We start from the raw sequence: 1,153,433 nt of genomic DNA on the forward strand, positions 1-1,153,433 counted from the left end.
AGTTACTAGGGGACATAGGTTTAAGGTGCGAGGGGCAAAGTTTAGAGGGGATGTGCGAGGCAAGTTTTTTACACAGAGGGTGGTGAGTGCTTGGAACTTGCTGCCAGGGGAGGTGGTGGAAGCAGATACGATAGCGACGTTTAAGAGACATCTTGACAAATACATGAATAGGAAGGGAATAGAGGGATATGGGACCCGGAAGTGCAGAAGGTGTTAGTTTCGGCAGGCATCAAGATCGGCGCAGGCTTGGAGGGCCGAATGGCCTATTCCTGTGCTGTACTGTTCTTTGTTCTTTGTTCCAGTTGGGGTCTAACCAGAGCTTTAAGGAGGTTCAGCATAACCTCCCTGCTTTTGTACTCAATGCCTCTAATTATGAAGCTCAAGATCCTATATGCTTTATTAACCACTTTCTCAATATGCCCTGTCACCTTCAAAGATTCATACACATGCAACCCCAGGTCCCTCTGTCCCTGCACATTCTTTAGAACTGTGCCATTAAGTATATATTGCCTCTCCCTATTCCTTCTGCCAAAATGCATCACCTCATATTTATCAGTATTAAATTCCACCTGCCACCTCTCTGCCCATTCTGCTAGCCTATCTATATCCTGTTGCAGGCGGTTCATATCATCCTTGCTGTTCGCCGCACCTCCAAGTTTGGTGTTATTGGCAAATTTTGAGATTCTACTCAGTATTCCAAGATCCAAGTCATTTATATATAGCAACAAAAGCAGTGATCCCAGCATTAGCCCTTGGGGAACACCACTGTCCACCACCCTCCAGTCTGAAAAACAACCATTTACTGCAATTCGCTGTTTTCTGTCCTTAAGCCAATTTTTATCCAATTAGTCAATGACCCTCCTATTCCATGAGCCTCAATTTTCTTAACCTGCCTTTTATGTGGTAACTTATCAAATACTTTCTTAAAATCCATATAAACAACATCCACCACATTCCCTTTGTCAACCTTCTCTGTTACTTCATCAAAAAATTCAATTAGATTAGTCAAGCATGATCTGCCTTTTACAAATCCGTGCTGGCTATCCTAAATTTGAACCTCTTTGAGTGTCCATTATCATTTTCCCTGATACAGTTTCTAAAACCTTACCCAACACTGATGTTAAACTAACTGGCCTGTAGTTGCTAGGACTATCCTTACACCCTTTCTTGAATAAGGATGTCACATTTGCCACTCTGCAAACCTCTGGCACCTCCCCCATATCCATGCAAGATTGGAAGATAATGGCAAGCCCTTCCGCTGACTCCATCCCCACTTGCTTTAGCAACCTCTAATGCAAGCCATCTGGACCAGATGATTTCTCTACCCTAAGCATAGCTAGCCTTTTTAGTACCTCCCCCCTCTTAATTTTTACCCTATCCATTGCCTCTCCTCTCTCTGCTTCTTGTCAGCCTCCATTTCCTTAGTGAACACTGATACAAAGTACTCACTAAGTATATTAGCGTTGCACTGCATCTCTAAGCATATATTACCCTCTTTGTCCCTAATAGGCCTCACTCCACCTCTTACTACTTGCTTACTATTTACATGCCAGTAGATGATCTTTGGATTTCCTTTTATGTTGACTGTCATTCTCATTTCATATTCTCTCTTATTTTCCTCTTCACCTCCCCTCTCAACTTATTTTTTATGGCCTGGTTCTCAGTTGATAAGTTCACCTGACATTCATCGTACACCCTCTTTTTTGTTTCATCATCATCATCTCTATTTCCCTCGTCAAACAAGGAGCCTTGTTCTTGGTTCTCCTACCTTTCGCCCTTGTTGTAACGTTCCTAGCCTGTATCTGAAGCATCAGACCTGAAACGTTAACTCTGCTTCTCTCTCCACATATGCTGCCTGACCTGCTGAGTATTTCCAGCACTTTATGTTTTTATATGTTATTTGTGCTTGTAGCTCACCAACACACTTTGTGTGTTTACACACATGCATTGTAATCCTATCTTTGCATTTCTCATAGTCCTTCTCAGTCCACTCCCATTTAATATGGAACTACTCCCTTCTCTAGCACTGTCTAACACTCTCACTCTGACACCACCTAGTACTTTGCTGGTCTAGTGCTATCTCTTCCAACTCACGGTGCACCTTGTGTTCCTCTTTTGTATTATCTCCTGGTTCCCATACCCCTCCAAGTTAGTTTAAACTCTAGCACTAGCAAATCGCCCCGCAAGGAAATTTGTCCCAGCTCTGTTCAGGTCCCATCTTCTCCAGAAATGGCCCCAGTGCTCCAAGAATCTAAATCCTTCCCTCTTGCACCATCTTTCCAGCCACACATTCATCTGCACTATCCTTCTGTTTGACCCAACCACCTACCTTTCTTTGCAGTGTCATGCGTGCCCAGCTGTCCCTGGAGATGGAGCAGGTGGTGTCCACCGGTATGCTTGAGGTCTTCCATGACTGGTTATTGATTATTTATTTATTCATTGAATTGATTTTAATCCAAAATTTAAACAGTTTATTCCAACCAAACAAATCCTTTCTTTTTATCCAAGTCGATATTTACAATCTTATTACACGAGCTGTACAATCTGCAGTCATCAGATTGCACAGAGGAACTTGAAATTTACACCCTGTTGTTGGGAAAATGGAGCTGCCAAAGAATACACTGAAAACTTGCATTTGTCAGCCTGTGAATGTTGCAGAGAAATTATGTTATTGAATGATGTCATCATGCCGAATGATGCTCTTTTCAAGAGATATTTACGTTAGTCTAAAAACCTGTGTACTTGTAGAAAAATACCTTTATAAATGTCCCTTTGCAAAAGGCAGTACACATAACTCTTAGAATTCTGGAAGAAATGCTTCTTTATAGGTTGTCTACAGGGTTTACTGATGACTCCATTGGCAAGTTCATGGCCCAGTATGATACTGAGTCATAAAGGCAAGCTGGCATGGAATGGGGCAAGGGTTTGAGTTAGGCTGTGTTGCTCCACAGTTGAATTGCCTGCTATTATTCCCTGTCTTGACTCACACACAAAGAATGCCTACTTGGAAGAAGTGTAGAAGTGAAGATACCAGCTTCAACATGTCAGTGACATCAAGAGAAGGGGGAATAGACTTCAATGAATTGCCCTGAGTCTTTGTTTCTTTAAAATATAGACCCAGCTTTTTAAATGTATCTGGGTAGCTAAGGAGTTTAAACTGGGAATCATTCTTGTGATCCTCCTTTGAACATTTTCCAAAGCCTCAATATCATCCACCGTGGGAGAAGACCAAAATATGACACAATATTCAAAATAACTAAGGACAAAATGGTATATTTAGCTTTATATTGAATACTCCTGTGAATGCAGCCCAGTACCATATTTACTGAAATGAACCATTAGACATTATGAACCCTGACACCAAGATCTTCTTTCTCCACAGGCTTCTGTAAGGTGTAGCGTTGGCCTGCCCATGTACATAACACTGTACTTGTCTATGTTAAATACCATTTTTCAAACTCAGGCATTCCCCAACACACATTGAGAACAAATTGCAGCTTTACACAAATCTTTCTATTTTCTGAAAACTTGCAGATCATACTACAACATGTACATCGAGGTCATTAATAAAGATAATAAAAAGTCATGGTCCTGTGGGACACCACAAGAAACCAGTTTCCAAGCAATACCCTCTGCCTACAAGTATGTAGCCAATTCTTAATCCACTGCAGCAGCTTCCTGTTAATTCCACTTATCAAGGTACCTTATCAAAGGCATTCTGAAAATCCAGGTAGACTATATCCACGCGGATACCCTCATCCACCAACCTAATGACTTTGTCAAAAGATTTGACCAAATTGGTAGACACAAGCTTCTTTTCCAAAAATTGTGTTGAGTGTCCCTACTGACTCCTTTTTTAGGTAATCATATACAGCAACTCTTATATTCCCTTCGAACATCTTACCTACATGTCACTGAGATGTTGCTGTAATAGTGAATGCTTGAAGAATCTCTCTTACATTCCTGGTCTCCATAAAGATGTATTTACAGCTGTCTGCTGTTAAAGTCTGAACATTCTGTCTGATCACATACAATACAATCAGAACTAACCTGCATATCAGAACAATCAACTTAAGTGGCCAATTAATGGCCTCTTCCTGCCTCCACTGGCATTTAACCAGCAGCGGGGTGGGCTTTCCGCTGCATGAGGAGACTGCCAGATAAACCCTGGTGGCCTACCAGCAGACTCCAGTCAGGGGAAGGGCCATCCTTTTTGGGCACTCTTTGGCCGAGAGAGGGACCCCGGGCGGAAATAGTGCCACCTGACCTCACCAACACCACTCCTCCCTAACTCTCCGGGGCCTGCCTGACTGGCCCCAGCGACCCCAGACCCCCATTACCTGGTTGTGAGGGCGCGTGTCCATCAACATGTCCTCTTCCTCCAAGTATAGCCCCAAGCAGTGGTGGTGACTCTGGCAGCAGACAATTAACTGCACACCACACCACCTCCCCCACCCCCCACCCTGCTTTCGGGTCCGAAGCCAGCACTAAATTCAGCCCAATATTTCATCACCCTGAGGTAAGTGATACAAGGTCCTAAAGGAAAAACACCATTGAGTTCAAAGAATTATTTTCTCAATATCCTCAAGGTGCTTGGCACTATTCGTCATCATAATTAATGGCATTCATTATACCACAACATAACTGGTAGTTGTAAATACCACAAAGCAAATCTGCTATGTACAACACTATCCAGTTGCATAAAGAATATGACAACTTTGATGGCACTCACACAGTGACAGTGATGAATGATAAACTTAAAACTAAATAAGCATCATATGCTTATTGACTGCACAGGAAAAAAATACGAAAAGATGTGACTGATATCTGTATGATTAACTGCTTAATCAGCACCAATGTCAGACAACGCAGGTAGGAATCATTCCCTACCACTGAATAAATATAGAATCGAGATGAAAATTTTCAGGAGGACTGATGTAAGTTGGAAAAATGAAGAAGAATGAAAAGAGTATGATGCATGTCAGGTAACTATTTCAAGCGCGAACCAAGCCAAATACAATAATTTGAGAGGGGAAGTGAAGAGGAAAATAAGACCGGCAAAGAGAGAACATGAGAATAGAATGGCAGTTAACATAAAAGAGAACCCAAAAGCATTATACCAGCACGTAAATAATAAGCTGGCAGTAAGAGGCGGGGTGGAGCCTATTAGGAACAAAGAGGGTGATATATGCTTAGAAGCACAGGGCAAGGCTACTCAATGAGTACTTTGTATCTGTGTTTACTAAGGAAGAGGATACTGACAAAATATTGGTAGAATGGAGATGGTAGAGGTAATGGATGAGGTGAAAATTGATAGGCAGGATGTACTAGAAAGACTGGCTATGCTTAGAATAGAAAACTCGCCTGGTCTGGATGACTTGCAACCCAGGTTGCTAAAGAAAGTGGGAGTAGAAATAGGGGACGGGCTTGTCATAATCTAATCTTGTCTAGATATGGGGGAGGTGCCAGAAGATTGGAGAGTGGGAAATGTGACACCCTTATTCAAGAAAGGGTGTAAGGACATTCCTAGTAACTACAGGCCAGTCAGTTTAACATCAGTGGTGGGTAAGGTTTTAGAAACAAGAATCAGGGAAAAAAGGAACAGGCACTTGGAGATGTTTGAGTTAATTAAGGAGAGCCAGCGTGGATTTGTAAAAGATGCATTGTCCTTGACTAATTAATTATTTTGATGAAGTAGCAGAGAAGGTTGATGAAGAGAAAGCAATGGATGTTATCCATATAGATTTTAAGAAAGCCTTTGACAAAGTACCACATAAAAGGCTGGTTAACAAAATTGAGGCCCATGGAATAGGAGGATCGGTGTTAGCTTGAACATAAAATTGGCTTCAGGACAGAAAACAACGAGTCATGATAAATGTTTGTTTTTCAGACTGGAGGATGGTAGACAATGGTGTTCCCAAGGGCCAGTGCTAGAACAACAGTTTTTTTATAAATGACTTGGATATTTGAATACAGAGCAAAATTTCAATATTTGCCTATGATACCAAACTTGGAGGGCTGGTAGACAGTGAGGATGATACCAGTCAACTGCAACAGGACATAGATAGGCTAGCAGAATGGACAGACAAGTGGCAGATGGAATTTAATACAGAGAAATGTGAGGTGCTGCATTTTGGCAAAAAGGATTGGGAGAGGCAATATAGACTAAATGGTATACTGTACAGGGACAGAGGGCCCTGGGGGTTCATGTGCATAGATCTTTGAAGGTGGCAGAACATATTGAGAGAGTAGTTAGCAAAGCATACAAAATCTTGGGCTTCATAAATAGAAGTATTGAGTACAAAAGTAGAGATGTTATGCTGAACCTATATAAGGCTCTGGTTAGGCCACAACTAGAGCATTGTGTTCAGTTCTGGTCCCCATACTTTACGAAGGATGTGAGGGTCCTTGAAAGGGTGCAGAGGATATTTAGCAGAATAGTTCCAGAGATGAGGGATTTTAGCTGCAAGGTTGAATTGGAGAAGCTGGAGTTTTTCTTCTTTGCGCAAAGGAGATTGAGGGAGGACTTTTTAGAGGTGTACACGATTATGAAGGTTTGTTTCGGGTAAACAAAGAAAAGCTGTTTCCATTAGTTGATGGTACAATGACCAGGGGATAGAGATTGAAGGTTTTGGGCAAGAGATGCATGGGGGATGTGAGGAAGAAGTTTTTACGCAGCGAGTGATAATGACCTGGAACTTGCTGCCTAAGAGGGTGTTGGAAGCGACGACAATGAATGATATCAGTAGGAAATTAGATAGGCCCTTGAGTGAATTAAACTTGCAGGCTTACAGGGATAAAGCCAGGCAGTGCAGCTGATTGGATTGCTCTACAGACTTGATGGGCCGAATCGCCTCCTTCTGTGCTATTATGATTCTATCACTTTATGACTCTGAGTATGGAACTGCAATAGCAATTCTCTACAATATTTTATATTTACTCTGACAGAGATATCGGAGACTAAATAGGGCTTTATAGCGCCCATTTTTTTAGGCGCAATGCAGCCACCAAATGCTTGAAAATGGGATCCAAGATGAGTGCACACACTTCTGACAGGAAGTGCGCAGGACACCATCTTAAATCACAGAATCCTTATAACGCAGAAGGAGGCCATTCAGCCTATCGTGTCCACACGGGCTCTCTAAAATAGAAACTCCCTCAGTTCCATTCCTCTGCCTCCTCCACATAACCCTGCACATTCTTCCTTTTCATATAACTCTCTAATTCCTTTTTGAATGCTTCAATTGAACCTGCTTCCACCAAGTTCTCAGGCAGCGCATTCCAGACCTTAACCACTCACTGCGTGAAAAAGTTTTTCCTCATGTCACTTTTGCTTTTCTTACCAAATATTTTAAATCTGTGCCCTCTCATTCTTGATCCTTTCATGAGTGGGAACAGTTTCTCTCTATCTACTCTGCCCAGACCACTCATGATTTTGAATACCTCTATCAAATCACCTCTCAGCTTTCTCTGCTCCAAGGAAAACAGTCCTAACTTCTCCAATCTATCTTCATAACTGAAATTCCTCATCCATGGAACCATTCTCATGAATCTTTTCTGTACTCTCTCCAATGCCCTCATGTCTTTCCTCAAGTGCAGTGCCCCGAATTGGACGCGATACTCCAGCTGAGGCTGAACTAGTGTCTTATACAAGTTCAACATAACTTACTTGCTCTTTTACTCTATGCCACTATTAATAAAGCCCAGGATACTGTATGCTTTATTAACTGCTCTCTCAATCTGTCCTGCCACCTTCAATGACTTATGCACATATACACCTAGGTCCCTCTGCACCTGCACCCTTTATTCTATATCGTCTCTCCATGTGCTTCCTACCAAAATGAATCACTTCATATTTCTCTGCATTGAACTTCATCTGCCACCTGTCTGCCCATTCCACCAACTTGTCTATGTCCTTTTGGAGTTCTACACTATCCTCCTCACAGTTCACAATGATTCCAAGTTTTATATCATCTGCAAACTTTGAAATTGTGCCCTGTACACCAAGATCTAGGCCATTAATATATATCAGGAAAAGCAAGGGTCCCAACACTGACCTCTGGGGAACTCCACTACAAACCTTCCTCCAGCCCGAAAAACATCCATTAACCACGACTCTTTGTTTCCTGTCACAACCAGTTTTGTATCCATGTTGCTACCGTCCCTTTTATTCCATGATCTACAAGTTTGCTCACAAGTCTGTTGTGTGGCACTGTATCAAATGCCTTTTGAAAGTCCATGTACACCACATCAACAGCATTGCCCTCATCAACCCTCTCTGTTACCTCCTCAAAAAACTCTATGCTGGCTTTCCTGAATTAACTCGCATTTGTCCATGTGACTATTGATTTTGCCCAGAATTATTTTTTCTAGAGGTTTTCCCACCACCAAAGTTAAACTGACTGGCCTGTAGTTGCTGGGCTTATCTTTACGCCCTTTTTTGAATAAGGGTGTAATATTTACAGTTCTCCAGTCCTCTGGCACCACCCCCGAATCTAAGGAAGACTGAAAAATTATGGCCGGTGCCTCTGCGATTTCCACCCTCACTTCCCTCAGTATGCTTGTATACATCACATCAGGCTCTGTTTTGAATTACAGACAGCCTATCTCATACTTCCTCTTTATCAATTTTAAACCCCTCTAGTGTCTGACTTACCTTCTTTTTCAACATTGCCTGGGTTGCATCTTCTTCATTGGTAAAGACAGATGCAAAGTATTCATTTAATACCTCAGCTGTGCCCTCTGCCTCCATGTGTAAATCCCCTTTCTGGTCCATAATCAGCCCTACTCCTCCTTTTACAACCGTTTTACTCTCTATATATCTATAGAAAACTTTGGGATTTTCTTTAATGCTAGCTGCCAGTCTCTTTTCATGCTCTCTCTTTGCTTCTCTTATTTACTTTTTCACTTCCCATCTGGACCTTCCATATTCAGCCTGGTTCTCAATACTATTTTCTACCTGGCATCTGTCATAAGTACACTTTTTCTTCTTTACCTTAATCTATACCTCTTTTGTCATCCAGAGAGTTTGTTTTTGTTTGTTTGCCCTACTTTTCACCTTTGAGGAATATACATTGACTGTGCCCGAATTATCTCTTCTTTGAAGGTAGCCCATTGTTCATCTACTGGTTTTTCTGCCAGCCTTTGACTCCAATTTATTTGCCCCAGCTCCAGTCTTACCCCATTTTAGTTGGCCTTTCCCCAGTTAATTATTCTGACCCTCGATTGCTGTTTGTCTTTTTCCATAATCAGCCTAAACCTTATGATACAATGATCACTATCCCCTAAATGCTGTCCTACTGATACTTGATCCAGTTGGCCAACCACATTCCCAAGAACCAGGTCCAGCAGTGCCTCCTTTCTCGTTGGACTAGCAAGATACTGCTGTAGAAAATTTTCCTCAACACATTCTAAGAACTCTTGCCCTCACTGCCCTTTACACTACTGTTATCCAGTCTATGTTTGGATAATTAAAGTCCCCCATTATAACTACCCTATAATTTTTGCACCTCTCTAATTTCCTTGTAAATTTGTTCCTCCACGTCCTTCCCACCAGCTGGTGGCCTATAGACAACACCGAGCAATGTAACCACACCTTTTTTGTTCCTTAGCTCTAGCCAAATTGATTCTATCCTCGACCCCTCTGGGACATCCTTTGTCTCCAGCACTGCAGTGCTCTCCTTAACCAATACCGCCACTCCTCCCCCTTTTTTCCCTTTCCTATCTTTCCTGAATACCTTGTATCCAGGAATATTTAACACCCAGTTCTGCCCTTCTTTGAGCCAAGTCTCTGTTATAGCCACAACATCATATTTCAACATGGCAATCTGCGCCTGTGCCTCACCAGTCTTATTAACCACACTCCATGCATTCACATACATGCACATTAACCTTGATTCAGACCTTATTATTTTTTTCCTTACTCTGACCCCACCTAATAACATACTATTCCTACTCGCGTGCTATCTGTCTTCCCCCACAGTATTCTGTGCACCTTGGTATTCCTCTCTGATATTTGCTCCTGGTTCCCACACCCCAGACAAGTTACCAGTTTTGCTTCCGTCCAATCTGAGCTTCCTCTCAGGTTCCCATCCCCCTGACAATTTAGTTGAAACTCTTCCCAACAGCACGGGCAAATCTCCCTGCGAGGATGTTCGCCCCCAGTCCTGCTAAGATGCAACCCATCCATCTTGTACAGGTCCTACCTGCCCCAGAATCAGACCCAATATCTCAGAAATCTGATGCCCTCCCTCCTACACCAGTTCTCCAGCCACGTGTTCAATTGCTCAATTCTCCTATTCCTTTGCTCACTTGCATGTGGGACTGGGAGTAATCCTGAGATTACTGCTTTTGAGGTACGGCTTTTTAATCCCCTTCCTAGCTCCCTAAAATCTGCTCTCAGGACCTTATCTCCCTTCTTACCTATGTCATTGGTACCAATGTGGACCATGACCTCTGGCTGTTCATCTTCCCCCAGAAGAAGTCCTGCAGCCTCTCTGTGACATCCTTGACCCTGTTGCCAGGGAGGCAACACACCATCCTGGAGTCATATTTACTGCCGCAGAAACGCCTGTCTGTTCCCCTAACGAATCCCCTGTGTCTACTGCTCTTCCACTCTTCTTCCACCCCTCCTGTGTAGCTGAGCCACCTGTGGTGCCACAAACTTGGCTCAGATTTTACTCCTCTGAGGAACCATCATCCTCACCAGTATCCAAAATGGAAAACTGATTCGCAAGTGAGATCATATCAGGGGACTCCTGCACTACCTGCTTGGTTCTCTTAGACTGCCTGGTAGCCACCCATTCCCTATCTGCCTGCATGCTCCTAACCTGCGGTGTGACCAGCTAAATGTACTATCCACGTAGTCCTCTGCCTTGCAGATGCACAACAGTGCCTCCAGCTGCCGCTCGAGTTCTGAAACCCGGAGCTCTTCTGCAGCCGGTGACACATCCTGCAAATGTGTTTGTCTTGGACACATGATGCGTCCATGACTTCCCACATGCCACAGGCTGTACATTCCACTCGGCAGAGCTGCCCTGCCATACCTTAACTTTAAGACTATTTATTCTAAGTAGAATAGCTTATCAGGTACTCACTAAACAGCTCCTTCCACTGCAGTGAAGCAGAAACCAAATACTGGAGGATTAAAAAGGTAGAAAAAAGGAGCACCTCCTCTCCCCTTCACTGATCTCGCCACTCACCAAACTCGAATCTCTACGCTCAGCTTGCAATCTGCACTCCGTTTTTAATAAAGGGTTTATTTTGGTAGACGCACCTAACAACCACTGGCAACATGCAGAATGGGAAGATCCTGATGTGAATCAGTGCGCAATGCTGAACTGACTCCAGCGCTGCCATTTTCAAACTGCACACTACAGCCAACTCCCTGTCTTAACCTTACACAGCTGAACACAATGTTGAATGGAATGAAGGACCATCCCCCCGCACCACCACTACCAGTGCTATTTAAAGGGATTATGAACTATTACTACTGTGTTAAGACCAGGTAAGAAAGGGGTCTTGTTCCCTCTTAGCCTTTGCCTGGTTTAATCGTAACAGGGTTTAATTTTAAAAACACTGTGTTTTTAGCTCCCCCTCAGTGAATCCTCATTCATTGCTCTCCAATTGCAAGGCAAAGGAATCAACCAGACAGGTTTTCTTAGATTTAAAGAAGAAAAGTGGAAGTTTATTAACCTTAAACTCTAATTCGGTTAACGACTACGAATACGCAATGTGACCATGCTATCATGCATATGCGATAAACACTGTCATGGAGGCCCCCACCTGCCAAGAATGAGGCACACATTATTTCGCCACATGAACATTAAAACTTAAAATTGTTGCGGGGAAGAAAAGAGGGCCTATCACAAGGAATTGCCAGACCCCTCGCCGGAAAGACCTTTTTTGCATACTAGCAGAAAGTGTTGGAACAAAAGAACCAGTCCCTGCTGCCCCAAAACACAGAAGACCTGGTCAGACCAGTCTAGTCACATGACTAACTGGCGGTTGGAGTTTTGTGAATTTGAACTTGCCACAGAGTTTTAAAACTCAGTAAGCTGTTTGCTCCTGGACTGAAAAGACCTCTCTCCTGTCTGCTCTCATCTCTCTCACAGAACTGAAGACCCATTGGAGACACATGAACCCCAAGAGAGAAAATTCTCTTATAGTAAACAAGGGTTAAGAAGAATACTGGGCCCCAACAAAAAGCAAGAATTACCTACAAAAGGACTACAGTGAGCTCGAAGCACAGTAACAAGAAACTCTTCTGATATTGCCTTAAACCTCTCCATTTTATTTTTCTCCCATTCTTTTCTGTCTCTGTTTGCATGTGCGTATCGCGTATGCATGCTAGGATGGGGTGTGGCATGTATCCATAGGCGTTAACCTAATTAGAATTTCATTTTAAGTTTTAATAAATTTAACTTTTCTTCTTTAAACCTAAGAAAGCCTGTTCTTTGCCTTATAATTGGAAAGTGGTGAACAAGGATTCACCAAGTGGGAGCTCAAAACACAGTGTGTTTAAAAACATAAATCCTGTTACAGTAAGACCGGGTGAAGGCTGAAAGGGAACCTCTAGAACTCTTTCTCACCTGGTCGTAACAACACACACACAGATAGAGGCAGAAAAGTAGAAAGAATAAAAGGAAAAAGCTTGAGGCAATAGCTGGGATTTATTTACAGTCCTTTGAGTTCGATGTAGAGGCTTTGGTTGCCGGTAAGTCTTGCCATTTCATTAGGGCCCAGTGCACGCTTTAAAACTTGTTTCGATGTAGGAGTCTTTTCCTTCTTGAGGTTTAGTGACTTCAGTGCATCCGGAGATTCATGAGAGAGAGAGAGAGAGCTAGCCAGGAGAGAGACTCTCTTCTTCCAAGTTCAGTTGCAATCTGATCCAAACTGTTCTGTGAGCAGTTCAAACAAAACCTGGGCTAGCAGGTTAGTCATGTGACAAAACAGCGTTTGTAGATTCTCCATCTGTGCAGACACCCTGGAATGCTGGCTTTCTTACACATTCAATGTCTGGTGATCAAAATCCATGTGGGTTAATTGGATCAGGGGGATGTTCTGTTGTCTCCAGGCACTGGCTCTTAGTATGCAAATGTTTTCCAGCCACAGCTGATCTCTTTAAATAAGTCATCTCTTCCTTCCAGCAACAGTTTAAAATTAATGTTCATATGTTGAAATTAATATGCCTCATTCTTGGCAGGTGGGGTCTTCATGACAACTGTTACAGCCAGGTGAGGAGGGGGTCTCAGTTTCCCCTCTTGCCCTTCCTCTTATATGACCACAACAGGGTTTATTCCTTTTCAACAGTGGTTGTGCTTACCACCTGTCTGAGTGTTTTGCCTTTTTACTTTACTGTGATCTTGAAAGAACTAATCAGACAGATTTTCTTGAGTTTAAACAAGTAAGCGATAAGTTTATTATACTTAACAGTCTAACCCTGGCTTAAAAATGATATAAAATACGCTACAAATTCACACACACATTCACACGAGAATCACACACACACACGCACACACACATAGATTACAAAGTGGAAAGTAGGTTTTTTGGTTGGATTAAGGTCCAGAATAAATAAAAGTTAAATACAAGGTTTGAGGTTGGATGATTCAGTGGTTGTCTGGCTGGATTTGTATTCTCAAAGTCATAGGTTTAGTTAAAGTCAAACTTTGTGGCTGGCATGCTTTGCTCAGGGTTTTCTTGAAGGCAGACTGGTAGGTGGTTCTCTTCCCCTGTTCTCTGGCTGTAGTAGTCTGTAGGCTTGGAGGTCCACAGTCACAGACGATTTTCAAACTTGATGTTTTCTGGAGACAGAGACGGAGAGAGAGAGAAAGAAAGGGAGGCACACAGCTTTCTTTGCTGCTGCACACTCAGTTACACCTTGTCTATTCTGTGTGCAACAAAACTCCCAGTTTTTTCAGAGATGGACAGACGGTCACGTGGTTTTCTCAATCCAGTTTGTTTTTAATTAAGTCCAAAGTCTAAAGCCCAAAAGTTCTCTCAGATGGTGTTGTCAGTGTTTACCTTTTGGAGGGACATCTCCACTTATGTATGTCTCGCAATGGCTTTGAATGTCCCACTAACGAGGATGATCTGGATAATCTACTCAGTTAGCCAAAGCATTGCTCTGACTGGGCTTCTTGTTAGACTTCTGGCTGCTGTTGGGGCAATGCAATGTGCAAAGGTGTTTCAGATGCAAATTGCAGTGGCCATCTTGGTTGCCAGTTTTTAAAAAAGTTAACAGTAAGATTTTCTCCATTAAAAGTCTAATGTAAGTTTCCAACCGATGAATTAATATTTCTCATTTGGCCTATAGAGTTTTCTTGACACCACTAAAGGGATGGAAAAGAAAAAGAAGACACGCATTTATTCTCATTCACTCCCCAAATTCACTCATTAATCTTTGAAGCTTTTGTTCCTCTATGTGAGTTTTAATAGAAAGGGGAAGTGAATTTTAATATCCTCGAGAAGGATCATCCCTCTGAGATTTTCATATGTGGCTGTACCTTAAGTGCCCTATGCACTGGTCAAAAGCAAGCTGCTTAACTCTTTCAAACTCGGAAGTTTGATCGGGCTGCTTTCGGAGGGTTCGGAATTCCTGTCGGTACGCTTCAGGTACTAGCTCCCAGGATAGCATTTTTAGTCATCACATAATCTGATGAACTTTCACCTAGCAACAGTGAATAAACCTCATGGGCTTTTACTGTTAGTTTACTTTGTAACAACAGCATTCAGCTCTTAGTTGGCTATTTCAGCTATCTTGCAAGCTTTTCGTAAGTGATGAAAAATGATTCCACATCCCCCTCATTGAACTTTGGATTCAACGAAGAGAACTTTAAGAGCTCAGCACACGGCCCTGAGCTAGGGGTAGCCCCCTCAGTAGCCGTGCTTTCATTGGGGATATTGAATCGCCCCCAGTTAGTTCTAGTTGCCTAAACTCCCTTTGGAAAGCTTTTTTTCCCTTTCTTTTTTCCTTTCCTGATAATCTCTCTGTTCTTTCCCTCTCTGGAATACTAATTTGAGTCTTCTGTGTTCTAATGGTATTTTTGCTAACATTATCCTGTCTGTTTCTGACTCTATCCCTGTTTCTGAATCTTCTGAAAATTCAATTGAAAAATGGTTGGCCACAAGTCTTAGGATTTCAAATTTCCTAGCTTTTGAATGGAGAGTAATCCCTAACTGCCCAGCTATATTCCTCAACTCGTCAATAGATAGGGCATTTAACCTGTCCCAAGTTACTTCACTCTCTGGCTTGAGAAGGTACTGGCCTCGAATGTGGACATGTTAGTACTCGAGCAGCAAAAACCACAAGAAAACCTGTATTGAAGTTTTTAAAGTTTTGATAGGGATCAATTTTGGTTTCCCACTTCCAATTTTTCATTTTTTGTTAGGTTATGATCCTGGACTCTAGCTGTCAAATTTCTGTTACGGCCAAGTGAGGAGGGGTCTCAGGCTCCCCTCTTGCCCTTCTTGTTTGACCACAACAGGGTTTATTCCTTTTCAACAGTGGTTGTGCTTATGACCTCTGTGAGTGTTTTACCTTTTTTCCTTTACTGTGATCTTGAAAGAACCAATTGGACAGGTTTTCTTGAGTTTAAGCAAGAGGTTAGTTTATTATACTTAACAATCTAACCCTGATTTAAAAATAATAAAAAATACGCTACACATTCACGCACACATTCACACGAGAATCTCACACACACATAGATTACAAAGTGGAAAGTCGGTTTTTTGGTTGGATTAAAGTCCAGAATAAATAAAAGTTAAATACACGGTTTGAGGTTGGATGATTTGTTGGTTGTCGGGCTGGAGTTGTACTCTCAAAGTCATTGGTTGGTCAAAGTGCACTTTATGGCTGGCCTACTTTGCTCAAGGTTTTCTTGAAGGCAGTCTGGTAGGTGGTTCTCTTCCCTTGGTCTCTGGCTGTAGCAGTCTGTAGGCTTGGAGGTCCACAGTTGAATGTCCCACTAACGAGGATGATCTGGATAATCTACTCAGTTAGCCAAAGCATTGTTCTGGCTGGGCTTTATGTTAGATTTCTGGCTCCGGTTGGGGCCTTGTAATGTGCAAAGGTGTTTCAGATGCAAATTGCAGTGGCTATCTTGGTTACCTTTTTTTTTTACGTTAACAGTAAGATTTTCTCCATTAAAAGTCCAATGTAAGTTTCCAACCGATAAATTAATGTTTCTCATTTGGCATATAGGGTTTTCTTGACACTACTTACAGACTAGGTGCTGGATTATTTCTTCTGGCTGTTGGTGCAATTGTCTGTGTTTTTGGAGCTTTCTTACACTGAGCTAAAGTTTAACTACTCCACATAAAGTAGTCTGTCTGTTGCTCAAGTACTTTTCTGGTCCTTTTAAATCTAGTGCTGAAATTAGTTGGTCCAAGATGTGGCTGTCCTGGTAGAGCTTCCTCAGGAAATTGAACATGACTGGGAGAATGAAGAGAGGTGGAACAGAGTGGAGGAGAAGGGCTCCCAGCATGAGGCAATATCCACCCAGAGATGTAAGAGAGCTATTCGCTTACCTCAACTTCAGAGAGGACAAATGCTTAAGATATCTTTGACTGACAAGAGAGGTTGTAATTGAAATCTGCCAACTGCTGCAGTCATAACTGGGTCCTCAAAGTACAACAGGGACAGCATTGTGGATGTAAGGTGATTGGCTCTTAACGTTTATGTGTCTGGCTCTTTCCAGGTTGCTGCTGGGAATATAAGCAACATCTCACTTTTTGCAGTGCATAGCTGCAATAAGGGAGGTTACTGAGGCTGTCTATGCACAGAGGAACAGTTTAATCTCATTTCCATTTTCCAGAGACAAGCAGGTGGATCAAGAACAGATTGCATGATTCTCCATGGTGCAAGGTGCCGTTGATTACACGCACATTGCTTTGTGTCCTCCTCATCTGGACCTGGCCATTTTCATGAACCAACAGCATATCATGCAGCTTAATGCCCATAATCCTGGCAGCAGTCACAATTCCTTCATTCTGTGCCACCTATATTTGACCCACCACAGCAACTCAAAGGCTGGCGACTGATGTTATGAAAATGACTTTGTTCTGTTAAAAAAAAATTTAAAAATGTATTTTTAGTAAGCTAGATAAATGCTTTTTAATCAAGGGGACAGTGAGGGCTGATTCGCAACAGTGTTACGGTTTGTCACCTGGATCGGGCTAAGCTTAAGGTTTTGGATAATCCTTGTTGCCCAGTGTTATGACAAGGCGGGAGGAGTGCACTGTTAATTCAGTCCCACTTCTCCACAAGTCACAACATATTCTTTAAATTTTCCACTTGTTGAAACAGTCAATCGGATACTACCATTTCCCCCCAGAATCGAACACACTAAACCAGGTTTCTTTACTGAACAATAAAATTAACAGTTTATTATAAAACAAGTCTTAACTAGTAATGAAGTAAAACAGTAGCGCACAGATCAAATTTTTTAATTTCCAACATTAATTTTTTTTAAAGTCCTCTTTTCAACCTTAGTCCCTTCACACTCACACATATATGTTCTATACCTAAATCGGTTAACCGGAAAAAGTAGAAAAAAAAGAATTTTTATATCAGAGCTCTGTGACAGAGAAGAAAACACAAATAGATCACTTGCTCATTTCTTGAAGTAGTTTTCCTCCTCCCCTTCTTCCTTCTCCTCCTCATGCTCCTGCTCCTCAACTACTCACCTGACAGTTGGTGGCACGGCTGTTACGTCATAATGGTGAGTTCCTGGCAACAGCAGAAAAATTGACAATTCTCCTTTGATTGGACAAGCCTAGTGGCAGGCACAGAACATCTGGGTGGAAAACTGCCAAGCTGTTTGGCTGTTCATCAGAGTGTGCATGTGTCAAGTTTAGAGGGAGATAAAAGTCAAGTGCTGCTAAAGTGTCAAAGAAGGACAGATAAAGGAAAGAATTCCAAGGAAGAACAGAAGATTATAACCTATCTAGTTTTCTTGCAATTCTCTAAAAGATTCGGTGAATTTCAGTGTGTGATTTCATCTTGTTCCTGCATTTCAAGAAGGCCTGCTAAATTGCTTTTCAACACCGCCTGTAAAAGAACTGTTTTTTTAAAGACCTATCTATGTATTCAGAAAGTTGGACTGAATAGCAGTTTGGAACAACTTACCTCATCTGCTGTTTACTTCAAGAAATGAGCAAGAGATCTATTTGTGTTTTTTTCTTCTCTGTCACAGAGCTCTGATATAAAAATCCGTGTGTGTGTGTGTGTGAGAGAGAGAGAAGGGATTAAGGTTGAAAAGAGGACTTTTAAAAAATTTGATCTGTGCGCTATTGTTTTACTTCGTTACTAGTTAAGACTTGTTTTATACTGAACTGTTAATTTTGTTGTTCAGTAAAGAAACCTGGTTTAGTGTGTTCTGTTCTGGGGGGCAAAATAGTAGTATCCGATTGACTGTTTCAACAAGTGGAAAATTTAAAGAATATGTTGTGACTTGTGGAGAAGTGGGACTGAATTAACAGTGCACTCCTCCAGCCTTGGTCGTAACACTGGGAAAAAGGATTATCCAATGATAGCACGGTTCATGACTTAGATCTGGAACCCATGCATACGTGCACAGCAAGCGTACAATGAGAGCTGTGCTGCCACAAGGAACATTATAGAGCACACCATCGGTATCCTCAAGCTACGCTTCTGCTGCCTGGACTGCTCTGGAGGAACCCGGTAGTTCTCAGCTGAACGGGTATCAAAATTTGAGATAATTTGCTGCATGCAGCAAACTATCTCACCATTATGACGGAACAGCCCGTGCCACCACCTATCAGGTGAGTAGTTGAGGAGCAGGAGCATGAGGAGGAGAAGGAAGAAGTGGAGGAAAAGGAAGTACAACAGGAAATGGGGGATCATGAAGAGGAAGGGACACTGCAACAGAGACAGCCTCTTTCTGCCTGGCTCTATGTGATCAAACTATTCATTAACAATACCAGTAATCTTAACCACACCTCGCCATTCACCAACAGTGCCACACTTCTTACATTTCCTCTGTTGCTGACCATCACATTGTCCTTTTTCTGACAAAACACAAAAATAAAAACCACCTGAAAATGCATGTTCCAATCCAATTTTATAAATTCAATTATTACATAACGCATACAGAATTAAGCCAATCACTCTTCTGCATTCTCTTAGTGCCTGTCTTCCATGTGCCTTTGCCTATCCCAGTGCTCCTACAAGGTGCTTCCCCAGCGGCTGCAACATGGACGGTAGAAGGCTGCTGACCTTCAAATGAGACTGCATATGGCAGCTCTGGGCATGTGTGCGTTAGTTCAGACTGCACAGTCTCGGCTTGCACCACAGCAGTCTGGGCTGGATGACTGACAGGTATCAGAGAGGGTACTGATGATGTGGCAGGGGTGGGAGAAGGAATGCTGTCATCATGAGAGACGACAGCAGATCCATGCTTTGGTGTGCCTGTGCCACTTTCCCGATGCCTTAGCAATCCTACTGACCTGTTGGAGAACATATTGATGGACTGATGTGAGACCCTGGAAGCCCCTTTGAACAGTGGTATCCAGAGCCACAATGGCAACTCTGAGCTTCCACTACAGCACCCAAACCTTTGATAGAAACTGCTTTGTGCCATCGGACATCATGGTAGGTTTCATAGGTGTGCTGATGGAGGTGACCACCTGTCCCTTGTTGGAAAGGATGGGCTCCAAATTCTGCAGAAAGCCCTGTACCAAAGTGATGCTGGACTCCCCCATGCTCCTTGATATTGAGGGCTGCCTTTCCATCAGGCTTTCCAGTGCACCAAGCCTTTGGGTGTGTACACCCATCAACCTTCTGCTGTAGCCTCACCCTTCAGAGTCCTCATCTGACTCCTCTGCAGCAGAACTAGTGTGTGACCTCACCCTCTGGTGTCTGTGCTACCCTTTCATCCAGCCCTGGCTGCTGCTGACTCGTACCCATGTCTCACCATTTGCAGATCCCTCCTCTATCCTAGCCTCTAAAACACATGCAGTGTCAATCTCTGAGCTGGTGGCTGAGAGTGTAAGATTGAGTGACGGTGTCTATTCATCTTCAGTGTCTTCTTTCTCTTCATCTAATTGCGAAAGTTCTAGTTCTCGTTCTAGTATCTAAAATGAGAAAGGGGCAAGGGTTGGATGTGAGGAAGGGAGAGGATATCTGCACCTGGGGAGTCAAGAGATTGTGGGATGAGGGAGAAGTTGGAAGAGAGAAGGAGGATTAGGTATGCAGATACCCTCATCATTGATCCCTCTAGTCCCAGTAGTGGTCTCAGCCTCAGCGATGCCCCTTCCCATGGTAACCAACACTATCCACCATGGCATTAAAACATGCAGGAGTGCTTGTCCTCCTTCAGTTATTTCCAGCTGCCTCCTGTTACATGCCAACTTCTCCTGAAATATAGAGGGAAGTGTATCAATGAGTATCCTTTAATATGTTTGGATGATGGGACTATCATGATTGAATAGTTACCAGTATGTGCAAGCTGTGAGTTGTGGGTGTGAGACTTGCAACAGTGATAAGTGTGTGAGGGTGAGACAATGCATACAAATTGAAGGATTGATTACTGATTAAAATGGTTGGTAGGTGGATAATGGGGGTGTAGTAAATTGAGCAGTGGATAAGGCTAATGGTGCAGTTGGTAGGATATGCCATTTGAAGATGAACTCACTGACCTTGACAACTCAGATGGTTAAACTCCTTCCTGCACTGCATCCATGTTCTTGGAGCTACACTCCTGGCATTGACCGTCATTGTTACTTCTTTCCACTGCCTCTTGAACATATGTCTGGAGGGTCTCCTGCTCCCCCTGCTCCTCCATGGATGCAGAATGTCTTTCCTTCTCTCCATGTCTTGTACCAACATCTCCAGTGCATTGTCATAAAACCTTGGTGCTCGCTCTCTCACATGTTCAAACATTCCTCAAAATATCACAGCACAGATTCACTTTATAAAAAACTCTCACCACTTCTCATTGTAGCCACAATGCACCTCCCCTTTACGAGGTACAGGCTGCCTTTAAGTGGCGCTAGCAGCACTCATTTAAAACAGCAGGCAGCACAAATTTAATGTGATGCCTGCAATGCAATGAACAGGTGTGGGTTAATCATGTACCACAATCCCCATGGCCGTTTTTGGGAACTATCCAATTTAACCCCTAATGTCTAATGAGTGTCAGTTTGGCTGAGTTGGTAGCACTCTTACTTTTGAGTTAGCAGATTGTGGATTCAAGGTACAGTCCAGGCTTTAACACAGAACCTAAACTGAGTGCACTTCTGAGGGAAAGCTGCATTACTATTGGTCCCTGTGTTTAGATATTAATCCAAGATGACTTGTTGCTGCTCAGTTGAATATAAAGGATTCCATAGCACAATACCACTAAAACAGATGATCTGGCCATTCATTTTTTTGCAGATTGTGAGACTTTGCTGTGCACAAATTAGGAGTCATGTTTTCCATTATAACAATAGTGACTGCATTTCAAAAGTAATCCATGGGCTGTGAGACGCTTTGCAGTGTTCTGAGAGCATGGTAAGGATCCTATACATATACGTTAATTCTTTCTTTTCTTTTACTTAGTCTAATTTCTTCACAAAAACAGTTGTGCCGTTCAAACCTTGTTGGCAATCATAGGTTCTTTGAAGGGCTGCTTATGGAGTCTGAGACTGAGTTCCTGTGCACCAAAGTTGTGGGGAGGGTGTACAACGCAGAGAGGCACACCAAAGTAAGGGAAAAGCAGAATAGCAGAATAGGTAATAGCCAGTGGCACTGGACAGGTGACAGCCCACAAGTCAGAGTGAGCAGCTGTGTTGGCCAGGAGTGGGGAACCTTCTGGCTTTGTAATAAGCTTTCGGGAAAGATAGTTGAAACAGTGGGCTGGAGCACAGTTCAGGGGGAAAAGAAGCAGATAATTTATATAGGCAAAGACCATAACAAGTGTGGATATATGAAATTATAATAGGAAAAGTTGACACAAAATGTGATAAAAATGTGACAACAAGAAGTCTGTGCTGCAGACAGGAAGTGTGCTCAGACATAGGAAAAAGGCCATTCAAAGGTATAATTTTTAATATAGATATATAGTCCATCTCCAATGGCGCACACATAGGATTCAAGACCAAGCATCGTCTTTAGGCGAAATTACACTAGAAAGGTGAGCGATAATTTGACCAGGGCTTGCAGATGCAATTCAGTCCCCATTTTAAGTTTATACGTTCTGTGCCTGTTTTCATAAATTTCTAATATAAGTTCCTACTCTGGGAAGTTACTAAATTTGGAAAATAACTTACGTGTTACAAAATCTCTTTCTTGTAGCATAAATGTTATATCAGAGTGCCTTTACTTCCATGGTGATGCCTCTGCATATAGCACCTACACTGTAAGCTTGTGGTAAGGGACGGGTGGCTCCAGCAGTACAGTTGGATTTCAGGCTTTGCTGCTAGATTACAAGTCTTCTTATACGAGCATTAATTACAGCAACTTCTGAAAAAAAATTCCAGGTTATGAAACATTTATCACCACATTTAACAGACAAATATTTTTACACAACAGCCTGCAATTTAACTGAATTGCCTCAGGTGTAATTCAGCATATCTCAATGTCTTTTGTCTTAAATTACAAATTACAAACTAACACACTCCTGCATTTCCATTACTACTTAAGCAATCAAGAAGTCATAAATTTCAGCATGTTTTGGAGACTAATGTGTGATTACACAAATGATAGGCAAATCAAATCAAGGGTAATTTTTTTTGGATACCTGACAGTAAGAAAATACAGTTTCAATAAAAGCAAACTACTGCGGATGCTGGAAATCTGAAATAAAAGCAGAATGTGCTAGAAATACTCAGCAGGTCTGGCAGCATCTTTGGAGAGAGAAACAGAGTAATGTTTCAGGTCTGTGACCTTTCATCAGAACGATTGCTTGCATGCCAAACAGCAGAAGCAGCAAGTGATAGCCAGGTCTAAGCAATCCTGCAATCAACGGATCAGAACAAAGCTCTGCAGTCCTGCCACATTCCAGTTGTGAATGGTGGTGAGCAATTAAACAACAAACAGGAGGAGGAGGCTGCACAAGTATTCCCATACTCAATGATGGGGGAGCCCAGCACATCAGTGCAAAAGACAAGGCTGAAACATTTGCATCCATCTTCAGCCAGAAGTGCTGAGTGGATGATCCATCCCGGCCTCCCTGTAAGGTCCCCAGCATCACAGATGCCTGTCTTCAGCCAATCCAATTCACGCCACATGATATCAAGAAACTGCTGAAGGCACTGGATACAGCAAAGACTTCAGGCACTGACAACATTCCGCCAATAGTACGGAAGACTTGTGCTCCAGAACTAGCCATGCCTCTAACCAAGCTGTTCCAATACAGCTACAACACTGGCATCTACCCGGCAATGTGGAAACTTACCCAGGTATGTCCTGTCTACAAAAAGCAGGACAAATCCAACCCAGCCAGTTACCGCCCTATCAATCTACTCTCCATCAGCAAAGTGATGGAAGGGGTCATCGACAGTGCTATAAAGCGGCACTTACTCAGCAATAATCTGCTAACTGACGCTCAGTTTGGGTTCCGCCAGGGCCGCTCAGCTCCTGCCCTCATTACAGCCTTGGTCCAAACGCGGACAAAAGAGCTGAACTCAATAAGTGATGTGAGAGTGACTGCCCTTGACATCAAAACAGCATTTGACTGAGTTTGACATCAGGAGCCGTAGCAAAACTGAAGTCAATGGGAATTGGGGAAAACTCTCCACTGCTTGGAGTCATACCTAGCACAAAGGAAGATAGTTGTGGTTGTTTGAGGTCAATCATCTCAGTCCCAGGAGATCACTGCAGGAGTTCCTCAGGGAAGTATCCGAGGCTTCATCAATGTCCTTTCCTCCATCATAAGATCAGAAGTGGGGATGTTTGCTGATGATTGCACAATGTTCAGCACCATTTGTGACTCCTCAGATACTGAAGCCTGTGTCCAGATGCAGTAAGACCTGGACAATATCCAGGCTTGGGCTGATAAGTGGCAAGTAACTTTCGTGCCACTCAAGTGCCAGGCACTGGCCATCTCAAACAAGAGAGAATCTGACCATCTCCCCTTGATGTTCAATGGCATTACAATTGCTGAATCCCCCACTATCAACATCCTGGGGGTTACCATTGACCAGAAACTGAACTGGACCAGCCACATAAATAGTGTGGCTACAACAGCAGGTCAGAGGCTGGGAATTCTGTGGTGAGTAACTCACCTCCTGACTCCCCAATGCCTGTCCACCATCTACAAGGCACAAATCAGGAGTGTGATGGAATTCTCTCCAGTTGCCTGGATGGGTGCAGCGCCAACAACACTCAAGAAGCTCAACACCATCCAAACAAAGCAGCCCGCTTGATTGGCACCCCATCTACCACCTTCAATATGCATTCCCTTCATCACCGACTCACAGTGGCAGCAGTGTGTATCATCTACAAGATGCACTGCAGCAATTCACCAAGGCTCCATTGACAGCACCTTTCAAACTCGTGACCTCTACGACTTAGAAGGACAAGGGCAGCAGATGCATAGGAACCCCACCACCTGCAAGTTCCCCTCCAAGCCACACACTATCCTGACTTGGAACTACATTACCATTCCTTCACTGTCGCTGGGTCAAAATCCTGGAACTCCCTTCCTAATAGCATAGTTGATGTACATACACCCCAAGGACTGCAGCGATTCAAGAAGGCAGCTCACCACCACCTTCTCAAGGGCAATTAGGGATGGGCAATAAATGCCAGTGACACCCACATCCCATGAATGAATTTAAAAAAAACTCATGTAATGACTAGGACTGAGAACTAGCAATGGTAGAGCATCACTGGCACAATCCAACACCCTGCCAATTGATGTTAAAAGCTTTGTGTTTCTTTTCCTGGTAAATTTGCATTATGGATGTATGTATATATCTGTGTAAGTCTTTTTTTTTATTCGTTCATGGGATGTGGGCGTCGTTGGCTAGGGCAGCATTTAATGCCCATCCCAAATTGCCCTTGAGAAGCTGAATGGCTTGCTAGGCCATTTCAGAGTGCATTTAAGAGTCAACCACATTGCTGTGGGTCTGGAATCACATGTAGGCCATACCAGGTAAGGACAGCAGATTTCCTTCCCTAAAGGACATTAGTGAACCAGATGGGTTTTTACAACAATGGTCACCATTAAATTAGATTTTTTTTAAATTCCAGATTTATGAATTGAATTCAAATTTCACCATCTGCCATGGTGGGATTCGAACCCATGTCCCCAGAGCATTAGCCTGGGCCTCTGGATTACTAGTCCAGTGACATTACCACTACACCACCGTCTCCCCTTATATATGTGTGTGCATGCATTTCATATCCACAAACTTTACCTCTTGTCATAATTTTTTGGTCATGCTTTTGATTGTCAGCTTTTCCTATTGTAAATTTCTAGAATTATATTGTCATTTGATCTTTATATGTCAACTTTTACCATCAGGACCTGTTGGTGAACCAATTAAGTTCAAAATGATGTTTCAAAATTTATTTTGTTCCTGATTAATTTCTCAATAGTGGCTATTTTAAGATATCCACAATATTGTTTAAAAACAAATTTTAATACATGTTTTGCAATAAGATGATTGCTCATTGAATAGCTTCAAGGTCTAAGCCTGGTTCAAAAGTTTAGACTTTGAGTTGAAAGCGAGAAAGATTTGGCCCCGCATCCTGTGAGAATTTCAGAGCTGCTTTGTTTTCCAAAAAATGTTAACAGAAATTGGAGGTTGAATTCTCAATGTTTTTATATCAGGTGAATGATGAGTTTGTTGGAACATATGAATAATTTTGCGTTTGTGTTATGAACGGCTCACACCAAAACAACTCTGAGAAATAACAGGAAGGCTGTTTTCATAATTTGTTTGTTGATGGTTAGAACAGAAGTCAAAAGAGATAGTTTATAAAGAATGAATTTTGTATTTTAAGTATCACCTTTAGTTGTATATATTCAGTTAAAACATGTGCCTCTTTCAAAACATTTTAAAACCTAGGGAATTTATTGAAACTTGCAAAGGTTTGGACCCTGATCTCAGGATCTGTCCAAGTATTCCTAGACCGGGGCCTAAAAATCAGAGCCACCTCTTTGCTACCAGATGGGTGTCCATAATTCAAAATTCAATACTTTGTCTTCTGTCATCTCAATTTTTCATGGACAATAACAAGACATAGTGATATGAATAAACATTACATGCTTGTGAGTCTATTAGATATATTTATGGATTTGCAAATCTGAAACCAATGAAAATGTACATAATTAAGAGTTTTGCTTCTGGCAACTGTCTGTAGGGCATGGGAAAGTGTCCAAAATGCTGATAGGGTGTGCAATATGTTGATTGGATCTAATGTCTCAATCATTAAAAAATACCAATCGAAAGCTGCCACTTGTAAAAAAAAAACTGTTCTTTATTTTTACTATTGTTTTAAAACATTTATTATTTATTTATAAAAAAAAGATACAGTAAATGATAGCAAGCAACCAACAAAAAAGCAACCAATTAAATCCCCCAATTCTTTTGTTCGAAATCTTTGCAGCAGTTAGTTTGATCCTCACTCATCCCATTATGTATCTATAAATGTAATAAACTCAAAAAAATACTGGGAAATAATCACAAACTTTACACCTAAAGTTATTCATCCCAATCACGCTATTGTACAAATCCGCTTCAGCAACTCAAAGGCCTCCCCCCTCTTAGAGGCCTTGGGCCTTCTCTTTGCTTTATTTCTGGAGCTTGGATTCTGTGCTCAGGATCCCAAACTTTTTGTGCATTTGCAACCCAGGTGCGGTTTGTTGACCTCATTGTCTCTCAAAATCTCCCACTCTCAGCTTCCAACCTTTCGAAGCAGACACTGGCTGTCACCAAAATGGACCAAGGGCTATAGTTGCAGAGGACTCTGATATGCCCCAGTCCTGGTATTTTCAAACATTTCAAACAATCAAAAATGATTGCTTACTTTGCAGCAGTCGAGGAACTTTGTCTTTCCTCTCTCAGGGACTATGTATTAAAAGCATATCAAAGTTGTTACAAGTGCTTTGATTTTGGGGGAAAAAAACAAAAGGTGTGTGCCTTAAAGACTGAGAAAAGGATTTCTCTGGGAACAGTGAATGCTGAATTGGGTGGGGCACTTGCAAGGCAATCTGTTTTTACAAGCCACTCAATAGAGAGAAATGACTGTCACATGACTGGCTGCTGGGGAGTTTTTAGTTTCTCTTTTGCAAGAAAGGACCATTTTTTGGCTAGAACCTGTTCTGGAGACCAGAACAAGAGAACTCTCTTTGAAAGAAATCTAAAGACCAGTTTGCTGCTAGAAGGGGTAGGAAGACAGCCCAGAAACTCTTTTTCTTGAAAAATAATTCCTGTATCAAGGGAAATTCTAATTTCTTCATGAAGTCGCAGGAACTTTGAAGGAGTTGCAAATCAAAGGCATGGAAGCTAAAATCCTTGTTGCTGTTTATGCCTGAAGAGATAGAGAGGACCCAGGAAGAGGGGTTGCGGCACTCTGTGGAAAATCACTGCTTTGGAGAAAGGCTCCTTTGCTGATAGGAAACCTGCATTGCTGAAGGTAGTCTCCAGTCTCTGAAAATCTCTACCTCAAGTGTGAGTCCTGTTGCACTGTTGTATCTTTTGGAAGCTCCTGAAATCTCAAGAAAGTTTCTACTGTTGGACTGCTACTTTAAAATGTAAATAGACCTGTTGCTACAAACTGTTGCTGAAAGAACTGTGTGACACCTGCTGCAGACGAATTGCCTTGAATGCCTATTCACCACAGACTGTTCCTTAATTTCACCTGGAAACTTCAAGTGGCATCTGACTATTCAACTCTGGGACACCTCACCATCCGGAAATATTCTACCAGAAGTTGCGAACCAGTTATTTCATTATTCCTAGGAAACAATTCTAACTTAAACCAATCTTTTAAAGCTGGTTAACCGTTGGTTTTTGAATGTATGTGTGTGCATGAAGGTTAAGAAGTTATACAATCTGTTCATACATATAGATTTATCTCAATCATTTAAAATTGGTTTATTAATAAATAGTTAATTTGTTGTTTAACGAAACCTGGTTTGGTGTGCTTTATTCTGGGGAATAAATACGTTGTTTAATTTGGCTAATTTCCGGTAGGTGGGAAACTTTACTAATATGCTGTGACCTGTGGAGTAGTGGGACTGAATTAATAGTGCATTATTTCCACCTTGGTCATAAAAAAGTGCTTTGTCAAATAAAAATGAAACAAAATAAAAAGCAAGAATAAGTAAGCTGAACCAAGAAGCCAAAGAACCAATGATTTAAAAAGAAACAACATAAGTTGTTTTACTTAGGGCGGCGCAGTGGTTAGCACTACAGCTCCAGCGACCCAGGTTCAATTCTGGGTACTGCCTGTGTGGAGTTTGCAAGTTCTCCCTGTGTCTGTGTGGGTTTCCGCCGGGTGCTCCGGTTTCCTCCCACAGCCAAAGACTTGCAGGTTGATAGGTAAATTGGCCATTATAAATTGCCCCTAGTATAGGTAGGTGGTAGGAGAACAGTGGGGATGTGGTAGAGAATATGGGGTTAATGTAGGATTAGTATAAATGGGTGGTTGTTGGTCAGCACAGACTCGATGGGCCTGTTTCAGTGCTGTATCTCTAAATAAAAAAATAAATAAACTTGAAAAAAATGTCAAGCTAACAGCAAAAGCTAAGCGAAACAAAAGTATATGTGAGCAAAAGAAATTCAAACAAATTCAATGATCTGAAAAATAACATTTAAAGTAAAATAAAAATAAGAAAGACAAATTAGTTTTGAGAGATTTGGATTTAAAAAAATATTTTTTCGATGGGCTACAACACTGGGACCATCTAATAAAATAGATGTCCAAGACCACATAATTTAGAATGTATGGCATGTACTGTAGCAAGTCCTGTGTACAATATCCATTTTCAAAGTTAATTTGAACACTGCCATCCATTATTCATACAACAGCAGGCTAGGTACAACTGTAATAAACTACTTTGCATCATTCCTGTGAGTTATGTAATCCAATACAACACAATGAATCATTTTATGTTTTTAGCTGATCCACGTAAATTGTTTGAAATATGTTACACAGTGAAGTTATTAATTCAGTACTGACACATTACTGAGTTTGTTAATTGTGTAAATGGCATATCATTTATACACAACATAGTTGTGAGCTAATTATGAGATGTTCCTTACAGGTGTCATAAACTCAGTAAACACCTGGAACTGGTACAAAACATCATACACTTTCAGGGTGCTAATAGCCTGCAATATATAAAAGAAACTGCAGCACATTTTTAAGACACTGTTAGATGTTCGATGACAATACTTACCAACTTACATGGAAAGGGCTCGTACCTGTCTTTCGTGCTATCTGTGGCTGGTACACACCATGTTGCAATTATAGGTGCAGCTTCCTTGAATTCTTTTGTTTCTCTTCCTGGGTGGTATTATAGTATATAATAATGCTTTTCCCAGGGGTACATTTAAGAAAAACTAAAAGATTATTACAATTCAATAAGGAAAGAAATTTGCCGTCACTTATTGCAGTTATAAAAATAAAAAGATCTCCCAAAAGATCCCTGGGACTCAAGGGTCTGCTGATACTTGCATTGCGCTGGACATAATCAGAGGTTGAGGGATTGGGGTTCGATGTGGCAGGAGAGAGTGACAATGGACTTGGGGCCTAGGGATGGGGCTCAGGGGAAAAGTGATTCTGGCGATTGAGCAATTAGAGCTTGAGTGGGTGGGAGAGCACAAGACCAGGGACTGGGGGTCGGGGGTGGTGGGCACTTTGGGGCTTAGGCGGGAGAAAGCGGAATGAATTAGGTGTGGTTCCCAGCATTTTCTGCAGTCAGGACCAGCAGCAGTAGCTGCTGCAACAGCGTGAGTGGGAGTGATGACCAGGCACTGTGGGTCAAGTTTCTATCATTCTATGAAACTCTCCTCTATTGAGTCCGATCCCAGAGAGAGGTTTAGAAATGTTGGCGCTGAGCTGAATTTATGACAGTGTGCCCTGTGGGTAGTTCCTCAGAGATCGAGCCTGCTGCCCTTTGTGCAATCTCTCTTTGGTTCTGGTCAGTCTCTGGTGGCCAGTTTTGACATGTGAAATCCAAGTATGGACGAACTCTGATTGAAGCTTCCAGTTTAGAGTTGACACCATCACACAGAACCAGAGTCTAAACCAGAATCCAAGGAGTACGGGAGAGAGATGGGGCCTGTTAAAAATGACATCAAATAGGGAGCATGACTGCACCTTGTGCAGTGCAGGGGGAATTCTAGCTGCAGTTACAAATTGAATATCAGTGAGTTATAGGATTATTACTAATTACAAGTAGGATATTGGAATGGTACACCTTACATATAGACTATCTGTTTGCTATTGTATTCCTCCACTAGCTTTGGCTTTTCCTCTTCTCAAGTGGAAAACTTCTCTCTGTCTGCCCTATCAAACCCTTTCATAATCTTAAAGGCTTCAATCAGATCACCCTGTAGTCTTCCTGTCCAGCCTGTTCAATTTTTCCTGATGGAGATAACCTCTCAGTTCTGGTATCATCCATGTAAATTTTTTTGTACCTTCTCCAGTGCCTCTACATCCTTTGATTAATACAGAGACCAGACCTGTGAATAGTATTTCAAGCATTCTTTAAATCTTTTTTCATAAGGATTGTCATTTGTTCTCAATTAAAAGGTACTGAATGTCCCCTTTTTAAGGGGGTATATACTAAGGAACATTGTTGTTGCTTGCGCTTTTGATGATTCGTGCTGCGCATGCCGAAGTTGGTCTGGTTGTGTGATGTCACACAAATGGTGGGGATGAGGGTTCTGATCTATTCTCTCATATGACCTCGGGCTTGGCATTACGCATCAGTGACTTGCATTTTGAACCTTCCTGCAGACCACCTGGAGGATCCTCGTGGACAACACTTTGAGAACCACTGTTATAGAAGTAAACCCCAGTGCTTTGCTTATTTTTGATCTTATTAACCTGTGTTGCTACCGTTAATGGTTTGTGTATCTGTACCTCGAGATCCCTCTGCTCCTCTACCCCACTTAGACACTTATTTTCCAAGCAGTATTTGGCTCCTTATTCTTCTGACCTTTCACTTATCAATATTGAGATTTATTTGCCAATTACATGTCCATTCTCAAAGTTTATTAATGTCTTCCTATTTATTATCACAATCCTCTGCATTAACGATGCCCTCCAATTTGGTATCATTTACAAATGTTGAAATTGTACTTCTGATTCCCGAGTCCAAATCGTTTATGTAAATGATGAATAACAGTGGTCCCAGTCCTGATCCGTATGGAACAAAACTTCCCATCTTTTGGTGGTCTGAGTAACTATCTTTAACCAGTGCTCTCAGTTTTTGCAGCCAGTTTGCTATCCATTCTGCTATTTGTCCAATAGCTGCTTGTGTGAAATCATGAGCGAAGGTGCTCAACGAGAGTCCCCTACTCTTATAAGGCAAATGCAGTAACAGTTACAGACATCACGTGATCAATCCTCCAGCAATATCTCCAATCAGAGTTCGTAACCATGCCTAGAATTGTTGTTGATATCCCCACCAATGTTTGTAGCTCTTCAACGAATATCACAAATTTAAACAAATGGAATTGTGTTCATTTCCAAATCGAGGTATATTTTTAAACGCAAATAAATAAATGGCTGTTTCACTTCTGAAAAAATAATTGTTGAGAACTGGTTAGACTCTACCCAAGCTTGAGGCATTCCACTACAGAAGGGTACAGAAGGTGATGTAGACACCAATTACAATTTGATCGTTTAATTGGTGTTCATGTTTCGGTTGCTTATCAAGCATATTATTTAATTGGATTGTTTTTATTTATTTGCACTTGCCAAATTGAATTACGTTTCCGTTTGGTGACACTGGGGCAATTTAGTGTCAGTCTCAGAGGTCCAATCAAAAACTGTCCCAACCAATTCCTTGCACAGTGGGCGGGACGGAGAGGAGGGGAGGGGCACTCCCGAGCATGCGCACAATATGGTGGTGACGCAAGGGCTGGGAGCGGAGGGGCGTTGCGCAGGCGTGGGGAGGAGCGGTTGGTGCCGGCAGGATAGTGGTGGCGTGCCTGCACGGTTCCCGGTTCTTGGAGTAAGTGGGAGCGGCGCTTCTTCAATCGGCCGTGGGAGCAGGCGGCTAAATTCAAGTAGAGAGCCGGCCGATTTATTATTTTTGTGAGCACATTATTGGTTTTGGAGTGGGGTCGGTGGGGAGGATGATGTGCGAGGTGATGCCCACCATCAGCGAGGACACCCTCACCCAGAGGGGCTCCCAGAACGGCGCTGAGGACGCCAATTTCGAGCAGCTGATGGTGAACATGCTGGACGAGCGGGATAAGCTGATGGAGACCCTGCGGGAGACGCAGGAAACTTTGTCTCTCACTCAAGAGAGGATGCAAGAGGTGGCCCACGAGAGAGATCTACTGCAGCGCCAGCTGAATTCAGCTTTACCTCAGGTAATGGGGCCGGCCGCTGCACTTGGTGCTGCTGAATGGCATTTCTTTTATTTGTGAAAAGCAAATCACCACCCACAAAATCTTTTAAGAAGGGAAGAAACTGCAGAGTGGGATTAAGCAAAATGGGATTGCAACTGGGTGCTGGGGCCACAAGGGAATTCTTCTTGTTTGTGCGATGCCTGATAATTATATAACGCTTAAATTGTTATGTTGCAGCACACAGTCTATGAGCAATATGGGACCATCGGTGATCAATATGGGTATTTATCGATAGTGTTCAATATATTACAACAGTGATTGCATAGCTTTTTAAAAGCTCGGACCTGTTTTGGTAAATGGAAACCAGTTTGTAGGTGAGTTATGTAAGAGAACCTGCTTTTTTTGTTTTTGAAAGATGTAGGAATCTCTGAAGGCAATTCAATGTGTCATGCACCTGTCTTCAGGTAAATGAGTGAACCGATGGGACGTAACGGTTTTTAAACTGTTAAATACCTGCCCGCAGTATGTCTGCACGCTACCACCAGGGGGCTGGAATTTAAAACAAGAATAGATTTGTTTGTGAAGACTACAAATCATTGTTTTAGTCCCTTGAAAATTTGTTTAAATTTTATAGTTGCAAGTGTGGATCTAGCAATATAAAAAAATCTATCTTGTTTTCACTCAGGTTTTGAATGGTTATTGTGTAACAGTGTATCTGTGCTAATACTAAAGTGATCAAGGGGCATTCAATTTATCATATTGCAGTGTCATGGATATGTATCTTAAATATTTCCTGTACTGTTCCAGAAAGGCATAGTCTCTCTCAACAGACTGTATGTTAGCTGGTTTTTAATGTTTTGATAAATTGATTTTTTGCTGAACAAGTTATTTTGTAATGGATTGTTTTATTGAAAGCAAATCTGTTCTGATATCATTTTGACATGGAACACCATGTTTGCAATGAGTCCCTAATGATAGCTCATACCCTATGGAGCAGCAACACCAATTGAGGAGAAAACCTGCAATACAATGAAACTAATGTAATGGAGTAAGACATTTTTTTATCGTTTTACCATTTTGCTCGCACCATGAGAACCTTCAAACAACTTTTAACAATGAAACTAATTGCACAAAAATAGAGCAGTAATTTAACATGGAAAATGATAAACTGCTGGGACTGTGTTGTCAAGGCTGTAGGACATAGATTTCAGGTAACATCTAAACAAGAGTGTGCTACATCTGAGTCCATTTTGTGTTTTGGAGGGAAAAAGTTGTTTTTGTTTCCTATCATTTGATTGTTGTCTTTGAAGCTAGTATGTCTTCTGTTAGCACTGGTCTCAACTGAGGATGAATACAAAATAGTAAATATTGAGACTGTGTCCTCCAAGAATTTACATGGGAAAACATGTAAAACATTTCCCCAAACAGATACATCCAAGAAATATCAATTACTTTGATATACAAGTTCTAATAAGGCTAAACTGACTTGATGCAAATAAATACCTAAGGTACTTGCAATTGTGTTGAGACAGTTTAGGGAATGGATTTGTGTGGCATTGACAATAATTGAGGGAGTCAATGGAAACTGTAGACACCAATAGATTGGAAACTAGCTACCTTTTTTGTCCACTCTATTTTAACACTTCTGTATATTTATTTTCATCCTCTTAGAGTTAGCCAAGTTTGTGTAGTCATTTTGGCTTGGGAATAGAATTTGGCCTTGATAAGCTGAAAAATGTAAGCAAAGCTAAATGATTTTAGAATGGTTATGTGAGCTCCTTGATATTTCTAGTTAATTATTCTCTGGTATTTCTGCCGCATGCTTTTTAGGCTTGTTCTTGTGCATCCAGAAAGTGTTGGCGCTGGTTCTGTTTGCGTGCTCTAGGCCGCTGATGTATGAGGAAAGTTTAAAGAAGGGAAAAGTTCTTATATTCTGCAACAGGGTGTAGGCTAGCAGAATGGGCAGGCAGGTGGCTGATGGAATTTAATACTGACAAGTGTGAGGTGATGCATTTTGACAGAAGGGAGAGGCAATATATATTAATGGCACAGTTCTAGAGTGTGTAGGAACAGAGGGACCTAGGGGTGCATCTAGAATCATAAAATTGTTCGAGCGCAGAAGAAGGTCATTCAACCCATCGTGTCTATGCTGGCCCTCCTAAGGAGCAATTCACATACTGCCACTCCCCAGTCCCCTCTCCACATCCCTGCACATTCTTCCTCTTCAGATATTTAGAATATTAGAAAATGTACAGCACAGAAGGAGGCCACCCTGCCCATTGTGTCTGCACCTATCGAAAAACGATCCACCCAGCCTAATCCCATTTTCCAGCACTTGGTACGTGTCCCTGGAGGTTAAGGGGCTTTAGGTGACACTTTTTAAATGAGTTGAGGGTCTCTGCCACTACCACCCTTTTTCAGGCAGTGAGTTCCAGACATCTGCCACCCTCTGGGTGAAAAACAATTCCTCAGCTCCCCTCTAATCTTTCTACCAATCATTTTACATCTATGACCCCGAGTCACTGACCCTTCTGCTAAAGAAAATCAGTACACCTCAATCAAATATCCCCTCAGTCTCCTCTGTTCCAAGCAAACAACCCCAGCCTATCCAATCTTTCCTCATAGCTGCAATTTTCCAATCCTGGCAACATCCTTGTAAATCTCCTCTGTACCCTCTCTAGTGAAATTACATCCTTTCTGTGATGAGGTGACCAGAACTGCACACAGTACTCAAGTTGTGGCCTAACTAATGTTTTATTTAGCTCTAGCATAACCTCCCTGCTCTTGTATTCTATGTCTTGGCTAATAAAGGAAAGTATTCCATGTGCCGCCTTAACTACGTTATCAACCTGTCCTGCTACCTTCAGGGATCTGTGGACATGCACTCCAAGATCCTTCACTTCCTCTACACTTCTCAGTATCCTCCCAGTTATTGTGTAATCCTTTGCTTTGTTCGACCTCCCCAACTGCATTACCTCTCAATTCTCCAGGTTGACGTCCATTTGCCACTTTTCTGCCTACCTGGCCAGTCCATTGATATCTTCCTGCAGTCTACAGCTTTCCTCCTGACTGTCAGCCACACAGCCAATTTTTGTGTCGTCTGCAAACTTTTTGATCATGCCTCCTACATTGACCTCCAAATCATTAATAAATACCACAAAAAGCAGGGGACCTAGTACTGAGCTTTGTGGAACCCCACTGGAAACAGCTTTCTGGTCGTAAAAACACCCGTCAACCATTACCCTTTGTTTCCTGCCACTGAACCAATTTTGTATTTTTTTTTTTACCAGTCTGCCTTATTAAAAGCCTTGCTAAAATCTATGTGGACCAAATCAACTGCACTACCTTCACCAATCCTCCTCGTTACCCCCTCAAAAAGCTCAATCAAGTTGGTCAGACATGATCTTCCTTTAACAAAACCATGCTGATTGTCCTTGATTACTCAGTGCCTTTCTAAGTGACAGTTAAATTGATTCCAATAATTTGCCCACTACCGAGGATAGACTGAGTGACTTGTCATTTGGGGTATCACTCACTCCCTTTTAAACAAAGGTACAATGTTAGCAGACTGCCAATCTTCCAGCACCACACCTGTATCTGGTGAGGATTGGAAAATGATGGTCAGAGCATCTGCTGTTTCCTCCCTGGCTTCTTTTAACATGCTGGGGTTAATTTCATCTGGCCCTGGTGATATATCAAGGATGTTAATCTCCTTTAATACTTTCTCTCTCCCTATGTTTATCACATCCAATATTTCATACTACTCCTCCTTAAGCCCCCTCTTTTGTGAAGACAGACGCAAAGTATTCATGAAGAACCACACCCACATCTTCCGCCTCTACAGAGCATGACTGGTCCCCCCTTTTATTTTTAGTTTTCCTTTTTTCTTTTATTTTAGTTTGCTTCTACTGTGCCTACTCAGTTTTATTTTTCATGTTTGTGCTTGGGGCCAGGGCTGTTCATTTTTCTGTCAGACACCATCTCTGTACTAATGCTTTGGCTTTCACCACACCATTAACATACCATTTGCCTTTGATCCATGACCTTCCGGTCAGTTATTCTCTGTGACCTTGTCCTCGCAACATCACTTTTGTTATCTCTTGCCCCACCCCCACTTTACTTGCTGAAAACCTATTACATTTCTAATATTTGCCAGTTCTGATGAAGGGTCACTGACCTGAAACGTTAACTCTGCTTCTCTCTCCACAGATGCTGCTGGACCTGCTGAGTATTTCCAGCATTTCTTATTTTTATTCCGCCTGTACGCATAGGTTACCTTTTTGGTCTTTTATGAGCCCTACTCTTAATTATCCTCTTGCTCTTAATGCATCGATAAAACATCTTTGGGTTTCCTTGATTTTACTTGCTAATGTTCTTGCCCTCTCTTTGCTTTCTAATTTCCCTTTTGATTTCGCACTTTTTGTATTTCTCCCGGTTTTTTTGCAGCATTGAGTTTTTGGCATCTGACATAAGCTTTCCTTTTCTGCCTTATCTTGCCCTGTATGGTCCTCGACGTCTGGCGGCTCTAGATTTGGCTGACGCACCCTTTTTCTTTGTGGGAACATATTTACTCTGAACCCCTTGAGTATCTCCCTTGAATGCCTCCCACTACTGTAACATTGATTTACCTTCAAGTAGCTGTTTCCAGTCCACTTTGTGAAATCACTCCTCAGCTTAGTAAAATTGGCCTTACCCCAATTTTGAACTTTAACTCCTGTTCTATCTTTGTCATTTAACATAATAGTTAAAACTAATTGGCTTATGATCATTACTGCCAAAATGCTCTGCCACAACCACTCCTTCCACCCTGCCCAGCTTCGTTTCCTAAAACTAAGTCCAGGACCATATAGTTGTATACTGTATTCACTGCTCAGTGTGGTTTCCGCTATTGAGGAAACTAAATAAAAATTGGGTAACCACTTTGTGGAACATCTCCATTCAGCTGCAAGTGTAACCTTGAGCTTCCGGACACCTGCCATTATAATTCTGTGCTCCGCTCCCACTCTCCCTCCTACACTGTTCCAATGAAGCTCAAAGTAAGTTTGAGGAACAGCACCTTCTGTTTCAGTTCAGTACCTTACAGCCTTCTGGCCTTAACACTGGATATAGCAACTTCAGATATTAATAATCACTTCCACTCTTTTGGACAGCAGCTATTGGTAATAATTCCACTATTGTCATTTACACCTCCTCTTAAACTCATCTTTAGTTTCCTTACTTATTCCATTGCCATCTCTGTCTTCCACCATCATCTCATTTTGTCAGTTAATCTCTCCTGCCTTCCATCCTATCACAGACCTTTTTGTTCTTTCCTCCTCTTGCCCCTTTCCCTACCTCTATACTTTCTTAAAACCTATAACATCATCAACATTTCCCACTTCTGATGAAAGGTCGTCATAAACTCTGTTTCTCTCTCCACAGCTTCTGTGAGTATCTCCAGCATTTTCTGTTTTTCTCCCAGTGAGCTCACTGACCGCAGGCTGGGCTCAGGTACCCGGACTGTCTGTAAACTCACTGCCAACGCTCGATCCCCCCGGTGGCCAATCTCGCTGACGCTCGCAGCTCCTCCATTGGAAGCTATTGGGCCTGTGCATCACTCTTTGAAAGTGGCAGGACATATTGAGAGAGTGGTTAGTAAAGCATATGACATCTTGCGCTTTATAAAGAGAGGCATTGAGTACAAAAGCAGGGAAGTTATGCCTAGCCTTTATAAAGTTCTGGTTAAGCCACGACAGGAGTATTGCATCCAGTTCTGCTCACCACACTTTAGGAAGGATGGGAGGGTCCTTGAGTGGGCACAGAGAAGATTTACGGGAATGGTTCCATGGTTGGGGGATTTTAGTTACAAGGTTAAGTTGGAAAAGCTGGGGTCCTTAGAACAAAAGAGATGGAGAAGAGAGTTAATAGAGGTGTACAAGATTATGACCGGCTTAGATAAGTTAGACCAGGAAAAACTGTACCCAGTAACTAATGGTACAAGGATTAGGGGACACAGATTGAAGGTTTTGGGCGGCGCAGTGGTTAGCACCGCAGCCTCACAGCTCCGGCGACCCGGGTTCAATTCTGGGTACTGCCTGTGTGGAGTTTGCAAGTTCTCCGTGTCTGTGTGGGTTTCCTTCAGGCGCTCCGGTTTCCTCCCACATGCCAAAGACTTGCAGTTGATAGGCTAATTGGCCATTATAAATTGCCCCTAGTATAGGTAGGTGGTAGGGAAATATAGGGACAGGTGGGGATGTGGTAGGAATATGGGATTAGTGTAGGATTAGTATAACTGGGTGGTTGATGGTCGGCACAGACTCGGTGGGCCGAAGGGCCTGTTTCAGTGCTGTATCTCTAAACTAAACTAAAGATGCAGGGGGAATATGAGGAAGCACTTTTTTACGCAGTGGGTTGTAATGACCTGAAACTCGCTGCCTACAAGGTTGATGGAAGCAGAGACAATTGATGACTTCAAAGGAAATGCGATGGCCACTTGAAGGAAATAACCTTGCAGGGCTATGGGGATCGAGTGGCGGAGTGGGACTGACTGGATAGCTACGTGGAGAGCTAGCATGGACCCAATGGTCAGAATGGCCTCCTGCGCTGTAAATGTCTCCATGACTCTTGAGTACTTTCTTTTCTGGTTCTCCAAGTTATGTATGTAGCACCTCTGAGTTGGAATGAAATAATTTCCCTACCCAACCCGTCTTGAGATCAAAAAGGTCAGGTGTTCTTCCTCGGGGAACTGTTCTTTTAGCACTTGCACGAGCATCAGTGAACACTTCAGTAGGGAATGTTAGTGAAGAGTGCTCTTTCCTTAATCATAGATACCAGTTGGAAGGTATGTGAGTCACAAAAATATACTGCTGATCTATAATCTTCTAGTTCATATGCTTCAAAACATAGTCTGAAAGCGTGCTGGTCAGAGGATGTTCAATATAATTGCTCGATGAAGTGAGAGGGGTTTGAAAATGGCAGGTTTCATTTAGGTTGGAGGATAGTTCTTAACTAACAGACCTATTTAAGGAGATTTTGTTTCCATTAACTACCAGTTGGAGGAACGAGAGTACTTCTGTTTATGCTTTGCTCCCATTTTTTCACCTTTTTTAATGATTGTGACAAGTTTAACAAGAAATCTTTCCCAATCTCGAGGAATTTCAGTGCCCACTATTTTATGATATCGGATCACAGGAAATAGGAGCAGGAGTACACCATTAGGGCCGTCGAGCCTGCTGTGCCGTTCAAACAGATCATGGCTGATCATCTACCTCTGCTATTTTTTTCCCCACTATCCCCATAGCTCTTGATGTCATTAGTATCTGGAAATCTATCAATTTCTGTCTTGAACATGCTCAATGATTGGGTTTCCACAGCCCTCTGGGGTAGAGAATTCCAAAGATTCACCACCCTTTGGGTAAAGAAATCCCTCCTTGTCTCAGTCTGAAATGGCCTTCCCCTTTTATTCTGTGGCCCCTGGTTCCATGCTCGCCAGCCAGAGGAAACATCCTATCTATATCTACTGTTATGCCCTGTAAGAAATTTGTAAGTTTCAATGAGATCACATCTCATTCTTCGCAACTCTAGAGAGTACAGGCCTAGTTACCTCAGTATCTCCTCGTAAGATAATCTTGCCATCCCAGGGATTAGTCTGGTGAACCTCCATTGCACCCCTCTATGGCATGTATAACCTTCCTTAGAAAAGAAGACCAGAACTGTACACCGTACTCCAGGTGCGGTCTCACCAAGGCTTTATACAATGGCAGCAATACATCTTTACTCCTGTACTTAAATCCCCTTGCAATGAAGGCCAACATACCATTTGCCTTCCTAGTTGCTTGCTGCACCTACATACTAGCTTTTAGTGACTTATGAACAAGGACACCCAGGTCCCTTTGGACATGAACACTTCCCAACCCTCCATTTAAAAAATACTCCGCCTTTCTGTTCCTTTTCTACCAAAATGCATCACTTCACAATTATTCACATTATATTCCATTTGCCATGTTCTTGCCCATTCATTTAGCCTGTCCAAATCCCCTTGAAGCCTCCTTGCATCCTCCTCACAACTTGCATTCCTTCCTAGCTTTGTATCATCAGCGGATTTGAAATATTACAATTGGTACACGCATCCAAATCATTGACCTAGATTGTGAGCAGCTGTGGCCCAAGCGCTGATCCTTGTGGTAACCCACTAGTAACAGCCTCCCATCCTGAGAATGACCCATTTATTCCTACTCACTGCTTTCTGTCTGTTTCCCAATTCTCAATCCATGGGAGCATATTACCCTCAATCCCATGTGCTCTAATTTTGTTTACTAATCTCCTGTGTGGGACCTTATCAAAAGCCTCTGAAAATCCAAATACACCACATCCACTGGTTCTTCTGTTACAGGTAACATCCTCAAAAAAAAACTCCCAACAGTTTTGTCAAACATGATTCCCCTTTCACAAATCCATGTTAACTCTGCCCAATCATATCATTATTTTCCAAGTGTCCAGTTATCTCATCCTTTATAACAGATTCTAATATTTTCCCTATTGCTGATGTCAAACTAATGTTTGTAGTTCTCAGTCTTCTCTCTCGCTCCCTTCAATAATGGGGTTACATGTTCCACTTTCTAGTCTGCAGGAACCCTTCCAGAATTTATAGAATTTTGAAAGCTAGCCACAAATTCATCCACTATCTCTGTGTAGCTACCTCCTTCAATACTCAGGGGTGCAGCTCATCTGGTCCAGGGGATTTATCAACTTTCACTCCAATTAATTTTTCAAGTACTAACTCTTTATTGATACTAATTTATTTGTTACTCATTTTTTTACATGTCCCATGGTTCCCTAGTATTTCTGGTTGATTTTCTGTCTTCCTCTGTGAAGACAGATACAAAGTATTTGTTTAGTCTCTCTGCCCTTTCCTTATTCTCCACCACAAACATTCCTGTCTCTGCCTGCAATGGGTCCACATTTTGTCCTTGCCAATCTTTTCCTTTTCACATACCTAAAGAAGCTTTTACAATCTGCCTTTGTTTCTAGCTAGCATGCATTCATAATCTCTTTTTCCTTTCTTTCAGTTTCTTGGTCCTCCTTTGTTGGACACTAAATTGCTCCTAGTCCTTCGGCTTACCACTTTTTCCAGTGACCTTGTATGCCATTTCCTTTGACCTAATGCAATCGCTAACTTTCGTTAGCCACAGTTGATTCACCTTTCCTGTTGGGTTTTTGTGGCTTAGAGGAATGTATATTTGTTGTAAACCGTGTAATACTTTTTAAAGTACTAGTCATTGCCTGTCAACCATCAAATCTTTTAATGAATTTTCCCAAGCCACCATAGCCAACTTGCTCCTCCATACCTTCATAGTTTCCTTTGTTCAGATTTAAGACCCTAGTTTCAGAATTAACTATTTCTTTCAAATTTAACGTAGAATTCTATCATTGTGGTCACATGTGCAAGTCACTGAATACATTAAGAAATAACACAGAAGAAAGAACAAAGGCATTATTAACAATTGTACTCCGTCAACTTCATTTTTAAAGTTGTAGAATTAAACTGGATATTTGTTCTACCTTACATATATAATTAAAATGTCCCAAGAAAGATGCAATACAATCGACCAGGAATAATAGAAAGTTCTGGAAGGTGACTGAAGGAACAGACTGAGATTTTGATGAGTCTTTTGAAGGAGGGGGAAAGAAGTATCAAGGCAAAGGAGTTTTCTAAACCGTGATTTAGGGAGATGGTTCCAAAGACTTTGGTAACTGGAGAAAGAGAGAGGGATGCAGATATAGATCAGAGGATTGGGCTGAGAAGATATCAGAGGGCAGGATAGAGCATGGAGAATTTTGAAGAGACTGAAAACTTGAAAATTGTTGGACAGGGAGTTAGGGAGGCAGTGAAAGTCAGCAAGATCAAGAGTGATGGATTTGTGGCATAGAAAACAAGCAGCCGAGATTTCGATGAGTTGGAGTTTATTCGGGTTGAACCTTGATGACCAACAAGAGCATTAGCCTTTGGTGAAAAGGATTGGTATTCAGGGTTCAGCAATCATCAGTATACAAGATCGAAGCAAGGGTTGACAAAATGGGAGATAAATATCATGCATCCACTCAAACAGGTGTTACCACTGATGGGAAGAGTGCACTGTTTTTTTTCAGTTCCACTTCTCCATAGGTCATAACATATATTTGTTTACCCAGTTACTGATGTGGTCAATAATAAACTCTACTCTTTATCCCAGAATAACATAAGCCAGCCAGTTTTTTTTAATAAATAACAAAATGATCAGTTTATTATAAAACAAGATTTAATCAGTAACAAAGCAAAGCATTAACACAGATTGAAATATGAAAGTTCCCTTTTACCTTGGCCCCTCCTCTTTCTTGCACTCTTGCATATCCTGGTTAACTAAAAAGTAGAGCTCTGTTACAAAAAGTGAATGTTTTGACCAAATATTTGCTAATTCTAGAAGAAAAGAGAAGATATGGAAAGATGTCAGTTGTCTTTTTGGTTTGGTATCCCAAATACGGATAGACTGCTGTCACTGGGGTCTTTCTAGAGTAGTTCTTTTCAGGTGACGTTGAGAAACAGTTTGGCCGGCTTTCCAGGAGAAATGTGACATCAGGGTTTCTGGCAGGCTTTACGGGAGAAATGCAGCATCAGTTTCACTATTTCTTGCACTTGATTTTCAGGAAGTTCTCAAAGAGATGGTGACTGCTCTCTTGGCTGGTTTTCTCCAACTGCCTTCAAAACAGTTCGCTCCCCAACACATTGTCCAAAGCGAAACCAAAAACAAAATCTCAAGTCGAGCCTCCTGACCCCTATAAATCTTGACCTGTCATTTCTCTGTAAACATCTTCCCCCCCCCCCCCCCCCCCCCCCCAATCAAACATACCCTACCCTACTAGATATTTATCTGAAGACAGGTGACTTACTGTAAATGTTTTCAAACAAAACCTCTGTTCTTTCAATGACCCCAGTTTTAAAAAAAAAAAAAATCCTTGGAATCCTTTTCAGTTTTCCCAAATAAAACGATGTCCATAATTTTAAAATACATGAGTCCTCAAAAAGAACTTTAAAAAAAAATAAAAGCTCTGTCATAACACAGGCTTTAAAATATTAAATTCAATTGTACATCTAAAGCAGAAGCTGGTATTCCGAGCACATCATTAGAAATTGGTCATGAACTGACTAAGCAGCAAAGCAAAGAACATGACGAGGCAAAGGTGGATGAGGTTTGTTTGAATTGTTCAAACTGGAGGCTTGACAAAAGAGCATTTATAAGGCAGCAGAAAACACACAGGCACAAGAAATGGAAGGAGATTTGTAAATGAGTGGATCCAGCCCATGCTTCAGTATATAGTTACTTTTGTTAAATCTAACTTTAAGTCATCTTTGAAAATTTGGAGTAATCAGGTTTTTCAGAGCTTTTCAATTGTTCGTAAACCATTGGCCAGGGGAAAGAAATGTGAGGAGAAAGACACTGATATAATCATTTATTGCCAAGGCATTTAATGCATTTCCATTGTATCAAATGTAATATGTCGTAAAATCAGAAATTGCTTTTGAACTTGTGGCCGAAGCGCACAGGTGTAAATTTAAAATTGCCATAGTTGAGTTCTGGTGCAGTGGCCTGTATACTTTCGAGTACATCAAATTCTATTAAGTGGGTGACTATGTACTGACGGCAGAAATGGTGCCATTTCAGAAGGATCTGGATGAGTGAACTCTTTAACAGTCATTCCAGTTGTATCTATTGTACAGTATTTGTCTCTCTCTGCAAATACACTTCAGTAGTTATGGCCTGTATAAAGTGAGTCTACAGTCAGATGTTTTCCACCTTCCAGATTGAGACAAGAATCCTACATCAGTCCCAGTTTATGTTTAGAGTAGTTGTTAGCCCTGGTCTCGGTGGACTAAAATTTATATTTGTTTCTATAGGAGAGCCTTGCCAAAGGGGAAACCTGGTACAAACACTGATAGAAAATTAGTATCTAAATAGCTTAATTTTGGTGTTAGCTATACGATAATGAGATAGAAAGCACATTTTGATGTGACCAGGTTATTAAGTAAGAGTAATTTATCGGGGCCATCTATTCATAGCAATTAAGTCAAATTGTAATCATTTGAGAAGTGTAAGTGTGAAATGGTATTTTCAGTCGTCTTTGTAGTAGAGAGTGAGGCAGATAGCAACAGACCTCGGGAGGACGTTGACTAGTGCAATGAGCAGAAATGAGGCAGATGAAATTTAGAGAAGTGTGAGGTGATTCATTTTGGTAGGAATATTCAAGAGACCATATAAGCTGAATGATATAATTTTGAAGGAGGCACAGAGACATGAGGGCTGTACATACATAAGTCTTTGAAGGTGGCGGGACAAGTTGAGAAGGCTATTGAAAAAGTCATCGGAATCTTAGACTTTAGAAATAGAGGCATAGAGTACAAAATCAAGGAAGTTATGTTGCAGCTTTATTCGACACTTGTTAGGCCCCAGCTGGAGTGTTGTGGCCAATTCTGGGCACGACACTTTAAGAAGGATGTCAAGGCCTTGGAGAGGATGCAGAACAGGTTTGCTAGAATAGTATCAAAGATGAAAGATTTCAGTTATGTGGAGAGACCAGAGAAACTGGGAATGCTCTCCTTAGAGAATTGAAAGTTAAGGGGCAATTTAAGAAGTGTTCAACATCATGAAGGGGTTTGATAGAGCAAATAAGAAAAATTGTTTCCAGTGGCATGAGGGTCAGTAACCAGAGGACACAGATTTAAGGTAATTGCCAAAAGAACCGCAGGTGACATGACAAAAAGATCTTTTACACAGTGAGTTATGATCTGGAATGTAGTGGTGGAAGGAAGCAAATTTAATAATTTTCATATGGATATTGGATAAATACTTGAAGTGGAATAGTTTGCAGGGACATGGTGAAAGAGCAAGGGCAAGGTACTAATTTGACAGCTCATTCAAATGAGCTTTAACTGAGGCGTCATTTCTTCACTTTTGTATTCCAACCATTAAGCTAGAGGCCAATGTTCTGGTAGCCTTTTTGATTTTTTAAAATTCCCATGTGCTACCTTTCATGGTTTCATGCACTTGGACACTCATTTTGTTTCTCCCCGGATCTGGTGTCTCCATATAGATAATATTTGGTAATGTGTCTATTGGATCCAAAGTGGATGACCTTGCACTTCTCCACATTGAACTCTGTGTGCCACTGTTTTGTCCACTTAGTGAATCTGCCTATTTCCCTTCAAAACTTTCTGCTCCCATCTTGGTACTACTTATTGAGCCTCCTAAATTATTGTCATATGCAAACTTAATTATACCATTTTCTCTACCGATAGTGAAAAGCTAAGGACCCAGTATAGATCCCTGGAAAAGACTATTTGCCACATCCTGTCTATCCCTTCATCTTGACTTTCTGTCTCTTACTTCTTAACCAATTACCAACCCATCTTCAATTCCAAGCACTTTAATTTTATGAATCTCTTGGGCCTTCTGGAAGCCCATATAGACAACATAGTTAGTCTCCTTTCTCCACTAGGCGATGGCGTAGTGTTGTCACTGGACTAGTAACCCAGAGATCCAGGGTATTGCTCTAGGGGCATGGGTTCGAATCCCACCACGGCAGAAGTAGGAATTTGAATTCAATTAATAAATCTGGAATTAAAAGCTAGTCTAATGATGGCCATGAAACCGTTGTTTATTATAAAAGCCCATCTGGTTCACTAATGTCCTTTAGAGAAATCTGCTGTTTCTACTTGGTCTGGCTTACATGTGACTCCAGACACTCAGCAATGTGGTTGACTCTTACATGCCCTCTGAAATGGCCCAGCAAGCCACTCAGTTGTATCTAACCGCTACGAAGCCAATAAAGAATGAAACTGGATGGACCACCCAGCATCGACCTAGGCACTGAAAACGGCAATGGCAAACCCAGCCCTGTTGACCCTGCAAAGTCCTCCTTACTAACATCTGGCGGCTTGTGCCAAAGTTGGGAGAGCTGTCCCACAGACTAATCAAGCAACAGCCTGACAGTCATACTCACAGAATCATACCTTACAGACAATGTCCCAGACACTGCCATCACCATCCCTGGGACATGGGCAGGACAGACCCAGCAGAGGTGGCGGCACAGTGGTAAACAGTAGGGAGGGAGTTTCCCTGGGAGTCCTCCATATCTACTCCAGACCCCATGAAGTCTCATGGCATCAGGTCAAACATGGGCATCAATGATGCGCTGTGGTCCATCAGCAGCAACCACAATCTGTAACCGCATGACCTGGCGTAACCTCCACTCCACAATTACCATCAAGCTGGGGGAGCCAACCCTGGTTCAATGAAGAGTGCAGGAGAGCATGCCTGGAGCAGTACCTGGCATACCTAAAAATGAGAAGCCAACCTGGTGAAGCTACAACTCGGCTACTTGCATGCCAAACAGCGTAAGCAGCATGCAATAGACAGCTAAGCGATCCCATAACCAACGGCTCAGATCTAAGCTCTGCATCAAGCTGGAGGACCAACCCTGGTTCAATGAAGAGTGCAGGAGGGCATGCCAGGAGCAGCACCAGGCATACCTTAAAATGAGGTGTCAATCTGTTGAAGCTATAACCCAGGACGACTTGCTTTCCAAACAGTGTAAGCGCTGCAGTCCAGCCACATCCAGTCACGAATGGTGGTGGTTTTGGAAAAAAAAAAGAATGGTGGTGGACAATTAAGCAACTAAGTGGAGGTGGTGGCTCCTCAAATGATGTGGTAGCCCAGCATGTCAGTGCAAAAGAAAAGGCTGAAGTGTTTGCAATAATCTTCAGCCAGAAGTACTGAGTGGATGTTCCATCTCAGCCCTCCTGAACACCCCAGCATCACAGATGCCAGTCTTCAGCAAATTTGATTCATAGAGTCGTAGAGTTACACAGCACAGAAACAGGCCCGTTGGACCACTGTGTCTGCGCCGGCCATCAATCCTATCTATTCTGAATCCTTTTCCAGCACTTGGCCTGTAGCCTTGTATGCTGTGGTGTTTGAAGTGCTGATCTAAATGCTTCTTAAATGTTGAGGATTCCTGCCTCTGCCACCCCTTCAGGCAGTGTGTTCCAGATTCCAGCCATCCTCCTGGGTGAAATTTTTTTTTCCTTAAATCCCCTCTAAACCTCCTGCCCCTTAGCTTAAATCCATGTCCTCTGGTTATTGGCAGCTCTGCTAAGGGCAAAAGTTTCTTCCTATCTATGCCCCTCAATCAGGTCTCCCCTCAACCTTCTCTGCTCTAAGGAAAACCACCCTAGCCTATCCAGTCTCTTCATTGCCTGAGCTGGAGTATTTCAGCTATGTCCTGGTGAATCTCCTCTGCGCACTCTCCAGTGCAATCACATCCTTCCTATAGTGTGGCGACCAGAACTGTACACAGTACTCCAGCTGTGGCCTAACTAGCATTTTATATAGCTCCATCATAACCTCCCTGCTCTTGTATTCTGTGCCTTGGCTAATAAATGCAAGTATCCCATATGCCTTCCTAACCACCTTTATTGACCTGTGCTGCTGCCTTCAGTGATCTATGGATAATACACAAGGTCCCTCTGACCCCCAGTACTTCCTAGGGTCCTACCATCCATTGTATGTTCCCTTGCCTTGTTAATCCTCCCAAAATGCATCACCTCACACTTCTCGGGATTAAATTCCATTTGCCATTGCTCTGCCCATCTTACCAGCCCATCTATGTCGTCTGGTAATCTAAGGCTTTCCTCCTCACTATTTACGACGCCGCTAGTTTTTGTGTCATCTGCGAACTTACTGATCATACCTCCTATATTCACGTCTAAATCATTAATGTACACTACAAACAGCAAGGGTCCTAGCACCAATCCCTGTGGTACACTACTGGTCACAGGCTTCCAATTGCAAAAAAACAACCCTCCTACCATCACCCTCTGCCTCCTGCCACGAAGACCATTTTGGATCCAATTTGCCAGTCAAATTTGTTAGACATGATCTTCCCCTGACAAGGCCATGCTGGCTATCCTTGATTAATTCCTGCCTCTGCAAGTGGAGATTAATACTCTCCCTCAGAATTTTTTCCAGTAGTTTCCCTACTGCTGATAGACTCACTGGCCTGTAATTACCTTGTTTATCCCTACTACCCTTCTTGAATAATGGTACCACATTCGCTGTTCTCCAGTCCTCTGGCACTTCTCCTGTGGCTAGAGAGGATTTGAAAATTTGCTCCCTTGCCTCACATAGCAGCCTGGGATACATCTCATCTGGGCCTGGGGATTTATCCACCTTTAAGCCCACTAAAATGCCACAGTGGCGCAGTGGCTAGCACCGCAGCCTCAGCTCCAGCGACCCGGGTTCAATTCTGGGTACTGCCTGTGTGGAGTTTGCAAGTTCTCCCTGTGTCTGCATGGGTTTCCTCCGGGTGCTCCAGTTTCCTCCCACATGCCAAAGACTTGCAGGTTGATAGGTAAATTGGCCATTATAAATTACCCCCTAGGATAGGTAGGTGGTAGGGAAATATAGGAACTGGCGGGGATGTGGTAGGAATATGGAATTAGTATAAATGGGTGGTTGATGGTCGGCATAGACTTGGTGGGCCGAAGGGCCTGTTTCAGTGCTGTATCTCTAATTTAAAAAAAAATCTCTTCCCTTTCAATGCTAATTTGTTCAAGTATCTTACAATCCCCCTTCCTGATCTCTACACCAACATTGTTCTTCTCCATAGTGAGCACAGATGAAAAGTAATCATTTAAAACGTCATCTATGTCCTTTGGCTCCACATACACATTGCCTCTTTGGTCCTTAATGGGCCCTACTCTTTCCCTGGTTATCCTCTTGCCCTTAATGTACTTATAAAACACCTTAGGATTTTCCTTTATCTTGCCCACCAATGTTTTTTTGATGCTCCCTCTTTGCTCTCCTAATTACTAATTACTTTTTTAAGTACCCCTACACTTTCTATACATCTCTCGGGCCTCCACTGTTTTCAGCCCTCTGAATCTGCCATAAGACTCGTGTTTTTGTTTCTTATCCAATCCTCTGTAACGCTTGACATCCAGGGTTCCCTGGACTTATTGGTCCTACCCTTCACCATTACGGGAACATGTTCGGGGCGGCACAGTGGCTAGCACCGCAGCCTCACAGCTCCAGCGACCTGTGTTCAATTCTGGGTACTGCCTGTGTGGAGTTTGCAAGTTCTCCGTGTCTGCGTGGGTTTTCTCCGGGTGCTCCGGTTTCCTCCCGCAGCCAAAAGACTTGCAGGTTGGTAGGTAAATTGGCCATTATAAATTGCCACTAGTATAGGTAGGTGGTAGGGAAATATAGGGACAGGTGGGGATGTGGTAGGAATATGGGATTAGTGTAGGATTAGTATAAATGGGTGGTTGATGGTCGGCACAGACTCGGTGGGCCGAAGGGCCTGTTTCAGTGCTGTATCTCTAAAAAAAAAATAAATAAATGTTGGCCCTGAACTCTATTTCCTTTTTGAATGACTCCCACTGGTCTGATGTAGATTTGTCTACGAGTAGCTGCTCCCAGTCCACTTTGGCCAGATCCTGTTTCATCATATTGAAATCAGCCTTCCCCCAATTCAGTACCTTTATTTCCGGTCCATCTTTGTCCTTTTCCATAACTACCTTAAAGCAAACAACTGAAGGCACTGGATCCTGCAAAAGCTACGGGCCCTGACAACATTCCAGCAATAGTATAAAGGCCTGTGCTCCAGAACTTGCCATGCCCCTAGCCATGTTGTTCCAGTGCAGCTATAGCACTGGCATCTACCTGGAAACTTGCCCAGTTATGCCCTGTCCACAAAAAACAGGACAAGTTCAAGCTGGCCAGTTAGTGCCCCATCAGTCTACTCTCAATCATCATTGAAGTGATGGATGGTGTCATCGATAGTGCTATCAAGCGGCACTTGCTTAGCAATAACCTGCTCAGTTTGGGTTCCGCTAGGGCTACTCTGCTCCTGACCTCATTACAGCCTTGGTTCAAACAAGGACAAAGAGCTGAACCCAAGAGGTGAGGTGAGAGTGACTTCTTTTGACATTAAGGCAGCATTTGAGTGAGTACGGCATCAAGGAGCCCTAGCAAAACAGAAGTCAGTGGGAATATGGGAAAACCCTCCGCTGGTTGGAGTCATACTTAGCGCAAAGGAAGATGGTTGTGGTTGTTGGAAGTCAATCATCTGAACTCCAGGACATCACTGCAGGAATTCCTTAGGGTAGTGTCCTAGGCCCAACCATCTGCTGCTTCATCAGTGACCTTCCTTCAATCATAAGGTCAGAAGTGGGGTTGTTCGCTGATTGCAGAGTGTTCAGCACCATTCACAATTCCTCAGATACTGAAGCAGTCCGTGTAGAAATGCAGCAAGACCTGGGAAATATCCAGGCTTGGGTTGATGAGAGGCAAGTTACATTTGTGCCACTCAAGTGCCAGACAATGACCATCTCCAACAGGAGGGAATCTAACCATCTCCCCTTGACAGTCAATGACATTACCTGAACTGGAGTAGCCATATAAATACAGTGGCTACAAGAGCAGGTCAGAGGCTAGGAATCCTGTGGCGAGTAACTTGCCTCCCGACTCCCCAAAGCCTGTCTACCATTTCCAAGGCACAAGTCAGGAGTGTGATGGAATACTCCCCACTTGCCTGGATAGGTGCAGCTCCAACAAAACTCAAGCTCGACACCATCCAGAACTTAGCAGCCCTCTTGATTGGCACCCCAACCACAAACATTTTCTCCGTCCACCACTGATGCACAGCGGCAACAGTGTGTACTATATACAAGATGCACTGCATCAATGAACCAAGGCTCCTTGGATGGCACCTTCCAAACTCTCTACCACTAGAAGGACAAGGGCAGCAGATACATGGGAGCCCCACCATCTGCAAGGTCCCCTCCAACCACACACCATTTTGACTTGGAACTATATCGCCATTCCTTCACTATCGCTGGGTCAAAATCCTGGAACTCCCTTCCTGTGGGAGTGCCTACCCCACATGGACTGCAGCGGTTCAAGAGGTGGCTCACATCCACCTTCTCGAGGGCAATTAGGAATGGGCAATAAATGCTGGCCATCCAGCGACGCCCACATCCCATAAATGAATTTTTAAAAAACCATGTTAGTCACCTCAAAAATTTCAACTAGATTAGTCAGCCCTTAAAAATCCACACTGACTCTTCAATTCACTTTCCAAATGCTCAGTTGCTCTGTTCCTACTGAGTTTTCTGCAACTTCCTCACAACTGATGGTTCTGTACTTTCCTGGTTTCTCCCACATATGAACATACGAATTAGGAGCAGAAGTAGGCCATTTGCCCCCTCGAGCCTGCTCCGCTCTTCAATAAGATCCTCGCTGATATTTGTGTTTTGAATTCCACACTCCCATCTACCCCCAACAACCGATAATTCCCTTGCCTAATAAGAATCTATCTACCTTTTGTCTTAAAAATATTTAATGACCCTGCCTCCACTATCTTCTGCAGCAGTGTTCTAAAGACGCACAACCCTCCGAGAAAAAATTTCTCCTCCTCTCTGGTTTTTTAAATTAATAGTGACATTTGTAATCTTCTAAACCAAAGACACAGCTCCTGAATGTAAGGAGGTTTGGACAATGCATCTGCAATTTCCTCACTTTTAATGCCCTTGGGTGGAACTGTGAGGTCCTGACGAATTGTCTATCTTAAACCCCATTATTTTCTCCAGTTTTTTTTAACTTAATTTCAATATCTTTTTTTTTTATCCTTTCTGCACTTGTTAAATTAATACTTTATTAATTTTCAAAGTCTTCCTTTTCCTTACAGTCCATCAATCGTGTCTACATCTGTATTTGCCACTCAACGTATTTATAAAGACTTTTGCTTTAGGTTTGATTTCCTGTACATGTCGTCTTTATCATTACATTTTTGCATCTGTTACTTTCTTTGGTAGCCATGTAGATGAGAGTGCAACATCGGAAACACTTCATTTTCCAGATGTATGCTTATGACGTTCTATCTCGCCATCACCTTCTCAGACCTCTGTCTCTGATTTGTTGCTGATGTTCAATATTGGATAAACAGACATTTTTTCCAACTAAGTATTGAAGACATTTTGTCTGCACCATTAACTGTCTTAAGCTGAGCAAGACTGTGATGGTGTTTGACTCTGAGATGGTCTCCATGGACTTGCTTCTCATCTCTGTGGCCTCCTCCAGCTCTAGAGGCCTTACAGATTTCTGCTGTCCTCCAAATCTGTCCTCTTGTGCATCTTTCTATTAATTGCTTCACCATTGGCAGCCATGCCTTGAGTTGCCTAGGCCTTCCCTCCCTTTCTCTGCCCGTTTTAGATGCATCTCAAAACTTGCCCCTTCAATTGATATCTCCTTCTAATGGCTTTGTGTCAAAAATGAGTGTTTTTATTCATCTCGGTCATAAGTACCTTGGGACTTTGTATTTATGTGGACTATGTGCATGTAAGCTGTTGTATCCCTTTGTTGTTTTTATATTCGAGGGACATTATATTTTGTATTTTTATAGGCTGGGGGGGGCGGGATCTAGGACTAGGGATCACCGTCTCGGAATAATGGGTCAACCATTTAGGACTGAGATGAGAAATTTCTTAACTCAAAGGGTTATGAACCTTTGGAATTCTCTTGCAGAGAGCTGTGGATGCTTAGTTGTTGAGTTTATTCAAGTCAGAGATCAACAGATTTTTGGACGCGAAAGGAATCTAGGGATAAAGGCATCATGCAAGAAGGTACAGCTGAGGTAGAAGATCAGCTGCAATCTGAGTGGTGGAGCAGGCTTGAGGGGCCAAATGGCCTACTCCCATCTGTTACGTTTTAGTATCTCTGCCAGCCCAGTCTACTGGATTTCCAGTTTGCATTTCTGTAAGCCTATTTTTTTAAACTTGAAACTATCTCATGTCATTTGTTAACCATGGTTGCTTAACTGCACAAGTGAAGCCTTTGCCTTTCAGGGTCTGCACTGGTCTTGGTACCCTAACAATACTTTTTGAATACCTTTCAAATTTTGGTTTTAGGTTTACCCATTAACAGCCAACCCAGTTTATTCTGGTCAATTCGTTTTTCATCACTTCAAAGTTTTCCTTACCTAAATTTAAAACTCTTGAACACTCTTCTCTCTGCCAATTCTAATATCAAATTCAATCATATTATGGCCACTATTTTCAGGTTATTACCTGACTGTTAGATTGTTTGTTGTCCATCACATACTGGTATGGTCTTGATCCTTATCTATTCTGTTGCTACAGGCTTCCCTGGCTTTTGTACTTGTACATCTTCCCCTCTACCCACTATGTTGCTACAACAGGAGGCCAGTAGGCAACTCTTATTGAAGTCTTGCATCCTTTGCTGTTCGTTATTGCTACCCATATTGCTTCCACTACCTGATCATCCTTGCTAAAATCTCTTCTATCCACTGCTGTAATTCTATCTTTAATAATGACAATCATCCCTTCCCAATTTCCCTGTCCTTTTCTAAAGTTTCTATAGCTCATAATATTAGTTCCAAGCCATGCTCTGTCTGTATGTAGGTTTTTGTGATGGCTAATACATCATGCCCTTCAAGCTGAATTTGGGCTCCTAATTCACTGGTTTTATTTCTTATGTAATGTGCATTTTTGTATAGATCTGTTATTTGGGCAGTTGCCCCCACCCTGCCAATATGCCTTGAGTTTTGTGCTCACTTTTTGACATGAACTTCGTTTGTCTCTATCTGTCATACAACTTTTAAGAAAAGATTCAGGAACTGCAGGTCATAAATTGAACACAACCAATAAAAAGAGAGGCCAGGAGAATTTATTTTAATGTTGAGCGTCCGAAACTGTGGTGGAAGCAGAATCTGTAATATCTCTCTCATATATGTAAACTCTTTTATTGGTCAGCTGCTCCAATGAAAATTGCTATGCAAACATTCTGTATGGAATTTGCAGTATTGAAATTTTCAGTTGTCCTGATTGCTTGTCATGCCTGTTGATGGTGCTTTGATAGGAATTCTTATGTTAATTTGAATCATTTGTCAATATCTGGTTCAGCTGTACCACCAGATGGAGCTGTAGAGCATGCTGATCACAACTTCCCCACGGCTGCAACCTGTGCAGTTGTGAATAAATTACTTTGATAATTAAATTGCAAGTTCTTTACCCTTGTGGAAGCTATCTCTGCAGCCTCACATCTAAATTGACAGTGCATTCAGAAATAATAAGCTCTATTTGCTCCTCTTAGTACTTAATCTGCTTCTCATTTACCGCATTCTGCTCATGAGATTTTCTGCCCCACTCAGACTTGAGATTCACCTTGCAAAGATCTGCTGAAAGATTTGACGCTGCACCTTTGCAGCATTCGTTTGCTCCTGTTCAGCCACTGTCCCGCTTTTGCATTTCCTACTCCTGTTCAGAGGTTTATGCCCTGGCCATGCTAATGTTTGCTGTCCCCATCCAATATTTTCCCTTTGCCAAATGTCCTCTGTTCTGAAGAAAATGCCCCATTTCTGTAGTATAAGGATGTAAGGGGTTAATACCGAAGACAGTGAGAGACCCCCTCCCATTGTACTTGCAATGATGTAACAGTCACATGAGAGAGGCTTGAGAAGAAGGTATAGCAGCACAAACGATGCTAGATTAGGTGGAATGCTGAGAGTGTATATAGCAGCTGTTAATTACACAGTTCGTTAATCTTTACTGGAGTCGAAAACTTTGTCTAGAATGCCTTACAATGCTATTAATACAAACCCAACAATGCAATAAGGCGGCAGCTGTGAAAGCAACCAGGAGAATTTGGAGATTTCACCTTTGGTAGAAACACCAGGGGAACAAAGAAATTTCAAGATAAATACTGGCCCTGTATAGTAAGAAAATTACTTAGTGGCAGAAGAGGCTGTGAAGAAGTCTGCAGCCCCTCAGACCACAGCACAGCAGCGTGGGGCTCTGCGTCAGTACTTCGAGCACATCCAGCAGTCGGGTCAGAGTCTTAATCCAGGATGATCCTGGATCAATGAGACAAAATCATTTATTTAAATGGCGTACTGGGGAAAATAAATTGGGTGCAAAATGCGATCTCAGTCAAATCAGCGACTAGGGAGGAGAGTACAGTCACCAGCCATTGCGCGCCTCAGAGGGGAAAAAGTGCGGTGGTTGTTGGAAAGTGCAGCGAGGTCGTGAACATGGGAAAGCCCCGACTAGAACGCGAACACCTCAAGCCAAGCTTGAAAATTTTAAAGTTAAAGGGGAACACCCTAACAAAGTTTAGCAAACAAAAGGAAGCAATATGGATACAAGTGAACAACCTCCTGTATTCAGTAGGAACGATAGCAGACTACGGATTTGTCAGACTAGGGATGAACGAGGCTATTGATAAATTCGAAAAGGTACCTCAAGCCTTTGATAAATACGTTAATCTCTATACCAATAAAATCTTGGAACAAGCCAAATTTAATAAGTGGGTGCAGATGATTGGCGTATCTGTAGACTCCTATATTTATAGATTGGCAGAAGGTTGCGAGTACAACTAATTAAAGACAGAACTAATCAGACAGGATAGTTGTCAGCATAGCAGATGAATCCTTGTCTGACCTGTTGCAATCCAAGGAAGACCTTAAAGTGGAAAAGGCCATTCAAATTGTAAGACAGGCTAAAGTTTGCAAACAGGATAGGGACATCCTACGAATTGAAGACGAGCTGTGGAAGAGGAGTCCAATGCCCGTCCAACTGGTTAATCTGAAGCCAGGGAAACAGAGAAAATATACAGGTGAGAAGTTGCATGAAATAGAAAAACCTTACCAACGTTGTGGAGCCAAGAAGACCCGCAGACGAGACCAGTGCCCAGCAAGTAAAGCTGAGTGTTTTCAGTGTGGAAAAACTGGACAGTTTGGGAAGATGTGCAACAGCAAAATTTCTGTGCTTTGAAGTACTGAAAGTACACAAAGAGCAGTGAATCACGTACAGCAGTACCCACAAGAGAAAAAAAACAGGAGCATTCTTGGGAGAAATCAGTAATCCAGACCAAGATTTCTGGACAGCAGATATCTGCATGAATGGACACCTCAAATTTTGACATGGGCTATCGTCATGGTATTGTCTGACCAAGAGATTTAGGTGAAGAGATATTACCTGCAACTGACAGATACGCAGTTACATGCTCCAGGTGGGACACAACTGAGTAAAAGGCAAACTACAAGCAACTCCTCAGCATAGAGCCAGACAACTGGTAGAGACCTTGTACGTCTTAAGCAATCAAGGATTTTCTTTACTGAGCAGGAATCATGCTTGGAACTGCAGTTGATTGAAAAGGTAGCCAAAGTTAAGCAAACAAAAGGTGAACAATTCCTTCCAATTGTCAGCCGATACATTATTGAGGGCAACCGTAGTTCATCCATCACAGGAAGACATGAATTTTGTAGGTGTCATACTTGTAACACACAGCACAAAATTGGCCAGCAAGTACATAGAAGTTGCGAGAAATAAGATCCACACCGAAAAATGACATGCGAATGCACTTAGACAATGTTGTACCCATGGGTGGCCACAAAGTACAGGAGGGAGAACAATGAAGACATTCCATGAGTATAGGAAATAGTTCACAATTGATAACTCATTAATTTACAGTGACAATTATTATTCCTACTTCACTGAGATCTGATGTCTTAAGTTGATTTACACCAAGGCCATTTGGGTTATAACCAAGTGCAGAGCAAGGGCACAGTCTTTGGTATGGTGGCCTGAGATATCTAAGGATATGGAGACTGATCAATAACCGTTCGACATGCATGATAGAGGCCAGAACAGCACAACCTGCTGTTGACTACCTAATTTCCAACTAGACCTTGGCAAAGGCTCAGCATGGATGTATTTATGTTTGGTGGGAAGTCATATATCATAATTATTGACTACTTTCCCAGGTGGATAGAAGTCAGGCGATTACATTATCAGAATCCTTCTGGACATCTTTGCAACACATAGAATTCCAGATGAAATATTATCAGACAGTGGACCACAGTTCGCGAATGAATGTTTTAACCAGTTCGCTGTGAAGATGGGCTTTCAGCATCTTATGAGCTCACCTGAGGTATCCACAGTCCAATAGCGAGGCAGAACAAGGTATGAGAACCGTAAAATCTTTACTCAAGAAAACTGAAGAACTTCCTTTCTCACTCGTAGTTTATTTCTCAATGCCACTGCTGTGTGGATTATCACCAGCAGAATTACTAATGGGAAGGATGTTATGAACACAGCTTCCAGTATTGCCTCTACAATTAATGCCAGGATTGAAGACTCAAGACAGAGTTCGAAAAAGAGAAATCTCCGACAGAAGGAAACAAACCCAGAATTGCAATAGATTTCGAGTGAGAAGCTGACCCAAATTAAACAATGGTCAAAATGTTTGGCTACGTGACCTGGAATGAGAAGGTACAGTAACCCAGAAACATGAGGACTGCCAGTGATCATATGTTATGAAGGGAGCATGGAATCGGAGAAAAATCATTCCTATTCTGCAAAAGCAACAGCCAATAATCTATCTGCAAGATCCTGATTAAGAGGAAAAAACGCAAACTGAACGGAATACTACAAGCCGTAGAAACAAAAAAAATAAGTCAGCAGCCCAGACTTCCTATGAAGACTACTGATCGTTCCAGACAGATTACAACCAGATTGGGGAGAGTTGTCAAACCTTTGAGACTGAATCTGTAAAGTCATAGAATTGGGACGGATAGTCGTACAGAAGTCATAAATGTATATATGTTTGGGAAAATGTTGGATTGAGACTCTGGGGGCGGTGGGGGGGAGATGTAGAATAAGGATGTAAAGGGTTAATACCAAAGACAGATCCCTCCCACTGTACGAGCGATGATTTAAGTCATGAGAGGTCTGAAAATATAGCAGCATGAAGGATGCTAGCATAGGTGGCTTGCTGAGAGTGTGTATCGTAACTAAAGAGTTGTTAAACTTTGCTTGAGTCTAAGACTTTCTCCAGAATGCCCAACAATGCAACATGTTCCATATGCAATACAGTAAGTTCTAGGGAGGAGAACACAAAAATTCAGGTGCAAGGCAGCAAGCCTCATTTGTACAGGATATTTTTCTTCGTAAATAATTATGCTGCTACTATGGTGCCCTGTATCTAATCTGATGTGCAGTCTTTTTTTTTTTTCCAAACCCTTTCGTATCAAAACTTATCTAATTCTCCTCTTAAATTGTGTTTTACTCTCGTTTTTAATAGACGAGGATAGTGATAGACTTCAAGAGGAAATAGACTGGTGGAATGGGCAGACGTGGCAGATGAAAGTAATGCAGAGAAGTGGGAAGTAATATATTTTGGTAGGAAGAACGAGGATAGGCAATCTAATCAGTTTTCGTGTGTCCATACTGTTTTGATTTGGTCAGTTTAAGGACTATGTCTGGTGGATTTATTTGGCGGGCGGTGCCTGGAGCACATGGGCATGTTGGGCACGTTCAGTTTTTGGTGCCATTTTTGATTGGGGTGAAGGTAAGTAGTGGAAATGAAATCTTTTTTTTAGCAGAATGAGATGCATGAGAAATTTGTAAAATGTTTCAGGGAAGTAGTTGCTAATTGCAATTTTTTTTAAACCCACTTTTGCTTCTTGCATTATATTATATTAAACTGAGATGCGCATGTTGCGCTCGGCTGCCATCGGTTGGTGGTGGCTGTGTTGTGGAAAAATCTAACTACTCAAGTCCATGGGATTAAAGCAAATAAAGACTTTATTTCAAGCATATGCAAGTGAGAAGAGTTCAGATACCCCCTCCCCCCCCAGAACTTTCTCAATAGTTTACAGCACACCTTTATAGGATACAATAGTCATTACTCCTTGATCACATTACCCCTGACTCATACCAGGTTTGCGACTTGACCAATGAACTGGATTGTATGGCCCCAACAAATGTTTCCTGTTTTCTCTGCCCCCAACCTTGATGCTGCTAGTTCCCTTGGTTTATTGTTGCCTGTCTAGCCTCTAATTTCCCCTTAACTCTTTTCTTGGGGAAGGAAGGACAACATGTTTACACAGGCAGTTGGAGGCAATTAAGTACTGAGTTGCACAACCCCAGAATAGTGGTCAAGTATCTCATAAGGCCAAAGGGTCCCTCACAGCTACAGTGTTTTTCTAAGATTATGAATGCATTCTAAATGCTAAATCTAATGTTGACCCTTTGGTCCCACTTCAGTCCCTCCTTTTGGACCCCTGGTCAGGTATGCCACCTGACCAAAGTGTGACATTCCCGAGATCCTCTATCCACCAATTGCTCCAGGGATCCTACTGGAGTTCAGAGAGCTTTGGATCTCCAAGTCTAAAGTTTGCTTCCAGCTTCACGGAAATCCTATTGACCTAGGCTAGACCCAGAACTATCATTGCATGATAGCAAAATCCTCATAAATGTTCCCAAGGTTCATATTCCCTGGGAGGGGGCTTCAGCTGTGGTGGATACTGAGGTGAACCCTTTACTGGCTGACATTATCTTCTGCACCACTAGGGATACCATGAGCCTTTGGTAGTAACAAATATAGAGACTGACTAACAGGACTGCAATGGAAGCAATGGCTGCAGCAATCCTTCCTACTTCCCACCAATTATCCTGCATTCTTGCTATCTTGTCTCGATTGCTGGCCGAGTCCTCCAATACCCTAGCCACTCCTTTGGCTAGGCTCACCTGCACACCACCCCTCGTGATTGATGGCTTTGCTCCATAATCCTCTTAGTGCTGGCTAGGGCCCTTTGCACCGCTTCCCGGGCTATTATTCCCAGGAGGTCGTCTATGTTTAACAAGCCATCGACCATGGGCTGAATACTTACTCCACAAGGGCCCTGCCGGCAAGGTGGAAATCCCCCATCGTAAAGGAGTTACTGATCTTTAGGCAGAAGGTGTGGTTATTATCACACTCCAATTCTCCATGTTAAGAACCATGTCCTGTCAGTCAAAAACACCACTGCGTAGGTGAGGTTTGGACTGCCATAACTGCTTTTTCAAGAGGGCTGACAGATACCACTATGGCAGAGTCATTACTGATGAGTCTTAGAGTAGTACAAGAGCAGATAATGTAACGCTGTGACTCAGTAAAACATTCTCATGTCATCAAAAGGGTACCATTTAAACTTGGAGCTATACACTCCTAAGATCCCACCTGATCTTCCAACTCTTCCCTCACCACCCCCAGGGATAAGAATTTATATCCCTTGAATAGGTTCCATTAGCATGTTCTTGAGGCACAATCATCAAGAACTTGATTATATTCTCCACTATCCTGTTATAGATCATATAACTGCCAGTTCCTGTCCTTCCTTGTGTAAATTAGTAAGATCTAACCTTTTCACAGCCTGATGTATGTGTAGGGGGGGCCGTACCAAATCTTATATCTTCAATAGCTGAAGCAACATTATCTACCAAGTCCTGAGCCAACATGTCACAGGCCCTTCCCTTTTTGTTCTTGAACAAATGGAGGCAGATTAACCCATCCTGCCGTGATCACTCCAGTGTTGGATGCCCTTGACGTGCTCCCTCCTTTAGGTTGCATGTACTGTCCTGGATGCAGGCAAGTGGTTCTGTTGATATTTATGGTAGACTCCTCCCATGCTGCCTCGGTTACCAGGAGGGTGATCACTGTTCCTGCCAGCCGCCGGGCTGCCATTGTTCCAGTGGTTTACCTGAAACAAAATAATTGAGATCTGCTGCTGGCCCTCCTGTTGGCAGAAGCGGAATTTGAGTCATGTAGTTTGACCTGAGACCATTGGGAGTGGAGTCTCGCCGTGCGGTATCCCTGGAAAGTCAAGTACCAATCTGATTACTTCAAAATTTTTCCTTTTACGATCTATCTGTACAGTATAGACCCGTACCAAACCTCTGAGCTGACAGTGATGTTTTCATATTTAGTCCAATGTTTACAGTTGTCCAAACAGAAACCACCAAACCAGTGTGTGTGGTTTTGTTTTCCTAGAATCTTTTTTTTTTAAATTTCAGTTTAGAATACTAACTCAAATAAATTTAATTTAATTCTTCAAATTCAGTTTATTGTAGATGTCTGATCAAATTCTTGAAGCTGTCAGCAATCTTGTTTTTGCAGTTACCTATAAATAAAAAGCAAGGATCCATTCTGGTCGAGGCAGGATGGGCTAATGCGTCCAGACATCTGACAATTCACAAACTTAACTTTTTATAATGCCCATTATAAATAAAGTTTGAAAGTTGCATGATCAGCTGAAACTGCTTGCGGAAATGATTAACTTTCTGCTAGCCTGGAAGAGTTTGGGCGAACGTTATCAAATGGACTAGTGATGTCGCCACCCATTTTCCTACGAAGATAGAAAAAAAAAACACGTGCTATGGAGCAGTACTTTTCAAACAAACGAGGAATTTGTATTTCAGAACGCTTTCCTCCTGGCAATTTTTCAAAATTCCAAGCATTTTTTTTAGATCCCTTTGTCAAATTTGCTTCCTTTTAACAATTTGAACTTAACACACACTGTTTCAGACCCAAACGATTTTCCAAGTTCCAGTTAGCAGTATTCAACATTAAAAATTACCCTGTTCTCGTGTGAATTCATATCTGGATTAAAATTCCCCCATGTTCATCAAAGTGCAGTTGGGTTGTGATTCTTGGCCAGAAATCACAACTCAAATCTTATAAAATAAAACCTTTTAGTTTGTTTAATTACACCTTCCTTTTGATCCAACTCATACTCCTCATTGTGAAATTCATTTTTTAAAAAAAGTATGCTGAAACCCCTATTATGCAACTGCCCTTTTGGAAACTTACACACCTACATTATCCACACAATTTCTGCAACACTCATCCAACTTAACCGGAGATGAAAGAAAGGAAATGAAGTGCGTCAGTGGTCTTGGTCCTTTGTTTAAATCTGCTAAACTTCAAATAGATGCCTCCTTTCAGGCATGAGGTGGGATGGAAAGGGTGGTCTTTGAGTTTTTCACCCACAGGAGCAATCGAATTGACAGTGCAGGGTATCATTACCCATCGTCCCCCATAAAGGAATCCTTCTCTCTTTTCCCTTTCTGAAACAGAGTGCTTTAACAGCTTCTCATCCATTTTATACAGGTCTCTAAACTTTAAAACATCGTATAGGATTAGGTCACTGAGGATTAATAAACCTTTAGTTCAGTGACAGACAGCTAACACACAGAAAAGGAAATCACAGGACACTAATATAATACAGAAACATAGGCGCGCACACTTATTTTTTTTTTTTCTTTTCCAACAGCATTTTAATTTACTATGGTGCTTGCAACTTAATTCCTCCTATCCCTTCTGACTCCTGCCAAAGTCTGTTCAGGACAGTTCTCTAAAATGGTAAAACAACCCCAAATTATTTACTGCTGACCTAAGATCCTTCTGTCTTTCCTCATGATGACTGTGCACATGCTTTCTTGGCCTTGCGTGTCCATGACACAGAGCTACAATTCCCTCTTCTGTTTTATCCTTCGTTTGTTTATCATGAATGACAGGATATAGATCAACTGGGAAAGTGGGCAAGAGATTGGCAAATGGAATTTAATGCAGACAAGTGTGAAGTGATGCATTTTGGGAAGTTAAACCAGGGCAGGACATACACAGTGAATGGCAGGGCCCTGGGGAGTGTTGTTGAGCAGAGAGACCTTGGGGTGCGAGTGCATAGATCCCTGAAAATGGCAACACCGGTAGACAGGGTGGTGAAGAAGGCATGCTTGTACTCGATGCCTTGGCCGATGAAGGCAAGAGTTGGGACGTCATGTTACAGTTGTACATGACGTTGGTTAGGCCGCATTTGGAGTACTGTGTGCTGTTCTGGTCGCTGCACTACAGGAAAGATGTGATTAAGCTAGAGACGGTGCAGAAAAGATTCACAAGGATGTTGCCTGGTTTGGAGGGCTTGAGTTATAAAGAGAGGGATTGGATAGGCTGGGTCTGTTTTCGCTGGAGCGAAGGAGGCTGAGTGGGGACATGATAGAGGTATGTAAAATTATGAGAGGCATAGATAGGGTAGATAGCCAGAGTCTGTTTCCCATGGTAGGGGTGACTAAAACTAGAGGGCATAGATTTAAGGTGCGGGAGGAGGTTTAAAGGGGATCAAAGGGGTAAATTTTTCTCTTAAAGAATAGTGGGTATCTGGAATGAGCTGCCAGAGGAGGTGGTGGAGGCAGGAACAGTAGCGACATTTAAGAGGCATCTGGACAGGTACTGGAATGAGCAAGGCATAGAGGGATATGGAATTAATGCAGGCAGATGGGATTAGTATAGATAGGCATTGTGGTCGGCATGGACGCGGTGGGCCGAAGGGCTTGTTTCTATGCTGTATGACTGACATTTTAGTTTCTTAAAACTAACTTGCTAAATTACACTGGACTTTTTGCATCTCAATCACCCCAAATTCAAATATTGCTGGAGTGACAGGTTTTGTTAATGTTCCATTGATTTCTTCCCAAAAGAAACTTATTTCTCTATATTCATAGAAACCACCTAGACTGCTTTTTTAGTTTTTCTAAATTTGATTATTCCCTGAAACTTCAAAACATCTCCAGGGAAGACAGCATTTTAGGTTAAACTCCAATTGTTTCCGAACTTTTAACATTTTTGTAAGTTCATAACCCAAGAATTTTTTTTTTTGATACAATAAAGATGATTTTAAATTTCAATACACAGCAATAAACACTTAAAATTTGAAACTGCCAATGTTATATGAACAAGCCTTATATCTGAAATTAAATACTCCCTCATGCCATGAGATAACTTCGAAGTTCATTGTGGTCACTAATAATTTATTTTTATTTATTTAGAGATACGGCACTGAAACAGGCCCTTCGGCCCACCGAGTCTGTGCTGACCATCAACCACCCATTTATACTAATCCTACACTAATCTCATTCCTACCACATCCTCACCTGTCCCTATATTCCCCTACTACCTACCTATACTAGAGGCAATTTATAATGGCCAATTTACCTATCAACCTACAAGTCTTTGGCTGTGGGAGGAAACCGGAGCACCCGGCGAAAACCCACGCGGTCACAGGGAGAACTTGCAAACTCTGCACAGGTAGTACCCAGAATTGAACCCAGGTTGCTGGAGCTGAGAGGCTGCGGTGCTAACCACTGCACCACTGTGCCTCCCCAATTTAAAGGTAATTCAAACTGATGATTATTAACCATACAGAACAGAATAGCATGTGCTTTCTTTTTAAAAGAAAAGGTAAATTAATTATTTTTCTTCAGTTGCCTTTTCAAGTGACTGCAATAAAAACAAAAAACTGGAGAAAAAGTTATTTTACATTCTTACAACAAAAGACTTAACACCAGCCTCAAATTTTAAACAGAAACTTTCCCATATCTCCTTTATTTATCCTTTTTCTCCCTTAACCAATCTCTATTTCCTGACGTTTTCTACTTAAAAACAGTTAGTAAGCCATGTCTCTAATTTAAACTGCAACATAGCAATAGCACATCTTAAAACTTTGGTCCAATTAAAGCAAAATGTTTTAAAACTTCAAATTGGATTTTTGCCAGGCATCTTCAAGGCTGGAGCTTATATCTTAGAAAATTGTTTATTGCCTTTTCAAAGTTGCAAAACCAACTTTTAAAATGATAAAACATTACATCTTTAATTTGAAGTGCAATTCAGTTTTTATACCCCATTTCTGGGTGCACAATCTTGAATTGAAATGAACATGCTCAACAATCACATTAACATTTCATTCATTCCAAACAACTTAAAAATATTGATTCCTGTAATGGGTTATGAATTCAAACTACCAAAAATCTGCATTAAATTCCCAGTCCCAAGAAACACACCGTTTCAACGAGTTCACATCCAAAACATGATGCAAGGTTCCTACAGAAATATACATGTGCAAGAATAGAACAAGTAACAGACTCATACTTTCAACATTAAAGACAGACCACAAAGGGTTAACGACTGGCTGTACAGAACAGAAGCTACACAGACAAGGAGATAAAGTCGTGGAAGCTTCCAACATTCATACAGACTCGAACATAGGCACAGTAACTTGCTTTCACTCACTTTAAATTTCACTAAAGCATCTTTTTTAAGTTGTCCCTGTTACCTCAACCTGATACCTCTCACTTACCCACTCCGGCTCTCGCTCATCGAACACTTGTAACTTGTCTCTTTTCCTCAGTTAGCCTAGCTAATTCAGACTTTCTGGACTGCCATGTGGTAATATAGCACTTGCAGAACATCATTATTCCCTTTTGCCTGTTCTTTTCACCATTCTGCATGCTTACTTGAGGTCCACGAGGGATCCCAACATTTCTTGATCATTTTATCTAAACTCCTCTTGTTTTTGGCTGCCAAAAATTCAGTAAGTGACCCTTTGGGTCTCCACTCTGGATCTGTATTTGCCAGGGTTGACGTTTTATAGCCTGACTTTCATTGCTGTTAATGTGGGTATGGACCTCTTGTTACGTACGATCGTTCCTACATGGGAAATGGACCTCTCTTTTCCACTCCGATCATTTTTATTATTTTTCTGTGGAAACAGAACTCTTGTTTCCTATGCGGCCATTCGTTAGTTCGCCTGGTTTACCCCGAGAACGATATTACCTAATTTTACCCAAGGAACAGCGATCCTGGCGCAACACCGTCTTTAGTTACTATACCAGTGGACCTGCGCTTTGGTTTGGATCCTCAAATTTCCCTGCCAGCTTCCTGTTTCAAATGCTGACCTCCCTATCTAATGGTTGGTGAAGTAAATGTACTCGACTGCTCTCTAATGCTAATGTTTGACTGGGCACCGGCGATTGAGCCTCAAGCATCCTGCCAACTACGCCAAACTATTGTTGCAAAATCTAGCCATTCTTGAGTCCATGGGACTAAAGCAAATGAAGACTTTATTTCAAGCATATGCAAGGCAGAAGACTTCAGTTACCAACCACCTCCGAGCTTTCTCAATGATAGAGTTTACAGCACACCTTTATAGGATACAATAGCATTACTCATTGATCAGACTACCCCCGACGCATACCAGGTTTACGACTTGACCAATGAACTGGATTGTATGGTCCCAACAAATGTTTCCTGTCATCTCAGTCCCCAGCCTTGATGCTGCTAGTTTCCATGGTTTATTGTTGTCGGTCTCATCTTTAATTTCCCTTTATCTCTTAGTGAAGCAAGGACAGCATGTTTACACAGGCTGTTTGAGGCAATTAAGTACTGAGTTATACAATCCCAGAATAGTGGTCAAGTATCTCATCAAGCCAAAGGGTCGGTCTCTACAGTGTTTTTTCTAAGATTATGAATGCATTCTAATGCTAAATCTACAAATATTGACCCTATGGTCCTACTTCACTGTAGGATTGGTAGGGAGAAGAACAGCAGAAGGTGAGCTCCCTGGGGTACAGTCAGGTGAGGTGCCAACTCTCCCCATCACCACAGATTATGGTCAGCTGAGGTGCTGACTCCCTCTCTGGCTTCTGACCCCCACCCCCAGGTCCCTAATCTAAAATTGGTTGTCAAGGTAATTCTTAGCTCACTGCAGATTATTTAGCAAATGTTGTCAAATTGTGGAATCACATGTAATGCTAGACACTGTTTTGTGATTTTGCAAGCACAGGCTGGTTGGATATGGCCTGGACCTTGCCTGTTGCGAACAGCAGAAGGGACATGTTTGGTACGATCAGTCAGTCTTTGGGACGTATGGCCTATATACCTAACATCTCACTAGCATTTAAGATTCAGTAGGGCTCGCAGTGTGGTGCATTTGAACATACTGGAAGCTACATATATTAATACACAGGACCTTGTTCTTTGCAGACAGAACATGTACAAACCTTGTGCCTGTTCGAGCTAAACAAAATAAGTAACAGCCATTCACTGGTTCATTCCTCAGGGCAATGCCTTGACCAATCAGTGTCAAGCTGTCTGGTTTAAATTTCAAACAAGGCTTGGCAGTTAAGTGTCAGTCACCGTGAACTGGTGCATTCTCCATAGCAATACCTCGACCAATGAGAGTCCACTTGCCAACCAATCGGCAATCTCTTCTCATACAATATAAAGTTGTCTTTTTCCCTTCCTTTGGTACTCTTGTGGATTGTCCTGATTGCAAGACGAAAAGCTCCGACAACATGTCTCTCTTTTCAGCAAACTCAAGTTCTGTACTACCAAAGAACTAATTGATGTTTATCTTATAACTTTTGGGAAGCCACATTTTCACATTTGCTAGCCATATTTGTTAAATTGCAAGGCAACCTTTATAGATCAGTTCCAGTCGACCCCCAAGCACACTACCTGAAAGCATGTAGCAAAAAAACAGAATAATCAATGGAGGAAGGCATAGGAAGAGTGAAGGAGAGGCAGATGTAAGGGAAGGAAGTGAAATCAAAAATAGGAAGCTAATGAGGTAAATTGACATGAAAATAATCCAAGGAAGGAAGAATTGGACGCTGATGTAAAGAATTACAGATAAAACATTTTTTAATATTACGATATGATTTTCTCATTTTGTCTTGCTCTGATTTCACTGAGGTACATATTGTGACAGTGACATTTCTAGGTGAATAATTTTACAACAGATATATAAAATGTTGCATTCCTTATTAACAGAACTGTGAAAGCTTGGATATACCTACCACAACAAGAGAATGTTCTTTATACATTTTATTAAATTGATATTAAGTTGTAAGACCAATAAAGTTTGTTTTAAAGAAGTGGCTAAACAAATTAATCAAGAAAATCCCTATAAAATGAGTACATGAAACCGAATAGCCTCATTTCTCTCTCTGGTTTCTGTTAAGCTGAATTCACATGGATCTTGAATTGCTTTTGATGCGTTGCTGTCCACTCCAATGCAAAAACGTAGCCCTGTATTAGTTTATTGCAGGGGAAAACTTCAGTTCCATTGAACAATGTTAATTTCAAGGGAAAAAAATATGCCTTTGAATATTTTTTCTTCTGAAATTAGCCGTATATCTTTTCCCTATTTTTTTTTTTTCCTCACTCTCTCTCCCTTCCACCCCCCACCCGCCATCTCTAAATGCCAATCTGCAGGTGAGATGTGTACAGCCTGCTTTCAGTCCTCCTTGTTTGCCTGTAATTACCTTCAAGGAAATGTATTAAAATGTCTCAAAGACACTCCTCCCTTTTATTTCCACTTCTTTCCAGTGGTGTAACACTTATTTTCAGGCCTCCTCTTAATTCAGTCCATTTGGAGAACAAAATGGGAGTGGGAAATCATGGACACAGGTCCACATAGTAGCATTCTGCAGGTGGCATGGAGACTGTCAGTCATACAGCACTGAAACAGGCCCTTCGGCCCACCAAGTCTGTGCCGACCGACAACCACCATTTATACTAATCCTATGTTAATCCCATACTCCCGACCACATCCCTACACTAGGGGCAATTTACAATAGCCAATTTACCTATCAACCTGCAAATCTTTGGCTGTGGGAGGAAACTGGAGCACCCGGCGGAAACCCACGTGGTCACAGGGAGAACTTGCAAACTCCGCACAGGCAGTACCCAGAACTGAACCCAGGTCACTGGAGCTGTGAGGCTGCAGTGCTAACCACTGTGCCGGCCCTGATGCTGTATCATTTGCTGAGAAATGACCGAGCACGCAGTTGTGTCTCTGCTGCAGTGAAGTTGAATCAAGCTGGAATGCTAGACCAGTCATAAATTTAAATTGTGAACTGTTAGGACCGACCGCTCCTGTCAAAGCTCCCAATCAAAATATTTGATACCGATTGTGGTGGGAGAAATGCACTGATAATTCAATCCCGTCGCTCCACAGGTCGCCTAACATATCATTCAAAACTTTTCAAATTAAAGACCCAGCCAAATTGTATCATCTTTTAACCCCCCTGAATGAGGTTAACCAAACCAGGTTTCTTTAAGAACGTAAGAAATAGGAGCAGGAGTAGGCCATTCAACCCCTCAAGCCTGCCCCACCACTCAATAAGATCATGGTTGATCTGACACAGTCCTCTTTCGGGCCTGCTCCTCCTAACCCTCGACTCCCCGAGATTTCAAAAATCTATCTAACTCCTGAAATACATTTAGTGACCTAGCCTCCACAAGGGCGGCACAGTGGTTAGCACCGCAGCCTCACAGCTCCAGTGACCCGGGTTCAATTCTGGGTACTGCCTATGTGGAGTTTGCAAGTTCTCCCTGTGTCTGCGTGGGTTTCCTCCGGGTGCTCCGGTTTCCTCCCACATGCCAAAGACTTGCAGGTTGATAGGTAAATTGGCCATTAGCAATTGCCCCTAGTGTAGGTAGGTGGTAGGGAAATATAGGGACAGGTGGGGATGTGGTAGGAATAGTGTAGGTAGGAATTAATGTAGGATTAGTATAAATGGGTGGTTGATGGTCGGCACAGACTCGGTGGACCGAAGGGCCTGTTTCAGTGCTGTATCTCTAAACTAAACTAACTGAGATAGAGAATTCCAGATATTCACCACCCTCAGAAGAAATTCCTTCGCTTCTCAGTTTTAAATATGTGCCCCCTTATTCTGTAACTATGTCCCCTAGTTCGAGATTCCCCCACTAGTGGAAACATCTTAACATCTACCCTGTCAAGCCCCCTTAAAATGTTATGTTTCTATAAGATCAGCTCTCATTCTTCTAAACTCCAATGAATAAAGTTTAGCTGTTCTTGATGAGACAGCCCCTTCATCCCAGGATTCCGCCTAGTGAACCTTTTCTGAACTGCCTCCAATGCTAGTATATCCTCCTTTTAAATACTGGGACCGAAACTGTAAGCAGTATTCCAGGTGTGGCCTCACCAACCCCCTGTACAGTTGTAACAAGACTTCCCTATTTTTAAACTCCAGCCCCCTAGCAATAAAGGCCAAAATTCCATTTGCCTTCCTAATTACTTGCTCCACCTGCATGCTAACCTTTTGTGTTTCATGTACAAGAACACCCAGATCCCTCTGTACTGCAGTATTTTGTAGTCTTTCTCCATCTAAATCATCTGCCTTTTTATTCTTCCTACCAAAGTGGATGACCCCTCACTTGCCCACATTGAACACCATCTGCCGAGTTTTTGCCCGCTCACTTAACCTATCTATATCCCTTTGCAGATTCTTTGTTTCCTCATCACAACGTGCCTTCCCACCTATTTTTGTATGATCAAATTTGGAAACACTACACTGTCCCTTCCTCTAAATCATTAATATATATCGTAAATAGTTGAGGCCCTAGGACTGATCCTTGTGACACCCTGCTTGTTAAGGCTTTCCAACCTGAAAAAGACCCATTGATCCCAAGTCTGTCTTCTGTGTGTTAGCCAGTCCTCAATCCATGCCAACACATTACCCCCATGCTCTGAGCCCTTATTTTGTGCAATAGCCTTTTATGTGGCACCTTATCAAATGCCTTCTGCAAATTCAAATGCACTACATCTACTGGTTCCCCTTTATCCGCTCTGTTATATCCTCAAAGACTTCTAACAAATTTGTCACATGAATTCCCTTTCATAAAACCATGTTGACTGATTGCATTATGTTGTTCTAAATGTCCTGCTATTTCTTCCTTAATAATGGACTGTAGCATTTTCCCAATGACAGATGTTAAGCTAACTGGTCTGGAGGTTCCTGCTTTCTGTCTCCCTCCTTTCTTGAATAAGGGTGCCACATTAGCTGTTTTCCAATCTGCTGGTACCCTACTGGAATCCAGTGAGTTTTGGTATGTTATGACCAATGCCTCCACTATCTCTGCAACCACTTCTTTCAAAACCCTTGGATGCAGGCCATCAGGTCCTGGCGACTTGTCTGCCTTTAGTCCCACCAGTTTTTCCAGCACCTTTTTCCCTCGTAGAGGTTGTTACAAATTCCTCCCTCCCATTTACACCTTGCTCATCTATTATTGTTGGGATGTTTATAGTATCCTCCACTATGAAGACCGATGCAAAATATTGGTTTAAATTATCTGCCATTTCCCTGTTATTAATTCCCCAGTCTCACCCTTTAAGGGTCCCACACTTATTTCGCTACTCCCTTCCTTTTTATATACCTGTAGAAGCTCTTATTGTTTTTTATATTTCTTGCCAATTTACTCTAATAATCAATTTTCTCCCTCTTTATTAGTTTTTTAGTCATCCGCTGCTGGTTTCTAAAAAAAAATTCCCAATCCTCTGCCTACCACTCATTTTTGCTGCATTGTATGCCTTTGTTTTTGATTTGATACTCTCCTTAACTTTCTTTGTTATCCACGGGTGGTTCATCGTTCTCTTCAAGTCCTTCCGTCTGACTGGAATAAACGTTTGCTGAGTGTAATGAAATGTCTGCTTAATAGTCTGCCACTGCTCATCTACTGATTTCCCCTGTAGTCTATCTTCTCAGCCCACTTTAGACAACTCTTTCTTCATACCTCTCATCGGCCTTGTTTAAGTTGAAGACACTGGTTTGAGACCCAAGTTGCTCACCCTCAAACTGAATTTGAAATTCTACCATGTTATGATCGCTTCCCCCCCCCCCCAAGAGGATCTTTAACTACGAGATCTCTTATTCATCCTCCCTCATTACACATTACCAAATCTAAAATAGCCTGTTCCCTGGTAGGTTCTGCAATGTGTTGCTCTAAGTAACAATCCCTGTGGCACTCTACAAATTTGTCTTCCATGCCAATTTGTCCAATTTGATTTGTCCAGTCTATATGCAGATTAAAATCACCCATGATAATTGCAGTGCCCTTCTTACACGCCTCCATTATTTCCTGATATCTTGTCCTACAGAGAGGCTACTCTTGGGCCTATAGACCACTCCCACTGGATTTCTTTCCCTTGCTATTCTTTATTTCCACCCAAACTGATTCTACATCACGATCTATTACACCTATATCATTACTCACAACTGCACTGATCCCTTCCTTTTAATAGCAAAACTACCCCACCTCCTTTACCTTTCTGTCTATTCTTCTGGAACGTCGAATATCCTTAAACATTGAGATTCCAGTCCTGGTCATCCTGCAACCACATAATAGTGAAAGCTATCGAATCATATTCATTTATTTCTATCCGTGCCGTCAGCTCATATCTTGTTACAAATGCTACGTGCATTCAGATAAAGAGCCTTAAGCTTTGACTTTTTACCATTTTTACCTACTCTGGTTCTAATTTCTGCTGTACTCTTATGCTTGTATTCTCTGTCCCTTCCTGTCACTCTCTGATTAATGTATGCTCCTACACTATCCTGTACCTCTGTTCTCCCGTGACTTTTTAACAAATTAACTCTTCTAATTAGAAGAACTAAGTTCATAAACACTACGAAGATATAAACAACATTTAAAATAGAAAGAGTCCTTGCAAATTTACGGTCCAATGTTGCTTGAAGTCCTCACAGAATGTTGCTTTCCTTCTCCAGCAAATGTCAACAATTAACAACTTGCAAACACTTTGAGCAGAATCAATCTGACTTGAGTTTTTGAGAGATAAAAGATTGTCACAGTCAAACTTCCCTTCAATTTAAATTACCAGAGATCTCTGTTTTGGCCTGACATTTTTTTAGAATTTTGCGAGATAATAATTAAACAGACTAAAATCCTCTTCCTTCAGTTTAAATGGTTGAGAGCTCTTTTTCCAGGTGCTGTCATCACAGCTGTGTCCTCTCTGTATTCTGTTAGAACAAACTGTCTTTCACTAAAAGCCAGTTCAAAACTGAAATGTAACAAATGTATCACACGAGACTTACTGCCAGTGGCTATATCTATGGAAATGAGAATGCACCCTTTGAATCGCTGTTTCCAACGGCAACCAAAAATGCACCTTTCTATAACTCCAGAGGCTTGCTGATTCTTAAAGCAACGCTGATCCTTTGCAAATCTTAAAGGCAAGCCGCATATTCCCCGGAGGGAAAAAAACAAAAGGACCATGACAGAACCTCATGTTCAACTCGCTGTGTAACAGGGCCTCCAGTTGACAAAAGGCAGCATGGATGGGTCACTGTCAAACAGTTGTGATTAGTGAAGGGTCATCTAAATCTATGATGGGACCATTAATGGTTCAAGTGCTTAAATTTATTGTACACTGTTACGACCGAGGTGGGAGTAATGCACTGTCAATTCAGTCTCAATACTCCACAGGTCACAGTATATTAAAATTTTCCCACTCATCTGGAAATCAGCCAAAGTAAACACTTTATTAACCCCCAGAATAAAACATGCCAAACTAGGTATCTTTAGACAACAAATTAACTATTAATAAACAATCTTAATGCTATTGAGAGAAATTTGTCTGAAGACCTTATAACTACTTATTTAACCTAACGCCCATGCTAACACATTCAAAAACCAGTTAACCAGTTTTAAAAATTGTTTCTTAGGAATAATATAAGTAGCTGGGTTGTAAGTTAGATTCCTGGTTGATGAGGTGGCCCAGAATAGAGTCATCAGATGCTACTCGAAGTCTCCAGGCGAATCTGATGGAACAGTTTTTAATAGGCATTCAAAGTATTTCAGCTACAGCAGGCATCGCACAGTTCTCAATGAGGAGCACAGCAATAGGTCTTGGATTTTAAAATCGGCAGTCTTCTGGTAAAAACTTTGAGTATTCCAGCAATGGCAAATAGGCAATAGTGAGAATCACTTCTGTAACAAACTCTAGAGTTTCGAAGTAAAATGGATGTTACTACCTCCAACAATGCAAATTGTTCTTTTTTTCAAGGTTTTTTTCCCCCTCCTTTGGCAAACACAGTCTGAGCTCAATGTAGATTTTCTCTGCTGAGAAATAGCTTCTTTTCAGTGTACGGCACGCTTCACTTTTCTCCAGTTAAAACTGATTTTAGCCAGTTTTTACACTGTTAAAAGTTACAGTACACCATGTGACCCCCTTCCTGCTGTGGCTTAGGAAACAGGTGCAGCTGGCACACTGCTCCTTAGTTTTTAAAGGCACACTGTTTTAAACAGAAAAAAAGACGCTGCCATGACACCACATAAAAAACAAAATGAAGTTGTTTCAACGATTTTACAATAACTGACACCACGCAAATGACTAGCTTCACAATAGAGGATAAGCAAATGTTGGATATGTGCTTACACATCTATAATCATTACAACTGAATGGAGATCTGTTGGATCTAGATTCAAATTCCCTTAGGAATCTTTCTTCCAACCCCCTCCATAATAGCACTTTAATGTGGTCTTTATTAAATTGCAGTTTTAAAAGAAGTTTTCATTTCTTACATACTTGCAATTTTACCCCTCCAGTTTTGTATCCTCTACCTAGTATTGGGGCATTGCATTTGCTGGTTTATGATGGTGCCCTGACATTCCTTTTTGATCTGTTGGTCTAAATTATATTCTCAAGTTACTATAGTGCGACTTTGACTCTCAATCTTGATTCAGAGGCGATAGCGCTGCTACTGAGCCAAGGCTGGTAGAGTGTTTGCTTTTTTTCTTGCAGTTTAACGTGAAGAACTGCGAACATGAAGTCAGCAGATTTACAGTCTTTTCATTTTTAGCAGTAAGCGAAAGTGGATTCCCATCAATATTAGAATGTGACCTAATCTAAAAAAAAGCACAACTTTTGAGATTACTTGTTTATTGCATACCATTTATGAATTTAAACTATTCAAATTCCAAGAACAATATAGTTTAAATACATCACTATACAATTTATTGATTTGGCCTGTCAACTCCTCAAACTTAAACTGTGTAAGTTTACTGAAGCAGGATGCTTTGGACAGTCTCCAAGGAAAAGGTTTTTGTATTGAAGGAAATCCAGTGCACAAATCTTGAGGTTTGCTGCTGGATATAAATTTGGATAGAGTGGCTGATTCAGGTACACAAAACTCTCAAACATTTGGAGTTTTCGTATCTCACTTCAGCCTGAAAGGCCAACTCAACATTTCATTTCAACAAGAGAAGGCTGATGGACTTCATTCCAAGAAACTTCAATCTCAAGAAACTAGAAAAGCCCTGAGGAGATTTTGGACTGAAGAGTAAATTAACTCCCTGTAGACGTACTAGATTTTTCTTGTTCTGCGTAGCGCTTGCCTAATATTGTTTCTATAATAGAATTTATTTACAACTGCATGAACAAATAGTTAAAGCATGCAGTATTCCCTACCCACTGGATTTGAGTGCAGTGTTAGTGCTAAAGAGGGCAGTAGTTGTCTTTGGGCTACGTAGCCTATGGCATGCATTCGAAAAGAATTTTGTTTCAGTAAGTCCAAAACAAAAATATGTCAATAGGGTATTTTTTAGTTAAATAGTTTGGCCATTATGTTTTGTTCAGAATAAAGGAACCACTGGAATGGGAAAAACCATTTGTCCCATCCAGATTATTCCATGAACTGGATGGCTACTGAAGTAGGCATTCATATTCTGCACATTTTTCCAACGTCCTGCAAGGTTTATTGTCCACATCTGCAATATGTTTTAAGCTTTAATTGAACAACTTTTTTGAGATGTACTGGCCCAGATACATTGTGTTGAACAGCAATGTATTTTTTCTTAGTAATCCGATGCAAGAAGTTCCTTTTATATATTTAATGGAAAGGCTGCTGGTTAATTAGAATAACTTGGATTGATACTGCTTCAAATGGGATGCTATAATAGAGCTTACTACAACTAATCCATTATTGGTTTAACGGCTTTAATGAGAGATGAGGAACTGTGGTCATTTCATCAAGCAACTTTGCAAAGTTACCCAGTTTTGTATAATGTGCTGCAAATGGATGAGTGTGCATAAGTATAAAGATGCTCAATTATGAATTTAAAGCTCTTATCTCTTTGAAAAACTGCTGCTAAAGGAGGGATAATGAGAGTTTTGGCTGCTTTCAGGTAATGTTACTTCTCTACAAATAATTATACTGACCTTTTTAATGGCATTCTCAGAACAAACAGATGGAGTTTTCCTTTGAAGGAGTCCACATTTAGTGGCATCAAATGTGGTTTTTGAACTTGTTTCACGCACTTCCTTGGGTCCACTGAAAATTTAATTGATTTTTTTTCTGAACTAGTTGGCTACTGAAAGGTTTTTCAAATAATATTTGTCCAATTTTGTATCCAGCGCTGAAGGAATGGCATCACTGTTCATCACACCTACTCTTGTTGCTGCTCGCAGATTTTTTGCAGGCTTTTGAGTGGCAACTTGATGTCAACGGGTGTCTGATCCAGGGGATCTGTGGCGTGCGATGGCACGCAACAGCGTGGCTCTTCAACCAACTAGACTGAAGAATCTTCACTGAGCCATGCAGAATCTATACCAGGAACTATAAATTAGAATATTTAAGTCATTGTAAAATCAAGTGAAGAAAGTGAAAGTGCTACGACCAAGATGGAAAGAGTGCACTGTCTTTTCTAATCCCACTCCTCCACAGGTCACAACACATTTAAAAAAATATTTACCCAGTTACTGATTCAGTCATATAATCTACTCTTTATCCCAGAATAAAATACATCAACCAGGTTTCTTTAATAAACAACAAAATTATCAGTTTATCACAACACAAGACTTATCCAGTAAGGAAGCAAAGCATTAACAGATTGAATATGAAAGTTTCTTTTTTAAATTTCCCACACACAAACTCACATACACACTGAAAAAATAAAGAAATTCTCTCTGCAGAGCTCTGCTGCAAAAAAGAGACAAAAACAATACTTTGGCCAATTACTTGCTAATTCTTGAAGAGAAAAAAGGATCTGAAAAGATGTCCGTTTTCCCTTTGTCTAGTATCTGAGGACGCATAGACGGGTCACTGGGATCTTTTCTGGAGTATTTCTTTTCAGGGGGCGTTTCTTCCAGCTTCTGAGAAATGTGGCATCAAGGATTTTTGTTATCTGTAAATACGCAGGGATTTTTACAAAGACAGGAGGAAAGAGGAGCTGACATACTGGACCTCTCAGGGTCTCTAGAGGTGCAGGAAAGATAAGCTGGGTGTTTTTTTTTCTTCGCATGCTGATCTTCAACTGCTTTTCAAACACTCTCCACACCCCAAGTGAACCAAAACAATGGCTGGAATTTTACCAGTTAAAATTGTGTCCCGTCGGGGTCGTGTGGAGGGAAAAATGGCGCGCGATGATGTCGGGCCGGGTGTCATTACATGCTGATGCAATTTAACCAGCGTGGGAAGTCGGGTGTGATCGAGTTTGTGCTCGCTGCCCGACTAACATCAATTGAGAAGTACTTAAGGTACTTCAGAATCCAATTGAGCGATTTTACGCTAAGTATCTGATTTTATGGCCGTTAATCGGGTCGTGGGGCCTTTATTAATGCTGATGTTATTTGTGTCCCAACGAGGGGTGTATTTTGCGGGTTGGGCATAAGGTTTAATCTGAATGTTATGCACTACTGATCGGGACTCATCTAATAGTTCTTGCCTGAAAGGAAGTACCTGAAGTGAGCCAGTCACAAAAGCTGGAAGCTATTACCTGTGGTCAAAGCATTTGTTCTGCTGTGCAACAATGGGAATTCTTCACTCTGGAGGTGGATCATCAGATGAGGAGGACAATGATTCAATGAGTGACAGAAGTACAAATGGTCAAGGGAACGTACAGCAAGCTGTACCAGTGCATCCTCGTGCTGCTGGAGGGAGAGTCGTTCGCAGAGTCGCCCGGGAGCTACCAAATGTCAGGAGACGTGCCTACCCAGTAATAAGGGCATACTGAACGCGTCTGAACTACCTGCAGCTGTCAGAACGCCAGTGCAGAGGAAGACTGCGGCTGTCGAGGGAGACTGTCACATCTCTTTGTGAGATGCTGGCATTGGATGTTGCATCAAACTGTCTCGGCCATCCAATGTCAGTCGCTGTAAAGGTTACAATAGCTCTTAGCTTCCATGCGTCTGGCACCTTCCAAGCCTCAGCTGCAGACTTGTGCAGTGTCTCACAATCAGCAGCGCACCATTGCATAAAGGTTGTGACTGATGCATTGTTTCAACATGCTGACCATTTCATCACGTTCAAGACGGACAACACCAGTCAGGCTGAGAGCAAGAGGCTTCAGCACTATATCTGGCTTCTCAATAGTACAGGGCGTGATAGACTGTACTCATGTGGCCCTTGGAGCACCAGCTGGACAGTCGGGGGCATTCATAAACCGCAAGGGATTCCATTTAATGAACGTTCAGCTCGTCTGTGATGATCGGAAGCAAATCATGCAGGTGTGTGCACATTACCCTGGGTAGTCGTCATGATTCTTTCATTCTCCACAACTCACAGGTGCCTGCAATTTTCAGTCCTCCACACAAAATGGAGGGATGGATACTTGGCGACAGGGTTATCCTCTGAAGACATGGCTCATGACACCAGTGAGGAACCCAAGGGGAGGTGGAAGAACGATACAACGGGAGCCATGCGGCCACCAGAGTGACAATCGAGCAAACTATAGGCCTCCTAAAGATCAGATTTAGGTGTCTTGACCGCTCTGGTGGATCACTGCAGTACGCACCGTCGAGGGTTTCAAGAATCATTGTCGTCTGCTGCGCCTTACAGAACCTGGCGATTGAACATGGCGATGCCCTGGAGGATGATCAGTGTCAACGTGATGTGTCATCAGATGATGACATTTCTGATGAGGAAATGGGCATCAGTCTCATGACCATGGAGAGGAAGCTGAATGTTACTTTGCTCTAACTGCTAGAGAAAAAAGGGATTCTCTAATAGGAATGCGTATCAATTGAAATGATCTAAATCTTCACCGCTTTCAAACTGCTTTATGACATTAATCATTGTGACGATCTGACAGTGCAAAATCTCTAACCTTTAGGGGTGAGACAATGCGACGAACCAATCCATCACATCATGAGGGACGCGACCCAAGTGTGTGGCCTCACATTTGAGACAACTTGAATTGACTGACTATTTAGTATCTGACTTCAGGAATGACCTGTCCAATAGTAAAATCTCCAATTTAATCAAACACCATTATTTAACAAATCAAATAAGTGTATTTCAAGTCACGGCACCAGTAGTGAAATTAAAGTGTTTTCTTAATCTGTTTACACGTGCTCATTCGTGTGCATGATCCCTCGCCACCAGACCTACCAGAGGCAGGTGGCTGATATTGCCGCCCTGCTTTTGATGACTTTGGCAGATGTCCTCTGCATGCTCACGGCCATGAGGGCCCTGGCATCTCGGGGTTCTCATGGCAAATATCATGAGCACCCTCTATCACCCCGGGATTTAGCGGTTCAGATGTCCCTGGCAGAGGGAGCAAGGAGCTGCAGGATGCATCAGAGGCGCTGAGAGGAGCTCCCATATGCGATCTGCTGCCCTTGTCCCCTCGTGAGGCTCGGATGGTCCCCAATGGTGGCATCAGAGTGATGAGTGGCCTCAACCTGGCGCAGTCGCATCAGATTAAGCTCTCTGATGCTCTGGTCCAGGGAGGCCACACTTGCTCTGAGGTCCCGAAATGCATGAAGAACTGGTCCCTCCACTGCAGCCGCCAGTCTTTCAACAGAGGAAGCCAGATGTTCAAAGGCCTGTGAGTTTGCTGAACTCATACTCTGGAGACATCCATCCAGAGTATGAGTCATAGCGCGCAACGTCTCTGGCAACTCCGCCAGATTTCCATGGACAGCATTCTGCACCTGCAACATCGCCTGAGGAAAGGATGATCTCAGAGGCACATCAGCAGCTTGCAGCTCTGCACTGGCCTCCGAATGTGTGATACATTGGCCCATTCTGCCTTTGGTGGCTGGCCAGGCAACTGTGCTGTGCTCATACCAGTATGTGACATTGATTCCCCAGACACAGTCATCCCAACCGAAGTCAGTATCTGCTGTGGTACTTGGTGCGTCACGATGATGTGACGGTGCACCCTCTGAGGCGCCCTCTTCCAACTCAGAAGTGGATGGTCGGGCAACGGGAACGCTTCCTGGCACAATTTGTGTTTCACGTGTTGGGAAAAGCATTGTGATCAGTTTCATCAATCCGGACTTAAACACAGGTTTGTGCCCCCAGCATGGTTACATCTGGGTGATACAATTCAGGGCAACATTCAGTGCATTTGACATTCACCAAATAATTGGCACAGTAGTGCAGCCTCACCACCCCCCCCCCCCCGCCAATAATGAAGTGTTATACCACATTGTGGATCGCTCACTCACTCTCATGGCCAGATCCACCGGCCTCACCATCTGCCACGGCGCATCCTCCTTCCTCCCCTGCTATAATTAAGGCATCCTCCTCCATTCTGGTGGGGAATGCCTGGGTGGCCACACCGCCACCAGTACGTGACCTCTCCCGGGCATTGTGTGCCCTCTTTTCCTAAATAAACAAAAATACTTATTTTATACATAGTCAATGGCATATGACGCTGTCACCCAAAGGGTTGATGTTGCATTTCACTGCTGTGACAGTGCTGGGTGCAACTTTAACAGCACAGCATCAGTGTTCATCTCAGACCTGCCCATCATGCATCCCATTTCAAGGCAGCAGCCAAGCATTGATCATACAAGGCTTCCACATTGCATCAATGGTACACAAAAAACCTCCCTTGGCACATAAAAGACTTGCAGGTTGATAGGTAAATTGGCCATTAGAAATTGCCCCTAGTATAGGGAGGTGGTAGGGAAAATATAGGGACAGGTGGGGATGTGGTAGGAATATGGGATTAGTGGAGGATTATTATAAGTGGGTGGTTGATGGTCGGCACAGACTCGGTGGGCCGAAGGGCCTGTTTCAGTGCTGTATCTCTAAACTAAACTAAACATAAACGATTAGATGAATGAGGAATGCCCCTTACCCAGGCAGAGCGATGCAGGTCATTGAGGCGCTTGCGGCAGTGTATCCATGTACGCCTTTGTTAATGCATTAACTTTTTTGTAGTCTATGCAGAATCTAGTTGAACTGTCAGGTTTAGACGCAAACACCATTGTGGAACTCCAGCAGCTTTGACTGGGTTCAATTATGTGGTTTTCCAGCATGGGTTGGAATACAGTATTAGATTTCTGCTTTTACCTGAGCCTGTTTCTCTGAACTTAAGCAATAAGGGTTCTGTTTTGCAGGAAAAGATTCCCCGACATCTGCATCATGTGTGGCTAAGGCTGTACATCCTGGCTTGTCAGTATAGATTCTTTTAAATGCCGTGAGTAGTCTTGTTCCGTCTTCTCATTGTCCTGCATTTAAATATGAAAGCGTAGTGTCCAATCCCACTAACAATTCAGTGTTAGTTAACATTATCGGTTCAATTTGGGAATTGTCTTGGTCTCCTTCTGCATCATCCTCACTATCCCTTTCATCCTTCATTGTCCTACTACCTGACATACCTGTGCTTGCTTATCCTTCTCCTGGCGATGATATTTTCAACATAATATAAAAGCAAAATACTGCAGCTGCTGGAAATCTGAAACAAACAAGAAATGCTGGAAATACTCAGCAGGTCCAGCAGCATCTGTGGAGAGAGAAGCAGAGTTAATGTTTCAGGTCAGTGACCCTTCATCAGAACTGACAAAGGTTAGAAATGTGATAGGTTTTAAGCAAATAAAGTGGGGGTGGGGGGAAAGATAATAAAAGGGAAGGTGTTGATAGGACAGGGTTACAGTGAATAACTGACCAGCAGGTCATGGAGCAAAGGCAAATGGTATGTTATTATTTCAACGTATTGATCTGATGCAGTTGATTTTTTTTCCTGGCATTCTGGCCTGTCAATCAAATAATTAACTTTACCAATTCTTTTGACCGCTTTATGTGGACCACTGAAATGTTCCTTCAGCGGTTCACCCTGTAAAGGCAGAAATACTAGCGCCTCATTCCCTGGTTGAAATATTTGGGTCTTGGCATGCTTGTCTGTCCATTTCGTCATGGTTGTTTGGAAAGCTTTAAGGTGTTGCTGAGCCATTTTGCATGTTCTTGTGTGCTGCTCCTGGAACACAGCTACATAATCTAACACAAGATTTGTCCCTCTGTTCTTAAAAAAAAAAAAAAACCTTTCTTTAATTAGTTTTAGAGGACCTCTATCTCATGTCCATGAATTAATTCAGAAGGACTAAAACCGGTAGATTCATTAGGTGAATCCCTAGTGGCAAACAAAAGAAATTCTGGCCTTTTATCCCAATCATGGGGCTATTCACGACCGTATGCCCTGATCATTGTTTTGAGGGTCTAATACCATTTTAAAGCCCCTTGTGTCTGTGGGTAGTATGCTTGAAAACTTTACCTGTTATACCCAAATTACCTATAACAACCTGTTGAAAAGTTTTAGTCAAAAAATTGGAACCTTGATCTGACCGAATCTTAATCGGTAATCCATATCTACTGAAGAATTGGGTGAACTTCTCTACCACTGCATTAGCAGAAATTGTTGTCCAGGGAATTGTCTCTGGGAACAGAGTAGCCATATGCATAATGAATATATATTGGTGTCCTGCTTTTGTTTTTGGTAAAGGTGCTGCACAGTCTACCAACACCCTACTAAATGGTTTCCCAAAAACAGTTATGGGAATTAGAAGCGCCAGTTTAATGACTGGTTGGTTGCGGTCTTCCCACAATCTGGCATGTATGGCAAGTTTCACAACACTGCACTACGTCCTTGGAAAGACCTGGCCAGTAACAATGTCGATCTATAAGTGATTGGATTTTCTGAATCCCCACATATCCCACTATCGGAATTTCATGGGCTATCTTTAATATTTCCCAGCGATACTTGGGTGGTACCACTACCTGGTGAACAACTGTCCAATCTTCGTTCACAGGTCTGTGAGGAGATCTCCACTTCATCAGAATCCCATTTTTCTCACGGCAGCCTTCCAGAACTTGCTATGCCTCAGACGTATTGAACATTTCCTTTTGGATTATCCAAATCCCCAAATAAAGTTTCAGATATTTGGTTATTTCTCTGATGCCAATTTTACTTTTGACATTGGAACTTGTTCAACCATTGCTCAGTTAACTACACATAAAGGAAAAATTCTTGGAACCTTTTCCTGCAATTGTTCTGTCTCTAAGACTTCACTTAGTCTTACTGTGACTACTGGAGAAGCTACAGCCTTTGCTCTGGCCAGATCATTCCCCAGGAGTAGGTCACCTCCATCTATAGGCAAACTATGGACGACTCCTACATTTACTATTACATACATTAGGTCACACTCCAGGTGCACCCATTACAAAGGTACAGGCATAAACTCCCTGCTGATACTTTTCCACCAGAGAGTGCACTAAATGCCAAGGTTTTAGTGAATAGTATGCCTTTCCCCAGCAAGAGAGTTTGGGTGGCTCTTGTATCCTGAAGTATAACCATAGGTTTACCTGCCTCAATTGAAGGATAAGGAGTTACTTTTCCTTTTGACAAGAATTCCCTATAACTCTGGTATCTTATTTTTGACCCCCATGCTTTCAGCAGTTTTTGTACTTGGCCTTATAGCTGCAATCAGAGCTACAACCTGATCTGTCGCATTCTCGGTCAGGGGCCCTTTCTCTACATTGACCTTGTGTACCCCAGTAAGTGTCATGGATTTACCCTGCAACTTCCAGCATTCTGCACAAAGGTGTCCTACCTTGTGACAATGGTAACAGGTTTCCGGACCCCTCTTCCACCCTTAGCATCTTTCTTTCTGGCCTGAGGAGGAGATCCCGAGGTGCTCCCAGCTGTCCCTCCTTGTCCCTGGCTACGTGCCTTCCTTTCACCCTCCCACCTTCTATCCTTCTTGGGTTTGTGGGGGTGATGGACAAAAGGTTTGGGCTTGTAAACAAGGTCATGATCATCAGTGATCTCAGCTGCCTGTCTGACTGTTGAAATCTTCTGGTTCTCTACATGGGTCCTTACATTCTTCCAAGAGAATTATTTCCTTAAGGTTCTCATATGTGGCCTGTATCTTTAGTGCCCACATCCAACATTCAAAATTAATTTGCTTCGCCCTTTCAACTTCTATATAAGTCTGCCCAGACTGTCTCCGGAGGTTCCGAAATTTCTGCCTATAATTCTCTGTGGCCCACTCAGGCAGTGAGAATAGCCTTTTTTTACCATTTCTTAATTTGCAAAAGCCTCAAAGCATGGCATAAACTTCATGAGCACTGCCCATCAACCTGCTTCACATAAGCAATGTCCAACTTTCCTTCAGCCACTTCATCTGTCTGGCTATCTGTTCAAAAGAAATGAAAAATTCCTCTACGTCCTTTTTCCTCAAACTTCAGGAGGGCTTGCACAAATTTAAACAGCTCTCCACTGGGTCTGGGCTGGGATCAGTTTTTTCCTCACCAACATTTTCACTGGAGTCAAGGCCACCCCTTTGCCTAAGTTCCAGCTTTTAAAATCTGAAGTCCCTTCTCTTTTTTTTTTTTTCTTTTTGTTCTTTCTCTTTCCTGCTGCTCTGCTCCCTTTGAAATTGTCGTTCAGGTTCCGTTCAAGCCCAAGTTTTTTCGTCTTTAGTTTTTTTTTTAGAGATACAGCACTGAAACAGGCCCTTCGGCCCACCGAGTCTGTGCCGACCATCAACCACCCATTTATACTAATCCTGCACTAATTCCATATTCCTAACACATCCCCACCTGTCCCTATATTCCCCTACCACCTAACTATACTAGGGGCAATTGCTAATGGCCAATGTACCTATCAACCTGCAAGTCTTTGGCATGTGGGAGGAAACCGGAGCACCCGGAGGAAACCCACGCAGACACGGGGAGAACTTGCAAACTCCACACAGGCAGTACCCAGAATTGAACCCGGGTCGCTGGAGCTGAGGCGCTGCGGTGCTAACCACTGCGCCACAGTGCCGCCCCAATTTTTCAATTTGCCTCATTCAACTGAACTATCATCTGGTTGGCCGTCTCCTCCTAATTTCAAATGCTGTGCTATTACTTCAATTATGTCTGCTTTCTTGGCTCCTGGTTTTAACTTTAACCCCAATTTTGCTGCCAATACTATTAGCTTAAACTTGTTTAAGTTTCTCATCACTCAGGGATAAGTCCTCCTTCTGCAGAAAGGCCGTAGGAACTGACCAAGGCATTCCGGTGGTGTACACTTTACGCTAATGCACAAGAAGCCTGGTTTTTCCTTTACATCTTTTCAATTATTATTGCCCTATTTACAATTGCACGTCACTGACTTTGGGTTATCCCGTACAGACAGACCCCTTCATTATATGTTAAGACCGAAGTGGGAGGAGTGCATTACCTTTTCTAATCCCACTTCTCCACAGATCATAACGTATATTTTTAAAAAATGTTTACCCAGTTACCGATTCGGTCAATCACATAATCTGCTCTTTATCCCAGGATAAAATACACGAACCAGATTTCTTTAATAAACAACAAAATTCTCAGTTTATTATCAAACAAGACTTATCCAGTAACAAAGCAAAGCATCAACACAGATTGAAATATGAAAGTTTCTTTTTTAAATTCCCCACGCACAAACTCTAACACACCGGAAAAAATTAAAGAAATTCTCTGCAGAGTTCTGTGACAAAAAGAGAGAAAAACACTTTGGTCAAATACTTGCTCATTCTTGAAGAGAAAAAAATGATGTGGGAAGATAGTCATTTGGTAATACAGAACTTGAGTATTGCTGAAAATAGAAAAATTTTGTTGAAGTTTTTTTTTGCACTCACGAGGACGACTCTTCAGAATACCAATGCCAGTGTGCTGCAAGGTATATAGGCTGTACATCCTAAAGACTGGCAGATCGTATCAAATAACATGTCCCTTCCACTGTTCACAACGGGCAAGGTACAGACCATATCTAACCAGCCCATGCTTGCAAAACTCAAAACAGAGTTTCCAGCATTTGGACAACGTTTGCTAAATAATCCTCGGTGTGCAAAGAATTACGCTGGAAACCAATTTAAGATTCAGTCGGGCTTGCAATGTGGTGCATTTGCAGTACTGGGAGCTATGTATATCAATAGGGCCCTGTTCTTTACAGACGGAAAGAAAATCTACATTGCGCCTGTTTCAGCTAAACAAAATAAGTGACTACTATTCGTTTGTTCATTCCTCAGGGCAATGCCTTGACCAATTAATCAAGCTGTCTGGTATAAAGTTTCAAACAAAACTTGCCAGTTAACTGTCAGTCACCATAAACTGGCACGTTCTCCATGGCAACACCTCTACCAATCAGAGTCCACTTGCCAAACAATCGACAATCCCTTATACAGTATAAATTTGTTGTTCCCCTAACTTGGTATTCTTGCGAATTGTCCAATAAGTGCAAGACTAAAAGCTTGGACAAAATAGATCTATTTTTAGCAATGTGGAAAGATGTCAGTTGTCCCTTTTGGTATGGCATCCGAATACACTTAGACGGGTCACTGGGATCTTTTCTGGAGCAGTTCTTTTTGGGTGGCATCGAGAATTAATGTGATAGGTTTTTTCAGCTTCTGAAGAAAAATGTGGCATCAAGAGTTTCTGTAATCACGCTGAATACACAGGGTTTTTTTTTCAAAGACAGGAGGAAAGAGAAGCTGACCCACTGAACCCCTCAAGGTCTCTGAGGTGCAGGAAAGATGAGCTGGGTGTTTTTTCCTTTACAGACTGATCTTCAATTGCATTTCAAACACTGTCCACACCCCAACTGAACCAAAACAATATCTGAGAAGTGGAGTCAAGCAGCAAATCAGAACCTCCTGATCCTCATAAATCTTAACATGTCAGTTCTCCGTAGACATCTTCACGTCACCAAGGTTTCTGTTTATTGAGCTTAAAGCACATGATTTTCAGCAAAGGTTGTTTTCAAACATCTCAAGTGTCCTTTCAGTGAACTTCGTTTAAAAAAAAAAATCTGTGGAATCCTTTCAGTTTTAAAGCACAAGCCCACAAAAAATTAAAAAATGGAAGCACCTTCATAACTAGAGAGAGGGAAAGAAAAAATGTAATTGAGAGACCAACAAATTTAAGAACTTTTTTATTTTCCAAAAATTATCTAATTAAATTCAGAAGGAATGAGACTGCACATTTTGTACAAGTAAATTTTCCAAAAATCCAGGAGATTGCTTTGATCTATTTGTGATTGATCACACCTACACCTGAATACCACCAGTCCTACCATTTTTTTTAATAAAATGTTTAGTGGGTTATCAGTGGATAACTACAGCAACTTCTGAATACCAAGTCTGTTGGTGACGTACTGGTGCAGCTTGTGGAAGAGCAGTGTAACTCTGATAGCAACTTCCTGATCTCCCCGTTTAACTATGCATATGTAGATTCCAGAAGTTTCTGTCTGATTTACTCCATAATAGTGAGCACTGACAGCCTCCCTGTTAATAACACAATCCTGGCCAATGTTTTAATATTGAGGTAATGAACTGGGGTCACGTTAGAAGGGTACTGTCTAGACTATTTAGAGCTCCGTATGGATGTTGATTAAGCTACCGGGGTGGGTGTAAGGTAGGAATGTTAATGATTCCTTCGACAGAACCCCAATTTTAAAGCAATGATGGCAATTTTTCCCCACCTCTACAAATTAATGGGTCTACTCCAGGAAACAAAAGGTAGTTGTCAGCTGGACTTGATTATTGGACTTTGCAGCTTACTAACCCAAAGACGTATCTGTCCTATGCTTTAGATGGCATCAATTTATAGTTGAATCAACAAGTGCAGAAATTTTTAACCAAGATGTTTTAACCTTAGTTCAGACTTTCATAAACTCCCAGCCATAGGCAATTTTCAAACTTTTGTATTGGTAACCTTTGAATCATTTGTTCAAAAATTGACCCTGAATATATTGTTAATAAGCTTCTAAAATTTTGGTTTTCAGAGAAAAATAACATTACATGTGTGCAGAGCTGCAAAACAAGGAGAATATGTTACAGGATTTAGTTTTTAAAATATTCTACTGAGAAATTGGTGACAAGGATACAATTCAATGTAATGGAATATTTTGCTTGAATGTGGCAAACAGCATTTAATAGTTGAAAAGCGTCAGTTGCGATCAATTGATGTTGGATAAATAGCTGCCGGGACTATCTATTCAAGGCTGAGTGAAAGTTATCTCAAGTGAATTAACTAGGCACAACTGAGTGAAATTAGTAATAAAAATAAACTCTGCAAAACCTACAAGGAGAAACCTAAGGTAAACTGCTGGGAAAAATACAGGAGCTGTTCATAGAAAAAAAGGCAAATGAGTGAAGAGGCTAAATCAGTTTTTTCCATTATTTTTATGGTAACAATCATTAGAGAAGAAATGAAATCATACAAGGTTGTTTACGGGTTTAAACTGAAGTTGCATTTAACGTGTGCAATTCATGAAATGTTGACCATCATGAGAGTTGGTTCCAATAGGGGTTGGTCTTAATGGATTGAACAGCCTCCTTGAAGGAGTGACATCTCAAGTGGATACTAGGACACCTTATGATCTAATGCAACTAGACTTCAGAGAACTTTTGGTGGTTATGCATAAAGGTCGCTACACAAATTTAAGGCAGTGGTTACCCATGCTGAAATCATTAAGTCGATAAATAATTGCCTGAGAAACAGCAATGTATATTAGATGGAGTAATCTCGAGCTAGTGAAATATACTAATAACCTACACATGACCTGGATTTGAAATATAATTTGCAGATAATACTAAGCATTATAGGACATAGTGGTTAAATTTGAGGCAACCAAGAAACTGCAGAAGGATTGGAACATTATTTGTAAGTGGGCAGAAATGTGGGAGGAAAAACTTAATATGGATACAAGTGAGAGATGTAACACATTAGGAGTGAAGAACAGCAAGCACACTTAGTCGATGAATGGTGTTGTTCAAGCTGGTGGTGAGGCTGAAGGAGTTCTGGGATTGATGGATTGCCCAGTCATTTGTGAAGTAACAATCAGTAAAGTTAACAGTGCTGAGCCAAATCACTAGAGTTGCTGAGGTCATAAGGCTAAAACTGCCACAAAGCTGCCAGAACTCTATATGGTACTTTATTAATCAAAACTGAACGTTTCCATGTTGGGCAAGTTTAAAAATCAGATCAACACTTACCTCCTGAATGTTAGACTTAAAATTTTCAGGCATATTGGTCAGGCACTGAATTTTTAAGTATATTTTATGCATGATTAGTCTCTTCAAAAAAAAAGGAATGACTTGCATTTAAATAGAGCCTGTTGTGTCATAAGAATGTCCGAAAACGTGTTAGTCAATAGGTTATGCTGTAGTGACTTGTATTTTTTGGTAAACTAAGCTCTATAGTGAAACATTCTCCTGAAACACTTTCTCTTGGGTGTGATTTCTTGTGGTCATTTTCTGTTTCAGTTATAAATCCATCATTTAAAATGTGCTGAAATGCCCAGAAAATGGCTTTCACTGGATGAAGTACTGGAGTGCTCTAGCATTATAGACCAAGCAGATCTGTATGTGGCTTGTCTCTCATTTTCCTGGTTCACCCCCTCCCTCCCCCTCCACTCTAATTGCTGGCATCGTGATAAATTGGAAATGTTCTGTGCAGTGAAGCAATTGGAAGTGGTTTGGTACATTAGACTTTTATGCACCAAGATGTTTCCGTTCAATGGTCTGGTTGATTCAATTTGAAGCTATTTAAATTTTTGTGATAGATGAACAGTGTAATTATATTGTTCGATCCTTCCTATTCATGCTGCTGAGCTTTAACACTTCGAGCACCCAGATGGGATAAGGAAATAGACATCTATGGAGCATTAATCACCTAATATAGTCCTGTAGTTTTTTTGAAAAGGTATTGAATGGACTTGGCAGCATAAAGATTGCAACCTAGATATAGTACATGGCCAGTCCTTGTGTTTATAAAGCAGAAGGTCCAGAATTGCCTTTGTAATATGTCTTTGTAAAAGTGGATCAAAAGAGTGACTTCAAATTTAGCTGTCCAACCTAGCCCAAGCCTCTGAATAAGTAGGTAAGCCTTGAGTACATGAAAATTACAATTTATTTTAATATAGATATATAGATATATAGATAGAGAATTGGACGTTATCTAAAAAATAATAATATAGACTACAGGTTTTTGGTTAATGTCTATGGCTGTTAGATGTTGCCATGCTGTTTGAGTGGGAAGGTGATGCATTTAACACTTAAAAGTAACCAAGATCCAAAAAAATATTAACTGAGGAAGATGTAGCATCTGTGAAGAATAGCAATGCTGCAGTCATCTTCACACCTTGTGTGTTTTTGCGTAGGTTGAAGTATTCGTGGATTTTCTATTTAGAAAATGCACTCAGTCGATAATGAGTGAAACCAACTGGATGTCCAATATCATTGCAGGGACACAGAAATTACAGCCCTGACATGTTTTAAAAGCATGTCATATAGCATCAGCACTGTACCTGTACTTGTCAGGATGTTATACTTCTGTGGTATTTGTAGCGCGTTATTTTTTGGCCAATAAATTTTTCGGAAATGGGTGAGCTAAAAATGTAAGGCTGCAGTGCCCAGTGAAGTCTTGTTTGAACTAAATTTATGCTTTTTTTTCTCTTGAATTAAAAGAAAAATTGAGACATTGTAAATCTGTTTGACCAATGAGTCAAATATGTTTACTGTTGGTATCCACTGTTAAAACCCCAGAATGATATCCGGACCCCACCAATCTGGGTCAGTTCATATAACCAATTCTTAGATCGTGTTTTAAACTGCAAAATTTAAAATGTTATGTACAGCAAAGCCTTTCTAAAGTCACTTTCAACTTATTAGCAATTTAGGTTGGGAACTGGTGTGGGATAGCCACTGGGTACTGCTGCATGTTCTCAACATTAGCTGCTACTATACATAAAGCATTGATCAAGACAGGATCTGTTATGCAGTAACATGGATTCTTTATTAAAGGATGGTTCTGCCTGTATACACAGGTCTGCTCTCTACAGATACTTAGGTAAGAAGTCACGTGGTGCGTTACATCACAGCTCTAAAACTGCTGGTATGATAACATTGTACACCTTTTAAGAGGTGTGGCTCACAACATTCCCCTTTTCTCAAACTGAAACATATCCCCCTCAAATAGGTAAAAGTTAACTATATACAATTCAGCAACAGTAATAGAAGATGAACATACCTGGTACAAAATAGTAGTAGAAGCATGTGAGTACATCAGTCATGGTAATGTAAAGGTTTGATTAAACAGCCTGATTTAGACACAGGATAACAGTCCTTGGAATCCAGAGCAGATGTGTGTGGTCAGCTCCATGGAAGTGGAATGTGTAGACTCTACCTGGGGTGTCGTCTCCGATGTCATTCAATTTGGGTTAGTCTCCCATGGATCTGGGATCATGGACTGTTCTGATCTGACCCCTATTCCTACGCAATGTAGCACCAGTAGAAGTAGCCTCGTACGAATGTGGTTCTTGTTGAACTCTGGAGACTTGTACAGTTACTTGTGCATGTACCAGTTATGGGATTCTATACTGAGATCTGTTGTCCTACCACTAATTTTGAAAGCTCACTGCCAGTTTGGCTATCGTGCACCTCTTTCATCTTTCCCCGTTGCTGCAGAAGAGCGCCCCTAACAGGGTAGATGGGATGATAAAAACTAGGGAGATCAGTCCAGATCTGGCGCCAGAACATAAACTCGGCTGGGGATGGAATCATGGAACTCAGCCAAGTTGCATGTCTGTGGAGCATGGCGATGTGTAAATCCTGACCCATCTGCAGGCAATTGATCATTTGACAGTGCGAATCATAAGTTCCACAAGACCATTGGAACGTGGATAATTGGCTGAAGATGTGGTATGCATAACACCCCATTTCAGTCACTTGTCACAAAATTATTTCCCAGTGTACTGTGGTCCATTATCGAAAATCACCTCCTCTCATGCCCTGCATGGACAAAGTGCTCACTACCATGGAGCTCGAATGTCATGCAGCTGGCAGATTATTGGATATTTGGAGAAATAATCCGTGACGAGGAGTTGGCACTATTAACGTGGAACAAATCCATGGCAATTTTAGCCTATGGGATTGCAGGAATATAATGAGGGAAGAGAGGTTCTTAAAATTGGCTTAGCAGGTGAGCCTGACACGAGTGGCGTGTCTGAACAATGGATGCAATATCGTTTTGAATACCCAGACAGTAGACAGTTTACCTGGCCAACTGCCTGGTATGGTCAGTGCCCAGATAAGATTGGTGAAGCTGTTGGAGTATGTCAGCCCATACGACCTGTCTGCTCTGAAAATGAAACTGCACGTTTCTCATCTCGTCTCGAGGTCCAGAACGACCTGATGGATTCAGCCACATCCTGAATGGAATCTGGTCAGCCTTCCATTATGGTCTTCCAGAGCTCCTGAAATGTGGGATCTGCTGCCGTCTCTGCTTGTTGTTGATCACGGTTTCGCTGCCTGAAGTGGACAAAGTCGATTTACCTGACCGTCTCTAGTTCCACATTGCCAAGGTCAACCTGCCATTTGACTGCAATGCCTTTATCCTTCACTGGGTTAGGCAACCAGCTCAGCTTGTCGGAAGTGGTCATCAAGTTTCCCAGTTTATACCTCACCTCACAATCATACTCCTGTATCTTCACCAGCGGTCGCTGATGGCACAGTGGTGTTACCTCCAGAGGCTTGCAGTCAGTTTCCTCCACAAAGTGTTTACTGAAGAGGTATGTGTGGAAGTGTGTAATGCTGCAAATGAAAGCCAGGGTTTCCCCCTCTATGTTGGAGTAATTAGCTTGAACTGGCAACATAACCTTGGATGCGAAAGCAACCAGCCTTCCCTTTTTTGTGGTAAACAGGCACCCAAAGCCTTCTGCGAGGCATCCACCTTAAGTATGGAAGCCTCAGCTGGGTCATAGAGCTGGAGAATCAAAGTGTTTTCTGTCAATGAGGTCTTCAACTGGTAGACATGCTGGTGATCTTCATGCCAGAGAAAAAGGGTGTCCTTCAGCAGATCTTTCAATGGCGCTGCTTTCTGTGAAAAGCCCAGAATGAATTGAGAAAGGATATTGAAGAACCCAGGCATTGCTGGAGGTATTCCTTGTCCTCCGGGACAGGTATTGTGAGGACATCGTCCAACTTGCCTAGGTTCACTCGAATGCCCGAGTTGGATTATATGGAACCGAAGACATTGATTTGTCAAACATGTATTTCACACTTGCAGCTCTTGAAGATGAGGCCTTCCTTCTGTGCCACATGCACCAGAGCATGCAGTTTGAATTCATGCCCACCACAGCAATGTTGTCAGCAATACACACCCCAGCTGTTCTCAATATACATTAATTTAGATGAGGGAACTAAATGTAATATCTCCAAATTCGCAGATGACACAAAACTGTTTGGGAGGTTGAGTTGTGAGGAGGATGCAGAGGGGCTTCGGGGTGATTTGGACAATTTGAGTGAGTGGGCTAATGCATGGCAGATGCAGTATAATGTGGATAAATGTGAGGTTATCCACTTTGGTAGCAAAAACAGGAAGGCAGATTATCTGGTTATAAACAGAGGGGAATATGCAGCGAGACCTGGGTGTTCTCGTACACCAGTTGCTGAACGTAAGCATGCAGGTGCAGCAGGCGGTAAAAAAGGCAAATGGTATGTTGGCCTTCATAGCGAGAGGATTTGAGTACGGAAGCAGGGATGTCTTGATGCAATTATACAGGGCCTTGGTGAGGCCGCACCTGGAATACTGTGTCCAGTTTTGGTCTCCTTATCTGAGGAAGGATGTTCTTGCTATAGAGGCAGTGCAGCGAAGGTTTGCCAGACTGATTCCTCAGATGGCGGGACAGACTCCGAGGAGAGATTGAGTCAGTTAGGATTATATTCGCTGGGGATCTCAAACCTATAAAATTGTAACAGGACTTGACAGGGTAGATGCAGGAAGGATGTTCCCGATGGTGGGGGAGTCCAGAACCAGGGGTCATAGTCTAAGGATACGGGGTAAAACTTTCAGGACTGAGATGTGGAGAAATTACTTCACCCAGAGAGTGGTGAGCCTGTGGAATTCTCTACCACAGAAAGCAGTTGAGGCCAAAACAATTGTAGGTTTTCAATAAGGAGTTAGATATAGCTCTTGGGTCTAAAGAGATCAAAGGGTATGGAGTGAAAGCGGGAGCAGGCTACTGAGTTGGATGATTAGCCATGATCATAATGGCGGAGCAGGCTTGAAGGGCTGAATGGCCTACTGCTATTTTCTATGTTTCTATACACCCTGGCACCTTGCTCGTTATGCGGTCCATGTGTTGCTGGAACACATCTTGGCTAATGGACAAGCTAAAAGGAGCTGAGAAGCAGTACCTCCCAAAAGGGGTGCGGAAGGTGGTGATCTTTTGCGAGTGTGTAGCTAAGGATACTAACTAATAGCCATTCTTGGCATCTAGTTTGAAAAAAAAATCGAGCACCCGCAAATTTGAAGTTCAACTCTTCCAGGGTTGGAATCTTGTGCTGGCATCTTTTGAAGGCTGGTTCAGCCTGTGAGGTTCCAAACATACCTGCAAGGAGCCGTTCTTTTTCACTACACAGGTGAAGGAGCTGCACCAGTCGTCGTCGTCGTCCTGGACATGCCGTATAATGTCATCTGCCTTCGTCTCATCCGGCTCTGTCTGGAGCTTGGCCTGGATATGGACACTACGCTTTCCGGGTGGGTCGATGGTGGGTGTGGCATCATTCCGAAGGTCCCCTGTAGCATCCACCTTGAAGCTACCAATCTTGTTGAAACAGTTGTGGTAGATTGACTTGAAATCCTCGACAGGTGAATTGAACAAAGAACACAGGAACAGGCCATTCGGCCCTCCAAGCCTGTGCTGATCTTGATGCCTGCCTAAACTAACACCTTCTGCACTTCTGGGACCCATATCCCTCTATTCCCTTCCTATTCATATATTTGTCAAGATGTCTCTTAAACGTCACTATCATATCTGCTTCCACCACCTCCCCTGGCAGCAAGTTCCAGGCACTCACCACCCTCTATTTAAAAAAAAAAACTTGCCTCACACATCCCCTCTAAACTTTGCTCCTCGCACCTTAAACCTATGTCCCCTAGTAACTGACTCTTCCACCCTGGGAAAAAGCTTCTGACTATCCACTCTGTCCATGCCGCTCATAACTTTGTAAACCTCTATCATGTCGCCCCTCCACCTCCGTTGTTCCAGTGAAAACAATCCGAGTTTATCCAACCTCTCCTCATAGCTAATGCCCTCCAGACCAGGCAACATCCTGGTAAACCTTCTCTGTACCCTCTCCAAAGCCTCCACATCCTGGTAGTGTGGCAAGCAGAATTGCACGCAATATTCTAAGTGTGGCCTAACTAAGGTTCTGTACAGCTGCAACATGACTTGCCAATTTTTATACTCTATGCCTCGACTGATGAAGGCAAGCATGCCGTATGCCTTCTTGACTACCTTATCCACTTGCGTTGCCACTTTCAGTGACCTGTGGACCTGTACGCCCAGATCTCTCTGCCTGTCAATGCTCCTAAGGGTTCTGCCATTTACTGTATACTTCCCACCTGCATTAGACCTTCCAAAATGCATTACCTCACATTTGTCCGGATTAAACTCCATCTGCCATTTCTCCGCCCAAGTCTCCAACCGATCTATATCCTGCTGTATCCTCTGACAATCCTCATTATCCGTAACTCCACCAACCTTTGTGTCGTCCGCAAACTTACTAATCAGACCAGCTACATTTTCCTCCAAATCATTTACATATACTACAAAGAGCAAAGGTCCCAGCACTGATCCCTGCGGAACACCACTAGTCACATCCCTCCATTATGAAAAACACCCATCCACTGTTACCCTCTGTCTTCTGTGACTGAGCCAGTTCTGTATCCATCTTGCCAGCTCACCTCTGATCCCGTGTGACTTCACCTTTTGCACCAGTCTGCCATGAGGGACCTTGTCAAAGGCTTTACTGAAGTCCATATAGACGACATCCACCGCCCTTCCCTCATCAATCATCTTCGTCACTTCCTCAAAAAACTCAATCAAATTAGTAAGACACTACCTCCCCTTCACAAAACCATGCTGTCTCTTGCTAATTTCGTTTGTTTCCAAATGGGAGTAAATCCTGTCCCGAAGAATCCTCTGTAATAGTTTCCCTACCACTGACGTAAGGCTCACCGGCCTATAATTTCCTGGATTATCCTCACCACCCTTCTGAAACAAATGAACAACATTGGCTATTCTCCAGTCCTCTGGGACCTCACCTGTAGCCAATGAGGATGCAAAGATTTCTGTCACGGCCCCAGCAATTTCTTCCCTTGCCTCCCTCAGTATTCTAGGGTAGATCCCATCAGGCCCTGGGGACTTATCTACCTTAATGCTTTACAAGACACCCAACACCACCTCCTTTTTGATAATGAGATGACTGAGACTGTCTGCACTCCCTTCCCTAGGCTTTCACCAAGTCCTTCTCCTTGAATACTGATGCAAAGTACTCATTTAGCACCTCACCCATTTCCTCTGGCTCCACGCTTAGATTCCCTTCTCTGTCCTTGAGTGGGCCAACCCTTTCCCTGGTTACCCTCTTGCTCTTTATTTATGCATAAAAAGCCTTGGGATTTTCCTTAATCCTGTTTGCCAATGACTTTTCATGACCCCTTTTAGCCCTCCTAACTCCTTGCTTAAGTTCCTTCCTACTGTCTTTATATTCCTCAAGTGCTTCATCTGTTCCTAGTCTTCCAGCCCTTACAAATGCTTCCTTTTTCTTTTTGACTAGGCTCACAATATCCCATGTTATCCAAGCTTCCCGAAACTTGCCAAACTTGTCTGTCTTCCTCACAGGAACATGCTGGTCCTGGATTCTAATCAGCTGACGTTTGAAAGACTCCCACATGTCAGATGTTGATTTACCCTCAAACAGCCGCCCCCAATCTAAATTCTTCAGTTCCTGCCTAATATTGTTATAATTGGCCTTCCCCCAATTTAGTACCTTCACCCGAGGACTACTCTTATCCTCTTCCACAAGTACCTTAAAACTTATGGAATTATGGTCACTGCTTCCGAAATGCTCCCCCACTGAAACTTCGACCACCTGGCCGGGCTCATTCCCCAATACCAGGTCCAGAATGGCTCCATCCCTAGTTGGACTATCTACATACTGTTTCAAGAAGCCCTCCTGGATGCTCCTCACAAATTCTGCCCCATCCAAGCCCCTAGCAGTAAGTGAGTCCCAGTCAATATTGGGGAAGTTAAAATCACCACCCACCACTACAACCCTGTTACCTTTACATCGTTCCAAAATGTGTCTACATATCTGCTCCTCTACCTCCCGCTGGCTGTTGGGAGGCCTGTAGTAAACCCCCAACATCGTGACTGCACCCTTCCTATTCCAGAGCTCCACCAATATTGCCTCGCTGCATGACCTCTGAGGTGTCCTCTCGCAGTACAGCTGTGATATTCTCCTTAATAAGTAATGCAACTCCCCCACCCCTTTTACATCCCCCTCTATCCTGCCTGAAGCTTCTAAAGCCTGGAACATTTAGCTGCCAATCCTGTCCTTCCCTCAACCAAGTCTCTAATAGCAACAACATCATAGTTCCAAGTACTAATCCAAGCTCTAAGTTCATCTGCCTTACATGTTATACTTCTCTCATTGGAACAAATGCACTTCAGACCACCAGTCCTGCTGTGCTCAGCAACTCTTCCTCTTAGTCCTACTGGCCTTATTTACTATGTCCTCCTCATTTACTTCACTAGCTGTCCTACTGCTCTGGTTCCCACCCCCCTGCCACACTAGTTTAAACCCTCCCGAGTGACGCTAGCAAACCTTGCAGCCAGGATATTCGTGCCCTTCCACTTTAGATGCAACCTGTCCTTCTTGTACAGGTCCCATTTGTCCCTGAAGAGAGCCCAATGGTCCAGATATCTGAAACCCTCCCTTCTACACCAGCTGCTCAGCCACGTGTTTAGCTGCACTATCTTCCTATTTCTCGCCTCACTGGCACAGGGAGTAATCCAGAGATTACAACCCGAGAGGTCCTGTTTTTTTTAAACTTACTACCGAACTCCCTAAACTCCCCCTGCAGGACCTCATCACTCTTCCTGCCTATGTCATTGGTACCGATGTGTACCACGACCTCTGGCTGTTCACCCTCCCCCTTCAGAATGCCCTCTGTCCGTTCAGAGACATCCTTGACCCTGGCACCAGGGAGGCAACATACCTTCCTGGAGTTTCTTTCATGCCCTCTATGCTTTGTTTGCTTCCATGGTGATGCAAAATGCCATGCATGGTTACCAGGGTCAGATCCCTGCATGCTTGTAGTCCTGCGAAAGCAGGTCCAGCCATTTGGACAGTGTATATAATAAAAAAAAAAATTGGGATTTCCAATTTTTCTTGATGGACCCGAAACACAGGGTCGCGGAACCATTGTATGTGGTTTGTTGGGCATTTGTCGGCATCACCATGACTTGCCATTTACCTGGATGCATGACTTTTAAGATGTGTAAAGGTAAAATATTTGCAGTGCCACCTGTGTCCACTTCACCCAGAGCACATGCATGCCCTCCTTTTTCAGACATCGAACAGGAATAGATGCAAACGCCTCCAGTGAAGTGATCGAATCAATGCATTCGGTGACATTGACAATGTGAAACGACTGTTCCTCTCGCCCACTTGATCTTGGACTCACACCATCATCGCTCGTGTTGATGTTATCCACAACCTCAGGGATGTATCGATTGTGACGTGAAGTACGCCTGCGAAGATTTTCGGGGCGTGAAGCCTTCTTGGGATCTGTCCAACTGTGGTCAGGACTCTTCAGAGCATCTGCCTTGGCTTTCCGACACTGACATTTCCAGTGACCCCTGACGCTACATGCTTTGCAGATGTCATTAAATGCTGGGCAGCCCTGAGGTGTATATGAGTTCGCACCTTTTAACATGTTTTCCTGTACTTGGAATCCTTGCTCAATGCGCCAGCGGTATTTGCAGCACATAGGGATTGTAAACTCTGTCGGCCCGCAATGATGGACTCAAATTTTCTGCCATCTTTGAGCAAGGCGTCCACTTATACCCCTTGGTCTTCTCTGAAAGATCCCTCTGGTATGCCTCTATCGTGGATGCAATCACAAGCTTGATGATGTGGTCTGCCAGCTTACGGCCCTTAGCTGGACATCGACTGACAAACTGGATGATGCATTCAGTTGGCTGCTGTTGAGGACATCGATTCCAGTTGATGGACATGAAAATTGAGTTTGACATGAAGTTGATCCTCTACTGTTGACCAGATTTTTGTGGGATCCTTCTGCTCTTTATTGGTAAGACCAGAAGTGTGAAGCCTTCATTGCCAATGGCAATGCATATTTTCGCAGCTTGGGTCTGCAACTGCTAAGTCGTGGAAACATAACTTGACTCTTTGCTTAAAGTTCTGAAAGCAGGTCAGATGCTTTCCAGTTGATGCTAGGGAACTGTACTGTCATTCTTGTAATGACACACTGTTGTTGCTCTTAAAAGAAATCCCATGTACAGGGAAACTGAAATAACTGTCTGCAGCTCCACTTGTGAATAGGCTTTGAGGATGTGTCGTTGTCTCTTGCTATTCAGGTAAACCATTGTTCTTGTTCTTTGGCCTCCATATCTCGAGACGATGGGTAAGCGCCTGGAGGTGGTCAGTGATGTGTGGAGCATCGCCTGGAGTGGCTAAAAAGGCCAATTCTCGAGTGACAGGCTCTTCCACAGGTACTGCAGAAAAATTTGATTGTCGGGGCTGTTACACAGTTGGCTCTTCCCTTGCGCCTCTGTCTTTTTTCCTGCTAACTGCTAAGTCTCCGACTCGCCACACTTTAGCCCCGCCTTTATGGCTGTCCGCCAGCTCTGGCGAACGCTGGCAACTGACTCCCACGATTTGTGATCAATGTCACAGGACTTCATGTCTTGTTTGCAGACGTCTTTAAAGCGGAGACATGGACGGCTGGTGGGTCTGATACCAGTGGCGAGCTCGCTGCACAATGTGTCTTTGGGGATCCTGCCATCTTCCATGCGGCTCACGTGGCCAAGCCATCTCAAGCGCCGCTGACTCAGTAGTGTGTATAAGCTGGGGATGTTGACCGCCTCGAGGACTTCTGTGTTGGAGATACGGTCCTGCCTCCTGATGCCAAGTATTCTCCGGAGGCAGCGAAGATGGAATGAATTGAGACGTCGCTCTTGGCTGACATACGTTGTCAGGTAAACAGTTACTGCAGCAGTAACTGGCTGCAGTTCCACTTGGAGGATGTGCTGCTGTTGCCTGATTTGTGTACTTTTGTTGGGCCCCACCCATAAAAGTCAGTCTGGGAAAAGGAACTCTGCAATGGCAGCTGCTACTTTCACTTTTGGCTGGGTCAGAACTGATTTTGGACAACGTGATCCTGGACCAACCTGTAGCAAACTTGGACAGTGTGATCCTGGACCGACCACCTTCTGACCACCAGTTTGGCAATTTTTAAAATCAGCTACACTTTGTGGCTGCTTGAGTGCTCCTTTTAAGGAGACTTATCTGTGTATGGCTTCTTTACTTATCGGATTGATTTACAGAACTATGGACTGAAGTGAACACTTGAATTTCTGTATAGCCTGACTGTATTGATGGCCATTGTTGTTTCTTTAACTCAGTTATTGGTGAGAGTGCGCATAATTTGGTTAGAACAGTTTAAATTGGCACCTACAGTTTAATTGAGTTTGCATGTTTTCTGGCGAATGTATTAATGTCGGGCTGATTTATGACAACCATAAGAACTACAGACTAAGAGTTGGAAAGTGGGATTAGGCTGGATAGCTATTTCAGCCAGCACAGATAGGCTGAGCCAAATGGTGGCCTCCTATGCCGTAAACTTCCATGACTTTCGGATGCATTGATGTGAAACCCTTTTTTATGCTGTGGGATATTATCGTCCACTGGTGATCACCGGACCAACGTGCTTAATTTTTAAAGGGTATTCATATTAACATTATGCCTTGCCAAATTGAAGAAAAGTAGTGGAAGATTAACATGTTTTGGATTAATTCTGTTATCTGAAGAAATGGTTTTTGCTGGTCAGAGGCTGAGAATTCTGTGGTGAGTAACTCTCCTCCTGGCTCACCAAGCCTATCCAGCATCTACAAGGTACAAGTCAGGAGTGTAATAGAATACTCCCCGCTTGCTTGGATGGGTGCAGCTCCAACAACACGAGAAGCTCCACACTATCCAAGGCAAAGCAGCCAGCTTGATTGGCACCCGATCTACTGCCTGAAACATTCACTCCCTCCACCAGTGCACCATGGAAGCAGTGTGTACTGCAGTGACTTGCCAAGGCTCCTTCAACAGCATCTTCCAAACCTGCAATCTCTACCACCTAGAAGGACAAGACGTTTGGGAACGCCACCACCTGCAAGTTCCCGTCCCAAGTCGCACACCATCCTGATTAGGAACTATAGAACCGCTACTATACATTTGCAGGATCAAAATCCTGGAACTCCCTTGTAACAGGACTGAGTGTATCTACACCGCATGGACTGCAGTGTTTCAAGAAGGTGGTCCACTACCATCTTCAGGCAAATTCAGGATGTGCAATAAATGCTGGCCTTGCCAGCGATGCTCGCATCCCATGCACGAATAATAAAAACAAAATCATGATCTTGGGCTTGTGGTCACCCGTCATTTTAATTCTCTGCTGCACTCCCACTCTAACCTTTTTGCTCTTGGCCTCTGACGTTGTTCGAATGAAGTCCAACATAAGCTTGAGTAACAGCATCTCACCTTTCAGTTAGCATTATACAGCCTTCTGGACGCATTGACTTGAAAGATTTTAGTTCATAACCTCTGCCCCCTTTTTTTGCACAGCAGCTGTCTGATTCTGATTTTTCACATTTGCACCTCCTTTAGACAAAACCTTTTGCTGCTTCTCTTGCCCTGTTATCATCCCTTTTTGCCTTGCAATCATCCCTTTTGCCACTTAATCTCCCCTGCCTCTGACCCTACCAAAGAACTTCACTTTTGTTTTTTTCTCCTCTTCCCTTCCCATTTTCTTGCTTGCTTAGAAACTATTACCATCTAAACATTCTGTTTCTCTCCCCACCAATGCTACTTGACCTGTTGAGTATTTCCAGTACTTTGTTCTTATTTCAGACCTGCAAGCTGGTTTTCCAGTTCTGAGCATTTTTTTAAGAAGCTTCCAGAAGCAGTCTTTAATTTAATTTTCATTTTAAAATAAAAACAAAAAACTTTTTTTTAAACTTTCTGCTAATATTTAGACTATCAGTGGTTCTTGCTGTTCCTCGAGCTTCTGTTGGGAGAGAGAGACAGAAATGGTGTCTGGAAATGGGAGTACCACATGCTCCAGAGTCAAGAATTGTATTAACCCATTACTGCACTCCACCAATCTGTCTCTTGCAGCAGCTCACTCGCATTCTGCCTCTATCTCTGCATTCACATGCGCTCTCTCTCCACCTCTACTTCTCTATCTGTTATGCTCGTGAGCTAAGTGTGCTTGCTCTATAACCCTAGTGCTTATTTTCTCTCCTGCTGTTGCCTGCCTGCGCTCTCATTACAACTATATGCATATTTATCTCTCTGTCCCAATAGGCAGGTAAGTAATACCTGTAATGGATTAAATCATGTATTTTAATAGTGCTGTTAATGTAGAAAAATGATTTCAAGGTGCTTCATAGATGCATAGACAGAAATAAATTGGTACAGAGTCCATTTATTAGCTATTAGGACCACTTAAAACTGGTGTTCTACAGCAGATTCTGAAAGGAAACTGAACTGACCCAGTCCCACACATACTATGGCTACAAGAACAGGTCAGAGGCTGGGAATTCTGTGGTGAGTAACTCTCATCTCCTGACTCCCCAATGCCTGTCCACCATCTACAAGCACAAGTCAGGAGTGTGATGGAATACTCTCCAATTGCCTGGATGGGTGCAGCTCCAACAGCATTGAAGATGCTTGACACCATCAAGGACAAAGCAACCTGCTTGATTGGAACCCCATCCACAAACATTCACTCCCTCCATCACCGACGCACAGTGGCAGCAATGTGTACCATCTACAGGATGCACTGCAGCGACTCACCAAGGCTCCTTCGACAGCACCTTCCAAACCTGTGGCCTCTAGAAGGACAAGGACAGCAGATGCATGGGAACACCACCACCTGCAAGCTACCCTCCAAAGCCACACACCATTCTGACTTGGAACTATATCACCATTCCTTCACTGTCACTGGGTCAAAATCCTGGACATCCCTTCCTAACAGCACTGTAGGTGTACCTATATCCCACGGACTGCAGCGATTCAAGAAGGCAGCTCAGCACCACCTTCTCAAGGGCAATTAGGGATGGCAATAAATGCTGGCCTAGCCAACGACGCCCATATCCCATGAATGAACAAAAAAAAGAGGGAGATGGAGATTTAAAGCTGTTGAAGAAAGGATTGATGAAATTCAATGCGTGTGACATAAGTGGCATAGTTTCCAATGGTTGGGTGAAGGGAAAGGGGATACATGAGCCAGAGTCAAGGCGTAGAGCTGGAGTAGATTACTGAAATAGGGGAGGAGCAGGATCATGTGGTTTCAACACACTGATAAGAATGTGAATTGAGGTGTTAAATGACTGGAGGCTGTTGTAGGTTAGTGAGGCCAGGTGATTAGGACTTGAGATGGACAGTAAAGTTAAAACGACTTGAAAGACCTGCATTTATTTAGTGCTTTTCATAACCATCAGGCATTTCAAAGTTCCTTAAAGCCAATGACATGTTTTTTTTTTTTTTGAAGGGTAGTCACTGTTGTAATGTAGGAAACGCAACAGCCATTATCCACACAGTAAGCTCCCCCAGACAGCAATGAGTTGACCAGATAATGATGTTGATTGAGGGATTAATATTGGCCAGAATGCCAGGGATAACTCCCCTGCTCTTTGAAATAGTGCAGTGGGATCTTTTATGTCCACCTGAGAGGACAGATGGGACCTTAGTTTAACTTCTTTGGGCCTCCTTATCTCGAGAGACAATGGATACGCGCCTGGAGGTGGTCAGTGGTTTGTGAAGCAGCGCCTGGAGTGGCTGGCTCTTCCACAGGTGCTGCAGAGAAATTTGTTTGTCGGGGCTGTTGCACAGTTGGCTCTCCCCTTGCGCCTCTCTTTTTTCCTGCCAACTACTAAGTCTCTTCGACTCGCCACAATTTAGCCCTGTCTTTATGGCTGCCCGCCAGCTCTGGCGAATGCTGGCAACTGACTCCCACGACTTGTGATCAATGTCACACGATTTCATGTCACGTTTGCAGACGTCTTTATAGCGGAGACATGGACGGCCGGTGGGTCTGATACCAGTGGCGAGCTCGCTGTACAATGTGTCTTTGGGGATCCTGCCATCTTCCATGCGGCTCACATGGCCAAGCCATCTCAAGCGCCGCTGACTCAGTAATGTGTATAAGCTGGGGGTGTTGGCCGCTTCAAGGACTTCTGTGTTGGAGATATAGTCCTGCCACCTGATGCCAAGTATTCTCCGAAGGCAGCGAAGATGGAATGAATTGAGACGTCGCTCTTGGCTGGCATATGTTGTCCAGGCCTCGCTGCCGTAGAGCAAGGTACTGAGGACACGGGCCTGATACACTCGGACTTTTGTGTTCCGTGTCAGTGCGCCATTTTCCCACACTCTCTTGGCCAGTCTGGACATAGCAGTGGAAGCCTTACCCATGCGCTTGTTGATTTCTGCATCTAGAGACAGGTTACTGGTGATAGTTGAGCCTAGGTAGGTGAACTCTTGAACCACTTCCAGAGCGTGGTCGCCAATATTGATGGATGGAGCATTTCTGACGTCCTGCCCCATGATCGTTTTCTTGAGGCTGATGGTTAGGCCAAATTCATTGCAGGCAGACGCAAACCTGTCTGAGACTCTGCAGGCACTCTTCAGTGTGAGATGTTAAAGCAGCATCGTCAGCAAAGAGGAGTTCTCTGATGAGGACTTTCCGTACTTTGGACTTCGCTCTTAGACGGGCAAGGTTGAACAACCTGCCCCCTGATCTTGTGTGGAGGAAAATTCCTTCAGAGGATTTGAACGCATGTGAAAGCAGCAGGGAGAAGAAAATCCCAACAAGTGTGGGTGCGAGAACACAGCCCTGTTTCACATCACTCAGGATAGGAAAGGGCTCTGATGAGGAGCCACCATGTTGAATTGTGCCTTTCATATTGTCATGGAATGAGGTGATACTTTGTAGCTTTGGTGGACATCCGATCTTTTCTAGTAGTCTGAAGAGACCAAGTCTGCTGACTAGGTCAAAGGCTTTGGTGAGATCAATGAAAAGCAATGTAGAGGGGCATCTGTTGTTCACGGCATTTCTCCTGTATCTGACGAAGGGAGAACAGCATGTCAATGGTCGATCTCTCTGCACGAAAGCCACACTGTGCCTCAGGGTAGACGCGCTCGGCCAGCTTCTGGAGCCTGTTCAGAGCGACTCGAGCAAAGACTTTCCCCACTATGCTGAGCAGGGAGATTCCACAGTAGTTGTTGCAGTCACCGCGGTCACCTTTGTTTTTATAGAGGGTGATGATATTGGCATCGCGCATGTCCTGGGGTACTGCTCCCTCGTCCCAGCACAGGCATAGCAGTTCATGTAGTGCTGAGAGTATAGCAGGCTTGGCACTCTTGATTATTTCAGGGGTAATGCTGTCCTTCCCAGGGGCTTTTCTGCTGGCTAGGGAATCAATGGCATCACTGAGTTCCGATTTGGTTGGCTGTATGTCCAGCTCATCCATGACTGGTAGAGGCTGGGCTGCATTGAGGGCAGTCTCAGTGACAGCATTCTCCCTGGAGTACAGTTCTAGGTAGTGCTCAACCCAGCGGTCCATCTGTTTGCGTTGGTCAGTGATTATGTCCCCCGATTTAGATTTGAGGGGGGCGATCTTCTTGATGGTTGGCCCAAGAGCTCTCTTCATGCCATCATACATTCCTCTGATGTTTCCGGTGTCTGAGGCCAGCTGAATATGACTGCATCGGTGTTGCCAGTAGTCGTTTGCGCAACGCCTAGCTGTTCTTTGTGCAGTGCTTCTGGCTGCTTTAAGTGCTGCGGATGTTAAATCACTGGGGGCTTTCTTGTAGTTCAACAGTGCAATGCGCTTAGCGGCTATGACAGGTTCCAGCTCTTCATTGTGAGATTGAAACCAGTCTGCATTTCTCTTCGCACTTTTGCCGTAGGTGGTCAAAGCTGACTCATAGATGGCGTCTCTGATGTGGGCCCACTTGGTCTCAGCATCCCCTGTGGGAGTGTTTTGAAGGGCTGTTACAAGTGAATTTAGAAATTTTTGTAACAGCTGTGGGTGAGAAATTCGGCTCGTGTTGATGCGCGGGTGGCCCTTCTGCTTGGAATGATGCAACTTCTTTGGTCTGAGTCTAACCTTGCTGCACACCAGGGAGTGGTCGGTGTCGCAGTCCGCACTGTGGAAGCTGCGTGTGATTTGAACACTGTTTAAGGCGGCTCGCCTTGTGACAATGAGGTCTAGCTGGTGCCAACGACGTGATCTTGGGTGTCTCCATGAAACCTGGTGACAGGGTTTAGTGTGAAAGAACGAGTTGGTGATGCAGAGGTTATGATAGGTACACAACTCAAGCAGTCTCTGCCCGTTCTCATTCATCCTTCCAACGCCATAGCGTTAGTTTAACATCTTATCTGAAAAACGGCAGCACTCCCTCAGTGCACTGGAGGGTCAGCCTAGATCTTTGTGCTGAAGTCCTGGAGTGGTATCTGAACCTTGTGGCTCCGGCAAGAGTGCTACCAACTGAGTCATCATGGTGTTCTCACTCGTGTTGGATGAGATGAAGTTTATGGAGGGTAGAGGGTGGGAGGCTGGTTAGAGGGAATTGGAGTAGTGAATGGAGTCTGGCAGTGACAAAGGAATTGGTAAGGTTAAAATGAACTCAATAATGTGATTATGTAATCTTCTTGCTCCTGAATATGTATTTTGCTTCAAAGGAGCTTATATTTAGGATTTTTAATACTTAGACTTTAACCTCTTCTCCAGCCCAGTATTTTATTATGGAAATGTATGTCAGATCCATCTTGTATTTAAAATCTGACCTTTATGCTGGCTGACTTAGGGGTTTTCAATCAGTATGGATGCAAATCATATTTTACTTGGGGACAGATTGTGTGTCGGTGCCTTGTTGTCTTTCCTTCCCCTTTCCTCCCTCCTTGGTTATACTGAATGGAAATAATCCTACTTTGGCTGTTGAATTTGGATTGATTTAACAGTAATGCATTTATACTGCAACTTTAGTGTTGCTCAGGCCCTAAAGCTGCAAGACAAATTAGAGTCGGGACTCTGACCTGACTCGAGAAAAATAGTGAGACCCCTGGAGTGATTGTCTCACATTATTCAGGCTTTATGCTGCACAGAGTATAATTCCTCTGTGGTGTCAACAAGTGCTCGGGCCCAATGGATATTCTGGACGCTCAAACCTAGCTGCAATTAAATGTTGAAAGTGTTGGCATCCTAAATATAAAATTTTAACTATTTGTAAAGAAACTCTGCTTTTACATATGACCACATGCACAGAGTACTCTCCAGGCAGTATAAACTCTACTCTCATAGAAAGTTTACAGCACAGGAGGCCATTCAGCCCATCGTGTCCAGGCTGGCTCTCCAAGAGCAACTCTGTTAGTCCCACTGCCCCACCTTTTCCCTGTAGCCCTGCAAATTTTTTCCCTTCAGGTACTTAAACGATTCCCTTTTGAAAGCCTCAACGGAATCTGCCACCACCACCCTCGTAACCACTCTGCATGAGACTTTTTCTTCATGTTGCTATTGGGTCTTTTGCCAATTAGCTTAAATCGGTGTCCCCTAGTTCTCTACCCTTCCACCAGTGGGAATAGTTTCTCTCTCTCTCTATTCTGTCTATCTCACTATTTTGAACACCTCTATCAAATCTCCTCTCAACCTTCTCTAAAGAGAACAACCCCAACTTCCAATCTATCCACATAACTGAAGTCCCTCATCCTTGGAACCATTCTCGTAAATAGTTTCTGCACCCACTCGAAAGCCTTCACTTCCTTCCTAAAGCGTAGTCCCCACATTTGGACTACTCCAGTTGAGGCAGAAACAGTGTTTTATAAAAGTTCTTCATAACTTCCTCGCTTTTGTATTTTATGCTTCTGCTTATAAAGCCCAAGTTCCCAAAGGGCTTTTTAACCAACTTCCCAACCTGTCCTGCCACCTTCAATGATTTGTGCACATTTGCCCCCAGCTGTCTGTCCCTGTGCCTCTATAGAATTGTACCCTTCATTTTATATTTGCCTCTTCCCGTTATTCCTACCAAAATCTATCACTTCACATTTCTCCATCAAATTTCATCTGCCATGTGTCCGCCCATTCCACCAGCCTGTCTAAGTCAAGTCTATCACTATTCTCCTCACAGTTCACAATACTTCCAAATTTTGGGTCATCTGCAAATTTTGAAATGGTGCCGTGTACGCCCAAGTCTAGGTCCTTTAACATAGAGCAAGAAAATCAGTACTGACCCCTGGCAAACCTCACAATATACCCACCTCCAATCTGAGAAATGCCAGTTCGCCACTGCTGTTGCCTGTCACTCAGCCAACTTTGTAATCAAGCTGCCACTTTGCCTTTTATTCCACAGGCTTCAAATTTTCTGGCAATATTAATATGTGGCACTTCATCAAACACATTTTGGAAATCCATATAACCAAATCAATTGAATTACCCTCATCAACCCTCATTACCTGAGCAAAAAACTCAATCAAGTGAGACAATTTGTCTTCAACAAATCTATGCTGGCTTTCCTTAATTAATCTACACTTGTCTAATGAAAGTTAATTTTGTCCCATTTCTAAAACTTTTTCCCCACTATCGTGGCTAAACTCTTGGTCCTGTAGTTGCTGGGTTTATCCTTGCACCCTTTTTTGAACATGGGTGAAACATTTGTAATTCTCCAGTTGTCTGAGAGCACTCCCATATCTGAGGATTGGAAAATTATGGCCGGTACCTCCGCAATTTCCACCCTTCCTTCCTATCCAAGCTGGTTTTATTGACTTAGCAACTTTAAGCACAGCCAGCTTTTCTAATACATTCATTTTATCAATTTTTAGCCTATCCGGTATCTCGACTACCTCCTTTCATTATACCAAGGAAGAAGATGCTGCCCAAGTCAAAGACAGATGCAAAGTACTCATTTAGTACCACAGCTATGCCCTCTGCCTCTGCGTAGATCCCTTTTTTGGTCCCTAATCATCCTCACCCCTCTTTTTACTCTTTTATGATTTCTATGCCTGTAGAAGACTTCTGGATTTCTGTTTTGATAGCTGCCAGTCTGTTCCAATGCTCCCTCTTTTGTTACTCATTTCCTTTCTCACTTCCCCTCCCGAACTTTTATATATTCAGCCTGGTTCTCACTTGTATTATCAACCTGACATCTATCATATTCACCCTTTCTCTGGTTTGTCTTACTCTCTATCTCTTGTCATCCAGGGAGCTCTGGATTTAGTTGCCCCATTTTTCTCCAATCGAGTCATGTGCCTTGATTGTACCCAAACCATCTCCCCTTTAAAGGCAGCCATTACAGTTTTATCTGCCATTCTTTGATGCCAAATTACCTGGGACAGATCTATTCTCACCCCACTGAAATTATCCCTCAAATTAAATATTTTTAGTCTAGATTGTTCCTTGTCCTTTTCCATGGCTAACCTACATCTTCTAATACTATGATCACTAATCCCTTAGGTTCCCCTACTGATGCTTGATCCACTTGACCTAGCTCATTCCCCAGAACCAGGTCCACTAATGCCTCCTTTCTTGTTGGACCAGAAAAATACTGATCAAGAAAATTCTCCTGAACCCGCTTCAGAAGCTGTCTTATCTGCTCTTTACACTAGTACTAGCACAAGCGAATAACATGTTAACCGTGGAGTGTCGTCAACTCCCCCTTGTCCACAGCTACAGTTACTGGCTTAGTACAAAGAGGGGGAACTCGGTCCTTTCTTTAACTATCAATTTACTTTATTCACATTGTACAATGTAAGAATAAGGCTTATACACTTAGTTAGACAAAAACATATAACTCCCCTGAGTTATACAGTTAATAACAAAACTAGCTAGAATTCATAAGCACACCCTCTAGGTTCCTCTGACCTTTCCCTGTCCTAGTCACAGAATACAAAGGATATTACCCGAAAAAAGGAGTTAACGCTGGCCAGGCGTTCCTCTCTCCCTCTCTCTCTCTCTCTCTCTCTCTCTCTCTCTCTGTCTCTGTCTCTGTCTCTGTCTCTGTCTCTGTCTCTGTCTCTGTCTCTGTCTCTGTCTCTGTCTCTGTCTCTGTCTCTCTCTCTGTCTCTCTCTCTGTGTCTCTGTGTCTCTGTGTCTCTGTGTCTCTGTGTCTCTGTGTCTCTGTGTCTCTGTGTCTCTGTGTCTCTGTGTCTCTGTGTCTCTGTGTCTCTGTGTCTCTGTGTCTCTGTGTCTCTGTGTCTCTGTGTCTCTGTGTCTCTGTGTCTCTGTGTCTCTGTCTCTCTCACGTTGTCACCGTGTCGCTCACGCAGGGTCTTCCGCTTCCACAATGGTTGATCTCCAGAGTTTTCGCTGGCTCTATGCCCAAAAAGTTCTATTATCCTGTTGCTTATCTCTCCAAATCTGAGCTGTCTTTCCGGTTGGCTTAAGCTTGATCACCTCGTTCACAGCTTCTCTTAATTGGCCCAGGCCCAACGACCCCGGTATCTCGCCTTGTCCAAATAAGGCCCTTTTCCTGTGTCCTGTTCTTTGTCTTGTCCCATAATTAGTTCAAACTGGTTTTTACCAGCACAGGCCAGTGTCCAAGCTCCAGGTTACTACAGGTCAAACAATTCCAGCAGTTTGTAACTGATTCTGTGTTTCTTGCAGCCCCTGGCCAACAAACACAAGGCTGGATTGCATCTATTTTAATGCAAGGAGCCTTACAAGTAAGGCAGATGAATTGAGGCCGTTGATTAACACATGGGAATATGATATTGCTATCACAGAGACATGGTTGAGGGAAGGGCAGGACTGGCAGCTCAATATTCCATGGTATCGAATCTTCGGGGGTGGGGGGAAAGGTGTAAAAGAGGAGGTGGCATTGCACTATTGATCAATGAGTCATTTATTCAATAAGGAGGGATGATATTTTAAAAGGTTCCTCAAATGAGGCCGTATGGGTAGAACTTAAAAACAAAAAGGGGGCAATCGCTTGGCTGGGAGTGTACTACAGGCCTCAACAGTCAGGGAGAGAGGAGCAGATATGTAGGCAAATCTGAGGTGTAAAAATAATAGGATAATGGGGGATTTCAACTTCCCCAATATTAACTGGGATAGTTTTGGTGCAAAAGGCTAAAAGGGGGTGGAATTCTTTAAGTGCATCCAGGAGAGCTTCTTGAGCCAGCACGTAGAAAGTCCTACAAGAGATGGGCTATACTGGACCTAATCTTAGGGAATGAAGCCGGACAAGTGGTAGAAGTGTCAGCGGGGGAGCATTTCAGGGATAGTGACCATAACTCTAAGATTTAAGGTAGTTATGGAAAAGGACAAAGATGGTCCGGAAATAAAGGTACTGAATTGGGGGAAGGCTGATTTCAATATGATGAAACAGGATCTGACCAAAGTGGACTAGGAGCAGCTGCTTGCAGAAAAGTCTACATCAGACCAGTGGGAGTCATTCAAAATGGAAATAGAGTTCAGGGCCAACATATCCCCGTAAAGGTGAAGGGTAGGACCAATAAGTCCAGGGAACCTTGGCTGTCGAGGGATATAGAGGATTGGATAAGGAAACAAAAGGAGGCTTATGGCAGATTGAAAGGGCTGAAAACAGTGGAGGCCCTAGAAGAGGAAAGAAAGTATAGGGGGGTACTTAAAGTAATTAGGGGAGCAAAGAGGGGGCATGAAAAAACACTGGTGGGCAAGATAAAGGAAATCTCAAGGCATTTTATAAGTATATTAAGGGCAAGGGGATAACCAGGGAAAGAGTAGGGCCCATTAGGGACCAAAGAGGCAATGCGTATGTGGAGCCGGAGGACGTAGGTGAGGTTTGAAACGATTGTTTTTCATCTGTGTTTACTATGGAGAAGGATGATGTAGGCATAGAGATCAGGGAGGGGGATTGTGATATACTCGAACAAATTAGCATTGAAAGGGAGGAGATATTAGCGGTTTTAGCAGGCTTAAAAGTGGATAAATCCCCAGGCCCAGATGAGTTGTATCCCAGGCTGTTCTGAGGCAAGGGAGGAGATTGGAGGGCCTCTGACACAAATTTTCAAATCCTCTCTGGCCACTGGAGAGGTGCCAGAGGACTGGAGGACAGTGAATGTGATACCATTATTCAAGAAGGGTAGTCGGGATAAACCAGGTAATTACAGGCCGATGAGTCTAACATCAGTGGTGGGAGAAACTATTGGAAAGAATTTCTGAGGGATAGGATTAATCTCCACTTGGAAAGGCACAGACTAATCAAGGATAGCCAGCATAGCTTTGTCAGGGGGAGTTCATGTCTAACAAATTTGACTGAATTTTTCGAGGAGGTGACTAGGTGTGTAGATGAGGGTAAAACAGTTGATTTAGTCTACATGGACTTATTAAGGGCTTTTAATAAGGGTCCACATGGGAGATTGGTCAAGAAGGTAAGTGCCCATGTGATCCCGGACAATTTGCAAATTGGATCCAAAATTGTCTTAGTGGCAGGAGGCAGAGGGTGATGGTAGAGGGTTGTTTTTTGCAATTGGAAGCCTGTAGTGATGTACTGCAGGGATTGGTGCTGGGACCCTTGCTGTTTGTAGTGTACATTAATGATTTAGATGTGAATATAGGAGGTATGATCAGTAAGTTTGCATATGACACGAAAATTGGTGTCGTAAATAGTGAGGAGGAAAGCCTTAGATTACAGGATGATATAGATGGGCAGAGCAGAGGCAAATGGAATTTAATCCTGAGAAGTGTGAGGTGATGCATTTTGGGAGGACTAACAAGGAAAGGGGATATACAGTGGGTGGTAGGACCCTAGGAGGTGCAGAGGGTGAGCGGGACCTTGGTGTACTTGTCCATAGATCACTGAAGGCAGCAGCACAGGTAGATAAGGTGGTTCGGAAGGTATATGGGCTACTTGCGTTCATTAGCCAAGACACAGAATATAAGAGCAGAGAGGTTATTATGGAGCTGTATAAAACGCTAGTTAGGCCACAGCTAGAGTACTGTGTACAGTTCTGGTCGCCACACTATGGGAAGGATGTGATTGCACTGGAGAGGGTGCAGAAGAGATTCACCAGGATGTTGCCTAGGCTGAAGCATTTCAGCTATGAAAAGAGACTGGATAGGCTAGGGTTGTTTTCCTTAGAGCAGAGAAGGCTGAGGGGGGACCTGATTGAGGTATACAAAATTATGAGGGGGGTAGATGGGAAGAAACTTTTGCCTTTAGCAGAGGTGTCAATAACCAGGGGCATAGATTTAAGGGAAGGAGCAGGAGGTTTAGAGGGGATTTGAGGAAAAAATTTTCACCCGGAGGGTAGTTGGAATCTGGAAGACACTGCCCGAAGGGGTGGTAGAGGCAGGAATCCTCAAGATTTAAGAAGTATTTAGATGAGCACTTGAAATGCCATAACATACAAGGCTACAGGCCAAGTGCTGGAAAATGGGATTTGAATAGATAGGTGCTTGATGGCTGGCACAGACACGATGGGCTGAAGGGCCTAATTCTGTGCTGTATGACTCTCAATACATTCGGATAATTAAAATCCCCCATTATAACTACTACTTTAGTTTTTGCACCTCTCTTTTTAATTTCTCTGCAAATTTGCTTCTCTTTATTCTTCCCACCAGTTTGTGGCCTGTAGAATACACTCTAGTTTAATACCTTTATTTTTTCTTTGCCCTAACCAAATAGATTCTGCCCTTGACTCCTCCAGCACATCATCTCTCTCCAGCACTATAATCTCCTTGATCAATACTGCCACCACCTTCTCCTTTCTTGCCTATCTTTCCGGAACATGTTGCATCCAGGGATATTTAGTCCCCATCCCTTTTATGAACCAGGTTCCATCATCCCTACAACACCATATTCCCATGTGGTTATTTTCACCTGCAGCTCATCAACATTGTTTACCATACATTGTTCACGTATATGCATTGTGAACTTAATTTAGATCTTATTGCAATCCCTCTTAGTCTGACCCCACCTAATACTTTACTGTTTCTTACTCAGATGCTATCTGTCTCTTCCAATCCCTTGTGCGCCTTGTATCTGTTTTCTAATGCGACATCCTGGAGCCGGAACTCAAACTGGCAGCCGTACTATAAATTGCAAGAAAAAATTCATGATATGAAGGGGAAAACAATTGTGTATGCTGTGTAATGCAATAGGAGCTGTTGGAATGTCCATTGATAATTTTTAATAAAATTGGTAATTTGTGCTGTTTTGAGTAGCTGTTAGAAGCACATTTTAGCCAACACCATTTATGACCGACAGTTAAGTTGCTTTTCAGAATCTCTTTTGAAAACCCAAGTAAGGGATTATTGTCAGATCTGCTGGATGCCCAGTATTTTCAAATTAAAATTTTGCTTCTTATGAAAACTTGAGTGGTAGTTTATCAAAGCTATTTATTTTATTCATTTCAAGGGATGTGGGCATCGCTGGCAAGACCAGCATTTGTTGCCCACCGTAATTGTCCTTGAGTAGGTGGTGGTGAGCTTCCTTGTTAAACCACTGCAGTCCATCTGGTGCGGGTACGCCCACAGTGTTAGGGAGGGATTACCAGGATTTGATCCAGTGACCGTGAAGGCGATATATTTCCAAGTCAGGATGGTGTGTGGCTTGGAGGGGAATTTGCAGGTGGTAGTGTTCCCATGCATCTGCTGCCCTTGGCCTTCTAGGTGGAAGAGGTCACTGGTTTCGAAGGTGTTGTCGAAGGATGCATGGTTAGTTGCTGCAGTGTATTTTGTATATGGTACACACTGTTGTCACTGTGCATTGGTGGTGGGGGGAGTGAGTGTTTAAGATGGTGGATGGGGTGCCAATCAAGCAGGCTGCTTTGTCCTGGATAGTGTCAAGCTTCCTGAGTGGTGTTGGAGCCGCACTCATCCAGGCAGGTGGAAAGTATTCCATTACACTCCTGACTTGTGCTTTGTAGATGGTGGACAGACTTTGGGAAGTCGGGAGGTGGGTTACTCACCACAGAATTCCCAGCCTCAGACCTGCTCTTGTAGCCACAGTATTTGTGGCTGGTCCAGTTCAGTTCCTTGTCAATGGTAACCCCCAGGATGTTAATGGTAGGGGATTCAGCAATGGTAATGTCATTGAGTGTCAAGGAGAGATGGTTACATCATGACTCTCTTGTTGGAAATGGTCACTCCCTGGTACTTGTGTGGCACGAATGTTACTTGCCAGTTATCAACTCAAGCCTGAATGTTTTCCAGGTCTTGCTGCATATGGCCACAGACTGCTTCAGTATGAGGAGTCAGGAATGGCATTGAACATCGTACAATCATCAGTGAGCATCTCCACTTCTGACCTTATGAAGAAGGCAAGCTCATTGATTAAGCAGCTGAAGATGGTTGGGCCTAGGACACACCCTGAGGAATTCCTGCAGCAATGTCCTGGGGCTGAGATGATTGGCTTCCAACAACCACAACCATTGTCCTTTGTGCTAGGTATGATTCCACCCAGTGGAGAATTTTCCTCTTGATTCCCATTGACTTCAATTTGGTTAGGGCTCCTTGATGCCGTACTGTCAAATGCTGCCTTGATGTCAAGGGCAATCACTCTCCCCTCTAGAGTTTGCTCATTTGTCCATGTTTGGACCAAGGCTGTAATGAGATCAGGAGCTGAGTAGCACTGGCAGAACCCAAACTGAGCATCAGTGAGCAGGTTGTTGCTGTTTGTGTGCTCAATAGAACTGTCACTTTGGTGGTGGTTGAGAGTAGACTGATGGTGCAGTAATTGGCCAGATTCTATTTAACCTGCTTTTTGTGGACAGGAGATACCTGAGCAATTTTCCACCTTGTTGGGTATATGCCAATGTTGTATCTGTACTGGAACAGCTTGGCTAGTTCTGCAGCACGTCTTCAGTACTACAGCTGGGATTTTGTCAGGAACCATAGCATTTGCAGTATTCTGTGCCTTCAGTTGTTTATTGATATCATGTGGAGTGAATCCAGTAGGCTGAAGACTGGCATCTGTTATGATGGATTATCCATTTGGCACTTCTGGCTGAAGATGGTCGCAAATGCTTCAGTCTTGTCTTTTTTGCACTGATGTGCTGAGCTCCTGCATCATTGAAGATGGGGACATTTGTGGAGCCTTCTCCTCTGGGTTAGTTGTTTAGTTGTCCTCCACTATCCATGACTGGAGCTTTAATCTGATCTGTTGGTTGTGGGACCGCTTAGCTGTGTCTTTTGCATGATGCTTCTGCTGTTTGGCATACAAGTAGTCCTGTGTTGTAGCTTCACCAGGTTGACGCCTCATTTTTACATATGCCTGATACTGCTCCTGGCATGCTCTTCTGCACTCTTCATTGAACCAGGTTGATCCCTTGGCTTGATGGTAATTGCAGAGTGAGGGATATGCCAGGTCATGAGGTTACAGATTGTGGTTGAGTCCAATTCTGCTGCTGTTGATGGACCATGGCGCATCATAGATGCCCAGTTTTGAGCTGTCAGATTTGTTTAGAATCTATTCCATTTAGCATGGTAGTGCCACACAACACGATGGAGGGTATCCTCAGTGTGAAGACTGGACTTTGTTTTCACAAGGATTGTGCGATGGTCATTCCTCCCAATACTGTCATGGATCGCTTTATCTGCAACAGGTAGATTGGTGAGTATAAGCTCTATAAGGTTTTTCCCTCTTGGTTCTCTCACCACTTGCCGCAAGTCCAGTCTGGTATATATGTCCTTCAGGACTCTCCCAGCTCGGTCAGAAATGGTGCTACCGAGCCACTCTAGGTGATGGACATTGAAGTCTGCCACCCAGAATACATTATGTGCCCTTACCACACCCTCAGTGCTTCCAAGTGGTGTTCAACATGGAGGCGTTCTGATTCATCAGCTGAGGGAGGGTAGTAGGTGGTAATCAGCAGGAGCTTTTCTTGCCCATGCTTGACCTCATGCCATGAGACTTCATGGGATCCGGAGTCAATGTTGCGGACTTCCAGGGTATTTTCCTCCCGACTGTATATCACTGTGCTGCCACCTCTAATGAGTCTGTCCTGCCGGTGGAATATACTGAAGAATGGTGATGGTGTCTAGGACATCGTAAGGTATGTTACTGTGAGTATGACTGTCAGGCTGTTGGTTGACTAGTCTGTGGGACAGTTCTCCCAATTTTGGCACAAGCCCCCAGATATTAGTAAGAAGGACAGTCGCATGGTTGATGGGGCTGGTTTTGCCATTGTCATTTCTGGTGCCTACGTCGATGCTGGGTGTTCCATCTGGTTTTGTTTCTTTTCAAATCTAATGTAGTGGAATAGCTTGATGGGCCTTTTCAGAGAGCAGTTAAGAGTCAGCCACAGTGCCGTGGCTCTGGCAGATTTCCTTCCCCAAAAGGCATTAGTGAACTCGATGGGTTTTTTACAACAATTGATGGCAGTTTCATGGTCACTGTTGCGCCCCCATAAGCGAGTGGGCTAGTGGCGGGGGTGGGGTGTTCTGAACCACTCCCGCCCCGGCTGCAGTTTTACGCAGGGTGGCGGTGGTGAAAAATGGCCTGCTCACCCCAGGGCAATCAAGGCTCTTAAGTGGCCAATTAACTGGCACTTGAGGGCCCCCGCCAGCCGCTGAGCATTTTATCCTTGGCAGCCGAATGGCAGAAGCCTCAAAAAGCTTGCCTGATGAAACCAGGCGGCCTCCTTGCGGGCTGGTGGGGGGCCCACCTGATCGGGCACCCTGTGCCCCATGAAGGGCTGCCCATGAAGCACCAACTGCATAACACGCCCACCTGCCCTCCTAACTGACCCCCCTTGCCTCACCGGGGCCCGACTGATTGATTGTCCCCGACAAGGCCCTAAGAATTTAGCTTGGGTTTGGTGCTGTCCTTCTTTCTTGCTTGTGATGGCTGGGTATCATCCCAGCAGTGGCGCTGCTGGGATGAAGAGCTGCTGGCCCACTGGCCGGCAGCTCCATTAGACGGGACATCCTACCTCAAGGAGGTGGAAGTCCTGCCCAAGACCAATTGAAGGCTTGGGGAGCAAAAAGATCCTGGTCTAGCTCCCCAGACCCAGCAGAGGCGGGCTCGCCACCAACGTTTCGGCTGGTGGACTTTCTGCCCAACAAAAAACTCCAGCCTAGCTTTCAATTCCAGATTTTTATTAATTAATTGGATTTATTAATTGATTTTAAATTCCAGCAGCTGCCATGGTGGGATCTGAGCCTGTATCCTCAATTAGCCTGGTTCTCTGGATTACCAGTTCAGTGACATTACCACTACGCTACTGTCTCCCCTATGTTCAATGTATTGAGAATTTTATTGTTTAAAGGCTAGTTTTAGTTATTGTGCAACAATAAATTACATGTCTTCAAGGGATAATATGTTGTCTAGGAGAGAAATGGGTTACCCAGATTCTCAATTTTGTGAGGGTGCATTCCCATCCAGAAAGCTTAACTAGTTCATCAAGAAGCTATGTTGGCTTTGTCTTGGCCTTCCAACCAAAATCCAAGAATATAGTATGAAATTACAAAAGAGAGGGAACTGATCTGGAAAGAAAACTGAAAAAATGGAATACCATTGAGTAGTTGCACAAGACTCTTGATTTAATTTGAGATTAGAGAAATTTCCAATGTGCTAGTTTGCACAATCATCTGGGTTAGATCACTGAACAGATTGGAACCAGTTGAAAACTTATTGAAATCAAGGGAACGTTGATCAAATTACTAGGACCATGAAGAGATACTTTTCTGTTTCCAAAAGTAGATGTATTTTGCAGTTAAACAAATGTGGCCATAGATGTGCCAAAGTTTACCCTTGTGCCACAGGGGTTTTATGAGGAAAGTGGACCCCAGTTCAGTGTGCTGTGAATGTTTTTCTTTTTGAGTACAATAACTGCTGGAAAAACATAAAAATCAATACGCAATATCAGCATCTAAAAGAGAAAAGATCGGTTAATGTGCTGGGTGCAAGCCAGTTATAAAAACTGAAAAAGGGCTACATTGTCAGATTTCTGATGCACATTTGCAGTCGTTTCTTGGTAGAATTGCTGCTTCAAGTTTAATAAATGCATATGAAATTTCATATCAGACTGCATAGAATTGCTGGTGGTTTCCATTTGTTTTTATGAAGTGCAACTTAAAGACCTAATCAGACAGAATGGAAATGGTTTTAAGAGAACAGAAAATACAGGTGTGTTCCTAAACTGATTTCGATGCAAGAAACCCCTTTGGTACTGTCTGGTCTGCTGTATCATTTTTGAGTCAGTTTTTTTTTAAAGGTTAAACAGCTAGGATTTCAGTAAGGTTTTCTGTAGAATTTGGTCTCGGCACATTGTTGATTATTGATTTTTGTCAAACGATCGGTTTACTTTTTAATGACTGACATTAAGTTGATGGCAAGTATAGGAATTTCTTTACGATGTCTTATAAATATGCACCTTGAATTTGCCAAGCCTTGGTAGATCAGAAATATAGACAAACTTTTAATTCATAGATAATTGTGTCCACTTGCGTTTGGCATGATTACTGTAAAAAACCAAATAAGCGAGATTTTAGATGAATTTATTTAAAAATGCAATTGACAAAGTAGATGCAATGCTGCTGTGTCTGGCTAAGGATCAAGGCAAATAATCAGAATAGAAGTTTGCATATTTACTGCAGCTGTGCTTGTTGAGCTCTCAGCTGTGCCATGTAATCACTTAGTGTTTAGCTTTGAGTGTGGGTCAGCCTTTCAGGAATGGTTGTAAATTATATTCGCGCCATTACTTCTGTGAATCTGGGTGTTTCAAATGGCACAAAAATAAATTGTTTCTAACTGAACAGTATAAATACAGTGGAACTTGTGTGAAGTGATATTTAAACATAATTTCAAAATCTGATCAATTTCCAAGATTTTAAGGTAGACAAGACCATTTGTGCTTGCAGCTGCTCTTTCTGCTGTCCTCCCCTTTTTAATTCTCTCCCCATAGCTGGCTGGCAGGAGTGCTGCTCAGTTTGAAGCTCTTTCACATATAGCAGTGGTGGGAAAATAGCCTAATCTGCAACGGTTATCTCAGGAAAGCTTCAGTTTCTGCATCAGCAGTCGCTGTGATTGTCGATGTCTAACTTAAAAATAAAATGCAGGGTAAAAAAGGTGGTGGAAATGGCAGATGATCTGTTGAATACGGAGGCTGGTGGGGTGGAAGGTGAGGACGAGGGGAACCCTAGCATGGTTCTGGGAGGAAGGGGGAGTGGTAAGAGCAGAAGTCTGAAGTAGATAGAATACGGTTGAGGGCCCTGTCGACCACGGGTGGGGGGAATCCTTGGTTGAGGAAAAAGGAAACCATTTCAGAAGCGCTAGTATGGAAAGCTGCATTGTTGCACAGATGTGACAGAGATGGAGAAACTGAGAATGGAACAGAGTCCTTGCAGGAAGTGGGAGGAAATATAGTCCAGGTAGCTGTGGGCTTGTAGTGAATATTGTTAAGATAGCTTATCCCCAGAAATGGAGACAGAGCAGTCAAGAAAGGGAAGAGTTGGAGATGGACCATGTGAAGGTGAGAAGGGTGGAAATTGGAAATAGTCAAATAAATTTTCCAGTTCAGGGTGAGAGCAGAAAGCAGCCCCAATAGTCATCAATGAACTGGAAAGAGGTGAGGGAGGGGGGCCTGAGTGGACTGGAACAGGCAATGTTCCACATATCCATATAAGCCCATGTCTTTTCTTTCATCGGTAGGAGACCAGTGTTAGTACATGGATTCTTCCCTGTACTTGACTGCAGACATGTAGCATCTGGAGTTTTTCGTTTCCTACTAACAAGAAATATAAATGCTGCTGTAAGGTACTTCATGACCACTTTTCTCAATAGCAAGTGCTAAAGACTAAATGTGCATCAATTAACAAATCATTGTCGAAGAAGGACAGATGATGGATCTTAAATGGCCTTGAAGTAAAATAATCATTTTGCGAAGGGTGGGAGAGGAAGTCCATTCACTTATCCTGCCAGCATAGAGTACTGCAATTCAGAAGATGAGCAAGTGAAATGCCACCAAAAATACTTTATTCCAGAATGTAACCATTCGATGGTCATGTCATTACATACTGGCTCTCGTACATTTGGTTGTGTTCAGTTTTTGTTAATGGAAAGAGAGCTAATGAGTAGTTCTACAATTACAAAGGATATCCAGATCCCATAAAATGCATGTATGAATTATGTTATTCACAGGATGTGTGTGTCATTGCCAAGGTTAGCATTTATTGCCCTTGAACAGTTAAGAGTCACAGTAGCACATTAGTGAATCAGATGGGTTTTTAAAATCTGGTAGTTTCATTCTTGCCATTACTGATGCTAGCTTTTTAATTCCAGATTTATTTCATTAACTGAATTTAAATTCCCTAGCAGCCATGGTGGAATTTGAACTCATGTCTCCAGATCATTCGTCCAGGCCTCTGAATTACTAGTCCAGTTACATAACCATATGCTACTGTACCGACTGTGACTCAGTACACTGATATGAACTATTATAAATGGTTTGTTAAACCTTGTGAAATGCTTTCATCATGAATTCCATCAGCAGAAGTTTGTTTTATTTAACCTTTAAACACTCACTTATAGTCTTTTTGAGGACATGTCACATGATAAATTCCTCTGTAGGGGAACGGCTTTGAACATGGAAATTAAGGCAACATCTGAGATTTGAAGTTTACAGGCAATGTCATGAGGGGTCAGCTTAATAGAAAGGCCTGTACAGAGGAACGAACTGTAGCTAAACTGTACAGTTTAACTAAACTTCAGTTAAACATTTTGCATTTAGCTTAGAGCTTTAGAAGAAGGTAAAAGAAACTATCAGCTTTAAGTGATTGCCTGAATAGGGGCTAATTACTGTGAGTACTTGTAACTTGTGTGTGGCTCAAAGATGTAGAAATATAAACAGCATCTGCTGAAGGACCATGGTTGCATCGAGTGGTTGGTTGTAAACAGAGTGCAAAAATTGGGAATTTGGTGAGCGTGGGAATTCAGTGTGTCAGGCAAACTTTCCCTCCCCCCCCCCCCCCCCTTTCCCCACCTGCCAAGACTGAGGCACACATTTCGTCACATGAACATTTAAACTTTAAAAATTGCAGTCTCTGACTGGAAAGACATTTCCATGGTAACAGAGAATGTTGAAACAATGGAGACTCTGCAGTGGCTCTCCAATACACACAAGTGGTCAGACTAGTTTTAGTCACATGGCTAGCTGGCTAGGGCAGAGAAATTTGAGCCTCCAACAAAGGATATGAAGAGACTGTTCCATATAAGGAACTAGTCACATGACTAACCTGCTGAGCACCCTGGGCGCTTTTTGAATTTGAACTCCCAAGCAAAGGATTCACCAGGCAGAACGCCATGTGCTCCCCTAGAACGATGAACACCTGCCTGCCTATCTCTCAGGGAACTGAAACCATTGAAGACACGTGAAATGCAAAGTGCCACGTGAACAAAGTTTTAAGAAGATTGCTGGGTCCCAACGAAACGCAAGAATATAACTTCAGTCAAAGACTACAGCGGGTTCGAGAAACAGTAACAAGATATTGCCTCAAACTGTTCTACTTATCTCTCCTACTCTTTTTTTTTTCTGTCCCTATCTTGCATGTTTATATTACGTGTGCATGCTAGCTTGAGTGCATTGTTTATCCGAAGGCTAGAACCGTTTGGGTTAAGTTTAAGGTTTAATAAATTTCATCTTCCTGCTTTAAACCAAAGAAAGTCAATTTGTGTTCAGTTATTTGCCTGGTAATTAGAATCTGTGAATACAGATTCACAAACAGTGGAGCTCAAAACAGTGTGTTTAAAATTAAACCATTAGAATAAAACCAGGTGAACATAGCAAGACACCCCCTGGACACATTACTCACCTGGTCATAGCAAAATGGGAAGGAGGTGCTGCTTATAGCCTCCAATACTTGTGGTTCATGTAAGCGTCAGGCAGTAAGTATTTAATTTTTGTCCAGTATTTTAGTGCTTAATGCTAGTCAATATACAGAAAAAGCTTAAACTAAAAGTAGATATTATGAGCATATGGGAAATGGCATGGCTGGTTTCCACTGGTTACCTGTGGGATCCTCTTGGATAAGTTTTAAAAGTTGCAGGCCTGTTTGGTTGTCTTGCCCTTGTTGGGTTGAAGTCTTCTGGCAGTCAAAACTTAAGTTTGAAGAAGGAGCTGGTATTTTTTAGTTAAATTTTCAAAAGAGACTATTTCTCTGCTGCAGTTGGTTGCCAACTCATCTCAGTAGGGTTCCACTGTCTTAGCTGGAATTGATCTCTCTCAGCCTTGTGCTGGAATTCAGGATGGCTTTCGATGTCCTCTCCATGGCCAGGAAATATTCAAACTGATCTGATGACTTTCTTTGTTGTCCATAAAGGGTTACCTTCAAAGGTAAATTCATAGTTAGTTTCACCCATGTGATTTTAGGCTTTCAGTTTCTGAGGGGCTATAGAATGGCTCCTGATCTCAGCCAATTTTGATAAGCTGAGGGATGTTCACACTTTATTGTAGTGATTGTAGCTGGAGACGGTACCTCTGTATGTGCCTTTGTTTTTACTCATTATGTGGATAGCTCACATCTATGATCTGTTTAATTTCAATGCAGATGGGATAATGAGTTTCAATTCTAGAGGACATGAATGTATATTTCAGTGCAGGAGGAGGTATGTCAAGTGACTTTGTCCTGTATCTTGTTGAAGGCAAGTGTACCAGTCTTTGTAAATTCTTTTCAAAATAACTCTTGCGTTTTTTTGTATTTCCATTGCTGCACTTCCTGTGAGCGTGACAATCTAGACTAAGATATTGCAGAGCAGGTTGTGAACTGGAGTACGTTGGAGTTTGTGGGCAGCAGGGTTGTCCCGAGCAAATATATCTATAGTAGATGTCTTTGTCTCGAATCTATCCTACTCATAGTTATTGAGCTGAAGTGCGAGTTGGAGACACAGACACATAAGGGAGGGGGAGGAAAGTATCTGGACAGTTTGTTTCAGATGTTGGTCACACTTCAGAGGTGCAGGATCTGACTGATGTGCAAAGTAAGGGGAACGCAGGTGAGATAAAGAACGAGGCTCCACAGAAACTGATTTTATCCAAGAGTTACAATGTACTTGCTATCTGCAGATCAGGATAAAGACTGCCTAAAGGACAACCAGAATGTGGACCATTGCATCTTGGAATAGGAGGCTGTCCAAAGCAGGGAGGAAGAGGGAAGGATAATGTGGTAGTCGAAGGGGTTTCTATAATTAGGATTGAGAGTCCCACATGGTATGTTGCCTACCAGGTGCCAGAGTGAGGGACATCTTTAACTGGCTTGAAAGGATAGTGATGAGGGGAATCCAGTTGTTGTGAAACATGTTGGGACCAAAGCCATCTGCAAGAGTGGGCAAGTGGTCCTGTTTAGTGAGTAACCAGGAACTAGCAGCTGTTCTAGAGTTTATAACCCGGTTTTAAAAAGATTACTGGAGCCATGTGCAAATTGGCATAGGGATAAGCAGATCTGGGAGGTGAACACGTGGCTGAAGGAGTGGTTTGGGAGAGAAGGGTTCCATTTCATGTCCCAACACTGGTTCCAGTGTTACAAGAAGGGTCTGCATCATTAGGATGGGTTCTATCTGAACTGGGCTGGGATTAGGGTCTTGATGGAAAGGAGAAAGTAGGGTGGTCATGAGGACTTTAAAATAATAAATGGTGGGGGAAGGCGTAGGTGGAAAAGCTAGTATAAATAATGGTGTGAAAACCAATAAAAGGGAAAAGAATAACACAGTAAGAGACAGAAATTATGCTTTAGGCACTGCAGGTAAAGGAAAAACAAAAGGAGGTAAAGTAATTAAACCAGGAGAGAGAAATAGGAAATATGAGTAAAAAAATGAGAGCAAAAGGACAGGTTAGATTGTGTGGCCCAAGCAAATGCTCTTCATACAAATGGACGGAGTATGAGGAACAAATTGAATAAGTTGCAGGTGCAATTTCAACTTGGAGGGTATGACTTTGTAGCTATTATTGAGACATGGCTACAAGATGGTTACGACTGGGAACTAAATATACCATGTTATAAGGTCTACAGGAAAGATCGGGAAAATGGTAGTGGGGGCGGAGTAGCCTTTGTTATAAGAACAAAAACGCTTAAATAATAGGAGATAATGAGAGGTAAGCAGGCAGTGGAGACTTAATTGTTAGAATTAAGAAATATAAAAGGATTTAGAAAGAAGTGGGATCTGTGTGTAGGCTCCCTGGTGAAGTGGTAGATTGTATAAAGCAGAGATTAGACGAGCATGTAGCAAAGGCTGAGTGGTTTCAATGGGAGATTTTAATTTTCATATAGATGGGGACAAGCAGACCAGCACATATCCGAGAAGTAGTGAATTTCTTGTGTTTAGGATGATTTTCTGCAACAATGTCCTAGAACCAATAAGGGAGCAGGCTATATTAGATTTATGAATAAGTAATAAACCAGTTTTAGTTAACAGCTCAATTGTGCATGAGCATTTATCTAATAGTGATCATAATGTGATTGAGTTCAACATAGTGTTTGAAAGGGAGGAGCAGGAAACAGCTAAGACTCTAGATTTAGGTAAGGCTGACTTCCATCTGATGCAGCAGAGATTGTCCACAGTAAACTGGATACATTTGTTAATGGAAAAATGACAGATGACCAGTGGGAGGTGTTCAAAAAAGAACTTGATGTGATGGAGAACTAGTTTGTACCCCAAAGCAGCAAGAGCTCCATTTACCACAAAAAACAGCCATGGACAACTAGAGGTAAAAGGCAACATAAAACTACAAGAAATCACATAAAAATGCCAAAAATAGCATAGATCCTGGCACCTGGGAGAGATGCAAGGAATAGCAAAAGATATAACACTAAGAACTACAAAAAGGGAGTATGAAAAGCAATTTGTTAGGGACATCAAAATCATCAAGTTTTGTTTTTTACAATTACGCTAGGAAAAAGGGTGGTAAGGAGCAATTTGGGCCCCATGACAACTGATAATGGTGATGGTGTCAATGAAAATAGGAAATGGCAGACATGTTGAATAACTACTTTGTGTCAGTACTTGCAGTCGAGGCGTACTGGACATTCTCAGGAACCTAATAGTGAATCGGGGACAGGGACTCTCAAAATTAACATGAGCAAAATAACTAGTGAATGAAATAATGGCACTTAAGAGTGACAAACCCTCAGGACCAAGTGGTTTCCATCCCAGAGTTTTAAAGGTGAGAGCAATGCAGATGCCCTAACTATAATGTTCCAAATTTTGATTTGGGCATTGTTCTTTTAGATTGGATAATTGCATGCTACTTAAAGGTGAGAATGGGAGACCAGGGAATTATGGACCAATTAGACTAACTTCTGTTGGGAAATTATACTGGAGTTGAAAATTAAGGATAGAAGTGACTGTCTTGAATTTTCTGCTGTTCAGAAAGAGCCAGCATGGGTCTGTAAAGGGAAAGTCATGCCTCATGAAGCTGACTGAATTTTCTGAAGAGGTGACAAAAGTCGTGGACAGAGGAATGTCTGTGGATGATGTTTGTGGACTTCCAGAAGACATTTGATAAATTCCCTCAAACTTACCTGAAGTTGAATTGAAGGCAAATCATTGTGGCAGGAGACAGAGTAGGGATATTGAGCAGGTACTCAAACTAGCAGGATATGACTAGAGGTGAACCACAAGGACCTGTGTTTGGGGCCTCAACTATTCATATTAATGGCTCAGCTGATGGAATAGAAAGCCATATATCCAAATTTGCTCATGACAGAAAGATAGGTGGCATTGTAAGCAGGATAGATGGAATCATAAAGTTTCCAAGAGATATTGATAGATGAAGTGGGCAAAACTGGCAAATGGATTTCAATGTAGGCAAATGTGAGGTCATCCACTTTGGGCCTAAAAAGGATAGAACAGAGTACTTTCTAATTGGCGAAAAACTAGAAACAGTCGAGGTTGAAAGAGATTTGGGATCCAGGTACATAGATCGTTAGAATGTCATGAACAGGTACAGAAAATAGTCAAAAAAGCTAATGGAATGCTGGCCTTTATATCTCGAGCAATAACGTGGGGGGAGGGGCACACCTAGAGTACTGAGAGTAGCTCTGGACACAAAACCTTAGGAAGGAGATATTGACCTTGGAGGGGATTACTAGAATGATGCCTGGACTTTAAGGGTTACATTATGAGGAGAGACTACACAAACTGGGGTTGTATTCCCAAGAAGGTTGAAGTGTGATTTCATAATTTTCAAGATATTCAGGGGAATGGATAAGGTAGATGGAGAGGAACTATTACTGCGGGTTGGGGAGTCTAGGGGCAGGGGTCATAGTCTTAAAAATTAGAGTCAGACCTCTCATCAGTGAAATTAAGAAACAGCACTTCATGCAGAGGGTGCTAGAAGGTTCACAGAATCTCAGAATTGTTACAGTGCAGAAGGAGACCATTCAGCCCATCATGTCCGCACCGGTTCTCTGCAAGAGCAATGAACTCAGTGCCATTCCTTCGCTTTTTCTCCCTGTAACTCTGCACATTCTTCCTTTTCGTATAACTGTCCAATTCTGTTTTGAATGCTTCAGTTGAACCTGCCGGCAGTGCATTCCAGACCTTAACCACTTGCTGAAAAAGTTTTTCCTCATGTCACTTTTGCTTAGCCAATACTTGAAATCTTTGCCCTCTCATTCTCGATCCTTTCACGAGTGGGAATACATTTTGAATCCATCGATCAAATCACCTCTCGCCTTCTCTTCTCCAAGTGAAAAAGTCCTAACTTCTCCAATATATCTTCATAACTGAAGTTCCTCATCCCTGGAACCATTCTCGTGAATCTTTTCTATAATCTCTCCAATGTCCTCACATCTTTCCTCAAGTGTGGTACCCAGAACTGGACGCAGTGCTCCAGCAGAGGCTGAACTAGTGTTTTATACAAGTTCAACATAACTTCCTTGCTCTTGTGCTCTGTGCACCTATTAATCATCATCTTTGATAAAAGCAAAATACTGCGGATGCTGGAAATCTGAAATAAAAACAAGAAATGCTGGAACCACTAAGCAGGTCTGGCAGCATCTGTGGAAAGAGAAGCAGAGTTAACGTTTCGGGTCAGTGACCCCCCTTCGGAACTGACAAATATTAAAAATGTCACCGGTTATAAGCAAGTGAGGTGGGGGTGGGGCAAGAGATAACAAAGGAGAAGGTGCAGATAGGACAAGGCCACATAGCTGACCAAAAGGTCATGGAACAAAGGCAAACAATATGTTAATGGTGTGTTGAAAGACAAAGCATTAGTACAGAATAGGTGTTAACGGACTGAATATTGAACAGCAGCAAGTGCAAACATGAAAAAAAACAGTGGGTAAGCAAACTGAACAAACTAAGATGAAATGAAATAAATACAAAAAAAAAAGTGTAAAAAATGTAAAAAAGAAAAAACGAAAAATGAAAGTAAAATGGGGGGCTGTCATGCTCTGAAATTATTGAACTCAATGTTCAGTCCGGCAGGCTGTAGTGTGCCTAATCGGTAGATGAGATGCTGTTCCTGGAGTTTGCGTTGATGTTCACTGGACCACTGCAGCAATCCCGGGACAGAGATGTGAGCATGAGAGCAGGGGGGAGTGTTGAAATGGCAAGCAACCGGAAGCTCAGGGTCCTGCTTGCGGACCGAGTGGAGGTGTTCCGCAAAACGGTCACCCAGTCTGCGCTTGGTCTCCCCAATGTAGATGAGACCACATTGTTAGCAGCGAATACAGTATACTACATTGAAAGAAGTACAAGTAAATCGCTGCTTCACCTGAAAGGAGTGTTTGGGGCCTGGGGTAGTGAGGAGAGAGGAGGTAAATGGGCAGGTATTACACCTCCTGCGATTGCAGGGGAAGGTGCCATGGGACGGGGACGAGGTGATGGAGGTAACGGAGGAGTGGACCAGGGTGTCGCGGAGGGAACGATCCCTTCGGAATGCTGACAGGGAAAGGGAGGGGAAGATGCGTTTGGTAGTGGCATCACGTTGGAGGTGGCGGAAATGGCGGAGGATGATCCTTTGGATATGGAGGCTGATGGGGTGGAAAGTGAGGACAAGGGGAACCCTGTCACGGTTCTGGGAGGGAGGGGAAGGGTTGAGGGCAGAGGTACGGGAAATGGGCCAGACACGGTTGAGGGCCCTGTCAACAACAGTGGGGGGGAATCCTCGGTTGAGGAAAAAGGAGGTCATACCAGAAGCACCGTCATGGAAGGTAGCATCATCAGAGCAGATGCGTCGAAGACTGAGAAACTGGGAGAATGGAATGGAGTCCTTACAGGAGGTAGGATGTGAAGAAGTGTAGTCCAGGTAGCTGTGGGAGTCGGTGGGCTTATAATGGATATTAGTAGACAACCTATCCCCAGAGATGGAGATAGAGAAGTCGAGGAAGGGAAGTGTCAGAGATGGACCATGTAAAGGTGAGAAGGGTGGAAATTGGAAGCAAAGTTGATAAAGTTTTCTAGTTCGGGGCGGGAGCAGGAAACTGCACCGATACAGTCATCCATGTACCGGAAAAAGAGTTGGGGGAGGGGGCCTGAGTAGGACTGGAACAAAGAAGGCTCGACATATCCCACAAAAAGACAGGCATAACTAGGACCCATGCGGGTACCCATAGTGACACCTTTTACTTGAAGGAACTGCGTGGAGTTGAAGGAGAAATTGTTCAATATGAGAACAAGTTCAGCCAGGTGGAGGAGGGTGGTGGTGGATGGGAACTGGTTGGGCCTCTGTTCCAGGAGGAAGCGGAGAGCCCTCAAACCATCCTGGTGGGGGATGGAGGTGTAGAGCGATTGGACGTCCATAGTGAAGATGAGGTGGTTGGGACCAGGAAACTGGAAATTGTCAAAATGACGTAGGGTGTCAGAAGAGTCACGGATGTAGGTGGGAAGAGACTGGACCAACGGAGAAAAGACAGTCAAGATAGGAAGAAATAAGTTCAGTGGGGCAGGAGCAGGCTGCCACACTGGGTCTGCCGGGACAGTCCTGTTTGTGGATTTTGGGAAGGAGGTTTAGTGATACAGCACTGAAACAGGCCCTTCGGCCCCCCGAGTCTGTGCCAACCATCAACCACCCATTTATACTAATCCTACACTAATTCCATATTCCCACCACATCCCCACCTGTCTCTATATATCCCTACCACCTACCTATACTCGGGGCTATTGCTAATGGCCAATTTACCTATCGACCTGCAAGTCTTTGGCATGTGGGAGGAAACCGGAGCACCCAGAGGAAACCCACGCAGACACAGGGAGAACTTGCAAACTCCACACAGGCAGTACCCAGAATTGAACCCGGGTCGCTGGAGCTGTGAGGCTGCGGTGCTAACCACTGCGCCACTGTGCAGCCCAGGAGGTAGAAGCGGGCTGTCCGGGGTTGCGGGACTGAGGTTGGAAGCTGTAGGGGGACGATCTCCAGAGAAGATGAGGTCAGTGATAGTCCTTTGGACGGTGGCTTGATGTTCGGTGGTGGGGTCATGGTCCAGAGGGAGGTAGGAACAAGTGTCTGAGTTGGCGTTGAGCTTCTGCAAGGTAGAGGTCGGTACGCCATACAACAGCACCACCCTTGTCTGCAGGTCATCTTCTTTGGCCTCCTTGTCTCGAGACAATGGGTACGCGCCTGGAGGTGGTCAGTGGTTTGTGAAGCAGCGCCTGGAGTGGCTATAAAGGCCAATTCTAGAGTGACAGACTCTTCCACAGGTGCTGCAGATAAAATTGGTTGTCGGGGCTGTTGCACAGTTGGCGCTCTCCTTGCGCTTCTGTCTTTTTACCTGCCAACTGCTAAGTCTCTTTGACTCGCCACACTTTAGCCCTGCCTTTATGGCTGTCCGCCAGCTCTGGCGATCACTGGCAACTGACTCCCACAACTTGTGATCAATGTCACAGGACTTCATGTCGCGTTTGCAGACGTCTTTAAAGCGGAGACATGGACGGCCGGTGGGTCTGATACCAGTGACGAGCTCGCTGTACAATGTGTCCTTGGGGTTCCTGCCATCTTCCGTGCGGCTCACATGGCCAAGCCATCTCAAGCGCCACTGGCTCAGTAGGGTGTATATGCTGGGGATGTTGGCCGCCTCGAGGACTTCTGTGTTGGCGATATGGTTCTGCCACCTGATGCCAAGGATTTTCCGGAGGCAGCGAAGATGGAATGAATTGAGACGTCGCTCTTGGCTGACCTATGTTGTCCAGGTCTCGCTGCCGTAGAGCAAGGTACTGAGGACACAGGCTTGATGCACTCGGACTTTTGTGTTACATGTCAGTGTGCCATTTTCCCACACTCTCTTGGCCAGTCTGGACATAGCAGTGGACGCCTTTCCCATGTGCTTGTTGATTTTTGCATCGAGACAGGTTACTGGTGATAGTTGAACCTAGATAGGTTAACACTTGAGCCACTTCGAGAGCGTGGTCGCCGATATTGACGGATGGAGCATTTCTGACGTCCTGTCCCATGATGTTTGTTTTCTTGAAGCTGACGGTTAGGCCAAATCCGTTGCAGGCAGCCGCAATCCTGTCGATGAGTCTCTGCAGACACTCTTCAGTGTGAGATGTTAATGCAGCATCGTCAGCAAAGAGGAGTTCCCTGATGAGGACCTTCCGTACTTTGGTCTTTGCTCTTAGACGGGCAAGGTTCAACGACCTGCCATCTGATCTTGAGTGGAGGAAAATTTCTTAAGACTTGAACGAATGTGAGAGCAGCAGGGAGAAGATCCCAAACAGTGTAGGTGCGAGAGTACAGCCCTGTTTCACGCCACTCAGGATAGGAAAGGGGTCTGATGAGGTGCCGCTATGCTGAATTGTGCCTTTCATATTGTCATGGAATGAGGTGATGATACTTAGTAGCTTTTGTGGGCATCCAATCTTTTCTAGTCGTCTGAAGAGACCGTGTCTGCTGACGAGGTCAAAGACTTTGAGATCTGTCAAAGCAACGTAGAGGGGCATCTGTTCGCGGCATTTCTCCTGTAGCTGGCGAAGGGAGAACAGCAGGTGGATCTCTGCTCGAAAGCCACACTGTGCCTCAGGGTAGACATGCTCAGCCAGCTTCTGGAGCCTGTTTAAAACGACTCGAGCGAAGACATTCCCACTATGCTGAGCAGGGAGATTCCGCGCTAGTTGTTGCAGTCACCGCGGTCACCCTTGTTCTTATAAAGGGTGATGATATTGGCATCGCGCATGTCCTGTGGTACTGCTCCCTCACCTCAGCACAGGCAAAGCAGTTCATGGAGTGCTGAGAGTATAGCAGGCTTGGCACTCTTGATTATTTCAGGGGTAATGCCATCCTTCCGAGGGGCTTTCCCACTGGCTAGAGAATCGATGGCATTACTGAGTTCCGATTTTGTTGGCTGTTCGTCCAGCTCATCCATGACTGGCACAGACTGGGCTGCATTGAGGGCAGTCTCGGTGACATTTTCCCTGGAGTACAGTTCTAGGTAGTGCTCCATCTAGCGGTCCATTTGCTTGCGTTGGTCAGTGATCGTGTCCCCTGATTTAGACTTGAGGGGGGACGATCTTCCTGATAGTTGGCCCAAAAGCGCGCTCAATGCCATCATACAATTCCTCTGATGTTTCAGGTGTCGGAGGCCAGCTGAATGCGACTGCACCAGTCGTCATTTGTGCAGCGCCTGGCTGTTCTTTGTGCAGTGCTTCTGCCTGCTTTAAGTGCTACGGATGTTAACTTGCTGGGGGTTTTCTTGTAGTTCAACAGTGCAATGCGCTTAGCAGCTATGGCCGGTTCCAGTTTTTCAAAGTGAGATTGAAACCAGTCTGCATTCTGCTTCTCATGTTTGCCATAGGTGGTCATTGCTGAGTCATAGATGGCGTCTCTGATGTGGGCCCACTTGGTCTCTGCATCCACTGTAGGAGTGTTTTGAAGGGCTTTTTCAAGAGAATTTAGAAACTTTGTAACAGCTGTGGATAAGAAATTCTGTTAGTGTTAATGCGCGGGCGGCCCTTCTGCTTGGAGTGATGCAGCTTCTTTGGTTTGGGTGTAACCTTGCTGCACACCAGGGAATGGTCCACCTGCTTCAATGGGTGCTTGGAGCTCGGGGTCATTGCCGGACAGGTGGACTGTAACACCGCACTAAACAGCACGACAAAAAAAGGAAAGATGGTACCAGCCCTTCGTTTTGCAAGCTGGATCGTCAGAATTGTGTCCTGGCCTGTCGGAAGACCTTGCACATCAACGATTCTCGGAAGACCGCCATCATTAACAACGAGCTCAGTAGACTCAATGTAGACATTGCAGCACTTCAGGAGACACGCCTCCCTGCGAGTGGATCTCTAAGAGAGTAAGACTACACCTTCTGGCAGGGTAGGGATCCTGAAGAACCAAGACAGCATGGAGTGGGCTTCGCCATCAGAAACTCTTTGCTCAGCATGATAGAGCCACCCTCAAATGGCTCGCAACGCATACTGTCCATCCGACTGCCCACCGCCTCTGGTCCAGTACACCTACTGAGCATCTATGCTCCAACACTCTGCTCCCCACCTTAAGTTAAAGACCAGTTCTACGAAGAACTCCATCATACCATTAGTAGCATTCCCAATACCGAAAATTTGTTTCTGCTGGGGGACTTTAACGCAAGGGTTGGGGCCGACCATGACTCATGGCCCTCCTGCCTTGGGCGCTATGGCATTGGAAGGATGAATGAGAATGGATAGAGACTGCTGGGGTTGTGTACCTATCACAACCTCTGCATCACCAACTCGTTCTTTCATACTTAAACAGCGCCTATTAATAAAGCCCAGGATACTGTATGCATTATTAACTGCTCTCAACCTGTTCTGCCGCCTTCAATGACTTATGCACATACACACCCAGGTCCCTCTGCTCCTGTACCCGCTTTAGAATTTGTACCCTTTATTTTATATTGTGTCTCCATGTTCTTCCTACCAGAATGAATCACTTCACATTTCTCAGCATTGAATTTCATCTGCCAGTTATCTGCCCATTCCACCAACTTGTCTGTCCTTTTGGAGTTCTACACTATCTTCCTCACATTTCACAGTGCTTCCAAGTTTTATATCGTCTGCAAACTTTGAAGTTGTACCCACCAAGGTAGGTCGAGGTCATTAAAGTACATCAGGAAAAGCAAGGGTCCCAACACTGACCCCTGGGGAACTCCAGTACAAACCTTCCTCCAGTCCGAAAAACATCCAATAACCACTACTGTTTGCTTCCTGTCACTTAGCCAATTCCGTATTCATGTTGCTACCATCCGTTTTATTCCATGAGCTATAACCTTGCTCACAAGTCTATTTTGTGGCACTGAATCAAACACCTTTTGAAAGTCCATGTTCACCACATCAACCGGATTGCCATCATCATCTCTGTTACCTCCTCAAAACTCCAAGTTAGTTCAACATTATTCCTTTAAGAAATCCATGCTGGCTTTCCTTAATTAACCTGCATTTGTCCATGTGACTATTGATTTTTTGTCCCGAATTATTTTTTCTAGACGTTTCCCCACCACCAAAGTTAAACTGACTAGCCTGTATTTCTGGGCTTTTTTTTTTGAACAAGGGGTAACGTTTACAATTTTCCAGACCTCTGGCACCACCCGAGTCGAAGGGTGAAAAGTTATGGCCAGTGCCTCCGCGATTTCCACCCTCACTTCCCTCAGTATCCTTTGATGCATCTCATCTGGTCCCAGTGTTTTATCCACTTTAAGTACAGACAGCCTGTCTAATAGGTCCTTTTTTATCAATTTTAAACCCTTATAGTGCCAGAATTACCACCTCTTTCACCATTGCCTGGTTTGCACCATCTTCCTTGGTAAAGACTGATGCAAAGTATTAATTTTAATATCTCAGCTATGTCCTCTGCCTCCATGTATAAATCCCCTTTATGGTCCCTAATCGGCCCCACTCCTTTTATCAGAGGTTGGAACTCTTTCCTGCAAATGGCAATTCATGCTAGATCAATTGTTAATTTTTAAACTGAGATTGATTAACACAAATCTATCCAAAGGTATTGAGGGATGTGGAGCAAAGGTGGATATAGGGAGTTATAGGTCGTAAATCAGCCATAATCTCATTGAATGGTGGGACTGACTCTAAGGGGGTGGGGGGGTGTTAAATGACCACCTCCTGTTCCAATGTGAACAAGTTGTGAATTGCAGACAGATGAGATACCTCCATTATCTGCCATATTGGAGTGTCCTGATGGTTTAGAGTCTCCAAATGTTGGTGTTGCATATGTGCTATAGCATAAATCTAAGCGTGAGAACAGAGATGTGTAATATAAACAGCATGCATTAAATTTGAGCATGAAGTTTAAGTGGAGATTGACTGACTGTATATTGTGAGGCTACATCTTGCTGGCAGTTTTGTCCTAATATTTCTTGTGGATAATCTGTGCATGAATATTCGAAATTCCATTTTAAATTGTAAACCGTGCAACATCACTTCATTATCAGTATTTTTTTAAAACCCAAAAGAATGCAATTGCTATTGAATTATGCCTTGTTTTAAATTTTTTGTTTTAATCTGTCTTATAAAAGATGTGAAATATGCTAACATCATGACTTCAAGTCCTTTTGTATTTATCGAGAAGCACTGATTTTTCTTGTGAATTTTAGCGTCAAATACATCTGTTTTTGTCCAAAGATTTTCCATGACTGACAGGTTCCACTTCTTCAGAAGGGTAACTTGGTACTAATGTATTGCTTGGGAATCCCTTTCTCAAGGCTGAGAATATGACCACCTAAACCTCCTAAATAAGGCTCATGATATGAAGGCTTCATTCACTGCCTTGTGATTTGCAATGATAACTAGAATAAGCATTGAAGCAGGCTGCCCTTGATTTTAAATATGAAATGGTGTTGCAAATTATTTGGAAAATCCCAATAATTGTGGCTTAGCATAACATGGCCTGTCCTTTACTTAATTGAGGCATTGATTGTTTGGCAAGGTTCTATCATAAAAGGACATTCTTCTGGGGGAGGGTGGCCAGAGGTCGTGGTCCACATTGTTACCAATGACATAGCTAAGAAGGGGGATGAGGTTCTAAAAGCAGATTTTTGGGAGCTCGGAAGAAGATTAAAAAGCAGGACCTCCAAAGCAGTAATCTCAGGATTGCTCACAGTCCCACGTGCAAGTGAGCATAGGGATAGGAGAATTGAGCGATTGAACACATGGTTGGAAAACTGGTGTAGGAGGGAAGGCATCAGATTTCTGAGACATTGGGACAGGTTCTGGAGCAGGTGGGACAAGTACAAGATGGACAGGTTACATCTTAGCAGGACTGGGACAAATATCCTCACAAGGAGGTTTGCTTGTGCTGTTGGGGAGGGTTTCAACTAAATTGTCAGGGGGATGGGAACCTGAGAGGGTGCTCAGATTGGAGGCAAGCAAAACTGGTAACTTGTCAGATGTGTGGGAACCAGGAGCAAGTATTGGAGAGGAATACTAAGGTGCACAGAATACTGGGGGAGATAGATAGCCCTAGAGTAGGGAATAGTACGCTGTTATGAACATACGAATTGGTAACAGGAGTAGGCCACTCGACCCTTCGCGCCTGCTCCGCCATTCAATAAGTTCATGGCTGAACTGATTACTCCACATTTCTACCTAACCCGATAACCTTCCACTGCCTTGCTTATCAAGAATCTATCTACCTCTGCCTTAAAAATATTCAAAGACTCTTTCCACCATCTTTTATAGAACATTACAGCGCAGTACAGGCCCTTCAGCCCTCGATGTTGCGCCGACCTGTGAAACCATCTGACCTACACTATTCCATTTTCATCCATATGTCTATCCAATGACCACTTAAATGCCCTTAAAGTTGGCGAGTCTACTACTTTTGAGGAAGAGAATTCCAAAAACTCAAGACCCTCAAAGAAAAAAATTTCTCCTCATCTGTCTTAAATGGGCGACCACTTATTTTTATGGAGTGGCCCCTAGTAACCCCTGGTTCTCGATTCTCCCACAAGAGGAAACATCCTTTCCACATCCACCCTGTCAAGACCCCTCAGAATCTTTTATTTTTCAATCAAATCGCCTCTTACTCTACTAAATTGCAGCGGATACAAGCCGAGCCTGTCAATTCTTTCCTCATACGACAGCCTGCCCATTCCAGGTATTAGTCTAGTAAACCTTCTCTGTACTGCCCCCAATGCATTTACATCCTTCCTTAAATAAGGAGACCAGTACTGTCCACAGTACTCCAGATGTGGTCTCACCAATGGCCTGGATAGCTGAAGCATAACCTCACTCCTTTTGTATTCCATTCCCCTTGTGATAAACAATAACATTCTATTAACTTTCCTAATTACATGCTGTACCTGCATACTAACCTTTTACGATTCATGCACTAGGACACTCAGATCCCTCTGCATCTCGGAGCTCTGCAACCTCTCAGCATTTCGGTAATATGCTTTTCTTCCTGCCAAAGTGGACAATTTCCCACTTTCCCACATTATGCTCCATTTGCCAGGTCTTTGCCCACTCGCTTAACCTAATCTATATCCCTTTGTAGTCCCCTTATGTCCTCTTCACAACTTACATTCCTACCTATCTTTGTCATCAGCAAATTTAGCAACCATATCTTTGGTCCCTTCATCGAAGTCATTTATGTAAATTGTTAAAAGTTGAGGCCCCAGCACAGATCCCTGTGGCACACCACTCATTACATCTTGCCAACTAGAAAATGACCCATTTATGCCTACTGTTTCCTGTTAGCTAGCCAATCTTCTATCCATGCCAATATGTTACCCCCTACACCATGAGCTTTTATTTTCTGCAATAACCTTTGATGTGGCACCTTACCAAATGCCTTTTAGAAATCTAAGTACAATATATACACTGGTTCCCTTTTATCCACAAGCACATTTAACTCCCTCAAAAAAAACTACAATAAATTGGTTAAACATGATTTCCCTTTTACAAAACCACGTTGACTCTGCCTGTTTACCTTGAATTTTTCTAAATGCCGTGCTATAATGTCTTTAATAGCTTCTAACATTTTCCCTAAGACAGATTTTAAGCGAACTGGCCTATAGTTTCCTGCTTTCTGTCCCCCTCCCTTTTTGAATAAAGGAGTTACATTCACTATTTTCCGAATCTAACGGAACCTTCCCTGAATCTAGGAAATTTTGGAAAATTAAAACCAATACATCAACTATCTCACTAGCCACTTCTTTTGACACCCTAGGATGAAGTCCATCAGGACCTGGAGACTTGTCAGCCTGCAGCTCCAACAGTTAGCTTAGTACCACTTCCCTGGTGATAGTAATTTTCTTGGGTTCCTCCCTCCCTTCCATTTTCTGACTTAGAGCTAATACTGGGATGTTAGTTGTATCCTCAATAGTGAAGACCAATGCAAAATATCTGTTCAATTCATCTGTCATCTGCTTATTATCAATTCCCCAGACTCTCATTCTATAGGACCAACCATCACTTTGTTAACACTTTTTAAAAATATCTATAGAAACTCTTACTAACTGTCTTTATATTTAGGACTAGCTTTCTCTCGTACACTAATTTTACCTTCCTTATCAATATTTTAATCATTTTTTGCTGTTATGTTCTGTCCAATCGTCTGACCTGCCTCCCAACTTTGCGCAATTATAGGCTTTTTCTTTAAGTTTGATAGTATCTTTAACTGTTTTAGTTAACCACGGACGGCAGGTCCCACTCTTGGAATTTTTCTTTCTCATTGAAATGTATCTATTCTGTGTATTCTGAAATAGCCCCTTAAATGTCTCCCACTGCATCTCTATTGACCTATCACTTAACCTGATTTGCCAGTTCACTTTAGCGAGCTCTGCTTTCATGCCCTCACAATTGCCCTTATTTAAGTTTAAATACTAGTCTTGGACCCACTCTTCTGTTCCTCAAACTGTGTAAAATTCAATCATATTATGATCGCTGCTACCTAGGGGCACCTTAACTATGAGGTCATTTTAAAAATCCTATCGCATTGTACAATACCAGGTCTAGTATATTCTGCTCTCCGGCTCCAGAATGTATTGTTCCAAGAAATTATCCCGAAAACATTCTATGTACTCTCATCTGGGCTACCTCTGCCCATCTGATTTTTCCAGTCTATATCTAGGTTAAAATCCCCCATAATTAGCACTGTACCTTTCTGACAAGCTGCCATTATATCTTCCTTTATACCCCATCCTACAGTGTGTTTAATGTCACTCCCACAAGTGACTTCTTGCCTTTATGATTTTTCATCTCTACCCAAACTGCTTCTACATCCTGGTTTCCTGAACTTGGGTCATCCTTCTCTCATGCACTTCTTCTTCTTTGGCCTCCTTGTCTCGAGAGACAATGGGTAAGTGCCTGGAGGTGGTCAGTGGTTTGTGAAGTAGCACCTGGAGTGGCTATAAAGGCCAATTCTAGAGTGACAGACTCTTCCACAGGTGCTGCAGATAAAAGTGGTTGTCGGGGCTGTTGCACAGTTGGCTCTCCCCTTGCCCTTCTGTCTTTATTCCTGCCAACTGCTAAGTCTCTTCGACTCGCCACACTTTAGCAGGACCGGATCTCTATTGCACTAATACCACCATTAATTAACAGAGCTACCCCTCCACCTTTTCCTAGCTTCCTATCCTTCCTAAATGTCATGTACCCTTCAATATTCAGGTCCCATCTATGTCGTCCTACAGTCATGTCTCTATAATGGCTATCATCATATTTATTTCTATTTGCACTCAGTTCATCTGTTTTGTTTCGAGTGCTATGTGCATTCAGATACAGAGCCTTTAGTTTTGTCCTTTATTATTTTTGTAATCTCTAGCCTTATCTGTCGATTTACTCTTAGATTTGTACGCTCTGTCCCTTCCTGTCAGTCTGTTTATCATTTCCCATATGAATACCTTTCTCTCTTGCCTTGTCTCTACTCCTCGATTTTACATTATCTTCCCAAATTTGATCCCTTGCCCCCACTATTCAATTTAAAACCCTCTACTTCTCTAGTTATGCGGCTCGCTGGAACACCGGCCCCAGCATTGTTCAGGTATAGACGGCCCCAACGGTCCAGCCACCCTTTCCCCAGTACTAGTGCCAGTGCCCCACAAACTGGAACCCACTTTGACCACACCAGTCTTTGAGCCATGCCTTAATTTCTCTAATCTTATTTGCCCTATGCCAATTTGCACGTGACCAGGTAATAATCCAGAGATTATTACCTTTTGAGGCTCTGCTTAATTTGGCACCTAGCTCCTCATACTGACTGTGCAGAACCTCTTTCCTTGTCCTGCTTATGTTGTTGGTACCTACATGGGCCACGACGACTGGATCCTCCCCCTCCCACTAAGTTTCTCTCCAGCCCTGAGTAGATGTCCCAAACCCTGGCACTGGGCAGGTAACACAGCCATCTGGACTCTCTCTCTTTGCTGCAGAGAACAGTGTCAATCCCCCTAACTATACTATCCCCTACTACCACTACATTCTGTTTCTCTCCCTCCACTTGAATGGCTTCCTGTACCATGGTGCCATGGTCAAGTTGCTCATCCAACCTGCAGCGCCCACTCTCATCCAAACAAGCTCAAAGAACCTCAAACCTGTTGGACAATTGCAAAGGCTGAGACTCCTGCCCTCTGGTCCCTTTACCAGCCACACACACCTGTCCCCGACCACTGACCAAATCAGAAGACTCTCGCCTAAGGGGTGTGACCACCTCCTGGTACAAAATGCCCAGGTAACGTTCCCCCTCCCTGATGTGTCGCAGCATCTGCAGCTTGGACTGCAGTTCAGTGACTCTGAGCCGAAGCTCTTTGAGCCGCAAACACTTACTGCAGATATGTTTGCCTTGGATCACACTGGCATCCAGGAGCTCCAACAAGCTGCAGCTGTGACATATCACCTGTCCTGCCATCCTTAATGTGTTTTAATTAACTAAATTTATTTTATTTACCTTTTTATATATATTTTATTAAGCTTACCAATAGTTCTTTTACTATTTTAAACCTTAGGATTAGAATGGACCTTAATCACTTACCAGATACTGACCAAACAGGTAGCTTTTTCCCAAGCCAGTCACCTACCTGGTTGCCTATGATGTTGCTATGTGTGATTTAAATTAAATTAAAAGCTTACTTGTAAATTTACCCCAGTGGCGCTCTTTCCTTGTTCTCCATGTTGATTGTGATGTCACTTTTTGATTTTTTTTTTTCTCTGCTCCTGTCGCCCTGCCCCCTCGCTCTTGCCCCCCCCCCCCCCCACAAAGTTTGAATCAGGGTTAATGTGCATGTATGTGAATGCACGGAGTGTGGTTAATAACTGGTGAGGTACAGGCACAGATGGTGGAAATAAGGTGTTGTGGCTATAACTGAGACCTGGCTCAAAGAAGGGCAGCACTGTGTGTTAAATATTCCTGGATACAAGGTATTTAGGAAAGGGAAAAATGGTGGAGGGGTGGCAGTTTTGATCAAGGAGAGCAGTGCAGTGCTGGAAAAAAAAGATGTTCCAGAGCAGTCAAGGACAGAGTCAATTTGGCTGGAGCTAAGGAACAAAAAAGGTGTAGTTACATTGCTCGTGTTGTCTGTAAGCCACCAGCTAGTGGGAAGGACATTGAGGAACAAATTTGCAAGGAAATTAGGGAGGTGCAAAAATTATAGGGTAGCGAGAATAAGGGACTTTATTTATCCATTCAAACATTGACTAGGCTAACAGTAGTGTAAAGGGCAGTGAGGGGCAAGGGTTCCTGGAGGGTGTTCAGGAAAATTTTCTCCAACAGTATGTTGCTAGTCCAACGAGAAAGGAGGCACTGCTGGACCCGGTTCTTGGGAATGAGGTGGGCCAAGTGGATCATGTATCAGTTGGAGAGCATTTAGGAGATAGTGATCATTGTAACATAAGGTTTAGGCTGACTATGGGAAAGGACAAAGAGCAATCCAGGGTAAGAATAATTAATTGGGGGAAGGCTACCTTCAATGGGGTAAGAATGGAGCTGGGGCAAATAAATTGGAGTCAAAAGCTGGCAGAAAAACTGGTAGATGAACAAAGAGGAGATAGTTTGGGCACAGTCAAGGTATGTTCCCTTGAAGGGGAAAAGTAGGGCAAACAATTCAAGAGCTCCCTGGCTGACAAAATAGGTAGAGATTAAGATGAAGAAAAAGTGTGCTTATGACAGATGCCAGGTAGAAAATAGTATTGAGAACCAGGCTGAATATAAAAGGTCCAGAGGGGAAGTGATAAAGCAAATAAGAGAAGCAAAGAGAGCATGAAAAGAGACTGGCAGCTAGCATTAAAGGAAATCCCAAAGTTTTCTACAGGCATATAAAGAGTAAACTTGTGGTAAAAGGAGTGGGATCGATTCAGGGACCAGAAAGGGGATTTACACGTGGAGGCAGAGGGCATAGCTGAGGTATTAAATGAATACTTTGCATCTCTCTTTGCCTGGGTTGCTGCATCTTCCTTGGTAATGTTGAAAGAGGAGGTATGTCAGACACTAGAGGGGTTTAAAATTGATTAAAAGGAAGTATTAGATAGGTTGTCTGTACTTAAAGTGGATAAAGCACCAGGACTGGATGTGATGCGTCCAAAGATACTGAAGGAAGTGAGGATGGAAATCGCAGAGGCGCTGGCCATAAATTTTTCAGTCTTCCTTCGACTCAGGAGTGATGTCAGAGGACTGGAGAATTGTAGATGTTACACCCTTGTTCAAAAAAGGGTGTAAAGATAAGCCCAGCAACTACATGCCTGTCAGTTTAACTTCAGTGGTGGGAAAACTTCTAGAAAAAATAATTCGGGACAAAATCAGTAGTCACATGGACAAATGCAAGTTAATTAAGGAAATCCAACATGGAGTTTTTTGAGGAGGTAACGGAGGGTTGATATGGGCAATGCTCTTTCAAAAGGCGTTCGATACAGTGCCATGCAACAGACTTGTGAGCAAACCTGTAACTCTTGAGTAAAAGGGACGGTAGCAACATGGATACGAAATTGGCTGAGTGACAGGAAACCAAGTAGTGGTTAATGGATGTTTTTCGGGCTGGAGGAAGGTTTGTCGTGGAGTCCCCCAGGGATCAGTGTTGGGTCCCTTGCTTTTCCTGATATATATTAATGACCTAGACCTTGGTGTACAGGGCACAATTTCAAAGTTTGCAGATGATATAAAACTTGGAAGTATTGTGAGCTGTGAGGAGGATAGTGTAGAACTTCAAAAGGATATAGACAAGTTGGTGGAATGGGCAGACAGGTGGCAGATGAAGTTCAGTGCAGGGAATTGTGGTGATTCATTTTGGTAGGAAAAATATGGAGAGACATTATAGAACATAGGGTACAATTCTAAAGGGGGTGTAGGAGCAGAGGGACCTGGGTGTATATGTACATAATTCATTGAAGGTGGCAGGACAGGTTGAGAGAGCGGTTAATAAAGCATACAGTATCCTGGGCTTTATTAATAGAGGCACAGAGTACAACAGCAAGGAAATTATGTTGAACTTGTATAAGACACTAGTTCACCCTCAGCTAGAGTATTGCGTCCAATTTTGGATGCTGCACTTGAAGAAAGACGTGAGGGCCTTGGAGAGAGTACAGAAAAGATTCACAAGAATGGTTCCATGGATGAGGTATTTCAGTTATGAGGATAGATCGGAGAAGTTGGGACTGTTTCTCTTGGAGAAGAGACGGCTGAGAGGTGACTTGATAGAGGTATTCAAAATCATGGGTCCAGACAGAGAAGATGGAGAGAAACTGTTCCCACTCGTGAAAGGATTGAGAACGAAAGGGCACAGATTTCAAGTATTTGGTAAGAGAAGCAAAAGTGATATGAGGAAAAGCTTTTTCATGCAGCGAATGATTAAGGTTTGGCATGCTCTGCCTGAGAATGTGGTGGAGGCAGGTTCAATTGAAGCATTCAAAAGGGAATTAGACAGTTATATGAAAAGTGCAGGGTTATGGGGAGAAGGCGAGGGAACGGAACTGAGGGAATTGCTCTTTCAGAGAGCCGGTGTGGACACGATGGGCCTCCTCCTGCACTGTAACAAATTTGAGATTCTGTGAAAGAATTTTAAATCGCTACCCACTTCAGTTATGGCATATTTGCTGAGTGAATGACATGAAAGAAAATGGTGTATTTCTTTAAAACAAGGAGGATAACAATAATTAAGGACAATTTATAAGAGTTTAACAATGCTCTGATCAATGACAAATGGTGGAACATCAAGTATTAGGGCCAATCCAGTGACAGAAGTTGGAGCATCGTTTTGAGACAACTTCTTTGGAAAACTTTCTATTGGAGTATTCAAGCCACTATGAGAATGTGCTGAGAATTACAATAATTGAAGGTTAAGTGACTTCTGTAAAAGCTCTTAAGGTTATTGTATTTGGAAAACTGAAGTGTTGTTGGATTTTGAAAGAGTCTTGATTCCCTATCAGTAGCTCAAGTTAGTACCAGTTTATTTTACAAAAATTAGTAATTTAGCCATTAGCATTTATTTGGCTGCTGTTGAATAAGTATCAACGTATGGAGAAAATTTCTTGGGTTGATGAGATTTCAATATCTAAGCTCTTATACATTTCAATACAATCTGATTGCACCAAATACTGTGTGGAGTACTGAGCATTTGTCCAGCTTATTTGCTTGGGTCTGTCAATTACAATTAACTCTGGAATTTGGGGATTGTCTGGCACAACTTATTTTAAGAACAAGTAATCTGACTAGAAACACTAGTTTAAATTTTATTCGAGGTGCTGAAGGAAGTGTCTCAAATAGATGCACCAGCAGCAACATTATATAAAGTATGCAGCAAAAAGTTGCAAACCACTTTTCTATTTTTGTCAGAAGTTGTGACATGTAAAATCAGTTAGTTATTTGGAAATGCCAGTTTGTTCTGTAGAACTGCTTACTACTTGGGCAAGTTATTTGCAACAAAGGGTCAGTACCACTTCCTCTTCCTCCCCTCCCACCCATGCATCCAAACACTGCGTTGCTCAGATATGGGCAGCAGAATCTTCTGCTTCAGTCCCATTCTTTGTAACTCCCCAAACATGCCTGCTTCTGTAGTCAGTTATACAGCAAAGAAACAGGCCATTTGGTCCATGCTGGCCATCAAGCATTCTATTCTAATCCCATTTTCCAGCACTTGGCCCGTAGCCTTGTATGCTACGGTGTTTCAAGTGCTCATCTAAATACTACTTAAATGTTGAGGGTTCCTGCCTCTACCACCCCTTCAGGCAGTGTGTTCCAGATTCCAACCACCCTCTGGGTGAAATTTCTTTTCCTTAAATCCCCTCTAAACCTCCTTCCCCTTATCTTAAATCTATGCCCCCCTGGTTATTGACACCTCCACTAAGAGCACAAGTTTTTCCTATCTACCCTATTTATGCCCCTCATAATTTTATATACCTCAATCAGGTGTCCCCTCAGCCTTCTCTGCTCTAAGGAAAACAACCCTAGCCTATCCAGTCTCTCTTCATAACTGAAATGCTCCAGCCCAGGCAACATGCTGGTGAATCTGCTCTGCACCCTCCAGTGCAATCACATCCTTCCTATAGTGTGGTGACCAGGACTGTACACAGTACTCCAGCTGTGGCCTAACTAACGTTTTATACAGCTCCATCATAACCTCCCTGCTCTTATAATCTGTGCCTTGTCTAATAAAGGCAAGTATCCCATATGCCTTCCGAACCACCTTATCTACCTGTGCTGTTGCCTTCAGTGATCTATGGACAAGTACACCAAGGTCCCTCTGTACTTCCTAGGGTCCTACCATCCATTGCATATTCCCTTTCCTTGTTAGTCCTCCCAAAGTGTATCACCTCACATTTCTCAGGATTAAATTCCATCTGCCACTGCTCCGCCCATCTTACCAGCCCATCTGTATCATCCTGTAATCTAAGGCTTTCCTGCTCACTATTTACGACATCACCTATTTCCCCGTCATCTGTGAACTTGCTGATCATACCTATATTCATGTCTAAATCATTAATGTACACTACAAACAGCAAGGATCCCAGCGCCGATCCCTGTGGCACACCACTGGTCACAGGCTTCCAATCGCAAACACAACCCTCGACCATCACACACTCCCTCCTGCCACCAAGACAATTTTGGAACCAATTTGCCAAACTGCCCTGGATCCCATGGGCTCTTACCACCTTCACCAATCTCCCATGCGGGACCTTATCAAAAGCCTTACTGAAGTCCATGTAGACTGCATCAACTGCTTTACCCTCATCTATACATCTAGTCACCTCCTTGAAAAATTCAATCAAATTTATTAGACATGATCTCCCCCTGACACAGCCATGCTGACTATCCCTGATTAAACCCTGCCTCTCCAAGTGAAGATTAATCCTGTCCTTCAGAATTTTTTTGAATAGTTTCCCTACCACCGATGTGAGACTCACTGGCCTGTAATTACCTGGTTTAGCCTGACTACCCTTCTTGAATAATGGTACCACATTCGCTGTCCTCCAATCCTCTGACATCTCTCCTGTGGCCAGAGAGGATTTGACAATTTGTGTCAGAGCCCCAGCAATCTCCTCCCTTGCCTCACAAAGCAGCCTGGGATACATCTCATCTGGGCCTGGGGATTTATTCAAAGAACAAGAACAAAGAAAATTACAGCACAGGAACAGGCCCTTCGGCCCTCCAAGCCTGCGCCGATCCAGATCCTCTATCTAAACATGTCGCCTATTTTCTAAGGGTCTGTATCTCTTTGCTTCCTGCCCATTCATGTATCTGTCTAGATAAATCTTAAAAGACGCTATCGTGCCCGCGTCTACCACCTCCATTGGCAACGCGTTCCAGGCACCCACCACATCCTCTGCGTAAAGAACTTTCCACACATATCCCCCCTAAACTTTTCCCCCCTCACTTTGAACTCGTGACTCCTAGTAATTGAATCCCCCACTCTGGGGGAAAAAGCTTCTTGCTATTCACTTCTAACCCAGCTAATATCTCCTCCCTTTCAATGCTAATTTGTTCAAGTATATCTCAGTCCCCCTCCCTGATCTCTACACCTATATCGTCCTCCTCCACAGTGAACACAGATGAAAAGTAATCATTCAAAACCTCACCTATGTACTCCGGCTGCACACACACATTGCCAAATTGATCCCTAATGGGCCCTACTCTTTCCCTGCTTATCTTCTTGCCCTTAATATACTTATAAAATGCCTTCGGATTTTCCTTTATCTTGTCCACCAGTGTTATTTCATGCCCCCTCTTTGCTCGCCTAATTACTTTAAGTACCCCCCTATACTTTCTTTCCTCTTCCAGGGCCTCCACTGTTTTCAGCCCTCTGAATCTGCGATAAGCCTCTTTTTTTTTTCCCTTATCCAATCCTCTATCTCCTTTGACATCCAGGGTTCCCTAGACTTGTTGGTCCTACCCTTCACCTTTACGGGAACATGTTTGCCCTGAATTTTCACTTTTTCCTTTTTGAATGACTCCCACTGGTCTGATGTAGACTTTCTACAAGCTGCTCCTAGTCCACTTTGGCCAGATCCTGTTTCATATTGAAATCGGCCTTCCCCCAATTCAGTACCTTTTATTTCCGGTCCATCTTTGTCCTTTTCCATAACTACCTTAAATCTTAGAGTTATGGTCACTATCCCTGAAATGCTCCCCCACTGATACTTCTACCACTTGTCTGGCTTCATTCCCTAAGATTAGGTCCAGTACTGGCCCTTCCCTTGTAGGACTTTCTACGTGCTTGCTTAAAAAGCTCTCCTGGATGCACTTTAAGAATTCCACCCCCTTTAAGCCTTATGCACTAAGACTATCCGAGTTAATATTGGGGCAGTTGAAATCCCCTACTACTACCCTATTATTTTTACACCTCTGAGATCTGTCTACATGTCTGCTCCTCTGTCTCTACCTGACTGTTTGGAGGCCTGTAAAGTGATTTGAGCCTTTGTTTTTAAGTTCTACCCATATGGCCTCATTTGAGGAACCTTCTAAAATATCATCCCTCTTTATTGCAGTAATTGACTTCTTGATCAATAGTGCAATGCCACCTCCTCTTTTACACCTTTTCCCCCATCTCCCCCCCCCCCCCCCCCCCCCCCCCCCCCCGACCTTCTGTCATGCCTGAAGATTCTATACCCTGGAATATTGAGCTGCCAGTCTTGTCCTTCCCTCAGCCATGTCTCTGATAGCAATAATATCATATTCCCATGTGTTAATCAATGCCCTCAATTCATCTGCCTTACTTGTAAGACTCCTTGCATTAAAATAGATGCAGTCCAGCCTTGCATTATTTGCTTGTGCCTTAGCACGTCTATATTTGCTCTATCTTTCAGACTGACTTGGTTTCTCTTATATCTTTGGCTGTGCATCACCCCCTACTATACCTCTGCCCTGTATCCCATCCCCCTGCCAAATTAGTTTAATCCCCCCAACAGCACTGGCAAGCCTCCCTGCAAGGATGTTGGTCTCATTCCGGTTCAGGTACAACCCGTCCAACTTGTACAGGTCCCACCTTTGCCAGAAACAGACCCAGTGATCCAGGAAACTAAAGCCCTGCCTTCTGCACCATCTCTTCCACCATGCATTCATCTGCTTTATCCTTCTATTACTATGCTCAGTAGCACGTAGCACCGGGAGTAATCCAGAGATTACAGCCTTTGGGGTCCTTTTTAATTTGCTTTAAGCTCCCTAAATTCTTGTTGCAGGACCTCATCCCTTTTTCTGCCTGTGTCGTTGGTACCAATGTGAACTATGACCACTGACTGTTCAACCTCCCCCTTCAGAATGTCCTGCTGCTGCTGTGACATCCTTGACCCTAGCACCAGGGAGGCAACATACCATCCTGGAGTCACATTTGCAGCCACAGAAATGCCTATCTGTACCCCTCCCCATCACTATAGCTCTTCCACTCCTTTTTCCTTCCCTCCTGTGCAGCTGAGCCACCCGTGGTGCCACAGACTTGGCTCTTGCTGCATTTTCCTGAGAAGCTATCTCGCTCAACAGTATCGAAAGCGGAAAATCCGAGTGGGAGATGGACCCAGGGGACTCCTGCACTACCTGCCTAGTTCTTCTACTCTGTCTGGTTGTCACCTATTCCCTTTCTGCCTGAGCAGCTTTTACCTGCGGTGTGACCACCTCCCTGTACGTGCTATCCACGATGATCTTAGCCTTGTGGATGCTCCAGTGTCCCCAGCTGCCGCTCCAGATCTGAAATGCGGATTTCGAGGAACTTCAGCTGGAGACACTTCCTGCACACGTGTTCGTCCTGGACACTGGAAGTGTCCCTGACTTCCCACATTGCACAGGAGGAGCACTCCACGCTGCTGAGCTGCCCTGCCATGACTTACCCTTAATTTACTCCCTTAAAGTTCTCAAAAGTTAGAGACTATTTACACTAGGGACCTTGATTCCCTGAAAAGCACTACTTACTATATTAAAAAAAAATTTGAGACTTTACATTTCTATTTACTTTAGTTACTAACCCAGCTATTTTAGTACTTCACATTTTAAAAATAACATCTCCAAAACCCACTTTTCACCTCGCTTTGTGTCACCCCATCTCTTCCTCCTTTGCTTGGCGTCATTTTTATTAAACCTATATATGATGCACCTTGGATGCTCTTAGATTAAAAATGTGATCATAAATGCAGCTTGTTAAATGTATCTGTAGTATTTATGTGTACCACGTAATAGAAGTTAAATAGAGTTTTGGTGAAAAAACTGCCTTACAAAAAAAAAATGCATTTATTACGAGGCATAAATTACCCATTGTTTCAGGCTGTCGGCGCTATTTTGTTTTGTTCCCCGTTTCATGTCTTGCCAGGTGATGAACCAGAGGTACTGCGTTTTATATTGGGTTTTTCCAGTGGGCAACTAAGTATTAATTTGGCTAGGCTTGACCAGGGGTCTGTACCCTTCTTGACAAGAAGGGACATTTTTTTGTAAATTGTCAAAAATGCAATATCTTAAGAGGTGCAATGTTACTTAAGCGCCAATAATAACAAAAAACAAGACAGGCACACAGTTATGGATTTCTATGCAACGCTGTTTCACTGATGCTCATAAACATGCATGTATTAATGTGAGCGAAAGAGATTATCAACAACATTTTAAAGGTTTATCAACAACCTGGGGGTTACAATTGACCAGAAACTGAACTGGACCAGCCATGTAAGTACTGTGGCGACAAGAGCAGGTAAGAGACTGGGAATTATGAGGCGATTAACTTACCACCTGACTCCCCAATGCCTGTCCACCATCTATAAGGTACAAGTTAGGAGTGTGATGGAATTCTCCCCACTTGCCTGAGTGGATGCAGCTCCAACAACACTCGAAGCTTGATACTGTCCAGGACAAAGCATCCCACTTGATCGGTATCCCGTTCACCAACTTAAATGTTCAGTCCCTCCACCGACGCACAGAGTGTGTACCATCTACCAGATGCACTGCAGAAATTCGCCAAGTTTCCTTCAACAGCACCTTGCAAACCCGCTACCTCTACCACCTAGAAGGACGAGGGCAGCAGACGTATGGCGGCAGTACCACCACCTGAAAGTTCAGCTCCAAGCCAGACACCATCCTAACATACGAACGTACGAATTAGGAGCAGAAGGCAGCCATTTGGCCCTTCAAGCCTTCTCCTACATTCAGTAAGATCATGGCTGATCTGTTTGTGTCTCTAATTCCACGCTCTCATCTACCCCGGTAACCCTTGATTCCCTTGCCTAACAAGAATCTATTAACTCCACCTTAATATTCAATGACCACGCCTCCACCACCTTCTGAGGCAGAGAATTCCCAAATTGCACAACCCTCAGAAAAGATTTCTCCTCTTCTCTGTTCTAAAAGGGCAACCCCTAATTTTAAAACAGTGCCCCCTATTTTTGGACTCTCCCACTAGAGAAAATATCCTCTGGACACCCATCTTGTCAAGATTGTTCAGGATCTTATAAACTTCAATCAAGTCTCCCCTCACTCTTCTAAACTCATCTCGGGGCCCAGTGTTGAACCTTGTTGACATCGGAGACTTTTCTCTCCTGAGGTTCATGTGTTTTCACAAGATTTAGTTCCTTGGGAAAGAGATGGAGGCAGACAGAAAATAGGTCTTCTCAAACCAGGAGCTTTCTGATTTCAAACACTCTGTTCAAAGTTCAAATTCTAACAGCCAGCTAGTCATGTGATTAAAACTGTTCGGATCACTACTTCTGTGTTTGTGGATTCTGGAATGCTAGCTCCCCCCACCTTCAATGTCTGTTAATCAAAAGTCCATTGTTGGTTGAATGGGTCAGGGCATGGTCCTTTTGTCCCTTGTTCCAACACTGTTACTGTGTAAATGTCTTTCCAGTCGGGCTTGTAATTTTAAGTTTTAATGTTCATGTGACGAAATAATGTGTGCTTCAGTCTTGGCTGGGGGGGGTGGGGTTTGCTTGACACCATGTAATCGCCTGTGAAAAGCAAAATACTAGATTTTAAAAAACAAATTCAGGGGAAAAATTAATTCTGGAAATGCCCCTCTAATCTCTGAAGGCCATCAAAATGAGTTCCCAGAGATAACAATAACCATGTCACCACAAGAAGTGCATTGGTTCATGGAGAAGGCCCACTCTGTCTTTCTTTCTCAAGATAACTAAGGACGGGCAATAAATACAGCCTTGGCTGCAACACCCAAATTGAGAACAAAAAAAAACTATTGACTTGATCTGAGGCCTGACTGTCAATTCTATTGGGCTCTGATGTTGACCTGCAGCAAAGCATATATTCTGAAGCACATTTAGGAGGGACAATCTCTGCAGCTAAACTTTCAAATCAGATGTATGTGTGGAATTCAAGATCTGAGGAATCTGTCTGGCAAGAACCAAGTAGGGACATCATGGATTTGCATCAGGAGTTTCCCTGCTTGATGGGCTAGTGAAGAATTCACCCAAGTCTGGAAGCTTGGTGACAGGGCCAAGGTAACAAGAAAATTAATTTAGTTTCTGGCTCTTGAGGAATCAGAAGGAGTCTCCTGAAGGCAAAAAATGTATCTCATTCCCTGGAGGATCCTATGTGTGATGAAATCTTTCTCATCCTGCTAGTTGCTTCATACCTTTTTGAAGTTGCACCTTGCCAAACACTCTTTAATTCTATAGGAAACTAGCACGTAAGATGGGTACAACCAGACACATTGAGGATCTAATTAGAATTGGGGAGACAACTTCACTGAAGCAAGGAAAAAATTCAAGACAGAGATTAAGGTCTGATGGCTGATGTTTTGGATATGATCTCTTCTCCTACTTCCCCCTCCCCCCATCGCCAACCAACTTCCTCAGCAAGTTCCTAAACACATTCTTTCCCGTAAGTTGATAGCAGAGGTCATTTCCTCGATCAGGCTAGTCTGCAGGTTTGAAGTGATAAATTTGTCATGATACTGTCATGGGATCTATTCAGCACAACTGTAGTTTTGGTCTGAGAAGAGATGTGTATACTCGAGGGTCTGGTAAAATTCGCTTTTCTTTGACTCTTAGCAGCTTGCAAAGGGCATTCACCAATCAGGAAAAGGCGTGGCATTTGGATCTGGGATGCTATGGACAATCTTTTTTTTTTGGGAAGCTTTTCTTGTAAATCTTTTAAATAGTTTCAAAAGGAGAAATATTAGCTTGAGATTAGACTAGCAGGCTCGAGTGCATAAAAATACTGGCACGACAGGTGTCAAATGGCCTGCTTCTGTTACTTTAACATTGATTCTAAGAGCATTTTTCCTGGAGCTGTTGCGAGACTTTACGACCTGGAATAGGAGAGCATCAGCAGCTGGCCCATTAGACAAATCAATCTAAATATATTTCGGTGGAAGATCTGAGTGACACAAGCAACCTCACTTGCATTTGGGGTGGCATGAGGAATTGATGCCAGTTCATGGAGAACACAGGCCAGAAAGATGTATATGGGCAGCACCCGAGTCTCCACTACTTCCAGGTCTGACTGAGATGAGGTTAATAATGTTCATTCTGGGAGAAGTTGTTTTAAAAATACCAGTTCAGAGTTATGAGGGTAAACTAGCAAATGTAATGCAAATTCTAACCAACAGTGTGTGGAGGAAAATGGAGAATTCTTCTCTCAAAGATCCCTCCTTAGGCCATGAAGTTGATGACATTAAAAACTGATGACCAATAGTGGGGAAAACACAGCAACACAGTTAATAAAGCATGAGATCAAATTAGAATTGAAAATATAAATACTGAAATAAGTAATTGCCACCTTGTATAACTGAAGTGTCTCAAATCATCACTTGACAGTAAATTGCTTTTGGTATGCAATGACTTGATAGCCTTAGTTCGGTTCTGATGTAAACATTTCATAGAAAGTTGAAATCTAAATCAATCAAATCATCTTTGACCAATTAGTTGCAATGGAAGAGAAAAATAATTTTAAAAAAAAGTTGAGCTCTGAAATAATTTTGTTGGATTAATGTAATATACTTGGTCTAGTTCATCTTTATTTTTCTCCTTTTTGAACCCAAATCAAGTATTCAAGAGATGTGTAGAAGCTTGCTACAGATCTATTTTCCTACTGCAAAACAGTTTCTTGGTTAGCAAGTATTGTTCAGATGTAAAACAGTTGAATAATTCAAAAGCCACAAAGATGATGCAGCATTTTTTGCTGGAGGAGTTGATGCAGGAAAGGTGAATGATAAGCTTATGTGAAGCAATTTTTGATGTGAATCATAGTTTGTCTGATGCTTAATACTTAACAGTTTAAGGCTAAGTGTTAGTAATAGTTGCAATGCAATTATTGTTTTCCAGCCCAAATAATACTTTGTGGCTCCCTAATTCATTAACTTTTGTTTAAACAGTACCAATTTCCTGAACATGGTGTAAATGTGACCTGTAACCTTGACATTTTTCAAGATAAGACCCTGTTGAGAAATGCATTTGGAAATATAAAAAACACACTTTCTCAACACTTGGCAGCACACAAATGTCAGTCAATGATAATCTCCTTGACATTCAACAGCATTACCATTACTAAACCCACCCCCATCAACATCCTGGGGGTTACAATTGACCAGAAACTTAACTGACCAACCATATAAATACTGTGGCTACAAGAGCAGTTTAGAGGCTGGTATTCTACAGCGAATAACTCGCCTTCTGACTCAACAAATTCTAGCCACCATCAACAAGTCAGGAGTGTGATAGAATACTGTTCACTTGCCTGGATGAATGATGCTCCAACAACAATCAAGAACCTCAGCATCATCCAGGACATCGGATCCCGCTTGATCACCCCATCCACCACCTTAAACCTTCACTTGCACCACCACCACCAGTGCACAGTGGCAGAAGTGTGTACCATCTACAAGATGCATTGCAGCAACTTTTTGCCAAGGTCCTTTCAACAGCACCTTAAAAATGTGAAACCTCTACCATCTGAAATAATACGTCCAGCAAGCATATGGAACACACCACCTGCAAGTTCCCTCCAAGTCACTCACCACACTGACTTGGAACTATATTACCATTCCTTCACTATGTCTGGGTCAAAAACCTGGAACTGCCTCCGGAGCACTATGGGTCTACCTACACCACATGGACTGCAGCACTTCAAGAGGGCAGCTCCCCACCACTTTCTCAAGGGCAGTTATGGATGGGCAATAAATGCTGGCCTTGCCAGTGATGTCCACATCCCATGAATGAATAACAAAAACCTTAAAATTTAGAAATTTCTTTCTTTGATTTCAAACCAGACCCTTAACATGGCAGTTATTTTATTTTATGTTTTTATTCAGCTGAAGAAGGAAATTCTGTTTTCTTTTTCCATGTAACTTTAATCTTAAAGCAAAATGTTTATAGTCGAATTCTCTCTTGCCCAATGCCAGGCAGATCTGTAGTAAGCAGAAAAGTGGTCTGGCCTCATTTGTGTGTGTCATTAATATTAATGTGTTGAGATCAAGTGCACAGTCTTCAGGTGAAGTGAGTTTAGAGGATAATTGGACCAGGTCATGCAAACATAATTTAATACCTATTTTAAAGATCTATGCCTTCATGTTCAATATATTAGCATTATTTCTTCCGTTGTTCACACTGATGAGGAAACTTGTCATTCTGCAGTTACACCTTCCCTTCAGTAGCAGAGTTGCAACTGGGGGTAGGTATACTTAAAATGTGACCAGCGTTACACAGGCGATTTCTGTTTTTTAATGTAGATTTAACTTATAATGGGTGAAAATGACAGGAAGTGGACATAAATGCAGCAATTTTAACATAAGGCTAGCTGATCTAGTGATGCAATCAGGGAGCATATCCTGCAGGTGTAGCTGGTTTAGAGACTCGTGGACCAGGATGTACATATCTAGACCAGATTGCAAACAATTATTCAGTCTCCATTTTAAAGTCCCATATTCTGTCCTTACATTCATATTTCAATATAAATTTGAATATCAAGACTGTGACATTTCCTGGTAAGCCTGCAGATCCATGCATAATTGGACAAGTGTGAAGACATGTCAGTGCTGGAGGCCAGGTGATGGGGAGGATTAATTTAGTTTAGAGATACAGCACTGAAACCGGCCCTTCGGCCCACCGTGTCTGTGCCGACCATCAACCATCCATTTATACTAATCCTACACTAATTCCATATTCCTACCACATTCCCACCTGTCCCTATATTTCCCTACCACCTACCTATACTAGGGGCAATTTATAATGGCCAATTTACCTATCAACCAGCAAGTCTTTGGCATGTGGGAGGAAACCGGAGCACCCGGAGGAAACCCACGCAGACACGGAGAACTTGCAAACTCCACACAGGCAGTACCCAGAATTGAACCCGGGTCGCTGGAGCTGTGAGGCTGCGGTGCTAACCACTGCGCCACTGTGCCGCCCAGTGAAAGAGGCTGTGGAGGAGACCATTGAAGGGCATTTGTTGAGGTGGAGCCTTTAAAAAGCAGCATAGCTGCACCTTGCAACAACAGTATGTTGAGCCTGGCCAGTCAGCTGTGGGGGAGGGTGGTGTGGGAGGCTGAGGAGAATGATGGGAGGAATAGATAAGACAACCAGAGCAGTACTGGGATAGCAGCAGTGGTGGGGGAAGAGAGGAAAGGGGTAGAAGGGGAAGAAAGGCAAAAGGCTGGGATAGAGAGAGGATGGCGGGGGGTGCGGTGTAGAGCATGAGAGCAGTAAATTTAGAAGGGTCAAAGAGAAAGTCCATAATATTTCAGTTATAATATCCCCAAATGCAAGGCTGTTTCTGACCCAATATTCAACAATTCATATGACCTGTACTGATTATTATAACAGCAGGAAGATTTTTGATACATTCTGATTATATTTGTGTGGGATGTATAAAATATATGTGCTCAAGTCTTTATCACATCAGGTGAATACACTTTTTTTCTGGAGTCTTATTTCTAAATTTATGTTCAACTTCTAAATATGTGACAGCAAATCACAGAAATGATTTACTTGTCGGACGCAATGCATCAGTAGCATAGTCATGAAGCTGCATGACTTGTATTCTGTTCCGTACTTTTTTCTTTAAAAAGAAGGGAATAAAATGAATGTGTAGGCTGTGTATAAATGGTTTAATGTTTTACATTAGGACAGATACATCAGTTTGGCAGGAGTTGCTGGCTATCAAGGTACTCAAAATCTATTTGAGCCAAAAATTGTTCTTGTAAACATCTGTGCATATAATTGTAATACCTCCTAATTATTTTTGATTTAAAATATGTCAAAACCTTTACCTTGAAAGTAATAGATTTGCTTCATCAATTGGGAATCTTAATTCTGATCATACCTGCCATAAGAATGTCATATCGCTGCACTTTTGTCTGCCCTGTTATGGCAAATGAGCTTTAATTCAGCTCTACCAATTTTGTGTAGAAGATTTGCTTCAATAGATGTGGGTTGAGGGGCAGTGGTGGTTGAAAATAGGCCAGTGGCCCTGTCCTTCCTACGCTGGACACTCATTGGGTACCTCCAGTGCCGCCTTCTGAACTAGAATCTGGACAGCAAGCTACATTTGTAAAGTTATTATGGACAGCATAAAGATAGCTTTGAAAGGTGAAGAGCATTCGTCCGTTAGTTTAAAGGGGAATACTAACACACTGATTAGTATTGTGGTTACTTCATGACAACCAGTGAGATGACACCTTTTATTTTTGTTTTGGTAACTTGCTGGCTGCTGAGAACTAAGCAATTTTCAGTAGGTGTACTGCTAGCTCCCTTCACAGGACCATCACAGCTACTACCTTTTTGATGGAATGGGAATCTTGTCTACAGGTCACTAAGGGGAACAGATAGGGTAGATTGGGAGAAACTATTTCCGCTAGTTGGGAAGTCGAGATGAGGGGCATTGTCTTAAAAATTAGAGCCTGACCTTTCAGGAGTGAAATTAGGAAACCCTTCTCCATACAAAGGGTGGTAGTGTGGAACTCACTTCTGCAAACTGCAATTGATGCTAGGTTAATAATTTTAACATTGAAATTGATAGATTTTTATTTGCCAAAGGTATTAAGGGATATGGGGCAAAGCTGGGTATATGGAGTTAGGTCGCATTTCAGGCATGATCTCATTGAATGGCAGAACAGGGCTAAATGACTGCCTCCTGTTCCTATGTTTCATGGGGGCCAGACGCTTGGTTCCCATGCACAGATCGCTTGGATATCAATCGATTAAAACTGAAGGCAGAGAAATTGATACTGAATTGTTAAAATTCAAAGTAGAGAACATAGAGAATCAAACTCCAATATACTGATACATAATCGGTTCCACTATCGTGCCTTACTCCTGTGGATAAGCAATGCTGCAGTGGTGGTATGTATTAAATGGGAGGAGGAGGGGCACACATTTTATATCCACCTGCCTTAAAGAATAGAGACAGAAATACTGTAATGCTGATTGTGTAACGTCTGACCGATGGACATCATGATGGAACTCCTTTCAGCAGTATGATTCAGTGTATCCTCAGTATGGTGGTTTACACAAACTTTCATTTTTTTTTTGTTGAAAAAATTCACAGTGGCTGCATTCCCTTGAACCATGGGTGTGGAAACCTAAAATTAGATTGGATAGTTCACCTGGTGTTTAGGGCGATGTTCTTCTCTCGTCCAACAGCAACTTGACGAGTTTTTCATCTCATTTTACTGTTTGAGACCCTGCTGTGCATAATTTAGCTGCTGTGTTTGCTTACATCAATGACTGCTGTTGAAACAGAATTAATTTTGGACGTCCTGCGAATGTGTTGAGATGCTACATAAATACAAGCTTTTCTAATGTTTAGTTTAGAGATACAGCACTGAAACAGGCCCTTCGGCCCACCGAGTCTGTGCCGACCATCAACCACCCGTTTATACTAATCCTACATTAATTCCTACCTACACTATTCCTACCACATCCCCACCTGTCCCTATATTTCCCTACCACCTACCTATACTAGGGACAATTTATAATGGCCAATTAACCTATCACCCTGCAAATCTTTTGGCATGTGGGAGGAAACCGGAGCACCCGGAGGAAACCCACGCAGACACAGGGAGAACTTGCAAACTCCACACAGGCAGTACCCAGTATTGAACCCGGGTTGCTGGAGCTGTGAGGCTGCGCCACTGTGCCGCCAATGTTCCAGAAATATTGATTGATTCAAAATTATTTCCCTTAACATTTTTTCCTAACTCCTGTTAATTAAGTGGAGAACAAATGAAGACATAACTGCAAATTTGAGGGCTTTGGATGACTGCCTAAATAGTGATTTATTTATCTCTCTCAATCTAATGCTTTTGGGAATATCTAGTGATATACAATGGAACCGCTGATACTTAATTTACTGAAACTTTAATATACACACATAAACAACGTTAGTGTTGGGATCTAAGGCTGATGAGCAGTATAGCTTTGAATGTAAACTGCCTGAGAATCATCTGTGCTGAATTTCTAGCTTCCTGAAATAGAGAACTTTTAACCAGTCCAGTTGAAATAATCCATTGATTTTTGAAGCAGCTAAACTGTACAAAGATATTTAATTAAAAAGCACATGTACACATTTTGGAATAGAAGATTCTCTGCAAACTCTTAAATTGATTTTTTTCTTTTCCCTTTGCAGAAAATGATGAAAGTGTTCACTGCATTTAGTTTGTATATTTTACGGTTATCATGAGGTGAGCAATTCTTCGCAGGAGTGCTGCAGAGGTCAGCCTTTCTTTGTGGCCTGAGTTGAATGGTAGACAGAAAGAGCTGCTGCCTTTCTAGTAATATGTGAACTAGTGGACATTGCAATCAAGTTTTGACCTTTTGGTGATAGGTGTTGGCTACAGAATTTGAGCCATTATTATGACTGAGGGAAAGATTCCTCTATACTGTTGCTAACATGAATCTTTGGGGTTGAGTTTCTGCCTGTTTATACCAATGATACCAGTGCAATCTGGGTGGAGTGAACCAAACCAGCGCAAGAGATTGGGGAATTTTAAACTTGAATGAGTTATACCCAAAATCACTAGGGTTTGTATTATCTGCTGTTTTTTTAATGCTGGTTCAAAATTTTGCCCAGCTCAGGCTCCATGCACCAAATTGGCTGTGCCACCAGGTTGACATTGTGAGATTCAGCCGATTATGCTCATCAGGGAAGGCTTTTTAAGTTTTGCTCGTTTTCTTGCACACAGAGGTACTTGTAGGTACATTTTTTAAAAGTGCTTTGAAAATATCCATAATTTATTAAACTGACTAGTGTACATCACTGAAGGTAGTAAATGGTTAAGTATAGTAGTATTAGTTATTTTCAATGAGTTTAACTGAGGTTACTGACGGGCAGAGAACTGTGCACGCTTAATAAAAATGTTTACTTTTTGTGATAAATCCATTTCCAGCTGTATTAATAAAACTACACCGGCTTAGCACTTGGAAATGCATCAATGAATACTTGATGGTGGAAAGAAAAAATGTCACTTTCCCTGTTGTACTGGTTCATGGAGGATTTCTCCATTTGCGATTGTGCAAATGATTTTCATCAGAACTTGAATTGTAACTTAAACCTAATTTTGAGTGTCTGTTGGGCACAGTTAGCCATTAGCATCCAAAATGGAAAGTCTATTCCTTATGTGTTTTCTTTATTCCAGATAGTTTTATTTCAATGTATCATGGACTTGTATTTATTTTCTCCTCTGATTAAAAACCGTGTGTACCTTGAAGACTCTGTTAAAAACAGTGCACCTTTAAAGAAGAGAAAGTTCTGGAATTTCTGAGGCACTGTGTGCTAGTAGCTGCACTTGTTACCCTAGGCGACAGTAGGGGAGAGGGGGAGAGGGAGAGAGAGAGAGATCACATGGTTCAGTGTTACGATTTGATTGGGTGTAAAACTGGCAAAAAATTGACCTGATCCAGTTAGTTTTGAGACTCTGCAACTAGGCGTACTACTGAAGAGAAGAAAGCTGTTGATTTTCTCTCAGCACAGATTCCAAAGGGCCAAGTTAATAGCCTCAAGAAGAAAAGTCTCTTTTTTTTCAAGAAATGGTTTGTACTGCTGAAGGAACTGTTGGTCTACTGTAGCCGAAGAGTTGAATGCCTATTAAGGATCGACTACTGCATCAAATGCACGTGAAGACTTTGAGTGGCCTTTGACTATTTCCACATTAGAATATCTCAACCATCAGGAACGTAACCCACAAAAATGTATTTATTGATTCTTAAGCAGCTAATTTTTAAAAAACACCACTTTTAAAACTAGTTAACTACTGTTATTTTTGAGTATGTGTGTGAATGGAGGAGGTACCTTAAAATAAGTTATAAGGTCTTTAGGCATAGGTTTATCTTAATAGTGTTTAAGATTTTGTTTTTCAATAAATAGTTAATTCGTTGTCTAAAGATACCTGGTTTGGTCTGTTTTATTCCGGGGGTTACTAGAGTGTTCGATTTGACTGTTTTCTGATTGGGTGTGAAAGCTTCGTAATATGCTGCAACCTGTGGAGTGATGGTACTGAATTGACAGTGTTGCTCCCGCCGCGGTCATAACATATTTAATCGGGTGCCTCGTCTGGGATCAGAATCCGATTAACTGAGGGGCTCGCATTTGGAATTATATTAATTTCTTGTCTCTGGGATTATGCATAAATTGCGTCTGGCATCATATTAATTGCTCTCATGTCTGGGATCATAATTGGAAACTCAATTGTTAGGATCCAAATCTAATGCCAATTACAAAAAAAAAGGAACCAGGTTTCTTGTATAATAAGGTACAGGCTCGATCATATCCGTCTATCAGTCCAGAACTAATAATCTCGCAGGGAGATTTGCTAGTGCTATTGGGGAGGGTTTAAACTACCATGTCAGGGGGGTGGGAACCTGAGGGTGAGCTCAAATTGGAAGGAAGTAAAGCTGGTAACAGGAGTTAGAAAAGTAGCAAGTGACATTAGAAGGCAGGTGAAACAAAGGCGAGCATCAACTAGGCTTAGAATGCAGACTAAAATCAAGACGACAAGGTTAGGGACGTTCTACCTGAATGCACGCAGCATTCGCAACAAGGTAGATGATTTAAAGTCCAAATAAATGTAAACGGGTATGATCTAATTTCCATAACGGGAACATGGCTACAGAGTGACCAAGACTGGGAACTGAATATTCAAGGATATTCGACACTTAGGAAGGACAGGCAAAAAGGAAAAGGAGGTGATGTGCTGATGAGGGATGGAATCAGTACATTAGTAAGGGAGGATCTCCGATCGGAATAACAAAATGTGGAATCTGTCTGGGTGGAGCTAAGAAACAGCAAGGGGCAGCAAACATTGGTAGGAGTTGTTTATAGGCCACCAAGCAGTAGTGGTAGTGTGGGGCATGGTATGAATCAGGAGATTAGGGAAGCATGTGGCATGGGTAATCTAGTAATCATGGGTGAGTTCAATGTGCATATAGACTGGATAAACCTAATAATCACTAATGCTGTGGAGGAAGAGTTTCTGGAGTGTGTTAGGGATGGTGTTCTATAGTATGTTGAGGAACCGACTAGCGAACAGGCTATTTTAGATCTAGTTTTAGGTAATGAGAAAGGGTTAATTAATAATCTGGTTGTAAAAGAACCTTTAGGGATGAGTGACCATAATATAATAGAATTTTACATTATGTTTGAAAGTGAGGTAGTTCAATCTGAAGCAAGATGTTAAATTTGAACAAAAGGAAATTATGAAGGTATATGGGGTAAATTGGCTGAGGTGGATTGGGAAAATACATTAAAAGCTATGACAATACATAGTCAGTGGATGGTTTAAAGAAATATTACATAGTTTACAGCACAATAATTCTTCGATCTTCACTATCGATTGCAAAGCTTTTCCAGAAGGAAACTCTGGGTGTTATAACTAAGCAATTTTGTATTTGTTTTCCATAGATCACTGAATAATTAAGAAATACTTTTTTCTTCAAGGCACAAAAACTCCAATAGTAAAGGCAGTCAACCATGGATAACAAAGGAAGTTGAGGATTAAAAGATTAAAAGAAAAGGCTTATAACGTTGCCAGAACTAGTCGTAAACTTGAAGATTGGGAGGATTTTAGAATACTGCAAAGGAGGACGAAGAAAGGAAGAATAGAATATGAATGTAAGCTAGCAAAAAACCTAAAAATGGACTGTAAAGCTTCTACAGGTATGTAAAAAGGAAACGTTAGGCTAAGACGATGTAGGCCTATTACAGGCAGAGTCAGGAGAATTTATAATGGTGAATAGAGAAATGGCAGAGAAGCTAATTGATTACTTTGTGTCTGTCTTCACTGAGGAAGATGCAAGAAATCTCCCAGAATTAGAAATCCAAGGGATTGGGGGAAGAAGAATTGAAGGAATTTAGTATTCGTAAGTAGGTTGTATTGGTGAAATTAATGGGGCTGAAGGTTGATAATTCCCCAAGATCTGATCTTCTACATCCCAGAGGGTTGAAAGAGGTAGCTATGGAGATAGTGGATGCATTGGCGATCATCTTCCAAAATTCTATAGATTTTGGAGTGGTTCCTGCAGATTGGAAGGTCACAAATGCCACTCCACTATTTAAGAAGGCAGGGAGAGAGAAAACTGGGAATTGGAGTTGTTGGCCTTGCATCAGTCGTTGGGGAAAATGCTAGAATCTAGCATTTTCTAAAGGATGTGATAAAAGGACACTTGGATAATAATCTGGGCACAGTCAACATGGATTTATGAATGGGAAATCATGTTTGACGAACCTGTTGGAGTTTTTTGAGGATGTTACTAACAGAATTGATAAAGGGGAGTCGGTGGACATAGTATACTTGGATTTTCAGAAGGCTTTTGATAAAGTCCCCCACAGGAGGTTGGTTAGCAAAATTAAAGCACATGGGATAGGAGGTAATATACTGGCATGGATTAAGGATTAGTTAACCGGCAGAAAGCAGAGAGTAGGAATAAACGGGTCGTTCCCATGTTGGCAGGCTGTGACTAGTGGGGTACCGCAGGGATCAGTGCTTGGACCCCAGCTGTTCATAATATATATCAGTGATTTGGATGTGGGGACCAAACGTAGTATTTCCAAGTTCGCTGATGGCAGAAAACTAGGTGGCAATGTGTGTTGTGAGGAAGATGCAAAGCGGCTTCAAGGGGATTCGGACAGACTTAGTGAGCGGGCAAGAACGTGGCAGATGGAATATAATGTGGAAAAATGTAGGAGAAACAGATATGCAGGGTATTTCTTAAATGCTAAGAGATTAGAAAGTGTAGATGTACAAAGAGACCTGAGTGTCCTTTTCAATAAGTAACTGAAAGCTAACATGCAGGTGCAACAAGCAATTGAGAAGGCTAATGGTACGTTAGTCTTTATCGCAAGAGGATTTGAGTACAGGAGTAGTGGTGTCTTGCTTCAATTGTATAGAACCTTGGTTAGACTACACCTGGAGTACTGTATGCAGTTTTGGTGCAGAACTGTGGAAGTCAGAAACAGGAAAGGAGCAGTCACTTTGGGAGTTTTCTATAGACCTCCCAATAGCAACAGGGACATGGAGGAACAGATTGGGAGGCAGATTTTGGAAAGGTGCAGAAGTAACAGGGTTGTTGTCATGGGTGACTTCAACTTCCCTAATATTGATTGGAACCTCCTTAGTGCAAATAGCTTGGATGGAGCAGTTTTTGTCAGGTGCGTCCAGGAAGGTTTCCTGACTTAATATGTAGATAGGCCGACTAGAGGGGAGACTATGTTGGACTTGGTGCTTGGCAACGAACCAAGCCAGGTGGCAGATCTCTCGGTGGGAGAGCATTTCGGTGATAGTGATCACAACTCCCTGAGGGACAGGAGCAGATGGGATGGGAAAATATTTAATTGGGGGAGGGGAAATTACAATGCTATTAGGCAGGAACTGGGGAGCATAAATTGGGAACAGATGTTCTCAGGGAAATGCACGACAGAAATGTGGAGGTTGTTTAGGGAGCACTTGCTGCGACTGCTGGATAGGTTTGTCCCGATGAGGCAGGGAAGGGATGGTCGGGTGAAGGAACCTTGGATGACAAGAGATGTGGAACAGCTAGTCAAGAGGAAGAAGGCAGCTTACTTAAGGTTGAGGAAGCAAGGATCAGACAGGGCTCTAGAGGGTTACAAGGTAGCCAGGAAGGAACTGAAGAATGGACTTAGTAGAGCTAGAAGGGGACATGAAAAAGTCTTGGCGGGTAGGATTAAGGAAAATCCCAAGGTGTTCTACACTTATGTGAGGAACAAGAGGATGGCCAGAGTGAGGGTAGGGCCGATCAGGGATAGTGGAGGGAACTTGTGCCTGGAGTCGGAGGAGGTAGGGGAGGTCCTAAATGAATACTTTGCTTCAGTATTCACTAGTGAGAGGGACCTGGTCGTTTGTGAGGACAGTGTGGAACAGGCTGATATGCTCGAACAGGTTGAGGTTAAGAAGGAGGATGTGCTGGAAATTTTGAATGATATGAGGACAGATAAGACCCCGGGGCCAGACGGGATCTACCCAAGGATATTACGGGAAGCAAGGGAAGAGATTGCTGCGCCTATGGCGATGATCTTTGCGTCTTCACTGTCCACTGGAGTAGTACCGGATGATTGGAGGGTGGCAAATGTTGTTCCCTTGTTCAAGAAAGGGAATAGGGATAACCCTGGGAATTATAGACCAGTCAGTCTTACGTCGGTAGTGGGCAAATTATTGGAGAGGATTCTGAGAGACAGGATTTATGATTTTTTGGAAGAGCATAGTTTGATTAGAGACAGTCAGCATGGCTTTGAGAGGGGCAGGTCATGCCTCACAAGCCTTATTGAATTCTTTGAAGATGTGACAAAACACATTGATGAAGGAAGAACAGTGGATGTGGTGTATATGGATTTTAGCAAGGCGTTTGATAAGGTTCCCCATGGTAGGCTCATTCAGAAAGTAAGGAGGCATGGGATTCAGGGAAAGTTGGCTGTCTGGATACAAAATTGGCTGGCCCATAGAAGTCAGAGGGTGGTAGTAGATGGAAAGTATTCAGCATGGAGCTCGGTGACCAGTGGTATTCCGCAAGGATCTGTTCTGGGACCTCTGCTCTTTGTGATTTTTATAAATGACTTGGATGAGGAAGTGGAAGGCTGGGTTAGCAAGTTTGCCGATGACACGAAGGTTGCTGGAATTGTGGATAGTGTGGAAGGCTGTTGTAGGTTGCAATGGGACATTGACGGGATGCAGAGCTGGGCTGAGAAGTGGCAGATGGAGTTCAACCTGGAAAAGTGTGAAGTGATTCATTTTGGAAGGTCGAATTTGAATGCAGAATACAGGCTTAAAGGCAGGATTCTTGGTAGTGTGGAGGAACAGAGGGATCTTGGGATCCATGTCCATAGATCGCTCAAAGTTGCCACCCAAGTTGATAGGGTTGTTAAGAAGACGTATGGTGTGTTGGCTTTCATTAACAGGGGGATCGAGTTTAAGAGCCGCGAGGTTATGCTGCAGCTCTATAAAGCCCTGGTTCGACCACACTTGGAATATTATGTTCCGTTCTGGTCGCCTCATTATAGGAAGGATGTGGAAGCTTTAGAGAGGGTGCAGAGGAGATTTACCAGGATGCTGCCTGGACTGGAGGGCATGTCCTACCAAGAAAGATTGAGGGAGCTAGGGCTTTTCTCATTGGAGCGAAGAAGGATGAGAGGTGACTTGATAGAGGGGTACAAGATGATGAGAGGCATAGATAGAGTGGATAGTCAGACTCTTTCCCAGGGTGGAAAGGGCTATCACCAGGGAGCATAATATTAAGGTGATTGGAGGAAGATTTCGGGGAGATGTCAGAGGTAGGTTCTTTACACAGAGAGTGGTGGGTGCGTGGAATGCGCTGCCAGCAGTGGTAGTAGAAGCAGATACATTAGGGGCATTTAAGCGACTCTTGGATAGGTACATGGATGATAGTAGAATGAAGGATAGGTAGTTAGTTTGATCTTGGAGTAGGTTAAAGGTTCGGCACAACATCGTGGGCTGAAGGGCCTGTGCTGTAATGTTCTATGTTCTAACTGATGAAAAGTCATTGACCTGAAATGTTAACTCTGCTTTTCTCTCCACAGATGCTGCCGGACCTGCTGAGTATTTCCAGCACTTTCTGCTTTTATAACCAAAATGAATAAATGCATTTGGACTCGTCTCAATGAATTCAAAGACTAAAATTTGGCCTAGTGGTAACAAATTTTCTTTTTGCTCTCAGCTCTGTAAATCCATGCCCACATTTCCCACAGCTTCCTATTTGCTCTGCTCTACCTAAGACTGATGATGTTCCTCTGCATAAATTGTTCCAATAATTCATTGTAGTTTTCCTATAATTGGCCATTCTGAAGAGTTGGAAAACACCGTGCAAAAGGTGATCTAAGTGTGGAATACGCCTGCCACAAAGAGCAATGGATGCTAGCTCAATTAATTTTAGATCTGAGGTAGATATATCTTTGCTAGAGAAAGGCTACAAAAAATGGATATTGTGCCAAGGCAGGCAGATGGGGTTGGAGTACTTATCAGCCATGATCTCAGTGAATGGTGGAACAAGCTCGAGGGGCTGAATGGCATACTCCTGTTTCTGTGTTCCTGTGACAATAGTCTCATGTGATTCCATGCTGCAATACATAGTGCTTCACTGCTCAGTGAAAACAAAATGAGCAATCTAGGTAAGGAACAGTTCATAGCTTTCCTCTGACTTGATCAAACAGGGTACACAACCGATGTGAACTCGCGCAGTACGTGGCAGCAAATGATTTGGTGTGTTATAAGACAGAAGCTTAGTTTAATTTTGTAATGAGAAGGCTAGTATTGGGAGCTTTAATGCTTGATTCTGTACATAGTCACATTGTCTCTACCTTTTCCTGTTTCCTTTTGTCCTTCAGTTTCCAAGAGGTGTTAAATTTCCCCCTTGCTTATAATGGTATATACGCATTGACTATTGTAATATTGAGGGCCAGTGATACCAACATGAAATTTTTCATTATTCTGTATTGCTTCAACTCTTAAATGCACTGTAACTGGTTTAGTTTTTTAAAATAAACTAAATGGAAGGCAAAATTAAATTGGTATTTATATCTGCACCAACTAGAAATGATAGTTTGAGAATTGGTGCTTCAAGAAATAGCATAGGTCCAATTTACTATTTTTGCAGAAGAAATCTGCAGTGTTGGCTGTCTGGGGCTTTCCTAAATGTATATCCATTCAAAAGCTATCCTTGTACAGCAGATAGCTCTACACATGATCTTGGCATTTGTTTCAAACTACCTGTCTCAAGCTATAAGACTTGCAGGTTGATAGGTAAATTGGCCATTATAAATTGCCCCTAGTATAGGTAGGTGGTAGGGGAATATAGGGACATGTGCGGATGTGGTAGGAATATGGGATTAGTGTAGGATTAGTATAAATGGGAGGTTAATGGCCGGCACAGACTCGGTAGGCCGAAGGGCCTGTCTCAGTGCTGTATCTCTAAATAAAAAAATAATTATAGCAGATCAACAATAGTGAGTATTGGGATTCCATGAGAATGGCGTAACTAGCAGGTGATGTGATTTCCACCTTGTTGATCACAGCAGGTCAGACTGAAGGACAAATGTGTTCATATACACAGTACAAGAAGTGCATGATCTGAAATCTATTTAATTGTGACATGGTGAGGTTATTAAATTTGCTAATTACGTTACCCTTTTTTCAGAACGTTTAACTTAGCTGCAGCTAGAACTTGCAGTAGTTTTTCCATCGGTAGTTGCCATAAAGCTGCTGTTAGATTCTAATTTAGTACAGAAATATGAATCGGTGCTTAAATTAACAATAGATGTACATGCTTGAAAAAAGAGTAATAATGACTGTGCACACAATTATCAATGTAAGAATTCCCTTACAGGCAAGAATAGATGCTCAGGATTTCTCGGCAGCAAAGAAAACTACAACTCTGAATTGGTCCACTTTGGTAAAATCATTCTTCCAAATTTTTTCTGTAACGTGGGCCTATTAAACTTCAACTCAGTTGAGATCAGATTTTTAAACACATTAATGGAATTCCTGATAATGGATCCTGTACTTTTCCTGCTTTGGCTTCCTCTCTCGTTTTCTGCTCCCTTTGTTATTGCCTCATGCTGGTTGCCTGTAACCTATATTGTAAGGTGAGTATTGAGTATTCAGTTCATTTTCTCCAAACTTTCAGCCAACTGCTGTTTTGCTGATGGAATAGCAGACTTTCGTCAGCTCTGCTCCCCTTCATTGTTGTATGACTTCCCTCATAGATAACTGAGAATTGTTGCTACTCATTCTCTACATTGTGCAGAGTTTGGAAGTTGGATGCTGTTGTGTTATAATGCAGTGGTAATGCTGCTGTAAAATGTGCAACAAGTAAAACTTTTTTTATGCAGTGATTGGTTAGGATCTGGAATGCCCTGCTTCAGTGTGGTGGAGGTGGGTTCAATGGAGACCTTCAAAAGAGAATTGCATAATTATCCGAAGAGAAAAAAAAATCAGTGCTACTGGGGAAAGGTGGTGAGTTGCTTTTGCAGAGCTGACACAGATACGATAGGCTGAATGGCCTCCTTCTGTGCTTGAACCATTCTGTGATCTGACTGCTTGGCTAGGTGCTGCTTCAGATATCCGGGACTAAACTAGTCTCAAAGTAGTTGTTTTCTCAAAGCATTACCCACAGATCTTTTGTGTCTTTTTATATTTTGCTGCAGCACCCTTTTCACAGTATAAATGCTTCTATCAGTTTCCAAAGTTTTTTGATTGGCATCTCAATTTTTCAAAGAACAGGGGAAAAGCAGCAAAGCAATTTGAGTAAATAGGAATAAAAGGGGTGGGACATTTCTATTCATCTTTCTTCTCACTGTCATGACAATTTTAACTAACTCATCACTAACCATGTTAGTGCAAATAGGAAAGACCCTATCAAAACCCTTCCTTTCAAAATACCTCTAGTAAACTAACTTTTTTATCTGCTGCATTGAAAATAATTCCAGCATTTTGAGTCTTGATAACTAATTTTTATTCATTGTATCATTCTTGTGAAGCTTTGCTGTGGCTTTCGTGTCCTTTCTATAATGGGGTTTTAAAACTGTACACAGTGATCCAACTGACCTAACTATTTTAAAACTGTAAATCCGAAAAGACTTTAGATTACTGAATACAATTCTGATGAAGGATCATTGACCTGAAATATTAACATTGTTCCTTTCTGCACAGATGCTGCCTGACATATTGAGCATTTCCAGAATTATTCTGTTTTTCCAGATTTCGAGCATCCACAGTCATTTGCCCAAAAAACTCTATTTCTGCCCCATGGGAAATCACAGGGAATTTCAAGTGTCAGTCGTAGCTCAGCGATAGCACAGTTGGCTTTGAATTAGAAAGTCATGGGTTCAAACCTCACTCCAGTGTCTTGAGCACAAAACCAAAGCTAATGCTTCAATACAGTACTGAAGGAGTGCTGTACTGTCAGTGTCTTTCAATTAAATGTTACATTGAGGCCGTGGAACCTGCACATAAGAAGTATCCCATAGCACTAATTGAGAGGAGGGGAGTTCTTCCCGTGTCCTAGCCAATATTTATTCCTCAACCAACACTACAAACAAATTGAGTCATGTATTTAATTGCTGTTTGAGAGACCAGGTTATGATAGTCAGTACACTTTAGAAGTACTTCATTGGCCATAAGGTATTTTTGGGACATTTTGATGTTGTAAACGTTGCTATATAAATGCAAATCCATCTATCTTGCATTTGTTCGCCAATGTCTATAGTATCTGCTTTATGCTTTGAAATTAGGAAGAGTAGTAGAGGAGGTCGGGAGCTAATTTTTGCTGGGAAGTCCTGAAAACAGTGATTAGAGGTCCGTTAGCACACGGGTTGCGTAATGATCCCTTTTAAGAAACTGATACCGAAACTGATCTGCAATAATTTGAGCACTGAAGTTACACCTAGAATTTTAAATTGTGTTAACTTTCTTGAATTTTTAAGGTGAGAAATGAGACTAGTGAAAGCCAGAACTGAATATATGGTGAGGTCTTCAAAACAAACCTCTCAATAAATCAGTAAAAACGTTTTACACAGAATCAAGTCGAGAGTTTTATTTGGATTGTAAAAATCAATACATATGTTTATGTAACAAAATGTGAATTTGAGCAAGTATCAAAATCCAGAAGTTGGCCTTTAAATTTTTTAAAATTCATTCATGGGATGTGGGCATCGCTGGTTAGGTCAACATTTATTGCCCATCCCTAATTGCCCTGGAGAAGGTGGTGGTGAGCTGCCTTCTTGAACCGCTGCAGTCCATGTGAGGTAGGTACACTCACAGTGCTGTTAGGAAGGGAGTTCCAGGATTTGGACCCAGCAACAGTGAAGGAACGGCGATATAGTTCCAAGTCCGGATGGTGTGTGACTTGGAGGGAACTTGCAGCTGGTGGTATTCCCATGCATTTGCTGCCCTTGTCTTTCGACTTGGTAGAGGTCGCGGGTTTGGAAGGTGCTGTCTCAGCAGCCTTGGTGCTTTGATGCAGTGCATCATGTAGATGGTACACACTGCTGCCAATGTGCGTCGGTGGTGGAGGGAGTGAATGTTTGTGGATGGGGTGCCAGTCAAGTGCGCTGCTTTGTCCTGGATGGTGTGGAGCTTCTTGAGTGTTGGAGCTGCATCCATCCAGGCAATTGGAGAGTATTCCATCACATTCCTGACTTGTGCCTTGTCGATGGTGGACAGACTTTGGGGAGTCAGGATGTGAGTTACCCACCACAGGATTCCTAGCCTCTGACCTGCTCTTGTAGCCATGGTATTTATATGGCTACTCCAGTTCAGTTTCTGGTCAATGGTAACTCCCAGGATGTTGACCGTGGGGAATTCAGCGATGGTAATGCCATTGAATGTCAAGGGGAAATGGTTAGATTCTCTCTTGTTGGAGATGGTCATTGCCCGGCACTTGTGTGGTGCGAATGTTACTTGCCATTTATCAGCCCAAGCCTGGATATTGTCCAGGTCTTGCTGCATTTCTACATGGACTGCTTCAGTATCTGAGGAGTCGTGAATGGTGCTGAACATTGTGCAATCATCAGCGAACATCCCCACTTCTGACCTTATGACTGAAGGAAGGTCATTGAAGCAGCTGAAGATGGTTAGTTCTAAGACACTCCCCTGAGGAACTCCTGCAGTGATGTCCTGGAGCTGAGATGATTGACCTCCAACAACCACAGCCATCTTCCTTTGTGCTAGGTATGACTCCAACTAGTAGTGAGTTTTCCCCTTGATTCCCATTGACTTCAGTTTTGCTAGGGCTCCTTGATGCCATACTCGGTCAAATGCTGCCTTGATGTCAAGGGCAATCACTCTCACCTCACCTCTTGAGTTCAGTTCTTTTGTCCATGTTTGACCCAAGGCTGTAATGAAGTCAGGAGCTGAGTGGCCCTGGCGGAATCCAAACTGAACGTCACTGAGCAGGTTATTGCTAAGCAAATGCCACTTGATGGCACTGTCAATGACATCTTGCATTACTTTACTACTGATTGAGAGCAGACTGATGAGGTGGTAATTGGCTGGGTTGGACTTGTCCTGTTTTTTTGTGTACAGGACATACCTGGGCAATTTTCCACATTGCCGGCTAGATGCCAGTTTTATAGCTGTACTGGAACAGCTTGGCTAGGGGTGTGGCTAGTTCTGGAGCACAGGTCCTCAGTACTATTGCCAGAATATTGTCAGGGCCTGTAGCCTTTGCAGTATTCAGTGCCTACAGTCGTTTCTTGATTTCACGCAGAATGAATCGAATTGGCTGACGACTGGCATCTGTGATGCTGGGGACTTCTGGAGGAGGCTGAGATGGATCATCAACTCTGCACATCTGGCTGAAGATTGTTGCAAATGCTTCAGCCTTAACTTTTGTACTGATGTACTGGGCTCCCCCATCATTGAGGATGGGGATATTTGTGGAGCCACTTCCTCCAGTTTGTTTAATTGTCCACCACCATTCAAGGCTGGATGTGGCAGGACTGCAGAGCTTAGATCTGCTCTGTTGGTTATAGGATTCGCTTAGGTCTGTCTATCGCATGCTGCTTACGCAGTTTGGCACGCAAATAGTCCTGTGTTGTAGCTTCACCAGGCTGACACTTCATTTTGAGGTATGCATGGTGCTGTTCCTGGCATGCCTTTTTTCACTCGTCATTGAACCAGGGTTGATCTCCTGGCTTGATGGTAACAGTAGAGTGGGGAATATGCCAGGCCATGAGGTTACAGATTATGGTTGACTACAGTTCTGCTTCTACTGATGGCCCACAGCACCTCATGGATGCCCAGTTTTGCATTGCTAGATCTGTTTGAAATCTATCCCATTTAGCACGGTGGTAGTGCCACACAACATGATGGAGGATATCCTCTATGTGAAGGCAGGACTTCGTCTCCACAAGGACTGTGCAGTGGTCACTCCTACCAATACTGTCATGGACAGATGTATCTGTGACATCCTCTTGGTTCTCATCACCTGCCACGTACCCAGTCTAGCAGCTATGCCCTTTAGGACTAGGCCAGCTAGGTTAGTAGTGGTGCTACCGAGCCACTCCTGGTGATGGACATTGAAGTCCCCCAGGCAGAGTACATTCTGTGCCCTTGCCACCCTCTCTGCTTTCTCCAAGTGGTGATCAACATGGAGGAATATTGATTCGTCAGCTGAGGGAGGGCAGTACGTGATAATCAGGAGGTTTCCTTGCCCATGTTTGACCTGATGCCATGAGACTTCATGGAGTCCAGAGTTGATGTTGAGGACTCCCAGGGAAACCCCCTCCCAACTGTATACCATTGTGCTGCCACCTCTGCTGGGTCTGTCCTGCCGGTGGGACAGGACATACCCAGGGATGGTGATGGCAGTGTCTGGGACATTGTCTGTAAGGTATGATTCTGTGAGTATGAATATGTCAGGCTGTTGCTTGATTAGTCTGTGGTGCAGCTCTCTGAACTTTGGTACAAGCCCCCAGATGTTTGTAAGGAGGACTTTGCAGGGTTGTCGGGGCTGGGTTTGCCGTTGTTGTTTCCGCTGCCTAGGTCAATGCTGGGTGGTCCGTCCGCTTTCATTCTGTTTTATTGACTTCGTAGCGTTTAGATGCAACTGAGTGGCTTGCTCAGACATTTCAGAGGGCATTTAAGAGTCACATTGCTGTGGGTCTGGTGTCACATTGTAGGCCAGACCAGGTAAGGACAACAGATTTCCTTCCCTAAAGGACATTAGTGAATCAGATGGGTTTTTATAACAACCGACAATGGTTTCATGGCCATCATTAGACTAGCTTTTAATTCCAGATTTATTAATTGAATTCAAATTCCACCTTCTGCTGTGGTGGGATTTGAACCCATGTCCCCAGAGAAATACCCTGGGTCTCTGGATTACTAGTCCAGTGACAATACCACTACACCACCATCTCCACTTTAATGATTCCCAATATGTATGTGTAAAAGGAAAGTTAGATCTGAAGAAGCAAGTATTCCTCCAGGAAATTTGCCATCGATAGATTAAACTTCAATATAGCGTAGCTTTAAAAAAAAAAAGTACCATGTAATTGGCACAATATTAGTTTTATATAACTGTAGCACTGAGATGCACAGATGAGCAACCAATTTGTGAAATGCAAAACCCTGGTGAATTGCTGAAATTTAAGTTTGGAAGGGAATAAATTGTAGTCTTTTGATGAGATAATTTGGTGATTCTCCGAATTAGACTTTTATTGGATAATACTTTAAAGCCAGTGGTATGGCGTCATTCCAGACGATAGAGTAAATTCTGTGATCTGAAGCTTGTGGCAGGAATAGCATCGTGGGGAGAGTCATGGAAGATTGTGGATTTGCAACTTGGCTTTCAGCTTGATCTGCTACCTGCAACTGCTGCTCCCTGTTGTGGGTGCTGGATCATAGAATCATTTCGCTTTTGTAAAATAACTGAGCTGCATACATAGGAACATACGAATTAGGAGTAGGAGTCGGCCATTCAGCCGTTCGTGCCTGCTCTGCCATTTAATAAGATCATGGCTGATCTGATTGTGGCCTCAACTCCACTTTCCCTCCTACCCCCGATACCCTTTGAATCCCATTAGTCAAGAATTTATTACCTCTGCCTCAAAAATATTCAATGACCCTGCCTCAACTACTCTCTGGAGAAGAGAGTTCCATAGACTCATGGCCCTCAGAGAAAAAAATTCCTCCTCATCTCCATCTTAAATGGGCGACTTGTTTTTAAACTGTCCCCTAGTTCGAGTCTCTCCCACAAGGGGAAACATCCTTTCAGCATCCACCCTGTCAAGTCCCCTCAGAATCTTGTATGTTTCAATAAGATCACCTCTCATTTTTCTAAACTCCACTGAATACACACCCAACCTTTCATCATAAGATAACCCCCACCCATTCCAGGTATCAATCAAGTTAACCTTCTCTGCACTGCCTCTAATACATTTATATCTTTTCTCAAATAAGGAGACCAAAACTGTATACCGTACTTGAGATGTAGTGTCACCAATACCCTATACAACTGTAGTAAAACATCCCTACTTTTGTATTCCATTCCCCATGCAATAAACAACAACATTGCATTTGCTTCCCTAATCACTTGCTGAATCTGCATACTAACCTTTTGTGATTTATGTACCAGGACACCCAGATCCCTCTATACCTCAGAGTTCTGCAATCTCTCTCCATTTAAATAATATGCTACTTCACTATTCTTTCTGCTAAAGTGGGTAATTTCACATTTTCCCACATTATACTCTATTTGCCAAATTTTTGCCCACTCACTTATCTATGTGCCTTTGCAGACTCTTTATGTCCTCTTTGTAACTTAATTGCTGATCTATCTTTGTGTCATCAGCAAATTTAGCATCCATACATTCAGTCCTTTCATCCAAGTCATTGATATAAATAGTAAATAGTTGAGGCCCCATCACTGATCCCTGTGGCACTCCACTAGTTACAACTTTCCAACCTGAATATGACCCATTTATCCCTACTCTGTTTCCTGTTAGCCGACCAGTCTTTCATCCATGCTAATATGTCATGCCCTACGTCATGAGCTCTTATTTTGTTTATTAACCTTTGCTGTGGCACATTATCAGATGCCTTCTGGAAATCCAAGTGCACACATCCAGAGGTGCCCCTTTATCTACATTATTTGTTACTTGGTCAAAGAACTGCAGTAAATTTGTCAAACATGATTTCCCTTTCATAAAACCATGTTGACTCTGCTTGATTACATTGTGATTCTCCTAAGTGCTCTGCTATAACCTTCTTAATAATAGATTCCAGCATTTTCCCTGTGACAGATGTTCAGCTGTAAGATGTAGTTTCATACTTTGCCTCCTTCCTTTCTTGAGTAAAGGAGTCACATTCGCTATTATAAATCAGATGGGACCTTTGCAGAATCTAGGGAATTTTGGAAAATTAAAACCAATGCATCTACAATCTCCGCAGCCACTTCTTTTAAGACCCTAGGATGAAGTCAATCAGGACATGGGGCCTTGTCAGCTTTTAGTTCTAACAATTTTTTCAGTACCCTTTCCCTGGTGTTTGTAAGTGTTTTAAGTTCCTCCTTACCTTTCACCTTTAGATTCACAATTATGTCTGGGATGTTGTTGAAAGAAACAGTCACATGAAAGCAAGCCAACTTGGAGGTTTGAATTGTGCTCACGGGACAGTTTGAAGACAAAAGAGAAGAAAAGTCTCTCCCTGGCTCGTGTGCTCTTGAAGCCACTTAAACCTCGAGAGAAGACTCCTACATCGAAACAAGTTTGAAAGCATACACTGGACCCCAACGAAATGGCAAGATTTAACTGCAATCAAAGACACTACATCAAACTCAAAACAGTAAATGAGCTCCAGCTATTGTTTCAAACTTTTCCCCTTTTATTCTTTCTCCTTTTTTGTCTCCATCTGCATGTGTTTTATCGCGTATTTGTAGTAGTTTTAACCGAATTAGAGTTTTAAGGTTAATAAACTTGCAACTTTCTTGTTTTAATCTAGTCTGCATTTGCTGACAATGTAACCACGAGGTGGCCCTGTACTAGCACATGTGCAAATGCAGTGTGCTTCACATAAATGTCACTCTCTGCAATGTTCAGGCAGCTGCCAGGATTAAAGATGGTGCTACTCAATTTATCACAAAAACAACTTCAACCCATGGCAGCACACAATGGACATGTTTGATACTCGGAGAACATTGTGTTTAAATTCGCATCAGAAGGACAGTACCTCTGACAGTACTGCACACCCTGCAACATTGTGAGGTTTCACTCCTCCTGCTTTCCCCTCGCTTCCCCTCCCCCCAAATCCCTCCAGATACACACTCTAGGCCATGGGCCGTGCTGCTTCCCTCCTCTCGGCCACTCTCTCCTACATTGCCCCATCACCTCCCAGGGCCCACTTTGCTGCTCCAGGAGCGAGCGGTGGGAAGTGGCCCGCGGGATGGGGTGGGTGAGAGCGAGGGGCCAGAGAGCAGGGTGGGTGGGGGTGGGGAGTGAGCGGCCAAAGGGTTGAGAGTGGGGAGTGAGGAATGCGGAAAGAGCAGCCTGGAGTGAGTGGCCGAGGTGAACATTGCTTTCCTGTACATGCGCCACTTAGTCCTGGCAAGGCAAGATGTAGCAGTTGAGCGCAGGGGACCATTTGCACATGTGCAAATCAACCTGTCTGGTTGATTTCTTTACCTTACAATTGGAGAGCAGTGAACAAGGATTTACTGAGGGGGAGCTTAAAACACGGTGTTTTAAAAATTAAACGCTGTTAGTCAAACCAGGCAAAGACTGAGGGAAGCCCTAGACCCCTTTCTCACAGGGTCGTAATAGAAATTTGGGGGCTAACATCAGAGATTCAATCCACAGATAAATGAGAAAATTGGAAGTGGGAAGTCAAATTGATCTCAATCAAAAGAGAAAAGGTTTAAATACAGGTTTTCTTGTGGTTGTGTGTGCTAGAATACTAACATGTCTGTAACTCCCCAAGCCAGAGTGAAGTAACTTGGGATTATTTAAAAGCAATGGCTATGGACGAGTTGAGAAAAATGGCTGAGCAGTGTGGGATCACTGTCCGTACCAAGTCTAGAAAGTCTGAACTCCTAAGACTAGTGGCCAACTATTTTTCCCTTGAATCTGAAGAGGAAACAGGGTTAGAAATAGATTCCGACGGGGTATTACTAACGAAGATACAATTGGAACAGAGGAAACTTGAATTTGAGGAAAGAAAGAGCCTTCCAGAAGGAACTTGAGGAAAGAGAGAGACAGGATAGGGAGAAGCCTTCCAGAAGGAATGTGAAGCGATGGCGCTGAAGCGGTTTAGTTTAGTTTAGAGATACAGCACTGAAACAGGCCCTTCGGCCCTACGAGTCTGTGCCGACCATCAATCACTCATTTATACTAATCCTACACTAATCCCATATTCCTACCACATCCCCACCTGTCTCTATATTTTCCCTACCACTTATCTATACTAGGGGCAATTTATAATGGCCAATTTACCTACCACCCTGCAAGTCTTTTGGCTTGTGGGAGGAAACCCACGCAGACACAGGGAGAACTTGCAAACTCCACACAGGCAGTACCCAGAATTGAACCCGGGTCGCTGGAGCTGTGAGGCTACGGTGCTAACCACTGCGCCACTTAAGTTAACAAGGGGGCAATAGAGTAACCCCAGTAAAAATGTGGCCAATATGGAGGATAGTAATTCAGGGCAGGGTACAAAATTGTTAAAATTTTCTCAATTGATTCCAAAATTCAATGAGGGAGACGTGGAAGCATTTTTTTTTTATCTTCTGAGAAACGGGCAAGGCAGTTAAAATGGCCTGCTGAGAGCTGGACTCTTCTGCTACAAAGCAAGTTAATAGGAAAAGCCCATGAGGTTTATTCCCTGTTGCCAGATGAGAGTTCATCCAATTATGAACTGATAAAAAATGCTATCCTCTGGGCATATGAGTTCATACTGGAGGCCTATCACCAGAAATTTAGAACCCTCAAGAAGCAAGCTGATCAAACTTATTTGGAATTTGAGAGAAGCTTTTGACCAGCAGCTGAGGGCTCTTAAAGTGCAGCCTAGCTATGAAAATCTCAGAGGTAATTTTACTCAAGGAATTTAAAAACTCTTTCCCACTGTCGATAAAGACACATGTAGAGGACCAGAGCCCGGCAAGCTGCAATTCTGGCTGCTGGGTTTTCTCTCCTCTATAAATCAGTTTCCCAGGGGAAAACATTTCCGAAAACGACAAAGGATGGGAAGGTGATAGAAGCCCAAGCAGGCCTGGGAGAGAAAGAAAAGCAGGAGACACAGGGGGGGCCCCCCTCCAGCCAAAAAGGATAGTGCTGTAAGTAGGAGTGAGACTCAGACCTGTGTGTTTCCATTGTAATAAAGCAGGTCATCTAAGAGCTGACTGCTGGAAACTAGGGGGAAAGTCTGTAGGGTTAATCAGGGCACACAAACTCAATGAAGGAGAAGGGACCCTGATGGAAAGCACAGCAGAACAAGCTGTGGCTTTAACTGCAGCAGCAGTAAGGCCCAGGAAACGTACCTGCTGTAGGGGCAGGAAAATGTAATAGGATTCCTGAAGACTATCGGGATTTTGTCTGAAGGGAGAGCAATCCCATACGCCTTGAATGGGGCAAGCAAGCCCATAGTAATTCTCAGGGACATGGGCCACTGGATCTCTTTTACTGGGAAAAGGCCAGACCTTTCCCCCAGAGAGTGCTGTAAACACTGGAATGGTGATGCATGGTTTTGGAGGGCAGTGTAAGCCTGTACCTTTACATCGTGTGCACGTAGGAGTGCAACCTAGTTTCAGGACCAGTGACCGTAGAACTTGTCCCTAATTTTCCTGTGGACGGGGTTGACGTGCTCTTAGGTAATGATCTGGCAGGGGCGAAGGTGGTAGCTTCCCCAGTAGTGAACGAGAGACTGCAGGAAGTCAGAGAGACAGGGCAGTGGCAGGAGATTTTCCCCTGCAGTTTCCCTGAATGTGTAGTGAATGGGGCCATGATCAAACCAGCTCCCCCAGTGGAGACTGAATTGGCACTGCAGGCAGATGACTGAGGTCTATCTGTCAGACTTTGGAAAGTTAGAAGACCCAGGGAATGAGTGAAATGAAGCTTCTCTAGCTGAGGCTCAGCGAACTGACCCAGTACTAAGGTAGCACAGGCTGCCCAGTCTGAATTTGAAGCAGAGGGAGTCCTTGACTGCAACTATTTAAAGAATGAGGTACTGATGAGGAAGTTGAGTTCTCCTCACAGACCTGAGAGCAAGGAGTGGACAGTGGTTCACCAGTGAGTGGTGCCGCAGAGGTACCGGAGAGAAATAATAATGACCCATGAGCTTACAGTGACTGTACATGTTGGTATCTGAAAAACCAAAGCAAGCATAAGACAGCAGTTTGATTGGCCAAAACTCCACAAAGATGTGGTGGGGTACTGTAGGTCTTGCAACATGTGCCAGGTTGAGGGGAAACCCCAGCCTGCAGTGAAATCTGCACCTGGAAATCCTGTATCGGTGTTTGGAAGACCCTCAAGTAGAGGACTGATGAATTGTAAGGGATCCCTGCTGAGAACAAAAGGGGACAGGCAGGCACAAGGCTGGCAACAGGTTAGAAAGGAAAGGGGAAAAAGGGACAAAGAGGGCAGGTTAAAGGAAGTCCGGGAGGAATCTCAAATGGAAATCCCTACTGTCCGGTCAGCCAACCCCGAAATGTTTGAAATGTTAGACCCCACATCCTCCTATGTAAATGCAGACACTAGAAGCACCCCACCAGACAAAGGAAGTCCTAAAGAGGGCAGAGAAACAGTGATGGTGATGCCGCAACTCTTCACCTAGTCGAAGTGCCACGGGAGTGCAGTAGAATCTGGACAAATACCTGCTAGCAGGAGTGTCCCAGATAACAAAGGGAAGATGAGCCAAGAATTCTCCCCCACCACAAGGAGAAAAGGGAACCAACCATCTTCTCTGGTGAAAAGCCCTTGCATGACTCATCAAAGCACCTAAAGAGAGTTCAGAGTGGATCCACTCACTGCCAACGCCCATGAGCAGAACTCCAATCTAACCCTTCCCCTGCAGCCCTTAACAGGAACAAAGACACCCTTGGCAGTCATGGAAATGTGCAAACTGAAAAACTTCCTGAAAAATCACCTGTTTGTTGGGATGCCAAAAAAGGCAGTTTAAAGCACCACTGCTAATAAGAAAAGACAGGCGGTAACAATTTTTAGGACTTCTGAATGAATCAGAGAGAGATGCATGTGTGTTTTCCTGTACTTACTCTTCTCTCTAGTCTTTTAATGAAATGCTCTTCTAAAAATCGCATTTCATTCTGCTGGGTGTGGAGGTGTCATGAAGACTCCACCTGCCAATAATGAGGCATATTAATTTCATCATATGAACATTAATTTTAAACTGTTGCTGGACTGAAAAGATGACTTGTTTAAAGAAATCACAGCAGTAGCTGGAAATATTTACATACTAAGCAACAGTTGCCTTGCGAGACAATAGAACTGCTCCCTGATCCAATTAACGCAAATAGATTTTGATCACCAGACACAATGTGGAACAAGCCAGCATTCTATCCACCTCCCCGCCTCCCCTCCTCTGAGGGTATCTGGTCAGATAGAGAATCCACAAAAAACGCAGGAGAGTTTGTTGAAAAAACATAGTCACATGACTAACCTGCTGGCCAACTTGGAGGTTTGAATTGTGCTCACAGGACAGTTTGAAGACAGAGACTGCTTTGAAGACAAAAGAGAAGGAAGGTCTTTCACCCTGGCTCGCGCGCTCACGAATTTCCAGATCCACTGAAGCCACTTAAACCTCTTGAAGACTCCTACATTGAAACAAGTTTGAAAGTGTGCACTGGGCCCCAACGAAATTTAAGATTTAACTGCAGTCAAAGACTCCACATCAAACTCAAAACAGTAAATGAACACCAGCCACTGCTTCAAACCTTTCCCCTTTATTCTTTCTCCTTTTTTCTTTCTCTATCTGCGTCTGTTTATCGCATATGCATGCTAGCGTGGTCGCGTATTCATAGCTGTTTTAACCGAATTAGAGTTTTAAGGTTAATAAACTTACACCTTTTTTGTTTAAATCTAAGAAAACCTGTCTTGTTGATTTATTTGTTTTATAATTGGAGAGCAATGAACAAGCAGTCACTGAGGGGGAGCTAAAAACAGTGTTTTATAAATGAAACCCTGTTGCGGTCAAACCAGGCAAAGGCTGAGCGGGAACACCTGGACCCCTTTCTCACCTGGTTGTAACACCCAGACACACTCTGGAGGGCCACTGCTCAATTTACCTACTCTTTTCCTTTTTAAGTACCTGTAGAAACTCTTACTGTCTGTTTTTATATTTCTAGCTAGCTTTCTCTCTTACTCTAATTTCTCCCTCCATAACCTATCCTATTAGTCTTTCTTTGCTGTCCTTTATATTCAGCCCAATCTTCTGACCTGCCACACACCTTTGTGGAATGATATGCTTTTTCTTTTAATTTGATACAATCTTTAACTTCCTTAGTTAGCCACGGATGGAGCATCTTTCCTTTAGAGTCCTTCTTTCTCACTGGAATGTATCTTTTCTGACTATTCTGAAATGTCTCCTTAAATGTCTGTCACTGCACCTCGACTGACCAATCCCTTAACCAAATTTGCCAGTTTACTTTAGCCAATTCTGCTTTCATGTCCTCGTAATTGCCTTTATTTAAGTTTTAAAAAACTAGTCTTCGATTCGCTCTTCTCAAACTGAATGTGAAATTTGATCATGTTATGATCACTGCTACCTAGGGGTGTCTTGACTATGACGTCATTAATTAATCCTGTCTCATTGCACAGTACCAGATCAAGTATAGCCTGTTCTGTGGTTGGCTCTACAGCGTGCTCCTCCAAGAAACTCTCCCAAAAACACTATGAACTCATCATCCAGTCTACCTTTGCCAATTGTTATGACTGAGGCAGGATCAGTGCAGTGTTTTTCTCTAGTCCCACTTCTCCACAGGTCACTACGTATATTTAAATGTTTTACCCAGTTACCAATACGGCCAATTATATATTTTATTTTCATTTCAGAATAAACTCCACCAAACAGGTTTCTTAAATTAATAATTCTATTTTATTAATTATAAAACAAGACTTGTCCAGTAAACATGCAAAGCATTAACACACAGATTGAAATATGAAAGTAAATAGATATTCCCTTCTAGGTACCCAACATGCGTGCCCACACACTGGTTAGGTAACAAAAAAAGTAAAATTTTCTCTGCAGAGGTCTTTTACAAAAAAGACAAAAAAACCCACTTTGATCAAATACTTCCTAATTCTTGAAGAAAAAGGATAAGATATGTTGTGTCCCACATGGCATACCGTCTGGCATCTGAGTACACATAGATGTGTCACTAGAATCTTTTCTGGAGCAGTTCTTTTCAGGCGGCATCGAGAATTAATCTGGCAGGCTTTCTAGGAGTTTCTCAGGAGAAATGCGGCATCAGGGGTTTTAGCGCTCTCACACTGGATTTTTCAGGGTCTTAGAGGGGTGGAGGAAATGTGAGCTAGGTATTGGTTTTAGCAGGCTACAAATCCAATTGCCTTCAAAACCATCTACACCCCAACTGAACCAAAAGAATATCCCAAAAGTGAAACCAACACTTGAACACCATAAATCTTGACATGTCACTTCTCTTGTAAACAACTCTCCCGAGTCACCAAGACTTCTGTTTATTTAGCTTAAGCTTGTGCCATCAGTAAAGGTTTGTTTTCAAACAAAACCTCCCAGTGACCCTTGTTTAAAAAAAAACACATCCATGGAATCTTTTCAGTTTTCCAAATGAACCAATGTCCATAATTCCAAAATAAGAGTCCTCAAAAAATGTTTTAAAGAAAAAGCACTTTCATAACGCAGGGCGGCACAGTGGCGCAGTGGTTAGCACCGCAGCCTCACAGCTCCATGGACCCGGGTTCGATTCCGGGTACTGCCTGTGTGGAGTTTGCAAGTTCTCCCTGTGTCTGCGTGGGTTTTCTCCGGGTGCTCTGGTTTCCTCCCACAAGCCAAAAGACTTGCAGGTTGATAGGTAAATTGGCCATTATAAATTGTCACTAGTATAGGTAGGTTGTAGGGAAATATAGGGACAGGTGGGGATGTTTGGTAGGAATATGGGTTTAGTGTAGGATTAGTATAAATGGGTGGTTGATGTTCGGCACAGACTCAGTGGGCCGAAGGGCCTGTTTCAGTGCTGTATCTCTAATCTAATCTAATCTATAACAATCTGATTTGTCCAATCTATAATAAAATCACCCAGCAGTGGATGTCATTGATTTTTGGGTCAGCATATGCCAACCTTGAACCATGCACCAGAGATGAAAGAAACTGTGCTAAAAATGCACAGCAGATCATTTATAGCTGGAAGAAAAAAGACTCTGTTGGGACTCCAATGTTAGAACTCCAGTAATTGGTTAATTTATTCAGTGTTTTGCAATATACTGAAAAAGTTACAAGTTTTTTTTGTGAGTTGCTTTCAGAAGCATTGCTGATGTTGCATCAGAGCGAGCTGAATTTACAGGCAATGAGGTCTTAGATCACTGATTTAGAAACAGTCCAAACTTGTTGGAAATTTGCATGTCCTAAGAAAATCTGTGAAACATAACTTTTGGAAATGCTAGGTTGGAAGAAACCTTGTGCACAACATTTTGCCAAATGTGATTACAGATGTGTGGGTATCAGCAAATTAATTACTCGGTGTTCCTTATTTCAAAGATTCTGTTTGTCCACAAACATCAGTGGAGTTTTCTGATTCCATTGAAAGGCTAGGTTTTAATCGAAAAAGCCTCATTCTCATTGCTTAACTGTTCATTGATGGTCCTTAGTGCTGCAGTTGTTACTGAAAATAAATTGTTTTTCAGCTGTCAGTTCAAGGGTCTTCACAGAAATTGAGTGTACACTTGCCATGTTTAGGCATGGTCAAAAGTGTAAGAACTCCTGGGGAAATTTAGTTCCCTTCATCTGTTAAATATTGTTAGTTGCTTTTCTTACTCTTAGTCATTACCATCTGCTGATCTGGCCTTTTGTTTTCCTCCTCCATCTGAGGAAGTGTGCTGCCCTTGACTGACTTCTTCTATCTTCGCTATCATTAAATAAAGCTAAGAATGGTACGTCAGTGCTAACTAGAATGTATACACCATTTCACGAGAACCTCTGAACATATAACCCTGACTTACCCCCTCCCTTTTTTTGCCATTTGATCTATTTAAAAAAATATTCACTTCTTGGGTGCTGCTGTGTTCCAAATAACATGATGCACCCAAATAGACTCATGCAGCTAAATTCCTGAGCTCCAAATGGTCAGCAGATGCTATTCCAGTTTGGGCTTTCACTCAACACTTCCGTGACGTGTTTAAGGTGACAACATATAAATGGGCTCTTGCATGGACCACTGAAATGTCTCACTGACTATCTGTTGCTGCTTCAGATTCTGAATCCTAAGCTGTAATTTCTAGCCCTGTTGAGTTTAACCTTCATTTAAACAGTAGCATTTTTAACCTACATTACACACACCCCCCCCCCCCCCCCCCCACCCCCACCCCATGCAGGTGTAGTCAGAAATACAAAAATGTGACCCGCTTTGAAACTTGGCCTCCTTCATTGATGAGATATGGATTTAGTAGATAAATGACTGACACGTTGAGTTGTACAGACCATGAAAGCTCAGCCCCTAATCTGTTCAATGTTAGCTGATCGTATGGTTAGTCAATGTCCTTCAGATAATAGGAACTTTGGGTTTGCGAGAGGGGGAGGAATTGACTGATTTCTGCCAAAAATTCATCTTGTATGAATTGGGCTTGGTGGTGATACTACCACCCCACCTCACAATGGAATAACCTATTGAAACAACTGAAGTGAAGAATTAGCCTCCTGAGAGGGGTAAACAGTTGGTGTTTGCTTGATCAACTGCACTGTGTCGCTGATTTCAGAAAGGAGGGGGAAGAAAAAAATGACACTTACACTATTTAATGAATGGTTCCTTTAAATACATCTGTAGAGTTTGCTGGAAAATATGGCTTACCCACCTCCACCCCTCTTTTCAGTGTCTAATTGATAACTTCCTGTTCTAAAATAGTTTAATCAAAAATGACTATTTATTGACTGCATTGAAACCACAGGATAATTTTTTTTACAAAAAGACTAACAGTATTTTTAAGTGGCCTAAACTGTTCCGTAAAATGGCTGAACATTTACATGACTTCACCTTGCAAATTACAAAGGTTTCAGAAAGGAACTGGGCTGTCTGGAAGTGAATAGCCAGAACAGTCAGCTTAGACAAGTGTGAATGACCCATGACCTGAACTTGTCCCAGGCATTCAGATATAATCTGTTATTCAGGTAGCTGTAGATAAACTTTAGGCAAGGGACCTGGGATGAGGGTTTCTCAGCTTGCTGTGATCATATTTGGTAATTGGCTAGATTGTGAATAGAGATCATGTGGTAGCAAGCTAACAGTTTGTGTTAGAACAAGACTGCTTCTCCAGGGGAAATCATAATCCACCAGACCATGAGCGAGAACTTGTGGTGTCTCGCTTTCTCCCTTTCTCGCTCTCTCTGCCTTCGCGCCTCCTCTCCTCATCCCCCTGCCCCCCTCTCTTTCCCCCCCGCCCCCCTCTCCCTCCAGCCATTCTGCAAGTCTGTGCCCTGCCTGTAAATACACAGCCAAACACTGCAGGCAGTGTCTTCAAAATAAATCAAACAGCTTCTGATTTCTGAGGAAAAGACAGATCATCCATCAAGACTTTAAATCATTTCTGTGCAGAATTCAGGGAAAATCACGAACACAGCTTCAAACTGTCCAATGTATCAACCTACAGCATCTGTCTATGATTGACTTTCTTTTGGGACACTCTTGAACTCTTTAACCTGTCCTCCCTTCTTGTAACCTACTTCTGTATGTGTGTGTGTGTGTGTGAGTTGAAGCGTTTTTTATTTATTGGAAATTAAGAACAATAAACACTATTTCCCTTTTCCTTTAAAACCTTACAAGAAAACCTGTCTAGTGTCTTTTACAGTCATAGCACTTAAACAGTTAGCCACTCACTGAATTGACAAGCAAATTCTTTTAAAATGCTTGCTGCGGTCAACCGAGAGGCAGAATGAGGGGAACCAATTGTAAGATTCTTTCTTTTGGGCCTCCTTATCTCGAGAGACAATGGATACGCGCCTGGAGGTGGTCAGTTTGTAAGATTATTAGGTTACTAAGAAGTTACTAACCAGAATACTAATTGTTAAAATCCAGCTATTATAAACTAACAAATAACTTATCATAAACTAATATTTGGCTTTATTAGAACCCTTCTTTAAACTGTTTTTTTTCAAATCTTTTTGGTATCCTTAGGTTTTGAAAACAACAAAAATCACCACTTCTCACCAGGCCGTAACATTTATACTAGAATTTAAAGGCAAAGCTAGAGACCTCCGAGTTATCATGAATGTCACTGCCTTGATCAATTTGAGAATCTTCACTATCTGCATTCCTTGGAGAGAGCTTTATTAAAATTTTCAAGCCTATCTGCTTCAGTTTGCATCTGCCCTCAACAGCTCGGGAATGTAGCTGCATTAATGTCTGTGAAAACTGAAGAGGTGTTAAGATGAAACTGATTAAATAGTGGGAAGAGATTTTAGATTTTTGCAAAGATTGTGAAAATGGAAACCTTTTCATTTTCTTGTGCTACCTTTGAATTTATTTGTTCATGGGATGTGGACGCTGGCAACGGCAGCATTTATTGCCCATCCCTAATTGCTCAAGAAGGTGGTGCTCTGCCTTGAATTGCTGCAGTCCATGTGGTGTAGATGTACCCATATTGCTGTTAAGGGAGGTCTTAATCCGGTTTCACTTAATCCAGAATCAGGCCTGCCAAAGGTTACCTTCCAGCCCACCAAGGATGAGAAATTTCCGCTGGAAATCCACATTGGCTTCTTCTGGCCTGCCAAAACTTTGTGACTGACAGCTGCAGCTCCTTTACTGACCTGTCCTCCTTTACCAAGATGGTGGACACTCTTCAGTAAGTGATATTCTAGCTCCGTTAGTAATATGGCGCCGGCCGGGCTTTGATGCCTGGCTGCTGGTGCTTCCCGACCGAACTCCATTGCCTTGAGCTCGGGCCCCAGGCCCAGCACTGGCTCATCCTGTTTTTGGACCCAGCCTGGGCCTCGGACTCTTCATCTCCGGCACTGTCACTGAGGAGGAGCAGCCTGAGGAGGTGGCAGGGCCTATACCCGATCCCTGGAGCAGGGTGCTGGGGTAACCGGGCCTCGGGAGCAGAGAGCAAAGGTGAGGGGGACACAGAGAGCAGGGGGGAGAGTGACAGACACAGACAGAGAGAGAGAGAGAGCGATCAAGATCACTCTTGATAGATGGACATCTATCCGGAATACTCCGCATCACTACATCTAGCGTACGGGCAGACATTGTTTACTTGTGCAAGCAAAAACAATGTCAGGTTTCTCACTAAATCGGTGTTCAACATAATGAAGAGAAAGCCAGTTAATAGTCTTCTCATTTTTAAGCTTCACAAAAATGCACATTTTTGTTGTTTTGATTAATAGCAAATTTCCAAAACCTTAAATCTTTCTGAATTTTGCTCACTGGCCCCCTATGTAGGACAAAAATTATAATGTGGCCCCTTATGTGAAAAGGTTGGACACCCCTGTCCTCGTGGTAGATGTTGTGGGTTTGGAACGAGACTTGCTGCAATTAATTTTCTGGATGGTGCACACTGCTGCTACTGTGTGCCAGTGGTGGAGGGAGTAAATGTTTAAGGAGGTGGATGGGGTGCCAATCAAGTATGCGGCTATGGTATCCTGGATGTCAAGCTTCTGGAGTGCTGTGGCTCACCACCACTTTCTCAAGGGCAATTAGGGATGGACAATAAATGCTGGCCTTGCCAGCAATGCTCACATCCCAAAAACAAATGAGTTTTTAAAAAATCAGTAGGGCTGCTTAGTTTTATCAGATACTGCTGTTGTAGCTTAGCTTTCTTGCACAATTGTGCTGCCACACAGTACAGACCTGAGAGTTAGATATGCAGAGTTACAATAAGAATACCAGTACACTGAAGCTATGTTGCCAGTAGTATCTTCACTTGCTACAGTGCATGTCAAATTACGAGTTCTCCGGTGACTCCCTGTTCTTGGTAACTGGCCTTTAAATTGCATCTGCTCTGAAGTCGGGCATCCTTTGGAAGAGATGATAATGAACTCCAACGGGGTATTGCAATTTCTCATTTCACAATATGAGCCTGACGTTTTCCAACAGCTCTGATGTTCTATGAAAAAAAACTATCACATATACAGATACTGGACGGAGAGGGAGGGACAGCCTGCTTAGCTTCCCTTTCTGTGAAAATAGTGTCAACATTTATCAAAGGTTTACAAGGAATGAGACTGGATAACTGTGCAGTCAGTGCTGTCTTACATTGTATCAATTATTAAATGTTTTAAATAAAGAGTAATTCCAATAAATTTCTAAATTATCCTTTAATTACTATTCACTGGCTAATGTTTTGCCTATTATGGATCTGCTGAAATTAAATTCAATTCAAAAATGTAAAACTCTGCACAAAGCTTTTGAAGAATATTTATCAGAAGGTTCAAGGTGAAGCAATGACTTGCAAATGGGAGACCATGTCCTAGCTAAGTGATGGGGATAAGCAGTGGTTTTTCTGAAGTTTTATTAAATGAGCGTATTCACGAATTAGCAGAGGCTTGCAAAATATTTGCGGTCAAATTTAGTATATTTAACCAATTCCATCTAGCCCTCCCCTCCCTTGGCCCACCTATCCCATCACATTTCCGTATTGATCGTGACCAACCGCCTCCCCGCCCCCGCTAGCAGCAGCAGTTCCTCGCCTGGCACCTTGAAACTCATCTAATTCAAATTTAATGGTTATGCCCGAACTAAACAAAAGGCAATGCTGACTCAAAGTGGAGCAGGATCTCAGCTTCACTCCTTAATGGAGCAGTGAGTATCTTCCCTGCATTCCTGACTTGACCGTCGCCAGTGCGGGGCTGCTGCCTGAGCCGGTAGTTGTTGCTGAACTAATTCTCGTTAACATCACCGGAGGGAGGTGAGACGGAAGGACAAATCCTGTCGCTTCTGGCTGATTTCGCCCAGCGTATTTTTTTTCTAAAAACTGACCTTCATAACAGTCAGGGAGAATCTGCACCAATTCTCACACATAGACACTCCCTCTATACATGGGAACAGTGCCACACGTGCGTTACGCGCTCCAGTCCTCTGTGCGCGCGCAACCAAATCAACCCACCAACCAATCAAAACAGTGCTGATAGTCAAAAACTATTATTGTCCTGTACTGTTTAGATGCTTAAGGAAGTATTTGCATGCAGTATAATGTAAGAGTGAAGCTACTTTGTTACATTAGTTTGAGGTGCACTCTCGCATATCTACTCTTTCTGTTCACATGACCAATCCAAAGCAACAGGTGTTCTTTTGAAAGAAGTGGAGGGATAGGTTCAAGATAGCAGCTTGATAACAAGCAATTTACACAATCACCCTGCAGCTGCACACTTGAAGTCTCAAATAAACCCAGCACAACAATGAAAGCTGTGATCTTCTCATTCTAGATGTATGGGCAGCTTATTAATTAGCATTGGTACAATAAATGAAGCTGACTAATTGTATGAAAGTGGCATATGTAATAAGTTTGTGGGGGTCATATTAGAGGCTGAATGTATCTTCCGACTGACATTAGCAATGCCACGAGAGTAATACTACAGCACATGCTGTTAAATGCACCTTTGCCATTACATTTTGTAGTTTGGTTAAACAGCAAAAAAATTGAAAGTGAAGATTTTGTTTTTGAATGAATCAAAAACAAAGAAGCAAATAGAATATTGCCCATGAGAAACTTTTGGGGACTGTTGAATGAACAGTCAGGAGCATGAATAGAGAAGAAAAAGGTGAATCAGTTGAATCACTAAAATCACTGTAAAAGCATTTGTCCATTTTTCTCAGCAACTAAAATTTCTGTCACAATTATACATTAAAAAATCATCAAAGTTGCATTTTTCACAAGAACATAATTAAATTTGCTCATTAAATTGTCTTTTAACACCTCATTAAAGTTTTTACTAGAAGGACCTTGATTCTGTTAATTGAAGACAGATTCTGCAGTCTGTGCATCTGAGGAATTTGCTGAGATGAATCGGTTAGCACAATCTGCTATGTTGGTGCTTCGCCAGTCTTGAATGTCAGAATTCTTAGACATGTAAGAAAACTACTTCAAAAATGGCCAAAAGTATTGATTGTACATCTGTAATGTTTGTTCATATTTACATTCTTAGTGGAAAGGTTAAATTGTGTCTCTGTGTAACCATTTTCAATCTTGTTAAACATGGACAACTGTTTCAGCCATTCCCTGCCAAATCTCCACCCCCAGCACCACCAGTAAATATGAGAAGCTTATGGACTTGTCACCAAGCTGCCTCTGCTGCTTTGTTCCCTTCCATTAACCCACGTGGTCAAACTTCCTCTAAAGCTCCCTGCTGCCCTAGCCCTGAACTCACATCTTTCTTGAGCTTCTCTCCTATCTCACCTTATGCACTCTCCAAACTCATCTTGTTCATGAGATCCACCTCCTGTTCCCTTAGCCTAGTCCCACAAAACTACTGACCACCCAACTTCCCTTCCTGGCTTCCATTTTAGCTCATATTGTTAACTGTTCTTTTTCCAGGTACTGTCACTCTCTCCTTTAAATCTGCCATCATCACCCCTTTCCCGAAAAAAAGCCCTTGACCCCACCATACTACTGCCCCATGTCCAATGTTGCTTTCCTCTCAAGTCCTTGAACGTGCTGTCGCCTCCCATATCTGTGGCTATCTTTCCGAGAACTTCATGTTTGAATCTCTCCATCAGGTTTCCGCATCTGCCACAGTACTGAAACTGCTCTTATCAAAGTCACAAATGACATCTTGTGTGACTGTGACAAAAGTAAATTATCTCTTTTTGTCCTTGTTGCGTGTCTGCAGCCTTTGATATGTTTAACCTTGCCATTCTTCTTCAGCGCTATGAAACAGCCCCAGCAGTATAAACGGTCATTTTGCAAGGAAAAGGATTAAAGTGCCTATCTGTACTATAATACTATATATGTTGCAGCCTACGACACAGTTGACCACATTATCCTCCAACTTCTCTCCACTGTCATCCAGCTTAGTGGGACTGCTGTTGCTTGGTCCCATTCTTATTTATCTAATCATATTCAGAGTTTGCAATAGTTTCTCTTCCCATTCCCACACCATTACCTCCGGTGTCCCCCAAGACTCTATCCTTGGCCCCTCCTATTTCTCATCTGTCTGCTGCCCCTCGGCAACATTAACTGGCATTGTTTTTACATGTACGCAGATGACACCCAGCTCTCCTTCACCACCAGCTCTCTCGACTCCTTCACTCGTGCTAAATTATCAATTGCTTGTCTGACATCCAGGACTGGATGAGCAGAAACTTATTCCCAATTCAACATTGGGAAGAGTAAAGCCAATGTCTTCCGTCCCCACTACAAAGATTGATTCCTAGCTACTGATTCCATCCCTCTCCCTGGCAATTGTCTGAGGCTGAACTGTCTGTTGGCAACCTTGGTGTCATATTTGACCCCAGGATGAGCTTCTGACTGCATATTAGTGCGATCACTAAGCCTGCCTATTTCCACCTCTGTAACATTGCCCAACTCTGCCCTTGCCTCAGCTCATATGCTGCTGAAACCCTCATCGATGCCTTTGATACCTCTAGACTTGACAATTCCAGTACACTGTTGGCCAGCCTCATCATCGAACCTCTGTAAACATGTGGCCATCCAAAACTCTGCTGCCAGTGTCCTTACTTGTGCCAAGTCCCGTTCACCCATCACCCCTGTGCTTGCTGACCTGCATTGGCTCCTGGTCAAGAAAAGATTTTAAAATTCTCATCCTTGTTTTCAAGTCTCTCATGGCCTCGCCCCTCTCTATCTCTGTAATCTCCTCCATTCGCACAGCCTTCCGAGCTATCCATGCTCATCTAATTCTGGCCTCCTGAGCATCTCCAATTTTAATTACTCCACCATTGGTGGCTGTGCCTTCAGCATCCTCGGCTCTAAGCTCTGGAATTCTCTCCCTAAACCTCTGTGCATCTCTACCTCTCTTTCTTCTTTTAAGGCACTCCTTTAAAACCTCCCTCCTTGACCAAGCTTTTGGCCATCTGCCTATGTGGCTTGGTGTCATATTTTGCTTTATAATGCTCCTCTGAAATGTCTTGGGATATTGTATTTTGTTAAAAGTGCTAAATAAATACTTGTTGTAAAATGGTTTAAATAAAAACAAGACAATGAATCTGAATAGATTTTCAACTAAATAAGCTTTTTTCTTTACTTTAAAAGCATGTCAAGCTGAGGGGGAGAGAATGCCAAGAACCTTTCCTCTCTTCCATTCCCTCTCCACTTGCCCCCCAAAAATTGAAATTTGAAAGTTTCTCTGACAAATAATGGGTTTGATTCTTATCTGTTTATTGACAGTTAGAAATTCTAATTAGTGACAGCAGAGAGAGGAAGACATATGTGGATGCAGAAATCTATAGAAAAATGCTGAATTCATTGTTTGCAGAGATATCTTTAACATAAAGGCTAGTGCTGTAGGTCCCAAGGTCCCCCTCTCGCTCCTCAATACCATCTTATTGTCTATTCATAGCTTTAAAAATGACGAGGGATAAACATCAAATGCATAGGTGAGGAAATGTATATTTCAAAATGGCCATTCATTTATGCTTTTCACAGAATAATGAATAACATTGTGGAATTTGATCCCCAAAGCACTGTTTAAAATAAACTTGGGCTGATTAGTTACTGTAAATCAGTGGTCCTGTTATATCCAATGTGAAATGACACCCTTATTAAACTGTATATTCAACTCAACATGAGCAATGCTATAGGAGGTCTGCTAGCGATCGGCTTTTTTTTGTGAAATCAAATAAGCTGCAATCTCTTGTACATGGTGTGTGGTGTGATCTTGAGAACATTATGTAAATTATTTCAAAACAAATGTGTTATTATGGACAGATGAGAGATGATAGGGATGGCTCCCTCTTTTCGACCTCTCGACTGACCAAAGTTTACCTTTTAAAAAAAAATGTTTTAACCCCGAGTTCTGTAATTGTCAAGAACAAACAAATGACAGGTTTTCTCCTAAGTTTTAAAAAAGAAAGATAAATATTTATTGTACAACACCCGAAATATACGCAACTACACCCACTCTCACATTCATACAGATACACGCACACTCAAGCAAAGATAAAGTTTATAAAGTAACTTGCATTTAGGTCTTATGACTTTGAGTTCTCTGTTACACTTGCTTTTGCCTGGGGTGAAGACTTGAAATGGTGAAGGACTGTAATTTTTTTTCTTGTTCACTGAAGAAAATACTTGGGAGGCTTAGGAGGATGGATGCGATGTTTCAGATTTTTTTTGTTATATTCCAGTCAAAGTTCTGTGGTGAAACTCTGGTACAATTTCTCAAGTGGGAGGCTCAAGATCAACTCCAGTCTCTGCCTACATGTAGCTTCGAAGCTGGTGCTGTTAGGAACGTCCTTTCTCTTCGATGGCACAGATGTTTCTCACTCTCTGTCTTTGTTTGCCCAGAATATACCTTTATTAAAACTCCTTATCAGAAACCTAGTTTCTGTCATGTGACCAGAGTTCCTCCTCCATTGAATTCATAAATAGTTTCTGACATTGTCAGACAATGGGGTTCGGGTGTCAATCGCATATCATATGATAAAGTAGAGCTTTTCACAGGCATTCAAGCTTGGAGTCAAAAAGTCTGCCACAGTATTGTTAACCCAATTGGTTGGAGAGATGCAGCTATTACCATAGAAAGGGCTGTTTACATCTTAATGACTTCTGAAAGATATGTAGAGAAAGATCGTTTGTATTTTAATGACTTTGCCAAGACTTGGCCAGACATGAAAGTTAGCTCAGGGCTCTTGTAGTTTCATGTGTATTGGCAGGAAAGAAAAGGTCACCTGACCTCTCAACTCCATTTTGTTTTACAGGAAAAGTGTCCCTTTTGGGTTTATTTGATAAGTTCATTTTATAGTTCATAAGTTAATTTGCAGGAACATGACAGAGTTGGTATGAATCCTGCGCTGTTGCAAGAGTTGTTTGGCAATACAAAGCTGCTGTAGGAGTGCGAATGACTGCAATACTGACCTGCTGCTGGTGGACACATCTGCATCAGTGTTTTCCTGTTAGCACAGTATTGCTGTTGACTAGATTAGTCGTTATCTGCCTACACTATGCTGTATGAACAATCAACTGTGATGATGAGTTGAACTGTTGTAAAATGTACTTGTAATACAAATTTCAATCCCTAGTATGTGCTGAGTTAGCTGATCTCAACCAGGTTGCTTTCTGTCCTGAATTAGGGAGAGGAAAATCGATTGGGCTTTCTCTGACCTGATGATTACCTAGCGCCTCATGCTGGAAAGAACACATTGCATGAGGTCAACATTGTGATGCTGCAATGATGGATTAGTCTGTTGACTCTCTAATCATAAGACTTCACCCACAAATAATGGCAATTGGGCGAAATATTGGGGTTGACTAGAACCTGTGGAATTATAGTTCAGTAATGCTTTCAGGAGGGAAAGGGAGAAAATGGGTGAAGAATTATACAAGAGTAAAATATCAACATCCTATAGTGTCACAAGCTGGATTTCACCAGAATACAGGGCCCAAATTAAAGTGTATTATCTCTTTTTGAAAAGATCCACCATGGGTTTCAGTTCCGCTTCATTATATGGGCAATACAATCAAATACTATTGATGCATGATATATTAAGTCCCTTTGGCTGGGACCTGGTTTTCAGCAGCTGAGTGATGTTCCATTTCTTCTTAGTGTGGTACTGTGTGTTGCATGGATTTGGGGAGCCCGAATCCCACAGCATGACTTACCATTCCTGAATGATCTTTCTGTTTCAGAATGTCTCTCTGGATTTGTGTTCCTATTGCCACTGGGAAATGTTAATATTGGAGCTGAAGCTGAAGCATGGCAAGAAAATAACAGAATTCCCACTGTTTCTCAACCACATCCTGAATCTCCATGTACCTTCTTTGCCATTTCGCTTTATTCTAATCAAGTTCCATCTGGATGAGCTTCTTTTTATTTTTTTTATTTTTATAGAGATACAGCACTGAAACAGGCCCTTCGGCCCACCGAGTCTGTGCCGACCATCAACCACCCATTTATACTAATCCTACACTAATCCCATATTCCTACCACATCCCCACCTGTCCCTATATTTCCCTACCACCTACCTATACTAGTGGCAATTTATAATGGCCAATTTACCTACCAACCTGCAAGTCTTTTGGCTGTGGGAGGAAACCGGAGCACCCGGAGAAAACCCACGCAGACACAGGGGGAACTTGCAAACTCCACACAGGCAGTACCCAGAATTGAACCCAGGTCGCTGGAGCTGTGAGGCTGCGGTGCTAACCACTGCGCCACTGTGCCGCCCCGAACATGTTCCCGTAATGGTGAAGGGTAGGACCAATAAGTCCAGGGAACCCTGGATGTCAAGGGTTACAGAGGATTAGATAAGAAAAAAAAAGGAGTCTTATGGCAGATTCAGAGGGCTGAAAACAGTGGAGGCCCTAGAGATGTATAGAAAGTGTAGGGGTACTTAGAAAAGTAATTAGTAATTAGGAGAGCAAAGAGGGAGCATCAAAAAACATTGGTGGGCAAGATAAAGGAAAATCCTAAGGTGTTTTATAAGTATATTAAGGGCAAGAGGATAACCAGGGAAAGAGTAGGGCCCATTAAGGACCAAAGAGGCAATGTGTATGTGGAGCCAAAGGACATGGATGACGTTTTCTTGATTTAAAAGGAAACATTTGACCTTAAGAGTTTTGTTTTTAAATCATGTTATTGTGAATTTTGGTATTTGTGTGGATAATTGAGTGTTTGACCCTGGAGCATTTTGAGAATGTGTTAGTGGTTCATTCCAGAGTTTTTATTGTGCTTTTAAAAGAGGAATGTAACTGATGGTTACAATTGACGGTGAAAGAAAAATCTGTCATGAAGACCGCCCCCCACCATCTGCCAAGAATGAGGCACATTATTTTTGTCATATGAACATTGATTTTAAACTGTTGCTGGAGCGAGGAAATGAATTGTTAAACAGATCAGCCGTGGCTGTAAAAAATATTTGGAAACTAACAGACCGTGCTTGGAGGGACAAAGGGGCTGTTCCCTGCTCCAGTTTAACCCACAATGGACTTTCAGTTATAACTAACAGGGTGTATGTGGTTCATCATAACCTCAAACAGAAGCATTCCTCTTCATTCCTTTTGCCACTGAATAAACAGGTACTCCAACTGGTTCGAGGTTACTTTCTTAGAGTATGAAGAACTGAGCTACAAATGAAAATTTGTAAGATTGTCATTCATATACAGTGAACCATCCTCAACATTGGTAGCTTGGGCAAGTAAGCTTGGGCAAAGTTACTGTTAAACGTAATACAGAAAAAGCAGTTCAAATGTACAACCCATTGGGAGATTTGCAGGAAGATTACTTGATACAATTAGGCAAAGTGGGAAATTACATTTGCATGTGATAATGTGAAGTATTACACCTGATTGAAATATGGCTCTTGAGTGTACAATGAACAGAACAGAATTAACAAAGGGAGACTTAGAAAGAGAGCTGGGAAGAATAGCAGATGCTGGATTTCTGATGTCCAGATAAGGCAGGAGGCAACTGAGGAAGCTACAATGTTAAGATGTAAAGCCAGGATAGTAGAGTACAAGAATCAACAGAAATCGTGCTAGGCTTTGAAACATTGTGGTCAAATGGCACTTGCAATGCACTTCAAAGAATTAAGTGTCCATGTCTAGTAATTTTGGCTTCATTTTAATTCTGAAATTGTGGAGGGTAAATTGTGTTTTAAAGCCCAAACTGACATGGAAGGCAAGTTGAATGAGATTCCCCTTCAGGGAGCTTTACACCTCTTTGCTTTTTGCTCCTCACTCCAGTTTAGGGTTGACCCCTGATTCTGCATTCAGGCTGTATTAACACTAATTGCAGTATCTGTACAGAGCCCATGCTCCAGTTAAGTGTGAATGAATGCCCCTTCAATAAGTTGTTCAATATTTTTAGCACATTTAGAATACATGAACTGGGAAGAATACAGTGAAAGTCAACAAGACTGATCTCATGCACAAAGGATTTAAATTGTGGGAAAGCTCATAAGTTTCAACTTTATTGTCTGGAAAGGCAGCTGTTTTGAGTGGGGGAATCTCATCAAAGTATATAAAACATTAAATGATGTAGATAAGGCGCAGATGTTTGCTTCAAAGTACACCAAGAAAGTTGGACCAGAGGAAATGATTGAAAATTAGTGAAATGTAAATCTTTAGAAAAAAAAGTTAGACCAAAAGACTCTTTGCTCAATGCTGAAAAAATTACCAGGCGTGGTGAAAAAGGAAAAATTATGATTGCTAAAAAAAAATACAGTTGAGTGCTGTGATGAGAAAGTTAGGATACCTGGGAACAGAGGTAGGGCATTCAGCTGCTTAAAACTGTTCATTAGATCATGGCTGATATGTACACATTCAATTTTCCTGCTTTTGCTCCATTTCGCTTGACACCCATATCTAACGAAGAATCTGTGTCCGTTTTGAAAACATAAGAACCTAAGAAATAGGAGCAGGAGTAGGCCATTCAGCCTCTCAAGCCTGCCTCGCCATTCAATAAGATCATGGCTGATCTGCCCCAGACCTCAACTCCTCTTTCGTGCCAGCTCCTCATAGCCCTCAACTCACCGATATTTCAAAAATCTATCTACTTCCTCTTTAAATACTAGCCTCCACAACTCTCTGGAGTAGAGAATTCCAGACATTCACTATCCTCTGAGAAAAGAAATTCCTACGCATCTCAGTTTTAAACGAATGTCCCCTTATTCTGTAATTATGTCCCCTAGTTCGAGACTCCCCCACTAGTGGAAACATCTTCTCAACATCTACCCTGTCAAGCCCCCTCAGAATCTTGCACGTTGCAATAAGATCACCCCTCATTCTTCTAAACTCTAGTGAATAAAGGCCTAACCTGTTTAGCCATTCTTGATAAGTCAACCCCTTCATCCCAGGAATCAGCCTAGTGAATCTCTTTTAAACTGCCTCCAATGCCAGTATATCTTTTCTTAAATATGGGGACCAAAACTGTACACAGTACTCCAGGAGCAGCCTCACCAACACCCTGTACAGTTGTAACAAGACTTCCCTATTTTTCAACTCCAACCCCCTAGGAATAAAGGCCAAAATTCCTTTTGCCTTCTTAATTGCTTGCTGCACCTGCATGCTAACTTTTTGTGTTTCATACACAAGAACACCCAGATCCCTCTGTGCTGCACTTTTTTGGAGTCTTTTTCCATTTAAATAATGATCTGCCTTTTGATTCTTCCTACCAAAGTGGATGACCTCACACTTTCCCACATTAAACTCCATCTGCCAAGTAAAGTCTGGCTCGGGTATAAAATTATAACCCGACCCGACAACAACCAACCTGAACCTGACCCGGGCCCGGGTCCTTTAATTTTTTAAATGTCCGACCCTACCCACCCCGACACATGTAGTCGGGTTTGGTCGGGTTCGGGTCGGGTAGCCAGGCTTTACAGCAGAGTGCAGTCTGGACTGCACATTTCCCATCTTGATGTCTTGAATGTTCATTTGAAGATTACCTCCCGGAGCAAGGCAGCACTGTCCATGTCCAGCCCCACCCGACCTGAGCCCGAATGCTGGACCCGGAAGAGAGACCCGACCCGACCCAAACCTGACACACGTCGTTGGGTCTGGTCAGATTTGGGTTGGGTAGCCACGCTTTACTGCCAGGTTTTTGCCCACTCATTCAACCTATCTATAGCTCCTTGCAGATTCCTTATGTCCTCATCACAACATGCCCTCCCACCTATTTTTGTATCGTCAGCAAATTTGGATGTATTACACTCTGCCCCCTCCTCCAAGTCATTAATATAGATAGTAAATAATTGAGGCCCTAGGACTGATCCTTGTGGCACTCCACTAGTTACGTCTTTCCAACCTGAAAAAGACCCATTAATCCCGTTTCTCTGTCTTCTGTGAGTTAACCAATCTTCAATCCATGCTAATACATTACCCCCAATACCATGAGCTCCTATCTTGTGCAATAATCTTTTATGTGGCATCTTATCGAATGCCTATGGAATGCGAATGGAAATCCAAGTACACTACATCTACCAGTTCCCCTTTATCAACTCTGCTTGTTATATCCTCAAAGAACTCTATAAAATTTGTCAAACATGAGTTCCCTTTCACAAAACCATGTTGACTCTGTTTGATTGCATTAAGCTTTTCTAAATGTCCCGCTATTTCTTCCTTAATAATGGACTCTAGCATTTTCCCAACGACCGATGGTAGGCTGACTGGCCTATAGTTTCCTGCTTTAGTCTCCCTCCCTTCTTGAACAGGGGTGCACATTAGCAGTTTTCCAATCCGCTGGGATCCTCCTCGAATCCGGTGAGTTCTGGAATATTTTGACCAATGCCTCCACTATCTCTGCAGCCACTTCCTTTAAAACCCTTGGATGCAGGCCATCAGCTCCTGGCGACTTGTCTGTCTTTAGAGCCATTAGTTTGTCAAATACTTTGTCCCTCATGATAGAGACTGTTACAAGATCTTTCCTCCCATTAGCTCCTTACTTATTTGATATCTGTGCGATATTTATAGTGTCCTGCACTGTGAAGACCGATGCAAAATATTGGTTTAAATTATCTGCCATTTCCCTGTTTCCCGTATCAATTCCCCAGTCTCATCCTGCAAGGGTCCCACGCTCACTTTAGCTACTCTTTTTATGCACCTATAGAAGCTCTTGCTGTTTGTTTTTATATTTCTTGCCAATTTACTTCCGTAATCAATTTTCTCCCTCTTTATTAGCTTTTTAGTCATCCACTGCTGGTTCCTAAAAAAATTCCCAATCCTCTAGCCTACCACTAGTTTTTGCCACTTTGTATGCCTTACTTTTTGATTGGATACTCTCCTTGACCGCCGTTGTTAACCACGAGTGGTTCATCCTTCTCATCGAGTCCTTCTTTTGCTGAGCATTATGAAATATCTGCTTAAATGTCTGCCACTGCTCATCCACTGACCTTCCCCTTAGTCTATTTTCCCAGCCTGCTTTAGACAACTCTTTCTTCATACCTCTGTAATTGCCTTTGTTTAAGTTGAGGACACTGGTTTGAGACCTGAGTTGCTCGCCGTCAAACTGAATTTGAAATTCTACCATGTTGTGATTGCTATCCCCTAGAGGATCCTTAACTACGATATCTCTTATTCATCCTACCTCAATACACATTACTAGATCTATAATAGCCTGTTCCCGGGATCTATTGCTACTATATCACTGCTCACCACTGCACTGATACCTTCCTTTATTAACAAAGCTACTCCACCTCCTTTTCCTTTTTGCCTATTTTTCCGGAACGTTGAATACCCTTGAATATTGTCCCAGCCACAAGAATATTTGAGGGATTAGCTTCGACGAGCTGAATAGTCTTTGCATGTGCTTAACTTCTTTTAATGTTCCAACAGTTTTTTTTCCCTGGACCTGTCTACATTCTCAGACCACCTCCTTTTCTTTTAGCTGTGTTGTATTTGAATTACTGTTGTGAGTGAGAATAAATCTGATGTTCCACTGGTCTGTGTACATGAGTTGGTTCTGTGTATCTCCAGTATCTTTCTTTGGGTTGATATCTGGCTGTATTCTTCAAGACTTTCTGGAAAATCCTGGGGGTGAGGGAGGAGAGATATTGGAAGGAAACAATGGGTTCCATCATAAAGCAATGCTGCTTTGTCCATTATCATGTTCTTTTTCTTGCTTTCGAAGCAAAAGTCACAAATATGTCTGCTTCAGTTGAAATCAAGGTCATCTCTATTGGCTGTTGAAGATGTGGAAGTGGATGTGGAGGAAACTGGTGTTGCCCAATATTGACTGTACAACAGCTCATTCCCTGAATTCTAAGAGTTTAGCAGTTCAAAGAGGAAGTGGCCAGTGATGAGCAATGATAAAGGATTGTTGAATATCTATGCATTTTAACTGAGATGGCGATTAATGCACCAGGTTCTTCAGCCACCAGTACATTAGTGTGAAGTCCTTGGATGTTGACTCGCATAAACTAAATTTAAAGCTGGATTGGTACATCAGATAATCCCACCTTGGCTGCAAGAGTAAATCAATGTAGTGATGGTCTTGAGCTCTACGGGTTTAGTGAAGAAACCATCATTGTGAAAAGGTTTGAATGTGATAAGGTTATGCTTCAGTTATACAGGGCATTGGGTGAGACCACATCTGGAGTATTGTGTGCAGTATTGGCCTCCTTATTTAAGGAAGGATGTAAAAGCATTGGAAGCCATTCAGAGAAGGTTTACTAGACTAATACCCGGAATGGGCGGGTTGTCTTATGAGGAAACGTTGGACAAGCTAGGTTTGTATCCGCTGGAGTTCAGAAGAGTAAGAGGCAAATTGATTGAAACATATAAGATTCTGAGGGGTCTTGATAGGGTGGATGTGGAAAAGATGTTTCCTTTTGTCCAGTCTTTATCGACAGGTCTATGAGGCAGTCTCCATTTCCTTCTCAAAACCCTGTTTGTCATATAATAGCCGTCCGGAATTCCTTTCACCTCAGCTTCTGACAGAGCCATCTGTGCTATTCGGTATATCTCTGGATCAGCTTGCTGTGCTGCAATGATAGACGATCTGTTAAACATCTCATTTCTAAATCTGCAAATAAGGTTTCAGATACTTGGATATCTATTTGTGGTGCTCCTTTTACCCCTGACAATGGATCCTGCTTAGCCATTGCTCGGGTAACTACACATGCAGGAAATATTCCCGGAACTTGTTCCTATAATTGTTCCGTTTCCTTAGTTTCACTTGGTTCCTCTGTAACTATAGGAGAAACTGATACTTTTGATCCTGCCAAATCATTCCCTTTACTGGTAACCTGTGGACAACACCTACAGTTACTATCCCTGATATCAAGTCACTCTCTAGGCATACTTTATACAAAGGTATGGGTATATACTCCCCGCCAATTCCATTAACTAAAACTTTAGCGTTCAAGGCGCTCTGTGGTGGAAATGTTATATCTTTCCCCAGCAAGAGAGTTTGGGTTGCTCCTGTGTCCCTGAGTATGATGATAGATTTTCCTGCCTCACTTACAGGATACGGAGTTACTCTCCCCTTTGACAAAAATTCATTATAACTCACAGGTATTTTATTCTTAACCTCTGCACTCCTTTTAGTTTTAGTATCTGGTTTCATATTCACAGTTGTCATTAAAGCTATAGCCTGGTCTGCTATGCTCTCAGTCAGAGTCTTTTTCTCTGCACTCACTTTGCGTACCCCAACAAGTCCTATGGGTTTACCTCGCAATTTCTGGCACTCTGAACGAAGATGACCCATTTTGTTGCAATAATAACACTTTGGCTTGCGAACCTCTCTTCCATCGTCAGCCCCTTCCTTTCTGATCTGAGGAGGTGATCCAGGGGCATTCCCAGCTGTTCCTTCTTGTCCCCGGGCTGCTTCCTTTCACTCTCCCACTTTCTATCCTTCTCGGGTATATGGGGGTGATGGACAAAATAGGTTGGATTATTCACAAGTTCAAAATCTAACACCAATTACAAAGAAATTCAAAGAACCAGGTCTCTTGTATAATAAGGTACAGTCTATACCATTGTAATGGAATTAGTGTTTGTTGCAAAGTTTTTGCTGCTTGCCTAGCTTTCAAAACTTTCAGATTATCTATATGAGTTCTCACTACTGAAGGAATGGAGTTTTTAAACTCTTCTAAGAGAATCAATTCTCGAAAGTTCTCATATGCGGTTTCTATCTTTAATGCCCGTATCCAACAGTCAAAAGTAATTTGCTTCACCCTCTCAAATTCTAAATATGTCTGCCCAGCCAATCTCTGTAAGTTCCTAAACTTCTGACGGTAAACTTCAGGGATTAACTCATATGCATTTTCCGTCTCATAATCTGCAGAAGCCTCTTCAGGAAGCATGGCATAAGCTTCATGAGCTCTGCCTATCAACCTGCCCTGCATGAGCAATGTCCAGCTTTCTTTCGGCCATTTCGTTTGTTGGCTATTTTTTCAAAAGATATTAAAAATCCCTCTATGTCCCTTTCCTCGAACTTAGGAATTATTGTATTAATGTAAACAACTTTTTGCTGGATCCTGATCTAAATTCAGATTCTTCCTGACCCTTTTGTCTTAGTTCCATCTCTTTTAGCCTAAATTCCCTCTCTTCTCTTTCACTTTCTCTCCGAAATGCTCTCTCTTTCTCCCTTTCCTCCAATTCAAGTTTTCTTAATTTTTTTTCTGCCTCATGTTTTTTTCATTTCTAACTGAATCCTTGCCAATACCACTGCATCACTCTTGGACCTACTACCTTCTTGTCTCTCGTATTCCCTTTCTTGTTCCTTGTATTCCCCTTCAGCTTCATCATCTTCTACTGATTCCAGATGTTTGGCTATTATGTCAATTATCTCTGCTTTTTTGGCACCTGATTTTAATTCCAACCCCAACTTCGCTGCCAATTCTTTTAATTTGTTCTTAGTTAAAGTTACCAAGTCACTCAGGGAAACATTCTACTTTCCCAAAAACTCTGCGACAACCACTAATGTCATTACAATGGTATAGACTGTACCTTATTATACAAGAGACCTGGTCTTTTAATTTCTTTGTAACTGGTGTTAGATTTAGATCCAACAATTGAATTTCCAATTGCTATGATCCCAGACGCTAGAGCAATTAAATATGATGCCAAATGCAAGACCCCAATTTAAATATATTATCTCAGAAATGAGTAATTAATATGATTCCAAATGCGAGCCCTCCAAATTAGTCTGATTCTGATCCCAGATGCGAGCCACCGAATTAAATATGATTCAATCCCGGATGAGCCCCCAATTAATATGTTACGACTGACTGCTCAAGTCAAAGCCCCCAATCAAAATATATGATTCTGATTGTGGTGGGAGAAACACACTGTTGATTCAGTCCCATCCCTCCACAGATCGCCTAAAATATAATTTTAAACTTTCCAAATTAAAGAAGGACCCAGCTATTAACCCCTGAATGAGGCTAACCAAACCAGGTGTCTTTAGATCAACAAATTAACTGTTTAATTAGAAAAACGAAATTCTTAAACACTTCTAAGATATAAACAATATTTAAAATAGAAAAATTAGTGTCCTTGCATATTTACGCTCCTGCCGAAGTGAAATCTTCCAATGTTGAATAGTCCAAGCTTGCTTGAAGTTCTCACAGTCGTCCAATGGGGAACAAAAAAAGTTCTTCAAAAGTAGAACAGTCTGTAGTCTAGTTCAGCAATTGAATTGATGCCTTTCTTTTCCAGTGATGAATTTCAGCAATTATAGTTCAGTAGTTAAAGGAATTTGATTATTTTCTTTTAAGAAATTAATCTGGCTTGACATCAGAATTCTAAGAGTATAATAAATAAGGTTTAAATCAACTGAGAGAGAGCTCTCTTTTCTTTCAGTATATGCTGGTCCAGCTGTCTGTCTGTGTCTGTTTCCAAAGCCAGTTTTTCAACTAGTTTCAAACGCCAATCGGCAACAGTGTATCTCATATCTTTGGTCCTGAGTGGCTGTATCCTATGGCAATCAGAATGCGGTCTTTGAATCACAGTCCCTGAGTGGCTGTATCCCGGGGCAATGAGAATGCATTCTTTGACTCAGTCTCTGGAGCTTGTTGCCTTAAAGCAGTACTGTTCCATTTCCAGCCTTAAAGGCACACCGCATTCTTCCTGGGAAAAAAACTACAGGATCATAACAATTTGAACAGGTGTTTATGAATAAACAGGAACTGGATTGGCTCGAAAGGATGTGATCGTTCAAGAATTATTTTGTGTTTCAGTTGGCCTTTCCTTGGTGAAATAGCATGGCAGAATTGTCACTGAATAGTGTCTCAAAGCGGCTTCCAGATCCCTGTGGCATAAATATCTTGAATTTAATTTGATAAGAATTAAGGCTAACTGTGTTCTAGATTTTCTGTACGCTGAAATCATTTTTGTTAGATGAAGTAATGGAGAGGAATTATAATGAGAGCAGTTAAAAAAAAAACCTGCAGCATCTTTTAAAAATATGCTTTAAAATGATCATGCAAATTAATGTTAGTTACATTGAGAAATAACTATGAAGGGAACTTCAGTAGGCAACTGTGATGCTTGATCTAGTTGACAAATTTGTGTGTAAATTGTTATGTTGAGGTACAAGGTAGTTTATCTTATTTGAACATTTATCTATAGATTTGAACAGTTATTTACAGGTTTGTATCTTAATGGTTCATTTTAAAGGAAGCATGCTGAAATGGCAAATGTATCATTCCACTTTGTTGCAGATACTATCTATTTCATACATGCTAAACTAGAAAAGCTAACCCACCAGGTAAATAAAACGGCATATCCAAAACATTTGACATCTAAAGAATGGCCCTGATTATAAGCCTGCATTGTGAAAACATTGCCACTCAAGGCTTTGTAACTTAAACTGTTGGCATAGCCCAACTTTCCTTTGTTTTCACTGGAGCAATTTAAAGACAAGCACTGAAAGTCTGGTGGAGAAATTCAAATACCAAAGGTGTAAAATTGATTGGACATTCCTAAAGTGTTCAGAAGGGTAGTGAAAATCTGGAACACTTTTCCTCCAAAAAGCTGAGATGAAATCAACTGAAAATTTCAAAAGTGAGATTGATGGATTTTGTTTTGCAAGCATGTGCAAGATTATGGAACCAAGGTGAATAAATGGAGGTAGAGATCAGCCGTGATCTAATTGAATGGTGGTATAGGATTGAGGGGCGGAATGACCTGCTCTTGTTCTTGTGTTTCTACTTCAACATTAACCAGAAAATGTAATTTTTAACGTTTCTGTACTTCAATTGATGCATTTTTTTCTGGATTAAAAATCTAACTGGAATCAGGATTTTCAGCAGACCAACCAGGCCATCATTAGTTGTCAAAGAGTTGGGCACATCAACCCTCACTCCCCAAATCTTGAAGTGTACCTCAAAATAATAAATGGTCCCAAACTATATGCTAGGCCATTGTTTTGAACTTGACCTTTGTGCAGTATTTTTTCTTCTTTAAAAAAACCCCACAGAAAATGCTGGAAATATTCAGGTCTGGCAGCATCTGTGGAAAGACAAGCAGTGTTAACGTGTCAGGTTGATGCTTCTGATGAAGGGTCAATGTTTGTAGCATTTTTTGTTTTGATTTTACATTTCCAGCATCCGCAGTACTTTACTCTTCTTATTCCTACTTTTTTTTTATTGTTTCATGGGATGTGGGTGTCACTGGCCAGGCCAGCATTTATTGATCATCCTTAATTGCCCATGAGAAGGTGGTGGTGAGCTGCCTTCTTGAATCACTGCAGTCCATGTGGGGTAGGTACACCCACAGTGCTATTAGGAAGGGAATTCCAGGATTTTGGCCCAGCAACAGTGAAGGAACGGTGATATAGTTCCAAGTCAGATGGTGTATGGCTTGGAGGGGAACTTGCAGGTGGTGCTGTTCCCATGCATCTGCTGCCCTTGTCCTTCTAGATGGTAGAAAGTGCTGCCTGAGTAGCCTTGGTGCAATGCTGCAGTACATCTTGTAGATGGTACACATTGCTGCCACTGTGTGTCGGTGGTGGAGGGAGTGAATGTTTGTGGATAGGGTGCCAATCAAGCGGGCTGCTTTGTCCTGGATGGTGTCGAGCTTCTTGAGTGTTGGTGGAGCTGCAGCCATCCAGGCACGTGGAAAGTATTCCATCACACTCCTGAATTGTGCCTTGTTGATGATGGACAGGCTTTGGAGAGTCAGGAGGTGAGTTACTTGCTGCAGGATTCCTAGCATCTGACCTGCTCTTGTAGCCATGGTATTTAAATGGCTACTCTAGTTCAGTTTATGGTCAATGGTAACCCCCAGGATGTTGATAGTGGGGGATTTAGCGATCGTAATGCCGTTAAATGTCTCGGGGAGATGGTTAGATTCTCTCTTGTTGGAGATGATCATTGCCTGGCACTTGTGTGGTGTGAATGTTACTTGTCACTTATCAGCCCAAGCCTGGAAACTGTGCAGGTCTTGCTGCATTTCTACATGGACTGCTTCAGTATCCGAGGAGTCGTGAATGGTGAACATTGTACAATCATCAGCGAACATCCCCACTTCTGACCTTATGATTGAAGGAAGGTCATTGATGAAGCAGCTGAAGTGGTTGAGCCTAGGACACTACCCTGCGGAACTCCTGTAGTGATGTCCTGGAGCTGAGATGGTTGACCTCCAACAACCGCAACTGTCTTTCCTTTGCGCTCGGTGCAATTCCAAACAGTGGAGAATTTTCCCCCTGATTCCCATTGACTGCGGTTTTGCTAGGGCTCCTTGATACCATACTCGGTCAAATGCTGCCTTGATGTCAAGAGCAGTCACTGTCACCTCACCTCTTGAATTCAGCTGTTTTGTCCATGTTTGAACCAAGGCTGTAATGAGGTCAGGAGCTGAGTGGCCTTGGCGGAACCCAAACTGAGCGTCACTGCTATGCAAGTGCCACTTGATAGAACTGTCGATGACACCTTCCATCTGATGGTCAAGGGTAGACTGATGGGGCGGCAGTTGTCCGGGTTGGATTTGTCCTGCTTTTTGTGTACAGGATATACCTGGGCAATTTTCCACATTGCCAGGTGGATGCCAGCATTGTAGCTATACTGGAACAGCTTGGCTAGGGGCGCGGCAAGTTCTGGAACACAGGTTTTTACTCCTATTGCTGTTGTCAGGGCCCATCGCCTTTGCAGTATCTCATGCCTTTAGTCGTTTCTTGATGTCACGCGGACTGAATCGAATTGGCTGGAGACTGGCATCTGTGATGCTGGGGATTTCAGGAGGAGGCTGAGATGGATCATCCACTCGGCACTTCTGGCTGAAGATTGTTGCAAATGCTTCAGCCTTAACTTTTGCATTGATGTGCTGGGCTCCCCCATCATTGAGGATGGGTTATTTGTTGAGCCACCTCCTCCTGTTAATTGTTTCATTGTCCACCACCATTCACGACTGGATGTGGCAGGACTGCAGAGCTTAGATCTGATCCATTGGTTGTGTAACTCCTTATGCTGCTTGGCACACAAGTAGTCCTGTGTTGTAGCTTCACCAGGTTGACACCTCATTTTGAAGTATGCCTGGTGCTTTTCCTGGCATGCCCTCCTGCACTCTTCTTTGAACCAGGGTTGATGGTAATGGTAGAGTGGGAATATGCAGGGCCTTGAGGTTACAGTTTTTCGTTACAATTCTGCTGCTGATGGTCCACAGCACCTCATGGATGCCCAGTTTTGCATTGCTGGATTTGTTTGAAATCTATCCCATTTAGCACAGTGGCAGTGTCACACAACATGGTGGAGGGTATCCTCTATGTGAAGACGGGACTTCGTCTCCACAAGGACTGTGCGATGGTCACTCCTACCAATACTGTCATGGACAGATGTATCTGCGGCAGGCAGATTGGTGAGGACGAGGTCGAGTATGTTTTTCCCTCTTGTTGGTACCCTCACCACCTGCCGCAGACCCAGCCTAGCAGTGATGACTTTAGGAGTCGGCCAGCCTGGTCAGTACTGGTGCTACCGAGCCACTCGTGGTGATGGACATTGAAGTCCCCCACCCAGAGTACATTCTGCACCCTTGCCACCCTCAGTATTCACCATGGAGGAGTACTGATTTATCAGCTGAGGGAAGACGGTAGCTTGTAAACAGCAGGAGGTTTCCTTGCCCATGTTTGACCTGATGCCATGAGACTTCATGGTCTGGAGTCGATGTTGAGGACTCCGACGGCAACTCTCTCCCGACTGGAAACCACTGTGCCAACTCTGCTGGGTGTGTTAGGACATACCCAGGGATGGTGATGGTCGTATCTGGGACATTGCCTGTAAGGTATGATTTGGTGAGTATGGTCAGGCTGTTGCTTGACTAGTCTGTGAGCCAGCTCTTCCAACTTTGGCACAAGATGTTAGTAAGGAGGATTTTGCAGAGTCGACAAACCTGGGTTTGCCGTTGTCGTTTCTAGTCCGGTTTCATTCCTTATTGAGTTTTTAAAGTGGATCCAGATGGGTTTTTGCGACAGTCAACTAGATTTTTAATTCCAGTTTTTTATTAATTGAATTCAAATTCCACCTTCTGCCGTGGTGGGATTCGAACCCATGTCCCCAGGGGAATACCCTAGGTCTCTGGGTTATTTGTCCAGTGACAACACCAGTACGCCACCACCTCCTACTGTAGGAGCTAAGTTGGTTCATCATCCTGGAGTTTCCACAAGGCAATTTACTTGAATTAAGCCAAATCAGCACAAAAGATCAAGGAATTGCAAGCAGAATTACTCCTGCCGCATATTGGGTTTCCACACTAGTTTAAAAAGTGTTGTGGTAGAAATTGGCCCTGCCCACAAATCTGCTTTTTCCCCCAGCCCCTCCCCCCCCCCACCCATCCTGGCTCCCCAAAGATCAAATTAATCACCATTGCGAGTTTCTGCTAATTGTGCCAGTTTGTGGGCCTTCAAAGAGATGCTTCAAATTCTTTGTTCTTTTGGGTGTAAGGATACTAAGGGCACATTTTACACATTTTCAAATATAATTTTTTGGAAAAACTTATCTAACTACACTACACCAATATAACTAGCAAATAGTTTGGTGTTTTTTTTTAGTCATTTTCATTTACTTAAAATCAGGTTGCTCCCAGGGTTTGGAGTTAGACACTGATTAAGATGCTTATTTTTAATTGAATTCAAAGTAGTTGTATTTTCAATTGTATAAATAAAACTACACCATTCTTAAATGCATATCAAGGAATATTTTTAAAACAAAATTTTAAAAAATTGCATTCTAAAACACTGCTCAATTGTGCTGGTTCATGGCAAATTTAATGTTTGGTATGCAAATGAACTCGAGTGGAAACCTGAAGGGGAAAAATATCACTTCTCAAAAGGAGAGCAATTTTGGGTGAAATTTATTCTCCAATTCTTGATCTCCTATTTTGTCCAAAGCAGAAACTCTACGACATCATTGGAGCCATCTTGTCTTAATGTAATCCAATTGAGAACAGTTCCAACTCATTAAATACACATGCATATCGTGGTTGGAGCTTTTAGGTTTTCCCTGGCAGCAACAGTCAAATTTAACTGTCGGTACTATGCATAACTGAGAAAATTACACAGTAAGTCTTTGTGGCTTGGCTCCTTCCTTCAGCCTTTTTGTTACAAAACCAGACTGGATTATCCTTGCAATATATGCATCAATTTAGATTGGGAACATGGATTTCAAATGCAACTGCATTTGAAACACCTTATGTCATGTGATTGAATTAAAGAAACCTCTAATGAACTAAAATGAAAACCATGTTTTTCTTCTGCTTTGTCTCCTAATGGCCTGCCAATTATTATGCACTTCTTCACTTATGTCACTTCTTCATTTATGGGACTCTGTGCACATTCCTGAACAATATGTGTAAAAGAGCCCTTGCTGTGGTTGTGCATAAGTAGGAAAAACGCAAGAGTGAATGCAGACTGAAGGCAGTTGTTCATGGAATATTACACAGAATGTACACACAAACTGGCCACTTGGCCCAACCAGTCTGTACTTGTGCTTTTGCTCCACATAAGCTCTATTTCATCTCGCCATAATCAGCATGTCTTTCTATTTCTTCCTGCTTTGCGTTTATCTAGCTTCTCCTTAACTGCATCTATGCTATTTGCCTCAGCTACTCCATGCAGTAGCAAGTTCCACATTCTAACCATTCTCCTGAACTAAGTGTCTCATATTTATGACCCCGAGTTTTGGATTCACCCACAAATGAACATATTTTCTCTCTGTCTACCCTATTAAACACATGCATAATTTTTAGGCCCTCTATTAGATCACCCCTCAGCCTTTCCTTTCTAGAGAAAAGAGCCCTAGCCTGTTCAGTCTTTGCTGATACAGTAGTTATAACCTCTCAGTTCTTTCTTGCAAATCCTTTTGCATCTTCTCCAGTGTCTGTACATCCTCCTTGCAAAATGGAGACAAGAACTGTTTTCAATATCCCAAGTATAGTCTAACCAAGGTTTGAGACAAGTTTAACTTATCTACAATGCTTTTTTCAATTCTATCCTTTTAGAACAGAATCCCAGCGCTTTGCATGCACTTTTTATGAATGTCTGATATTGTGGAGTCAGAACACAATTTTGCAGAGTTCTGTTTAATTACTGTTCCCCCCTGAAGTTGGATTTGCCTGAAATACAAATGATGGTTTTTCTTTTCTTTTCGCAGTCATGTTCATCTAGGTGATAAAATATCACTATTAACCCTTTGTTTCTCCAGGCACATGAACATGGCCAGCAGCATATGGTTTCAGAATGAGTTGTTACAACCATCAATAATCATCCCTTGCACAAACAAATACGTGCAGATTTATCTTTGTTCTTCAATGGAGAAACATGTTACACACTTGGAAGGAATTTTCTTTTGTTTTTCTTGCTGAAGTCAAAGGATTCATTAGATCACAAAGTCTATTTGTCTCTTTCTTCAGACAAGAGTACGAATATAGGTCATCATCTTGTAGATGATTTATGGTTATAATGAATGTTAATTTTAATGAAGTCCATTTTAATCACAGCTTGGCATTTTATTGGTGGATGCCTGGCATAGCATAATTGAATAAATCCGCATGCAAAGCACCCATCGCCCAATAACTGCTTGTTCTCACTTATGGATAAAATGAACAGAACTGCTTGCATCCCATTCAAATAAAAGAGTCTGCGAAGTTGCCTCATCACTCTGGCTCTGTTCTAATGCATGCGCACTGCCATGCCATGTTTTCTTAATTGGTGAATTGAAGGCATGGGGAAGCAAAGTACTGAGTCAGCAACATTTGAGTGAAATTGCTTTTGGTTTGAAAGGCTGCATTACTTTCATTTCCAAAACGCTGAAAAGTGCACCAAGCAAATTTCAAATATCAAGCTGTCTTGCAAATCTCAGGCCCCTTATCGGCCATATCCCCTTAATAAATTTCTACATTCATTGCTGCTGCAGACTATACATTTTTTTTAACTTGTTGTAAATTAATGATATGTCAAATATACCTGCAGTCTAAATGACAAAGAACAAAAGAACAAAGAACAGTACAGCACAGGAACAGGCCATTCGACCCTCCAAGCCTGCGCCGATCTTGATGCCTGCCGAAACTAACACCTTCTGCACTTCCGGGGCCCATATCCCTCTATTCCCTTCCTATTCATATATTTGTCAAGATGTCTCTTAAACGTCGCTATCGTATCTGCTTCCACCACCACCTCCCCTGGCAGCAAGTTCCAGGCACTCAACACCCTCTGTGTAAAAAAACTTGCCTCGCACATCCCCTCTAAACTTTGCCCCTCGCACCTTAAACCTATGTCCCCTAGTAACTGACTCTTCCACCCTGGGAAAAAGCTTCTGACTATCCACTCTGTCCGTGCCGCTCATAACTTTGTAAACCTCTATCATGTCGCCCCTCCACCTCCGTCGTTCCAGTGAAAACAATCCAAGTTTTTCCAACCTCTCCTCATAGCTAATGCCCTCCAGACCAGGCAACATCCTGGTAAACCTCCTCTGTACCCTCTCCAAAGCCTCCACATCCTTCTGGTAGTGTGGCGACCAGAATTGCACGCAATTACAAGCAATCCATTTTCTACTGCACTCAGTGTTTCTATTTTAGCCACATCAGATCTGTTTTCTTTTCCCCTGATGCTTTTGGTTAGTGTTGGCATGTTGATAAAACTAATCAGTTTTCAATCAATGTAGCATTGTACTTTAAAAAAAATATCTTATACCTGCACAATAACAATATAGCTCAGTTATAATGCGGTTAACAAGTGAACCTAAAGAGATTTGAAACAAACCTGTACTTCTCCTGTGATAATGCAAAGAGTACTTAAATCCCTTAAATGTGAAAATTATTTCCAGCCTATTTAACTGTACATATTTTGACATTTGTAGATTATCACTTTTGCTTATTTCTGGTATGGAACAAAATAAACTTTTCATTTGGGATTTAAGAATAATGAATGTGTGCAGCAGCTAACTGCATTTTGAATATTGCAAAGGCAACAAGTTTCCTGCACTTAAATTACACAGCTCCTTCAGGGAACAAATGTGTAACATCAGCTGAGTGTTTTGGAAACTGCTCTGCTTATCTAGATCATACAGCAGCTGGTCCTGTTTTAAAATAACTGGTTAAATTTAAGACATGACATGTGACTATTTGGTTGACAGCTGAACTACATTGGGACGTTGCTGACAGGCTTTGCTGGCATATGAATGCACTAAGCTTCCAGCAGGGAGTATACATTGAATTTATGTTATTGGGCAGTAGTACTTGAAACTCTCAGTAACAAACCAGGAAGGTAAATGCAGTGTTAGTTTGAGGGGCGAAAGTATGGTAGGTACTAAATCTTTCTCCAGTTTGTGCAATGACCACTAGGTCATTTTGAACACTTGTCCAGTAGTATTTGATAAAAGAACCTTCCCTTCACTCTTCATGAATTGTTTACTTTTTGTAAGACTGACTAAAAACTGAATTCCTGAACATACCCAGCAAATTAGTGTCATTGTATCGGTCTCAGTTCAGCTAGCTTGAATATTTTTTCCCTCGAGTTGCTTCTTTGCATCCATACTGTTCTCAGTAAAAAGACTCAATCTTTGGCATTTCCAGAGATGATCCTCCCTACCTACATATTTATGGATGCTATGACAGAAACCATACCTGCCAAATGGAAACATATTAATTTTGTCATATGGAACATTATTTGAATGTTTATTGCACATTGAAATAACTTGTTTAAAAAGACCACATGACTGAGTGGCTGAAAACATGGCTGCACATTTGCATTCCGAGCGACAGTTGCCCAGATAGACAATGGAAATACTCCCGGATTCAATTAGCCAGATGGGTTTTGTCAATAGTGTTACGACCAACTGCTTAAGTCAAAGCCCCTGATCAAAATATACGATTCTGATTGTGGTGGGAGAAACACACCGTTGATTCAGTCCCGTCCCTGCACAGATCGCCTAACAAATCATTTTAAACTTTCCAAATTAAAGAAAGACCCAGCTAAATTGTACCATCTATTAACCCCTGAATGAGGCTAACCAAATCAACAAATTAACTGTTTAATTAGAAAAACTAAATTCTTAAACACTACTAAGAGATAAACAACATTTAAAATAGAAAAAATAGAGTCCTTGTATATTTAGGCGCCTGCCAAAGTGAAATATTCCAATGTGGAATAGTTCAAGGTTGCTTGAAGTCCTCGCAGCCGTCTGATGGGGTAAAAAAAGGTTCTTCAACCGTAGAACAGTCCGTAGTCATCAACTGTCCTACTAGGGCTAAATCTGACCTCATGCCTATGTAATTACCTTTGTTTAACTCCTTTACTCTCCAGAGTTTAGACGAATGAGAGGAGATCTAATTGAGGTATATAAGATGATTAAGGTGATTGATAAAGTAGACGTAGAGAGGATGTTTTCTCTTGTGGGGCAATCTAGAATGAGAGGTCATAGTTTTAGGATAAGGGGTAGCAGATTTAAAACAAAGATGAGGAAAAATTACCGCTCTCAAAGTGAGTCTGTGGAATTCACTACCCCAGAGTGTGGTGGATGCCGCGACATTGAGTAAATTTAGGAGGGGACAGACAGATCTTTAATTAGTAATGGGTTGAAGGGTTATGGAGAACGGGCAGGAAAGTGGAGTTGAGGCCAAGATGAGATCAGCCATGAGCATATTGAATGGCGGGGCAGGCTTGAGGGGCTGAATTGCCTACTCCTGCTCCTAGTTCTTATGTAGTCCAATTCAACAGTTGAATTCATGCTCTTCTTTTCCAGCGATGAATTTCAACAATTACAGTTTAGTAGCTAAAAGAATTTGTTTATTTTCTTTTAAGAAATTAATCTGGCTTGACATCAGTATTCTGAGCGTATAATAAATAAGGTTTAAATAAACAGAGAGTGAGCTCTCTTTTCCTTCAGTATATGCTGGTCCAGCTGTCTGTCAGTATGAGAGTTAGAACAGTCTGTTTTCACGAAAAGCCAGTTCAAACGTCAATCAGCAACAATGTATCTCGTGTCTTTGGTCCTGAGTAGCTGTATCCTATGGCAACGAGAATGCACTCTTTGAATCACAGTGTCTGAGTGACTGTATCCCGGGGCAACGAGAATGCATTCTTTGACTCAGTCTCTGGAGCTTGTTGCTTTAAAGCAGTACTCCTTTTCCAGCCTTAAAGGCACGCTGCATTCTACAGGATCATAACAATAGTGATGATCAAGAGACATTGAGGGTCATTGAATGTGTAAGAGCCAGCATTCTACCCTCCCCCCCCCCCCCCCCCCCCCCCCCCACCGCTGAGTGTGTATGGTAAGCTTGGAAGAATTAATAAACTTTGCAGGCAATGCTGTTTCAAAGAAAAAACTAGTCACATGACTAACCTGCTGATCAACCTGGAGTTGATGGAGTTGTGCTTAGAGTAGAGTTTTGGACAGCCTGCTTTTCGAAGAGCAAAAGAGAAGCAAGGTTTCTCTTTCTCTCTCTCTCACGTAAAGTTGCAGGGACCCATGGAAGTAACATAAGCCTCAAGACAGAAGACCCTGCAGCCTTCTGGTACCAGCGAAACAAGTTTGAAAGTGTGCACTGGGCTCCGAGAACTGCAAGACTTAACTTCAATCAAAGACTTTACATCCAACCCAAAACCAGTAACTGAATTCCATCTACTACTTCAAACCTTCCCCCCTTTAATTCTTTCTCCTCCTCTGTATCTATTTGTGTGTGTGTTTATCACGTTTGCATGCTGGCGTGGTCATGTCGCGTATTTTCAGTAGTTTTAACTGAGTTAGAGTTTTAAGGATAATAAACTTACACCTTTCTTGTTTAAATCTGAGATAGCTTTTTTGATTCCTTTACAATTACAATTAGAGAGCAGTGAGCACTGGGGGGAAGCTAAAAATACTGTTTTTAAATTTTAAACCCTGTTGCGGCCAAACCAGGAAAAGACCGAAAGGGGAGCCCTAGACCCCTTCCTCACCTGGTCGTAACAAAGCAAATAAATGCCTCCTAGCATAACGCCTAATCCAAAGACAGGCAAATTTATTTCCGAGGGAATGATGATTCTGAACATCCAAAATGTTAAGATTAAAAGTCCTCTACATGGTAGCTATTGGGCTTCCAATCAGTGGCTCAGTTTTAAGTTGATTGTTTTCTAATAGTGCCACAGTAACTCTCTCTCTACAGAGGCTGATATGATTGCTGCCATCTCCACTCTGGGATCTTTTTAACTAAGAAAATGGGACTGGACAAAAAAGAATCCCTAACTCTTTCACAACTCTAACCCTAGTTACTCTTTCTTAAATATATTCTTCACACTCCTTGAGATATGATATGATTCCAGGCTTCTGCCAGCCTTTCAGAGTAGCATTTGCACAACTGCAGCATGTGTTGTTTCCTCGGTCTCGGTTCTTCCTCAGAACTCTTATGAAAGGTCACAGACCTGAAACGTGAACTCTTCCTTTCTTCACAGATGCTGCCAGACCTGCTAGGTATTTCCAGCATTGCTTTTATTTCAGATTTCCAGCATCCACAGTATTTTGCTTTTATTTTAATAAATGCTGGCTTTGATAGTGATGCTCACATTTCATGAAAGAATAAAAAAAAGTCAGCATGGTGTAGGTACTGTTCGATAGGGAGTTCCAGAATTTTCACCCAGCAACGATCACTAAATCCCTACCCATCAACTTCCTTGAGGTTACCACTGACCAGATACTTAACTGGACCAGCCACATAAATACTGTGGCTAAATTAGCAAGTCAGAGACTGGGTATTCTTTGGCAAGTGACTCACATTCTGACTCTCCTAAGCAAATATATTGATATTTCTAAGTCAAAATGATATCTGATTTGGAAATCTTGCAGGTGGTAGTGTTTCCAAGCACCTGCTACCCTTGTGCTGCTTGGTGGCACAGATCGCAGCTTTGGGAGGTGCTATGGAAGAACCTGTGGTGAGTTGCTGCAGTGCATCTTGTAGATGGTACATACAGCAGCCACAGTATGCCAGTGATGGAGAGAGTGAATGTTTAAGGTGATGGATAGGGTGGCAGTCAGGCAGGCTGCTTTGTTCTGATGGTGGCGAGCTTCTAGATTGTTGTTGGAGCTGCACTCATCCAGGCAAGTGGAGAGAATTCCATTACTCTCATGACTTGTGCCTTGTAGGTGGTGGACAGGCGGTTGGGGAGTCAGAAGGTGAGTCACGTGCCACAGAACACCCAGTCCTTGACTTGCTCTTGTAGCCACAGTATTTATATGGTTGGTCTAGTGAAGTCAGTGGTAATCTCCAGGACGTTGATGGGTAGGGATTTAGTGATAGTAATGCTGTTGAATTTCAAGGTGGAGTGGTGTAGGTGGTTAGATTCTCTTACTGCAGCTGGTCATTGCCCAGCACTTGTGTGGTGTGAATGTTACTTGCCACTTATCAGCCCAAGCCGGCATGGACTGCTTCATTATCCCTTCTACTAATCTCACCCATTGCCGTGTATTCACAATGCCCTCTGACCATCCCATCTCTGGCACTGAATGATCTGTACTTAACAAAAGACTCAGTTTTATCCCCTCACGCCCCACCTCAATGAATTTCATACTCAGCATGACGTTGAGCTCTTCTGTCGCTTTCGCCTCCGAGCTCACTTTTTTGATGGGGAGTCCTTCTCCCAATCAGCAGACCCATTTTCCCGCCTCCAGTATTCTCCCTCCACCTGGACCCCTCCCTCTGGTCTCTAACCTGCTGTTGACCTTTTCATTGAGAACTGTTGGCGTGACGTCAACCATCTCAATTTCTCCACTCCCCTCACTTGCTCTAACCTGTCTCCCTCCCAACTTGCTGCACTCCGTTCTCTCAGGTCTAACCCGGTGATCAAACCTGCTGACAAGGGTGGTGCTGTTGTTGTCTGGCGTACCGACCTCTATCTTACAGATGCTGAGTGCCAACTCTCAGACACTGTGGGGTGGCACAGTGGCGCAGTGGTTAGCAACGCAGCCTCACCGCTCCAGCGACCCGGGTTCAGTTCTGGGTACTGCCTGTGTGGAGTTTGCAAGTTCTCCCTGTGACTGCGTGGGTTTCTGTCGGGTGCTCCGATTTCCTCCCACAGCCAAAGACTTGCAGGTTAGTAGGTAAATTGGCCATTGTAAATTGCCCCTAGTGTAGGTAGGTGGTAGGAGAATTGAGGGAAGGTGGGGCTATGGGATTAATATAGGATTAGTATAAATGGGTGGTTGTTGGTCAGCACAGACTATCGGTGGGCCAAACGGCCTGTTTCAGTGTTGTATCTCTCTATGACTCTATGACTTCTGACCTCCCCCTGGGCCATGACCCCACCACCGAACATCATGCCGCTGTCTCCAGGACTGTCAGTGACCTCATCTCCTCTGGATATCTTCCCTCTACAGCTTCCAACCTCATAGTCCCGCAATCCCGGACAGTCCGGTTCTACCTCCTTCCCTACAAACAGGACTGTCCTGGTAGACCCATCGTTTTCAGCCTGTTCCTGCCCCGTTGAAGTTATTTTTTCCTATCTTGACTCAATTGTTTCTTCCCTGGTCCAGTCTCTTCTGACCTACATCCTTGACTCTTCTGACGCTCTACACCATTTCGACAATTTCCAGTTTCTCGTCCCTAACCGCTTCCTCTTCACTATGGACGCCCAATCTTGCTATACCTCCATCCCTCATCAGAATGGTCTGAGGGCTCTCAGCTTCTTCCTTGAACAGAGGCTCAAACAGTCTCCTCCACCACCACCCTCCTCTGCCTGGTTGAAATTGTTCTCACATTGAACAACTTTTCCTTCAACTCCACTCACTTCCTTCAAATAAAAGGTGTTGCTTTGGGTACTTGCATGGTTTCTTGTTATGCCCATCTTTCTGTGGGGTATGTCGAACAGTCCTTGCTCCAGTCTTACTCAAGCCCCCTCCCCCAACTCTTTTTCCAGTACATTGATGACTGTATCGGTGCCGTTTCCTGTTCTCGCCTCGAACTGGAAAACGTCACCAACTTTGCTTCCAATTTCCACCCTTCTCTCACCATTGCATGATCCATCTCCGACCCTTCCCTTCCTTGACTTCTGTTTCCATCTCTGGGGATAGGTTGTCCACTATTATAAGCCCACCGACTCCCATGGCTGCCTTGGCTACACTTACTCACACCCTGCTTCCTGTAATGACTCCATTCCATTCTCTGTTTCTCAGTCTCTGTTCTGATGATGCAACCTTCTTCTGATGATGCAACCTTCTACAACAGCGCTTCTAATATGTCTTTCTTTTTCCTCAACCGAGGATTCCCCCCCACAGTACTTGACAGGGCCCTCAACAAAGTCCGACCCATTTCCTCCACTTCTACCCTCACCCCTTCCCCTTCCTCCCAGAACCGCGACAGGGTTCCCCTTGCCCTCACTTCCTACCCCGCGAGCCTCCACCAAATGCATCTTCCCCTCCCCTCCCCTCCCCATCAGCATTCCGAAGGGATCGTTCCCTCCATCACCCTGGTCCACTCCACCATTACCCCTGACACCTCGTCCCCTTCCCACGGCACCTTCCCATGCAATCGCAGGAGGTGTAATACCCGCCCTTTTACATCCTTTCTCCTCACCATCCAGAGCTCCAAACACTCCTTCCAGGTGAAGCAGCGATTTACTTGTGCTTCTTTCAATTTTGTATACGGTATTCACTGCTCACAATGTGCTCCCCTCTACTTGGGGAGACCAAATGCAGATTGGGTGACCGCTTTGCAGAACACCTCCGCTCTGCCCACAAGCATGACCCCGAGCTTCCGGTTGCTTGACATTTCAATTCAGCACCCTGCTCTCCCACCCACATTTCTGTCCTTGGTCCGCTGCAGTATTCCAGTGATCATCAACGCAAGCTCGAGGAACAGTACCTCATCTTCTGATTAGCCTTTTGGACTCAACATTGAGTTCAGTAATTTCAGAGCATGACTGGCCTTTTTTATTATTTTGTGTTATTTATTTTATTTTTTAACCATGTGCCTGCCTTAAACTTGGCTTTTCATGTTTGTATTTTTGGACAGAGCTGTCTATTACTCTGTCATCAACACTCTCTCTAGACTAATGCTTTGTCTTTCATCACACCATTTGCACTCCCTTTGCCTTTGTCCCATGACATCTTTATTATTTAATCTCTCTTGCCCTCTGGCCTATCACACACCTTCCCTTTTGTTCTCTTATCCCACCCCACTTCACTTGCTTAATCCCGATTACATTTCTAACCTTTGTCAGTTCTGATGAAATGTCACAGACCTGAAACGTTAACTCAACTTCTCTCTCCACAAATGCTGCCAGACCTGAGTATTTCCAGCAGTTTCTGTTTTTATTTCATTATCTGAGGAGTTGCGAATAGAACTGAACACTGTGCAATCATCAGCAAACGTCCCCACTTCTGACCTTATGATGGAGGGAAGGTCATTGATGAAGCAGCTGAAGGTGGTTGGGCCTAAGATATTGCCCTGAGGAACTCCTGCAGCGACATCTTGGGCCAGAGATGATTGGCCTCCAACAACCACAACCATCTTCCTTTGTGCCAGATATGATTCTCGCCATTGGAGTTTTCCCCCTGGTTCCCATTGACTTCAATTTTCTGGGGCTTCTTGATGCCACACTCGGTCAAATGCTGCCTTGATGTCAAAGGCAATCACTCTCACTTCATTTCTTGAATTCACTTCTTTTGTCCCTGTTTGAACCAAAGCTGTAATAAGGACTGGAGCTGAGTGGTCCTGGCAGAACCCAGACTGATGAGCATCGGTGAGCTGGTTATTGATGAGTAAGTGCTGCGTGATGGCTGTCAACTATCAACAATACCTTCCATCACTTAGCTGATGATTGAAAGTAGATTGATGGGGCAGTAATTGTCCTTATTGGATTTGTCCTTTTTTGTGGATAGGACATACCACAAGAACACAAGAAATAGAAGCAGGAGTAGACCATAGGGCGCATCGTGCCTGCTCTGCCATTCAATCTTGGGCTTCAACTCCACCTTCCCGCCCGACCACCATATCCCTTGATTCTCAGAGAGACTGAACTAACAGGGCAGAGTTCTACTTTCTAGGATAGATACCAGTGTTGTAGCTGTACTGGAATCTCTTGGCTTGAGGTGCTGTTCGTTCTGGAGCACAAATCTTAAGCACTACCTCTTGGATGTTGGGACTCTACCTAAGCTCTACTTAGCTGTTTAATATTATGTGAGTAAATTGAATTGGCTGAAGACTGGCAAGGAGGCCAAAATGGATCATTGAATCTGCAACTATCTTCAGCCAGAAATGCCAATGCTTCGGCCTTGTCTTTTACACTCACGTGTTGGGCTCTGCCATCATTCAGGATGGAGCCGCCTCCTTCTGTTAGTTGTTTAATTGTCTACCACCATTCATGATTAGATGTGGCAGGACAGGAGAGCTTTGATCTGATTTTTTAGTTGTGGAATTGCTAAGCTCTGGCTGTAGCATGCTGCTTCTGTTTAGCATGTATATAGACCTGTGTTGTAGCTTGTTAGCACCTCAATTTGTTATGCCTCATGGTGCTCCTGGCATGCTGTCCTACATTTCTCATTGAACCAGGGTCCCCAGACCTGGTGGCATTGTTAGAATGAGGGATATGCTGAGCTATGAAGTTACAGATTGTGGTTGAATACAATTGTGTTGCTGATGGCCCAGAGTGCCTCATAGGTGCCCAGTTTTGAGCTGCTTGATCTGTTCTGAATCTATCCCATTTAGCATGGTGATAGCACCACAATGCCGTGGAGGGAGTCTTCTCCACAAGGACTGTGCTGCGATCTCTCCTGTCAATACTGTCTACAACAGATGCATCTGTGAGTGTTGGATTGGTGAAGACGAGGTCAAGTAGGTTTCTCTCTCTTGGTTCTTTTGCTGCCTGCTGCAGGCTCAGATTGACAGCTGTGTCCTTCAGGACTCAGCCAGCTTGGTCATAATGGTGCTACTGATCCACTCTTCATGATGGACATTGAAGTCCCTCATTCAGAGTACATTCTGTGCCCGTGCTACCCTCAGTCCTTTGAAGTGGTGTTCTGTATGGACATTATCATTTAGTGTCCATGTCTTTTCCTCCTTCCTTCCTCCCAAAATGTTGATTTGATTTATGTGCCTTACATTTCATCTGATCTGAGTCTGCCTGATCTATTGATGTATTTATGTGCTCCTGAAGCCACTTACAGTCCTTGCCACAGCTAACCATGTTCCCTACAGTGTCATTTGATCTGAACATATAATTGAAGTGTGACAAGTTTATATCAGTAGTTTCTCTTAATTGTGGACATAGAATTAATTAAAAATATTAATGTGAATTATGCGCAAATGTATTACTTTTAATGCATTTTTGATTTCCCAGGGCACTGGTCCAAACACTGGTTCCTGGGGCACCAATGTTTACATCATCTTGCCTGTCTCTTCCCCCCTCTTATCACCACCCGAATCCAAAAAAAAACTATTAGCCACTACTTTGTTTTCTAGCATATTAATTATCTTCCTATTGTTACGACCCAGGTTTGAGGAATGCACTGTCTTTCTCAAGTTCCACTACTCCATTGGTCACAACATATATTTAAATGTTTTACCCAGTTACTAATACGGCCAAGTATATGCTTTATATTAGTTTCAGAATAAAAATCCACCAACCAGCTTTCTTTAATAAACAACAAAATTGTTGATTTATTATAAAACAAGACTTATTCAATAAAGATGCAAAGCTTATTAATACAGTTTGAAATATGAAAGTATAAATATCGACCCTTCTAAAATACCCTAACACACATGCACGCACACACAGCGGTTAAAGAAAAAAATAAAGAAAATGAAAAACCTGGCTCTGCAGAGATCAACTTTAAAAAAAACAATTATTTTGGCCAAGTTATTGTCAATTCTTGAAGCAAAAGGATAAGATATGGAATGTTCCAAATGGCCTTTGGTCTGGCGTCTGGGTACATGTAGACGGCTGTCATGGGATCTTTCTGGAGCAGTTCTGTTCAGGAGACGTTGAGGAGTAGTCCTACAGGCCTTTTGGGAGAATTAGTGCATCAGTGGGTTCAGCTGTCACACTAGATTCTCAGAAGATTTTTCAACACAGGTGGCAAAGGATGAGTTGGGTTGCTTCTGTCTTAGTAGGCTACTCACCAACTGAGCATAAAAACAGTCCAAGCCCAAATCAGAAAGCCAAAACTCCTGACAACTATAAACCTAGACATGTGACTTCTCTGCAAAACAACTCCAATAGCCAGCAAGGCTCCTTATGTTTATTTAGTACTTCATTGTCTCTGCTGGTCAGTGTTTTTTTAAATCCAAAGTGTCCTTCCAGTAACCTTAAAAAAAAACATATCCAGGTATCTCCACAGTCTTTCAAATGAACCAATTTTCACAATCTTTTAAACACTAGTCCTCAAAAAATATTTATAATGGAAGCACCCCCATGTTGTCATACTGCTTTTCTTAAATACCATGTGTCTAACGTTAACAAGCTGCCGATGTGGCAGCTTATCAAATTCCCTTTTGAAAATCCATTTATATAACATCCATGATTTTTAAAAATATATCAGCCACTTATTCATTTTATCCTTTATAATGACCTCTACCAGTTACCCACTACTGGTAAGTTGAATTTTCTATAATTCCTGAATGATCCCTGCTCAATTTCTGAACAGCAATGTTCGACTGACAATCCTCAAATTCTTTTCCATAATCTGTTTATCCAAGGATGTTTGAAAGATTATGGTCAAAGGCTCCTCTTGTTACTCTAAGAGCTCCCTGAGCATTCCATGATGCATGTCATCAAGGCCCAGTGCATTTTCCATCAATTAAATGCTACTTCCTTATCTATTCCAGCCAATTGTTCCACGACTTATTCTTGTATCCTTTAATTCCTAATACACTACTCCTCTGTGAATACCAGTGCAAAGTACTCATTTGATATCTCCTCCATTCTTTCAGCCTTCACTGTTTCTTTATTTAACCTACCAACTTTCACTTTCCCTTTATTTTCTATACTTTCTATATTTTCGTGAATGGTGGTGGACAATTAAACAACTAACTGGAGGAGGTGGCTCCACAAATATCCCTATCCTCAATGATGGGGGAGCCCAGCCCATCAGTGCGAAAGATAAGGTTGAAACATTTGCAACAATCTTCAGCCAGAAGTGCCAAGTTGATGATCCATCTCGGCCTCCTCCTGAAGTCCCCAGCATCACAGATGCCAGACTTCAGCCAATTCGATTCACTCTGCGTGATACCAAGAAACGACTGAAGGCACTGGATACTGCAAAGGCTGTGGGCCCTGACAATATTCCGGCAATAGTACTGAAGACCTGTGCTCCAGAACTTGCCGCTGTTCCAGTATAGCTACAACACTGGCATCTACCCTGCAATGTGGAAAATTGCCCAGGTATGTCCCGTACACAAAAAGCAGGACAAGTCCAACCCGGCCAATTACCGCCCCATCAGCCTACTCTCAATCATCAGTAAAGTGATGGAAGGTGTCATCAACAGTGCCATCAAGCAGCACTTGCTTAGCAATAACCTGCTCAGTGATGCTCAGTTTGGGTTCCGCAAGGGCCACTCAGCTCCTGACCTCATTACAGCCTTGGTTCAAACATGAACAAAAGAGCTGAACTCAAGAAGTGAGGTGAGAGTGACTGCCCTTGACATCAAGGCAGCATTTGACCGAGTATGGCATCAAGGAGCCATAGCAAAACTGAGGTCAATGGGAATCGGGGGAAAATCCTCCACTGGTTGGAGTCATACCTAGCGCAAAGGAAGATGGTTGTGGTTGTGGTTGTTGGAGGTCAATCATCTCAGCTCCAGGACATCACTGCAGGAGTTCCTCAGGGTAGTGTCCTAGGCCCAACCATCTTCAGCTGCTTCATCAATGACCTTCCTTCAATCATCAGGTCAGAAGTGGGGATGTTCGCTGATGATTGAACAATGTTCAGCACCAGATGTGACTCCTCAGATACTGAAGCAGTCCGTGTAGCAATGCAGCAAGACTTGGACAATATCCAGGCTTGGGCTGATAAGTGGCAAGTGACATTCGCGCCACACAAGTGCCAGGCAATGACCATCTCCAACAAGAGAGAATCTAACCATCTCCCCTTGACATTCAGTGGCATTACCATCGCAGAATCCCCCACTATCAACATCCATTGACCAGAAACTAAACTGGAGTAGCCATATAAATACCGTGGCTACAAGAGCAGGTCAGAGGCTCGGAATCCTGCGGCAAGTAACTCACCTCCTGACTCCCAAAGCCTGTCCACCATCTACAAGTCACAAGTCAGGAGTGTGATGGAATACTCTCCACTTGCCTGGATGGGTGCAGCTCCAACAACACTCAAGAAGCTCGACACCATCCAGGACAAAGCAGCCCGCTTGATTGGCATGCCATCTGCAAACATTCACTCCCTCCACCACCGACGCACAGTGGCAGCAGTGTGTACCATCTACAAGATGCACTGCAGCAATGCACCAAAGCTCCTTAGACAGCATCTTCCAAACCTGCGACCTCTACCAACTGGAAGGACAAAGGCAGCAAATGCATGGGAACACCACCACCTGCAAGTTCCCCTCCAAGTCACACACCATCCTGACTTGGAACTATATTGCCGTTCCTTCACTGTCGCTGGGTCAAAATCTGGAACTCCCTTCCTAACAGCACTGTGGGTATACCTACCCCACATGGACTGCTGCGGTTCAAGAAGGCAGCTCACCACCACCTTCTCAAGGGTAATTTAGGGATGGGCAATAAATGCTGGCCTAGCCAGCAACACCCACATCCCATGAATGAATAAAAAAAAACTTGGTTTGATTTTTCCTTTTGTAATAACCCTATATTTGTCACATGCCATGTTTAAATCTCATTTAATTTTCATTTCTTTCTTCATGCAAGGAATTTTTGTACTTGTGTGTTTGTCTGTCCTCTCCACAAGATACCTTTTGTTTAAATGATCCCCGTTGTGCGCTGCAACTTTTTTTTCTGCTAGTTTTTCTTTCCTAGTTTATGTGTGTACATAAGTACAAGATATTCCTGGGTTAGGCACTTACTCCAGACCACCAGTTTGGAAGGAAAAACAACTTAAACTGTGTTCTTCTAATGTACCTGCTTGCTTGTTCAGTTTGCCAGTAACATTAAAAAAAAAGTGAACTTTTCAGGTGGCAGAATGCATCCGACCCTTTTGTTTGTGACAATCAGCATTTGAGGTTGTTTTTGTCTTCTATTTGTGTTCTGTTGCACATCTATTTCACATTATGAAAATATTTGGTACCAGACCCACGGTATACACACAATTCTACTTGGGTGTTTTTTTAAAAAGTGCATTGGTTGTAGCTGCAGATTACAAAAATAATTTACTCAACAGACCTACAGGAGCAGAGGAAAGCTGAAAAGCATACTGTCACGAAAACATGCTATGCCAAATGATGATTTTTTTAATCCACCGGCTGGAAAGCTAAATTAAATTTGTAAAAAGGAACAGATAAAAAGTGACTTTACTAGCAGCTAAGATGGCCACCCTAATTTGCACCACTATCTTCCACATTCCAATGCTTCAAGGTGGAGATGAGTTGTCTGCCCAGTCCCCTCAAGAACAATGACCTGGGGATTTGGAGTGAGCTACCTAGCCTGTTCCCATTAGCAAGACATTAAGGCAATCACATGGGACATGGTGAAGACGAACCACTCAAACCTAATCACTTGAATAATGGGACCCTGGTTGAGAAAAGAGAAATCCTAGACATAAACTGATTAAGGTGCGAGGAAATATACACTGGTAGCCATCGTGTTGGATCACTGGGTGGAGGTCGTGTGACAGGCCCATCATTTTTGTGTTTAAGCTGGTGTTTTCTCTGCAGCAACTAGACACGCAGCTAGACACTGACAAGAGAACACCCAGGTGGAGTCCCTCCTCCCACTCTCTCTCTCCAGCCCACCTTGCAAGCTTCAATTCCTGCCTGCTGGCTGTAACTACCTCGGCCTATCACTGCTGCAGACAGGAAATCATCTGCATCGCTGTCTCCAGGAGAACCCCAAATCAGCTGGCCACATCTGCGAGCAGGAAGACTTAGGACCACAGAATTCAGCCAGAAGCCAGCTGAGTCACCAAACTCCACAGACTATATGCCCCTTTTTATTGCTCCAGTTTATTGCAACCAATCTATCCTTCCCCACTCTGTAACCTATTTGTGAGTGTGTGAACATTGGGGCGTAGTTTATTATTTTACTTAGATTGCTTTAAGTACAATAAAGCTAACCTCTTTCTTTGTTAAATTCAAGAAAACCTGTCCGATTGGTTCTTTTTATGAGCATAGCATGTAAATAGTTAAATACTCACTGAATTGGCAAGTATAGCCACTTTAAAAAAGAAATAAACCTGTTGTGGTCAAACAAGAAGAGGGACAAGAGGGGGGAGGTCTTCGACCCCTCTTCACCAGATCGTAACAGTACCGATGCTTAGGGAAAGTATGAGAAGACCATTCTTCTTCTTCATTGACCATTACTTGTGTTTTAATTCATTTCCAACTGTCTGTGATGCAGTTGAAATTTTGAATTCAACAGGTGTCCGATTTATGACATATAGAAACTTCCTACAGTTTGAGTTGTTTCACTGTCAGTATTTAGTTTCAATGATTGTCCTCGAGGTGATTGTCATAGTCATTAAGGCAGAGAAGGAGGCCATTCATCCCATCGAGTCCATGTTGACTCAAGAGAAATCCAGTCTGTCCCATTCTGTCGCTCTATCCCATTAGCCATGCATGTTTATTTCCCTTGAGTGCCTATCCAATTTGAAATCATTTTTTTGAAATCATTGATCGTGTCTGCCTCTACCACCTTCGTAGGCAGCAAATTCCAGATCGTTAACACTTGCTGCTTTAAACTTTTCCTTCACATTCCCCACTATATCTCTTGCCTAAAACCTTAAATTCTAAATCTGTGACCCATAGTCCTCGTACCATTAGCTAATGGAAACAGCTTTTCTTTGTCTACCTTATCTAAAACTGTCATAATCTTGTACAGCTCTATCAAATCTGCCCTCAATATCCTTTGCTCCAAAGAGCACAACCCCAGCTTCTCCAACCACCACCTTCTGATGAAAGGTCACAGGCCTGAAACATTCACTCTGATTTTCAGTCCATAGATGCTGCCTTACCTGCTGAGTATTTTCAGCATTTTATGTTTTTACTGCATCTTCAGAGATCTAAGCTAGGATACATTAAAGGCCTGCTTGGGTCTGCAAATGAGACCCGACCATCCTAAACTTACCTTCCGTTTTTCAATTTGTTCCTTGCCTGCACAAGCTTAAAATAACTGCAGCAAAACCACCTTTAAAGTCCAAAAAGTAAATTAACATTAAATTACCTGAGGTGGTGATAGAGCGTGTCCAATCTGGCCTGACCCGACCCTTGCCCGAATGATGGACCCAGAAGTGTGACCCAACCAGAACCTGTCACATGTCGTCGGGTCCCGTCAGGTTCGGGTCGGGAAGCAGGCCTTTAGGATACATCCCGCCATAATCAAACTAACAGCCTCTGACAGACAGACAGACTGGAAGATGGGGAGGGAATGATGTTCTATTCTTTGGTACTGACTAAAACTTGTATGATTTGCATATTCCAGGTACATGGAGCTATTAATATGTATTGTGTCCACTGTTGAGTAACAGATCCATTTTTCCATTTGGGCATTATACATTCCAACCAAGCACAAAATGTGGCTGTGATCATTTCTAGCCAGAAGACCCATCTCATGAACCATCTTGTGTTACACCAGGACCAATTATTTTAAGGAGCACTTATTTCTTCCTCCACTCGTCATGCTCAATACTCGTATCACATTTCATTATGACTTTAGTTAAGTTTATTATCTTGCCTATGGAAAAATATCTGCTGTGGAGTTCAGCATTGCAGAGTCGGTTTAGATACAGCACAGTGGAAGTTTCTCTTATCCTTAGAAATCAGTGTTCAGATCGCTCCTACCATTGTCAGCGCTGAAAGCATCTTCCTCCTGTAGCTTTAAATCACCCAGTGAAGATTAAATTTGATTCACCTGAAATTAAAAATGCTGAGTCCTCATTCCATTATAAATTTTCAGGTTGTAATCTGTCAAACCATATTAATATGCAGCAAAACATGATAGCTCTGAAGCCTAAATTTGTACTTTCTTTTATAATTCTAACAGAAATGGCATTTCTCGATTTGTGTTGCGATCTGTGTACCAGTATTTTTATATACCAACTTTAATGTTATTTTAATGTTACAAGAAGTTTCCATATTTTTGACAATATATAGGCTCAGATTTTCCTCCAATGGCTAGATGGATAACATGGATAGTAAATTTTGCTATCTAAGCCACTAATCACACTGTTAACTTGTGTAACATATTTTCCTATCTTTCGAATTAGAATATGGCTGTACGAGGATAGTGGCAAATCAGAAACAATGCATGCACAGCAATCATCTTAATTACAGTGTGCATGCAGTACAATCAGATCAGCAATGTTGATCTGTTTTATGCACATTGTTTACCAACACACTTGTCCACTTTTGTATTTATAAGTTCTGGAGTTTGTTTACCAACACACTTGTCCACTTTTGTATTTATAAGTTCTGGAGTGCAGTACATTAGCTGGCCTCTTGCACATTCCTGATTTATGTACCTTACACCACATGGACTGAAGCAGTTCACCACTACCTTCTCAAGGGCAATTAGGGATGGGCAATAAATGCTGTCCGAGGAGTGAAGGTTACATCCCATGAATGAAAAAATAATTAATTGCTCCACCATTGGTGGCTGTGCCTTCAGCTGCTTCAGCCCTAAACTCTGGGATTCCCTCCCCAAACCTCTCCACCTCTACCATTCTCTCCTTCTTCAAGATGCTCCTTAAAAACCTACCTCTGACTAAACTTTTCATCATTTATCCAAATACCTCATTTGGCTCAGTGTCAAATTTTGTTAATTTTGTGAAGCACCTTGCAATGTCTTACCATGATAAAGGTGCTATATAAATGCAAGTTGTTATTGTAAAGTCATTTCTCACTTTTATCTAATACGAGCAGTTGTTCAGAGCTGTTTAGAACATCCTGCGTGATATTTACTGCAGGCAGACATTGCAATCAGTCCTTCGATCCAATGCCTTTCCTGAAAATTGGAAATAAACGTTTGAGTTTCCATTAATAAATTAATGATGTAATTCTGACCACTTTTTTAAAAAAAAGGTCTTTAAACAACTCTTCGAATCATGTGCAAGTCAGAAATGATGGCTGCTGGGTTCAATTACCAGGTCTACGATTCTGGTCATTTGCCTTTTGTCAACTCCTTTGAAACACGGCCCTGGCGACCGGAGGTGGTTGGTGGACCTGGGAGGACGCTGATCCGGAGCAGGGCATGAAAAGGAGACAGCGGGGCTCGAGGCCCTTACTTACCTGGAGCCCGGAGCGGCGTCAGGCGGACCTGGGAAGAGGCTGATCTGGAGCGGGACTGAGAAAGAAAGAGCGGGGCTCGAGGCCCTTACTTAACTCAAGACTGGAGCGGCGGCAGGCTCTCTTGCTCTGTCTGTGCCAGTGTGCGCTGAGATTTGAAAGAGGAAAAAAACTTACAGTGACATCATGGGAAATCTGCAAAGTGATTGGTTGGGTAAGTAACAGCTGTTAGTGCATTTAAATAGCTTAAAAAATATAAGGGGAAAGTTTTTTTTGAAAAAAACCTCAAAACCTTCCATATAAGTGATAAGGTGAGTACTACTAAAGTGTGTTTTTTTTTAATTACTGTAATTTGTTAAGGACTTTAGATTGTTGTGGGTAGTGTTTGGAGTAGAACAAGGCCCCTACTGTAATTACAAGAAATGCTGGATTCACTCAGCAGGTCTGGCAGCATCTGTGGAAAGAGAAGCAGAGTTAACGTTTCGGGTCAGTGACCCTTCTTCGGAACTTCTTCGGGTCACTGACCCGAAACGTTAACTCTGCTTCTCTTTCCACAGATGCTGCCAGACCTGCTGAGTGAATCCAGCATTTCTTGTTTTTGTTTCAGATTTCCAGCATCCGCAGTATTTTGTTTTTATTACCCTACTGTAATTAGTATTTTTTATAGGGAGTAACTAAGTAATCTAAAGGTAAGTCATGGCAGGAGAGCTCGCACCCGTGATATGCTCCTCCTGCGCTATGTGGGAAATCAGGGATGCTTCCAATGTCCCTGACGACCATGTGTGCAGGAAGTGTATCCATCTGCAACTACTGGCTACCCGCATTACGGAGCTGGAGCTGCAGGTGGATTCACTGTGGAGCATCTGCGGTGCTGATGACGTCCTGGATAGCACGTTTAGCGAGGTAGTCACACCGCAGGTAATGGCTGCACAAGCAGAAAAGAGATGGGTGACCACCAGGTAGAGTAGTTGGCGCAGGCAGGTAGTGCAGGAGTTCCCTGTGGCCATCCCCCTCTCAAACAGATATACCGCTTTGGATACTGTTGGGGGGATGGCCTCCCAGGGGAAAGCAGCAACAGCCAAGTTTGTGGCACCACGGATGGCTCTGCTGCACAGCAGGGGAGGAAAAGACTGGGAGAGCCATAGTGATAGAAGATTCAATTGTAAGGGGAACTGACAGGCATTTCTGTGGCCGCAAACGTGACTCCAGGATGATATGTTGCCTCCCTGGTGCTGGGGTCAAGGATGTCTCGGAGCGGCTGCAGGGCATTCTGAAGGGGGAGGGTGAACAGCCAGTGGTCGTGGTACATGTCGGTACCAACGACATAGGTAGAAAAAGGGATGAGGTCCTGCAAGATGAATTTAAGGAGTTAGGAGATAAATTAAAAAGCAGGACCTCAAAGGTAGTAATCTCAGGATTACTTCCTGTGCCGTGTGATAGTGAGTATAGCAACAGGAGAATAGAGCAGATGAATGCGTGGCTGGAGAAATAGTGCAGGAGGGAGGGATTTAGATTGCTGGGACATCGGGACCGGTTCTGGGGAAGGTGGGACCAGTACAAGCGGGACGGGTTACACCCAGGCAGGACCGGAACCGATGTCCTCGCAGGGGCGTTTGCTAGTGCTGTTGGGGAGGATTTAAACTAGAATGGTAGGGGGATGGGAACCTGAGTGGGGAGATTGAGGAGGAGGAAACAAGGATAGAAATGAAAGACAGGAAACAAAAAGACAAAAATGGAAGGCATAGAAATCAATAGCAAGAATCAAATAGGGCCATAGTGCGAAATATTGCTAAGATGACTAACAATGTTAAAAAGACAAGCCTAAAGACATTGTGTCTCAGTATGCGGACTATTTGCAATAAGGTAGGCGAATTAACCAGGCAACTAGATGTAAACGGATACGATATAGTTGCGATTATGGAGACATGGCTGCAGGGTGACCAAGGATGGGAACTGACCATCCAAGGGTATTCAATATTTAGGAAGGACAGGCATAAAGGGAAAGGAGGTGGAGTAGCGTTGTTAGTAAAAGAGGAAATCAATACAATAGTGAGGAAGGATATTAGCTTAGAGAATCCTGATGTGGAATCTGTATGGGTGGAGCTAAGAAACACCAAGGGGCAAAAAACATTGGTGAGGGTTGTATGTAGACCCTCAAACAGTAGTGGTGATGTAGAGGATGGAATTAAACAGGAAATTAGAGACACATGCAATAAGGGTGCAACTGTAATTATGGGTGACTTTAATCTACATATAGATTGGTCAAACCAAATTAGCAATAATATTGTAGAGGAGGATTTCCTGGAGTGCGTACGTGATGGTTTTATGGACCAATACATTGAGGAACCAACTAGAGAATAGGACATCCTAGACTGGGTATTGTGTAACGAGAAAGGATTAGTTAACAATCTTGTTGTACGGGGTCCCTTGGGGAAGAGCGACCATAACATGATAGAATTCTTCATTAAGATGGAGAGTGAGAGAGTTGATTCCAAGACTAGGGTCCTGAATCTAAATAAAGGAAACTATGAAGGTATGAGGCGGGAGTTGGCTATGATAGATTGGGGAACGTGACTTAAAGGGCTGACAGTGGATAGGCAATGGCTAGCATTTAAAGAGTGCATGGATGAATTACAACAATTGTTCATTCCTGTCTGGCACACAAATAAAATAGGAAGGGTGGCTCAACCATGGCTTGCAAAAGAAATTAGGGATAGTATTAGATCCAAGGAGGAGAAATATAAAATGGCCAGAACAAGCAGCAAACCTGAGGATTGGGAGCAGTTTAGAATTCAGCAAAGGAGGACAAAGGGATTGATTAAGAAGGGGAAAATAGAGTATAAGAGTAAGCTTGCAGAGAACATAAAAACTGACTGTAAAAGCTTCTGTAGATATGTGAAGAGAAAAAGATTAATGAAGACAAATGTGGGTCCCTTACAGTCAGAAACGGAGGAATTTATAATGGGGAACAAAGAAATGGCAGATCAATTAAATACATATTTTGATTGTCTTCACAAAGGAGAACACAAATTACCTCCCAGAAATGTTGGGGAACATAGGGTCTAGTGAGAAGGAGGAACTATAAGAAATCAGTATTAGTAGGGAAATGGTGTTAGGGAAATTGATGGGATTGAAGGCCGATAAATCCCCAGGGCCTGATAATCTACATCCCAGAGTACTTAAGGAAGTGGCCCTAGAAATAGTAGATGCATTGCAGGTCATTTTTCAAAATTCTATAGACTCTGGAACAGTTCCAACGGATTGGAGGGTAGCTAATGTAAATGTAGAGAGAAAACAGGGAATTATAGACCGGTTAGCCTGACATCAGTAGTGGGGAAAATGCTAGAGTCCATTATAAAAGATGTAATAGCACAGCACTTGGAAAACAATGACATGATCGGACAAAGTCAAAATGGATTTACAAAAGGGAAATCATGCTTGACAAATCTACTGGATTTTTTTTGAGGATGTAACTAGTAGAATGTGGTGTATTTGAACTTTCAGAAGGCTTTCGACATGGTCCCACATAAGAGATTAGCGTGCAAATTTAAAGCACATGGGATTGGGGGTAAGGTACTGACATGGATAGAGAACTGGTTGGCAGACAGGAAACAGAGAGTAGGGATAAATGGGTCTTTTTCCGAGTGGCAGGCAGTGACTAGTGGGGTACCACAGGGATCAGTGCTAGGACCCCAGCTATTCACAATATATATTAATGATATAGGTGAGGGAATTAAATGTAATATATCCAAGTTTGCAGATGACACAAAGCTGGGTGGGAGTGTGAGCTTTGAGGAGGATGCAGAGAAGCTCCAGTGTGATTTGGACAGCTTGAGTGAGTGGGCAAATACATGGCAGATGCAGTATAATGTGAATAAATGTGAGGTTATCCACTTTGGTGGCAAAATCAGAAAGGCAGATTATTATCTGAACGGCGATAGATTGGGAAAGGGGGAGGTGTAGCGAGACCTGGGTGTCCTTGTGCACCAGTCGCTGAAAGTAAGCATGCAGGTGCAGCAGGCAGTTAAGAAGGCAAATGGTATGTTGGCCTTCATAGTGAGAGGATTCGGGTACAGGAGCAAGGATGTCTTGCGGAAATTATACAAGGCCTTGGTGAGACCACATCTGGAGTATTGTGTGCAGTTTTGGTCTCGTTATCTGAGGAAGATGTTCTTGCTATGGAGGGAGTGCAGCGAAGGTTCACCACACTGATTCCTGGGATGGCAGGACTGACGTTTGAAGAGAGATTGGGTCAGTTGGGCTTGTATTCTCTTGGGTCAATTGGGCTTGTGCACAAAATTCTAACAGGACTGGACAGTCTACATGCAGGAAGGATGTTCCCGTTGGTGGGGGAGCCCAGGACCAGGGGTCACAGTCTAAGGATAAGGGGTAAGCCATTTAGGACTGAGATGAGGAAGGACCTCTTCACCCAGAGAGTGGTGAATCTGTGGAATTCTCTACCACAGAAAGCAGTTGAGGCCAAATCATTAGATATATTCAAGAAAGAGTTAGATATAATTCTTAGGGCCAAAGGAATCAAGGGATATGGGGAGAAAGCGGGAACAGGGTACTGAGTTTGGATGATCAGCCATGATCGTATTAAATGGCAATGCAGGCTCAAAGGGCTGAATGGCCTACTCCTGCTCCTATTTTTATATGTTTCTATGTTTCTAATTCAAAAGCAGTCTAACAGTCACTCAGACAGTTGTAGTTATGATTCTTGGCACAAATGATTTAGATTTGTCTATTCCATTAGCTGACTGCAGTGTTTGAACTGATCATGAAGCAATAAATCAAGGTGCTACCAGGATTGCAGCACCATTTTGAGTACAAACTGACAGGGAGTAAAGAAGTGTCCACTTAGGAAATTTGCCTTCCTGTTGATTTTAATGGGGCAGAGCTATGATTAACTTAAAAGCAGTTTCAATGAGGGTAACAGTGGAAAATCTGCCACAGATTTTCCAGGGGCTTTTCTGTCACAAGAAAGGCCGTATGACATGGATGCATCATCACAATGGTACATTTCCCCAGGAAAATAAGGGTCCATGTTTGCCCATTGTTTATTTGTCACTGTCTGCAATGTTTGAAATGAAGTTTACTTCCATCTTTTAAATAAGTTTAACAAGCCAATAGCAGAAGCAATGATCAGGTTTTTTGGCCAGTGTTCGAATTTACTTCAGCTGATTGTCAACCCCCCAATTTTGCTTGATTTTTGCATTAATTTAAGTGGATACACTAATGGACCCATGTCCAGCATAGAAGTGGCCCAGTGATTTAACATGCTTGCCCATAGCCACCTTATGTGGGCAAGCAGATGGAGGAAGAATGGTAAGAATGTAGACTTGTTAAACTAGGCCACTCTTGCACATCAAGCATTCAATTACGAAATATTGAGACAAAGCAGTGGGTAATCTGCCTGCTGCACTTGTTGAGAAACAATATTAAAGTATTATATTTACAGGAAGTAAAATAAAGATGACCTTTCCTCTTCCTCAGTTGGTTTCTGCAAGGTGTGTGGTTGATAAGGTAACCACATTTGTTTTTGATGGTTCTTTTTTACCTGCTTCACAACAAGGAGACACTATAGATTTTAAATAAAAACAGTAAGTGCTGGAAATACTCAGCAGGTCAAGCAGCATCGATGGAGAGAGAAGCAGAGTCAACGTTTCAGGTCTGTGACCTTTCTTCAGTACTGGCAAAGGTTAGAAAAGTGTGTTAAATCAAGGCTTTTTATCAAACCTGCCCTAGGGGATGGCCACTGGCAATTTTTTATTTTAGCTCCCATGCTGATTAAGCAGAAATCCACACTAACAAATTTACTATGTGGTCAGGATGTGTTTTATGCTAGTGTCACAGCCAGGTGAGAAGGGGTAGAATGGCTCCCTTTTCTTTCCGCCTCTTGGTTCACCGCAGCAGGTGTTTTTTAAAAAATAATTTGCTTGTCAATTTAGTGATTCTCTGTTGAAGTGCTGTGACTGTAAAAGACACAGGCAGACAGTTTTCTTGTAAGGTTTAAAGGAAAAGGAAATAGTGTTTATTCTTAATATCCGATGAATAAAAATAATCGCGCCAACTCACGCAAGTACCCAAGGTATTCTCTCACACACAGAGGTAGGTTACAAGGAGAGAGGGTATGTTATTTGTTTAACAATGTCCAAAAGAAAGTTAGTAATATACGAATCCTGTAGGTTGATGCCTTGGATGGTTTCAGGCCGAGTTCAGTGATTTTTCCTGGATTCTGTGCAGAGCTGATTTACAGTCTTGACAGATGATCACTTTTTTCCACCAAAGTCAGCAGCTGTTAGTTTTACGTTGGAAGAATCTGCCTGTAATGTTTGGCTGGTCACAAATAGCCAGGGCACCCGCTTGCAGAACAGCTGGAGAGAGAGAAAGAGAGACACCATGAGTTCCCGTAATGACAAGTCACAGACCTGAAACGTTAACTCTGCTTCTCTCTCTACAGATGCTGCCAGACCTGCTGAGTATTTCCAGCACTTTCTGTTTTTATTCCACGAGTTTTCTTCTCGCTGTTACCCACTCATGGTCTGTTTGCAATTTTCTCACTCTGCGAAGCAGTCTCTAACACAAAGGGTTAGCTTGCGACCACTATCTAATCAGTTACCAGATATGGTCACAGCAAGCTAGGAAACCCTCATTCCACATCCCTTGTCTAAAGTGATGAGTTTAACTGATTGGTCCCCACCCACCTGAATAAGCAGATTATGTCTGTGAGTAGTTCAGGTAATGGGCCATTCACACTCATTTAAGCTGATTGTTCTCCTTTCTGATAGCTTTGTAATTTGCAAGGTGAAGTCATGTGAATGCTCAGCCATTTTACGAACTGCTGTTTAGGCCACTTAAAAATACTGGTCATCAGTCTTTTTAAAACTTATTCTGTGGTTCCAGTGGACTGAATAAATAGTCATTTTTGATTAAACATGGTCTTGTAACACTAGATGATCAGATATGGCCACATTTCCAGTGTGGCATGTGTAACTTTTTATGCCTCTTCTGAGTTCAGAAAGATGGGTTGATCTGATATTGACCTGTGATCCAGCCTCAATTTGAATTAGTTTTATATAGCTCCTTCTGCTGTCCTTGCCAATTTGTTCTCCTCTATAATGCCATGATCCCCTTCTGCAAACCCTGCATTCTGTACAAAAAGGAATAATTCTCATTATTCTTGCTTTTTTGAGTCATTATACCCATGTAGATGCACTTCACCATTGATTAATATTGAAATTGCAGCTTATGCCTACATCTTTTAAGTTCCTTGGGATGTTTGTCTACATTAAAGGCACCATGTTGTTAGAAAAGTGGATGCACGCATGGATGGGAGAGTACAAGAATAGCACATTGTGAAAGTGTGTACCAGTTAAGGCTGTTCAATCCAACTGTAGGCTTGCTGCACTGAAATAAAATCCTAAATTTTATATACAGATTACATATTTGAGAGACACAGTGAGGCACTATATAAGTGTAAGTGTTTGTTTCTCTTCCCTGTAAGTGAATAAATAACATCAATTGCTTGGAATTGTTACGACCTGTCACCACAGGATAGTGCGCCCATTAAAACATTCTTACGTCAATACTTAGCAGAAATGTTAAAGTTGCTGGGCTCTTGATTTTTGGTTTTAGTATTGGAATGTGGTTGTGCAAATATGAAATGCATTTGAAATGTTATGCAGTAAATCCCATACAATATTGAGTTATTTTTTAAATCAAATTCAATTTATTCCAGATGGAACTACAAAAATAGGCAATGGTATAAATATTGTCAGGTATCCTATATTATATTATATGCATAATAGCAGCATCACTGGCTTCCAGCACAAACATTCAAATAAAATCTCACTTACTTCCTTCTCCAATTGCTATAAAGCAATGGACAGGAAAAGCTCCAGAATCATAGGTCTCTTTCTGTGGTGTAGTATTCTATTGGCTCAATGAATCTCCTCCATCTTTTTTGATGAGCAATCCAGTTAGTCCCACTCACATGTCGTATCCCTGCATTTTTTCTCCTTCAAGTATTTACCCAATTCCCTTTTGAAGGCTGCTATTGAATCTGAATCGTCCACCCTATCAGGTAGTGCGTTCCAAACCCTAACCACTCATTACGTAAAGTTTTTTCTCATGTCGCCGCTGGTTCTTTTGCCAATTACCTTGAACCAGTGCCCTCTGGTTATCAAGCCTTCAGCCATTGGAAATCGTTTCTCTTTAAAATCATGAAGGGTTTAGATGGAATAAATAAACACCTATCAAATTTCCTCTGCTGTAAGGAGAACAACCTCAGCACCTCCAGTCCAGCAACGTAACTGTAATCCTTCATCCCTGGAACCGTTTGAATAAATCTGTCTGTATCTTTTCCAAAGCCTTCCAGTTGTTCCTAAAATGTGGTGCCCAGAATTGGGCACAATACTCCAGCTGGGGCTAAACTAGTGTTTCATATAGGTTTAGCATAACTTAATGGCTTTTGTATTTTGTCTTCATTTATCAAGCCCAGGATCCCATGTGATTTAGTAACTGCTTTGTTAACGTCCTCCCACCTTCAAAGATTTGTGCACAGACACCTCAACGGCTTGCTGCTCTTGCACCCCTTAAAGATTGTGCCATTTAGCTTGAATTGTCTTCCTACCAAAATACATCACCTCACACTTTTCTGTACTGAATTTCATGTGCCAATTATCACCCATTCCACAGGCCTTTTGAAGTCTATTACTGTCTTGCTCATTGTTTATTATATTGTTTATAAAACTACCAGGTTTTGTGTCATCTGCACATTTCGAACATGTGACTTTTAAAAAAATTCTTTCATGGTATGTGGGCATCACTGGCAAGGCCAGCATTTGTTTCCCATCCCTCATTGCCCTTGAACTGAGTGGCTTGCTATGCCACTTCAGATGGCAGTTAAGAGTCAACTATTTTGCTGTGGGTCTGGAGTCACACATAGGCCAGACCAAGTAAGGACAGTTGATTTCCTTTCCTAAAGGACATTAGTGAACCAGATGAGTTTTTACGACAATTGATTATAGTTTCATGGCACCACTGCTGAGATTAGCCGCACTCCTAGCCAAGCTGTTCCAGTACAGCTACAACACTGGCATCTACCCGACATTATGGAAAGTTGCCCATGTATGTCCTGTACACAAAAAGCAGGACAAATCCAATCTAGCCAATTACAGTCCCATCAGTCTACTCGCGATCATCAGCAAAGTGATGGAATGTGTCATCAACAGTGCTATGAAGCAGCACTTACATAGCAACAAGCTGCTCACCGATGCTCATTTTGGGCTCCGCCAGGACCACTCAGCTCGTGACTACATTACAGCCTTGGTCCAAACATGATCAAAAGAGCTGAACTCGAGGTGAGGCGAGAGTGATTGCCCTTGATATCAAGTCAGCATTTAACCGAGTGTGGCATCAAGGAGCCCTAGCCAAATTGAAATCAATGGTAATCAGGGGTAAACTCGCCACTGGTTGGAATCATACCCAGCATAAAGGAAGATGGTTGTGGTTCTTGGTCAACCATCTCAGCCCCAGGACATTGCTTCAGGAGTCCATCAGGATAATATCCCTGGGTCCAATCATCTTCAGTTGCTTCAGCAATGACCTTCCCTCCATCATAAGGTCAGAAGTGGGGATGTTTGGTGATGATTGCACATTGTTCACCATTCACGACTCTTGAGATAGTGAAGCAGCCCGTATCCATATGCAGTAAGACCTGGACAACATTCAGGCTTGGGCTTATAAGTGGCAAGTAACATTTGTGCCACACAAGTGTCAGGCAATGACTATTTCCAACAAGAGAGAATCTGACCATCTCCGCATGACATTCAATGGCATTACCATTGCTGAATCCCCCACTATCAACATCCTGAGGGTTACCATTGACCAGAAACTGAACTGGACCAACCACATAAGTACTGTGGCTACAAGCGTAGGTCAGAGGCTGGGAATTCTGTAGCGGCTAACCCACCTCCTGACTCCCCAAAGCTTGTCCACCACTTACAAGGCACAAGTCAGGAGTGTGATGGAATACTCTCCACTTGCCTGGATGAGTGTAACTCCAACAACATTCAGGAAGCTCGACACCATCTAGGGCAAAGCAGCCTGTTTGATCAGCACCCATCCACCATCTTAAACATTCACTCCTCCACCATCGACACAGTGGCAGCAGTGTGTATCATTTACAAGATGCACTACAGCAACTCACCATGCCTCCCTCGACAGCACCTTCCAAACCCACGACCTCTTCCACCTAGAAGGGCAAGGGCAGCAGACGGGTGGGAACACCGCTACCTGCAAGTTGCCCTCCAAGCCATGCACCATCCTGAATTGGAACTATATTGCCAACGAATAAAACAAAACTAGCTTTTAATTCCAGATTTCTATTAATGAATTGAATTTTATTAATTAATTGAATTTAAATGTCACCAGCTGCAGTGGTGGGATTTGAACCTGTGTCCCCAGGGCATTAGCCTAGGCCTCTGGATTACTTCTCCAGTGACAAATACTGTACTCCCACGTCATTAATAATGTTTCTTAGAAACAACAGTGGTGAACCCTGGCAATGCCACTGTACACCTCCCTCCAGTCCGAAAAACAACCATTGACCACAAATCTGTTTTCTATCCCTGAGCCAATTTCAATCCATATTGCTATTGCACGCTTTATTTCACAGACTTGAGAGCAAAATTGAAGTCTAATATATGGTACTTTATCAAACAGCTTTTGAAAGTCCATATGCGCAAGATCAGCTGCACTGCCCTTGTCCACACTCATTATTATCGAACAGGGAATAAAGGAAAGGCAAGTTGGGGTCAGAATGGAGAAATCACTGTTCTGCTCTAGGTTGACCCTGTATTCTTCAGGGTAGTTCCCCAATGTTTCTTGACGCTCGAAGAGATTTGGTCCTGAATTGACTGTAAGGGAGGCTTCTTTCTCATTTTCATAAACTCCTTTCAGTGGATTTTCATCCATCATCCTGTACTCCAAGATGCTTAATATTCTGGATGAGCATTCAGTCTGTTCTTCTCCGCATATAGTGACATCACAAGTCCCAGCCTTAATGGAAATGATTGGATAATTCCCTTGTCAATCAAGCCCGGAGTCTGCCCTGCTGTAAGAGACTGGGATTGATTTTATGCACATTACTTGTTTTATGTAACTATCCTCCACTCACTGAATTTTGCTGGAGAAATAACCTTGCTTTTATTGGAAGACTCTATTGTAGTTTGATCATGAATTCTGATATCTGTATTTTGTAGAGACTCTTTCAATAGATGCTGTTTGCTGAGTAAATAGACTGTTTAAGTACCTCCCTACTTCAAGCTCCTTGGCTGACACAGTAGTGTCATAGTCACTTTGAAACTGATATTTCAATCAAATCCTTGTTGGTTGTATTGGACACTTAGCCTGTTTAGAGTGAATCGAAAGCTGTGCAACTGGTCAGATTATTGAAATCGAGCGTCTCAGGTCAATTCATGATTATAGTAAAGAACTTGGAGTTCCACGTGTTTCTGTGAATATAAGAACTTTAGAAAAGATATGAACTTGTTCATAGATTGGTTCTTAACCTGCAACCACTTAGTTGAACCTATAGGAAAAAAAATGGTTATACTGGTTATGAAGGTTGGGGAAACATTTCCAAGTTTTCAGTCTGCTTCCTCAGACGGTGGAGTAGATTGGTAAAATGCCACAGTGGTGAATTGTCTACAATCCAGGTAAGTTACAGGGTTGATTGAGGACTTGGTCATGATCCATCCTATGTACATTCACATCATCCCACATCACAACTGTGCTCAATACCCAGCATGTACCAGTGAGAGGAGCTATTTGCAAAAAGAAACTTAAATTATTTCTTGCATTAAAGAACAAATGCCCCAGCAGTGATTTGAAGGCTGGAATTAAATCTTCAAGGCTTGGTGGACATTCATATATTATTTTCATGGTTGTGTAATTTGCAGTCCTGAAACTTATTCACGGGTACCAAAAATTCTACATGGCCTTGGGCTGCCTTAAATAAGTTATTTCTATTTATTAATAAAGCTGCCTGTTATAGCAAAAGGAAAGTATTAACTTGATTTTTAATTTATATTGTTTTCCTGGTATATGTAGAGGAGTTAATACAGAAGAGCGTATTGGTTCTTACTGTCTTAGGCTTGTACACCAGGCTGTATTCAGGTGAGACCACTGTACAACAATATCCACACGCTTTTTATTTAATCCTTGGGATAGCAAATCATCAAACTGTTTTGCTGCCGAAAGGATCTGGTACGGAAATGGCTCCTTCTCTGCTCCTTGATTATGTCCTCGAGACAGTGTTGGCTGTAGATTCTGTCTGATGGTGCTGCTTTGTTCCAGGAATGGTTTCTGTGCTGATGGGAATTCTTGGTCTTGTCATAGATTCGTAATTGCTGTGCAATGCAGGAGCAGCGTCATGTGAAAACTCTACTCAGATCCACAACCCAGAAGAGCGCTACGGGTAGTTGCTGGGCTGGAGGGGATAAAGAGCTTTTATAAAGAGGAGGCCAAGAGTGTGAGCTTTTTTGGGGTTGGGGTGGGGGATGGGGTTCAGAGGAAAAGTGTATCTGTAAACTGGGAGGGCTGTTATAAGGAAATTGTTTCTGTGAAGGACATAGTGACTCTTCAGGTGACTTACCTTCCGGGAGAGCAGCGGAGAGGAGCAGACCTGTGGGAAGAACATGGTGCGAGGAGCAGATAAATAGAGCTAGAGGATCGCGGCCCAGAGCACTTACCTTCCAGGAGAGCAGCGGAAAGGAGTCCAGGTGTGCCGGAGTTCGAAAACAAAGTGAGTAGTGACGTCACAGGAAAGCTGCAAGGTGATTGGTTGGTGAGTAACTGCTGTTAGGGAATAACTCTAAATAGCTGAGTTAGTACACCAGTGTTAGAGTGCGTGTGTAAATAGCTTAATAATAAGGAACAAGTGAGTAACTTTTTTTTGAGTAAGGATTATTTTAACTTAGTTAACTGTATTGATTTTTAGTAGGATTTATCAGTAGCTTCAAAGGTAAAAGTAAGGACTTTAAATTGTAGTGGGTAGTGTTTGGAGTGAAACAAAGTCCCTAGCGTAATTAGTATTTTTTAATTAAAGGGAGTAACTAAGTAATCTAAAGGTAAATCATGACAGGAGAGCTCGCACCCGTGATATGCTCCTCCTGCGCTATGTGGGATATCAGGGATGCTTCCAGTGTCCCTGGTGACCATTTGTGCAGCAAGTATATCCATCTGCAGCTACTGGCTACCCGCATTATGGAGTTGGAGCTGTGGGTGGATTCACTGTGGAGCATCTGTGATGCTGAGATCGTCCTGGATAGCACGTTTAGCGAGGTGGTCACACGGCAGGCAAATGCTGCAAAGGCAGAAAGGGAATGGGTGACCACCAGGCAGAGTAGAGGAAGGCAGGTAGTGCAGCAGTTCCCTGTGGCCGTCACCTTCTCTAACAGATTTGGATACTGTTGGGGGAGATGGCTCAGAGGAAAGCAGCAAGAGCCAAGTTCATGGCACCATGGATGGCTCTGCTGCACAGGAGGGGAGAAGGAAAAGTGGCAGGGCTATAGTGAAAGGGGATTCAATCATAAGGGGAACAGACAGGCATTTCTGCAGCCGCAAAAGAGACTCCAGAATGGTATGTTGCCTCCCTGGTGCTAGGGTCAAGGATGTCTCTAAGCAGCTGTAGGGCATTCTGAGGAGGGAGGGCAAGCAGCCAGTTATCGTGGTACATATTGGTACCAACAACATAGATTAAAAAAAAAAGGATGAGGTCCTACAAGCTGAATTTAGGGAGTTAGAGAGTGAGAGAAGAAATAGCAGAATATTGCAGATGAATACGTGGCTGGAGAAATGGTGTAGTGGGGAGGGATTCAGATTCCTGGGATACTGGGACCGGTTCTGGGGAAGGTGGGACCAGTGCAAGCTGGACGAGCTGCATCTGGGCAGGACCGGGACCAGTTTCCTTGGTGGGGGGGGGGGGGGGGGGGAAGTGGGGGTGGTGTTTGCTAGTGCTGTCAGGGAGGGTTTAAACGAGAATGGCAGGAGGATGGGAATCTGAGCAAGGAGACAAAGGAGGGGGAAACAAGGACAGAAATGAAAGACAGAAGTGTAAGAAGCAAAACTGGAAGGCAGAGAAAACAAGGGCGAGAAACAAATGGGGCCATAGTCCAAAATAAAGCTAAGATGACTAACGATGTTAAAAAGACAAGTCTAAAGGCATTGTGTCTTAATGTGCGGAGCATTTGCAATAAAGTATATGAATTAACAGCGCAAATAGATATAAACGGTTATGATATAGTTGCGATTACGGAGACATGGCTCCAGGGTGATCAAGGATGGAAACTGAACATCCAGGGGTATTCAATATTTAGGAAGGTCAGGCAAAAAGGGAAAGGAGGTGGGGTAGCGTTGTTAGTAAAGGAGGAAATCAATGCAGTAGTGAGGAAGGATATTGGCTCAAAAAACCATGATGTGGAATCTGTATGGGTGGAGCTAAGAAACACCAAGTGGCAGAAAACGTTGGTGGGGATTGTCTATAGGCCCCCAAACAGTAGTGGAGATGTAAGGGATGAAATTTAACAGGAAATTAGAGACACATGCAATAAGGGTACAACTGTAATCGTGGGTGATTTTAATCTACAAATAGATTGGTCAAACCAAATTAGCAATAATACTGTGGGGGAGGATTTCCTGGACTGTGTACGTGACAGTTTTTTAGACCAATACATTGAGGAACCAACCAGAGAACAGGCCGTTCTAGACTGGGTATTGTGCAATGAGAAAGGATTAATTAACATTCTTGTTGTGCGGGGTCCCTTGGGAAGGAGTGACCATAACATGATAGAATTCTTCATTAAGATGGAGAGTGAAGTAGTTGAATCCGAAACTAGGGTCTTGAATCTTAATAAAGGAAACTACGAAGGTATGAGACACGAGTTGGCTATGGTAGATTGGGGAACATTACGAAAAGGGTTGACAGTGGATAGGCAATGGATAATATTTAGAGAACATGTACATGAATTACAATAATTATTCCTTCCTGTCTGGTGCAAAAATAAAACCGGAACAGTGGCTCAACCATGGCTTACAAAAGAAATGAGGGATAGTATTAGATCCAAAGAGGAGGCACATAAAATTGCCAGAAAAAGCAGCAAGTCTGAGGATTGGGAGCAGTTTAGAATTCAACAAAGGAGGACAAAGAGGTTGATTAAGTGGGGGAAAATAGAGTATGAGAGTAAACTTGCGGGGAACATAAAAACTGACTTGTAAAAGCTTCTATAAATGTGTGAAGAGAAAAAGATTAGTGAAGACAAATGTTGGACCCTGACAGTCAGAAACGGGGGAAATTATAATGGGGAACAAAGAAATGGCAGAACAGTTAAACACATACTTTGGTTCTGTCTTCAGAAAGGAGGACACAAATAACCTCCCAGAATTGTTAGGGAACCAAGGGTCTAATGAGAGGGCGGAACTGAAGGAAATCAGTGTTAGTAAAAAAAAAAAGTGCTAGGGAAATTAATGGGGTTAAAGGCTGACAAATCCCCAGGGCCTGATAATCTACATCCCAGAGTACTAAAGGAAGTTGCCCTGGAAATAGTGGATGCATTGGTGGTCATCTTCCAAAATTCTGTAGACTCTGGAGCAGTTCCTACAGATTGGAGGGTGGCAAAGGCAACCCCACTATTTAAAAAGGAGGGAGAGAAAAACCAGGGAATTACAGACCAGTTAGCCTTACATCAGTAGTGGGGAAAATGCTAGAGTCTATTATAAAGGATGTGATAGCAGAACACCTGGAAAGCATAAACAGGATTGGACAAAGTCAACATGGGTTTGCGAAAGGGAAGTCATGCTTAACAAATCTACTGGAGTTTTTTGAGGATGTAACTAGTAGAATAGATGAGGGAGAACCAGTGGATGTGGTGTATTTAGATTTTCAGAAGGCTTTTGATAAGGTCCCACATAAGTGGTTAGTACATGGGATTGGGAGTAATATACTGGCATGGATTGAGAATTGGTTGACAGACAGGAAACAGAGAGTTGGAATAAACGGGTCTTTTTTTGGGAGACAGGCAGTGACTAGTGGGGTACTGCAGGGATCAGTGCTTGGGCCCCAGCTATTCACAATATATATTAATGACTTGGGTGAGGGAACTAAATGTAACATTTCCAAGTTTGCAGAGGATACAAAGCTGGGTGGGAATGTGAGCTGTGAGGAGGATGCAAGGAGGTTCCAATGTGATTTGGACAAGTTGGGTGAGTGGGCAAATGCATGGCAGGTGCAGTATAACGTGCATAAATGTGAGGATATCCACTTTGGTTGTAAAAACAGAAAGGTGGATTATTATCTGAATGGTGATAGATTTGGAAAGGGAGAGATACAACGAGACCTGGGTGTCCTTGTACACCAGTCGCTGAAAGCAAGCATTCAGGTGCAGCAAGCATTTAGTATGGTATGTTGGCCTTCATTGCAAGAGGATTTGAGTACAGGAGCAGAGATGTCTTACTGCAATTATACAGGGCCTTGGTGAGATCACATCTGGAGTATTGTGTGCAGTTTTGGTCTCCTTAGCTGAGAAACGATGTTCTTGCCATGGAGGGAGTGCAAAGAAGATTTACTAGGCTGATTCCCGGGATGGCAGGATTGACGTATGAGGAGAGATTGGGTCAACTAGGCCTATATTCACTAGAGTTTAGAAGAATGAGAGGGGATCTCATAGAAACTTATAAAATTCTAACAGGACTAGACAGGCTAAATGCAGGGAGGATGTTCCCTATGGCTGGGGAGTCCAGAACCAGGGGTCACAGTCTCAGGATACGGGGTATGCCATTTAGAACCGAGATGAGGAGAAAATTCTTCACTCAGAGGGTGGTGAACCTGTGGAATTCTCTACCGTAGAAGGCATTGGAGGCCAAGTAATTAAATATATTCAAGAAGGAGATAGATGTATTTCTTAATGCCAAAGGGATCAAGGGATATGGGGAGAAAGCGGGAACAGGGTACTGCATTAGACGATCAGCCATGATCTTTTTTGAATGGTGGAGCAGGCCCGAAGGGCCGAATGGCCAGCTCCTGCTCCTATTTTCTATGTTTCTATGATGTAGCAATGCTCTGCTTGATTTATTGATTATGGATGACCCCATTTTTTAAAATTTAGAACTATCAATTGAGGGATAAAACATTTTTAAATGAAATAGAATGCACATGAAACATGAGATTTGTGTTCCGAGGAGTGGGAGCAGCATGTGGGTGGAGAATGTACAATTCTAAATTTCCTATTAATGTCCTGGTTGAATGTTGTTAGCAGTGCTGAATAATGAGCAAGTTGGTCATGCATTGTATATTATTTCATGTACAGCGTTGATTACATGTAGTTCTAAGTACATGGTGTTCAAGGTTTATTCTAGGTATTTGCATAAGAGCTTCCCTTGCATACAAATGAGTTGTTTAGTGCTGTTTACAGCTAAAAACTGTTCACTTAAATTTGGAGAATTTGTATTGTACAATATTTTGTTTTATGCCCATATTGCAAGCTCTTGGTGCTGTGGAATCTGCTCCATTCATATTCGAACTCTATAGTGCTGTTGCCTGTAAATGCACAAGTGAATCGCTTTTTTTTTTAGATAGGTCTCTGTATCTTTGGAGGCTGCAGAAGTAGCACTTCTATACCTTAAGATGTGGCATCCATGGCTCAGTGGGTAGCACTCTCACTTCTGAGTCAGAATGTTGTGTGTTCAACAACCACGCTGGAGACTTGGGCACAAAATCTAGGCTGACAATCCAGTGCAGTACTGAATCTGTGCTGCATTGTTGAAGGTGCCATCTATCAGTTCAGGCATTAAACCAAAGCCTTTCCTTCTCAGTTGGACATTAAAAAAAAATTCATGGCATTATTTGAAAAGGAGCATGGAAGGTCTCCCCTTATTTATTCCTCAATTAACATCACTAAAACAGATTATCTGGTCATTATCACATTGCTGTTTGTGGGAGCTTGCTAAGCTCACATTGGCTGCTGTGTTTCTTACATTACCACAGTGACTACACTTCAGAAGTATCATCATTAGCTGTAAAGCTCTTTGGGATGTCCTGAGGTTGTGAAAGTGGGTATGTAACTACAAGTATTTTTTGCTGCTGAACCACCATTAACCCCACCCCAGGGAACTGCACAGCATCATCCCTTAACTATTTAATATCTAGAATTGGCAAGGTTTTGAGGGCAGGGGAAGGAAACTAAAGGCTTGTCAGAATTATGAGAATGGGCACCCAGTAGCATAATTGGATTTGCTCAGCACAGTAAGATGCTTCATTGTGCTGGTTGAGGAAAATATTTCTTGGAGGCTGACATTTTGTCCTCGTAAAGCTTGGATAAACAGGAATCTACTGTAGAACATTTACATGGGTAGATCTTGACATTGATAAGTTGTATGCTGTTTTTTTTTTAATGCTTTTACTGTGGATTTCACTGAACTAATTTGCTTTCTTTTCCCTCCCCTTTTCTGCTTCTGCCCGGCTGGTTACAAAACTAAATTGCTGCCTGTGTCTGTCTTATTCTCCACTGGATTTCAGGTATGTGTCAACTTATAAAGATTAAAGAGAAAAACAAAACCTGTGGAATACATTTTTAACACATGCTCTGGGTGAATGTTTCTGAAAAGGTGCATTGTTCATTAAAGCATAGGACTCATTTCTCATTTACACTTCATTGAAATTCTTGGCACGAGAGACCCTTTAATGTTGCTATATTTTTATTTGATTACTGAGGTGTGAAACTATGCAATATTATAAATGTATTAGTTCACTATTACACAGCACCATATTAACATGTTCCATCCATGAGGGTGGAAACTAGTTTTTATTGTTGGCGTTCTGGAGAGGGGGTCTTTGGAAGTGAGCAGCAGGGTCATTTGGCAGCGTTTGAGTATTTTCTGTCCATATTAATCAGTTTCTGGTTTCCCTAACTAATTGAAAGCATGCCCTTTATTGGTATAGGCTCCACATTGATGTAAAATGTGTTCAAGCACATGCATATTTTTTCCCAAATCTTGCAGCAGTCTCAATTACAGTAACAGCCTTGTGCTATAATCTTGAGATAGGTTTAAGAACTGCTGGAGATAGATAAAGATAAATCTGTACCTTATCTGGCACATCATTTTTCATTATTGGACAAATGAGTGGGCAGCTTGTTAAATCATGGCAGCTGGGGAATTTAAATTCAGTTAATTAAAAATAAATCTGATGTAAAAAGCAAGTATCTGTAATCGTGACCATGAAACTACCAGATTGTCATTAAAAAAACTAGTACACTAATGTCCTTTAGGGAAGGAAATCTGCTGTCCTTCATGGTCTGGCCTATATGTGACTCCAGACCCGCATCAATATGGTTGACTATTAACTGCCCTCTGAAATTGCCTAGGAATCCACTCTGTTGTATCAAACAGTAACGAAAAGTTATAATAATAGAATTGGATGGACGTCGACTGAGACACCGGCCACGACAAAGAGACACACTCAGCACTGTCAAGTCTGCAAAGTCCTCCTCATTAACATCTGGGGACTTTGCCAAAATTGAAAGAGCTGTCATACATACCAGTCAAGCAAGCAGCCTGACATAGTTATTCTCATAGAATCATACCTTTAAGCCAATGTCCCAGACTCCTCCATCACCATCTCTGGATGTGTGTCTCAGGCTGGCAGGACAGACACACCAGAGGTGGTGGCACAGCAGTATACAGTTGGGAGGGAGTGTACCTGGGAGTCCTCAACATTTACTCTGGACCTTATGAAGTCTGATGACATCAGGTCAAATAGGGGCATAGAAACCTCCTTCTGATTATCATCTACCACATCCCACAACTGATGAATCAGTACTCCTCTATGTTGCACACATCTTGGAAGAAGCTCTGAGGGTAGTAAGGGCACAGTGTGTTTTCTGTCTGGAGGACTTCAGTGTTCATCACCAAGAGTGGCCCAGTAACACCACGACTGACAAAACTGGCTCAGTCCTTCAGGGTTTGCAGCCAGTGGCAAGAACCAGCCTGATGGAAAAACCTATTTGATCTCATCCTCGCCAACGAAACCTTCGAAAATGCATTTGACCCTGACTGTATTGGTGGGAGTCACAAAGTCCTGTATTCACACAGAGGACACACTCCATCATGTCGTGTGGCACTACCACTGTCCTAAATGGGATAGATTCAGAACAGATCTAGCAGCTCAAAACTGGGCATCCATGAGGTGCTGTAAGCCATTAGCAGCAGCAGCAGAATTATATCCCACCACAATTTGTAACCTCGTGGCCCAACATATCCCTCACTGTAGCATTACCATTACTTGGGACCAACCCTGGTTTAATGTGGACTGTAGAAGAGCATGCCTGGTGTAGTACCAGCTGTATCTAAGATTGAGGTGCCATTTTGTGAAGCTACAACACAGGACGACATGCAGGTTAAGCAGGAGAAGCGGCAAGGTATAGACAGTGCTAAGCGATCCCACAACCAACAGATCAAAACTCTGCAATTCTGTCACATCCAGTCATGAATGGTGGATAATTAAACAGCTAATGGGAGCAAGAGGGTCTATGAATGTTCCCCATCCTCACTGATGGGGGATCCCAGAACGTCAGTGCAAAGAGACGATACTAAAGCATTTGCAACCATCTTCAGAAGTGCTGAGTGGATGATCCATCTTGGCATCCTCCTATAGATGCTAGGTTTCAGCCAATTTGATTCACTCCAGTTGCTATCAAGAAATAGCTATGTGCACTGGATTCAGAATTAACTGTGGTTGTTGGAGGCCAATTATCTCAGCCCCAGGGCATCACGGCAGGAGTTCCTCAGGGCAGTGTTCTCTGCACAACCATCTCCAGCTGCTTTATCAATAATCTTCCCTCCAACATTAGGACAGTAGTTGGGATGTTTGCTAATTGCACAGTATTCATTTCCAATTGCAACTCCTCCAATAATGAAGCAGTTCATGCCCTCATGCAGCAAGACGTGTACAACATTTAGGCTTGGGCTGGTAAGTGGCAAGTAACATTAATGCCACACAAATTCCAGACAATGACAATTTCCAACAAGAGAGAATCGAATCATCTCCCCTTGACATTCAACAGCAATTACCATCACTGAATACTCCACCATCAACATCCTGTGGGGAGTGGGGCTGGGGGGTCCACATAAATAATGCCACCACAAGAGCAGGTCAGAGGCTGGGAATTCGGCGCTGAGTGACTCGCCTCCCTCCATAAAAATATTTCCATCATTGATAAGTCAGAAGTGTGATGAAATACTGTTCATTTGGCTGCATGCGTGCAGCTCCAACAACACTCAAGAAGCTCTAGCATTGAGGACAAAAGAGTCAGTTTTATTGGCACCCCATCTACCACCATAATCACTCACTCCACCACCAGTGCATCGTGTCTGCAGTGTGAACTATCTACAAGATACACTGCAGCATTTCACTGAGGCTTCTTCAACAGCACCTTCCAAACCCACAACCTCTACTGCCTCGAACGTAAAAGGCAGCAGGCGCATGGGAATGCTACAGAAGCAGAGACAATCAATAACTTCAAAGGAAATTGGATGGCCACTTGAAGGAAATAAACTTGCAGGTCTATGGGGATCGAGCGGGGGAGAGGGACTGACTGGATAGCTCTGTGGAGAGCCGGCATGGACCTGATGTGCCAAATGGCCGCCTTCTGTGCCGTATATGACTTTGACCTCCTGCAAGTTCCCCTCCATGTCATACACCATCCTGAGTTGGAACTGTATTGCCATTCCTTCGCTGCCGCTGGGTCAAAATCCTGGAACTCCCTCCCTAACAGCACTGTGCGATTACCTTCACCACATGGACTGCAGCGTTTCAAGGAGGCAGCTGACCACCTCCTTATCGAGAGCAATTAGAGTGACGCGGAATAAAAATGGTAGCTTTGCCAGCGATGCCCACAACTCATTAATGAATCAAAAGCATAAGCTGGTTTATATAATATTGTCACATGTCAATTGGTGTCTTTTGTATAGCAGCCCAAAACTATCTGATGAGCAATCCCATCTCGTAGAACCATAGAATCTTAGAAAAATTATAGCACAGAAGGAGGCTATTCAGCCCGTTGTGTCCGTGCCAGCTGAACAAACTAGTCGCCCAATCTAATCCTCCCTTCCTGCACCTGGTCCATAGCCTTGCAGGGTACAGCACTTCAGGTGCATGTCCATGTACCTTTTAAAAGAATTGAGGGTTTCTGCCTGCACCACGGTCCCTGTCAGTGAATTCCAGGCACCCACCACCCTCTGGGTGAAAATGTTTTCTTCATGTCCCCTCTAATCCTTCTGCCAATTACCTTAAATCTGTGCCCCCTGGTAATTAACCTTTTCGCTAGGGGAAACAGGTCCTTCCTGTCTATTCTATCTAGGCCCCTCACAGTTTTGTACACCTCTATTAAGTCACCCCTCAGCCTCCTCTGTTCTAGGGAAAACAATCCTAGTCTATCCAATCTTTCCTCATAGCTGCAACTTTCAAGCCCTGGTAACATTCTTGTAAATCTCCTCTGTACTCTCTCCAGAGCAATTATGTCCTTCCTGTAATGTGGTGATGGTGACCAGAACTGTACGCAATACTCCAGCTGTGGCCTAACCAGCGTTTTATACAGTTCCAGCATTACATCCCTACTTTTGTTTTCTGTACCTCAGCCAATAAAGGAAAGCATTCCATATGCCTTCTTCACCACTCTGTCTACCTGTCCTGCCACCTTCAGTGACCTGTGGACATGCACTCCAAGTTCTCTCACTTCTTCTACCCCTGCCATATCCTCCCGTTTATTGTGTATTCCCTCGCTTTATTTCCCCTCCCCAAATGCATTACCTCACACTTCTCCGGATTGAATTCCATTTGTCACTTTTCCGCCCACTCAACCAAACCATTGATATCATTCTGGAGTCTACGGCTATCCTCTTCATTATCAACTATATTGCCAATTTTTGTGTCATCAGCAAATTTCCCAATCATGCCTCCCACATTCAAGTCCAAATCATTAATATATAGCACAAACAGCAAGGCACCCAGCACTGAGCCCTGTGGAATGCCATTGGAAACAGCTTTCCATTCGCAAAAACATCCCATGACTACTACCCTTTGTTTCATGGCCCTGAGCCAATTCTGGATCCAGTCTGCCCATTCCCCTGTATCCAATGGGCTTTCATTTTACTGACCAGTCTGCTATGGTGGGACCTTGTCAAATGCCTTATTAAAATCCATGTAGACCGCATCCACTGCACTACCCTCATCAATCCTCCTTGTTACTTCCTCAAAAAACCTGATTAAGTTAGTGAGACGTGACCTTCCCCTAACAAATCTATGCTGACTATCCCTGATTAATCCATGCCTTTCTAAGTGGCAGTTTATCCTGTCCCTCAGAATTGATTCTAATAATTTACCCACCACCAAGGTCAGACTGACCAACCTATAATTATTTGGCCTATCCCTCGCACCCTTTTTAAACAATGGTACAATGTTCACAGGCCTCTGGTACCTCACCTGTATCTAGTGAGGATTTGAAGATGATCCTCAGCATATCCGCTATTTCCTCCCTGGCTTCCTTTAACAACCTGGGATGCAATCCATCCGGCCCTGGCGATCTTTCCACTTTCAAGGATGCCAGACCCTCTGGTACTTCCTCCATCATTATACTTATCGTATCTAATATTTCACACTCCTCCTCTTTAACTACAGTGTCTGCATCAGCCCTTTCCTTTGTGAAGACAGAGACAAAAAACTAATTAAGAACCCTGCCTACATCTTCTGCATCTATGCATAAGTTCCCTTGTACATCTCTGACAGGCCCTCCCTTTCCTTCGTTATCCTCTTGCTCTTAATGTACTGATAAAACATCTTTGGGTTTTCCTTGATTTTTCCTGCCAATAATTTTTCATGTCCTCTCTTTGCTTTTCTAATTTCCTTTTTTACATCACCCCTGCACTTTCTATACTCCTTTAGGCTTTCTAAAGTATTAAGATTTTTGTGATTGTCATTATCTTTCTTTTTCTGTTTTAACTTATCCTGTAAGCTGCTAGATAACCAGGGGGTTCTAGGTTTGCCAGTACCACCCTTTATCTTTGCGGGGACATGCCTAAACTGTGCCTGTAGTATCACACTTTTGAATGCCTCCCACAAAGGCATTATAGCTTCTCTGATCATTGCTTCTCAGAACCTGGCTCTTTTTTCCTCTCAAACCAAAAATTTCTCATCCTGTTTGCCACTGAGTTTCCTTCAAGTAGCTGTATCCAGTCCACTTTCACTAGGTCACCTCTCAGTTTCTTAAAATTTGCCTTCCCCCAATTTAGAACCTTTACTACTGTTTTATCTTTGTCCTTTTCCATGATTAGGCTAAAACTAAGTGTATTATGGTCACTGTCTCCCAAATGTTACTTCATCCACTTGCCCAGCTTCATTACCAAAGACTAAATCTAGTCTTCAATCTCAATCAGTACTTCTGAATTCTCTCTGCACCTCCCACCGACTCTCAATCTTTCTTGTTTGTTATTTCATTATTGTTCTTATGGTTAGTGTTAGTCATGGCTAAGTTGCTAGCACTCTCACCTTTGTGTCATAAGTTTTTGGGGCCAAGCCCCACTCCAAGACTTTAGCACAACATCTGGACTGACACACTGCTGGAGGTGCCATCTTTTGGATGAGACGTTCTACTGAGGCCCTATCTGCCCTTTCAGGTGGATGCAATAGATCCCATGACACTATCTTGAATAAGAGCAGGGGAGTTATCCTTCATGTTCTGGCCAATATTTATCCCTCAATCAACAGAACACAAACAGATTATCTGGTCATTGTAAACATTGCTGTTTGTGGGAGTTTGCTGTGTGTACATTGGCAGGCATGTTTTGTACATTATAACAGTGACTATAATTCAGAAGTACTTCATTGCCTGTAAGCCTCTTTGTGATGTCCTGACTTCATGAAAGGTGCTATATAAATGCAGGTCTGCATTTTTCTTTGTTATGGTTATAGCTTCTGTGATCATTGCTTCTCAGAACCTGGCTCCTTTTTCCTCTCAAACCAAAAATTTCTCATGCTGTGCATTTTTTTCTCCTGACTGCCTCTGCGTTGAAAAGGCTTATTTTGCATACTTGCAAATCTAGAAAAATTAGAAAAAGCTGATTTGGCTCCCAAAAAGCTGACAACTCAGCAATGTTATGATAATCTGTGACCTTTGAAAACAAATAGCTACACAGGCTTTGTAATTTAAGCTGTGGTTGGGTGATAGTGGGGGGTGGGGAGAGGGTGGTGGTGGGGGGGCGGGGGTTAAGCAGTGGTGCACGGCAAGTACATAAGGCCTAAAGGTGAATGCAACAACTTCTACATTTTTGTAAAATCTTTAACATGCAAAAATGTCCCTACACTCTAAGAGGGACAAAATGCCAAGCCAAGGGAGAGATTAGGGTTGTGATTGAAAGCTTGGATGAAAAACATTGGTTTTGGGCAAGCTTTTAAAGGAGGTAGGTGAAGTAGAAGTGAAAGGGGTAATAAAGTTGGAGTTCCAGAGAGCAGAACTTGAAGCCCGTATCTCCAAGTGGGATGAAGTAAAGGGCAGTGCTCGAGAGCCAACAATGTGGGAGGTAGGATAGGGTAAGTCATGGAGAAACATGTGGATGAGAATTTTAAACTTAATGTACATTAAGGGATTGGGATGGTAACAGTGGAACCAAGCGAGTGCAGTTCCACTGTGCTGGACAGTGGCTGAAAGGTGTTGGAGTAGAATTGTTGTGGTCGACTGTATTGAAGGCAGCAGGGAGGATGAGAAGTGATGATTGCATCACAGTCACAGTTACCTGACCCCTCCAGATCCTGATTTGTCTAAATCTTGTACAATCCCTTTGATAATACTAGCACATGTGAATGGTGTTGTCTGCAACTGAGGGTGTATATCTTTACAACAGGCTTTCCTCGGTCGCATTATTACACTGATTTTGGTTCAGTATTTTCAGATGTGTGATAGTTGCAGCGAATGCATTATTGTGCATTGAAATTCAAAGTCTGAGTAATTGCCACTCTCCATCTGTTCAACTCTATAATATAGAGTTAGCTCCTGAGGCCGGATACAGAGAGTGCATTTATTAAAACAAATGTTATCATTTGAAGTATTTTTCACCCCCTCTTTTTTTCTCAGTGGAATTTTAAACGTGGTGACCAACAGATCAAAAGAAGACCTTTCTCAGCATACCCACGTGTCTATTTAATCTCCTGCATTAGCTGCAACAGCTCTGCAGTTTTTGATATTTAAAGCATGGTTGAGTCATCCATTTTTGCTAAATTTGCTTCAAGCCATTTCTGGCACTCTTGTGGAGCAGAGGGAGCACAGCAAATAAAGCACCGCTGGCTCTTTGAGAATTGAAAGCATATGACACATTGAGCTCATGAATAATTCTACAGTGCTGCTGTGAGTGAAAACTAACAAAAATGCAATCTTCAGCTTTCTCATTTGAAAAAAAACAATATTTCAACACTTTTTGATTTTTTAAAACCTCAGCCACTTTTGTTTGCATGACTGCTGGCAAGAAAGTTTGGCTGTTATAGTTTGCTCTTTTCTCGTGTACAGAAAATGCACTCAAGCCTCTTTTATTTCATTTGGAAGCTTCATAGAGACCAAAGGGTTACAATAGAAACAGTCGTGAAATTTGACATTTTACGCCATCTGAGAAACTGGCGCCCATGGGAAAACCGTCCCACTGGACTATTTGGTAACTGCCCTTTGCTTTTCTTGGATGACTCAAGATTATGGGAAGTGAGTGTGCTCCAGACTTCTACCCTTTGAAAGCTGTTTATGGTTTGAATGTACCACCTGAAGTACGCTATATACAGAGTAGTAAAAAGATAACCATCCCTTCTAAAGGAGCATGCTTGCTTTTTGCCCATGTTTTAAATGAGGGTGCTCCCCATATTCCTCTGGAGTGTACTTCAAAATTATTTATTTTGAAACCAATTATTGCTCTGCCTGTAAGGCACCTTCTGTAACACAGGTGGTCCTGTTGACCTGCAGATTATTTGGGGTGATAGTGAGGGTTTTCTATCCCTTGGTGCCCTTTGGGAAGTGAGTCAGAGAGAATATGAGTAAGAAGGTGCAGCTGCCATTTGTACACTCCCTCCTGCCCAATATTGAAAGTGGCCAGCCTGATGAAAGACAGCTATTATTTTGCTTGAAGTCAACATCTCAATCTTTATATTTAACACAAAGAATAAACAGAAACTTATGGACAGTTTAATAAAATATTTTGAGAATTACCTATTAAATTATTTATCCCATTTTATAATTGGTCCCACAATAACCTGACACTCAGCCTGGTGCTTGTGACTCCTGAAAATGCTTCACCTTGCGTCACTGTCCTGGCCATAGACATGTCTGCTTCTGCGTTGCCTTTAATAATAAAAGCACATCTCAAACAATGGCAATTTGGTGTGTATCTTTTTAAATGATTTTTCTGATCCTTTACTTTCTATGGTATTTGCTGTCAGTAGGCAACATCCTAACAGTCACACCTTGCCTGGCAGTGACCACTGCATTTCATGTGTGATAATGTCCTTACTCCGGAAGTGGTGATCAGAAGTTTGAGCGATAAGCAAGTACTGTTACGTCTTTATGTTGTTTTTCTGGTTCCCAGGTGTTGGAAATAATTGCACTTCAAACTTTGAAAGGCTGGAGCCAGTCTGTTTATTACAGCACCATGCTGTCTGCTGTAGAACCTGGTTGAACTGATTCTTGTGTTACATATAATATGACTCCCCAGTGCAGCCATGAATGTGGCCCCCCACTGGAACACTGACACATAACAACTAGTTCCTAGAAAATTAGTTCCTAACACTTTACAGATAGTATAACAATATATAACATGCCTCTTTCTTTAAAACATAATGCCCCTATATCAATATAACTGTCAAAGTAAATATAGAAGATTATCATCCACCTTTGGAAATAATCTGAACCCCTTTTTAGAGTCTTTTATTGTGTGTATTCTTTTTTAAAAGAAATATATTCAGGGTATCACTTCGGTGGCAAGATGTTGTGCCTCCATCTTGTAGATTTGGCATTTGTTGCTCTCAGTGGTGAGTTGGCAGGCAATGTTGTGTAACATGCTGGTGATGTTGTTAATGTTGTCTCGCTGGATAGTGATGTTTACAGTGTTGTTGATGGTCTTTTCTGTTGTTCCAGCTGAGCTGTAGGTCGAATATGGATTCTGTTCCTTCTCATTTGGTTACCGGTTTCGGTCTCGATGATATATGACCTTGGAGTCTCAGCTTCACTAACAATTTTTGCTGGGCTCCAGGTTTTCATGATTGGATCCTGTACATGTACAGTTTGTCCTTTCTACACCTTGGGTGGGGATTTAGCATACTTGTTGAAGTGTTTCTCTCCTCTTGGCTTAGGTCCCAGCTGTTAAATAAATTTAATCCTGTAACTCCAGTCCACAGAAGGATATAACTGACCCTGTCCACTTCACTAGTGCCTTTTAGGAAGCTACTGAATGCCAAATTGCACTTTTGTTTAAACTTCTCAAATGCCTCTATGACATCATCAGCTTCCCAATTCATTATGGGCTGTAGCTGTACATTCATTCCTGTCCTGGTTGACATTTCGTTTTTTTTGTTTTCACACTCAGTTTTTCTTTCCTTCTCTCTGGCACTAACTTGGGTCAATTTTCTAGGTTTACTGACAGACACTCGCTGCCACCATGTTACGTCTTTATGTTGTTTTTCTGGTTCCCAGGTATTGGAAATAATCACACTTTAAACTTTGAAAGGCTGGAGTCAGTCTGTTTATGACAGCACCATGCTGTCTGCTGTAGAACCTGGTTGAACTGGTTCTTGTATTACATATAACATGACTCCCCAGTGCAGCCGTGAATGTGGTCCCCTACCAGAACACTTACACATAACAACTAGTTCCTAGCAAATTAGTTCCTAACACTTGACAAATAGTATAACAATATTTAACAAGTCCTAACTGAGGAAATTGGAATTAATGTATTTGAAATTGGCAGCTTGTGGGCAAAATTCCAGTTAACAATTCTGCCAGTTAAGGAACACTGAAATTTTACTAAATGTGGACCGATATATCGTTTTTCTCTCTGTTGCTATGGGAATACAATTTCGGGTGACTAACAGCAGTGCATTGTGGTATTGAGCTGAAGATGAATAAGTTTGGTGGACTTGTAATGTTAGTCAAGATGCAGCTGCTGTGCAGTGTGACATTAATTACTGTGTTTGCATGTGTTGAACATACTGAAGACTAGAAATCTGAAAATGATCTGGTTAGCACATGCCTACAACAAACAGTTTATTGATGTCTTCCAACTGGTGCATTTCAGTTGCTCTTGTGGAAATTGGAGTCAGATGCTGTCATTGACCTGTCTTGACTACAGTTGTGAACTCATCAGTGCTTCTGGTTCCAAGTGCAATAGTTGCTGTCTCCCAGAAAGAACAATTTGTATCATCAGCATGATTAGATCTGAATTGACCTTAATGCATGGATGGAGACCTTACCTTAATTTCTACCTTGCCTGAGCTGCAAAAGAAAACTATTTTTAAACACACCTGCCCCACATCACTCTTCTGGTTGAGTAAATCCCTTCTGAGTTCTATTATTTGTGCATATTGTTGCAATATGCAGCCTCTCTGCTGCACAACCTGTCTGTGGAATAAAACCTGATTCTTTTCACCATGTTGTACAATGCACTCTGCTGCAAATCGTCTGCACTACCTGCGCATCAGTCAAAAAAAAGTCATTTATATTGCATATCTAAAATATCCTAAAGAGCTTTGCATGCAGGGAAATCTTTGAAGTGCAGTGACTGCTATGCAAGCAAACATGGCAACTATTTTGTACATTTGATCCTACAAGCTGCAGAACAATGAAAGATATTTAATCTGTTGTGGCGGTGATAGTTGAGAGAGGAATGTTTACTCAAACATTAAGGGAGTTTCCTGCTCTTTGTATAGTGCCTTGCAAACTTTAACTTTCATCTGAGGCACTGTCACAGGTAGATGGGGCCATGGGTTAACTTCCCATGTGGCAGTCCCTCAGAACTGCACTGATGTGTCAGTGCCGATTTTGTGTCCAAATCCTGGTGGGACCTGGATCCATAATCTTCTGACTGAGACACCAAAGTGCTACCAACTGAGACAAGCTGACAATGAGCAGCAACAATGCATGGAAAATAAAATACTTGAATGAACCCCGCCAGTAGGTGCATAGAATAATGAATTGGAGCATGTTAAAATGACAAAAGGTGTAGTATTTGAGGGTGTTGATAAACTGCTCCTGTTTGACAGCCTGTATGAGGCCATGTGCTATATTTCAAATTGTGCAATACACTTTATAGTGCACCAACAATATTAGATTTTAATGATTTTCCTTTGCTTTGTGTAAAGAAAGGTTAATATAAGGACTGCTTACAAGCTTTCTCTTTCCACGATTCTGCAGTAATTTTTAGTGCCAGAGGGGATGGTTGGGGTTGATGGGGGGAACTTTCAGTGAAATGCTTGAGCACTTTTTAAATCTGGCTTCACAGTGCACTGGAGCTCTCATGACATACTGTCAAGGTAAAGTAGCCTGAGTCAACTTCCCCGAGGTGATCTCCCAAAGTTGGATTGGGTTTTGGAACAGGATCTGTCTCTGCAAGGGCAACAGCTGAACTCCATCCATGTGTAGCTGAAGTCACTTTGCAACAGCAGGAAAATGGTACATAATTGCATCATTAGATTGGGGATAAAAATCCAAGAATAACTTTGTCAGAAATTAAAACCAAGCATAAGTATATAATTAGAGTGAGCTTTAATTTTCTTTGACATTTCTGATTTATAGGGGGAAATAACATGACTTAGCTATCAGATTTCCTTTTGATAAGGCAGTTATTTTTGGCAGTTTACCTTCAGCTCCAGAGCTTTGGAGCTGGTCATGTATTTGTTCTGTTTTTTCTTGACGTGTTCACTCTTTTTGGCTGTAATGATTACTTTGATGTTTGGATACTCAACATTTATTAATTATTTTCCAAAGAGACAGATTTTAAGATAGCCACCTAATGGAACCACCTCATCAACTCCACTGCAGCAAGGTTTGGATACCAGTTTGCTGACCTCAAAAGCATTCAGCTATTCGCTGATGGGCTTATGAGGCCAACGTTAACCTCAGTTCAAGTTGAAATGATCTCATTCTTATTACACTGTGCTGTTTCTATGAGAAGCATGTGAACAATCTTTCCTCCCAAACCAGCTAGCTTACTTTACAAATGAATTACAATTTTATGAGCAAGTACTTCAGAGCCGTTGCATCCCTGAAATGCTCCTAGGAACACAGGGTCACGAGTAGGCCATTCAGTCCATTGAGCCTGCTCCGCCATTCAGTATGATCATGGCTGATCATCCCCTTCAGTGCCTTTTTCCCACACTGTTTCCCCATATCCCCTTAAGTCATTGGTATTTAGAAATCTGTCAATATCTGCTTTAAACATATTCAATGACTGAGCTTCCACTGCCCTCTGGGGTAGAGAATTCCAAAGATTCACAACTCTCTGAGTAAAGAAATTTCTCCTCATCTCGGTCCTAAGTGGCTTCCCCCTTATTTTGAAATTGTGTCCCCTGGTTCTAGACCTCCCAACCAGGGGAAACATCTTAGCTGCATCTACCCTGTCTATCCCTTTAAGTATTTTGTAGGTTTCAATTAGATCACCTCTCATTCTTCGATACTCTAGAGAATACAGGCTCAGTTTCCCCAATCTCTCTTCATAGAACAGTCCCGCCATCCTGGAAACAAGTCTGGTGAACCTTCGTTGCGCTCCGTCTATGGCGGATATAATAATATCCTTCCGAAGGTAAGGGGACCAAAACTGCACACAGTGCTCCAGGTGCAGTCTAACCAAGGTTCTATACAATTGAAGCAAGACTTCACTACTCCTGTACTCAAATCTTATTGTGATAAAGGCTAACCTACCATTAGCCTTCCTGATTGCTCCTGTTTTCTCCAAGGCTCTGTTCTGTTACCTTTGCCTCCCTCCCTCCTTTTTATGACATCTCCATATTTCCATTTCCACACTTGCTGACTGCTTCTCGTGTTCTCAATGTGAACCAAAGGAGTAACTGGTCTTCCTGCAATTGAGGAGAGCCGTACGATTGTAAATTGCTGACTCTTCAGAATGACAGTCAGATGCCCTGTTTGCAGGTCTCAGTTTATTCACAGCGAGAGAGCAATGTGGAACAGTCTTGGTCTGCATTTTTATAACCAGCATGAAATGCTCAAACATTATGGTGCCTGCCATGCAGCAGATCTATTCAATATAATTATGAACACATGATGAGGCTTCTGAAATGGAGGAACTTGAAGTGGAATAAGTGTTAGTCAGTTGGTAGCATTCTCACCTGAGCCAGAAGATTGTAGATTCAAGTCCCAGGACTTGAGCACAAAAATCAAGGCTGACACTCCAGTGCAGTACTGAGAGAGGCTCAATGTCAGATGTGCCATCTTTTGCATGAGACATTAAACTTGAGACACCCTCTGACCTCCAAGGTGGACGTCAAAGATCCCATGGCACGATTTCGAGGAAGAGCAGGGGAATTATCCCCAGTGCCAGTATTTATTCCTCAATCAACATAAAAAAAAAATTATCTGATTATCACATTGCTGTTTTTGGGAGCTTGCTGTGCACACATTGCCTGCTGTGTTTCCTAGATTATAGCAGTAACTACATTTCAAAAGTCCTTCATTGCTGTAATATGCTTTGCGATATCTGGTGGTCATGAAAGGCAATATATAAATGCAAGTCTTTTTAATAATTCCAGTTGTGGCTGGTGAAGATGTGGGATTGATTGAATGCAAAGTTTCACCGATGGCACCACAAATAAACCAAGGTTATTGCGCGCCATCTGCTTCTGCGTCCCATTAAGTCAAGCACACCAATCACCTTGCATTCTGCATGAGTAGTTCAGCACTTAAAAATAGCGCAGTAAATAAAAGAAAAATGAGGCTGGCATGTTATTTCTATAAGTGATCTAATTTTCCAGTGTTGCTGACAGTATTAACATGTTCACTGAGAGGCACTTTATTAATAATGCAATGGCCACAGTCTGCAAATGAAATTTTAATTCTGCCTTTCACTGGTAGCTGCAGTGCTCTTAACTATTGCATGCTGAAGTTGCATATTCACCATGGTGTTAATTATTGCTTGGAGCTGCGGTTTGATTTCAACCAAGACTTGAGGGACCTGCTATTCCATTTACCTATACTATGCCAGTCACACAGGAGTTGGACATTGTGTTTGAACAATGAAGTCAAGGCAATACTAGTTATTCCTTCTGAAAGCAATTTAATTCATCTTCCTCCCACCCTCTCCAAGAGGAAAAATTATCCTCATCGGGAATTAATAGTTCCACTGAAAGTCTTAATAGTGGGGGTTGGGACAGGGCAGCATATTGCTGTTGTGTCACTTACTTAAGTCCAGTAAGCTATAAAACAATAAATAAAGGCAGAAATTTAGTTTAAACCTTGCCACACTTGTGATAGTATGTAAACTCCGTGCTCGTCTGAATGCACAACTTTATATGGGTGTACTGATCGAGCAATCCACATTCTCTATTCTGTCATGAATATTCTGGTAAAACACTTTCTTCTGCAAATACAGACTACTTAAAGGTAATGAACGAGGAGCCACTGCAGAACAAAATGGTACAAGGCCAAAGAAAAATCTCATTATGGCAACGGTGTCTTAGAAATGAACAGGGTGAAGTTTGTACTTTTGAACATCCATGCTAGAGTGGAAATTAATATAGAAGTAACCAATATTTAATAATTTAAAAATGTATTTGTGAAATACTTTCCCTATATAAACAAGCTTATCATTTGGTTGTGTGGAACTGAATACAGTCATTAATTAACTGAATGTACAGCATCACATGATTCTAGACATTGTCCCATTGGGCAGAGGAGCCTGGACCTTCTTGCGTTGCTGTCTGTTGCTGGTGGTTATTTTTATATCCATAGTATTTTAGTTTATTCAAACAGACTCGTCAATTTTAGTAATCAAATTTGAGCTAAGTTTTGATGCGCAGCAGCAGGCTGTATGCAGAGATTTGAAAGCTGGGAATCCTACTGCAAATAGGTATGAGTTTGTGATTTTCAGCATTTTAAAAATGCAACTAGTTTGCATTAAAATGACTGTTTTAGGTATTAATTCACTTTTTGAAAATTGTGCTAGGACGTTGTAATCTCAGAGGCAACACTGGGCAAAATTTTTAAAAGTTTTGCTAATTCTTGCCTTACTGCACAATACTATACAGCATCTGACCCTGCCGTGGCTTATGTGTCAGTGTGTAATGTTGTCACTGGTCAGTGTCAGTAAATGTAACTTTATCATTAGAAAACATATAGGGCTAAAATTTATATTCCCGCCGAAAAGAATGGCGGCCTGCACGTCGTGGAGCTGACGCAATATTAAGCGCGGTGGCTCATTTAAATAGCCAGGGCAGGCAGCTTGTACGCACGCGCTGATGCCATTTTTAAAGGGCTTCGAGCTCTGCTGGTCCATTTAAATACTTAAAGATACATTGGTTTAAAAAAATTAAATACATTTATCTTGCCCCTCTTCCACCCTCCCATTAACCATATAATTAATGACTTGCCCTCTTCCCCCCTGCCAAATCACTTGGCTTGTCCACCTGACCAACTCTCCTCACCACCCCCCCCCCAAGTGCATAAACTTTACATCCCCTACATCAATGATATGACTTTGACCCTGCTCCTCCACCCCCCCACACTAAGAAACTTACCTCCTCCCCTTTCCCCACCAGTGTTGCGCCACGGTTCCCCAGACAGGGATCCGCAGGCATGCATGTGCAGGCCAGCGGCAGGTAGATCGGACTGAGACAGACGGCGGGAATCCATTATCATTAATCCATTAATTTAAATTTATTTTAGTATGTTAACGAGTCTCCCATCGGCGAGCAGCAGGGGGCCAACATTGGGGGCGGTGGGGGGCCACAAGGCCTCGCCGCTGGTGGCAATATTGGGCCGGGTCGTCCTGGCGTCGGGGTGTATAGTGACCCTCTCCCGGAGGCATTTTCCAGCCCCCCTGCCACGACCCCTAACGTTGGGGTGTCTGTAAAATTCAGCCCAGAATGTCTTCAGACTGTGTTTCTTATATTATTTGTCTTTGTTTATGTAATTTACTTTTTTGGGTGGGGGGGTGGCGAAAAACTTACCTCGAGTGTGACCCACCCCACTGAATACAAAAATGTTCACTACCAGAAGGATGTGGAGGCTTTGGAGAGGGTACAGAAGAGGTTTACCAGGATGTTGCCTGGTCTGGAGGGCATTAGCTATGAGGAGAGGTTGGATAAACTCAGATTATTTTCACTGAAACGACGGAGGTGGAGGGGCGACGTGATAGAAGTTCTTTACACAGAGGATGGTGGGTGCCTGGAAATTGTTGCCAGGGGAGATGGTGGAAGCAGGTACCATAGAAACGTTTAAGAGGCATCTTGACAAATACATCAATAGGATGGGAATAGAGGGATACGGACCCCGGAAGTGCAGAACGTTTTAGTTTAGGCAGGCATCAAGATCGGCGCAGGCTTGGAGGGCCGAATGGCCTGTTCCTGTGCTGTACTGTTCTTTGTTCTTTTGTTCTTTTTAATTAAAATAAACTGATTTCTGTCTGTGTATATACCACACACTGTGTAGGTTTCAATTCATAGCCTGCTCCATTTTAACCATGCAGTCCCTGTATCTGATTGATATAAATTTATGTTTAGATAACCTTGGATCTGCAAATCACTAACCTCATACCCCTAGTAATCTGTAATTAGTCCATATAAATTGTCCTTAATGTAAAGGAGAATTGTTTAATGGTACCTAATTGATGGTAAGTCATAAGGGATGTCTGTCTACGTTTCTTAAGCCTGGATATCTTGATGAATTGAATTTACTGTGGAGTAAAGACAGGCAGAGATAGAGACAAATATGGAGAAGGACAGGCAGAAATAGAAAACCACAGCTAAAGAGAGAGCAAGAACCACAGGAATCGAGGGGAAATGAACTATAGATACCCACAGGTAGTGAAGGAGAACCAAAGGTAGGGATGAAGGAGAAGAGACACACTGGGGTAGTTGGACCTGAGAAAACCAGTATTGCCCAGGGCATGAATTGAGAACATCACAGGAACAGCGAGAAAGAGACAGAGATCACAGTGGCACACAAAAAGGGTGAGCTTGAGAGCAAACCACAGATACAAAGGGAAAGAGGGAGAGAACACTGCAGGAAAAAACACAGGGACAGATCGAGCCAGAGAGGCACACAGAAACTGTGTACACATGCATTAGGTCATTTATGATCAAGGATGGACTGGTGACTTGTGCAAATTGGTGGTGAGGATTAAGTTACAAAATATAAAAATAAGTTAATTTTGCTCCAACAGAATGAAGTGTGCCCTCTCTGGTTATAGGTGTTAGTGAGAATAACAGTAACAACTTCTCTATCAGTCCAGTTGCTAAAAATTAAGTTCAGTTACAAACTGCTATTGCAGTGTATAACTTGGGTGCCTTGGCGACCTATAAGAGCCATCAGAAGCTACCAGAGTACTTCTGTTGGCAGTATAGTCACGAACAGAAGACAATCTCGTTAATGGGTGGTTGTTGGTCGGCACAGACTTAGTGGGCCAAAGGGCCTGTTTCAGTGCTGTATATAAAAAAACATTGCCAATGTTCCTATTTTATTACTTTTGACCTGGCCTGATCCTTGTTTTTATGTGACTTTCCCAGCCAGAGCAGGTGAATAGGCTGTCGGCCAGTTTGTGAAAGGCAATCAATGTTCCTTTCACTTAACTGTTACCAATTTAGTTTTATGAATGTAAAAGCATTCAGTGTTGCCCTCACCAACTTGTCAGTGATGTCGCTTAAGTTTTTACTGCGGTGATTTTACTTTTGAGTTGTTGCCTCAGGCTAGTTAATATTAATTGCTAGCAATCACTGCTGCATTCTTGCAGGCTTTCTGTTGGGAACTGGATTTCCATCAGTGTAACCAAATTTGCAGGGGATTGGGGGTTTCAGAATGAGGAAGAGAGTCTATCCTCCATGTCTTGAAACCAATTGTAGAGGGGACAGAGCAAGACCAAAAGTAATTATATTTGTTTCCCTGCTGCGCAGTGCACTGAGGTGGTAAGATGGCTAGATTTGGGGCATGATGGTACTCAAAGCAGCCATTTTATCCACTAACTTTTAGACAAGAGAATAGGCGTTTGTTTCTGGGAAAAATACCTTGGTGATGGGAGGGGTAGTCCGGGAGCAGCACTCCATTTGAACTTTCTCGAGGATAAATATTTAAAGCTTGAATCAATTAGCTGTGTTCAAAAGCGTCACACAGGAAAAACACATCTCCTTTAACAGTTTTCAAGAATATGTAAGTCCTCTATGTGGAACAAGTGCAGTTTTGTTGCGTATTTGTGCTGCTATCCATCTGAAATGCTGTATTCAGGAATAAATGTTCATTTGAGCTTGGGGAGAAATACGAGCTGTGTATTTTATTATCTGTGATATCACATGCAGATGATGCAATGATTAATGCCACCATACATACTTGAACTTTGTATTCCTTTAGAAACACTTACTGAAAATCGTGTCCCTTTTGAAATCCTTTAATACTTGAACAGTAACTTTCTCCAATTCACTTTTTTATCCATATATCTGATGCAGTGTTAGGATTGCAAAAGTTTATTAAGTACAGTGTGAGTGAAGTGATTTATAACTTTAACCCCTTATAGGGACTAAACCAAATCAGGAGTACATCCCTATGAATCTCCTTTAATCAAGTTCAAACCAGAAAAATTCTCAGACACTTATTTGGGTCCAAAGAATTGTACTAGCTTTCCCTCAAAGAAAGAAAACCAACAGAGAATATTACCATCTTTTGGATAGCCTATTGTAATATTTATGGCTAAGTCATAAATATCCCAGATATTATAAGGGTCTGGGAAACTCAATACGTATCTCTCCGCTGAAAGAGACACAGAGAGGGGGGTTCTTGTAGTTGTTAACAGAATACTACATGAGACGATTTATTAACTTTTATATATTTATTAAAGAATTAAACGTGCAATAAACTTCTTAAGTGGACAAGTGTATCACAATAGCAAATATTACTGAGAAATATAACACATATTCTTATTTCTAACATATAATCTAAAAGTTTAACCTTACTAATGTTACAGCAAAATTATCTTAGAATATCCAGAATCCATCAAAATTTAAAGTAAACTATTACCTTAAATCCCTCGTGTAAGGCATGGGATAAGAAGGGTTGTTTGAGGAACTCAACACCTCTAAGTGTTTGCTTCAAAACCTTTCATGTTTATACTATTTCTAAGGTGTCATATGACCTCATAGCATATAGGTGCTACCTTTCTGTGTGTGTTTTTCTTGCTTTCAAAATCCATATTTGGTAGTATCATTAACCAACTCTTCACTTAATGTTTTACTGGAAACCCCCTGTTTTTTTGAAGTTGTGAGCCTTTATCTGGTCAAAATGTTTATCATTGCATTTTCTTGACCTCTTGTTCCTGTAAGTCCATTTTCATTTGTTTTTTATGATCTATAATTGTCTTTTTTATGGTACCTTAAAGCAACCTCCGGAGCTGATTTGTCTGCATCAACAACCCCATAAACTAATTAAGTTTATTGCTACCTCTTACAGATGTCACACAGGATATTTCAATATGTGTGTTTATCTTCCAATTCCCTGGCAATAGAAATTCTATTCTAACAAAGACCTTGAAATATTTAACTTGACCTTCTTAAATGGGAATTTCAGTGAGTTCTGAAAAATGACCATTTATCAATCTTTAATTCTGAAAGATATAATACATTAACTATATCTAAATGCAACCTAATTAAGCCTATTATACTTATATTCCATCACATGAGAAGGATGTTCAGGCCAGAAAATCTGCTCCATTTAGATACTGTGTAAAGCTCGCGTATTATGGAGTTCATTGTGCATCCTAAACATCTAATCCCTAATGTCGGGCAAACCCCACCTGCCAAGACTGAGGCACACATTATTTCGCCACATGAACGTTAAAACTTTAAAAATTGAAATCTCTGACTGGAAGGACATTGGCATAGTACCAGACAATGTGGAAAGAAAGGGAGTCAATCCCTGTTCCTCGAATACACAGAAGTGGTCAGACTAGTTTTGTTCACATGACTGACTGGCTGTTGCAGTGTTTTTGAACTCCCAAACAAAGGAATTGCTAGTCAGAACACCATGTGTTCCAGGAACTGAAGTAAGAACACCTCCTCTCCTGCCTGTCTGCCTGCCTTCATCTCTTCCCACAGAATTGAATCTTGTGAAAACACTTAAAACTCAAAGAGAGAAAGGTTTGCCACATGAACAAAGTTTTAAGAAGATTACTGGTCCCCAACAAAACACAAGATTATAACTTCAATCAAGGACTACGGCGAGCTTGAGAAACTGTAACAAGATATTGCCCCAAACTGTTCTCCTTATCTCTTCTTCTGCTCTTTTCTGTTCGTGTCTGCATGTTTATATCGCGTGTGTGTGCTAGCGTGAGCACATCGTATATCCGTAGGTGTGAACTGTATTAGAGTTTAAGTTTAAGGTTTTAATAAATTTCATATTTCTGCTTTAAACCAAAGAGAACCTGTTTGTGCTCAGTTCTTTGCCTTATAATTGGAAACTGTGAACAAGGATTCACACAAAAGGGAGCTCAAAACACAGTGGCCGGAAATTTTGCGCTTACCGGTGGCTCCGGGGCCGATGCGCCCGAAGCGGATCAGGCCCCCGATCCCGCTCCGCGTCGCCTGGCTGCCGGCATCACGCGCTGATCTCCTAATCAGCGGGCCCGCGGCGTAAATCCGAGAAGAATTGGCGCTTGCGGGCGGGAACTTCAGCATCATTGGGGGCAAGGCCACATACACGGAAGGCTGATTGTAAGCCCTATATAAAGGAGTACTGAAGTTAAACAGAGCAGTGAGTTCTTCTTTGGATGTCAAGGAAGATACAAATGTCATAAGTTCTGGAGATTTCAAAGACTCCATACCTTGAAACACAGAAAGACTGGGAGACAACAATATGACTGGTAGAGGTGATGGTGGGCAGAAGCAAACGCGTTGCCCCCCGATTCTCTGATGATTCACTGCAGGTCCTCCTCCAGGCCGTTGAGGAGAGGAGAGACATTCTATTCAGTTCAGATGGGAGAAGGAGACCCTCCGAAGTGACCAAGAGGGCCTGGCTGGAGCTTGCAGAGGAGGTCAGCAGCCGAGGTGTAGTGAGGCGTACATGGATACACTGCCGCAAGCGCCTCAATGACCTGCTTCACTCTGCCCGGGTAAGGGACATTCCTCATTCATCTAATCGTTTATGTGCCAAGGGAAGTTTTTTTATGTACTCATGATGCAATGTGGAAGCCCTGTATGATCAAAGCTTGGCTACTGCCTTGAAATGGGATGCATGATGGGCAAGTCTGCGATGAACACTGATGCTGTGGTGTTAAAGTTGCGCCCAACACTGTCGCAGCAGTGAAATGCAACATCAACACTTTGGGTGACAGTGTCATATGCCATTGAGTATTTTTGTTTGTTTAGGAAAAGAGGGCACACAATGCCCAGGAGAGGTCACGTACTGGTGGCGGCGTGGCCGCTCAGGCATTCCTCACCAGAATGGAGGAGGATGCCTTAATTATAGTAGAGGAGGAAGGAGGCCGCGCCGTGGCAGATGGCGAGGCTGGTGGACCTGGCCATGAGAATGAGTGATCCAGAATGTTGTGTGACACTTCATTATGGTGGGCGGGGGGGGGTGCGGGGGGTGGTGGTGAGGCTGCGCTACTGTGCCAATGATTTGGTGAATGTCAAATGCACTGAATGTTGCCCTCAATTGTAACATCACCCAGATGTAACCATGCTGGAGGCACAAATTTGTGCTTAAGTCTGGATTGTTGATGAAACTGATCACAATGCTTTTCCCAACAGGTGAAACACAGCATGTGCCAGGAAGCGTTTCCGTTGCCCGACCATCCACTTCTGAGTTGGAAGAGGGCGCCTCAGAGGGTGCACCATCACATCATCGCGACGCACCAAGTACTACAGCAGATACTGACACTTCGGTTGGGATGACTGTGTCTGGGGAATCAATGTCACATACTGGTGTGAGCACAGCACAGTTGCCGGGCCAGCCACCAGAGGCAGAATCGGCTGATGCATCACACACTCGAAGGAGAGTGGGATGCCAGGCCAGTGTAGAGCCGCAGCTGCTGACGTGCCTCTGAGATCATCCTTTCGCCAGGTGATGTTGCAGGTGCAGAATGAGGTCCATGGAAATCTGGCGGAGTTGCCTGAGACGTTGCGCGCTATGGCTCATACTCTGGAGACATCCATCCAGAGTATGAGTTTAGCAAACTCACAGGCCTTTGAACATCTGGCTTCCTCCATTGAAAGACTGGTGGCTGCAGTGGAGGGACCAGTTCTTCATGCAATTTGGGACCTCAGAGCGAGTGTGGCCTCCCTGGACCAGAGCATCAGAGAGCATAATCTGATGTGACTGCGCCAGGTTGAGGCCACTCATCGCTCTGATGCCACCATTGGGGACCATCCGAGCCTCACGAGGGGACAGGGGCAGCAGATCGCATATGGGAGCTCCTCTCACGGCGCCTCTGATGCATCCTGCAGCTCCTTGCTCCCTCTGCCAGGGACATCTGAACCGCTAAATCCCGGGGTGATAGAGGGTGCTCATGATATTTGTCATGAGAACCCAGAGATGCCAGGGCCCTCACGGCTGCAAGCATGCAGAGGACATCTGCCAAAGTCATCAAACGCAGGGCGGCAACAAGATCAGCCACCTGCCTTTGGTAAGTCTGGTGGCGAGGGATCATGCACACGAATGAGCACGCGTAAATGGATTAAGAAAACACTTTAATTTCACTACTGGTGCACTGGGTCGCGTCCCTCATGATGTGATGGATTGGTTCGTCGCATTGTCTCACCCCCTAAAGGTTAGAGATTTTGCACTGTCAGATCCTCATAAAGCAGTTTGAAAGTTGTGATTTATATCATTTCAATTGAAACGCATTCCTATTAGAGAATCCCTTGTTTCTCTAGCACTTACAGCCAAGTAACATTCAGCTTCCTCGCCATGATGATCATTCGACTGATGCCCATCTTCCTCATCAGAAACGTCGTCATCATCTGATGACACATCACGTTGACATTGATCATCCTCTAGGGCATCGCCATGTTCAATCGCCATGTTATGCAAGGCACAACAGACGACAATGATTCTTGAAACCCTCGACGGTGCGTACTGCAGTGATCCACCAGAGCGGTCAAGACACCTAAATCTTATCTTTAGGAGGCCTATAGTTTGCTTGATTGTCACTCTGGTGGCCGCATGGCTCCCGTTGTATCGTTCCTCCGCCTCACTCCTTGGGTTCCTCACTGGTGTCATGAGCCATGTCTTCAGAGGATAACCCTGTCTCCAAGTATCCATCCCTCCATTCTGTGTGGAGGACTGAAAATTGCAGGCACCTGTGAGTTGTGGAGAATGAAAGAATCATGACGACTACCAGGGTAACGTGCACACACCAAGCATGATTCGCTTCCGATGATCACAGACGAGCTGAACGTTCATTAAATGGAATCCCTTGCGGTTTATGAATGCCCCCGACTGTCCAGCTGGTGCTCTAAGGGCCACATGAGTAGTCTATCACGCCCTGTACCATTGAGAAGCCAGATATAGTGCTGAAGCCTCTTGCTCTCTCAGCCTGACTGGTGTTGTCTGTCTTGAACGTGATGAAATGGTCAGCACGTTGAAACAATGCATCAGTCACAACCCTTATGCAGTGGTGCGCTGCTGATTGTGAGACACTGCACAAGTCTGCAGCTGAGGCTTGGAAGGTGCCAGATGCATAGAAGTTAAGAGCTATTGTAACCTTTACAGCGACTGGCATTGGATGGCCACCGAGACAGTTTGATGCAACATCCAATGCCAGCATCTCACAAAGAGATGTGACAGTCTCCCTTGACAGCCGCAGTCTTCCTCTGCACTGGCGTTCTGACAGCTGCAGGTAGTTCAGACGCGTTCAGTATGCCCTTATTACTAGGTAGGCACGTCTCCTGACATTTGGTAGCTCCCGGGCGACTCTGCGAACGACTCTCCCTCCAGCAGCACGAGGATGCACTGGTGCAGCTTGCTGTACATTCCCCTGACCATTTGTACTTCTGTCACTCATTGAATCATTGTCGTCCTCATCTGATGATCCACCTCCAGAGTGAAGAATTCCCATTGTTGAACAGCAGAACAAATGCTTTGACCACAGGTAATAGCTTCCAGCTTTTGTGACTGGCTCACTTCAGGTACTTCCTTTCAGGCAAGAACTAATATTAGATGGGTCCTGATCAGCAGTGCATAACATTCAGATTAAACCTTCTGCACAACCTGCAAGTTACACTCCTTGTTAGGTCACACAAATAACATCAGCATTAATAAAGTTCAATAAATACATTTTTACCTCCAACTCCCTCATGATTCAATGCCTGTCGCCCTTTTGAACCTGCCGGGTTCCCGCCACGCCCCATGACCCGAAGTACCTTAAGTACTTCTCAATTGATGTTAGTCGGGCGGCGTGCGCAAACTCAATCGCGCCCGACTTCCCACGCTGGTTAAATTGCGGGGACCCAGCCCGACGTCATCGCACACCATTTTACCCTCAGCACGACCCCAACGAGACCCGATTCTTACTGGTAAAATTCTGGCCAGTGTGTTTAAAAGACAAACCCCTGTTACAATAAGACCAGGTAAAGACATTGCTCACCTGGCTGTAACCGTAATTTGAAAAAAAAAAATCAAGCAGTGTTGTTACTAATGCTGTCATCGATCATTATCTGTTCCAAATATCCACTGTCCTGGGAGGGGGAAAAAAAAGTCACATTTTCAATTTCTAACTCTTGAATTTTATATTTGTGTCTTTCAGTCACGGTTGAAGTCAAGTTAGAATAAAGCAATGTTCTGAATCTTTCTTTATTAAAGGTCTGTATCATGTTTCCCCTGAGTAAAAATAATTTCATGGCTTGAGCCTTCCTGCATAACTTGATCTTCCACGGCTTGGAATCATCCTTGTCATCTTCTCTGAACCCTTCAGAATGTATCTTTGTCCTTTTTGTGGTAAGCCACCAAAATTTAATCTAGAACTATTATTTGTTAATCATTCAATTCCCTCCAGATTCATCCCATTGCCTAATTTGCCTTATGATAATTGCTCCACAAGAAGCTGATACTTTGAGGGTATGATCAAAAATCATGCCCAAATCTTATTCCTTTTTGATCTCCACCAGTGACCTCTTTATGTCCTGTACCTATTTATTACCTGCTTCTGTGTATAACCTACATTTATCCACATTAAAATCTGTCATATTTCAACTCATTTACATAACTGGCTTTAATTTCTCTAAAAAATCAACTTCTTTCTGCTTATTACCTGTTCACATAACCTTGCATTGTCAAATTTAATCGTACGACAACAAATTCTGTTCCACATCATTCACCAATATTGCTGCAAACAGTGGTTTTGGAACAGGCCCTTGTGAAACGTTTTTCCAAGCAGATCATTTGTCACCAACCTCTGTCTTATGTTGTTGAGCCAATTCACAATGCACCCAAACAATTTATCATCTGTTCCATCAACCATAATCTTCCGCACTCGTTTCACATGAGGAATGTTGTTGAATGCTTTTGAAAATCCAAGAAAGCTGCAGCTACTGGATTACCCTCATTCACTGGCTTAGTTACTCCCTCAAGGAATTCCAGTTGTTTTGCAAGGCATGACCCATTAATTCTAAGACCATACTGAGTGCTGTCACTGTTACTGTGCTCTCAGATATTCATTTATAACATCCTGTGGAATATGTTCATGAATTTTTTTCCCTACTCTGCATGTTAGGCTAACTGGCCTGAATTAACACGTTCATTTCTTACTTGCTATATTTGAATACTAGAACTCCATTTGCTGTCCTTCTCCAGGATTTATGGAAATCATCACTAATTTTCTCCTATTTCTCAAGTATTTTTAAAAAACAGGAGTATGTTTTCTTTCCTAATTCTTAAATACATTCCATTTCCTTCTGTTTTGTGCAGCCAGGATGAATCTCATAAATTGAGCTACTATTTAATAAGTTTAAAATATGGATGACAATGAAGGGAAGAGGAAGGGACCAGAAGTTGAGAGGTGCTTTAGGATGGGGGAGAAAGGCAAGAATTAACTGAGAAGGATCAGTGAGGAAGAATTTTGGCATTGCCTGGGGTACCCTTGTTAATTAATGGACGGTGCAAAAATGTCCACTTGAATTGAGAGGGTCCGGGGGTGGGGAGAAACTGTGCCATTTTGTATTGAGAGTTTGCGAGAAAGAAGAGTAATAATTTGAACTGGGATTGGTGGGGGAGGAAGTTTGCAAAGGGAGAGGAAAGGAAGCATCAGTTTGAACTAACGGGGATAGAAATCAAATGCTGGTTGAAAGGGGGGGGGGGGTGCGGGGTAATTAGAGGGCAAAAGAGAAATAATTGCCATTATTAATTGTAAGGAAGAGAGACTAGTGCCAGTTTGAATTGAGTGTTGAAGGGGAAAGAATGGCTGAGGTAAGAGAGTTGGATGGGATACAGTTCTTGATGAATTGTGTCTGGCAAGGATTAGACTGTGAGGTTGGGGAGGGAGTTTGTGGGAGAATGACCATTGAGATGAGTAAACTTTTAGGGAAGTGATCTATCTGCTTGATGTGATGAAAATGGCATTTTTTAGATGAAGAGCTCATTAATTGTGAAGTATAGAAGTGTTTGAAATTATCCAATTTTTTAAATGCTTGCAGGGGTTGTGAGTGTCGCTGGTAAAGCTAGCATTTGTTGCCCATCCGTAGTTGCCCCTGTGAAGGTGGTGGTGAGCCGCCTTCTTGAACCACTGCAGTCCACCTGGCATGTAGATACACCCACAGTGCTGTTAAGGAAGGGAGTTCCAGGTTTTTGACCCAGCGACAGTGAAGAAACGACAATATAGTTCCAAGTCAGGACGGTGTGTGGCTTGGAGGGGAACTTACAGGTGGTGGTGTTCCCATGCATCTGCTGCCCTTGTCCTTCTAGGAGGTAGAGGTCGCGGGTTTGAAAGGTGCTGTCAAAGGAGCCTTGGTGAGTTTCTGCAGTGCATCTTGTAGATGGTACACACTACTGCCATGGTACGTCAGTAGTTGAGGGAGTGAATGTTTAAGGTGATGGACGGGGTGCTAATCAAGCAGGCTACTTTGTCCTGGATGGTGTCGAGCTTCTGAGTGTTGTTGGAGCTGCACCCATCCAGGCAAGTGGAGAATATTCCATCACACCTGTGACTTGTGCGTTGTAGATGGTGGACAGGCTTTGGGAAGTCACAAGGTGTTACTCGCTGCAGAATTCCCAACTTCTGACCTGCTCTTTTAGCCACAGTATTGATATGGCTGGTCCAGTTCAGTTTCTGGTCAATGGTAATCCCTAGGATGTTGATAAGTGGGGATTCAGCGATGGTAATGCCATTGAATGTTGAGGGGAGATGGTTGGATTGTCTCTTGTTGGAGATGGTCATTGCCTGGCACTTGTGTGGCACAAATGTAACTTTCCACTCATCAGCCCAAGTCTGAATGTTGTCCAGGTATTGCTGCATCTGGATACTGGCTGCTTCAGTATCTGAGCAGTCGCGAATAGTGCTGAACATCCCCACTTCTGACCTTATGTTGGAGGGAAGGTAATTGATGAAGCAGCTGAAGATTGTTGGGCCTCGGATACTACTCTGAGGAACTCCTGCAGTGATGTCCCGGGACTGAGATGATTGACCTCCAACAACCACAACCATTTTCCTTTGTGCTAGGTATGACTTCAACCAGTTTTCCCCCGATTTCCATTGACTTCAATTTGGCAAGGGCTCTTTGATGCTACACTCAGTCAATTGCTGCTTTGTTTTCAAGGGCAGTCACTCTCACCTCACCTCTTGAGGTCAGTTCTTTTGTCCATGTTTGGACCAAGGCTGTAATGAGGTCAGGATCTGAGTGGCCCTGGCAGAACCCAAACTGTGTGTCGGTGAGCAGGTTATTGCTGAGTAAGTGCCACTTGATAGCACTGTTCACGACATCTTCCATCACTTTGCTAATGATTGTGCATAGACTGATGGGGGTGGTAATTGGCCAGGTTGGATTTGCTTTTCGTGTAGAGGATGTACCTGGGCAATTTTCCACATTGTCATGTAGATGCTAGTGTTGTAGCTGTACTGGAACAGCTTGGCTAGGGGCATGGCCAGTTCTGGACCACAAGTCTTTAGTTCTATTTTGGAATGTTGTCAGAACCCGTAGCCTTTGCAGTATCCAGTGCTCTCAGCCATTTCTCGATATTACATGGAGTGAATCGAATTGGCTGTGATGCTGGCGACCTCAGGAGGAGGCAAGGTTGGATCATCCACTTGGCACTTCTGGCTGAAGATGTTTGCAGATACTTCAGCCTTGTCTGTTGCACTGATGTACTCAGCTCCCCCATCATTGAGGCTGGGGATATTTGTCGAGCCTCCTCCTCCTGTTAGTTGTTTAATTGTCCACCACCATTCACAACTGGATGTGGCAGGACTGCAGAGCTTAGATCTGATCCGTTGGTTGTGGGATCGCTTAGCTCAGTCTGTCGCCTGCTGCTTCCACTGCTTGGCATGCATGGAGTCCTGTGTTGTAGCTTCAGTGGCTCCACACCTCATTTTTTGTTATGCCTGGTACTGCTCCTGGCATGCCCTCCTGCACTCTTCATTGAACCTGTTCTACCTTCCCCCATTTCATTGGGCCACCCTTTTCTCCAGCCCACATTTGCAGTATTATTTTTATTCCACTCCACACTCTTCCCCTACTGCATCTCCCCCCCCCCCCAACTTTACATTGTCTGCTTTCTTATCGCTCCACCACAAGAGAGGAGAAAAGGGGAACCTGCTAAAAGGTGTGTCTCTGCCGGTTTTCATCACTGCATAACAGACTTGGTCCTCAAAATGCAGGTTATGCTGTCAAGAAAACACTATATGCCAGATGAGAAATATTAATTAATTGGTTGGAAGCATACAATAGACTTTTAATGGAAAAAATTCTACAGTTTACATTTAAAAAACTGGCAGCCAAGATGGCCACCGCAGTTTGCACCTGAAATACCAGGAGGTCGAACTGAAGACAAAAGTCTAACAAGAAGCCCAGCCAGAACAATGCTTTGGCTAACTGAGTAGATTATCCAGATCATCCTCATTAGCAGGACATTCAAAGTCATCCTGAGGCATTCTTAAGTGGAAACGTCCCTCCAGCGGGTTAAACATTGACAACACTGCCTGAGAGAGCTTTTGCATTTTAGACTTTGAACCTCAGTAAAAACAAAGGGGATTGAGAGAACCATGTGACTGTCCATCTCTGAAAAACTGGCAGTATTGTTACACTCGCAAGAAACAGGCAGTAACTGAGACTGCAGCAGCAGAGAAATCTGTGTGCCTCCCTTTCTTTCTCTCTCTCTCTGTCTCTCTCTCCCCCTCTCTCCCCCTCTCTCTGTCTCTCTACAATTACAACTACAATTCTGCCTGCAAGAAAACCCTGAGCAAAGCGGGCCAATGACAAAGTGTCCCTGATGACCATGCATGCAGGAAGTGTATCCAGCTACAGCTACTGGCTACCCGCATTACGGAGCTGGAACTGCGGGTGGATTCACTGTGAAGCATCCGCGATGCTGAGGACATCGTGGATAGCACGTTTAGTGAGATGGTCACACCACAGGTAATGGCTGCACAGGCAGAAAAGAGATGGGTGACCATCAGGCGGAGTAGTAGCTGCAGGCAGATAATACAGGAGTCCCCTGTGGCCATCCCCCTCTCAAACAGATATACCGCTTTGGATACTGTTGGGGATGGCCTCCCAGGGGAAAGCAGCAACAGCCAAGTTCATGGCACCAGAGATGACTCTGCTGCACAGCAGAGAAGGAAAAGGAGTGGAAGAACTAGAGTGATAGGGGATTCTATCGTAAGGGGTACAGATAGGCGTTTCTGTGGCCGCAAACGTGACTCCAGGATGGTATGTTGCCTCCCTGGTGCTAGGGTCAAGGATATCACAGAGCGGCTGCAGGACATTCTAAAGGGGGAGGGTGAACAGTCAAAGGTCGTGGTACACATTAGTACCAACAACATAGGTACAAAGAGGGATGAGGTCTTGCAACAAGAATTTAGGAAGCTAGGTAGCAGATTAAAAAGCAGGACCTCAAAGGTTATAATCTCTGGATTACTCCCAGTGCCATGTGCTAGTGAGTATAGGAATAGGAGGATGGAGCAGATGAATGTGTGACTGAGGAGATAGGGCAGGAGGGAGGGCTTTAGTTTCCTGGATCACGGGGTCTGTTTCTGGCAAAGGTGGGACCTGTACAAGTTGGACGTTTTGCACCCGAACCGGAACGGGACCAACATCCTTGCTGGGAAGTTTGCTAGTGCTGTTGGGAGGGGGTTAAACTAATTTGGCAGGGGAATGGGATACAGAGTGCAGGTACAGTAGGGGGTGATGCTCAGTCAAATATAGAAGAGAAACTGAGTCAGTCTGGAAGGCAGAGCAAATATAGACCTATTCAGGCACAAGGGAAAAATGCAAGGCTGGATTGCATCTATTTTAATGCAAGGATTCTTACTAGTAAGACAGATGAATTGAGGGCGTTGATTAGCACATGGGATTATGATATTGTTGCTATCACAGAGACATGGTTGAGGTAGGGGCAGGATTGGCAGCTCAATATTCCAGGGTATAGAATCTTCAGGCGTGACAGGGGAGGAGATAAAAGAGGAGGTGGCACAGTGGCAAGGGCGGCACAGTGGCGCACTGGTTAGCACCACGGCCTCACAGCTCCAGCGACCCAGGTTCGATTCTGGGTACTGCCTGTGTGGAGTTTGCAAGTTCTCTCTGTGACCGCGTGGGTTTTCGCCGGGTGCTCCGGTTTCCTCCCACAGCCAAAGACTTGCAGGTTGATAGGTAAATTGGCCATTGTAAATTGCCCCTAGTGTAGGTAGGGGAATTGTGGGGGTGTGAGAGGGTACTGGGATTAATGTAGGATTAGTATAAATCGGTGGTTGATGGTTGGCACAGACTTGGTGAGCCGAAGGGCCTGTTTCAGTGCTGTATCTCTAAATAAATAAATTGTTGATCAAGGAGTCAATTACTACAGTAAGGAGGGATGATATCTTAGAAGGTTCTTCAAATGAGGCCATATGGGTAGAACTTAAAAACAAAAAGAGGGCAATCACTTGGCTGGGAGTGTACTACAGATCTCCAAACAGTCAGGGAGAGATAGAGGAGCAGATATGTAGGCAAATCTCAGAGAGATGTAAAAATAATAGGGTAATAATAGTAGGGGATTTCAATTTACCTAATATCAACTGGGATAGTCTTAGTGTAAAAGGCTTAAAGGGGGCGGAATTCTTAAAATGCATACAGGAGAGCTTTTTGAGCTAGTACGTAGAAAGTCCTACAAGAGAAGGGGCAGTAGTGGACCTAATCCTAGGGAATGAAGCTGGACAAGTGGTAAAAGTGTCAGTGGGGGAGCATTTCGGGGATAGTGACTCTAAGATTTAAGGTAGTTATGGAAAAGGACAAAGACGGGCCGGAAATAAAGGTACTGAATTGGGGGAAGGCCGATTTCAGTATGATAAAACAGGATATGGCCAGAGTGGACTAGGAGCAGCTACTTATAGGAAAGTCTACATCAAACCAGTGGGAGTCATTCAAAGAGGAAATAGTGCGGGTTCAGAGCCAACGTGTACCAGTTAAGGTGAAGGATAGGACCAACAAGTCCAGGAAACCCTGGATGTCAAGGGATATAGAGGATTGGATCAGGAAAAAAAAGGAGGCTTATGGCAGATTCAGAGCGCTGAAAACAGCGGAAGTACTAGAGGAGTATTGAAAGTGTAGGGGGGTACTAAAAAAGTAATGTCCCCCCTCAGCCTTCTCTGCGCTAAGGAAAACAACCCTAGCCTTTTCAGTCTCTCTTCATAGCTGAAATGCTCCAGCCCAGGCAACATCCTGGGTGGCACAGTGGTTAGCACTGCAGCCTCACAGCTCCAGCGACCCGGGTTCAATTCTGGGTACTGTCTGTGTGGAGTTTGCAAGTTCTCCCTGTGTCTGCGTGGGTTTCCTCCGGGTGCTCCGGTTTCCTCCCACATGCCAAAGACTTTCAGGTTGATAGGTAAATTGGCCATTATAAATTGCCCTAGTATAGGTAGGTGGTAGGGAAATATAGGGACAGGTGGGGATGTGTTAGGAATATGGAATTAGTGTAGGATTAGTATACATGGGTGGTTGATGGTCGGCACAGACTCAGTGGGCCGAAGGGCCTGTTTCAGTGCTGTATCTCTAAATAAAATAAAATCCTGGTGAAACTCCTCTGCACCCTCTCCAGTGTAATCACATCCTTCCTATAATGTGGTGACCAGAACTGTACACAGTATTCCAGCTGTGGCCTAACTAGCATTTATACAGCGCCATCATAACATCCCCGCGCTTATATTCTATGCCTCGACTGATAAAGGCAAGTATCCCATATGCCTCCCTAACCACCTTATCTACCTGCCTCTTCAGGCAGTGCATTCCAAATTCCAACCACCCTCTGGGTGAAAAACTTTTCCTCAAATCCCCTCTAAGCCTTCTGCCCCTTACCATAAATCTATGCCCCCTGGTTATGGACCCCTCCGCTAAGGGAAAAAGTTTCTTCCTATCTAACCTATCAGTGCCCCCTCATAATTTTGTATACCTCAACCATGTCCCCCCTCAGCCTTCTCTGCTCTAAGGAAAACAACCCTAGCATTTTCAGTCTCTCTTCATAGCTGTAATGCTCCAGCCCAGGCAACATCCTTGTGAATCTCCTCTGCACCCTCTCCATTGCAATCACATCCTTCCTATAGTGTGGTGCCCCGAACTGTACTCAGTACTCCAGCTGTGGCCTGAAAGGAAATTTGACTGTTCACTGTCCACTGAAAATAAACTGCCAATAAATCATGGGCAACGTGCATCTAAATTTAATCTATTTTTTAAGATGCCTGCTTTTAAGTCTACTTCCATGCTCACCAGCCCTAAAACTACCCTTATCTCCCAGACATTAGGGCCTGTGCCTTTAGCTATTTTGGCCCTAAGCTTAGGAATTCCTTCCCGTAACTTCTCTGCCCTTACGCCACCCTCTCCTCTTTTAAGACTTTCCATAAAACCCACCTCTTTGACCTAGTTTAGATCACTGTTCCTAATATCTCCTCAATGTCAGTTTCTGCTGATTACCTTTGTGACGTGCCATGGGACATGTTTGTACATTACAGGCATATAATTTAAGATTTATATGAACAAAATACTCAAGTGATGGTGATGGAGCATGTAAGAGTTTCCAGTCTCATTATTATGACATCTAGGCCCGTTTACAGTAAGATGTGCGGAGGCTGCTGGGTGGGAAATTATCATAATGTTTTAACAGCCTCTTGTGGGTGAAGTAAGTACTACAAGATTTTACTTATTTGACATTTCTCCCCCTCTCCATAACCAGATTTGCTGTCTGGAGCCTAGGCAGATGCCTGGTACCAGATGCATGCATTGTATTTTGGGCTTGTTATTATAAGGTGTGAGATGCTGTTTAGGCAGGACATCCCTGTATGATTTGCTTCTATTGTCAAATTAATGGGACTGAAACCTTTTTATTGTTGCATCTCCATCACTTCTTATTCACTTGTATTCTATAGATGTTTAAAAAAGGCCCATTTTAATTCTTACTGTGTCTCTAATATCACAAACTGCAATTACAATATGCCTGCAATGTGCAAACACAACCTAAGGCACTTCACAGAGGTGACGAGACAAAAATTGAGTTACCAAATTTTAAAATTCTGGATCCAAGTAAACAACATTTTAGAGCTGATGTTCCTTAACCTCAAGATTTGCAGCTTTAAATCCTGGGAGAGAGAGAATACTGTGCTGTGTCCTGCTCAATTCATTGCACGGCAGGGAATGCTGACTGAACATTGATGGGATGCAATTCCCACACAGCAGTGATATCGCTGAGACAGACAAGTGTTTGGATTAAGAATTTTTGTGACAAAAAAATGACATCATTGTTGGCTGGTTGCCAGTTGCCATGGCTTTGTACTCTCAGGCTATCAGCTTGTCTTCCTCTGATAGAAACCATCTCAGTCTCTTGCTGATGGACTGAATGCCGTTCAAAAAACAGATTAGCTCAATTAGTGCTGACGATTTCTGGGCTGGGGCAATCTGTATTTGGTGTCATTAAGCATCTGATATAATAAGATGAGTAGAATTCAACCCAGAAGAGCGCACAAGAGGCTATTGCATTAATAAATAGATCAAGTGCTTGTTAATGATTATCCTCTCCCTAACTCTCCTGAAGCGGTTCAATTCTTTCAACAATACAGTTGTAAGGATATGTAAAGCCCTCTTCGATCAAGTGGCCATTCTTCAGTTGTGAACCAAGGTGAGAGTGGTGTTTTGCTATATGACTCTGGGAGGTGTTGCAAAGGAGTCTGATCCTGTCCTTGCCTCCTGATGTCCACATACCATGCACTTTTCAGAGTAGTCACTGGATAGAGATCAGGGTTGAGACGTTTGACAACTCCCCCACCTCCATCCCCCACAAGTCCGAGGGCAATAATAGCACTACAACTAGACGCATGGGAGTTCAGCTAGTGTGCTACAGATCAGGAAATGAACCTTGTCTGTCTGATGCAGAAAGAACCTTTTGCTGCACTGATGGTACAGTTGTTAAAGCCGGCGTATAATCGAGCCATGCAGAGGACTCGAAATTTTAATTCCCAGCCTCTGCTGAGTTAGCTGGATCTCAGCCACTGCGGCATCAAGGAATGTTATGATTGGTCGCAGCAACGCTTGGGAAGGTTTTCGGAAGGACATCCACGGTTTCTGTTACTGAAATGTTGTTCAGTGTCCTTTGCCGGAAAGTATGATCATCGGATGAGGACAGGCTATGCTGCCCTGTGTGGTTGAATTGACACAAAGTTAGTTTCATCTGTGATGCCTGCATAGTTGAATTAAATTGATGGGGCTCACTGACTGTGCTCACTTATGAGGAGTGACCCACTTCAGCAAAATATCAAATAGCTCACAAGGTGCCTGGGGAATTGGGCTTAAAGGTAAATCACTACCTTCAGGGGAAAAGAGGAGACAAAGTGGACAAAATCTGAAACAAAAAATCCTTTGCTAAAAATATGTTGTGCACAGAATTGCACATGTTGTGTAGAACTGGTCAAGTGTGAGACTTGATGCAATAAGGAAGTGCACTAATTAATTGGTGCCGGTTGAGTGTGCTTTTTTTCCTCCGACTGGATTTAAAGTTAACTCTGCACAACTGGCAAGTTTCCCTATAGCTGGGATGATTTTCAAGTGGAAGTGGAGTCCTAATGTGTGCAGAGGCAATGTTCACAGGTTTTTCTGACGTTTGCAGTAAATTCAATAATGTTGAGCAAATTTAATGACATGGAGGGAATTGCCGAGTCCCTTTTCTTGTTGGAAGCTCAGTTGGTGTCCTCGCTGTGTGGTGATAGACCCAATAATGTATGAACGTGTAGTGAGCTGATTGTTCTCTTGGCAACAGATTGTTACATCAGTGACATCCCAACCCTGCTGCAAATTCCTTCTTTTGATGAAGCCATTGATGACTGTTTGTTCAGCAGCCACACTTTGTGACTCTGGATGGGGCTGATTGAGTTGTGATTCATGGTATAGAGGAACCCCATCCTTCCCCACCTGTTGTCTCTTGTGCTTCAAATCTTAACTCATTTAGATCCATCCATTATTAAATTTGTTTAATGAAGGTTTGCACCAACTGTTAAGAATAAGGAATTCCGGGGAGCATTGGAATTCCAGGGCAGCATGAGCTTTAAAAAGTATAAGGCTGGATTTTCCTCTGGGCTAAGGATTATCACCAGAGGTAAGTTGCAGTGGTACTTACATCTGCTGTTTCATCAAAGTGACCACAACCCACCTTGAGAGAGGGGCCTCGTCATAAGAACAAGGCAGGCTCCCGGTGGTCTGTCCACTATTGCTGAGGAGCAAAACCCCTTTGGACACCCACTGCAGTGCCAAAAAGAGCAGGAGATGCAGTTAAAGGTGAAGAATTCTTTTTATCAAAATTTCAGATAAAGGCTTTGATTGGATTGCAGGATCTTCAGAACCAGGTGCTGGAGGCAGGGGAGAGGGAGCATGCCCATTACTGGGCTCTTTCCCTCCAACAAGGCCTTTTTGCAGGCATAGAACCCCTGCTGCATCATGCACTGCCATATTTCTCCTTGAGTTTGATTTCTAATTAAGCCTTCACTTTGCTTAACCACTGAAAATGCCTCCTACAAGACTGGCTCAAATTCAGCTTTACCTCTGGTTTGCTTGGCGCAGAGAAGATGCCTGACTCTTAGCAGAAGCTGATTCATCTTGGTGAATTCATTCCTTTCAGAATATAGACTGTGCATTCCACATTGGTAGGAGTGATGTGTTTGTGCATGCAATCCAATGGTGAGTTCCTAATCTTGGTCGGGTTGCTGTGGAGAAAAACGGAGCAGAATATAGGTTCCATTCACATGGAGGGAATATTATGTTCTAGTCAGACTGTGCTTGCGTGGCCAGTTTTAGCGTGATGCTGGGAAGCCTGAGAGCTTGTTGCTGTTTGTCCTCTCTAGGAACTGTGGGTGGTACAGGGAGAAAATAGGCTTATCAATCCATACCCTCTCGGAGAACCTGAAGATATTGAGTAACCATTGGAACAATTCTTACTTTGCATTTTTTAAAAAACGCTAAACATTAACGAATGGTGTAGTTTCAGAATGGTGTTACGAGAGTCCATACTTTTTGTTAAAACTTGGGAATCTATATTTTAAAAAAAGCTAAAAAAGGATTTCATGAACATTGAATCATCTGGAGATGGCTGAACTTTGTTTTTTTTTAAAAAAGGAAAGAAAGGTTTGGGACTGACTTGGATCTGAGAGTGGAATGTAAACAGTTACTGAAAAACACCTGTTTACAAAGAACCCAACAGGGGGTTTGTTTACTGACCTGAAGGGACAGATGTTTACAAGCAAGTGACAAAGAAGTGATTTATGGTGGCCACGTGACTTGTTTCTGGAAAAGTTTAGTTTCAATTTAAACTGTTGAAACAGTCAGTTGTTGTTTCTGCCTGGAGAGGAGAAAACCTGCCCACCTTTCTCTTTGAAAAGGAATCCTGCATCTCTTGAGAAGAAACCCTGTATTTCAATTGTGGTAGATTCCTATTTCCTCCTGTCTCTGAAAAATCCCTATATCAAGCTGTGCTGTTGCCTCCTGTGTTTTACAAAATCCTGAATATTTGCAGAAACCTTGCATCTTCTCGAATTGGAGAACTGACACCTGTTGCTGCACACTTGATGGAAAACCTATGTGAAGCTTCTGCAGTTCAATTTCTTTGAACGACCACCCAACATAGACTGTTCATCAACCTCGCCTGGAAAGACTCCAAGTGGTATCCAACTATTCGACTTTGGGACAGCTCACCAAACCAAAGAACTTACTTCCAGATCATTGCAGTCTAAGTTTTTTTTAATTCCTTTGAAACAGCTGTAAACAAAAATACCTTTTTTGGGTTAACTGGTTTTTGGATGTATGTGTGTGTGCATGAGGGCTAGGATATAATAATACAGGATTTTAATATTTCAATTTGTAAATATATTTACTTCATTATTGGTTAAGACTTGGTTTTATAATACACAGATAATTTTGTTTATTAAAGAAACCTGCTTGGTGTGATTTATTCTGGGGACAATTAGAGTATCTAATTGGCTGTTTCGATAAGTGGGAAAATTTATTGGTCTGTTTTGACCCGTGGAGAAGTGGGACTGAATTAACAGTGCACTTCTCCCATCTCGTTAGTAACAATGGTTCTTAAATCATTCTGCAATACTGGTGTACGAACCAACTGTTATTATGTTGCCCTCTATCTTGATTACCAAATCTTCGTCAATCGGGAGGTGTTAAGAGAAACTAAGTTTTTGTTAACTGAAAAGGAATGATTGCCCATGTCATCAATTCTAACTCTATGATAGATACATTTCACTGCTGTAAATATTAAGTTCACATCACCGATAATGTGTGAGAGAAGAAGTTGCCAACGCTGTTGAGCAGGGGTGTCTAATAGTGCTGGAATACGTGTTGTTGCAGTCAACTTCTTCAAGGCCACCATTGGAAGAGAGTTGACCTTAATGGTTAAAATCATACTTCTACAAGTATATGTGTGTTCAGTTGGTTCAGGGCACTTTTTATTGCTATTGTGGGACAGAGACCTGGACCAGTTGTTGTGAAGGCTGCTCATCAGAGAGGTGCATTCACTCTGTAAACTGTTGATTTACTGCATGTGGCTGAATAAGACCTTCCTTTCAAGGAAGCTGGATTACTGGGGTAAGTAATCCTCCTAATCACTGTCGCTGCAGGTAGTCATTCAAAACACTTCATATAAAACAGAGGTCCCAGTGTTTTTTCCTGCCTATATCTCTCCTTTATACAGCAGCCCCCTTAACGGTTACTGACCTTTTGCACAATGCAGTGTAAAGTGGATTCTGAATGGAATCATTAAATGAAATCCTGACATCACCTGGGCATCCTTTCTAAGCTTTTTGTACAACATTTAAATTGTTCCAGTTAATTGGGTTGATTAGAAGGCTCTTGTTGCAGGAATCAACTGTTCATGTGTTTACAGAGCCATTTTTATGCATCGTTATTTCAGAGATGTGAGGCTGATGTACTGGGAGGTTTGACTGAGGTGAAATTTGATGGGTCTGCTTTACGTACTTAGCTCCTGGAGCTGCTTTCTGCTGCAGTATCAGGTGTATGTTAAACTTTGGAACAATTCTTCTGGTTATGAGCTGACATTACTTGATGAAATTACACTGACAGCGTAGCTGTATATGTTGCACAGAGCCACATTATGCTATTGAGATTAATAGATATTTTGTGGATCCCATCAGGGAAATGTCTAGTCTTTGATTTAATCCATTATAGTTCATGACTGGTAAGATATCAAGACAGATAAGTTTACTGCCTGGCTGTCACAAGAATGATATGGATGAGGAAGGCCAATCAGCTCTTGGGTCCACGAGGTCCTCACCATCACAATCCAACTGTTGCTATCGTAACTGGAAGTTCATTCCACTTGATCATACTCTGTCTGAAGAGCAATTTCTCTACATCAGTTCTCAGTTGCCTGCTCCTAGTTTAAACCTCTTGTTCGACTGCTACAGTTCAACTTGCTCTGTATTTATAGCTTCTATGCTAGGTATTCATTCTCTGTTTATCCTTCAGTATCAACCCAACTTAATAGTTTTAAGATGTGGTGGTTTTGTGTCTGACTGGATATCTCCTTTTTTTCCAGTTGCTGGTACTCCAGTCAGGGGAGGCTGCAAACCGAGTGAAGGACAATCTGAAAGTGAATTGCTTGGCAGCCTCTTGAAATCCTTGCAGTGGCTGATTACAGAGACATTGGAAGGTCCTGGGAGCAAATTGCCTCTTAATTCTATTGATATAGGGAATGGCTTCTCATGGAGACCTGGGTCAGAAAAGGAAACAAAATTCCTTGCCATTCTATACTTCTCCACCCCAAAAATGATTTGATAATTGACCATTAGACCTTACTTACCTTGCAGTTAAGACAACAGATTTTTAGTTTTGTATTCTGCATAATTGTATTTTCATGAATTACCCAGTAGGTTGTCTTAACTTTACCTTATTGGTTGCATGGTCTCCATTGATGATCAAAATCCCAGACAGGCTAAAAGGACTTGAAACAAATACATCATCAGGAGTGCTGAGAGACACCTCGGGAGATCTGTTAGCCTCTGGCGACCTTTATGAGGAGTCACTGGATACTGGGGAGGCACCAGTTAATTGGAAGCAGTCCATTTGGCATTCAAGTGAAACTGGCAAATCTGACACTGGCAACTCCAATATGTAAGATAATTATTCGATCTCAATGGGGTTATCTGTGCAAGAATAATCTCCTACATATCAGTCTACAGGGATTCAGAAGGAGATGATTCTATCTGACCAACCCCTCAATGATTGAGGAACAGATATACTAAGAGGACGATGCAAAATCCTACAACGTAGATTTCCGAAAGGCATTTGACAGTTACATACAGCAAAGTTATTAATGAAACTTCAAAGTAAGACAGACAGTGAAATTTGAAAAGTTAGCTCCGAAATTAAGGAATTAATTGGATAAAATATGTATGTGATCAGAACAATGGCAAAGTACTCATAGAGCTTAGGAAAACTAGAATGTTGTTGAAAAAGCTGAAAAAAACCTAAGGATCATTGACTTAACACTAAACAAGTGCAACTGGTGCAATGCAGCAATCAATGACAGCAAATAGGGGTGGTGGTGGTAGTGGTGGTGGTGGTGGGGGGGGGGGGGGGGTGTTAAACTATATAGACAATGAGTAGAATACAAGCCAGGATGTAGTGATCAAACTGCAGTGTTCTGGTTAGACCACATCTTGAATGGATGTTCTCGTGGCCAAGACACAAGGGAGACATTAGTTAGTATTAGTCTTTCTAATCATTACTAGGCTGAACTAAAATGGGGCTATTTGATTAATAGTTGTGGCTTAATAAAATCATCAAAATTTGCCAATCCCTGTTCTGCTTTTTAATCTTGGGTTAAAGTTATGGTCTAAATTCCAAGAAATAGTAGTTCATAGCTGATGAAAATTTTTTTAAAAATTGGATTGCCAACCAAAAGAGCTTTCATAGAATCATAGAGGTTTATGGCACAGAAGGCGGCCATTTGGCCCATTGTGTCTCCGCCAGCCCAAAAAAAAAGCTATCCAATCTAATCCCACTTTCCAGCTTGTCCATAGTCCTGTAGGTTATGGCACTTGAAGTGCATATCCAAGTTTTTATATAAATGTGATGAGGGTTTCTGCCTTTACCACCCTTTCAGGCAATGAGTTCCAGACCCCCATCACTCTCTGGGTGAAAATGTTTCTCAACTCCTCTCTCATCCCTCTTCCAATTACTTTGAATCTATGCCCCCTGGTTATTGACCTCCCTGCTAAGGGAAATAGGTTCTTTGTATGTACTCTGTCTAGGCTCCCCATTAATTTTGTACACCTCAATCAAATCTCCCCTCATTCTCCTCTATTCCAAAGAAAACAACCCTAGCCTATCCAATCTTTCTTTGTTACTAAAGTCCATTCCTAGCAGCATCTCATAAATCTCCTCTGTACCCCCTCTCGTGTGATGGGGTAACCAGAACTATGTGCAGTACTTAGCTGTGGTCTACCTAGTGTTCAGAAATTTGAGGTTTCAGAACAGCATACCAGATATGGGAGCAATATTCAAGTGTTGGATAGGACTTGGGCTTATAGCGAGTTTGTGGTAATTTGAAGGCTCTCTACAAAACCGTAACTGACCATTTTGTCCCTTGCTGATATCTGTTGTATTGTAAGAAGACGACTTCTGGGAATTGTTATTCTGACCAAAATATGCCGAGGAACCAGATAAATACACAATTATTTTAAGACTCGTAGGCAATGACACCGTGAGTTATACAAAGATGCTGTGCCACAATGTGCACAATGTACCTTTGCTAAAAACTGTCTGGTGTTTAATTCCTGGCTAAGAAGCAGGTGCTGCCTGAGTCTGCTCACCTAATGATCCTTACACTCACCAGTTCTAGTTAAATTTAATCACTAAACCCTCAATTAGGGTACCTGCAAGTTACAGAACGTATTAATCCTTGCTTGCTGAATCACAAAGGAAGGTATCAGATAATTAGTCATGCTGTATAAAACTGTTTATTGCACTGGCTGAAACTCATTAGAGAGTCAGGGATTGAACCTGGAGTCTTGCTGCTCTGTTTAGTTCCACACTAAACAGTTACCAACTGAACCATCGGACCGCCAAGATTGGTTCAGTGTTTTATTTATTTCATTGTGGATGCACATTGTGGCACAGCATCTTTGTATAACTCACGGTGTCATTGCCTACGAGTCTTAAAAAAATTGTGTATATATGTATTATCTCTTAAATAGTGGATCCAGGGGAATTTTATAAATGAATGAGATGTTCCTGCTTTCAATTTTTTTAGTGGAAGGCATAGATGGAGCTTGACCAGCAGGGGGTGCAAAGGTACAACAAGCAGTTAATGGTTTTCACTGAGAAAAGGTCAAATTATTCATCAGTTCTCTGTAAAATGTTGGAAAGGGAGTGTTACCTCCAAGTGTGTGCGCTGATGACTTTTTTAAATTGGAATTGTAAGTGGAAAAAATCTTTCACAGCTACCATATTTCTTGGACCCCCTGCCCTCCTCCCCCAAGTGCTTTCATGCTGAATCTCACATGGCAGCTCCTGCTGTCTGCACAATCTATTTACATTTTCTTTCCACATCACTTCTGGAATAAATTTTCTGCATGTTCCATAAAAGCCTTTCAGCACAAGACTGCAGCAAGAAGTCCTGGGGAAGAGCTGAAGTAAGCTTGTTGAAGGATCTCTTCAGTTCATGTGTGATTTTTGTTCAGGCTGCAGAATCTACAATAACAGCTTGCATTTATATAGCTCTTTGTCATGGCACTTCACGTCATATGACTAGCTACTTCATCAAATATTGACCTTGAGCTACATAAGGATGTCATAGAATCATATGATGGTTACAACACAGAAGGAGGCCATTCGGCCCATTGTGTCCATGCCAGCTCTCTTAGAGAGCAACTCGGCTAGTCCCAGTCCCCTGCCTTTTCCCTGTAGTCCTGCAAATCTGTTCTCCTCAGGTGCTTATCCAATTTCTTTTTGAAAGCCATGATTAAATCTGCCTCCACCACACTCTCAGGCAGTGCATTCCAGATCCTAACTACTCGCTGTGTTAAAAAAAAGGTTTTTCCTCATGTCACCTCTGGTGGTTCTTCCAATTACTGAAAATCAGTGTCCTCTGCTTCTTGACTCTTCTCTCACTGGGAGTTGTTTCTGCCTATCAACTGTCTAGACCCATCGTGATTTTGAACACCTCTATCAAATCTCTCAACCTTCTCAATGGAGAATAACTCCAGCTTCTCCAATTTAGTTTCATAACTGTTCCTCATCCCCAGAACCATTCTTGTAAACTGTTGTGAGGACAGGTGAGGAAAAGCTTGTTTAAAGAGATAGATTTTAAAGAGCTCCTTAAAGGGGAAAGGGGGAGGTTTGAGGAGGGATTTCCATAGGTTGGGGTCGAGATATCTAAAGGCTTGGCTGGTGATGATGGAGCAATTAAAGTTGGGAATACCCAACAGACCAGAATTAGAATAGTGCAGAGCTCTTGGATGAGTTGTTGAAGAATCACTCGGGGGCGTATTACCATCTTTTATCAAGTGATCTCTAGCCTGTTCAAGCTTATAGGGCCTGTCTATGAAGGCCTCTGTCATCAAATAGTCCGTCAACTTTCACTGCGGAGTCATACATGATAGAGGGAAGAGTTGCAGCAGAGCATGAATGATGAGATGCAAAATAGGGCTGGGATGAGCCCATTGCAGTCGAAATTATGTATACTGTGTGGTGCTGCAAAGTGGAGATTGGTGTAGATATATGATCCTCATCCAAATGGACTGACCCCATTTACACCAGTGTTTAGCCGTTGCACTGCAGAGGTTGCTCTGCTCTGCATGACTCCAGTGCATTTGCTTGTGTGAAATAGTTGATTGAAAACTCCACAGAGAAGCATTGCAACCACAAGGCTACTTTCATAAGAGATCAAATTTAAAAGAAGGAAGTTAACTTAAATAAAAGCAAAATACCGTGGATGCTGGAAACTTGAAACAAAAACAGAAAGGGCTGGAAACACCCAGCAGATCTGGCAGCAGCCGTGGAGAGAGAAGCAGAGTCAATGTTTCTGGTCAGTGACCTTTCATCAGAAGGAAATTAACTTGTCTTATGGGAACTGTAATTCCTTGTAATTAATTCTATGCTGTAGACAACAGCAGTGTTAGTACTTTCTCAGCATTAGCCTAAATTACTTAACCAGTAATTACTAATCACTTATTGTTTCCAGAAAGCTGTCCAAGTTTGTGAATTAATGCTTGTAGTTTGGAATGTTTTTCTGGAAAAATATTTCTGTAGTTTTTTAAAAGTTATTGTATTTGCAAAAGGGTTTTCACTTTTAACCAGTTAGAAATATAAATTGTTGCTGCAACATAAAAACTAATGGAACTTCTAAGGATAAAGCAGCTACATATTTCTTTGCGTCTATTGTATTTGCATTGTGAATTCAGCAGAGGGCACCAGAGACTGTTATGTGAGCTATTTTAAAATTATCAACTTTGTATAAACTCTTTGCCTTTCTCATGACATGTTGCTAATTCTTCTCCCTTTTATTTCTTGGCATGGGTGTGGGTAGCAAGTTTTTTTAAACCAAAGGGACTGTGTAGCATTTATTTTCTCAGCTAGTTTCCCATCTAATTTCTTTAAGTGTGGGAAAGCCACATTTAATGCCCATTGGTGGGCCTTTTCATTGAACCACTGCTGTCCTTGTGCCCAGGATGGTGGTTGGGGAATTCCAGGATTTTGACCCAGAGATGATGATGATCTGGAAGCTCTGTACCCAATCCTTTCAGACAGCTGGCATTCTAAATATTGGAGTTGTATTAACTTGCTGCTTTTCGAAATGCTATTCACCAGTAAACACCTCATTTTGAATTAAAACAGGTGCTGAATCAGTGATTAGTTATATTTTCCATTTCCGATGGAAAATGATGATTCAATGAAACCTATTCATTGTGCATCGCAAAAGATCAGCAGTAACTATAACCTTAACTTGATTTTCCCACTGCTATAAATTGTGGTGGTGTTGAAAGTGAAATCGATGACAACTGTTAGTCTTGAGTTCTCGTGCTCCTTCCTAATGATGCAGGCTGTGGAGTTATCTCTCACTGCATCATAGTATAAAGATGTAAAAGAAGGCTGAACTCTGCATACGTAAATGTTGTGACGTATGTGCTCAATGGTTTCCAGGTCATTTAAAAAAAAATCTGTTCAACACCTTGTTTTGTTTTGTACCATTTGATAGAGGATCCACAGCCTTTCCAAGTGCTTTAGATACAGAAACTCTAGTGTATAATAAGGGGTTGAGGAACAATGAGGCTGGCAGGTGCTGTGTGTTTCGCTCACCTCTTTCTATTTCCAGTAGTATAACAAGGTGATTTTGTGAGGAAGAGGATTAAAGTGCCAATGTGTACTGTAAATAGAACATTGATCCGTTTCCTTAACGTATCTGATTAACCAGGATTGTTATACTTCACCAGTGGTACTTGACTGAAGTATGAAGAGCTGGGGAAACAGTCAGTAGTTACATAGAATTTATAGCACAGAAATCGGTCCTTTGGCCCAACATGTCTATGCTACACGTAAGCCTCTTCCTGCCCTATTTCATCTAATCATGTCTGCATGTCCTTCTATTCCTTTTTCCCACAGACGCTTACTTAGCTTCCCTTTATTGACATTTATGTTATTTGCCCCAACCACACCTTTTGGCAGTAAGCTCCACATTCTAGCCACTTTCTGGGTAAAGAGACTTCGCCTGAATTCTTCATTGCTTTGTGATTTGGAGCAGGAGGGAGAGGGGGGCATAACACATGGCAGAATTTGGGTTGAGGCGTGAAGAGGGAGTGAGGGACATGCATTTCTTTCTCCACTCTTCCCACCCCCGCCCCCATAACACAAAGGGGTTTTGTGCATGACTTTGGAAGTTATTGAGTTGATTTTCTGAGAGATCGCTATTTACATCAGCAAATAACCAAACTGGCATGATGCTGATGACCTCTTGTTCATCTGCTGAAAACCAGAGATAATAGTATGAAGGCAGTGTCTACTGAAGTGAAACCAATATTGGAAAGGTATCAAAAGTATGGAGGAGTGATGACATTGATGCTTAGAGAATTAATACTCGGTTTTGAATGTTGCAGGTATACCTGGAAGCGTTACAGATTAAATGCTAATTTCATAGTAGTATAAAGCGTATATTCAATACAAGATGGATACAGAACTGGCTTGGTCATAGAAGACAGAGGGTAGCAGTGGAAGGGTGCTTTTCTGAATGGAGGGCTGTGACTAGTGGTGTTCCGCAGGGATCAGTGCTGGGACCTTTGCTGTTTGTAGTGTATATAAATGATTTGGAGGAAAATGTAGCTGGTCTGATTAGTAAGTTTGCGGACGACACAAAGGTTGGTGGAGTTGCGGATAGTGATGAGGATTGTCAGAGGATACAGCAGGATATAGATCGGTTGGAGACTTGGGCGGAAAAATGGCAGATGGAGTTTAATCCGGACAAATGTGAGGTAATGCATTTTGGAAGATCTAATACAGGTGGGAGGTATTCAGTAAATGGCAGAACCCTTAGGAGTATTGACAGGCAGAGAGATCTGGGCGTACAGGTCCACAGGTCACTGAAAGTGGCAACACATGTGGATAAGGCAGTCAAGAAGGCATACGGGATGCTTGCCTTCATCGGTCGGGACATAGAGTATAAAAATTGGCAAGTCATGCTGCAGCTGTACAGAACCTTAGTTAGGCCACACTTGGAATATTGCGTGCAATTCTGGTCGCCTCACTACCAGAAGGACGTGGAGGCTTTGGAGAGGGTACAGAAGAGGTTTATCAGGATGTTGCCTGGTCTGGAGGGCATTGGCTATGAGGAGAGGCTGGATAAACTAGGATTGTTTTCACTGGAACGACTGAGGTGGAGGGGCGACATGATAGAGGTTTACAAAGTTATGAGTGGCATGGACAGAGTGGATAGTCAGAAGCTTTTTCCCAGGGTGGAAGAGTCAGTTACTAGGGGTCATAGATTTAAGGTGCGAGGGGCAAAGTTTAGAGGGGATTTGCGAGGCAAGTTCTTTACACAGAGGGTGGTGAGTGCCTGGAACTTGCTGCCGGGGGAAGTGATGGAAGCAGGTACGATAGCGACGTTTAAGAGGCATCTTGACAAATACATGAATAGGATGGGAATAGAGGGATATGGTCCCCGGAAGCGCAGAAGGTTTTAGTTTAGACAGGCATCAAGATTGGCGCTGGCTTGGAGGGCCGAATGGCCTGTTGCTGTGCTGTACTGTTCTTTGTTCTTTGTTTATACCATTTGAATGAGAGGCCTTTCACATTATGGTAAACTCTCCTCTCCATAACACCAGAGCTTTTCAAGGGCAATGGACACATACATAGACACACAGAGGTAGACATAGAAAGATAGACACACACTGGTGCATCTAACTCCTGAATATGGTGATGTAATTTGGTGGGGGGGAATGTATTATTTTGGAATCCATTATTAGGATTACCTATTCTTTTTAGGCTAGTATACTATTTTAGACTTTACTCTCTTTGGGCATGTTTTTCCTTTCCTTATCACAAGAACACACAAACATAGTAGATCCATTACTGAAAAGAGGTTTTCATGTGGAGGAACATCTCTTAAGTTGAAGGTAGTTGCTATCCAGGCAGAAAATATCATGTTCACCATCAGGAATTAAGTGAATAAGACCCTATTTGCATTTAGAGCATGTGCCGATTAGCCCCAAAAACGGTTTTTAATTCATAATCTCAGTGGCCCAGATTTTACAGCCGGGGCAAATGAACAGCGACCGTTCATTACACTTACACTTGGCCACAGACCTCCTATGGAGTTTTGTACACAAACTTGCAGTAAGGAGAAAGCCATTTTGGTGCAGTGTTCTCTACATGGGATCTGGGACCCTCTGTGAAGAGGGTAAGAAACTCCTTAACCAATCAGATTGACATATCCTTACTGAGGCATTCAGAATCTGAAACAGGAAGTGTGAGTTGGAATAGTTAACTTAATGCCAAATCTGGTACAGAAAGCAAAATAGAGGGAAAGAAAGATGGGTTAGAGACAGATGAAAGAAGCAGAAAGACAAAGTAAAAAAAAATTCCAACAGTGATTAAAATCCGAAAGAATGGAACACCACACTTGCTTTCACACTGAGGATATCCTCCATCGTGTTGTGTGGCATACCACCATGATAAATGGGATTCATATCAGATCTAGCAGTTCAAAGCGGCCAGCAGCAGCAGCAGAACTGCACTCCACCACAATCTGTAACCTCGTGGCCTGGCGTGCCCCTCCCTCTGCCATTACTGTCAAGCCAAGGGACCAACCCTGCGTCACTGAGGAGTGTAGGAGAGCATGGCAGGAGCATGACCAGGCATAGCTAAAAATGAGGTGCCAACCTAGTGAAGCTACAACACAGGGCTACAAACATGCTAAACTGCAGAAGCAGCATCCTATAGACAGCTAAGTGATACTACAACCAACGAATCTGGTCAAATTTCTGAAGTCCTGCCACATCCAGTCATATATGGTGGTGGACAATTAAACAACTAACTGAAGGAGGAGGCTCTACGAATGTCCCCATCCTGAATGATGGCGGAGCCCAGCAAGGCAACCATCTTCAGCTTTGTGCCAAGTGGATGATGGGTCTCGGCCTCCTGCTGAGATCCCCCAGCATCACAGATGCCAGTCTTCAGCCAATTGGATTCACTTCTCGTGATATCAAGAAACAGATGAAGGCACTGGATACAAAAAAAGTTATGGTCCTGATAACATCCTGGCTACAGTACTGAAAACATGTGCTCCGGAGCTAGCTCCATCCCTAGCCAAGCTGTTCCAACACAGATACAACACCAGCAACTACTCAACAATGTGGAAAAGTGCCCAGGCCTGTCCTGTCCACAAATAGCAGAACAAATCTAATCTGACCAATTACTGCCCCATCATCTACTCTCAATCAGCAGCAAAGTGATGGAGGGTGTTGACAGTGCTATCAAGCAACACTTACTCAGCAATAACCTGTTCACTGATGTTCAGTTTGGGCTCTGCCAGGGCCACCTGGTTGCAGACCTTGATACAGCCTTGGCCTAAACATGGGGCGGCGCAGTGGTTAGCATTGCAGCCTCACAGCTCCAGCGACCCGGGTTCAATTCTGGGTACTGCCTGTGTGGAGTTTGCAAGTTCTCCCTGTGTCTGCGTGGGTTTCCTCCGGGTGCTCCGGTTTCAACCCACATGTCAAAGACTTGCAGGTTGACAGGTAAATTGGCCATTATAAATTGCCCCTAGTATAGGTAGGTGGTAGGGAAATATAGGGACAGGTGGGGATGTGGTAGGAATATGGAATTAGTGTAGGATTAGTATAAATGGGTGGTTGATGGTCGGCACAGACTCGGTGGGCCGGAGGGCCTGTTTCAGTGCTGTATCTCTAAATAAATAAAATTTTTAAAAAAAGAGCTGAACTCAAGAGGTGAGAGTGACTGCTCCTGACATTAAGGCAGCATTTGACCAAGTGTGGCATCAAGGAACCCTAGCAAAATTGAAGTCAATGGGAATCGGGGGTGGTGGTTGTGGGGGGCGGAATTCTCCACTGGTTGGAGTCAACCTAGTACTAAGGAAGATGGTTGTGGTTGTTGGAGGCCAGTAATCGCAGCCCCAGGGCATCGTTGCAGGAGTTCCTCAGGGTAGTGACCTAGGTGCAGCCATCTACAGCTGCTTCATCAATGACCTTCCCTCCATCACAAGGTCAGAAGTGGGGATGCTTGCTGATTGCACAGTGTTCAGAAGCATTTGCAGCTCCTCAGATAATGAAATAATCCGTGCCTACACGCAGCATGACCTAGACAACATTTTGGCTTGGACTGTTGAGTAGCAAGTAACATTGTCACCACACAAGTGCCAGACAATAACCACTGTTAAGACTGAGGTGGGAGGAGTGCACTGTCTTTTCTAGTTACACTTCTGCACAGGTCACAACATATATTTAAATGTTTACCCAGTTACCAATGCGGTCAATCATATACTCTACTCTTTATCCCTGAATAAAATACACCAACCAGGTTTATTTTATTAAACAACAAAATTATCAGTTTATTATCAAACAAGACTTATCCAGTAATGAAGCAAAGCATTAATACACAGATTGAAATACGGAAGTTCCTTTTTTAAGTTCCCCACACAGAAATTCTCTCTGCATAGGTCTGTTACAAAAAAAGACAAAAGAAAAAGAATACTTTGGCCAAATACTTGCTAATTCTTGAAGCAAAAAAGAAAAGATATGGAAGGAACTTTGTTGTCCCTGTTGGTCTGGCATTCGGGTATACGGAGACGGGTCACTGGGATCTTTTCAGAAGCAATTCGTTCTGGAGATGTCAAGGAATCGTCTGGTAGGCTTTCCAGGCAGGACATGTGGCGTCAGGAGCTTCAGCCAACACAGAATCACAGAATTGTTACAGTGCAGAAGGAGGCCACTCGGCCCATTGTGTCTGCACCAGCTCCCTAAAAGAACAGTTCACTCAGTTCCATTCCCCTGCCTTCTAACCGTAGCCCTGCGCATTCTTCTTTTTCGTATAACAGTCCAGTTTCCTTTTGAATGCGTCAATTGAACCTGCCTCCACCACACTCTGAGGGAGAGCATTCCAGACCTTAATCATTCTCTGCGTGAAAAAGTTTTTCCTCATGTCACTTTTGCTTCTCTTAACAAATACTTCAAATCTATGCCCTCTCGTTCTTGATTCTTTCATGAGTGGGAACAGTTTCTCTCTATCTACTCTGTCCAGACCCCTCGTGATTTTGAATAACTTTATCAAATCACCTCTCAGCCTTCTCTTCTCCAAGGAAAACAGTCCTAACCTCTCCAATCTATCTTCATAACTGAGGTTCCTCATCCCTGGAACCATTCTCGTGAATCTTTTCTGTAGTCTCTCCAATGCCCTCACGTCTTTCCTAAAGTGCGGAACCAAGAACTAGACGCAGTACTCCAGCTTAGGACGAACTAGTGTCTTATACAAGTTCAACATAGCTTCCTTGCTCTTGTACTCTATGCCCCCATTAATAAAGCCCACGATAAATAATTAATAATTAATAAACACACTCTTGAACCGCAGGGTTTTCCCAAAGCCAGGAGGAAAGAGAAGCTGACACACTGGCCTTCTCAGGGTCTCTTAGAGAGGTGCAGGCAAAATGAGCTGGGGTTTCTTTTTCCTTGGCAGGCAAAACACCAACTGTCTTCAAAACAGTTCATACCCCAACTGAACCAAAACAATATCTCAGAAGCGAAACCACAAACAGAAAGTCAACCTCCTCACCTCCATAAACCTTGACATGTGGCTTCTCTGTAAACATCTTCCCCACGTCACCAAGGTTTCTCTTGTTTACTGAGCTTAAAGTACACGATTTCCAGCAAAAGTTGTTTTCAAGCAACACCTCGTGTCCTTTCAGTGAACCTTGTTAAAAAAAAACACATCCATGGAATCTTTTCAGTTTTAAAACACAAGTCCTCAAAAATGCTTAACAAAAATAGAAGCACTTTCATACCACCACCACCAAGCGAGCATCTAACCATCTCTCCTTGACATTCAATGGCATTATCATCGAGGAAACCCTTATCATCAACATCCTGGAGGGGTGGGGGGGGGGGGTTGGTTCCCATTGACCAGAAAGTTAACTGGACCAGGCATATTGTTATGGACAGGTGGTAAGAGCTGTGCATGGGTTCCACTGTTCACCTGCCAACTGACTGCAATTGTGTTTTGTTTAAAATGATGAGGTAGTCCCCGACAGAGAATGACAGGTTTTCTTGTCGGTTTAAAAGATAAGATTAACTGTTTATTGAACAATCTTCATTCCTAAAATGTTTGCGACACCACTCACGCACGCATTCATTCTCACATGCACTCTCAAAAGAAGATAGATGGACGGTAAAGGGTAAGAGTTCAGGGTGTGGTACGTGTTTGAGAGAGGGCAAACAGTTAGCAGGAGGATAATTGAGAGGGGTAGAGGACGTGAGAGACTTTGGAGTGCATGTCTACAGGTCCCTGAAGATGGCAGGACAGGTAGATAAAGTGCTGAAGAAGGCATATGGAATTCTTTCCTTTATTGGCTGAGGTATAGAATACAAAAGCAGGGATGTAATGCTGGCACTATATAAAATGCTAATTAAGCCACAGCGAGAGTATTGCATATAGGTATGGTCATCACATCATAGGAAGGACATAATTACTCTGGAGAGAGTACAGAGGAGATTTATAAGAGTGTTGCCAGGGCTGGGAAATTGCAGCCATGAGGAAAGATTGGATAGGCTAGGGTTGTTTTCCAGAGAACAGAGAAGGCTGAGGGGTGACTTAATTGAGGTGCACAAAATTATGAGGGGTCTAGATAGCGTAGACAGGAAGGACCTGTTTCCCCTAGTGGAGAGGTCAATTACCAGGGGGTATAGATTTAAGATGATTGGTAGAAGGATTAGATGGGACATGAGGAAAAACTTTTTCACCTGGAGGGTGGTGGGTGTCTGGAATTCGTTGGCCGGATCGGTGGCGAAGACAGAAACCGTCAACTCATTTAAAAGGTAGCTGGACGTGCACTTGATGTTCTGTAACCTGCAAGGCTATGGACCAGGTGCTAGGGGAAGGTGCTAGAAGGTGGGATTAGAATGGAAGGCTAGTTTTTTCAGCCTGTGCAGACGCGATGAGCTGAATGGCCTCTTTCTGTGCCATAACTTTTCTATGGTTTATGGTAAACCTATTGAACCTTTAAAGTAGGACCGTCTCTTTTAAAGGTGCTAGCCTGGGTTGTTTGTAGTCTTGAACTTGTTGAGGTGTTGTAGATTTCTGGTGGTTAAGATTTCAGACTGGAGGTGGTGGTCACTTTCAGTTCTCTGCTGCACTAAGTTGAACTGTAGAATTAACAGCAGACCGCCTTCTTGTTTAGGCTGGATCTTTCCACAGCCCCTGGTTGGATTACCTTCTGTGAGGTTGCTGTGATATTCCCCTCTCTCCAGAGGGTTACCTTTTAAGGTCACATATCATCATATTAGCATTTCTGTTATTTGACACATGGTCTTCTCCCCTGATGTGAGTACCAGTGGATCAGGATGTGGAATCCATGGCTAGGATTAATGTTTGACTGGGTGCTATTCTATTGTGATTTGACCAGTAGTTGGTGCTGAAGGACTAGAAATCTGCTGAGAATTTATTTAAATATAAGAGAGTGGCTTCACACCTTCTTTGTCTCAGAAGAAAGCCATTTAATTCTGCAATGTCTCTTGATGGTTCCAGCATGGGTGTAGTTGACACATCTTAGTCTGGAATGTATTCTTTTGTCCTTTTGAGACAGTTTGACTACACAGGCCAGATCCCCTGACCTTTGGTGGCCGTCTTGCAGCACATTGTCCACTTTATTAAAGGAGAAGTCAATTTCAAAGAGTCCACATTAAATAAAGTTTATATCTTAAAAGTAGGAAAATGATGGGTCTTTATTAGGCATGACAGTATAAACACTGTGGCTACAAGAGCAGGTCAAAGGCTGTGAATTCTGTGATGAGTAAATCACCTCCTGACTCCCCAAAGCCTGTCCACCATATACAAGATACAAGTCAGGAATGTGATAAAATACTTCCCAACTGCCTGGATGAATGCAGCTCCAACACTCAAGAAGCTCAACACCATCCAGGACAAAGCATCCTGTTTGATCAGCATCCCATCCACCACCTTAAACATTCACTCCCTCCACCACCAGCGCACAGTGGCAGCAGTGTATACCATCTACAAGATGCACAGCATCTCACTAAGGCTCCTTCAGTCTTCCAAACCTGCACCTCGAAGGACAAGGGCAGCAGATGCATGGGAACACCAGCACTTGCAAGCTCCCCTCCAAGCCACACTCTATCCTGACTTGATATCTATACCACCATTCCTTCACTGTGGCTGGGTCAAAATCCTGGAAGACTCTCTAACAGCACTGTCGATGTACCTAACACCGCATGAACTGCAGCGGATCAAGAAGCTGGCTCACCACCATCTTCTCAAGGGCAATTGGGGATGGACAATAAATGCTGGTCTTGCCAGCAATGCTTTCATTGCATGAACGTATAAAAACAACTTTTAAATTAATTTTCAGTGCCAGAGAACACTCAGACTAATCACTTGTTAAAAAATTTATTACACTGGAATGGCCAAGTCCTAATTTTTTGTCATGTGATCTGCGCGTATATATCATGTAAGTACCACAACGTCATGCCAATCCATGTGTTCCAGTTTCAGCTTTCTCGGTGACATGACAAGGCTTCTGGAGGTGCAGGACAGCTCAGTCAGCAACTTCCTTATTTCTGCGTTCAACTGTGTATGTGCGATTGGCTGAAGTTGCTGTCCGATTTACATTTGATTAATGATGAGCTTTGATAGGCTTCTCGTTACTTTCACCACAACATTCAAGCCAAGATGTCTGTTATCTTTTTCCTTTTTTCACCTGTTTGTGATTTGACCAGTAGTTGGCACTGGAAGACTAGAAATCTGCTGAGAGTTTATTTAAATATAAGAGAGTGGCTCCATTATAATTAACTGTTAAACCTAAAAAGCAGCTGGAGCTCAACATGCTATTTACTGGATGTCACACTGGACTGGTGCCCTAGTCAAAACCTCTTCATTAGCTGGAAGATATTGAGGGAAGCTGATAATCCAGGTCAGACTATGGAGGTTATTTTTGATATCATATTGAGTGTTTCAGAATTAGGCATCACTACACTGCAGCTTTAAATAAATTGACGTAATGAAACATTTTGCTTTGTGACATGTGGAACTGGTTGCGGTGTTTATGTGAATCTCTTGCAGCTCCTCTCTGTTGTATAGATAGCACGGATGGTGGTTGGCTAGTCACCACAACTTAGTTCACCCATACTGATGTGCCTTCTGCTTTTCACCCATCTCCACCTCCAGCAAGCAATTGTAGCAATTTCCCCGACATGGTCCTGCCTAGACTTCCGTTCCACACACTGTTCGTTATTGCATAAAAAAGAACTTCCCAATACGAACATATGAATTAGGAGCAGGAGTAGGCTACTAGTGCAGATTTGTGCTAATTTGAAGCTGCGGCTCCCTGTCTAACTCTTAGAATTTGGATTTATGTTTGATTCATTTTTTCTGTATCCTTTACAATCTTAAGCTGCATAATGTAGCTTTCAGTCACCCATTTTCCCCAGTCTTTATTTATAGTGCAGTTCTCTGATGGTAAAATCAGTCCAGTGACCCTTTGCACCTGTTCCCAAGGCTTGAATGTCATCTTGTGTATTGCTAATTGGGACTTGGGCACTGTATTTAAGGGGTGGTCTGACCAGAGTCTTGTTAAAATTTAAGGATTATTTCTTTTGACTTGTATTTCACTGATTTCATTTCCTAGTGCTGCATTTTCTCTATGTTGAGTTGCAATTATGGGACATGCTGAATGTCAGGTCCAGTGATTTCTCCTTTAAACTTCACCTGAGCTGTTTCAACACCATTTTTGGAGTACTTGGATTAGCATTGTTTCTTATCTGCAGTACTATCACTTAGGTATCCTTATTAAAGTTCATTTGATGCTGTTTTGTGCATTTTGTTGGACTCCTGTGACCAGAAACATTAGGGATCCCAAACTAATCATTGAGTCACTTCATTCAGCACTCTTCCCCCACCCCGCCCCCTCAACATCACTGTCCTGGCAAGTATCCATTGCTTCCTCACCTGCATCTAATTACTTCCTTATTCCCAGGTGACTTCCCTTGTGCTTTAAGCTCAAGTGGTGGCCTTTGGTGTGGAACTTCATGGAAGGTGTTTTCAACTGTGGGGACACTGTCAGCTTTCCTCAGTCACTTACTCAGAAGAAGTCATGGAGGACTATGGGGAAAGAGCAGGGGAGTGGGACTAATTGGATAGCTCTTTCAAAGATCAGTACAGGCACGATGGGTTGATTGGCCTCTTTCTGTGCTATGTCATTCTGATTCTTGATTCTCCCCCTGTGAACTTGTTCAAAGTCTCTACCACTTCCTTGTTTCCCATTTTTAATGCCCCAGTCTTAACCTTTAAGGGACCAATTTTTACTTTGGCTACTCTCCCTTTTTATATACCTGTAGAAGCTCTAACTGTTTGTTTTTAGATTTCTTGCTAGCTTACTCTCATTCAATTTTCTCCCTTTTTTTAACGAACATACGAACTATGAGCAGGAGTAGGCCCTTTGAGCCTGATCCACCATTCAACAAGATCATGGCTGATCTGATTGAAACCTCAACTCCACATTACCGCGTACCCCCAATAACCTTTCACCCCCTTGAATATCAAGAATCTATCTACCTCTGCCTTAAAAATATTCAAAGACTCTGTTTCCACTGCCTTTTAAGGAAGAGAGTTCCAGAGACTCACGACCCTCTGAGAGAAAACATTTCTCCTCATCTCTGTCTCAAATGGGCGACGCCTTATTTTTAAATAGTGACCCCTGGTTCTAGATTCTCCCACAAGAGGAAACATCCTTTCCACATCCACCCTGTCCCTTCAGGATCTTATATGTTTCGATCAAGTCGCCTCTTATTCTTCTAAACTAGCCTGTCCAACCTTTCTTCATATGACAACCTGGCCATTCCAGGTATTAGTCTAGTAAACCTTCACTGAACTGCTTCCAATGCATTTACGTCCTTCCTTAAATAAGGAGACCAATACTGTACACAGTACTCCAGATGTGGTCTCACCAATGCCTACTGAAGCATTATCCCCCTACTTTGGTATTCAGTTCCCCTCACAATAAATGATAACATTCTATTAGCTTTCCTAATTACGTGCTGAACCTGCATACTAACGTTGCGCGATTCATGGACAAGGACACCCAGATTCCTCTGCATCTCAGAGCTCTGCAATCGCTCACCATTTAGATAATATGCTTCTTTTTAATTCTTCCTGCCAAAATGGACAATTTCACATTTTCCCATATTGTACTCCATTTGCCAGATCTTTGCCCACTCACTTAACCTATCTATATCCCTTTGTAGCCTCCTTATGTCCTCTTCACAACTTACTTTCTGACCTATCTTTGTGCCATCAGCAAATTTAGCAACCATACCTTCGGTCCCTTCATCCAAGTCATTTATATAAATGTAAAAAGTTGAGGCCCCAGCACTGATCCCTGTGGCACACCACTTGGTACATCTTGCCAACCAGAAAATAACCCATTTATGTCTACTATCTGTTTCATGTTAGCTAGCCAATCTTCAATCCATGCCAATATGTTACCCCTTACACTATGAGCTTTTATTTATTTTGAGTCATCCTTTGCTGGTTTCTAAAATCTTCCCACTCTTCTGGCCTCCCACTAATCTTCACAGCATTGTACACCTTTTCTTTCAATTTAATCCCATCCTTCCTTAGTTAGCTAAAGATGGTGCATCCTTCTCATAAGCCTTTCTTAATGATATATATCTTTGTTGAGAGTTACGAAATATCTCCTTAAATGTCTGCCACTGCTTATCTCCCGTGTTACTTTTTAACCTATTTTCACTGTAGCCAACTCTGTCTTCATACCCTTGTGATTGCCCTTTATTTAAATTTAAGACACTAGTTTCAGACCCATGTTTCTCACCCTCAAACTGTGAAATTCAGCATGTTATGATCACTCTTGCCTGAAGAATCCTTTACCTTGAGATCAATCAATCATGTCTCCTTACACACTAGCAGGTCTAAAATAGCCTCTTCCCTAGTTGGTTCCAGTACGTATTCTAAGAAACTGTCCCAATTACGCTCTATGAACCCATCCTCAAGGCTACCTTTGGCAATTTGATTTGTCTAATCAGTATGAAGACTAAAATCTCCCATGAATATTGCAATACCTTTCTTACAAGCCTCCATTATTTCATGATTTATACTTTGTCCTACATTGACTTCTTTCCAGAAGGCATTTGAAAAGGTGTCACCTCAAAGGTTATTGCAGAAAATAAAAGCGTAGGGGGTAATATATTGGCATGGATAGAAGATTGGCTAGCTAACAGGAAACAGAGAGTAGACATAAATGGGCAGGCAACACAGCCTTTGGGAATCACGCTGTCAACTGCACAGAATAGTATCTATCCCCCTAACAATACTGACGACTACTACTCCTTCAACATTCCTTTTAGCTCCTCCCACTTGAATGGCCCCCTGTGCCACAGTGCTGTGGTCAGTTTGCTCATCCTCCCTGCAGCCCCCTGCTCTCGTCCACAAAGGCTGCAAGAACCTCAAACCTGTTGGACAAGTGCAACGACTATGGCTTCTCCAGAGCTACCTTCTGGATCCCCACACCTGCCTCACTTGTAGTCACACCCTCCTGTCCCTGACCACAGACCAAATCTGAAGTATAAGGGGTGTGGCTGCCTCCTGGAACAAAGTGTCCAGGTAATGTTCTCCTTCCCTGATGCATTGCAGTGTCTGAAGCTCAGACTCCTGCTCACCAACTCAGCAAAAGTTCCTCGAGATGCAGACACTTACTGCAGATGTGGCTGCAGTGGATCACACTGGTGTCCACCAGCTCCCACATGCTACAACTGCAACACTTCACCTGGCCTGTTTAACTAATTAAGATTTCAAGTTTAGAAAGGTCACTCAATAATAATTTGTAGTTATATTAAGTTGTTTAACTAGTTAAGTTATAAATTTAATACCCTACTTATAACTCCTTAGCATGAGTTCAAACTACCGCCACAGTTTAGAGAAAATAAAAGAAACCTTAAAAGTCACCAACCAATCACCTACCTGCTTACCTAATTAATGCCTCTGGACTTCAGTTGTCAAGTCTCACTATGTCCCGCTCCCTCTCTTGGACCACTCTGTGTTCTGTAAAATAATAGAACAGCGCCTGTTCCCTCACTGCGCCAAATTCCCATAGTCACCTATTTTCTGACTTTAGCACTCTTTCAAAGCAGGACTCTGTCAACCTGGACTTTGTGCATTAGCAGAAACCTCCTGTATTTACACTAGCAAAAATTCCTGACTCAGCTCCTGCTGACTAGTTAGAACTGGTTACTAATTAACTCTGCAGCTGCTACTAGCAGCCAGCTTATTTAACACTGAAATAAATTACCAGTTATGGTTAAATTTAAGCTTAATGCTAAGTGCAAAACTTGACTAGGTTTTAGAATGAAATCAAACCTTAAAACTCTTAAAATTCCCACACTCACCAAATTCTTGACTTCAGCACTCTGTCGAAACAGACTCCGTCGAGCTGGACTTGGTGCTTCTAAGGTTATATTGTCGTTCTTTTGAAAATGGCTGCCACATTAACTTGTTTACGATCTGGGAGGAACTCCCCAATTTGTAATTCTTAATGCTGATAAGTTTGTAGTTTGGACTTGGCATTGTGCAAGATGTTAAGAGTTCCACTGCTCAGTGGTGCCAGACTCCAGAAATATTAAATGGATTAAAATGTAAAGAAAGTTAGTTTCCAAGGGGTAATCTATAATGGCACAGTTCATTGGGAATGAAGCATTTGATGTGACAGAATAGGTTGGAGTAGATTCCCTTGGCCCACTTGGCAAATTCTTTGTCTTCAGTAGGTCATTGCAGGGAGGCAGTGAGCAAAGGCAAAGGATGTATCAGCTGGGCTGGGAAAATGCCAGTTTAAGTTGTCTATGTGTTTAGCTTAGAAAGAGCACTTTCGCCTCTGTCAGAAGCTTGTCACCTCAAGAAATATTCCAGCGACATGCACCTAGTCCAGGCTGATGCGCAAGGACACGCTACGGAGGGAGTACTGCATTGTCGAAGGTGCCGCCTTTTGGATGAGATATTAAACCAAGTCCCTGTCCATGCCTTAGGTGGATATAAAAAGATCCCATGGTTATCTTTGAAAAGAGTTCTCCTGATGTCCTGGCCAAGCAATACTGCCAAAATAGATGATCTGGTTATTCATATTGCTGTTTGTGGAAGCTTGCTGTAAGCAAATTGGCTGCTGCTTTTGCCTACATAACAATGATTACTCTTCAGAAGTACTTTATTTATTGTGAAGCACAGTAGGACGTCTTGAGGAAATGAAAGCTGCTAATAAAAGCAAGTTTATTTCTTTAGTTATTAAAAGCCAATAGGGAAATTAGGGAATGGTTAAACCAGATATCTGATATTCAATTAAATGTACTTCGTGTGCCCATTAAACACTTTCTGACTTTGGCTGCAGCTATTTTTCTTGGCAACGTTTAACAGTATTATGAGAAAATTCAGTCTAATCACTGCAGGTTTAATGGTCTCCAGCCTAATCTCAGCAAAAAACAGTCTTGTAATGGTTGTACACTGTGGGGAAATGAGCAGTGTGATATAATCACACTGTTCCTATCTGTGTAATTGTTATGTCCAGGTGAGAAAGGTGTCTTGGGGTCCCTTTTAGCCTTCACCTGGTCGTATTGTAGCAGGATTTTTTTTTAAACACACAGTGTTTTGAGCCCCCCCTTGGTGAATCCTTGTTCACCACTTTCCAATTATAATGCAAAGAAATGAGCATAAACAGGCTTTCTTCAGTTTAAAGAAGAAAAGGGAAATTTATTAAACCTTGAACTTAAACTCTACTTCAGTTAATGCCTCCGGATACATGCCACGCCCATGCAAATAGAGACAGAAAACAGCAGAAGAAAAAATAGAGAGGTTTAAGGCAATATCAGAAGAGCTTCCTGTTACTGTGCTTCGAGCTCACTGTAGTCCTTTTGCAGGTAGTCTTGCTTTCCGTTGGGCCCAGCATTCTTCTTAAACCTTGTTCACTGTAGGAGACTTTTCTGTCTTGGGGTTCATATGTCCTCAGTGGTTTCCGCAGCTGGTGAGAGTGAGATGAGAGCAGACAGGAGAGAGATGTTCTCAGCCCAGGAGCAAACAGCTTTCTGAGTTTTAAAACTCTGTGGCAAGTTCAAATTCAAAAAACTCCAACCGCCAGTTAGTCATGTGACTAAACTGGTCTGACCAGGTCTTCTGTGTATTGAGGAAGCAGGGACTGGGACCTTTGTTCCAACACTGTTTGCCAGTATGCAGAAAAGGCCTTTCCAGCGAGGGGCCTGGCAATTCCTTTTCTTCCCAGCAGCAATTTTAAGTTTTAATATTCATGTAGTGAAATAATGTGTGACTCATTCTTAGCAGGTGGGGGTCTGCATGATAATAATGATTAATTAAAGCCAAATAATTCTTTCTTGTCCAAGCTTTGAAGGCATCAGTTCAAAGCTTCAACCCGTTGTCATTTGGTTTTGATGGCTAAATATAGCAAGTGCTGAACTGATGAGGGAAGGAGGAGAACCTTCAAATGAATCTGTGCTAAGACTTTACTTTATAATCTGGGTAGCTGTGCCAAGTTCTAGAGATGATGGAGGAAGTAAAAAACTAATTTTGAGTATTTAAAATTTGGTCCTCTAACTTGTTGGGTAAATGTGGCCTCCAAGGACAGATGGGGACTTAGAAGAAATTCTGTCTTCTCTGGCCATAAAGATCACAGGAGTGGTAACCTTCATTAAGAGTCTCATGTATGGCTCAGTATTTAGTGCCCTCGTTTCTGAGTAGAAAATTCTGGGAAATTCCAGTCCACAGTCTAGAGCGCAAAATCAAGGCAGACACTTTAGTGCTGTGCTGCACTGTTAGAAGTGAAACATTAAACTGAGGGCTTTGGGCATCCTGAGGTCTTAAGGACTTGTTTTCATGCCTTTCCTTGCACAACACCAGAGTCAGCAATGGTATGCAAATGCACTTTATCATCTTGACATAATTAAGGTTTTTTTTTTAAATGATTTAAAATATAGGTTTAACTATTCTGTATTTAGGAATTTTTTTTTGAACTGCAGTAGCCTAGGCTTCTCTGCAGGGTGTGCTGTAGAGGTTCCCTTGCTATATCTCACTTGCAATCATGAATTGATGAGAAAGTTCACTTTCATGCTGTTAGTTTCGCTGTTAGTCTTGAAAAGGTTCTGAGGTGTAACTGGGTTTTTAACACCGCACTAACTTCACATTTGCTGTTGAACACCCTCCCTGGCTCTGAAAAGCTAATTTTATATTTATGGAATGTTAAATTTATCCACAAAGATAAATTCACGTGTTTAAAATCATATTTTTTCTTTAAAAATCTGCTTATCTTTATTTTAGCTTTTATCTAAATACAGCATGCATTTATTTCGCTATCTGAAAATTTAAATTAAAAGTGAAGGATTTTAAGTGCTTTTAACTTCCTGGTTTGCATTGTGTGAATACTTCAATTCGATTCATTGTCTACCTACTTGCTGACATCACTGCTGCTGACATCTCTTTGACTTGGCACAGGATTTAAACTGCCGAGGGGAAAGGGGTGGGGGGGGAAGGGGAAATTCCCGTCACAGAGATCACTAGATCTTTGTGGATGGCTTTCTTTGAGGTCAGTGGCGAGCACCTTTGCTTCAGTGCTGATCACAAAATTCAGGCCCTTGTCTTAGTAATGGTGAGCAGGAAACTACTAGATTGTCATTAAAAAACCCCTCTGGTTCACTGATGTTCTTTAGGGAAGGGGATCTGCTCTCATTACCCAATTTGGTCTGTGACTCCCAACCCACACCGATGTGGTTAACTCTGAATTTAGATTGGAGACTAAGATTTGTTTTCGGACAGGAGGTTAGAATTGGAGTTTTTTTTTGAGAAAGCTGTATTTGGAGTTTTTTTTTACGAAAGATGTCTGAAACCAAGTGTAAGGTGTCAGGATATGAATTTCCACTGTTGTTTTGTGAAGCTGAACCTTACGATCAATGGAAGAATAAAGTTGGTATATGGATACGGGTTTTATGTAAAAGGAAGCAAGGAATTGGCCTTGCCCTTTCACTTCTTGCCAGAAGCAAGATCAGGGGCAAAGTGTTCTCAGAGCTAGAGGCTCATCATTTGGATGATGAGGAAGGTTTGGAAAAAGTCTTGAAATATATGGATAGCATTTATATGAAAGATGACTTATTGAGTGCCTTTGAGGCGTGGTCGAACTTTGATAAATTTAGAAAAATGGATGGTTCTTCCATAGAAGAATATATTATGGAGTTTAACCGACTATATGCAAAGTTGCAGCAATTCTGTTTGGAAATTCCTATATCAGTATTTGCCTTCAAATTGTTTGTATTGTGCTAGGATATCGAACATGGATAGGCTCTTGGTAGTAACCGTAGTTAGATTCAATGAAAAAGATATGCTGTTTCATCAGATGTCTTGACGCCCTAAAAATTTTTTGGGAAAACATTCCTTTCCGGCCGCTTTCATGGCGCTGATGGGCTCTTTAGCGTGATACCAAAGGTGGCGGATACAATGCTAGCAGCTTTTTCAGGCCATTTAAGCATGGGGCCCAAGCGTCAGTACGAAAGGAGAAATGCACACAAAACGAATTAGGATAGAGACCCTTTTGGCAGCTATAACAGACGGCAGGCATTGGGTAATTATGGCAGAAGGATGAACCCCAGGAATAACCAAGGGGTGGTCAACAGGTGTTTCCAATGTGACTCAAAGTATCACTATGCGTTGCATTGTCCAAAAAGGAATAACAGGGCTTTTGAGATGACACATGATGTGGAAGGTTCGGAAGGCGAGGATGATGTTACAGATCAATCAGAAGGAATTGTACGGGTCACGAGAAGCTTCAGCCCGGTAATGAGTGTTCTAGTCGCACATTCGTTCAATTGCGCAATACTAGACAGTGGCTGTACGTCCACAGTATGTGGAGTGGACTGATTAAGGTGTTACATGTCTTCTTTAAGTAAGGAAGACTGAAATAAGGTCAAAGAATATGACTGTTCTACCTGTTTCAGATTTGGGGATGACAACACGTTGAAATCACTAAAAAGAGTGGTAATTTTGTGTAAAGTAGCAGGGGTAAACCATTTTATTGGTACGGATGTGGTACCCAGTGAAATACCTTTGCTGTTAAGTAAACTGTCTATTAAAAAAAGGCTCCGATGAAATTAGATATGGAACATGTTAAAGCGATTGTCTTTGGGAAATCTGTAGCTTTGCGGTTTACACAGTCAGGACATTATTGTATTCCTTTAGTGAGACCTAACATCTCTAAGCAGGATGTTAAAGAAATATTAATGGCATCCGGGGGTAGGGATTTAAAGGAGAAAAGACAAATTATTTCTAAACTACATGGACAGTTTGCACATCCATCTTGTCATTAGTTGAAGGTTCTGTTAAAAGATGCAGGGGTAATAGATGATGACTACACGAAACTTATTGAAGATATCAGTGGAAAATGTGATACCTGTAAAACAAAATACAGGAGGATGCCATCACGACCTATAGTGAGTCTCCCTTTAGCAAGCGACTTTAATGAAACTGTAGCGTTGGACTTGAAGGTATGGGATAAAGAAAAAAAAAATTATTTTACACTTTATGGACATGGCGATTAGATTCAGTCTGTCAACGGTAATTTATAGTAAAAACAAAAAAGTAATAGTGGACGAGATAATGAAAAGGTGGATAGGAACGGGACTGGGAGCACCGGCTAGATTTCTAACTGACAATGGAGGAGAATTTGCCAATGATGAGTTCAGGAGTATGTGTGAAAATATGAATATTGTAGCAATGCACACGGCAGCAGAACGTCCTTTTTAGTAATGGGATTTGTGAGAGAAATCACGCCGCGATTGATGAAATGCTCTGAAAAATTTTAGCAGACCAGCCAAATTGTAAATTGACTACTGCTCTGGCGTGGGCAGTACATGCGAAAAACACGCTTCAAATGGTTGGGGGCTACAGTTCCATATCATTAATTTATGGCAGGAATCCAAAAATACCTTTGGTAATGTGGGATCATCGCCTGGCTTTAGAGGGGACTACAGTTAGTTCAGTTTTTGTGGATCATTTGAATGCCATGCATGCAGGGAGAAGAACATTTATTAAGGCGGAGGTATCAAAAAAATCAGGAGAGCTTTGAGGTATCGGATCAGGCCATCAGAAAATAATTTTGATACTGGAGTTTGGTGTATTACAAAAGAGAAGATCAAAGAATGGAGAGGACAGGAAAAGTTATAGGCACTGATGGCAAAACAGTGACTTTGCAACATGGCAACCAAACTGTTCCGAGTACATTCCTCACGGCTTATTGGCACTGATTATACATTACAGAATCTGAACAAATGATGGACACTGCACCATGTACTACGCATGCACATATGTCAGACCTTTTGAGAGCAACAGATTGTGGCAGATAATGGGCTGACTGAGAGTGGACCAAGTGATAGTGAAGATCCAGATAAGGCCATTTATCCCAAAGGTCAACTACTGAAAGTTGGGGCTAGCGTGACATATATGCCAGAAGGGACTAGTGAATGGAGGGAAACCACCATTATAGGTAGGGCAGGAAATGCCACAGGGAAATACAAACATTGGCTGAATGTGCAAAACAAGGGACAGGATATCTGACCTGTAGATTGGCAGAAGGAAGTGAAAATGTGGAAGGCCAGAAAACGTAGTATAAGTTCAGACAGTGGGCCTGAAGATAATCATAGTCCAAGGAAAAGGTCACAAACTTGTGAAAGGAAGTCTGGTTGTAGGAGGGACAGGTCGAGTAGCAGTAGTCCAGAAAGGGATAGGAACTCTAGTTAGGACATGGTTTCACTAGAGCAAGGACTAGAGAGCAGGCAAGGGGCGCCACAAGAAGTAGGAGCCCTACAGTAGAGAATATGTAGTGGCTACTAACAAGTTAGATGGTAAATTGATAAAGGATGCCAAGCAAAAAGATCTTGACAGATGGAGAGTGTTTGGCCTACATAGAGGTGCCAGATGGAGGACAACCAGCATTGTCCCATAGATGGATCTGTACAGAGAAAGGGCTTCCCGATGGTACGTATAAAGCAAAGGCCAGACTTGTAGCTTGGGGATTTGAGGAACGACCAGGCGACCAGGAAGTTAGAGTGGACTCCCCAACAGCAGGAAAGGCAAGGTTGGGGATTTTCCAAGCCCTTTTAGTGACACACTTATGGGAATGTATGTCCACTGACATCAAAGCAGCATTTTTGCAAGGGGAGAAATTTCAAAGGGAAGTATTTTTAAACGCACCAAAAGAAGCTGGAGATATAGAAGGGAAATTATGGAAGCTAAACAAGTGTGTTTATGGGCTAAATGATGCGTCCAGGGTGTAGTATTTTTCAGTTAGGTCCATCCTACTAAAAGCTGGTTGTATTCAACTAAAGGTGGATCCGGCAATGTTTTATTGATTCTATGAAAAAAAACTAGGCATTTTCTTGATGCATGTGGACGATTTTCTGTGGGGAGGAACTGAGGCATTTGAGAAATTTGTGGTAGATAAAGTTCTGCAAGAATTTAAAATTGGAAGTTGGGCTTCCAGAGCTTTTAAATATATAGGGTTAAATATTAGGCAGACTAAGTTGGGGTAACCCTAAATCAACAGTCTTACCTAGAGAATGTTAATAGGATCCCAATAAATCAGGCCAGATCCTCACAAAAGGAAGACTCTGCAATCAAGGAAGTAGACCAGTTAAGGAGCTTAATTGGGCAGTTGAACTGGTTGCGCACACAAACATGGCCAGATGCTTGCTATGATGTATTAGAATTGAGCACCATGCTGAAACATGCTACTGTTGATGAATTCTCTCAGCCAGCAAACCAGGAAGTAAAAAGCATTGACCATTCTTCACTTTTTAAACTTTTTACAGAGAGCAAAAGAAATATTGGGATGTATACATGGGATTAAAGTAGAAGCTGAAATATCATAAACGTATTTTAAAAAAAATTTAAAATCTATCAATTTTTAAAATCCGACTGAAGAAATTTGATATTGCACAAATGTAAGATTAGTTTTTCAGGGCCAGAAGGGGTTTTTCAGCAGTAGTTAGAACTTGGTATACCATTAAAAACCAAGTTACATCTCCTTTACAAAAAGTGGACGTTCACGTCAAATCTAATGATTTCTAAGATTTCTGTCTTTGAAGACTTCAGTGCACCCTGTGGGGAATCACTGACAGCATCTGGATTTCTGCATTTAATATGTGCAGACACCAGAAGTTGCTGAGAGTTTCACAGTTGTAATAATGACGAATGGTGACAGTTTTACCACCATTACAAATGCAAAATTTGGGCCATCATTAATACAGGTACAGATTCTTAATCAGATTGAAATATGGGAGCTCAAAAATCATTGAAGTAGGTGGGTTTTGTGTCAGGAAGAGTGAAGAGTAAGTGGAAGTAACTTACTGAATTAAATCTCAAGCCAACTGCACTGAGGGGCTCGTCACCGTTTGGTAAAATTTCATCTCAACCAGCTGAAAGGCTCCAAATGAAGTAATTTTAGGCAATGTCTGTTCATTTGGTGCTCGTCTGCATCGTAAAACTGTTCGGGAATTCCCATTTTTTATGTTAAAGCTTGGGAATCTATATGCTTAAAAGGATTTCATGAACATTGAAACATCTGAAGATATCTGAACTTTATGAATGCTTCTGGGTACTGCCTGTGCGGAGTTTGCAAGTTCTCCCTGTGTCTGTGTGGGTTTCCTCCGGGTGCTCCGGTTTCCTCCCACATGCCAAAGACTTGCAGGTTGATAGGTAAATTGGACATTATAAATTGCCCCTAGTATAGGTAGGTGGTAGGGAAATATAGGGACAGGAGGGGATGTGGTAGGAATATGGGATTAGTGTAGGATTAGTATAAATGGGTGGTTGATGATCGGCACAGACTCGGTGGGCCGAAGGGCCTGTTTCAGTGCTGTATCTCTAAACTAAACTAAACTTTAAAAAAAAAGTAAGGTCAGCAAGAGGTTCCTGGTTATGACCAGTAAACAAATTCTGGAAAACTGGTGATTTCGTGTAAACATCACAGGGGTTTGACTTAAGAGCTATTCTTTGTTGTGACAAGAGAATTTATGACTAGCATAAGACTTGCTTGGAAAAGTTTAGTTTCACTTTGTACTGTTAAACAATACTGGTTTTTAGACTAAAAGCAGGCAGTTGGAATTTGATATGGACCTGCCAGGAGTTCAGAAGAAAACTGTTCCTCTCTTTGAAGAGTCCCTGCTCTTGAAAAGCAAAAGCCTGTACAAAGTTGTACTGATGCCTCCTGCATTTTTGAAGAAACCCCCCGTGAATATTTGCAGAAACCTTGCATCTTTAAAAAGGACTTTGTATCGAATATGTGTGAGAACTGTCACCTTGGTTGCTGCACCTGCTGTAAGACCTATGTGAAGCCTTCAGCAGTTCAATTTCTTTGAACATCTGTCTAAAATAGACTGTTCATCAACCTCGCCTGGAAAGACTCCTGGTGGCCGCCAACTATTCAACTTTGGGACAGCTCGCCAAACCAAAGGACTTCCTCCTGTATATTTTCAGACTAAGTTTGTTTTTATTCCTTCTATTTTTTTGTAAGAGCTGTAAACAAAAATCTCTTTCTTCCCAGTTAACCGGTTTTTGGATGCATATGAGTGTGTGTGAGGGCTAGGTTATAAAAATACGGGGCTTTAATATTTCAATTAGTGTATATATTTACTTCATTATTGGTTAAGACTTGGTTTTATAATAAATGGATAATTTTGTTGTTTATTAAATAAACATGGATGGTGTGCTTTATTTTGGGGACAAATAGAGTATCTAATTGGCTGTTTAGGTAAGTGGGAACATTTATTGATATGCTGTGACCTGCGGAGAAGTGGGATTGTATTAACAGTGCACTCCTCCCACCTCGGTCATAACAAAACTACTGCGAATTAAACATTTGGCAATTTCAGAGGCCGCAGTGAGAGTGCAGGAAACAAATGTCACCCTTGTTACGACCAGGTGAGACAGGGGTCTAGGGGTTCCTTCTCAGCCTTTGCCTGGTTTAACCGTAACAGGGTTTAATGTTTAAAAACACTGTTTTAGCTCCATCTCAGTGAATCCTTGTTCACTGCTTTCCAATTGTAAGACAAAGAAATCAGGCAGGTTTTCTTAGATTTGAACAAGAAAGGTGGAAGTTTATTAATATTAAATTCTAATTAGGTTAACTACGAATATGTGACGCGACCACGCTAGCATGCATACACGATAAAAACACACGCAGATAGAGATAGAAAAAGTGGAAAGAATAAAGGGGAAAATTTTGAGGCTGTGTCTGCTAGTTATTTACGGTCCTTTGAGTTCAATGTGGAGCTTTTGGTTGCCGGTAAGTCTTGCTGTTCGTTTGGGGCCCAGTGCACGCTTTAACTTGTTTCGAAGTAGGAGTCTTTTCTCTCGAGGATTACATGACTTCAGTGGGTCCGGAGGCCTGTGAGAGAGAGCCAGCCAGGAGAGGATATCTTTTTCCAGGTTCAGTTGCAGCCTCTGCAGTCTGACCCCAAACTGTCCTGTGTCTAGTTCAAAAAGCCTAGACAGCCGGTAAGTCATGTGACTAGCTGGTTTAACCATTCCTGCATTAGTGGATTCCAAAGCTCTCGGGGGTGGGGGGGTGGTGTAGTGCTGTCTCCCACCCCGACAAGATGTGGATCACCATTACCTAGCACAACCAAGTGTCTGGTGAGCTCTTGCAAAACAAGTCATTTCTTCACTCCAGCACCAGTTTAAAATTAATGTTCCTATGACGAAATTAATATGCCTCATTCTTGGCAGATTGGGGTCTTCATGATACCTCCACACCCAGTGGAATGAAAAGCGATTTTTTTTTTTTTTAAATAAAAGAGCATTTTATTAAAAGGGATTAGAGAGAAGATAAGTACAGGAAAACACATGCATCTCTCTCATTCATTCAGAAATTCTAACTGGTTTTAAAGCCTGTCTTTTCTTGGTAGCAGTGCTGCTTTAAACTGCCCTTTTTGGCATCCCAATAAACATGTGGTTTTTGAGTAAGTTTTTCAGTTTGCACATTTCCATGACTGCCTCGGGTGTCTTTGTTCTTGTTGAGGTCTGCAGTGGAAGGGGTAGATTTAATTAGCCCTAGGTTGGAGTTCTGCTCAGGGGCGGCGGCAGTGGGTGGTATTACTCTGAACTCTCTTTTTCAGTGCTTTGATGATTCATGCAAGGGCTTTTCACTTTTAGGGGTTAGTTGGTTGCCTTTTCTGCTGTCTGTGGGGGAGAATTCCCTGCTAATCTTTACTTTGTCCTCTGGGACACTCCTGCTTGCAGGTATTTGTTCAGATTCTACTGCACTCCCCTGCGGCACTTCGACTAGGTGAGGCATCACCTTCACGGTTCCTCTGCCCTCTTGACCTCATTTGTCTCTGCAGGTTCCTGTAAATGCTGTTCGCAACTCTGGTGGGGTTCTTCTAGTGTCTGCATTTACATAGGAAGATGTGGGGTCTAACATTTCAAATATTTCATGGTTGGTTGACCGGACAGTAGGGGTTTCCATTTGAGATTCCTCCCGGACTTCCTTTAACCTGTCATAGTGTCATACAGCATAGAAACAGGTCCTTCGGCCCACCGCGTCCATGCCGACCATAATGCCTATTTATACTAATCCCACCTGCCTGCAATAATTCCATATCTTTCTATGCCTTGCTCATTCAAGTACCTGTCCAGATGCCTCTTAAATGTTGCTACTGTTCCTGCCTCCACCACTTCCTCTGGCAGCTCATTCCAGATATCCACCAATCTTTGTGTGAAACATTTACCCCTTTGATCCCCTTTAAACCTCCTCCCTCTCACCTTAAATCTATGCCCTCTAGTTTTAGTCACCCCTGCCATGGGAAACAGACTCTGGCTATCCACCCTATCTATGCCTCTCAGTTTTATATACCTCTATCATGTCCCCTCTCAGCCTCCTTCGCTCCGGGGAAAACAGACCCAGTCTATCCAATCTCTCCTTATAACTCTCAAGCCCTCCAAATCAGGCAACATCGTTGTGAATCTTTTCTGCACCGTCTCGAACTTAATCACATCTTTCCTGTAGTGCGGTGATCAGAATTGCACACAGTATTCCAAATACGGCCTAACCAATGTTATGTACAACTGAAACATGACATCCCAACTCTTGTACTCAATGCTTCGGCCATGAAGGCAAGCATGCCATACCCCTTCTTCACCACCCTGTCCATCAGTGTTGCCACTTTCAGGGAACTATGTACTTGCACCCCAAGGTCTCTCTGCTCAACAACACTCCCCAGGGCCCTGCCATTCACTGTGTATGTCCTGCCCTGGTTTAACTTCCCAAAATGCATCACTTTGCATTTGTCTGCATTAAATTCCATTTGCCAATCCCTTGCCCACTTTCCCAGTTTATCTATATCCTGTTGTAACCTTAGACAACCTTCTTCACTGTCCATTATACCACCAATTTTGGTGTCATCTGCAAACTTACTAATCATGCCCCCTAAATTCACATCCAAGTCATTAATATATATGACAAACAACAGAGGGCCCAGCACTGATCCCTGCAGCACACCACTGGTCACTAGCCTCCAATCTGAAAAACAACCCTCCACCTCTGCCTCCTATCACCAAAGCCAATTTTGTATCCAATTGGCTAGCTCACCCTGGATCCCATGTGTTCGAACCAGTCTACCATGGGTGACCTTGTCAAAGGCCTTGCTAAAGTCCATGTAGACAACGTCCATCGCCCTGCCCTCATCAATCCTCTTGGTCACCTCCTCAAAAAGCTCAATCAAATTCGTGAGACATGATTTCCCATGCACAAAGCCATGCTGACTATCCCTAATCAGACCTTGCCTTTCCAAATGCATATAAATCCTGTCTCTCAGTATCCCTTCCAATAACTTTCCCACCACTGATGTAAGGCTCACCGGCCTGTAGTGCGGCGATCAGAATTGCACACAGTACTCCAAATACGGCCTAACCAACCAGGTAATAAGGAAGACAAATGAAATTTTGGCATTTATTGCTAAAGGAATAGAGTATAAAAGTAGGGAAGTGTTGCTACAACTGTACAAGGCATTAGTGAGACCACACTTGGAGTATTGCTTACAGTTTTGGTCCCCTTACTTGAAGAGGGATGTAGTTGCAATGGACGTAGTTCAGAGGAGGTTCACTAGATTGATTCCAGAGATGAGGGGTTTGACTTATGAAGAGACATTGGGCAGTTTAAGCCTTTACTGTCTAGAGTTTAGAAGAATGAGAGGAGATCTAATTGAGGTTTTAAAAATGATTAAGGGGATTGACAAAGTAGATGTAGAGAGGATGTTTCTTCTGGTGGGGCAATCTAGAATGAGAGGTCATAGTTTTAGGATAAGGAGTAGCAGATTTAAAACCGCGATGAGGAGAAATTACTTCTCTCAAAGGGTCGTGAGTCTGTGGAATTCACTACCCCGGAGTGTGGTGGATGCTGGGACATTGAGTAAATTTAAGGAGGAGATAGACAGATTTTTAATTAGTAATGGGTTGAAGGGTTGTGGAGAATGGGCAGGAAAGTGGAGTTGAGGCCGAGATGAGATCAGCCATGATTGTATTGAATGATGGAGCAGGCTCGAGGGGCTGAATTGCCTACTCCTGCTCCTAGTTCTTATGTGACAAGCTGTGTCTGTCTAATAGACCAGAGGGGATGGTCAAGTAGAATTAATGTATCTCTGTGGTTCTCAATTTTTCTTTTGCTCCCCTTTCTCTAATTTTCATTTATGTTTATCTCTTTCCATCTCCCTCATGTTGCACTCCATTTCTCCTAGCATCTTAACCCCCTACTCTCCCCGTCTCCACCCACCTCACACAAACACTGTTTAGTGCTCTCCCAAAGTGACAAACTTAAATGATGGTTGACTATTTCAATAATAAGATGAAGGAATTATTCTAAAAGGCCTGAAGAATACTTTCCTCTTTATTGTCTTGTGGTAGGGGCAATATGAGTGGGATGGCCTGGCCTGTCTACCCATTGCAGATAGCATGTAAGATAGTACTGCTGGGATGCCCTGGTTGGCCAGTAGAACAAGACTCCCCCTTCTCCCCCCGCCGCCTCCCCCCCCCTCCCCCCACCACCTTTCACTGATGTGTGGATAAGTACATTGGACCAGTGTTAATGGGTTCTAAGTAATTCGATTGACTTTTGTATTGAGCACTCTCTACTCAGCGTAACTCTGCTTGTAGTCACTATTGTTAGTGTGTGAAAATAAAACACTTTTTTACTTTAAGCTTGACTAAATACCTAAGACAGTTAATTGCAACAGAGCTTTGCGTATTGCCTGTAAACACCTACTCAAATATTCTGTGAACAAATGAGAAGACAGCTATGTAGTGGCCTATATATGCACAGCAGCGTAAGCCTGTATTATGAACAGGGTTTGCAGCTGCAGACCCTGTTGGTGTAAATCTTGCTTTATTACGCTCGGCTGAGCCCCAGATGCACAGTGCTAATGCATATTGCAGTGTCCTGGCATCTGGAAATGATTAAGTTTGAGCAGTATTGCTCCGGATGGGTATTGGTAGATTTACCACTGGCATTGACAGCAAATCACTTTGTACCTATAATCCTAATTTTATCTTCACATGAAATTTAGTACCATGGGGTAGGCAGGAGCCAGGGAGTATGTTCATTATGCAGCTCCAAGCTGTAATCATGCCAGTAATGCAGCAAATTAAAAATATCAGCAGTAGTGGGGGTGGTGGCTCAGTTTGGTTTTGGCAGTGCAAATATTGTTACGAATGAGGCTGGAGGAGCGTCCTGTCTTTCTCTAGTTCCACTTCTACATGGGTCACAACATATATTTAAATGTTATTGTTACGGCCAATTGTTACTTTGTCTATTCTAATTTCAGAATAAAAATCCACCAACCAGGTTTCTTTACTCAACAATAATTTACTATATAATAAGACTCATTCAATAAAGATGCAAAGCTTATTAACACACAGGTTGAAATATGAAAGTATAAACATATTCCCTTCTAAATAATCCCAAACATGCACGCACACACATATATGGTTATACAAAAAATTAAGACGTTTTCTCTGAAGAGATCAACTTTACAAAAAAAACAAAAAAATACTTTGGCCAAGTACTTTTTAATTCTTGAAAAAAAAAGATAAGATATGGAATGTTCCAGTTGGTCTGGCATCTGGATACACATAGACGCGTGTCACTTGACACATGCGGTTGTCACTGGGATCTTGGCAGAAGCAGTTAATTCAGGAGATGTCAAGAGAAAGCCTTCCAGAAGCTTCTCAGGAGAAATGCTGCATCAGTTTCTCCAGTTCTTACACTGGATTGTCAGGGTTTCTCAGGATGAGTTGATAGCCTCTCTCTCTCTCTCTCTCACAGCAGGCTTACACCCCAACTGAATTCCAAACAATATCCAAAAACGAAACCAACTCTTGATCACCATAAATCTAGACATGTCACTTCTCTGTAAACAACTCTGATAGTCAGCAAGGCTCCTGCTATTTATTTAGCTTAAGACATGTGACTTCCAGTAAGTGTTTGTTTTTAAACAAAGTCCCGAGTGTCCTTCCAGTGACCCTTTATTTAAAAAAAAGTCCAGCATTTCCTCAGGTATTTTCAGTGTTTTGAACACGAGTCCTCGAAAGAATTACAAATGGAAGCATCTTCATAACAATATCCAGAAATAATTAAGGAAGAATCATGGATTGAATTGGAATTTCTGTCACTTACTTTGCCTGAAATCCAAAGATTGGCAAGAAAACCTGTTACAGAACAATGGGTTTCCTTTACTGTACTTGAACCAGCTCATCTTTAGAGGTACATTCCCACGAGGGGGAAATGTAGGACAACCAAATCCAGAGCTCTGTGGATGATGAAAGAGATGGATAGTAAGATGAAGCAGAAAAAGGGTGTGTTTAATAGATGTCAGGGTGATCATAAAAATGAGAACCAGGCTAAATATAGGACGTTCAGAGGTGATATAACTAGGGATATAAAGAGTAAAGCGGTAGTAGGAGGAGGAGTGGGACCAAAAAGGGGATCTATGCATGGAGGCAGAGGGCATGGCTGAGGTGCTGAATGAATATTTTGCATCTGGCTTTAACAATGAAGAAGGTACTGCCAAAGTCACAGTGAAGGAGGAAGTAATTGGGATACTGGATGGGCTAAAAATTGATAGAGGAAGTATTGGAAAGACTGGCTGTACTTAAAGTTGATAAGTCGTCAGGACCGGATGGGATGCATCCTAGGATGCTGAGGAAATTTCAGGGTAGAAATTGTGGAGGCACTAGCCATAATCTTTGAATCCTCCTTAGATACAGGGTTATGCTGGAGGACTGGAGAATTGCAAATGTATACACCCTTGTTCAAAAAAAGGATAAACCCAGCAATGACAGGCCAGTCAGTTTAACCTTGCTGATGGGAAAGCTTTCAGTAATGATATTCCGGGACAAAATTAACAGTCACTTGGAAAAGTGTGGATTAATTAAGAAAAGCAAGCACAGATTTGCTAAAGGCAAATCCTGTTTAACTTGCTGGAGTTGTTTGATGAGGTAACAGAGGGTTGATGAGGGTAATGCAGTTGATGTAGTGTATATCGACCTCCAAAAGGCATTTAATAAAATGCCACATGATAGGCTTGACAGGAAAGCTGAAGCCCATGGAATAAAAGGGACAGTGGCAGCATGGATATGAAGTTGGCTGAGTGACTGGAAACAGAGTAGTGATGAACAGTTGTTTTTCACACTGGAGGAAGGTATACAGTGGCGCTGCTCAGGGGTCGGTTCTAGGAATACTGCTTTTCTTGATCTTTTATTAATGACTTACAGCACACAAATTCAAAATTTGCAGAACACAAAACCTGCAAGTATTGTGAACTGTGAAAAGGATAGTGACAGGCTTCAAGAGGGCCTAGACAGGTTGGTAGAATGGGTGGGCCCATGGCAGATGAAATTTAATGCAGAGAAGTGTGAATTGATACATTTTGGTAGGAAGAATGATCAGAGGCAATACGAAATAAAAGAGGGTATAGGAACAGAGACAGCTGGGGGTATATGTGCACAAATCATTGAAGGTGGCAGTGCAGGTTAAGAAAGTGGTTAATAAGGAATGTGGGATTCTAGGCTTTAAAAATTGAGGCATAGAGTACAAAAACAAGGAAGTTATGATCAACTTTTATATAACGCGGTGTTATGACTGAAGCGGGAGGAGTGCACTGTTTATTCTAGTTCCACTTCTCCAAGGGTCACAACATATTTAAATTTTTTCCCACTTACTGATATTTTTATCCCAGAATAAAACACACCAACCAGGTTTATTTAATGAACAACAAAATTATGAGTTTATTTTAAAACAAGTTTTAACCAGTAATCAAGTAAAGCATAAATACACAGATTGAAATATTAAAGTTTCCCTTTTACCTTAGCCCCTCACACTCTCTCTCACACACACACCGGTTAACTGGAAAAGTAAGGTGATTTTTGTTCTTCGAGCTCTATTGCAGACAGAAAAAAACACTTGGGCTGAATACTTGCTCATTCTTGAAGAAACAGCAGATGTTGTGTTCCAAAACTGGCATGCAGTCTGGCCTCCGAGTACACGTAGACAGGTCACTGGGATCTTTTAGAACAATTCTTTTCAGGTGGCGTTGAGAATTAATTTAGCAGGCTTTTCTTCAAAGACAGGAGACAACATAAGTTGACACAGTGAACTTCTCAGGGTCTTTTAGAGAGGTGCTGGAAAGCTGAGCTGGGTTGTGGTCTTCTCGCCTACCTTGGGAATTCTATTATCTCTCCTTGGAAGTTCTCTTCATCCCCAACTCAAAACAATTCAAAAGCGAAACCGACAACAGGAGGTCAACCTTTTGACCTCCATCAATCTTGACCTGTCACTTCTTTGTAAACAACTTATCCAGGTATCCAAAGTTCTATAAAAGCAAAATACTGCGGTTGCTGGAAATCTGAAACAAAAACAAGAAATGCTGGATTCACTCAGCAGGTCTGGCAGCATCTGTGGAAAGAGAAGCAGAGTTAACGTTTCGGGTCAGTGACCCTTCTTCGGAACTGGTTCCGAAGAAGGGTCACTGACCCGAAACGTTAACTCTGCTTCTCTTTCCACAGATGCTGCCAGACCTGCTGAGTGAATCCAGCATTACTTGTTTTTGATCCAAAGTTCTATGTTGTTTATTGAGCTGGAAGTCAGGTGGTTTCCCAGAAAGGCTTGTTGTTGCTGGAAGTCAGGTGGTTTCCAGAAAAGGCTTGTTTTCCTCACAAGACCTCTCAGCGCCCCTTTTTAAAAAAACATTTCCAGGGACTGTTTATCAAAGCCAAGGGGCCTTTACATGACCCCTTTTGAAAATCTGAAGTCTAACATTTCTTCAATCTTTCAAAAATGAATCCTCAGAAGATATATTTAACAAAGCAAGGCACTTTTGTAACAACTGTCTCGGCCTCAACTGGAGTATTGTTTCCAGTCTGGGCACCACACTTCAGGAAGGATGTGAGGCTTTAGAGAAGGTGTAGAAAAGCTTTTCAAGAATGGTTCCAGAGCTGAAGGATCGTAGTTGCATGGATAGATTGGAGAAGCTGGGGTTGTTTTCCTTAGAGAAACGAAGGTTGAGAGGAGATTTGATACTGGTGTTCAAAATCATGAGGGTCTAGACAGAGTAGATAGAGAGAAACTGCTTCCATTGGTGGAAGGGTTAAGAACCAGAGGAGAAAGATTTAAGGTGATTGACAAAAGGAACAAAAGTGACATAAGGAAAATTTGTTTTACGTGAGTGGTTTGGATCTGGAATGTGCTGGCTGGGTGGTGGAGGCAGATTCAGTCGTGGCTTTCAAAAGGGAGTTGTTTAAGCACCTGAAGAGAAAACAACTTCAAGGCTACAGGAAAAGGGCAGGTGAGTGAGACTAGCTGAGTTGCTGTTACAGAGAGACGGCATGGACATGATGGGCCAAATGGCCTCCTCCTGTGCTGTAACCATTGTATGAGACTGTCTTCATCACAAGTCTCGTAGCACCAAAACTGTGGTGTTATCAGCAGTGGGATGTTGCCAGTGTACATTTTGTTAGGCCTTACACCTATTGTTTCTTCCAGACTCAATAAAGGCATTATATTAATACTAGTTATGAATAACTTGTACCCGTCTCGATCAACTTCACAATAAGTAAAGTGTTGCCTTAGCATGTTTATTGAGTGATATATGAAGACCGGGAGGTCCTGGGTTCAGTTGCCTGTGCTAATTCACTTGAATTGTCCTGAAGTTGGGAAGGGGACAATCTGCCAATGCTCCTGGTTCTGATTGTTAGCCTGCTGGAAGCACCAGGTGTGTGAATATTGGCTGAAGACGGAAAGAAAGTAACCATAGAATAATACAGTATGGAAGGAGACTATTGGGCTCATCGTACCTATTTCAGCCCTTTCAAAGATTTATCCCATGACTCTTACACTCCTGCTCTTTCCCCATAGACTTGTAGATTTTTCCCTTATACCACCCCCATGTGGTTCTGTGAATGTAAATTGCCATGCCTATATTTCTTCCCTTCCTGCATAAGGTGCCATGAAAACCATTGAGAATCCCTCCTTAATCTGTTGGTAATTGGATGCTTAGTTTGTATATTTAAAATGGGTTGTGTACACTGCAGTATCATAAGGTAGTTCAGCCTCAGAGGTGGCCTGAATTGCATGAGCCAAGATCCATGTGACAATAAAAAAAATTCAGTATTATTTGCACTGCCTGTACTAAATTGATGGCAGCTGCCTGTCCCCATGACATCCATATTGGCATAGCATTCAAAGCTGCAGGACCGCCGATAAATGAGATTAGAATCAGAGGCACATTGTGTGCCAGCACCAACGTTGACCAGTACATCAGAAAATCTTGGCTTGCATAATTTCCATTTCGTTTTCCTCACTGATGTTGAAGGGTTCATTCAAAAGCTCTGCTTTTTTGTTTCCCTTTTTGAAAATAGTGACGTGACAGTCATACAGTTGTGCTGACGTTTAGGCACTCAACAGATCATTATATTTGACAGTGCTTTTCTACTTTCTCATAAATACAAAATAGTTTCTGGGAGTGAGCTTACAAACACACTAATAATGCTTTTTTAAAGAATATAGCAGGTGCTTTATCATTTCTAAGGTCAGAAATTATAATTTCTAACCTTAACATTGTGAGGTTTCTATGCCACTGAAATTATGGATGTTTCACCAAAGCACCATGTTACCTGCTTCTGTTATGATGTCATTACTGCAATTTCAGCAGGGATTTACTTTCAGATCACTGTAATGGTCAGGGTTACGGTCGGTTGGCAGCGAGTTAAAACCTCAAGTTGAACAGGGTTAGGATAACCTCATGAAGAACTGTACGTCAAACCCTATCGATGAAGGTGATGGCTCAGCATTTGCAGTGGTGACATAAGAGCTTCAGGTATGTACTTCATGTGACTGGTGCTGTGGTAACACCAGTTTTTAAGATGCTGACAAAATAGTGTTTTTTTTCATCCAATCCTACTACTGATTGGAATATAGTTTCATAGGTACCCACTGCCCTATCTAGTTTGCCCAACTCAGCGTTCTTCATGTGAACGTATAACATTTGGGTGTTATCTGGCTGCCCTGTAGAGATCATTGCAAGTAAGATCAGTCCGCACCTTCCCTGATGTCCCCACTTGCACATGTTCCGGCAGGGACCTATGCATAGTGATCAGGGATGGAAAACGTCTTTTCATTTATCCAGATTGCGATTCTAATGAGCCCAAAGTTTCCCCAGGTGATGTCAGGTAATTCAGTATTGCCTACAACTCAAAGCTGCCTCAGTTTCAGATAAGGAAATACATTGGATTACTATGGAGTCAATATCAATCCTGTGGTTGCGATTCTGTGTCACTCCATGCATTAATTCTCAAATTGTAATTGCATGCCCCATTTGTCCCTAAAAAAAGTATTGTTTCTGCTGCCACTAATGTTCAGTTTAATGTATGGTTGAAAGCAATTTTTAGCTCTGTATTTTGAGTTTTTCAACTCCTTTCTCTATAAAAGAAAGCAAATGATCTTTTAAACTTTTTAATGTGAACTTTGTGATAGTCCTGTGGAATTAAACATTTTGGGTTGGTTTTTATCAGCTCCTCAGTGTCATGGATCGTGGCGGGGAGGCCTGTAAAATGCTTGAGGAGCAGCCCGCCACAACCCATGACGCCGAGAAGGCTCCGCCGGATATTATCGGCAGTGGCGAGGCCTCGGTGCGGCTCAGCGGCGGGGCCTTCATTAAAATGTTGAGATGAGGTTAATTAAAATGCAGATGAACTTACCTGCTCCCGGCGGCCATCCCACGCCAATTTTACGGCTGCCAGTCGCAACTCGCGCATCTTCGGAGACGAGACACTGGTGGAGAGGAGGGAGGACTAAAATTATCGGGGGAGAGCAGGGTAAACTTTTTTTATTAGGTTTGGGGATGGTGAGAAGTGGTTGAAGGGCAAAAGTGATGCTGTTTCAGGGGTAAGTTCAGGGTGGAATAACATTAATGTCTGTCAGATTGGAATATAAAACATCCATTGGGGTGGTTGGGAAAGGGCCTCCTGCTTTTGATTTTTATTTAAACAAGGTGATTTCCCTTTAAAGATTCAAATTTCTGTTAAGGGCTTGAAGCCCTTTAAAAATGGCGCCTGCATGGTGGCGCTGGACGCCGTTGCTGGGGACGTGGCGGCCAGCCTCTCTATGTCATCAAGAGCGGCCGCTCCACCCCCTCCATTTAAGTGAGCCCCTGTGCAATGAGCGGTGCACTAATAAAATTCAGCCCTTTAGAATTTAGCAATTGTGTTTATATAGAGAAACCTCTGCTGTATCACTGTGCGGTTTTCCCTTTTCTCTCCTCAGCCATTGTCTGTTCTCTGTAGAGTGAGTTTGATTTAAGGTCCATTTTGTCCAGTGAGAAATGAGTTAAGACTTGTCAAAGTCAAAACCCATCAGTCTGGCAGGATTTGAACATCAATGTAGCATGCGTTGTCGGAGCATTGCTTGGTGAATTGTATGTCTCCATGGGTTACAGAGATGAAAGGTCAGTTTCTAACTAATTGCTCCACCAATCGCCCAAAGTATATTGTTTTAAAAAAGTAGTATTTTTACTTATGAAGCACGAATGGGCCATGAAAACTAATGGTACAACAAAGTTGAAAGCTTGGTCTTTGCCTGCTAAAAATCCACAATAGGTGATGTCCTGATCATGTTTGCCCAATTATACTGTAATTACTGTGCTAGATAAAAATGAAAGTAAAACCTCCCTGAAGGCTCAGCTAGTTACGTTGGTCAATAACTGACTCATACAGATTGGGATCAAATCACGGTATCAGTTGGGGATGAGAAGTAGGGGCACTTCATTGGTCTCATTGTCCTCTGGTTAGGGAAAGAAACATTGATGTGGATTCCTGCAGCAAAAGAAAATAAACACCAAGTAGAAACAGAAACTGTTTTAAAACAATCTTTTGTGTCTAATGAAGGCTAAATATGTGGGACGAATGACAATGGTCGCATTAATTTTGTGTGGATTAATATGAACAGTTTTAAACAGTCAGTACACCTTCATTTGTAACCAAGGATGAAATAATTTGTTTAAAATGATTGTTGAACAGTAATTGCTGAAACAATGACATTTGATCTTCAGCTGGGAAGTTCTAAATCCTGCTCTTCTGTGTTCTCAATTTGTTGTAATAAATTGTCAGTTGTGGCTGTCGATGTGAGAGAGAATGCAGAGAAATCTGGCAATGACCCTGAGAACTGATCTACACTCACTCCTGAACCTAGCTGCCTCCATATTGAATATTTATATTGAATATTCTGTACGAGATGATTTTGAAAGGTCACCAGCAATCAGTAGTGAGAAAGCTTTTTGGATTGGAAACACTACTTTTTTATTTTTCAAGCACCATGTCAGTAATTGATTCAGATAACAGAGCTGTGTGTTTCACAGCTTGATGCTGAATTTCAGTGTGCTTCATCTGTATAGTTCTTTCTTTCTTTTTCTTCTTTTGGGCCTCCTTATCTCGAGAGACAATGGATACGCGCCTGGAGGTGGTCAGTGGTTTGTGAAGCAGCGCCTGGAGTGGCTATAAAGGCCAATTCTGGAGTAACAGGCTCTTCCACAGGTGCTGCAGAGAAATTTGTTTGTTGGGGCTGTTGCACAGTTGGCTCTCCCCTTGCGCCTCTGTATAGTACAGGCTGCTTTATTGGGCAACCTGTTTCATACAACATATTGGTAATTTCAATGCATCCTTTTAAATATACCGAGCATTAATGTATGTTCCTAATTTTAAGGTTACCTTGCAAATAGTAATTCTCGCTGAGAAGATCCATGCACTTCAATGGTGTGGAAATAAAGATCAACAAAGTCATTGAGGAAAAATATGACTTTCCTAGATTAAAGGTGATGTCAAGAGCAAATATTCATATTTCTTTGGACTTTGGTGTTCAACAATAGATTTTTGACTATGAAATATCTGTAAGTGCAGAATAGACACTTCCATTGTGCATGTGCCCGGAGAACTTTTTAAAAATTCGTTCATGGAATGTGGGCGTCGCTGGCTAGGCCAACATTTATTGCCCATCCCTAATTGACCTTGAGAAGGTGGTGGTGAGCTGCCTTCTTGAACCGCTGCAGTCCGTGGGGTAGGTACACCCACAGTGCTGTTAGGAAGGGAGTTCCAGAATTTTGACCCAGTGGCAGTGAAGGAACCGGTGATATAGTTCCAAGTCAGGATGGTGTGTGGCTTGAAGGGGAACTTGCAGGTGGTGGTGTTACCATGCATCTGCTGCCCTTGTCCTTGTACTTGGTAGATTCTGCAGGTTTGGAAGGTGCTGTCTAAGGAGCTTTGGTGTGTTGCTGCAGTGCATCTTGTAGATGGTACACACTGCTGCCACTATGCATCGGTGGTGGAGGGAATAAATGTTTGTGGATTGTGATCAGTGAGATACATTCCTGCAATTAAATTGTGGGTTCACAATTAATCACGAAAACCAAGCTTAATTATTTGAGTGTCATTTACTCTTTATGTATATTGCCTCAAGGGTAACCAGAGACAGAATGAGTGACTTCTTTTCACTGCTCATTTTCTTGCATTCAGTGTTTCCAGCAGGCTGTGGGTGGTTTGTTGCTTCTAAGGACTATTGAGCTGCTGTTAGGTTAATATCGATTATAAACAAAGTGGGTGAAAAGATGAGGGGATTTGCTGGTGTGTAGCACCGCATAACTGATCATGCAGTTCAAGATTTTATTTCTGTAATTGAATGCAAATAGTTGAGCTCATTACTTCAGAAAAGAGCTGCAAAAAATGAGATTTGAGATCATTGGTATGGACAGAGATGATAAGTACTTCCCGAGATTTGATGATGCCTATGGCTGGGCGAGGTGGGGGCTTGGGGGAGATCAGACTATGGTTGAATAGTGGAGATGGATGAATAGTCAATACAGTTCAATAATTTTGCTTGATTACCTTTGGGAATCTGGAAGTAGGTCTGTAGAATTATCCTTGAGGAGATTAACTAATTGGCTAGAGTTTATGATGATGTTGATGGTACATGTTTCGTAGAAGGCTTAACAGACCAAGTGACCTTTTCATGTTCTGTGCTTTATAAGAAGCATGTAGTGTGTATTTGAATATGCTATATTGAGCCTCAGTGTGAGACAGTATGCAGTAAGTTGTTTTACTTACATTATTTTATATACAGTATATAAATAGTGCTGTATATTTCTAAAATCAAGTGCATCATCTGTCACCTAGCATTCTTCTTTGCAGCTGACTCGAATTTGGAATTATGAAGTAATGCTGCAATGCTTCATTTTTTAAATAAAAAATGTTCTTCTCATTGAAAAATGCAAAGTTACAGTAATAAAAGATTGATTGGGTTACCAGGCATGGTTGGGAGTGATAAAACAGAATGACAACTCTGATTTGCTCATGGGAAAACTCTAAAATCCTGATAGAATTGTGTTTTTAATTCCTGAATTTGGGAGTGTGTTTGGGATGCAATCTAGTTCATGGATTCCTGTCATCCCCATTCAGCAAAATAGGGAGGAGTTACATTTGACGGGGTGTCTCTTACGATGACAAGCATTAGATATGTATTATCTTCATCTGTATAATATTATAGGTGAGCTGTTTAAATCAAGGTGATCATGTACAAATAAAGCTTTATTCACAGCTCACTTGATAGCACTCTCTCCTCTGAGTCACAAGCTTCCGGGTTCAAGTATCACTTCAGGGCTTGAGCTCAAAAATCAAGGCTGACACTCTAGTGAAGTACTGAGGGAATGCTGCACTGTTGGATTGTGCGGTCTTTCAGATGAGACGTTAAACCGAGGCCCCATCTGCCTGCTCAGGTGTCTGTAAAAGTTCTCATGACGCTATTTTGAAAAAGAGCAGAGTTATCCCCGGTGTCCTGGCCAATATTTATCCCTCAATCAAAATCACAAAAACAGATTATCTGATCATTATCACATTGCTGTTTGCGGGAGCTTGCTGTGCTCAAATTGGCTACCGCATTTCCTACATTGCAACAGTGACTCCGCTTCAAAAGTACTTCATTGGCTTTAAAGCATTTTGAGATGTCCGGTGGCTGTGAGAAGTGCTATATACATGCAAGTCTGTCAGTCTTTAATTAAAACTTGTATTTTCTCCCTTTGCAGGTTTCAGAGTATTTTTAGCAAGAGTTGCTTATTTAACACTGGAAGATATTTGGAGATGATAATTCAACTGCTTAGGACTGAGTCTTGGCTCTATGATGAGAGCAGGATTGAAGCTCAGCTACACATCCTGCAATACAGGTCTCAAGTTCTACCCCTCCAAAGCTGCAGTGGCAATATGCCACAGATGGCTGAATATTGTTTCATATAAATGAAGGGATTTTAAAATAGCTGTATGGAAATGTTTAAATGGAATGTAATACAAGTTGTTAACCAAAATTACCACATAAAAGGCTGATTAACAAAATTGTGGCTCATGGAATCGGAGGGTTTGTGTCCAATTGGATAAAAAAAAGTTGTCGTAAATGGTTGCTTTTCAGACTGGAGAATGGTAGACAGTGGTGTTCCCCAAGGGTCAATGTTGGGACCACTGTTCTTTTTGCTATATAAAAATGACTTGGATCTTGGAATACAGTGTAGAATTTCAAAATTTGCCGATGACAACAAACTTGGAGGTGTGGCAAACAGTGAGAATGATATGAGCTGCTGCAACAGGGCATAGATAGGCTAGAGGAGTGGGCAGACAGGTGGCAGATGGAATCTAATAGTGGCAAGTGTATGGTGATGCATTTTGGCAGAAGGAATAGGGAGAGGCAATATATGTTTAATGGCACAGGTCTAAAGAGTGTGCAGGAACTGAAGTGGTGCACTGGTGTGCATGTTCATCGATCTTTGAAGGTGGCAGGACATATTGAGAGAGTGGTTAGTAAAGCATATGGGATCTTGGGCTTCATAAATAGAGGCATTAAGTACAAAACCAGCGAAGTTAAGCTGAACCTTTATAAAGCTCTGGTTAGGTCCCAACTGGAGTATTGCATCCAGTTCTGGTCAACACACTTCAGGAAGGATGTGAGGGTCCTTCAGAGGGTGCAGAGAAGATTTACCAGAATGGTTCCATGGATGGAGAATTTTAGTTGGAAGGTTAAGTTGGAAAACTGGGTTTTTTTTCTCCTTAGAACAAAGGAGATTGAGGGGAGATTTGATAGAGGTGTACAAGATTATGACAGGCTTAGATAATTTAGACAAGAAAAAACTGTTCCCATTCACTAATAGTACAAGAACCAGGGGACGCAGATTGAAAGTTTTGGGCAAAAGATGCAGGGGGAATATGAGGAAGCACTTTTTACGCAGCAGGTGGTAATGACCTGGAAATTGCTGCCCAAGAGGGTGGTGGAAGCAGAAACAATCAATGACTTCAAGAGGAAGTTGGATGGCCAAATGAGGGAAATAGACTTGCAGGGCTAAGGGGATTGAGCAGGGGTGTGGGACTGACTGGTTATCTCCATGGGGAGCTGGCATGGACTCGATGGGCTGAATTGTGGCCTCCTGTGCTGTAAATGACCCTATGACTATGACACTTATTGCAGGAATTTTCTACTTTGCCGAAGTATAGTCTTGGGATTATTTCGTGTTCAGTAGAATGGAAGGTTAAATTGCTGAGGGAGTCAAAAACTAATTTAAAAAGCAAAGAGCTCACTCACCAAGTGTTGCAACATTTATACAGTAGTTGTCTCCTTCTCCAGTATCCACCTATCCCAAGGAATTGAAGCATTGGCAAATCATCCCAGATGATTTATATACAGTGCATTAACATTTTTAAATGGTATCTGTGGTGAAAAAGTCTGCAGGCTGTTAAACTGAAGACATAGCCAGTGACACAGCAGATGCAGTTTGTTTCTTTTGTAAGAGTGGATTTAGATATTGGTCTCTATCAAATGCCAGAAGCAGTCATACTTGCGTTCAATATCCAAAGAGCTGAATTCAAAATGGGCTTTTTAGAATTACATACTTCATCTACAATTATCCTGTTGTTCTGGAATAACACTGGAGATTTGTTACACACTTTGTATCAGAAATGTGGTAAGAATTCAATTTATTCTGGTCTATATCAGAAGACGGTTTTCCAGGGTTCTGAAATTGAACATGAACGGACTTGTCCTCTTTCAGTAAATGTTGCATTAATTTGTATATAATGCTCGTTAGAAGCCCATCAGACATTCAGCAGATGAGTGTTGAAGCAGCTCTTAGAAATTAGTTATGGTTTTGAAGCCATTCAAGGCTAGAGCTAACAGGCATCAACTTGATGCTCGGAGTGTCAGGTGGTTTCAGTTGTCGTCATCCGTCAGTTGGTAAACCAGCATTAGTAAGGTATTTAGTCATGTTAAATTGACATTTTATTGTTAAATGCCATAGCGAGTACGAGTACTGAGGAAGATTTTGTAATGTGTAGTGACAGAGGAAATCTTCCCCACTGTGACTGGTTGTAAAAGCCTTTTCCTTTTCCAACCTTTTTCTCTCATCCCTCGTGATGCTCCCAATACAGCCCACAGCCTCCTCACCCATGGCACTCAACATGGCTGCTTCTCTGGGAAGAAATTCACAGCTTAATAGTTCTGAATCTGTGGAAAAAATTGATACATTCCATGGCCACTTTGAGTATTGAGGGAGGAGTAATTAAATTAGTTCTGGAGGGACTGAATGACATTTTTATCCTTGCATGCTGCAGACAAGGGAGGATATTAAAATCTAAAATCTATAAACTAAATTCTATATTAAAGTAATGAAAAATATCTTCCTCCAGGATTTCCTTCCCTTTTAAGAAATAATAGAAAGCAATTATGTTACTTCATTGTCAGAGTTTGGCACTTTGCATTAGCATTGTCAATTTTGAGATTTAACACCCAAGTGAATGGATCCTGTATTTTTCTTCGTTTACTGCAGTGAAAAATTGAGGATAGCTGTTGGATCAGGTCTCGGCTGCAGTATATATGCATGTGTCTACTATTAGGAAATGGGGGCATCTTGGAGAGAAACTTTATGCAGGGAATTATTACCTTAAATTGATCTGACCTTTTGTGTGGGAGATGATTTTTTTTCACAAGGGATTTGGGAATGAGCTATATTTAAATGCTATATTTTAAAATGGCAATTTTCAAAAGCAATAGGCTGTAGCTACTGAGAAGTTTGTTTGACCAAGCATTGAAAGTGTGTATTGCAACATTTTATATGATGCCTTTAACATAGTAAAGCATATTAAGGTGCTTTAGAGGGGAGTAATCGGACAAAAATTGATACTAAGCCAAAGGAGGAGATATTAGAACATGTGACCAAACACTTGGTCAAAAAGGTAGGTTTTAAGCAGCACCATAAAATAGAAGAAAGGTGGAGAGATGAGGAGGTTTGGGGAGGGAATTCAAGAGCGTCGGGCCTAGACAACTCAAGACACAGCTACCAATGATGGCACGAAGGGAATGGGGAATGCATAAAAAGATAGTGTTGGAGGAACACCAAGTTCTCTGAAGGTTGTAGAACTGGAGCAGCTGACAGATGGGTGAGGCCATGGAGGGATTTTAACATAAGACTTTTAAAATTGGGGCGTTTGTGGACTGGGAGTGAATGTAGTCGGTGAGCACAGGAGTGATGGGTGAAGAGGACTTTGTGTGAGTTAGGATATTACAGTTAGACGAGGCAATTTATGGGATATCTTGGCTTACTGTCTACTTCAAACTGAAGCTATGAGTGTTAATTGGCTTTTTAAGCCTATTCATTTGGAAACTATCAAGAGATAGATTTTTAAGGTTCTTCAGTGTGGAATTTGTTTTTTATTCACATACTGAGAGGTTGGAGAAGCTCACATGAGGGCATGTGTGAAATACCAAAATATCCAGTTTCAATCGCAATTGCTATGTCCCTAGGTTATGCTATCATATTGTTAGATATTGAGCAGTATATGTACACTCCTGGACATATGATACTCGGACCAGCTATGGAAATGATCAATGCTGTAGGGGATTCTCTTCCTCACTCAAAGACCCCCCCTCCCGCACTCTGGTTTGTGACACTAGAATTACAAATGTATGACTTGAACAGAATAACCAGCGAGACAAGTTTCTTCTTATAACTCACAATCGCTTTATTGAATTATCCACAATCCTCAGAGAAGGGTTACACTCAGCAATCACAAGTTACAGTTGCAACTACAGTTATGTGACCTAGTAGCCTGTCCTCCTAGAGGCTAAACTTTGATTAACCCCCCCATTCCTAACTTAATTTCCTAACTTAATACTTACAATCACCGTTCGGTTGGTCTGCCGATGATGTTCGTAGGTCCCTTGGTGGAGTTGACCAAGCTCTACCGTCTTCCTTGACTGCCTGCAGGAATAGTAACGTACCCTGATCTCCATGTACATTTATATGTTTTTTGCTGCTGGCTTGGCCATCTCGTCTCCAAATTTGGCAATGCTCCAAACTTTTAGTTCTGATTGGCAACTTATGTCCTCATTCTTGATATTCCTTTTTTTTACAAAAAGGATCATCTGCGAAAAATACAATCACCTATTTCCTGCTGATCGATTTCAGGAAAGCCAGTCTTTCACACCTGTTCAGTCCTTAGATTTACACAGTACTTGAGCCCATCTCCTTCCATTTTCTGGTTCTTAAGGTCATCAGGCACTAATCCCTTCTTCTGTTGTGGTTGCAAGACATATATGCTTATTGCACCCTTGATTCCTGACTGGCCTATGTGACTGTCTGTTTCCACTGCAACTTGTATCTTCAGCAGAATCTCAAACTAGGAGTTAACCCCTTGTTGTCCTTCAATGCCTCTACCTGAAACTTGTCTTATTCCTCCATGACAATATGGAGATGCCACTTAGGGCGTTGTCTCAGAGGGGCTCTGTTTCAGAAGGCAGTGAGTGGAATTTCAACTCGGCTAGAGAGCACTGGAGCCCCCCGTCCTCAAGAAAGAAAATGCACTACATGCTGGCATTGAAAATCTTTGAATCTGCAAAGGCTTTCACCGGCTTGGATAGCTTTTTGGCTGATGACTATTTGTTGTCTCCTCTTCTAGAGCTGCTCTGAGACACACCGTCATGTTCCTCAAAATTGATCACCAGAGTGGCACAAGAGGAGCTAAAACTGTATCTGAGAGTCTCCATAATGGCATGAAAGTTTACACTTTTATATTTAAAAATAGTCAAACAAATTTGTGTTACGTGTTTCAGTGCTTCAAATAGAAGTAACCTCTGGAGGTATCTCTTCCCTTTAACTCTTATATTTTTATTTCCCACCTGATTTCTTTATGCCCACTATCACTGTACCCCTCCACTGTAGTGGACTAAGATGAAACATGGACCTCTTGGTTGCTGTCTGTATAATGTCTTGATCAAACAGTGATGCACAGTACTTGTCCTGTGATTTCTTTCCCACTTCACCCAAAAACAAAGCCACCACCAAACTTCTGCTGCTAGAAGTAGATGTGCAATATTTCTCCAGAGAGAAGAAGATTCAAATGTCCAAGGCAAGGATTTAAGCTTGGGTCCCACTGGGATGTAAGTGCCATACAGCTGCAGCAAAGAACTGCCTTGACCATTGAGGAATTTCTACTGTCTTGAGACAGAATTGGTAACAATAAATATATATTCATTTATAGTTATTGTTTCTGAAGTTGAACAGCTGCCTTTTGTGAAGCTCAAGTGACTAACAACAAATAACCATTAGTTCTGGAACTAATTGGCAGGCGAGGCAGCATCTATGTGGGGTGTGTGGGGGTGGGGGGGGTGGGGGGTGGGTTTGCGGGGGCGGGTTTGCGGGGGCAGAGTTCTGAAACTTTAACTCAGTCTCCCCATAGATGTTACCTGGCCTGCTGAATATTTCCGGCATTTTCTGTATACAGTTCAGACTTCCAGCATCTGCAGTTTTTGTGTTTGTTCTAGTTGATTAGGTACAGTTTTTGCCTAACATGAGGCTTTGACTAGCCAAGGAATTTGAGGACTTTTAGGAGCTGTAAATAGGGCCAACGTTACTGCAAACTCCCACCAGATTTTACCCAGAGCATGCATTGTCCTAGCTCAATCCAGTGGACTGGGCTTGTAAAACCGGGCTAATGATTGCTGTGCAATACAAAGCTATTGGAGAGAAAACTGTCAGTGGGAGTATTTTGAGGAAGATGAAGCAGAACATTTCATTCAATGAAGAGCACTGTCTGATGCAGGGAATTTTCACCATTGAGCAACCGAGGTGACGCTCAAGTCTCAAGCAAGTAAGCAGCTTTCAAGTCTTGACGGTGTTAAGTCGATGTTGGAGACTATTATTTAAATGGGGCATTTCTCTGTGTTCTGTGCTCTGTCTATTTGCAGGACTGGATTATTGATATAGTGTCTGACCTTTTGTTTTAATGCTTAATCCTGGCAGCTGAATTGGTGCATGCTGAGCTTTGTGCCCTGGGCCAGCATCGTCAGTCAACTCCCCACCTTATCCAGCCTGTAGGCTGCGCAGTGGTGCATTAACAATAGGTGAAAATCACGTAGCTTTTTACCTTTTGGGCAATCTGCCTCTTGCATAGCTTTCAAATTAGCCTTTTGTTTTCTTAAACTGTTGGTTTGCAAAGCTGCAGAATTGGTCAGTCTGTCATGTAGTGGTTGAATGCTTTTTACATTGGCAGCAGCTTGCTGACTGGCAGAATGGTTACATTTGACAAAAAAGGACTTGCCTGCAATGATTTAGTCTGTCCTTAATTTGCTTAATTCCAAAACTTAAATTAAATCTTTTTTAAGATGGACTGAGTGCACGTCACTCCAACATAATCTTCTTTCAATTTTTTTGTTGAAATGTTGTCAATTCTAGGCCATGGTAGCCATCTGCAAGCAGCAAGGTCCCACAAGCAGTAATGAAATAATGACCTGTTGATTTGTTTTTGGCGGTGGTGGTCAGGGAAAATTACTGGAAGAAATCCCTGTTCTTCTTTGAATACCTCAATGGGTTTTTTAAAGATCATCCACAAAGGCCTCGGTTTAACATCTTGTCCAAGTGACTCACCTCTAAGAACACCGAACTCCCTCAGTGCTGCATTGAATTATTAGCTTAGATGAATTTCTCAAATCCTGGATTGGGGCTTGAACCCCCAACTTCATGATTCAGAGGTGAAGTGATGTCACTTGAGTCAATTGGGACATTTCCTTAATTTAATTGGACATGACTCTTTTGTTTCCATTCGGCACTTTTTAAAAAGAATTTAAAGAAATGTCATGGTAAATTAGGGATTGGTTCCAGGTTTTATTAACTATGGGTCATTTTGGCCATGGCTGTAGATAGTAAATGTAGATTTATGCACACTGCTTCCAAATGCTGTCCTCATCCAGTCTGCCACTTGGGGCTGCTTTTCTTGGGGGTCTGGGGACAACTACTCCAGAAAATTTTGAATTTGTACTTTTAAATAGAGCATTCTGGTTAATTTTAAACACTTTTGTTCATCTTAACAGTTGATTTTTAAAAAAATCTTTGGTGTTGGGTGTAGAGGGAAAGCAAGTGACACTTGAGTTTTCAACAGGCCATCACTTCGTCCAAAGACTACCTGAATAATGCTCTCCTGCGTACTTCACTGAAACACTTTCCCACTATCTGGCCCAAATTTCATAGTCACACAAATGTCATTATACCTTCACGCAACCTCTGCCCCCAAAATTCACAATGGCACTTTTTTCCCCACGCTAACCCTACCCCACTCAGTTCACCTGCATTTTCCCTCTCCAACACCTGCCATCTGAGGCACACTACGCCTTCAGTCCTCTCCCATGTTTAGAAACATTTTCCCCTTCAGCACCCTACCTCAAGTTGAGACACACACTCTACTTTCTCTAACCCTCCACCCAGTTTAGAGGCAGTCTTTCTGCTTGCTCACAGGTGCAGTAGCATTCAATCCTTCGGATAAGCAGGAAAAGTTAGGAACCAGAAGCGACACTGAGGTAGAAGGAGCTGGCAGCAATGTTGTTTTTAATCTATGGACAACACATACTTCCCTGAAAACATTGACAGGAGACCTTTACCTTTCAACTGATAACTTAATGTGCCCTCATTTAGAAAAAAATCCTTCTTCAGTACTTGGGTTGAGGATGTCATAATGCAATTGCTTCCATCTCACTAAGTCTGTCTCCAGGCTAAGTAGTGATAGGCAGACTCGTGAAAATATTGAGCCATACCTTGTGGAAGAGATGGTCTAGGAATATACTACCATATGGTTTCAGCTCTTCCTGTTGCCAAAAGGAGAGAGCAGAAGCAGCATTTCACATTTACTTAAATATTTGTTTACTTTTTTTTTCAATCGAACTATTCCCTCACCTGAGTGAACAACCTGTTTTTCCATTAAAATACTGTCTTCCTGTCACATGGTATGAAGCTACATAGTGGGTGCTTAACTTTCACTCTGGAAAGAAAACTTAGCAGTAGACCTGTTGGCTTCATCCATTAAAGGTTGAGTTGTTTGAAGAGAGGAGTTTTCCATTTCCCTTGCAATCTTCAGTCTCTAAAAGCCCCATCCTGCAGCCACCTAACCACTACTTTATTTACAACTTGCCTTATTCAACCTTGGTCATATTCTGCAAAACCAACCTTGGCTCTCCACCTTGGTTTCTGAATGAAGAAAACCACAATGAATTGTACTGTCCAAGGTCCTGATCATATGCCATTTGTTCGCGGTCTGTAACTGGTTTTGGGAGCAGTTTTGAGGCAATTGATTAGCCGTATTGATCAGGATGCATACTGGCTTCAGTGCAGCCTTGCTGTAGTATATTGACATCTGTTTGCCAAGTATGACTGATTGATTGCAATTCATACTCAACTGATTAAGTTCAACTGTGGGGAAAGAAGCTGACCCCATAAATGGCCATAATGCCGTCTTCCAGTGGTACGAGAACGTTTACTTTTCTGTTATATCGTCAGAACCTGGGCAGTAGTAACTGTCTTGGCCTTGTCCCTCCTTATCTCTCTAACCTTCTCAAGCCCTACAACCTTTTGAGAGTTATGTGTTCCTCCAACACTGACCTCTTAGGAGTTCCCCATTCCCTTCTATTCCCTATTGGTGACTGTGTCTTCAGCTGCGTCAGCCCTAAGCTCAAAAATTTTCCTCTCTAACCTCTTTGCCTCTCTACCTCTGTCACCTCTTTTAAGAACCTCCATAAAATCTATCCCTTCAACTAAGCTTTTAGTCACATCTGCTAATATCCATGTCAGTACTTGTTTGATTATAAATTATTTGGGGCATGTTCCTACATGAAATGCATAATATAAATGCAAGTTTTTATTTCTCACTTACTTGTGAATTTGTGCTGGATACAGAATGATTGTAATATTCTTCTGTTATGTAATAGAATTCTCGGGTTCTATGTGACAAAGAAATGTAATGGTTTTCTGTGAAATGCATGGTTTATCGAATAGCATTCAATATGCATGAAAGGACATGTTCCAAAGAAAATATAAATTACAAAGTTGAATGTGGTCAAGTCAAATGGATGGGTATCAGTGAGTTAGTTGTAGGACAGTAATCCAGCTTGGGCATTCAGTTACGTTACTTTGTTTTTTCAACCACCAAGATCACTGTTGAATTCACAGCCGTACAGTACTAGTGGTGGCTTTGTTGGTGTCTGATTCTTTCATGTCATATGATCAGAACCTTTGACAATACAACTCCAATGATTTTCTTTATCAAAAACCAAGCTGAAAAGCCAAGACTAATTTTGCAGGAAACTACCAAGGTTGAGTAAGGAGTAAAATAAGTGGTAAATAAAGAAATAGTGATTTGGTGATTTGCGATGTGGTTTTCAATGCCTGAAGATTACAAGAGGCAGGGAATTCTTCTGGAGCCAAATTCTACAGACCTGCTCTGTGCAAGGAATGGACTTGATGTTCTGAATAGCCAGTGCTTTGTGTGTTCTTTTGTGTCATCAATATGCTTATCAATGCTTTATTGAAGACGAATTGTCTAAATAACATAAAATGTATACAGCATTAATTGGCACAATATCTGACTTGAGTATCTGAGTGTCATCATTTTTCCTCTTTTCAAAGCTCCTCCCCCAACAAAGCACAATATTCATGATTGAGAAGATGGGTAATCGAAGAAATAGGTGATGTAATCAGACCAGGATGACCAATCTACTCTGTCAAGCATTAGAAGATGCCCCAAAACATCCTGGATATTATCCTTCCTGCTGTTTTTCTCTTCCCTAATCAGTATTTGTCCCTGTCTGCTTGTTAGCCCTCTGGATGCTCCCAGTGAAGGGCACGCTGTTCATGAACTTGTTCAATTCCATTCCTTGGTGCTTTTATCAGTAAACGCTACACCAAAGAAAATAGAACTCCCTGAAATCCATGTCTGAGACAAAACATTTTGCTAACCATTTGATTATAGGGGGCCAACACTTAACAATATAAGCAACTAAATACATAAGCACTATTTTGAAAGAGGTTTCTGTGATGTGCCAAAGTTAGTGATACCAGAAGTGCATTTGATTAGCAAAAATGCACTGGGATAAACTAGGCAAGATTACAAGAGCACACCTTGCACCATACAGTTTAGATATGACAGGTTGAAAACTAGGGAGAACAACCACGGGCGATCGGACTATAGTGGAGGACTGTGAGTGATTGAGAAAATGGCCATTTTTTTATTTGTTCATGGGATGCAGGCATCGCTGGCTATGCCAGCTTTTATTGCCCACCCCAATTGCCCTTCAAAAGGTGGTGGTGAGTTGCCTTCTTGAACTGCTGCAGTCCTTGAGGTGTCGGCACATTGACAGCGCTGTTAGGACGGGAGTTCCAGGATTTTGACCCAGCGACAGTGAAGGAATGGCGATTTAGTTGCAAGTCAGGATGGTGTGTGGCTTGGAGGGGAACTTGCAGTTGGTCGTGTTCCCACGCATCTGCTGCCTTGTCCTTCTAGGTGCTAGAGGTCACGGGTTTGGAAGATGCTGTCGAAGGAGACTTTGTGAGTTGCTGCAGTGCATCTTCTAGATGGTACATCTTCACTGAGATGGCACCCTTTAGATCTAGACTCCCCAGCCAAGGGAAACGTCTTTCCAGCATCTACCCTATTAAACCCCTTAAGAATTTAAATATTTCAAATATTTAAATATCTCATTCTTCTAAACTCAAGGGATTATAGGTCTAGTCTACTCAATCATGCGTCGGTGGTGGAGGGAGTGAATGTTGGATGTGGTGGATGGGGTGCCAGTTAAGCAGACTGCTTTGTCTTGGATGGTGTTGAGCTTCTTGGGTGTTGTTGGAGCTGCACTCAACCAGGCAAGTGGAGAGTATTCCATCACACTCCTGACTTGTGCCTTGTAGATGGTGGACAGGCTTTGGGGAGTCGGGACATAAGTTACTCGCCACAGAATTCCCAGCCTCTGACCGGCTCTTGTAGCCATATTATTTATGTGGCTGGTCCAGTTCAATTTCTGGTCAATGGTAACCCCAGGATGTTGATAGCGGGGGATTCAGCAATGGTAATGCCATTGAACATTAAGGGGAGATGGTTAGATTCTCTCTTGTTTGAGATGGTCAATGCCTGGCACGTGTGTGGCACGAATGTTACTTGTCACTTATCAGCCCAAGCCTGGATGTTGTCCAGGTCTTTTTGCATCTGGACACAAGCTGCGTCATTATCTGACAAGTCACAAATGGTACTGAACATTGTGCAATCATCAGCAAACATCCCCACTTCTGACCTTATGATGGAGGGAAGGTCATTGATGAAGCAGCTGAAGATGAATCGGCCTAGAACACTACCCTGAGGAACTCCTGAAGTAATATCCTGGGACTAAGATGATTGCCTCCAACAACCACAACCATCTTCCTTTATGCTATTTATGACTCCAACCAGAGGAGAGTTTTCCCCCTGATTCCCATTGACTCCAGTTTTGCTAGGGCTCCTTGATGCCATACGTGGTCAAGTGCTGCCTTGATGTGAAGGGCAGTCACTCTCACCTCACCTCTTGAGTTCAGCTCTTTTGTCCATGTTTGGACCAAGGCTGCAGTGAATAATTGGCTGGGTTGAATTTGTCCTGCTTTTTGTGGACAGAAAATACATGGGCAGTTTTCCACATTTCTGGGTAGATGCCAGTGTTGTTGCTGCACTGGAACAGCTTGGCTAGGGGTGCAGCTAGTTCTGGAGCACAAGTCTTCAGTACTATTGCCAGAATGTTGTCAAGGCCCATACCCTTTGCAGCACCCAGTGCCTTCAGCCATTTCTTGATATCATGTGAAGACTGGCATCTGTGATGCTGGGGACCTCAGGAGGAGGCCAAGATGGATCATCCACTTGGCACTTCTGGCTGAAGATGGATGCAAATGTTTCAGCCTCGTCTTTTGCACTGATGTGCTGGGCTCCCCCATCATTGAGGATGGGGATATTTGTGGAGTCTCCTCCTGTTAGTTGTTTAGTTGTCCACCACCATTCACGACTGGATGTGGCAGGACTGCAGAGCTTAGATCTGATCCATTGGTTGTCGGTTCGCTTAACCCTGTCTGTTGCATGCTGCTTCTGCTGTTTGCCACACAATTAGTTCTGTGTTGTAGCTTCACCAGGCTGACACCTCATTTTTAGATACGCCTGGTGCTGTTTCTGGCATGCCCTCCTGCACTCTTCATAGAACCAGGGTTGGTCCCCTTGCTTGATGGTAATGGTAGAGTGGGGATATGTCAGGCCATGAGATTACAGATTGTGTTTGAATACAGTTCTGCGGCTGCTGATGGCCCACAGCTCTCATGGATGCCCAGTTTTGAGTTGCTAGATCTGTTCGAAATCTGTCCCATTTAACACAGTGGTAGTGCCACACAACATGATGGTGGGATCCTCAATGTGAAGGCGGGACTTCGTCTCCACAAGGACTGTGCGGTGGTTACTCCTACCAATACCTACCAACGGACAGATGAATCTGTGACAGGTAGATTGGTGAGGATGAGGTCTAGTAGGTTTTTCTCTCTTGTTGGTTCCCTCACCACCAGCCGCAGACCCAGTATAGCAGTTGTGACCTTTAGGACTCAGCCAGTTCAGTCAGTAGTGGTGCTGCTGAGCCATTCTTGGTGGTGGACATTGAAGTCCCCCACCCAGAGTACATTCTGTGCCCTTGCCACCCTCAGTGCATTTTCCAGTTGGTATTCAACATGGAGAAGCACTGATTCATCAGCCGAGTTGTGGGGGGGGGGTCGTAGTAGGTGGTAATCAGGAGGTTTCCTTGCCCATGTTTGACCTGATGCCATGAGACTTCATGGGGTCCAGAGTCAATGTCCCGCCTGACTGTATACCACTGTGCCGCCACCTCTGGTGGGTCTGTCCTGCCGGTGGGACAGGACATACCCAGGGATGGGGATGGTGGTGGTGGTGGTGGTGTCAGGGATATTGTCTGTAAGGTATGATTCTTTGAGTATGACTATGTCAGGCTGTTGCTTGACTAGTCTGTGGGACAGCTCTCCCAATTTTGACACAAACCCCCAGATGTTAGTCAGGAGGACTTTGCAGAGTCGACAGGGCTAGGTTTACCATTGTCGTTTTCAGTGCCTAGGTCGGTGCCGGGTGGTCCGTTGGTTTCATTCCTTTTCTTAGACTTAGTCGCGTTTTTTGATACAACTGGTTTGCTAGGCCATTTCAGAGGGCATTTAAGAGTCAACCACATTGCTGTGGGTCTGGAGTCACGTGTAGTCTAGACCAGGTAAGGATAGCAGACTTCCTTCCTTAAAGGACATTAGTGAACCATGAAAATTTATATGTAGTTGCTGTAAATTGTGATAAGCCAGTTTACAAAGTCGGCAAAAGAATTTGAAATTGTTTCATTACCAGCATCTCCTAACGATTGTAGCATCCCGCTGAGTGCAGGAGACATTTTATCAACTGATTTGAAATTTAATGAGCAGCATATACGTGCATTCTGGAAGGTCTGATTGCCAGGTATTGAAGGAAATAGCCACCAGTTGCATGTGGACTGTTTGCACATCTTGCAATGTGATATTGTGTTCAGTTCATTACTACAACCTTCCATGTGTGATATGCAGACTTTATTTTTCATGTGCTGTACAGTTTTAATCTTAGTATAAATGTCTCTCTTCCAACATAATTCCCTACACCTGGTCCTTATGAAATTTGGCTGCTAGTCAAAACACATCACTGAACTTTTTTCAGTCCTTTTGAATAACACATTAAAGTTTATGTTTTGTTTCATTGACCACATCAGTGGAAGTGAACTTTTACCAGCAGTGGTTTACCCAATGTGACCTAGCAGATGGCAAAAGTTTATGCTTCTCTCCATGTATTTTGCAAAACCTCTATGGTTCTTTTTAAGATTTAGTTTAACAGCACCATGTGATGTTGTTGGAGCATGCTAGCCTGGGCCAGAGATTCTGCACAGCTCCATCTGCTGTATGAGCTTGTGCTTTTATTTCTTTTTTTTAATAGCAGTTTCAGTTTTGTTAGGCATTGCAGTAAGTGGACCTGAATTTTCCTTCCCTCTCCCTCCTCACAAGCACTGCTTCAGGTCTCACAAGTGGTAATCCCAAATTTCCATCACTTCATCGTTGTTGACTCTGACTTCAACTGCCAATGGCTTTAGCTCTGGAATTCCCCCCATAAGCCTCTCTGCCTCACTACCTTGCTCTCTTCCTTTATGAGACTGCTTAAAAACCTAGCTCTTTGACCAAGCATTTTGTCATCTGTCCTAATAACTCTTTATGTGGCTTGACGTTGAATTTTGTCTGATAATGTTGCTGTGAAGCACCGCAGGATGATTTTACTACATTGAAGATGTTGTACAAATGCACGTTGTTAGGGTGAGTGGAATATGGAATATTACTCTGCTGGGAATAACGTATCTGAAGACCAACTGGTGCTGTAAGCTATAGTTAGTTGGGTGCAATTTTTCAGATGATGAACAGAAATACACTTATAAGCACTGCTTGAACAAAATTGCTCCTTGTTATTGTTTGTAATGCATGCTTTCAGAGGCATGCGGGCTTTTCTTTTGTCTTTCTGTTGTGACAGTGCTGGACAATGGCATCATGCTGATGCATTATCATGTAAGGATGGTTAATGGTTACAACATAATTTCTGTGAATTTATTGAGAAATGATCTGTAGTTGATTACCAGTAAATTCAGCACACCTTATCTAGAAGATTCCTTGTAATTCTCTTGAGGCCACAGTACCTCTCAATCATGAACAAATTGTTTTATTGGCAGCCACTAATGCTATTTTTTTCCTCTGCCCTTTTAGTTTTTTTTGTATTAAATGTTATTACTCATTTCATCTGTTTATGTTCTTGAACACTGCTATGTTTACACCAATTGGCTGGCATTGAGTGTCAAAAGCCCTGTCCAAGCCATGTCATTTTCCCCTTCCTATACACCAACACTGGGAATGCTGTAATGGTTACTTCAGCAAGTAGGATAGGCCAGAGCATGGTTGTCAGTTGAGACTTGGATTAGAGCTGGAGTCAGTGATGCAGTATTCTGACTGAAGGTACTGGGGCACCACAGGTGTAAGTTCAGATGTGTCTGGCTTTCATTCATGTGGATCCGAAATTGACTAACATAGAAACATAGAAAATAGGAGCAGGAGTAGGCCATTCGGCCCTTCGAGCCTGCTCCGCCATTCATTATGATCATGGCTGATCATCCAACTCAGTAGCCTGTTCCCGCTTTCGCCCCAAACCCTTTGATCCCTTTAGACCCAAGAGCTATAACTAACTCCTTCTTGAAAACATACAATGCTTTGGCCTCAACTGCTTTCTGTGGTAGCAAATTCCACAGGCTCACCACTCTCTGGGTGAAGAAGTTTCTCCTCATCTCAGTCCTGGAAGGTTTACCCCGTATCCTTAGACTATGACCCCTGGTTCTGGACTCCCCCACCATCGAGAACATCCTTCCTGCATCTACCCTGTCAAGCCCTGTTAGAACCGACTCAATCTCTCCTCTTACGTCAGTCCCACCATCCCAGGAATCAGTCTGGTAAACCTTCGCTGCACTCCCTCTATAGCAAGAACATCCTTCCTCAGATAAGGAGATCAAAACTGCATACAATATTCCAGGTGTGGCCTCACCAAGGTCCTGTATAATTGCAGCAAGACATCCCTGCTCCTGTACTCGAATTGTCTCGCTATGAAGGTCAACATACCATTTGCCTTTTTTACTGCCTGTTGCACCTGCATGCTTACCTTCAGCGACTGGTGCACGAGAACAGCCAGGTCTTGCTGCATATTCCCCTCTCTCAGTTTATAGCCATTCAGATAATAATCTGCCTTCCTGTTTTTGCTACCAAAGTGGATAACCTCACATTTATCCACATTATACTGCATCTGCCATGCATTTGCCCACTCACTCAACTTGTCCAAATCGCCCTGAAGCCTCTCTGCATCCTCCTCACAACTCACCCTCCCACCCAGTTTTGTGTCATCTGCAAATTTGGGGATATTACATTTAGTTCCCTCATCTAAATCATTAATGTATATTGTGAATAGCTGGGGTCCTAGCACCGATCCCTGCGGTACCCTACTAGTCACTGCCTGCCATTCGGAAAAAGACCCATTTATCCCTACTCAATGTTTCCTGTCTGCCAACCAATTTTCTGTCCATCGCAATATACTACCTCCAATCCCATGCACTTTAATTTTACATGCTAATCTCTTATGTGGGACTTTGTCGAAAGCCTTCTGAAAGTCCAAATAAACCACATCCACTGGCTCCCCCTCATCAACTCTACTAGTTACATCCTCAAAGAACTCTAGTAGAGTTGTCAAGCATGATTTCCCTTTCGTAAATTCATGCTAACTCTGCCCGATGCCTAAAGGATAGAAAGCAGAGTGTGGGATAGTGAACAGAAAATGCTGGAAATGCTCATCAAGACTGGAAGCTTCTTTGGAGAGGGAAACAAAGGTAATGGGCAGAATTTTCTTGCAGCCTTTGGGACCCCGACGTTCGGACCAAATTGGCCATTTCGGAGCTCACCGTGGCTCTCGATGCTGCCGGCAGCAATTGAAGGGCCGGCAGCTCGAGAGCCTCAGCAGCTCCACCAGGAAAGGCCGGTGCTGCTGATTCAGTCGCAAACTGCGAGGGCTACTCATAATGGAGGGGCCCTCACTAGCCCGCACATCAGTAATTAAATAGCCGGGATAAAGACCAGTAGGTGAATCGGGCTTGAGGGGAAACCGCTCTGCTGGATAGATCTTGGCCACAATTGAGGCAGTCCCCTTTTTGTGGTATGGAGCCTGTGGCTCTGATAGCCCTATGGCCTGCCTAGGAGTCTGCCTTCGGACACAGCAGGGGGCCGCTCCGCCACTGTAAAAATGCGGCGAGGCCGCAAAATTGCTCCTGTTTAGGTCCCTAACAATGCTAATTGGCTGCCCACTTACACGGAGCATGCATCCCACCTTCTTCCCAACCCACCCCTGGGAAAGTTTCCTGGCAGTGGGAAACCCTGTTTTCCTGACCCACCCTGCGTCAAAGTCCGCCACCCTGGGGCCAGGAAAATTCAGCCCAATGTTTCAGGTTGATGACCCTTTGTATTGATCTGTTGAGTGCAGCACAGAGTGATCTGGGTGTTCTTGTGCATGAAAAAGGTTAGCATGCAGGTGCAGCAAGTAATTAAGAAGGCAAATGGAATTTTGACCTTTATTCCTAGGGGGTTGGAGTTTAAAAATAGGGAAGTCTTGTTACAACTGTACAGGGTGTTGGTGAGGCCGCACCTGGAGTACTGTGTACAGTTTTGGTCCCCATATTTAAGAAAGGATATACTGGCATTGGAGGCAGTTCAAAAGAGATTCACTAGGCTGATTCCTGGGATGAAGGGGTTGACTTATCAAGAATGGCTAAACAGGTTAGGCCTTTATTCATTAGAGTTTAGAAGAATGAGGGGTGATATTGAAACACACAAGATTCTGAGGGGGCTTGACAGGGTAGATTTTGAGAAGATGTTTCCACTAGTGGGGGAATCTCAAACTAGAGGACATAGTTACAGAATAAGGGGACACTCGTTTAAAACTGAGATGCGAAGGAATTTCTTCTCTCAGAAGGTAGTGAATATCTGGAATTCTTTACCCCAGAGAGTTGTGGAGACTAGATCACTGAAAGTATTTAAAGAGGAGGTAGATAGACTTTTGAAATATTGGGGAGTTGAGGGCTATGAGGAGCTGGCACGAAAGAGGAGTTGAGGTCTGGGGCAGGTGAATGGTGGAGCAGGCTTGAGGGGCCAGATGGCCAACTCCTCCCCTATTTCTTATGTTCTTATGAGTATTTCCAGCATTTTCTGTTTTCATTTCAGTTTTCCAGCATCTGCAGTACTTCACTGTAGCAATAGTGAACAATTGTTTTTCAGACTGGAGGGAGGTGTGCAGTGCTGTAACTCAGCAGTTAGTGTTTGGATCAGTGCTGTTTTTGATTATTTATAAATGTCCTTGACTTGGGAATAGAGGGTAAAATTTCAAAGTTTGCAGAGGATACAAAACTTAAAATTGTAGTAAAAAATTTGAAGGATAGTAACAGACTTCAGAAAGATATAGACCCTGGGGAAATGGGCAGACTCATGGCAGGTGAAATTTAATGCAAAGAAAGGAGAAGTAATTCATTTTGGTTGGAACAGTGAGAGGCAATATAAACTAAGTGGTACAATGTTAAAGCGAGTATACATGCACAAGTCTTTGAAAGTGGCAGGACAAGTTAAAAAGGCTGTTAAAAAGGCCGTGGTTTTGTAAATAAAATACAAAAGCAAGAAAGGTATGCCAAACTTTGAGAAAACACTGGTAAGGCATCAGCTGGAATTTTATGGCCAAATCTGGGCACCATTGTTCAGGAAAGAATTCCAGCCATTAGAGAGGGTGCAGAGGAAATTTACTAGAATGGTACCAGGGATGAGGCACTTCAGTTACGTGGAGGCACTCGAGGGACTGGGATTGTTATCCTTAGAGCAGAGAAAGTTAAGGGGAGATTTGATAGAGGTGTCCAGAACTTGAAGGGCTTTGATAGAATAAATAAGGAGAAACTGTTTCCAATGGCGGAAGGATCAGTAACCAAAAGAGACAGAGAACCAGAAGGCGACAGGAGGAAAACAATATATGCAGCGAGTTATAATCTGAACGCACTGCCTGCAAAAAGAGCAGGGATGTGGGACTAATTGGACAGCCCTTTCAAAGAGCTGGCACTGACATGATGGGCTGAATGGCCTCATGTTAGGTATCATTCAATGATTTTGTGAATGAATAACACAGAGTATTAATATTCTTGAACCACAATGCAGCTTTTAAATGTTAGAATTAAATAAATAACTGCTTGCTGTTCACAGATTTTGTCATTGAAACTTGTGTGAATTGTAAATTAGCAGTTCTGTCCTGTTGGATAAAGTTGAGTTGCCTTTGATTGGAAGCACAGTTATCAGTGAAATAGTTAAATTATGACCTCTTCATGCCGCATGGTAGCAAATGGAGAATTTTACAGCCTACAGTTAATGGATAGCAACAATAATGGAGAATAGTAATAAAATTTGACCAAAAATGAAGGAATGACGCACAGGGTTAATAAATTTGTTCATAATCTTCACAGAAAACAAATTTAGATCCCTCTGTTATTGTATGGTTAATATTTTTGCATTATAGTAGGTGACTATTATTAGTTATTTGCATATCCCTATTAGAGATGTTAACTGAGCAAATATTGATATTTTATTTGCATCTCATACAAGTATTAATTCTTGTGATGAGGCTTCTGGTTGTACTATTAGCAAGTAAATTACACTATAAGCTAGGTATACTACATGCTTAGTGTCCTGTTTGAAGTTTGGGTTGAGGCAAATTGGCCCAGCACCACATTCAGAGCCCACAACTGCTGCAGACCCAAGTCATGCCTGACCCACATTTTGATGCTGATGTAAACAATAGCTGCTCGGCTGAAAGCATTCTGGCTCGGCAGGAACACTGAAAGAATCGTACTGAATTCTGTTCTGCCTTGATAGAAGAGGCTTCCTCTGTCACTGGTTTTAAAAGCAAACTTTGCAGAACTCTTAAGTGAACTAAATATTGAGAGGGCTGCAAGGATACGTCAGTCATAGTCTTTGTCTGCAGTAATCTTGTTTTTTTTCTGTGAAAGTGGGTATTACTACGATTTTTAAATCTCTCGTTGTCCAAGACCCTTCTTAATAGAATAAAATGTAGAGTTGCTTCAGTACCTGGAGACAATTACATTTGTTGAAGGGATAAATTGGCTGGTGTAACTCGATTATTTAATGGTTTATTGTATGTACACTTAATTTAGCACAGTGTGTATATATTTTTGGTGGGACAAATTAATGTGTAACCTGGACAGTGTGTTTGCTCCTGTGGGTTAGACACTAATGCCTCTGTAAAAAATGGAAATCTGCTCTTTCAGCTTACCTTTTGCATTTCTAAACCTGTGATTTGATGTGTGTCAGCCAGAGCAGTGTGTTTCGGTGTCAGCGATCCTGTAAAATTTGCAGCATTATGCCAGCAGTTAAACACAGAGAGCTCGATGATTATGTTTGAAATCAGCTGTCACTCAAACCATCCCAGGTTTAATTAGAGCCCCAACAATGGGGGCTGAAGGTGGGCCCTGCTTACTGGCTGTAGATGTGTTGGACCAAGACAAGATTGGTGTCCTGAAGTACTGGCTGCCGCCATGCTCGCCTGTGCCCACGCTGGCTGTTGGGCTGTTTGGCTTCTGACAAGGGTTTGTAATCTGTCACCTGGCTGTTCTGAAGGCATGTGATTATCAGAGGGAGCAGATGGGCAGCTCCTGTGTGCTCTGAATGCCTCAATGTGACATGCTCTGTCATGATCTCTGTCCCAGCTATAATTTTCTCATGTTTTACATCACCCGTCCATTCAGAAGGGACTGTTTTTCAGCGACCAGGCAGCTTATTGGCTGGCTGCTGCAGCTGAAGCTAACCCACGCTTGTGGGAGTTCAAATTTCCCTTGATTATTCTGCTCCAAGTTGGAGAATACAGAGCAGTTTCTGTGAGATCCCCCTCGTACTACAGCAGGAACGATTTAAGCTTTGCAACTCTCTACCCTTTGTGGATTTGCTGCTTACTGTTGTGTCTGAGAATGATTTTTTGCGACATGAACTCAGGGACTAACTCCATAAAGATCCAGCTGCAGAATGGAATCCGCTTTAGCACATATCAGGTAAATCATACTGTGTTCCTTGAGTGATTGTAGGTGGGAGTTGCGGGGGCGGGGGCGCGGTGGTGGGGGACAGAAAAGGCATCAAATGAAATGCTTGCTTTGAAGGCTCTGGATCGTGGATTTCTTGATACTTTGCAGACTTGGGTGATGTAGCTATGGAAATAAAATTGCTTTTGTGCGGTTTTTCTTCTAAGTAATTCCTAATAAATGAGTCTTACCTTTTTTATAAGGCTGTTACAGAAGGGCAGTGCGAGATTAGTGTTGTTTACGACTGTAGAAATGATTGTCGCAAAGGCAGCCTTATACTTAGAGAAGAGATTTTGTAAAGCAGAATTTAACACAACTGATTCATATTCAATTGGAGGTGCAATGGAGTTGAAACTAGTGAGTCGTAGTACCAAATCTATTAGATCTGTGACAGCGGGAGTCCCACACTTGAATAATAAAGTAAATCTAATAATTTCTGTAATCTAAATAAAAACCAGTGAGGTGCTGTATGGAGTGTGTTATAATATGAGGATGGTTCTAGAATTTTAAAATGCTTTAATATCGATGTGTTTGGCATGAAGGTTATTCTAACTCATTTGTTGATTTTTAGGTTGTCAGAAAACGATGTATTTGGAGAAGAAATGATTTAGATTAGTTTGGATGTGGTACAAAGTAAGAATAGTTGCTAAATATATTTTTGGTAGCTGGAATAATTTTCCTTTAGTCTTTCTCAATGGCTTCATGTGATCATACTCTTTTTTTCTGTTAATATATATTTCTTACTATTCCTTTATTAACAATTTTTGTGTGTTTTACCTCTGTGTTTTGAAATCCCCATATAAGCCTTTCAGAGGTGTCTTGTTTGTTCTGTCAGGAGAGCGACTGGGGAGAGACTGCAGTTCGCCGCTGAAATGGATCTGGTGGCAGCATTGCTTCGTCTGTGATTTACAAAGCAGAGATGCTTCTATTTCATTAACAGCATGCTTAAACTAGGGAATGTTTATTAATTGTTTGATCTGAAAAAGCTTTTTCCGATGAGATTACCCTAAAGATGACTTGCCATCATTCACAGGTTTAGTTTTAAGACCTGACCAAATCAAGAGGAAAACAGAGAAGCTTGTTTATCTGACATACGTGGTACGGAATTAACAAAATAACTTGCTTGTATGTTCTCTTAAGGAGTTGTTGTACCAGTGGTGATTTACCAAGGAAGCAGAGTGGGTATTAAGGGTGTATTTATTTGTTCTTGGATTGACTGGCACGGCAGTGCTGGGACTGGGCCAGTGAAGTGCAAACTTAGCAGACTCTGAGTGCTGCTGTGTTTGTATCCAGGATTGGCATGGTGCTGATGTTTCATCCATACGCATTGGCATCGTAGTTGCTCTTGATGCATTCTGCAAGACGAACACAGTATTTAGTGATGTCTGCAGTGTATTTTGGGCCTGTAATCAGTGTAATGCTGGTACAGAAAGGCCTAAGGATTGAATCATTTTAATTGCCTTCGCCCCTGGTCTGAACCGAGCTGAAGGGATTTAGACTGCAGAGGTCAATCCAAGCAAGAATTCAGGAGAGTGAAGCTGCTGTTAACTGAGTCCTATATAATTTTTAGTTATAAATTACTGTTGGAGACAATTTTCCTGAGTTATAACCACTGCAAGGTTATTGCTGGTTTCTGTGAAAAAATACTTACCAAATGAAGTGAAATTTATGTAACATTGGAAAGTGACAATTCAATATTTTTTTAAAGCACTGAAAGTGTGAACAACAAATAAATAATCCCTCAATGCACAAATATGATCAAGGGTGCAGTTAATTTGTTGTGGTTTCTATTCCTTTACATATTTAATTAAAACTTCATAATGTTCCAATTCTTTAAATCCCTAAAATCAAAGCCATTAAAGAAGAAACATGTATGGGATTGCAAGGGTAGGGAGTTTTTTTGTGGTATTGAAGGATAGATAAAAGGGACTGGGCAAAAAACGTTGTGTAGCAATCCAATCTGATGCAATTCTAAGTGATTTATATTAGAGGCCCTTCACAGTGTGAATTTTAGGAAGATTGTTGGTTGAACCATACTTAAGCAGTGTTGAACTTAAGTTGTGTTGTATTTGTGAGATTTTTTTCATTAAGCGGAAAGAACTCCAGTGTTGTCAACCATATAATTTCTAAGTCTGTATTTGCTGATATTATGATATTAACCCTAATGTCATGACTTATGATGCTGGTTGGTCATTCCATGTAGTCATTGAAGTAAAAACTATATCTTAATGGTTGATCAAATAAAGAATTTTGCTGGGAAGATGCAAATATGGTTATAAGCTCAATTGAAAATAATTGGGTGACCTGAAGATGTAGGTTGGAGATTGTGAATGTTACTGGAAAGACAGCAGCAATGGCCCATCTTCACGGTTCAAATGGAAGTGTTCCCTCCTTAGTGCTGATCACAGTACAGATGCATTTGTTTGAGTAAACATAAATTAAACTGCAACTTGATTTTATTTTTAAATTGAGGAGTTGTATGACGGGTTGCCAAATGAGTATTAATCGGTAAAGTAACGTTCTGCTTTAGTGGGCAGGGGAGTCTCGTGGGTGACACTGCATTCGTGGTAGTTTTATGCAGTTGTTGAGTGATGCGTCTCTATGGTGTTCTTGTGATGTTGTTAATTAATCTGAATTAGAATAATCACAAGCCAATATTACAGAAGAGTCTTAACATGAACTGCTCAAAAAGTTGTCAAGTTGCAACACAGAAAGGGAAATCAATAGAATAATATATATATATAATACCATAAGGAATTGAGGCCTGGGACAGATCAGCCATGATCTTATTGAATGATGGGGCAGGCTTGAAGGGTTGAATGGCCTACTCCTGCTGCTCTTTCTTATGTTCATAACTGACACAAGCTAAGCGTTTCCACGCAAGTGAAGACATTCATCTGAATGAGGTGCCAATTTGCCTACCTTGTATTCAGCATTGTCTGAGACAGTGAACTTGCCAAATGGGGAAACACAGATATAAATGCATGTACTTGTAATCTATGTGGTGCAATCTGCTGGTACACGATACAGATTGGGACTTTTCCTGCTCCTGTTTGATGATAATAGCAGAGATGGATGTTAAAACTGGGAGATGAAGTGAAACTGCCAGTTTTTTAAAATTTCCAGCATGACTGCCTGTTTTCCATCCTTTAAGAATGGGCAGGTTTCTAATGCACATTTTTGGAATCTCTGCTGTTTTGTTCATACTGAAATCCCTTTTTAAGAAGCTTTTGGGTAAAGATCTGATCGTTTTCCCCCAGGGTAAATTACAATACCCTTGTAGAAATGAGCTCATCCATTGAGCTGGCACTCAGTGTTCGAGGGGCTAAACTCTTTGGAGTATCTGTGCAACATACATTGTGCTGAAGATTAAAATGAATTCCTTTTGTATTGTGAGTAGTGGGAGATAACTTACCAGGAGTGTGAGCTCCAGTGGAGACTGAGAACCCAGCCCATCAACTACCACCAGTTATTGAGTTCTCAGGCAAGTTTACTCCCCTCACCTGCACTTTAATCAACTGAACAAAAAACAGAACAACTTAGCAGTAAATTGTTCAAAAACTCAGATTCTCCATTTTATCCTGCCTAATTGGAAACCAAAACTCCCAATGTTTGGTTGTTTAAATAAAATAGGCCAGAATTAACCAAGAAATTAATTCTAATTTTCAATGTAAACTAAACAAGCAGAAGTGGCAGTTTTAAAACTTGAATTACAGTTTTAACTTACTTCTGATTTCAAAACCAAGTTGGTTCCACAAGTGATTAAATGCCCACCTGATCCCATTGGTCGATAAATCAATGTTAAAATCTGGAAATGGCTGTGTCACTGAATTGGGCCATAGAAACTGCTTACAGTTTCCTGCCCATCTGAGCTGTATTAACGTCCTTGGTTGTTAAATAACCAGTCACATGAGGTGTGTGAAATAAGACTCACTGCAGCCAAGTCCTGATTGACTGACTGCTTTCTGTTGGTAAAACTAAGAAAATTCCACAAGGCAATCTCACCCAGGAGAAAACTGAAGTAATTAGCATTTCTACTTTCACAACCTGCAGCCTTTAGATTGTTGCAGAATGTTCACTGGTCCATGAGACAGTGGAAACTGAAGTTGAATTTTGTGCTATATCCATTCCGTATCAGAAATTTCATATTTACCTAGACTAAATGATCTTTGACTTGGGAAATTCTCTCTCTGATGGGCAGATCTACCTGAGGCTCTAAAATAAGGCTGTTAGATAACTATACAAAAACTATTGAAGTACCTCTGATTTCTATATGTGGTGGTGGTTGCATCTTAGCCACAATTACTTGGTGTAATACAAGTCCCTTTTCCTTTCTGTTCTAAATGTAGTTTGAAACAGTGTTGGATCTCTTTCAGCCTCATCACTGTTTTTCTTAGCACTAGAATCATAGAATGATACAATAGAAAAGAAGGCCATTCAGCCCATCGTGCCATGCTGTGTGCAATAGAATTAAAAAAGAGTGGTGAAAATGCACAAAGTGACTTGGACCCTGTTAACTCAGTACAGTTGAGAATCTTTTTTTATTCTTGAGATGGATCCACTCATCTTAGCACTGCAGATTTTGCATGAGACTTGTCAGTGGCTGCCCAGCGGAATGTATTGTACTATCATTTAAGGTTCATTGTGTTATGTTTTCCTATGCAGAGAATATGAAACCATATTTCATTTTAAGTACTCCTGTTGCGCAGCAGTCTGATTGTATCTTGTTTCAAGGAAATATAAGGAATAGAGATACTAATTTCTGAGGGACAAGCACAAAAACCTGTTGCAACTGAGTTCCAGGAAGGTCATGACAAATATATTGACAGAACAGGCCTAATTCTTGCCTTTTCAAATACTGTTACTTGTTCTTGAATAACAGTTTTGTTATGTCCTTTGTGTCAAATATCAAATCAAACAGTACTTGTCCCAGAAAAGGTTTGTTCTTGGGACATAGGCAGGCTGGTAAGGTCATATTTATTGCTCTGCCTTGGGAAGGTGATGGTGAGCCTTCTCCTTAAATTGCTGCTGTCCTTGTGATGGTGGCACTCATGCAATGACATTAGCTAGGGGAATCCAGGATATTAAATCAGCTACAATGAAGGAACAGTGATGTATGTATAAGTTAGGATGGTGTGTAACTTGGAAATGATGGTGTTGCCAAGATATCACTGCTCCTGTTGGGCTCTGTGACGGACTTTGCATGAGAGGGAAATGCTTTTGAAGTAACTCTGGTAAGTTGATGTTGTGATAGTCTGTAGATTGTACATACTACAGGCACAGTGAACTCATGATGGAAGGATTAAATGGCAGGGACACTGATCAAGCAAGCTGCACTGCCCTGGGTGGTATTCACCTTCTTAGGTGTTGATGCAGCTGCATCCATCAAAACGAATGGTGAGATAGATGGTGGAACAGCTATGAGGGGATGAGCCACTTGTATAAAGGACCCAAGCTCTCTCATAGCATGGTGTTGATACTGCTGATCCAGTTAAGCTTCTGGTCAGTGGTGACTTCCAAGATATTGAGGATGGAAACTTTGGTCTTAAAGGTCAAGAGGAGGAGGTGGCTGGTCTTTTTCTTGTTTGAAAAGGCCAATACCTGCACTTGGGTAAGGTGAATGTTACCTTCCACTTGTCAGCCCAAGTCTGGATGTTATCCAGATCCTGCTGTAGACTGGCATGGACAGGTTAGATTTATCCTTGATGTTTGTGGAAAGTAAATGGGCCATTTTCCACATTGTCTGGTAGATGTCAGTCATAACTATATTGGCACAACTTGGTCACAGAGAAGCTACTTCTAGTACACAGAATCATAATGTTGTTGGCATGGCATTTGCTGTGTCCAGTCCACTTAGCCTCTGTTATATTGAGTCATCCAGTTGACTGTGCTGTTATCTGTGATGGTGGTCACCTTTGGAAGGGACAGAGAGTAGGATCGTCCACTTGGTACTTTTGGCTGAAATTGCTTGAAAACATTTGAGCCTTGTTTGTTGCACACATACTGTACTTGAGGATCAGGATATTTTTTTCACTCTTTCTTCCATTAGTTGCCTGATTTTTCATCTACCATTTGTTGCCTGATTTGTCATCTACCATTTTTGAATGGATGTGGCAGATCTACAGAACTTTGCTCTGATCTGTTAGTTGTAGAACTGCTTAGCTCTGTCTGTAGTCTGCTGCTTTAGATGTTCAGCATAAAGGTATCTGCTTCACTTCTCTGGTACCTCATTCCAAGTTTTGCCAAGTGCTTCTCCTGGAATGCCGACCTACACTGTTCTTAGAACCAAATCTGGTCTCCCAGCTTGATGATGATAGATGAATGAGGTATTTTCCAGAACACAAGGTTACAATTCTGCTGCTGATAGCCCACAGTGCTTCATGGATACCATGTTATAGATATCTGTTGTGTTCTGCTTGTTCTACTTAGTTCGGTGGTTATAGCATACTGTATGATGGAGGCTGACCTCACTGTGGCAATGTGACTTTGTCTTCAGTAAGACTGGTGATTACTTCTAATAGTGCTTTTGTGGGAAGACATGTCTGTGATTGGTAGGCTGGTGACAACGAGATTGTATGGGATGCTTTCTTTGTGTATATACCCTTACCTTCCAATACAAACCCAGTCTGGCAGCTGTGTCTTTCAGGGATTAGTCAGTGATACCGTTTTTGGTGTTGGATGTTCAAGTCCCTTACCTAAAATGCATGTATGTCCTTAATTTCACCAGAGCTGTTTCCAATTGATCAGCAAGGAAGAATACTGAGGCAGGTGGTGATCAGCATGTTTCTTTAATATTGATCTGAGGGCATGAGACCTTGTGGTGCATTGTCAATATTGAGGACACAAAGAGCCATTCCCACCTGAGTATATACTACTGTGTTCTCACTTTTAGTTTGTCTCTCCTGGTGGGACAAAACGTATTCAGATTGGTGACGGACTCTAGATTGTTGGCTGATAGACAGTGATTCCAAATATTATTATGTCCAGCTGTTAGCAACTTGTCTATAGGACAGTTCTGTCAACTTAGGCATTGATCTCCAAATGTTCTTCCAGTTGCATCTGTAAAGTCCTCCGCACTAATATTACCCAAATCTTCTGGGTACAATGCCTAGATCATTGCCAAGAGGCCTGATTTTATTCCTCTTGCCCTTGAATTTAGTAATTGTTCCAACTGAGTGGCTTGTTCGGCCACTCAAGGGGGAAGTTGAGTCAACCAATTAACATGGGATTGGAGTCACATGAAGGCCTGACTGGGTAGGGAAGACAAGCTCTCTTTCCATCAGGACACTAGTGAACCAGTTGGGCTTTTATTGCAATTTGGAAGTTTTCATGGTTATTTTTCTAGCGGTAGTCCACAAATTACCAGATATATTGAATTATACAGTTTTGTTGCTACAGTATGCACAGTTTGGAGGATCTACTCTTCAGGAGTTGCACTGCATGATGTAGTAATGATTCAACAGTCTCATGTTCCACGTTTGCCTATAATCATCGCAAACATGTCCTGAACCAGATCACCTGGGATACATTTAATCAAAGCTGTTCTTAAAAATGCAGTAAGAGGTGATGAGAGCTGCAATGTGTTAGCTCTTAAGAAAAACATAAAAATACTGGAGTACTGAAAGCAATATATTTTATTTTCTCCCTGTGAGTTTCTATCTTTCCCTAATTCCTGGTGTGATCCATGGCCTCTAATTTAAGACAATGCCCTAAAGAGAAAGAATGAATTGTTGATTTAGCCAACAGTCCCACTCACTGTTCAGCTGATGAGAGGTAGGCACTGTGGAGAGTGGCAGTGTCTGTATTCACTCTTCATTAGCTCTTCCACCTCCTGGCTGTGAGATGATGAATTACATCATGCAAGGACTATCTAATTGAAATGTCAATTAGTGCTAGCACACACAGCCATAATGACAGTTGTGTGAAGTACCTTTATTGCTACACTTCCTGGTTGTCTAACTCGATATTAATCCATTTGACAGATTTTTTGTGGAAGGTGCAGACTTGCCCCAAATCAAGGCTTTATTTTTATCCTTGCATGTTAAACTCAAATTATTTTGGCTGAAAGATGACTTTCATTTAAAATGCCTTTGTGTTTAAGCAGCAATTTACAACAACTCACCTTAATTAACTAGATATTCTTTAATCTGGTGCCTTTGCTCTGAATTTAAACTACTTTTAAGCACAGTCCAATGTGAAATCCCATCAAGTACCCATAAAGCCAGGTGCACTTTGTACAATAAGGCTGAAAATGGGGGTGTGTCTGGATAGAACATAGACATTTATGACACAGAAGTAGACCTTTCAGTCCATAATGTTTGTGAGAGCAACTGAAAATCAATCGGACTGTCCCACACTCTCCCCACAGCCCTGCACCTCTTCAAATATATGTAAACTTTTTCCTGAATAGATGACATTGTCTCTGCCTCAACCATTCCATTGTCAAAGCATCATGCTCCAACAACATTTTGTGCAAGATTTTCTTCTAAGCCCTCTGTTTAATCACTCGGTGGCAATTTATGACCCCCACCCATTGTCAGTGACTGCATGACCAGAGGAAATTTCACTAATTTATTGAAGTTCTTCATTTTTAAAACTTCAGTTAAATAATCTTTTGGACTTATCTGCTACAATGAAAATGGTTTTATATTTCAAGTTTCCCATCCCTGACATCATCTTGCTTAATCTATAATGTGTGCTCACTACAGCTTTAATGTCCTCCTCTCCTTTAATATATGGGCCACCCACATTTTATGCATTCTTTTATTATTGAACTTAACCAAAGTTCTGTACAAATTTATGATGACTTATTTACTCATATTGTCTGGTTCATGTCACATTGACTCAGTGATAGCACTCACCTCTGAGTCTCAAGGCAACATGTTCAAACCTTTCACTGAAGGCAGCAGCACAGGTACAAAAGGTGGTTAGGGAGGCATATGGGGTACTTGCCTTTATCAACCGAGGCATAGAATGTAAGAGCAGGGAGATTATGATGGAGCTGTATAAAACGCTAGTTAGGCTACAGCTGGAGTACTGTGTACAGTTCTGGGCACCACACTATAGGAAGGATGTGATTGCACTGGAGAGGGTGCAGATGAGATTCACCAGGATGTTGCCTGAGCTGGAGCATTTCAGCTATGAAGAGAGACTGAAAAGGCTTTTCTGTGCTGTATAACTCTATGACTCAACTGTAACCTGACACTTTTGTTCAGAGTGAAGGGAAACCATTTACAGGATGATGGGGGGAAAGAGCAGGGGAATGTGATTAATTGGATAGCTCTACCAGGCACGATGGCCGAAGGGCCTCCTGTATTATTCTATAATTCTATATTGTGAGAGTACTGCTTTGTTGGAGGTGATGTCCTTTGGATAAGCTATTTAACAGGTGCTAGCTATGCTCAGGTGGAAGTAAAAGATCCCATGGAAATTTGAAGAATAGCCATTTTATCTTTCAAACACCACCACTAAAATAGATGAGCTGAATATTTATTTCATTGCTGTTTGCAAATCATCGAATGGTTACAGCTCAAAAGGAGGCCATTCAGTCCTTTGTGTCCATGCTGGCTCTCTGCAAGAGCAACTCACTTAGTCCCACTCCCCTGCCTTTTCCCCGTAACCCTGAAAATTTCTCTTCAGATAATTATCCAATTCTGTTTTGAAGGCCTCAAATGAATCTACCTCCACTGCACTCTCAGGGAGTGAATTCCAGATCCTAGCTACTTGGTGTGTTTAAAAAAAAAGTGTTTCCTCCTGTCGCTGTTGCTTCTTTTGCCAATCATTGTAAATCAGTGTTCTCTGGTTCTGGATCCTCTGCCAATGGGAACAGTTTCTCCCCATCTACTCTATCTAGACCCCTCATGATTTTAAACACCTCTATCAATTCTCTTAATCTTCTCTCCAAGGAGGACAGCCCCAGCTTCTCCAACCTATACACGTAACTGAAGTTTCTCATCCCTGGAACAGTTCTCGTGAATCTTTTTTGCAACCTCTCTAAAGTCTTCACATACTTCTTAAAGTATGGTGCCCAGAACTGAACACAATACTCCAGTTGAGGCCTAACCAGTGTTTTATACAGGTTTATCATAACTTCCTTGTGTTTGTACTTAATGCCCCTTCTTTAAAAAGCCCAGAATTCCATTTGCTTTATTAACTGTTTTGTCAAACTGCCCTGCCACCTTCAATGATTTGTTTACATATACCCCCAAGTCCCACTGCTGCTGCACCCCCTTTAGAATTATACCCTATAATTTACATTGCCTCACCTCATTGCTCCTACCAAAAGAATCACTTCTTTGCATTAAATGTCATCTGCCACTTGTCTGCCCATTCCACCATCCTGCCTATATCCTCTTGAAGTTTATCACTATCCTTCTCACAGGTCTCAATACTTTCAAGTTTTGTGTCATCTGTAAATTTTGAAATTGTGCCCTGTACACCCAAGTCTAGGTAATCAATATATATCAAGAAAAGTCAGGGTCCTAACACCAAGCACTGGAACCATAGAAATATTACAGCACAGAAAGAGGCCATTGAGCCAATCGTGTCCGTGCCAGCCAAAAAGACTAGCCGCCAAATCTAATCCTACCTTCCAGCACCTGGTCCATAGCCTTGCAGGTTACAGTACTTCAGGTGCATGTCCAGGTACCTTTTAAAAGAATTGAGGGTTTCTGCCTCCACCACTATTCCTGGCAGTGAATTCCAGACACCCACCACCCTCTGGGTGAAAATGTTTTCCTCATGTCCCCTCTAATCCTTCTACCAATCACCTTAAATCTGTGCCCCCTGGTAATTGACCTCTCCGCTAGGGGAAACAGGTCCTTCCTGTCTACTATATCTAGACCTCTCACAATTTTGTACACCTCAATTAAGTCACCCCTCAGCCTCCTCTGTTCTTGGGAAAACAACCCTAGCCTATCCAATCTTTTCTCATAGCTGCAACTTTTAAGCCCTGGCAACATTCTCGTAAAACTCCTCTGTACTCTGTCCAGAGCAGTTATGTCCTTATTGTACTGTGGTGACTAGAACTTTACACAATACTCCAGCTATGGCCTAACAGGGTTTTATACAGTTCCAGCATTACATCCCTACTTTTGTAATCTATACCTTGGAAAATAAAGGAAAGCATTCCATCTACTGTCTTCACTACTTTATCTACCTGTCCTGCCGCCTCCAAGGTCTCTCACTTCCTCTACCCCCCTCAATATCGTCCCGCTTATTGTGTATTCCCTTGCTGTGTTTTTCCTCCCCAAATTCATTACCTCACACTTCTCCGGATTGAAGTCCATTTGCCACTTTTCCGCCCACTCACCCAAAGCTTTGATATCGTTCTGGAGTCTACAGCTATATCCTCTTCACTATCAACTGCACATTAGGAAAGCTCAAAGAACAAGCAAAGGACTTGAAAAGAAATATGCAGTCAAGCTAAATGACAATCCACAGTTATATATACACAGTTCACAGACATCACTTTTATGGGACCCCTTCTCTCCCTCTTGTGCACATACAACATGGAAAGCCTGTGGAGCAGCATGTTTGTGAAGTGGTCTAGCAGTGAACTCTGAGCTATGTTATGAGCATCCTGCTGTTTTACAAACACAGTTATTGCAAGGTCTTCCTCTGGTCTCCAGTGAAGTATCTGCTTTGGTTCTGGTGAATTTGTGACTATACGTAATAGTTGAAGCTCTTCATCTCCAAAAATTAAAATCACTTAAATTCAGATCTTAAAAATTTGGAAGGCCTGCCCAAGTTGACCACACAGACGAGATTCCCATCTTCCACATCTGCTGTGTTCATCTGCAACTTGATGCAAAAATTGCTACATTTGAATTGTATTCACTTCTGAACTTTAAGAAGAACTTTGCACATACTGAAGATATTTCCATGTTGAATGATGTATCTCCCCAGCCTACATGATACTTGAATCCAGCTGAAAATGTACTAGATATTTTTAAAATCACCATGTGAAAGCCAACACGGCCTTGTTCATAAGATCATGTTTCAAAATATACAACAAAACAGGTCAATGGACACAAAGATTAAAACAATTCGACTATTCATCAACGCAAGTGTTTTCATTGTCAGTTTAACAAAATACTCACCACAAATAATAAAATACCTGAGGAGCAATTATAATTGACTGCATCTAGATGTCTCAAATGCTTTTGATGATTATTTCATATTCGACTGAAGATCTACTAGAAAGTGAAGTGACTTATCTATTAATTAAAAATCAGTTCATCTTGTGAGTAACTGGTCCATCAGACCAAAGAAGTGTTACGACCGAGGCGGGAAGAGTGCACTGTCTTTCTCTAGTTCCGCTTCTCCACAGGTTACAACATATATTTAAATGTTTATCCAGTTACCGATATGGCCAATCATATACCCTATTTTTTTATTTCAGAATAAAATACACCAATCAGGTTTCTTTTATAATAAACTGATAATTTTGTTGTTTATTGAATGATACCTATCCAGTAAAGATGCAAAGCATTAACACACAGTTTGAAATATGAATGTAAATATATATGTTCCCTTCTAGACCCAACACACACAGGTTAAAGAAAAGATAAAGAAGTTTTCTCTGCAGAGATTCACATTACAAAAAGACAAAAAAAATACTTTGGCTTAATACTTGTTAATTTTTAAAGGAAGAGGAGAAGATATGATCAGTGTCTCTCTGTAGTCGTGACAGACATAGACTTCAAAATGCTTAAGAGCTACTTGTAAACACAGGGTTTCATTTTCCACTGTAGAGTATCTCTTTTGGTGATTTAGTTTTTTCGAAAAATATCCGACTGGCCTTTCAATGTCCAATTCATTATCTTGTACTAGGACTGCACCAACCCCCAGGTCAGTAGCATCAATAGCTACCTTGAAGGGCTTAGTGAAATTTGGGGTGGCCAACACTGGTTCATTAATCAAAGTTGCGTTCAGCCTCTCAAAAGATGCCTGGCACTCTCCTAACCACACTACCTTCTTTTTCTTTTTTTGTAGCAAATCTGTCAGTGGAGCAGCTATAGTACTAAAATTTGGTACAAACTTGTGGTAGAAACCACACATCCCCAAAAACCTCTTGATTTCTCGCTTAGTCTTAGGGGTATAGATCTCCACCAATGCTGTGATTTTGCTGTTCTTGGCAACACTTGTTCTTGCTCTACTATGTACCCTAGGTAGGTGACCCGTGCTTTTGCAAATTCACTTTTGGCAAGGTTTACCACCAAATCAGCTGACTGTAATTTTCTAAACAGAGCTTCTAGTTGTTCCAAGTATCACTGTTAACCAGCACATCATCAAGGTAAACCACGCAATTAGGAACACTACCTACCACTTGGTTCATTAGTCTCTGAAAATTGGCTGAGGTGTTTTTTAGCCCGAATGGCATCACGTGGCATTGGAAAAGACCATCTGGTGTGACAAAGGCCAATATTTCTTTAGCTCGGGTTGTTAAAGGAACCTGCCAATATCCCTTTAAAAAATATTTTTTTGTAAGAAACGTGACACTGCCCACTCTGACAATACAGTCTTCCAAGCGAGGAATTGGGTAGGAGTCTGTCTTTGTTCCTGCATTAACCTTTCTGTAGTCTATGCAGAATCTAGTTGACTAGTCAGGTTTAGGCATTAACATGACTGGGGAACTAAAGTTGCTTTGACTGGGTTCAATTAGATGGTTTTCCAGCATGTATTGGATTTCTGCTTTCACCTGAACCTGTTTCTCTGGACATAAGCGATAAGGATGCTGTCTTATAGCAAAGGATTCCCCTACATCCACATCATGTGTGGCTAAGGTTGTACATCCGGGTTTGTCCCTACAGACTCCTTTAAATGCTCTGTGTAGTCTTGTTAGGTCTTCATGTTGTTCTGTATCTAAATATGAAGGCATAGGCTGGAATTTTACGCCACCCCAGCAAGCCGGATGGTGGCAGGAGGGATGGCGTAAAATGCAGCGGGAGGCCTTCCCGACCCGCTGCTGCCTCTGCCCTGGTAGGGCAGGGGTGGGGGGGAAGGACCGCCCGCCCAAGGCCAATCAAGACTCTTAAGTTGCCAATTAACGGCCTTTGCCCGCCTCCACGGGGATTTTACCCATGGCAACTGTGCATCCTGAAGGCAGGAAAGGCCGCCAGTGAATGCTGGTGGCCTCTCTGTGCCCTGGGGTGGGCCCTGACAAACAGGCACAGGGTGCCCGATTGAGGGCCACCCCCGCTTCCCCAACCACCCCCAGGACCCAAGACATTCCCTTCCCCCCCAAATGACCAAGCTTGCCTCGCCGGGTTCCAACCGATTACCCCCGGCGAGGCAAACCAAACTTAGCTGTACTCCTGGCTCCATGTCCTCGGCTGGGCTGCAGTCCCAGCAGTGGCCACCACACCCAGTGGAGCTGCGGGGATTAAGAGCTGCCGGCCCGATGAATGGCCTGCAGCTCAATGAGGCGGGACTTCCTCCCTCAAATGGGTGGAAGTCCTGCCTCGGAACAGTTAAATCCCGGGGACCCGTAAATTGTGGGACGGATCCCCAGGCTGGGCGGAAGCAGGATTGCCACTGACTTTTACGTGGGTGGCCAGCTCCCATCCGCCCGACGTAAAATCCAGCCCATAATGTCTAATCTCCCCAACAATTCTGTGTTAGCTAACCGGGTAGTAGGAAGTTCAATTTGGGAATTGTCTGGGCTTCCTTTTGCCTCATCCTCACTATCCCTTTCATCCTTCATTGTCCTACTATCTGACACAACTGTGCTTGCTTATCCTCCTTCTGGCGATGATATTGTTTCAACATATTGATATGACATAGCCGATTCTTTTACCAGCGATCTGGGGTGTCAATCAAATAATTTACTTTACCAATTCTTCTGACCACTCTTTATGGTCCACTGCACTGTGCTTTCAGTGGTTCACCCTGTAAAGCAATAATACTAACACTTCATCCCCTTGTTGAAATGTTCGGATCTCGGCATGCTTGTCTGCCCATTTCTTGGTTGTTTGGGAAGCTTTCAAGTACCTGAGCCATTTTGCAGGCTCTTGTGAGCCGCTGCCGGAACACAAATACATAATCTAACATGGAAGATCCGTCCCTCTGTTCTAAAAACTTTTCTTTGATTAGTTTTAGAGGACGTCTTATCCCATGTCCATAAACTAATTCAAAAGGACTAAAACCAGTAGACTCATTAGGTGAATCTCTAGCGGCAAGCAAAAGAAATTCTGGCCCTTTATCCCAATCATGGGGATATTCATGACAGTATGCCCTGATCATCGTTTTGAGTGTCTGATGGTACCATTCTAAAACCCCTTGTGTCTGTAGGTGGTACGCAGAAGACTTTAACTGTTATTCCCAGATTACTCATAAGTTGCTGAAAAATGTTAGACATAAAATTGGAACCTTGATCTGACTAAATCTTAATCGGTAATCCACATCGAGTGACGAACTGGGTTAACATCTCTACCACTACCTTAGCAGAAATTGTTCTCAAGGGAATTGACTCTGGGAATCGAGTAGCCATATCCATGATAGTGAGTATATATTGATGCCCCACTTTTGTTTTCGGCCAGGGTCCTACTCAGTCTACCAACACCCTATTAAATGGTTGCCCAATAATTGGTATGGGAATTAGAGGTGCCAGCTTTATGGCAGGTTGCTGTTTTCCCACAATCTGTCACGTATGGCACATTTTACAAAACTGCACCACGTCCTTGGAAAGACCTGGCCAGTAGAAATGTTGACTTACACGTGATTGGGTCTTCCGGATCCCCACATGTCCCGCCATAGGAATTTCATGCGCTATCCTTAATATGTCCTGGTGATACTTGGGCGGTACCACTATCTGGTGAACAACCATCCATTCTGCGTCTGCAGGTCTGGGAGGAGATCTCCACTTCCTCATCAGAATCCCATTTTGAATACAGTAGCCTTCCGGATTTCCCTTTGCTTCAGCTTCCATTAGAGGTGATTGTGCCACCTTACTTAATGCTGGATTACCTTGCTGAGCCTCGATCATAGTAGACTTATTGAACATTTCCTTCGGATTATCCAAATCCCCAAAGAAAGTTTCAGATATTTGGCATTCTGTCTGTGGTGCCAATTTGACCTCTGACAGTGGAAGTTGTTGAGCCATTGCTCGGGTCACACACCTGTAGGAAAAATTCCTGGAACGTTTTTCTGTAACTGCTCTGTCTCTTTATCCTCACTTGGTTTTTCCGTGACTACTCGAGAAGCCACTACCTTCGCTCCGGCCAAATCGTTCCCCAAGGGTAGGTTAACTCCGTTTACAGGCAAACGATGGACAACTCGTACAGTTACCATTCCAGACATTAGGTCACATTTCAAGTGCACCTGATACAAAGGTATGGGTATATACTCCTCACTTTCACTAAAACCTTCGCATTCAGTGTGCTCTCTGGTGGAAAAGTTATGCCTTTTCCAGCAAAAGACTTTGGATTGCTCCTTTATCCCTAAGTATAACTATAGGTTTACCTGCTTCATTTGAGGGATAAGAATTGCCTATAACTCTCAGGTATCTTGTTCACGTCCCCCGCACTCAGCAGGTTTTGTACTTGGCCTTACAGCAGTAATCAGAGCTACAGCCTGATCTGTCGTACTCTCGGTCAGAGTCCCGTTCACTGCTTTGGTCTTGTGCACCCCAATGGATTTACCCTGCAACTTCCAGCAATCTGCACGAAGGTGTCTCACCTTGTGGCAATAGAAACACTTAGGCTTTCGGACCTCACTTCCATCTTTAGCATCTTCCTTTCTGGCCTGAGGAGAAGATCCTGGGGCATTCACAGCTGTCCCTTCTTGTCGCCGGTTACTTGCCTTCCTTTCACCCTCCCATCTTCTATTCTCCTCGCGTTTGTGGGGGGTGACGGACAAAGGGTTTGGACTTGTAAACAAGCTCATAATCATCAGCGATCTCAGCTGCCTTCAAACTGTTGAAACCTTCTGGTTCTCTAGATGGTATGACGGAAACTTCACATGCCAAATGGAAAATATTAATTTTGTCATGTGGAACTCTGCTTGAGACCTTTTGCTGGACATTACAAATAACTTTTTAAAAAAAGCAGAACGCAACAGCTAAAGATGGCCATGCACAATTTGCATATGAGAAGCCAAAGGCCGACCGGTGGCAGAGGTAATTATTAAGTCTAGCTAGAACAATAGGGGTGCGCTCAGATTCAGTTACCTAGAATGGGTTTTGTCAGTAGTAGTCATCAAAAGCCTTGACACCCATTGACTTTGAAAGAGCCAAATCCCCTCTACCAAGTATGTTTGCACAGCTTGAGAGAAGAACTTTGAATTTCAAACAACCTTCCAGAAACTGATGTGTTCAAAGATGTGGTCACGTGACATATCTGCTGGTGTAACACTGAGTTTGTGAATTGTGCCTGAGAGTGAAAAAAGGACAGTGACTGAACTCCAAGAAGAAAGCACCTCTCTCTGTGACTCTTTTTCTCTCCAGCAAAGTCCCAGGGAAGCCTTGGTGGCAGGTACTAAGCCTCAAGACTACAGAACTTTACAGGCAATAACCAAGAATATGGATAAAGCCTATCTGCAGCCTTCTGGGACCAGAGGAGCAAGCCCAAATAGTGCACATGGCCCATCGAGGACTTCAAGACCTAAACTTCAACAAAGGACATTGAAGCTCAGTCTTTGAATTCCATTTATTATGGACTTTACTTCAACCTCCCAACTCTTCTTTACCCCTCTGTATCTATTTATGTGTGTGTGCCGCTTGTATGAATGTGAGCGTGGATGTGTCACGTATTTTAGTAATTTTAACCAGTTTAGAGTGACAAGGTTAATAAACTTACATCTTTCTTGTTTAAACTCAAGAAAATCTGTCTCTTGCATTTGCAATTGTATTAAGAGTAACAGGAGCAAGGGGCATTGATAGGTTAGATAGGAAGAGACTTTTTCCCTTAGCGGAGCGGTCAATAACCAGTGGGCATAGATTTAAGGTAAGGGGCAGGAGGCTTAGAGGGGATTTGAGGAAAAAAATTTCACCCAGAGGGTGGTTGGAATCCGGAATACACTGCCTGAAGTGGTGGTAAAGGCAGGAACCCACACAATACTTACGAAGTATTTAGATGAGCACTTGAAACGCCATAGCATACAAGGCTATAGGCCGTGCTGGAAAATGGGACTAGAATATTTCGGTGCTTGATGGCTGGCACAGACACGATGGGCCGAAGGGCCTGTTTCTGTGCTGTATAACTCTATGACTATGGCTCACTGAGGTGGTAAACTAAAATGACTCTGTTTAAAAGACAAACCCTAGTGCAGTCAAACCAGTGAAGAGGCAAAAGGGGAGCCTGAGACCCCTTCCTCCCCGGGTCGTTACAGAAATTTGGGGGCTCTAGTCCGATATTGGATCACGTATGAGAAATTGGAGTGGGAAATTAAAAAAAAAGACTTCAATGCAGGTTTTCTTGTAGCTTGTGTTGCTAGAATACTAACATGTCCGCATCCAAAGCTAATACCTCCTCAAGCCAGGGTGAAGTAACTTGGGATAAGTTAAAGGCACTATCTGTGGAAGAGTTGAGGAATATGGCTGGACAGTGTGGGATCACTTTCCTTGCCAAAGCTAAGAAATCCAAAATCCTAAGACGTGGCCAACCATTTTTCCTTCGAACCTGAAGAGGCAGAGACAGGGTTGGAATTAGAGTCAGACAGGGTAATGTTAGCTAAGATACAATTGGAACAAAGGAAATTTGAATTGGAAGACCGGGAGAGAGCGAGAATGTTCCAGAAGAAGCAGGAGAAAAGGGAGCTGCAGCGGCTTGAATGTGCTAAGGGGCAACAGAGTAACCCCAGTGAAAGCATGGCCAACATGGAGGCTACAGTTGACTCAGGGCTATGTGCTGAGCTTTTAAAATACTCCCAATTGCTCCAAAGTTCAGTGAGGGAGACGTGGAAGCATTTTTTGTAACTTTTGAAAAACTTGCAAGGCAATGAAAATGGCCGGCTGAGAGCTGGACCCTCCTGCTATAAAGCAAGATAACACGAAAAGCCCATGAAGTTTATTCCCTGTTGCCAGATGAAAGTTCATCAGATTCTGAACTGACTAAAAATGCTATCCTTGGGGCATATGAGCTAGTACAGGAAGCATACTGCCAGATATTTCGGCCCCTCCAGAAACAAGCTGATCAAATTTACCTGGAGTTTGAGAGAAGTACGCAGCTGGGTTTTGACCAGTGGTTGAGGGCTCTTAAAGTGCAGCCCAGCTATGAAAATCTCAGAGAGGTGATTCTTCTCAAGCAATTTAAAAACTCTCTCCCACTCTCTATAAAGACCCATGTAGAGGGACAAAAAGTCCACAGAGTGAGGCAATCCGCAGTTCTAGCTGATGAGTTCACTCTCACACACAAGTCTGTTCCCCAAAGGAAAACCTTTCCTTGTCACCCCCACAACACCAAAAGGATAAGAGGTGGGAGGGTGATCGGAGCCCAAACAGTCCTGGGAGAGAAAGAAAATTTGGACACACAGGGGGCCCTCCTCAAGCCAAAATGGATAGTGCTGAAAGCAGGAGTGAGACCCGGAGACCTGTGTGCTTCCATTGTAATAAGGCAGGTCATCTCCAGCTGGAAACTGTGGGGAAACCTGTAGGGTTAATCAGGGTACACCTGCCCAGTGAAGGAGAAGAGACCCTGATGGAAAGCACAGCAGAACAAGCTGTGGCTTTAACTGCAACAGCAGTAAGACCCTGGAAGCATACTGTTGTGGGTGCAGGAAAATTTAATGAGATCCCTGAATATTATCAGGATTTTGTGTCCAGAGGGAAAGTAACCCCATATCCCTCGAGTGGGGCAAGCAAGCCCATAATCATACCCAGGGATACAGGGGCCACCAAATCCCTTTTGCTGGGATCCACCAGAAAGTGCAGTGAATGCAAGGATGATGGTGAATGGTATCGGAGGGCAGTGTACGCCTTACCTTTACATTGGGTGCACTTGGACTGTGATCTAGTTTCGGGACCGGTGACCATACGGATTGTCCCTAGTTTGCCTGTGGACGGGGTTGGCCTGCTACTGCGTAATGATCTGGTGGAGGTGAAAGTGGTAGCTTCCCCAGTAGTAATAAGAGACCGAAGGAGGTCAAAGAGACAGGGCAGTGGCAGGAGGCAGTCCCCTGCATTTCCCCTGATTGTGTAGTGACTCGGGCCATGGTCAAACGAGCTCCCCCAGAGGAGACTGAACTGGCACTACAGACAGATGACCATGCTGTCAGGTTGTCCGAAACTTTTTTCAGAAAGTTAGTGGACCCAGGGAATGGATTAAATGTATCTTCCCTAGTTGAGGCTCTGCAAGCTGACCCAGTATTATGAAAGTTAGCACAGGCTGCCCAAACAGAAATTGAAGCAGAGGGAGTCCTTGATTGCTCCTATGTAAAGAATGAGGTACTGATGAGGAAATGGAGCTCTCCACAGACCTGAGGACAAAGACTGGACAGTAGTTCACAGGTTGGTGGTACCGCCAAGGTACCGTAGAGAAATATTAAGAATGGCCCATGAATCTACAGTGGCTGTACATGTTGGTGTCCAAAAAACCAAAGCCCGCATAAGACTGCGGTTTGACTGGCCAAAACTCCACAAAGCTGTTGTGGAGTACTGTAAAACTTGCCACGTGCCAGGTTGAGGGGAGGCTGCAACCTGCAGAAAAATCTGCACCCCTAATTCCTGTACTGGCGTTTGGAGGACCCTCCAGCTGAGGGCTGGTGAATTGTGACGGACCCCTGCCAAGAACAAAAGGGGACAGACAAGCACAGGTCTGGCAGAGAGCCCTGAGGGAGGAAGTGGACAAAAAAGACAGCTTAAAGGAGATCCGAGAGGATTCCCAAATGAAAACCCCTACTGTCTGGTCAGCCAACCCTGAAATGTTGGAAAAATCAGACCCCCTACCCTCCTATGTAAATGCAGACAACAGAAGCACCCTACCCAAGCTGCTAACAGCATTTGCAGAAACATGCAGGGACAAAGAAAGTCTCCATGAAGGCAGAGAAACCCGTGAGAATGATGCCTTACCTAGTTGAAGTGCCGCAGGGGAGTACAGTGGAATCTGGACAAATACCTGCAAGCAGGAATGTCCCAGAGGACATGGGGGAAATTACCAAAGGGACCCTCCCCACAGTCATGAGAGCCGAGAAATAAAAATGCCCTAAAGTGAGTAACCCTTGTATGACTCACCGGAGCACTGAAAGTGACATCAGAGTGGATCTACCCGCTGCAGACTCCCATGATCAGAGCTCAAGCCCAGAGCTAATTAAACCCAACAATCTTACTTCAGATTCCAACAAGGACCAAAGGCCCAGAGGAAACCTCAGGGATCTCACAGGGGTTTAAAACCAATTTATCACTCAATACTACCATGGGGAGAGAAATTAGCAAGGTACTAGAATCCAAAGAGATAGAACCACATGTTACAGAAACAGCAGCTAAGGGGTTAAAACTGGTGCACAAAGAAGCACTCACCCAAGACAATTATGGAAATGTGCAAACATAAACCCTCCCCAAAAACCACATGTTTATTGGGATGCCCATTCCCAGCTTATTACAAGCTGATACTAAAGAAACTGTAAACCCATTGGCAACACCTAGCCATCTCAGACCCACCTCAAGAAAAGGGCAGTTTAAAGCAGCACTGCTGCAGAGAAAAGACAGGCTGCAACAATTTTTAAGATTTCTGAGTGGATGAGAAAAATGCATGTGTGTCTTCTCTTTCTAACTTATAATGAGATGCTTCCCACTATCGCAATTCATTCGGCGTGCTATGGAGGTGTGACGGAAACCCCACATGCCAAATGAAAAATATTGATTTTGTCGTATGGAACTCTGCTTGACATTTGCTGGACATTACAAATAACTTTTAAATAAGCAGAACAGAACAGCTGATGATGGCCATGCACAATTTGCACATGAGAAGCCGAAGGCTGACCGGAGACAGAGGTAATGACCCAGTCTAGCTAGAACAGTAGGGGTATGCTCTGATTCAATTACCTAGAATGGTCGTCAATAGTGGTCGTCAAAATCCTCGACACCCATTGACTTTGAAAGAGCCAAACCCCTACCGAGTATGTTTGCACAGCTTGAGAGAAGAACTTTGAATTTCAAATAACCTTCCAGAAACTTCTGTGTTCAAACAAAGAGATGGTTACATGACATATCTGCAGGTGTAACACTGAGTTTGTGAATTGTGCCTGAGAGTGAAAAAAGGACAGTGACTGAACTCCAAGCGGAAAGCACCGCTCTCTGTGTCTCTCTCTCCAGCAAAGTCCCAGGGAAGCCTTGGTGGCAGCTACTAAGCCTCAAGACTACAAAGCCTTACAAGCAACAACCAAAAAGACAGATAAAGCCCCTCTTCAGCCTTCCAGGACCAGAGGAGCAAGCCCAAATAGTGCACGTGGTCCAGCGATGACCTCAAGACTTTAATTTCAACTAAGGACTTTAAAACTCAGCCTTTGAATTCCATTTATTACAGACTTCAACCTCCCAACTCTTCTTTTCCCCTCTGTATCTATTTGTGTGTGTGTGCCTCTCGTATGAATGTGAGCATGGCTGCGTTGCGTATTTTAGTACTTTTAACCAGTTTAGAGTGACAAAGTTAATAAACTTACATCTTTGTTTTTAGTTCATTTGCAATTGTAATTGGAGTAACAGGAGCAAGGGCTCACTGCGGTGGTAAGCTAAAATGACTGTGTTTAAAAGATAAATCCTGTTGCGGTCAAACCAGCAAAGGGGCGAAAGGGGAACCTGAGATCCCTTTCTCACCTGGCCATTACAATGGGTTCTTACTAACAGAGAGAATTAATTTTTAAATTCTTACAGAAGAATTATTTCCCTAAGGTTCTCATACGTGGCCTCTATCTTTAGTGCCATATCCAAAGATCAAAATTAATTTGCTTTACCCTCTCAAATTCTGTATAAATCTGCCCAGGCTGTTTCTGGAGGTTTCGAAATTTCTGCCTATAAGCTTCAGGGACTAATTCGTAAGCAGCGAGAATAGCCTTTTTCGTCATCTCAATCTGCAGAAGCCTCCTCAGAAAACATGGCATAAACTTCATGAGCTCTGCCCATCAACCTGCTTTGCATGACCAGTGTCCAGCTTTCCTTCGGCCACTTCCTCTGTCTAGCTATCTTTTCAAAAGAAATGAAATTGCCTCTGCGTCCCTTTCCTCAAACTTCGGGAGGGCTTGCACAAATTTTAACAGCTCTCCACTGGGTCCTGGGCTGGAGTCAGATTTCTCCTCACCAGAATTTTTCCTGGAGTCAAGGCCACCTTCTTGTCTTAGTTCCAGCTTTTTAAATTCAAATACCCTTTCTTTTCTTTCTGTTTCCTGCCGCTGTGCTTGCTTCCTTTAAAATGCTAGTTCAAATTCAAGTTTTTTCATTGCCAATTCTCTTTCCTGTTCAAGCTGCTTCATCTGCAACTGAATTCTAGTTAATTCAACTGAGTTATCATCTGGATTGCCTTTTCCATCTTCTAATTTCAAATGCTGTGCTATTACCCCAATTTTGAATGCTTTCTTGGCCCCCTGATTTTAACTCTAACTCTAACTTTGCTGCCAATTCCTTTAGCCTAGTCTTGGTTAAGTTTGTCAAATCACTCAGGGATAAATCCTCCCTCCCCAGAAAAGTCATAGCAACTGAAAGCCATTCTGGTAATGTTAACTTTACTCTAATGAACAAGAAACCTGGTTTTTCCTTTTCCTCTTTTCAAATGTTATTACCCCACTTACAATTGCACGTCATCGGCTTTGGGTTATCCTGCACAGAGCCCCCAGTTATATGTTACGGCCGAGCCAGGAGGAGTGCATTGTCTTTCTCCAGTTCCACTTCAGGTTACAACATATATTTAAATGTTTACTCAGTTACCAATACGGCCAATCATGTACTCTATTTTTTATTTCAGAATAAAATACACGAACCCGGTTTCTTTAATAAAGACCAAAATTCAGATTATTATAAAACAAGACTTATCCAGTAACGATGCAAAGAATTAACACAGTTTGAAATATGAATGTAAAAATATATATATTCGCTTCTAGACCCAACACACACACACTGGTTAAAGAAAAAACAAAAAAGTTTTCTCTGCAGAGATTCACTTTACAAAAAGACAAAAAAAATACGTTGGCTAAATATTTGTAATTCTTGAAGGAAAAGGAGGAGATATGGAAGGATATCAGTTCTCGTTTGGTCTGCGTCCAGGTACTCAGTTATCCAATGTCCATAATCTTTAACGCAAGTCCTCAAAACATTTTAGGATTGGAGCATCTTCACACCAGAAGACTCAGTGGAGACCCATGGTGTGAGGAGATACTGGTCCTTTGCACTTGGTTGCAACCTGCTGGATTATAGAAAGGAAATTTCTTCTGGGTTCCAGATCATATTTTATATTCATGACATGCTGTTGGAAGAACCTGCACATCGATTTCTGGTATATATACAATTGTGGTTAGATCTGTGATCCAATAGCTTGCATGCACCATGAACAGTGGCTACTTGGATGAAGCACTGAATGGCATCTGTGATACTGTAGTCTATAGCGAGCTAAGTGCTTTTGGAGGGGCGGAAATTGACTGGGATAAGAAATAAAAGTGGAGAGAACCCAGCTAAGGATTTGGGCTGGAAGGAAGGCGAGGGTTTAATAACTTGCTTGTGTTTTGCTCCTGGACTCAGTTGAAGTAGCAATCACAGAGGCTACTTTGTAAGAAAGAGAGATCAACTTAAACATTTATACAGAGAAGCTGCCAGATTAAATAACATGTTAAATGTAATGATTACCATTATATAATGCTGTATGGCAGCTTGAGAAGAATGCCTGCTGCAAGAGATGATGTGATTAAAGGATGATGCTAGTTGATAATTGGAGTGCAATTATATGCTGCTATTTGTAGTAGTGTGTGAGCTCCAGTTTCACAACACTAATCGTAAAACTAATTCCAAAGAAGTTACAGAGAGCTCTTGGTACTGTCCTAAATTGTCACAATTGAGTACAAACGAGGTGCCTTTGAATGCTTTACTAATGGTTTTTCACGTCACCAACTGAAACTTACCATTGCTGAGGTCTCTTGGAGCTGAAAGTTCAAAAACTTTGTATTGTGTGAATGAGAAGCATACAAATGATATGGAGGAGGTCAGGCCCATGATGCTGGCTCCATTGCGGGATTGTGCAACCTATATGCCCCATTCATCACCTGCACATCTCCTTTTATCTCCCGACCCCCCCCCCCGCCACCCCCCCTTGCCCTCCATGGGAGGGACGGGAAAGCCAATTTAGGAGTAAACTCTGGGGAATTCATCTCTGGCTCCCAAAGGTGACTAAGCAAGCTCTGTGAGACAGTGGTGACTGATATCAGTAGTCCTAGTTAAGCCACCCACCTTCTGAACTGGAGTGTGCAGAAATAAGGAGCAGCCTGCTTTAGTACTTAATGACTCATAAGCTTATTTACTGAATTCATTAAAATATTTTAATGTTCCAGATATGTCGGCCTGTTAAGATTAGATGGAGTTTAATGATATAAAAACAGAAAATGTCGGAAATGCTCAGCAGCTCTGGCAGCATCTGTGGAGAGAGAAACAGAGCTTAAGTTCCAGGTTAACCTTTCATCAGTTCTAATAATAGGTCATCAACCTGAAACATTGGTGCACAGTGGCAGCAGTATGTACTGTCTACAAGATACAATTTGGCAACTTGCCAAGGCTCCTTTGATAGGAGCTTCCAAAACCGCAGCCTCTCCCACCTAGAAGAATAAGGGCAGCAGATGTCTGCAAGTTCCCCTACGAAGTCACACACCATTCTGACTTGGAGCTATATCGCCATTTCTTCCCTGTTGCTGGGTCAAAATTCTGGAACTCCCTCCCTAACAGCACTGTGGTTGTACTTGTGGACAGCAGTGGTTCAAGAAGACGGCTCATCTCTACCTTCTCCAGGGCAATTAGGGATGGGCAATAAATGTTGGCTTTGCTAGCGACGCTCACTTCCCAAGAACAATTTTTTTTTAAACAAAGCTGCCAAACCGGCTGAGGATTTCCAGCATCATTAGTATTTTGCTCTGGTATTATAGTTCAATGATAATACTCATCAACCATGGTTGCTGGCATTTTCTTTGGATTCATCTTTTGGATAGCTTTCAAGAAGAGAAAATTTGAAAATTAGTACAGTGCAAACAGAATGAAGAACACTGTGTTCAGAGGAATTCTGAAGGCTGAGTGCTGATACATACAAGAAGTTTATTGGCTCTCCTTGATAATTCTGAGAGCAACCATGCATAACACTGGATAGACTATACGCGACTATTATGTGCAATTTTATAGAAATTATATTTAAGTCATGGAAAAGGTGCAAAGTAGATAGGATATCATAGAGGAGAGGACATAGTTACGGTGAGAAACATTAAAAAAAAGCAAACGCCTTGGGTTGTATTCAGTGGGGAAGATCAAGGTTAAGGGGGATTTGGAATGCACTGTCTGATAGGATGGTGGATGCAGGTTCAATCGTAACTTTCAAAAAGAAATTGGATAAATGCTTGAAGGAGAAAAAAATTACTGGGAAATGGGGAAGAGCAGGGGAGTGGGACTAACCTAATTGGTCTTTAAAAGAGCTGGCACAGATTTGATGAGCCGAATGACGGCCTTCTATGTTGTGCTGTTCTATGATTCTATAGTCTAATGCTCAACAGTGACCTGTCTGCAAGGGCAAATAGTGAAAGATGACTTCAGCTGGCTGGTGACCTGATGCCGAGGGTATCAATTCAGGATTTGTACTAAAATGTTAAGGGGAGTTATGAAAGGTTTGTTCATGTAGTGGGATATTGGTTTAAAAGCATAGAACAGAAAGAAGCTGTCCAGCTTGTTGCAATACATTCTGATGCTAATTTTCCCACCAGAGCTTTCTATCCTTGTTTTGTTTCTTTCCCTACACCCTGTATCATTTCTCTCCAAATGTTTAATTCCAGCTTAAATGTCTTGATTGACCGGACTTCAAAAGTTGTTAGTCGAAAGCTCACTCTCTGCATGGTTTGAATGTTTGTTGATAGACCATATATCTCATTGTAATATATGTTGCATGTAATTTTCAATACAAAAATGTATTTAAAGTATATTTCATCAGGGATTTGAACTAGACAAGATAAAATGGGCCACATGCTTTAATAAGAAAAAACAGGCAGGATTGTTGAAGAGCTGATGTAAAACGCTTCTGGGAAACTCATGACATTGCAGTAACAGATGTGTAGCTTTGGGCAGTTTAGAACCATACTCGCACTGCAGTTGCTGTAAGTCCAGTTTTTGTGTCTTCATTCGATGTGACTGGAAATTCTCTGTGCTTAACTCATCAATTGTATATCTTTATATTGAAAAGCAGTGAATGGTGCCCTTCACACTTGGAGTACTCTTTCTAAAGTTGTTATCTTACCCCTACCCAGTTAAGTTGACAAAATGTGCAGAGCTCTGTGTGGAGCAGAAATAATGAGCCTAAAGTTACTGTACCATGACTCAGCTGGTAACTTCTGCAATTATGTTAGAAATTCTATTGTCTTTTCTTAAAGGGGGAAGGAAATCCTCAGAGACCTATAACCTGTCTTAAGTATAGTCCCAAAGATAGATAGATATATCTTGGTATGAGATATCTTCATTTTGCAATTGTGGGGGTGGGGGAGGGGGGTGTGAGGGGGGGTGGTGGGTGGTGGGTTGCTAGGCTAGTGGGAGGACGCTGATATTTTGGCTCTCTGTCTCCTCAATCTCTTTTGTGAAACACATTGAAGAATGGATCTGAATTATTCAGGCCAATGGGAGCCTGCCCTCTGGACCAGTAAAGGAGACTGTTGGGGACCACCTGAGTCTGTGAGGGGTCTCTACCAACTAGGTTTGCAGTAGGACCCAGTTGGAAGTGATTTTGGCTGGTCTGAACTGCGTGGAGCTCCAAATAGATGCATGTACCCTATTGCTGGAGCAGCTAAGCAGAATGGTGGCGTCTCTGAAAGCCTACCAGATGTTTAATATTGAGTCTCTGAACCTTTCTACTCTCTTCTTTAAAACACTTGTTAAAACCTACCTCTTTCACCAAGCTTATGGTCTTGCTATAGTCACTCCTGTGAAGCACAATGGAACATTTTACTATGTTAATGGCACTATACAAAATGTAAGTTATGTACATTTTTGGAGATCATGTAAACAGTAAGTACTTCACGTTGAACTTCAATACTGATAGCTATCTGTAACCCACATAGTAACAAAGCACAGCAATACAGTTAGAATAGGATGTTGTATCAACTAGGTTGTTGGAGACAGCGATTGAAGAGTTTAGAGCATATACTGGAAAAAGCAGTTAGACCATTAGTGGAATTGTAAAAAAAAATGGTTATGGTTAAAGTTGCAGAATGGATTAATCCTGGCAGAAAATATTTTGGGATCCAAAGAAGACTGAAGCATGGAAATAATTTAGACTCTTTATAATTTCTCCTCATCGATCCACAGCGGGTTTAAATGGGAGATCACGGGACCATGAATGTAATACATTGTCAAATATTTGGATGCAGCTTATGGCTAAAGGAGTGGCAACAAGAATGGTAGTTTTTGTCTGAGCGATGTCAGTTTGAATAAATTATCTGAAATTCTGTTTTAGTAATTCAAGAATTGTGTGGTAATGTGAGATTTGAGTTTGCAAAGGCAGAAATCAGAAAAAACTCAAGATACCCTAGTTGTGTATACATTGTTACAGACAGAATTGAGAGAGAACTGAAAGTTATTTTCCCTTTACTGTCCATAATCAGTGTGTTTTTGAGAAGGAAGATGTATATGTTTCTTAACCCCTGAATGTATGGCCAATTTGAAAAAGCAGCAGCATGCTTTTGGTGGGTTGAGGATTATTATTCTCCACATGTTTAATCCAAAGGTCTGACGCTACACCACTCACTCAGCACTCACACACACACTTGAGAAAGAAAGCCATTAAAAAGGATAGTGCACTTTTTACAAATTTACAAGCAAAAGAATAGTTCATAAGTCATGTGGTTCGGCTTGTCTTGGGGAAATGGCATGAATTGCAGGCCCGATGAAGAAGGTGTTTTCACTCCTGAAATCTAGTTAGGTGAATTCGATAGTCAGAGTTGTATATCAAAAGTTTTTGCAGGATTTTCTCCAAGAGGTAGATTTTCAGCAGGTCGTAAAGTTAGTTGCTTGTAGACTTATTACTAGGAGGTTGGTTTTCTGTACTGGTGTACTTTAAAAGGAACAGGTTCAGAGACTTGTTACAGTCTCCAGATCTTTTAAGGCACAGTGGTTCTGCCTGGTCTGCTTTTTGCTTTTTCCTGCAGTCTGTATTTTAAAGATTTTTAAAAGGAGACCAGCATGGCTGCCCTGTCATGTCATTTCTCACAGTTCCTTTTCCAAATATAGTGGGGGTCAAGGCTGATTAGCCTTATCCTGTTTATTGTTCTAAGTCATTCATTCTGAGGAGAGTCAACCTTCTTTGTTTCAGGAGAAAACCATTCTTCTTCTCCTTCTTTGGCCCCCTTGTCTTGAGAGACAATGGGTAAGTGCTTGGAGGTGGTCAGTGGTTTGTGAAGCAGCACCTGGAGTGGCTGTAAAGGCCAATTCTAGAGTGACAGACTCTTCAACAGGCGCTGCAGATAAAATTGGTTGTCGGGGCTGTTACAATGTTGGCTGTCCCCTTGCGCTTCTGTCTTTTTTCCTGCCAACTGCTAAGTCTCTTCGATTCGCCACACTTTAGCCCCGCCTTTATGGCTGTCTGCCAGCTCTGGCGATCACTGGCAACTGACTCCCACGACTTATGGTCAATGCCACAGGACTTCATGTCATGTTTGCAGACGTGTTTAAAGCGGATACGTGGACGGCCGGTGGGTCTGATACCAGTGACGAGTTTGCTGTATATTGTGTCCTTGGGGATCCTGCCATCTTCTATGTGGCTCACATGGCCAAGCCATCTCAAGCGCCGCTGGCTCAGTAGGGTGTATATGCTGGGGATGTTGGCCGCCTCGAGGACTTCTGCGTTGGCAATACGGTCCTGCCACCTGATGCCAAGGATTCTCCGGAGGCAGCAACGATGGAATGAATTGAGATGTCGCTCTTGGCTGACATACGCTGTCCAGGCCTCGCTGCCGTAGAGCAAGATACTAAGGACACAGGCTTGATACGCTCAGACTTTTGTGTTCTGTGTCAGTGCGCCATTTTCCCACACTCTCTTGGACAATCTGGACGTAGCAGCGGACGCCTTTCCCATGCGCTTGTTGATTTCTGCATTGAGAAACAGGTTACTGGTGATAGTTGAGCCTGGGTAGGTGAACTCTTGAACCACTTCCAGAGCGTGGTCGCCAATATTGATGAATGGAGCATTTCTGATGTTCTGTCCCATGATGTTTGTTTTCTTGAGGCTGATGGTTAGGCCAAATCAGGCAGCTGCAATCCTGTCGATGAGTCTCTGCAGACACTCTTCTGTGTGGGATGTTAATGCAGCATCGTCAGCAAAGAGGAGTTCCCTGATGACCTTCTGTTCGCTCTAAGACGGGTAAGGTTGAACAACCTGCCATCTGATCTTGTGTGGAGGAAAATTCCTTCTTCTGAAGACTTGAACGCATGTGAGAGCAGCAGGGAGAAGAAGATCCCAAACAGTGTAGGTGCGAGAACACAGCCCTGTTTCACGCCACTCAGGATAGGAAAGGGGTCTGATGAGGCACCGCTGTGCTGAATTGTGCCTTTCATATTGTCATGGAATGAGGTGATGATACTTAGTAGCTTTGGTGGACATCCGATCTTTGCTAGTACTCTGAGGAGACCACGTCTGCTGACGAGGTCAAAGGCTTTGGTGAGATCAATGAAAGCAATGTAGAGGGGCATCTGTTATTCGCGGCATTTCTCCTGTAGTTGGCGAAGGGAGAACAGCAACAGTGCATCTCTCAGCTCGGAAGCCACACTGTGCCTCAGGGTAGACACGCTCAGCCAGCTTCTGGAGTCTGTTTAAAACGATTCGAGTGAAGACTTTCCCCACTATGCTGAGCAGGGAGATTCCACGGTAGTTGTTGCAGTCACCGCAGTCATCCTTGTTCTTATAGAGGGTGATGATATTGACATCGCACATGTCCTGTGGTACTGCTCCCTCATCCCAGCACTGGCAAAGCAGTTCATGGAGTGCTGAGAGTATAGCAGGCTTGGCACTCTTGATTATTTCAGGGGTAATGCCGTCCTTCCCAGGGGCTTTCCCACTGGCTAGAGAATCAATGGCATCATTGAGTTCCGATTTTGTTGGCGATTCGTCCAGCTCATCCATGACTGGCAGAGACTGGGCTGCATTGAGGGTGGTCTCAGTGACAACATTTTCCCTGGAGTACAGTTCTAGGTAGTGCTCCACCCAGTGGTCCATTTGCTTGCGTTGGTCAGTGAACGTGTCCCCTGATTTAGACTTGAGGGGGGGGCGATCTTCTTGATGGTTGGCCCAAAAGCTATCTTAATGCCATCATACATTCCTCTGATGTTTCCATTGTCGGAGGCCAGCTGAATACGACTGCATAGGGGTTGCTAGTAATCATTTGCACAGTGCCTGGCTGTTCTTTGTGCAGTGTGTCTGGCTACTTTAAGTGCTACGGATGTTAACTCGCTGGGGGCTTTCTTGTAGTTCAACAGGGCAATGCGCTTAGTGGCTATGACAGGTTCCAGCTCTTCAAAATTAGATTGAAACCAGTCTGCATCTGCTTCTCACGTTTGCCATAGGTGGTCATTGCTGAGTCGTAGATGTTGCCTCTGATGGGGGCCCACTTGGTCTCTGCGTTCCCTGTAGGAGTGTTTTGAAGGACTTTTTCAAGTGAATTTAGAAACTTATGTAACAGCTGTGGATAAGAAATATGGTTAGTGTTGATGCGCGGGCGGCCCTTCTGCTTGGAGTGATGTCGCTTCTTTGGTTTGAGCCTAACTTTGCTGCACACCAAGGAGTGGTTGGTGTCACAGTCCGCACTGTGGAAGCTGTGTGTGATTTGGACACTGTTTATAGAGGCTCGCCTTGTGACAATGAAGTCCTGCTGGTGCCAACGACGTGATCTTGGGTGCCTCCATGAAACCTGGTGACAGGGTTTAGTATGAAAGAGCGAGTTGGTGATGCAGAGGTTATGATAGGTACACAACTCCAGCAGTCTCTGTCCATTCTCTTTCATCCTTCCAATGCCATAGCGCCCTAGACAGGAGGGCCATGAGTCATGGTCGGCCCCAAGTCGGCCCCTGGGGCGTTAAAGACCCCAGCAGAAACAAATGTTCAGTGTTGGGAATGCTACAATGATATTATGGAGTTCCTTGTAGAACTAGTCTTTAATTTCAGGTGGGGAGCAGAGTGTTGGAGCATAGATGCTGAGTCGGTGTACTGGACCAGAGGCGGTGAGCAGTCGGATGGACTGTATGCATTCCGAGCCATTTGAAAGTGGCTCTATCATGCTGAGCAAAGATTTTCTGATGGCGAAGCAAATTCCATGCTGTCTTGGTTCTTCAGGATCCCTACCCTGCCAGAAGAAGGTGTAGTCTTGCTCTCTTAGAGATCCGCTCGCTGGGAGGCGTATCTCCTGAAGTGCTGCAATGTCCACATTGAGTCTGGTCAGCTATTCTGTGACCTTGTCCTATCTACACCTTCTCCTTTGTTATCTCTTGTCCCACCCCCGCTTTACTTGCTTCTAACCTTTTGCATTCCTAATATTTGCCAGTTCTGAAGCAGGGTCACTGACCTGAAACGTTAACTCTGCTTCTATCTCCACAGATGCTGCCAGACCTGCTGAGTATTTCCAGCGTTTCTTGTTTTTATTTCAGATTTCTAGCATCCGCTGTATTTTGCTTTTATTTATCCACATTGAGTCTACTGAGCTTGTTGTTAATGATGGCAGTCTTCCAAGAATCATTGATTTGTGTAAGGTATTCCGACAGGTCAGGACACATAGTTCATAGTTCATCAGCACTAGTTCAGTTCAGGAATATCTCCTTATGGTTTCAGGGTGGGTATTGATGCCAGCTCTAAGTCTGGAAGGTATTTTTTTGTCCTTGCAGGTACTGAGTCATTTCTTGACTACACAAGCCGAAAGTCAGTTGACCTTCAGTGGCCATCTTTGCAGCCCATGTCCACTTTTAATGTCCATTGTGGTTCATTTAAAACAAAAGGAACATTCAGTTCCAGAAGATGCTATGCTGAATACAGTACATGTTTAAATTTATGAACAGGACATGCCTGTACTGGGCATGACAACATGTATGCATAAGATTAGGATTTGGTTCAATCTCATATGATTGAAGTTCTTTGGTTGCTCTTTTCTGAATGAAATGGTTAAAAGTGGTTCATTCCCAGGATGCTTTAGGATTTAATGTATTCAGGTATAATTTAGCTGGCATTATGGTTTAGACATTTGCTGAAAGTATAGAATATATGATTTGTGTATTTTTATGGCTATATGGTAGAACAGATAGCGAGGACAGTTGAGATAAGAAATGATACAATAGGACTGGAAGAAAACAATTGTCATTTTGTTTTGAAAGAAATACTTCCTTTCTGGGGTCTTGTTCACAATAACACTTGTCATGCCATTATAAATTATCACTGACAGCAATTATGAGAAACAGAAGATAAAGATACTCAGCTTTTCCATAACAATTGTAAAGAGAGTTGAATTTGAAAAGGAACAACAAAGATTGTTTCTACCTGCGGAAGATGGATAGGGTAATATTGTTTGTTTCGCTGTATGTTTACTGATTAAAGATATTGTTCGTATCTGGACTTGGCCGAATAATGAAGAGTAGTTGCAAACAGTGTCCTGGTGTTGGAATCAAACTGCTTACACTCGCTCACACTGCCATTAAATTACATGTTCAAGATTTCCCCAAGCCATTTTAATTTACCCTTGTGCTAAGCCGTTACTGTCGGGTGAATAGGGAATTCAGCTATTTTCTTTTGAAATGCTGCATCTTATTGGGCATTTACTATTCCATCTGGCAGTCTGGTGTCAATGTGAAGTAATTTTAGCTCTATGCTAATACTAATCTGGCAGTGTACATTCAGAGTCGTGGCCTGACCTGACTCAAAAGCGAAGCAAAGCAAGATTCTCTGGAACTCCTTAGGGTGATCTCAAAACCCTTTAGTTCAAAATCACATGGATTATAAATGCGGTGTTGCAATATATTTGACTTGGAGGGGCTATTGGAATCTTAATTTATATGTTTAGAGAGCAGAGACTCTCTTGTTCCTACACTAAACCTGTAGAGTTCTGTGCATGCATGTGTCGAGGGATGTGTAGAGTTTCATCTAAAGTTCCAGCCAGACAGAGGTCCAGCACTGTAAACAGGGTTTTGCCTGGTTGGAACCTGAGGTATAGTTACTAGTCTTAGACCATTAATTGCAGTGTAAATACCTTGAGTCTTATCTGGGAGCTGTCCATTGTGCTGAATGAATTAAAATCATTATTGCAATAAGCATTTACCCAACAACATGGAAAATTGCCAGATATGTCCGGTTAAAAAAAGAACAGAAAAAATCCAAACCAGCTAATTAATGCCCCATAAGTCTATTCCCAATCAGCAGCAAAGTGATGGAAAGAGCCGTCAACAGTGCTATCACAGAATCACAGAATAATACAGTGCAGAAGAGGCTCTTCGGCCCATCGAATCTGCACCGCTGCATTCGAGACACCTGACCTGTCTACCTAATCCCATTTGCCAGCACTTGGCCCATAGCCTTGAATGCTATCAAGCAGCACGTACCAGTAACCTGCTCACCGATGCTCAGTTTGGGTTCTGTCAGGACCATGCATCTCCAGATGTCATTACAGCCTTGGTTCAAACATGGACAGAAGGGCAGAATTTCAGAAGTAAGGTGAGGGTGGCTCCCTTAATATCAAGGCAACATTTGACTTGAGCATCAAGGAGCCCTAGCAAAATTGAAGTCAATGGGAATCGGGGGAGGGAGCGGAGACGGGGGAGCTCTCCACTGGCTGGAGTCATACCCAGCACAAAGGAAGATAATTATGGTTGTTGGAGGCCAATCATCGCAGCCCCAGCACATTGCTGCAGGAATTCTTCAGTGCAGTGCCCTTAGGCCCAATCATCTTCAGCTGCTTCAGTGAAGATGGGACCCTGATGGAAAGCCCAGCAGAACAAGCTGTGGCTTTAACTGCAGTAAGAGTGCAACCCAGGAAGCTTACTATGGCCAATGCAGGAAAAGGTAATAGGATTCCTGAAGGTTATCAGGGTTTTGTGTCTGAGGGGAAGTGACCCCATAACCCTTGAGTGGGGCATAGTGATTCTCAGGGACAGGGACCACTGGATCCCTTTTACTGGGAAAAGGCCTGACCTTCCCCCCAGAGAGTGCAGTGAACACCAAAATGGTGGTGAATGGTATTGGAGGGCAGTGTATGCCTGTACCTGTACACCGGGTACACCTGGAGTGCGACCTAGTTTCGGGACCGGTGACCGTAGGGTTGTCCCTCATTTGCCTGTGGATAGGGTTGACCTGCTCCTAGGTAATGATCTGGCGGGGGTGAAGATGGTAGCCCCCCCCCCCCCAGTAGTGAAAGAAAGATCGCCGGAGGTCAGAGAGATAGGGCCGTGGCAAGAGATGGTTCTCTGCAGTTTCCCTGAATGTGTAATAGATCAGGCCATGATCAAGCCAGCTCCCCCAGAAGAAACTGCATTGGCACTGCAGGCAAATGGCCATGAGGTCTGCCTGTCCGAGACATTCTTTGGAAAGTTAGGAGACCCAGGGAATTAATTCAATGGATTTTCCCTACCTGAGGCTCAGCGAGCCGACCCAGTATTGTAAGAGTTAGCACAGGCGATCCAGTTTGAAAGTGAAGCAGAGGGAATCCCTGATTGCTACTATTTAAAGAATGAAGTACTGATGAGGAAATGGAGTTCTCCTCACAGACCTGAGGGCAAGGAGTGGACAGTAGTTCAGCAGTTAGTGGTGCCGCAGAGGTACCGGAGAGAAATATTAAGCAGGGCCCACAAGACTACAGTGGCTGCACATGCCGGATTATGAAAGACCAAAGCCCGCATAAGACAGCGGTTTGACTGGCCAAAACTCCACAAAGATGTGGTGGAGTACTGCAGGAGATGCTACATGTGCCAGGTTGAGTGAAAACCCCAACCTACAGTGGAACCTGCATCCCTAAATCCTGTACCGGTGTTAGGAGGACCCTCCAGCAGAGGACTGGTGAACTGTAAGGAACCCCCGCCGAGAACAAAAGGGGGCAGGCAGGCACACGGCTGGCAAAAGTTGAGAAAGAGAAGGGGAGAAAGCGACCAAGAGGGCAGGTTAAAGGACGTCCGGGAAGTATCCTGGATGAAAACCTCAACTGTCCAGTTGGCCAACCCCGAGAAATGTGAAACGTTGGACCCCACATCCTCCTATATAAATGCAAACTTTAGGAGCACCCCACCAGAGTTGCTAACAGCATTTACAGGTACCTGTGGAGACAAAGAGAGACCTCTCGGGGGCAGAGAAACCGTGAGGGTGATGCCTCACTTAGTCGAAGTGCCACAGGAGAGTGCAGTCAAGTCTGCATACATATCTGCAGGCAGGAATGTCCCAGAGAACAAAGGAGAGATTAAGAAAGAATCCTCCTCCACAGTCAGAGGAAAAGGGAGCCACCCATCTCCTTGAAGTCAAAATCTTTGCATGACTCAGCAAAGCACTGTAAGAGAGTTCAGGATATACCTGCCCACTACTAACTCTCCTGGAAAAAAACATTACCTTAACAGGAACAAAACCCTAGGCAGTCATGGCAATGGGCAAACTGAGGAAAAGCTTCCCCAAACAATCACTTGGCTACTGGGATCCAAAAAAGGGGTAATTAAAGCAGCACTGGCAACCAGAAAAGACTATTTTAATAGGCTTTAAGATTGATGAATGAATGGAAATGAATGAGAGAAATGCATGGTTTTTCTTTCAGTATCTTATATTTCTCTGAAACCTTTTAATAAAATGCGCCACTTTTTTTTCAAATCGCATTTCATTCCCCTGGGTGTGGAGGTGGCATGTAGGCCCCCACCTGCCAAGAATGAGGCACACATATTTCGCCACATGGACATTCAATTTTAAAATTGTTGCTGGGAAGAAAGGAAGGCCTATTAATAAGGGGTTGCCAAGGCCCTGACTGGAAAGACATTTTTTGCATACAAGCAGATGGTGTTGGAACAAAGGAACCAGTCCCTGCTCCCCAATACACAAAAGAGACCTGGTCAAACCAGTTGGTCACGTGACCACCTGCTGGCCAACTAGGGGAGTTTTAAATTGGAGAAACAGTGTTGGAACTCAGAAAGTTCTTTGCTCCTGGACTGAGAATATCTCTCTCCTGTCTGCTGTCATCTCTCTCACCAGCTACAGAAACCATTGAAGACATATGAACCCCAAGACAGAAAAGTCTCCTACAGTGAACAAGGTTTAAGAAGAATACTGGGTCCCAACGAAAAGCAAGATCTACCTACAAGCGAGGACTACAGTGAGCACAAAGCACAGTAACAAAAACCTCTCTTCAGAGATTGCCTCAAACCTCTCTACTTTATTTTTCTTCTGCTGTTTTCTGTCTCTATTTGCATGTGCATATCGCTTATGCATGCTAGCGTGGGGTGCGGCATGTATCCGTAGATGTTAACCGAATTCGAATTGAAGTTCTTATAAATTTCACTTTCCTTCTTTAAACCTAGGAAAGCCTGTTTATGCTAATTTCTTTGCCTTATAATTGGAAAGCGCTGAACAAGGATTCACCAAGGGGGAGCTCAAAACATGGTGTGTTTAAAAATTAAATCCTGTTACTGTAAGACCAGGTGAAGGCTGAAAGAGACCCCTGGACACCTTTCTCACCTGGTCGTAACACTGTATTCATAGAGTGGGCAGTGCTATGTTTCTTACAAAGATCAACTGGTTAAAGGGATACTGGCAAGTTTCTTTGACTCCTCGAACTAAAGAAATTTCAGCTTTTGTCAGCCCCAGACGGTCTTTATCAGTGCCGGGTGATGCCATTCATGCGAGAAAAATGCCCCAGCCGCTTTTCAAAGATCAATGAATCAGGTGGTAGCCAGTGTTCCCAACTATGTAGTGTACCTTGATGATTTACTAATATACAGTAACACTTGGAAAGAACACTTAAACCAGCTAAAAACTCTGTTTAAAAAACTGCAATCAGTGGACTTAGTGGTAAATCTGGCAAAAAGCGAATTCAGAAAGGCAAGAGTAAATTACCTCAGACATATAGTAGGGCAAGAACAAGTATTGACAAGAACGGCACAAGTACAAGCCTTAGTGGAGTTCCCTATTCCCAAAACTAAATGTGAAATCATGAGGTTTTTAGGAATGTGCTGTTTCTGCAGAACGTTTGTAGGGAGTTTTAGTGATGTAGCTGCTCCAATTTGGTGCAAAAAATGAAAACCAAGGTAGTATACCAAGCACCTTTTGACAAGCTAAAGGCAATCTTAACTAATGGACCAGTGTTGGCTGCTCCAAATTTTGCTAAACCCTTCCAAGATTACGATTGATGCTAGCAACCTGGGGGTTGGTGCAGTCCTATTGCAGGATGATGAATCGGGCATAGAAAAATCAGTAGGGTACTTTTCAAGAGAACTAAATTGCCACTAAAAAAAAGTATTCCACTATGGAAAAAGAAACATTAGGACTAATGCTGGCCCTTAAACATTTCAAAGTATATGTCCATCAAGACTATAAAGAAACATTAATATACACTGACCATAGCCTATTAACATTTGTGGAAAAATCTAAAAGCCAAAATGCTGGAATATTCAGATGAAGTTTGTTGTTGCAGCCTTATCATTTAGAGATTGTACATATTTTGAGGAAATACAATGTCATCGCCGATGCTTTGTCACAAATTTAACCTTAAGTTACATGAATAATGATGGTACAAAAAAAAATTCTATTCATTACCAGTCGAGTGAATGGGAACATGAATGTGAAAATATATTGTGTGTTTTTTCAGTTTCTGTTTTGCGTTGTAATGAAACACATTCAAGCATGGAGTTTCATTTCACCAAGGGCGGAGGTGTCATGGAAGTGTTTTTTTTGTTTAAAAGATCAAATGGGTTAGGGGTCTGCATGCCTTTAAGGCTGAAAGAAGTTTTAATATTCTCTGGGAACAGTGTGTGCAAGCTACAAACCTGTTTCTAAGCAACAGCAAGAGAGAAACGGTCACATGCTATATTGTATCAGTTTGACTGTGTGTAAAGACTGGCTAGAACTGGTTTTATCTGGCAGACCAGTGAAGCGTGCTCTCCTTGAAGGAAGAATTTTGTGTCTTTTTCAGCAGAAAATCTACATTGGCCGACAGGCTGTGTTTCACCTAAAGAGGAGATGACCCCTGTAAAGGAATCTTTGCATTATTGGAGGTAACAAAATCCTTTTTCTTCCAGTCTCTAAGAAGTCTCTGCCTCAGCAGTGACTTTCTGTTGCCTTTTGTGTTTCTGGGAGTTCTGGAAACTCAGTAAAGCTTCTACCCTTAAACTGCTAATTCAAAATCCAAATAGACCTGTTGCTATACTCCTTGTTGAAAGATCATTGTGACGCCTGCTGCAGCTGAAATGTCATGAATACCTATCCATTGCAGACTGTTCATCAAACTTGCTTGGAGACTTCGGGTGGCATCTGACTATTTGACTCTGGGACACCTCACTGAACTGGGAAAGTAACCAACCAGGACTTATAACGCAGTTGTTTTATTATTCCTAAGAAACAGTTGTAATTTAAAACATCATTTTAGAACTGGTTAACCATTGGTTTTTGAATGTATGTATGTGTGCATGAGAGTTAGGAGGAATAAGAAGTAATAAAGTCTTTTCAGCCATAGATTTATCTCAATATTGTTTAAGATTTAGTTTGTTAATAAATAGTTAATTTGTTGTTGTTTAACGATACCTGGTTTGGTGTGTTTTATGTTTGGGTGTTAATAAGTTGTTTAATTTGGCTAATTTCCAGTAGGTGGGAAACCTTAATAATATGCTATGACCTGTGGAGTAATGGGACTGAAGTGACAGTGCATTATTTCCACCTCGGTCGGAACATCATTGTTCGAGCAGGTTAGGATCAGTTATTGATTTATCAAACCTATTGTTGATGAGTTAAGCACAGTAAATAACAAGACACTTTGAACTTTAAATTGGATGTTTTTAGATTTATCGTTGCTGAATAAAGTTTAATACAAAACTTATTTGTCTCTTCCCACCAATGTGTAATGAACCATGAGTTGTTGGGAGTGTTGAGGAATTTGAGACCTTTAGATATTACAGAATATAAGTGGGAAGAGGAGCTGTGTTGTTCATGATATTTCATTTGACAGTTATTTTTGGAGTTAGTAATTTCTTTGCAATTGAGTTGGCTGTTTGGGCAACTCCTGTAATAGTTCACCTGAAGATTCCACCTACTTGTGGAGTTATTAGAGAATTGTGAGCGTATCAAATGAAATTCATTAGCCCAGCTGGTTAGTTCCAGATATTAGTGTCTGTGCAGTAGCAGTCTCTGCCAACCAACTGTAATTAGTGGAGCTGCTGCTGCAGAAATTGAATACAGGTGGTGCCTTTTAATATCCTGTCATGCTCACGTGATGTGCAGTGATGAAAATACAGAACCCAAACTGAAGAGTTATAAAAATTGACTTCTGCTTTAAAACAAAATGTGCTGCAAAGTGCCCATGGAAGATAAAAGGACCTGGCCCTCAATATTCAAACTGTCATACTATTTGTTAAGGACAAAGTATACATTCCAAGCTAGAGGTGTCAATTGCACCCATCCTGAACCCATCAGGAGACATTTTTGAATTGAATGGGCTCTTCTGAAGCAAAGAAGGTGTGAAGTAGCCACATCCTGGTCCATTATTGGTCAACACAGGGAGGAGTCTCTGCAACTCCCAAAAGAGGCAACATATGAGAGATTTCTGAGCTTAAAAAGTCACTCCCTGGAAAGAGAGGGAGAGATCAGAAAATATATCCCAAAGGCTTGTCTAGTTGAGAGCTGTGAGAGATCCAGCAAAAGCCAAAGAAGGAGTCCTGTTGTGAATTCTACACTTCAACTTGTTACAGAGAACCAAAAGTGACCGCCATCTCCAGACTGACGTCTTGACCATCAAGAAAATCTACAAACAACCCAGGCCTGCAACTTGAAATGAGAAATTGACCTCAGAGAAGTTGCAACAGGTTTACAGTGAACCCTGAACACCTACCTCACTTCAAACCACTTACCCTTTTTGTCTCTATTCTTGTGTGTGTGGGTTTGTTTGTGTGTGTACACGTGCAAGTAAATGCATGTGAAGTGCAGTTGTGATCATTTCGGGAATGAATAGTTAACCTTCTGTTGTAAACCTACAAGAAAACCTGTCACTGCCTGTTTATTTGACAAAATACAAGAAGTTAAAACCCGAGTAATAAAAATATTTGCTGTGGTCAGTTGGGAGGTGAACAGTAGGAACCACTCATACTCCTTACCACCTGGCCATAACATATTCGGGGCTCAAAGCCAGCATCTGAATCATCAGATAAATGGGAAGAAATTGACCTTAAAATTGTGGAAAAGTAAACAGATTTTATTGTATTTGTTTTTCTTTATGGTGCTAGAAACAAACGAGATGGCCACATTTAATACTGAAGAGTTTGCAGGGCAGGGAGATACGTCCCATGATAAGTTAAATAAATTAAGTATTGAAGATTTAAAAAGTTTAGTTGTCCAGGTGGGAATTATGTTCAAACAAAAAGCAAAGAAACCTCAACTGGTGAAGAGTCTAGCTAATGATTTTAAACTTACCCCTGAGCCCGAAGAAGAGGCAAGTTTGAAATCTGAAACTGAAAGGATAGCCCTAGCGAGAATTCAGAAGGCAAGGGAGGAGGTGCAGTTGAAAAGAGAGGAGGTGCAGTTGAAAAGAGAGGAGATGCAATTGCCGAAGGAAAGAAAGGAAGCAGCAAGAAATTTTGAGTTAGAAAAGCTACAGGCACGAGGTAAGCATGCTATCAGCCACTCAAACCTTATCCCCAATTCAGAGCAAAGCTTTGATGTATTGAGACACTCACAGTTAGTGCCAAAATTTAATGAGGAGGAGGTTGAGTCATATTTTATCTCCTTTGAGAAAATAGCTACCAGGCTAAAATGGCCAGAAGAATTTTAGACTATCCTCTTACAAAGTACGTTCATGGGTAGGGCTCGCGAAGCTCTTTCTCTGTTAGCAGAAGAGAGTTCTCTGACTATGAACAAACTAAAACAGCAATTCTAAATACATATGAGTTAGTACCCGAAGTCTATCGACAGAAATTCAGACACACTAGGAAAAGACTTGCCCAGACCTGCATTGAATTTGAAAGAATTACATCTGGCTTTCGATGGCTGGATATGATCTCTCAAGCTAGAACCCTCATATAAAAATTTGAGAGAAGTGATGTTGCTGGAAGAATTTAAAAATAGCATCCCAGTTAATATAAGAATGCAAATTGAAGAACAAAGTTACAAGGGTAAGTGAAGCAGCAGAAATGGCTGACAACTATGAGTTAATACACAGGCCCCTAACTCAGAATATATTTGGGTCTTGTAATCCTTACAGGCTAGGGAGAGATGGGGGGTGGGGGGCAGATGCAGATGAAGCAGAAATTGGCTTGAGAGGAAAGGAGAGTAGGGAAGGAAAACAAGATCAGTCTCCAACCTTTTAAAAATGGAAGCCAGATGATAAACCAATAGGGCCAGAGACGTGGCTACAAGGAAACCAAAGCAGGGACCTGAATATCCAAGGGTACGTGACATTTAGGAAAGACAGGAAGCAGGGAAAAGGTGGTGGTGGGGTAGCTCTGTTAATTAAAGAGAGTATTAGTACTGTAGTGAGAGTTGACCTTAGTTCTAAAGATCAAGACGTAGAATCAGTTTGCGTGGAACTACGAAACAGCAAGGGGCAGAAAAGATTGATCGGAGTCATTTATAGGCCACCAAACAGCAATGGTAATCTAAATCACAGTATAAATCAGGAAATTATAGGTATGTGTATCAAGGGTAATGCAGTAATCATGGGGGATTTCAATTGACATATAGACTGGGTAAACCTTATTAGTATTAATGTTGTGGAGGACAAAATCTTGGAATGCATGCAAGTTGGTTTTCTAGAGCAGTACGTTGAGGATCTAACTAGGGAATGGGCTATTTTATATCAAGTATTGTGCAGTAAAAAAGAGCTAATTAATAATCTTGTTGTAAAGGAGCCTTTCAGAAAGAGTATTTTGCATTAAGTTTGAAAGTGATGAAGTTTAATCAGGAACCAGGGTCTTAAATCTAAGCAAAGGAAACTATGAAGGTATGAGGGACAAATTGGCTATGGTGGATTGGAAACTACGTTAAAAGGTATGATGGTAGACAGGCAATGGCTAACATTTAAAGAACTAATACACAGTTTACAACAAAAATATATTCCCTTAAAGCACAAACACCCAGCAATGGAAGTGTTCCAACTGTGGCTAACAAAAGAAATCAAGGATTGTATTAGAGCTAAGGAAGAGGCGTAAAAAGTTGCCCAAAAAATGGTAAGCCGGAGGATTGGGATTTCAGAATTCTGCAAAGGAGGACCAAGAAAAAGATTAGAAAGGGAGAATAGAATATGAGAGTAAACTAGCTAGAAACATAAAAACAGACTGTAAAAGCTTCTATAAGTATGTAAAAAGGAAAGGATTAGCAAAGACAAATGTGGGTCCATTGTAAGCAGAGTCAGGAGAATTTATAGTGAGGAATAGGGAAATGACAGAGAAACTAAACAAATACTTTGTGTCTGTCTTCACGGAGAAAAATACTAAAAACCTCCTAGAAATAATAAGAGAATCCGGGGTATGGTGTAAATGAGGAACTGCAAGATATTTATATTAGTAAAATTAGTACTAGAGAAATTAATGGGACTTAAAGTAGATAAATCTCCTGGATCTGATGACCTACGTCCCAGAGTGTTGAAAGAGGTGGTGGCAGAGATATTAGATGCATTGGTGGTCATCTTTCAAAATTCCATAGACTCCGAATAGTTCCTGCAGATTGGAAGGTGGAAAATGAGAGAAAACCGGGAACTACAGAGCTGGTAGCCTAAAGTCAGTCATAGGGAAAATGCTATAATAAAGAATGTGATAACAGGACATTAAATAATGATAGGATTGGGCAGAGTCAACATGGATTTATGAAAGGGAAATCATGTTAAACAAACTTGTTGGAGTTTTTTGAGGATGTAACTAGCAGAATAGATAAGGGGAAACCAATGGATGTGCTATATTTAGATTTTCAGAAGCCTTTGATAAGGTCCCACACAAGAGGTTAGGCAACAAAATTAGAGCACATGGGATTGGGGGGAATATACTGGCATGGATGTAAAACTGGTTAATGGACAGAAAACAGATGGTAGGAATAAATGGGTCATTTTCGGGTTGGCAGGCTGTGACTAGTGGGTTACTGTGAGGATCATTGCTTGGGCCCCAGCTATTCACAATCTATATCAATGATTTGGATGTGGGGATTAAATGTAATATTTCCAAGTTTGCAGATGACACAAAGCTAGGTGGAAGTGTGAGTTGTGAGCAGGATGCAAAGATGCTTCAAGGGGATTTGGAGAGGCTAAACAAGTGGGCAAAAATTTGGCAGATGGAACACAGTGTGGAGAAATGTGAGGTTATCCACTTTGGTAGGAAAAACAGAAATACAGAGTATATCTTAAATGGTGAGAGACTGGGAAGTGTTGAATTTCAAAAGGACTTAGGTGTCCTTGTTCATGAGTTACTGAAACCTAACGTCAGTATAGCAAGAAATTAAGAAGGCAAATTGTATGTTGGCCTTCATTACAAGCAGATTTGAGTATAGGAATAAAGATGTCTTACTGCAATTATGTAGAGCCTTGGTGAGACTGCACCTGGAGTATTGTGTGCAGTTTTGGTCTCTTTAACTAAGGAAAGATATATTTGCCGTAGAGGGAGTGCGACAAAGGTTCACCAAACTAATTCCTGGGATGGAGGGATTGTCCTATGAGGAGAGATTAAATTGACTGGGTCTTCATTCTCTGGAGTTTAGAAGAATTGAGAGATGATCTCATTCAAATATACAAAATTCTAACAGGGCTTGACAGAGTTGATGCAGCAAGGATGTTTCCCCTGGCTGGGGAATCCAGAACCAGGGGACACAGTCTCAGAATAAGGTGCAGGCCATTTAGAACTGAGTTGAGGAGGGATTTCTTTGGAATTCTCTGCCCCAGAGGGGTGTGGAGGCTCAGTCATTGAGTATGTTCAAGACTGAGATCGATAGATTTCTACATACTAAAAACATCAAAGGTTACGGGGATAGTGCAGGAAAATAGCATTGACGTAGAAGATCAGCCATGATCTCATTGGCAGAGTGGGCTCAAAGGGTTGAAAGGTCTACTGCTCCTATTTCTTGAGTTCTTATGGGCATGCCCAATGTGGAAAATCTGGGCATGTCAAGGCAGATTGTTAGCATTCCAAAAAACCAACAGTGTTATTGCCGTCAAGCCTGTGTCTGTAGCTATAAGGGTAGTGAGCATGTGCTCCAATATAACCCAAGAACAGAATACATACAAAAGTTTTTTGCGAAAAGGAAAAATTATTCCTTTTGTATCCCATGCCAAAGAGATAACTATCCTCAGGGATACTGGTTGCTTTCAAACACTACTGGCAGCAAAATTTACAGAAAGAGCAACATAGGAGCAGCAGAAGACCATTCAGCCCATCGAACCTGCTCCAACATTCAATTAGATCATGGCTGATCATCTACCTCAATGCTACTTTACCCTGCTATCCCTGTATCCCTTGATGTCATTGATATCCAGATACCGCTCCATTTCTGTCTTGAATATGCTCAATGATTGAGCTTCCACAGCCCTCTGGGGTAGAGAATTCCAAAGATTCACCACCCTCTGAGTGAAGAAATTTCTCCTCATTTTTGTCTTAAATGGTCTACCACTTATTCTGAGGTTATGTCCCCTGGTTCTAGACTCACCAGTCAGGGGAAACATCCAATCTACATCCACCCTGTCACACCCTGTAAGAATTTTGTAAGTTTCAATGAGATCACCTCTCATTCTTCAAAATCCCAGAGAATACAAGCCCAGTTACCTCATTCTCTCCTCATTAGACAATCCCACCATCCCAAGGATTAGTCTGGTGACCCTCTCTATGCCAAATATATTCTTCCTTAGATGAGACCAAGGCCAGAATTTTACACCACCCCAGCGAGCCGGATGGTGGCTGGTGGGAGGAGGGGGGGGAGGCGCTGAGGGGCCTTCCAAATTAATGTCCACTTAAGGCCTTTGCCCACCTTCACGGTGATTTTACCCATGGCAAGAGGGCGTCTGGGAGACGTGAAAGGCCGCCCAGTGAAAGCTGGCGGCCTCTCAGCGCCCTGGGAGTGGGCCCTGACAAACGGGCTCGGTGCCCGATTGAGGGCCGCCCCCACTTCCCTAACCACCACCAGGATCTGAGACGTCCCCCACTTCCCCCCTCACGACCATCCTTGCTTCACCTGGGCACGATCGATCACCCCGGTGAGGCCACCTTAAGTTACCTGTAGTCCTGGCTCCATGGCTTTGGCTGGGCTGCAGTTCCAGCAGTGGCCACCACTCCCGATGATTGGCCAGCAGCTCAATGAGGCGGGACCTCCTCCCTCAAGCGGGTGGAAGTCCCACCTCGGAACAATTAAAGCCCGGGGACCTGTAAAATGCGGGATGGATCCCCGGGCTGGGTGGAAGCGGGTTTGCCACAGACTTTTACATTGGTGGCCAGCACCTGTCCACCTGATGTAAAATCCAGCTCCAAAACTACACAATACTCCAGGTGCAGTCTCACCAAGGCTCTATGCAGTTGCTGCAAGACTTCTTTACTCCTGCACTCAAAATCACTTGCGGTGAAGCCCAACATACCAAATGCTACACGAAAGCAGAACAAATACCATGGTATTGATAAAAGGGCTTTCTGGCAAGTGCTTGAAAGTTCCCCTAGTTAAAGGTTACCTGCAGAGTAAGTTGGTTACCAGGGTAGTGACCGTCGGGGTCATTCTGAGCTTACAAATGCAGGGGGTCAACCTATTGCTGGGCAATGATTTGGCAGGAAGCACAATATTGTATCCAGAGGGACCAGAGCAGTCCATGGAGACAGGAGAAACTGAGGGAAACAAACAAAACTCTGCACAGCTGCAGAGACTGCGGAATTCCCAGTAAATCCCACAGAGGACGATGGGGTCGGCAAAGACTAAAGAGGCTAAAAGAAAGCCAGTAGTATTTAAAGAGGCCAAGATGGAGCTTGTAGAATTTAAAGAGGCCAAGGTAGAGCCAGAGGAAAGTAAAGGAGCTGAGATAAAAGCAGCAGAGGTTGAAGAGAAAGCACCAGAGGTATCATTAGCAGAAACCTTCTTAAAAGATTTAAATAGGAACAAGGGAAGTTCCCAAACAGGCAAACCAAGAGTGAGGGAGAGGCCTCACCTAGCTGAAGTGCCACAGGGGAGTGCAGCAGAAGCTGAACAGCCACTCATGAGCAGTAGTATTCCAGAGGACATGAGACACATTAGGGAAAAACCCATCCCGAAGCAATGGGAAAAGAGAAAGTAACATGCCCTCAGGGAAATAACACTTATGAAGGCCACAAGAAAACTGAAAGTGAGGCCATTGTGGAGGTGCCCACTGAAGAATCAAAGGATCTATTTCAAAATCCAAAGCCAACTGAACCCAGCAAAACAAATTCAGAACCCACTCAGGACAATGTGCAGCAGGAAAACCTAGAGGTCTCACTGGGGCTTGTTATGAAAGTGCTTCCATTTTGAAAAATATATTTTATTTTTTGAGGACTTGTATTAAAACTGAAAAGATTCCAAGCACATGTATTTTTCTTACCAAGTTCACCGACAGGACAAGATGTTGTTTGAAAGCCACCTCTGCTGGAGGCCACCTGGTATTTGGGCTCAAGAAAATTTGGGCGGCACAGTGGCGCAGTGGTTAGCACCGCAGCCTCACAGCTCCAGGGACCCGGGTTCGATTCTGGGTACTGCCTGTGTGGAGTTTGCAAGTTCTCCCTGTGTCTGCGTGGGTTTTCTCCGGGTGCTCCGGTTTCCTCCCACAAGCCAAAAGACTTGCAGGATGGTAGGTAAATTGGCCATTATAAATTGTCACTAGTATAGGTAGGTGGTAGGAAAATATAGAGACAGGTGGGGATGTTTGGTAGGAATATGGGATTAGTGTAGGATTAGTATAAATGGGTGGTTGATGTTCGGCACAGACTCGGTGGGCCGAAGGGCCTGTTTCAGTGCTGTATCTCTAATCTAATCTAATCTAAAACAGCAGAACCCTTGGTGACTTGGGAAAGAATGGTTACAGAGAAGCCACATGTCAAGGTTTATGGAGGTCAGGACATTGACTCTCTGGGGTTTGGACATTGTTTTCAATTAGTTGTGGTGTGAACTGTTTGAAGACAATTGGTGTTTTTCCTGCCAAGGAAAAATAAATCACCCGGCTCACCAGCTTCTCTACCTTTTTGAAGAAATCCTGCCAAGATTCAATGTGGAAGTGCAAAAAATCCCTGCTGCCATATAGCTGCTGAGAAGCTGAAAAAAACCCTGCAATTCAAGTGCGTGCTGGTGGAAAAACCTTGTTGCCACATTTCTCCTCGAAAGCTAACTAGTATAATTCTCGACATTTCCAGAACGGACTGCTTCTGAAACAGTCCCAGTGACCCATCTCTGTATATCCAGATGCGAGGCCAAAAAAGGGACAACTGACTTCCTTCCATATCGTCTTTTTTTTTTCATAAGTATTTGGCCAAAGTAGTTTTTTTTGTCTTTTTTTGTGACAGACCTCTACAGAATGTATTTTTTCTGGTGTGTGTGTAAGTGTAATTGAGGAATTTTTTAAAAAGGGAACTTTCATATTTTTTAATCGGTGTGTTAATGCTTTTCTTCGTTACCGGTTAAGTCTTGTTTTATAATAAACTGATAAGTTTACTGTTTATTAAAGAAACCTGGTTGGTGTATTCTATTCTGGGATAAAAATAGAGTATATGGTTGGCTGTATCGGTAACCTAGTAAACATTTAAATAGATGTTGTGACCTGTGGAGAAGTGGATCTAGAAAAGACAGTGCACTCCTCCCGCCTCAGTCGTAATATCTAATTGGGGCTCATCGTCTGCCATACCCAAAGCCGTTGATGTGCAATTGTAGGTGGGGTGATACTAATTGAAAAGAAGAAAAGTGAAAAACCAGGTTTCTTGTGTATTAGAGTAAAGTATATACTATAGGAATGTCTTTGTCAGTTGCTACGACCTTTCACGGAAGGAGGATGTCTTCCTGAGTAATTTGAGAAACTTAACCAAGGCTAGGCTGAAGGATTTGGCAGAACTGTTGGGGTGAGAGTTAAAACCAGGAGCTAAGAAAGCAGACATAATTGAGGTAATAGCACAGCATGTGAAACTGGAAGAAGAAAAAGACGAACCAGATGATAGTGCAGTTGAATTAGCTAGGATTCAGTTGCAATTGGAAATGAAAAAACTTGAGCTTGAAAGAGAATTGATGATGAAGAAACTTGAACTTGGGGAAAGGAAAGGCAAAGAGAAAGAGAAGGAAGGGAATTCAAATTAAAAAAGGATGGAACTAAGAAAAAAGGGTGATGTTGTCTCTAGGGAAAGTTCTGGTGAGGAGAGATCTGACTCCGGCCCAGGAACCGGGGAGAGGTGTTTAAATTTGTACAAGCTCTCCCAAAGTTTGAGAAAGTTTTGAAAAGATAGCCGGCCAGATGAAATGGCTGATGGAGAGCTGGACACTGCAGGATGATGGGCAGAACTCATGATGTTTATGCCATGCTTTCTGAGTAGGCTTCTGCAGATTGAGAGGGCAAAAAAGGCTATTCTCACTGAATATGAGTTGGTCCCTGAAGCGTACAGGCAGATATTTTGGAACCTCCGGAGACAGCCAGGGCAGACTCACTTAGAATTTGAGAGGGTAAAGCAAATTAATTTTGATCATAGTATGCGGGTATTGAGGGTAGAGGTCACGTATGAGAACCTGATGGAAATAATTCTCCTGGAAGAATGTAAATGTTCACTTCCTCTGTTAGTAAGAACCCATGTAGAGAACCAGAAGGTTTCAACAGCCAGTGGAAATCGCTGATGATTCCGAGATTGTTTACAAGCCCAAACCCTTTCTCCGTCACCCCCACTATCCCAAGAAGGATAGGTGGGAGGATAAAAGGAAGACAAGTAATCGGGGACAACAAGGGACAACTGGGAATGCCCCGGGATCTCCTCCTCAGGCCAGAAATGAAGGTACTGAGGGTGGAACTGAGATCCGAAAGCCTAATGTTACCATGTCACAAGTTGGGACACCTTGGTGCAGAATGCTGGAAGTTGTGGGGTAAACCCATGGGACTTATTGGGGTGCACAAGGCCAGTATGGAGAAAGGGGCCCTGACTGAGAGTATGACAGATTAGCCTGTAGCTCTGACTGCAGCTGTAAGGCCAAGTACAAAAACTGCTGTGAGTGAGGGTGCATGAACAAGATACCTGAAAGTTATAGGGAATTCTTGTCAAAAGAAAAAGTAACTCCTTATCCCTCAAGTGAGGCAGGTAAACCTGTAGTTATACTTAGGGATACAGGAGCCACCCAAACTCTTTTGCTGGGGGAAGGCATAACTTTTCCACCAGAGATGCATTGAATGTCAAGGTTTTAGTGAATGGTATTGGCGGGGAGTATATACCCGTATCTTTATACAGGGTGCACCTAGAGTGTGACCTAAAGTCTAGAATGGTAACTGTAGCAGTTGTCCATAGTTTTCCTGTCGACTGAGTTGACCTACTCCTGGGGAATGATTTGGTCGGAGTGAAGGTAGTAGCTTCTCCAGTAGTCATGGAATAACCAAGTTAAAGAGACAGAACAGTTGCAGGAAAAGGTTCCAGGAATTTTTCTTTCTTGTGTAGGGACCGAGCAATGGCTAAACAAGTTCCATTGTCACAGGTAAAATGGCACCACAGAGCAATAGCCGAATATCTGAAACTTTCTTGGGAATTTGGATAGTCCGAAGGAAATGTTCAATAAGTTTTCTCTGATCATGGCTCAGCAAGCTGATCCAGAGTTAAATAAAGTGGCACAATTGGCTCTAACTGAAGCTGAAGCAAAGGGAGTTCCGGAATGCTACTATATTAAAAATTGGATTCTGATGAGGAAGTGGAGACCTCACGGACCTGCAGACGAAGAATGGACGGTTGTTCATCAGATTGCAGTATGGCCCGAGTATTCCTGAGAAATATTAAGGATAGCCCATGAAATTCCTATAGCGAGACATGTGGGGATATGGAAGTCCAATCATGTATCAGTTGCCATTCAATACGATCATGGCTGATCTCATTTCGGCCTCAACTCCACTTTCCTGCCCGTGCTCCATAACCCTTCAACCCATTACTAATTAAAAATCTGTCTATCTCCTCCTTAAATTTACTCAATGTCCTGGCATCCACCGTACTCTGGGGTAGTGAATTCCACAGACTCACAAACCTTTGAGAGAAGTAATTTCTCATCTCTGTTTTAAATTTGCTACCCTTATCCTAAAATTATGATCTCTTGTTCTAGATTGCCCCACCAGAGGAAACATCCTCTCTACGTCTACTTTGTCAGTTCCCTTAATCATCTTATATACCTCAATTAGATCTCCTCTCAATCTTCTAAACCCTAGAGAGTAAAGGCCTAAGCTGCTCAATCTCTCTTCATAAGACAAATCCCTCATCCCTGGAATCAATCCAGTGAACCTCCTCTGAACTGCCTCCAATGCAACTACATTCCTCTTCAAGTAAGGGGACCAAAACTGTATGCAATACTCCAGGTCTTTCCAAGCACATGGTGCAGTTTTGTAAACCGTGCCATACGTGTCAGATTGTGGGAACACAGCACCCTGCCATAAATCTGAGACCTCTAGTTCCCATACCAGTTTTTGGGGGAACCATTCAGTAGGGTATTGACAGACTGCGTAGGACTTTATTAAAAACAAAAGTGGGACACCAATATATACTCACCATCATGGATATGGCTACTCGGTTCCCAGAGGTCATTCCTTTGAGAACAATTTCTGCTAAGGTAGTGGTAGAGAAGTTGACCCAGTTCTTCACTCGATATGGATTACCAATTGAGATTCACTCGGATTATGGTTCCAATTTTATGTCCAACATTTTCCAGGAGGTTATGAATAATTTGGATATAACACAGTTAAAGTCTTCAGCCTACCACCCACAGACACAAGGAGCTTTAGAATGGTACCATCAGACCTTCAAAATGATGATCGGGGCATAGTGTCATGAATATCCCCATGATTGGGATAAAGGGCTGGAATTTCTTCTGTTTGCCACTCGGAATTCTCCTAATGAGTCTACCGGTTTTAGTCCTTTTGAATTAATTTATGGACATGTGATAAGAGGTCCATTAAAACTAATTAAAGAAAAGTTTTTAGAACAGAGGGACGGATCTTCCGTGTTAGATTATGTATCTGTGTTCCGGCACTGCCTCACGAGAGCCTGCAAAGTGGCTCAGGAAGACCTGAAAGCGTCCCAAACAACCATGAAGAAATGGGCAGACAAGTACGCAAATACCCAAACATTTCAACCAGGGGATGAGGTGTTAGTATTTCTACCTTAACAGGGTGAACCACTGAAAGCACAGTTCAGTGGTCCAAATAAAGTGGTCAAACGAATTGGTAAAGTAAATTATTTGATTGACACTCCAAATTGCCAGAAACAGAATCGGCTGTATCATATCAATATGTTGAAACAATATCATCACCAGGAGGAGGATAAGCAAGCACAGGTATTTTAGGTAGTAGGACAATGAATGATGAAAGGAATAGTGAGGATGAGGCAGAAGGAGACCTTGACAATTCCCAAATTGAACCTCCTACTATCCTGTCAGCTAATGCTGAATTGTTAGTGAGATTGGACACTACGCTTTCATATTTAGATGCAGAAAAATGAGAAGACGGAACAAGGCTACTCATGGCATTTAAAAGAATCTGTACTGACAAGGCAGGATGTACAACCTTAGCCACACATGATGTGGATGTAGGGGAATCCTTAACTGTAAAACACCATCCTTATCACTTATGTCCAGAGAAACAGGCCCAGGTAAAAGCAGAAATCCAATACATGCTGGAAACCCACATAATTGCACCCAGTCAAAGCTGCTGGAGTTCCCCAGTGGTGTTTTTGCCTAAACCTGATGGTTCAACTAAATTCTGCATAGACTACAGAAAAGTTAATGCAGTAACAAAGGCAGACTCTTACCCAATTCCGCACTTAGATTACTGTGTTGTCAGAGTGGGCAGTGCCACGTTTCTTACAAAAAAATATTTTTAAAAGGGATATTGGCAAGTTCCTTTAAAACCCTGAGCTAAAGAAATATCAGCCTTTGTCACACCAGACGGTCTTTTCCACTTCCGAGTGATGCCATTCGAGATAAGAAAACAATGCCCCAGCCACTTTTCGGAGATTAATGAGCCAAGTGGTAGCCAGTGTTCCTAACTGTGTGGTTTACCTTGATGATGTGCTGGTATATAGAGACACTTGGAAGGATCACTTGGAACAACTAGAAGGTCTGTTTAGAAAATTACAATCGGCTGATTTAGTGACAAACCTTGCCAAAAATGAATTTGTAAAAGCCAGAGTAACCTACTTCAGGTATATAGTAGGGCAAGGGCATGTGTTGCCAAGAACAGCAAAAGTAAAAGCATTGGTGGAGTTCCATACCCCTAATACTAAGCGAGAAATCATGAGGATTTTGAGGTTGTGTGTTTTTTCCCTCAACTTTGTACCAAATTTTAGCACTGTAGCTGCTTTTCCAAATTCACTTTTGGCAAGATTTCTCACTAAATCAGCCGATTGTAATTTTCTAAACAGACCATCTAGTTGTTCCAAGTGATACTTCCAAGTGTCTCTGTATACCAGCACATCATCAAGGTAAAAAACACAGACAGATTTGCTATAAAAAAAGAAAACCAAGTTAGAGTGGTCATGGGACTGCTAAGAATCTTTTGAGAGGCTGAAAGCCATTTTGATTAAAGAACCAGGGTTGGCTGCTCCAAATTTCACCAAGCTCTTCAAGGTAGCAATTGATGCGAGTGACCTCGGGGTCAGTGCAGTCCTGTTACAAGACGATGAGTCAGGCATAGAAAGGCCACTTTTCTAAAAAGCTAAATCGACACCAAAAATATATATTCAGCTGTGGAAAAAGAAACCCTGGGCTTATTACTAGCTCTTAAGCATTTTGAAGTCTATGTCCTCCACGACTACAGAGACATAAGAACATGAGAACTAGGAGCAGGAGTAGGCAATTCATCCCCTCGAACCTGCTCTGCCATTCAATACGATCATGGCTGATCTCATTTCGGCCTCAACTCCACTTTCCTGCCCGTGCTCCATAACCCTTCAACCCATTACTAATTAAAAATCTGTCTATCTCCTCCTTAAATTTACGCAATGTCCTGGCATCCACTGTACTCTGGGGTAGTGAATTCCACAGACTCACAAACTTTTGAGAGAAGTAATTTCTCATCTCTGTTTTAAATTTGCTACCCTTATCCTAAAATTATGATCTCTTGTTCCAGATTGCCCCACCAGACGAAACATCCTCTCTACGTCTACTTTGTCAGTCCCCTTAATCATCTTATATACCTCAATTAGATCTCCTCTCAATCTTCTAACCTCTAGAGAGTAAAGGCCTAAGCTGCTCAATCTCTCTTCATAAGACAAATCCTTCATTCCTGCAATCAATCTAGTGAACCTCCTCTGAACTGCCTCCAATGCAACTACATTCCTCCTCAAGTAAGGGGACCAAAACTGTATACAATACTCCAGGTGCGGTCTCACTAATGCCTTGTACAGTTGCAGCAACACTTCCCTACTTTTATACTCTATTCCTTTAGCAATAAATGCCAAAATTCCATTTGCCTTCCTTATTACCTGCTGCACCTGCATACTAGTTTTCTGTCATTCATAATGCACATTTTAAAATGGTGTTTCATTCCTCTGAGGATGGAGGTGTTACAAAAGTGCTTCCATTTTTAAAAATATTTTATTTTTGAGGACGTATTAAAACTGAAAAGATTCCATGGGTGTGTTTTTACCAAGCTTACCGACAGGACAAGATATTGTTTGAAAGCCACCTTTCCTCGAGGTCACCTGGTATTTGGGCTCAGAAAACAGCATAGCCCTTGGTGACTTGGGGAAAAATGGTTACAGAGAAGCCACATGTGAAGGTTTACAGAGGTCAGGACGTTGACTCTCTGTTTGGGGCTTGGGCATTGTTTTCAGTTAATTGTGGTGTGAACTGTTCCTGCCAAGGAAAGAGGAAATCACCCTGCTCACCACCTTCTCTATCTTTTTGAAGAAATCCTACCAAGATTCAATGTGGAAGAGCAAAAAATTCCTGGTGCCATATAGCTGCTGAGAAGCTGAAAAAAAAAATCCTATGGTTCAAGAGTGTGCTGGCGGAAAAACCTTGATGCCACATTTCTCCTAGAAAGCCAACTAGAACAATTCTCGACATCTCCAGAACGACCTCCTTCTGAAATGATCCCAGTGACCCGTTTCTGTATACCCGGATGCGAGACCAAAAAAGGGACAACTGACTTCCTTCCATATCTTCTTTCTTTTTTCATCAAGAATTAGCAAGTATTTTTAGCAAGTATATATGTAGTTTTTTTTTGTCTTTTTTTGTGACAGACCTCTGCAGAGTGAATTTCTGTAAATTTTTTCAATGTATGTGAGAGTGTAATTGGGGAATTTAAAAAAAAAAGGGAACTTTCATATTTTTTAATCGGTGTTAATGCTTTGCTTCGTTACTTGTTAAGTCTTGTTTTATAATCTGATCATTTTGTTGTTTATTAAAGAAACCTGGTTGGTGTATTCTATTCTGGGATAAAAATAGAGTATATCATTGGCTGTATCTGTAAACGAGTAAACATTTTAATAGATGTCATGACTTGTGGAGAAGTGGAACTAGAAAAGGCAGTGCACTCCTCCCGCCTCGGTCGTAACAAAAAAAAACAATTTATCACCCACTGTCATGCTTGAGATAAGACTTATCAATGTGTCGGAACCTGAACTATTAAATCCCTGTGTTGTGGAAGCAGCAGTTAAGGGGTTAAGGCCCATACAGGCACTAAAAATTGCCAACAGCCAGGAACAATGCAGTAACGGAAATTTGCTTAGTATAAGCTTTGAAGTAGAAAAGCTGTCTCTCCAACAATCTTCCAAAGTACTGCAAACAAATATTAGAGAAATCTATACCCATTTTGACACCACATAACTGGGATTTAAAAATGGGAAAAGGATAAAACAAAACACCAGACTTTCTAAACAAAAGCTTTCCTGGGGCAAAACTTCAATGGCCAAACAGCCAATTCAATTATAATTGTGCCTCATCCAGAGAAATGATGATGTGAAACTCAAACTTGAACAATAATGGCTGTTACAACTGCTACAGCTAACATTGTTTGTAAGATTGTGGCATAGGTGTCATGTGTGCTGTGGTGTGACCCCTATACCTACCTACCTTCCTCCTTCCCTCCTTTCCCTTCCTCCCTTCCTTCCTTCCTTTCCCAAAAAAACAAACAACATAAAAATGAAATTCAAGGAATTTCATTTTTCCCTTTTGGGGGAGGTGTCAAGCTCACATGAAGTGCAGCGATGAAAATACAGAACCCAAACTGAAGAGTTCGAAAAACTGACTTTTCCTTGGAAACATAAGTTGTCTATGTGTTGCAAAATGGCTACCAAAGGTAAAATAACCTGTCCCTGTATATTCAAACTGCCGTACTGTCTGTTAAGGACAAAAGGATATATTCCAAGCTGAGAGGTGTCAATTGCATCCATCCTGAATCCATGAAGAGACAGTTTTGAATTGAATGGGTTCATCTGAAACAAAGTGTGAACTATCCACATCCTGGTCCATTATTGCTCACCACAGGGAGGGGGCTTTTTGTCTAAATCTACAAACAACCCAGGCCTGCAACTTTAAGAGAAACTGACTTCCAAGAAGATTCAACAGGTTTACTGTGAACCCCAAACACCTACCTCGCTTCAACCCGCTTAACGTTTTCCTCTCTATCCATTCTTATGTGTGTGAGTGAATGCGTGTGTGGCTGCGATTGCGACCATTTCAGGAATGAATATTGCTCAATAAGTAGTTAATCTTCAGTTTTAAACCTACAAGAAAATCTGTTGCTGTCTATTTAACAAATAAAACACAAGTGGGTTAAAACCTTAGCAGCACAAAGCACTTGCTGGCGTCAGTTGGGAGGTGAACAGTGGGAACCCCTTACCACCTGGTCGTAACCATCCTAAAACTCATTTCAAGTACTGATGATGTTTAACAAGGTTTTTAAGAGTGATTTTTATGTGGCAGTCAGTTAATTAAACCTCTCTGTATAAAGTGCTGCATGATTTTATTTGGTAAATCATATGGTGAGCACAACTTCCTGGACAATGATCTGCCACCAGAGATTCAAAAGTATTGAAGTATTTCAGATATGTAAAATGAATGCATTGTGCTAATAAATAATGTTTTTGAAAAAGTACACTTTTAGTTGGCTTGTCCGGATTGCTGAATTGCTGTGCCTCTCCCATGAACTAGAAAATTCCATTATGTAGTGGCATTGAAATGAAGGCATAAATAACTCACTGATCTGTCTTAACTTGAATTTTGTGCATCATTTTGGAATTGATTCTAAGGAATGTGGGCAGTGTAAAAATACTATTTTGTAAGAATGAATGACTTCCTGTGTTCATTTGTGAAAGCATATAGGCTTAGCCTGTGAAATTCTCATGAGAGTGCACTTCTGTGAGAGGTTCTAAATGTTTTTGTACAAATGTTATTTGTTAATGCATTCCAAACTTTTCGATTTATGACAGTCACTATGATATACAAGCAACAATCATTTTGGATAGTACTCAGGCCATGACTTTCCTAGAGATGTGTGTTACTTGTTACGAATGAGAATGAACCCTTGGTGCTGGAAATGGTTTATCAGTATGAGAATAAATCAGTTGTATTATCAGTAACACAATTATTTTGATAAGGATATTTTATCATTTGTATTTTGTTGCAGTGTACCAAAGTGACTTCAAAATTGTCACCACTGTGATGGTATTGTTGAGCTTAAACAGACTTGGGCTGGGTGTTCAATAACTTATGGAATGGTATTGATCATTTCTAATTGTGTAAAGCATCAGTGATGAGGAATTGTTTGATGATAGCTTCCATGAGTTAGTTATAGGTGATGTGGACTGGACAGTATTGGAGTGCCAGTGAAGTGTTTGGTCATTAAATGAACAGTCAACAGTGTAATCTCAACCAGGATGAAGCCCTTGCTTAGACCTGATAACTCGTCAGTGATGTATGCAAAGAAACATAAGGATCTGGATTTTGTAGTTGCTGCTGACCTCGAAGAAAGCTTTCCACAAAGATCTAGTGATCTCTGCGGAGTGATTTTCACCTTTGCCAAAGTTAATTGGAAGCTGGTGCTAAGTCGAGCAGATCACCAGGCATCCAGTAACACTGATGCCATAAAGCAGGGTAAACAGCGAATCATGTTGAAGACCTTTCATGTCATAGATAGCAAACCAGGAAGTAAAATGCACTGATTATCCTTACGTTTTTGTAAATTTTACAGAACTAAATGAAGATTGGGGCATAGACAGTAGAAGCTGAAATATCATAAACTTAAAATTATAATAAGCTATGGAATTTTTATCATAGTGGAAAAATATTGACATTACACAAACATAAAATTAGTTTTCTGGGGCAAAGAGGTTATGACTTAGTACATCGTTAAAAGCCCAGTTATACCTCATTAATAAGTCATAAGTTTTTCAGGGGTATTTAACAGCAAGATTACAGCTGAAAAAGGGAAGTTCTTGCCAATTCGATGATTTCTAAAAGATTGCCGCCTGCGGGGACTTCAGAAGTGCACCCTGTGGAGAATCAGGGAAATACTGTAAGCAACTTAGGGATTTCCACATTTAACTGCACTTGTAAATGCTAGAGGTTTACATTACATTGGATTACACAGGATTTACAGCACAAACAGGCCATTCAGCCCAAGCGGCCCATGCCAGCATTTATGCTCCACTCGAGCCTCCTCCCGTCTTTCCTCATCTAAATCTATCAGCATAACCCTCTATTCCCTTCTCCCTCATATGCTTGTCTGGCCTCCTCCTAAATGCAACTATACTATTCGCTTCAACCATTCCCTCTGGTATTGAGGTCCACATTCTCGTTTCACAAGTTAATAAAACACTAACGGTCTCATTGCATCTGGGCCATTGTCTCAGTTTATTTTCATATACAATAAGCATCACTCACTGATCTTGAATTTATGCAAGGATGAAGTAACTAGAAAATGTTCCTTCAGGATTAGAATGGTTGACTGTTTAACTGGTACCTGTTTGCTGATCAAGTTCTTGCCTCATGTTCAACATGATGAAGTTAGATAACATATGGTGCCAAATGACAAGCTTAGAGTCAATGGTAGCATTTTTCCATGATGTTCTGTTGCTCATAATGTTGGTTTCAATTATTTAAGCTGACAGGTAAAAAGAAAAGCACCCATGAGCTTTTGGGGGCATGTGATTTAGTATTGCTTGTCCCAGTTTATTTTTAAACTACAGAATAAATGAGAAGTGATCCATTTTGGGAGGAAGAACGAGGAAAGGCAATATAAAATAAAGGATACAATTCTGAAAGGTGTGCAGGAGCAGAGGGACCTGGGGGCTATATGTGCACAAATCGTTGAAGGTGACAGCAGGCTGAGAAAGCTGTTAATAAGGCATAGGGGATCGTGAGCTTTGAAAATAAAAGCATGAGGTACAAAAACAAGGAGGTTTTGGTGAATCTTTATAAAACACTGGTTTGGCCTCAATTAGAGTATTGTGTCCAATTCTGAGCATAACACTTTAGAAGTATGTGAAGGCATTAGAGAGGCTGCAGAAAAGATTTGCGAGAGTGGTTCCAGGGATGAGAGACTTCAGTTACGTGGATAGATTGGAGAAGCTGGACTTATTCTCCTTAGAGAAGATTGAGAGGAGATTTGATAGAGGTGTTGACAATCAAGAGAGATAGGGAGAAACTGTTCACATTGGCAGAAGGGTCAAGAACCAGAGGACACCAATTTAAGGTAAATGGCAAAAAAACCAAAGGTAACATGAGGAAAAACTTTTTTATGCAGCGAGTAGTTTCAATCTGGAATGCACTGCTTGAGAGTGTGAGAGTGGTAGATTCAATTGTGGTTTTCAAAACGGTATTGAAAAATGATTGGAAGGGAAAAATTTGCAGGGCTACAGGGAAGAGGCGGGGGATGGGACTAGCTGACTAGCTGAGTTGATGTTGATGACAGCTGAATGGCAGCCTTCTGTGCTGTAGCCATTCGATGATTCTATAATTCAGAAGAGGTTACAATTTGGTTGACTTTTTATTTCTTTCTCGAGATATGAATGGGGCATTTTCCTGCATTTTTGTAATGTTGACTTTAAAAATGATCTGAGACGTATAACCAAGGAGGATGGTAGTTTTGAAAGGTGTCGTTATGACCATCTTCAGTGTCATTGCTATTTCTGACTCTTTCTGAGGCTCATTATTATGAGTCTTTCCAGATGACAGTGTACTCTTCTCCTGTTGAGGTTGTGTCTGATGCCCATACACAGAGTTTGCCATAAAGCCATTGCAGCTGTAATTGTAGTGTAGTAATGGGGTGCAGATTTAAAAACTGCAACATTCAACAGTTTGGGGTCCTGTTTGATTTATAGATTAGAGCAGAGAGGTTGCTGGAAACTGAATTACACTCATAGAATATTTTTGTACTCTTGAAGGAGCAAACTTCCTTTCTTCAGAGGAGAGTTTAACTCCCTCTGACCGATGCACTTGAGGTGATCGCAATGTTAAAATGGAGGATGTGGACTTACTGCCCTATTGCTGCTCTGCCGCCTTTTTTAAAATTTGTTTCATGGAATGTGGGCATCACTGGCAAGGCCAGCATTTGTTGCCCATCCCTTGAGAAGGTGGCGTGAGCTCCCTTCTTGAGCCGTTGCAGTCCATCTGGTGCGGGTACGCCCACAGTGCAATTAGGAGGTAGTTCCAGGATTTTGGTCCAGCAACAGCGAAGGAATGGCAATATATTTCCAAGTCAGGATGGTGTGTGGCTTGGATGGGAACTTGGAGATGGTGGTGTTCCCATGCGTCTGCTGTCCTTGTCCTAGGTGGAAGAGGGTTTGGAAGGTGCTGTCGAAGGAGGCGTGCTGATCTGCTGCAGTGCATTTTGTATATGGTACACACTGCTGCCACTGTGCATTGGTGGCGGAAGGAATGAATGTTTAAGGTGGTGGATGGGGTGCTGATCAAGCGGGTCGCTTTGTCCTGGATGGTGTCAAGCTTCCTGAGTGTTGTTGGAGGCACACTCATCCATCAAGTGGAAAGTATTCCATCACATTTCTGACTTGTGCCTTGTAGATGGTGGACAGGCTTTGAGGAGACAGGAGGTGGGTTACTCGCTGCAGAATTCCCAGCTTCTGACCTGCTTTTGTAGCCACAGTACTTATGTGGCTGCTCCAGTTCAGTTTCTGGTCAATGGTAACCCCCAGGATGTTGACTGTGGGGGATTCAGTGATGGTAATGTCATTGAATGTCAAGGGGAGATAATCAGCTTCTCTCTTGTTGGAGATGGTCATTGCCTGGCACTTGTGTGTTACTTGTCACTTATCAGCCCAAGCCTGAATGTTGTCCAGGTCTTGCTGCGTATGGACACGGATTGCTTCAGTATCTGAGGAGTTGCAAATGGTTCTGAACTCGTACAATCATCAGCGAACAGCTCCACTTCTGACCTTATGATAAAGGGAAGGTCATTGATGAAGCAGCTGAAGATGGTTGGGCCTGGGACACTACCCTGAGGAGCTCCTGCAGTGATGTCCTGGGGCTGAGATGATTGACCTCCAACAACCACAACCATTTTCCTTTGTGCTGGGTATGATTCCAACCAGTCGAGAGTTTTCCCCCGATTCCCATTGGCTTCAATTTGTCTCGGGCTCCTTGATGCCACATTGTTCAAATGCTGCCTTGATATCCAGGGAAATCACTCACACCTCCCTTCTTGAGTACTCTTTTGTCCATGTTTCAACCAAGGCTGTAATGAGGTCAGAAACAGAGTGGCCCTGGTGGAACCCAAACTGAACATCAGTGAGCAGGTTGGTGCTGTTTAACTGCCGCTTGATTGCACAGTCAACGACACCATCCATCACTTTTCTGATGATCGAGAGTAGACTGATTGGACAGTAATTGGCCAGTTTGAATTTGTCCTGCTTTTTGTGGACATGCTTACCAAGGCTCTTGCTGGGAGGCCAAGGTGCCCAACTGAATTCAGCTGGAGCCTCACTACATAGTTTGGGTTTCTAGGACGTTCATAAGACCTCAATGCATTATAAATTACCTACTTAACTTGCTTGCTTACTTTGGCTCCCAGTCCAGCAGCTCCTTGAATTTAAAATTCTCATTCTTGTGTTCAAATCCCACCATAGTCCTGCTCTCCCTATCACTGTAGCCTCCCACCCTACAATGCTCAAATCTCTGCACTCCTCCAATTCTGGTCTCTTGCGCATCTCTGATTTCTATTCTCCTCCATTGGTGGCCATGTTTACAACTGCCTAGGCCTAAGTCAAAGCTCACTATTTTTTTCCATGAACTTCTCTGTTTCCCCCGCATTCTCTCCTTCTTTAAGATGCTCCTTAAACTTATTTTTTTGAGCAAGCTTTATGTCACCTGTCCTAATATCTCCCTATGTGACACAATGTCATATTTTGTCTATGTGACTCAGTGTCAAATTTTGTCTAATGCTCCTATGAAGCACTGCTTTGCTACATTAAAGTTGTTATATAAATGGAAGTTGTTGTTGGATGGAGCGTATGCCGTGGATGCTGTGTTCAGTGAAGCCAGGAGATGCTGCACGGGATCAAAATAGGTAAGCAGTAAAATTATTTTTGTGGGACCAGGAGGAGCAGGAGTCTTCCTGTAGACTACACAAGAATAATGTTGGTCCCTTGGTACCCTGGAGTCTTATTGTTTCCCAAACTAAGGCACTCCAACTAGAAGGCCCTGCTTTAGCAGAGTTGTCAGTGTTTGTGGAACTACACGCAAACATGAGTCAGCATTTGCAGGGTATAAGACAACTATTGGGGGGTTAGAGAAAGGGTGTAAATTATAGGCTCTCCATTGACTTGTTCACTATTTCTTACACCATCAGTTAAGCTAACCTTTCCAGAACGGTTTAAAATATATGAAAGGATGCTGAAGTGCTGATAATTCTTTGCCAAGGTTTGATGTGTTTCTTAAGAGGTATTGACGGTGATATTTTGTTTTAAACTGAGTTGAATTCAATTTTATATCTCCATTCCTCAGCATTGAGAGTTTCTGAGAGTAATTTTCTTGTCAGTAAATTGTAAGCAGCAGCTTTTTTATTGTAGCCCAATGGCGGCCTGTTCTGACAGGAAAGTTCTGGGATTTCACTGGGATTGAATAGCTGGCTCTATACTTAATTCAAAAATAACCCAGCCCAGGTAGTCTGGAGATCAGTGACAAGAAATCAGTTAAATCACAGGAGCGAGCAAAATAAAACCCCAACATCCCAGGACTTCAGTTTTGTTAGGTTGTTATTAAAATACCAAGTTTACCAGAAAATGGTCTCTTTAAAAAACTGTTTTGAAAATCTGTTCAATCAGGTTAGCTTTTTGTTGTGGATAATGTCATTCTTTTTGTGACTTCTGCCAAAGGAAAAGAAGCCTGTAAATATATTTTTGTTGTGTGCATGCCAAATAAATGCAATAGCTTTATCGTCGTCAACCATTTATATTAAAAAAAACTTTGTGTAATTGTATGCATTTCTTGTTGTCACAGTTAGTTCCTGTGTGATGTTTTTGGCAGGACTTGTGTAGTCATGCCTCCTGATTTTATTGGTAATGCTGTGATGTGTGCTTGCATTACGACTAATCCATGCAATTCTTACGAGGTGGGAGGAGTGCACTGTCTTTCTCTAGTTCCAATTCTCCACGGGTCACAACATATATTTAAATCTTTACCCAGTTACTGATATGCCTAATTATATAATCTATTTTTATTTCAGAGTAAAATTCACCAACCAGGTTTCTTTAATAAACAATAAAATTATTAATTTATTATAAAACAAGACTTATTCAGTAAAGATGCAAAGCATTAACACAGATTGAAATATGAAAGTTCCCTTCTAAAATTATCCTCCCACACACACATACACACACATTGATTAAAGAAAAAATGAAGAGGCTTTCTCTCTTTATACAAAAGACAAAAAAGTACTTTGGCCAAATACTTGGTAATTCTTGAAGGAAAAGGAGAGGATATAGAATGATATCAGTTGTCCCTTTATTTTGGTGTGCCAAATACACAGAGATAGCTGTGACTGGGACCTTTTTGGAGCAGTTCTCTTCAGGCGACGTTGAGGATTAGTCTGGCAGGCTTTCTAGGACAAATGCGGCATCAGGGGTTTCAGCTATCACACATGGGATTCCCAGGGTTTCTCAGAGAGATGGAGAAATGATGACCCGTCAACTGACTAAAAACAATCCAAAACAAAACCAATCATTGACCACCATAAACTTGACATGTCACTTCTCTGTAAACAACTCCCCTGGTCACCAGGGTTCTTGTTGTTTACTTAGCTGAAGACATGTGACTTCCATTAAGTGTTGTTTTTAAGCAGAAAGCTCAAGTCCCAAAGTTCTTCCAGTGACCCTTTCAAAAAAAAACAAAGTCCAACATCTGTGGAATCACTTCAGTCCCAAATTAATCCAATTCCACAATCTTCAAACGCGAGCCCTCAAAAAAAATTTTTTTAAATGGAAGCACTTTCATAACACAATTGACATTATTCTTTGCTATGTCCTCCCCACGCTGAGGTGTGGCTGTGGCAAAAGTCATCCACCATTTTGTTTCTTTATCCAATTTTCAGGTGTGTTGTTTTTGCCCCCCATAAGTTTACATTTTTATATTTGTTTGAAAGTATTTTTAGCTCCAAGGTCAATTTATTAATTAAAGTGAATGGGTCTGCTTTTGACAGCCCTCTCCATCCAGCGCCACTGTTTTATTTGTGGAGTTCTATGTATTTACTAAACCTTCCCCCTTCTGCTGTATAGGAACGTTGAAGGCCACCCATCTCTCTCACTTGTGTTCTGAGATTGTACTATTTTCAGTATATATTCACTATTTTATTCTTGCTACACTGCAAGCAAAATTCCTTTGAGTTGCCAGATTTTGCTTTATGAATTAAAATTATGAAGTGAGTATTGATGCCACTGTGTCAGCCATAACTTGGAGGCGAAGGCGGGGTGGGACTTACAACAGGAACTGCAGCAAACAGTCGATTTAAGCAACTCACTAGTTCACGACAGCATTCAGTTTATTTACTACACAGACTAGTCTCTACAAACTGCAGCAAACATAACTAATGAACAACAGCAAAGTATTCCGGTAAAAGCAGGTTTATTCCTCCAGCAAAATGCAATGAGTGGAAGATAGTTAAGTATTACAAATTCTGTGCTTAAAATCACTCCCAGTCACTCACAGCAGTGCAGTCTTTCAGCATATTGATGAGTTACCTAATCATCTCCATTTTGGTCAGGACTTCTGGTTTCACCATATCCAGCCTTTAAATTAACTGGGATGCTCTCTGCCTTTCTTTCGATTTCTTTCAATTTGGTCAATGTTTCAACCTAAAGGTCCTTTTTTCCCCCCTTTTGTTTTTCTCAACCCATCAGAACCTCTGTTAGTCTTCAAGGTGAAGTTTCCAGAAGCTATATAAGCCCTTTACACCCCCTACAGAGATGAGGAGAAATTTATTTACTCAGACGGTTGTGAGTCTTTGGAATTCTTTATCCCATAGGGCTGTGGAAGCACAGTCATTGAGTCTGTTTAAAGTAGAGATTGACAGAAGGGGATATGAGGCTAGTGTGGGAAAGTGGCATTAAAGTGGAAGATCAGCTATGATCAGACTGAATTGAGGGGCAGGCTCGATGGGCTGAATGGCCTGCTCCTGCTCCTGTGTTCCTACACTGCCTCCATGCTGTTTCTGGATAGGCACCAACATGTTGCTTCACAGACATTTGACAAAATTATTAGCTCAGCCACAGACATGGGGCAATTAATTAAAAAGTGTATAGCCAACCTAATGCCATCAAAACACAGTCTACTTTAATACTAGTTTCTCCCTATAAATAAAGTATCTACCGGTACAAACATCAATGGAGAGCAGCACAACTGTATTAGCTAGCAAGCAAAACAGTAGGCAATGCCAATGCAGTTTACTTTTGTTGACAGAATAGAGCTAGCGACACCATGTGCTGACGTTGCATTAGTATGTAGCCAGCCAGCTAAATCATTACGCAATAAAAATATTATGTGAAACATAAATAATTTTCTGCTGGGAATATAGATGGCTGGCTTGTGGAATAGATCTAGTCATAATTGGTAAGTTGTGTTAAATTATTGGATTCACACTCAATTACCCTTGGAAACTGGAAAGAAATTCCAAAAGAAAAATCAAAAGCAACTGCTTTGGGTATGCTATTCTTGCAAATCTTGTTATCTTTTATGTGTATTTAAGACCTGGACAAATTAGCAACTGAAAGTGGCAAGAGTTGAAGAGTTAATAGCAATTTGTTAAATGTGCAGGAGAGCTTGGCTCTTATAGCAACCTTCAGCACAGTCAACAGAACAGAAAACACAGTAACGACTCAGTTAGGTCCATCAACATCTGCAAAGAGAACAGACATTTTTGGTGCAAGACCCTCCCTCACAAACAGAAACATTAATGGTGTCCATACCGTTTGAAAAGCATTAGACTTTGAAATGTAAAATTATTCTAATGATGAGTGCCCAAAATACAAATAACAATTGTCAAGGTACCAGCTCCACCCCAACAATAGCCCAGATGAGGAGAAATTCTTAGAGCTGTTTCAGCCTCCCCAGACCTGCCGCCACTTTAATGCTGATTGAAGCTGGTTTCTGGCCAGTGGCCCATCTATGGGATCCGGACCTGCTTCCATTAATCTGCGGCCCCTTTATGGGCACCACACCTGGTTCCCCTTCCATTAACCGGTGATTCTGCAATTTACTCCATTTCTCACATCCTTCAAAACAACATTCTACAAACTCATCCCGTCTGTCACTGTGCAAAGGTGAAAGGTCAGCCAAGAATCCCGGCCCATCTGTGCAAGCATAGCATGTGGAATTGACAGCAGGTGTCTGCGCATGCTCTTTTCCCAGTACTCTGCCCGATCCTTTCTAATTACTTTTGCTCCTGGTAATTTTAAATGTCTTAAGGTTATTTTCAATCACAAGATTAAAGGCTTGGAGCAAGACATTTAAAATTACCACGGACCTCAAAAGTTTTACTACAGATGCTGGTGTCCATGTACGGACACATTGCCAATCCCTGTTTCTGGTTCATTCCATCTGGATTTGTCTCATGTGAAATGTCAACTGGCAACTATTTTGTTTACAGGGTCCATGTGGTTTGTGAAGGCCCCAGTAACTGCAGAGTCTTGTGCCCATTTACTTTGTCAAACTGCTGTAGGTTTAAGTCTGAATCTAAAATATGTTGAAGAGGTGCAATTTAAATCAGAATTTGAATTATTTTATTTGTCGAGCAGGGGGCAAAATATATCTTGCAATCAGCATCTCAATTTCAGACTAGTTGATGTAACCAGTACAGGGAATGATGCCACCTGTGAGTGCAGTGATGTTTTCTATCACGCAAGTTACAATTGTGTTGAGTGTTTGGGCAGAGCTCCAAGCTGTGCCTTACAACTTTACAGCAGGCTTCCGTTCTCACCTGAACTGTTAAACTGAGGCAGCAAGCTGAGGTGAGCTGCTTTATTCTATATCTATAAATGATTGCATAATCAGTGATCCAGTCATGTGTGTAGTTTAATATTTGTTGCAAATTAAAAAGAAACAACAAAGCACAAAGCAAAAATTAGCAGTGTGCTGCAGAGGTTGGGTACTGACTTTTCACCTCTAAGAACCAGGTTCAAATCAAACTCTTGAAATAAAAAGCTGACGACATTTGGTTCTGTGGAGGCCCGTATACCTCACCATATATTGTCCTACATCCTCACATTCGTTTTCCTTCACAGGAGACTGCAGGCTAATTTTGATCAACTTCACAGTAGTTAAAATACTCAAGAGCGGTTATGATTGATAAGCCACAATCCAAGGGGATTGCAGGTTTGAAGTGTATACTGCAGTCACAATCCTGTGCTGAGGTCTCAGCTCCCCATCTCTGACAGTGAATTCATGAATGCTATTATGTAAATCAGACCTTCACTGCTGCTGCTGGTAGCTTGTACAATAGTTCTAAATCTTTCTGGTATACAAATAATACTTTTGTATTTTTAAGACTTCCAACAATATCTGAATGTTTTCTATAAGTTACACCGACGTTCTGGTCTACAGAGCTGTAATATATAAAATGTAAATTATTATATGGTTCTTTCAAGTGACAAAAGTGCTGCATAAATATGACCAGAATATGTGGCCAGTGTCAAGTTTACTGATGTAAACAAAAAGTATATTGTGGATTTTCAGCTTTGTATTGTCTATATTTTTTTCAGAGAACAATTTTTAAAAATTCCTTCGAGCTGGTTTTATAATTATGTCCTCCATCCCACCCCATCTAATGCCTTGTGACTGAAATGGAATCCTGTAATGAAACTGATGTATGCTGTCAAAGTCCCCAGGACTCAGGTGATGGGCAATATAGAGTTCTTAATGTTTTCTAGCAACACATTACTAGAAAGTAGACTGCAACTTTATATTGCGCAGTATATAGACCTCTATAAATACCATATCTGAGGTTACCAACTCTGCAAGGATGTACTAGAGATTCCAGGAATTCAGGATCAATCTCCACGCTCTACTGTGGAGATAAAAATCAAAGGGATGTTTTAAAAAAAAACTTTTGTTTTTCATTTTCTTTGAACACTTGTTTATTAATTATGAAAATATATAGGAAGAAAGGTTGTTTGGACGGGGAGGTTGGGGGCAGATGATGAAACCTTCAGGAATATGACCGACCAGAGTTGGCAACTCTAACCATATCTATGTACAGATATTCAAAGTGGCTCAGAATTCTCCAGCTGGCTACTTTTCTGTCCCCACTTTTCAAACTAGATGAAGGGTCCACACCCAAAATGTTGATTATTCTGTCCTCTTCACAGATTCTGACTGACCTGCTGAGCAGTTTCTGCATTTTTTTCTTTCAGATTTGGACAGGGATTTTTTCTTTTCATCTATGAATAACCCACACTCCACCATTCAACCATATGAAATATGAGGAGTAGTGAGCCGAACATCTATAATACAAGTAATGTGCTACTGAGGCCTGTAAATCCCTCAAGGGCAAGTTGTTTAATTTGCTGAGTAGTGAGTATCTAATGCCCCAACTATACAGTGAAACATCAGGTGGTACTTGCACTTATATAGAATTTCATCTCATCCCCGAAGTGTCTCAGAGCACTTGCTTCAGTGAAGTACCTTTCATAGTGCAGTGCTGCCATTTTTACTTCAGCTTTACCCAACTGAGATCACACAGTAGCAACAACCTTGCTGGTGTTCCATCACCTGAATCCCTCTGATGACTGATGCTGGAAAAGAGCGTTGAAACTAAGAAATTCTAAAATCCTAAAAAGGTTGAGGGAATTTTTTTTGTTTGCAATGAAGGGATTTCCCATGGCACTGCTGTGTAGTTTGGGATCTGGAACATGACTGTGACTTTTAGCTGTTTACGTGGCCTGTACCTTTAAGGGAATATAATAGCACTGGCCTATGTAGAAGTGGATAGAATGGACAACTCCAGGTAACTCTTTTTAAACATCAATGTGTGCACTGTTGGGCTCGTTAACTTGCATATGGTGGAGAATAAGAATGCAGATTCTGCTTCACGAGGGATCCATTCTGTTATGGAAACTGCAATCTAATCGTGAACACACAAGCAAGTGTTAGGAATCTGCTCAAGCTATAAGTGTGATGCTCTGATACATCAGACTGACTAAACTCACAGGAACATCACAATTTGGAATTCAAAGAGATGGGTTGGCATCCTTCCATCTACAAAAGATGATGGACATGCAGAAAACATTCCATTTAGGTGGAGTATCTTTTCTTGGTGCACCTTTTTGATGGCTGCGAAGGCCAATCCTTGAGGCAGGTTCTGCCACAAGCTGCACATGCAGCTGTCAAGTGTTGCTGAGAGTGGTTGTTTTTACATTGGCGCTTGTTGCCAAGCTGCTGTAGCAACATGTCATCGTGAAAGTGCACTCCAGTCCACAGGAAGTGTCGCCATTTTTCTCCTTCGTCAGCTAGCGAGTCCCAAGTGCGATAGATGACATTTAGGGCCTTCATGGTACGCTTGCAACCTTGAAGCAGAGCTTTGGGTGCCCCACTTGTCGTCAGGCCCTGACTACCTCACCATACAGAAGGTCCTTGGGTATGCGACCGTTTTCAATCCACCAAAGCCGCCTCTGTTTGATTAATGCCAACACACTTGGGAGCTCTGCCTTTGAGAGGACTGCCACATTCATGATTTTGTCCTGCCATGATATACCCATAATGTGCTGCAGACAGCGAAAATGGAAATTATTGAGCTGCTTTACCTGGTTCTTACCGCAACCACCCCCCCAAAACCCTCTCAGACTTGATTAATTTGTTTCATTTGCTTATTTTCAGTTGTTACATAATAGAATAATAGAGAAGATTTGGTCTGTTAATTTTCTAATTAACAGAAATGAAAGAATGATCTTGTCCAGCTTAAATCACACACCACCCTCAATGTGATTAATCGTGTGTGATCTGGATTGTTGTAACTTTGCCTGAAGAGGCTGCATGGATATGTGAGGAGTCTGCAAGGTGAAAAATAGTAATGCATTTCAAAGTGGCAAGAAAAAATAGTGAGGAGGAAAATCTAAGGGCCAAGAGCAGCATTGCAAGAGATTTAGGAGCACTCTACTGCTCAGCCTTGTGCCAGTTTATTGTGTGCAAGCTGGGGTGCTGTAAGGTATGTATCAATTGAGTCAACATAGAAGACAAGTATCAAAGCTTGTATACTTTGTATACAGGACACACAGTTGATCAATATAGTGAACCAGGTTTCTTGTCACTTGCATCAGGCAGTGTCGGATCTCTGCATTATCCTCCAACAGCATTCCAGTGTAGGTACTTCATGCTGTTTCTGTGCACTGAGTGACAAGGTGTCCTGGGCAATGTATATTCCTCAACCAACATCATAGATTACCTGGCCTTTGCCGCATTACTGTCAGAGGGAGCTTGCTGTGTACAAATTAGCTGTTATGTTTCCCACATTATTACAGTGACTAGACTTCAAAAATACTTAATTAGCAACAAAGCACTTTGGGATTTATTGAGATTGTGAAAGGCATTACATAAATTCAGGTCTTACGTTTCTTTTACTGCTTCACTCTTAGGTACCTATAGCCATATCAAATGGGGGGGGGAGGCGGAAGAAATCTGTAAGAATTGATGGAGAGGTGTTGGGTCATGCCTGACGAACAGAAGAGAGAATTTGTAGTATAAAAACAAGTCTGGTATAGAAAAGATCTTTTTAAGACTTCAGCTAACTCATTACAACAGAAACTTGGAGACAATGTGCTATTGATAAACTGCAGTTTAGCAAAGGCTAATGACCTTTTGCTAACTGTTGTTGCACATTAACATCTCTGGGATCTAAATGTCGAATCATGAAGTGACAAGCAATTCTGCTAACTGGCTAGAACTTTAAATCAGGGTGTCCAATCTTTTTGTCTTTGTGTGAACTTAATTGTATTATAAAGTTTAAATTATTTTTCCATTGATTTGCTCATTGTTGAACTTCCTGTTACTAACAGAACTCAGTGATTTAACATTTAACCATTGTTATGATCCTGTAGTTTTCTTTTTCTTTTCCGGAAAGTATGCGGTGTGCCTTTAAGGTTGGAAAAGGATCAGTACTGCTTTAAGGCAGCAATTTCCAGGGACTGTCAGTCAAAGAATGCATTCTCATTGCTGTAGGATAGAGCCACTTAGAGACTGAGGTTAAATATACATTGTTGCCAATTGACATTTGAAACTAGCGGAAAAGACTGGCTTTTGAGACACAGTTAACAGACATAGCCAGACAGCTGGACCAGCATGAATTTAATTTAAACTGAAGGAAGGTGAATTTTAGACTGATCACTTTTTCACCCCTCAAAATTCGAAAGCAACATTGATTCATTGTAGTGTTTGCGAGTTTTTGATCGGCTGAGGTCATCGCTGGATGAAAGAGAAGTTGAAGTTTAGGATGCTGGACATTTTTTTTATCCCCATCGGATCTCTGTGAGGACTTCAAGCAATCTTAGAGTGTTCCACATTGGAAGATTCCGCTTCGGCAGGAGTATAAATCTTCAAGGACACTAATTTTTTACTATTTTAAATGTTGTTTATATCTTAGTAGTGTTTAAGAATTTCGTTTTTCTAATTAAACAGTTAATTTGTTGATATAAAGACACCAGTTTGGTTAGCCTCATTCGGGGGTTAATAGATGGTACAATTTGGCTGGGTCTTTCTTTAATTTGGAAAGTTTAAATTGATACGTTGGGCGATCTGTGGAGGGACGGGATTGCATTAACAGTGCGTTTCTCCCACCTCAATTAGAATCGTATATTTTGATTGGGGGCTTTGACTGGAGCAGTCTGTCCTAACACCATCAATGAGGAAGAGAATTTAACAGCTCTTTTCAAACCATGATGCCCATAAAATTCAGAAAAGACAAACTAGTAAATAAAAATATCATCCGTTGATGCTGATGATGGAGTTATGGAAACTTGAGACATTGGGACTGTTTATACTGGAGCAGAGAAGGCTAAGAGGAGATTTAATTGAGGGTTTTGACTGGGTTATTAGTATTCAAGTTACTTCCTCTGCTTGGGGAGTCCATAGTGAAGGACCATCAATTTAAAATTAGCATTAAGTGCATGAAAAGAGAGGTTTAGAGAAATGTCTTTATGCAGAGGGTTGTTGCTTTGCCACAGGAAATGGTTGAGGCACAGACCATTGCATATTTTTAAGGGAAAAGTGGATAAATATTTGAATGTGAGGAAAATACATGCTATGAGGAGAGAGCAAGGCTGTGGGATTAGTTTTGGATTGATACAGAGTTATGGGGAGAGCATGGGACAATTGGATTTGCTCTGGATTGCTCTATCAAAGAGCCAGCACAGACATGATAGGCTGAATAGCCTCTTTCTATGCTGTATAATTCCAATAATGAATGGCAGGCAGTGACTAGTGGGGTACCGCAGGGATCAGTGTTAAGACCCCAGCTATTCACAATATATATTAATGATTTAGATGAGGGAACTAAATGTAATATCTCCAGATTTGCAGATGACACAAAACTGGGTGGGAGGGTGCGTTGTGATGAGGATGCAGAGAGGCTTCAGGGTGATTTGGACAAGTTGAGTGAGTGGGTAAATGCATGGCAGATGCAGTATAATGTGGATCAATGTGAGGTTATCCACTTTGGTAGCAAAAACAGGAAGGCATATTATTATCTGAACGGCTATAAACTGAGAGAGGGAAATATACAGTGAGACCTGGGTGTTCTCGTACACCAGTCACTGAAGCTAAGCATGCAGGTCCAACAGGCGGTAAAAAAGGCAAATGGTATATTGGCCCTCATAGCAAGAGGACTCGAGTACAAGAGCAGAGATGTCTTGCTGCAATTATACAGGGCCAGTCACCTGGAATATTGTGTGCCGTTTTGGTCGTCTTATCTGAGGAAGGATGTTCTTGCTATAGAGGGAATGCAGCGAAGGTTTACCAGACTGATTCCTGGGATGGCGGGACTGACGTACGAGGAGAGATTGAGTCGGTTAGGATTATATTCACTGGAGTTCAGAAGAGTGAGGGGGGTTCTCATAGAAACCGATAAAATTCTCACAGGACTTGACAGGGTGGATGCGGGAAGGATGTTTCCGATGGTGGGGGAGTCCAGAACCAGGGGTCATAGTCTAAGGATACGGGGTAAGCCTTTCAGGACTGAGATGAGGAGAAATTTCTTCACCCAGAGAGTGGTGAGCCTGTGGAATTCGCTACCACAGAAAGCAGTTGAGGCCAAAACATTGTATGTTTTCAAGAAGGAGTTGGATATAGCTCTTGGGGCTAAAGGGATCAAAGGATATGGGGCAAAAGCAGGAACAGGCTACTGAGTTGGATGATTAGCTATGATCAAAATGAATGGCAGAGCAAGCTCGAAGGGCCGAATGGCCTACTGCTCCTATTTTCTATGTTAAATATATATGCAAATGATTGAGTTGCCTGGGCTCTGGGCTAAATCGATGAGGTGGGCCACTGGTCACATGATGGACATCTCTTGTAAAAGTATTAGCAATATACTGCTGACTAGATGTATTGTCAAGTGTGCAGACTTTTCAAGAACAGACTAGCAACCTGCTGTAAGTTGGAAAGTGCAGAATAGAATGTTCACACCTTGACCATCACAGCCCATGACGCTGTGTAAAACCTTTCCTGTCTGGTTGCATTATCTCCCTTCAGTCTTAATGCTGGAAAGCATAGGATTGGCCTGTCTTGGCTTTTCCTTTGGTTATCCAGGAAGTGTTGTGGTGTTGGTTCTGCAGGAAATATTGTGGTGTATGACTTTTAATTCTGTCAATTGTACGCCTTCATTCTGTATAACTAGCAAATATTTTATTTGCATTAAAAGTTAAAATCTAAAATCACCAATGCCTGTGAATTTTTTTTGAAAAAGAAAAGTTTGATAGTTTCCAATTTAATGAACAGCCTGTTTCAATTTGACTGAAGGATATTTTGAAAAGAGTTGTAGACAGTTCTATTGCAACACACTGACATTCTGCGCACACATTATACTGGACCACATTTATGAGCATAATTACCAAGAGATTTAGCCTCTGAGTTACTTTAGAGAAGGTTACCAACAACACTCAAAAAAGCTAAAATCAGAATAACTGCCAGTGATTGTCACGTGGTGGTGAAGATCCCAGATTGAGGCCATGTGCATTGAGGTAATGACATAACTGGGTTTAGAAAACAGCAATGAGTAAGATGAGGGCTAATGGAAAGATAATTGCCTTTTTCTGTGACTCTTCAATACTGATCACATATACTGATCTGTCACTAATGAGTACCTTGACCTAGTCTGATCTCAGGAGAGGGTCTCTGCTGAGCAGATCAAATTACTCCAAATTGGCCACCATTACAATTACAGAGTGGCTTTTTATTCAAGACTTGAGAATGAGCTTGTTAAAGAAACTGTCATTATTTTTAATAGTTGTGGTTGTTACCAGGATGAATAGAGATTTTTTTTCTTTCTGACTCAGAAGAATAGAATGGTGGCACAAAAGGGGATTGTTTTCTGACAGTGTCTACTGTTCATGCGGAGATGTGTAATCTGCAAGCTGTACACAAAAAAGTCATTTTATTGGATTCATCAGTGCCTTATCTCTTGTGATGCTGTCCCTTCTTTTTCCAAAACATCCTTGAATGCTAGCCTGATAGCTGGATGACTTTCAAAATGGTTTATTAGATTTTTGACGGACTTGGAATGTTTCTGTACCTCTCTGGCACTCTGTTCTGTTGCATCACCCACATTTTGCAGTCAATGGTGAAGTGACAGCGATCGCTGCTGACCTCAAAGAAAACTGCCCACAAAGATCTAACGATCACTGTAGCATGGATTTCCCCTTTCCTGATGTTGGTTTGAATCTGGCGCCAAATCTAGGGATCAGCAGACATCCAACAACAGAGCTGCTACCAAGCAGGTAATCAATCAATCTGTTTGAAGTATTCTCACACTCAGCAGGAAGTATTATGCACGGATTATCCTCCTTTTAATATTTTACAAACTGAATTTAATGATTGGGACATTCACATGGGAGTAAGGCACAATCTGAAATATCACAAACTTCTAAAAAAAATTAAAATATGTGGAATTGTTTATCATGGAGAAATTGACATCCCTCAAATATACAATTAGTTTTTCAGGGCCAGAGAGGTTTTTCAGCAGTAGTTATGAACCTAGTACATCATTTAAAAACCCAGTTATTCCTGTCATGCAGACCCCCACTTGCCAAGAATGTGGCATATGAATTTTCTTATATGAACATTGATTTTAAACTGTTGCTGGAGGAGGAAATGGCTTGTTAAACAGATCAGCTGTGGCTGGAAAAACATTTGCATGCTAACAGACAGTGCTTGTGGAGACAAAGGACCATTTCCTGATACATTCAACCCACAATGGACTTTGATCACCAGACATTGAAGGCGAAGAAGCTCACATTCTTGGATGACTGCTAAGATGGCCGAATCCACAAACCAGCTAGTCACATGACTAACTTGCTGGGCAACCTGTGGTTTTCTGAATTGTACAGACAGTTTGAGAGAAGAGAGACTGTTTTGCTCCTGGACTAAAAAGACCTCTCCTGGCTGGCTCGCCACAGCTTCTCCTGTCTGCTTCCATCTCTTTCTCACAAGCCTCTGGACCCACTGAGGACACGTGAACCTCGAGAGAAAAGTCTCCTACATTGAACAAGGTTAAGAGGAATACTGGACCCCAACGAAAAGCAAGGCCTACCTACAATCAAGGAGTCTACAGCGAGCTCGAAGAACAGTAACCAAAACCATCTTCAGATATTGCCTCAAACTTTTCCACTTTATTTCTTTTGCTCTTTTTTGTCTCTATCTGTATGTGTGTATCCCATATGCATACTAGCATAGGCGTGTCACATAAAGTTCAACCTTTTTTCTTTAAACCTAAGAAAACCTGTTTGGCTGGTTTCTTTGCCTTACAATTGGAAAGCAGTGAACAAGGATTCACTAAGGGGGAGCTAAAAAAACGGTGTGTTTAAATTCAAACCCTGTTATGGTAAGACCAGGTGAAGGCTGAGAGGGAATCCTAGACCCCTTTCTCACGGGGTCGTCACACACCTTATTTAACGAGGCATAACATTTTTTCAAGGGTTTTTACAGCAAATATAATAGTTTGAAAAGGGAAGTTATTGTCTGTTCAGTGGTTTCTAATTGCAGTCTGCTGGGACTTGAACAGTGCACCCTATAGAGAAGCATAGAATCACAGACTGCATTTGAATTTCTGCATTTGACTGGCCATGTATGGACTCCAGACGTTGCTGTTAGTTTCAAAGGAGTAATGACAGCGGACATTTTTGCCGTCATTACTACCACAAAATTTGAACCATTCTGTATCGTGGTGTTTAATAATTTTTAAGTTTTAAAATTTTGATTCTTTATCTCAGACTCAAACTGAAAAGTAGCTATTTTCAGATCACCTACTCAGTGGTTCCAGTAATAAGGCATGGCTGTTGTAACTAAAATCCACTGAGCTTTGCAGAATTGCCTTGGGTATTGAATCTAATGAGAGGGGTGTTTGATGTAGCCACTGGATGTCTCAATGAAAAGTGTTCTAATCCCTAATATTAGCACTTTGATGTGCAGCGAATTCACACACACCTTAAAAAGAGATACAAATTGGACAGATATTGCTGGGCTGTAATAAAAAAGTCCTACATTACACTAAGTGTCAGAAACCATGTCTGCTAGACCTTAAAGGTCTAAATTCTTTTAAAGCTGCAATTGATGGAAATGAAGTATCCAGTCCAGCCCAAACTATGTTTTCAGTTGCAGCTTAGTCTCATATCAAGCCCATGTGCAGAGTCTAATCATCAGTGTCTACCTGCAATCAGTCATCCCTTTTGTACTGTTTGTAATATATCAAATGTAATTATATTACCCCAGGATATGAGCATAAATGTAGCTCATGCAGCATTTACTGTTACCTGTTAGACTTGTTTTTAACAAGTGGATTGCCACTTGACTTTTGATGAACACTCCGTGCTTTTTGTAATTCATTCATGGAATGTGAGCATCACTGGTAAGGTCAGCATTTAGAAGGTGAGTAGTGTTCTTGAACAGCTGCAGTCCATGTGGTGTAGGTGCATCTACAGTGCTGTTAGATAGGGAGTTTTGACTCAGGACGATAAAGGAACAGGGATATATTTCCAAGTTGGGATGGAGTGTGACAGCTATATGAGAACTTTCAGGTGGTGTTCCCATGCACCTGCTGCTCTTGTTCTAGGTGGTAGAGGTCACAGATTTGAAAGGTGCTGTTGAAGCTTTATTAAATTGCTGCTTTGCATTTTGCAAATGATACACACTTGTCCTGACAGTGGATGTTTAATGTGGAGCTTGGGGTGCTGATCAAGTGGGCTGGTGTTGAGCTTCTTGAATGTTGGAGCTACACTCATCCAGGCAACTATTCCATCATTCTGCTGACTTGTGCCGTGTAGATGGTGGACAGGCTTTGGGGAGTCAGGAGGTGAATTATTCGCCACGTAATAGCCAGTCTCTAACCTGCTCTTTTAGACACAGTATTTATATGACTGGTCAAGTCAAATCTCTGGTCAATAGTGATCCCCAGGATGTTGATAGTGGAGACTTAGTGACAGTTCAATGCAATTGAATGTGGAGGGGAATTAGTTAAGCTCGTTCTTGTTGGAGGTAGTTATTGTCTGGCGCTTGTGTAGCATGAATGTAACTTGCCACTTAGCCCGAGCTTGAATGTTGTCCAAGTCTTGCTGCATGCAGGCACGGACTGCTTCATTATCTGAGGAGTCGCCAGTGGTACTGAACACTGTGTAATCGTCAGCGAACATCTGCACTTCTGACCTTATGATGGAGGGAAGATTATTGATGAAGAAGTTGAATATGTTTGGGTCTAGGACACAAGCCTGAGTAGAACAGGACCCTGACGAACTCCTGCAACAATGTCCTTGGGCTGAGATTATTGACCTCCCAACAATCACAATCATCTTCCTTTGTGCTACGTATGAGTCCAGCCAGTGGAGTGATTTCCCCCCTGATCCCAATGGACTTCACTTTTAATAGGGCTCCTTGATGCCATACTTGGTCAAATGCTGCATTTATATCAAGGGCAGTTACACTAATCTCAACTTCGGAATTCAACTCCTTTGTCCACATTTGGACCAAGGCTGTAATGAGGTCTGGAGCTAGGCAGCACTGGCAGAACCCAAACTGAGCATCGGTGAGCAGGTTATTCATGAGTAAATATCGCTTGATAGCACTGTCGTTGACACTTTCCATCACTTGGCTGAAGATTGAGAGTAGACTGATGGGGTGGTAATAGGATGGATTGGATTTGTCCTTTTTATGGATGGTACATACCTGAGCAATTTTCTACTTTGTTGGTTGGATGTACTGGAACAGTTTGGCTAGGGTTGCAGCTAGTTCTGGAGCATGAGTCGCAGCACTACAGTTGGGATGTTGGCCGGGCCCATAATCTTTGATGTATCAGTGCGGTGAGCTGTTTCTTGATATCAGTAACTTGTGTACCTTGGGCTGAGTGTTCAGTGTTTTCATACTCCTAAAGACCGATGCCTGATCTTGGGACTTCAATGCAACCATAAATGCATTTTCTCTACTTCAATAATAATTGAGATTAATGTACAGTTTTGAATCTGTACCTGTTACTAAATTATTGACTTGTTTAAATTATTTAGCTTTCAGACTGATTTACTGGGCTGCACAGTGGTAGCTCTGGTGCAGATAATTAAGGGTCCCATGAGCTTTTGCAACAGTTCCCTGTTAATCCTGACATCTCTGTTCTCAATGCCAAGAATCAATTTTACTGCCAGCTTTTTCCGAATAGCTTAATTATATTCAAGATATTTCATTACATTTATAAGTTGACACTACTGTGATTTTAAGAAGTAGAAGTTAAAGTGCACTGCAGATATCAAACCTCATCAAAGTTTTCACCAATTTACTTAATGTCTATTCTGGTTTAATTTTTTTCTAAGTTAAAGGCAAGGTCATAGTTAAATGGTTTAAAAATGCACACCCCAAAAAAATCCAGATTCTCTCTTTTCACCCTGTTTCTTCCCTATGATGTTTCTTCCCAACTGTCTCATCCAACAAAGGGACAAGGTGATTTTAATCCAAAGACTTCAAAGCCAGAATTAATGCTACTCTAAGTTACCAGCATGCCTCACTTTGCAACACTACAGAGAGTTAACTGGATGACAGCCATCAAAATATCTGGTAGAGGAATTCTCCACCAAGGATACCCAGGATTCAAATGTGCAGCTCCTCTGGCTCGGAATTAAGAATTGAGCCACCCAAATGGCTTATTATCAGGAGTTCTAAAATCAGACTTCAGATCAAGTCAACAGATTCAAAGCTGTACTATTATTTTAGTATCTTAAATACCAAAACTTGATTCAGTATAGTGCCACATGAAATAAATGGTGGAATAACTTGGCTGTTTTGAGGCCTGATTCCAAAATACGCCCAATGGTTTCGGGGAGAAATCAGGGCAATACACAGTTTTTAATAAATAAAGATACTCACTACAAGCATCTAAGAATATTGGGACAAGACCAGGCCATTCAGCCCCTCAAGCTATTTCACCAATAAGTTAGAACATGGTTGATCAAAAATTTATCAATCTCAGTTTTGAAATTTTCAATTTACCACCAGCCATAACAGCTTTTTGGGGGAATTTTGTTCCAGATTTCCACTACCCTTTGTGTGAAGAAGTGCTTCCTGACATCACCCTAAACAGCCAAGCTCCAATTTTAAGATAATGCGCCCTTGTTCGGGACTGTCGCACTAGAGGAAATAGTTCTCTATCTACCCTATCAAATCATTTAATCATCCTAAACACTTCAATTAGATCACCCCTTATTTTTCAATACTCAAGGGAATAACAAGCCTAGTTTCTGCAACATTTCCTCATAATTTAATCCCTTCAGCTCTAGTTATTTGATCTGGACATCAAATAAGAAAAGTGTGCGGTGACGCCTGCCACCACAATAGCAGTAGATGGTAGTACAGATTGCTGGATAACAGTCAAGTAACCTGACCACATCCAGAAATTGTCAGTAGCTTTGGATGAAAGAAAGTCTAGAGTAGAGAGTGATGGGACCTTTGATGGATGGAATGCCATCAAAAGGTGAACAACAGCAGCCACAACCCACAAATCATTACATGGCAGCAGTACATAACAAGTCAATGAAAGAGGAAGCTCCAATAATAGTCAATACTGATGATGATTTTATTTGTTGGCACATAGCTTCTTTAACTTTAAATTAAGCTTAACCAATTAAAAGGAGGAATACTGCAACAGGTTTAATGTGACATGTACTGTGCCCTTAAATGACCAGATAGCAACAGTTCACAGAGGGAATAGCATTGATTCCTGGTTGGAGAAAATAAACTCGATAAAAGCTGGTCTTCTCCAGTGCTCAGTGTTGAAAGAAATCCATTCGTTACTAACAGTAAATGTTTCATCTGAATATATGTAGCTGTGAGATCGAAGAGCTACTGAAGGTTGAGTGAAGTTCTTGTATGTTAATCTTGTTGCATGCAAGATTAATGCGAATGTGATCCCTGGGTGTCTCTAGATTTATTCTGCAGAGGAATAAGAGTCTCTAAAATGCAAGGCTCTGCAGTACTATGCAGTTCATGATATTTTTGGAAGCCTTACGTTAAGCGGAGAAACAGAATTCTGAAGAATTGATGTGAACAGAGGTTTAGGCTCTTGAAGTTGAGGTACCTATGCTCATAAGATCTTTTTCCTGTTCCATAAAGGCTTTTACCAGTGTGTGAAACACAGAACATTACAAAAGCAGCTCAAGTTTATTGTGCACTTTATTTGTCCCCGAATGGATAGAAATTCAAGAGATGTGGAAGAGATAAGGAACAGCTTGCCTGTACAAAGTATGTTCAGAAAGTTTAATTGCCAAACCCAGTTATAAATGTGCAGTGATTTGATTGGGCTATCTCGTGTTACTTTTCGAAATAGCTTACTTGGGCCAGTTGGAACTACTTTAGGTCTTAGCTGCTAATGCAACTTCTGATAAAGTAGTACAGCATAGGTCTACTAAGAGTAGTATGGGGCTGTGGAATTCACTTCCAGGGTTCGGGATTGAGGCAGAAACTATGCTGTGTGGATAAGAAAAGGGGATGATGGGGCAGGGTAACAGGGTCGGTAAATATAATTAGGACTGTTTACTAACATGGAGAGTAAATGCTGACCTGGACTGATTGGGCTTATTAGCCTGTTTCTGTGTTGTAACTTCTATGTATTTCTATGTAGAGGAGTTTATAGTTAAGTTATTCTAGGCCAAACCTGATTGTCTTCCATATTAGTAAACCACGTAACTACATATTTCCACAAGCCACTGCTGTAAGTGTTATACCAGGGAAAACTAACTCCACAAGAGATCTGAAGTCATTTCAAGTAATATTACCATTTCATTTCAGTAATTAGTTCTGATACTATTGTTATGCTAATGTGTTTTGTTGAGTGATAATTTCCTTTTAATCCACTGACTGGAGATCTGAATTTATATTTTTTGAAAAGATATTTTTAAAAGATCAGCTAAGAGGATGACTTTGCTGGCAGCTTAATATGGCTATCTAATTTGCAACACTGTATCCGACACTGAAATGCTTGTGAGGAGGGAAACAGAATGTCTGCTCAGTCCCCAGCAAGAACCAAGACCCAGGAAGTTTAAGGGAACTGCTTGTACTTTTTCTTTTTAGCAAGAGAGAAATACTGCTAACTGCTGTGTTTGAATGACTGAGTGACTGTCATGTGATGATCCCCTCCCCATCTGTGTTTTTAAGCTTGTATCTTTTTGCAGCAGAGAGAGGAGAAGCAACTGGACTCTGGCACATGCAGACCCAACTGTGGGTGTCACCCCTCTCTCTCCACTCCAGCTTGAAAGCTTCAAATCCTGCCTGTTGACTGACCACCTTTGCATACTCCGGCTACAATCGGAAACACAGTTGGAGGAAATCATTCGCTTCGCAGTCTCCAAGAGACCCACCAAACCAGTCATCTGCCTGTTCAAACTAAAAGCCGCAGGACCACCGAATTCAGCTAGAAGCCAGCCGAATTACCAAACCCCATAGACTGTATACCTTTTTAATGGACCCGAACTGAACCAATCTACCTTTTCCCACTCTGTAACCTATTTGTGTGTGTGTAAATCTCCGGAGTGTGTGTGCGACTGAAAGTTGGTGTGTTGTTTATTATTAGTATTAGTTTGTTTTAGGTACAATAAAGTTAACCTCTTTCTGATCATAACAAATAAGTAATCAAACATGTGTGGCGAGTCAAAGAGACTTAGCAGTTGGCAGGAAAAAACACAGAAGCGCAAGGGGAGAGCCAACTGTGTAACAGCCCCGACAAACAATTTTTTCTGCAGCACCTGTGGAAGAGTCTGTCACTCTAATATTTGCCTTTATAGCCACTCCAGGCGCTGCTCCACAAGCCACTGACCACCTCCAGGCGCTTACCCATTGTCTCTCGAGACAAGGAGGCCAAAGAAGAAGAAGAAGAAGAAGAAGAAGAATCAAACACCAATTGAATTGGCCAGTACATCCATTTTAAGAAAGAATTAAACCTGTTGTGGTCAAACAAGGAGAGGGAACAGAGGAAGCCCTTTGACCCCTCCTCACTTGACCTTAACACTATGTTTCCAGTATAAGTTTGTGTCTCAAACAATGCTAGAACACAAATGGATATAAATGCACACTTTGGTCTCATACAACCTAGTTTACCCCGTTGCACATGATCTCTAACACATCTGCTTTATGGGGAGGAGGGAGGGTTGGTGGACAAATTGTTCTCCCTTTTTCCACCATTTTTCTAATATAATTTATGCTCCATAGGCTTCAGGTACCACAATTGCACCTCTGCTCTGACAAGACTTTGTTCTCATTTGTTAAAGGAGAGGAGTGTGTTGGGGAAGCACTTTCTCTATACAACACTTTTGCCCCTCTGTGTGTATAATTAATAATTGCATGAAAAGTTCTTACTTTCTTATGTTAGGAAAAATCTGCTGTAAATTACAATAATTTACGTAAAGGATCTGAATGATCTGGACAGATCTACACAAATGTGCTGGAGTGAATTGTGGAATGTAATTGAATCTTTCAAACATACGAAGTAGGAGCAGGAGTAGGCCACTTGGCCCTTCTAGCCTGCGCCGCCATTCAACAAGATCATGGCTGATCTGATTGCAACCTCAACTCCACATTCCCGCCTACCCCAATAACCTTTCACCCCCTTGCCTATTAATAATCTATCTACTTCTGCCTTAAAAATATTCAAAGGCTTAGATTGCATTGCCTTTTAAGGAAGACAGTTCCAAAGACTCACGACCCTCTGAGAAAAAAATGTCTCCTCATCTCTGTCTTAAATGGGTGACCCCTTATTTTTAAATAGTGACCTCTAGTTCTAGATTCTCCCACAAGGAGAAACATCTTTTCTACATCCACCCTGTCAAGACCCCTCAGGATCTATATGTTTCTAACAAGTCGCCTCTTACTCTTCTAAACGCCAGCGGATATAAGCCTAACCTGTCCAACCTTTCCTCATAAGACAACCTGCCCATTCCAGGTATTGGTCTAGTAAACCTTCTCTGAACTGCTTCCAACGCATTTATATCCTGCCTTAAATAAGGAGACCAATACTGTACACAGTACTCCAGATGAGGTCTCACCAATGCCTTGTATAACTGAAGCAGAACTTCCCTATTTTTGTATTCAATTCCCCTCACAATAAACGATAATATTCTATTAGCTTTCCTAATAACTTGCTGTACCTGCATGCTAACCTTTTGCGATTCATGCGCTAGGACACCCAGATCCCTCTGCATCTCAGAGCTCTGCAATATCTCACCATTTAGAAAAAATGCTTTTTTATTCTTCCTGCCAAAATGGACAATTTCACATTCTTACACATTGTACTCCATTTGCCAGATCTTTGCCCACTACTTAACCTATCTATATCCCTAAGTAGCCTCCTTATGTCCTCTTCACAACTTACTTTCCTACCTACTGAAATCTTAGGATATCTGCTGATTTCCCCCCCCCACCCCAACCAAAATTGGTCATGCTCCAAACTTGGTGTGTGATGTGATCAAAGGCTTTGGATTGATTTAGAATTCTCTCTAGAGCAACCATTATTTTTTATTTATACAGAGTTCTATCACTTAGTCAATGCTTGATTATTCCATCTGTCTCTCTGCAGTGAAAATAGTCTTAGTTCGTTCAATAAAGATTTTCTGCAAAATTCACGGGTTCACTCGCAGTGGCCACAATGAGCAACTTCATTATGAGATGTGTGAAAGATTATACTGACCACTCGTGATAATAGAGATCACTTTACTGCTGATCTTAATAATGCACTGCAAATCCATAGAGATCAAACAGCAGTCTAATTTAACTAAGGTCACAAATTTGAGCTGTAACTCATTGTTGCATGTATTTATTAAACATTTATTTACCTTTTTAAAAAAATCCCAAATCCCATTAGATTCACACCAAAGAATATTTTTTCCCTCTGGCATTGAACAAGCATCTGGGTAAACAAACAAAAGTGGTGTATACTAATGATTTATTTGGCAGCAACATAAGGTATTAATGAAATGTTAATAACAATGTCCTAGGTTTCCAAAACTGATGGGATCCAGAGAGCAATTTAATTTCTGATATCACTGTATCATTTTCCTGCAGCTATTAGATACATGGGGGAAGATTTGAAGCAGCAAAATCGTGCTTACAAACCTGTGTTGCACATCTTGGAAAATTTAGAGTGAATAATCAAACTGCCTTCTATTATGAAGCAACAGGCTTTCTATTAGAAACGATATAGCAGTAGGGTGCCATGGAAGAAAGGATGGTTTATCTTTTGCAAATGTCTGCGTATTATCTATAAGTAATGCTTGTTTAAGGAAACAAGTGACTGGGACAACATTGACAATGAGTGATTGATGTATAACTTTAGTGGCTATTGTAATAAAAATAGGCAGAGCGATCAATTGACTATAGTATAGAGGGAATGTATAGGGAGATAAGTTACCAATAAAACAAATCAAATGATTCAAGAACAGATAGGTCAGAAAGTCTAGGTTGTGGAAAGTACTTTTGAGGTAAACAACTAAGACTGTTTATGTTGTTATGACCAAGGTGGGAGGCGTGCACTGTTAATTCAGTCCCACTTCTCCACAGGTCATAACATATTCTGTAAATTTTTCACTTGCTGAAACAGTCAATCGGATACTACTATTGTTGCCCCAGAATAGAACACACTAAATCATGTTTCTTTACTGAACAGCAAAATTAGCAGTTTATAATCAAACAAGTATTAACTAGTAACAAAGTAAAACATTGGCACATAGATCAAATTTTTAATTATCCAACATTTATTTTGAAAAAGTCTTCTTTACTACCTTAGTCCCTTCACACTCGCACTCACACACACATATATATGTTCCTATACCTAGATCGGTTAACTGGAAAAAATGAGAAAAAGGATTTTTATATCAGAGCTCTGTGACAGTCAAAAAGCATTTGTGTTAACTACTTGCTCAGTTTTTGAAGGAAACAGCAGATGAGATATGTTATTCCAAACTGGTATTCAGTCCAACCTTCTGAGCACATAGACAGGTCTTTTAAAAAAACAGTTCTCTTACAGGCAGCATTGAAAAGCAATTTAGCAGGCCTTCTTGAAATGCAGGAACAAGACAAAATTACACACTGAAATTTGCTGAGTCTTTTAGGGAATTGCAAGAAAATGAGATGGGTCTTCTGTTCTTCCTTGGAAATTCTTTCCTTTTTCTGTCCTTTGGCACTTTAGCAGCCTTTGACTTTCCTCCTTCAAGACTTGACGCACGCACACTCTGACTAACAGCCGAACAGCTTGGCAGTTTTCCACCCAGATGTTCTGAGGCTGCCACTAGGCTTCTCCAATCAAAGAAGAGTTGTCAATTTTTCTGCTCCTGTTGCCATGGTTTCTGCCCATAGCTTAGCCCGAACCAGGTGACAAACCATAACACTGTTGCGAATCAGCCCTCACTGTCCCCTTGATTAAACATTTATTTAGCTTACTAAAAATCCCTTTTTTAAAAAAAAATTATTTTTAACAGAACAGAGTCACTTTCATAACAATGTAAATAGATTATTTTCAAAGGATTCAAGAACAGATAACTCGTGAGGTCTCATCCATGATGTGTACTTTTTGGTGTAGACAAACGAAGGGACATAAGGGAGCATGGTTTTCAAAAGTTAGTTGGGGAACTCAAAATATAGAGAAACCAAAAGCTACTCTCATGTATGGCATAGATTGATCACCTATACTGGATTATCAATGAAGTCTGTTCCATATAGTCTCATGCTAAGTGTCTCATGCTTACTCGAAGTGCCTCATGGCTTACTCGACGTGTGTCCTTGTAAAGTTCACAAACAGTTGATCCAACAAACTGGTGCCCAGATGCTTTCACATCAAGTGTCCAAGGAAATCCCCTCATCCGCTCCTACCTTAGTCCCAGTGAATAGGAAAACTGCTTTAAATGTATTGTCACGGAACTTTTTTTTTCTCCTTTGATTAAAAACAGTGGGCTGAATTTTACTGGCCCTTCAATACTGTGGGTTGCGGCGCGGTGGACTGGCAAAATCCTGTGGGGAGAGGCCTGCCTCGACCCACGACATCGAGAAGGGCCTGCCACAAATTACCGGTGGCAGGGTCCTCGGTGCGGCCCCCCCCTCCCCCGCTGCATGGCGGCGGCACCCCAATTACAATATGTTAAATGGTACTTACCTCTGCAGATTATGCAGCCTGCCGCCTCTCCATTGACACTTCCTGATTTTACACTGAACGGGTGGCTGTCACGTGCCGTCCCATTCACGATTTGAAAAGCCGGCGGGTCCAGGGAGGCAGAAGGGGTCTCACTCTGCATTCTTAAAGGCAGCAGGGATGGGGGGATTACAGGTTTCGCACTCTGCACACTGGAAGGGGGGGAAACACAGGGGTCTCACTCGGCATTCTTAAAGGGAGGAGGGAGAGGGGCATTACAGGGATCTCATTCTGCATTCTTAAAAGGAGGGGGTCTGAGATTACTGGAGGGAAAGCTCTGCTGGCAGGAAGGGAGGTACTGTGTTAACAGTGTACGCTCTGTGTTTGTGTTTGTGAAGGAGCAATGGCACACTAGGCACCCTGTGTGTGGGGAGGGTGCCAGAAAGGGCAGGAGCATTAAGGTTATATGGATGATGGGGGCAATCGATTCAGCTGGTAGAATCTTGATGTGGTCATGCTGTGCCACTCTGAGTGTTGGCCGAGATGGGCAATGCCATGGCACACCACATAGTTGATCCGGGAAAGCAGCTGATGTACCATTCAACACCAATCCCTGCCCTGTTGGGAACCTTCGAATACATGCAGGGTTCAACTTTATTTATCACATTGAAATAGGTATGGCTCATCCTACATTGTGTGATCCTCTGCACGTGAAGATCCGTATGCGCCAGAGGCAATACCAACAGGCAGGTGTGATCCACGGAGAGGCCTCCGGTCGTGAGCAGCAGCCCCCAATGGGAGCATGCCATTACGATTGCCGTACATCTACAGGCCCCACATGATATGCCATCAGATATCAGAACACCAGTGTCAAAGGTGATTGTGCATGTAGAGAGGGTGGTGACACGTCTCTGTGCCCTGCTCAAGGGTGACCTGCAGCCCATGGGCTCCGATGGACATCCCATGCCTTTGTTTCTCATAGTGGCAGTGGTTCTCAAGCTTGATGACTCTGCAGCTTTTTAGAGGCCCACCAGAGACCTTTGTGGGCTCACACAGTCAGCAGTGCACCGCTGCATCAGGGAGATCACCAATGCCCTGCATTGGAGGGCCAGTGAGTATGTCCTCTTCAGGATGGACTCACAGCCAGGTCCAGAGGGCCATTGGTTCTGGCACCATTGCTGGAGAACCATAGGCTGTAATGTTCATAGACTGCACTCATGTGGCCATCAGGCCTCCCGCCATGCTACCACCTGCAGACATCACCATTAAAGGAGACCTCTCAATCTAGGTGAAGCTGGTATGTGAACACCGCCGATGCCTGCTGCGAATGTGTGACCGCTTCTCAGGCAGCTGCCATGACACCTGGGTCTTGCGCCAGTCCTGGCTGCCACCGTTGTTCACTGAACTTACTCAGATGGAGGGGTGGCTTCTTGGAAATAAGGGCTATCCTTTGCAGACATGGTTCCCGACACCAGTGAGAGACCCCACCACTGCTGCAGAGGAGAGAAACAATACCAGCTACTGAACTGCATGATCCATCGTTGAGCAGGAGATCAGCATGCTGAAAGAGCGCCTCCAATGCCTTTATGGATAGGGTGATGCCATGTACTACGGGCCGAAAAGGCCAGCTCCTTTCTTTGCTGCTCTGCACAACTACGCACCCAATAGGGGCCATGCCTGGCATGATGAGGAGAGATGTCAACAGGATTCCTCCTTGGACTATGAGGACGCTGAAGACCTACAACATGAAAGTCGCATGGGAGGGCAGATGGCACCCAGGCTCTGCATGCAGGGCTAGCAGTGAGCTGGGGACGTATGGCAGTGGCTTATCAGATAAAGGCTGTCTGCTCCATAGGAACCAATATGACCTCTGCAAGCTACACATCACCCTCGCTCACCTGTTGTGACCAGTCCACATCTGCAGCATCCTAGTATTAGCCATTAGAGGCAGCAGCTGACTGAGCCAATGTCCATGTCACTGCATCCGTGGAGACGCTCATGAGTAATGGTGGCATGGCAATGATATTGCATACGTTGGCTTCCCTGAGGGCCAACGGTGCAAAGGGATGTGACATTGGCACTACATGCTGGCACACATCATTCACACAGTGAAAAGGACACACATGTTGGTGAGGAACATTTAGTGAAAGATGTATTTACATTGCTGTGACACCCGTGCATTCCAATTTGTGTCAGTGTGTTCTCTGTAAACCTTTGTACTACCTTTTATGGTATATTTCAGTCCTACGTCCTGGAATGTGCAAAATTAATATTATTCACCCAGGTGCGGCACGCCTACAGGAAGGAATGTTACACTTGAGTGGAAGAAGAGGATTACAACTTCACAGGACATTGGTACACAGCAAGGTAAGTATGTGGCAGCAAAGCAGAAAGTGCTGGGATAACTCAGCAGGTCAGGCAGCATCTGTGGAGAGAGAAGCAGAGTTAACTTTCAGGTCTGTGAACTGGACAAGTTAATTCTGCTTCTCTCTCTCCACCGATGCTGCCTGACCTGCTGAGTTTATGCAGCACTTTTTGCTTTGCTGCCGGATTGACAGCAGCCCCACTCTTCAGCAGTCAGCTAAATATTCTTTGATAGCTGTCAGGAAGCAGGTGCTGTGCCACTTTAAATAGGGCCCCAGCATCTGCTGTACAGCTGTCAAAGGGTTCCTCACTGCGCCGAATGGCCTGCCTCTCCCCATGTAATATGGGGGGGAGGCTCGGCGCAGTGATGCTAATGAGCCCCCCGCGTCTAATATCACGGGTGCTCTGCAGCGGTCACTAAATGTGGGCACCCCGCTGAGTTGAAAGGGTGCAGCGTGCTGCGCAGCGCCCGGATAAAATTCAGCCCAGTGTGTGCCTTTAAGACTCTGTTTGAAAACAGTGTGCCTTTAAAACTGAGCACACTGTGCTGGCTGCACCTGTCCCTAGGCCACAACAGGAGAGAGAGGTCACATTGTATAATATTTTGATTTGACTGTGTGTAAAAACTGGCAAAAACAGATCTGAACCAGCCACCTGCGAAGCATGCTTACTGAAGGAAAGAGCTGTCTATTTCTCTCAGCAGAAATTCTACAATGAGCTACAGGCCAAGTTAATTGTCTAAGGAGGGAAAAAAAGCCTTTGAATAGACCATTTGTATTGCTGGAGTAAAGTTTCGACTGAGAGACTGTCGGTTTTAAAATCCGAGTGGACCCATTGCTACATACCTTGCTTAAAGAACTGTTTGATGCCTGCTGCATCCGAAGTGCTTTGAATGCCTATCAAGAACAGACTGTTTCATCAAATCCATATGAAAACTTCGAGAAGCATTCGATTATTTTTACACTAGGATACCTCACCCTTGGAACGTAGCCCACAAAGACTTACTTATTTATTCTTAAGAAACAGCTGTTTTAAAAAAGCACCACATATAAAATTGGTTAACTGTTAGTTTTTAATGTATTTGTGTGAATAGGGGAGTTAGGTTAAAAATAAGAAGTTATAGGGTCTTTAGACATAGGTTTATCGTAATAGTGTTTAAGATTTAGGTTTTTTAATAAATAGTTAATTTGTTGTTGTCTAAAGATACCTGGTTTGGTCTGTTTTATTCTGGGGGTTACTAGCATATTTAATTTGGCCGTTTTTCCATTTGGATGGGAAAACCTTAATAATATGCTGTGACCTGTGGAGTAATGGGACTGAATTGACGGTGCATTGCTCCCGTCTTGGTCTTAACAGTATTAAAACTAAAAGCCGAAAATGCTGAAAATAGTTTGCAGCTCAGGCAGTATATTTGGAGAGAGAAACTGATTTCAGGCAGCATGAGAAGCCATGACTAGTTTATGACTGACTTCTTTGATAATGGCAAGAAAGAGTTAATTCATTCATCAGTGGCTTGTGCGCATTCTGATGAGAAATTGGTGTCGATGCGAATGTAATCTGAACTGGTTGATGTATGACAGCTAGAGCCAAATTTGGGCATCATTCACTTCTCACCATGAACAGCTATAAACTCAGCAGGTTCCTTGCTGAGGATTTAAGTTGAAGCTTTAAGGATTAAGGATTGATAAATATTCTTGTTGGTGTACATATCACAGTGTTATTACGAGTTCCTGCATTTATTAGATCCAGAGAGTAATTCCTTAATTCTTTTGTATCTGGGGGGTCATTTTCCAAAGAGAAATGTTGGGAGATCACAGACCTCTTATCTATTTTCAATGTTCAGAGTTTCAGCTCTGTTGGATCAGAGGGCGCTTGGCTCAAAGATAATGTATAAGTTTTAATTGCTGCCTTCTTCCATGATTTTAACTAAACTGGCATCTGGGCAGTTTGAATATTCACATTCCCCCACAGTGTAGGGCTCAGCCAGCACTCACGAAGTGTCTTGAGCAATTTACAGTATAATTTTGGGGTTTGTCACATCAGGGGCAGATGCATAAATCAAGTCGTCCAGTGACCCATGTTCTTCCACCATCTCCCTTTACAGTGCACACATTAGCTATAAAGTTCCCCGACCCTTACTTGCTGTTCAAAAATAAAAGTATTTCTTTGGTTCAAAGTGTTTGGTATATCTTGAGGACATAAGGCACTGTATAAATTCAAGCTCTTTCCCAGTCTGACTTTTCCAGACATAGAATATTTTTGGCTGTTGGGACCATTTACGGTTCCATAACTCAGTCGTCAGAGCAGTGCGCCTTTCAGGTCAATTTTCTGGAAGATGACCAATTAGCAGGCTGCCTCCAGGTTCGCTGATCAATTTGGGATGATAGGCGGGGTGAGGAGGAGGGAGGGCCAGTCAGCGCACTGCCAGCCTTCACAGCGGCTCGAGAGTCAGTATGCTGCTGAGGCAAAAACCTCAAAGGAGGGTGGAGTGAAATGGCTGTGAGTAAAGGCTGAGGGAACTGGCAGCCATCTCTAAACCCCGAGCACGCTCTATAACAGCAGTCTGCAGGAGATGCTCTTGCAGTGGCAAGCCTCTGGCTGCAGATGCCTTCAGGCTTGCCCTTCGCACCATAAAACAGTCAAATTGCATCTTATTTTCATGCCGCTGTAACCTTCCACTGTGCAGCCACCATCTTCCACTGACACAACATAAAGCCCATGTGATACTTTCAAAATTGTATTGCCCTTGGAAATGTGCTGACAAATACAGGAAGTTTTTGGTAATGCATGAAGTAAGTAGCATGGAGTACTGCTTCTACAGAGTACTCATTGGCATCCTTCCATCTACAAAAGATGATAGACACGCAGCAAACAATCCATTTAGGTGTAGTGTATTCCCTTGGTGCACCTTTGCTGTTGGCTGTGACGGTCAGTCTTTGAGAGGCAAGTTCTGCTACAAGTGCCACATGTGAAGCTGCCAAGTGACACTGCAAATAGTTGTTTTCGGCATTGGTGCCTGTTGCCAAGCTGCTATAGTTGCTGGTCATCATGGTAGTGCACGTCAGTCCACAGGATGTGTCGCCATCTCCCTCTTTCACCAGCTCATGACTCCCAGATGCGATAGCTGACATTTAGGGCCTTCATGTCACGCTTGCAAGCATCCTTGAAGTGGAGCTTTGGGTGCCCCACTGGTCGTCTGGCCCCGGCTACCTCACCATCAGAAGGTTCTTGGGTATGCGATGGTCTTCCATCCTGTAGACATGTCCGATCCACCAAAGCCGCCTCTGTTTGATTAATTCCAACACACTTGGGAGCTCTGCATTTGTGATTTTGTCCTGCCAGGATATGCCTATAATATTCCTCAGATAGCAAAGATGGAAATTATGAAGCTTCTTTTCCTGCTAGCTGTAACTTTCCCATGCTTCACAACCATACAGCAAGGTGCTGAGAACACAGGCCTTATAAACCATCAACTTGGTCGTAAGGGTCAGCTTGGTGTTATCCCATACGCGTTTTGCAAGTAAGCTAAAGGTGGTAGCTGCTTTCCCTGTGTGTGTATCGAGCTCTGCATCGAGTGACAAATTGTCTGTCACTGTGGTCCCAAGGTAGCAGAATTTGCTAACTACTTCCAGTGGGGTATTATTTAATGTGATCAGGGGCGGAGATGAAACACCTTGTCCCATGACCATGGTTTTCTTGATGCTTATTGTCAGGAGAACAAGTTACAGGCATGGGAGAGACAATCCATGAGTCATGGTAGCCGCGTTTCTGTGTGAACAACTAGTGCAGCATCATCAACGTAGAGGAGTTCTCTGATCAGGACACAATATGTTTTTGCCTTTGTTTTCAGCCTTGATAGATTGCAGAGCTTACCGTCTGACCAAGTGTGCATGTAGACTCTTACCATATCTGCAGGGAAGGTGCAGGTCAGCAGCATGGAGAAGAAGATGCCAACAAAAGTGGGGGCTAGGACACTACCCTGTTTCACTCCATTCTTCACTCTGAAACTGTCAGAAGTGAAGCCATCAAACTATAAAGTGCAGTGCATATTATGGAAGAAGTGGATGAGACTGAGGAGCTTCATTGGACAGCAATTTTCATAAAATCTTGTAGAGCCCTGCTCTGCTGACAGTGTCGAATGCCTTAGTGAGATCTACAAATGTAAGGAAAAGGGATCTGCGCTGTTCCCTACACTTCTCTTGTAGCTGGCTTATGGAGAAGATCATGTCCACGGTAGATCTTTCGTCACAGAAACCGCACTTTGCTGCTAGGTACATGTCTGCAAGTAAATGGAGTCTTTTAAGTATGACCCTAGCAAAGGCCTTCCCTGTGATGCTAAGGAGTAAGATGCCCCTGTAGTTGTTACAGTCTCCTCTGTTGCCTTTTTTTATAATGTGATGATTTTGGTGTTGCGCATCTCCTGTGGCACAGAGCCTACTTTCCAGCAGAGAAGAACGTCAAAAAGGTGTGGCAATAGATGAGTACAGAGTACTAAACATGGGAATTTGGTGAATGAGGGAATTTTGTGTCATGAGAGAAGAGGTGCTGTTCTGGTATTAAAAAAAACAAGGTGTGGTCCAAGAGAGGGAGTGGGAGACGGTGAGACCTGAGAGCTGAGATCTTACAGGTATTAGAACCTAAAACAGGCAATAGACTTTTTAAGATTATAGATGAACAGCTGAGCCCTGTTGCTTGCAATTTCTGTGCCATGCGGAACTTCAGGATGCTACATGTGTCTTACAGCACCACGTGTGCAGCAAGTGTCTCCAGTTGCTTGAGCTCGAACTCAGGGTTTCTGAGCTTGAGAAGCATCTGAAGTCACTGCGGAGCATTAGGGAGGCTAAGAGTTGCCTGGATCATACGTGCTAGGAGGTGGCCACTCCACAGACAATGTGTATTCAGGATAGTAGATGTGTGCCCATCTTGAAGAGTAGGAAGAGGCAGGAAGTGTAGAAGTCTTTGGGGTGTGTGCTACCCTCAAACCAGTACTCAGCATTGGAAACTGCTGGGAATGACGACACCTTGAAAGAATACAGTCCAGTCCGTGGCACCAATGAGCAAGGGATTGCACAGGGTGGGGGAGCAGCAAAGTGTAGAAATGCAGTCAATACAAGAGATTCCGCAGTTAGGGGGATAGACGGGCATTTTTGTAACTGTCATGGTGATTCACAAATGGTGTGTTGCCTTCCTGGTGGCAGGGTAAAGGACATCACGGAGAGGGTGCATAATATTCTGCAGGAGAAAGGGAGTAAGCCAGAAGTTGTGGTACACGTTGGTCCAAATGACATAGGACTGGATTTTGTGCTGGAGCCAGGGCTCCTGGTGCCGGGCCGAAAAGGCAGGGGGATCCCAACTTGGCCTTTTTGTCGCCCCACCCCCGAGTTATCCTCTGTCTTTTTCAATCAAAGTTTCCTGTGCTGAGAACCCTGTCCCTTTAAAGATGGGGATCCCGCCTTCAAAAGCTGCTGGCCAATCAGAGGGCCAGCAGCTCAGCAGTATCAGCAACGCAACTGGGATTGGTGGCTACTGCTGGAACTGCAGAGCGCTCGGACCCAGGTCCAGTGGTGGAACCCCAGAGTAGAGGTAGGTGAGGCAGGGTCATCGTGCAGTCCAAAAGGCTCTGGCAAGAGGTGGGCTGGGGGTGGTTGTACAGTTCGGGTGGTGGGGTGGTCCACAAATTTCCCATAAAGGAGGGATCCCCCATCCCCCCAAAAACCTGCAGAAAGGGTCCTCTCTGCCTGGTCTAGGGACTCCCCGCCGCTGGTAAAATCCCAGTGGCGGTGGTCAGAGGCCCTTAATTTCCCTTTATTAGGCCACTTAAGGGCCTCAATTGGCCTCTGTGCGATGCGACTGTCGTCGGCCTATCCGTCCCTGGGACGATCACCGGGCAACAGAGACGTAACAAGCTTCGGCCACCCATCGCAATACTCCATGCAGCCCCCATCCCGCCCCCCGCCTCCGACCCTGCCACAGGGGGCCACACAAAGAGAGGACGGGGCATTGAGGTCCTACTGTCAGACTTTAAGAAGCTAGGGAGGAAGTTTAAAAAGTAGGACCTTGAAGATAGTAGTCTCTGGATTATGCCCAGTGCCCCATGTTAACACGATTAGAAACAGTAAGATAGGGAGGATCAATGCATGGTTTGAGCTTTGGTGCAGAAGAGAGGACTTCAGATTCTTGGGGCATTGGGACCAGTTCTGGGGCAGGAAGCACCTATTCAAAAGGGACGTTTCACCTCAACAGGACTGGGACCAATGTCTTCTTTGGGAGGTGCACTAGTGTGATTGGGGAGGGTTTAAACTAAATTGACAGGTGAGTTGGGCACATAGATGTCGGAAAGAGGAATAAGGTGCATGAAGGAGTGTGTGTGTTGGATAGTACTGCAGAAGAAAGTAGTACCATAGATAGGGGCAGATTATGAAGGACTTTCAAAAGGCGTTTGATACAGTGCCACACAACAGACTTATTAGCAAACTTGTAGCTCATGGAATAAAAGGGACTGTAGCAACATGGATACAAAACTAGCTGAATGACAGGAAACAAAGAGTAATGGTTAATGGATGTTTTTCGGGCTGGAGGAAGATTTGTCATGGAGTTCCCCAGGGATTAGTGTTGGGACCCTTGCTTTTCCTGATACATATTAATGACCTAGACCTTGGTGTAAAGGGCACAATTTCAAAGTCTGCGGATGATACGAAACTTGGAAGCATTGTGAACTGTGAGGAGGATAGTGCAGAACTTCAAAAGACATAGACAAGTTGATGGAATGGGCAGACAGGTGGCAGATGAAGTTCAATGCTGAGAAATGTGAACTGATTCATTTTGGTAGGAAGAACATAGAGAGACAATATAGAATAAAGGGTGCAGGTGCAGAGGGACCTAGGTGTATATGTGCATAAGTCATTGAAGGTGACGGACAAGTTGAGAGAGTGGTTAATAAAGCATACAGTATTCTGGGCTTTATTAATAGTGGCATAGAGTACAAGAGCAAGGAAGTTATGTTGAACTTGTATAAGACACTAGTTCAGCCTCAGTTGGAGTATTGCGTCCAGTTCTGGGCTCCGCACTTTAGGAAAGACGTGAGGGCAATGGAGAGAGAGTACAGAAAAGATTCACGAGAATGGTTCCAGGGATGAGGAAGTTCAGTTATGAAGATAGATTGGAGAAGTTAGGACTGTTTTCCTTGCAGAAGAGAAAGCTGAGAGGTGATTTGATAGAGGTATTCAAAATCATGAGGGGTCTGGCCAGAGTAGATAGAGAGAAACTGTTCCCACTCGTGAAAGTAACGAGAATGAGAGGGCACAGATTTAAGGTATTTGGTAAGAGAAGCAAAAGTGACATGAGGAAAAACTTTTTCATGCAGCGAGCAGTTAAGGTCTGGAATGTGCTGCCTGAGAACGTGTGGAGGCAGGTTCAATTGAAACATTTAAAATGGAATTAGACAATTATATGAAATGGAAGAATGTGCAGGGTTATGGGGAGAATGCAGGGGAATGGAACTGAGGGAATTAATCTTTCAGAGAGCCTGTGCGGACACGAAGGGCCGAATGGCCTCCTTCTGCACTGTAGTGATTCTGTGACGGTGTATAACACATAGACAGGTTTACAGTGCATGTATGTAAATGCACAAAGTGTGCTGAATAAGGTTGGTAATCTACAAGCACAAATAGCTGTGTAGGAATATGATGTAGTGGCAACAACAGAAACGTGGCTTAAAAATGGTCAGGACTGGGTGCTTAATATTGTAGATACAAAGTATTCAGAAAAGATAGTGGGGGGGTGGGTGAAGGGAGCTGGGGTGACAATACTGATCAGGGAAGACATTGTAGTTCTGGAACAGGAGAATGCACTGTGGGGGTGGGTGCGCATGACAAGGACAGCATCCAAAGGGGATGATCATGCTCCTGGGGGTATTCTATAGACCTCCAAATAGTGAGAAAGAGGAACAAATCTGCAGGGAAATCAAATATGCAAGAACTATATTGGTCATATTAGAGGACTTAAATTACCCAAATATCGACTGGGATAATGTTAGAGTAAAGGAAAAGGAAGGGGAGGAATTTCTAAAATGTGTTCAGGAAAACATCCTTGACCAGTATTTTCTCCGTCCAACTAGGAAGGTGGCATTGCTAGATCTGGTGCTGGGGAATGAAGTGGACCAAGTGTAAGAGTGATCATTGTATCATAAGGTTTAGACATGTAATGCAGAAGAGCAAGGAACAATCTAAAGTAGAATTTGTAAATTGTAAGATGTTGCGACAGACCACTCCAGTCAAAGCCCCCAATCAAAATATACGATTCTGTGGTGAGAGAAACGCACTGTTAATTCAATCTCGTCCCTCCACAGATTGCCTACCATATCATTTTAAACTTTCCAAATTAAAGAAAGAACCAGCCAAATTGTACCATCTATTAACCCCTGAATGAGGGTGTCTAAATCAACAAATTAACTGTTTAATTAGAAAAAATAAATTCTTAAACACTACGAAGATTTAAACAACATTTAAAATAGAAAAAAATTAGAATCTTTGCAAATTTACGCTCCTGCCGGAGGTGAAAAAGTCCAAGGTTGCTTGAAGTCCTCAAAGCATTCTGATGGGGAGAAAAAAAAGGTTCTTCAACAGTAGAACAGTCCGTAGTCTAATTCCAGCAGTAAGTGAAGCTTTCCTTCTGCAGCGTTGACCACAGTAGATCAACAACTCGCAGCCACTTTCAATAGAATCAATCTGGTTTTAGAATTTTTGAGGGATAAAAGATTGTCACAGTCTAACTTCCCTTCCTTCAGTTTAAATGATCAGAGATCTCTGTTTTGGCTTGACTTTTTTAGAATCTTGAGAGAGAATAATAAATAAACAGACTAAATTTTTTTCCTTCAGTTTAAATGGGCTGAGAGCTCTTCCTTCGGGTGCTAACACACACTTGTCTTTCTGCGTCCTCTGTTAGAACAGGCTGTTTGCACTATAAGCCAGTTCAAAATTAAATTGTAACAAATGTATCTCTCGATGCTCAGTCCAAATGGCTGTATCCAAGGTAACGAGAATGCACCCTTTGAATCGCAGTCTCCAAATGGCTATATCCAAGGCAACGAGAGTGCATTCTTTGACTTAGTCTTTAGAGCTTGCTGCCTTAAAGCAGTAAGGCTCTTTTTCCAGCCTTAAAGGCACACCGCATTCTTCCTGGAAAAAAAAAACTACAGGATCATAACAAAGAGGGCTGACTTCAAAGGGATGAGAGGGGATCTAGCCAGGGTAAAATGAAACCAAAGATTGTCAGGAAAAATTGTAATGGCGCAATGGGTGATCTTTAAGGAAGAGATGTTTCAGGAACAGACTAGGTACATTCCAACAAGAGAGGAAGGCAGGGGAACCAGAGTCAGGGGTCCTTGGATGATGCAGATAGAGAATATGACGAATTTAAAAAAGAGGGTGTCTGATGCATATCAGGTAAATTCTTCAAGCGAGATAACTCGCCGAGAGGTTGTATTAACATTGCACTTCATGTTGAAAACATTTTTTCAGTTTGTAAAATGAAGCTTGAAACAAAATTGTTCAATTTAAATAGAACAAAATAAGGAACACTTCAAATAAGGTTAGACTTTATCTTAAAAAGTGTAGCATGTTGCTGTGAAGTTTGGTGGTTTTAATGGCATCAATTGTCAACATGATCTAGTTTATCTTCTCCCCAGCTGTTCCTTTAGGATATACAACCTGAACAGTGTTTTGAGGATTGATAAAATCCAGTTGCGCACTTAACTCCTATATATGTTATTTCTTCTTCAATTTCTTGAGCTACAAAGAATGATCCCATTTTCCTGTCCACTCTGTGCAGTTTGCAAACATTATTACAGTAGCAGGTCCCTTGACAATCAGCTGGAAGGAAGCACCTTCTGGAATGTGAAACCTCACGTAGGTGATTCATCCCAATTTTGTAATGCCATGGGATAATATTCCTCACCATCCTGCCTCCTTCTCCCTTTGCCTCCTTTCTCCCTTTGCCACCCTTCTCCCTTTGCCACCCTTCTCCCTTTGCCACCCTTCTCCCTTTTCCTTCCCTATTTCCCCCTTTTCCCTCCCCATTTCCCCCTTTCTTTTCATCATATCATTCCTCCCTCACTCCTCACCCCAACCCAGATTCCAGACTGGTACAAGAGTAGACCAGTTTCTGAGCACTTCCAACATACAGAGCAAAATTGACAAATGCATCCTGCAGGGTAAATTTGGCTTTTCAGCCTTTAGTAGCTTATCCTCTCATATCTTTTAAATGTCTTCAAGGCTTTTGCCTTTGTTTCTCTACCTGAAAGTCCATTCCATTCATGCTTTGCATGAATGCTGTTCTATGTAAAATACCTGATAGATGTTGGTGGAAAACAAACCAGTTCTTTTTCAATAGACCTATGAATAACCCACTTACACAAATTAATTCATTTCAAATTAAACAGAAAAGCAAATTTATTTTAGAACATTGAACAGCTAGGAAGATTTTTTAATTTAAAACATCTGTGTATAACAGGATTTTTAATTTAAATTTTATGCTTTGACCAACAGTTTATGATCAATTTGTTACATTGGAATACTATTACCTGGATCTTTTACGCACTTATGTGGAATTAACTATAATGGATGGATTTTAATGAATAGGGGATAGTGGATGTCGTAGGTAATTGCCGTATATTTGGTATGTTGTATGGAACAAATGTATCAGAGTGTGACTGCATTTCCTTCTAATACAGCTACGTATATTTTCCTATATTCCACCACAGAAAGTTTTCTTTACCTCTAGCCATGTGATGCTGCCTACCTTCAAGTATGGGTGTTATTCTTATGAATTGTCATGATATCAGTAGTAATTGAATTTACCTCTTGAACAGCTGCAGAGATGTACCACCAAAAATTTCAGCAAATACCAATCAGCAAATCAAACCAGTTTTTGCAACAAATTGAACCTAGTTGGGATTATTCTGTGAAAGCCTGTCAGAGAGTCAAAGCGACCATTGAATCGCTCATCTTTTTCATCTTGATTAGAAATCTTGAGGTTACATTTTTTCTTTTCCCATTAAGAAACATAGGTCCATGGTGTGCCATATCTCAAAGCTTGCAAGGGTAGGCTAGAACACAAGGTGACTATGGGACTGATGATGTTACTGTGGTGTCAGCAGTGGTTCAGTTGGTGATAAAGGTCTGCAAAGGAAACCCAACCTAGCCGGAATGCCGGACCCGGAAGTGCGAACCGACTGGACCCAAACCCAGCACATGTTGTCGGGTCCCGTCAGGGTCGGGTCCGGTAGCAGGCCTTCACATCAATACATGGGTACAGGCCTACTACCCAACCCAACTCCGATGGGACCCGATGGCATGTGTCGGGTTCAGGTCGGGTCGGGTCGCACTTCCGGGTCTGGCATTCAGGCTCGGTCGGATTTCCTTTGGAGACCTTTAGTTGGTCATACACTTGCATTTGGATCAGAGTCCCACACCATGGACTTGAGCTCATCATCTGGGCTGACACTCCAATGCAGTACTGATGGACCTCTGCACTATCGGAGGTGCTGTCTTTTGAATGAGACATTAAACTGAGGCCCCATGGATGGAATGGATGGCACTATTTGGAAGAGATACCAATTTTTGTGTCTCAACCAACACCTAAATACAGATTGTTGGTCATTATCACCATTACAGTTTGTGGGACCTTGCTATGCACAAATTAGCTGCTGTGTTTCCTACATTATTGTCACGCCAACTTGCTTTGCTGATGATAATTTTCTTTAATCCACTGACTGGAGATCTGAATTTATATTTTTTTTAAAAGACATTTAAAAAATGACAGATAGAAGATGACTTTTCTAGCAGCTTCAGATAGCTACCTAATTTGTAGCACTGTATCCTACGTTGCAAGGCTTATGAGAAGGGAGACAAAATGTCTGCTCATATTCCAGCAAGAACCAAGACCCAGGAGGTTTAAGGGAACTACCTGTTCTTTTAGCAAGAGAGAAATACTGCTATAATAAAAGCAAAATACTGCAGAAGCTGGAAATCTGAAATAAAACAGAAAATGCTGGAAATACTGAGCAGGTCTGGCAGTATCTGTAGAGTGAAGCAGAGTTAACGTTTCAGGACTGTGAGCTTTCATCAGAACTGGCAAAGGTTAGAAATGTAATAGGCTTTAAGCAAATGAAGTGGGAGTGGGGGGAAGAGAACAAAAGAGAAGGTGTGTGATAGGGCAGAGGGCAGGGGAGATTAAATAACAATGATGTTATGGGACAAAGGCAGAGGGAGTGCTGATGGTGTGGTGAAAGACAAAGCATCAGTTGATGTGAGTGTTAATGACAGAGTAATAGACAGCATTGTCCAAAAACACAAACATGAAAAACCTAGTTTAAGGCAGGCATATAGTTAAAAAAAAATAACAATAAAAAAGGCCAGTTATGCTCTGAAATTATTGAACTCAATGTTGAGTCCGGAAGGCTGTAGAGTGCCTAATCAGAAAATGAGGTGCTGTTCCTTGAGCTTGCGTTGATGTTCACTGGAACACTGCAGTGGACTGAGGACATAAATGTGGGTGTGAGAGCAGGATGCTGAATTGAAATGTCAAGCAATTGGAGGCTCGGGGTCATGCTTGCGGACTTAGCGGGGGTGTTCCGTGAATCGGTCCACCAATCTGACCGCATTATGAGCAGCGAATGCAGTATTTTTTTTTCATTCATTCTTGCGATATGGGCATCGCTGGCTCAGACAGCATTTATTGCCCATCGTAATTGCCTTTGAGAAGGTGGTGGTGAGTTGCCTTCTTGAACCACTGCAATCTGTGTGGGGTAGGTGCACCCACAGTGCTGTTAGGAAGAGAGTTCCAGGATTTTGACCCAGCCACAGTGAAGGAACGGTGATATAGTTCCAAGTCAGGATGGTGTGTGACTTGGAGGGGAACTTGTGGTTGGTGGTACTCCCATGCAACTGCTACCTTTGTCATTCTAGGTGATAGATTTTGTGGGTTTGGAAGGTGCTGTGTAAGAAGCCTCGGTGCATTGCTGCAATGAATCTTGCAGATGGTGTATACTGTTGCCACTGTGCGTTGGTGGTGGAGGGAGTGAATGTTTGTGCATGGTGTGCCAATCAAGCGGGCTGCTTTGTCCTGGTTGGTGTCGAGCTTCTTGAGTGTTGTTGGAGCTGCACCCATCCAGGCAAGTGGAGAGTATTTTATCACACTCCTGACTGGTGCCTTGTAGATTGTGGACAGGCTTTGGGGAGTCAAGAGGTGAGCTATTTGCCACAGGATTCCTAGCCTCTGACCTGCTCCTGTAGCCACGGTATTTATATGGCTACTCCAGTTCAGTTTCTGGTCAATGGTAGCCCCCAGGATGTTGATAGGGGATATACTATATTGAAAGAAGTATAAGTAAATTGCTGCTTCCCTTGGAAGGAGTGTTTAGGGCCTTGGATGGTGAGGAGAGAGGAGATAAAAGGGAGAGTATTGCACCTCCTGTGATTGAATGGGAATGTGCCATGTGAAGGGCATGAGGTGTTGGGGGTAATGGAGGAGTGAACTAGGATGTTGCAGAGGGAATGATCCCTTCGGAATGCTGACAGGGGAGGGGAAGATGGATTTGGTGGTAGCATCAGGCTGGAGGTGGCAGATATGGTGGAGGATGATCCTTTGGATGTGTAGGCTGGCGGGGTGGAAAGTGAGGACAAGGGGAACCCTGTTGTGATTCTGGAGGGAGGGGAAGGGGTAAGGGCAGAAGTGCGGGAAATGTGTCAATTACGGTTGAGGGTCCTGTCAACCACAGTGGCGGGGGGCGGGGGGGGGAGTCCTCGGTTGAGGAAAAAGGAAAATATATTAGAAGTGCTGTTGTGGAAGGTTGCATCATCAGAACAGCTGTGTCGGAGAATGAGAAACTGGGAGAATGGATTGGAGTCCTTACAAGAAGCAGAGTGTGAGGAAGAGTAGTCAAGATAGCTGTGGGAGTCGGTGGGGTTACAATGAATATTAGTAGATAGCATATCCCCAGAGATGGACAGAAGGGAAGTGTCAGAGATGGACCACGTAAAGGTGAGAGAAGGGTGGAAATTGGAAGCAAAGTTGATGATGCTTTCCAGTTCAATGCAAGAGCAGGACATGGCACTGATACAGTCATCAATATACTAGAAAAAGAATTGGGGGAGAGGGTCTGAGTAGGACTGGAACGAGGAATATTCGATATACCCCACAAAAAGACAGGCATAACTAGGACCCATGCGGGTAACCATAGCAACACCTTTTATTTGAAGGAAGTGATTGAAGTTGAAGGAGAAGTTGTTCAATGTGAGAACATGTTCAGCCAGGTGGAGGAGGGTGGTGGTGGATGGGGACTGGTTGGGTTAAGGAAGAAGCAGAGACCCCCTCAGACCATCCTGGTGGAGGATGGAGGTATAGAGATTGGATGTCCACAGTGAAGAGGAGGCAGTTAGGGCCAGGAAACTAGAAATTGTCAAAATGACGTAGGGCGTCCGAAGAGTCACAGATGTAGGTAGAAGGAGACTGGGTCAGGGGAGAAAAGATAGAATCAAGATAGGAAGAAATAAGTTCAGTGGGGCAAGAACAGGCTGAAACGATGGGTCTACCAGGACAGTCCTGTTTGTGGATTTTGGGAAGGAGGTAGAACCAGGTTGTCTGGGGATGCGGGACTTTGAGGTTGGAAGCTGTAGAGGGAAGTTCTCTGGAGGAGATGAGGTCAGTGACAGTGATGGAGACAGTGGCTTGAAGTTCGATGGTGGGGTCATGGTCCAGGGGGAGGTAAGAAGAAGTGTCTGTGAGTTGACGTTCAGCCTCTGCAAGGTAGAGGTCAATACACCAGACAACAACAGCACTACCCTTGTCAGCAGGTTTGAGAACAATGTCAGGGTTAGACCTGAGAGAACAGAGTGCAGCAAGTTCGGAGGGAGATAGGTTATAGCAAGTGAGGGGAGCGGAGAAATTGAGATGGCCGATGTCATGCCAACAGTTCTCAATGAAAAGATTAAAAGCTGGCAAGAGGCCAGAGGAAGAGGTCCAGGTGGAGGGGCAATACTGGAGGCAGGTGAATGGGTCCGCTGTTGCGGGGGAGGACTGCTAGTCAAAAAAGTGAGCCTGGAGGCGAAGGCGATTGAAGAAAAGCTCAATGTTATGCCGAGTGCAAAATTTATTGAGGTGGGGATGTAAGGGGATAAAATTGAGTCATTTGTTAACTACAGATCATTCAGCGTCAGGGACGGGATGGTCAGAGGGTATTGTGAATACATGATAAGGGATGAGATTAGTAGAAGGGATGGGGTCAGAGGGAAGTGAAGGGACAGAAGGATCTGGAGAGGCGTTCGTCCCCATGAGCTGCTAGAGTATGCATTCCTTAACACCTGAAAGGAAGAGAAAAAGTTTTTTGTTAATGCGTCGGATAAGGCGAAGGATGAAATGAAACTGCGGAGCAGGACAACTTTGATTCAAGGTAAATTGGTACTTCTGGAGAGAAAAGTCGAATGTACATGTGGCGGCGCATGACACTGTGTGGATCTCAGGGTGCAGCGAGAACAGCAGTTGAGGAACGTTGTATATCTTGGAGATATCGGTAATCCTGGGTGAATTCAAAACGTGAAGGATGGACCTTCAGTTGGAATCCACTGGAGATAGTTGCTGAGGAAGAAGATGTGGCTGTGAAAACGAGTTTTGGTCGACAACCTATCAAACACCAGGAGGGAAATAAAAAGCAATGAAGGTGAGCAAGGTAAAAGAGGCAGACAGAAATCCACTCAGAGAGAAGAGCAGAACTTCTTCAAGGTAGGCATTCCTGGAAGAGAAGCGGCAGTGAATTAAATACTAAAATAAAAGCAAAATACTGAAACAGAAAATGCTGGAAATACTGAGCAGGTCTGGCAGCATGTGTGGAAGGAGAACCAGAGTTAACGTTTCAGGTCTATGACCTTTCATTGGAACTGCCAAAAGTTAGAAATGTAATAGGTTTTAAGCAAGTGACGTGGGGGTGGGGAAACAAAAGGGAAGATGTGTCATAGGGCAGAGGGGAGGAGATTAAATGACAAAGATGTCATGGGACAAAGGCAGAGGGAGTTCTAATGGTGTGAGAATTGTTGCTAACTGCTATGTTTGAATCACTGAGTGACTGTCATGTGACAAGCCCCTCTCCATCTTTGATTTTAAGCTGGTGTTTTCTCTGTAGCAGAGGAGAAGCTTCTGGACTCTGACATGTGCAGACCTACGTGGGGATCTCTCTCTCTATCTTTTTCTCTCTCTCCATTTCAGCTTACAAGCTCTGACCTTTGCCTGTTGACTGATGGCCTTTACATACTCCGGCTCCAATCAGCAACCCCGTTGGAGGACATCATCTGCTTTGCTGTCTCCATCTACCTCCTCAAACTAAAAGCTTCAGAATGATCAAATTCAGCTAGAAGCCAGCTGAATCACCAAACCCCTCAGCCTGTATACACTATTTTTCTTTATGGACTCTAACTCAACCGAATTTCCTTTACCCACTCTGTAATCTAGTTGTGTCTGTGTAAACCTCTAGTGTGTGTGTGTGTGTGACTGAAAGTTGGTAAGTAGTTTATTATTTTTATTGGTTTGGTTTAGATACAATAAAGTTAACCTCTTTCTTTGTTAAACTCAAGAAAACCTGTTTGATTGGTTCTTCCTATGATCACAGCAATTAAGTAAAGTAATCAAACACCTACTGAATTGGCCAGTACATCCACTTTAAGAAAGAATTAAACCTGTTATGGTCAGACAAGGAGAGGGAAAAGAGGGAAGCCCTTCAACCTCTCCTCACTTGACCATAACAGAAATTTTGGGGCTCACGTCCGGGATCAAATTCAATATAAATGGGAAATTGGAGGCAGTGAACTAAATTGATCCATAGCAATAATTTAAAAATTTCAACACGGGTGTTCTTGTGGTTTTCAGTGCTAGAGTACTAAAATGTCCACATTTGTTGAAGAGTTGAGGAATGTAGCTGGGCAGTTTGAGATTACTACCTGTCCAAAAGCTAGGAAGCTTGAAATCCTAAAACTTATGGCCAACCATTTGAAAATTGAAACTGAAGAACCGGAAACAGGCATAGAATCTGAAACAGACAAAGTAACATTAGCTAAGGCACAACTAGAACAGGGGAGATTAGAATTATAACTGCAGAAGGAGAAAGAGCAGAGAGAGTTTCAGGAAAGGGTGAAAGAAAGAGCTTTCAAGGAAAGGGACAAAGAAAGAGCTTTCCAGAGAGAGGAGAGAGAATTCCATGAAAAAAAAGAAAAAAGGAAAGGGAAAAAGAAAGAGCTTTCCAAAGGGAGCTAAGGCAGCTCGAACTGACTAGGGGATGACCCAGTGTACCCAGTGAAGGAACTGCGAGTGAGGGAGTTACCCCCAGCTCAGAACCGGGTGCTGAGCTCTTAAAGTTCTCCCAGTTGATACCAAGTTCAATGAGGGGGATGTGCAAGCATTTTTCATCTCTTTTGAAAAACGTGCAAAACAGTTGTGGCCAGTAGACAGCTGGATACTGTTATTGCAGATCAAATGAACAGGAAAAGCCCATGAGGTTTATTTACTGTCGTCTGATGAGAGTTCATCGGATTATGAGATGACTAAAAATGCTATCCTGAGTGCATACGAGCAGTACAAGAGGCGAACCGCCAAAAATTTCAAACTCTCCGAAAGCAGCCTGAACAAACTTACCTCGAGTTTGAAAGCATAAAGCAGCTTGCTTTTGACCACTGGTTAAGAGCACTTACGATAGAGTCTACCTATGAAAACCTCAGATAGGTGATCCTCCTCGAGGAGTTCAAAAACTCGCTTCCCCTTTCCAAAAGAAACCACGTGGAGGGACAAAAGGTTCTGAGAGCCAGGTGGGCAGCAACCCTGGCTGATGATTGTACGTTTATTCACAAGCCCTTGCCTCAAGGGAAACCCTTCCCTTGTCACCTCCAAAAACCTGAAAAGGATAGAATTTGGGAGGGTGATAGGAGGATGAACAGCCATGGGCGAGAAGGGAGAGCTGGAAACACAGGGGGCCCTCCAAAGGTCACAAAAAAAGGTGCTGAGAACAGGAGTGATGCCCAAAAGCCTGCATGTTTCCATTGTAACAAGGCAGGTCACCTTCAAGCGGACTGTTGGAAGTTACGGGAAAAACCCATAAGTTTAGTCAGGGCACACCAGACCAGTGCAGGAAAAGGGCCCTTGATTGAAAGCACAGCAGACCAGGCTGTGCCTTTAACTGCAGCAGTAAAACACAGTAAACCTACCACTGAGAGTGTGGGAAAACTTAACAAAATCCCTGAGAGTTGCAAGGATTTTGTGTCCAGAAGAAAAGTGATCCCATACCCCTCGAGAGAGAGGTGAGTAAGCCTATAGTTTTATGACCAAGGGTGGAGGAGTGCACTGTTTTTCTCTAATTCTCCAAGGGGTCACAACACATATTTAAATGTTTTACCCAGTTACCAATACGCTCAATTATATACTTCATCTATTTTAGTGTCAGAAAAAAATCCACCAACCATGTTTCTTTAATAAACAACAAAATTATTAATTTATTACAAAAAAAGACACATTCAATAAAGATGCAAATCTTATTAATATGAAAGTATAAATATATTCCCTTCTAAATAACCCCGACACACACACACACATTAACACTGTTACGACCAGGTGAGAAAAGTGTCTAGGGGTCTGTTACTACCTTCACCTGGTCTTATTATAACAGGGTTTAATTTTAAACACATTGGGTTTTGAGCTCCCCCTTTGTGAATCTTGTTCACAGCTTTCCAATTATAAGACAAAGAAACCAATTCACACAGTTTTGCTGAGGTTTAAAGAAGAAAGATGACATTTTATTAAAAATTAAACTTAAACTCTAATACGGTTAACGCCTGCGAATATATGATGCATCTGCGCTAGCATGCACACGTGATTCACACATGCAAATAGGGCCAAAAAAGAGAAGAGGAAAATATAGAAGAGAGGAGTTTGAGGCAATATCAGAAGAGTTTCTTGTTTACTGTACTTTGAGTTCACTTGATGGTAGGTAGTCTTTCTATTTGTCGGTGCCCAGTGTTCTTCTTAAACCTTGTTTACGTAGGAGACTTTTCTCTCTTTGAGGTTCACATGTTTTCACCTGGTTAATTCTGTTTATTACTCTGTACGGGCCACTAAACCGCGCTTTCAATGGTTCTCCCTGTATTGGTAATAGCACTTATACATGGTCTTCAGGCTGAAATGTTCTGGCCTTGGCATGTTTATCTGCCAGCCTTTTCATGGCTGTCTGGGAAGTCCTGAGACACCACACAGGCTGTCGTGAACCATTCTTGGAACATGGAGATCTTGTCTAACAGGGAAGATTCGTCCCTGGGTCCCAAAAGCTTCTCCTCGATTTGTTTTAGAGGACCTCTCACCCCGTGTCCATAAACTAATTCAAAGGAACATCACAGGAATCAGTCTGGTAAACCTTCGCTGCACTCCCTCTATAGCAAGAACATCCTTCCTCAGATAAGGAGACCACAACTGCACACCAAGACCCTGTATAATTGCATCAAGACATCCCTGCTCCTGTACTCGAATCCTCTCGCTATGAAGGCCAACATACCATTTGCCTTTTTTACCGCCTATTGCACCTGCATGCTTACCTTCAGCAACTAGTGTACGAGAACTCCCAGGTCTCGCTGCATATTCCCCTCTCTCAGTTTATAGCTGCTAAGATAATAATCTGCCTTCCTGTTTTATGCTACCAAAGTGGATAACTTCACATTTATCCACATTATACTGCATCTGCCATGCATTAGCCCACTCACTCAACTTGTCCAAATCACCCTGAAGCCTCTCTGCATCCTCCTCACAACTCACCCTCTCACCTAGTTTTGTGTCATTTGCAAATTTGGAGATATTACATTTAGTTCCCTCATCTAAATCATATATAGTGAATAGCTGGGGTCCTAGCACCGATCCCTGCGGTACCCCACTAGTCACTGCCTGCCATTCAGAAAAAGACCCATTTATCCCTACTCTTTGTTTCCTGTCTGCCAACCAATTTTCTATCCATCACAATACACTACCCCCAATCCCATGCGCTTTAATTTTACACGCTAATCTCTTATGTGAGACTTTGCCGAAAGCCTTTTGAAAGTCCAAATAAACCACATCCACTGGCTCCCCCTCATCAACTCTACTGGTTACATCCTCGAAGAATTCTAGTAGATTTGTCAAACATGATTTCCATTTTGTAAATCCATGCTGACTCTGCCCGATTCTACCACTGTTCTCCAAGTGCTCTGCTATAAAATCTTTGACAATGGACTCTAGAATTTTCCCCACTACCAACGTCAGGCTGACTAGTCTATAATTCCCTGCATTCTCTCTACCTCCCTTTTTAAATAGAGAGTTACATTAGCTACCCTCCAATCTGTAGGAACTGTTCCAGAGTCTATAGAATCTTGGAAGATGACCACCAATGCATCCACTATTTCTAGGACCACTTCCTTAAGTACTCTGGGATGTATGCCATTAGACCCTGGGGATTTATTGGCCTTCAATCCCATCAATTTCTCCAACACCATTTCTCTACTAATACTGATTTCCTTCAGTTCCTCTCTCTCAATAAGCCCTGTGTTCCCCAACATTTCTGGTATGATATTTGTGTCCTTCTTTGTGAAGACAGAACCAAAGTATGCATTTAGTTGGTCAGCCATTTCTTTGTTCCCCATAATAAATTCCCCTGTTTCTGACTGTAAGGGACCTACATTTGTCTTCACCGATCTTTTTCTCTTCACATACCTTGCTTTTGTACTCTATTTTCCCCTTCTTAATCAATCCCTTGGTCCTCCTTTGCTGAATTCTAAACTGCTGCCAATCCTCAGGTCTGTTGTTTTTTCTGGCAGTTTTATATGCCTCTTCCTTGGATCTAATGCTATCTCTAGTTTCCCTTGTAAGCCATGGTTTGTCTACCTTCCCTGTTTTACTTTTGTGCCAGACAGGGATAAACAATTGTTGCAGTTCATCCATGCGCTCTTTAAATGTTTGTCATTGCCTATCCACCGTCATCCCTTTAAGTAACGATTCCCAATCCGTCATAGCCAGCTCGCGCCTCAAACCTTCATAGTTTCCTTTACTAAGATTCAGGACCCTAGTCTCAGAATCAATTACGTCACTCGCCATCTTGATGAAGAATTCTATCATATTATGGTCGCTCATCCCCAAGGGGTCTCGCACAACTAGATTGTCAATTATTTCTCTCTCATTACACAATACCCAACAGGATGGCCTGTCCTCTAGTTGGTTCCTCAATGTATTGGTCCAGAAAACCATCCAAGAATTCGTCCTCTGCGGTATTGTGACTAATTTGATTTGCCCTATCTATATGCAGATTAAATTCACCCATAATTACAGATGTTCCTTTATCGTGATATTATGGTGCCATTTGGTGCACTTGTATTTATGCCAGGACAGGTAATCCACACAAATGAAGTCACCGTGTTACTAGGTGATAATGGGTATGCAAAATGCTCTGCAAAGCATGCTGTTGGCCTGGTGGAGCACAGAAAAAAACATGTACAAAAAGCACTGGATGATTTTCACAAAGTTATGAACAGCTTTGCATCCAGGGTTGAGTTCATTGATATCGAGAAACTGGAAAAGGAAGGTATTGTAGAAATACACAAGGAAATTCAGTGTATGCTGGAGCACAAGCTGATTGAGCCCAGTCAGAGCAGTTGGAGTTTCCCAGTTGTGCTCATGCCCAAGCCCAGATAAAAAAAAACTGAACCAGAGCATGGCTATGACAGTGAGCCTGATGAGTGTGTGTGTACAGTTTCTTTTTAATTTGTGATGTCATAACGAAATGTTGCTGTTGTCATATTTCATTTCGTGTGGTGGGAGGTGTCACGCCAACTTGCTTTGTTGAATGATAATTTTCTTTAATCCACTGACTTGGAGATCTGAATTTATATTTTTTTAGAAAGACATTTACAAAATGACAAGATGACTTTGCAAGCAGCTTCAGATGGCTACCTAATTTGCAACACTATATCCTACGTTGCAGGGCTTGTGAGGAGAGAGATGAAATGTCTGTTAATATCCCAGCAAGAACCAAGACCCAAGATGTTTCAGGGAACTACCTGTTCTTTTAACAAAAGAGAAATACTGCTAACCACCATGTTTGAATCATTGAGTGACTGCCATGTGACAAGCCCCTCCCCATCTGTGGTTTTAAGCTACAATAATATAAAAGCAAAATACCGCGGATGCTGGAAATCTGAAACAAAAACAAGAAATGCTGGAATCACTCAGCAGGTCTGGCAGCATCTGTGGAAAGAGAAGCAGAGTTAACGTTTCGGGTCAGTGACCCTTCTTCGGAACTGACAGATATTAGAAAAGTCACAGATTATAAGCAAGTGAGGTGGGGGTGGGGCAAGAGATAACAAAGGAGAAGGTGCAGATTGGACCAGGCCACATAGCTGACCAAAAGGTTACGGAGCAAAGGCAAACAATATGTTAATGGTGTGTTGAAAGACAAAGCATTAGTACAGATTAGGTGTAAATACACTGAAGCTGGTATTTTCTGTGCAACAGAGGAGAAGCTTCTGGACTCTGACATATGCAGACCTAAGTGGGGGTCTATCTCTGTCTCTGTCTCTATCCCTCTCCAATTCAGCTTACAAGCTCTGAATTCTACTTGTTGACTGACCCTCTTTGCATACTCCGGCTACAATCAGAAACCCCGTTGGAGGAAATCATCCACATTGCTGTCTCCAAACCTCTTCAAACTAAAAGCCTCAGGATCACCGAATTCAGCTAGAAGCCAGTTGAATCACCAAACCCCACAAACTGTATACCCCTTTTTTCTTTATGGACTCTAACTCAACCGCATTAACTTTCCCCACTCTGTAACCTATTTGTGTGTGTGTGTGTGTGTGAATGAAAGTTGGCATGTAGTTTATTATTTTTATTAGGTCTGTTTAAGTACCATAAAGTTAACCACTTTCTTTGTTAAATTCAAGAAAACCTGTCCGATTGCTTCTTGTTATGATCATAGCAAGTAAGTACATCCACTTTAAGAAAGAATTAAACCTGTTGTGGTCAAATAAGGAAAGGGAAAAGAGGGAAGCTTTTTGACCTCTCCTCACTTGATGGTAACATTATAGTGACTACACTTCAACAGTACCTCAATGGCTGTAAAGCGCTTTGGAACATTCTGAGCTTGTGAGCAATGCTGTAGGCCGGGATTTTACCCTTGGCAGACCGGAGCCGTCCACTGACTGAAAAGTCGGTAGCGATCCTGCTTCCGCCTGGCCTGGGGATCCAACCCACATTTTGCGGGTCCCCGGCCTTTAATTGTTCTGAGGCGGGACTTACACCCGCTTGAGGCAGAAAGTCCCACTGAATAGAGCTGCTGGCCAATCAGCGAGCCAGCAGCTCTTAGTCCCAGCAGCGCCTCTGGGAGCGGTGGCCACTGCTGGGACTGCAGCCCAGCTTCAAGACAAAGATGTTGGGGAGCCCAGAACTAAGGTACGTTTTTGTTGCCTCGCTGGGGGTGATCGGTTGGGCCCCGGTGAGGCAAGGGTGGTCGATTGAGGGGATGGGGGGGGGGGCATGTTGGGGATGGTTGGGGCAGCAGGGGCGGCCCTTCGCCGGGCATAAGGTGCCCGATCATGAGCAACCCCCCCCCCCCCCCCCCCCCACCTCCAGGCCGTTAGAGAGCCTCCTGCTTTTAACAGGTGGCTTTTCTTGGGCTTGGGCCACCCGCTTGACAAGGGTAAAATCCCCGTGGCGACGGGCGGAGGCCCTCAAGTGGCCATATAAGGACCTTGATTGGGCCGGGGCGGGAGGGCAGATTTTTGCCGCCACCGCCCTGCGTAAAGTGGCAGTGGAGGCAGGAGTGGGTTGGGAAGGGTCCCCCGAGCCTCCCTCTCCATTTTACAGCCCCCCCCCCCCCCCCCCCCCGACACCTTCCCATTCTTTGGGAGGGGCATAAAATTCTGGCTAGTCTTTAATTAATTCCAAGCTTTGGTTATGAAAGTTTGAAGATTATAGTAGAAAGGGATGACTAAAGAAGGTGAGGAGCTGCATATTTTTGAGGTTTAAACTATTGTTTGGCAGCTGACGGCTATCCACTGATTATCTTGTATGATGTAATCTTAGGGTTCAGGCATGAGCAACTGAGAGGTTGGTAGAGCACATAGGTATTCTTCCATAATGTGCCCTGGAGTTAGGGTGCACACGTCTTTATGATTCCCTAACTTCCTGTTTCAGGTTATAGTGGAAACTGATCTGTTTTTTTCATATGAAATTAAGATGAATTGTACTAGCTAGACTTCATCCACCTTCATTTTGTATATTATTTGATTTGGGATGGGCCTAAGTAAATTGGATGAATGGAGTCTTCAGCTGCAGTTTGATTGCCTTTTGGAAAATTTAATGTTGCTGATCTGTAACAAAAGAAAATAACACTGAACAAGTACTGTGGCAATAGTGAATATGGTAATGCAGTATTAGGTGGTATGAAGCAGTAATATGATAATGCCCTTTGGTATGTACATCGGTAGTATACTGTTAGCCCTCTCTCATAGCCATCCCTTGTAATTTCCTTCCCTTCCCTGTGCTCTGATCATTCCATTTCTTCCCTCTCTGTTGTGACCCTTGATCTTGTTTCTCCCCAACTCTCATCTTTTCTCATTAGGGCAAATTAAATCAGCTCCTTTGGAGCATCAGGTCCAGTAACTTCCAGGCAGTTCCCTTACTGTTATCAAGAATACTCTGCATTTAAACCAAAAGTACTTAGAAAAAAAATAACTGAAGTTAAGCAGAATGACTTATACCTGCTTTATTCTTAAGGATACTGCTCTTCTGCCCTCAATAACATTAAGCAAGTTAAGTTTGTTTGTGGGCATTTGAGCTCCTCCTAGTTTTTGTTCTGAGCCAGGAAAATAAATTTATTGGAAAGGGGAGTTTCCATGATAATTTTCACTGTATCGAGACTAATCTGTATGAGTGCTGTAAATGTTAATGCTCTGTTTTAACCGATCAAAGGGTAGAGTTCCTGCTTTGGGTGCAATCAGTTTTCCAAAGTGTTTTTTTCCCCTCGAGTTTCCACTCGTCCTCAGTTTCATATCTCTGAATGTAAAAATCTGTAATAAATTAGCATAGCCGGGCAGCATTTTAGAATGTAATATAAACACTTGTTTTTTTAAAAATTCCTCAATATATCTGAGTGGTAACTTGGTACAGTTTGATTAATATACCTGACTTTATTGCAAAAATAAGCATTTTATTCAGTGTCTAGTTCCCATCTGTGAGTTACCCAATATTAACTAAATGAAAATGTCTTTAAACTACACAGAACTATTTACTAGTTATATTGCTGTGCAGTAGTTAGTTTCTTGTTATATCAAAAATTATAAGCTTTTACAATGCATGTTTGTGTCCTTGTGCAAAAAAAGCTTAATTTTTAGAACCTCCTGGAAGGCGCACAAATGGATATAATTGGTGGAAACTCGCCAAGGTGATTAATTTAATTTGTGGTTATGACTGGCCTCTAGTGCAATGCTTTTTCAACTGGCGCAGAAGATCGCGGAAACTTAATTTGCCCCCAAAGTAATTTGCATTTAAAATTTAACTATCCTTTGTGCTCGTTTTGCCGATTTCGGAAGCAGTGCGCCGAAAAAAACAGCATAACCATGCGGAAACTCCAGGCCAAACTCTGTGCTGTCACAACATATCTTTCTCTGTTTATGCCTCATGCTTTCTCTGGTGGTGATGCTCTGTTTGCTTGTGCCATGTTTGTTATTTCCAGTCTTCTGCTTTTAGCCTTGCGGTGAGGACTGACTGCTGGTAATTTATGCTATTAATATAATCTGAATCTGAAGTCCTGTGCTGTCAAGGGGCACAAATAAGGAGTTTCTGCTTTCTTTCTTCAATTGAAAGTACCTTAAAGCAAACTCTTGACCTAACAAAATACTTTCAGGAATCTGACAGCTGTTGGGTTCCTTACGTAAAGCCTAATCCATAAAATCACAGACCTTAATCCTAAATTCGGTTGCCAAAGTTCATAACAGCAAAGAAACGTACATGACTTGAAAAGACTACTGTAGGCCATCTGACTGGGCTTCTTAGGATGTCTGATTGTGCTTTTATATTGGAGAATTGCTTCAAGGATTGTTTCTGTACTGGGTTAGAACACTGGAAAGCGGTAATATTCATATTCAAATTAAAGCTCCACAACAGCGATAAAAGAACCACTTAAAGTTGGAATTTGCAGCAGCACCACCTGGTTTCCTTTCCTGCACTGTTGACAAAGTTGAGGTACCTGCCATTGGCAAAATTGTGATGTAAATGCAGATGATGGCAACAGACAATAACGTTGCCAACTCTGGTTTGACATATTCTAGGGAAATTTGATATTGTGACGTTTGATCACCTGGCATTTGATTAAATGACATTTGCACACTGCAAATATTGTTACATTTACCATAGTTGAGTATCTTAATAACACAAAGTCCAAAATAAAATATTTGACTTACTATAAGTAAGATCAAAGGAAGAACACAAAAGAATAGAAAGGTCAGGATAAGTAAAGTTTAAATAAAAACTACTTTTGTGATGTTTTTACAGTATCGACCGCAATGCGAAATACCAAGTAAAAACCACTGATTCAAAATAATTGATAAGCCACTTCTAACTGAAGTTTTTGTACAATTTTATTACTTTTTTACAATAAAATGCAAGTTATAAAAATAAACAAAATCAAAACCAAATTCATTTCACTGATTCCCACACTGCACCTTTGAAGCTCAGCTTCAGGGAGGTGAGGTTCAGTCCTGAGAGATGCACCAAAGCTGCCTGACTCCTGGAATAAAATAGATCATAAAACAGCGCAGATCACAGGCTGACGAACTTTACTTCGCACTGGTTTCTATTTCTCTCTCTCCCTCCCTCTTCGGTTTATTTCTCTCCCTCTCTCTCACTCCCCCTCCCCAGTTTTTCTTTTTCTCTCGTCCCTCCCCAGTTTCTTTCTGTCCCCTCCCTAGTTTCTGTTTGCCGCTCTCTCCCTCCCTCAGTTGCTCTCAGGAATTGTGGAATTTCTGGGTGATTTTCGTTGGGCATAACCGGCAATGAAGTGTTGAGTTCCAAATAACTGAGACTGGCAGGACTCAGGCAACGGGGTTTGGTTGCAACCCACGACAGCAACGATACTGTGCTTGCACGAACCGCACATACAAGAAGTTTCTCCCCAATCGCCAACGCACGGGGGACTCATTCTGATCGACATCTGCCCAGAATAGGAGGGTTCGGAACCTTAACAGGCACTCTTGAATGAAATTGAAAGCCTGTATTTCAAATGATATTAGTTTAACAATGGATTCATTGCTTTCTCAAATTTGCAAATTACATTGCGGACTAATTTAAACAGTGAGTTGTAATATATAGTGACGCAGGTTATGAAACCAAATTGGCTGAAGTCTGGCATCTGTGATGCTGGGGACTTCAGGAGGAGGCCGAGATGGATCACCGACTCGGCACTTCTGGCTCAAGATTGTTGCAAATGCTTCAGCCTTATCTTTCGCACTGATATGCTGGGCTCCTCCATCATTGAGGATGGGGATATTTGTGGAGCCACCTCCTCCAGTTAGTTGTTTAATTATCCACCACCATTCACGCTGGATGTGGCAGGACTGCAGAGCTTAGATCTGATCCGTTGGTTATGGGATTGCTTAGTTCTGTCTATCGCATTCTGCTTACGTAGTTTGGCATGCAAATAGTCCTGTGTTGTAGCTTTACCAGGTTGATACCTCATTTTGAGGTATGCCTAGTGCTGCTCCTGGCATGCCCTCCTGCACTCTTCATTGAACCAGGCTTGGTCTCCTGGCTTGATGGTAATGGTAGAGTGGGGAATATGCCAGGCCATGAGGTTACAGATTGTGGTTGAGTACAATTCTGCTGCTGCTGGTGGCCCACAGCGCCTCATGGATGCCCAGTTTTGCATTGATAGATCTGTTCGAAATCTATCCCATTTAGCACGGTGGTGGTGCCACACAACATGATGGAGGGTATCCTCAATGTGAAGGCGGGACCTCGTCTCCACAATAACTGTGCGGTGGTCACTCCTACCAATACTGGCATGGACAGATGCATCTACGGCAGGCAGATTGGTGAGGACGAGGTCAAGTATGTTTTCCCCTTTTGTTGGTTCCCTCACCACCTGCTACATACCCAGTCTAGCAGGTATGTCCTTTAGGATTCAGCCAGCTCAGTCAGTAGTGGTGCTACCGAGCCAGTCTTGGTGATGGACGTTGAAGTCCCCCACCCAGAGTACATTCTGTGCCCTCGCCACCCTCACTGCTTCCTCCAAGTGCTGCTCAACATGGAGGAGTACTGACTCATCAGCTGAGGGAGGGTGGTAGGCGGTAATCAGCAGGAGGTTTCCTTGTCCATGTTTGATCTGATGCCATGAGACTTCATGGGGTCCACAGTCGATGTTGAGGACTCCCAGGGCAACTCCCTCCCTATTGTATACCACTGTCCCGCCACCTCTGGTGGGTCTGTCCTGCCAGTGGGACAGGACGTACCTGGGGATGGTGATGGCAGTGTCTGGGACATTGTCTGTCAGGTATGATTCTGTGAGTATGATTGTGTCAGGCTGTTGCTTGACTAGTCTGTGGGACAGCTCTCCCAACTTTGGCACAAGCCCCCAGATGTTAGTCAGGAGGACTTTGCAGGGTCGACAGGGCTGGGTTTGCCGTTGTCGTTTCCGGTGCCTAGGTCGATGCCGGGTCGTCCGTCCGGTTTCATTCCTTTTTATTGACTTCGTAGCGGTTAGATACAACTGAGTGGCTTGCTAGGCCATTTCAGAGGGCATGTAAGAGTCAACCACATTGCTGTGGGTCTGAAGTCACATGTAGGCCAGACCAGGTAAGAGCAGCAGATTTCCTTCCCTAAAGGACATTAGTGAACCAGATGGGTTTTTACAACAATCGACAATGGTTTCATAGACATCATTGGACTAGCTTTTTTTTAAATTCCAGATTTATTAATTGAATTCAAATTCCACCTTCTGCTGTGGTGGGATTTGAACCCATGTCCCCAGAGCAATTCCCTGGGTCTCTAGGTTACTAGTCCAGTGACAATACCACTACGCCACCGCCTCCCCTCAGCAAGTCTGACTGAATTCCCTTTGGTCAGCTACTTTAATTTCCTCCCATTCCAGCGTGACCCTGAGCTTCCAATTGCCTGCCATTTTAATTCTCCATCCCACCCCCACTCTAACCTCGGCCTCCTGCACTGTTCAAATGAGGCTCATGGAAGCTCGAGGAACAACACCTAACTTTGGCACCTGCCCAACTTGACCTTGATTTTAATAACTTCAGATTGTAACGACTCCACCTTTTTTTCCCAGACAGCAGGTGCTGGTAATGGTTCTGTTGCTGCCATTTTTAGCTTCTTGAGATCCATCTTTTGTTTCTTTACTTGACCCATTACCACCTCACACTTGCCTTCCTCCATCATTTATTTTGTCATTTAATATCTCCTGCCTTGCACTCTATCGCAGACCTTTTTTTTGTTGTTTCCTCTCCTCCCCTTGTCCCTGCCTCTGTGCTTGCTTAAAAACTTGCATCTCTAATTTCTTCCAGTTCTGACAAAAAATAATTGTCCTGAAATGTTAACTCTCTTTCTAGAGTTGCTGCCTGACCTTCTGATTGTTTCCAGTATTTTCTACTTTTATTTCAGATTTTCAGTATCTGCAATATTTTGCTTTTTTACTAAAATAATAGACTGTTAATTGTCCTTAAGTAATTAACTATCAAAAATCCTGTGGATAATTGACAATCTGTGAAGATACAGGGGCATCTGCCTTCGTTGTTGATTAATATTGTTCCTCAAGGGTTTTGGGCATCAACGTTAGCCTGGACACAGTTTTTTGGGACTGCATTGAGAAAGGGAAAAAGGCATTTACAAGTATGGCAAATCCAAAGGCTACATAGAGTGCATACCACAGAAACAGACCATTTGGCCCGACTGGTTTGTGCTGGCTTTAATATTAACATGCTTCCTTAACCCTACTTCATCTAACCCTATCAGTATATCCCTTTCTCCATGCACTTATCTAGCTTCCCCTTATATCCATCTGCGCTATTTGTTTCAACTACACCTTGCGGTAGCACATTCCACATTTTGTAACCACCCATTGACTAAAGTATTTCTGTTCAATTCCCGATTGGATTTATTAACAACTATCTTATTTTTATGACCTCCTCCACAAGTGGAAACATTTTTCTCTATGTCTACTCTATCAAATCCTTTTATTTCCTTAAAGACCTCTATCGGGTCGCCCCTCAGCCTTCTCTCTACCATAGAAAAGAGCCCCAGATTGTTCAGCCTTTCCTGATAAGTATATCCTCTCAGTTCTGGTATCATTCCTGTGAATCTTTTTTGCACCATCACCAATGCCTGTATATTCTTTTTTATAATATGGAGACTAGAACTGTGCACAGTCCTCCAAGTATGGCCTAACTAGGATTCTATACAGATTTAGCATAACTTATCTACTTTTCTATTCCTCTTGAAATGAACCCAATGCTTGTTTTTTTTTAATGGCCTCATTAATCACTGTTGCTAGTGATTTTGCATCTATACTGCTCAATCCCTTTGCTGCTCTATCCCATTCAGGCTCTTATTATCCAAGCGGTATGTGGACTCCTTATTCTTCCTGTCAAAATTAAAATTAATTTGCCAATTACACTCACATTGTGTAAGCTTATTAATATCTTCATGTGTTTTGCTGCATTCTTCCATTGTAGTAACTGCACCTGCCAATTTGATGTGGTCTGCAAATTTTGAAATTGCACTTCTGATTCCTGAGTCCAGATCATTTAGTTTAACCTGTGAACAGTGGGTCCGAAGCTGTTCAAGCTTGTGGCGTATATAATGTGCAAGATTTCTCCTTCATAATTGAACTCTGAGGTACAAATAAATAAGATGGATTTGCAGTAAATAGGGAACACGGTTTGCTCAGTTTTAACACCAACCTTTACTGGATATCCTGGTAAGACAGCAAACTCCATGGTTGGCACATTGTTTTGTTACAGTCCTTCATAGCAGTATCTAGATTAAGCAGTTGATTATGAGTAAGCCTGATACACAATTTGGACTTGAATAGTTTAGTTTAGTTTTAGTTTAGAGATACAGCACTGAAACAGGCCCTTCGGCCCACCGAGTCTGTGCCGACCATCAACCACCCATTTATACTAATCCTACACTAATCCCATATTCCTACCACATCCCCACCTGTCCCTATATTTCCCTACCACCTACCTATACTAGGGGCAATTTATAATGGCCAATTTACCTACCAACCTGCAAGTCTTTTGGCTTGTGGGAGGAAACCGGAGCACCCGGAGAAAAACCCACGCAGACACAGGGAGAACTTGCAAACTCCACACAGGCAGTACCCGGAATCGAACCCGGGTCGCTGGAGCTGTAAATAGCTAGAACTTAAAGATGACAGCACATCACAAGCTGTGCTGCATAAATCCTTCTAATAATGCTAAAGATAGAGGTCTATTGTAAAGCTGAATGAGGAAACTCTTGGGGAGTGGGACAAAAATTGTAGAAAAACATTACTTAGAGGCTGCATCTAAGAGGCTTTAGTGCCTCCCCTGCTTGGGTTCCAGGGAGTTTAAACACTTACAGCTCGAGTTCCCCACTTCTAGCTGGTAGAAACACTATTCAGTGGGTTATAGTGTATGTTCATTCTGTGGGCAGGAGGATGGTAGCAATGCACTCATGTTTAGTGGTGAATTGTGCTGTTCACAATGCCACTTGCGAGGAGCAATTGATACCCACTGCCTGCCAAACAAGGCCTCAAACTCAGAGTTAGCAATTTTCAAACAACCATGTCATGACTGCTACTCTTGATGGGGTGGGGTGGAGGTAAGCAGGTCAAGATAACTCACCTGGCAATGAAAATTCAAAACTGAATCAACTGTCTCTGCAGTTGCAAACATGGTCCAAAGCACAGGGAATGATTGATCATCTTGCTTGGCTTATTAATGGAGGGTCAGAACTTTCATTAGGGGATAAGTAGTTTCAGTAGAATCTTGTGCACACTTAAGGTCCTCGTCTTGGTTGTATCAGCCTTTACTGAAGTGCTCTGGACTTGCGTAAATGAGATGTACAGTCCTTGCTGATTTTCCTGTGTGTCAGATATTTGGCTAACCTCAAAAAACTCCCAAGAATGCCAGTTTTTTGTTGGACAAATGAATGAGGCAAAATACATTCTGAACAGCACATTGGCGAGAGAGGCTGAGCAACTGTTCAGTGCAGTTCAACAGTGTTGCTTAACCATGTTGTGAATCATAGGATATTCTGATAATTAATTGGTTATTGTGACCATTTGGGCTATTGACCAAATCAGCCACTGTAGCAGGATTCAGTTGTATTATAAAAACAGTTTCTGGCTTGCACTCTGATATAACTTTTTACCCATGGCATATCATATCCTCTGAAGCTCTCAGTTGAGCTGCTGGGCTATTGAATTTGCCATCAATTATCCTGTATCTATATATAAAAGTGCCTACCTTATTAAAAATATCAGTATTCTTATTGTCCAAGGCAGGAGGGCCATGAGTCATGGTCGGCCCCAACCCTGGCGTTGAAGTCCCCCAGCAGGAATAGGTGTTCGCTGTTGGAGATGCTGCTAATGATATTATGGAGTTCCTCGTAGAACTGGTCTTTAGCTTCAGGTGGGGAGCAGCATGTTGGAGCATAGATGCTGAGTAGGTGTACTAGACCAGAGGCAGTGAACAGTTGGATGGACAGTATGCGTTCCGAGCCATTTGAGGGTGGGCACTATGGCATTGGAAAGATGAATGAGAATGGACAGAGACTGCTTGAGTTGTGTACCTATCATAACCTCTGCATCACCAACTCATTCTTTCACACTAAACCCTGTCACCAGGTTTCTTGGAGGCACCCAAGATCACGTTGTTGGTACCAGCTGGACCTCATCGTCACAAGGCGAGCCTCTTTAAACAGCGATGAAATCACACGCAGCTTCCACAGTGCGGACTGCGACACCGACCACTCCCTGGTGTGCAGCAAGGTTAGCCTCAAACCAAAGGAGCTGCATCACTCCAAGCAGAAGGGCCGCCTGCGCATCAACACAAGCAGAATTTCTCATCCACAGCTGTTACGTAAGTTTCTTAATTCACTTGAAAAAGCCCTCCAAAACATCCCACAGGGGATGCAGGGACCAAGTGGGCCCACATCAGAGATGCCATCTATGACTCAGCAATGACCACCTATGGCAATCGTGCGAAGCGGAATGCAGACTGGTTTCAATCTCACATTGAAGAGCTGGAACCTGTCATAGCCACTAAGTGCATTGCACTGCTGAACTACAAGAAAGCCCCCAGCGAGTTAACATCCGGAGCACTTAAAGCTGCCAGAAGCGCTGCACAAAGAACAGCCAGGCGCTGCGCAATTGACTATTGGCAACACCTATGCAGTCATATTCAGCTGACCTCTGACACAGGAAATATCAGAGGAATATGTGATGGCATTAAGAGAGCTTTTGGGCCAACCATCAAGAAGATTGCCCACCTCAGATCTAAATCAGGGGACACGTTCACTGACCAACACAAGCAAATGGACGGCTGGGTTGAGCACTACCTAGAACTGTACTCCAGGGAGAATGTTGTCACTGAGACCGCCCTCAATGCAGCCCTGTCTCTGCCAGTCATGGATGAGCTGGATGTACAGCCAACAAAATCGGAACTCAGTGATGCCATTGATTCTCTAGCCAGCGGAAAAGCCCCTGGGAAGGATGGCATTACCCCTGAAATCATCAAGAGTGCCAAGCCTGCTATACTTTCAGCACTGTACGAACTGCTTTGCCTGTGCTGGGACGAGGGAGCAGTACCACAGGATATGCGCGATGCCAATATCATCACCCTCTATAAGAACAAGGGTGACCGCGGTGACTGCAACAACTACCGTGGAATCTCCCTGCTCAGCATAGTGGGGAAAGTCTTCGCTCGTGTCGCTTTAAACAGGCTCCAGAAGCTGGCTGAGTGTGTCTATCCTGAGGCACAGTGTGGCTTTCGAGCAAAGAGATCCACCATTGACATGCTGTTCTCCTTCCGCCAGCTACAGGAGAAATGCCGTGAACAACAGATGCCCCTCTACGTTGCTTTCATTGATCTCACCAAAGTCTTTGACCTCGTCAGCAGACGTGGTCTCTTCAGACTACTAGAAAAGATTGGTTGCCCACCAAAGCTACTAAGTATCATCATTTCATTCCATGACAATATGAAAGGCACAATTCAGCATGGCGGTGCCTCATCAGACCCCTTTCCAATCCTGAGTGGTGTGAAACAGGGCTGTGTTCCCGCACCTACACTGTTCGGAATCTTCTTCTCCCTGCCATTCTCACATGCTTTCAAGTCTTCAGAAGAAGGAATTTTCCTCCACACAGGATCAGGTGGCAGGTTGTTCAACCTTGCCCGTCTAAAAGCGAAAACCAAAGTACGGAAAGTCCTCATCAGGGAACTCCTCTTTGCTGACGATGCTGCATTAGCAGCTCACACTGAAGAGTGTCTGCAGAGTCTCATCGACAGGTTTGCGGCTGCCTGTAATGAATTTGGCCTAACCATCAGCCTCAAGAAAACAAACATCATGGGACAGGATGCCAAAAATGCCCCATCCATCAATATTGGCAACCACGCTCTGGAAGTGGTTCAAGAGTTCACCTACCTAGGCTCAACTATCACCAGTAACCTGTCTCTCGATGCAGAATTAAAAAAGCGCATGGGAAAGGCTTCCTCTGCTATGTCCAGACTGGCCAAGAGAGTGTGGGAAAATGGCGCACTGACACAGAACAGAAAAGTCCAAGTGTATCAAGCCTGTGTCCTCAGTACCTTGCTCTACGGCAGCGAGGCCTGGACAACGTACGTCAGCCAAGAGCGACGTCTCAATTCATTCCGTCTTCGCTGCCTCCGGCGAATCCTTGGCATCAGGTGGCAGGACCGTATCTCCAACACAGAAGTTCTCGAGGCGGCCAACATCCCCAGCATATACACCCTACTAAGCCAGCGGCGCCTGAGATGGCTTGGCCATGTGAGCCGCATGGAAGATGGCAGGATCCCCAAGGACACATTGTACAGCGAGCTCGTCACTGGCACCAGATCCACCGGCCGTCCATGTCTCCGCTTTCAAGACGTCTGCAAACGCGACATGAAGTCCTGTGACATTGATCACAAGTTGTGGGAGTCAGTTGCCAGTGATCGCCAGAGCTGGCGGGCAACCATAAAGGCAGGGCTAAAGCGTGGCGAGTCGAAGAGACTCAGCAGTTGGCAGGTAAAAAGACAGAAGCGCAAGGAGAGAGCCAACTGTGTAACAGCCCTGACAACAATTTTATCTGCAGCATCTATGGAAGAGTCTGTCACTCCAGAATTGGCCTTTATAGCCACTCCAGGCGCTGCTTCACAAACCACTGACCACCTCTAGGCGCTTACCCATTGTCTCTCGAGATAAGGAGACCAAAGAGGGATTCTTATTGTCATTTGGGCCTTATTATTTAATTTAGAATTAACAACAGAAAGGAGACTTCATGGCTCTGATCTTTCATAACTATCATGCTGCGAGGTGTGCTTTTTGCTTCTGCCTTGAAGGTATTGTTGTTACATACTGGGGGTTGTTTTTGCAATTGAAGTGGAATGCTTAAGTGATGTTGGGCAATGTACCAACACTTGTCCATGGTCAAGAAAGCAGATAGATTGCAGTGTAATAGTAACAGCAAGGGAGGAGAGAATGGTCAAGAAGTCAAAAGAATGCAGACATCTGAGGTGTTTGTGGGGCTGGAGGAGGTTTCTGACATGGTGAGAAGCAAGGCTAGGAGGAGCTTTAAACACTGGGATGAACATTTTAAATTGGAGACGCTGGGAGACCAGGAGCCAGTGTAGCTCAGCAAGAAAGGTATAATGGGTGAGTGAGGTTTGTAAGAATATGGAACATGTTTTGGATGAGCTGTAGTTTACAGAATGTGGAGGATGGGCAGGTGGTCAGGAGGCTTGTTGAGTCTAGAGGTGATGAATGCAGGAATGAGAGTTTCTGCAGCAGCTGGGGTGAGGCAGGAGTAGAGTTGGGTGATTTTCACAGGCGACCTTAGGTAATAGAGGACATGGGATCGAAAGCCAGCTTTAATACAATGCCAAGATGTAGGCTGTCTAATTCGACCTAAGACAGTAGCTGGGGGAAGGCATGAAATTGGTGGCAAGGGTGTGGGGTTTGTGGTGGATCCAAAGATAATGGTATCCGTCTTTTTAATGTTGAACTGGAAGACATTGCAGCTCATCCAAGACTGGATGTTGAATAACACAGATGAAGTGGCTGGGTGGGTGGTATGGTGGGTGCTGAGGGTTGAGAGAGGTGGTGGAAAGGTAGAAGTGGAGTTGGGACAAAGAATACCCCTCTTGTTATGTCTCCTCACATTTCTGTCAGCCAGTCATGTCACCTCTTATTTCTCCCTTGGATAATTTATCCCCCCAACTGCCCCAACTTGTTACTACACTTCTGTCTTCCTACTCTCTTACTGCTATCCCAGGATTTAATGTTTATTTTCATAAATTAGATCAACACTTTAAAGAATACACCGAAGCAAATTATACACTTAGAATAACAGAAATTACTGTAATGACCCAATCATAATTTTAAATTCTAGGCTGAGGCTGAAGTCTATAATTAAATTGTCACAGCACTGATAGCAACCAAAACTCTTTCGAGGACCAAACTGTACTGAAGAATCTTGCATGAAAGGAACTTTAAGAGAAATGGAACCCTTGGCAGTGAATGTTTACTTTTTGTCCATTTCCTTACCCCCAAAAAAGTAACAAATAATCTTTAAAATGCTCTGGTAGTTGGGTTTAAGGCTCAATCCAGGACAAAAGCATGTAATCTGGCTGATATCAATGCAGTTCTGAGGGAGTGCTGCATTGTGGCAGTTTTCTCTCTTTGGTGAGGCATCAAGCTATTCCCGTAGTTCAAGTGGATCTTAAAATATTGGCAAAATACTGCAGATGCTGGAAATCTGAAATAAAAACAAGAAATGCTGGCAATACTCAGCAGGTCTGGCAGCATCTGTGGAGAGAGAAGCAGAGTTAACGTTTCAGGTCAGTGACCCTTCATCAGAACTGTTCTGATGAAGGGTCACTGACCTGAAATGTTAACTCTGCTTCTCTCTCCACAGTTGCTGCCAGACTTGCTGAGTATTTCCAGCATTTCTTGTTTTTATTACTTAAAATAATGGCATGGTTTGAGGAAGAGCAGGGAGTTCTGGCCATCACTTGACCTTCAAGTCACACTATCAAGAGGAGATAAACTGGTCATTCATCTTATCGCTCTTCTGGAGACAGTGCGTGAAAAGGCTACTACAGTCCCTGACATGACAACAAAATGCTTAGTAACTTTTCTAAGACATGTAGTAAAGTGCTATGTAAATTCCAGTCTTTTTATCTTTGATCCTCGTGTGGATAGACTGATTGAGATTTGACAGTAAAAGGATTGCACTGACATTCTGGGTCTTTAGTCTTGTTAGTTATTAAACTGAGTAAGATTTATTAGTTCTTGGCCTGGCTGACTTCTGCCACATCTCAAGAATTAATTTTTAAAACGTACTGTACAAAGAAAGCACTGATGTGCTGGGTATACCATGGTATTTTTGGCTATGTAACAATGGTTTAGAGCTGGATTGTGGTCTGTGTATAGCTAAGGTGTAAAGGAGGACATGTGTAGACATGCATAACAGCACAATGGTTGTACATTGGCATTTGTTCTACCTTTTCTTTGGATTTCATATTAGCCCAAGAAAATGAGAGTGCTGTTTAATGGTGGCTCTCAACCATAGAAATAAAATATTGTTGGCTGGAAACATAAATTGAGATCAGCGTAAAAGCTCCACTTAGTGTTTACAAAGAGTGCTCATGGTTGGGTCAAGAAGCCTCAGGATCAGGCACCACAAAAAAGGTGACATTTCAGTGTTAAAACACAATTACATAAATGTACAACTTTTAATCTCCAAATAAATAGTGCTACATTTTTGCCCATGTAAAGCTGGTGTAGAGTATTGCGTTAATGCAGTAGTGTTGACGACCAGTCTTAATAATTGGGTTAGGCAGGGGCCACACTTGATTAGAAATCAAAGAAAGGCCTTTATTGCTGCTGTCCCTGACAATATTTTGTGCTCATCATCAGAAGACTCTGAAATATTGAATCGACAGGGCATTGCCTTCTGCGCACTCCCATTTAATAAGTCTAGCAGTTATGCTGTCAACAAGAATGAGATGAATGTATTTGGCAACTTGCAGACACGTAGCAGGGACTTCACCAGAATTCATGGACAAATTAAACAAATAAATACACTGGCTGCCACTTAATGTCACTTCCCTGGCCTTTCCTGCTCTTTTTCCATTTTTATCCTAGAGGATCATCACTTGTGTAAGAAAGTGTGGGTTTCTTATCATTGTTCCTATGAATTCCCATCTGTCTTCATTTCATTTTGCATATATGATTACTTCACATCAGCAGATGCTGTTGTGAAATGGCCCTTAAATCATCACTTTCATTAAATTGCTACAGCAACAGTGCTATATGAAGATTTAGCTTGTTTCATAAGGATCTTATTGGAAAATAGCTCCCTTCAAATTTATCTCAGAAAAAAATACATGCCGATTGTGTAACCTCTGCAATTGCCTCTTTCTGCCTTTGCCTGTTTATTACTGGGTTTCTGCACAGGCAGAATGAAAGCATCAATAATCGATACTTCCTGCAGAGAGACGGGAGCTTTGTGTCACTGGATCAATCGCCATTCAGCATGCCACAAAAATGTTACCTTCAGAAGGGACTCCTGCACCTGTAGTGTTCACACATTTTGCAGTTGACTCTTGATAGCCTGATCTAAACTAATAGTATTTGGATTTAAACACCGCCTCCAATCCCTTTATCTAGCTCCAGGATGGCATGTGTTTCACCAAAAAGAATAAATCTGCCTTTCCCACATTAGAATATGGCTCAGCCAGCACCAAAGCACAGCAGTTTAAGAAGGTCGCCCAAGAAATATAAAAACAAACAGCAAGAGCTTCTATGGGTATATAAAAAGAGAGTAGCTAAAGTGAGTGTGGGATCCTTGGAGAATGCAACTGGAGAATTGATAACAGGAAACAGGGAAATGGCAGATAATTTAAACCAATATTTTGCATCGGTCTTCACGGTGGAGGACACTATAAACATCCCACAGATATCAGATAAGCAAGGAACTAATGGGAGGAAAGATCTTGTAACAGTCTCTCTCACGAGGGACAAAGTATTTGACAAACTAATGGCACTAAAGGCAGACAAGTCACCAGGACCTGATGGCCTGCATCCAAGGGTTTTAAAAGAAGTGGCTGCAGAGATAGTGGAGGCATTGGTCGAAATATTCCAGAACTAACTGGATTCTGGGAGGGTCCCAGCGGATTGGAAAACCGCTAATGTGACGCCCCTGTTCAAGAAGGGAGGGAGACAAAAAGCAGGAAACTATAGGCCAGTCAGCCAAACATCAGTCATTGGGAAAATGCTAGAGTCCATTATTAAGGAAGAAATAGCAAGACATTTAGAAAAGCTTAACACAATCAAACAGAGTCAACATGGTTTTGTGAAAGGGAAATCATGTTTGACAAATTTTATAGAGTTCTTTGAGGATATAACAAGCATAGTTGATAAAGGGGAACCGGTAGATGTAGTGTATTTGGATTTCCAGAAGGCATTCGATAAGATGCCACATAAAGGATTATTGCACAAGATAGGAGCTCACGGTATTGGGGATAATGTATTAGCATGGATTGAGGATTGGTTAACTCACAGAAGACAGAGAGTCGGGATTAATGGGTCTTTTTCAGGTTGGAAAGATGTAACTAGTGGAGTGCCACAAGGATCAGTCCTAGGGCCTCAATTATTTACTATCTATATTAATGACTTGGAGGAGGGGGCAGAGTGTAATGCATCAATATTTGCTGATACAAAAATAGGTGGGAGGGCATGTTGTGATGAGGACATAAGGAATCTGCAAAGGGGATATAGATAGGTTGAGTGAGTGGGCAAAAACTTGGCAGATGGAGTTTAATTTAGGAAAGTGTGAGGCAATGCACTTTGGTAGGAAGAATCAAAAAGCAGACTATTATTTAAATGGCGAGAGACTCCAAAAAAGTGCAATACAGAGGGCTCTGGGTGTTCTTGTGCATGAAACACAAAAAGGTTAGCATGCAGGTGCAGCAAGTAATTAAGAAGGCAAATGGAATTTTCGCCTTTATTGCTAGGGGGTTGGAGTTGAAAAATAGGGAAGTCTTGTTACAGGGTGTTGGTGAGGCTGCACCTGGAGTACTGTGTACAGTTTTGGTCCCTGTGTTTAAGAAAGGATATACTGACATTGGAGGCAGTTCAAAAGAGATTCACTAGGCTGATTCCTGGGATGAAGGGGTTGACTTATCAAGAACGGCTAAACAATTTAGGCCTTTATTCATTAGAGTTTAGAAGAATGAGGGGTGATGTTATTGAAACATACAAGATTCTGAGGGGGCTTGACAGGATAGATGTTGAGAAGATGTTTCCACTAGTGGGGGAATCTCAAACTAGGGGACATAGTTACAGAATAAGGGGGCACTCATTTAAAACTGAGATGCAGAAAAGTTTCTTCTCTCAGAGGGTAGTGAATGTCTGAAATTCTCTACCCCAGAGAGTTGTGGAGGCTTGATCACTGAAAGTATTTAAAGAGGAGGTGGATAGATTTTTGAAATATCGGGGAGTTGAGGGTTATGAGGAGCTGGCATAAAAGAGGGGTTGAGGTCTGGGGCAGATCAGTTATGATCTTATTGAATGGCAGGGCAGGCTTGAGGGGCTGAATGGTCTACTCCTCCTATTTCTTATGTTCTTATTTCAGAAAGTAGTACCTATAACATGGTCATATGACAATCATTAGTCACTCCTTTAAGCCCTGTGATGCTACATTGTGGAGAAATACAGCTGTTAACACAGGATATTTTCACAGTGAGGGACTTGAAATCATAAAATGATATAGCAAAAAAGGGGGCTATTGGGTCCAGTGTGTCTGTGCTGGCTCTTTGCAAGAGCCACCCTATTATTTCCCTTCCCCTGCTGTTTCACTGACAGCTCTTCAACTTTATCCATTTCAGATAGTGCATTTCAGATTGTAACAACTCGCTGCATTAAAAAGAAAATTGCCTTATTTCCCCTTAAAACAGTTTAATTGGTCAATTATCTAATTACAGTATGTGGGACTTCGCAGTGCTGCCGCGTTTTCGTTACTTTTCCTAACTGCTCCAAAATGTGTTTCACATGTTCAATGGTTGTGAAGTGAAGTGCTTCGGGACATCCAGAGGTCATGAAAGATGCTACATAAATACAACTTCTGTTCTTTTTCCCTTTCCCTTTTCTCTTAACCATGTTGCTACCTGACCTGTTCATGTTATTTCTCCCCTTCTTGAATATCTTGTAGCATCTTTCTTTCTTTCTGCTTCGATGCATTGTCACTTTTATGGGAAAATCTTTAATTGTTGCAGATAGAGCTTTTCTCTTCAATTATTGAATGTAAAATCACAAAAATAATATGGCTAACGCTGAGGATTTAGTGAGCACATTTTATTAGATGATAAGGTACTAATCATAAACCATTATTAATACATCAGGATTTATTTGCATAATCTAAATCCAGTTTGATACTGAAAATGCTGTTGGAGGTGCACCCCTATGGATTAGGTATGAAACTGAGGTGCCATCTGCCTGTCAAGGTGACAAAAATTGTATCCTCATTTGAGGAAAAGGAGGGGCTTCTATCCGATTCCCTCAGTCCTGCAAAGGAACCCCATGGTCATCTTATTGTGATTTGTGAAATGGCTCCCTTCCTACCTACGTAAGTATCTATAAAGTGGTTCATTGTGTGAACAGCTTTGAGATGTTTTTATGCGATGCAACATAAATGCAATTAGTGCTTTTTAATATTTTCCACCGGAACAGTTGTGGCATAATAACAGAGTGTTTGTAAGTTAACTTTTTCCTGAGTCTTGGCAGATGAGAAAAGAGGAACAATAATTGTCTTGGTGTTTAGAGCCTTGACCCTGTTCCTCACTGAACCATCCATTACATATCTGAAAATAAAAACAACCTCCACATGGAGAAACTAATTGTTTCAAACTTAAAATTAGCTATCAATACAGCAGCCACTATTCCATCAGCTTTTAAGATGAAGCATTACACTGGGTAAATTTCTGAGTGGTTTCTGTGTTTTGAAGATTGAAATTACATACCAAACCACTGAGATTGAGAGAGAGGTAGTATAAGTGCACCAAATTATGGAAATGACACAGATGCAGCTGCGATATGAATTTGAAAAACATTTTAAAATGCCTTTATTTCTACCTTACATTTTTTGCTCAGTGTTTTTGTGTATCACTCTTTTGCAGTATTTGTTTATAGAAATATAGTATACACCTTTTCTAAGGGTTTTCTAATCCAGTTTACATTTTTATTCATACAGTATTGATATGGTCATGGTTCAATCATGATCCATGTTATCAACACAAAGGACAAATGATAGTATGATGGTAAAATATTAGTAATCTCTGTTGTGCCAGTGTGTGCGTGCACACCCACATACACTTCCTCCCCCTCTCCGCCCCCAAATATCCTGATCTAAGACATATTATTGTAACGGTGAACCTATTGGGTGGAGGAATAACTTCTCCACAGGAGGGCAATCAGAGGGTGATCTTGGGACTAAGGTAACTAACCCATATTTTTGTTATTAAATGGAGTACAGCACAAGGTACCGGGGGGGGGTGGAAATTAAGGTGACAGACAGTAAGTGAGTGACTTGCTAAAGAAGAGACTGTAACAGAGCTTGTTTACATGCATGGAGATTGAACTAAAGAAGCACAATATGATGGAATGAATTGCTAAAACATCTAATTTATGCAAGTCATGTGTTAGGTTTTGCTATGTGAGAGTGTGCAGTTCTCAGTCATCTAAATCCCTGGTGTTCTTTTGGATTGTAATAGACAATTACTTTATTCTTCAGTTACAAGTCTGCCAAGAATTTTATCCCTTTTTAAAATTTGGTTGAAATCAATCCGGAATATTTCAAATTATCATAAAATTGAATACATGTACTTCAATACAAGTGATTACAACTTGCATTGGGATTGTGACAGACTTTTACAGTTCGAATGATGACATACTGCTGAAATGTGCACACCAAGATATTTTCAGGCTAAGTTCAAACAAAGCACTACTCTGAAGTTGTACCTCCCTATCTTTTTGGGATGAACACTGCAGCAATTTGAGTTACACTGTATAGCTTAAAGGAAGAGAATAAACTGAAAGTGTGTTCGTGCTACTTGCTATACTTGAGTTTATGCTCTGCTTTGTAATTGTTTTTAAAATGTTAATAATTATTAATAAATTGTCTGTGATGTCATTCACAATCAATTGATAAATATAATTTTCTCTATAAGTACCTTATGGAGTTGGGAGAGACTTCAGAAAAAATCTTCCGTAGTGTCATCTACCCACCAGAGCATGCAATGATGTTGTTGCCGGCAGCTGTTTACATGCAATATTTCCATTCTAAATATTTGTTAATAATTTCGATGATGCATATTGAGATAAATGGGTGACAAAAGTCATGATAGAAGCATGGCATTTCAGAATTTTTGACCATGCCCATCCAAAGGAGCCTTCAAAAATGCTTCTGTTGAGTTAATTAGCTTTAAATTCAAAGGACAGCAGGACTGGGAGACATAGATTAGGATTCGATGTGCTTCAAACAATGAAAGTTAATTTGGAGATTTTGATTGTTCACACCAATTCTGATTAAGATGGCTCAACTCATTTGAGCTCAGCAGGAATAGTTGTCAAGGTTGTATGGTGAGATTCCGCTGACTGGGGCCAGAAGTAAATGAAAGGAGAGAGATCCCCATTTTCAGGGTCAGGTAGTTTTTTTTCAAACAACGCTCTGAGGGGAAGATTTGGTGAGGCTCAAAAGGTTGAAATGGAAGATGCTTGTCAGTAGCTGTTTTGTTTAACCCAAGCAAGTTGACTTACTGACTTGGGAAAATGTAGCTCATTATTCAATATTATTACATGAAGAACAGTTGTACTGATTGAATATGGTCTGATCATAACTATGTGCACTTGCTGTGAAATAAAGCAACCTAAAATTTTGTATCTGGCCTAGTCCTCCCAAGTACTTTCTTTATCTGCCTTAAAATAGATTGGAGCGTCACAAACAAAAGATATAAATACCTTGTTCTGATCACAAGCACGTACTATTACATACCTAGAATGCACTGCCATATAGTTAGATATTGGGCAGTACAGGCTCATTCCTAAACCCAGGATGCTCACACTACTTATGGGAATGACTAGCACTGATATTCAAGAGTACTGTTAATAAGGCAAGACCCTAAACCTATACCAAGATTTTGAAACTTTCCAGTTTCTATCTGATAAACTGCAATCTAAAATTATTTTTCAGTTGTAAGAAATACATTTGCCATTTTCGCCAAGAAGAGAGACTGTTTCATTAGCAAGAAAATATCAGTTTGGGTGGAGAAACAGGATATGGGGCTGGATTCTACCTTAGGCGGACGGGAATTCACCACCGATGTGAAAGTCGGTGGCAAGACCGGGGATGTATCCCGCATTTTACGGGTCCCCGGGCTTTAATTGTCCTGAGGCGGGACATCCACCCGCTTGACGGAGGAGGTTCCGCCTCAGTGAGCTGCTGGCCAATCAGCGAGCCAGCTGCTCTTAGTCCCAGCAGCGCCACTGGGCATGGTGGCCGCTGCTGGGGCTGCAGCCCAGCCGAAGCCATGGATCCGGGAGGGAAGGTAAGTCGAGGCATGCCTCCCCAGGGGGATCGGTCCTTTCTTGGTGAAGCTGGAGTGGTCGTTTGGGGGGAGGGGGGAACATCTTGGGTCCCGGGGGTGGGTTGAGAGGCGGGGGCAGCCATCAATTGGGCACCCTGTGCCTGATTGCCATGGCACCCCACTCCCCGGGGCGTGGAAAGGCTGGCAGATACCACTGGGCGGCCTTTCACGTCCCCAGCACGCCCACTTGCCACGGGTAAAATACCCGTGCAGGCGGGCGAGGGCCCTTAAGTAACCGTTAAGTGCCCATTTAAGGGCCTTGATTGGCCTCGGGTGGGTGGGCCGTTTCCCAACCCCCGCCCGATGCCCTAAACTTGGCCGGAGGCAGAAGCGGGGCGGGTAGGCCTCCTGGAGCCTCTTGCTCAATTTTATGCCGCCCCCACGCCACCATCCGACCCACTGGGGCGGCCTATAATTCAGCCCATGATGTTTGAGAAACAAAAGATCAACAAAGTGCAGTTAACACTCCTCCTAAATTTTTTGCATTCCAGGATGTTGCAACTCTCTGCACTAATGCTGGGCCATAGGTTCATTGAAAGAATCAGTGTCCTACATTTTTATCATAATCCTTGAGGATTTCACATCATACGCTTTTTAACCTTTGATTTCTGATCATTCACAAAATGCATCAAAGATGCTGATTTTTTAAAATTTTGTGTGTGTATGTATTTGCTGAGCATTTAAATTCAATTTTTGTGGAACTACCATCCTCAATACTAAATGCTGCAGAGATTGACCCAGATTGTGTGTGAAGAATAATGGTGAGGCTAACTGTGCAAATGGTTATTGGCAAGTAAATTGAACAGCAACTTCCAGAAGCTGCACATGCACAGTTAAATTGTGACATTGCGGTTTGATTTGCCCTGCTCCTCTACGAGCTTCGCTACATTGGTATCTTGCTGGTGGACGCGCCATTCAAAACCCATCTAAGGACATGGAGTTGCTGAACATGGCTGCAAGTTACCCACTAAACTAAAAGTTAGAGCTGGAAGCGAATTTTGAAGGGTATGATAAGTCTCATTACTGCCAAATAACCTCTCTGGCACTGAAAGTTAAATTTTGTATGTGTGGAATCTCATTCCTTCAGAATGTAATTATTGTTGGAGTTTTTTTTAAACTATTGTTACAACCAGGTGAGAAAGGTGTCTAGGGGTCCCTTTCAGCCTTCATTTGGTCTTACTGTAAATGGATTTAATTTTAAACACATCGTGTTTTGAGCACTTGTTCACCACTTTCCAATTCTAAGGCAAAGAAATGAGCACAAACAGGCTTTCTTAGGTTTAAAAAAGAAAGATTGAAATCTTATTAACTTAAACTTAAACTCTAATTTGGTTGACACCCATGGATACGCGACGCGCCCACGCTAGCATGGACATGCGACATACACAGGCAAATAGAGACAGATAAAAGCAGAAGAAAAAATAAAGTGGAGAGGTTTGAGGCAATATCTGAAGAGTTTGTTACGGTTCTTCGAACTCACTGTAGAGTCCTTGCTTGTAGGTAATCCTTGCTTTTCGTTGGGGACCAGTATTCTTCTTAAACCTTGTTCACTGGAGGAGACTTTTCTCTCTTGGGGTTCATGTGTCTTTAATGGATTCTGAAGCTGGTGAGAAAGAGATGGGAGCAGACAGGAGAGAGATGTTCTCAATCCAGGAGCCAGTAGTTTTCTGTCTTCAAACTCTGTTTCTCCAATTTAAAACTCTCAGTTCAAAACTCTGCAACAGCTAGTTAGTCATGTGACTAAACTGGTCTGACCATGTCTGTTCTGTGTATTGGGAGCAGGGACTGGTTCCTTTGTTCCAACACTATCTGCTAGTATGCAAAAATGTCCTTCCGGCTACGGGCCTGGCAATTCTTTATAATAGGTCCGCTTTTCTTCCCAGCAACAATTTGAAGTTTAATGTCCATGTGGCAAAATTATTGTGCCTCATTCTTGACAGGTGGGGGCCTGCATGACACTATATAAAACACAACTTTTTACTTTGTCTCTCTTATCTCTCTTTCTAAACTTCATCTTTCTTTCCTTCTGTTTACACTTTCTGTACATGATTTTACAATGAATTAACTATTCTAATTTATTTCTTGATTTCGATTCTGCGCCGCAGTGAGGATTCCTTCAATCTGACTGAAGAGCCACACTGTTGCTTGCCCTGCTCTCTTATGCCACCGAGTCCCTGTAGAGGGCACCGCGCTGTATCAAATGCCTGATGACGAAATTGCTGCTTAGAAACATGTGAACAAAGAAGCAGGAGTAGCCCATTTAGCCCATCGAGCCTGCCCGCCATTCAGTACGATCCTGGTTGATCATCCACTTCAATCCGTTTTTCCCACACTATCCTGATATCCCTTTATGTCGTTGGTATTTAGAGATCTGTCAATCTCTGCTTTAAACATACTCAATGACTGAGCTTCTACAGCCCTCTGGGGGTAGAGAATTCCAAAGATTCACAACCCTCTGAGTAAAGAATTTTCTCCTCTTCTCTGTCCTAAGTGGCTTTCCCCTTATTTTGAAATTGTGTTCCCTGGTTCTAGACTCCCCAACCAGGGAAACATCTTTGCTGCATCTACCCTGTCTATCCCTTTCAGTATTTTGTAGGTTTCAATGAGATCGCCTCTCATTCTTCAAAACTCTAGAGAATACAGGCCCAGTTTCCCCAATCTCTCTTCATAGGACAGTCCTGCCATCCCAGGAAAAAGTCTGGTGAACCTTCGTTGCACTCCCTCTATGGCAATAATATCCTTCCTAAGGTAAGGGGACCAAAACTGCATACAGTATTCCAGGTGTGGTCTAACCAAGGTTCTATACAATTGAAGCAAGACTTCACTACTCCTGTACTTAAATCCTCTTGCAATGAAGGCTAACATACCATTAGCCTTAATTGCTTGTTGCACCTGCATGTTAGCTTTCAATTACTTATTGACAAGGACACCCAGGTCTCTTTGCACATCTACACTTTTTAATCTCTTAGCATGTAAGAAATACTGTGCACATCTATTCCTCCTACCAAAGTGGATAACCTCACATTTTTCCACATTATATTCCATCTACCACGTTCCTGCCCACTCACTAAGTCTGTCCAAATCCCCTTGAAGCCACTTTGCATCTTCCTCACAACACAAATTCCCACCTAGTTTTGTGTCATCCACGAACTTAGAAATACTACATTTGGTCCCCACATCCAAATCATTGATATATATTGTGAACAGCTGGTGCCCAAGCACTTATCCCTGTGGTACCCCACTAGTCACAGCCTGCCAACTCAAGAATGAGCTGTTTATTCCTACTCTCTGCTTTCTGCCTGTTAACCAATCCTTACTCCATGCCAGTATATTACCTCTTATCCCATGTGCTTTAATTTGCTAGCCAGCCTCTTGTGAGGGACTTTATCAAAAGCCTTCTGAAAATCCAAGTAAACCTCGTCTACCAATTCCCCTTTATCAATTCTGTTAATAACATCCTCAAAAAACTCCCAACAGCTTCGTCAAACATGATTTCCCAACCGTAAATCCATGTTGACTATGCCCAATCAGATCATTATTATCCAAATGTCCTTTTATCACATCCTTTAGAATAGATTCTAGCATTTTCCCAATGACTGATGTAAGGCTAACAGGTCTGTAATTCCTTGTTTTCTCTCTCCCTCCCTACCTAATTAGTGGGATGACATTTGCTACCTTACAATCTGCAGGAACAGCTCCAGAATATGTAGAATTTTGGAAGATGATCACCAATGCATCCACTATCTCCATAGTTACCTCTTTTAACACTCTCGGATGTAGAATATCAAGTCCCAGGGACTTATCAACCTTCAGCCCCATTAATTTCTCCAATACAACCTCTTACTAATACTAATTTCCTTCAATTCCTCATTCTCCCTAATCCCTTGGATCTCTAATTCTGGGAGATTTCTTGTATCTTCCTCAGTGAAGATGGACACAAAGTAATCATTTAGCTTCTCTGCCATTTCTCTATTTCCCATTATAAATTCTCCTGACTCTGCCTGTAATGGACCCACATTTGTCTTCGCCAAACGTTTCCTTTTTATGTACCTATAGAAGCTTTTACGTCCATTTTTATATTTTTTGCTAGCTTACATTCATATTCTATTCTCCCTTTATCAGTTTCTTCTCCCTCCTTTGCTGTATTCTAAAATCCTCCCAATCCTCAGGTTTCCGACTATTTCTGGCAACGTTATAGACCTTTTCTTTAAATCTTATACAATCCTTAACTTCCTTTGTTATCCATGGTTGACTGCCTTCACATTTGGGGATTTTGTGCCTTGAAGGAATGTATAGCTGCTGTAAATTATGTAATATTTCTTTAAAGACTATCCATTGTCTATGTACTATCATACCTTTTAATGTACATTCCCAATCCACTTCTGGCAATTTTCCCCTCATGCCTTCAGAATTTCCTTTGTTCAAATTTAACAGCCTGGCTTCAGATTCAACTACCTCACTTTCAAACATAATGTATAATTCTATCACATTATGGTCACTCATCCCTAAAAGTTCTTTTACAACAAGATTATTAATTAGCCCTTTCTTATTCCATAATACTGGATCTAAAATAGCCTGTTCTCTAGTCGGTTCCTCAACATACTGCTCTAGAAAACCATCCCTAACACACTCCAGAAACTCGTCCTCCACAGCATTAGTGCTCATTAGGTTTACCCAGTCTATATGCAGATTGAAGTCACCCATGACTACTGTATTACCCATGATACATGCTTCTCTAATCTCCTGATTAATACCATGCCCCACACTACCATTGCTGTTTGGTGGCCTATAAACAACTCCTACCAATGTTTGCTGCCCATTGCTGTTTCTTAGCTCCATCCAAATAGATACCATATTTTGTTTTTTTTTAGATTAGAGATACAGCACTGAAACAGGCCCTTCGGCCCACCGAGTCTGTGCCGAACATCAACCACCCATTTATACTAATCCTACACTAATCCCATATTCCTACCAAACATCCCCACCTGTCCCTATATTTTCCTACCACCTACCTATACTAGTGACAATTTATAATGGCCAATTTACCTATCAACCTGCAAGTCTTTTGGCTTGTGGGAGGAAACCGGAGCACCCGGAGAAAACCCACGCAGACACAGGGAGAACTTGCAAACTCCACACAGGCAGTACCCGGAATCGAACCCGGGTCCCTGGAGCTGTGAGGCTGCAGTGCTAACCACTGCGCCACTGTGCCGCCCTTCTTCGATCTGAGATCCTCCCTTACTAATGTACTGATCCCATCTCTTATCAGTGCAACACCACCTTCTTTTCCTTTTTGCCTGTCCTTCCTAAATGTTGATTATCCTTGAATATTCAGTTCCCAATCTTGATCACCCTGTAGCCATGTTTCCGTTATGGCAATTAGATCATACCCATTTTCCTCTATTTGGGTCTTTAAATCATCTACCTTGTTGCAAATGTTGTGTGCAATCAGGTAGAGTGCCCTTAACCTTTGTCTTCTTGACATTCTGCATTCTAAGCCTGGTTGATGCTCGTCTATGTTTTGCCTGCATTCTAATGTCACTTGCTACTTTTCTACCTCCTATTACCAGCTTCACTTCCTTCCAATTTGAGCTACCCCTCAGGTTCCCATCCCCCTGACAAGCTAGTTTAAACACTCCCCAACAGCACTAGCAAATCTCCCTGAGAGGATGTTAGTTCTGGTCCTGTTAAGCTGCAGCCCGTCCATCTTGTACAGGTCCCACCTGTCCCAGAACTGGTCCCAATGCCTCATAAATCTGATGCCCTCCCTCCTACACCAATTCTCCAGCCAAATGTTCAATTGATCAATCCTCCTATTCCTATGTTCACAAGCATGTGGCACTGGGAGTAATCCTGAGATTACTGCTTTGGAGGTCCTGCTTTTTAATTTCCTTCCTAACTCCCTAAATTCTGCTTTCAGGATGTCATCCTTCTTCCTACCTATGTCATTGGTACCAATGTGGACCACAATCTCTGGCTGTTCACCCTCCCTCAGAAGGATGTCTTGCAGCTGCTCCATGACGTCCTTGACCCTAGCACCAGGGAGGCAACAAACCATCCTGGAGTCACGTTTACTGCCACAGAAACACCTGTCTTATCCCCGACTATCGAATCCCCTATCACTATTGCTCTTCTACCCTTCTTCCTCCCTTCCTGTGCAGCTGAGCCACCCGTGGTGCCACGGACTTTGCTGTGGCTGCATTCCCCCGAGGAACCATTGCTCTCACTTTTATCCAAAATGGAAAACCGATTAGCAAGCTAGATAGACTCAGGGGACTCCTGCACTGCCTGCCTGGTTCTTTTAGACTGCCTGGCAGTCACCCATTCCCTCTCTGCCTGCATGCTCCTAACTTGCGGTGTAACCACCTCCCTAAACATGCTATCCATGTAGTCCTCTGCTTTGTGGATGCACAACAGTGACTCCAGTCGCCGCTCGAGTTCTGAAACCCAGAGATCAAGCTTCTGCAACCCGTGACACTTCCTGCAGATGTGGTCGTCTAGAACACATGGTGTGCCCATGACTTCCCACATACCGCAGAACGTACATTCCACTTGGCCGAGCTGACCTGCCATAACGTAACTTTAAAAACTTTTTATTGCAATGACAAGTAAAATAACTTTCCAGTTACTCAACAATCAGCTTCTTCCCCTGTACTGAAGAGAGAGGCAGCTTCTGGAGGCTGAAAAAAGGTCAAAGAAAGAAAGGAGCCCCTACCACACGCACAAAACTCCCACTTTACGCTCTGTGCACGCAAATTTATTTTTCTTAATTTATAGTTCCTTTCCTTACCGAGCTCCCTCAGTTACCAAACTCTTCTTCACACTCTGTGCCCTCCAGCAGCACTCAGTGCAGAGAAGCAGTACTGAGAGTCCCCTGAATTTATACGCTGAAAACAATGCTGTGTCAGCTCTGCTGCAGCTCTGCTTGAGCTCAGAAACCAATTTAAACTAGCTACCTAATTAACAAGCTACAGCTATTTTGAGTGTATACCCCTGTTTACAACTGCAAGAAAGCTAACTTATCTCTGAACTGAAACAGAAATTTCAATTATTTGCTAGATGTAAACAAAACAAAACAAAAACTAGTCTTGAGAGATTAACCCTTAAAATCCACTCACGTACCAAACTCCCTTCTTCACAGTCAGTGCTGACCTTCGAAGGCAGCCAAACGTCAGATCATCTGTAAGGGTAATGAACAACAAATGCTGCTGACCACAAAATCTGGTCTCTGATGATGTGCTAGACTTCTATTTGTTTCTTGTCTTCCTTCCATATGTCCCCACCTTCCCACAAAATGGGCAGGATTTTGTGCAGGAGGCCGGGCTCCTGGCACAGGCCGAAAAGGCTAGGAGAATCCCGCCCCTGCATTTTTTCAGCCCCCGCAGTGATCCTGCGGTCTTTTGGGATCAGTGTTTATGGTGGCAAGATCCCAGTGATTCCCAGCATTGGACAATTCTGCCCCAATTCTCTACCCATTATTGCAGAAGAGACCAAGGGTATCTGCATTGAGTCAGTCCAGGACTTGCAACAAATGTACACGGACAGTTTCAATGTCTTAGGAGATTTCAACGGTGATGCTGTACTGCACGTCAGAGAGAATACATTTTCGTCAATCGACCCTCCAAAAATGTGCAGCATGCATGTGCAAGAAAAGCTTAAACATGAGTTGGATGACGTGGAACGCAATGGTAACATCCGTTGTGTGCATCATCACACAGACTGGTGCAGCTCAATTACCCGCGAACTAAAGAAGGATGGAGCAATCGGTATGTCTAGATCCGAGGTGTCTAAAACTCTCCCTAAAGAGATGCCCCCAAAAGATTCCAACACAAGAGGAATTGAATCCCAAGTTCACAGGAGCCAAATTCTTCTCCAAGTTGGATGCTAAACATGGGTATTGGTTTGTGCACCTAGCTGAGGAATCTCAGCAAGTAACTACCTTCAGAAACACCATTTGTAAGATATTGCTTCCCGAGACTACCCTTTAGATTATCTCTCAAGATCTGTTTCAGCAGCATATGGACAGAATTGTAGAAAATGTGCCTGGATGTATATGTATTGCAGATGATATTGCGGTAATGGGCGAAACCAAAAAAGAGTATGATTCAAATCCTCACTCACTGATATCAGTAGCTCGTTGTGAAGAGCTTGTTTTTAACAGCAAGAAGTGCCAGGTGAAGGTAAGTCAGATCAATTTCTTTGGCTCCATCTATTCAGGTTGCAGAATCCATCCTAAAACAGGCAAAATCGAAGATGTAAGGCATATGCCTACCCCACAAGCCAAGGAAGATCTGCAGAGATGCCTTGGATTTTTCAACTTCTTGGCACCATACTTTCCAAATTTTTCTGACAAAGCATCATCACTAACAGATCTCTTAAAGAAAGACGTACCAGTACGGCAGGTGGACCATCAGCAAATGTTTGAGTCTTTCAAACAAGCATTGTCAGCAGAAACCTGTACCCTGCAGTACTATGATCCAAGGAAAAAGACAATCCTGGAAGTTGACACCTCACAGAAAGGACTAGGAGGCATGCATCCTGCAGGATGACAAACCAATTGCATTTGCTCCCAAAGTTTATGCTGAGCACAATCCAATTACTCAAACATAGAGCGTGAAACTCTTGCTCTGGTGTTTGTGATCACAAGGTTCCACACCTCCCTGTTTGGTAAGCAGTTCACTGTGGAGACTGACCACAAACTACTGGAGATGATCTGGTGCAAATCATTGGCAAGTGCGCCACCTCGACTACAGCTACCTTTAGTGAAAGTACAGGGGTGCGACTTCAATGTCTGCTACAAGCCAGGTACCAAAATGGTCACCTCAGATACGTTGAGCAGATTGCCAAATCTGAACAAGAATGAAGAAATCCTACTGGATTTACAAGTGGACAGCATGGATATCGAGGTGGAAGATGTGTTCTAAATCTATTTGTTGCATTTTGGTCAGCACAAATGTGACCAATTGCAATCAGAAACAGCCAGTGACCCACAACTGAAGGCACTGTGGAGAGTCATCATAGAAGGTTGGCCTGATACGATAAAAGAGGTGCCAGAATCTCTCAAATGTTTTTGGCCTTATAGAGATGTACTCGGTATCTGAAGAGGTGTCACTTTCAAAGGAAAACAAGTGATTGTGCCCAAATCTCTCCGACAGGACATCTTGTCACATTTCACCAAGGCCATATGGGTATAGAGCAAATGAGATGACTGGCACGAGACACTGTTTATTGGCCACGGATCAAAGGTGACATCGAAAGGTTAGTGGGGATGTGCGAGGCATTCCAGAGCCACCAGCCACAACAATGTAAAGAACCTCTACACTCTCCCAAGATTCCGTCAGTCCCTTTGTCCAAAATCACCACTATCTATTTACCATTAAAGGAGTCAACTTTATCTTAGTCGCTGATTATTTCTCCAAATTTCCAATTGTCAGACAGGTAAAAGACACTTCAAGCACGGTTGTTGCACATATTCAGCTTGAGTGCCATATTCAGCTTGTTCAGTGTACCAGAAGAAAATATTTCTGACAATGGACTACAGTATATGGGCAGACCTTTCAAGGATATGTGTACCAAATGGGGCATAAATCATGTGACGTCCTCACCGCACTATCCTAGATCTAACAGTCCTGCCGAGCAAATGGTTCGCACAGTTACATCGCTTATCCTAAAGTGTAGGACAACGAAACAAGATTTTTGTGTTGTCATGTTACACCTCAGATCTAAACCTATGGATATGGGCTTACTGTCACCAGCAGAGATCATGTTTAGCAGACAAGTGAGAATGATTCTGCCAAGCCATCACCTGTCCAAATTCTCTGTGATACAGGAGACACTGCTCGAAAAACAAGGGAGAATGCAGATGGTGCATGACCGAAATGCAGGGGCAGAACAACCGCAACTGCACGTAGGACAAAAGCTCAGGGTCAAATACCCCACAATGAGAACATGGTTACCTGCAGAAGTATCCAAAGAATGCAGTGAGCCTATGTCTTACGAGGTTACAACATCTAACGGAGCAGTGTTGAGGAGGAACCAAAACTGATTAAGAGAAGTGTGCAATACTCCGATTGCGCATAGCAGACTCGAAAGAACGCACTCCGACGATGAGGGTGTGACGGAACAACTGGACAACAACCAACTGTTACGACCAGGTGAGAAAGATGTCTAGGGGTCTTTTACTGTCTTCACCTGGTCTTATTGTAACAGCGTTTGATTTTTAAACACACAGTGTTTCTAGCTCCCCCCTTGGTGAATCCTTGTTCGCCACTTTCCAATTAAAAGACAAAGAAATGAGCACACCAGGTTTTCTTAGGTTTTAGGAAGAAAAGTGAAATTTGTTAAAACTTAAACTTAAACTCTAATTCGGTTAATGCCTACGGATATACAACGCGCTCACGTGAGCATGCACACGCGATACACACATGCAAATAGAGACAGAAAAGAGCAGAAGAAAAATAAAGTACAGAGGTTTGAGGCAGTCTCTGAAGGGTGTTTCTTGTTGCTGTTGCTGTGTTTCCAGCTCGACGTAGAGTCTTTGCTTGTAGACAGCTCTTACCTTTCACTGGGACCCAGTATTCTTCTTAAACCTTGTTCACATAGGAGACTTTTCTCCCTTTGAAATCACGAATCTTCAATGGATCTTCTGTTCCGTGAGAAATAGATGGGAGCAGACAGGAGAGATGTGTATTCAGTCCAGAAGTAAACAGCTTTCTGAGTTTAAAATTCCATGGTCAGTTCAAATTCAAAAACCAACAGCCAGCCAGTCATGTGACTAAACTGGTCTGACCATTTCTTCTGTGTATTGGGGAAGCAAGGACTGGGTCCCTTGTTCCAACACTGTCTGCTAGCATGCAAATGTCTTTCCAGTCAGGGGCCTGACAATTGCTTTTGATAGGCCCTCTTTTCTTCCCAGCACAATTTTAAGTTTTAATGTTCATGTGGCAAAATAATGTGTGCCTCAGTCTTGGCAGGTGGGGGGCTTGCCTGACACCTCCACACCAAGGAATGAATTGCGATTTGAAAAAAAAAGGCACATTTCATTACTGGGTTTTAGAGAAATATAAGATACAGAAAGAGAAACTATGCATTTCTCTCATTCATTTCCATTCATTCACTCATCTTAAAGCTTATTATAAGTGGTCTTTTCTGGGTGCCAGGCTTGCTTTAATTTCCCCTTTTTCTTCTCAGGAGAGTTAGTAGTGGGTGGGTCTATCCTGAACTCTCTGAGTCATGCAAATACTTTTGACTAGAGGGATGGGTGCTTCCCTTTTCCTCTGACTGTGGGAGAGGATTCTTTGTTAATCTCCCTTTAGTTCTCTGGGACACTCCTACCTGCAGGTATTTATGCAGAATTAACTGCACTCTCCTGTGGCACTTCGACTAGGTGAGGCATCACCCGCACTGTTTCTGTGCCCCCTAGATTTCTCTCTTTGTCTCTGCAGGTTCTTGTAAATGCTGTTAGCAACTCTGGTGGTGTGCTTATAGAGTTTGCATTTACATAGGAGGATGTGGTGTCTTAACTATTCACATTTTTCGGGGTTGGCTGACCAGACAGTACGGGTTTTCACCCGGGATCCCTCTCCGACTTCCTTTAACTTGCCCTCTTGGTCACTTTTTCCCCTTCACTTTCTAAACTTTTTCCAGTCATGTGCCTGCCTGTCCTCTTTTGTTCTCAGCGGGGGTCCTTTCCAGTTCACCAGCCCTCTGCTGGAGGGTCTTCCTATCACCGGTACAGGACATAGGGTTGCAGGATTCACTGTAGGTTGGGGTTTCCCCTCAATCTGGCACATGTGGCAACTCCTGCAGTACTCCACCAGATCTTTGTGGAGATTTGGCCAGTCAAACTGCTGTTTTATGCGGGCTTTGGTCTTTCGTATACCGGCATGTACAGCCACTGTAGTCTCATGGGTCCTTCTTAATATTTCTCCCCGGTACCTCTCTGGCACCACTAACTGGTGAACTACTTCCCACTCCCTGCTCTCAGGTCTGTACAGAGAACTCCATTTCCTCATCAGTACCTCATTCTTTAAATAGTAACAGTCAGGGACTCCCTCTGCTTCAGTTTCAGGTTGGGCAGCTTGTGCTAGCTCTCACAATACTGAGTTGGCTCATTGAGCCTCACCTAGAGAAAATCCATTGAATTCATTCCCTGGATCTTCTAACTTTCCAAAGCAAGTCTCGGACAGGCTGACCTCATTGTCATTTGCCTGCAGTGCCAATGCAGTCTCATCTGGGGAACTGGTTTGATCATGGCCTGCTCCGCTACACAGTCAGGGACACTGCAGGGGACCGTTACCTGCCACTGCCCTGCCTCTCTGACCTCCTGCAGTCTTTTTTTCCCTACTTGGGGTTGGGGGCTACCACCTTCACCCCTGCCAGATCATTACTTAGGAGCAGGTCAACCCTGTCCATAGCTAAACTAGGGACAGTCCCTACTGTCAACAGGCCCGAAACTAGGTCGCACTCTAGGTGCACCCGGTGTACAGGTACAGGCATACACTGCCCTCCAATACCATTCACCACCATTTCACTGCACTCTCTGGGAGAAAGGTCAGGCCTTTTCCCAGTAAAAAAGATCTGGCTTGCTTTCCCCACTGGATGGATATGGGGTTACTTTTCCTTCATGTATAAAACCCTAATGATCTTCAGGAATCCTATTAACTTTTCCTGCACTAGCCATAATAAGCTTCCTGGGTTGCACTCTTATTGCAGTTAAAGTCACAGCTTGTTCTGTGTTTTCCATCAGGGTCCTGTCTTCGATGAACAGGTGTGCCCTGATTAACCCTACTGGTTTTTTCTTTAATTTCCAGCAGTCTGCTTTTAAATGCCCTACCTTATTACAATGGAAGCACACAGCTCTCTGGGTCTCATCCCATGGTAGGCTATTGCAGAAAATACGGAAGTATGGGGTTGAAGGTGATTTAGAGCTTTGGATCAGAAATTGGCCAGCTGAAAGAAGACAGAGGGTGGTGGTTGATGGCAAATGTTCATCCTGGAGTTTAGTTACTAGTGGTGTACCGCAAGGATCTGTTTTGGGGCCACTGCTGTTTGTCATTTTTATAAATGACCTGGAAGAGAGTGTAGAAGGGTGGGTTAGTAAATTTGCGGATGACACTAAGGTCGGTGGAGTTGTGGATAGTGCCGAAGGATGTTGTAGGGTACAGAGGGACATAGATAGGCTGCAGAGCTGGGCTGAGAGATGGCAAATGGAGTTTAATGTGGAAAAGTGCGAGGTGATTCACTTTGGAAGGAGTAACAGGAATGCAGAGTACTGGGCTGATGGGAAGATTCTTGGTAGTGTAGATGAACAGAGAGATCTTGGTGTCCAGGTGCATAAATCCCTGAAGGTTGCTACCCAGGTTAATAGGGCTGTTAAGAAGGCATATGGTGTGTTAGCTTTTATTAGTAGGGGGATCGAGTTTCGGAGCCACGAGGTCATGCTGCAGCTGTACAAAACTCTGGTGAGACCGCACCTGGAGTATTGCGTGCAGTTCTGGTCACCGCATTATAGGAAGGATGTGGAAGCTATGGAAAGGGTGCAGAGGAGATTTACTAGGATGTTGCCTGGTATGGAGGGAAGGTCTTACGAGGAAAGGCTGAGGGACTTGAGGTTGTTTTCGTTGGAGAGAAGGAGAAGGAGAGGTGACTTAATAGAGACATATAAGATAATCAGAGGGTTAGATAGGGTGGATAGTGAGAGTCTTTTTCCTCGGATGGTGATGGCAAACACGAGGGGACATAGCTTTAAGTTGAGGGGTGATAGATATCGGACAGATGTCAGAGGTTGTTTCTTTACTCAGAGAGTAGTAGGGGCGTGGAACGCCCTGCCTGCAACAGTAGTAGACTCGCCAACTTTAAGGGCATTTAAGTGGTCATTGGATAGACATATGGATGAAAATTGAATAGTGTAGGTCAGATGGTTTCACAGGTCGGCGCAACATCGAGGGCCGAAGGGCCTGTACTGCGCTGTAATGTTCTAATCTAATCTAATCTTGCTCACAGCACCTTCCTTTTTGGCTGGCGGAGGGCTCCCTGTATCTCCTGCTATCCTTTCTCTTCCAGGACTGCCTGCGCAGAGATCACCTTCCCACCCTTTGTCCTTTTCAGATTTGTGGGGGTGATTAGGAAAGGTTCTCCCCTAGGAAACCGACTTATAAATTAAAACAAACTCGTCGGCCAAAACGGCCACTGGCCGGGCTCCCTGAACCCACTGCTCCTCTACATGGGTCTTTATTGAGACTGGGAGAGAGTTTTTTAATTCCTCTAACAGGATTACTTCTCTGAGAGTCTCATAACTGAGCTGTATTTTAAGAGCCGTCAACCACTGGTCAAAAGCCAGCTGCTTACTTCTTTCAAACTCGAGATAGGTTTGATTAACTTCCATTTTGAGGGTTCTAAACTTTTGGCAATAGACTTTGGGTCCTAATTCATATGCCCCAAGGATAGCATTTTTGGTTAGTTCATGATTTGATGATCTCTCATCTTACAACAAGAAATAAACCTCATGGTCTTTTCCAGTTAGTTTGCTTTGCAAGATGAGAGACCAGGTCTCAGCTGGTCATTTTAGCTGCCTTGCCAGTTTCTCAAAAGATACAAAAAACACTTCCACATCTTTCTCGTTGAATTTTGGAATTAATTACATGAGTTTTAGCAATTTTATACCCAGCCCTGAATTCTGCTCCTCCATATTGGCCATGGTTTCACTGGGGTTACTCTGTCACACTGCTAGTTGACTCAAGCCTGTGTACTGGGGAAGCAAGGACTGGGTCCCTTGTTCCAACACTGTCGGCTAGCATGCAAATGTCTTTCCAGTCTGGGGCCTGGCAATTCCTTGTGATAGGCCGTCTTTTCTTCCCAGCCACAATTTTAAGTTTTAATGTTCATGTGGTGAAATAACATGTGCCTCAGTCTTGGCAGGTGGGGGGCTTGCCTGACACAACACATTGACAACACGTACGCAAGCCAAAAACAGCCAAGTGCGAAATCCACATCACAGAATCACAGAATCGTTACAGTGCAGAAGGAGGCCTTTTGGTCCATCATATCCGCAGTAGCTCTCTGGAAGAGCAATTCCTTCAGTTCCATTCCCCCGCCTTCTCCCTGTAACCCTGCACATTCTTCCTTTTCATATCACTGTCTAATTCCCTTTTGAATGCTTCAGTTGAACCTGCCTCCACCACGTTCTCAGGCAGCGAGTTTCAGACCTTAACCACCTGCTGCATGAAAAAGTTTTTACTCATATTTCTTTTGCTTCTCTTACCAAATACTTGAAATCTGTGCCTTCTCATTCTCGATCCTTTCATTAGTGGGATCAGTTTCTCTCTTTCTACTCTTTCCAGACCTCTCATGAATTTGAATACCTCTATCAAATCACCTCTCAGCCTTCTCTTCTCCAAGGAAAACAATCCTAACTTCTCCAGTCTATCTTTATAACTGAACTTCCTCATCCCTGGAACCATTCTCGTGAACCTTTTCTGTATTCTCTCCAATGCCTTCACGTCTTTCCTAAAGTGCGGAGCCCAGAACTGGATGCAGTACTCCAGCTGAGGCAGAAGTAGTGTCTTATACAAGTTCAACACAACTTCCTTGCTTTTGTACTCTGTGCCCCTATTATTAAAGCCCAAGATACAGCATACTTTATTAACCACTCTCTCAGACTGTCCTGTCACCTTCAATGACTTATGCACATATACACCTAGGTCCCTCTGCTCCTACATCTCCTTTAGAATTGTACCCTTTATTCTAACCAAAATGAATCACTTCACATTTCTCTGCATTGATCTTCATCTGCCCATTCCACCAACTTGTCTGTGTCCTTTTGAAGTTTTACACTACCCTTCTCACAGTTCACAATCCTTCCAAGTTTTGTGTCATCTGCTGACTTTGAAATTGTGCTTTGCACACCAAGGTCTAGGTCATTAATATATATCAGGAAAAGCAAAGGTCCCAATACTGATCCTTGGGGAACTCCACTACAAACCTTCCTCTAGCCCAAAAAACATCCATTACATAGAAACATAAAAAATAGGAGCAGGAGTAGGCCATTTGGCCCTTCGAGCCTGCTCCGCCATTCATTATGATCATGGCTGACCATCCAACTCAGTAACCTGTTCCTGCTTTCTCCCCATACCCTTTGATCCCTTTCACCCCAAGAGCTATATCTAACTCCTTCTTGAAAATATACAATGTTTTGGCCTCAACTGCCTTCTGTGGTAACGAATTTCACAGGCTCACCATTCTCTGGGTGAAGTAATTTCTCCTCATCTCAGTTCTGAAAGGTTTATCCTTAGACTATAACCCCTGATTCTGGACTCCCCCACCATCGGGAACAACCTTCCTGCATCTACCCTGTCAAGTCCTGTGAGAATTTCATAGGTTTCTATGAGATCTCCCCTCACTCTTCTGAACTCCAGCGAATATAATCCTAACTGACTCAATCTCTCCTCATACGTCAGTCCCGCCATCCCAGGAATCAGTCTGGTAAACCTTCGCTGCATTCCCTCTATAGCAAGAACATCCTTCCTCAGATAAGGAGACCAAAACTGCACACAATATTCCAGGTGTGGCCTCACCAAGGCCCTGTAAAATTGCATCAAGACATCCCTGCTCCTGTGCTCGAATCATCTCACTATGAAGGCCAACATATCATTCGCCTTTTTTACCGCCTGTTGCACCTGCATGCTTACCTTCAGCGACTGGTGTACGAGAACACCTAGGTCTCGTTGCATATTCCCCTCTCTCAGTTTATAGCCATTCAGATAATAATCTGCCTTCCTGTTTTTGCTACAAAAGTGAATAACCTCACACTTATCCACATTATACTGCATCTGCCATGCATTTGCCCACTCACTCAACATCCTCCTCACAACTCATCCTCCCACCCAGTTTTGTGTCATCTGCAAATTTGGAGATATTACATTTAGTTCCCTCATCTAAATCATTAATATATATTGTGAATAGCTGGGATCCTAGCACCGATCCCTGCGGTACCCCACTAGTCACTGCCTGCCATTTGGAAAAATACCCGTTCATTACTGCTCTTTGTTTCCTGTCTGCCAACCAATTTTCTATCCATCGCAATACACTACCCCCAATCCCATACGCTTTAATTTTACACGCTAATCTCTTATGTGGAACTTTGTCGAAAGCCTTCTGAAAGTCCAAATAAACCACATCCACTGGCTCCCCCTCATCAACTGTACTAGTTACATCCTTGAAGAATTTTAGTAGATTTGTCAAGCATGATTTCCATTTCGTAAATCCATGCTGACTCTGTCTGATTCTACCATTGTTCTCCAAGTGCTCTCCTATAAAATCTTTTATAATGGACTCTAGAATTTTCCACACTACCGATGTCAGGCTGACTGGTCTATAATTCCCTGTTTTCTCTCTACCTCCCTTTTTAAATAGTGGGGTTACATTAGCTACCCTCCAATCTGTAGGAACTGTTCCACTATTCTTTGTTTCCGTCGCTTAGCCAATTTTGTATCCATGTTGCTACGGTCCCTTTTATTCCACGAACTACAAGTTTGCTCGCAAGTCTGTTGTGTGGCACTTTATCAAACACCTTTTGAAAGTCCATGTCCACCACATCAACAGCATTGCCCTCATCAACCTTCTCTGTTACTTCTTCAAAAAGACCCCAGCAAGTTAATTAAACATGATTTTCCCTTAAGAAATCCATGCTGGCTTTCCTTAATTAACTCTCATTTGTTCATGTGACTGTTGATTTTGTCCCGAATTATTTTTTCTAGACGTTTTCCCACCACCGAAGTTAAACTGACTGGCCTATGGTTGCTGGGCTTATCTTCACACCCATTTTTGAACAAGAGTGTAATGTTTGCAATTCTCCAGATCTCCGGCACCACCCCCGAGTCTCAGAAAGACTGAAAAATTATGGCTAGTGCCTCTGCGATTTCCACCCTCACTTCCCATAGTATTCTTGGATGCATCTCATCTAGTCCTGGTGTTTTATCCAGTTTAAGGACAGACAGCCTATCTAATACTTTCAATTTTAAACTCCTCTTGTGTCTGACTTACCTCCTCTTTCAACATTGCCTGGGTTGCATCATCTTCCTCATTAAAGACAGATGCAAAGTATTCATTTAATACCTCAACTATGCCCTCTGCCTTCTGGATGACATCCCAGAAGGTTATGCCATAACAAGATCTGGAAGGGTTGTCAAACCACCGAAACGACATGTGGACTGCTAAGATTCTGCACTCAAAAATTTCACAATTCCTATCTTTATACTTGTAAATTTTATAATCTCTATCCCTGTATAACTAATTTTGATATTATCCAATTTTATGTGTTTTTACTTGTGGCGTACGAGACTCATCTTTGGAAAGAAAGAGGATGTTGTCTAATCACTTTAAGAGTGATGTCCCTTTAAGAACTTAGTATGCTAATGAACTAAGCACCAGGATGTAGTCATGTGACTAGAAGCCATGGTCACTCTGCACTGAAACACCCTGGACAAATGTTCTGTATATAATTTTCTTTGTATTGTATGTACTCGTTTAGCTGTTAATAAATCTTCTAGAGGTCTTCAAGGAACTGGAATCCATGTACCTCATTGTGTTGCTTAAGATAACACAAAGAAACACATGACAGGGATGAAAACAAAATCTGGCCCAATATATTCAAGCAGTGATACAGTATTTTGATCTAATATTTGAAAATTACTATGAGCAACCTGAATGTAATGGTTCGATGAATGATGAGCAAATAGTTATCACAAGGCGAGGTGAAAAACTGTAATCTCTCTTTTCCCCCTTGCCTGTCACTCAGTTGTCACATTGTGCAGAACTTATGCAGTGGACACAACGAATGTGCTTGATGTCATTAATTATGATGACAGCTGATCTGGATGACTTAACAGGTATAATTGGCCACACTGTATGTTTGCTCACTTGTTAGAGATGCTTCAACTTAAGTGGGTTGTATAGCTGGTTAAGATCTTTAAAAGAATGCTCATTTGTGACCATTTGCACCCTATATTTAACACATACAACAGGCCAGACATGGCTTGCTTTTTATGAGCAAGATTAGAGAGAGTTCTGTATCTGAGCATTTTGTGTTCATTGTGATGACTGGAATCTGTTCAGGGGATGGGGCTGCCAATTGCGTGCTCGGTGCCTGTTTGGTTTGAGCCTGTCCAAATGGCATATTTTTTCCTTCTTCTACAAACAGCAAAATTGTTTGACATGCAGTATCTGCTTTTCATGCAGCCCCTAAGCAAAGTAACAGCAGAGAACCCCATAAATGGAAAAGATGCCATTTTCTCTGTGAAAAATAAATACTAGAAATTGAGTCAAAACTTATGTAGATACATCTCTGTGAGAATGAAGAAAGCCATGTCATCCATGAAATTCAGGGGAAGAGAAGCAACTTTGTTTTCCCTTTGCACAGTACATGAGATTTAGAAAATTAATTGTGAAGAAATTAATTATGTTTTAGGGGTGGAGTGGGAGGGAGAGAGAAGAAATACTGATGGGAAAAGAGAAATGATAAAATGATCCATGGAAAACCAGTACAAATACATCTTCTGCAATGGTTCAGTTGCTGAATGCGCGTTTTGATGCAGTGCTGAGCTGTATAGACCAGTCAATTATAGATTTGATCCCTTGTCTGTGCTGGGTTAGCTGACTTCAGCCAAGGAGGAGGTTTGGGGTATTCTCATTATTTGAGGCATTCCCAAGCTCAGAGGTAAATTTTTGCTTCTGGTCTTTATCCAGTGACCCCCCCACCCATTGGATGGTGCAGTGGTTAGCACTGCAGCCTCACAGCTCCAGCGACCTGGGTTCGGTTCTGGGTACTGCCTGAGCAGAGTTTGCAAGTTCTCCCTGTGACCGCGTGGGTTTCCGCCGGGTGCTCCGCTTTCCTCCCACAGCCAAAGACTTGCAGATTGATAGGTAAATTGGCCATTGTAAATTGACCCTAGTGTAGGTAGGTGGTAGGAGAATTGAGGGAAGATGGGGATGTGGTAGGGAATATGGGATTAATGTAAGATCAGTATAAATGGGTGGTTGATGGTTGGCACAGACTCAGTGGGCCGAAGGGCCTGTTTCAGTGCTGTATCTCTCTATCTCTCTGTATTAGGCAAAGGCAACATTGTTTTTCTCTGCCACTTTCAGAGTTGAATATCCCGCTGACAACTCTGCTTAGACATGAAGAGTAGCTACTTGAGAGTGGTACTGTCAGCATGTCAGCTGTGGCATTTGGTAGCACTCCACCTCTGAGTCAGAAGGTTGTAGGTCCAAGTCCCATTCGAGGACTTGAGCACAAAAATTAAGGCTGACGCTCCAGTGTAGCACTGAGGGAGTGCTGCAAGGTCAGATGTATCTTCTCTTGGATGAGACATTAAACCAAGGCCCCATCTGCTCTCTCAGGTAAAATATTCCATGGCACTATTTTGAAGAAGAGCAAGGGGAGTTAACCCAAGTGTCCCGGCCAATATTTATCCCACAATCAACATCACTAAAACAGATTATCTGGTCATTATCACATTGCTGTTTGTGGGACCTTGCTGTGTGCAGTTTGGCTGATGTGTTTCCTATATTACAGCAGTGACTACACTTCAAAAGTACTTCATTGGCTGGAAAGCACTTTGGGATGTCCTGAAGCCATGAAAGACATTCTATAAATGCAAGTCTGTCTTTCTTTTACTGAATGGTTGTTGGGTAAACCTGGTGTTTTTTATGTCCATGTGAAATAACAATTAATTCATTCAGTTTATGTATGAATTGTCTGTTTTTTTATCTCACCTTGGTTGAAAAATGACCATTTAATAAAGTTTTCTTTCATGTCTCCTTTTTCCAAAGTGTCTCCTTTTATCCCCTCTTCCTCCCCAACCATTCAATGCTCATTGATGCAATGCCTAACATAATGTATGTTCCTGCAGTTTACTGAGGATAAAGATTACTGCAATACAATTGTACTTATTCTCCAATTTGTCCAGATATTACATTTCCCTGGATAAAGTTTATTGCTTATAGCTCCAAAAATGAGGACTGAAATCCCTTGGATGCAGTCCTGGTAGCTATGCTGAAATTGTGCGAGACAGTGCTCTCCAGCACCGACACTGCCATAGCAGGTGGGTAACCATTAGCATAGGGCAGGTGGGCACAGAAGGTGCACCTGTGATGCCTACCTGCCTCGTGTTTGTGAAGACTTCGGCATTAGGGCTCCTTAGCACCAAGGCTCCTTAGACAGCATCTTCCAAACGCGCGACCTCTACCAACTAGAAGGTCAAGGGCAGCAAATACATGGGAACACCACCACCTGCAAGTTCCCTTCCAAGTCACACACCATCCTGACTTGGAACTATATCGCCGTTCCTTCACTGTCGCTGGGTCAAAATCCTGGAACTCCCTTCCTAACAGCACCTACCTCAAATGGACTGCAGCGGTTCAAGAAGGCAGCTCACCACCACCTTCTCAAGGGCAATTAGGGAAGGGCAATAAATGCTGGCCTGGCCAGTGACGCCTACATCCCAAAAATGAATTTTAAAAAAATTAGTGTACCCTTGGGATGGGGTAGGCGGGGGAGAGGGGTGTTGGTTGCCCAGCAATCATCTGATCTGCCCCCTGAACAAGCAGGGGAGAGAAGCTCAGATTTTTTTTTCCAAAATGGCAGCTTGAACCTTTGGGAGTCTAGACCACTTGCCTGACATGAATCCCTCAAGTTGGGCCCACATATTCCCTTGTGTAGTGTACTAAGTTTCGTGTATTTAACGCAATGGTCAGCATTAAAATGCCAGCTCTCGAATGAGCCTGAGGAATAGAAATACTTGACTTAAAGGAAATCCTACACCTCCCTTCTTGGTAGTTGTTTGATTTGTGAGGGTTGGACAAAAGTTCCGCCCCTTGCAAGGCACTAAAGGAACTCCAGTAAATGGCAGAGGTCTGATGCAACTGGGTCTCCACCATTTTTCTGATGGTTATACTGCTACTTCTGAAGTTATGGTGAAAGACTAAAAGAATTAAAAGAAGTAAATGCCCATGAGATACAGGGGAATGTGGCGACTTGGATCCAAAATTGGCTCAGTAACAGGAAACAAAGGGTAATGGTCGACAGATGTTTTTGCAAATGGAAGGTGGTTTCAGGAGCGTTCAACCAGGCTCAGTGTTGGGTCCCTTGCTGTTTGTGGTATATATTAATGATTTGGATTTAAATGTGGGAGGCATGATTGGGAAATTTGCAGATGACACAAAAATTAGCAGTGTAGTTGGTAGTGAAGAGGATATCTGTAGACTCCAGAATGATATCAAAGCTTTGGGTGAGTGGGCGGAAAAGTGGCAAATGGAATTCAATCCAGAGAAGTGTGAGGTAATGCATTTGCGGAGGGAAAACACAGCAAGGGAATACACAATAAATGGGAGGATATTGAGAGGGGTAGAGGAAGTGAGAGACCTTGGAGTGCATGTCCACAGGTCCCTGAAGGTGGCAGGACAGGTAGATAAACTGGTGAAGAAACCATATGGTATGTTTTCCTTTATTGGCTGAGGTATAGATTATAAAAGTAGGTATGTAATGCTGGAACTGTGTAAAACGCTGGGTAGGCCACACCTGGAGTATTGCGTACAGTTCTGGTCACCACATTACAAGAAGGATATAATTCCTCTGGAGAGAGTACAGGGTAGATTTACAAGAATGTTGCCAGGGCTTGAAAATTGCAGCTATGAGGAAAGATTGGATAGAGAAACATAGAAAAATATGAGTAGGAGTAGGCCATTCGGCCCTTCGAGCCTGCTCCGCCATTCAATATGATCATTGCTGATCATCCAAACTCATTACCCTGTTCCCGCTTTTTCCCCATTTCCCTTCATCCCTTTAGCCCTAAGAACTATATCTAACTCTTTCTTGAATGTATTTAATGATTTGGCCTCAACTGCTTTCCGTGGTAGAGAATTCCACAGGTTCATCACTCTCTGGGTGAAGAAATCCCTCCTCATCTCAGTCCTAAATGGCCTTGATAGAGTAGACAAGAAGGACCTGTTTCCCCTAGTGGACAGGTCAATTACCAGGGGGCACAGATTTAAGGTGATTGGTAGAAGGATTAGAGGGGACATGAGGGAAATCTTTTTCACCCAGAGGATAGTAGGTGTCTGTAATTCACTGCCCGGATCGGTGGTGGAGGCAGAAACCCTCAACTTGTTTAAAAGATATCTGAAGTGCTGTAACCCGCAAGGCTACGGACCAGGTGCTGGAAGGTGGGATTAGATTGGGCAGCTAGTTTTTTTCAGCCGGTGTGGACATGATGGGCTGAATGGCCTCCTTTCTGTGCCATAACTTTTCTATGTTTCTAATTACCATGGAATTTCAAGGCCATCATATTGAAACTGGCCTTCACAAGATGAACAATTTCAAAGCAAAACTTTTATTGAGCAATAAATAACACAGGAGTTCACACACCAAGTACAAGGCAAATGAAATAAAAACAGAACATGCTGGAACTACTTAGCTGGTCAGGCATCATATGTGAAGAAAGAAACTGAGTTAATCTTTCAGATTAATGACCTTGCATCATAGTTTCAGTTGCAGATGAGCTATAGTAGGGATGGACTCGTGTGATGTTACAGAGGTAGAAGTAGGCGGTCTTAGTGCAGATATGTGGTTGGAAGCTCAACTCGGGGACAAATACGGCACCAAGGTTACAAACAGTCTGGTTCAGCCTCAGATGGATGCCAGGGAGAGGATGGAGTTTGTGGTGAGTTCCAAGGACAATGGCTTCAGTCCTCCCAATATTTAGTTGGAAGAAATTTCTGTTCATCCGATACTTGTGTTGGACAAGCGGTCTGACAATTTAGACAGTGGAGGGGTCATGTTAAGTGGAGCTTGGGTGTTGTCAGGAAAAAATGGAATCTGACATTGTGGTTTTGGATGATGCTGCTGAGGAGCAACATGCAGAATTTTTTAATATTATATGGGATGTGAGCATCGCTGGCAAGGTCAGCATTTGTTGCCCATTCCTAATTACCCTTGAGAAGGTGGTGGTGAGCCGCCTTCTTGAACTGCCACAGTCCATCTGCTGTAGGTGCTGTTAAGGGGGGGAATTCCAGGTTTTTGACCCAGCGACAGTGAAGGAGCAGCAATATGTTTCCAAGTCAGGGTGATGTGTGATTTGGAGGGTAGCTTGAGGTGGTGGTGTTCCCATGTGTCTGCTGCCCTCGTCCTTCTAGGTGATAGAGATTGCGGGTTTAGAAGGTGTAAGGTTTAGGTTGGGAGTCACAGATTACCCAAAATAGGTGGTTGAGAACTCATGTAATTTTAAAGTAGTTTATTAAGTAACAGTTCAAATATGATGCATAAGCTCAGTAGACAGAAGAAGTATATGACCCATGACAGATGACTTTGCAGTCAATCTCTGCAGCTGGAAAGGCAATTGCCATCGTCGTCTTTCCTGCTTTTGGTCTGGCATTCAGGTATACAGAGATTGGTCACTAGGATTGTTTCAGAAGCAGTCCATTCCAGGGATGTCGAGAATTATTTTATTTATTTATTTTATTTAGAGATACAGCACTGAAACAGGCCCTTCGGCCCACCGAGTCTGTGCCGACCATCAACCTCCCATTTATACTAATTCTACACTAATCCCATATTCCTACCACATCCCCACCTGTCCCTATATTCCCCTACCACCTACCTATACTAGGGGCAATTTATAATGGCCAATTTACCTATCAACCTGCAAGTCTTTTGGTGGTGGGAGGAAACCGGAGTACCCGGCGAAAACCCACGCAGACACAGGGAGAACTTGCAAACTCCACACAGGCAGTACCCAGAATTGAACACGGGTCGCTGGAGCTGTGAGGCTGCGGTGCTAACCACTGCGCCACTGCGCCGCCCATAATATTTCGAGCTCATATTTGTAGCAGGCTTTCCAGGAGAAATATGGCATCAAGGTTTTTCTGCCAGCGCACACTTGAATCGCAGGATTTTTCTTTTCAGCTCCTCAGGAGCTATATGTCACCAGGGATTTTTTTTTCAACACTGGATCTTGACAGGATTTCTTCAAAAAAGTAGAGAAGGAGGTGAGTTGGGTGTTTTTTTTTCTCCTTGGCAGGAAATCACCAACTGTCTTCAAACAGTTCACACCATAACTAAAACTAAAACTGAAAACAATGTTCAAACCCCAAACAGTGGGTCGACCTCCATAAACCTTGACATGTGACTTCTGTTATGAGCAAGACGGGAGGAGTGCACTGTTTATTCTAGTCCCACTTCACCACAGATCACCACATATTATTTTAGATTTTTCCACTGATCAATGCGGTTAATCATATACTCGATTTTTCCCAGAATAGAACACAGTAACCAGGTTTCTTTAATGAACAACAAAATTATCAGTTTATTATAAAACAAGTCTTAACTAGTAATGAAGTAAAACATAAACATACAGATCGAAATTTCAAAGTTCCTTTTTTTTTACCTTAGTCCCTTCACACTCACACACACACACACACATATACACTGGTTAATTGGAAAAAAAAGAGATTTTTATAAATTCAGAGCTCTGTTACAGACAAAAAATACTTTCTCGTTATTGAAGAAAACAGAAAATGAGACATGTTTTTCCAAAACTGGCATACATTCTAACTTCTGAATACACGTAGATGGGTCACTGAGATCTTTTAGAACAGTTCTTTTCAAGCAGCGTTGAAAAGTAATTTAGCAGTCTTTCTTCAAGACAGGAAATGAGATGAATTGACACAGTGGACCTCTCAGGGTCCTTCAGAGATGCTGGAAAGTGAGCTGGGTAGTGGTCATCTCTCCTTTTTACACTTCTTCAGCAGATTTGACTTCATCAGCCACTCACTCCAGAAGGTAAAACACACACTGACCCACAACCAAAAAGGCTTGTGAGTTTTCTGCTAATCCAGGTGTGCTCTGCTGCTACTGGGCTTGTCCAATCAAGAGACACTTGTCAATTCTCTGCTCCTGTTACCTGGGTTTCTGTTCTATCTGTAATTTTAGTCATGTGACAACCAGTAACATTGTTGCCAATCCAGTTCCTTCAGTGCTCCCTTGATTTCTCTCTTTTTTAAAAAAAAAACTAGTCCAGCATTTATTCAGTTTAACTATAAATTTCTTTCAAAAATATTTTTAACAAGAACAGAATCACTTTCATTACACCTCCACCCTCGGAGGAATGAAACGCCATTTTTAAATGTGTTTCATTACATAGCGTAGGGAAAATAGAAAACACATTTTCACACTCATATTCATTCCCTTTTCTTGTAGTCAATACAATTCTACTGTGTATCCTCTGTTCATTGAAATAACTTGAACAAAGTTAGATGTTTGATAAAGCATTTGCAATAATTTTATTTTTACCCGTCATGTGGATAATCTTTAAGTGATAAGGTTGTAACAGTAAACTCCTTCAGAACAGCCTGGCATTCTCTTTTTAAAATTTTTCCACAAAGACTAGGGGGGTTAGGATCAGTATATACCAGTGTGTCTCTGTAGTCGTGGTGGACATAGTCTTCAAAACGCTTAAGAGCTAATAATAAACCTAGGATTCCTTTTTCCACTGTTGAACATCTTTTTTGGTGTCAATTTAGTATTTTGAAAAGTATCCCACTGGTCTTTGTATTCATCATCTTGTAACAGGACTGCACCGACCCCCAGGTCTCTAGCATCAATCACTACTTTGTTATGACCAGTTAAGAAAGGTGTCTAGGGGTCTTTTACTGTCTTCACCTGGTCTTATTGTAACAGGGTTTAATTTTAAACACACTGTGTTTTGAGCCTCCCCTTTGTGAATCCTTGTTCACAGCTTTCCAATTATAAGGCAAAGAAATGAGCATAATATGGATTTCTTTAGGTTTAAAGAACAAACGTGAAATTTATTAAACCTTAAACTTAAACTCTAATACGGTTAACACCTGCAAATATACGACACGCCCAAGCTAGCAGGCACATGCGATACACACATGCAAATAGGGACAGAAAAGAGCAGAAGAAAAATAAAATGGAGAGGTTTGAGGCAGTTTCTAAAGGGGGTTTCTTGTTACTGTTTCTGTGTTTCCAGCTCGCCGTAGAGCCCTTAATTGTAGACAGCTCTTACTTTTCGTTGGGACCCAGTATTCTCCTTAAACCTTGTTCACTGTAGGAGACTTTTCTCTCGTGGGGTTCATATGTCTTCAATAGTTTCCAAAGCTGGTGAGAGTGAGATGCGAGAAGACAGGAGAGAGGTGTTCTCAGTCCAGGAGAAAAACAGCTTTCTGATTTCAAATTCCCTGTTGGAAGCTCAAATTCAAAAAACTCCAACGGTCAGTCAGTCATGTGACCAAACCGGCCCGACCACGTCTGTTTGTATATTCGGCCATCTTAGTAGTTAACCTGGAATGCTTCAAAGTCTGATAATCAAAAGTCCATTGTGGATTAAATTGGAGCAGGGACGAGCTCCTTTATCCTTTGAAGTGCTTGTCTGTTGATAAGCTACTGTCTCTCTCCAGCCAAAGTCTCCAATTGTTTTTTAAAGCAAGTTCTCGCTTCACCATCAGCAGTTTAAAATCAATGTTCATGTGACTAAATTAATTTTCCTCATTCTTGGCAGGTGGGGACTTGCCTGACAACCTTGAAGGGCTTAGTGAAATTTGGAGCAATCAACACTAGTTCATTAGTTAAAATAGCCTTCAGCTTTTCAAAAGATGCCTGGCACTCCCCTGACTGCACTACCTTGGTTTTCTTTTTCTGTAGCAAATCTGTTGGTGGAGCAGCTACCGTGCTGAAATTTGGTACAAACTTCTGGTAGAAACTACACATCCCCAAAAACCTCATAATTTCTTGCTTAGTCTTAGGGCTAGGGAACTGCGCCAAGGCTTGTACTTTTGCTCTGAGTCTTTCAACGCACCATTAACATACCATTTGCCTTTGCTCCATGACCTTCTGGTCAGTTATTCTCTGTGACCCTGTCCTATCAACATCTTTACTTTTGTTATCTCTTGCCCCACCCCCACTTTATTTGCTTACAACCTATTACATTTCTAACCTTTGCCAGCGTCACTGACCTGAAATGTTAACTCTGCTTCTCTCTCCACAGATGCTGCAGACCTGCTGAGTATTTCCAGCATTTCTTGTTTTTATTCCAGATTTCCAGCATCTGCAGTATTTTGCTTTTATATTATTGCACTTTTGCTGTTCTTGGCAACACTTGTCCTTGCCCTACTATATGCCTGAGGTAGGTCACTCTCACTTTTGCAAATTCACTTTTGGCAAGGTTTATTACTAAATCAGCCAATTATAATTTTTTGAACAGAGTTTCTAGTTGCTCCAAGTGGTCTTTCCAAGTGTCACGATAGACCAGCACATCATCAAGGTAAACTACACAGTTAGGAATACTGGCTACTAATTGCGTCATTAGTCTCTGAAATGTTGCTGGGACATTTTTTAGCCCGAATGGCATCACGCGGCAATGGCAAAGACAGGCTGGTGTGAGAAAAGCCGATATTTCTTTAGCTCAGGGTGATAAAGGAACTTGCCAGTATCCCTTTAACACATCTATTTTTGTAAGAAACATGGCAATGCCCACTCTATCAATACAGTCTTCCAAGCAAGCGATTGGTTAGGATTCTGCCTTTGTTACTGCATTAACTTTCCTGTAGTCTATGTAAAGTCTGGTTGAACTGTCAGGTTTAGGCACAAATGCAACTGGTGAACTCCAGCTGCTTTGACTGGGTTCTATTCAGTGGTTCTCCAGCATGTATTGGATTTCTGCTTTTACCTGGGGCTGCTTCTCTGGAGTTAAGAGTTAAGAATGCTATTTTATAGGAATGGATTCCCCTATATCCACATCATGTGTGGCTAAGGTTGTACATCCTGGCTTATCCCTACAGACTCTTTTAAATGCTGTGAGTAGCCTTGTTAATTCTTCTTGTTGGTTTGCATCTAAATATGAAAGCATAGTGTCCAATCTCCCTCGCAATTCAGTATTAGCAAACCAGATAGTAGGAGGTTCAATTTGAGAATTGTATATACCTCCCTCTGACTCATCCTCACTATCTGTTTTATCCGTACTGTCCCTATGACCTGACATACCTGTACTTGCTTATCCTCCTCCCAGCGATGATAATATTTCATTATGTTGATATGACACAGCCAGTTCTTTTTTTGGTGATCTAGGGTGTCAATCAAATAATTTGCCCACTTTATTGAACTCTGGATCACTGGATCAGCTTGCTGAGCCGTGATCAGAGAAGACTTATTAAATATTTCCTTTGGTTTATCCAAATCCCCAAAGAAAGTTTCAGATAGCCGAATAGCTGTCATGGTGCCAATTTTACCTCCGACAGTGGAATTTGTTTAGCCATTGCTCGGGTTACTACACATGAAGGAAAAATTTCTGGAACCTTTTCCTGTAATTGTTCTGTCTCTTTAACTTCATTTGTTTTTTCTGTCACGACTGGTGAAGCTACTACATGGTCAAACCAGCTAGTCACATGACTAAGCTGCTGGGCAACCTGAGGTTTTGAATTTGTACAAACAGTTTGGGCATAGTATCTGTTTGCTCCTGGACTGAGAAGACCTCGCTCCTGTCTGCTCCCTTCTCTTTCTCACAAACCTCTGAATCCACTGAAGACACATGAACCCTGAGAGAGAAAAGTCTCCTACAGCAAACAAGGTTTAAGAAGAATACTGGGCCCCAATGAAAAGCAAGATCAAACTACAATCAAGGACTCTACAGTGAGCTCAAAGAACCATAACAACAACTCTTCAGATATTGCCTCAGGCATTTCCACTTTATTTTTCTTCTGCTGTGTTCTGACTCTATTTGCATGTGTGTATCACGTATGCATGCGAGCGTGGGGCGTGTCGTGTATCCGTAGGTGTTAACTAAATTAGATTTCAAGTTTAATAAACTTCAATTTTTCTTCTTTAAACCTAAGAAAGCCTGTTTGTGCTTGTTTTTTTGCCCAACAATTGGAAAGCGATGAACAAGGATTCATTAAGTAGAAGCTAAGAACAGTGTGTTTAAAATTAAACCCTGTTATGGTAAGACCAGGTGAAGGCTGAGAGGGACCCCTAGACACCTTTCTGATCTAGTCGTAACAATAAGCTTCAGGAGCTAACTCGTATGCAGTGAGACTAGCCTTTTTTGCCATCTCATAATCTGCAGAAGCCTCCTCAGAAAGCATGGCATAAACTTCATGAGCTTTGCCCATCAACCTGCTTTGCAATGTCCAGCTATTCTTTGGCCACTTCATCTGTTTTTCCAAAAGAAATTAAAATTGCCTCTACGTCCCTTTCTTCAAATTTTGGTGGGGGGCGGGGGTGGTGCTTGCATAAATGCAAGCAGCTCTCCACTGTGTCCTGAGCTGGAGACAGATCTTTCCTCACCAGAACTTTCACTGGAGTCAAGACCACTCTTTTGACTTAGTTCCAACTTTCTAATCTCAACTTCCCTGCCTTCTCTCTCTCTTTCTCTTTGCAATTCTAGTTCAAGTGCTTTTAAATTAATTTTTCCTCAAGCTCAAGTTTTCTCAATTCTTCTTCCTGCTCAAGCTGCTTCATCTGTAACTGAATTTTAGCTAATTTAACTGCACTACTCTCTGGCTTACTTTCTTCTACCAGTTTCAAATGATGTGCTATTACTTCAATTATGTCTGCTTTCTTAGCTCCTGGTTTTAATTCTAACACCAACAGTTCTGCCAAATCCTTTAGTTTAACCTTGGTTAAGTGTCTCAAATCTCTCAGAGATACATCTTCCTTCCCCAGAAAAATCGCATCAACACTTCAAGACATTCCTATGGTGTAAACTTTACTCTATTGCACAAGAAACCTGTTTCTTTTTTTTTCTTTTTCAATTATTATTACCCCACTTACAAATGTACGTCATTGGCATTGGGTTTATCGAGAGCCCCCAATTAATATTGTTACTGCCGAGGTGGGAGGAGTTCACTGTTCATTCTAATTCCGCTCATCCACAGGTCACAACATATTATTTTAAATTTTGCCACTTATCGATACGGTAAATCATATACTCTATTTTTCCCAGAATAGAACACACTAGCCAGGTTTCTTTAATGAACAACAAAATTATCAGTTTATTATAAAACAAGTCTTAACTAGTAATGAACTAAAACATAAACATACAGAACAAAATTTTAAAGATCCTTTTTTTTAACCTTAGTCCCTTCAGACACACACACATATCCTGTTAACTGAAAAAAATGAAAAGGGATTTTTGTAAATTCAGAGCTGTGTTATAGACAAAAAAAAAACTTGGGCAGATTACTTGCTAATTTTTGAAGAAAACAGCAAATGAGATATGTTGTTCCTAAACTGGCATACAGCCTAACTGCTGAATACACATAGGTCACTGAGATCGCTTAGAACAGTTCTTTTCAGGTGGCATTGAAAAGTAATTTAGCAAGCTTTCTTCAAAGACAGGAAATGAGATGAATTGATACAGTGGATTTCTCAGGGTCCTTCAGAGGTACTGGAAAGTGAGCTGGGTTGTGACCTTCTCTCCTTTTTACACTTCTTCAGCAGACTTGACTTTATCAGCCCCTCACTCCAGAGGTTAAACATACAATGACCCAACAATCAAAAAGCTTATGAGTTTTATGCCCATCCCAGGTGTGCTTAGCTGCCACTGGGCTTGTCCAATCAAGGGATGCTTGTAACTTCTCTGCCCTCTGTTACTAGGGTTTCTGTTCTATCTTTAACTTGAGTCATGTGACAACCAGTAACATTGTTGCCAATGCTTTTCCTTCAGTGCACTCTTGATGGCTCTCTTTTGTAAAAAAAAACTAGTCCAAAACTTATTCAGTTTAACTATAAATTTCTTTAAAAACTATTTTCAACAAAAACAGAATCAGTTTCATAACACTTCTCTGTAACCGTTTTCTTTCCAGCTCACCAAGGGTTCTGCTGTTTTCTGAGCACAAATCACGGGTGGCCTCCAGAACAGGTGGCTTTCAAACAACATCTGATCCTGTCGGTGAACTTGGTAAAAAAAAACACATCCATGGAATCTTTTCAGTTTGAACATAAGTCCTCAAAATAAATATTTTTAAAAATGGAAGCTCATTCGTAACAGTGTGTTACCTGATATCAGCCTTTCCATCCATTTCGCTAAATTCTGTGCTGTTTGCTGCCCCTGCTGCTCCTGCTTTGAGATCTTATTGTTTCCCTTTGCTCTGTCCTGACCCCCACAATTCATAGACTTGACTATTCACTTTCTTCCCAAGGTTCTTTATCAAAAATACAGTGAATTGCTTCAGTGAAAAAATAGAACTCTGATTTAATCTCAATTTTTGCTCTTGGGTAAGTGCATAATTTAAATACATACGAGCACCTAATTAAATAGCACAATAAAAGTAAATATACTTGAAATCAATGCAAGAAATCACGAAGTGAATACAAAGATAAACTGAGGACAGCAAGTTGAATGTTAGAAGAGAAAAGACATTGCAAAAATGCACTGATGCATGGAACAACAAAATGCAAATAAGTAGGAGATAAGTTTATTTTTAACCTATTTAAATTATGTTTAATAGCTGCTGGGAAATTGCCTAGTTAATATTTAAGGTTACGAGCATACTTTTGCACTGTGGCAGCACACATTTAAAAAAAAATGTATTTTCAGTTTTTCTACATGGTTACAGCAGATTTTTGAATTTAATTGGTCTAATATGGCTAATAACTCTGTAGTCTTTCATGTTATAATTATATTTTAAAATAAGATCAAAGCCTAATCAAATGGAACATGATTCCTATATTCTGCTTTGCTTACCTGCAGTCAGGGAGATGCCAGCTGTCGAAAGAAAGTAAAGCACTAAAATAAGAACAGTTCAATGCTGTTATCTTCCACGCAAATTTAGTGATTTCAAAATTTCAATTACTTCAAAGCTGAAAAAATGAAATGGCCAAAGCAGGAATAGCAATTGGTTTGTGTTGTAGCCATCATATTTTACTGATATGCATTGCATTTCTGTGCTCCACTAACATAATGCACTTTACAAGGAATTGGGCTCATGACATGCATGATTCATATATAATTGTGGGGCACTGATTTAAAAAAAAAAATCCCTTTTTTGACGCATAATACATCTTAGATCAGCTGACCTCATTGGAAAAGTACAAAGTAAATGTTTAATCCCTAATCCATGGTACTCACGTTTGAATGTGTGTAGAGCAAGCTCCCCCTCCACAAATGCTCTGTTGTGAAATTATGATCCAGCTGCTTTCATCTGTGAAGCATATGATGAGCTGATTTATACCCATCTCCTGATGTTGAAACTAGTTGTGAGAAGCAGATGAAATATGAATACCACTTTATCTATATGTATGTGGCATTTCATGCCATTCAATTTTTTATGGTCTTAGTGTATCATGCAGCATTCACCGGTGTCCACTGTCACTTGCTCACCACTTCTGTTTTCTCCTTCCCTCAGAAGCTGCCTTGTTTCTGCCCACAGAATTGCTGTGCATTGCAAATCCTGTCCTAGTCATTCAAAGCAACCATCAAGTTTCTTGTCTTATATATAATCCACAGAATTTAATTGAGAAGGGCATCTTCAATGAAGGGGTAATGTAGCCAGGTGCAGAGACTGGAGTGAGGTTGTGAGATACTGTGCATTTGGGAACAAAATGCAAAACTGAAGCATTTGGGTGCCAACCTGAGGATTGTACTGAATTTCATTGTGTCTCTACACATGTCTCCTGCACGTTGAGTGGATTGGTCCTCCAAATTTGGTTTGGGGGAAATACCAGGCAGGCTCATTGACTGACTCCAGTTACACGATGTATTCACCATGAAGTTTTGCAACATAATTTGCCAAAACTGCCCAGTGTTCCAAGACCTCTCTCAACATTTCCCTGAATATAGCAAGATGTCAGTCACACTTTATTTTATAAAATACAGAATAAAACAGGATAAAAATAAATCTAAAAAAGTCTATTGCAAAATACCAAAATACATTTAACTTAAGGAATGGCAGTGTCATCGATTATAATGAGTGACTGGAGCCATTCTGATTTGAAAACTTCGGTCATAAAGTTCTCACAATCATGGCTTATACAAGACCTAAATTAAAATTTAAACTGGCTATTCAGAGCAACTTGGTTGTACATTAATAAAAGATTGCACATTTCTGTTGTCACAAGATTATAGCCAAGGGAGAAATCAGAGTCAATGAGAGCTGGATTGTACATCAGACTGATTAGTATGTATTCTGTAGCAATAGACATGGGATGTAGACTGTCGACTGCAGGCTAAGAGAAACTCGAGTCTTTTCAGTTTCACATCATAATTTTTAAGAGTGTTTTAGTCATAACTCGATAGTCTTGGTGTGCTTAATTTTGTCTTAATATTTGGGTTAATATTTGGGTTAAAATGTGACCAATAAAAAGGTGGTTAATATGAAAGCGTAGACACGAATTTTTGCCTGCTTTAAATAAATGCATTTCTTTATCATTAATGGTTTACCATCTTGATAAGGTTTTGAGATTTATTGGATAATAACTACAGATATTCAGAACCGTGGATATTTCTTTTTAATGTCTCATGTTTCATCTGCCCCAGAAGATAGATGGTACATAAAATCGCCCATTCAGGAAGGAAATTTTGCTGGTCCAGTAGGAGCAGTCATGCCAGTGGTGTACCACGGATTGTACTGGGACCCTTGCTGTTTGTAGTGTACATTAATGATATAGACGTCAATATAGGAGGTATGATCAGTAAGTTCGCAGATGACACGAAAATTGGTGGTGTAGTAAATAGTGAGGAGGAAAGCCTTAGATTACAGGACGATATAGCTGGGCTGGTAAGATGGGTGGAGCAGTGGTAAATGGAATTTAATCCTGAGAAGAGTGAGGTGATGTATTTTGGGAGGACTAACAAGGCAAGGGAATATACAATGGATGGTAGGACCCTAGGAAGTACAGAGGGTCAGAGGGACGTTGGTATACTTGTCCATAGATCACTGAAGGCAGCAGCACAAGTAGAGAAGGCAGTTAGGAAGACATATGGGATACATGCCTTTATTAGTCGAGGCATAGAATATAAGAGCAGGGAGGTTATGATGGAACTATATAAAATGCTAGTTAGGCCACAGCTGGAGTACTATGTACAGTTCTCGGCACCACACTATAGGAAGGATGTGATTGAACTGGAGAGGGTGCAGAGGAGATTCACCAGGATGTTGCCTGGGCTGGAGCATTTCAACTATGAAGAAAGACTGAAAAGGCTAGGGTTGTTTTCCTTAGAGCAGAGAAGGCTGAGGGAGGACATGATTGAGGTATACAAAATTATGAGGGGTATTGATAGGTTAGATAGGAAGAGACATTTTCCCTTAGCTGAGGGGTCAATAACCAGGGGGCATAGATTTAAGGTAAGGAGCAGGAGGTTTTGAGATTTGAAGAACAATTTTTTCACTCAGAGGGTGGTTGGAATCTGGAATGCACTGCCTGAAGAGGTGGTAGAGGCAGCAACCCTCACAACATTTAAGACGTATTTAGATGAGCACTTGAAAGCCATAGCATACAAGGCTATGGGCCAAGTCCTGGAAAATGGGATTAGAATAGTTAGGTGCTTGATGACCGGCACAGACATGATAGGCCAAAGGGCCTGTTTCTGTGCTGTATAACTCTATGACTCTATACCTGCTTCTGTGTTCAAAATAGGAATTTTAGCAGTGCTTGTAATCAGTGTGTGCACTAGAGTTGTTTACTGCTAGCTTTGCTGTTGATGAATATATCGAATGCAGGAGGAAGTAATGGCTGATTTAAAAGGACAGGTGGTATCGTCTGTACATACTTGCTAAAGGCAAGGAATCACAAAGAATTCCCTGAGACAGAGGTACTTGTTAGCCCCTGATTGCATTCTGACCACATCTCAATATTCAATTACAATAGGAAATATGATTTATTTTGAAAATGCATTAGTAACTAATAAAGCAAAAAATTCCTCTAATAGAATGCTGGGTGGTATTACTGACAGCTCACTTAAACTGTCAAAATTTCATATTTTTTTGTATATTTGACACCAATTAATTTGTTAGCAGCCATGTTTTCATGATAGCTGCATTAAAATACTGTAGATACTCCAAGTGATTGGAGGGGCGGCGCAGTGGTTAGCACCGCAGCCTCACAGCTCTAGTGACCTGGGTTCGGTTCTGGGTACTGCCTGTGTGGAGTTTGCATGTTCTCTCTGTGACTGTGTGGGTTTCCTCCGGGTGCTCTGGTTTCCACCCACATGCTTGTGGGTTGATAAGTAAATTGGCCATTGTAAATTGCCCCTAGTGTAGGTAGGTGGTAGGAGAATTGAGGGAAGATGGGGATAGGAGAGGGAAATGGGATTCATGTAGGAGTAGTATAAATGGGTGGTTGATGGTTGGCGTGGACTCGGTGGGCTGAAGGGCCTGTTTTGGTGCTGTATCTCTCTATGACTCTATGATTATATGAATTTTCTTTCCCTGCCAGTACAACCTTTATTTATGTATTCTATGTTGTGAGGAATGAGCACTTTGAAAGGACTTATGGTATTGTATAAGCTCTTAGGGCCCAGATTTTGCAGTTATAATGACAATGAAACTGTCGGCATTCAGTGTCAGCACTCCACTGAAACTGACAGTAATGTCTGGAGTCTGCACGAAAATTCAGAAGTTGTTGTCAGTGATTCCACGCTCCTCCAGAGGGTTTGCTGTTGAAGTCTGCCAGTGTGATCCCCAAGCTGTAATGAGTTCTTTTATGTTGTCTGATGCAACATAAATGAGATGCGTGGAGTCCAGTTGGTTGAAGACTTCAAACACATTTATTTACCGCTAGACTATTATATACAGTACAGAACTAACTATTTACAGAACTTTACTCTGGGTGTTACATAGCAGAGTGACTCTGGCTCCGAGTCACATGACTACGTCCTGGCACTTAGCTCATTAGCACACTAAGATCATAAAGGGACATCACTCTTAAAGGCAATCATACAACATCCCCTTTCTTTCCAAATCCAGTCTTGTACGCTAAAAGTAAAAACACATAAAATTAGATAGCATCAAAATTAGTTATACAGGATATAGACTATAACATTTACAGGTATAAGGATAGGAATTGTGAAATTTACAAGTATAGAGGCTCAAAAGTCCATATATCGTCTCAGTGATTTGACAACTCTTGCTCAGGGGGTTTGCGTCTCATCTGTTGCTGTTCTTTCTGAAGTTTCTCCCTCTCTGCATTCAGTTGCTGTTGCTCTGCCTTCAGCCTGCTAATATACTCTGCTGCTTTTCTCAGGCTGACCGCTTTTGAGGTCTTGTCATTCTTAGAGAATTCCGGCACTTCATCTTGAAGAACTAACAGACAATGCTTCAACTTATTCCTCCTCTGCCTCCTCAGGACATTGTGTGTCCATCGCCTCTTCTCATCCTGTGCGTTTGAAGGCCGGGGCTCAAGGTCGAGGACTTGTTGGGGGAGGAGTACTTAGCTGCATGGAGGTACCTGCCTGTTCTGGCTCGTTGTGCTGCTGGCGGTTCTCTAGAGAGCAAAAGTGTAGGCGTGGCATAGTTGTGCTGCTGCTGGGTTTCCAGACTGCACCGTTTGCTCATGACCAGAGTCTGCGAGCAGGTTCTGGTCCTCGAGGATTTCCCCTTGGGCTATGCTCTTGTGGATAGTTATGATGTTGCGATCCTTACTTGCTGATAGTCCTGCCACTGCTGGTCCGCACGTGTCACTAGGTAGAACATTTGTGGTTTCCTTGCCAACTTGCCATAGCTGCATTACATTGTCACTGTTCCACTGCAGGGGATGGGTGACCCATTGTATGCAGATAACTTGGTAGTTGTCGGTAGTATCATTGATTTCCAATGGCTCCGGCGTATATCTTTGAGGATTCGGACTGGTAAGATATTTGCACTAGTGCCGGTGTTAATCTTAGGCTTGAGTGTATGTTTGCCACCTTTCTTTGAGCACATGATGTTAATAATGGTAAAAGCTTCCAGTTGTTTGACTTCATCGACATGATGTGTCAGGTTCACAATGTGGAGTGCCTGTTCGTCTTCTGTCTGAGGATTGCTACTCTCTGAGTCTTGTCTCAGGTTTGTTTCGCAGTGGACTTTGTGTATCGGCTTGTGTTTATGCTGTTTCCTTGTTGCTGCGCCTGTCATCTGTTTGCTTGTTTCCTACTGTGACTTCTGGATGCGTCTTTGGAGCCAGATTTCTTGTATAGACGGACCCAGTGTCCTTTTGCACTAGTCTTGCACATGTCTCGAAATGCAGGACAACTTCGCCGTGAGTAGGACCAACCACACTTACCACACAGCTTACTTGGTCTTTTCGACCTGGTTATCGTGCCGATACTATTGGCTGCACCTGGTGCTTGCAGCTGCTGTGGTCCATCTACAATGGTTTTGTGTTTCCTGCCATCTTCCAGCGGTGTGTCGACACTGTGACCTTTCATTCTCCCCAGGAGGTCTTTCTGAAACACTTCAATGGGTGTTGATACAATCACTAACTCCATTGTTCGGTCTAACAGCTCAGCTTCTGTTGCCCTTACTACAGTATCTGCTAATGAACTGGTCTATTGATTCCTGTGGCTGTTGCCTGCAGGCCATAATTCCAGGCAGTGAATTCTAAAATTCACTCGTAATTGGAGCTGATCTTCTAGCACTGTCCACATTTTTGCGGGATTTTTCTAGTCCTCGTCAGATAGTTCAGAGGTATTGATTCTGTGTAGACCCTCATTTCCAACTGCTATTAGTATTTTTACTGCCTGTTTTTCGCGTTCTACAATTACTTGGTCTGTGAAGCATAACTGCATTCTCAGCTTGAAAATTTGGACCTCAGAAATGATATCCAAGGCCTTCTAGTTCATGCTGGGAAATTTGGTATCCATATTTCTGCTGTTCTTCTGCTTTAAAACTTGCTTTAAGACTTGTGCTATGACTCTGCACTGTTTCTCCTTTAAGAGACTCTCTTATTTATACTAACTGATTTGATTGACATGAACAGGTGTTTGCTAGTGCTGTGTGTTTATCCTGATTCCAGCACTTAAGCCTGTTTTGTTTATACAGTTGCTCACTAGCTGTTAGAATTTGTTTATGTTCTTTACGCTCAAGTGGTTTTAATGGCTTTTTTTTACCGTGGCTTCCTGAATGAAGGCTCTTATTTGCATTGGAGTGGTTTAATGAAGTTTTTTAAACTTTGACTGTGTGGATGAAGGCTCTGCAGTGATCTAGGTTTTCCCGCATTTTTTTCTAACGGCTCCTGTAATGGCGCTGATCTCTATCAGCTTGGGAAAGGAGTTGGGTCTTCCTCGTTTTTTTTCTACACTGAGCTTTTGAAAAAAAAAAGATCTTTTGAAGGACTTCAAAGCTTTTATTTTAAAGCATTATCCCTTGCCCATCGGCACAGTGACTCATCCGATTTACTTGCAGCCTGTCATTCTGTGCTCTGTCTTCTACAGCTTGAGGTAAGTTCTTTTCTCACTGTTTGAGCCAGTATTTCTTTTTGAACTTCCTCTCTAGTTGCTGTAGGAAGATCACTTTCAAAGATGTTTTACCTGTGGTCTTCAAACCTAGACTTCGTCTTCTCATCACAGCTGCCATCATGTAATGAGTCCTTTTATGTTGTCTGATGAAACATAAATGAGATGTGTGGAGTCCAGTTGGTTGAAGATCTCAAACACGTTTATTTACAGCTAGACTATTATATACAGTACAGAGCTAACTATTTACAGAACCTTACTCTGGGTGTTACAGTAGCAGGTGACTATGTCCTGGCACCTAGCTCATTAGAAGACTAAGATCTTGAAGGGATATCACTCTTAAAGGCAATCATACAACATAAGCAATCATTGAATTGATGAAAACTTCCATTTTAATGCTATTAGTCTCGCAGTAAGAACGCTTGGAAAAGTTGCACTTTGTTGAATGAGGTGTAACTGGGTTTTTAACCGGGTACTGAGTTCATAATTACTGCTAAACACTCTCATTGGCCCTGGAAAGCTAATTTTATATTTATGAAATTTCAAATTCTTTATGATAAATCCACATATTTAAATTAAAACTTTTAAAAATTTGTTTATAATATTTTAGTTTCTATCTTAATCCAATTGTGTTTGTTTATTTCGTTATCTGAAAATTTCAATTTAAAGTGAAAAAAATCAGTGCTTTTAACTTCCTGGTTTGCTGTTGATGAGAATACTTCAATGTGATTGGTTGCTTACCCTGCTTGTTGACATCACTGCTGCTGGATGCCTGCCGATCCCCTAGACTTGCGCCAGATTCAAACTGCCATTGGGAAATGGGAAATCACTAGATCTTTGTGCACAGCTTTCTTCGAGGTCGCATTTGCAGACGTCTTTAAAGCGGAGACATGGACGGCCGGTGGGTCTGATACCAGTGGCGAGTTCGCTGTATATTGTGTGCTTGGGGATCCTGCCATCTTCCATGCGGCTCACATGGCCAAGCCATCTCAAGCGCTGCTGACTCAGTAGTGTGTATCAGCTGGGGATATTGGCTGCCTCGAGGACTTCTGTGTTGGAAATACGGTCCTGCCACCTGATGCCAAGGATGCTCCGGAGGCAGCGAAGATGGAATGAATTGAGACGTCGCTCTTGGCTGACATAGTTTGTCCAGGCCTCGCTGCCATAGAGCAAGGTACTGAGGACACAGGCTTGATACACTCAGACTTTTGTGTTCCGTGTCAGTGCGCCATTTTCCCACACTCTCTTGACCAGTCTGGACATAGCAGTGGAAGCCTTTCCCATGAACTTGTTGATTTTAGCATCGAGAGGCAGGTTACTGGTGGATAGTTGTGCCTAGGTAGGTGAACTCTTGAACCACTTCCAGAGCGTGGTTGCTGATATTGATGGATGGAGCATTTCTGACGTCCTGTCCCATGATGTTCGTTTTCTTGAGGCTGATGGTTAGGCCAAATTCGTTGCAGGCAGCCGCAAACCTGTCGATGAGTCTCTGCAGACACTCTTCAGTGTGAGATGTTAAAGCAGCATCGTCAGCAAAGAGGAGTTCCTTGATGAGGACTTTCCGTACTTTGGTCTTCGCTCTTAGACGGGCAAGGTTGAACAACCTGCCCCCTGATCTTGTGTGAAGGAAAATTCCTTCTTCTGAAGACTTGAACGCATGTGAGAGCAGCAGGGAGAAGAAAATCCCAAACAGTGTGGGTGCGAGAACACAGCCCTGTTTCACGCCACTCAGGATTGGAAAGGGGTCTGATGAGGAGCCACCATGTTGAATTGTGCCTTTCATATTGTCATGGAATGAGGTGATGATACTCAGTAGCTTTGGTGAACATCCGATCTTTTCTAGTAGTCTGAAGAGGCAACGTCTGCTGACGAGGTCAAAGGCTTTGGTGAGATCAATGAAAGCAACATAGAGGGGCATCTGTTGTTCGCGGAATTTCTCCTGTATCTGACGATGGGAGAACAGCATGTCAATGGTCAATCTCTCTGCACGAAAGCCACACTGTGCCTCAGGGTAGACGCGCTCGGCCAGCTTCTGGAGCCTGTTTAAAGCGACTTGAGCAAAGACTTTCCCCACTATGCTGAGCAGGGAGATTCCATGGTAGTTGTTGCAGTCACCGCAGTCACCTTTGTTTTTATAGAGGGTGATGATATTGGCATCGTGCATGTCCTGAGGTACTGCTCCCTCGTCCCAGCACAGGCAAAGCAGTTCATGGAGTGCTGAGAGTATAGCAGGCTTGGCACTCTTGATGATTTCAGGGATAATGCCGTCCTTCCCAGGGGCTTTTCCGCTGGCTAGCGAATCAGTGGCATCACTGAGTTCCGATTTTGTTGGCTGTACGTCCAGCTCATCCATGACTGGTAGAGGCTGGGCTGCATTGAGGGCGGTCTCAGTGACAACATTCTCCCTGGAGTACAGTTCTAGGTAGTGCTCAACCCAGCCGTCCATTTGCTTGCGTTGGTCAGTGACTGTGTCCCCTGATTTAGATTTGAGGGGGGGCAATCTTCTTGATGGTTGGCCCAAAAGCTCTCTTAATGCCATCATACATTCCTCTGATGTTTCCATTGTCGGAGGCCAGCTGAATATGACTGCATAAGTGTTGCCAATAGTCATTTGCGCAGCGCCTGGCTGTTCTATGTGCAGTGCTTCTGGCTGCTTTAAGTGCTATGGATGTTAACTCGCTGGGGGCTTTCTTGTAGTTCAACAGTGCAATGTGCTTAGCGGCTATGACAGGTTCCAGCTCTTCAAAATTAGATTGAAACCAGTCTGCATTTCTCTTCACACGTTTGCCATAGGTGGTCATTGCTGAGTCATAGATGGCGTCTCTGATGTGGGCCCACTTGGTCCCTGCATCCCCTGTGGGAGTGTTTTGAAGGGCTTTTACAAGTGAATTTAGAAATTTTTGTAACAGCTGTGGATAAGAAATTCTGCTCGTGTTGATGCGTAGGCGGCCCTTCTGCTTGGAGTGATGCAGCTTCTTTGGTTTGAGGCTAACCTTGCTGCACATCAGGGAGTGGTCGGTGTCGCAGTCCGCACTGTGGAATCTGCGTGTGACTTGAACACTGTTTAAGGAGGCTCGCCTTGTGACGATGAGGTCCAGCTGGTGCCAACGACGTGATCTTGGGTGCCTCCATGAAACCTGGTGACAGGGTTTAGTGTGAAAGAACGAGTTGGTGATGCAGAGGTTATGATAGGTACACAACTGAAGCAGACTCTGTCCATTCTCATTCATCCTTCCAACACCATAGCTCCCAAGGCAGGAGGGCCATGAGTCATGGTCGGCCCCAACCCTGGCATTAAAGTCCCCCAGCAGGAACAGGTGTTCGGTGTTGGGGATGCTACTAATGATATTATGGAGTTCCTCGTAGAACTGGTCTTTAGCTTCAGGTGGGGAGCAGAGTGTTGGAGCATAGATGCTGAGTAGGCGTACTGGACCAGAGGCGGTGAGCAGTCGGATGGACAGTATGCATTCCGAGCCATTTGAGGGAGGCTCTATTATGCTGAACAAGGAGTTTCTGATGGAGAAGCCCACTCCATGCTGCCTTGGTTCTTCAGGATCCCTACCCTGCCAGAAGAAGGTGTAGTCTTGCCCTGTTAGAGATCCACTCGCAGGGAGGCATGTCTCCTGAAGTGCTGCAATGTCTACATTGAGTCTACTGTGCTCGTTGTTAATGATGGCGGTCTTCCGAGAATCGTTGATTTGTGTAAGGTCTTCAGACAGGCCAGGACACATAGTTTTGACGTTCCAGCTTGCAAAATGAAGGGCTGGTACCTTCTTTCCTTTTTTCGTGCTGTTTGGTGCGGTGTTGCAGTCCACATTTCGGGCAATGACCCTGAGCTCCAAGCACTCATTGAAGCAGGTGGACTGTGGCGGGACAGAACCTTATTGACCGGGGACTGCCCGGTTTGAGGCGGGCGGTAGCTGTCCAGTGAGGTGCGATGAGCTCTCCCACCGACAAAGGCAACCCGTGCCGCCCAATCTCTACGCCAAATGAGCTGGACTTATAACCCGTAACTGCTGCCTTCCGTATTGTTTCAGTCGCTGTGAGGCGACTATGGAGTGACCTCTCCATGGCACATGCCTGGGCGAATGTATGGAGGTTGAGAGTTGCCCAAGCGTCAAAACCCCCCTCTCGGCCTTTCTGGTGGGGTCCAAAGGAGTGCAGAGCACGACGTTTGGCACCGGTATGGCTGCAGGAACTGCCAGAAACATGTCAAAGGTGACACATGACCACCTACGGGGTTCCGCTCCGGATTTTCTGTTCGGGTTTACTCCCTTCGCCTTGGTCTCTCCCGAGGCGCCCACAAGGCAGTGGAGCTGTTAGGGCCCCTACACAGGGGTAGGAGGATGCCGGTGGGAGGAGAGGGTGCGAGGGGGAGGGGTGGAGGGAAGGGGGTGCGAGGGGAAGCTGGGAAGGGGGCTGTAAGGGGGAAGGGGGGTTGCAGGGGAAGGGGGTGCAGGGGGAAGATGGTGTGAGTGGGGACCTGGCAAGGGGTTGCGAAGGGGGAGGGGGGTGCGGGGAGGGGGATGAGCTGGGAGAGTGGAGCTGGGAAGGGGAAGGTGGGGGGGGGAAAGGGGGTGCAGGTAATAAACCATTTCATCAGTTCCCACCATTGACGCCGGGAAAGCTCATCCGCGTCCTCCGGAAGGTGAGCGACAGCCTCGGGCGCCAGTACCAGCAGGAATTCACCGACATTGCGCTGCAGATGCGCTATGAGCCTCACATCTCCCGCGGGCACTTTGAAGTTGTGGCCGAGGACCCATTCGTGGCTTTTTACGTGTTCGGGGCACCTTTTTCTCAAGGCTTCCTCTCTGTAATAGTCTTATTACCCTCGGGTTCCGCTGCTCCTTCCTCTCTACAATGGACTTACCGCACGCCGTGATCACTACCACCAAAATGCTTCCTACTGCCACTCCTTCCACCTGCCCATCTTCATTTCCTAAAACTAAGTCTAAAACTGTGCCTTCTCTTGTAGGACTCGCTACATACTGGGCAAAAAAGTTCTCCTGAGTGCACCTCAAGAATTCTGCTTCCTCAATTCCTTTCACACCAAAACTATCCCAATTAATATTGCGGTAATTAAAATCCCGTGCTATTACTGCCCTATTGTTCTTGCACTTCTCAGAGATGTGCCCACATTTCTGCTCTTCTATCTCCCTTTGACTGTTTGGGGATCTATAGTATACTCCCAGTCGTGTGTTTGCCCCTTTTTTGTTCCTTAGCTCAATCCATATGGCCTCATTTGATGAACCTTCCAACATATCATCATAATATGACTTTGACTCCACTTCCCCCCCTCCCGCACTCAGAAACTTACCTACTCCCTCCTCGCCACCAGTGTTCCGCCTCAGGTCCCCGGAGGGGGATCCAAAGGCACAGGAGTGCTGGCCAACAGCACAAAGATCGCTCCGGGACAGACGTCAGGACCGTAACAGTAATTAATTTTCTTATTTTAATTAATTTATATATTTAAATTGGGCTTCTGTCGCCAAGTGGCGGGGGGCTGCCAGGAGGCCTCTCCGCCGCCTGCAGTATTAGGCCTTCCCGGCATCGAGGTCCGTGGTGGGCCTCACCCAGAGGCATTTTTCATTCTTTCCCCCCCCCCCACAACCCCCGTGTCAAGGGGTCTGTAAAATTCAGCCCATTATCTTAGCTTAAAATGCAGACTCCTCCTCCAATCCCTCATTTCCATTAACCACATTAAAGGGGAACGGGACTCTTCATTCCTGTTAATTGGTAATGTTTACGAGAGTCAACAATCAGGACATGGTCAGTACAAAGAAAAAAAGAACAAAGAACAGTACAGCACAGGAACAGGCCATTCGGCCCTCCAAGTCTGCGCCGATATTGATGCCTGCCTAAACTAACACCTTCTGCATTTCCGGGGTCCATATCCCTCTATTCCCTTCCTATTCATGTATTTGTCAAGATGTCTCTTAAACGTCGCTATTGTATCTGCTTCCACCACCTCCCCTGGCAGCAAGTTCCAGGCACTCACCACCCTCTGTGTAAAAAACTTGCCTCGCACATCCCCTCTAAACTTTGCCCCTCGTACCTTAAACCTATGTCCCCTAGTACCTGACTCTTCCACCCTGGGAAAAAGCTTCTGACTATCCACTCTGTCCATGCCGCTCATAACTTAGTAAACCTCTCTCATGTCGCCCCTCCACCTCCGTCGTTCCAGTGAAAACAATCCGAGTTTTTCCAACATCTCCTCATAGCTAATGCCCTCCAGATCAGGCAACATCCTGGTAAACCTCCTCTGTACCCTCTCCAAAGCCTCCACGTCCTTCTGGTAGTGTGGCGACCAGAATTGCACGCAATATTCTAAGTGTGGCCTAACTAAGGTTCTGTACAGCTGCAACATGACTTGTCAATTTTTATACTCTATGCCCCGACCGATGAAGGCAAGCATGCCGTATGCCTTCTTGACTACCTTATCTATCTGCGTTGCCACTTTCAGTGACCTGTGGACCTGTACGCCCAGGTCTCTCTGCCTGTCAATACTCCTAAGGGTTCTGCCATTTACTGTATACCTCCCACCTGCATTGGACCTTCCAAAATGCATTACTTCACATTTGTCCGGAGTTTGCAAGTTCTCCCTGTGTCTGCGTGGGTTTCCGCCGGGTGCTCCGGTTTCCTCCCACAGCCAAAGACTTGCAGGTTGATAGGTAAATTGGCCATTATAAATTGCCCCTAGTGTAGGTAGGAGAATGGTGGGGATGTGGTAGAGAGTATGAGGTTAATGTAGGATAAGTATAAATGGGTGGTTGTTGGTCGGCACAGACTCAGTGGGCTGAAGGGCCTGTTTCGATGCTGCATCTCTAAAATAAAAAATAACATCTAAATTAAACTCCATCTGGCACTAGTCACATTCCTCCATTCAGAAAAACACCCATCCACTGATACCCTCTGTCTTCTATGACCGAGCCAGTTCTGTATCCATCTTGCCAGCTCACCTCTGATCCCGTGTGACTTCACCTTTTGTACCAGTCTGCCATGCGGGACCTTGTCAAAGGCTTTGCTAAAGTCCATATAGATAACATCCACTTCCCTTCCTTCATCAATCATCTTCGACACTTCCTCAAAAAACTCAATCAAATTAGTAAGACACGACCTCCCCTTCACAAAACCATGCTGTCTCTCGCTAATAAGTTCGTTTGTTTCCAAATGGGAGTAAATCCTGTCCCGAAAAATTCTCTCTAATAGTTTCCCTACCACTGACGTAAGGCTCACCGGCCTATAATTTCCTGGATTATCCTTGTCACCCTTCTTAAACAAAGGAACAACATTGGCTATTCTCCAGTCCTCTGGGACCTCACCTGTAGCCAATGAGGATGCAAAGATTTCTGTCAATACCCCAGCAATTTCTTCCCTTGCCTCCCTCAGTATTCTAGGGTAGATCCCATCAGGCCCTGGGACTTATCTACCTTAATGCTTTGCAAGACACCCAACACCTCCTACTTTTTGATAATGAGATGACTGAGACTATCTATACTCCCTTCCTTAGGCTCATCATCCACCAAGTCCTTCTCTTTGATGAATACTGATGCAAAGTACTCATTTAGCACCTCGCCCATTTCCTCTGGCTCCACACATAGATTCCCATCTCTGTCCTTGAGTGGGCCAACTCTTTCCCTGGTTACCCTCTTGCTCTTTATATATGTATAAAAAGCCTTGGGATTTTCCTTAATCCTGTTTGCCAATGACTTTTCATGACCCCTTTTAGCCCTCCTAACTCCTTGCTTAAGTTCCTTCCTACTGTCTTTATATTCCTCAAGTGCTTCATCTGTTCCTAGCCTTCCAGCCCTTACAAATGCTTCCTTTTTCTTTTTGACTAGGCTCACAATATCCCATGTTATCCAAGCTTCCCGAAACTTGCCAAACTTGTCTTTCTTCCTCACAGGAACATGCTGGTCCTGGATTCTAATCAGCTGACGTTTGAAAGACTCCCACATGTCAGATGTTGATTTACCCTCAAACAGCCGCCCCCAATCTAAATTCTTCAGTTCCTGCCTAATATTGTTATAATTAGCCTTCCCCCAATTTAGCACCTTCACCCGAGGACTACTCTTATCCTCTTCCACAAGTACCTTTAAAACTTATGGAATTATGGTCACTGTTCCCGAAATGCTCCCCCACTGAAACTTCGACCACCTGGCCGGGCTCATTCCCCAATACCAGGTCCAGAATGGCCCCATCCCTAGTTGGACTATCTACATACTGTTTCAAGAAGCCTTCCTGGATGCTCCTCACAAATTCTGCCCCATCCAAGCCCCTAGCACTAAGTGAGTCCCAGTCAATATAGGGGAAGTTAAAATCACCCGCCACCACAACCCTGTTACCTTTACATCTTTCCAAAATCTGTCTACATATCTGCTCCTCTACATCCCGCTGGCTGTTGGGAGGCCTGTAGTAAACCCCCAACATCGTGACTGCACCCTTCCTATTCCTGAGTACTCCAAGTCGTTAACATTAAAAAGGCAGAAATTGTCACAGCATTGCACAACTTAAAAAAAAATAAACATTTTACTGCCAGCCATTGTCTAATAACTAAAGACAGTGCTCCAGCTATAAAGGTAATGGATAGTATGTCTGAGGTTTAAGGCTGTGATTTTGTTTCAAGGAACCTTGACTTCCATGCGTCTTTGAATTCCAAAAGTAAATTATAGACTCACTCCTCACTTTACTGTGCTATTTTTTGATAATTTTTTCCCACGGAAAACAGAAATCCAAAATAAAAACTGAAAACACACAGCAGATACCAGCTTTAGATATGAAGGATAAGTTAATGTTTTGGTGAGATTGGTCACATGTAAAATGGTAATCCATTCTTTTTCAGATCCTGATCAACTTGCTTTTCATTTCTCACATTTTCTGTACTTTTCCTGTTTGTGTTTGTGTTCCAGAGGGCTGAATTTTACAGACCCCCCAACTTTGGTGGGGGGTTGCTGGGAAATGCCTCTGGGAGAGACCCACCATGGACCTCGATGCTGGGAAGGCCCGGCCCGATATTGCCAGTGGTGGCGAGGTCTCATTGCAGCTCCCCTGCCGTTGGCGATGGAAGCCCAATTTAAATTAATTTGAATAAATGAATTAAATACTTTCTTGCTCCCGCCGTCTGTCCCAGTATTGATGCTGGTGGCCAGCACTCCCGCATCTTTGGATCCCCTCCAGTGATCCGAGACCGAACATGGGTGGGGAGGGGGGACCAGGTAATGTTCTCTGAGTGGCGGCAGGGGAGAGGGGGGCGCGGAGTCACAGTCATCTCATTGGTGTAGGGGATGGTGGGAAGGGGTAAATTTGATGCACTATAGGGGGGCAAGGTCAGGTTCACAAGCAAAGTGTTTTGTGGGGAGTGGGCAGGTAATTAAACCTGTAGTTATTGGGGTGTGGGAGACGGTCAGTATCAATGTATTTAATTTTTTTAAATTAACCTATCATTAGTTAGTTGGTTAGTTAGAGATACAGCACTGAAACAGGCCCTGATTAAATTGAAATGGAGGGCTAGAAGCCCTTTAAAAATGGTATCTGCACAAAGGCAGCTGCGCCATTGCCAGGGACGGATAACAATGTTGGGTGGTCTGTCCCGGCTATTTAAGTGAGCTGCCAAGCTGAATAGTCTTGCCTTGCTAAGCACCAGCCACAGCCAATGAAATGGATGAAATCTGTCTCGGTCTGTTGCACTGTTGCTCTGAAGTGCCTGCCAGGTTCCCCACAATGGCAAAGACCAAATCAAGAAATCAGTAGAGCGGAAGACCAGACCATTCTCTTGCTATTATATGGCACAGCATAATTTGCTCAAATACACTGCATTATCTCGAGTCATCGCTAATTCGTTATAACATTTACTACAGCCTGGTAATAATTTGTTAGAATATTTACTACAGCCTCACATAGAAACTATGTTGATGAGGGTTAAACAGCCCCTGAAATAGGAAATGTAGAAAAACTGAGAAGCTAATGTGATCTCATTACAGCAGACTAATTTCACAGGAAAGTATAATAAGAGAATTATTTTTGTGGTTCTAATGCAGGATCAGAAAGGAATTAAGGTTTTCATGTAATTATGTACAGTAATAGCTTTAGAAAAAATTGAATTTGGTAGAATTGTGCTCTCAAGGCAGCACAGCTGCCAAGCAGTTTCCATTTTTCAGGGATGCGTGTGAAATTGATTGTGGCCTCTTATCAAGTCACAACAAAGAACCCCCAATGAAATATTTAAAACTACCATTTTGTTTCATATAAATGTGAAGCTAACACGCTGAAGATTTAAATGCATTTAGAAACGTTACAGTAGAAGTAAAGCCTCTTGTGACCTCCTGGTAGATTCCTCAAGTTGATGGGTTTCAGTATATGCATGTTTTTTTTTAAACTCGCACCCCACCATTTTTCTTTCTACACCTGTACAATTTCCCAAAAAAGTTCAATGCACCTTAAGTGTTTGTTCTTCTGTATAAACACAGGAAAAGGTGGAAAATAATTCTGTTCTGTATTTCTTTTTGTCCTCAAACCACACAGGAAGGGTATTGAAGTCCTTAAGAGAAAACAGAAGGGTTATTTTGATTATCAGGAAATTAGGCTTGTTTTGTTTGGTGACCAAATTTAAAATATTCCAAATTGCAAAGGGAGTCGACAAAATTGATCCAAGCAAATTGTTCACCAAGCTCAAAGAGCTTGTGGAATAAGTTATTTGGGAAGGCCATTGAAGTGGAGAATATAATAAGGTTCAAGAGAGAATTGGATGGATATCTGCAGAGAAGAAAGCAGAAAAGAGTGGGTCTCATCAGGCTGAATCTTGCTGGAAAAATAATGTTATAAATCTACAAATCGGTCAGCTTGTTCAGGGATGAACTACGGCATGTGTTGCAAATCTCCAGAACTTGCTGGTTGATTTACATTGTTCCACTGTTTGCTTCGCACAAATGACATCTTGCCCTTAGCCTCCCTGGTATTTTCAAAGATTTGCTGGGTTTGTACTTTAATTGTCCATTAAACTCACCTCAAAGTTCAGTCTGGTAATTAAGAGCATAAGTACCTTTTTAAAGATATGACGCTTGTTCATGCAATGTTGATTAATCTCTCTGACCCAGTATGGGAGCAATTTATCATAGCATGTTTATGGCACAGAAGGAGGCCATTTGGCCCACTGTGCCCACTAAGTTTTCTGAAAGAGCAACTCTACTAGTCCACTCTCCCAACCTTTCCCTGTACCCCTGTAAAGTATTGAATTTCATTCCTACATGTCGTCAATTTCTGAAAATTTTGAAAAAGCCATATTTTTAATTTTTACATTTTTTTCTTTTCCTTTCTGTCTGTCTGTCTCTCTCTCCATCTAATCATTCTTTCTCTTTCTGATTGGATTCTAATAAATCCACTCTAATTCACCCTCCTTGTTTGCTATTTCTATTTCTTTCTCGATCCTTAAATCTTACTGGTTAAAGAGACTTATTGTTGGTTCTCCCCCAATCACTGAGGTTCCAGATGCCCAGTTCACTGCTCCATTATCAGTTTTCACTTCCAGCAAGCTGCAGTGCAAAAAGTGTTGAGCTGACAGTTGCAAAAAAATGTCTAATGGAGCACAATGACCTGCTCCAGCAAGATCTGGCCTGTTATCTTTTCCTGTTCCTAAAATTTATCACATTTAGCTTTATAGTTGAGCCTGAACACGTGCTTATGGACCAACTTATCCTTTGCCCCACAGGTGGTGGTGACTTAAAGTAACACCAACTAGAAGAGTGAATTACACTGTCATTTCCACTAGATTTCTAAATATGAGCTTGATGGGTAACTTTAGCATGGAGATCTAGTTCTTTAGTTAACTGTTCATTTCTAAATGCCATTGTTTACTGATTTTATTTATTTTTTATTCCATTCCTTCTTTGCACATTGTTATTCTGATAGGAATATAAAGGTGCAATGAGACATAAAAAATATTCAATTTCATTGTAGCTGGGTGACTTTTCATGAAAATGTACTTGGTTAGTTTGGCATCACAGGCATTGTATTTCTGCTGATTTAATGCCCACGTTATTGCATTAATTAAAGCTTAAGTTGTTTTTAATACACTTACTGTTTCAGCAATCAGATAACGATTACAGTTCATCCAGTTTCAAAATGTACTGCCTGTACAAACAGCAGCTAATTTTTCAACACCTTATTGGCCTTGTGTTTTGAATAGCTTGTGTTTCTTTCTCTCCTCTCTCTCTCTCTGCATGCCACCCCCCCACCGCCCCCACACACAAGCCCCGCTTTCGCCTGGCCCTAGCCCCCCAGCTCTTTCTCTCCCTCTTTCTCTCTCGCCTTAACAGGAAGTGAATAACAGATTAACAGGTAGCAAATTATCCCAGGACATTATTGGGTACCTCATGCTAGCTAGTTGCAAAATATTAGAATTAATAAAAGGTCATTGATCTCAAATGTTAGCTGTTTCTCTCTCCACAGGTGTTGCCTGACCTTGAGTGTTTCCAGCATTTTCTGTTTTTTTTTCAGGTCTCTGACATCCACAGTATTTTGTTTTTGTATTCGATCTAATTCACCTGCCCAGTGTTAAACAGTAACAAGGGTGTGTAGAGGGGGAGAAACTAAAGATGGAATTGAAGACTTTTTAAAGCTTTAGTTGAAAGATATAATAAGCTTCACTGTTAGAAACATACAAGCTGGCAGTGTACTTGCTCTAATACATGAATTCAGTTTCATTATTAGGAACTATTATTTTCCAATTTCTGCAGAGTGTCAATATCGAACTCTCCCACCTATGCAGTAAGTGGTTGATGTCGGATAAAGCTTTCCCTTTCTACTTCAACTATGCCTTCGATCACAGCCTCAGAAAAGTATGCTGGTGTACATCAATCAGTACATTTTTCAGAATTCTTTTATTTAGTTTGTGTTGGGCATAACATTTGGGAGAGGGGATGAACCTGACCATGTGATCACAGTGAATTCATGGTCCTTAAACTCCTTTTCAGTGACATCATCAATTTGGGAGTGCTGGCACAGTCCTTTGTCCCTATTTATAATACCTACTCCTATTTGTAGATCAAGGCCATCCTCGCTGCTGCTGCCTCTTTAGCTAATCTCTCAATTTCTGTTTTCTCCTTAATATCCAGCTTAACCAATGTTCCACCTATTCTCATGTCTTATTTCTGCTGTTTCTTCTCTAAATTTCTTCAGTCCTAGAGTCATAGAGTCATACAGCATAGAAACAGGCCCTTCGGCCCACCGCGTCCATGCCAACCATAATGCCTATCTATACTAATCCCACCTGCCTGCATTAATTCCATATCCCTCTATGCCTTGCTCATTCAAGTACCTGTCCAGATGCCTCTTAAATGTTGCTACTGTTCCTGCCTCCACCACCTCCTCTGGCAGCTCATTCAAGATACCCACTATTCTTTGTGTGAAAAATTTACCCCTTTGATCCCCTTTAAACCTCCTCCCTCTCACCTTAAATGTATGCCCTCTAGTTTTAGTCACCCCTACCATGGGAAACAGACTCTGGCTATCTACCCTTTCTATGCCTCTCATAATTTTATATACCTCTATCATGTGCCCACTCAGCCTCCTTCGCTCCAGGGAAAACAGACCCAGCTGATCCAATCTCTCTCTTTGTAACTGAAGCCCTCCAAACCAGGCAACATCCTTGTGAATCTTTTCTGCACCCTCTCTAGCTTAATCAGATCTTTCCTGTAGTGCGGCGACCAGAATTGCGCACTGTACTCCAAATACGGCCTAACCAACGTTATGTACAACTGTAACATGACGTCCCAACTCTTGTACTCAATGCCTCTGCCGATGAAGGCAAGCATGCCATACGCCTTCTTCACCACTCTGTCCACCCGTGTTGCCACTTTCAGGGAACTATGTTGTTGCACCCCAAGGTCTCTCTGCTCAACAACAACCCCCAGAGCCCTGCCATTCACTGCATATATCCTGCCCTGATTTAACTTCCCAAAATGCATCACTTCGCACTTGTCTGCGTTAAATTCCATTTGCCAATCCCTTGCCCACTTTCCCAGTTGATCTATATCCTGTTGTAACCCTAGACAACCTTCTTCACTGTCCACTTTCCCACCAATTTTGGTGTCATCTGCAAACTTACTAATCATGCCCCCTACATTCACATCCAAGCCATTAATATATATGACAAACAACAGAGGGCCCAGCACCAATCCCTGCGGCACACCACTGGTCACCGGTCTCCAATCTGAAAAACAACCATCCACTACCACCCTCTGCCTCCTATCACCAAGCCAATTTTGTATCCAGTTGGCTAGCTCACCCTGGATCCCATGTGTTCAACCTTCCGGACCAACCTACCATGCGGGACTTTGTGAAAGGCCTTGCTAAAGTCCCATGCTGACAACGTCCACCGCCCTGCCCTCGTCAATCCTCTTGGTCACCTCCTCAAAAAACTCAATCAAATTCGTGAGACATGATTTCCCATGCACAAAGCTGACTATCCCTAATCAGACCTTGCCTTTCCAAATGTATATAAATCCTTTCTCTCAGAATCCCTTCCAATAACTTTCCCACCACTGATGTAAGGCTCCCTGGCTTATCCCTGCTGCCCTTCCTAAATAAAGGCACAATATTAGCTATCCTCCAGTTTTCCGGTACCTCACCCGTGGCTAAAGATGATAAAAATAATCTCTGCCAGGGCCCCAGCAGTCTCCTCCCTTGCTTCCCATAGCATCCTAGGATACACCTGGTCAGGCGCTAGGGATTTATCCACCTTAATGCACTTCAAAACCTCCAACACCTCCTCCTTTGTAATGTTGATATGCTCCAGGCTATCGCTGTTCTCTCCCTTGAACTCACTAGCTTACATGGTAAATACAGATGAGAAATATTCATTTAAGACCTCGCCCATTTCCTGTGGCTCCACACATAGATTACCACACTGATCCTTAAGGGGACCTACTCTTTCCCTAGATGCTCTTTTACTCTTAATATACGTAGAGAATCTTTTAGGATTCATCTTTATCTTATCTACTAGGGAAATCTCATGGCCCCTTTTTGCCCTCCTAGTTTTCTTCTTAAGTGTACTCCTACATCCCCTATACTCCTCGAGGGACTCGCTTGATCCCAGCTGCCTGTACCTGACATATGCTTCCTTCTTTGTCCTGGAGTAGGCCATTCGGCCCTTTGAGCCTGCTCCGCCATTCATTACAATCATGGCTGATCATCCAAACTCAGTAACCTGTTCCCGCTTTCTCCCCGTATCCCTTGATCCCATTAGCCCTAAGAACTATAACTAACTCTTTCTTGAATATATTTAATGATTTGTTCTCAACTGCTTTCTGTGGTAGAGAATTCCACAGGTTCACCCCTCTCTGGGTGAAGAAATCCCTCCTCATCTCAGTCCTAAATGGCTTACCCCTTATCCTTAGACTGTGACCCCTGGTCCTGGACTCCCCCACCATCAGGAACATCCTTCCTGCATCTAGTCTGTCCAGTCCTGTTAGAATTCTGCAGGTTTCTCTGAGATCCCCTTATAGTCTGCAACCACCTTATGTCCTCTTCACAACATACTTTCCTATCTATCTTTGTGTCATCTGCAAATTTAGCTACCATGCCATCACTCCCCTCATCTAAGTCATTGATATAAATTGTAAAAAGTTGAGGCCCGAGCACAGACCCCTATGGCACTCCACTCGTCACATCCTGCCACTCAGAAAAGGACCCATTTATGCATACTCTCTGTTTTCTGCCAGACAGCCAACCTTCTATCAATGCTAATATGTTACCCCCTAAACCGTGCGCTCCTACTTTGTGCAATAACCTTTTATGTGGCACCTCGTCAAATGCCTTCTGGAAATCCAAATACAGTACGTCAACAGGCTCCCTTTTATCCACAGTGCATGTTACTCCTTCAAAGAACTCCAATAAATTGGTTAAATATGATTTCCCTTTTACAAAACCATGCTGACTATGCCTGATTAGCTTGACTTTTTCTAAGTGCCCAACTATAACCACCTTAATGATCGATTCTAACACCTTTCCACGGCAGTCGTCAAGCTAACTGGCCTATAGTTACCTGTTTTCTGCCTCCCCATCTCCTTGAATAGAGTGATTATATTTGCTACTTTCCAGTCTGATGGAAGCTTTCCAGAATCTAGCTTATTTTGAAAAAATAACACCAACACATCTACTACCTCATCAGCCACCTCTTTTTTTTTTAGAGATACAGCACTGAAACAGGCCCTTCGGCCCACCGAGTCTGTGCCGACCATCAACCACCCATTTATACTAATCCTACACTAATCCCATATTCCTACCACATCCCCACCTGTCCCTATATTTCCCTACCACCTACCTATACTAGGGGCAATTTATAATGGCCAATTTACCTACCAACCTGCAAGTCTTTTGGCTTATGGGAGGAAACAGGAGTACCCGGAGAAAACCCATGCAGACACAGGGAGAACTTGCAAACTCCACATAGGCAGTACCCAGAATTGAACCCGGGTCAGTGGAGCTGTGAGGCTGCGGTGCTAACCACTGCCACCACTGTGCAATGATTTTAGAATCATTGAAACATTTAAATTCTTAAGGAGCTTAATAGGGTGGATGCTGGAAAGATGTTTTCCTTGGCTGGGGAGTCTAGAACAAAGGGGTGCAGTCTCAGTGAAGGTGTACCATCTACAAGATGCACTGCAGCAACTCACCAAGGCTCCTTCGACAACACCTTCTAAACCCGCGACCTCTACCACCTAGAAAGACAAGGGCAGCAGATGCATGGGAACACCACCACCTGCAAGTTCCTCTCCAAGCCACGTACCATCCTGACTTGGAGCTATATTGCTGTTGCTTCACTGTGGCTGGGTCAAAATCCTGGAACTCCCTTCCTAACAGCACTGTGGGTATACCTACACCCCAAGGATTGCAGATGTTCAATAAGGTGGTTCTCAAGGGCAATTAGGGATGGACAATAAATGCGAGCCTCGCCAGCAATATTCACATCCCATGAAAGAATAAAAAAATATAGCCTTAGAGGGAATGCAGCAAAGGTTCACTAAATAGATTCCTGGGATGAGGGGAGCATCCTGTGAGAAGCAATTAAATTAGACTAGGCGTATAATCCCTTGCGTTTTGAAGAATGAGAGGTGACCTTGTTGAAGCGTTTAAATTCTTAAGGCGCTTAATAGGGTAGATGCTGGAAAGATGTTTCCCTTGGCTGGGGAGTCTAGAACCAAGGGGTGCATCTCAGAATACGGGATCAGCCGTTTAGGACTGAGATGGGAGAAATTTCTTCACTCAAAGGGTTGTGCATCTTAGGAGTACTCTTCCCAAGAGAGGTGTAGATGTTCAGTCAATGAGTATATTCAGGTTAGACATTGGTATATTTTTGGGTAGTCGACAAATCAAGGGATATGGGGATAATGCGGGAAGGTGCAGTTCAGGTTGAAGATCAAACATGATCTTATTGAATGGAGCAAGTTTGAGGGGCCAAATGGCCTACTCCTGCTCCTATTGCTTATGTTCTTATGTCTCTACTATACCCTCCAACACCAGACCTATCCTTGTCTCCTCTTCCACCATTGATTGTTCATTTTTCAGCTCTTGCTCTCTGGAACTCTCAGCTTTGGTTTTTGCACTCTACACATCTCTGTCCAATCATCTTCATTTCTCTCACTTCCTTTTCTGCTTTTTATCTTGATGTTAAAGGCTTGGAGACATCCTCCTGCATTGAAGACCACTGGAGAAATAAAAATTGTTGTTGCTATAGGGCACACTTTATGATGATGAAGCGGAAATTCTCCGGGTTATCAGCAATGCGATGAAATATAGATAAATAGCAACTGAGACTGTTACAGGAAACCTAATAGTAAATTGGTCCTGCGAGAGTGCAAGCAGTTGATGCCTCTCTCCTTCAGTATAATGCATTCACTGACACTGGATGCCACAATTAATTGAATTCTTTCTTTCCACTGAGTTTGTTGAAGTTCTCTATTCCCAGTTTATGCATGATTCCTCAACCTTTTAACTGCATTGCAGCATGTGTTGGTACAGGATGAATCCTTCAAAGCCGCCTTTTTGACATTGTTATTAGAGACTGTTGTAATTTTACTTATTAATATACACAATTCCATTTTTTGCCGTTCTTTTTGGGGATTTTACCTGAAGTGAATGTCTCTTTGCTTGAGTCAAAGTGTTCCATTTCCCACCATCAAGCATAAGCTGATATAATGCCATTGAGCACATAGTACATTAAAGATGTTGGAGGCATGCCCACATGTTGACAATAGGCTGCTTCATGGGGATAAATAATCTGTTGGTGGAAAATATAAAAAGTAGTGCTGGAGAGTGGAATACTTCCATTTCAGGCCCCATCTGAGGTATGGAGTAAAACTTCTTGTATTCCACCTCACCTGTTGAAGCAGATGCTTTGTTTCCCACATCAGACATCTTTGAGATTAGCAATTTCGTGCAAACTGGTGTGAAATTGGATTGGTTTTGTGTAATGGGCCTATGCTCCCTTGGAACTAGTATCAGCTCAAATTAATTTCACCTCGCAACCTCAAAGTGCTGAAGGAAGAAGATCTTTACCTCATCAGATTGATCTTTGGGTTGTGGGTTTATGTAGTTTATCTTTTTTTTATCCTTTCATGGGATGTGAGAGTCACTGGCAAGGCGAGCTTTTGTTGCCCATTCCTAATTGCCCTCGAGAAGGTGGTGGTGAGCCACCTTCTTGAACCACTGCAGCCCATCTGGTGCAACACCCACGGTATTGTTGGGGAGGGAGGTACAGGATTTTGACCGAGCAACAGTGAAGGAAAGGTGATATAATTCTGAGTCAGGATGGTGTGTGGCTTGAAGGCGAATTTGCAGGTGGTTGGTGTTCCCATGCAACAGCTGCCATTGTCCTTCTAGGTGGTAGAGATCGCAGGTTTGGAAGATGCTGTCGAAGGAGGCTTAGCAAGTTGCATATGGTACACACTGCACCCACAGTGTGTCCCTGGTGGAGTGAGTGAATGTTTAAGATGGTGGATGGGGTGCCGATCAAGCAAGCTACTTTGTCCAGGATGGTGTCGAGCTTCCTGAGAGCTGTTGGAGCTGCACTCATCCAGGCAAGTGGTGAGTATTCCATCACATTCCTGACTTGTGCCTTAGATGGTTGACAGGCTTTGAGGTGCCAGGCGGTGAGTTACTTGCTGCAGAATTCCCATCCTCTGACCTACTCTTTTAGCCACAGTATTTATATGACTAGTCCACTTAAGTATGTGGTCAATGGTAATCCCCAGGATATTGATCTGATAACCTTCTCTACTACCCAGTCCGCATACCAGATTTGACAGTAATAACCTTTCATTGTTTTTAATTTAGATATCTTAATGCTTTTCTGATTGTATAACCACGTGAGCAACATTTTTATAGCTATATTCTTTTTTAACCTCAGCTATCTTCTCATTTTCCCTGTGATGCTTTCCACTCATGTTCCATTATTAACCCCCATTACCACTAACTCATGGAGTGATAATGGTTCTTTATCCAAGAAAAATTCAATGCACCTTTTACAAAAATGTCAGCTCCTTTTCTGGTTGACATAATAATTGCCCTGGTTATCATGATAAATGGAAATGAATGGTAGTGTGACCTTTCAGATGTGTGTTACCAAGAAGAGAAGCCACTTCCCCTTGACATTCAACGGCATTGCTATCATCAAATCCCCCTCCGTCAACATTCTGGGGATCACCAATGACCAAAAACTTAACTAGACCAGCCATATAAATACTGTGGCGACAAGGAAGTCAGATGCTTGGTATTTTGCAGTGAATGACTCACCTCCTGACTCTGCAAAGTCTTTCCACCATGTACATGATAGAAGTCAGGAATGTGATGGCATACTCTCCATTTGCAGCTCCAACAGCACTCGAAGCTCTGCACCATCCAGGACAAAGCAGCCTGCTTGATGGGCACCCCATCCACCAACTTAAACATACACTCCCTCCACCATCGGCTCACTATGGCTGCAGTCTCTACCATCTACACGATGCACCACAGCAACTCTCAAGTCTTCTTGAACAGCACATCCCAAATCTGCTACCACCTTGAAGGACAACAGCAGCAGACACATAGGAACACCACCACCTGCAAATGCCCCTCCAAGTCGCACATCATCCTGACTTGGAACTATATCGCTGTTCCTTCATTGCTGGGTGAAGGTGAAAAACTGAAGAACTGTCTGTGTAACAGTACCATGGGTGGCTCACCACCACTTTCTCAAGGGTGAATTGGGATGGGCAAAAAAAATGTCAGCATCTCCAGCGATACTTAATTGAATATGCATATCAGCTCCTATTCAAACTGCATATTATTTTCAATCTCTATTTTTTTTTGATTTGGTATCAGCAGAGTAAAAGCAACATACTGCCGATGTTGGAAATCTGCAATAAAAACAAGTACTGGAAATACTCAGCTGCTCAGGTAGCATCTATGGAGAGAGAAATAAATTTAAGATATTTGTAATTTTAGAAAGACATGGGAGAAAGAGTTAATTTTTTTGCTTGTTTCCGATGAGTTCTGATCTGGTCTTTTCTGATGGGTAGGAGTTGAGAATTTACAAGCAACTGCCAAGCCAGAGGATTCGGAAACCAGTGAACTATTCCTTTCTGCTATGTCACAGCAGGAAGGCAAACATCAGTGCTTCAAGAGTTTTCTTTAACAGTCAAATCTCCCTCATTTTAATTGGTCTCAAGGTCTGTTTGTTTACAATATTGCTGCGTGAAGCATAATTGTGCAAATAGATTTGATTTGCTCTGCTTCATTTACATTTGTTGGAATTACAGGAAACAACTAGATTTATAAACAACTCCACCTTGGCAACAGGCAACTTTCCTTGAGGCAGTATCTTTATTTCTATTAGGAAAGGGCTACACTCCTCATGCGATATATTGTGTTATGCGGTGCAAGACTTTTCTCATTATGATACAGTACATCCTTTGACTTACTATGAGAATGGCACTGGAGATCATCTACTAGCATTTTTGAGGTTACAACATTAGTGAGTAAAAGCATCATGGGAGTTAATAGCTATCTAAAATAAAAACTTTCAGGAGACGAGGGAGAAAATAAAGTAGGCTGCTGTGAATCATGGCTATTAGGACCCTCAAAATAGCTGTTGATATTGGACAGATGTGACCAAGGATCTAGTTGACAATATTTATAAATAGTGTGATGGAGATGTGATAAGTCTGTACTCTCTGATAGCAGATTATGTGAGAAAGAAACAATATTGAGAATTTTTGAGACTTAAAATGCGGCAGATGAATGCGCAGATAGAAAAAAGCTAAGGTAATATACAGTGGTGCTAAAAATAGTGAAGGTGATTAATGGGGCACTCTTTTTTGAAGATGAGTCATTGAAATTATTTAAGCCCAGTTGTTAACCATTGAAAGTATCAACACAGTTTATGGCAGCCCGTACTTGGGGTTAAGGGCGATATAGGGACAGATTTATGCAACACCAAGTGAAGCTGGCTTTTTAATAGCACATGACATATCGAGTTCAGAAGATATTGCAACTTGAAACTGTGCAAAGAATTCAGAAAAATAGCAACAAAGGTGATGACAGATTTTAGGTCATGCAGTTTTGAATTGAAGCTATAGAAATTTATTCTCAGCTCATTTCAAATAAGATGATTTGGGAGTATGTGACTAATTTTTAAAATGGGGTTGAATAAATTCCTGGTTTGGTAAAGAGATTGGGTCTTGATGTAGGAGCAAAGTGACAGTGACCTGGATGGGTTTTTGTTTTCTGTGTTATGATATATTACTATATGAAATCCTTCAACTAATTGTTACAAGATAGTAATCAAGGAGTTCTGATGATATAATCCATTATGATTGGGTTATGAATGTGGGTTGGTGGTTCATTGTGAAAAATAGAGAACTTCTACAAGGCAGGCACACTGAGCACTATAAGAAGCAGTGAGATATCAATGGAAGGATAAAAAAATAAGACACTTCGGAAGTGAAAATAGTTAGCGTAAACTATTGTGTTATCAGTTTGTTTCTTATATCAGAGTGTACTATGCATTCCTCTTAATGTATGGCATGTTTGGCATTGTGCTATATAGGCAATGTTGTGTATCAAAGAAAGTTGTAGATTTCTGCATTATTGAGCATATCTACTGATTGACACATTTTTCTCTATCAAAACTTTTTTTTCTTTCATGGGATATGAGCATCTCCGGCTAGGCCAGCATTATTGCCCATCCCTAATTGCCCTTGAGAAGGTGGTGATGAACCGCCTTCTTGAACCGCTGCAGTCCATGTGGTGTAGGTACACCCACAGTGCTGTTAGGAAGGGAGTTCCAGGATTTTGACCCAGAAGCTGTGAAGGAACAGTGATATAGTTCCAAGTCTGGGTGTATGGCTTGGTGGGGAACTTGCAGGTGGTAGTGTTCCCATGCATCTGCTGCCCTCGTTCTTCTAGATGGTAGAGGTCGCAAGTTTGGAAGGTGCTGTCAAAGGAGCCTTGGCGAATTGCTGCAGTGCATCTTGCAGATGGTACACACTGCTGGCGCTGTGTGTCGGTGATGAGGGAGTGAATGTCTGTGGATGGGGTGACAATCAAGCGGGCTGCTTTGTCCTGGGTGTTGTCGAGCTTCTTGAGTGTTGTTGGAGCTGCATTCATTGAGGCAAGTGGAGAGTATTCCATCACACTTCTGACTTGTGCCTTGTAGATGGTGGACAGGCTTTGGGGAGTCAGGCGGTGAGTTACTCGCCGCAGAATTCCCAGCCTTTGACCTGCTCTTGTAGCCATAGTATTTATATGGTTGGTGCAGTTCACTTTCTGATCAATAGTAACCCCCAGGATGTTGATAGTGGGGGATTCAGAAATGGTAATGCCATTGAATGTCAAGGGGAGATGGTTGGATTCTCTCTCGTTGGAGTTGGTCATTGCCTGGCACTTGTGTGGCGCGAATGTAGCTTTCCAGTTATCAGCACAAGCCTGAAAGTTGTCTAAGTCTTGCTGCATATGGACACGGGCTGCTTCAGTATCTGAGGAGTCACGAATGGTGCTGAACATTGTGCAATCATTAGCAAACACCCCACTTCTGACCTTATGATGAAGGGAAGGTCATTGATGAAGCAGCTGAAGATGATTGGGCCTAGGACACTACGCTGAGGAACTCCTGCAGTGATGCCCTGGGACTGAGATGATTGACCTCCAACAACCACAACCATCTTCCTTTGCGCTAGGTATGACTCCAACCAGTGGAGAGTTATCCCCCTGATTCCCACTGACTGCGGTTTTGCTATGGCTCCTTGATGACAGCTTCGGTCAAATGTTGCCTTGATGTCAAGGGCAGTCACTCTCACCTCACCTCTTGAGTTCAGCTCTTTTGTCCATGTTTGGACCAAGGTTGTAATGAGGTCAGGAGCTGAGTGGCCCTGGCGGAACCCAAACTGAGTGTCAGTGAGCAGGTTATTGCTGAATAAAAGTTAGAGTTAGATATCAGAGTTAGGCATCTAAACCTTAAATTTTAACCATTTCTTCTTTTCTATCCATAGAAACTTCCTTGGCCATCTGTTTTAGTCCTTTAACTTTTTTGTTTAACTCTTTTGGTTCATCCTTTTTGCCCATCAATTATGGCCAGAATTTGATTAATGTGCAAATCGACCTGCAACTTGTGGTGTGAGATACCCCATGAATTGCAAATCTCTACAAGTTACTTGATGATTTGTGCTGCTCTATTAAAACAGCATCACATCCTTAATCTCCCCTTAAGTATCATGAAGTTGCTGCATTTCCACATGAATTCCCCAATGAACTCGTCACAGAAAGTTAAATCTAATAAGTTCAAAGCAAGTACCCTTTTAACAATGTGATAAATGTTGAATACTGCTGATAAACCTCTCTGGCCCAGAAAGTGAACAATTAAAATGTGCAGTCGCATTCATTCAGGAACTGAATTGTTGCCAGATTTAGAAATACCAAATTTTAAATTAACTTTTATTCCTTCTTCTCCTTTCTCTTCTTTCTCTCTCAATCCAATCTTTCTTTGCCTCACTTTTTCTTTCTGTACCTGATTTGACATTGAATTCGACCAATTTAATCCAGTCTTCTTTTTGGTCCGTCCTCTGTTCATTTCTTTCTCCTTAATTCACATCAGTTAAGAAGATTTACAGACGTGGGTCTATGGGATGTTCTAGTTCCCTTGACTGAGAATTTCCCTTTGTGCTCTAATCTGCCAATAAGCCTCTTCTCTTTGCATCATACTGACAGGGCCAATTATAAAAATAAAAATGAAGAAGGAAAAGATATTGCATTCGCGACCAAGCCATGTAAAGATATAGCCTGGCAACCAAAGACAATTTCAAACTGTGCTAAGAAACTGCAGGTTCCTCATTTATTACTTCCTCATTTATTACCCTTCCTCAGCTGATGAGTCAGTACTCCTCCATGTTGAACAGCACTTGGAAGAAGCACTGAGGGTGGCGAGGACACAGAATGCACTCTGGGTGGGGGACTTCAATGTCCATCACCAAGAGTGGCTCGGTAGCATCACTACTGACCGAGCTGGCCGAGTCCTAAAGGACATATCTGCTAGACTGGGTATGCGGCAGGTGGTGAGGGAACCAACAAGAGGGGAAAACATACTTGACCTCTTCCTCACCAATCTGCCTGCCGTAGATGCATCTGTCCATGACAGTATTGGTAGGAGTGACCACCGCACAGTCGTTGTGGAGACGAAGTCCTGCCTTCACATTGAGGATACCCTCCATTGTGTTGTGTGGCACTACCACCGTGCTAAATGGGATAGATTTTGAACAGATCTAGCAATGCAAAACTGGGCATCCATGAGGCACTGTGGGCCATCAGCAGCAGCAGAATTGTACTCAACCACAATTTGTAATTTCCTGGCCTGGCATATCCCCCACTCTACCATTACCATCAAACCAGGAGACCAACCCTGGTTCAATGAAGAGTGCAGGAGGACATGCCAGGAGCCGGACCAGGCATACCTCAAAATGAGGTGTCAACCTGGTGAAGCTACAACACAGGAATATCTGCATGCCAAACTGCGAAAGCAGCATGCGATAGACAGAGCTAAGCGATCCCATAACCAACGGATCAGATCTAAGATCTGCAGTCCTGCCACATCCAGCCGTGAATGGTGGTGGACAATTAAACAACTAACTGGAGGAGGTGGCTCCACAAATATCCCCATCCTCAATGAAGGGGGAGCCCAGCAAATCAGTACGAAAGATAAGGCTGAAGCATTTGCAACAATCTTCAGCCAGAAGTGCCGAGTAGGTGATCCATCTCGGCCCCCTCCTGAAGTCCCCAGCATCACAGATGCCAGACTTCAGCCAATTTGATTCACTCCGCTTGATATCAAGAAACGACTGAAGGCACTGGATACTGCAAAGGCCATGGGCCCTGACAATATTCCAGCAATAGTACTGAAGACCTGTGCTCCAGAATGTGCCTCGCCCCTAGCCAAGCTGTTCCAGTGCAGCTACAACACTGGCATTTACCTTGCAATGTAGAAAATTGCTGAGGTATGTCCTGTACACAAAAAGAAGGACAAGACCAACCCGGCCAATTACTGCCCCATCAGCCTATTCCTAATCATCAGTAAAGTGATGGAAGATGTCATCAACAGTGCCATCAAGCGGCACTTGCTTAGCAATAACCTGCTCAGTGACGCTCAGTTTGGGTTCCTCCAGGGCCACTCAGCTCCTGACCTCATTACAGCCTTGGTTCAAACATGGACAAAAGAGCTGAACTCAAGAGGTGGGGTGAGAGTGACTGCCCTTGACATCAAGGCAGTATTTGACCAAGTATGGCATCAAGGAATCCTAGCAAAACTGAGGTCAATGGGAATCAGGGGGAAAACCCTCCACTGCTGGAGTCATACCTAGCGCAAAGGAAGATGGTTGTGGTTGTTGGAGGTCAATCATCTGAGCTCCAGGAATTCACTGCAGGAGTTCCTCAGAGTAGTGTCCTAGGCCCAACCATCTTCAGCTGCTTCATCAATGACCTTCCTTCAATCATAAAGTCAGAAGTGGGGATGTTCGCTGATGTTTGCACACTGTTCAGCACCATTCGTGACTCCTCAGATACCTGAAGCAGTCCGTGTAGAAATGCAGCAAGACCTGGACAATATCCAGGCTTGGGCTGGTAAGTGGCAAGTAACATTCGCACCACACAAGTGCCAGGCAATGACCATTTCCAACAAGAGAGAATCTAACCATCTCCCCTTGACATTCAATGGCATTACCATTGCAGAATCCCCCACTATCAACATCCTAGGAGCTACCATTGACCAGAAACTGAACTGGGGTAGCCATATAAATACCGTGGCGACAAGAGCAGGTCAGAGGCTAGTAATCCTGCGGCGAGTAACTCACCTCCTGACTCTCCAAAGCCTGTCCACCATCTACAAGGCACAACTCAGGAGTGTGATGGAATACTCTCCACTTGCCTGGATGGGTGCAGCTCCAACAACACTCAAGAAGCTCAACACCATCCAGGACAAAGATACCCACTTGATTGGCATCCCATCTACAAACAATCACTCCCTCCACCACCGACACACAGTGGCAGCAGTGTGTACCATCTGCAAGATGCACTGCAGCAATGCACCAAGGCTCCTTAGATAGCACCTTCCAAACCCGCGTCCTCTACCAACTAGAAGGACAAGGGCAGCAAATGCATGGGAACACCGCCACCTGCAAGTTCCCCTCCAAGTCACACACCATTCTGACTTGGAACTATATCACCATTCCTTCACTGTTGCTGGATCAAAATCCTGGAACTCACTTCCTAACAGCACTGTGGGTGTACCTACCCCAAATGGACTGCAGCGGTTCAAGAAGGCAGCTCACCACCACCTTCTCAAGGACAATTAGGGATGGGCAATAAATGCTGGCCTGGCCAGCGGCGCCCAAATCCCATGAATGAATTGAAAGAAAAAATTGTTAATTTATTTTGCATAATACCTTATGAGAACATTGGCATAAAACTTTTAGATTGATTTAAATATTGGATTGTAGAAGATTTAAGAAAAGTTCTGTGTAAATAAGTTCAATGTATATGGGTTAGGGAGGGAGAAATTTAAGAAAAAGTAATTATTTGACCCAATTTTACAAAATATCGACAATGTCAGGTGCAGGGGTTGGCAACGTGTCCATACACGGACACTAGTGTTTGTGGTAAAAAATTTGAGGTCAGTGGTAATTTTAAATGTTATGCTCCAAGCCTTTAAACTTGTGTTTTAAAATAACCTAGTGGCTAGGTTATTTTAAAACACAAGCTAAAGGCTTGGAACAAGATATTTAAAATTACCAGAAGTGAAAGGAATTAGAAAAGATCTGGATCAGCAGGGCATCGGCTAGGTTCTAGAGCAGGGATCACCAACACGTTGATCGCGAGCTACTAGTAGCTCACTGGCTGTGACTGGAGCATGCGTGGTGCGGATGAGTGTCGAATTTGCAGTGGGTGAGAAACTGCTGAGTGCAGGAGAGGAATGGAGCAGCGGGTGGGTGGGGAGGCTCCATAAACACCCAGAGTATGCCTCAAATACCCCCAATAGGAAGGCTCCAGTACTGTGTTTGCACTGAGCGGGGCAGCAAATGTGGGGCTTCTCCCGATGACAGATCCTGGTTAACAGCCGCCAGCTTTCTAGCTCTTTTGGAGGAACTAAGGATTAATAAACTGCAACAAATGTTTAAAGGAAACTTAGCTCAGTTATCAAGGGGCCTGGGGGAGGGAAGGGAGGAACCATCTGGGACACTGCACAGGACAGGAGGTACCTCCTCCCCTACTCTCTGGTTCCACAAAGACTCCCCTTGGACTGTGCCACACCTGGCAGGGCTGGCTCCAGGTGCAGGAAGCTGCAAGCTGCTAGGTTGATCTATGGACTGGGGTGAGTGGGGGTTTGATTGACAGGCCTGGAGGGATATCAGGGCAGGCACAGCCATTGCTCCCCCTTTTCCTCAAGGGATCTTTTACTGAAGTCATGTTAGTGAGTATTTCTGAACTCTGTCTCCCTATCCCGGTAATGTAGGCGGATTGTAGATTGCAGTGAGTATTGGATCATATTACCTCTCCTCATTAGAAACTCCCCAAAAATATTGGTTTAATATAATAGAAAGAAGGATGATGGGAAGTTGAGTAAATGAGCCATTTCACAAAGACTGCAGCGATATTGTGCAGGTTCTGGTGATAGACTCTGCGAAGGACATCAATCTACACAGTCATAAAACGTTACATTTTTGGACTAGAACACATTTATAAAATCTAACATACATTAAGTGTCCTCAAAGACCAGGGTGGGACTTGGGAGGCAGCTGTGAATTCAAATCCTATGTTCACGTTTTTCCTGCTTTTTTTCTTACCCGTGAGAAAACATGGCCTCAAATTTGAAAAAAAAGATTGTTCAACCCAGCTTTGGAAAGAAACTGTTGCTTCTCACAGTCCTAGTTTTTATCGCGTAATGGTTTAGCTAGCTGGCTACATGCTAACACAACATTAGCACATGGTGTGGCTAGCTCTGTTGTGTCAAAACACGTAATACACATTGGCATTGCCTCCTGTTTTACTTACGAGCTAATACATTTTTGCTGCTCTCCATTAATGTTTGTATGCTTAGTTTCTGTTTGAGGAGAAATGTGTTTTAAATCGTACTATGTTTTGATGATGTTAAGTTGGCTATACACTTTATGTGCAGATTAATTGCCCCCATGTTCATGGCTGAGTCAATAATATTCTCATGTCCATTGTACAGAATGTCGGTGCCTATCCCTGGTCGGGAATACAGTAGACGTGTTTATTCTGTGTGTATAGGGAAAGGGCTGCTAATTTTCTTGACACCTCACTGAACTGATGGAGAGAATGGTGAATGTTCATAGCATAATTCCCAGACTTTTGGAGTATAGTGAATGCAAATGAAAATGTGTTAGAGTGCACTAAAAGTTTGGTTCTAGTCCATCATGAAACCGATGCCAATCCTAAATCATTCTCTATTTGCCAAAAATAGTGCTAGAAAAATGTTAGCAAGGAGGATGGCCAAATTTTTACTCATTGTGTGCTCAAGTTATCTTCTTCAATCTTTGCTAATATTTTTAAAAAGACATTTGTAGTTGATGGTACAGGGGACAGGGGTCTGGTTTTCCCACGCAAAAGTGTCTTGCAGAACATGGAAAGCAATGACATTTTAGCTATTAACAGCAGCATTGATTCCATGAAAATGTCTTTCTTGTAGTCTTGCCTCCAAGATCAAGACCTGTACTTTCCTGAGCTAATTAACATAGTTATTCCTACTGCCAGTGCTAGGGGCAGATATAGCCACTAGCTGTTGTTAGTGTTACGACCGAGGCGGGAGCAATGCACTGTCAATTCAGTACCACTACTCCACAGGTCACAGCATATTATTCAAGTTTCCCACCTACCGGAAATTAGCCAAATCAAACACTTTATTAACCCTCTGAATAAAACGCACCAAAACAGATATCTTTAAACAACAACAAATTAACTATTAATAAACTAAATCTTGAACAATACTGAGATAAATCTATGTCTGAAAAGACTTTATAACTTCTTATTCCTCCTAACCCTCATATACCATATACACATACATATATTCAAAAACTAACTGTTAACCGTTTTTAAAAAATGATGTTTTAAATTAGAGCTGTGTTTTAGGAATAGATAAATAGCTGGGTTGTAAGTCCTGGTGGGTTACATTCCCAGTTCATTAAGGTGTCCCAGAGTCGAATAGTCAGATGCCACTCAAAGTCTCCAGGCGAGTTGATGAACAGTCTATAACGGATAGGTGTTCACAGCACCTTGGATGCAATAGGCATCATACAGATCTTTCAACAAGGAGTATAACAGTCTAAGGAAAATTAGCAGTCTTATCAGTAGAAACTTTACTGAGTTTCCAGATCTCCCAGAAACACAAAAGAAAACAGAAAGTCACTCCTGAGGCAGAGATTTCTTAGAGACGGGAGTGAAAAGGAATTTGCTCCCTCCAATAATGCAAAGATTCCTTTTTAGGGGTCTTTTCCTCCTTAGGCAAAACTCAGCCTGTAGGCCAATGTATATTTTCAGCTGAGAGAGAGACAAATCCTTCCTTCAAGAGGAGCATGCTTTGCTGGTCTGCCAGATCAAACCAGTTCTAGCCAGTCTTTATACACAGTCAAACTGATACAATACGGCGTGTGACCTCTCTATCTTGTTGTTGTTTAGGAACAGGCTTGTAGCTCGTGCACACTGTTCCCAGAGAATATAAAAAACTGCTCTCAGTCTTAAAGACACACAAACCCCCTTTAGCTTTTAAACAGAGAAAAATAAAACACTTCCATGACATTAGTTACTGGTACAGTGCTTACAATATGAAGCACATTTTGTATCATTTGTGGTGAGGGAAGAAAATCAGGCCCATCAGGTCTTGTCTATTTAATGCTTGAGGATTGTTTTAGCTATTGTATGTTTATTGATCCATAATTCAGAATTATCTATTCCTAGCTAATGGTTACATTTTAGAAAAATTCTAATTGGTCAATGCACAGGTAATCAAATTGCCATTTAAACCAGTTCCATGTCCCACGAGAACTATAAGCCACACTAAAACTAAAAGTGTAAAGTGAGTGCCAAGATCCAAACAGATATGGAAGAGTATCGGAGTGAGACTTCCTCCTACAGGATGCATAACAGTTACAGTGTGGATCCACCTTTGGACGAAGGGAGAAATTATCCAAAAAAAAACTGTCATCCTGAGCTATGTAGCTAGCTTGAGTGTTGCATTTAACAGTTGAATGTTCAGAGATATTCTGTTCTGGGGCATTACCTTGCAAGCTATTTTATCAAGTTTTAAGATAGAGATGCACTGTGATAGAGATGCAGTAATGTTGTGACATTGTTAAAAAGTATGCCCCCAAAAGGAAAACTTTGGTTTAAGTAGCACCATCACCCCTCCCCCCCAAAAGGTTCAACCAATTGCTTAACATGAGCTGCTTACAATTTTGTAAAATTGGTGATCATTCATCCCACTGTAATATGACATTAAGAGCAAAGGGAAATATTCTGCCATGGGAATGCTGAATTTATGGGTCTCTCGTGGAGACAATTTTGAATATTCTCGAGCAGCATGTTTTATCTATTTTATTGCATTAAATCATAAACAGGTGACTGCTTGTTTATTTGCTTTGTGCTTCAACAGTTCTGCCCGAACACCATATTTTCAAATAAACTGCATAGCAGGTCCATCAGCGTCTGAAAAAGTAAGTTCATGTTCAGAGTAAGATCCTTCATCACAACTAGTAAAGTAAAGCGGGGAAGTTTTTTTTTTGGTTGACAGACAATGAAGGGAGGGGAGAACAAAAGATAGAAGTTACGAGTATAAATCTACTAACTGCCCTCAAAAACTGATTTTATAGACTGGAAATAGATTTTAATTGCTGAAGGAAATACAAATTGATGTCTTTGGCATCAAGATCATCTTGTACAAATGTATGACGTAGCAATGAAGCATAAAGTTAGGTTGTACTCCAACATGCAAGGGAAAGCAATGGAATAATGCCAATCCTCAATGAAAATTTACAGTAGTTTTCCTATTTGCTTTGCCATCATAGATCGCAGAACAATCTGCTCTAATAACACCTTTAATCATCTCAGAACATCCCAAAATGCTTCATAGCCAATGAAGTACTGTTGAAGAGCAGTCACTGCTCTAACGTGGCAGCCAATTAATTAGTATACAGCAAGGTCACACACATACAGCCGTACTACTCATCCCTCTCAATTCAAACCATGATCAATAATGTTACGATCAGGTGATCACAATAATGTTACGATCAGATCCCTCTCCTTGTTTGATCACAACAGGTTTATTTCTTTTTTAAAGTGGATATACTTGCAATTCAGTGAGTGTTCAACTATTGATTTATTTAATTTATTTAGAGATACAGCACTGAAACAGGCCCTTCGGCCCACCGAGTCTGTGCCAACCATCAACCACCCATTTATACTAATCCTACATTAATCCCACATTTCTACCAGATCCCCACCTTTCCTCAATTCTCCTACCAGCTACCTACACTAGGGGCAATTTACAATGGCCAATTTACCTATCAACCTGCAAGTCTTTGGCTGTGGGAGGAAACCGGAGTACCCGGCGCAAACCCACGCGGTCACAGGGAGAACTTGCAAACTCCGCACAGGCGGTACCCAGAATCGAGCCCGGGTCGCTGGAGCTGTGAGGCTGCAATGCTAACCACTGCGCCACTGTGCTGCCCAAATTCACATGCTATGCTCATAAAATAACCAATCACCCAGTTTTTCTTGAGTTTAACAAAGAGGTTAGCTTTATTGTACTTATACTGATCTAAATAAAATAATAAACTACGCTCCAACTTTCTTACTCACACACATACATATAGGGCTGAATTTTAGAGCCGCTGTGATCCTAAGCATGGCGGCCCATTTAAATAGCTGGGGCGGGCTGCCCCCACCGCCCCCCCATCCCCCCGATCACATGGATGCAGCGGGCTGTCCATCCCTGGCAATGGCGTCAGCTGCCTGTGCGCAGGTGCTGATGCCATTTTTCAAGGGCTTTGAGCCCAACTGTTAAATTTAAATAGTTAAAGCTAAATTGAATGAAAAAAAATTAAATATATTTATTTTTCCCCTCCCGCACCCCCAATAACAATTAACTTAATTACTTGCCCTCTCCCCCCCCCAAAACACTTATCTTATCCACCTGACCTTGCACCCTCCCAAAGTGTATAAACTTTAACCTAAAACCCTTCCCACCAGCCCCAACACCAATGATGTCACTTTGACCCTGTTCCCCCCGGCACTGCACTGAGAAACGTACCTCTACCCCACTCTGCACCAGTGCTTTGCCACATTTCCGTGGACAGGGATCTGAAAGCGTGGGAGTGCTGGCCAGCGGCAGGAAGATTGCACCGTGGGATGGAAGGTGGCGACATAAGGGTAATTAATGCTTTCATTTTAATTTATTTGAATGCGTAACTGGGGGTCCTGTTGCCAAATGATGGGGGGGCCGCCACGAGGCCTTATTGCCACCAGCAATATCAGGCTGGGTCCACCCAGCGCGGGCTGCGTGATGGCCCTCTCCCGGAGACATTTTCCAGCGCCTGCCCCCCCCCCTCCCCACCAGCCACAGCCACAAACCCCGACTTTGGGTGGGAGGGTGGTCCGTAAAATTCAGCCCAGAAGTTACAAGTGGGGAAGGATAGATAGTTCAGATTAGAGTTCGGAACAATAAAAAGGGGAATGCAGTCTGTGAAGTTTGGAGACTTGGCTGGCTTCCGGCTGAACCCGTGGTCCTGAGGCATCCAGCTTGCAGCTGTGGCCAGCTGATTTGGGGTTTTCCTGGATACATCAATGCAGATGATTACCTTCTCGGGGTATCTGTCTGCAGCAGTGATAGGCCTAGGTGGTTGCGGCCAGCAGGGAGGGTTTGAAGCTTGTAAGGTGGAGAGAGAGAGAGAGAGAGGAGGGACCCCACTTGGGTCTTCTCTTGACAGTACCTAGTTGCTTGTCTCGGTTGCTGCAGAGAAAACACTAGCTTAAACATACAGGTGATGGGCATGTCACATGACTGTCACCAAGTGATTCAAATGATGGTTCAGTGTGTATTCTCTCTTGCAACTTAGTCAGTTGATTTCTAGGAATTCCCTTCTCTCAATCAGGGCCCCATTGTTCAAGTGATTATGTTTGAGTGGTTCGTCTCCACCAGTTTAATGTCCCAAGCAATTGCCTTAATGTCTTGTTAATGGGAGCAGGGCCGGTAGTTCACTCAAAATTCCCCAGGTCATTGTTCTGGAGGGGACTGGGCAGACAACCCGTCTCCAGCTCAATGCATTGGAATGTAAGGTATGGTGATGCAAATTGAGGTGGCCATCTTGACTGTTAGCAGTCACCTTTTATTTGTCCCCTTTTTCCTTTTTTAAAATTTAATTCAGGTTTCCAGCCAATGGATTAATAAATCATCATTTGACAGTGCACATGTTCGTGGCAATAACAATTCCAATGTATTGGGAAGATGGCTAAATTGTAAATTGAGGTCCAGAGGGCTGCAGAATGTTCAGGAGTATGAAGAGGTCCTTTTCTTATGTTTGTGTTGAGCTTCATTGGAAGAATGAAGGAAACCAAAGGAAGAAGGTTTGAAATGAGAATGGGAGGAGTAGAAGGAACCAGCTAATGGTAAGTCAGGATTATGCAGGTGGACATGTATGGTGAAGATGTATTTGCCCGACCTAATACAAGGGTAACTCAGGGTGATGAATAGAAATATATGCCTTTGTTCTATCTATTAGTTTAAAGAATACCGAGGGTCAAAATTGAGTCTGCCTTCCACTAAGTTAGAAAGTGAAAAATAATCAAGTTGCAGGTAAACAGGTAGCTGATAAAAGGAATCTCTGTGATCCCTTTAGCTGGGGAACCAGACTTTAAGCATTAATGAATACAGCTTGACAGATGGGATGAGTGGAGCACGCACGTTAAATGCAGATCACTTTGTATTCTGTAATTACTAAGTGTTACGACCAGGTGAGAAAGGGGTCTAGGGGTTCCCTCTCAGCCTCTTCCTGGTTTGACCTTAACAGGGTTTAATTGTTAAAACACTTTTTTTAGATTCCCCTCAGTGAATCCTTATTCACTGTTAGAACAAAGAACAAAGAACCAGTACAGCACAAATGGCCAAGAAATTAACCAGACAGGTTTTCTTAGATTTAAACAAGAAAAATGTAAGTTTATTAACCTTAAAACTCTAATTTGATTAAAACTACTAAAAAGACGCGTCACGACCATGCTAGCAGGCATACGTGATAAACAGACTTGCAGATAGAGACAGGAAAAGAGAAAGAATCAAGGGAAAGCTTTGAAGCAATAGCTGGAGTTCATTTACTGTCCCTTGAGTTTTATGTAAAGTCTTTGATTGCAGTTCAATCTTCCCATCACGTAGGGGCCCAGTGCACTTTCAAACTTGTTTTGATGCTTTTCTGCCTTGAGGTTTAGTTTCCTTCCGTGGGTCCCTGTCTTTGCGTGAGAGGGAGAGAGAGAGAGACATTCCTTCTCTGTTGTCTTCAAATTGCAGTCTGATTCAAGCTGTTATGTGAACACAATTCAAAACTGTTAGCGGGAATGAATCTAGAAGAATCACTCGACACTCAGGTCTGCTCCAATGTCAAACAGTTTGTTTAGTTATGCCAGCGGGAGCAGGTCACTGGGCTGTCCAGATGCCTCTCCACCGAACAAAGGAAAATCATCAATACTTATACATTTTCAAACAGTTACTCAGCCCATCCTTGCTGGACATGGTCCAATCACAACGATTATAGATCATATACATTGATTACTAGAGCCAATAGAAGTGGTTACTAGGCCTGGAGGGACTGCACAACCGGCCCATAGACAGATAGGGGATTACTCATGATGTTTTCCATTCCCTCTTATCCATTATCCTTGGTTCTCATGTATGCATACCATCTTATCTTGACCTCGTTACAGGCTGGTACCTTTGTCAGCATTCCACAAGGACATCTGCTTTCCATTTAATGAGTCTTTGTTTGAATTTATGTTACTCAACTCCTGTGTGGAATGTGGCCAAGTTGGCTAAGCCCCATGATGCCTTGCAACCTCTTCATTGTTCACTAAGATTATACGTTACTGGTTACTCAAATAACATTTAAACAGTATGATATTTACTGCAGGTGCCTCTGCGCTTGGGAATACCCGACGACAAAAAACAAACCTGGGCCAGCAGATTAGTCATGTGAACAACATTTCTTTTAACAAACTCATCTGCTTTTTGGTGGATTTTCCATCTTCGCAGACACCCTCAGTGGGAGGGTGGGGGGAAGGAATGGAATGCTGTTTTTTCACACGTTCAATGTCTGGTGATCAAAATCCATTTGGGTTAATTGGATCAGAGAGCAGTTCCATTGCCTTCTGCAGGCAACTGTATCTTTGAATGCAAATGTTTCCAGCCACTGCTGTGATCTCTTTAAACAAGTCATCTTTTCAGTTCAGCAGCAGTTTAAAATTAATGTTTCATATGACAAAATTAATATGCTTCATTCTTGGCAGGTGGGGTTTTCATGACACCTGCACCCCAGCAGAATTAAATGCGATTTTTAGAAGAGCATTTCATTAAAAAAGTCTAGAGAGAAGAGTAAGTACAGGAAAATACATCTCTCTCATTCGTTCTCATTCATTCAGAAATCCTAAAAAAACTTGTTACCACCTGCCTTTTCTTCGTAGCAGTGCTGCTTTAAATTGTCCTTTTTGGCATCCCAATATACATGTGATTTTTGGGTAAGTTTTTCAGTTTGCACATTTCCATGACTGCTTAGGTTGTCTTTGTTCCTGTTGATGTCTGCAGGGGGAGGGTTAGATTTAATTGGCCCTAAGTTGAAGTTCTGCTCAGAAGAATCAGAGTGACTGGATCCATTCGGATCTCTGTTTCAGTGCTTTGATGACTCATGGAAGGACTTTTCACCTTAGGGGATGGTTGGTTCCCTTTTCTCCTGACTGGGGTAGGATTCCTTGCTAATCTTCCCTTTGTCCTCAGGGACACTCCTCTTGTAGGTATTTGTCCAGATTCTACTGCACGCCCCTGCGGCACTTCAACTAGGTGAGGCATCACCCTCACAGTTTCTCTGCGCTCTTGAGGACTTCCTTTGTCTCTGCTGTTAGAAACTCTGGTGGGGTGCTTCTGGTGTCTGCATTTACATAGGAGGATGTGAGGTTGGCTGACCAGACAGTAGAGGTTTCCATTTGGGATTCATCCCGGACTTCCTTTAACCTGCCCTCTTTGTCCCTTTTTCCCCTTTCTTCTCTAACCTTTTGCCAGCCTTGTGCCTGCCTGACCCTTTTTGTTCTCGGCAGGCGTCCTTACAGTTCACTAGCCCTCTGCTGGAGGGTCCTCCAAACACTGATAAAGGACTTAGCGGTGCAGATTTCACTGTAGCTTGGGGTTTCCCCTCAACCTGGCACATGTGGCAATTCCTACAGTGCTTCACCACATCTTTGTGGAGTTTTGGCCAGTCAAACCGCTGTCTTATGTGGACTTTGGTCTTTCGTATACCGACGTGTACAGCCACTGTAATCTCATGGGCCATTCTTAATATTTCTCTCTGGTACCTCTGCGACACCACTAACTGGTGAACCACTGTCCACTCCTTGCCCTCAGGTCTGTGAGGAGAACTCCATTTCCTCATCAGTACCTCATTCTTTAAATAGTAGCAATCAGGGACTCCCTCTGCTTCAATTTCAGACTGGGCAGCCTGTGCTGACTCTCTCAGGACTGGGTCGGCTCGCTGAGCCTCAGCTAGGGAAGATTTATTTAATTCATTCCCTGGGTCTTCTAATTTTACAAAGAAAGTCTCAGACTGACAGACCTCATGGTCGTCCACCTGCAGTGCCAATTCAGCCTCCTCTGTTTGAGTTGGTTTGATCATGGCCTGATTCACTACACATTCAGGGAAACTGCATGGGACTGTCTCCTGCCACTGCCCTATTTCTCTGACCTCCTGCGGTATCTCTTTCACTACTGGAGAAGCTACCACCTTCGCCCCCGCCAGATCATTACCTAGGAGCAGGTCAACCCCGTCCACAGGCTAACTAGGGACAATCCCTACGGTCACCGGTCCCGAAACCAGGTCGCACTTCAAATGCACCCAGTGTACAGGGACAGGCTTACACTGCCCTCCAATACCATTCACCGCCATTCTGGTATTTACTGCACTCTCTGGGGGAAAGGTTAGGCATTTTGCCAGTAAAAGGGATCTAGTAGCCCCTGTGTCCCAGAGGATTACTATGGGCTTGCTTGCCCCACTCGAGGGGTATGTGGTTACTCCCTTCAAAATCCTGATAACCTTCAGGAATCCTATTAAATTTTCCTGCACCTACAACAGCCTGCTTCCTGGGTCTTACTGCTGCTGCAGTTAAAGCCACAGCTTGTTCTGTTGTGCTTTCCATCAGGGTCCCTTCTCCTTCATTGAGTGGGTGTGCCCTAATTAATCCTACAGGCTTACCCCATAGTTTCTAGCAGTCAGCTCTTAGATGACCTGCTTTATTGCAATCGAAGCACACAGGTCTCCGGGTCTCACTCCTACTTACAGCACTATCCCTTTTGGCTGGAGGAGGGCCCCCTGTGTCTCCTGCTTTTCTTTCTCTCCCTGGACTGCCTGGGCTTATATCACCTTCCCACTCTTTGTCCTTTTTGGATTTGTAGGGAGAACAAACTCATCAGCCAGAACTGCAGCTTGCCGGGCACTATGAACTTTTTGTTCCTCTACATGTGTCTTTATGGAGAGTGGGAGAGAGTTTTTAAATTCCTCGAGCAAAATTACCTCTCTGAGATTTTTATAGCTGGGCTGTATTTTTAAAGCCATCAGCCATTGGTCAAAACCCAGCTGCTTACATCTCTCAAACTTCAAGTAAGTTTGATCAGCTTGCCTCTTGATGGTTCTAAACTTTTGGCGATAGGCTTTCGGTACCAACTCATATGCCCCGAGGATAGCATTTTTTGTCAGTTCATAATTTGATGAACACTCATCTGGCAACAGGGAATACATCTCATGGGTTTCTCCTGTTAACTTTCTTTGTAGCAGAAGAGTCCAAGTCTCAGTCAGCCACTTTAACTGCCTTGCAAGTTTTTCAAAAGATACAAAAAATGCTTCCACGTCTCCCTCATTGAATTTTGGGATCGGTTGAGTAAATTTTAACAGTTCACTAATCAGCCCTGAATTACGATCCTCCATATTGGCCATGCTTTCACTGGGGTTACTCTGTTACCTCCTAGTTAACTCAAGCTGCCTCAGCTCTCTCTCCTCACATTCCTTCTGGAAGGTTCTTGCTTTCTTTTTTTTTTGAACAGCAGTAGCAGTGAGAGTGCGAGCCAGGGGGCAGCTGGGAAGGTAAGTTTCACTATAAAGTACTTACCTAGCGATTCAGCAGCTTCGGCAGGGTGGGAAAAAAAAACTGAAAAAGTGACGTCACAGGAAAGCTGTGACCTGATTGGCTGGCAGGGAATCGATACCGAATTTGAAAATAAAACTGATAAAAATTGATTAAACACTAATTAACTAATTAATAAGTAGAGTAACTAAACCAGAGGGAGGAGATTACTGTATTTAGACAGCATTTAATATTCATTGTAGAAATCTAGCACTAGGGACCATATAGTGAAGTGTATCATAATTTAGTAAGGATTTAATAAGTATTTATTTATTTTATATCAATTAACTAATTAGTGATAGAAATGACAGTTAGAGGGGTGAAGTGCTTCACCTGTGAGATGTGGGAAGTCTGTGATGCTTCCAGCATTCCGGGCGACTACATCTGCAGGAAGTGTACCCAGTTGCAGCTCCTCACAGACCGCATGGATCGGTTGGAGCGGCAACTGGATGCACTTAGGAGCATGCAGATGGCAGAAAGCGTCATAGACAGGAGTTTTAGAGAAGTGGTTACACCCAAGGTGTAGATAGATGGTTAACCGCTAGAAGGGGCAGGCAGTCAGTGCAGGAATCCCCTGTGGCTATCCCCCTCTCTAACAAGTGTACCGTTTTGGATACTGTTGGGGGGGATGGCCTATCAGGGGAAAACAGCAGCAGCCAGAGCAGTGGCACCACGGCTGGCACTGTTGTTCAGCAGGAAGGGACAAAGCGCAGAAGAGCAATAGTTATAGGGGACTGTATAGTCAGGGGCACAGATAGGCGCTTCTGTGGACGTGAAAGAGACTCCAGGATGGTATGTTGTCTCCCTGGTGCCAGGGTCAAGGATGTCTCTGAACGGACAGGGGGCATTCTGAAGGGGGAGGGTGAACAGGCAGAGGTTGTGGTACACATCTCTGAACGGACAGGGGGCATTCTGAAGGGGGAGGGTGAACAGGCAGAGGTTGTGGTACCCATCTTTACCAACGACATAGGCAGGAAGAGTGATGAGGTCCTGCAGGGGGAGTTCAGGGAGTTAGGTAGAAAGTTAAAAGACAGGACCTCTAGGGTTGTAATCTCAGGATTACTCTCTGTGCCACGTGCCAGTGAGGCTATAAATAGGATTATAGTGCAGCTAAACATGTGGCTGAACAGTTGGTGTAGGAGGGAGGGTTTCAGATAACTGGATCATTGGGATCTCTTCAGGGACAGGGATGATTGATGAGGGAAGGGCGGTGGATGTTGTCTATATGGACTTTAGTAAAGCCTTTGACAAGGTCCCGCATGGCAGACTGGTGCTAAAGGTGAAGTCACACAGGATCAGACGTGAGCTGGCAAGATGGATACAGAACTGGCTCGGTCACAGAAGACAGAGGGTAACAGTGGATGGGTGTTTTACTGAATGGAGGGATGTGACTAGTGGTGTTCCGCAGGGATCAGTGCTGGGACCTTTGCTGTTTGTAGTATATATAAATGATTTGGAGGAAAATGTAGCTGGTCTGATTAGTAAGTTTGCGGACGACACAAAGGTTGGTGGAGTTGCGGATAATGATGAGGATTGTCAGAGGATACAGCAGGATATAGATCGGTTGGAGACTTAGGCGGAGAAATGGCAGATGGAGTTTAATCCGGACAAACGTGAGGTAATGCATTTTTGAAGGTCTAATGCAGGTGGTAGGTATACAGTAAATGGCAGAACCCTTAGGAGTATTGATAGGCAGAGAGATCTGGGCATACAGGTCCACAGGTCACTGAAAGTGGCAACGCAGGTAAATAAGGTAGTCAAGAAGCCATACGGCATGCTTGCCTTCATCGGTCGGGGCATAGAGTATAAAAATTGGCAAGTCATGTTGCAGCTGTACAGAACCTTAGTTAGGCCACACTTAGAATATTTCGTGCAATTCTGGTCGCCACACTACCAGAAGGACGTGGAGGCTTTAGAGAGGGTACAGAGGAGGTTTACCAGGATGTTGCCTGGTCTGGAAGGCATTAGCTATGAGGAGAGGTTGGAAAAACTCGGATTGTTTTCACTGGAACAACGGAGTGGAGGGGCGACATGATAGAGGTTTACAAAGTTATAAGCGGCATGGACAGAGTGGATAGTCAGAAGCTTTTTCCCAGGGTGGAAGAGTCAGTTACTAGGGGACATAGGTTTAAGGTGCGAGGGGCAAAGTTTAGAGGGGATGTGCGAGGCAAGTTTTTTACAGAGAGGGTGGTGAGTGCCTGCAACTTGCTGCCAGGGGAGGTGGTGGAAGCAGATACGATAGCGACATTTAAGAGACATCTTGACAAATATATGAATAGGAAGGGAATAGAAGGATATGGGCACCGCAAGTGCAGAAGGTGTTAGTTTCGGCAGGCATCAAGATCGGCGCAGGCTTGGAGGGCCGAATGGCCTGTTCCTGTGCTGTACTGTTCTTTGTTCTCTCTCTTCTCCCTCTCTTTTTCTTTCTTCTCTCTCTGTCTCTCTCTCTTTACCTGTCTTCTAATTCAAGTTTCCTCTGTTCCAATTGTAGCTTTGCTAACAATACCCTGTCGAGGTCTATTTCTAATCCTGTTTCTACTTCTTCAGATTCAAGGGAAAAATGGTTGGGCACTAGTCTTCAGAGTTAAGACTTTCTAGCCTTGGCACAGACAGTGATCCCACACTGCTCAGCCATTTTTCTCAACTCCTCCATGGACAGTGCTTTTAACTTATCCTAGGTGACTTCACCCTGGCTTGGGGAGTTACTGGCTTCAGTCGCAGACATGTTAGTATTCTAGCACACCAACCACAAGAAAACCTGTATTGAAATCTTTTCTCTTTTTGATTGGGATCAATTTGACTTCCCACTACCAATTTCTCATTTGTCTGTGGGTCGAATCCGGATGCTCGCCCCCAAATTTCTGTTACGACCAGGTGGGAAAGGGGTCCAAGGGTTCCTCTCAGCCTTTTCCTGGTTTGACTCTAACAAGATTTAATTTTAAAACAACGTGTTTTTAGCTCCCCCTCAGTGAATCCTTATGCACTGCTCTCCAATTGTAATGGCAAAGAAATCAAACAGACAGGTTTTCATAGATTTAAACAAGAAAGGTGTAAGTTTATTAACTTTAAAACTCTAATTCAGTTAAAGCTATTAAATATAAAAGCATGGAGGTTATGATGGAGCTATATAAAATGCAAGTTAGGCCACAGCTGGAGTACTGTGTACAGTTCTGGTTGCCACACTATAGGAAGGATGTGATTGCACTGGAGAGGGTGCAGAGGAGATTCACCAGGACGTTGCCTGGGCTGGAGCATTTCAGCTATGAAGAGAGACTGGATAGGCTAGGGTTGTTTCCCTTAGAGTAGAGAAAGCTGAGGGGTGACCTGATTGAGGTGTGCAAAATTATGAGGGGCATAGTTAGGGTAGATAGGAAGAAACTTTTTTCCCTTAGCGGAGGTCTCAATAACCAGGGAGCATAGATTTAAGGTAAGGGGCAGGAAGTTTAGACGGGATTTGAGGGAAAAAAAATTTCACCCAGCGGGTGGTTGGAATCTGGAACGCACTGCCTGAAGGGGTGGTAGAGGCAGGAACCCTCACAACATTTAAGAAATATTTAGATGAGCACTTGAAACGCCATAGCATATGAGGCTACGGGCCAGGTGCTGGAAAATGGTATTAGAATAGATAGGCTTGATGGCTGGCTTGGACATGGTGGCCCGAAGGGCCTATTTCTGTGCTGTATAACTCTATGACTAAAAATACATGACACAACCACACTGGCATGCATATGCGATAAACACACATGCAAAGAGAGACAAAAGTGGGGATAGAATCAAGGGGAAAAATTTGAAGCAATAGCTGGAGTTCATTTACTGTCTTTTGAGTTCGATGTAAAGTCTTTGATTGCAGTTCAATCAATGGTTTTCTGTCTTGAGGCTTAGTTTCCTTCTGTGGGTCCCTGTCTTTGCATGAGAGGGAGAGAGAGAGAAACCTTCCTTTCCTGTTGTCTTCAAATTGCAGTCTGACTCAAACTGTTCTGTGAACACAATTCAAAACCAAACCTGGGCCAGCAGGTTAGTCATGTGAACAGCTTTTTCTTTAATAAATGCACCTGCATTTTTGTGGATTCTCCATCTTAGCAGACACCCTCAGTTGGGGTTGGGGGGTGGGAGAGGAATGGAATGCTTTTTTTTTACACATTCAATGTCTGGTGATCAAAATCCATTTGGGTTAATTGGATCAGAGAGCAGTTCCATTGTCTTCTGCAGGCAACTGTATCTTAGAATGCTTCCAGCCACTGCTGTGATCTCTTTAAACAAGTCTTCTTTTCAGTCCTGCAACAGTTTAAAATTAACGTTTCATATGATGAAATTAATATGCTTCATTCTTGGCAGGTGGGGTTTTCATGACACTAAGCTAAACCTTGGTTAATTGTAAGTCAGAATTAGCATCATTTTCATGCAGTATTCTACTGATACTTTGCTCGTTCAAGCAAAAAATGATCATCCTCCAGTTGTGATTCTCCATTAAAAAAGCCCCTTACAATCAGCTCATAATTAATCTTCTATTCACATATCTTTCTAAAAATCCAGTGACCAATCCTCTTAAGTAAATTGTGATCAGAAAGAATGTTGCCGAGTATTTGTGGAGTAGAGCTGCAAGAATTTTTGAGTTTGACTGTCTTCAGCCAAAAAAGTCAAACAAGTTTACATAGTGTGGAAGTTTTGGTATTGCAGTGTAATTTTGTGTGTCTTTTTGTTTCAATGTATATGGGTTAAATGCGATCAAGGTCACTTGGGCCACAGATGAGATAAATGAGGGGCTCTTTCTGAAGCTCGAATGAAGCAAGTGGAGTCAGTGATGTTCAATGGAACTTTTTCTCAATGTTACATTCCGACACCAAAACCTCTGCTGAAATGGGCACACTATAATACAAAGATAATTTCCTCATTAGCAAGCATTCTCGTGTTTCTGTCTTCACTTTATCTGAAATCCTCTATGCGGTGACATTTCCCTGCAAACGGAATCGAAGAAGTCAGTTCAATTTAATTGTCACATTTGCTTGTGTTCGAGATGGCAGAACACTGCCTGTTCTGTGCATACTGCATCCTCATGAGTGGGGATCTTTGTGGAACTTAGTGTTGTTATAGAGTTGAGTTGGTGAATTTCAGTACGAGGTCTGGGCTCTGAAGAGGATCTTAAGTACTTTTAATTGATTCCTCGTCCAGAGCCAATGTCAGCTAAGGTGCATATTGTCCAAATTCAAATTTACAATGAGGGATGATGCCATATTGATGATTTGTTGCTTCGTTTTCTGAGATTCAATTTATACCCTGGGCATCCACCATAGGATGACTGAATCATCTTTTTTTCAATAGACGTGTTGATTGCTGCTCTCTTATCCAATAATTTTTAAAATTTGGACAAAATGTTCCAACAATATGTTAAATGCCAAGAAGTGAATCCACAGTATCTCCTGTAACTTTTACTTTTGCAGTTGTGAAAAGTGGGCCTCTAGTTTCACTGATAAGAGTTCAAGGTCCAGAGCCTCAGGCTTTGTGCCTGCTTGCCCCTCGACAGTGATATGCCTTTTTTTTCTTTTGCAGAGAAGCATTGATTGAATGCCCCTCACCAACTACTGTTCTACATGCCTCCAAACATTGTTTATTGGGTGAGTTTGGTTGTGGGTCAGACCTGTATCCTGCCCTTTTGGTCAGAGAAGATGCGGAGCATGTGGAATACAAACAAAAAGGAAAAATTCTTAAGTTTCATTGACGATGCTTGTCTACAGAATGCTAATCTAAAAAATCAGCTGGAAACTGTAACTTAATATCCTTACATAAAAATACCTCAATTGGGAGTCTTTCACCTTTGATGGGAAGAAAGTCTTGTCTGTCTGCTCCTGGGGGTTCTTGGGTAGTTGTAATCTAATTCCTTGTGGGACCAGGCCTACAGCCCAAACTGGCACTAATTGCTAATGTTGATCAGGAAGACTTGAGGATGGATGTTGTAAGAATTTGAAAAAAATGCCACATTGGTGCAGCAGGGGGTGCAGAGTGGAGCAAGCTTTTTGTTTTGCACCCAGCCATTCTACACCTGATCTGGGAGTGCTTACCACTGGTACTTGTTAACACTTTCCCTTTTAAGGTACAATTACTCAGTGCAGACATCCCTCATATTGACCATAATAAAGAAAAAAACTGCTCCAAATATCACAGTGGTACCTCCTAGAATGGGGTAATTCTCCTCATAAAATGATTTTGCATCCAACATTAATTGTGCGCATCTAGTCCTAGTCAAGGAAAAGACAATTCCGTTTTTCATCTGTAACCATTTATTCTTTTTCAGAAGGAATAATCCATTGCATCTCATTCAATTCATGGGTCATGTCAAAAGAACTGTAGGAATAAATCAGATCTTGAAAAGTGATGTCCCAATGCAGCAGTGACATTCTGAGCCAGTTTAATATGATTTCTCCACCTGGTGACATTGAGTCGTGGGTATGTGGAGTAGACTCTCAGAAAATGCAGTCATATACTGTATTGGCAAACTCCTTTGAGAAGAGCTGCATTATATCTGGTTATGAATTGGCCTTAAGGGTTGAGGTCAGTATTGTTCGAAATCATGAGATTCTTCATAGTAGGGGAGGGTGGGAGGAGAAGCTGCTTGCCGAAGCCAGCCAGGAATGAATAAGGCAAAAGCTGTATCTTCTGGCACTCTTGCTAAATGAGTTCTGAGAATTCAAGATATTTATGCAGAAATCAATAGACTAAAAGGCGTATATAGATTGGCTGATGGGGCAGATTATATGTGTTTTGTGGAAGAAGGCTACTTGCTCGATCAAATGACCCTTCTTTGTTCCATACTTAATATTCTTCAATCAAATAGGAAGCATTTGCCTTTATTGATGCTTTGATATCTAATCCGTTGCTCTTTCTCCCCAATAAACCCTCCCTTCTGCTGTTTAAGCTCCCCTGATTCTAACACTGGGTGCATTTTTAGCCTAAACTTCAAGTTAACTATTAGTTAACTGTCTGATGGTTCAATCCCCATCCCCTGACCTTAACATGTGAGCTCTGGTAAAGATCTGGATAAGAGCTGGAATGTGGTTTTTCTCTCAAATCTGGCTTCACATTTCTGGCTTCACTGAACATCAAGATCACGATTCTGTGCTGGACTACATTGTAAAAAAAGGTAATACTCCGTTTCCGTCTATAATCTGTTGCCTTTTTTTCTGATCTGAGAGTTGTGGAAAAGATCTGGAAACATCTAGATCTAGATCTTCTTTCAAACTTGGCTTCAAATTTCTGGACTTCTCTCAATATCAAGAAGATGCTTTTGCTCTGGACTACACGGGTTATAACCTAAGTCCCAACTTCTGTCTCTGATTTGCTGCTGTTTTGTGATATTTAAAATAACATTGATCAGTTTGCTGCCCTTCCCCGACCACTGCTGTGATTGAGAGACTTCAGTGTCCTACTGAGCCTCTGACTGACCACTGGTTTTACTGGTTTTTCAGCTTCAGGCTGTTCCTAGCCAGATAATCACTTGCCTGCATTGACCACCTGAGGGCATAGTTGCTGGAGGGTTTGGGGGATGGAGGTGGGAAGCAGCAACCTGAAGCTGCTCCCTTAGCACACCTGAAGGACAAGATCACAGCTATGTTTGTGGCAATCTGGGCCCTGCTGGTCAGTGCCTTTAACACTAACAACAACAACAACATCAAGAGCTAACAGCTAAGGGAATAAACCCAACAAAATCTGGAGTGGAGTCCCATTAGGTAGTTGGTGTTTCTCTCAAGTTAGCACCTTCTGGCAACTCCTGCAACCGAATAGGCCCCAGACATATAGGTTTTCGTCTTTCCTCTGGACATCAGTCTACAAGGTCAAGAGGAGCGTGCAAATGCTAGGCAAGTGCATCTCCTAAAACCATGCCTAGGCTATGTTGTGCGAGATATCTAATCATGTCTATAACCGTAACACTCACAGAAACAATTTACTACTTCAAAATACCATCCATCCAAGTGGTGGACTTCTAGTTTACAGAGGTGAAGTATGTTGGTTAATGCACATTGAACAATATGTGACTAGAAGCCCTTTTCTGAACAAAAAGGTTGTCTCTGAATTTGTAGACCAATAAGTAGAACTACTTATTTTGGTCTCGAGGCATCTAAACCTCCTCATTAAGTTTTCATCTGTACTTGTAATGCTACCATGCATGCCAACCATCAGTGCTTTGGGGACCCAGTCAGCATTTGCTGGCAGAATCAGTGTAGCCAGCCCCTTTCCTTCCTTGCTGCTCCTGAGGCCGGTGATAAATGCACCAAAACTGGTCCCTGTCTGCTCTCTGCTACTTCCAACTATAATGGCCCAAGCTGTGGCCTCTACTTTAGCTAGAGAATGTTGGTTCCCACCAGCAATGTACAAATACTGCGATTCTGGTCATTAATGTTGGAAGTGGAATAGAGAGGAGATGAGACAGGAGGGAGTGGAGGGAGCAACATATGACATTGAAAGTGGAGGAGGGGGGTGCAGAAGAGCAAGGAAGGTTTGCATTTATAGAGCAGCTTTCATGATCTTGGGGCATCTTGAGAGTTTTGCAGCTAAGTAAATACTTTTGAGGTGTAGTGTGTTATGACCAGGTGAGAAAGGTGTCAAGGGATCTTTTACTGTCTTCATCTGGTCTTATTGTAACAGGGTTTAATTTTAAGCACACTGTTTTGAGCTCTCCCTTTGTGAATCCTTGTTCACAGCTTTCCAATTATAAGGCAAAGAAATGAGCACACCAGGTTTTCTTTATGTTTAAAGAAGAAAAGTGAAATTTATTAAACCTTAAACTTAAACTCTAATACGGTTAACACCTACAGATATATGATGCACCCACACTAGCCTGCATACGCGATACACATATGCAAATAGCGACAGAAAAGAGCAGAAGAAAAATAAAATGGAGAGGTTTGAGGCAGTCTCTGAAAGGGGGTTTCTTGTTACAGTTTCTGTGTTTCCAGCTTGCCATAAATTGTAGATTTTACATTGATTGTAGACAGCTCTTACCTTTCGTTGGAGCCCAGTATTCTTCTTAAGCCTTGTTCACCGTAGGAGAATTTTCTGTCCTGGGGTTCATATGTCTTCAATGGTTTCCAAAGCTGGTGAGAGCGAGATGAGAGAAGACAGGAGAGAGGTGTTTTTAGTCCAGGAGAAAATAGCTTTCTGAGTTCAAAATCCCTGTTGGAAGTTCAAATTCAAAAGGACTGCAACAGTTAGCCAGTCATGTGACCAAACTGGTCCGACCACGTCTGTTTGTGTATTCAGCCATCTTCGCAGTTAACCTAGAATGCTATCCTTTCCACCTTCAACATCTGGTAATCAAAAGTCCATTGTGGATTAAATTGGAGCAGGGAATAGCTCCTTTGTCCTTTGAAGTACCTGTCTGTTGATATACTAATGTCTCTCTCCAGCCAAAGTCTCCAATTGTTTTTTTAAAGCAAGTTCTTTCTTCACCTACAAAAGTTTAAAATCAATGTTCATGTGGCGAAATTAATTTTCCTCATTCTTGGCAGTTGGGGGCTTGCCTGACAAGTGACTATTGTAATGTCAGAAATGCGGCAGCCAATTTGTACACAAGCATACCCCACCAACAGCAATACGATGACAAAATGATCTCTGACAAAATTTTTGTGATGTTAGTTGAGGGATAAATATTGGCCAGGAGACAGGAGAATTCCCCTGCTCTCTGAAATATTGCAGTGCGATCTTTTACGTCCACCTGAGAGGGCAGATGGGACCTTGTTTTAACATCTCATCTGAAAGATGGAATAAAGAGAAAAGTAAGTGGCATTGAAGGGTAGAGTGAAGGGTAAAATGAAGAAGGGTAAAGAGAAAATTGATGAATATGTTTTGTATATTAAGTAATTAATCAAAACATGTTTGGTACCTTATTTAGCTGAGTGCTGAAATTGAAGAATGCACTTAAAATTGTTGATTTGGCAAATTATCAGCTTCAAACCAGCAATCACTGTTCAATAAATTACTGTTTGACTCTGTTGTCCAAATGCATTCCTGAATAAAACAAGTTGTATTAAATACCCAACAATATGCCTTGGTGATTGTGCTTGAGTGGTGGAAAATTTTGTTGTTCTCACACAATTTGAAATTGCTACTGAAAATTCAAAATCATAAGTAATATGTGGGAGGGGGGGGCCCAGTTTTAATTGTACTGTAAAATCATTCAAGTACCTTTCACTATACTGGGGTATTATCCATCCAAACACAACTTGCATGCGGTTCTCTCCTCTTCCCACCATCCCCTCCCTTTCATCACAGAATTGAATTCAGCTATTAGTACCCCTGATGAGGGTGTACCGTCACACTGACGGCCCGATATTGGCCAATTCGTTTCTCAGTGGCAAGTGACCAAAATTGATTTTGCTTTCTTTCCTGTTTAGCTTATTTAACGATGTTTTCATAGAAATTTGTGTCTATGCATTTCACCTTTGCCCCAATGTTTTGAAACTGCTTCCGTTAAATTTGTTCTCATTTCACTCTTAAATACAGATACCTGGATCAGTGGTAAATGGCTTTGATACCTGTGTCATCAGAGGTTGTGGAGAAACTGCAATATGAACAGTTAACCACTGAAAAAGTTATTACCACCATAGTTCTGAAATGATTAACTTGGAGCATCCAGTCTTTGGCACATTGAGGCAAAGACCATTGCATCCTTTTCAGGAAAGATTGAGTAAATATTTGAAGCAGATAAAATCTGGGGCCTTGGGGAGACAGCAGGGCAGTAAGATTTGTTTGGTTTGCTCTAGCAAGATGGCAGCATGGCCAAGTTAGGCTGAATGGCCTGCTGTGCTGTAAACCTGTGTGGGCCTATGCAATTTCATGTATGTTTTTATGTCTTTTTAAATAAAGGAGTGTGACTGTAAACTAACACATTGTGATGTATATATTTTATGACTGGTTTCCATCACTGCATGCAGCTCGAACGATTGGAGTGTGATTCTAATTCCTAATTTAGTCCTCACTCCTCAGCTGGTTACATGGTGAAACATGCTGGTACCATTTCTCCTTTTGAATTGCGAAATGCTGCTCTATGTATGGAGATGTTTCAAGCAGGGGTAAGCAACGTGACCGTACACGGTGTTACGACCGAGGCAGGAGGGGTACACTGTTTAATCTAGTCCCACTTCTCCACAGGTCACAACATATATTTAAAATATTCCCACTTACTAATGCAGTCAATCATATACTCTATTTTTCCCGAATACAACACAATAACCAGGTTTCTTTATAAACAATAAAATTATCATTTTATTATAGAACAAGTCTTAGCTAATAATGAAGTAAAGCATATACATCCATATTTCAAATTTTAAAGTCCCCTTTTTACCTCAGCTCCTCATACTCACACACACACACACATATATATATACACCAGTTAACTGGAAAAATAAAAGGGATTTTTTAAAAATTCAGAGCTCTGTTACAGACGAAGAAGAACATTTGGGCTGAATACTTGCTCATTTTTGAAGAAAACAGCAGATGAGATAAGTTGTTCCAAACTGACATAAAGTCTAGCCTCCGAGTGCATGTAGACAGGTCATTAGGATCTTTCAGAACAGTTCTTTTCAGGTGGCGTTGAGAATTATTTTCAGCAGGCTTTCTTCAAAGACAGGAGACGAGATGAGTTGACACAATGGACTTCTCAGGGTCTTTTAGAGATGCTGAAAAGCGAGTTGGGTTGTGGTCTTTTCTCCTTCCTTCACTACTTCTTCAAGCTAACTTTATCAGCCGCTCACTCCAGGAGGTAAAACACACTCTGACTGCTACAATCAAAAGCCTGCGAGTTTTCTGCTCTCTCAGGTGCGCTCTGCTGCTCCAGGCTTGTCCAATCATAGAGCGCGACTGACTTCTCTGCCCACATTTTCCTGTTACTGGGGTTTCTGATCTATTTTTAACTTGAGTCATGTGACAACCAGTAAACATTGTTGCCAAATTAGTTCTTTCAGTGCCCTCTTGGAAAAAAAACTCTAGTCCAACATTTATTCAGTTTGACTGTGAATTCCTCAAAAAAAAATTAACAAAAAAAACACAGAATTCCTTCCATAACAACAGACACCAGTGTCCACGGTAAAGGATTTTGGTGTTCGTGACTGGTAATTTCATGGATGAGAAATTTCCCATTGACTACTTCTTCCAAACCAGTCCAACTTTTAAAAAATTGCAGCTGTGTGTCCCTCTATCTCTCTCTCTCTCTGTCTCTCTCTCTCTCTGTCACTCCCTCTCCCTTGCTCTCTCTGTCCCTCTCTCCCACTCTCTGTGACAGTTGCAGAATGCGAGAACTCTTAGTAGAGCAGTTTTGTGATTGGCCAGTTTAAAAAAAAAATTGTCAGTGTGAAAGTGAGAGAGATAGGGAGAGAGGGGGGCAGGGAGAGAGAGAGAAAGGGGGGTGCAGGGAGAGAGTTGGAGAGAGGGGGACAGGGAGAGAAAGCAGGAGGAACGGAGAGAGGGGAGGGAACCGAGGGGGCAGAGGGAGAGGAGGCAAAGAGGGAAGAGAGAAAGAGAGTAGGGGCAGAGACAAAGAGAGTGGGAGCAGAGAGGGAGGTGGACAGAGAGAGAGGGAGAGGGGGACAGAGAGAGAGAGACAGAGAGGGAGAGACAGTGGGAGCAGAGAGAGAGAGGCAGAGAGGGAGGGAGAGAGGGGGAGGTGACATGGCGGGGGGGGGGGGAAACAACAGAGAGGGGCAACACAGAGAAGGAGGGGGAGAGAGACAGACAGACAGCCAAAGAGAGGTGAGGGAGAGAGAGCAACAAAGATCACTCCTGACAGATGCATCACTACAATTGTGCGGGCAAACATTGACTACTTGTGCAAGCAAAAAAAGCCAGGTATCTCACTAAATCAGTGTCCTACATAGTGAAGAGAAAATAAGCCAATAAATTAGTCTTCTCATAGAAAAATAGAAAATAGGAGAAGGAGTAGGCCATTCGGCCCTTCGAGCCTGCACTGCCATTCATTATGATCATGGCTGATCATCCAACTCAGTAACCTGTTCCCGCTTTCTCCCCATATCCTTTGATCTCTTTCATCCCAAGAGCTATATCTAACTCGTTCTTGAAAACATACAATGTTTTGGCCTCAACTGCTTTCTGTGGTAGCGACTTCCACAGGCTCACCACTCTCTGGATGAAGTAATTTCGCCTCATCTCAGTCCTGAAAGGTTTACTCTGTATCCTTAGACTATGACCCCTGGTTCTGGACTCCCCCACCATTGGGACATCTTTCCTGCATCTACCCTGTCAAGTCCTGTTAGAATTTTATAGGTTTCTATGAGATCCTCCCTCAATCTTCTGAACTCCAGTGAATATAATCCTAACCGACTCAATCTTTCCTCATACATCAGTCCCGCCATCCCAGGAATCAGTCTGATAAACCTTCACTGCACTCCCTCCATATCAAGAACATCCTTCCTCAGATAATGAGACCAAAACTGCACTCAGTATTCCAGGTGTGGCCTCACCAAGGCCCTGTATAATTGCAGCAAGACATCCCTGCTCCTGTACTCGGATCCTTTCGTTATGAAGGCCAACATACCATTTGCCTTTTTTACCGCCTGTTGCATCTGCATGCTTACCTTCAGCGACTGGTGTACGAGAACACCCAGGTCTTGTTGCATATTCCCCTCTCTCAGTTTATAGCCATTCAGATAATCTGCCTTCCTGTTTTTGCTACCAGAGTGGATAACCTCACATTTATCCACATTATACTGCATCTGCCATGCATTTGCCCACTCACATAACTTATCCAAATCACCCTGAAGCCTCTCTGCATCCTCCTCACAACTCACCCTCCCACACAGTTTTATGTCATCTGCAAATTTGAAGATATTACATTTAGTTCCCTCATCTAAATCATTAATATACATTGTGACTAGCTGGGGTCCGAGCACCGATCGCTGCCGTACCCCACTAGTCACTGCCTGCCATTTGGAAAAAGACCCGTTTATTCCTACTCTATGTTTCCTATCTGCCAACCAGTTATCTATCCATCGCAATACACTACCCCCAATCCCATGCGCTTTAATTTTACATGCTAATCTCTTATGTGGGACTTTGTTGTAAGCCTTCTGAAAGTCCAAATAAACCACATCCACTGGCTCCCCCTCATCAACTGTACTAGTTACATCCTCAAAGAATTCTATTTGATTTGTCAAGCATGATTTCCGTTTCGTAAATCCATGCTGACTCTGTCTGATTCTACCACTGTTCTCCAAATGCTCTGCTATAAAATCTTTGATAATGGACTCTAGCATTTTCCCCACTACCGATGTCAGGCTGACTGGTCTATAATTCCCTGTTTTCTCTCTGCCTCCCTTTTTATACAGTGGGGTTACATTAGCTACCCTCCAATCTGTAGGAACTGTTCCAGAGTCTATAGAATCTTGGAAGATGACCACCAATGCATCCATTATTTCTAGGGCCACTTCCTTCAGTATTCTGAGTTGTAGATTATCATGCCTCTTCCTTGGATCTAATGCTGTCTCTAATTTCCCTTGTAAGCCATGGTTTGGCTACCTTTCCTGTTTTACTTTTGCGCCAGACAGGAATAAACAATTGTTGCAGTTCATCCATGCGCTCTTTGAATGTTTTCCATTGCTTATCCACCGTCATCTCTTTAAGTAACGTTTCCCAATCCATCATAGCCAACTCGTGCCTCATACCTTCGTAGTTTCCTTTATTAAGATTCAGGACCCTAGTCTCAGAATCAACTACATCACTCTCCATCTTGATGAAGAATTCTATCATATTATGGTCGGTCATCCCCAAGGGGTCTCGCACAACTAGATTGTCAATTATTCCTCTCTCATTACACAATACCCAGTCTAGGATGGCCTGTTCTCTAGTTGGTTCCTCAACGTATTGGTCCAGAAAACCATACCATATACACTCCATGAATTCCTCCTCTACGTTATTGTGACTAATCTGATTTTCCCAATCTATATGCAGATTAAAGTCACCCATAATTACAGATGTTCCTTTATCGCATGCACCTCTAATTTCATGTTTAATGACATTCCCAACATCACCACTACAGTTTGGGGGTCTATATACAACCCCCACTAATTTTTTTTGCCCCTAATTGTTTCTCAGCTCTACCCATACAGATTCCACATCGTCAGAGCTAATATCCTTCCTCACTATTGCGTTAATTTCCTCTTTAACCAGCAATGCAACTCCACCACCTTTTGCTTTTTGTCTATCCTTCCTAAATACTGAATACCCCTGGATGTTAATTTCCCATCCCTGGTCACACTGCAGCCATGTCTCCATAATCCCAACTATATCATACCTGTTTACATCTATTTGTGCGATTAATTCATCCACTTTATTGCGAAATAAGCTTCTTGACAACAATGCACATTTGCTGTTGTTTTGATTAACAGTAAGATAAATTTTTAATGCCTTTATCTTTCTGAAATTGTCTCACCAGCCCCCCATGTAAGACAAAAGTTGTAACGTGGCACCCATGCGAAAAGGTTGGACACCTCTGCTTCAAACCTTTAACCTTGTATTTTAAAATAACCTAGCAGATATTTTTCTGCTGCCTAGCAGTCAAAGATCAGCACCTGCAATGTGCATCATTTACTATCAGTTTGAGGGCAGCGAACCTGTGTGGCCAATGTCATTTGAAAGTTGTCTGTATCATATAATTACATTTTTTAAAAAGTGCACCTTTGCTAACAGGTAATAAATTTAGCTTGGACATAAATGGTTTAGTCTGGAGTACAATCTTACAGGTTGTGACTAAACATTTTGTAACTGAATAATACATGCAGTAACAACCGCTCAACTTTTGCAGAGAAGCTTTTTATTAATAAGTATCTTGTCAGAGCTGAATCAGAATCGACAGTGAAAGACTGAGATATAGACATATGTGACTTTAAGAGAATCGCTTTATTTGAGGATTTTAAGGGCGCTCTTTATTTGTAATTGTGTTAATCTATTTTTGTCACTAGCTTTGATGAGCAAATGATATCTTGTCCATGAGAGATTCTGTTGTTTCGTATTTTGGAATGCAGGACCTGGTTTCACAGCCTGTCGAGATGAATAAACTAGTCTTGGTTCCCTACCATTAATCTCTCTGTCTCTTCATATCCCACTCTGCTTTTCTGTTTTACATGATTCTTCTGAAGTACTATTTCTGCACCCTATAACATTCTCCTGATTTGGAGATCACTGCCCTTTTGTTGGCTGTCCTGTCTTCAGATGCATATTACAAGCAGGCAGAGAAGTTGCACAGAGACCGTCACGAGTTAAATTGTCTTGTGACAACAACAGTAAGAGAAATGGTCCGTCTTCCTATTGCTGATTTTTCTACTGCCTCACCTCAATGACCACAATAACAATCCTCTCTTTGAGTTTCATGGTTTATTGGTTGAATTTGCACTCCTGTCATAGTGTGAATCCACAGAGGTCATCCAATAAAGTCCATCTACCACCCCATGACATGATGTAGCTAGCTCTATTCTGCCAACTTTGCTTGCTAGCTAGTTAATACAGTTGTGCTGCTCTCCATTGATATTTGTATGCTTAGCTACTTTATTTATATGGAGAAATGTGTTTTGATGGCATTAGATTAGCAATACACTTTATATTTAGCTTAATTGCCCCCATGTCAGTGGCTGAATCAATAATTCTGTCAAATGTCCGTTGTGCAACATGTCGGTGCTTATCCTTGGTTTCAAGGATATGATGTAGAGCTGATTAAGCCGTCCTCTGTCATATAATGCGCTCGTTGTTGTTTGGCATTCAACTAGAGTGGGGCTTCTTGATGTCACACACTGGGAAATTTTGTGCAAAATGTTTTCTCCCTGAGTGCCTCTGGGGATAATTTCATCACAAAAAGGGCAATAAATAATCTTCAGTAAGTTTACGTCCATCTCCGTTGATAACGTTGACAGAATATGGACAAATCTGTAGGATGTACTTCACCTTCAAAGCAGCACTGCTCTCTTGGAACAGTATTTGCAAAGCTCTTTCTTACATATTTTCCATACACCATACTGGCTAAATTTGCATTGTTTTGCCAGAGAAAAGTCATTCTTTGTGCATTGAAATTGATCTGCCAACAATGATGCTATTCCTCATCTCAGGTGATGATACACTATGAATTTGAATGGCTGTTTACCAAAAATAGACTTAGCTATTTTAACCCTAGTGCTCTGTTTCAAGTGAAGGCATTTTGATACGTTAATGTTAAGTCATAATAGAACTGAATTTTAAAGGTTTTTTTTTAAAAAAAGGTCATCGTTCTCCAAGGTCACAAGTAGCACAAGTATTAACTGCCTCTTGCAGTTCTTTCACCTTATGGATGAACAGTGGGCAACACTAAAGGGTTGCTGTTAACATCAAGGGAATGTTCACCAAGGTATGTGGCATCATGTGGCCTTGCCCAGCTTTTTCTCCTTATGGATAATTTTTGGAAATGCAGAGGGTTGCTGTTAGCATCAAATGCTAAAAGGTAGCAAGGGAAAGTGTTTAACAGTTAAACCGTAAACACCGTATGCTCTATGCACACTACCCCTTTATTTTTCATGAAGAATGACTTTTGATAAAACATTCTTTTAATATAACATGTTTTTTCAAATGAGGCTACGGATTGCTGAACATCTGTACAGCTTTAGTGGGATCTAATGTGAAGTCAGGATTTTAAGTCCTGATTATCAATATGTATGTGATGAAAGATCAAAAAGAATAATGTACCAGCTGGGACTGGTCCTCTTCATGTATTACATTTGTTTTACACAAGAAGTAGGACTTCCCAAATGGTGCTGAAAATAGCAGAGGGCACTGTTACGCTCAGAAGGAGCCATGATGAATTAAACAATGAACTGGAGGAATTACGAAATATAAGTCAACTGTTGCACTGAACCACAGGAAATGGGCACATTTGTACTACAGACAAAATGGAGTAGAGGTCAGGGGACCCCTCCTGCACTGTCAATAAACAAGCCTATCTGCAAAGTTGAAACTCATTAACTGTGTCTGAATTTGCTTTGGGGAAAACACATTGAAATGGAAAGAAGCCCATTTCATGTTAATGATTCCTAACTACAGGATTGGGACTAACAAAGGTTTGTAAACAAACTGACTCCACAGCCCAAACCAAGGTGAATAGGTGTGAAGTAGCACCATTGTAAACCATTAGTGCCCATCCATGCCAACAGATAGCAATGGCTTCCATAACCTGGGCCATTTTATGGTGACACCAGGTGAGAGTGTCCTTTGTCACCTGACAGAGACTCAAATGTGGTGACTTTTTATCTTAAAATGTAGCTTTCTGGAGAGAGAGGGGGGAGATGAAGCAAAGAACACAGAAATCTAGTTCCAGATAGAGGCTGTGAGTTACGGCCCAGATATGCAGCAGAAACTTGCTGAATAACAACTTGAACAACCACTGCAGCAGAGAAATTGCGAGGTGACTTTGAGGCACTCCATCTGTGAAAATAAACCAGGATTCACACCACCAACATTGGACTGAGTTTTAACAACAGAAGACTGCAATACTTAACAACTCCAAGACAAAGAACATTCAGACCTTCAACACCATTATAAAATTTCCTCCCGAAAGAAACTCAAGGTTTTTTAAGTAACAGACTTAACTTGTACAGTAATTTGGACTTTATTGCATGCTACCATCTTCTTTCTATCTATTCTTGTGTATGCGCGTGTGGGTGAGGTTGTGACCATTTCGGGATTTTTAAAAAAAAGTTACCTTGCTTTTTTTTAACCTATGAGAAAACCTGTCATTTGCCTGTTTATTTGATCTTAAAAACACCCAGGGGCTAACACACCATTTTTAGCAAAACGCTATGTGCTGTCAGTTGGGAGTTGAAAAATGGAAGCCACCCACACCACTTACCACCTGTCTGCAATACACATTCACACAGACCAGTCACACTTGCACCTTATTGATCTGCAACTGTGTCAAGCAGCCCACAATAGGAGCAGATGTTTTTTGATGTGTTCCTGTTCAGGGAGTCAGTGTTGCAGGTTAACTTGATATGTTAAAATGCCAATTCCTCTTCTATCTGATGAAATGAAAATAAGCAGATTTTCTTGACTTGCTTGTTGTTGTTTCATGTGTTTTTTGGTGCAAGATGTGCTGGTTATGCTTATGTTTAATTGTACATACCACCAACTTCCAAAACAATGGCCTGGATTTTGCGATAGAAATAACAGTGAGGTGATCACCTTATTTATACCTTCTGATTTACTTTATCTTATCTCCTTTTTTACAGTCTTAATCATGTCCTGTTTAATGCATATTGGTATGCCACCTGGATTTCTTAATTAAAAATTATTTTACAGTTTCCTCCAGGTGTAGGCCCCTGAGGGCTAGGAGATGAACTCTCAAATGTTTGACTTTGAGGCTTGATACTTGGATATGGAAGTCAAAGCAGAAGAACTCAGGAAATATGCTTTTGTTTACCCTCCCTGGCTGTTGCAGTTAATGACTTTAAAGACCGTTTAGTGTATGGTGGGGTGAAATGGGGAAAAGAACATTTGCTGTGGTTGTCTATTACACAAGGTCATAGGTATGATGGAAGATTGAGGGTATTTATCTGTTTTCAGAGATTTGAACAAACTTTTAAAATATATAAGAAATAGCTACCAATCCTATTTGGACCAGAATCTCTTGGTCTTCTGGCACATGTACTGCTGACCAACATCAGAGACTGTTCAGGCTTCTGACTACTCTCCTGTTGTCCATTTCTAGTATTCTACGGCTTCTGGCAAATTAAAAGAAACTGACTTTTTTGGGTGACTTTGTTTCTGCTCATCATGTTGAAGGTCATTGGTGAAACTGTTTCCATTTTGACATCTATTGGCAGCAGCAAGTAGCAAGCCAGACACAACCCGATGTGACTAAGGAGTTTATTAAAAAAAAAGATTTGACATGATATCACATCCTTTAATTTTGTCATGGTATATAAAGGGGTTAAATAAACACTGTCAGGTATCATATCCTAGCTTAACTTGATACCTTGGTTACAGATTTTAATGTTTTCTGTGTCTGATGGTGGATAGAGGAGCCAAGCCATTCAATTATAACACAACCATTATGCGTGATGTATCCTTGGCAGCATTTAATAAAAGATTTTGAGTCTACTTGATCCTGATCACCATTTGAAGGTATTTATGAACTTCTTATGTTAAAATCAGGAAATCGAACCAAAGCCATTTACATAGAGATAGGCAGACCTGATTGTTTTGGTAGGTGATGAGAAAATGGGAGGAACTGCTTAAGAACATTACTTACATTATGGGCTTATCATAGTAGTTGTAAATTTTGTATTCTCTAGTACCTGAGAAGCTGGTTAAGTTTATTGTATTATTGCAGTTTGGTACTGATTCCCAACATCAATTCTTGCCTTTGTTTACCACCGCACATTGGCTTCTATATCCATATTTCTTGAGTTTCACCATGGAACTGCATTTCAAGGATCAGATGGAATGGAATGATGCACACAGTTTCTTTTGGCACATTCTCTCCAGGTACCTAGAGGTAGTGGGATTTATGCATTTGTGATCTGATCTGTTTACAGATCACAGTAAAGGACTTTTTTCCCAAAAGGTAGTTGCTTTTTTTGAAGAGGACAGTGACCTATTAGTTATCTGACCAAAGCACATTGGTCTCAATCTACAAAACATGACCTGTTTACATGTCAGAAATTTCTCAGTATATGATACTGGGAATTGTATATTAATCTAATATTTCAAGGGGAATATTGGATAAATTGTAGTTATAGCAAGGCTGATTAATCTTATTGGATTCGGATGATGGAATAAACAAAGAATTACTGTTATCTGACATTGCAGTTTTGAAATCATTTCACATGCTCATTTATGCTATGTGCTGTGGAGTTTCCTACTTAATTTTTATTTCCAAGTTTGATGTTGTTTATTGAGTTGCTGTCATGGCTGATCCCCACTGTGCTCCATGTAGTCAATATTTGATAATGGCCCGACAATGTCTGCCCTTGAGATGGAGTTCACTTTCTTTCCCACAAGTATACTGTCAAAATATAGCTCTCTGAGGGTGGTCTTTCTGGAAAAATCAAAGGGAAGTTGTTTTTGTTTGCTAACATATGTTATGTCAGTTGTGCCAAACATGCCATTTTGTCACATGTGATTTTTATTTTTGTGATAAAAGCGACCCAGGCTTTTCTACCTTTCCCAACAACAAAAATATATAACACTTTTTAAAGTGGAAGAGCGTCTCTTAAAGACACCTTTCATTGTGTACATTGAAGGTAAAAAGAGACAGAAAGATGAAGCATGAGCTTCCCTTTTATTCTCATTGCTAACATATTTAAAATGAGCCACCTAGACTTTCTGCCATGTGGCTGCTTTTATCAATTACTATATATACTTGTAATAGCTCTTCATTCTTCTCAGACCAATAATTAGATGTCCAAGTTTATAAAATGAAAATGTAAATGGTTGTTGCTGTGGCCTTTCCAGACATGTCCTTACAGTATAGTTCTTTGTATTATATAAACACAAGTATCATAGTCCAAATACATTCTGTTTTTCCTTTTTGTACAGCAAGTGCTTGAGAAGTGACAGAGAAAGGTAGTTTGAGCTTTTATGTACAGGTACAACACAGCTTTTTATAGAGTACTTGCTTTAACATTGGTAATACTTTTATTCTTGTCCTTTCAACCCCTCTAACCCTGGCTCACCGTTAGTCCTCTGAGTCACAAGGTTGTGGGCTCAAGTTCCAATCCAAGAGGTTTGGGCACACAATCTAGGCTGATGTTCAAGTGCTGTACTGTCGAAGGTGCTGTTTTTCGGATGTAACGTTAAACTGAGTGCCTCTCAGGTGGACATGAAAGATCTTATGGCACTATTTTGAAAAAGAGCAGGAAAGCTTTTCTCCAATATCCAGGTCAATGTTCTTCTGTCAACCAAAATCACAAGAAAACAGATTATTTAGTCATGTTATCATTGCTGTTTGAGATATATTGCTGTGGGCAAATTGGCTATTGTGTTTCCGAGTTACTAGTGACTGCACTTCAAAAGTACTTCATTGGCTTGCAAAGTGCGTTGGGTTGTTACAACCGAGGCAGGAGGAGTCTTCTAGTTCCACTTCTCCACAGGTCACAACAAATATTTTTTTGAATGTCTACTCTTTCTCCCAGAATAAAATACACCAACCAGATTTCTTTAATAAACAACAAAATTATCAGTTTATTATCAAACAAGACTTATCCAGTAACAAAACAAAACATTAACACACAGATCGAAATATGAAAGTTCTCTTTTTAAATCCACCCCCCCCCCCCCCACCCCCACACTCAACACACACTGAAAAAGCACAGAAATTCTCTCTACAGAGTTCTGTTACAAAAAAAACCCCAAAAAGAATCCTTTGGCCAAATACTTGCTAATTCTTGAAGAAAAAAGAGAAGATATGGAAAGATGTCCATTGTCCCTTTTTTGGTTTGGCGTCCAAAATACATGTAGATGGCTGTCACTGGGATATTTCTAGAACAGTTCTTTTCAGGCAACGTTGAGAATCAGTTTGGCAGGCTTTCCAAGAGAACTGCAGCAACAAGAGTTTCTGGCACACTTTTCAGGAGAAATGCAGCATCAGTTATTTTATTTCTTATGCTTGATTCTCAGGAAGTTCTCAAAGAGATGGAAGAGGGTGAGCTGATGCTCTCTTGGCTGGTTTTCTCTAACTGTTCAAAGCAGTTCACACCCCAACACACTGTCCAAAATGAAGCTGTCAGGCAAACCCCCACCTGCCAAGACTGAGGCACACATTATTTCACCACATGAACATTAAAACTTAAAATTGGAAGCCCTGACCAGAAAGACATTTCCATGGTTAACAGACAATGTTGAAGCAATGGAGACTCTGCAGTTGCTCTCCAATACACAGAAGTGGTCAGACTAGTTTTAGTCACATGGAAAGCTGGCTCTGGCAGAGAAATTTGAGCCTCCAACAAGGGATGCGAAGAGACTGTTCCATTTAAGGAGCTAGTCACATGGCTAACCTGTGGGGCAACCTGGGAGCTTTTTGAATTTGAACTCCGAAACAAAGGAATTGCCAAGAGAATGCCATGTGCTCTCTTGGAGCTAAGAACATCTCCAGTGCCTGTCTGTCTGTCTGCCTGCTTATCTCTCAGGGAACTGAAACCATTGAAGACACGTGAAACTCAAAGAGAGAAAGGTTTGCCATGTGAATGCAGTTTTAAGAAGATTACTGGGCCCCAACAAAATGCAAGACTATAACTTCAATTAAAGACTACAGCAAGCTCAAGAAACAGCAACAAGATATTGCCTCAAACTGTTCTACTTATCTCTTCTACTCTTTTCTGTCCCTATCTTGGCATGTTTATATTGCATGTACATGCTAGCATGAGCGGGTCGTATATCCACAGGCATGAACCGTATTAGCGTTAAGGTTTAATAAATTTCATCTTATCTTACACCAAAGAAAGCCTGTTTGTGCTTAGTTATATGCCTGATAATGGGAAACTGTGAACACAGATTCACAAAAAGCGGGGCTCAAAACACAGTGTGTTAAAAATTAAACCCTTTTTACAATAAGACCAAGTGAAGACAGCAACAGACACCCTCGACACATTGCTCACCTGGTCATAACAGAAATCAAAAACAATATCTAAAGAGTCAAGCCTCCTGACCCCTATAAATCTTGGCCCATCACTTCTCTGTAAACATTTTCCTAAGGTCACCAATATTTCTGTTGTTTATTGCTTAAAAACACATGACTTCCAACAAGGCAGCTGTTAAACAACATCTCAATATCCTTTCAATGAACTGTCAACAGTTCTGTAGCTGCTTCACTGACAGATTTGCTGCAAAAAAAAGAAAACCAAGGTAGTGTGGTCAGGGGAATGCCAAGCATCTTTTGAGAGGCTGAAAACCATTTTGATTCATGAACCAGTGTTGGCTGCTCCAAATTTCAAGAAGCCCTTCAAGGTAGCAATTGATGCTAGTGACCTGGGGGTCAGTGCATTCCAGCATGCATTGAATTTCTGCTTTTAACTGGGCCTGTTTCTCTGAACTTAAGCGATAAGGATGCTGTTTTATGGGAAAGGATTTCGCTACATCCACATCATGTGTGGCTAAGGTTGTACATCCTGGCTTGTCCCTACAGACTCTTTTAAATGCTGTGAGTAGCCTTGTTAGGTCTTCTCATTGTTCTGCATCTAAATATGAAACCATAGTGTCCAAACTCCCTAACAATTCAGTATTAGCAAACTGGATAGTAGGGGGTTCAATTTGAGAATTGTCTAGGCCTCCTTCTGCCTTATCCTCACTATCCCTTTCATCCTTTACTGTCCCCACTATCTTTGTTTGCTTATCCTCCTCCTGGCAATGATATTGTTTCAACATATTGATATGACATAGCCAATTCTTTTTCTGGCGATCTTGGATGTCAATCAAATAATTTACTTTATCTTGACCACTTTATATGGACCACTGAACCGTACTTTCAGCGGTTTACCCTGTAAAGGCAGTAATACTAATACCTCATTCCCTGGTTGAAATGTTTGGGTTTTGGCATGCTTGTCTGCCCATTTCTTCATGGTTGTTTGAAAGCTTTAAGGTGTTCCTGCACCACTTTGCAGGCTCTCGTGAGATGTTCCTGGAACACAAATACATACTCTAACACAGAAGATTTGTCCCTCTGTTCTAAAAACCTTTCTTTGATTAGTTTTAGAGGACCTCTTATCTCATAACCATAAACTAATTCAGAAAGACTAAAACCAGTATATTCATTAGATGAATTCCTAGTGGCAAACAAAATAAATTCTAGCCCTTTATCCCAATCAAGGGTATATTCAAGACAGTATGCCATGATCATCATTTTGAGGGTCTGATGGTACCGTTCTAAAGCTCCTTGTGTCTATGGGTGGTAGGCGGAAGACTTCAACTGTGTTAAACCCAAATTATTCATAACCTCCTGGAAATTTTTGGACATAAAATTGGAACCTTGATCCGACTGAATCTCAATCAGTAATCCATATCTAGTGAAGAACTGGGTTAACTTCTCTACCACTACCTTAGCAGAAATTGTTCTCAAGGGAATGGCCTCTGGGAACCGAGTAGCCATATCCACGATAGTGAGTGTATATTGGTGTCCTGTTTTTGTTTTTGGTAAAGGCCCTACACAGTTTCCTAACACCCTACCAAATGGTTCCCCAATAACTGGTATGGGAGTTAGAGGTGCCGGTTTTATGGCACGTTTGGCACTTTTTACAAAACTGTACCACATCCTTGGAAAGACCTGGTCAGTAAAAATGTCAACCTATTGGCGTTTGGGTCTTCCGGATCCCCACATGTCCCGCTATAGGAATTTCATCGGCTATCCTTAATATTTCCCGGTGATACTTGGGTGGTACCACTATCTGTTGAACAACCGTCCATTCTTCGTCCGCAGGTCTGTGAGGAAATCTCCACTTCCTCATCAGAATCCCATTTTTAATATAGTAGCCTTCTGAAACTCCCTTTGCTTCAGCTTCTGTTAGAACCAATTGTGCCACTTTATTTAAATCTGGAATGGCTTGCTGAGCCTCAATCAGAGAAGATTTATTGAACATTTCCTTCAGATTATCCAAATCACCAAAGAAAGTTTCAGATATTCAACTATCTGACTATGGTGCCAATTTTACTGCCGACAATGGAACTTGTTTAGCCATTGCTCTGGTCACTACACGCGAAGGAACTATTCCTAGAACCTTCTCCTGCAACTGTTCTGTCTCTTTGACTTCAATTGGTCTTTCCGTGACTACTAGAGAAGCTACTACCTTTGCTCCGGCCTAATCACTCTCCAGGAGTAGGTCAACTCTGTCTACAGGCAAACTATGGATAACTCCTACATTTACCATTCCAGACATTAGGTCATGCTCTAGGTGCACCCGATACAAAGGTATGGGTATACTTCCTGCCAATAGCATTTACTAAACCCTTGGCATTCAGTGCATTCTCTGGTGGAAAACTTATGAACTGTTCTAGCAAAAGAGTTTGGGTGGCTCCTGTATCCCTAAGTATAACTATAGGTTTACCTGCCTCACTTGAGGGATAAGGATAAACTTAAGGGGTAAAGGATAAACTTCTTTTGACAAGAATTCCCTATAACTCTCAGGTATCTTATTCACATTCCCCACACTCACAGCGGTTTTTGTACTTGGCCTTACAGCTGCAGTCAGAGCTACAGCCTGATCTGTCGTACTCTCAGTCAGGGCCCCTTTCTCTACACTGGCTTTGTGTATCCCTATAAGTCCCGTGGATTTACCTCACAACTTTCATTATTCTGCATGAAGGTGTCCCACCTTGTGACAATGGTAACATTTAGGCTTCCGGACCTCACTTCCACCCTCAACATCTTCCTTTCTGGCCTGAGGAGGAGATCCAAGGGTGTTCCCAGCTGTCCCTTCTTATCCCCAGCCACTTGCCTTCTTTCACCCTCCCACCTATCCTCCTCGGGTTTGTGGGGGTGATGGACAAAGGGTTTGGTCTTGTAAACAAGCTCATTATCATCAGTGATCTCAGCTGCCTGTCTGGCTGTTGAAACTTTCTAGTTCGCAACATGGGTTTTTCCAAATGGAGGGAGTGAATTTTTAAATTCTTTCAGGAGAATTAGCTCCCTCAGGTTCTCATACATGGCCTCTACCTTTAGTGGCCGCATCTCACCATCAAAATTAATTTGCTTTACCCTCTCAAATTCTATATAAGTCTACCCAGGCTGTCTCCGGTGGTTCCAAGATTTCTGCCTGTACATTTCAGGGACTAACTCAAACGCAGGGAGAAAAGCCTTTTTTGCCATCCCATAATCTACAGAAGCCTCCTCAGAAAGCATGGCATAAACTTCATGAGTTCTGCCCAACAACCTGCTTTGCATAAGCAGTGTCTTTTCTTTGGCTACTTCATATGTCTAGCTATCTTTTCAAACGAAATGAAAAATGCCTCTACGTCCCTTTCCTCAGACCTCGAGAGGGCTTGTACAAATTTAAACAGCTCTCCACTGGGTCCTTGGCTGGAGTCAGATCTTTCCCCTCCAAAATTTTCCTTGGAGTCAAGACCACCCCTTTGGCTTAGTCCATCTTTGATAATTCGAATTCCCTTCCTTCTCTTTCACTTTCTCTTTGAAATTCTAGTTCAGTTTTTTCATTGTCAATTCTCTTTACTGTTCAAGCTTAAGTTTTCCCAATTCTATTTCTTTTTTCTTTTCTTTGTCGTTTAATTGATTAGGGAGTGATTAAGAAGGGGACGATAGAGTACGAGAGCAAGCTTGCGGGGAACATAAAAACTGACTGTAAAAGTTTCTATAAGTATGTGAAGAGAAAAAGATTAGTGAAGACAAATGTAGGTCCCTTACAGTCAGAAACAGGGGAATTTATTATGGGGAACAAAGAAATGGCTGACCAGCCAAACACATACTTTGGTTCTGTCTTCACAAAGAAGGACACAAATATCATACCAGAAATGTTGGGGAACACAGGGTTTAACGTGAGAGGGGAACTGAAGGAAAACAGTATGAGTAGAGAAATGGTGTTGGGGAAATTGATGGGATTGAAGGCTGATAAATCCCCAGGGCCTGATGGTATGCATCCCGGAGTACATAAGGAAGTAGCCCTAGAAATAGTGGATGCATTGGTGGTCATCTTCCAAAATTCTATAGCCTCTGGAACAGTTTCTACAGATTGGAGGGTAGCTAATGTAACCTCACTATTTAAAAAGGGAGGTAGAGAGAAAACAGGGAATTATAGACCAGTCAGCCTGACGTCGGTAGTGGGGAAAATTCTAAAGTCCATTATCAAAGATTTTATAGCAGAGCACTTGGAGAACAGTGGTAGAATCGGACAGAGTTAGTATGGATTTATGAAAGGGAAATAATGCTTGACAAATCTACTGGAATTCTTCAAGGATATAACTAGTAGAGCTGAAGAGGGGGAGCCAGTGGATGTGGTTTATTTGGACTTTCAAAAGACTTTCGACAAAGTCCCACATAAGAGATTAGCATGTAAACTTAAAGCGCATAGGATTGGGGGTAGTGTATTGCGATGGGCAGAAATTTGGTTGGCAGACAGGAAACAAAGAGTAGGGATAAATGGGTCTTTTTCCAAATGGCAGGCAGGGATCGGCGCTAGGACCCCAGCTATTCACAATATATATTAATGATTTAGATGACGGAACTAAATGTAATATCTCCAAATTTGTAGATGACACAAAACTGTGTGGGAGGGTGAGTTGTGAGGAGGATGCAGAGGCTTCAGGGTGATTTGGACAAGTTCAGTGAGTGGGCAAATGCATGGCAGATGCAGTATAATGTGGATAAATGTGAGGTTATCCACTTTCGTAGCAAAAACAGGAAGGCAGATTATTATCTGAACGGCTATAAACTGAGAGAGGGGAATATGCAACGAGACCTAGGTGTTCTCGTACACCAGTCGCTGAAGGTAAGCATGCAGGTGCAACAGGCGGTAAAAAAGGCAAATGATATGTTGGCCTTCATAGCGAGAGGATTCGAGTACAGGAGCAGGGATGTCTTGCTGCAATTATACAGGGCCTTGGTGAGGCCACACCTGGAATATTGTGTGCAGTTTTGGTCTCCTTATCTGAGGAAAGATGTTCTTGCTATAGAGGGAGTGCAGAGAAGGTTTACCAGAGTGATTCCTGGGATGGCGGGACTGACGTATGAGGAGAGATTGAGTTGGTTAGGATTATATTCACTGGAGTTCAGAAGAGTGAGGGGTGATCTCATAGAAACCTATAAAATTCTAACAGGACTTGACAGGGTAGATGCAGGAAAGATGTTCCCGATGGTGGGGGAGTCCAGAACTAGGGGTCATAGTCTAAGGATACGGGGTAAACCATTCAGGACTGAGATGAGGAGAAATTTCTTCACCCAGAGAGTGGTGAGCCTGTGGAATTCGCTACCACAGAAAGCAGTTGAGGCCAAAACATTATATGTTTTCAAGGAGGAGTTAGATATTGCTCTTGGGTTTAAAGGGATCAAAGGATATGGGACCGAAAGCAGGAGCAGGTTACTAAGTTGGATGATCAGCCATGATCATAATGAATGGCGGAGCAGGCTCTAAGGGCCGAATGGCCAACTCCTGCTCCTATTTTCTATGTTTCTGTGTTTCTAAGTTCAAGCTGCTTCATCGATAACTGATTTGTAGCTAATTCAACTGCACTGACATCTGTTTCATCTTTTTCTTCTTACAATTTCAAATAGTGTACTATTACTTCAATTATGTGTGCTTTCCTAGCTCCAGTTTTAAATCTAACACTAACTTTTCTGCCAATTCCTTTAGTCTAACCTTGGTTAAGTTTCTCAAATCACTCAGAGATAGATCCTCCTTTCCCAGAAAGGTCGTAGCAACTGACGAAGACATTCTGATAGTGTAAACTTTACTCAATGCACAAGGGCGGCGCAGTGGTTAGCACTGCAGCCTCACAGCTCCAGTGACCTGGGTTCAATTCTGGGTACTGTCTGTGTGGAGTTTGCAAGTTCTCCCTGTGTCTGCGTGGGTTTCCTCCGGGTGCTCCAGTTTCCTCCCACATGCCAAAGACTTGCAGGTTGATCGGTAAATTGGCCATTATAAATTGCCCCTAGTATAGGTAGGTGGTAGGGAAAATATAGGGACAGGTGGGGATGTGGTAGGAATATGGGATTAGTGTAGAATTAGTATAAATGGGTGGTTGATGGTTGGCACAGACTTGGTGGGCCGAAGGGCCTGTTTCAGTGCTGTATCTCTAAACTAAACCTTTTTTTTTACTTTTCCTCTTTTGAATTATCATTACCCCACTTACAATTGCACGTCATCAGCATTGGGTTATCCCGCACCGAGCCCCCAATTATATGCTACGACCGAGGTGGGATGAGTGCACTATCTTTTCTAGTTCCACTTCTCCACAAGTCACAACGTATATTTTTTTAAATGTTTACCCAGTTACCGATGCAGTTAATCATATACTCTACTCTTTATCGCTGAATAAAATACATCTACCAGGTTTTTTTAATAAACAACAAAATTATCAGTTTATTATCAAATAAAACTTACCCAGGAAAGAAGCAAAGCAGTAATACACAGATTGAAATTTGAAAGTTCCCTTTTTAAATTCTTCCCACCTTCCCCCCCTCCCTCCCCCCCCCCCCCCCCCCCCCCACACACAGACTGAAAAAATACAGAAACTCTCTCTGCAGAGTTCTGTTACAAAAAAAAAGACAAAAAAAGAATGCTTTGGCCAAAAACTTGCTAATTCTTGAAGAAAAATAGGGAAGATATGGAAAGATGCCAGTTGTCCCTTTTTTGGTCAGGTGTCCAAAATACGTGCAGGTGGCTGTCACTGGGATCTCTCGAGAGCAGTTCTTTTCACGCGATGTTGAGGATCAGTTTGGCAGGCGTTCCAGGAGAAATGCGGCATCTGGAGTTTCTGGCACGCTTTTCAGGAGAAATGCAGCCATCAGTTTCTTTATTTCATACACTTGTTTCTCAGGAAGTTCTCAAAGAAATGGAAGAGGGTGAGCTGATGGTGGCTGCTCTCTTGGCTGGCTTTCTCCAACTGATTTCAAAACAGTTCACACCCCAACACACTGTCCAAAGTGAAACCAAAAGCAATATCTCAAGAGCCAAGTCTGCTCACCCCTATAAATCTTAACCTGTCACATCTCTGTAAATATCTTCCCCAGATCACCAAGATTTCTATTGTTTATTGCTTAAAGCAGATGACTTTCAGCAAGGCTGTTTTTAAACAACATGTCAGTGTCCTTTCAATGAGCTGTCAACAACAAAGCAAAGTCCAGCTTCGATGAAAGCTTCAGCCGTCCAATGAATCCAATTTAAATATAAGTCCTCAAACCATAGACTTAACAAAAAATAACGAAGCACTTTCATAACAGGGGCGGCACAGTGGCGCAGTGGTTAGCACCACAGCCTCACAGCTCCAGGGACCCGGGTTCAATTCTGGGTACTGCCTGTGCGGAGTTTGCAAGTTCTCCCTGTGACCGCGTAGGTTTTCGCCGGATGCTCCGGTTTCCTCCCACCGCCAAAAAGACTTGCAGGTGATAGGTGAATTGGCCATTGTAAATTGCCCCTAGTGTAGGTAGGTGGTAGGGAATATGGGATTACTGTAGGGTTAGTATAAATGGGTGGTTCTTGGTCGGCACAGACTCAGTGGGCCGAAGGGCCTGTTTCAGTGCTGTATCTCTAAAAAAAGAACAGGGTGTCCTTATGTTGTGAAAGGTACTATTAAAATGCAAGTTCTTCCTTACAATGTCTGAAAACTTCCAAGAGGTGACTTTGGTGGCATTGGTGTCTGATTTCTTAGAGCTTATTCTTTACCCTTGATTTGTTTTTTTTTTGATTTTTATGCTTTTTCAGCTTTCTTGAAGATAAAGTGGTTCTCCAAAGGCATCGGTTAGCCAGCAGATCCTTCTCAATCTTTATTTATCTGAGTCTCCCCCTTTTAATGTGTAAGCCTAACCATTGTCCTATTGAGATGAATGTAAGTTCAAAGCTAGAATGAAAGCTGCTTTACTGTGATCATTGTACAAGTAGGTTGCTTTGATCTTGTCTGTCGTGATTTGTTCCTGGAGGGCTGCTGCTGATTAAATCCATTCTTTTTATTTTTAAAGTCCTCTTCAGAAAAATGTATCTTTATTTTCTTTGATTTTATTGCTGTTTTATAATGAGGTGCAGTATAGTGGCTGTTCCAAAGAGTCTTTGCTTTTTTCTACTGGCATGTCACTTTGAGACTAAAACTTGGAGGTTTATGACACTGGTAGAGAGCACTTCAGGGAATGGCATTCTGCCGCTATCTTCATGAAACCAATCCCAGAAGTACACTGTAGAATCAAGATGCTGTTCTCAGCATATTGGAATACTTCCAAAATAGGCCACCAACAAGCTGTGGGCTTCAAATAGATTGAAGATCTGCCAGTAGCAATGTAACTGCTGGCTGGGATCTCTGAACAGCTTTTGTGCCACACAGTTAACTTTCATGTTCAGAGACATTTATAGACAATCTTTTGATAACTAAAATTACCAGTGGAATATCCAGGACATGATGGAACAAGGCAGTATTTGATGAAGCTCCATCAACATCCTCACAGTGCCAGTGTCAGCAGCTGGTGTCATTGGCCTGGCCTGTGAAGATACATGTGGGCAAGACTGGAGCTTGGAATTGGTGTGAATGGGTTTTATAAGTATAGTTTCAGCAGTAGAGATTAGGCTGCAGTCTGAAGGTTGAACGAGAGATCATGGATGCTTTCAGAATTGAACCTTCATTGTCATCATCTCTTCTGTGCAAGAATGAAGCTCACATTATCCAGCCAGCAAGCATTTTGAAGTAGTAAAATGGTAAAAAGTAAAGTATTAACAGGTCTGCAGTGGCATTGATCACAAGCAGCCGAAGGCCTTGATAATTATGTTTAACTGTTAGCCTGGGCTCCCCCTTTAAGACCACTGCTCAAGTACTGTCTGTGAATCCAGGAAATTGTGTCTGCCTGGAAACATGATGAGGTCAGCAATTTCCATCTACATTTTAGGCTCCACATTAGAAGAACACAGGCTAAAATGCCTGGCTTTTCTTTTTCAGATGAGTTTGCATCTACCAAAGCATGCAAATGGAATATAATTGGCCTGTGCTTGATATACAACTTTTATTTTTATATATAAATATTTCTTTCAACTGAGGTCAGTGGTTTATCTTAGAGTTCTAAGACTGTATTCAATGGGCTGAATTTTAAGGATCCCTCTACGTCAGGATCTGTGGCGGGGGGTCCTGAAGATGGCCCCAGATGAGACCTGCCACGGAGCTCGACGCTGGCAGGGCCCGGCCCAACCCGATCCTCCCGGCAGCGGGTGGCACCGTGGCGGCCCCCGCTGCCGCTCGGTGACGGGAGCACAATCATCAGATGCAAATAAAGTAAATTAATAGATTTGCATGTACTTGCCATTAATCTTGATGTCATGCTGCGATCTCCAGCCCAGGGGCCAGCAGGTCAGCACCTTCGGATCCCCGTATGGGGAAATGAGGCACAACATGGTGGGTAGAGGGGAGGAGGTAAGTTTATCAGTGCCGGGATGGGTGTGGGGAACGGGGTCAAATTAACGTCATGGGTGTAGGGGATGGCTTGAAGGGTTGTAGTTTAAAGTTTAGGGGGGTGGGCAAGGTGTGATGGTAAAGGTAGGTGATTTGGGGGAGGAGGGCAAATAATTAATTTAGCCCTTTGTAAATGGCGTTGGCACCCGTGCACAGGCAGCTGACGCGATTGCTGGGGACGGGCAGGCTGCACCCTCCACGTGATCTGGGTGGGCGGCCTGCACTGGCTATTTAAATGAACTGCCACGCTTGAGATGGTGGCGGCTCTTTCGCTTACGACCCTTTTTGCCTGCCGCTGAAATTGCCAATGTTTCTTGTGATGAGATGTGTTTGTCATTGGTCAGTGGATCACTTTATGGTAATCTGTAATTGTGTTTTGCGATGCCAGTGGACAATGGGTCCTGTATGTTACTTGCCAGAGCCACTCATTGTCTTCTGCTGCCCATTGATGTTAACTACTTTCCTACACAACAGATATGTTCCCATTCATTTTAGCTGAAGGCATAATAAAAGGAACTTAGTTATAGATTCAAGGTAGCTCACTTCATTGAGGGGAAAAAAAACAATATATCTCATGATGAAGTAAAACCTGACTCTGGTTACATACAGAAATTGAATCTAAGTGGTGTCACATGCAAATTTCAATGACACAAAACTTGGAAGTATTGTGAATCGCAAGGAGGATAGTAATAGAAGTCAAGAGGACATAGGCTGGTGGAATGGACGGACACATGACAGATGAAATTTGATGCAGAGAAATGTGAAGTGATACATTTTGGTAGGAAGAATGGGAGAGACAATATAAAGTAAAGGGTACAATTCTAAAGGGGGTGCAGGAATAGAGAGCTGGGGGGATATATGTGCACAAAATGTGGAAAGTGACAGGGCACGTCGAGAAAGCAGTTAAAAAGACGGACAGGAGCCTGGGCTTTATAAGCAGAGGCATAAAGTACAAAGCAAGGAACTTATGATGAACCTTTGTAAAATTCTGGTTCAGCCTTAACTGGAGTATTGTGTCCAATTCTGGGCACCACACTTTAGGAAAGTCAAGAAAGCTTTAGAAAGATCCAGAAAAGATTTGCAAAAATGGTTCCATCTACAAGGGACCTCAGTTATGTGGATAGATTGGAGAAACTAAGGTTGTTCTCCTTAGAGAAGAGAAGGTTGAGAGGAAATTTGATAGAAGTGCTCAAAATCATGAGGTGTCTAGACAGAGTAAATAGAGAGAAAATGATACCCTTGGCGGAAGAGTCGAGAGCCAGAGGGCACCAATTTAAGGTGATTGGCAAAAGAAGCAATGCAACATGAATAAAAACATTTTTACGCAGCGAGCGGTTAGGATATGGAATGCACTACCTGAGAGTGTTGTAGAAGCAGGTACAGTTGTGGCTTTCAAAAAGAAATTGGATAAGCACATGAAGAAAAATAATTTGCAGGGCTACGGGGAAAGGGCTATCTATGTTGCTTTTGTAGACAGCAACTCGTGGACATGACGTGGAATGGCCTCTATCTTTGCTGTAACAATTCTACGGTTCTGTGCTTCTATATGATGACATTGCTACCATATTTATGTATTTTGAGGAGGGGAAGTGCAGATCAATCAATAGTCTTATTTGCATAACAAATAAATCATGCATAAACTGAGGTTGACTTGCTCAGCCGATAGAACCGTCAGTTCAATAACTTGCATTGTTTGTCTAAATTGCTGTTGTTACGATCAGATGAGAAAGAGGTCTAGGGTTCCCTTTCAGCCTTCACCTGGTCTTAATGTAACAGGGTTTTATTTTTAAACACACTGTGCTTTCAGCTCCCCTTTGGTGAATCCTTGTTCACTGCTTTCCAATTATAAGAAAATAAACCAGCACAAACAGGCTTTCTTAGGTTTAAAGAAGAAAAGTTGACATTTATTAAACTTAAACTCTAATTCGATTGACGTCTACGGATACACAATGCGCCCCACACTATCATGCATATGCGATTCACATGCAAATAGAGACAGAAAAGAGTAGAAGAAAATTGAAGTGGAAAGGTTTGAGGCAATATCTGAAGAGTTGTTGTCACGGTTCTTCGAGCTCACTGTAGAGTCCTTGATTGTAGGTGGATCTTGCTTTTCATTGGGGCCCAGTATTCTTCTTAAACCTTGTTTGCTGTAGGACATTTTTCTCTCTTGAGGTTCATGTGTCTTCAGTGGATTCAGAGGCTTGTGAGAAAGAGGTGGGAGTGGACAGGAGAGAGATCATATCAGTCCAGGAGCAAACAGACTTTGTTTGTAAAAATTCAAAAAACTCAGGTTGCCCAGCAGGTTAGTCATGTGACTAACAAGTTTAACCATGTCCGTTTGTGTATTCAGCCATCTTAGCCTTCAACCTGGAATGCGAGCTCCCCCACCGTCAACGTCTGGTCATCAAAAGTCCATTGTGTGTTGAATGTTTCGGGAACGGCTGCTTTGTCCTTCCAAATACTGACTGTTAATAAGCAAATGTCTTTCCAGCCATGGCCGATCTGCTTAACAAGTCCTTTCTTCACTCCAGTAACAGTTTAAAATCAATGTTCATGACAAAGTTCATGTGCCTCATTCTTGGCAGGTGGGGACATAGTATGACACTATTTTGTTTCAAAATCAACATGCACTGATGTTTTGTTGCAATTACTGGTTCTTTTGTTGAGTACTGGATAACTTTAAATGTGTTGAGGTTGTCATAATCAAGCAATGTTTAATAAATCACTCACTCATCCCTTATTTTCCAGGAGTTGTATATGCAGTTGTGTAAGTGCTCGAGGTGGCCATGGTGGGGAAGAGACCGTTGCCCACCTCCTTCTGGAATGTGCCTTTGCAAAGCAGGTCTGGAAAGAGATGCAGTGGTTTTTGTTGAGGTTCATCCCGAGCAGCTCCATAATGCAGAATTCCATGCTGTACAAGCTGTTCTCAGGGACGCACACTGAGATAAACATCAACTGCTGCTGGAGGACCATCAACTCGGTGAAAGAAGCACTTTGGTCTGCCCTAAAATTGCTGGTCTTTTAGTGCAAAGAGCTGTCCACGACTAAGTGTTGCAGACTGGCACAATACAAGATCCGGGACTACGTGCTGAGGGATGCACTAAAGCTTGGGGCAGCCGTTCCAAAAGCTCAATTGGGAAAGGCCACTATGTAAGTCCCTCCTGCCATAGTATACTGAGGGGCTGGAAACCATGGAAAACCCCTCAGGATGTATCCACCAGAGAATATTTCATGTGTAATTTAAATATACATTGTAAATATAACCTGTAATGGCAAGTGTAGCGAAGCACCTCATGTACTGTGTTGCACTCTATGTTTTGTCAGATTTGAATTTTGTAATGTATTTTTTACAAATTTTATGAATAAAGTATATTTTTTGGGAAAAAAGTAAGTGTTCATGCAGTACAGTGGGTCAGCTGAGTAGCTTAACGTTTAATAAGCCTACATACTTGGTCTTTTATTTACTTAGAGATACAGCACTGAAACAGGCCCTTCAGCCCACCGAGTCTGTGCCGACCATCAACCACCCATTTATACTAATCCTACACTAATCCCATATTCCTACCACATCCCCACCTGTCCCTATATTCTCCTACCACTTACCTATACTAGGGGCAATTTATAATGGCCAATTTACCTATCAACCTGCAAGTCTTTTGGTGGTGGGAGGAAACCAGAGTACTCAGCGAAAACCCACACAGACACAGGGAGAACTTGCAAACTCCACACAGGCAGTACCCAGAATTGAACCCGGGTCGCTGGAGCTGTGAGGCTGCGGTGCTAACCACTGCGCCACTGTGCCGCCACTGTGTCTGATTCACAGTAGTGCCCAAACCAATTTGCTCTTTCACATCCTCCTTCTCCTCTTCGCCCCCCTAATATATTTGTATTATGTAAAGAATTTCAGTGCTTTCTAAATCTGATCTAGCAATTTTATGAACTGACAGTGCTTTGAAGTTTACCATTAGATGAGCCCTTTTTTAGGTAAAAGAATCTTAACTGAATTTTTAATAGCAAAGAATGCTTAATTGAACATTACACTAAAATCCATCTTCAGTTAAAGATCATAAGGATCAAATTTGGGTTTGAACTTCCTCATAAAATACTGATACTCAAAATTTAGTGCCCAATTAAATGCCATAATCTTTCGATGACTATGATAGCTATCTCAATTTTATGGTTACTTAGCAGTTATCTTGAGAATCATTTTGGGGCCAGTTCATCTATCCGTATAGTTTGCAGAACAGAAAGTCCACTAAAGCAAGTAAGTAGTGAGAAGTGACTTAATAAAGGGGACAGTCTAGAAATTTAGCTTTGTAGCATCACTGGAGCTGGCACAGCAGAAGCTGGAGGTCCTCAGAATGGCTTGCGCATGATCCTGGCGAAGCGCCCCATGCTGGGAAGGACGCTAGCGTGGATGCGTTATCTGTGCACTGGAAGCATCCCAACTGGCAGTCTTGAAACTTAGACTGTGTAGGTCCACCGAATGCTATGCACTCATAAAAGAACATGTTCAGCTGCAAGAGAGAACACCCACTAGCACTATTTAAAGGGACAGGTATTCAACCTGCAGGTAAGGCAATTGAAACTAACTTCTGATATTGCAAAGTTTGTGAAAGTACTGTGGAGTGTTTTGGAGGTGTTAGTTGCTGGATTTGGCAGGGAGTGTTGCTGCTTCCTCATAGTGAGGGCAGAGGATTTGGTGACCTCATAGAGTCACAGAGTTATTTGCAGCATAGGAGGCCATTCGGCCCATCGGGTCCATGCCGGCTCTCCACGGAGCAATCCAATCAGTCCCACTCCCCCGCTTGATCCCCATCGGCCTGTGAGTTTATTTCAAGTGCCCACCCATTTTCCTTTTGAAATCATTATCACGACTTCCACTGCCCTTGTGGGCAGCGTGTTCCAGGTCATTACCACTCGCTGCGTAAAAGTTCTTCTTGACATTCCCCTGGCATATCTTGCGCAAAACCTTCAATCTGTGTCTCCTAGTCCTTGTACCATCATTTAATGGGGGCAGTTTTTCCTTGTCTAACTTATCTAACTCTGTCATAATCTTGTACACCTCTATCAAATCTCCCCTCAATCTCCTTTGCTCCATGGAGAGCAACCCCAGCATTTCCAACCTAACCTTGTAACTAAAATGCCTCCATCCTATGAACCATTCTGGTAAATCTCCTCTGCACCCTCTCAAGAGTCCTCACATCCTTCCTAAGTATGGTGACTAGAACTGGATGCAATACTCCAGTTGGGGCCAACCAGAGCTTTATAAAAACGTTCAGCATAACTTCCCAGCTTTTGTATTCTATGCCTCTATTTATGAAGCCCAATATCCCAAATGCTTTGCTAACCACACTCTCAATATATCCTTCCAACTTCAAAGATCGATGTAAATACAACCCCATGTCCCTCTGTTGCTGCACACTCTTTAGAACTATGCCATTAAGTCTATATTGCCTCACCCTAATCCTTCTGCCAAAATGCATCACTTCACACTTGTCTGTATTAAATTCCCTCTGCCACTTCTCAGCCCATTCTGCTAGTCTATCTGTGTCCTGTTGCAGGCGGTTCATATTGTCCTCACTGCTTGCCACACCTACAAACTTGGTATCATCGGCAAATTTTGAAATTCTACTCTATATTCCAAGATCCAAGTCATTTATATATAGCAAAGAAAGCAATGGTCCTAGTCCTGACTCTTGGGGAACACCACTGTCTGACATCCTCCGGACTGAAAAATAACCATTTACCACCACTCACTGTTTTCTGTCCTTATATGTCCTTTTTTTTTTATCCAATTGGACACTAACCCTCCTATTCCATAAGCCTCAGTTTTATTAACCAGCCTTTTATGTGGTACACGGTGTTACGAGTGCTTCCATTTTTTTGTTACTTTTTTTTTGAGGACTTGGGTCTTAAAACTGAAGAGGATTCCATAGATGCTGGACTGTGGGTTTTTTTTAAAAAAGAGGTCATCAGAAAGTCTTTTGGACTGAGCTTGGTTAGAAAACAAACAATTACTGGAAGAATCAAGGAGTGCTAAAAACAAGCCCTTACTGGAAGGCACCTGTCTTCAGATAATTACCCAGCAGGGTTTTATTTGAGTTGGGGAAAGATGTTTACAAAGAAGTGACAGATCAAGATTTATAGGGGTCAGGAGGCTTGACTGATGTGACATTGTTTTTGGTTTCGCTTTGGACAGTGAGTGGGGTTGTGGACAGTGTTAAAAAAGACAGTTGGAGAAAACTTGCCAAGGGAACAAACCCCAACTCAGCTTATTCCATCTCTTCAAAAAAGCCTGAAAATTTTTCCATCTGAGAAGCAAGTGTAAGAACTGCCTGAAATCCCTTTTGCTGCATTTTCCTGGAAAGCCTGCCCAAACTCATCTACAATGTCACCAGACAAGAACTGCTCTAGGAAGATCCCAATGACAGCCGTCTATGCATATTTGGGACGCCTAACCAAAAAAAAGAACATCTGACATCTTTCCATATCTTTTTTCTTCAAGTATTTGGCCAATGTATTCTTTTTGTCTGTTTGTTTTGGTAATAGAACTCTAATGAGTAAATCTCTTTATTTTTTCAGTTAACCAATGTGTGTGTGTGTGTGAGTGGCTAAGGTAAACAGGGAATTTTTATATTTCAATCTGTGTGTTAATGCTTTGCATTGTTACTGGTTAAGACTTGTTTTGGAATAAACTGATAATTTTGTTGTTTATTAAAGAAACCTGGTTAGTGTATTTTATTCTGGGATAAAAATAGAGTCTATGATTGACTGTATTGGTAAATGGGAAGAAAAATTAAATATATATGTTATGACCTGTGGAGAAGTGGAATTAGAAAAACAGTGCACTCCTCCTTTCTCGGTCGTAACAACAGTATCACAGAATTATTGCAGCACAGAAGGAGGGCATTTGGTCCATTGTGTCTGCACCGGCTCTCTGAATGAGCAATTCACCTTGTGCCATTCACTGCCTTCGCCCCGTAACCCTACATATTCTTCCTTTTCAGATAACAGTCTAATTCCCTTTTGAATGCCTCAATTGAACCTGCCTGCACCACACTCTCAGGCAGTAAGTACCAGACCCTAACCACTCACTGCGTGAAAAAGTTTTTCCTCTTGTCGCTTTTGTTTCTTTTGCCAATTACTTTAAATCTGTGCCCTCTCGCTCCCACTCATGAAAGGATTAAGAACAGTTTCTCCCTATCTACTCTGTCCAGGCCCCTCATGATGTTGAATATCTCTAACAAATCACCTCTCACACATCTCTGAGAAAAACAGTCCCAACTTCTCCAAACTATCTTCATAACTGAAGTTCCTCATCCCCTGGAATAATTCTTGTGAATCGTTTCTGCACTCTCTCCAATGCTTTCCCATCTTTCCTTAAGTACGGCGACCAGAACTGAACGCAGTACCTCAGCTGAGGCCGAACTATTGTCTTATACAAGTTCAACATAACCTCTTTGCTCTTGTACTGTGTGCCCCTATTAATAAAGCCTATGATACTGTTTGCTTTATTAACCACTCTCTCAACCTATCCTGCCACCTTCAATGACTGCTGCACATATACAGCCAGGTCCCTTTGCTCCTTTATCAAACGCTTTCTTAAAATCCATATAGAAACATCCATCGCATTCCCTTCATCAACCTTCTCTGTTACTTCTTCAAGAAATTCAATTAGATTAGTTAAGCATGATCTTCCTTTTACAAATCCGTGCTGACTATCCTTAATGAACTCAAATCTCTCCAAGTGCCTGTTGATTTTTTCTCTGATTATTGTTTCTAGAACCTTACCCACCACTGATATTAAACTAACTGGGCTGTTGTTGCTAGGACTCTCCTTACACCCTTTCTTGAATAAGGATGTCACATTTGCCACTCTTAAATCCTCTGGCACATCCCATATCTGGGGAAGTTCGGAAGATTATGGCTACCTCCAACCCCACGTCCTTTAGCAACCTGGGATGCAAGCCATCAGGACCATCAGGTGACTTATCTACTCTAAGCATAGCCAGCCTCTCCAGTACCTCCTCCCTCTCAATTTGTACCCTATCCATTGCCTTTACTCTTTCTGCTTCTACCGATATTTTGTCAGATTCATCTTCCTTCATGTACATTGATACTATGTACTCATTAAGTATTCTAACCTTGTCCTGTGCCTCTAAGCATATATTACCCTCTTTGTCCTTAATAGGCTCCATTTCATCTCTTACTACTCACTTACTATTTACATGTGGTAGAAGCCCTGTCCACACACAGGCTGCCACAGACATGGGGCTACAGTTGCAGTGTCTCTGAGTCTTCAGCATGACAGGGAGATGGAACAGAGGCTGTTGCAAGGAGAAGCTCTGCACAGATGGAGGAGAAGGCACAGTGGAAGCATCTGGGATACCTTCTCCCAGGATGAGCTGTCCATGAGTGCCTACTCAGGTGCCAGTTCTCCTAGGATAGCATCCCTTCACCACCATTACTCCACAGTTCCCACTTTGCCATCCATTTGCAACATCCCATTACAGCATTCATTTGGCCAAAATCCTGCAATAAAAGACAACTAAAAACTTAACATAACATCTTTATCAAACAACAGATCCAATTATACAAACAAAAATCAACTATTCACCCTTGTGCATTCCCTTATTGTCTATCTAATGGGTGCCTATGCCTGGCCAAGTGCTCTGCAGTGCTATGCCGGTGGCTGCAGCATGGCTGGTGGAAGGCATCTGACTTTCATTAACAGAGACTGCAGATGGACTTGCAGGATGACCTTGAGCAGCTTGGGGCCTTGAGAGCCCTGCTTTGATCTCTACCACCTTGCATGGTCGACAGCAGCCTGGGTTGGCTGGCTGAGAGGCACCAGTAAGGACTCTGGTGATTTGGCAGTGGTGGGAGCACAAATGCCATCTTCCTGAGCAAGAACAGCAGGTTTGTGCTCCATGGAGCCACTGCCACCCCCAGCAATCCGAGTAATTTGTTGGAGGGCAGATTGCTGGACTGCTGTAAGTGCATATATGCATCTTTGAATGCTGAGGTGGCAGCAATCTAAGTCTGCACGGTATGGATCTCATGACCTCAGTCTGAGCTTCCTCTGAAACACTGAGACACTGAGTGGCTTTGCCTGTTCTGCAGTGTGTCACCAGAGTCTGCATCATGGGTGGCTCAGCTAGTGCTGTCATTTTCATGGTGGAAAGGTTGGGCTCCAAGCTCTGCCTGCTGCCCTGTGCCATATTGGAGCTGGACATCTCCATGCCCTTTGACCGTGACAACAGGCTGACTGGCAGGCCTGCCAATGTACCAAGGAGGTAGCACGAAGTTTGCGTACTGCCCACCTCAATAGAAATGGGATGGGCAGATCACGAATCGTGATCCCTGCGCCTGAAACCAGGCCTTAATGAGTTTTTAGCCTGAAGTATATGCAGTGAAAAGGACTTGCTTCCTTGCATTCCTCCCATATTCACTGTTTAAAACTTTATAGCAGTGATTAAGTGGGTTCCTCAGTAAATATCTATTTAGTAGCTGATGGGGAAATTACACTTGATTATTGAGAAAATGGAAATAGCTCCTCCCCCCAATGTCCTGGTAAGTAAATCTTGATATGGTACTGAACCATGCCAAGCAAGAAGGTCCCAGCTTTGATTCTTTCTGAGGTCAGTGATTTCAGCCAGATTGCCAATAACTCAACAGACACAATCATACAAAACTCCTAAAGAACCTACAGGCATATGTGTGACTGGATAAAATAAATTCCATTTAGTCTTGGTGCTTTTGGCTAGTGAATGGGAAGAAAGCAGGATACAGAGAGGGGTTGCCATGGAGGAAATAGGATGATGCTAAACTTTGTGACACTCCCAAATTTAGATTGCTAAATGACAGCACTGATTTAAAAATAATGTTCTCAGTTGGTCAACTTCTAAAAATAGACAGAAGCACAAATTCCAGCTTCTGGTTTCACAGATATTGTACTAAATATGGTTTGTAGTTGGTTGCTAGTTTGAAGGTTACCCAAATGTCTTTAATTTCTCTACTTTTATCTGGTGTCAACACAAGTGATCATTAAAGTTGGGTTTCAAGAAGTAAAACAAGATGGCATTTGATAAATGAGTGAGGTGTTAGTATTTAAAAACAAAATACTGCGGATGCTGGAAATCTGAAACAAAAACAAGAAATGCTGGATTCACTCAGCAGGTCTGGCAGCATCTGTGGAAAGAGAAGCAGAGTTAACGTTTCGGGTCAGTGACCCTTCTTCGGAAGGTGTTAGTATTTATTGCCCAACAATTTCATGCTTTTTTCACCAAAAGTTTGCATCTAATCTGTGAATGAAGCTGTGATAAGGAGCTACCTAGCTGACTGATGTGCTGAATGCTTATTGTGAAGGCAGTGCTAAATTTATACATTTCTGGTTTTCTCAAGTACCATTGTTATTTTGAACGGAGGTGGGGAAATAGTCAATTACTACCCACTGGTTTGAACTAACTAGTTTTAAAACTACATATTTCAAATCATTGTCCCATATGTATGCACTTGCATCTTTGGGGATTACTGAAAGATTCAGTGCAAATACATGTTTCATTCAGTGAGAGGACATGAATGACACTCCATGTTTTTGAAAATCTTGATAGTTCTGGAAAGTGAATTGTATAGTCGTCATGGAAATTTAATGATCACAACCCCAGCAAGGGACACATTTGTTTAGAGAAATAGTGGTCTTGTGATGTGGGAAATGCATTTCATTTGACCTTTGGTTTTGTCAGCTATGTGAAATTGTGGGTCATTATTCACGGTTCATTTTTAGTGATAGAAATGTAGTTGAAATTTTCTGCTTTGGTTATCTCAGAAGGCAGCTGAGCTTGATATTCACTGATTTGCTTATATATGGCACCTTTCATGACCTGAGGCCATCCCAAAGCTCTTTACAGCCAGTGAAATACTTGTAAAGTGTAGTTGCAGTTGTAATGAAATGTGGCAGTGGTAACCAATTTGCGCCGGTTAATCTGTTTTAGTGATGTTGTTTGAGGGATAAATATTGGCTGAGACACTAGGGATAACTCCCCTGCCTTTCTTTGAAATAATGCAATGGGATCTTATATGTCCTCCTGAAAGAGCAGACAGGGCTTTGGTTTAACGTCTTTTCTGAAAGACAGCATCTCTAACAGCGCAGCACTCCCTTCGTACTGCACTGGAGTGCCAGTCTAATTTTTTGTGCTCAGGTCTTTGGAGTGAACCCATTACCTTCTGACTCAGAGGCAAGAATGTTACAACAACAACCGTGGTAATATATAGTGCATGTAAGGTAATAGAATGTTTCAAAGTGCTTCACAGGAGCATTATGGACAAAATTAGATAACAAGCCACATAAAGAGATATTAGCCTGGATCTTCCTGTCAGTGGTGAAGTTGTGGCATCTGCTGCTGACTCTATAAAAAAATACAAACTTACCTGGTTTGTAGTTTGCAAGGAAAACTTCCTGTTCTTCCTGTAGCAGGGCCTCCCGTAAAGACAAGAAGTGTGGGACTCCAGTGCAGTATGCTGCTGGTGAAGACACGCACCCTTTTGGCGTCATGAGCTGAAGACATGCCCTTTGAGGTCTGTGTTCAGTTCAATGATAGTTTTTTTAATGATGTTTAATATTTTAAAACAATTAGGATAATTTTTAAAACTTTTAGAACGGTTATAAACTTTAAAATACACATAACACTTTTATAACAGTTTTAAAGGTCCGCTGGGTCTGTCCCTCGGACATTAACGCCACCTGGATCCTCTTCATTTGCAAGATCTGGGCCATTAGGTCAGATGACCAAAACACTTGGTCAAAGAGACAGATTTTAAGGAACGACTTTGAAATACAAAGAGAGGAAGAGAGGCAGAGCGGTATAGGGAGAGAATTCCAGAACTTAGCTGGGGCCTAGGCAGCTGGAGGCATGGCAGCCAATGGTGGAGTGATTAAAATCGCGAATGCTTAATAGGCCAGAATTGGCGGAGCACACAGATGTCGGGGCAGTGTGGGGATGCGGCGGTGTGTGGTGTAGTGAGTTCTTTATGTTGTCTGATGTAACATAAATGAGATGCGTGGAGTCCAGTTGGTTGAAAATCTCAAACAAGTTTATTACAGCTAAATATTATATGCAGTACAGAGCTAACTATTTACAGGACCTTCCTCTAGATGATACCGTTGCAGTGAGACTCTGGCTTCGAGTCACATGACAATGTTCTGGTATTTGGCTCATTAGCATACTAAGATCTTAAAGGGGCAGGCAATCATACAACATCCCCTTTTTTTCTAAAGATAAGTCTTGTTGCTACAAATAAGAAGCACACAAAATTAGATAACATCAAAATTATTTACACATGGATAGAGAGATTGTGAAATGCAGAGACTGAAGAGTCCATATATTGTTTCAGTGCTTTGACAACTCTTCCAGATCTGGTTATGGTATAACCTTCTGGGGATGTGGATTTCACCCTTGGCTGTTTTCGATTTTCAGGCACGTTGTCAATGTGTTGGTTGTTGTTCTGTTGTCCTGTTACACCCTCATCATTGGAATGTGTTCTTTCGGGACGCTGTGCGCAATTGGAGTATTGCACACTTACCTTAGGTGGCTTTGGTTCCTCCTCAACACTGCTCCATTAGATGTTGTAATCTCATAGGACCTAGGCTCACTGCATACTTTGGATAACTCTGCGGGTAACCGTGTTCTCATCGTGGGGTGTATGACCCTGACCTTTTGTCCTATGTATAGCTGAGGTAGCTCCACCCCTGCGTGTCGGTCATGCACCATCTTCATTCTCCCTTGTTTTTCGAGCAGTGTCTCCTGCATCTCAGAGAATCTGGACAGTTGATGGCTTGGCAGAGTCATCTGCAATTGTCTACCAAACATGATCTCTGCTGGTGATGGTAAGCCCATATCCATAGGTGTAGCTCTGAGGTGGAGCATGGCAACATGAAAATCTTATTTCATTGTCTGACAGTTCAGGATTTTTCTTTTATTCATTCATGGGATGTGGGCATCGCTGGCTAGGACAGCATTTATTGCCCATCCCTAATTGCCCTTGAGAAGGTGGTGGTGAGCTGCCTTCTTGAACCGCTGCAGTCCATGTGGGGTAGGTACACCCACAGTGCTGTTAGGAAGAGAGTTCCAGGATTTAGACCCAGTGACAGTGAAGGAACAGCGAAATAGTTCCAAGTCAAAATGGTGTGTGGCTTGGAGGGGAACTTGCACATGGTGGTTTGATGCCCTTGTCCTTCTAGGTAGTAGAGGTCGTGGGTTTGGAAGGAGCTGTCTAAGGAGCCTTGGTGCATTGCTGCAGTGCATCTTGTCGATGGTACACACTGGGTGTCGGTGGTGGAGAGAGTGAATGTTCGTGGATGGGGTGCCAATCAAGCGGGCTGCTTTGTCCTGGATGGTGTCAAGCTTCTTGAGTGTTGTTGGAGCTGCACCCATCCAGGAAAGTGGAGAGTATTCCATCACACTCCTGACTTGTGCCTTGCAGATGGTAGACAGGCTTTGGGGAGACAGAAGGTGAGTTACTCGCCGCAGGATTCCTAGCCTCTGACCTACTCTTGTATCCATTGTATTTATATGGCTACTCCAGTTCAGTTTCTGGTCAATGGTAACCCCTTGGATGTTGATAGTGAGGAATTCAGTGATCATGATGCCATTGATTGTCAAGGGTAGATGATTAGATTCTCTCTTGTTTGAGATGGTCATTGCTTGGTACTTGTGTGGCGCGAATGTTATTTGACACTTATCAGCCCAAGCTTGCATTCCTACACGGACTGCTTCAGTATCTAAGGAGTCGCAAATTGTGCTGAACATTGTGCAATCATCAGCAAACATCCCCACTTCTGACCTTATGCTGGAGGGAAGGTCATTGATGAAGCAGCTGAAGATGATTGCGCCTAGGGCATTACCCTGAGGTACTCCTGCAGTGATGTCCTGGGGCTGGGATGATTGACCTCCGAGAACCACAACCATCTTCCTTTGTACTAGGTGTGACTCCAATCAGCGAAGAGTTTTCCCCCTCCAGTTTTGCTAGGGCTCCTTGATGCCATACTCGGTCAAATACTGCCTTGATGTCAAGGGCAGTCACTCTCACCTCACCTCTTGAGTTCAGCTCTTTTGTCTATGTTTGAACCAAGGCTGTAATGGAGGCAGGAGCTAAGTGGCCCTGGCGGAACTCAAACTGAGCGTCACTGAGCAGGTTATTGCTAAGCAAGTGCTGCCTGATAGTACTGCCTTCCATCACTTTACTGGATAAGCGATTTGTCTGTGCGAACCATTCTCTCAGCAAAACCATTAGATCTAGGGCAATGTGGTGAGGATGTCATATGGTTTATGCCCCATTTGGCACACATATTCTTGAAAGGTTTGTCTGTATACTGTGGCTCATTGTCAGAAATGATTTCTTCAGGTGCACTGAATAGATTCAATATGACACTCAGTGTATCTGTGATAACTGCGCTTGAAGTGTCTTTTATCTGTCTGATAATTGGAAAGTTGGAGAAATAATCAGTGACTAAGATGCAATCGTCTCCATTCATGGAAAATAGATCAGTGGCGATTTTGGACCAAAGGACTGACGGAATCTCGTGTGGGTTCTTTGCAGTGTTGTGGCTGGTGGCCCTGGCATGCCTCGCACATCCTCACTAAACTTTCGATGTCATTATTGATCCCTAGCCAATAAACAGTGTCTCGTGCCAGTTCTCTTGTTTGCTCTATGCCCATATGGCCTTGGTGAAGTTGTGACAAGATGTCCTGTCAGAGAGCTTTGGGCGCAATCACTTGTTTTCCCTTGAAGATGACGCCTCTCGAGATACCGAGTTCATCTGCATAAGGCCAAAAGCATCTGAGGGATTCTAGCACCTCTTTTAACATGTCAAGCCAACCTTCTATGATGACTCTCCACAGTGCCTTTAGTTGTGGGTCATGGCTGTTTCTGATTGTAGTTGGTCACATTTGTTCTGACCAAAATGTAATAAATCATCTTCCACCTCGATGTCCATGCTGTCTACTTGTAGATCCAGTGGAACGTCTTCATTCTTGTTCAGATTTGGCAATCTGCTCAGCATATCCCAGATGACCATTTTAGTACCCGGTTTGTAGCAGACGTCGAAGTCGTACCCCTGTACTTTCACTAAGAGCCGCTGTAGTCGGGGTAGTGCGTTTGTCAATGGTTTGCGCCAGATCATCTCCAGTGGTTTGTGGTCAGTTTCCACCGTGAACTGTTACCAAACATGTAGGTGTGGAACCTTGTAATCCGAAACACCAAACAAGTGTTTCATGCTGTATGTTTGAGTAATTGGATTGTGCTGAGGATAAACCTTTGGATCCGAATGCAATTGGTTGCCATCCTGAAGGATGCCACCATATAATGAGTTCTTGCCTGATGCAACAGAAATGAGATGCGTGGAGTCCAGTTGGTTGAAGAACTCAAACAAGTTTATTACAGCTGAATATTATATACAGTAGAGCTAGAGCGCATGGGTAAGGCTTCCACTGCTATGTCCAGACTGGCCAAGAGAGTGTCGGAAAATGGCGCACTGACACGGAACACAAAAGTCCGAGTGTATCAGGCCTGTGTCCTCAGTACCTTGCTCTACGGCAGCGAGGCCTGGACAACGTATGCCAGCCAAGAGCGACGTCTCAATTCATTCCATCTTCGCTGCCTTCGGAGAATACTTGGCATCAGGTGGCAGGACTATATCTCCAACACAGAAGTCCTTGAAGCGGCCAACACCCCCAGCTTATACACACTACTGAGTCAGCGGCGCTTGAGATGGCTTGGCCATGTGAGCCGCATGGAAGATGGCAGGATCCCCAAAGACACATTGTACAGCGAGCTCGCCACTGGTATCAGGCCCACCGGCCGTCCATGTCTCCGCTATAAAGACGTCTGCAAACGCGACATGAAATCGTGTGACATTGATCACAAGTCGTGGGAGTCAGTTGCCAGCATTCGCCAGAGCTGGCGGGCAGCCATAAAGACAGGGCTAAATTGTGGCGAGTCGAAGAGACTTAGTAGTTGGCAGGAAAAAAGACAGAGGCGCAAGGGGAGAGCCAACTGTGCAACAGCCCCGACAAACAAATTTCTCTGCAGCACCTGTGGAAGAGCCTGTCACTCCAGAATTGGCCTTTATAGCCACTCCAGGCGCTGCTTCACAAACCACTGACCACCTCCAGGCGCGTATCCATTGTCTCTCGAGATAAGGAGGCCCAAAAGAAGAGCTACCTATTTACAGAACCATCCTCTAGGTGTTTTTTTTTATTCATTCATAGGATGTGGGCGTCACTGGCCAGGCCAGCATTTATTGCCCATCCCTAATTGCCCTTGAGAAGGTGGTGGTGAGCTGCCTTCTTGAACCACTGCAGTCCATGTGGGGTAGGTACACCCACAGTGCTGTTAGGAAGGGAGTTCCAGGATTTTGACCCCGCAACAGTAAAGGGACGGCGATATAGTTCTAAGTCCGAATGGTGTTCCCTTGCGTTTGCTGCCTTGTACTTCTAGCTGGTAGAGGTCATGGGTTTGGAAGGTGCTGTCTAAGGAGCCTTGGTGTGTTGCTGCAGTGCATCTTGTAGATGCTACACATTGCTGACACTGTGCGTCGGTGGTGGAGGGAGTGAATGTTTGTAGATGGGGTACCAATCAAGCGGGCTGCTTTGTCCTGTTACAGATGCAGAGTGACTCTGGCTTCGAGTCATATAACTATGTTCTGGTGCTTAGGTCATTAGCATACTGAGATCTTAAAGGGACATCACTCTTAAAGGCAATCATACAACAGGTGGGGGAATTGCAGTGGTGTAGTTGTAGGACTGAAGGAGTTTAGAGATGGGCAGTGGCAAGGCTATGAAGTGCTCTGAAAACAAGAATGAGATTTTTAAAATCAAGTCTTTGCTTGACCGGGAGCCAATGTAGATTAACGAGCCTGAGAGCTGGACTTGGTGCGAGTTAGGACACAGGCAGCAGAGCTTTGAATGATCTCAAGTTTGTGGAGGGCAGAATGTGGGAAGCTAGCCGGGAATGCATTGGTATAATCAAGGCTCCAGGTTGCAAAGGCATGGTTGAGGGTTTCAGCAGCAGGTGAGCTGAGACAAGGTTGAAGTCGGGCGATGTCACGGAGGTGAAAAGATGCGGTCTTGATGGTGTGGATGTGTGGTAGGAGCTCATCTCAGGGTCAAGTATAACTCCAAGGTTACGAACTGTCTAGCTGAACCTCAGACAGTTGCCAGGGACTAGGATGAAGTCAGTGGCCACGGAATGGAGTTTGCCATAAGGACCGAAAACAATAGCTTCTGTCCTCCCAATAGTTAATTGGAGGAACTTGTGAGCCACAGCTGAACTAGAATAACGGTACAGCCCTAATGCAGCTCACCCAAGATGCATTCTGGTTTATGCCACTATCTGTTTAGCTCTTTCTGATTTGATCTCCATAGAGAATTGATATGTCTTAATAGATTTTACAAAGTTGCAAGAGGTTATCTGTTGCCTAAGGTAAGTGACAAATTGATCGTGCAGCTGTACAACCTCAATGCAATTCAACTCACCCAATAACTGATTTTACCCAAGGTATTTAGTGAACTCAGAGCTTGCAAACTTTACTTGAAATGACATGTTTGAAGGTAAATCAGACACTGTGTACTGATAGGAAATAAAATGTAGTGTGCTGGACCTGCACAACAGGTCAGTGTAGATTTGAAACGGAAAGACTTGTTAATATTCTGACTGGGATTCTTCAAAAGAATGCATAATCTATGTATAGCCTTTCGAAATGAAAAGAGAAGAAAGCTGTCTTTAGGGTGTGTTACCTGTTTAGAAACTCCTCTGCCTTTTCGCATCTACAGTTAAAGGCAGTGAATGCACACTTAGCTTAAACATCACTTCATCTAATAGCTCCGTGGCCTAGCCCAGCCAGCCATGCATCTCCCACACATCCATTTCAGGCAACAGAAGTTTAGTGGCATACATTGGTGGAATGCACAAAATAATCAGTGCCATTCGACTGCATAATTTGCAGAAGGAAGGGCAAGGGACCTGTGTAGCTCAATGTAAAAGATAAATTATTTAGCATATTGCACTGAAACAAAGTCATTGATTGGATTTAGAAAAAGCTCATCATGGGTTACATTGGTAATTAATTCAATCATGTAAAGAGTGCATACTCAGTAGAGGAAAACGGATGATAGGATGTTTGACATGTCCTCTGTTTTAAATTTGAATACAGTTTCAGTTCAATGGAATATAATGAAGATTTTTTCCAATGAGTTAATTTAATATTGATTCAGATTCATAAGTGTCGTTACTGGTGTCTGTATATTTTTCTCCATGTTAAAGGTGCATCACATGCTCATTTGCTTCCTCCAACACATTGGTATAACGTGTTGACAGATTTAACAAACTGTTGAACTGTAACTTCCCAGATAATGTTTTTTGTTGTAAAAAGCCGTCCTCTTGTAGAAATATTTTCCCTCTCTACCACTGATCCATTCTGATCATTTTCCCGAATTGTTGATCAATGAACCTGTTGTTTTAGAAACAGGGCTACAAAACTACACTGTTTTTAACCTCATTTATTTTAGTGTGGCCTAGTGTAATTAATTGTTTGTCCGTTCTTGTGGATGAAGTCATGGATGAAAAGGAAGAATGTGCAAGGTTACGGGGAGAAGGCGGGGGAATGGAACTGAGGGAATTGCTCTTTAAGAGAACCAGTGCGGACACGATGGGCCAAATGACCTTATTCTGCATTGTGACGATTCTGTGATTCTATGAGTAATTAAGAAATTACATAGAATTTATAGCACAACAGTAGGTCATTTGGCCCAACTGGTCTATGCCAGTGTTTATGTTCCATATGCCTCTACCTACGCTACTTCACCTCACCCCATCAACAAACTTTTCTATTTCTTTAATGTACTTTAATGTACTTATCTAGCTTCCCCTTAAATGCATCTATGCTAATTGCCTCAACCACTTCTTGTGGTAGCAAGTTCCACATTCTAACCACTCTCTAGGTAAAGATGTTTCTCCTGACTTCCTTATTGGATTTATTAGTGACTTCTTATATTTATAATGCCTCTTTTTGGACTCCCCAACATGTGGAAACATCCTCTCAACGTCTACCCTTTCATAATTTTAAAGACCTTTGTTCAGTCACTCCTCACCCTTCATTCTTCCAGAGAAAAAAGCCCCAACTTGTTCTGTCTTTGCTGATAGTTATAAGCCTCACAGAAAGTCATAGATTTAAAATTTAATTATCCTCCATTTGCTTGAGTGTCTTTGCACCGACTTGTTAGGTTACCAAAGATTGGCTACCTAATGGACTGTTCTGGGGGCAATACCACCAAATATCTCCAGCATTCATAAACCTTCACAGATCTTTCATTATTATCTCTTGGTATATTTGAAGCAACATAAATTGCACCAAAAGCTGCTAGTAGTTCATTCTGAAATGGAGCTCCAAATTGTACCCTAAATGTAACTTTAATTTGTTTGTGGGATGTGGGCATCACTGACAAGGACAGCATTTATTACCCATCCCTAATTGCCGTTGAGAAGGTAGTGGTCAGCTGCCTTCTTGAACTGCTGCCGTTCATGTGGTGCTAGGTACACCCACAGTGCTGTTAGGGAGGAGTTCCAGGACTTTGACCCAGCAACAGTGAAGGAAGGGTAACACAGTTCCAAGTCAGGATGGTGTGTGACTTGGAGGGGAGCTTACAGATAGTGGTGTTCCCATGCCCCTGCTGCCCTTGTACTTCTAGGTGGTAGAGGTCACAGCTTGGAAGTTGCTGTCGAAGGAGCCTTGGTAAGTTGCTGCAGTGCATCATGTAGATGGTGCACATTGCTGCCACTGTGTGCCAGTGGTGGAGGGAGTGAATGTTTAAGGTGATGGATGGGGTGCCAATTTAACCCTGGCTGCTTTGTCCTGGATGGTGTCAAGCTTCCAGAGTATTGTTGGAGCTGAACTCATCCAGGCAAGTGGAAAGCATTCTATCACACGGAGAGAAAAACTGAGTTGACGTTTCAGGTCTGACAATTCTGATGAAAGGTCACAGACCTGAAATGTTAACCCTTTTTCTCCCCACAGATGCTGCCTGGCCTGTTGAGTATTTCCAGCAGTTTTGTTTAATTTCAGATTTCCAGCATTTGCAGTATTTTGCTTCAGTATTCCAATACGCTCCTGACTTGTGCCTTGTAGACGATGGACAGGCTTTGGCGAGTCAGGAGGTCAGGATTGCCACAGGATTCTACAGAGTTAGAGTATGGCTTGTGAATATTTGCCTTGATAAAGTTTCTTTCAAAATCTGTTGCTAAGTAAGTCAGTTTACTGAAAACCCTTCTGTAGGGGAAAGTGAATGAGGAAACTGATTCAGGGCAGATCAGTCCACCACTTGGGTATTTTAGAACAGAATGCCTGTTGTATGTGGATGAAAAGTATTCTTGTCACTGTAAAACCTCATGAGCTAAGCAAACACTGACGTTTTCCCCATTAGTAGAACTATGAGCTGCAGCATTTCACTTTATTTCATAAATCCAGTAAATTTTTACAAATTGTATAATTTTGAGCACTAAAAGAAACAGATTGTAGATCTCAGATAGGTGACATTTTCTAACCATGACAACAGCTACCATAGATAATGTTACTAGGCTATAACACAACTAACAAAATGTAGATGGTTTCTTAAACTGAGAGCCAGGTTTGAGCAAATTGTTAGTCACCTAAACTGAGGTTGTATTGCAGCTATGCACAGGTCTACCTAATCAACTAGTTATTGGATATACTTGCAGTTAGGAGGGATAGGTGATGGGGTTTCTGAGTCCAATACTGCTTAGTAATTGACCAGTAGAAGACACAGTTGAAGCAGCACAAAGCTAGCTAATGTCAGCTCCCCTCCTCTCAAAATCCAACGTTGTTTTGTCAGTGTTCTATTTCAATGTGAGTGTGTTTCAGGTTGCCCAATATACAGGCCTGAAGTGGTACTGGTAACTGCTACACCAATAATGAAGCAGGTGCAATGCATTGTTATTGGACTGCATTCCCTTTGGACTAAGATAGAAATGGATGGACACATCTTCTCAACTGCCAACAATTGAACAAACCGAGCACCAGGACCATGGTCACTTTGGCTGAAAAGGCACAATTCTGCTAAACGGTTCATATCAGTGGGGTTGGAAAAGCCAAGTATGGTTATTGGAAGTTGAAAATTTAATTTGATACTCATACCCAGCAACCCAGCTGAGAGCTGACTAAACTCGCCTAACTGCTGTATGCATATTCAAGCTGAGTGATAACCAGGGATGTTATCACTCAGCTTGAAAAAAGTTCAACTAAAGCATTTAAAATGAACGTTTGATCAACTTACAAAAGGTTATTTTTAATGAAGCTTCTAATTTGGTTGCTGGGAATAATATTGTGATCTGTGAACACTTGGATTCCTCCCCTCACTGCCACCACTCACCCACCCCTCTCTTTATGCACTATTTGTTATTTTTTTACTCTCTAATAGGTTATAAGCAATAGGTTGCTCTGTTGCAAGACTGAGGCAGACAGGTTATTTTTATTACTGTCATTTAATAGGCCATGCTATCATTTTTTGCGCACTCAGTTATAGATTTCCAGTCTTTATATCCATTAATTCCAGGTTTTTAAGTTCAGTGGTGTCCGACAAACAATGATTGGTAGCCACATTAAGTACGAAAAATGGAGCACACAGCTACCATAAAAAAGTAAATGTAAAGAATTGCTGTCTTAAGGCCGTGAAAGCTGTAGTTTTCTCGCATGTGTGTTACAGAGAATGACTGCTGTCCTATAAAAAATGAGACACTAAACAAATACTGCCCAGTAATTTTCTAAATGGTTTGATTGTGTACTTTTTTATGGGCTGGGGTTTTATTTTCCCTTCTGATGAACAGTTGCAATATTAAACTGTTCAGCTGTAATCTCTCTGATGACTGCCTGGCGTGCAGTTACTTTACATCAAATTGTTTTTTAAATTGTCTGGTAATTATGTTTCAGCGGGTGGCAGTTTCCAGCACCTGACCTCAAAGGGCAACAAACAAGATTGCTGAGGCTTGAGTTTTGCCATTATGTTTCACTTGAAATGTTGCTGTGATGGTAAGGATCAAGTATAACCCCCAGAAACATTTGGGAATTGAAATCTGTGCTGGTAATTCTATCCCTCCGTCTAAGACCCAATTTTCAATCAAGGCTGTCTTGCTTTTAGGTGAAGTTTAGCAAATAAAAGTAGGTGTTGTAGATCATCAAAACATTAGACACTGAATCCAGGGATTCGGATCCCAATTGGGCATCGCTTCGGCTCCTTTAGACTGTTCAGCTAGTTGTCTACAGGGCAACTTGCTGGAACCTCACCATCATCCACTTCAAAGGAGACAGGGAATCAAGAGATTCCCACATAGCAAAAGTGTATTTGTCTTCAACCAGCTGATATCATGGAGCACCTCTGAAGGCAATTGAAGAGAAATCTGAATCAACCTTTCCACCCTCTCAGCTACAGAGGTAAGCATGGAATTGGGGCCCCAGAAACTTGTGGTGAGAGGGGTCGCATGTGGTGAGGTGGCGAGGGAATGGCAATTATTGAGAGAAAATCAGCCATTCCCAAGTTTGACAATACTTCCAAGTTTTGTATTATCCGCAAACTTTGAAACTGTGCCCTGTATACCAAGTTCTAGTTCATTAACATATATATCAGGAAGAGCAAGGGTCCCAACACTTACCCTGAGTGATCTCCACTATAAACCTTCCTCTAGCCCAGAAAACATCCATTAACCACTACTCTTTATTTCCTGTCACTCAGGAAATTCTGATCCATGTTGCTTCTGTCCCGTTTATTCCATGAGCTGTAAGTTTGCTCAGAAGTCTGTTTGGCACTGTATCAAATTTATATTTATATCTATTATGTGGTGATTTGCATATTTAACTGTTAATGTATTACGTTTTCACTTTGTTTTTATGAACATGTCAGTACTTCAAGCATTCATATCAATCCATTTGTCTTTACCTTGTTGATATGAGCAGACTGACCTATTTTCTTACGCATATTGCAATGAAACTGTAATAAAGAGTGGAAGAATTGACACAAAACTTGTAAGTTGGACAAGTAGAAAAGAACTTGATATGTCTATTTCAGAGGTTATATTTCAACATTTCTTTGCATAGCAAAATTTGTCTCTTTATAAAAAAGATATTGTCATAACTGATGCAGATACTAGTCATTTCACTGTACTGAAATTCATAGGAACATAGGACTTAGGAGCAGGAGTAGGCCATTCGGCCCTTCGAGCCTGCTCTGCCATTTGATAAGATCATGGCTGATCTGGTTGTGGTCTCAACTCCCACTTTCCTGTCTGTCCCCCATAACCCTTGACTTCCTTGTCTATTAAAAATGTATTTAACTCAGCCTTGAATAAATTCAATGACCCAGCCTCCACTGCATCCTGGGGAAGAGAATTCCACAGACTAATGACCCTTTGAAAAAAAAAAATTCTCTTCATCTCCGTCTTAAAAGGGAGACCTCTTACTCTTAAACTGCGTCCCCTAGTTCTAGTCTCCCCCACAAGAGAAAACATCCTCCGGTATCCACTCTATCAAGTCCCCTCAGGATCTTAATTCCAATGTTGGAATCTTTATAACAGGAGCACAAGGGGAAATTTAACAAAAGGTATTTCAAATTGATAAGCAAAGACACAGATTTAAGATAATTGGCAAACAAATCAGATAGGAGATGAGAATTATTTTTAGATAGCGAGCTATGATTTGGAATGCACTGTCTGAAAGGGTGCTGGAATTTTCAAAAGGGAATTGGATATATAGTTGAAAATGAAAAATTTGCAGGGCTACGTGGAAAGAATGAGGGGGTGGGACTAATTGCATATTCTTTAAAGAGCTGGCACAGGCACGATTGGATGAATGGGCGCCTTCTGTGCTCTAAGATTCCATGATTCTGAGCTTCTAGTACTCAACGTTACTATGTTTGGGTACAATCTGATAGTTGCATTTGTTACATGGATTTCATAGCTTATATGAATCAATGTTGTTTATAACAATATTCCATATTGTAGCTATTACTCTTGTTGGTTTGAGACGTTTTCCATATTGTTTTGCACCTGGGATATTGTTGATACAATTCAATATCTTCTATATTTTAAAGCCATTCTGTATCTTTTGTCCGTGCACTTATAGTTTCTTAATTGTGCGCAAGGTGAAATGATCTTGGACTATCCTCCAGATTTCATTATCATCTGTCAAAAGTTTATTTCAAGCAAAACAATATGAGCCCTGTGAGTTCCTTCACTCTTTTGAACTTTGACAATGGTATCCATTGCAGTCCTGTTGGAGAAATTTTCTTAGCTTTGCTAATTATTACTTAACTTTGTAGAAGCAGAAAAGCAGGAGACAGCTTGTAGCTAATCTAACCACGACCAACGGTCATAAAATGTAGACAGAGCAGCTAACCACAATCAGACGTTACGGCCAGATATGGTGTCTGGAGTGGGCATTGAATTAAGGAACTAGCTTGTTATTGTTGAAACTGATGTTTCGCTGACCTCGGACCCTGCATAGTGCACCGTTACGTAGGCAGTCTTGTGGGTGCTTATCGAATTGTGAAACTGTTAGCTCTGCCTCTTTTATACTATATAAGTCCACGGCGATCTGTAGCTTTTGGGAGTAGCACTGGACCGCCTTTAGGTAAGGTGTGATACCCCATGATATCATGCAATAAAGTGTTTGATTCTCAACATCTGAGTCTGGAGAATTTGTTCAACAATTGGGCACAATCTGGATTTTCTTCAACAAGTCCTTAGTCTTCATTTTGGTGTCTCCATTTAAGAAGAAAAATATAATTAAAGCAAGACTTTTCAGTCATGGATAGAATATGTAAAGGTTGTCTTGAAGTGCAGTGCATTGATGTCGATATGCACTTGAAACAATAGACTATGCCCTCGAAACAAAAGACTTGGCTTCATATTTTCATATTTTTAGCTCATCGCTGTGCACAGTGTAGCATGCAGTTGTGATACTGATAAAGGCTTTAGTTGGAATTCAAGGCTGCTTGTTTAATCAAGGCTGAACTTCTTGGCAAAAGATCTTTTTTTTTTCATATTCTGATGTATGGGAATTCAATGGCTCTGTGATGAGTCATGGAGTATTTGGGACATTACTTTGGGGTCTTACTTTGGATGCAAGAGAAAGGGTCTTTCAGATAAGTCAGAAGGTACCTTGGAAACCATTTTGAAAGTCTAGTTTAGTGATCTCTCCACCATGAGCAAAAAGAAAATTATTGCAATAAAATATATGCAAGATATTTATGGAGGTCAACATAGCACCAAACTCAGTTATTGTGTGAACTGTAAATATTTTTAATCCTCGATTTTAAGTCCAATATTGTAGAATATTCTTGAACTGCCCTGCTGGTGATTTTTTAATTCTTTCATGGGATATGGGCATTGTTGCTCATCCCTAATTGCCCTTGAGAAGGTGGTGGTGAGCTGCCTTCTTGAACCACTGTAGTCCATCTGGTGCGGGTACACCCACAGTGCTGTTAGGGAGGGAGTTCCAGGATTTTCATCCAGCAACAATGAAGGAACAGCAATATATTTCCAAGTCAGATGGTGTGTGGCATGGAGGGGAACTTGCAGATGGTGGTTTTCCTAATCATTTGCTACCCTTGTACTTCTAGGTGAAAGAGGTCACAGGTTTGGAAGGTGCTGTTGAAGGTGACGTGGTGAGTTGCTGCAGTGCATCTTGTATATGGTACACACTGCTGCCATGTGCATCGGTGGTGGAGAGAGTGAACGTTTAAGGCGGTGAAGGGGTGCCGATAAAGTGGCCGCTTTGTCCTGGATGGTGTCAAGCTTCCTGAGTATTGTTGGAGCTGCACTCATCCAGGCAAGTGGAGAGTATTCCATCACACTCCTGACTTGTGCCTTGTAGATGGTGGACAGGCTTTGGGGAGTCAGGAGATGGGTTACTTACCACAGAATTTCCAGCCTCTGACCTGCTCTTGTATCCGCAGTATTTATGTGGCTGGTTCAGTTCAGTTTCTAGTCAATGGTCATCCCTAGGATGTTGATAGTGGGGGTTTCAGTGATGTTAATGCGGTTGAATGTCAAGGGGAGATGGTTAGATTCTCTCTTGTTGGAGATGATCATTCCCTGGCACTTGTGTGGCGTGAATGTTACTTGCCACTTATCAGCCCAAGCCTAGATGTCTTGCTGCATTTGGACACAGGCTGTTTCAGTATCTGAGGAGTTGAAAATGATACAGACCATTGTACAGTCATCAGACAACATCCCCACTTCTGACCTTTTGTTGGAGGGAAGGTCATTGATGAAGCAGCTGAAGATGGTTGGGCTACGGCACTGCCCTGAGGAACTCCTGCAGCAATGCCCTGGGGCGGAAATGATTGGCCTCCAACAACTACAACCATCTTCCTTTGTGCTAGGCATGACTCCAACCAGTGGAGAGTTTTCCCCTTGATTCCCCTTGACTGCAGTTTTGCTAGGGCTCCTTGATGTCACACTTGGTCAAATGCTGCCTTGATGTCCAGGGCGGTTACTCTCACCTCACCTCTTGAGTTCAGCTCTTTTGTCCATGTTTGGACCAAGGCTGTAATGAGGTCAGAAGCTGGGTGGCTCTGGCAGAACCCAAACTGAGCATCGGTGAGCAGGTTATTGCAGTTTAAATGGTGCTCGATAGCACTGTCGATGACACCTTCCATCACTTTGCTGATGATTGAGAATAGCCTGATGGAGCTGTAATTGGCCGAATTGGCTTTGTCCTTTTTGTCAATAGGACATATCTGGGCAATTTTCCACATTGTCGGGTAGCTGCCAGTGTTGTAGCTGTACTACAGCAGCTTGGCTAGGGGTGCAACTTGTTCTGCAGCACATGTCTTCAGTACTACAGTCAGGATGTTGTCAGGACTGATGGCCTTTGCATTATCTAATGCCTTCAGCCGTTTCTTGATATCACGTGGAATGAATTGGATTGGCTGAAGACTGGCATCTGTGATGTTGGGGACCTCAGGAGGAGGAGGTGGATCATCTATTTAGCACTTCTGGCTGAAGATAGTTGTGAATGCTTCAGCCTTTTCATTTGCACTGATGTGCTAGGCTCCCCCATCATTGAGGATGGGGATATTTGTGGAGCCTCCTCATCCTATAAGTTGTTTAATTGTCCACCACCATTCATGACTGGATGTGACATAACTGCAGAGCTTAGATCTGATCCATTGGTTGGGGGATCACTTAGCTCTATCTATTGCATGCTGCTTCCGCTGTTTGGTATACATGTAATCCTGTGTTGTAGCTTCACTGGGTTGACAGCCCATTTTTAGGTATGCCTGGTGCTGCTCCTGTCATGCCCTCTTGCACTCCTCATTGAACCAGGGTTGTTCCCCTGGCTTGATGGTAATGGTAGAGTGAGGGATCTGCCGGGTCATGAGGTTACAGATTGTGGTTGAGTACTATTTTGCTGCTGCTGATGGCCCACAGTGCCTCATAGATGCCAGTTTTGAGCTGCCAAATCTGTTCTGAATCTAGCCCTTTTAGCATCTGCAGCAGGTAGATTGGTGAGAACAAGGTCGAATAGGTTTTTCCTTCTTGTTGCTTCCCTCTCCACCTGCCACAGGCCAGTCTGGCAGGCTTGGCCAGCTCAGTCAGTAGTGGTGCATTGAGATCCCCCACCCAGAGTACATTCTGTGCCCTTGCCACCCTCAGTGCTTCTTCCAATTGGTGTTCAACATGGAGGAGTACTGATTCATCAGCTGAGGGGAGGCAGTAAGTGGTAATCAGCAGGAGGTTTCCTTACCCATGTTTGACCTGATGCCATGAGACTTCATGGTGTCTGGAGTCAATGTTGAGGACTCCCAGGGCAACACCCTCTCTACTGTATACTACTGTGCTGCCGGTAGGACAAGACATACCCAAGAATGGTGATGGTGGTGTCTTGGAAATTGGATGTAAGCTTTGTTTTCGTGAGCATGACTATGTCAGGCTATTGCTTGACTAGCCTGTGGGACAGCTCTCCCAATTTTAGCACAAGCCTCCAGATGTTAGTAAGGAGGACTTTGCAGGTTCGACAGGGCTGGGTTTGCCATTGTTGTTTCCAGTGCCAAGGTCGATGCCGGGTGTTGCATCCAGTTTTATTATTATTTTATTAAATTTATTGTGCTGAACTGTCAAGTACATGATACATAGTATGATATAGATGTTCAGGGATATCTAGTTCTGCTTGCCTGCTTTACTGTCACCTTTTGCATTGCTGAAAACAAAATTTATGGAAATGCCAAAGGGGCATGTTCTGGCTGATGTAGTTTGGATTAACAAATCATCACCTTTACTGAAAAGGCTGAATAAGATGCTTAAACACAAGTGGAAATAAATTAGGTAACCAGGAAATTGATCTGCATTCTCACATAACTTTTCGAATACAGATTGAAGATCACTGGTCCTTTTGCAACTCGATAGGGGTTGTGATTTAGTTGTAAACGTCTTTCCTTCAAATGCAAAGAATTTTTTAGATCTTAATTACTCCACAATGAATTTAAATCAAATCCTTATTAAAAATAGACTGGTTGTTAAGTGTTTCGTACTTCCATCGAGCTGCTGTTGCAATTACGTTTGAACCATCAGGATAGATGTGGCTGAAATTTTCATCAAAAAATATATTCTTATTGTTTTATGAAGTGGTAAATGCTCCTATCTCCTCACCAATTTGCTGAGCTCTCTCTGCTGTGGAGGAGAACCAGGAATAACACAAGTGACGTGTTTCCATCTTTCTGTCAATGCCACATAGGACCCAGCTGCTAAAGAGACGTGAAAATGGCCTGGGAATGATTCTGCTCCTGACTTACCCTTCTCCTGTGGTAAAGCATCTCACCATAGCAAAATAACTGTGCCATGGGAAATCAATTTGTGTCCCCACAGTGATACTTTGCATTCATGAACTAATTTGTCAATCTTATTTTAATGTTATGGCTTATACAATTTAAAAAGTCCATTTAAGTACAGTACAGGTTTTTGTGAATTTTGGGCAACTTCACATAATGTTACGCAATCATATTTGAAATTATTTTTTAAAATTCAGATCACATGTTTTCTATAAAAGTCATACAGCATACCAGAGGTAGGGAATTCATATCCCGATTTTCATCACTCGCTTGTGTCTGTGGAGTTCAAGTTATGTAGGTGGCACCATTTAGTTTACTTTGCATGAACACCATGTCCCAGATGGGTATCTTCAAAATGAATGCCTTTGTTTCCTGCTGTTGCTCCAGTTAACTTATGCTGTAAAGGAATTATGTTGGATAATATCTTTGGTAAACATACCATTCAAGAATACTTCTGTATGAATAACAAGAACTTGCATTTATATTGTTATGAAAGTGCTTCCATTTCTGTTAAATGCTTTTGGGGACTTGGGTTTTAAAACTGAAAAGAATTCCATAAATGTTGGACTTCGTGCTTTAAAAAAAATGTGGTTATCGGAAGGTTTTTTGCAGTTGGTTTGTAAACAACCCTTACTGGAAGTCACCTGTTTTCAGATAAGTACCCAGCGGGGGCTTTTTGACCTGGGGAGGATGTTTACAGAGAAGTGACAGGTCAAGATTTATAAGGGTCACAGATTTGACTCTTGGGATATCGTTTTTGGTTTCGCTTTGGTCAGGGAGTTGGGTGTGGGTAGTGTTTTGAAAAAAGTTAAAAAATCAACCTGCCAAGGACAAAACCCCAGCTCAGCCTTTTCTATCTCTTTGAAAAGCCTGCTAGCTTTTCCATCTCTTTGAGAAGCTCTTAGAAGTAAGTGTAATAAATAGTGAAATTGATGCTGCATTCCTCCTGAAAGGCCTGCCAGAAACTCCTGTTGCCGCATTTCTCCTGGAAAACCTGTCAAACTGATCTTCAACATCACCTGAAAAGAACTGTTCTAGAAAGATCCCAGTGACAGCTGTCCATGCGTATTTGGGACACCAGACCAAAAAGGGACAACTGACATCTTTCCATATCTTCTCTTTTTCAAGAATTAGCAAGCATTTGGCCAAAGTATTTTTTGCCTTTTTTTTGGTAAGAGCTCTAAAGAGAAAATCTCTATTTTTCAGTTAACGTGTATGTGTGTGTGTGTGTGTGTGTGTGTGTGTGTGTGTGTGTGTGTGTGTGTGTGTGTGTGTGTGTGTGTGTGTGTCTAAGGTAAAAGGGAACTTTCATATTTCAATCTGTGTGTTGATGCTTTGCTTCGTTATTGGTTAAGTCTTGTTTTATAATAAGCTGATAATGGTGTTTATTAAAGAAACCTGGTTGGTGTATGTTATTCTGGGATAAAGAGTAGAGTGTATGATTGACCGCATTGGTAACTGGGTAAACATTTAAATATATGCTGTGACCTGTAGAGAAGTGGAACTAGAAAAGACAGTGCACATCTCCCACCTCGGTCGTAACAATATGAATCACTTTTCATTTGCAGTGTACCCTGAATGTTTTGAGGCACCTTCACAAAGCCTTAGCTTGCATTACGGGGGTTCTGATTCCCAGCTTCCTGTATCAGCTGGCTTGTTCTTTCCTTAATTCATGGCATATCTTTTTGTTCTGTATCATAGTCATCTCTACATTTTAGTGCATTTACTTCTTTTGAAAAATAAAAGAAATGTTTACCATACTGTGACTCACTCTGTGAATTAATATGTTTTTCCCTCTATAATGTTCATAACCTCTCTGAAGGGTAGAAAACAGTTAATGGATTTATGTACTGTATGATTACTTTGCCTTGTTGGAATGTTGCTACAGCATTTACTTAATATGTTAAGTGTGTGTCCAGGCATGGACAGCATTCAAAGTACAGTGCAGGAAGCTTTCATTAACCGTGATATCAGATAAATGATCTTTCTTATAAAATACTGATTGCTAAATCTATAAAACTGGATATCGAAGGTTGTACTCCTCTGAGGTCTGAAAGTGGTTCAGGGTTGCATTTCACAACCTGCCCCTTCTGGATCGCCCCAAAGCTACAGGATGAATCTGTGGAATCATTCCAAGAGCTAAAGCTTTAATCCCAGAAAGTACACTGTAAAGATAAATCCTTCATTTTATTCTCTCTCCTCTTCCATTACATTTGTGTTGTGCAGAATCTCTAAATTTTCCTTTGTTAAATTGTAACAGTTTGACAATCTATTGAAAGATTACCTTACCTGCTTGTCTTAGGTCAGTAATGGGGCAGCTGGCCAGGAGCTTGCTTGGTTGAAACTTTAGAGCGCAATTTAACTCCTGGCCCTCTCCTTTGCCCACATTGTTCAGTGAAGGTATATATCTTTATCTTGTTCTACAACGTAGCCATACAAATTGTGCTTTTTTTGTCCATGTTTGCAGTACGTGATGAGAGTGATACTGCGAACTTAGTAAGAGTTTCAGCATATATTGAATCTTCAGAGACTAGTGGTCTTAGACCATTGAGGAAATACCCTGTAAAGTACAAATGGAGTAAAAGTGTCAGATCCTGCTCATTTCATATTATCATCTTATCAACCTTGATCCCCTTTTGTTCCCACGTTTTTTGATGCATTGCCAAAAGTTTTGTTTAATTGCACATGACAGGGGTAGATTGATCTGTGCTCTCGAAAGCAGTGACAAGCAGTCTGCAGCTGCTTATGATGCATGTTGGTGCTTGGCTTATAATAGAACTGCTGTAAGATGGATTAACGTTTGCAGTAGCCAGTCTTGATTGACCATTCACCAACTTGCTCAATACTTTGTGTTTACCAGACAAAATAATGTACCTTTTGAGTGAATATGCATTCATCTAAATATAATAGTGTCAAAGACAACATACAGATTAGTTTGGCTATTTCCATTTATCATCAGGAAAATGTTGCAGTTAAATAGAATGTTTCTGTAGCTGCTGACACCTAAATGAGCAGTGTTCTGTAAGGTCTGCGGAAGGTTGCAGTAGAAAATTGGTATTATCGTTGATTAGTATTTAAAACCTGAAAAATGTGAATAGTTACAAAATCAAAGTTCCAACCTTTCTGGTCCACAAATTGCTTCAGGCCTTGAGCATGTCATTCTTCTTGTAGAAATAACAGAACTGGGATACGTTCTGCACATAATGAATGGTTTGATTCTCGCATGCAATGATAATCAAAAACAAAGGAAGTGTAACTGTGGAACTGATAATATAGCCTGAAAGCCATTTGAAGTCACCTTCCAGGGACTGCAGGCCTCATCAGAGCTGTTAATGGGTGAGAGAACTAAATTTTTTCAAAAACTGCAAATAGGCTGCTGGTGTTTACTGCAAGTCTCTGAGAATGGCCCTTGAACAAATCACTGTTGAGGATTGTGGCCATCTACAAAACGTTGATGTACCTTTGACTTATATATTGGCACTGGATTGGCATGGAAAACAGGTGTTTCCTTCTATCCTGAGAATGCCTCGAGTTAGATCCCCTCCAATTAGACTACCATGTTTCAGATACTGGTATCTCATACCCACAGTAGATATAACTATATTATTGCTATGTGGAGCTAGGTGGTAATGCTGCCTCTCACAATAAAGTAACATTGTTGCAGGCTCCAGAGATGATGTAAGTGAAAGAAAACAAGCACTTGGCTAATGGTGGGGTGAAAGTTAGGATCAAAAATGGAAAATTTTGAATGCATGTTCTTCAGTTTTTTCCCTGCCTCAAGTGAATTGCTGTAGGCTTTTGCATGATGTCAGAACCTTCTTGACAGGGTTGGGATACAACAGCTCAACTGATGACTGTGAATTCTGTGGAAAAATTGGCTTCGCAGCCTCAGAATAAGTGGCCTTCAGATCACATTGTTGGCGTTAATTGGAATTTTATTCATTTATTTGGGGAATAGGTTCTCTCTTGAAGCACAGAGAACTGAACAAGCTGAAGTCTGTATATGGCCCTTAGAGGTAACTTATCTAGATATAACATTGGATTGATTTTGTTCTCATTAGCAAGGATGGAAAAGTTATAGTCCTGTTTATTTAGCATTTGACTGGAGTGTGAATGTAGTGGTTATTTTGATTAGATAATTATTGGTGGTGATCACACAGAGTTTATTTCAACGGCCAAGACCTAAGAACAGGTAGGTTGAGAAACTGCTCCTCAGGGAACTTCTGAAAAATTGAATATCTTTGAGAGTAGGGATTACTTGTCTGGAAATACTGTGTTGGCATGAAAGAACTTTCCATTGCCTTCCTCTGCCCTAGTTACGTCATTTAATAATGAGACAATGAGCTGTCTAACCCTTTCAGGGCTGGAATATTAAGTTTGTGTTTGGAATTCTGCCAATTTCAACTGAGCTGCTCAGTCTTGCAATTTGAAGATGGGTTCCCGATATTCTACCTCTGAACACCTCTGCCAGAGAAAGCTTGGAGTCTAACAGACTCTGCATTTGTTGCAATGTGGCTTTTGTGTGTGTGTGTGTGATTAAACAAGGTGAACATGATTTGTATTGGCAGATGCCACGGAAACATTCTATCTATTACTGTTTATTAAACGTGGTGTCTTGGAAGATAAATGACTGTGATGACATCATCCTTTCAATGCAGAGCATCTATAATTTCAGTGGAGAGAAAAAGAACCAGTAAAATAATCAGTAAAATCTTTCTAGTAAAAAACATTCTGGGTTAAATATGAAATTAGTTTGAAATCTTAAGCTTTATGTGTTAGGAGCACCTGATAGAATCATAGAGATTTCAGAACATGGTTGTGACCCATGAGGTTCCTGCCAGCTTCACACCAGAGTTACGGACTTTAATCCCATTTCCCTGCTTATTCTCTGTATGCGTCAACATTCTTTTCCTTTTGGTCTACATCTTTCTCCAATATTAGAAGCATCCAAATTCAATAGCTATGTATGGTAATGCATTCCATATCATACTAATCTTCAGCATGGAAGCATTTCTTCTCACCTTCCCCTGTGCTTATCTCGTATTCATGCTAAGTTTATGACCCTTTGTTACCAATTCACCAAATGGGGTTATAGTTACACACTGAGTGTGTCAGGAGAGTTACAGAGAGGGGGAATCTTTCACCCTTAATATTTCACCCATTCAAACTGCATCATATTTTTAAACACTTCTGGTAAGTGTTACATGTTTCCCTTTACTGTCTCACCTCCATTGAATACAGCCCTAGTTATCAAATCTTTCATCAAAACTATATTTTCTCATGTTAGTTCCCATTTTAGTAAATCTAAGTTGCATTTTATCCTTTCTGTAATGGGTACCCAAAATTGCCCAGAGTGCTGCAACTGTAGTCTGATCTTGTTTGCAGGTTGCTAACAATGATGTAGTAAGATGCAGAGGCCTTGACTTTTTATGTTGAATCAAAGGTAAGATTTTGAAATGTTGGAACTTGTTTCATCGGACAGTGTAACAAAGGTGAGAATTCTTATCCTCTCACTTTATTGAAGTACATTATTGGCATTTACTGAGAAAAAATGATTTACAGTTAGATAGCATCTTTATCACACTCTCAGATGTCCAAAAGTGCTTCATATCTCATTTCTCTCCCTCCACCTCCCCCACCCCCACCGCCCCCCCGTCCATTCCCCCGACATGTAGTTGCTGCTATTTATATAAGCAAATGTGCACAGCAAATCCCCCAAACAGAAAATGAGATAGATAATCAGATAATGTGCTCTTAGTAGTGTTAGCAGAGGGAGCAGTATTCCCCAGAACACTGAATATGACCTGTTCTTTGAATTGTGGCAATGGATCTTAAATGTCCACCTGAACTGACAGCTGTGACTTTGGTTTAACATTTCATCTGCTGGATGTGCTGATGAAAGAAAAAAACCTCCCTCTGCTGGAAATCTAGAAGAAAATATTCTTTTTTAAATTCTTTCACGGGATGTGGGCTAGGCCAGCATTTATTGCCCATCCCCAATTGCCCTTGAGAAGGTGGTGGTGCGCCACCTTTTTGAACCGCTGTAGTCCTTGTGGTGTCGGTACATCCACAGTGCTGTTAGGAAGGGTGTTCCAGGATTTTGACCCAGCGACACTGAAGGAGTGGCGTGTGGCTTGGAGGGGAACTTGCTGGTGGTGGTGGTCCCATGCATCTGCTGCCCTTGTCCTTCTAAGTGATAGAGGTCGCAGATTTGGAAGGTGTTGTCGAAGGAGCCTTGGTGCTGCAGTGCATCTTGTAGATGGTACACACTGCTGCCACTGTACATTGGGTGGTGGAGGGAGTGAATGCTGAAGGTTGTGGATGGGGTGCCAATCAAGTGGGCTGCTCTGTCTTGGATGGTGTTGAGTTTCTTGAGTGTTGGAGCTGCACTCAGCTAGGCAAGTGGAGAGTGTTCCATAACACTACTGACTTGTGCCTTTGAGATGATGGACAGTCTTTGGTGAGTCAGGAGATGAATTACTCAATGCAGACCCCGCACCCTGTAGCACCTCTTCTGGGAGGCGGCATCCTAATTGGTTGTCTCTGACTATGATGGATTCCAGAGGTTATAGACTCAATCAGATGGCCAGCAGCTGGGGACAGCTGGAAACCCCATTGGGAGAGGTGGGCGCTGTTCAAGCAGAAAGGAGAGTGCAAGGGCGCTTCAAAATGGAGGCACCCTCGGAAGTGTCAATACAGTTCCAAAAATAAAGAGACCCGGAACGGGTAGGGCCATCCGAGTGGAGGGGACTATCCCGGTAGAGTCTTCCCCATCCCACTCATTAGTCACTTAATTGCTCATTATTGGCTACCTGTTGCTGCCGGGCAGATGGCTGTTTCCAATGTTAACCCGCCCCCTGCAAGATTGTTGGGAGATGGAAATGCATTGGGGTGCCGATCCAACGTCCTTATCTCTGATCTTGCTCCCAGTTCTGCCTTCAACCCACCTTTCCTGGAAGACTCTGACCAATAAGCGCAGTAAAGAATAATTTAAACTGCTGTTAACACGTAATGTCAACTGAGGAGGAGTTGAAGGGGTTCCCTCTTGTTTCTCTCCTTATTTGACCACAACAGGTTTAATTTTTCTTAAAGTGGATGTACTGGCCAATTCAGTAGCTGTTTGATTACTTACTTGCTGTGATCATAACAAGAACCAACTGAACACTCTTTTTTGAGTTAACAGAGAAAGAGGTTGACTTCATTGTACCTAAATTGAACTAATAAAAATAATAAACTCGCCAACCTGCACTCACACATACACTGTAGATGTTTACCCACACACAAATAGGTTACAGAGTGGGGAAAGGTAGATTGGTTGAGTTAGAGTCCATAGAAAAAAGCTATACAGTCTGTGGAGTTTGGTGATTCAGCTGGCTTCTAGCTGAATTCAGTGGTTCTGAGAATTTTAGTTTGAAGAGATAGATGATGGATTCGGTGGGTCTCTTGGAGATAGCAATGCGGATGAAATCCCCCAATGGGGTTTCTGATTGTAGCCGGAGTATGCAAAGGTGCTCAGTCAACAGGCAGGATTTGAAAGCTTTCAAGCTGGAATGGAGAGAGGGGGGCATCTCCCACTTAGGGTCTGCACATGTCACAGTCCATATGCTTCTCCTCTCTCTGCTGCAGAAAGACACAAGCCTAAAACCACAGATGGGGAGGGGCTTGTCACATGACAGTCACTCAGTGATTCAAAACATAGCAGTGTGCAGTATTTCTCTCTTGCTAAAAGGGAAAAGAACAAGCAGTTCTGTTAAACTTCCTGCGTCTTGGTTCTTGCTGGAAAATGCAGCCATTTCGTCTCCCTCCTCACAGTCGTTGCATTGTAGAATACAGTGTTGCAAATTAGGAAGCTATCTTAAGCTGCAACCAAAGTCATCTGCTTTTTTATCTGTTCCTTTTAAATTTTTTTCAAAAAAAAAATAAATTCAGATCTCCAGTCAGTGGATTAAAGAAAATTATCGTTCAACAAAGCACATTGGCGTAACAAGTGTGTTATATAACTCTGGCACTGCAACTTTTCTTGGAGGAGCTACTTCAGAAAACAAGCAATATTGTAATTTTTTAAACTTCATATTTCAAAACGAAGATGTAAATGGTTTGGCGATTTGAATGAAATGGATTTCACTGGATTGTTAGCTTTCAGCTGTCAACCAGTAAACCCTGCTCTATATTTGAACAATATATTTGATCAAATAATCCATTTTATGCAATAATAAAGGGCCAATAACTTCATTTTCCACATACAGTTTTCCAGTTTCATTTGTTTGGTATAGTCACTGATCGGAAAATGTTCTTGTAAATATGACTTTTTCCAATTCAGTTGCGATGCTTACCACTGAAATGTTACTTCTATGTACTAACATTTGATAAGTACACACTATTGTTTACAATAGTATAACATGCATCATTTAAAAAATATGTCTACTCAAGTGCCTGAATCCTTTAATACACCAAACTGTTTGTCATCATTGTCCAGAATTATTCTTTGTGACATAGGACTAAAAATGCACTTGTGCAGACATGGGAGCACCCTGCTGATCAACTATTTGATTGCAATTTAAACCTTTTAAAAAGAAGCTCCAATTTTGAATGAGAAAATATTCATTTCAAACATGTTGGTAGTTTCCAGTGGGTTTGGGGTGGCCGTGAAGATTTTTGGAGCAGGCTGGTCCTGCAAGTGAGCCTGTCTGTAAAGTTTCCATTTAATGGTGGCACTGTGACTAAGCAGTGCATCCATCAGAAATCTTGCCAAATGAAATGAGTTCCAGGACTGTACTAAGAACAGTACACTGATGAGTTGATACTAACACTTCACAGTTCTTTTTGTAAGTACAGTAATAAATGCAAGCCAATAAGTGAAGCATTCATTAGCTGATGGAAAATCTGATATTTTCCAATTTGTAGCTCTAATATAATTAATTCTGTCTGTTTTTCACTCCCAGAAGCCACTATGGCTAACTTTCTGTTGCAGTTGCCTCAACCTACACCATGCTGTTAGATAAGGGTAAATGCAAAGATCTGAGATGGGATATTTTGAGTTCAGTTGTCGAAACCGAAACCTGAAATTTTTACAATGGTTTGAGAGCATCATCTCCATGTCATTCATGTGCAAAGTCACATTACATGTGATACTACATGTTTCCTCCCTTCATGATAATTGGACGTGCATCTAGTAGCTTTATTTAGTTTTTCAGCCTCTCTGCTTTGTGGAAAATGTTTGAATTTACAGCAGAACAAAGGTTGATCTTGTCTATTTGGGATGGAGGAAGAGCATCTGAATCTGAATATGGCTTATTAATGGTCACAAAGAAACGGACTTGATGAAATAAACTGTCTTTTTCTCATGCCATGCTTTCTGATGTTCAGTAGTATGTTTCTGTTTTTTTTGTTGGGAAGATGAGGGAGAAATACAGTTGTTGGCACCTGTAGGATCCCTTGTTGAGATATGTCCATATTCTATGGCATCATTGGTGAGGACCTTCAGTTATGTGAAGAGACTAGCGAAATTGGGATTGCTCTCCTTAGAGCAACGAAGGTTATGGGAAGATTTAATAGAGGTGTTCAAAATTGTGAGGCATTTTGATAGAGTTGATATGAAGAACCTGTTTCTACTGGTAGCGGGGGTTGGTAATTAAAGGAGACAGATTGAAGGCAATTGGCAGAAATTTTACATAGTGAGTTGCTATGGTTTGGAATGCACAGAATGGTGGAAGCAGATTCAGTAGTAACTTTCAAAGGAGAATTGGACAAATACTTGAAAAGGAGAAATTTTCAGGGCCAATGGGGAAAGAGTAGGGGAATGGGACTAATTGCATAGCTCTTTCAAAGAGCCTGCACAGATATGATGGGCTAACTAGCCTCCTTTTGTGTTGTATGATTCTGTACAGTTTCAAAGTCTGAAGCCTACATGAGCAAAATTGTGTATTTTCTCAAATTCCGAAACATCAAAGGCTTCAAAGCTGAGATGCAAATGTTCATCTTGGATGATAATTTCACATGAGATGATTAAAGTTACAACAAATGGCCAGCTGTGCTTTAATAGAAATCCGCATTTTGTGACTGCAAATTATTGGAGGGGGCCTTTCCCTTGAGCTCTGCATAACAGCAGAGGAGTCTCTCAGGTTGGAGGAATATCTCAAGGCTATTCTGGTCCTTTAGGAAACTATTGTCCTGGTTGTCTCCTGTACAGGTAGCCACAGCCCTAAACTAATGTGGACTTAGCAGGTGGACTGGGCCTCACTACATACTGTCTCAAATCAAGGGACTAAACAAGGGCAAAGATAACAAGGGAGAAAATATTAAATAAAAAGAAATCAAGCCTGTTTTGCTTCATGCTGGAGTGACTGGATTGAAGAGTAGAGCTACTTGTCTAGTTTTGAATGGAGCATAGATTGATTGATTGATGAGTACAGCTAGTAAGATGTAGTGTCTTGGGTCTTGTCTTCAGCTCTTGTTACTATGTGAGGCTGACCATGTGCGAGGGGAATGCTTGACATCTCTATTCAAGGTTAATTATGCTTGAAGCAGGCAGAAGTTTATACTGCCAAGAAGCCTTTGAAATGCATCTTAGAATGTATCTAAACTTTATGGACACCAAAAGCTGCTTCCAATTCAAAATATTCCTGTCCAGAAAATAAGAAAATAAATTTTTCTTTTATTGGTCTGGGGGATGTGGGCGTCGCTGGCATTTATTGTCCATCCCTAATTGCCCTTGAGAAGGTGGTGGTGAGCTACCTTCTTGAACTGTTGCAGTCCTTGGGATATAGGTATACTAACAGTGCTGTTAGGAAGGGAGTTCCAGGATTTTGACCCCCTGATAGCAAAGGAACGGTGATAAAGTTCCAAGTCAGCATGGTGTGTGGCTTGGAGGGGAACATGCAGGTGGTGGTGTTCCCATGCATCTGCTGCCCTTGTCCTTCTAGTTGGGAGAGGTTGCAGGTTTGGAAGGTGCTGTCTAAGGAGCCTTGGTGAATTGCTGCAATGCATCTTGTAAATGGTACACACTGCTGTCACTGTGTGTCAGTGGTGGAGGGAGTGAATGTTGAAACTGGTGGATGGGGTGCCAATCAAGTGGGCTGCTTTGTCCTGGATGATGTCGAGCTTCATGAGTGCTGTTGGAGCTGCGCCCATTCAGGCAAGTGGAGAGTATTCCATCACACTCCTGCCTTGTGCCTTGTAGATGGTGGACAGGTATTGGGGAGCCTGGAGGTGGGTTACTTGCTGCAGATTTCCCAGCCTCTAACCTGCTCTCGTAGCCACAGCTCCTCATGCGCTTGGTCCATCTTAGTGATTTTTTTATTTTACGTGGATGGTGCAGTTGAGATTTTGGTTAATGGTGACCCCCCAGGATGAATATAGTGGGTGATTCAGTGATGGTAATGCCATTTAACATCAAGGGAGATGGTTAGATTTTCTCTTGTTTGAAATGGTCATTGCCTGGCACTTGTGTGGCACAAAAGTTACTTGCTACTTATCAGTCCAAGCCTGGAAGTTGTTCAGGTCTAGCTGCATATGGACACGAGCTGTTTCATAAATTATGACGTCTGTACCTCTTAACTGACAAAACAACTGAAAAAATGCTTCATGTCCTTCAGTATTATTGTTGTCTTCATTTACTTTCAAATGAATCTCTTGTTTCTACACAAGCACGTTCATGAAGAAGATTGTGATGATATCACGTACTGATAGCTCATTAGCTTTAGTTTGAAATTTCTGACTAACGTAAGACAAAATTTGAGTTTTTACTGTTATGTGGTAGGTTATCCACTGATCTAGCAGAAATATGTTATTCTCAAATGAAAGCAGTACAGCTCAGTGAATAGTTTTTTTGGAACTAATATTGAGCACACAGCTCCTCATGCGCTTGGTCCATCTTAGTGATTTTATTATTGTACCTTTCAATCCTCATTCCTTCTTGTCTCATTCGGCCTATAACATTTACTGTTAGGCACCTTGCTCATGACCTGCAACCTGCCCACAGTACAGAATTTGCCTTTATCACTTGCAAATGATATCCACTGTGACTGAGAACTAGTCCTTCCTCATTCACTTTGATCTTTTGGCGCTTTTGATGCTGTTGACAGGTGCTATCTTCCTGTCCTGAGTAATCCATCTTGGTGGCTTTGCTCTCTCTTGGTTCCATTCTCACATGTCCCATTGTGGTCACTATATCTCCACAAATGTTCCTCCTGTAACTACCCATGGTACGCCCCCCTCAATCCCCACTACCAGGGTTCCATGTTGGACCTATATTTTTCCTGGTCTTTTGTCTTTCACTTGGTGACATCCCCGGTCATACAGGATCAGGTTTCATGTGTATGGAAAAGACATTCAGCTTTATCCTTCTGCTTTGGTCTCTTATTCAAGGCAATTGCCTATTATTCCAATTGTCTGTTAACCTTGATTCTTGAATGCCTAGGTTTCTACCAAATGAATAGTCGGAAAATAGAAAAACATTCACAAAACTCCTATGAGCTTCTGCTAACTCAATCAACCTCCCCAACTGCAATCTTATCTTATAGCCACTATCGAGGATTCCTGTCATGCTGCTCAATCCCGAACTGAATTTTCTTCCCTACATATGCTTTCTTCCATCACAATGCATTACTTTTCCTCACCCACCTCTTCCTTACCACTGCTGATGAGCTGAGGCAGTGCAGAATCAGATGTGGTTATGGAGGTGGAAATAGGTGGTCTTGGTGATGGTGCGGCTATGAGGTCGGAAACTCATCTTGGGGTCAAAAATGATACCAAGCTTGTGAACAGTCTGGTTCAGCCTCAGACAGTTGCCAGGGGACTGAGAGTTGTCATGGGGTTGCCAACCCCATTTTGTACTGTTTGAATAGAGGTTCCTGAACCTTTCAGTCTCTGGTTGATCGCCATGGCCTAACAAGGCAAACAAAACACTACACCTTAGGCAGTGGGATCACCAGAATCAGAAATGTGTTCTCAGACCCACTTCGCAGTAATGTGAACAGACACTAAAACAACCCGATCCTCCGCTCAAAAAGCAACTCTTGCCAATAGTGTGCTGTTAGTCCCAATCCTGTCTTCAGTTGCAATTGATAGGAGTCAATGATGCTATAGGGTCCATTTCAAGGCTTAGTAACCTGAGTAGTTCTCAGATCTTGAAAAAGATTTTCTGAATGAAACATTCTTGCTTTAAATAAAATATCACCAAGGGACACATTGGTGAGTGGCAGTCATTTGATTGCTATAATTGAAATTCTTGTAGCAATAAAGTAAATACACATGTTGGAGAGGACATTTTAATAGAATGTAAATTCAATTCGAAGATTTTTATTTTACCATTTAACTATAACTTGTAAAGAAAACTGGTGAATGTAGAAATGGTGATTTTAGAAGTTTGGTTGATTTCTGGGGTTTTTATATGTAATAAGGCAGCTCAATTGAATGTTCTCACCACAGTCTGGTCATCAGTATGAGCCTATCCCACATGGGATAACAAAGATATTGAAGATAGCTAGATTTGAACAAATAATTGCTTTGTTACACTATATATTCTTAGTCAACAATTAGATGATGGCCAACGTAAGCATCAGGAAAGGAGCAGTAATTTGGCTTTAAAATTGCAAAAGACATCAGATGTGTTTAATGCAGAAAAATTAAGTTCAAAATTATAGCACCACAACCTGAGGTCGGTTTAACAGCATAGCATCTTATTCTGTGGAATATAAGCAAAATACTGGGATGCTGGAAATCTGAAAGAAAAACAAAAAATGCTAAAAATACTCAGTGGTTGCATAGCTAACTTCTTCCAATTCTGACAAAATGTCTGAAATGAGTTATTTTTATGTTGTCTGATGCAACATAAATGAGATGAGTGGAGTTTAGTTGGTTGAAGATCTCAAACAGGTTTATTCCAGTTAAACTATTACACACAGTAGAGTTAACTCTTTAAAGAACTTGCCTCTAGTTGTTACAGTAGCAAAGTGACTTAGGCTCCTAGTCACCTGACTACATCTTGATGCTTAGCTCATTAGCATACTAAGATCTTAAAGGAACATCACTCTTAAAGGCAATCACACAACATCCCCTTTCTTTCCAAATATAAGTCTTGTATGCTAAAAGTAAGAAATGCACAAAATTAGATTACATCAAAATTATTTACACATGGATAGAGATTGTGAAATTTACAAATATAGAGGGTTAAAGCCCATATGATCTTGGTGGTTTGACAACTCTTGCTTGGGAGGCTTGCGTCTCATGTTGCTGTTCTTTCTGAAGTTTCTCCCTTTTTGCATTCAGTTTCTGCTGTTCTACTTTCAGCCTGCTAAAATACTTTGTTGCTTTTCGCAAGATGACCACCTTAGAAGTCTTGTCATTCTTGGAAAATTCTGGCACCTCATCTCGAAGAACCAACAGACAATGCTTCAATGCATTCCTCCTCTGCCTCCTCAGGGCATTGCATGCATTACCTCTCCTCATCCTCTGCATCTGGAGGTCTTGGGCTCATGGCGGTACCTGTCCGTTCTGGCTCGTTGTGGCGCTGGCAGTTCTCTAGAGAGCAGAAGTCAAGGCGCAGCATAGTTATGCTGTTGCTGGGTTTCCAGACTGCACTGTTTGATGCTGGTCAGAGACTGCGAGCAGGTTCCAGTCCTTGGAGGTTCCCCCTTGGCAATGTTCTCATGGATAGTTATGTTGTTGAGGTCCTTACATGCTGGCAGTCATGCCACTGCTGTTTCGCTCATGTCGACTATGTAGAACATTTGTGGTTTCCATGCCAATTTGCTATAGCTGCATTGCATTGTCAGTGTGCCACTACAGGGGATGGGTGACCCACTGCATTCAGATAACTTGTCAGTTGTCAGTTGTATCATTGATTTCCAATGGGTCCGGTATGTATTGTTGAGGATTTGAACTGGTAAGATATTTGCACTAGTGCCAGTGGCAATCTTGACCCTGCGTGTGTGTTTGCTAGATTTCTTTGGGTACATGATGTTAACAGTGGTGAAAGCTTCCTGGTGTTTGACTTCATCAACATGTTGTGTCAGGATCGCAATGTGGAACACCTATTCATCTTCTTGCTGAGAATTACTTCTCTCTCGGGTTTGTCTCAGGTTTGTTTTGCTGTGGACTTTGTGTATTGGCTTGCATTTGCTCTCTGGCCCTTTCCTTCCTCCTGTTGCCCTCTTTGCTTGTGTTCTGCTGTGCTTTCTGGCTGCGTCTTTGGAACCAGAATTCTTGCATAGGCAGACCCAGTGTCCTCTTGCACCGCATGCCTTGCGCAGGTCTTGAAATGCAGGACAATTGCGCTGTGAGTAGGCCCAAACGCACTTACCACACAGTTTGCTTGCTCTTTTTGACCTGGTTATTGTGCTGATACTGTTGGCTGCACCTAGTGCTTGCAGGTGCTGTTGTCCAGCTATAATGGCGTCATACTTCCTTCCATCTTCCAGCAGTGCATCAATGCTCTGACCTGTCTTTTTCCCCAAGAGGTCCTTCTGAAATGCTTCAGTGGGTGTTGATACAATCACCAGTTCCATTATTCGGTATGACAGCTCAGCTTCTGAGCAGTCGCATTCGTTGCCCTTGCTATGGCATCTACTGCTGAACCAGTCTATTGATTTCTGTGGCTGTTGCCTATAGGACATAAATTCCAGTCAGTTAATTCTAAAAATCACTCTTAATCTGAACTGAGCTTCTAGCACTTTTCATATCTTTGCAGGATCTTTATGGTCCTCGTCAGGTAAGCCTGATGTATTGATTCTGTGCAATCCCTCACTTACAATTGCTATCATTATTTTCACTGTCCATTTTTCTGGTTCCATAATTATTTGGTCTGTAAAGCATAACTGCATTCTTTGTTTGAAAAGTTGGAACTCGGATAGGATATCCATGGCCTTCCAGTTCATGCTGGGAAATTTGGTATCCATCTTCATGTTGTTCTTTTGCTTAAAACTTGCTTTAAGACCTGGTACTGTGACTCTGTTACTGCTTTCCCTTTTTTAAAAATCCATTGTTCTCCAGACTGGCTGCTTTGATTGACAGGAGCAGGTTTTTAGCAGTGCTTGTTTGTTTTTCTAGCTTCCATCACTCTGGTATGTCTGTTTACATATCTGTCCAATAGGCATTTCAACTATTTTTTTCTCTGCTAATGTTTGTTTATACGGTCGTTCAGTAGGCAGGTCTTCACGGTTGATTGGTTTCAATAGTTTTTTTTAAACTTTGGCTGAGTGAATGAAAGCTCTTCATGCTCGATTGGTTTGATGATTTTTTTAAAGCTTTAGCTGCAGGCTGCATGAATGGAAGATTTGCGTGCTTTTTGCTGTCAGGCACCTCCTGTTTTGGTGCAGAACCTGATCAGCCTGGGGGAGCCTTTGAAAACAATCGATCAGCCTGAGATAGGGATTGGGTTTTCCCTGTTTTTTTAATTGAGCTTTTAAAAAAAATCAACTTTGCAAGCACCTCAAAGCCTTTTTGCTAACGGGGATTCCTGGATCATCGAGACAATGACTCACCCGATTGCAGTGATTGATTTGCAGCCTGTCTTTCAGTGCTCTGTCTTATACAGCTTGAGGTAAGTGTTTTCCTCTTTCCCTGTTTGGGCCAGTATTTTTTTTAACTTTGTTTTAGCTGCAGGAAGGTAGTTTTTAAAGCTGTTTTCCCTGTGGTCTTCAATTTAGACTTTGTCTTCTCACCACAGCTGCCACCATGTAATTAATTCTTTTTATGTTGTCTGATGCAACATAAATGAGATGAATGGAGTTCTGTTGGTTAAAGGTCTCAAAAAGTTTTATTCCAGTTCAACTAATATACAGAGTACAGAGTTAACTATTTACAGAACTTGCCTCTAGGTGTTACAGTAGCAGAGTGACTTAGGCTCTGAGCACACTTAGATCTTAAAGGGACATCACTCTTAAAGGCAATCACACAACAAGGTCATTGACCTGAAACAAAAACTCTGTTTCTCTCACCGCAGATGCTGCCTGACCTACTGAGTATTTCCAGCTTTTTCTGTTCCTATCGACATTACTCTTAGTTGCATGGAAAATCTAGGATTGTTCAGTTTATGGAATAAAGTAATGGGTAAAAATTATGCGGTTCCTGTTTAAGTCTACATCTTGAATGGCATTTATAAACAAGCATCCCCTTTGGTCAACTGGCAATTCAACTGCCACATGTAAAAGAAAAATCTGCCTTACCCTGTTTGTTCTAGCATCTAGGAATCATCTCAAGTAAGTTGTCCGTGGTTGCTTTCTTTACTCGTTTCTCTACAGTGTTTTAACTTCAAGTTAGCATTTTGAATTGACTTACTATCAGGCTAGCTGTTGGACTTCTCTCAACTGAAGTTGACAAAAACATAGCATTTCCATGTACAGTCTTGTTTCTCTTTCAAACTCCTTTTGACGTTTCCTGTTCAAACTTCTCCAATCTCTAAGATCTAGGGCGGTATTTTCAGCTGATAAAGATTAGATCATAGAGCAAACAATAGGAAACAAGGACCAAAAGCAGAAGATGCTGGAAACACTCAACATCTCCAGAGAAAACAGACAAGTTAATTACTGAAGTGATATTCACTTCAAAGGATGGAAGGAAGCATAATAAAAGAAATTGAATGCATTGAAGAAACACAGAAAGTGTATGAAGGCTGAGGCAGTGTTGAGTAATGTAGGCTTGAACTAGAAAAGTTGGCAAAGTGGTAGGGAATCCACTAGCCTGAGAAGAAAAAAAGCAGGCCAATGCCAAGGGTGCAGACTGCCGCATCAGCACTGTGCTGCAATGGGAGATCCCAGTCCATCTACCCTCCACTCATTCCCATAAACAGGCTGTTTTTGGGGTCAAGTTTTCAAACAAAGGTTGTACTAAAATATTGCAGTAAAATGAACTTTATTGAGTTGGGTTGGCTGCAGCATCTACAAGCAAATAGTTTATAACCTGGTGGACCTTGTTGATGGTGACATTTTGGTTGCCACAATATTTACCTGTGTTTGAAGTCAGCTGATTGAAATTTGGTCTGAAAAGAGCTTAACTCAAGACTGCTGCTCGAGCTTTAAAGATATGTATTTGAGAGACGCAGTTGAATTCTTCTTTCAGGATGCCAAGCTGAGCTGAAAGTATTGTCACTGACGTCATTGCTTAGAAATCATATTGTGGACACTCAGTCCATGTACACAGAAGGCACCAAGATAGGATGTTCTGTTAATACTGTGAATTCCACTGCTTTAATGCGCTCAAAAATAGAATATCTCCACTCAGATTTTCACTTAAATCCATCAAAAGCTTTATAATAATTTGTGTGGAAATGCGGAGTAATCAGTTCAGCCATGAACTTATTGAATGGCGGAGCAGGCTTGAGGGGTCGAGTGGCCTACTCCTGCTCCTAATTCATATGTTCGTAAGTGTTTTGCTGTTCAATGTTGCAGGGAATTAATTGGAACTTCAATTTTTCTTTATTAATGGGCAATCATGGATTTGGGTTGAAGCTACGTAGCCTCATTTCTGTAAATGGACTCATGAATGAGAAGTACAATTTCTCAATTTATGTACAATGCAAATTGGGGAGCACAGTTAATACAAAGAAAGAATATGATAAAATACAAGACGATGTTCACAAACTTGCAGAATGGGAGTGTAATTGGTAAAGGAATTTCAGTATATATAAGTGTGGAGCAATGCATTTTGTTAGGAAGAATAAAGAAGCCACATACTTTTTTGGATATTATTTTAAATGGAGTTGAGAAACAAAGGAATCTAGGGGTACAGTCATATGTATCGCTGAGCAATGCAGGTTATTTTTTTTAAAAAAACAAGCACTGAGCTTCATTTTCAGAGGGAGAGAATGAAAAAGAAGGGGAGTCATGTTAAATTTGTATAGAACCTTGGTTAGATCACACTTGGAGTACTGTGCACAGTTCAGGTCTCCATATTATAAAATGGACATAGAGGCACTGGAGAAGGTGCTGGGAAGATTCACATGAATGATACCAAAACAGAGATGTTGTAAGTATCAGGAAAGATTGAACAGGCTGAGGCTTTTTTCTCCTGACAAGAGAAGACTGAGGGGTGACCTGATGGAGATCTTTAAGATTATGAATGGTTTTGATAGGATAGATGTTTCACTTGTAGGGAAGACCAAAACTAGGTGTCATAAATATAAGATAATCACTAATACATCCAGTAAGGAATTCAGGAGGAACTTCTTTACTCAGAGTGGTTAGAATGTGGAGTGTGCTACCAAAAAGAGTAATTGAGACAGATAGCATAGATGCATTTAAGGAGACACTGGACAAGCACATGAGAAAGAAAGGAGTAAAAGAGTATGCTGTTAGTGTTAGATGAAGAGGAGTGGAAGGCAGCTTGTGTAGGTGATATTCACTGGCATGAACCAGTTGGGTCGAATGGCTTGTTTCTGTGCTGTAGACTTGATGTAACTTGATTCGTTGAGGCCGATGGTGGGAAGATGTTTTTTTTTAAACTGTGTCTTACCAACAGCTGTCACTAGTGCATTCACAAACTTACTTTGGGGTTGCCACTGGTTGCAAGAACCACATGTTGGGAGCTGGCAGCATAGTTACCTGAGTGGTAGGCTTTTTTGTTGGTGGAATTAGGAAGCTTCAGTGATGACATGTGACTGAAGACAGTGATGAAGCAGGCTTCAAGATTATGTGTTATGGAAAGGTAAATGGTGATACGTTTATTTCACATGCATGTGAGTGTTCGATTTCAAGATAATCACAGTTAAATGATAGGCTGCTCTCCATAAAAAGAGGTTAGTATGTGAAATTTTCTGCCACAAACCATTGGTGCAGCTACCTGGATAGGCACCGACATGTTGCACCATGGACATTTAATGAAATTATTGATGCAGCCACAGACATGGAGGCAATTAATCTGTATATAAAGTGTACAGCCAATCTAATGCCATCAAAATACAGTCCTATTTAAAACACATTTCTCCCTTTAAATAAAGTAGCTAAGCATACAAACATCAATGGAGAGCATCACAACTGTATTAGCTAGCTAGCAAGCAAAATAGTATGCAATGCCAATGCGAATTACTTTTGTTGACAAAGTAGAGCGAGCTACACCATGTCAGTGGGTGGCAGATGGACCTTATTGGATGAACTCTGTCGATTCACACTATGGCAGGAGTACAAATTCATCCAATAAACCATGAAACTCAAAGAGAGGATTGTTATTGTGGTCATTGAGGTGAGGCAGTAGAAACATCAGCAATATGAAGACGGACCATTTCTCACACTGCTCTTGTCACAAGACAATTTAACCCATGGTCAATGTTTGTGCAACTTCTCCACCTGCTTGTAATATATGTGTCTGAAGACAGGGCAGCCAACAAAAGGGCAGTGATCTCCGAATCATGAGAATTTTATATGATGGAGCAGATAGTACTTCAGAAGAGTCATTTAAAACAGAAAAGCAGAGTGTGACAGGAAGGGACAGAGAGATTAATGGTAGGTAGCCAAGATTAGTTTATTCATCTTGACAGGCTGTTAAACTAGGTTTTAGATTCTAAAATACAGAAACAACAGAATCTCTCATGAACAAAATGTCATTCGCTCACCAAAGCTACTGACAAAATTAGATAAAGACAATTACAAATAAAGAGCGCCCTTCAGTTCCTCCAAATGGCAATTCTCTTAAATTCACTTATGTTTATATCTCAGTCTATCATTGTCGATCCCGATTCAGCTCTGACAAGATCATTATTTACAAAATGCTTCTCTGCAAAAGGTTGAGCAGTTGTTATTGCATGTATTATTCAGTTACAAAATGTTTAGTCACTAGCTGTAAGATTGTACTCCAGACTAACCAATTTATGTCCATGTAAGATTGTACTCCAGACTAACCAATTTATGTCCAAACTAAATCTGTTTCCTGTTAGCAAAGGTGCACTTAAAAGGTAATATAATTAATTATATGATACAGACAACTTTCAAATGACATAAAAATAGAAGCAAAATACTGCTGATGCTGGAAATCTTAAACAAAAACAGAAAGTTCTGGAAAAAATCAGCAGGTCTGGCAGCATCTGTGGAGAGAGAAGCAGAGTTAACATTTCTGGTCTGTGACCTTTCATCAGAATGGGCCAAGGTTACAAATGTAATAGGTTTTAAGCAAGTAAAGCAGAGCTGGGGGAGAAAGAAAACGAAAGGAAAGGTGTGTGATAGGATAGAGGGCTGGAGAGATTATCAGACCAGGAGGTTATGGGGCAAAGGCAAAGAGAGTGTGCTAATGGTAAGCTGAAAGCCAAAGCATTAGTGCAGAGAGTGTTAATGATAGAAAATGAATAGCCCTAGCCAAAAGCACAAACATGAAAAACCCAGTTTAAGGCAGGCACATGGTACAAAAAAAATAAAATAATAAAAAAGGGGCTAGTCTTGCTCTGAAATTGTTGAACTCAATGTTCAGTCCGGAAGGCTGTAGGGTACCGAATCAGAAAATGAGGTGCTGTTCCTCGAGCTTGCGTTGATGTTCACTGGAACACTGCAGCAGGCCAAGGACAGATGTGGGCATGAGAGCAGGAGGGTGTGTTGAAATGGCAAGCAACCGGAAGCTGCAGCCCTCTGTCCTATCACACACCTTCCCTTTTGTTCTCTTTCCCCTCCACCCCTGCTTTACTTGCTTAAAACCTTTTACATTTCTAACCTTTGCCAGTTCTGATGAAAGTTGTACTTCTTTCAATTTAGTATACTGTATTTTCTGCTCACAATGCAGTTTCCTTTACATTGGGGAGACCAAATGCAGATTGGATGACCACTTTGCGGAACACCTCTGCTCAGTCTGTGAGCATGACCCCGAGATTCTGGTTGCTTGCCATTTCAACATCCCCTCTCTTGGAGTTCCAGGATTTTGACCCAGCGACAGTGAAAGAACAGCGATACAGTTCCAAGTCAGGATGGTGTGTGACTTGGAGGGGAACGTGCAGGTTTGGTGTTCCCATGCATCTGCTGCCCTTGTCCTTCTAGGTGGTAGAGGGTTTGGAAGGTGTTGCCAAAGGAACCTTGGTGAATTGCTGCAGTGCATCTTGTAGATGGTACACACTGCTGCCACTGTGCGTCAGTGGAGGAGGGAGTGAAAGTTAAAGTTTGTGGATGGGGTGCCAGTCAAGTGGGCTGCTTTGGCCAGGATGGTGTTGAGCTTTTTGAGTATTGTTGGAGCTGCACCCATCCAGGCAAGTGGAGAGTATTCCATCACACTCCTGACTTGTGCCTTGTAGATGGTGGACAGGCATTGGGGAGACTGGAGGTGAGTTACTGACCACAGAATTCCTAGCCTCTGACCTGCTCTTGTAGCTACAGCATTCATGTGGCTGGTCCAGTTCAGTTTCTTGTCAATGGGGACACCCAGGATATTGATAGTGGGGATGCAGCGATGATAATGCCATTGAATGTCAAGGGGAGATAGTTAGATTCTCTTGTTTAAGATGGTCATTGCCGGGCACTTGTGTGGCACGAATGTTACTTGCCACTTATCAGCCCAAGCCTGGATGTTGTCCAGCTCTTGCTACATATGGACATGGGCTGCTTCAGTATCTGAGGAGTCGTGAATGGTACTGAACATTGTGCAATCATCAGTGAACATCCCCACTTCTGACCTTATTATGGAGGGAAGGTCATTGATGAAGCAGCTGAAGATGGTTGGGCCTAGGACACTGACCTGAGGAACTCCTGCAGTGAGGTCCTGCGACTGAGATGACTGATCTCCAACAACCAAAACCATCTTCCTTTGTGCTAGGTATGATTCCAACCAGCGGAGAGTTTTCCTACTGATTCCCATTAACTCCAGTTTTGCTAGGGCTCCTTGATGCCATACTTGGTCAAATACTGCCTTGATGTCAAGAGCAGTCACTCTCACCTCATCTCTGGAGTTCAACTATTTTGTCCATGTTTGAACCAAGGCTGTAATGAGGTCAGGAGCTAAGTGGCCCTGGCGGAACCCAAACTGAGCGTCACTGAGCAGGTTATTGCTGAGCAAGTACTGCTTGATAGCACTGTTGACGACCCCTTCCATCACTTTGCTGATGATTGGGAGTAGACTGATAGGGTGGTAATTGGCCGGGTTGGATTTGTCCTGCTTTTTGTGCACAGGACATGCCTGGGCAATTTTTCACATTGCCGGGTCGATGCCAGTGTTGTAGTTGTACTGGAACAGCTTGGCTAGGGTCACGGCTAGTTCTGGAGCACAAGTCTTCAGTACTATTGCTGGAATGTTTTCAGTGCCCATAGCCTTTGCAGTATCCAGTGCTTTAAGCCTTTTCTTGATATCACGTGGAGTGAATCAGATTGGCTGAAGATTGACCTCTTTGATGCTGGGGACCTCAGGAGGAGGCCAAGATAGATCATCTCCTCAGCACTTTTGGCTGAAGATAGATGCAAATGCTTCATCCTTGTCTTTTGTACTGATGTACTAGGCTTCCCCATCATTGAGCATGGGGATATTTGTGGAGCCTCCTGCTCATGTCAGTTGTTTAATTGTCCACCAATTGTAGACCAGTTCATATTGCCTTTGGCGAAAAGCATACAGTGTAACATGGGTGTGATTGAAAATCTGTACTTAGTCCCCTCACATATTGTCTGCTCAGCATTGTTACTTGGTTGGCCTGATTTGTAGTAGTCACGTGCTGGGTTTATTCACCTGTACCTTGTTGTTTTTTTGGACTGGGGGATGATTGTTTTTAGAATTCAATTGATGTAGTAAATACACATTCATTTTTCCTGGTGGTGATATTCTAAAGTGAGATGTCACCTTTCCCCACAGGCTGGGGAAACATTTGTCAGGTGTTCAATAGCATCCTCATCCATTCTTGAGGTCCCAAGCAAAATTGAGCTGTTTGCCATGCAGTGTGCATTCATCTCGCTGTTCTGATTCTTTGTGACATTAATCTGCACAGTTCAGATATGCATGGGTTTTATTGTTGAGAAATGTTGGTGCACTTGGTTGATGATTTTTTTCAAAACTTGGTTGTACATCCAATAGTCTGTCAGAGATGTTGAAAATGTGTTGATTTTTGATCTTGCAGCTTGTTTATACTTGTTTCTACTCTGTGCCTCTCCTGTTTGATATTGGTTTATTCTGATATTCCTTTTGTGTTTTCATTTTGGTCCAGTCTGGTGTGTCTTTTGGATTTGGTCGACTTTGACATGCCTTTTGTGTTTAATGTGGGTTCACTCTGTGCCTCTTGTGACATTGGTCTATTCTGGCATTGCTCTTGTTTTTTGATGTGCTGCATGGCTGCATGTTAAACCAGTGAAGTGATACTCATAATACAACCATCAGTTGTCCACCTCCACCTCATATAGTCATCAGCAGACATGTATCTTCATGTGGCCTTTCATGTGTGTCTGACTCTCTGTTTACACTGGTTGTAGGAGTCAGTATACAAAGGAGGAATGGCAGGCTTAAGATTGTGACCTGCACCAAAGTGTTACTGAGTGAGCTGGTGTGGCTTTTGTGTTTAACAGTCTAGTCTGGCATGCCTCTCATGTTTGATTTCATCTTTTCGGACAGCATAAGCTAGATTTTCCTGTCCTAAAATAGGACAGGAGCACTCCTGGCCAGAAGTTCCTGCACTTCTGGCATAGGCCTGACCCTTGGTAGGGCCTAGCGTTGTTGGAAAATCAGATGCATGACAGGCCTCGGAAATGAGGACCTTCAGGCTGTGGACAGGTATAAATAACCAGAAGTTCCTGATTTGAACTGATTATCCTGGAGGGTGATTGAAACATTAAAAAAACAACAAATTCTCATCTTTTCTTCAGCCTGCTTCTAGGATCCTTGAAGACCTCCTTGTTAGTGAGGGTGCAGTAGCAGGCCATGGTCCCATGTTTCTCTGGGTGTCCTCATACTAGGCCAGACAGCAAACATTTGAGCTGGAATTTGAGGTGGGAAGTCTGGGCAGGCTTTTCCTATTTCATTTGAATGGCTCCAACTGGCCTCTGTTATGGAGTCTACATGTGCAGACTGCTATCTGAACAGTTGACCTGTTGAATGTACTGCTAGGTGCACTGACTTTGGATTCAAAGCTTGTATTTTTTCTGAGACAGTCCTTTACTGGAAAAGGAAACCGGAAGCTTCAGAGTTCTGTGGAATCAAACTGGATGGAACCAGGCAAAGCAAATAGTCATATGATCAGAGGTGTGATCAGAGACGTGACTGGAGCTCAGGTTTCAGTTTACAAGATTGCAGACTGCAGTGTTGAACAAACAGCAAGTTGTTTTAAAAACAAGACAAGCAACTGTGATTGGGACCTGTTTTTCTGGGAGCTGGCCCTTAGTAAATACAGGTTGCTACAGCTCTTTTTGGTGCCTTAAAGAGTTACTTGTGGAACCACACCATTAAGACTGTAGTCAGTGGGACTGAGGGCATTCAAAAGACGAGAAGACCGAAACATTGAAGGGAATACTGCAACGCTTGCTTTCGAAGGGCAGGCATCACATCTGTGTCTGCATCTTGGAAGACAGGATCTGGAGGTCACCTTGAAAAGTTCAAAGGTCCAAAGGACCTTTTGGTCATAACTCGTGCTACCTTTGCTGAGGGGACTGCCCAAAAGACTCATGAGATCTATCTTGCAACTGATAGTTAATATGTAATTATATATCGACTGTGATTTAACTGTTAGTTCATGTTTAATTTATGTTGGTTTTGGTTTGAGTGTTGAAATAAAATTTATAAAAGTGAAAACATGTCCATTTGTTTTGTTTTCTAAATTGGGGCCGGTGGATTGGATTCTTTTGGTTTGTGATCTCCAAGGGAATCATAACACCTGTGCCTCCTGCAGATGCAGGTTAACTCTTCCTCTCTCGGAGAGCGCTGGAAATCCTGGGCCAGCATAAAAGGGACAGAGAACGGGATCTTGGCTGCTTAGGTCTGACCTTTGCAGGATGAAAAAAACTATTTTTTTACGGGTTGAGGTATGGTAGAAATGCGGAAGTGGTGGGTTCAAATTCCACCATGACTGATTGATTGTGAAATTGAATTTAATAAATTTGGTAATATATGGCTTAACATCAGAGAAATGAAAACCGGCATTTTGTTGTAAAAACCTGACTGGTTCGCTGAAGTTCTTCAGTGAAGGGAACCTGCCTGCACCTGCCTCTAGTCTGGCACAATGTGGTTGACTCTTGGATGGATAAAGGAGGTGAAAACCATAGTTATACGATGCTTTCAGTTTTTCTTTCCCAATGGATGATTTCAGTCTTCCTTGTCTATATTTATTTTCTAATATTATACCATATGGGATACAAATAGTCCATCTTTCATTGGCGTTTAGTTATTCCTGTGATGCTTTTCTGGAATTGTTCGGAAACTATTTCTTATTGAGGAAAATTATTTATCTTCATTTTGTTTTTATTTCATCATTCCTGATGGACACGTTCAACAAAATTGTCTGCAGTGAAATGTTTTATTTGGATAAGATATCTTTGAATTAAAATTGAGAAACTAGCCTACAATAGGTGACTGAATCCTGCTGATTCTTTTGACCCATCTCCATGTGAAATTCCTTCACCAACTGTGCAGCAGAATACCAGAATTGAGATTTTGAAGTTCACTGTACTGTGGCTTTATGCGCTTCAGTTCCTTCAGCACAGTCCAAATAAAACCAAGGGTAACAGGGACAATTCATTGAAACGTTGTCATTGTGCTCAGACAGCCCTGTTGTAACTGGAGCTGTTGGATGTGAAGCTGGCCTAGAACTTCTCATTGTTTTCATTCTGAATAGTTATTGCTGTAGAATCTGGAGAATGCAATGTTCTTGGGAGACAGTTGTCAGGGCCGTTCTTTGCATTCTGGAATTTGTATTGTCTCGAATCCTTTAGTTCTTGATGTTAGTGAATACATGACATTAAAACAACTAATATTGCTGAAAAAATAGAGTTGTTTAACCCTTACTGCGAACATGTTTCTCATGGGTCTTGGCATTTTTGGCTCTCTACAAGATTGGTGCAATGTTATTGTATGTATTATTAAATAACTTAACATTTCATTTGAGGTAATTTATTTGTGTTTTCACCTTCTTGCTATAGATTTATGATGCACGTTGTGCTTTCTTCTCTCTGCTTTGTTTTGATTTAATGTGAAGTTAACACACTCCAAGTCTCCGAGAAGCTTGTTTTATTAAGTCTATGTTTTGAGGGTCTAAACAAACTTCTCTTCCGATACGTTGGGTTGCTGGTTTGACATTGAATGTTCTATTAAATATGCCTGGCTAATTGGGTTGATTTTCTTTTGTTTTGCCCTCCCTAGTTTTGTCACCTTTTCGCTTGAAAATTGTGATTTATTTTGGAGGATTGGTCCCATGGGTGCTGGAAACTTTCTGATTTGCATGGCCATTCTTCATATTTGGACTCAACTAGCAAGTGCCAGCAGACTATTCAAGCTGGAGAAGACATTGTAGCCAAATCTGACTCTTCTCATTGATGTCCAAACTCACAGAATCACAGAATGATTACAGCACAGAAGGAGGCCATTTGGCCCATCTTGTCCATGCAGGCTTTCTAGAAGAGCATCTCAGCTAGTTCCATTCCACCACCTTTTCCCTATAGCTTTGCAAATTTTTCCCCTTCAGGTTCTTATCCGATTCCCTTTTGAAAGTCATGATTAAATCTGCCTCCACCACCCTTTCAGCCAGCAGTTTCCAGATTTAAACACTCATGTCATTGCTGGTTCTTTTGCCAATCTCCTTAAATCGCTGTCCTCTAGTTCACGATCCTTCTACCAATGGGAACAGTTTCTTTCTATCTGCTCTGTTCAGACCCCTCATGATTTTAAACACCTCTATCAAATCTCTTCAACCTTCTTTTCTCTAAGCTTTTCTAATTTATCAACTTAACTGAAGATCCTCATCCCTGGAATCATACTCCAAAACCTTTTTTGCACCCTCTCCAATGCCTTCACAGCCTTCCTAAAGTGCAATGCCCAGAATTGGACACAATACTCCAGTTTAGGCCAAACAAGTGTTTTATAAACTCAGTGCCTCTGTTTATCAAGTCCAGGATCCCGTATGGCTTTTTAACCACTTTCTCAACCTGCCCTGTCACCTTCAATGATTTGTGCACATTTGCCTCCAGGTCCCACTGCTTCTGCATCTGCTTTAGAATTGTATCCTTTAGTTTATATTGATTTTCCTCATTCTTCTGATCTGTGGAGGTGGATGATGTGGGCTTGGTTGTTCATGAATATTTTGTGTCTGTCTTCACACAAAAGGGTTACACAAGGGGGTGAATGACACAGGCATTGTAGTTAAGGAGGAGTGTGAAATATTGGATGGAATAAACATAGTGAGAGAGGAAATAGAAGGGGTTTAGTGTCTTTGAAAGTTATAAATCACCAGGCCTGGATGAAATGTATCCCAAGCTGTCAATAGAAGCAAGTGAGGAAATAGCGGAGGCTCTGAACATCATTTTCCAATCCTCTTTGGTTACAGGTGTGATGCCGGAGGACTGCTAACATTGTACCATTCTTTAAAAAGGAGAAAGGGATAGACTGTGTAATTACATATCATTCAGCCTAACCTCAGTGGTGGGCAGATTAGTGGGAAAAATTTTGATAAACTGTATTAATCTTCATTTAGAAAGGTGCAGATTAATCAAGCACAATAAGCATGGAATTGTTAAGTGAAGATTGTGTCACACTAGCTTGATTGACTCTCCTTGTCACCCCTGAAAAAATTCAATGGGGATAGCGGCTCACCACCAGCTTCTCAAGAGCAATTAGGGATGGGAAATAAATGCTGGTCTTGTCAGTGATGCCCAGATCCCGTGAATGAATTTAATATAGTGTCAGCTCCTGTACATGTATAGTACACAACGGGGACAAGGCAATGATTCACTCGTGTCTAGTACTGTGTGTCTCAGTGTCTCCATGTCTGTATTTCTGTCACGTTTAAAGCACTAATGATACATTAGTGAGGAGTCAGTCTCTGAAATAAGTGTCTCAGTCTGTGGTAACATAAAATGGCCACTGTGAACAAACCTAAAATGACTGACTGATGTTTGTGGATATCCACAGATGCTTTGCACTTTCCATCATGTGTCACTGGATTGTGTAATCAAGAGTCAGAATCCAGACTGATTCTTCCATGGTTTTGCAGACTCTATCTCTTTATTTCCTCCTTCCCCAAGCCTGAAGATGCTTATCTCAACTGTTGTGTTCCTACTGTTGACCCAAGATGAGCTAAGTCAGCACAGAGCAGAGACTGAACCTGGGGGTGCCTCGGTCTACATAGCTTAACACCAAATGGTGCATTTATCCAATTAATGGCTAATCCACTAGTGTGGGACATTGCTGTGCCACCTGATCCACCTTGGCAACATCACTTGACCCAGCCTTTCCCTCTCCATCACTGCCACTAATTAATGTCTTTATCATCTTGAGGCTTGAATTCTTCAATGCTTTACAAGTTAACACCCACACTTACACTCTACATAAATTATAACTCATTTAGAATGTCACTACCCATGTAATTACTTGTTCAAAATCCTCTAATTTTATTACCCCAGCCAGGTACCACTGACTCCCTGTGAACTTTGAAATCAGTTTCAAAATCCTTATCCTAAGAGCTTTGCTATACCTCTGTTGTCTCTGGAGTTTTAAGTTCCAACTTGCCTATTTCACTACTTTGACAATGATCAGCTTCTCCTTGTGCTCTTCATACACCATGGATGGGTATTCTTTCTGCTATTGTCCCAAAGCTCTGGTACTCTGCCCCAAAATCCCTCCAGCTTTATAATCTCCCTATTGCTTTCAAAAGCCTTCAAGAAAAACATTCTTTTACCAGCTCTTTCAACCTTGTCCCCAATTTCTTTTCTTTCCTCCTGCCCAATGTAATAGTGCAGGTTTTATATTATTGACAGTGATATTAACCTATCCTACGGGTGTTAAATTGTAAAATACAGTTGTAAAAAACAATGTGACCGTAACACTTTTTCAGCTCCAACTTTCCAAGAAAGCCAACAGATTCGTTAAGGGAAAAATCATGCTTAACTAACCTGCTGGAGTTTTTTGAGGAGGTAACAGAGGGTTGATGGGGGTAATGCTGTTGATGTGGTTTACATTGACTTCCAAAAGGCATTTGATACAATGCTGCACAACAGACCTGAAAGCAAAATTAGAGCTCATAGAATAAAAGGGACAGTAGCAACATGGATATGAAATTGACTGAGCGACAGGAAACAGAGAGTAGTGGTTAATGGATGTTCTTTGGGCCCTGAAATGCTTGAATGTATTATATTTAATTATTACTAAACCGATGTGCCAATCTTTTGTTCCTTTTGCAGGAGTTTGCTGCACTAACAAAGGAATTGAATGCCTGCAGGGAACAACTTTTGGAGAAAGAGGAGGAGATCTCTGAACTGAAAGCAGAGAGAAACAATACTAGAGTGAGTAGACCAATCCCATTTCACAGGATGAGTTGAAGGGATAACTATTATGAGGTTCAATTTAGAAGGACATTGGCAGTAATATCAAACAAGTCTATATAGAGAAAAATACACCGGTATGGATCAGTTGGTCCTAATTCTCTAATATGTACATGGCTGATTGTGGCTGCTGTTATAAATTTATCTTATTGCTGGTGTGCTAAGGTATTTTTCCATTTCCCCTGCTGTGAAACCAGGCTTTAAGAGTTCAGCAGGACAGTAGAGGCCTCTCCCATGGATTTGTTTCCTTTTTTTTATTCATTCATGGGTTGTGAGCATCGCTGGCAAGGCCAGCATTTGTGCCCATCCCTAATTGCTCTGCGAAAGTGGTGGTGAGCCACCTTCTTGAACAGGTATGCAAGTTTCTGAATTGCATTCAGTACTTCCCAGAGCTGCTGGGATCAGGCATTTGGTGGGTGATGTATTGAGTTGGTATTCTGCTGCTCTGTGGTGCCGTATCACTGTGTCCTCTAAACATTCCACCACTTCTCCCCCTCTCTTGCCGATGATACTGTCTGATATTGTGGTAAAGTTCTGTCGATGCCAATAATCCTCAACATTTTTTCCAAGTGATTATTCTTGAAGTGCGAGTCCACAAGCTGGTTGACTTGGGAGAGAGATTTATCACACCCAATCCCAATACTGTTTTCATTCGACATCATACCTTCCAGCAGGCTTAGGATATTTCTTAAAAACAAAGACATTTGTGTTTTCCTCTGGCTCCTAATGACTACCAAGCTTGATCAGTTTCCTTAGCATGCACTAAAGATTAAATTTCAAACCTTCCTAGTCTCTGTATTTCAGTATCACTCTAGGCAGTGAATTTATCCAATGGCCCCTTGGATAAAATGCAATGACAAAACGTCTTCTTAAATGGAAGCTAGTTGGACTGAACAGTCTGTTTCTGTGCTGTATACTCTCTGTAACTCCAGGTAAATGCTTTGGAGAAGTTTGCATTATGGCATGATCTGACCCAAGCAACTAACCTGGAGGAGTGGCAGGTGACCTTTCAAAGCTAACAGTTGAGGCATTTTCAGGCAAAAATCCTAAACCTGTTGGCTTAAAACAAATGCTTTCTTTCATGATCTCTATTATGCACCAATGATGACTGAAGATCAAAGAATAGCTATTTGTTCCTCCATCTGTTCGGGTTTTGTATAACACAGCAGCTGAGCACTCCCTTTAATTGTTTACTCTAAGTTTTGATAGTAACTCATCTATACTGGTTCCAATATATTGTTAAAAGTCTTTATATTGTGTCATCTTCTAGTATATTCTTTTAATTTATTCTCCTAGTTTTTTACCCATTGCTTTAAAATCAGCTCTTCTGAATTCGATTGCGTTTATTTTATCATTTTTTCTGGCCCATGACATAACGTTGGATTAATTCACAGATTGACTGCTGATACCCTGATGCTCCTTAGTTAATCAAGTATGCTGTCTTCCAAAAAATAAAAAAACAAACTTAACTGCTTAAAAAGCAGAAAATGCTGCAAATACACAGCATGTCCAGTAATATCTTTAAAAAAATAAATGACAGATTAATGTTTCAAGTGTAAGATCCTTTCTGAACCATGAAAGATAATCAAAAACCTTTGTGGAGTGGAAGAGCAATAATGACCAGACTAGGGCAAGATATCCAGTTGTCGAATCACAGAAAAGAGGTTAATGGATGGAATGATGTGCAAACTGTTTAATTGAAAAAGAGAGACCTGTTGAGTGGTATAAAAAGCTATTTTATAGAAAAACTTGCATTCATATAATGCCTTTCATAACCTCAGGATGTCCTAAAATGGTTTACAGCCAATGAAGTATTTTACAAGTGTAGCCAGTGCTGTAATGCAGGGAAATGCAGCAGCCATTTTTTGTATATTCAGATCCACAAGCAGCAAGAGGGAATGACCCGATAATGTATTTTCGCGAATTTGGTTTCGGGATAAATATTGGCCAGGACACCGAGGAGAACTCCCCTACTGCTCTAAGAAATAGTGCCACAGGATGTTTATGTCCAACTGAGAGGGCAGACAGGGCCTCGGTTTAGCACATCATCTGAAAACAGAACCTTAGAAATTCCCTGACCAATGCAGTGGAGTGTAAGCCTAGATTTTGTGTTCAAGTCTCCAGAGTGGGACTTGAATTAACAACCTTAGGCTTCGAGGCAAAAGTGCTTCCACTGAGCCACAACTAAAGAATAAAAGTGTATGTAAATAAGTGAGCTGGTGAAAGGTGCAACACATATTACCATATGAAAAATGGTAGGGAAGTGGGAGGAAAAAGAGAATTAGAAAAATACTCTTTTTGCAAGGCTGACTGACCTGTTGTCCTTTTCCATCGTTTCTCTCTTTAATTTTGGAACTCCTATTTCTTTTTTAAAAAGTTCTCCATCTTCTTGCCCTTTATCTTGTATGGGCATTTCAGTGCTTTTAAACCACCTTTTATATACAAATTTAAACTTGCTATTGTTGCGGAACCATTCCAACTAATCATAATCCGCTAATGAAAATTTCATTGTTTTCAAGGAAGGGGCAAGGACATTCTGATTTTTCTGTCTTCCTTCCAAATTGAGTTGTATTTTGCTGAATCTAAGATAATTCTTTGATAGCTGTCAAATTCTTAGACATGAGCAGCTAAAAGATCTATATAATCTCCCTTTCATTTTACAATCTTCAAACACTGTTGCATAAAACTTCATTCGCACCCCAGCTTTAATTAAGCCTTCATTCAGCCAGCTATACTCCACTTCCTATTCCAACTGCCACTTTCAGCTTTTCAGTTTCCATACTATGTTTTTGTGATCCATTAATTAGTATTAAGGCCAACTTCACTCATATTTATCCTTTTTACAAGATAGCCAGATTTCTTTTCTTTAGCAAAGCCTTTATTTATTAAAGTTTCCCCTTCTTTCCTTTTGACTGCTTAACCTTTTCTAACTCCTACTTACTTATGTGTTCCATTCCCTAAAAAAAAGCTTTATTTCTTGGTCATTTAAAATTTTTATGTTCATTTTCCTTCTCTCTTCAGCTCTCCCAGGGCCAATTCCTGTCCAAAGGGAAGGCCTGTTACCATCTACCATGCCTTATTATTTCTGACTGGGCTGCTGGATGTTTTAGACTAACTTAACAGTGAGTCAGTCTCTAATTTTTTTCCTTCTCCACTCCTCTCCCCTTCCCTGCCCAGACTTCAGTGAAGACTTATTATTGTATGATCGCTTCAAAAGTGATGTCCCTTTAAGAATTTAGTAAGCTAATGAGCTAAATACCAGGATGTAGTCATGTGACTAGAAGCCATAGTTACTCTGCAACTGTAACATTCTAGACAAAAGTTCCGTATTTAGTTTGTTCTGTATTGTATACACTAGTCTAGCTGTTAATAAACTTTTTAGAGATCTTCAAGGAACTGGAATCCACATACCTCATTTTGTTGCTAAAGATAACATAAAGAACACATGACATGGTGGCAGCTGTGGTGAAAAGACAAGATATAAGCTTGAAGACCATTAGTAAAACAGCAAACAAAATTTAAAAGCAGTACAGACAACAGAAGAGAAAATTTGAAGCAACAAATGAAGAAACTTTAAAAGAAGGAAGGATTCCCTATGCCTTCTTAACCACTTTATCCACCTGTCCTGCTAGGTTCAGGATCTGTGCGCATTCACTCCAAGGTTCCTTACTTCCTCTACACTCTTCAGAAATTTCCCATTAATTGTGTATTCTTTTGCCTTGTTTGACCTCCCCAAATGCATCACTGTCTGTGACACCTTCCATTACTTTGCTGATGATTGACAGTATACTGATGGGGCAGTAATTGGCCGGGTTGGATTTGACCTGTTTTTTGTGTACAGGACATACCTGGGCAATTTTCCACATTGCTGGGTAGATGCCAGTGTTGTAACTGTACTGGAACAGCTTCGCTAGGGACGTGGCACGTTCTGGAGCACAGGTCTTCAGTACTATTGCCAGAATGTTTTCAGGGCCCATAGCCTTTGCAGTATCCAGTGCCTGCAGTCGTTTGTTGATATCATGCAGAGTGATTCAAATTGGCTGAAGACTGGCAAATGTGATGCTGGGTACTTCAGGAGGAAGCCAAGATGGATCATCCACTCGGCACTTCTGGCTGAAGATGGATGCAAATGCTTCAGCCTTATCTTTTGCATTGATGTGCTGGGTTCCCCCATCATTGAGGATGGGGATATTTGTGGAGCCACCTCCTCCAGTTAGTTGTTTCATTGTCCACCACCATTCACGACTAGATGTGAAAGGACTGCAGAGCTTAGACTGGATCCGTTGGTTATGGGATCGCTTAGCTCTGTTTATTGTTTGCTGCTTCCGCTGTTTGGCACGCAAGTAGTCTTGAGTTGTAGCTTCACCAGGTTGACACCTCATTTTGAGGTAAGCCTGCTGCTGCTGCTGGCATGCCCTCCTGCACTTTTCATTGAACCAGGGTTGATTCCTCTGGCTTGATGGTAATGGTAGAGTGGAGTATATGCCAGGCCATGAGGTTACAGATTGTAGTTGAGTAAAATTCTACTGCTTCTGATGGCCCACAACACATGGATTTGCATTGTTCTGTTCGATCTGTTCTGTTCGAACAGAACTGTTCGAAATCTAACCCATTCGGCACAGTGGTAGTATCCTACACTACACGATGGACAGTATCCTCAATGTGAAGAAGGGACTTTGTCTCCACAAGGACTGTGCGGTAGTAACTCCTACCAATACTGTCATGGACAGATGTATCTGTGGCAGGTAGATTGGTAAGGACATGGTAAAGTATATTTTTCCCTGTTGTTGGTTTCTTCACAACCTGCGGCAGACCCAGTCTAGCAGCTATGTCCTTTAGGACTCGGCCAACTGTCAGTAGTGGTGCTACTGAGCCACTCTTGGTGATGGACATTGAAGTCCGCCACCCAGAGTACATTCTGCACCCTTGCCACCCTCAGTGCTTCCTCCAAGTGGTGTTCAACATGGAGGAGTACTGATTCATCAGCTGAGGAGAGCGTTAGGTGGTAATCAGCAGGAGGTGTCCTTGCCCATGTTTGACCTGATGCCATGAGACTTTATGGGGTCCAGAGTCGATTTTGAGGATCCCAGGGCAACTCCCTCTCGATTGTGCCACCACCTCTGCTGGGTCTGTCCTGCCAATGGAACAGGACATACCCGGGGATGCTGATGGCGGTGTGTGGGACGTTGCCTAGGGGTCCCTTTTAGTCTTCACCTGTTCTTATTGTAACAGGGTTGTATTTTAAAACACACTGTGTTTTGAGCTCCCGCTTGGTGAATCCTTATTGACCACTTTCCAATTATAAGGCAAAGAAATGAGCACAACAAGCTTCCTTAGGTTTAAAGAAGAAAAGTGAAATTTCTTAAAACTTAAACTTAAACTCTAATGCAGTTAACGCCTACGGCTATATGACGCGCCCACGCTAGAATGCATACACGAGACATACATGCAAATCAGGACAGAAAAGAGCAGAAGAAAAATAAAGTAGAGAGGTTTGAGGCAATATCAGAAGAGTTTTTTATTTACTGTGCTTCGAGCTCACTGTCGTCCTTTTGTAAGTAGTCTTGCTTTTCATTGGGGCCCAGTATTATTCTTAAACCTTGTTCACTGTAGGAGATTTTTCTCTCTTGGGATTCATGTGTCTTCAATGGGTCTTCAGTTCCGTGAGAAAGAGATGGGAGCAGACAGGAAAGAGGTGTTCTCAGTCCAGGAGAAAAGAGCTTTCTGAGTTTCAAACACTCTGTGGCAAGTTCAAATTCAAAAAAGCTCCAACAGCCCAGTTAGTCATGTAACTAAACTGGCCTGACCAGGTCCTCTGTATATTGGAGAAGTAGGGACTGGGTCCTTTGTTTCAACGCTATCTGCCAGTATGCAAAAAAGGTCTTTCCTGCGAGGGGCCTAGCAATTCCTTGTGATAGGCTCTCTTTTCTTTCCAGCAGCAATTTTAAGTTTTAATGTTCATGTGGCGAAATAACATGTGCCTCATTCTCGGCATGTGGGGGCTTGCATGACACTTCCACAACCAGGGGAATGAAATGCAATTTGAAAAAAACGGGGCATTTCATTACAAGGTTTGAGAGAAATATAAGATACCGAAAGAAAAAACATGCATTTCTCTCATTCATTTCCATTCATTCATCAATTTTAAAGCTTATTAAATGGTGATTTCTGGGTGCCAGTGCTGCTTTAATTTTCCCTTTCTTTTCTCGGGAGAGTTAGTAGTGGGCGGGTCTATCCTGAACTCTCTGAGTCATGCAAAGATTTTTGACTTCAGGGGATGGGTGGGTCCCTTTTCCTCTGACTGTTGGGGAGGATTCTTTGTTAATCTCCCCTTTGTTCTCTGTGGCACTCCTACCTGCAGACATGACTGCATTCTCCAGTGTCACTTCGACTAGGTGAAGCATCACCCTCACGGTTTCTGTGCCCCCTAGAAGGTCTCTCTTTGTCTCTGCAGGTTCCTGTAAATGCTGTTAGCAACTCTGCTGGGGTGCTTCTAGAGTCTGCATTTACATAGGAGGATGTGGTGTCTAGCTATTCACATTTTCTGAGGTTGGTTGACCAGACAGTAGGGGTTTTCATCCGGGATTCTTCCTAGACTTCTTTTAACCTGCCATCTTGTCACCTTTTTCCCTTCTCTTTCTAAACTTTTGCCAGCCATATGCCTGTCTGTCCCCTTTTGTTCTCAGCGGGGGTCCCTTACCTTTCACCAGCCCTCTGCTGGAGGGTCCTCCGAACATTGGTACAGGACTGAGGGTGCAGGCTTCACAGTTGATTGGGGTTTCCCCTCAACCTGGCACATGTGACAACTCCTGCAGAACTCCACCACATCTTTGTGGAGTTTTGGCCAGTCAAACTGTTGTCTTATGTGGGCTTTGGTCTTTCGTATACCGGCATGTAGTCTCATGGGACCTTCTTAATATTTCTCCCCCGTACCCCTGTGACACCACTAACTGGTGAACTACTGTCCATTCCTTGCCCTCAGGTCTGTGAGGAGAACGCCATATCCTCACCAGTACCTCATTCTTTAAGTAGTAGCAATCAGGGACTCCCTCTGCTTCACTTTCAGACTGGGCAGCCTGTGCTAGCTCTCGCAATACTGGGTCGGCTTGCTGAGCCTCAGCTAGGGAAAATCAATTTAATTCATTCCCTAACTTCCCTAGGAGTCTCCTAACTTTCCAAAGAAAGTCTCGAACAGGCAGACCTCATGGTCATTTGCCTGCAGTGCCAATGCAGTCTCCTCTGAATGAGCGGATTTGATCATGGCTTGATCCGCTACACATTCAGGGAAACTGCAGGGGACCATCTCTTGCCACTGCCCTGTCTGTCTGACCTCCTGCGGTCTTTCTTTCAATACTGGGGGTGCTACTACCTTCACCCCCACCAGATCATTACCTAGGAGCAGGTCAACCCTGTCTACAGCCAAACGAGGGACAATCCCTACGCTCGGTCCCGAAACTAGGTTGCACTCCAGGTGCACCCGGTGTACAGGTACAGGCATACAGTTCTAGAGTTGCCCTCCAATACCATTCACCACCATTCTGGTGTTCACTGCACTCTCTGGGGGAAAGGTCAGGCCTTTTCTGACTAAAAGGGATCTACTGGCCCCTGTGTCTCTGAGAATCACTATGGGCTTGCTGGCCCCACTGAGTATGGGGTTACTTTCCCTTCAAACTCAAAACCCTGATAACCTTGAGGAATCCTATTAACTTTTCCTGCACTGGCCATAGTAAGCTTTTTGGATTGCACTCTTACTGCAGTTAAAGCCACGCTTGTTCTGCTGGGCTTTCCATCAGGGTCCTGTCTTCATTGAGCAGGAGTACCTTGATTAACCCTACAGGTTTCTCCTTTAGCTTCCAGCAGTCAGCTTTTAAATACCGTGCCTTATTACAATGGAAGCACACAAGTCTCTGGGTCTCACTCTTGCTCACAGCACTTTCCTTTTTGGCTGGAGGAGGGCCCCCTCTGTCTCCTGTTTTCCTCTCTCTCCCAGGACTGCCTGGGCAGTGATCACCTCCCCACCCTTTGTCCTTTTCGGATTTGTGAGGTGATTAGGAAAGGTTCTCACCTGGGAAACCGATTTATAAATTAAAGCAAATATCTTCCAGAACAGCCGCTTGCTGGGCTCCCTGAACCTGCTGCTCCTCCACATGGGTATTTATTGAGAGTGGGAGAGAGTTTTTAAATTCCTTTAACAGAATTACTTCTCTGAGAGTCTCATAGCTCAGCTGTGTTTTAAGAGCCGTCAGCCACTGGTCAAAAGCCAGCTGCTTACTTCTTTCAAACCCCAGATATGTTTGATTAGTTTGCTTTTTGAAGGTTTTAAACTTTTGGCGGTAGGCTTCGGGTAATAATTCATATGCTCCAGGGATAGCATTTTTGGTCAGTTCATAATTTGATGAACTCTCATCTGGCAACAAGGAATAAACCTCATGGGCTTTTCCAGTTAGTTTGCTTAGTATTAAAAGGGACCAGGTCTCAGCAGGCCATTTTAGCTACCTTACCAGTTTCTCAAAAGACACAAAAAATGCTTCCACTTCCACATCTTCCTCATTGAATTTTGGAATTATTGAGTGAGTTTTAGCAATTTTGTACCCAGCCCTGAATTACACTTCTCCATATTGGCAATGCTTTCACTGGGGTTACTCTGCCACCCCTTAGTTAATTCAAGCCACTTCAGCTCTCTCTCTTCGGATTCTTTCTGCAATATTCTTTCTCTGTCTCTCTCCTCTCTCTCTCGTTCCTTCTCCTGTCTTTCATTTTTCTCATGTTCCTTTTGGAAGGCTCCCTCTTTCTCCCTCTCCTGCCTCTCTCTCTGTTTTTCTCTTTCTTCTAATTCAAATTCCTATTGTATATTTGCTAACAATCTCTTTGGCCTCCTTATCTCGAGAGACAATGGGTAAGCGCCTGGAGGTGGTCAGTGGTGTGTGGAGCAGCGCCTGGAGTGGCTATAAAGACCAATTCTAGAGTGACAGGCTCTTCTACAGGTGCTGCAGAACAATTTGATTGTCGGGGCTGTTACACAGTTGGCTCATCCCTTGCGCCTCTGTCTTTTTTCCTGCCAACTGCTAAGTCTCTTCGACTCACCACACTTTAGCCCCGCCTTTATGGCTATCCGCCAGCTCTGGCGAACGCTGGCAACTGACTCCCACGACTTGTGATCAATGTCACAGGATTTCATGTCGCGTTTGCAGACGTCTTCAAAGCGGAGACATGGACGGCTAACAATACGCTGTCAGACTCTGCTTCTAAGCCTGTTTCTACTTCTTCAGATTCAAGGGGAAAATGGTGGGCCACTGTCCTGAGGAGTTTAGAGTTCCTAGCCTAGCCACATATGGTGATCCCACACTGCTCAGCCATTTTTCTCTGCTCCTCCATAGACAGTGCTTTTAACTTATCCCAAGTTACTTCACTGTGGCTTGGAGGGCTACTCGCTTCAGTTGCAGAAATGTTAGTATCCAATCACACACAACCACAAGAAAACCTGTATTAATCTTGCTCTTTTGACTTTTTTTGTTGCTTGGGAACAATTTGGTTTCCCATTTCCAATTTCTCTCGTTCGCCTATGGGTAAATTCCAGGACGCTAGCACCCAAATTTCTGTTACGACCAGGTGAGAAAGGTGTCTAGGGGTCCCTTTTAGTCTTCACCTGATCTTTTTGTAACAGGGTTTAATTTTTAAACACACTGTGTTTTGAGCTCCCCCTTGATGAATACTTGTTCACCACATTCCAATTATAAGGCAAAGAAATGATCACAAACAGACTTCCTTAGGTTTAAAGAAGAAAAGTGAAATTTCTTAAAACTTAAACTCTAATACAGTTAACACCTACAGATAAATGACGCGCCCACGCTAGCATGCACATGCGATACACACGTGCAAATAGGGACAAAAAGAGCAGAAGAAAAAATAAAGTAAAGCGGTTTGATGCAATATCAGAAGGGTTTCTTGTTTACTGTGCTTTGAGCTCACTGTAGTCCTTTTGTAAGTAGTCTTGCTTTTCGTTGGGGCCCAGTTTTCTTCTTAAACCTTGTTCACTGTAAGAGACTTTTCTCTCTTGGGATTCATGTATCTTCAATGGATCTTCAGTTCCATGAGAAAGAGATGGGAGCAGACAGGAAAGAGGTGTTCTCAGTCCAGGGGAAAATAACTTTCTAATTTTCAAACACTCTGTGGCAAGTTTAAATTCAAACAGCCAGTTAATCATGCGACTAAACTGGCCTGACCAGGTCTTCTGTGTGTTGGAGAAACAGGGACTGGGTCCTTTGTTCCAATGCTGTCTGCCAGTGTGCAAAAAAGGTCTTTCCGTGTGGGGCCTTGTGATTCCTTGTGATAGGCCCTCTTTTCTTCCCAGCAGCAATTTTAAGTTTTAATGTTCATGTGGCAAAATAATTCTTGGCAGATGGGGGCCTGCATGACAAGTATGATGCTGTGAGTATGCTGTTGCTTGACAGCTGTGGGACAGCTGTCCCAACTTTGGCACAAGCGCCCAGATGTTAGTAAGAATACTTTGCAGGGTCGACAGGTCCGTTGTCATTTACAGTGCCTAGCTCGATGCCAAGTGGTCTATCTCATTTCATTTCTTATTGACTATGTAGCGGTTTGATACAACTGAGTGGCTCACTCGGCCATTTCACAGGGCATGTAAGAGTCAACCAAATTGCTGTGGGTCTGGAATCACATGTAGGCCAGACCAGGAAGGACACCAGATTTCCTTCTCTAAAGGACTTGAGTGAACCGGATGGGTTTTTACAACAATCATCATGGTTTCATGGTCATCATTAGACTAGCTTTTTAGTTCCAGATTTTTTATTAATTGAATTCAAATTCTACTTTCTGCTGTGGTGGGCTTCAAACCCATGTCCCCAGAGCAATACCCTAGGTCTCTGGGTTACTAGTCCAGTGACAATACCACTATGCCACCGACTCCCCTTACAGCACCATCTCCCCTGTAGCTGGACAATCACATCTGCAAGCACTGGGTACAGCCGACAGTATCGGCATGATAACCCGGTCGCGAAAAACAAGAAAGCTGTGTGCTAGGTGTGGTTTATCCCACTCACCGCAAAGTGTCCTGCATTTCAAGACCTGTGCAAGGCATGTGATGCAAAAGGACACTGGGCCCGCCTATGCAAGAAATCTGGCTCCAAAGACGCATCCAGAAATCACAATAGGACAGAAACAAACAGAAGACAGGTGCAGCAAAAGGGCAACAGCAGCAAGGAGAGCACTAGAGACCTGCGTAAATGCCAGCCAATACAAGAAGTCTATAGCAAAATAAACCCGAGACAAGGCTCAGGCTGGAGGGTTTCTGAGCTAGAAAATGAGCAGACATTTCACATTGTGAACCTGACACATTGGGCTGAATTTTACCGACACCCCACCCCCCCCACTGGTGTCGGGGGTCGTGGTGGATGGGCCTGGAAAATGCCACCAGGAGAGGTCTGCCACAAGCCTCAACGCCAGGAAAGCCTAGCCCCATACTGCCAGCGAGGCCATGTGGCGGACCCCCCACCGCTTGGCGATGGAAGCAAAATTTAAAGATGTTAATTCATGATAAATAATGAAAATGACTTATCTGCTCCCGCCAGCTGATATTCTGGTCGGTTGCCATGACCCCTGGGCCTACAGATCTCCATCTGGAGATCTGATGCGGGACACTGGTGGGGAGGGGGGAGGACGTAAGTATTTCAGTGCGGTGGTGGAGGGGGAGCGGGGTCTAAACAATATGATTGGCGTAGGGGATGGTGGGCATGGTTGAAGATAAAAGTTTGTGAACTTTGTGGGGGGGAAAGGTCAGGTACACAAGGTAAGTATTTTGTGTGGGGGGGGAGGTGGAGAAGGCAGGAATGAGCTGTCTGGTTCTTCGGGGGGTGGGAGAGGGGCTGGAAGCATTTATTTATGTCTTTTCATTACATTTAAATTAAACATAAGGGCTGGAAGCCCTTTAAAAATGACATTGGCATCTGCGCAATGGCCTGCCCCCTACACGTCATTGGGGGGGCGTAGTCTGCTCCAGCCATATAAATGAGCCGCTGCATTTAATATCGCGGAAGCTCCGCTGAGTAAAGCCTTTGCGTGCGCGTCGCCATTTTTTGTAAAATGTGGCCCGTTGTGTTGATGGAGTCAAACAACTGGAAGCTTTTGCTACTATTAACATTATGTGCCCAATGTAAGTTTGCAAACACACACTCAGAATTAAGATTGACACCGGAGCTAGTGTAAATATCCTACCAGTCTGAATCCTGAAGGATATGTACTGGGGTCGTTGGAAGTTAATGATACAATCAACTACTGCAAAGTTAACTGCATACAATGGGCCACCCATCCCTTGCAGTGGCACCATAACAATGCAATGTAGCTATGGCAAGTCGGCATGGAAAAAGAAAATATTTACCTAGTAGACTTGAGAGTACCAGCAGTGGCAAGACTACCAGAGTGTAAGGATTTCAACATTGTGACTATCCACAAGGTCACCAAGGTACCCATTACAGCAGAAGAGACCAAGGGTACCTGCATAGAGTCAGTCCACAACCTACAACAAAAGTACCCGCGCTGGTTTGACACCATAGGACATTTCAAAGGCAGTGCAGTGCTGCACCTCAGAGAGGGTGCAATTCCGTCATTCAACCCTCCCAGAAAGTGTGAGTTGGATGCCATGAAAGGCAATGGCATCATCCATCGTGTGCATCATCACACAGACTGGTGCAGCTCAATTACCTGCGAACTAAAGAAGGATGGAGCAATCAGGGTATGCCTAGTTCTGAGACGTTTACATCTCTCCCTAAAGAGATGCCGCCACACGATTCCAACACTAGAAGAATTGAATCCCAAGTTCACTGGAGCCATATTCTTATCCAAGTTGGATGCTAAATATGGATGTTGGTTGGTACACCTAGCTAATGAATCTCAGCAAGTCACCACCTTCAGAACACCATTTGGAAGATATTGTTTCCAGAGACTACCCTTCGGCTTATCTGTCAATCAAGATCTGTTTCAGCAGCTTATGGACGGAATTATAGAAAATGTGCCTGGATGTATATGCATTACCAATGATATTGCAGTAATGGGCAAAACCAAAGAAGAGCATGATCGAAATCTTCATTCACTGATGGCAGTAGCTCGTTGCAAAGGGCTCGTTTTAACAGGATGAAGTGCCAGGTGGATGTTAGTCAGATCAATTTCTTTGGCTCCATCTGTTCAGGTTGTGGAATCCATCCTGACCCAGGCAAAGTCGAAGATGTAAGGCATATGCCTACCCCACAAGACAAGGAAGATCTCCAGAGATGGCTTGGCACCATACATTCCAAATTTTTCTGACAAAGCATCATCATTGGGAGAACCCTTAAAAGAAAGACGTACCATACGTATGGCAGGAGGACCATCAGTATATGTTTCAGTCTCTAGTACTATGATCCAAGGAAGAAGGCAATCCTGGAAGTCACGCCTCACAAAAAGGGCTAGGAGCGTGCATCCTGCAGGATGGCAAACCAAATGCATTCAGATCCAGATGTTTATCCTCAGCACAATCCAATTACTCAAACATAGAGCGTAAAACACTTGCTCTGGTGGTTGGGATCACAAGATTCCACACCTACTTGTTCAGTAAGCAGTTCACTAGGGAAGGTAACCACAAACCACTGGAGATGATCTGGAGCAAACCATTGTCACGCGCGCCACCTCGATTACAGCGACTCTTAGTGAAAGTACAGGGGTGTGACTTTAACGTCTGCTACAAACCAGGTACCAAAATGGTCAACAAATGAGCAGATTGCCAAATCCAAACAAGAATGAAGAAGTTCCACTGGATCTACAAGTAGACAGCATTGATATTGAGGTGGAAGATGTGCTCCAAATTGATTTATTGCATTTTCGACAGCAGAAATGTGACCAACTGCAAACAGAAAAAGCCAATGACCAACAACCAAAGGCACCATGGAGAGTCATCATAGAAGGTTGGCCTGATATGATAAAAGAGGTGCCAGAATCCCTCAGATGCTTTTGGCCTTATGGAGATGAACTCAGTACCTCGAGAGGAGTAACCTTCAAAGGAAAACAAGTGATTGTGTCCAAAGATCTCTGACAGGATATCTTGTCATAACTTCATCAAGGCCATATGGGCATAGAGCGCAATGAGATGACTGGCATAAGACACTGTTTATTGCCCAGGGATCAACGGTGACATCAAAAAGTTAGTGAGGGTGTGTGAGGCATGCCAGAGCCACCAACCACAACAATGTAAAGAACCTCTACACCTTCACGCAATTCCATCAGTCCCTTAGTCCAAACTCGCCACTGATCTATTTACCATGAGTGGAGACAACTTTATCTTAGTCACCAATTATTTCTCCAAATTTCCACTTGTCAGGCAGATACTAGACACTTCAAGCATGGTCATCGCAGACACTTTGAGTGCCATATTCAGTCTATTCGGTGCACCACATGAAGTTATTTCGAACAGTGGGCCACAGTATACGGGCAGACCTTTCAGGGATATGTGTGTCAAATGGGGTGTAAACCATGTGACATCCTCACCACATTATCCTAGATCTAATGGTCTTGCCAAAAAACAAGGGAGAACGCAGATGGTGCATGACTGACATGCGAGGGCCGAACTACCTCAGCTACATGTAGGACAAAACATTTAGTGCCATACAGCCCACAATGAGAATATGGTTACCCGCAGAGGTACCCAAAGTATGCAATAAGCCTAGGTCCTATAAGGTTACAACATCTAACGGAGCAGTGTTCAGGAGGAACCGAAGCCAACTAAGAGAAGTGTGCAATACTCCAGTTGCGCACAGCGGACTCGAAAGAGCATACTCCGACAGTGAGGCTGTGACAGAATAACAGGACATCAACCAACACGTTGACAACATGTCGGCAAGCCAAAAACAGCCAAGGGTGAAGTCCACATCCCCAGAAGATTCTTATCATAACAAGATCTGGAAGAGTTCTCAAACCACCAAAATGATATATGGACTCTTAAGCTTCTGCACTCGTAAATTTCACAATCTCGATCTTCATACTTGTAAATTTTATAATCTCTATCCCTGTAGAGCTAATTTTGATGTTATCCAGTTTTATCTGTTTTTACTTAGAGAGTACTTGGAAAGAAAGGGAATGTTGTTAGATCACTTCAAGAGTGATGTCCCTTTAACAACTCAGTATGCTAATGAGCTAAATACCAGGGCATAGTCATGTGACTAGAAGGCATAGTCATGTGACTAGAAGCCATAGTCACTCTGCAACTGTAACACTCTAGACAAAGTTTCTATATGTAGTTTGCTATGTATTGTATATACGGGTTTAGCTGTTAATAATTCTTTTTAGAGATTTTCAGAGAACTGGAATCCACGTACTCATTGTGTTGCTTAAGATAACACAAAGAATACATGACACTTATTACAGACGAGAGCCAGCATCAACCACTTGATATATAGAGTAAGCCATGGGCACAAATGCCCGTCCTGCTTTTCTCCGGGACAATGCATTGAAACATTTGTGTAACGTGGCTGTTCAACCCTTCCCAATTCTTAGTTTCACCCATTCGCTTTCTTTCCACGACTCTTCAACTAACTGTTAAAGCCAGCTCCTTCATTCTTCCTTTCATCAACTCTTGTCAGCAATGATACTAATCCAGATATCATTACTGTTCTTTTTCTATTTACCAGTCTTGTTTTCCAAAAAATATTTTCTTACACAGTGCAGTTAGTTTATAATTTGGTTCATCACAAAACATTTCAGTATATTGCGAGCTGGATGATTGTACTGCATGTTAGAGGCATTAAATTGGAATCAGACAGAGAAGTCAAAGCTTGATCAGGATTAAAAGAGAAAAAGCAATTGAGAGACAGTTTAATCTGTCTATTTGTCTGTGCGGGTCAAGTGTATACTGGAATGGATCCAGAGAGGTGATTTCCTATCTCCAGCTTCCTGACATTCATTTTATTCTATACCTTTTCCATCTTGATAACTCTATTCTGTCTATGCAATCCACCACCCCACCTCCTGCCTGCCTGTCTTTGCCTGTGTCTCTCTGCCTGTCTGTCTCTGAACATCACTGTCTCAGCCTACAACTCTCTCTCTTTCTCTCAGCCTGACACACACTCTGTCTCTCTCGGCCTGACACTCACTAGCTCACACACTCACTCTTTCTCTTGGTCTGACACACACAAACACACACTCTCTCTCTTAGCTTGATCCTATCTCTCTGCCTGATACACACACACACATGCACGCACGCATGCCCGCACACACACACACACACACTGTCTCCCTCACACACACTCTCTCGCTTGGCCTGACTGTATCTCTCTCTCTCGGCCTGACTATCTCTTTCTCTCTCTTGCTCTCTCTCTCTCGGCCTGACTGTTTCTCTCTCTCTCTCTCTCTCTCTCTCGGCCTGACTGTCTGTCTCTCTCTCTCTCGGTCTGGCTCTCTAAGTCTCTCCCTCTGTCCCTCTCTCTCTCTCACTCTTTCTCTCTTGGCCTGAATCTCTCTCTCGCTCTCCATCTCCGTCTCTGTCTCTCGACCTGACTCTATCTCTCTGCCTGACACACGCACACACACATACTCTCTCTTTCACCCTGACTGTGTCTCTCTCTTTCGGCCTAACACACTCTTGCTCATACACACTCTCTCTCTCTCGGCCTGGCTGTTCCTCTGTCTCTCTCTGTTTCTCGGCCTGACTGTGTGTGTGTGTATGTCTCTCTCTCTCTTTCAGCCTGAGTCTCCCTCTCTCTTTCTCGGCCTGACTGTGTGTGTGTATGTCTCTCTCTCTCTTTTGGCCTGAGTCCCTCTCTCTCTCTCTCTCTCTCTCGGCCTGACTGTGTGTGTGTATGTCTCTCTCTCTCTTTCGGCCTGAGTCTCTCTCTCTCTCTCTCTCGGCTTGACTGTATGTGTGTCTCTCTCTGTCTCTCTCACTCTCTTGTGGCCTGATATCTCTGTCTCTCTGTCTCTCTGCCCATCCCTGTCTCTGTCTCTCGGCCTGACTCTCTCTGAACTGGCTTTCCCTCTGCTTTTGATGATGAGACTATGGCATGATTTCAGCTGCTTTGTCCAACTTCCTGTGCTATTCGCCTGAAGCCATCAACCATATCTTTGTTACCTCTGTACTTGACTATTCCAATGTTCTTCTGGCTGACCTCATATTTTTCATCCTCCGTAAACTTGAGCTCATCCAAAACTCTGCTGTCCATACTCTTGACTCGCACCAAGTTCCATTTACTAATCACCCCTGTGCTCACTGGCCCAAATTTGTTTCTGGTCTGGCAGTGCTTCGATTCTAAAATTCTCATCCTGGTTTTCAAATCCATCCAAGGTCTAGCCTTTCCCTATCTCTGTAATCTCCTCCAGCCCCACACCCTTTTACAAGACTCTCTGAGATATCTGTGTTCCTCCAATTCAGGTCTCTTGCACAACCCCAATTTTTAATTACTTCACCATTGGTGTCCATGCCTTTAGTTGCGTAGCTTTCCTGCTACTTTCAGCATTCAATTTAATCGAACAAGGGTAACTTGTCTGTGACTACAACAAACCGCTATGGGTTCAGGTATCTGTTCGTTATAAGTGTAGCAGATTTATTAAGTAGTTTATATTCAGAGCAAAGAAGTAATACTTAACAAAGACAATAGTCACAGTCTTTTCCTCAGAACCTCGGCAGTAGCCCTCCGAGTGACTGTGGTGCGGTCTCTCTTTCTCCTGCTGTGTTCTGTTGACTGACAATTCTCTTCTTTCTTTCTCTGGATTTTTCATGCTGCTTCTCATGTTCAATAGCTGTTCTTTTACATCCTTTTTTCTCCTTTGAGCCTACATGGCAACTGACAATCACCTGGGCTATCTCACTCATTCTGTTTAATTGTCATGCAGGCCCCCACCTGCCAAGAATGAGACATTAATTTTGCCACATGAACATTGATTTTTGAACTGTTACTGGAGTAAAGAAAGTACTTATTTTTTTTTAAAAACTCTTGACTGGAAAGACATTTGCATAGTAACAGACGGTACTTGGAAAGGACAAAGGGGCCACTCCCTGCTCCAATTTAATCCACAATGGACTTTTGATTACCAGACATTGAAGTTGGAGAGGCTAGCATTCCAGGTTAACTGCTAAGTTGGCCGAATATACAAACAAACATGGTCAGACCAGTTTAGTTGCATGACTAACTGGCTGTTGGAGTTTTTTGAATTTGAACTTGCCACAGAGAATTTGAACTCAGAAAGCTGTTTGCTCCTGGACTTGAAAAGACCTCTCGTGGCTGGCTTGCTGCTGCTTCTCTCCTGTCTGCTCATCTCTTTCTCACCAGTTTTGGAATCTATTGAAGACACAGGAACCCCAAGAGAGAAAAGTCTCCTACAGTGAACAAGGTGTAAGAAGAATATTGGGCCCCAGTGAAAAGCAGGAATTATCTACAAGCAAGAACTACCTACAAAAGGACTACAGTGAGCTCGAAGCACCATAACAAGAAACTCTTCTGATATTGCCTCAAGCCTCCCTACTTTATTTTTTCTTCTGATCTTTTCTGTCTCTATTTTCATGTGCGTATCACGTATGCATGCTAGCGTGGAGTGTGGCGTGTATCCATAGGTGTTAACCGAATTAGAGTTTAAGTTTAAGTTTTAATAAATTTCACTTTTCTTCTTTAAACCTAAGGAAGCCTGTTTGTGCTCATTTCTTTGCCTTATAATTGGAAAGTGATGAATAAGGATTCACCAAGGGGGAATTCAAAACACAGTGGCCTGAATTTTACGCGAGCCAGATGGTGACGTAAAATTGAGTGGGAGGCTTGGGGAGGCCTTCCCAACCTGTTCCCAGCTCCACCCTACTTTACGTGGGTCGGGGGTGGGGGTTGGAGAAACGAGCCACCCGCCCCAAGCCAATCAAGACCCTTAAGTGGCCACCTCCATGGATATTTTACTCGTGGCACGCGGGCATCTGGGAGACGTGAAAGGCCGCCCAGTGAATCCTGGCGGTCTCTCAGCGCACTGGGGGGGTGGGGGGGGTGCCCAGACAAGCAGGCACAGGGTGCCGATTGAGGGCCGCCCCTGGTTGCCCAGCCACCCCAGGACCCGAGATGCCCCCCGTCCCCCCAAATGACCACCCTTGCCTCGCCGGGATGCAACCGATCTCCCTGGTGAGGCAAGCCAAACTTACTTGGACTCCTGGCTCCATGTCCTTGGCTGGGCTGCAGTCCCAGCAATGGCCACCGGTCCCGATGGCGCTGCTGGGACTAAGAGCTGCCGGCCCGATGATTTGCCGGAAGCTCAATGAGGTGGGACTTCCTCCCTCAAGCAGGTGGAATTCCCGCCTCGGAACAATTAAAGCCCGGGGACATGTAAACAAAGTGATTTCTGACAACACAGTGACCCGCTGATGTCATCAGAGTGCACCAAGCTGTGCACATGCACAGCTACATCTTGCCAGGACTAAATGGCGCATGCATGGGATGACATCATCGCGCAGTGCCAATGTCATCGTGTATCCGCACCTGGTCCATCTTCGCGCATGCACGCCAAAGCGTCATCGGGTATCCAGCCCCCCACTCGACTGGACGAAGCAGCTGAATGGGAGACTGAGGCTGGAGCTCTGTTCCCCTCGGCAGCTCGCTCCAGGTCTCGATGCTTCCTCTCCTCAACCGCTCGCTCCAGACCCGCTGCTCCCCACCCCCACCCCTACTCCCCTGGTCGATTGTTCCTTGCTTCATGCCACCCCGCTTTCCGGCCGCTCGCTCCCCGCTTCCCCCCACCAGCCGCTAACTCCAGGCCGCGCTGCTTCCCTCCTCTCGGCCACTCGCTCCCACATCACTCCTTGCTTCTTCGAGCGGCGCATGGTGACTGCTCAAACGTAGGAGTGAGTGGCTGAGAGGAGGGAAGCGGCGCGGCCTAGAGCTAGCGGCTGTGGGGTGGGGGGGGCGGGGAAGCGAGCGGCAGACCAGAGAACGGGTTGGCGTGAGCGGGGAACAGTCGGCCAGGGGAGTGGGGAGGGAACAGCGAGGTCTGGAGTGAGTGGCTAAGGGAGTGGAAGTAGCCGATGGGGAGAAAGCGAATTGCTGAGTGGGGAGAGCGGCCAGTGGGGCCTGAGCAAGTAGCTGTGTTTGGGTGAAATCAGTCCTGGTCAGTCATATAAATGAATCACAATAACAAATTGGCAGCATATTTTATACTTTGCCCGATTTTCGATCGGGGTACGTATTAACTATCCTCCAATGGAAATTCAATCATAAAATTCCTTTTGTATTTAATAGGATTACTGTAATATTAAATGGATCTGAGGATTACAGTTGGTATCCTATAACTACATAGCATATTACTGGGCTTCCATCCAATTTTTTGTAAGGTTAGTTTGCTAGAATGATCCAGCCATAAGCATTTCCTGTGATAAATTGAGCAGCGCCATCTTTAATCCTGGCAGCTGCCTGAACGTCGCAGACACTGACGTTCCAGTTGAAGAGCCTGCATTTGCGCATGTGCAAGTACTGCGCCACCTAGTGGTTGCATTGTCAGAAAACGCAGCCACCCGTAAAATGCGGGTTGGATCCCCGGGCCGGTCGGAAGCAGGTCCGCCACCGACTTTTACGTCGGTGGCCAGCTCCCGTCTTCCCGTGTAAACTCCAGCCCAGTGTGTTTAAAAATTTAAATCCTGTTACAATAAGACCAGGTGAAGACGGAAAGAGACCCCTAGACACTTTTAACATTAAATTTAGGCTTAATTTTCTGGTGTCACTTTGTTCAATTTTCTTGCAACTTAGTTATTCCTTATCTAGAAATTTCATACCATTGTTACATGAGTTCCAGCAATGTCTTTTACTCTAGTGATAACAGATATTAGAAGCTTTAAACCTTCTGTTTTAATTGTAACTTAATTAATGCTGTTTTTCATTATCTGTTAGTTTCAAACATACTATTACATTCTTTTCATATTTACCTCAAGGTTTGTTTTCCACTGCCAGTTTTTTTTTCTAACATAACCTTGGCTCATTATCAGAATTGCTTCTCAGCCTTACACCATGTTTAGTGGAGCTTACACATAGTGAGCTGAATTGTATAAGCCTGCCACCGAAATTGGCGACAGGCGAAAGAAATGGCAGCCCGCCTGTGCAGGCTGCACGCCAAAGAACCGCTGTGATTCCGAGCGCAGTGGCTCATTTAAATTGCCAGGGTGGGCATCGAGCCCCCCCCCCCGCCTCCTCCCGATCACGTGGAGAGGGTGGATTGTCCCTCCCTGGCAATGGTGTTGGCTGCCTGTGAGCAGGCGCTGATGCTATTTTTACCAGCATATTTAAATATTTATATAAAAATTGGCAAGTCATGCTGCAGCTGTACAGAACCTTAGTTAGGCCACACTTAGAATATTGCATGCAATTCTGGTCGCCACACTACCAGAAGGACGTGGAGGCTTTGGCGAGGGTACAGAAGAGGTTTACCAGGATGTTGCCTGGTCTGGAGGGCATTAACTATGAGGAGAGGTTGGATAAACTTGGATTGTTTTTACTGGAATGACGGAGATGGAGGGGTGACATGATAGAGGTTTACAAAGTTATGAGCGGCATGGACAGAGTGGATAGTCAGAAGCTTTTTCCCAGGGTGGAAGAGTCAGTTACTAGGGGACATAGGTTTAAGGTGAGAGGGGCAAAGTTTAGAGGGGATGTGCGAGGCAAGTTCTTTACACAGAGGGTGGTGAGTGCTTGGAACTTGCTGCCGGGGGAGATGGTGGAAGCAGGTACGATAATGACGTTTAAGAGGCATCTTGACAAATACATGAATAGGATGGGAATAGAGGGATACGGTCCCTGGAAGTGCAGAAGGTTTTAGTTTAGGCAGGCATCAAGATCAGCGCAGGCTTGGAGGGCCGAATGGCCTGTTCCTGTTCTATACTGTTCTTTGTTCTATTTTTAAAAAATTTAATGAAATTAAATAAATACATCTGTTTTGCCCTTCTCCCACCCCCCATCCCCCCAATCAATTAAATTAATTATCTCTCCTTTCCCCCCCCCAAAACACTTACCTTTACCATCTGACCTTCTCTTCACAAATTGCACTAACTTTAAACCAACCCTTCTCACCATCCCCTACACCAATGATGTTAATTTGAACTGTTGGCCCCACTCCCGCACTAAGAATCTTACCTCCTCCCCCCTCCCCACCAGTATTCTGCCTCATTTCCCCGGATAGGGATCCGAAGGTGTTGGAGTGTCGGCCACCTGGCTGAAGATCGCAGCAGGACATCAGGAGGCAATGTAAGTTTATTTAAATTAATTATTTTAATTGATTTAAATATTTAAATTGCAGTCCTGCTGATGAGCAGTGGGAGGGTCGCCACGAGGCCTTGCCCCCGTCGGCAATATCAGGCTGGGCCCTGCTGGCATTGAGGTCCGTGGTGGGCCTCATCCGGGGCCATCTTCAGCAACCCCACCCCCTGCCCACCACAGATCCCGACGTTCGAGGTTTCGTTAAAATCCAGCCCAGTATAGTTACTTTAACAATATTTTAAAGCATTATTGCTTATCATAATTACTTCTAATTAATCTTATACATTTTAAGACATTACACCAAGCAGTGAACTATCTTACAATATCCCCACCTTGAGGGCAAGGCATTTATTCTGACCAGTCAAATTAAATTCTTGTGTGCTTTGAACTTTCATATTTAATCATTTCCAAGAGATATTGTGCGATGATCATGTTTAATTGTGATCTTGTCTGGAACAGCAAGTGCTTCAAGTAGCAAGTGTAGAGCAGTGAGCATATTAGCACCAAGAACTGAGTTATAATCAATACGTGTGAAATTATTCTGATTCGGGGGGAATTTTCATATTTAACCCTGTTACCCACCAATTTGTTGAATCCTCTACCCCTGGAATTTCCTTGCTCTAGCATGTAATAATGACGTTGGGAGGCGTTCACTTGACTTATTAATGTTGTTAAGTGGATTGGTAGTTCAGAGATGTCATACCCAAATTTAGTGACACAATCCTCTTGTTTTATGTTCAAGCTATCTTTTACTTGTAAGGCTTGTTGGTTAAGAGTAGCAATGGCGAGGAGGGCTTTCCCCACATCACTGTGGTTTTGGTGGGTGTAATACAGTAGGTCCCGGATTTGATCAAACATTTAAGTGACTCGTAATGGTAATAATCTTCTGAGGTGGTAAAACAGTACTTCCCTTCTCGTACATAGGCCGTTCTAGTTTTTCCATAGTACAGTTCAGCCCCTTTTCTTTCCAATTGAAACCACATGTGTCTCTTGAATTATCATATAAATTGTATGGGCAAGTGAGGGCATCCTTACTTGTTCTGCATCCCTGTAGGTTTGGTTCTATTCAAACTGGTTCTTCTAGCCAGATCAACCACTGGGGTGCAGTCAGGAATTAACTAATTACACTTTCCCTCACAACCCCTATGTTTTCTACTCTAAACAAAGGATTAGGCATAGTTTGATTCATGAGACTGGAGATCTGTACTACTAGTCCTAATAGCTTCTGGTTCCCTACCTTGTGGCATTCATGCTTGACCGAGTGAACCTCAGTCAAACTCATAATTTTACATAATTCTGCATTGTCCTGATAACGGGATAGTGCTGTCAAATGCGTATTTGTTACCCAAGTGGGAAGACGTCCTTCATTGATAACTTCTAAGTTGTATCTGAGCTGTTCTACTGACCAATTCCCGTACATGACGTGTACGTCGTTACGAGCTGCCTGGTCAGAGGCCTTTTTGTCCTCTCGGATAAGGTCATTAATCTTTTTCGCATGATTTTTCTATCTCATGTATAATGTCTCGTAGATGCACAACCATTATCTGATCCTCTCCCAGCTCTTCTTGCACTATGCTATTCTCTTTACTCAGTATATTTTTCAATTTCTCCCATACGGTTCGTAAATGTATCTGTGAAGCTGCCAAATCCACAGTTAATCATTGAGGTGGCTGTATCAAAACCAGTAAATCCAGCATTTATCAAGCCTCCCTTTTGCCTACTTCTTGTTTGATTCATTTCATTTCTAGTATTGTTCTCATGGAGGAATGCATTCTGTACATCCTCTACACTTATAGACAAGGTAGCCTTTTCCTAATACTGGTCGAAAACCTGCTGTATCATCCCTTGAATTAACTGTATTGTTTTGTTGGGACACCATTCGGTTAAGTTTAAAATGACAGGGACCACTTCTGGTGTTACCTGGTGATATACTGTTTTGTGGGTAGGGATAATTACAAGACCATTTCCAGGTCCTGCCACTAATTGAGGACATTGCCCCTCGTCCCTGATCCCAAGCATCTGAGCTATCCTCCTTCTCTTACGGTATGAGGATAACACTGTAGAGATACCCGTCAATCTTTGTACATCCAGTTATTGCATCCTCAAATCTTATCCTAACTGTACCTACCTCCCAACACTGCCCCCCACTGGTCAATTTTAGCATAGTTATATCCTCCCCATCGCTTAAAAGAAACTAAAAGGGGTTCATTGTCCCATTTTCCATTATTGGACCTTACGTTATACAAGAGTATTGCCCTTTGTGTCTCTTCCACCATCGAAGCCAACACAATTGGATGTACCCTTCATTCTCTGATATGACATGGTCGTTGGGTTTGATACTTTTACTTGCTCCCAAGTCCCTTTATTCTTTACCAGCAATGTCCACACGTTCGGGTCTCCCCTGTCTTTTACCTTGCACTTAATACCTACTCCATATCTCTCTTTTATTTCCCACATGGAAACTTTTCCTGTGAGATTACCACAAACTGTTATGTATGCTGTTGTTACACAATCTCTTTTATTATTTCTTATCCAAACCGGGAGATCCCCCTCATGCGTTTTGTATGAGTCATTGTGGCTCATTGGCCTTTTGTGTTCACCAAGAATCTAAGGTTCTGATCTATAAATTGCCAGTGGGGCACATTCACCTCCTTTGTCCAGAGTACAGCGTATAATGGTGGTCCTGATTGCTATCGTTATGTTTATTGCATTCACCATCTTTCCAAGTATCAATACAAGCATGCAGGTCCACATTTTCACCTGTAGGTAGAGCAAATGTAAAATCTTAATCCTTAACAGTTTTCATCTGATTAATATAGAACCACCTCAATTTTGGTTTTCTTTCTGGACCATGTTCAATAGATATACAGCTGAGTTTAATTTGTCAGTTATGGTGTGGGGGCCCACCCATTTCACATCAAAAGAGTTTTTTTTAGGGAGAAATTTTGTAGCATTACTTGGCCTCTAATCCCATATTCGAATGGTTTGATTTTCTTGTCAAAACATCGTTTAACTTAATTTTGTCGCCTTCCCTTGTTTTCTGCCACCAGTCTGTTCACTTTTTCCACATGGTCTATCATTGTCTGCAGCCACTTCTGACTACATGGCTGTAGTTTTAATGGTGTTTTATTCCCCAGAGTTATGTGTCTCAATATCCGCATTTGTCTCCCAATCATAGCCTCATATGGACTGATCCGTGTTGCCTTGTGGTGTGTGGAATGTATTGCCATCAAACATAGAGGCATCATGTCAGCCCATTGAGTGGAGTGTCCTATACACAATTTGCTTAACATGGTTTTCAAAGTATGATTACCCCTTTCCACAATCCCTGATAATTGTGGGTGGTGTGCAATGTGCAATTTATGCCTTATTTGGAACATGTTCTGCAGGGCAGTAAAAATCTCCCCTGTAAAGTGTGGACCCTGTTCACTGTCCACCTGTATCAGCACTCCCCACCTACTCAAAAGGATTTGTGCAGCCGTACGTGCTTTATTGTTCCTAGTTGGGAAGACCTCTAGCCATTTTGTAAATTGGTCCACCACCATAACAGCATGCTCATAGTTTCCCTGAGACTTTGTAAAAGGATCAATAAAATCAATCGGTGTGTCCATGGGCCATCAGGAGGAGGTTGTGACCGTAGTAGGGCACAATTAAAACAGGAAGGAGGATTAACTTGCAAACACAGTAGGCATCTATTGACATATTGCTCTACATGCTGTTCCATTTCTGGCCACCAACCGGCACAGGTTTGCTTTTAGTGTAGTATTGGACATTACTACAGGAGTTTTTCGGGGTAGTGACCTAAGCCCAACCATCTTCAGCTGCTTCATCAATGACCTTCCTCCATCATGAGGTCAGAAGTGGGGATGTTTGCTGATGATTGCACAGTGTTCAGCACTATTCGCGACTCCTCAGATACTGAAGCAGTCCGTGTCCATATGCAGCAAGTCCTGGACAACATCCAGGCTTGGGCTGATAAGTGGCATGTAACATTTGCGCCACACAACTGTGAGGCAATGGCCATCTCAAATGAGAGAATCTAACGATCTCCCCTTGATGTTCAATGGCATTATGATCGCTGAAGGCCCCCCCCCCCACTATCAACATCCTGGGGGTCACCATTGACCAGAAACTGAACTGGACTGGCCACATAAATGCTGTGGCTACAAGAGCAGGTCAGAAGCTGGGAATTCTGCTGTGAGTAGCTCATCTCCTGACTCCCCACTGCCTGTCCACCATCTACAAGGCGCAAGTCAGGAGTGTGATGGAATACTCTCTGCTTGCCTGGATGGGTGCAGCTCCAACAACATTCAAGAAGCTTGACACCATCCAGGACAAAGCATCCTGCTTGATTGACACCCCATCCACCACCTTCAACATTCACTCCCTCCACCACCGATGCACAGAGGCAGCAGTATGTACCATCGATAAGATGCACTGCAGCAACTCACCAAGCCTTCTTTGACAGCACCTTGCAAACCCACGACCTCTACCACCAAGAAGGGCCAGGGCAGCAGATGCATGGGAACACCACCATCTGCACGTTCGCCTCCAAGCCACACACCATCCTGACTTAGAACTATATCGCCGTTCCTGCACTGTTGCTTGGTCAAAATCCTGGAACTCCCTTGCTAACAGCACTGTGGGTGTAGCTACACCCCAAGAACTGCAGTGGTTTAAGAAGGCAGCTCACCACCACCTTCTCAAGGACAATTAGGGTTGGGCAATAAAAGTTGGCATAACCAGCGACGTCCACATCCCCCGAACAAATAACAAAAAAAAAATTGGCCCCAAGCTTTGGAATTTCCTTTCCAAAATGCTCTGCTCCACTAAAATGCTCGCTCTTCAAGCCTAACCCTTTGATCAATGTTTTGACCAACCTAACCTAATATCGCCTGGCGGCTTGGATTTGGTTTAATAAATCTCTGGTGAAGCACCTTTGGAAGTATTGCTAAATAAAGGTGTTATATAAATGCAAGTTGCTGTTGTTGTCATCAATACATTCATTCAAAAAAGTAGCCAAATATTCTTGGACACATGAAAAGGATGTCCAACATATGCTGGGAAGTTTGAGAGGCTAATTGTAAATGTGAAACACTTTGTTTTTAATGAACTTGATAAAATAGTGAAGTGAAGCCCAACTAATTTGTTACTCATGTTTATTCAACAGTTATTACTTGAACATCTAGAGTGCCTTGTGTCAAGACATGAGCGATCGCTGCGAATGACGGTGGTCAAACGACAGTCACAATCTCCATCAGGAGTTTCCAGTGAAGTGGAGGTTTTGAAGGCACTGAAGTCATTATTTGAACATCATAAAGCTTTGGATGAAAAGGTGAGAAGATAATTGGTGGTACAGCGAGTGAAGAATTATGACTGAGGACCACATTTGTGCCTTATTGAGTTCATGCAAAATGTATAATAAATACAAGGTTAGATTAACCTCCAATTCTTCAGAATCATGATCAGAAAGATCTGCTGGAAAAATCCCCTGACTTTGAAAAAAGTGAATAGGTTATGGAGGTGAAACACTATTTGAAGTACTTGGGGTGATGATTTTTAAATATTTGGGGTCAGAATACTGTTACCCATTAGCGTGGACTGCAACTAAAATTGACTGACCATCAGTCACAATGTGATTGACAGTCTGTGCATATGACTTTGGGTTTTCACCAAATCTGCCCAAATGCTGAGAGATGGGAACACCTGACATTGTCCCTAAATGTGAAAAGCTTTGCTTAAAGCTCTGAAAGCATCACCACAATGATGAAGATTTATAAATTGAATATTTATTATTTGACAGGTGCCAAGTGGCATTGTGTTTATTTCTTAATTGCAGTTTTCATTATGTGTGATCTGCTGTTACTCAATTCTGCATCTGACAAAAATGCTGTGACTGTGGGAAAATTGTGTTCTATTATGGTACTCCTCCGCATATGAATGAGAATAAACAGTGCTGCATAAAAGAAAAATGGTTGCTCTAAGTGTTGGCCCAGAATAATGGGATTTCATAACCAATTCCTCAGATTGCCTCAATTTCAGAGCATCATGATCATAGATTTATTGGGGAAATCCTCTTAAAAAGTGATTTTGTTTTAGAACTGTAAACTGAAATTGAAATTCTTTGAGTTGTGGCTTTTTAAATACTGTTGTCACCCATTTACTACTGACTAGAATTGTGATTGACCATCAAAATCTCTGTGATTCACAGCCCCTAGATGCAACTTTGTTTTTCCATCTAACCTGCCCTTTGGTTAACTCCTGGTAAAGATAGATCACAAGCTACATAGACTGTGTGAAATTCCTCACAAAGCCAATCTATTGAGAATGTGAGTCAATCCAAAGTCAGCTATTCTGCAACATGGAGATGACTGGAATAAAAACAAGAAATGCTGGAAATACTCAGCAGGTCTAGCAGCATCGATGGAGAGAGAAGCTGAGTTAACGTTTCAGGTCAGTGACCCTTCATCAGTTGAGGGGTCACTGACCTGAAACATTAACTCTGCTTCTCTCTCCACAGATGCTGCCAGACCTGCTGAGTATTTCCAACATTCCTTGTTTTTATTTCAGATTTCCAGCATCTGCAGTATTTTGATTTTAATTTATTATGGAGATGACTGGATCAGATTCTACTGAAAAGATGTGAGGAATAGTATTCTAACGCATTATTCATCTGTAAATTAAGTTGAAAACAGTGCATTTTTAAATTTGTATCTACACAAACAAATATAGACAGGTCAGTGTGAAACTAGGGAACAGCTTTTTTTCTCTCTAGTTTGAAAGGTTATCCTACTGATTTCAGATGTCTTATCTGAACTGGAAACCTTATTTGTAAGTGTTACGGTCAGGTGAGGAGGGGTCAAAGGGCTTCCCTCTTTTCCCTCTCCTTGTTTGACCACAACAGGTTTAATTCTTTTTTAAAGTGCACATACTGGCCAATTCAGTTGGTGTTTGATTACTTACTTGCTACGATCATAACAAGAACCAATCGGACAGGTTTTCTTGAGTTTAACAAAGAAAGAGATTAACTTTATTGTACTTAAACCGAATTCATTAAAATAATAAACTGCGCACCAACCAGGGATAGGGACCAACATGTTGCACCACGGATATTTGACAAAATTATTGACTCAGCCACAGAAATGGAGCAATTAATCTGTATATAAAGTGTACAACCAATCTAATGCCATCAAAATATAGTCCTATTTAAAACACATTTCTCGCTTTAAATAAAGTAGCTAAGCATACAAACATCAATGGAGAGCAGCACAACTGAATTAACTAGCTAGCAAGCAAAATAGTATGCAATGCCAATGCAAATTATTTTTGTTGATGGAATAGAGTTAGCTACACCACATTACTGGGTGGTAGATGGACCTTATTGGATGACCTCTGTGGATTCAAACTGTATCAGGAGCGCAAATTCATCCAATAAAGCATAAAACTCAAAGAGAGGATTGTTATTGTAGTTATTGAGGTGAGGCAGTAGAAAAATCGCAATAGGAAGACGGATCATTTCTCACACTGCTGTTGTCACAAGACAATTTAGCCCATGGTCAATGTTTGTGCAACTTCTCCACCTGCTTGTAATATATGTGTCTGAAGACAGGGCAGCCAACAAAAGGGCAGTGATCTCTAAATCAGGAGAATTATATAGGATGGAGCAGATAGTACTTCAGAAGAATCATGTAAAAGGGAAAAGCAGAGTGTGACAGGAAGGGACAGAGAGATTAACGGTAGGTAGCCAAGACTAGTTTATTCATCTTAATAGGCTGTTAAACTACATCTTGGATTCCAAAATACAGAAACAACAGAATCTCTCATGGACAAAATGTGATTTGCTCACCAAATTTAGTGACAAAATTAGATAAACACAATTACAGATAAAGAGCACGCTTCAGTTCCTCCAATAAAGCAATTTTCTTAAATTCACTTATGTCTATATCTCAGTCTATCACTGTCGATTCTTATTCAACTCTGACAAGATAATTATTAACAAAAAGCTTTTCTGCACAAAGTTGAGCAGTTTTTACTGCATGCATTATTCAATTACAAAATGTTTAGTCACTGTCTGTAACATTGTACTCCAGACTAATCAATTTATGTCCAAGCCAAATCGCTTACCTGTTAGTAAAGGTGCACTTATACCTTAAAATATAATTATATGATACAGACCACTTTCAAATGGCATTGTCCACTCAGGTTACCTGCCCTCAAACTGGATAGTAAATGGTACATATTGCAGTTACTGATCTTTGACATACTTGTAAAACTTGCCGTTTAACCCAATTTGCAGCAAAGAAAATCAGTTAATGACTTTCTAACATGGTCATTGAAACATAATACATTTTACGCTATGGGTACCCGCATGGGTCCTAGTTATGCCTGTCTTTTTGTGGGATATGTCGAGCATTCTTTGTTCCAGTCCTACTCAGGCCCCCTCCCCCAACTCTTTTTCCGGTACATTGATGACTGTATCGGTGCCGTTTCCTGCTCCCGCCCCGAACTAGAAAACTTTATCAACTTTGCTTCCAATTTTCACCCTTCTCTCACCTTTACATGGTCCATCTCTGACACTTCCCTTCCCTTCCTCGACTTCTCTGTCTCCATCTCTGGGGATAGGTTGTCTACCAATATCCATTATAAGCCCACTGACTCCCACAGCTACCTCGACTACACTTCTTCACACCCTACCTCCTGTAAGGACTCCATTCCATTCTCCCAGTTTCTCCGTCTCCGACGCATCTGCTCTGATGATGCCACCTTCCATGACGGTGCTTCTGATATGACCTCCTTTTTCCTCAACCGAGGATTTCCCCCCACTGTGGTTGACAGGGCCCTCAACCGTGTCCGACCCATTCCCCGCACCTCTACCCTCACCCCTTCCCCTCCCTCCCAGAACCGTGACAGGGTTCCCCTTGTCCTCACTTTTCATCCCACCAGCCTCCATATCCAAAGGATCATCCTCCGCCATTTTCGCCACCTCCAGCGTGATGCCACTACCAGTCGCATCTTCCCCTCCCTTCCCCTGTCAGCATTCCGAAGGGATCGTTCCCTCCGCGACACCCTGGTCCACTCCTCCATTACCCCCACCACCTCGTCCCCGTCCCAGGGCACCTTCCCTTGCAATCGCAGGAGGTGTAATACCTGCCCATTTACCTCCTCTCTCCTCACTATCCCAGGCCCCAAACACTCCTTTCAGGTGAAGCAGCGATTTACTTGTACTTCTTTCAATGTAGTATACTGTATTCGCTGCTTACAGTGTGGTCTCCTCTACATTGGGGAGACCAAGTGCAGACTGGGTGACCGCTTTGCGGAACATCTCCGCTCAGTCCGCAAGCAGGACCCTGAGCTTCCGGTTGCTTGCCATTTCAACACTCCCCCCTGCTCTCATGCTCACATCTCTGTCCTGGGATTGCTGCAGTGTTCCAGTGAACATCAACGCAAGCTCGAGGAACAGCATCTCATCTACCGATTAGGCACACTACAGCCTGCCGGACTGAACATTGAGTTCAATAATTTCAGAGCATGACAGCCCCCCACTTTACTTTCATTTTTAGTCATTTTTAGTTATTTTTTCTTCCCTTTTTTTTGCATTCCTTTTTACATTTTTTACAATCTTTTTTTGCATTTATTTCATTTCATCTTAGTTTGTTCAGTTTGCTTACCCACTGTTTTTTTCAGGTTGTTTTTCTTCAGGTTTGCACTTGCTGATGTTCAATATTCAGTATATTCACACCTAATCTGTACTAATGCTTTGTCTTTCAACACACCATTAACATATTGTTTGCCTTTGCTCCGTGACCTTTTGGTCAGCTATGTGGCCTGGTCCAATCTGCACCTTCTCCTTTGTTATCTCTTGCCCAACCCCCACCTCACTTGTTTATAATCTGTGACTTTTCTAATATTTGTCAGTTCCGAAGAAGGGTCACTGACCCGAAACGTTAACTCTGCTTCTCTTTCCACAGATGCTGCCAGACCTGCTGAGTGAATCCAGCATTTCTTGTTTTTGTTTCAGATTTCCAGCATCCGCAGTATTTTGCTTTTATTATATACATTTTACTATGTCTTCCTCAGTTTTTAAAACTGCAAATGCAGCATGGATTTTGTTAAAGAATCGTAGACAGTTCATCATAGATTAAGGTTTATTAAAGCTATCCATTACATTGTATTTAATAATGACTGTATATGGGTCAGCAGCATCCTGTTTTTGCCAATATCACTCAGCCCCAATACACCATACTCTTGTATTCATGAGGAACATACATTGCTGACTTCTGAAGATTCTTTGGATCTTCTTGCCTGTTTCCCCCTTAAAACAAGTTCTGGAACAATGTGATTCCAAATGGATACCAGCCGAATTGTGACATTTATATCGAACTAAAAGCCCAGTAACATGCAACATGTCACTGAGCTTATGTCCCAAATGAAAGTAATGCGTGCCAGAATGTAGAAATTGAGACATTCCCTAAGTGACTTTTTCCATATTAAAATGAGTTTACATAACACAAGCCATTAAACTTGTGTTTTAAAATAACCTAACTGCTCAGTTATTTTAAAACACTAGGTTAAAATCTTGGCGCAGGGGTGTCCAAGCTGTTAGCGTGAGGGGCCACTTTACAATTTTTGTCTCAAATAGGGGCTGGTGGGGCAATTTCAGAAAGATAAAAGCATTAAACATTTATCTTACTATTAATCAAAACAACAACAAATGTGGATTTTGTGAATAAGCTTCAAATGAGAAGGCTAATTTATTGACTTACTTTCTCGACACTACATTGGATACTGCATACCTGGCATTGTATTTGCTTGCAAAAGTAGTCAGTGTTTGCCCGCACACTTGTGTAGCGATGCAGAGTATTCCGGATAGATGTCCATCTTTCAAGTTGATCTTGATTGCTCTTTCTCCTTCCTCTCTCTCTGTGTCTGTCTCTCTCTCCCCCTCCCTCTCTGTGTTGCTCCTCTTTATGTTGTTCCCCCTCTCTGTATTGTCCTCCCTCCCAGTGTTGTCCTCCCCCCTCTGTGTTGTCCCTTCCCCCTGTGTTTCCCCCCTCCATTTTGTCCCTCCTCTCTGTCTTGCCCCCCCCCTCGGTGTTTGTCCCCCTTCTCTGTGTCGTCCCTCCCTCTCTCTGTGTCATCTCTGCACTCTCTGTCCACCCCCTCTCTCTCTGACCCTCTCACCTCTCTCTCTGTCCCCCACCCTCTCTCTCGCTCTGTAACCCTCCAGTCTCTCTCTCTCTGTGCCCCTACTCTCTCTCTCTCTCTGTACCCCCACTCTCTCCCTCTCCCACTCTCTCCCTTTCCCATTCTCTCTCTCTGTACTTCCCACTCTCTCCCCACTGTCTCTCTCTCTCTTCCCCCACTCCCATCAGTCGCTATCTCTCTGTCCGCTGCTGAGAGTGGGAACAATGCTTTTGAACTTCGGGCAGCTTCATGGTTTTCCAGCGGACTTTTAAAAAAATCGAACCTGCCAAAAACCCTGCATCTGTCAGAAGCTCAAAAGTGCTGCTCTGCTTCAGCTCCTGTCATCTGTGAAACTGACACTTGCGTTTTTTTAAAAAGCTGGTCTGAAGAAGCCAATAGAAAATTTCTCATCTGCAAAATTACCAGTCACGGACCCCAAAATTGTTGACCACAGACAGTGGTGTCCGTGTACGGACATGTTGCCGACCCCTGGCGCCAACTTTCACACACACACATACACTAGAGGTTCACACACATGCAAATAGGTTACAAAGTGGGGAAGGGTAGATTGGTTGAGTTAGAGTCCATAGAAAAATGGATATACAGTCTGTGGAGTTTGGTGATTCGGCTGGCTTCTAACTTAATTTGGTGGTCCTGAGGCTTTTAGTTTGAATAGGTAGATGATTGATTCAGTGGGTCTCTTGACAACAGCGATGCGATGTTTTCCTCCAAAATGGTTTCTGATTGTAGCCGGAGTATGCAGAGGTGGTCAGTCAACAGGCAGGTTTCTAAGCTTGCAAGCTGGAATGGAGAGAGAGGAGGGACCTCCACTTGGTCTGCACATATCAGAGTCCAGATGTTTCTCCTTATTGCTGCAGAGAAACACCAGTTTAAAACTATAGGGGGGAGGCAGGCTTTTCACATGACAGTCACTCAGTGATTTAAGTATGGTAGTTATCAGTGTATTTCTTGCTAAAAAGACAGGCAGTTCCCTTAAACTTCCTGGGTCTTGGTTCTTGCTGGGATGAGCAATCATTTCGTCTCCACCTCACAGGCCTTGCAATGTAGGTTATAGTGTTGCAAATTAGATGGCAATCTTAAGCTGCTAGCAAAGTCATCTTTTATATGTTCCTTTTTAAAATTTATTTCAAAAAATATAAATTCAGATCAGTGGATTAAAAAAAATTATCATTCAACAAGGCATGTTGGCGTGACTGAGTAAAAGTGTATCTTTTATTTGAATCAATGTAATGACTATATTTACTTCCGTCACAATTCACAGCACATAGAAAGGCCTCTCTGCTAGAGCAATTCAGAACTAATCCTCTTTCTGTACTGTCTTCCCATTGCCCTGTATCTCTTTTGGTTTCAAATAATTATCCAGTTTTCCCATTAAAAGGTGCATCGTTTCTGCATCGGCTTTTCGTTGTTACAGACCTGTGCATGCCCTGTGTAAAAAAACTTTTCCTAACCTCTTTCCCTTAGTTTTATATTGATGATCCCTCATTATCTGATTACCCAACCAGAGATAACAGTCTTTCCCTATTCATTTTATTAAAACGTTTTCGCAATTTAAAAAAGAACCTCTATTAAATCTCCTCTTGGCCCCCTGTGACCCAGTGGAAATCATCCCAGTACCTCAAGTCTCTCTTCATAACCTAAAGAGTGGGCATAAATGGGGCATTTTCAAATTGGCAGGTAATTAATACTGCAAGGATCACTGCTGGGGCCTCAGCTATTTATAATCTATATTAACGACTAAAATGAAGAGACAGAGTAATGTATCTAAGTTTGCTGATGATACAAAGGTAGGTGGAAAGGTAAGCTGTGGGGAGGACACAGATAGGTTGCAAAGAGATATATAGGCAGGTTCAGTGAGTGAGCAACAAGATGGCAGGTGGAGTATAATGTAGGGAAGTGTGAAGTTATTCATTTTGATTGTAAGAACAGAAAAACAGTTAACATGGAGGTACAGCAATCAATTAGGAAGGCACATTTTATGTTGGCCTTTATTGCAAGGGGATTGGAGTACAGGAATAAAGAAGTCTTGCTACAATTGTACAGGGTTTTGGTGAGAGCACATCTGGAGTACTGTGAGCAGTTTTGGTCTCCACATTTAAGAAAGGATATACTTGCGTTGGAGGTGGTACAGCGAAGGTTCACTAAATTGGTCCCTGGGATGAGGGGGTTGCACTATGATGAGAGGCTGAGTAAATTGGGTCTATACTCTCTGGAGTTTCAAAGACTGAGAGGTGATCTCATTGAAACATGCAAAATTCTGAAGGACTGGATAGGGTAGACACAGAGATTGTTTCCACTGGTCGGGGAATCTAAAGCACGGGGGCACAGCCTCAGGATAAGGAGCCAATCATTTAGGACTGAAATGAGGAGAAATTACTTCACTTAAAGGGTTGTGAATCTTTGGGATTCTCTACCCCAGAGGGTTGTGGATGCTCCATTGTTGAATACATTTAAGGCTGGGATAGACAGATTTTTGGTCTCTCAGGGACTCAAAGGTATATAGCGAGCAGGCAGGAAAGTGGAGTTGAAGCCTAAGATCAGCGATGATCATATTGAATGGCGGAGCAGGCTCGATGGCCATATGGTCGACTCCTGCTCCTATTTCTTTTCATCTTTTGTAATTCTAGTCACATTCTCAGCATCATTCTGATAAATCTATACTGTACAAACTCTATAGATTTAGTATCTTCTATAATGTGGCATTTGATACTGCACACCATGCTGTAATGTTTTTGAAGATTTATCGTTATCTCTTTACTGTTGTAATATTCTATTTATAAAACCAAATATAGTTGGCTTTTTAAAAATGGTTTTATATACCTGTACCAGCACTTTCAGGCAATTGCGTGTGTGAACTTCCAGATCTTGCCATTCATCCAGGCACTGCATCATCTATCCATTGATCAGTCAGATGGCAATGAGAGCACCAGTTGGATATGAATCACAACAAAAATTAAAGGACAGTTGGATTTCTCTGCCACAAAATGTTGTTGAACCAGAGTCCATATCTTCTTTTAAAAGAGAAATAGTGATTTGAAAAAAAGAAATATTAAAGCATATGAGGAGCACAGGAGAGACTGTTTAAACTAGCTGGATCATCTGGTGAGAATTGAGGACACAGAATTAATGGGCTAAATGACTTACTTTCTGTATTGCAAAATTCTGTTGTTCTATGATTTACAATGGACTGTAGCAATATTTTCAGTAATGTTACTTTCTTAAATCTCCACTGTTGTCATTCTTTAAAATGAATTCCCAAACCCAATGTCTAAGAACACACTTCCTAATTCTGTCAAACTGAGTTCTGGTGGTCAAAGTCCAAATCATAAATATATCCATTAAATTTAATTATAAATGAAAATCTGCTTAGCTGCTGACCTATTGCCTCATCAGTTAGACAGATTAGATTAAGAAATTAAACTGTGTGAATAAATACTACAATAAAAATTGACTGAAACTTCATATCGTCATGAAGTCCCCCACCTGCCAAGAATGAGGCATATTAATTTCATCATATGAACATTAATTTTAAACTGTTGCTGGAGTGAAGAAATTACTTGTTTAAAGAGATCACCAGACATTTGGCTGGAGGACATTTGCATACTAAGAGATGGTGCTTGGAGAGACAAAGCAACTACTCCCTGGTCCAATTAACCCAAATGGATTTTGATCACCAGACATTGAAGACAAAAAAGCTTGCATTGCAGTGTCTGCTAAGATGGAGAATCCATAAACGCAGGAGTGGTTAAACCAGCTGGTCACATGACTAATCTGCTGGCCCAAGCTTTTTGACACAGGACAGTTTGAAGACAGACTGCAGATTGCAACTGAACCTGGAACAACTCTCCTGGCTGGCTTTCCCTCTCGCTCTCTCACAGGCCTCCGGACCCACTGAAGTAGCTTAAACCTCAAGAGAGAGACGACTCCTACATCGAAACAATTCAAAGCGTGCACTGGGCCCCAACAAACAGCAAGAGTTACCGGCAACCAAAAACTCCACATTGAACTCATAGGACTGTAAATACACCCAGCTATTGCCTCAAACGTTTCCCCTTTATTCTCTCTACTTTTTCTATCTCTATCTGTGTGTGTGTTTGTCGCATACGCATGCTAACATGGTCACATCGCGTATTCGTAGTCATTAGCCGGATTAGAGTTAAAGTTAATAAACTTCCACCTTTCTTGTTTAAATCTAAGAAAACCTGTCTAATTTCTTTGCCTTACAATTGGAAAGCAGTGAACAAGGATTCACTGAGGGGAGCTAAAAACACAGTGTTTTTAAAATTAAACCCTGTTACGGTCAAACCAGGCAAAGGCTGAGATGGAACCCCGAGATCCCTTTCTCACCTGGTTGTAGCAATATTCATCCATGACCTTATGTACGGGGATAGGGCATTTTAGATACGGAATTCGGACCAGAGCCCTGCTCCAGAAATCGATTACTTGCCTGGGGGTGCGCTCTGTGCCACCTGCCACTTCAGGCGTGCCCCATGCAGTGCACCATCTTGAGAAGGGCAGTTGCATTGGCATCCCCTGTGAGCACGAGAAGCAACTGAACTCATCCTATCATTAGGTCACACAGCTCAACTGGCTGATGTGATGCCCATTTTCCAAATTTGGATCATGCAGGTCCATTCAGCCAATTTACAGATCACTCACAAAGGATCAAGCATTCAGCTGCAAGAAGGCATCACTTAAAGGGCCAGGCACTAAACGTGCAGTTCAGATAATTTTGAAGAACTTCAGTTGCAAAGTCTCTGGAAGTACTCCAGAGCATTTTTGGAGGTGTTGTGGTGAGACCCTCGATTTGACAGGGAGCATTGCTGCATAATTACGGGGAGGGCAGAAGGTTAGATGACCTGTCCACACACTGATTACAACAGGTATGGGGGCTGCAGTTTCAGTGTCTCTGGATCTACATGACAGGGAGATGGAGCAGAGCCTGTTGAGAGGGTAACCTCTGTGCCATACACTCTGCCAAGTTGGAGCTGGACTACTCCATGCTCCTTGATGATGACAGATGCTGTCTGGCAGGCCAGCCAATGCACCAAGCATCTTTGTGTGCATCTTCATCAGCATTCTCCTGTATGCCACCCCATCGAGGTCCTCATCTGAGTTCCTAGTAGCTGAACTTGTCTGCAACCTCGCCCTCCACGGAGCTAGCACACGAACCAGCCTTTCCTCCTGGCATGGCTGCATGCCCTGTGACTCACCATGTGCAGATATCAACTCTGTATCACCATCTAAGTTACGTGCAATTCCAGTATCTGAGCTGGTAGCTGTGAGTGTCAGATCAAGTGACAGAGCCTCTTTATGCGTGTTGAGCTGCTGCTCTCTTTCCTCTTGCCAGGGCTACCGTGGTTGGGCAGGTGGAAGCTCTAGGGTGTCTGAAAGCAGAAAAATCAGAAGAAGGAGGTTGCTGTGAGGGAAGGAGGTTCGGATGGGGAGCAAAATGTCTATGGAGACACAATCTGCAGCTTGCTCATCGTGCCAGAAAGCAGGATGAAGGTGAGCTGGGAGCTGAGAAGGGGCATAAGGCAGGAGCATACCATCGTCCTGAATGTTCTCAGTGATACTGGATGCCACAAACTAAGTCGCAGCTGGTCCCATAATGCAGAGAGCCATCTTCTACACAGGGCTCAAGAGATGCCAAGTCCTTGTCCCCTGCTGTTTTTCTATTGTTCTATGGTTTTCTGCTCCCTTTTGTGTACCACCTAGTCCTGCATGAGAAAGGGAAGAATGTCAGTGACTGTATAGCACTGTTTGAGTAATGTGCCTTCCGCAGCAGAATAGCTGGAGGTATGTGGAGCAAGCGAGAGGTTGATGTGAGAATGTATGAGAGTGAGGTTGATGGTATTTGGATGTTAGGCATGAGACCTGAGTGCTCGCTGCTGCTGGATAAGTGATGGGGGTATGGAGCATTGGGCAGCATGAAGAGCTGGTGGAGCAGTGGGTAGGGGATGTTATATGAAGGTGCATTCACAGACCTTGACCACCAGTGTGTGGTCATTAGACTTCTTGTGGTACTGCTACTGGGTTCTCAGGACCAGCAGCAGGGAATTGACCTCCCTGGCCATCTACTCCCAATCCCTTCTGCAGGTCATCTTTCAGGGCTTCCTGCCCCCCTCCCTCTTTCCTGGAATTATGGCATCTCTCCTCCTGTACATCTCCAATGCTGAGGCCTGTAGCTTTGCATCTGTGACCCTGGATTCCTCTCTCTCTCATTACTGATGTTCCATTTTCCTTTTTAACAATTGCAGCAATAGTATTCAGCAGCAGCCTCCTGTAATTCAGTGCAACTTCCCTTTAAGAAGGATGGGCTGCCTTTAAGAACAGAAGGCTGGCTGCACCTTGTGCTCTGTGAACTCTGCTCAGCTCCTAGCTGAGCGCAGAGGCAGCCAGCGGCACGCCAGATGCTCAGCCCCACACTATGACCATGTAAATGAGGTCGTAGCCTGAAATTTATTTGCTGCCTACTTCCATCAGAATTGGCCCAGGCAGGTCACAAATCATGACCCTCGCACGTGGAAAATGGTACAAACCAATTTTTAGTCCTCTGTTGCTAAGGTTGGAATGTTCCCAGTTCCAAATTGTGATCTGGTGAGACAGTGTTGTGATGCACAGTGCTTTAGAAACCGAAATGTCAGGTTTCTGTCTGCAGTTCCCCACATGATACGTTCCAAATCTGTGTATTTTTGGAGTGACTCCTGTAGTGGCATGACTCATGGAGACTATTGGCATTCTGTTTAAATTAATGGCTTCTTATCTACCCACATGAAAATAGTCCAGACAGAACTCAATCAATATATATTCAGCCGGCCTACATATCAGAAACCTGAGTGATGATGATACAGGAAAATTGAAATGTGGCATTGAAGAGATAAATTAGAAAGTGACTGATAAGCATGTATATCAGTCTGTGTTCAGCCATGTATATCAGTCTGTGTTCTTCACATGCACTGCCACTGATCTCCAACTGTTAATATCACATGGAGCTTCCTGAAGAATCACCATGGAGCTTGAGAGCACAGCAGGAGTTGAGAACAGGCCTGTTTGTTGCTGCTTGTCACGTATTTTATTTTAAAGCAATTGGTACTTACTATCCATCTTAATTAATGGTGCTGATCAGTTTATTGATGATCCGAACAAGCGACAATACACTAAATGGGAGATTGTTTTATATCCTGAATATTTGAATCTCAATGATTTTTCTTTACTATGTTTATGGTGGTGTTTTAAAGTCTTCATTTGCTTCCTGATGACCCTGTTATCTCCTGAGATGCATTCAAGGTTCAGACATTTATCGATATTTACCGTGTTTGAGTTATCCCAAAAACTTTCATTGTCACAAGCCCTACCAACTTCCTCTTTGAAGTGTGTTTTCTACCATGCTGACTATTTAATAAGAAAAACCATTCACAGAGTCAAGATGAGCACAGTTTTTTCTCCTTCCTGTTCTCCCAGCATTATGGCTAGCTCCGTGTACAATTATTCTGCCACATTTAGATCACAGCAAAGCAGTTTTTACTTCATGGGGAAGCATAACTAGCATTATTTCACTGGAGTCAGACTAACTTTGTAGCACACTTCAGCACAGGATCTCCAATGGAATTCAAATTCGTGGCAGCAGTATAAACCAGCGTTTCCCATGTATTAGTATCACACCAACGTGCTTTGTTGAATGATAAATTTCAGTAATCCACTTACTGGAGATCTGAATTTATATTTTTTAAAGAAAATTAAAAAGGAACAGATAAAAGATGACTTTGCTAGCAGCTTAAGATGGCCACCTAATTTGCAACACTATATCCTACATTGCAAGGCCTGCATAGTGGAGACAAAATATTTGTTCATCCCAACAAGAACCAAGACCCAGGAAGTTTAAGGGAACTGCCTGTCTTTTTAGCAAGAAAAAATACCCTGCTAACCACCATGCTTGAATCACTGTGCAATAGTCATGTGACAATTCCCCCTACCTGCCCCCCGGTGGTTTTAAACTGGTGTTTCTCTGCAGCAGTAAGGAGAAGCATCTGGACTCTGACACGTGCAGACCCAAATGGGGGGCCCTCCTCTCTCTCTCTCTCTCCATTCCAGCTTTCAAGTTTTGAAACCTGCCTGTTGACTGACCACCTCTGCATACTCTGGCTACAATCAGAAACCCCGTTGGAGGAAATCATCTGCATTGCTTCTCCAAGAGACCCTCCAAATCAGTCACCTATCTCTTTAAACTAAAAGCCTCAGGACCACCGAATTTGGTGAGGAGCCAACCGAATCACCAAACTTCACAGACTGTATACCTTTTTTTTCTATGGATTGTAACTCGACCAATCTACCCTTCCCCACTCTGTAACCTATTTGTGTGTGTGTGGGCATGGGTGTAAGTTGAAGCATAGTTTATTATTTTATTTAGCTTGGTTTAGGTACAATAAAGTTAACTTCTTTCTTTGTTAATTTCAAGAAAACCTGGCCGATTGGTTCTTCTTATGATCATAGCAAGTAAGTAATCAAACACCTTCTGAATTGGCCAGTACATCCACTTAAAAAAAAAGAATTAAATCTGTTATGGTGAAACAAGGAGAGAGAAAAGAGGGAAACCCTTCGACCCCTCCTCGCCTGACCATAACAATTAGGTATGCTCAGACTTATTTCAAACACACTGTTCCATTTGAGGGTCCTTGAGAGGATGCAGGGGAGATTTACCTCTGGTTCTCGGGCTGAGGGATTTTAGTTACAAGGTTTGGTTGGAGAAGCTGGGGTTGTTCTCCTTAAGGTAAAGGAAATTGAGGGGAAATTTGAAAGTTGTATACAAGATTATGACAGGTTTAGATAAGGTTGACAAAGAAAAACTGCTGCCATTCACTGATGGTACAAGATCTAGGAGACACACATTTAAGGTTTTAGGCAAGAGGTGCAAGTGGAATGTGAGAGAACTTTTTTTACGCAGTAAGTGGTAATGCCCTGGAACTTGCTGCCTGCGAGGGTAGTAGAAGTGCAGATGATGAATGATTTTGAAAGGAAATTGGATTGGCACTTGATGGAAATAAAGTTGTGAGGCTCTGGAGATAGAGTGTGGAACTGATTGGATTGCTCTACAGAGAGCTGACACGGACTCGATGGGGTGAATAGCTTCCCTCAGTGCTGTAATGACATTTGCTCTGTAAGGTGGCAACATATTGACGTCAAATGTGCACTCATTCAAAGAATGGAAACTCACTTGGGAATCACCAACTAAATCACACCTGAGAGTTACAGTGGACACCAGATCTCTGCAACCATTGTGCACTTAAAAATGAACTTGTCTCTCTTCATAGTGCACAGTATTATCACATCCTCAGAGGGTGCTGTTCCCACATCTGTGCAGCCTTACAATTCACTGCTGGGGAGACATGTTTCCCACCACTTCCCCCGCCTGGCGCCCCTAAACCCACCTAATGTCAGCAGGGCTAATATAGGTAATTTCTATGCCCGGTGGTTATGGGTGTGAAGCTGCGTCCGACCATTCCTTAGACTACATGTTGCTCCGGCACTATGCTGCTCTAATCTCAACTCTTTCCGTATGTTCAGTTTTATTAACTTAACCTACAACGATGAACCACAAAGTCCTTGAGTGTATTTCCTGTTTTTAATTCCTCAAGGTTCGTGAGCGTCTCCGAGTTGCACTGGAGAGGGTATCGACGTTAGAAGAACAACTATCTTCAGCCAATCAGGAGGTAGGACTGTAAATTTCTAACAAGCTTGCTTGTTGTCCGTCATTACAAACCCACTAAGGAGTTTAACTATACACTTGAGTACTGGTGGAAACTTGAAATCTTGGTGCACTTTATGATTTCTACATTGTTCAGTAAATGAACTTAAATGCTGTATGGTTAGTGTAACAATTGCAGTTTACAGTGCTTTAAGCTGAAATAAAATTTTCTAGCATTCACTTAATATCGGGTTGACATCTTGTCTGTTGTTATGATCCTGTTAGAGATCAGTAATTTAAAAAAAAAGAAATTCAAATTCCCAGTTGTTTCTTAAAGAATTATGCCACATGATTTCACGTTTTAAACAAAAAGCTTTATTGTACAAGAGTTAAACAAAATAAACACTAGCAACTTAATACTATAATTTTAAATCCCTTATTCTTTAAACTGAAAATCTTAACAGAACATGAAGACGTATACTTTAAACTCTAAATCTCAGCAGAACACTACTCATTTGACTTTTACATCCACCCCAAAAGTTCCCCAATACTTTAAAGGATCTTTGCAGTTTGTTCACCTCTCCTGGGACCAATTCAAAGTGTACCACAGCTCTTAGGAATTCACTTGGCTTTTCCTTAGTTTCTCAGCTATCTTCCGAGCTATGAGATTTCCTGGGGATTCACCCTCTAGCATTCAGCTAGGTAATCCTCTAGTTCTCCTTCAATACCTTACAAATCTGGATTTCCCAGCTTGAGCACAGGCCTCAATCAAATCAGAAATACCCCTGGTTCCTGATGGCCTTCCAGCTCCTGAGTCCAGCTGCTCCAAAGCCAACTGCTTTTCCTGTGAGCAAGCATAGAGATAAAACAACTGACCAAAAGGCATCTCCCTGCATCATCTATCTCCATAACAATGTGATACATCTGGGATGTTCCAGATAGCAATTTAAACTAATTACCTCCAACTCCAAAGCAACTCTTTGATTTTGGATATTATAAAATTGACAGGACAATTCCTTCCAGACTTTCTGGCTACTGCTGACCAACTGAATGAGCTCACTTTTTGTTTTATGGTTCTCACCTTTCTAACTCTGTCTCTGTGAGTATACATGGAAAGATCTTTGAAATAAAATCTCTTGGGCTGTCCTGCAACCTTTCTAAATTCCAGAATTAAGGTTAACTTTTTCTTTTTTCATTTACTCTGTCCCCTGTTGTGGAGCCAGTAATTATTAAAGATAGTAAGTCTGAAATACATTTTCACCAGCATCAAAGCAAGCATCAGAACCATGCCACCTGAGTTGCCAATTTTAGTTGGACATTCCTAGGGGTTTCATCACATGACCGCCTGCCTCCAACTACTCCGCCCAGTCAAATGTTCTTTTTTCCCATCTCCAATATTTTTTATATCTGGAACAAAAGTATACAAAGAAAATGAATAATACACACTTTTTATAATTCCCTGATGAATTTTCTCATGGGTTGCTTGTGGCAGTGTCCAGGAAATTAATCTTCAATTCCTAGAGAATCCAGGATAATTCCTGAAGGATTGGCAACCCTATTTTTTTTATGTGGCAGCTAGATGCACTGCACCAACTCACCAAGGCTCCTTCAACCACTTTCCAAACCTGCGACCTCTACCACCTAGAAGGACAAGGGCAGCAGATGCATGGGAACACCACCACCTGCAAGTTCACCTCCAAGCCACACACCATCCTGACTTGGAATTATATCGCTGTTCCTTCACTGTGGTTGGGTCAAGATCCTGGAACTCCCTTCCTAACAGCACTGTAGGTGTACCTACACACCAAGGACGGCAGCCATTTAAGAAGACAGCTCACCACCAATTCTCCACCCAGTGTTCTTACACTCCATCTCTACCACAACCTGCCACCTGGCCAGTTTGTACATGTCTAAAGATTGCGCCCCTCTTTACATAGTTTACAAATTTCATTCGAAACAGTCGAGCATTTGTATATATGGTGGGGTTCTTACCTATCGCCTCAAAAAAACTGCAACTCTACTATTCAGAAGATATAAATACAAGGTTTGATTTCATACTGTACTGAAATTAACCTTCACTGTTTGCTTGCATACAAATAATAAAATGCAGCATAGTGGCTCCAGACTGCACTTTTGAGTGCCATGAAGTAAAAGCATCCAGCACCACAGTTAACATTGAATACAACAATTAGTTTCATGGTGTAGCAGTGCAAAAAATCGGCTTACTTTACACGAGTCTCGAGGGACTCTCTTATTTTTTCTTCACTTCCACCTTTTAGTTGTGAGACAAACACCAATAAGAAGTGGATAAGTTGGTAAGAACAGCCATTCTGTCAGTGTTGAGGGCCATTAAATTTTAGAATGTTTTAAAACAGAAACTGTTGAGTGTCACATCTAAAATAAGAGCAAAATACTGCGGATGCTGGAACTCTGAAATGAGAACAAAAAGTGCCAGAAACACTTAGCAGGTCTAGCAGCATCTGTGGAGAGAGAAACAGAGTTAACGGCCAAAAGAGCGGGCTGGTGGTGGGGTAGGGGGTAGCGTAAAATGGAGTGGGAGGCTCAGGGGGCACTGCCCGACCTGTTCTCGCCTCTGCTGCCATTTTACATGGGGCGGCAGCAGCGAAAACCAGCCCACCCGTCCCAGGTCAATCAAAGCCCTTAAGTGGCCAGTTAACGGCCACTTAAGGACCTCCACCTGCTGCCACAGGGATTTTACCCTTGGCCGGTCGGGTGGCCCAGGCCTGAGAAAAGCTGCCTGACAAAAGCAGGTGGCTTTCTAAAGGTCTCTGGTGGGCCCTCATGATCAGGCACCTTGTGCCCGACGGAGGGCCGCCCCTGATGCCCCAACCATCCACAACGCCCAACACACGCCTCCCCCGTTCTGCCAATCTACCACCCTTGCCTCACCGGGACCTGACTGATCAACCCCAGCGAGGTCCCAAAAACTTAGCTTTTCCCAGGGCATCCTTCCTCTTCTTGTTGATGCTGGGTTGCAGTCCCAGCAGTGGCCACTGCTCCCGGTAGCGCTGCTGGGACTAAGAGCTGCCGACCCGCTGATTGGCCGGCAGCTCCATTAGCTGGGGCTTCCTACCTCAATGAGGTGGAAGTCCCACCTCAGACCAATTAAGGGCCTGGAGACTGTAAAATGCGGTCTGGATCCCTAGGCCAGAGGGAGGCGGAATTGCCACCGACTTTTCAATCAGTGGACGGCTCCCGTCCGACAAAAGTAAAATTCAGGCCAACATTTCAGTTCTGCCACCCTTCATCAGAACTGTCAAAAGTTAGAAATGTAAGTCATTGAGCAAGTGAGAGGAGCGGGGGAAGTAGAACAAGAAGGAAGGACTGTGATTGGGCGGAGAGGGGAGAGGTTGCAATGGAGTGCTAAATAGATATAGCGAAAGACAAAGCATGAGTCCAGAGAGAGTGCTAATGGCAAAATAATGAACAGGTCTGTACAAAAGCAAAAACATGAAAAATAAGTTTAAGACTAGAACATGGTTAATAAATAAATTAAATTTGAAAAGAATATATGTAAAAAAAAAACGAAAAGTAATGGGGCTCATGGTCTGAAATTATTGAACTCAATATGGAGTCCAGAAGGCTGTAGAGTGCCAGATCAGAAAATGAGGTGCTGTTCCTCAAGCTTGCGTTGATGTTCACTGGAACACTGTAGCAGGCCGAGCACAGAAATGTGGGAGCAAAGTGGAGCATTAAAATTGCAAGCAACCGGAAGCTCAGGATCATGCTTGCAGACCGAGCGGAGGTGTTCTGCAAAGTGGTCACCCAATCTGCGTTTGATCTCCCCAGTGTAGAGGAGACAGTATACTAAATTGAATAAAGTACAAGTAAATCGCTGCCTTACTTGGAAGGAGTGTTTGGGCCTTGGATGGTGAGGAGATACTAGAGGCCAGCCTATCCCCAGAGATGGAGACAGGGAAGTCAAGGAAGGGAAGGGAAGTGTTGAAGATGGACCATGTGAAGGTGAGTGAAGGGTGGAAATTGGAAGCAAAGTTGATGAAGTTTTCCAGTTTGTGGCAAGAGCATAAAGCAGCTCCGACACAATCATCAATGTACCGGAAAAAGAGTTGGGGAAGGGAGCCTAAGTAGGACTGGAACAAGGAATCTTCGACATATCCCACGAAAAGACAGACATAGCTAGGATCCATGTGGGTACCCATAGCAACACCATTTATTTGGAAAAAGTGAATGGAGTTAAAGGAGAAGTTGTTCAATATGAGAACAAGTTCAGCCAGGCAGAGGAGGGTGGTGGTGGATGGGGACTGGTTGGGCCTCTGTTCAAGGAAGAAGCGGAGAGTCCTCAGACCATCTTGGTGGGGAATGGAGGTGTAGAGAGATTGGATGTTCATAGTGAAGAGGAGACGGTTAGGGCCAGGAAACTGGAAACTGTCAAAATGATGTAGGGCATCAAAAGAGTCATGGATGTTTATGGGAAGAGGCTGGACCAGGGGAGAAATAAAAGAATCAAGATAGGAGAAAATAAGTTCAGTGGGGTAGGAACAGGCTGAAACAATGGGACAGACCTGTTTGTGGATTTTAGGAAGGAGATAGAAGCGGGCAGTGCAGGGTTGCAGGATTATGAGGTTGGAAGCTGTAGAGTACTGGAGCCAGTAGCTTGATGTTCGGTGGTCGGGTAATGGAACAGGAGAAGGCAGGAAGAAGTATCTGAGAGTTGGCGCTTAGTCTCTGCAAGGTAGAGGTTGGTGTGCCAGACAACAACAGCACCACCCTTGTCAGAGGGTTTTATCACAATGTCCGGGTTAGATTTGAGAGAACGAGTGCAGCATGTTCAGAGGGAGAGAGGTTAGAGTGAGCGAGGGGGGCAGAGAAATTAAGATGGCCATGTCACGCCGACAGTTTTCAATGAAAAGATCAAGAGCGGGTCAGAGGCCAGAGGGAAGGGTCCAAGTGGAGGGTCCAAGTGGAGGGACAGTAGTGGATGTGGGTCAATGGGTCCGCTGGTCGGGGGGAGGACTCCGCCAATGAAGTGAGCCCAGAGGCAAAGGCAACAGAAGAAAAGCTCAACATCATGTCGAGCGTGAAATTTATTGAGGTAGGGATGTAAGGGTATAAAACTAAGTTTTTTGCTAAGTACAGATTGTTCAATGTCAGAGAGGGGAAGGTCAGGGGGTATTGTGAATACACAGCAAGGGGTGAGATTAGGAGAAGGAATGGGGTCAGAGGGAAGGGAAGGGGAATAAAGATCTGGAGGGGCGTTGGTACGCATGAGTTGCTGGAGTTTGCATTCCTTAACACCTGAAAGGAAGAGAAAAAGTTTCTTGTTAATGCATCAGAGAAGGCGAAAGATGAAATGAAACTGTGGAACAGGACAACTTTGAGAAAGGGTGAATGAGTGCTTCTGGAGAGAGAGGTCGAGTGTGTACGTGTGTCAGCACATGGCACTGAGTGTGGATCTCAGGATGCCGTGAGAACAGCAGTCTGAGGAACGTTATATGCCTCAGAGATATCTGTAATCCTGGGTGGATTCAAAACATGAAGAATGAAACTTCAGTTGGAATCCACATGGAATAAGTCAGAGCCAGAGACAGTTTCTGAGGAAGGAAATGTGGCTGTGAAAACTCTACTGACTACTGACCACTACTGACTGAGCAGCTCTCTGTCGGGCACAGGGGGACTGAGCATGAGGAACACCCCCCCACCACCCCCCAAGCTGTCAGAAAGCCGCCTGCTTTGTCAGGCGGCTTTTCTCAGGCCTGGGCTGCCTGACTGGCCAATGGTAAAATCCCCGTGGCGGTGAGCAGAGGCCCTTAAGTGGCCGTCAAATGGCCACTTATGGGCCTTGATTGGCCTGGGGCAGGCAGGCCAGTTTTAGCCACCGCCGCCCCATGTAAAATGGCAGCAGAGGCAGAAATGGGTCGGGAAGGGCCCCAAGCCTCCCACTCCATTTTACGTCCCTCCCGCCCCGCCACCAACCTGCTCTTTGTGTGGGCATAAAATTTCAGCCATTGATTCAGATAGTTCAATGCATGGACTAGTCTGTTAATGAGCATTAATAAAATTTCAGAGGATATAACCTGTGAATCTGATGCCCAGCTGGTTGATAAATATCATCTGAATCCTTTGCACATATTAAAGCCTTCATTATTATTTTTATTACATCCGTGCGACGTTTGGAACCATTTTAGTAGAGGTTATTATACCTATGCTGTTAGTGGGTGTCACGATGGACAGCAATGGAATAAGCATCATTAGGTTTTTATTTCATTACGTTTTAGGGGAACTGCATTTACTGTTCATATAGCAGATAGCTTTAAAACTATAATTACAAGAAACGCACCAGTTCGTGTTAGTCATTGTGGAGATATTCAGTCCAATGTTTCCATGTTCTGATTAGGATGAAAAATTCTACTCTGTTTCAACTCCTTTTTCACTTGCTAGCAGGAATTCAACCATTTGAGGTGACTTGACTTGGCTTACTTGCTACAGTATGCAATTAAATTAATTATTTGTAGAATAGCACCCTGTTAAAGGTCTTGATATCTCCAGAAGGGGGGAAGGAGAGAAAGCTGCTAGCAAATTTCTAAGCATTTCTGATCTTCATCATCACAGTATGTCAAATACTCTCCATGTTTGCCACTATAATTTGCAGAGTTGATGAAGCATTGTTTGACCAGTAAAAAGCCTGTGGGCTGAACATTATTTTCCCGCCGGCAGCAAAAAAAAGCGGCCCGTATTCTAGTCAGGTCGCCCCCTCCCCAATCATGTGGTGGGGGTGGGCTCTGCGTCTAAGGGGAGGTGGTGGCGTAGTGGTATTGTTACTAGACTAGTAACCCAGAGACCCATGGTATCGCTCTGGGGCATGGATTCGATTCTCACCATGGCAGAAGGTGGAATTTGAATTCAACTAATAAAAATCTGGAACTAAAAAGCGAGTCTAATGACGGCCATGAAACCATTGTCAATTGTTGTAAAAACCCATCTGGTTGACTAATGTCCTTTAGGGAAGGAAATCTGCTGTCCTTACCTGGTCTGGCCTACATATGACTCCAGACCCACAGCAATGTGGTTCACTCCTAAATGCCCTCTGAAATGGCCTAGCAAACCACTCAGTTGTATCAAACCACTATAAAGTCGATAAGCAATGATACTGGACAGACCACCCGGCATTGACCTAGGCACTGGAAATGACAACAGCAAACACAGCCCTGTCGACCCTACAATGTCCTCCTTACTAACATCTGGGGGCTTGTGCCAAAGTTGGGAGAGCTGTCCCACAGACTAGACAAGCAACAGCCTGACATAGTCATAATCACAGAATCATACTTTGCAATGTCCCAGACACCACCATCACTATCCCTGGGTATGTCCTGTCCCACTGGCAGGACTGATCCACCAGAAGTACTGGCACAGTGGTCTGCAGTCAGGAGGGAGTTGCCCTGGGAGTCCTCAACATCGAATCCAGACCCTATAGCGTCTCATGGCATCAGGTCAAACATGGACAAGGAAACCTCCTGCTGATTACCACCTACTGCCCCCTCCTCAGCTGATGAATCAGTACTCCTCCATGTTGAACACCACATGGAAGAAGTGCTGAGAGTGGCAAGGGTGCAGACTGTACTCTGGGTGGGGGACTTGAATGTCTATCACTAAGAGTGGCTTGGTAGCACCACTACTGACTGAGCTAGCCAAGTCCTAAAGGACATAGCTGCTAGACTGGATCTGTGGCATGTGGTGAAAGAACCAACAAGAGGGCAAAATATACTTGACCTCGTCCTCACCGATTTGCCTGCTGCAGATGCATCTGCCCATGGCAGTATTGGTAGGAGTGACCACCGCACAGTCCTTGTGAAGACAAAGTCCTGTCTTCACATTGAGGATAACCTCTATCATGTTGTGTGGCACTATCACCGTGCTAAATGGAATAGATTTTGAATGGAAACTAGCAATACAAAACCGGGCATCCCATGCTGGGCAGCAGGTAAATCGTTGACAATTTTATTTAAATGTATTCATTTTCTTAATTTATATATTCAAAGTTGGGTCCCGTCGCCCAGCGGCGTTGTGGGGGGGTGGGGGCTGGGGGGAGCCACCACAGAGCCTCGCCACTGCCAGGAAGATCGGGCCTAGCACTCCCTGCAATGGGCTCCGTGGTGGGCCACTACCAGTGCAATCTTCCGGCTTCCCCCACCATGGATACCGAGGTTGCGACCTCAACAAAATCCAGCTCTGTGTATCAAGAATGTAAAAAATTGTTGAATTAGGTATAAATTTGAACATAATTTTATCGATTAAATTGAGCTGTTTTCAAACATCAGGAAAGTGTCCAAATCCTGCTGAAAAGACATGCTTTTATTTTTTAAACAGCTGCTTTACTGTGGATAGTTCCTCAAAGAATGATTACAATACAGAAGTCAGTGCTAGCTCTGTGCAAGAGCAGCGCAGCCAGCCCCACTCCCCACCTTTTCTCCGTAGCCCTGCAAACCTTTTCTATTCAGATTCTTATCCAATTCCTTTTTGAAAGGCACTGGAAGCTGCTAGATGGAGCTGGGAGTAGTGCAGTGCCAATCATTCTGACCGATGACCTTTGGTCTCTCGAGTTTTCAGTGCCTGTTGTCATTCAGTCTGATGACCAGAGAGTTCCTACTGATCAACACAGAGGACTGTGATTGTAAATTGAAAAAATGTGATGCCATGAAAGACCACTTGCTGTATTACTTCCATGTACTATGGATAACTTGCCCTCCAGAGATGAGGCTTCATATGGGATAAATTGTATGTAGTCTGTACATTTAGACACAGTTCGTCAGAATAAAGGGGCTTGAAATAACTCATTCATCTCATCAACACATATCCCTTTACTGTTTCAGTTGTTCGTTTTCAATTTCAGATCCGCAGTACAATTTTGATTAGCAAATGGCAGTTATTGGAATGGGATGCTTTGATAAGATATCTGGAGATTGCTTTAAGGGAGTTTTTAAGGCTTTGCTTACATTTTACATGTTTTTAAAAAAAAACATAAGTAGATGGTTATCTTGCTTCACATGCAGAAAATGATTACCCAGACATTGCACAGCAGGGATCAGTAAGGTATTGGCCCAAAATTATCTGTGGCAGGACATCTAATGGTGTCTACCATTAGTTGACATTTCCTTGCACCATTCAGCTGAAAAATGTCTTGTCCACAAAGTTGCTGGAAGTGCAAGCTGATAAATGGCACAGTGAGTGAAACAAAGTATCTGGAACCTGATCGAACAGTATATCTTCTTAACCAATAAAATTTAAGGATTGTGAAATAAACATAGGAAGGACTGAAAAAGGAGGTTGAATTAAAGAGGGTGAATTCATTGTCAAATCAGTTACAGAAAGAAAAATAGAGAGGGAAAGAAATATTAGATTAAGAGAAGCAAACAAAGAAAATAAAAATATGCATTTTTAAAATCTCTGTGCAAAACTAAAAACCTGCAGAAATTAGACACCACACACTTGTAATAGTTAATTTTAGTGCACAGAGCTTTTTTTTCGCAGTCGTTGACAGTCATCATGTTGTTAAAAGGGTACTTAAGCTTGTTTTGGCGAGACTCAACTTTCTGTGGCGACTTTGGGAACATACGATAGTTGCGAAGTACCGCATAAATACAGCTGCTTCATCATGAGTCAGGCAGCAAGATGACAATTTTGCAAAGCCAACAGCAAAGCTGCGCATCTTGGACAGCAATTTCCAGATTTTTGTGGTTAATCTCTTATCTACCTTAGCCTAAATTTGCTGTAGCATTTGAGCAGTAATGGCAAATGCCATTAGCCTTAGCCTTATTTTTACAGAAAATATGGGCTAATCTCTACTTGCATATTATTCTTGAGGCACAATAAACTTTCAAATGATTTATATTCAGTTAGAAATAGATGAAGGAAATTGTAGGTTGTTCACTTGCAACCATAATGTTGTTATGCCATGTCAGCCATGGCTCAGTTGGTATCATTCTTGCCTCTGAGTCAGAGATTGTGGGTTCAAATCCCACTCCAAGACTTGAGCATAAAAATCAAGGCTGACACTCAAGTGTAGTGTTGAGGAAGTGCTGCATTGTTGAAGACGCTTTCTTTTGGATGAGACATTAAAACAAGGCCCCATCTACTCTCTCAGGTGAATGTAGAAGATCCCATGGCATTATTTTGAAAAAGAAGAGGGGAGTTATCCCCTGTATTCTGGACAATATTTATCCCGCAGTCAATATTACAAAAACAGTTTATCTGGTCATTGCGCACAGCAAGCTCCCACAAGCAGCCATGTGACAAATTGGCTGCTCTGTTTCCTACATATGATGAAAAGAAAGGTTGGAGAAGATGGAGTTGTTCTCCTTGGAGCAAAGGAGATTGAGGGGAGATTTGATAGAGATTTACAAGATTATGACAAATTTAGTTAAGGAGGACAAAGAAAAGTTTGTTCCCATTAGCTGATGGGTGCAAAGACTAAAGGACACTGAATGAAGGTTTTGGGCAAGAGATGCAGGCGGATGTGGAAAACAACTTCTTTACACAGCGAGTGGTAATGTCTTGGAACTCACTACATACGAGGGTGGTGGAAGCAGAGAAGATGAATGCTTTCAAAAGGAAATTGGTTGGGCACTTGAGGGAAATAAACTTGCAGGGCTACAGGGCTAGAATGGAGGAATGGAACTGATTGGATTGTTCTACAGAGAGCTGGTGTGGACTCGATGGTCTTCTGTGCTGTAATAACTCTATGACTCTGAGTGATTGCATTTCAAAATACTTCATTAGCTGCAAAGAGCTTCGAGTTCTGTGGTTGTGAAAGGTGCTATATAAATGCAAATTGAACCCTTTACCATTAGCATGAGTGTGGACTCAACAGAAGGAATGGAGATGAATAGGGAAAAATTGGATCTTTGTGAAAAACAATTTTGTAGAACAGATTAAGTGTTAATCAAGGATGACCAGGAGTAAATGTTAGTCTTGTTCTACAAAGGATAAAACTCCAAAGATCCAGCATAAATGCAGCTAAAACGTAGAAGTATGCAGGCACCCTGGTTGCGCACATTGTTACAGTGAAAAGCTGTGCATGGTTACTAATACTGTATATTTCGTAATTTGAGGACATTTAAACAGCCTCTATTGAATTTCAATTGGAATCCTTGGTGAGATTGTGTTAATACCAAATGCACAGCAGCTGTAGTATCATCAATGTCATCGTCATCAATCAAGCTATGAGGAGGACATCGAGGCTGCAAAGGGATATAGACAGGTTGCGTGAATGAGCAATAACATGGCAGAAGGAATATAATGTGGGGAAGTGTGAAGTTATCCACTTCGGTAGGAAAAATAGAAAAGCAGAATATTTATTGAATGGTAAAAGCCTGGAGAGTGTTGCTATTCAGAGGCAACTGGGTGTGTCCTTGTACATGAATCACAGGAGGTTAACATGCAGCTACAGCAAACAGTTAGGAAGGCAAATGGTGTGTTAGTCTTTATTACAAAAGGATTAGGTGTATAGGAGTAAAAGAAGTCATACTACAATTGTATAGGATCTTGGTGAGATCACACCTGGAGTGTGTCCTTACCTAAGGAAGGATATACTTGCCTCAGAGCAAGTGCAATGATTTCCTGGAATGAAAGGATTGTCCTATGAGGAGAGACTGAGTAGACTGGGCCTATATTTCCAAGAATTTTAAAGAATTAGAGGTAATCTAATTGAAACATATAAAATTCTTAAAGGACTTGGCAGGGCAGTTACTGAATGTTTCCCCTGGCTGGCGGGTCTATAATTAGGGGTCACAGTCTCAGAATAATGGATCAGCCATTTAGGACTGAGATAAGGAGAAATTTTCTCACTCAGAGGGTCATGAATCTTTGGAATTCTGCCCTCCAGAGAGCTGTGGATGCTCAGTTGTTGAGTGTATTCAAGACAGAGGTCGATAGATTTTTGGGTACTAAGGGAATTGAGGGATTATGGGGTTTTTCGAGGAAGGTGGAGTTGAGGTGGATGATCAGCCGTTATCTCATTTAATGGTGGAGCAGGCTCAAAGGGTCGAATGGCCTACTCCTCTTATTTTTCATGTTCTTATATTGTCTCATGAAAAGTGACTTTTCTTTTTACTATCTAAATTGCCACACTGAGTCCATTATCAAATTAACAGCAATGAGGTGCATTAATTTGCAGTTGCTGCAGAAGTTGGGATTTTACATTTTTTGATCGGATACCATGGTGGTTGCCTGTTAGCCTTTAGCATCTCAGGCATTCTTGTGGTGAATCCTGTAATTATCATCTTTCTTACTATGGTAACTGATTGTCTTTCTCTTCCTCTCCGCTTGAAGTAAATGGAAAGTGTCTGTGGTATTTGAGGAGCGTGAAGTGTGATAAATTCTTTGTGATAGCATGTCTCTGTCACAGAGCAGTAATTATGGACATTCTGACCTTAATCACACTGCATGCTTCAGGATTAAGTAATTGTGCTGGTTTGTTGGTTACTGGCAAAACAAAACTGGGCAATCGTTGTCAGTTTTAGATGGTGTAGCTCTGGATTGTTGATCAGCATATCCTTACATTGTCAGTTTATATTTTGGTCTTTTTGTGCTGGGGAAGTTGGCAGCAGGTTCAGAGTTTGATACCAAAATCTGCAGGTAACTTACCTGTAGCTCTGTAGCTATTTCGGAATTTACTGAGTTCTTCTGATGGGTACAGCGAAGCTAATTTTCTGTAGTTTTTTTTCTCTGAGCACTGCTTTTCCGAATTGGCTTTCAATCAATGATGGCTCATATCAGAAGAAATAATGTGTAAAGCTTTTGAAGTTGTTGCCATTGAAGGGTGAATCCTGAGCAGTTTACAACACTTCAAGGATTGCCAAACAGGCAAACACTTAGTCAAACTGTGGACAAACTCCTTGTTGCTGTAGATTTCATGATGTCTGCTACTGCGGGGGTTCTCAGCTTTGTTGTTTCTGAAGCTCCCTTCCCATGTTTTAAAAATTCCACGGACCCCTGTAACACAAAATGAGTCAATTTTCTGCATAAAATTCTCTCACTGCAGCTTCCACTCACCATGTTGTTCCTGCAATCCTGCCACTGCAGAACATAGTGGTCCCCACATCCTCTTTCCCTTCACATTAGCCTCAATCACGGAACCCCAGACACTCTCATTCCCCCTCAATCTCTGACTCCATCACCGACCATTCCAAGTGCATCAGCCAGTCTCAGTTCTCTGCTTGATTCTCAGTCAAACAGTCTTTCCCTGCCATTTTCAATGTTTTTATAACTGATCTACAAAAATGTACAATGAAAATGACAAAACACTTTTTTAAGGCTTTTATGATTCCCCCAACCCATCAAGATGATCAAGGCAGTGTTCAGATTAATGTTTTCTGATGACTCCAAGATAATCCTGGAATCCTAGCTGGAGGCCGACATTAGGTGAACAATCAGTTTTGCCTGTGATACCCTCCTTGGTAGAGCAAAACTGCAAATAGTCAAGGTAATGGCTCGCATTTGAGGAATGCATGAGGTTGGGCAGCAAAGGGCAGTCTGTACCCTTGTAACTACACTATAGTGTGACTCCAGACTTTGAAGACAGCAGGAGAGAAAATGGGGAAAATTAGACCGTGAAGAATATTTAAATATATTTTCAAAGTGTTTAAGTTTCGCTGGTAGTGTCAATCCTAGCAGTTTCCTAAATGTTGGCATATTTTGCTCTTATTTATCCATGAAGACAGTGAGTCACTGTTTGACCCCAGCAGCTTCTTTTATTGCCTCTTCTTCAAGTGATTGATAGTTGCGGCCGCGTGAATAACAAAAAGACAAAAAAAATCAAATCTTAAATGGAATTGCGTGTACACCGTGGAACTGCCATTGGCTGATTTCAATAGTTGTGGGAGGTTTGAACTGAATGGGTTACAGTTGTCATCTGTGACGTCTGGCAGAGAGGATTCAGGAAGCGGGGGGTGAGAGTACAAGAGCAACTGCCCCAATTAGCCTGGGGGAGGGGGAAGGCACCAACCTGTGCAGCATGGCATTAGGACAAATATTAGGGGGGTTATGGGGGGAGGTGGAGAAGATGTGATATACAGGGGAACCTGGGCAGAGAGCTCAACTGCCACATCTCTCCCTTCTGAGCAAGTGGAGGCCGGGCCTCAGTGGCAATCGCTGCCATCAGTTTGCTCAGCTTGATCCCATCTTTTATGCAATGGTGTATTTTTCCTCTTTTAAAATCTGATTTTTTTTAAATGCCGGAAGTTATTTTTGGTATAACCCTTGAAACTTTCTTGTAGAGCTCCTGAAACTACTGGATACTGGGAGAGTTCAGCTATGATCATGACGTAATCTCCAAAGGCGAATGCACCATAGAAATCAAATGTTACTTTTTGCCAATGTTTGTCAAGTAATTCTGACCTGCAGAAGTTAATTATTATTTGTGGGTAATATGGCTTAACATGGAATCCGGGCGTTGATTAAGTCTTCTACATGTTTGCCTATGTCCAGAATCTCATACTTTTTCATGAAATAAATGTTCTAATGATGCCTAGTGTCCTTTGTGAGCTAATGTTAGGGCAACTGTATGCAGTTTATACAATGTACTGAGTGTTGTGTCTTGAAGAATGATCTCATCATTTGGCTTAGCATTGGTATCATCAAAAGGGTTGAGAAATGATTTCAGAGCACAACATGAAAGTTTGAGCTGCTTGGACCTGATTTAATAAAGTCAGGCTATTTAACCTGTTCTGAAGGCCTGGACCAAGTGTTTTTTTTTTTTTTTTTTTTAGAGATACAGCACTGAAACAGGCCCTTCGGCCCACCGAGTCTGTGCCGAACATCAACCACCCATTTATACTAATCCTACACTAATCCCATATTCCTACCAAACATCCCCACCTGTCCCTATATTTCCCTACCACCTACCTATACTAGTGACAATTTATAATGGCCAATTTACCTATCAACCTGCAAGTCTTTTGGCTTGTGGGAGGAAACCGGAGCACCCGGAGAAAACCCACGCAGACACAGGGAGAACTTGCAAACTCCACACAGGCAGTACCCGGAATCGAACCCGGGTCCCTGGAGTTGTGAGGCTGCGGTGCTAACCACTGCGCCACTGTGTTGCAAGGTAGTATTTTTTCATCTCTTCCAGCTTTGGTTTGCAAAGAAATGATGGTCAGTTTTTCCTGTGTGTGTAGGAAATGGTTAACTTAGTCACTGCAGCTGTCACTTGATGTGCTATATCGTCCTGCATCCAGCTGGCTAGGGCAATCTTTTAGCTCTTCTTCCATCTCAGAGACTTTCTTATCCATTGCTTGTTTTTCCTTTCTTTTCCTTCTTACTTTTGAAAAAGACTTAATTCCTGAAATGTGCTCATATGCTAACAGTGGTTTTCTTTAGCACAGGTTTTAAGATTAAAGTATGATTGTTTCATAAGAATCTCTTGTCATCGCTCTGAACCTGTCCTCTGTGCTTTTTACTTGAGAGAATTCCAACTGTGCATCGTGCAGGTTTTGCTAAATAGATTATTTTGGTTACTTCATGTCTGACTGTTTAGTTTGCGTGCCTTGTGTTTGGGTTTGAGCTGTGGTTTGCTTTCTGGTGGTGTATGGTCACTTAGGTGACAACCTCTTGGAAAATGATATTGGCTGCCATGTGATATACAGGATTCATCTCTGGCCAGAATGTTCCCTATCCTCCTCTGTGTCAATAACTTTGCAGTAACTTTCATACATTTCTGGTTGCGACTTTTCTACTGCTGGATGTCCTGCTGGTTTTACCTATTCACATTTGCATCACTGTCTTGCTGTTGTTTGTTTGATGTCTGACACTTGTAATTGGGCCATTTCAATGGGTCTTCTGAATTCCAGTAAGACCCACCATTTTAGTGGAGTCTCATGGTGCATGTCTGCTTCCAGCATCTCAACAGGTTTTGGTTCGGCCTGTCAGAAAACATTCACTTCATGTTGACTTGTTGTTTGGCATCAAGTATTCATTGGTTTTTGAACAGTTATTTCAAGAGTTATTCAGCTCTCCAGTTCCTAGCCCTGTTTTATAAAGAAATCATAGGCTCCTTCCGCTCCATAATGTAACAGCGTGAGCTTGTCTGACGTCTATTAGCCAATTTTGTCAACTGAAGTATACTGAATTGATGGTATCCTTCGGCAGTTTTTTTTTCAGCAGCATTTGATGTACAAACATTTTAACAGGAAATGCAAATATTTCAGCAGGTTCAGTTTTTGAATGTTGATAATGTAATTAGAATTAGAATTAGAATTAGAATTAGAACATTACAGCGCAGTACAGGCCCTTCGGCCCTCGATGTTGCGCCGACCTGTGAAACCATCTGACCTACACTATTCCATTTTCATCCATATGTCTATCCAATGACCACTTAAATGCCCTTAAAGTTGGCGAGTCTACTACTGTTGCAGGCAGGGCGTTCCACGCCCCTACTACTCTCTGAGTAAAGAAACTACCTCTGACATCTGTCCTATATCTATCACCCCTCAACTTAAAGCTATGTCCCCTCGTGTTTGCCATCACCATCCGAGGAAAAAGACTCTCACTATCCACCCTATCTAACCCTCTGATTATTTTATATGTCTCTATGAAGTCACCTCTCCTCCTCCTTCTCTCCAACGAAAACAACCTCAAGTCCCTCAGCCTTTCCTCGTAAGACCTTCCCTCCATACCAGGCAACATCCTAGTAAATCTCCTCTGCACCCTTTCCATAGCTTCCACATCCTTCCTATAATGCGGTGACCAGAACTGCACGCAATACTCCAGGTGCGGTCTCACCAGAGTTTTGTACAGCTGCAGCATGACCTCGTGGCTCCGAAACTCGATCCCCCTACTAATAAAAGCTAACACACCATATGCCTTCTTAACAGCCCTATTAACCTGGGTAGCAACCTTCAGGGATTTATGCACCTGGATACCAAGATCTCTCTGTTCATCTACACTACCAAGAATCTTCCCATTAGCCCAGTACTCTGCATTCCTGTTACTCCTTCCAAAGTGAATCACCTCGCACTTTTCCGCATTAAACTCCATTTGCCATCTCTCAGCCCAGCTCTGCAGCCTATCTATGTCTCTCTGTACCCTACAACATCCTTCGGCACTATCAACAACTCCACCGACCTTAGTGTCATCCGCAAATTTACTAACCCACCCTTCTACACCCTCTTCCAGGTCATTTATAAAAATGACAAACAGCAGTGGCCCCAAAACAGATCCTTGCGGTACACCACTAGTAACTAAACTCCAGGATGAACATTTGCCATCAATCACCACCCTCTGTCTTCTTTCAGCTAGCCAATTTCTGATTCAAAGCTCTAAATCACCTTCAACCCCATACTTCCGTATTTTCTGCAATAGCCTACCATGGGGAACCTTATCAAACGCCTTACTGAAATCCATATACACCACATCCACTGCTTTACCCTCATCCACCTGTTTGGTCACCTTCTCGAAAAACTCAATAAGGTTTGTGAGGCACGACCTACCTGTCACATAACCGTGCTGACTATCGCTAATGAACTTATTCTTTTCAAGATGATTATAAATCCTGTCTCTTATAACCTTTTCCAACATTTTACCCACAACCGAAGTAAGGCTCACAGGTCTATAATTACCAGGGCTGTCTCTACTCCCCTTCTTGAACAAGGGGACAACATTTGCTATCCTCCAGTCTTCTGGCACTATTCCTGTCGACAATGACAACATAAAGATCAAGGACAAAGGCTCTGCAATCTCCTCCCTAGCTTCCCAGAGAATCCTAGGATAAATCCCATCTGGCCCAGGGGACCTATCTATTTTCACACTTTCCAAAATTGATAACACCTCCTCCTTGTGAACCTCAATCCCATCTAGCCTAGTAGCCTGAATCTCAGTATTCTCCTCGACAACATTTTCTTTCTCTACTGTAAATACTGACGCAAAATATTCATTTAACACTTCCCCTACCTCCTCTGGTTCCACACACAACTTCCCACTACTATCCTTGATTGGCCCTAATCTAACTCTAGTCATTCTTTTATTCCTGATATACCTATAGAAAGCCTTAGGGTTTTCCCTGATCCTATCCACCAATGACTTCTCGTGTCCTCTCCTTGCTCTTCTTAGCTCTCCCTTTAGATCCTTCCTGGCTAGCTTGTAACTCTCAAGCGCCCTAACTGAGCCTTCACGTCTCATCCTAACATAAGCCTTCTTATTCCTCTTGACAAGCGCTTCAACTTCTTTAGTAAACCACGGCTCCCTCGCTCGACAACTTCCTCCCTGCCTCACAGGTACATACTTATCAAGGACACACAGTAGCTGCTCCTTGAATAAGCTCCACATTTCGATTGTTCCCATCCCCTGCAGTTTCCTTTCCCATCCTACGCATCCTAAATCTTGCCTAATCGCATCATAATTTCCTTTCCCCCCAGCTATAATTTTTGCCCTGCGGTATATACCTGTCCCTGCCCGTCGCTAAGGTAAACCTAACCGAATTGTGGTCACTATCACCAAAGTGCTCACCTACATCTAAATCTAACACCTGGCCGGGTTCATTACCCAGTACCAAATCCAATGTGGCATCGCCCCTGGTTGGCCTGTCTACATACTGTGTCAGAAAACCCTCCTGCACACACTGGACAAAAACTGACCCATCTAAAGTACTCGAACAATAGTATTTCCAGTCGATATTTGGAAAGTTAAAGTCCCCCATAACAACTACCCTGTTACTCTCGCCCCTGTCGAGAATCATCTTCTCTATCCTTTCCTCAACATCTCTGGAACTATTTGGAGGTCTATAAAAGACTCCCAACAGGGTGACCTCACCTCTCCTGTTTCTAACCTCGGCCCATACTACCTCAGTAGACGAGTCCTCAAATGTCCTTTCTGTCGCTGTAATACTCTCCTTGATTAACAATGCCACACCCACCCCCCCTCTTTTACCATCTTCTCTGTTCTTACTGAAACATCTAAATCCCGGAACCTGCAACATCCATTCCTGCCCCTGCTCTACCCATGTCTCCGAAATGGCCACTACATCGAGATCCCAGGTACCAACCCATGCTGCAAGCTCACCCACCTTATTCCGGATGCTCCTGTCGTTGAAGTAGACACACTTTAAACCAGGTTCTTGCTTGCCAGTGCCCTCTTGCGTCCTTGTAACCTTATCCCTGTCCTCACTACTCTCAACATCCTGTACACTGGCACTACAATTTAGGTTCCCATTCCCCTGCTGAATTAGTTTAAACCCCCCCGAAGAGCACGAGCAAATCTCCCCCCCAGGATATTGGTACCCCTCTGGTTCAGGTGAAGACCATCCTGTTTGTAGAGGTCCCACCTACCCCCAGAAAGAGCCCCAATTATCCAGGAAACCAAAACCCTCCCTCCTGCACCATCCCTGCAGCCACGTGTTCAACTCCTCTCTCTCCCTATTCCTCGCTTCGCTATCACGTGGCACGGGCAACAACCCAGAGATAACAACTCTGTTTGTTCTCGCTCTAAGCTTCCACCCTAGCTCCCTGAATTTCTGTCTTAAATCCCCATCTCTCTTCCTACCTATGTCGTTGGTGCCTATGTGGACCACGACTTGGGGCTGCTTCCCCTCCCCCTTAAGGATCCCAAAAACACGATCCGAGACATCACGAACCCTGGCACCTGGGAGGCAACATACCAACCGTGAGTCTCTCTCGTTCCCACAGAACCTCCTATCTGTTCCCCTAACTATGGAGTCCCCAATGACCAATGCTCTGCTCCTCTTCCCCCTTCCCTTCTGAGCAACAGGGACACAATGCACTTAGTACGGAAAAACTGAAAGGTATTTTGCAAAGTTGTTTCCTCAGTGCTGCTTGTGCTAACTGCTTCCTGCAAGTCCCTCACTTCTGTTACCTAGGTCAGATATTTCCTTTATATAAAAGCAAAATACTGCGGATGCTGGAAATCTGAAACAAAAACAAGAAATGCTGGATTCACTCAGCAGGTCTGGCAGCATCTGTGGAAAGAGAAGCAGAGTTAACGTTTCGGGTCAGTGACCCTTCTTCGGAACAGATATTTCCTTTACTGTATTTCCAGCCTATCAATGGTGTCCTTCGTGAGATTGTGTTAGTGTTGGACAAAAAAGGTGCGTGGATTAATATTTTGCAGCCATATTTATGGTTACAGTTGCTGCTTTGAGACCAGTAATTTGAGTGTGGGGAAATGCAGACGAGAGCTATACTTCCAGGTTCACATTGCTCTCTTCCCAAGGACCGTAAAGCTGCTTGCATGCACACACCTCTGTTCACCAGCAATAGGATGCTGGTTAAAGTTTAATGTCGGTGAAGAGCTGAAGAACCACTTGGCTCCCTGCAAACATTAAAAAGGTTAGCATTAAAGCTTCCAAGGGAAGACTTGCACCAGTTGCAGTGTGAAACTAAAGGAGTATGTGGTTACCTCTTCGAGGTAGTTTCTCAAAATTTGCCTAGATTTGAGCAGTCCTACTTCACTTCTAAATGATGTAATGTGGTTTGTGTACATGCAGAACCAAAATCACTTCATTGCACATTAACTTGCGTCACTGATTTATTAGTAGGTTGTGTCCGCACTTTGATATAACAAAGTCTTAATGCTGATGCCTGAATTTTGAATGGTCGATGCAAAATGAAATAAAATCTTATTGTACTTGATAAAATGATATCATCCACCCACCCGCCAACCCCCCATAAATAAACCAAACTGTTCAGTTTGTGAATGGACATTCAGCGATGATGCACTGCAGGGTGCTATTTCAAACAGAATTTTTTTCCTTCAGCACACCATCTCTGAATGTGTATCTACCTGTGATTCTAAGGCAATCTTTCAATTTGATTTTATCATCTACAGAAATTCATGCAGCCAATATAATTGACAAGAAGCTTAGTTTCTTGTGAATGACTAATTGGAGGGTGATCTGCCATGAGCAAAACCCACCCACACGGCTTTTCAGAGGCCTTAACATTCTTGAATCCCTAAGTAAGGTTACCATTGGAGATGTAAATGAGGTCCCAAAAGATGTACAGTCTGTATCATCAGAACAGGATGTTGGCTACTTATGCTCAGTTCACACCTCCCAAAATGTTTGCACTGAATGTTTTTGGAAACTTTTAAATAAAAGATTTTCAAAAGCACCATCACCTTCAAGCTGTCAGATCTGTTCTGCAAAGTGCAGTGTGGATACCCAGCTAAGAGGAGACAGCTGTGGTGACAGCATATTATCAGACTTTCACCCCCGATTCTATTTACAGACTAAAGTGCCGCATTTGGAAATATGTGCTTTAAAAAAGAATGCTATTTTGGAAGACAACTCTTCCATTTATAAACCTAAGTGTTGCATCATCACATTTGCAAACAAGATGATTTTCTTGGTCCATTATTAATAGAGTCATGGAATTATATAGAATCTTACAGCACATAATCAGATCATTTAGCCCAACAGGTCTTTGGTAATGTTTATGCTCCACACAAGCCTCCTTTTACCTTATTTCATCTCACTTTATCATAACGCCTTTCTATTCTTTTCTCCCTCGTGTACTTATCTAGATTCCCATTAAAAACATCTATACTAATTGTCTCAAACACTCCAAGCTCCACATTCTTTCCAATCTCTTGAGTAAAGAAGCGTCTCCTGAATTCCTTATTGGATTTATTAGTGACTATCTTATATTCATGTCCCTAGTTTTAGATTCCCCCTAAAAGTGGAAACATCTACTCTATGTTTAACCTATCAAAACCTTTCATAATCTTACAGACCTCTATCATGTCACATCTCAGTCTTCTCTTTTCTATAGAAAAGAGCCCTAGCCTGTTCAGTCTTTGCTGATATTTATAACCTCTCATTCCTGGTATGATCCTTGTAAATATTTGCACTACTTTCTCCAGTGCATTTATATCCTTTTTATAATATGGAGATCAAACCATGCACAATATTCCAAGTGTGGTCTTGCCAAGGTTTTGGACAGATTTATCCCTGCTTTTGAATTCAATTCCTCTAGAAATGAGCCCCAGTAATCTGTTTGCATTTTTTATGGGTTTGTTAATCTGCATTGCTACTTTAAATAATTTGAGAAGCTGTATCCCTAGATCCTTTTGTGCCTCTACCCATTTGGATTCTTGTGTTCTAAGGAGTAGGTGACCTCCTTATTCTTCCTTACAAAGTTCATCACCTCATACTTACCTATATTGAATTAATTTGTTATTTATGCGCTTGTTATGCTAGATGGTTGGTGTCTTGCGTTTTGTTCGTCTTCCTCATTATTAACTATAATCATGGAGTTGCCATTTATGACCGACCAGCAACGTAACGGTGTAAACACTGCTTCAGTTAAAACCATTAGGCACATGACCAAGTGGAGGCTAGATGTACAGCCCAATGGTGGGGGGAGAGGAAGGAAAATTTATTAACCAATTGCTTCTAACTTGTGGGAACAACTTGCATTTACATAGTGCCTTTAACCTAGCAAAACATACCAAGGAGCTCCACAGGAGCATTATCAGACAAAATCTGACACCGAGTTACCTTAGGAGATATTAGGACAGGTGACCAAAAGCTTGGTCAAAGAGGTACATTTTCAGCGCTGTCTTAAAGGAGCTGAGATAGGTAGTGAGTTGGAGAAGTTGAGGGAGAGAATTGCAGAGCTTAGGGTTTAGGTAACTGAAGAAATGGCTGCTAACAGTGGAGAGAAGAAAATTGGGCATTGTTACAACCTCAGTGAGAAGGGTTAATGTTAAAGTACGAGATATGAACCCCCAGACCAATTTAAAGAATTACACAAGATTTTATGTTTTAAGATTTTTATAATAACGACTAAACTAAAAGACATTCGTGAATAAGGTGCTTCCTGGTGATCCTGTTGGTCTTTCACTTTTCTGCAAACCTCGACTTTCAAAACAGGTTCAAGTCTTCGCAGCCTTTTGCTGTATCAGTTTTTTCCTGAGAGCAAGTGTTCCTCCCTCTCTCACTTGAGGCTGGCACTGCTGGTTGACTTGCTTTCTTACAGCCTGTCTGCCTTCAGAAAATCTGTTAAATTTATCTGGAATCAAAAGCCTATTGTTCTTTTGCAATATGCAAAGTCCACAAGTCTGGACTCAGCAGCACCACCCAGGCTTTCCATTGTTTCCAGGTGTTAACAGCTGCCATGTACATTTGTATGCTCAGAAGCATGGACTCCTTGTTTACGATCTGAAAGTCTAGGAGGGTAAAATTAATTGTTCTTCAGGTTTTTTACCGCTGCAGTTTCTGTTTTACAAAAAACTCTTCGATCTGGGATCTTTGTTGTCTTGGTAACCAAGATTTCTGTCTTGTCTTTAAGCAGAGTGGATGTCAGGTCACCTGAGTTTTCTGATTCCATCTTAAACTTTTAAAAATCACTGTTTTTAAAAAATAATCACGTTACAAAGTCCAGAATTCATAACAGGAATGCATACAGCAGTATTCATTTCTGGCTGGCCACATGCTGGTACTGACTGAGGCACTGAAATGGCTACAGTTGGTTGGCTGCCTGTTGTCTCAGCCAGAGCAGATGCTGAATAGTTGCAGTAGGTATGAAAGCAATGTTTTAAAAACCTAAAATGTATTTTGAGGAATAGTGATTTTTGTCATTGGTCATTTAGATAGAGGATCTGGATCAGCGCAGGCTTGGAGGGCCGAAGGGCCTGTTCCTGTGCTGTAATTTTCTTTGTTCTTTGTAAGAAAGAGCAGTTTAGATTTAACTTGAGCTTTGCTTTTATTTCAATCTCCATTGAGCCATGTAACCGAACAGGAACTTTTGAGTTCTTCATCTTTTGACTCTTACTGGAAATGGCTTTTAGATTTCCTCAACTTAAAGTTAATATTCTAAACAGATGGAAGAATTTTAAATATTAATCTATGTTGCTGTGGTCCCTGTGCCAGCTCCATATGCAGATTGAGAAAATTCCAACCAGTTAAACAAATAAATTCTGGTGTCCTCATTTGAAACAATTGGGTGGATTTTACCAGTCCCCTGACGTCGGGGGTCGTGATGGGGGGGGGCCCAGAAAATATCTCCGGGAGAAGTCTGCCACGGGCCTCGACACCGAGAAGGCCCCGCCCCATGTTACCGGCAGCGGTGAGGCCTCCTGACGTCCCCCCGCCCCCGCCACTTGGAGATGGAAACGTAATTTAAATATTTAAATAAATGTTACTTAATGCATAATTACTTACCTCATCACGACAGCCATCCCACGCCGATATTCCGGCCGTTTGACCAAAATCCTGCACCTTTAGATCTGCATTCGGCGATCTGAGGTGGAACACTGGTGGGGAGGGGGGAGGAGTGAAGTTTTCAGGGTGAGGGGGATTCAGGGAAAACTCTTGCTATTGGTTGAGGGGATGGTGGGATGGGGTTGAAGGTCAAAGTAAATAAAGTAGGGGGAAAGTTCAGGATTGGAAGAAAAGTTTTTTTGAGGGGAGAGGGCAATTAATAAACTGATTAGTCATGGGGTGGGGGGGGGGGGTGGGAGAGGGGATTGGAACTTTGAATAAAATTTAATTTTTTAAAAACTCACATTAAAAATTTAAATGCTTCGGAAGGGCCTTAAGCCAATTAAAAATGGCGCCGGACATGTCAATGAGCCGCCGTACTAAATATCGCAGCAGCTCCGTGGTGCACATCTCGCGCGTGTGCCGCACCGCATTTGAAGCTCGCTGCCAATCTTGGTGACAAGCTGGCAAAATTCTGCCCAGTATGACTGTTTGAAGGTTTAAATAATGTAAAATGCTGCTGTAGCCTTACCAATTTTATATATTGGGCTGAATTATAAAGGCTTTCTCGATATCCAGAAATATAATTATCTTGGGTTAGAAGATGTTTTCTCCACAGTGTTGAAAATAGAGGTGAATGTTGGGTAGTTTAGTTTAGTTTAGAGATACAGCACTGAAACAGGCCCTTCGGCCCACCGAGTCTGTGCCGACCATCAACCACCCATTTATACTAATCCTACACTAATCCCATATTCCTACCAAACATCCCCACCTGTCCCTATATTTCCCTACCACCTACCTATACTAGCGGCAATTTATAATGGCCAATTTACCTACCAACCTGCAAGTCTTTTGGCTTGGGTAGTTATCTCAGATCATTCATCTATGAAGGTTAACATTTAAGCAAAAGGTTTATATGTCGTATTTGAATTAGAGGGCTGTCACTGGGTGGTCTTTATACTGTTGACAGTGCTCCTAATACAACTATCAAGAGAACCATTTCACTATGCTGCAAGATGGACAGCAAAGTCAGCAATGAACAAACAGGCTGCTGACTATGAGGCACTTCCAGCAATTAAGTTTTGCGCTGTTGATTGCTGAGCAAGGTTTGTGTCCATAACATAAGCTATTGCTGCTGCAGTGCATTGCAGTGTAGTTTCAGAGCATCAGGGAGACCCAAGTGTTTTGTTAGTGCTGTAGAATGGAATCCCATACATATTTAGGTCAACACTAGGATGACTAACCATCTAACTGATTTAAATTCATTCATATGTCATTAGTCACTCAAGACATTCCAATTAATTACATAGGCCCCAAAGGCAATTTCTATCCCTATTTTCAAAGTACATTTTCCAAATTTCCATCATTTAAAAGTGATAAGGTGTCTTGTATGTATTTAGAGTACTGGATGTGTGCCAATGTTGTACAAGGCAGTATCTCAGTGGAACAAGTCTAATGTGTTCATAGGGAAAGATTTTCTTGGTGCAATATATGCAACAAAATAGGAAATGCACTTACAAATTGAGGGTTCATGATTTTGGGAAACGTGGAATCCTTCCTCTCGAAATTGTATGAGCAAGTTAATGAGTTGGACTCACTTATCGGGTCATAGGAACTAGGAGCAGGAGTAGGCCATTCAGCCCGTCGAGTCTGCTCTGCCATTCATGGATGATCATCTACCTCTACACCAGTTTCCCCACTATCCCCATATCCCTTGATGTCATTTAGTATCCAGAAATCTATCGATTTCTGTCTTGAACATGCTCAATGATTGAGCTTCCACAGCTCTTTGGGGTAGAGAATTCCACAGATTCACCAACCACCCTCTGAGTAAAGAAATTCCTCCTCATCTCAGTCGTAAATGGCCTGCCCCTTTTTCTGAGACTGTGTCCCCTGGTTCTAGGCTCACCAGCCATAGGAAACATCCTATCCACATCTACCCTGTCACCCCCTGCAAGGATTTTGTAAGTTTCAATGAGATCACCTCTTATTCTTCAAAACTCTGAGAATACAGACCCAGTTTCTACAATCTCTCCTCATAAGACAATCCCGCCATCCCAGGGATTTGTCTGGTGAACCTCCATTGCACTCCCTCTATGGCAAGTATATTCCTCTGTCATGCAGGCCCCCACCTGCCAAGAATGAGGCACACAGATATTTCGCCACATGGACATTAAATTTTAAAATTGTTGCTGGGAGGAAAAGAAGGCCCGTTACAAGGGGTTGCCAAGCCCCTGACTGGAAAGACATTTGCATAGTAACAGACAGTACTTGGAAAGGACAAAGGGGCCACTCCCTGCTCCAATTTAATCCACAGTGGACTTTTGATTACCAGACATTGAAGGTGGAGAGGCTAGCATTCCAGGTTAACTACTAAAATGGCCATATACACAAACAGGTGTGGGCAGACCAGTTTAGTCACATGACTAACTGGCTGTTGGAGTTTGTTTGAATTTGAACTTGCCACAGAGAATTTGAACTCAGAAAGCTGTTTGCTCCTGGACTTGAAAAGACCTCTCCTGTCTGCTCTCATCTCTTTCTCACGGAACTGAAGACCCATTGAAGACACATGAACTCCAAGAGAGAAAAGTCTCCTACATTGAACAAGGTTTAAGAAGAATACTGGGCCCCAACAAAAAGCAAGACTACCTACAAAAGGACTACAGTGAGTTCGAAGCACAGTAACAAAAAACTCTTCTGATATTGCCTCAAACCTGTCTACATTATTTTTCTTCTGCTCTTTTCTGCCTCTATTTGTATGTGCGTTTTGCGAATGCATGCTAGCATGGGGTGTGGCATGCATTGGTAGGCATTAACTGAATTAGAGTTTAAGTTTAAGTTTTAATAAATTTTGTTTTTCTTCTTTAAACCTAAGAAAGCCTGTTAATGCTCATTTCTTTGCCTTATAATTAGAAATTGGTGAACAAGGATTCACCAAGGGGGAGCTCAAAACACAGTGTGTTTAAAAATTAAACCCTGTTACAGTAAGACCAGGTGAAGGCTGAAAGAGACCCCGAGACACCTTTCTCACCTGGTTGTAACACTTCCTTAGATAAGGAGACCAAAACTGTACATGATTCTTCAGGTGCGGTCTCACCAAGGCTTTATACAATTGCAGCAATACATCTTTACTCCTGTACTCAAATGCTCTGCAATGAAGGCCAGCATACCATTGGCTTCTTAATCCCTTGCTGCACCTGTATACTATCTTCTACATCGCTGGCTAGTACAGCATTTATCACCCATCCCTAATTGCCCCTGAGAAGGTTGTGGGGAGCCGTCTTCTTGGACCACTGCAGTCCATGCGGGGTAGGTACACCCACAGTGCTGTTAGGAAGGGAGTTCCAGGATTTTGACCCAGCGACAGTGAAGGAACAGCGATATAGTTCCAAGTTAGGATTGTGTGTGGCTTTGAGGTGGCGTTCCCATGCATCTTCTGCCCTTGTCCTTCTAGGTGGTAGAGCTAGCGGGTTTGGAATTTGCTAAGGAGCCTTGGTGCGTTACTGCAGTGCATCTTGTAAATGATACACACCGCTGCCACTGTGCGTTGGTGGTGGAGGGCGTGAATGTTTGTTGATGGGGTGCCAATCAAATCGGCTGCTTTGTCCTGGGTGGTGTCAAGCTTCTTAAGTGTTGTTGGAGCTGCACCCATCCAGGCAAGTGGAGAGTATTCCATCACACTCGTGACTTGTGCCTTGTAGATGGTGGACAGGCTCTGGGGAGTCAGGAGGTGAGTTCTGTTTTTTCTACCAAAGTGGATCACTTCACACTTATTCACATTATATTCCATATGCCATGTTCTTGCCCATTCACTTAGCCTATCCAAATCCCCTTGAAGCCTTCTTGCATCCTCCTCACAACTTACATTCCCCCTAGTTTTGTGTCATCAGCCCAAGCACTGATCCTTGCCGTACCCCACTAGTAACGGCCTGCCATTCTAAGAATGACCCATTTATTCCGACTCTCTGCTTTCTGTCTGTTAACCAATTCTCAATCCGTTGCAGTATATTACTCCCAATCCCATGTGCTCTAATTTTGTTGACTAACCTCCTGTGTGGGACCTTGTCAAAAACCTTCTGAAAATCCAAATACATCACATCCACTGGTTCTCCTTTATCAATGCTACAAGTAACATCCTCAAAAAAACTCTAACAGGTTTGTCAAGCATGATTTCCCTTTCTCTTATATTCTAAAAAATCACTTATATTCTAATTAATCAGCTGGACTCACTAATATTCTAATTACTAGCCCAAGGCATTGTCCATAGACATGTGCAACCACAAAGTTAAGATATGGTTTAGATAATTGCATTCCTGTCCATTACTGGAACTTATGAACTGTGTTTATCTGAATTTATTTTCCTGTGAATATCTGGTTTGTTTCCCAAATATGATCATTTTCACTGAGTGCATTGTACGAAATGAATACAATAATATTGTATTACTGGTCCAGTAATCCAGAGGCCTGGATTAATAATCCTTGAGTTGAAATTGCTCCATGGCCATTTCAGAATTGAATTTTCTTTAAAAATCTGGGCATAAAAATCTGATGTTAGTAGAAGTGACCACGGAAGTGTTGTCTTGTTATTTAAAAAAAAACTGGTTCACTAATGCCCTTGAGGGAAACAGACCTGCCATCTTTATCCAGTATAGCCGATGTGTGACTCCAGTCCCTCACCATTGTAGCTGACTCTTAACTGTGTTCTGAAATGAAAATCACCCAGTTGTATGAAATCGCCCAAAATGAAGGCACATGTCTATGGACAATGCCATGGGCTAGTAATTAGAATATTAGTGAGTCCAGCTGATCAATTAGATTATAAGTGATTTTTTTAGAATATAAGGGAAAGGGAAATCATGCTTGACAAACCTGTTGGAGTTTTTTTGGGGATGTTACTTATAGCATTGATAAAGGAGAACCAGTGGATGTGGTTTATTTGGATTTTCAGCTTCTCAAGGCAACTTGTGATGAACAGCAAATGCTGGGAATAGCTCCCACATCCTGAGAATAATATTTTAAAAATTGTAAAAATTGGAGGAGTCTGAAGTAGCCTATTTTCTCATTAATAATAGAGCATTTTTGGAAACAGCTCAATAACTTGGAACGAATGGAAAAAGTGAAACATGGTGAAAGTCAATATCTGTTCTACTTTGAGTTGGTAACATCATGTCAAATGGCTTAGTGAGCTGCAAATGAAATAAATATTCACCCTTCTCAATGTAACTGATACATTCTGCAGCTTGATTTTTGTTTGGCACTTATTTATATTCATTCACTAGCTATTTCCAATCAGTTATTATAAACTGCACATTGTACTTCACGGCAGTGTAGAAATATAAGCTGTAGAATTTACTGGGGTGGGAGTAGGGAAAGAGCTTTAACATAACCCATCAACTCTCCATAGAAGAGCAATGTATTATTTATAGTTTTCTTTTTCTTTTGTAAATTTTCCTCATCAAAAAATAACTTGTCTCTTGGTTAAACTATGAAGGTTGCTGTTTATTTTACCTGTTAAAGTTGTTGTTGTAGCTACAGTCCCAAAGGACCATAGGCATCTCTCCCATTTGAGAGAGATAGTTGGTGATATATAGCTTGAGGGTCACCACTCCACAAGTGTGGGGCAAGATGAGAGGGCAGGCCTCCATGAACTACCATAGCCAGTATGGAGATTGAACCCGCACTGTTGGCATCCTTTAGCATCACATGCTAGCTATCTAGCCAACTGAGTTAACTGACCCCCCCACCTGTTAAAGTAATTATGCTCCTAATTGAGAATTGAAAAAAAAACCTGTTGGACTTTTATGGGACACCTCTGACAGTCAGTAAACTATTGTCGTCCAATAGCACCCAATCCCATCAATAGGATTATAAGCCATATTACTATACACAGTGCTTGGCAGGTTTTATTTATTGAGATTCATAAACCAGTCTCATTTTAATTGATGGAGCTGCAGGTACTCTTACTGCAAACCTACAAGTAAAGTTGTAGTATTTGAAGATTGTTCAATTAGCATTATAGAATGGTTACAACACAGAAGGTGAGCAACTCATCCAGTCCTACTCCCCTGCCTTTTCCTCCTATTCCATCCTTCCTTTTCTCCTGGAGATATTAGGGACAATTTTCCCAGACCTTTGGAGAATGGGGAGCAGGGAAAATCTCGAAAATGTGCATCTAGCTAGTTCCCCTGACCTTTTCTCACTGCCGGCCTTTTCTTCGAGGGATGGGCTGCCTGCCCAGATGGCAATCCGCCCAGCAGTGGTGGGAAGCCAAAAAATGCCATTATAGCACCAATTAATGGCATTTTCCTTGTGCACAGGCATTTTGCTGGAGGTGCTGGACAACCCACCCCAACCCCCTTGCTGTGTTTGCAGATTGTTTCATCATTGGAGGCAAGAGCACAACAGGAGATCAGACTGCCATGAAATGATTATACAGAGTGATCTTTAAAGGAGCGTATAGATTTCATTCACAGGCAAATGCTTTCAATTGGAAGGGTTTCCCCTGCAGATAGTGTTATGACGGTACTTCTATACTTTTTGTTGAGTATTTTTTCGAGGACTCGTGTATTTTAGAATTATGGGCATTGTTTTATATGGGAAAACTGAAAAGGATTCCTTGAATGTTTTTTTCACTGGGATCATTGAAGGGGCACTGAGAGCTCTTGTTGAAAACAACATTTACTGGAAGTCACCTGTCTTCAAATAAATACCCCGCAGGAGCTTTTTGACTTGGGAGAGATGTTTACTGAGAAATAACAGGTCAAGATTTATAGTGACTTTTGAGATTGTTTTTTGGTTTCACTTTGGACAATTAGTTGGGAGGTTTTGACAGTGTTCTGAAAGGAATTTAAGAATAAACCTACCAAAGAAAAAACCCCAGCTCAGCCTTTTTCCATCTCTTTGAAAAGCCTGCCAGCTTTTCCATCTCTTTGAGAAGCTCTTAGAAGCGAGTGTAAGAAACAGAGAAATTGATGATGCATTCCTCCTGAAAAGCCTGCCAGAAACCCGTTGCCACGTTTCTTCTGGAAAGCCTGCCAAACTGATCCTCAATGTTGCCAGGAAAGAACTGTTTTAGGAAGATCCCAGAGACAGCTGTCTACATGTATTTGGGATGGCAAACCAAAAAGGGACAACTGACATCTTTCCATATCTTTTTTCCTTCAAGAATTAGCAAGTATGTGGCCAGAGTATTCTTTTTTGTCTTTTTTTGTAACAGAGCTCTAAAGAAAAAATCTCTATTTTTGGCTAACAGGTGTGTGTGTGTATGTGTGTGAGGGGCCAAGGTAAAAAGGGAACTTTCATATTTCAATCTGTGTATTAATGCTTATCTTAATTACTGATTAAGGCTTGTTTTATAATAAACTGATAATTTTGTTGTTTGTTACAGAAACCTGGTTGATGTATTTTATTCTGGATAAAAATAGAGTCTAAAATTGACCGTATCGGTAACTGGGTAAACATTTAAATATACGTTGTGACCTGTGGAGAAGTGGAACTAGAAAAAACAGTGCAGTCCTCCCACCTCAGTCGTAACAACAGTTCCATCTGACAGTTCTGGGCATTGGGATTTGTCTGCCGGTCGCAGTAATAGTAGTCCGTCTCCATCTTGTGGTGCCCACTCCCTCTCTGTTTACCTGAGCAGCGCACACTATTATTAGTGGGGTTGCCGGCTGCCCTTCGGTCTCTCTGATTGGTTTTCCCATTTCTAGTGCCTGCCCCCCATCCCTAATAGGATAGCACTCCAGAAGGCAGCTTCTTAATTAGCTGTCTGCGGGAAGATCACGCTGGAGGGTGCACCGCTGACACGAGTCAGATTGCGACCCGGAAAAGGTCCCGACGCACAAACATTTTTTGAAGTGAAGAAAATTCCAGCTGTTAACACCTGTTGGATTTGGTCACACTGGTGGTCAAGTAATATTCATGTGTACACCAGGGGCTGAATTTTACTGGGCCCCCGGCGTCGGGGGCCGTGGTGGGGGGCCAAAAATGCCTGCAGGAGAGGCCAGCCATGCTTCCCAAAGCCAGGAAGGGCCTGCCCTATATTGCCGGTGGCGGCAAGGCCTAGTGGTAGCACCACCCTGCCGCTTGGTGACGGGAGCCGAATCTACATATGTAAAGCGTTACTTACCTTGCCTCATTATGCATCCCGCTGCCAGTTTGACAACAGTTTCGCATTTTCAGCTGAACGGCCGTGTCTTACATGATTTCCCATTCCCGACTGACAAAAACCGTCAGGACAGAAGTTGCAGTGCTCAGAGCCTGTGAAGATTAGTGTGGCGAGACAGGGGCAAAACTCTGCATACATGAAGGGAGGTGGGAGGGGGTGATGGTACTACTGGGGGCACAACTCTGCAAATGTGAAGGGCGTAGGAGGCGTGGTATTACTGGGGGCAACAACGCTGCATACATGAAGGAAGGTGGGAGGAGGGATGGTATTACTGGGGGCACAACAATGCATATGTGAAGGGAGTGGGGGGAGTTCATTAAAGGGGGCACGACCTTGCATACATGTAGCGAGTTGGGGGGAGTGCATTAAAGGGGGCACAGCTCTGCATATATGTAGGGAGGTGGGGGGGAGTGCATTATAGGGGGCACAACTCTGCAGGCATGAAGGGAGCTACTGCGCACCCTCCCTCTGTAAAGGGGGACACTCTGCACCATTGAATGCTTGTGTGAGTGAAGGAGCAATGGCACTCCAGGAACTCTGTGTTTGGAGAGGTTGCCATAAACAGTAGGCGTTTAAAGGTCATCTGGCTGGTGGGACAATCAATGCAACTGCTACGATTTGAATGTGGCCATACTATGCCACTCTTAGTGGAAGCTAAGACGGGCAAAGCACTGCAATGCCACATAGTTGATGTACCAGTCAACATCATCCTTTGCCCTGTTAGGTACCTTCGAAAAAGTGCAGGAACCGAGTTTACTTGCAACTTGGAGATGGGGGTGGTTCACCCTATATTCATTGATCCGCTTGTTGTGAGGAGCCATACGCACCACAGGCAAACCAACAGGCAGGTGCAGCCCACATGGAAGCCCCCGGTCATGAGCACCAGCTGCACCCAAGGACAGCTCGCCACTACAGATCGCCATGCATCTACAGGTCCAGAATAACATACCTGCAGATTTCAGAGCACCAATGTCAGAGGTGACTGCAGATGCCTAGAGGCGGTGACACATCTCTGTGCCCTGTTCAACGATGACCTGCGGCCGATGGGCTTCGGTCGACATTCTATGCCTGTGGCCCTCAAAGTGACAGCGGCTCTTCTATGCCTCTGCAACATTTCAGGGACCCACCGGAGACCTTTGTGGGGGTGAGGTCATCAAGGAGGTCACCGTTGCCCTGTATTGGAGGGCCAGTGACTATGTATGTTTCAGGATGGACCCTGAGAGCCAGGCCCAGAGGGCCATCAGTTTCGGCTCCCATCGTGGGATTCCCACAGATGCAAGGGGTCATAGGTTGCACCCATGTGGCCATCAAGGCTCCCGCCGGGCGACCAGCTGCATATGTAACCCGTAAGGGCTTCCATTCGCTCAACATGCAGCTTGTATGTGATCACCGGAAATGCTTCATACAAATCTATGCCGCTTTACTGGCAGCTGCCATGACACCTTCATCCTGCGTCAGTCCCAGCTGCCATTGATGTTCAGTGAACTGACTCACATCGAGGAGTGGTTTCTTGGAGACAAAGGCTACGCCTTGCAGACATGGCTTCTGATGCTGGTGAGAAATCCCACCAGTGATGCAGAGGAGAGATACAACTCCAGCCACGGCGTGACAAGAACCACCATTGAGCAGGCGATCAGCATGTTGAAAATGTGCTTCTGCTGCCTGGATAGATCGGGTGGTGCCCTGCAGTATGAGCTGGAAGGATAGCTCGTTTGTTGCTGTTTGCTGTGCTCTGTATAACTACGCACTCAATAGGGGGGAGGCCTTGCAGGATGAGGAAAGACGTGAGCAGGATTCCTCTTCAGACGATGAGGATATAGAGGGCTTGCAGCAGGAAAGGCACATGGGAGGACAGAAATCATTCAGGCACCGCATGCAGGGCGAGCAGTAAGCAAGGGATGCATGGCAACATCTTAATGATCAAAGTTTCTCCACGCCATAAAAACCACCATGTGTTCTGCAAGCCACACAGTTCACCTGTTGTACAGCAGTCCGCATCTACAACATCTTTGCCTTCACCGTTACTGGCAGCAGCAGACTGATCCATTGTCCATGATACTGCATCTGTGGAGACGCATATTATTCCATACATTGGCAGTTCTGAAAGGCCAATGATGTAATGGGAGGAGACACGATCGATACATGCTGCCACATGTCATTCACACATTAAAAACGATACACTTGTTAGTGGAGAACATTTAGTGAATTAACTTTTTACAGTGTAGTGTCACCCGTGCAGACTGATTTGTGTCACGGTGTTTTTTTGAAATGTTTGCGAGTGCTCCTTTGTGGTGTCACCTCTGCAGCAGTAGCCTGACTGGAGGAAGGCTGCTGATCGGATTGCCCTTTAGCTGTGGATGACTTTGGCATTCGTCCTCTGTGCGCAGGAGGCCTGGAGGGCCCCGTCTGGCTGGGGGACTCCTGCGTCAGCACAGAACTCTCCTCAGGCGTTGTGGCTGCTGGAGCTTGACTCAACAGCGGAGGGGCTGGTGTCCACATTGGAATCACCTTGAGGGGGGACACCAGATATGATGCGCAGGCTCGCCGCCTCCATCTCAGGACTCGCTTGAACCCCTCTGCTCTCCCATAGTCTCCATGCCCCTAGTGCCTCTCACTGCTGCGTGGATCTCATGGCCTCATTGAGGGATTGCAGCTCAGTGCGTATTAATGGAATCTGGCTCACAAGAGGGCCGCCACCGTCTCAATGGATGCAGCCATGCACTCAATTGCCTGGGACATGGTAGCTGTCATGGCCTGGATTCCCCCATCATCCGTTCAAGGCTACGCATGGCCTGTGGCATCTCCACCAGATGTTGCCAGGATTGCTGCTGCAGCTCCAGCATGCCCAATGCTGTCAACAGCAGAGGGTCACCAGTAGCCTGGGGCTCAGCATGGGCCTGGCCACTCACAGCTCTCCAACTGTCAGGGGCCTCAGCTGTCTCAGCCTCAGTCAGCTGCTCAGGTATGTGTGCAGTGCTCTCACCAGCTTGTGACCTAGACTCTATGGCTGATCACATTCCCACTGAAGTGGATGTATTTGCGCTGGTGGAAAGTACAGGAGGGTCATGGGACGCTGCTTCCTCTGATGTGTGGGAGGAGTCCTGGGCCGCTGGGGTCAATTCAGAATGTTGACCTCCAAGATACAATGAGAAGAGCAAACGGTCAGTCTTGATGTAGCACATGTAACAATTATGACAGCATTGCCTCAAACAATAACAATTTCACAGTCGTCATTGTGTATGTCAAATGGCTGTATGTTCACCCAGAACCCCGAGCTCGACGTCTCCAAATGAATGGTCTACATGAATGGATGCCAGTTCCAGGGTTTCCTCCTCAGCCTGTGTTAGCATACACATATCTGGCACTCCACCAGTATGACTTGCCTCCCTTGCAATGTGAGTCCTCTTTGCCTGGAGGAACAAGGAGGCAGATATTAAGCATGGCAGATCAACAACACGACACATGTCACAAGAGGGGTGCTGGGCCCAAAGGTGGGGAATGCTCGGCATGCACTACTGAGTGAGTCACTCATGTAGGTGCCATGCTCTGAGCAGCAGATCAGCAGGCAAGGGTCAGTTCTTTCATACATTCATCCATTGATGTCACGTCATTCCTCCCTGCCCAACCTCTCTTTCTTTGGCATGGCAGTGGCTCACATGTGCCACTCAATGTGGGCACACCCAGGTTCAGTGGAACTATGATACAAATTGCCACTTACTTTTGCGGAGCAAAGCAGATTGTTCATCCTCTTGCAGCACTGTACCCAATCACGCTGGATGGCCCCACGGCTACTAACCTCCTCTGCCACATCCAGCCAGGCTGCCTTCTTACCATCGCTGGGGAAAAGGACCTCCCACCTTGCTGGCACAGCCTGGAGGAAAATGAGCAGGGAGGCATCGTTGAACTGTGAGGCCGTCCAGGAACGCACCTCTGCCACCTTCAGATTTTCATGCTGTCCTTTAACCGAACTGGTCAATGCACAGTCTGAAGATTTGAAGCTGCAGCTGCAAGGTTGTTGCATCAACAGATGAAAGTAAGCAGGGCTGACTGCCCTTTAAATAGGGCCCCAGCACCTGCTCCTCATGTGACCCGACACCGATCACATGCGAATATATGAATTAGGAGTAGGAGTAGGCCACTCAGCCCTTCGAGTCTGCTCCACCATTCAATAAGTTCATGGCTGAACTGATTACTTCACATTTCCACCTACCCCAATAAGCTTCCACCCCCTTGCTTATCAAGAATCTATATCCCTCTGCTTCCACCGCCTTTTGAGGAGGACAATTCCAAAGACTCATGACCCTCTGAGGGAAAAATGTTTTCCTCATCTCTGTCTTAAATGGGCGACCCCTTATTTTTAAAGAGTGATCCCTAGTTCTGCATTCTCCCACAAGGGGAAACATCCTTTCCACATCCACCCTGTCAAGACCCCTCGGGATCTTATATGTTTCAATCAAGTTGGCTCTTACTCTTTTAAATTTCAGCGGATACAAGCCTAACCTGTCCAAGCTTTCCTCGTACGGCAGCCTGCCCATTCCAGGAATTAGTCTAGTAAACCTTCTCTGTACTGCCTCCAACACATTTACATCCTTCCTTGAATAAGCAGAGCAGTACTGTACACAGTACTCCAGATGTGGTCTCACCAATGCCCTGTATAGCTGAAGCAGAACCTCCCTACTTTTGTATTCAATTCGCCTCACAATAAACGATAACACTCTATTAACTTTCCTAATTACGTGCTGTACCTGCATACTAACCTTTTGCGATTCATGCACTAGGACACCCAGATCCCTCTGCAGCTCAGAGCTCCGCAATCTCTCTCCATTTAGATAATATGCTTTTTTATTCTTCCTGCCAAAGTGGACAATTTCCCACTTTCCCACATTATACTCCATTTGCCAGGTCTTTTCCCACTCACTTAACCTATCTATATCCCTTTGGAGCCCCCTTATGTCCTCTTCACAAGTTATTTTCCTCCCTATCTTTGTGTTATCAGCAAATTTAGCAACCATTGCTTCAGTCCCTTCATCTAAGTCATATATATAAATTGGAAAAAGTTGAGGCCCCATCACTGATTCCTGTGGCACACCACTTGTTACATCTTGCCAACCAGAAAGTGACCCATTTATGCCTAATCTCTGTTTCCTGTTAGCTAGCCAATCTTCTATCCAGGCCAAAATGTTACCCCCTACACCATGAGCTTTTATTTTCTGCAATAATCTTTGATATGGCACCTTATGAAATGCCTTCTGGAAATCTAAGTACAGTACATCCACCGGTTCCCCTTTATCCACAGCACCTGTTACTTCTTCAAAGAACTCCAATAAATTAGTTAAACATGATTTCCCTTTTACACAATCATGTTGACTCTGCCTGATTACCTTGAAATTTTCTGAGTGCCCTGCTATAACGTCTTTAATAACAGCTTCTAACATTTTCCCCAAGACAGATGTTAAGCTAACTGGCCTGTAGATTTCTGCTTTCTGTCTCTCTCCCTTTTTGAATGAAGGATTGGCTATTTTCCAATCTAATGGGAACTTCCCCGGATCTAGAAAATTTTGGAAAATTACAACCAACACATCAAATATCTCACTAGCCACTTCTTTTAAGACCATAGGATGAAGTCCAGCAGGACCCGGGGACTTGTCAGCCTGCAGCTCCAACAATTTACTCAGTATCACTTCCCTGCTGATTGTAATTTTAGAGTCATAGAATCATAAAGTTATACAGCACAGAAACAGGCCCTTCGGCCCATCGTGTCTATGCTGGCCATCAAGCACCTATCTATTCTAATCCCATTTTCCAGCTCTTGGCCCATAGCCTTGTATGCTATGGCATTTCAAGTGCTCATCTAAATACTTCTTAAATGTTGTGAGGGTTCCTGCCTCTACCACCCCTTCAGGCAGTGTGTTCCAGATTCCAAACACCCTCTGGGCGAAAACATTTTTCCTCAAATCCCCTCTAAGCCTCCTGCCCCTTACCTTAAATCTATGATCCCTGGTTTATGACCCCTCCGCTAAGAGGAAAAGTTTCTTCCTATCTACCCTATCTAAGCCCCTCATAATTTTGTATACCTCTATCAGGTTCCACCTCAGCCTTCTCTGCTCTAAAGAAAACAGCCCTAGCCTATCCAGTCCCTCTTCATAGCTGAAATGCTCCAGCCCAGGCAACATCCTGGTGAATCTCCCCTGCACCCTCTCCAGTGCAATCACATCCTTGCTTTAATATGGCGACCAGAACTGTTCACAGTACTCTAGCTGTGGCCTAACTAGTGTTTTATACAGCTCCATCATAACCTCCCTGCTCTTCTATTCTATGCCTCGGCTAATGAAGGCAAGTATCCCATATGCCTTCCGAGCCACCTTATCTACCTGTGCTGCTACCTTCAGTGATCTATGGACAAGTACACCAAGGTCCCTCTCACCCTCTGTACTTCCTAGGGTCCTAGCACCTATTGTATATTCCCTTGCCTTGTTAGTCCTCCCAGAATGCATCACCTCACACTTCTCAGGATTAAATTCCATTTGCCACTGCTCTGCCCATCTTACCAGCCCATCTATATCGTCCTGTAATCTAAGGCTTTCCTCCTCACTATTTACGACATCACCAATTTTCGTGTCATCTGCTAACTTACTGTTCATACCTCCTGTATTCATGTCTAAATCATTAACAGCAAAGGTCCCAGCACTGATCCCTGTGGTACACCAATGGATACAGGCTTCCAATCGCAAAAGCAACCCTCGACCATCACCCTCTGCCTCCTGCCACCAAGCATATTTTGGATCCAATTTGCCAAATTGCCCTGGGCTGTTACCTTCTTAACCAATCCCCCAGCCAGGACCTTATCAAAAGCCTTAAAGAAGTTCATGTAGACTACATCAACTGCTTTACCCTCATCTACACCTCTAGTCACCTCCTCGAAAAATTCAATCAAGTTTGTTAGACATCATCTCCCCCTGACAAAGCCATGCTGACTATCCTTGATTAATCCCTGTCCTCCAAGTGGAGATTAATCCTGTCCCTCAGAATTTTGTCCAATAGTTTCCCTACCACTGATGTTAGACTCAACGGCCTGCAATTACCTGGTTTATCCCTACTACCCTTCTTGAATAATGGTACCACATTCGCTGTCCTCCAGTCCTCTGGCACATCTACTGTGGCTACAGAGGATTTGAAAATTTGTATCAGAACCCCTGCTATCTCCTCCCTTGCCTCACATAACAGCCTGGGATACATCTCATCTGGGCCTGGGGATTTATTCACGTTTAAGCCCGCTAAAACCGCTAATACCTTCTCCCTTTCAATGCTAATCCCCCTCCCTGATCTCTACACCTACATCGTCCTTCTCCATAGTGAACACAGGTGAAAAGTAATCATTTAAAACCTCACCTACGTCCTCTGACTCCACACACAGATTACCACTTTGGTCCTTATGGGTCCTACTCTTTCCCTGGTTATCCTCTTGCCCTTAATATACTTATAAAACACCTTAGGATTTTCCTTTATCTTGCCCGCCAGTGTTTTTTCATGCCCCTTCTTCGCCCTCCTAATTACTTTTTTAAGTACCCCCCCCTATACTTTCTATACTCCTCTTGGGCTTCCGCTGTTTTCAGTCCCCTGAATCTGCCATAAGCCTCCTTTTTTTTCCTTATCCAATCCTCTATATCCTTTGACATCCAGAGTTCCCTGGACTTGTTGGTCCCACCTTTCACCTTTACGGGAATATGTTGGCCCTGAACTCTCACTATTTCCTTCCAGTCCACTTTGGCCAGATCCTGTTTTATCATATTGAAATCAGCCTTCCCCCAATTCAGTACCCTTATTTTCGGTCCATCTTTGTCCTTTTCCATAACTACCTTAAATTTTACAGAGTTATGGTCACTATCCTCGAAATGCTCCCCCACTGACACTTCTACCACTTGTCCGACTTCATTCCCTAGGATTAGGTACAGTACCGCCCCTTCTCTTGTAGGACTTTCTAAGTGCAGGCTCAAAAAGCTCTCCTGAATGCACATTACAAATTCTGCCCCCGTTAAGTCTTTTGCACGAAGACTACCCCAGTTAATATTGGGGAAGTTGAAATCCCCTACTTTTATTACCCAATTATTTTTACACCGCTCTGAGATTTGCCTACATATCTGCTCCTCTATCTCTCCCTGACTATTTGGAGGCCTGTAGTAAACTCCCAGCCAAGTGATTGCCCCCTTTTTGTTTTCATGTTCTACCCATATGGCCTTATTTGAGGAACCATCTAAGATATCATCCCTCCTTACTGCAGTAATTCACTCCTTGATCAATAGTGCAATGCCACCTCCTCTTTTACATCCCCCCGCATCCGTCATGCCTGAAGATTCTATATCTTGCAATATTGAGCTGCCTGTCCTGCCCTTTCCTCAACCATGTCTCTGTGATAGCAATAATATCATATTCTCATGTGGTAACCAGCGCCCTCAATTCATCTGCCTTGTAAGATTTTCTTGAGTTCCTCCCTCCAATTTCCTGATTTACAGCTATTTCTGGGATGTTACTTGTATCCTCAATGGTGCAAAATACCTGTTCAATTCATTACGAGGAGGGATTACACAAATTAGACCTGTTTTCACTAGAATTTAGAAGGTTAAGGGGTGATCTGATTGAAGTCTTCAAGATATTAACAGGAAAAGACAGGCTAGATAAAGATAAACTATTTCGACTGGTTGGAGATTCTAAAACTAGGGGGCATAGTCTAAAAATTAGGACCAGACCGTTCAGGAGAGATGTTAGGAAGCACTTCTTCACGCAAAGGGTGTTAGAGGTTTGGAACTCTCTCCCACAAACAGCAGTTGAAGCTAGAACAGTTGTTAATTTTAAATCTGAGATAGATTTTTGTTAAGCAAAGATATTAAGGGATATGGGCCTGTGGGAACAGATTAAAGATAAGCTAATCGGCTGATTAATCAACTAACAGACACAGTTTATAAAGAAAACTAACAGGTAGAAACTGACAGGACAGCTGCAGCTAACGGTTCAAGGAAGTGAGGGGGGGGGGAATGTGAAATTTGCTGGTACGAGCAGACCAATTAGGCTCTGACACCACAAAAACTCCAGAAGTCTGCAGACCAATTACGAACAAAGAGTGGGGGGGTGGGGGGGGGGGGTGTTACGGACAAGTATAAAGGTTTTGGCGCGCAAAAGGCAGTTCGTTTTCGGTGCGCAAAGTTCGGTTTGCACAGCTGTTTGCTGTAGTGAAGAAAACCGACATCAAGGAGAGGAAGTCAAGCTGTAACAATTACTTACCTCAATAAAGTTTTGAAAGTTACCATCGGACTCTGTCTGTCTCTGAAATTGATGAGATCTAACAGGCCAAAGGCAGGTATGTGGAGTTAGGCTGTGGATCAGCCATGATCTCATTGAGTGGCAGGACAGGCTCAAGGGGCTGAATGGCCTACTCCTGTTCCTATGTTCCTATGTTTCTATCTGCCATCGCCTTATTTTCCTTTACTAATTCCCCAGACTCACTTTATATTGGACCAACACTCTGTTAACTCTTTTTAAAATATCTATAGATACTCTTACTATCTGTCTTTATATTTCTAGTCAGCTTTCTCTCGTACTCTAATTTTTCCCTCCTGATTAATGTTTTAGTCGTTCCTTGCTGCTTTTTATATTCTGCCCAATCTTCTGACATGCCATCCATCTTTGCACAATTAGATGCTTCTTTTTTAAGTTTGATGCTATATTTAAATTTTTAGTTAACCATGGATGGGTCCTCCCCTTGGAATTTTTTTTCTCGTTGGAATGTATCTGTTCTGTGTATTCTGAAATAGCCCCTTAAATGTCTGCCACTGCATCTCTATTGACCTATCCCTTAATCTACTTTGCCAGTTCACTTTTGCTAGCTCTGCTTTCATGCCCTCATAATTGCCCTTATTTATGTTTGAAATACTAGTCTTAGACCCACTTTTCTCTCCCTCAAAATGAATGTAAAATTCAATCATATTATGATCACTGCTGCCTCGGGGTGCCTTCACTATGAGGTCATTAATTAATCCTATCTCGTTGCACAATACCAGGTCTAGTATAGCCTGCTCTCTGGTTGGCTCCAGAACGTGCTGTTCTAAGAAACTATCCCGAATACATTCTATGAACTCCTCATCTAGGCTACCTATGCCCATCTGATTTTTCCAGTCTATATATAGATTAAAATCCCCCATGATTATTGCTGTACCTTTCTGACAAGCTCCAATTATGTCTTCCTTTATACCTCATCCTACCGTGTGGTTAATGTTAGGGGCCCTGTACACTACTCCCACAAGTGACTTCTTGCCTTTAATCATTTCTCATCTCAACCCAAACTGCTTCAACATCCTGGTTTCCTGAACTTAGGTCATCTCTCTCTCTTGTGCTAATACCATCATTAATTAACAGAACCGCCTCTCCACCTTTTCCTAGCTTCCTGTCCTTCCTAAATGTCATGTATCCTTCAATGTTCAGGTCCCAATCTATGTCATCCTGCAGCCATGTCTCTGTAATGGCTGTCAGATCGTACTTATTTATTTCTATTTGCGCTATCAGTTCATCTGTTTTGTTTCGAATGCTCCTTGCATTCAGACACAGAGCCTTTAGTTTTGTCCTTTTATTATTTTTGTAGCCTCCACCCTTGTCTGTTGATTTACTCTTAGATTTGTACTCACTGTCCCTTCCTGTCATGGCCTGTTTATCTTTTCCCATATTAATACCTTTCGCTCTTGTCTTGTCTCTACTCTTCGATTTACCACATCTTCCCAAATTTGATTCCTTGCCCCCACTAGTTTAAAACCCTCTCTACTTCCCTAGTTATACAGCTTGCTAGAACACTGGTCCCACCCAGCACAGTTCAGGTGTAGACCATCCCAATGGTACAACCCCCACTTTTCCCAGTACTGGTGTCAATGCCCCACAAACCGGAACCCATTTCTACCACACGAGACATTGATTTCTCTAATCTTATTTGCCTTACTCCAATTTGCATGTGGCTCAGGTAATAACCCAGAGATTATTACCTTTGAGGTTCTGCTTCTTAATTTGGTGCCTAGCTCCTCATACTGACTATGCAGAACCTCTTTCCTTGTCCTGCCTATGTCGTTGGAACCTACATAGACCGTGATGACTGGATCCTCCCACTCCCACTGTAAGTTCCTCTCCAGCCTGAGCAGATGTGCTGGACCCTGGCAGGTAACGCAGCCTTCTGGACTCTTGCTCTTTGCTGCAGAGAACAGTGTCAATCCCCCTCTCTATACTGTCCCCTACTACCACTACTTTCCTCTGTGGTACCCCACTTGAATGGCGTCCTGTAACATAGTGCCATGGTCAGTCTGTTCATCCACACTACAGCCCTCGTTCTTGTCCATAAAGCTGCAAGAACCTCAAACCTTTTGCTCAATTGCAAGGGCTGAGGCTCCTCTACTCCCACTTTCTAGATCCCCTTACCTGCCTCACTTGCAAATCACACCCTCCTGTCCCTGACCACTGATCAAAACAGATGACCCTATCCTAAGAAGTGTGACTGCTTTCTGGAACAAAGTGTCCAGGTAACTTTCCCCCTCCCTGATGCATAGCAGTGTCTGCAGCATGGCCTCCAGCTCAATGACTCTGAGCCAAAGCTCCTTAAGCCGCAGACACTTACAACAGACGTGGTTGCCAAGGATTGCCGTGGCATCCAGGAGCTCCCACATGCAACATTCTATGCACCCATTGTTCGGATTGATAGCAATGCTAAAGTCACCGTTTGGAGAGCTGCTTGAACTTGGGTCCTAATCTTTCAGACCACCGTGCCAGCTGCTTTCTGATTTAAAATGAAGAGTTTGAAGGATTTGTTTTGTTCAGTGTACCTTAATTCATCCATCTAGAACAAGCCCACACTTCATCCCAGCCCCATTGCTGCATCCAGTTGTTTCTTACATGACTTTTTCTTCCACCACTCTTTCAGGAAGTCCAATCCAAGTGTTGCTTGCTCTCTGCTGATATCAGTCCTAGTTTTACTAATCAGACCCTTGTCCAACACTAGCAAGTTAAATTAAGGTAGTATTTCCAGGCTGAAAAGATCACAACTCTGCAGTCTTTCATCACAATTGAGACTCCTGACCCTAGGCATCAGCCTTGTGGCTCTTTTCTGCACTACTTCCAGCAGTTTAATATCTCCCTTGTGTCTCAACAATTAGAATTGGGAACAGTATTTGAGGTGCAATCTGACCAGAACATTAGACAGTTTATTGACAACTTCTAACTTCCACTCTAATATGTTGGATATATAGATAAAATATTATGCTGGCTTTGTTGATTGTCACGCTATTGGTTGGACATGTTATAAAGTATTTACAACACAGAAAGAGGCCATTTGGCCCAACAGGTCGATGTCAGTGTTTATGCCCCACATGAGCTTACTTCACGTTTCTTAATCCAACCCAATTCCACCAGAATTCTTGAAACAACTTGGTCCCCTTGCTCGTGCCTGGCTGACTCAGTTCTACACAAGAATCATCAGCTCGAACTCACTCCTGAAGGTGTGGCATATGGCAAAAATCATTGCCATTCCAAAACCTGGAAAAGATCTCTCAGTGGTGGCCAGTTATCAACTGATTTCACTACTTTCTGTATGTTTTTAAGATCTTTGAGCGTCTTATCCTGAAATGCATATTTTATTTATTTATTTAGAGATACAGCACTGAAACAGGCCCTTTGGCCCACCGAGTCTGTGCCAATTAACTACCACCCATTTATACTAATCCTGCATTAATCCCATATTCCCTTTCACATCCTCACCATTCCCCTACCACCTACCTACACTATGGGCAATTTACAATGGCTAATTTACCTATCAACCTGCAGGTCTTTGGCCGTGGGAGGAAATCGGAGCACCTGGCAGAAACCCATGCAGTCACAGGGAGAACTTGCAAACTCTGCACAGGCAGTACCCTGAACTGAACCTGGGTTGCTGGAGCTGTGAGGTTGCAGTGCTAACCACTGCGCCACTGTGCCGCCCATCTTCACCCATATCTCAGGATGTAGATGCCATCCTTAATGTCGACCAAGCTGGTTTTGGTAAGGGGCACAGCACATGTGATCAAGTTCTGGCACTCACCACCTACATTGAAAATGGCTTCCAAAAGAACCTGAAGACAGGCTTAGTGCTACTGGACCTCACAGCTGTCTATGATACATTGTGGCACATTTGCCTGCTCCTAAAGCTGTCCCGAGAGCTTCCAACCTGGGTCGGGACAGTTGTTGAAGCACTCCTTCGTAACAGATGGTTTAGGGAGAAGGGAGAACTGGCCAACAGACTACCACAAGGCTCAGTGCTAGTCCCAACGCTGTTCAACAGATATACAAATGACCTGCCAACAACCACATCTCCCAAGTTCATCTATGCTGATGATGTCTGTTGTGCCACCTAAACTCCATCCTTCTGCACCCTGGACTAGATCCTTAATGAAGACGTTACAAAGTTGACAGACTACTGCAGCACATGGTGTCTCACATTGAATCCCTCTAAAACCATATCCAGTGTATTCCATCTCCAAAATGCCAGTGCCAAGAAAGAACTCAGTATCCACATGGATGGTCAGAGACCACACAATGATCCCAACCCAACATACTTGGGAGTGACTCTGGATAGGACTTATTCCTTCTGGAAGCATCTGAAGAAAACAGCAGCAAAGGTCAAAATTGGGAGCATTTGAAGAAAACAGCAGCAAAGGTCAAAACCAGAAACAACCTATTAACCAAACTTGCTGGATCAATGTGGGACACTGCTGCCACAACACTCCAGACCTCAGCACTTGCCCTATCATACTCAGCAGCAGAGTACTGTGCACCTGTCTGGCATAGGTCATCACACATATCTTGTTGATAGTCAACTGAATGCAACAATGTGCATCATAACTGGAACCCTCTGCTCAACACCTCTCCCTTGGCTTCCTGTCCTCGCAGACATCACTCCCCCACACATCTGCAGACTGATGAAAAGCCACAAGCTGGTTGAAACCATCTGTGCTGCACCTCACTTACCACTCCATAATGACATGTTCAATCCAGCTACTGCCCACCTTCCATCTCGGTGCCCTTTACAGAGCAACATTCCTGAGCAAGATTAACCAGCAGACATCCTCTGGATCAAGGAATGGGAAACATGGGAAGTCACTAACAAGTTCATTGTGACAAACCCCATCTGTCGAATGGCAGGCTTTGAACTAAAACGGCGAGAGTCCTTGATAAACAGGTTCAGGACAAGCAGAAGGGGTTTGTATAGAAACATAGAAAATAGGAACAGGAGTAGGCCATTTGGCCCTTCGAGCCTGCTCCGCCATTCATTATGATCATGCTGATCATCCAACTCAGTAGCTTGTTCTGGCTTTCGCCCCATACCCTTTGATCCCTGTAGAACCAAGAGCTATATCTAACTCCTTTTTGAAAACATTCAATGTTTTGGCCTCAATTGCTTTCTGTGGTAGCGAATTCCACAGGCTCACCACTCTCTGGGTGAAAAAATTTCTCCTCATCTCGGTCCTGAAAGGTTTACCCCGTATCTTTAGACTATGACCCCTGGTTCTGGACTCCCCCACCATTGGGAACATCCTTCCTGCATCTACCCTGTCAAGTCCTGTTAGAATTTTATAGGTTTCTATGAGATCCCCCCTCACTCTTCTGAACTCCAGAGAATATAATCCTAACCGACTCAATCTCTCCTCATATGTCCGTCCTGCCATCCCAGGACTCAGTTTGGTAAACCTTCGCTGCACTCCCTCTATAGCAAGAACATCCTTCCTCAGATAAGGAAACCAAAACTGCACACAATATTCCAGGTGTGGCCTCACCAAGGCCCTGTATAATTGCAGCAAGACATCCCTGCTTCTGTATTCGAATCCTCTCGCTATGAAGGCCAACATACCATTTGCCTTTTTTACCGCCTGTTGCACCTGCATGCTTACCTTCAGTGACTGGTGTACGAGAACACCCAGGTCTCGCTGCATAGTCCCCTCTCTCAGTTTATAGCCATTCAGATAATAATCTACCTCCCTGTTTTTGCTACCAAAGTGGATAACTTCACATTTATCCACATTATACTGCATCTGCCATGCATTGTCCCACTCACTGAACTTGTCCAAATCACCCTGAAGCCTCTCTGCATCCTCCTCACAACTCACCCTCCCACCCAGTTTTGTGTCATCTTCAAATTTGGAGATATTCCATTTAGTTCCCTCATCTAAATCATTAATGTATATTGTGAATAGCTGGTCCTAGCACCGATCCCTGCGGTATCCCACTCGTCACTGCCTGTCATTCGGAAAAAGACCCATTTATCCCTACTCTTTGTATCCTGTCCGCCAACCAATTTTCTATCCATCACAATACACTACCCTCAATCCCATGCGCTTTAATTTTACATGCTAATCTCTTATGTGGGACTTTGACGAAAGCCTTCTGAAAGTCCAAATAAACCACATCCACTGGCTCCCCTTCATCAACTCTACTAGTTACATCTTCGAAGAATTCTAGTAGATTTGTCAAGCATGATTTCCTTTTCGTAAATCCATGCTGACTCTGTCCGATTCTGCCACTGTTCTCCAAGTGCTCTGTTATGAAATATTTGATAATGGACTCTAGAATTTTCCTCACTACCAACGTCAGGCTGACTGGTCTATAATTCCCTGCTTTGTCTCTACCTCCCTTTTTAAATAGTGGGTTTACATTAGCTACCCTGCTCCAGAGTCTATAGAATCTTGGAAGATGACCACCAATGCATCCATTATTTCTCAGGCCACTTCCTTAAGTACTCTGGGATGCATACCATCAGGCCCTGGGGATTTATCGGCCTTCAATCCCATCAATTTCCCCAACACCATTTCTCTACTAATACTGATTTCCTTCATTTCCTCTCTCTCACTAAGCCATGTGTTCCCTAACATTTCTGGTATGATATTTGTGTCCTCCTTTGTGAAGACAGAACCAAAGTATGTATTTAGTTGGTCAGCCATTTCTTTATTCCCCATAATAAATTCACATGTTTCTGACTGTAAGGGACCTACATTTGTCTTCACCAATCTTTTTCCCTTCACATACCTATAGAAACTTTTACAGTCAGTTTTTATGTTCCCCGCAAGCTTGCTCTTGTACTCTATTTTCCCCTTCTTAATCAATCCTTTGGTCCTCCTTTGCTGAATTCTAAACTGCTCCCAATCTTCAGGTCTGTTGTTTTTCCTGGCAAATTTATATGCCTCTTCCTTGGATCTAATGCTATCTCTAATTTCCCTTGTCAGCTATAGTTTGGCTACCTTTCCCGTTTTACTTTTGCACCAGACAGGAATAAACAATTGTTGCAGTTCATTCATGCGCTCTTTAAATGTTTGCCATTGCCTATCCATCGTCATCCCTTTAAGTAACGTTTCCCAATCCGTCATGGCCAACTCGCGCCTCATACCTTCGTAGTTTCCTTTACTAAGATTCAGGACCCTTGTCTCAGAATCAACTATGTCACTCTCCGTCTTGATGAAGAATTCTAACATATTATGGTCACGCATCCTCAAGGGGTCTCGCACCACTAGATTGTCAATTATTCCTCTCTCATTACACAATACCCAGTCTAGGATGGCCTATTCTCTGGTTGGTTCCTCAACGTATTGGTCCAGAAAACCATCCCGTATACACTCCAAGAATTCCTCCTCTACGGTATTGTGACTAATTTGATTTGCCCAATCTATATGCAGATGAAAGTCACCCATAATTACAGATGTTCCTTTATCGCATGCATCTCTAATTTCATGTTTAATGCCATTCCCAACATCACCGCTACAGTTTAGGGGTCTATATACAACCCCCACTAATGTTTTTTGCCCCTCAGTGTTTCTCAGCTCTACCCATACAGATTCCACATCTTCAGAGCTAATATCTTTCCTCACTATTGTGTTAATTTCCTCTTTAACCAGTAATGCATTAAATTAAATAGAGGTGTCTGGAGCATAGCATGAAAGAGATAGTTAATTTACAAACAAGAATGAGACCTGACAACCTTTTTCACCTGTTACAAGCTTGACTTAGTTCTAGGCCTGGTAGATGACTGCATTAGTCAAACTGGTGGACTAGCGGATAAACAGACTCTGTTGCACTGTAGCTCACTGTTGCTGAGGCTGAAGTAGTAGAATGGCATAACAGAGACTGCCTGGTATGGCCAAGCCCTGAGTAAAGAACAAACTTGCATTTATACAGCATCTTTCATGTCCCAAAAGCACAACACAGCTATTGTTTTACAGACAAATATGGCAAGCAATAGTGCACCAGAAGACCCCACAAGCAGCAAGTGAGATCTGTTTTCATAATGTTGATTGAGGGATGAGTGTTGACCAGGACATCGTGAGAACTCATACATAGGATTACATACAGAGGATATACGGCACAGAAACAGACCGTTCAGCCCAACAAGTCCATGCCACGTTTATACTCCACTCAAGCCTTGTACTCCGAGATTCCTTTTTTCTCTACCCCACCTAAATTCACACCTTCCAAGTAATAAGTGACCTCCCTGTTCTTCCTACAAAAATGTATTATCTCACATTTATCTGTGTTGATTTGCCCATTCTGCAAGTTTATTAATGTTCTCCTGTAATTTGTTGCTGTCCTCCTTAGTATTGACTATCCCCTCAATTTGGTGTCATCCACAAATTTAGAAATTGTGGTTTTTATTCCAAAGTGCTAATGTATGTTATGAACAGCAGTGGCCCAGACACTGATCCTTATGGAACACCACTTCCCACCTTCTGCCACTGTGAATAGCTACCCTTTACTCCCACTCTCAGCTTTCTGTCTTGAAGCCAGCTAGCAGGACATTCTGCCACTTGTCCCCGACTCCTCATTCTCTGACCTTATTCATTAATCTATTATGGGGGACCTTTTATTGGGCACCTTATCGATGGCCTTTTGAAAAATCTAGATAAATTACATCTGCTGCATTGCCATTGTCTACTCTCACGGTTAGCTAGTCAAATAAATTCAGTAAGGTTGGTCAAGCAAGATGTTCCCTTTTGAAATCCATGCCAACTATTATATTTTTTTTTTCTTGATGTTGGGTGGCACAGTGGCGCAGTGGTTAGCGCCACAGCCTCATAGCTCCAGCAACCTGGGTTCAGTTCTGGGTACTGCCTGTGCCAAGTTTGCAGGTTCTCCCTGTGACCGTGTGGGTTTCCACCGGGTGCTCCGGTTTCCTCCCACAGCTGAAGACTTGTGGGTTGATAGGTAAATTGGCCATTGTAAATTGCCCCTAATGTGGGCATGTGGTAGGGAATATGGGATTAATGTAGGATAAGTATAAATGGGTGGTTGTTGGTTGGCACAGACTCAGTGGGCTGAAGGGCCTGTTTCAGTGCTGTATCTCTCTATGTTCTATTCTCTCCTTTAGTAAGGATTTCATTATTTTTCATACCATCAATGTAAATCCGACTGGTCTATAATTCCCTGGGCATGTTCTGTCCCCCTTCTTAAATATAGGAATTACATTAGCTTTCCACCAGTCCTTTGACTCTACACCTTTTTCTAACAAATTATTAAATATGTGAAGTAATGTCGCTACTATCTTTTCCTTAGGATCTTTTGAACTGCGTGGATGCAATCCATCTAGACCAGGGGCTTTATTCTGAGTTGATTAGTTTATTCAATACATCACTTTTTTATTTTAAATGCACTTATCTCATTACTCATCTCATCATTCATTGCCATGCTACATGCCTATATCTGTTCTATCTTCTTGGTAAATACCGAAGCAAAATAATTATTTAACATATCTGCAATCTTTCTATCATTACCTGTGGTATTGTCCTGTCTATCCCTTAATGGTCCTTTTCTCATCCCAGCCTTCCATTTTATTGATGTGTCTGTAAAATACTTTATACTATTTTGTTTTATGTTCCTTTATAATTTAATTTCATTGTTTCTCTTTGCCTTCCTAATTGTTTAATTAATTTCTCTCTTAATTTCTTTGCATTCTCTCTTACGCACTCCTCTGCTATGTATGTACTTAATGTATGCCTCTTTCTTAACCCTCAATTGATCCCTTTATGTCTTTATTCAGGTATGGAGTCTCACTTGTGTTTAGCTTGTTCTTTGTTCCTTTTAACAGGATATATTTTTCCTGCATTCTGCTGAACACTATTTTACATGTTTCCCATTGTTGTTCTACACTGTTGTCTGCCAATATAGTTGCCCATTTTATTTTCGCAAGTTCCATTCTCAGGCCCTCAAAAATCAGCTTTACTCCAATCTGGTTTTAGTCATACTTATGTCCTTCTCTATTAATAACTTAAAGCATGTGATATTATGGTCACTATTGCCTAGATGTGCCCCTGCTTTCACTTCTCTTATCTGCTCTGGTTCATTTCCCCATTACAAGATCCAATAGCGAATGTTTCCTTGTAGGGATTTTACATATTGGATTAGAAAGGAGACCTGTACACATTGTAGGAACTCCATTACCTTATCCCCTTTAGTTACCTCTTCTGTCCAATTAGTATGGGGTAGTTGAAATCACTCATATTGATTATTTTATTTTTTAATCAATTCCCTAATTTGTTTGCATATTTCTTCCTCTACATCCCTTCCCTTCCGTTATCAGGTACGCTGTAGACTACACCTATTAGTGTTATCTTTTACCTCTATCTAAATTGATTCTATTTTTAATACAAAATAAAAACAGAAAGGGCTGGAAATACACAGCAGGTCTGGTAGCATCTGTGGAGAGAGAAACAGAGTTAACATTTCATGTCTGTCTCCTTTCATCAGAACTGGCAAAGGCTAGAAATGCAATAGGCTTTGAGCAAGAGAGAGGGGGGATGTGGGGAAGAAGAATAAAAGGGAAGGTCTGTGATGGGGCAGAGGGCAAGAGAGATTAAATGACAAAGGTGTCATAGAACGAAAGGCAAAGGGAGTGGTAACAGTAAAAGACAAAGTATTTGTCCAGAGAGAGTGTTAATGGCAGAATAATGAACAGGTCTGAAAGCAAAAACATGAAAAACAAGTTTAAACCTGGTAAATGGTAAAAAAAAACAAAGTGATGGTCATGGTCTGAAGTTGTTGAACTCAATGTTGAGTCCAGAGGGCTGTAGAATGCCTAATCGGAAATAAGGTTCTGTTCCTCGAGCTTACGTTGAGCTTCACTGGAACACTGCAGCAGGCTGAGGACAGAAATGTGGGCGTGAGAGCAGGGTGGGGAATTAAAATGGCATGCAACCAGATTCGGGGTCATGCTTGCAGACTGAGTGGAGGTGTTCCACAAAACAGTCACCCAATCTGTGTTTGGTCTCCCCAATGTAAAGGAGAACCCATTGTGAGCAGCAAATACATTATACTAAATTGAAAGAAGTACAAGACGTGCTGCTTCTCCTGGAAGGAGTGTTTGGGCCTTGGATGGTGAGGAGAGAGGAGGTAAAAGGGCAAATGTTACACTTCCTGCGATTGCATGAGAAGGTGCCATGGGAAGCAGGGTTCGGCAATGTGTTCATGCATGGACCCCAGTATCCGTGGTAAACAATTTTGAGGTCCGTGACTGGTAATTTCACGGATGAGAAATTTCACATTGGCTTCTTCAGGCCGGCTTTGCAAAAAATCACAAGTGTCAGTTTCACAGCTGACAGGTGCTGAAGCAGAATATTGCTTTTGAACTTTGGACAGATACGTCAGGTGCCAGTTTATTTTTTTAAAGTCTACTGGAAAACCACAAAGCTGTCCGAAGTTCAAAAGCACTGTTCCTGCTCTCAGCAATGGTCAGAGAAAAAGCAAGAGGGGGAGAGAGTGGGGGTGATGGGGTTGCAAAGAGAGAGAGAGAGAGTGGGGGGGGGGGTACTGTGAGGGAGGGTGTGTATAAAGAAAGAGGGGGAGGAGAGAGAGAGGTGGGGGACAGAGAGAGAAGACAAAGAGGTGAGGTGACAGAGAAAGGAGAGAGAGGTGGGGGGACAGAGAGAGTGAGAGGGGGGACAGAGAGCTCGGGGACGACACAGAGAAGGGTGGAAGACACGGGGGGGAAAGCAACACAGAGGGGAGGGAGCAACATTGGGGAAACAACACAGAGATGGGGGACAACACAGGGAGGGGGTACACAGGGAGTGGGAGAGAGACACAGAAAGACAGAGAGAGAGACGAGCGAGAGCAATCAAGATCACTTCTGACAGGTGGACATCTAACTGGAATACTCCACACCACTACACAAGCGTACGGGAAGACATTGACTGCTTGTGCAAGCAAGTACAATGCCAGGTATCTCATTAAATCAGTGTCCAACCTAATGACGAGAATGTAAGTCAATAAATTAGTCTTCTCATTTAAAGCTTCTTCACAAAATGCACATTTGTTGTTTTGATCAATAGTAAGATGCAATTTTAATGCCTTTATCTTTCCGAAAATGTGGCGCCTCACGCAAAAAGGGTGTGCACCCCTGCTCCAAACCTTTAACCTTGTGTTTTAAAATAACTTAGCAGCTAGGTTATTTTAAAACACAAGTTTAAAGCTTGTGTTATGTAAACTCATTTTAAAATTGCAAAAGTCACTTAGGGAATGTCTCCATTTTAATGCTCTGGCATGCATTACTTTCAATTGGGACACAAGCTCAGTGACATGTTGAAAGTTACAGGAAATGTATTTCTATATAAATGTTACAATTCCGCTGCTATCCATTTGGAATCACATTGTTTCCGAACTTCTGTTAAGGGGGAAACAGGCAAGAAAATCCAATGAACCTCCAGAAGTCAGCACTGTATGTTCCTCATGAATACAAGGGTATGGTATATTGGGGCTGAGTGATATTGACGAAAACAGGATGCCGCTGACCCATATACAATTGTTAGTAAATGCAATGCAACGGATAGCTTTAAAAAACATTAATCTAAGATGAACTGTCTATGATTTCCTAACACGATCCATGCTGCAATTGCAGTTTTAAAAACTGTCGAGGAAGACACAGTAAAAATTTATTATGTTTCAATGACCATGTTAGAAAGTCATTAACTGATATTTTTGCTGAGAATTGGATTAAAAGACAAGTTTTACAAGTATTTCAAAGATCATTACCTGCAATGTGTATCATTTACTATCCAGTTTGAGGGCAGATAACCTGAGTGGCCAATGCCATTTGAAAGTTGTCTGTATCATATAATTACATTACGTTATAAGTGCACCTTTGCTAACAGGTAATGTATTTGGCTTGGGCATAAATTGGCCAGTCTGGAGTACAATCTTACAGATAGTGACTAAACATTTTGTAATTGAATAATACATGCAGTACTATCCGTTCAACTTTTTGCAGAAAAGCTTTTTGTTAATAATTATCTTGTCAGAGCTGATTCGGAATCAACAGTAATAGACTGAGATATAGACATAAATGAACTTAAGAGAATCACTTTATTGGAGGAACTGAAGCGTGCTCTTTATTTGTAATTATCTAATTTTGTCACTAGCTTTGGTGAGAAAATCACATTTTGTCCATGAGAGATTCTGATGTTTCTGTATTTTAGAATCCAGGACCTAGTTTAACAGCCTGTCAAGATGAATAAACTAGTCTAGGCTCCCTACCATTAATATCCCTGTCCAGTCCTGTCACACGCTGCTTTTCTGTTTTATATGACTCTTCTGAAGTGCTATCTACTCCATAACTATAAAATTCTCTTGATTTGGAGATCACTGCCCTTTTGTTGGCTGCGCTGTCTTCAGACACATATTACAAGCAGGTGGAGAAGTTGCACAAACATTGACCATGGGTTATATTGTCTTGTGACAACAGCAGTGTGAGAAATGGTCCCTCTTCCTATTGCTGATTTTTCTACTGCCTCACCTCAATAACTACAATATAGCAATCGTCTCCTTGATTTTTATGGTTTATTGGATGAATGTGCACTCCTGACACAGTGTGAATCCACAGAGGTCATCTGCTAAATTCCCTATACCACCCAGTGACATGGGGCTGAATTTTACTGGCCCCTCAATGCTGCCTCAACCCGTGATGTCGAGCAGGGCCCGCCACATGTTACCGGCGGTGGGGGGACCTCAGTGCGCCCGCCCCCCCCCCCGCCGCCAGTCGGCGGGCCCTTCATATACATATGCAAACCATACCAAATGAGATGCAAATAAACTTACCTGCAGGTGGCGGCCATCCCACACCAATATTACGGCCGCCGTTTGTGCTCCACGCGCCTTTGGAACTCCACATGGAGTTCCGGGTGAGAACTTGGTGGGGAGGGGGGAGCAATAGAAATTTCAGGGCGGGAGGGGTGGAGGAGCGGGGTAAACAATCTTTACTGGCTAATGGGATGGTGGGAAGGGGTTAAGGGTCAAAGGGAACAAATTTTGGAGGGGAAGTTTAGAATACGAGTAAAGGTTTATTATGGGGGAAGAGTGCAATTAATGTTTAATTTACCCATTGCGGGGGTAGGAGAAGTGATTTCTATTTGACATGACAATGTATTGTTACACCCCGGTGATTGGGACCTTTACATTTTAAAAGGCTACTAAAGGGCTTACAGCCCTTTCAAAATGGCAGCAGTGCATTGGCGCCGGACGCCGTTGCTGAGGACGCGGCAGCTGCCCCCTTATGTTATTGGGGGCAGCGCTCCACGCCCTCTATTTAAATGAGCCCCTGCATGTAATATAGCAGGGGCTCAAGGACAGCGCATTCGTGCGGGATGCACACTGTTTTTAGAGTGCACCGTCACGAACTGCGGCGCACTCGTAAAATTCAGCCCGTGGTGCAGGTAGCTCTACTCTGTGAACAAAAGTAATTCGCATTGGCATTGCATCATTGCGTACTATTTTGCCTGCCACCTAGCTGATACTGTTGTACTGCTCTCCGTTGATGTTTGTATGCTTAGCCACTTTATTAATAGGGAGAAATGTGCTTTAAGTAGGACTGTATTTTATGACATTCGATTGGCTGTACATTTTATGTACAGATTAATTGCCCCCATGACCGTGGCTGAGTCAATAATTTTGTCAGATGTTCATGGTGCAATATTTCAGTGCCTATCCCTGGTGGGAAGGGGAGAAGGTGTTGGGGGTGATGGAGGAATGAACCAGGGTGTTGCAGAGGGAGCGGTCCCTCCAGAATGCTGACAGGGGAGGGGAAGGGAAGATGTGTTTGGTGGTGGCATCAGGCTGAGGTGCCAGAAATGGTGAAGGATGATCCTTTGGATGTGGAGGCTGGTGGGGTGGAATTAAGTGAGGATAAGGGGAACCCCATCGCGGTTCTGGGAGGGAGGGGAAGGGGTGAGGGCAGAAGTGCAGGAAATGGGTTGGACTTGGTTGAGGGCCCTGTCAACCGCAATGGGGCAGAATCCTTGGTTGAGGATAAAGGAAGACATTTCAGAAACGCTGTTGTCGAAGGCTGCATCATCAGAACAGATGCGATGGAGACAGAGAAACTGAGAGAATGGAATGTAGTCCTCACAAGAGGCAGGTTATGAGTAAGTATAGTTGAGGTAGCTGTGAGAGTCAGTGGGCTTATTATGAATACTAGTAGACAGCCCATTTTCTATTTTTGTCTTGCAAATAGCTCTGAATTTATTAATTGTATGTCAGTGGTTTGATTATATGCAGTTGAAGGGTGTTAATTGGGGTCTTAGTTGAGCACATATAAGCAGACACTTACTGAGATTGGTAGAGGGTTTGAGTGAGAAGCTACATGTTTGTAATCCTTTTATTCTGCACAATAAATCTGAAACTGAGTAAATATAGGCTCCAGCATTATCCTTCCATAACAGGCTTTCTGGAAAGTAATATGGTAGCAGAGGATGGTTGCCTAAAGCTGAAAGTTAGAATTAGAATTAGAATTAGAACATTACAGTGCAGTACAGGCCCTTCGGCCCTTGATGTTGCGCCGACCTGTGAAACCATCTGACCTACACTATTCCATTTTCATCCATATATCTATCCAATGACCACTTAAATGCCCTTAAAGTTGGCGAATCTACTACTGCTGCAGGCAGGGCGTTCCACGCCCTTACTACTCTCTGAGTAAAGAAACTACCTCTCACATCTGTCCTATATCTATCACCCCTCAACTTGAAGCTATGTCCCCTCGTGTTTGCCATCACCATCCGAGGAAAAAGACGCTCACTATCCACCCTATCTAACCCTCTGATTATCTTATATGTCTCTATTAAGTCACCTCTCCTCCTCCTTCTCTCCAACGAAAACAACCTCAAGTCCCTCAGCCTTTCCTCGTAAGACCTTCCCTCCATACCAGGTAACATCCTAGTAAATCTCCTCTGCACACTTTCCATAGCTTCCACATCCTTCCTATAATGCGGTGACCAGAACTGCACGCAATACTCCAGGTGCGGTCTCACCAGAGTTTTGTACAGCTGCAGCATGACCTCGTGGCTCCGAAACTCGATCCCCCTACTAATAAAAGCTAACACACCATATGCCTTCTTAACAGCCCTATTAACCTGGGTAGCAACCTTCAGGGATTTATGCACCTGGACACCAAGATCTCTCTGTTCATCTACACTACCAAGAATCTTCCCATTAGCCCAGTACTCTGCATTCCTGTTACTCCTTCCAAAGTGAATCACCTCACACTTTTCCGCATTAAACTCCATTTGCCATCTCTCAGCCCAGCTCTGCAGCCTATCTATGTCCCTCTGTACCCTACAACATCCTTCGGCACTATCCACAACTCCACCGACCTTAGTGTCATCTGCAAATTTACTAACCCACCCTTCTACACCCTCTTCCAGGTCATTTATAAAAATGACAAACAGCAGTGGCCCCAAAACAGATCCTTGCGGTACACCACTAGTAACTAAACTCCAGGATGAACATTTGCCATTAACCACCACCCTCTGTCTTCTTTCAGCTAGCCAATTTCTGATCCAAAGCTCTAAATCACCTTCAACCCCATACTTCCGTATTTTCTGCAATAGCCTACCGTGGGGAACCTTATCAAACGCCTTACTGAAATCCATATACACCACATCCACTGCTTTACCCTCATCCACCTGTTTGGTCACCTTCTCGAAAAACTCAATAAGGTTTGTGAGGCACGACCTACCTTTCACAAAACCGTGCTGACTATCGCAAATGAACTTATTCTTTTCAAGATGATTATAAATCCTATCTCTTATAACCTTTTCCAACATTTTACCCACAACCGAAGTAAGGCTCACAGGTCTATAATTACCAGGGCTGTCTCTACTCGCCTTCTTGAACAAGGGGACAACATTAGCTATCCTCCAGTCTTCCGGCACTATACCTGTCGACAATGACGACATAAAGATCAAGGACAAAGGCTCTGCAATCTCCTCCCTAGCTTCCCAGAGAATCCTAGGATAAATCCCATCTGGCCCAGGGGACTTATCTATTTTCACACTTTCCAAAATTGCTAACACCTCCTCCTTGTGAACCTCAATCCCATCTAGCCTAGTAGCCTGAATCTCAGTATTCTCAACAACATTTTCTTTCTCTACTGTAAATACTGACGCAAAATATTCATTTAACACTTCCCCTATCTCCTCTGATTCCACACACAACTTCCCACTACTATCCTTGATTGGCCCTAATCTAACTCTAGTCATTCTTTTATTCCTGATATACCTATAGAAAGCCTTAGGGTTTTCCCTGATCCTATCCACCAATGACTTCTCGTGTCCTCTCCTTGCTCTTCTTAGCTCTCCCTTTAGATCCTTCCTGGCTAGCGTGTAGCTCTCAAGCGCCCTAACTGAGCCTTCACGTCTCATCCTAACATAAGCTGCCTTCTTCCTCTTGACAAGCGCTTCAACTTCTTTAGTAAACCACGGCTCCCTCGCACGACAACTTCCTCCCTGCCTCACAGGTACATACTTATCAAGGACACACAGTAGCTGCTCCTTGAATAAGCTCCACATTTCGATTGTTCCCATCCCCTGTAGTTTCCTTCCCCATCCTACGCATCCTAAATCTTGGATAATAGGAAAGAAAGTTTTTGGATAGGAAACTAAGATCTCAAGGGCTATTGTGGAAAATATGGCAGAAAGCAAGTATAAATTGTTAGGGTATGATTATTTTTTTAAATTTAGAGATACAGCACTGAAACAGGCCCTTCGGCCCACCGAGTCTGTGCCGACCATCAACCACCCATTTATACTAATCCTACACTAATCTCATATTCCTACCACATCCCCACCTTCCCTCAATTCCCCTACCACCAACCTATACTAGGGACATTTTATAATGGCCAATTTACCTATCAACCTGTAAGTCTTTGGCTGTGGGAGGAAACCAGAGCACCTGGCGAAAACCCACACAGTCACAGAGAGAACTTGCAAACTCTGCACAGGCAGTACCCAGAATTGAACCCGGGTTGCTGGAGCTGTGAGGCTGCAGTGCTAACCACTGCGCCACTGTGTTCTCAGAGTTTGAACCATATGACCAGTGGAAGAATGAAGTGGATATGTGGACATGGGTTACATTTCTACCAACAAGGAAACAAGGTATGGCCTTGGCGTTGTCACTTCCTACCAAAAGTAAAATCAGAAGTAAAATGTTTTCTGAACTGGATGCTTGTCAGTTGGATACTGATGAAGGGTTGGATCTTCTGTTAGAATTCTTGGGTGAAATTTACAAGAAAGGTGACCAGTTGAATGCATATGAGGCATGGTCAGACTTTGATAGATTTCGGAAAACAGATGGTTGTTCAATGGAGGAATAAATCATGGACTTCAACAGAGTGTATAAAAGATTGAGGAAATTCAATTTGGAGATCCCTGGTTCAGTGCTAGCTTCTGAATTGCTAGATTGTGCCAGGGTGTCACATATGGACAGGCTCCTGGTTCTAACCGGGGTTCGATTCTTGGACAAAGACTCCCTGTTGGATCAAATGTCTACAGCCTTAAAGAAATTCCTGGGGAAACTGTCAATTCCTGCAGTCCTGGTAGAACAAGCTGGACACTCTGCAGTGACACAAAGAATGAAGGACTCAATGTTTGCTAGATTTAGAAATAATACAGATACTGGAAGCAGGCATAAATACAATGGAAGAGTTAAAGACAGGAGGAATGAGGATGAAAGCACTTTAACAGGTCTGAATATTACAGAAGAAGACAGAATTAGAACAGCAACCATAGGCGAATGAATCCCAGGAATGCCCAAGGAACAATTAATAGGTGCTTCAGATGTGACTCAAAGTATCATTATGCAATGAAATGCTCTAAGCGGAGGGGCAGAGTCTTTGAAATAACACATGACACCGAGAATTCTGAGGCAGAAGAGGAAGATACTGATGGATCTGAGTGAATTGTACTGGTCACAAGGAGTTTTAGTCCTATGATGAATGTGTTAGTTGCAGATTCGTTCAACTATGCTGTACTAGGTAGTGCTTGTATGCCTACAGTATGTGGAACTGATTGGTTACAGTGTTATCTGGATTCACTCAGTAGTGAGGATTGATGCAAGGTTAAGGAGTATAAAAATACTAACAGCTTCAGGTTTGGTGATGACAACACATTGACGTCGCTGAAGAGAGTAGTAATCCCATGTAAAATAGCTGGGGTTAGCCACCTTATCAGTACTGATGTAGTCTCCAGTGAGATACCTTTACTGTTGTGTAAGCCCTCAATGAAAAAGGCACAGAGGAAACTTGATATGGAGCATGATAAAGCAATTGTTTTTGAGAAGCCAGTGAATTTGCAGTTTACTCAGTCAGGGCATTATTGTACCCCCTTAACAAAACCTGATATTTTTAGTCAGAGTGTTAGAGAAGTCTTGATGGCATCAGGTGTTAAGAATCAGAGATAAAAGGCCAATTATCTTAAAGTTACACAGACAATTTGCTCAGCCTTCTTGTCACAGATTAAAAACTAAACTAAAACATGCAGGTTTGATTGATGAAGAGTATACGAGGATAATAGAAGATATTAGTTAAAAGTGTGGAATTTGTAAAAAAATATCGGAGGACACCATCACATCCTATTGTCAGCCTTCCAATGGCACGTGACTTTAACGAGGTAGTTGCCATGGATTTAAAGGTGTGGGACAAAGATAAGAATATTTTCATTCTACATTTTATAGACCTAGCAACTAGATTTAGTCTTTCTACAATAATAAATAATAAGGCCAAAAGGATGATTATGGACAAAATTATGAAGAAATGGATAGGGACTGGGCTTGGGGCACCGGCTAAGTTTCTGACTGATAATGGAGGGAATTTGCCAATGACAAGTTCAGAAGTATTTGTGAAAACATGAACATTATAGTTATGTATAGTGTAGCTGAAAGTCCTATCAGCAATGGGCTTTAAAATATTAGCTGACCAGCCAAATTGCAAGTTGACAACTGCCCTGGCATGGGCGGTTCATGCAAAGAATTCACTTCAGATGGTTACGGGATATAGTCCCTATCAATTGGTCTGTGGGCGGAATCCCAAATTGCCTTCTGTACTGTCCAACAGTATTGCTGCTCTAGAAGGTACTACAATTAGTTCCATTTTTTCTCCACATTTGAATGCTTCACCTACCTGACATCTGGGGCGGCGGTGGACCTGAAAGGAACAGGGCTGAAAACCTATAAATAAAGAGCGGGGCTCGAGGCCCTTCACCTACCTGACGTCTGGGGCGGTGGCGGACCTGAAAGGAACAGGACTGAAAACCTATAAATAAAGAGTGGGGCTCGAGGTCCTTCACCTACCTGACGTCCGGGGCGGCGGCAGGCTCTACTGTTCCTGAGCACGCTCTGTTTGGATTTAGTAAAAAAAAAGGAATAGTGACATCACTGAAATTCTGTGCGCCGATTGGTCAGTGGGCAGCAGCTGCTATTGCCTGGGGATAACTGTGATTGATCGGAGTTTAAAAAAAATTCCTTTTAAATTAAAGCCGTAGGATAGCTACCTGTAAATTTTTAGCATTTACTGGCTTATACTAGTGCTGTTTGCGTGGAGTGAAGACTGTAAGTTAAATGTGGGTATTTTCGTTGGCTGGGGGTGGTGGAAGGTGCTTTTTGGTCTTTTTCTTTCTCAGCCTCAAAGGTACAGGGCATAAAATTTGATTGTAAATAGCTAGTCAGTTATTACACAAGCAAGTTTTTTTTTCATTGTAAAAGTAAGTAATGGCGGGGCAGCTTGGCCAAGCAGAATGTACCTCCTGTGCAATGTGGGAAGTCGTGGAAGTGTCATGTGACCTTGGCGAACATGCCTGCAGAAAGTGTCTCCGGTTGCAGAAGCTTGAGCTTTGGGTTTTGGAGCTCGAGCGGTGGCTGGAGTCACTGTGGCGCATCTGCGAGGTGGAGGACTAGGTGGATGGCATGTTTCAGGAGGTAGTCAAGCTGGTGCCTAGGCGAGCACAGTCGGCGGGTGACTGGGTGGCTGCCGGATGGACAAAGAAGTCAGGCAGGTAGTGCAGGAGTCCCCAGAGGACATCCCACTTTCTAACTGGTATTCAGTTCTGAGTACCGATGAGAGAGAGGGTTCCTCTGGAGAATGCACCGAGAGTCATGATGAGAATGTCATAGCTGACTCAGCTGTGCTGGGATGGAGAAAAAGGGACAAGAGGGCAATAGTGATAGGGGATTCTATGGCTAGAGGAACAGATAGGTGTTTCTGCGGTCGCAGACGTGATTCCAGGATGGTATGTTGCTTCCCTGGTGCAAGGGTCTTGGATATCACCGAGCAGCTACAAAGTATTCTGGAGGGTGAGGGTGCACAGCTGGAGGTCGTGGTCCACGTTGGTACCATTGACATAGGTAGGAAGAGAAATGAGGTCCTGCAAAAAGAATTTTGGGGGCGAGGCAGCAGATTAGAAAGTAGGACCTCAAAGGTTGTAGTCTCTGGGTTTCTTCCGGTGCCACGGGCTAGTGAGTATATGAATAGAAGGTTAGAGCAGATGAATTCATGGTTGGGGAGATGGTGCAGGAGGGAGGGCTTTAGATTCTTGGATCACTGGGCCTGTTTCTGGCGAAGGTGGGATCTGTATAAGATGGACGGGTTGCACCTGAACCAAAACGGGACCAGCATCCTTGTTGGGAGGTTTGCTCGTGCTGTTGATAGGGGGGGGGGGGTTTAAACTAATTTGGCAGGGGGATGGGATACAGAGTGGAAGCACAGTAGGGGGTGATGTGCAATCAAATATAAATGTAAAGCTAAGTCAGTCCGGAGGAAAGAGTAAATGTAGACCTGTTAAGGCTCAGGCAAATAATGCAAGGCTGGACTGTATCTATTTTAATGCAAGGCGTCTTACTAGTAAGGCAGATGAATTGAGGGCATTGATTAACACATGGGAATATGATATTATTGCTATTACTGAGACATAGTTGAGGAAAGGGCAGGACTGGCAGCTTAATATCCCAGGGTATAGAATCTTCAGACGTGTTAGGGGAGGGGGTAAAAGAGGAGGTGGCATTGCACTGTTGAGTAAAAATACAATTACTGCAGTAAGGAGGGATGATATCTTAGAAGGTTCCTCTAATGAGGCAATATGGGTCGAACTTAAAAACAAAAAGGGGGCTATTACTTTGCTGGGAGTGTAGAACAGGCCTCCAAACAGTCAGGCTGCGGTAGAGGAGTAGATATGTAGGCAAATCTCAGAGAGGCGCAATCATAATAGGGTAATAATAGTAGGGGATTTCAACTTCCCATATATTAGAGGGGATAGTATGAGTGCAAAAAGATTAAAGGGGGCGGAATTCTTCAAGTGCATTCAGGAGAGCTTTTTGAGCGAGCACGAAGAGAGACCTACAGAGGAGGGGCAGTACTGGACTTAATCCTAGGGAATGAAGCCGGACAAGTGGTAGAAGTGGCAGTGGAGGAGTATTTCGGGGATCTGGCCAAAGTGAACTGGGAGCAGCTTCTTATAGGAAAGTCTACATCAGACCAGTGGGAGTCATTTAGAAGGGAAATTGTGAGGGTTCAGGTGCAGCATGTTCCTGTAAAGGTGAAGAGTAAGACCAACAGGTCAAGGGAACCCTGGATGCTAAGGGATATAGAGGATTGGATAAGGAAAAAAAAGGAGGAGTGTGGCAGATTCAGAGTGCTGAAAACAGCGGAGGCCCTAGAGGAGTATAGAAAGTGTAAGGGAGTACTTAAAAAAGTAATTAGGGGAGCGAAGAGGGGGCATGAAAAATCACTGGCTGACAAGATAAAGGAAAATCCCAAGGCGTTTTATAAGTATTTTAGAACAAAGAACAAAGAACAGTACAGCACAGGAACAGGCCATTCGGCCCTCCAAGCCTGCGCCGATCTTGATGCTTGTCTAAACTACAACCTTCTGCACTTCCGGGGACAAGAGGATAACCAGGGAAAAAGTGGGGCCCATTAGGGATCAAAGAGGCAATCTGTGTGTGGAGCCGGAGGACATAGGTGAGGTTTTGAATGATTACTTTTCATCTGTGTTCACTATGGAGCGGGACAATGTAGGTGTAGTGATCAGGGAAGGGGATTGTGATATACTTGATCAAACTAGCATTCAAAAGGAGGAAGTATTAGCTGCATTAGTGGGCTTAAAGGTGGATAAATCCTCAGGCCCAGATGAGATGTACCCAATGCTGCTATGTGAGGCAAGGGAGGAAATAGCAGGGGCTCTGACACAAATTTTCAGATCCTCTCTGGCCACAGGAGAGGTACCAGAGGATTGGAGGACAGCGAATGTGATACCATTATTCAAGAAGGGTAGCAGGGATAAACCAGCTAATTACAGGCTGGTGAGTCTAACATCAGTGGTCGGGAAATTATTGGAAAAAATTCTGCAAGACAGGATTAATCTCCACTTGGAGAGTCAGGGATTAATCAGGGATAGTCAGCATGGCTTTGTCAGGGGGAGGTGATGTCTAACAATTTAGATTTAACTTTTCGAGGAGGTGACTAGAGGTGTAGATGAGGGTAAAGCAGTTGATGTAGTCTACATGGACTTCAGTAAGGCTTTTGATAAGGTCCCGCATGGGAGATTGGTTAAGAAGGTAAAAGCCCATGGGATCCAGGGCAATTTGGCAAATTGAATTCAAAATTGGCTTAGTGGAAGGAGGCAGAGGGTGATGGTCGAGGGTTGTTTTTGTGGATGGAGGCCTGTGACCAGTGGGGTACCGCAAGGATCGGTGCTGGGACCATTACTGTTTGTAATGTACATTAATGATTTAGACGTGAATATAGGAGGTATGATCAGTAAGTTCGCAGACGACATGAAAATTGGTGGTGTCGTAAATAGTGAGGAGGAAAGCCTTAGACTACAGGACGATATAGATGTGCTGGTAAGATGGGCGGAGCAGTGGCAAATGGAGTTTAATCCTGAGAAGTGTGAGGTGATGCACTTTGGGAGGTCTAACAAGGCAATGGAATATACAATGGATGGTAGAACCCTAGTGAGTACAGAGGGTCAGAGGGACCTTGGGGTGCTTGTCCATATATCACTGAAGGCAGCAGCACAGGTAGATAAGGTGGTTAGGATGGCATATGGGATACTTGCCTTTATTAGGCGAGGCATAGAATATAAGAACAGGGAGGTTATGATGGAGCTGTATAAAACGCTGGCTAGGCCACAGCTGGAGTACTGTGTACAGTTCTGGTCACCACACTATAAGAAGGATGTGATTGCAATGGAGAGGGTGCAGAGGAGATTCACCAGGATGTTGCCTGGGCTGGAGTATTTCAGTTATGAAGACAGTCTAGATAGACTGGGGTTGTTTTCCTTAGAGCGGAGACAGGTATACAAAATTATGAGGGGCATTGATAGGATAGATAGAGGCAGGAACACTCAGGACATTCAAGAAGTATTTAGATGATTACTTGAAACGTCATAACATACAAGGCTACGGGCCAAGTGCAGGGAAATGGGATTAGTTAGGACGGGTGCTTGATGGTCAGTGCAGGCACATTGGGTCGAAGGGCCTGTTTCTGTGCTGTAAAACTCTATGACTCTATGACATGCAGGAAGATGGGATTTCATCACGGCTGAGGTCTCTGAAAAAATTCACAGAACTCTGAAGCATTGTATAAAGCCATCTGAGGCAGAATTTAGTTCAGGAGATTTGGTGTATTATAAAAGAGAGGGCCATAGGGAATGGAAGGGCCCTGGTAAGGTAATCAGTCGTGATGGTAAGACGGTAGTTATCAAGCATGGAAATCAAACTGTCAGGGTCATTCCTCACAATTAATCGGGGTTGATTACAAAATGTCAGAAACTGAGCAGCTGATAGAGGGAAAAGAGGCACCTTGTACCTCAAATACTCATGTGTTTTGTGATGAAGATCCTGAAGCACAGAATATGGTAGATCAAGAGTTAGATAGGAATGTGACCGATCATGATGCTCAGGAAAGAGCTAACGCATCCAAAGGCCAGTTGTCCCAAGTAGCTACTTGGGTGACATACATTCCAGAGGGATCTAATAAATGGAGGGATGCAACAATTGTAAGACGTGCAGGAAAATCTACAGGCAAGTTTAAGTATTGGTTAAATGTTCAAGATGATGGCCAAGAGGCCAGAGGCATGGACTGGCAGAGTGCAGTGAAAAAGTGGAGGGTAAGAAAGCACAGTGCAAGTTTTGATACTGGGTCTGGCAGTGACCCTTGCATAAGGAAGCGATCACATATTGGAGAAAGGGCCTCCAGTCAAGTGCGAGGGAAATCTTCTAGCAGTAGTTCCGAAAGACATCAAAGTGCTAATAGTGGCTGTAGTTTGAACAGATTCCACAATGAAATGAAGGCTAGAGGGCAGTCTTGGAATAGAACTGGAAGCAGAAGAGCTTCATGATCGTGAAGTTTTAGTGGCTGCCAATAAACTTGATGATAAACTAATATGAGAAGAAAAACATAAGGAATTAGAGAGTTGGAGAGAGTTTGGAGTTTATTCTGAGGTACCAGATTGGGGACAGCCAGCCTTGTCACATAGATGAATTTGTACTGAAAAAGTCTGAAAAATTCCCGATGGAATTTATAAGGCTAAAGCGAGGCTAGTTGTGAGAGGTTTTGAAGAGCGACTGGGTGATACTGATGTTAGAGTGGACTCTCCCACAGCTGGAAAAGTAATCTTGAAAATCTTTTTGGCTCTTTTGACCAGATATTCATGGGAATGTAGATCCATTGACATAAAAGCTGCATTTCTGCAGGGTGATACTTTTCAGAGAAGTGCATCTGAAACCACCCTAAGAGGCAGCAGATACAGAAGGAAAATTATGGAAACTACAAATGCGCCTGTGGTTTTAATGATGCTTTCAGGGTGTGGTATTTCTCAGTGAGATCTGTTTGCTTGAAAATTGGTTGTGTTCAACTAAAAGCAGATGCTGCAATGTTTTATTGGTATCATAAAGGACAACTTTCAGGCATCTTCATGATGCATGTTGATGATTTCTAATGGGGTAGCACTACAGATTTTGAGAAATATGTTATTCATAAGATTGGGGCAGAATTTAAGATTGGGAGTCAGGCTTGTGGGACCTTTCAATATATTGGTTGAGATATTAAACAGACTAAGTCTGGAATAAGTTTGAATCAACAATCCTATTTCGAGAGTGTTATTCCCTTCCCGGTTAATCGTGTTAGTTCATCACAGAAAGATGATGATATATCTGAAGCAGAGACTGAGCAATTGCGAAGCCTGGTGGGTCAATTAAACTGGTTGTGCTGTCAGACTAGGCCTGATGCTAGTTTGGATGTGCTGGAGTTAAGCACGGAGATGAAACATCCAAAAGTTGAGAATGCTTGAAGGGCAAATAAAACGTTGAAAAAACTGAATCTGGAGAATTGTGTACTGCAGTTCCCATCCTTTGGTTACCCTAAAGACCTGAAGTTAATAATTTTTAGTGATACTTCACATGTTAATCTTGTTGATGGGTATTCAAGTACAGCTGGCTTCATAATATTCCTGATGGGTTAAAATGGGAAATGTTGTCCTTTAGCTTGGGAGGCTTAGAAAATAAAACAAGTTGTTAAAAGCACTTTATATACTGTGGAAACACTGAGTCCTGTGGAGGCTATGGATATGGGGTTCTTTTTGTCAAATATTTTGTGTGAAATTCCGAACAAGGGACATACTGAAGATAGGATACTCATTGAATGTTATAGAGTCAGAGTTATACAGCACAGAAACAGGCCCTTTGGCCCATCGTGTCCCTGCTGACCATCAAGCACCTATCTATTCTAACCCCATTTTCCAGCACTTGGCCCATAGCCTTGTATGCTATGGCGTTTCAAGTGCTCATCTAAATACTTCTTAAATGTTGTGAGGGTACCTGCCTCTACCACCCCTTCAGCCAGATTTCAACCACCCTCTGGGTGAAAAAATGTTTCCTCAAATCCCCTCTAAACCTCCTGCCCCTCACATTAAAGCTATGACCCCCCGGTTATTGATCCCTCCGTTAAGGGAAAAAAATGTCTTCCTATCTATCCTATCTATGCTCCTCATAGTTTTGTATACCTCAATCAGGTCCCCCCTCAGCCTTCTCTGTTGTAAGGAAAACGACCCTAGCCTATCCAGTCTCTCATCATAGCTGAAATGCTCCAGCCCAGGCAACATCCTGGTGAATCTGTCCAGTGCAATCACATCCTTCCTATAGTGTGGTGACCAGAACTGTACACAGTACTCCAGCTGTGACCTAACTAACGTTTTATGCAGCTCCATCATAACCTCCCTGCTCTTACATTCTATGCTTCGGCTGATAAAGGCAAGTATCCCATATACCTTCATCTTCATCTCCAATAAAATGACTGAACCAGAGAGTTGTTAAAAGGAGTAGATTCACAGGACTTGATTTTGTTCTCCCCCAGGTGTCAGGTTCCCTGGCGGGGGAGGGGCTCTAAGATGCTTGGAGAAGGCCGCCATACACCCTGATGCCGGGAGGGCCTGGCCTGATATTACCGGTGGCGACAAGGCCTCGTTCTCAATCCTTTCACGAGTGGGAATAGTTTCTCTCTATCTACTCTGTCCAGACCCCTCATGATTTTGAAAACCTCTATCAAATCACCTCTCAGCCTGCTCTTCTCCAAGGAAAACAGACCTAATTTCTCCAATCCATCTTCATAACTGAAATTCCTCATCCACGGAACCATTCTCATGAATTTTTTCTATACTCTCTCCAATGCCATCACATCATTCCTAAAGTGTGGCGCCCAGAACTGGACGCAATACTCCAGCTGAGGCTAAAATATGTTTTATACAAGTTCAACATAACTTCCTTGCTCGTGTACTCTTTGCCCCTATTAATAAAGCCCAGGATACTGTATGCTTTAATTAGCTGCCCTCTCAACCTGTCCTGCCACATTCAATGACTTATGCACATATACACCTAGGTCCCTCTGCTCCTGCGCCCCCTTTAGAATTGCACCCTTTTTTCTATATTGTCTCTCCATGTTCTTCCTACCAAAATGAATCACTTCACATTTCTCTGCATTGAACTTCATCTGCCACCTGTCTGCCCATTCCACCAACTTGTCTATGTCCTTTTGAAGTTCTGCACTATCCTCCTCACAGTTCTCAATGCTTCCAAGTTTCGTATCATCTGCAAACTTTAAAATTGTGCACTGTTCACCAAGGTCTAGGTCATTAATATATATCAGGAAAAGCAAGGGTCCCAACACTGATTCCTGGGGAACTCCACTACAAATCGTTTTCCAACCTGAAAAATTCCATTAAGCACTACTCTTTGTTTCCTGTAACTCAGCTAATTTTGTATCCATGTTGCTACAGTCCCTTTCATTTCATGAGCTACAAATTTGCTCACAAGTCTGTTGTGTGGCACTGTATCAAACGTCAGTGCCACAGTGCTTTGGATGGTGCGGGGGGGGGGTGGGGGGGTGGGGGGGAGGTGTGGTGGGATGGGAAATGTGCTCAGATTAACATCTTGGGTATAGGGGTTGGTGGGAAGGGATGTAGTTGAAGGTTTGTGCAGTTTGTGGGGGGAAGGTCAGATGGTTAAGGTAAGTGTTTTGGTGCGGGGGAGGGCAAATAATTAATTTAATTGTTATGGGGGGGGGGAGAGGGGCAAAAGAAATGTATTTATTTATTTTAATTCACTTATCTTTAAATATTCAAATTAGCTGGTAGGGCTGAGAGCCCTTTAAAAATGATGTCAGTGCCTGCGCACAGACAGTTGAAACCATTGCCGGGGACGGACAGCCCACCCCCACCATGTGATCGGGGTGGGTTGGGGGACAGCCTGCCCCGGCTATTTAAATGAGCTGCTGCGCTTAGAATCATGGCGGCTCTGCGACATGCACGGGCCACTGTTTTTATCGCCTGTTGCCAAAATCAGCAGTGGGCACATAAAATTCAGCCCATACCACCTCAGCTGGTATGAGATATTTGTCTTAATGAAAAATGTCAAGCTGCTTAGCCTCAACCTACTGTCAGTAATCTCTAGCTGTGTGCCAAATCGTGATCAGTGTAATATTGTGAGATAGATTTCCCCCATATTTCTTCAAATGTACGTGAAGAATATTTCAAATGGACATAAAAGGACAAATTGGCTGAAAAGAATCTTCCTGCTGTAATTGAACATAGATAAAAGCTTAATAAATTTGTCAAGAAATATTGTGCATGGGTCTGAATATCTGTAAACTTTAATTAATTCAGGAATTCAATCTAAAAATTTAATAGAAAACGCCGAACATAAAGTATTTATAATGCAAAAGTACTTTGGTTGAAAAAGCTGCTGCTGTGTCTACATGAAAATCAGGACCAAAGGAAAATACGATGGCCAAGAGTTTCTGCTTTGGAACTTGGTGATCTGGGCTCAAATTGTGCTCAAAATTCTGTTAGTTTTCAGAAGAGTTCTTTTTCTCAAGTTTCCACTCAAACTCATTTGCACATTGCTGTGAAATCGTCCATGTACCAACACAACTGGGCAGCGTTTTAAAACATGATTTGAAAAAAATTGTGTTAAAAAATGCCTTGATATATTTAAGGGTGGTAATTTGGTGAACTTTTTTAAATTCAGCTGAAAATCACCTGTGAGCAACCGTTTATAAATAACTGAAAATAACTTTTTTTAAAAACTAGACAAAAGCATTTACTAATTATATTGGTGAACAGTACTCAGTTTCTAAAAAAGAAAACCAGCTTAAGTTTTCGAGACTTGAAGGCCTGCAAAGGGGCACAATTAGCAGATACTCGCCAGTTTTGTGGGCAGGACAGCTTCTATCTTTTGTGTTGAGCACAACCTCAGAAACCCCAGCCCAATATGTGTTACGGAATTTTGGGAACAAGTGTTATGAATGTAAAGAAGTACAGAACAAGAAAAGAATGATTAAACCTGCTCTTTCCAGTGGAGTGTTTGCGTATTATTTAGTAGATAGAATAACCACCGGTATAAATTATTGAAAAGGTAACTCACAACTGTCTCCCCGTCCTGCAAAGATAACTAAACAACATCTCCAGGATGTCAACCCAAATCTATCAGAATTCATCTCTGACATATTGTATTTCATGCATAAATTGCTTGTGCTTTGACTTAATGAAAGGCCCAGGGTCTTTTGTAAAAGCGAGTCTGACATTAAGCAAAAATTTGGTTGAAAGTTAAGGAAAGTGATAGAAGGGGCAATTGAAGAGGTAAGTTTTTGAGAAATTCTTCTGAAAGTGAGGAGTGATACAACGAGGCAGAAGGGAATTCCAAAATGCAGACTGACAGCCTTGACACTGATAGAAAAGATGTTGAACTCTAGACAAACACCAGAAGAGCGGTGGGTAAAAGCTGAGATGTAGAGCTGGGGAAGATTCAAAGGTAAGGTTGAGGACATTTATGGAGCAATTTATGAACAAAGATGAGCATTTTGAAATCAATGCACTGAAGGTTGGGAGCAGAGTTGGCGAGGGTGGTAAATATGTAGGACTTGGTATTGATTAAAATTCAGTTCCAGGTGAGTTGGAGCCTATATATAGTGGACCCTCAGCAAGGAAAGCATTGTGGAAGTCAAACATGGAGGTGTTAAAGATGTGATTACGTGCTTTAATGGCAGTGAGGTGGGACAACAGTAGGCAAAACTATAGCAGTAGAACTAGGCAGTTTTGGTGACTGGCTGGATGTGATCTTTGAAGCTGAGTTCAGAGTCAAATATGCTACTAAACATATGTACTGTCTGTTTTGGCCTAAGCAGGAAACTTGGAAGAAGTTAGAGCTTAGGGATAAGATGATGGATTTTTGGTTAGGGCCAAACTGAATGGCTTCAGAATGTTCCAGTTCATTCTGACATCAAGTTCAACAACATACTACTGTGGATTCTAGAATGGTGGCGGAGAGGTAAAGTTGGGTGTCACTGGTATACATATGGAAGCTGACTACATATTTGTGGATAAATTTGCTAAGAGGCAGCACATGGGGAATAGGAGGGGATAAAGAATGGAATATTTTGTCACAATGATGTGTGCATGGGAGGTAAATCGTTTGCAGGAAATGTGCCTCTTACAGTGGGGCAAATAGGGATGGAACTATGTTAGAGCAGTGCAGCATGATGAGGGCAATGGAATTGGAACAATCGCAAATACTGTTTATCATTTTACGTAAATGATGCTCAGAGTAGATTGGAAACTGGATTGACGAGATTAAAATATCACAAGGCTAGATCAAGAGATGAGGGTTTAGCTGGCTGGCAATGATCCATTTAAGAACCTTATAGAGGTGACGTGAGATTAGAGAGGGAAACAATACCAGAGGACATGGAGCAGTTGCTGTTGACCATTGGCTGAGAAGTAGTTGAGCAATCAGGAGCTGGGTAAGCAGAGAGTCATGGGAACAATTTGTGAACCTCATGGAGGAGAAAGGTCTGATGAGGGTTGAAGGGGAATATTGATTAGAAATTCCAGAGGGAGGCTGGGGTGGAGTTGGATGAAGCTGAGGCATCTGATTGGATAGCCTCAGTTTTGGAGACTGCATTTGGTGTATGAGGTAAGGATAGGTTGTGGAGTGGAACAGAGAGGTAGAAGGGAGGCCGTTTGTGGTGAGCATGAGTTTGCACTTGTTCCTTCCCTCTGAGATAGTCCTACAATAGGTAGACGTTTGGCTGCTGAAAGGGAGAGGTAATGCTTCTTCAAATGGTTAATCCACATCTGGTGTTGGGTGACCAAGTCAGTCTTGTATACTCAAGTGTGTGACCCTTGTATTTAAGATTGCAATGGTGCTAGTTGTACCATGGAATGATGGTTGGAAGACATGAGGCATCTGGTGGGCTGTTTGTTGCAGCTCAAGACCTCAGATTTTTAAAAAATTCTTTCATGGGATGTGGACGTCTCTGGCTAGGCCAACATTTGTTGTCCATCCCTGATTGCCCTTGAACAGAGAGCATTTAATAGTCAACCACATTGCTGTGGGTCCAGAGTCATATGCAGGCCAGACCAGGTGAGGATTTCCTTCCCTGAAGGACATTAGTGAATCAAGTGGGTTTTTTATAACAATCGACACTGGTTTCATGGTCACCATTAGACTTTTAATTCCAGGTTTACTAATTGAGTTCAAATTTCACCATCTGTTGTGATGGGATTTGAACCCATGTCCCCAGAGAATTAGCCTGGGGGTCTGGATTACTAGTCCAGTGACACTACCACTATGCCACTGCCTCGCCCACTTGTGATGTCAAGTCAAAAGGATACTTATACTTGTCAGTTGGGAGGTGCTTCACTTGCAGGGTGAGATTAATTGAGGACAGGAAGGTAGAAGAGTAAAAGGAGAGAGAGAGAGTTGGGGAATTTAGGTATAGATTGAGGTCACCCAGAATGAGGTCTCGGTGCAAAGGTTAAATGATACGGGAAGAGATTTCAGTAAGGAAGTCGCAAGGGCAGTAATAAAGATTTTGAAGGAGACTTGGGAAGTGGTGTAGAAAGTATGATGGCTGTGGGAGAATCTCAATCATTTGTGTTCAAAAACCAGTTATTAGATCTTTTAGTGACAGGAACAGTTTCTTGGAAATGCTAATGTATGAAAATATACAAGCATTGATGTAGACATCTAGATACTTACTGATTATTGAACTATGAGAAACATTCCTTACAAGTTGTGAAACCTAGTCTGGAGGAAAATATACATCGGAAACTGCAACTTCCAGTCATTAACACATCACTTGTCTAGTGCTGCTAAGATTTTACTTTGTTGATTCAGAAGCAATGGCTTTAATATGTAAGAAATCTTGTGGTAATAACATGGCACCAGCTGGTAATCTTCAATTCTGACGTGGGGGGAACTGGAACTTGCATCATCCATACACCTCATCTTGAAGATCTATGAAAGGCATTATATTGGTGAGTGAGGAAATGCAACAGTTATTTTGATGCACAGTAAACTCCCACAAGCAGTAAAAAAAAAGAATCACCAGTTATTGTATTTTTGATGGTGTTGGCTGAAGGAGCAGGGTTGGGTCAGGATAGTGGGAGATCTGGTTCTTGAAGTAAGCTAGGGAATCTTTAGTGTCCACCTGAACTATGAGAATGGGCTGATATGATCTTGGTTTAACATTTCATTCAAAAGACAATGGGCTGAATTTAGTGAGGTCGTTTGGAGCGTTGGACAGGTCCGCCCAGAAGTCTGCCATCATGACGTCGGTTCCAAATTTAGTCTGCAGCGGGAAAGCCCCGAGGTGGTAATGCCACCCTGATGCGACGGGAGTGCAATTTAAATTGTTGAACAGAAAGTTATGATGCATTTGCATGCAATTGATTGTGATTCAATGGGGGGCTTGGAATTAAGTGGACGATGGACGACCCTCACATGCCTTCGGATCCACGGTCGTTGAAAGGTAGCGGCACTGAGGCAAGGCCTCAGTGCCACAATGGGTAGGCAACCATGTCCAGCACCGGATAGGATGAGGGGGGAGCGGAGGCCATTTTTGGCCTGTGGTGCTGTGAACTCTACACAGGTGGGCTTGATCTCAGGTGACAGTACTGGGTGGGCTTGGGTGGCAGTACCAGACTTGGCATTCTGCACAGGTGGCCATACTGCTGGGTGATCTGCATGGGTGGCCATACTGCTGGGTGAGAGGGTCGGGTAGCCATACTATCAAGTGAGAGAGTTGGCTCTCAGCAAGGGTGGGCACTGAGGGCCATTAGAACATAAGCCAAGAGGTGTAGCAAAGGCAAAGGTGCCAAGGCAACTTCATCTGTGCAAGGACACCACTCTGGAGGCCTACTGATCAGCTGGCATGGGCCTCATACACCCTGTCTTTCTGAACCCCTGTGGCATGATGCAGCCCCTCTGACAGAGGAAGGGCTAGGAGGCAGATCTATGATGAGAGCAACAGCAGCCAGCCGTGCCCAGAAGTGCCTACCTGCTTCCGACTTGACTCAGCCAGCTCCAAAAAGTCTGAGTAACATTGTCAGTGAATACTGTGGCTCTCCAGAGAGGCTGTCACCGACCTATGCGCCATGCTGCAGGACAAGTTGTGACCTATGAGATTTGGTGGACACTCTATGCCAGTGGCCATGAAGATCACAGTGGCACTTAGCTTTTACATGGCTGGATCTTTCCAAGGATCTACTGAGGGCATGTGTGGGGTCTCGCAGGCAGCAGCCCACTGCTGCATCAAGGAGGTTCAAGAGGGTCGATGACTATGTGCCCTACTGGATTAACCCTGACAGCCAGGCAGAGAGGGCCATCGGCTTTGGGGCCATCACTGGACTCCCCCAGTTGCAAGATGTGATAGATTGTATACATGTGGCTATCAAGGCTCCAACAGAATAGTCAGCCACCTTCATCAACTGGAAAGGCTTTCATTCCATCAACGTTCAACTGGTCTGCGATCACCAGGAAGCAGCCACAGCGCCTACATACTTCGACTGTCCCATGTGCCACAGCTTTGCAGGCCCCCCATTTGCCTTCAGCGATGGATTCTCAGGGACAAGGGCTACCCATTAAAGACATGGCTATTCATACCTGTGAGGAACCCTTGCACTGCAGCAAAGGAGAGGTACACCACTTGCCACAGCTCCATGTGAGCGACCATCGAGCAGACCATTGGGCTGCTGAAGATGAGATTCCAGTGTCTCGATCAATTGGGTGGAACCCTGCAGTATGCCCAGCGAGGGTCTTATGTATTGTGGTGGGCTACTGTGTTCTGCACAATCTAGCATTGTAGAGGTGGGAGGCATTGCATGAAGAGGACATGATGGATTGCTGGTCCTCAACTGATGAGGAGGATGCAGAGGAGGCTAATGAGCAGGCAGTACAGGATCTTGAAGCCCTTGCATCGGAGGCCAGGCATATTGAGCAATGGGCCAGGGAGGCAAGAGACAATCTTATACTTACCCGCTTCCAACTACCATGATGGCCTCTCAAAGTGAATTTAATAAAGACTCACCTCAATGGATTCTGTCTGTCACCTTCCTTCTATTTGGATTCTGTGCCTAGTGTGCAGCAGAAAAGGTGATCCAACCATGGCTAACAACAGAAGTTAAAGATTGTACTAAATCAAAGGAAGAGGCTTATAAAGTTGACAAAAATGTTGTAAGCCTGAGGATTGGGGGCATTTTAGAATTCAGCAAAAGAGGACCAAGAAACTGGTAAAGAAAGAGCAAATAGAATATCAAAGTAAACTAGCAAGAAACATAAAAACAGACTGTGAAAGCTTCTATAAGTATCTAAAAAGGAAAAGACTAGCAAAGGCAAATATGGGCCCACTACAGGCAGAGACAGGAGTATTTATAATGGGGAATAAGGAAATGGCAGAAAAACTAACCATATACTTTAGGGGGAATTTTATGCAGTCCGCCATGGCAGATTTGGTGGCGTGCAGGGAGATATAATTAGGCGGGATGTACTTTTTCGGATTCCCAACGGCGCGCTATTTTAGAGAAACTAACTCGTCGGCTGCTTGGGGTGTTCTGAGATTCCCCCAGCGAGGTGGCGGATTGCAGCTTTGCATTTATTTACATGCCATGAATACTCATTACCCTACGCATAGTTAGGATTTAGTCCTATCTGCCAGATTGACTGAATGGCGAGGGATATTCCCATGCCACCCGATTCATGAATGTTTCAACGTGGTGTGCAATAGTCAGATTTGAGCAGTTGTGTCTCAGTACTGTGCTCTTCTCTCTTTCTCTCAGCCGCTAAACTAACGCCACAATTGGAATGGATGCTTGCCTGCAGGCTTGGCACCAGCAAGGGTGAATCATCTCAGGATGGCAGCAACGGCATGGGCGGGAGCTACATGGAGGAGCAGGGGAGGATAGTTGGGGAGGGAGGTGTGGGGATGATAGGGTGCATCGAGGAGAAGGGGAGGATAGTCGGGGAGAGAAGGGTGGGGCTGATCTGGTGCATCGAGGGGCAGGGCAGGGTGGAATGGAGTGTCCAGGTTGTTGAATGGTTGCTGTTGATGGTGAAGATGCATTTTGTCGGCTGCATGGGTGGTGGGTGGTGTGAGGATATTTGGCAAGGGTCTAAAGGGAAGGATGAGTGCTGTCGATTTTATTTTTATTTATTTTTTATTTAGAGATACAGCACTGAAACAGGCCCTTCGGCCCACCGAGTCTGTGCCGACTAACAACCACCCATTTATACTAACCCTACAGTAATCCCATATTCCCTATCACCTCCCTACACTAGGGGCAGTTTACAACGGCCAATTTACCTATCACCTGCAAGTCTTTTGGATGTGGGGCAGTGGTTAGCACCGCAGCCTCACAGTTCCAGGGACCCGGGTTCGATTCCTGGTACTGCCTGTGTGGAGTTTGCAAGTTCTCCCTGTGTCTGCGTGGGTTTTCTCCGGGTGCTCCGGTTTCCTCCCACAAGCCAAAAGACTTGCAGGTTGATAGGTAAATTGGCCATTATAAATTGTCACTAGTGTAGGTGGTAGGGAAATATAGGAACAGGTGAGGATGTTTGGTAAGAATATGGGATTAGTGTAGGATTAGTATAAATGGGTGGTTGATGTTCGGCACAGACTCGGTGGGCCGAAGGGCCTGTTTCAGTGCTGTATCTCTAATCTAATCAATAGGAAAACAGCCATCATGGAAGGCTAAAATTCCAATGAGAAATGGACACTGGATTTTTTCTGAGGTGCTTGGCAAGCATCACTGTGTTCCTGCCATAGGCCTCCAAAAAACGTCTTTGTATCCATCTGTAACCAAGCAAAACATTACTGAGAGTGGATCAAATTTTGCAAGAAATAAAAATGTTTTCATACATCTTTGCATTCGTTAACATATCTACATTTCCTGTGCCACCTTCGTGCTCAAAACTGTTTCAGTTTTCTTTTCCTGCCACTACGTCTACCCCGACGTTAGCAGCTGAGGTGGAGGCAGTCAGCTTAGCGCGCTGCCCTGTTGCTGTGGATGACCGTGGCAGGCATCCTCTGGAGGAACGGGGCCTTGATGGCTCCATCCTAGGGGGAATCTGCAGCAATGGTTCTTGAGCATCCCCTGTGTGCTCACCTGCTGGAGGTAAGGGGATCAATGTCGGAGGGGAGGACAAGATGCTGCTTTCCCTGGGGCTGCCCTGAGATGAAGGCCCCGGGCAGCTGGCACATGCTCCTCTTCCACATGATGGCACCTGCCTCTCTCCCTGAGGGGAAAGAGAACCTGGAGGGAGGTCCAGATTCCTCGTCCCCTCTCACTTAGACTCTGCTGTATGAAGCCCATGGCAACAGCAATGGAGTGCAGATCAGAATGCATATGGCTCGAGTTGTCAACCAGACTCGCCACGGACCTTGCCATACTCTCTACTAAGGAAGCCATATGCTCAAATACCTGGGACATGGCAGACGTCCTGGCTTGCATGGACTCCTCCATGACATGCACAAAGCCATGATGACCTCAGGCATCTCCGACATATTTTCCACATGACTTTGCTGCACATCCAGCAGACTTCTTGTAGCAACAAACAGAGAATCATCATGAGCATGGGGCAGAGCAGGGGTCTGGTTCCCAGCAGCCCTCCGAGTGTCAGGGGACCCAGCTGGCACATGCTTTCTCAGCTGCTGGGACGTATCTGTGCCATGCACACCAGCTTGTGATCCAGATTCTAATCTTAAACCCCCCGCTGACCGTGTGGATGTATCTGCACTTGCAGAGGTTGAAGAAGAGGCAGGTGATGGTGCACCCTGTGGGCATTGGTTTCATCTTGATCCCCAGAGGAGGATTCGTGGGCCATGTGGCATTCTGCTACTCGAGTGCGGGCACCTACAGTGGAGATACAAACAGAGGCACTTTAAACATGTGCTTCACATGAGTTCAAATAATTTCCTTCCGTTTCCACATATGGATGCAAGAGCAGAGATGACACTTCATCCTTATGCTTTGTGGCTCCTGCCTGCCATCTCCGCTTACCCTACCTCCCTCCTTTCTCGCGATCTTCAAAGCCTCTTCCTCAGCCTGTTGTCAGGGACCCCCTCCTACCATTTTAGCATGCTCATGGTAGTTGTGGCTTCATTTCTCCTGCAACAGATAGTGCAGATTTAATGACATGGCAAATGTTGCATCGCAATCATTGCATACATGCATCTACATCACTCATTCTGCATTGGCTTTCGCATGACACATCCAATCACATAAACAATGCCAACCTTCATCATTTAGTAGATGGCACCAAGGCTGCTCATGCATTCAACTACATTCCTTTGGTACCCTCTTCCTTAAAGATATCTAGCCATGGAAGAAATCAATGGAGCAGCCTCGCCAGGACCACTTAGCCTCGCTGATCTGAGCAAGTCATTGATGTGCTTGCGGTGCTGTACCCATGTTTCTAAGAGTTATCACATGGTTCGAGACCTCCTCCACTAGCTCCATCCAGGCCGCCTTGGTGAGGCGGAAGGATCTTCTGAGTCCATCTGCAGTGAGGAGGACCTTCCGCCTTTCCCTGACATCCTGGCGGGACGCTGCCTGCTGGCTGCCATTTGATTCACTTTGGCTGCAGGGAAAATAAATGATACGAAGTTGGTGGTGAGTTTCACAAAATAAGGGAGGCAAAAACATTTTGATTTAAGTGAAAGCTTCAACTACGTTTTTCTGAAGATACTTATGTGAAAGGAAGACTGCTGCTCCTTGAGGCTGCAAGCACAGAATGTTTTATATCTGTTGTGATCATGCTATCTGGGGCAGTGACTGTGGGTTCCACCAATGAAAGGCTGCCCCCGCTGAATGATCCCATGTGTTCCCCATGGTCATCGCCGCATGGCTAATTTAAATACAAAATTGCGTGGGAAACGGGATTTGTGGTGGGAGTGGAAGTTACAACAACTTTCGGTCCCGCTGTCGGGATTGCCGGAGCACTCATAAGATTCCACCCTTTGTGTCTTTCTTCACGGAAGAAGATACAAAAACCCTCCCAGGAATACTAGAGAACCAAGGGACCAGTGAGAATGAGGAACTGAAATAAATTAAGAACAGTAAAAAGGTAGAACTTGAGAAATTAATGGGACTGAAAGTTGATAAATCACCTGGACCTGATAATCTACATCCCAGAGTGTTGAAAGAGGTGGCTGTAGAGATAGTGGATGCATTGGTGGTCATCTTTCAAAATTCTACAGAATCTGAAACAGTTCCTGCAAATTAAAAGGTAGCAAATGTAACCCATTATTTAAGAAAGGAGGGAGAGAGAAAACAGGGAACTATGGACCGGTTAGCCTGATATTAGTAGTAGGGAAAATGCTAGAATCTGTTATAGAGGATGTGATAACTGGACACTTAGAGAATAATAGTAGGATTGGGTGGAGTCAACATGGATTTATGAAAGGGAAATCATGTTTGACAAACCTGTCAAGAGTTTTTTGAGGATGTAACTAGCAGAATAGATAAGGGGGAACCAGTGGATGTGGTGTGTTTGGATTTTCAGAAGGCTTTTGATAAGGTCGGACACAGGAGGTTAGTAAGCAAAATTAGAGCACATCGGATTCGGGGTAATATACTGGCATAGATTGAGAATTGGATAATGGACAGAAAACAGAGAGTAAGAATAAATGGGTCATTCTCAGGTTGGCAAGCTGTGACTAGTGTGGTACTGCAAGGATCAGTGCTTGGGCCCTTGCTTTAAACAATCTACTTCAATGATTTGGATGTGGGGACCAAATGTAATATTTCCAAGTTTGCTGATGACACAAAATTAGGTGGAAATGTGAGTTGTGAGGAAGATCTAAAGAGACTTCATTGGGATTTAGACAGGCTAAGTGAGTGGGCAAGAACATGGCAGATGAAATATAATGTGGAAAATGTGAAGTTATCCCAACTTTGTAAGAAAAACAGAAATGCAGAGCATTTCTCTAATGGTGAAAAATTGGGAAGTGTTGATGTCCAAAGGGACTGGGTGTCCTTGTTCAGAAGTCACTGTAAGCTAACATGCAGGTGCAGCAAGCAATTAGGAATGCAAATGGTATGTTAGTCTTTATTATAAGAGGATTTGAGTACAGGAGTAAAGAAGTCTTGGTGAGACAGCACCTGGAGTATTGTGTACAGTTTTGGTTTCCCTACCTAAGAAAGGATATACTTGCCATAGAGGGAGTGCAACGAAGGTTCACCAAACTGATCCCTGGTATGGCGGGATTGTCCTATGAAGAGAGATTGAGGAGACTAGGCCTATATTCTCTTGAGTTTAGAAGAATGAGAGGTGATCTCATTAAAGCATACAAAATTCTAACAGGACTCAACAGGATAGATGCAGGAAGGATGTTTCTCCTGGCTGGGTGGTCTAGAACCAGGGGACGCAATCTCAGAATAAGAGTTAAGCCATTTAGGACTGAGAGGAGGAGGAATTTCTTCACTCAGAGGGTGGTGAATCTTTGGAATTCTCTACCACAGAGGTCTGTGGAGGCTCAGTCATTGAGTATAGTCAAGACAGAGATCGATAGATTGCTAGGTATTAAAAATATCAAGGGATATGGGAATAGTGTGGGAAAATGGCATTGAGGTAGAAGATCAGCCATGATCTAGCTGAATGGCAGAGCAGGCTCAAGGGGACGAATGGCCTACTCCTGCTCTTATCTCCTATGTTCCTAACCACGTGCTATGGCACATCTGAGACACTTACCAATTGAGGGGTGTGGCTACATCAGCAGCCCAATAAGGGAGAAGAGTGAAGCATGGTGTTAGGACCTGCGATGGGTCAACTAATTTCAGCCCAATACCCTTGACAATATAGCATTCCCTCAGCATTAGACTAAAGTCTTCAGCATAGATTATGTACTTAAATCCTGAAGTAGGATGGGGCTTGAACTTTCAAGTTTGTAACTCAAAGGTGGGTGTGATAGGGGCCGGAATTTTACGGCGCCCCCAAAGAGTGGAACGGTGGTGGTGGGGGGGGAGGCGGCTGTGTAAAATGCAGTGGGAGGCTCGGGGAGCCCTTCCCGACCTGCTCCCACCTCCACTGCCATTTTACACGGGGTGACGGCGGCAAAAATCGGCCCGCTTGCCTCATGCCAACCAAGACTCTTAAGTGGCCTATTAATGACCACTTAAGGACCTCCGCCCATCACCACGGGAATTTTACCAGTGGCAAGCAAGCGGCCCAGGCCCGAGAAAAGCTGGCTGTGAAAAGGCAACGACTTTCTGATGGCCTGGGTGGGTGGGGTTCCCTCCTGATTAGGCACCCTGTGCTCAACGGAGGGCTGCCTTCGATGCCCCAACCACCCCCAATGCCCAATATGTCCCCCATCCCTCAATCGACCCCCCTTGCCTCGCTGATCGCCCCCGGCGAGGCCCCAAAAACGTACCCATTCTCTGGGGCTCCCCAACATCTTCAGTCTGCAGCTGGGTTGCAGTCCCAGCAGTGGCCACTGCTCCCAGTGGCGCTGCTGGGACTAAGAGCTGCCAGCCCACTGATTGGCCGGCAGCTTCATTAGGTGAGACTTCCTGCCTCAATGAGGTGGAAGTCCTGCCTCAGACCAATTAACAGCCTGGGGATCATTAAAAGCAGTCTGCATCCCCAGGCCAGGTGGAGGTGGGATCGCCGCCGACATTTTGATCGGTGGATGGCTGCCATCCGACGAGATTAAAATTCCAGTCATGAAGTTAACCAAACTGAAATGTACAGGGATAGATCAGGGTTCCAGATCAGGAGCAATAGTGCTGTTAACAGAAACCTATTGGCTACTGCAACTACACGTCAATATTCTGACTTAAATACGAAACTTCAGTTTAAGAGTGAGTAATTCTTATGGTACTGGCATAATCATAACCTTCAGTGCTGGTGAAGGTGCACTTTAAGATGTAATTGGCTTTTCTAATTGGATCCCTTGACCTTTATATTGTTTATACTGTATGGCTCAATCAGTGGGTTTTGTCTAAGACAGGGAAACAGGCCTGTAATATCCCATTACTGAGGACGAGTTGGTTAAAGAATTAAAGTTGTACAGCACAGAAGGAGGCCAGTGGCTCATAGCATCCGTAACAGCCCTCTGAAAGTTGTCCACTTGGTTCTGTTCCACTGTGCTGTCCCCGTATCAATTTTTATTCTGAAAAATGTATATCTATTTCCCTTTTAAAAGCTATTATTAATTCTGCTGTCACAATTGGTTCGGATATTGCCTGTCCTAACAAGTCTCTGGACAGAATAATTTATCCTCACCTCTCTTGTTTGTTTTTGATGACATTTTAAATTTATGCTCCCTACTTACCAATTACTCGCCAATGGGAACAGTTCTCCTTGTTTCCTTAATCATTATAGAATACATTAGTTATTGTGGAATGCTGAAGGGTTCCTTCTATGTTCCCAATTCTTGCTGACATCTTTGTCACTTGCTTACTCTAGCATATTTGAAATATGATTACGAAGCCAAGGAGCTGAATGTTTGTAACGGAAGAGATTTACCATCCTTATTGAATAGAAATAAATGAAAATGCTGTTGGTCATCATTCAGCAGAGTTACTGAGTTACAGAGTTACACTTCTCTGCTGAAAATGACAATTGTCTGCCACTGTCTAATTCTGTCTGTATCTACTTGAGGTTATTTGGTTATTATTGGTCTTTCAGTTGTTAATGATATCCATCAGTTTGTTGGTAAAAGTGAGAAATGGAGTGAAGCCCATGTTGAGATAAGAAAGGAAAATCATCTATCATAACTTATTGTATCAGGAAGGCATATTTTCAGGTCAATGATTGATTAGACATAGGCTTACAAGAAAGCAATAATACACTGATAATTCCACTTCTTGAGAGGCCTATTCTACAATAAATAGAATGCATAGCGGCAATTTCATGCCAGTTGAGAACAATTCAAAATATAGTGTTTTATCCATGAAAAATCAGAACAGACTATGGCACAACATGGCCTAATGTGTATGCACAAACAGTTTGTCAAATAATTTATGAATAAACATCTGCCTTGTAAAGATAATTATGTTTCATAGTAGTAGTTCAGTTCTATCTGATCCTACCCAAGTCCATTGTAGTTGAACCTGCTGCAGAGCAAAGGTACCAGTTCCTGTTCCTGTTCAATGACAATGGAAGACATCGATGCATTGTCTGTTGCCACAAAACAGACTTGTGAGCAAACTTGTAGCTCATGGAATAAAAGGGATGGTAGCAACATGGATACGAAACTGGCTGAGTGACAGGAAACAAAGAGTAGTGCTTAATGGATGTTTTTAGGCTGGAGGAAGATTTGTAGTGGAGTTCCCCAGGGATCAGTGTTGGGGCCTTTGCTTTTCCTGATATATTTTAATGACCTAGACCTTGGTGTACAGGGCACAATTTCAAAGTTTGCAGATAATACGAAACTTGGAAGCATGGTGAACTGTGAGGAGGATAGTATAGAACTTCAAAAGGACATAGACAAGTTGATGGCAGATGAAGTTCAATGCAGAGAAATGTGAAATGATTTATTTTGGTAGGAAGAACATGGAGAGACAAAATAGAATAAAGGGTACAATTCTAAAGGGGATGCAGGAGCAGAGGGACCTAGGTATATATGTGCATAAGTCATTGAAGGTGGCAGGACAGGTTGAGAGCGGTTAATAAAGCATACAGTATCCTGGGCTTTATTAATAGGGGCATAGAGTACAAGAGCATAAGACATTAGGTCGGCCTCAGCTGGAGTATTATGGCCAGTTCTGGACGCCGCACTTAGGAAAGACGTGAGGGCATTGGAGAGAGTACAGAAGAGATTCATGAGAATGGTTCCAGGAATGAGGAATTTCAGTTATGAAGATAGATTGGAGAAGTTAGGACTGTTTTCCTTAGAGAAGAGAAGGCTCAGAGTTGATTTGATAGAGGTGTTCAAAATCATGAGGGGTCTGGACAGAGTAGTTAGAGAGAAACTGTTCCCACTCGTGAAAGGATCAAGAATGAGAAGGCACAGATTTCAAGTATTTGGTAAGAGAAGCAAAAGTGACATGAAGAAAAACTTTTTCACGCAGTGAGTGGTTAAGGTCTGGAATACGCTGCCTGAGAACATTGTGGAGGCAGGTACAATTGAAGCATTCAAAAGGGAATTAGACAGTTATAAGAAAAGGAAGAATATGCAGGGTTATAGGGAGAAGGCATGGGTATGGAACTGAGGGAATTGCTCTTTCGGAGAGCTGGTGCAGACATGATGGGCTTCCGCACTATAATGATTTTGTGATTCTGTGATTGTCTAAAGTTAAGTTTGTATTATTCAATGTCTATCTGTGGAAAAAAAGCAGTTAAGCATTGAAACTTCAAGTCTCCCAAGAGGAACTTTTAATTATGATTTGTTGAGTTTAGGAGCAGGAAAGAGATGCATTTTTTGCCCTGATACCGCAATGGAGCTTCATTTCTGCTACAAAAATCATGAAATATTTTTTAAACAGATTTCTTTTTGCAGATTACATGGCTTCAGAAGAAGACAGATTTAAAGACTGCAATACTAAAGAAAAGTTAGCTTTGCTCAGGTTTTTTCGAAAAGATACCGACTTCATATCCATTTTTTTTTCAACAATTTAAAAAGTAATACAGTTTACCAACAGCATGTAATGAGGACAAATGCTGAAGACATTAATTAGGCTAAGTTTAACATAAACTTGTCATGATACTGTGTAAATGAAACTTGAAATTAATGGACAGACTGTTTTCTGATTTTAATAAGGGTGTTTGTTAATTGTAACAAAAGGCAATTTTGGTCATTTTCTTTTATTTTACAGATATAATTTTAGAGGAGAACAGATGGGCTGTTGTAGGATGAGAAGTTTAATTGCTTCACTTCAAATGTTCAATCACCTTCAGCCCATTAAAATGAATATCAAAGTGCATAAATAGAACACTTTGACAGTGTATTTATTTTGGCAACAAATACTAAAATCCGGGGGAGCATTATTTAATATATTTCTTGAGTAAGTTAGTACTGAATGAGGAGTATATGTCTAGTACTGGGCTGGTGAGGCTACTATCTTCTATATTACCATATAATAATATATATAATATATAATATTGCCAGTACCTTGTGTTACAATCCCATTAGGGAGTGTTAACTTTTAAAGAGAATGCCACAAGATTTCATGTTTTAAACTAAATACTTTATTGTACAAGAGTTAAATAAAGCAAAACACTACTAACTTAACACTACAATTTGGAAACATTTATATTTCAAACTTAACATCTTAAAAGAGCGTGAAGATGTCGACTGTAAACTTTAAATCTCAACAGAACACCACCCTACCCCACCTCCCTCTTCTACTTCCACCCCTAGAGTTCCCCTATACTTTACAACATCTTGGTTGTTTGATAACTTCACCTGGGACCAATCCAAAGTGTACCACAGCTCTTAGGAATTCACTTCAATTTCCCTTAATTTTTCAGCTATCTTCTGGGGTATCAGGTCTCCTGGGGATTCTCCCTCCAGCTTCGTCTAGGCAAACCCTCCAGTTCTCCTTCAACACCTCACAAATCTGGATTTCCCAGCTTGAGCATGGGCCTGCCTCAAAACAGAAACACCCTTGGCTCATGATGGCATCTTTGCTCCTGAGCCTAGCAGCTTTCCAAAAGCCAACTGCTTGTCTCTCAGCAAGCACACACAGATAATAACACGAATAGCAACAACCCCCCCCTCCCCCCCCCACCACCCAGCCCACATCATCTATCTCCATAGAAATGTAGTACATGTGGGATGTCCCAGATAGCAATTTAAACTAATTCTTTTCAACTCCAAATCTTCTCTTTGCTCTGGGAAATCATATGAATAATTCAAAACCCCTGATTGAGGCAGCTGCAGACACACCATTTCCATCAAGAAGTTCAGAGATATTCCCTTTGTTTAGAGTCTTCACACTTCCCATTATGACCTTACTAAATAAACATAGGTTACCCTTTGATTTGTAACCACCCTAGGTTTGTTTGCCAGCTTCTCAAACCAGGTGTTTTCATTTGTCTTGCATTAAAAAAATTAATTCACAAATTAAAAGTTACCTCTAGATTATTACTACAAACCATGAACCAGGTGATCATAACACTTGTTACTGATGGACCTGTTGGTTGGTTAGTTGGTTTACTCGTAATGTTGAGTCTAGGAAGAGTTCATGTACCAGCTATGTACTAAAATAAAATTTGGCCAGTCAAGGTGTTGATTTGAGTTGGGACATGGTTCCACAAGCACTAGATACCCTTCAATACCTTGCCCAAATGACATCCTCCGTGCGAGAACCAGCAGGTTGTTTAAATATGGAAGGCACCCCAGCAATTCTCCTACTACCACCCTGGCTGTTTGCTAACTCTGCTTAGACTAAAGATCACAACTGGAACATTTCAGATCCGAATGGCTCAGTTGCATACAGCAATGCTCCAATCTTACCAAATGGGCCATTAAGGGAGCTGCATGCTGGAGATTCATGGCTCCAAGATAGCTTTAAGGGATGGGGAGGTGCAAGGAATGTTTCTGAGCAGCATGTAACCAATCTTTTTTCATTAATTATGGCATAGTAGATATTTGGGGCTCAATTATTCACTCCCAGCTGATTTACTGCTTTCTATAAAGTATTTGAAAGGGCTTTAGATAACATCATGGGCTGCATTTTACGCCCCCCCCCAAAGAGCGGGATGGTGGCAGGAGGGTGGGGGGTGATGTAAAATGGAGCAGAAGGCTCTGGGGGTCCTTCCCGACCCGCTCCCCCCTCCACCACCATTTTATATAGGGCGGTGGTGGCAAACAACAGCTCGCCCACCCCAGGCCAATCAAGGCCCTTAAGTGGCCAGTTAACGGCCACTTAAGGGCCTTCGCCCACCTCTTATGCATGGCAAGTGGGCGTCCTAGACCCGAGAAAAGCCAACTGACAAAAACAGGCGACTTTCTGACGGCCTGCGGGGGGGCCCTCATGATCGGGCACCCTGTGCCCGATGGAAGGCCGCCCTCCCCCCGTCCCACGCCCCAACCACCCAACACACCACCCCCCGTCCCCCCTTTCGACCACCCTTGCATCGTTGGGGCCCGACCGATCACCCCGGCGAGGCAACAGAAACTTACCTGTGTTCTGTGGTTCCCTGACATGTTCTTTGCGATGCTGGGTGCAGTCCCAGCAGTGGCCACTTGGGCTACTTGGATAGAGAGCTGCCGGCCCGCTGAATGGCCGGCAGCTCTATTAGGCAGGACTTCCTACCTCAAGTGGGTAGAAGTCCTGCCTCATACTAATTAAAGCCCGAGGACCCACAAAATACTGGTCGCATCTGCACACCAGGCGGATACTTTCTGTATCACAATATATAACTCTCCTCCCCACCCAAAACCATGATCTTGGAGAGACTCAAAACCAGATAAAAGCCCAGGTCAATTTGGGTGAATGAAATTTGGTACCCAGGCATTCAAAATTAGTCCAGGAGATCAGTCTGGCTCTGATGATTCTATGCAGTACATAGTTTTTGTACGAGGTGATATCCACCCTAGCTAGAAACAGGTTCAGCTCTCGCTTAGAGGTATGTACTTTGACATTAACTGAACCCTTTTACTGTAACTGACATGTTGCTTTGCCCCCAGCTTAGTTATATGTACACAGTGCAGTTTAGTTTCTAATAATGGTGCGACATGAGATCTGCATAGTGCATACATTAATTGCCTTTCATTGCAAGGCTTTCATTGCACATTTCTCTTGTCAGATGACTGTACTGAGGCAACAGACTGTACACACACAGAGGAAAGCAACTGCTGGTGAGGGTGCAGAAGAATTAAAAATTTCAGACAGCACAGAACCTGCTCAGAAGACCACGTGGAAGGTAAATGGCTTTAGTAGTTTGTGCCATTAGTTGCTTGGGCACAATTTACGATTTTTATCTTTTGCACAAGTGTACAAGGGGTGCGTTATTGACCCTTGTTTCTCCAGGGTACTTGTAAACATTACCGTATCATTCCCAGTTTGGTACAAAGAGCTTTTTAAGATCTTTTCACCATGGTAGTAGTGTTGGTCACTAGAATATTGCAGAAAATGTGAGGTTTGTTGTATATTATATTGGTTTTAAAAAAATTGGATTTCACCCAGGGAATTGGAACTTTCTGTCTCCCTTGAAGAAATACTCAAATGACTGAAAACTCATAGTGCACAATAATACAATCTTTTCTCCACATTATCGTCAGCTTCCAGAGAATAGATTACATTATCGATATACTTTTTCAATTGAGCCCGAAGGAAAGGGAAACTTTTTTTAAAAATTGAATTGAGTTAATTATCGTGCAGAAATCTGAGAACAATCCCACCAAAATCAAAAAAGCCCTGCCTTAGTCTGAAGATTTATACTAAGAGAAGCCATTCACACTTAAATGACTTTATATTAGCAATAATCATTTTAGCTATAAATAGTTTAATAACATAGAATGGAACATTTTAGGATTAATTAAAGTAAAAAGCCATCAAGTAAAAAGTATGATGAGCAATGCAGTATCCGCATCTATTCAATTAATGAAATAACCTGAATAACTCATTTGTGAATGTGACATTCATTTATCTTTCCATTTGTGAAATAAAAGTTCATATTGCAATGTCATCTAACTATATATTCTCTAGTTCTTAAGTAAAAGGAGATATCTAGTGACAATCCTTTTTATTGGACCTTCTTTCTGTCTTTCAATCCTAAAATGCGAAAATAAGATTACTCAAGACTGCTTTATTAAAAATGCAAGTAATTTTCCTTTGAAAGCGGGTTTTGTCAGAGGTCATGAAAGAAACATAGCAACAGGAATAGGTCATTCCGCACCTCAGGCCTATTCCATCATTCAATTAGATCATGGTTGATCTCTATTAGGCTCATGTTAAGCTGGAAGTTTGGAGTTGCTATAACATGCAAAGAGTTCTAGCACAGTACTTACCTTTCCAAATCATCCCCAATTTATGACTTTCCTCCTTCACAGCCATTCATTTGTCATGCTATTTCACCAACATGGAGATTGAGGAAACTGATCAAAATACCTTATTTTTTCCTCCCAGTTTGGGATGCCAACAAAGCTTCCTATGGATGGGACGTGATGAGATGCACAACAGCAAGGCAAATGGGGTTTTCAGTAATTTCTTGTGGAGCAATGTGTTCTTCCCTTCCCCAATATACAAGAGGAACTTGGCTGAAAATGAGTGCAATAGCTCATATGCAAAATAAATTGATTGGTATGTCAAGCACCACTACACAATAGCAGAGGGTTCATTCAAATTATTGTGTGAGAGTGTGTGTGCATTTGTATAGCTATTTTTATATGATACTTAATGCAATAATGTACCAGGCCAGCCACATTAGAAAAGAACTGAACCATATGTCTGTTTAGACAGTGTAGGTGGGAAATGAAGTTCAACACTATCAGTTACAACATATTACAAGACAAATGGACTGGGGCAGTTTATCTGTTAATTTCTCAAAACAACACTCACACTTTCATTTGTTTGAATGTTGCTATTTTCATGAGATCCAGTGGAACTCCTGTTATGCAATAGGTCAGGAAGGAAAGAAAAAGAACTGATTATAAATAGTTGAGAAAAGGTGTTGGAAGAAAATGTTTGAAGTCTGAAAAATAAAATATGCTGAAACTGCAAAAGACGTCATTGGATGTGAAAGGGAAGAAAGGATACGGTTCAAGTAGAACAGGGTTGTTCCAAAGGAATGTTTGTAACATTTCAGCCCCCACTGAAATGTTAAACTATTTTTGTGATGCTGACAAATATACAGTGTATTCTGAACATTTTCTGTTGCTATTTGGTTTAAATAGATTTATACAGAACTATATGCACAATCTCTTTTGTGCTGCAAGGGATAAAATAAAGACATGTGAGTTGTTACTAAGTCTCAGAACATTTCAAGGATGATCTTTATTCTGTGGCGCTTGCATCAGTGAAACTCAACAGTCAATGATTTTAATTCACTTATCTTGTAAATAAATGAAATACACTCTTGTAATTGAATTACTAGTCAATTACTTTGAAAAGCTCATTGCTACACTCTCATAACTAAAGGAAACCTGCTGCTTTTGTGCATATCATTGTATCCGAGATTGAAAAATCTAGTAACTTCTAGTAACTGTATTTTAAAATCTTTAATGCTTAGAGGCCTGGAAGGTTCCAAAGGCTAACTGCATATTTAAAAGTTTTCTACTCGTACCATGTGACAGTAAACATTAATATTATGGTTCTAAAGTAAAGAACTCTCACCATAATAACATTAAACTACTAAAACACAGGGCTGAATTTTATCAGCCCTTCGACGCCGTGGTTCACGGTGCGGGGGCTGGTAACATGCTGCGGGGAGAGGCTCGCCTCGACCCTCGATGTTGAGAAGGGCCCACCGCATATTACCGGAGGCTTCGGGACCTCAGTGCGGCCACCACCCACCCCCACTGCATGCACAATTTGCATATGGTAAAGAATACTTACCTTTGATGATTATGCAGCCCACCGCCTCTCCCGTGACACTTCTGGATTTTTCCCTAAACGAGCGGCTGTCACATGCCGTCTCGTTCATTAATTGAAAAGCCGGTAGGTCCTCAGCGGCAGCTATTGTCGCCAGTGAAGGTAAGTTCCATTATCCAGAGGTCTCACTGCATTCCTAAAGGGAGGAGGGAGGGGGGAATATGCAAGGGTCTAACTCTGCATTCTGGAAGGGAGGAGGGACTGGGATTATTGGAGGAGAAGCTGTGCTGGCATGAAGGGAGGTACCGTGTATCATCCCTCCGTTAACATTGTACACTCTGAGTTTGTGAGGGGGCAATGGCACACTAGGCACCCTGTGTGTGGGGAAGGTGCCAGAAAGGGCAGGAGCATTAAGGTTATATGGATGGTGGGGCATCGATTCAGCTGGGAGGATCTTGATGTGGTCATGCTGTGCCACTCTGAATGTTGGCCAAGATGGGCAATGCCATGGCACGCCCCATAGCTGATCCAGGAAAGCAGCTGATGTACCCATCAACACCATTCCCTGCCCTGTTAGGAACCTTCGAATAGATGCAGGATTCAACTTTATTTATCATATGGTATGGCTCATCCTACATTGTGTGATCCTCTGCATGTGAGAATCCGTATGCACCAGAGGCAATATCAACAGGCAGGTGCGATCCACTAGAGGCCCCCGGTCGTGAGCAGCAGCCCCCAAGGGGAACTCGCCATTATGTTTGCCTTGCCTCTACAGGCCCCACATGACATGCCATCGGATGTCAGAGCACCAATGTCAGAGGAGATTGTGCATATAGAGAGGGTGATGACACGTCTCTGTGCCCTGCTCAAGGATGACCTGCAGCCCATGGGCTCCGATGGACATCCCATGCCTTTGCTCCTCATAGTGGCAGCGGTTCCCAAGCCTGATGCCTCTGCAGCCTTTTAGGGGCCCATCAGAGACCTTTGTGGGGTCACGCAGTCAGCAGTGCACCGCTGCATCAGGGAGGTCACCAATGTCCTTCACTGGAGGACCAGTGAGTATGTCCGCTTCAGGACGGACTCTCACAGCCAGGCCCAGAGGGCCATTGGTTCTGGCACCATTGCCAGAGAACCATAGGTTGTAATGTTCATGGACTGCACTCATGTGGCCATCAGGCCTCCCGCCAGGCTACCACCTACAGACGTCACCATTAAAGGAGCCCTCTCAATGGTTGCTTCGAATGTATGACTACTTCTCAGGCAGCTGCCATGACACCTGGGTCTTGCGCCAAAACCGGCTGCCACCGCTGTTCACTGAACTGGCTCAGATGGAGGGGTGGCTTCTTGGAGATAAGGGATATCCTTTGCAGACATGGCTCCCAAAATCAGTGACAGACCCCAACATTGCTGCAGAGGAGAGATATAATGCCAACCACTGAGCTACATGAGCCACCATTGAGCAGATCAGCATGCTGAAAGATCGCCTCCAAAGCCTGGCCTGTACTACAGACTGAAAAGGCCAGCTCCTTTCTTTGCTGCTCTGCACAATTACGCACCCAATAGAGGCCAGGCCTGGCACGGTGAGGAGAGACGTCAACAGGATTCCTCCTCAGACTATGAGGACGCTGAGGACCAACAACATGTAAGACGCATGGGAGGGCAGATGGGATGTACGGAAGTGACTTATCAGACAAAGGCTCTCTGCTCTATAGGAACTGACATGAGCTCCGCAAGCCACACATCACCCTCGCTCACCTACTGTGCACCAGTCCACATCTGCAGCATCCCTGTGTAAACCATTAGAGGCCGCAGGTGACTGAGCCAATGTCCATGTCACTGAATCTGTGGAGACGCTTATGAGTAATGGTGCATGGCAATGATGTTATTGCATATGTTGGCTCTCCTGAGAAGGCAACAGTGCAAAGGGATGTGACATTGGCGTTACATGCTGGCACACATCATTTATACAGAGAAAAGGACACACATGTTGGTGAGGAACATTTAGTGAAAGACGTATGTACATTGCTGTGACACCTGTACATTCCCATTTGTGTCAGTGCATTCTCTGTAAACCTCTGTAATACCTTTTATGGTCTATTTAAGTCTCACGTACAGGAATGTGCAAAATTAAGATTATTCACCCAGGTGCGGCATGTCTACAAGAAGGAATGTTACACTTGAGTGGGAGAAGAGGATCGCAACTTCATAGGACACTGGGACACAGCAGAGTAAGTATGTGGCAGCAAAGCGGAAAGTGCTGTGGTAACTTTCAGGTCTGTGAACTTGGACAAGTTAACTCTGCTTCTCTCTCCACAGATGCTGCCTGACCTGCTGGATTTTTGCAGCACTTTCTGCTTTGCTGCCAGATTGACAACAGCCCCACTCTTCAGTAGTCAGGTAAGTATTCATTGACAGCTGTCAGGAAGCAGGTGCTGGGGGCGCTTATAATAGAGCCCCAGCACCTGCTACACAACTGTCAAAAACTCTCTCACTGCGCCAAATGTCCCGCCTCTCCCCACGTAATATGGAGAGGGCGGCTCGGCGCCGTGATTCTGATGAGCCCCTGTGCATAATATCGCGGGGGCTCTGCGGCGGCCGCTAAATGAGGGAGCTGTGCTGAGTTGAAAGGGCGCCACCGAGTTGCACGGCATCCAAATAAAATTCAGCCCACTTAATGCAACAATTTTACCTTAGATTCCCATCTGTTTTCTCCAGCCCCTCCTTTTTATTTTAACTTTTAATTTTACCGTTTTTATTAAATTTCTGTACTATCCTTACCCTTTTTCCCATTTTATCAGAAGTTTCAAAAGTTCCATCTAATTTCATTTTTCTTCTTCCATACTACCAGACACCATTTTGGAGTGGGCTGTTAATTGTATTTAATTATATGGACTTTGAGAGCATTAATTGGGATTTTACTTGATCAGATACAAAGAGACACTCACTAAAACTGGGGTGCAGTTGAATTAGGAGGAATATGCTTGTAATGTTTCACTCTAAATAAATATTAGACTGAGTAAAGATTAGCTCCAGTACTATCCTTCTCCAACTGGCTTGGAGGCAATTTTTTTTTCTCTTGTGGATTTTTACTGGCTTCCGAGTTACATGAAGGCTGGTTTCTCATCCAGTCAAACCCCTGGATTCTGAAAACCGATATGCTGACTTCCCAGGAGTTCGGAAACCATCTTTGAGGTATTTAAGTGTTTTCAAACCCAGAAGAACTGCTGCCTGTGTGCATTTTCATTATTTCACCTGCAGCCCAACATTGCCTTGATGAGTAAATTCTCCCGCGGTGCTCAGAGCAATTCTGGTCAGCTGCACAGCAGAGACAGTCAGAGGATTACCATCTTTCTTTTGATCTATTCAGTGCTGGGCAATCGGACCAGAATTTTAATATTTAAATCAATAAACTGAATGCATTTAAATAAACTTACCTTCCATCTTCCAGGCCCGCCGCGATCCTCAGTGCGGCGGCCGTCACTACAACGCCTGCAATTTCCCATCTGGGGAAAGCCGGTGTGACACTGGTGAGGAGGGAAGAGGAGGTAAGATTTTCAGTGCAGGGTAGGGGGACGGGGTCAAATAAACATAATGGGTGTATGGGATGGTGGGAAGGGGTGAACTTTAAACTTTGTGCAGTTTGTGGGTCGGGGAGAAGGTCGGATTTAAAAGGTAAGTGTTTTTTGGGGGGGAAGGGCAAATAATTAATGTAATTGTTATTGGGGGGGTGGGAAAAGGGCGTTAGAAATTTATTGAATAAATTTTGGGGGGGATACTGCCTTAAAAACTCAAATTGACCAGTAGGGCTGGCTTCCCTTTAAAAATGGTGTCAGCGCCTGCACAAAGCCAGGGACAGACAGCCCACCCCTCCACATGATTGGGGGGGAGGGTGGGCCATCATGGCTGTTTAAATGAGCTGCCATGCGAGAGATTATGCTGACTCTTTGGAGTGAGGGATGCCATTTTTTGAGCTCGCTCTTAAAATCCACCCCACTTACCTCAATTCTGGGGACTCCACCATTGCTGCTCCTCTCGCTGGGTGTAGTCCCAGCAGTGACCACTGCTCCAGGTGGCGCAGCTGGGGCTGAAGAGCTGCCGGTCCGTTGATTGGCTGGCTGCTCTTGGAGGCGGGACTTGCTGCTTCAGAGGGGCAGAAGTCCCGCCCAAGGCCACTTAAGGGCCTGGGCCATGTAGAATTACAACGTGGCTTCCAGGCCTGGCGGAGGCGGGCTCGCCCCTGACGTTTTGGCCAGTGGGTGGAGTCTTTGCCCCAACGTAAAATTCCAGCTTTGGTTGCATTGTTGAAGGTGCTGAATGAGGCAGAAAACTGAGGCCCAGGCTTCCTGTTCCAGTGCTTCAGGTGGATGTAAAAGATTCCACAACACTATTCAAAGAAGAGCTGAGAGTTCCCCTAGTATCCTGGTCAAAATTCTTTCCTTAGCCAAACCACCAAAAATGGAGAAACTGGCCATTCATCTCATTGCTGCTTGCAGGACCCTGTTGTGCGCAGAACACCTGCCATCTTTGCCATAAGTGATTGCACTTCGAAAGTAATTCATTCAATACCCTGAGAAATTTGATAACACACTATATAAATGCAAATTTCTAAATAATCCAGCTCTTCTGGAATCCTTTCTAAAGCAACAGTACAAGTCTACCTTCATCAAAATGTATTATTTTCTTAGAATTTCACTCCTGTTTAAAATAACAGGCCCAGAACTCCATTATGATATAAATCCTGTGCAGCAGCATTATTGGTGGGCCGATCCAATGAGATCACCTTTGCCAGGTTATCAGGGTTTCTACAAATATTGAGATTACTAATTTTAGTTAAGTTCTGTTCCTGAAGCAATGGTCAAAAATACAGAGAAGGAAATAAACTCTCCAATCCATTGGTGATTTCCAATCTTATGTTGATTTGACTATAAATCGAAAATTCATGCCAATAAGCTGGCAAAAATAGGTTGTTAAGGAGTATGAAAAGTAACTTCCAGAAATGTTCTTCAGTACTTTGCCATCACAAAGTTAGAGTGCATTGCCTTTTTTTAAAATCTTAATTAGCATCAGCTTTGTACAAAGCAAAGGTCTTTTTATATTGCAAGCATCATTTTCACCTTTTGCCATTCAGTAATCTATTTATATACTAATTGTATAGCTTCTGAGAGTTAGAATAATCCTCTTGATTGAACTGAAAGTGTCTGTAAGTAGCCTGTTTTGCATTCCTTTCTTTAAAGCTACCTCTAATTAGAACTTCATCCTAACTTTATGCTTAATCAATTTCTATTTGACTGTTATCGATCCAAAAGTCTGTCTTTTATGTAGAGATCAAATGATATTTGAAAAGTGCAGATTACTCACAATATAATTTTGAAATTAAGTGTAAAATATCCTCGTTAGTTTGTTCTTCAGTGATGCTACAAGACTTTTTACATGGTATATTTGCCATTGTTCCATTTTGGACTCTTATTTTGTACCTTCGAGTGTTGAATAGAGCTACTCATTTTTTATAAATGGTAAAATGTTATCAAGCAATCTAGAAGAAAGATGTTTAATTAAACATTATCTAAGAAGAACATACATGGGTTTTAAAATACACTTATGGTTATTGCAATACACTAGTTTTTCACTCAATCCCATTGAAGCTAATATTTCCTCTGTGCCATCAATGGAATCCAGATCCTTGAGTACAGATAACTCCTCAGGCATTTCAAACTTGAGCTTGGCTTCACCTCACGACTAATACCTGATTTTTCTCAACTGTTCTCTTACTTTTCTCCACTGTGGGCTTTGCTTCTTCTCCAGGATTTCTTGAACAATTGGCAGCACTTTACATCGACATATAAGAATAGCTATAACAATTGATGCCTCACCTGCAACTACATTGACAACCACCAAAAAAAGTATTGAGAAGCTCCCCTGGTTACCTGCCAGTCATAAGATTGAAATTTAGAATTCTGAGCATAAACCCCCTCCCAACCACTCATGCACCCCCACCCGCAGAGCAGTGCCACATTTATAGAAACCATGTACAGAGCCATCCAATTGAAATGGTTGAATAATGAGTTTTCACTGTCCTGAATCTGCCCTGTTTATACTTACAGGGTGGGCTCACCAGTTTCCTGTTTTCGGGCAGATGTTCTGGCCAAGTCAGCTATGTAAAAATCTATCGTTGACCTGTGTTAGCAAGCTGAGAAGTCATTTGCATTTAAATGAAGACCCACATTTTATCTGAACTGGCTGAAGAACATTCCTAACAGGCAGGAGGGGCAAAAGCACTTTGCTGACCTTTTTCAGAACAGGCATAAATACATCAGTACATAGGAACATAAGAAATAGAAGCAGGAGTCGACGATACTGCCCCTCGAGTTTGCTCCTCCATTCAGTGCTATCATGGCTGATCTTTTGCCTTAACTCCACTTTCCTGCCCACTCACCATATTCTTTGATTCCCTGAGAGACTAAAAATCTATCTATCCCAGTCTTAAATGTATTCAAAGATAGAGCATCCACAACCCTCCGGGGTAGAGAATTCCAAAAATTCATAACCATTTGAGTGAAGAAATTTCTCCTCACTCAGTCCTAAATGATCTCCCCCTATCCTGAGACTGTGCTCCTGTGTTCTAGATTCCCCAGACAGGGGGAACAACCTCTCAGTGTCTACCCTGTCAAGCCCCTTCAGAATCTTGTATGTTTCAATGAGAACACCTCTCATTTTCCTAAACTCTAGAGAGTATAGGTTCAAGTTACTCAGTCTCTCATCAAACGACAGCCCTCTCATCCCAGGGACCAATCTAGTGAATATTTGCTGTACCACCTCCAAGTCAAATATATCCTTCCTTAGATATGGAGACCAAAACTGAGCACAGTACTCCAGGGGCGGTCTCACCAAAGCCCTGTACAAATGCAGCAAAATGTCCTTATTCCTGTACTCCAATCCTCATGCAATAAAGGCCAGCATGCTATTTGCCTTCCTAATTCCTTGCTGTACCTGCATACTAACCTTCTGTGTTCTTTGTATGAGTATACCCAAGTCCTTCTGAACATCATTTACAAGTTTCACGCCTCATTCAAAATATTCTGCTTATCTATTCTTACTACCAAAGTGAATAACCTCACACTTCCCCACATTATACTTCATCTGCCACCTTGTTGCCCACTCATTTAATCTGTCTATATGTCTTTGCAGCCTCTTTATGTCCTCCTCACAGCTTATATTCCCACCTAGCTTTGTATGATCAGCAAACCTAGATACATTACTCTCGGTCTCTTCGTCTAAATCACTAAGAAACATTGCAAATATCTGAGGCCCCGACACTGATCCTTGCGGCACTCCGCTAGTTGCAGCCTGCCAACTGGCAAATGCCCTGTTTATTCCATCTCTTTACTTCCTGTCCATTAACCAATCATCTATATGTGCTAATATATTACTGCAACTCTATGAGCCCTTATCTTGCATATTAAGCTTTTGCATGACACCTTATTGAATGCCTTTTGGAAATCGAAGTGTTCTACATCTACTGGTTTCCCTTTTATCGACCCTACTAGTTACATCCTCAAAAAACTTGAATAAATTTGTCAAACACCATTTCCCTTTCCTAAAACCATGCTGACGTCAGTCTGATTGTACTTTGATTTTCGAAGTGCATTAAGACTTCCTTTATAATAGATTCTAGCATTTTCCCAACGGCTGATGTCAAGCTAACTGGTCTATAGTTCCCTGTTCTCTCTATTCCTCCTTTCTTGAATCTGGAGTTACATTTGCTAACTTCCAATCCATTAGGACTGTTCTAGAATCTAGGGAATTTTGGAAAATCATAACTAGTGCATCTAGTATCTCTGCAGCTACTTTTTTTAGAACCCTAGGATGTCAGCCTTCAGGTCCTGGGGATGTGTCAGATTTTTAGTCCCTTAAGTTTCTCCAATACCTTTTCTCTGCTGATATTAATTACCTTAAGTTCATCATTCTTATCAACCCCTTGGTTACTCTCTATTGATGGTATATAATTTGTGTCTTCTGCAGTGAACAGTCATAAAATATTTGTTCAACGTTTCTACCATTTCCTCATTCTCCGTGATAATTTCTCCTGTCTTTGCCTCTAAGGGACCATTGTTTACTTTAGCTACTCTCTTTTTTATATACTTGTAAAAGCTGTTAGAATCTGTTAATATCTTTTTGGTTAGTTTACTCCCATTTTCCATGTTTAATCTTTATGTCAACTTTTTCATCGCCCTTTGCTAGTTTCTAAAACACTCCCAATCCTCAGGCTTATTACTATACTCTGCAATGTTATAAGCCACCTTTTTTAATTGAATATGATCCTTAAGTTCCCTAGTAAATCCTGGATGGATCTTTCTTGCTGAGTTTTTGTTTTTAATACTAGATTTAAAATAGCTTTATCCCTAGTTGGTTCCTCAACGTATTGTTCCAGAAAACTGTCATGAAAACATGCTACAAACTCATCTTCCAAACTACTTCTGCCAATTTGATTTGTCCAGTCTATATGAAGATTAAAGTCCTCCACAAATATTATATTGCCTTTGTTACAAGCTCCACTTATTTCTTGCTTAATGCTGCATCCAACAGTATAACCGGGGGCCGATGAACTACTTCCACCAGCATTTTCTGACCATTGTTATTCTTACTGTCTGCCCATACTGATTCTACTTCCTGATCTTCTGAGCCAAGATCCTTTCTCACTACTGTCCTTATGTCATCCTTTACTATTAGGCCTACTCCTCTTCCTTTTTCCGTTGTGTCCATCTTTTCGACATTTTTTATTGATTAAATATTTATTTCCCAACCTTAGTCACCTTGTAACCATGTCTCTGTAATGGGGATGAGATCTAAACCATTTATCTCTACTTGTGCCACGAGTTCATCTATCTTATTGTGACTGTTTCACGCATTTGGATAAAGAGACATTTTTGTTTACTACTATATTCGCACGAACCTTCATCACTGACCCACTATTACCATTAAATTGTCTGTCCCTTCCTGTCCCTCTCTGCTTGTTTGTACCTAAATCGCTGCACTGTTCTGTTGTCTCAACTTTTCTGTTTAGATTTCTAAATCTTCCTTCACCTGAACTTCCTTTTAGTTTAAAGCCCTATCCACAGCCCTAGTTATACAATTCGCCAGGACACTGGACTCAGACTGGTTTAAGTGGAGCCCATCCCAAAAGAACAGCTCTGTCTTTCTTGAGTATTGGTGCCAATGTCCCATGAAACCCCTTTTTCCTACATCACTCTTTGAGCCATGCATTCTATTCTCTAATCTGCTTGACCCTATGCCAATTGGTACATGGCTCAGGTGTTACGACCAAGGTGGGAGGAGTGCATTGTTTATTCTAGTTCCACTTCTCCAAGGGTCACAACATATATTTAAATGTTTTCCTGCTTACCGATACGGTCAATCATAGACTCTATTTTTATTCCAGAATATAACACACCAACCAGGTTTCTTTAATAAACAACAAAATTATCAGTCTATTATAAAACAAGTCTTAACCAATAATGAAGTAAAGCATAAACACACAGATTGAAATATTAAAGTTCCATTTTTACTTTAGTCCCTCAAACTCACACTCATATACATACACCGGTTAACCGGAAAAATAAAAAGGATTGTTGTTTAGAGCTCTGTTACAAAAAAAAAGATAAAAAAAAAACACTCTTGCTCATTCTTGAAGCAACAGCAGATGAGATCTGTTGTGTTCCAAAACTGGCATACAGTCTGGCCTCCAAGTACAACAGTTCTTTTCAGGCGGTGTTGAGAATTAATTTAGCAGACTTTTCTTCAAAGACAGGAGACAAGATGAGTTGACATAGTGGACTTCTCAGGGTCTTTTAGAGAGGTGCTGGAAAGCTGAGCTGTGTTGTGGTCTTCTCTCCTTCCTTGGGAATTCTGTTCTTTCCTTGGAAGTTCTCTTTTCCCCTTAGAAGTTCGCTCCCTTTTTATACAGTTCAACCCTAACTCAAAACAATTCAAAAGTGAAACCGACAACAAGAGGTCAACCTCCATCAATCCTGACCTGTTACTTCTTTGTAAACAACTTCTCCAGGTGTCCAAAGTTTATTGAGCTGGAAGTCAGGTGGTTTCCCAGAAAGGCTTGTTGTTGTTGCTGGAAGTCAGGTGGTTTCCCGGAAATGTTTGTTTTCCTCACAAGATCTCTCAGTGCCCCTTTTCAAAAACATTTCCAGGGATTGTTTTTCAAAGTCAAGTGGCCTTTACATGACCCTCTTTGAAAACCCCAAAGTTTAACAATTCTTCAATCTTTCAAAAATGAATCCTCAAAAAATATATTTAACAAAACAGAGGCACTTTCGTAACACAGGTAACAATCTAGAGATTATTACCTTTCAGGTTCTGCTTTTTAATTTGGATCCTGACTTCTCAAATTCCCTCAACATTCCTAGTTCTACCTATGTATCGTTCTACATATGATTTGGTTCCTATGTGAACTATGAAAACTGGATCCTCCCCATCCCACTCCAAGTTGGCCTCCAGCTGCGAGGAGCTGTCCTTAACCCTGGCACCAGGCAGGCTACTCAATTTTTGGAAATCCCAGTCGCGGCTGCAGAGAATGGTATCTATCCCCCTGACTATACTGTCCCCTATCGCTACCACATTCCTTTTCACTTCCCCCACTTGAATGGCATACTGCGCCATGGTGCCATGATCAGTTTGCTCATCTACCCTAAGGTCCCTGTTCTCATCCACACAGGCGGTAAGTGCCTTATACCTGTTGGTCAAAGTTAAGGGCTGAGGCTCCTCCATCACTACATGCTGGATCCCCATACCTGCCTGACTCGCAGTCACACCCTCTTGTCCCTGATCATTTTTCCAACTCTAAAGGTCTACTTAACCTAAGGGGTGTGACTGCCTCCTGGAACCAAGTGTCCAGTTAACTCTCCCCCTCCCTGATGTCACACAATGTCTGCAGCTCGGTCTCCAGCTCAGCAGCTGCGAGCTGAAGTTGTTCAAGTTGCAGACACTTACCGTAGATATGATTGTCTGGAACTGCAGTGCATCCCACAAACTCCCACATGTTGCAGTCATGGCACACCACTTGCCCTGCCATGTCTGTCTAACCTTGTTTATTTATTTGATTACTAAATGAGTAACTTGTTAAGGAAAGTAATAACAAGTTACAGTATTCTCGATTGGAGACAAATGAAGAACACTCACCAGCTACTGGAGGTAAAACAAAAAGAATAAAAAGCAGCACCTCCTTCCTCCTCTGCACCGAATTCTCACTTGCACCAAATTCCCAACTTAGCAGTTGGTTCACGAAGTGCTCTGTTCCGGATCACTCTATGCTGCACACTCCACATACTTCAGTCACTCGGTTTCCCACTAACATAATGCATTGAAAATTGCCTCAAAATATAACAGTATCATTCAGTAAGCAGGAACATTTCCGAGAAGCTTTCTGTTAAGCATTTAAGATTTATATTTATCAATAAAATGGTTGTTTCTCTAAGTTCTTGCAAGTTGTACAATATTCTATCACATTTTGTTGTCTTGCTAACTCCAAATTGTGCTGTTTGTGGTGGTGCTGACAACTAATATTTCACCCTTCCATTTCTGAGAATTGTGCTGCTTGACTTGTGCAGAAATATGTAGGTTGAAGACGTATGAAAGGAATGTGAAAAATTTAAATGTTCACTGGTTATGGTTTATTAGCCTTTGACATGGTAATTTACAAGGCTACAGAGTAGATCAATTTGTATTTGAACCTGATTTGGGAGCCTGCTTGTCAGTAAAAACAACTTAAATATGCCTGAATTGATCACTGTCAGCACTTCAATAAGAAGCTGATTTTATTAAGTGATGCTTCATTTTCATGTTCAAAGTGATATCTCTTAATTATCATGGTCCTCTATTTTGAGTATGTATAGATCATCATGTACATAATGCGTGTTGTTCTGCCATTTACATTGCAGAGGCTTTCAAATGGTTCCATTGATCCCAATGATGAGGTTAGTCAGGTTGTGGAAATGCAGGAATTATTGGAGAAACAGAACTTTGAGGTGACGCAGATGAAAGAACGCCTGTCCACGTTATCGGCGCGAGTGGCAGAGCTGGAGGAAGACTTGGACACTGCCAGGAAAGATCTGATCAGATCAGAGGAGATGAACAACAAGTATCAGAGAGACATCAGGGAGGTGAGGTGTGATTGGGTTCAAATAGTTTAAAATGCTGATAATCTGAAATATGTTTTTGTCTTTGTTCTTCATTGTGGAAATGAAAAATGTTTTCATCTGAAATGTGAAAAAAAATTACAACTGTTTGCATATTTTAATTAGCCTCGTTGTTCCTCTTTTTGAGTATCAAGAGCCTTCAGAGTGAACATTTTTACATAAGGTTATTTGTGGAAACTGCACTGAGTTATGATTGAGAATGCTTCCCTAGTATTGGTGCTGGGTAAAAGGATCGCAATGTGATTAAACTTTCTGCTATGTATCAATGGTTTCATATTACTGCATGTTTAATGTTGCTACCATTGATTACTAAAAGGTCAAAGGTATTCTGCATTTTACTTCCCCCTACTATTACAATTATTTGTTCCCTCCTTTTGTTGGGGCACGCCATTTGTAGATCAAAAGAGCAACAGGCCTGTTATTGGTAGTCTGGTAATGTTATTCTGAACAGACCAATATAGTATGTGAGACAATGGCAAAAGTTGACTGTTCCTTTCTGTGAGGAAGAATTTTCATCTTTCAAGTTCAAATTTGATATTCTTAGTGAAGTAAATAGAATGAGAGAGAGAGAGACCCTGCGGCCATCCACTTCATAATCCTAAACTATGATCACAGTAACTCAGATTTTTTTTGCTCCTTGTTTTTCCTCCTTTTGTTTATTCTCCTTATTGCACTCCACTGCTCTACCATGGGAGCAGGAAGCATCCTATTGCCTGGGCCTCTGCTAAAGCCACTCTTTAACCAGGCACCGTTGCATGCATGAGGGGAGCCGAGATGACTTTCCAACAGTTATTCTACTACCTCAAACCGCTTCTGCTTAAACACCTTCTATGACACCCAGATTGAATTTGTGATCACCAAACCCAGATTGGGAACTTATCAGGGACAGGATTTCCTCTGGTGCTCTAGATGTAGAGAAATCATAAGCACTTTACAATCTTGCTACACCTAACATAGAGGAAAGTTGCCCCTCCTGGAGAAATTTGAATAGTACCCAATTTCGAGGAAATGTTGGTGTTATGAGATTCAAGCCGTGGAAAGCAACCAATGATAGGAAACGCAAACTAAATGGTGTTGAGGTTTGAATTGAACTGTCCAATTTACTGGATGAAGAGAACATAATATGATTTAACTGGTATTGGTGTGCTTGAGCATCTGTAATTAATGTTCTCAGCCTCATCACCAAAAGAAATAACATGCACTTTGGAATGAATGGCAAAATTAATCAGTTGAACAATTTGTGTTTTGGGGGAATTTTGTTGATTCTGAGTCACAGTGCTAACCCTGGTAAAGAAATTGATGACTTCAGAATGTCCCAAAGTGCTTCACTGCCAATAAAGTATCTTTTCTTTTGAAGTGCATGTACTATTGATATGCATACAAACATGTAGCAAGGTCTCAAAGAGCAATAAGGTAATTTTTTTTTATTTGTTCATGGGATGAGGACGTTGTTGGCTAGGACAGAATTTATTGTCCATCCCTAATTGCCCTTGAGAAGGTGGTGGTGAGCCACCTTCTTGAACTGCTGCAGTCCATGTGGGGTAGGTACACACACAGTGCTGTTAGTATTTATTAGTATTTATTACCAGTTAGTCTGTTTTAGTGGTGTTGATCGAGGGATAAATGTTGGCTCAGGGACTGGGAGGACTCCCCAACACCTCTTCAAATGTTATCTTTGGAGTTGTTACATCCACCTGATGACACCTCAGATAATGCAGAGCACTCCTGAGTACTGTGCTGAAGTGTCAGCCTTAATTTTCAAGAGGTTTGAACCCACAATCCTCTGGCCTTAAGTGAGAGTGCTACCAAATGAGACAAGGATTGTAGAGCTCTGTTGTGTCCTAGTATTAATTTAGCACTCTTTTGTTGGCTTTAGGCAATGGCGCAGAAGGAAGACATGGAGGAAAGAATTACAACACTTGAAAAGCGTTATTTAGCTGCACAGAGAGAGTCCACATCAGTGCATGACCTTAATGACAAACTTGAAAATGAGCTTGCAAATAAAGAGTCTCTGCATCGTCAGGTAAAATGTTTGCCGTTGATAAAACAATCAATGTGATTGTTGAAGCTATTTATTTAGCTTCCCCATTTCCAACAGGTAACAGTAAAATGACAGTCACTCCTACCGTTTGGCATGTTTTCACTGTAACATTCAAGGATTGCTGTATGAATAAAAATAGTTTGCTATTGAGGTGGTGCGGTTAAAATACAAATGTGCTCTACGAGACTATGGTTCATTTACAGATGTAACTAGGAGATAATTACTTCTTCTAATTGGGTGTCATGGCCAGTCATTGATTTTTCTCATTTTCCCCTTGTTCCTCTTTTGTGTGCAGTTCAACCTCTTGCACTGTTTCATCTCTTGCTCTCTTCCAATACAAAGAGGGCAGATGACTTGCTTGACAGTTTTTGCCAGCAAAGGCCCACAGTAGTAGGTTGGGTTAACTCAACCCGCAATGGGAAAAATGCATGCCCGTTCCCCAATAACCTGTCAAAGATGGGAAACGCATCATATAGTAAATTACTGATTTGGTCCTATGCCCTGCCACAGTGAATTAGTGCACTGACCTTCTGTGATGCCAGGCTGACTAGTCAGCAGCACTTTTAACTAAAAAAAATCCCACACATCAACACTGTTCCACAATACTCTGCATAGGAATACGACAGCCAACTTGGTGATGTTGCATCAGTGACACAAAATTCAACCAATGATGTGACTTAGATTTTTCCAACGTCACTTGGTTCCCATATCCTACTGCTTATTTTTGTCAATAATAAAAGGAAGATATTTTCTGAACCATTGTACATTTTGATTTACTTGGTTCTTTTAGAAGGAGTACGATGGTACATGAAGATGTTTGATGTGATTGTGCTTGTTCTGGGTATGATTTATGTTTGAGTTGAAGACGTGGTCCCTGGTGTTCAGCTGAGAAAGAGGAAGCTCCACCTCTTGGTTGTCTTATTGATTTGGGTCACTGCCTTGCTTTGTCTGCAGTTGGATCACCGCTGTTAGCTTCTTTCTGCCCCTATATTCACTATCTGCTTGCTCCTGGAAGGTAGTTGTAATAATGTTGAGTGGGCTGTGCTGAGTGGATCTTTAAGAATTGGTCCCAGACTACTTTTTTATTTCTAATATTACAGACACAGGGCAAATGTCATTTGTCCCAAAGGTACTTCAAGTATATATATACTGTTCATTATTCTATATGTAGGTAGGAATTAAAACCAAGCTATTATGTCAAAAAATTATAGGCTTTTATTTAAAAAAACAATAGATGGAGAACAAGTATGTTCTGTGTCTGTAATATTAGAAATAAAAAAGTAGTCTGGGACCAATTCTTAAAGATCCACTCAGCACAGCCCACTCAACATTATTACAACTACCTTCCAGGAGCAAGCAGATAGTGAATATAGGGGCAGAAAGAAGCTAACAGCGGTGATCCAACTGCAGAGTACATCTACACTTCTATAATCATTTGGATATATTTTCCTTTGCTAATTTTAGTTGTAAAAGTAAATGTGAAGTGCTGCATTTAGCTTTACAGCTCTAGATTCTGTCACCAACATTCATTACAAATTAGTAGACAAAATGCAGAATTAAATAACATCAAGTCACACTGCAGGATTTAATGCTTACTGTTTCTCAATGTATAATAAATGAATTGACTAACTTATCTTAATATGGCCTTCATCTATTAATGATAATGAAATGCAAATGAAGATTAAATGCTAATTGTATGTAAATACCACAAGTTTTCCCATTTTTGCTTATATTCAATTTTTACTCAGGTGTTTAAAATTCATATGATGCAAATTACAGGGCCTGTAATTTGAAATGTAATTTTTTTGCTTCCATCTTCAAATGGAATGAAAGTGATGGAGTCAGAGGGCAAACCATGCTGGTTTACTTGCTCCATATGGTGCGGTTTCACTCTCACAATTATTCTGACTTCGAGATCTATACCTCAACCAGATCTTGATGCAGAGGTGAGAGCCAAGTGCTTCTCTCAAGGGCAAAGGGAAAATTGGAGTCAGTTAGACCAGATTCTGACAGATCACCACATATGAAGAAATGGAGACATTGGCATGTGCTAAAGGGGAAGGTTCTGGTCATGGACTCAGTGGGAGAGTGATGCATGTTGTAGGAGTCCGAGAGAGAGAAGAAATAAGAAAAAAATCCTTTAAGATATAATTAAACAAAAAACTCTTCTTTTAGTTCTATGCACAATATTGAAGAAGAACAATCGAAATCTAAACAACAGTCTCTTTATATAGTGAAGTAGTCTTGAACACTTCTTGTTCAATTTTTAAAAATTAAAATGAATCAGTTCAGAGTGGACTGATGCAAATGCTGAGTGGTCTCAAGACTAATTTTAAGAGACTGACTCAGATGGTTGAGAGTGCAGAATGTGGGCTGTGGTTTGTTACTAAGTGCTTCCTACAGTTTTGCAGAAAGGGATGTAAAATGTTGGAACATCTGTCAGCAGAATGAAAGTTACTGTGGCACTGATGCATTTACAACATGTTGCTGTTCTCTTCTACAAAGAGTGAAGAGAAGAATCGACATATTCAGGAACTGTTGGAGTTGGCTGAGCAAAGGCTGCAACAAACAATGAGGAAGGCTGAGACCTTGCCTGAGGTGGAGGCTGAACTTGCCCAGCGAGTTGCAGCATTGACTAAGGTGTGTGTTGTCATGGTAATCGGTCTTCAAAAAGGAAGGGAAATCTCATAATTAAGTTTGTAAAAGCAACCTGTTAGCAACTTGATTCAGTTGCACATTTCCCATTCCTCTTTCAAAAGATTTTTGAGTTTGGGTTCTTGATCTTGGATCTATAGTAAAAAGAAACTAGTGACACAGTTGACTATTTTGCCATACAAGTTACAGAAAGAACACTCTGGAAATATAACGAAAAAGCACAGATCCGCCTGTGATATGTAGGGCTGGATTTTGTGTAGGAGGCAGGGCTCCCAGCACTGGGCCTGACCCCACCGCGGTATTTTTGTGCCTCCCCCGGAGCGATTTTCTGTTTTTTTGTCTATGTCCCGCACTGGGATGCCTATCCCTTTAAAAATAGGGATCCCGCCTCCAAGAGCTGCCAACCAATCACAAGGTCGGCAGCTCAGCAGTAGCGGCACACCACGGGGAGTGGTGGCCACTGCTGGTATTGCAGAGGCCTTGGACCCAGGCCCCGCTCTGGAACCCCGGACCTAAGGTGAGTGAAGTGGAGTCACCGGAGCCAATCTGGAAGGCCCCGGCGAGGGGGTTTGGGGGGTGGTTGTAAAGCCCAGGGGGAGGGTTCCTGGGAGGTGCATTGTTTCCCAGCTGGGGCCCTCCATAGACCACAGATTGCCCACGGAGGAGGGAACCCCCTGCAATCCACCCCCCGAAGCCCGCAGGGGGCGTCCCATTTTACAAGGCCACTTAAGGGCCTCCATGCGAGAAGGCTGTCATTCGCCTATCCCGCCCCTGGCAAGATCGCTTGGCGACAGGCCCCCCCCCCCCCAACACCCCGCCACCGTCGTGTTTCTATGGGCCCCCTGCCTCGACCACACCTCAGGGGAGCTCATAAAGTCCAGCCCATCGTCTCTTGTCTGAAGTTTGGAAGCTTAACTAATTAAAGATTTGTCACTCATCTCACAGTTGACACAGCTATAGAGCTTCACTAATCAACTATTTTAAAGCACTTTTGTTCTAATTGATTTTAAACTGCTCATTTAAAACTGGTTCTGGATATCTCTACTTGACTGAAGTTGCAATGTCCAATGGCCTTTATGATGACTTTTTACCAGGGACCTTCATTTAGTTGGTTAACACTTTTCAATGATCTTTGTGGTTGTTGGATCATCTGAGCTCCAGGACATCACTGCAGGAGTTCCTCAGGGTAGTGTTCTAGGCCCAACCATCTTCACCTGCTTCATCAATGACCTTCCTTCAATCATAAGGTCAGAAGTGGGGATGTTCGCTGATGATTGCACAATGTTCAGCACCATTCCTGAATCCTCAGATACTGAAGCAGTCCATGTAGAAATGCAGCAAGACCTGGACAATATCCAGGCTTGGGCTGATAAGTGGCAAGTAACATTCGCGCCACACAAGTGCCAGGCAATGACCATCTCCAACAAGAGAGAATCTAACCATCTCCCCTTGACATTCAATGGCATTACCATCACTGAATCCCCCACTATCAACATCCTAGGGGCTACCATTGACCAGAAACTGAACTGGAGTAGCCATATAAATACCTTGACTACAAGAGCAGGTCAGAGGCTAGGAATCCTGAGGCGAGTAACTCATCTCCTGACTCCCCAAAGTCTGTCCACCATCTACAAGGTACAAGTCAGGAGTGTGATGGAATACTCTCCACTTGCCTGGATGGGTGCAGCTCCAACAACACTCAAGAAGCTCGACACCATCCAGGACAAAGCAGCCCGCTTGATTGGCACCTCATCCACAAACATTCACTCCCTCCACCACCGACGCACAGTGGCAGCAGTGTGTACCATCTACAAGATGCACTGCAGCATCGCACCAAAGCTCCTTAGACAGCACCTTTCAAACCCGTGACCTGTACCAACTAGAAGGATAAGGGCAGCAATGCATGGGAACCCCACCAACTGCAAGTTCCCCTCCAAGTCACACACCATCCTGACTTGGAACTATATCACCGTTCCTTCACTGTCGCTGGGTCAAAATCCTGGAACTCCCTTCCTAACAGCACTGTGGGTGTGCCTACATGGACTGCAGCGGTTCAAGAAGGCAGCTCACCACCACCTTCTCAAGGGCAATTAGAGATGGGCAATAAATGCTGGCCTGGCCAGCAGTGCCCACATCCCATGAATGAATAAAAAAAAAATTTGTTACACCTCTGGATTTTGCTCACGCAGATCAATAAAAATCTGATTCTTCCAATTGAAATACTAAACTGGTACCATTTGGAACTTGACCCTAATTTACAACTACAAGACACACTAAGTGAGTACAAAAAATTTCCAAAAATCCCTTTGTGACCTTTATTTCCATGCTGAAAAAGTTGTAAATATTTAGCATTTTTAGAACCAACCTCAGATGTAGTTCTTAACAAGTACCTGTCAACTTCCGCTTAGCTCATCGTGCAACTTCCACTGAAAACTGCAGGGAGCGGTTCATGTGCTAAATTCATGACTGAGCTCCAGTTGTTAACATTGAAGCAGTAGTCCTGTCATTATTTTGGTGCTCTACAGTTCACCATCTGCCCTTCCTTCCCAATTATGGTGTAGGCAAGTTGTCTCCTATTGTTAATATTCCTTAAATCTCTTGAAATGTCTGTCACTGCCTTGCAATTTATTTTCTGTAAGGGATGGAATAGATAGTTTCTGTTTGAGTGAGAAAGCTATAAATTGTATGTTGAAGTGTAATGTAATGGTGAGGCACAGGTATTAGAGAGGGAGCCATAAACCATGTGTCGTGGAGAAGGACAGTAAGTTCGTTTATTCTTGAGAGTCACAAACAGCTATAAATACTGACGCTGAAGTAAACAATATTACAGTAATAAAAGTTAGAGGTTTATATGTTTTCTTATTGTAATATTAACCCTAAACTACTAAAGTGAACACGAGGCCAAGTTTTACATTAAAATGCAACTGCCATTCTGTTCTCCTATTCTCTTCTTCCCCCGTTGTTCTTTTATTCATTTTTGTTTCCTATTTCAGCACCTATTGTACATATCAAACTCTTTTTTCTACTTCTTTAGATATAAAATGTTAATTTACTTGCCCCTTTTTTCTCCTAAGCAAACCATACATTGTAGAGGTGGAAGAAACTTTAAGTAAAAAATAAGTTGAGAAAAGCAAGCTTTAACATCTGATTTTCCAGCTAACAAAGAGCCTAGTACACAAAGTATGGATGGTCACCAGTGTTCCCTGTAAAATTTAGCTGTTGTGCTTGGACAGTTTTTTCAATGTGCAGTACACTTAAATTTTTTGCATGGGCGCATGTGTGCAGTATTTAACTCAGATCAAGGCCTGCATGGTACCTTCCAGGCCGCTGGGTGGCTGCACACCTACTCAGCTTAGTAGTTACATTGCCAGGTCAGCCTTTGAAGCAAAGATTTTGTCACCTCTCGGAAGTGGTTGCTGCTAATGAGTAAACTCATCAGCAGCGCGTGCTGTCTACAGGATGCAGAGCAGCAAATCACCAAGACTTCTTCAGCAGCACCTCCCAAACCGCTGACCTCTGCCATCAGAAGGACAAGGGCAGCAGATGCATGTGCAGACCATCACTTACAAGTTCCCTTCCAAGTCACAGACCATCCTGACTTAAACACACATTGCTGTTTCTCTATTCTCACTGCATCAAAATCCTGGAACTGCCTACCTAACAGTATTGTGGGAGGACTCCAAAGGTTCAAGCAGGTGACTCACCACCACCTTCTCAAGGACATTTGGTGATGAGCAATAAATGTCAGCCTTGCCAGTGATGCCCATATCCTAAGAATTAATTTTTAAAATATTCAAGTACTCCAACAGCATCCTAGGGGATAAATACAACCCCATACCATGTTAGCTTCACAGATTATTCAGCATTTTAAAGATGATAGTTTTTCAAAGACCTGTTCTTCATTATATTTTGAATTGTTGCAGTACCTAAAATCTGTGAAATATTTTAAAGTAAGTTACAGTGACATTCAACTTCTCAATTATATTTATACTATTTTAATTTCATTTGCATTATATTTTTTGCATATTCATGAGCAGGAAGCATCTTTGTAAAACAAAAGGGCACAGAAGCTTCCATATTTAAGATGTTGATTGTTTCCAGAGCAAGAGGCTTGACACTCAGCCCCAGGGCGCTCGATGGGATTCCAAAGTTGAAATGCTTCTTGCTTTTGTACTGACGCCTCAACCTTTAGTGTTAGGGGGACATTAATTTAAATTCTTGTAACTGTATCTGAAGTTGGATAGCTCTTTCAAAGAGCTGGCACAGGCAGAATGGGCTGAATGGTCTCTTTTCCAAAAGATTCTACGCTTCCACTAAACCCATATAATCCTGGCATGCTCTATCTAAGCCATTACAGTTTAGAGCCTTGTTAATTTACCCAGAGTAAATACTTCTATCTTTATTACAGATATTGATTTGCACAACTTTCATACATCAATTGTTAGCCACGCAATCAGTTCACCTCATTTTCTTTCAGCATCTAAAAGGTTTTGCCATTTGTCCTCGGTAAAATCTGCACTAAATGTTTGATGATATCCGCAGACTTCGGAAACACTTAGCCAGTCAATCACGATCTGTGGAGATAACAGACAAGTAATCTTGTTGTAAAAGAACCTTTAGGGATGAGTGACCATAATATGATAGAATTTGACATTATGTTTGAAAGTGAGGTAGTTCAATCTGAATCCAGGGTATTAAATTTGAACAGAGGAAATTATGAAGTTATGAGGAGCAAATTGGCTGAGGTGGATTGGGGAAATATATTAAAAGGATGACAGTACATTGGCAATGGATAGTTTTTAAATAATTATTAGATAGTTTACAGCAACTATACATTCCTTCAAGGCACATAAACCCTAATAGAAAAGACAGTCAAGCGTGGCTAACAAAGGAAGTTAAGGATTGTATAAGATTAAAGGAAAAGGCCTATGAAGTTGACAGAAATAGTAGTAAACCTGAAGATTGGGAGGATTTTAGAATACAGCAAAGAAGGACCGAGATACTGATTAAGAAAGGGAGAATAGAATATTAATGTAAACTAGTAAAAAACATAAAAATTGACTGTAAAAGCTTCTATAGATACGGAAAAAGTAAACATTTGGCTAAGGCAAATGTGGATCCATTACTATCAGAGTCAGGTGAGTTTATAATGGGGAATAGAGAGATGTCTAAGAAGCTAAATGATCTGTCTTCACTGAGGAAGATACAAGAAATCTCCCCGAATTAGAGATCCAAGGGACGAGGGAGAATGAGGAATTGATGGAAATTAGTATTAGTAAGAAGGTTGTATTGGAGAAATTAATGGGGCTGAAGGTTAATAAGTCCCAGGACCGGATATTCTACATCCCAGAGTGTTGAAAGAGGTAGCTGTGGAGATAGTGGATGCATTGGTGATCATCTTCCAAAATTCTATAGATTCTGGAATGGTTCCTGCAGATCAGAAGGTAGCAAATGTCACCCCACTATTTAAGAAGGGAGGGAGAGAGAAAACAGGGAACTACAGACCTGTTAGCCTAACATCAGTAGTAGGGAAAATGCTATAATCTATTCTAAAGGATGTGATAAATAGACACTTGGATAGTAATGATCTGATTGGGCATAGTCAACATGGATTTATGAAAGGGAAATCCTGTTTGATGAACCTGTTGTAGTTTTTTGAGGATGTTACTAACAGAATTGATAAAGGGGAGTCAGTGGACATAGTATACTTGAATTTTGAGAAGGCTTTTGATAAAGTCCCCACAGGAGGTTGGTTAGCAAAATTAAAGCATATGGGATAGGAGGTAATATACTGGCATGGATTAGGGATTGGTTAACAGACAGAAAACTGCGAGTAGGAATAAACGGGTCATTCTCGCGTTGGCAGGCTGTGACTAGTGGGGTACCGCAAGGATCATTACTTGGGCGGGCCCCAGCTATTCACAATATGTATCAATGATTTGGATGTGGGGACCAAATGTAATATTTCCAAGTTCACAGATGACACAAAACCAGGTGGGAATGTGTGTTGTGAGGAAGATGCAAAGCGGCTTCAAGGGGATTTGGACAGACTTAGTGAGTGGGCAAGATCATGGCAGATTCAATGTAATGTGGAAAAATGTGAGGTTATCCACTTTGGTAGGAATAACAGATGTGCAGAGTATTTCTTAAATGTGTAGATGTACAAAGGGTGTCTTTGTCAATAAATCACTGAAAAATAACACGCGGGTGCAGCAAGCAATTTTGAAGACTATCGGTTTGTTAGCATTTATTGCAAGAGGATTTGTGTACAGGATTAGTGAGGTCTTGCTTCAATCGTATAGAACCTTGGTCAGACCACACCTAGAATACTGTGTGCAGTTTTGGTCCCCTTACCTTAGGAAGGATGTTATTGCCATAGAGGGAGTGCAACGAAGCTTCACCAGACTTGTTCCTGGGATGGCAGGACTGTCCTATGAAGTGAGATTGGGGAATCTGGGCCTGTATTCTCTAGAGTTTCGAAGAATGAGAGGTGATCTCATTGAAAGCAAAGAATACTTAAAGGGATAGACAGGGTAGATGTAGGTAAGATGTTTCCCCTGGTTGGGGAATCTAGAACCAGGGGACACAATTTCAAAATAAGGGGAAAACCACTTAGGACCAAGATGAGGAGAAATTTCTTTACTCAGAGGGTTGTGAAACTTTGGAATTCTCTATCCCAGAGGGCTGTGGAAGCTCAGTCATTGAGTATGCTTAAAGCAGAGATTGACAGATTTCTAAATACCAATGACATAAAGGGATATGGGGATAGTATGGGAAAAAAGCATTGAAGATGATGATCAGCCATGATCATATTGAATGGCGGAGCAGGCTCGATGGGCTGAATGGCCTACTCCTGCTCTATGTTCTTATGTCACTATGTTCCTAAACATTGACAAGAATTTACACCTGAACCATTAACTCCCCTATTCTCACCACACCTGCTGACTGACTTGCTGAGCATTTCCAGCATTTTCTGTTTTTAAGTTTTCAGTCTTTGCAGTGTTTTTCCTTTCTGTTCGACAGAGTTTGGGTTAGGAATTTGTCATTTCTTCTTTCTTGTTTTACTTCATTTTGGACATTACTATTGGTCAACGGATGAGATTAAATGCAAGTACAGTGTATGTTTAAGATAGAGCAGAATCTGTTGGAAAGACAGCAGGGCTTTTAGTAACTGCTGCAGAAACCATTACAAATCTGAAGTGGGATTTTGAGATGGACTTAATTACCCATAAATTTTATTTGCAAAAAATGTCTTGTCATTCAAAATGATGGAGGAGTTTATTGACCTTTTCTCCAAAGTGACCAGTAATAGTTGCAGTCATTATTATTCTGCAGAAGTCAGTGACATTTCACAGGCATGTTACTCTGTGCTAAGTAGTGAATAGGGAGGGGGAAGAGGTTATATTTTGAGGAAGAAATGGACAGAAGGTGTGTGTTTTTATTATCTAATTCCAAGACAAATTCTAGTCACACTAAATCATGCATGGATTCCAGTACAAACACCTTGTCCTTGTTTAATGTAAAACCTGATTATTACTGCTGAGATCTGTTGTATCCAACTAATAGCCAGTTGGCTTTCGCTGTGCAGCAGTTCTAAGTGATCCTTCTTTGGCCTCCTTATCGCGAGAGACAATGGGTAAGCGCCTGGAGGTGGTCAGTGGTGTGTGGAGCAGTGCCTGGAGTGGCTATAAAGGCCAATTCTAGAGTGGCAGGCTCTTCCACAGGTGCTGCAGAAAAATTTGATTGTCGGGGCTATTACACAGTTGGCTCTTCCCTTGCGCCTCTGTCTTTTTTCCTGCCAACTGCTAAGTCTCTTCGACTCGCCACACTTTAGCCCCGCCTTTATGGCTGTCCGCCAGCTCTGGCGAACGCTGGCAACTGACTCCCACGACTTGTGATCAATGTCACAGGACTTCATGTTGCGTTTGCAGACGTCTTTAAAGCGGAGACATGGACAGCCGATGGGTCTGATACCAGTGGCGAGCTCGCTGTACAATGTGTCTTTGGGGATCCTGCCATCTTCCATGCGGCTCACATGGCCAAGCCATCTCAAGCGCCGCTGATTCAGTAGTGTGTATAAGCTGGGGATGTTGGCCGCTTCGAGGACTTCTGTGTTGGAGATATGGTCCTGCCACCTGATGTCAAGTATTCTCAGGAGGCAGTAAAGATGCAATGAATTGAGACGTCGCTCTTGGCTGACATACGTTGTCCAGGCCTCGCTGCCATAGAGCAAGGTACTGAGGACACAGGCCTGATGCACTCGGACTTTTGTGTTCCGTGTCAGTGTGCCATTTTCCCACACTCTCTTGGCCAGTCTGGACATAGCAGTGGAAGCCTTTCCCATGCGCTTGTTGATTTCTGCATTTAGGGACAGGTTACTGGTGATAGTTGAGCCTAGGTAGGTGAACTCTTGAACCACTTCCAGAGCGTGGTCGCCAATATTGATGGATGGAGCATTTCTGACGTCCTGCCACATGATGTTCGTTTTCTTGAGGCTGATGGTTAGGCCAAATTCATTGCAGGCAGCCGCAAACCTGTCGACGAGACTCTGCAGGCACTCTTCAGTGTGAGATGTTAAAGCAGTATCGTCAGCAAAGAGGAGTTCCCTGATGAGGACTTTCCGTACTTTGGACTTCGCTCCTAGACGGGCAAGGTTGAACAACCTGCCCCCTGATCTTGTGTGGAGGAAAATTCCTTCTTCCGAGGACTTGAATGCATGTGAAAGCAGTAGGGAGAAGAAAATCCCAAAAAGTGTGGGTGCGAGAACACAGCCCTGTTTCACGCCACTCAGGATAGGAAAGGGGTCTGATGAGGAGCCACCATGTTGAATTGTGCCTTTCATATTGTCATGGAATGAGGTGATGATACTTAGTAGCTTTGGTGGGCATCCAATCTTTTCTAGTAGTCTGAAGAGACCACGTCTGCTGACGAGGTCAAAGGCTTTGGTGAGATCAATGAAAGCAATGTAGAGGGGCATCTGTTGTTCGCGGCATTTCTCCTGTATCTGACGAAGGGAGAACAGCATGTCAACGGTCGATCTCTCTGCACGAAAGCCACACTGTGCCTCAGGGTAGACGCGCTCGGCCAGCTTCTGGAGCCTGTTGGCTAATTGTTGGCTAATTAAAGCTTTTGTTTGGTGTTTCTCTATTTCACTTTTCAGATAAGTGCATTCTTTTGACACTGTCTTTGAGGAACTCTGAATCTTGAATTGCATCGTATGTGGTTGGGCACCATACCATGTAAAGAATCACTGATCGTATGGCATGTGGATATACATACTCACCCCAGGTTCATCATCTGCCCATTGTAAGATTTGAGAGTCTGGTTTGGAGTGAGCATTAACAGTTCGATGAATTTGTTCTACAAGTTTCTGGGTCTCCTGATGTAGAGATATGAATCTTCATAAACAAAGAAACCCTGCAAAGTTAAGCAATGGTTGCAATCCTGCTCTGCCCCTGCCTGTTATTCGGCTTGCAATGGTTGTAATCTTATCTCGCATAGTTCAAAATAACCATCATTTGCTAATTTCTCCTTTCTGATCGAGAGAATTACTGTATTCTCGATTGGAAGATGAGAAAGTGATCTCACTCTTTGTGGTTAAAATGGAAGGATGCCATGTTCCTACATATAGTAGTGAACCTTCCTCCAGAGCACAAGTGGAAGCTGGACATTGAGCAAGTTCCTGCACCAGTGGAAATTTGTTATTTGGAACAGCTCCTTAGAGTGGGAAATTTGAAGCTGTTTTGAAAACAAATCACAAATTTAAATGAGAAGTAAGAGATCTTGTACGTGAGTAACCTTCAAAATGAGTAGAGATAGGATAAGACTATAGAGCCAATTTTCCTTTCTTTCTTTCAACAATATTGGCTCACCTTTAAGTCAAATGAATGCTCAGATGAACAGATAGTGCAGAAAGAGGTTGTCCAAGTTCCAACTTGTTGTTACTGTGCAGCTTGATGTGACAAAATTGTTCACAATAACGAGCAACATTTTGAAATGATTTAGAAATGCTGAATAATTTGAAGATGTTCAAATTAGGTAATTTGTCTTAAAACACTGTAATTTATGAAAATATTTGTCTTCGGTGCACGTTGCTAGGTTTTGATTCAACAGTGCTGTCTTGAAACCAATGTCAGTTAGGGACATGGAGTACCTTCAGTCTCTGCAATCACTGCATCAGGCAACTCTGACCAGGTAAAACAACCGTATGAATGAATAATAACCTTTCACCTCCATTTCTGTTAGGCAGAAGAAAGGCATGGGAGCATAGAAGAGCGCTTAAGACAACTGGAGAGCCAGCTAGAGGAAAAAAATCAAGAGCTTGGAAGGGTAAGTTGAATATTATTACTAACAGAAGGATAAAAGGCATCTGCTGTTAGAACTGAAAATGCCCTCGAGGAACTTTGGAATTTAAGTATGATACCTCCTAACGTGCTAAGCACTTGGCCGCCTACATATGTCAGTTTTTCATTTCTCATTTCCATTGTATTGATTGTGTTAGATTGGGGAATAAATATACTGATTCATTAAACATAAAGGCAAGTTTCCTACTTATAGAGGTACTGTTAAAGAAGATAATTATATGGAGATTGATTGGAGCCTCTGACTGTTTTGAAGACATAAAGTTTTTGACAGTCTTGTATAATGGTCTGTAAGTAATACTTGGGTCATATGAAACATAAGGACAAATTGGTGAGCCAGCACAGTCTGTAGCATTCAGCATAAGTTGGTCATAAGTAGAGCAATTTCCCGTACCTTTGTCAAACCTATACCTTGAGAACATGCTGATTGATGGTATCTAGTTTTGCAAAGGAAAGAGGCAGCAAAAATAATATTTACAGGCAATCAGCAACCAAAAAGTTGTAGATAACAGTGCTTTGATGATTGAATAGCAGGGTAAACAAAGAATTTCAGTATTATATAGACTGGAACTCTGAGTAGCTTCTTTACGAAAAAGGCAACTAACCAGATTGTTATTACCTTAGGTGGTTATCATTCTGAGAGTCTTGTTCCTGATGTCTTCATTCACATCAATTTTTATTCATACAATTCCTTCATCTCAAAGCTTTGTGGGGTGGGAACTAGGAGGGTGAAAGAGGTGAACATTAAGAAGGAAATGAAGAAATTCGGGCAAGGTTAAAGATAAAATATATATTCTTTTCAGAATCTATAGAGACAGGGGCAAAGTTAGTTTGAGGATACAGTTTAGAAAAAGGGTTCTAGAGATCAATAGTTGGAAGCATTCATCAATGATAAAAAAAATAATACCCTAAAGTAAGAGTTATCTAAGCAAAGGACAGGTATGAAAAAGGGAATTCTCAGATTGAAAAAAAATGTGGGGGTGAATAGTATTACGTTGGGATATGTGTTGGGGCAACTCTTATTTACTGCACTCAAAAAGATAGGAACTTAGGAATTGAAGGGGCAAGATAGAAACTCCCTGATGATGCAAAAATGGAAGGCTGGGTGTTAACAAGTTATCATGAAGATCGTGAAAAACTGCAGGAGGACAAGATTGATAGCAGAATGGGCAGATGGAAACCGATTAAGTCTGATGTAAAAAAATGTGAAATAATGAATTTTGGATGTCAAAATCGGAAATGAAAATCTTAATTGGAGTTGAGAGACAGAGGTCGGCAGATAATTAAGTTATTAAACACAGCAGTGCAAGAAAGTAAGGCTGTAAAAAAGAGCCATGGAATTCTTAGTTTTGTATCAGCGTGCCATGCTCGGAGTTCCGAAGGCGCGCAAGCTGCGTTCGAAGTCGGTAACATCGGCGTGGGACGTCCTCTGTCTGCAGGTAAGTTTTTTTGTATCTCATTTAGGTTCATTTGAATATGTAGATGAAGGGTCCACTGGTAATATGCGGCGGGCCCTTCTCGATGGCGCGAGTCAAGGCAGACCTCTCCCCGCAAAATTTTACCGGCCCCTGCACCACGACCCGTGGCGTCGAGGGGCCAGCAAAATTCAGCCCACAGAGTACAAACTAGTGGTAATGCTGAATTTATACAAGACCTTGGAATGCAGCTATGGTATTGAGAACACTTGCAGGAAGATGGAAAAGCTACAACATGGATTCACTAGGATGCTATCAGAGATAGGAGTCACTGTTATGAAGGAAGACTTGAAAAGGGACTTTTTTCACTCGAGCTGAGAAAATTTAGGGGTAATCTGATGATGGTTTTGAAAATTATGAAAGGTTAAATTGAGATTCATGTTAGTTGCCACTGGTTGGCGAGAAGGGATTGAGGGCACAAATTTAAGATGATCACAAAGAGAATTAAAAGGGAAGTTAGGAAAAAAAGTTATTTGGAGGGAAGTTAGAATATGAAATTTTCTGCTGCCGCTATTGTTGAAGCAGAGTTCCTAACTTCTGTTAAAAGGCAATTAGATGCTGGAAAAGGAATATTGAATGAAATGGAAAATGAGCAGAGAATCAGGTTAGACTAGGCTAAGTGGAGAAAATCGCTGGAGCAGACTTGATGAGCTGAATGACTTATTTTTATGCTGGAGCTTTACGATTCATGAATTTCTATGATTGAGTTTTTTTTGTATCGTTTCTCAATAGGGTAGAGCAGTACTATGGATAAAATGAGCTTGGCATGGGGTTAATAATGTTTTGCCACCTAATTGCCGATCTGTCAGCTTAATTTTAGACAGATTTCTCTGCAAAAATAGCAGACAGATCACAAACAGTGGTTAAGAATTTGCTAGGACTTATCATATTGGTTAATATCACAATAACTAATTAACATGATATTAAAAAAATATTTTATTCCATGTGTTTGAGATAAAAAGGCCCCAAATTGTTGAGACTGGGTTTCATTCTACTTCAAATAGCATGACCTCTCTCCACAGATGCTGCCAGACCAAATGAGCATTGCCTGCATTTTCTGTTTTTATTTCAGAGTTCCAGTATCCGCAGTATTTTGCTTTTGACCTGTTCCTGACCTTGTTTGCTTAGGAAACTTTACGATTGAGTTATCAGCCAGAGACAATAGGTTTTTTTTAGATTAGAGATACAGCACTGAAACAGGCCCTTCGGCCCACCGAGTCTGTGCCGAACATCAACCACCCATTTATACTAATCCTACACTAATCCCATATTCCTACCAAACATCCCCACCTGTCCCTACATTCCCTACCACCTACCTATACTAGTGACAATTTATAATGGCCAATTTACCTATCAGCCTGCAAGTCTTTTGGCTTGTGGGAGGAAACCGGAGCACCCGGAGAAAACCCACGCAGACACAGGGAGAACTTGCAAACTCCACACTGGCAGTACCCGGAATCGAACCAGGGTCCCTGTGAGGCTGCAGTGCTAACCACTGCGCCACTGTGCCGCCCAGGCATTGTCAATGCACTTCACCAATAAGCTATTAGAAGCTAGGCTTTCTCCAAATATCACATTGTGGGTAGACTATTGAATTTGTAATTTTTCAAAAGTGAAAATACGCATCGATGTAAGGACTTTCCATTTTAAAAGAAAATCAACTTTGGAACACTCCATGCTCCTCAGACTGATTTACTCCTCTAGGCCATGAGATTTATTGGCAAATGTATTTACTTCACAGACCTTTGAACAGTTTGTCACCACCTCAATCATATAACCGAGCCAATCTTCAGTGGCTGGCTTCAGATCTGCTTAAAAACTAACTTATAAATTCTGTTTTCATACTGCACAACTCAAATTCTTTAAACTTGCTCCCACATCTAAAATGCTAAGAGGCAGCCAAGGAGGATACAAAAGGAAAAAGGCTTTATAGCTACTATGGGTCAATAATATAGAACAGGTTACATTAACAAGAAGAAAGTAAAATTGAAATGTAAGGAAAATCAGTGCAAATGAGAGAGAATCAAGTAAAGATGGGTGACAAGATGAGAAGAATTCAATTTTTTCATTTTGTTAAAATGATATTTGTACTGTAGGGGTTAAGATAGCAGTAATAAAACTATACCTGACTTTGCAATAACTTTGTGTTGATTATAGTGTTGATTATCAAGGGTGCAGCAGCATAGTGGTTATGGTATTGGGCCAACAACCCAGAGATAGTGCATTCAGAACCCACCATGGTAAATTGTGAAATTGGGTTTAATAGATCGGATCATTTATGGATTGACATTTATGGATATGGAAATGACCAAGAAAGTTGTTAGATTGTTGTAAAAACCCAATTGATTCTCTAGGGAGAGATCTGAGAAGTGGGCTTAAAGAAAAGTAAGTATACTTCCTGCTGAGTATTTGTAGCATTTTCTGTTTTTGTTTCAGATTTCTAGCATCCTCAGTATTTTGCTTTTGTATTAGTGTTTAATTCACTGCCACTTCACTTCCAGGAATGCCCACCTTGAAGAAGTTCTGGTCTTCTCTCCAACAGAATTTCCATTTATCACGTCTACCTTGTCCACCTTCATTGCTTTCTCTCTGCTTTCTTGTGTTTGATCAGGTTTCTCTCCCCACCCCTCCTCCTTCCACTTGCTTAAAACCTATTACATTTCTAACCTTTGCCTGTTCTGATAAAAGGTCATTGACCTGAAACGTTAACTCTGCTTTTCTCTCCACAGATCCTGCCTGATCTGCTGAGTATTGCCAGCATTTTCTAGTTTTGTATACTTTCTGGGACTTTTTTGCATATAATTAACTGTGCCTCTCTTCATGACTGCAGGCTCGCCAACGAGAAAAGATGAACGAAGAGCATAACAAACGTCTGTCGGACACTGTGGATCGACTGCTGTCAGAATCAAATGAAAGGCTTCAGCTACACCTGAAGGAACGAATGGCTGCTCTTGAAGAGAAAGTAAGTGGAGATAGTTTTTTTTAAATTCATTCATGGGATGTGGGCGTCGCTGGCCAGGTCAGCATTTGTTGCCCATCCCTAATTGCCCTTGAGAAGGTGGTGGTGAGCTGCCTTCTTGAACAGCTGCAGTCCATAGTGCTCTGGGTTCAGTTTTTGGGTGGCTGGTGAATGAAGCATTGTTCTATTGGCAGAGTCTGAAATAGAGCATGTAATCAGCAAGAAGGCCTGCATTTTCAAAATTGCTCCATGCGAAGTTGAACATCAACCTTGATGTAAATGTAAAATGAAAAAAAATACCACTTCATTCTTGTAATATCTCTTGCATTGATCAGAATGCATGGAGCAATTTTTATCCCCATGAAAGGAGAAGTTAATCATTTTGAGGAGGTGGCAGTTTGAAAGCCCAGAAATGGCACTGATTAATACAAATAATACTATTTTAGCACTGAAAACAAATTCAGGCAAAACAACAATGAATTCGGGGCAGTTGTGCAATAATTTAACTTTAAATATTGAATGTAGTATGACTGGCAGAATAATGAAGATTAGATGGATTGATTGATGATGAGTCTGCTATGAATTGTGTTTGAATTCTGAGCTGTGCTTCTCCAGCTGTCTATAGTTAGCGAACTGCATTTAATGTGACGAAGAGCAGAACTCAGTCTGGCAATGCTCTAGCAATATAGTATCACAGACATTGAGTAATCAAGTTTAGATTGACCAGGTGTCATCCTCAACAGCAGGAATGCAATTCTATATAGCATGGGGAATGGCACTGTGAATCTACACATGAAGCCAGGACCTTATGTTTTAAAAGGTTTGTAATAAAAACTTAGCTGGTTTGTTTGACAGGCATCTGTTGTCATTATTAAGTAAGAAACATTTTTCATCAATTGTTTGAACGTATCACTTCTATTTCTAGCAGTAGTAGTGGCTCGTGGCATCTACTGGTTATAGTGTGATACTGCAAGTGCACATAGATTCCTCGATCACAATATGAAATTTAATATTAAAATCTGAGTTTGATGACATCAAATTTAAAAAAAAATCAGAACTGTTTAATTTTTGGGTCATTATTTACATTGGATGGCCTCTGTTTTAGTTAATAGGGGCCATCTGCTTCATGTCTTGTTACCATTTCTTGAACACCCTTCTTGACGTGTATAATCTAGTCCCAATTAGATTACAAAGCAGAACAAGTATTATTGATACAGTATCAACCAATGGTGAGGCCTGTCCTAGAGTATGATGTGCAGTTTTGGTCACCTTACCTCAAAAAGGATTGAGGTACACAAAGAGTTCAGAGAAGAGGGAAAAAAAGAGTAGCGAGATGAAACTGGCTTTTAAAATAATAGAAGGTAAAACAAGATTGAAATGAGCAAGCTATTTACGCAATGAGAATAGCTCAAATAAGAGAACAAGTACAAAATTTGTAAGCTTTGAGAAAGATTGGAGGTTAGGAAAAAAAATCTTTTCTGGACAGTAGACTTGTGAAACAGGCTCCAAGCAAAGGTCCATGATTCAACATCAATTAACAGCTCTAAAAGGGGAGCTGGATCACCAGCTGCTAATTTTCTGTTAATTCTATTGGTTTATCATCATTTAATACTCACATGTGAAAAGTCAAGCAAATTATAACCACTCATTTAGTTGCCTCTCTAAAGAATTCCAAAAAATAAGCGCCATTGGCTTCTGCTGTTCTTCACACTATAAATGGAGCAGGTCCATGAAAAACATAAGCAAGATTAAAGAGTAAGCCCATATTATGGTACCAGGCATTAACAACAGCAACAACTGCTTAAATGGCACTTTTAACATAATAAAGCATCCCATGGCACTTCACAGAAGCATTATAAGACAAAATATGTCAACGAGCCACATCGATTGGTTCAGATGCCCAGAAACATGGCCAAAGAGACAGATTTTAAGGAATGTCATAGGAGGAAAGTGAGATAGAGATGGTGGAGAGGTGTAGGGAGGGTATTCCATAGCCTAGGGCCGAGGCAACTGAAGATGTGGCCACCAGTGGTGGAGCGATTAAAATCAGGGATGCCAAGAGTGCTGCTATCTCGAAGGTTTGTGGGGCTGGAGAAGATTACAGAGATAGGGAGGGCTGAGGACATGGAGGGATTTGAAAACAGGGAGGAGAATTTTAAAATCAAGACGTTGCTTGACCGGGAGCCAATGTAAGTCAGCGAGCACAGAGGTGATAGGGGAACGGGACTTGGTGCGAGTTAAGACTCAGACAAAAGTGTTTGTGTACAGTTTTGGTCCCCTCATCCATGGAAGGATATACTTGCCACAGAGGGAGTGCAACGGTGGTTCACTAAACTAATCCCTGAGATGGTAAGATTGTCTTATGAGGAGAGATTGAGGAAACTGGGCCTGTATTGTCTAGAGATTCTATGAGAGGTGATCTCATTGAAACTTACAAAATTCTTACAGGGCGTGACAGGGTGGATGTAGTTAGGATGTTTCCCCTGGCTGGTGAGTCCACAACCAGGGGACATAGTCTCAGAATAAGGGGTAGGCCATTTAAGACTGAGATGAGGAGGAATTTCTTCACTCAGAGGGTGGTGAATCTGTGGAATTCTGTATCCCAGAGGGCTGTGGAAGCTCAATCATTGAGCATGTTTAAGACAGAAATCGATGGATACATGAATACTAATGACATCAAGGGATAGGGGGATAACATAGGAAAGTGACGTTGAGATAGATGATCAGCCATGATCTAATTGAATTGCTCCTCTATTCCTATGTTCCTATGTTTTGGATGATCTCAAGTTTACAGAGGGTAGAATGTGGGAGACCAGACACGAGTGTGTTGGAATAGTCTTCTAGAGGTTACAAGTCATGAATGAAGGTTTTAGCAGCAGATGAGCTAAGACCAGGAAGAATTGGGTTGATGTGACAGAGATGGAAATAGGCCATCTTAGTGATGGCACGGGTATTTGGTCGGAAGATAAGCTCAGGATCAACTGTGACACCAAGGTTGCGAACAGACTGACTTAATCTCAGCCTGTTGCCAGGGAGAGAGATGGAGTCAGTAGATAGGGAATGGAGTTTGGCGCAGGGACCAAAACGATGGTTTCAGTCTTCCCGATAATGGGAGGAAATTTCTGCTCATCCAGTACTGGATGTTGGATAAGCAGTCTGATAGTTTAGCAACAGTGGAGGAGTTGAAAGAGGTGGTGAGGTAGAGCTGGGGGTCGTCAACATACACGTGAAAACTAACGCTGTGCTTTCTATGATGTCACTGAGGGGAACATGTAAATGAGAAATAAGAGGGGGCCAAGGCTAGATCTTTGGGGGACACCAGAGGTAACGGGAAGAGAAGTTGTTGCAAGTGATTCTCTGGTTCTGATTAGATAGATAAGCATGCAACTAGTTGAGAGCGGTCCCACCCAGCTAGAGGACAATGGAGAGGCATTGGAGGAGGATGGTATGGTCAACCGTGTCAAATTAATGTAAACAAGTTCTATGTAGCCAACCCAAACTGATGTCAATCATGATTCTTGATCATTTCTAAATTCAGACTGTTGGAGGAGTGTTAAAAGCAGAATTGTACAGCCATCTTTACACATCTTGTATTTGGCCCATCTCTAAAACAACATGGACTTTAACTTCGTCCCATCAGATAGAGCAGGAATTAACTACTGTTTGGTTTCTATTTTAACAAAATGGTTATGTTGTAACATTTTGTCAACAAAAATACAATATAGTGAAGTATTGTGCTGCTTGATCTCATTAAATATAATCGAATGGCAAATTCAGAGTCATAGAGAGATACAGCACCGAAACAGGCCCTTCGGCCCACTGAGTCCGCGTCGACCATCAACCACCCATTATATACTTAATCCCATTTCCCTCTCCCATCCCCATCTTCCCTCAATTCTCCTACCACCTACCTACACTAGGCGCAATTTACAATGGCCAATTTACCTATCAACCCGCAAGTCTTTGGCATGTGGGAGGAAACCGAATTCAGTAAATGATAATCCTTTTTTATACTTGACAAATTCTTAGTTCCCAATGGGTTACAATATGGGCAGAAAGTGCTATCAGGTAAAAAGAGAGGGGTTTCAAGATTTTAAAGGAATTGCACTTGAAGGTGCTGCTGTCAGCAGAATAATACCTGACCAAGTGATTTCTGTGTGTTTGGACCTAATGTAATATGATGCCTGCCAAGCAAACCAATGTCACTGAGCAAGTGCTCCTCCACCCCCACTGAGGAAGATTTTAGCCCCCCTCCTGCAACCTGGTAACATTTTTGCCCTAATTTCCCCTCGTCCCCATTCCCCAATTGAGCAAGAGACAGGAATGCTCACCCCAATCAAAGAACAATTCATCCCCAATCACAACCCCACAGAGCAAACATATGGATCTCTGAAAATCTCCCCCACTCTGCCCCTATGAACAGGAATTTCAGACCTTAACCCCAACCTCCCCCCACCTCCAAGCAATATTTTGGCCTTTAACACCTCATGAGTTAACAGAATTGAGTCTGGTCAAACCTTGGCCCTAATCCACCCTCCCCTCTCGTTCCCTTCCCATTCAGCAAGTTTAGGGTTCATTTCCTCCTCTCTCGAATGGAGAAGACTTACGCCCCCCTCCACCCAATGAACAAGATTTGAACTCTCTTCCTTCCACCCTACTGCTGGTCGCATTTCCTCTTCCAACCCGCCGGCTGGCTGTTACTCCTTCTGCCACTAACTCTCCACGGACTGCAGTTGCCTCACCCCACACCCCCACCACACTGCACCCCACCCCTACAGGCTACCCTTTCCCCTTTTACAGTAACCCCTTTCCCCCTTGACTACATTTTCCACTCGCACTATTTCCTTCCTACTCCACATAAATGGCTGGATTTCTCTTCCTCATTGGTTACCTATTCCAGATCTCAATCCCCTTACTCCTACTGTTCTGAAATCCCCTTTCTGAGTTATCCCTTACTTTACTCCAACTCTATTTCCATTCACTTTCCCTGACTCTCTCCCTCCTGAGTCACCTCCCACTCTTCTCCTTATCCTCTTCTGCCCCTCCCCTTCCCTCCCCACTTCTCTTCCTATTCCACATCTCTTCCCATTCCATCTTTCCTCCTCCTCCTCCTCCCCTGTTATTTGCATCCTCATCTCGCTTCCCCACTTCTGACTTTTTCTCACCTTTTCCCTTTCCCCACCTTGGTTTCATTAACCATATTCTCTGAAGCCGCTTAAACTAAATAAAATTAAATTGCCAAGACTATCCATATGCAAAGCTGTGGGAGATATGAACATACATATGAGCATACGAACTAGGAGCAGGAGTAGGCTAGTCGACTCCAAGAGCCTCCTCCACCATTCTATAAGATCATGGCTGATCTGTTTGTGAACCCAACTCCACTTTCCTGCCTACCCCTGATATCCTTTAACTCCCTTGTTTATGAAGAATCTGTCTACCTCTGCCTTAAAAACATTCAATGACCCTGCCTCCACCATCATCTGGGGAAGAGAATTCAACAGACTCACGACCCTCTGAGAGGAAAAAATTCTCCTCATCTCTGTCTTAAATGGGAGACCCCTTATTTTTAAACTGTGCTTCCTAGTTTTAGTCTCTCCCATAAGTGGAAACAGCCTTTCAACATCCACTCTGTTAAGACTCCTCAGGATCTTATATGTTTCAATAAGGTCACCTCTCGCCCTTCTATACTTCAATGAATACAGACCTAATCTGTCCAGCCTTTCCTCATAAGATAACCCTCTCCTCCCAGGAATCAGTTGAGTGAACCTTCTCTGAACTGCTTCCAATGCAATTATAGCCTTTCTTAAGTAAGAAGACCAAAACTGTATGCAATACTCTAGATATGGTCTCACCAATGTCCTGTACAACTGTATAAAACATCTCTACTTTTATATTCTATTCCCCTTGCAATAAATGACAACATTGCATTTGCCTTCTTAATCACTTGCTGTACCTGCATACTAACTTTTCATCATGTACTAGGACACCCAGATCCCTCGGCATCTCAGAGTTCTGCAATCTCTCTCCATTTAAATAATATGTTGCTTTTCTATTTTTCCATCCAAAGTGAACAAATTCACACTTTCCCACATTATACTCCATACGCCAAATCTTTGCCCACTCACTTAACCTATCTATATCCTTTTGCAGACTCCTCATGTTCTCTTCACAACTTACTCTCCTACCTATCTTTGTGTCATCAGCAAATTTAGCAACCATACATTCTGTCTCCTCATCCAAGTCATTGATATAGATTGTAAATAGTTGAGGCCCTAGAACTGATCCCTGTGGCACTTCACTAGTTACAGCTTGCCAACCTGAAAATGACCCATTTATGCTTACTCTGTTTCCTGTTAGCTAACCAATCCTCTGTCCATGCTAATATGTCACCTCCTATATCATACACTCTTATTTTGTTAAGTAACCTTTGATGTGGCACCTTGTCAAATGCTTTCTGGAAATCCAAGTACACCACATCCACAAGTTCCCCTTTATCCATGTTGCTTGTTACTTCCTCAAAGAACTCTGATAAATTAGATTTCCCTTTCACAAAATCATGTTGACTCTGCCTGATTACATTGAAATTTTCGAAATGACCTGCTATAAACTCCTTAATAATAGATTCCAGCATTTTCCCTATGACAGATGTTAAGCTAACTGGCCTGTAGTTTCCTGCTTTCTGTCTTCCTCCTTTTTTGAATAGCGGAGTTACATTTGCTATCTTCCAATCTAATGGGACCTTTCCAGAATCTAGGGAATTTTGGAAAATTAAAACCAACCCATCCACAATCTCAGCAGCCAATTCTTTTAAGACCCTAGGATGAAGTCCATCAGGACCTGGGGACTTGTCAGCTTTTAGCTCTAATAATTTTCTCAGTACCCTTTCCTGGTGATGGTAGTTGTTTTAAGTTCCTCCCTCCCTTTCAACTCTTGATTCACATTTATTTCTGGGATGTTATTTGTATCCTCTACAGTGAAGACAGATGCAAAAAATATTTTCAATTCCTCTGCCATTTTCTCATTTTCCATTATTAATTCCCCAGACTCACTCTCCAGAGGACCAATGCTCACATACTTACTCTTTTCCTTTTTAAATACTTTTAGATACTCTTATTATCCATTTTTATATTTCTAGTTAGCTTTCTCTTCTACTCTAATTTCTCTCTCATTATTCTTTTAGTCATTCTTTGCTTTTTTTTATATTCTGTTCGATCTTCTGACCTGCCACTGCTCTTCGCTGAATTGTATGCTTTTTCTTTCAATTTGATACTATCTTTAACTTCCTTCATTAGCCACGGATGATGCGTCCTTCCCCTAGAGTATTTCTTTCTCACTGGAATGTATTTTTGCCAAGTGTTATGAACTATCTCTTTAAATGATTGCTATTTCATCTCTACTGACCTAATTTCCCAGTTTACTTTAGCCAGCTCTATCCTCAAGCCCTCATAATTGCCCTTAAGTTTAAAACACTAGTCTTAGATCCACTCTTTTAACCCTCAAACTGCAGGCTAAATTCAATCATGTTGTGATCACTGCTACCTAGGGGTGCCTTTACTATGAGGTCATTAATTAATCCTGTCTTGATACACATTACCACATCTAGAGTAGCCTGCTGTCTGGTTGTCTCTAGAACATGCTGCTGTAAAATAACTGTTCCAAAAATACTCCATGAACTGATCTTCCAGGCTACTTTTGCCAATCTGATTGGTCCAATCTGTCTGTAGATTAAAATCACCCATGATTATTGCCGTACCTTTCTCACAAGCCCCCATATTTCTTCCTATATACCCTGTCCTACTGTTAGGAGGCCTATAAACCAGTCCCACAAGTGACTTCCTACCTTGATTAATAAAAAGGAAGTGAAATGCAAGAATGAAGTGTAATTGATCGGCAGTGATTTATTCTCCATAATGTCTTGTCAAATTTAGTATTGTCTAGATGACTGAAAGACTTAATCTTTGGTCCTACCCTTTCATCATGCAGGCTGCTTCTCTAGTATGACAGGTCAGTGTGGACACATACATACCACGACAACTGCAATGGGCTTTTAACATAGAAAAACATCACAAGGCACTTCACAAAAGTTTAATTGGACAAAAAAAACTAGGGCAGAGAAGTGGGCTATAAGGAGGGTTTTAATGGGGGCGAGAGAGAGGTGGGGAGGTATAGCGTGAGAATTTCACAACTTAGGATCCAGACAGCTGAAGGCACGGCCACCAAAGGTGGGACAAAGGGATTTCAGGATGCACAAGAGGCCAGAGTTGGAGAAACACAGAGGACTTGTAGGGCTGGAGAAAGGTAGGGAAGGGTGAGGCCATGAAGGAATTTAAACATAAGGATGAGGAGTTTAAATTTGAGTTGCTGAGAGACCAGGAGCTAATGTATGTTAGAGCACAGGAGTGATGGGTGAGTGGATGAAGCATAATAAAATAATAAAAGGACAAAACTAAAGGCTCTGTATCTGAATGCACGTAGCATTTGAAACAAAACAGATGAACTGAGAGTGCAAATAGAAATAATTAAGTACGATCTGATAGCCATGACAGAGACATGGCTGCAGGATGACATAGATTGGGACCTGAATATTGAAGGGTACATGGCATTTAGGAAGGACAGGAAGCTAGGACAAGGTGGTGGGGTGGCTCTGTTAATTAATGATAGTATTAGCGGAATAGAGAGGGATGAACGAAGTTCAGGAAACCAGGATGTAGAAGCAGTTTGGGTAGAGATGAGAAATCATTAAGGCAAGAAGTCACTTGTGGGAGTGGTGTACAGGCCACCTAACAATAACCACAAGGTAGGACGGGGTATAAAGGAAGAAATAATGGAAGCTTGTCAGAAAGGTACGGTGATAATCGTGGGGGATTTTAACCTACATGTAGACTGGAAAAATCAGATGGGCAGAGGTAGCCTAGATGAAGAATGTTTTCAGGATAATTTCTTGGAACAGTACGTTCTGGAGCCAAATAGAGAGCAGGTTATACTAGACCTGGTATTGTGTAATAAGATAGGATTAATTAATGACTACTTAGTTAAGGCACCCCTAGGTGGCTGCGATCCTAATATGATTGAATTTTAGATTCAGTTTGAGGGAAAGAAGAGTGGGTCCAAGACTATTATTTCAAACTTAAATAAGGGCAATTCTGAGGGCATGAAAGCAGAGCTAGCTAAAGTGAACTGACAAATTACGTTAAGGGATAGGTCAATAGAGATGCAATGGCAGACATTTAAGGGGATATTTCAGAATACACAGAATAGATACATTCCAATGAGAAAGAAAAATTCCAAGGGTGGGACCCACCATCCGTGATTAACTAAAACAGTTAAAAGATAGTATCAAACTTAAAGAGAAAGCATATATTTAGGCAAAGATGGATGGCAGGTCAGAAGACTGGACAGAATATAAAAAACAGCAAAGAATGACTATAAGATTGATAAGGAATGTAAAATTAGAGTACGAGAAAGAGCTAGCTAGAAATATAAAAACAGATGGTAAGAGTTTCTATAGATATTTAAAAAAGAAAAGAGTTAACAAAGTGAGTGTTGGTCCTATAGAAAGTGAGTCTGGAGAATTAATAATGGATAATAAGGAGATGGCAGACGAATTGAACAGGTATTTTGCATTGGTTTTCACTATAGGATACAGGTAACATCCCAGAAATAGCAGTAAGTCAGGAAATTGAAGGGAGGGAGGCACACAAAAAAATTACAATGACCAGGGAAATGGTACTGAACAAATTGTTGGAGCTGCGGGCTGACAAGTCCCCGGGTCCTGATGGACTTCATCCTAGGGTCTTAAAAGAAGTGGCTAGTGAGATAGTTGATGCATTAGTTTTAATTTTCCAAAATTCCCTAGATTCAGGGAAAGTTCTATTAGATTGGAAATCAGCGAATGTAGCTCCTTTCTTCAAAAAGGGAGGGAGACAGAAAACAGGAAACTACAGACCAGTTAGCGTAAGCGAAATGTTGGAAGCTATTATTAAAGATGTTGTAGCAGGGCACTTAGAAAAATTCAAGGTAATCAGGCAGAGTCAACATGATTTTGTGAAAGGGAAATCATGTTTAACCAATTTATTGGAGTTCTTTGAGGGACTTACGTGTGCTGTGGATGAAGGGGAACCGGTGGATGTATTGTACTTAGATTACCAGAAATCATTTCATAAGGTGCCACATCAAAGGTTATTGCAAAAAAAAAGCTTATGGTTTAGGGGGTAACATATTGGCATGGGTAGAAGATTGGCTAGCTAACAGGAAACAGAGAGTAGGCATAAATGGGTCATTTTCTGGTTAGCAAGAAGTGGTGTGTCACAGGAATCCGTGCTGGGGTCTCAGCTTTTTTCAATTTATATTAATGACTTAGATTAAGGGACCGAATGTATGGTTACTAAATTTGCTGAGGTCACAAAGATAGGTAGGAAAGCAAGTTGTGAAGAGGACATAAGGAGGCTACAAAGGGATATAGATAGCTTAAGTGAGTGGGCAAAGACCTGGCAAATGGAGTATAATGTGGGAAAAATGTGAAATTGTCTATTTTGGCAGGAAGAATAAAAAAGAAGCATATTATCTAAATGATGAGAGATTGCAGAGCTCTGAGACTCAGAGGGATCTGGGTGTCCTAGTGCATGAATCGCAAAAGGTTAGTATGCAGGTCCAGCACATAATTAAGAAAGCTAATAGAATGCTATCATTTATTGGGGGGAATTGATTACAGAAGTAGGGAGGTTATGCTTCAGCTATACAGTGCATTGGTGAGACCACATCTGGAGTACTGTGTACAGTATTGGTCTCCTTATTTAAGGAAGGATGTAAATGCATTGGGAAGCAGTTCAGAGAAGGTTTACTAGATTAGTACCTGGAATGGGCAGGCTGTCTTATGAGGAAAGATTGGACAGCCTACGCTTGTATCTGCTGGAATTTAGAAGAGTAAGAGGCGACTTGATTGAAACATATTAGATCCTGAGGGGTCTTGATAGAGTGGATGTGGAAAGGATGTTTCCCCTTGTGGGAGAATCTAGAACTAGGGGTCACTGTTTAAAAATAAGGGGACGCCCATTTAAGACAGAGATGAGGAGAAATCTTTTCTTTCAGAGGATCGTGAGTCTTTGGAATTCTCTTCCTCAAAATGTGATGGAAGCAGCGTCTTTGAATATATTTAAGGCAGAGGTAGATAGATTCTTGATGAGCAAGGGGGTGAAAGGTTATTGGGGGTAGGTGGGAATGTGGAGTTGAGCTTACAATCAGATCAGCCGTGATCTTGTTGAATGGCGGAGCAGGCTTGAGGGGCCGAGTGGCCTACTCCTGCTCCTAATTTGTATGTTCGTATGTAATGTGGTTCCACCACTTGTTGAAGGCCAATTAAGGAGGGGCAGAGGTAGATAGATTCTTGATAAGCAAGAGGTGAAAGGTTATCGGGTGTCGGCGGGAATGTGGAGTAATCAGTTCAGCCATGAACTTATTGAATGGCAGAGCAGGCTCGAGGGATCAAGTGGCCTATTCCTGCCCCTAATTCATATGTTCGTAAGCATAGGATATGGACAGCAGGGTTTTGGATGGTCCGAGGTTTATGGAACGTGGAGGATTGGTGGCTGGCATTGGAATAGTCAAGTCTGGAAGTAGCACTGGCATGGATGAGGCCTTTTGGTAACAGATGGGCTCAGGCAGGGGCAGAGATTAACCATGTTATGGAGGTAAAAGTAGGTGATCTTTATGAAGTGGGTGATCTTTATGAAGTTTAAGATATCGGGTCAGCATCTGGCTTTGGGTCAAATAGGATGCTACGGTTACGAACAGTCTGGTTCGATCTGAGACATTGGTCAATGGAATTGGTAGTGGAGTTTGCAGCAGAGGCTGAAGAAGATGGCTTCAGTGTTCCCTGTAATGTAACTTAACTTCAGGAAATTGTGGCTCATCCAGGATTGGATATCAGATAAGTACTTTATTAAACCATTGTTGAGATTCATGGACAAGATGAGCTCAGAGATGGGGATGAAAGGGATGAAAACAAATTAAAAAGTATCATGTGTTTAAGGCTAGGGCAGAGGAAAACCTTGGGGGGTTTTGGCCTGGTGGGCAAGGGGAAAGGAGGAAATGTGGCAGAGGGAGCTGATTGGATGTTCTTAATCTTAGTGTCAAAGGAGTCCATGAGTGCTCACATTGTTGGAGGTGATGGTGGATTATCTTTGCTTTCCAGAATCATCCTGGAGTATAAAGCATACTTTCCTAGTGCTAAGTTAAAAGTTAGAACAATTATGATTGAAACATATACAGAAGTGTTTTTGTTAATTTCACTGTACTGACCATTCTGCCTGATACTGCAGGGTACATTTCTATTTACAAGATGTACTTGGACAAAGGAGGCTCTTTTCTCTGTTTAATTTTATTCTCCCAGAATAATTACTCTCCAGTTAAAATATGTTACAAATTGTCTGAAATAACTGTGTCAGTGGAAAACCACCATCTCTTAAATTCTTTTCTCTGCTTTCTTTTCCTTTCCAGAATACGTTAATACAAGAAGTGGAGAGTACAAGAAAACAACTCGAGGAATATCATCAGGACAAGGTACAGGTGTCTGTGACTCTTTGGATAGTAGGGACATGCCAATGCTTGCCTCTTCTTTTCAATATATTTTATCCCCTGTTTGCTTTATTGAGGGAGAGTTGTAATATCAACAAGGTGACATATACACCTGTGGAAGCTTGGAGCTTCACCTTGTGAGGTTGTTTTATTCCCTCCCTTTGCCACCAATGTGGGCCACAGAAATGCTGAGCATCAATGTGACTGCACAAACAACAGCTTGTTTTTATATGGCACCTTTAATATCATCAGAGGGTTAGAGGGCTGGAGGAGATTACAGAGATCAGGAGAGGTGAGGCCATGAAGGGATTTGAAAGCTAGGATAAGAATTTTAAAAATGATGCAATCCTTAACCAGGAGCCAATGTAGGTCAGCGAGTACAGGGTTGATGGGTGAACTGGACTTTGTGCAACTTGGAACATGGGCAACAGAGTTTTGGATGACCTTTAGTTTACAGAGGGTAGAACATGGGAAGCCGGCTAGGAGTGTATTGGAATAGTCAAGTCTGGAGGTAATTAAAGGCATGGATGAACGTTGCAGCAACAGATGAACTGAGGCAATGTGGAGTTGGGTGATGTTACATAGGTGGAAATAGGCGGTCTTTGTGATGACATGCATATGTGGTCGGAAGGTCATCTTGGGGTCAGATATGACATCAAGGTCAAGAACAGTGTGGTTTAGCCTTAGACAGTTGCCTGGGAGACTGATGGAATTGGTAACCACAGAATAGAGTTTGTGGCGGGATGTGAAGACAATGGCTTCGTTCTTCCCAATCTTTAGTTAGAGGAAATTTCTGCTCCTCCAGTACTGGATGTAGGGCAAGCTGTCTGGCAAATTAGCAACAGCAGAGGAGTCGAGAGAGATGGTGGTGAAGTAGAGTCAGATACTGTGAGTGTACATGTGAAAACTGATGCTGTTTTCAGTTGATCTCGCTGAGGGGCAGCATGTAGCTGAGAAATAGGAGGGGGACAAGGATAGATCCTCGGGGAGACCAGAGGTAATGGTGTAGGAGCGGGAAGAGAAGCCATTGCAGGTGATACTCTGGCTACGATTAGATAGATAAGAATGGAACCAGCTGAGTGCAGCTCCACCCAGCTGATCGTCGATGGCGAGGCATTGGAGGACGATGATATGATCAACTATTTCAGAGGCTGCTGACAGTTCGAGAAGAGGAGAAAGGACAGATTTAATCTGTCACAGTCACATAGGATATCATTTGTGACTGATACAGGCGTTTCAGTTCTGTGGCAGGGGCAGAAACCTGATTGTAGGGTTTCAAATATGGGCACAGATTATGGGAAGGGACAGCACATTCAAGGACTTTGAAGAGAAAAGGGAGGCTGGAGATGGGGCAGTAGTTTTAAAGGAGGAGTGTTCAAGAGGGGTGATAACGGCAGATTTGAAGGAGAGGGGGACCTGAGGAGAGGGAACTGTTAACTAAGCATTAGTGGCAGTTAACATAACCTAGAGTAACTTTGCCTGTGCAAGGTCACTGTACACCGGATGAATGCATGACGCTCGCAGCTCCTGATAACTGGTTCAACAATATAAATTGACACTACCCTTACAAGCTCCTCAGAATCCTATTAGGATCTGTTGCTGTATATTTCAGTGTAAAGTAATTCCCCCTTGTAATTCAATTGGATAGGATGAAATAATGTGACTCTTCAAAATGTGTAGGTTTTTTTACAAAGTGTTAAAAGTCTTGGTTTGAAAGTTTACTGATTTAATATTCAGACAATGCATTGAAATACTCTCAAAGTCCATTAACCTTTATCCTGCTGCCATGGCAAGTGCATGCTAGCAGCCTAGAGGTGCTTTTGATTTTTAGTTACAGATTGGTTTGTAATTGCAGATTCACTGCACTGAGAAAACAATAGGCTCATATTCACAATGCTGACCCAGATAACACAATTCAGGCAAACTCGGGAAATCTGAATCGAAGCATAATCAAGCTTAGACACATGACTACTTGAAGAAGTCACTATAAGGAAAGCATCCCAAATTTGCATATAGTTTAGTTCTGCCCTGCTGTCTCGTTCTGGCATGTACTGAGTGGTCAGTGAATATCCTGAATTCACTGGGCGATTGTCCTAATGGAATTGTTGAGGAAGTCGTATTAAGTGCATTTTTCTATGTGTCTGTATATATCTCTGCCATTTAACTTGACTTCACACCTCCTCATGTTCAAACTGCCAATGCTATGTTTGAGCCCTAAGCTGCAAATGTATGCAGCCATCATTTGTAGTGCCTCTATTTTTCATCTTTCTTTTTTAATTGATCAGTATGGCCACTTTTGTACAATCTCTATTTTGTTTCTCAACATTTTCCAGAGGCAACAGGTTTATAGCCTTATCTTTCATCTGTCAGCTGCTGCCCATTGAAAGCCACTTCTCATAAACCATATTGTGACAGCTAATGTTGCCTAATTTCTGTGCTTTCCCTGCAGAATAGTTTAGACATGGCAAGATATCTGAAGTATTTTTCTCAAGAAAAATAGTAGTGTTTAGTTGATTGTTGTTTTATATATGAATGTTAACCCACTGAGATAGTTCTGGGCATCAAAGATTAAAATCGGCACCTGCACTTTCATAAAAGCAACTGCACTGATATCAGCTGAGCACAAATCACTGCTCTCCCCTGAACAATGTGTCTGGTTTCCATGGTAGTAGCCATGGCCCAGAACCCAGTTTGCACTCAGGGACTTTTATTACTACATGTTGTAAGTGATCAACAGTGGGAGCATAAGAAAGACGATCATCGCTTGCATTCTTATTGTTTTCATTTGTAAACAAAGTTCAGACATGAACCATCCCAGAGATCTAATCACCTTTTACAGGTCCCCCTTGATCATTGAAACTTGGGAATTTACTAAAATGACAGGAGGTTTTAAGAAGTTAGTTGATGGGAAAGAAGATTCTATCTATCTTCACAACACAGAGGATCTTCGGTTGCACTGTCTCAGTGAATGCTGTTTTTTCTTTACAGATTTCCTAACAGTAATATCTAATGTGCATGTGTCTGACTTACACAGGAGAGACTAGCAAACGAAATAGGCAAGTTAAGGGCAGAAGTGGAGCAGCTGAAATTAAGGACAGGAGCATTCGCAGAAAGTGTGCATCCACGGTAATTACACATACATTTGACTCTTGATCTTGCGAAAGTCATGTTGTCATTGGTACATTTAGCTCTGTGTTAAGAGTAAGTGGGGCATTCCAGCATGAGAAAACGTGTTCATTAATTTCTATCAGCAAGAGTTCCCATTTCCATTGTTCATATCTATACAATGTTAGCAGTTAATTATTTTCAAGTTCTTTTTAGTGATCAGTAGAGACCAGCTCATTGCATTTTTTTAAAAAAAGCAGATCCAAATTTTACTGAACGGAGGATTAAAAAGTAACGCACAAGATTGTCTTTCTATCCTAAAGGAACAATGCAGCAACAGAAAACAGATATTTTAGAAAAAGAGCAGCTTCTTCATAATGGGGTTAGGGTATAGTACCATGAATATTCATAGGGCAAACTCATTATGTCTGAGAAACATTTGCTAAAGAAAAAAAATTGGAAGGAAATAAATTTCACATTTCTATGTTTACAAAGAAGGAACTGGCATTTATTGCACTTTTCATGACCTCAGGATGTCCCAGAGCGCTTCACAGCCAATGAAATACTTTTGAAATGTAGTCACTGTTGTAATGTAGGAACTGTGTCTAAGAAAGCAGTCACAAACAAGGTACTGTAAGAGCTGCACACATGGTGATGTTTCTTTGATTTGGCTCCAGCAATCTGTTCTCCATCCAACCCTGTACAAGATCCATCCAGAACAGTCATGCAGAAACTTTGCATAGTGGCTGTAGTACTCAACTAGCAACCTTGAGTCCCAATCCCACCGTGGCTTGTTGTAAAGTTGAATTCAATAAATCTGGTAAATAGTGAGCCGTTACCAGAAAAAATGACTATTAAAGCTCCATGATTATTGTAAACTGCAATATCCAACCAACTCACTAATATATACTTTAGGGAGCCAATAATACCCAGTCTGGCAAACATGTGATTCCAGTACTATACTACATGGGTGGTTCTTAAATACACTCAGGGCAACTCGGGTTGGGCAATACATATTGCCTTATCCATGTTGCATTCAGGTTTTTGACATTGCTGATGAACTTCTCAAGCTTCACTGCTATGGCTTATGGTTTCAGAACCACTTGTTTGAATTACATCTTTTAACTCACTACCATCAAACGTTGAACAAAAACGACAGCAGCTTTGGCTTAATGCTCTGAGCCTTGTATCCTCCTGATCTCTATAGTTCAGGTACCTACTGGCTAAATTCACAAACCATCAGTTGAAAATTGAAGTGCATCTTCCATACTTGAGTGCACACGACATGTGTCTTTAGAACTGTTTAATCAGATTTACAGCACAGAAACAGGCTATTCAGCCCAACAAGTGTATGCCAGTGATTAAGCTACCTCCCACTCTTTTTACTTCAACTTATTATCAGCATTTCCTCCAATTCCTTTCTCACTCATGTTCTTATCTAGTGTCCCATTAAGTGGATCTATGCTATTAGCTTCAACCACTCCCATGTGGTAGCGAGTTCCACATTGGCACCACTCTGAGTAAAGAAGTTTTTCCTGCATTCCTTATTGGATTTATTAGTTTTTTTAATTCATTCATGGGATGTGGGTGTCACTGGCCAGGCCAGCATTTATTGCCCATCCCTAATTGTCCTTGAGAAGATGGTGGTGAGCTGCCTTCTTGAACTGCTGCAGTCCATTTGGGGTAGGTATACCCACAGTGCTATTAGGAAGGGAGTTCCAGGATTTTGACCCAGTGACAGTGAAGGAACGGTGACTTGGAGGGGAATTTGCAGGTGGTGGTGTTCCGATGTATTTGCTGCCCTTGTCCTTCTAGTTGGTAGAGGTCGCGGGTTTGGAAGGTGCTGTCTAAGGAGCCTTGGTGCATTGCTGCAGTGCATCTTGTAGATGGAACACACTTCTGCCACTGTGCGTCGGTGGTGGAGGGAGTGAATGTTTCTGAATGGGGTGCCAATCAAGCGGGCTGCTTTGTCCTGGATGGTGTTGAGCTTCTTGAGTGTTGTTGGAGCTGCACCCATCCAGGCAAGTGGAGAGTATTCCATCACACTCCTGACTTGTGCCTTGTAGATGGTGGACTGGCTTTGAGGAGTCAGGAGGTGAGTTACTCGCCTCAGGATTCCTAGCCGCTGACCTGCTCTTGTAGCCATGGTATTTATATGGCTACTCCAGTTCAATTTCTGGTCAATGGTAGCCCCTAGGATGTTGACAGTGGGGGATTCAGCCATGTAAATGCCATCGAATGTCAAGGGGAGATGGTTATATTCTCTCTTGTTGGAGATAGTCATTGCCTGGCACTTGTGTAGCGCGAATGTTACTTGCCACTTATCAGCCCAAGCCTGGATATTGTCCAGGTCTTGCTTCACGGACTGCTTCAGTATCTGAGGAGTCACGAATGGTGCTGAACATTGTGTAGTCATCAGCGAACATCCCCACTTCTGACCTTATGATTGAAGGAAGGTCATTGATGAAGCAGGTGAAGATGGTTGGGCCTAGAACACTACCCTGAGGAACTCCTGCAGTGATGTCCTGGAGCTCAGATGATTGACCTCCAACAACCACAACCATCTTCCTTTGTGCTAGGTATGACCCCAGCCAGCGGAGGGTTTTCCCCCGATTCCCATTGACCTCAGTTTTGCTAGGGCTCCTCGATGCCACACTCGGTGAAATGGTGCCTTTATGTCAAGGACAGTCACTCTCACCTCACCTCTTGAGTTCAGCTCTTTTGTCATGTTTGAACCAAGGCTGTAATGAGGTCAGGAGCTGAGTGGCCCTGGCGGAACCCAAACTGATCGTCACTGAGCAGGTTATTGCTAAGCAAGTGCCGCGTGATGGCAGTGTTAATGACACCTTCCATTACTTTACTGATGATTGAGAGTAGGCTGATGGGGTGGTAATTGGCTGGGTTGGACTTGTCCGGCTTTTTGTGTACAGGACATACCTGGGCAATTTTCCACTGGCAGGGTAGATGCCAGTGTTGTAGCTGTACTGGAACAGCTTGCCTAGGGGCGCGGCAAGTTCTGGAGCACAGGTCTTCAGTACTATTGCCAGAAGATTGTCTGGGCCCATAGCTTTTGCAGTATCCAGTGCCTTCAGTCATTTCTTGATATCACGTGGAGTGAATCAAATTGGCTGAAGTCTGCCATCTGTGATGCTGGGGACTTCAGGAGGAGGCCGAGATGGATCATCCACTCGGCACTTCTGGCTGAAGATTGTTGCAAATGCTTCAGCCTTATCTTTCGCACTGATGTGCTGGGCTCTCCCCTCATTGAGGATGGGGATATTTGTGGAGCCACCTCCTCCTGTTAGTTGTTTAATTGTCCACCACCATTCATGGCTGGATGTGACAGGACTGCAGAGCTTAGATCTGATCCATTGGTTACGGGATCACTTAGCTCTGTCTATTGCATTCTGCTTACGCAGTTTGGCACGCAGATAGTCCTGTGTTGTAGCTTCACCAGGTTGACACCTCATTTTGAGGTATGCCTGGTGCTGCTCCTGTCATGCCCTCCTGCACTCTTTATTGAACCAGGGTTGGTCTCCTGACTTGATGGTAATGGTAGAGTGGGGGATATGCCGGGCCATGAGGTTACAGATTGTGGTTGAGTACAATTCTGCTGCTGCTGATGGCCCACAGCGCCTCATAGATGCCCAGTTTTGCATTGCTAGATCTGTTCGAAATCTATCCCATTTAGCACGGCGATAGTGCCACACAACACGATGGATGGTATCCTCAATGTGAAGGCGGGACTTCGTCTCCACAGGGACTGTGCGGTGGTCACTCCTACCAATGCAGTCATGGACAGAAGCATCTGCAGCAGGCAGATTGGTAAGGATGAGGTCAAGTATGTTTTTCCCTCATGTTGGTTCTCCCACCACCTGCCGCAGACCCAATCTAGCAGCTATGTCCTTTAGGACTCGGCCAGCTCAGTCAGTAGTGGCGCTACCGAGCCACTCTTGGTGATGGACATTGAACTCCCCCACCCAGAGTACATTTTGTGCCCTTGCCACCCTCAGTGCTTCCTCCAAGTGGTGTTCAACATGGAGGAGTACTGAGTCATCAGCTGAGGGAGGGCGGTAGGTGGTAATCAGTAGGAGGTTACCTTGCTCATGTTTGACCTGATGCCATAAGACTTCATGGAGTCCAGAGACGATGTTGAGGACTCCCAGGGCAACCCCCGCCCTATTGTATACCACTGTGCCACCACCTCTGGTGGGTCTGTCCTGCCGGTGGGACAGGACATACCCGGGGATGGTGATGGCAGTGTCTGGGACATTATCTGTAAGGTATGATTCCTTGAATACGACTACATCAGGCTGTTGCTTGACTAGGCCATGGGACAGCTCTCCCAACTTTGGCACAAGCCCCCAGATGTTAGTAAGGAGGACTTTGCAAGGTCGACAGGGCTGGGTTTGCCGTTGTCGTTTCCGGTGCCTAGGTTGATGCCGGGTGGTCCATCAGGTTTAATTCCTTTTATTGACTTCGTAGCAGTTAGGTACAACGGAGTGGCTTGCTTGGCCATTTTAGAGGGTATGTAAGAGTTAACCACATTGCTGTGGGTCTGGAGTCACATGTAGGCCAGACCAGGTAAGGACAGCAGATTTCCTTCCCTAAAGGATATTAGTGAACCAGATGGGTTTTTACAACAATCGGCAATGGTTTCATGGCCATCACTGGACTAGCTTTTAATTCCTGATTTATTAATTAAATTCAAATTCCACCTTCTGCTGTGGTGGGATTCGAACCCATGTCCCCAGAGCAATACCCTGGGTCTCTGTGTTACTAGTCCTGTGATAATACCAGTACGCCACCGCCTACCCTATCTTTTATTTGTGGCCATGGTTTTGGACTCCCTCATCAGTGAAAATATCTCTATGCGAAAAAGTAATTTTCTCCAAATTTATAAGACCGCATTTTCCAGAACCGTAGGTGTAACATTAAGTAGATTAACATTCACTGGAAATTAGATGAAGGCTGGCAAGACTTGGTTTTATTATGACCCATTAACAGTTGTCAGGGGAAGGGCTGAACAAAAGAAATTACTTAAGATTGAAATATATTTTATTTCATAACCCACTTTTCATGGTGCTCCACCAGATTTCAGCTCAGTCTCTTCCATTCAAGCTGAAAATTCATATAGTCGAATTGATAGAATGTATGTCCCCAATACCTCATCTGCTGTCATGTCTTGAGCTGTTAGAATGATCTTTGGAGAGGGCAGGAAGGGTACAAGGAATTATAATAACATCAGAAAGAGTAGGATAATCCTTCTAGTATCCTTATTTCTGGAACAATGATATGCAACTGTTTGAAGTTAGATGGTTTGAGAAAGCGGCTTCCAGCTCAGAGGCCGATGCTTAGCCAGTTGTGCTCATGAGTCTGACATGAAAACAAATTCTTGAAAACGTGCTTGAATGAGTTGAAACAAATATGATATCATCTTCATTTAAAAAGAGTAATTGAACACTTCCTTGTAGATCTCACTTGGGCAGTGCAACAGATCTGAGGTTCTCGCTCAGTTCTGTGGTAGAGGCACCATCTGAACACTATGGGACACCAACAGTGCTACGGCGAGCTCAGAAAGGGCGCTTCACACCTCTGAGGGATGAATCTACGAAGGTACAGAGATGCTTGTTTTGAGCAATGATTGCAGAGATTGGTAGAACTTTTGCTTTTTATCATTGAAATTTCTTTTTTTCTGTCCCTCCTTCTATTTTAGGAGTCACTATTCCTGTTTATGGAATTCTCAGGCTGAGCCAGTTACTGAGATATCCAGGAATGACTTGGTCTGAAAAAGCTACTGTAGTGCTGGCATTTTGGCTATGGTGGCAAATGTGTGCTGCAGTAGGTGCTGTACATGTTGTGGTGAGATCTTTCTTATCACCAAAATGAGGATAAAGTTGATGACTGACACCATGAAAAGTAATGAGTTGCTGATTGTGTCACTGAACTTTCTTCTGCATATAAACAGAGTAAAATTCTCGCATGTCTGCAGAGTGGTATCAAAGATAAGGCAGAAGTAAGCAACGATAGGCAAAAAGATTGCAGCAGTTTATGAGGTGGAAATAATGATGCAGCTAAGCAAATCATGGTAATTGGAGATGCAACAGTAAGATAGGTGGGAAGCAACTTGTACAGAAAACGTAAGATTACATATTTCTGCAGTGAAAATATGGAATTGAGAAGCAAGGTGAGTTAATTTGTTGTGTTTGAGGGAGATGATGATATTATATTTGGAGAAAAATTACGTCTTATCCAGAGGCCTGAAGAACTAAATAAAGAAATAAATATTAAGGAGTAGGGTGCAAATGGGTTTTTCCCCAGTGTTTATTGGGACAAATAAAACATGAGCAGAATAGTTGACATCAATAAGTGTCTGTTTAAATGGTGCATATTATTCCATAATAATATAAGTAAGTCATTTCAGAAGGCAACTTTTCTCAAATGGTAAACACTGCTGTTTTATAATGTGTCCAAAAAAGACTTGACTTAGGAAGAACTCTAGCCTCTTGTGTTGAAGAACCTTTCCTCCATGCTGCTGGCTGTATCTGGACTAGCTGATTTATATCTCACCTCCCTGTGACTGTGACAGGAAGGGATAGAGCTACAAATCTAAGAGTAAATCAACAGATAAGGCTAGAGGTTACAAAAATAATAAAAAGACAAAACTAAAGGCTCTGTATCTCAATGCATGTATCATTCGAAACAAAACAGATGAACTGAGTGTGAAATGAAAATAAATAAGTACAATCTGATAGCCATGACAGAGACATCGCTGCAGGGCAACATAGATTGGGACCTGAATATTGAAGGGTACATGGCATTTAGGAAGGACAGGAAGCTAAAACAAGGTGGAAGAGTAGCTCTGTTAATTAATGATGGTATTAGCGCAATAGAGGGGGATGACCTAAGTTCAGGAGACCAGGATGTAGAAGCAGTTTGGGTAGAAATGAGAAATCATAAAGGCAAGAAGTCACTTGTGGGAGTGGTGTACAGGCCACCTAACATTAACCACACTGTAGGATTGGGTATAAAGGAAGATATAATGGAAGCTTGTCAGAAAGGTACATCGATAATTATGGGGGGTTTTAACCTACATATAGACTGGAAAAATCAGATGGGCAGAGGTAGCCTAGCTGAGGAGTGCATAGAATGTTTTCAGGATAATTTCTTGGAACAATACGATCTGGAGCCAACCAGAGAGCAGGAAATACTAGACCTGGTATTGTGTAACGAGATAGGATTAATTAATGACATCATAGTTAAGGCGCCCCTAGGTAGCAGCAATCAAAATATGATTCAATTTTACATTCAATTTGAGGGAGAGAAGAGTGGGTCCAGGACTAGTATTTTAAACTTAAATAGAGGCAGTTCTGAGGGCATGAAAGCAGAGCTAGCTAAATTGAACTGGCAGATCAGGTTAAGGAATGGGTCAATAGAGATGCAGTGGCAGACATTTAAGGGGATATTTCGGAATACACCAAATAGATACATTTCAACGAGAAGGAAATTCCAAGGGTGGGACCCGCCATCCGTGATTAACTAAAACAGTTAAAGTTAGTATCAAATTTAAAGAAAAAACCTATAATTGGAAAAAGATCGGAGGCAGGTCAGAAGATTGGACAGAATATAAAAAACAGCAAAGAATGACTAAAAAATGAATAAGGAAGGTAAAAGTAGAGCAAGAAAGAAAGCTAGCTAGAAATATAAAGACAAATAGTAAGAGTTTCTATAGATATTGGTCCTACAGAAAGTGAGTCTGGGGAATTAATAATGGATGATAAGGAGATAGCAGATGAATTCAACAGGTATTTTGCATTGGTTTTCACTATTGAGGATACAAGTAACATCCCAGTATTAGCTATAAGTCAGGAAATTGAAGGGAGGGAGGAATTCAAGAAAATTACAATCACCAGGGAAGTGGTACTGAACATATTGTTGGAACTGTGGGCTGACAAGTCCCTGGGTCCTGATGGACTTCATCCTAGGGTCTTAAAAGAAGTGGCTAGTGAGATAGTTGGTGCATTAGTTTTAATTTGCCAAAATTCCCTAGATTCAGGGAAGGTTCCATTAGATTGGAAAATAGTAAATGTAGCTCCTTTATTCAAAAAGAGACAGAAAGCAGGAAACTACATGCCAGTTAGCTTAACATCTGTCTTAGGGAAAATGTTAGAAGCTATAATAAAGATGTTATAGCAAGGCACTTAGAAAAATTCAAGGTAATCAGGCAGAGTCAATATGATTTTGTGAAAGGGAAATCATATTTAACCAATTTATTGGACTTCTTTGAGGGAGTTATTTGTGCTGTGGATGAAGGGGAACCGGTGGATATATTGTACTTAGATTTCCAGAAGGCATTTGATAAGGTGTCACATCAAAGGTTATTGCAAAAAATAAAAGTTCATGGTGTAGGGGGTAACATATTGGCTTGGATAGAAGATTGGCTAGCTAACAGGAAACAGAATGTCGGCATAAATGGGTATTTTCTGGTTGGCGAGATGTAACAAGTGGTGTGCCACAGGGATCTGTGCTGGGGTCTCAACTTTTTACAATTTATATCAATATCTTAGATGAAGTGACCGAAGATATGGTTGCTAAATTTGCTGAGGACACAAAGATAGGTAGAAAAGTAACTTGTAAAGAGGACGTAAGGGGACTACAAAGGGATATAGATAGGTTAGGTGAGTGGGCAAAGACCTGGCAAATGGAGTATAATGTGGAAAATGTGAAATTGTCCACTTTGGCAGGATGAATAAAAAAAACATATTATCTAAATGGTGAGAGATTGCAGAGCTCTGAGTTGCAGAGGGATCTGGGTGTCCTAGTATGTGAATCGCAGAAGCTTGGTATGCAGGCTCAGCACTTTATTAGGAAAGCTAATAGACTGCTATCATTTATTGCGAGGGGAATTGAATACAAAAGTAGGGCGTTTATGCTTCAGCTATACAGGGCTTAACTGTAGTTAGCTTAACTGGAAAGATACAAGCCAAGCAGCAAAGAGAATGTTACTTGAGTTCTCCAAAAATGTATCATTCACCTCACCCCACCCCCTCACATCACTCCTCCTTTACCTCCCTTTTCCCCAATTAAAGAAAGGTACTAAATGAGTACTTTGCATCAGTATTCACCAAAGAGAAGGACTTGGTGGACGATGAGTCTAGGGAAGGGAGTGTAGATAGTCTGGGTCATGTCATTATCAAAAAGGAGGAGGTGTTGGGTGTCTTGAAAAGCATTAAGGTAGATAATTCCCCAGGGCCTGATGGGATCTACCCCAGAATACTGAGGGAGGCAAGAGAAGAAATTGCTGGGGCCTTGACAGAAATCTTTGCATCCTGATTGGCGACAGGTGAGGTCCCAGAGATCTGGAGAATAGCCAATGTTGTTCCTTTGTTTAAGATGGGTAGTAAGGATATTATTAGAGAGGATTCTTCGGGATAGGATTTACTCCCATTTGGAAACAAATGAACTTATTAGTGAGAGGCAGCATGGTTTTGTGAAGGGAAGGTTGTGTCTCACTAACTTGATTGAGTTTTTTGAGGAAGTGATGAAGATGATTGATGAAGGAAGGGCAGTGGATGTTGTCTATATGGACTTCAGTAAAGCCTTTGACAAGGTCCCTCATGGCAGACTGGTACAAAAGGTGAAGTCACATGGGATCAGAGATGAGCTGGCAAAATGGATACAGTACTGGCTCGGTCATAGAAGACATAGGGTAGCAGTGGAAGGGTGCTTTTCTGAATGGAGGGCTGTGACTATTGGTGTTCCGCAGGGATCAGTGCTGGGACCTTTAATGTTTGTAGCATATATAAATGATTTGGAGGAAAATGTAGCTGGTCTGATTAGTAAGTTTGCAGACGACACAAATGTTGGTGGAGTTGCGGATAGTGATGAGGATTGTCAGAGGATACAGCAGGATATAGATCGGTTGGAGACTTGGGCGGAGAAATGGCAGATGGAGTTTAATCCGGACAAATGTGAGGTATGCATTTTGGAAGGTCTAATACAGGTATGAAGTATACAGTAAATGGCAGAACCCTTGGGAGCATTGACAGGCAGAGAGATCTGGGCGTACAGGTCCACAGGTCACTGAAAGTGGCAACGCAAGTGGATAAGGTAGTCAAGAAGGCATACGGCATGCTTGCCTTCATCAGTCGGGGCATAGAGTATAAAAATTGGCAAGTCATGCTGCAGCTGTACAGAACCTTAGTTCGGCCACACTTAGAATATTGCGTGCAATTCTGGTCGCCACACTACCAGAAGGATGTGGAGGCTTTGGAGAGGGTACAGAAGAGGTTTACCAGGATGTTGCCTGGTCTGGAGGGCTTTAGCTATGAGGAGAGGTTGGATAAATTCGGATTGTTTGCACTGGAACGACAAGGTGGAGGGGCGACATGATAGAGGATTACAAAGTTATGAGCGGCATGGACAGAGTGGATAGTCAGAAGCTTTTTCCCAGGGTGGAAGAATCAGTTACTAGGGGACATAGGTTTAAGGTGTGAGGGGCAAAGTTTAGAGGGGATGTGCGAGGCAAGTTCTTTACACAGAGGGTGGTGAGTGCCTGGAACATGCTGCCTGGGGAGGTGGTGGAAGCAGGTACGATAGCGACGTTTAAGAGGCATCTTGACAAATACATGAATAGGATGAGAATAGAGGGATACGGTCCCTGGAAGTGCAGAAGGTTTTAGTTTGGACAGGCATCAAGATTGGCGCAGGCTTGGAGGGCCGAATGGCCTGTTCCTGTGCTGTACTTTGTTCTTTTAAACTGTTCAAAACGCATGAGTTTTCTGAACAGAAAGCATTGATTATACAATTTTGATGTCTCCTAATCCATTTTTATTTATCCTTAATTTCCAAAACACTATCTTTATCTTTAATTTCCAAAGAAATGTCCTCAACCTGAGCAATCTGTGATGCATCTAAAGCGAGTTCAGCCATTCTGGTTTTAATCACCTCACACAGGTCTGTTAGGTGTCTCTGATGATCTCCAAGTCAATGAAGCGCCTAGACATGTCAGGTCACACACTGGGGGGGCCCGTAAAATACTTGTGGGAGCAGCCCGCCACGATCCCCGACGACAAGAAGGCCCCACAACATTTTACCAGTGGTGGCGAGGCCTCGGTGTGGCCCCAGTGGGGCCTTCATTTAAATATTAAAATTAATTAAGAAAAGTTGCAAATCAACTAACCTTGTCCCGGCGGCTGTCCCACACGATTTTATGGCCTCCAGCCACAACTCGCCCGTTCGGAGTTCCGAGGCAAGACACTGGTGGGGAGGGGGAGGACTGAAGTTATCAGGTTAGGAGGGAGCAGGAGAGGGGAAAACATTTTTTATTGGCTATGGGAATGGTGGGAAGGGGTTGAAGGGCAAATGTGATGAGGTTGTGGGGGGATGTTTGGGGTGGGAATAAAGTTATTGATCATCATATAGGAGAGTAAACAAAAACATTGGGGTGGTTGGGAAAGAGCCTCTAGCTTTTGATTATTTTTTATTACAATTGTCAAAGTAATGTTCGTTTAAAAATTCAAATTTTTGATAAGGGCTTGCAGCCCTTTAAAAATGGCGCCGGCGCCTGCACAATGGCGCCAAATGTTATTGACGGGGACCGTGCAGCCGCACCCTTATGTCATCGGGGGTGGCCGCCCCTCCCCCTCCATTTAAATCAGCCCCCGTGCGAAATATCGCAGGGGCTCAGCGGTGACGCTTCTGTTTCTGAAGGCCGTCGACTTTAAAGCAAGCTGCCGCAATGTGCGGCGCGCTAATAAAATTCAGCCCACTCACTCTGTCGCTGCTCAGATCTTCGGTAGCAATGGGATTATACATAGATCCCAATAAAACTGGATATTCATGTCCCCCTTAACAAGCCATCTTCAGGCTTGATATCTTGACGGCTTGTGTTTGATTACTAGTGAGGAAAGTTGTGTTTGCATCAGCTTTTATGGTTTAATTAATATCAGCCTTTTCTTTTTCTAGCATATTAAGGCAATGCTTAGAGCATTTCTCATACAGGATTGCGTAGTGTCTTGCTGCTTTTACTGAGACATATTTGAAATTTTTCTAAATTTTATTCTATACATTCCAATTTAATTTTCGTCTGCCGCCCCTGAAACATTCCTGTGAGATGCATTTAGGCAGGCAACTACCTCCCAGACCTCTGCCAGTATTGTAAACTAAACCACATGTGAGGGAGCCCTGGATGAGCCTTCCTTCCTATAAGGAAGCATTCTGTTTCTAACGCTCTATTTTACATGGAATTGCATGGAAGTTACAGCACAGCAATAGGCCATTTAGACTGACCAGTCCATTTTAGTGTTTATCCTCCACTCAAGCATAGTTCTAATCCCATGTGCTTGCTTTATTTCCATATTCCTTTACCCCTCAACCAGCTATCGAACCTATTAAATGCTGATATGGTCTCTGCCTCAATCACTCTCAGTACATTTCATAGCTTTTACCTGCTGTGTAATAAAAAGTCCCCTGATCATTATCCTAAATCACTTAAATTTTATCTTGTATCTATGTTCCTTAATTCTCACTGATCCATTGGAAACAGTTTGTTTCTATCTACCCTATCCCTTTCTAATTTTAAATATTCTTACCAAAACACCCTATAATCTCCTCTAATCTAATGAAAACAGTGACAATTCTCCAAATCTTGATAATTGTGATTCCTCATAGCAGGCAGCATTCTAGTGTATCTACACTTGTATCCATTCTACTGCCTCAACAGCCTTCCGAGAGGGTGGATCCCAAAATTGCACACAGTTCTCCAACTGTGTACTTACTAGATTCGTCAACATATCTTGAGTTTTATATTCTGTATCTCTTGCCATAAAGCTCAATATTCCATTCGCTTTTTTGTAGCCTTGTCCATTTGAGATGATGCTTTTCGTGTTTTGTGAACCTGAACTCCCAAATCCAGTTCGTCCAGACTGTCCAATCTTACACCATTTAAAGTATGTGTGTTAATTTTTTTTTAAACCAAAACATGCTATCTCACATTTACAGTCATTTGAATTTCATCTGACAGTTGTTATCCATACTTCACTATCTTAGCAATAACTTCTTGGAGGTTTCACTGACCTTCAGAATCATTTACTAGGCTGCCCATTTTCATATTATCTGAAAATATGGACACCAGTCCTGCTAGCCCTATGTTTCCCCCTGACATCTTGGCCAAAACAAGGTTGGGCATTGTGGGCATAAATGGAAATTTTGGGACTTCATCGAACAGGATAGACATGTTGGTTTTAACGCAAATTTAAATGCGAACTGTGTAGCCTAGATACACAATAATTGTAGATTTACACCAAATGCTGACACTCGGTGACTGACTGCTATATTTGTGCCTATCCAGATTCAAACTCTAAACGAGCAGGATTGGGAATGTGCTCAGCAAGCAAACATTATGACCAGTGTGACACACACCTTTGAAAGTGACCCAGAAATGTCTGACGTAGATGATGAAGATGGAGAGACAATGTTCAGTTCAGCGGACCTGCTTTCACCCAGCGGACACTCGGACGCTCAGACGCTAGCCATGATGCTACAGGAACAGCTTGACGCCATCAACAAAGAAATCAGGCAAGGCAGATACTGAGCATGGAAACTTCTCAGAGTTGTGGGGATGGTTTTGTACAATAACAAGCTACTTGCATCATGAATGATGACTTGCTGTGTGTCATAAAGACTTCTTACTTTATAAGCTAGTTTGTATACTATGACTTTTGCCACATGCATAATGTTATTCTAGTAATATAACAAGATCCTAGTTACATGAATTCATATTTTAACTGGAATCTAAGGAGCTGTTCAATTTATTATTGAGCAGTTTTGTCAGTAAGTGTATAATATTTAAATAATCATTGATCTAGTAAGAATAATTTGACCATGTCTTTTCCATGCCAGGATGATCCAAGAGGAGAAGGAGTCCACTGAGCAACGAGCTGAGGAGATTGAATGCCGTGTGGGAAGTGGAAGCATGGATGGGCTAAATTTAACCCGTATTCGAACAGGAACCTCCATTCCAACTTCCCTCACTGCCCTATCTCTTGCTAGTTCTTCTCCACCTGTCAGCGGGCGCTCCACACCCAAACTTACTCCACGCAGTTCTTCCCATGACCTGGACCGTAAGGGCATCATGACGCTGGTAAGTGCTGTACTGAATGAGAAAGGGAGAGTTGAATTTCGAGGACAGGCGCAGGAATAAACAAGTCAGCTCTAAAACTATTTTGAACAGAGGTGAATATGGTATGGATTCCTGCTATACTTTCAAGTATTCTTGCTATATGCAGGAAGTCTAACCTAAGTAGTGTTGAAACAAGCCTCTCCAGTGTGAAATCAAATTGAGTACCAGATAGAGGGACAAAGGAGTAAATGGCTTTCTAGTTTCTATTTGGAAATTAATCTGGAATTAGAAAAAATTATGCATCTTATTCACCATCTTGATGCAATTAGTGAAGTTATAAGATTGTGATGAAGTTCAGATTTTCATCAAATATTTTAGATCATAAGCACAATTTTCGTAAACACCGAATATCTAAATATTCCAAACAGTGTACTTTTATTAGATAATCTAATTGTTAGGGGTGTATGGTGTATACTAACTTAAGGTAAGCAATTCTTTACATCCCATGCTTACTTATTGCTCAGCATCAACTCCTGTACCTGGTTGCTGTGCACTGCTCATCTCAGCAGAGATGCTGATATTTGAGAGCAGAGCAGGTTATGTTGCTGAGGGAAGAGCCAAACTTCATTTGATCAGCACTTCAGGTACTGTATTTCTGAATGTCTACCAGTTTGATATTAGCCATGTGTTAATATGTTGAATGTTTTTATTTAAATAGCACTGAGTAACTGCAAGGAAAATGGCTTTGAGAAGGCTGGTACAGTCAAGCGAGGAGGGGTTGAAAGGCTTCCCTCTTTACCCTCTCCTTGTTTGACCACAACAGGTTTAATTCTTTCTTAAAATGGATGTACTGGCCAATTCAATAGGTGTTTCATTACTTACTTGCTATTATCATAACAAGAGCCAATCAGACAGGTTTTCTTGAGTCAATGAAGTGTTACGACCAGATGAGAAAGGGGTCTCGGGGTTCCCTCTCAGCCTTTTCCTGGTTTGACTGTAACAGGGTTTAATTTTTAAAACACCATGTTTTTAGCTTCCCCTCAGTGAATCTTTGTTCACTGCTCTCCAATTGTAATGGCAAAGATTCATTTAATTCATTCCCTGGGTCTTCTAACTTTCCACAGAAAGTCTCAGACAGATAAACCTCATGGTCATCTGCCTGCAGTGCCAATTCAATCTCCTCTGGGGGAGCTGATGTAATTATAGCTCCATTCAGGGAAACTGCAGGGGACCGTCTCCTGCCACTGCCTTGTCTCTCTGACCTCCTGCGGTCTCTCTTTCACTACTGGGGAAGCTACCACCTTCATCCCCGCCAGATCATTACCTAGGAGCAGGTAAACCCCATCCACAGGCAAGCTAGTGACAATTCCTATGGTCACCGGTCTGGAAACCAGGTCGCACTCCAAGTGCACTCCAAGTACAGGAGTACACTGCCCTCCAATACCATTCACCACCAGTCTGGTATTCACTGAACTCTCTGGGGGAATGTCCAAGCCATTTCCCAGTAAAAGGGATCTAGTGGCCCCAGTGTCCCTGAGGATTACTATACGCTTGCTTGCCCCACTCGAGGGGTATGGGGTTACTCTCCCTTTAGACACAAAATCCTAATAACCTTCAGGAATCCTATTAAATATTCCTGCACTTGCAGCAGTATGCTTCCTGGGTCTTAATATTGCTGCAGTTAAAGCCACAGCTTGTTCTGCTGTGCTTTTCATCAGGGTCCTTTCTCCTTCACTGAGCGGGTGTGCCCTGATTAACCCTACAGGCTTTCCCCGTAGTTTCCAGCAGTCAGCTCTTAGATGACCTGCTTTATTACAATGGAAGCACACAGGTCTCTGAGTCTCACTCCTACTTACAGCACCTTCCTTTTTGACTGGAGGAGGGCCCCTGTGTCTCCTGCTTTTCTCTCTCTCCCAGGACTACTTGGGCTTCTATCACCTTCCCACCGGTTGTCCTTTTCGGGTTTAGGATTGATTAGGAAAAGGTTTCCCCTGGGGAACCAACTGATGAGAGCAATTTCATCAGCCAGAACTGCGGCTTGCCTGGCTTTATGAGCTTTCTATTCGTCCACATGTGTCTTTATGGAGAGTGGGAGGGAGTTTTTAAATTCCTCGAGCAAAATTACCTCTCTGAGATTTTCATAGCTGGGCTGCACTTTAAGAGCCCTCAGCCGCTGGTCAAAAACCAGCTGCTTACTTCTCTCAAACTTACTTTCTCTCAAAAGTTTGATCAGTTTGCTTCTTGGGGGTTCGAAATTTCTGGCAATAGGCTTCTGGTACTAGCTCATATGCCCTGAGGATAGCATTTTTTGTCAATTCATAATTGGATGAACTCTCATCTGGCAACATAGAATAACCCTCATGGGCTTTTGCTGTTAACTTGCTTTGTAATAGAAGAGTCCAAGTCTCAGTCAGCCACTTTAACTGCCTTACAAGTTTTTCAAAAGATACAAAAAAATGTTTCCAAATCTCCCTCATTGAATTTTGGGATCAGTTGAGTAAATTTTAACAATTCAGTACCCAGCCCTGAATTATGATCCTCTATATTGGCCATGCTTTCACTGGGGTTACTCTGTCGCCCCCTAGTTAACTCAAGCCGCCTCAGCTCTCTCTCCTCGCATTCCTTCTGGAAGGTTCTCTCTCTCTCTCTCTCCTCTGTCTCTCATTCTCTTTCTCTTTCACTGTCCTCTAATTCAAGTTTCCTCTGTTCCAATTGTAACTTTGCTGGTAATACCCTGTTGGACTCTATTTCTAATCCTGTTTCTGCTTCTTCAGATTCAAACGAAAAATGGTTGGCCACTAGTCTTAGGAGTTTGGACTTTCTAGCCTTGGCACGTACAGTGATCCCACACTGCTCAGCCATTTTTCTCAACTCCTCCAAAGACATTGCTTTTAACTTATCCCAGTTACTTCACCCTGGCTTGGGGAGTTACTGGCTTCAGTCACAGACATGTTAGTATTCTAGCACACAACTGCAAGGAAACGTGTATCAAAATCCTTTCTCTTTTAGATTGGGATCAATTTGACTTCCCACTTCCAATTTCTCGTTTGTCTGTGGGTCGAATCCAGATGCTAGCCCCCAAATTTCTGTTACGACCAGGTGAGAAAGGGGTCTTGGGTTCCCTCTCAGCCTTTTCCTGGTTTGACCATAACAGGGTTTAATTTTTAAAACACTGTGTTTTTAGCTCCCACTCAGTGAATCCTTGTTCACTGCTCTCCAATTGTAATGGCAAAAAAATCAACCAGAAAGGTTTTTCTTAGATTTAAACAAGAAAGGTTTAAGTTTATTCACCTTGAAACTCTAATACGGTTAAAACTACTAAACATATGCAATGCGACCATGCTAGCATGAATATGTGCTAAACACACACAGATAGGGGCAGAAAAGGGGAAAGAATCAAGGGGAAAGGTTTGAAGCAATAGCTGGAGTTCATTTACTGTTTTTTGAGTTAGATCAAAAGTCATTGGTTGCAGTTAAATCTTGCCGTCTCGTCGGGGCCTAGTATACACTTGCAAACTTGTTTTGATAGTTTTGTGTCTTCTTGAAATCCAGTTGCAGTCTCTTTTCGTTAGAGAGAGAGACTTTCCTTCTCTTTTGTCTTCAAATTGCAGTCTGAACCAAACTGTTCTGTGAACACAATTCAAACCGAACCTGGGCCAGCAGGCCAGTCTTGTGACTAGCTCTTTTTTCGGGACAACTTGCCCGGTGAGGTTTTGTGGATTCTTTCAATCTTAGTAAACATCCTCAATAGGGGGCTGGAATGCTGACTTTCACACATTCAATGTCTGGTGATCAAAATCCATTTGGGTTAATTGAATCAAGGAGCAGTTCCATTGTCTTCTTCAGGCAACTGTCTCTTAGAATGCAAATGTTTCCAGCCACTGTACTGTTAGAATGTAGGTGCAGCCATGTTTTCAGTCCAGTAAGAGTTTAAAATTAATATTCCATATGATAAAATAAATATGCCTCATTTTGGCAGGTGTGGTTTTTATCACAAAAGAAAGAGGTTAACTTTATTGTACCTAAACCGAACTAATAAAATAATAAACAACATGCCAACTTTCACTCACACATACACACTAGAGGTTTACACACACACAAATAGGTTACATAGTGGGGAAAGGTAGATTGGTTGAGTTAGAGTCCATAGAAGAAAAGGCATACAGTCTGTGAAATTTGAAGATTTGGCTGGCTTCTAGCTGAATTCAGTCGCCCTGAGGCTTTTCGTTTGAAGAGGTAGATGACTGGTTCGTTGAGTCTCTTGGATATAGTTTTGCAGATGATTCCTTCCAACGGGGTTTCGGATTGTAGCCGGAGTATGCAAAGGTCAAACTAGCAGGATTTGAAAGGTTTTAAACTGGAATGGAGAGAGAGAGAGGGACCCCCACTTCGGGTCTGCACATGTCAGAGTTCAGTTGCTTCTCCTCTGCTGCAGAGAAAAAACACCAGCTTAAAACCACAGATGGGGAGGGGCTTGTCACATGACTGTCACTCATTCACTCAAACATAGCAGTTAACAGTATTTCTCTGCTTGCTGAGAGCACAGGTAGTTCTTTTAAACTTCCTGGGTCTTGGTTCTTGCTGGGAAATGCACAGATATTTCATCTCCCTCAACATAGACCTTTGCAATGTAGGATACAGTGTTGCAAACTAGGTGATCATCTTCAGCTGAAAGGGTGACTTTGCTGGCAGCTTGTCTTTGAAACATTTCTTTAAAAAAAATATAAATTCAGATCTCCAGTCAGTGGATTAAAGAAAATTATCATTTAACAAAACACGTTAGTGTAACAAGTTACTGACGTTAGCAATATGACACAGCTGATTTATAGCCAGAAAGTAGATTCATTAACCCTGAACATATCAGTCTCGACTTTCCCATCACCAGACTTTCTAACATGTCCAAGTCAGTTTCCTTGCTGATGTGATTAGCACTCATTGTTTAAACATATTTTTCAAAGTATTTCCATCCCAATCAAACCAGAAGTTTTAAGTAATTTGTTACTAATGGTTTGAAATTGAGAACTCAGCAAGCAGTTTTTAAATAAACCTATTGTACATCCAGATACCAACTGTTTTGAACGTTAATCCTTGCCTTTGTTATCTAATGTTTTATGCTGTAGGGTTAAAAGTTGAATGCTCAGCATAAGTGCTGACTCTACTGGAAAATTGAGGGAGCAGCACTAACTGATGGGCAACTTTGCAGATTGAAAAATATCTGAATTGGCTGATTTCTAATGTGTACTTTCTAACCGATTTCCCAAATGATCCCACTTTCCCTGATATTACATCTGCCCTGCTGGCAGCGAGCCCTCAGATTGGGAGTACATTGCATTGCTCCCTCAAGTCAGTGTCTATAATGTTCAGCCTGAGCTGATGTACTTGTGTAATTTGAATCCCTTACCTCATTGATTGTCTTTCTCTCCTTTCTCCTGCAACCGACGTTCAGCCTAGCGACTTAAGGAAACACCGTCGGAAGGTAATTAGAACTGATGGGCACTCTGAATGGCATTTTCCGTCATGATTTATTTCCTCCTTCCTTTTCTATACTCATCTCCTGGTGACTCATAGTAGGGTACAGTTATGCAGGAAGTGGCAACTATTTAGTGACAGCCTCACCCAAGTGACCAGACTTCATGTATGAATGTAAGGAAATGAAAGGTATTTGACTATGCAAGTCTGATCCTGCCTTCAACCAACACTGTACATTCCAAGGGCCAATGGCTAGCAACTGGGAGTACGAACCAGGGCTGACATTTCCAACTTTCCTCAGGCTGGGAACCGTGCAGCCAATTGCAATGCACCACAGCCACCTGGGCTGACATTAATTAACTCGGTACAGACCTTGGGATTTTGCTGAATGATTCAGTCCCACGCCTTATCATGCCTGTTTCTGCTTTATGCTCGACTTGGGATAGGACTTTTTTTTTCTCTCTTTATTTCTGTTTTCTTTATTTTTTCCATTGTTTTAACCTTCTCTACTCCATGGCATGCAACATTTCTTTATTGCAACAGACAGGCCTTTGTAAATGTCAATCTGTGCCCAACCACTGGAAGGCTCAAGAAAGTAACATTCAGTCGCATCATTTTTGAATTGATTGGAGGCAAGAATTGTTAGGCTGCGACAAGGCACTTCCATTTTAGCTACACTGATTTCCGAAATCATTTCTGATTTGCTTTGGTGTTTGTAAATTGGTGCCAAGTTGAGGGGGAAAGATCACTGGACTCAGTTTTACAGAATATCAGATTGACCAGTGGATCAGGGTAGTGAAAGAAGAGGTCAGGGGTTGGTGATGTGCCCAGTAATCATGCCTTCACAGTTCACTGTCTTGCATAATTGGTGAGCTGCCTTTGCTAACCAGGCTATTCCACATCTCACTTTCCTGCTAATCCTCACTCCCTATCTTATTACTTTGAGTCATTTTTATGGGATGCAAAATAGGAGAGTGAAAGGAAAACTGTTCCTGTGATTCTTTGTGTTATTGTGTCCTTGTCCTCCAATAAAACCAATGCCTGGTCACCTAACCTTCTCCTTTAGTTTTGCCAGACATCTAGAGGCAATGGCCCTGATGGGAAGCTTACACCCGTAGGGAACCTGTTTACTTTTTTCCCCATTATTTCTACCGTTGCTGTAAGTTATTTTGAATAGTTGGAATCTTGAGTATTAATCTTGGTCGAATAATAAATATGTTATGTTTGAACCTGCTTAATTAAATGGAAATTCTTGCAATAGAAACTTATTCTTCACCTGAGCTTCACCGACCTCAACATCATGTTAATATTTCAGTGAACCACTGGTTCTGTTTAAACAGTGCCTCTTGATTTCATATATTAATTTGTTAGGTTTTGCAATGAATGACATCACACAAACATGGATACTTTAAGAAATAGTTTCTCGTTACAGTAGAAAATAGTCTATATGGAATAGGTATCCTGAAATCTGCTATTGGCTGCACCTTCCTGAGGCATTTGTGATCGACAGATGTGTGGATATGAACTATACATTGATGTGAATATTCAGCTGGTTGTTTAAAAGTTGCAGGTATCCTAGCATCCTCTTGAGATGGAGTTGAATCCAAAACATTTAACCAGTTTTTTTCTCTTTCAGATGCTAACTGTATTTCTAGAATTTCTGTTTTCAAGCTCAAATGTCCAGAATTTGGAATTTTTTTCCTCTTTGAATATATAAATTGTAGTTTACAACAAATACTATTTGAGTCAAGGTGTTTTTCCCAAGATTCCCCACTATGTTCACAAACTATGCCAAAGCAGAAACTCTTGGCCTCACTCCCTCACACCCAACAGTCTGTCCTTATCAAATTCATTTCTCTTTCTTGTTAATTTTGTCCCTTCTGTCCTGAAGTAGTTTGCTTGTTACTGTGCTGTTATTTATGAATGCTGTTCACTTATTGGTACTTCACCCAAAGAATAATCCTTCGCATGTGAGCCTTGATTTTGAATGTTGGGAGAGCTATTTAAACAATATGGGGTCTCACTGCTGAGTCAAATGCTGTACTCTGCATAGGTGCACCCATCCATCAGGGGTCGCTGAAGTGATTGTTAAGGGGGAGACTTGGTTGATTTTGTATTTGCCTCACTAACAGAGAAATGCTGATGCCATTTGTCATGTCCTGACTGCCAACCAACTGAGATTACCAATTCAGGATAGACTGGCAATCCATCCTGGACTTCACTGGTCTGAGTGGATCAGCTGCCCATTGCTTAAGCCTGCTGACCATTGGAGCAGAAAATAAAGATGTGAAGGAACATTATTCTTCCATTAATTACCTCTACTTTAAGACAACTGTGTGTTGTTAAGTTGTGGATGAGCCAGACATTGGGAAGACCAAAGCCATCTAATTTGGCCGATGGCAAAAATTCTGTGCACTTTCCCCTAACTCCATCTACTTCCCTGGCTCTTTGCTCAATTTGAACTGAACAGAGTGCAAGCCACTTTTGATACTACTCACTCCACCACCATTGAAACCATTATCAAAATTTTCATTGCCTCCAAACTTCTCCATGCTTTCTTGCTGTTTGCCAAGCTCCACTTGACACAAACTCCAATTCAAAACTCTTCTGCCTGTTTCATGTCCCACACTTAATTGGTTTGCCCATTGCTGCCATCTCCATACAGCCCCTGTCCCCCAATCCTCAAATTCCAATTTCAAAAGTCTCACCCGAGCATACAGATCCATACTTGTTTTTTCCTCACTCTGCCTCTAATCTGCCTAACCTGTGCTATTTTGTCCTCCAGCTCCAGGCATCCCATCTCCTTCATTCAACCAATCCATTGTGTGGGCCCTACTCTTCTGGAATTCTCTCTTTAAATGATTCCACCTTGACACTTTTCTCCTCAACTCCACAGAGACTGTGGTTTCAACCGTGCTTTCAAGCAGTTCTTCTAAGCCTTCTACTACTCTGTAAAAACCTTGTGGTGTTGACATTACAGCTGCTATATAGATGCAAGTAGTTGTAACCTCTGCACTTACACAGTTGCCCCAGCATCAGACGTTCTACATTGTATGTTGGAAGAAGATAATTAGAAGTGCTGTAATTCATCGGTTATGTTGTTGCTATTGGATCATTAGACTGTGTCGCCAAGATAGCAATTCTGCCACTACACTCTTTTCAGCTTTCAATATATGCTTTAGTCTCCAGTGACAAGGGATGACAACCGTGAAGATAAAACCACAATCAGATGTGAAACATCCCCTCCTTCCTCACCGCGCACCATGAGGCTGGAAAAGCTGGCACACTCACTCCAGTCAACCAGTCAAGAAGAAGGTCGAGGGTAAGGCGACTTACATATTCCTAAACCATGTTTCAAGTTAAAAAGAAATCTTAGAAGCAAATGAATTTTGAGGTGCAGCAGACCTAGAGATGTGGCATGTGTCTCTGATTTCTCCCAAATGGAGTTACGATATCAGCCATGTTACTGTATGATAGATACAGAACACACAATCCCAATACATAATTTGTCCCATGTGACACTAAGATCCAAGTAATCCATGCCTAGATCGTCACCCCTTGAAGGAACTCTATCTCCTGTACACCACAGACTGTTGTTATCTTGTTATTCAAAAGTATTTCATTTGAATAATTTATTCAGGTGTGAGAACTAGGAATAATTTACTCCTCCAGTTAGTCCCAGGAAGTGCCTTTGAATTCTAAAATGGTCTTTAACAGTTTGTCACAGTCTATCTCTGTGACATTTGAATAGTAAATATATTTTTAAAAATGCTTTTCAGGAAGGAAGCAACAACACAACTTACATTTATAGCGCCCCTTTAAACATAGTAAAATGTTCCAAGGCACTTTACAGGAGTGCTATCAAACAAAAAAAAAGCAAAGTAAGGAGTGCTTTCATATTTGCACTAAATTCTCATTTAGTGTTTGGAGTGGCAAAGGGACAATAAGGTGGAAATTCAATCCATAACAAGTTATTCAAGTATAATGTTAGCAGGCGTTCTGACGATGCTAATTGAATTTCATGTGTTCATTACTTCTGGCTATGAAGCACCTCCTAGCATCAATCCTAAATTGTTTGAACCTGTACTTTCTTGTCCTAATGTTGTGGGAAAATTTTTACTGTTGCGTTCCTGGATTGCAGAGGCTGCAGAGATTTGAGTTTCATGGCACTTTCCTCTCTCCGGATGGAAGAGTCTTAGGTATTGGTCAAGTATCCATGAGCCCAGCTTCATAGAAGCTGGGCATAGAAAGATATGGGAACTGGCAGTGAAATTCAATTTGTCACTTTGGAACATAAGAACAAGCGTAGACCAGTCGTCCCCTCAAGCCAGTTTTGCCATTCAGTCAGATAATGGCTGATCTGTACTTCAACTCCATTTATCTGCCTTGGTTCGATATCCCATTATACCTTTTCCTAACATCAATCTCTGATTTGAAATTTTAAATTGACCTAACCTCAACAATCTTTTGGTGTGAGCGTGCCAGATTTCCACTGCCCTTCATGTGAAGAAATTATTCTTGACTGCCCCTGAATGGCCTAGCACTAATTTTAAGGTTATGCCCCCTTGTTCTGAACTCCCCACCGAGGAAACAGTTTCTCTCTATCTATGCTATCAAATTCTTTAATCATCTAAAATACCTCAGTTAGATAATCCCTTAATCTTCTATACTCAAGCCTAGTCTATGCAATCTGTCATCATAATTTAACCCTTTTAGCCCTGGTATCATTCTGTTGAATCTGTGCTGCACCCCCTCCAAGGCCAATACATCGTCCCTGATGTACAGTGTTGACTCTGCATTACTTAGTACATATACTCAGACAGGTACCTGCTATGTTAACTGTTATCAAAAACTTAGGCTTTAAAGTAGCATCTGTTTTAACAGTAGTCCAGGTTGTGACAAAATATCTAACGAACAGTATTAACAATAGTTAACGGCAAGCTTTTGGATACAGAATTTATTGAAAGTGAATGCAAATTATTAATAATTAATCCTTGAGTATAAGAGGCTTCCTTTCAGTTGTGTAATGTGTCCTCTTGTGATTATCTTGTTTTGTTTTTGATCGCTATCATGATGGTTGCTTCTCAGCATATTGACAGCAGAGGAGCTGGCTAGCAATCCCAGCAGCAACAACAGCAGCCAGGACTCACTGTATAAAGCCTCAAAGAAGAAGGGCATTAAATCATCCATTGGCCGTCTGTTTGGCAAGAAGGAGAAGGCGCGTCTGGGCCAGCTCGGCAAGGAAATGGCTTCAGTCCATGGTAGGTCCAGCTGGTTTTCAAAAAGTGAATGAAATCTCCGAGGGTTCAGTGAGTTTTTTCACTGTGTAACTGTGTCATATCAATCAGGAAGGCCCAGTCTGATGAAAGACAGTGTTGTTAACCAGGGAGGTGGAAGTGGTATTCAACTGGCCTCTGAGTCCTTGGCTTCAGTAAGGGGAAATCAGCCAGGATTCCTGCTCCTGCTGGAAGTGTATGCATGACATCAGGCTGCCCTAGCTGTCCAAAGGCCTGCTGACGCTCACTGTCAAAGGACACACATGAATAATGGGCATCTGGGTAAAGTACAACTGGCACATGTGGAATGGTATAAAGCAGGGTTAAAATTGGTTATAGTAAAAGTAAATTAAATGAGATGCTATCCTTCCAGTTCAAACATTAATATGGGGCCACGATTACCTTTGTCAAGTCAGTATGTAAAAAGAGGGTGACTGGTTATTTTTTTATGTATAGCATGGGCAGACTAGAAACCCCAAATAACAAATTCCAAGTACCAACAGGAGATGGAGGGAGAATGCAGAATGGAAATAACATGTGACTCAACTCACATGCACCTTTATTCATTCAGCCACAAATGAAATAATTTCTGACAGCGAACAGAATTGCACAGCAGCCCATTTCCACTTAAGTTTCCCCCTCACTCCATTAGTAGTAAGTTGTATTTTCCGCTGGCATTGCTTCATGGTGTTGAACTTTTCTCTTGATTTTTTTTTTTGCTTTTGGCCTTTGGAAGCATCATTACAGAAATATTCAAAATACTGACTGTAATTTCAAAAATTCGATTAGTTTCCCTTATGAGACAGTGACAGGGAACAGGGAACGTGGGGAACATGAGCAGTCTGATGGAATATTATTTTGGTTGGGGGTGGGGCGGGTGTAACTGATCTGATAGAATACTTACTGCTTCTGGAATTTGACAACTGTGACCTTTCACCCTTGTTCATGTTAAGCTGCTCTCAGTTGTAACCTTTGGCCATCATGGCATGTTTGACACTTGTGTTTTTATACACCTATTCTCGGCTGCCTGAGAAACAAACTTTGACTTGTTTGGTGTGGAGAAAATTATATTTAATCTGACTTTGCTCCTTTTAGTGCCTTTTGCGTTATAAAGTTCTGAATTTTTACAATTGAAGTTTGAGGTTAAAAATAGAGCCCACTGTAGGAACAGCTACTTAATTTAATATCATACTAAGTGTACAAGTTCTTCTCTCATTTCACTGTGTAAACTGTTAAATAGGATGACATAGTCTGGTACAAACCTGTCTAGTTTTGTAACTTAGGACAGTTTAAATGCCGTTTCTTCCCTCCAATTTTTATGTTGCTCAAGTAGAATTACCACGTGTGCAAGTTGGCATGTTCACCAATATGTGTAGGTTGATGCAATGTGTTCTTGTAACACTGGCATCAGTCACTAACAAATGCACAATACATTAAATATATCAGTGCTTTAAATTGTTACATAGGATCAAGAGTGGGCCATGCACCCCTTTGAGCCTCCTCCGCCATGCATTAGATCATGACTAATATGTATCTTAACTCCACTTACTCTCCTCAGTGCATAAGAGCACAGGAAATAGGAACAGGAGTAGACCATATGGCCCTTCAAGCTTGCTCCATGATTCAATATGATCATGGTTGATCTTCTGCCTCAATTCCACTTTGCTGCCCACTCCCCATATCCCTTGATTCCCTGAGAGACTAAAAATCTGCATCTTTGCCTTAAATATATTCAACAATGGAGCATCCACAACTCTCTGAGCTAGAGAATTCCAAAAATTCACAATCCCACTGAGTGAAGACATTTCTCCTCAACTTAGTCTCAGGATAAAGGGACGAACTTTTAGGACTATGTTCCTGTGTTCTAGATTCCCCAGCAAGGGGAAACAACCTCTCAGTGTCTATCCTGGCAAGCCCTTTCAGAATCTTGTATATTTCAATGAGACCACCTCTCATTCTTCTAAATTCCAGAGAGTATAAGCCCAATTTACTCAGCCTCTCATCATAGGACAATCCTCTCATCCCAGGAGCCAATCTTGTGAGCCTTCTTTGTACCATCTCCAATGCAAGTATATCCTTCCTTAGATACTGGAGACCAAAACTGCACGCAGTAGTCCAGATGTGATCTCATCAAAGCCCTGTACAATTGTAGCAAGACTTCCTTATTCTTGTTCTCCAATCCTCTTGCAATAAAGGCCAACATGCCATTTGCCTTCCCAATTGCTTGGTGAACCCACGTGCTAACTTTCTGTGTTCCTTGTATAAGTACACCCAAGTCTCTCGGAACATTAATATTTAGAAGTTTCAGGTCTTTTAAAAAAAAATCTGCTTTTCTATTCTTCCGCCCAACGTGAATAACCTCACACTTCCTCACATTATACTCCATGTGCCACCTTGTTGCCCACTCATGTAACCTGTCTATACCTCTTTGTGTCTTCCTAACAGTTTACATTCTCACCTCGTTCCATATCCCTTCATAGCCTTACCTGACAAAAGTCTATCAATCTTAATTTTGAAATATTCAATTGATGTCCTCAACAGCTTTTTGTTCTGATCATCTTCCAATCTTGTATCCACCTGTTCCTCTCCTTGTGAAGCTGGTGTGCTGCCCATCTTTGGTTATGATTTTAAGTGATTCAGGCCAATGAGGTGTCCGGTTCAGCTCCATCTGTGCTGAATTAACTGATTTCAGCTCTGATGATGGTCAATTGCTTTTTGCTTTGCTAAGTTAGGAAGTAGAAAAAGCTATCAGGGTTTCAGCTCCTGATCACTGTTTGGTGACCTCTGTTGGAAAATATGCAGGTGTGAACGTCTTGTAAGGATGCCTTTCATTGTGGAAAACACCACCAGTCCACACTGTCTCGAGTCATACTTGGGGATGGCACTAAAAAACCTCTCATAACAATGGAATGGTATACCATTAAATGAGTCACAGCATTCAACAGAGAGCAGGGAAAGGGAATTGTAGGGGAAATTGGAAACAGGAAAACCATCCTGCCTGTGGTACTGTGACCTGCAGTATTATCCAGTCATCATGCTGGACCTCTAGTGCACCAGACAATACATCTGAGTGTAAGAATAAAATTGTATTATTTTTAAAAGAGCGTTTTAAAATTAAGCTGCACATCTTGCATGCGCGTAAATCTACATATTGTTTTATTCTCTCTCCCCTTATAGGATATGGATACTTTGGTAAGTAATACCAATTTAAATGACCTTGCTGAGTGTTTTCAACATTTTCTTTTCTTGTTAACAAATTTGTGTGAGCATGAATGGGAGAAAGGTGATTTTAATTTGTTAAATAATATATTTGGAGACTTTTTTGGTAAAGATATATGGAGATGCAATAGGATTGCACAAGAATCCAAGGTGTAGAAACATAGAAAATAGGAGCAGGAGTCGGCCATTCAGCCCTTCGGGCCTGCTTCGCCATTCAAAAAAAGATCATGGCTGATCGTCTAATTCAGAACACTGTTCCCCATATCCCTTGATCCCTTTTACTGCTACCATTAAAACCATTGGTTTGATAATTAGGATGGTGATGCTCATTTCACAAGAACACAGAAGGGCCAACGAGGCCCAGAAGAGTTTTACTGTATGGGAAAATTCTTAGGTTATATTTTTTCCAGTTAACCTGACAAGAATTATTTACTTTTGGTTACTTTCTTTTGGACCTTAGAAGACTTATTCTCCCTTTTGCAAGACTTTCTCTCCTTTCTCTCCCACGCTTACACGATACACCTAAATGTGGAGAAAAGTTGCCAACTTGCTTTCAGATCTCGACCAATCAGACTCCTGAGTCTTCTACTAGGAGATGTGTAAGAATGGCATGGGTCACTTGCCCTGCCCATTTTATCTTGCTTTCTGACCTTCATTTGGCACGGTACATACAAACATACGAACATGCAAATTAGGAGCAATAGTAGGCCACTTGGCCCTCGAGCCTGCTCCGCCATTCAATAAGATCATGGCTCTTCTGATTGTTACCTCAACTCCAATTTTCCACCTACCCCCAATAACCTTTCACCCCCTGGCTTATCAAGAATCTATCTACATCTGCCTTAAAAATATTCAAAGACTCTGCTTCCACTGACTTTTGAGGAAGAGAATTCCAAAAACTCACGACCCTCTGAGAGAAAAAAGGTTCCTTCATCTCCATCTTAAATGGGCGACTGCTTGTTTTTAAACAGTGACCCCAGTTCTAGATTCTCCCACAAGGAGAAAAATCCTTTCCACATCAACCCTGTCAAGACCCCTCAGGATCTAATGTTTCAATCAAGTCACCTCTTACTTTTCTAAACTCCAGCGGATACAAGCCTAGCCTGTCCAACCTTTCCTCACAAGACAACCTGCCCATTCCAGGTATTAGTTTAGTAAACCTTCTCTGAACTGCTTCCAATGCATTTACATCCTTCCTTAAATAAGGAGACCAATACTGTACACAGTACTCCAGATGTGGTCTCACCAATGCCCTGTATAACTGAAGCATAACCTCCCTACTTTTGTATTCAATTCCACTCGCAATAAACTATAACATTCTATTAGCTTTCCTAATTACTTGCTGAACCTGCATACCAACCTTTTGTGATTCATGCACGAGGACACCCAGATCCTTCTGCGTCTCAGAGCTCTGCAATCTCTCACCGTTTAGATAATAAGCACCTTTTTTATTCTTCCTGCCAAAATGGACAATTTCACATTTTTCCACATTATACTCCATTTGCCAGGTCTTTGCCCACTCACTTAACCTATCTATATCCCTTTGTGGCCTCCTTTTATCCTCTTCACAACTTACTTTCCTACCTATCTTTGCATCATCAGAAAATTTAACAACCATACCTTCGTTCCCTCATCCAAATCATTTATCTAAGTTGTAAAAAGTTGAGGCCCCAGCATTGGTCCCTCCCAGCACTTGTATCCGCTGGAGTTTAGAAAAGTAAGAGGTGACTTGACTGAAATGTTAGATCCTGAGGGGTCTTGACACCACTCATTACATCTTGCCAACCAGAAAATGGCCCATTTATGCCTACTCTCTGTTTCCTGTTAACTAGCCAATCGTATATCCATACCAGTATGATACCCCTACACCATGAGCTTCTTTTTTCCGCAATAACCTTTGACATGGCGCCTTATCAAATGCCTTCTGGAAATCTAAATACAGTACATCCACCGGTTCCGTGTTATCCACAGCACGTGTTACTTCTTCAAGGAACTCCAATAAATTGGTTAAATATGATTTCCCTTTCACTAAACCATCCATGTTGACTCTGCCTGATTACCTTGAATTTTTCTAAATGCCCTGCTATAACATCTTTAATAATAGTTTCTAACATTTTCCCTAAGACAGATGTTAAGCTAACTGGTCTGTAGTTTCCAGCTTTCTGTCTCCCTCCCTTTTTGAATAAAACAGTTACATTGGCTATTTTCCAATCTAATGGAACCTTCCCCGAATTTAGGGAATTTTGGAAAATTAATAACAATGCATCAACTATCTCACTTGCCACTTCTTTGAGGACCCTAGGATGAAGTCCAACAGGACCCAGGGACTTGTCAGCCCGCAGCTCCAAAACTTTGCTCTGTACCACTTCCCTGATGATTGTAATTTTCTTGAGTTCCTTCCTCCCTTCTATTTCCTCATTTACAGCTATTTCTGGGCTGTTACCTGGATCCTCTATTGTGGAGACTGATGCAGAATACCTGTTTAATTCATCTGCCATCTTTTTTTATTAGTTTCATGGGATGTGGGCGTCGCTGGCCAGGCCAGCATTTATTGCCCATCCCTGATTGCCCATCAGAAGGTGGTGGTGGTGTTTCCACGCATCTTCTGCCCTTGTCCTTCTAGGTAGTAGAGGGTGTGGGTTTTGAAGGTGCTGCCTGAGTAGCCTTGGTGCATTGCTGCAGTGCATCATGTAGATGGTACACACTGCTGCCACTGTGCGCCGGTGGTGGAGGGAGTGAATGTTTGTGAATGGGGTGCCAATCAAGTGGGTTTCTTTGTATTGAATAGTGTTGAGCTTCTTGAGTGTTGTTGGAACTGCACCCATCCAGGCAAGTGAAGAGTATTCCATCACACTCCTGACTTGTGCCTTGTAGATGGTGGACAGGCTTTGGGGTGTCAGGAGGTGAGTTACTTGCTGCAGGATTCCTACCCTCTGACCTGCTCTTGTAGTCACGGTATTTATATGGCTACTCCAGTTCAGTTTCTGGTCAATGGTAAGCCCCTAGGATGTTGATAGTGGGGGAATCAGCGATCGTAATGCTTTTGAATGTCAAGGGGAGATGGTTAGATTCTCTCTTGTTGGAGATGGTCATTGCTCGGCACATGTGTAGTGTGAATGTTACTCGCCACTTATCAGTCCAACTTGGATATTTTTCTGGTCTTGCTGCATTCCTACGCAGACTGCTTCAGTATCTGAGGGGTCACGAATGGTGTTGAACATTGTGCAATCATCAGCGAACATCCCCGCTTCTGACCTTATGATTGAAGGAAGGTCATTGATGAAGCAGCTGAAGATGGTTGGGCCTAGGACACTACCCTGAGGAACACCTGCAATGATGTCCTGGAGCTGAGATTATTGACCTCCAACAACCACAACCATCTTCCTTAGCGCTCGGTACAATTCCAACCTTACTAACTCCCCAGACTCACTTCCTATAGAACCAACGCTCACTTTGTTAACTCTTTTCTTTTTAAAATATCTATAGAAACTCTTACTATCTGTTTTTATATTTCTAGCTAGCTTTCTCGAATTGTCCCTCCTTATTAATCTTTTAGTCATTCTTTGCTGTTTTTTATATTCTGTCCAATCTTTTGACTTCCCACCCATCTTTGCACAATTATATGCTTTTTCTTTAATTTTGATGCTTTCTTTAACCACAGACGGTGGGTCCTCCCCTTGGAATTTTTCTTTCTCATTGAAATGTATCTATTCTGTGTATTCTGAAATATCCCCTTAAATGTCTGCCACTGCATCTCTATTGACCTACCCCTTAACCTAATTTGCCAGTTCACTTTAGCTAGCTCTGCTTTCAGTCCCTCACAATTGCCCTTATTTAAGTTTAAAATACTAGCCTTGTACCCATTCTTCTCTCCCTCAAACTGAATGTAAAATTCAATCATATTATGATCTCTGCTACCTTAGAGCACCTTCACTATGAGGACATCAATTAATACTATCTCCTTGCACAATACCAAGTCAAGTATAGCCTGCTCTCTGCTTGGCTCCAGAACGTGCTGTTCTAAGAAACTATCACGAAAACATTCTATGTACGCCTCATCTAGGCTACCTTTGCCCAACTGATTTTTCCAGTCTCTATATAGATTAAAATCCTCCATGATTATTGTTGTATCTTTCTGACAAGGTCCCATTATTTCTTCCTTTATACTCTGTCCGACAGTGTGGTTACTATTAGGGAGCCTGCACACCACTCCCACCAGTGACTTTTTGCCTTTATCATTCCTCATCTCATCCTAACCGCTTCTACATCCTGGTTTCCCTCTCTAATGTGCTAATACCATCATTAATTAACAGATCCACCCCTCCATCTTTTCCTAGCTTCCTGTCCTTCCTAAATGTTATGTACCCTTCAATATTCAGGTCCCAATCTAAGCCATTACAGAGACATGGCGAAAGACAACAATCGGATCATACTTATTTATTTCTATTTGCGCTCTCAGTTCATCTTTATAGTTTTGAATGCTATGTGCATTCAGAAACAGAGCTTTTAGTTTTGTCCTTTTTTTTATTTTTGTAACGTCTAGCCTTGACTGCTGATTTACTTTTAGATACCTAACGCTAAGGAAGATGGCTGTGGTTGTCGGAGGTCAATCATCTGAACTCCAGGACATCATTGCAGGAGTTCCTCAGGGTAGTGTCCTAGGTCCAACCATTTTCAGCTGCTTCATCAATGACCTTCCTTCAATCATAATGTCAGAAGCGGGGATGTTCGCTGATGATTGGACAATGTTCAACACCATTCGTGACTCCTCAGATACTGAAGCAGTCTGTGTAGAAATGCAGCAAGACTTGGACAATATCCAGGCTTGGGCTGATGTGGCAAGTAACATTTGCGCCAAACAAGTGCCAGGCAATGACCATCTCCAACAAGAGAGAAAATAACCATCTCCCCTTGACATTCAATGGCATTACCATTGCTGAATCCCCCACTATCAACATCCCAGGGGCTAATATTGACCAGAAATTGAACTGGAGTAGCCATATAAATACCGTGGCTACAATAGTAGGTCAGAGGCTAGGGATCCTGCAGCGAGTAACTCATCTCCTGACTCCTCAAAGCCTGTCCACCATCTACAAGGCACAAGTCAGGAGTGTGATGGAATGCTCTCCACTTGCCTGGATGGGTGCAGCTCCAACAACACTCAAGAAGCTCAACACCATCCAGGACAAAGCAGCCCGCTTGATTGGCACCCCATCCACAAACATTCACTCCCTTCACCACCGGCGCACAGTGGCAGCAGCGTGTACCATCTACAAGATGCACTGCAGCAACGCACCAAGGCTCCTTAGACAGCACCTTCCAAACCCGCGGTCTCTACCAACTAGAAGGACAAGGGCAGCAAATGCATGGGAACACCACCACCTGCAAGTTCCCCTACAAGTTACACACCATCTTGACTTGGAACTATATCGCCGTTCTTTCACTATCGCTGGGTCAAAATCCTGGAACTCCCTTCCTAATAGCACTGTGGGTGTACCTACCCCACATGGACTGCAGCAGTTCAAGAAGGCAGCTCACCACCACCTTCTCAAGGGCAATTAGGGATGGGCAATAAATGCTGGTCTAGCCAGCGATGCCCACATCCCATGAATGAATAAAAAAAATTGTATTCTCTATCCCTTCCTGTCATGGTCTTTTTTTTAAAATCATTTTCCATTTCAATACCTTTCTCTTTTGCCTTGCCTCTACTCTTTGATTTACCATATCTTCCAAAATTTGATCCCTTGCCTCCACTATTTAGTTTAAAACCGTCTCTACTTCTAGTTAGCCGCTCGCTAGAACACTGGTCCCACCCAGCATGGTTCAGGTGTGGACCGTCCCAACAGTACAACCCCCACTTTCCCCAGTAATGGTGCCAGTGCCCCACGAACCAGAACCCACTTCTACCACACCAATCTTTTAGCCACGCATTCATTTCTCTAATCTTATTTGCCCTATGGCAATTTGCAGGTGGCTCAGATAATAATCCAGAGATTACTACCTTTGTGGTTCTGCTTCTTATTTTGGTGCCTAATTCCTCATACTGACTATGCCTTCTTCCTTGTCCTGCCCATGTCGTTGGTACCTACATGGACCAAGGTGACTGAACCCTCCCACTATAAGTTCCTCTCTAGCCCTGAGCAGATGTCCTTAACCCTAGCACTGGGCAGGCAACACAGCCATCTGGACTCATTCTTTGCTGTACCGTGCACTGATTGCATGGCTAAGATAGGGAATGTGCCAAACAGGGAATTGTTAGTGCGACATCACAACCTATTGGCATGCCATTGGTGCATCAACATCTTCTATCACCCAGTCCTATTATTTTTGTAACGTCATATATCCTGTTGCAGTGACATCTTTGTGTTTTACTCCATCAGTAGATATAGGAATCCCACTTTCATTTTCTAACTATTGGAACTTGGATTAAAGTGAGAAGAAGATCAATGCTTTCTCATATTCCTTTATTGTTAACTAGGTGGCATATTAGATGCAGAAATGGGCATCCAGGACTCCCTTACTCTGAGCAAACTTGGAACACAAGCAGAGAGGGACCGAAGGCTAAAGAAAAAGTAAGTTTTAAGTAATTTTGAAAAAGTGTAATAGTCCTTATCATGTGGTTGTTTTCAATATGAATTGAATAGTATTCATTTATTTATTTCAATGAAAGTGAAGGAAAACCTGCTTTCTAACTTATACCCTCTCCTCTTGATCCCACTGCATCACATGCAATTCCACATCCAATAGGTTAGCTAGACAGCCAGATCCCAAGGCTCTGCTATTTCCTATCTGTACTGTGATACAAGAATTCTCAGTGCTTCTGTAACTTGCTGCCACCATTCTATCAGTGACATTTGGTAGTCTGGTAGCACAGATCTGTCAGTGCCTCTCTGCATCCTAGTGCTAGGGTCCTCTTGCCCCTCTGTTATTTTAGAACGTGGTGACAAGACTTTGCCTATGCCTCTTTGTAGCCTGATGACATGACCTTACTAGGTCTCCATAACCTAGTGCCTGGAGTCTTGCCAGTACCTTCCTATAGCCTCATTTCAGGCGATGCCTTGATCCTTCGCTCTTCCCTTTCTTACCTCACTTTCACTAGGTACTTTGGCTGTGAAAAGCCAACCAAGACTGGGACCCATCACATGTGAAATCTTGAGTGTGATATTTGTCTGCCATTATACACAATATAGTGAAGGGTCTTTTGTACAGCGCAATTACTTTTTAAAAGCTTCAGTCAAGTATCTTGAATGAATCAGCAAATTAAGATTATTGTAATTTTTTATTGGTTCCTTTATTCTATTTTCAAAATATCAAAGGACCTGTGCTGAAAGGCAGACTCAGTGTAAGAAATTCTTATACTAATATGATTCCTAAATGACTCAAACTTGCAGGGACCCACAGGAGAACCACAGCCCTTAAAAAGTTAAATCCAAAACAGCAACTTCCTTAATTCTGCCTGTAAATCTTAAACTGTGGCCTGTTATGTGGTTTTTGAACATAGGAACAGGAGTAGGCCATTCAGTCCATTGAGCCTGCTCCACCATTCGACATAATCATTGCTGATCGTCCACTTCAATGCCTTTTTCCGCACACTATCCCCATGTCCCTTTATATCATTGGTATTTAGAAATCTCTCAATCTCTGCTTTAAACATACTCATTGACTGAGCTTCCACAGCACTCTGGGGTAGAGAATTCCAAAGATACACAGCCCTCTGAGTAAAGAAATTTCCCCTAATTTCGGTCATAAGTGGCTTCCCCCTTATTTTGAAATTGTGTCCACTGGTTCTAGACTCCCCAACCAGGGGAACCATCTTACCCGCATCTACCCAGTCTATCCCTTTAAGTATTTTGTAGGTTTCAACGAGATCACCTTTCATTCTTCGAAACTCTAGTTTCCCCAGTCTCTCTTCATAGGACAGTCCCGCCATTCCGGGAACAAGTCTGGTGAAGCTTCGTTGCACTCCCTCAATGGCAATAACATCCTTCCTAAGGTAAGGGGACCAAAACTGCACACAGTACTCCATGTGCGGCCTAACCAAGCTTCCATACAATTGAAGCAAGACTTCACTAATCCTGTACTCAAATCCTCCTGCGATAAAGGCTAACATACCATTAGCCTTCCTAATTGTTTGCTGCAACTGCATGTTAGCTTTCAGAGACTTATTGACGAGGACACCCTTTGTGATCTCTTACCATTTAAGAAATACTCTGCACATCTATTCCTCCTATCAAAGTGAATGACCTCATATTTTCCACGTGATATTCCATCTGCCATGTTCTTGCCCACTCGCTAAGTCATCCGCGAACTTGGAAATATTACATTTGATCCCCACATCCAAATCATTGATATGTATTGTGAACAGCTGGGACCCAAGTACTGATCCTTGCGGTAGCCCACTAGTCACAGCCTGCCAATGCAAGAATGACCCATTTATTCCGACTCTCTGTTTTCTGTCTGTTAACCAATCCCTAATCCATGCCAGTATATTACCTCCCATCCGTGTGCTTTAAATTTGCTAACCAATCTCCTGTGGGGGACTTTATCAAAAGCCTTCTGAAAATCCAAGTATACCACGTCCACCAACTCCCCTTAATCAATTCTGTTCGTAACATCCTCAAAAAACTCCAACAGGTTCGTCAAACATGATTTCCCATTCATAAATCCATGTTGACTATGCCCAATCAGATCATTATTATCCAAGTGTCCATTTATCACATCCTTTAGAATAGATTCTGGAATTTTCCCTACTACTGATGTAAGGCTAACAGATCTGTAGTTCCCTGTTTTCTCTCTCCCTCCCTTCTTAAATAATGGGGTGGCATTTGCTACCTTCTGATCTGCAGGAACCATTCCAGAATCTGTAGAATTTTGGAAGATGATCACCAATGCATCCACTATCTCCATAGCTACCTCTTTCAACACTCTGGGATGTAGAATATCCGGTCCTGGGACTTATTAACCTTCAGCCCCATTAATTTCTCCAATACAACCTTCTTACTAATACTAATTTCCATCAATTCCTCATTCTCCCTCGTCCCTTGGATCTCTAATTCTGGGAGATTTCTTGTATCTTCCTCAGTGAAGACAGACACAAAGTAATCATTTAGCTTCTCTGCCATTTCTCTAATCCCCAATATAAATTCTCCTAACTTTGTCTGTAATGGATCCACATTTGTCTTAGCCAAACATTTCCTTTTTGCATACCTATTGAAGCTTTTACAGTCTGTTTTTATGTTTTTTGCTGGTTTACATTCATATTCTATTCTCCCTTTATTAATCAGTTTCTTGGTCCTCCTTTGCTGTATTCTAAAATCATCTCAATCCTCAGGTTTGCTACTATTTCTTGCAACTTTATAGGCCTTTTCTTTTAATCTGAGACAATCCTTAACTTTCTTTGTTAGCCACGGTTGACCGACTTTACTTTTTGGGTTTTTGTGCGCTGAAGGAATGTATAGTTGCTGTAAGTTATGTAATATTTCTTTAAAGACTTTCCATTGCCTATGTACTGTTATACCTTTTAATGAATTTTCCCAGTCCACCTCAGTCAATTTGCCCCTCATACCTTCATAATTTCCATTGTTCAAATTTAACACCCTGACTTCAGATTCAACTACTTCACTTTCAAACATAATGTAAAGTTCTATCATATTATGGTCACTCATCCCTAAAGGTTCTTTTACAACAAGATTATTAATTAGCCCTTTCTCATCACATAATACTAGATCTAAAATAGCCTCAACATACTTCTTTAGAAAACCATCCCTAGTACTCCAGAAGCACATCCTCTACAACATTAGGTTTACCCAGTCTGTATGCACATTGATTACTGTTACCCATGATTATTGTATTACCGATGCTACATGCTTCTCTAATCTCCTGATTGATACCATGCTCCACAGTACTACTATTGTTTAGTGGCCTATAAACAACTCCTACCAATGTTTGCTGCCCCTTGCTGTTTCTTAGCTCCACCCAAACAGTTTCCACATTTTGTTCTTCTGATCTGAGATCCTCCCTTCCTATTGTACTGATCCCATCCCTTATTATCAGTGCAACACCATCTCCTTTTCCTTTTTGCCTGTCCTTCCTAAATGTCGAAGATCTTGAATAGTCAGTTCCCAGAATTGGTCACCCTGTAGCCATGTTTCCGTAATGGCAATTAGATCATACCCATTTACCTCCACTTATGCCTTTGAATCATCTACCTTGTTGTGAATGCTGTGCGCGTTCAGGTAGAGTGCCCTTAACCTTGTCCTCTTGACATTATTCTGCATTCTAAGCCTAGTTGATGTTTGCCTTTGTTTCACCTGCCTTCTAATTTCGCCTGCTAAGTTTTTACTTCCTGTTACCTGCTTTACTGACTTCCAATTTGAGCTAACCCTCATGTTCCCATCTCCCTAACAAGCTAGTTTAAACCCTCCCCAACAGCACTACCAAATCTCCCTGCGAGGACGTTAGTTCCAGTCCTCTTAAGGTGTAACCCGTCAATCTTGTACAGGTCGCAGTGCCCCAGAACTGGTCCCACTGCCTCAGAAATCTGATGCCCTCCCTCCTACACCAATTCTCTAGCTACATGTTCAATCAATCCTCTTATTCCAATGCTCACTAGCACGTGACACTGGGAGTAATCTTGAGATTACTGCTCTTGAGAACCTGCTTTTTAATTTCCATCCGAACTCACTAAACTCTGCTTTCAGGACCTCATCCCTCTTTCTACCTATGTCATTGGTACCAATGTGGACCATGACCTCTGGCTGTTCACCCTCCCCAGAAGTTTGTCCTGCAGCTGCTCTGTGACATCCTTGACCCTGGCACCAGGGAGGCAATGTTTAGGGGGGATTCTGACTTAGAGGCGTTCAGTCATAACCCCACAGATGGTAGCTTCGTACCATTGGCTCCTCAGCCAAGCACATACACCAAATGTCTGAACCTGCGGTTCCTCTCATACTAAGCAGGATTACTATTGCAACTACACATCATCAGTCGGGTAAAACTAACCTGTCTCACGGTGGTCTAAACCCAGCTCACGTTCCCTATTAGTGGGTGAACTATCCAAGGCTTGGTGAATTCTGCTTCAAAATGATAGGAAGAGCCGACACCGAAGGATGAAAAAGCGACGTCGCTATGAACGTTTGGCCGCCACAAGCCAGTTATCCCTGTGGTAACTTTTCTGACAGCTCCTGCTTAAAACCCAAAAGGTCAGAAGGATCATGAGGCCCCTCTTTCACAGTCTGTATTCATACTGAAAATCAAGATCAAACCATCCTAGAGTCACGTTTACTGCTGCAGAAATGCCTGTCTGTGCCCTTGACTATTGAATCCCCTATCACTATTGCTCTTCCACTCTTCTTCCTCTCTTCCTGTGCAGCTGAGCCACCCGTGCTGCCACGGACCTTGCTCTGGCTGCACTCGCCTGAGGAACCACCACCCTCACCAGTATCCAATATGGAAAACCAATTAGCAAGCAAGATAGACTCAAGGGACTCTTGCACTATCTGCCTGCTTCTCTTAGACTGCCTGGTGGTCACCCATTCCCTCTCTGCCTGCATGCTCCTAACCTCCCTAAGCGTGCTATCCATGTAGTCCTCAGCCTCGCGAATGCACAACAGTGACTCCAGCCGCCACTCGAGTTCCAAAACCCGCAACTCAAGCTTGTGCAGCTGGTGACACTTCCTGCAGATGTGTTCATCTAGGACACATGATGCGTCCATGATTTCTCACATACCGCAGGATGTGTACATTCCACTTGGCCAAGCTGACCTGCCATACCGTAATTTTAATAACTATTTATACCAATTAGAATAAGTAGAATAACTTACCAGTTACTCACCAATCAGCTTCTTACCCTGTACCGAAGTAAGAGCCAGCTACTGGAGGATGAAAAAAGGTAGAAAAAGAAAGGAAGGAGCACCTCCCTCACTAAACTCCCACTTTACACTCTGTGAACTCAAATCAGCACTCAGTGCAGACGCAGCAGCACTGAGGAAGCCCTGCTTTTATACTTTCCGAAAAACAACTGATTCAAGCTTCTGAAAACCAGTTTAAGCCAGCTACCTAAGTAACTAGCTGCAACCGCTCCCAGAGAGCTTGTATACCCCTGTTTTAAGGCCGGAATAAAACTTAACTTCTCTTAACTTAAGGAATAATTTTTAGTTAATTGCTAAACTGAAGACAAAAATAGACTTTAGATAGGGAGTTATAAGGATTAATTTCTATCACCAGCTCTCAGTGCAGACCACTGAGGCAGCTTCTTAAGTGTCTTTGACCACTCTGTGACTAAGAAAAATATAGTCCATTCTACTTCATTAAACAAAACTTTGAACAAAATGAGAGAAATTTTGATGCTTTAATGTTTTGTTCCATTCCAACCATAAGGCTTTACCTCTTTTCATGGGTTTGCTGTCAGCTCTTTTCTTTATTTTGCACCAGTATTATTTGTTAATACCAGCTAGTAGCATACGTGCTATTTTTCTTTATTCCCTCTACGTTCATTCTTTTCATCCACTTATGAATAATTCCAGATAAGTTTTGTTCACCGATTGCATTTGGATTAAATGCATTTTTCTTCCTCTCCCTCATAACCTCTGATTGGTGCACTTTTTCTTTATGTGTGATTTTATTGCTAACAATCTGGTCTACATTTTCTCTGGATGATTTCATTGTGCTGTAGAAATCAAAGTCTGGGGGCTGTTGGGTGAATCTCAACCAAATAAGCACAAATTCTGCACTCTACGTTTAGTCAGTTAATGAAGTGATGAACTTTTTTCATCCTCTCTATGGGTTACTCTGAGTCTATCCTTGTGTTAGGTATCATTCTCCGTCAGAGAACGTAGCTCAAAGTAACTTCCTTTCAAGCCCAGTGTGACCTGCTCGCTCTGCTTTGAAGTGCTTAACCTCTATTCAATATCTTTCTGCAAGGACATAATAAAAGAAGAACGGGTTGCATCTGAACTGGAGGGGCACCAATATCCTGGGCGGGAGGTTTGCTCGAGCTCTTCGGGAGGGTTTAAACTAGTTTGGCAGGGGGATGGGCACCGGACCCACGGATCAGTGGATGGGGTAGCTGTTGAACAGGCAGATACTGAGTGCAGAGAGTCTGTGAGGAAGGTTAGACAGTTGACAGGGCAAAGTTGCAGCCAGTATGATGGGTTGAAGTGTGTCTATTTTAACGCAAGAAGTGTCAGGAATAAAGGTGATGAACTTAGAGCGTGGATCAGTACCTGGAGCTACGATGTTGTGGCCATTACGGAGACGTGGATATCACAGGGGCAGGAATGGATGTTGGATGTTCCGGGGTTTAGATGTTTCAAAAGCAATAGGGAGGGAGGTAAAAGAGGTGGGGGAGTGGCATTGTTAATCAGGGATAGTATCACAGCTGCAGAAAGGGAGATAGTCGAGGAGGGTTTGTCCACTGAGTCATTATGGGTGGAAGTCAGAAACAGGAAAGGAGCAGTCACTTTGTTGGGAGTTTTCTATAGACCCCCCAATAGCAACAGAGACATGGAGGAACAGATTGGGAGGCAGATTTTGGAAAGGTGCAGAAGTAACAGGGTTGTTGTCATGGGTGACTTCAACTTCCCTAATATTGATTGGAACCTCCTTAGTGCAAATAGTTTGGATGGAGCAGTTTTTGTCAGGTGTGTCCAGGAAGGTTTCCTGACTCAATATGTAGATAGGCCGACTAGAGGGGAGACTATGTTGGACTTGGTGCTTGGCAACGAACCAGGCCAGGTGGCAGATCTATCGGTGGGAGAGCATTTCGGTGATAGTGATCACAACTCCCTGACCTTTACTATAGTCATGGAGAGGGACAGGAGCAGATGGGATGGGAAAATATTTAATTGGGGGAGGGAGAATTACAATGCTATTAGGCAGGAACTGGGGAGCATAAATTGGGAACAGATGTTCTCAGGGAAATGCACGACAGAAATGTGGAGGTTGTTTAGGGAGCACTTGCTGCGACTGCTGGATAGGTTTGTCCCGATGAGGCAGGGAAGGGATGGTCGGGTGAAGGAACCTTGGATGACAAGAGATGTGGAACAGCTAGTCAAGAGGAAGAAGGCAGCTTACTTAAGGTTGAGGAAGCAAGGATCAGACAGGGCTCTAGAGGGTTACAAGGTAGCCAGGAAGGAACTGAAGAATGGACTTAGGAGAACTAGAAGGGGACATGAAAAAGTCTTGGCGGGTAGGATTAAGGAAAATCCCAAGGCGTTCTACACTTATGTGAGGAACAAGAGGATGGCCAGAGTGAGGGTAGGGCCGATCAGGGATAGTGGAGGGAACTTGTGCCTGGAGTCGGAGGAGGTAGGGGAGGTCCTAAATGAATACTTTGCTTCAGTATTCACTAGTGAGAGGGACCTGGTCGTTTGTGAGGACAGCGTGGAACAGGCTGATATGCTCAAACAGGTTGAGGTTAAGAGGGAGGATGTGCTGGAAATTCTGAATGATATGAGGACAGATAAGTCCCCGGGGCCAGACGGGATATACCCAAGGATATTACGGGAAGCAAGGGAAGAGATTGCTGCGCCTTTGGCGATGATCTTTGCATCTTCCCTGTCCACTGGAGTAGTACCGGATGATTGGAGGGTGGCAAATGTTGTTCCCTTGTTCAAGAAAGGGAATAGGGATAACCCTGGGAATTATAGGCCAGTCAGTCTTACGTCGGTAGTGGGCAAATTATTGGAGAGGATTCTGAGAGACAGGATTTATGATTATTTGGAAAAGCATGGTTTGATTAGAGACAGTCAGCATGGCTTTGTGAGGGGTAGGTCATGCCTCACAAGCCTTACTGAATTCTTTGAAGATGTGACAAAACACATTGATGAAGGAAGAGCAGTGGATGTGGTGTATATGGATTTTAGCAAGGCGTTTGATAAGGTTCCCCATGGTAGGGTCATTCAGAAAGTAAGGAGGCATGGGATTCAGGGAAAGTTGGCTGTCTGGATACAAAATTGGCTGGCCCATAGAAGTCAGAGGGTGGTATTAGATGGAAAGTATTCAGCATGGAGCTCGGTGACCAGTGGTGTTCCACAAGGATCTGTTCTGGGGCCTCTGCTCTTTGTGATTTTTATAAATGACTTGGATGAGGAGGTGGAAGGCTGGGTTAGCAAGTTTGCCGATGACACGAAGGTTGCTGGAGTTGTGGATAGTGTGGAAGGCTGTTGTAGGTTGCAACGGGACATTGACAGGATGCAGAGCTGGGCTGAGAAGTGGCAGATGAAGTTCAACCTGGAAAAGTGTGAAGTGATTCATTTTGGAAGGTCGAATTTGAATGCGCAATACAGGCTTAAAGACAGGATTCTTGGTAGTGTGGAGGAACAGAGGGATCTTGGGGTCCATGTCCATAGATCGCTCAAAGTTGCCACCCAAGTTGATAGGGTTGTTAAGAAGGCGTATGATGTGTTGGCTTTCATTAACAGGGGGATTGAGTTTAAGAGCCGCGAGGTTATGCTGCAGCTCTATAAAACCCTGGTTAGACCACACTTGGAATATTGTGTTCAGTTCTGGTCGCCTCATTATAGGAAGGATGTGGAAGCTTTAGAGAGGGTGCAGAGGAAATTTACCAGGATGCTGCCTGGACTGGAGGGCATGTCCTACCAAGAAAGATTGAGGGAGCTAGGGCTTTTCTCATTGGAGCGAAGAAGGATGAGAGGTGACTTGATAGAGGGGTACAAGATGATGAGAAGCATAGATAGAGTGGATAGTCAAAGACTTTTTCCCAGGGTGGAAAGGGCTATCACCAGGGGGCATAATTTTAAGGTGATTGGAGGAAGGTTTCAGGGAGATGTCAGAGGTAGGTTCTTTACACAGAGAGTGGTGGGTGCGTGGAATGCGCTGCCAGCAGTGGTAATAGAAGCAGATACATTAGGGGCATTCAAGCGACTCTTGGATAGGTACATGGATGATAGTAGAATGAAGGGTAGGTAGTTAGTTTGATCTTAGAGTAGGTTAAAGGTTCGGCACAACATCGTGGGCCGAAGGGCCTGTACTGTTCTATGTTCTATGTTCTAAAAATTGTGAATTTGCTGTTAAATGAATTACAGTTGTTACTGTTGTTCTAATATCCTAAATATCTTTTGATAATATGAACCATTTTTATTAGGTCCCTGGGAATGAGGCTTACGAACATATGAACATACAAATTAGGAGCAGGCCACTCGGCCCTTCGAGCCTGCTCGGCCATTCAATAAGTTCATGGTTGAACTAATTACTCCACATTTCCACCTACCCCTGATAACCTTCCACCCTGTTGCTTATCAAGAATCTATCTCCCTCTGACTTAAAAATATTCAAAGACTCTGCTTCCACTGCCTTTTGAGGAAGAGAATTCCAAAGACTCACGACCATCTGAGAGAAAAAATTTCTCCTCATCTCTGTCTTAAATGGGAGACCTATTATTTTTAAACAGTGACCCCTAGTTCTAGATTCCACCACAAGGGGAAACATCCTTTCCACATCCACCCAGTCAAGACCCCTCAGGATCTTATATGTTTCAATCAAGTCGCCTCTTACTCTTCTAAATTCCAGTGGATACAAGCCTAGCCTGTCCAATCTTTCCTCGTAAGACACCCCGCCCATTCCAGGTATTAGTCTAGTAAACCTTCTCTGTACTGCCTCCAATGTATTTACATCCTTCCTTAAATAAGGAGACCAGTACTGTACACAGTACTCCAGATGTGGTCTCACCCAATGCCCTGTATAGCTGAAGCATAACCTCCCTACTTTTGTATTCAATTCCTCTCGCGATAAATGATAACATTCTATTCGCTTTGCTAATTACGTGCTGTACCTGCATACTAACCTTTTGAGATTCATGCACTAGGACATCCCAATGCCGTTGCATCTCAGAGCTCTGCAATCTCTCATCATTTAGATAATACACTTCTTTTTTATTCTTCCTGCCAAAGTGGACAATTTCCCACTTTCCCACGTTATACTCCATTTGCAAGGTCTTTGCCCACTCACTCAACCTATCTACATCCCTTTGTAGCCCCCTTATATCCTCTTCACAAGTTACTTTCCTACCTATCTTTGTGCCATTAGCAAATTTAGCAACCGTACCTTCAGTCCCTTCATCTAAGTCATTTATATAAATTGTAAAAAGTTGAGGGCCCAGCACTGATCCCTGTGGCACTCTACTCATTACATCTTGCCAACCAGAAAATGACCCATTTATGCCTAATTTCTGTTTCCTGTTAGCTGGCCAATCTTCTGTCCATGCCAATATGTTACCCCCTACACCATGAGCTTTTATTTTCTGCAATAATCTTTGATGTGGCACCTTATCAAATGCCTTCTGGAAATCTAAGTACTATACCTCCACCAGTTCCCCGTTTATCCAAAGCACATGTAACTCCCTCAAAAAACTCCAATAAATTGGTTAAACATGATTTCATTTTCACAAAACCATGTTGACTCTGCCCGACTACCTTGAATTTTTCTAAATGCCCTGCTATAGCGTCTTTAATAATAGCTTCTAACACTTTTCCTAAGACAGACATTAAGTTAACTGGCCTGTAGTTTCCTGCTTTCAGTCTCCCTTTTTAATAAATTTTCCTATCTAATGGAACCTTCCCCGAATCTAGGGAATTTTGGAAAACTAAAACTAACGCATCAACTATCTCACTAACCACTTCTTTTAAGAGCCCAGGATGAAGTCCATCAGAACTTGGGGACTTGTCAGCCCGCAGCTCCAACAATTTGTTCAGTATCCCTTCCCTGCTGATAGTAATTTTCTTGAGTTCCTCCCTCCCTTCCATTTCCCGACTTACAGCTAATGCTGGGATGTTACTTGTATCCTCAATAGTGAAGACCTGTTGAATTCATCTGCCATCTCCTTATTATCCATTATTAATTCTCCAGACTCACTTTCTATAGGACCAACGCTCACTTTGTTAACTCTTTTCTTTTTTAAATATCTATAGAAACTCTTTCTATTTGTCTTTATATTTCTAGCTAGCTTTCTCTTGTACTCTAATTTTACATTCCTTATCCATCTTTTAGTCATTCTTTGCTGTTTTTTATATTCTGTCTAATCTTCTGATCTGCCTCCCATCTTTGTGCAATTATAGGCTTTTTCTTTAAGTTTGATATTATCTTTTAACTGTTTTAGTTAACCACGGATGGCGGGTACCACCGTTGGAGTTTTTCTTTCTCATTGAAATGTATCTATTCTGTGTATTCAGAAATATCCCCTTAAATGTCTGCCACTGCATCTCTATTGACCTTTCCCTTAACCTGATTTGCCAGTTCATTTTAGCTACCTCTGCTTTCATGCCCTCATAATTGCCTTTATTTATGTTTAAAATACTAGTCTTGGTCCCACTCTTCTCTTCCTCAAACTGAATGTAAAATTCAATCATATTATGATTGCTGCTACCTTGGGGTGCCTTAGCTATGAGGTCATTTATTAATTCTATCTCGTTGCACAATACCAGGTCTAGTATAGTCTGCTCTCTGGTTGACTCCAGAACGTATTGTTCCAAGAAATTATCCCAAAAATATTCTGTGTACTCCTCATCTCGGCTACCTCTGCCCATCTGACTTTTCCAGTCTATATGTAGGTTAAAACCCCCCATAATTATCACTGTACCTTTCTGACAAGCTGCCATTATTTCTTCCTTTATACCCAGTCCTACAGTGTGGTTAATTTTAGGTGGCCTGTAGAGAACTATATCAGTACCTTCACATATATTCACCTTAATAGTCCTTCAGGGTATATGTGACCCAGCTTGCAGGTTGCCATTGATAAGGCAAACCAAGATTTGTTTGGCTTTTGGGATCTGTTGACAGATTGAAGTCCTCCAACCTGGACCAGTGACTGTGCAGAGCCAATTCCATGTGCTTCTTTAGTTGCAGCATGATTCTATTTCATCATTCATATTAAAGCACCACCCATGTCCATGTGCCATGTATTATGCCACAGTGTATTTGCTGCACTTATTCAACCTCAATAGGTTAGGTGTCCACAATTACTTGCATTTCCTTTAATGTGACTTCTCCTCCCCTCCCTGCATAAAATGGTCCATGAATAGGTGCAAGACCAGAATTCATTCACAGAGTATTTTATTCCAGCCCCCATTCTTCACAATGTTCATACTTAATAAAAATACAGAAGGCCGATCAATATTTGAAAAGAGAAAAGATGGCCAAAAATTTCAAGTGGGACCCGTCATCTCAGAAACACATCCCAGTTCCATTATGAATCAGCCCTGGGTAAGGAAGGTCTGTTGACTTGCCTTCAGTATTACCAGCTTTTCTAGAAACTAGTTTTATCTCACAGAACTGGCCATGTATTCTAATCTATATTAATCACAGAATCCCAGAATTGTTACAGTGCATTCGGCCCATCATGTCCGCAACGGCTCTCTGAAAGAGCAACTCCTTCAGTTCCATACCCCTGCCTTCTCCCCGTAACCCTGCACGTTCTTCCTTTTCATATAACTGTCTATTTCCCATCTTGCATTAGTACTTCGGTTTTGGTTTTCTACAACAAAATTACTGTACAGCATGCCCTCTTAAGACTTGCTTGACTTTTGACTTGAGAATAACATCAAATCAGTGTTCTGATTATGTATGTTTTGTGCTATTCTAGTCTATAAATGTACCTTTTTGAACCTGAAGTGTATTTTCAAGAAAGAAAACATCGTCACACAACACTGATTAGAGGGATTTGTGACTTATGTGGCCTATATAGTGTAAGATTGACAAAATCACACTCCCGAAATCTTCTCAAGTTTTAAATCCTACACCTGCAGTGTTAAGACAGTTTGAATCAGCAGGCTGCCAAAACCTGACTCCACATTGCTATAATTCCACTTTGCATGCATAATATAACTTGTGCAGGAAGCACTGCCTCTGATACTTGGTGACGCAGGTGAATTTTTAGGTTGTTATTATGCACCCCAGTGATTATGGATTCAATAAAATCCTGGACTTTTAACTGATGTTTCAAGAATTGAGTTTTATCTCCAATCTTATTCCAGTGGAATATTCCTAAATATTCTAGTCTGTTGTTCCCAATTCTTAAATTTGCATCAGAATTAAGATTCCTGTTTCTAATAAATAAAAATAGGACTTAATTTAAGCTTGTACATTTGTTTATTACACTAATGTGTACTTTAAAAATGGACCTAGTATATGGTCTTTCATTTACAAAAATCCTTGTCATTTCAATAAGCAGTAACATTTCACATTTTAGTACCACGTGTTCTCATTTGGAGTTGATGGTTAATCATTAATTCAGCAGAGAATATTGAGATTAAGTTACAGCTCGTCAATTTTGTTCTTGAGAAGTGGCCTATTTTTTATAAATGGGAGCACCATGCTCATTCCACCCTTTTGTGTTTGTGGCAGAGCTCTGTGCTCCAATCAACCTACAGTCTGGCCCTGTGTTGAAGGTAATGGGAATAGGGCCAGATGGAGGGATAGACTTATTGCCAGATACTGACTCAAGACATAAGATGGAATGGAGGATGAAGAGACAATCTGGCTTTTGAAAGTATAGTGGAAAAACCAAAACTGAACTTTCCTTTTGAAGAGTTAATTATTAATGGCTCAGATTTTGCGATCAGCAGCGAAGAAGTGGCACTTGCTAATCACCTCGCTGACAGATAACCACAAACTTGTAACCGGCTTTTGAGTGGAGCCTTCCTGTCATTGGACATCTTGAATGGCACCCTCTACAGGACATCTGTGAGCAGGACAGGAAACAGTGTGGCTCTTCAACCAGTCAGATTGAAGGATCCTCACTGAGGCATGCAGAGTCCAAACTAGTGGCGCAGTGGTTAGCACCGCAGCCTCACAGCTCCAGCGACCCAGGTTCAATTCTGGGTACTGCCTGTGTGGAGTTTGCAAGTTCTCCCTGTGTCTGCGTGGGTTTCCTCCGGGTGCTCCGGTTTCCTCCCACATGCCAAAGACTTGCAGGTTGATAGGTAAATTGTCCATTATAAATTGCCCCTAGTATAGGTAGGTGGTAGGGAAATATAGGGACAGGTGGGGATGTGGTAGGAATATGGGATTAGTGTAGGATTAGTATAAATGGGTGGTTGATGGTCGGCACAGACTCGGTTGGGCCGAAGGGCCTGTTTCAGTGCTGTATCTCTAAATAAAAAAATAAATAAATAGAATGTAACATAAAGATTGGGGAAAACAGTTGGGATTAAGGGAGGGAGATGAGACAGACAGCAAAAGTAAAAAAAAAATGTTTTTTAAATCTCCAACACCAGTTTCCTTCTGAGGGAATGAGACTCCGTACTTGTAAAATTAATTTTTCAGAGCCAGATAGGTCATTCTGCACTAATTATCACTTACCATCCAATTAATAACTCACTCACTCCTGAATGCCTCAGCCCTAACTTTTTCAGCCATTTGTATTGCAGAACTAGTGGGTAAATATCTCAAGTTCACACCATTGCTATCATTTCAATGCTGAGTCAATCAGCAAGCTGCAATTCTACACCCAGTGGATGAGCAGAGTATCTCTGACAGCAACTTCTGGATTTCCATGCTTAACCGCACACGTGCGGATGCCCGAGGTTGCTGTCCTATTTACCCCATAATACTGTAGAGCACTGATAGCCTCACCGTTACGATTACAGAAAAGTCCGGGCCATTATCATTGCAGCTGATTCAGAGGTTTCCAGAACTTAGCATTTGGTGATAAAGCATGGCTACCCGTCCAGACCTGACGACATGTTTCGGGTTCGGGTCGGGTCGGGCTGGACGTGGACAGTGCTGCCTTGCTCTGGGAAGTAATCTTCAAATGAGCATTCAGGACGTCAAGGTGGGAAACGTGCAGTCTGGACTCCACACTCTGCAATAAAGCCTGGCTACCCAACCAAACCCGACTGTATGCCGGGTTTGGGTCAGGTCGGACATTTAAAAAAATTAAAGGACTTGGGCCCGGGTCGGGTTCGGGTTGGCTGTTGTCCGGTTGGGCCCGGGTTGGGTTTTAATTTTATACCGGAGCCGGGCTTTATTTGGTGAGGCATTAAACAAGGAACATGATAAGATTATCTTAACTATAATTGTTTTCTAGGCACGAGCTGCTGGAGGATGCTCGGAGGAAAGGTATGCCATTTGCACAATGGGATGGACCAACGGTAGTATCGTGGCTAGAGGTAAATGCCTACAGAGTTGTCAACTATGGAATTCAGACCATCCAACCATTAAAATTGAGAACGCAAATTAATTGTTGCATCATATTTATTACCCAACTCTCAATCCACATTTTCATTGACTCAAATTTTACTGTGATAATTCAAACTAAATATGTAGTACAATTTACTTGATTATTAGGTAATTGGAAAGGCCCCTTTTTCTGGACTGCACTTACCAGTTAAGAATGTGACCAATGACCTGAAAATTACATTTAATTCAGGAAGCCACAAGAAACAAAAACATTTGTTCAATTTGGTGTTTTTTAAGCCACTGTATTGCTATTTTCTCAACAAATTAATTATGGTCTGAGCCTCCTTAGCAATACTTTCTCTTCCCACCTTCAATCATTCCTCCAAGGATTGATCTTTGATGTTGCCTCTTCCTCGTTTATATGGTGCTGTTTGTTCACATTATCTGCAAACATAGGGAAAGCTTCCACATATACACGAGTGACACCCAGCTTTACTTTTCCACCAACTCTTTTGACCTCTTCACTGCCTCTATACTATCAGGCAGCTTGTCCAACATCCAGTTTTGCATGAACCTTAACTTCCTACAGCTAAACTTTGGGAAAATCAAAGCCATCACCTTTGGTCCCCACCACAGACTCCACTCTCCTGCCAGTGACTCCATGCTCATCCCCAGTAACTGTCTCAGACTGAATCATACTGATTGCAACCTCCACATTCCTAGCCCCTAGTGCAGTTTCTGACCCGAAGTCCTTTCCATCATAAAGACCACCTACTACATCTTTGATAACACCCATCTCGACTTCGTCTCAGCCCAGTAATCACTGAAACCATCGTGAATGACTTTATCACTTCCAGGCTCAATTACTTTGATGTTTTCCTTGCGAGCCTTCCACCTTCTACTCTCCATGAATTGCAGCTTCTACTAAACTCTGCTTCTGGTTCCTGAACCTGCAGAAACTCCTGCTCACTTATTGCCTTCATTCTCTCTGACTTACAATGTCCCAAATTAAAAATTGATATCCTTGTTTTCAAATCCCTTCACTCCTCCCCACCCCTGCCCCACACCCCCCAAACTCAATGTTCTTCTGATTCCAACGTTTTTGCATCCCTTCTTTTGCTGTGCCTTCACCCATCTCAGAATTTCCTCCTAAATCCCTCCAACTCTCCACCTTCCTGTGTTTCTTTAAAACCCGCTCCTATCCCCATCCAATCTCTTCTTTGGCTCAGTGCTAATTTTGCATTTGCCTCTGTGCACCTTGGGATATTTTTCTGTATTAAAGGTGCCTTGTAAATGAAAGCTGTTGTTGTTTTAGAGTTTCCTTTTGTTTGTCCTCTGCAGCAAATATTCCATTTTAATAACATGGCATTCTCAGGACTCAAACAGCTTGCTCTATGTTGCTGGAAAGATAAAGTCTGCATTTAAAAGTATTCGCTGAACCTTTGTTAATTTGTTAATGTAGAAAAGGCAGAGAAACTGTGTACCATTTTTGGATATATAATATTACACCCAAGTCATGTACTGGTGTGTTTTGACATCAGTCAGGTTAGAGTGTTGCAAGAAAACAAAAAATATAACCTTTGGAATATTTTTTGTGAATCAAATGCCCCTGTATCTCTTGTCTACTCTAAAGGAGGCTGAAAATGATAAGCTTCCTATCTGAGAAGCTTGTCCTTTGTTACCTGTTATCTGTAGGCAAGGTGAACCCTCTGGATCTAAAGTGCAGCAAAGGGAAATGTCAGACTGCAACTGCATCCTCAACTGAAGAGAACTGCTTGAACAGAAAATCCTGTGGAATGCGTTGTCCTCCCTGCCCAGCTTGAGGTTATATAGGTTTACTGCAGTAATTATCACAAAAGGCCGACACAAAGACCACTGAAGACTAACCTTTCCTTTTGCCCAAACAGTAATTGTATTTTAAGTTTTATATTAGTTGGGCAGCAACAAAATAGAGCACATTTTGTTTAAGAAAAGGTGTCCAGCGTATAAAAGCAGGAAATAATGTTAATTTTCCATGTTTGCTGTAACATTAAACAGCTGTGGGTGGGAATGCCAGCCTGGTACGTAGCTGCCTGTCGAGCCAACGTGAAGAGTGGTGCTATCATGTCTGCCTTGTCTGACACAGAGATACAGAGGGAGATTGGAATCAGCAATCCCCTGCATCGATTGAAGCTCCGACTGGCAATACAAGAGATGGTGTCATTAACAAGTCCATCAGCACCACCTACATCAAGAACGGTAAGTTAATGGCATCACTTTGCGTTTAGGAACTGTTTGTCTAAATGCTTGGAAGCAACCTTAAGTATTATAGAACACAGTGAGTTAAAATTTCTCGCATATTCCATATCTGAATGGGGAAGGTTGAATGTTGTCAATAATATTGTATGCTGTTATAAGGAGGAAGAGCAACACCCAGGTGCTTTAATCAGTTTAATGTTTGCGATTGCGGATTAGAGGTTGATGAATACAGTTATTTATTGGCAGGCAGTTGTCTGCCAACTTGAACAGCAAAGATGATTTCACAGCTTCCCAACTGCTATCATTAAAACTCTGAAGATGCCAGTCTTTACTGGAATTATTACCTGATAATTGGCCACTTCCATGACTGGATTGCACTGTGCCCTGCTGATGTGGAGATGGTTATAGTGACCCGTATATACACTCAATATACACTTGGCAGTGATGAATCGGAATGTTTGCACTGAGATAGTGATGGTGAGGGAAGGAGATGTTACTTGATCAGTCTTTGGTATCAAGTGAAGGTATAATATGGTGAACACTGTAACATCACATACTTTCACTGTTGGTTTTAGATGCTAGAATTTTATCATGTAGCATTTGTAGGTGATAAAAAAGTAAATGTTAATGAAATAACAAGTGATTCTGATAGATTATGAAATGAGTTTACTGATGATTCTAAGGCAGTTTTAAATAGATACACATCCCGGAAACGGTAGTGTAGTGGTGATGTTACTGGACTAGTAATCTGGAGGCTTGGACTAATGCGTCCAGAGACAGGAGTTCAAATCCCACCATGGTGGAACTTAAATTCAATTAATTAATAAATCTAGAATACAAAGCAAGTCTCAATAATGGTGGCCACGAAACTACTGGATTGTCATGAAAACCCATCTGGTTCACTAATGTCCTTTAGGGAAGGAACTCAGCTGTCCTTATCCAGTCTGGCCTACATGTGACACCAGACCCACAGCAATGTGGTTGACTCTTAACTGCCCTCTGAAATGGTCTAGCAAGCCACTACAGAAAAGTCAAAAAAGAATAAAAGCGGACTGACCACCCAGCATCAGTCTAGGCACCGGAAACGACAAAGGCACACCCTGCCCAGTTGACCTTGTAAAGTTCTCCTCACTAACATCTGGGGACTTAGCCCAAAATTGGGAGAGCTGTCCAACAGCCTGACTCATACTCATCAAAGCCAGTGTCTCAGACTCCTCCATCACCATCCTTGGGTAGGTCCTGTCCCAGCGGCAGGGATGATCCACCAGAGGTGGCAGCACAGTGGTATACAATCAGGAGGGATTTTCCTGGGAATCCTCAACATTGACTCCGACCCCATGAAGTCTCATGGCATCAGGTCAAACACGGGCAAGGAAACCTCCTGCTGGTTACCACCTACTGCTCTCCCTCACCTGGTGAATCAGTACTTCTCCATGTTGAACAGCACTTGGAAAAAAAACTGAGGATAGCAAAAGCACAGAATGTACTCTGAGTGGGGGATCTCAATGCACCACTACTGACCGAGCTGGCTGGGTCCTGAAGGACATAATCGACCAGACTGGGCTTGCGACCGGTGGTAACAGAACTAACAAGATGGAAAAACCTACTTGACCTTACTCTCACCAATCTACCTGTCACAGATGCATCTGTCCATGGCAGTATTGGTGCAAGTGACTACTGCACAGCCCTTGTGGAGACAAAATCCCATCTTTGCACTGAGGATACCCTCCATCATGTTCTGTGGCACTACCACCATGCTAAAATTCAGAACAGATTTAGCAACTCAAAACTGAGCATCCATGAGGCACTGTGGGCCATCAGCAGCAGAATTGTACTCGGCCGCAATCTGTAATCTCATGGGCCAGCATATTCCTCACTCTACCATTTCCATCAAGCCAGGGGATCAACTCTGGTTCAATGAGAAGTGCAGGAAATCTTGCCAGGAGCAGCATCAGACACACTTGAAAATGTGGTGCCAACCTGGTGAAGCTACTACATGAATACTAAACAGTGGAAGCAACATGCAATAGACAGAGCAAAGCGATCCCACAACCAACAGATCAGTCCTGCCACATCCAGTCGTGAATGGTGGTGGACAGTTAAACAACTAATGGGAGGAAAGGCTCCACAAATATTCCCATCCTCAATGATGGTAGAGCCCAGCACATCAGTGCAAAATACAAGGCTGAAACATTTGTAAACACCTTCAGCCAGAAGTGCCAAGTGGATGATCCATCTCAGCCTCCTCCTGAGGTCCCCACCATCAAAGATGCCAGTCTTCAGCCAATTCAATTCATTCACGTGATATCAAGAAACGGCTGAAGGCAATGGATACAGAAAAGACTACGGGCCCTGATGACGTCCCCGCTGTAGTACTGAAGACTTGGGCTCCAGAACTAGCCCTGCCCTTCGCCAAGCTTTTCCAATACAGCTACAACACTGGTATCTACCCAACAATGTGGAAAATTGCCCAGGTACATCCTGTACACAAAAAGCAGGACAAAGCATATCTGGCCAATTACTGCCCAATCAGTCCACTCTTAATCATCATCAAAGTGATGGAAGGTGTCATTGAAAGTGCTATCAACGGCACTTACTCAGCAATAACTTGCTCACCAATGCACAATATGAGTTCTACTAGGGCCAGTTGGCTCCAGACCTCATTACAACCTTGGTCCAAAAATGGATAAAAGAGCTGAATTCCAGAAGTGAGATAAGAGTGACTGCCCTTGACATCAAGGCAGCATTTGACCAAGTGCGGCATCATGGAGCCCTAGCAGAATTGAAGTCATTGGAAATCGGGGGAAGGCTCTCCACTGATTGGAGTCATACCTAGCACAAAGGAAGATGGTAGTGGTTGTTGGAGGCCAGTCATCTCAGTACCAGGATGTCACTGCAGGAATTCCTCAGGGTAGTGTCGAAGGCCCAACCATCTACATCGATGAGTTTCCCGCCATCATAGTTCTGAAGTGGGAATGTTCACTGATGATTGCACAGTGTTCAGTACCATTTGCGACTCCTCAGATACTGAAACAGTCCCTGCTCGCCTGCAGCAAGACCTGGACAATATTCAGGCTTAGGCTGATAACTGAGAAGTAACATTCATGCCACCCAATTGTCGGACAATGGCCTTCTCCAACAAGATAGAATCTAACCTTGACGTTCAACGACATTACAATCGCTGAATCCCCCACCATCAACATCCTGGGGGTGTTGACCAGAAACTTAACTGGACCAACCATTTAAGTACTGTGGCGACAAGACCAGGTCGGAGGCTTGGAATTCTGCAGCGAAAAGCTCAAGTCCTGATTGCTCAGTGCCTGTCCACTATCTACATGGCACAAATCAGGAGTGTGATGGAATATTCTCCACTTGCCTGGATGCGTTCAGCTCCAATGACACTCAAGAAACTCGATACCATCCAGGACAAAGCAGCCCACTTGATCAGCACCCCATTCAGCACCTTAAACATTCACTCCCTCCACCACCAGCGCACAGTGGCAGCAGTGTGTACCATCTACAAAGATGCATTGCAGCAACTCACCAAGGCTTCTTTAACAGCACCTCACATAGAAGCACAAGGGTAGCAGACACATAGGAACACCACCACCTGCAAGTTTCTCTCCAATCACACACCATCCAGACTTGGAACTATATCGCTGATCCTTCACTGTCGCTGGGTCAAAAACCTAGCACTCCCTTCCTAACAGTACTGTGCGTGTACCTACACCACATGGACTGCGGTCGTTGAAGAAGGCGGCTCACCACTACCTTCCTAAGGGCAATTAGGGTTGGGTAACAAATGCTGGCCTTGCATGTGACGCTCACATCCCATGAACAAAAGAAGTGTCCAGTCTCCCATTCATCCACCAAACAATCCAATGGGGATGCAATTATATAGAAATTAATCATTATTATATGCATGTATTGATGCAGTGAGTGACTTTAATTCTGAGCTATCCCAACTTTATGTTCAAAATATTTTAGAGTATTAATGTGATTGTTTCACCCTCAAGAACAACAGTTTTAGAAAAAGTAAATTTATAATGGGTAATCATATTTCTGTACAAAAGAAAATAATAGAACTGAATAACACCTCCAATGCAATTGATTTTTAGAGTTATATTGAAGAATAGAATCACTAGAGTGATTTGAAAGCTGCAAGCTCATCTTGAGGAAGATGGTTATAAAGTGACTTGTAGTGTATGATGCCTGAATCCTTCAAATGTATTGTACTTATAATGCATAGAGGTGCTTGATGTGCTTCTATTTTATATGTATTCAAGTGCTTTATGCCCTTATATTTATTAACATCCATTTAGAAACATTAAAAAGCAAACATGTATTAGACTTGAATTCAGAAGGACTTGCAAAGTTTTAAAGGAGTAATTCCACTCTGATTAGATACATGCCGTGTTCTAAACAGTAATTTTGTATCAAAATCCAATACAAATGAGTTCATCCAGCTGTATTGCCCATTAAGATAATGCGGATATAGGGCAGTTTTAAACTCCTCCACAGCAATGATATGTTTGCCTGTGCAAGCTCTATTAGAGCTGTGAGTTCTGAAGGACATGGAGATGAAAGGTTCATCCTTTGGGCCTGTCAGTGCTGCAAAACACAATTGCACAAATAATACAGCCATGTGACATGGGGTTGCACCTACCAAAGCTCATCATCTGGCTGAGAGTTTATATATGCCAGATAACTGAAAGCCCTCTCTGGAAGTATCAGTCAAGACAGGTGAATTTCTGAATTATTTATGTGCCGTCGGTGAACAGCACTGGGAAAACCTGCCGTTAATTTATTTTGTTCATTTGCTCAATTATGTATTGCTTGAAATACTAGGTAAACAAAAATGACATTTAACAATGCAGTACCGTTTAACGGAGAGGGCCTGTGCAGATGGATTAAAAAAATGTTTCCAACATATTCCTAAAGCATTACTGGAAGCTGAGTGTGGAGGGAGAGAATGGCAGCTCACACTTGATCTAGAAAGAGACTGGAGATATGGATAGCAAAGGGAAAAAACATCCTTCAAAGGGAGGCTTCTCGATTGATATTAGAGTATCCACTCAGATATTCAGGGCTCAACAGAGGAAAATGGGATTGTTTAAAAATGATTTTGTGAAAAAATAGCTGTTGCTGCCCTGGGACTGATGATTTTAAAGTTTTATACCAATATTCAATTTCCCTCCTTTCAATACACAAAATTCAAGCCATTTTTTAGTTGCTCCTATAATGTTCTATTGACTCTTACAGTTTAATGAAATGTTCTCACTCCAGTCAGCCTGAGTGTAAATATAAGTCTCAGTAATCTCAAATCTTAATGAAATACTTATGGAAGATATCAGCCAGGCTGCTGCGGTGGAATGCTTCCTAGATATGGAGCAGTCCTTTGGGGATTGAGGAGAAAGAATTGTCACACCATTCCTAAACTGAATGTGCATCTTCTGCTAATGGATCACAAGGATATCCAGTGTTGAAGTCTACAACTCAAACTCTCCTGCCTTTTCCATTCCAGAAGGAAAACACATTTTGGGATGGAGGGGTGCCTATTTTGAAGAGAATGAGTATGAGTGAGACTTTGAAACCCTTTATCTGTACAGTTTTATGGCATTTATTCTAGCAGCAACTATGCATGGAAAGTGTGTTTTTAATGATCTTTCTTGCTTCACTTCTTCCTTTTGTGTAATACATTTCTCCTCTAACACTGCTTACTGGACTGTCCTCGTGCTGTTTGGGCCTTCCACATAGTCCTCTGGAAATGTCTGGGTGACTCATGAGGAAATGGAAAACATGGCGGCTTCAGCAAAAACGGTTAGTCTATCCCTGTCCAACTTTGTTGCACTGTATTGAAGAACTGTCTCTATGATCAGTACTTTCATTTAACTTCTTCAAACACTCCTCTTATCCATTCGTAAATATCAACTGAAATTTGTTACCCACAAGAATAAGTTCTCATGTCCAAAGTATATTTTAATTGCTTTATGATGAGATAAATACTTGTTAATTTAAATGAACTTGTATCTAGATTAGAATTTATGAAGTATTGTGGAAATTGAAACTCCTGAAGCCAACAGTGGGAGTGGAGTGAATTTTAGAAATACGGAAATGCCACAGATCGAGTGAAATTCAGTTGACTTAAAAAAATGCCTGGCAAAGTGGTGTTGATGATAGGACACTGGCTCATGGCAGTGATTCTTTGTATTAGTGAGTGAAAGCCAGATGCTTACCCCACAGGGAGAAAGGGAAAACTAAAAGAATCATCAATAGCTATTGGTTCAAGAGTAATGTTGGCAGAAGCCAGAGAGGAAATCGCCTGGCTATTGTCATGGAATGGTACAGGACAAATGTGAGGTTATGCATTTTGGAAGGTCTAATGCAGGTGGGAGGTATACAGTAAATGGCAGAACCCTTAGGAGTATTGACAGGCAGAGAGATCTGGGCGTACAGGTCCACAGGTCACTGAAAGTGTCAACGCAGGTGGATAAGGTAGTCAAGAAGGCATACGGCATGCTTGCCTTCATCGGTCAGGGCATAGAGTATAAAAATTAGCAAGTCATGTTGCAGCTGTACAGAACCTTAGTTAGGCCACACTTAGAATATTGCGTGCAATTCTGGTCGCCACACTACCAGAAGGACGTGGAGGCTTTGGAGAGGGTACAGAGGAGGTTTACCAGGATGTTGCCTGGTCTGGAGGGCATTAGCTATGAGGAGAGGTTGGAAAAACTCGGATTGTTTTCACTGGAACGACGGAGGTGGAGGGGCGACATGATAGAGGTTTACAAAGTTATGAGCGGCATGGACAGAGTGGATAGTCAGAAGCTTTTTCCCAGGGTGGAAGAGTCAGTTACTAGGGGACATAGGTTTAAGGTGCGAGGGGAAAAGTTTAGAGGGGATGTACGAGGCAAGTAATTTTACACAGAGGGTGGTGAGTGCCTGCAACTTGCTGCCAGGGGAGGTGGTGGAAGCAGATACGATAGCGACGTTTAAGAGACATCTTGACAAATATATGAATAGGAAGGGAATAGAGGGATATGGGCCCCGGAAGTGCAGAAGGTGTTAGTTTCGGCAGGCATCAAGATCGGCACAGGCTTGGAGGGCCGAATGGCCTGTTCCTGTGCTGTACTGTTCTTTGTTCTTTGATAACCTGAAATACATAGAGAAATAAATAACAATTCCTGCACAAACACAGATGAAAGTTTCAATTATTTCCCCACTTCTTTGACAAATAAAATTACATCAAGTGTCCAACACTATTGACTTTGATTAGATAACTTATTTGTGTAAAGTTACTGAGAAGGCTGAGTAACTCAGTGGCATAATGCATTGGAACACCATCTCTTTCACTTCACCGGTTAGGTGAAGAAGGTTATTTACTCTCATCCTGTCAGTGATATCCTGGAATTTAGAATTGAATCCAGCCCTGAGTGTTGTGTTCAAAATCCCATCAGGCTGCCAGATGTAAGGATGATTTTAGCATTCTCAATCAAAATAGCCCATAATTGTGTGATAAACTGCCAGCCCATAGACTGTTGAGGGCAAGTATGGAAAATTGTCACACTGGCAATGCTCTCAATCAAGTTGAGATTAAAGTGTGTTACTGAACTACAGTGGAAGGATCTTTGCTCTGTATCTAACCCATGCCTTTCTTAACTTAGGAGTGTTTGATTCTGTCATGATTGAATAATAGAATTAATATTCTGTCACCTTAATGAGCACATTTAAATGATTAAAGAAGTTAATTGTGGAGTTTGAGATTTCTTCTGGTTGCTCCTTTTGAAGGTGAGAGATGTTTTAAACAAGATGGAAGTGGAGCATTTCACCATGAGTTGTGCACGTCTGTTTGCAGCACTTTGTTGTTTGGTTTTGTCATTTGTTTTATTGTGATGGTAAGCAGTTTTAGTTCTTGTATATTTATTGTACTTGTTTGCAGGCACAATAATTTACAGTAAACCAGCTTTATAGACAAAGGAATTAAAGGGGACATTTTCCAGTGGGTAATACTTCAAAATGAACTGGTTGATACCTGACTTAACACAATGCTAACTGCAACTTTGCGTGAGTGCCCATCACAGAATTTCCTGTCAAATCTCTAATAAGTCATTCAACATATTCGGTTATTAGTAGCTGTGATCTGCCCAAGAGCAGTTCCTTTGCTCATTTCTCCATACCTCATGGTCCTGCAGTTTCCTCTGCATTTTCTCGTAAGAGTCTCCCAATTTTTAACTTCCATGAGAAATGAGCAATATGACTAGGAAAAAAGTACATGAGGGAGTTTCCCGTTGATTCAGGCAATATAAGCCTCATCTATTTTGAAGAGGTTCTAATGTCCAATGTAAATCAAACTTCTGATAACATAGTTCAAGTGAGGGTCTCGAACAATAAAAGGCTTAATGAGGCATGGCAAGGGGTACCCAACATGCAACTAGAATAGACTACTGCATAAGATGTGGTTTTGGGGGTGAATTTTGACTGGGACTGTTTGCACTGAAGTGAACCCTTTCTGTGATTTCCCCCTGAGAGAATAAAGCTACATCTTAACAAGTAATGTTGTTAGCGTGTACATTGTCACATACTTTACACAGGCAAGTGATTTTAATTCTTTAAAGATATTTCTTGCTTTCCACAGAATTCAGAGTATTAATGCATATCATAAATGTAGCAAAACCACATGGCTTCTTAAGACATTAGAATAGCATGGATGAAGCCACTTCCCAAGTATTTTTCCAATTCCCTTTTGAAATTTAATATTGAATCTCCTTGCACCACCCTTTCAGGCATTGCTTTGCATATCACAATAACTCATTGTGTACATGTTTTTTCCTCAAGTCTCCCCTAGTTCTTTTGCCAATTACCTTATATCTGTGTCTTCTGGTCACTGATCCTACAGCCATTGGAAAAGGTTTCTTTCTATGTACTCTATAGAAACACCTCATAATTTTGAACACCTCTATCAAATCTCCTCTTAACCTTCTCTACTTTAAGGAAAACAAACCCAGCTTCTCTTGTCTTTCTGCATAATTGAAGTCTCTCATCCCTGGCACCATTCTAGTAAATCTCCTCTGCATCCCCTCTTAAGGTCTTGACATCGTTGCTAAATTGTGGTAACCAGAATTGGCCACAATGGCTTCAACTGGGGTCCAGCCTGTGTTTTAGTAAACTTCCTTAATTTTGCACTCTCTGTCTCTATTTATAAAATCAAGCACCTGTTTTCCTTTTTAACAGCCTTCTTAACTTGTACTGCCACCTTCAAAGATATACATACACCCCCCCCATACAAGTGCCCCATTCCTGTACCCCATTTAAAAATGTACCATTTAGTTTATATTGCTTCTTCTCATTCTTTCTACCAAAATGAATTTCACACTTCTCTGCATTAAATTTTATGTGCTGTGTGTCTGTCCATTTCACCAGTCTATGTCCTCCTGAAGTCTGTTGCTATCCTCCTCATTGTTTAATATACTTCTGAGTTTCGTGTCATCTACAAACTTTGACATTATATCCTCTGTACCTAACTCCAGGTCATTAATACATATCAAAAAGGGCAGTGGTCCCAACACTGACCTCTGAGGCACACCACTACATGCTTCTCTTCAGTCCGTAAAACAACCGTTCACCACTATTCTCTGCTTTCTGTCCCTTAGGCAAAATTATATTCGCGTAGTAAATCCACTTCAGTTTTGCGAACAGGTCTAATATGTGGTACTTTATCAAACACCTTTGAAAGTTCATATGCACAACATCACTTCCACCACCCTCATCAACCCATGGATTTTCCATCCTTATTCCTATGGTTTATGAGTTAACCAATGTGCTATGTATTGCTCGCTCTTAATTACTTTGTCCCATTGTCCATTTGGGGGAGGAACTCGCTGATTGATTTGACTGTAATCCTTCCATTGAAGTATAGTCAAGCATGTCTGCCTTGGCAAGATGCAGTTTCCTTATCTGATTTTATTCTTGATTGCCGAAGGGGCTAAGATAATGGAAACATAACAAGCTTTGTATTAGAGTTTACCCTGCCACTGCTCGCCATGTTCAAACCTTGTTTCCATACTGTAGCCAAGTTTGAATTACCTGAATTACTGAGACGTACTGTCTAGGTCTACCTTGAGTTCTATTTTGCCAAATATATTGATGAGGTGAAATAATGTTCTATCCAGCAATTTAGGTATATTGATTGAACTAATCAGAGTGTTTTTTTTTCACTTCCTTTTTTTCTGTTAATGCTTTTACTAACTTGCTAACCTGTTAGGAGAATGAGGAGGGCAGTTGGGCTCAGGTGAGTGTACCAGACATTCACATATGTTCGAATTTGACTTGCAATGATTATAATGTGTGTGAAGTAAACCTTTCCAAGATGTCCACCATTGGTGGCACCCATCTTGTCCCAACATTATGAAACTCCTTCTCCAAATCCCTTAAATATTCTGCCTCTTCTCCCCAACTGCAAGATCCCCCATAATACCTGCCTCTTCAACAGCACCTTGTAGCCACTACCCGAAAATAAACGAAGTGATTCCTGACAACACAGCCCAGTGCCGAAGTCTTCAGACCACTCCCAGCTTTGCACATGTGCAGAATGGACTCTTGCTGTCAGTATGGTGCTGCACATGCGCAGCCTACGTCAGCATCCGGCTTGCCAGGACGAAGTCGCGCATGCATGTGGAAAAGTCATTTGGGTACTGCAATGTCTGCTCGCCACTTGCTCCCTGCTTTGCCTCTTCTCCCCCCTTGGCCACTCGCTCCCCACTTCACCTCACCACCTACCTGTGGGCCACTCGCTCCCCGCCTCGCCACTTCTGCCCACTTGGCTGCTCGCTCCCCACTTCACCACCCCCAACCTGTCGGTTGCTCGCTCCCCGCTTCATCTCCTCCCCTCCACCCCAACCTGTAGGTCAGTCGCTCCCCGCCTCGCCACTTCACCCCCCACCCCTCCGCTCTGCCTCTCCTCCCCACTCCCTCCCGCAATCGCCATCTCTCTTCTCTGCACGAAGAAAGTGAGAGAGAGAGTGACAAGATAGGGAGGGGAAGGAGACTGCGAGCAGGAGGGAATGGAGAGCAGAGAGCAGAGCAGAAGGGAGGAAACAGCGAGGCGAGTGGGGGAGAAGCAGCAAGTGGCTGGGGGCAGGGGGAGAAGTGGCAAAGGGGGAGCGAGTGGAGAGCAGACAGGCGCGGGAGGCAACAATGAAGAGAAGCGCGGGAGCGGGGTACTGTTGGGAATGGGATGGAGGCGGCGTTCACAGCCACTGGGGATTTGAGTTTCTTTCGTTTTTGTGATAAATTGAGCAGCGCCATCTTTACTACTGGCAGCTGCCAAAAACGTCGCAGACAGTGATATCTCAGTGCATGAGGCTGCATTTCTGCATGTGCAAGTACTGCGCCACCTAGTGATTGCTTGTCAGCAATCACAGCCGAAATAAAACACAAAGCCTTTGATTTTAAAGTATTAAAAGAACTGGAACTCTTATCTGCAGGAAGCTTTTGGGAATCTCTGACAGTTAATTAATTTTCTCTGAAATCACTTGAACGTTTATACTTAGTTTCTGCAGGCAAATTAAATTGTAACATTGGCAAAGAATAAATATTACACCTTGGATGAAAAAACTGAACATTATGCTGACATGTGGGCGGGGGGGTGGTGGTGGGGGTGGGTGTGGTTGGTGAAATATTAACCCATAAAAGCAGGCAGCTTTGGGTTGGGTGCGATGTTAAAATCCTGAATTCTGATGCCAACCTGCCCTTTACAAATTTCAATGGAGGAGGAACAGAGGGCAGGCAACCAAACCCCTTGCAGGAGGTGGGTTGGCAATTCCAATATATGTGACCACCATTTTAAATTTAACCCTGGCCAGCTGAGCTTTTCAGACCTCGGAACATCCAGCAGCCAAAGGGAGACCAGGATTACTGCATCCAGGAGCTAAATTCCTTTCTACTTAGCTGCTGGATTTAGTTTACCTGTTTCACCAACAACTGGATACATGCCCCCACTCCAACTCTTCTGATTTCCATGAGGCCCCTGATTTTCCCTCCAACCTTCCCGATCTTGGCCTTTGATCCCCTGCTCCAGTCACCCCGATCTTCCCCAGCTCTGGATTCCTATCTTCCTTCCACCTCAGCCTCACTACACTCCACTCCCTGGCTGCTACCTGGTGCTGAAGGGCTATCTGCCTGGCAGCCTCTCAATTTGGCTACCTGTAGCCAGGAAATGGAGAGAATGAAATGGTAATCAGATTATATTTGGCAGGACCTGTGGGAAACCTATTCTTTCAAACCAGCCCCTGCGCATATTCTCCAAGTTAAAATCTAGCCCTTGGTGTCAGAGCTTAATTATGAAGAATGGGCACTTGGGTAGCTGGAGCCAAGCTGATATCTATGGTGACAATACTTCAGAGGGAGTTGGCTCCTTCAGGAAAGATGAGAAAATTGGAGATTGGGGGCAATGTATAATACAAATAATATATATACATAATGTATATGTGTAATTTGAAAGAACTCTTGTTCCAAAATGTGTTTTTTGTGTTGTCTCATCACCCTTGCAAATGGAAGTGTGAAACAATATACTGCAGTGGAGTCTGTGACCATGTTTTTTGCATATGTGGTAGCGCTATGTGCACTGAGAGTACAATGCCTTCTAACTGTTGCAGTAATATCCTAGCTGCAACTTCAGGGCTTCAAATACTTGACCCATTCACATTAATAAAATGCTGCTTTAAACTCTGGGGGGAAATTCAAAAGGATGAGGGCAGCTGTCACTGTCTATCTTTCAAGCTGAATCTGCATGCTCGCAGTGACGCCTTGCATCCTGTCCGCCTGATAAGCATTTTTCTTTTTTGACATTTGTCCAAAAGAATAAAAGCTAATAGCAGTTACTCCACACAAGTTATTGCTGTCAGTGCAGTAAATAAGTGATTGAGGGAGATCAGCTTCTATTCTCATAAAATAAGCCCAGTGAGTTTCTATCATAAATGACTTCATCTGTGCTTCTCACCAGACTTTGGCTTACGGAGACATGAACCACGAGTGGATTGGTAACGAATGGCTTCCCAGCCTTGGACTGCCCCAGTATCGTAGCTACTTCATGGAGTGTCTGGTGGATGCTCGAATGCTTGACCACCTGACTAAGAAAGACCTGCGAATGCATCTGAAAATGGTTGACAGCTTTCATCGGTAAGCTGTTGTATTTTGCCGAATGATTGCAAATACATCCATTAGAGGGAGCCATTCAGTTGAGTAAACTCCTGGCTAGTTAGAACATGCAAAAACAAAAATATCTTGTAAAAAGCCTTATAGTTTTGCTCAGAATCCGGATCTACACGTGTGTGCCATTTCCCTTTTTCTGTTTGACTCCCTCTGCATAATAACCGGTACAGATATTTCCCTCCCAATCAACTTAAGTGTGTTACAGTTTTTGATTCTAATGCTGTAGTACCATAAGTACCAGTTTAAGATCGGTAATGACTAAAAGTGATGTGCAGTCTGCAGATCTGTGTGATAATCCAGGTTCTGTATTGTTGTTCAGCCAAGTAAAGTGGAGCTTTCCACGTGCCTACTAGATTATAGAGTCATTTACAGCACAGAACGAGGCCAGTCAGCCCATCGAGTCCTTGCCGGCACTCCATAGAGCTCTCTGGTGTTATATTGTAGTTTAATTAAAAAGGCCCTCAAGGAAATTACGACCTCACCAGAGAAAAATGGTGGGGTATTTTATTGTATTGATACTGTAAGTGTCACTTAATTCTGGTGTTTGGGAGCTCATCTTTCCTGCATATTCCCCAGATTGCTGTCAACTGAGTAAAGTTATAAACACCAATTGACTCTGTTGAGTGGTTCCAGTCATAGTGCCACTCAAAACACCACCACTCCAATAGATTGGAAAAGGGGTAAATTCAATAAACCTAGCATAATGCCACTTAAATTAAAATGAATCAGAAGACAGTAGTTAAAGACGAGAACAAAAGCTTTTCCCAATTGGGGTAGCACAGTGGCGCAGTGGCTAGCACCACAGCCTCACAGCTCCAGCAACCTGGGTACTGCCTGTGCGGAGTTTGCAAGTTCTCCCTGTGACCACGTGGGTTTCTGCCGGGTGCTCTGGTTTCCTCCCACAGCCAAAGACCTGCAAGTTGATAGGTAAATTGGTCATTGTAAATTGCCCCCTAGTGTAGGTAGGAGAATTGTGGGAAGGTGGGGATGTGGTAGGGAATATGGGATTAATGTAGGATTAGTATAAAATGGGTGATTGATGGTCAGCACAGACTTGGTGGGCCAAAGGGCCTGTTTCAGTGCTGTATCTCTCTATGACTCTCTCTAAATGTAATAATGATCCCCATTGAGGTATACAAGAAGCATTTGGAAAGGGAGGGGAAGTTTAATAAGGGTACTGTAAGCAGTGCATGAAAGTGCCTTAAAAATCCACTGCTTTCCCACTCTGCCTAATACAGGGCTATCTAATTATGCTAATAAATCTCTCAGGTTCCCACTAAAGTGTTTTCTATATTTGTATTGTTTATGTCACACAGTCCAGATTATTGTGCCACACAATAATAGCAGATTTCTAGAATTTATAGTAATTTGAAATCCCTTTTTGTGTCAATATGCAATTACAAACCGTACACTGGCATTAGATCTGCTAGAGACAACGTCCAATCTAATGTTGTTCATTCACGATATAAAATAATCAGTGGTATGTTTGAATAGACATTGCATAAAAAACGCCGGCTTTTGAATCAACTGATTTGTGCACTTTAATACCTAAACTTTTCCAGTAAGAAAGAACTTGCAATAATATAGCACCTTTCATGACTTCAGACTGCCCCAAAGCAATTCAGTCGATGAAGTACTTCTGAAATGTAGTTACTGTTGTGACAAAATAAGACAGCCAGTTTGCACACCACAAGATCCCACTAACAACAATGAGATTAATTACCAAATTAATCTATGTTAGTGACGTTTGAGAAATAAATATTGGCCAGGGTACCGGGAGAGCTTCCCTGTTCATTGAGAAGTGTCATGTGATCTTTTACATCCACCTGAGGGCAGACGGGTCTAAGTTTAACATCTCATCCAAAAGACAGCATCTTCAACAGAGCAGCACTCTACATTGAAGTGTTGGCCTAGGGCATGGTCAGGTCTCCAAAGTAGTGCTTAAACCCACAACCCTCTGATTCAAAGGTGAGAGCACTACCACTGAGTCAAGGATGACACACATAATAAAAGGGCTTTTTACAAGTTACACTGAATAACATCTGTCTTGTTTCCAGCACGTGTTTACATTATGGCATCATGTGTTTGAAGAGACTGAACTATGACAGGAAGGAGCTAGAGCGGAGGAGAGAAGAAAGCCAACATGAAATTAAAGGTTGGTTTGAAAGAAATACTGCTGTTATTTAGTTTCTCTGTTCAAATCGAAAATTGTACTTTAAAAAAAACCTGCGTATTAAAACATTAGTGTAATTTTTACTATCTTGTTTGCATAAATGTGAGCAGCAGCCTATTTCTGTATTATTTCCTGCTCCCTTCTACATTGTGACTGGGACAAATCCCATTTTAATATGGAGATTCAGATTTTCCAAAGTACAAAATATTCACAGTGCTGCTCAGTGCTCGGTCAACAACTCTTACAGGTGAAGCTGGGCGGGTCAGACAGTGTTAATGTTTTATCTTTGAAAAAGAACTGCTCAGCGCAGCACCCCATTCTCTCCTCTGACTGAGTGATAATTTGAATCTTGACCCGTCCGATAGATTCTTTGGCAAAGCTAAGAATCTTACTGAAGTGAATCAGTTTGGGGTTTGGGTTACCACATTCCCTTTCTCACTTCCCACTCCTCTTCTGATAGCATCTAACGGGTAGTGTTACAGGTTTTAATAAGTTTAATAAGTTTGTTAAGATGGTGATGTGGCCTTTCAAGGCAAAACTGTTTAATTGTTGTGAAGGAAGCAGAACCTCGAGTTTAATTCAAAAGCAAAATACTGCGGATGCTTGAAATCTGCCTGAAATGAAAACAGAAAATTCTGAAAATATTCAGAACTGGGAAACGTTAGAAATGTAATAGGTTTTAAGCAAGTGAAAGGGGGGAGGTTGGGAAGAACAAATGGGAAAGGTCTGTGATAGGGAGGAAGACAGGAGAGATTAAATGACAAAAAAGTTGGTGGTGCAGGGCCAAAGGGAGTGGTAAGGGGACAAATAAAGAAACAAAAAATGTGTCTAGAGGAGGTGTGAATGGCAGAATGATGAACAGCTGACGTCCAAAAGCAAAGAAAAAGGAAAACTGGAGAGCAAAAACTAAAACCTGTGAAGGAAAAGGAAACAAAATAAGGGCAGAGGTTACGGTCTGAAGTTGTTGAACTTAGTGTTGAGTCTAGAAGGCTGTAAAGTGCCTAATTGAAAGATGAGGTGCTGTTCCTCAAACTTACATTGAGTTTCATTGGAACATGGCTGAAGGCTGAGCACAGAGAGGTCAGCATGAGAGCAAGGTGAAGAATTAAAATGACAGGTGATCGGAAGCTCGGGTTCATGCTTGCAGATTGAACAGTGGTGTTCCGCAAAGTCTCCAGAACTATCGCTGACCTCATCTCCTCTGGAGATCTTCCCTTCACGTCTTTATAGTCCTCCAACTCTGAATAGCCCGCTTCCCAAGATCCACAAACAGGGCTTCCCTGGTAGTCCCATCATTTCAGCCTGTTCCTTCCCCACTGAACTGATTTCTTCCTGTTTCACCTCTATTTTATCCTCCCCTTGTCCAGTCTTTACTCACCTACATCTGTGACTCTTCTGACGCCCTCCTACACTTTAACAATTTCCATTTTTCCTGACCCTAACAGTCTCCTTTTTCACCCAATTGGACGCCCAATTTCTCTTCACCTCCATCCCCTACTAGGACAGTCTGAGGCCTCACTGCTTCTTCCTTGAACAGAGGCCCAACCATTCTCCATTTACCACCACCCTCCTCCACCTGGCTGAACTTGTTCTCACTTTGAACAACTTCTCCTTTAACTCATCTCATCTCCTCCAAATAAAAGGTGTTTCTTTGGGTACCTGCATGGGTCCTAGCTATGCCTGCTTTTTTGTGGGATATGTTGAACATTCCTTGTTCCAGTCCTATTTTGCCCCCTCCCTTAACTCTTTTTCCCAGTACATTGATGATTGTATTGGTACCATTTCCTGCTCTCGCTCTGAACAAGAAAACTTCATCAATTTTGCTTCCAATTTCCACTCTTCTCTCACCTTCACATGGTCCATCTCTGACTCTACCTTTCCCTTCTCTAGACTTTTCTATCTGGCGATAGACTATCCATAAATATTTGTTAGAAGCCCACTGACTCCCACAGCTACCTTGAATACACCTCCTCACGCCTTGCTTCCTATTAGGACTCCATTCCATTCTCCCAGTTTCTCCATCTCCATTGCATCTGTTCTGATGATGCAACCTCCATACCAGCGCTTCTGATATGTCATCCTTTTTCTTCAAGTAAGGACTGCTCCCACCGTGCTTGACAGGGCCCGCGACCTTCTCCATCCCGTTTCTCACACTTCTTCTCACACCATTCCTCTCCTTCCCAGGACCATGATATAAAGTCCCCCTTGTCTTCACCTTCCACCCCACCAGCGTCAGTATTCAACAGATCATCCACCACCATTTCCATCACCTCCAGCCTGATGCCACCACCAAACGCATCTTCCTCTCCCCTCCCATTTTAGCATTTCAAAGGAACTGTTGCCTCACGACACCTTGATCCACTCCTGAACCACCCCTCCCCTTCCCATGGCACCTTTCCATGTAAGCGTGGGAGATGCAACACCTTCTCTTTTACCTCCTCCCTTCTCACTGTCCAAGGTCCCAAACATTCCTTTCAGGTGAAACAGTGATTTACATGTACATCTTTCAATTTAGTATTGTGTATTTGCCACTCACAATGCGGTCTGACCTACACTGGGGAGACCAAATGCAGTTTGAATGACCGCTTTGCAGAACACCTTCATTCAGCTCGTTCAGCAAGTATGACCACAAGCTTCTGATCTCCTGTCATTGTAATTCTCCTCCTTGCTCTCACACTGGCCTCTCTGTCCTCGGCCTACTGCCATGTTCCAGTGACGCTCAACATAAGCTTGAGGAACAGCACCTCATCTTTTGATTGGGCACTTTACAGCCTTCCGGACTCAATATTGAGTTCAGCAATTTCAGACGGTAACCTCTGTCCCCATTTGTTTTCTTTTCTTTACAAATTTTGGTTTTAGGATCGTTTTCCCCTGGCTTTTGCTTTTGGACGTCAGCTGTTTATCATTCTGCCATTCACGCTTCCTCTGGACACATCTTTTGTTTCTTTACTTGTCCCATTACCACTCCCTTTGACCCTGCACCACCAACTCTTTTGTCATTTAATCTCCCCTGTTTTCCACCCTAACATAGATCTTCCCTTTTGTTCTTTTTCCAACCCTCCCCCTTTTCATTTGCTTAAAACCTATTACATTCTAACTTTTCCCAGTTCTGATGAAAGGTCATCGACCTGAAACAGTAACTCTGTTTCTTTCTTTACAGATGCCGCCAGACCTGCTCAGTAGCTCAGTATTTCGCACAAGTTTAATTGTTGTTTAGTCAAAATATTTTGTGAATTGTAAAGTTTTATCAGTTTTAATTTCAATCAGAGGTATTAAGTTTTCTCTTTTTGAAGATTGTTTTTATCACTGTAGATAAGTGTGACATGTGATATATGCTGTCTCTCTCTCACACACACACTACACACTATGTATACACACACACACAGCATCATGTTTCATGTTATATTGACCACTGCTTGTAGTGATCACATACGTATGACGATTGAAATCTGCTTTCTGAAGTCACAACCCATGTTATACTGTATTATTTCAATTGTTTGTACAATCAATACAGTTCCATTACTTTAGTGGTGATGTTAGCGGCAGTTGCCCTGTAAGTCAATTACCTCACGTGTAACATTGTTGGGCTACATAATCTAGGATATGAATAGGTAAAAATATTAGTAATGGTCTGGTAATTGTTCCCAACTAGGATTAACTAATCAATTGCACAGGATCTTGAGGATGACTGAACTGCTTAACACTTTCTCCATGGGAGCAGTGCTCTATTTAGAATCCCAGAACAAAATAAAAGCACTAACCTTACTGTAAGCTCTATTATTCTTGTAGCACGAAAGATCTGAGCAGCATTTTAATCAGCTGTTTGGTGCTGGTTAATGCAGCAGTGCACTGGGTTCAGCAGTATACAAACTATTATAATATATTGATTAGTTGGTCATAATGATCATTTGCAGTATTGATCATATTAACTGCTTATAAGAACATTATGGAACAATAGCCTTTGTAGAGGTAGTTTCGGAATAAAGTATCTCTCGTATTTAAAAAAAATAACTAGTCTATTTCTAATCTTGCTTAGAAACCTACAATGTAGTCAGGGTTTTTGCTACTCGGGGACCTGAGCCATTTTAGGTCTTTAATGGCTTAGATGTAGGTTATTGTTGCAAGGTGAACTGTTAGGTTTAAGCACCTACAGCAAGCTTTGATAATGATTCAGATTGCTCATCCACCTACTCATCTGTAACAGATTCAACTTCCCTGGTTATACATGGAGATCTGAAATGATGGGCCTCTATGGGAAGGAAAATGGCTTATTAAAAGAAACTTAATAGAAGGTTTTTTGAAATGCATGTGAAGAGGATTTGTGCTGCCACGGGCTCGTTTTTCTGTTTCAGTAATTCATATGTTTAACCTCTTATGTAACTGAAGCCCCTTTATGGAATCCCAGTGTAATTTGAGAAATTAGTATACTGAACCATGTCTACTGTCCTGCCTACTCATCTGAGTTTTACTTTTGCATCACTGAACCATATTTTCTGAAGAATATGTTGAGCTTGTGAATCATTCAGAATCTTCATCACTGTATGTTATGCAGACAACTCTGGCATGCTGAGCACACAGCTGAGTAAGAAACATGTCTTTTTCCAGAATTGAGGTATTTCCCTATTTAAAAATCTCAATTGGTGCAAATACATTTCTTGACTGTGAAACAATGATCTGTATTTGATTCTTGCCTAGATGTGTTGGTGTGGACTAATGATCAAGTCATTCACTGGGTGCAGTCTATCGGACTCCGGGAGTATGCCAACAACATAGTTGAAAGTGGGGTACATGGAGCCTTGGTAGCCTTGGATGAAAATTTTGATTACAACAGTCTAGCGTTGTTGTTACAAATACCCACACAAAACACTCAAGTAAGCTCTGTTTTAATGTCTTTGTTTCCTGCATCTATTTGATTTCCAAATAATTATAATAACTGCTAGAGTTAAAAATGGATTTTAACTGTGACTTTTTTCTAGGCAAGACAGGTCTTGGAACGTGAATTCAACAACCTATTGGCCTTAGGAACTGAGAGGAAGCTGGATGATGTGAGTATTAGGGATTCATTCACACTTTACTGAGAGAACCTTAGATACCATCTTGGCCATGTTTAGGTATTTTGAGTTGTTGGCTCCCATATGTCAGGAGCTGGATTCAAGGGAGAGGGAAATCTTTTGGCACATCAGAATGGGCTGTGTTTGAATGACATGCTGCATTATCCCTCCTTGTCCTCCTGAACCTCTCTGTAACCTTTGATGCAGTCGACTATTCTATCTTTTTCCGTTGACTTTCCTTCATGGCACTGCCCTCGCTTGATTCCACTCTGACCTGATAGGATCATAGGAAATAGGAGCCAGAGTAGGCCATTTGGCCTGTCGAGCATGCTCCACCATTCAAACAGATCATGGTTGATTATCTACCTCAACACCATTTTTCCCCACTATCCTCATATCTCTTGATGTCATTAGTATCCAGAAATCTATCTATTTCTGTCTTGAACCTGCTAAATGATTGAGCTTCCACAGCTCTCTGGGGTAGAGAATTCCAGAGATGCACCACCCTCTGAGTAAAGAAATTCCTCCTCATCTCAGTCTTAAATGGCCTACCCCTTATTCTGAGACTGTGTCCCCTGGTTCTGGACTCACCAGCCAGAGAAAATATCCTATCCACATCTACCCTGTCACACCCTGTAAGAATTTTGCAAGTTTCAATGAGATCACCTCTCATTCTTTGAAACTCTAGAAGATGCAGGCCCAGTTTCTGCAGTCTCTCCTCATAAGGCAATCCTGCCATCCCAGGGATTTGTCTGGTGAACCTCTGTTGCAGTCCCTGTATGGCAAGTATATCCTTCCTTAGATAAGGAGACCAAAATTGTACATAATACTTCAGGTGCAGTCTAACCAAAGCTTTATACAATTGCAGCAATACATCTTTACTCCTGTACTCGAATCCCCTTGCAATGAAGGCCAACATACCATTTCCCTTCCTAATTGCTTGCAGCACCTATATACTAGCTTTTAGTGACTTATGAACAAGGACACCCAGGTCTCTTTTGACATCAACACTTCCCAACCTCTCACCATTTAAGAAATACTCTGCCTTTCTGTTTTTTTTTACCAAAGTGGATCACTTCACACTTATTCACATTATTTTTCATTTGCCATGTTCTTGCCCATTCACTTAGCCTGTCCGAAGCCCCTTGAAGCCTCCTTGCATCCCCCTCACAACTTACATTCCCACCTAGTTTTGTGTCATCAGTCAATTTGGAAATATTACAATTGGTCCCCACATCCAAATCATTTATATAGATTGTGAACAGTTGTAGCCCAAGCACTGATCCTTGCGGTACCCTACTAGTAACAGCTTGACCCATTTATTCCTACTCTCTGCTTTCTGTCTGTTAATCAGTTCTTAATTCATTGCAGTATATTACCCCCATGTGCTCTAATTTTATTTACTAATTTGTGTGGGACCTTATCAAAAGCCTTCTGAAAATCCGAATACCCCGCATCCACTGGTTCTCCTCTATCTATGCTACAAGTAACATCGTCAAAACCTCCAACAGGTTTTTCAAACATGATTTCCCTTTCATATATCCATGTTGACTCTGCCCAATCATATCATTATTTTCAAGGTGTCCAGTTATCTCATCCTTTCTGATAAATTCGAACATTTTCCCTACTACTGATGTCTTCTCTAGTTCTCCGTTGTCTCTCTCGCTCCCTTCTTAAATAGTGGGGTTACATTTTCTACTTTCAAGTCTGCAGGAACCCTTCCAGAATCTATAGAATTTTGAAAGATAACCACAAATGCATCCAATATCTCAATAGCCACCTCCTTCAATACTCTGGGATGTAGCTCATCTAGTCCAGGGGATTTATCAACTTTCAATCCAATTAATTTTTCGAGTGCTACCTCTTTATTGATACTAATTACTTTCAGTTCCTCATTTTTACAAGTCCCTTGGTTGCCTAGTATTTCTGGGAGATTTTCTGCATCCTCTTCTGTGAAGACAGACACAAAGTATTTGTTTAGTCTCTCCGCCCTTTCCTCATTCTCCACCACAAACTCTCCTGGCTCCACCTGCAATGGACCCACATTCGTCCTTGCTAGTCGTTTCCTTTTCACATACCTAAAGAAGCTTTTACAGTCCGGCTTTATGTTTCTAGCTAGCTTGCATTCATAATCTAGTTTCCCTTTCTTTATCAGTTTCTTGGCCCTCATTTGTTGGATTTTAAATTGCTGCCAATCCTCGGGCTTACCACATTTTCTGGCGATCTTAAAAGCCACTTCCTTTGGCCTAATGCAATCTTTAACTTCTTTTGTTGGTGCGGTTGATTTATTTAGAGATACAGCACTGAAGCAGGCCCTTCAGCCCACCGAGTCTGTGCCGACCAACAACCACCCATTTATACTAATCCTACATTAACCCCATATTCCCTATCACCTATCTACACTAGGGACAATTTACAACGGCCAATTTACCTATCAACCTGCAAGTGTTTTTTGGCTGTGGGAGGAAACTGGAGCACCCGGCGAAAACCCACACGGTCACAGGGAGAACTTGCAAACTCCGCACAGGCAGTACCCAGAATTGAACCCGGGTCCCTGAAGCTGTGAGGCTGCGGTGCTAACCACTGCGCCACTGTGCCGTCCACCTTTACAGTTCTCCTTTACAGTTGGGTTTTTGTGTCTTAGAGGAATGTATATTTGTTGTAAACCATGTAATACTTCTTTAAGTACTAGCTATTGCCTGGCAAATCTTTTAATGTATTTTCTCAATCCACCATAGCCAAATTGCCCCTCATACCTTCATAGTTTCCTTTGTTTAGATTTAAGACCCTAGTTTCAGAATGAGCTATATCTGTTTCAAACTTAATGTAGAATTCTATAATATTGTGGTCACTATTTCCTAAAGGCTTCTTTACAGCAAGGTTATTAATTAGCCCTTTCTCATTACATAATACTAAATCTAAAATAGCTCAAACCCTGGTTGGTTCTTCAACATACTGCTCCAGAAACCCATCTCGTGCACACTCCAGGAATTCATCCTCCACAGCATTAGTCCCAATTAGGTTTACCCAATCTATATGTAAATTGAATTCGCCCATTATTACTGTATTGCCCATGCTACATGCAGCTCTAATTTCCTGATTTATACCGTGCCCAACATTACCACTACAGTTTGGTGGCCTATGAACAACTCTCACCAATGTTTGCTGCCCCTTGCTGTTCTTAGTTCCACCCAAACTGATTCTACATCTTGCTCCTTCGATCTAAGATCCTTTCTCACTAATGTCATCCCTTATTAACAGCGCTACCCCACCTCCTTTTCCCCTCTGCCTATCCCTCCTAAATGACAAATATACCTGAATATTCAGTTCCCTGTTTTGGTCACCCTGTAATCATGTCTTCATAATGGCAATTAAATCATACCCATTTACCTCTATTTGTGCCTTCAAATCATCTGTCTTGTTGCGAACGCTGCGTGTATTCAGATAGAATGCCCTTAACTTTGTTTTAACATTTTTCCTCGTTCTGATCCTATTTGATGTTTACTTCGTCTCATCTGCCTTCCAATTTCGCTTATTACTTTTCAACTTCCTGTTACCAGTTTTGCTTCCCTCCAGTTTGAGCTTCCACTTAGGTTCCCAACCCCCTGCCAATTTAGTTTAAACCCTCCTCAACAGCACTAGCAAATATCCCTGCAATAATGTTTGTCCCGGTCCTGCTAAGGTACAACCCGTCTGTCTTGTACAGGTCCCACCTGTCCCAGAACAGGTCCCAATGCCTCAGAAATCTGATGCTCTCCCTCCTGCACTGGTTCTCCAGCCACGTGTTCAATCACTAATTCTCCTATTCCTATGCTCACTAGCACATGGCACTGGGAGTAATCCTGAGATTACTGCTTTTGAGGTCCTGCATTTTAATTTCTTTCCTAACTCCCTAAAATGATCGGTATTGGGAAAGATTAAGGAATGGAACTAAATGCATTACTTTTTCAGATAGCTGGTGTAGGCATCATGGGACAGATGTCGTGGTTCTGTATTGTATAATGCTATGATTCCTCTTTATTTGCATATCTCTTCATGGCTTTGGCCTTGGCCTACCTTACTTAGCAATCTTTTCCAGCACATGTCCTCCATTCTTTGATTCTGGCCCTTTGTGTGTTCAAATTATTGGCGCTTTCTCTGTGAAACCGTCTGGCTTACAACCTCTCTTCCAAACCTCAAGTGTATTCTGAAAACTTATTTCTTGAACCATTCCTTTGATCACCTGCCCTGTCTTCTGCTGCTGTTCATGTCTGTCACTCATCTTTTTTATTCGTTCATGGGATGTGGGCATCGCTCGCTAGGTCAGCATTTATTGCCCCATCCCAAATTGCCCTTGAGAAGGTGGTGATGATTTGCCTTTTTGAACCACTGTAGTCCATGTGGGGTAGGTATACTCACAGTGCTGTTAGGAAGGGAGTTCCAGGATTTTTACCCAGTGACAGGGAAGGAATGGCGATATAGTTCCAAGTCAAGATAGTGTGTGGCTTGGAGGGGAACTTGCAGATGATGGTGTTCCCATGCATCTGCTGCCTTTGCCCTTCTAGGTGGTAGAGGTCGTGGGTTTGGAAGGTGCTGTCGAAGGAGTCTTGGTGCATTGCTGCAGTGCATCATGTAGATGGTACACTGCTGCCACTGTGCGTTGGTGGTGGAGAGAGTGAATGTTTGTGGATGGGGTGCCAATCAAGTGGGCTGCTTTGTCCTGAATGGTGTCGAGCTTCATGAGCATTGTTGGAGCTGCACCCATCCAGGCAAGTGGAGAGTATTCCATCACACTCCTGACTTGTGCGTTGTAGATGGTGGACAAGCTTTGGGGAGTCAGGAGGTGAGTTACTCGCCACAGGATTTCTAGCCTCTGACCTGCTCTTGTAGCCACAGTATTTATATGGCTACTCCAGTTCAGTTTCTTGTCAATGGTAACCCCCAGGTTGTTGATAGTGGGGGATTCAGCGATTGTAATGCCATTGAATGTCAAGGGGAGATATCGTTGGAGATGGCCATTGCCTGGCACTTGTGTTGTGCGAATGTTAATTGCGACTTATCAGCCCAAGCCTGGATATTCTCCAAGTCTTGCTGCATTTCTACATGGACCACATAGATGAGTTATTAAGAACATTATATTAAGAACATTATGTCGCTCTAATTTGTAATAGTGGTAGTGTTAGTGTATTAACTGTATCAGTGGATCAACCCATACTTATACCAAAATATAAATTTTAGCCTCAATTCTAATAATCCAGGTAAACATTTAAAGAATTCTCCAATATACTTTCAGACCAAGTATTCCTCAGTAAAAGATTAGGTGGATGTGGTGATGGATGACCTGTTGGATCTTCATTATTCCAACAACACCAACGACTGGTATTTATATAGTGCCTTTAGCATAATAAAACATCCCAAGGCATTTCATGGGAGCATTAGAAAAGGAGTGACTAGCAACAGGAAAGCAGTGTAGTGAGGTGAAGAGGTATAGGGAGAGTATTCGAGAGCTTTGGGCTTAGGCAACTGAAGGCGCGGTCACTAATAGTAGAGCGAATGATATCGGGACTGCTGAAGAGGCCAGAAATAGAGGGCCACAGATATTCTGGAGGGTGGTGGGACTGGAGGCGATTATAAAGATAGAGAGATACAGGCCATGGAGGGATTTGAAAACAAGAATAAGAATTTTAAAATCAAGGCATTGTATAACAGGGAGCCAGTGTAGGTCAGCGAGCATAGAGGTGATGGGTGAACGGGAAATGGTGTCAGTTGGAGCAAGGGCAGCAAAACTTTGAATAACTTCAAGCTTATGGATGGTCGAAAGTGGAAGGCCAGCCAGGAGTACATTAGAATTGTCAGATCTGGAGATAACAAAGGCATGGATGAGGGTTTCTGCAGCAGAAAAGCTGAGGCAGGGGCATAGTCAAGTGATGTTACGGAGGTGGGAATAGGTAGTCTTAGTGATGCTGCGCCTATGTGGTTAAAAGCTCATCTTGGGGTCAATTGTGACACCAAGGTTGCGAATGGTGTAGTTTGGCCTCAGTCAGTTGCCAGGAAGAGGGATGGAACTAGAGCAGAGTTTGTGGCAGGAACCAAATACAATGGCTTCAGCTTTCCCAACATTTAATTGGAGGAAATTTCTGCTCATCCAATATGAAATGTTGGGCAAGCTGCCTGACAATTTAAAGACAGCGGAGGGGTTGTGAGCTGGTGGTGAAGTAGAGCTGGAAGTCGCCAGTGTACACGTGACGTTGTGTTTCATATGCTGTTGCCGAGGTGCAGCATACAGATGAGAAATAGGAGGGGGTCAAGGATAGAACCTTGTGAGTCACCAGAGATAACTATGCCGTAATGGGAAGAGAAACCATTGATGGTGATTCTCTGGCTATGATTGGATAGATAAGGCGGCACAGTGGTGCAGTGGTTAGCACCGTAGCCTCACAGCTCCAGTGACCCGGGTTCAATTCTAGGTACTGTCTGTGCGGAGTTTGCAAGTTCTCCCTGTGACTGCGTGGGTTTTCGCTGGGTGCTCTGGTTTCCTCCCACAGCCAAAGACTTGCATGTTGATAGGTAAATTGGCCATTATAAATTGCTGCTAGTATAGGTAGGTGGTAGGGGAATTGAGGGGTGGTAGGAATATGGGATTAATGTAGGATTAGTATAAATGGGTGGTTGATGGTCGACACAGACTCGGTGGGCTGAAGGGCCTGTTTCAGTGCTGTATCTCTAAATAAAAATAAATAAATAAGAATGGAACTAGCTGAATGCAGACTGAAGGCTGAGGAGGGCTAGTTTACCTTTGTCAAAGTCACACAGGATGTCATTTATGTTGTTGATAAGAGCCATTTCAGCACTTTGGCAGGGGCGGAAACCTGATTGGAGTGATTCAGACATGGGCTTGCAGGAGGGATGGGCATGAATTTGGGAAGTGACGGTGCATTCAAGGACTTTGTAGAGGAAAGGGGGGGGTTAGAGCTGGGGTGGCAGTTTGCAAGGATTAAGGGGGTCAAGGGTTGGCTTTTTGAGGAGAGAGGTGATGATGGAAGATTTGAAGGAGAAAGGAACAGTACCTGAGGTGAGAGAACCGTTGACAATGTCAGCTAACATGGAAGCCAGGAATTGAAGTTGGGTGGTCAGCGGTTTAGTGGGAATAGGATTATTGAGGAAGCAGGAGGTGAGTCTCATTGACAAGATGAGCTTGGAGAGGGCATGAGGGGCGATATGAGAGAAACTAGAGCAAGTTGTGAGTTCAGGGCATGGGCGGTTGGGGATCTTTAGAGGAAGTTTGGCCCTGTGAGCTAGGGTAAGGGAGAGAAGTGGCAGAGGCAGCTGATTGGATGGTCATGAACTTGGTGACAAAGAAATCCATGAGCTCCTTATATCTGTTGGAGTTGAAGGTGGAGGAAACGTTGTGGGGAGGTTAGTACTTTAAGAAGACGGCTTGCAGTAAAGAAAAGAAGCCAGGGGTTAGCCTTTGCATTTCAGGATGATCCTGGAATAGTAAGCAGTTTTCGCAGACAAAAGCAGGACCTGATAGTGTTTTTTATGTGGTCCAACCAGATCTGGAGGTGAGTGACTAAATCATATGTCTGCCATATCCGTTCAAGTCTGTGTCCCTTGAACTTGAGGGAGTGGTGATGAGGGCTTTGGGGGAATGGCCAGGGTGAGAGAGAGTAATGGTTTTAATGGGAATGAGGGCATTGAAGGTCGCGATGAGGGTGCAGTTGAGCGGATTGGTAGCTGTAGAACTGCCATGGTGAACATAGGGCCAAAGGCTAGACAATTGGGATTTTGAGAGTGCAGTTGTAAGTGAGTTGGAGAAGAGATTTTTCCAGCGGTGGAAACAGAAGTAAGTAGGGTTTGGGGAGTGAAGTGGATTGTGGGTGGACAGCAATACAAGGAAGTGATCAGAGATGCCTTATCTGTGATTGATACTATGGGGCTTGCAAGGCCATGTGAGACAGAAAAGTCAAGCAGGTGGCTGTGAATATGGGTTGGGGAGTTTACATGTCGGGTGAGATTAAGGGAGCAAAGGAGAGCAGTGAACTCAGGAGAAAAAGCATGAAGAATTGAGACGGAGGTTGAAATCACTGACGATGTGAAGTTGCTAGGTGCAGAGGCTGAGGGAGGAAAGCAGTGAAGATATCTCATTGAGAAAATTGGCATGGTACTTGGGCAGGTGGTAGAGAACCAGGATTTTAAATGGGAGGTGAGAGGAGTGGAACAAGATGAGATGCTCAAAGGAGGCGAAAGTGCCCGGAGGAGTAAGGGGACAAATCAAGACGTGATTTTGTTATAAGAGCCGCACCACCGCTGTGACGGTCTGGGTGAGGCAAGTAGGAAAGGGTATAGCCAGGCAGGGAGGCTTCACTTACTGGGAAGGCGACATCGTCCCTCAGCCAGGCTTCTGGCAAGGCCATGATGTCGATACAATCATCCACAATAAGCTCACAGATTGCAAGGGCTTTGTTCACAAGTAAATGGACATTCTGAGGGGAGATAAGGAGAGGGATGGTGAGAGCTGGACCACTGATAGAGTTCTCAGGGTCAATATTAGGAACGATGAGTTGGACAAGGAGGAGATTAGCAAGATTAGCTCCAGTGAGTGCGCTCGGTGGGAAGATTGCCGAGAGAATAGAATGGAGCAGTTGGTGTTGTTGCTCGAGAGGAGGCAGCGACGTGTGCTGAGATGGGCTCTTCGGAGGATGCCAAGAAAGGCACAGAGCGAAGCTGTAGGCTTATCTCAGAGGGAGTCAACCCTTGAACAGCGACAGGTGAGTAGGAAGGTCAAGGAGTACTGTAGAATTGGGTAGTGATTTGGGAAGCCAAATTACTGAGAGGGGAGAAATGTAAGGAGGCATAACAAAAGGAGAGAGGGGTCTAGGTGGGGTAGAGAGATAAGAAGTTAAAGAAAGGGAGGAAAATAATAAAGTGGAAATGGAAGTGATGGGTTCAGGTCTGGAGTGGCAGACAGAGTGCGCATGTGAATGGATACAGGGAAAACTTAAGTTACATAGGCCTGGTAACATAGCATTAATTAGGATTTTTTTTATTCTTTCATGGGATGTGGGCATTGCTGGCTGACCAGCATTTATTGCCCATCCCTGATTGCCCTTGAGAAGATGGTGGTGAGCCGTATCATGATGCGTAAATCCTGGTAGTGAGTGGGGAATAGACAGGAGACGATAACAGAGAATCCAGAGTCATAAGTCCTGTAGTGAGTTAAAGTTGATGCAGATATGGGCGGCATAGTGGCGCAGTGGTTAGCACTGCAGCCTCACAGCTCCAGGGACCTGGGTTCGATTCTGGGTACTGCCTGTGCGGAGTTTACAAGTTCTCCCTGTGTCTGCGTGGGTTTTTGCCGGGTGCTCTGGTTTCCTCCCACATCCAAAGACTTGCAGGTGATAGGTAAATTGGCCGTTGTAAATTGCCCCTAGTGTAGGGAGTTGATAGGGAATATGGGATTACTGTAGGGTTAGTATAAATGGGTGGTTGTTGGTCGGCACAGACTCGGTGGGCCAAAGGGCCTGTTTCAGTGCTGTATCTCTAAATAAAATAAAATAAAAAATACCCTTGTCCAAGTTCAGAGACAGGTATGGCGGACAACTGACGTCCAGAAGCTATTTGAAGGGTAGAGTGTCAGGAAACGCACGGATGTAGGAATTCTTCTTGGAATGAGGATACAATAGGTTGCAGAATTGGTTGCAGGGCTAAAGATGATGGCAAGTTGGAGGCCACCATACAATCCAGAAGCGGCGGAGAGATGTGATTCCGTCCAGCACAAAGTAACACTGGTCAGGAACCAGACTGTGCTGAAGCTGACAACAACAGCAACTTATATTTAGATAGCGAATTTAATGTACTTCACAGCAGCATTATAAAACAAAATATGACACCAAGCTACAGAAGGATATATTAGGTTAGATGACCAAAACTTGGTCAAAGAGATAGGTTTTAAGGAGTGTCTAAAAGGAGGAAAGTGAGGTGGAGAGGTGTAGAAAAGATATTCCAGAGTTTAGGGCCTAGTCAACTGAACACTCAGCCACCAATGGTGGAGCAATTAAAATCAGGGATACACAAGAGGCCAGAATTAGAATTAGAGGAGCGCAGATCTCTCGGAGGAACCAGAGGAACCAGTCCAATCACAAACTCAGTAGGGGACTAAGTCCATCAGATCTTCCATCACAGTAGCAGTGGGGGAAGGGTAGAAGCTAGTCAAAGTTACTTTAAATTATAAGCAATGGAACAACAGACCAGAGACATAGCATCTGGGTCTTGTTGTGTGATCCAGTGTAGTCCAGTGTCGAAGTTTACAATCTATATCAATGATTTGGATGAACGAACCAAATGTATGGTAGCTAAATTTGCTAATGACACAAAGATAGGTAGGAAAATAAGCTGCCAAGAGTACATAAAAAGTCTACAAAGGGATTTGGATAGCTGAAGTGAGTGGGCAAAAATTTGGCAGATGGAGTGGGAAAATGTGAACTTGTCCAGTTTGGCAGGCAGAATAGAAAAACTGTATATTATTTGAATGGAGAGAGACTGCAGAACACTACGTTACAGAGTGATCTGCGTGTCCTGGTACATGAATTGCAAAAAGTTGGTATGCAGGTACAGCAAGTGATTAGGAAGGCAAATGGAATGTTGCCATTTATTGCAATATAATAGAAGGAAAGTGTTGCTAAAGCTGTACAGGGCCTTAGTTAGACCACAACTGGACTAGTGTATAGTTTTGGTCTCCTTACTTTGGAAAGGGTATAATTGCATTAGAAGCAGTTCAGAGAAGGTTCACTGATTGATTCCTGGGATGGAGGGGTTATCTTATGAGCAAAGGTTGAGCAGGTTGGGCCTATACCCATTGGAGTTTAGAAGAATGAGGGGTGATCTTATTGAAACATATAAGATCCTGAGGGGACTTGATAGGGTGGATGCTGAGAGGATGGTCCCCTTGTGGGAGAGTCTAGAACTAGGGGACACAGTTTAAAAATTAGTGGTCTCCCATTTAAGACTGAGATGAGGAGAAATTTTTTTCTCCCAGAAGATCGTTACTCTGTGGAATTCTCTTCCCCAGAGAGCAATGGAGGCAGGGTCATTGAATATATACAAGGCTGAGTTAGATAGATTTTTGATCTACAAGGGAGTCAAGGGTTATGGGGGACAGACAGGAAAGTAGAGTTGAGGCCACAACCAGATCAGCCATGATCTTATTGAATGGCGGAGCAGGCTCAAGAGGCCGAATAACCTACTCCTGCTCCTAATTCTTGTGTTCTTGTGTCTTGATGTCCAGAGAAGACCAGAGAATCCAGGAATTGAAGTCAAAATTGGAGAAAAGATCCAGAGCTCCCTGAGGACAGCAGTAAGCGCAGATATGGTTGGGGGGTGGGCAGTGGCAGTTGAAACTAGCCATTCACTTAAAATTAGAGCTAAAATGTACCCACTATTAGAGCCAGGGGAACCTAAACAGTGGAAGAAGGGAGATTTGAGGAGAATGGGCCAAATATGGTAGCGGTTGACCAAAGATCGACCTCCACAATGAGGAGCTCCCTAGGGAGCTGACTGCCATGGAGCCATCTTGGAAAAAAAATTCCACTAGGAGTATGGAGTGTCATATGTTTTATGATGCTTCTCCAGCATTATTCCTCCCTTTCTAGTAGAGAGAGGGAGAGATGACTCTATCACTCTCATGCTATTGTGCTTCTATTGAGTTAATACTAAAGCTAAAATGTCACTGGTAACAATTCACTGTCCTTAGAGAAAGTGGGGAGAATGGGGAAGAATCGCTGCCATTTTGACTTCAATATAAGTACCCCTCCAAGCCACACGCTATCCTGACTTTAAAATATATTGCTGTTCCTTCATTGTTGCTGGATCAAAATCTTGGACCTCCATCCCTAACTGCACTGTGGTTGTACCTACACCAAATGGACTGCAACGGTTCAAGAGGTCTGCTCACCACCACCTCCTCAAGAGCAATTAGGGATGGGCAATAAATGTTGGCCTTACCAGTGATGCCCACATCCCATGAACGAATAAAAAAAAAAAATTCTCAAAGGCATGAAGTAATAAAGAGTGCAAGTAAACAGATCTTCAAAAGCAGGATTTCAGTCATGAAGGGGATAGATGAGTTTTTAGGTTTTATATATAGGATAATTTAAAACAAAGACAGGGAAGTGATGATGAATCTGTTGTTGGATAGATCACAACTAGAATACTGTGTACAGTTTTAGGCGCTCCATTATAGGAAGAATATTGGAGCCATGGCAGAGATGTACACATACTTTTGCTAGAGTTATGGGATATATTTATGACAGACTATGAAAACTAAGGCTGTATACACTGCAGCAAATACAGTTAAAGGGAGAGTTAATAGAACCATTCATTATTATGAAAGGATGTGAGAGAATAAATATTGCAAAGTTATTTCTAGTGTGTTGGTGAATTTGGTAGCAAGAGTATATAACCTCAGTAACAGTATTTGAAGCATAGAAGGTCAGGTTCGAAGAATTTTTTCCCTCATGCAAAACATTCTTAGAATATGGAATACTTTACCCAAAATTGAGTATGAAACTAATTCAATCGCAGCACTCAAGAGGGAGTTAGATAAACACTTGAGGAAAATTACTAAAATGTCCAGAAAAAGAACAGAAAAATTAGACCAAAGTAGATAACTTTTCTGTTGAGCTAGCAGCAGCACAAGTAAGATGGGGCAAAAATCTCCTCGGGCAGTAGGTAGCCTTAGATAGGGTTTGGCCAAGTGCTAGAGGGGTTAACAGCAGAGGCAACTGAATCAGTGTCTCGATGGGCCCTTGGGAGAATACCAAGAGCCAAACAGAGGGTAGTCATGGGATTATCCAATGGACATTCAAGCTTGGGATGGCAGCAGGAAAGTAGGAAGTCAGAGAAATAGTAATGGGATGGGGTTGGAATTGGGAGGACAAAATACCCAAGAGGGAAAAGAATAAGTGGCATGACTGGGTGACAGGAAGGGAGGAGATAGGAATGAAGAACTCAAGAAGGCCAAGAAAAGATAAGGGCGATAGTAGTAATGGGCTCAAGACCAGCCAAAATGTGCACACAATGGACACAGAAGGAACTCAGGTTGCTTAGGCATGGCAAAGATTATTTGTCTTGATCATAACCAGAAGTCATGGAGGAGGAAATATGAAAGATTCCAAAGTTTTAAATCCATTAAACTCTATTGAATTTGAGTTGGTATTGATTCAGGATTCCTAAAAAGTGACTGGAAATTAGGCAATCTCTGTCAGTATTTAAACATCAAAACATAACATAAACAAAACTTGTAAACTGTTGAAGACCGTGGAGTAAACCAATTCTTAACTCTCTCAAATTCTAGGAGTGCCATCGTTTTATTCCTTTTGGTATTACAGGGTGATGACAAAAGTTTCAGGCGTGCACCATCGTGGCGAAAGCGCTTTCGGCCACGGGAGATCCACGGTATCACCATGATGGCTGGGTCTACAGAAACACTACCCGCAGGGTTCAGGGTAACAGCAATGTCCACCCCCCCTCCATCAATACAGCCGAAGAAAATTCAACCAGAAGGTAAATGAAATCAACCTCGTACCGACTCTCAACCACTGTCAATCAAATTAGCAGAATTGCTAATGTAAAAGTCGTCATTGATTCAGAGTCTGATCAAAATGTAACTGACAATCAGTTCCTAACAGTGGTATAGTGAAGGTGGAGGTCATAGCTAGTTCTAGTGCATGTGTACTTATCCTTAATAAGTCTAATTGTCTATTGTCTGTGTTACAATAGCATAATATTGAAGTGCATGAAACAGAATAGAACCCAAACTTCCACAATGTCAAATGAGACAAGTGCAAAATTCAACAGATGTTGTTGTATGGATCAGCATCATTAGAGACAGAAATATAAAACCTTTGTTTTAATGTTAAAGCCGTAGTGCACTAATTGACAATCCTAACATGACAGGAATACCTGAGTTCAGTTGCATGCCATGAATTAACATTTCACACAATGCAACATGTGCAACTACCCAGGGTGATTTATATTTTATTCAGGAAGCATTTTTTTTGGAGCACATGAATTATTCATGATCAGTATGAAATTCTGAAATATAAAATGTCATGGAGCTCTTCATTTCTTATTAGTGTCAGTTGTTCCTAGTTTGGTTTCCAGGTGAATTATGAAAAAAAAGTTTACTTCATTGAAGCAGTCTTTAGGGTTACTGAAATAATTCATTGGGAATCTTTACTACTTGGAAGATCATTCTTAATGCTTTTTTGTTAATTTTGTTGGCAAAATCTACTTAATAATGATTCTGCCACCAGTACCAGTGTGGAATATGGTTCCTTTAAATCTAGTTCTGCAGGAAGGTATTAAAACCTTTGCAACATCATCCAAAAATATGATGTCAAATTTTACATAGACACTGAGGACATCCAGCCTTCACTGCCTCAGACTGCTTGACCGACATCCAGCACTGGAGGAGCAGAAATTTCCTCCAAATTCCAAAGATTGGGAAATCCAAAATTATCTTTGGTCCCCACCACAAACTCAGTTCACTGGCTACCGATTCCATTTCCCTTCTTGACCACTGCCTCCACTGAACCAGACTGTTCACAACCTTGACATTCTATTTGACCCTGAACTGAACTTCCATGCCCATAACCTTCTCCCATCACTGCCTACTACTACCTCCGTAACATTGTCTTTCTATGCCCCTGCCTCACCGTATCTGCTACTTTAACCCTCATCCATGCTTTTATTACCTGAAGAATCTACTATTCCACTGCTCTTCTGGCCGGCCTTCCATCTTTCATCCTTCAACAACTTGAGCTCATCCAAAACTCTGCTGCCTGTATGTTAAACTGCACCAAGTCCTACTCATCTATCACCCCTGTGCTCACTGGCCTACATTGTGTGCTGGTCCATCAATGCCTCGATTTTAAAATTCTCATCCTCTTGTTCAAATTCTTAATTCCTTTAAGCCACTCCTTGAAGCTCACTAAGCTTTCAGTCACCTATCCTAATATCCCCTCCTTTGGCTCAATTTTTGTCTGATTACTTTCCTGTGAAGCATCTTGGGACTTGTTTTTTTATGCTAAAGGTGCTGTATAAATGCAGGTTGCTGGTGTAAACCAGCTGAGTGAAGTACTGGCTCTTACAAACTCATTAACCTCAAGTGGAGTTTCAGACCTTCGCAGCCATTTTGAAGGAGTTACTGAGGAAATGATGCTTTTTGTGATGGTCTTTTCTGTGGAAGACAGAAAAATTGGAGGCTGAGCTAACCTGGTTGTACTTTCCATTATTTAAAAAATTATTGGCTCAAGTGTCCATGCTATCTATTTTTTAAAAATATAGCCCAGGCCTCCAGGTTTTCGCAGAATTATCTGCTTAAATGCTAATGAGGAGGAATGGTTACGGATAGTTAAACACAGAGACCCCAGAGTAACTGGAGAGTGCTTTTTGGAAGCTTGGCTTTCTATGCTTGCACTAACCTGCAGGAATGATTTGCTATACTTACTGCATGTTGTATGTGTTTTTTGTCATTTGTCATGACTGGAACGTAGTTGGTACATCAGGGACACAGAGGTTAGACACATCAACAGTACGCACCTACTCCTGCTGACAGCCAGATCAGTCAGGGAGTTAGCAGTGATTACCAGTGAGTATGCAATTTTTACTTTCTGATGTTCATGGCTATGTGGATAGAACAGAGAATTTGGGGAAATTTTGGTCATTGCTGCAATGCAGTGCGCAATAATAACCAGCTTGCAATCTGAAGTTATATGTTCATGATGTTGAAGAATTTCAGTCCTGACTACTTGTAACTTTCATGTACCTTGCACAAGGATCAGTCTGCAACATTTCCGTACAGCATTAATGTTACCAACTTGTGGAAGGTAAGAACATTCCTTGGGCTAAGTTATCAACAGCCTGCAAAATATGTTATTAGAATTTTTAGAATTAGAATTAGAACATTACAGCGCAGTACAGGCCCTTCGGCCCTCGATGTTGCGCTGATCATCTGACCTACACTATTCCATTTTCATCCATATGTCTATCCAATGACCACTTAAATGCCCTTAAAGTTGGCGAGTCTACTACTGTTGCAGGCAGGGCGTTCCACGCCCCTACTACTCTCTGCGTAAAGAAACTACCTCTGACATTTGTCCTATATCTTTCACCCCTCAACTTAAAGCTATGTCCCCTCGTGTTTGCCATCATCATCCGAGGAAAAAGACTCTCACTATCCACCCTATCTAACCCTCTGATTATCTTGTATGTCTCTATTAAGTCACCTCTCCTCCTCCTTCTCTGTAACGAAAACAACCCCAAGTCCCTCAGCCTTTCCTCGTAAGACCTTCCCTCCATACCAGGCAACATCCTAGTAAATCTCCTCTGCACCCTTTCCAAAGCTTCCACATCCTTCCTATAATGCGGTGACCAGAACTGCACGCAATACTCAAGGTGCAGCCTCACCAGAGTTTTGTACAGCTGCATCATGACCTCGTGGCTCCGAAACTCGATCCCCCTACTAATAAAAGCTAACACATCATATGCCTTCTTAACAGCCCTATTAACCTGGGTAGCAACTTTCAGGGATTTATGTACCTGGCCACCAAGATCTCTCTGCTCATCTACACTACCAAGAATCTTCCCATTAGCCCAGTACTCTGCATTGCTGTTACTCCTTCCAAAGTGAATCACCTCACACTTCTCCGCATTAAACTCCATTTGCCATCTCTCAGCCCAGCTCTGCAGCCTATCTATGTCCCTCTGTACCCTACAACACCCTTCGACACTATCCACAACTCCACCGACCTTCGTGTCATCCGCAAATTTACTAACCCACCCTTCTACACCCTCATCCAGGTCATTTATAAAAATGACAAACAGCAGTGGCCCCAAAACAGAACCTTGCGGTACACCACTAGTAACTAAACTCCAGGATGAACATTTGCCATCAACCACCACCCTCTGTCTTCTTTCAGCTAGCCAATTTCTGATCCAAAGCTCTAAATCACCTTCAACCCCATACTTCCGTATTTTCTGCAATAGCCTACCGTGGGGAACCTTATCAAACGCCTTACTGAAATCCATATACACCACATCCACGGCTTTACCCTCATCCACCTGTTTGGTCACCTTCTCGAAAAACTCAATAAGGTTTGTGAGGCACGACCTACCTTTCACAAAGCCGTGCTGACTATCGCAAATGAACTTATTCTTTTCAAGATGATTATAAATCCTATCTCTTATAACCCTTTCCAACATTTTACCCACAACCGAAGTAAGGCTCACAGGTCTATAATTACCAGGGCTGTCTCTACTCCCCTTCTTGAACAAGGGGACAACATTTGCTATCCTCCAGTCCTCCGGCACTACTCCTGTCGACAATGACGACATAAAGATCAACAACAACGGCTCTGCAATCTCCTCCCTGGCTTCCCAGAGAATCCTAGGATAAATCCCATCTGGCCCAGGGGACTTATCTATTTTCACTCTTTCCAAAATTGCTAACACCTCCTCCTTGTGAATCTCAATCCCATCTAGCCTAGTAGGCTGTATCTCAGTAATCTCCTCGGCAACATTTTCTTTCTCTACTGTAAATACTGACGAAAAATATTCATTTAACGCTTCCCCTATCTCCTCTGATTCCGCACACAACTTCCCACTACTATCCTTGATTGGCCCTGTTCTAACTCTTATCATTCTTTTATTCCTGATATACCTATAGAAAGCCTTAGGGTTTTCTTTGATCCTATCCGCCAATGACTTCTCGTGTCCTCTCCTTGCTCTTCTTAGCCCTCCCTTTAGATCCTTCCTGGCTAGCTTGTAACTCTCAAGCGCCCTAACTGAGCCTTCACGTCTCATCCTAACATAAGCCGCCCTCTTCCTCTTGACAAGCGCTTCAACTTCTTGAGTAAACCACAGCTCCCTCGCTCGACAACTTCCTCCCTGCCTGACAGGTACATACTTATCAAGGACACGCATTAGCTGATCCTTGAATAAGCTCCACATTTCGTTTGTGCCCATCCCCTGCAGTTTCCTTCCCCATCCTACACATCCTAAATCTTGCCTAATCGCGTCATAATTTCCTTTCCCCCAGCTATAATTCTTGCCCTGCGGTATATACCTGTCCCTGCCCATCGCTAAGGTAAACCTAACCGAATTGTGATCACTATCGCCAAAGTGCTCACCTACATCTAAATCGAACACCTGGCCGGGTTCATTACCCAGTACCAAATCCAATGTGGCATCGCCCCTGGTTGGCCTGTCCACATACTGTGTCAGAAAACCCTCCTGCACACACTGGACAAAAACAGACCCATCTAAAGTACTCGAACTATAGTATTTCCAGTCAATATTTGGAAAGTTAAAGTCCCCCATAACCACTACCCTGTTACTCTCGCTCCTGTCGAGAATCATCTTCGCGATCCTTTCCTCTACATCTCTGGAACTATTCGGAGGTCTATAGAAAACTCCCAACAGGGTGACCTCTCCTCTCCTGTTTCTAACCTCGGCCCATACTACCTCAGTAGATGAGTCCTCAAACATCCTTTCTGCCGCTGTAATACTTTCCTTGATTAACAATGCCACACCCCCCCCTCTTTTACCCTCTTCTCTGTTCTTACTGAAACATCTAAATCCCGGAACCTGCAACATCCATTATTTAGATTAGATTAGAGATACAGCACTGAAACAGGCCCTTCGGCCCACCGAGTCTGTGCCGACTATCAACCACCCATTTATACTAATCCTACACTAATCCCATATTCCTACCAAACATCCCCACCTGTCCCTATATTTCCCTACCACCTACCGATACTAGTGACAATTTATAATGGCCAATTTACCTATCAACCTGCAAGTCTTTTGGCTTGTGGGAGGAAACCGGAGCACCCGGAGAAAACCCACGCAGACACAGGGAGAACTTGCAAACTCCACACAGGCAGTACCCGGAATCGAACCCGGGTCCCTGGAGCTGTTATTGTTTAAAGATTAATCTTATTGCTAAATGTCAGCCTTTTTCATTTCTAGGCATAAACTGCTAGTAAAACTTCCAGGCAGATTTGATTATTAGACAAGGTGATATGATCAGTTAAATAAGTGATTGCCCTGCAAATGAATGCCAGTCAATACTCGGGCATAATTCTGCCCTCACATATAATCCTTAAGTGGAAAATTGGTGCATTGAAGAAAATACCTTGTGTGTTATATTGAGTGTTGTGATCATTTCCCATGATGAACTAGCCTATTCTCATGACTGAACTCAGAGAATGATGTCAGTTGTTTAACCACCATTGCCTAGCAACAATGTTCTCGCGCCCCAGTTAACAGGTTGGGAATGTTCTATTATTTCAAGGGCAGCAGATAAAATAGTTCATCCTTTATAGTGTCTGCATGTAAGAAGATTTGTCCTTGGGATGTGAGCATCCATGGCAAGGTCAGCATTTATTGCCCATCTCTAATTGCCCTTGAGAGTAACCTGAATGCACTCGTGAAGAACAGTATAGTAAATATTATACGAACTGTGGCATTCCTCAGAAGGGTTTACTGTTCTACAAACAACATCCATAGGAATTTTTCGTGCCTGCTAGAAAAACATTGTTGTCGATGATCAAATCCTCCTTTTATGACTGTTGTCATCTTTGAAACTCTTCAGTGCATTAATGCTAATTCCTTTTGCAATCTTGAAATGATTTCTTTGGGCTTGATTTTGTGCTGGAGCCAGGCCGAAAAGGCGGCGGATCCCTGCCTCGGCCTTTTCGCGTTCTCCTGGAGCGATCCTCCAGTCATTTTCAATCAAGGTTTCACGAACCAGGATCCCGGTCCCTTTAAAGTCGGCGATCCCGTCTCCATGAGCTGTTGGCCAATTAGAGGGATGGCAGCTCAGCCCTATTGGCAGCATAACAGGAGTGGTGGCCTCTGCCAGGACTGCAGAGGCCTAGGACCCAGGCCCAGCAGTGGAACCCCTGACCAGAGGTAGATGAGGCTACGTCGCCGGGGCCAGTCCAGAAGGCCCCGGCAAGGGGGGACTGGGGACTGGTCATGCAGTCCGGGGTTGTTGGGGGGGGGGGTTGGGGTTCTGGGGGTAAACTGGTTCCTGGTGGGGGTCTTCCATGGGCCACAAATTGCCCACAAAGGAGGGACCCAACCACCCCCCATGCCCAAGCCCCCAGCGAGGGCGGCTCATGTTACAAGGCTTCCTCCCTGTGTGGCAGAGGCACCCCCCGGCTGCTGGTAAGATCCCAGTGGCCTGAATTGGCCTCTGGGTGGGAAAGCTGTCGTCCACCCCCGGGAAGATTGTTTGGCGACGGGCCCTCCGCCCCACCGCCACCCTTCGCGGTCCTCTGTGCTCCCCCGCCTCCGACCTCAGCTCAACCTTTAGATTCAGTCAGCTCTCACACACCACAATCAAATTTCCTTTCTCCAGAAATTCAGCTTATGGTTTTCTCCCATCTCCTTCTGCACTTCAACCTGGTTTTCACATTTTAAAATTCTCCTGCATTTGGGGGCCATGGATTCAAACAATTTCATCGAGATCTAGATATCATTCTTGTTCATTGTTCTTGTTTTAGCATTCAGTTTTTCTTAAGGATGTTAATCACAGCAAATGAAATCTGTAATCTGCTTCCCAGTTAGTTGCTAACACAAAGCTTTACTGAATTTAGTTGTGCCACTCTCGACTAAAAGGCTTGGGAATAGAAAGCAAATTAGTTTAGAGATACAGCACTGAAACAGGCCCTTCGGCCCACTGAGTCTGTGCTGACTATCAACCACCCATTTATACTAATCCTACACTAATTCCATATTCCTACCACATCCCCACCTGTCCCTATATTTCCCTACCACCTACCTATACTAGGGGCAATTGCTAATGGCCAATTTACCTATCAACCTGCAAGTCTTTGGCATGTGGGAGGAAACTGGAGCACCTGGAGGAAACCCACGCAGACACAGGGAGAACTTGCAAACTCCACACAGGCAGTACCCAGAATTGAACCTGGGTCGCTGGAGCTGTGAGGCTGCGGTGCTAACCACTGCGCCACTGTGCCGCCCCATTGTCTTGATGGATTGCTTTGATTTTGAGATATTGCTGAGGAGTTCCTTCTGATGGAAGTTGTGATTGAATTCTGGTTCCAAAATAAGACGTTCTCATTCTTCAAGCTGAAATGATGACTTTTAAGGGTTTATCCCAGAGCTGACTGATTCCAACTTTCAAAGTGTTTTTTTGCCACTTTAACATTGTCTGCATATAATTTAAAAAGAAGTTTGAAATGAAGAACAAAGCCTTTTTTTTAAATGAACAATTAAAATGTATTTCAGATTGCAAACTTATCAAGTGCATACCTTCCTCCAGTTTAAATTGTGTAAATGGCAGCATGTGGGGCAAATGACTAGCATGAGTTATTCCGTGAGGTGGAGCTGAATTACCAGTCCTGGTGTGGAAATAAAATGTTCCAAATCACAGTGGGTCACAGATTGCATTGAATAATGATCCAATGAATAGCATACACTGTTATTCCAGCTCTCGCCATCAGGATTGCAGATTCTTTCCCATTTTTCCCCAACCCCCCCTACCTTTTATTCTTTGTTTTGGCACAGTGTCTGAATTTTTAAAAATCAGTGCACTGATCATCACCTCACTGTCCCAAAAAACCCCAATCAGACTGATTTCAAGGAAGGAAAAGACCCACTTAACTGCAGTTTGAATAGTTTTGAATATTAATTTCCATTTTTTCCATCTCCCCTTTTTTAAAAAAAAAAGGAATGTTCGAGTTTAACAAATTTGAAATCTGGTAGCCTTTGGATACCTGCATTTCTTACATCATGATGGGTCAAAACACCTGTAGACTACAAGTGTGTGGCAAGTCTCTGGAAAAGGCAACTCCACCAGTAAATAGTGAAGTGCATGACCTAATGAACATTCAGAGCTTGTTAATAAGTACAGGTTTATAAACCTCTTGGGTCAACATACCCTATCTTCACTTTTTTAAAGAAAGGGGATGAGATATTTTGTGGGCTGGGCAATAGATATGAAGACCCTCAATAATAACGAAGCTGTATCCCAACTGCAACAAAGCTTAACTTTGCTACCTTGAAGCAAAAATTTGTCTCTGGTCTTTCATGAGATAGTTGGAGCAGCTGTTAGGGCACGACAACTGGCCTGTGCCCCTGGACTGAGGATACAAAATAAAACAGCCAGGATTCTTATCTCTGCTCATTTATGCAGTGACTCACCCACTGCAAAGTATGAGTACATGGAAGTCAGATGAGGACAGAATTGTGTTAGCTGTGATGCTTGTCACAGTTGAATAAACTGCGAATGTTTTCATGTCGAGCTCGCATATGAAGAATGGCACCTTGGGCAAAGCACTGGTGTCTGTGGAACTGTTACCCATCCTCTGTAAAAGTCAAGTGCATTCAGGACTGGAAATGAGAAAGCTGGCATTGAAAAAATATAATTAACAATTGGCAATTTGTCTCTTCCAGTCCATTCCCACTACCTGTATGGACACATGCTCGCTGCCTTTCGGGAATAATCCATTACATCTCTGTGAGATCGACATTGGAGGTCAAATGCTGCTGCACAGTAATTGGAAAGGCACAGATGGTTCAGATGTACATTGAATATAAATGGGCAATAGTTTACTTCAGTTCAGAAACAAAATCTTACACTGTCAGTTTATTTATCTGCTTATGACTTCCTTTGTGGGATTATCTTTTCAAAGCTGGTAGAAAATTCTAGGGATCCATTTTCAAGCTGTTTTACTGTAATATTGTTCCAGTACAATCAGTAGTAAGTTCCGTCAACTTTTAACCTCAAGTACTGTTGTAGTTGTAGTATTTTTTCTCAAGTGTATCATACCTGCTGTATGTAAACGTATGGCCATGAAGTAATGCAAGTTTTTTAAAATGTAAATGTATATAAATATGGCTGACTGTAACAGCATTTTTTAGATAATTTAATGGAATTTGACGTAGGTAGATTCAACCTAAATGCTGTCTTAATCATTGATATTGCTGCCATTTTAATCTTGCCGATACCTTTCAAGGACATCTTGTTCCGTTTGATGAGGAATTGTTCGTTTTCAACAAATGAAGTGTGCAATTATTTGTCTGCCATGTTAATTGTAGCATAACATATGACTGGGTAGCTTGAATCATGATTATTTTTAGGTTGTTGTGGAAACGACAACTGTTAAACAGACTCCTCCTGTGTTGACTCTCCGTTTAATGGCAGTTCCCAGCTCCTGGAAATTCTTGCTCCACTGAACGTTTTTAAAAAGAGAAAGTGACGCCGAATTGTACTGCAACAGGTGTTTAAATCAGCCTTGTGTCTACACAAAGGGTTTGTTTTCTTTATCTTTGCCGAATGAACCCCTGAGTCTTACGCATCAAATCCTGTGTGTCTTTTCAGTTCACTTTCCTAAACTGCATATCGGAAAACTTTTCTCTGTTCCTCATCACCCCATTTATTGCTGTACGTACAGACCTGGTTAGAAAGGATATTTTTAAAACATTATACACAGTAGAAATATTACTTCTGTTTTATGAAGTTGCATAGCATTCAAAAGGTTTAAACCTTCAATGCTGACCATTCTGATTTCAGATAAAAACACTGATGTTAAATGGACAATTTTGAAATGGGCATTTCTATTACAAAACGTTCTTTAAATATTCTGTAAGATGTAGGATTTAAAAAAAAGTTCTTAGCATTTTATCAAAAGATGCTTGTAATGTTTGAACAAGGTTATTTCCTCTTGTGATTTCGCACTTTTAAGTACAGCTTCCAAAACCAGAATCAGGGCATTTTGCCTTTCTCCCTATTTTTAAGTGAATGTGACAATCTAATAGTAGCTTAAGATAAATGATGTGTGGTAGATGTCTGCTGTTAAAGTGGCCATGCCCATTCTACCTGGGACGCAGGGAACCGATTTCACAAAATTAGTATCAAACTAACACTTACTTCAGCATATCCAGATATTTCCTGAGGAATTTAGCCAGGTTCCTTTCAAAGGGTGTTAAAGTGGCTAAGCACTGGCACTTTCTGTTCCTTGAGTCTGTGTGACTATCCCTTGAAAAATATTGAACATTGATAACTTGTATGAAGATTGAAATGTTAATCATGTTTTATAAATTCATTTTTAATAAATTGATATATACTCCTATAAGCCAATAAAGGGTGCATGGTTTTAATTCAGCACTTTGGGAGTGGTCAAAATGATTCTTGAACATAGACTGTTTTGCAAATGCAATAATTAAATATGCTCATTAAAGCATTTTAATCCCCAAGTGCCACAAAGAAAAATATGCTATGATTTTTTCACAAACCTTATTTAATAAGTTCAGCATCATGCAACGCACAGGGAATGAATATGACCATAGAAGGATGTGATGCTGAACTGTGTTTGTAGGAAGTCATAAATACTTATTGTAATAATGGCTGCAATTTTGTCACCCAAAGTTTTGTGCCCAATAAATTTGGGCGATGTCATTAGCTTCTTCTAAATCCAATTTTCTTCAGCCTAATAAATTTGCAAACAGTCCCCACTTCCCTTCTTAGCTCTTGCAAGAAAGCATGCTTAATAAAAATGCATGAAAATCACTTGGTCTGATCTTGGGAAGGCAAACGTGTTGAGTAGCTGTTTTTTCTCCATATTTCATAATCAAAATATTTCATCAAATGGCCACATTTACAAAGTTGTTAAGATATTTTAAGTACAGTTGTTCTAAATTTTATGACCTGGTGAGAAAGGTGTCTAGGGGTCCCTCTCAGCCTTCAGCTGGTCTTACCATAACAGGGTTTAATTTTAAACACACCATGTTTTTAGCTCCCCCTTGGTAAATCCTTGTTCATCACTTTCCAATTATAGAGTCATAGAGTTATACAGAACAGAAACAGGCCCTTCGGCCCATCGTGTCTGTGCCGGCCGGCCAGCACCCAACTATTCTAATCCCATATTCCTGCACTTGGCCCGTAGCCTTGTATGCTATGGCATTTCAAGTGCTCATCTAAATACTTCTTAAATGTTATGAGGGTTCCTGCCTCCACCTCCTCTTCAGGCAGTGCGTTCCAGATTCCAACGACCCACTGGGTGAAAAAAGTTTCTTCAAATCCCCTCTAAACCTCCTATCCCTTACCCTAAATCTATGCCCACTGGTTCTTGACCCTTCTGCCAAGGGAAAAAGTTTCTTCCTATCTGACCTATAAATGCCCCTCATAATCTTGTACACCTCAATCGTGTCCCCCCTCAGCCTTCTCTGCTCCAAGGAAAACAACCCTAGCCTTTTCAGTCTCTCTTCATAGCTGAAATGCTGCAGCCCAGGCAACATATACGGCAAACAGACCAGCACAAACAGGCTTTTGTAGGTTTAAAGAAGATAAGTAGTAATTTATTAAACTTAAACTTAAATTCTAATTTGGTTAACACCTACGGATACATGACGTGCCCATGCTAGCATGCATACACAACACACACATGCAAATAGAGACAGAAAAGAGCAGAAGAAGAAAAAAGCGGAAAAGTTTGAGGCAATATCTGAGGAGTTTTTGTTACGGTTCTTCGAGCTCACTGTAGAGTCCTTGATTGCAGGTAGATCTTGCTTTTCGTTGGGGCCCAGTATTTTTCTTAAACCTTGTTCGCTGTAGGAGACTTTTCTCTCTTGAAGTTCATGTGTCTTCAGTGGATTCAGAGGCTTGTGAGAAAGAGATGGGAGCAGACAGGAGAGATCTTCTCAGTTCAGGAGCAAACAGACTTCCTGCCCAAATTGTTTGGACAAAGTCAAAAAACTCAGGTTGCCCAGCAGGTTAGTCATGTGACTATCTGGTTTGACCATGTCCGTTTGTGTATTCGGCAATCTTAGCAATCAACCTGGAATGCGAGTTCCCCCACCTTCAACGTCTGATGATTAGAACTCCAATGTGGGTTGAGTGTGTCAGGGAATGGTCCTTTGTCCTTTCCAAGCACTGTCTGTTGTTATTAAAATATCTTTCCAGCCAAGGGTCCATTGTGGGTTGAATGTGTCAGGGAATGGCTGCTTTGACCTTCCAAACATTGTTAATATGCAAATATCTTTCCAGCCAAGATCTGGCAATTTTTTAAAGCAAGTCCTTTCTTCACTTCAACAACAGTTTGAACTTTAATGTCCATGTGGCAAAATTAATATGCTTGGCAGGTGGGGGCCTGCATGACATAAAAAAAAACATTTTTTGTTTAATTGAACCAACATTGTGTCTGCTTTTTAATACATTTTTCCCCTCTGAAAATATGATAGTATCCAAGAAACATCTCCAGATCAATGAAGTTTATTGTCAACACCAAGCACTGAGTGTTTTTGTTGCTTGTTTTTATCTGCAGTCACACTAATTGAATTGTGTTTAAAAGGTACCCAGTAATTTCTTGTGACAAGTCAGTTTAATTCATCCAATTGTTTTTATTGGCCTTTTTTGTGAAAGAATCGTATTGCTGTATTTTATGTTTGAATATGTACTTTTTAAATAAGCAGATTGGGAAGAATTAGCTCAGGAAATGTGCTGATCATAGTTGAAAGTGATTAAATTATCCAGTTAAAATGGAGAGGGGCTAATCCCATCTCATCAAAGGCCAATTCTGCTCTATTTAAAGACATGGCTCACCACCAACACACACACACACACTCGTTTACTTAAATACCATAGGCACAGTTTAAAATCTCTTTGATACACAGAGCACAAATTGTAACATTAACTGGGTCTGTACTCTTCCATCTGCCCATAGATTATGGCCCTCTTCGAGTAATAAAATCCCTAGCTCATGAAATACTTTACGGACATTCTGCTTTTAAAAGCCACTCCTTTTTTTTCTGTTTCAGACAGTGATATTGTACTCAATCCTTGGTTTTGCACTTTCATTTATTCTCGCCAAGTTTGCCTTGTCATATGGTAATTGTCATTTTACCAAATGTACTAATTCAAAGAAAGAAAATGTACATAAACTGACAAAACAGTGAATGATAACTGCCAACTCTAATGTTGTTTGATTGTACAGAATTCTGTTACCTATTGCCTGTTTTTTGACGATGAACATGTCTTCTGAGTGTGTTGTGGTAATGGTACCAAGCTTCGTTAATAAATCTTACCTTGCCCCATTTTTATTTAGCAACACACGGGTGGTGGGGTAGGGGGTGGAGTTCATTTGTGGTTGGCCAGAGGTAAGTAATTACTATCTACTATTAGGTTAATCAGACCCATGTGCTTTTCATTTGTAAATATTACAATTTAAAACATCTGTATCTATGGGATTTATCTCTGGAGCTCTGTATACCCTCCATTTCACTAGAGTAGGGTACAATGGATGAGATGGGATCAACGTAAAGCAAGGGGATCTAATTGGAGATCATCCACTTTTTATTAGTGTCAACTGGATAGTTATGTTTAGAAACTGGCATTTTATTGGAACAAAAGCTAGAAAGAACCTTTTTTTTTAAAGCCAGTCCCCTGTGAGGTGGACCAGTCCCCTCACACCAAATATGGATGTTTTTTAAGGCCATCCCTTTTTATTATGTCACCTAGCTATTCAACAAATATGCAAATTAAAAAGGGATGGGTTTGTGAGGCATGCATAAGCCTTTCAACTATAAATATACTTGTAAAAATGTCTTTAGTATGTTGAAGTGATCTGTGGGTTAAAACTTGAGAATTACTAATAATGTTTTTGAGATCATGCCAATACACTGAACATAGAATGTTGGTTCCCATGTAACATTGATGGTTCACAATGTCATACGCTAGCACACAGATCATTTTTGACGGGTGACTAAATGCAGCTTACTGGAGCTAACAAGGACAAGTTCTGACATTTTAATTAAGGGATATTGTCACCTGAAGAGCATGCGATGATGCAGCTTGTGACATAATATCATAAAATACCTGGTCATGTCAGCCAGAATCAAAATCAAAATTAATAATAAGCAAAAAGCTATGTAAAGGATGACCCCAGAGCAGATAAAACAGCTACTACTGCATAAACAGATTTCCACTGTGTGGTTGAACTTATCTAATCTTCCAAGAGCTTCACTTGCCTGAACTTCTCCAAGGTATGACCCCTGTAAATCGTGGTGTGACTGTTCTGTTGATGGCGTGACAGAAAAGACCTAATTTTATGTAGTTTCGTTAACCCACAACACCAAATGTCTTCTTTGTGACTGTTTCCAAAGCCACTTATCTTGGAGGTATGACAGCTTCCAGCTGCTCTCGTGTTGTGCTTTGTTAATATATGTTCAACACTTTGCTGCCATACACCACCTCCTTGTGTATTTGTATTCCCTCTTCTTGAAGTGGATGACAAATATGCAATAAGGAGGGCGCTTAATCTATACATCTCCTGCCTTTTATCTTATTTTAGGTTTTGGGAAGAGAAATTCATTTGTAAAGTTGTAATTTATAGTCCTTGTAGCACATGTAAGCTAGCTGGAATGACACAAATGGTGGTTATTGACACCATTTATAACTTTAGCGCTTGATTTAAAGGGGTACTGTCTACTGTGTTAAGTTTTGAGGTAAACAGCCAGAAATATCTAGCTGTAAAAACTCCAGTAAAAGCCCCTTTACTAACATTGTCTTGTGAGTTTTATTTGTAGTGCGACAGATGGCATGTTGGGGAGTGGATGAGTTGGGGAAGGGGTTGGTTTAATGAACGTTGAAACGTCAGCACAGATGTAATGCGTGTTGGGATGAAAGTTTTGCAAATAGAACTGAAATTACTGAACCTGAGGTGATCTGTGGGTCATTGGCTTCAGCAAAACATTTGGCTGTAAATCTGGTGAACTGCTGGACACTCATCAGATGATAGTTTCTGTTCAACACATATCAAGTATTTTAAATATTGGATCAAACATCTTTATCATCTACATTTGAGCAATACTAATGCAATAGCCAACATGTTCTATTTTGCGAATGTGATCTCTGAGCGGTCTAATGCTGATAGCTAGCAGACCCAAATCATGTAATCTAACAAGTTATGCTGTTAGAAGGAAGGCGAAGAACTTAATTTTAATTAGGTCGGCTTGTAGTGTGGTCCAAAAAGGATGATGAGCTGGGTTTGATAGTGTAGATTTAATCAATAATCAACTTATACATATAATGAATGAAAAGTGTTGGCATACAGTACACTTTTGGTTCGGACCTGCATAATTTTGAGAGCTGATTATTGTGTAAAATACTTGGGTTACAGCTAAAATCATTCAGATAGTCATTCAAAAATTGCAGTCACTCAATTTTATGAAATTCATTTCCTTCAAAAATTAATAGTGAACTCACATTGTGATCTAAAAGGAATGTAGTACTGATGTAGGATTAATCAGCATTTTAAAGTAATATATGCTGGTAAGTAATATCTAATTTGTACACTACAGTGCTGTTTGTTTTGGGTGTATTAAAACCTTGAACTTCATAGCTGCATTGGACATGATCCTGTATTTAAAATGAAAATCCAATTCTTTTGTTTTACGGAATGGTGGTGATTCTATCGCATCACTGTACATTATTTCATTATCATCTTACATATATATATATATATTTAAGACAAAGCACTCAAAGTTTCCTTTCATGTTCCACATTTTATATTTGTGGTAATGGGGAGCAATTAATACTGTATTTTTGATGGTGCACAGTTCTATACATGTCAGCATTGTGCACCATGAATAATTCCTGCATCATTTTATGAAGTATAAATGTTTGCAATTTGGGGGAGAAAGATGATCCTAATTTCAGGCAGTTTAAAGTTTTAAACTGGAGTTGGCGCACACTTGAAAAGGCATGTTCATCTGTGTCTGATGGTGTGGTCTTCCTTTCTGTTGCTTACAGGAATAAAATGTAATTGTTTGCAAGTTTCAGTAACCAACTGAGAACACAGCGTTGTGGTCTTTGCACTTGAAATGCTCTTGTTTTGTACAGTATATCCAAATCTTTTGTTTCTTTTGTCACAGTATTATTTGTTGCCTGGTTTCAGTGGACACTAGAACTGAAACAATTATTTTCCACTGCCAATAAAAAAGTATCGTAAAAATGATCTGTGTTCTGTTTCATCGTTTCATTTTTGTATATGCAGTTACATTCTTTCAATCAAACCATGGAATTGCAGTCACGGAATCAAGTGTCCTGTTCTTCCTTTTATTTTCTTTCTGGGCATTTTTAAAATCCTGAATTCATAGAAATCCTGACCCAACCAGCATATAATGGGGACAGTTTTTTTTTTCTCCTTCTGAAAAACTGGCGCCTTCTTTGGATTTATTTATATGGATGCACCTGCCCTCCGATACTGTACTCAAGTCACCATTCTTGAAGTGTGATCCTTTGCAGTGAATATTGGCAAGCCATTCCAACCAAGGAAAGCATCACTGGGAAGTCCAATCCTATCTTTACCCAATGCAGACATTAACTATTTCCAGCAGTAACCAATGAATTTACTCTTTGCCTGTGAGGCTCGCATTGACTCGACACCTCCTTTCTGATGGTTGAGCTGAAACCAGAACCCAGCTTGTAGAGAGAAACAGTCTGAAATTGGCAACAGCACTTTGAGACTGTGCATTAGTACACCAACACAATGAACCATCCCAGCTGCCAGTTGAGTTCGTCTTACTGAAACCACTGGCTGGCTGCAAGATATGTTTGCTACCCAGTCACATCTGAAAAGTGGAATTTTTGAGTGGGCTGTGCAGAAATTTCTAAAATGTGAAATGGACAGAAACTGTATTATATTAATCCATTGGTTCATTTACTTCTGATAAAACATGGAGACATAATTTTTTCAGAGAATTCTCATCAACAGCAAAGCAATTCTCATAACTTGAGTGTTACAACCAGATGAGGAGAGGGTATCAGGCTCCCCTCTTGCCCCTTCCTCTTATTTGACTGCAACAGAATTTATTCCTTTTAAACAGTGGTTGTGCTTACCATCTCTGTGAATGTTTTACCTTTTTCCTTTACTGTGATTACGAAAGAACCAGTCAAACAGGTTTTCTTGAATTTAAACAAGAAAGAGGTAAGTTTATTATACGTAACACGCTAACCCAATTTAAAAATACACTACACATTCACATACACATTCACACGAGAATCACACACACACGAGTAGAGGAAGGGGAAATAGATTTGGTGATTGAATTAATGTCCAGAATAAATGGAACTTAAATACAGTCTGTAAAGTGGGTGATCCAGTAGTCCTCAGCTGAAGCTATATTCTTGAAGTTCTTGGTTGGTCAAAGTGTATTTGGCTGGCTTGCTTTGCTCAGGGTTTTCCTGATGGCAGAATCTGTAGTTGGCTCTCTTCCACTGGTTGCTGGCTGTAGTGGTCTGTAGGCTTGGACGATCCCCCAGTCACAGATGGTTTTCCACTGATGTTTTCTGGGGCAAGAGTGAGAGAGACAGGGGAGTAGCAGTCTTCTGCTGCTCACTCTGTTACTACCTGTCTCTTATCTGTGTAACAAAACTTCCAGTTTCTTCAGGGATGAACAGACAGTCACATGGTTCTCTCACTCCTCTGTGTTTTTAATGAGGTCCGAAGTGTAAAACCCAAAACTTCTCTGAGGTGGGGTTGGCAGTGTTTACCCCCTGGAGGGACATCTCCATTTATGAATACCTCAAGATGGTTTGGAATGTCCTGCTAATGAGGGTGACCTGGCAAATCTACTAAGTTAGCCAAAGCATTGTCCTGGCTGGGCTTCTTGTTAGACCTTTGGTTTCCAGTTCAATCTCCTGGTATTTCAAATATAAATTGTAGTGGCCATTTTGGCTGCTAGTTTTTTAAAAGTTAACTTGTAGGATTTTTTCCATTCAAGAGTCGAAGGAAGTTTCGAACTGATGAAATTAATATTTTCGATTTGGCACATAGGGTTTTCCTGACATGAGCCATGATAGCACACCCCTGTCCAGTATCTAATTCATCAACCCACTCACCCCTTTTTATTAGTGGCAAAGTTCCACTGGAACCGTGGAAGATGTTCAATATGGATCTTGAAGTAACAGCTTTTTTATAGCGAGGGTTTGACCAAAATTTATCTGCAGGACTTCAATCAAGTGTTTCACCATTCATATTTAACAGTTGGGTTGAAATGTTGTAATTTGGTCTTTTTTCATGTTTTGTGTAATTTCAAGGGCAACTTTTAAGGAAAAAAATGGTTTAGAACAACACCCTTTGCATTACCAGCTAATAGCAATGTTGTTATGGATGTGTGGGGATTGCAAATTGTCTTGACGGCGGGAAGGGAAAAATTAAAAGTCTGTCCTAAAACAATATGTACTAAGCCTTCTAACTTGATGTTTTTCATCACCTAGACCCTTCTTCAACTAAGAGATGGGGCTCTGCCATGGCCACTGCCATTAATACTCTTTTGTAATTGATTAACGATTGTGTCTGCTTCTATCTGCAGATTAATTGATTTTGTTCTTGGGATGTTGGCCATGCAGCCTTTATTGTCTATCGGTAGTTTTCCTTGAGAAGATGGTGATGGACAGCATTACTGGTGTTTATTTGTGCAACTGAGTGGCTTCCTAGCCCATATTAGAGGGAATTAAAGGTCAACAATCTGGTGTAGGTTAGAGTTAAAGGGACGGCAGAATTCCTTCCCTGAAGGACATTCATGAGCCAGTTGATTTTTTTATCTGACAATCATGTTTTTCTTTTCTGATACCATCCCATAAGGTAACCAGATTTATTCAAATGTTTGAACTGAGCTGAATATGTTTGAGTATTATTAGTCCATACTATAAAAATTACACTAATGATCCGGATCACTTTTTTATTGTTCTCCTTAGTTCAACATGTAGTGGCTGCATAAGAATAAATGAATGCTACTTAATAAGGGTTGTAAAATTTAATTGCCATTCAGACTTGGAGCCTCTGGTTGGCCTGCCAACACTCAATATTATGAAGTAATGCTCTCACGTGATTATGCTGTTAACAATCAAGATCCAGGATGTGTTTTTCTAATTTGTGAAGAAGCTATTGTTGACCTTTGTCAATGGGAGCAGAAACATTTGAAACAAGAACAAACTAAATTATTCCACATGAGCAGTTCATTAGAGTCTGAGATTGTCCCCATAGGTTGGAAGAATGCTCGTATGGTTCTCATTTTCAAAAAGGGTGACAAGTCCTAGGAACTACAGACCCATTAGTCCAAGTTAGTGAATGAGGGTGTCCAGTTGTGATAGAAATTGTAATGTATTGTGCCCATTTTACAGGTGCAAATGATGCAAAGCATTAAAAAAATTTATTTCATGCAATGTGGGCATCACTAGCAAGGCCAGCATTTGTTGCCCGTTCCTAATTGCCCTTGAAAAGGTGGTAGTAAGCTGCCATCTTGAACTACTGCAGTCCATCTGGTACGGGTACACCCATATTGCTGTCAGGGAGGGAGTTCCAGGATTTTGATCCAGCAACAGTGAAGAAACAGCAGTATATTTCCAAATCATGATGGTGTACGGCCTGGAGGGAACTTGCAGATGGTGGTGTTCCCATGCATCTGCTGCCCTTGTCCTTCTAGGTGGAAGAGCTCGCAGGTTTGGAAGGTGCTGTCGAAGGAGGCGTGATGAGTTGCTGCAGTGCATCTTGTATATCAGAGGTCTCCAACCTTTTCTTTAGGGAGAGCTATTTAGGATAAACAAAAAATGCCACAAGCTACTTCAACATATATTGAAAAAATATGGATAGATAAAGGCAAACAAAACATGTAGCTATTATAATTACATCATAATATATTTAATATGAAGTAAAACTGATCTTAGCTTTATTTCAATGTGATACTTGGCACTGCATGCAAGCCTGGTCAAAAGATCATTGTACTTGCCAGTGTCCAGAAGCCCAGCAGCGGCTTCATTGAGTGGTAGGTATCCGTTTACCAACCTCATTTCCCCTTGAATCTACTTCCCTTGCCAATCTTAGATTGGAAATTGTTGGGCCCAACTGGGCTCAAAAGTTAAACCAAGCAGCTTTTCCTCCATCTGCACTCCAGCTCAAACTGATGCAACAAAAAGACCGACACAGCAGGCCAGGGACCGAATACTGCATCCAACAACCACCCCAATACAAACTGGCTGTGTTTCTCGACTCAGTTCTATGAGCAACAGCTGCAATAAAAAGAAAAGTACTGTGGATGCTGGAAATCTGAAATAAAAGGAGAAAATGTGGGGAACACTCAGCAGGTCTGGCAGCATCTCTGGAGAGAGAAACAGAGTTAAACATAGAAACGTAGAAAAATAGGAGTAGGCCATTCAATACGATCATGGCTGATCATCCAAACTCAGTACCCTGTTCACACTTCCTCCCGTATCCCTTGATCCCTTTACCTCTAAGAACTATATCTACCTCTTGAATATATTTAATGATTTGGCCTCAACTGCTTTCTGTGGTAGAGAATTCCACAGGTTCACCACTCTCTGGGTGAAGAAATCCCTCCTCATCTCAGTCCTAAATGGCTTACCCCTTATCCTTAGACTGTGACCCGTGGTCCTGGACTCCCCCACCATCGGGAACATCCTTCCTGCATCTAGTCTGTCCAGTCCTGTTAGAATTTTGTAGGTTTCTATGAGATCCCCTCCCATTCTTCTAAACTCTAGCGAATACAAGCCTAATCAATTCAATCTCTCTTCATTAGTCACTCCTGCCATCCCAGGAATCAGTCTGGCGAACCTTTGCTGCACTCTCTCCATAGCAAAAACATCCTCAGATAAGGAGACAAAAACTGCACACAATACTCCAGATGTGGTCTCACCAAGGCCTTGTATAATTGAAGCAAGACATCCTTTCTCCTGTACTCGAATCCTCTCACTATGAAGGCCAACATACCATTTGCCTTCTTAACTGCCTGCTGCACCTGCATGCTTACTTTCAGCGACTGGTGCACAAGGACACCCAGGTCTCGCTGCACCTCCCATTTTTCTAATCTATTGCTATTCAGATAATAAGCTGCCTTTCTGTTTTTGCCACCAAAGTGGATAACCTCACATTATACTGCATCTGCCATGTATTTGCCCACTTACTCAACCTGTCCAAATCACACTGGAGCTTCTCTGCAACCTCCTCACAGCTCACACTCCCACCCAGCTTTGTGTCGTCTGCAAACTTGGATATATTACATTTAATTCCCTCATCTATATCATTAATATATATTGTGAATAGCTGGGGTCCTAGCACTGATCCCTGCAGTACCCCACTAGTCACTGTCTGCCCACTCGGAAAAAGACCCGTTTATTCCTACTCTTTGTCTCCTGTCTGCCAACCAGTTCTCTATCCATGTCAGTACCTTACCCCCAATCCCTTGTGCTTTAATTTTGCACGCTAGTCTTTTATGTGGGACCTTATAGAAAGCCTTCTAAAAGTCCAAATACACCACATCCACTGATTCTCCCTTATCTATTCGACTAGTTACATCCTCAAAAAATTCCAGTAGATTTGTCAAACATGATTTCCCTTTCGTAAATCCATGTTGACTTTGTCTGATCCTGTCATTGTTTTCCAAGTGCTCTGCTATTACATCTTTTATATTGGACTCTAGCATTTTCCCCACTACTGATGTCAGGCTAACTGGTCTATAATTCCCTGTTTTCTCTCTACCTCCTTTTTTAAATAGTGGGTTTGCATTAGCTATCCTCCAATCCGTTGAAACTGTTCCAGGGTCTATAGAATTTTGAAAAATGAGCAGCAGTGCATCTACTATTTCTACGGCCACTTCCTTACATACTCTGGGATGTAGATTATCAGACCCTGGGGATTTATCGGCTTTCAATCCCGTCAATTAACGTTTCAGGTCTGTGACCTTTCATGTTTTGTTTCTCTCTCCACAGAGACTGCCAGACCTGCTGAGTATTTCCAGCATTTTCTGTTTTTATTTCAGGTTTCCAGCATCTGCTGTATTTTGATTTTATTCTTATTGGGTGTGTATGAGGCCTACGTCGGGCGATAATGAAGACTCCATGCCTCTCCTGCACTCGGCGGTTTTTCACCCGCTGCGGATCTGACATGAATGCCTCCGTCCAGCTCCAGCACCCGCACTGCACATGCTCCAGTCACTGCCTGCACTGCGTATGTTGCAGTCACCGCCCACACTTCGTATGCTCCAGTCACTGCCCGCACTGAGCATGCTCCAGTCACCACCCACACTGCGCATATTCCAGTCACCGCCCACACTGAGCATGCTCCAGCATCCGCACTGAGCATGCTCCAGTTACCGCCCACACTGCGCATGTTCCAGTCACCGCCCACACTGAGCATGCTCCGGTCACCGCCCACAGTGAGCATGCTCCAGTCACCGCCCGCACTGAGCATGCTCCAGTTACCGCCCACACTGCGTATGCTCCAGTCACTGCCCGCACTGAGCATGTTCCAGTCACCGTCTGCACTGAGCATGCTCCAGTCACCGTCTGCACTGAGCATGCTCCAGTCACCGCCCGCATTGCGCATGTTCCAGTCACCGTCTGCACTGAGCATGCTCCAGTCACCGCCCACACTGCGCATGCTCCAGTCACCGCCCACACTGCGTATGCTCCAGTCACCGCCCGCACTGAGCATGCTCCAGTCACCGCCTGCACTGAGCATGTTCCAGTCTCCGTCCGCACTGAGCATGCTCCAGTCACCGCCCTCACTGAGCAGGCTCCAGTCACTGCCCACACTGCGCAGGCTCCAGCACCCGCACTGAACATGCTCCAGTCACTGCCCGCACTGCGTTTGCTTCAGTCACCATCCACACTGTGCATGCTCCAATCACTGCCCGCATCGCGCATACTCCAGTCACCACTGTCGAGCTACTCAGGGACAGTTGGCAAGCTACCAGTAGCTCAGATCAGGTGCCGATCAGGTGGGCTGCTTTGTCCTGGATGGCGTCGAGCTTCCTGAGTGTTGGAACTGCACATACTGGCAAGTGGAGAGTTTTCTATCACACTCCTGACTTGTGCTTTGTAGATGGTGGGCAGGCTTTGGGGAAGTCAGGAGCTGAGTTACTCACCCCAGAATTCCCAGCCTCTGACCTGCTCTTGTAGCCACAGCATTTATGTGGCTGGTCCAGATAATTTTCCGCTCAATAGTAACCCCCAGGATGTTGATGGTGGGGGTGTCTGCGATGGTAATGCCATTGAAAGTCAAGGCATATCGTTAGATTCTCTCTTGATGGAGATTGTCATTGCCTTGCACTTGTGTAGCACACATGTTACTTACCAATTATCAGCCCAAGGCTGAATGTTGTCCAGGTCTTGCTGCATATGGACATGGACTGTTTCAGTATCTGAGGAGTTGTGAATGGTACTGAATATTGTACAATTATCAGCAAACTACTCCACTTCTGACCTTATGATGGAGGGGAGGTCATTGATGAAGCAGCTGAAGATGGTTGGGCCCAGAACATTAACCTGAGGAACTCCTGCAGGGATGTCCTGGGGCTAAGATGATTGGCCTCCAACAACCACAACCATCTTCCTTTGTGCTTGGTATAACTCCAACCAGTGGAGAGTTTTCCCCCTGATTCATATTGACTTCAATTTAACAAGGGCTCCCTGATGCCACACTCGGTCAAATGTTGGCTTGATATCAAGAGCAATCACTCTCACCTCACCTCTTTGAGTTCAACTCTATTGCTCATGTTTGGATCAAGGAAGTAAATGATGTCAAGAGCTGAGTGGCCCTGGCAGAACCCGAACTGAGCATCAGTTGTTGCTGTTTAAGTGGCACATGATAGCACTGTTGGCGACACCTTCCATCACTTTGTTGATGATCCAAGAGTTGACTGATGGGGTGCTAATTAGCTGAATTGAATTTGTTCTGCTTTTTATGAACAGTACATACCTGTGCAATTTTCCACATTGTTGAGTAGATACCAGTGTTGTAACTGTATCAGAACAGCTTTGCTAGGGGCACGGCCAGTTCTGCAGCACAAGTCTTCAGAACCACAGCTGAGATGTTGTCAGGACCCAGAGCTTTTGCAGGGTCCAATGCTTTCAGTCATCTCTTTTCTTGATATCACATGGAGTGAATTGGATTGGCTGAAGACTGGCATCTGTAAAGCTGGGGATCTCAGAAGGAGGCCAAGATGGATCATCTACTTGACACTTCTGGCTGAAGACAGTCGCAAATGCTTCAGCCTTTTCTTTTGCACTAATGTGCTGGGCTCCTACATCATTGAGGATGGGGATATTTGTGGAGCCTCCTTCTCCAGTTATGTTGTTGAATTGTCCACCAATATACACAACCATTTAGCAATGAAATGGCCTACACCCAATCTATGCAGGTTTTGGTCCCACTGCTAAATTCATTGTGCCCATTTTTAGGCACGCTAGGCAGGTGCCGACAGCAGGTATTAGGCTTCCGGAATATATAAATTGGGAGCCTAAAGCTTGTTAAAGGACTCCATTTCAAACTTCATCAGCGATGAGCTGTCCTTACTTTCTCCTGTTGGTGAACTGGCTGAGGTTCTGAATTTTCCATTTCAAAAGTCTCTCATCTTAATTAGCTGGATGGTCAGAAGCATAGGTATATATCTGAGATAAAAACAAGAAATGCTGGAAATACTCAACAGGTCTGGCAGCATCTGTGAAGAGAGAAGCAGAGTTAATGTTTCAGGTCAGTGACCCTTCATCAGAACTGGCAGAGGCTAGAAATGTAATAGGTTTTAAGCAAATAAAGCGGGGGTGGGGCAAGAGATAACCAAAGAGAAGGTGTTGATAGGGGAATAACTGACTAGAAGGTCATGGCAAATGGTATGTTAATGGTGTGCTGAAAGACAAAGCATTAGTGCAGAGCGGGTGTTAATTGACAGAAAAATAGAAAAGCCCTGGCCCAAAGCACAAACATGACAAAAAAAACAGTGAGTAGGCACATGGTAAAAAAAAAATGAATGATGAAACAAAATGAAATACAATAAACAAATAAAAAGTAAAAAAGAAAAAATAGCTGAAAATAAAAGGAGGGTCCGTCATGCTCTGAAATTATTGAACTCAAAGTTCAGTCCAGCAGGCTGTAGCATGCCTAATTGGTAAATGAGATGCTGTTTCTCAAGCTTGTGTTGATGTTTACTGGAACACTGCAGCAATCCCAGGACAGATATGTGAGCATGAGAGCAGGGGGGAGTGTTGAAATGGGCAGCAACCGGAAGCTCAGGGTCATGCTTTCAGACTGAGCGGAGGTTTTCCGCAAAGCGGTCACCCAATCTGCGTTTGGTCTCCCCGATGTAGAGGAGACCACATTGTGAGCAGCAAATACAGTATACTAAATTGAAAGTAGTACGTGTAAATCACTGCTTCACCTGAAAGAAGTGTTTGGGGCCTGGGATGGTGAGGAGAGAGGAGATGAATGGGCAGATATTACACCTCCTGTGATTGCATGGGAGGTGCCGTGGGAAGGCGACGAGGTGTTGGGAGTAATGGAGGAGTGGACCAGGGGAACGCGGAGGGAACGATCCCTTCAGAATGCTGACAGGGGAGGGGAAGATGCATTTGGTAGTGACATCACGCTGGACATGGCAGAAATGGCGGAGAATGATCCTTTAGATGTGGAGGCTGGTGGGGTGGAAAGTGAGGACAAGGGGAACCCTCTCGCAGTTCTCGGAAGGAGGGTGAGGGTAAAGAGGTATATATCTGAGAGCAGCTTGGGACATGAAGCAGAACCTAGAAAATGTCAAGGATAAACGACCTCAGAATAGCCACCAAGAGTCAAATCTAACAACAGTTGAGGTCAAATTGGCAGATGGAGTCCGCCAAGAGCTGGTAATTACAATATGAGATGTGAGTGATGTTGATATTTAGACTGAAGTCAGAGAGTTGGAAAGAATATGCTGCTGCTCCCAGATTCCTATAAGTTGCAGCTGTTAACTTGAATTCCATTGCTGTGTTTATTAAATAAAGAAAGCCCATTAATGAGCTTAAATTAGCTTGTGCATGTTCTTTTTAGAGCAAGACTCACTTTCTTTAAAAAGCTCTTCACTGAAGATGGCTGTGATGCCGAGAGTGAAGGAACATTCAAAGGTAGCATCCTCATATGAGATATTCGACCAGAACATTAAAATCCATATACTGGTTTCATGGTGGTTATTATGTTTTGGACAACAGTCCAATGATGCTCTGCTCACAGCAGTAACCAGTACAACGGCATTGCTTAACTGTATCTTTGTAGAACTGGTAGGTTCAGTAGATCAAAACACTGTCCTTTAATTTGAGGTGTCTGACCTGGAATCTATTTTAGTCTTAGGTTTATAGTTTTGAGACTTCTAATCATAGCAGGTTTACCAATCTTGGTGTGAGTCCATAGTGCATATAAATCATCACTAATCAGAATTCTTAGCATGTGTACAGGCATATTTGGTCCAGTGGATTTGCTGTTCTGAGGACTAAGGTGTAAAGGGGGTTTTATTCGGTGCTTGACATTGACTGTACCTATCTGCGGAATTTGATGATAGCACTAGGTACCAACAGTAGATGAGCATCTCATTCCTCAAACTAACATCCCTCACTGTGAGCATAAAATTCATTCCCCACTCAAAGTAAGGTCCAATTTTGAGGAATGAATACTTTTCAATGAAGTGCATTGACTTGTTCACTTTATTGTCGTCACCATAAGAGATAAGATTTGCACAAAATACATTGTGCCACAACAGGATTAATACATTACATCCAGATTATTCTTTTATATATTCGATACTAAATAAATGGTTGAGTTATAACTGAATTCTTAGAACACTATCCATTCAGAATTAGTTAGTAAATCACTAATTGGAGAAAAGTGGATTAGAAACTTACTGCAGTATATTGTTAGTCTGGTGAGCATGATGAACAAAAGTAATTGCTGCATTTGGAAGATTTTCTGCTGTGGAAAAGATGCAGATGAAAATCTTCCTGGTCATTCAATCTGGAGTTCAATATCAATGGTTTTACTGTAATAAAAACAGAAAATGCTGAAATACTCAGCAGATCTGGCCGCATCTGTGGAGAGAGTTAACATTTCAGGTCCATGACCTTTCATCAGAACTGATGGTTTTACTGTGTTGTTATGAGCAATATTGATGTTAATATGACTGATATTCATCTTAAGTTATAAGGGAGTAGTAACAGTCCTGCATTCATTCTGTAGCTATGATGGGCAATTTTACTGCAGATATGATAATTTCATATGTGTGAAAATCAAAATAATACTTTAGACATGAGCTGCAACTCTGAACTGGAATAACAGCACACAGCATCCCAGATTTAATTTGGAAGGTGTTCAGGTTCTCCCAAGGTTGATGGCTGTATAACCAGTAAGTACACTACCTCACTATTCTTGGGATATTCCAGACACCTTTTATTCTATTCTGAAAAGTATTGTCACTCATTCCTGCTCATGATATTCTTAAATAATGTACCTGTGACCCAAATACAAAATCTGGACTGCTGAAATAAAATAGAGATGCAGGGCCACGTGATGTGTTGTACCTGCATGATGTGGGAGTTGATGGACTGCATTGTGGTTCCAAGTGACCACATCTGTAGCAAGTGTTGGCTGCTTCAGGAACTCCGGCTCAGAGTTGATGAGCTGGAGTCTGAACTTCAGACACTGTGACATATCAAGGAGGAGGTGAGTTACCTGGACGCTGTGTTTCAGGAGACAGTCACACCCCTTACATTAACTACCTTGAATTCAGCCAGTGGTCAGGGACAGGAGGGTGTGACTATGTGTGAGGCAAGTAGAGGGATGTTGTGTTGGAGGTAGTGTTGGAGGAGCCTCAGCCCTTGTCCTTGTTCAACAGATTCGAGATTCTTGCTTCCTGTGTGGACGAGAGTAGGACTGTAGGGAGGATAAGCAAACTGACCATAGCACCGTGGTACAGGGAGCCATTCAAGTGGGAGAAGAAAAGAGAAATGTAGTTGTAATCGGGGATAGTATAGTTAGGGGTATAGATACTGTTCTCTGTGGCCAGGATTGAGAGTCCCAAAGGCTGTGTTGCCTACCTGGTGCCAGGGTTCAGGATATCTCATCTGGGCTGCAGAGGAACTTGGAGTGGGAGGGGAAAGATCCAATTGTCGTGGTCCACGTAGGTTCCAACGATATAGGTAGAATGAGGATAGAGGTTCTGCTGAGGGAATATGAGCAGCTAGGAGCTAAATTAAAAAGCAGAACCAAAAAAGTAATAATCTCTGGATTACTACCTGAGCCACAAGCTAACTGGCACAAGGTCAATATGATTAAAAAGAGGTAAATGCGTGGCTCAAAGATTGGTGTGGTGAAATGGGTTTGAATTCATGGGACAGTGGCACCAGTACTGAGGAAGGAGGGAGCTGTTCCGATGGGACGGGTTCCACCTGAATCATGCTGGGACCAGAGTCCTGGCAAATCGCATAACTAGGGCTGTAGATAGGGCTTTAAACGAAATAGTGGGGGGGGGGGGAGGGTCCAGTTGCATGGAAAATTAGGAAGTCAAAGTTAAAGGAGTAGGTAGGAGTGCAGGTTAGTGATGAGGCTGATTGTTACCAGAAAATAAAAGGAAGGGACAGACCGTGTGAATGTCATATTGCACCAAGGAATCGTACAAGAGTAGGGAAATTTGATAACAGAACAAACTTAAAGGCTTTGTATCTGAATGCACAAAGCATTTGGAATAAAATAAATGAGTTAACAGCGCAAATAGAGATGAATGGGTATGATTTAGTGGCGATTACTGAGATGTGGTTGCAGGGAAACCAGGTTTGGGAATTGAATATCCAAGGGTACTCAGTATTTTGGAAGGATAGTCAAGAAGGAAAAGCAGGTGGTGTAGCTTTGTTAGTAAAGGAAGAGATCAGTGCTGTAGTGAGAAACAATATCGTCACTGGAGATCAAGACATAGAATCAGTCTGGGTAGAAATAAGAAATAGCAAGGGAAAGAAGTCCCTGTTGGGAGTAATCTATAGGTCCCCAAACAGTAGTTGTGCAGTGGGGCACAGTACAAACCAGGAAATACTGGGGGCTTGTAAGAAAGGTACGGCGGCACAGTGGCGCAGTGGTTAGCACCGCAGCCTCGCAGCTCCAGCAACCCGGGTTCAATTCTGGGTACTGCCTGTGTGGAGTTTGCAAGTTCTCCCTGTGTCTGCGTGGGTTTCCTCCGGGTGCTCCGATTTCCTCCCACATGCCAAAGACTTGCAGGTTGATAGGTAAATTGGCTATTATAAATTGCCCCTAGTATAGGTAGGTGGGGGAAATATAGGGACAGGTGGGGATGTGGTAGGAATATGGAATTAGTGTAGGATTAGTATAAATGGGTGATTGATGGTCGGCACAGACTCGGTGGGCCAAAGGGCCTGTTTCAGTGCTGTATTTCTAAACTAAACTAAATAATCATGGGTGATTTTAATATGCATATAGACTGGATTAATCAAATTGGCAAGGATAGCCTCGAGGGAGAGTTCATTGAATGTATTAGAGATTGTTTTATGGATCAATATGTTGTGCAACCAACCAGGAGCAGGCTATTCTAGATTTGGTATTGTGTAATGAGGTGGGATTAATTAATGATCACATAATTAAGGATCCTCTAGGGAAGAGTGATCATAGCATGCCAGAATTTCAAATTCAGTTTGAAGGCGAGAAACTGGAGTCCCACACTGGCATTCTGGAGTTAAACAAAGGTAATTACATAGGTATGAGGACAGATTTGGCCCTAGTGGACTGGGCAGGAAGACTAAAAGGTAGGACAGTTGATCAGCAGTGGCATATGTTTAAGGAGATATTCAATTCCTCCCAACTAAAATATATTCCAGAGAGGAAGAAAGATTGTAAGAGGGGGTAAAAACATCCATGGCTAAGCAAGGAAGTTAAGGATAACATAAAGACAAAAATTAAGACATACCATATTGCAAAGGCCAATGGCAGGCTGGAAGATTGGGAAACTTTTAAAGATCAACAAAGGGTTACTAAAAAAGTAATAAAAAGAGCAAAGGTAAATTATGAAAGAAAACGAGCGTAAAATATAAAAATGGATAGCAAAAGCTTCTATAAGTATATAAAAGGGAAGAGAATAGCTAAAGTGAATGTTTGTCCCTTGGAGGATGAGACTGGGGAGTTAATAGAGGGGAACACAGAAATGGCGGAGACACTAAATCAGTATTTTGCTTCAGTTTTCATGGTGGAGGACACTAGTACCATCCCAATAGTAACAGGTAATGCAGAGGATATAGAAAGGGAGGAGCTTAGAACAATCATCATCACTAGGGAAAAAGTGCTGAGCAAACTACTGGGATTGAAGGCAAACAAGTCCCCAGGGCCTGATGGCCTACATCCTAGGGTCTTAACAGAAGTAGCAGTGGAGATAGTGGATCCATTGGTTATAATATTCCAAACATCCCTGGATGCGGGAAAGGTTCCAGTGGATTGGAAAAAGCTAATATAACGCCCTTATTCAAAAAGGGAGGGAGGCAGAAAGTAGGAAACTATAGACCAGTTAGTTTAACATCTGTTGTTGGGAAATTATTAGAATCCATTATTAAGGAAGTAATAACAGGACATTTAGAAAGTCAAAATGCAATCCATCAGAGTCAGCATTATTTTATGAAGGGTAAATCGTGTTTGACTAATTTGCTAAAGTTCTTCGAAGATGTAACAAGCAAAGTCGATAATGGAGATCCTGTACATGTAGTATATCTAGATTTCCTGAAGGCATTTGATAAGGTGCCGCACAAAAAGTCAATACACAAGGTAACATCACATGGGGTTAGGGGCAACTTATTAGTTTAGATAGAGGATTGGCTAACCAACAGGAAACAGAGAGTCGAGATAAATCGGTCTTTTTCTGGTTGGCAAGATGTAACTAGTGGGGTGCCACAGGGTTCGGTCCTCGGGCCCCAACTATTTACAATCTATATTAATGACTTGGATGCAGGGATACAAGGTACTATAGCCAAACTTGCAGATGACACTAAAATAGGTGGGATAGTAAGTTGCAATAAAGAAATAAGAAATTTACAAATGGATATGGATAGGTTAGGTGAATGGGCCAAAATTTGGCAGATGGAGTTTAACGTGGATAAGTGCAAGGTTATCCATTTTGGTCAGAAGAATAGACAGGCAAATTATTATCTAAATGGAGAAAAACTTCAGAGTGCTTCGGTGCAGAGGGATCTGCGTGTCCTTGTGCATGAATCACAGAAAACTAGTATGCAGTTACAGCAGGTAATAAGGAAGGCAAATGGAATTTTGGCATTTATTGCTAAAGGAATAGAGTATAAAAGTAGGGAAGTGTTGCTACAACTGTACAAGGCATTAGTGAGACCGCACCTGGAGTATTGGGTACAGTTTTGGTCCCCTTACTTGAGGAGGGATGTAGTTGCATCGGAGGCAGTTCAGAGGAGGTTCACTAGATTGATTCCAGAGATGAGGGGTTTGTCTTATGAAGAGAGATTGAGCAGTTTAAGCCTTTACTCTCTAGAGTTTAGAAGAATAAGAGGAGATCTAATTGAGGTATATAAGATGATTAAGGGGATTGAAAAAGTAGACGTAGAGAGGATGTTTCTTCTGGTGAGGCAATCTAGAACGAGAGGTCATAGTTTTAGGATAAGGGGTAGCAGATTTAAAACAGAGATGAGGAGAAATTACTTCTCTCAAAGGGTCGTGAATCTGTAGAATTCACTGCCCTGGAGTGCAGTGGATGCCGGGACATTGAGTAAATTTAAGGAGGAGGTAGACAGATTTTTAATTAGTAATAGGTTGAAGGGTTATGGAGAATGGGCAGGAAAGTGGAGTTGAGGCCGAGATGAGATTAGCCATGATCGTATTGAATGGCGGAGCAGGCTCAAGGGGCTGAATTGCCTACTCCTGCTCCTAGTTCTTATGTTCTTTATGTTACTCCATCACAAAAATAAGTCAAAATTTAGTGAGTTCACAAAATGTTTAAGCCTCTGATTCCTCACAATGATAGAATACCTCCCTTACTCATTCCCAGTGTAGTTATTTGATGGGTATATTTCAATATGATGTAGTGGCAATAATGGAAATGTAGCTTAAAAATAGTGAGGACTGGGCACTTAATATTTATGGTTACAAAGCATTCAGAAATGGTAGGGAAGGAAAAAAAGGGTGGTGGGTGGTAGTACTGATTAGGGAAGACATTGTAGTGTTGGAAAGAGCGGATGTCCTTGAGGGTGCAAGAACAGAATCCATTTGCTAGAGTTGAGAAGCAAAAAGGGGATGATCTTGCTACTGGGGGTATTCTATAGGCCTCCAAATAGTGAGAGAAAGAGAGAGAGAGAGAGAGACAGAGAGGAGCAAATCTGCAGGGAAACCACAGAAATGTGCAAGAACTGTAGAGTGATGATAGTGGGGGATTTTAACTACTCAAATATTGATTGCAATAATGTTAGAGTAAAGGGAAAGGAGGAGGATAAATTTCTGAAATGTGTTCAGCAGAACTTCCTTGATCAGTATGTTTTCAGTCCAACTAGGAAGGAGGCTTTGCTGGATCTGGTGCTGGATAATGAGGTGAGCCAAGTGGACCAAGTTTATGTGGGGCAACACTTTGATAAGAGAGATCATTGTATCATAATGTTTAGATTAGCAATGGAGAAGAGCAAGAAACAATCTAAAGTAGAACTTCTAAATTGGAAGAGGGCTAAATTCAATGGAATGAGAGGGAATCTAGCCAAGCCAAAATGGAACCAAAGCTTGATGGAAAAACTGTAACAGAGCAATAGGTGATCTTTAAGGAGGTGATGTTTCAGGTACAGGCTAGGTACATTCCAACAATGGTGAAAGGTAAGGGAACCAAAGCCAGGACTACTTGGATGACGAGGGAGATAGAGAATATGATGAAACAATAAAAGGTGTATGATGCATGTCAGATGAATTCTTCAAGCAAGAACCAGACTAAATATAATAAGTTGAAAGGGGAGGTGAAGAGGAAAATACGACTGGGAAGGAGGAAATATGAGAATAGAATGGCAATTAACATAAAAAGGAACTCAAAAACCGGCATGTAAATAGTAAGCAGATAGTAAGAGGTGGAGTGGGGTTCATGAGAGACAAAGATAGTAATATATGCTTAGAGGCACAGGGCAAGGCTAGAATACTTAATGAGTACTTTGTATCGGTGTTTAAGGAAGAGGATGCTGACAAAATATCAGTAGAAGTGGAGATGGTAGAGGTAATGGTTGTGTGAAAATTGATTGGCAGGCAGGATATATTGGAAGGACTGGCTATGCTTAAGAGTGGATAAGTTGCCTGGTCCGAATGGCTTGCATCCCAGGTTGCTAATGGAAGTGGGAGTGGGAATAGTGAAAGGGTTTACCATAAACTTCCAATCTTCTCTAGATACTGGGGAAGTGACAGAGGATTGGAGAGTGACAAATCTGGCACCCTTATTCAAGAAAGAATGCAAGGGCATTCCTAATAACTACAGGGCAGTTAGTTTAACATTTGTGGCGGGTAACGTTTTAGAAACAATAATTAGGGAAAACAACAGGTACTTGTAGAGTTTAAGTCAATTCGGGAGAGCCAGCACAGATTTGTATAAGGTGTCATGACTGAGGTGGCAGGAGTGCACTGTTTATTCTAGTTCCATGTTTCCACAGGTCACAATGCATATTTAAATTTTTTCCCACTTACCGATACAGTCACTCTTAGACTCTATTTTTGTCCCAGAATAAAACATACCAACCAGTTTTCTTTAATAAACAACAAAACTATCAATTTGTTATAAAAAAAAGTCTTACCCAGTAATGAAGCAAAGCATAGACACACAGATCAAAATATAAAAGTTCCCTTTTTACCTCAGCCCCTCACACATGCATGCAAGCACACGCACACACAATTTTTTTTGTTTTAGGGCTTTGTTACAAAAAAAAACAAAAAGAAATACGTTGCCCAAAATACTTGCTAATTCTTGAAGAAAAAAGAGAAGATATGAAAAGATGTCAGAAGTCCTTTTCTGGTTTGGCATCCTAAACACATATAGATGGCTGTCACTGGGATCTTCCTAGAACAGTTCTTGTCAGGCAAGATTGAAGATCAGTTTGGGCAGGCTTTCCAGGGAAAATGCAATAACAGGTTTCAGGCAGTTTCTTACACTTGCTTCTCAGCTTCTCAAGAAATGGAAAACTGGCAGGCTTTTTCAAAGAGCTGGAACAGACTGAGGTGGTGTTTACTCCCTTGGCAAGTTTTCTCCAACTGTCTTTTCAAGCATTGTCCATATCCGAACTCACTGTCCAAAGCGAAACCAAAAAACAATGTCACAAGAGTCAAGTCTCCTGACCCCTATAAATCTTGACCAGTCACTTCTTTGTAAACATCTTTCTCCAAGTCAAAAACAACCCCTGCGGGGTAATTATTTGAAGGCAGGTGCCTTCCAGTAACTGTTTACAATCCAGACCTCTCAGTGACCTTTGTTTAAAAAAAACATCCTTGTCAGTTTTAAAACACTAATCTTCAAAATGTAACCAAAAAAATGGAAGTACTCATAACAAAGGCATATTGCGCTTGACTAATCGAATTGATTTTTTTAGGGAAGGAACAGAAAAGGCTAATAAAGGGAATACGGTGGATGTTGCCCATTTGGATTTTAAGAAAGCCTCTGACAAAGTGCCACGTAAAAGGCTGGTTAACAAAATTGAGGCTCATGGAGTAGGAGGATCAGTGTCCAATTGGATAAAAAAAAGGCTTAAAGGCAGAAAACAGCAAGTCATGGTAAATGGTTGTTTTTCAGACTGGAGGATAGTAGATAGTGGTGTTCACTGCTAGGGCCACTGCTTTTTTTGATATACATAAATGACTTGGATATTGGAATATAGAGCAGAATTTCAAAATTTGCCAATGATATCAAACGTAGAGCTGTGGCATACAGTGCGGATGATACAAATCGACTGTAAGAGGACTTAGATAGGCTGGCAGAATGGGCAGACAAGTGGCAGATGGAATTTAATACAGAGAAATGTGAGATGTTTCATTTTGGCAAAAGGGATAGGGAGAGGCTATATAGATTTAATGGTACAGTTCTAAAGAGTGTACAGGGACAGAAGGACCAGGGCGTTCATGTGCATAGATTTTTAAAGGTGGCAGGACATACTAGGAGAGTAGTTAACAAAGCATATGGGATATTGGGATTCATAAATAGAGGTATTGAGTACAAAAGCAGGGAGGTTATGCTGAACCTTTACAAATCTCTGGTTAGGCCACAACTAGAATATTGTGTCCAGTTCGAGTCACTACACTTTGGAAGGATGTGAGGGTCCTTAAAAAGGTACAGAATGGTTCCAGGCATGAGGGATTTCAGCTACAAGATTAGGCTGGAGAAACTGGGTTTGTTCTCCTTGGAGCAAAGGAGATTGAGAGGAAATTGCATGAGTTGACTCCAAATTTGAGCCTTTTGTTTCAAAAGAGCCCAATGTAAGTGGAGAACACGATAAAATACCACAATTCTTCTGCAAGCTCGATTTGATAGTAGCCTGCATTGAGGTCAAGTTTAGCAAAACGTTGGCACCATTCACTTTCTCTATGATAGCATCAATTGTCGGTGTCAAATGTCTTTCTTGTTGTATTGCTTGATTTGGTGACCACATATCAACGTAGATTCTGATCATGTTCTCGTTCTTAGATTTTTTGACAACTTGTATGGTGAGACCGAAGGGGTGGGATCATCCCTAACATTCTCAATGATGTCAAGGTCAGGCAAGTGCTGAAGTTCCTTCTCTGTCTGCGTTTTCACCACTTTCTGTATTCATTTATGTTGATACACAACTGGACGCACCTTGGGATGTACTTCGGGGAGGTCGTGATGTTGTGGTAGTGTCACTGTAATCCAGACACCACAGGCTAATGCTCTGGGGACATGGGTTCGAATCCCACCATGGCAGATGGTGAAATTTGAACTCAATTAAAGCGACCATGAAACCATTATCAATTGTTGTAAAAACCCATCTGGTTCACTAATGTCCTTCAGTGAAGGAAATCTGCCATCCTCACCTGGTCTGGCCTATACGTGACTCCAGACCCACAGCAATGTGGTTGACTCTTAAATGCCCTCTGAAATGGCCGAGCAAGCCACTCAGTTCAAGGGCAATTAGGGATGGGTAACAAATGCTGGCCTAGCCAGCAACGCCTACATCCCATGAATGAATAAAAAAAAAATGCAGCTTGCATGTCGCACCCCTCAGTTTGCCGATACCTGTGAAGCGGTCAGCATCCAGTTCAAGAACATTGTTGGTACATGTAGAAACTATGTATGTGACTGCAATCATGTGCAGATCATTTGCTGTGTGGAAAATGATTAGCATGTCACTAGAGAGGCAACTTTCAATTATTTGTGTTTTTATTTACCATTTGACATGTTCGATGCCACCAAAGTCACATTTAGTTGCCAATTGCTGGAATCGTGTGCAATATTGATCAATTGTCTCATTTGTTTCTTGCTTGGTTCATCAGAAAATAATTGTTTCATACATTGCAACCTCCTTAGGCCTGAAAAAAGTTGTTAATGTATTTTTGCTGAATCATAGTCATTTTGGGCAGAGGTAATTCTCAAAAAATTTCCCAATTCTTCATCTCCATAGTGGAGAAGTAAGGCCTTTTTCATCTTATCATTGGTGATTCCAAAGCCCATCTTTGAGTGCTCGAATTGTCACAGCCACTTCTGCCAACGTGAGAACACAGATGTGGGCTTGGAGTGCATGTCAAAATGTGATATGTTGAGCATAGCTGTCACCATCCTGATCGCAGTGCGGCGATAATGCATGATCAAGGATCCAGGATAGTGTTCCACAGGCACGATAACACAGATGTCGTCAAAAGTAATAATGGCGGGGGGAAGAAACAAATGCACATTTCATGGGGTGCTACAATTCTGCAGTAAATTCTCCTCCAAGGTTTAAGCCAATATAACTACCCTTGGTGTATTGGTGTATGAGACAAAATGGCTGTCCTGCACAAAAATACAAGGCCTGCACAAACCCCAATACTGTCCATATTTGACAATCTGCATTGCTCGGAGTTTACGACTGAAAGCACAGCGAATTATACCTGGTTAGAAGGTAAATGCAGATTCTGCCCTCGTGGCCATTTTAAGATCTCACATTGTAGATCTGTTATTGTAAATCTCTGGAAGAAACACATGGCTCCATCTTCTGGATTGTTGCTGCAAACCAAAACTGTATTAATACCTCCCTCTAGTGGCACACTGCGTATGCTACATGAAGCATGTATGGCAGCCTCAAATGAGCAATACACTAAATATCAGATGAACAATACATTACAATGGCCTTCTTCTGTGCTGACCCATTCTGTGATTCTTTGATTATCTTGTCATCTTTAACTTCTCTGTCCTGGTAGATGACCAGTCAGTGCTCCAATGCTTCAGTCAAAGAGAAAGTAGGTGAGAATATTGCAGATGCCCTAACTATAAACATAGGAAGCGAACTTGATACGGGAACTGTCCCTTTAGATTAGAAAAGCATATGAAAAAGAAAATAATAGTGTAAAAAGGGTAGGACTACTCGGCAGGGTAAAGAACTGTGAAAGATAAAGGTATGGCGGAGATGTTAAATATTTTCTATTGGTTCTTACAAAGTTAGAACATACATGTGTTAGAGAAGGATGTTGAACAATTGTTAGAGCTAATAGTAGAAAAGGAATTGATTCGAGGAAAATCTCTACCCTGATGGCAAACTTGAGAGACAACAGTAGAGGCTCTGACTGCAATCCTTCAATGCTCCTTAAACATGCAGATTCTGTCATTGGACTGGAGAGTAGGTAAAGTTACATCTTTGTTCAAGAAGGGGGGAATCTATAGACTAGTTAATCTAGTAGCAACTACTGGCAAACACTAGGACCCTTAATTTGAGTTGAAATTAGAGAACATTTAAAAATGTATGGGTTAATCAAGGGCAGCCAGCACAGATTTATAAAGGCCAGTTCTGTTTAACAATTTCAAGTTTTGTTGCAGAAGTGAAAGATAAATGGAATTTGATGTATATAGATTTTCAGAAGGCATTTGATAAGATGCCTCATGAGGGTTGTTTGAAAAATTCAGGTTTAAGCTATAAGAAGCTTGTTAGATGCATTATGGATAGAAAATTGACTGATGGACAGGAAACAGAGTTTGGATGAATGCGTGTTTCTTGGATTTGAGAAGGAAGTGGTGTACCCCAGGAATGAGTGCTGGGTCCACTTTTGTTCTTGATATAGATGACTTGAACTTGACTATAAGGAAATACTACCTTGAAATTTGAAAACAACACAAAAGGAGATGGTTTGGTAAACAGCAGGGAGAACTATGAAAGACTTCAGGAAGACTTGAACAGGCTAGTAGAATCGATAAGCTGATGGAAGATAAAATTTAATGTGGGTATATGTGAGGTAGTAGAAAAAGGAATGGTAGTGTTCACTCAGTGGAAAGATACTGAAGGCTGCAGAAGAACAGACACAGTGGGCAGCACTGTGGCGCAGTGGTTAGCACCGCAGCCTCACAGCTCCAGTGACCCTTTTTCGGTTCTGGGTACTGCCTGTGCAGAGTTTGCAAGTTCTCCCTGTGACCGCGTGGGTTTCCGCCAGGTGCTCCGGTTTCCTCCCACAGCCAAAGGCTTGCAGGTTGATAGGTAAATTGGCCATTGTAAATTGCCCCTAGTATAGGTAGGTGGTAGGAGAATTGAGGGATGGTGGGGATATGGTAGGAATATGGGATTAATGTAGGATTAGTATAAATGGGTGGTTGTTGGTTGGCACAGACTTAGTGGGCTGAAGGGCCTATTTCAGTGCTGTATCTCTCTATAAATATTTATATAGCGCCTTTAATATAATAAAATGTCCCAAGGTGCTTCACAGGAGTATTATAAAACAAAGTATGACACTGAGCCACAAAAGGAGACATTAGGTCGGATGACCAAAAGCTTAGTCAAAGAGGTAAGTTTTTAGGAGCGTCTTAAAGGAGGGAAGTGAGGTGTAGTGGCAGAGAGGTGTAGGGAAGGTATTCCAGAGCTTGGAGCCTAGGCAACTGCTGGTTTGACCACCAGTGTGTCAAGGAATCTGGCCATAATGAGGGGCTACAAGGTTAAAATAATTATTTTCCTATGAATGAGGGATTAAAAAATTTTTTTAAAGGGTTTATCTTCCTAAAATGTTAAAAAAAAGTTCATTTTTATAATACTAAAAGCCTCAGTGAAAAAGCTTGCTTCATCTTAGAACCATAAAGGCAGCTTCTGATAAGAGGGATTTGTACCCAAAAGTCACGAACCTCATAACATGGTAAAACATTGATAACATAGTTTTAAAAATGGTCACGAAAGCTACCACAGTGTAATAGTTGTATCGATGGTTTTATGCTGAGAGCCCTAAACCACAGTCAACTGAATTTTTGACAAAACTAACCAAACCCAAAAAACGGAATTATAATCTTGAAACACAGTTAGATGATTAATGAAAATTGGCCATCACAGGGCTCGCAGCTTGGCCTTCCTTAGAAATCAAAGAGGGACTGACTTTACCAAGAAATTAATAGTTATACAACCTTTCTTAGGAATCAAAGAGGGTGGATCTTAACTAGAAATTAATAGTTATACGACTTTTTGGGGGAAATAAAGGGGGTTGAACTTACTTGCAGAAGAGGTAACACCCCCATATGTAAGAAATTAGTTATGGAACTTGGAAAACAGTATAAATATTAGAAGCACACATTGGATTTTTAGATTCATTGGACATGCTCCAATGTCTATTGGGGTGAGGCAATGATAGTTCTCCCCTTAACTGGGACAGAGGTATCTCACTAAACTCCATAGTCTTCTACTCGGGGATTTAATGTAAATGCTACTTTAATAATTGGATATCCAATGTAAATTTTTTACTGTAACGATATTTAGATTTAAAAATTGGATTCTCTATTTGAAACAAGATTGCACTTTCTATCTTTTCCTAGAACTATTAATGTTGCGATTGACTATTTCACCAACTGTGAATTGCATGTTCGGTTCTTTAATAGAATTTTATATAATTCAGAAATTATATTATCTCGTGTAGTCTTCTGTATCGCTAACTCAGAACCCGTCTCCGTACACTCTTTGGTGGGGAGGTACACTACTGAGGAGAGATTCCCGGACCCTTATAATATCCAGGTTGTTATAATCTGGCTGAAACTTGTTAAAAAAAGCGATCTGGAGGACAGTAATATTCTCAGCTGGTTCCTTTCCTTTATGGAGAGTTAGATCAGTCCTTCAAACCCATTCATGTCTTTAGAATCTGTTTTTCTCAACCTTAAGTCAGAGTGATCATCTGAGAAGTACGCCTGATCCCAGGGTAGCCCCAAAAAGGGGCTTGGATTATAATCCACTACAAATGGTGGAATGATTAAAATCAGTGATGCATTGAGGCTAGAATTAGAGAAGCGCAGATAGCTTGGAGGTTTGTAGGGCTGAGGGAGATTACTGAGAAAGGGAGGGTCCAGGCCATGGACGGAACTGAAAACAAAGATGAGAATTTTAAAATCAAGGTATTGCTTGACCAGGAGCCAATGAAGGTTAGCAAGCATAGTGGGTGATAGGGGAAAGGGACTTGGTACAGAGGAATCTGGGTGTCCTCGTACATTAATCACAAAAAGTTAGCATGCAGGTACAGCAAGTAATTAGGAAGGCAAATGGAATGTTGGCATTTATTGCAAGGGGAATTGAGTATTAAAGGAGGGAACTCTTGCTATAAGTATACAGGGTATTTGCAAAACTGTGTACAGTTTTGGTCTCCTTACTTAAGGAGGGATATGCATGCATTGGAAGCAGTTCAGAGATAGTTCACTAGACTGATTCCTAGGATGAAGGGGTTGTCTTATGAGGGAAGGTTGAGCAGGTTGGTCCTACACTCATTGAAGTTTAGAACAATGAGAGGTGATCTTATTGAAACATATAAAATTCTGAGGGGGCTTGACAGGGTAGATGCTGAGAGAATATTTCTCCGCATGGGGGAATCTAGAACTAGGGGACACAATTTCAAAATAAGGGGTCTCTCTTCTAAGATAGAGATGAAGAATTTCTTCTCTCAGAGGGTCATTAATCTTTGGAATTCTCCTCCCCAGAACACAGTGGAGGCTGGATTATTGAATATATTCAAGGTAGAGTTAGACAGATTTTTGATCTACAAGGAAGTCAAGGGTTATGGGGGACAGGCAGGAAAATAGAGTTAAGGCCACAGTCAGATCAGCCATGATCTTACCGAATGGTAGAGCAGGCTCAAGGGGCTGAATGGCTGACTCTTGCTCCTATTTCCTATGTTTCTTTGCTAAGACATGGGCAGCAGAGTTTTGGGTGACCTTAAGTTTATGGAGAGTAGAAAGTGAGAGATGTGCCAGGAGTGCGTTGGAATAGTCAAGTCTAGAGGTAACAAAAGCATGGATGAGGGTTTCAGCAGCAGATGAGCTGAGACAGGGGAGAAGTCGGGCGATATTACAGAGGTGGAAATAGGAAGTGTTTGTGATGGCATGGATATGAGGTCAGAAGTTCATCTTGGGGTCAAAGGCCGAGGTTGCGAACAGACTGGCTTAGTCTCAGACTGTTGCCAGGGAGATGGATGGAGTTAATAGTTAGACAGAGAGGAAACTGGTAGAAATCAGACTTTCCTGATGTTTTTGCAGCTTGTCTTCTTGTTGGTTTTTCTTGCTGGATTTTTCAAAGTGTGGCTTCTTTTTAATTTTTTCTTGTTGAAAAGGCCTGACAGAGAAGTCAATGCCCATTGAAGGCAGTTCTGCTTCTTGCAGGGAGGTCTCGGGGAGAAATGTGCAGCCACAGGCAGCTGGGCCAAATCTGCCCAAGAAGCTAGCTGTGGAATAAAAACAGGCTGTACCCTCAAACTGTTACAGTTTCAAGTCCAGGCAGGTTGGATAGGGTTTTCCAGGATAAGCTGTAGCACGTAATCTCCCTCCTTTTTAACAAGTGGAACACAGCTAAAACTTAACACTGCATAAAATGGTGGTTGACATTAATACCCAACTGCACAAAACACAATTTACAAGGGCGTTCTCATCTATTCATGACAGGGGGAAAAGTTCATCTTTGTCACAGTCTCAAAGAATGTGATTTGTGACTTTGGTAAGAACGGTTTCAGTACTTTGGCAGGGGCGGAAACCTGATTAGGGGGATTCAAACATGGAGTTCCGGGAAAGATGGAAACAGATTTGGAAGGCGACAACATGTTCAAGGACTTTGGAGAGGAAAAAGAGTTTGGAGATGGGATGGCTGTTTGCAAGGGTGGTGGAGTCAAGGGTTAGTTTTTTGAGGAGGGGGTGATGATGGCAGATTTAAAGAGAGAGAACCGTTTACAATATTGGCTAACATGGGGCCAGGAGGGGAAGTTCAAGGGTTCAAATATATAATTCCTTGAAAGTGCAGGTAGATAGAGCAAAAAAAGGCAACAGCATTTTGGATTTTTGTTAAGAGTAAAGGAATAATACATTCAAACAAAGCAGTGTTTATGCCACAGAGCTGTTTGTATAATTTTGGGTGCCCCTGATTGAAAGAACATTAAAGCCACAGGGGGCAAACAACATAGATGGAAGAGGATAATGGCAGAGTTGGGCAATGAGGAGAGGCTGAAGATATTATGGGCTGAATTTTGCATTGCTGCCACCAAGATTGGCGGCAGCTGTAAAAAATGGCAGCCTGCACATGTGGGTTTTACTCCGCGGAGCCACTGTGACATTAAATGCGGCGGCTCATTTACATGGCTGGGGCGGACCGCACGCTCCCCCACCCCCCGGATGATGTGCAGGGGGCGGGCGTTCCATCCCTGGCAACGAAGTCCGGCGCCAACGCATTTTTAAAGTGCTTCCAGCCCTTACGTTTAATTTAAATTTTTAAAGGAATATTCACTCTAGATTTAATGTAAAAACGTTAAAATGTTTCCATCCCTTCTCCCATCCCCCCCCCATATGCATTTAGTTCATTCCGTGCCCTCTCCACCCCAAAAAACATACTTATCCTGTGTACCTGACCTATCATTAACTTTTACCTTCAACCCCTTCCCACCATCCCCTACACCAATCAGAATAGTTTTTCCCCGCTCCCACCTGCACTGAAATTCTTACCTGCTCCCCCCTCCCCACCAGTGTCCTGCATTGCATCTCCGAATGGAGAACTGAAGGCGCGGCAGTGCCAGTACCAATATGGCACCAGAACGGACGGTGGGAGCGGGTAAGTATTTAATTCATTGATTAGCACTTTTGTAACTATGGTAATGTTGTTCCCTTCGCCGAGTGGTGGGGGGCCACCATGAGGCCTCACCGCTACCAGCAGTATGGGGCCAGCTCTTCCCAGTGTCAAGGCCCATAGCGGGCCTCTCCTGGAGGCATTTTCCCACCATGACCCCCGAAGTTGGGGGGGGGGGGCCTGTAAAATCCAGCCCATGGGGACTATTTCCATTGGAGCAAAGAGGATGTTTATAAGAAGTTTTTAAAATTATGAAGGTTTTCATAGAGAATAGGCAAAGACTATTTCCTCTGGTTAAGATGTCTAAGAGATTGAGGAAAGAGGTTGATGGAAACTTCTTTACATAGTGGGTTGCTGGAGAATGAAATGTTATGCCGCAGTAAGCGGTTGAGGAATGTACTATTGCATCTTTTAAGGGAAAAAAAATGATGAATATTTGAAAAAGAGGAAGATAGAGGGCCATGAGGAGATTACTGAGCTGTGGGGTTAGTTTTTGGTTTGCTCCAGCAAAGAGCTGGCACAGATATTATGAGCTTTGTGACCTTCTTCGATGGTAGAAATTTCTTTGATACCATGCTGTGTCTGGCCATATGCATTAAAGGACAACAAAAAATAGAAATTAGAGTGTCTCAGCAAGATACCATTTGATAGTTGACAAGGTAGAAATTTGTCTGGACTGTTTTCAAGCAGTATGCAGCCAGACTGGTAGGTCAGCCCTAAATTGGACCTTGAGCCACGCTGCAGTAATTTAGGTGAGCTGTCACACTTCCACAGATAGCTCATCCATTTCAAAAGATGAATTTTGGGCCAATTGCCATGCCATGCCAGTCTTCAGATCGTTTCTGGGAGTGGGGAAGATGGCGGCAGCATGGGCTGATTGAGGCCAGCAACAGCTGTCAGGAGTGCTGTGGAGCTGGGAACATCTCTTCTGCTTCTCCCTCCACGGGAAGATTTTTCAAATATTCTTTGTAAATAAATACTGACCTTTAATTGGTGACCACAATTGTTGCTGAAACATCCTGAGTGGGGCAGGCCTGGTGCCAGGTATTAGACACCTCATTTGTATATGCATGGCACACATGCCCATTATTGGCAACCATCAGGGACACATGGCCAATAGCCCAACCCAATATCAGTCAGTCGGTTGTATTTCCGATATCCTTGGTTCCCAAATTGGGACCTCATTGCCTGTAAAATGGGTGCATTAAGATCCATTTGATACCCCAACATCTTGCTTTGACAAGAAAAATCAAAAATATTAGAAAAAACTCAGCAGGTCAGGCAGCATCTATGGTGAGAAAGATGGAGTTAGTGTTGACCAGAAATGGTGTTGCCTGACCTGCTGAGTGTATTCCAGCAGTTTGGGTTTTTATTTTTATATTTCCAGAATCCAATCCACAGTATTTTGCTTTAATCCTTCTCTGACACCTACTTTTCTGATTGAATTTGTTAGAATTAAGAGTAGATCAATTCTGTTTCCAGTTTACCTTAACAGCTTGGTTTTATCAACTCAAAAATCTGACTCTAATCATCTACAATATTGGCAGGGGTGGTATTTGCCTTGTGAAATATCTGTGTATGAGGTGGGGATGGCGAGGACTGGTTTGGGTACTGGAGCAATTCAGAACCTCTGACTGTGCCATTGCCCAGTCTGCACAGATCTAACATGCCTCCTAATTTCTCCCATGATGGGGCAGATCCATACCAACCAGCCGTGTAGAAATTGAGCGCGTTAGGCTGAGATCTCAGCCTGACTAGGCTGACTGGTAATGTGAACAGGATCTACATGGGGCCCCTGACTGGTGTTATGGTCAAGTGACGATGGGTTGAAGGGCTTCCCTCCTTTCCCTCTCCTTGTTTGACCACAACAGATTTAACTCTTTCTCAAAGTGGATTTACTGGCCAATTCAGTAGGTGTTTGATTACTTACTTGCTATGATCATAACAAGAATCAATTGGACAGGTTCTCCTGAATTTAACAAAGAAAGAGGTTAACTTAGTTGTATCTAAACCGAACTAATGAAAATAATAATCTACACTCCAACTTTCACTCACGCACACCCACGCACTAGAGGTTTACACACACACAAACAGGTTACGAGTGGGGACAGGTAGATTGGTTGAGTTGGAGTCCATAGGAAAAAGGGGTATACAGTCTGTGGGGTTTGGTGATTCAGCTGGCTTCCAGCTGAATTTGATGGTCCTGAGGCTTTTAGTTTGAAGAGGTAGATGACCGGTTCGGTGGTTCTCTTGGAAACAGTGATGCGGATGATTTCCTCCAACAGGGTTTCTGATTGTAGCTGGAGTGTGCAAAGGTGGTCAGTCAACAGGCAGATTTCAAAGATTATAAGCTGAAATGGAGAGAGAGAGGGACCCCTAGTTGGGTCTTCACGTGTCAGAGTCCAGGAACTTCTCTCTCTTCTGCAGAAAAACACCGATTTATAACCACAGATGGGGAGGGATTGACACACAACAGTTACTCAGTGATTCAAACATGGCAGTTAGCACTATTTATCTCTTGCTAAAAAGAACAGGTAGTTCCCTTAAACTTCCTGGGTCTTGGTTCTTGCTGGGAAATGCGCAGACATTTTGTCTCCATCTCACAAGCCTTGCAATGTAGGATACAGTGTTGCAAATTAGGTGGCCATCCTAAGCTGCCAACAGTCATTTTTTGTATCTGTTCTTTTTCAAATTTCTTCAAAAAATATAAATTCAGATCTCTAGTCAGTGGATTAAAGAAAATTGTCATTCAACAAAGCAAGTTGGCGTGACACTGGCTTGATGATGTGTGTAATTGCTAGCTACAATGTCTAATAAGCAGATTGATTTCAAAATTAATTGCTTTCTTAGGAATTCAAAAGTCATAGATGATGCACCACATAAAAATCTATACTTACCCGATCAGTGTTCTAAGTTATAGCTTTTCTTACAATTGTCGACACATTTGTGACAAAGAAAAGTACTTTAGTCTGTTAGATTATTATTCAGATTCTTTCTCATTGAATGTAGCTCATGGAAGATTAAGACCAGTCAACTGTTTCTGCAAATTGTTTGAAGTACTATTACAGACTTGTTAAAATTCAGGACAAGGTGTAAATTTATAACGTTCGGGAAGACCTTGATCTTCATGCTTTCGTTCATGTCATTATACATGAATGGGGAACCATCTAACAAATTTTTCAACGTTTTAAACAGATCAATAAATCAAGCCATTCCACTCTATTCAATTTGGTTACCTTGATATAGTGGTCAGGTATAGAGCAGCTGAGAGAAGGTCTTCGAACTTTTCTGAAAATGACAGATGTACTTGTGTGGATGAACATCTTATGTAATTGACAAACTGTGAAGGGCTGTTAACCTCTTCTATTTAAGAGAGATATAGCTTCCTAACCGCCTTTGATTCAGTCTAACTTCAAAGGATGTCGAATTATCTCTCTGCGCCTGACTTTATTCTAGTTATCAGTCATTCTGAACCCAGTGGGAAACTGGGAAAGATCAGTAGCAGTTTTTGGCCACATGGGAAGTGACTGTGTTTGTAAAATCAATTTTATGTTGCGAGGTAGTGCAGCAGCGATATTGTTTGTTTTGACATTTCAAGGAGAATAGTAAAGATTGCAACTATTGTTAATATATTGCTTTATAGAATACTATTCTTAAACTTGTTTAATTTTGAGTAAATTATTGTTGGTTTTGAGCTTGAGCCTCAGTTTGATGAAATGTACATTCATCTGCCTACTGAAGATTAGGAGATCATGTAGCAGTTCATGACATCTTTTAGTAAGCCAGAATACAGTGACAAGTGGTCTCTATGCAATTCCTGCGACTTGATAAATTTGCCTGGATACTGTTCAGATAAAGGCACACTTGAGTTTGTAGAAAACCCTAGGTCCACTTACAGATAAGCATTGACACTAAACTGATAGAGTACAACCGGTGTTCAAAAATCACTAAAATTAGCAATTTTAGCTATTGAATATTCTTTACAATTTCTTCCATTTCCTTCATGGTTAGAGGCAGAGAAGTGTTTTGATCAAAGTAATACCAATTAAAATTCTTTGCTAAGTTTTGTAGAGAGAGATTGAACAGAATAGTTTTTGCCTTCAATACTGAATCAACAGTCTGTAACATCACTTTAAAGTGTAGATTCTTATGAAGACCAAATTGTATAGGGGGTAATTTTCAATTTCATTGCCTGGCTGGTACCTGGCAGAACTGATCACCAGGTTAATCTCCAGGGGTGGTTGAAAATTTCCCCTGTAAATTTCAGGTAAATATCAAATTAATTTGCATATCTTGTGTCACAAAAACATGCTATGTCGAATGATGTCTGGAAACCGGAATATTAAACTGGTGGAGATGAACCACTCAAACCCCGCAAGATTTGAACTCTGCCTGCTGACCATAATCATCGAAGCATATCCCCTGCTGTGGACAGTAGCATTCAGTGGTTTAATTGATCTGTGTTTAATTGTGTTGGTATGTTCACCGATTGATGGTTACTGAACTTAAGCCTGAGGGTGGAGCTACTGAGTTGTTTGGAGAAAGTTCCGGAAAGAACAGACAGAGACTCCCTTGAAGGAAATCAGCTGCAATGCTACCTCCTGGAAGCTGAAGAACCACCAAATCTGCCGTCCACATCTTCAAACTGGAAACCTCAGGACCACAGAATTCAGTCGAGTCACCAACCTCCACAGACTGTATGCCCCTTTGATTTTCTTGGACTCTAATTCAACCAATCTATCCGCCTCCACTCTGTAACTTATTTGTGTGTGTGAAAGTTGAAGCGTATTTTATTATTTTACTTAGATTGGTTTAAGTACAATAAAGCGAACCTCTTTGTTAAACTCGAGAAAACCTGTCTGATTGGCTCTTTTTATGATCACAGTGTGTAAACAGTTAAACACTGACTGAATTGGCAAGTATATCCACTAAAAAAGAAATAAACCTGTGGTCAAACAGAGGGAAAAGCGAGGTGCCCTTTGAGCCCTCCTCACCTGATTGTAACACTTCATATATCTCTGAAACAGTACTGTGCTGCTAAAAGCATCTACCATGTGCTAGGTGCAACAAAAAAGAATTTGAAAAATATCCAAAAGCCAGAAGCATGTTTAAATTTAAGACTTGAGAACCCCCATTCCAAGCTTCAATAATGGTAGAGTTTTTCCAGGATTTCCCTCCTTTATGCTAATCCTTTACTTTTCTTGTGTTGTCTTTTAGATATGCATGAAGAAAATCCATGCAACTCAATACATTTATGAAACTCATTACCTGTGTCTGAATTAGCTTTGGGAAAAACACATTGAAATGGAAAGAAGCACATTTCATGTTAATGACTCCTATCTACAGGAATGGGACTAACAAAGGTTCTATAGACAGGCTGACTCCACAGGCCAAACTAAGATGAATAGGTGTGAAGTAGCACCATTGTAACAGAATGGTTCCCATCCAGGTGCCAACAGAGAGCAATGGTTTCCACATCCTGCAGCATTGTGTGGTTACACCAGGGGAAAGGGTCCTGTGTTACCTGACAGAGACTCAAATGTGATAGATATTTACCTTAAAAGGTAGCTCTGGAGAGAAAGGAGAAATCAACCAAAGACCATAGAAAACCTGTTCCAACCAGAGGCTGTGAGATACGGTCTAGCTAAGCAGAAGAACCTTGCTGAATAACAACTTGAACAACCGCTGCAGCAGAGTAATTGCAAGGTGACTTTGAGACTCTCCATCTGGGAAAGTAAGCCAGGATTCACACCAGGAACTTTGGGCTGCATTTTAACCACAGAAAACTGCAACACTTCATCAACTCCAAGACAAGGAACATTCAGGCCTGCAACACTGTAATAAAATTTCCTCCTGAAAGAAACTCTGAAGGTTCTTTAAGCAATGGACTTTTGTGCTGTAATTTGGGCTTTAATTGCATCATACACTTTTCTCTCTATCTATTCTTGTGTATGCATGTGTACGTGAATGTGTGCATGGGTGAGGTTGAGACCATTTTGGGAATTGTTTAAAAATAGTTATTTTTTTTTTAACCTACGAAAAAACCTGTCGTTTGTCTGTTTATTTGACCCTAAAAACTCAGGGGCTAACACACCATTTTTAACAAAACATTATCTGCAGTCAGTTGGGAGGTGAAAAGTGAAAGCCACCCACACCATTTACCACGTGTCCATAATACTATCATGACATCAGTGACCCAAATGGGTTCATGCAATGCCAGGATACCAAATTTGGTCAATGCACATTACTCACCCCTGAAGCAAGATGGCACTGTTCTGCTGCTATTTAAAGGGCCACTCGACAGGTTGCCACTGAGGTGCTTTTGACTTGCTTGTGTGAAGACAAAGTTTGTGCAAGTTCTGTAGTGAGTAGCGGGAGCAATTTGGAGGTTGTTGCTGACCATAGGAAGGGAGGAAAGACCAGTTGCTTGCATAGGTATGGGGGCAGTTTTTGCAGTACCACTTGCTGTGCAATAGGAGCAGGACATGCAGAGGAGGAGACAGAGATGGGAAGCTCAGTGAGGAGGGAGCAGAAGGAGGGCTCTCCATAAAAAACCCTACCCATAATGGCCACCGCACGACAGGAAAGATGTGATTGCACTAGAGAAGGTACAGAGGAGATTTACAAGGATGTTGCCAAGACTGGAAAATTACAGCTATGAGGAAAGATGAGATAGGCTGTGGTTGTTCTCCTTGGAACAGAGAAGGCTGAGGGGGGATCTGATTGAAATGTACAAAATTTTGAGGGACCTGATAGAGTGGAGGTGGTGAAGGGCTTATTCACCTTAGCAGAGAGGTCGGTAACTAACGGGTATAGATTTAAAGTGATTGGTAGAAAAATTAGAGGGGAGATGAGGAAAAACTTTTTCACCCAGAGGGTGGTGGGAGTCTGGAACTCACTGCCTGAAAGGGTAGTTGAGGCAGAAACCCTCAACTCATTCAAAATGAGTCTGGAAATGCACCTCAAGTGCCGTAATCAAAAAGTCCCCTTGGCCAACACCATTCAAGAAAGACCAACAGCAAATATCTTCACTCAGCAAACTTTTCCAGCAGCACATCAATAATGCAAAAAAATGAACTAATCATCCTTGTGTATCCCTTTAGTGCCTGTCTTACATGTGACTGTGTCTGGCCTCGTGCTCCTACGCAGTGCTACTCCAGTGGCTGCAGCATGACTGGTGGAAAGTGGTTACCTTTCACTGGAAGAGATTGCAGAGAACAGGCCTCGGGTATCTCTGGACCTTGAGGACCCAGCTTCGGACTGCATCACCTCAGCATGGGTGGCAGCAGTCTGGTTTGGTTGACTCCGAACAGCAGTGAGGGCATTGGAGTGGTGGGAAAACGAACACTGAGCATACAGCAGGTTTGTGCGCCATTGTGTCACTGTCACCCTAATGGGGTTGTGCCTCAGCACTCCTATTAATCTGGAGCACAGATTGCTTGACTGCTGTGAGAGCCTGCATGCACCGTTGATATACACACCCACAGTGTAAGCCTACATGCCAACAGCCATGGGTCATATGACATCTGTCTGCACTTACACTGCAGAACTGATACGCCAGCAGTGCTGCCGTGGAAGCTGAGATAGCGACCATCAGATGCTCCATCATGGGTCAGTCTGGCAGCGCTGCCATGCAGCTGCCCATCACTTCCACGGTGAAAAGAATGGGATCCAAGCTCTGTGTGATTCTCAGTGCCACATTGGAGCCAGACTCATCCATGTTCCTAGCCAGTGAATGGGCGCTAGCTCGCAGGCCTGCCAATGAACTAAGCATCTCTATGTACCGTGTTTCCAGTCATCAGTTCTTGACTATCTGAAAGCACAAAAGCATAATATGAGGGTAGGGGTGTGAGGAGGAAAGCAGGAGTTCCAGGGTCACTCCATCTGCAGTTTCTTTCCAACATCCAGGATGGCCTTGGCAGTGTCGGGTGCCACTGGCTCTGTGAAATTGGTGCCCATGATCCTGTGGACCATCTCCTTGAGTGTACTTAGGGGATGCAGGCATCCTGGTCCTCTGCCAGTCCTCTGGGTTTCCCAACAATTGGGTTCCACTGTCTCCTGAAAGAGAGAGGGCAGAATGTCAGTAACTGTGTGTCAGTGTACTTGGGTGATATACCTGCCAAAACTGAATAGTGTTACGATCGAGGCGGGAGGAGTGCACTGTCTTTCTCGAGCTCCACTTCTCCACAGGTCACAACATATATTTAAATGTCTACCCAGTTACTGATGCAGCCAATTATATACTCTATTTTAGTTTCAGAATAAAATCCACCAACTAAGTTTCTTTAATAAACAACAAAAATATCAATTTATTATATAACAAGACTTAGTCAATAAAGATTCAAAGCTTTAACGCACAGTTTGAAATATGACAGTAAATATATATATTTCCTCTAAATACCCAACACACACACACACACACACACACACACACACACACACACACACACACACACACACACACACACACACACACACACACACACACACACACACACACACACACACACACTGGTTAAAGGAAAAGTATAGATGCTTTGGCCAAAGAAAAAGGATAGATATGTTGTGTTCCAGACAGCATACAGTCTGGCATCCCAGTGCATGTAGACAGGTCACTGGGATCTTTTCAGAAGTAGTTTGTTCAGGGCAAGTTGAGAGGAAGTCTTTCAGAAGATTCTCAGGAGAAATGCTGCTTCAGTTTCTCTATTTCTTACATTTGCTTCTTAGAGCTTCTCAAAGCGGTGGAGAAAAGATAAACTGGTCTTCTCTCGTAGCAAGCTGACCTCCAAACTATTCAAAGCAAAACTATTCAAAAATGAAACCCACTCTTGAGCACCATAAAATCTTGACATGTCACTTCTCTTGTAAACAACACCCATAGTCAGAAGGCACCTGTTGTTTACTTAGCTGAAGCCATGTGACATCCAGTAAATGTTGTTTCTAAACAGAGTCCTTCCAGTGACCCTGTAAAAAAACACATCCATGGAATTTCTAAAACGCAAGTCCTCAAAAAATATTTTAAAATGGAAGCACTTTCATAACAATAGCTATAGGTTTGTGAAGATGTGTAGAGGTGTGGGTGTGTGAGATGTAGTATAAGGATGTTAGGGATGAGTCCTGAATATTAGGGTGTGCTGCTGGGTGAGTGATGGAGGTGTGATGCATTGACCAGTGAGAGAGATGGATGGTGTGGTGGGTCTGAGACGTGACGTGCATTCACATATGAGGTTATTAAACTTCCTTTGACACTGCTACCATGTCCTGGGTATGACCCTCTGGGCATTAATCGCTACTATGTTACTATTTCTTTATGAGGCTTATTCATAAAATCATAGAACTACAGAAGGAGGCCATTCGGCTCATCATTTCTGTGCCTGTTTTCTGCAAAAGCAACTCAGTTAGTCCCACTCTCTCGCCTGTTCCCTGTGTCCCTGCAATTTTTTTCTTTTCAGATAATTATCCAATTCCTCTTGAAAGCCATGATTGAAACTACCTCCACCACAATCTCAGGCAGTGCTTTCCAGATCCTAATCACTCGCTGTGTAAAGAAGTTTTTCCTCATGTCACCTTTGGTTCTTTTGCCATTCACCTTAAATCAGTGTCCTCTGGTTCTGGACCCTTCCACCAATGGGAACAGTTTCTCCCTATCTACTCTGTCAAGACCCCTCATGATTTTGAACACCTCTATCAAATCTCCTCTCAACCTTCTCTTCTTTAAGGAGAACAGCCCCAGCTTCTCCAATCTATCCACATAACTGAAGTCCCTCATTTCTGGAACCATTCTCGTAAACCTTTTCTGCATCCTCTCTAATGCCATCACATTCTTCCTAAAGTTGTGTGCTCAAAATTAGACACAATACTCCAGCTGAGGTCGAACCGATATTTTATAAAGGTTCAACATAACCTCCTTGCTTTTGTACTCTATTCCCTTATTTATAAAGCTCACAATCCCGTATGGCTTTTCAACTGCTTTCTCAACCTGCCCTGCCACCTTCAACAATTTATGCACATATACCCCCAGGTCCCTCTGCTCCTGCACCCACTTTAGAATTGTAACCTTTATTTTATATTACCTGCCCTTGTTCTTCCTACCAAAATGAATCACTTTACACTTCTCTGCATTAAATTTCATCTGCCATGTGTCTGCCCATTTCGCCAACCTATGTCCTCTTGAAGTCTATCACTATCCTCCTCAAAGTTCACACTACTTCCAAGTTTTGTGTCATCTGCAAATTTTGAACTTGTGCCCTGCACACCCAAGTCTAGGTAATTATTCTAGATCAAGAAAAGCAGTGTTCCTAATACTGACCCTGAATATCATGAAGGCTTCCTGCCCCCGGTGGAAACCTGGCCTCTTGCCTGTCCTCCATCTTCCTGATGAGTGCCATTAGGGCAGTCTCACTGAAATGGGGAGCCCCTTCACTGACATGGTGCGACATCCTCCTTGTTCCTTAGTGTTCCAATGTGATTATCCAGCAGCCTGCAGTGCTTTGTTGCAGGTTCCATAAGAACATAAGAAATAGGAGTAGGCCATTCAGCCTTCCAGTCCACTCCACCATTCAATGAGATCATGGCCGATCTTCTACTTCAACACCATTTTCCTGCACTATCCCCATAACCCTTGATGTTTTTAATATGTAGAAATCTACCGATCTCAGTCTTGAACATACTCAACGACTGAGCCTCCACAGTCCTCTGGGGTAGAGAATTCCAAAGACTCACCACCCTCTGAGTGAAGAAATTCCTCCTCATCTCAGTCCTAAATGGCCTGCCCCTTATTCTGAGACTTTGTACCCTGGTTCTCCAGCCAGGGAAACATCCTTCCTGCCTCCACCCTGTCGAGCCCTGCAAGAATTTTGTATGTTTGAATGAGATCACCTCTCATTCTTCTTAACTCCAGAGAAGAAAGGCCCAATCTATTTAATCTTTCCTTATAGGACAATCCCTCCATCCCAGGAATTAGTTTGGAGAACCTTCGTTGTACTCCCTCTATGGCAGGTATATCCTTCCATAGGTAAGGAGACCAAAACTACACATAATACTCCAGGAGTGGTCTCTGTTGTAGCTCCTTTTATAGGGACTGAGCCTTTGAAAAGGGAGTGGAGTGTGTGGTTTGTTCAGAATGCTATTCATCCCCCTGCATGCACAGAGGCTGCCGACAGCACTACAGAGAGCAGCTCAGTATGGGATCTGCTCAGGGCCACGCTACAACTACAGAGATGAGGTGGGTGCACCCGTTTTAGGTGCTGCCCATCTTGTTCAGAACCGTGCGGGCAGGTTACGAATCGCGACCCCGCTCCAAAAACTTGGCTATCCAATTTCTAATCCTTTAAGCCCATAAAAGTCAGTTAAATACAATACTTAATGTACAATTTCCTGAAGCAATTACTTGCTCCAGATGCACTCTTGGCAATAACTAGTTACTGTAAATTATCTCCACAGGTTTAAGATTGAGCGATATGAGCATTGCTGTGATCATGATGACTATTTTTGTTATCCCCCATTCCTACTGTACCAGCTGATGTGTAATCTGGTGACAAAATAAAACTGAGCCAGTAATGCCAATTTTAATCACCCATATATGGTAACTAATACTGATTTAGAACAAATTGAGTCTTGGCTGTTGTGATTTCTGCGCACCATGCTGCCAGTGATTAGGATGTTTCTGGGGAATCCAGACTAGCCACACATACAATGCAAGCTCCTTCATTGTATAGGATTTAAGGAGAGCTCTGGCCCTAGGCCCTCTCCAGTTTCATAGTGAGGAGTGAGGAAACACAGCAATATGAACTAGCTGCCTTTTCAGCTGCACGGCTTCTGAAGGTAGCACAGACTGCATATACCTCACACTGCAGCATTTCTCCTTGACCCAGTTTGCTAAACAGATCTAGCGATAAAAATAAACTGCTGCAAATTGGAAAGGCTTTGTAGGTAAAATACAGTCAGAATAGCAAAGGATTTGTCATCTGTAATATTTAATTTTGACTTATTCCTGGAATTTCTTTTGAACAGAGAATACTTACTTTGTTCCAAAAACAACATTTACAAAAACTGTGACAAATGGTAGAACAGACTTAGCATCCAGGAATCACTTACTGATGGACATGAGTATAGCAGCTTGTCAAATTGCAGGAATTTTTTTGAGCATTTTTCCACTGAAACATTTAGAAATTAGTTATTTTAAGTGGGTGTGATTTAAATTAAGTGGACCCACACAGAATTAGAATTTTCCTTGCAGTAACTGCTGAAATAAAGAAATTATGCGTTAATGAACCAGGCTAATGAAGACATGGTTACACAATGGCGAGGTTGGTTGGTTGGTATCCTTCCACCTATGAAAGATGATGGCCATGCAGCAAACAATCCATTTAGGTGGGGTGTCTTCTCTTGGTGCACCTTTGCTGATAGTTGTGAAGGCCAATCCTTGAGAGGCAGGTTTTGCCACAAGTGCTGCACGTGAACCTGCCAAGTGACACTGTGAGTTGTTGTTTTAGAGGTCGGTGCCTGTTGCCAAGCTGCTGTAGCAACTGGTTGTTGTGGTAGTGCACACCAGTCCACAGCTAGTGACTCCCAGGTGTGATAGTTGGCATTTAGGGCCTTCATGTCACACTTGCAAGCATCCTTGAAGTGGATCTTTGGGCTCCCCACTGGTTGTCTGGCCCCGGCTACCTCACCATACAGAAGGTCCTTGGGTATGCGACCTTCTGCCATCCTGTGGACGTATTCATTCTACCAAATCCACCTCTGTTTGATTAGTGCCAACACACTTGGAAGCTCTGCCTTTGAGAGCACTGCCGCATTTGTGATTTTGTCCTGCCAGGATATACCCACAATGCGCCGCAGACAGCGAAGATTGAAAGTATTGAGCTTCTTTTCCTGGTAGCTGTAAGTCGTCTATGTTTCACAACCATACATCAAGTGCTGAGAACACAGGCCTTATAAACCATGAGCTTGTTCCTAAGGGTCAGCTTGGTGTTATCCCACGTGCGTTTCATGAGTCTGCCAAAGGTGGTAGCTACTTTCCTTATGTGTGTATTGAGCTCTGCATCAAGGCACAGATTGTCTGTCAATGTGGACCCAAGGTAGCAGAATTTGCTAACCACTTCCAGTGGGTTGTTATTTAGTGTGATCAGGAGCGGAGATGCAATACCTTGTCCCATGACTGCAGTTTTCTGGACACTTTTAGCCAAGGAGAACAATGGCGAAGTACAATTGGTTAATTTGTATCTTGTCTCAGAATTCCTATGAACATCCACAGCTATTGTTCAGGTTGACTTACTTAGTCGAGTCCACTGCTATTCGCTGAGCATCTATTCTTGGTGGTCGTGGGTAGTCTTTTTAGCTGGTTTTATTGAGAGGTATCTCGTCAAATCACTAAATGGGAAAGACATTGGAGTTATAACCCATCTACTTCCTGTGGTCAGAAGTGATATAGAGAAAAACTCATCACAAAGGTCAGTCAGTCCAGTTCAATCTGGGAAGGAGCCCAGCCTCCAGCCCGATGAAGCATAACTCGCTTATACTCTGCTGGTCAAAATCAGAGAGCTAACTGGAAAAGTTAGGTTAACTCACTAACTTAGAATAGTTTGGTATGGTTATTCCTTTTTCTTATTTAAGAGAATGGTTGAAACTAACTGAAGTAAATCAGTTTTGATTGTAACTATTACACCATATGTTCAATAATAAAATATAATCTATATAATAAAGAAGCTTAACAATTCATATCAACCTTATCTCAGTGAACCATTTTCAGTCATCCTACTGAAAGATTGGAAATGTTCACATGATGGTGTGTGAAAGAAATGATATTGAGTTCCGAGTAGAAGGGGTACTGTTGTTATCCCCCCATCCCGGGTTAAACCATTTTATGATTAGATATTGGGTAGTATGGGCATACTCCTGAACCTAAGGCACAGGGCCCATTTATGGAAGTGGCCAACACCACTGACCCAAGAAAACATCTAAGGTAGATCTGAAATTTGTACAGAGCTACTTGGTGATTAATGAGCGTTTGCTGTCTCCACCACAAATACTGTACCTTTACAGTTGATTCCATTAATCCACACCACCCCTTCACAGGCCACTGACTTAGACTGTACCATATTATACCCTTCATCAGAAAGATCAACTACATTCAACCCTGACCTTCAGCGAGTTGTGTTCTCAGCCGTCTAAATTCTACACTCTGGAATTCCTTCACCATCTCTCCATCTCCCTCTCCTCCTTTAAAACCCTCCATAAAACCTAGCTGTTTGAAGCTTTTGGTCAGCCCTCCTAATTTTTCATTCTTTGGCTCAACATTGTTTTTTTGTTTGATTATATCTCTGTAAAACAACTTCAGATAAGTTTCTACATTATAGATGCTATGCAAATACAATTCTTCATTGATTGTATAAGTAAACGAGGAAGCACTTTACATGACTTGCAGTTGTTTTCATGAGCACAATTATAATATTCATAAAAATATTAAAATATAGTAGAATTTCAAAACATCTCCCCCAACATAACACACACTTGTCACTGATATTTTTATTTTTTGAAAAAAACTGCAAATGCTAAAAGAATTGAAAATGACAAAAATACAACTTGTATTTATATAGTGCCTCTAATGTAATAAACATCCCAAGGTGCTTCAAGTGCGATATAAAGCAAAATTTGACACTGAGCAACATAAGGAGATATTAGGGCAGATGGCCAAAAGCTTGGTCAAAGAGGTAGGTTTTAAGGAGCATCTTAAAGGAGGAAAGAGACATATAGAGGTGGAGAGGTTTCAGGAGGGAATTCCAGAGCTTAGGGCTGTCAATGGTAGAGCAAATAAGATCTGGGATGCTCAATGGGCCATAATTAGAGGAGTGCAAGTATCTTGGAGGGTTGTAGGTCTGGAGAAAATGAGAGAGATAGGAAGAGGTGAGGTCATGGAGGGGTTTGAAATACAGGATGAGAATTTTAAAATCAAGATGTTACTTAACTGGGAACCAATGTAGATTAGCGAGCATTGGGGTGAGTGGTGAAGGGGACTTGGCACGAGTTAGGACATGGGCATAGCAGGTCCATCAATATCTGTTTAAATGAAAAACATTGGTGATTCAGTGTTGCTTCAGACCTGGAAACCGGTATTTCCTTTTTCTGCTGAAATGAAGTAAATTGTAGAGACTGAAGTTTCGCTGCAAGGAGATTGAAGTCCTTTACTTTTAACAGAATTCACTTTAAACAAACAGGTCTCACGTAAATCCATAGAGAGGCCTCAATCTCTGTCCTGCTTCAGTTTCCATGATCTTGGGTCAGCCAACTAACACATGCTTCTGTGACATTGGAGCAGCAGCTGCTGCCACTGCTCCCACAGTGCAAGCTTTCATAAAGGTTAAAGGGCTGGTGGCACCAATTTCACAGCTTTTCGTCCATCACAGTTCTGGGAAAAGAGAGATAGAACTGGCATTTATATACTTCTTCACATCCTCTGGAATACTCCTTTCCAAAATCTTACCTGTATGAGGAATGTTCATTTTATTTTTATGTTGAAGGGCATAATTCGTCAATTTCATTTTTAGATGTTTGCCTTCTTATTCTTTCATGGATGTAAGCATTACTGGCAAGGCCAGCATTTCTTGCCCACCTTATTGAACCTCAGTAGTCCATGTGGTGTAGGTTCACCCACAGTCCTGTTAGAAAGAAAGTTCCAGGTTTTTGACCCAGTGACAGTGAAGGAACAGTGATATAGTTCCAAGTCAGGATAGTAAGTGGCTTGAAGGGAAACTTGCAGGTGGTAGTGTTCCCATGTGTCTGCTGCCCTTGTCCTTCTAGGTGGTAGAGGTTGCGGGTTTGGAAAATACTGTCAAAGGAGGCTTGGTGAGCAATGCGTCTTCTGGATGGTACACACATCTGCCACTGTGTGCCAGTGGTGGAAGGAGTGAATGCTTAAGGTTGTGGCTGGGGTTTCAATCAAGTGGGCTGCTTTATCCTGGATAGTGTCAAGCTTCTTGAGTGTTGTTGGAGCTGAACTCATCCAGGCAAATTTTCCATCATACTCCTGACTTGTGCTTTGTAGATAATGGACAGGCTTTGGTGAGTCAGGAGGAGAGTTACTTGCTGCAAAATTCCCAGCCGCTGACGTGCTCCAGTTGCCACAGTATTTATTTGGCTACTCCAGTTAATTTTCTGGTCATTGGTAACCCTCCCAGGATGTTGATGGTGGTGTTGTGGGGTTTTGGGGTGGGTGGGGGGTGCAGTTGTTCAGTGATGGTAATGCCATTGAATATCAAGGGGAGATGGTTAGATTCTTGTTGTAGATGGCCATTGTCTGGTGTTTTGTATTCACTGAGTTAGTCTAAATGAGGTTTCCCAGTGCAAACAGCCATTGTTGAACTTTATTTACACCTCCCCAACTGTGAGGGCAGCAGAGAGGCAGTATAACAAAATGCTCAGCTATGACATATACCACATTCCCACCCGACTTAAAAAAGAAACTTATACATTAAAATGTAAAATGACACATGTACATAATTTCTCCGAATACAATAACAATACCTGAAATTTTAACAGGTTGTGTTGCATGCTTGCCATTACTGGAATCACAACTAAAAGATATATGATCAATACTTCTAGAGTAATATGCATGTAAAAAAAATTTCCTTAACACCTGCATGTCTTTAATGAAAATATCATCATTTGACAAAAAAGTAATGAAAAGAACAACTTATTTCTGCTTCCTTCCTACATACATTCAATTAGTCTACCTGGCTTCTTTCTCTTTTTGTCTGGGTATCTTCTTCCATTTCCATTAGCTTGACTTTGCTCTCAACATCTCAGACTATGTCAACCCTGAACTTTGACTTTGATTACCAATTCTACTTAATGGTTGTAACTATGAAATTGTTTGATTAGTCTTAATCAAAGACCCTGACTCACTTTGCTCTATTGGTGGATTCTGTGATACCAGCAAACTTTCAGTTTCTTTGTGACTTTCACTTTCATTCTGACTTTTTCTTGGGACTTACGAATTTGGACTATAGGAGGTTTCTCATGGTCTCCCTTTGTCAAATTTCCTATTTCAAGCAAATGATCTACATGACACTGACGAAGTCCCTCTCCAATCTTCACTAGATATTTGCATACTCCTAGTCTTTTTACAACCATTACCAACACATACCTTGTCACCTTGGTGGTTTTACACCATGACCTTCTGACCAGCACAGAACTCCCTAAGTTTCATGCTTCATGTATCATGACTCATCTTCACTCTGTCTTACTTTTCTCTTACTTTGCTACTGATGTCAGGCTTAAGCAAACTAAACTTTGTCCTAGGAGCGTGCTTAAACACTAACTCGTATGGTGAGCATCCTGTTGTAGACTGTGGGGTTATTCTGTAAGAGAACAGAAAATTGTCCAGCCTGGGTTGAAGAGAAACATGGAAATCACTACCTATCTTGTCACCTAGCAAATACTTCTGCAAAGACCGCTTCACAATTTGTACAGTTCTTTCTGCAGCACCATTCGATGCTGGGTGATATGGTGGGATTAGAGTGTGCTTGATTCCATTTTTACTCAGAAATATTTCAAACTCTTCTGACGTAAACTGTGGACCATTATCTGACACCAACACTTCTGGCAACCCATAAAATGCAAAACAACTTCTCAAAACCTTAATAGTTCTGGCACTTGTGGCATTGGATACAGACTCAACATTTATCCACTTATTACAGCTATTGACCAAAACAAAATACTCTTTACCTTCCACTTCAAAGAAATTGACATGTACTCGTTCCCATGCTTTTCTTGTGTTTAACCATAGAACAAAAGGAACCTTGGTTGGATCATTTCTCATTCTGAGACACAGTTCACAACTTTTCATCAAACTCTTCAATATCTCTATCTACCTTTGGATACCAAAAATAGCTTCTTGCTACTGTTTTCATGCAGACTATCCCTGTGTGCTCTTGATGAAGTTCCTCCAACAATCTCTCCATAAACCTTGGCGGAATAATGACTCTCAAACCCCACAGGAGACAGCCTTAATCAACACTCAGTTCATTTCCACGTGTGAAATACTCCTGCAATTTCTCATCATCACACTCCAGGTCAGCCATTCATGACATAATTGAGTACTTTACTGAGCACCACATCCTTGTGAGTTTCTTCAGAAATTTATCTGGCAAACACTGGTATATCATTTGTGTATGTAAAGTAATTCACAGGTAACTCATTTGCTAAAAATGAATCAGTCTTCACGGGAAATCTTGAAAGAATGTCTGTATTTGCATGATCTGCTGACTTACAACATTTAATATCGTACTGATGGGCCAACAAAATCAATGCCTATCTCTGAAGCCATGCTGCCGCTAGAGATGGTACTCCCTTCTTTGAACCAAACATGATTGTGAGGGCTTGATGGTCAGTTAACAAAGTGAACTCCCTGCCGTATAGGTATTTATGGAACTTTATAATACCATATGATCATTAATGCCTCTTACTCAACTTGTGAGTGATTTTGCTCTAACTTTGTTAAAGTATGTGAAGCATATGCTACAGGCTTCTCCACACCATCTTCCATTATGTGAGATAACACCACATCTAACCCTTGTGGTGAGGCATTGCACACTAAAAACATTGGTTTCTTGAGATCATAGTGGGTCAAAACAGCATCACTCGTCAGTACTTTCCTCACTTCTTCAAATGCTTTCTGACACTCCACAGACCACTCCCAAACTATTCCATCTTTGAGCAGTTGATACAATGGAGCAAATTTATTAGCTAAGTCAGGGATTAATTTAGATTATTACACAACAATTCTTATGAATTTTCTAAGTTCTTCTTTCTTCTCTGGTCTCTTTGCTTTCAAAATTCCTTCATCTTTCTCTTGTGTCAGGTGGATACCTTCACCATCTACTTGGTGACCCAGGTATATTACACTTGAGACCATGAAGCAACATTTGTGCTTTATGGCTTTGATGCCATACTCTTGAAGTTGATCTCGGACTTCGTTCAATGTGCTCTTTCAATGTCTTACTGCTCATTAAAATGTCAACCAAGAAGCAGCACACACCTTTCAGCCCACTTAGTACCTGATCCATGATGCTCTGGAACACTGCAGGAGCAGTAGACACCCGAAATGTTAAGCTTTCATACTGGTACAACTCTTTGTGTGTATGTAATAGTAAGCAATTCCTTGTGCTTGTCAGTTAATTCTAATTGCAAATATGCATTTGACAGATCTATCTTACTGAAGACCTTCCCAATTGCTAAATTAACAAACAAATGTGGGCAGTGAACAATTATCATTTTCAATCACCTTATTTACAGTTTGTTTATAATCTCCACAAATCCAAATGGACCCTTCTGCTTTTTGAACTGCACAATGGGTGCGGCCCATTCACTGCTCTTCATCTTCTTAATTGCCCCTGTTCTTTCTAATCTATCCAGCTCTTTACTTACTTCTTCTAACTGTGCATAAGGCACTGGCCTAGCTTTGCAAAATGTTGGCTGTACTGTGTGATGGGTATGTCTAGGATCTCATTAATTTCAGAATAGTCCAAAGTACTGGGGTCTTGCGGGCAACATTGGTTAGACACCACCTCAAAAGCATCTGGCCCCATCATGGTGAGGAAAACATTTACTTTATCCTCATCTCCTATTAGCTTTTAGCCAAATGTGTAATTGCATGCTCTTTGTTAGGGTTGAATTCCCCCATTGTCCCAAAATATGGCTTCAGTGCCATTTTTTCAATTACATACTATTCTGACTCACTAAGCTGTACCTGAGCACGATGTGCAGACACAACTGGAGCAATATTTCAAACAGTCCAAACTTCCTCAAAATCGACTTTGGGCATTCCAAAAAATGTGTCACAGTGTTCTTCAGACTGTAATTTCTCATATGAAAAGTAAAAACAATTTCAATCCCATCTCGTTGTCATCTTTCTGTTATGTATTCACCGAGTTAGTCTAACATGAGGTCTCAGTGCAAGCAGCCATTGTTCAATTTTATTTACATCTTCTCAACAGAGAGGGCAGCAGAGAGGCAATATACAAATGCTCAGCTATTACATATACCACATTGGCACTTGTGCGACATGAATGTTACTTGCTACTTATCAGCCTAAGCCCAAATGTTGTCCAAGTCTTGCTGCATGTGGACATGGACTGCTTCAGTATCTGAGGAGTTGCAAGTGGTACTGAACACTATGTAATCATTAGCAAACATCTTCACTTCTGACCTTATGATGGAGGGAAGGTCATTGATGAAGCAGTTGAAGACTGTTGGGTATAGGACACTGCCCTAAGGAACTCCTGCAGTGATGTACTGGGACTGCAATGTTTGATCTCCAACAACCACAAGCATCTTCCTTTGTGCTTGGTATGACTCCAACCAGTGAAGAGGTTTCTCGCTGATTCCAGTTGACTTCAATTTGGCTAGAACTCCTTGATGCCACATTCGGTTGAATGCTGCCTTGATGTCAGTAACTCTTATCTCACTTCTTGAATTTAGCCCTTTTGTCCATGTTTGGACTAAGGCAGTAATCAGGTCTGGAGCTGAGTGGCTCTGGCGGACCCTAAATCAAGCATTGATGAGCAGGCTATTACTGTGTAAGTGCCGCTTGATAGCACTGTTGACAACACCTTCCATCACCTTGCTGATGATCAAGAGTAGACTGATGGGGTGGTAATTGGCCAGATTGGATTTTTCCTGCTTTTTGTGGACAGAACATACCTGGGCAATTTTCTACACTGCCAGGTAGATGCCAGTGTTGTAGCTGTACTGGAACAGCTTGGCTACAGGCGTGGCCAGTTCTGGAGCATAAGTCTTCAGTACTACTGCTGGGATGTTGTTGGGGCCCATAGCCTTTGCTGTACCCAGTGTCATCAGCTGTTTGGTAATATTACGTGGAGTGAATCAAGTTGGGTGATGCTGGCATCTGTGATGCTGGGGACCTCAGGAGGAGGCCGCAATAGATCATCCACTCGGCACTTCTGCCTAAATCCGGTTGCAACTGCTTCAGCTTTGTCTTTTGCACTAATGTGCTCGGCTCCCCCATTATTGAGCGTAGGGATATTTGTGGAGCCTCCTCCTTCGGTTAATTGTTTAATTGTCCATGATCATTCATGGCTGGATGTGGCAGGACTGCAGAGCGTTGATCTGATCCATTGGTTGTGGGATTGCTTAGCTCCGTCTATTGCTTGCTGCTTCCACTGTTTGGCATGCATGTAGTTCGGTGTTGTAGCATCCCTAGGTTTTGACACCTCATTTTTAGGTATGAATGGTGCTGCTCCTGGCATGATCCCCTGCACTTCTCATTAAACCAGGATTGACCTGATGGTAATGGTAGTGTAAGGGATATGCTAGCCCATGAGATTACAGATTGTGGACGAATACCATTCTGCTGCTGATGGCCCACAGTGCCTCATAAATGCCCAGTTTTGAGTTGCTAGATCTGTTCTGAATCTATACCATTTGGCATTGTGGTAGTGCCACACAACACAATGGAGGGTATCCTCAATGTGAAGATGGGACTGTGTCTCCACAAGGACTGTGCAGTGATCACTCCTACCAAATTTGTCATGGACAGATGCATCTGCGACAGGTAGATTGGTGAGGTTGAGGTCAAGTAATTTTTTCCCTCTTGTTGGTTCTCTCACTACCTGCAGCAAGCCCAGTCTGGCAGATATGTCCTTCAGGACTGAGCCAACTTGGTCAGTGGTGGAGCCACTCTTGGTGATGGGTATTGCAATCATGCACCTGAAGTGCTGTAACCTGCAAGGCCATAGACCAGGTGCTGGAAGATGGGAATAGATTGGGCCGCTAGTTTTTTTGACCGGCGGCGACACGATGGGCTGAAAGACCTCCTTCAGTGCCATACCTTTTCTATGATTCTAAGTCCTCCACCCAGAATACGTTCTGTGCTGTTTCTACTCTCAGTGCTTCTTCCGAGTGGTATTCAACATGGAGGAGTACTGACTCATCAGCTGAGGGAGGGCGGTAGGTGGTAATCAGCAGGACATTTCTTTGCTCCTATTTGACCTCATGTTATGAGATTGCATGAGGTCTGGAATCAATGTTAAGGACTCCCAGGGAAATTCTTTCCCGACTGTACACCACTGTGCCACCGCCTCTGGTGGATCTGTCCTGTTGGTGGGATGGGACATACCCAGGGATGGTGATAGTGGAGTCTGGAACATTGGCTGTAAGGTATGATTCAGTGAGTATGACTATGTCAGGCTGTTGCTTGACTGGTCTGTGGGACAGCTGTCCCAACTTTGGCTCAAGTCCCCAGATGTTAGTAAGGAGGACATTGTAGGGTTTACTGTGCAGGATGTGCCTTTGTCGTTTCTGGTGCCTAGCTGGATGCCAGATGGTCCATCCAGTTTTATTCATATTTGGCTTGCTAGGCCATTTCAGAGGGCAGTTAAGAGTCAAGCACATTGCTGTGGGTCTGGAGTCGCACATAGGGTAGACGGGTAAGAATGGCAGATTTCCTTCCCTAAAGGACCTTAGTGAATCTTTTGCCAGTTCACATTAAAGAATAGTTAATGTGATCAGTGATGCTATTGTTGTCTGTGGGATTGCACTCTTCCCTCTGTATCAGTATTTCACTGGTCAGAGCACATCTGGAGTCCTAAACCTAGTCTTGGTTCCTCGACATGGTGAGTGATATAGTGACCATAGAAGAGGTCCACTAGAGAACTACAAGAATGGTTCCGAGCTTAAAGGACATCAGCTACTCAGAAAGGCTCAAAGGCCTTGGTCAATCTACTCTAGAACAGCATAGACATAAAGGTGACCTAATTGAGGTGTATAAGAGGGGAGGGAGAAGGTGAGTTGGAGGGAAGAATTGTTTAGTCAAGCTGCCCTGGCCATTGTGATGTGTGGTAGGCCTAATGGAACAGTTCGTCTTTTCCTGCCGGTCAATTCTGTTTGCGTGTAACAGAATAAAGTACAGTGTGCTTTATGAAGGTTATACTTCCATTTTAAAATGTACTCTTTATTTTTATATCAAAACAACACTGAAAAAAATATAATCATTGTCTTTTGTATCGTTTGGCTGCATTGCCACCGACAGGTTGGTGAGTTGGAAGTTTACAAGGCTCCATGGGCATCTCTGTCAACAGATTCCAGCAAGACTGAAATACAGGGTTTTTTTTTATATTGAAGAACGCTGTGGGTAAGCATCGAACAGTGATTGAACTCATCCATACAGTTAGCTTTCCAGTAATAAAATAGATTTAAAACTGCAAAGATAATCACACTATTAGCAAGAACAAATTGCATGCAGAGAAAACAAATGGAATTCAGAAGTTAAGTTCTGAGTGCCATCAGGGTTACAGGGTGGTGAAAGTTAAAGGTTGCTGCTATTGTTTCTACACTGTTACTTTTAAACTGAATAACAAGTATTTACATTGTGATCATGAACAGAACGTAACAGGTCTAATCTTGTCACAACGTGACCTCATTCTTTATTATTTCTTGCGCACTGCAAATGGCGAAGTGTTTGCCTCATTAAAAGGCTTATAAACTTCTAATACTGTATCTCCTTTTTCAATTTGTGAAGGCAAGGCCCATTGGGATGACACTACCAAGGGTGCAGAGAGAAAATATGAGGTAGACCAGGAAGTAGTGATTACTCAAAGTTTGGTTTTAAAAGCCTGTAGCTTATGGAGGAAAGAGCAGAGGGAGAAAAGGGCCCATTAAACAAATTAGTCTTGATTTCATCATGGGAAATATAGGGAATCTGCTTTTTTAGCATTCTAAGTATGTAGAGAAGTGTTATGGAAAGCAGTGATAAAACAGGAATGAACTGAAATCTGAATTTGACTTTTCACAGGTTCATGGTTTGATCAGATAGTTCAAATTTAGTTTGTTCTTAAAAAAAATTTTGATTGATATAAGTGTATTTGTGCAGAGGTGTGGCATTGGAAATTATTGAGAACTCCCTTGCACACCTCACCAAAACAAAGTACAATGTACCCTGTGTGACAGAAATAAGCGAAAGGAACGAATTGATGGTCAATTTAAAGAGGCGTCGTGCAGGTTTCAACATGTTGTGCAGCTGTAAGTATTTGGGCCTCATTCCATAAAGTGATGCGAGTAGAAGGCTTGTATAAGGAAAGACAGTGACAATACAATAACCCCTGTGTGGTACAGTGAAGTGCTGTTTTGTGGATAGATATAGAAGAGCGTGATATATATTTCGGTATGGTTTTCAATAAATTTCTGTTTTTTAGGGTGGGCTCTCCGCCCTCTGAATTTGTACAGAAACTGATTTCAGTAATTGAGCCAATAAATTCTTTTACATAGTTCCTCTCATTAAGCAGCAGTTGAAATATTTTATAACAATAACTTTATTGTAAAAAGCAAAATAATTTAGCAAAAAATCCAACTAACAAACTCACTCAAAACAAATCAACAGTAAAAAGGAGAAATGTATATTTACAACAGTAATTTCTGACTCTTTAGTTACAAAAGCACACATTGGTCATAAAGCTCTATAAAAAGGATTGGCCATCTTAAACAGGTTTAAGAATTAGGAATGATTTATTTTCTAATAAAGCAACCCTTTTTTGTCAACAAACCTTATGCATAACACACATCAAAAATGTATAAAAATAAAAAAAGCTTCCATTATAAAAAGACACATGGAAAGAGCAAATGCCATCTATCAGTTTGGGGTGTTGTCCTCCAAATAGCTGTTTGGCGAATCCTCTGGTGTGATACTGTCCACTATAGAGGAGAGAGAGCACAAGCTGGTGCTTCCAGAAGACTGGATCTTATTCACAGATAGTAGGTGATCTAAAAAGAACAACATAGATAATGAACCATTTGTCTACTAATGATCTGAAATGTGACATCATGGAAAGATCGGTGTTTGAATTTGGACAATTAGAAGGTGAGAATAAAAGATGCACCCGAGCTCATGGCATTATTGTCTGTTGGAAGGTAGCCATTTCCTTCTCAAGAAATACTTTCAGACTTGGGACAAATGATGTAACTATTAAAGTGTGAAATTTTGCTTCTGCCCTAGCAGAAGAGATGTCTTATTTTTTGGTTTGATCTTAAAGCATAGCAATGAATCTTTATTAGTTTCAATGATAATTTTTATGATTGATTGGGCTACATTATCTCCTCTCTCTCCTTGATGTCTCTGCGACTTTTGGTAGGGTTGATCATCCCAATTTCCTCCACTGCCTCTCCTCTGTGGCCTACCTCTGTAACATTGCTCTTTCATGGTTCCATTAGTATTTATTTGAACATATAGCCAATGCATTTTCAGCGATGGCTTTGCTTCCCATTCCCAAGGTTCCATCCTTGGACTCCTCTCATTCCTTATCTACATGCTGCCTGTCAGCAACATTATTGATAAGCATGTCTCAGCTGCCTGGCTGACATCAAGTCTTGTATGAGCTGAAAGTTCCTCCAGCTCAACACTGGGAAAACTAAAACCGTCCATTTTAGATCCCAACAAAATCATTGTACTGCAGATCCTCTCCATTATATTCCCTTTTCTGGCTGCTAACTCTGTTCTAACCAGGTGCACAACATGCTATGTTCTGATGAAGGGTCACTGACCCGAAACGTTAACTCTGCTTCTCTTTCCACAGATGCTGCCAGACCTGCTGAGTGGTTCCAGCATTTCTTGTTTTTATTTCAGATTTCCAGCATCCGCAGTATTTTGCTTTTATGCTATGTTCTGAAGTTGAGTTTCAGTCCTCATATTCAGTCCATCACTGAGAGTGGCTGTTTTCATCACCAGAATATTGTTTGCCTCATGCTCAGTGCCACTGATGCCCTCCTCCACATTTCCATCACCTCTAGGCTCAACTTTTGTAATAAGCTGCGTGTCCTCCTCCCAAACTTGCCTACGCAAGCTTTAACTTATCCAATACTCTACTACCCACATCCTATCCTGTATTAAATTCTGTTTGTTTATTGTCCTCGACTGTATCCCCCTTCAGTCATGTGCTCAAGCTCTGGAATTCTATTCCTAAAGCATTCCACTTCACTACATCTCTTGCCACCTTCAAAGTTCTCCTCAAAATCTATCCCTTTGACCACACTATTGTTCCTCTCCCAACTCTTCTCTCCAGTATTCAATTTTGCCCCTTGTGAACTGCTTTGGGAGACTTCATTATTTTAAAGGCAAATGTAACTTGTTGTGGGCCACGTTGGGGGATTGGACACAGTTTTGTGTAATGCAAAACAAAATAAAATTGATTCTGACAAGTCTATATTAGACCAGTATATCTGTTAAAAAGAGTTTGAGTAAAGCTTGCATTTTCTTTAGGCAAACCTATTTGTGTTATTAACTTGTGATATCCTAAGTGATCTGATATTCAGACACATCGTACTTCAGGTCTAAGACCTAAGTTTTGTGCGTTTCACTTGGATTTGCTTGAGAGGATTAATTTTACTGGTTCTGAGCTGATGATTGTGCGAGGGAATGATATCTGGTGGGAGTGTGGCTCACTTCCCAGTGTACTAATGCCTGCTTCCTGATGGGCTGACAAAAGAATGTTGATGAAATCTGTGCAGGTGGCAACAAACTGGACCGCGCTTTGTTCCTGGCTGACCAAGGTCATGTGGACCCTTTACAGCAGTTTTGTCATTGCCTTTCAAACTGCATTTTTGGCCATTTTTTAAAACAACTGTTCTTTGAAAAGTGGCTGTAATGTGAAGAATTAAAAGCACATTACAATGCATTAGACACGATAATGAGATAGTGGGCCATTGGATAGAAATGTACTTGCTAGGACCCACGCTAGCTACAACTGTGGAAGTGCAAATTCTACTTCCACTTCGCTGATTTATTCCCATTCTCAAAAAGAATAAATATTAATTTATTTTTAACAAGTGAATATGCATGAACAATATAATTTATATTAAAGCGATAGGGTTTTTGCTTCTGCTTTGGAGGTTGATTATAACTCATTCAATGTTGCTGAAGGTGATATGGTTCCTCATTGTGGAAACAAAATAACTCCATACTGATCTATTCTGGGCTGTGTCCCAAACTCAGCCCTGTACCTACCCCTTGGATTGTTGTAGGGGGTGTTGCAGTGATCAGAGGAGCTGCTCCACTCGGGGCTGCAAGAGGCACTGTTTGATCCACACTCGCTGGGCACGCCGATCTACAATTACAGTAATGGAAAAAATGACCAGGGGTGGTGGCATTTACACAGTATTTATAGTAAAAGTCGACTGTCTTTGAATCTACAATCTTCTAAACATGCAGAGTGACAATTTTTCAAGTTTATCGTTTTCTTTCAACAGTTGTTCAAAACACTCCTCAAATCACCTGTTCCCCGTGTAAAGCTATGATAAAATCATCCCCACTTTTACACAGCCCTGAATGTAGACTCGCATGTGAAATAGTTATCTTGATCCTTTCCCACTGATATATCTGTCAAAATCACTAACATATTTAGTGTTAATTTACAGATTCATTCTTATGTTTTGATCAACTTCTTCCAGTCAAATTACATAATTAATGCATTTCATTGGCTGCAAAGCGATTTGGGACATTCTGAGGTTGTGAAAGGCGCTACAGAAATGGAAGTCTTTCTTTATCCATTCCATGAGACAGAGCCGTCACTTCAAGCTTCTTTTCAAATAAGTGTTTTTGCCCCACTGTCGTTTGAAAATATTTGAGTCCATTAGGGTAAAAACTTAAAATTCAATCTCGACTAAAACCTATCTAGACCTGCGTTAACTCCTCCTTCCAGAGATTTCTACGCAAAACCACTTTGATGCTCAGATTAATGTCACTTTTTTTAACAGATCAGAGCTGAGATAAATAGGGTCTGAATGGACTATTGTTAGGGATTGCGGACTTGCTGAACTTTCTGAGCAGGATTTCCTACATTACAGCAGGTGGCAATCCTTCAAATAGTAGTTGGTTATAAAGCGCGTTGGGACATTCTGAGGTCCCACAAGCCGTTGTATACAGAAAGTCTCTCTTTCTTTCTAACCTTAGAAAATAAGGTTTACCAGACAGTGAAACAATCATAACGGCCAACAAAGAGACAAACATTTAAAAAAAAAAAGAAATTACAATCCTGGAGATGGTGCCAGAGCAAAGCTGGGCGATGAGGAGGAAGTGGTAACTTATCCCAAACCATAGACCAATAGCCACACCATCAACTGATGGGTTTGCTCTGGTCAGCTCTCCAGGGTTGTGAGGTTGACTATGCCGGTTCTGGTGTCTCTATACTGGGCTATTTGGTCCATTCCTTCAGCTGTGCACGGGGTACTTGCCGCTTGGCGTGTGTTGCTGCCATTGAAGTGCAGTTTGTCCTGTTGATTCAAGGTGCTGAGAAGGGCCTGGAGCCTCTCGATGTACTGGATGGCGCTGCGGAGGATCTCCACTTTGGGCAGTCTCTGGTTGGGGTTCAGCAAAGTACTGCGCTTCAGAGCCTCGAAAGCCTCGTTCACTTTCTTCAGCCTCCTTTTCTCCCTCAGGGTAGCCGCCTTCCTCCTGTCCAATGTCACTGATTTCCTCTTACAGGTTTTGCACGCCCACAGCAAGCACTGGCCGGGGCAGCCCTGCTGCTGCTGGAGCTCCGAGACCGGGTACACGTGCTCCTCCAAGCCGGCTTCCAGTGATCTGGTCTCGGTGCACAAAGCAGTCCCCAGCCGCTCCTGATAGACGGGCTGCTCAAACCCTTGCAAACGGGAGGGGAACAAGTTTTCATTGTCGAAAAAGCGCTGCTCTGTAAAGTAGTAAGGGTTGGTTTCGAAGAGCTCCATTATCAATGGGGCTTTTTCGTCTCAAGTTATCTCAAGCACCAACTGCAGAAGAGTATGTCAACGCCAACTGTTAGGTGGCATTTAAAGTCTCCGCTGGCATGAAATCACCGAGATATATATAGAAAGCGCAGAAATTCTATCCAACTCGAAGCTGTCGACGTGCATCAGGATTTGAGTCTGATTGTACCTATTCCCAGGAGTACTGAGAGCGGCGGCAAACTCACTGGAACTTATGGTCCAAATGAATGTTTTAAAAGTCTTAGTTTTCTAAAATGCAGGGGCAAATTTGGAAACCCCTGCGTTTTCCTTAATGACAACTGGTGAATAACATAACAAATCAGTTCAGGATTTTTGAACGTTTCCACAAAGGCGAATAAACCAAGATTCTGTTATTCCTGAATCAGTAAAAACTGGGAGTCGTTCCTGTTAGATTTGGGAGCTGCTGGACTGTATGGGATTAGCTAGGAGAGCCTCAATATTTTCAGAAGTAATAGACAATGCTTGTTTACTGGAGAAAATGGGTATTTGTCGCTTAAATTTCCTTTTTGATATAATCTGCAACAACCGTCACGTTAGTTGGTCCAGTTTATCACTGTTATACAAACCCCCTCTTCTGTCACCCTTGACTTGTTGGCGATGGATTTTGGGACATCCTCACACTGGGGACAATGTAAGGGGGTAACTGAATGGAATAGTTTAAACCCAGCGCGGTGATGTTTGAAATGCTCTCAGCGCTGATGTGCTGTGAATTTTTTGGGACACACATGTGTAGCTGGACACGGGCAGCGAAAGGTCAGTTCGAACCCGTTTTCACTTTCACCGACAGCCTTCACACCTTGTAAACTTTCATAGAAAGCCCCCAACTATTCCGGAGTTCGCATCAAGTTTCTGCATGACTACCGTGCCCAGGATAGTCTTCATATGCACCAATCAAGAACTATTTTTTTTCAAACCCTTTGCTATTCATTCCTGCCGGAGGATTAGATCCCTGTGGTTGCCTGGTGTCAAGTTAAACAGTGATGGATGATGGCGAATGTTAAAATAACACAAAGCCTCCATTGTGCTGATTATTAATGAACGTGTTGGAAACAGTCAGAGGCAGCTCCTGCCAAACGAGAGTTCCCAATTACTGGGGCTTTGAGCAGGCGCTGCCCTCCACACATATACAATACTCAATGTCTACACCCAGCACAGGGACAGACTTCACCATGTCACATTCATAAAAGTTTTAGTGAAATCTACTTTTCCAGTTATTACTTCTACACCATTGAGTTTGCCGACATAATAACAGTCACTGCCGGTTAAAGTCAGGCATTCTATGTGAGGTGAAGTCACAGTATAAATGCAAGGTTTTACGATTAATGAAGAGTCAATTATGATTTTGAAACATCTTAAAATACATTAGACTTGATTGAACCCTTAAATCTACTAAACCACACTTGGCTTCGAAGTCCTTTTAATGGACAAACTGGACAGCCTATATCTTGATGCATCATAATAGTAAGATATTAAAACACCCACGATAATAAACTACGCAATTTTTAAGTAGATGTATTTAAGGGGAAGCTTGATAAATATATGACAAAGAAAGGTGCAATTGGATATGTTGATTGGGTGAGTTGAAGTAAGATGGGAAGAGATGTGAAACATACGCATTGATGATGTGAGCTGAATAGTCAGTTTTGTGCTGTGAATTCTGTATAAATTTACCAGAACTAAACTATATTAATCAGAAACTAAAAGACTATAGAGAGTGAAGATTTTAAAGGGGCTTTTCAAGCCTCTTTGGTAAACCACTCGTTAATGCCTAGCTTTGCATCACTTGATATTAGCAGGATTGAAGGTAATGAACACTTGTTCTCTTTTGATCTTTTCCAAAAATGCAAGCTTACAGAACACCTTTTCCTCAAAACAATGTCATATTCTGCAATATATATATTCATAGATTATAATTTATAACTAAGCCTCTTCATTTCAAAAGACATTTAGGAAAAACCTTAATCCTAGCACCTGATCTTTCCTTATTCCAGATTTTAAAAAAATATTGTGATAATAATTATTGTACAATGAAACCACAGTGGTGGTTTTTGCCCTTACCACTGTTTTCATTTTCTTCTCAGTAAGATTATTTTTTCTAATGGATAAAAAACTGACAAATCTCCAGGACCTGATGGTTGCAACTGCAGGGGTTTGAAGGAAGTAGGTGTGGAAATTGTAGATGCTTTAGCCATAATCTTCCAAATTGCTCTAGATTCAGAAATTGTCCTTTTGGACTGGAAAATTGCAAATGTAACTACATTATTTAAGAAAGATGTGAGAGTAAGAACAGGAAATTATAGATCTGTTAGTCTAACATCTGTAATGGAGAAGTTATTGGAATCTGTTATTAAGGACAGAGTGACTGAGCGCTTTATGAAAGTTGATCTGCATAGAGAGAGTCAACGTGGATTTGTAAATGCTAGGTTTTGTCTAACAAACCTAATTTAATTTATTGAGAAAGTAACTAAAGTAGTAGGCAGGAAAATGCCTTCAGATGTAGCTCATATGAACTTCCAGAAGGTATTCACTAACATTCCACACAGAACACTGTTAGCTAATATTAAAGCTCATGGAATTGAAGGCAAATTATTGACCTGGTTCAGAGATTGGCTAGGTGGTAGAAGACAGAGAGTAGGGATAATAGGTATGTACTCAAATTGGAAGGAAATGATGGTGTCCCATAAGGATCTATGCTGGGTTCTCAACTATTTATTATATTTATTAATGACTTAGATAACACAATAGAGAAACATATATCCAAATTTGCCATGACACAAAGATTGATGGCATAGTAAGTAGTGTAGATGGGAGCATAAAATTACAGGGACATTGATAGATTAAGTGAATGGGTGTGATGGTGGCAGATAGATTTCAATGCAGGTAAATGTCATTTCATCCACTTTGGACCAAAAAAGGATAGCGATGAGTATTTTTTAAATGGTGAAAAGCTAGGAACAGTGAAGGTTCAAAGAGATTTTGGGATCTATGTACACAGATCATTAAAATGTTATAGTCAGGTACAAATAAAAATCAGAAAGGCTAATGGAATGTTAGCCTTTATAATTAGAGGGCTAGAATATAAAGGGGAGGAAGTTGGCAACAGCTATACAAGTCTCTGATTAGACTGCATCTGGAGTACTGTGTACAGTTCTGGGCACTGCATCTTAGAAAGGATATATTGACCTTGGAAGGAGTACAGTGCAGATTCACCAGAATGTTACCTGAGCTCCAAGGCTTAGATTTTCAAGACAGGTTTCATAAACTAACCTTGTATTCAGGACTAACAGGACTGGACAGACTAGATGCAAGAAGGATGTTCCTGAAGTCGGGGGAGTCCAGGACCAGGGGTCACAGTCTAAGGATAAGGGGTAAGCCATTTAGGACTGAGATGAGGAGAGATTTCTTCACCCAGAGAGTTGTGAACCTGTGGAATTCTCTACCACAGAAAACAGTTGAGGCCAAATCATTAAATATATTCAAGAAAGAGCTAGATATAGTTCTTGGGGCTAAAGGGATCAAGGGATAAGGGGAGAAAGTGGGAACATGGTACTGAGTTTGGATGATCAGACATGATCGTATTGAATGGTTGAAGGACCGAATGGCTTATTCCTGCTCCTATTTTTTTATTTTTCTCTGTATTCCTTGGAATAGAGAAAGTTAAGAGGTTACTTGATTAAAATGTTATGAGTTTGAAAGCAGTTGATAGGGTAGATAGAGCAAAACATTTCCTGCTTGTGGGGAAATCTAGGACATGGGACATAAGCTTAAAATCAGAAACAGGACATTCAGGAGAGAAGTTAGGAAACACTTCTTCACACAAAGGGTGGTTAAGTGTGAAACTCACTCCCACAAAATGCTGTAGATGCTAGCTCAATTAATAGTTTTAATTCTGACCAATAAATTTTTGATAGCCAAGGCTATTTAGAGAGTGGATGGAGTTGGGGTACAGATCAGCCATGTTCCCATTGAATGGCACCGTGGGCTCGAAGGGGCTGAATGGACAACTCCTGTGTATGTTCCATGATGGTGCTCATGGTATTTGGAAAATATTCTGCTCTATAGTGACAGGATTGTTAGAATGCAATATAGAATGTCTTCTTCTGCTGCTAAGGTGCAGCTTAAAGTGGTCTGTTGCCTTAAGATCACAAAGTGTAATTCCCGTAATTAAGCACACCTTGAGGTCAGTCAGAGTTTTATTGCAATTTGTGAATGGAATTGGCAAAGTGGAACATACTTGTAAATTTCTGGTTCCAGATAAAGAAAAGAACACATTTCAATGATTGCTGTTTTTCTCTTTTTTGTACTTTAGACACTTTGAAATGTGATGGTATCATCAAAACCTTTGTACAGATAGATAGATTTAAGATACTGACTTGGGCTTTTGATTTTGATTTAGATTTTTAGAGATACAGCACTGAAACAGGCCCTTCGGCCCACCGAGTCTGTGCCGACCATTAAACACCCATTTATACTAATCCTACACTAATCCCATATTCCTACCAATGAGTCTAATGAGTCTAAAGTGTTTTGAGATGTTTCAGCATGATAAGGACTAAATAAATGCAGGTATTTTTATAAGTCACACTTGTGTTGATAATGTGAAGTAAATGTTTGAAGTCCTTTTAATGGACAAATTGCAGAGCCTATGTCCTGATGCATCATAACAGTATGATATTACAGTACTCACCTTAGTAAACTTGGCAAATGTTTTTTAATTAGTATCCTTAATATACTTGCACGTCTGGCCTTACAAGTGACCAACAGAATTGAAACACATCCGACCTTTCCATTTGAATTTACTTCAATCCTGAAAGGATATATATTTGGAATGTACTCATTACATGATTCCGTTTGTCCATGTCATATTTATCGGACTAAAGATATTTGTCCAGCCTCCATTGCCACTCTGGGATTATCCTCTGAAAATGAGAGCGAATGTTGAATATACCTGGAAAATGTAAATGACAGGCTAATGATGGCAAAGCATAATCTGATGTATTTTTGTTCATTAATGTCTTTCTAACATTAGGAACTGAATTTTTGGATCCCGACTGGAAGCGGGCGGGAATGGAAAATACCGGCACCAGCATGCCAGTTTCTCGATGCTGTTGCAGGACATTTTCACCAGGGTGGGTGGAGGGTGACCCCACGATCCTGCCCACTCCTTGATTAAAGATAATTAAGCTGGTTGAAGACCCCATTAATGGGGAATGTTGTGATTTTCGCAGGGGCGGCATGCGCTGTTTGGGGCAGACAGGTGAATGGAGTGGGTATGCAGTGGGAAGGCAGTCATGCCCACTCGAGGGAAGTAGCTGGAAATGGGGGCATAGCTGCCAGATTTTGGATCTAGTGGCAATAAGAGGCAACACCCTCCATAGGAAGGGCGGAGCTCCAGGTATCAGGAGGGCAGGGGAGAGGGACAAGAAAGGCATGGAAGCCATACCCTCAGCATGGGATCTATCAGCGAAGACAGAGCTACCTGAAGATGACTGAGAACTAGTGCCGCAGGAGACTGTGACTCTCAGGCAGATGGTCAGAGACATCTGTGCCCTCATCACCGAAGACCTCGTACCTTGCAGTGACTGGTCGCTATGCCCTACCAGTAGCTGTCAAAGACACTGTAGCCTTGAACTTTCTGGCGCCTTCCAAGGATCAGCTGTGGGCCTTAGTGACATCTCACAAATGGCTGCACACCACTGTCACTGATGCCGTCTTTGCCAAAGCTGGATAGTACATTTAGTTCACGACAGATGAGGCCTTGCAGGCATATGGGCCAATAGGTTTTGTCACTATCGCTGGATTCCTCCAGGTGTAGGGTATCATCGATTGCACCCATGTGGCTATCAAGGCACCCAGTGACAGGCCAGTGAGATCCATCAACAGGAAGGGCTTCTGCTCCTTCAAAGTCCAACTGGTCTGCAACCACAACAAGAGCTTCCTCCGTAATAAAAACAAGAAATACTGGAACCACTCAGCAGGTCTGGCAGCATCTGTGGAAAGAGAAGCAGAGTTAATGTTCCGGGTCAGTGACCCTTCTTCGGAACTAGCAAATATTAGAAATGTCAAAGGTTATAAGCAAGTGAGCCGGGGATGGGGCAAGAGATAACAAAGGAGAAGGTGTAGATTGGACAAGGCCACATAGCTGACCAAGAAGTCATGGAGCAAAGGCAAACAATATGCTAATGGTGTGTTGAAAGACAAAGCATTAGTACAGATAGGGTGTTAACGAACTGAGGATTGAGCAGCAGCAAGTACAAACATGAAAAAAAACAGTGGGTAAGCAAACTGAACAAACTACAATGAAATGAAATAAACAAAGAAAAAAAATTGTAAAAAATGTAAAAAAGAAAAAATAACTAAAAATAAAAGTAAAATGGGGGGCCCGTCATGCTCTGAAATTATTGAACTCAATGTTCAGTCCAGCAGGCTGTAGTGTGCCTAATCGGAGCTTCCTCCGTGTTTGCACTCGCTTTCCTGGCAGCTGCTATGACTCCTTCATCCTCCGCCAGTCCAGGTTGCTGCAGCTCTTCCCTCCAACCCCCAAAGTACTTGGATAGATTCTAGAGGACAAGGGCTATCCCCAGAATAGATGATTACTCACTCCTCTCCCAGAACCCCAGGCAGAGGCACAGAGGTGATACAACCAAAGTCATCTGCACATCAGGACCATGATTGAGCAGGCCATCGGGCTTCAGAGAATACGTTTCTGGTGCCTGGACTAGTCAGGGGAGGCACTATGCAAGGGTCTCACTCATTGTGGTGGTCTGCTAGGCTCTCCATAACATGGCCTTTCAGGGAGGGGCAGACCTAGAGGACAGAGAGGCCCTGAAAAGACACAGCTCATCTGAGGAAGAGGATTTGGAGGCAGAGGGGGAGGATGAAAAACACTGAGTTGCTTTGCCTGCACAGGAAGGTGACCGGGCACAGCATGGGGCTTGAAGGTCTCGTCAGGATGCTAGGAATGTCAGGGATCTTCTGATTCAGGAATATTTCATCAGAGCCCCTCTGACCTAGGATGAACATCATGGTATAGCACTCACTGAGGTGCCTATGCTAAAAATTACATTGAAGACCCAGCTTGGAACATGTGAATTCTTACTGCCAATGAAGGATGAACATTTGCCTAGAGATTTTCCCGTCACCAATGAGGAATCCTTGATCTTCTTTGCCTCTCATACCTCTTTTCTTGTCTCGCCATCAATAAAAGGAGTCCTCATCGAGGAGGTGCCATCTCCAGAGGCTACTGCACTGGTATCATTGCAGGGCAGTCTCTGCCACATGGCTCTGATGCACAGATGCTCCTGCCATAGTCACCAAGGAGGCCAATGATGATGATGGCGCCCCATGAGGGGTGGTACCCTCATCCTCCTTGGTGACACCCTCAGCTCTTGGCTTGTTCTCTGGATTGCTAGAGGGGGCACCACTGGGACACAACTCACAAGCCCTCAAAACATCCCTACACCACCAGCACCATTAACTGGTCCAGGCTACACATTGGGGCGGCATAAAATTCCAACCAATGAGCCGGATGGTGGGGGGGGGAGGTGGCGTAAAATGGAGTGGGAGGCTCTGGGAGGCCTTCCCGACCCACTCCTGCCTCTGCCCCACTTCACGTAGGGCGGGGTAGGGGGGCGAAAAATGGGCTGCCTGCTCCAGGCCAATCAAGGCCCTTAAATTACCAATTAATGACGACTTAAGGGCCTTCGCCCACCTCCACGGGGATTTTACCCATGGCAAGCAGGCGTCTTGGAGCCAGGAAAGGCCACCTGGTGAAAGCTGGTGGCCTCTCAGCTCCCCGGGTGTGAGTCCTGACAAATGGACACAGGCAGCCCTCGCTTCCCCAACCATCCTCAGGACCCAAGATACTCCTTTTTCCCCCAAACAACCACCCTGGCCTCACCAGGGCCCGACTGATTACTCCCGGCAAAGCAATCCAAACTTACCTGCACTTCTGGTTCCATGTCCTCGGCTGGGCTGCAGTCCCAGCACTGGCCACTGTTCCCGGTGGCACTGCTGGGATTAAGAGCTGCTGGCCCGATGATTGGCTGGCAGCTCAATGAGCCTTTGAACAATTAAAGCCTGGGGACCCATAAAATGCGGGACGAATCCCCAGGCTAGGTGGAAGCGGGTTCGCCACCGACTTTTATGTTGGTGGCCAGCTCCCGTCTACCTGACATAAAATCCAGCCCAAAGTGTCATGCATCCTGTGTACATCAGTGTGCAGTTCCTGTATGCTCTCCAATTGCTGCCGCATATGGCTCTCCATTGGATTGGCCATTCTCAATGGAGGAGCTCATACGGTCAAAGTCCTGAGCCATTGTGGCACATATGAGTTGGATGGACTTCTCTTCTCTGCCCAGGACCCTGCAATGCCTCAGAGAACTCTGACATGTGGGAGCACATCTTCTGCTGCTGGTCTAGCTAGAGCATCCTTTCCAGTGACTCGCGAGGGCCTACATCTGTACTTAGCTGAGCAGAGCTGTGTCTGTCCTCCCTCCTGCAAGGGGAACTGCCCACAGCTGCCTCTGGCATCTCCTCCTGCACACCAGTGCTGTGCTCCTCACACGGTGCCATCCTATCAAAATGTGTGTGAGGACCCAGTGAGGTGAGTTTATTTGCGTTGATGGAGGGTGTGCTTGTAAGGTGTGATGGTGCTTCTGAGTTTGCTGGTCCTCTTGGCCCAGTGATTGGCAGGGGGGGTGGTGGGGGAAGGTCTCCTTAGGTCGACAGCTGCACCCGTGGCCAGTTTAAATTGGGCCCACGCGCAGGTACTCCTGCCATTGTTCCCGCCCCCACAGCCATTAACTGGCTGCCAAACCAGTCTCCATATGAATTAACTGGTTGCCCCATTGAAACTTGCAGTCCATTACTGTTTCCCCACGGGGGAGGGCTCAGGACCCGGAGGCAGGTCTGAATTCCGTTTCCCATCTTGGTAGCAAACATTTAGCCCTGAGTTTCAGAAATAAGTTTTTGTGTTTGATATCCAGAGTTGAGAAGGTTGCAGAGGAGATGATTTAACAATAAAAAAGAGTGTCTTACCTAATGCTTATCAAGGAATTTTCAACAATTTTAAAGTGCTTTTGGCATTGTTGGCCATGCCACATTGCAGTAGGCAACATTCCCACTTCACCTAATGAGGGTGAACCACCAGCAGAAATAAAGCTGGGAGTTAATCATGGTCATGCTTTTATTTTGTTCATCCATGGGGTTGTTGGCATCACTGGCAAGGCCAACATTTATTGCCCATCCCTAATTGCCCATGAGAAGGTGGTGGTGAGCTGCCTTCTTGAATCACCGCAGTCCAGGTGGTGAAGGTGCTCCTACAATGCTGTTGGGAGGAGGTTCCAGGATTTTGACCCAGCAATGATGAAGGAACAATGATAGATTTCCGAGTCAGGATAATGTGCGACTTGGAGGGAATTTTGGAGGTTTTGGTGTTTTCATGTGCTTGGTGCCCCTGTCCTTCTAGGTGGCAGAGGTTGCAGGTTTGGGAGATGCTAAAGAAGTCTTGGAAAGTTGCTGCAGTGCATGTTGTAGTTGGTACACACTGCTGCCATGATACACCAGTGGTGAAGGGAGTGATTTTTAAGGTGGGCTATGGGGTGTCAATTAAGCGGGCTGCTTTGTCCTGGATGGTGTCGAGATTCTTGAGTGTTGTTGGAGCTGCACTCATCCAGGCCAGTGGAGAGTATTCTATCACACTCCTGACTTGTGCCTTGTAGATGGTGGACATGTATTGGGGAGTCAGCAGGAGAATCATAGAAAGTTTAAGGCACTGAAAGAGGCCACTTGGCCCATCGTGTCTATGCTGGCCAAAAAACAATCCACCCATTCTAATCCCACCTTCCAGCATTTGGTCCGTAGCCCTGCAGATTACGGCACTTAAGGTGCATATCCAGAATCCTTTTGAATGGGTCCTGCCTCAAATACCCTTTCAGGTAGTGTGTTCCAGACCTCCACTACCCTCTGGATGAAAAAAAACTTTTCCTCACTTACCCTCTAATTTTTCTACCAATCACTTTAAATCTATGTACCCTAGTGACTGACCTCTCTGTTAAGGCGAATCATCCCTTCACCTCCACTCTATCCAGGTCCCTCAAAATTTTGTACATTTCAATCAGATGTCTCCTCAGCCTTCTCTGTTCCAAAGAGAACAACCCCAGCCTATCCAGTCTTTCCTCATAGCTGCATTTCCAGTCCTGGTAATGTTCTCGTAAATCTCCTCCATACCCTCTCTAGTGCAATTACATCCTTTCTGTAGTGAGGTGACCAGAACTGCACACAGTACTCAGGTTGTGAACTAACCAATGAGTTATACAGTGCTAATATAACCTCCCTGCTCTTATATTTGTCACGGTCTTGTTTATTTCATCTCGGAAATATTGTATGTGCCTTTAAGACTGTAAAAAGATCAGTGCACCTTTAAGACAGAAAGTTCGGGAGACTCAGTCTGCCAGAGTGCATTCTGGTTGCCAAGCAACAGCAGAAAGAGAGGGGTCAAATGATTCAACGTTGCAATTTGACTTTTGAAAACTAGCTGGCACAGACTGGTTTGAGCAGGGAGAGTTCGGATTTGAACTGAAGGAGCTGTGTTATTTCTCTTTCAAAATTCTACAAAGTGAAGCTGTGTTTTCTCTCTCAAGATTCTACCAATCAACAAGCCAAATTAATTCCCTAAGAAAATAAGAAAAGCTTTTCTTTCTTAATAAAGTATCGATATTGCTGTGTTTATCACTGAAGGGACAGTTTATGCTACAACAGCTGGACTGCTGAATTCCTATCTTAGATGGACCTTTTACTTTCATTGGACCACCGTGAAGATTAAGTGACTTTGGACTGTTTCTACATTGGAAGACTCCATTCATCAGGAACATAACTTGCAAAGACTATTTTTATTTTTTCGGTCAGCTAATTGAAAATTGAATTACTGTTCATTTTAGTATATGTATGTGAATGCAAGAGTTAGATTTTAAAATAAGAAGTTATAAGGTCTTTAGACATTAGTTTATCTTAGTAGTGTTTAAGATTTTTAGATTTTTTAAATAAATAGTTAATTTGTTGCTATCTAAAGATACCTGGTTTGGTCCGCTTCATTTGGGGGTTTCTAGAATGATCAATTTGGCTACTTTCAGATTTGGAAAGCTTAAAGAAATATGCTGTGACCTGTGGAGTGATGGGACTGAATTAACAGTGCATTGCTTTCACCGCATTCAGAATCACATATTTTAATTGGGGGCTTTGTCCTGCGTGGTCGTAACATATTCTAAACCTCGGCTAATAGAGGAAAGGATACCATATGCCTTATTAACCACCTTAATTATGTGTCCTGCTACCTTCAGGGATCTGTGGACATTCACTCCAAGGTCCCTCGCTTCATCTACACTTCAGTATTTTCCCATTAATCGTGTATTCTTTTGCCTTCTTTGACATCCCCAAATGCATCATCTCATAATTCTCCAGGTTGAATTCATTTGCCACTTTTCTGCCCATCTGACTAGACCATCAATATCTTTCTGCAGCCTACAGATAGTGTCCTCGCTATCTGCCACAAGGCCAATCTGTGTGCCGTCTCCAAACTTCTTAAACATGCCCCCTACATTTATGTCCAAATCGTTAATATACACCACAAAAAGCAGGGGACCCAGTACTGAGCCCTGCAGAATGCCACTGGAAACATCACTCCAGTCACAAAAACATCCTTCAACAATTACCCTTTGTTTCTTGCCACTGAGCCAATTTTGTATCCACCTTGCTACATTTCCCTGGATCCCATGGATTTTATATTTTTAACCAGTCTGCCATGTGGTACCTTGCCAAAAGCCTTGCTAAAATCCATGTAGACCACATCAATTGCATTACCTCATCTATCTTCCTTGTTACTTCTTCAAAAAATTCGATCAAGTTGGTCAAACAAGATCTTTCCTTAACAAATCCATGCTGACTATCCTTGATTAACCTGTGCCTTTCTACGTGACAGTTTATCCTGTCTCTCAGAATAGATTCCAATAATTTGCCCACTACTGACTGGCCTGCAATTATTCGGTCTATCACTTGCTCCCTTTTTAAACAGAGGTCCAATGTTAGCAGCTCTCCAGTCCACCGGCACCACACCTGTATCCAGTGAGAGTGACTTGCCACAGAATTCCCAGCCTCTGAACTGTTCTTGTAACTACAATATTTCTATGGATGGTCCAGTTCAGCTTCTGGTCAATGGTAACCTCCAGGATTTTGATAGTAGGGGTTCAGCGATAGTAACACCATTGAACGTCAAGGAGAGGTGGTTGGGCTCTCTCTTGTTGGAGATGGTCATTGCCTGGCATTTGTGTGGTGTGAATGTTACTCACCATTTATTAGCCCAAGCCTGAACATTGTCTAGAACCTGCTGCATGTGGGCACGACTATCGACATCTGAGGAATTGCGAATAGTATTGAACACTGCACAATTATCAGCCAACATCCCCATTTCTGACCTTATGCTGGAGGGAAGGTTATTGACGAAACAGCTGAAGATGGTTGGGTCTAGGACACTATCCTGAGGAACTCCTGCAGTGATGTCCTGGGGCTTAGATCATTGGCCTCCAAAAATCACAACCATCTTCCTTCGTGCTAGGTATGACTCCACCCGTGAAGTGTTTTCCCCCTGATTCCCATTGAGTTCAATTTGTCAGGGCTCCTTGAGGTCACACTCCATCAAATGTTGCCTTGATGTCAAGAGCAGTCACTCTCACCTCACCTCTAGAGTTCAGCTCTTTTGTCCATGTTTGGACTAAGGCTGCAATGAGGTCTGGAGCCGAGTGGTCCTGTGAAACCCAAACTGAGCATCAGTGAGCAAGTTATTAGTGAGTAATGCACTTTGATAACACTGTCAACGACACCGTCCATCACTTTGCTGATGGAGAGTAGACTGAGAGGGCAGTTATTGACCTGTTTGGATTTGTCCTGCTTTTTGTGGACAGGACATATCTGAGAAACTTTCCACTTTGTCGAGTAGGGGAACAGCTTTGCTAGAGACATGGTAATTCTAATGAGCCTAATCCTGGAAGATCTTTTGGGGTCATAATGGAGGGAGATGAATGGATGGAGGTCCTGCCCAATGTACTACCTGCAGGAACCCTATCACAGGGAAAAATCTAGAACTTCATTTCTAATTTATTTGTCTGATGTAAACACAACAATTTTGGAAGATATCCACTGATAATCAATTAGCAGCAATAGCGAGGACCTTTTTTTCCCAAATAATGGCTATTTGTCCAATTCCATTGATTATTTCAGCTTAAAGTTTATGTTGTGATAGAAAGCCCATATGCCAAATGGAAAAATATTAATTTTGCCGTATGAAACTCTGCCTGAGACCTTTTACTGGACATTACAAATAACAGCTAAAGATGGTCACGCACAATTTGCATATGAGAAGCCAAAGGCTGGCTGGGAGGCAGAGGTAAATTACCCAGTCTAGTCTGAACAATAGGGCTGTGCTCTGATTCAATTACCTAGAATGGTTTTTGTCAACAGTTATGGTCCAAAGCCATCGACACACTGTGACTTTGAAACAGCCAACACCCCGATCAAGTATGTCTGAAGAATTTTGAATTTCAAAAAACCTTCCATAAACTTCTGTTTTCAAACAAAGAGGTGGTCACATGACATACCTGCCTGTGTAACTCCGAGTTTGTGAATTGTGCCTCAGAAGGAAGAAAGATAGTAACTGAACTCCAAGAAGGGAGACCTCTCCTCTCTCCCTCTCCAATAAAGTCCCAGGCGAGCCTCAGCTGCAGCTAAACCTCAAATCTACAGACCCTCACAGGCAACAAACAAGTGGATGGATAAAGCCTCTCTTTGGTCTTCCGGAACTAGAGAAGCAAGCCCAAATTGTGCTCATGGCCCAGTGAGGACTTCACGATTTTGACCTCAACTAAGGACACTGAAACTCAATATTTGAATTCCATTTATTACAGACTTTACTTCAACCTCCCAACATTTTTTTCCCCCTCTGTATCTATTTGTGTGGGTGTGCCTCTCGTATGAATGTCAGCATGAATGCATCACGTATTTTAGTAATTCTATCTGATTTAGAGTGATAAGGTTAATAAACTTACATCTTTCTTGCTTAAACTCAAGAAAATCTGTCTGATTGGTTCATTTCCAAATATAATTCATGGAACAGTGAGCAAGGGCTCACTGAGGTGGTAAGCTAAATCACTATTAAAAGAATAAACCCTGTTGTGGTCAAACCAGAGAAGGTTGAAAGGGGAGCCTGAGACCACCTCCTCACCTAGTTGTAACAATGTAAAGAAAGAATTGGCATTTTCACAGTGCCTTTCATGGCCTCATGATTTCCCAAAGTGCTTCTCAGCTATTGAATTATGTTTGAAATGTAGGCACTGCTATGCAGACAAATGTGGCATACAATTTGCATACAAGATCCCATGAACACCAGTGAGATAAATGACAAGTTATTCTATCTTTTCTGGTGTAGAGGGAGGACTGAATGTTAACCAAGATATTGGGAGAACTGAGTGCTCTTTGAAAAAGTGCTGTAGAATCTCTTCCACCACTTGAACAGGAAGATGGTAGTTCAGTTCAACATCTCCTCTGAAACATGGTGGGCTGCATTTAAAAGCCTGCTGCCAAAGGCATAAAAATTTGTGGTCTGCATGCATGGGGCCCACATTGTGGAGCGGCCGCGATTCCAAACATGACAGCTCATTACCATGTCCGGGGCGGCCGCCCCTCCCCGATGACATGGAGAGGGCTGGCAAACTGTCCCTGGCAATGGCGTCCAGCGCCAATGTGCAGGCGTGGCACCATTTTTAAAGTGCTTAGAGCCCAAACTGACCATTAAAATTTTTAAAGCAACATAACATTATACTTTAATAAAAAAGTTAATGAAAATGTTTTTCCATCCCCTCCCACCTCTCAATTGCCTTACATTACATTCATTCCCCGCTTCCCCCCCGCACCCCCCAAAAATACTTACCTCAACAAAGTGACGTTCCGTTCCCCCAAAGTTATTAAACTGTAACCCTCAACCCCTTCCCACTATCCCGCCAACCAATCCGAGGAGTTTGACCCCACTCCTCCCACCCGCACTGAGAAAAGTAACTCCTCCCCGAATGGGGATTCGAAGGCATGGCATTGCCACTGCCTGAATGAAGATCGGTGCGGCAAATAAGGAGGCAACGTGATCTTCATTAAATCAGGTAGGTAAATTAAGTTAAGTAAGGAAATCGTGGTCCTGCTGCCGAGCGGCAGGGGCAGCCACGACACTTCGCCGCCGCAGAGATCGGGTACAGGGCCTGCCGGCATCGGGGTCGGTGGCGGGCCTCCTTCGTTGCTATCTTCATTCCCCACCGCCAGCATTTCCGGCCTCAGAAAGTTTTTAAAATCCAGCCTGTTGAGTCTGACACTTAAGCATTTTCTCAGTGCTGCATTGAAGTTTTAGCTTAGATTTATTGCTCAAGTTTTGGCGAGGGATTTGAATCCATAATCTCCTGACTCAGAGGTGAGAGCACTACCACTGATCCAAGCTGATAACATACACTAATTAATCACTTATGGTATTGCACACAGGGATTAGTCACTGTCACTAGGTGAAGGAGGATTAGGGGTGGGCAATAATTGGACCAGGATGCGCAGATGTAATTCAGTATCTGTAATGTAGTGTTGCGGTAAGTTCACCTTTAAGAGATCAGGCTATTGATGTAACTGATGACATCTGACACCATTTGAGTGACACACTCAGCACATAGCTTTACAGAAAGCAGACAGACACCAGCAAAGAAAATACCTGGACCCGAGATCATACAATGTAGATAAGTAAGACTATAAATAGTGTTTCTGTTGAATATGAATATGAAGCCTGCAGTTACCATTTAATGAAGGCTTAAGAACACAGCACAACACTACAGTCTCCATTCAAATTCATACATTCTATTCTTATTATCTAACAATTTGAATTTCTGTTATTATTTATAGTTAAATAGCAAAACAATCAGGGCAATTGTCCGCTTTGAACACAATCGGGAAATTGGATATTAATGAGCTACGATTCAAGGTTCCTCTAAAATTCATTTGCATAATCACAAAACAAATTCCATGAACCTGTGCAGTCAGCATAAATAGAACATATTGTTCCTTTTTGTTCTTTGCATTAAAAAATATTCATTGATGTATTTAAGACTGGTATCCTGGTGCAGTTTTATTAATGCAGTTGAAAATGGGTTTATCACAAAAAAATAAGCATTTTAATGAGTGTCTGGTTCTCCAACTGTGAGTAATCAGAAATTTCCAGCATAGAAGGCGGCCATTCAGCCCATCGTGTCAATGTCGCTGACAAGGAGCCAAGTAATCTGAGTTTAAAATCACTGAAAATAACTTAAAACTATACTAAAATATTTACTTTTTTTTATTATTCATTCATGGGATTTGGGCGTTGCTGGCCAGGTCAGCATTTATTGCCCATTCCTAATTGAGAAGGTGATGGTGAGCTGCCTTCTTGAACCGCTGCAGTCCATGTGGGGTAGTCACACCCACAGTGCTGTTAGGAAGGGAGTTCCAGGATTTTGACCCAGCGACAGTGAAGGAATGGCGATATAGTTCCAAGTCACGATGGTGTGTGACTTGGAGGGGAACTTGCAGGTGGTGGTGTTCCCATGTATTTGCTGCCCTCGTCCTCGTGGTTGGTAGAGGTCGTGGGTTTGGAAGATGCTGTCTAAGGAGCCTTACTGCATTGCTGCAGTGCATCTTGTAGATGGTACACACTGCTGCCACTGTGCGTCGGTGGTGGAGGGAGTGAATGTTCGAAGATGGGGTGCCAATCAAGTGGGCTGCTTTGTCCTGGATGGTGTCAAGCTTCTTGAGTGCTGTTGGAGCAGCACCCATTCAGGCAAGTGGAGAATATGCCATCACACTCCTGACTTGTGCCTTGTAGATGGTGGACAGGCATTGGTGAGTCAGGTTGTGAGTTACTCGCCTCAGGATTCCTAGCCTCTGACCTGCTCTTGTAGTCACGGTATTTATATGGCTACTCCAGTTCAATGGTAGCCCCAAGGATGTTGATAGTGGGGGATTCAGCGATGGTAATGCCGTTCAATGTCAAGAGGAGATGGTTAGATTCTCTCTTGTTGGAGATGGTCATTGCCTGGCACTTGTGTGGCACAAATGTTACTTGCCACTTATCAGCGCAAGCCTGGATATTGTCCAGGTCTTGCTGCATTTCTACACGGACTGCTTCAGTATCTGAGGAGTCACGAATGGTGCTGAAAATTGTTGAATCATCAGCAAACATCCCCACTTCTGACCTTATGAGTGAAGGAAGGTCATTGATGAAGCAGCTGAAGATGGTTGGGCCTAGGACACTACCCTAAGGAACTCCTGCAGTGATGTCCTGGAGCTCAGATGATTGACCTCCAACAACCACAACCATCTTCCTTTGCACTAGGTATGATTCCAACCAGCAGAGGGTTTCCCCATGATTCCCATTGATCTCAGTTTTGCTCGGGCTCCTTGATGCCATACTCGGTCAAATGCTGCCTTGATGTCAAGGGCAGTCACTCTCACCTCACCTCTTGAGTTCAGCTCTTTTGTCATGTTTGAACCAAGGCTGTAATGAGGAGCTGAGTGGCCCTGGTGGAACCCAAACTGAGCATCACTGAGCAGGTTATTGCTAAGCAAGTGCCGCTTGATGGCACTGTTGATGACACCTTCCATCACTTTACTGATGATTGAGAGTAGGCTGATGGGGGCGGTAAGTGGCCAGGTTGGACTTGCCCTGCTTTTTGTGTACAGGACACACCTGGGTAATTTTCCACTGGCAGGGTAGATGCCAGTGTTGTAGCTGTACTGGAACAGCTTGCCTAGGGGAGCGTCAAGTTCTGGAGCACAGGTCTTCAGTACTATTGCCAGAAGATTGTCAGGGCCCATAGCTTTTGCAGTATCCAGTGCCTTCAGTCGTTTCTTGGTATCACGCGAAGTGCATCAAATTGGCTGAAGTCTGGCATCTGTGATGCTGGGGACTTCAGGAGGAGGCCGAGATGGATCATCAACTCGGCACTTCTGGCTGAAGATTGTTGGAAATGCTTCAGCCTTATCTTTTGCACTGATGTGCTGGGCGCCCCCATCATTGAGGATGGGGATATTTGTGGAGCCACCTCCTCCAGTTAGTTGTTTAATTGTCCACCACCATTCATGGCTGGATGTGGCAGGACTGCAGAGCTTAGATCTGATCCATTGGTTATGGGATCGCTTAGCTCTGTCTATCGCATGCTGCTTTCATAGTTTGGCACGCAGATAGTCCTGTGTTGTAGATTCACTGGGTTGACACCTCATTTTGAGGTATGCCTGGTGCTGCTCCTGGTATGTCCTCCTGCACTCTTCATTGAACCAGGGTTGGTCTCTTGGCTTGATGGTAATGGTAGAGTGGGGGAAATGCCGGGCCATGAGGTTACAGATTGTGGTTGAGTACAATTCTGCTGCTGCTGATGGCCCACAGTGCCTCATGGATGCCCAGTTTTGCATTGCTAGATCTGTTTGAAATCTATCCCATTTAGCACGGTGGTGGTGCCACACAACACGATGGACAGTATCCTCAATATGAAGGTGGGACTTCGTCTTCACAAGGACTGTACAGTGGTCACTCCTACCAATACTGTGATGGACAGATGTATCTGCAGCAGGCAGATTGGTGAAGATGAGGTCAAGTATGATTTCCCCTCTTGTAGGTTCCCTCACCACCTGCCTCATACCCAGTCTAGCAACTATGTCCTTTAGGAATCCACCAGTAGCGGTGCTACTGAGCCACTCCTGGTGATGGATATTGAAGTCCCCCACCCAGAGTACATTTTGTGCCCTCACCACGCTCAGTGCTTCCTCCAAGTGCTGTTCAACATGCAGGAGTACTGACTCATCAGCTGAGAGGGGGAGGGGGAGCGGTAATTAGCAGGAGGTTTCCTTGTCCATGTTTGATCTGATGCCATGAGACTTCATGGGGTCCGGAGTCAATGTTGAGGACTCCCAGGACAACTCCCTCCCTACTGTATACCACTGTGCCACCACCTCTGGTGGGTCTGTCCTGCCGGTGGTACAGGACATACCCAGGGATAGTGATTGCAGTGTCTGGGACATTGTCTGTAAGGTATGATTCTGTGAGTATGACTATGTCAGGCTGTTGCTTGACTCGTCTGTGGGACAGCTCTCCAAACTTTGGCACAAGCCCCCAGATGTTAGTAAGGAGGACTTCGCAGGGTCGACAGGGCTGGGTTTGCCGTTGTCGTTTCCGCTGCCGAGGTCGATGCCGGGTGGTCCGTCCGGTTTCATTCCTTTTTATTGACTTCGTAGTGGTTAGATACAACGGAGTGGCTTGCTTGGCCATTTCAGAGGGCATGCAAGAGTCAAGCACATTGCTGTGGGTCTGGAGTCACATGTAGGCCAGACTGGGTAAGGACAGCAGATTTCCTTCCCCAAAGGACATTAGTGAACCAGATGGGCTTTTTTTTTTACAACAATCGACAATGGTTTCATGGCCATCATTAGACTAACTTTTCAATTCCAGATTTATTAATTGAATTCAAATTCCACCCTCTGCCGTGGTGGGATTTGAACCCATGTCCCCAGTGCAATACCCTGGGTCTCTGGGTTACTAGTCCAGTGACAATGCCACTACGCCACTGCCTCCCCATACTAGTTTAATTATCAGTCACTTTCTTCGTAAACTAAATATTTTTAACATGTAAAAACTGTTTGTATACCGAAGAAAATGAGTCCAATTTGAAGACCCTCCTTGAACAACCTCAAATGGGTACAATTGCCACTTACTCATCAGCCTCATTATTTTGATCTGAGGGAGGATCCATTTTTGTGGATGGGACTAGCTTTGGGCAAAATGATTTTTAAACTGTCATTAAAGATTTCAGAGCCTCGATTTATGCTTGATGTAACTTACATTTAAAATCGACTGATCATTTGCAATTGGTTTGGCCAGTTTTACCCGGATTGCACTGATAAAACTGAAGTGCAAACTAGCAGAAAGTGTGGCCCATGTAGTCTGGGCAGCGGAGCACAAACTCAGAATAGAGCCTATAATAATGGCTATACATCATGACACTATTATTCCTGGAATGGAGTGACTGGGTAATTCCACTGTTAATCATGCTGACTGAAAGTGACGGAGATTAATTTTATGCCCATAAATTTAGATTATGTAGCTATCCTGTCTGCATTTTGCTTGAGAAATAACCCTGCTTTTATTGGGAGAGTTTGCTGTTGTTTCGGTCAGGAGTTCTATTGGCTGTAGTTTTTAAGAGATTCTTTTTCAATAGACTATTTGCTGAGTAAATAGATTGTTTGCTGTAGTGTGCTGTTAAAATAGACACTGGTGGGTAAATTGACTTTGTTTGCTGTCAAATATACAATTTGCTGCAAGTCCTTCCATAAGTTCTGCCCTGCCTCCAATTTATTGGCTGACACACTGATGACAATACTCACATTATCTAATTAAAAAAGAAATATTTGTTACTAGATTCTTCTTGTTAGATGTTGTGCTATTACATATTACAATAATTGGGCTGCTTCTCCATGAATGTTACTTCCAGAATTTCATGAGGAACAAGACATTGCTCATTTTGATAAAGGTTGAAAAACAGGGAACGTAATTAAAACAATTAGAATGTTAGGAATAACAAAAGTAGAGGGTATCTTTTTCTCAAAGAATAATAAAGGAACTAAGTTGCCTGGGAGGACCACTGAAGCAGCCAGTATAATTGTGTTCAAGTGACAATTGGATGTGTTTCTGGAGCAAGAGCAGGCTGGCCAAATCAGTGAATTTCTCTCGTGCCCCTGTGAATGATTCCATAGCATTGCATTATCAAAATCCTGACCCCTCCGTGAGAATTCCAAAGAATTCTGCACCCTTTCAGAGGAAGCCATTATGTCCCTGCTCTGGAGAGAGCAGTAATTGAGGATATGATGAGAAAGTGAGTAAGTGATGGATCTGTACATCCGGGTTGGTGTTCCTACATTATTAAGGTGACTACACTATAAAAATATTTAATTGGCCTTAAAGCACTTTGAGAAATCCTGCAGTTATTAAATGCAAGATTTTTCTATCTTTGCTTCTCTGATGACCTGTTTGTGAAAGGTTTTATGTTATTTGAAAGAGAATGAAATCTGATTGCAATCCAATATAATTATCACTCTTGTTCTGGATATGTAACATTTCTGTTTACCATTGAAATAAAAGTTTTTAAAGGGCAGTAACAGGATTTACTATACAAGTGACACTAACCTGCAATGTAATCAAGGAGATCAGATGATACCAAAAGTATAAGAATGAAGTATGACCTTCATTTAATGATACTCAAAACCTGATTGAAATTACTCAGGCTCAGATTTGCTGCCTTGGGTAAAACATACACATCATATGGCATATTTTATGCAATATCAATAAGTTATAGATTGTATATATTTATGCTCATGGCATTTTGTGAAGGGTGTACTATGCATTGTAATATGTATAACATACTCAAGTTATATTTTATATTTTGGATAATATAAATAAGTTATGTACAGATGCTGCATATTATATATGCTACACAATTTGTGTTGTGAGTAGAATAGTTTTAAAATCATGTTATCTAACTGGTTTCCACCCGCAATGCTCTGCATTGTGTGGGCTATGGTGTGTGATGTCAGTAAAATGATATTACAAGCCTTTGTGTTGAAAACAAATGGGGATAAAATTTAAAGCTGTTACTAAACTGAGATTGATCTGAATGGTGGATTTATGGTGTTAATGTTACTGCCTCTTTAAACAGCTATGTTAAGATAAGTGCTTGGATGCAGCCTTGATGTTCCAGGGCCACAGGGCCGTGAAAATCTGATTACACTGTTAACAAATCAGCAATGTGTCATTGGCAACCCAGCAGTACAGTGGTGATAATGTGCTGTGTCAGAGTTAGATGAGGAACAATTTTCTGTGCGGAGGCTTTCTAATTTTGGCTGGATCAGGAGCAAGACCAGGTTCTTCCACCCACATAAAAGGTGGAGGAGGAACCATTGACTGAATCACTGAGGGTCTGCTGTTCCACAGCTCCATGGAGCTAGTTACAGAGGGCTGAGGGCAGATTAGCTTTGCCTGTTCTTTCAGCTGCTAGGAGGTTGTGTAATAGCTAGGAAGCACCAACAGAGAAGGAGGGAAAAGCAAAAAAAAACCTAAAGTTTCGATTCAGAAATCCTGTTTCTTTCCCCATATATCTGCAGTTTAGATTAGAATTCCCTCAATGTCGTCAAGCTTATAAACAATTTCATTAATGCAGCATTTTATGACTGGTACAGTTTGCATTTTGTGTTTTATTTTCAACACATTACCAGGTTATTGTGAACTGTAGCCAGTGGCCATATCATAAATCAAAATATTATGGAACAGCAGCAGGCTTTTTTAATAGATATATTATTTTTCAAGGCTAAGATGCCTCTGCTTTTGAAATTATATACTTGCTGATAGTTGCAAATGAATCCAGCATGACTTGTGTTACTATCTGAATGCTTTGATTAGATTGCTCCCTTCTACTTGTTCCCAGACTTCTGTATAAAATGTTTTTTGACATGTTGCAAGACATCGCTGAATTCAGATTATATTATAAAACACAGTCCTGAGTGGTTTGTCACTGTCATCTGAATATTAAGATGTGTTACTACCTTGAAATACACTTTTATCTGTGCTATATAGAAAAAAATTCCTTTCTTACAGCTTCTTATTAACTAGGTTAGTCTATTGTATCAATCAGTACAGGGATAGTAAATCTGTTCCAATGACCAGCACACTCGTGTAATGTCATCACACACATATGAATATATGAACATATGAACTAGGAGCAGGAGTTGGCCATTTGACCCCTGGAGCTTGCTCTGCCATTCTATAAGAACATGGCTGATTTGTTTGTAGACTCAACTCCACTTTCCCACCAACACCAGATACCATTTGATTCCCTTGTTTGTCAAGAATCTGTCTACCTCTGCCTTAAAAACAGTCAATGACCCTGCCTCCACCGCTCCCCAGGAAGCTCCACAGACTCTCAACCCTCAGAGAAAACATTTCTCCTCATCTCTATCTTAAATGAGAGACCCCTTATTTTTAAACTGTGCCCCCCAATTTTAGTCTCCCCCACAAGGGGAAACATCCTTTCAACATCCACCCTAACAAGTCCCTTCAGGATCTTGTATGTTTCAAAAAGATCATCTCTCATCCTTCTAAACTCCAATGAATACAGACCCAACCTGTCCAACTTTTCCTCATAAGATAACCCCCTCATCTCAGGAATCAGTCAAGTGAACCTTCTCTGAACTGCTTCCGATGCAATTGTATCCTTTCTTAAGTAAGGAGACTAAAACTGTACACAATACTCTAGATGTGGTCTCACCAATGCCATGTACAACTATAGCAAATACCTCTACTTTTATATTCCATTCTCCTTGCAATGAATGACAGCATTGCATTTGCCGCCTTAATCACTTGCTGTACCTGCATACTAACTTTGTGTTTCATATACTAGGACACCCAGATCCCTCTGCATCTCAGTTGTGCAATCTCTATTTAAATAATATGTTGCTTTTCTATCTTTCCATTCAAAGTGAACAAGTTCACACTTTCCCACATTATACTCCATCTGCCAAATCTTTGCCCACTCATTTAAATTATCTATAACCCTTTGCAGGCTCCTTATATCCTCGTCACAACTTACTCTCCTACCTATATGCTATACATACATGGTTCACACTGAAGCCATATTGCATGCCAAGATTAATAGTGGATTGATACTAAATTACATTTCACATAATGTTACAGGGTAATTGAGTGCCCTGAATATCTATTAATATATTTATAGAATATTTGTCCATTGCTTACTCACATCCATCACACTGTACATGTCACACTTGAAATACACACTCTTGCACTATAACACTTGCACTTGATTGCCTCAAATTTGACTTGTGTAAACCTACAACAATTATAACTTGCACTATACGCTATCTTTCATCCAATAAAATTCTTCAGAGTGAAAATGGAGATTGAGCATTGAAGGCAAAGTGTCAGGGAGGTGACCAAAGGCAGAGACAAAATAAATGTTGAGGATGCTTGTGAAGGAGAGGAAAGCAACACAGTTGGGAAGTTTAGTTAGAAATACCAGTAATCTTGAGGTACTGTTGCTAAGATATTTAGTAAAGAAAATGGCAAATTAGCTTATTTTTTATGTTTTACAAACATGTTATTCAGCATAAAACTTGCACCTATTTGAGCTGCTTCAACCTGTGAGACAAGAATAAATCTATTTATGTAAATATGGTATGTTAGAGGAACAAATTTGTTTTTCAACTTGCTTATTGAAAACACAATTTATTTTCATGCAAATTGTTTCTTTCCAAGTAATTTCAATATGGATAAGGAACAATTTTCTGTGTGAAGGCTTCACAATTTTGGCTGGATCTTGCAGGAAGCCTAGATCCTTTCACCCACATAAAAAGTCAAGGAGGAACCATTGAGTGAGTCAGTGAGGTGCTGCCATTTCATAGCACACTTCCTCACTCCTGCACCTGAGTAACCTCCAGTCACTTTAAACCTTTGACCAGCACCACAGGAGATCTGTAGGCAGCTGTGCCTTAGTTGGTAACTCTCTTACCCCTGAGTCACAAAGTTTTGGGCTCAGGTCTCACTTCAGGGCTTGAGGATAAAAATCAAGGCTGACACTCCAGCAGAGCAGAGTGTTAAACTCCAGAAAGCTTGTTATGGAAGGAACCTATCTTTACTCAGTTTCATATTTATTGTACAGAATAAAAGAATTACAAACATATAACTCCTCACTCAAAACCCCTCACCAGTCTCAGTGAGTGTCTACTTATAAGTGTTCAATTAAGACCCCAATTAACACCCTCCACCTGCATATAATCAAACCATTGATACACAATTAACAGATTCCCTTCTTTCTTTTATAATACAGCATGGATTAACGTGCTCAAATAACATTTCAAAATAAATTCCATATTATGTACAAAGTATTAACATGTTTAAAGAACATTTCAAAATAAATCAAAATAAATTCCATATTCGGTACAAAGTATTACATTGTGAGATGCCCTCCTCGAGCATCCCTTACAATTTCTTTGTACTAGCATTTCAATTTGTGAAACAATCGGATAGTTGATGACTTGCATCTACCCATTTAAGTTTGGAGATTTCCTTTCTCTCCAGCATTTATTTCAATCCAGCGAAGTCAATTCATAGTCTTTTCTCACTCACACTTTTTGTAGAGTGTACATTGTCCCACAAAGAACGATTATCTACATAACATACACTGGGTATCCTAGCTTCATTATGTCCCTTATTCAGAATTTCACCCAAAATATTTGACAAATAGAGCCCCATATTCAGTATTTCCACAGCTAAAGTGCTTTTAATGACCCATTTTATTTTCTTGCCTCCCAAGCTAAAGGACAACATTTCCCATTTTCACCCATCAGAAATATTATGAAACCAGCTGCACTCAAATATGCATCAGCAAGACATTTAAGGGGATATTTCGGAATACACAGAATAGATACATTTCAACGAGAAAGAAAAATTCCAAGGGTGGGACCTGCCATCCGTGGTTAACTAAAACAGTTAAAGGGTATTATCAAACTTAAAGAAAAAGTATATAATCACGCAAAGGTGGGAGGCAGATCAGAAGATTGGACAGAATATAAAAAAACAGCAAAAAATGACTAAAAGATTGATAAAGAAGGTAAAATTAGAGTACGAGAAAAAGCTAGCTAGAAATATAAAGACAGATAGTAAGAGTTTCTGTAGATATTTTAAAAAGAAAAGAGTTAACAAAGTGAGCATTGGTCCTATAGAAAGTGAGTCTGGGGAATTAATACCGGATAATAAGGAGATGGCAGATGAATTGAACAGGTATTTTTCGCTATTGAGGATACAAGTAACATCCCAGAATTAGCTGGAAGTCAGGAAATGGAAGGGAGGGAGGAACTCAAGACAATTCTAATCACCAGGGAAGTGGTACTGAAAAATTTTTTGGAGCTGCAGGTTGACATGTTTCCGGGTCCTGATGGACCTCATCCTAGGGTGTTAAAAGAAGTGGCTAGTGAGATAGTGATGCATTAGTTTTAATTTTCCAAAATTCCCTAGATTCGGGGAAGCTTCAGTTAGATTAGAAAATAGCGAACGTAACTCTTTTCTTCAAAAAGAGAGAGAGACAGAAAGCAGGATACTACAGGTCAGTTAGCTTAACATCTGTCTTAGGGAAAATGTTAGAAGCTATTATTAAAGACGTTATAGCAGGGCACTTAGAAAAATTCAACGTAATCAGAGTCAACATGATTTTGTGAAAAGGGGAACCAATTGTTTAACCAATTCATTGGAGTTCTGTGAGGGAGTTACTTATGCTGTGGATGAAAAGGGAACTGGTGAATGTATTGTACTTAGATTTCCAGAAGGCATTTGATAAGGTACCACATCAAAGGTTATTGCAGAAAATAAAAGCTCATGATGTAGGGGGTAACATATTGGCATGGATAGAAGATTGGCCAGCTAACAGGAAACAGAGAGTAGGTATAAGTGGGTCATTTTCTGGTTGGCAAGATGTAATGAGTGGTGTGCCACAGGAATCTGTGCTGGGGTCTCAACTTCTTATAATTTATATAAGTGACTTAGATGAAGGGACCAAAGGTATGGTTGTTAAATTTGCTGATGACACAAAGGTAGGTAGGAATGTAAGTTGTGAAGAGGATGTAAGGAGGCCACAAAGGGATATAGATAGGTTAAGTGAGTGGGCAAAAACCTGGCGAATGGAGTATAATGTGGGAAAATGTGAAATTGTCCATTTTGGAACGAAGAATAAAAAAGAAGCATATTATCTAAATGGTGAGAGATTGTGGAGCTCTGAGATGCAGAGGGGTCTGGGTGTCCTAGTGCATGAAAAGCAAAAGGTTAGTATGCAGGTGCAACATTTAATTAGGAAAGCTAATAGAATGTTATCGCTTATTTTTGCGAGGGGAATTGAATACAAACATGGGGAGGTTCTGCTTCAGTTATACAGGGCATTGGTGAGCCCACATCTGGAGTACTGTGTACATTATTGGTCTCCTTATTTAAGGAAGGATGTAAATGCGTCGGAGGCAGTACAGAGAAGGCTTACTAGACTAATACCTGGAAAGATTGGACAGACTAGGCTTGTATCCGTTGGATTTTGGAAGAGTAAGAGGTGACTTGATAGAAACACTTACGATCCTGAGGGGTCTTGGCAGGGTGGATGTGGAAAGGATGTTTCCCCTTGTGGAAAATGGGGTCACTGTTTAAAAATAAGGGGTCACCCATTTAAGACAGAGATGAGGAGAAATTTCTTCTCTCAGAGGGTCATGAGCCTTTGGAATTTTCTTCCTCAAAAGGTGGGGAAGCAGAGTCTTTGAATATTTTTAAGGCAGAGGTAGATAGGTTCTTGATTAGCAAAGGGTGAAAGGTTATCGGTGGTAGGTGGAAATGTGGAGTCATCAGTTCAGCCATGAACGTCTTGAATGGCGGAGCAGGCTCGAAGGGCCGAGTAGCCTACTCCTGCTCCTAACATGTATGTTCGTAATATATTTAAAGGCCCCACATGCCTGACTCCCAATCTTAAATTCTGCCCTAATCTTAGTAATAACATATTTCTCAAAATCCACAGTATCACCCCTTAAGAAATCATCAACATGCATCATGAAGATGCTGGATAATTCCCTTTATGATACCAATAAAACATTGCAGGATCTGCTTTTAGTTGAACATAACCAATATTCAACAAACAGATCTCACCGAGAAATACCACACTCTGAAAGCATCATTAAGGCCATAGATGCATCTGTTCAGTTTCCATAATTTTCCTTCTGCATCTGCTGGCTCTTTAGGTGGCTTCAGATACATTTCTCTCTGAAAAGTATCACCTTGCAGAAATGCGGCTTTTACTGCCAATGGATCTACACTCCCATGAATATGTGGTCAAAAGAGCCAAAAAGGTTTTCAACATTACTTTTCCAGCTGTAGGAAAGTCCACTCTAGCATCAGTCTCACCCAGTCGCTCTTCAAAACCCCTTGCAACTAGACTCGCTTTAGACTTCTAAGTTCAATTGGAAAGGACTTTTTCAGTACAAATCCATCTCTGTGACAAGGATGGCTGTCCCCTATCTGGTATCTCAGAATAAATTCCTAACTCTGCCCAACTTTCTAATTCCCTGTCTTTTGCTTCTCTTATTAGTTTATCCTCAAGTATATTGGCAGCCCCTAAAACTTCACGGTCATGAGGACTTCTGCTTCTAGTTCTATTCCAAGATGCTCTCCAGCCTTAGTTTTATTGTGGAATTTGTTCAAGCTATGGCCTGTATTAGCACTTTGATCTCTTTTGGTGCTATTGCTCGATGGTGTCCCTCACACATTATCGGAGGCTCTTTCTCCAGTACACGAATGCTTCCTTATGCGAGAGTCACTTCCAGACCCACTACTAAAACTTACACTGCACTTTCTTACCCTCCATTCTTTCATTGCACTCTGCCAGTCTATGGACCTTGCTTCTTGACCATTATCTTGAACATTTAACCAATATTTAAATTTGCCTGTAGATTTTCCTGCATGTCCCACAATTGTTGCATACCTCCATACATCTAGAATGTATGTTACCCAAATACCTACTCGAGGCAATTGGCCTTTGCTCTTTCCTGAACAACATGTCGCTCACATTACTATCCAACCCTTGATCTACTGTATTCTGTTCCTTAGGATCTTTATCACAAAACACATCAGTATTTGAGGTACAAGGTGCCTCTTTTCCCTTTATTATCTGCTCAGATTCTGAGATTTTGTAATCAACCCTGATTAATTGTGAGGAATGAACCTTAACAGTTTAATTTCCATGCCTGATAACTATTGACCTACCATCATGACTGGGACCTTTGCATTGCCTATGGTCCTCTATTTTATAATACACCAAATCTCCTGAACTAAATTCTGCATCAGATGGCTTTATACGATGCCTCGGGGCTCTTTGACTTTTCTCAGAGACCTCAGCCTTGATGGAAGCCCATCTCCCCACATGTAAAGCATTCAAATGTGCAGAAAAAATGGAACTAATTGTAGTAACATCTAGAGCAGGAGGACTGTCGCACAGCACAGAAGGCAATTTGGGATTCCGCCCATAGATCAATGATAGGGACCATATCTTCCAACCATCTGAAGTAAATTCTTTGCATGAATCACCCATGCCAGGGCAGTTGTCAACTTGCAGTTTACCTGGTCATCAAAGATTCTATTCAGCATTTCATCAACTACTGTGTGATTCCTCTCACAGAACCCATTGCTGAAAGGGCTTTCAGCTGCAGCATTCATGCCAAAATGTTTATATTTTCACACGGTCTCTGAACACGTCATTGACAAATTCCCCTCCATTATCAGTCAGAAACTTAGCTGGTGCCCCAACTCCAGTCCCTATCCATTTCTCCATAATTTTGTCTATAATCACACTTTTGACCTTACTATTTATTATTGTAGAAAGACTAAATCTAGTTGCTAGGTCCATAAAATGTAGAATAAAAACATTCTTGTCTTTGTCTCATACCTTTAAATCCATGGCCTTGTTAAACCTTGTTAAAGTCACCTGCCAATGGAAGGTTGACAATAGGGCATGATGGTGTCCTCTGATACTTTGTACAGATTTGACACTTTTCACTAAGCTCTTCTATTATCCTCGTATACTCTTCATCAATCACACCTGCATCCTTTAACAGGGTTTTTAATCTCTGAGAAGAAGGGTGAGCAAATGATCTGTGCAACTTTAAAACAATTTGCTTTTTATCACTCTGATTCTTAGCAACTGATGCCATTAATACTTTTCTGACACTCTGACTAGAAACATCAGGTTTTGTTAAGGGGATACAATAATGCTCTGACTGGGTAAACTGCAAATTCACTGATTTTCCAAAAACAATAGCCTTATCATGCTCCATATCAAGTTTATTTTTGTGCCTTTTTCATTGAAGGCTTACTCAACAGTAAAGTTATCTCGCTAGAGACTACATCAGTACTGATAAAGTGGCTTAGTCCAGCTATTTTACATGGAATTACTACTCTCTTCAGTGACTTCGATGTATTGCCATCACCAAACCTAAAGCTGCTAGTACTTTTACACACCTTAATCTTGCATCAATCCTCACTACTGAGTGAATCCAGATAACACTGTAACCAATCAGTTCCTCATACAGTTGATGTGCAAGCCCTATCTAATACAACACAGTTGAATAAATCTGCAACTAACACATTCATCACAGGACTAAAACTCCTTGTGATTAGTACAATTCATTCAGATTCATCAGTATCTTCCTCTTCTGCCTCAGAATTCTCTGTGCTGTGTGTTATTTTGAGGACTCTGCCCCTCTGCAAAATAATACTTTGAGTCACATCTGAAGCACCTATTAACTGTTCCTTGGGCATTCCTGGGATTCATTCACCTATTTAGGGGAGATGGTGGCATAGTGATAATGTCACTATACAAGTAATCCAGAGCCTAGGGTAATGCTCTGTGGACATGGGTTCAAATCCCACCACAGCAGATGGTGAAATTTGAATTCAATTCATAAAAATCTGGAATTAAAAGCTAGTCTAACGGTGGTCATGAAACCATTGTCACTTGTTGTAATATGTTTCTATAGATATAGCTCTTAGGACTAAAGGGTATGGGGTGAAAGTGGGAACAGGCTACTGAGTTGGATGATCAGCCAGGTTTGAATGGCCTACTCCTGCTCCTATTTTCTATGATTGCTGTTCCAATTCTGTTTTCCACTGTAATAGTCAGACCTGTTAAAAGTGCTTCATCCTCATTCCTCCTGTCTTTAACTCTTCCATTGTACTTATGCCTGTTTCCAGTATCTGGACTATTTCAAAATCTAGTAAACATTGAGATCTCCATTCTTTGTGTCACTGCAGAATGCCCTCTTTGTTCTAACAGGGCTGCCATAAATGACTGTTTCCCCAGGAATTTCTTTAAGGCAGCAGACATTTGATCCAACAGGGAGTTTTTGTCCAAGAACCAAACCCCAGTTAGAACCAGGAGCCTGTCCACATGCGACATCCTAGCACAATCTAGTAATTTAAAAGCTAGCACTGAATCAGAGATCTCCAAATTGAATTCCCTCAATCATCTATACAGTCTGTTAATGTCCATGATATATTCCTCCATTGAATAACAGTCTGGTTTTTCAAAATCTATCAAAGTCTGATCATACCTCATACGCATTCAATAGATCGTCTTTCTTGTAAATTTCATCCAAAAATTCTAACAGAAGATCCAACCCTTCATCAGTATCCAACTGACCAGCAACCAGTTCACAAAACACTTTACTTCTGATCTTACTTTTGGTAGGAAGTGACAACGCCAAGGCCATACCTTGTTTCCTCTTTGGTAGAATTGTCACCCGTGTCCACATATCCACTTCATTCTTTCACTGGTCATATGGTTCAGACTCAGACAACATCGCAGGGTAATCATACCCTGACAATTTACACTTGCTTTCTGCCATATTTTCCACAATAGCCCATGAGATTTTAGTTTTCTATGCAAAAAAGAAATTCTGAGTTTCCAACCTTCAGCTTTAGGTAACCATACTCTGCTACCATGACCAACTCCAGAAAGCTTGTTATGGAAGGAAAATGCTGGAGCCTATCTTTACTCAGTTTCACATTTAGTGTACAGAGTATAAGGATTACAAACATGTAGCTCCTCATTCAAAACCGTTCAGCAGTCTCAGTGAGTGTCTGCTTATAAGTGCTGCACTGTTGGAGGTGCCGTCTTTTGGATGGCCCCATCCGCTTCCTCGGGTGGATGTAAAAAATCCCATGGCACTATTAGTTATCCACAGTGACTTGACCAATTCTTTTGGGCCTCCTTATCTCGAGAGACAATGGATACACGCCTGGAGGTGGTCAGTGGTTTGTGAAGCAGCGCCTGGAGTGGCTATAAAGGCCAATTCTGGAGTGACAGGCTCTTCCACAGGTGCTGCAGAGAAATTTGTTTGTTGGGGCTGTTGCACAGTTGGCTCTCCCCTTGCGCCTCTGTCTTTTTTCCTGCCAACTACTAAGTCTCTTCGACTCGCCACAATTTAGCCCTGTCTTTATGGCTGCCCGCCAGCTCTGGCGAATGCTGGCAACTGACTCCCACGACTTGTGATCAATGTCACACGATTTCATGTCGCATTTGCAGACGTCTTTATAACGGAGACATGGACGGCCGGTGGGTCTGATACCAGTGGCGAGCTCGCTGTACAATGTGTCTTTGGGGATCCTGCCATCTTCCATGCGGCTCACATGGCCAAGCCATCTCAAGCGCCGCTGACTCAGTAGTGTGTATAAGCCCAATATTCATCCCTCAATCAACATCACAAAGACATTATCACATTGCTGGTTGTGGAAGTTTGCTGTGTGCATACTGGCTGCCACATTTCTTGCAATATACCAGTGACTACTGTTACGACCTAGATTGGAGGAATGCACTGTCTTTCACTAATTCCACTACTCCACTGGCCACATATTTAAATGTTTTACCCTGTTACCGATACAGCCAATTATATTCTTTATCAATATTAGTTTCGGAATAGAAATCCAGCTACAAGGTTTCTTTTGATAAAAAACAAAATTGTTTATTTATTGTAAAACAAGACTTATTCAGTAAAGATACAAAGCTTATTAACACACAGTTTGAAATATGAAAGTATAAATATCTACCCTTTGTGACGGAAACCCCACCTGCCAAAATGAGACATATTAATTTCGTCATATGGAACATTATTATTTGAACATTTACTGGACATTAAAATAATGTGTTTAAAAAGACCACAGAACAGTGGCTGGAAACATGGCTGCATATTTGCATTCTAAAAGACAGTGGCATGGAGAGACAATGGGAGTACCCCCAGATTCAATTAACAAGATGGGTTTTATCAATTGTGATGATCAAAAGACATAGAGAGTGATTGACAGTATGAGGCAGCATTCCACTCCCCACTGAGAGTGGCTGGTAAGCTTGGAGGAATCCACAAACCTCTCAAGAGAGGCTGGTTCAAACAGGGGGGCCAGTCTCATGACTAACCCGCTGGCCGACCTGGAGTTAATTGAATTGTGCTCACAGAACAGTTTTTGAAAGAGACTGCAATTGAACTTCAACAAGAGAGCACTCCCTCTCTCTCTCTCTCTCTCTCTCACGCAAAGTTCCAGGGACCCACGGAAGTAACTCAAGTCTCAAGACAGAAGACTTCTGCAGCCTTCTGGTACCAGCTAAACAAGTTTGAAAGTGTGCACTGGGCTCCAACGAGAACTTCAAAATTTAACTTCAACCAAAGACTTTATATCCAACCCAGAACCAGTAACTGAATTCCATCTATTACTTAAAACCTTTCCCCCTTAATCCTTTATCTTCCTCTGTCTCTTTGCGTGTGTGTGTTTATCGCATATGCATGCTAGTGTGGTTGTGTCGCATATTCTTAGTAGTTTAACTGAGTTAGAGTTTTAAGGTTAATAAACTTACACCTTTCTTATTTAAATCTGAGAAAACCTGTCTGATTTATTTCTTTGCAATTACAATTAGAGAACAGTGACCAAGGACTCACTGAGGGGAAGCTAAAAACAGTGTTTTAAAAATTAAACCCTGTTACGGCCAAACCAGGAAAATGCCCTCAACCCTTACCTCACCTGGTCATAACACCTTCTAAAATAACCTAACACACATGCGCGCGCACAGTTAAAAAAAAATAAAGAAAAATGAAATAAACTGTGTCTGCAGAGATCAACTTTTTAAAAAAATACTTTGGCCAAGTTATTGTCAATTTTTGAAGAAAAAGGAGACGATATGTAATGTTTGAGATGGCCTTTGGTCTGGCTTCTGGGTACACATCGACAGTTGTCACTGGAATCTTTCTGGAGCAGTTGTGTTCAGGAGATGTTGAGGAGTAGGCTTCGGGAGAATTAGCGCATCAGTAGGTTCAGCTATCACACTGGATTCTCAGAAGATTTTTCAAAACAGGTGGCAAAGGATGAGTTGGGTGGCTTCTCTCTTAGCAGGCTATACACCAACTGAGCATTCAACAGCCCACGCCCAAATCAGAAAGTCAAAAACTCCTGACAACAATAAACCTAGACATGTGACTTCTCTGTAAACAACTCCAATAGTCAGCAAGGCTGCTATGTTTATTTAGCCCTTCATTGTCTCTTCCAGTAAGTGTTTTTTTTTAATCCAAAGTATCCTTCCAGTAACCTTTAAAAAAACAAATCCAGGCATCTCCTCTGTCTTTCAAATGAACCAATTTTCACAATCCTTTAAACGCGAGTCCTCAAAAAAATATTAATAATGGAGGCACTGTCATACCCTTCAAAAAGTACTTCATTGGTTATAAAGTGCTTTGAGGTGACTGGTGGCCATGAAAGGCGCTATATAAATGCAAGTCTTTCTTTATTTTACTGGAATTCTTTAGTTGGGTACCATTACTTGTTCCATGGAAGGAACAGTTTGATGGATAGAATAGATGTTATCCTTTGTTTCCTCTTATTTATTTCTGCGATGTCAAGATGAACTGATGTAATGGAAAAGAAAATCTATAATGCGATATATAATTATAGCACATCACACTACCATAGAAATAACTGACCTTCCAACTTACTTTGGAATAATGATTAATGGACACATTATTATGCAGTTTGTATGTTTCAGTATTAAGTTCCATATAAATTAATAGCTGTGATATGCTGTTAAAGGAATCTAAAGTGTTTCTGGGATGTGCTGTAGCTGTAAAGTAATACATAGCCACTACTCAAAGTATGTTGGATTTGCATTCCTAAAGCATCAGCTATCACTGCATGATAATATCTAGTAGTGGGGTACTGCTACATCATCTTGTAAAGTATTTCAACTTGTCGGTAGTGTTTACCACCTTTGTTTCTCCTTTTATTTACTAATATACATATTACTTCCTTTTATTTCTCTGTTAAATCTCTCCCTGCCACACATTGCTTGAAACAGCAAACCACAAACAGTTTCCAGTGGGAAAGTAAGCAATGGGGAGGATGCAAAGAGGTTGCAGAAGGATAAAGACAGGTTGGGTGAGTGGGCAAGACATGGCAGATGAAATAAAAGAGGTAAAGTGTGAAGTTATCCACTTTGGTAGGAAAAATAAAAACAGCAGAATATTTTTTGAAAGTTGAGAGACTGGGGAATGTTTGCATTCAGAGGGACCTGGGTGTCCTTGTACATGAATCACAGAATTGTATTCAACCACAATCTGTAACCTCATGGCCCAACACAGCCCTTACTCTACTATTATCAACAAGCCGAGTCACCATCCCTGGTTCAATGAGGATTGTAGGGGAGCATGCCAGGAGCAGCACCAGGCATACCTAAAAATGAGGTGCCAACCTGGTGAAGCTACAAGTCAGGTCTACATGCATGCTAAACAACAGAAGCAACATGGTATAGACAGAGCTAAGTGATCCCACAACCAAAAGATCAGATCAAAACTCTGCAGTCCTGCTACATCCTGTTGTGAATGCAAACATTCCCAGTCTCTCACCTTTCAAAAAATATTCTGCTCTTTTATTTTTACCTAAGAGAGAACCTATTTGCAGTGGAGGGAATGGAGCAAAGGTTCACTAGACTGGTTCCTGTGATGAGGGGATTGTCCTATGAGGAGATATTGAGTACGCTAGGCCTATATTCCATAGACTTTAGAAGAATGAGAAGTGATGTAATTGGAACATATAAAAATTCTTAAGGGGCTTGACAAGATAGATGCTGAGAAAATGTTTCCCTTGGCTGTGGAATCTAGAACATGGGGTAACAGTCTCAGAGTAAGGGGTGGGCTGTTTAGGACTGATATGAGAAGAAATTTCTTCACTCAAATGGTTGCGAATCTTTGGAATTCTTGCCCTCAGAGAGCTTTTGATGCTCATTCGTTGAGTATATTCAGGACAGAGGTTGATAGATTTTTAGATACTAAAGGAATTAAGAAATATAGGGATAGTGCAGGAAGATAGAGTTGAGATAGAAGATCAGCCGTAATCTTGTTGAATGGCAGAGCAGCCTTGAAGGGCCAAGTGCCCTACTCCAACTCCTATTTCTTATGTTCTTACATTCCTATATTATCACTATAGCTCAGTGCTGGTCAGAGCGAGGTTTATCTGCAGTATATGCAGGTTATGTGCCCATTTCATCAGGAGATACCAATCTCAGATCAGTATCTGTAATAAAAATAATAGTGCCTTATCACATCTTTAAGATATCGCAATGTATCACCCAGCCAATAAAGTACTATGTAATCACTATTGCTTTGAGGGCAGACATAACTGCAGCTTTAATTGAACCCTGAATAAACCAACTCTGCCATTGGATAATTAACTCCACTAAAATAAATACCAGAATTAAAGAAAAACAAGCTCAGAAACTTAATGACAGGAGATTCACTTGAACAGGCTCAGGGTCATCCAGCTCAAAGCTAATGCTACTTTAAGAATTCATGGGCACTGGGCACTAAGAATATTTGTGTCCCCCCACACCTAACTTCATCTATTAAAACACTGCTCCAAAGGCTTCCAGAAGTCACTTCCACTGAGCCTTCCTGCCCTATTTTGAGGCCCTGACAGTGTGTTCTGTTGTGATATTACTTTAACAATGTATGTATTCCACACAGCATCACAGGAAGTAATGTCATTTAGCCTGTTATCAATTGAATGGAGTTGAGCAAGACACCTAGTCACATCTGTAAGACAGAGCTTTCTTCGAAATGTGTCACATTAGAAGAGCTGAATCCAAAATTCGCAAAGGCTAAGTTCTTTTAGAAACTAGATTCAAAGCACGAGTAATGGTTGGTCCATCTATCTGAAAGTTCGCAGGAGTTGATGACTTTCAGGAATCTGTTTGGGTGACATTGCTTCTTGTGCCTGCCATTTGGCTTATTAGTAAGCCAGGATTTATTTCAGCAACGCATGGATCACGTTACAGAAAATGCGCCAGGGTGTGTATGTATCGCTGATGATATCGCAGTTGTGGGCACCACAAAAGAAGAACATGGCAGGAATTTACATATCTTGATGGAAAGAGCCAGGAAAGAAGGCCTTGTATTTAACAGTTAGAAATGTGCCATAAGCATGAGACACATTAACTTCTTTGGCTCCATTTATTCAGACACAGGCATAAGACCAGATCCCAACAAGATCGAGGATATCTAGTCCGCGCCAAGCCCACAAGACAAACAAGACTTGCAAAGATGTCTCGGTCTCCTCAATTTCTAAGCTCCTTACATTTCAAATTTCTCTGAGAATCTTCGATTCTGCGGAAACTCCTCAGAAAGGAAACACCATTTCTGTGGCCTGAAGACCACCAGCATGCACTCAACTTGCTGAAGTAATCATTATCAATGGATGCATGTTTGTAGTACTAAGATCCGAGTAAGTGGATCTCAAAGTGGATGTTTCGCAAAAAGGACTTGGAACATGGATGCAAGATGGATGTCCAATAGCTTACAGTTCAAAAGACTTTTCCCCACACAGGCCAACTATTCCAACACAGATAGGTTAACACTAGTACTGATGTTCGGAATCACAAGGTTTCACACTTATCTCTTCAGGAAACATTTAGTAGTCGAAACAGATCATAAACCATTAGCGATGATTTGGCAGAAGCCACTCACAAGCATACCTCTCTGGCTGCAAAGGCTTTTGATAAAAGTGTAAGGATATGTCTGTGAGGTCAAATACAAGCCGGCTCCCGTCCACCGACTGTAAAATTCTGGCCATGGTCTCTGTTTCAATCATTAATGTCGGTAATGCAATTCACAGCCGCACAACCCTCTGTGTGACAGTTTTTCCTGCAGCTGTAAATCTTTTACATTTAATATTATATCTATGTCCCGCTTTGTAAAGACTCCTCAACTGCCAGAAACTGTATGTTTCTCTCCAATGGGTCCCATCCCTGCATAATACTAAGCACCTTTAACAAATCAGTCCTTAATCTACTTTGTTCCAGTGAAAATAACCCTAGTTTTTCAGATCTTTCTTTGCATTTTTTTGTATCAGTCAGCATCCTAGGGAATTTGCATTCTGCACTTTTTATTGTCTCAACAACCTTCCTATCATGAGCGGCCCAGAACTGCACACAGTACTCTACCTGTAGTATTATGAAGGTTTTGTGCAGATTCATTATTATATTGTGACTTTTATATTTTATACTTCTTGCCATAAAACCCATTTAGCTTTCTTTACAGTTTTACCCATTTTAGGAGCTGCTTTTAATGTTTTGTGGATCTGAACCCCAAATGCCTCTGCTCTTTCACATCCCCCAACTTTACCCCATTCAAAGTATTACTTTTCTTTAAACAAAATATACCACTTCACATTTACTGACATTGAATTCTATTTGACATTTTTTTTGGGAATTCCACCATCTTATTAATATCCTTTATCAGCTGCCTATGGTCTTCAGCATCGAACATAAGAACAGGAGTAAGCCATTCAGCCCATCGAGCCTGCCCCGCCATTCAATATGATCATGGCTGATCATCCACTTCAATACCTTTTTCCCAGACTATCCTCATATCCCCTTATGTCATTTGTATTTAGAAATCTGTCAATCTCTGCTTTAAACATACTCAATGACTGAGCTTCCACAGCCCTCTGGGGTAGAGAATTCAAAAGAAAGGAGCCAGGTTGTCTTTCCTGATCTCTGGCTAGGTTATTCTAGCTGGAATGTGTGGGTGTTAGCTTGGTAATATGCCCCCATGGTTAAATAGCTGGCATTGATTCATGCATAATAATAGCCATTTGAGTGAGGTTTGTGAGGGTGTCTGCTACCCGATCTCCACACCTCAGTTAAGGACAGGATCTAGGAGATGAGCTCAGCGTGCGAACATATGAATTCGGAACACGAGTAGGCCACTCGGCCCCTCGAGCTTGCTCCACCATTCAATAAGTTCATGGCTGAACTGATTACTCAACATTCTCACCTACCCCCAATAACCTTTCGCCTCCTCGCTTATCAAAAATCTATCTATCTCTGCCTTAAAAATATTCAAAGACTCTGCTTCCACCGCCTTTTGAGGAAGAGAATTCCAAAGACTCATGACCCTCTGAGAGAAAAAAATTCTCCTCACCTCTGTCATAAATGGGTGACCCCTTATTCTTAAACAGTGACCCCTAGTTCTAGATTCTCCCACAAATGGAAACATCCTTTCCGCATCCACCCTGTCCTCATGGCAAGTACAATTTACTTCCCCTTGTGCTACAGATTATTTATGTGGCATTGGGACTGAAGATAACAGAATATGCTGCATATGGTTAACAATTTAAAACAAACAGAATAATTTAAATGAATCAAATGGAATAAGTAAGGAACAAAATCCACATTATGCTGTGTTTGTAATGATCTTATAATTTAACCTTACGGGGGTGAAATTAGTTTTGGACAGCACTGTAAACCAAGCGAGTGTGGATTGCTGACGTCTTTGATGGAAAAGACAATCAGATGGGGTGTACAAGGCGTTGCCAATTCACTATCACCAGTTTTCAGCCCCTAAGTCTTTAAAACTAACCCATCAATGCTAAACTGTTAACTCCATCCTTTCACCAGATGACCAAGACTCCCCTCCAAAAAAAAGTTCACTTTAGTATAAACTTTTCCTGGAGAAAGCAAAGAATGGCTAAAATATAAGGTACTTTCCAGTACTTGGTACACTTCAGATCATGCATGGAACTGCTAACATACTGCGCCTGAGTTGTGAGATATTCGAGAATGAATGGTTACTACAACAAGAAACCTATTTTGATGAGCAGGTGAAACATTCTGAGTTCTTGTTGCTGCTGGCTCTTTAATTGCCCTGTTTAAATCTCTGCCAGTGACATACAGCAGCAGACTTTGAGCAGCTGTGCACTGAATAACTTATTGTGAAGAAATGCCTAGAACGTGGCCACATTAGCCAAGGAATGCATTGCTTCCATATCTCACTTTGTGCCTAATGCCTAGAATAATAAGTTTCTCCACTTACTAACAACCAGAATGGGCTTCTGTATTTATTCCTTGACACTCTTAGTTCTTTCTGACCAGTGCTTCTAAGTTTTACTCTGATAGCGAATTAATCTTTTGATGAGATCTCAGCTCCTATGAAGAGATTTAGAAATCCATATGCACTTTAGCTTGCACACTTGGAGTGTGCAAGCAATTGAACTCTGAGCATTGATGATTTCACCAGGGAGAAACTCTAACGATCCTTTCAAAGAAATTGTTGGGTTAGATTACCAAATTTTAACAATACCATGTCTTGTGTCCCAGCATTTGGCCACTGGGATTTCAATGATCATAATAACACGCTTCAGATTGTTCATAGTTGAATTGCTGAATTAATATTTAGCCAGTTATTCAATTAATAAATGGCTGATAGTTTTTTTGAAAGTTTTGAGAGAACAAAAAGCTGAAAGTGCAGGAAATCTGAAATTTTAAAAAATGCTGGAAATATATAACAGATCGACTAACAGCTGAAATAAGAAAAGACATGCTAATATTATAGGTGTACTATAGGGGCAGGACTTCAGAAATGCTCCATTCATCAATATTGGCGACCACGCTCTGGAAGTGGTTCAAGAGTTCACCTACCTAGGCTCAACTATCACCAGTAACCTGTCTCTAGATGCAGAAATCAACAAGCGCATGGGAAAGGCTTCCACTGCTATGTCCAGACTGGCCAAGAGAGTGTGGGAAAACGGCGCACTGACACGGAACACAAAAGTCCGAGTGTATCAGGCCTGTGTCCTCAGTACCTTGCTCTATGGCGGCGAGGCCTGGACAATGTATGTTCAGCCAAGAGCGACGTCTCAATTCATTCCATCTTCGTTGCCTCCGGAGAATACTTGGCATCAGGTGGCAGGACCGTATCTCGAACACAGAAGTCCTCGAGGCGGCCAACATCCCCAGCTTGTACACCCTACTGAGTCAGCGGCGCTTGAGATGGCTTGGCCATGTGAGCCGCATGGAAGATGGCAGGATCCCCAAAGACACATTGTACAGCGAGCTCACCACTGGCATCAGACCCACCGGCCGTCCGTGTCTCCGCTTTAAAGACGTCTGCAAACGCGACATGAAATCCTGTGACATTGATCACAAGTCGTGGGAGTCAGTTGCCAGCGTTCACCAGAGCTGGCGGGCAGCCATAAAGATGGGGCTAAAATGTGGCGAGTCGAAGAGACTTAGTAGTTGGCAGGAAAAAAGACAGAGGCGCAAGGGGAGAGCCAACTGTGCAACAGCCCCGACAAACAAATTTCTCTGCAGCACCTGTGGAAGAGCCTGTCACTCTAGAATTGGCCTTTATAGCCACTCCAGGCGTTGCTTCACAAACCACTGACCACCTCCAGGTGCGTATCCATTGTCTCTCGAGATAAGGAGGCCAAAGAAGAAGAAGACTATAGACTGGAAAAGGAAGACGGGAGTCATTTACAGGATTATTGTATCATAGATCACTCCTACTTTTCCAATGTTAATGAAAGGTCTACATTCAAAATATTATTCCAATACACAGAGCACTCCTTCAGCACTGACGTACTCTTAGCACTGATAGAGTTTTAAGCTTTCATCTGTAAAGTTGGAACAAGTTTTGAAGTGAATATTCCCCTCTTACTGCTTCACTAACAATCCTTTGTCACCAAATAATGATGGTTTGCTGTGCTCACTGGAATTACAGGGAAATCCAGAACTGCCAGTTTCTAAACTTCCATTTTCGTTCTGTCAGATAAAGGAACTCCTCCTCTGTTTAATCACCTGGTAAGACTCAGATGGAAATAGTCTCCCTGGTCATTGTTGAATGTTTACATATTCCTTCATTAAATGATTGAAGAAAGCAATAATCACCAGTATTTCCCGGCACTGGACGCTGTTAGCCCTCTCAGATTAATCAGCCTACTTAAGTTGCCAGAATTTGGTGGCTCTAACTAGACTGGTAATATCCATGACATTTGATCTTTGTTGCTGTGTCTTTAGATGGACACTTTAGCACACAGCCCACCATAATGGTAAACAGAAATATACCTGAATAGAGAAAATGGACAGAGTCAAGTTCCCTAAGTGGATAATGTTGAAAAAAAATAATGTATTTGCATTCAATAAATCCACACTGAAACATAATAAAAATATGGCTTGGTGTTGACAGATTAACTCGAATTCTGTTCTTCATGGACACAAAGCTGTTTCATTTTCACAACATCGCACTGGTAGCACAGCCAGCAGCAGAACATCAAACTTTACTTCCATACAGCCACTGCTTATTGATAGAATGGTTGAAAGCAAGAGATTGATTTTCAGATGTCTGTGGCCTACTCTCCTTCTGCATTCCTACTGGCATGAGGTTAAAATGAATTTTGCCAATATTATTCAGCTTCTAATACTTCCAGTGGTCCGTAAATTGTATTCACGGTTCCTCTTTGCCCAGATATAGACCCTGAATTTAAATGGAGCAGGAAACATGGTGCGTGCGAGCCATGATACGGGTGGCACACTTGGGGAGCCTGGGGAAGTTGAGGCCCGGTTGATGTAAACTGAAGGGCCATATTTGAAATTGGTGACCCACCTGAAGCTGGCAAGAATGATTAGAAAGGTGGCGGGTAGGAGCAGGAGTAAGAGTTAGGGTGGGATGCGGCCACTGCTGGAGTCCTTAATGGAAGGGCCCCGGCATAAGGTAAGTCCTGGGGGAGGGGTTTTGAAACAGATGCCAGTATGGTGAGGGAGGGCTCAGGCAAGAGGCCTGAGGATTTTTTCCTGCTTCACCTGGGGCTTGGACCCTATGAGATTTGAAATTGTTTGACTTTTTCTCTATTTCCCTTACCCATGACTGCCATTAGAAATGACCCTTAATTGGATGGCTGTGGGGGAGCATCGTTCTCTCCTCCTCTTGTTACTCTCCTGTCTTCTCTCTGTTGTGGTCCACCTTTAACAAGGTGTGGTTCTGTTTTTGATGTACAACAGTGAAAGGGAAATGTTATACTCTACCATGTGACTTCTACCCTGTGTGTGAGTCTATAGAGTAGTTGTCAAGACCAGACCTATAAAAGATTACTCCTAGTTGTATACGTGTAGAAGAGTCATCAATAAAGAACCCAGTTTATGTGCTAGCAGATGCGTTATGCATGGTTGACACTTGTGCATAGTCAACACTAACATAGGAGAAGAAAACACAATATGGTGGCAAGGGTGGAGATTTTCCAATTTTAAACTCCATCTTCTTCAATGTGGTGCCAGACATCAGAAGATCATTGAAGACTCAGAGGGACCTGACTTTTGACTGCATCATTTGCAACACCATGGCAGACTGTATAGGCAGTTCTGCATTCGTGTAGGTTAAGATTGTTTGCACTCTAGCTGTGAAATCAGGCTGTCGCAGACTCAAGTAGAGAGCTCAGTTCTGACAGGGAGTCGAGTTCTCAGAAAGCACCCGCATATAGGAGTACATCAGGGTAATTCTGGGCCTACAGAGGGTATCTGTATGTTAGGGCAGATCCTGTACACATCGCTTCGAGAGGTATAGTGCGAAATGGAACTTGGGCAGTGACACCGGGTAGCTGTATCAGGCCACCGGATCGGCAGTGGGACAGAGCAAGCCATAGCACTGATTGTGCTGAGGTTGGGCGCTTGAATGAAGGCAGCAGGCAAGCTCCAAGGGCTATAAGAAAATATTGTGCCATTACTGTCTTTTTGGACATTGAGCTCTTTCATGCCAAAACCACCCTTCGTGGATGGGGCCACCAGAAAGGGCATGAACCTTGAGACAGCGCCACATACTCCAAGCCTTACAATACCATTCTACCGGGCAGTGGCAACGTGTGGAAATGCAGGCAGTCACTGCTGCAGTAATATTTTTTCCCTGAATAACAAGGAAGTTTCTTTTAACTGTGGAGAAAACTGATATCAGAAACATTGCGAGAATGACTAACAAGTTTCCATTCATCAATTGGAAAGCGGCTGATCTTGTCGCCGGGTTCAAATTGTTCAAACAATGAGTCTTTTTTAAAATTCATTCATGGGATGTGGGCATTGCTGGCCAGACCTGCATTTATTACCCATCCCTAATTGCCCTCGAGAAGGTGGTGGTGAGCTGCCTTCTTGAACCGCTGCAGTCCAACTGAAGAAGTCATTGTCTGAAGATGTGTCAGTTCTTAAATTTTATGACCCAGCAGAGATGACTACTCTGTAAGTAGATATTTCTCAGAAGGGCCTCGGGACGTGCATATTGCAGAAGGGGCAACCGATAAGCTTTCAGCTCCAAGTGTTATCACTGTTTCAAGCCAATTGTTGTAATATTGAAAGGGAAGCATTAGCTTCAGTCTGTGCTGTTATACACTTCCACTCTTACCTATTTTGGAAGAGATTTGTGGTAGAGACAGACCACAAACCACTCAAGATGATCTGGAAGAAGCCATTAACGAATGCACCACCAAGACTGTAACGCTTACTCGTCAAGATACAAGGTTATGACTGCAAGGTAAAGTACAAACCAAGCAGGTTCATGGTTACATTGATATGCTTTGCAGGTTACCCAACCCGGCAAAGACTGAGGATGTATCGACCGATTTACAAGCTGACTTGATCAATGTTGAACTTGAAGATATTCTACATGTCCATTTGGTACATTTCAGTCAACAGAAATGTAATCACTTGCAAGCTGAAACAGCAACATATTCTGATTTTCAAGAGCTGTGAAGGACCCTTATAGAAGGATGGCCACACTCTATCCGTAATGTGAACGAGAATGTCACATTGTTCTGGGCTTATAGGGATGAGCTTGGAATTTCCCGAGGAGTCATCTTCAAGGGCAAGCATGGTCTTATTCCGGAATCGTTGCAAGCTGACATGTTACAGCAATTGCACCAGATACATATGGGAATTGAAAGGACCAGAAGACTAGCCAGGGAGACAGTCTATTGGCCTGCAATGACATAGAGTCCATTGTCAAGGAATGCCAGGCATGCCAATCCACAGGCCCAGTCAGCATAGGGAACCACTTCTACCACGCAAAGTTCCTACGTATCCATGGAGCAAAATAGCCACTGACCTCTTCCACATTCATGGTGGTGATTTTCTGGTTATCACCAATTAGTTTTCCAAATTTTCCATTATTTGTCAATTGCATGACATGTCTAGTTCCACTGTGGCACACACATAAAGTGCAATCTAAAGTCTGTTTGGAGCACCCAAAGAGGTAATCTCCAACAATGGGCCTCAATATACTGGAAAGCCTAGCTGTAATATGTATCAGAAATAGGGCATAGACCACACTACTTCTTCACCTCATTACCCAAGTTCTAACGGTTTAGCAGAGTGTATGATCTGCACAGTAAAGTCTCTTATTCTTAAGTGCAGGCAGACTAATCAAGATCTACATATGAACATAGGAATTAGGAGCAGGAGTAGGCCACTTGGCCCCTCAAGCCTTCAACTAGATCATAGTTGATCTGATTGTAACCTCAACTCCACATTCCCGCCTACCCCCAATAACCTTTCACCCCTTTGCTTATCAAGAATCTATCTACCTTTGCCTTAAAAATATTCAAAGATTCTGTTTCCACTGCCTTTTGAAGAAGAGAGTTCCAAAGACTCACAACCCTCTGAGGGAAAAGAATTACATAAAAATTACATATAACTAGGTTGCTTCTTAGAGCAACTTCTCTATGTTCTACCATTCCATCTCCAGAGAATTGATGTTCACAAGACACGTACCCATAGATCTACCTATAGATCATTCTACCAGTCCAGAAGTCTGAAAAGCACGTTTTGACAAATGGGAGTATGAAGGACATACATGACACCCATGCAGGTGGAGAGTTACCCCGTCTATCAGTAGGACAGCAAGTCCGAATACAACAACCTACAAATGGTACGTGAAGTCCAGCAGAAGTTTCCAAGATATGTTCGGAACCACATTCATATGAAGTTATTACACCCAATAATCTGACAGTGAGACAAAACAGAGGTCAGATCAGAGAAGTTCATGATCCTTGATCACTGCATGATTCCATTGTGAACAGGATGAGATCTAAAACCAAGTCTTAAGCAAAGTCTATGCACACTACTTCCAAGGCAAAGAGTTCATGTGAGACAGTTCAGTTATCTCAGAGCAGATATAGAGCTACCAAGTCAGGGCATACAATTAAATCACCACTGTGTTATTGAGACTTATGAGTTTTGTGTTTACAGCCTTGTACAATGTATATTTGTAATTTGCCACTGTTTGCTGAATTGTATATAGTTATGTTTTATCTATTTAAGGGGGAAAATTTTTAATTAGACAAAAGGGGTATGTTGTGGTACACCTTTAAGAAGTTGTGTTTATGTTTTTGATGTAAAACAGTGGAAGGGAAATGATGTAATATACCATGTGACTTCTACTCTAATATAAAAGCAAAATACTGTGGATGTTGGAAATCTGAAATCAAAACAAAATGTGCTGGAAATACTCAACAGGTCTGGCAGCATCTGTGGAGAGAGAAGCAGAGTTAACGTTTCAGGTCTATGACCTTTCATGTGTGAGTCTGTAGAGAATAGTTGTCCAGACCAGACCTATGGAAGATTACTCCTAGTTTTACACATGCAGAATAGTCATCAATAAAGAACCCATTTTATGTGTTAGTGATCCCTTATGTGTGGTTGGTACTTGTGTATAGTCAACATGAATACAAGGGGTAGAAAACACAACACTCTCCCCTCTCCCCCTCTTCTTCCCACCTCCTCTGTCCTCTCCCTCTCTCCTCTGTTCTCTCCCCCTCCTCTCCCCCTCTCCTCTGTCCTCCCCTCTCCCTCTTCCATCTCCCTCTCTCCTATCCCTCTCTCCTCCCCCCCTCTCCTCCACCCTTCCCCTCTCTTGCTCCCCTCTCTTGGTTCCCCCTCTCCCCCTCCCCTCTCCCCCTCTGGCAGGTGCCAACCTGATTTATGAAAAGGTGGCACTTCCCTGATCCTGTACACTTTGTTGGGGTCATTGCCAGAAGTCACCAGTGATCTGATCCTGACATTTATGCCCGGATCAAAAGCACTCAGGTCTTTGGAGCCACTGTAGTTTCACAGTTGAAATTGTGACTTATCCCATTGTCTAATCACATTGTCTAATTCATTATTTCGCAAGATCTGAAAACCATGAACTTCTGACTTGCCTCTGCCTTTCCTTTCTCCTGAAATTTCGAGGCTGGTAAAGCACAAAACTTTCAGTGATTCAAGTAGAATATGTTAAAAACAAAGAGCATCCAACCATAGCTTCTATACTTTTGACCTGCTTATGAAATGATTGATCTTATGCCCCCAACCCTTGTAACCCTTGATCCTGAGGAGGATTAGCAGCATGGCCAACAGTAAGGTAAAGCAACCGCAAAATCACTGGGGTGCCAATAAGTCTATTATCATGAAACGTTGGCACCTGAAATACACTGCCCTCTCCCAACCTCACCACACCCTCAATCTAGCATTGAGCGCTAAGCCTTCAAAGTAAACTCCATGAAATAAATTGACTCTCACACTAATACTAAAGTTAACTCCAAGCCTATTCCCACTTTAAAAAAGACCAGTTTTCCTCAGAAGATTTTACTGAGTGGGCAGATTACAAGGCAGTCAAGAGGTGAATTGGGATATAGGGTTGATAAACTGAGATCGATAAAATGAACTATGCTGATCTGGGAGTGTATGCCAGGAACTCTGAAGAACCAGGTGTAAAAAAGTCTCTTCATAATATTGTGAGATCCAAGAGGCAATGAAAAAAGCCAGCTTTGGAACTTTTACAAGAAAATGAAGAAACATTACGAGAAGCAGCCAATGAGATAAGAACTGGAAGGACGTCCACTTCAACTCCTGAAAACCTGTCACCTAATTACCAGTAAAAAACAATATACTTTTTTTATTCGTTCATGGGATGAGGGTGTCGATGGCTGGGTGAGCATTTATTGCCCATCCCTAATTGCCCTTGAGAAGGTGGTGATGAGCTGCAGTCCATGTGGGGTAGGTACACCAACAGTGCTGTTAGGAAGGGAGTTCCAGGATTTTGACCCAGCAACAGCAAAGGAACGGCAATATGTTTCCAAGTCAGGATGGTGTGTGGCTTGGAGGGCAACTTGCAAGTGGTGCTGTTCCCATGTATTTGCTACCCTTGTCCTTCGAGGTAGTAGAGATCATGAGTTTGGAAGGTGCTGTCGAAGGAGCTTTGGTGAGTTGCTGCAGTGCATCTTGTAGATGGTACACACTGCTGCCACTGTGCATTGGTGGTGGAGGGAATGAATTTTGAAGATGTTGGATGGTGTGCCAATCAAGCAGGCTGCTTAGTTCTGGATGGTGTCGAGCTTCTTGAGTGTTGTTGGAGCTGCACCCATCCAGGCAAGTGGAGAGTATTCCATCACACTCCTGACTTGTGCCTTGTAGATGGTGGACAGGCATTGGGGAGACAGGAGGTGAGTCACTCACCACAGAATTCACAGTCTCTGACCTTCTCTTGTAGCCACAGTATTTATGTGGCTGGTCCAGTTCAGTTTCTGGTCAATGGTCACCCCCAAGATGTTGATAGTGGGGGATTTAGCAATGGTAATGCCATTGAAAGTCAAGGGGAGATGGTTAGATTCTTGGGTGCTGGAAATCTGAAACAAAAACCAGGAAACATCTGAAACAAAAACCAGGAAACACACAGCCAGTCAGTCAGCCTTTGTGGTGAGAACAAGCAATTTAACATTTCAGGTGACAACCCTTCTTCACTTCTGGTTATGCACTTGATTCATTTCAGTTGCTTTCCCATTCTTTCAACCTTAGTAATATCCTGAACTTTGAGCCTTGGGATTTTCATAAAGGTTCCTTAATATTTAAAAGTATCTTCCTGAAGCTCACTTGTAGCTATTACTGTAGAGATTTTCTCTACTTCCTGCTCTTCAGCCAATTTATTCTGCAATTTATAACTTTTTTCTTGACATTATGAGCTTTCATTTTAACTATACGTCTCCAGTGAGGGATTGTATCCGGTATTAGTGAGAGTCATGATGTGCAGAATTTTTTTTTTTAGAACATCAGCGCAGTACAGGCCCTTCGGCCCTCGATGTTGCGCCGACCTGTGAAACCATCTGACCTACACTATTCCATTTTCATCCATATGTCTATCCAATGACCACTTAAATGCCCTTAAAGTTGGCGAGTCTGCTACTGTTGCAAGCAGGGCGTTCCACGCCCCTACTACTCTCTGAGTAAAGAAACTACCTCTGACATCTGTCCTATATCTATCACCCCGCAACTTAAAGCTATGTCCCCTCGTGTTTGCCATCACCATCCGAGGAAAAAGACTCTCACTATCCACCCTATCTAACCCTCTGATTATCTTATATGTCTCTATTAAGTCACTTCTCCTCCTCCTTCTCTCCAACGAAAACAACCTCAAGTCCCTCAGCCTTTCCTCATAAGACCTTCCCTCCATACCAGGCAACATCCTAGTAAATCTCCTCTGCACCCTTTCCAAAGCTTCCACATCCTTCCTATAATGCGGTGACCAGAACTGCACGCAATACTCCAGGTGCGGTCTCACCAGAGTTTTGTACAGCTGCAGCATGACCTCGTGGCTCCGAAACTCGATCCCCCTACTAATAAAAGCTAACACACCATATGCCTTCTTAACAGCCCTATTAACCTGGGTAGCAACTTTCAGGGATTTATGTACCTGGACACCAAGATCTCTCTGTTCATCTACACTACCAAGAATCTTCCCATTAGCCCAGTACTCTGCATTCCTGTTACTCCTTCCAAAGTGAATCACCTCGCACTTTTCCGCCTTAAACTCCATTTGCCATCTCTCAGCCCAGCTCTGCAGCCTATCTATGTCCCTCTGTACCCTACAACATCCTTCGGCACTATCCACAACTCCACCTACCTTAGTGTCATCCGCAAATTTACTAACCCACCCTTCTACACCCTCTTCCAGGTCATTTATAAAAATGACAAACAGCAGTGGCCCCAAAACAGATCCTTGCGGTACACCACTAGTAACTAAACTCCAGGATGAACATTTGCCATCAACCACCACCCTCTGTCTTCTTTCAGCTAGCCAATTTCTGATCCAAAGCTCTAAATCACCTTCAACCCCATACTTCCGTATTTTCTGCAATAGCCTACCGTGGGGAACCTTATCAAACGCCTTACTGAAATCCATATACACCACATCCACTGCTTTACCCTCATCCATCTGTTTGGTCACCTTCTCGAAAAACTCAATAAGGTTTGTGAGGCATGACCTACCCGTCACAAAGCCGTGCTGACTATGGCTAATGAACTTATTCTTTTCAAGATGATTATAAATCCTGTCTCTGATAACCTTTTCCAACATTTTACCCACAACCGAAGTAAGGTGCACAGGTCTATAATTACCAGGGATGTCTCTACTCCCCTTCTTGAACAAGGGGACAACATTTGCTATCCTCCAGTCTTCCGGCACTATTCCTGTTGACAATGACGACATACTTATCAAGGACACGCAGTAGCTGCTCCTTGAATAAGCTCCACATTTCGATTGTTCCCATCCCCTGCAGTTTCCTTCCCCATCCTACGCATCCTAAATCTTGCCTAATCGCATCATAATTTCCTTTCCCCCAGCTATAATTTTTGCCCTGCGGTATATACCTGTCCCTGCCCATCGCTAAGGTAAACCTAACCGAATTGTGATCACTATCACCAAAGTGCTCACCTACATCTAAATCTAACACCTGGCCGGGTTCATTACCCAGTACCAAATCCAATGTGGCATCGCCCCTGGTTGGCCTGTCTACAAACTGTGTCAGAAAACCCTCCTGCACACACTGGACAAAAACTGACCCATCTAAAGTAGTCGAACTATAGTATTTCCAGTCGATATTTGGAAAGTTAAAGTCCCCCATAACAACTGCCCTGTTACTCTCGCCCCTGTCGAGAATCATCTTCGCTATCCTTTCCTCTACATCTCTGGAACTATTCGGAGGTCTATAAAAGACTCCCAACAGGGTGACCTCACCTCTCCTGTTTCTAACCTCAGCCCATACTACCTCAGTAGACGAGTCCTCAAACGTCCTTTCTGTCGCTGTAATACTCTCCTTGAATAACAATGCCACACCCCCCCCCCCCTCTTTTACCATCTTCTCTGTTCTTACTGAAACATCTAAATCCCGGAACCTGCAACATCCATTCCTGCCCCTGCTCTACCCATGTCTCCGAAATGGCCACTACATCGAGATCCCAGGTACCAACCCATGCTGCAAGCTCACCCACCTTATTCCGGATGCTCCTGGCGTTGAAGTAGACACACTTTAAACCAGGTTCTTGCTTGCCAGTGCCCTCTTGCGTCCTTGTAACCTTATCCCTGCCCTCACTACTCTCAACATCCTGTACACTGGCACTACAATTTAGGTTCCCATTCCCCTGCTGAATTAGTTTAAACCCCCCCGAAGGGCACTAGCAAATCTCCCCCCCACCCCAGGATATTGGTACCTCTCTGGTTCAGGTGAAGACCATCCTGTTTGTAGAGGTCCCACCTACCCCAGAAAGAGCCCCAATTATCCAGGAAACCAAAACCCTCCCTCCTGCACCATCCCTGCAGCCACGTGTTCAACTCCTCTCTCTCCCTATTCCCCGCTTCGCTATCACGTGGCACGGGCAACAACCCAGAGATAACAACTCTGTTTGTTCTCGCCCTAAGCTTCCACCCTAGCTCCCTGAATTTCTGTCTTAAATCCCCATCTCTCTTCCTACCTATGTCGTTGGTGCCTATGTGGACCACGACTTGGGGCTGCTCCCCTCCCCCTTAAGGATCCCAAAAACACGATCCGAGACATCACGAACCCTGGCACCTGGGAGGCAACACACCAACCGTGAGTCTCTCTCGTTCCCACAGAACCTCCTATCTGTTCCCCTAATGATTCAAAATATTCTCATCCTTTGTTTATTAACATCCTCAAATACTCCAATAGGCTTATCTGTCACAATGTGGCTTTTTTATGAACCTCGTTGACTATGAAATATCAACTTTAATTTTCAAAGATGCTCCTGAATTGCCTCCTTTTATTATTGGCTGCAGTATCTTCCACAGAACAAGTCTCAAACAAACCAGCATATAATTCCCAGGACCATGTGTTTGACCTTTTCCGAAGACTGGACTCATAGTACTTATCTTCCAGTATACAATCAAGTAACTTCTCAATTTGGTTTTAACGGTAGCACCTGTGTTTGGTATTCTCATGTGCATTCCATCTGAACCTTGGGCTTTATGAATCTCTAATCCGCATCGGGGAGTTTTACAATAGTATGAAATTATCACATTTTTAATATATTTTCTTTTTCTGCTATATGATGGCCACAATCCCTCTGTCTGTGCATTCTTCATGCCAATGAGATAGCTACATAGGCACCAAGGGGATGTACCATGGTTTTTCATTAAAATTATAGTTGCATTGAAGTTGTGCATGCAGAAATTGTTCTTGAAAAGATCTAGGAGTTCTCCTCAGATAGTATAAATTGTGAGCTGTTGTACATAAAGAGGGGCTTTGCAGATAATTACATAATTGTGGAAGGAAGGGGCAAGATGTAGACAACATATTAGTGCAGTAAGCAGATGTGAAAGTCAACAAGTTTTCGTTTGAGAGTGGAACAATATCTTTTGCGATGGCAATTTCTTCCCCATCATCTTTAGGCTGCTGTTGCTCCCCATCCTGGTCCCCATGCTGCCTATGATGAGGCTTTCTGTCAGGCAAAGCAGTACAGCTTACAACTGACCACCATGATCATTGAGACCCTAGTTGGAGTATATTGCAAGACATTGCTCAGATCAATCCAGCACAACTTCAGCATGCCAATGGTGTGCTCAATCCAGTAAACACATCTTTGTCCAATTGTCCAATTAATTTCACTTGATTTATTCCTACCAAACAGGCAAATCTGATCTGGAAAATCAAAACTTGACTATTAGGAGGCAATTTAACTGTGGTGGGTTTCATAGCTGACCTCAATTCAGACCTCGCCCCCAATTTGTACATGTGCAGTTTTCAGTGGGAGTCAGGATTGGGGTGATGGGATTGGGGTTGGGGTGGGGGAAGGTCATATGTGTTTACTGGATCTAGATCAGGATCGGATGTATGTTTGAATCTTACTCTTCCTAGGCAAGGGGTGCTGAGGAAAAGTACAGTTCTTCTATAATAACCTTAGTTGAGATCAGCTAACTTGGACATTCCTGATCTGTATGACTCAGTACCGTACCATTTATGCATTGGTCCATTAGGAAGAATATTTGAAGTTTTAATCTTCATTATATTTGATATGATTTGCTAAACATTAATGTCCTATTTTTATCTTCTTCTGCCCATTTCTTAACAAAAACAACTTATATTTATATAGCACCTTTAATATAATAAAACATCCCAAGGTGCTTCACAGGAGCATTATAAAACAAAAGGAGGTATTAGGTCAGATGACCAAAAGCTTGGTCACAGAGGTAGATTTTAAGGAGTGTCTTAAAGGAGGGAAGCGAGGTGGAGAGGCGGAGAGGTGTAGGGAGGGTATTCCAGCACTTGGGGCCTAGGCAACTGAAGGTGCAGCCACCAATGGTGGAATGATTAAAATTGGGGTTGCTCAAGAGGCCAGAATTAGAGGAGCACAGATATTTTGGGGGATTGTGGGACTAGAGGAGTTTACAGAGATAGGGAGGGGCAAAGCCTTGGAGGGATTTGAAAACAAGGTTGAGAATTTTAAAATCGAGATGTTGCTTGCATGGGAGCCTATGTAGGTCAGTGAGCACAGGGGTGATAGATGAATAGGGCTTGGTATGAGTTAAGCCATGGGCAGTAGAGTTTTGGATGACGTCAAGTTTATGGAGAGTAGAATGTGGGAGACTAGCCAGGAGTGCTTTGGAATAGTTAAGTCTAGAGATAACGCAGGTGTGAATGAGGGTTTCAGCAGCAGACGAGCTGAAACAACGGCGAAGTTGGGTGATGTTACGGAGGTGGAAATAGGCGGTCCTAGTGATGGAATGGTATATGAGGTAGGAAGCTGATCTTGGGGTCAAATGTGACACCAAAGTTGCAAACAGCTTGGTTTAATCTCAGACTGTTGCCAGGGAGAGGAATGGAGTTGCTAGTTAGAGAGTTTGGAGCAGAGTCCAAAAACAGTGACTTCAATCTTCCCAATATTTAATTGCAGGAAATTTCTACTCATCCAGTACTGCCTGTCAGATAAGCAGTCTGATAATTTAGTACCAGTGGAGGAATCAAGAGAAGTCAGAGTTCATTAAAGATGCTGCACTGCATTTTGGTGTATAACCCTTCAACTAATACCTTCTTCTCACAGTGACCAGTTCTTTGGGAGTAAACACAGCATTGATGTGGATTTCAAGTGTTCCTGAAAAGGATATTCACCATTTCATGTTAATTTGCTGCTGGAGGTGTGAAGACGATCTGTGAGGCACCAACACTCAAGCAGCATTTAATCCAAAAGTCTATGAGGACTTCTAAATAATGAAAGTACTTTGTTACTCCACTTTATTGGACATATTATTGGAGTCACTGGGAGAAAATGAATGCTTGGTCGTGGGCATCTTGCTAGAGGACCCCTTAGTCTGCAGGAGGAATGGGAGGAGGACATGAGGCCAGGCAGAGCAGTACCAGCTGCTGCAGGAGAGAGGGACGGGAGGGCAAGGTGGGCAAGGTGTTCCGGATATCCCTCTCCCTCTAGACCTCCTCCAGTTGGACCTCCAGTGCTGCACCTGTCAACCTATGCACCCTCTCCCACCTGGAGCGCAAGATGCTGAGTTTTGTGGCGACTGAGCACCCTGTTGTGGAGAGGCCAGGACACTTCATTATATTGAAATTGAGTTCCCATGGTGCAACTGGGAGCCTTATTTAAATTTTATAGATGCTGTGCAGATTCCCAGGGGCTGTAAAACTCACCACCCCATGGCCTGCCTCAGCAACTTGCATGCACCCCGAATGCCAACCTCTCCATGCCGTGATTGTGGCCGGTGCCCCTTCCCCCCCTTTACCAAGCTCTGGCCTGCTCCTCGCACAATTGCTGGGGATTTTCCTCAAGGGCCCTTGCTCTCCTGCTGACAGCTGCTCAGGCTGTCAATGGGATCGGCTGCTGGTGGGCACCGGAAGAAAAAATTGGTAATGATGTCCTGTGGTTAAATTCGGATGGACCTCTGCATTCCCAGCCTCACTGCTCATTGGCCTTTTCCAGTCTCCTCTGCACCCTCCCACCTCCCCATAAATATCAGGCCTCTATGTCTAACTTGAATACACTGTCATGAGTAAGATCTTGTTGGCTTTGAATCCATAAGCAATATAAACAACATGTATTATCATGAAGCTTCTTTAAATAAAATAGTTTTTTAAAATCAGTTTCACAAACAAAGTACTGAGGATTTTTTCAGCTGTCACAGTGCTCAAGCTGTTGAACAAGTGGTGTCATGTTGAGGTTGGAGGCTGTAACCCTGGAAATTTAACAAATAATCCAGCTCATGTTACTGTACCACACAGGCCAGTGTAACATTAGAACAGAGTGGACAACCCTCTTTACACTTTCACTCGATTGCCTCTGTTTGAAGAGCTGCTACAGAGGATATCTAATCCCTTCCTCACATGATTGATTTAGTCTTTTTCTCCTTAGAAAGGTTCCAGTGAAAATTGTTGCCACAGGTAATAAACATGAGGAAGTATTCAGCTACTTATAAAAATTACAGACCCATTTGGATTAATGACAATTTAAATCAAAATACCAGGAGCATAAGATAGAAAATAAAAAGTAGGATTTAGCATTTTGCAACATATAGCTGTAGACTTGGATAAGACCCTATGTCCAAACATAATCTTGGAGGAATGAAAAAATGTGTCAAAAAGATAATAAGTATACACAGTGATGAAGTGTAGATGTGCTTCTTTTGTTTTAATTATGGTTTAGACATAAAACATGATTGGAACTCCAAGAAGAATTTCTGACATGGTTGGTGTGCTAAAATATAATTTACATAGAAAGTAATTTTGCTGCATTCTGCTGTTAGATACTTTACAAACTTTGGACTTCAGTTATTAATGTTGTCATGCAGGCCCCCACCTGCCAAGAATGAAGCACATTAATTTTGCCACATGGACATTAGATTTCAAATTGTTTCTGGAAAGAAAAGAAGGCCTATCACAAGGAATTGCCAGGCCCTTCGCCGGAATGACATTTTTGCATTCTAGCAGACAGTATTGGAACAAAAGAACCAGTCCCTGTTCCCAATACACAGAAGATGTGGTCAGACCAGTTTAGTCACACGACTAACTGGCTGTTGCAGAGTTTTGAAATGAGAGTTTTAAATTGGCCACAGAGAATTTGAACTCAGAAAGTTCCTGGCTCCTGGATTGAGAACATCTCTCTCCTGTCTGCTCGCATCTCTTTCTCACCAGCTTTGGAATCCATTGAAGACACATGAACCCCAAGAGAGAAAAGTCTCCTACAGTGAACAAGAAGAATACTGGGCCCCAACGAAAAGCAAGAATTACCTACAAGCAAGAACTACCTGCAAGCAAGAACTACCTACAAAAGGACTCTACAGTAAGCTCGAAGCACAGTAACAAGAAACTCTTCAGATATTGTCTCAAATCTTTCCACTTTATTTTTCCTCTGCTCTTTTTTTTTAGTTTAGTTTAGAGATACAGCACTGAAACAGGCCCTTCGGCCCACCGAGTCTGTGCCGACCATCAACCACCCATTTATACTAATCCTACACTAATTCCATATTCCTACCACATCCCCACCTGTCCCTATATTTCCCTACCACCTACCTATACTAGGGGCAATTTATAATGGCCAATTTACCTATCAACCTGCAAGTCTTTGGCATGTGGGAGGAAACCGGAGCACCCAGAGGAAACCCATGCAGACACAGGGAGAACTTGCAAACTCCGCACAGGCAGTACCCAGAATTGAACCTGGGTCGCTGGAGCTGTGAGGCTGCGGTGCTAACCACTGCGCCACTGTCCCTATCTGCATGTGTGTATCACGAATGCATGCTAGCGTGTGCGCATCATGTATCCATAGGCGTTAACCGAATTGGAGTTTTAAATTTAAGTTTAATAAACTTCACTTTTCTTCTTTAAACCTAAGAAAGCCTGTTTGTGCTCATTTCTTTGCCTTATAATTGGAAAGCGGTGAACAAGGATTCACCTAGGGGGAGCTCAAAACACAGTGTGTTTAAAAATAAAACCCTGTTACAGTCAGAACAGGTGAAGACTGAAAGGGACCCCTAGACACCTTTCTCACCTGGTCGTAACAGTGTGATGCAGTATTTGTCAATACATCAATTTGTAAATATATAAAACTATGGTAACATGAATGAATTATAAGCATGAACATCCAGAGTAAAGCTTGAATATACCACTGTCAAATTCCAATTCAGTCTTCACAATTATTTTGATTGTCCGTAGTAAAATCCAGCCCATCAGAAACTACCCTACCTGTCAAACTCAACAAAATGAGACATCATCTAAGACTAGAGTTTGATTTAAAAAAACTTTACTTGAAAATATATTCTTTGAAATTCTTCCCAGTCAATATTCCCAGTCCCAGCCTGCTTATTTCCACCACCTTAACATCACCCTCCATTCCTGCCTGCGCCCAGCTGCTGCTGAAAACTTTGTCCATGCCTTTATTACCTCTAGACATGAATATTCCAATGCATTCCTGGATGGCATGCCTTCTTCCACCTTCCATAAACATAACTTTATCCAAAACTCTACTGACTGTATCCTAACTTGCACCAAGTCCCATTCATCTATGACCCCTGTGCTCGCTGACCTACATTGCTCCTGGTCTGGCTACACCTCAAATTAAAAATTCTCATTTGAAATCCCTCCATAGCCTCAGCCCATCCTATCTCTGTAACCCCCTCCAGACCTTCAACCCTCTGAGCACTGTGTGCTCCACAAAATGTGGCCACTAGTGCATCCCCGATTTTAATTACTCCATCATTGGCAGCTATGTCTTCAGCTGCCTGGCCCTCCTAAACCTTTTTGCTTCTCTACCTCTCTCTCCTTGGTTATGATGCTCCTTAAAACTTATCTCTGACCAAGCTTTCGGCCATCTCTCTTATGTGATTGGGTGTCAAGTTTTGTTTCATTACACTCCTGTGAAGTGACTTCAGAAGTTTTACTACAATAAAGGCACATATAAATGCAATTTGTTATTACATTTATATAACACAGCCCACCTGGTGGAAATTAGGTGAACTGGCAGTTAAAAGCACCAGGGAGACATAACCACAGATGCCCAGCTTCCTTCCTGCAGTCTTCAATTTTATCCTACTTTTCTGAGCAGGCAGCAAGGCCCTCTATTGGAAACCAGAGCTGTCAAGCTTTAAATAGATAGATAGGACTTTGATGACATCATTGGGGCCCAACTACTATTTTGACTAGTGGCCTGAGTGGAGAAGCCATTCCTACCAGGTGATACTAATGGGAAAAGGAGTCTGTAGTGTTTTGAAAATTGCATTGTGTATTTTGTTCACTTAAGGCTATCATACATAGACCAGCCGAGGGTGTCAGTAAGGGAATAAAGGAATCCATGTTTTTAACAGCATGCAGCAATTTTGTATCTTACTATCTCTGACTGAATATTACTGTTTAGTCCCAAGAACATCACAATGGCAATGGTGAAAAATATGAAATACTGCTTTCAAGTATGAAGCTTTTGGAAGGTGTTTGTCTAGTTTCTGCAGACAGGATTTTAAGTTGGAGACTTACAGAACACATTGAAGCTGTGTTATACGCACACAGGAAGCTTTCACAGCGTACACACACACACACTAACCTCTCCGAAACAAACATCTGTCGATAAAAAACTCATCATTACAGAGAAGTGTTTTACTGAAAGGAACACGATCTCAGATCCTTGATCATGCATGATCACTGTGTTGCTGATCAATATGGTGTTGGCTGTGCCCAATTTACCACCTTTGATGGGCATTCGGAGCCATTATTTGTGTTCCCCCATTGGCAAAAGTGGCTGTGACATTTTGAAGGCGCAATGGCAGGTTTTGCAATCACAGATGACAAAAGAAAAAAGGCTTACTTCTCCACTGTGCAAGCGAAGAATTGAAGGATCTCTTTGAGATACTTACACCTGAGTAAAATAACTGTGACTCAGCAAAAAATGCACTAACAACCTACTTCACAGGCAAGAAAAATACCACATATGAAACAATTGTCTTCTGATGCACTAAGCAAGAAGCAAATGAAACAATTGACCAATACTGCACATGATTGAGGGACAACTAACAACCAAATGTGATGCTGAATGTGTCTAACGGGAAATCAAAACACAAATAATTGAAGGTTGTCTCTCTAATCAACTATGCCAAAAAGCACTTGAGAAAGACAGAAAGCTGTCCAAGCTATTGGAGCTAGCAAGATCACTATCGCTCTCGGAGCCCAGAGCTACTGAAGTTGAGACTGATAACAGTAACTACCACACCCCAATCTCAAATCCCATGAACATTGTTTGTTGCTCATGTGCCAGGGAAGCACCCGCAAAGCAATAACAGTCTCACAAACAGAGTTACAATTTGTCAAAAGAATGTTTCCACTGTGGTGGTGCTTACCCACAGTGGACAGAGTGCCCTGCTGCTGATAAACAGTGTAAAGCTTGTGGAAAATCCAACCACTTTGCTCATGTTTGTCGCTTAACAGCAAAATCAACTATTAAGCCCAATACCAACAAAAGGGTGCCACGTATGTGTATCACAGCAAAAGGGCGAGAGAATGTAGCCAATGTAGAGGCAGATGACCCTGAATGTGTTATAAAAACAAGAAATGCTGGAACCACTCAGCAGGTCTGGCAGCATCTGTGGAAAGAGAAGCAGAGTTAACGTTTCCTTGAATATGTTTTTGTGCTCTCACGGAAACAGCAAACAGCCACATGTGACAGTGACCATTGGCTACCCGGACGTAGATGCTCTCATAGATACAGGAGCATCTGTCAATGTCATGGGAGACAAAATGTTCAACAAACTTCAGGATTGCCCCATTCTCTGCACACCAGGGAATACGAAAATTTTCCTTACAACAATGACAAAATGCTGAAAGTTCTCGGGACTTTTGAAATGCCAATCTCATTCAAAGACACTAGAACAAATGCTGTATTCTATATATCTGGAGAACGTGACATGCTTATCAGTGTCCACACAATACCAGATCCATACATGATTGCACTCACATACGCGATTTCTATGCATCACAACAATATTCTCGAACTGTATGCTGACTGCTTCATTGGTATCAGCAAACTGAAAGGTGTTGCATGCATATGCATGTAGACCCTAATGTGCCCTCAGTCATGCATCAACGGTGACAAATACCATTTCATGTCAGAAAGCAGACAGAGAAGGAACTCAGTGCCTACTTGACCTTAAGATTATTAAGAAAGTTGGGGATGAGCCTACCCCTTGGGTCTCACCCAGACAAGTCTTCAACGGTCATTTTCTGTTTGTCAAGATGTAATGAGTGGTGTGCCACAGGGATCAGTGTTGGGCCCTCAACGTTTTACAATTTATATAAATAACTTGGATGAAGGGAACAAAGATATAGTTGCTAAATTTGCTGATGACACAAAGATAGGTAGGAAAGTAAGTTGTGAAGAGGACATAAGGAGGCTACAAAGGGATACAGATAGGTTACGTGAGTGGGCAAAGACCTGGCAAATGGAGTATGATGTGGGAAAATGTGAAATTGTCCATTTTGGCAGGAAGAATAAAGAAGAAGCATATTATCTAAATGGTGAGAGATTGCAGAGCTCTGAGATGCAGAGGGATCTGGGAGTCCTAGTGCATGAAAAGCAAAAGGTTATACATGCAGGTACAGAACGTAATTAGGAAAGCTAATAGAATGGTATCGCTTATTATTGCGAGGGGAATTGAATACAAAAATAGGGTGGTTGTGCTTCAGTTATACAGGGCATTGGTGAGACCACATCTGGAGTACTGTGTACAGTATTGGTCTCCTTATTTAAGGAATGATGTAAATATGTTGGAAGCAGTTCAGAGAAGGTTTACTAGACTCATACTTGGAATGGAATTTAGAAGAGTAAGAGGTGTTTTGATTGAAACATATAAGAACCTGAGGGGTCTTGACAGGGTGGATGTGGAAAAGATGTTTACTCTTGTGGGAGAATCTAGAACTAGGGGTCACTGTTTAAAAATAAGGGGTTGCCTATTTAAGATGGAGATGAGGAGAAATGTTTTCTCTCAGAGGGTCATGAGTCTTTGGAGCTCTCTTCCTCAAAAGGTGGCAGGAGCAGAGTCTTTGAATATTTTTAAGGCAGAGGTAAATTCTTGATAAATAAGGGGTTGAAAGGTTATTAGGGTAGGTGGGAATGTGGAGTTAAGGTTACAATCAGATCAGTCATGGTCTTGTTGAATGGCGGAGCAGGCTCGAGGAGCTGAGTGGCTTACTCTTGCTCCTAATTCATAATTCGTAAGAAACCCAAGAATGAGAACCAGATAAGGATCTGCATCGATATGCAATCACCAAACCAAGCCATACAAGGGGAAAGATACTTGACACTGACAATTGATATCACTTCATTAAACTTGACCTCAATGCAGGCTACCATCAAATCAAGCTAACAGAAGAACTGAGATATCTTATTGTATTCTCCACTCATATCTGACTCTTCTGATACAAGAGGCTCGACTTTGAGGTCAACTCACCAGCTGAGGTATTTCAGCACATGATTCAAGATCTTGAAGACACACTGAACACCAGTGATGACATTCTCATCGATGGTTACACTGAAAGTGAACTCGAGACTTGCCTACATATATGCCTACAACATCTCAGAGAATGTGACCTCACCTTGAACAAAGACTTGTTCAGTGAAAGCAGAATTGAATTCTTCGGTCATGTGTTCTGCATTGAAGGAGTATCACCCGATCCACAGAAAGTTGAAACCATTGCAAACACTGTGGATCCGTCAAATGTGCAGGAAGTCTGGAGTCTGCTAGGGCTCATCATGTATGTAGTCATTTCATTCCTGACCTCACTATGTTATCTACCCACCTACGCGATCTGACAGAAGAAACCACCAAGTGGGCGTGGACTAAATCACGCAAACTAGATCAAACGACGGTTGCCAGCAAGTTGCACAAATGCCTATTTCGGCCCTGAGAAAGCCACCCAGCTAGTCATGGATGCAAGCCTGGTTGGCTTAGGTGCAGTTCTCGTACAGAAAGACAACACAGGTAACCCATAAACTGTTGCTCTACAGGCATTAACGATCTGCTTGCCATTGCAACATTATTTGTAAACAGAGATAGAAGCACTCTCAAACACGTTGGTATCTTAGACTTTCATCTCTATTTGCTTGGAAGCAACTTTGAAGTGTCAGAGCAGTGGGAGGCATTTAAAGGGGAGATTCAAGGGGTTCAGAGTAAACATGTTCTCACAAAGAAAAAGGGTGGGATAGCTGAATCTAGAGCCCCGTGGATGTCAAGGAGCTTACAGGGTAAGATAAAGCAGAAAAGGAAAGCTTATGTTCGACACCGAGAACTCAATACCACAGAAAGCTGAGAGGAGTATAGAAAGTGGAGGGGTGAAATCAAAAAGGAAATTAGGAAAGCTAAGAGAGGGCATGAAAGAATATTGGCAAGCAAAATCAAGGTGAACCCAAAGATGTTGTAGTTAAGGAAGAGAGTGTGAATTATTGGATGTGATAGACATAGGGAGAGAGGAAGAATTAATGGGATTAGCATCTTTGAAAGATGATAAATCACCAGGGCCAGATGAAATGTATCCCAGGCTGTTAAAAGAAGCAAGAGAGGAAAAAGTGGAAGGTCTGTCCATCATTTTCCAGTCCTCACTAGATACAGGTATGGGGGCTGAAGGTTTGGAGGACTGCTAATGTTGTGGCTCTGTTTAAAAAGGAAGTGAGGGATAGACTGAATAATTACAGGCCTGTCAGTCTAACCTCATTAGTGGGCAAATCATTGGAATCATTCTGAGAAACAGGAAAAACTGTTAGAAGGGCACAGATTAATCAAAGATATTCAGCATGGATTTGTTAAGGGAAGATCTTGTCTGACTAACTTGATTGAATTTTTTAACAAGGAGGATTGATGAGGGCAGTGTAGTTGATGTGGTCTACATGGATTTTAGCAAAGCTTTTGACAAGGTCCCACATGGAAGACTGGTTAAAAAAATAAAAGTCCATGGGATCCAGGGAAACGTAGCAAGGTGGATACAAAATTGGTTCAGTGGCAGGAAACAAAGAGTAATTGGTAACAGGTGTTTTTGCGACTGGAGGGCTGTTTCCACTGGCATTCCGCAGGGCTCAGTCGTGGGGTACTGGGTGCCCTGCTTTTTGTGGTATATATTAACAATTTGGATGCAAACGTAGGGGGCATGATCAAGAAGTTTGCAGATGACACAAAGATTGGCCGTGTGGATGATAGTGGGAGAATAGTTGTAGGCTCCAGGAAGATATCGATGGACTGGTCAGATGGGCAGAAAAGTGGCAAATGGAATTCAACCCAGAGAAGTGAGGTGTGATGCATTTGGGGAGGACAAATAAGCAAAGGAATGCATGATTAATGGGAGAATACTGAGAGGTGTAGAGGAAATGGGGGACCTTGGAGTGAATGTCCACAGATTCCTGAAGGTAGCAGGACAGGTTGATAAGGTGGTTAAGAAGGCATATGGAATCCTTTCCTTTATTAGCTGAGGTATAGAATATAAGAGCAGGGAGGTTATGCTGGAACTGTATAAATCATTGGTTAGGCCACAACTTGAGTACTGTGTGCAGTTCTTGTCACCTCATTACAGAAAGGATGTAATTGCACTAGAGAGGGTACAAAGGAAATTTATGAGGATGTTGTCGGGTCTGGAAAAATGCAGCTATGAGGAAAGATTGGATAGGCTGGGGTTGTTCTCCTTGGAGGCTGAGGGGAGATTTGATTGAAATATACAAAATTGTGAGGGGACTGAATAGAATGGATATGATGGACCTATTTACCTTAGCAGAGAGTCCAGTGACTAGGGAGCATAGATTAAAAGTGATTGGTGGAAAGATTAGAGGGGAGATGAGGAATAACATTTTCACCCAGATGGTGGTGGGGGTCTGGAACTCACTGCCTGAAAGGGTAATAGAGGCAGAAACCCTCAACTCATTTAAAAGGTGTCTGGATATGCACCTCAAGTGCTGTAACCTGCAGGGCTATGGACCAAATGCTGGAAGGTGCGATTAGACTTGGTGGCTCGTTTTTCAGCCGGTGCAGACACAAAGGGCCAGTGACCTCTTTCTGTGCCATAAACGTTCTATGATTCTCTGATTCTTATAACCGATCATCAATCAATAGTAAGTTTGCTCAATAATCCACATAGCAATCCACCCACTGGAATACAGCATTGGATAATCAAACTACAAGAGTATGAGTTCCAAGTTGAATATCAGCTTGGCAAACTGGACTCAGCAAATGATTTTTCATGACTTCTGTTGTAGACAGTCAGTCCTACTAGTCGTGAGGAAAAGTTTGCCGAACAACATCTTAACTACATAAGCCTAAATGCGGTGCCAAAGTTACTAAAACTAGCTGACATCAAAGCGGCAACAAAATGAAAGAAGATGAAACATTGCAACTACGTATGATGGCTATGGAATCATGCAATTGGAAAGGCGTGATCAAGAGAGCATCTACAAACAATATCGCTCACATGCTACAAGGTCTTCACAACATTCGAAATGAGCTCACTGTTACAACTACATCTGATCTCATATTACGCAGCAACTGTATTGTCATTCCACACTCATTGAGGGAATGTGATGTCGATATAGCACATGAAGGTCACCAGGGATTGTCAAAACCAAACAACTCTTTAGGGAAAAGATATGGTTCCCAGGAATTGACTGCGTGATACAGCACAAATTCAATCAGCATTAGCCATGTCAAACAACCCCATTATGACACCCAACCATTGTTGTGGCCAACACAATAGGATCAATGATCACTGCTAAGTGCAGTGCGCAAATCATCACATGAAATGTGTCATTCTTCAAAACACTGAAAACACCATTCGTAAGCCTTGAATCTGATTCCAACATCGACATCTCAGATGAAGAACATGAGTGAAATGAAACTGCACCTGATGTCAGATGATATCCTATTCATGAGAAAAAATGTCCATCATACTTAATTGATTATTTTACAATGTGAACTATTGGCATTTGGTGAACAAATCTTTCATCCCATTGTATATGACTGAATGCATTGTTAAATCAATACAGAAGTTAGAATATGTAATAATGTTATTGGTGATGTTGAACAAGCGCATGGGTAAGGCTTCCACTGCTATGTCCAGACTGGCCAAGAGAGTGTGGGAAAATGGCGCACTGACACGGAACACAAAAGTCCGAGTGTATCAGGCCTGTGTCCTCAGTACCTTGCTCTACGGCAGCGAGGCCTGGACAACGTATGCCAGCCAAGAGCGACGTCTCAATTCATTCCATCTTCGCTGCCTTCGGAGAATACTTGGCATCAGGTGGCAGGACTATATCTCCAACACAGAAGTCCTTGAAGCGGCCAACACCCCCAGCTTATACACACTACTGAGTCAGCGGCGCTTGAGATGGCTTGGCCATGTGAGCCGCATGGAAGATGGCAGGATCCCCATTGTACAGCGAGCTCGCCACTGGTATCAGACCCACCGGCCGTCCATGTCTCCGTTATAAAGACGTCTGCAAACGCGACATGAAATCGTGTGACATTGATCACAAGTCGTGGGAGTCAGTTGCCAGCATTCGCCAGAGCTGGCGGGCAGCCATAAAGACAGGGCTAAATTGTGGCGAGTCGAAGAGACTTAGTAGTTGGCAGGAAAAAAGACAGAGGCGCAAGGGGAGAGCCAACTGTGCAACAGCCCCAACAAACAAATTTCTCTGCAGCACCTGTGGAAGAGCCTGTCACTCCAGAATTGGCCTTTATAGCCACTCCAGGCGCTGCTTCACAAACCACTGACCACCTCCAGGCGCGTATCCATTGTCTCTCGAGATAAGGAGGCCCAAAAGAAAGAAAGATGTTGAATATTCAAGCTGCACTTAAGTTTATTGTTTACACTTTTGTAAACAACCATTGAAACATGCTATGTCTCTTATTTACTAAGGAGGGGATGGATGCAATGTTTTGAAAATCACATTGTGTATTTTGTCCACTTAAGGCTACCATGCAGACACATACCAGCAGAGGCTGTCTGTAAGGGAATAAAGGAATCCATGTTTTAACAGCATGTAGCAGTTCTGTGTCTTACTAACTCTAACTGAATATTACTGTTTAGTCCCAAGAACCTCACAGAGTCAGAGTCAAATGAAGCCCAAAGAGGTAAGTTTATACATTTTTCTTTACTTACATTGTGGGTCCTCGAATTGCAGGAGTGTTTCTCTAGACCCCACAAGGTAAGTTTAGCCATTCCTGCCCTGGGCTCTCCCCCTTTCCGATTGGGAGGCCTTCCTGAAACCTCCTCCCCACAGCTTGTTCCTGAGTTCCAGGGACTGTTCCTGCAATCCCCGCCAATGGCCTGCTGCCCAGCTGCTGCTTTCTGCCAGTTTAGGGCTGACAACTGGCAGGAGCCATGCAAATAAGACCGGGGAGTTCAAATTGCCCAGGATCATGCTGCTGAAGTCATAGGTGTATGCCACTTGTCTAGGTCCTTGCCTGCCTGAGTTAAAATCAGGACTATAGATTCACAGGCTTTGGATCCCTATGTCACTTTAGTTGGTTAACTGCTTTAACACCATCATATCCTTACATATATCCCATGCATAATTTTGTTAAGATTATCTGATCTTAAATTAAAGCAATGTAGTTTCACCAAAAGATAAACACTTTTAAAAGTATCTAGCCAACTTGATGATCCATGTAAAGGGGACATTTTGTCACAGTGCCATAAAAGCAGAGATATTCAAGCAAATATGGGTGCTTTGATGTAGTCCTAACTTTAACAGGGTATACTGAGAAAGAAATAAGTATAAAAGGTACTGTGCTAATATTTATTTGAGATCTAGGGATCTTTCAGACCCTGGACTGTTATGAGATGTGATATGACACTTCTGTGATCCCTGCATGATTTCTTGTGACAGACCGACAGCTGCTGGTTGCAGGGTATATGTTGCTATGACTGATTAATGTTGACCTGAATCTGGAGCATAGTGTGCCTGCCATTCATTTCTACCATCTATCATGTTTCATTGTACATCACATTCTTTAATCAACTGGATAATATGAGAAGCTTTAGTTTATTTGCCTAAATTAAAAGGCCAAATGTTGCAAAGTACATGACCAGCTTTCAAATGTGAGTGAAGTAAGAGAGAATCATGGGCTATTCAAACATGTGTCAAAAGGCTGATCGTCTTTTCACCTACCATGAGCACCCGTACTTCCAGTAGGAATCACCAAGGCTGCTTTGACAGCACCTCCCAATCCCCAAACCTCTATCAGTTAGAAGAAAAGGGAAACGGGCACATGGGAACACCACCACCTGCAAGTTCCCCTCCAAGTCACCGGGTCTAAATCCTGGAACTCCCTATGAGCAACACTGTGGACTGCAGCAATTCAAGAAGGCAGCTCACCACCACCTTCTCAACGACAATTAGGGAATAGGCAATAATCCTGGCCTTGCCAACAATGCCCACATTCTGTGAATTAATATAGAAAAGAAAGGCAAAGGATAGCATTAGAAGTGAAAGCCCAGTCCATTTTTTCTATCCTACCCTGATACCTCATTAAGTGCCTCTGTTGCAGCTACAGTTGAAATTGGCTAACTCAATATGAACCAGGATTAAATCTGGGACACTCTGAGGTGCTTTTACTCACTGAACTATCATATTACTTTCAATAATTTTTCTCTGCTGAATACAAACTATACTGTTATTGTTATTGTGGATCTTGCCTTAGCTCTTATCAATCACAATCTTCTTCCAAGATTAGATTCTATGAGGTGTTGTGTTATATTGATGGCAATACTTTGCAATTGTCTTTTTAGACTGAGGTGATAAGGAATCATGAACTGAGATGAAATAGAAGCAAGGCTTTCGGACAGTCTCTAGATTAGGTCAAGGATGGGTCAAAAATTAAACTGGATAGCCTGAGTTCTTTTCTATTCCAGTAATGTAATTCAGGTGAATGGGATTGGAAAATGGACAGAATTTCAGTTCAGTTGAAACTCCACTCATGTCTGCCCTGATATAGTTTCCAGGGCTATGGAGACAAGCGGCATTGAAAATGCCTACCTCAAAGAGATGTGTGCTTCATTTGGAGATGGGAACTGCATGTCATTTCCCAATGGTCCACCATGAGGATATTAGCTGTCAGTCACACCTCTAGGTGTCCAAGGTTGCTAGGTAGCAGTAAATGTATGGAGGATCATGGAAAGGTACCATAATGTTATTACAGTCATCCAGACAAGTAGTGAGTCATCTGTTTATTTACCCCACCACCAGTCTTGCCCCCTGCCCCGCCCCATCCATTTCCTAGTGGAAAACTCTAACTGAGGTTTTCGGAAGAAGAGGTTGAACAACACTAGACATGCCATGTTGATCAAAAGGTATTCTTTGTGCTCACCTATGGTACTTGCACACCCCTTCAGCAGACAGAGGTAAACTTGGGTAGATGACTATTGCATGCAGAATTTTTACTCCCAAAAGGTGGCTGGGACAGAAGACCCAATTACACCATTAGTATATGTGGATGTCGGACTAACCATAATGTTGGCTGCTTGCTCAGAAGCACCCCAGTTACAGTATGATCACATTCGTAAACTTGGATTAAACCTGGAAATGGAAAAGGGCTCAAGACTGATAAATGGACTCTAGGAGTAGTGCAGGCTGCAGGTAGGATGATAGAGGAGCAGAGGGTAACTTAATGACTAATTATGTTATTCAGCTTAATGGGTTATTATTCATTTAGAGCGAAAACAAACCTCTTTGCTTCAGTTAAGCAAAACTCAAAATGTTTTGGCAGATTCAGAAATAAGTGCATTGTATGAAAGTAAAAGGACAGTTGGCAAGCAGATATTAATGCAAAAGAACCATGGTCCTCATTTTTATTATCCAGAGATAGTAATATTAAATATTTGGTACAAGTTCAAGAAAGTTTGGCATTGGCCACAAAGTTGCGTTGCCAAACAGCGGATGCAGCATGCAATAGACAGGGCTAAGCAATCCCACAACTAACGGATCAGATCTAAACTCTGCAATCCTGCCACATCCAGTCGTGAATGGTGGTGGACCATTAAACAACTGACAGGAGGAGGACACTCCACAAATATCCCCATTTTCAATGATGGGGGAGCCCAGCACATCAGTGCAAAAGACAAGCCTGAAGCATTTGCATCTATCTTCAGCCAGAAGTTCCAAGTGGATGATCCATCTTGGCCGCCCCCTGAGGTTCCCAGCAACACAGATGCCAGTCTTCAGCCAATCCGATTCACTCCATGTGACATCAAGAAATGGCTGAAAGCACTGGATATTGCAAAGGCTATGGGCCCTGACAACATTCCGGCAATAGTACTGAAGAACTGTGCTCCAGAACTAGCCGCACACGTAGCCAAGCTGTTCCAGTTCAGCTACAACACTGGCATCTACCCGGCAATGTCAGAAATTGCCCAGGTATGTCCTTCAAAAAGCAAATCCAACCCGGCCAATTACTGCCCTATCAGTCTACTCTCGACCATCAGGAAAGTGATGGAAGATGTCATCGACAGTGCTATCAAGCAACACTGGCTCTGCAATAGCCTGCACACTGTGCTCAGTTTGGGTTCTGGCAGGGGCACTCAGATCTTGACCTCATAATAGCCTTGGTCCAAACTTGGACAAAAGAGCTGAACTTCAGAGGTGAGGTGAGAATGACTGCCTTTGACATCAAGGCAGCATTTGACCAAGTATAGCATCAAGGAGCCCTAGCAAAACTAGAGTCAATGGGAATCCAGGGGAAAACTCTCCATTGGTTGCAGTCATACCTAGCACAAAGGAAGATGGTTGTGGTTGTTGGAGGTCAATAATTTCAGTCCCAGGCCATCACTGCAGGAGTTCCTCAGAGTAGTGTCCTAGGCCCAACCATCTTCAGCTGCTTCATCAATGACCTTCCTTCAATCATAAGGTCAGAAGTGGGGATGTTCGCTGTTGACTGCACAATGTTCTGCACCATTTGCAATACCTCAGATGCTGAAACAGCCCGTGTCCATATGCAGCAAGACCAGGACAACATTCAGGCTTGGGCTGATAAGTGGCAAGTAACATTTGCAACACACAAGTGCTCAGCAATGACCATCTCAAACAAGAGAGAATCTAACCATCTCCCATTGCTGGAGCCCCCACTATCAACATCCTGGGCATTACCATTGACAAGAATCTGAACTGGAGTAGCCACATAAATGCTGTGGCTACAAGAGCAGGTCAGAGGCTGGGAATTCTGCAGCGAGTAACTCAACTCCTGTCTCCCCAATGCCTGTCCATCATCTACAAGGCACAAATCAGGAGTGTGATGGAATACTCTCCACTTGCCTGGATGGGTGCAGCTCCAACAACACTCAAGAAGCTTGACACCATTCAGGACAAAGCAGCCCGCTTGATTGATACCCTTTCCGCCACCCTCTATATTCACTCTCTCCACCACCGACGCACAGTGGCAGCAGTGTGTATCGTCTACAAGATGTACTGCAGCATCTCACCAAGGCTCCTTCGACAGCACCTTCCAAACCCACGATCTCTACCACCTAGAGGGACAAGGGCAGCAGAAGCATGGGAGCGTCACTACCTGCAAGTTCCCCTCCAAGCCACACACCATCCTGACTTCAAACTATATCGCCGTTCCTTCACTGTCGCTGGATCAAGATCCTGGAACTCCCTTCCTAGCAGCATTGTGGGTGTACCTACACCCTGAGCAGTGCAGCGGTGCATGAAGACAACTCACCACCACCCTCTCAAGGGTAATTAGGGATGGGCAACAAATGCTGGCCTAGCCAGCAATGCCCACAACCCCCAAATAAATAAAAAAAACTCACTTCCTGTTCCTAAAGCCACTATCATGATTGAAACGTATGTAAACTCAAGTTGTTGTTGTAATATTGTGAATGAAGGAACTGTCTTGTCAGCTTTATTACTTTATCCTGTTCCTGGAAGTTAGGAAAGTGTGACTTTGGGCAGTTGGCCACTTGCTGTTAAAGGCCAGGAGTTCTTTGAAATAATGTGACATTTCAGCACAGCAATGCTGGTGGACATCTTAATCATGTTGTCACATTTTCCCTGTAGGGTAACTTTCGGATATTGGTTTTGGGTCTCAGACCACCAATTTCCTTTTAAAGTTATTGATAACACAAATCAAATGCTGCTTAATAAAGCTTCATAATATTAGCGCTGCTACAATGCTTTATTTAGCTTGTCTTCATTCACCGTAGTTGATTACTTGAATGCCAACTCGAGAAAATTCTAAATTGCTGCAGACAATGGGGCCGTGAAAGTGCAGAGCTGAGAGTAGAAATCATGATATCACTTATAAATTGCTGAGTTTTCCCTGCTCACCACAGCCAGAAAGTGGTTTGTCCAAACTCATCAGTGAATAGAATTTGAAAGGCTAGGTAAAAGTTGAAAAGAATAAGAGATAAGATGAGTAAATCAAAAGGTATTGATTTGTGACACCAAGTTTGGGTTTTAAAAGCCTGAAGATTGTAGGGGAATGGAAAGACTGAGGGAGGGAACACCAATCAGAATTAGTACTAATATAGAAAGCTGCTATTTTTTTGCACTATTGTAAACTACAATTTATACTATAAAGTGGGAAAGTACAATATTAAGAACTCTTGGTTTGATTGTTAAATGCAAGGAATGAAGATATGACTATCTTTTTGCCTTGAGTATTCATTTGTGGGCCTCATGTCATTTTCTAATTTAAACCATGTAAATGTCAATATAAAGCAGGAAAAATCTATTTTTTACAGAAATATATGCTCTCACAAAAATTAACAAAAGGGGGAAAATAATCCTCTTTCATCACCACCCCCACCCCCTTCCCCACCTCTGACAATCTCCTGTTAGTTTCAGTGAATTTTTGAACAGCTGCAGACAATTCCGATGACATACAGGGTAACCAAACTTGTTACATAGGGTTACATCAGAAGGACTTCGCCTGCTGAACTGCCAACACAGGTGCAGTATGTCGCCCAGACACACATGGCGCATAAAAATCACCCAACAGTGCAACAGATGCACACGGGGAGAGTCAGCACTCGCAGGGCTTGGCAACAGCTTGAATCACAATGATTAACTAGTCATTAACTGTGGTGGAAATCAATGCCTAACCAATGCAGATAAAACTGAACTCTTGGAAAAACCTTCGCAATAAAACGTGGCAGGATCATTGAAATAATTTTCAAGGGGCCCCATCTTCAAGAAATGTTCAACAATCTCCTTTTGGTTTGTTTTATTTTTCTGGAAAAAAGAAAAGCCAGAAGAGCCAGGCATAATTTTTGTCATTACATCACACGTATGTGATACAGTTACATGTTTCAACATGATTGAAAACCTAACAAGCTTGTGTGTAACCAATGGAGAAAGCTTTGACTAATGCTCTTTTTATGTATGCATTATGTATGCTATAAAGAAAAAGGCCAGCCATCAATATTTTACTAAAAAAAAAGTAACATTGCTGAAGTGAATCATTGACATTAACTTTCTCATGTTTGTATCTTTCTGTTGCTGCAAGGTCTGTTTAAACTGTCTGTGCTGATGATATCACTCACTGGCCTCAGGAGTCACTGAGAATGACTGGTGTCAACCAGCTGAACTGATATTAGCAGAGATTTAGTCATTAGCTTGAGGACTGGTGGGTGGGCTTTAGAGATCATGTAATTTCAACTGTGTATGTTAATTTTTCTCTTTAACGCCGTTGGTCTTTATTTTCAAGCTAGTTCATCCAATGTCATCAGTACCCAAGATATAATTGCAAAAAATATAAACAAATAAAAAAATATGGAGGTTAAAAATTAGAACTATTATTTTTAATAGAAATGATGGTGTCTCTTAAAACCAGAGTATTGTTTCAATATTTAGTAATTATAAATATATAAATTCTGGTTACTAGAAGACAGGGAAAAGTAACAGGATACTGGACACCGGAGGGCATGTTACAAGTCAATAATCTAACCATTCAAATAAAGCTGTAAACCATCACAGAAAGCATATAATCAGTTTATACTCATAATCAGGACTCTGAGATCATTTCATAACTTTCAACCCATTCCTCAGTGCCTCGTTTTTTTTTTACAATGTACTTTGTATGGTTTGTGTATGTATGTGGAAGGATGGTATCACATTAGTCTAGTTCTCCCTCTGTATCTCTGTAATCTCCTCTAGACCCCTCCTGTGCTCCTCTAAATCTGGCCCCTTGAGCATCTCCGATTTTAATCGCTCCATTGTTGGCAGCCGTGCTTTCAGCTGCCTAAGTTCTGGAATTCCCTCAATAAACTTCTCCACCTGTCTTCCTCTCTTTCCTCCTTTAAGAGGCTCCTCAAAGCCTACCTCTTCAATCAGGATTCTGGTCATCTGCCCTAACATCTCTTTATGTGGCTCAATGTCAAATTTTGTTTTATAACACTCCTATGAAGTGTCTTGGGATGTTTTATTACATTCAAGATGCTATTTAAATACAAATTGTTGTTGTTCTGACAGTAGTTGTTAGAATGCGTGACAGAAGAGTTTTACAAACATGTAAAAAAAGATGGACAAGAAAAGACCAGCTGGTTCATTGACCCTGTACCATACAGTCATAGTGCAACTTGGCATCAGGGTTCCCAATGCCACCACCCCACCACCAGCAGATATGTAATCTCTGGGAGAGACAGAAAAATACCCTAGGCCATTTCTTGGAAATTCATCTCTGACCCCACTGAAGGCAATCAAAGTGAGTTCCACGAGGCTAAACTGACCATGAAACCTATAGTTCCGTACCACACCTACCCTTTTGTTATGAGAACACTGTCACACCAACTTGCTTTGTTGAGTGATAATTTCCTTTAATCCACTCACTGGAGATCTGAATTTATGGGCTGACGTTGGGGGTCATGGCTGGGGAGAGGGGTCCAGAAAATGCCTCCGGCAGAGGCCTGCCACGGGCCTCGATGCCGAGAAGGCCCGGCCCCATATTAGCGGCGATGACGAGGCCTCGTGGTGACCCCCCTCTCCACTGCCCAGTGACAGGAGGCAAATCTAAATATTTAAATAAATGTAAATTAATGAATAAATGTCCTACCCTCTCCCGCCATCCGTCCCCTTATGATATTGGCACCGGTGGCCGGCACTCATGCCTTCGGATCTCTGGACAGAGATCCGAGGTGGGATACCAGTGGGGAGAGGGATCAGGTAAGTTTCTCAGGGCGGGGGATTGGGGGAGCGGAGCCAAACTCATCCGATTGGTTTCGGGGATGGTGGGAAAGGGTAAAGTGCATAGTTTGTGAACTATGTGGGGGGGGTGGGGGGGAAGGTCAGGTGCACAAGGTAAGTATTTCAGGGGGGAGAGGATAAAGAATAAATTCGATGGTTCTTGGGGAGGCTCGAGAGGGGCTAGAAATATTTATTTAATTTTTTTCAATAAATTTTAACTCAATATCTCTTTGAAAATTTAGATTAAACGGAAGGGCTCGAAGCCCTTTAAAAATGGCATTGGTGCCAGCGCAGTGGCACCTGACGCCATTGGCAGCGATGGGCCATCTACCCCCTCCACATCATCCGGGGGTGGGGGCGATCCGCCCCGGTCCTTTAAATGAGCTGCTGCGTTTAGTATCATGGTGGCTGCGCGAAGTGGGCCCATGCGTGCAGGCTGCCATTGTTTACAGCTGCCACCAATCACGGCTGCGGCAATATAAATTTAAGCCCCTTTTTTTGAAGAAATTTGGAAGGGAACATATAAAAAAAGGATGACTTTGCTAGCAGCTTGAGATGGCCACCTAATTTGCAACACTGTATCCTACATGCAAAGCCTGTGAGGAGGGAGACGAAATGCTGCTCATATGCCAGCAAGAACCAAGACCCAGGAAGTTTAAGGGAACTACCTGTTCCTTTTAGCAAGAAGTAATACTGCAAACTGCTATGTTTGAATCACTGAGTGATTGTCATGTGACAAGCCCCTCCCCATCTGTGGTTTTAAGCGGGTGTTTTCTCTGCAGCAGATGAGAAGTTTCTGGACTCTGACATGTATAGACCCAAGTGGGGCTCCCTCTCTCTCTCCATTCCTGCTTGAAAGCTTCAAATCCTCCCAGTTGACTGACCACCTTTGCATTTTCCGGCTACAATCAGAAACCTGGCTGGAGGAAATCATCTTCATCGCTGTCTCCAAGAGACCCACCGAAACAATCATCTACCTCTTCAAATTAAAAGCCTCAGGACCACCGAATTCAATGAGAAGCCAGCTGAAGCGGGAAACCAAATTGATCCCTAGCAATAATTTAAAAACTTCAATACAGATTTTCTTGTGGTTTTTGTGTTAGAGTACTAAAATGTCCACATTTGAGGCCAATACCTTCATGGAACAGAGTGAAGTAACTTGGACCAAGTTAAAAGCCCTATCTATTGAAGATTGAAGAATGTAGCTGGGCAGTTGCTACGAAGCCTGAAATCCTAAAATTTGTGGCCAACCATTTTAAAATTGACACTGAAGAACTAGAGACAGGCATAGAATCTGAAAAAGGCAAAGTAACATTAGCTAAGGTACAACTAGAACAGAGGAGACTCAAATTAGAAATCCAGAAGGAGAAAGAGCAGAGAGAGTTTCAGGAAAGGGAGAAAGAAAGAGCTTCCAGGAAAGGGAGAGAGAGTTTTCCAGAGAGAGAAAGAGGAGAGGAAATTCCAGGAAAGGGAAAAAGAAATGGAGTGGGGAAAATGAAAGAACTTTCCAAAGGGAGTTAAGGCAGCTCAAACTGAACAGGGGAAGACCCAGTGTACCTAGTGAAGGCACTGCTAGTGAGGAAGTTACCTCTAGCTCAGGACTGAGTGCGGAGCTCTTAATGTTCTTCCAGTTGATACCAAAGTTCAATGAGGGGGATATGGAAGCATTTTTTGTCCATTTTGAAAAGCTTGCAAAACAGCTGAAGTGGCTGGCAGTGAGCTGGACACTGTTATTGCAAAGCAAACTAACAGTAAGAGCCCATGAGGTTTATTCACTGTTGCTTGATGAGAGCTTATCAGCATATGAGCTATTACCAGATGTGTATCACCAAAAATTCCAAATCCTCTGAAAGCAGCCTGAACAAACTTACATCAAGTTTGAAAGAATTAAGCAGCTTGCGTTTGACTGATGGATAAGAGCACTTGAGATAGAATCCACCTATGAAAACCTCAGAGAGGTGATCCTCCTCGAGGAGCTCAAAAACTTGCTTCCCCTTTCCATAAGAAACCACGTGGAGGAACAAAAGGTTCCAAGAGCTGGACAGGCAGCAATCCTGCTTGATGATTATACACTTATTCACAAGCCCTTGCCCCAAGGGAAACCCTTCTCTAGTTACCTCCAAAACTTGTAAAGAATACAAGGTGGGAGGGTGATAGGAGGATGAACAGCCATGGATGAGAAGGGAGAGCTGGAAACACAGGCAGCCCTCCTCAGGCCAAAATGAATGTGCTGAGATCTGGAGTGACGCCCAAAAGCCTGTATGATTCCATTGTAACAAGGCAGGTTACCTTCGAGCTGACTGCTGGAAGTTATGGGGAAACCCATAGGTTTAGTCAGGGTACACCAGACCAGTGCAGGAAAAGGGGCCCTGATGGAAAGCACAGCAGACCAGGCTATGGCTTTAACTGAGGCAGTAAAACTCAGTAAACCTACTGCTGAGAGTGCAGGAAAACTTTAAAAAATCCCTGAGAGTTACCAGGATTTTTTGTCTAGAGGGAAAGTGACCCCACACCCCTCGAGTGAAGTGTGTAAGACCATAATCACACTTACACATAATTATATTTTGGGATTCAGGGGCCACCCAATCCCTTCTGCCGGGAAAAGGCATAACCTTTCCCCCAGAGAATGCATTGAATGCTAGAATGCTAGTAAATGGTATTGGAGGAAAGTATATGCCCATACCTTTATACTGGGTGCACCTGAAGTGTGACCTTGTTTTAGGACCGGTAACCGTCGGGATTGTCCGTAATTTACTTGCAGACAGGGTCGACCTGCTCCTGAGCGATGATCTGGCAGGGTCAAAGGTGGTAGCTTTCCTAGTAATTTTAGAGAGACCGAAAGAGGTCAGGGAGACAGAGCAGCTCTAGGAAAAGGTCTCTGGCATTTTTCCTGACTGTGTGGTGACTGGTTCCTGGCCAAACAAGCTCTGTCAAAGGAGGTTGAACTGGCACTACAGACAGATGATCCTACTGTCTGGTTATCTGAAACCTTCTTTGGGAGGCTAGAGGACCCAAAAGATGAGTTAAATAGGTCTTTCTTGGTCAAGGCTCAGCAAGCCGACCCAGGGTTAATAATGTTAGCACAGACTGCCCAAACTGAAGCTGAAGCAGAGGGAGTGCTAGAGTGCGACTATTTAAAGGATGAGGTGCTGATGAGGAAGTAGAGACCTCCTCATAGACCTGCAGAGGAAGAGTGGACAGTGGTTCACCAGATAGTAGTGCCGCCGAGGTACCGTAAAGAAATATTGAGAATAGTCCACGAGATTCTAATGGCTGGACATGTCGGTAACAGAAAAAATCAAGCCCGCATCAGACAACATTTTCACTGGCTGCAATTCCACAAGGATGTGGTGGAGCTCTGTAAGACTTGCCACACGTGCCAGGTTGTGGGGAAGCCTCAATCTGCAATAAAACCTGCACTCCTAATTCCCATACCGGCTTTTGGGGAACCGTTTAGCAGAGTGCTGGTAGATTGTGTGGGTCCCCTGCTGAAAACAAAAGGGGGCTATCAGTATCCTTTCACCATTGTGGATGTGGCTACTTGATTTCCAGAGGCTATCCTTTTAAGAACTACCTCTGTCAAGGTAGTGGTGGGGAGGCTGTCCCAAATCTTCACCCAATATGGGCTGCCTGCTGAGATCCAGTCAGATCAGGGCACAAAATGTATGTCCAGTATTTTTCAAAAGGTCATGGGTAATCTGGGCATAACCCAGCTAAAGTCCTCAGCATACCATTCACGGTCACAAGGGGCTTTGGAGCGGTAGCAGTAGACCCAAAAGTCAATGATCAGGGCCTACTGCTATGAGTACCCCCATGACTGGGACAAAGGGCAGGGGTATCTTCTGTTTGCTACCAGGGACTCACCCAATTAGTCCACTGGCTTTAGTCCCTTTGAGTTAATTTATGGACATGAGGTGAGAGGTCCTCTAAAACTAATCAAGGAGAAGTTTTTGGGACACAGGGATGAATCTTCCCTGTTAGACTACATCTCCATGTTCCGAGAATGGCTCACGAGAGCATGTGCGGTGGTTCAGGAACACTTAAAACCTCCCAGATAAACTAGAAAAGGCAGGCGGGTAAACATACCAAGGCCAGAACATTTCAGCCTAGAGACCGTGTGTTAGTGTTATTACTAAAACGGGGAGAACCATTGAAAGCCCGGTTCAGTGGCCCGTACAGAGTAATAATGACAATTAGCAAGGTGAATTATATAATTGACACCCAGATCATTGCAAAGAGCAAAGGCTGTGCTACATCAATATGTTAAAACGGTATCACAGCCGGGAAGGGGACAAATAAGCACAAGTCTGTCAGGCAGTCAAGAAACAGGAGGGCGAAAGGAGGTAGCGATAGTGATAGTGAGGACGGGTTAGAGGGAGGCCTGGAGGATTCCCAAATCGAACCCCCTACCGTCCAGTTGGCTAACTGTTACGACCGACCGCTCCAGTCACAGCCCCCAGTCAAAATATACGATTCTGATTGTGGTGGGAGAAATGCACTGTTAATTCAATCCCGTCACTCCACAGATTGCCTAACATATCATTTAAAACTTTCCAAATTAAAGAAAGACCCAGTCAAATTGTACCATCTATTAACCCCCGAATGAGGCTAATGAAACCAGGTGAGACTGCACCTGGAGTATTGCGTACAGTTTTGGTCCCCTTACTTGAGGAGTGATGTAGTTGCATTGGAGGCAGTTCAGAGGAGGGTCACTAGATTGATTCCAGAGATGAGGGGTTTGTCTTATGAAGAGAGATTGAGCAGTTTAGGCCTTTACTGTCTAGAGTTTAGAAGAGTGAGAGGAGATCTACTTGAGGTATATAAGATGATTAAGGGGATTGAAAAAGTAGACATAGAGAGGATGTTTCCTGTGGTGGGGAAATCTAGAACAAGCGGTCATAGTTTTAGGATAAGGGGTAGCAGATTTAAAACAGATATGAGGAGAAATTACTTCTCTCAAAGGGTCGTGAGTCTGTGGAATTCACTACCCCAAAGTGTGGTGGATGCCGGGACATTGAGTAAATTTAAGGAGGAGATAGACAGATTTTTAATTAGTAAAGTGTTGAAGGGTTATGGAGAATGGGCAGGAAAGTGGAGTTGAAGCCGAGATGAGATCAGCCATGATCGCATTGATGGCGGAGCAGGCTCGAGGGGCTGAATTGCCTACTCCTGCTCCAAGTTCTTATGTTCTTATGAGAATGAGGTGGGCTCCTTCCCCACCTTGCAGGTACAAGGCATCCTTCCTCTTTTGGACTTTCTCCACCTGGACCTCCAACGTTGCATCCAAGAACCTGTATACCCTCTCCCTCATATCGTACCTTCTCGGTAGTGCTGTATATAAGTTAGTATCTTCAATAAAAGAACCCACCTTTTAGATTCGCCGATCATGTCTGTGCGATTGGTGTGTTTGTGTCAAGAAAAAGGAAACACATATGGTGGCAGCTGGTGGTTGTTGAATATACTTCAAGTTTATGCAGATCCTACAAAACTGAACCCCATCCACTTGCTACCGAAGCTCGAAGGTTCGCAAGCTCATCAGGTTCATCTGTGATCCTTGCGGCAGGAGTTAAGGGAACTGTGGTGTTTAATTGACCTAGGTTTGATTGTATCAATCTGTACACTTATCTGTGTTCACTGTGTTTGAATGCTTAAGCCTATGGGTGGAGCTCAAGAGTTAAAAATGAAACTAAAAGACACACTGATTGCTATGAGGAGACAGGTACTGAGATTATGTAAGAATTGTTAAAGTTTACTGTGCTGTAAATAAACCAGTTGGTGATTTAATACAAGTGTGATATCTGCATTGTTCTGAGATAAATCAGATATACATACCACATCCAGAAACGTGACATAAACATAATAAAAACATGAGTCTGAATCAAGCTGTAATTACAGTTTGTGCTGGAAGCAATCCGTCAAAAGCCGACTCCAAGAGGTGTGCACTGGCCAGAGCTCCTTCGGGTGGGATCACCATTTTTGCTGATCGGCCACTGGATTGGGAGTTCAGGCGAATGATTGATCTATCATGACATGTCCAGGTAGGAGCATCTGTGCGTGGCAGTCTCCAAGCATTTGATAAGAACAGAAGACTTGCATAGCCATTTTTCTTTTTCTCCTGACTTTTCTTAGGCGAGCCGTATAAAAGAAAAATTTCAGCTCCGTTACTGACCATTTCATTGATCAGGAGAGCTAAACAGAAAAAAAAACTTTCTTCCCCCCACCAGCATTACCCAACGGAAGACTCCTTTTGCACGGAAATTGCTCTTTGTCGGTAGACCCTAAAGATAGTGCACAGTGTGGGAGACAGTCGAGCTTTACTTTTGCGCTGAAATTGCCCTTCCTGTGCAGGGCCTAAAGACAATGAGCGAAGCTGGAGCTGGTACCACTCTCACACTGCCTTTCTCTCTACTGCTTCACTAGACTGTGGCAGCCTCTGCAGGCAGTGATTTTTTTTTTCTCAAGTACAGCCAGGAAGATTTTTTTTAACTACTGCAGCAAATTTTGTTTTCCATAGCAGTATTGCTGTATATAAGTTAGTATCTTCAATAAGTGGTAATATCACTGGACTAGCAATCCAGCGCCCAGGCTAATACTCTGGGGACATGGGTTCGAATCTCAGCACAGCAGATGGTGACATTTGAATTCAATTCATAATAAATCTTGAATTAAAAGCTAGCCTAATGGTGACCACAAAACGATTGTCAATTGTTATAAAAACCCATCTGGTTGACTAATGTCCTTTAAGGAAGGAAATATGCTGTCCTTACCTGGTCTGGCCTACATGTGACTCCAGACCCACTCCAGACTCTTAAAAAGACGCCCTCTGAAATGTCTAGTAGGCCACTCAGTTCAAGAGCAATTAGGGATGGACAATAAATACTGGCCTAGCCAGAGACACCCACATCCCACAAATGAATTTAAAAAAGGCCACAATTCTGCTCTTGTTTGAGAGGAGAGGAAGACCTGATCCATTACACTATCAGCTAAGGGGGAACTGTCAGTGGAAGGATGGGGGAAACTAATGGAAATTGAAGGAGGCAAATGCATGGCGATGAAAGGAAGGGAGATGGACGACAATGGAGAGGGGAATTAGATTGTAATAAAAATGGCAACTGTCTACTCGTGGACAATCCGGGAGTCTGGGTGACCTCCTCCTTTCTCGCGTCCCCTTTCCATGCACCTGTGCTTGCTTAAAATTTGTTACATGTATAACATGTCCCATGTGTGATAAGAGTCACAGATCTGAAACGTTAACTCTCTTTCTCTCTCCACAGCTGCTGCCTGACCTGCTGAGTATTTCCAGCATTTTCTGCTTATATAATTGATTTCCAGCATCTACAGCATTTTGCCTTTTGGCTTGGAAAAGCTACCTAGGTCTTGAAAAGTTCAAAACTGAGATGGATAGATTTTTATTAGGCAGGGGCATTAAGGGTTACTGAACCAAGGCATGTAGATGGAGGTAAGATACAGATCAACCATGATCTAATTAAATGGGGGAACATATGTGAGGGGGTGAATGGCCTATTCCTGTTCCTATGAAGAGGACCAGGGAGGGAGAGAAACTGGGAGCAATGCTTTGAGGCAGCGAGGCAGGAGATTGCCAGCATTAACTGAGAGACAGTTGGGGTTAGTGGGGAAAGTGATGGCAGTAGCAAAGAGCGCCAGCGTGAATTCTGAAGGAAGAGGAAAGAATATCAATTTGGAGAGTGGAAAAAAAGTACAAACCATTCAGCCCCTCGATCTTGTTCCACCATTCAATTAAATCATGGCTGATCTGCATCTTACCTCTATCTACCCTCCTGAGATCCGTAACTCTTGATATCCTTGCCTAACAAAAATCTACCAATCTAAATTTTGAAATTTTCAATTGACCCTCAGCCTTAACAACTTTTTGGGGCAGAGTTTTCCAGATTTCCACTACCCTTTGTGTGATGAAGTGCTTCTTAACATCACCCCTGAATGGCCTAGCTCTGATTTGAAGGTTACGCTCCTTGTTCAGGACTCACCCACAATCAGTAAATGATTCTAAGGCTAGAAATGGATCCCAATGCTTGCATCAAATGTGGCACACCACACCTCTGTACAAATAAGGCAGGATTGGAGAGTACAAGCTATGGAGGCGTGAACCGCACATACTCCTCTCCCAGTTTGCCAGAAGCAGTGCCTGGGAGATGGATTGCCAATCCCAGGAGACTCCTGGATAACCCGGAATGCTTGGCAACCATACCTGATGTCCCATGTTTAACAAAATGGAACTACTCGGCCTTCTCTTTTAATAAATACACAAAGTATTTGATCCGTCTGAACCCTGAGTTGATGGTACAATGTGAAATATGAAAAAGCTGCCCTCTTGTAGAATCTTTTTGGTAGAGGGTGATGAACACTGGTGGTATGCTCACATTCACAAACTTATTATAGCCAGCTGCTGACTACAAAAACTAGAACTTGCCCAAGCCTGTGATGGTTATATTTAGCCTTGTGAACGCTCCTGGAATCACTGCAACTGTACACTCTGTAGGGAGGGTTATCGGAAAATATTCAATTTTATTTTAGAACTAGTCTTTAAATAAAGCAACGTTGTGAGGCATCAAATACTTAAGGAGGAAAGAAAAGCAATGCGAACCAACGCATGCTTTTCTGCTTTCGCCTATGATTGGTTTGAAGTAGGTGGGCTGTGTGTAGATGGAAGATAACTGAGAGACTAGATCAACCAACTTGGCCTGGAGCTTCCTCAGTGGGTGCAACATAAAAGTCACACCCGAAAATGCGTCTGAAGCTGTGACTTTATTTTACTGATGTTGAATATGCCCAAGTAACCTTCCAATCTCATTGGAATTTGCCCGAACATTAAATGGGCGTAATTCAGCGGAAAGAATTTATTCATGCACATCAGCCACAGCATGTTTAATAACCTGTAATCTAGGAAGCTTTTCAATCTTTAATGTGACTTATGCTTATGCTGTAATGCTGCATGCAAGGAAACAGACAATGCAGAGCAAGTTTTAGTGAGGATTTTGTTTTAAAATGCTCAAGTTCACAGTTGGTAAAATGATGAGGGCAATTATGAATATTGTTTTCTGGTGGAGTTATGTTGCCTTCTCCACATAATTCTAGTGGAAATTCTAGGCTTTAGATTTAATTTGCCTGGAAAATGCGCATTTTTTACTTTTATTATGGTATAAATTGATGTTTGGCAGTGAGTACTCAGCTTAGGGAAGAAAGGTATATGGATACAGAAAAAAATATTTTGAGTGATTTAATTGACTCTCCATTTTTTTCATTGGTAGTATTTGCTGATTGATCATTTTGGGATATGATTGTTTCTTGTGCCCTCAGTAGTTTCTCATTGGAAGTTTTTCTACCTGTTTTTCTCACATTTGAATTTGGATGTTGCAATAGGTTGGTATATTGCAGCAACAGTCAAAGTTGGAAGGAGCTCGGAAGAGGAATTGTGGTGAAGGGTTGCAGCAGACCCTGCTGCTGGGAGGACCAAGTCTAGAATGGAAACAAATCAATCAGAGATGATAATCAGAGTATAATCAATACATTAGCAGTCTCCTATGGGAGTCAGTGTAACAAATATTAAAATGTAAACTTGATAGTAAACCCTATCAGTAAACTATGATAGAACATTATTACAAAAAATAAATATTGTAGGAAGTGCATACAAAGTTCAAATAGAGTGAGTAAGAAATCTAAGCATTTACAAAGCCTGGGATATTACGTTGTTCAGAGTTTGAATCTTCCTGCCAGACTACAATAAGCTAATACTGTCTATATTTGGGCCTACTTCACCAGGATCACCCAAGGGAAGAAGTATAATGCCTTTCTTTTCTCCACTACTATCTCCTTAAACACCTCTTCCTTACCTGCTTCACTATCACTTCTAATACGAATGAGGACCAATTGGATTTCTTTTGGAGATTAGGATCATCAGCTGCCTCTGCTCTCTTTGCCCACCAAGCCTAACCTCATCCACCCCTCCCCCAAGCTACCCCCATTCTAGCGCTGATCTCATGTTTTTCTCTATCTCCTATCCTCCATATGCCCTCTCTGAATTTACCTTGCCCATGAGTCTCACCTCCTGATCCCTGGACCAAACACCTATTAAACTGCTCACCATGCAACTTTCCTTCCTGACCTTCCAAAGATGACATTGTGAATTGTTCCCTCTCCTCAGGTAATGACACACTCACATTCAAGATAGCTGTCATCACATCCTCCTCCAAAACCCACCAGCAAATATTAATATTGGAATGCTCCCATATGTTATGGTTCTTATACACTGTTTTCCTGTTTGACAGTTTATGTGACTGGAACACATCGTTATGATTTGAAATCTGTATCCTTTTTGTTGATCACTCCTGTGTAGTTCCAGAGATTTAATGTCCTTCAGGGAAAGAAATCTGCTGTCCTTACCTGGTCTGGCCTACATGTGACTCCAGACCCACAGCAATGTGGTTAACTCTTACATGCCCTCTAAAATGGCAGAGCAAGCCACTCAATTGTACCTAACCACTACGAAGTCAATAAAAAGGAATGAAACCAGACGGACCACCCGGCATCGACCTAGGCACCGGAAACGACAACGGCAAACCCAGCCCTATCGACCCTGCAAGGTTCTCCTTACTAACATCTGGGGGTTTGTGCCAAAGTTGGGAGAGCTGTCCCACAGACTAGTCAAGCAATAGCTTGACATAGTCATATTCACGGAATCATACCTTACAGACAATGCTCCAGACACTGCCATCACCATCCCCGGGTATGTCCTGTCCCACCGGCAGGACAGACCCACCAGAGGTGGTGGCACAGTGGTATACAGTAGGGAGGGAGTTGCCCTGGGAGTCCTCAACATCGACTCCAGACCCCATGAACTCTCAGGGCATCAGGTCAAACATGGGCAAGGTAACCTCCTACTGGTTACCACCTACTGCCCTCCCTCAGCTGATGAGTCAGTACTCCTCCATGTTGAACACCACTTGGAGGAAGCACTGATGGTGGCAAGGGAAGAAAATGTACTCTGGGTGGGGGACTTTAATGTCCAACACCAAGAGTGGCTCGGTAGCACCACTACTGACTGAGTTGGCCGAGTCCTAAAGGACATAGCAGCTAGACTGGGTCTGCGACAGGTGGTGGGGGAACCAACATGAGGGAAAAACATACTTGACCTCATCCTCACCAATCTGCCTGCCGTAGATTCTTCTGTCCATGACAGTATTGGTAGGAGTGACCACCACACAGTCCTTGTGGAGACGAAGTCCCACCTTCACATTGAGGATACCGTCCATCGTGTTGCGTGGCACTATCACCGTGCTAAATGGGATAGATTTTGAACAGATCTAGCAATGCAAAACTGGGCATCCATGAGGCGCTGTGGGCCATCAGCAGCAGCAGAATTGTACTCAACCACAATCTGTAACCTCATGGCCCGGCATATCTCCCCACTCTACCATTACCATGTAGGTGGTAGGGAAATATAGGGACAGGTGGGGATGTGGTAGGAATATGGAATTAGTGTAGGATTAGTATAAATGGGTGGTTGATGGTCGGCACAGACTCGGTGGGCCGAAGGGCCTGTTTCAGTGCTGTATCTCTAAAACTAAAACTAAACTAAAACCATCAAGCCAGGAGACCAACCCTGGTTCAATGAAGAGTGCAGGAGGGCATGCCAGGAGCAGCACCAGGCATACCTCAAATGAGGTGTCAACCTGGTGAAGCTACAACCCAGGACTACTTGCATGACAAACTGCGTAAGCAGCATGCAATAGACAGAGCTAAGCGATCCCATAACCAACGGATCAGATCTAAGCTCTGCAGTCCTGCCACATCCAGCCGTGAATAGTGGTGGACAATTAAACAACTAACTGGAGGAGGTGGCTCCACAAATATCCCCATCCTCCATGATGGGGGACCCCAGCACATCAGTGCGAAAGATAAGGCTGAGGTATTTGCAAAAATCTTCAGCCAGAAGTGCCGAGTTGATGATCCATCTCGGCCTCCTCCTGAAGTCCCCAGCATCACAGCTGCCAAACTTCAGCTAATTCGATTCACTCTGCGTGATATCAAGAAACGACTGAAGGCACTGGATACTGCAAAAGCTATGGGCCCTGACAATATTCCGGCAATAGTACTGAAGACCTGTGATCCAAAACTTGCCGCGCCCCTAGCCAAGCTTTCCAGTACAGCTACAACACTGGCATCTACCCTGCAATGTAGAATTTTTTTTTTTCAAAATATACTTTATTCATAAAAATCTGTAAAAATTACATTGCCAAACAGTTTCAAAACAGCACCAAAAAATACAAACATTGCAAGGGAGATCAGTTTCCTTCAATACTGTCATGAGTTTCTTCACAACCCTTCCGTTTCACAATTGTCATGTCAATTACAGTTTTGCATTTACAGCAATTGAGAATATTAACGATACAGTTCGAGGGGTTTCCCATGGATCCAGCCCCTCAGTCCAGCTTGGTGGGGGGACCTTACACTGTGGTCTTTCCTCATTGAGCCTTTGCTGCGGCTGCCCCAAGCTTTAGTGCGTCCCTCAACACGTAGTCCTGAACCTTGGAATGTGCCAGTCTGCAACATTCGGTGGTGGACAACTCTTTGCGCTGGAAGACCAGCAAGTTTCGGGCAGACCAAAGGGCATCTTTCACCGAATTGATAGTCCTCCAGCAGCAGTTGATGTTTGTCTCGGTGTGCGTCCCTGGGAACAGCCTGTAGAGCACAGACTCCTGTGTTACAGAGCTGCTTGGGATGAACCTTGACAAAAACCACTGCATCTCTTTCCACACCTGCTTTGCAAAGGCACATTCCAGGAGGATTGCCCCAGGTATGTCCTGTACACAAAAAGCAGGACAAGTCCAACATGGCCAATTACCGCCCCATCAGCCTACTCTCAATCCTCAGTAAAGTGATGGAAGGTGTCATCAACAGTGCCATCAAAGAACAAAGAACAGTACAGCACAGGAACAGGCCATTCGGCCCTCCAAGCCTGCGCCGATCTTGATGCCTGCCGAAACGAACACCTTCTGCACTTCCGGGGCCCATATCCCTCTATTCCCTTCCTATTCATATATTTGTCAAGATGTCTCTTAAACATCGCTATCGTATCTGCTACCACCACCTCCCCTGGCAGCAAGTTCCAGGCACTCACCACCCTCTGTGTAAAAAAACTTGCCTCGCACATCCCCTCTAAACTTTGCCACTCGCACCTTAAACCTATGTCCCCTAGTAACTGACTCTTCCACCCTGGGAAAAAGCTTCTGACTATCCATTCTGTCCATGCCACTCATAACTTTGTAAACCTCTATCATGTCGCCCCTCCACCTCCGTCGTTCCAGTGAAAACAATCCGAGTTTTTCCAACCTCTCCTCATAGCTAATGCCCTCCATACCAGGCAACATCCTGGTAAACCTCCTCTGTATCCTCTCCAAAGCCTCCACGTCCTTCTGGTAGTGTGGCGACCAGAATTGCACGCAATATTCTAAGTGTGGCCTAACTAAAGTTCTGTACAGCTGCAGCATGACTTGCCAATTTTTATACTCTATGCCCCTACCGATGAAGGCAAGCATGCCGTATGCCTTCTTGACTACCTTATACACCTGCGTTGCCACTTTCAGTGACCTGTGGACCTGTACGCCCAGATCTCTCTGCCTGTCAATACTCCTAAGGGTTCTGCCATTTACTGTATACCTCCCACCTGCATTAGACCTTCCATCAAGGAGTCCAAGCAAAACTGAGGTCAATGGGAATCAGAGGGAAACCCTCCACTGGCTGGAGTCATACCTAGCGCAAAGGAAGATGGTTGTGGTTGTTGGAGGTCAATCATCTGAGCTCCAGGACATCAGTGCAGGAGTTCCTCAGGGTAGTGTCCTAATCCCAACCATCTTCACCTGCTTCATCAATGACCTTCCTTCAATCATAAGGTCAGATACTGAAGCAGTCCGTGTAGAAATGCAGCAAGACCTGGATAATATCCAGGCTTGGGATGATATGTGGCAAGTAACGTTCGCGCCACACAAGTGCCAGGCAATGACCATCTCCAACAAGAGAGAATCTAACCATCTCCCCTTGAAATTCAACGGCATTACCATCACTGAATCCCCCACTATCAACATCCTAGGGGCTAATATTGACCAGAAACTGAACTGGAGTAGCCATTTAAATACCGTGGCTACAAGAGCAGGTCAGAGGCTAGGAATCCTGAGGCGACTAACTCACCTCCTGACTCCCAAATCCTGTCCACCATCTACAAGGCACAAGTCAGGAGTGTAATGGAATACTCTCCACTTGCCTGGATGGGTGCAGCTCCAACAACACTCAAGAAGCTCGACACCATCCAGGACAAAGCAGCCCCTTGATTGGCACCCCATCTACAAACATTCACTCCCTCCACCACCGACGCACAGTGGCAGCAGCGTGTACCATCTACAAGATGCACTGCAGCAATGCACCAAGGCTCCTTAGAAAGCACCTTTCAAACCCGTGACCTCTACCAACTAGAAGGACAAGGGCAGCAAATACATGGGAACACCACCACCTGCAAGTTTCCCTCCAAGTCACACACCATCCTGACTTGGAACTATAACACCGTTCCTTCACTGTCGCTGGGTCAAAATCCTGGAACTCCCTTTCTAACAGCACTGTGGGTATACCTACCCCAAATGGACTACAGCGGTTCAAGAAGGCAGCTCACCACCACCTTCTCTAGGGCAATTAGAGGTGGGCAATAAATGCTGGCCTAGCCAGTGACTCCCACATCCCATGAATGAATCAAAAAAACGATTAGCAATTATTCCAAATACAGGATTGCTACTTGATTAAACAGTGTCTTGTGCTACACTACCAGACTCAGTTTGATAGATGGGAAAAATTATACAGAGGTCAGAAGATTTGATAGCTAAAATAATCAAATTTGCTTCCAAAATATGGTGAACTAAACTTATTATGAGAGCATAAGGCAGCTTTGATTTATGTCTTACAATTACTTCATTAGCTTTCACAGCAATCCTTTAGCAGTTAAAATACTCGTTGGAATAAAGCAGTAAAAGACCTGAGAAATATCTGTGCACATTTTAAGATTTGATTAATTATATCAATATGTTTGTTTTTAAAAATAAGGCAGCAAAGTGAAGCCCGAGCTGTTTCCAAAGAGTAGCTCAGTCCTGACATGTGTCAGTGACGTGCAACACACTTTGGAGTGCAATGTTCTTTATAATCAATATAAACATTATGGGTAGCAGCTCATCTTGAGCTGTGTCATGTCTGCTGCATGTTAAACTCGCCGCCCTTTATTCAGTTCCATTCACTTCGATAGAACTGAATATTGGACATGTCGTATAATGCACAGCCAATATGATAAACCCCTCTTGTTTAGCACTACTGCCCACATGAGTTTCTACCTCAGTGATTTCTTTGTCTCCAATTGTGGAACTCCTGAGGTCGGAATCTCACCATATGGTAGAACACAGGAACAGATCCATATTCTACCAATTCCTGCCACAAATGCTGGATTTTCAAAGAACTGGGCCACAACACAAACCAAGTTTGTTTCATCTCTTGACAGATAAAAGAGGTAAAACTTCTAAGGAGGGAAAACTCTCTGGCCCAAGGCAATCAAGCAAGTGCACTAAGAAGTGGGTGGTCAAGGTCAGTGGCTGCGTCTTCACATGTCATCTCCTACCCACTGCTCCACTAACCTCTCATGCTGTTCGGTGCATCACAGCCCATCACACACCAAACAGCATCATTTGGCACTCAGGACTCATGCCTAACATCCAGATACTCCACCTCACTCTCACACACCTATCAATGCTGCCAGCTTCACACCCACCTTTCTCTGCCTCCAGGTACTTCCAGGTATTCAGCTATGATAAGCACAACACCTAAACATTGCAGCACAATCACTGACATCCTTCCCCTCTCTCATACAGGACAAGATGGGACACAATAGAAATGAACAGAACTGCGAGGGACAAGGACACCTGCATCTCCTACCAGCGTTTCAGAGAACATTGAGAATGGTGGCATGTTCTTGCCTTATGTCCAATCTCAGCTCCCAGCTCACCCTCATCCTGCTATCTGGCCCAAGAATTGCCACCTGCCAATCACAGCACAACCAGGAGAAGGAGGGAGAGAAACACCACGCCACTGATGAAGTGGCCCCATCATGTGATCTGACGCTCACAACCAACAGCTCAATACTGGCACCTAGAGGTTAGTATAGCGTTGGGATCAGCATGTGGTGAGTCACCGGGCATGAGTGGGCTGCAGCCAACCCAGGGGTAAAGGATAGTTTGTTTGCCAGCTCACCGGAGGGTGAGGTCGCAGACCTGTCCTGCTACAGGGGATTTAGATTGATGACCTTGATGAGGCAGAACACAGGAGAAAGCTGATGAGAATGCTATCAGAGATGCTGTGTGCAATGGCAGGCCAGCCAGACAGACTCCTGTCAATATCAAGGACCATGGAGGAATCTGGCTCCAACTTGGCTGAGGGTGTCACACAGAGCTTTCCCTCTCTGCAGCCTCTGATCTATCTCCCTCTTGTGTTGCTGACCCAGAAGCACTGCAATTGTTACCCCCATACCTGTTGTAGCCTGTATGTGACAGGTCATCTAATCCTCTGCCCTCCCTGGGAGGATGCAGCAACACTTCCTGCCAAATCTGGAAACTCACCACAACACCTCCTTTGCAATAGCACAAGTTCTTAAAAATCACCTTTCCTGCAAGTTGGCTGCCTGGCCCTTTAAGTAACGATAATGTTGGGCCAATCTTGCAGCTGAACGCCTGACCTTCGGTGAGTGACTTGCGAGTTTGTACAATGGACCTGTATGTCTAAATTTGGGCAATGGGTGTCACATCAGCTGGTTGGATTGTGTGATGTCAGGTTAGCACTGTTTCAGCTGCTTCCATCGCTTGCAGGGGACTCCCGTTTGGGCACCCTTCTCAAGGTGGCATACCACGCGGGCCTTGCTGAAAGTGGCTGCTGGCAAAGTGTGCGCTCCCTGGAAAGACATCGGCTTCCATAGCACTGCCTGGTGCAGTGTTACGGAGATTAATTTTGCACTTGTAAAATCATAACATGCAGTTGTCAAGCAGTCAAATGATTAACAGCAGCATCTATTGGCTTTATTCAAGATTGACCTCTTAAGTAACCCTAAGTGGTGTGCAGAAAGCCAATTAGCCATGGAAAAGGTGCATTCATGGTGGTTTCCATTGGTTGGAGTCCCAGGAAACTTGTAAACAAAAATGACATAAGAGCTTCTTAGCCCCAAATATATTCAACATTTCTCTGCTAATTGCTGGTAATCTATGCCACATCCTCACACTCACCAACTCCTTACTTTTAATTCCTTATAATGCCACAAATATAACAAACTTGCATTAACATTTTCATACATCTCAATCAATACTAACGTTTGGCATGACTAATTACAATTTTGTTTTGCTTCAAATCTTATCTTTCTGCTTGCACTGTACTGTGCTGTTGTACTTTGCTCATCCATAAATTATGACGCTGCATCATGCAAACAATTCAAAATGGGAAAACCACAGGAAATATTCCCCTCTGGTCCTGACTTCTTACCGGCACACACTTTTGCTAATTGTTGCAGGGTTCCCTGATCCAAATAACTATGACTTATTAACTGCCTGCTGGATACAATTCTTGTATTAAATATTTACCAAATAAGTATTGAAATTTAAGACACACTTAACCTTTCATATTTACAGAAGATTGTAAATATTAAAAACAATCAGTTTTGAGCAGATAATGCAAAGAATTCTTTGAAAATTGGAAAGAATATTCAGAAATGAATGGACTGAGAGGTAAATAGTCCAAAATTATAGTCTTAATGAAGAAGATGCAAAAAGCATGCCTTTAATTTTGAGAATGTGAAAAACGTCAGTCATTCACTGTAAGCAGACAGCAGGGACATATGGTTTACTCATTACTGAAGCTCCTAAACAATGAGGTCATATAACTAACAAGCAACTGCTGGGGCTTTATGCCTGTGTGAGGCAGGGTTGGGCTCTGTATAGTTCGATCAAGGATTCTCACTTGTTGGAAGGTTTTGTGTGGTTAACAAATTGGTGCAGTGGGTCAAACTGGAGGAAATTGTTTATCTTTTACATAATGTTGATAGTTTGAATATTACATGATATGTGCAGTTTTAATTGGAAGAATTAACTCCATATTAAGTCTTAGTTTAATTTGCATATCTTCATGTTTATTCCAATCAATCTGATAGTCATACAAGGTGACTAAATTATATCTAAATTCTCTTGTATATCAATGATAAGACATTGCAACACATTTACCAACTCAACGTACAGCCACTGTCAGATTGACTGAGGCTACTCAGTCTTGCCCTTTGTTTATTAATAGTTAAGGCAGTGATTTACTGCCAGAGCAGAGGTAGCTTCCTTCCCATTGATTTGGTTTCTTTTAGGTGTAACGACCGAGGCTGGAGGAGTGCATTGTCTTTCTCCAGTTGCACTTCTCCATGGGTCACAACATATATTTAAATGTTTACGCAGTTACTGATACGGCCAATTATATAGTCTTACCTTTCAGAATAAACTCCACCAACCAGGTTTCTTTAATAAACAACAAAATTACCAATTTATTATAAAACAAGACTTATTCAGTAAAGATGCAAAGCATTAACACACAGATTGAAATATGAAAGTTCCCTTAAATTAGCACTACACACGCACACACAAAATAAAGTTTTAGCTGCAGAGATCTCTTTACAAAAAAAGAAAAAAAAAATCTTTGTCCAAATACTTGTTAATTCTTGAAGGAAAAGGAGAAGTTGTCTGGTATGTTGGCCTTCATAGCAAGAGGATTTGAGCTCAGGAGCAGGGATGTCTTGCTGCAATTATACAGGGCCTTGGTGAGGCTACATCTGGAATATTGTGCGCAGTTTTGGTCTCCTTATCTGAGGAAGGATGTTCTTGCTATAGAGGGAGTGCAGCAAAGGTTTGCCAGACTGATTCCAGGGATGGTGGGACTGATGTATGAGGAGAAATTGAGTCAGTTAGGATTATATTCACTGGAGTTCAGAAGAGTGAGGGGGATCTCATAGAAACCTACAAAATTCTAACAGGACTTGACACGGTAGATGCAGGAAGGATGCTCCTAATGGTGGGGGAGTCCAGAACTAGGGGTCATAGTCTAAGGATACGGGGTAAGCCATTTAGGACTGAGATGAGGAGAAATTTCTTCACCCAGAGGGTGGTGAACATGTGGAATTCACTACCACAGAAAGCAGTTGAGGCCAAAACATTGTATGTTTTCAAGAAGGAATTAAATATAGCTCTTGGGTTTAAAGGGATCAAAGGATATGGGGCGAAAGCGGGAACAGGTTACTGAGTTGGATGATCAGCTATGATCATAATAAATGGCGGAGCAGACTCAAAGGGCAGAATGGCCTACTTCTGCTCCTATTTTCTATGTTTCTATATGGAATGATGTCAGTTGTCCCTGTTCTGGCATCCCAAATATGGCTGTCACTGCGATCTTTTTGGAGCAGTTCTCTTCTGGCGATGTTTAGGATTCATCTGGCAAGCTTACCAGGAGAAATGCGGCATCAGGGGTTTCAGTTATCACACACTGGATTCTCAGGGTTTCTCAGAGAGGTGGAGGAAGGATGAACTGGGTGCTTCTCTCATCAGGCTGCAAACCCAAGTGACTCAAAACAATCCAAAATGAAACCAACTCTTGACCACCATAAACCTTGACATGTCACTTCTCTGTAAACAACTCCCCTAGTCACCAAGGCCTGCATTTTACACCCCCAAACGAGTGGGCTCGTTGCGGGGGGGCTTAAACTTGAGTGGATGGTGGGGGGGGGGGCCTTTCACGACCCTCTCCCGCCCCCGCTGCAATGTTACGCAAGGCGGTGGTGGCGAGAAACAGCCCACCCACCCCAAGCCAATCAAGGTCCTGAAGTGGCCAATTAACTGGCACATAAGGGCCTCTTCCGGCCACCATAGGTATTTTACCCTTGGCAGCCAGACAGCAGAAGCCTCAAAAACCCCATCTCCTGAAACCAGGTGGCCTTCTTGCGGGCTGGTGGGGGGCCCTCCGGATCGGGCACCCTGTGCCCCATGGGTGGCCATCCCCAAAGCCCCAACCTCCCCCAATGCACAACACTCCCCACCCCACCCCCCCGCCCCCCTAACCAACCCCCTTGCCTCACCAGGTCCTGATTGATTGTCCCTGGCGAGGCCCTAAAATCTTAACTAGTTCCCAGGGCTGTCCTTCATCTTGCTTGAGATGATTGGGTGTAGTCCCAGCAGTGGCCACTACTCCCAGTGGCACTGCTGGGATGAAGAGCTGCCGGCCTGCTGCTTGACCGGCAGCTCCATTAGGTGGGACTTCCTGCCTTAAGGGGGTGGAATTCCTGCCCGAGACTAATTAAAGGCCTGGAGAGCGATAAATCCTGGTCTGGCTCTCCACCAACTTTTCGGCCGATAGACGGGGCCTTCCGCCAACGGAAAATTCTGGCCCAAGGCTTCTGTTGTTTACTCAGCTTCAGACATGTAACATCCAGTAGGTATGTTTCTAAACCAAGTCCCAAAGTCCTTCCAGTGAACTTTTTTTTTAAAGAAAAACAAAGTCCAACCTCTATGTAATCTCTTCAGTCCTCCAAAGGAATCCATTTCCAAAATTTTAAAACATGGGTCCTCACAAAATATAAAAAAAGGAAGTACTTCAATAACACCTCCACCCTTGGAGGAATGAAACGCCATTTTTAAATGCATTTCATTACAAAGCGTGGAAAAACAGAAGATGAAAATAATATTAATAGACATTTACATACTCATTCTCAATTCCAGACAAAACATCAGCAATTACATTATTTTTCCCCACAAATTTTATGTGATAGGGCTGCAATAGTAACTCCATCAAAATAGTCTGGCATTCTGGTTTTTACATTTTTCCACAAAGGTTAGGGGGTTATGATTAGTATATACCAGTGTCTCTCTGTAGTCATGGTGGACATTGTCATGTAGGCCCCCACCTGCCAAGAATGAGGCACATTAATTTCACCACATGGACATTAAACTTCAAATTGTTGCTGGGAAGAAGAGAAGGACTGTTACAAGGAATTGCCAGGGCCCTGGCCGGAAAGACACTGCATATTAGCAGACAGTGTTGGAACAAAGGAGCTATCTCCTGCTCCCATACAATACACAGAAGAGACCTGGTCAAACCAGTTGGTCACGTGACCACCTGCTGGCCAAGGTGTTGGGGAGTTTTAAAATTGTAGAGACAGTGTCTGAACTGGCAGAAAAGCTCTTGGTTCCTGTATTGAAAAGAGTCTCTCCTGTCTGCTCCCATCTCTTTCTCACCAGCTTCAGAATCCATTGAAGACACATGAACCCCAAGAGAGAAAAGTCTCCTACAGTGAAAAGGTTTAAGAAGAATATTGGGCCCCAATGAAAAGCAAGAATTACCTACAAGTAAGGACTCTACAGTGAACCGTAACAACTCTTCAGATATTGCCTCAAACCTTTCCACTTTATTTTTTCTTCTCTTTTCTGTCCCTATTTGCACTTGCGTATGCATGCTAGCGTGGGGCGTGGCGTATGTCTGTAGGCGTTTTAAGTTTAAGTTTAATAAATTTCACTTTTCTTCTTTAAACCTAAGAAGCCTGTTTGTGCTCATTTCTTTGCCTTATAATTGGAAAGCTGTGAACAAGGATTCACCAAGGGGGAGCTCAAAACACTGCGTGCTTAAAATTAAACCCTCTTACAGTAAGACGAGTTGTAGGCTGAGAGGGACCTCTAGACACCTTTCTCACCTTGTCGTAACAACATATACTTTAAAATGCTTAACAGCTAGTAGTAAGCCCAGGGCTTCTTTATCCTCCGTTGTATATCTCTTTTGGTGTCGATTTAGCTTTTTGGAAAAGTATCCCACTGGCCTTTCTGTGCCTGATTCATCATCTTGTAACAGGACTGCACCGGCCCCCAGATCACCAGCACCAATTGCTACCTTGGAAGTGCTTAGTGAAATTTGGGGCAGCCAACACCGGTTCACTGATCAAAATGGCTTCAACCACTTAAAGGATGCTTGGAACTCTCCTGACCACACTACCTTAACTCTCTTTTTTTGTAGTGGGGCAGCTATAGTGCAAAAATTTGGCACAAACTTGCAGTAGAAACCACACATCCCCACAAACCTCATGATTTCTCGCTTAGTCTTAGGGATAAGGAACTCCACCAATTCTTGTAATTTTGCTGTTCTTGGCAACACTTGTTCTTGCACTACTATATGCCCTAGGTAGGTTACCCGCACTTTTGCAAATTCACTTTTGGCAAAGTTTACCACCAGCCGATTGTAATTTTCTAAATAAAGCTTCTAGTTGTTCCAAGTGGTCCTTCCAAACATCACTGTATACCAGCACATCATCAAGGTAAACCACACAGTTAGGAACACTAGCTAACACTTGGTTCATTATTCTCTGGAAAATTGCTGGGGCATTATTTTGCATAAATGTCATCACTCGGCTTTGGAAAAGACCATCTGGTGTGACAAAGGCCGATATTTCTTTGGCCAATATTTTTTTGTTTACTTAGCTTAAAACATATGACATCCAGTAAATGTATTTCTAAACCAAGTCCCATAGTCCTTCCAGTGACCTTTTTTTGAAAAAAAAGGTGCAGCATCTATGTAATCTCTTCAGTCCTCCAAAGGAATCCATTTCCACAATTTTAAAACACAAATCCTCACAAAATATTCAAGAAATGGAAGTACCTTCATAACCTAGGAATTAGTTGTAACATTTTTTTATTCCTGAATTTCTTAAGGGGGAAAAAGTGTATTAAATTATTTGTGAATCATGTTGCCTTATAGTACACACATTTAAAACTAATAACATGAAAATGTATTCTTTCAAATATTGTGATCTGCTTGTCTTGATAAAGGGCTGTCATCCGAAGGACTCAATAACTAAGCAAAATGCAAGAGCAATATGTAGAAAGCTGCATTATCAGCACATTCACCTGTTGAATTCTCTCGCTGTAGTTATTACAGAATAATTGCTACTGTAGATTAATGAGGAGAAGAGAAACTTGCAATGTTATTTTACTTAGAGAATTTCACCTCTGAGATGATCTGATAGTTTTTTGGTTAAATCCCATAACCTGTACAGCAGTTTCCATGTCCGACGCACCATTATATGTGAACCAGCTTATTATTCATCGATATTTAAGATTGACTGTTGCACAAAAATATTATGCAGTCAGATTGGACTGTGAACAAAAGTATCATTCACATCAGTCACACTGTCATCATCAAGACCCTTTTTTAAACAACATATAAGTAATAATGCTGATGTCCTGTTCTGATGAAAGGTCACAGACCTGAAATGTTAACTCTGTCTGTCCCTCTTTCTTTCCAGAGATACTGCCAGACCTGCTGAGTGTTTGTATCATTTTCTGTTACTATTTCAGATTTCCAGCGTCCACTGTATTTTGCTTTTCTGCGCTGATGTTCTCATTTGGGAACTTGTAGGGAAGTGTTGCTGATGCAGCTAAATTAACAAACACTGAAGAGCTGCCTAACAATATTGGACAGAATAACTCCTTCCACCAATTCTCCCAGCAATATCATCAATTTAAGTAAAAACATTCAAGAAATAAACAGACAGTAATAAAACAGAAAGGATAATCCTTTGTTACTCTTTCCTTTACAAACGGCCCCTGTGGTTCATGCATTTTGCTGCATTTAAGAATGTGTTTTTTATGATATAAAATTAAGTGTTTCCTTCTGATTTATGTTAGATCTTTGGGAGCAACTCTATTGGAAGACAATCATATAGGTGACTTATTTAATATAATAAAATATAATTTAATGCAATATAGAAAGAAAGACAGACTTGCATCTATATACCAGCTTTCATGAACTCAGAATGCCCCTACGTGCTTTATAGCTAATTAAGTACTTTTGAAATGTAGTCACTGTTGAAATGTAGGAAATACAGCAGCCAATATGCACTCAGCAAGCTCCCTCAACCAGCAATATGACAATGACCAGAAAATGTGTTTTAGTGATGCTAACTGAGGGATAAATATTGGCAGGACTCCCCTGCTGTTCATCAAAATGGTGGCATGGGATCTTGTATGCTCACTTGAGAGAAAAAACTGGGCCTTGGTTTAATGTCTCATCTGAAAAGCAACATCTCTGACAGAGTAACACTCCCTCAGTACTGCACTCGAATGTCAGCCTACATTTTTGTTTTGGGCCGCTGGAGTGGAAGCTAAACTTATAACTTTCTGACCAGAGGCTGATGCGTTACCCACTGAGCCACAGCTTACACTTACATAATGTAATATAATAATGTATACCATAATATAATAGTTGGCTGGCACTGAGTTACAAAACTGATTCAATAGTTACATTTCTGATGAGAAAAATGTCAAGTATATTTTTGAACAGTAGGTTGAGAGTTTAATTTAATGCCCCAAATTCCCTGGCAAATGCTTCCTTTTCCATTTTCCATAGGTTGGGTCTTCAGTAGATAATCATTTTTCCCAGTTCTCTTCTCACTGGCGCAGCCCTGGGAAATTCTGTACATCCATCCACTCATTCACTTCATGATATTAACAACCAGTGGGAAATTTCCCATCCTCGGCGCAGGGCTTGACTTTCTACCCATTTGCAGTCCATGGGTGGAAGGTCGAACATTGCGTGACAAAATAGGAATTACTGTCTTGTATGTACATCACAGTCTCTTATTTACACCATATTCCCTCATGGAGATAACGCTGCCTAGATATATATATACAGCACATTGGCTTATATAGCATTTTCTATGCATCACACACCCTTACATAAGGACCACATTTCTGTATATATACATTGCATTGACTCATACACATCAAATTTCCTTATAAATCATATTTTCTTATGTATATGCCACTTTCCCTATATATAACTCATTACATAAACACTACATTCTGATATGTACACCACATTGCATTATACATAAATCACATTGCCTTATTATATGACACAGTGCCTTCTGTATGGCATATTTACATATATACACACCATATTGCCTTATGTATACATTATCTTGCCTCATATGTGTGCACTCCACAGTGCCTTATCTAAGTATCGCATTGCTTGTTCACTTTTCCTTATTTATACACCAAATTCCCTTACACAATTAAACACCAAATTACTTTATATAAATCACATTCCCTTTTTTCATGCAATCCCATATGCATACACACAGCATTCCCTTTGCAAGTACACTGGAGGGTTTAGCCATCTACTTTACAATCCAAGTAGTTTGATATTGACATTAATCGAATTATAGGTTGTTTCAAGGAAAAGAATTGTTTTATCTATTAATTCAATTCCAGCCACTTAGACTGATTTGTATTTTACAATTACTACTGGGTGTTGAAAAGCCATTCAATGAGGAAAATGTGAATACCATTTAGAAGAACAAATAGCCATTTGGTAGTACAGAACTTGAGTATTGCTGAAAATAGAGACATTTTGTCGAAGCTTTTCGTCTTGTACTCATCAAGACCATTTGCAAGGGAAACAACAAATTTATACTGTATGAAAAGAGAGAGCTGATTGGTTGGCAAGTGGACTCTGACAAAATGCTTTGACAAAATGTCTCTATTGTCAGCAATACTCAATTTAGAAGAACCTTGTTTTCTGAGACCATTAATATGTGGTTTGCGAGAAGTATGTTTCTAAGTGCAAATAATTAAAAGTTCTGCTTTTATATCAGATGCAAGACAACTTCAAAACTCATAAATCCTCTCAGGGATTTTAGTTCCCTAGTTGCCTAGATGTAATATTTATTTCCCATGATACACTGTCAGACACTGCAATTGCAAGGGTTTTCTGAGAAAAGCTGCAAGAACTTTGTCTTTTCTTGTTTTTAAAAAAGATAGACCAACTCTTATGTTATCTAAATTTGTTTATTGTTGTATAATCTTACATTGTAATGTCTTTTTGTTTCTTTCTTACATTTCCGCTGTAAATAAAGTCTGAGCAATAACTTTAGCCTGTACACATTGGTTGGTGATGTGTTTTTTCTATCTTCCTGTGGTGAATGCGATGGCCATCTTGAGGTTGTGAAAGGCACCATAGAAATACAAGTCTTTTTTTTTATCTTTCAGCCCACCCGAATGACAAAGGCTGTAACATCAGTGAATTCTGAGAGTTGTAGGCCACCAGTGAAAACTGCACAGTGACATTTGGTGCATTCCGGAAGGTCTCTGCTACTTGGTTTGAACCTCCTGATTTAGGTAGGACTCAGCTACACAATATAATTTTGGAAGGTAGCAATCCTCAGCTTCAGGCTCCAGAAAGAGGAGTAAACCATTTTTAAAAATATATTATTCATTCATGGGATTTGAGCATCGGGGCCAGGCCAGCATTTATTGCCCATTCCTAATTGCCCTTGAGAAGGTGGTGGTGAGCTGCCTTCTTGAACCGCTGCAGTCCATGTCAGGGAGTACACACACAGTGCTGTTAGGAAAGGAGTTCCAGGATTTTGACCCAGCGACAGTGAAGGAACGGTGATATAGTTCCAAGTCAGGATGGAGTGTGGCTTGGAGGGGATCTTGCAGGTGTTGGTGTTCCCATGCAACTGCTACCCTTATCCTTCTTGGCGGTAGAGGTCATGGGTTTGGAAGGTGCAGCCTAAGGAGCCTTGTTGCATTGCTGCAGTGCATCTTGTTGATGGTATACATTGCTGCCACTGTGTGTTGGTGATGGAGAGAGTGAATGTTTGTAGATGAGGTTACAATCAAGCGGGCTGCTTTGTCCTTGATCGTGTCGAGCTTCTTGAGAGTTGTTGGAGCTGCACCCAACCAAGCAAATGGAGAGTATTCCATCATACTCATAACTTGTGCCTTGTAGATGGTGGACAGGCATTGGGGAGTCAGGAGGTGAGTTACTTGCCACAGGATTCCCAGCCTCTGACCTGCTCTTGTAGTCACGGTATTTATATGGCTACTCCAGTTCAGTTTCTGGTCAATGGTAACCCCCAGGATGTTGATAGTGGGGGATTCAGTGATTGTAATGCCATTGAATTTCAAGGGGAGATGGTTAAATTCTCTCTTGTTTGAGATAGTCATTGCCTGGTACTTGTGTGGCGCAAATGTTACTTGCCACTTATCAGCTCAAGCCTGGATATTGTCCAGGTTTTGCTGCAATTCTACACGGACTGCTTCAGTACCTGAGGAGTTGTGAATGGTGCTGAACATTGTGCAATCAACAGCGAATATCCCCACTTCCGACCTTATGATTGAAGGAAGGTTATTGATGAAGCAGCTGAAGATGGTTGGGCCTAGGACACTACCCTGAGGAACTCCTGCACTGATGTCCTGGAGCTCAGATGATTGACCTCCAACAACCACAACCATCTTCCTTTGCGCTAGGTATGACTCCAACAACGGAGAGTTTTCCCTTGATTCCCATTGACTCTAGTTTTGCTTGGGCTCCTTGATGTCATACTCGGTGAAATGCTGCCTTGATGTCAAGGGCAGTCACTCTCACCCCACCTCTTGAGTTCAGCTCTTTTGTCCATGTTTGAACCAAGGCTGTAATGAGGTCAGGAGCTGAGTGGCCCTGGCGGAACCCAAACTGGGTATCACTAAGCAGGTTATTGCTAAGCAAGTGCCGCTTGAATGCAGTGTTGATGACACCTTCCATCACTTTACTGATGATTGAGAGTAGACTGATGGGGTCGTAATTGGCCTGGTTGGATTGAACCTGATTTTAGTGTACAGGACATACCTGGTCAATTTTCCACATTACTGGGTAGATGCCAGTGTTGTAGCTGTACTGGAACAGCTTGGATAGGAGCACAGCAAGTTCTGGAGGACAAGTCTTCAGTACTATTGCTAGAATGTTGTCAGGGCCCATAGCCTTTGCAGTACCCAGTACCTTCAATTGTTTAGTGATATCACGTGGAGTGAATCAAATTGGCTGAACACTGGCATCTGTGATGCTGGTGGACTTCAGGAGGAGGCCGAGATGGATCAACCACATGGCACTTCTGGCGGAAGATTGTTGCAAATGCTTCAGCCTTATCTTTTGCACTGATATGCTGGGCTCCCCCATCATTGAGGATGGGGATATTTTGGAGCTACCTCCTCCAGTTAATTGTTTCATTGTCCACCACCATTCACAACTGGATGTGGCAGGACTGCAGAGTTTAGATCTGATCCATTGGTTTTGGGATCGCTTAGCTCTGTCTGTCGCATGCTGCTTACGCTGTTTGGCATGTTTGGCCTTTGTGAGGACAACTTCCTGGAGGTATTCTGAATGTACAGTGATCAACTTTATGAGTAAGCTTAGTGTTTTTATTTCAGAATGGTTTTTTTAAATGGATTTATTATGTCCTAAATGTTATTTTTAGTTGCACAAAATGGGGTTTGTGAAGAATCAACCTCAATCCATATGAAAAAAATATCAGGGATTTGAATTGTTGGCTACGTGGAAGATATTAGCTCCTGATAGGTTTTCCTACATGTTTTATGACAGTTGCACATTTGAGCATATCAGCATGGTTAACTGAACAGATAGTAGTTATTTAGGTCAATTAGAACGATGCTACATCTACATTTAAAGTGTAATGGATGTGGCACCTGGACTTGGCATGCAGATTTAATAAGCTAGACATTTAATTTTATAAATTGATAGAATGTGTGTATATTATGTAATATATGTAATGCTCTGCTTGCTTTCCCACTTCCTACTACAATTAGTTCAGTCAAGTGGTGTGATCGTTATTTTCCATGTCTTTATTAGATTTATTTTTATTAGATTTTAATTCTTTTGTGCTAGTTTTCACCCCTTTTTCTCCTAAAGGTATCGATTCCTGCTGGCATACAGTCCCATGATCATTTCTCCTTGCTCAAGCGAGTCGTCTTCATGTGCACTGCCCAGACTTTGGGATTTGAAATGTATGAACTGTGGTGGCCATACAACCATGTCTGATTCTGTCCTCACCTGATATCCAGACACATACATGTTCAACCAGAGGTAACTGGACAATGACCTTGAGTAGGAACCCTGGGGCATTGTCTCAATTGTGGTATTCCGATTGTTACTCTAAGGCTTCAAATCGGTGGGACCTTATGGTGGGCCTCATTTATGTTCGACCTTTACAAACTAAGACATCAGTGGAGCTCTGTTTAATCTATTGTTAACACAGTCACTGCACAACCAGAAGCAATGTGGAAAAGCTTGTCTGACATCCAGTATTGGATGAACAGAAATTCCCTCCAGTTAAATAATAGGAAGATCATATCTATTGACTTTGCTCTTCCCAATATTTAGTCGAGGAAATTTGGCTATTGTCTTCAGTCCCTGTCATAAACTCCATTCCTTAGTCACTGACTCTATCCCTCTCCCTGGCAACTATCTGACTGTTTGCAACCTTATTGTCGTATTTGACGCCAAGATGAACTTCCAACCACATATCTGCTCCTTCACTAAGACTGCCTACTTCCACCTCTGTAACATCACCTGACTCCACCTCTGACTCAGCTTATGTGCTGCTGAAACCCTCATCCATTACCTTTCTCACCTCTAGACTTGATTATTCAAATATACTCCTGTCTGGTCTCCCATCTTCCACCCTCTACAAACTTAAGTTCATCCAAAATTCTGCTGCCCATATCCTAACTCTCACCACGTCCCATTCACCCATCACGCTCTGTCCTCACTAACCTACATTGGGTCCCAGTTGAGCCATGCCTCGATTTTAAAATCCTCAAAGTGGTTTTCGAATCCCTCCATGGCCTCACCCCTCTCTGTCTCTATAAGCACCAGCCCTCCGAGATATCTATGCTCCTCTACTTCTGGCCTCTTGAGCATCCTCAGTTTTAATTGCTCCACCATTGGCGGCCAGACCTTCAGCTATCTAGGCACTAAACACTGTAACTGCCTCCCTAAACCTCTTCACTTCTCTTTCCTCCTTTAAGATGCTCCTTAAAACCTATTTCTTTGACTGAGCTTTTGATCATGTGCCATAATATCACCTTTGTGGCTCTGTGTCATATCTTGTTTGATAATGCTGCTGTGAAGCACCTTGCGACATTTTACCATGTTAAAGGTGCTATGTAAATGCAAGTTGTTATTGAAAACAATGAATGTTTAATTACAGAAAAAAAATCAAAATGTTGGTATCAGGATTATGGCGATTGTGAGATCATAAACCACTGCAGAATCACTCATTGTGTGACATCACCAAGATCAACAGAACCAAAACGTCTCCAGTCCAGTTGGTGCTTTGTGATTCATGGAAATAATCTGTTGCTCCATATTTGTTGGAGTTTTGCCTTTTTAACACCATACTCTGGTTTTTAAGCTTTATTTGAGATTTAAAGAGAAGTGTACCAAAAGCTTAATGAACTGCAATGCATCATTTTCATTGCTGCCAGCAGAGAAAAGAAAAGGAAAACCCATTTCTGAGGAACGAAGCTAATTGTGCTTTCTTTGTGCACCTCCTATAAATGACTATGGAGCACCACAAAGTGGAGAGCAGAGGTACTGCAGCCAGATATTTCATTTATGGGAGATTTAACTGAAACAGGCAGTTCTGGACATGCAGAGCAACTAAAAGAAGCAAGGCAGATTAACATTCTGATGAAGGGTCCTCACTCAAAAAGTTAACCTTTTTTTTTACTTTCATACAGGCCTGTCATATATTCATGGCATTTTCTATTTCTATTTCAGTTTTTCATTTGTAATAAAACTTTCCAAATTCAAGGTCGGTAGCCTAAACAAGGAAAGTCAATTTCTTTGCTTTGTGGCAGTGATTCTGAAACAGTCTGTAAATAGCTTTCAGTTTAGTGATTCCTGCAGCTTATGTATGGGTTTCCCGAAATATCTCTGAGGTATTGAGGGCGGAAAGACGGTCTTTATAAAATGGAAGTGCTTCATCTCACAGATCAGCTAGATTCTGGAAGTTAATTTCAGTGAGTTCATTGATTTAAAGTCAATCACCCTCCACATGATCCATACATTGCAGTTCTTATATATTAGGAGCTATAATAGCACCTCACATGTTTATTGTGAGTTGAACATTACAACTGTTGAATTTTATGCTCTTAAAAAGAGGGGTTAGAACATAAAAACATAAGAAATAGGAGCAGGAGTAGGCCATTCAGCCCCTCAAGCCTGCCCCACCATTCAATAAGATCATGGCTGATCTGTCCCAGGCCTCAACTCCTCTTTCGGGCCTGCTATGCCTAAACCTCAACTCCCCGAGATTTCAAAAATCTATCTACCTCTTCCTTAAATACATTTAGTGACCTAGCCTCCACAACTCTCTGAGGCAGAGAATTCCAGAGATTCACCACCATCTGAGAGAAGAAATTCCTTTGCATCTCAGTTTTAAATGTGTGCTCCCTTATTCTGTAATTATGTCCCATAGTTCAGAGATTCCCCCACTAGTGGAAACATCTTCTCAACATCTACCCTGTCGATCCCCCTTAAAATCTTATATGTTTCTATAACATCACCCCTCATTCTTCTAAACTCCAATGAATAAAGGACTAACCTGTTTAGCCATTCATGATAAGACAGCCCCTTCATCCCAGGAATCAGCCCAGTGAACCTTTTCTGAACTGCCTCCAATGTTAGTATATCCTTCTTTAAATATGGGGACAAAAACTGTACACAGTACTCCAGGTGTGGCCTCACCAACACCCTGTACAGTTGTAACAGGACTTCCCTATTTTTAAACTCTAATCCTCTAGCAATAAAGGCCAAAATTCCATTTGCCTTCCTAATTACTTGCTGCACCTGCATGCTAACCTTTTGTGTTTCATGCACAAGAACACCCAGATCCCTCTGTACTGCAGTATTTTGTAGTCTTTCTCCATCTAAATAATGATCTGTCTTTTTATTTTTCCTACCAAACTGGATGACCTCACACTTTCTCACATTGAACACCATCTCTGCCAAGTTTTTGCCCACTCACTTAACCTATCTATATCCCTTTGCAGATTTTTTATGTCCTCATCACTACATGCCTTCCCACCTATTTTTGTATCGTCAGCAAATTTGGATACACTACACTCTGTCCTTTCCTCCAAGTCATTAATATAGATAGGAAATAGCTGAGACCCTAGGACGATCCTTGTGGCATACCACTAGTTACGGCTTTCCAACCTGAAAAAGACCCGTTGATCCCAACTCTCTGCCTTCTGTGTGTTAGAATTCTATTTATTTTAAAATGTCTGGGATATTGCTACTGGGGAATGGAATGTTTTCATTTTTGGTGCCCAGTCTCAGTATTATGCAGGGCTGGATTTTAAGGAGCTCTGGATGTCGGGATCCGTGGCGGGGTGGGGCTGAAGATGGCCCTGGATGAGGCCTGCCACGGACCTCAACGCCGGCATGGCCCAGCCCGATCCTCCTGGTGGCGGCGAGACACTGTGGCACCCCCCACCCCCCCACCATGCCACTCAGCGATGGAACCACAAGCAGCATATGTAAATGAATAAAATTATTACATTTACATGTACTTAACCTTAATCTTGATGGCCTGCTGCCACCTATGGCCTGGCGGTCGGCACTCCTGTACCTTCAGATCCATGTCGGTGGAAACAAGGTGCAACACTGGTGGGGAGGGGGAGGAAGTGAGTTTATCAGTGCGGTGGGGGGGGGGGGGCTGGTTGCGTGTGGGGAATGGGGTCAAATTAACGTCATGGGTGTAGGGGATGGTGGGAAGGGTTGTAGTTGAAACTTTGTGCAGTTTGGGGGTTGGTCAGATGGTAAAGGTAAGTGTTTTGGGAAGGAAAGGGAAAATTTAGTTGTTGGGGGGGGGGGGGGGGGGGGTGGGAGAGGGGCAAAAGAAATGTATTTATGTAATTTTATTGAATTTTTCTTTAAATATTTAAATAAGCCGGTAGGACTGACTGTCCTTTAAAAATGGTGTCAGCGCCTGTGCACAGGCAGGTAATGCCTTTGTCGGGGACGGACAGCCCGCTTCCTCCATGTGATCGTTGGCGGGGGTGCGGGGGGGTGACCCGCCCCGGCTATTTAAATGAGCCACCGCACTTGAGATGGTGGTGGCTGTTTGGAGTGCAACCCGCATGGGTGGGCCGCCATTTTTGAAGCTTGCCGCCAAACTCGGTGGCGAGCTTATAAAATCCAGCCCATACTGTCAGGTCAGAAATAACACAGACAGGACATACAACCACACCTATTTATTCTCATCCAATCTTATGTATTAGGTTCAGTTCACAGATCAGCATGTTTGTACAGCACTAAAGTGATATTTCCACTCTCCAAATTGGCCATCAAGGTTTCACTGAGTGAGATGGCCACTTTAGTACCAATTAATAGTGAATTATAGCAAGTTTTGTCTGATGGAACAAGACATTGCCACATTGAAAACTGGAATCTGGCTTCCCTGAGTAAGGTAACTTTTATCAAATCAGCTGGATTTGAACTTAACTTCAGAAGTGAATTGACACAGCTGTAACCCACTGTACCACCCAGCTCCTTGTGTTTTGTTTCCATGCTTTCAGGCCTACTTTCAATAGTAGTTCACACAATTATTCCTCATTTATTTTTGCAGGAATGCACCAAATTGATGCCCTTGACCTGGCATATTGAAGTTCAGCATCAATTACATTTAATCGTTTGGTAGTACAGAACTTGAGAATTGCTGAAAATAGAGACATGTTGTCGAATCTTTTCGTCTTGCACTCATCAGGACAATCCACAAGATACCAATGTAAGGGAAAACAACGATTTTGTACTGTATGAGAAGAGAGTGCTAATTGGTTAGCAAGTGAACTCTGACTGGTAGAGGCGTTGCCTTGAAGAATGCACCAGTTTGCGGTGACTGACAGTTAACTGCCAAGCTTTGTTTGAAATTTAAACCAGGCAGCTTGACTCTGATTGGTCAATGCATTGCCTTAAGGAATGAACCAGTGAATGGCTGTCATTTATTTTGTTTAGCTGGAACAGGCACAATGTTTGTACATGTTCTTTCTGTCTGCAAAGAACAGGGCCTTGTGTATTAATATATGTAGCTTCCAATATGCGCAAATGCGCCACACTGTGAGCCCTACTGACGATCTTAAATTGGTTGTCAGCATAATTCCTAACACACTGAGGATTATCTAGCACATGTTATCCAATTGTGCAATCACGTCTAATGTTGGACACTGTATTTTGAGATTTGAAAGCACGGGCTGGTTGGGTACGACCAGTACCTTGCCCGTTGCGAATAGTGGAAAGGACATGTCGTTTGATACAATCCGCCAGTCTTTGGGACGTATGGCCTATATACCTAGCATCACACTGGCGTTGAAATTCATATATCACATTACTCATTTGTGTGTTAGGCAGGATGTTTTTTGGCTCGACAGCATCATCCTGTTACTGGCGAACACCACACGTGTTGCTACTGCAGTAGCAGCTAGCTTCACCTGTTTTTATTTTTTATTTCTGGTTTAAAATCTTGCAAGGCAGAAACTGCATGGTAGGATTAGGGGAATGCAGAATTGTAGTAGACATGAAGACTCCAATAATTTTCAGTAATTCTTACTGTTTCAAACATTGACATAAATTACATATTTGAAACGGTTTAAAATAGATTTTAAATTATGGGAGACTCCCTGATAATCAGTAGAGAAGATAGCATTAAATTGGTCCAGTGCAGTTTCTGTCTGCAAGATTTTATTACTAAGTGCTACCACTTCATAAATAAACAAGTGATTATCACTTTTTAAAATTCATTCTTGGGACATGAGCATTGCTGGCAATGCCAGCATTTATTGCCCACCCCTAATTACCCTCCAGAAGGTGGTGGTGAGCTGCCGTCTTGAACTGCTGCATTTTGTAGGTACACCAACAGTGCTGTTAGGAAGGGAGTTCCAGGATTTTGACTCATGACAGTGAAGGAACGGCGATATAGTTCTAAGACAGAATACATAAAGACATAAAGTCCCGAATTGGTGAGCAGTGACACTACCTGCTACTGCAGAATCTGTTTGCATGTGAATTGAGTGCCGACTGACATTTATAATATACTTAAGTGGCAACATCAATACTTTTAAACTGATTCAATAATTCAGAGCAAAGCAAATAAAAGCTACACACTGGGCAATAGGAAAATATTGGAGTCTAACATAATAAGAAAGTCAAACAGATCCATGTTTAGCTAATGAAAAACCAAGATCATATTTAACAAACTTGATGAAACTTTTTGAAGGTATAATGAGCAGATGATATATGATGATTGCAACAGCGTAGACTTACAGGAGATCCGATAGGGGTATATAAAGTAATGAAAGGATTAGGTTGTGTGCCTGGTGATAGATTATTTCAGTTTGACAGTCTAGGGAGGACCAGGGAACATGTATTTAAACTTTGCGGAAGCAGGAATAGACTAGATGTTGGGTGGTTCTTTTCCAAGAGAGTAGTGAGCCTCTGGAAAACATTGCCACTTTGTTTGATCTGTGCTGACACTCGCATGCCTTCAAGAGGGAGCTAAACCAGTTCTTGGCTGGGGCAGAGATCACATCATATAGAAGATAAGTTGATTAACAGGTAATGTATATATGGTCAGTGTGATCTCCTGGACTTTATTTGATCACCTGGGGTTGCAGGGTGGGGGTGAGTCAGCAAAGAATTTTCCATTATTTTCCCCCATTTATGGGCTCTGGTTTTTCCAGATTTTTTTTTTGCCTTTCCCAGGAGAGTACATACCTTGAGGGTTAGGAAGGCTCTTGACATGGCACTTCAGCTATCATAAGTATGGGGTAGGCTTGATGAACCAGTTGGTCTTTTCCTGTCTGCCATTTGTGTATCTTCATAAGTTTGTAATGCGATAGATAGTCTTCATCCTGAATTTCAGACAGAATTTGATAAGGTCCTTCACAAGAAACCAGGGCTTAACGTGAAACCTCCTCTGATAAAGCAGTTGCTAAAAATTGAATAAAGAACTGGTTAAACTTTGGGGTTCTCAAACTGTCAAGATGCCTCCCGCAGAGATATGGGCCTGTCAGAGGCCTGTGTGGTCAAGTCCTGCAGTGGGGCATGAACTCATGACTTTCGAGTGATGAGGAGATGTAGGTTGGCGGTTGGAGATCCAAAATGGCAGCACTGGTGTCAAATCATTGTTACACTCTGCTTATCATCATGCTCTGCATGCTGCCATGGATGTTAGGCGCATGCCGTAAACACATTTAGGATGGTGCTGTCTGTTGCATTTCCCATTGGGAGTGTACATGTGCCATGGAATCCATTTTCAATGCTTCAGGGGCCTCGTAGGAATGGATGTACCAAGAACAAATTTGCCACTGTATCTCTCTCTTCTGTTTTATGGATCATGGATATCAACAGTCACAAAATATTGGTCTCCTCAGGGTCTACTGATTGTACATAATCAGCAAGAAATTAAGGGAAGGAGCATCCTACTGAGTTAACACATAACCCAAAATCTTACAAAGGATGTCCAAGATTCCCTTGTGTCCTCCTTGTTGCATTTTATGCTTTCTGGTTTGACATAGTCTGGGAGCAGGAATTTTGTACAGAAGTCCCACAGCCTGCCATCCAGCCATTCCACTGCTTTCATTTGCTTAGAAGAATGGGCGTTTACCACCGACTTTGCCATTAGCATCCTGTGACTGGGTTAGGACCCAAGGAACTGGGCTAACAGTTTTTTTATTAATTTGGGGGATGTGGGCATCGCTGGCTAGGCCAGCATTTATTGCCCATCCCTAATTGACCTTGAGAAGGTGGTGGTTATCTGCCTTCTTGAACTGCTGCAGTCCTTGGGTTGTAGGTACACCAACAGTGCTGTTAGGAAGGGAATTTCAGGATTTTGACCCTGCGACAGTGAAGGAACGATGATGTAGTTCCAAGTCAGGATGGTGTGTGGCTTGGTGGGTGAACATCCAGTGGTGTCCCCATGCATCTGCTTCCCTCATCCTTCTAGGTAATAGAGGTCACGGGTTTGGAACGTGCTGTCGAAGAAGGCTTGGTGAGTGGCTGCAGTGCATCTTGTAGATGGTACACACTGCTGCCACTGTGCATTGGTGGTGGAGGGAGTGATTGAGTGATAGTGGATGGGGTGCCAATCAAGCGGGCTGCTTTGTTCTGAATGGTGTCAAGCTTCTTGAGTGTTGTTGGAGCTGCACCCATCCAGGTAAGTTGAGAGTATTCCATTACACTCAACTTGTGCCTTATAGATGGTGGACAGGCATTGGGGAGACAGGAGGTGAGTTACTCGCCACAGAATTGCCAGCCTCTGACCTGCTTTTGAAGCCACAGCATTTATGTGGCTGGTCCAGTTCAGTTTCTGGTCAATGGAAACTACCCAGGATGTTGGCAGTGGGGGATTCAGTGATGGTAAGGCCATTGACAATCAAGGGGAGATGGTTAGATTCTCTCTTATTTGAGATGGTCATTGCCTTGCACTTGTGTGGCGCGAATGTTACTTGCCACCTATTTACTCAAGCCTGGATGTTGTCCAGGTCTTGCTCCATATGGCCATGGGCTGCTGCAGCATCTGAGGAATCGTGAATGGTGCTGAACATTGTGCAATCATCAGCGATCATCCCCACTTCTGACCTTATCATGGAGGGAAGGTCATTGATGAAGCAGCTGAAGATGGTTGGGCCTAGGAGACTTGCCTGAGGAACTCCTACAGTAATGTCCTGGGACTGAGATGATTGATCTCCAACAACCACAACCATCCTCCTTTGCGCTAGGTATGACTCCAAACAAAGAAGAGTTTTCCCCCTGATTCCCATTGACTCCAGTTTTGCTAGGGCTCCTTGATGCCATACTCGGTCAAATGCTGCCTTGATGTCAAGGGTAGTCACTCTCACCTCACCTTTGGAGTTCAGCTCTTTCATCCATGTTTGGACCAAGGCTTTAATGAGGTTAGGAGCTGAATGGCCCTGGTGGAACCCAAACTGAGCGTCAGCGAGCAGGTTATTTCTGAGCAAGTGCCACTTGATAGCACTGTTAGCGACCTCTTCCATCACTTTGCTGATGATTGGGAGTTGACTGATAGGGCGGTAATTGGCTGGGTTGGATTTATCCTGCTTTTTGTGCACCGGACATACCTGGGCAATTTTCCACATTGCCGGGTAGATGCCAGTGTTGTAGCTGTACTGGAATACCTTGGCTAGGGTCGCGTCTCCGTGATGGCTACTATATCACAATTCCACGTGCCAATCCTTGCCCTTAACTCATCCGTTTTACCTGTAATACTCCTGGCATTAAAGTAGAGGCCATCCATCCTGGTCTTACTCCCTTGAAACCTACTTCCGTTGTATTCCCTCTGACTTGTTTGCTTTCCTGTCTTTAGCTGTGTCCCTATTCTGCTAGGCGTCTGCGTCCCCTCCCCCTGCCAAATTAGTTTAAACTCCTCCCAACAGCACTAGCAAACCCGCCAGCAAGGATGTTAGTCCCCCTCTGGGTCAGATGTAGACCGTCCCTCTTGTACAGGTCCCACCTTCCCCAGAAACGGTTCCAGTGGTCCAGGAATCTAAAACCCTCCCTCCTGCACCAACTGTTAAGCCACGCATTCATCTGTGCTATATTCTCCTATTTCTATACTCACTAGCATGTGGCACTGGGAGTAATCCAGAGATTACAACCTGAGAGGTCCTGCTTTTTAGTCTGCTGCCTAACTCCCTGAATTCTTGATGCAAGACCTCATCCCTCCTTCTATCTATGTCATTGGTACCAACATGTACCATGACCTCTGCCTTATCACCCTCCCCCTTCTGGATGCCCGGCAGCCGTTCAGTGACATCCTAAACCCTGGCACCAGGGAGGCAGCACACCATCCTGGAGTCACTTTGACGGCCACAGTAGCGCCTATCTGTTCCCCTGACTATAGAATCTCCTATTACTATTGCTCTTCCTCTCTTTCCCCCTTACTGAGCAGACAGGCTGCATGTGGTGCCAGAAGCTTGGCTCTGTCCGCACTCCCTGGAGGAACCAGCCTCATCAGCCTCCAAAATGGAATACCAATTTGCAAGTGGGACCCTAGGGGACTCCTGAACTATCTGCCTGATTCTCTTGGACTGCCTGGTGGTCACCCATTCCCTTCCTTCCTCAAGTCCCTTCAGCTGCGGTGTGACTACCTCTCGATACGTGCTATCCATGATGCTCTCAGACTCGCAGATGCTCCACAGTGTTTCCTATCGCCATTCCAGCTCTGAAACTCGAGCTTCCAAGAGCTGCAGCTGGACACACTTCCTACACACACGCTGGCCCCGGGGACTGGAAATGTTCCCAGATTCCCACATGCAGCAAGAGGAGCAAACCACGGCTTTAAGCTCTCCTGCCATGACTAAACCCTTTAAATTTAAAACTTTAGAAGACTATTATCATAAAAAAAATCAACTAAGTCTTGCTAAAACAATGACTTACAATTCAATCCAGCTTGAAAAATACCCACCAGGACTTACTCACCAGTCAGCTGTGCTCTGTGGAAACTCTCGGCTCCCCTCACGCTCTTTGAGGACAGGTAGGAAATGAAAGGAGCTCCTCGCTCCCTCCTCATCGAACTCCCTCAGTCACAAAACTCTCACTTTAGCACTCTAATGCAACCCATGTCAGCGCTCCAGTACAAAGTTGAGGATCAAAGTTGAGGATGGTAATGTTTGTGGAGACTCCTCCTGTCTTGTTTAATTGTCCACCACCATTCACAACTGGATGTGACATGACTGCATAACTTGGATCTGATCCGTTGGTTGTGGGATCACTTAGCCCTGCCTATTGCATGCTGCTGCTGTAGTTTGGCATGCAAGTAGTCCTGTGTTATAGCTTCACCAGGCTGACACCTCATTTTTAAGTATGCCTGGTGCTGCTCCTGGCAAGCCCTCCTGCACTCTTCATTGAACCAGGGTTGGTCCCCCGGCTTGATTGTAATAGTAGAGTGCGGGATATGCTGGGCCATGAGGTTACAGATTGTGGTTGAATAAGCATCTCATGGATGCCCAGTTTTCAGTTGCTAGATCTGTTCAAAATCTATTCCATTTAGCACACAACACAATGGTGAGTACCGTAGTGTCAAGATGGGACTTTATCTCCACAAGAACTGTGAGGTGGTTACTCCTGCTGGTGGGACAAGACATACCCAGGAATGGTGATGGTGGTGTCTGGGGCATTGTTTACAAGATATGATTCGGTGAGTATGACTATGTCAGACCATTGCTTGACTAGTCTGTGAGACAGTTGTCCCAATTTTGGCACAAGCCCCCAGATGTTAGTAAGGAGACTTTGCAGGTTCAACAGGGCTGGGTTTGCCGTTGTTGTTTCTGGTGCCTAGGTCAATACCTGATGGTCCGTCTGGTTTCATTTCTCTTCTTAGACATTGTAGTAGTTTGATACAACTGAGTGGCAGTTAAGAGTCAACCGTATTGCTGTGGGTCTGGAGTCACATGTAGGTAAGGACAGCAGATTTCCTTCCCTAAAGGACATTAATGAGCCAGATGGGTTTTTACAACAATCAACAATGGTTTCATGTTCACCATTAGACTAGCCTTTTAATTGCAGATTTATTCATTGAATTCAAATTCCACCATCTGCCGTGATGGGATTTGAACCCATGTCCCCAGCGCATTAGCCTGGGTCTCTGGGTTACTAGTCTAATGATAATACCACTACGCCACCGCCTCCCCTCTGTGATTGCCCCAGAGCTCCACCCTTTAGATAGTGACTTAAAATTCTCCTTTCCAGATAAGATTGGGGACTAGCCCCTATAGTGATTTGTTAATCTGTGCTATTTCATTATTGAATGCAACGGCATTCTCCCACAATGAGTGCTTGTGAAGTCACTCAGAATATAGACATAGCTCTTTAAAATATGGTGCTTTTTTGAGCTCTTAAAAATTGGGCAATTTGTTGAATCCAATTCCCAAAGGTCACTTTTAATTGCACTCCAAGGCCTGTTCCTGTGCAGTGAAGAGGTTTAGAGTTCAGATGAATTGTCGCAGAAAAGTGGATGAAAATGTTAACTAATATAAAAATGCCCTGCAGCGTATAGGATAATATAATCAGGATTGTATATGTCAAATATTATCAGTGACTCCTAGTGAGCAGCTGATGGCTTTTGACATTTTGTTATATACAACTTAATGAAGGTCTATGCATGGGAGTGCTACAGTTTGTTCCAACAAGAATCAGCTACTCTTTTCTATTTATTTTGCACTATTTGTTTTTAAAGTTTTAATTTTCTTCCTTTGGGTCTTTCCATTCTATACACTAATCTTCTCCGAAGACATATGTGCATTATTTAAATTATCAGATAATTTTTGATGAGCACAGAAAAATGACTGATTTATCAGCAGTAGACTGCTTTTTATGACTGAAAAGTTGTGCAGATGCCCTTGGGCTTCAGTCAGTTCTGTTCTTCAGTGAAGGCTTTCGAGATGTGCATGAGTTTCTGGGATGACCAATAATCCCTATCCTTCATTCAGAAGGTTCCAGTTTTTTGTCCATCATTTCCTCGTGATGACTTTGGTGAGGTTGAGAGTTTGCCTCCCAACTGAAAGTCAGAACCTAATTTCAAGATTAACTTTGATGTCTGCAAGACATTGTGAAAAAGACAAGGGTGAGACAGTGAAAATAAAACATTTGTGGCAGGTGAAGACTAGGAATCTGCACAGTCTTCATGGAAGTGAACATGACAATAACGTAAGTAGCTCTGATAGTTTGGAGCCAAGATGAACATTACTTGTGAGTGGTCAGCACTTGTGAAATAAGCATCACAGTCCCACCTGTCAATTCAATATCAGTGAACAAGCTGCAAAACATGACAATAATACAACAGATCGTTAAACAATAATGCAACTACCAAATGGCTCATTTTAAAATATTTGCTGTTAATTTACTTTAACTTCAAACCCATTCAGGAAAACTTTAAGAAACAGGCACTTCAAAGCCAAAAATAGACACAAGATAAACAACTTGAACTTTTAACAAAATTATTAGGTCATGGTGATGAGTGCCATTTACTCAGTGAGGTATGCCTCTTGTGTGTAATGGATCACTAACACTGTCCCTCACCCACCCTTTGATTTAGGATTCAATGAGCCCATGAGGATTCCAAAAAATATTCAGTTAGTAAACACACTGCCAATTTAAAACTGAGGTATATAAACCAGAAAGAGCCCAGAGAAAGATCCCAAGTACAATTGGTATATCAGTCAGAGTTCCTATACCTGAGGCAGGAATATCCTTCTGGGGTTGGGAAATGGACTTGGGGACCGTTTCTGGGTTTGGACCCCGCCCCCACCCCATGGTGGGGTGGGGTGGGGTGGGGTGGGGGGGTGGTGGTGGTGGTGGTGGTGGAGAGGTAGTTGCAGCCTGCAATTTTTGCGGAGGTGGGCTGCTAATTGGATGGAGGGTGGGTTGGGCGACTATTTAGCAGCTGTGTGGGTGGGACTGAAGAAGTGTGAGCGCCATTTAAAGACACAATGGCAGCCATTACTGTGGCTGCCGTTTGACTGAAAGAATGGATGCAGGAAGAAAGGCAAAGGGCTGGCACATGGGGCAGAGCTTCCCCCCCCGATTCTCTGATGCCGATCTTCAGGTCCTTCTGCAGGCAGTGAGGGAGATGAGAGAGGTCCTCTTTCTGGGGATAAAAGAAGAAGTCAACCCTCCCAAACTAAGCTGGGATGGTCAGAGGTGATGGAGACTGTCAGCAGCTGAAGTGTGGTTTTGAGGAGCTGGGTCCAGTGTCGGAAAAGGTTCAATGACCTTCTTCACTCTGGCAGGGTGAGTGCAATGCCAGGCCCTCAGGACTGGCCTCTTGGGTATTCAACCTCCAGTAAATGCTCCAGCTGAGGACCCTGAGGGCAAATGCTGCTCCTGAACATGGGATTAATGTGTTCCCATGCACTTACTGACCCCTCAGCAATGCTCAGAGCCCTAGCACTGTAGAGGACTTGCCAGCACTGATATGTGCAGCTTATTAGGTCAGTCAACTGCTGGTACTGTTGATAGAGACAGTCCTCTCTTCTGTCCTTGCAGGAGACAAAGGCTCACAAAGCTAGAGAAAGGATGCTGAAGGGAGTCATGCAGAGCACAAAGGTGGCCATACAGGAACAAGTTGGGGATTCCTGGTAGAGAGGGGGAAAAGATATTGCAATCTGTAGATGAAGGAAATGGAGTGCACTCCACCCCACCCAACAGCATGCCAGAGACTCAGCAGCACTGCAGAGGCATCTGATCTTAAACACTAGTTCTCATGTTCTCTTCTTTGTCTCCCACAGGTTCTGATGCGGAGGAGTAACGCCAGAGTCTTGCAATGGCACTGGGCCACTCACAAGAAACAGAGAGAGCACAGCAAACACAATCACATCTTGCAGGCGCACCCTCCATCAGCACAGATATATTCACATCAATGGTCCTCGTGTGCGATTAGATGGGGTGACACTGGATGAACAGCACATCACGAGCGAGCAGGAAGAGGTGAGAGAGGCATAGGTAGTCCCCCTAGGAGGATGGAGGACAGACACACCTGGGTAAAGATGCAGGACTTTGGGAGTCACAAGAATGGAGGCTCTACTTAGACCAGCAGCAACAGATGTGTACCCTAAGTTCCCTGAGGCATTGCGGAGTCATTGGTTGAGAACGGGGGAGTCCATTTATCTCATGTGCATCACCATGGCTTAGGATTTTGAACGCATGAGCTCCTCCATTGAAAGAGCCAACCTCATGGAGTGCCATGCTTTGAATGGATGCAACAACAGTGCACTGACATGCACAGAATGCACGACATGCTCTGTAGCATGGACTGTTCAGTGTCGCTGATCGTACAGAGATGTTTGGAGTGGATGCCAGTTGAGCCCCAACTGGAGTTCCCCTCCAGCCATTTGGAGCACCAGTCACCGAGGAGGATAAGGGTGCCATCCCTCACGTGGCGCCATCATTATCATTGGCCTCCTTTTCCCCTCTGATTGAGGGAACAACTATGCAGCAGGGCCCAGTAACTGAGGCTGCATTGACACCACAGGAGCAGCCATTGGAGGTGCCCCACTGGCACCTGTACGATGGGGACAACCGCCACGTGCATCTCAGCCGCAAGCTGAAACAACTGAACAGGCTGCTTTCACCTCACCGAGGCTACAAGGGAATTACCGTGTAGAAGTGGCTGAGAGCAGAGGCCACTGTGTCGGGCAGAGCATTGAGTGGGTCACTGGGGTTTGCCTCACCTGAAAATGTGCACTTTTTCACTTTTTGAACACAATGTAAATATAGATACATGATACCAAACATATTGAGCTTAAATTCTTTAATAGTGAGACTTGAAACAAGGGTCATTGAAAGGCGACAGTGAAACCTCTGGACAGATGTGTATCAGTCATTGCTGGTAAGAGTGGATCTATTCAAGTCTGTGTCTTCAATGGAAGCACTGTCACAGGCAGGTGAAAGTGAGTTCCAGACCATGCCATCCTCCTGAAGGGTTCAGCTGGAACTTGCCTGGCATTCTGACAACTCTTAAGTCCAGCAATGGGCCAGGCCACCTCTGTGTTCTGCATCTTCCTCTTCCTCCTCGTTATCATCCACCTCCTACTCCTCCTCTTCCTCCGATGAGCTGTGTCGTTCCATGGCCTCCCCCTCTTCAAGGTCCACAGCTCTCTGAAGGGCAGCAGACCACCTCAATCTGCAAGACCTTTGCAGGAATTTACTGCAAGGTGCCACCCAACTGGTCCAGGCACTGGAATCACATCTTCAGAAGCTCGATGGCCTGCTTGTGAGCAGATGGCTTCCATTCGCCTCTGTGACTCCATCTTGGGGTCATGTAAAAGGGTGAGTAGCCACCTCTTCAAGGGATAACCCTTGTCTCCGAGAATCCATCCACGGAGTTTGGGTGGTGGAATAAAGAGCTGCGGCAGCCTGGACTGGCGAAGGGTGAAGTAGTCATATCAGCTGCTAGGATAGCAAGCGCACACATGCAGGAAGCTCTTACTGTGATTGTAGACCAGTTGAATTTTGAGGGAGTGGAAGCCTTTCCTGTTAATGAATCTCACTGGCTGGTCACTTGGTGCCTTGATTGCCACAAGGGTGCAATTAATGATGCCCTGTACCTGGAGGAATGCAGCAATGGAGGTGAACCCGTTTGAAAATCAATCCAACATTCAGCAGCATACATTAACTTAATCACCCCATGGTTCAACTCATTTTGGCATCATATAGAACTAATCACTCTATTTCTGTTGCCTGCAGCACATGGAGAGTAATATAATAGGTAAAACTGTTCCCCCGCTACTCCATATTGTAACAGGCTTTTTATATTTGCATTTTTTGCTTTCTTTTATTGATCAATAAGGGTAAAGGTGTCAGCAACATTGGAGAGAAGGGGATGGGGAAAGTTGAGAAGGATGCTGCAGAAAATGTGACAATATGGTCGAGGGGCCTATCAACCACAGCAGAACGTTCAGTGGAAAAACAGAATGACATTTCAGAAGCTCTGAAGCTATAAGTGCAGCCAAGGAATAAAAAATAGGAGAGGGCCCTGTGTCAACAAATTCCAAGATCATGGGCTCAGTGACGTGCGCGATGAAATTGGGTGCAGCTGTTCGCGAGATGCCACCAAGGTCCGCAGCTGATCATTGGAAGGAACCAGAGGCGAAGAAGTTCAAGGCCACATTGACTTTGACAGCTACTGGCAGGACATGGCAAGCAATGCTGTGAGGCGTGAGGTCTTCTGTGACGAGAGCACAAATCTCAGTGACCATTACCTGGATAGGTGCAGTTTCCTGTGGTATTTGTTCTTCGACATGTCCAGACAGCTCCATCTTTGGCAGTAGATCCTATGCTGACGATATGTCCTCTGCTGTCTTCCTGCCCCTTGTCCCTCTTCTCTGCACTCCTCATGCCTGGGACTCTGCCTTTGCTGCTGAGGATGTTGATCTTCATCACCTCTAGACCCAATATCTGAGAATCATGCTTCCATTACCAGCTGCTGCCTTCCTTGCATTCAGCTGACTCCCAATAACCCTCTCCTCTTATGTCCTCGCGCCTCCAGGAGGGTGCCTGATCTCTATCCACTGGCACTTTGTGGAAATTTCACATGTGCGAAGCCACGATAAGGGCAAGATTGGGTTTGGCTTCAATGCCTCTCTGAGTCGAACAGCTTGACAGTACTCACTGTCTCTGTTTGTACATCATGAGTGGATCCCTAGGTACTACAGATGCTGGCCCCGGAATTGTAACTTGCCAAAAATCAGTGCACTTAGGGGAAGAGGATAAAACTGAGGAGAAAAATTTAAAAATGAAAAAAATACCGGAACACCCTCCAAACAAAAGTTGCACAATTGTGAGAGGAGTTCTTAATGAAACAGGGCTGGATTTACTGGGCCCCAGAGACGTGCTAGGAGGTTGGGGCCCCAAAGAATTGCAATGGGAGGTGGGGGGATGTGGCTGAGGGCCCGTCACAATGTGATTAAGTCGGGGGCGGGAAAGGCCGAAGACAGCCTTCCCACTCAGAGGCCAATTGAGGCCCTTAAGTGGCCTATTATTAGCCACTTAAGAGCTTCTTCCCACCACTGCTGGAATTAAGCTATGCAGGGAAGTCATCCAGTTAAACGAGGCAATCTCACTGAGGGCTTGTGGGGGGGATCTCCTCCGTGGGTAATTTGTGGCCCATGGAGGGCCTTTGCCCCACCTTCTGTAACAGTCCCTTCAGACTCATTGCCCATTCTCCACACACTCACCCCATCGCCAGGGCCTGCAAGACTGGCCCTGGCAATCCCGCCTCACTTACCTTCTCTCTGGGGCTGCAGCACTGGGCCTGCACCTCGGCCTGGTACAGTACTGGCAGTAGCCACTGTTCCCAGTGGCACTGCCAATACTACTAAGCTGATGGCCCTCTGATTGGCCAGCAGCTCGTGGAGATGGGATCCCCGTGCCAGGCACTTAAATGCCTGAGCAACGTTGAATTGTGCCTGGGAGTTGTGGGGAGGGGGGGGCGGGGTGCGCGGGTGGTGCAGGTGCTTCGAAAGGCCGAGGTGGGGCTCCCCTTGCCTTTTCAGTCTGGCGCCAGGAGCCCCACTGATGTGACTAAATCCAGCCCATGATCTTGGAATTTGTTGACACAGGGCCCTCTCCTATTTTTTGTTCCTTGGCTGCACTTACTGCTTCAGGGCTTCTGAAATGTCATTCTGTTTTTCCACTGAACTTTCTGCTGTGGTTGATAGGGACCTCGACCATATTGTCACATTTTCCGCAGCATCCTTCTCAACTTTCCCCATCCCCTTCTCTCCAATGTTGCTTACACCTTTACCCTTATTGAACAATAAAAAGAAAGCAAATATAAAAAGCCTGTTACAATATGGAGTTGCGGGGTTACAGTTTTACCTATTATATTACTCTCCATGTGCTGCAGGCAACAGAAATAGAGTGATTAGTTCTATATGATGCCAAAATGAGTTGAACCATGGGGTGATTAAGTTAATGTAATCTGCTGTATGTTGGATTGATTTTCAAATCCTTGTTTTCCTGGTTGGTCCAATGATCGATAGTTTAAGCAACTTGGAGCCATGCCCTTCTACAGCCAGAACATCAGAAGATGTTCCTGCTGACCCTTTGTGATCAGCACTGACAATGCAGACAGCCCTTCATCCTTCTAAATTAACCTGATATAAAAGTGAGGTGCAAACAGACAGACTGCAATTTACAGTTTCCTTATGGGTTGAACATTGACTCTCGAGAACAATCAAGCGCTGGTTTAACATCTTGTGGGTAACAACCCCCTGCAAAACTAGAGGGTAGGGTGAATGCTGTGGAGAGGGTATGTTTGAACTTTAAATTGATAAAATAAAAGCTAAAATATGTTATACAGACAAGCAGAGCAGAATGAATTTTTTAAACCTGCATCTTAAAAGGGGTAAGACAAGCTAGAGAGGAAATAGCAGAAGCTCTGACTGCAATTTTTCAAACATCCAGAAGTTGCCAGTAGGATACGTCTTTTCAAAAAGTGTGAAGTGATAAACCAGGTAAGTAATATTGGTAGTAGGTAAGTCGCGAGAGACCATAGCACAGGATAAGATTAATACTAACCTAAAAAGATATGGGTTAACTGAGAACAACCACATAGATTTGTAAAAATTGTGTCTAACAGATATAAGAGTTCTTTGAGAAAACAACAGAACATATTGATGAAGACAATGTAGTGAGTTTGGATTTTTCAAAGCTACCTGCCACATAGGCTTGTTGCTTAAATTAAAGTGCATGGTGTTAAAAGCAGCCTGGCAGCTTGGATAGAAAGTTGGTTAAAGGACAGAAAATGGACAATGGTGGGTAAGAAATGTTTTTCATATGCAATGGATGTAAACAGTGGTGTCCTCCAGGGTGAGTGTTGGGACCATTGCTCTTATATATATATATGGAAATGTTTCAGACTTGTGTATAGGGAACAGGAATGTAAGTGATGTTAGCAGAAGATAAACAGGTTTAGATTGGACAGAAAAATGTCTGATTAAATTTAATGTCAAGAAATGTGCGGTGATAACTTTTGGGAGGAAGCATGAGGAAAGGACATACACATTGAATGGTAAATTTGTAAAGTCGAGCAGCATAGTGACTTAGGAGTTCAGATATACAAATGTTTAAAAGTTAGAAGACAAGTTGATTTAGGCTATGTCATTAAAATAGCATGTGGCATTTCAAGTTTTATAAATAGGGCTATAGAGTATAAAAGCAAAGAGGTAATGCCACACCTATTGTCATCCTGGTTTTTAAATTTCCCCCTGGCCTCACCGCTCCCCATCTCTGTAATCTCCTCCAGCCCTACAACTCGCACATATCTGTGCTCATTTAATTCTGGCCTCTTGAGCATCCTGATTTTAATCACTGCTCCATTTATATTTAGAGATACAGCACTGAAACAGGCCCTTCGGCCCACCGAGTCTGTGCTGACCATCAACCACCCATTTATACTAATCCTACACTACCACATCCCCACCTGTCCCTATATTCCCCTACCACCTACCAATACTAGGGGCAATTTATGATGGCCAATTTACCTATCAACCTGCAAGTCTTTGGCTGTGGGAGGCAACCAGAGCACCCAGCGAAAACCCATGCAGACTCGGAGAACTTGCAAACTCCACACAGGCAGTACCCAGAATTGAACCCGGGTCGCTGGAGCTGTGAGGCTGCGGTGCTAACCACTGCACCACTGTGCCACCCATTGGCGGCCATGCCTCGAGTTGCCTAGTCCCTAAGCTCTGGAATTCCCTCTCTGTAACTCTCTGACTCTGTACCTCTTTTTCCTACTTTAAGATGTTTCTTAAAGCCTATTTCATCTGCTCTGATATTTCCTCATGTGGCTTTGTGTCATATTTTCATTTGATAACTCTCCTGTGAAGTGCTTTGGGATGTTTTACTGTGTTAAAGCTGCTATTTAAATACAAGCTGTTGATGTTGTATTCAAATTATCAGTTAGCCTGCAGTTACAGTATTGGGGATAATTTATACTTAACTGATTTGTAGGGAGGGGGTCAGTCAGAAAGTCGTGGGCACCTGCAATTCAGGATTACCCAAAAGGCAGTCGATAAGAATGGATCCAACCCTCCGGGATAGTTGTGCTCCTCTAATTTTGGCCTCATGAACAGCCCCAATTTTAATCGCTCCACCATTGGTGGCCATACCTTCCACTGCCTCGGCCCTAAGCTCTGGAATACCCTCCCAACACCTCTCCACCTCTCTACCTCACTTTCCTCCTTTAAGGCACTCCTTAAAAACTACCTCTTTGACCAAGCTTTTGGTTAACTGCCCTAATATCTCCTATGTGGCTTGATGTCATATTCTGTTTTATAATGTTCCTGTGAAGCATCTTTGGATGTTTTATTACATGACTGAACAGTGTATTAGTGTAATAATAGGGTTCAGAATCACAGTGTAGGAACTGAAATTGTTTTAAAAAAATATCCAACCAGACAGCACAAAATTCTGCAGGGCTGCTGGTGATCAAAGATGAAAAACTGTTTTCGCTGTGATTGATTGCTCCAGCAGAAAAAAAGAAGCTGCTTGCACTTGACCTTTTTGAATCAATTTATCAGGTTAATTTAGATGAATGAGGAATTGGTTGCATTGTCAGGGCTAAGGGTCAGCACTACAATCTTCCTGATGTTCAGGCGATTCAGGACTGTGGCTTAACCACTGGCTGAACTGCTCATCAGATGGTGTGCTGGTAACTCCAGCAAAATCGTATAACATTTTTACTTGAAAGAATAATTTTCTGTCTAAACTTGTGTGATATCCATAAGATAATGGGAATTTTGAGAAATAAGAAAGGAACAATCTGTTGTCATGCTAGGCCCTCATCTGCCAAGAATGAGGCACATTAATTTTGTCATGAACATTGATTTTACAAAGTGATTCCTGACAACGCAGCCAGCCACTGACGTCATCAGGCAGCTCCAAGGTGTGCACTTACGCAGACGGGCTCCTGCTCTCTGCGCATGCACTGCGTTCCGACTTACCAGGACTGATTAGCGCATGCGCCGATGACGTCATCGCGTGATGTCTGCATCTTCGGGCAACGCGCCTGGTCAGCCTCTGCGCATGCGCTTTACACGTACAGCAATGCAACGCTAACATTCACCCATGTGTCAAGCTCCGCTCCCCCCCTCGCTGCACTCTCCGGCTGCTCCGCTCCCTCCCTCACTGCTCTCTCCGGCCGCTCCGCTCTCCCCCCCTTGCTGCTCTCTCTGGCCATTCCGCTCCCCCCTCCCCCCCTCACTGCTCTCTCCGGCCGCTCCGCTCTCCCCTCCCCCCCCTTGCTGCTCTCTCAGGCCGCTCCGCTCCACCCCCCCCTCGCTGCTTTCTCCGGCCGCTCTGCTCTCCCCTCCCCCCCTTGCTGCTCTCTCCGGCCGCTCCGCTCCTCCACCCCCTTGCTGCTCTCTCCGGCCGCTCCGCACAGCACCCCCTCGCTGCTCTCTCCGGCCACTCTGCTCTTTCGGCCGCTCCGCTCCCCAAGCCCCCTCTCTGCTCGCTCTGGCCGTTCCGCTCCCCCCCCTGTCCCCGGCCTGCTCGCTCGCCCCCTCCCTGGCCCGGTCCGCTCCCCCCCCCCCCCCCATCCCCGGCCTGCTCTGCTCCTCTGCTCTGCTCCCCCCCGGCCCACACTGCTCTGCTTCCCCCCCCCCGTCCCCGGCCTGCTCCGCTCTGCTCTCCCCCCATCCCTGGCCCGCTCGCTCGCTTTCTCCCTCCCGCCATTGTGTGCTGCCATGTGTTTAGGTCAGGTTGCCTTCGTGTGATTATTTGATCAGCATCATCTTTAGTCTTGGCAGCTGCCTGAAGTCGCAGACTGTGACGTTTTAGTGGCACATGCTGCATTTGCGCATGTGCCACTGCAGCGCCACCTAGTGGTAGTGTTGTCAGCAAACGCAGCCTTGATTTTATACTGTTACCGGAGTGAAGAAGACTTGTTAAACAGATCAGCCGTGGAAAGACATTTGGATATTAACAGATGGTGGTTTACTGGGAAAAGGCCTGACCTTTCCCCCAGAGAGTGCAGTGAACACCAAAATGGTGGTGAATGGTATTGGAGGGCAGTGTGTACCTGTACCTGTACACCAGGTGCACCTAGAGTGCGACCTAGTTTTGGGACCAGTGACTGTAGGGATTGTCCCTAGTTTGCCTATGGACAGTGTTGACCTGCTCCTAGGTAATGGTCTGGCAGGGGTGAAGGTGGTAGCCCCCCCCAGTAGTGAAAGAAAGACCGCAGGAAGTCAGAGAGACAGGGCAGTGGCGGGAGATGGACCCCTGTAGTTTCCCTGAATGTGTAGTGGATCAGGCCATGATCAAACCAGCTCACCCAGAGGAGACTGCATTGGCACTGCAGGCAGATGACCATGTGTTCTGCCTGTATGAGACTTTCTTTGGAAAGTTAGAAGACCCAGGGAATGAATTAAATGGATTTTCCTTGTCTGAGGCTCAGCGAAACGACCCAGTATTGCGAGAGTTAGCACAGGCTGCCCAGTCTGAAAGTGAAGCAGAGGGAGTCCCTGATTGCTACTATTTTAAGAATGAGGTACTGATGAGGAAATGGAGTTCTCATCACAGACCTCAGAGCAAGGAGTGGACAGTAGTTCACCAATTAGTGCTGCCACAGTGGTACTGGAGAGAAATATTAAGAAGGGCCCACGAGATTACAGTGGCTGTACATGCTGGTATACAAAAGACCAAAGCCCGCATAAGACAGCAGTTTGACTGATCAAAACTCCACAAAGATGTGGTGGAGTACAGCAGAGTTGCCACATGTGCCAGGTTGAGGGGAAACCCCAACCACAGTGAAACCTGCACCCCTACATCCTGTAATGGTGATAGGAGGACCCTCCAGCAGAGGGCTGGTGAACTGTAAGGGACTCCCGCTGAGAACAAAAAGGGGCAGGCAGGCACATGGCTGGCAAAAGGTTAGACAGAAAAGGGGAAAAAGTGACCAAGAGGGCAGGTTAAAGGAAGTCTGGGAGGAATCCCAGATGAAAACCCCTACTGTCCGGACATCCAACCCTGAAAAATGTGACAAATTAGCCCCCACATACTCCTACGTAAATGCAGACTCCAGAAGCACCCAACCAGAGTTGCTAACAGCATTTACAGGAACCTGCAGAGACAAAGAAGGATCTCTGGGGGGGGGGGGGGGTGGGGGCAGAGAAACTGTGAGGGTGATGCCTCACCTAGTCGAAGTGCCACAGCGAAGTGCAGTAGAGTCTGCACAAATAGCTGCTGTCAGGAGTGTCCTCTGGACAAAGGGAAGATTAGCAATGAATTCTCCCCCACAGTCAGAAAAAAAACAAACCGCCCATCCCCTGAAGTCAAAAGCCTTTGCATGACTCAGCAAAACACTGAAAGAGAATTCAGGATAGACCCGCCTACTACTGACTCTTTTTTTTTAAAAGTACGTCAGCAGGAACAAAGACCCTCGGCAACCATGGAAATGGGCATACGGAAGAGAAACTTCCCACCCCCCCAAAAAAGACATTTTTATTGGGATGCCAAAACGAGGGAAATTAAAGCAGCACTGGCACCGAGAAGATAGGCTGTAATAAGTTTTAGGATTTATGAATGAATGGGAATGAATGAGAGAAGTGCATGTTTTTTTCTGTATCTTACATTTTTCTCGACCCTTTTAATGAAATGCACCTTTTCTCGAATTGCATTTCATTCCGCTGTGTGTGGAGGTATCATGCTAAGCCCCCAACTGCCAAGAATGACGCACATTAATTTTGTCATGAACATGATTTTAAACTGTTACTGGAGTGAAGAAGACTTGTTAAACAGATCAGCCATGGCTGGAAAATATATTTGCATACTAACAGACAGTGTTTGGAAGGATAAAGCAGCCATTCCCTGACATTCAACCCACAATGGACTTTTGATCACCAGATGTTGAAGGTGGGGGAGCTCGCATTCCAGGTTGACTGCTAAGATGGCCGAATACACAAATGGACATGGTCAAACCAGCTTGTCACATGACTAACCTGCTGGACAACTTGAGTTTTTTGAATTTGTACAAACAGTAAACTGTTTGCTCCTGGACTGAGAAGATCTCTCTCCTGCCTGCTCCCATCTCTTTCTCAGAAGCCTCACTACCATGGCAATCAAATGAGTCCATGCCATAGACTTTGGATGCTAACCTGATTACCACTTTAAACAGGATGACAGATACCTTAGCTTTGGTATTACAACAGGTCACTGATCTGCACCAAGCTGCTCCCCTGCAGAGAGGCAGTAGTGAAGTGCTGCAGGCTTAGGAAAGGATTAACTATGTAGTGAATGAACCTTTTGTATTCATTTGTGGGATGTCAGCATTGGTGGCAAGGCCACCATTTGTTGCCCATCGCTAACTGCCCTTGGGAAGGTGATGGTGAGCTGCCTTCTTGAACCACTGCAGTCCATGTGATGTAGCTACACTTACAGTGCCCCGAAGAAGAGAGTTCCAGGATTTTGACCCAGCGACAGTGAAGGAACAGCGATATAGTTCCAAGTCAGGATGGTGTGTGGCTTGGAGGGGAACTTGCAGGTGATCGTGTTCCGATGCATCTTCTTGTTCTTCTAGGTGATAGTGGTCACAGGTTTGGAAGCTGCTGTCGAAGGAGTCTTAGCGAGTTGCTGCAGTGCACCTTGTATATGATACACACTGCTGCCACTGTTTGCTGTTGGTGGAGGGAGTGAATATTTAAGGTGGTGGATGGGGTGTCAGTCAAGTGAGCTGCTTTGTCTTGGATGGTGTCACGTTCATGAGTGTTGTTTGAGCTGCACTCACCTGGGCAAGTGAGAGTATTCCGTCACATTCCTGACTTGGCTTTTGTAGATGGTGGACAGGCTTTGGGGAGTCAAGAGTTGAGTTACTTACCACAGAATTCCTAGCCTACTTTTGTAGCCACAGTATTTATATGGCTGGTCCATAAGTTTCTGGTCAATAGTGACCCCAGGTTGTTGATGGTGGGGGATTCAATAGTTGTAATGGTTAGGTTCTCTCTAATTGGAGATGGTGATTGCCTGGCACTTGTGTGGTGTGAACGTTACTTGCCACTTATAAGCCCAAGTCTGAATGTTGTTCAGGTCTTGTTGCAGCTGAGGAGTCGCGAATGGTACTGAACACTGTGCAATCAGTAAACATCCCCACTTCTGACCTTATGCCGGAGGGAAGGTTACTGATGATATCACTGAAGATGGTTGGATCTAGGACACTACCCTGAGGAACTCCTGCAGCAATATTGTGGGGCTGAGATGGTTAGCCTCCAACAACCAAAACCATCTTCCTTTGTGCTAGGTATGACTTCAACCAGTACAGAATTTTCCCCCGATTCACATTGACTTCACTTTTGCTAGGGCTCCTTGTCAAACTTGGTCAAATGCTACCTTGATGTCAAGGGCAGTCACTCTCACCTCACCTCTGGAATTCAGCTCTTTTGTCCATGTTTGAACAAATGCTGTAATGAGGTCAGGAGTGAGTGGCCCTCATGGAACCCAATCTGAGCATTGTTGAATAGGTTATTGCTGTATGAGTGCTGCTTGATAGCGCTGTCAATGGCACCAGCCATCACTTTGCTGTTGATTGAGAGTAGACTGGATAGGCTGGTAATTGGCTGGATTGGATTCAGCCTGCTTTTGATGGATAGGACGTACCTGGGCAGTTTACCACATTGTTGGGTAGATGCCAGTGTTGTAGCTATACTGAAACAGCTTGGTTAAGGGCGTGACTAGTTCTGGAGTACAATTCTTCAGTAGTACAGCCAGGATATTGTCAGAGTCCATAGTCTTTGCAGTATCCAGTGCCTTTAGCTATTTTTTGATGTCACAGGGAGATATCTTTGCTGGGGTTGTCGGGAGGAGGCCAAGATGGATTATCCACTTGGCACTTCTGGCTGAAGATGGTTGCAAATACTGCAGCATTGTTATTTGCACTCATGTGCTGAGCTTCCCCACCATTGAGCATAGGGATGTTTGTGGAGCCACCTCCTTCAGTTAGTTCTTTAATTGTCCACCACCATTCACAACTTGATGTGGCAGGACTGCAGAACTTTGATCTGATCTGTTGGTTGGAGGATCGCTTTGCTCTGTCCATAACATGCTGCTTCCGTTGTTTAGCATGCATGTAGTCATGTGTTGTAGCTTCACCAGGTTGGCACCTCATTTTTAGACATGCCTGGTGCTGCTCCTGGCATGCTCTCCTGCATTCCTCTTTGAACCAGGGTTGATCCCCTGGTTTGATGGTAATGGTAGAATGAGGGATATGCCAGATCATGAGGTTACAGATTGTGGTTGAATACAATTCCGCTGCTGCTGATGGCCTAGTTTTTAGCTGCTAGATCTGTTCTGAATCTATCCTTTTTGTCACGTTGGTCATGCCGCACACCGCTATTGAGGCTATCCGCTGTGTGAAGATGGGACTTTGTCTCCACAAGGACTATGCAGTCGTCACTCCCATCAATACTGTCATGGACAGATGTATCTGGTAGATTGGTGAAGACGAGGTCAGGTAGGTTTTTCCCTCTTGTTGGTTTTCTCGCCACCTGTTACAGGCCCAGACTGCCAGATATGTCCTTCACGACTCGGCCAGCTCAGTCAGTAGTGGTGCTACCGAGCCACTCATGGTGATGGACATTTAAGTCCCCCACACAGAGTACATTCTGTGCCCTTGCCACCCTCAGTGCTTCTTCCAAGTGGTGTTCAACATGGAGAAGCACTGATTCATCAGCTGAGGGAGGGCAGTAGGTGGTAATCAGCAGGAGGTTTCCTTGCCGATGTTGACCTGATGCCATGAGACTTCATGGGGTCTGGAGTCAATGTTGAGGACTCCCAGGGCCACTCCCTTCTGTCTGTATACCATTGTGCCTATTGAAACAGGTTTAATTCGGAGTTGTCATCATTATTATATAAGGTGGGAGGTGCTAGGGAAGAAAAATGTCTGTTAAGCCCAACCCTCATGCCTCCCCCTCTCAGAGTGTTTTGAAGCATTCCATGTGCCTTGGGCTATACCAGTGTCGCCATTGCTCATGGTTCACTCACAAACCCTGAATCTGTGAATGTTTTTCAGACTTACAATTTCATGTGGGAGAGCAAAATGTATATCAAGATGCCTTTGTATTCCCTGTATGAATCATACATTCAAACTTTCCTTGCAAATTGTGAACATTAGAAAACAATTTGTAATTCATGAGGGAACCGTAAGTATTGGCAGTACAGAATGATACTTGCTTTTAATGTGTGGCAATAAATTTCTTGTATTGTTCAACATTGTGCAAAGTTGCATTTGAATTAAATAATAAATTAGGCTCAGGGCCCAATGTGGACTTGAGATCTGGACCAGAATTCCATTATACAAATAGCTGGGAATGGTCAATTTAATGAAGATCAATAAAAGGAATATTTTATAATTAAAATATAGGCATTGCAGTAAAAATGTAGTTGTTTTAAGGCAGCAGACAAGTTGCTGCAATTGAGAGACTAATAGAGACAATAGCTTACAACAATTCTTTTTGTAAATTTATGAAATTACTAGTGAATTACATTAAAATGAAAACATAATGCTATAAAATGTGTTGAAACATTGGACATTTTCATTTAAAAATGACAATTCTCACTTTATTAAATTATGTAGAATTACATGGAATTTAATGATCCGAAACAGGCCATTCAGCCCAACAGGTCAATGCTAGTGTTTATACTCCACATAAGCCTCTTCCCACCTTTCTCCATCTCAACCTATCAACATATCCATTAAATCCTTTCTTCTTCATGTACTTACTGAGCTTTCCCTTAAATGCACTTATAGGGCAGAATTTTATCGGCCCCTCAATGCCGCAGGTTGCGCTGCGGGGCCCGGTAAAATGTTGCAGGGAGAGGCCCGCCGTGACCTGCGAAGTCAAGAAGGGCCCACCGCATATTACCAACTGCGGCAGGACCTCAGTGCGGCCCCCCACCGCATGGCGGCAGCACCACAATTAGCATATGGTAATGATTATTTACCTTTGCTGATCATGCAGCCCGCCGCCTCTCCATTGACACTTCTGGATTTATTGCTGAACAGGCGGCTGTCATGTTCTGTCATGTTCACGATTTGAAAAGCCGGCGGGTCCTCAGAGGCAGAGGTTGTCACTAGCGAAGGTAAGTTCTGTTATTCAGGGGTCTAACTCTGCATTCCTAAAGTGGGGGGGGGGGATACACGAGGGGCTCACTCTGCATTCTGGAAGGGAGAAGGGGGGAATACACAGGGGGTCGCACTCAGCATTCTGAAAGGGAGGAGGTCTAGGATTGCTGGAGGGAAAGCTGTGCTGGTATGAAGGGAGGTACTGTGTACCATCCTTCCATTAATAGTGTATGCTCTGTGTTTATTTATTTAGAGATACAGCACTGAAACAGGCCCTTCAGCCCACCGAGTCTGTGCCGACCAACAACCACCCATCCTACATTATCCCATATTCCCTACCACATTCCCACCTTACCTCAATTCTCCTACCACCTACCTACACGAAGGGCAATTTACCATGGCCAATTTATCTATCAACCTGTAAGTCTTAGGCTGTGGGAGGAAACCGGAGCACCCGGCGGAAACCCACGCGGTCACAGGGAGAACTTGCAAACTCCGCACAGGCAGTACCCAGAACTAAACCCGGGTCGCTGGAGCTGTGAGGCTACCGTGCTAACAACTGCGCCACTGTGAGGGGGCAATGGCACACTAGGCACCCTGTGTGTGGGGAAGGTGCCAGAAAGGGCAGGAGCATTAAGGTTATATGGATGATGGGGGCAATCGATTCAGGTGGTAGGATCTTGATGTGATCATGCTGTGCCACTCTGAGTGTTGGTCAAATGGACAATGTCGTGGCACGCCACATAGTTGATCCAGGAAAGCAGCTGATGTACCCATCAACACCAATCCATGCCCTATTTGGAACCTTAAAATATATGAAGGGTTCAACTTTATTTATCACATGGAAATAGGTATGGCTCATCCTACATTGTGTGATCCTCTGCAGGTGAGGATCGTATGCACCAGAGGCAATACCAACAGGCAGGTGTGATCCACGTAGAGGCCCCCAGTCGTGAGCAGCATCCCCCAAGGAGAGCTCGCCATTATGGTTGTCGTGCATCTACAGGCCCCACATGACATGCCATTGGATGTCAGAGCACCAGTGTCAGAGGAGATTGTGCATAGAGAGAGGGTGGTGACATGTCTCTGTGCCTTGCTCAAGGGTGACCTGCAACCCATGGGCTCCGGCGGACATTCCATGCTTTTGTTCCTAATAGTGGCAGCCGTTCTCAAGCTTGACGCCTCTGCAGCCTTTTAGGGGCCCACCAGAGACCTTAGTGGGTTCATACAGTCAGCAGAGCACTGCTGCATCAGGGAGGTCACCAATGCCCTGCACCGGACGCCCAGTGAGTATGTCCACTTCAAGACGGATTCTCACAGCCAGGTACTATTGCTGGAGAACCATAAGTTGTAATGTTCATAGACTGCACTCATGTGGCCATCAGGCCTACTGCCAGGCTACCACCCGCAGACTTCACCATTAAAGGAGCCCTCTCAATCTAGGTGAAGCTGGTATGTGAACACCGCGGCTGCTTGCAGTGAATGTGTGACTGCTTCTCAGGCAGCTGCCATGACACCTGGGTCCTGTGCCAGTCCCAGCTGCCACCGCTGTTCGCTGAACTGGCTCAGATGGAGGGGTGGCTTCTTGGAGATAAGGGCTGTGCTTTGCAGACATGGCTGCCGACACCAGTGAGAGACTCCACCACAGCTGCAGAGGAGAGATACAACACCAGCCACTGAGCTACATGAGCCACCATTGAGCAGGAGATCAGCATGCTGAAAGAGCTCCTCCAATGCCTGGATGGATAGGGTGATGCCCTGTACTACTGGCCGAAAAGGCCAGCTCCTGTCTTTGCTGTTCTGCACAACTACGCACCCAATAGGGGCCAGGCCTGGCATGATGAGGAGAGATGTCAACAGGATTCCTCCTTGGACTATGAGGACGCTGAAGACCTACAACATGAAAGTCGCATGGGAGGGCAGATGGCACCCAGGGTCTGCACACAGGGCTAACAGTGAGCTCGGGATGTACTGAAGTGGCTTATCAGACAAAAGCTTCCTGCTCCATAGCAACCGACATGAGCTCTGCAAGCCACACATCACCCTCACTCACCTGCTGTGCACCAGTCCACATCTGCAGCATCCCTGTTTAAACCATTAGAGGCAGCAGCTGACTGAACCAATGTTCATGTCACTACATCCGTGGAGATGCTCATGAGTAATGGTGGCATAGCAATGATGTTATTGCATACTTTGACTCTCCTGAAGGGCCAATGATGCAAAGGGATGTGACATTCGTGCTGCATGCTGGCACACATCATTCACACAGAGAAAAGGACACACATGTTGGTGAGGAACATTTAGTGAATGACTTATTTATATTGCTGTGACACCTGTACATTCCGATTTGTGTCAGTGTGTTCTCTGTAAATCTCTGTAATACCTTTATGGTCTATTTAAGTCTCATGTCCTGGAAGTGCAAATTTAGGATTAGTTACCCAGGTGCGGGCACGCCTACAAGAAAGAATGTTACACTTGAGTGGAAGAAGAGGATCGCAACTTTCACAGGACACTGGGAAAAAGCAGGGTAAGTATGTGGCAGCAAAGCGGAAAGTGCTGGGGTCGCTCAGCAGGTCGGGCAGCATCTGTGGAGAGAGAAGCAGAGTTAACTTTCAGGTCTGTGAACTTGGACAAGTTAACCCTGCTTCTCTCTCCAAGGATGCTGCCTGACCTACTGGAGTTCTGCAGGACTTTCTGCTTTGCTGCCAGATTGACAGCAGCCCCACTCTTCAGCAGTCAGGTAAGTATTTCTTTGACAGCTGTCAGGAAGCAGGTGCCGGGGGGGCTTAAAATAGAGCCACAGCACCTGCCGCACAGCTGTCAAAAACTCTCTCACTGCGCTGAATGTCCCGCCTCTCCCCACGTAATATCGGGCAAGCAGCTCGGCGCAGCGATTCTAATGTAATATCGCGGGGGCTCTGCGGTGGCTGCTAAATGCGGGCACCGCGCTGAGTTGAAAGTGCGCCGCGCTGCCCATTCAGCCCATGGTATTTGCCTCAACTACTCCATGTGATAGCAAGTTCCTCATTCTAACCACTCAATAAATAAGTTTCTCCTGAATTCCTTATTGAATTTATTGGTGACTATCTTATATTTATGGCCCCTAGCTTTGGACTCCCTGAGAATCAAGAAAACTCTTGACTATTTGCACAGTCTATGGAGCACAAAATTTCACCTTAACTATGCCATGAGGGACTGACAGACAAGTGGAAACCCCTTGATGATAAGGTAGCAGAATACTGTTTCAATACTGGGGGGAAAAAAAGTTCAATTTTTGTTGAATCTAAATTTCAAACTTATGAGTGTAAATTGCAGGTTTCCTTCACAACAAAATGAGATTTTTTATGTTTCTGTTGTTGCTTGCTCTAGAAATGCAGCTGTATTTTTTCTTTTTAAAGTAAAGCTATGATGCTGACTAGTAGTTTGAAGGATTTATATGATGTGCTTCTTTGACAGAACAATTGGCTGGATATCAATTTAATTTTTTAACAACAGTGGTGTTGGAAATATGTGACAGTTTTAGCAGCTGCTCCAAGTACAAAGACAGGTTACTATGTCAGGTAGAGGTCCTTTGTCAGGACACCTTCATCATAGTTAACAGTATTCTTTCCTATCATTTTGTGAAGTGAGTCATTGATTCATGTTCACTCCAACTTAGTTTCTTCAGACAATTCATTTCATTTCTTGGGCTCTTTTGTGGGCTGTTCTGCTGCGACAACTGGAGGATAAGCCACAGTGTGAAAATGACAGTCTCTTTTTTATGTTCCTAACAGATCTCTGCTCAGATCTTCCTCAACATTGGGAACTTAGTGCTGCTACATTGAAGTGTGGGTACCTCTCTGCTTCCTGTATGGAGGTGCTGTGGTGATTAATTACATTACTCCTGAAATAAAAGCTTCTTCTTGCAAATATTCTAAGGCTCTCTGGATTGATCAATGAGCTTATCCATCGAGTATGTGAACTATGCACATCAGTTTGAACCCTCATTTCTGTTCAGTTTGCTGCTCTCAGCCAGGATGGCAATAGGGGTTCCACAATTGACCCAGCATACCTGGGCTAGGGAGGGTAAAAACAGCCAGAGGTGAAATGTGGCACCTCCCGATCAAATGACCCCATGACCCCTGCTGAAAGTGCACACATGTGGACATCAGATGAGGTTAGGATCGGGCTCAGACATGAGTCACTGTCAATATACACATGTGAATATCAAAATCTTGGGTGAGGTAATTAAGAGGACCTGGTCTTGGGGAAACCACACCCTGCAGAAAGTCAATACCCTCAGGAGAAGCAGACAGGAAAAAAAAACATCAGTCAAGAGAAAAGAAAAATTTCAGAATAATGAGGTGTACAGCAAAATAAAACCCAAGAGAAAGCTAGGAAACTTTGCAAACTCTAATGTCTCAGGCAATAGGTGCAGAACAGTATGAACATGTGTTTGTAGTGCATTATGAAAGGAGTTACTGCTGAGCTGCGGTTTTTGGCCTATTTGTGTGTTGGAGCATCTGGGACTCTGAACTTATACATTAAATAATTCATTGAAAAGTTATCTCAGTCCATTTGAGACAAAACAAGTTTGATATTTACTTTAAGGAGTTCTTGATTATTCAAAATAAGCTTTGAAGACATGTTCTGAGAAGGACATCACTGGAATGGGCAAGGTGCTCCTCAAGTACCAGATTGTGCCTTTCCAGTAGTTTCTTAAGAGCACTATGACCTGGTTGAGATTATAACCTAGAAACAGTTGGTAAAAGATTTGTCTGTACACTTAATTCATGCATGAATCAATACAGGGGTTCCACAATGAAGGCAAAATATAAATGCTAGTTATATTCAGTCATCAATTCTTCACTCATAGTACAATGTGCTCCTGCTGCCTATATGAAACAGTTACAATTGAAACCAGGTCCTCATCAATCAGAATTCTGCAGGAAACGGCTGTCTCACTTGAGTTTCTGCTGGCAAAAAGTTCACTAGAAAGGTGATCCTTCATGCTTGACTTAGTGAGGAAAGACATACAGGATCAGAGAAGAACTGTCAGAGATGCTAAACTGCATTGAAGGGTACTATGCTCTCAACACATCTGTAGTCTCAGTTGTAACTAAAAGAAAGAACTTGCAGTTATATTTTGCCTTCATGATGGCAGAACATTCCTGAACCTGATGGCTTGAACCCTATACTTTTAAAAGAAGTAGTTACAGAGATAGCGAATGCATTGGTTTTCATCGTCCAGAATTCCCTAGATTTTAGAATGGTCACCATGGATTCGAAAGTAGCAAATGTAGCCCTGCTGTACAAGAAAGGCAGGAGAGAGAAAGCAGGGAACTATAGCTCAGTTAGCCTGGTATCCGTAGTAGGGAAAATATTAGAACCTATTTTAAGGATGGGGTGACAGGACACTTGGAAAATCACAATACGATTAGGCAGAGTCAATACAGTTCTTGAAAGGGAAATCATGTTTAACGAATCTATTAGAGTCTTTTTGAAGGCATAACTAGCAGTGTAGATAAGGAGGAACCAGTATATGTATTAGATTTGTATTTTCAGAATGCATTCAATAAGGTGCCACACAGGAGGTTGTTACACAAGATTGGGGCTCATGGGATTTGGGCTAATATATCAGCATAGATTGAGGATTGGTTAATGGACAGTAAACATAGAGTAGGAATAATCAAGTCATTTTCAGGGTGGCAGGGTGTAACTAGTGGAGTGCCACAAGGATTCATGCTGGGCCTCATCTATTTATAATCTATATCAATGAGTTAGATGAGGGGACCCAGTGTAACATTTCCAAGTTTGCTGACATTACAAAACTAGGTGGGAAAGTGAGCTATGAGGAGGATGCAAAGAGCCTACAAAGGAATATAGACTGGTTAAGTGATCGGGCATGATGGTGGGAGATGAAATATAATGTGGGGAAGTGTGAAATTATCTTCTTTGGTAGGAAGATGAAAAAGCAGAATATTTTTCATAAGATGAGAGACTAGTAAATGTTATTCAGAGGGATTTGGGGGTCCTTGTACACAAATCACTAAGTTAACATGTAGGTGCATCTAAGTCATTGATATAGATTACAAATAGCGAGGCCCAGCATGGATCCTTGTGGCACTCCATTAGTTACACCCTTCTTCTTCTTCTTTGGCCTCCTTATTTCGAGAGACAATGGGTAAGTGCCTGGAGGTGGTCAGTGGTGTGTGGAGCAGCACCTGGAGTGGCTATAAAGGCCAATTCTAATGTGACAGGCTCTTCCACAGGTTCTGCAGAAAAATTTGTTTGTCGGGGCTGTTACACAGTTGGCTCTCCCCTTGCGCTTTTGTCTTTTTTCCTGCCAACTGCTAAGTCTCTTCGACTCGCCACACTTTAACCCTGCCTTTATGACTGCCCGCCAGCTCTGGCGAACGCTGGCAACTGACTCCCACGACTTGTGATCAATGTCACAGGACTTCATGTCGCATTTGCAGACGTCTTTGAAGCGGAGACATGGACGGTTGGTGGGTCTGATATCATTGGCGAGCTCGCTGTACAATGTGTCTTTGGGGATCCTGCCATCTTCCATGCAGCTCACATGGCCAAGCCATCTCAAGCGCCGCTGACTCAGTAGTTTGTACAAGCTGGGGATGTTGGCCGTCTCGAGGACTTCTGTGTTGGAGATACGGTCCTGCCACCTGATGCCAAGTATTCTCCGGAGGCAGCAAAGATGGAATGAATTGAGACCCTACCACCCTGAAAATTACCTGATTATTCCTACTGTCTGTTTTTTGTCCAGTAACCAATCCTCAATCTATGCTAATATATTACCCCCAATCCCATGAGCCCCAATCATGTGTAGCAACCCCCTGTGTGGCACCTTAGTGAATGCATTCTGAAAATACAAATCTGCGACATACACTGGTTCCTCCTTATCTACCCTGCATTAAACAATGTCCTTCACCTGCGTATCTTTAACAACATAATTAACCTACCATTAACACACTAGAGTGATGCCTGGGATGAGAGGGTTGTCCAATGAGGAGAGATTGACGAGAATGGGCCTTGATTCTCTGTGGTTTGGAAGAATGAGAGGTGATCTCATTCAAACACATAAAATTCTTAGATACGTGGCAGGGCGGATGCTGAGAGGTTGTTTCCCCTGGCTGGAAAGTCTAGAACTAGGGGTCGTGGTCTCAGGATAAAAGGTCAACCATTTAGGACTGAGATGAGGAGAAACTTCTTCCCTCGAGAGTTGTGACTCTTTGGAATTCTCTACCCCAGAGGATGTGGATGCTCAGTGATTGAGTATATTCAAGACTGACACTGATAAATTTTTGGGCACTAAGGAAATCAAGGGATATGGGGAAGGGCAGGAAAAGTGAACTGATGTAAAACATAGAAACTTAGAAAATAGGAGCAGGAGTAGGCCATTTGGCCCTTCAAGCCTGCTTCGCCATTCATTATGATCATGGCTAATCATCCAACTCAGTAGCCTGTTCCGGCTTTCGCCCCAGACCCTTTGATCCCTTTAGACCCAAGAGCTATATCTAACTCCTTTTTGAAAACATTCAATGTTTTGGCCTCAACTGCTTTCTGTGGTAGCGAATTCCACAGGCTCACCACTCTCTGGGTGAAGAAATTTCTCCTCATCTCAGTCCTGAAAGGTTTACCCCGTATCCTTAGACTATGACCCCTGGTTCTGGACTCCCCCACCATCGGGAACATCCTTCCTGCATCTACCCTGTCAAGTCCTGTTAGAATTTTATAGGTTTCTACGAGATCCCCCCTCACTCTTCTGAACTCCAGCGAATATAATCCTAACCGACTCAATCTCACCTCATATGTCAGTCCCGCCATCCCAGGAATCACTCTGGTAAACCTTCTCTGCACTCCCTCTATAGCAAGAACATCTTTCCTCAGATAAGGAGACCAAAACTGCACACAATATTCCAGGTGTGGCCTCACCAACGCCCTGTATAATTGCAGCAAGACATCCCTGCTTCTGTACTCGAAACCTCTCGCTATGAAGGCCAACATACCATTTGCCTTTTTTACCGCCTGTTGCACCTGCATGCTTACCTTCAGCGACTGGTGTACGAGAATACCCAGGTCTTGCTGCATATTCCCCTCTCTCAGTTTATAGCCATTCAGATAATAATCTGCCTTCCTGGTTTTGCTACCAAAGTGGATAACCTCACATTTATCCACATTATACTGCATCTGCTGTGCATTAGCCCACTCACTCAACTTGTCCAAATCACCCTGAAGCCTTTCTGCATCCTCCTCACAATTCACCCTCCCACCCAGTTTTGTGTCATCTGCAAATTTGGAGATATTACATTTAGTTCCCTCATCTAAATCATTAATGTATATTGTGAATAGCTGGGGTCCTAGCACCGATCCCTGCGGTACCCCACTAGTCACTGCCTGCCATTCGGAAAAAGACAAAGTTATCCCTACGCTTTGTTTCCTGTCCACCAACCAATTTTCTATCCATCGCAATATACTACCCCCAATCCCATGCGCTTTAATTTTATATGCTAGTCTCTTATGTGGGACTTTGTTGAAAGCCTTCTGAAAGTCCAAATAAACCACATCCACTGGCTCCCCCTCATCAACTGTACTAGTTACATCCTCGAAAAATTCTATTAGATTTGTCAAGCATGATTTCCGTTTCGTAAATCCATGCTGACTCTGCCCGATTCTACCACTGTTCTCCAAGTGCTCTGCTATAAAATCTTTGATAATGGACTCTCGAATTTTCCCCACTACCGACGTCAGGCTTACTGGTCTATAATTCCCTGCTTTCTCTCTACCTCCCTTTTTAAATAGTTTTAAAAAGTTCATCTATGATCTATTTAATGGTCGAGTTGGCTCAATGGGCCATGTGATCTATTTCTTATGTTCTTAGCACTCCACAGCCATTTTTGAAGTATAGTCACTATTGTGAAGCACGAAACACAGCAGCCAATTTGTGAACAGCAAGGTCCCACCAACAGTATTGTGATAATGACCAGATAATCTGTTTTAGTGATGTTAGTTGAGGGATAAATATTGTGCGGATAACTCCCCTGCTCTTCAAAATAGTGCACTGGGATCTTTTAGGTCCACCTGACAGGGCCTCTGTTTAACTTCTCATTCAAAAGATAGTACCTCTGCATCAGTCCCTCAGCACTGAATTGGGACTTGAACCCACAACCTGCTCACTCAAGCTGGAGTGTTACTCACTAGGCCACAGCTGACACACTATCTGCCATTGACTGAAGAGTGTTATCACTGCAGGTTAAAACTTAGTAGGGGAATAGTTACAAAACTGTTCTATCTGATTTAGGAATGTCTACTAACCATACTTGGATGAATCATTTTAATAAATACGCTCTGTGAAATCAGAAATTTTGGGTATTGCAACAGGACTGGTCCTCCAGGCAGCAGATGCCAGTTTCATTTGATGCCACCACTACCTGCTCCTTACCTGTGCTATCTGCAGAAGTTCACTCTCCACATCCTCTAGGATGTATATAAAACTGACATGCTGGCTTGCTTAAGGACTACAAGACCAGAAGGGACTGCATGCCGAAGTGCTGTTGCAATGAAACACCTTCAAGCAGTTTTTACAATGAAATATACTCTGCCACGCTGTTATAGTTGAGTGTATGCCCCTGTTTTGTGACAAATAATGGTACTATCCCTGAGTTTGGGGATTTTTTCAGCTTCATGCTCCTCTACTTTCCAATGGTCTTACACTCAATAATGTCCAGGTTGCCACCTTGAAGTAGTTGGGACCATCATTTTCTGCACCATTTTACTGCAAGTAGGTTAGTAGTCCTGAGATGTTGCAAGCTGTTGTATCGATGTATGGTTTCCACTCTCTTAGCTCCCTATTCCTTCCCCAACCTCCAGCAATCCATCCTGTTTGACAGCAAATGAGCATTCATCAGGTTGGGCTTACAAGATTTATCAGCAGCTTGAGCAGTACACTCGGGACTGCAACCAATTAATGTGCTTCTGGCTCTGTTGGTGACTTTCATTTCACATGCTAACACCCTCTCGGTGGAACAGGACAAATAATGAACCAATAATTTATTAATTGTAATGGGGGCTAGTGCTAATACTTCAGGGGACACTATAGTGCTGGATTTCTGCTTGCCAGCTCTACATTGAACTACTGGGTAAATTCTAGCCTGAATAAATCCCAGTGTAAAAATGTAAAAATCACACTGCACAGTTCATATATACAAAGGAACAGTTTTGCACATATGTGGATGTCTGGTGTGGACACAAAGTGGAGGGACCCTTCCATGGTCAAATAACCTGCTCGAGGTCTACGCTCACATCTGAAAAGAGTATCCAAATAATAGGCCATGGGTGGAACTGAACCCCTAAATCAGTCATTATCTTCAGCAAAGGTAGGCTAGGGGACAAAATTGGAGATGAATTTAAAAAGATGTACCTTGCTTGATAAACTCAGTTCAATAAAGTGGCATTCATGCCACACAAGTGCCAGACAATGACCATCTCCAACAAGAGAGAAATTAACCATCCTTCCACCCCCCTCTTGACATTTAACAGCATTACCGTTGCTGAATCCCCTACCATCACCATCCTGGGGGTATCAGTGACCAGAAATGCATTTGGACCAGCCATATCAATACTGTGACTACAAGAGCAGGTCAGAGGCTGGGAATTCTGCAGCAAGTAACTCATCTCCAACTCTCCAAAGGCTGTCCATCTACAAGGAAGAAGGCAGGAGTGTGATGGAATACTCTCCACTTGCCTGGATGAATGCACCTCTAACAACACTCAAGAAGCTTGACACCATCCAAGACAAAGCAGCCGGCTTGATTGGCACCCCATCCATCACCTTAAACATTCATTCTCTCCATCACTGGCACACAGTGACAGCAGTGTGTACCATCTATAAATGCATTGCAGCAACTTAGCAAGTCTCTTTCAATAGCACCTTCCAAACACACGACCTCTACCACCTAGAAGGACAAGGGCAGCAGGTGCATGGGAACACCAGTACCTGCAAGCTCAGCTCCAAGACAATCATCACCTTGACTTGGAACTATATCGCTGTTCCTTCATTGTCAGTGGGTCATAATCCTGGAACTCACTTGCTAACAGCACTATGGGTGTACCTACACCAGGTGGACAGCAGTGGTTCAAGAAGGTGGTTCACCACCACCTTCTCACGTGCAATTAGGGATGGGCAATAAATGCGGCCTTGCCAGGGATGCTTACATCCCAAGTACGAATAAATTTTTTAAAAAATCGTTAAAGGATAATATCTTTGTCAACTCTCACCAGTTTGTAATGTTGAGGTGTGATTGTAGTTACATTCCTCATGTTATGCATAGACTTCTGTAGTTACCTTAACATGAAGTTCACTGTGAAGTGAGATAGGGTCAAAAGTCAGCACCAATGGTTTCTTTTCATTTTAAAATTGTGATTAAACTTTACCACTTGATGGCAGCAAACAGTTGAACAATTCAGAAAGAATTTCTTATCTACTTGAAGTGGATTGTCTGCTTTTAGTGTACGCTGTTCTCCTGTTGTACTGAAACTGCAAATATGCTACAAGGATAAAGAGTTCTTGCTACAATTGTCCAGGGGTTTGGTGAGACTACACCTGGAGTACTGAGCCTAGTTTTGGTCTCCATATTTAAGGAAGGATAGACTTGCATTGGAGGCAGTACAGTGAAGCTTCACTAGATTGGTTCCCTGGGATGAGAGGGTTGTCCAGGATGAGAAGCTGAGTAAATTGGGTCTATACTGTCTGGAGTTGAGAAAAATGAGAGGTGATCTCATTGAAACATACAGGTTTATGAAAGGGCTTGACCGGGTAGACACTGAGAGATTGTTTCCCCTGGCTAGGAAATCTAGAACACAGGGGCACAGTCTCAGGATAAAGGGCTGATCATTTAGGACTGAGATGAGAGATTTCTTCAGTCAAAGGGTTATGCATCTTTGGAATTCTTTACCCCAGAGGGTTGTGGTTGCCCCATCATTGAGTATATTCAAGGCAGAAATAGACAGAATTTTGGTCTCAGGGAAACAAGGGATATGGGGAGCAGATGGGAAAGTACAGTTGAGGCAGAAGATAAGCCATCATCATATTGAATGGCAGAGCAGGTTTGTGGGGCCATATGGTCTACTCCTGCACCTATTCTTATGTTCTTATATTCCACTGACCAATCTTGAAAGTGAAAATTAATACACAAAAGTGGGCAAGAAATATATGACACACATGTATTCCATGAACAATGTTGAAATAGCAAATGAAGCTAAGAGACATCTAAGTCTTAGTGGACTTGGTGCTCAAAACCTCAATTTTCGAAATAAATTTTTAATCATAAATGCCCCTCTCAATATTAACTCTTTGTCATAATAGCCCCTCTTAACATTGATAGTTCTAATGAGGTTAGAAGTTATATTTCATTCTTAAATCTCTGTAACTGGATCCTGCTTGGGGAGAGCTTGGATACGATAAGAACATATTTAATGATAAGATGCTGAAATCACTGTTCTCTAACTGCAATATTAAATGAAATTACATTCATGCTGCAATGAAATGATTGACTTGGCGGGGTGAATTGTTCAGCTATACTCAGCCTAAAGGAGGGTTTATTCAGTTGCATCGGAACAGCGACAGATAGTACTGCCTGTCCTCATGCAGCACATCGCTGCTGATGATAGTGTAGAGATTTAAGTATTGTGCACTGTGCTCCACATGTTCTGTGGTACTATCACATGTAGTTGTAGCTATTTTTGCAGTACTATACAGCACAAATGTAATTTTTCAAAATGCATTTGACAGAAAATTGAGATGACAAAGCTTCCAGCAGGAAAAATGAGGACTAAGTAGAGATGAACAGCATTTGATCTCGATATTTCCAAGGTTAACTTCTTTCAGATTTTATTACACTTCATGTTCACAAGTGGTTGTCCAAATCACTTTCATCCTGACCAACATTCATCTTTACAGATTACATTTTTTATGAAGTTGTAACTTATTTTGTTTGTTTTTGCAGCTGCTGGTGCTGAATTACCATTTTCTCAACTGAGCTGAAATTTATGGTGCTGCTGCTGGATGTAAACAATGGCAGTGCACCCGCGTGGACCGCACATCGTGAAGCCGCCACGTTATTCAGCGCGGCGGCTGATTTAAATGGCCGGGCGGGGCGCCCACCCCGATGACGTGGAGGGAGCATCCCCGGCAATGACATCAGCTGCCTTTGCACAGGTGTTGACGCTACTTTTAAAGGTCTGTGAGCCCTTCCATTTAATTTAAATATTTAAAGAGAGATGTTACAAAAATGTTTAAAAACAGTTAATTTGCCCTTCTCCCCCACCAATAACCATGCAATGCATTACTTGCCCTATTCCCCCACCCCCCCCCCCAAGCACTTCCCCTGCCCACATGACCTCCTCCCTCCCAAAGCTCATAAACTGTGCACTGTAACCCTTCCCACCATCCCCTGCACCAATCAGATGAGTTTGACCCCGGAACCCCCACCCCCCCCCACACTGGAAAACTTACCTGCTCTCCCCTCCCCACCGGTGTTCTGCCTCAGATCCCCAGACTGGGATCCTACGGCGCAGGAGTGCCAGCCACTGGCACCAATATCGCTCCGGGACGGATGGCGGGAGTGCAACGGTCATTAATTCACGTATTTGCATTAATTTACATATAGAAATTGGGCTCCCGTTGCTGAGCTGCGGGGGAGCTGCCACGAGGCCTTGCCACCACCGGCAATATGGGGCCGGGTCTTCCTGGCGTCAAGGTCTGTGGCAGGCCTCTCCCGCAGGCACTTTCTGGCCCCCACCACCCCCACCATGACCCCCGGCATCGGGCGGTCTGTAAAATTCAGCCCAACTGTGTGCAAAATTGCATTGGTTTGTTCAACTGAAATGTATGTGAGCTAACAAAGTGGTCTAGTAAGTAATAAGGCAATTTTAAATAAGGTTACTCAATCATCAATGAATTTTAATTCAGTTGTAGAAAGCCTCACCTACTACTCCTTACCTTGTATTTCACCATCAATCTTTCTTCAATTGTTGACATTCTCCTCTGACCTTGGAACTCCACAGGTAAAGCTACCTCTCACAAGCTTAGTTTCCTCTTTGATGCCAAACAACTCAACATGTCTTAATTCTATTAGCACCCAAGCCTGTTTGAAACTTAAATGTTGTTTCTTTGTAAAGGGGGTTCATGCAGCAACTTTATTACATTCATGGACAGGGCACAAGAGACAGCATGTCATTTGACAGGCAATTCTTCTCTCACCTCTGCCCTCCAAACCTCTTCTCTCTCCATCCTAAGCTTTCTTGTCCCTCTTTTTCTACTTTTAAACTTTGTTAATTGGTCGTCTGCACATGCCTTACTTTTCCTCCCAAGCTGTAAGTAACCCATCCTAAACCTCATGGAAGCCTCACTATGTTGAAAATCCCAAAATCTCTTGTTCTAAGTTTTTTTCCCCAATAACTCAAAACTGTTCCTTATCTCTTTGTTCCTTCCTCTTATAATTTATAAGCTTTTAAATCCAAGTTTGCCATCATTTCACTATAACTTTTCCATTTACCTTATCTTCTAACTTTCTCGAGAAGGGCCCGCTGCATGTTACGGGCGGCGGGACCTTGGCTCGGACCTCCCCCCTCGCTGCGTGACGGCAGCACCACAATCAACATATGGTAATAATTACTTACCTTTGCTGATTATGCAGCCTGCCGCTTCTCCACCGACACTGCCGGACTTTTTGTTGAACGGGCGCCGTCATGTGCTGTACCGTTCACGATCGGAAATGCCTCGCCCTGCATTACAGAAGGGAGGAGGGAGGGTGAGATACACAGGGGTGTAACTCTGCATTCTTAAAGGGAGGAGGGAGGGGGATATGCAGGGGTCTCACTCTGCATTCTGAAAGGGAGGGGGTCTGGGATTACTGGAGGGAAAGCTGTGCTGGCAGGAAGGGAGGTACCGTGTACCATCACGCCGTTAACAGTGTACGCTCTGTGTTTGTGAGGGGGCAATGGCACACTAGGCACCCTGTGTGTGGGGAGGGTGCCAGAAAGGGCAGGAGCATTAAGGTTTTATGGATGGTGGGGGCAATCGATTCAGCTGATAGGATCTTGATGTGGTCATGCTGTGCCACTCTGAGTGTTGGCCAAAATGGGCAATGTCGTGGCAAGCCACATAGTTGCTCCAGAAAAGCAGCTGATGTACCCGTCAATACCAATCCATGCCCTGTTAGGAACCTTTGAATACATCCAGGGTTCAACTTTATTTATCACATGGAAATAGGTATGGCTCATCCTACCTCGTGCAATCCACTGCACATGAGCATCCGTATGCGCCAGAGGCAATACCAACAGGCAGGTGCGATACACGTAGAGGCCCCCAGTCATGAGCAGCAGCCCCCAAGGGGAGCTCGCCATTACGATTGCTGTGCATCTACAGGCTCCACATGACATGCCACCGGATGCCAGAGCACCAGTGTCAGGGGAGATTGCGCATATAGAGAGAGTGGTGACACGTTTCTGTTCCCTGCTCCAGGATGACCTGCAGCCCATGGGCTCCGGTGGACATCCCATGCCTTTGTTCCTAATAGTGGCAGCGGTTCTCAAGCCTGACACCTCTGCAGCCTTTTAGGGGCCCACCGGAGACCTGAGTGGGGCCACTTGGTCAGCAGTGCACCGGAGGCCAGTGAGGATTACTGCTTCAGGACGGATTCTCACAGCCAGACTCAGAGGGCCATTGATTCTGGCACCATTGCCGGAGAACCATAGGTTGTAATGTTCATAGACTCATGTGGCCATCAGGCCTACTGCCAAGCTACCACCTGCAGATGTCACCATTAAAGGAGCCCTCTCAATCTAGGTGAAGCTGGAATAAAAACAAGAAATGCTGGAAATACTCAGCAGGTCTGGCAGCATCTGTGGAAAGAGAAGCAGAGTTAACGTTTCAGGTCAGTGACCCTTTTTCGGAACTCGGGTGGAGCTGGTATGTGAACACTGCAGATGCTTGCAGCAAATGTGTGACCGCTTCTCAGGCAGCTGCCATGACACCTAGTCCCCGCTAGTCCCCGCAGCTGTTGCTGTTCACTGAACTGGCTCAGATGGACGGGTGTCGTCTTGAAGATAAGGGCTATCCTTTGCAGACATGGCTCCCGACACCAGTTAGAGACTCCACCACTGCTGCGGAGGAGAGATACAACGCCAGCCACTGAGCTACATGAGCCACCATTGAGCAGGAGATTGGCATGCTGAAAGAGCACCTTCAACGCCTGGATGGATAGGGTGATGCCCTGTACTACGGGCCAAAAAGGCCAGCTCCTTTCTTTGCTGCTCTACACAACTACACACCCAGTAGGAGCCATGCCTTGCATGATGAGGTAGAACGTCAACAGGATTCCTCCTCAGACTATGAAAGACGCATGGGAGGGCAGATGGCACCCAGGCTCTGCACACAGGGCTAGCAGTGAGGTAGAGATGTACGGAAGTGGCTTATCAGACAAAGGCTGTTTGCTCCATATGAACCGACATGAGCTCTGCTAACCACATATCACCCTCGCTCACCTGCTGTGCACCAGTCCACATCTGCAGCATCCCTGTGTAAACCATTAGAGGCAGCAGCTAACTGAGCCAAGGGCCCTGTCACTGCATCTGTGGAGACGCTCATGAATCATGGTGGTTTGACAATGCTATTATTGCAAACGTTGGCTCTTCTGAAGGGCCAACGGTGCAAAGGGATGTGACATTGGCACTACATGCTGCACAACTGTCAAAGGGTTCCTCACTGCGCTGAATGTCCTGCCTCTCCCCATGTAATATTTGGGGGGAGGTTCGGCGCAGTGATGCTAATGAGCCCCCGCACGTAATATCGCAGGGGCTCTGCAGCAGCCGCTAAATGCGGGAGCCATGCTGAGTTGAAAGGGCGCCGCTGCGCAGTGTGGTGCCTGAATAAAATTCAGCCCATTGACTCCACTTGGCTTGTTCATAGCCTTTATAAAATGGATCAACTGTTGCAGCATTTCAAGTGATTTGCTGGTTTATAGTTAAACTTCTTGCCTTTTGATGTCAGAGAAAATCTTGCTTCTTCAAGTGTAACCAACAAATGCAATCCCTTGCCTTTGGCTCCACCTTTCTCCATCCCTGTACATGTTTAGCTTCACTTTTAATGGAACGCCCACATTCCCTCTATTACTGAAAGTACATTTAAGCAATTTGGTTTTCATTTTAATGGCAAACACTTCCTTTTCCCTCAACAACTCCTCTCTCTGCAAAGCCCAACTGTTAAGGGCATCTCTCCTAACTCTTCTCCCACACTTCTGAATACAATACAAAGAAATATTTTCTTAACATTAATTTGAAGACAAAACTTGTTGACAATTGTACCACTGATGGCCTGTTTTAATTTTTTTTGTTTCTGTAACTAATTATCAGTGTTTGACAGCTGCGAATTTAAGCTTTTCTTTGACGTCTGTAGTGAAAACATCAGTGATTTAACTGGCATCTACAGAAGAGCTGCTTATTATTAATAGAGCGAATTGATTTAATTTGAAAACACACTATAATGACTGATGCACTCATTTTCCTAAATTATAAATGGAAAGAAATCTTTTTGAATAAAGGGTAATATAACGGGAATACTATGTTTTCCAATTAGATGTTTAATAGAAAATTTCTTAAGTGATCTCTGAATAGAGTTTCAGTCACCTTGCATCTCAGTGGGACTCTTTGCATGCAAGTAAACAGAACTATTTCTATCGTGCCTTGGAGGTTAATTTGCATATCCACCTGAATAATTTGCAAATTTTCTAGATACCAGACCAAAGATAGATTCATTGTTCAGCAAAAAGAAACAATGAAGTTTTGATGTTGTCTGTCTAGGAGAAGGTTTTTCCACATCTGGCTGTTACTTAAAATGTTTTGAGGTGGATTTTGAGGCAAAATTTCATTGTAGTTTGTGGCCCTAGGTCTAATGAGATTAACCATCCATTCTGTGCATGAGAATCAGTACTAAAACTAAAACTTTGCCACATCTGGAGCATCCTCAGCAATTGCATTGGGATTCAGTGCACCAATTTGATTCTATTTGTTGATTGGCTGGGCACCTGAGCAGGGAGCCTATATATTGAGCACCCAGGACCAGTTGAAACTAACCTGCACTGCTTAAGGCTAGCCTGCGCCTCTTAAAGGACAGGTGCGTTGAGGGTAGAATAGGTGCTGGCAGTCATACAGGAAGTGAATCTGACTTGTGAAACACTGAATAAATGCATAGCGTGGAAGAGAGTGGGTTTCAAGGTTTCTGGATGATGAACTGAAGTCCTTTGTGGAGGAGGTGGGAAATAGGAGAGATGTCCTGTATCTGCAGGAGGCCCTCCATACACACACTCAGAAAGCAGATAGCTGTGTGGTCAATGTCAGGAGTCATGCCCCAGGGACCTGGATGCAGCGCCACAAGGCGTTCAATGACCTCACACAAATGGTCAAGTTCAGTGAATGTATCTTCAAATGCCGTATCCTATTAACTGCACCATCAATCTCAGACACTGCTCAATTCACCACACCCCCATGACTCACCACCAACAATCTCTATCAGTCAACCTGACATTCATATGCTCCACCATACCCTCACACATTGCTGCAAGCCTCATGCTTGCACCTCACAGCTTGCATACACTGCCAATTATTCAACCATGATAGCCACATCACAGCTTGCATGCAATGCCAGTTATTTGGCCATTACA

The 1,153,433-nt window shown here is 42.7% G+C and overlaps 2 protein-coding genes and 3 long non-coding RNA genes across 7 annotated transcripts; 1 reads left to right on the forward strand and 4 right to left on the reverse strand.

The window, feature by feature from the left end:
- The first annotated feature begins 32,091 nt into the window (after positions 1-32,091).
- ppfia4 (PTPRF interacting protein alpha 4) lies at positions 32,092-939,289 on the forward strand. Its single transcript, XM_068057116.1, has 31 exons — positions 32,092-32,511; positions 661,251-661,352; positions 688,809-688,973; positions 704,479-704,553; positions 793,766-793,882; positions 808,437-808,658; positions 810,571-810,717; positions 813,241-813,375; positions 823,636-823,719; positions 828,057-828,188; positions 840,684-840,746; positions 843,796-843,887; positions 849,341-849,482; positions 857,218-857,444; positions 857,769-858,009; positions 863,435-863,464; positions 866,640-866,779; positions 868,546-868,694; positions 878,431-878,524; positions 893,995-894,076; positions 896,124-896,324; positions 902,082-902,144; positions 903,384-903,386; positions 906,586-906,627; positions 909,322-909,500; positions 911,591-911,688; positions 916,402-916,577; positions 916,683-916,751; positions 930,125-930,299; positions 932,294-932,388; positions 939,225-939,289. The coding sequence occupies exons 1-30, from the start codon at positions 32,272-32,274 to the stop codon at positions 932,350-932,352; spliced, it is 3,744 nt and encodes a 1,247-aa protein (XP_067913217.1). The 5' UTR covers positions 32,092-32,271; the 3' UTR covers positions 932,353-932,388; positions 939,225-939,289.
- LOC137383836 (uncharacterized) lies at positions 235,673-308,990 on the reverse strand. 2 transcript variants are annotated; one of them, XR_010977472.1, is made up of 3 exons: positions 308,825-308,990; positions 301,386-301,523; positions 235,673-237,516 (listed from the first exon to the last, which is right to left on the reverse strand). It is a non-coding gene; the product is annotated as an uncharacterized lncRNA (long non-coding RNA). The 2 variants fall into 2 exon arrangements; XR_010977473.1 differs by having other exon boundaries at positions 308,817-308,990.
- Positions 521,753-523,572, reverse strand: LOC137383838 (uncharacterized). The gene is made up of 3 exons (XR_010977476.1): positions 523,355-523,572; positions 522,667-522,836; positions 521,753-522,564 (listed from the first exon to the last, which is right to left on the reverse strand). It is a non-coding gene; the product is annotated as an uncharacterized lncRNA (long non-coding RNA).
- Positions 562,809-580,764, reverse strand: LOC137383837 (uncharacterized). 2 transcript variants are annotated; one of them, XR_010977474.1, is made up of 4 exons: positions 580,456-580,764; positions 578,865-578,989; positions 577,985-578,733; positions 562,809-565,135 (listed from the first exon to the last, which is right to left on the reverse strand). It is a non-coding gene; the product is annotated as an uncharacterized lncRNA (long non-coding RNA). The 2 variants fall into 2 exon arrangements; XR_010977475.1 differs by lacking the exon at positions 578,865-578,989.
- Positions 939,290-998,506: 59,217 nt separating the features above from the next.
- Positions 998,507-1,002,591, reverse strand: myog (myogenin). The gene is made up of 3 exons (XM_068057673.1): positions 1,002,100-1,002,591; positions 1,000,874-1,000,973; positions 998,507-998,637 (listed from the first exon to the last, which is right to left on the reverse strand). Exons 1-3 carry the CDS (start codon positions 1,002,589-1,002,591, stop codon positions 998,507-998,509), a joined length of 723 nt encoding a protein of 240 aa, XP_067913774.1.
- Between the last annotated feature and the right edge of the window lie 150,842 nt (positions 1,002,592-1,153,433).

The sequence above is a fragment of the Heterodontus francisci genome, chromosome 25 (assembly GCF_036365525.1).
Source record: "Heterodontus francisci isolate sHetFra1 chromosome 25, sHetFra1.hap1, whole genome shotgun sequence".
NCBI lineage: Eukaryota > Metazoa > Chordata > Chondrichthyes > Heterodontiformes > Heterodontidae > Heterodontus > Heterodontus francisci.

Excerpts from the sequence above, each read along its gene's own strand:
- ppfia4 (XM_068057116.1), top strand. The coding sequence starts at position 32,272 with ATGATGTGCGAGGTGATGCCCACCATCAGCGAGGACACCCTCACCCAG. Across the intron at positions 828,189-840,683 it reads TGGCTGCTCTTGAAGAGAAA|AATACGTTAATACAAGAAGT; the intron begins GTAAGTGGAGAT and ends TTTCCTTTCCAG. Across the intron at positions 866,780-868,545 it reads AGTCAAGAAGAAGGTCGAGG|CATATTGACAGCAGAGGAGC; the intron begins GTAAGGCGACTT and ends GTTGCTTCTCAG.
- myog (XM_068057673.1), bottom strand. The coding sequence starts at position 1,002,591 with ATGGAGCTCTTCGAAACCAACCCTTACTACTTTACAGAGCAGCGCTTT. Across the intron at positions 1,000,974-1,002,099 it reads GCAGCAACACACGCCAAGCG|ATCGGCGTGCCCAGCGAGTG; the intron begins GCAAGTACCCCG and ends CTGTAATTGTAG. Across the intron at positions 998,638-1,000,873 it reads CCCCTACAACAATCCAAGGG|ATCACCTACTATCTGTGAAT; the intron begins GTAGGTACAGGG and ends TGTTCTTTTTAG.